Here is a 1153433-nt window from a genome sequence, read left to right as displayed (position 1 = left end):
TATGGTAGGGCATGTTTAAAATTTTACAATAGCACAATTCATCTGGAGACAGAGAGCTGTTTTGGGAAGTAGGTACGAGGACCTGCTATACTTTTGCAATCACTAATACTCACCCAGAGCAGAAGGAATGCGACTGATTTGCCTAAGCATTATTTGAGCAGAGAACTATAGTGTCAGCTGTGTGCTAAACTAGGAGGTTTTGACTCAGGCAAGGGATTGGAGGGAAGTTGGTGATCCTGCCTGTCAGCGGAATGTGCATAGTCTTAGTTGGTGGGCTTTGGAATCTGAGTGAGGAGACACTGGGCAAAGTGTACACAGGAATTATCAAAAGAGAGGGGTGGAGAACCGGAAGTCGCGTGTAATTCTCTTTCCTTTTGCGGCCATCGGTGGATCGCAGCCGCCAAAATGAAGTTCAATCCCTTCCTGACTTCTGACCGAAGCAAGAACTGCAAACGGCATTTCAACGCACCCTCTCACATTCGGAGGAAGATCATTTCTTCCCCTCTTTCCAAAGAACTGAGACAGAAGTAGAACGTTCGGTCTATGCCCATTCGGAAGGATGATGAAGTTCATGTTGTTCGCGGACACTACAAAGGCCAGCAGATTGGCAAGGTGGTCCAAGTGTACAGGAAGAAGTACGTCATCTACATTGAACGTGTCCAGCGACAGAAGGCTAATGGCACAACCGTCCACGTGGGCATCCACCCCAGCAAGGTCGTTATCACCAGGCTAAAGCTGGACAAGGACCGCAAGAAGATCCTGGAGAGGAAAGCCAAGTCCTGACAAGTAGGAAAGGAGAAGGACAAATACAAGGAAGAAACGATCGAGAAGATGCAGGAGCAGACATCTCATGCACGGCTTTCATTAAAGACTGCTTGAGAGAGAGAGAGAGAGAGAGAGAGAGAGAGAGAGAGAGAGAGATGGCCTGTCTCCACAGTTTCCAGCATATGCAATGAGTTGGTTATTGTTGGAAATGTGTTAGAGGATAGTATAGCTGTAAGGAAAAGAGAATTTTGGTTTCAAAGCTTTGAAGATCATGAACACTTCGGTTTTTTTGATGTTGAGACAGGGTTTTATTGCGTAGACTCACAAGATCTGCCTGCCTCTGCCTCCTGAGTGCTGGGATTAAAGGTGTGCACTACCACTGCCTGGTGACTGGCACAAGCTTATGTGATGAAGGTGAGGGTGTAGACAAGAAGATGAACTCCCTCCTTCTTATTCCTCTCACAAACAGACTTCTAACTTATTTTCCAGAAAGTGGCTTGTTTGCATGTTGACAAATGGAGGGACTTCTGTAGCAGGCACTAAACAGTAGATGTCATGACTTACACATAAAACAAATGACTGCCCATAAAATAAATGAATAAAAGCAAATTTAAAGGAACAAAGTACAAGGAAAGAAGGGCATTGTATCTCAGATTGTAAACATTCTACCAAGCTGAGGGCTGTTTTGTGTTTAAGTGTGTGTGTGTGTGTGTGTGTGTGTGTGTGTGTGTATGCATGTGAATCCACTGATGGGTGTATTAGAGCCGGCCCAATGTCTCTTCCATTGAGGAACTGCATTATCCTTATGCTGTAGCTTACTCAGGTCACATGGTCAAAGAAGGTTTTGTCATCTAGTTTCATTTTACCTCAGATTTTGCAGAGAACCTGATCCTGGTTTCTGCTTCCTGACCACATGGACTTGCTGGGGATGAGCACAGATGAGCTGGACCTGTCACAACTCCCTATGTTGCCCTTCCAAAGCCTCCTTTGGGCCAACATTTTCTGCAGCCCATGGAAGCCTGGATCTGTTGCCAGGCAACTTACTGCTCCGTGGGTATGGAGCCAGAAACGCAGCTGTTACCGCAGTGTGCTTACCTGGGCACCCGTAATCCAGTCACCACTTACACTGCCCAGTTAAATGAGCCAATAGGCTTCTCCACTAACGACTTTTGTTTCAGCTATTTATTTTAATCTGAGCTGTTGCTGATAATAAAGTTTTCAAAATTAAAAGGATCCTGCTATGGCTCCAGGTTTGAATGCTTCATCTCGCCACATTACTATTCTGAGTTCACTGACACATTGACGGCTCCTAAAACAAATTATAGCTCCTTGCTTCACTTCCAAAGCCTTCCCAGAAAGGGTCCACCTTCCCTAATCCAAACACATAAAAATGACAACTTATTATTTTTTTATATAGACATCTGGTTTTGGTCCATTTATCTTAAGCATTTTCCATCTCTGAAAATCCATCCATAGAATTACCATCATCCTGTGGGAATTATTATTACTCTGAGGGCAAGGACTGTGTCTCACAGGCACTAGTACGACATCCGCATCTACACCCTATAGCTTGCAACAGTTCAGTACTTAGCATAATACGGACCCCATAAAACACTCAACCAATGCTTGTTCAATTGCATTTCCGTAGTGATATTTCTATGGTAAGCAGACCACTAATTCTGAACAGTCTACTTTTTTTTTCTTTATGAGAGATAGAGGGAGGAAAAAAAACCTATGTAAACAACTTGAGGAGTGAATTGACATCGTGCAAAAAGTGCTGAATTCACCAAAGTCTTCTTGGCGACTAGCAGTAGGTTACTTTTATTTTTTAATTTCATTTCCCATACTGTTATAACTCGGGTAGCAATTCAGAGAGGTGTACAAGGAGTATAAGTGGTGTGCCCTGTAACTTCCCTATAACTGAACTAAGTGGTGAGCTGTTTTCAATGTGCGAAAGTGACCACAGTCTTTAGAGGTCACCTATGGAGATGCTGTTACCCGGTTCCCATTACTGCAGACACACAATACTACGAAGGATTTGAGAGAGGAATACATGGTTCCTATAGTCCATGGAGTTATTGCCATCAACACATCAATTCCTAAATCACATTAAAAAAGGAAAAATGGCGTGAGAGGCTAGTGAGATGCCATGCGAGCCTAATGGCCTGAGTTTCTTCCAGGAACCCAGGTATATGTGGAAAGTGAGGACCAAATTTAAAAAGTTGCCCTAGACTTCACTATGTGTGCTATGATGCATGTGTGCATGCTTCTATACACACACACAAACACACACACACACACACACATAAATCAGGCATACACATAGACACAAGACACAAACATACACACATATATACACATAGACACACACACACAGGCATACACAAACTTACAAACAGATATACATGTGCAGACACACAGAGAGAGGCCAAACACACAGATACACACACACACACACACACACACACACACACACACACACACACGTGTGTGTGTGTGTGTGCTAATTAATAAACTTTTAAAAACAAAAACTAAAGAAGACATGAGATAAAGAAAGGCATATAAACAATCTCTTATACTTTTAACTTATGTCTATATTTCTCCATCTTTGTCTATGGCTTCTACAATAACTTTGTACCCAGGAGGGTGACGTAATGTCCATTCTGTAGAGAAGAAAAAGTCAGACTCAGCGAAGCCAAGAAACTTACAACCACAACTAGCAGAAGACAAAAACAGGGTCTTTCCTCTAAGCCAGTCATGTCCCCTCCCACGTGGCTCACCCACTGTGTCTCCACACTTTCTAGGAGATGACCAGGAGGGCAGTACACAGTGTAGTGGTGAAGACCATAGGCTTCCACTCAAGCACATATACGTCAAAGTCCAGGTTTGGTCCTTACTTCTTGGGTAGAGTAGAATTTCCCCTAAAAAACAAGTGGACATCCTCAGATACAGTCATCAGTCCAGATGCAGGGTCGCAGGAACTAAGACTAAGGAAAGGAGCCTGGTTGGTGCTTGAGGTGTAAGAGGGGCAAAAATCATCTGCAAACTATCTGGCCCCAAGGGGGCCAGTGTGGCATTTTACCTTCTAAGGAAGCACAGTATCACATAGTGTGACCAGAAAATCTGTAGGCATCTCTTGGTCCTTAAATGATGCTGTAACTATCATGTGGAAAGTGTGCAAAATCTCAGGGGACATGAGAATGAGGATACCAACCTTGGTGCCGGAATCTCAGCTTTGCAACTGCCTTCCTTAGAGGATTCAGGTAGGTTCCCTCACATAATATGTAAGAATAAGGCAAAATCTAGCAAAGTAAATTATCCCTTGTTAAGATAGACTGTCATATATTCTCAGATAGGAAATTCTTTTTAAAGGGCCATGTGGTGGTTTGAATATGCTTGGCCCAAGGAGTGGCACTATTAGGATATATGGCCTTGTTGGAGGAAGTGTGTCACTGTGGGAGTGGTCTTTAGACCTTCCTCCTAGCTGCCTATGAGATGGCCTTCTCCTGGCTGCCTTCTGATTAAGACGTAGAGCTCTTAGCTTCTCCAGCGCCATGCCTGCCTAGACACTGCCACACTTCTCACCATAATGATAACGGACTGAACCTTAGAACCTGTAAGCCAGCCCAAACTAAACGATGTCCTTTACAAGGATTGCCTTGGTCATGGCATCTCTTCACAGCAATGGAATCCCAATGAAGACAGGCCATTAGCCTTATTGTGTAACTGTCTCTCTTCACTACAGTGCCCCATCTAGCTCTCTGTCCTCTGAGTTGCTCACAGGCTTTGTCCAGTGCCTCTTTCTGTTCAGATCTTGTTCTACTTTGCTTCCTGTTGCTTTGATTAAACACTCTAATACACCAATATAACTTGGGGAGGAAAGGTTCTATTTCAAGTACACATCTCAGGTCAGACACCATTACTTAGGGAAGTCAAGGTAGGAAATCAAGCAGGAGCAGAGGCCAGAACCATGGAATAAAACAGATTGTTAACTTGCTCCCCAAGGCTCACTTATCTTGCTTTTGTACCTACCCCAGGCTGGCCTGCTTAGGAATGGTGTCACCCTTGGTGGTCAGGACAGTCTCGAATCAATCACTAACCAAGTATTACTGACCAAGAACACAGATTATCCACAAGCCAATATGATGTAGGCAGTTTTTTTTTCAATTGAGGTTCCCTCTTCCCAGATGTCTATATCATGTGTCAAGTTGACAAAGCAGCAACTGACACATGTCCAACAGAGTGGATGAACTCTGATCTCTAAAATGTGGTCCTAGCAGCCTATGGACGTACAGATTTGTCTTACAAAATTGTAGTGGGGCTTAGCATGAAAATGAGATGGCACACAATAAATCTAAAGCTTTGTGTAAATGTGAGGTAATCTTACTTGAAGCCTCTAGACCCACTCATCTTTGGAAGAGAATTAAGAGCATCACCACAAGACAAATATGTAGCTTGTCACTGAGCAACTTGAACTCAGCTGGCCCTTGAGTGCGCCACGTGTCTGTTCACATTCGCCCCTAGTGACAACCATTTATGTAATACCTCTGATCAATAACCTCATTTCTCCACGGTCTCCCTTTTATTAGCCTCTTTGATAGATTTAATTAAAGTAATGCATTTTATGGGTAGATAGGAAGCCTGGCATTTGATGACGTCACTTCCTGGTTGTGACCTCAGCTTCCCTTCGATTCTGTGAAAGCCAGATGGGGAAGAGATAAGAGGGTGTGATTTGCTTCTGTTCAATTCATGAGGCTGTAAACCTGGAAAAAAAAAAAAAGAACTTTCTGGAAAGTGTCTCGCATCTCAGTTTTGTTTTTATCTTATTCTTTTAATTACATTAAGCTCAAAGCCAGGCTTATTGTGTTGAATGTCATAAAAGCATTGGGTCACGATGAAAACTCATAGCTGTCTCATTCCTTGTTGAAAAGGAAATATGGGTTCCAATATAAGCGAAAGAATGATTGAGTTTAAGGCAAACATGTCAGGGTTGGTCACAGAGTAAAGAGAACTAGTTGGCTTTCTAGCCATTTGCTAAACAACAGCTGTTCCATAAAATTGGCCTGGACATTAGGCATTGAAGCAAGATCATTGAAAAAGAGAATATACCAAACAGAGTATTACAAAATCATAGGTTTTTTACCTACGTGTGATTTTCTCTTTCACACACTCTTCCTGAGCACAGCAGTTCAGTCAGTGCACATGTCTGTGTGTATACTCAAACACAGGGCTTGCTCACAGTTGGGTGGTAAAGCAGTAAGGTTTTAATTCTGTGGTACACCGAGCAGCTTGTTTGAAGAATCAATAGCCATGTGTTCACTTAAATTCAAAGCCTCGTTGGTGTCTTCCCTTTATGAAAGGATAACAACTTTTTCAAAGTTAGAGTGGGAGCTGGAGAGATGGCTCAGTGGTTAAGTGCAATTCTGTTGCAGAGGACCTGGGTTTGGTTCCCAGCACCCACATAGTGATTCACAAGCATTAGTAACTCTAGTTCCAGGGGACCCAGTGCCTCCTTCTGAAACGTGGCGCACAGACATGCACATAGAAATAAAAAACACAATACAAAAATAAAGAAGTCCAAAAGAGTACATAAAATAAAATAAAAAGTCCAAGAACAATAATAATTTTATAAAACAGCCTCTGTGAAACAGAAGAAACCAGGTTGCTCTGTCCTCAGGGCTGGGGAAACCCCAGGGAAGCTGTGTGAAGAGCAGGCTCAAACTGTGTGACTTGAGAAAAATCCCCTTGCTCTCTGTTTCATTAGCAAATGCGCTGCCGCTTTAGGAATGACTACTTGAATAAGTGTGGAGTAATCCCTGGCTACTGAGATGACTCTGATGAACACTCACTCTGTGTTCCCAGAAAAACTGTGCCATTCACCACACATTTTCCTGACTCCACACTTTGGCTTAAACCACTCCCTCCCCTCGGGAACACGGGCCGCTCTCCTGTTCCTCTCTCTCTAATTTTACCCATCCTTCAAAGGACAAGGTTGGTGGAGTTCTTTATGTGTGTTTTCAGCCTTTTCTGCATTTTTGTTAACCTGAAAGTATTGTTCCTTCTTCCAAATCTTCAGAGAGCAGGTGCTCTCTCTATTATGACTGTATAGTCACGTGTTTCAGTAAATGGCGTAGCTCTGCCTCTCCTTTAGGGGACAGAGAGAGTATGCATGATTCATGTCAGCACTTGCAATGTGATGCTAAGTTTCAAGAACCAGCATGGTGAAGCTCAGCCTAGGCATTTGGTCAAACATCAGCCTAGGTATTTGGTCAAACATTAATCTAAGTGTTTGTTGGATGAATATTTTGTAAACATAGTTAACATCTACAATGATTTGAGTTCAAGGCAGTCGCCCTACATGAATGCTCTCCCAAACATTTCTGCTATGATCCTCTTTTATGCAAGGCATTTCCACATGAGCTCAGGTATACAAAATAGGTACATAAGTCAAACCTGTATTGATAATAAATCACCAAGAAATTTGTTCTAAGGCAAATCTTGAGTATCCATGTAATTTTACCGTTTATGAAACATGAAAACAAATTTGCATACTAATGAGACGGTTGTGCTTGTTGATTTCTACATAAAGAAGTAAATCTCGGCTGAATATTTGATCCTGCAGGTTGTTTTTCAGAGTTAATTGATATTTTGATTTTATAATCATCAATGCTGAGAACATTGCTTCTCATAAAAAAAACAAAATAAAAAACATGGCAGAAATGTGTTAGGGACATTTCGGAAATTGTGGGAGATTCTGCCTTAATCCCAAGGCAAAATTCATTTCACGAGTTTTCATGAAACCCAAAGTTAGCGGATCAAACAGCAATTTTTAAAATTAAACACTCAAGTCAGTCCAATCCCATCCAAAGATATATGAATTTGACATTTACATGCTGAGGCATGATGGTGGAAAAATATTAAAAAGTCTTTATTTTCTGTAACAAAACCATTGTGTTTCTGTAAGAGCAGAAAACTGAGTATGCAGTTAAAACAGCAGAGCTTTTACCATGCGATGGTTGCCTATCTGAGTCCTGGCACTTAGAGCAAGCTCTGTCTGTGTTCCCATCCCTTGCTCAAAGCCTCTTCTCCGTCCAATACTCTCTTGCAGCCCCCTTTCCAGGTCCACAGAGTATAGTCCACTCATACCCATTACATCCAAATAAACACTGTGGGATCTGCATAGGAAAGAGAAGATGTGGTTTTTTGTCTTTCCAACAGAGTCTGGGTTATTGCCTGGACTATAATAGTTTCCTGACCCATCCATTTTCCTGCAAGTTTCATGATTTGGTTTTTCAATAAAGCCAAATAAAATTCGATTGCAACTATCACATATTCATTACAAATTACATCCTGGCAATGGTTTTAAATCTGAGTCAGGGTGTTTCAAGCAGTTTGTCCGTGTTGCTAGGTGTGAAAGCCTGCTCATTGCAAAGCACTTTTGTGTGCTTGAAAAGGTTAGCTCAGGAACTTTGGGAAAGTCATGGAACACTTGCCCCTCCCCCCCTAAGGGAGAGGCTAATTAGCATTCCTCAGACCACAGTGGGGGGCGGGGACCAACCTGCAGGTGAGGACACATTCCACAGGACTGACCATTGCCCACCTTCAGACAAGGGAAGTTCTTGCCACCTAAAGACCAATCAGTTTAAAAAGTCACACTGTTCTGCCAATCACATTGTGCCTAATGGCTGCTGCCCTGAAAACTGTATAAATAGCTCACTAAATGAGCAGCATGGGGTTGCTGTCTCTCCTTCGGGTCTGGGATGACCCCAGTGCACTGGAACAATAAATTCCTCTTGCTTCTTGTATCGATCCCTACGTGGTTCACTCAAGGGGTCCCCAGTAAGCTAAGGCTCGCCAGAGTCTTACATGCTCAGAACCAAGGGAGAAGTGAAGTTACATGAAGTAACCTGGGAGAATGCTGTTACAAATACTGGGAATTTAGTAGGAGTTTGATTTTAACTTACTTTTGGTTGCTCTGTGCTCAGAAACACTTTATTGTCAAAATTTTCATGATATCCCGTTTAGTTACTCAGTCCATATAGGAGTGCAGCTTTCAGTGTGGGGAGCAGGACCTATACAGTGTAGATGGATCATATTCAGCCAGCTGAGAGGTTCTGAAGACAACACCCGAGATTTGCAGCAGGGAATCACACAGCATGCAGTGTGATGTGTTCCCAGCCTGCTTCTGCCCCACCAGTTCCAGACTTGCCTGGTATAGCAGGTTGGACTTGTCAGTCCTCACAGCCGATGAGCCAATTTTTTAAAAAAACGAAATCTCTTCATGTAGGTGTGTTATCGATCTGGCTTTCTAGAAGAAGCTGTTACAGACAGAGATTAAATTTAGTAAATAACGCCAGTTTGTGATTAAATGATTGACCTGGCATGTAGGATCCAGTAGGACAAGAATCTTTTGTGTCCTCAGTGTCAAGCAAGGAAACTGCATACGATACAGTCTCAATAAGCGTTTGTTGTGGTAAAGAGGTGTTAAAAAAAAAAAAAGAATGCCATTGAAAATGCCATATTCTTTCATCCTAGCACACAAGAGGATCCAGAGGTGAGTTCCAAGCCAGCCTAGTCTACAGAGCAAGTTCCAGGCTGGTTTTGGCTGCATGGTTTTCGCTATTTGTTTTGAATATCCATCCTGCCTCTCTCTTTGGCTTAAAGGCCTGTTTATCAAGGATTAGGTAGGCTACACCTCACCTATGACTTTAATGACAAATGGTTCTGTAACATTGGTACATGTACCATTTTTGCCTGCTCCAGGAATGACAACCATGTGTTTGTTTCAAAAAGTTAATAACCATCTTGCAAACCTACCTTTGTTTCAAAAGGTTGTTCTAGCTACCTTATTATGATGACCCATTGCTACATCTGTCTTGTTATGACTACCTGGCAACCAATGTCTTTGTGTCAGGTCCTTATGACTAACCTGTTATGCTTATGTTCTGCTCCTGTAACCCTGTCTATTTTGCCTGCCAACCCCACTTCCCCCATCTGGAAACCCCGTATTCCTGAGCTATCAAAACCTGTCTTTCTCACGTTCAATGCTGACCTCCTGAAACCCAACTTAGGGGGAGACAGCTCATATGCGCACACACCACATACATATACACACACACACAGACACAGACAGACAGACAGACAGACACACACACACAAACACACACACACACACCTTGCTTTAATTAATTTGGCCATGATGATTTGGGCTGGTGGTCTTTGTTCTCCCATGCTTGGGACTAACAGCTTACTTATAAATTTGAAGCCTACATTGACTGTTTGGTAGCTTGCCTACAGACCCTTAGATTATTGACGTCTGTTGCATAGGTATTGCTTTCAGATTAAGACATTCCTTCCTAAATGGAGAAGGGTAGTTGCTGAGATTTCAAGAAGCTCTGAAAACAACATGATTCATAGGATTTTCCCACTTACATTACAAAGGCAGGAAACACATGCTGGAAAGAGACAACCTGCAAACTGACCAGAAAACTCCATAGATGTAGCTTTCACAAGTAGTCACCCACATCAAGGAGGGCTTTTGGGTGATGCAGCTGCCTTTGAGACACCCATGACTTTGTAGGCAACCCCTCATCCATGCTCAATAACCCCACTGATTTATCAGGTCAACTGTGGGTGCCCTAGCTGGAATGAATAGGCATTTGTGTTTCTCCTGCCCCCAAATAGTCACACAGCAGTCTTTTAGTGATTTGTATAGCAGGGAAAGCAAAAGCAAAAGCAAAAAAAAAAAAAACCCACAGTGGACTCTGTGTGTCCCCATAGGCAAATCTGTTCTCCTCACATGTCCATCTGCAAGATGACAACCTTGATGTACTAGTGTTTAGGACTTTCTCTTTTCTTTAATATCTATGCTTTTTATTCAGGCTGGATCCTTAAGTTTGCATCTGTTTTTGATGACTGACACATCCAGGTGTTATTTGTTGTACAATGGTTTTTCTTTCTTCGTGAATCAGTCTACTATCAAATTAATAGCTAAGCTTGTGCTCTGTGTGTGTGTGTGTGTGTGTGTGTGTGTCTCTGTCTCTGTGTATGTGTGTGTGGGGGGGTATATGTGTGTGTGTTGCTCTTCTCAAATACATAAACTGAAGGCCAGATTTGCTGGGGCAGGCCTTTTACCTTATCTAGTTTGGGAAGGAATTCTTTTATTTTTTAAGAAATATTTATGTATGCCGGGCGTGGTGGTGCACGCCTTTAATCCCAGCACTCGGGAGGCAGAGGCAGGCGGATTTCTGAGTTAGAGGCCAGCCTGGTCTACAGAGTGAGGTCCAGGACAGCCAGGGCTATACAGAGAAACTCTATCTCGAAAAACCAAAAACCAAAAACAAACAAACAAACAAAAATTTATTTATTTATTATATGTAAGTACACTGTAGCTGTCTTCAGACACACCAGAAGAGGGGGTCAGATCTCATTATAGATGGTTGTGAGCCACCATGTGGTTGCTGGGATTTGAACTCAGGACCTCTGGAAGTCAGTGCTCTTAACTGCTGAGCCATCTCTCCAGCCCTGGGAAGGAATTCTTTGTGCTACAGCTTCAAAAAAATATCCATCCTGTATTTGGGCTTCAGAACACTAAGTAACCCTTGCTCTTCATTTTAGGGCCAAGAATTTACAACTGTTTTGCAGCCTTTTGTAAATTCTCCCAGGGTTCTTCCTTTAGCTTCCTGTCACATTTTGGAGAGAGAGTTGTCTGTCTTCTGACACACCTGCTGGTACCCTGTTGGGTCCTGAGGCCCTGAGACCCTGTTTGCAACCTCCAGGACTGACCTGCAGAGTGAATATCAGCAGCATATCTCCCTCATCCTCCCCACACTGAATTAAGAGGCCATTAGCAAGGGCGTGCCAAGCAAGGGGGGATTAATGCACTTGTAGATTCGCCTTGCTTTGGTTTCAGGCTACTTCTTTAAGAGTAGGGTGGCTATGGCAAGGAGGGAAGTCTAACTATGGATTGTCAAGTTGTGAGAAGGATAGACTGAGGAATAAAATAAAACACACAAAATGTGTGAAAAATGTGTAAAAGACCAACACTGCTTTGTTTGTCTTCACAGGTTAGAGGTACAGTCTGAGTGGCATGCCTTATGACTCTTTATTCTGTTCATTTACACAGAGGAAAGGGGGATTGGGTGGGGGGACGTTTTCCTAGGATCATTACCTAATGTGTAAAACTGGTCTAGAATGGACACCTCCTGACTTGCAGATCGCTGCCTTTGTTTGAATTTATTCATTCACAGCATGTATCTCAGCTCCCCTGCTTACCTACCTACCTCTTAAAATATGAAGGCAAGCTTCAATAAAATGCATAGAATCGTGATCAGAATTAGACTGGGGAGGGGGAGTTGTGCTTTTTTCTTTTCTGTATCTTCATTCTTTTTAATGTTTTCTCCCCCCCCCACCCCCACTATATAAAAAACAGGGAGAAATAAGAGAGTAAATCTTCATTTTGGTTTGTTTCTGTTTGTTTCTGATTAGACAATGCTAAGAGAGAACGCAGAATTAGAAGGCAGGGTCCAGGAGCTATATTTATGTCTGTCTTTGATAATGTTGTCAGAGTCAAAGGCTGTCAGCACTTCCTCAAATGCCCTCTCTCCAGGTTCTGCAACTTGGAATCGAAAATGAGCTCTGGACCATACTGCAGCACACCAGGTCTCAGATGAGAGACAACTCCTTCTATTCACAACTGCACTGGGCATTGTTGGGATAGGAATGGAAGCCAGGGATTTCAACAAACTTGTTACCATGTGGGACTTAGAGAACCTCCCTTTGACAGGGGCTGGAAGACAAAGCAGGTATTGCAAAGATTCCCTTGTCAGCAGAATAGACCTGTTCAGGGAACTGACCGCCTCTATCATAAAGTAAGTAAAGGACCGTGCTAAGGGAAGAAACTCTCTTTTCCCCAATATCCTTTCTGAATACAAATCAAGGTTGTGTGTGTGTGTGTGTGTGTGTGTGTGTGTGTGATGTCTATGGTATGTTTCTCTACTACAGAGTTTCTTTGGTTAAGGTGAAATGAAAGAACTTAGTAGAAGTGAACATTAAGAGAAAAGGAGGATACTTGTGCTCCTGAGTGTGTGTGTGTGTATTTATGTCTGTATGTGTGTGTATGTCTATATGTGTGTGTACTAATTTGTGCATGTGTGTATATATGTAATGTCTGTGTATTGTGTGTCTGTATATATGCATGCATGTGTAAGTGTGGATATTCTGAATATGTGTGTGTATTTATGTATGTATATGTGTCTGTATTTATATATGTATATGTGTGTGTCTGTGTAGGTTTGTATTTATGTGTGTATTTTTGTGTATGTATATATGTGTGTCTATATTTATGTGTGTATATATGTGTATATATTACTGAATATGTGTGTGTGTATGTATATGTCTTTGTATCTCTATGTGTGCAAAATCTAGAAAAGAAAACAAAAGACAAAATGTTTGTGCCTGAGAAAATGGTCACTTCGTGCCTTGTGTCTAGTGCCACCGTGCATCATCTGTGTGTGCTGTGTCCTTTCAGGAGGGTAGACCTCAGTCGTTCTGCTACTTGAAAGAGGATAAGCCCTAGGAGAGGAACTGCTCAGCTCAGCCCTGAAAGGCACGTCTGGGGTGGATTTTTGGACTCCTCAGCTGCTCAGGAGCCTGCAGAAGATGTACATCGCACAGCTCTGAATATATGTCATGGAGAGCTTATTCCTGTCAGGCAGGGTACTGACACAAAGTAGTTCTTATATTTAGAAAACTCTTCCATGCCTCTGGCTTCATCTGCACCGAGCCTCTCTGTCCATCTCTCCTGCTTCTGACCTTCTGACTCACACGGCCATGAAAGAACACCACACACACACACACACACACAAAGTAAGTTCTCCTTACTTCAGCAGCTGTGCATGATGATAGTAAGAGCCTTACATTCCCACTCTTCTCATGGCAAGGTCGCATGCTCCACGGAGGACACTCAGCAAGCACTCAAAGTCAGAAAGCCTGTGGGATGCCACAGAGAACCTAGAACTGGGTTTCTGAGTCAACTCATGGGCTAGAAGATGATGCGCATAATAGTGGTAGAGATCAGTTGGTCATGAGGGCATCCCAATTTTGTTACGGTTTGATTTTTTGTGTGTTTTTTTTTGTTTTTGTATTTTTTGTTTTTTTGTTTTGATTTATTTATTATTATATCTAAGTACACTGTAGCTGTCTTCAGACACACCAGAAGAGGGTGTCAGATCTCATTACAGATGGTTGTGAGCCACCATGTGGTTGCTGGGATTTGAATTCAGGACCTCTGGAAGAGCAGTCAGTGCTCTTAACTGCTGAGCCATCTCTCCAGCCCCTACGGTTTGATTTTTAAATGTTCCCCAGTCCCATGTAGGAAACATGTGCTGCGTAGGGACTACCTACTAACCAGAAAGCCCCATGGATATGGCTTTCCTGGGTTGTGACCCATACCAAGGTGAGCTTCTTTTTCGTGCAGCTATCTTTGAGATACCCATGGCTTTGTTCATGGTCCCTGTCAGTAACCGCAATCAACTCATTGGTTATGCTGGAAATTGATGAGGTGGGAACATAAAGATGAACTGTGGGATCATAAAGAGATGGGGTGTAACTGGGGCAGAAGGCTGGGCCCTGCTTCCAGCCTGCTCCCTGTGCTTCCAGTCTGCCTCCTATGATGACATGTCACCCCACCCTCTTCCCACTGCTGCAGAAAGAGATGGCCTTAAACTACAGGCCCAAATGTCCTTTTCCTCCCAGAAGGCGTTCTCTCAGTTATTCTGTCACGGAGACATGAAAGTAAGCAGCACAGCATCCGCGTGCAAAGACTATACCCAGAGTCATTTATAATTGCCTGCAATCAATCTCTCTGCCTTTCTCCCCTGATGGGTAGAAGCGACGTCAAGCAGGCTTCACTGGGAGAAGAAAGAAATGAAACCAGACATATTTTTTCCAAGTTATTGTGTCAATAATTCATTGGACAAATGGTTTATGCTTATATTTTAAAGTAGGTGGGTGGGGGCTGACAAAAAACAAACAAACAAACAAAACACAAAACAAAACAAAAACCAACTCACTTTCATAGTGATGCAAACTTAAGAGCAGTCCTGACTGGGTTGGGGACAGGGTCAAGGGACAGGAGTGGGGGAGTGGGAGGGTGTCAGGTCATATATCAGAGGCTAGGTCCAAACTCTCAGAGATTGCTGGTGGTTTTCTCTGTGTTCAGTAGTTGCAACCAGCTGAGACAGGCAAGGCTGACTCCATGACAGGCTTCAAACCGGCAGTTCAGGAGACTAGGCCTAAATCTCCGTTTCCAAGAACTAGGCAATTCCAGGCAAGTCCAGGCCCCATCAAGGCCTGAGGCAAGGACAATGGATCAGTCAGCAGCAGTTTCCAGACTTCCCCAGCAGCGGTTTCCAGTGCACCCCCTCCCTCCAGCAATGGTTCTGGAATGTTCCTAGAGATAGAGATAGAGGTCACCTACCCCTCTCTGGAATTCCCCTAATGTGCTTTAAATCGGGCCAGCAAGCTCACTGGTGTGTCTCCACCTTGGTAGCGGGAGGCATCAGCATGCTGGACCTCTGCAGACTAAACTGCTCTTTGCTTTTGCATACTATTTGAGTCTGAGGTATCATATTTCATGGAATCGTGGACCCTTTCACAGCAGAGTGAAATTTGAAGAAAAGAACATGTCTTAGGGGCCTAAGCAGGCTACTTGTCTTTTGTTTACTTTTAAAAACCCCAGAACCTCTCTTGTGCTTTGGATTCAGCAGCGGGGACTGGGGATCATATACACACAGTCACCATGCATATGACAGAGATAGTTTCATTTATTTATTTATTTATTTATTTATTTATTTATTTATGAGGGAGACATGAAAGACACCAGGGAGCTGAGATGAAGCCTGAGCAACAAGACTGTGGTAGGAAATATGAAGGCAAAGAGAGGTGAGAGACTGTGTCCAAGATCTAAGCGAGGGGGATTGAAGCTAGAGCACCAGGAAGGGCTGCCTTCAGGAACCGGGATGGCAGTTACAGCGCCATCTTGCTGAGGTGTAACTCATCTCAGTGGGAGTAGTAACAGCAGCTCAGAGTGACCTGCTTTACCAGGGGAGAAGAGGAACTTGGTGCTTTTCCTCAGCAGTGATTGGTTGAGCTGTAATGTCCTCCACCATGTAAGGAATGTTAATCAATGCTATAAACATTGCAATCTCCTCATCCACATTTCTAGAGTTTGCTTCTTTTCCTACAGTTAGAATTTCTCCCTCTCCCTTCTCCAACCCCAGTACAGCAGGAAGAGAGATCGGAGCTACAGGCTAGGGTGAAAGTTGTACAGCTGGAGAGGTTTTGGTTTTTTTCATGGCTAGACTCCCTGGGCCCATAGGTAGATTTGACATAGAGGCTGAGAGTGGGCAAAGGCCCTTAGAATCATGGGAACCGGAGCACAGCTGAGGGGGTGGAGGTCACTGATGCCCGCTGTGCCCAAATCAAGTATTAGGGAGGAGCTGTGTCCGTATTTTCAGTGGGCAGGGGTTTCGTTTCATTACAATGGCAGATAAGCCTGCTGAGTTTATCCCAAGCAGTGACTTGACTGCTTGAGGAAGGGTCTTCTGTTGATTGATTTTTTTTTCTTTAGCTTAGAGCATGGCTTAAGGCACTTTCCTGCATAGTGAGTCATGGTGGGGCTTCCTTCCCCCTGTCTCATCTCTCTCCTTCTTCCTGTCCCTGGCTCTCCTCAGGATCTTCCACCCTCAGTTTCCCTTTCTCTTTCCTATCTCTTGCTAGTCTCTCTCTCTGCCTCCCTCCTTTACGGCCCCTCTCTCCTCTCACGGGATCCTTTCTAGTTTCCTGGCCTCTACACACACACACACACACACACACACACACACACACACACACTTAAATACATACATAAAAGTTAGAAGCTAGAATCCACACATGAGAGAGGACACACATTTCTGAGCTTACGTGATCCCACTCAGTATTTTCCAGTTCCATTTTCTGAAAAAAAAATTTTAATTTTTAATTTTTTCTTCCTTTAAAAATATTTTTTAACTTTTTAATTTTTAATTATTTTTTAATTTTTTAATAATTAATTTGTTGGTTTATCGAGTTAGGGTTGGTTTCTCTGTGTAGCCCTGGCTGTCATGGAACTCACTCTGTAGACCAGGCTGGCCTCAAACTCAGAAATTCGCCTGCCTCTGCCTCCCAAGTGCTGGGATTAAAGGCGTGTGCCACCACTGCCCGGCCAGTATGTACCTTTTAAACATGCACCTTTATGTGCATCTATGTCTGTGTGAGGATGTCAGGTCCCCTGGAACTGACGTCACTGACAGGTATGAGCAGCCATGTGGGTGCTGGGAAGTGAACCTGGACCCTCTGAGTCATCTGAAAGAACGGCCAGTGTGCTTAACCTCTAAGCCATCTCTCCAGCCCCACGGTAGGCACTCTTAACTTTTGGGCTATCCTACCAGTCCCTTCATTTTTTCTTTATGGATGAATGTAATTCCATTGTGTGTGTGCACCACATTTTAATGATCTACTCATTAAGAGATGGACAGACGTCTCAGCTGAGTCCATCTATTGTCTCTGGAATAGCAACAAATGTGAATTCAGAGGTATCTCTGTGTTAGGATATAGTGTGCTTTACATTTATATCCAAGGGATGCATAGCTGGATCCTATAGTAATTCTACTTTTAGCCATTTAAGGAACCTCCACACTGACTTCCATAGTGGCGACAGCAATGTACATTCCCACCAAAGATGAATGAGGGATCCTCTTTCTCCACAGGACTGACCAGCAGGCTTGTCATTTCTTTTCTTGTTGATAAGCATTGAAGGATTTTGTAAATCCAAGAGATTTAGTTATGGCTGGCACAGTCTTGCAATCCCAACTACTCAGGAGGTTGAGGCAGGAGGATCACTGTTCGAGGCCTGTCTGGGGAAATATTAAAGCCTTCTGTCTCACAATAAAGCATATAAATAAGACTGAGAATATGCCTAGCTTTCTGTAAGGCACTGAGTTCAACGCCCCGACTCATGTGTGAGAGAGATGAGATGAGGGGATTGCACATTAGTTATGTTTCTGTTGCTGTTGCAAAACATATCACCAAGGCAATTTATAGAAGCTAGGCCTTGCTTATGGTTCCAGAGGGTTAAAGGGTTAAAGTTCAGATTGGCAGTGACCAACAGGCATGATCCGAGAGTAGGAGGCTCACACCTATAACTGAAAACTTGAAGGAGAGAGAGAGAGAGAGAGAGAGAGAGAGAGAGAGAGAGAGAGAGAGAGAGAACTGGAAGTAGGACAAGGCGATATACTCCCTAGTGATGCATTTCTTCCAGCAAGGCTGAACAGCCTAAGCTTCCCTAAACAGTGCTGACACTTGGGAACCAAGTGTTCAATACCTAAGTCGGTGAGGGACATTCCTCACACAAACCACCATAGGTTGATTTAGCTCTAGTCCTAATTATGCATCTATGATATGCAAACATAAACAGATGATTCCAAACTTCAGTAATTCCTGGTTTATTAATATGTAAGTCTCGTGTGAAATAAGTGCATTTCCCAGGGATATTTATTTCCCTCCCTCCCTCTTTCCCTCCCTCCCTTCCTTCCTTCCTTCCTTCCTTCCTTCCTTCCTTCCTTCCTTCCTTCCGTCCTTTTTTCCTCATCCTTCTTAACGACGATTGTGTCATTGGATGGAGATATCCATGCCCCCTGACACTATGGAAATTCAATAATTATTTACTAAATTTGAAATTAGTATGAAAAAATACAAACAGTGCTGTTTCCACCCATTATGCAAGGCTCTCTTTCCGTGGTCTGATTTTCCTATCTGCAATAGAAAGAGGGTGGAGGGACTCTTATCTGCCATCAATGTGCCTGTGATCTTTGCTTCTTGTTTTTCTGTACATATTTGGCAAATCATAAGAAACCTGGGTCATTTCCATTGCTAGAACCATGAACGGCCTGGCCAATGGGGGCACATCTTTGTGGTCTGGACTGCTATTTAAATCCCTGTTAGGCCAGACAAACTTTGGTTAAAATTATATTCTGTTACTTCGTCATGTGAATGTGGAGCTTGCTATTTTTAATACACACTCAGCTGAGGGTTTGCCATGAATCCGCAGAGTTGTATTTCAAAACAAACAGCCCCAGAGAGGCAACGTGGAAGTCTCTTCCTCAAGGTGCTTGTGACAACAGGAAAATGGACAAGCTCCTCTCCGCAGTGGGAGACATGGAGTTCTTCTGATTGCTTTGAAGCTGGAGGGGGATGTGAAGAAAGCCCTACTTGAGTATTTACTTAGATGGCGGTCCTCCCGCCCTCCGTGCATACTTATTACAAGGCTCAAATATTAATGGCTCTGATAGAAACTGTTCTTTCTCTTCACCTTTTCCAACTGTTTCTTCTCTGACCTCCTATACCATGCATAGGAGATGAAAAGGGATGCAAGGAATTAATTTCACTCAAAGAACAGTCTACTTATAACAACTCTTAAACGGTGGTGAAATACTGGGGGCTGACATTGCCCGGAGTGGTTGCTGTCACCTAAACAATGACCTCTGAGACTTTAAGGGATGATGTCTGTCCATTGCCATACACTAATTTAGACCCCAACATGGCTTAGCATAGAGGTACATACCTGTAATTTCTGCACTCAGGAGGCAGAGGTAAGAGGGTTCTAAGTTCCAGGCCAGCCTTTCCTACACAGAGTTCTATGGCAACCTCACTACATAGTGAGTTCAAGGTTAGCCAGAGCAGCATAGTGAGACCATTCCTTTAAAAAACAAAAACAATAAAAAATATGACATAAAGTGGAAAAGGAACTGCTAAATCCAGTTGCCTGCATATGTGATGGAGACATAGAGTTTCCAAGGACATAGAGGACAAAGCATGATCCAAGAGTCTGTTGAGGAAATGCATTCCTTATCTATTTTCCTCTAACTTTTTGCAATTCAGAGATGGTTATGCCATCTTGTCTCAGATCTATAAAGTATTTCCCATTCAGTAACATTCTCAATATAAATAGGTTCAGTGGAGGTCTATTATTCCTGGAATTCTAATCTGACTGACCAGCAAGAAGTGTCCACAATGATGATCTCATTCATTCTAAACCACCAAGTTCAGACCTAGTTCACATTTGAGAGTGATTTCTGCTAGAAACCCGATGACTTTCTATGATGCAACTATCTTAAGAAAAGGCAGCAAAAAGGAAGGAGCAACGTCTTACTGCCGGTTTTGGAAATTAAGAGAGGAAAGTGTTTTGACTATTTTATATAGACTCTGTCTGTGTCCCGAGTTTGCATGTATGTAGGGCTGGGGATCAGGCACAGAATATGATGCATGCCAGTTAACTCACAATGTGGGACTTGCAATAACAATGAGAAGGCAAGCTGGAGTCATAGGTGTCACATGCAAGCTTCTGTTAAGAGTGCAACAGGGTTGCTACTCAGCTGTGGGGGCAAAGGTTGTGCCTGGCCTGGAGTAGCTATCAGAGCAAGAAAGGATGAGGTTGGCCTTGGTTGGGCTTACAGAACAGAAAGAAGAGGCAGGGAAATTCCAGGGGAGGATCTTTACAAATCTGTGTTTTGTAAAGATCCTGTGGGAGGGGCTGGAGAGATGGCTTAGCAATTAAGAGCACCTGTTCTTGTAGTAGAGGCCCTGTGTTCAGCTCGCAGCATCCATAGGGCAGCTCACATTTGTCTGGAACGTTAGTTTCAGGAGAACTGATGCCCTGTTGTGACCTCTGCAGGCACCAGGCAACAATGCAGTGTATGTAAATGCAGGGACACACACACACACACACACACACACACTCACCCCAGGACCCTAAAGTTTGTATCAACAGTGGAAGCTGATACAGCTAATGGCTACTTAACATGCTACTTAACGTGTCATTCTTTATAATAAATGGTGTCCGTCCAGTCTTATCTCACCTAATTCTTAAAGCAGCCTATGAAGATGTAATGGTTATCCTATTCACATGGGTAAGTATGGCAGGGCCTGGATGTCCAGGTCTTACAAGGTAATGTGAGTTTTCAGTGATGAGAACTCAGGTAAGAAAATTAAAGGGGCCGATAGGACCACAGGCTGGGATAGAGGACAGTTCACCATTGTTCCTAGGGGTCCATAGGCCTCCTTAAGTGTGTGAATCACATGAACATTAAAACCACATCTGCCATTTGGTCTTGATAAACTAGACTTGGACTACAGCAGTCTTGTCTTGAAAACCCTAGTTCCAGTGGGGACATGGGTGAGGGTGAGGGCTAAGTCCCAGGACTCATCCCAGTCATTCCGGTCTGGCTAATAGCGAGTGCTCAAATTCTATTTGCCAAAAGGGAGACTCCCTCTCCCACTCCCATCTTCCTTGTACCCTGGGGCAATTCATTGTTTTCCTTCCCCCACATTCCGCATTTGGATTCCTATCTGTCTGAGAGCAGGTTGGCTCTCATTAAGGCACTATATGTTAAGTTGAATGAGCTGTTACCCAGGCAAACTAATTACCAAGGGCAAAGGTAAGGAGGATACTTGAGTGGTTAATTGGAAGTATCTATACGCGGCATGACTGGCACCCCTTCTTGATTCGCTGATTTTATCATTCTAGGCGACAAAGGACAGAAGGTACATTTTATATTTTTCCACCAAGCAAAGGTACTAAAGTTCTCGGGATGGACATTGGAAAGGCGCCCACAGACACGTTTTCGCCCGGGACACCGCCCTAAGATCAGAGTAGGAAGACTCCTTTCTCCTTGGATGCGCTTGGCAAGCCCTGCCCCTAAAGAGGGGCGGGGGTGGAGGTGGAGAAAGAAAGCGTCCACACCACGCGCGTCAGCCCGAGTACGGACTGGCAAGTGATCCGGGCGCGCGAACCTCTGCCATTTATTTATTTATTTTCTTCCCACCGGGTGCGCTGTCCCTTTAAATGGGAATGCTGCTGCTGCTGGCTCCGTAACACCGGAGCCGGCAGCTTGTTGATTTCAGCGCTGGTGAATTTCACATTGTTTCCACTTCACTTTCCTTGCCCCCGGGGAGGCTCGAGTCCACTCCCGGACGCCGCCACCGATCCCGGCAGGACTCGAGGAGGGCAGGGGCCCGCAGCGGCGCAGCGGGCGGGGGCGGGAGGACCGGGGGCCGGGGCCACACGCGCACCTCGCCGCAGTCGGGCTCCTCCCGCGAAGGAGCGCGGCCGCCCCGAGCGCAGCGCGGCGCGGGGCCCGTCCAGAAGCCAGCCCGCCCACGGGCCGGGCTGCCCAGCCGCGCCGGGAGGCCGGGGCGGGGTGGGGGGCGGGGGTGGGTGCCGCGGCCGCCGCGGAGCCGCCGCTCGGCGCGTTTTGCATGAAGATGGCGGCTCCCACCGCCAGCAAGGCAGCCTCCCTGGGCTGCAACAACAAGCCTGCCTTCCCGGAGCTGGATTTCAGGTCTGGAGCTCGGGTGGAGGAACTGAACAAACTCATCCAGGAATTCACCAGGCACGACCAGCGGGAATACGACGACCAGAGAGCGCTGGAGATCCACACTGCCAAGGATTTCATCTTTTCCATGCTGGGTAAGGAGAACGGGGAGGATGTGTGAGTATGCGTGTGTGCGCGGGTGTGATGGAGCGGGTGGAAGCTATGGTCCCCGCTCTGGCGTTTGCCCGGGGTGTCACCCCTGGTTCCGTGAGGTCCCCTTTCCTCTCCACCGCCAGCTCAGCTGCCCCCTCCGCTCCTGCCTGCTGCGCTCGGCGCGGGGTGCCCCTCTCCTTCCCGATCGCCCGCTCTTTTGTTGGTTCCTCGGCCGCGGGGCTGGCGGGCAGGTGAGGCGGCGGCGGGAGACGCCTCCCGGCTTGGGGAGTCCCCAAGCGGCTCCGGCCGGCTGACACCGGCTCTCCTGCAACCCCGGGCGGCCGTGGTGGAGGCCGACCCGTGCTGGAGCGACAAGTTGCTTCTGTCGTGGTTGCGGCGCGGCGCTGTCACGCCGAGCCCCGGGTGGCCAAACTTGTTGGGTGTTCCAGAGTAACCCGCGGAAGTAGTCCGGGCGCCCGGAGTTGCCTCCAACTTTGATTTGCAAATCGACTTCCCTTTGAAGGGGTCGGAAGCATTTCCGGTGCTTCTCCGGGTTGTTGCTGAGCTGGAATTCCTAATTCCTTGCTTGAACACGACCAAGCTCAGAGCTCTGGCCGCGGAGGAGCGCTGTCCCCCTCGTCTTTGTGTATTGTCCTACTGATGGCTAAGAGGTGCTCAAGTTTCCCACTCTGGGCAGCCCTGGGTTAGAAAAATTTCTCCCACCGTATCCCCCAGCTCTTCACCGACGGGTCTGGAAAGATGAAGAAAAATAATGGGTTCCGGGGATCCAACCCTATCCCTGGCGTCCTGCGGTGGGATTATTGCTTCTGAGTTGTAGAATGAGCATCCGCTGCTGGGAGCCTCGAGTGTGTAGCGCTGTCATGCAGCAGTGGTGGCCCCGTGGTTTACATTCAGCAGGGCTGGACTGGAGGAGCCTTGCTCTCCAAAGGTTTCCACAGTCAATTTTTCAGATAGTGGTAATTGTGATTGACAAAGGCCTTTTAACTACAGGACAGAGTCTTTGCATTCTCTTGGGATCTAACGAGATTGCACTGTTGTTTCTTCCTACCTTATTCCCTCCAGATACCTTTTCTTGCCTCTCTTAGCTCAAGTCGAAGTGATACCGATTGAATGTGGTCCACTGGTCCTCTGAAGAATTAAGCAAGTTGGATGGGCCGTGTTAAACGCGGGAGTATGTTTTCTTTCTCCTGCTCACTCCACACGTATATTCTAGGTATTCTAGGTGGGGAATGTGGTTGAAAGATCCATATTTGGATGTTTGACTGTTTAATTGAATTATTATTTTAATTCACGATGTGGTGGGAGTCAGCTTTCAGAAAGGAGTGTAAAAGCCCTTACAAAGCCCTCCATATCTTAGAACCAAACCAGTGATTGTCAGAAAGACGGGTGTTGGGGGTGGGGTTAGGCGCGCACACAGAAAGCTCAAGGCAGTTATTTAAGTTGCTTAACCATGGTCTTTCTCTTTGGCATAGCTAACCACTGCCTGCCATTATGGTATATTAGCCCCCCACCCCCACCCCCTTGTCTGTGTGTAGAGATAGTGGTGAGGAGAGTCATGGGAGGTGATGGGGAGAGTAAGTTTAAATGCCTGGCTCAATGGGGACTTGTGCACGGTCCCTTCATCCGATACAGTGAATTAGTCAGGTCTTAAGTCACATACAAAAGGTAAATTATTCCAGGGCACTTAATTTATGCGTGTGTTTAGTGTCACCAGTGGCACTGCCGACAGGTAAACAAGATTTGCTTCCCTCCCTTCTCAGTCCTTTGACCTTGGAAGGGTTGCTTTCCCTCCCCTGGGACTTTGGCATTTCCACCTGCCGGAGAGAGACTTCAAGAGTAGCATCTAAGCCCTTTGCCCCTCTGGGTACTACCGGGCAGATGGCGAAATGAGCTTGCCTGTGTGTGGTACTGCATTCATTTTCGAATCCCTTGGTTTCCTTTAATGAGGTGCTGGCTTTTCTAGGCCAGCGAAGGTTTAGCGACAGCCAGGGTCTCCATGTGGATTTACTTCTCTCTAAAGCAGATTCTCGCTTGGCTTGAGAAACAAAATCTCTTTTTTTTTTTTTTTTTGTACACTTTCACTTGCTGTGGTCTGGAGTCTTTCATGAATATGCAGATAGGGTGTCTTGATGACCCCACCCCCAAGCTTGTTAAGGTGGTGTCACTTGGGTGGCATCAGGCCCTCGGTTTAGGGAGCTGTTGGGGGTAGTCCTCTTGGCTTTGTTCTGTCTCTTGTCTGAACTGCACCTGAGGATTTTAAGCAGTTAAAAAAAACAAACAAAAAAAAAAAAAACCGTTATCCTCTCAGTCAGGATGAGATGGCAAAGGCGTTTGTCCAATCCTCTTTAATGGAAATGTGCATAATGCTTCTTCCAGGCACAGGCAGTTGGGGGCCAGGGTTGATGGTCAGAGGACCCTATCTGTGCTACAAGGTTGTTAGCTTGGAACGAGGCCCTTGTAGCTTCCCATCTTTTCATTTTATCTAGTCTTCTTTTTTGGGGGGGGGAGGCTCTGCAATGAGTGAAGGAAGCAGCCAGTGCACTCAGTAGCCCCCCCCCCCCCAGCAGTAGGATACCCACTAACCTGTGTAAGCAGGACCTGCACAGGCTAAGGCTGAGCCCATTGAGGGTCATGGAAGACTCTGGGTTCTGTTTGTGCTGTGATTCCAGTGCCTTTGGAGGCCAAGCATCACTTCAGTTTCTCTACACCTTGTTCTTTCAGGAGAACGATGGCTGTTATTATCTAGTTAATATCTGAGAGACCTCGGAGTGTGTCGAGAGGCTGGAAGTCCATAATGAACGCCGTTTATCAAAATTCATAGAAATCATCAGAGTTCATTCATGTTTTAATAATATTTGATATTTGCATACTCTCTCTGCTGGATCTTTTGTTACCTTCCTTCCCTAGTGAAGTCGGATGGAAGAGTCCGTGGTCTTTCTGTGGAGCACACGTGGAAGAGAGAGTGTGCAGGAGGTGAAAAAGGCAGGAAGAGATGTGTAGTCACCAACAGACCAGGGTTTGGTGCCGTGGCCTGGTCACGAGAGCAGCTGTCAGTTGCTGACCACTTTCTCAGGGCAGGAGCTCCATGGGGTCTTTCTGAGCAGGGGCTTCATTCCCACCCCATAGGCGAAGATGCTGAGAGGTAGTGGGATAAAGAGACCAAAACGAGTGGGTAATAAATCATAGTGACTCAGACACGCTCCTCTCCTACTTGAGTGCATTCATCGTAAAAAGCACGGGATTCGGGCAAGAGAGAGCTTTGTTTTGAGAAAGCACTTGTTTCAGGGTTTTTGCTTCTGTTTCGAGCTGAGAGTCTTCACGTAACGCAGGCAGCCTCTGCAGTGATTGCTGAAGCAAGCACTCGGAGCTCAAGTGTTTTATTCCATGGCAAGATCACCTATTTGAATTCTTGATTGGGAAAAAAAAAATCACAGTGACTGTCACACACACTAGTTCCAGCCCCACTCTGCCCCTTGCTGGCTGTGTGGTATTAGTTTTTAAAGAACATCTTTTATACATAGACAAGAATAATGCATCCTTTCAGCATGATATCTGGAATCTAACTGGAGAGGAAGAAAAATTTTATTATTTATTGAAGAAAGGTACTGTATTAGAGAACACAGTGAATTTCATCTGAAACGACTAGCACAGCTTCACTCCGGAAAGAAGTATGTAGTTCAGTTTGCAGTAGCCTGGAGGATATGGGCTGTGGCTGAAGGGAGCCTGGCTAATTCCAACATTCAGTTTGTGTATGTTAAGCTTATAGTGTGTGCTTGCTATGATGTTAGCTCCATTGCCTAAATCTGCCATCTCCTGTAATCTGACAATCTTAAGGATGTGTCCCATCCAACTATATAAAGCAGATGCCGTCCTGGAGATGGACCACTGAGAGGTGCCAAGAGGACAGGTTCTTCTCAGGATCACTTAGAGCTGAGTTTTGATCAGCGAGCCGCCTGTTGGCTGCTCCGTTAGACTCGGGTGTTTTCAGTGCAAGCGCCTGCATCCCTTTTGCTTCCCTCACTCTTTGCTCAGACACTGGAAGGACCTACATCCTGGGGAATATTGCTCTTACTGGCCTGCTATGCCTGCACAAGCGGGGGTGATTTCTCTTTGCCCTTTGGTTGCTGTCTGTTCCTTTCGGTACAGTTTTCTTTTTCCTCCCACCCAGCACGTCCTGTTAGCCTCTGCAGGAATCTGAGAGTAAAACAGGGAGCAGAAACTTTGAGAACTTCACATGGGTCTATTTTGACCCCATTCCTCTCTCAACCCCTGCATTGGATATTTACTCTAAGAACAGGTTTCCTGGCTGTCCCCAACCAACCCAATAAGCACCATGTGTCCCCTTCAGAGTTCTTCTGAGTTGAGTGCTCCTCACCCTTCAAAGTGCTTCTGAGTGCTCTGGGACCTACCGCATTTCCAGGCGATCTTTACACCTCCTGAGGAGGGAGGTCATTTGGAAGTGGTGACTTTCTGATCTGTGGATGCCAGTTCACGCAGCAGCATTTACTGTCGATGTCGCCATATCAGCCCCCTCTGCTTGGTTTAACGTTGTATCCACTAACGTGCTATTCCCTTATAAATTCTAAGATGGTTTCCGATTTGCTTTCTTTCTGGAAGCATCGTACGTTTAGGGCAGTAGGGCCCCTCTAAATTGTGTGTGTGTGTGCACATGTGCGCAAAGTTCAGTTGGTTCTCAGCAGCGAGTCCTCCATCCTCCCGAGGCGAGTTTTGGGAGCTGCTGTGGGTCCTGGGTCCTGTGGTTCTAGTGGCATCATTGGACACTGCACGGCTCCCGATTAGGCTAAGCCTCTTTTGTATTCTCACAGCCTATTAGAGTCCCTCTTGTCAAACTGAGAACTTGTCATTGAATGCTAAGCCCTTTCAATTCTCCTGGGGAACTTTAGAAAAACTCAGACTTTCTGGTCCCATTTCAGATGTATCGATTGAGAATCCCTAGAGATCTCCAAACTGGGCGTTCAGCACTTCTGTCTGTCTGCCTTAAAGCCTGAGGCTGTTCATTATCTGTCTACTAGACCTGTTCCCAAGCGCAGTGAGTGTCTTCCTGGCTATCTTTGGAGACTAGATCCGTGCTGAGGAGCCCAGTGAGTGGAAAACACCAGAAATTTGCCCAAGTTTACTACGACAAGTTGGCAACGTAGATCTAAAGTCAGGCCAGTGCACAGCCTCTGATTTCAGCAAAGGCCATATTCTCTTCCACTCGCCTGAGTTAGGGATCTAGCTTCCCCATCAGGGCTTCTAGAGACTTGCTGTGTGATTTTGGGCGAGGCATTTTTGGAAGTTGAGTCTCAGTTTCTATGTAAGAACACACCAAGGGGGTTTAATAACTGTGCCTACTTCCTGTGTTTGATTGTTTTGGGATCTGAAGTCTTTTGTGTAACCCAAGAGAAGGGCATCGTGTAGCTCTGTTTTGTAATCTGTGGTGTCTGGGTGACCCTGTGTCTCCTAGCCTTCGTTGATCCTCTTTCTGCCCATTTTCTATAGCTGGAACACAAGAAGCAAAACCATTCTGCATGGTAATCACTAATGATATTTCCACGCACATTTTACTAGACATCTGTGTTTGCACCGTGCTTACACCTGTAGGTACTTACGTGCATACTGTTTTGTGTAACAGAGGCCCGACAGGATTGATGCTGTTTTTACAAGTTCATCAATATGGTGTCATATACCGCACAGTGAAAGAAAGGCTCTGACGAGGAGCCTGTGGAATGAGGCCTCGTCCTGTCTTTTACTCCGTCTGTCTTACTCTAAGAGAAGATGCCGCTGTTCAACTTGGAGCTCACTCTGTGGTGTACTAATTGAGGTTGACAGACTCCCGACATGCGTGACCTTGAGAGCGTTGTCACCTTCCAGTGTATCTCCTGTATCACACTGTAGGCTCTATACAGAAGATTCATGTTTCTTTTCTTCTTCCTTTTTCTTGTTTTTTTTTTTTTTTTTTTTTTTTAAGATTTTATTTATTTTGTGTATATGAGTACACTGTAGCTGTCTTCAGACACACCAGAAGAGGGCATCAGATCCCATTACAGATGGTTGTGAGCCACCATGTGGTTGCTGGGAATTGAACTCAGGACCTCTGGAAGAGCAGTCAACACTCTTAATTACTGAGCCTTCTCTCCAGCCCCTTGGGTTGCTTTCCTGATTGGCTTCCTAGCCTGGCTCCATGGGAACAATGAATTGCGAGTTACAAAATATACACATGCATGTGTGCACATACACAAAATACACACATGCATGTATGCACATACACAAAATAGGCACCTGCATGTGTGCACATATACAAAATACATACAATAAAAGTGTAAAAGAAACCACTGTTGTTTCACCATAAAGGCAGACACCAGACTATTATTAAATATTTTACTTATTGGGGGGTAACAAAGAATCACATGTTCTATTTCAGATTTACTTTGAAATGTGTATTTTAATGCAGAGTTTCTTTGAAAATCCGTATCACATTGCTGTCTCCATTTAAGTGCACTGTTCTTGCCAGGCATGAAGGAGCATACCAGTGATCCGAGAGCTTGGGAGATAGGAGAATCATGAGTTCGAGACCAGCCTGGGTGATATCCAGTGAGTCTAAGCTAGCCTAACCTAAGAAGTAAGACCCTGTCTCAAAGCCCTACTAAATAAATGATACATACGGTTCCTCCCAGGAGTTCCTAGACTGGACTGGACTGTAAAAAGGATCCAGGAGTGAGTTCATAGACTGGACTGGACTGTAAAAAGGATCTATTGCCACAGAACAGTTAAGGAGCCCAGTTGGACATGATGCCTGTGCTTAGATAAAATCCTCAAAAAGGGAAACGAACTCTTTTTCTGAAATTGTCGCATGTTTTTCTCTGTTAAGCCACACTTGACTATCTCCTCTGGAGCTATGAGGTCTTGGTCTTCTTATGTGATAGAGGAATGTAGGTGACTTTTCCTATATAAGACATTTCTGCCTTTCTTAAGACGTTCCCAAGGGCAGCATCAGAAATGCCTAGAGTGTCTGTCTGCTGCAACTGCTTGCCAACAGCAGTAGGCAGTGCCTTGTACACTCGTGGGCATGGGTCCTTTGGTATGGCCCTTGTTTTTTCTTCTCTGGGCATCTTATGATTCTTCCGGACTAGCCCCTGTCATTGCTGGTGACTTGCACTGGTTATCTTTCCCCGTGTTCTATCATTTATGCTCCAAATGGTTGTATGCTTCCTCTGGGACTCCAATTACAGCAATTCTTTGTTATAAATGGAGTATTTACAGTCAATAATAATTTATCTTTGCACAGTAAACAAAGTGTTTTATAGATTACAGTCCACATTCTTGTTCTGTATAATGGGGGTTAGGCTAGGCCTTTCTTTGTGAGAGATTGTATAGGCAGCTTTAACCGCCATTTATGCGTGAGAGCATCGAGACCGGGAGGTCATGGGACACGATTCAGGGTTGCAGGTTCTGTTGTGGAGCACGACTCACTCCAGCTACTGCTGTCTCTTGGTGCAGAATACAGCAAAGAACTTCCAGGGCTTTTGACCCTCAGCCATTTTCCACAGGTTTGGGGGCCGATTCTATCTTCTCAGACAAGACCAGGGCCACAGGTGTCATCCACCTAAGGGCTTTTTGTTTTCCTCCTGAGCCAAGGAGGATTTGTTTGTTGTAGACAGATTAGCTGAGAGTATGCATTTCAGACCCTGTGGCCATACATTTTCCTGATTGCTTGGCCCTGCCCAGCTTTTTCTTACGGTCTGTGGCATAGGTTGCAACAAGCTTAGGTAAGTACTGTCAGCTCAGTGGTCAGGTAAGGACAGTTCATAATTATGCCATTGCATGAGGTCCTGTCTCCCGGGAAGAGCTGTTTTTCATACTCTTCAATGCCCGTGCGTGTATGAATTCCCTCTGCGCAAGACAGAGAACCAGGGACAGAAACACTGTAAATAAACAGGTGTATGGAACTGTTACTCAATTTGTTTGTTTTTCTTCTTTTTTAAAAAAAAATACTTTTTTTCCCCTCAGTACAGAAGACGTGTGTACTGTTTGTGAGCTAAATGAAGCCTAGAGTGGGAGTTGGTCTAGATTGTATTCATCTTTGTTTCTTCTAACAATGTCTGCCGTCTACACAGCGGATGGTGCTAAGCGTTCATACATTAGTTCATGGCTGGTGTGCAACCGCGTGCTCGCATAGCTACTACCGTCATGCAGTTACCATGTAAGAGCATTGAGTAGTGAATACGAACAGCGAGGCTACCGCCAAGGCTTCTTTCTGTTCTCTGGAGGATGGCTACCATGATTAAACTTGCAGATGAATCGAGGTGCAGTCGTAAAGAAAACAAGTAGTGCAGCCAATCACGGTGAGGATTTCTGGCTGGACAGAGTGCAGGTGACAGGGAAGACTTCCTAGAAACAGAAGGAGCTGGCTGCTTGAAGCCCGGGTTCGAGTGTATTCCAGGTAGACAGAACAGCAAGCGGGAAGGGGGGACAGTTGCAAGCACTTTCAGGGCTACTTAAATTACAGTAAATCTCACTTCGTTTTTTGGTAGGTGGTGGCTTTCCAGGTGGGACCACACTTGACCAAAGCTCTTGTTTTTATGGAGATGAGGGGAACTTAAAAGGTTAGGTTACAGGGCTTCTTAGGGTGTGCTTACCAGTCTCATGCTGGAACCAGGAGCTTGCGTTGTAGCTCAGGAGAGACTTGAACTTCAGCCCAGGCTGCCGGTGAATTTGTGGCATCAGCCTCCCTAGTGGCGAGCCTCCGATGGTCAGGATTCCAGGCTTGTAGTACCCTGCCCAGCAGGACACGGATGCTACCAAGATCCTCTGGAGTCCTGCTATTCTCTGATTTCACTTCTGATAACCCTAGGGCTAAGAATAAAAAGAGAAATCCTGGGTTGATTTGTGAACACTGCACTGTTCAGGGGATGACAGTGAGCCTACACTGTGCCCCTTCTTAGAATTGGGAACAAAACACCCATGGAAGGAGTTACAGAGACAAAGTTTGGAGCTGTGACGAAAGGATGGACCATCTAGAGACGGCCATATCCGGGGATCCATCCCATAATCAGCTTCCAAACACTGACACCATTGCATACACTAGCAAGATTTTGCTGAAAGGACCCAGATATAGCTGTCTCTTGTGAGACTATGCCAGGGCCTAGCAAACACATAAGTGGATGATCACAGTCAGCTATTGGATGGATCACAGGGCCCCCAATGGAGGAGCTAGAGAAAGTACACAAGGAGCTAAAGGGATCTGCAACCCTATAGGTGGAACAACATTATGAACTAACCAGTACCCCGGAGCTCTTGACTCTAGCTGCATATGTATCAAAAGATGGCCTAGTCGGCCATCACTGGAAAGAGAGGCCCATTGGACTTGCAAACTTTATATGCCCCAGTACAGGGGAACGCCAGGGCCAAAAAGTGGGAGTGGGTGGGTAGGGGAGTGGGGGGGGACGGTATGGGGGACTTTTGGGATAGCATTGGAAATGTAAATGAGGAAAATACCTAATTAAAAATATTTAAAAAATACTTTCACAGTGCAGGTTACCCTCCGCCTGACTTACCTTAACCCTGTGAAGCAGGAAGGAAGTTCTCCCACCTTGCTGAAGGTCACAGACAGCGGGTAGGGGGTGGGGAGCATCAGACTGCAGTCCTCTGAGGAACAACCCATTGCCTGGCCTTGTATGCCAGCTCTTTCCCAGGCTGTCTTGGAGTGGGGAAGGGAGCGGGCTTCTGGATCCCAGGGAGGTCAGAGGTCAGAGGCATTGTAAAACCCAAAGCCTATGGGTCCTCATGTGTCCAGGCCTAGATCCTTATTCAACTGTTTAAGTGCTTTTCTAGGCTGCTTCAAGAACGTCTTCCTAGCAGCTGCAGCTGTTCCTAATAGCAGCTGCGTGTGCGGCTTGTGTTGTGATTAATAAAGGAGGCTCAACAGTTTGTTCTCGAAACTGTGCCCTTGCTGTGCACAGCCTGCTTGCTTGCACGCAGGCTGCTTCTGATTTTGAGCAGCACAGTCCTACTGGCATACGATGCACGAGGGGCTCACATCCTTGTTGTGAGAGGCAGGGTCCATCTGAAGCAGCCGTTCTTAACCTTCCTAAGGCTGCGTTTGACCCTCTGATACAGTTTCTCATGCTGTAGTGCCCCCCCCCATCCATTAAATTATTTCATTGCTACTTCATAACTGTAATTTTGCTACTGCTATGTAAAATGTCTGATATGCAGGATATCTGAATATTTGACCCCAGTAGGGGTTGGAAACCACAGGTTGAAAATGGCTTATTTACACCAAAGTGGGTGCCCTGAAAGGCTCTGGACAGATCGGATGGTGAGGCAACAGTCCTGTGGGTGGAACAAGGCTCACAAATGGTACCCAGTCCTGCCTGTCAGTCAAGGAGTGCATGTGTGTGTGTTGGGGGCAGCAGTGAAAGAAGCCCACCTTTTCCCAGTTTGGCTGCTGGGTGGTTTCAGAGCACGAGTGTGTTTTGGTCTCCGGCTTTTAGCAAGGATCCCTGGCTTCATCCCCAGTGCCTCATGTGTAGGTATGGGGTGGAGTCTTGAGTGTGCAGTTCTGTACATCTGGCTAGGCAGCTTCGGGAACCTCACTTCCAGACCCACTGCTTCAAGACCCAGGGTTGATAGATAGCATTGGAATGTTTGGGGGTTTTTAGTGAGAGATCCACAGCTTTTCAGAGATTGAGACCAAAGTAAAACTTTAAAGAGATACAGTGAGGGTTGACCCTCTAGGTCAGACAATATGTGAGTTTTTAGCTGATCCTCTTTGCACTGAATATACTAGGTAACATTTGGGCTGTCTGATTTGGGGATCAAGAGCATCTGGTCACATTGGGGCAGAACCATGACCTCATTTTTTGGGTGTATTTATATTTTATATTTGGCTTTTATTGACTAAAACAATATCAGTCATGCTGTGAGAAAGATAATAGTAACCCTTGTTTGCTCATAAGGACTCAGAAGCGAAAAGCAGTGATGCCAGATATCATTGAGCATCCTACTGATGGAGTAGGGATTTGAACCTAAGAAGTTCATTTCAGGCAGAAAACAAATACATTGTTGTGATCTGAATAGGTTTGGTCCCCATAGACTCCTGTGATGCGAGTGCTTGTCCCTCAGGGAGTGGCACTACTATTTGCCTTCACGAGAGTTGGCTTGGTCGTGGTGTCTCTTCACAGTGACAAAACCCTCACTAAGACAACTGTGCTAGTTTCTGTTGACTCAAACCAGGGTCATCTGGGAAGAGGGAACCTCAGTTGAGAAAATGTCTCCATCAGACTGGCCTGTAGACCTCTTAATCCTTGAGACTTATTCATGGAATGGGGGGGGGGGGCAGCCCACAGTGGGTGGTGCCACCCTTGGCGGATGAAAATGTGGGCTGAGTGAGGCCTGCGGAACCACCAGTAAGCAGCATTCTTCCATGGTCTCTGCTTCATTTCTCCCTCGAGTTCCTGCCTTAGCTTCCCCGGTGATGCACTGTGACTTCTAATCTAATCAATTCCTTCCTGTCCAAGTTGCATTTGGCCATGGCATTTATCAAGCAAGGACATAAGTTTATACCTTCTTTCTTTTTATTTATTTATTTATTTATTTATTTATTTATCTTTCTTTGTGTGTATGGGGGTTTGGCCTCCATGTATGTCTGCGAATCATGCTTTATGCCTAGGGCTGGCAGAGAGCAGCAGCAGAAGAAGGCACCAGATCCCTTGGGACTGAAGTTAAAGACAGTTGTGAGCTGCCTGCCTAGTGGGTGCTGGGAACTGAACCCTGAGTCCTCCAGAAGAGCAGCCATCTCTTCAGCCCCCAAATACCAGTTTTTCTTAACCTTTCTTACAAAAATGCAATTAAAGAGACTTTTGCCATGTAAAGTGGAGTCCACCAAAAGTCTCATACTATTTAACATTACACTAGGTGGCTGGATTCCCTCCCTCCTCCATTTTACAGTCATGGGAACTGAGGACCACAAAGGAGGGACACCATTATCTTTAGCTTCAGCTTCACTCTTGGGGTAGAGTGGAGATTCGCAGAGCGCTGGGCCACAAATGATACTGAGCAAGGTGTTTGCCCACAAGCCAGTTGTCTCTGTCGTGTCTGCCCCTCCGGGACGACTGCCTGGCTTTGAAGTCATTTCAGGAGGGCTCTGCATCAAGGTTGGGGACATTGCTCTGCTACAAAGCCTCCTTGGGCTTTGAAGTTCTCTTTAATAGCTGTTAGAGGAAGGGTGCTCAAAAAGAGAACGAACCTCGTGGGCAGAGTGTATTTTGGTCTGTCATGTTTGCTTTGGTCTTTTGGATTGTTCCCCGTCTCTTCTTCTTCTTCGTTTCCTGCTTCTTTCCTCTGAGTCCTGTCCTTTTACACCTGAACTGTTTTCATAACTCTCGGATGGATATTTTGATCTCCGAAGAATCCAAATCTGGGATAAGGAAGGTTGGCTGGTCTTCCCTATGTTTCTCCATAGGCTGGTGTATATCTTGGGGAGAGAGACAGGGTGCACTACCCTCTCTTTGGGCTGGTGGTCTGGGAGCTGGGTCCCGAGGGTTTAGCCGTGTATCGACCCCATCACTGTACTGATGGACACACTTAACTCCAGTGGTGGAGAGTGACTTCTTCAAGGCTGGACAACAGTGGCAATGTGGATGCTCTCAGGGAACACTTGCCCCACGGTTGCAGGTGCTTTGGAATCAGTAATCCATTTGATTCTGGCTGTGTACCATCCTCACTTTGCAGCTGAGGGAATCAGTGTCTTAAAGTCACAGGATCAGGCCCACACTCAGCCAGACAGTGCGGCTTCTTTATTCCTTCCCTATTCCTTCAGGAAGTTATCCCAGGCTCTGTGTGGTAGAAGATGGACAACCCTGGCTAGTGACAAACATGCTGGGGCAGGTGGAAGTGAGAGTGGCAGGCCAAGGGGAGAGCAGCCCCCCCACTCTCCCTACCCCCGTTTTGCTGTTCAAGAAGCGGGGGCTGTCAGGGTCCTTCCTGTCTCGTGATGTTTCTTGGCAGCCCCCAGGATCAGCATTTCTTGAAGCTGTGGTTTTGTGTGTTGACTAGCCTATTGTGTGAGACCTCATCCTGTCCCCAGGTTCCCTCTTTCTGAAGGTAAGAAGGTGGGTTCCTGCTAATTCCGGGTTGATTTAAGCTCTAGGGAAGCCAACGGGCCCCTGGTACTGAATAAATTAGGGTAGTTTTGTGAGGGTCCTCCCCACGCCAGTAGGTTTCACTCCAATTTAGAAGATTTAATGAGGGTATAGTTAAAGTTAGTCAGGCCTGGGGTGATGGAGAGCAGATGATTGTCCCATTGAAAGGTCGATAGCAGAGTACTGGTTAAAAGTACACTGTAATTTTGCAATTAAAATTTATTAGCTGAATTGGATTTTATGTGACTGAAAGGATCTGCCTCTTTACCCCCCCTGGCCCCCAACCAAAGACAGGGTTTCTCTGTGTCGCTTTGGCTGTCCTAGAACTCCTGTAGACCAGGCTGGCCTCAAACTCAGAGATCCACCAGCCACCCTCTGCCTCCTAAGTGCTAGGATTAAAGGCGTGCGTCACTAACTCCCAGCTGTTGTGACCACTTTTGAAGAGTGACTGGTGCTTTTTTAAAGTCCGGAGCCTGCCTGCCTCCCCATGTTTGTATGGGCCTGCCTTTATATATGGTCTTGTCGTAAAGCACTGGGACATACTGGAATATGCCACCGAGTCAGTTTATGGTGGCTGGTTTTGATTGTCAGCCTGACAGAATCCGGAATGGCATGGGAGATGGGCCGCTCTGGGCATGACCGTGAGAGATTATCTCGGCTACATTAACTCAGATGTGGGCAAACCCACCCCCTGTGGGTGGTACCATTTCCTGGTCCAATTCCAGTCAGTATTAAGTGTGGAAAGGGAGCCAAGCATTGGCATGCGTTTGTGGCTCTGCCTTTCGACTGAGGATGCAGTATGACTGCCCCCCCCCCACTCCCCCCCAAGCTCTGGCTTCTGTGGTTTCTCCACCAGGATGGCTAACTGAACTGTCAGCTGGAACAAGCTTTTTCTCCCATGGGTTCCTGAAGAACACAGCCACAGGAAAAGAAACCAAGGCATAGTTCTTGGGATGAGGTTTGCTTTCTTTGGTCTTGGCATTGATGATGTCAGAGGGTTGGCCTTAGAATCTGCAGAGAAACCTGATTCTGACCTACCCTACCTCACCATGTCAAACCAAAAACTGTAAGTGGCCTTGAACCGCAGATCTTTCTGAACAAAGTAGATGCTCCCGGGAAAACTTTGTTAAACTTCTATAGTCATTTGGTTTCTGTGTGATTTTGTTTGGGATGGATCTGGATAGCCTAGGCTGGCTCAAATTTCTGAACCTTCTCCTCTTTCATCAGTATTAGTTCTGGGATTATAGATGTGTCCCACACATGTAGCTGGTACAGGTGAGACAGGTACTGACTTTCATTGTACATTAAGGTGGAAACACAGTAGTCAACTAGTGCTGCCTCCTTTAGTTCAAGTGCCCCGCCCTCTGTCTTCACATGCCCCTCCCCCTGCCCTGTGGCCTCACCTGCCCCTCCCCCTGCCCTGTGGCCTCACATGCCCCTCCCCCCTCTATTTTCATGTGCTGCAGGCACTCCTGCCTCTTGTACCCCTACACTCAGGCTTCAGGAAATGAGCTTTGCTTGAGAGGCAGCAACTAATGTTCTAATTTCACAGGTCCTAGCTAGCCTGGTCAGTTATGAATTTCTAATTGTTAGTGACCAATGTCTGATGTTTCCCACTACTTAACATCCCAAAGATGCCCTTCACGGATATGCTGTTGTTTCTCTTTTGCATGTCTGGAACACAGTTCAGTGGAGATTTGAGAGGTCCTCAACAGATCTTGCTAATATTACTGATTTTGTTTTTGTTCAGAACTTGGGCTGTTTGTTGGATGTTTGTCATTGATGACAATCTATGGCAGTTCCCACAGTGGCCCAAGATAACCTAATGTGAGAAATTTCCCCAAATATGAAAGACTCGTGCTCAGGTGATTGTTGACATAGAGTTTTGGTGACTAAGGAATAGTGCTGTTGCTAAATTTTGCTAATGGGAACAAAGCTGGCTTGGCAGATTTGTCTTTTAGCTGTGGTTTAGGCAAAATCTGTAGTTCCTGTGTTAAGTTCCGTTGTCTGAGGTAAACAGTAGCCATCCTTCTGTGGCTGCACGGGAGAGATAGAGTTGTCACGGAAGAAGTGAGGATGCAGTGAGATGGGAGAACACGGCCCTGGGGCCGGACAGATCGTGTTAGCTTCATCATTCCATAGCCTGTTGTAGGTCCTAAAGATCTCTAAGGACAAAGCTAAGTTTATGAAGGGCAAAGCTAAGAGTATAGGCTTCCGTTAAAGCCCAGCAGTGGTTATGTGTGTATTATCTGAGGTACACAGGATATTAGGCGCTCTCCATGTGAAACCTTTTCCCTCAACCGCCATACTTCCTCCTCCCAAGCTGAGATCAGTGTAGCAGCCTGAGCACAAAGGAGGGAGAGCTGTGTGCTTGGGTCCCCTCCGTTCTCTGGGGAAACATTCTGTCAACACATTGTTGACTACACAGGATAGAAACTCCTCCTGCCTTTTTCAAGTTTTGTAAATAAGAGAAAGCTAGGTGATTTTTCCAGGATTTTCTTTTTCTTTCTTCCTTTCTTTCTCCCTCCTCCTCCTCCTCCTCTTCCTCTTCCTCCTCTTCTTCTTCTTCTTCTTCTTCTTTTTAAAGTTCCTCAGACATTTCACACTATTTCACACTGTAGAGTTGGCCAAATGAGGACCCTTATTCTGGCTGTGCTATGAACCTTCCTTGAGGAGCCTATAGGATGGAGAAGTGCCTCTACATCTCACTCAACGAGATTAAAACTCCCCTGCAAAGGCTCGGGCAGTCAGTCAGCACAAAAGTGAATACCTGAGTTAGAATTTCCAGTACTTACATGAGAAGTTAGCTCAGTGGCACGGGCTGTAATCCCTGCTCTGAGGTAGAGATCCTCCGATCCTTGGAGCTTCCTGGCCCATCAGTTGAGCCAAATCTGAGAGCTTCAGGGTCAGTGAGAGATCCTGTCTCAACAGCCAAGGTGGAGAGTGATTGAGGAAGCCAACTAAGGTCGACTTCCAGCCTCCACAGCCACAGGTGTGTGCACTAATATCCATACTGCACATACGCATGCATGAACATGCATGCATCTCTCTCACACACACACAAAGCCCAAAACATCCTACCCAGCTGGATTGGAGGAATTCACATCAGCTGACATTTTAAATCTGATGCTTATGCTAATATTTTTGCTAGCACAGAAGACAGGGATAATTCAGGAGTGCTGCGTCTTATGTGTGATTGGATGGGGAGATGGGGCTCCCGCCTAGGCTTCCTGCATAGCTCAGGATTGCCCTGATCCTCTCTAGGACATCAAGGAACTTCTCCGTGGTGTTGGTTCTCTCCTCCCACCTTTTCCTGAGGTATAGGGATTAAACTGAGGTTGTTGGATTAAACTGAGGTTGTTCGCGGTTAGACCAATTTACCAGCCCCTCATAGAGGATCTTTCATATCTGTATTTTTCTATGTTGTCATTTCTAATCGTTGTGTCTGACTAGGTGAGGAAAAATCTAATGTTGGTCTTTCCCTGAAGGAATGGCTGTTGTATGCTCGGGTGACCTCCTAGTTGGTCTGTGTATTAGTTCCTTTTCTGTTGCTGTGATAAAATATCCTGGTAAAAGCCATTGAAAGATGAAGGGATTTTTCTAGGCTGGTAGTTACAGAAGGATGGAACTTCTGCGGGGAAAGCATGCAGCAGACAGGGAAGGCACGGCAGCAGAAGGAGGACCCTGACTGATCACGTGGCACTTGTACTCAGAAAACAAGAGGGACCAGGCTGTAAAACCTCAAAGTCCACCCCCAGTGATGGACTAACTCCGGGAAGACTCTACCTCTTCCTAAGGGTTCTACAACCTTCCCAAACAGTGCCACCCGCTGGGGACCAAGCATTCAAACAGGAGAAGTCTAGGTGGGGGTGGAGACACAAACCACAACAAAATGAATGTTGGTATTGTTCAGATGGGAGGTGGAAGATGAAGTCTGGGGCGTCTGGAGACAAGAGCTTCTTAAGGGATAGGCCACTCGGGGTGGGGGTGGGGTACACCTTCAGCTCTGTTTCAGAAATAGTAGTAGAAGTTCAGTTGCTTCTCAGAAAGAATTAGATTGTGCTGTCTTCCTTTCAGGGGGGAGGGGTGAAGATTTCCAAGGGAAAATAGCTGTATGCTCATCTTCAGGAGAAGTCAGGTAGAGGGGCTGAGGAAAGAGCTGGGAAGCTTTGCTCTGTTTGAATCCACTTAGGAGTGAAGATCCTGACAGGAGACAATGGAGCTAGGGACATTTCAGAAGATAGAAAACAAGCCCTGGGGTTGGTGGGGGATAGCCTGGGCTAATTCCTGAGTAGCATCTGGCGCTGCTGTTTCTATAGTGCCGAGAGCTGCTGAGCATATTTCCCAGCTGTTCCGGGAAAAGCGGAGTTTTCTCAGAAAACCACTGGGTTAGATGCCAGCTTGCTACTTCCTCTCTGCAGCCCGTAGGTCCCCGTCTGTATAAGTAGGAAGCCGTGCTTCCCTTCCCAGTCAGTGATTTAGGATTCTGTAGACAGTATGTTCTCTCTGGCTGATTTGACGGTTGTTAAATATCTAACGATGTTAAATTCCCAGTCTGCCTGGAATATTGTTGTGGTGTGACAGGACGGGATTCACTTTTTTATGTTTATGTTCTCATTTGAGGAAGTTATGACATCACACGCGACACACTTCCTTGACAGCCAGTGGCTCAGCTCCAGGCCACCACAGGCCCTTACTGGGCAGCTAGTACCCCGGTTGGTCCCTGATGCTGTTGGTGGCATGGCAGTCTGGCCCATGCTTAACAGAGTATAACTGTACTAGGAGAGGAAGGCACCCGGAAGGCCCTGAGCAGTTTACACTGGAGGTGACAGCCAAATATTGTCGGGCAAATTAAGTAGGACACCAAATGGGAAATTCGTCTTAATCTTCTTTAAATACTTACTGCTCATTTGCCAAGGTTCCAGGTAATGCAGTTTCAAAGGTTCAGAGGTGTCTAATACAATTCTTCCCCTCTGTATATAATTCTCTGCCCATTGTGTAACTCTATTAGGAACATTAGGGTAATTACAGAGCTGTGTTCTGCTTTTGGATTCCTGTTATATTTGCCCCGAGTCTGCCTGTGCTGGCGTTATTAACAAGCAGTGACTAAGAATTAAAGAGAATCTAGCAGATACCTGAATTAAGATGAATTAAGAAAACCTTTGTCTGTCTTCTTGGGATTTCTGTGTGATACAGGTTGCAACGTGGGCTTGGAGGCCCAGTGACTCCTCATCTCTGAAATGGGGACAGCATCTTGAGTCCTAGGCCCTGGTGGATGTGACAGCCTGCTGAGGGAGGATGGTGGTGGGAGCCCAAGGTGTAGAGCACTCAAAGACGGCCTGCAGGGATGGAACGCAGTAGAGTTCTCCGTGTGGGTACCAAGGGGCTGCTCCTGCTGCTCTCAGGAAGGTTTCTGTGGAAGGAGTGTCATACATAACATTTGGGCTAATGATTGTTAACTGTGGCATGAATAGTCTACGTGGTGCTTTAATTCTCAGTGTTATAAAATAAACGGTTATTGTGTTTTCTTACTCCACACACTAAGCAATGGAGGTACAGACCACTTAAATGTTAAGCCCAAAATACAACTAGAAAGTTGGATTGTAAACCGTTTGGCTTGAGATTACAGCTTGGGGAGATGCTCTCGTGTGCAGTGCCTTGGGCTGGGCAGGGCTTTCTCTTCATTTCTGCAGCAACAGGAAGACCTGACATATCTTGAAGATTGGTGTGTTGCAGCAGCTCAGAGAGATGCTGATGATGCTGAAGCAGAGGTGTTAAGCACAGTGACCCTCGCTCTCCATGAGGATGGATCCAAGGACCCACAAAGACACCCAAATATTCAGATATGTTCAAGTCCCTTTTGCAACATGGTGTAGGTTCTGCATATAACGTGTACTTTCCATCCCTGTGCGCACACAGTGTTTTGTCCTTAGGTCGTTTATAATAGCTATCTCTGGAGCTGGAAAGGTAGTTTGATGAGCAGAGTACTTGCTGCACGAGTGTGAGGAGTGGCATTCAGTCCCCCTGCAGCTGTCATGTCAGTATTGGCAGGCTTGGTGGCTCGCACTCAGGAAAATAAAGACAGGAAGCCCTGGAGCGACACTCGTGGAATGAGTGTGCTCTGGGTCAAGGGAGTGAGCCTGTCTCAATCGATAAGGTAGAGGACAAATGAAGACGATGAAGGATGGCCTACACACACATGCGCACTCTTGTATATGTATACTGATGTTTTCACCTCTACCGCCACACTTGAAAGATATATATTTATATATATATATATATATGTATGTCTACACGTTAACACACACCTATGTGAAGAATAATAGATAATGCAGTATGAATGCTCATGGTACAGGTTCAGAGCAGAGCAGTGTTTGTATTTTTCATATGTGTTGGTCCCCATTAGTTGAATCTGTGCATACAAACCTTGAGGATACCGAGGGTCAAGTGTAACCTTCCAGCAGTTACACAGCTGTTAGCTGGGCTTTCTTGTCTTAAGACTGATAGAAATAATGAGCGAGCATTTCTTGATTGTAAACTAGGTGCTGGGGGCTACATTTGGTGTTGTACTCGCCCAGCACAGGGAAGCATTTGGAGATGTCCTGCAGCTAGGGAGCGCCCACCATCCATCACCCGGGTCTCCCAGGCATTGCCGCTTACCCCTGTGCTGGGTTCTCCTGGTGTTGGAGACAGCGAAAGTCAGTATTTCTTTTGATGTTTTTCTTGCTTGTCCTCTGTTACATCTGGTATTCTAATCCGCATGTCATGAGTCGGCCATCTACACCCCTGAATGTAGCTTGCAGATCTATCTTGTTTTGCCCCCATTATAATAAATACAAATACATGATTGAATGTGATGGTGACATCTAAAAATTCACATGCGTATATGAAAATGCGCATTTATGGTTTATCATGAAAAATTATGGCTGTGTGGGCCTTTCTTGATATTCTAACACCAAATGGCACCCTGCAGATTGGACATGCTTTTCCTCTTCACCACCTAATTCCAAGTCCCTAGGACGGTTACTTGGGGAAGACAGAGGTATAAGTAAGCCTTGGCACAGAGAAGAGAATCAGTAAACGTATACAAGATGGCAGCTTATGAGGCAGACTTAGTTTGGTGGTTGGGTAATTGCTTTTTGTGAGGCGACTTTCTTGGCATGTGCAGATGGACATGTTATGTAGGGGAAGAAGGGAGAAGTCCCTTTAACTTGATGGCATGTGCCTCATCAGAATTTAAAAAGGTGCCGTGCTCTGATCTTCTCTTGACAGAGTGACTTGTGTTATCCAGAATCTTCTGAAGCAAGCCATCGAATCTAAGGAGTTGAATGGGATCGAGTATCGAAGGCCCTTTGTATATCTGTATTGAGTTTATAAGTTCCTGGAGGGATTTGGAGAACATCATCACGAATTGTTCTGATTAGCTTTCTCAAGTGTTCGAGTTGGCACCGGTGTGACAAGCCGCTTACCCTCTCTGAGACTTTTCTGTACTCACCTATTCATGTGGTTAATGCCGTCTCCCAGGGTCCTCTACAGTGTCTGGCTGAGAGCAGGTGCCAGGAGTGATGTTGAGCGAGAAGCGTGGAGCTTATTGAGGCCCTATTGAGTTGCTGTGTGTATGGGAGCCAGTGGGTGTCATCATGTTTTACAGTTTGTTAGAGTTGCATTGGCTTTTTGTTTCGGTAGTGCTCGGGGTTTAACTTTGAGTCACACCAAAGCTGAGTTATCTATTCCACAGCGTTTGATTTTCAGTTTGGGGAAATGGCCTGCCATTCAGAACTCCTCTCCACAGAGGGGTGTGTGTATGTGTGTGTATGTGTGTGTATGTGTGTGTATGTGTGTGTGTGTGTGTGTGTGTGTGGGTGTGTGTTTATGAATGAATGAATGCACATCGGTTTGGCTTCAGGTTTTCTAAGTTTGTACCAGTGTAGTGGGATAGAGGCATGGGATGCAAATTATAGCTCTAGGATGCCAATATAATAGGCAGTTTTTTTTTTTAATGTTTAAAGTAGATTGCATCAGATTTGTTTTTCAATACCTAGAAAATTATCACACAGGGAGTAGGTTCAACTCAGGCTTCTTTCAAGGGCAAATATATTAATATAAATATAAATATATATAAATATATTAACTGTGTGTCTGGTGCCCTGAACAACTAAGATTTACCTAATAATGATCTCCCAAAGGGGAAAGAACCAGAAAAAGCATGTCTCCCTAGTTCTTGTCTTTCTGTTGGGATTTTCTCTGGCATCTGTGATCCATGGAAACATGTAATTATGTAACAGTGGGAGTGCTGTTTCTACCTGGCTTCCCGGTGCTCATCGCTCTTTCTGACTGTTGCACCCTTACACCTCACTGCCAGGGGCACAGCAATATGTTTCTGCTGTTTATTCCAAGAGGAACATTTTTTTTCCAGATACAGTAGAATGGTGTCTTGAAAAATACATTGTTTCTGTGTACTCCAGGAATAAATACGGGCCACAGGAATTGTTTGTGTGATTAGTTCTGGTTTCAGAAATACCATTTCATTAGTATTTGTTAAAACCTGTCCTTCACAAAGAAGTTTCTGGATTCCTTCCTTGCATTTCACTGAACTACATTTTTATTGCTGTATTTTGGGAACCTCGGTATGAACTCTGGATGTGAGAATTCGGGGCCTTCGTTCTCTCAATAGAAATTCTTGGGGTTGAGTTTAATCCTACAAGTAAAGGCTTTTGTGATTACAGGTGGCAGTTCTTGTCATAGATTTTACAGTCATGTTGTGTGCTTTCTAGAAAGTTCACAAAATGCTTTTCAAGTCTTTGTATTTTGGAACACACAGTTTTCACTTCCCCATTAAATGATTTGAAAGATACTTGGCTTGGGCTTGGGTTTGAGACATCTTGACAGAAGCTCCTGGAAGCTGTTTATGGAACTATATATTTCATCCTGTGATAAACTCCAAGGCAAGGGCGGATGTATGACATTTACCTACAGACTGTAGCTATAAGGAAATGCTTTCTGGACTCGTCCTAAGGAAACTTATTTATTGTTCTTAAAGAACACTGCCTATTAGGTGAAGATTAAATGTACAATTAGCAATTCGGAGCCAGCTGACCTCCCAGAACACCCACTAAATTCCTCTCTTCAAAGCCCAACTTTGTAGGTAACTGCATTCCGGCCATTCCAGGCTCTCTGGAGTGGGTTCTTACATGCTTCCCCGCCTTAGCTCAGATTTCCCTTCATGCTTTGTAAGTACCTGTCTTTTCATCACTTGCCAGAAGGATTATCTCTGTTTGCACAAGTGTGTTTGTGTGTGTGTGTACACAAATTAGATAGACAGAGATAGATTTGGGGATAGGTAGATAGGTCAATAGGTTGATAGATTTAATGAGATTGATCACGTGTGACTATTTAGTAAATAGTAAAATACTACAAGTCTTTTAAAATTTCCTTCTTGGTAACATTTCCAGTGGGAATTGTGTGTTGAAGGTGTGGGACATTGTATAAATTTCTCTCACACTACTTCCGGTCCCAGCTGCCTGCCTCTCCACATCTGTGTGAATGTGGAGGTGTTGGGCACTCGCCAGCACTGTGGATGGCTTTACCCTGCAGTTCTCAGCAGAGATTGGCATCTGTATTTCACTCTCAGCTGAAAGAAGCGCTACACAACTCTGAACAGGGACAGGGCCTGGTGAGTAGGGATGAGGCCTTGTAAGTGGGGTGCTTCCTGCAGTGTGCAGACTGCTGGCCTGGCCCCTGCATGAGCTCACTTAATGTGCCTGAGGGGAATAGGTTGCCTGCTGATGGTCTGAGAAACTCAGTTTTGGCCCTGTGTCCTGAGCATGCTCAGTATAAAATAGAGACATCTCAGCTCAGAAAACTAGTTTAAGCCAACTTGGGGACCACAATTCTTTAGGAGAAATTATTGTATTTCACAGGCAAATTTTTTTTAAGGAGTAGAAATAATTTCTTTTTAAGATCGATTCAGTTAAGTGTGTTCATGTTTAAATGAATTATATGTCTTCATTCTGGGAAATCTGTTTTGGCCTTTTGTTACCTTTTTGTTATCTTGGCAAAAGTGGGGATAAACAACTCAGCAGAGGATTTACGTAGCCTCAAGCCTCCTGAGATTTCAGCCTGTGGATAGCTTACTCCATTGCTGAGGGCTTGAGGCAAACATGAGGATAGGGTCCGGTGAAGTTAACTCTCAGAGATTAGGGAGCAAAGAGCAACAGGTATGAGAGACCAGATATGTCCTTTAAAAGTGTGTCCCTACGGACCCCACTTCTTCCTGCTTGGCTGCACCTCCTAGGTCTCCACTACTTTCTAGTAATAAGATCAAAATGTGCCTCAGTCGGTGACTTACTCCTTCGACGGAGTCAGAACACTCATTTCTAAAAAGCTCCATCAGCTACCAACCAAGCCTTTGCTTGGTTTAGGGGAGTTGGTCTTTAGACGGGAACCACAAAGCTTCTCTGAGATAGTTTGCTCTTTTCAAACTTCCTTTTCTTGTAATCTTCTCACAGTCTGTCAATGATTCCCAAGCCCTGTCCTGGGCTCTGAACTTTGACTTTTGGACTCACGTACCAGATTAGGTCATCACGTACCAGATTGGAAGCAGAATCTGTTTACTCGGAAGGTTTTATTTTTATTTAGTGAGTTTAAATATAGGAGGCCGTCCTCAAAGGATTGAACCTGATGCAAGGATGGTTTTTGTTTTTTGTGTCCTCTGTTTGTGAGGCTACCATTGAGTGACCAATGATACCTGGTCATTCTATGTAAAAGGGGTTGGAGATTCCTCCAGACCTGTCTGTCGTTGCTCACAGACTTTAGAGCAAACTAATTAAAGCCACTGGCTTTTCTCCTTTTAAAAGTTTCTTTGCCCTCTGGTCCCCCATGCCTTCTCAGGTGTAGTCCTTGTGCCCCCAGCTTTACCCAGGAGCTAGTTAGAATACAGTGTTTTAGGCTTAACATGTCAGCAGTTGATTGCACTATGTGATACAGTTTGAGAAGCACCTGTCTGCCATGTAGTCCATTTCAGAACCACAGAAAGTAGAACCGGTCTGAAGACTGAGCGTCTGGGAAAGAAAATTCTCGATTTTATTTATTTCTGCTTAAATATCCCAAACAACTCACTGATGAACTAGTGTTTTTATCGTTGTCACGTTAAACTGGCACTTACAGCCTTTTATTTTAGAGAACTTGAAACCTATCAAGCTAGGGAGACTGAGTCAGAGGTAAGCTGTGTTTCTGTGTTTATGCCTAAATCCAACTTTCCCTTTTTTAGGACTGTGGTAGAGTGCATGTGGCTTGTGGGAGAGGAGTTTGTTCTGATGCTAACATTTGCTGTGCGGTGGGTTTCCAGGAGAGTTCCTTTCCATCTTCCACAGATAACTCTGTTTCTTAAGGTAACCATAGCACCAGTATCATGAACAGTAAGTAGCCTTGACAAGGCTTGGTGGCAGCACTGGGGAGGCAAGGACCAGCAGATCTCTGTGACTTTGATGTTAGCCTGGTCTACATAGTGTGTTCCAAGCCAGCTTGATGGAGATGTATATAGTGAGACCCTGCCTCCAAATAAAGTACCATTGCTTAGGTGAGCAAATGCCACGTTCCCCACACCTGTGCTTAGCTTAATGTAATCAAGGCTCTGAGCTCAGCACCTTCACCCTGCTGGTCCTTTGGACAGTAAAAAATCTGCAGCTCGTGGGGAGAGCGAGGTTTTTGTTTTCTCCCCAGTGTGCAGCGCGGTGGGCTTTTGCACGAGGAGTTTGTAGTCTGCTGTCTCCTCACTTCAGGTATCTGTCGAGTTACAGCAGGAAGGGCACGGCCTACCAGATACGAAGCCTGAGCCACTCGTGTCTTCAGATACGTGGCTTCTTTACTTAATCAGCTGCTACGGGAATGTCGAGTGTCATGGAGCGAGTAGACGTTGTACAAACTCAGAACGTTCAGAAAAGCATGTTGCTGGATGTGTGGTGGGACGTCACCCGCCTAATTAAACGGCAGTGTCTGTGAATACACACAGAGGAGATGTACAAAAATGCACTGGAGACTGTACCTTTCAGGATGGCAGCCACCTCTGTGAAGACAGGAGAGGGGAACAGAATAATTATACCTATAGATGCCTATTTATTTATTTATTTTGATATGTGGAGGAAATATAAAATGGCAGGGTGAGAGCAAGCCAGTGAATGTGTACATGATATTTATGTCATCATTTCTGGTATGTATGTGAGCTCTGAGATACAAGAAAAAATGCTTTTAAGAAACTGGTCACTTTATTTTCGTTTATGTTTTGGTGCTGGGGTTTGCGCTAAGGGTCTTGCATCGGTTAAACATATGCACTTTTCCTGGGTGCTTACACCTCTGGCTCCTTGTTTCCTTTTCCTGTTTTGAAAACCTGATAGAAATTGATTGGTGTGAAAACAGTTGATGAACTCAAATCCTCAAAAACGTTATTAAAATGCCCTTTTATATTTACTTATTGAGAGTGGGTCTCCCTATGTAGCCTGGATTGTTCTATAACTCATTATGTAGACCAGGCTGGCCCCAAACCCACAGAGCCCCATCCCTGCTCCTACTTCCCCAGTACTATAATTGAATGGGTATGTTATCGCAGGTGGCCAAAATGTGCTTTTTTTTTCTTTTTTTTAATTCTCACCTCATCACAGAAAGATGAAGATGACACATAAACATTCTGAAAATAATCAAGTTGGCGGGGCTCCTGGTTGAGTTAAAAACTTAAAAAAACAGTTTGTCGAAGCGTGGACGGCGCCAGGATTTGAGCCTGTCTTCTTTTACTGTTCACATGACCTGGTGCCTTTGCCACTGTAGATGGAGACAGGGTTTCAAAGGCTTTGGGTGGCCGCCTGGGACAGGTTTCATTTGTGTTGGTCGTCACAGCTCTGCTACTTCCAAGAAAGGCTCCATGTGGCACTGTCCCAACTTGCTGTGGTCTTGGGACCTTGAAAATGTATCAGAGCCTCTGCACACTGAGTCACGATTTGTTCCTGTCCCATCTCTAGATGGTACCTCTTCTGAGCCATTTGAGGGGTCTAGGAAATGTGAAAGAGCTCCTTCCAGGGGAGCCCGGAGACCCTGGAGGAATTGTTGTCTCCTTAATTACCTTTCCCTTTAGGAAGTCCATTCTTGCTTCAGCGTCTGCCTGTCATGCGCACCCAGGGACCTGATCAGTGTTCCCATTATAATAATCCATGCCTAGAGGCCATGGTAAAGGCCACACATTTGATATTTATTCATGAGAGTAGAACGGAAACCTGTCACTGTGGATTCTCTTTCTGGCAATGGGGAAGACTTAGGCTTCCAAACCAAAGTACTTATGCTGGGGTGGGGAATAGAAATCATGTTAATAAGCCATGATGACAAAAATGTTTCAAGGTGTGTCCCTTTGGTTCTATGCTGTTTGTCCAGCGTCAAGGCCTCTTGGTTGTGCATGGTTTCTTGTGAACAATGGAGTGGAGCCTATGATTGCAGTCACACTCTTAATGTGCAGACAGTCCCAAGGGTGCCTCTAGTCTAATCTAACCCTTGCTAGGATAATTTTATTTCTCACCCAGAACTGGTTTTTGTTCCCCTTAATCATATTTATTGCTCTTATCTCAACTCGCAAATATTTCTAATTTTCTAGAAACATATATAATTATCTTTTAAGGGCCTGGATCGTGCCAGGTGTGGGAGAAGAACTGCTTCCTGCCTGTTACGCAGCACTAAATCTTTTTGAATCAGGTTTCACTTCTCAGGAATGGGAACAGTATTCAGCCCTTCCCTATCGGAGTGATTCATGGATTTGTCCTCTCATTCAAAGACTCAGCAGATGATTACTGGTTTCCTCCCATGTGGAGGGTGCCACCGTAGATGTGTGAGGAAGGCAGAGCCAAGGTAAGAGAAGTGTGTACACAACACACAATACACAACACACACACAGATACACACAGAGACAACACACAGTCACACACTCACAGACACACACAGACATGTGGGGAATTTTGTTCCCAACACAGACACAACACACAGACACACACAGAGACACAACACAGACGCAACACACAGACACAAAATACAGATGCACACAGACACAACACACACAGACAACACACACACAGAGACACACACACAGACAATACACACAGATACACACACAGACATACACACAGACACAGAAACACATATACACACAAACACACAGACATATGCACACACACACACACACACACACACACAGTGAGACAAAGTCTTCATTCAGTCTCTGAATTATTTGATGCTTTCATGGACAGAGTAACCAACTCATGTATCTATCTGTTTACATCTCCATCTGCCAGACTGTCATAGTTCACTGGAACTGTACAGCAGTGTGCAGTGATGAAGAAGCGAGGGATAGTACAAAGGCAGGAGAGCTACCGAGCATCTGACCCAGAATTGACTGCCTAGAAAATAATCACTAACTGAATTGCAGTAAAATGTAGTAATGCGGGCTTTGGTTGATTTTCCATTTTATTTCGTTCTTTCATCGGGTCTGTTTAGGATCTCCTGGGACCAGGCCACTCTTCTCCCCCAGTCTTCTGAATACCTGGGACCATGGGCAGGGGCCACCGTTCTCAGTCTTGATACACAGTTTTAATGGTATACATGGGCAGTGTACTCTGACTTTGAAAACCAAGGGACTATCCCAAGTATATAGTTCCAAAGCCCGAAGGACTTTGTACCTGGCTTTCATGTGTGAAGCTTTGTCTTTGTGACCCTTAAGTGGCATCAGGTCCTGTCAAGGTCCTTTGCTATCATAGTGAGTCTCAGATGTCCAGAAGCAGACCAAGCGTGTTGTAGTTATATTCATCTCCATTCACGGTTGCCTGGAATACAGATAGTTCTTTGACAACCACACAGGAGGCTCCTGTTCTTACAGCAAGGCGCTTCTGAAGAGGATGGAGGAAGCCAGGTGGGACTGACTTTTCTCCAGTCAGGGGACTGCTTAGGAATCCTGTAACTTTGGAGCTGCAAGCTAGCATCCAGACAAAGGGACCCTTGTAGTTGTTCCCAGAAGCTTTCTGGGACTGGACGTTTAGTCACTGAGCCTACTGTTGCAGAGATAGAGTCTTCTGAGGACATCTCGAGGGACCACTTGCAGGCTCCCTTCTTTTGAGGTGTGCAGGAGGATTTCTATCCTTGACAGTGAATACCAAACCCAGCTCTGAAGTGACCTGAGGCCATCTTTTGAATTCCCTGCACTTTGGTAGTTCATTAATGCTATATATATTAATTAAACCTTTCTTATCTACAAAGGGCATTTTTTTTGTCCATGTCTTAATCACACTATGCTACAAGCTAGATTTTCTTTTTCATATTTTGCTTGTCAGTTTATTTTTTTTCAAAGTTATAGATGGAAAGTAATGTAAAAGCCAGCACATGTCGGAGATTTAATCCATTGACTGGAAAGTGGTAGAGAAGAAAGCACCTGAGTAACCTGGGTAGTAGGACGAGCTGGGATGGGGCAGACACAGGGCTACTTGCTGTCCTTACAGGGCAATAAAGCAACATTTGAGGGCTCTCATTTCCACCAGCCAGCAAAATCACATATACCCATAGTGACCACAAATCTCCAAGTTGACATGTAAGTGCACAAGGTCCACAGCATGAACAATATCTCTTGAGATGCAGAGGATGCTCGGGTGTGTCTTCTACACTGAGGGGCTGCAGTTTGGTCTTGAAAGTGCACACTGCCCTCCTATTGTCTCATTTTCAAGTGTTGCCCGATGCATTCTGATATCCACAGTGCCTGTGGGCTTAGCCTAGTAGGATATGCAGTCATTCATTTGGTCCTTTGGTTTCCATTGTGGCAAGTAGTAAGGTAGGCACTAGAGGTACATAATAGTGTGGAGCAGAGGGACCTTGGTGTCAGAGTTTTCTGGGCTGCTCTCTGGTCTCTTCTAGGGAGTCATATAGGTAAACAGTCTCCCCAGGAGGCAAGGACTCCCAGTCCTGTTTCCTCCCATGGCTTATAAAGTCAGGAGAACATGTAAAAAAATGCTACACAGAATGACAGACAACCAGAGGCCAGTCCTCTGGGGACAGTCGCGGATGTTGGGATGCTGATTCTTTGTGGTTGAAGTTCCTCAGTGGTAAAGTGTCATCAGAGCATGTGCAGTCCAGGCTGGCTGATCTAGTAGGTGGGTGCTGTCGTGTGTAAGGGACTGATGTGTTCCTTTCTGGTTTGAATCAGTTAGCAGCATCACCTCCGTGCGAAGACCAGCCAGAGCACCTGCTTTTCACCTGAAGCTTTGGGAACTGGCAGAGAGCTCCGACTCCATCGCTGCCAGCACGGTCTTCTTACTACTGCAAATCTCTGCATTTAGTCCGGGAGTTTAGTGTGTTATTAATTAAGTTTAATATCCTAATTTCCACAGTTGAGGGTGGTGGTAGCCGCCATTTTTGTTAGAACTGTAAAACATTGACGTGCAAGGAGCCTTAGGCACCCCTTCCCCCAGCCCCCTCGGCAGCTGATGCGAGGGGAAACGTAGCTGCAGAGCACCAGTGCTCAACCTGTGGTGTAAGGTGTCAGTGGGACTAAGGCTTGTCTAGTCTTGGGTGTCTCTCACCTCCAGGTCTCACCTCCCTCTGTGGGACATGCATGTGTGTCTTTCTAACTGTCAGTAAACGAGAAGAGCCGGCATCTCCTCGAGATCGCTTCTCTTTCATGTGAGAGATGATTTTCCGGTTAAGTGCAAATGGAAAAATTTCCCTACTTGTGTCTTACACATATTAGATGAATCCCAACAATACAGTTTAAACTTTTAACCTCCTAAGACTGAATTACAAATATGATGACAGGTTGTGCTGGTGGAATAAGTAGTGGGTGAGTGCACAGACATGCCACCCAGGGTTCCCCTGACAGGAGGGCTGGCTGACAGTTGGCGCACCAACAGACAGACAGTTCTCCTAGCTGTCAGCTCCCTGGGGGGCGGTCCGCTGCCAAAGGCCACTTGCCTTGGGCCATTCCCTTTTCTGAGAGACTAGTAGGTAGAGATGTCTAGTGCCAGTCAAGGTTGAGGAGGAAGGCTTGTTGCCTGGGCTTTTTTTCTGGCTCTTTCTCCTCTCTTTAAGGTAGCGCATCCCTAATAAACATCTTCAGCCCCATAGTGGGAAACCACTATGCACCAATGTATTTCGTGTTTATTCTTTCTGCAGTCCCTTGCTGGGGGTAGCCTGGGATCCCAGTGGGGTGGAGGTGCCCAGGGTCTTCCAGATTTCCTCTCCAGTCTCTACTCCAGGGAGCGAAATCCCGAGAAAGGTTTGGCATTTGAAGAATGTGGCCTACGGCCAGGTGTCAGCGCTGACTGCCTTGGGGATTTAAGAGGAAGTTTAAAAGTCTTTCCTGCTGTGGGTATTCTTTGCAATGAAACCCCGTCTTAATTGTTTATGACATTAATCAATTAAACATTTATTTGCTCTGGGAGCAGTGTCTCTGATCAGCGGAAGCTCCTAAGGGTTGATGAGGTAGGAGTTCTGTCTTTCTGCTTCTGACAGCCCTTCGCACTGCTGTGTCTGACCCTCCCCGTGATGGCTCCTGTCCTCTCTGAGCTGTGCTTGGCACAGCGCCTCCCGTCCGTCCGTGGCTTTCTAGCAGAAGTGCTTGTGCTGCTAATGGAAGAGACAGGCAGTAGATGGAGAAGGAAGCATGAGGGAGGAGGAGAGGAAAGCCTTTCCGAGGCCTAAGAGAGGGCTTTGGTTTCATCCCTGTTGGCTGAAATGCCTTCCACCTTGGCCAGTTCTGAGAGCAACCGTGTACCTTAGCCCTCTCTACCTGTTGGTCTCCTTGGAGACTTTGGTCCAGGCTGTTGGTGCTGGCCAGCTCTAGGCCGTGCCCCATGGGCTCTGTGTTCCAGTGGGGTGTACCTGGGAAGGGAACGTTAGAACCTTCCAGGGCTAGAATAGGACACAGAAGGATTTCTGCTAAGGGCACTGTCCTCCCCAGGGTACAGCTTGCTTCAGCCCATTCAGCATTCCCCCCCACCAGTCAGCACCCTGGAATTCAGGCACATGGGAGACCTGCAGACAGACAGCATGCTTCTCTTGTACCTCTGTTTTTGGGGGGGAGAAGGAGTTTCTTTAGAATCCCGTAGCTCAGCATGTTGTTTACCGTGGGATAAGCATGAAGTATACCATTGGATTTTCACAGGGAGGTCTATTCTATAGTTCTCATAAACACAGACATTCAAAGCCCTCATTTATTGGGGGTTTAAAAAGCTACAATAAATATTTTTGTGTGCGTGAGAGGGCAGAAGGTGCAGCTGAATTAGTCTGGCAGCAGGCAAAGCCCCGATACCAAAGACATTGTTGAGCTTTTTATTTCTTGTCCAATTTTCTCACTAAGAGGAGCGAGATCTATTAAGGCGTTCGTCTGTGTCCATTTTTTAAATGACTTAGCCTTGCTGCTGGATTTGCCTAGGGGAAGAGGAGTTGGAAGTGGACAATATACCACAGAGGCAAAGAGCCTTTTGGAATAATTGAGTCTGCCGTCTTCATTATCGGTGCTGGGAAGGATAAGGGGAAACAGCTTGAGAGGATGTCGTGTGGAGGCAGATCCCACCGAGCACAGGACGGTGGCTGCCACTGTGCTGTGTCAGAACTTCCTATAGTGTAGTTTTGTTTCCAGCTGTGATGTGAAGGGCGTGTGTGTGTGTGTGTGTGTGTGTGTGTGTGTGTGTGTGTTTGTGTTTTAGCTAGCTTTCTGTTACTGTGACAAAATGCCCAAAGCAATCAACTTAAAGGGCAGAAAGGTTTATTATAACCCATAGGTTCAGAGCCATCAGGGGTTTCAGTCCACAGCCATTTGATTCTGTTGACTTGAACCCATTCGATGCAATGCAGTGGGAGGGAGCACTTGGGATTGAGGGAGCACATGGGAGGGAGGGTGCCTGCTCCTCTCCTGGCACACAAGAAGTAAAATGTGACAGGAAGGGGTCTGGATTCCAGTCTCCCCTTCAAAAGACATCTCTCAATTCTTTCTGCTAGACCCCCTATCTTAAAGATTCCAGAAGTTTCCCTTAGTGGTACAGTTTCATACCCAGCTTATAGCAGGAAGTAATTATCTATTTTTGGGACCCCCCCAGATTTTCAAGGACTTGTATCTTTGCCCTTCCGTGTTTTGACAGTAAGCCTAAACTCTCAGACCATAGACGTGGCAACTTCTGGAGAGAAAGATATAATACAACACAAGTATCAGTCTGTTTCGCTTGCTGGTGAAGAGAGTGAATATGCCCCACCCCCACCCCACGCCTGAGTAGCTGTGGTATTGCCTGTTGATTAATTGTGCTAGTTATTAATAAAGACACATCTACCTGGAGTTTGAGGTAGATTTCTAGCGCTTGCGCGTGCACACAGTATGTGTCTACACACAAGAGTTCACAGAGGAGCTACATAGACCGTGAGGAGATGCCTGTTTGCAGTCTTGTGGGAAGACAGTGAGGCATCCAGGATGGCCTTTGGAATGGGCGGAGCTTGGGGAACAGGGAGAGGTGTGAACTCCCTCAGATGATGCTAGATCTGGTGTTACGAGAGCACACATGATCGATCCTCTTTGTGAAGGCAGCCAGTTTGAAGTGACTCTTATCTTAGAATGCCTATCAGATAGCTTTACTTTGAAAGTTTATTCCATTTTTTAGAATATTATGACCAAGATGGTACCAGATGTTTCTTTACTGAGGAGTTTATAACTGTTGGAATGATTGGAAAGTCATCGTTTTTTAATGCAAGAGAATAGATATGATTATCTGTGGGGATTTCTTCCATGTCCTAGGTTAGAAAGCTAAGAAAATGTGTTTAGCAGAGGCCATGTGCAGTCCTCAGGGTCCTGGCTAACAGTTCCTTTGTAGGACAGGGTCTTGAGAGTACCTAAGATCTTGCTCTTTACTGCCCCACCCACCTCTTGCTTCATGCTGTTATTCATAAACAAGTCCTGACCATTCATTGTTGACATTGCTCTGGATCCTTAGACTTGGCGAGGACCAACCCTTTACCCTCAGTTTGCACCTAGAAAACTTAGAATTTTTAATATTCAATGTCAGCTGCTTAGAGGGCTCAGAAGAGTTCATTAATCGCAAAACTCCTGACAGATGCCACTTAGTGGAGGAAGAACTGGAAAGCATACGGCTTATCATGGTGTGACGTCATGGCAACCTGAGTGTCAAGAGCCTGCAGCCATCACATCTTACATCCTGGCGGGGCAGGAAGCAGAGTTGACAGGCTATGAGGAACCCTTAAGGCCTGTCTTCATTGACTCTTCTCACCAGCCATGCCTCTTCCCCTAAAGTTCCCACAACCTACCAAACCAGCACCACTGGCCAAGGATCAAGTATTCAGACACATGAGCATGTGGAAGACACTTTTACTTTCAAGCCATAGAAAGCAGTGACTCCAATTTTGGATCCCGAGGAAGAGAAATCTACTGTCGGAAGGACCAGTGAATGGTAGAAAATAGTCAGAGCAAGTGCAGAGACTGAAAGAGAGAACATTCTAATTAGAAGACATGTTCACAAGCCATGAGGCCCATGGATGATGGCTTTTGGTGGGGAGGTGTGACAGAGGAACAGAAGCACGAGCCTTGTGCACCATCCTGGGTTATGGGACAGTACCCTGATGGGCAATGTCTGCTAAAGGATTTAAATAAAGACAAGCTCCAGAAAATGGACCAGATCCAGGTGGACAAGTAGAAGGTAGAGATGAGCAGAGCTAATGTTTAACATGAAGATAAAGGAGAGGCAGAAACTCAAGATGACTGTTGGGTTTCTCTTGGGTCCCAGACCTCGTGGTGGAGCTGTCTTCAGAGGAGTGTGGTTAGCTAGGAACAGGCCTCAGGAGGGGAGAGAAGGTAGCAGTGGAGCCTAGGGGACAGCGGGGACAAGGGGACACCCCCACCCCTTTCCAGTGGGCCGATCTGCTACTAGGCTTAGAGAGCATGGTCACACAGCAGAAACGTGGGGACTTGTGGTTTGGCAGGGACCTTTCATTTTACCTGTGAGAAAAGGGGAGCAGAGCGCTGAACCACTTGTTTAAGGAACATAGACACTCACCAGCAGAACCAGGCCTGGGTCCCATGTCACCAGCCTCCTGGGAGGGTTTCTTCTCATATTGTTGGCTTAGTAGCCTCTGGAAACAAATTAGAAACAGACCCGTGTAGCCTGCTGTCCTCTTCTGGGGAAGAACTGCTGACAGACCATAAATCCATGTGGGGACTGTGCCCCATTTGCATCTCATTTGGTCCCATCTGCCCCGGTTTCACGCGATTACGGCAACTTTGTTAGGCAAGTGGTTGCTTAACTCAGTGGAAAGTCTTAATTACTCTTTAATAGCTATGTGCAGAGGGAAAGTCAGCTTTAATGTTTAATCATTTGGTTGTCTCTTGAAGTTTATTTTAGTATTCTATTTGTGCACCCATAAAGTATATGAATGTATATTTGTTACATTTCCATTTTCATTCCAGATTTCAGTGAAACAAAAATATTTTCTTTTTATGTATTATTGCTGTATAAACAGCAACTTTAATGAAAAATTAAAAATTTACAAACCACCCACAGTTTTTCTGTAACAACAACAGCAATTTGAGCTTTAGATACTTACGATTCTTTCTTGACACGTCCATATGGCAGTTCTAATTTGCCTTTTCTCTTCCTTTTAAAAAAGATTTATTTTATTTTACGTATATGGGTGTTGCGCCTCTATCTATGGCTGTGTACAATTGTGCATGCAGTGCCTACAGGGGCCAAAAGAGGCCATCAGATAACCCCGGATCTAGAACTAGAGCCCATTGTAAGACACCATATTGGTGCTGGTAATTGCCAGATTCTCCAAAAGAGCAGCCACTACACTTATTGCTGAGTCGTCTCTCTAGCACTTGCATTTTTCTTATTTTTGTCTTTCTTTCAGTAAATCTTTCCATATTGTCTGTCTGTCCGTCCATCCATCCGTCCTCTCCATCCATCCATCCAAGCATTGTCAGACAGCTGGGTACCTTCCAAATGCTAGGTATTGTGAAGCTGGACTTCACAGATTAAACTCTAACCAGTGGCTCTCAACTCGTGGGTCTCCGCCCCTTTGGCAAACTTCTGTTTCCAAAAAAATATTTAAATTATGACTCAACAACAGTAGCAAAATCGCAGTTCTGAAGTAGTAATGAAAATCCTGTTATGGTTGGGGTCACCGCTGCATGAGGAACTGAGAAGCACAGGGTTAGAAGAATAGGTGGGTGGGTAGGGCGCTGTTAAGGAGGTAACAAATCCAGTGGGGGAAAACCGGAGAAGGTCTCAGGCTGTAAACATGGCGGGGCTTTGTCTTTCCATGTTGCAACTGGAACATGGTTCGAAACACGAGTCAAGGTCTCAGAGGGAAGTGGGTGGGCCTAGTGAGGACCTATGGAGGAAGGCTTGTACAGGGGTGATTTACAAATGGCCACAGTGCAGGGAAAACTACCAGTGTGTTACCTCTCCTACCCTACAGGTTGTCGGGTACCCTTACACCCAACGAAGCCAGAGGAAGAAGAGGTTTGGGATACTCTGAACATCATTAGAAGTGGATGGACACATGGGGAAGTTGGAGAGGGAAGCACTAGTTTCAGTGACTTTGAGGGGGTGGGGGGGGCAGGAGACTATGTTCTCTTCTGCTTCTGATGTGCCCCCCCCCAACTGCAGACCCAGCCAGAAGCCAGAAATCAAGAGAGTCTTCAGTGTAACCCGTAACTTCTGCTGTTAAGTTTCTGATTAATCATGGTCTCTCTAGCCTTCCTAACAGATTGTTTAGTCTGTTGCCATGGTTCCCCTGATCCATTAACTTGAAACGACCCATAGCTGTGAAGTCAGGGCAGGAGCTCGAGGCTGGAACAGGGAGGCAAAAAACTGAATCGGGTACCACAGAGAAACACTGCTCACTGGCTTGCTCCTCATGCCTCACTTGGTTTGCTTTCTTACCCAACCTGCCCAGGGGTCGCATTATCCACAGTGGGCTAGACCCTCTCCCAAGGTCAGTCATTTCTCGGTAAAATCCTCCATGGGCTTGCCTGCAGGCCAGTTTGATGGAGGCGGTTTTTCTCAATTGAGGTTTCTTCTTCCCGTATGGCCTTAGCGCCTGTGTTAAGTTGCCAAAAAAGTAGCCACTATTGTGTTCTAAAACACCTCCAGTGTGTCGGGAAGGCACCCTCTCAGTGCTGAAGGGGCTAGCTTCCAGTGTCTAGGGACAGAAGCTCACAGAGGAGGAGAGCTGGCTGGGAGCGGAGGAGGTATGGTAGGAGGGACCCCAGCAGACCCACAGCTTTTTTGCTCTGAGACAGAAGAAGTAGGAATAAGGAAAACTTGAACTATGTTATGGTCCAAACAGAGTTTCCAGTGAGGCTACGCCCAGGATGTTTTGATAGAGTAGTGTTCTCCCTTAGGCTGGGTACTTTAGTCTCTTCTCTTTACTCCGGCATCGTAAATATCATCATAGTTTTGTGTATGATGGGAATTTTCTAGCTGTTGATTTTGCCACTGGAGTGGTTTTGTCTGTAGGTACAAACTTGAGGATCACTGACCATTGCTCTGCTCAGAGTGATCATGCCAGCAGTTAACTGGGTGCACTATAGCCTTTGCTTTGTAGTTATTATGGGGAGGGGGCTTGGGAGGAGCGGGGGAGGCAGATGGAGCCAGAATGAAAGGTCCTGAGGAGGGGGAGGGGTGTGCCCAGGAGAGGGGAGCACACATGCACTCTTGGGTAGATAGACAAAGGTGGTATCGGGTTGTGCAGCTTTCTGGGTTGCTTTCATGAAGATTCTAAAGAGCTCAACAACAAAACCGCCTGTCTAGCCCTGCTAATGTCAGAGCTTGGCTGCCCTAGGGAGATTGGGCCAAGAGGTAGAGAGCCACAGAGAGGTGGGGACCACAGAATAGAGTTGTTTGTCTACCCCTGTTAATGCCAGAGCTTGGCTGCCCTAGGGAGGATGAGCCAAGAGGTGGGCAACCACAGAGATCACAGAATAGAGTTGTTGGGACTGGAAGGGTGTGGTGTTCAGCTCTCTGTCTCTGAGTCCAAGGAGGAAAGGCCTGCACAACTTCCTAGGGGTCTCGGTCTGTGGACATGTGGCCCCGAGGCTGTGGGCAGCACTGTGGCAGAAGCACCTGGTGGTAGAAACTTCATGGCAGCTTGGAGAGATACAGAAATAGAGACGGAGGGCGAGAGGTGGGAGCTAGCGTCTGGAGTTCTGATAGCTCTTTCAGGGTGGGACATGCTCCTAGGACCCACCTTCCTTCTACCTTGCACTGATCCTACCTGTTAAAGGTTTCCCATGCCTCCAACTAGAGTTGGCAACAGGGACCAGGCACATAAGGCCATTTAAGATTGAAACAATAACAACGGTCTTATTCAAGTCCTGTGAAGTTACTGCTCAAAAACTAGCTCAAGATCTAATGATCATAGGATGGGACAGTCATTCATCCATACACAAGGGACAGCCTATACTTATTCTCCTCAGGTGGACTGGCCAGGCATCTCTGCCCTGCAGGCTTCCAGTCCTCCTTCCTCCCCACCCTTACCTTGGCCTCTCTTTTTAGCACAGCCGCCTAATTCAGAATCTGTACATGGAACATCTGGGCTCTCCGAGAAGTAACTAGATATTGGCGGTTTAAGTCTGGAGCCTGAAAACCAGCCAGGCGACACCTGCGCATTTTTCAGACCCTCGGGGCAGTCACGGAGCCCACTCTGGTTCCAGAGCATAGAGAATTTAGCCTCTCCCCTTGAAGGTAGTGCTCTCAGAGAGCAGGTAGCCACCTGTAGCCTGCCACAGTTATCCGGCTGTCGAGGTTTCTGATTAGAAGAACCTAAGGTCCCCCAGCCAGAGCAGAGATTGGTCCAGGGTTTTGGAGCCCCTTTCAGAAAAAAAAAATGAAAACAACAGCACCCAGACCCCCAAGTTTCCTGCCTTTGCACCTCTGGTGACCTCTGCTTTGTTCTGGATCCCTGAACCCCACCTCCTCACCCTGACCCCTGACCCCTGACCCCCACCCTAGTGGATGAGCCAGTGTGGAGCTGTGTGCTCATGATGATGCTACCCATCGGTGTGGAGGGTGCTGTGTTGCATCAGCCTCCCAGAGTTCATAGGGGGGAGAGAGAGAGAGAGAGAGACACCCCCATTTCCCTGGTGCTTGGTACATCTGTGCTTGGGGCAGAGGCTGGGATCTGCTGTTTGTTGCCTGAGCTGCCTGTCTTCTTACCCCATGCTCCTTCCGCTGATCAGGAGGCCATGTTTGAAAGCCAGCTGGTTTATAACCTGGTCTGTGGTATTTTCTGGTTTTCTTTTTCTTTTTTACGTTTCTCCAACCTGAGGCTTCAGGCCATCTGTGTGCATTCGTGCACAAAAGGCAGAGAGAAGGGAAGCAGCCCTCTCCACTCCCTCTTCATTTCCTTTCCCTTCTGAGAGGGAGGGAAGTGTGCAGCCTCTCTTCACATGGGACTTGATGTCTGTTTCTGAGTGTCGGAGGCAGGAGGCAGGAGGTATGCCGAGAGCACAGCCGCTATGCAGTAGGCCAATCAACTCTTCCAGAGATGATAAGGGCTCTCTCCTCTCCCAAGTTCCCCAGTGCTTGACATGAAAATAGATTGTTTTTCTAGTCCATGTTTTCACGTGATCATGCCTCAAAAAACAAGCAGTCTTCACGGACAGGCAAAACAATTTCGTTAATTGAGAATTCATTGAGGGCCTAGCCACCTGGAAAAAAAGAAATTGCTCTATAATTTAGAGTTAAATGTGCAAGTGCGTGCATGTGTGTGCACGCATGCCACGAGGTGCTGTGCTTTTAACATAGCAGAATTGGCAGAAGGGCTCAGTTAGGAGCCAGGTTCGGGGGAAGATGCTTATATTCAGTTACTCCTTGTATTAATTCTCTTTAGTCAGAGAAAGAGGGATTACTCCTCCCATAATTCCAACAAATTGAAGAGACTGCCAGTAATGTTCAATATTTTCTCAAGTATTTATTTTTTACTTACTTGCTTATTTTCGTGTGCCTGTGTGTTTATGTGCAGGTACCTTGTGGAGGCCAGAAGAGGGCGCTAGATGCCCTGGAAATGGAGTTACAGATGCGAGCTGCCTGATGTGGGTGCTGGGAACTGAACCTAGGTCCTCTGTAAGAGCCGTACAAACGCCTAACCAGTGGGCCATCTCTCCAGACCTTGTTTTCAGTAGAATGTGACTTGTATGTGGCAGTTTTAGCATAGAGGTACAGTTTGCAGTTGGGGCTGGAGAGGAGATGGCTAGTGGCCAAGAGTACTTGTTGCTCTTTTAGGGGACCCGGGTTCAATTCCTAGCAACCACCTGGTGTCTCAAAACCGTTCCTAATTTCAGTTCTAGGGAATCTGATGATCTCTTCTGGCCTCTCTGGGCTCCAGGCATGCATGTGGCGCCTAGATATGCACGCAAGGAAAACACCCATGCATGCAATATAAAAATAATAATTTAAAAATTTAAAAAGAGTTTGCAGTTGCCGTATTTGGACACAGGCTCTTGCTGTACACGCAGCGTAGGCTGGTCATGAACTCGTGTTCTTTGTACCTCGGTGTCCATTGCTGAAAGCAGAAGCTTGCGCTACCACACTTGGCTCTCCAGTTGCTTTTGGTTTTAGAGTTTATTTTTAAATTTTAATTATCTGTGTGTATGTGACTGTGTGATTGTGTGTGTTTGTGTGTGTGTGAATGTGTGACAGTGTGTTGTGAGATGACTGTATGTGTCATATGACTGTATGTGTGACTTGTGTGTATGTATATGTGTATGCATGTATGTATGCGAGTGTATAACACGAGAGCCTGCCGAGGCTGGAAGAGGACATTAGATTCTCTGGAGCTGGAGTTGCAGGTGGTGGTGAGCCACCCAGTGTAGGTGCTCGGAACTGAACGGGCATCCTTTGCAAGAGCAGCTGGGTCTCTGTATTGTTGCTTGTTGTCTTCTCTGTCTTGCAGTTGGTTGGTTTGTTCCGTTTTTGCCTTTCTTTAAACAGATTTATTTATTTATGTTGTATGTATGTGTGCCTGGATGACTTGATGTCCGGGTGACCGCAGGTCAGGGTGTCAGATCCTCCAAGACTGGGGCTACAGTGGATTGGAGCCATCTGATGTGAACTCGTGCTCCTCTGTAGTGGGCTACGTGGCCGCCTCTCCAGCTGCTGCAGGTGCTTTCTTAATCTGATTATTTGAGGGAAATTCTGAACTTCAGATATGAGCACTCCGTGGTGATATCTGAGGGAAAGGCCAATGGTACACAAAAACCAACCTGTCTGTCGTTGGTCTCTGATGAATTGATTTCATCCCCATTGCTGTCAGTGACTTCTTAAAAGGCGGCAGACCCAGGCAGCCATATACTACACCAGGAAGAACTTAGAGGCTGGAAGGACGGGATGGGTGCCGTGAAGAGCGGATTTGCAATCCGAGCTCCATCAGAGCTGTGCGGTCCCCCAGCTTCAGTTCTGAATGTTTAGCTCTGCTCCTTAGCGCCAGAGTCCGGCACGCAGGATGCAGCTGTTTTGGACCTGCATAAGGTGCTTGCTTCTATACGGGGCAGGGAGACAGCTCCTGCTCTTGTTCTCCACCGGTAGAGCCTTCATCCTTGTAACCGGGATGCTTTGCATTTACTTCTGTTGGATATATTCCTAGACACCCTTTATGTGTCTCAAGGGAAACTCTGGAACTGGGCAGGGTGTGAGCTGCTGATTTGGCAGTAACCTCTGGGCATCCTTTTAGCCCTCTTGACAATGCTCAGCTGCCTCAGTTGCTATGGGAATGAAAGCCAGGGACATGTGAGAGTAGTGCTCTGGAAGGCCCAGAACTCCATAGGGGAGAGGTTATATAATGACATTTTAAAACTGTCATAGCTACGGGGTGTCCCGTGGCGGGTAGGGGTTGGGGCTAGACAGCAGATACTTAACTTCTCACAGTCTGTGCCAAAAGGTTTAATGTCAGGAGAAGGTCTACTTCCTGGCTCAGTGGTGGCCGTTCTTGCTGTGTTCTTGAGTGTCCTAAGTGTCAAAGGTTCTTTATGGTTCTCTTATTTAGGTACTAATCCCCGCTTCCCCCTCTCCCCCCAGGCTCTATTCTTGTGACCTAGTGGTCTTCCTGAGGGTCCTAATACATTCACCATTATAGTGTGGACTTGGTATGATTTGAATGTTTGGGGCCCCTTCTCCCATGTTCCAGTGTTGAAAATCTCACACCTCCCATTTATCTTACCGAGGCACTTTTAGGTGGTATCTGGGACCCCAGGGAACTTGTTTTAACATCCATTGTGACCCCCACCCCCACCCCCACACCCCCACATCTGCTAATGCCTTATATGGGACTTCGAAGTCTCTAGAGCTCTAAGCAGTGCATGTTTGTTTATAGAGTATTTTGTGGGCACGTGTTTTGTGATAGCATTCCGAACAGTCCACGATAGTCATCTTCCTTCTGTACAGTAGTTCCCCTTCTTGTTATGCTGCCCGGCATTGGGTTTGCAGCCTTCCTTCGTTTAGTGTGCCTGCATCTTGCCTGGATCGTATCCGTGAAGACTTTCCAAAGAACATGGCAGTTCCTGGTGGGGGCGGGGCAGTGGAGAGGGTTAGGGGTTGGGCGCAGCTTTGGTGCAAGCAACTCAACCACTGAAACACCTTAAAGCTGGACTCCGTAACTCTTCCGTCCTTCCTCCCAAACAGCTACCTCATCTTTGAGAAGCATCTCTGGAGTTGCTTTCTTGCGATTTTATAACTAAACAGCATCTTTGGGAAAAATTTTTGAAAATTAAGAAAAAAATTTGTATTGTATAGGACTTGTCTGGGAATTTTCCTGGGGTATCCAGGGCCTGAAGAAAGGACACACAATGCATAGAAAAGCTGGGGTCCCATAGGTCATGATCGCTCTGAGGATGTGGTATCAACTGCATGAACCCTAACTACAGTGTATTTATTATGTGCAGTTCAGGGAGGAGTTAGCCCGTCTCAGCAGGATGTCTCTGTAGGCAACATCCTCAGGCTATAAACATCTGGGAAGAGGAAATCACAGTTGCTAGTTTTCCTCACACTGATCAATCATTTGTAAACTCCTATACTTTGCACACTGTCACTATTTGCACTTGGACCAGAGGGAAGGTTTTTGCCAACTCCTAGCCAGACCCACACAGGGAAGGCATTGCCAATTTCCCATGGGTTTGAGGCCTTGGTCTTAGACATGGCCGGCTGATGTCCACACGTTCACCCAGGACTTCACTTGCTCTATTGAGTCTTAGCAGTAAGTTCCCCTGTGCTCCTGTCATGTCATTCCCATTAGCATGAACATGAAATAACAATCTTATTCCTTTCAGTTGGGGGGCAAGGGAGCTTCATGTTTCTGAAGATGCCACTTCTGGCCTCCTCTCTGTTCTTCTAGTTCCAGTATCTGGAGTATGGTTTCCTCCGAGCTGAGGACCTTCTGGGCTCTTTATGACTTGGGACGAATTATTTTGCAAAATGAGGCTAACAGGCACATGAATGTAGAACATTGTTTTTGTAAAGCCCAACCAACCTCATTTTTGAAGAAACTCCATTTTGTATGAGACTAGGGGCTAAACTCCAGTTCCAGGAGGGAAATTACAGAGTCGTCCTGAACAAGTCTCTGATGTCAACCCATCCTCCATAGCAACAGCCTGTCAGGCTACAGTAGCGGGGGTCAGGGAACATAGGGATAATTTAAGACATCCTGCAGAGAATAGATAACTTAGCCATCCTGTTTGTCAGGAGGTTTTGTCCCAGTGTTCGGTTCCTGCAGATTACGCCAGAAATGCAGTTTTTAAAATATTAACTTACTGACCTGTATCTTACCGGGATTGTTTCTGGGAAGACTGTTTCCAGAGACTCTGGCAGCTACTGATGGGGGCGGGGCACTGGAGAGGGCTAGGGTTTGGGTGCAGCTGCAGGTCAACCACTGAAACACCTCCAAGTCTGATGTAACCACAAACAAAACAAAACAAAACAAAACAAAACAAACAAGAAGCCCTGAATCCCTAGATTCAGGACTCTTACTCTGACCCTCCGGGACAGGGAGAGTCTGAGAGACCCAGCTTGCGAGCTCGGAATAAAGACCCTTTGTGTTTTACATCGGAAGTGGCTCCTCAGTAGCCTTTGGGTACCTGTAGCTTGGGTCCGTGCAGTGTTCGTTGAGGTCCATTTTTCAGAGGGGAAGCTGTGGCCGAGGGAAGTCAATTGCCTTGGCTCAGTAAGTTGTCTTGTGTGCCCACTGTGTTCCGCCTCTGCTTGTCTGCCCCAGTGCTCTCTTCTCCAAACCACTTAGCACTTTAGAAATCATTAGCTTCAGCCATTTATCCAGCGGCCTGCTTTTGTTAACAGAATAAAGGACGAGAAATAAGCAGAATTGGCGTGTGCAATCTTTCTCCCTAGAATATTGATCGAGTCCCTCCGTCATGCCCGTGGATTTATTTCAGATGTGTCTGAGGCACCTGGGAGACTCTGCTGCCCTCCTACAGAGGGACATGAGTGGAAAAGGTTGCCCTGTCCCTTGCTTTCTCCCCCAACCTTGGTCCTGTCTCCGCACTCCTCCTGGGTGGTGCTTTCTGAGCTGGCTCCTGGGCAGGCTGGCACCGTGCAGGGCCTAGCCTAGCTGTGCACAGTCAGCAGCTGTCTGCCTGCCGAGACCATGCTACTTGCATTTACTATGCCGGCTGGATTATATTTTATCTCAGTTTCTGTGAAGTGCAGAGGCATCCTGTGCCTTGCTTCTCAGTTGCCACCGTCAGTAACCTATGGCCTTTATTTGTGAGGACTTTTGTCCCTTTGAAATGTGTTTGTTTCCTAGATCCGTCTTCACAATATTAAGGAAGGTAGTAAATAAAATGACTTATGAGAAAGAAGACCTACAGAGCCAACTAACCTGGGCCCATGGGGGACTGGAGAGACTGAACCACCAACCAAAGAGCATGCATGGACTGGACCTGGGCTCCCTACCCATATAGAGCACTTGCATATAGCTTAGTCTTTCTGTGGGTTCCCTGACAACTGGAACAAGGGCTGTCTCTGACTTGGACTCTGTTGCCTGCTTCTGGATCCCTTTCACCTGTCTGGACTTTCTTGTCTGGTCTCAGTGGAAGAGGATGCACTTAGTCCTGATGCAATGTGATGTGCCAGGGTGGGAGGGTGGGTATCTAGAAGGAGGAGTGGGAAGCAGGGGATGAGGGGTTAGGAGGGGAGGGAGGAGGGGGTCTGTGATCAGGATGTAAAGTGAATAGATAAATTAATAGAAAGAAAGGAGGAGAGAGGAGAAAAACAGTCTTCTACATTAGGGTGAGTTTCTGTCCAGGGGTTTGTGGCATGTCTGGACCTGAGGTGGCAGATCCTGGTCTGCTGTGCTGGAGAAGGCCCGCTGCCCTTTCTGGGCATGTCAAGGCAGAGTCGGGAGTGAAAGGAGAGGCATGGCTTTGGCTCAGAGAACCGCTATGCTGGGAGAGGAACCGCCCTATCGATCCATGGGCTTCCAGGAGTCATCCTAACCTTTAGCAGAATATTGTCCTCCATCAGGGCCTATGTAACTTAGGTCATCCCCAGATGGATTCTTCCTGATCCCCTCTCCCTCCCCACCCCCACCCCCACCCCCAGTTATGCAGTCTAAGGAGCAGTCTAAGGGCCACAGAGGTTGCCACAAGTTTCAGGCTCTCTATTCTGCATTCTTGGCTCGAGTCTCATTGAAACCGTCTTTCAGCCATGCAGCCCCCTTAGTAGTGTTTTCTAGCCCCTAATTTTTTTTCACATTGTCCCCTCCACCCTTGATGCCTCATCTGGTCCCACCTCTCATCTTTATCTGTTTTTCCCCCTGAATACCACCCATCATTTAAGGACAAATGTCATCTAATTTCCCTTTTTAATTGATTTTTTCCCTCTCCACATCCTAATGTGTCTGGGGTTCTGAGCTTGGGCCTGGTATCCCTTCCTGTGGTCCTCACCTTCTGCTGCAGGAAGACAGGAGGAAATGTACCTACAGAGGGTCGGCTAGTAGAGCAGGGGCTGTTGTAACTTTGAGCATGCCGGCCCAGGAGGAGGCTGGCTGGTGCATGGCTCGTCTCTGTGCTTAATTTGTATTTGGGGAGTGAATTTCATTGCCCAGGCTTGTTTGATTGCTCTGCTCAGTGAGATGAAGCTAGATTTATTCTGAACTGTATACTGTCGCGCAAGGATCAATCCGGGATCCCTCTGGGTCCGTGGTCTTACTGGGGATGGTGCTGGGGTCTGCTGACACGCTTTGTCTGTGGAGATTGTAATGCCTGTGGGAAGAACCGAGGCCAGAAGCCCACGCTGGAAGGGTTAAAGAGCGGTTTCCCTTTGGGTCTTCCATAGTTCTGGGCAGCCAAGGGCTGCTTTTGGCAAATGTTGGAGGCACCTGTTCAGAAATCTGTATCGACTTCTACAGTGGCATCTAATGAGTTCTGACTGACTGCATGTTCCCCGACTTGCCAGTGGCCCTTTAAAGTCCATCTTGCCCGTGGAATTGGCAGGCTCGTTTAATTGTCTAGAATTCAGATAAAAATGCTTTGTTCTTTGTTCCCACATGACATCATTTCAGAGTATCTCCTCTCCCACAGATTGCTAAGGCTGTTCAATTTGGACCTTAAATTGCTTCTCTTTGAGCAGGGCTTTCAGTTTAAATGGCAAAGGCAGCTCCTTTTGATTAGACATTTAGGGCATCCGTTAGGTTTCCTGATCCAGTCACTCCTTCCGCCGCTTGCTTTTCTCTTTTTCCTTAAGTCTCTTCCACTAACATGCTGTCATGGAGGCTGTAAAGATGTCAATTCTTACAGTTTATTTTCTTGTCCGTTTCCTCTAGCATGTGTGATCTGTTACCAGCATTGTGATTGACTTAGGCTCTACCATGATAATAATACACGCTCCCCCCCCCCCCCCCCGAGTTTCTGTGGAGCTACTGGCCTTGAACTTGTAACTTTCCCTCCTCAGCCTGGAGTCCTGTGATTACAGTTGTTCACTACTGCTTACAGCTCCACTTGGCAGCGGGAACCTGGGAGGGTGGGGCCTGAAAACGAGGCTGACTAAAGTCTCGTGCAATAGCCAACTTTATTCAGAGCATCAGACAGTTTATACTCGGAGGGTTAAGAAAACTCACATGATAAAAGCCACACTCGGAAAAACATGTTTTTCCATAGAGGCGAATGAGTAACAACTGCTGAGGTAAACTCATTCCTATCCAGTACACCTGGGAGAAGCACGAAAACACATCCCAAGGACAGCTCTGGGTTTTGAAGCAGCCGATGTCTCTAGACTCTTGTCTGGTTTTCTTGGGTTTTTCTTACAAACACTCAGAGTTCTCACACGACGACGTTCTTGGACTGTGTCCCAAATCATCATCATACCCAGCCTGCTATTTCTCAATTTGAACCAGTTCCCGTATGTACGTCTGAAGTCGAGCGAAGGTTATCAGAAAAGATAAACACCCAGGAGACCAGCCAGTAAGGCAACGAAGACCACAGCCTCTGTTCTCATGGCTCTCCTCATCTGGTCCCCCTCACCCTCTCGGATTTCCTCTTAGCAGTCCCGTGAGGTTTGGAGTGAAAAAACGACCTGTTGAAAGTTGGCTGGGTTTGCAGGTGTGGGTGTGCAGAGGTGTGGGTGTGCAGAGGTGTGGGTGTGCAGATGTGAGTTTGCAGACGTGAGCCAGGTGTTGCTGATCTGTGTGCAGAGGTAGTGATGGTTTCCCCCTCTCTGAGGACAAACTCCTCCTGACTAACTTGCTCAGAACTCTGGAAACATTATGGCGGGTCTTTGGGTCTTCACCTTGCTTTACAACTTCTCTGCCACGTTATTTTCTGTCTTTTAAATGGAAGGGTAGAGCTGGAGAGTGGGAAGACTCTTTAATAATGAAGAAGGCATTTCAGGGTTAACAGGTCCTAGTGTCCCCGCCCCCCTTTATTTTTCTACTCTGTGATCTCAGAAATTCGAAAGTCAGTATCCTTATTATAAAAATGAAGGCGCTCATTTGAAAGTTCACTTGAGGATTAAAAAATAACTAAAAAAATGTGCCTATATCATTTAGTGTACTTGAAAAAATATTTTCAGGTACAGTTTTCTCATAGAATCATTGCACTATTTTGTGCATTTATTGGCATTCAGGAAGGCATGGCAGACAAGGTGGCTATGTCTGCTGGGAGCTTCCGAGCTGCCAGATGATTAAAGTCACTCTGTACTGAATGCTACCGTAGTGTAGAGTAGAATGGTGCTTGGCACAGAATCATCTGGAGTATTGACGTCATCACAGAGGGAGTGTGGGATGGAGGTGGGCGTGGAGCGCCTGGAAGGGGGGACCTGGGTGTGGTGATCTTGACTGCCGGCCAGGCTAAAGAGATCAGGCTTTGTTTATTATTTGTATGTTCACAATGCTGGGCCTGGGATGAAGAGAGATGAGAGTTGAAGATAAACCGAGTCTAAGGCGTGGCAGTGGCTGGGGGGGGGGGGAGAGCTGATTAGAGCTGTGCTTAGGACAGTGAAAATGAGAAAGAGGTGCAGACAAACAGAGCTAAGAGATGATCTCTGGTCCCCCACCCCCACCCCCTTATAACCCTCAACACTAGAGGAGTTGTGGGGAGTACTTTTAAGCATCGGGATTTTCAGATAGTCATGAAATTAGAGCAGGCAAATGCACAGCGATTCCCAAAGATGTGGAGACCATTGTGAATCCTGCACAGTTGGCACTGTGGGCAAGTGGCTGGAAAAGCTGTGCAGGGGTCTGCAGGGGCACATGGTGGAAATTCTAGGTACAGCTTCAGGATTTTTCTGTGAGCTTTCTTAACACCGTTCTTCACTTATGTCCGCTTTCCTGACAAGCGGGTGTTAGCTTTTACCTTGCTCTCATTGGTTTAAATTTTCTCTGTTGATAGCTTATAGAGTCTGGACAGTATGGACGGGAGCAACCCAGTACTTCCTCTTTGCCATCAAAAGAGACTTATTTAGAAACTCTACCTCACTTCTTCCTCCTCTGTTTTCTCTCCCACTTTCGGCGGAAAGGATGGCCCAGAGAACATGTGTATTGGGATGGTTTCAAGGATGGCTCAGCCAAGCACCGGGATGTCTTTAAGAATTCTTTACTGGCTGCCAATTCAAGCAAAGAAACTGTTGCTATTTGTCTCTGGTGTTTCTCTCGGCAGACAGCCGCCCCCCTCAAACCCCCCTTCCCCCAGTTCATTCACATTCCTAGCAGAGACCACATGAGTACGTCTGCCCCATAGAACCCATGCAGTAGGAGCCATCAATGTCCCTGACTTGGGAAGAGAAGATGGGGGAGGTTTGTTCCTTCCCTGGACTAGTTTGACCTTGTTCTGCTTTGATCCTTCCCACTGTTGGCAGACTGTGCCCCTGACCCCAACTGCAGTGAATCAATCCTGGCTTGGCGCTACCCCAAACGCCTGGGGCTGGATAAAACTTTGCCCACACTGGCTATACGTTCCTCTGAGCTGCTCCGCTGTTCAAGTCTGTTGATATTTCCTCGAAAACTCTGGCTCCACAGCTGTCACTGGGTACTTGATTTATTTGACATTCAGTTTGTCTTGCTTTGTGTTGGACACTTGAGGGCGAATTGGGAGGAGATTTTAATATTGCCCTCTTGGAGCTCGTAGGAGAATACTACCTTTAAAGGCGTCTCTTTATTTTAAAGCGCCAGACAATAGCTTTAGTATAGCCACAGAATGGTCCGTTGCTGTTATCCATCCCTGCGATTAGCATCCTCTTCTCTCCTCCCCCCAGGCAAGCCTTGGCAACAACAACTGGCAGTTTCTAGTCGACTTTTAAAGACAGAATCCCTCTCTTCTGAACATCTTGCCTACTAGACTTATGATTCATGCCATACGCAGCCTCCTGTGTGTCTGCCTCCTTTTACTTGGCATGGTGTTTCTGGTGTATCTGGTAACTGACCACATTTTTCTTTGCAGGAGCGGTATTTTTGAGTGTGTGTGCATGTGTGTGTGTGTGTGTGTGTGTGTGTGTGTGTTTCATAGGTCCTTGAGATTTCCCAGAGGTTCATTGATCTTCATAATTACCCTACTCTGTGGGTGTGACCGTTATCACCCATTTGGGATAAGGGAAAAAGTGTGAACGGGTTACATAGCTGACAGTGGGTTGATAAGCTTGGTCCAACTGCGGACTATGCGCTTGAACGTCACACCATGAGCTCAGAAGCTAGAGTATACAAGGTATTTTAATGTGACTTACAGTGGCAAAGTCATGGTGGTCCAGAGGAAAACACTGTGGGGTTCCTTAGCTCAGACCTGTGATTTAGACACTCTGGGACATACTCGGTAGTACTGGACTGATTCTTACCACCTTGGGTTACTGTATAGAGCAGCAGATTTAGGGCTAGAGGAGTAACGCAGAGCTGGGTGGGGCTCCCCCTGCTCTGTCAGGAGGCCGCACGCAGAGCTGAATCAGCTCTGGGAGGGGCTGTGCTGGAGGCCAAAGGTTTCCAGACATTAAGTGTACCTGGGTGGGTTGAGGCGAGCAGAGACTTGAGAGCAGGCAGCATTCTTCTCCGGAATATAGATGTGTTCACACCCATCATTAAAACACATCCAGGTCATCACACACAGCCTACATGGTTAGGAACTGAGGCGTGTGGTTGGTGGACACCATGTCTGAGAGCTTTGCACCTCAACGAGAAGAGTCCACGGGAGGGATCCCTTGCAGTCTGTGTTGAAACACCCTGCCCGTGTCTATTTAAGTCTCTGCGGCTCTGCTTAATCACGTGGGGTCGTCTCAGCCCTTTCATATATCGTAATGTCTGCCCTCCAGGAGATGAGATGGTATCTCTACGCCTAGTCTGGTTCAGTGGAGTCCAGGAAGTTATTTTGCGACGTAATAGTTCTGTTGGTGTCAGTTCAGTTATTCATTCAGCAAATATTTAAAGGCCTCTTTCGTGTTAGGAACTTCCATCGCTTTGTGTGTGCATAGACACGTGTGTACACTTGCATGAGGAGGCCAGAGGGCGGCCTTGATTATCATTCCTCATGGAGGCCTGCTTGTTCACCAGGAGACTGTGTTTCTTGATTACCTTGTTTCCCCAGACAGGGTCTCTGTCTGGCCTGATCCTGGGTTAGGCTGGACAGCCATCCTCCTCCAAAGCTGGAATTCCAGGTGTGAGTCACCACGCCTGGCTTTCCTGTGGAGTCTAGGGATTGGACCCGGCTCCCCATGTAGGCGGTGCAAGCTCTTTCCCCCTTGACTGAGCTATCTCCAGCCCTGTGCCTGGAATTATTCTAAGCTCCTTCGAACAAAATAGAGATGGACCTTCTGGTGTCTTAGATCTTAGTCATTTTAGGATAGGGAAATAAGCAATAAGAATAGCACAGAAATTATGGCTTTAAAATGTAATACAATAAATATTATGGATAAAAGGAAAAACTGTAAAGGGAATATAGTCTGGTTAAAATTTTAAAACAGTTTTTATTCTTTGACAATTCCACACATGTATAAAGTGGATGATCATCTCTGCCCTGTCTATCCACCATTACCCCCTCCCAACGCTCCTTACTCTGTGACCATCCCAAGTTCATATCTTCTGTGATTTTTCTTTTTTCTCTATTTCTCTCTCTCTTCCCTCCCTCCTTCCTTCATCCTCCCCTCCCTTTTTTCCTATCCTCCCCCCTCTCTCTGTCCCACACCTCTTTCTTTCTTTTTTTCTTTAGTTTTTTTTTTTTTTTTTTTTTTTAAGACAGGGATTCTCTGCATAGCCCTGGCTGTTTCTGAACTTGCTCTGTAGATCAGACTGGCTTCAGACTCAGAGATCCACCTCCCTCTCCCTCCCAAGTGCTGGGATTAAAGGCGTGAACCACTACTGCCTGGCTACTTTCTTCTTGTTAATAATCTTAGAAGTAGGGTTCTACTACTTTCCCTCATGTGTGCACAGGTTTGGAACCATCCACGGAGGCATGGACAGCCTATTAGCAACCATGCCCCAACAGAGAAAGGCATGGACAGCCTATTAGCAACCATGCCCCAACGGAGAAAGGCTCTCTGTTGCTCAGAAACCATCAGTTGACAAGAGCGTTCCTGCCAAGGGTGAGGCTTGGGGACCACTCCTCCATTTATACTGGAATCTTGACAGGTTTCATCTTGGGCAGGTAACAGCTGTGTGAGCAGATGTGTACAACATGTCCGGAAACCATCATTGGTCTCCTCCTCGTCTGCCAACGCGTATTCTTTCTTGTCTGCTCTTCCCCGGTGCTGCCGAGGTCGGTTGGGAGAGGTTAATGCAGATGGCCCACCCATAGCTACATAGCTAAGCATTTATGGTTACTTGTTCTTGAGTCTTTGATCACAGTGTAATAAAAAGAAGCCTTTCTGGCCTAAATTGAGAGCAACACAATGTCATAGATATTTAGAAGGCATTTTGACAGCATGACCATTTAACGTGACAACAGTGGCTTTTTTTCCCCCAACCCTAGGGCCTATGATCCCCAACCATGGACTTTTGTTCCTGTTCATAGTACCAGGCATGAACTCCCTCCTATAGAACACGCCTGCTTGGGTTCTCCTGTAACAGTTGTGCTAGTGTTAGTTAGCCCAGTCTGTCCATTTTGCCAGGTATGCAGGTGCAGTGGTCTATGAGACCTGGATGCCTCTTCTCCCTAAGAGGCTGCATTGCACCTAATTACATCATGTAAATGAGCTGTCAGCGAGGGCATTTCCTGCTGAGTGGAGGCTGATTTTTCTGCATCCTGCCCTGCAAGTGAGCTGCTTCATGCTTCCTTCCCCCCCCCCCCTTACCCTCCCCATTGGGGACTTGTAAGATAGTGCGCTCGCTCTCCTCGCAAAAATGTCAGCACATGGGTTTGCAGAAGTCTATGAATGCATTAAGAAGCAGAATAGGCATTTAACTGTCAGGCTGGAAGGAAAAAAAATGTCACTTTCACGGGTTAAACAGGGGCTCCGTAGCGTATTTAACACTCAGCTTTTCCCAGAGTTGCCTACATGGAATAACCTCTCTGTTTTCGCCAATGAAATATTTGAATAACCTTAAAATGTGTGTGTGATGCTGGCTCTGTGACCAGATGGAGAAGCACTTCTTGGCTGATGGAAGGAAATGCTCTGCCACCACCGTTAATGCTGCAGCTGTAGACACAATTTTGGTTGATTATATTTTATTTTTGAGTGTGCAGTATCTCCAAGTTAAGCTTAAATTGAGTTTGTATTTGGATTTTTTTTTTCATGAGTATGAATTTTCCTTGCCTTTATTGACTGGAGTTTTTTTTGTTTTTGTTTTTGTTTTTTTAAATCTCATATGAGATGCATACATTTGTTTACATTTTTCGGATAGTTTCCAGGAAGTCATTTCCACCTCTGGTTCCCCAGGGGAAAGTACTGTGCAAACAGCCTTCGGGGGTTATACACAGTTTAAGCTACCCTCCAGGTTGAAGGGTTGCTAAGCTCCTAAAAAAAAAATCTGGGCAGCTGGACTGGAGGAGATTTGTTTTTTTTTTTTTGTTTTGTTTTGTTTTGTTTTTTTGTTTTTTTTTAATAGTATAGAATAGAGTTTATTTAGGGCATGGAGGGAGGAGCTGGGGGTTAGTAGAGACAGAGAAAGGCAGAGAGGGGGGAGAAGTAGAGGCTGGCCATGAGCACATGGAGAGAGGGGACAGCGGACGACAAGGGTAAGAGAAGAGGAGCAAGAGCTCTACTGGAAAGGAGAATGTCCATCCTGCCAGACGGTTAACACCTGGATGTTACAGCGAATGGTGTTCTGTTACTGTAACTGTGTGTGCATTGAAGACATTGCTGCCATGTGGCAGCTTTTATAAAGCCCATTGTGTGGGAGAGGGAGAGGGATGGGGGGGGAGTTGAAAGTTGGTTTTAATCCTTTTTTATAGTGGTGGAAATTATCCTTTGAGTGACAGCATTTCCAAGACCCTGTCCAGTGTGCTATTGGTAGAACCGATCTGTGGACCCAACCTCAGCCTCAAGGACGCATGCTTTCTGTGTCCAGTCCACTCTAAGGAAGGAGCGTGGTGATGTCTTGTCTGGCGTCAATATCAGAATGTGGCGTATATAGAGTTCTGAGTATCTGGGTCATACTTTGGAGAACCTGTGTCTTTTTGCCTGCCCATGACTTGATCTCAACAAATGCTTAGTAAAACGATGCCAGTCTCTGAGAACAGATCTTAGCTCGACAAGTGGCCATACGACGACTTGGAGCCTAATGAGGGTCGAGGTCCTTCCCAGCTCCCTTGAACAAGGAGCAGGAAGCCTCAGAGTAGCTGCTTTCAGGGTGATCTGCCCTGCTCCAAAGTGGTGGTCAATTTTGCCCATTTGCAGTCAGTCAGGAAATCCTTAAAAGAATGGAAGATCTTAAACTAATTGATGTTCACGGAGTGTTCACAAGAATCAGTGTGCCTGTACACACTTGGTGTTAGTGAAAGGTGGGGACTTCCAGGAAGCAAGAAGGGAAGATGGCCCCTGATTTGGGCTGTCCTGGAGCACTTCTGTGTGGTGTGCCTATGATCTGAGATCTGAACTCCATGCTCTTGAATACTCTGACTATGGCTTAGTCCCAAATGAAACCATTTGTCTTACTTAGGACAATTTTGGTGTGTTTCTGTCTTAGTTAGGGTTTTACTGCTATGAACAGACACCACTATCAAGGCAACTCTTATAAGGATGCCATTTATTGGGGCTGGCTTACGGGTTCAGAGGTTCAGTCCATTATCATCAAGGTGGGGAGCATGGCAGAATCCAGGCAGGCATGGTGCAGGAGGAGCTGAGAGTTCTATGTTTTCATCTGAAGGCTGCTAGCAGAATAATGACTTCCAGGCAGGTAGGATGAGGGTCTTACAGCCCACACCCACAGTGACACACCTACTCCAACAAGGCCACACCCACTGCAACAGGACAACACCTTCTAAGAGTGCCACTCCCTAAGCCTGGAATATACAAATCATCACATTTTCTAATGAGGGGAAAAAAAAACCAACAAAAAAACCCCACAAAACAGTTCCCCCAAATCCCCACTTTCAGGAGAGGCGATGCTTTGCTTTTGACTTGGGAAGTGCAGTGGATAGTAGCCCATCATAGGGGATTTCAGTTTGGACAAAGGAGGAGAGGAACAAACCAGGTACTTAGACATAAAAACAAACTAAACACAAAACAACTTGCCTACATCAATGTACTTTTTATGAATATTTGTTGAAATAACGTATATGAAATGCCTTAAGCCTCACAAGTATCATATGTCTATACTGCACGCATAGGAGGAATACTTATGTGAAATTTTTAGAGATGCTATGTGAGTTTTACGACATCGATAAATCAGAATTATATGGCAAGTATGATAGCATGTGAAGCAAGCAGGTTAGAGGATTGATCATCTAATCAGAATGTTGGGGTGATTTGAGTAAAAGCACTATTCCAGAGAGGAAACTACATACGGGCTGTCATTCTGCTCTGTGTTGGCTTTTGGTTTCAGGTAAAAGAAGAGGGGTCAGGGAGCGACTTGGCCTTTCCACCTCTTGGCTTTCCTTCCTTGGAGGCCTTTGCAATGCTTTGTGGGAAGAAGGCAGAGGCCATCAACTCGTAAGGCCATGGTGTCATTAACGGGTGAAGGAAAGTCAGGGGCTAGGGGCTTCCCTACCTGTATCCCTCGATCTGGGGACAGGGGTTCATGGTGGGGCTCAGGCAGGGATACTGGTTGGTAAGAAGGCATGGTCTAATTGGTGATTGTGATGCCTAGTCAAAAACCATGCCCAGCAGGAAACTCTTAAGGGCGAGCCAGAGGTGAGAGTCTCGGGATGCTGAAGCAGTTGTTCAGGTTTGGGATGGTCGAGGTTCTCAAGATTAAATTCTGTATTAGTCAGGGCTCTCTAGAGTCACAGAACTTATGGGTAGTCTCTATATAGTAAGGAGTTTGTTGGTGGCTTACAGTCTGTATTCTAATTCCCCAACAATGGTCAGCAGCAGCTGTGAATGGAAGTCCAAGGATCTAGCAGTTGCTCATTCCCACAAGGCAAGCAGGCAAAGAAGAGAGACTCTTCCTTCTTTTAACATTCTTATATTGGTCTCCAGCAGACAGTATGACCCAGATTAAAGGTGTGTACCACCACGCCTGGACTTGAGACTTGTTTTTTTCCCAGATGACCTTGAACTCAGAGATCTCCTTACCTTAGTCTCCTGGGATTCACAGCCACTGTGCCTCAAGATCTCCATGCCAAAATCCAGGACAGAAGCTTGTATCTCCCAACCTCAAGATCAGGATCACAGGTGATCACAGGTGACCTTCCAGTCCTGGATTGTAGTTCATTCCAGATATAGATAAGTTGACAGCCAGGAATAGCCACTACAAGTTCCTTTACCCTGACTTTTAAATACGCAGGGAAAAATGCCTTACTTGGCAGATAATTCATGCAAAGAGTAGGCGCCAGCAGTCTTTCCTTTACTATTTATTAGGTTTCTTTCATTACTTAGCATGAAACTTCCGAGTTTCCCAAGGACACGGGACATTGAAGACATGTTTCTTTTGAATTTGAATCGAATTTACTTAGCGATCTCTAGTGAGTAGAGGGCCAGTCTGTTTAAGAGTCTGTTAATCACCAGCTGTACAAGATCCAAGTGGCAATAAGAGGGACTGAGCTTTATTCTCCGGGCCCCTTTGGAAGAAAAGGAGGCACGGAGGCTGCCAACCCCAGCTGAGAGATGGGAGGCCTGGACAGGGACTGTCTAGCCTTCACATCAAAGGGGCACTGTGTTGTTTCCAGTTCCATTCCTTTTCCTTGAATAAAACATGGCCGTATAGGAAGGAAAAGTCAGGAATGAGCTTGAATGCACATGGAGCAGGGTCATATGCTGGCAGGGTGTACTGAGGTGTTCCAGTGGCTTCCTGGCCTATTGAATCTGGATACAGTGTTGCAGAAATGTCTCTCTATAGGGAGCTCTGGCTCTGTGAGCCAGGGGTGATCTCGGGGCAGCTGTGGTTGTAGCCAGAAGTACAGGTGCTATGCGCCATGGTGAGATGTTTCTGCTGGTAGATTCATCAACCTGTGGAAGTGGGCTGTGGGGACTGCAGTAGCGGAGACATTGGGAGCCTGGGCTGGGACTCAGGGAAAGGCACTCAAGCATCTGAAACTGCCGTGGTGGAGAGAGCCTCCCTACCAAGGCAGGGTGGGGATTTGGGATCAGTAAATCACAGGAGCTCCGACCAACATTTAGGACAGCGGAAACCAGGAACATTCTCTTTAGATATCCAAAACCTCTGAAAGTAAGAAGAACACATGTGAATGTTGGTAGATTTGTGCAAGGCCCCATCATCATAGAGGCGCAAACTAAATAAGAGGGCCTGCCCATGTTCCATGGGGTTATTTCAGGGTAGCTCTCTGACCAGGGAGGTATGACGAGAAAGGGTTAAACCGAGCAGAAATCAAACCCAGACAGTAATAGCATATATCATAATGAGCAGGTAAAATGGTGTAAACCCAGCAGGAGAGGAATGGGTGCCAGAGCTGGGAGGATAGGAGCTGTAGCCCCTGTAGGTCCTGGGGGACTCGGCATGTAAATGGCAAGTGGGTCTTAGGAAGTTCCTGATGCATGGAGGGTGGCCATGGCTGCTGCCAAACCAAGGTGAAATGGTGTCTAGGTGCCAGAGCTGGGAACTGGCAGAGCCAGGAGGTGAATACAGGGCTTCTGTTGCAACCTAGAGCATGAGAGAAGACTGATGGTGCTTTCTTGTTTGTATGTAATGTACATGCCACGTACCCTTCCCATGATAGATGTCACTGTTCCCCAAATAGAAATGCTTATATTTCTGTGAGCTTTCATCCGCAAATGTTCGTTCTTCGATGGCTTGGGAATCTGGAAGGATTCTTAGTTGCTCTGTGTCCAACACAAATGATAATGGCAGAGAAAGAAGCTAATTCATACTCTTTGTCTCTTGTTTCTCTGTTTCTCTGTCTGTCTGCCACTCCCCCACCCCACCCCACCCCCGCACATTCGTATCTGTCTCTGTGTGTGTCTGTGTGTGTCTGTGTTGTGTTTCTTAACACAGGGTCTCATGCAGCTTAAGGTGTCCTTGATTTCAATTATAAAGATGGCATTGAAGCCTGGCTCCTGCTGAAGCCTGGCTCCTGCTGCTTCTACACTCCAAGTACTAGGGTTATAGGCGTGAGCTCCGTGCCTGACTGTGAAGGTGGTTCTAGGCACTTTCCCATCAATGGGAGGTTGATCAGCCTTCTCTCAGGACAACAGTGAGGTGTTTTCTTTCCTTAGTATGTTTGTAGAGCCTTTAATAGTTCTAATAAATAGATTCCTTTAAAAGCTTCGGCTGGGACGGCCGAGCCTCTGCTCGCTCGGGACTGAATCAGTCGATTCTTTTCCTCAGCTGCACACTAATCTTGATTGAGCCTCCTGGCTTTGAGATTTGAGTGAGCAGCTTCAATCTTTCCAGCCTCAGTTTCCCCAACTGTTAAAGGAGTAATGCCAGCTTGACCAAATGGACACTGACATATACAGAAGTACATGGGAAGAACTGGCAGCATGTGCTCTTTTACCTTGACGGCTCCTTCCGGTCGCTACCAAAGGCTTCTGTTAGGCAATGACAGCGTGCCCTATTGTCAATTGTCCGATCTAATGCCCATGGAATGGCCTTAATTGAACTAAACAGGAGCAGCGATCCCACAGCCTCTGAGTACCTGGACAGTAGTATTTGCCAAAGATCCTGAAAGATACCAGGGCTCAAATGGCTTTTGACTTTGCATTGGCTTTTTGGTGGCTTTCCCCCCGCCACCATAAGACTACTGAATGAGACTGATACTGCTAATATCAGTGCTTTCTTCCCCTCCCCCACCTCTGTTGTACAGGACAGGGTTCGGAATTTGCTTTCCTGTGCTCTGCAGCATGCCCTCTTTTATTACCATTATTTGATTTTGCTTTATTAAAGATAATAGTGTGGTTTGGATGCAGTTCTTGTGGTTAGGGCCATTTAAGAAGAAACAAAGTTTACGTATTTGCTGCGTTTTTCTGTCTATAAAGTCCACCATATTTATGGTATTAATTTTGTAGCACGCTACACTGGGTACCAGAACAGCATGTTATATACATGATAGCGGTGATGTGACTGAAAAATGTGTCCCATGGCAACAGTATCCTTAGGCATGTAACTAAATATGCACAGATTAAAGGAGCTCTCGGGCTCTGCAGGCAGCTGCAGGCAGGGAGGTTGGCGCTTGGTTGGGAGAGCTGGGGCCACACGCCTCTCATTCATGTTCTCTGCTTCTTCTTGGCTAAGCTCCACTTCAGAACCCTCCCCTGCTTCTAGAAGCTTCCTGTTTGACTCGGCGGCTTCTGGTTTGGTGTGGGCAGCACCTGTGTGTTCGCTTGGGGCAGTGTCCTCTCAGGGCTCAGGGGCCTTTCTGTGCTCTCCACTGTGTGATCGCCCACTGTGTTGGTTATTTTTCTCACTTTACAGAAACAACTTTAGGAGGAGGAAGGATTTATTCTGGCCGTGGTTTCAGGGCCTGTCAAGTCATCGCAGGGAAGGGGTGGTGGCAGAACAGGTCATTCTGTGGCAGGCAGCAGGGATGTGAGGCACCAGATCTTTATGCCTTGACTCATCGGGGAGCAGAGACAAGGGAATAGAAATAGGGTCATGCTGTTCCTATCAGAGACCTGGGCCTGGTGGCCTTTCGTAAGCTCTGTGCTTAGAATGTTTTACAACCTTCCAGAGCAGCGTTGCCAGCTTGGGACCAAGTGTTCAAACACATGAGCCTGTGTCAGACATTTTTTTTTTCACTCAAACTATAAAAATGGCAGCCCCACCTCTAGTTTGTTGCTCATATCTGCAGTACATTACCACTCACGAATTCCCCGTCTCTCAATAGCCCTCACCTTCTTTGATAAAGACCCCACCCCACTTTGAGTGACTATCACTGTCCATAGGTTATTCTATCACGTTAAAACAAAAACAAAGCCCCTGTCTACTCCTGAGCTTTCGGAGACAGGGGCTTGACTCTGAGTCCGTGTCACCACAGTGCAGGTGCAGCCAAGCTGTCCTCTGGCCTCTTCTTCTGATGGCTTGGCTGGGAGGCCAACGAGTTTGCCCTGTACTCCCCAGTAGACCGTAGATCACCTCAGTTCCACCTCTTGTTCAAGGTGGTGGCGTTGGCGTAGCAGCTGGCTTATGCAAACGGGCAGACAGATGGCTCAAGATGGAAGACGCAGTGCCTTTTGTGACATAATCTTGGAAGTGGAAACCATTTCTTCTACCAGGTCACAGTGACCAGCCTCCACATCCACAGGAGGTAGCTTTAGCTTGTGGGTACTAGAGAGTGGGGTCCCTGGGGCCCTGCTGGAGGCCGGGTGCAGGGCCTGCCTTGCCATGTGACTGTGTGTTCTGTTTTCCTCCCAGCCAGGTCTGTCGTGGAGGCCAGTTTTGCCTCTGTCAAGGCTCCCTATTCCATGCCCCCCCCCCCCAACAATCTGTCAATGTTCTAATTTTTTAAACAGATGGAGCCATTCAGGTCTAGAGCAGCTGTTAATTTAAGCCATGCAGCCTCTACCCGGGGCAATCAGAAAGTCATTCCTAGGTCTTTCTGTGTCACAAACTCGTGTTCTTTCTGGATAAAACCGATGTGCTGATCTTATGAAGTGCTTTCTACGGCGCGTTTCTTGTTTGTCAGTTTTGTTGATAATTAAGAGGATCAACATTGTGCCAGCCAATCATTACTCCATCCGAGTATGAGACAGGTGATGTTGTGAGATGTTCTAGCCACCCAAGGCCTTTATCTCCCTGTCCAAGGCAACTCCGATTGGCTTGAGTGTTGTACTGGTCATGGATGCTCAGGAGGGTCACGAGGAGAACACGTACTTCAGCAGCCCTTCCTGCCTTCTGTGGTGATCCCTCTGCCTCCTCCACTTAGGAGAAACTTTCTACTAAAATGCTTCTAGGTAAGAACAGGCTATAGGCTTCCAGCTCGGTGGGCTTGCGCTGTGTGGTGATTTCCCTGCAGCCTGTACAACAGGCAGGGGAAAAAAATTCAGGGTGAGATGAGAATGAGACCGGGCTCCTCCTTGGTTTTATTGCCACTAGAGCTGAACCAGGACTTCTACTAGAGTCTGGCCCAGAGCATTTGACCTTAGCCACTATTTAAGCACAGCACAATTCTGGGACAGCAAAGTACTCAGATAACGATTAATTCAGTCCCAAGTGCGCAACAATTTAAGGAATGTTTCCACTGAGATTCTTTACAGAGCACACCTGGCTTCTTTCACAAGAGTGGGTACTGTGGATTCAGAGATAGCGCCTAAGATTTAGGGGCTAACGAGCTTGACTGAGGGAAACGTAAGACGCGTGAGTTACCAGGCCTGGCCTGGCCCTAGGATAACAAGAGTTATCTCAGGCTATGGTAAAGTACACGTGACATCATTCATAAGAATGGCCTTTATGGTCTAAAGGCTCAAGGTTTTAAGGGAAAGGGTCTGGGACAAGTTAAAACAGCAACTCTGGGAGATCTGGGCAGAGGCTGTGTCATCGGAGAGCAAGGTATCACCAGACTGTAGAACTCCATCATTCCTGGCTTTCCAGGAAGAGCGGCTGCTCACCTCATTCCATCGAAGAGGTAAGCCAGGGGTTTAACTTCCCTGGCTTCTCCATTGCTTCTCTGTGAGCACGAGGCCTTTTTGTCCTCTGCTCTAAAGTAAACTTCCCCAATAAATGGTTCCAGAGCCTTATCCTCAGAAGAAGGAAAAGGCCCTGGCCCCCCAGTCTAGCCTGACATTCTGTGGGCTGACTTCAAGAAAGGGGCTTTGATTTTCTTTTTCATTTTGAACAAAGTTCTGCTGGCCCCTGTGTTTGTCTTTGAAAGTGCCGGATAAATCTGTGTTTCTAATTTCAGTCTTTCTCCCTTTTTGCTCTTTCAAAAGGGGAACACTGCAGGTGGCCCTCTCAAAATCTGCTCAGTGGTGGTGACTCTTCACCCTCCTCGCCTCCACTTTTGTGTCTGCGGGGGACTTTCGTTCTCATTCTTGCAGTGCTTCTAGGAGTTTCACAAAACTCATCCGCTCAAGATAACATTAAAAAGATTCTTATCAAGAAAAAGCACGTTTTCTGTCTCTGCTGCTCTGCATGCTTAGAGGTTTATGGAGCATGGTGGGTTTTTTTTTTCCCTAAGCTCTTATCCTCTGTGTGTGTGTGTGCGCGCGCGAGCGCGCACGTGCGCGCTCGTGTTCATGCATGTGTTTGTATATACACATATACCTGGAGAAACACAGTAGCTGGGAAGTAGGTGAGATAAAGATTCAAGAATGGGCTTTTTCTTTTTTTTCTTTTTTTTAAAAAAATATTTATTTATTTATTTATTTATTTATTATATGTAAGTACACTGTAGCTGTCTTCAGACACTCCAGAAGAGAGCATCAGATTTCGTTACAGATGGTTGTGAGCCACCATGTGGTTGCTGGGATTTGAATTCAGGACCTTTGGAAGAGCAGTCGGTGTTCTTAACCACTGAGCCATCTCACCAGCCCTCCCCCCCTTTTAAATATTTATTTAAGAATGGGCTTTTCCAAATACTTCCCTGCTCCTGGGAAATGGCGGAGGCTCTCTAGGTCGAACAGTTCCACTTTGAGGCAGATTCGTTTCCCCAGTGACCTGGGGACACTCTTTCTTGTTGCTAGAATTCTATAACACTAGAAATGTGTGTGTGTGTGTGTGTGTGTGTGTGTGTGTGTGTGTGTGTGTGTGTATCTGTGCCTGTATCTATATGACTAATGTTCAGATATCTTTGTATAGATGTATCTGCGTGCACAAAATATTTCTAGAAACTTCCATATTTGTTTTCAGGGCCTTCTTTAGTCACACCCTCAGGTTCAGTCCTCTGGAGGAGTTGTTGTTTGCCCTGCTTTTGGGCTGTTCAGGTCCATGTGAAAGTCCCATGTGGTTCTCATCGCCAGGAAGGCCAGAGGTACCTGTCTGCCAGAAAGGAAGCAGAGTTTGGAAAAGGGAGATGGAATGCATGCCCCATGGGTGGAACTTCCCCTACCGTTACAGTAACAGGCTGTGTGCACCCAGACAGGAGGCATAGGAATTCAGAAGTGTGTGCATGCTAAAGGAATGGAGGGTCCCCTGGAGTCCCCAGTTTCCTCGGCTCTGAGAGGTGTGCTGTCAGAAGTGCATGCTCTAACAGTAGACATGGAAGCAGTCAGAATGGCGGGTCAGTCAGTGGTCTCCAGCATTGCTCTGTGTCTTCCCCGCGCTGGACCTCAGAATCCCTGTCCCACCCTCACCCTGCCCCCTGCCCCCTGCCATGAGGCTCAGGTCCTTTTCATCCTAAAGGGGGTAAAGTAGTTTAGGAGCCCAGTAACATAAAAGAAATCGGGGATTCAGCCTTCTGTTTGCTCTCAGCACATGGATATACTTCTGCTTCAGACAGACTGGGTATCTCAGCTTGACTTCATGAAAAGAGCATGATAATCAGATTTTCTGGTTCTGTTCCGCTCTCACTGCTGCTTAGATCCCACAAGACTGTTTGTGGGAAGGTGTGAGTGTGTGTGTGTGTGTGTGTGTGTGTGTGTGTGTGTGTGTGATGGGGGGATATCTGTGTGTGTGTGTGTATGGATGGATGGATGGTGTCTCTTTCCGTGTGGTATGTGAACATCTGTGTATATGTGGTGTATGTATGTGTGTGTTCATCTGGGTGGGGTGAGTATCCATGTGTCTGTGTGGAATGTGTGTGTGTGTGTGTGTGTGGTGTATGTGTGCTGACTCTCTGTGTTTGTGGTGTCTCTCTGTGTTATGTGAGCATCTCTGTGTGTGGTATATATGTGTGTTCATCTGGGAAGAGGTGTGTGTGTGTGTTGTGCCTCTCTGTGTGTATGGTCTTTGTGGGGTATGTGAATGCTGTGTGTGTATTGTTATTTTACTTTTCCCTTTGTATGTAACAGAAATGCTGAACATTATAGTATTATTCAATTAATTCAGATGGACTTAATGGCTTGTTCTTAATGGACAGAGGCTTGAAGGTGACAGTGTGCAACCTGAGAAAGTCAATCTCAATAGACCCCGGCTTTTCCCTTGTTGCTCTTGGATGGCTTACCCTGTGGGAAGACAGCTGCCATCCTGAGGACAGTGTGCCCTTCCCTCATGGAAGCAGTGTAGTGAAGAACTAAGACATCAGACAGCAGCAGGGACTTAAGCTCTTTGCTCAAAGATTCATAAATGGATGTTTCTTCCAACAAGGTCTTCACATAACAGAAGTCTCAGACCAAGACGCAACTGCAGTCTCATGAGAAAGTATAAATAAGAAATGCTTCAAGCTGGCAGTGGTGGTGGCGCACACCTTTAATCCCAGCACTCAGGAGGCAGAGGATCTCTTAGGTTGAGGCCAGCCTGGTCTACAGAGAGAATCCCTGTCTCAGGAAAGCAAACAAAACAAAACAAAATAAAACAGCATTATTTCTCCCTCCCTCCCTATTCCTCCCACTCCCAGGCTGATCGCCTAAAATGACAGCTTAGAAAAATTGAAGGATAAGAGATATTTATAGCTCATAGGTCTCCAAGGGGACTTTACTATGCCATGGTAGGTGGCCGACATAAGAATGGCTGAATAGTACCACAGATTGCCTCAGTTTTCTGTTTGCTCAGGTGGTCCAAGGGTGTGAAGCTTCTGGAATTTATGGATACCTGCTACCACCCAGGTGCTTTCTCTCAAGTCTGGAAAATGTGCAGTGGGCTTCCCAAACTAGATAGTAACCTGGGATCATTGGGAACACAGAGAACCAAGTCACCTGACCCAGGAACGTAAGATTCTCTTTTCCACTGTTCAGGTCTGATAATCCTGTTTGCTTCTGGGGTGTCAACTTTTCATTCCCTTTGGGAGCTTGCCTAATGTCTTTTGCCTTTGGGGTGCTACACGGTAATGAGCTGTTTTGTTCTTGCCTTTGAGCCCAGCTTCCAAGACCTCATCCAAGGGCTCAGCATTGAATATACCAGGGGTCAAGACTAGAGACACAGTGCAGTGCCAACATTTGACCTGTTGCCTGCTAGTCTTCTAAAAGAACAGACATGTTTATGTATGAGAGTCTCCCGGTGTTTACAGATTTCAGAGGCTCCTTGGGGAAAGAGAAGGACCCAGGAGGGAGTAAGTAGCTATGGAGAGTGCTATCAGGAGGAAACGTGTTGACTAGAGTGAAGGAGCAGAGAGCCTTGTGGCTTCTTTGCTTAACAGATACAGGCAGAGTTTTGGGTATTAACAAAGCATATTTTAAATGTGCTTTAAATTCACCAATAAAGTACCATCATCCTAATTTCAAAAAGGTTCTGCAAGCATCATAACTGTACTCAGTGTGGTCTTTGATGTGTCATAATAAGATGTCTGTCTCAACCAAGTATATCAATGTGTTGTGTTGTAGGATCTGCATTTGCTTAAAGGGAAAATGGTATAGGTGACTAAGGGCTTTTATATTCCCTATGGTGATATGTCATATCGCCGTGTCACCATTTTTGGGGTGCTAAGTCACCTGGTGTGCTGGTTAGTTTGTGTCAACTTGACGTGAGCTAGATCATCGAACAGGCAGGAGCTTCAATTAAGAGAATATCTCCGTAAGATGATGGGGCTATAGGCAGGCTGATAGAGCATTTTCCTAATTAGTGATTGATATGGGAAGGTCCAGCTCTTTGTGGGTGGTGCCATCGCTGGGCTGGTGGTGCTGGGTTCCATAAGAAAGCAGGCTGACCTTCTTAGAATTGGGAACAAAACACCCATGGAAGGAGTTACAGAGACGAAAGGATGGACCATCTAGACACGGCCATATCCAGGGATCCATCCCATAATCAGCCTCCAAACGCTGACACCATTGCATACACTAGCAAGATTTTGCTGAAAGGACCCAGATATAGATGTCTCTTGTGAGGCTATGCCAGGGCCTAGCAAACACAGAAGTGGATGCTCACAGTCAGCTATTGGATGGATCACAGGACCCCCAATGGAGGAGCTAGAGAAAGTACCCAAGGAGCTGGGGGGGATCTGCAACCTTATAGGTGGAACAACAATATGAACTAACCAGTATCCCCGGAGCTCGTGTCTCTAGCTGCATATGTATCAGAAGATGGCCTAGTCGGCCATCAGTGGAAAGAGAGGCTCATTGGTCGTGCAAACTTTATATGCCTCAGTAAAGGGGAACGCCAAGGCCAAGAAGTGGGAGTGGGTGGGGAAGCATGTAGGGGACTTTTGGGATAGCATTGGAAATGTAAATGAAATAAATAAAAAAAATTTAATCACATACAAAAAACAAAACAAAACAAAACAAAACGAAAGCAGGCCAAGAAAGCCATGGTTTGCAAGGCAGTAAGCTATTCTCCTCCATATCCTCAGCATCAGCGTCTGCCCCACTTGAGTTCCTTTCCTGACTTCCTTCAGTGATGGACTGTGATCTGGAAGCACAAGTCAAACAAACCCTTTGCTCCCCAAGCTGCTTAGGTCGTGGTGTTTCATCGCAGCAGTAATAAACCTATTACATCTTGGAAACCTCACGTGGCAGCTTTGGAGAGGGCCACTAGGGGAAGAGAGACCTGAGCAGGGGGAGTGTGTCACATTCTCATCTAAGTAGGCAATTCTTCTTCAGTATTGTATTTACTTGCTTAGCTGTCATAATAAAACATGGGCACGGTGGAGTAAGTGACACAAATTGATTTCCTCGTATTTCTAGAGGCTAGAAGTATTAGATCAAGGCCTTGGTGATGCTCACTTCTCTTGATGCCCAGCCCGGGTGTACGGACAGCCTCTTTTACACCATGTCTTCATCTGCATTCCTTTTGTGCCTACCCCGTGTTTCATTGTGTCTTGATTTTTCTGGTATAGGGACACTGGTAAGTATGGACTGGGATCCACCCAATTCGGTTCACATTTCCTTCAGTCGTGTCTTCTCAAGTCTTTATCTTCAAGTACAGCCACATCCTAAGGGATTTTAGAACGAGTTTTTGGGTGACACAGACTACCCCACCTTAAGCATCCCCTCGGGTGTTAGAGGTTGTTGTGTAGCAAGGTTTAAGTCTCTACAGTGGTGTTAAAACAGAGAGACCTCTAAAGAGACTGGATCCGCTTTCTGACATTCTGGAAATAAGTTCTGAGATGCTCTCTGTGGATACATGGTGTTAAAGTTAGAAATGCCAACAGTGATAAAGGCCCCTTTGAATGACACCCTGATTTACTGTTAAGGAAGCCGAGAGCCAGGGAGTGACTTAAGCAGGTTTATAATTAGGTCTTTTGGGTTACAACCCAGTTCTACCCACTCTTAAGACAAATGAGAACAGTAAGCAGACACTCTAACCTCACAGTTGCCTTCAGCCACATTCCAGAGGTGCTCCCATACAAGGGTGATGTGACTTTCTTGTCAAGCTTGGGGGAGGGATCCTACGATGGACACCTCACAGGGAGTGTGCTGAAGACAGTGTGGAATCAAAGCTTTCTCTCCAAAGGCAGACTTTAAAAAAAAGAAAAAATTATTTTTTCTTTCGGATCTCCTAAAGGAGGATGGGTTTCTCAGCATGAGCTGAGGATCAAGGCTGGTGAGTCTGTAACAGAACGGGGTTCCACAACAGGCGGTAGTTAAAGTGATCCACTCAGGGGTTTAATTTGGAATTGAGGTGGGAAATGGTTCCGTGTGTCTAACAGACAGCTGCCATGTTTTGCAGCATCACGTCAGATTGTCCCCATTTAATTTTGGAATCTGTGCAGTGACATGGAAAGCTGAGGTGTGAGTGGCTTCTCTCTAAAGTGGAGGTCAGATTTGCAGATGTGTGTTTTAAAGAAACCTTTTGAAGACCACACAATCAGATACAAGTTTTGGTCTTAAAAACCCATACCCGTGCTAGGAAGCAGCTGTGCCCACAGCCAGTGAGGATTTCTATCCAGCCTTGGGAAGAGATCCTGTGACGTCGCAATAGCTTTCCAGTTAGACTCACTCTCCTGAAGCAGGCTGGACACCTCTCAGGAAGTCATTAAGAGAGAATGGAATTCCAGACGTTTCCTAGGTAGAAGCCTGGGTTGGACTCTCCTCACTGGCTACAGGTTGTTTATAAAGTAACTTATCTGAACACATAAACAGAGACGTTAGACTCTGCACTCGCTACAGGTTGTTTATAAAGTAACTAAGTCATCCTAATGCCGAAGGGGGTGGGGGGGTGGGGATGTCTGGATGTCTTTTAACACACACGAGTACTTTGCTGGGCATATTTTATCTGTGTTCATCGTGAGATGGAATATTTGTACTGTAGATCCACTGGATTTCAACAGATGATTTATTCAATGAAATTTGAGATAGACTTCCTGCCAGAAGGAACGAACAGTCACGACTGCAATGGTTTCTATTCTCAGGGAGTTTGTATCCTGGTAAGGAAAAAAAAAAAGTCCTCTTTAATATAATAATTTCAGTTTTGAATGCACACTGCTTTGAATAAGTTCTCCAAAGGAACAAAGTATGATTCTCGGAGATAATGGGAGCAGGGGGAAAAGAAAGCCTGCTTCAGGCATGAAGGATCTGCTGGCAAGAATGAAGGATGAGGAATTAGTGAAGTGCCCTGGGGAGGGCTGGAGAGAATGCCCCGGAAGACAAGGACTTTAACGGACTGAGTGTCCTGTGCAGAGAACTACATAGTAGACGAGAGACTGGGTTTTATTTTTTTTTCTTTTTCCTTTTTTTCTTTGTGTGTGTGTGTGTGTGTGTGTGTGTGTGTGTGTGTGTGTGTGTGTAACTGGGGCAAATCACTCTCTTGGGCTTGGGACTCTTCTTTATGTTAAGACTGAATTTGAGTCCGAATCTGAGTGTCTCGGGTCCCTCCTTTGTATAAATTGGCGGCATGCTTACCGTGGGTGGGACAATACTACAACCTGAGGTGAACTTCCATTGACCTCCAGCTGTCAGGTCCAGCTATAGAGAAAAGGAAAAAAAAAAAACAACAACAACAACAACAAAAGCATGGCTTTATGTCCTGGGAATGCAGAGGATGTTGGAATTAAGACACCTTCCCAGGAGCAGAGAAGACCGGGGTCTTTATCCAAGCAAGCTTTCTACCAGAAGGTGAAGTACAGTTTAGCCTAAGCGTCCTATGAAAAAGCTATGTAGTATCTAAAACTATTCACCGAAACGTCAATAGCATTGGGCAACACTCTAAAGAAGCAGTCCCCAACTTGTAGAGACTCCACAGGAAAACACATATTTACATTACGATTCATAAGTAGCAAAATTACAGTAACGAAGTAGCTGCAAAAACAGTTTTATGGTTGGGGGTCATCTCAACACGAGGGACTGTAGCTGTATTAAAGGCCACAGCATTAGGAGGGTTGAGAAACACAGCTCTTAAAGAGCCATGTTCTGGGGCTGGAGAGATGGCTCAGTGGTTAAGAGCACTGACTGCTCTTCCAGAGGTCCTGAGTTCAAGTCCCAGCAACCACATGGTGGCTCACAACCACCTGTAATGGGAGTGTCTAAAGGGTCCTCTTGGTTCTTGTTTGGTTTACGGCCTGTCAGTACATGCTCTTTCTGCAGCAGGGGCCCTGCCTGTATGCCACAACTGGTGTTTATGAGAGATTTAGAAGTTCAGGTCAAGGATGAATTTCAGTTGGAAAGCTGAAGGAAGCCAGAAGGCTCCTGAGTGAGATGTTTAAAAACCGAGGGCGATTTTAGTGTTGTTTATTTGAGAAAGATACCTCGGAGCCCTTTTGACGGAAAGGAGCCTTTGAAGAGCTGTGCTGATGTCATTCATTGTTAGTTTGTTTGCTTTCTTTTTTTTTCAGGTATTTATTAATTTTGTGCAGAGCCTGACTCTAGGCCAACCAAGCTGGTCTTGGACTTGAAGTCATCCCTCTGCCTTAGACTTCAGAGTGCTGCAATTACGGGTGTGTCTCACCACACCTGGCTTAAAGATATTTTCTGTGTATCCTTGTGTGTCTTTTCCTGGGGGAGATGTCTGCTTACCCCTGAGACTGTGTCTAATGGAAAAGACGCAATTCAACCTGGTGGGTGGTGTGGTCTTTACCACCACCCCCTCTTGGTATTTATGGTCAGTGTGGAATGGATATAACCTGCCATCAGGCTACTGAGACTTTCACTTGATGGCAAACTGTCCTTGGAGAGATACATTTTCTTGTGTTAAGGACAACAAAACCATTCACTTAGTTGAAGGTACTTGGAGAGGGGAACCTTGACTAAGGAGTTCAGGATGTGGGTTTCCATGACAATCTGACGAAAAGAACAAATGTCACTAAGCTCAGATCAGTGTTCCAAAGTGTATATGTTTAGCAGACATCTGTGGGGCTCTGGTTAATACAGATCTCCACGCCTTCCCCAGAATTAATACGTCAAAATCTCCTCGGTCCCGGAGGGTACTTAACAATTGCACCAAGTGGTTTCTTGTGCCAAAACAAGTAGAAGGAACACAAAGACTGTCGATGCTTTTTTCCTTGCCTGCTTTTCCCTCTCAGCTGGGCTTTGTAGCAGCCTTTTCAAGTATAAATGGTGGTGATAGGAGCCCGAGGCAGTAGCATTCCAAGTGGAGCTGGAGCCCAACAGAGCTAGTTTAATTAGTTGTCCTGGATAGCCAGGGCAGCATTTCCCTTTCTCACGCAATGCCGCCTCAGGATGCTGTCTGTCTGTCCTTCTGGGTGTCTTCTCGCCTGTGATTGTCTTTCTCTTTACAGCATCCCGAGTGTAGTGGGGAAACGTCTAATAACCATAATCTGTTGCTTTCAGTGTGTGTCTCCCCTCAGTTTTATTTATATCTCTCACATTAGTGCAATCATAGAATTTATGATGTATTTTTAAATTTTTATTTTTTTACAACTTTTGAGAAATTCTGAATCTTGTATTCAGTAAGAGACAAAGGCTTGGTTAGCTGAGGTTAGCTTCATTTATAGTCTGAAATGCAAATGCTAAGAAGCTGTCACAACCAGGGGACATCTCTATGCACCAGGGAACCGGTTTCAGATGAGCTCCCTGCCTTTCTTTATGCTAGTTATTGATAGCTAAGTAAACACGTGGCCCCAAGCACTGTGGGTTTATAAGTGAGTGGTAGTATCTTCCATAGTCTTGGGACCAAGTGTCAGGACGAGGCTTAGCTGCGCGGTTCTGATTTGGCAATGCCTGGAAGGCATGCTTAGCTGGCGTTGCTGTCACCCACCTACTTGACTGGTGCTGAAGGACCCATAGTGCCAACATAAACATCTTCACAGCGTAGCGGCTGGCTTTCTCCAAAGATTCCAGGGACCAAGGCAAGGAAGGAAGTCACAGTGCTGTTAATGCCGTCGCTTCAGAAGTCTCTGTTAGCTCTTCTGTACACACATTTGGCATACACACTAGCCCTGGCTCACCGCGAGGCTTTGCACATTGCGCGGGTGTCTGGAGGTGAAGGGCCACTGGGGCTGGCTCTGTTTCCCTTCTGCTGTAGAGGCTTTCCAGCATAGATTTGTCTTCATCATCATGACCATTTCATCTCCTTATGCCGTTTCTGAAAATGAGAATTCTCTCTGACTGCTGCCCCATTTTAGCATTTCTGAAAGTTTAACGAGTCCGCAGATTGGCCAGCGTCTGTGGCTGAAGCACAATGTCTGATTCTGCAGGTCTTGGCTCAGTCAGTCATGAATCAGACCGGGACTTGGTGTTCTCACTTGCTCCTGGTTTTTTATGTGACGCCCTGAGTGTCAAAACAAGTAGAGTTAGCAAGCCTTCAGCAGCAAGGACTCCAGTGCTCCCGCCTCCTCTATTTCTTTGGAAGACAAACAGGTCTGTGAGATGGGAGTAGAGGAACAGCAGCTTCCTCTAGAGAAGTTAGTTAAGCTGGAGGTATGCAGTGGAGCAGAGTCCGTAGTGGGAGGGAGGAGGCAGCATGCTGCAGCTGTGAACATCTTCGCAATGAAGGTCAAGTTTCAGGCAGCAACAGATGGGCGCTCCAAATGGAAAGGTAATTAACCAGCAGGGGTGGAGGGCACTTGAGAAAGGATGACATGGAACTCAAAACAGTGCTTAAAGTGAGATGTGCTCGTGCCAGACCACAGATATCTGCTGGTGGATCCACAGTCCTCCCTTCTCACTTCGTACCGTCTTCCTCATAGACAGACAGACAGACAGACAGACAGACAGACACACAAAGACACACAGACATGCACTCACACATGCATGCTGGCTCACTCACTCACTCGCACGCACGCTTTTGAAACATTAGCAATCAGAAAAACTCTGGGCTCAAAAAGTGTTTCTCCAAATAAAATTACAGCTGAAGTGGTCCCATGAGAGCCACATGCCTTAAATCTGCTTAGATAGAAGTGTCGCGCCCGCTCTCGACCAGCAAGAACGACGCGACCACCAGTCCTTCTAACAGCAGTTTATTCAGTCTTCATCTTTCTTCTTTCTCTTCATCAGTACCGTTCCCCAGGTGAAGAGTTCTGAATCCACGCCGGATCCTTCTCAACAGTCTGTTTTACAGGAACACTTCATTAACCCCTTCTTCCCCGTTATGCAGTTCTGAATCCTCCCTGTAGCAGGGGGTCTTCACTCATGCCTGAAGATGTTTCTTTTCCCAGGTTTTCTCGTCCCAGGTCTTCTCGTCCTAGGTCTTCTCGTCCCGTCCCGGGTCTCAGCACCAACTGTTACCCGCGTTCGCCCAACTGGCCAGGAAGAACGACGCTGCAACAGGATCCTTCTGCACACGTTTATTCAGTCCTATTTCTTCTTTCTCTATATCTCCCTTGTTTATATCTCCCGTGTTTATATCTCCCTTGTTTTTATATCTCCCCTGTTTATATCTCCCTTGTTTATATATCTCCCTTGTTTTTATATCTCCCCCACTAATAGTAATCCTCTCTCGAATAATAATCCTCCCTCTAACCCGGGCCTCTCACTCTTATATACTCTCAGTTCCCATCCACGCACAGCAGGCCACGCCACCTCACCAGGCACGCAGCTTCAGCTAATCAGGGCAGCAGGGGCAAATCTCCACCAAATTGGATTCACCTGTATCCTGGTACACCTGCGCAGCACTCAAGATGTTTGTGTCTTATATGAGGAAGTCAGGTGCAAGTCATATGACTTAGCTGCAGTCCCTGGCGCCTTTGGGACTGCCGCCACACCCGCTCCCCACAATTCCCCCTTTTTTCTTTTTTGGCAGAGAGAATGTCTGTAGATAGCCCCTCGCAACCATGCCCCTTACCTGTCTTTGGGAGACAAACAGCATTGGTTTGATCCCTGTCTTAGGTTGGTGACATGCCCAGGGAGTCTTATCACTGACTACCTCTCAATCATGCCAAGCCACTCCTGGGGAGATTGTGTTTTGCTTGCGGCAGGTGCATCAAAAGGCCAGGATGTTGATTAATCTATGGCCAGATCTTAATCGCTGCAAGCAAGCCTCATGGGTGAAGGTAGAGGTCTGATCCCCAGTGTGCAAGCATAGGGGCCCTACACAAAACCATCCCTTAGGCTCATCACCCAGAGAGGTCTTGGCCAGCTCCCGTGTCGTTTTTCCTAGGGGAAGGGAACTAGGACACTGAACCTTCATGCAATCAGACGTGCCTTCCACAGGATGCCAACAGCAAGCTATCCTCTGTGCAGTGCTTAGCCTCGCACCCCACGGCATAACGCAGCATTATTTCTTTTAGAGCGGCAAACCGAATCTGAGGAGATTGTCCCGCCTCCACTGCAGCAAAAGCCTATGCTACCATGGCGAAAGTGCGGGCCTGCACACTCTGCACCTAACACATGTGCCAAACACACAACACACACTATAACAAGCATACATCCCAGGGCTCTCATCCCCGCTCATCTTCCCTGAAGCAAGGGATAGATGGCCAGCGGGGCTATCTCTTTAAGGGGAATTCAGGGATCAAAAATCGTGGAAAAATTTGAATGTCATGTCGAGCTGGTATCGGCTTCTGGAATACCGAAAGGATCTCTCATCTCGGCTCCATCCTTTGTGCTTGTGGGATCATCCACCACATCCACAGGGGCAACTGGATCAGGAGCCTCATTCTTGTAGCGTCTCACCAATCTCTCCGGCACCCAAAGAGGTTCTGTCTGGTCCTGTGGAAACACAAACAGACCTTCTCGCCCACGTCAACACCTGATCTACTCGATCCCCAGGGGAGATGGACACAATACCTCGTGGTAATGAGACCATAACCTCAATCACCTGTGTGTCCATCTGGGAAGTCAATATGAGAGTCAAGTTTTCACTAGCTTCCCCTCTGTTGGGCAATGATTTCCACGCCCTTATGGCAATCTGATTCACCTGCTCAAACACATGCAGTGGATATCCTGTTTGTTGTTGTGCAAACCGACCTTGACCAAGCAGCATATCCCTATCCCACGCTGGATTTCCTGCAACAGCGTTAGCAGCTGCCTGTTCGTTTGTAAATTCGATAAGAAAGGCTTTCCAATCTAAATACTGCCCAGGTGAAAGGCATGCCTTCACCAAGCCTGCCCAATCGGACAGCGTCATGCAGTGTCTATTCAAGGCCTCTACTTGAGCCACACTATAGGAAGCACTTAGGCCGTATGTCCGCAGGGACTCAGCCAAATTTCCGACTACTTTGAAATCTAGAGGCTCATGATATCTCTGCCCTGCTTGGTCGGTGAAAATAGAACATCCCAGCAAGGAGAATCTATCCTCTTTCCAGACCTCCGGACAGAAGGTCTGCCCATAGATGGCTGATGAGGAGGCATAGGGAGGGGGAGCAAAAGCTAATTCGCCTTCCTCCTCCACCTCAGCTCTTTTATTTCGTCCTTCCTGACCACATGATAACACTGTGTCTCCTTTCTTTTTCCTTTTTCTTTTTAAGCCCTTCTCTTCCGACATACTTTCTTGTTGCTCTATAAGGATTTTCTGACCTGTCTTGACTACCTTTACACACAGTTTCAAACAGTAACAGAGTCCATATATCAGAACAAACAAGACCAAAACTATCAGACCTACCCACAAAGGGTCAATGGAAGAAAAAAGCATAACTACACAGCGAGGATCTATTGATCACTACACTGAGGTTATCATAGTTCCTTAACTTGTCCCCAAACCGGGAACCTTAACTTGTCCCAAAGCCGGGAACCTTTCGTTACCTTGTGCCTGCTTCCTGGCAACTTTATGCTTGCCTCTATTTTATCCGAGGTCCTTCCCAAACTCCTGGGTTACTTTGTGCCTACTTCCTGGCAACTTTATGCTCACCTCTATTTTATCCGAGGTCCTTTCCAAACTCCTGGGGTCGCAAGTTTCACTCACCGTGAACTTACCCTGCCGGCAACCACTGATTGCTGAAAGTTCTGAACTCGGTGGGGGAGTCGGTTCCCCGTACGGGCCACCAATTGTCGCGCCCGCTCTCGACCAGCAAGAACGACGCGACCACCAGTCCTTCTAACAGCAGTTTATTCAGTCTTCATCTTTCTTCTTTCTCTTCATCAGTACCGTTCCCCAGGTGAAGAGTTCTGAATCCACGCCGGATCCTTCTCAACAGTCTGTTTTACAGGAACACTTCATTAACCCCTTCTTCCCCGTTATGCAGTTCTGAATCCTCCCTGTAGCAGGGGGTCTTCACTCATGCCTGAAGATGTTTCTTTTCCCAGGTTTTCTCGTCCCAGGTCTTCTCGTCCTAGGTCTTCTCGTCCCGTCCCGGGTCTCAGCACCAACTGTTACCCGCGTTCGCCCAACTGGCCAGGAAGAACGACGCTGCAACAGGATCCTTCTGCACACGTTTATTCAGTCCTATTTCTTCTTTCTCTATATCTCCCTTGTTTATATCTCCCGTGTTTATATCTCCCTTGTTTTTATATCTCCCCTGTTTATATCTCCCTTGTTTATATATCTCCCTTGTTTTTATATCTCCCCCACTAATAGTAATCCTCTCTCGAATAATAATCCTCCCTCTAACCCGGGCCTCTCACTCTTATATACTCTCAGTTCCCATCCACGCACAGCAGGCCACGCCACCTCACCAGGCACGCAGCTTCAGCTAATCAGGGCAGCAGGGGCAAATCTCCACCAAATTGGATTCACCTGTATCCTGGTACACCTGCGCAGCACTCAAGATGTTTGTGTCTTATATGAGGAAGTCAGGTGCAAGTCATATGACTTAGCTGCAGTCCCTGGCGCCTTTGGGACTGCCGCCACACCCGCTCCCCACATAGAAGCCGAAATGCTGGCCAGGGAACCTGCTTTTCTTGCCTCCGGTAAGCCTTCTCTCCCGTGTGCTTAACACATCTCTTAAGGGGAGCATACTGAATGCCACAAGAATGGAGCGGTGTCTGTTTGGTCTCTCTGTACCACTCTGCTCGTGTGTAAGCACAAACGTCCAGCCCTGTGTAATAGAACAGGGAAGTGAACACTATGCCTGGTGAGAGCAAACTCTGGACCTGTGAAGCAAACAGAAAACATGGCGGGCTCTTCATTCAGTGCAGGGGGAATCCTGTTTTCACATCTAGTGATTTGGAGGAACAATACCAAAGCTAGGATGGCTCTCAGCATTGAGTCCAGCGTCTGCTTTGCATGTGTCCTTGGTGCCGTGAAGGTGGGTGTGGATCTGCACTGCCTAGGGTCTCCACTGTAGAAAATTCATCCCATAGACGGAAGGAACAGTTACTTTCAGTGACACAACAGTCATTTAGTGCGGTACTCTACTGAACATTAGCCAGAGAGTACATACGTGCCTGGCAGGAATGCAAAATACTGTAGCCACTTTGAAAACGAATGTGACACCGTGTTAAAAAAAATAAGTTAATGCATTCATGCTGGGTTACCATACCAGTTACACTCCCAAGAATTTACCAGAGATGGATGCAATTTCTAGCAGCTACACAAAGGCCTGCACACGAACATTTACAACAGCTTTATTCAAAATGGCAAGACACTTGAAAGTGGTGAACAGATAGATTGTGTTATATGCATACAACGGGTCACTGCTCAGCAGTGAAAAAAAAAAAGTAGCTTTGATGAATTGAGGCGGATGAAACTTACAAATGTCATGCTAAACAGAAGAAGGCAGCCAAGCAAGGTTACCCAGTGTTCCATTTAGATTTTATTCAGAAAATCCCAAAGTTATCCCCACAAATGAGATAGGAGGTTGCCTGAGTCTTAAGAAGGACGTTGACTACAAAAGGCAGGAAGAGAAGTGTGAGAGACAATAGAAATTCTCCATTTCATTCCCTCCCTCCTGCGAGGAAATGACGCATCTTAGCATCCTCATGACCAGGAACCCAGGCTTCCCTGGCCCAGTCCTGGAGTAGACTGGAGCCTTGCTTCTTCAGGGGACATTCTAGGTGCAAGTCAAGTGTCCACCCTCCCTCCTCGCCTGTGTTCAACCCCAGCACCCATCAGATTGTTCACCTGCCCATGGATTTGGGTGTCCTCATTAGAAAATGAAGCGGATTTGTTATCCAGCTGATAACACCCCCCCCCCCCCAGGACACATCGTCTCATCATTGTGTGTACACGCACCATTTTGCCTTTATTAAGGGGTGGGGGGAAGCAAAGCGGAATCATTCATGTTTTCAGAGGAGTGCCCTGTAGGTGGCTGCCAGTAGGCCAGGAAACAGCTAAGGCTTCACACCGGCTTCTTGTAATACAGAGCACCCGAGAGTCAGGGTGATGTGGATTCGTTTCACCACCTGATTCTTTCACTGCTCACTCCAATTCTTGATGAACATTCCGTGAGCCATGCTGACTCCTCCCCTCCAGTCTCTGGGGGTTTTAAGTACAGTGAGGGTACACTCCTGGTGTGACCACACTGGGCTCTTTATGACACACATCTTAGTTTAGCATTGTCATCTTTTTTTTTTTTAAACCTGAGCGGTCCTAAGCCCAGGAACATTATCTGCCAGCAGTCATGGCCAGAGCCATTGCGATTGCGGTACCTGTAGGTATTATTAGTGAATGCTTATGGGTGTGAATCCAACCTCACTAGTTTTATGGTTGATTCTTACAAGGAGCAAGACCTTTTCTTTACAGCTGTGATAGTATTCTAAGTAATTCTTCCCTCCTCCCTTGAGAAAAAAACCCTCCAGTTACACAATTGTGTGTCAGATTTGCACAGCAACAGCTAGCGCTAATGCAGAGACACCTAGCAAAGCGTCAACTCTCAAATATACCTAAGACAATAGAACCGGCTCCTCTTTTGCATCTTGTGCCCACGTGCTGTGCGCCTTGACTCGGTTTTGCTTTCTAACCTTCACCTTCCAGTAGTCAGCGATCAGTTAGACTTCGGCTTCTAACAAGTCCTATCTGGCTCCTCGGACCGCTGCATGTCATATTTTTCTGTACTTAAAGGGAGGAATCTGAGCTTGAGAGTAAGTATGCTATTTTCAAGGCTGCAGAAGATCTGTGTGTTAAAGCTCTATGTGGGCAAGAAAGCACCTGCTGTTTTAGGTGGCAAAGATTTCCCTACTGGCCAAAGCAGAATTGCTATCTTCTTGAATAGTTTTCGAGCCTGCTAATTAAAGAAACTGGAGCCAAGACGACTGGCCGTTGTGGGAGACGATGAGGGCGAGATCCCAGCACCATTCTGGAGCCGCTTCCTCCAGCCCCCGGCACGCTCTCTTTGTGTGGGTTATTTAATAAATTCATTTCACAACCCATAGAGCACAGTAGGAAACAATGCAATTACTGAACCATAGGAACACAGCTGCCAACATCTTGTTGATTCAGAATTGTCCAAACACTTCCATGTGGGGGCGGGACGGATGCAATTTGCTGGTTCAACAGTTGACATTGATAAATTGGAGTTTCGTTTCCTCTGCCTTCTGTTGGAGGTACTAATGAACATTGAAAGGCTAGAGAAACAGAGAGGGAGGGGAGACTCTGGCCTCATCTGCATACTAAGTAATTGGGCCCGGGAAACATGACACCAGTAGGTAATGAGTGGACATATTTGAAGCCACTAATAAAAGCCAAATAAAATTAGACTTGTGAAATATTAATTCTGCTTGCCCGTTGAGTGGTCTGGAGTCTTGATCCTCAGGAGAAAGTGTTGCTTTTGCCGAATATTCTTTCATATGTTTTGTGAAATGTTCTTTTATGTTAAATGGGGCACCGTGCCAAGACTCCTTGGCTTCTGGAAAGCGATCTTTAAGGTCTCTTCCAAGCTGTGTTTCTTTTTCCCCTCCCCCTTCCGTGGCATAAGAATCTGCCCGAGACAATCTGCACGCCCTCATGGGCTTCTGTTTTGCACAACATCCAGCTCCGCGTTCGTTCAACAAGTGTATGATGTGCCAGAAATGAAGGAGGTGACCATCTGGAAGCGTCCCCCGGCGTCCCTCTCCAGAGCTGCCGTTCTAGCAGGGAGATGGGAAGACAGGGGAGCTGAGGGGTGTGCTAGAGGGCTCAGGGCAGGATGGAGGCCCGGAGGAAGCTGCTTACTGTCCTGACTGACCTGGGGACCGCTGTGTGCCTTGCAGGCTCTCAGAGCTGTTTTCAGTATGGGGAAGATTGTGAGTGTACCCAAAACCATGGATGATGGCTGGCATGAGAACATACATGGAGAGAAAAAGGATGCCATACAGAGGCTGGAGAGAACAGAGTTGATGCCGATCTGACATGCAAGGATTAAAACATTTAAATGGAAAACCTTACTCATATAATTTCATATTTCCCTTCTTCCATAGAGGCCGCGGGCCACAAGTGAACTTCATCACACCTTTATGGAATCACCCATTTTTAATCAAACCATTACACTAAACGATTCAATGACAGGTTTTCTGTTCTCCTCGTTCATATGAGGTAACTGATATCCACAGATGTGAGATCTTGTTTCTCTCTGAGCCAATTTGGGCTGGGGTGGACCTCAGTTGGAGAGAGCTCTACCTCTGGATTCTCACCAGCCTAGAGGAAGCACTGTTGTCTCTATTATCAGCCAGCTTCTAATTTGTGCTTCAAGACTACTTGAGGACTTCTTCCAGCCTCCTTTAGTCATTTGTTTTGGTTTTGGTTTTTGGTTTTTGTTTGTTTTAAATCTGGCAAATCAGATGTTCACGGAGGCTCAAGTGTGAAGATTCATGTCGCTTTAAAGGATGAAGTCTTCGGGAGTAAAGTCGCGCTTTGATCTGAGTTTATTCTCACATCCAAAACTCTTGCAGTAAATCCGGATACATCCTGACAAGAGATTTCCTCTCCTCTCCTTTTTGCTCACAAAGCCAAATCCCTGCTGACCATGAACGGAGACGTGTTAGGGTGACCTTGTCTTCGTAGAAAGGTCATTCAGCTGTCAATGGGATGTCCCCAGGAGAAAAGAAGCAGGGCTTATTTTTAGGGCTTATAATTTTGCTTTAATTTTCTTCACAAGTCTGTTTTATTCATAGACACCAGGTGTGTTTTTTAAATCCTTATTTAATGTGTGTGTGTGTGTATGTATGTATGTATGTACATACGTACAAACAAATGCACACATATGGAAGGGCGATGGTGCACATGAGGCAGGAAGAAAACTCACAGGCGTCTATTCTCTCCTACCATGTGGATTCATGGGATCGAACTTGGGTCATTAGACTTGGCAGCAAGCACCTCTACCCCCTGAGTCATCCCCTTCAGCCTACCACTTCTCCTTTAAGAAAACAGATGAGCAAGGGCAGTAGACTTTTAAAGATTTTTTTGATTGATTGATTGATTGATTTAATATAACTACACTGTCACTGTCTTCAGACACACCAGAAGAGGGCATCAGATCCCATTACAAATATTTGTGAGCCACCATGTGGTGGCTGGGAATTGAACTCAAAACCTCTGGAAGAGCAGTCAGTGCTCTTAAGCTCTGAGCCATCTCTTCAGGATCCCCCTCCCAAGCTCCCTCCCCGCTCCCCTGCACTGGACTTTTTACATTGACCATTTGCATCATAGCTGTGTCTGGAGTCCAGGGCATCCTGAGTACTCTTTTCCTGTCTGAGCTGCCCTTGGGCAGTGGTGACTTGGAGAAGTGGTTTTCGGCATGCTGGGAGATGCAGCCGGTAGGAACTTGGTGTTGGCTAGCTGTTTTTGGAGATTATGTAGCACTTATTTATTCATTGTTTGCTTATCTTATTTTACTTTGCTTGAGGCAGGGTCTTACTCTGTAGAGGAGGCTGGCCTTGAAGTCTCAGATCCACGGCCCTCTGCCTCCTGAGTGCTGGGATTAAAAGTGTGTGTGACACCTGCTTGGCTCTGTGTGCGTTATTTTTTTGTTGTTGTTGTTTTATGAGAAGGTGGTTATGTTGCCCAAGCTAGCCTTGAATTTGGCTCAGTGATCTTTGTGCTTCATCTCTGTAAGTAGTTGTGATTATAGGACTGTGCAACCATACCTATTTGATGGTTTGAAAGTAAGCCAGATTCATTTCAGCTTAAACCTGTTCTAAAGAGGATTTCAAAGTAATCTTGATTTTATTTTTAAATGTGTTTTGTTCAAGCCATTTGGAAAGTTTAGTGTATTCAGTTTTGAAATTCAGATATGAAAATTGACTTTAATTTTGAATGTGTACTTATAATGTGTCAGATATGACTAAATGACTTCTGTTGCATTATTCCACGCGATCATATCTGCTGGACAGAGACTTGTGGAAAACAGAAGTCAGCTGGATATTGTCATCAGTTTGGTGGCCAGACTGCCATGAGAAGACTTAGAACTTTGACAGGTACAGTCTGTCAGCTCAGTATTTTATCAGTTGACTCAAAGTATTGGAGTCCTGGCTGAGGAATTAAAAGGACCATGATCTACTCCTGGCTCCGGCACTGTCTTACTTAGCATTTTATTGCTGTAAAGAGACACCATGACCAAGGCAACTCTTATAAAGGACAGCATTTAATTGGGACTGGCTTACAGGTTCAGCGGTTCATTATCATTATGGCAGGAAGCATGGCAGCATCCAGGCAGACATAGTGGTGGAAGAGCCAAGAGTTCTACATCTTGATCCAAGGGCGACCAGAAGAGAGTGTCTCCTATAGGCAACCTGCAGGAGGGTCTCTTCCGCACTGGGCGGAGCTTAAGCATAGGACCTGAAAGCCCACCCTCTACCATGATGCATTTCTTCCAACAAGGCCACACCTCCTAATAGCGCCACTCCTTGGGCCAAGCGTATTCAAATCACCACATTCCATTCCCTGACTCCCAGAAGTTTCTTCAAGCATATGAGTCTGTGGGGAACATAACTCTATAGTGTAATGCAGAACACTCAGTCCAACTTCAAAAGTCTCCATGGTCTATCACAGTCTCAGCAATGTTTAAAAGTCCAAAGTTCAAAGTCGCTCCTGAGATTCACTCAATCTCTGGACTGTAATCCCCTATGAAATCAAAATAAAAAAACCAGATCATATACTTCGAACACTTACGAGCTGTGTGGCCTTCAGCTTCCCCATGGTCTTTAGTGTAAAGTCATCAGACAAGATGCTCTGGGGGCAAATGGTAGTGTTGAACTCATCCCTTCAGAGTTTACCCTTAAAAAAGCAAAAGCCATAAGCCCTATGGGGCTCCCCATAGCCGCAGGAGAAGCACTGACTCCGTAGGGTAGGCTGCTCTTCATCACAGATGTATACCTCTCCTTCTTTTAGCCTCTGTGGTCTCCATCACTGTGAAAGCGCCTTCTACACACTGGACTTCACTGTCCACAGCCCCCATCCCTCGCCGTGGCTGTTTAGTCTGTTAGGATAAGGTTTACAATCAGATCATACTCCCTTGTAAAATCATTGCCTGTGGTGCCTAGACTCACAGCAGACACTGTTTGGCAAGTGACTTAATAATACCATATTACCCTGGTATGGAGGATTAGAGGCTCCATGTGAGGAAAGGAGAGGAAGAGGAGAGAAACAAAGCCACCCAGGCATCTCGGTGGTGCTCAGCGCCTCCTGCCTGCCTCTCCTGTCCTCTTGCCTCTTAGCTGATGTCCCTCCTGGAACCCAGTTAATCTTCAGATACTGGGTTCTTATTCCACACAACTCTCTCACAAGGGCGGGTTGCTCTCTTCTGCTGCAAGAGTGTGACACTCGAGTTGACCCCATTTGGGGTATTAAATGGCAGTTAGCACTTTCAACTCCAAGAGACAATCCCCACTTTGTTAATTGTGACCTTGGTAGAATCTAAGACAAGACAAGGGGGACAAAAACCAGAAAATTAATCTTTAAAAAAATTTCTTTCTGTAGGTTTAAACGACTTGCTTGCCATTGGGTTCCAGCTTCTTTTCTTTGGGGACCCCTGGCGTGTAAAAGCTTGGGCAGCTCGTCTCCTAGGGCTTCCGTGGGGTTGTGAGAATGGCAGTGAGGAGTGGGGAGGCAGGGAAGGAAGTTCACACCACAGGCCCACGTGAGATGCTTGTGAGCCAGCGCTGGCTTTGGAGTTGGACACTTGACGGTCTAACACAGAATCCCCAGAGGGTGTAGCTTGGGTGATCATTTAGCCTCCTGTGACCCATTTCTTCACATTAACCGGGATGCCATGAAGACAACAGCAATATAAAAATACCCTGGGCCCTAAGTCGATGGTCAGCAGGAATTCGGGAATGGATGGACAGTGACGGAAATCTCTGGAGGCAGCAGCAGCATGCAGAGAGATATATGTGTGTTGTTATTTGGGGGATTTGTGTTATGAAACTTATTCTTCGTCAAGTGGGTTGTGGAGTGAACAGCAGGTGGTGGAGGTGGGACATGGCCCCTGCTCTTCATATGTGCAAATAAAAACAAAGGAGCTGCTTAGAGAAGGGTCTGCTTTGCAGGGGCAGCCTGGGGCAGGATGGTGGAGGGATGCTATTAGAGATGTGCTCACTTTTATCAGCATCCTTGCATCATCTAGCTGAGGCGACCATCAATACCAGAAGGGTAAGGTGTCATAGGCTTCACTGCCCTAAGATGGCTATAATTCCAGTGCCCATCATTTTCTTTTTTAACCACTTTTCAAGAAACTTTCAACGTATCCTCTTCCCGCCCCGACACGGGGCCTTGTCTCTGGATGTTGAACTTTGAACGTCTTTCGGAGCAGGCTGAACTTAACCATCCACATTGTCAGGAGTCACGGGGCCATTAGGTCAGCTCTGTTCATCTTGCATAAGTTATACAGCAGCATTCAGACGGCTTTGCTTTGTGTTTTACAGTGTGTTCATTAGCACTTATGGATTTTAGAGAAGTAACCTGACTGAAGGGTCGGGCACTTGAGTCTGGAGCTTTATGTCTACAAATACATTGTTAATTATTGCGTTGTTTTTTTTTTTTTTATTGAAAATTCAACAAAATTAGTCTTAGGAAAGAAATGAGTGTGTGGCTGGGAACTGAACTTGTTTTCCACTTGAACTTTGGCAGGAGTCTTCCCCTCCTCCTCCTCCTCCTCCTCCTCCTCCTCCTCCTCCTCCTCCTCCTCCTCCTCCTCCTCCTCTTCCTCCTCCTCCTTTTACCATTGTTCTTGTTTAATGGGCTTTTAAAGTAGAGGAAGGTCCCTGTCCACTTAGAGCTGGGGATATGAGGTTCAAGCTGCACACCGAGAATAATTAATTAATGTATTTATTTGAATAGACTAACACACTGGGTAAGTTGTAATATACTCTTCCATATGCAAAGCTGTCATGTGTATTTATCATGGTGGGGGTGACTTTTTAAGCCACTGAGTCTGTATCAGTTAAATCATAACTACTTAATCACCCACCATGTCTCAAGACACAAAGAGCCGCTTTTTTAATATCATCTTTTTGAAGCTCTACCTTCACCAGCAACTTGCTAGCCTTGTTTACACACTCTCTCCTTACTTGGTGTTTCCTGTTTCGGCCCTAGGTGTGGAGTGTGGACTTTGCATTGAGCAGGCAAGTTCTCTAGCAGTGAGCTTTGTCCCATAACTCTTCTTTCACTTACGTTTTGAGACAGACTCACACTAAAATGCCCAGGCAGGCCTTGAACCAGAAACCCCTCTTGCCAGCCTCCTGACCTGTGCCAATCAACCTGACCAAATTACTATGTTTTGAAGATTTTATTTTCAACCATGTGTCTATGTCTCTGTGTAGATGTGTGCACCTGTGTGCAGGTACCTGTGTAGCTCCAAGAAGTGTGTCAGATCCTCTGGAGTTGGGTTTACAGGTGGTTGTGAGCTGCCAGCATGGATGCAGGGAACTGAACTTGGCTCCCTCTGGAAGAGCAGTGTGTGTGTGTGTGTGTGTGTGTGTGTGTGTGTGTGTGTGTGTGTTTTCAACCATAGCTTCTCCCTCTGTTTCTCTTAACACAGGCACATTTTTTATTCATAGACTGTTGAAAGTCAGAGAACATGACACACCATTTAGCATAGTCAGTTAATTTGCCGTTAAAGAAACAGAGGCGTGTAGGGGAGGTGACACCAGTCCTGGCAGGCTAGGGAAAGGCCCAGGTGTCTTGCTTTGGACCCTGGGCTTGTCTGTACGGCACTGGCTGAAGAAGGGCCTGCCTCCCTGCTGCTGTGCTCTCAGGGGTGGCCCTGCCCAAGCTCCTTACCTGCCTTGGGATGTCTGGATGTCCTACGAATGGTTTAGCAAAGGAGGAAAGCCGAGCAAAAGAAAGCCTTTCTAGAAAGCTCAGAAATGATCAGAGAGAGGTAGGGAATTGAGGCCCCTCCGGAGCTCTGCATAGGGTAGATCTTTTTGTAAGCCCTGATTCTGTTTTCTGCTGAAGGCCAGCCTCAGGCAGAATTGGGAAATAGGCAGCTTAGTATGGTGCAGTGACTTGCAAACTGATTTCTCTGAAAACAAAACACACACCCTTCTTACCCTCCCCACCTCCGAGGGAAGGAAGGAAGCAAGGAAGGAAGGAGGGAGGGAAGGAGCCATCTGACTTCTAACGCAAACCTAGGAGGATGCCTGCCATCTAAAGCTGTGAGGAGTGGGTCAGGTGCTCCGCATCTCTCCTTGAACTTTACCTTCAGCATCCGCTCTCACTCAGCTGGGCCCATGGGAGGCCTGCCTCTGGGCACTGTTTGGAAAATGTACTGCAGTGTTCTGGATTCAGAACTCTGTAGGTAAACTCCATAACCACTAAGCCTTTTCTTTTCTAAAATCCTTTCTTTAAATCTGTATTTAAAGATTTATCTATTTTATAGGTGTGAGTACACTGTAGCTGTCTTCAGACATACCAGAAGAGGGCATCAGATCCCATTAGAGATGGCTGTGAGCCACCAAGTGGTTGCTAGGATTTGAACTCAGTACCTCTGGGAAAGCCGTCAGTGCTCTTAACCTCTGAGCCATCTCACCAGCCCCAAGTCTGAGTTTCTTAAAGCTGGAGTCCAACATGAGACTTTGGTATTCACTATGTCAGATGGCCTGTAACATGCTTGAGCCATAGGAAGTACACAGAAGCTCCCCCACAACCCGCTTTCCCCCTTTTGTCTCCTCTCACAGGCCTTCTTCGGGAGCCTGGGGTGGGGCTCCCGCACTCTTCAAAGGAACTGCCCTATCCAGGACAACCCAAGCCACTCTGAGACCCTTCAACTTAGGTTAGTCTGTCCATCTCTAGATCCTAGTCTCTGGAAGCTACAGCTTCTAGTGGAGAGGTTTGGTCTCCACCACCAACTACTCCACAGGACACACAGGCAAGGGAATTTCCTCGAGGAGCCCTACAATCACTCAGTGAAAAAAGATGGCCTGCCTTCTGTCCCTGGCTGTGTAGAGTGTAGTCAGGGGCAATTTCCTAGAAAGGTGCAATTTGCTAGAAAGATGGGGTCAGGGTCATCATCCCAAATGGCTAGAACTTAGGACCAGAAAACTTAGTCATACTAAGAAATAAATATCAGTCCAACAGAGGCCTTTAAACCTATATTCAACCTTTAAAAACTGGTTGAAGGTTCAGGAGGCAGACACAGTTGAATCTCTGTAAGTTCAAGGCCAACCTGGTCAAAGCAGTGAGTTCCCAGCCCAGGCACAATTGCATACTATGGTCCTGTCTTTAGTACACAGACATACACATACAGACACACAGACACAGATAGACACACACACACACACACACACACACACACACACAGATAGAGACATATACAGGCACGCATGCACAATATCATACCCTAATGGTTGTAGGAAAAAAAGATTAAGAAGTTGATGTTGGAATTTGGTGACAAGGATAAAAGTCAGTAAAGCCACAGCGTGCAGTGGAGACTCAGTTCCTTGAGTGTCACTTGCAGTCTGGCTAGGGAGACCTTAGCCCTCTCTGGGGTGCTGTGTTCTGCTACGCTTGAGTGCATTTTGCTTACTGTTACTACTTAGTTTACAAAATATTAGCATTTCGAGAAAGCTATATATGAAAGAACAGTATTTGAAGTGTGTTACTGTAACTCTCCGGCTCACCAGCCCTATACACGCCAGCTCATGTATCAAGACAGGCTGTTCGTGGAACACAGTGACCCCCAACACTTAAGAACACAAGGGAACACGAAGCAGAAGTCTCCGTCCTGCTGAAATTCATGGTTTTGTATAAGTCACAGTGTGAGTCTCGTAAACTACCACCCTAAGCAGAATACTGTGCAGAGAGGAAAGGGGCGTGCCCGCGTGCAGCCGTGAACCGCTAGGAGGCAAACACTTTTAAGGCGGGTAGAGTTAGCATCCTTCCTGTAGGTAAGGACATGGGCCAAACACAAACTACAAACGAGAGTGCAGGGGTGGGGGCGCACTGGGAGGTTGGATATCCAAACCAGTGTTCGATTGGTGGAGGATTTTGGGGAATCCTTTCTGGGACAGAAGCTCACGGAGAACATAAGGGGCCATCTAAGACCAGCATTGAAGGGAGATTGGCCTAAACGTGGGCAGTCTTGGCTCCAAGGATGGGGCACTGCCAGAGAACTTGGTGCAGGCTGCCGAGGTGACTGCACGTGTCCTCAGGAAGCCCCTTTGATGGGAGGAGAGGCCAATTAGGAGGCCATGCTGTTATCCGTGGTGTGACGTGATGCCTGAGCTGGTTGTGACAGGGACACACAACAATGGGCTCTGTAGGGAAGACCCCGCACCAGGCAGTTAAGAGACAGGATGTCAAACATTTGACAACTGAATTGATGGCGCCCGACTCTGGGGTACCTGCCTAATGATGACAGATGTGGCGTGTTCAGCAGTAACCATCACTGCTGTGAAGCCAGCTGGATTTAAGTACTCAAGGAGCTTGTGAAGGAGTCAGGAGCTGGGCTCGCCTGATGCCCGTGACTGGTCCATGCTGTCGTATGGGAGAGAAGGCTAGTGGTCCTCAGGCCTCTGTTGGGCGCTCTCTTGAAGCAGGATGGAAGCGCCTTGTTCTTGGCCCCAGGTAAGAAGATGTACCGTTCCCTGCTCCAGTGCTGGTCTAAGGACCAGGGCATGATTTTAGATAGGAAATCAGGTGCAGCAGTTTTGCTAAGTAGAGTTAGCGGGCAGAACACAGCTAAGAACTCTCAGATCTTTATCAGTCTATTGAGGTCATGGGCCTCTTTTCTTCCCTCCATCTGTCCCCTCATTCCTTCCCTCCCACCCTCCTCTTTCCACTCCTCCTCCTCCTCCTTCTCCTCCTCCTCCTCCTCCTGCTCCTGCTCCTTCTCCTCCTCCTCCTCCTCCTGCTCCTCCTCCTCCTCCTCCTCTTCTTCTTCTTCTTCTTCCTCCCCCTCATCCTCCCCCTCCTCCCCCTCCCCCCCTCCTCCTCCTTCTGAGATAGGGCTGACTTCCTAAATAAGAGGATGTCCTTGAATCCCTCATGCCCCCTCCTACCCCCAGTGCTGAGAAGGAAGGACTATTTGAGCCGTTGCCCTGATTGTTTCTTCTTGCAGGGAGTCATCTCATTATTTTTGAGTCTTAATTTATCCCCTTCCTTCTTCGACCCTCATGCGACCTCATCTCTAGTTATTGTTCATCTGTACAGAAAGAGTCGAGGAGGGAACGGCTGGCCAAGCGTGCCCTTGTCATGGTGAATGGCTGAGAGGTTAGGATTACGGCCTAAGGGCTTTGTTCTTCTTCTGCTCTCTGTCAGCCACAGAGTTGATGCTAAACTCCGTGGTTGCGCTCGCTCTTCCCTGGTGCTTCCGAGTGTGTGTGGTCCTTGACTGGCAGCCTCGGCCACCTGGGAAATTACTGGAAATGCAAATTATCCAGGCCTGCCAAAGCAGATAGTTTAGGGGCAGGCCCAGCAAGTCAGATCTTAACAAGTTCGACAGCACCACCACTTGGCACAAGCCAGACGGGCTCATGCAACCCCCTAAGGGAAGGGAAGGGATTGAATAGAAAATAAATTAATATATTAAAAAAAATAAAACAAAACACCACATGTTCCACTAATGCTAAAAGTCGGTGTTGTTCATTGACCCGGCACGTTGTGAACAGATTTATGTTGTATAAAGCAAACTGTGTTTTTCCAGCACTTTCCAAGTTCCAGAAATGGCCCTTGGAGCTTTATATAGCTCTCATTAAGTCTCACGGGAGCCATGTACTATCTCCCCACCCCCTTTTTAAAGAAATGACGAAACTGAAGTTTCAGAAACCCCACAGGGCATAGGGAGAAGGCTCATTCCATAACGCGCCTTGCATGCACTGGCCCAAGTCCAGATCCCTTGCACCCACGTAGGAAGGGAGGTGTGACCGCACGTCTGTAACTCCAGCCTGAGACCTGGAGACAGTGTGTCCTGGGAGCCCACCAGTCAGCTGATCAGTTAAGTCCAAGGGCTACCGGAGACCCCGTCTCAATATACTGAAGAGGACGCCTGGTAGGCCAGACTCTGGCCTGTGCTGGCGCCTGCACGTACGAAGCATCCAGATAACTTTTCCAAATGTTGCAGAGCCCATAAATTGTGAGGCTCGTGTGTATCCTGAATTTATAACGTTCGGATCACACTATCTCCGTTATCTGTTTGGGCATTTTCCCTGTGTCTCTTTTCATCCGGATACCACGGAATTTTATCAGTGAATCAGTGACGTGTGACATCCTGTTAAGTAGGGTTACTGCAAACTGTGTGCAGGTATCAGGGATTAGACAGTGTGAAGCACAGTATCCTGACCCATCTTCAAAGCATATCAGTAAAAGCAGGTATGAATTATACAAAAATTATGTCAAACCTCCAGGCTTTTTAAAGCCACTCTTGCGGTGGAGACTGTACAACTGTAAGGAAAAGTTAGGGAAGTGCGCCCTCCAGTGGAGAGTAAGGAAAATACGCTCTCACACCAAGAACTGTAGTGGGGTTTGTCTCCCTAGCTGGTTTTCTTCAAGACTGAAAATTTCAAGACTTGAGTTTTTCATCTCAAAGTTCGAAGCTGTTACTTTTATCACAAAATGTGGGTCTGTGTCATCTTGTCACTATCTTGGGTGTTGGATTTCTGCATCACAATCAGACCACACTGGGGGTTCTGTCCATCTGTAATCATTTACCTGCCTAACTGTAGAATCTGATCTGAATAGGCTCTTGAAAGGTGTGCAGTGTGAATGTTCCTGCCGGTGTTTAATCCCTTGGGTCAAAATTCAGCTCCGCGGCTGCCGATACCTTTGGAATTGTATACCTGTGTGGCTCTAGACAGTTCAGACTGTGGCATCTTTGGTTTCAAGGCTATCACCGCAGGCCATTCCTGTGCTGCCAGTCCACACACTTGATACTTCTTGGCCCACCCACAGGGTGGAATGTTTAGTCAGTTCTCTCCCTGAGGACTCTCAGCGCAAGCGCACTGTCCACGTATAAGATGGATTTGCCCCCTCTCTGGTGAATGAAGGAGATACAAGTGTGAACAAATAACCATCGGAGAAATCTTAGCAAAAACCATGTTTTGTTTTGTTTTGTTTTGTTTTTTTGTCTTTAAAATGAATACCTGGGAAGTTAGGGATAAGAATGTGTTTCCAGTTGGGACGAATAAGTTCTGTTTTTCCTCATGTGTCCAAGAGTCTCGCCAAAGTTGTGCCTTTGGTAAGTCTCAAAGTAGCTACTCTTCAGACTTTAGCATTTCCTGGTAGTAAACCCAGGCTGGATGCAGTTAAATGTGGATTTAAAATTGGGGGAGAAATTTCAGTGTTGACAGTTTGAAATACACATCTCCTTGAAGGTTGGTTCAGTCCTTTGAGGTGAGACATAGAGACCCAAAAGAATCAAAATCAATCAATCTCTCTCTCTCTCTCTTTCACACACACACAAACACACATGCTCGCATGCATGCATGCACGCGTACACACACACACTCAGCTTAAAAGCTCCATGTAGAGTAAAAGAGCTCTAGGTTGAAAATCAGAGACCCTGGGTTTCCGTTCCCAGCACTTCTGGCTTTGGGCTCTGGCTTTCTAATCTGTGCCACAGCAGTTGTATTAATAACACTGGGAGCCGGATTTGGCTCCACTAATCTGACTCATTCATTCTTTGTAGTCGAACACGCTCATAGCTTAAACTTCATTCCCCAGAGTCCAGGATCTGCAGCTTGCTGCTGATTCAGATGACAGGAGTGTCAAAGGGGCTGCAGGTATGGGCTCCTCTCTCAGGAGCCACCAAGTTGATTGTTGGTGTCTAGCTGGAACAGTGACCACAGCTCTTCATCCTCTGGGAAGCACCGGGGCAGAGGAGCTAGCCTCAAATATTGCTTTCCCATGTAAGCAGCAAGAGGGTGACCTTCAAGGTGGCCTCTGCTGTCATGGGGCAGATGCTGATTTGAGACATTGCAGTGTTTTCTTCAGGCTACTACCCACCTGCACCTCGAACCTGCACAGGTGCACCTCCATAGAGGTTGTGTTCTTGTAGTTTAGTTTTCTTTGATGTCAGCATCTTCAAGTGCAGTAATAAAGTATGTTTTGTTCGTGATATTAAGAGTTAATTTCAGGTAGCTGATTATGTCTTGAAGATACTTCTGTCCTTTATTATCAGTAAGAATGCTGGTAGCTTTTCCAGTGACTGCTTTCCTTGGGAGCTTTGTCTGACCACCCTCTCTCCTGCCTTAGCTTAAAGATGTGTGTTTGCTTGTACTAGAGAACTTTTCTCCTCTGGTGTTGCTCTGGCAGAGTGACGAATTAGGAGCCATCTAGATGATCCGAGGTGGATGGTAGACGGGTTGAGGGCGAGGTTTTAATGTGTCTCACAGAGGTCTCTTCCTCTACTAAGCATCCAAATGCCTACAGCTGCTAGGATTTGATGACTTCGGAGCCTTGCTTTACAGAGTTAGGAATGATGGAGCACGGATGCCCTCTGTTGGCAGTTACTGGGATTTTGACCTTAGCTCGCACGGTAACCATCCCATCAGGGTTGCAAATGATGCTTTGGACAGTCCCAGAGTGGTAGTTTTATCACAGAACAAGACGTGGTACCGCCCTCCCCCCACCCCCGCCTTTAGACTGTTTCATAATTGCTCCATTATCAGGCTTTTTCGTCTGTCTTTGCTTGGGCATATGGGCTAGACACAATTTCTTAGGAAGTCTCAAAATGACAGTATGACACTATCAGATTGACACTGCCGTGCTAAGCATCTTACCCACCCGTCTCATCCTCTGTGAAGAGAGCGTGTCCCAGGATATGTGGTCTATTTGTTTACTCACTTTATATCTGTCCAACTTCCATTGTTGGGTGATACACAAGTTATTGGACACAAGGGGACCAACAGGTAATTGCATAATTAGTAACTAGTGGACAGAAAGATGGAATGTGCATTTGGGATTCGTTCTATACATTTCAGAGGGATAGGGATGGTCTGATCCAAAGTAGAAGCTACCTCCTTACACACACACACACACACACACACACACACACACACACACACTCACACTCACACTGCAAGCCTTACCTTCTCCTGTTCAGTTCATATTTAGGAATGGCCTGTACTGAAGGCAGACACGAGATGCACACCTAAGTAGGACACGGACTCATCATGGCTCTGAAAAGAGATTCAGGAAAGGCAAAAGTATCTGTGGACTGGCCAGCAGAATTAGGTAAGCAACAAGGCAGTGACTGATCAGACAAGATGCAGATTGTAAACACCCTTGCTGATGTGAGAGCCCAGTGACCTTTGGGGCAGTTGTGCATAGATCTTGTTTTATAAGGCATACAGCGGGGACACATTATACATAGAACCGGATATCACAAGTAGGCCATTATAGTGCTGACCTGTATGACTCTTGCCATGGTCAATTGGGCCTCCGAGCTGGGTAAGTTCATCGCTAAGAACGTGGCAGGGAGCAGCTGAGCCCTTCAGTCAGAGGAGGGAGCAAAGTGGGCAGAGGTCAGTGTAAGCTGAGGAGGGCTGACTCTCTGGGCAGCTACGGGAACCCATCCTGGCTTCACAGCTGCGGCCTTTGCCTAGATTCTGCTTTCTCTCCCATGTGGGTAAGGACTATGCTCGGGGCTCCCTTCTGAACTTTGTGGTTGTGGATGGAGCAGTGGGTGGCTCTTGGAGGTAGGAAGCTGTCCTGCTGCCGGAATTGCCTGTCCTAGCTCTAGATGAACTGCGGAGCAGACTGGGGACGCAGTAGGCCATCAAGAGCGCCCCTCTCCCAAGCTCACACACACTCAGTACTGTGTCCTATCTTCACACATCAGGAAGAAGTAAAATCAAGTCTATAATAAAAGACAATAGCTTTTTGTTGTTGTTTAGATCTAGAACACTGTATATGGTATTGCATGGGGCCATTATCCATTATATGTCTTGAAGTGTCTGTGGGTGATATTACATGGCATTTGGTTACACTTTAACATATTGTAGCATACAAATGAGATAGTGAGTGATAATTGGCAAGTATGATTCTCACAACATTTTCCACCGTTGCATAGTTTCAGAGATGCCCACAGTAAACTGACATTAAGACAAGTTCTTTAGCCAATGGTAGTTTTAAATTTCTTTAGAGGACTCCCTTCCCCTAACCCCAGACTCATGTAGCCTGGAACTTAAAGCCTCTATGATGGGATAATAATGGGACCATTCTAGGCACAGTGGCAAGCCTGGCACTGCTTCTGCCGCCTGCCTTTTGATGAACATGGACTCTTGCCGTAGGCAGCATGGGATAGCATGTCCAGCCTTCCTTGTTCTCCTCCTCTCTGTCTCCTCTTAGTGTCTGTGAGGCTTCGTTTCCTTCACAGCCCTTAGAGGAACCTCCTGCTCCTTTTTCCTCAGAGTACCTGAGTGGGGTAGGGTACTCGGGTGTGACTGTGTTAGATGCTGTCCACAGGGGAAGAAGGCTGACTTCCAGAGCTGGGGCAGGGCTTAGTTAGTGCTTTTGGTAATCTGATCCCGAGCCCAGCTCTTTAACTAGGTAGTGGAAGCTTCCAGGTTGGGGGCGGAGGGGGATCTTTCCTATGACCGCTGACTCGTTCACCACATATTCTTTATTTTCTAGGCATACATAGCTAACTAGTATCATTTAAATTTTTGTTTTAAACTTACAAACTGGCTGTAAAAGTAATCTTGCACAAATTGGAGTAGAAAAGCGATCTTCTTAACTCTAGTGTACTGTGGTATCCTTCTAAAGGCTTGAACATCTATGAGTGTTTGGCTCCCCTGCGAGAGGGTAATATCAAGAGTAGTGTGGAGTAGGAGAACAGGGAATCAACTCGAGTTTAAATCCCTCTTAAACTCCCTTCTAAAAGCCAGGCAGTTTCTCCACTGGTGTCTACTTGATTTCCCCAGATGGAAAGGGGGAGCGACCACCTTCTGTCAGGCAGACAGATGAGTTGATACGGGTGACGCGTTTAGCCTATACCTTAGTGCGCAGCTGCGCCCGTCAGTGCAGTATCTTTCTCAGCCTGCGAACTTCAGGAGCCTGAGCTATACATACAGTTCAACACCCCCACACCCACTGCTATGGTGTAACACGCTCTGTCTTTAAAACTGAAATGGTAGCTTGGGGAGTTATGGCAGCAGCTCCATTGCAAAATAGAAATGACAGCCCAAGGCACACGTAACTCACAGAGCTCACATACGAGCAGCACAAGGTCCCCAGGTGCTAGACCCCAGTGGTCCCTGGGTATGTCACTGCCACCGTCACCGGAGCTGCACTGGGACATCAGAAGGATGTTGAAGTCAGCCATTGGTGTCTGGGTTTAGTAGCAGGCCCTTGTGTTGGACAATTCCCTTGAAAGTCTTTTACCCAGGCTCCATCACAAGCTTTCAATTTTAGTTCTTCTCTCTGCTGACTGTTAGGACTGGTCATTCCTTGAGGATCCTAGTGCTTTCAGTCAGCACTGTCAGAAAACTGCGTGGTGGAGAGGCATCCCACAATAGTGGGCTTGCTTTTTATTCCTGTTCATGCTACAGACGCCGATGACAGGTAAAGCCCATTTCTCCTTTATTAGCACGATCCGATCGTCCATTGTTAGAAGGACTCCCTTGGCCTTCTTGAATTGTCCATTCTCCAGGGCTAGCATCTCCCCACTCCTTTCCATTCTCCTGTGTTCTGGCTGGGACCCTTATTCACTTCCCTCCATGGTTTTCATTTCAACTTTCAACTTACGTTCATCGTGTGTGATTTATCTGTTTGGGCTGCTTGTCAGATATTCCTGGATCTCTTCTATCCCAGCATGTGGGAAGGGCATACTTTCTTCTCTGTGGTCGGTTGGCTGGGGCAGTGTACTAGTTTGGGACCCTGAATTGTGAATGCAAGGATGTGTGATTTCTAGCCATAGCTCTCACTTCTGGGTGGGATTGCTTCCTCAGCTCTTGTCCTGGGTTAAGGGATGGAGAACCCTCGGTTTACCTACCCTTGTGGACTGTAAATCTTTGCTCTTCGACTCACTGAGATGTTAGGTTTGTTATTCAGCACGATGTCCCCTCCCCTGTCTGAGGCAGCAGACATCTCCCTTCACCCATTGTGCACAGGAGGCCATCTCTCTTCACCTGGGTATCCCCAGTGTCTGTGGGTATAAATACTTACATCCTGTGCGTGAATAAATTACACTAGTTTTCAGTCCGTTTTCTTCCCCAGTAAACTTAACATTCCTGGGTGATTCAAGTAATTTGGATTACACCTCAAACGAGACAGTAGAAACGAACCCCTCCACCCCCCATCCCCCACCCCACCCCTGGGTCTTTAGGCAGAGGTGGCTTGGACTCAGCTCACTTAAGTTTGACAGTCTCCATGAAAAGGGTTTTGGCTGTTTTACGTGTAGTTTCTTTCTTTCTTTTTGTTTTTCCCCGAGACGGAGTTTCTTTGTGTAGCCCTGGCTGTCCTGGAACTCACTTTGTAGACCAGGCTGGCGTCGAACTCAGAAATCCGCCTGCCTCTGCCTCCCGAGTGCTGGGATTAAAGGCGTGCGACACCATGCCTGGCTTATATGTAGTTTCTAAGCCATCTTTCTATTTTAACATGCGCTCACCCCCCACCCCCGGGCACCATGCTGACGGAGGTTCTTTGAGAAAGGAACAGTTTTCATTCTTGGGCATGACTGTGAGAAGCCAGTAAGTTATGAGTTATGGAAACCACACCTTGTGAGCATCCTCAGAACTGAGTACAGTGCTCCTAAGTGGGAAATGTGTTGCCACCTTGTACAAGTCTGGACTCCTAGGGTAGAGACTGGCAGCTAGGCAACCAACCACTCGCTGCAGGGTGTACTTGGCGTGTTACCATGGCTACCTTACAGCCTTACAGTTGTTACTCTCCAGTTTTTGTCCATGGAAAGTGAGGCATAGCGAGCTTTATTACGCCATTCCTTGTAGGTGTCTCAGACTCAGCCCTCATGCTGTCTACGAGAGCTTGGTAGAGTTGGACAGGGCCACTGACTTTCAGAACTTGTTTTGAAAGGAAAATAATGAAATCCTGAGGCTTTTGTTTCTCCTTTCCCTACTTGATTTCTTGACAGTCAGTACACCATCTTATCCCAGATGCTGCCAGCCCTTCTGTGATCCACATGTAATTAATGAGGTTTTAAAAATGATTGAAATGCATGATGCATTGTACGAAGCAGTCACCTTCCAATTCCCCAAGTCTGTTCTAGGCATGGGAGAATAAAGCCTTGACTACAAGGAGCCGGTAGGCTTTGCCTGTGATGGTGTAGCTTTCATTGGCTGATCCTCTGCTTGTATCAGTGCCACGTGCGGGTTCGCTATCAGCCGATTTAGGAGGGAGAGAACACCTCAGGACAAGCCACTGTCATTGGTGGTGAAAGGGCTCTCGTTAGTCCAGGTCAAGGCCTCTAAGGAGCTGTAGAAGCTGTTCTGTCCGCAGAGCACAGTGAATGGTGGGGTCCAGCTTGCTCCATTTGCCAAACTCTGTTTCCACCAACGTGCTGCGACCCAAGGACGTGTCCCTGGGCCAGCAGAAGTTTTGTTACCTTCAAAGGAGAGGTTCCTTCATTCATTTCACCTCATGGAATGTTTTGTGTGCCTTGAATGTGCTAGAGGCTCTTTTTGGGTCCCTTTAATTAGATCTCTAAACCACTCTATGCAGCGAGTCTAGTTTAGCGGAAGGGGGAACACAGATGAGCAAAACGAACTGTGTGTAGACACTTGGTGGCCACTCAGATGATGGTTTATTTATTTGCTTAAATGAGGAACTGGACGCTCAGGAAGGTTAAATATCTTATCAGGCTCATCTAAATTGTAAATGGCAAACTCGGGGCACCCTCCCAGGGCCTCTTGTTCTGGCCCCAGAACTCATGTATATTGATTAGGGTCCAAATGGACAAAGCTCAAGGAAACTCTTCAGTCCTTCTCACTCTTGTCTACTGAGACTGAATAGTCACGGCCATTGCCACGTCTTGATTTTTAATCAGATTTTCAAAGTGTTAAGTAAAACTCTACGCAGTTGTCTAAGCAGTTGTGCAAAAATAAAACCAACTCGTTGGCTTATAAAATGTTGCCATAATGTGAACGGTAACGGTAACTGGGAGATTGCTGGGCAGCTAGGAGGCTCGGCTCACAGTGCCCCGTGTCTCCAGCATCATGCAGTCTATTTATCTGGGTATATTAATGATGTTTTCCAAGGGTGATTGGGCCCATTATTTCTTGATAAATGTAAGTAGCTAGATATGATCTGTCACTGGTCCAAGGTCACAGGAAAGCTTCCAGCCGCAGAAACACAAAGCCAGCGCTTGGTCTGGCCAGCCTCGCTGCTTCCTCTCCAAGGCATTTTACATTCAGGTCAAGCCGGGTCCTCGTCCCAGAGAGAGCAGTATAGACATGTGACATGCTGACCTCTGCAGCGTGTATGAGAGCAGGGCACTGCTCTCTACTATGTCACCAAAGCTCTGTAGCCGTCCATCAGTTGTGTCCCCTCAGAATCGTAGGTGCTTGTTTTTGTAACCCCCCCACCCCACCCCCCCCACACACATAGTGAGAGACTCCAGATAGATGGTTTCTTTTATTTAAAGTATGAATGAGGGAATGCCAAAACCTACAAATTGGGGCCATTAAGAATTCTATAGATGGTGCTGTTCTTAGAAGAAGAGAGCCCTGCCCACATCTAAGGATGCTTCTTGGAATCTTGAGTGAGCTTAACAAAGGCATTTCTTCCTGCAGAGTAGAAACCATGATATATTTACAAGAACTTTCGTATTCTTTTACCAGCCAAGGGCACTGTTACCTTAGAGGGTGTATCAGAGTCACCGAGAACTTTGACACTGCCGTCCCTCACTGTGCCTGTCGTCCCTCACTGTGCTAGTTGTTAAGAATCTCTGCCTCGAGAAGGCTCTGTTTGTTAAGTGTGTGTGTGTCACACGAGCTGAAGCCAAAGAAGTGGTAGCTTACCCCAAACCAGCAAGATGCTGAGATGATATTCATATAGCTAACCAAAGAATATTTATCTAAGTTGCTATAATTACAAGACATTAAAACTTTACAATTCTTTCTCCAGTGTTTGTGTGTGTGTGTTTAAAAGAACCTCTCCATATACGCTTACCCACCAAGTATTTATTAAATGAGGTCTCTGAAGATGGGACATTTGCATCTTATGTGTGATGTTAACAGTCCAGCATTGTGTATGTAGTGACGGAGTTAATTTGGTTCCACTAATCAGATTCAACAGGTGCTGTTTCTGAACTGATTTACCTCTTAAAACAGTGTGGCAAGGCCAAGTCTGCTCCCGAGGACTTAGGGAGATGGGCAGCCCCCTGTTCTTTTCCTTGATCTTCTGAAGATCCACAAAGTAGCAGGGTGTAAATGGTGTGGAGCTCAGCCCCGAGCCTTGAGGCCCCAGCGTCTATACTATTAAAGTCTTTAACAGTAGAAAGTATGCAATAAAGCAAATTCAAGGCATAGAACAGCAGTTCTTAACCTGTGGGCAGTGACCCCTTTGGCAAACTTCTCTCTCTAAAAATACTTACATTACGATTCATAGCAGTAGCAAGGTTACAGTTATGAAGTAACAACAAAAATAATTTTACTGTTGGGGGTCACTACAACGTGGGGAACTGTATTAAAGGATTCTAGCATTAGGGAAGTTTTGAGAACTACTAGCATGGAGGGTTATGGGAAGATGGCTTTACTGTAGCGTTTCTTAGGAGCAAGGACAAGCCAGTGTTTCTGGGGAGAGCATATTTGGGAAAGCTATTCTCTGTCCTTTTGTTCCTACTACGGAGCTTGTGGGCTGGTGTGGCCTCTGGTGCTCTGCCCCTGACTTCAGATGTGACCAGTGGCAAAAGGGAATCCATTCAGAGATTCACTTGTTGCAACCAACCCTGCAGCCACCTGAGCACTGAACTCCCAGGCCCTCCCTCCGTGTTCTCTTCCAGACCCTGGCAATCCATCTGCCATGGTAGCTAATGTCAGCTCAGCTTGGCTTAAACTTAAGTCGGACAAGTCTGCAAGGAGGATGCCTTGGGGTGGAGAGAGCTGGGAAAGGCTCCGTTTGCCTTCCGTTTTGTAAAACTGCAGACTAGTGGGCTCAAGAAGGCCAAACGGAAGTACGGGCATCATTGGAGGAACATGGTCTTAGCAACTAAGTTCTCAACTTCTGAGAGTGTCACAAACAAACGTCCATGAAGGTCTGCAGGTTTGAGAGAACCAGTGTTCACAATCAGCCTAAATCCTGAATTGTAGGATTTGACCAAACACTTTATCACATTGGCCCCTTGAAAAGTTAATTTTAACTAGGCTTGGAAGGGGCACTTAGAAGTCGTACTGTGTGGCAGGCAGGGATGTTCCTTTTGTGGGGTGGTAAAAGTGGCTAGCAGAGGGAGTTTTTAGCTCCCCCCACCCACCCCAGGAATGTTTGTTATACCAAGTAAAGGTGTCAACAGCCTCTCCAATCAAGCAGAGGGAGAAGGGAACTTTTAGCTATTTTTCACCCAAATCTGCCTATAAGAAAGCTGTTAGAAGAATCCAAAGCAGGGCTCAAATGGTACTTGTCAGACAACTAGGTACTTTGTAACAATTTGTTACAGATTGTTAATGTGTAAACTGTGTTGGTGATTAGATTGGGGTTAGGTGGTATTCTTAGGGAAAGCTTGCTCTTAAGTAGGATGCAAAAACATAAAAAAAAAATTTGAGGTGTTTATACCCAAGAGGAGATAACAGTGGTTGCCCACTTCATTTCCAAATCATTTCCTAACCCCAGCACAGCACTCCACTCTGCATTGTCTACAGTGGTCCAAGGAATCACCCACTAAATCGCCCATAGTTGCACACACGGCAGCTTTTGTACCTCTGGGCAGGCGCCAGTCAGAAAGGTCAGATGATGTGCTAGAGATAGGAACACATTGTCCCTTGAAAGCCTCTGCGGTCACATTGTGGACTTCGGGTTCAGAAGCTGTTCACGCTGGGAGGAGAAGCTGGGTGAAGGAGGAGTCTGCTTTGGCAAAACCCTGGGCCTGACCTGACTTTTCACGTGATGACATCAGATGGCTTCAGAATAGAGAACAGGGACAGTAGAGACACAGGGGATGAGATGCAGGTAGGATTTGGCAGGACAAGGTCAGGGAGAGTTGGAGCGTACGGAAGCTCTCAGACTAAATGACTGAGTGTGTGGAGAGCCTGTTAGTCAAGGGGCCAACTTGGGGAGAGCTGGCCTGGTTTATGGTGAAAATAGTTTGCACGCTAATGATCTACCAGAGCCCTTCCACCTGGGAAAGGGCAGACCCTGGTGCTGGTAAGAAAGAATAGTGTCATTGTTAGCAGGATGTGTGCAGCACCTGAGATCTGGTTTTGTACTGGGGTGTGTGTGTGTGTGTGTGTGTGTGTGTGTGTGTGTGTGTGTGTTTAAAGATTTATTTATTTATTTATTATATGTAAGTACACTGTAGCTGTCTTCAGCCACACCAGAAGAGGGCATCAGATCTCATTGCAGATGGTTGTGAGCCACCATGTGGTTGCTGGTATTTGAACTCAGGATCTCCAGAAGAGCAGTCAGTGCTCTTAACCGCTGGGCCATCTCTCCGGCCCTACTGGTGTGTTTTATTCTCGGAGGTCAGAGCTTTCCTTAATAACACGCACATAGCCGTGTGCTTCCTGTAATGGTGTTTTCTCTTTTTGTTCCTAGGAATGGTGCAAAAGCTAGATCAAAAACTTCCCGTGGCCAACGAGTATCTGTTGCTCTCCGGAGGAGTCCGGGAAGGTGTGGTGGACCTGGACCTAGATGAGTTAAACGTCTATGCCCGGGGCACTGACTACGATATGGACTTTACCCTTCTGGTGCCCGCCCTTAAGCTGCATGACCGTAACCAGCCTGTGACGCTCGATATGCGCCACTCAGCCCTGTGCCACTCCTGGCTGAGCCTCAGGCTCTTTGATGAGGGGACAATCAGTAAATGGAAAGGTTGCTGCACAATCGCCGATCACATCAACGGTGCCACCAACTACTTCTTCTCCCCCACCAAAGTGGCTGACTGGTTCTATGACTCCATCAGCATCGTCCTCTCGGAGATACAGAAGAAACCCCAGAGAGGGATGCCGAAGGTGGAGAAGGTAGAGAAGAACGGTACCATCATCTCCATCATTCTGGGCGTGGGGAGCAGCCGCATGTTGTACGACATCGTCCCCGTGGTGTCCTTCAAAGGCTGGCCCGCGGTGGCTCAGAGCTGGCTCATGGAGAACCACTTTTGGGATGGGAAGATCACCGAAGAAGAGGTCATCAGTGGCTTCTACCTGGTGCCAGCTTGCTCCTACAAAGGCAAGAAGGACAATGAGTGGCGACTGTCCTTCGCCAGGAGCGAGGTACAACTGAAGAAGTGCATTTCAGGCAGTCTAATGCAGGCCTACCAAGCCTGCAAAGCCATCATCATCAAACTCCTGTCGAGGCCCAAGGCCATCAGCCCTTATCACCTGCGGAGCATGATGCTCTGGGCCTGTGATCGACTCCCTGCCAGCTACTTGGCTCAAGAAGACTATGCAGCCCACTTTTTGCTGGGCCTCATTGACGACCTGCAGCACTGCCTGGTCAACAAGATGTGCCCTAATTATTTCATCCCTCAGTGCAACATGCTGGAGCATCTGTCAGAGGAGACAGTCATGCTCCACGCCCGGAAGCTCTCCTCGGTTCGCTCCGATCCCGCAGAGCACCTGCGCACCGCCATTGAGCACGTGAAGGCAGCCAATCGGCTGACGCTGAAGCTCCAGCGTCGGGGCAGCACCACCAGCATCCCCTCCCCACAGTCGGATGGCGGGGACCCCAATCAGCCTGATGACCGTCTGGCAAAAAAACTGCAGCAGCTAGTGACTGAGAATCCAGGGAAGTCCATCTCGGTCTTTATTAACCCCGATGACGTCACGAGGCCCCATTTCAGAATCGATGATAAATTTTTCTGAGTGTTTTGTTGACTTTTTTCCCCCTATCTTTCTTGGTTCTAAAATTTACGTACCGTGTAGTGTGATTTGTGACTGTCGTTCTGTTTTTTACATATCCAGCTAACATTGGACTTGGTAAGAACACAGGTTCTGCAGGATGGTGCGGGCTCTGAAACAGTATTATTACTATTTCATATTCTGCCTGATTTTGCTGTTTGTTTTCTAGTTATTGTGGATTTTTATTTTTCTTGGTTTTCATTGTTTTAAAGGAGAACTTGAGCCATAGACGACACTGCCCACGAATCCTCTTGCTTGCTTTCTGTCCCACACCCAGTGTAGATTTGTTGGTGGGTTTGGGGGAACACATCTCCTCCTGGCATATTTGAACACATTCTCTTCCTCTTCGGCTGATGTTCTGTCTTTGACCTCGTTCTTCTCCCGAGTTTTCACTGAGAGTCCTAAGAACCTGCGGCCCTGTGCATGCTGGCTGCGTTTATTTCTTTGCACCAGCAGTCAGAACAGTTTCCCCTTTCTACGAGACATGGAAACTTCAAGAGAGAGAGAGAGAGTGATGTCTATTGTGTTTCTGAGCAACCTCATTGAATGTAATTGTTCTCGAATCAGCAAACATTGGATGGTTTGGAGGGAGGGTTTGATAGCTTTCCAAACAGAATTAAGGTTTCCAAATGTTAGTTTTAGTGTTTGTAATTATTTGAAGCCTTATTTAAATCCTATTAAGGAGCACACCATTCTAATTGTTATTTGCACTAATGAAGTCTTTGCCATTGTCATAAGCTTCGATGTGTGTTTTAGCGTCCATTGACATCTCTCTGGAAAAGGCTGTTGTCGCCTCTCGTTTAGTCCAGTTCTCCCGGTCAGTAGGATGAGTCTCTACATTTTGTCTAGTTCTCCTTTCATTGTGGGTCCCGTTTTGCCCTCTTTGATAGCTCTGGTTTCTGCCTTACTGAGGGGAGTTCTTAAAGCTTTATACCTATTCACTGACCATCTGAAGCTGGGGGAGATAGGAGATAATACTTGATCAAGTGGGTGTCTTTGTATTTATTTCTTTGAGGGAGGGGTTCTAGAGATCTTCTCTTCCCCCTTTTCTTTTATAAAGTCCCTTTACGTCTCCTGAGATCTTGAGGGAAACTGACAGGCAGAATTGTTCCCAGATTGAAGATAACCATGCCTGTTCAAAGCAGGTGTCACTGTAGAGCAGGAACCAGGAAATACCTAGGTAGCTCTGTTGGAAGAAGGGAGTCCTATTATCTGACAGGAACTATTTGCCAGATTTGGGTGCTTCAGGGTGTGTTGGCCCCTGTTTGGGTGTGAACTCAAGGCAAACCGTGGTGCTTGAGTCGTGGACGGCCCTGCTGACATAGATGACACCGATGATGTCTGCTGATGGAAGAGTCAAGCAAGCAACAGTGGCTGTTTTGGTCTTGAGTGTCCAGACTCATATAGGTTGGATTTTGGCCAGTTGGAATCAGGCTCTTGGAGTTTTGCATGGGAATTAATGTAATGCTTATAAATCACTCAACAATCTCAAGTCAAACACAAAAATAAAAGAGAAACATACTGGCCTTGGAATTCTGTTGTCATTATTACTTTGTCATCTCAAAGCCCCTCCCCCTCTTCTTTCCTCCTGTTTTTACCATTATAGTCGCGTGACTATAATGGACTCTAGCTTTTCCAGCCTGGGCTGAGTGTGCTGGGATGTCAAGTATGTATCTGTGAAATGCGATTTCGGGACCAGCTATGGTTCCGTGTCACCCGTTCCCTCTCTCAGAGTGTCCTGGCGCTGATGCACACTTGGGCTGGGAGAATGAAGCCGAGTCCAGAACGGATGGTGTCTGCAGGATCCTGGTCCGGATGAAAGTGAGAACTGGGTTTGGGTAGCTTCTCCGATGATTTTAGTGTTGCGGCTCCTTTAGACGGTACTCAACGGAACAGCTCTCTCTTCGAAGCTCTTCAGTGAAACAGCTGGTGACCATACACACACACTTTATTTGGGGTGGACAAAGGCTATCTAGGAAGTTTGGAGAGTGGGGAGGAGTTTCCAGGGTGAATGTAAACCATTGGCTAGAGTTTAAAGTACTGGGAATGCCTCATCTGCATGAGGAGCCGTTCCAGGAATCCCAAGTACTTGACTGATTTTTAAGGGGCTTTGGGGGCGGGGAGGTGTTGAACTTTCACATTTGCAAAGGACTATGTGACATTTCTCTGATAGAAAATTTGGAAGTCAGGTTCCTTAGATCAGGTAGAGAAGAGGAAGCCCCACTAAGAAAAGGGAGTCCTATGTTTTGTGCTGAGCTCAGAGGGGTCATCTGGACACGGTAGGCTACGACCTAACCGCCGCACCCAGCTGGCTTTGAAATTGTTTTCTTCATAATGCAGTAGTTGTCAGTAAGTACAGACACTACCTTGAGTTTAGCAGACTACAGAGTGAGCAGCCTGTGTTCACTCCTCCGGGTTTCCTATTGGTATATAATTATTTTTCCACTAGAGTATGACCTTATTAAACAGCTGCTTCCCAGATCCTGATCTGGGAAAAGCCAGTGGACACAAACCCACACTTCCTTGGTTCCAGTCACCAATGAAGGCCATACAATCGCAGTTCTTCTAACTGGGGACCTACCCCGTGGAATGCTGGGACAGAAGCACATACTCATCCTGGGTATGGATTTGGTTCATATTGGTACCGATAACCATTACCCAGTCATGACAGTTGACATCAGATGGCGCTGTGGGAGATGGAAATGAAAGCTTGAGTCCTCAGAATCCAGAGCCTGAGGCGTCTCCTCTTACTGAACTTCCTTGCATCAGTATTTTAACTAATTTTGACTTCAGCTTAGTTGATCACGTTATGCCACGTTGAGTTGTTTCGGTTGGTGTGTGTCTCTTTCCTTTCTGTGATCTATGAAGGATTCATAACTTTGTATCCTTGTATTTACAGCTGATACAGGATGATTCCACTCTGACCATTTTGATATATTGTATATATTAAAATCAAGTCAGGTATACTGTTAATGTGGGCGATTATATTTCAGAAGTCATTGCTCTGAGGTCAGGTCAACTGCCAGAATATACTCAGAAACAACATCTCAAATACAGTTAGCCACATTGTATTTTAAATGCTTTACTTTCAGCCAAAATTTCATTACATGAATAATAAAGCTTTAGCGCATTAATTTTGATTGCCCCTGCCCCCATTTGCCACACCCCATCATAGTAGAGAACACAGTATGTATATTTCATACAGAAATGTGCAAAGACCTCCGGGTGTTGGTAATTTTAACACCCATTGTTTAATCTCCAAGATTCCAGGCCACAAACCGAAGACGCTCTGAGGTCAAGGGTGTGTGAATGGAGTGTAGCTTTAATACCTTTCCCTTATACATATCCCATTGAGTTCTTAACAGTCTGTCTTCAGCCCAGAAAATCGCTTTACATAACTTGTGCTTCCAATAAAAGATAAAGTGCCTTAAGGCTGGAGCTATAATTTCAAAATTACATGTGTCTGATTTTTTAAAAAAAGACATTCACAGGTTATTATTCAGCAGGCTCTTAGCTCTTTCATGGTCCTAGGTCTCACTTATATCAAGAGTAGATATTCCTCTGCCCTCTGCCCTCTGCCTTTCTCTTCTGAAGTGGATGGTCTACAGATGCAGGTAAAAGTTGGTTTGAGAGTTAGCGGGGCCACATGAGTCGAGACACTTTAAAAGTGAAAATATTTCTGAAGTCACTTTGCAGATCATTAAACAGACAATAGTGGAGTTACATGGCTAATTGTGCTTTGGGTGGGGGCCTGAGTACCAAGGAGGAGCCATGGGGGCTAGCACAAGCCTCCCACTCACTTCCATATCACCTGTGCACATCACCTGTGCACATGGACAGATCCTTCCATGTCACTGATTGGAGATTTCCCCAGATTGACTTTTGTAACACTTTCTGGTGCAGTTCAGGTTGCTGGTCACAACATGGTGTTGGTTTATTGGTTCACATGTCTATCCTGCTGAGGGAAATTTCCTTCTTTTTTTTTTTTAAAGGAATTCAGCTTTACAAAAAGATTTATATTTTTAGATTGTGTGTGTATGCTTGGTTTTGTGCATTTGAGTGATATCTATGTAGATCAGAGGCATTGGGTCCTCCTAGAGCTGGAGATAACTGGTAGATGAGAGTCGCCTGATGTGGTGGCTACTGGGGTCTGCCCTCTGCTCTGTAGAAAGAGCAGCAAGTGCTCTTAACCACTGAACCCTCTATTACTCCCAAGGCATAAGGGGTTTGTGTGTGTATGTGTATATGGAGGGGTAGGGATCGTGTGTGAGTGTGGTATATGTGTGTGTGTGTAGTGTGCATGTGTAAATGTGTGATATGTGTTTTGTGTGTGTGTGTGTGTGTGTGTGTGTGTGTGTGGTGTTTGTGTATAGTTGCAAAGAGTTAGACATAGCAGAGTTCAGGGAATCCCAAAAAGGCCTCACAGAGAAGCAGAAACCAGGCGCTGATAGGGATGTAAGGCAGATTTCCTAGGAGTAAGGGAGATCTGCTGATTAACTCTGGTGAGCAGCTGCTGTAGATGCTCAAAAATTCAGCTATAGGACCAGAGCTGAACTGAACCTCAGACTTGAGCCAAGCTGTAGAAGAGTGCGCCCCATGGAGGTTGTAAAGGTGAAAGGCAGGGCTGGGTCCCATTGGATGACCTGGAGGGTGGACAAATGGCAGCCTGAGCAGGCTGTATCAGCACTGGGGACTGAGCAGAGCTGAAGCCAGGGACAGGTGGGAGAACTGTCAGTCCCTTGAAGCACACACCTAGGAAGGGGGTTGGATGACAGGTCAGTTGGGACCTTCACCATCATGGTTTTGAGTGTTCTCTGGGGTCCAGATGAAAGAGTTAGAACCTTTTCCTTGGTCTGGCTTGTTCAAAAGATTCCCAAGCCTGGTTTTCCTGATAGTATGTTCATGTGCCCCTACAGTTTAGCTTTTGGTGATAAGTTTGTAGTTGTATTATTCTTTTTAAGAATAAATTATTTGTTAGGTTCATGGATGGCACTGGATGCTGTTCATGTATCCAGTGGGCGTAAAGCCACCCTGCCTCTGATATGCACTTAACATGGGGCCAACGCTGCTTGTCAAATGGAGTTGCCTAGGGCAAGGCACAGCCTGAAGAACCACCGGTTTACACAATATGACTGACTGCACAGCCTGATAACAACAGTCACCCAGAAAGAAGGATGACTGTCTGGCTGTTTGCCATCCTTGTCTCCCGTCCATGTGCCCGTTATTAGGGAACTAAGAAAGAGAGATCTCCCTGTATAGAAGGTTGGTGGCTGGCTTTGTCTATATGAGACACTTTCTCAACACAAAAATAAATCCCACAACAAAGGTCCTGCTGTGGCATGACCCTTAAAAATCATAATTCATCTAAGGCTGGTGGGGCATTGGAGATGGGAACCTGTTCTCTGGGTCGCTCCCATGTCTGCCTTGGATTGATGGATTGCTATTCGGGCTTTAGTAAAGATTCAGAGATCTAGTTTTCTTTGCTGTCAACTTCATCCTTTAGTTAAGGGAAAGAGGGTTAAATGGGAGAACATAAAGTAAACCTTAAGACTTTATTTTGCGTTCATGTCTGTAACATGGGGGGATTGGAGGAGCCATTTTCTTCCTTACTGGCTTTTACTAGCTGACTCAAATTGCCTCAAGTCTCCAAAGAAATCTCGAGTTTAGATCTATAAACCTGCTTCTTTACAAGCTTGAACGCTCCATTCTCCCAGCACTTTATTGTTAAGAATCTCATTAAGTTGCAGCAGTATGTCTGGTGGGCAGCGCAGGCACCTCGGGGACACTTATCACACCAGTTCTTGATTGATTCTTTGCATTTGCGATTAATTATCACAAAACTGTAAACACAGGAAGTCTCAGTGTTAAATTAGGTACCTTGTTCAAACTTATAGTTAGGTATGAAGAAGAATCAGGGCTTGAACCCATTTGTCTGTCTCAGAAATGTCAAATTTTGGGGCTGGGGAGATGGCTCAGTGCGTACGAGCCTATGCTGCTTCTGTAGAGGCCAGAATTCCCACCACAACATTTGGGCCGTTCATGACTGTCTAATGCCAGCTCCAAGGCATCCAATGGCTGCAAGCCTCCTCAGGTGTCTTCGCCATAACTACCCCTACACGCACACACACACATCATTAAAAACAATCCTCCTAAAAAGAAATTTAAAGCTTCGCCCGTGCCATGATGCCTCTGGGGTTGGAATCTAGTCTTAGTGTTTAGGATACATTTACATATGTAATTCATAGGGACCTGCATTCAGATAACATAAATCTTGGAGCAAACTGTCACGAGTGTTTTCATCAGCAGAACAGATGGATCTCTAGAGAACTTTATCATCAAAAGATCCAAGATGAGGGGAAATAACAACTTATAGTAAGATTTTGGTGGGTGGACGTGGCACTGTGGTCGCTCTAATTCTTCAACTGAGAGAGGAAGTGAAATGAAAAAGGTTTCTGCCATCAAAGCATCACTCCTTTCAAAATATCAGTGAAGAGGTATTTTTTTTGCAGAAAAGGTATAAGTGAGGGTCTTAGTTACATTTAAGAGTTGAGTGAAGTTGGAGCCATCCAATAACTTGATAAGTGACCTGTCATGTGAGTATTCTGTCTTGTATTTTTAAAATTATGTATTTATAATTTTAAGGCTTAAAAAATAGGATGTCTATACCACTGGCAGGCATTTATTAAAAACATTGAGAGACTATACCCACTCTAAAATCTTTACCTTGATACTGTATACCTCTATATTTTTTACATTTATTACTTTAAAAATTGGGATAAGAATCCCAATCCAAATTAAAGACCATGGGATACATTTTTTCATAATTACTTTAAAAAAGGTTTATTTTATGTATATGAGTACACTGTGGCTGTCTTCAGACACCAGATGAGGGCATTGGATCTCAGTACAGATGTTTATGAGCCACTGTATTATTGCTGGATGTTAGGAGCGGGTGTGGCGGCAGTCCCAAAGGCGCCAGGGACTGTAGCTAAGTCGTATGACTTGCACCTGACTTCCTCATATAAGCCACAAACATCTTGAGAGCTGCGCAGGTGCACCAGGATACCGGTGAATCCAGTTTGATGGAGATATGCCCCTGCTGCCCTGATTAGCTGAAGCTGCGTGCCTGGTGAGGCGGCATGGCCTGCTGTGCGTGGATGAGAGTATAAAAGGAGTGAGAGGCCCAGGGTTCGGGGGAGATATAAACAAGAAGAATCAGGACTGAATAAACTGCTGTTAGAAGGACTGGTGGTCGTGTCGTTCTTGCTGGTCGAGAGCGGACGCGACAGCTGGGAATTGAACTGAGGATCTCTGGAAGAGCAGTCAGTGATCTTAACCACTGAGCCATCTCTCCGGCCTGGAGTATGGTTTTAATGACAGCACAAGTGCCTGATCCATGCACTAGTTGACCTACCTTAAGGTTACTACTGCCATCTTGAAAAACAGACTTTCGCTTTTGACATTTGTTTCTTTCATACTCCACATAGCCTCTTCTTGGAAGACTTAAGCAGATACCTGTTACATGAACATTCTTGCTTAAGCGACACATTTTACTTCCCATTTCACTATATAAAATAAAATCGAATGCATCAGATCCTTGCTGTGTGATGGGCAGATACTTCGAAAATATTTATTATATTTCCCAGATCAGTGCCCTGAGAATGGGAAGCTGGTGAGAGAGGAGAATTCTTCAGTACCTGGAAAGGTCAGGGAAGATGGCACACTAGAGTGCAGATAAGTTAGTCTACCTGGATCATGGCTTGTACCTCCATCATCTATATGACTTTGAGGAAATCGTTTCCCTTCTCTGAGACTTACTTGCTCATTGTAAGCTCGGTGAGAGTTGTGAACCTCTAGACCTCCCTCTCCAGTGGATAACTGTTGGCCATAGAGAGACACTATTTACCTGGACAGAAGATGCACACAGGAGAAGATTAAATAATAACAGTCTATGGGTAGAATTTACAGACTCAGGCAGGCATGGACTCTAGGTGAGTTGAGAAGGAAAGAAGATGGTAGGTATCTCTCAGATAGGGCATAGTAATGGGCATAGTAATGAGAAGTCATTGCTCCAGTCTTTATTCTATGGTGGCATATGGTTCTGAGAACTCTCCAGAATCAGGCTCATTGTCACAGGTACAGGACAATCTCTGTACTTTACAAATAGCTGTTTGTTCCATTTAAAAAGTTATTGCATACAAAAGTATTTTACTGGAAAACTCAAGGTTTTGTGGCTCTTAAGTTATTGAAAGATAGCTAAAGCGTTGACCTTGACTAACTCACGCATCAGTTTTGTTTAGTTTTATATGGGAATTCTAAAAGAAAAAGAAAGTGCCATTTGGGATCATGTGACAGTGACTAGATTGTGTCTATAATTTACTTAAATTTGTTCTTTACCTCGCATGTGTTCACCTTGTGATGGAAACCTCTGGGGACAATGTCTCCCATCAAAACCCTGTGACTCTGACAGAATCACAGCGTGAGTCCAGCCTGGACAATCCTTCCTCTGGGTCATATTCACATTCTGACCTTCTCCTCTATGCTAATGGCTTTGGGAGGAAACCTACCAAGAACAGCAGAGGAATTAGAAAGAGGCAAGTCTGAGAATGGCTTCTGCATCTTGAAAAGAAAGTCTTAGCCTGACTGAACTCTGGTCCCAATTGCCTCTTATTTCCCTAATTGCCTCAGGACCTCCAAGACTAAGTTTTCAGAACATAGGAAATGTATTTGCCCTAGAGGGACAAAGGGCAAGGAGTAGAAGACAAAGACAGAGGGCAAGGGAAGGGGGAGGGAGGCACCGAGGATCGCGTCTGGATAAAGAGGAGGAAGACAGCCCATCCACAGGCAAATAGCAGGGTATAAAGTAAAGAGGAAACCTCAGGCTAGGATATGGCGTTTAATCTTAATTGATCATGTTAATTAGGTGAGCCAAAGGGAGTTTTTGATTGCTGGTCTTCAATACTTTAATAGCTGGATCTTGTTAGTCAGCCTTAGGAGAAGGAAGTGCCTAATAAGAGAATTCACCTTGGTAGCTATCATCAGGAATGTAATCTAATGTTTTTGTTGTTGTTGTTTGTTTTTTGTTGTTGTTTGTTTTGTTTTGTTTTGTTTTGATTTTAGCAAGGCAGAGGGTATAGGGGAGAAGGGCAAGGCCTACCAGGGCCGTGTTTGCCATTCTCAGACTGGCTAGAATCCTTTTAAATGTCTATGCCCAGTCACAATCATTATAGTATTTTTAGCTAACAGGCACACTGGACATTGGATGAACTAAGAAGCCCCTCTCAGGTCTGTACATGCAATGACCCGTTTCCTGTCTCTCACTCTAATAACCTGCAATCTTTTGATAAATCCCAAACTCTCACGTTTCAAGTTTTTGATTCCTTCACACACTCCCAACCATCCCTACCTAACCCCGTTTCCCACAACTTCTTAGAAAAAAATTCTCTTCTAAGCATTTCCATTATCCCACCAAAACGTATCTTGGCAAGCTCTCTGAGGTTTGTGTAAGCAAACTGCAGGTGCTGGGGTTTTAAATGGATGTACAGACTGTTTTCACACTCTCTGTACTCCTAGTTCCAAATGCTCTTACGCAGCAGCCCGCACCATCAACAATCACCTGTCTGGCAAGGCAAGTGGATGATGAAGAGACTTTCAGGATTTCCTTTGCTTAATCAGTGATTCTTAACCTATTGGTTTAGAGGGAGGGGTGTGGCATGACCCTTTCACAGGGGTTGAATACCAGATATTTACGTTACAATTCATCCTAATAGCAAAATTACAGTTATGAAGTAGCAACAAAGATAATTTTATGGTTGGGAGGGGGGTCACCACACCATGAGGAACTGTATTAAAAGGGCACAGCATTAGGAAGGCTGAGAACTACTGGCTTAAGTGATTCTCTGAGCATAATGTCTTGGAAGGCAGTGATTAAAAAAGAACTACCTATCTAGTTCATCCATATAGCTTGTTCCAGCCTTGAATGAATTTCCCATAAAACTGGACAGGGATTGGAGCCTCCTGGGACATTTATTCTGTTGAAGTGAGGGGGGGAAGAAATCAGCCCTAGGAAATAGATGGCCACACAGCTATCTTTAGCCACACGTGCATGTACATAAAAAGTAGTGTAGCACCAGCTTATTTCAATCCAAGAAGAGCCTTTGTCCTGTGTTTGTTTTCAGACTCCTTGATGAATGAAAGCAGCCATGTGACTGTCTAGCCATGTAACTCATCTGTCTCTTTGCTCTCTAGGCCAGTTTTGCCCATGGATGTTCGCAGTGTCTTCCTTTCAATCCTAGGGGATAGGGTTCCCAACAGTGTGCTGCTGGTGTCCTTTGACACAGTGACATGCTGCATTGTTGTTGAAAATATTTAATCTCATTCCTGGGTTTCTACCCCTCCTTTGACCATTTAGTTCTTGGATAAAAGACACACACATACAACCTTTATTTTTATAATAAGCTTTAACCAGCACAAGAGCTATCTTCTATGCTATTATGCTTATTTCCCAGCCAGTGATCCCATTATATAATTTGCCATGTTTCACCTGTGCTGCTCTTAACTCCAATTAGCCAACCGACATGGCCATTATTTTAACATTCTTACTCCATGGTGGCTTCTCCTGTCTCACCTTCTTCTCTCTCCCTCATGCTCTCCTCGGACCTCAAGGCTGAGAACACCAAGCCCTGCCTATCTCTATTCTCCCCAGCTCTAGGCTGTAGGCATCTTTATTAACCAATCAGAAATAACTCGGGGGCAAGGTCCCATAGCATCGTTTGGGTCTACATGCAGACTCTTTCATCTCTGGGGCAACAAGGTTTTGAGGTCCCACACTTAGCATTACAATACATAAAATAGACCAAACCTCAACATTGCATTTATTTGCCTGAGATATGAGATGTTCCTATAGGAACTTTTTGGAAAAAGAAAAGCCACATTACTTTCAATAATAATTAAAAGGAATGCAGTGAGATTAAAGTGGAAACTTCTGGTTTCTTTGGAGACTCAGGTTATAATGGTGTTTTGCTGGGGCAGACAGGTGAAAGAATATTTTGTTAAGGCAGGCAAAGGTAAAAGAATGTTCTGTATAGCAAACATGTGAAAGGACACATAATGTTTAGAAAGAATATAAATATGACCTTTAGACATGGGAGCTCGAGCATTGGTTCCCTTTGCTCTGCCTTGCTAGTCTTTGCTGGGGACATGCATTGCTTTGCTTTGCCTTGCGTTTCTTTTCATTGCATTGCTGAGCTTCGCTTGTGATGATGTCATAGAGAGAAACTCAGCAAAGAACTTCTCAAGATTCCTGTGGCTTTTTGCTGCTTTCTCAAACTCAAGCCAATTGGCAAGCCTCTGGTTTCTTCTGGATTGAGCTGCCCTTGCTGATTCTTGTGTGGTGTCTGCCGAATGGGCTGAACTGCAGCTGCTGATTCGTGTTTGGTGTTTCCTAGTAGACTGGAGTGAGAACAAGGAAGATTGGGATCACCCCAAAGGATGTTTCCAAAGAGGTTCACTTCCCCCCCTATATCCTAATAACCCTTCTTTTCCACTACCTCTGGTGGGTGGTAGGCTAAAGATGAGTTTAGACCCTTATTAAATTAGGTTGTGAAAAAATATGCATACAATAAGATGATCTGCAACAGTGTTCATTCTAGCCAGGACAGGTGGTGCTGGCCTACAGTCCCAGTTGCTCCAGAGGCTGAGGCAGGAGGGTCAAAATTTTTTTCAGACAGCCTAGGTTACTTAGTGTGTAACTTGTTTCCAAATAAAAAGTAAAAAGAGAACTTTTGATAAGCTTCAGTAGTAGAGCGCTTGCCTAGTAGGTAGGAGGAGGTCCCTAGAATTCTAGAATGCAAATGTCAAACCAATATATTGGAGAATGAGAGGTATGCTAATGTTGCAATACTTAATTATTTACTTAAATATTCATAACATACTTAGTTTAAAAAGCTTGCGGGTCTTTTAAAAAAATTGATTCCTTGTGAGTTTTTACATCATCCACTCCATTTCTGCTCATGTCCCCATCCCCTCTTATACATCCTTCAACCTTGCAACCTCCCCCCTCACAAAATAAAGAGCATATGAACAAACAAAAACAAAAAACCAAAAAGCATAGAAAACATCTCATCGTGGAGGCTGTAGTATATTACAGTATGTCCATAGTATATCCCTCTATCCACACACATTCACTTGCAAATGTTCATTGCAATGAGTCATTGGTCTGGTTTGAGATCTTTGACTTCTGTGACACCATCAATGTTGGATCCTCACTGGGACTCTTCAGGCCTATCCTGATGCTGCCCTGTATCATGGAGATCCCGCAGCTTTGGTTCAGCAGGACTGGCCCTTTTGTGAGTCCCAACGGTTCACAGATGATATAGGTGTGGGTGTGGGACAACTAGAGCCCTGGATCTGGGCCTGGGTGGCAGCTGATTTGGTCAGCAAGCCGACTCTCTTATCTGCACCACCAGGGTGAGTTCTCCAGCACTGCTCCAGCTAGGCCACCTGTCTTAGTTTGGAAATTGTTGCTGTGAAAAGCAAATCATGACCCAGGCAACTGTTATAAAGAACAACATTTAATTAGGGCTGGCTTACATGTTCTGAAGTTCAGTCCATTATCTTCATGCTAGGAAGTATGTATGCCAGCATCCAGGCAGACATGGTACTGGAGGAGCTGAGAATTCTACATCTTGACCCAAAGGCAGTCAGGAGAAGACTATTGTCTTCCAGGTAGCTAGGAGGAGGGTCTTAAAGCCCACCCCAACAGCGGCATACTTCTTTTAACAAGACCATATCTACTCCAACAAGGCTTCCTAGTTGTGCCACGTCCTGGGCCAAGCACATTCAAACTGCCACACCATCCAATGCCCCCATCAACAGGAGGCAATGTCACCTCTCTAGTTCTCATGCCCTCTGGCCTCATTTACACCCATGCCTCTAGAGCCTGCTCCACTCTGTTGCCCAGTCAAGGTGTGGGGTCCACTCTCCCAATTGCTGCAGCCTGCAAGGGGCTTGAACAGCCCTCTTCTTTCATATCCTTGGGGCTGGTTCATTCATGTCTTCGACATCAGGGCTAGCGCCATTGTGTTGCTCAGGCAAGGTGCAGGGCCTGGCTCTCCCAAGTACTACAGCTGCTGAAGAGCAGGGCTAGCTCTCCCTAGTTTGTGACCCTGTGGACAGCTTTCATGATTGCTGGGGGTGGATCTCTGCACCTGCTGCCCAAAGGCAGGCAAGTGGCAGGGTCAACTCTTCCACACTCATACTTCCAGGGCTTGCTCAACCAAATACCTGACATCATGGCCAGCTCTACTGTGCTGCCTGGGAGAAGTGCGGTTGCGGCCATCTCTCCTAAATGCTGCCACCCAGATAGGGGAAGTTCTGTAGAGTACCACAGTCAGTGAGGGGAGGGGTCAATTCTGCACAGCCCCTGAACATCCACATAGTCTCCTGCTGCTGCACTGACCAGGGTTGGCCCCATAATCTCTAATGGTAATATGAGCCTCAGAGCCATGGATGCAGACATGGTTCCTAGCAGCAGCTCCGGCTGGGACCTCACCATGGCCTCAGGTGGCAGGGCTGGCCACTTACAACATACTACTCTTCTCCAGCCCCGAGTCTCCAGTTCCATCTCTCTTCATAATGCCCAAGCTGCTCCTCTTCTCTTTCTCTCCCTTCTGACCACAACATACTCATACATTGTGGTGGCTCCCACTGCAGGCTGGCCACACAGCTGGTGGATCTCTGGGTGACTTCCTCTGTCTGTGCTGTATGGTGTGGAAACAAGTAGGTGTTTGTGGCCTGCCTGTGGCATGCACCAGAAGGCAGGTCTGTGGGTAGTGTGGCCATTTGCAAGTCTCTGTCTGACTTTGTCCTCCCATGTTGCACTGTGTGGTGGTAGGCCCGTCTCTGTGTGTCTATGGCTCACCCTTGCTGTGGGGGCAGAGGGCAGGTCTGTAGCTGTCCAGTGGCCATGGATAAACTGGGTTTACCTGAAAGGGGTCTGGAAATGAAAAGGAGGTGGGACAGGGGAGGGGGAAAGAGCAGAATGAAACCAAGACAAGGTTCTGATCAAGGCTTCAAGTTTAATATTCAGTACTGTGTTTATATAAGGAAAGCCCACAGACCCTATCCTTTGTTTCAGTTGTATTATGTTTCAAAGCAAGCTCAGTGGGAAGTCTATTCTTCTAAGTTCCTGCGGGAAGTTGAACATGAATCCAAGGCAGAGGACTCCACCTAGGTCATTAAGGTCCATTGTGGCAAGTACTCAAGGTCTGTTCAGATTGCTCAAGGCTGGAAAAAAACTGCTCAAGGCTGGGAAGGGCACAATTCCCCCATTTTTTGTTTTTTAAAGATAAGCAATACCAGTAGCTGGATGGGGGCACAAATTTACTTGTTTTCTGTAATCCCTTCTAGTGTAAAGGGTGGCCAGGCGACTGTGCCTGTCTTAGGTCAGTGTCTATATTGCTCCTTCTTACCCATCTACCCATCATGGAGGACAAACATAGCATTGATGTATGTCTCTGTCTTAGATCGATAGGAACACTCTTACTCATCTCTGACTGCTGACCTTCTATAGCATACTCTTTCCCATTCAGACCAAAGCCATGAAGGACATATGAATATGCACTCAATGCATTTCTTCGTAGTGATGGATAACTGCCATGGTGAATAGATGAGCTTTCTGAAAGCAATCCTGTATGAAGGCAACCAATCTGTTTAAGATACAAGGTCCAAAAGTTAAAAGCATCAAAATTATAATTAATGATTCAAGCAGTGTAAAAATTAAAATTGTAAGCCATGGGGAAGTGGAGAACCAGGATTCAAACCATACCTGATTCTGTCCTTTTTCTTTATCCATTTTGATTATTCCTTCTCAAACTTTAGTCATAGAATCCTATACTACTCCCAAATAATCGATGTAAAAAGCAACATTCTTCATGGAGGGCTGCATATAGTCCTCCCTGTTGAAGGAATAAAAGACCAAGTCCTCTCCTGTTTTGAAGGACTATCTCAGACAAGGAGGTTAGAGATTCTTGCAAATGAGAAATAGAAGTTTCTATCCTTTCTATATCTGTATCTATTGCCATTCCAAGGAGCTCATATGTGAGGAGCGGGTGTGGCCGCGGCTCCAAGATGGCGCCCGGGACTGCTGCCAAGTATTATGACTGGCACCTGACTTCCTCATATCCCTCAAGACAGCCACGTACCTTGAGCTGCATTGTGCAGATGCACCATGATGTAAGATCGGATGATGTGACGAATGTAGTCCTGAGCCAATGAACTGTGCCAACGTGGACTGGGGTGAGGGGGAGTGCACTGGAGGGGATAAAGGGGGATGGCCGAGAGAGGTCAGGACATTCTTCTTTTTCCTACGCATTTGTGAGGTTCCTGAATAAACTGCCTTGAGAAGGACATCGGTTTTGTCGGAGACGTTAGCGACACTCATAATTTTTTCCTTATAAAACCAGGGCAGAAGGACTAGTAGCTGCTCTTCCCACACTCAGAGAGTTCCTTGACATCCAAATTTTAAAATTTTAAAATAAAAAGCACAATTTAAATATTTTTGTGATAAATGGGGATATAACTCTCCCTGTTTTGTTTTTTATGAAGGTATTCTTTTAATGTTCCATGGGTTTGTTCCACAATACCTTGTCCTTTAGGATAATAAGGAAATATAGGTAACATCCATTTGCCATAATTGATTAGGTAAGAGTCCTCGAGGATTAACACCATTATGTGGTATATGAAGAAACTGTGGACACTGAGAACAAGTCTTTACACTTTGATGTACATATTTTCTAGACATATCAAATTGTTGTCACAAACTATTACTATTTTGATGATGTAAAGAATGAGATTGTTTGGCTAATTGTTCCTATAAGACCTACAATCTGTCTGGTATACAAATTTGCTGTGGCATTACCCAGGAGTCCAGGCAATCCAGTATGAGCTCTTGAATGTCCTATAAAGTAAGAAACAGTACATGTTTCTTAAATTAAGCTGTATTTGTATAAATAACTTTAAAATTTGAGAATTAGCAGTATCTAAAAAAGGAACAAGTTCAAGCAATTGTAAACCATGAGCTATATATTGGTTATTAGTATAAAAATTAAAAGCTTGATTTGTCAACATTTCAAAAACAGTGGCTACAGCATGTAATTCAATTATTTGTGAAGTAAGGGGGAAACTTGAGAGAATAAATATGTGATCCAATCACATATGTTTCTCTCCCACTAGATGAGCTGTTTATTAATACAGTAAATGCATTCTTTATTGGCTGCATACATAAATTTACAGAAAATACAAAAGTATGTATAGAGGCAAATTCTAACAACTTGTCTTTTGGATCATGATTATCAAATTTACCTAAAAAGTTTGCCATGCAATCGACCAAATATCGGTATTCTGCAATAACCAATTTAGTTGCTGTTTGAAATAAGGAATAAATATTGCATCAGGTTCCCAAAATACTTTCATGATTCTAACCTGCAATTCTGTATTAATACAGCAACAGCTTCATAATAGGGTTTTTAAGCTTCACTTGGAGATAAAGAAAAGTGAATCCATATTAATGGTGCCTTTTGCCAAAGAACTGCTGTGGGCACATGAGCAACAATAATGCAAACAGCCAACAACTGATCAATCTGTATAATGTATCTGTTGTTGGCTAATAGCATCCTCTACTTTCTGCAAGCTATTTGTTCCTAATCAGTTAATTGTCCAAGGGAATTAGGACTTGCATCCCCCCTTGAGAATATAAAACAGAGGTTTAGGTTTTCCTGTGGTAAGCTTAAGATGAGATCTTAGCCAATTAATACCCCCTAACAACTTTTGAGAATCATTTAAATTTTATTTAATTAATGAATCATTTAAATTATCTTTTCTTACTTTGAATTTTCTGTGCCACAATTTGGTTAGGATATAACTGAGGCCCCAAATATTGAAAAAGATATTGCCTTTGAATCTTTTCTGAAGCAACAACTACTCCAAAATTTTAAAGCTTGTTGTATAAGAAGAGCAAAGGCTTGTAGTAAAACTCCTCCAGAGAGATCAGCTAATAAAATATACATTTAATGAATAATATACATTGAAGTACAAGCAGACATACTAAATGTAAACCTATTACAACCATCAAGGCGCAAAGAAATGGTATATAAGCAAACTTTAAATCTGTAATACTTTTATACCTATTTTTTCTTTTTGGAATGGCAGCTGGAGTATGTAAGCCAGGTTGTATTGCCTCCATAAGTTCCTAGCTTCATTTACCTTTCATAAATCTTAAGTTTGAACTTTGTTTTGGATTAATGGAATAACCAGTCCCTTGGAAGTGAGTGAGTACAGCAGCTTCAGTGTCTATCAATCCTTCAAAACCTTGTTCTTCAATTAGTAATTTAAGATTAGGTCTCTTATTAGTAATAGGTTGAACCTAGTACACATGAGAGGAACCAAAGTCACCTTGTCCTCTCTTTCTCTTAACAAATTTGGAAGGCAGTGAATGCAGGGGAACTAAAATAAGTTGAGCAATTCTTTTATTTTTGGGAGCCATTAAGGCAACGCTATTGTCCTGATCTCTGAATTGGGCCTCCCCCCCCCCCCAGAAGAAAAGAGGGTCAAAAGCGGGCCACCTACACATGGATTCCGAGAACTACGGGATGTTCCAGCCCTGGGTCATCACCGCTCTCCTGACCACACCCTGACACCACCAAGTTCCTGCTTCCCCGTGTAGCTGTCAAAAGAAAGAATTTCTATTGCCCCCCCATAAGTACTTCTCCTTTTGCTTGTATTGCCCCATCCCTCCCGCTGATAAGTATCTGTACTTCCCCGTTTCCTTGTGCAATTCTACTGCCCCATCCTTCCTGCTGAAAGGCACTTCCCCTTTTGCTTGTGTATTTAAACCTTGGACCTTTCTCAATACATGGGGGTCTTGATACAACTTCAGAACGGTTTCCGTGTCGTTATTCGTACAAGACCCTCGTCTCTCTCTACCCCCCATTTGGTTCTTAGGAGGAGGTCCCCTCGAGATCCTCGAATAACTGGACCTGCTGGACGGGTCATTTTATTAGCAGGCACAGCTATAATGTCATGGGAGGAAGCAACCATAATTCTAATTTCTCCTGCATAATCATTATCTATAACTCCTGGATAGATCGGTAGTCCTTTTATAATAGTGCTGCTTTGGCCTAAACGTAACCCCCCAGGTCCCTGGAGGCAAGGGCCTAAAACACTCCTGTAGGCAGGGTTTGAACTCCCATTTCTGGGGTCAGTACTGTGTGGAACTGAGGTCCAATCCTGTGCTTCCTGGAGTTGCTCTGATAAGTTCAGAAATGGATTTTTCTTGGCTAAGAAGCAGCTTCATGAAGGCCCAGTAGGCTGCCTGTTGTGAGTGCCTTGGGGTCTGAGGCTGACTCCTCCTCCTGTTTCCCTTTGTTTATCAAGTTCTGTCTTGGCTGTGTAAGGACAGATGGGGTCCGCAGGCTGCATTAACATTCTCATAAGCCAATTGTGAAACAAAAGGAATTCCTGACTGAGGATCTCCAAAAATTCTGCCAGCTGCTTTTAGCAGTCTATCCACAAATTCCTGAAATGTTCATTGGCACCTTGTTTGATCCCAGATAAACTCCCACTGAGATCTCCTTTCCAAATTGGGGGGGGGGGGGTTAAATTTGCTTCTACCACTGTATCCAATAAAGCTTGTGTAAAACAGGCAGCAGGCCAGAACCATGATCCAGCTATTTTTCAACTCTTTTATTACTCTTGCAATCATTTCTAATTGCTTGATTTTTTTTCTTAATTACAAATATGGGGAAATTAAAATCTTGAGCTTGTGATTGAATTGTAAACTGCAGCTAATGGAACATTGGCAGTTTAACTATAGTTTTAAGTTTCTTTTGCATTATTAGCGCATACCCATAATTTTGGAAAACAAAACCCAGTTTTAAACAATCCGGTCTCTTTAAAATCGATCAAGAGCATTATTTTCATTTTGTAACGTTACAAAGTGAAAGTTACAATGTTTTTAATTCCTCATTAAAAAGACATTGTTTTCAATCCTATCCTTTATAAGTCTAGTTTCTAGGATAAGAATTACATAAAATATTATCCCAATTTAGAAGTATCTCTAGAGACCTGTTTTCCTGGGTTGGCTCATGCCACATGTTGTTGATTAGAATGACTCCAATCCTGACTTACCAGTTTTAAGCTAATTTTCTGTTACCAATGTTACAAATTTTTAATTATACCCAATAATTTATAAGCTAATAATCTATAACCAAGACATGCAGAACACAATTGTACTTTTAAAATCAGTCAGAAATAAAAATGAAGTGGTTACACACATCTTATATATTTAGACCAGACAAATTTTTCTTACTTTTTTTTTTGAAACAAGTTAAAATTAAATTAAGAGTTGAATGACCAGCAGATAAGGTTTTAACCATTTTGTTCTTTTGAACATAAAACACAGAACAACAGTCATTCACACAAAAAACAAAAACAGACATAAATTGACAGACATGGACAGATTGGTGCACCAAGGACAAACAATAGACAGAGGGTGACAAGAATTTGATGTCCCAAAAGGACTGAGATATCCTACCTATGAGACCCAGAACCAGAACTAAGGAATCTCCAGTAGGAGGCAGAGAGGAAGCACGATGTATCCCGATTTGCTCCTGTCCCTAGGAGAGCTCTGAAATAGCTAATATCCATTTTCCTTCTTTTTTTTGCTAATGCATCCTGGATAGGGGACAACTGCTTTTCTGAAACCTATTCTCTTTCTTTCTCATGTCATTTGTATGTTTACCATTCCTACCCCTGGCAACTATGGACAGCATAAATCTGCTTGAGCTAAGACATTACATCTGTTTTTTAAACCCTGCTGCTCTCACCTGCAGCAGCTCTTTTTGGCTGTGGACAAATGCCTGTTTAGAATTCCCCTGTCCCATTGCACTGTCACCCCTAGGTGAAGTCGGTGTTGGGTCAACACCTCTTTAGCCTAGCCTGCATCTCCTTAATGCACCTCCTGCAACAACAGCCTCCAAAAAATAAAATTTATAACTAGCACTAGCTTTAATGTTGTTCCTTGCTTACCTTGCAGGATACTGTTACTCTTCTTCTGTTTTCTGTGGAGCTCCACCCAAGACAGTGTTTCTCAGCAGGCCCCCCTTATCCCTATTTTCAGGTCCCTCGTTTGGGCGCCTGTCCAGCAGCCATGGATGAACTGGGTTTACCTGAAAGGGGACGTGGAAATGACAAAGAGACAGGCAGGGGGAGCAAGAGAAGAATGAAGGTTCTGATCAAGGCTTCAAGTTTAATATTCAGTACTGCATTTATATAGGGAAAGCCCACAGACCACATCCTTTGTTTCAGTTGTATTACATTGCAAAGCAAGCTCAGTGGGCAGTCTATCTTCTAAGTTCCTTTAGGAAGTTGTATGTGCAGCCAAGGCAGATGACTCCACCTAGGTCATTAAAGTCCATTGTGACAAGCACTCAAGGACTGTTTAGTCTGCTCAGGGCTGGGGATGGCTCACAGGTCTGTGGACATCTTTCCTAGTCCATACCACAGGGCATGACAGAAAGCAAGTGTCTGTCTTCCCCCTCTTGAGTTGTGCTACCTGGATTAGATTTGATTTGATTTTCATATGTCCTAGGTATAAAACTGCTTGGGCCACCAAGTCAGGCATTGAGCCATGATAAACAATGGACAGCTGTGATATAAGAGCAACACCACCAACAAGGTGTGTCTCTTTACTCATTGCCAGGGATGATGATGATGATGATATGATGATGATGATGATGAGATGATGATGATGATGATGATGATGATGATGGTATTATGATGATAATGAGTGTTATTTTTCAAAGCAGGGTTTCTCTTCATAACCTGGCTGTTCTGGAACTAGCTCTGTAACTCAGAGATTCACCTGACTCTATCTCCCCACTGCTGAAATTAGAGGCACGCACCACCACTGCTTAGCAAGCCTGAGACTCTTAGAGAAGTGGTATCCAGTCTCCTGGAGTTTTTTGTCTACAGAAATGGGAAACAAACATTAGTCCTAGATGCTCAGATATAAAAAAGAGCAGTCATGTGAAAGTTTTATAACTTGAAAGACATGTTTCAGTTGACACTCGCCTGCCAACTTAGGGAGTCTCATGTTTGTTATAGCTGATGTTTTGAGCCAATCATCTATCTCTTCATTGTGAGCAAGTGCCCAGCATATTTACAACACTCTCTGCAGTTTCTCTTGCCTGGATTACTACCACATGGCAGTTGTGTCCTACACATCCTGCATGTACACACACAAAAAAAACCATACCTCTAGGCATTGCCAACTGTCCTTTGGGGGCTAAAATTGCCTATAGTTGAAAGCCACAGTAGTAAACAATTCTAACTTGCCTTTCATTTCCTTAGGGTAAAAACAGTTTTAGCTTCATGTCTTTCCAAGTCAAAAGTGAGTACCTGCTTAGCAAATGCTTGTTTGATTGCGTTTGTAGATGTTGAAGTGGTATTGAGCCTTTCCATAGTTCCTCATTTACCATATTCATTCTTAGGGATGCCAAAATGATTGTCAGCAGGTAATCAACCATTACATTACAATCCAATCAATCCAATCCAATCCAATCCAATCCAATCCAATCCAATCCAATCCAATGCTTCATTTGTACAGCCCAATGCAATGATAGGCTGGGGATATGGATCAGTAGAGAAAATGCTGATTGTACAAGTATGGGGACCTGATTTCAGGTCCACAGTCCCCATACAAAAGCTATTCACGGTATCATGTGCCTGTAACCCCAGTATTAGGGGATCAGAGGTAGAGACAGGAAGATTTCTGAGGTTGCTAGCTGGCCAGTATAGATGAAATGCTGAGTTCTTGGGTTTGTGAGAGACTGCCACAAAAGAGAGTGGAGGACAGTGGAGAAACACATGTGAAGTATACCCTGGCCTCTATAAGTGCATGCACAAGTAAGTGCACCTCCCTACATGCACATGTATGCAGCGCGCGCGCACACACACACACACACACACACACAATACATGTGTACACATACATACCATCACCACTACACAAACCCCATCAGACACATACATACATTCACACACAGGCATACACACACACACACATACACACACACTATACACATGTACACATACCACTACACAAACCACATCACACACCATACCACACACACACCACCCCCCCACATTCACACTCACACACCACACATACATACACACACCATACTACACACGCTACACACACCACAGATACCACACACTCACTTCTATTCTCAAACACACAAAGAGGATCGAGGTGTAGCTCTGTGGCAGTGCACTTACCTGGCATGTGCAAGGTCCAGTAGAAAGAAAGATAATGTTAAAATATTCAACTTCTATTTCTCAGAAAACTATGAAAAATTGACCATAGTTACACTCATAAGAACATTTGAAATTCATTGTTGATGTGACAGGCTCACAACACATCATCAATTTAATTATAATTCTCAAAGCATCTTTTAATGAACAATAAAAATTAAAAAAAAAACATTAAAAGCCTATGTTATCAGCCCTGCTGGGTCTGGAAGATGCTGTTTCCATTGAGTCATTCTCTGCTCTTGCTTTTATGATCTTTCCATTTCCTCTCCTGCATGGTACCCTGAGCCTTGAGAGAGATAAAGGCATCCCATTTGGGGTTGAGTGCTCCAAAGTCTCTCATTCTCTGAATGGTGTGCAATCATGAGTCTCTGGGTTAATTAGCGTCTACTGCAAGAAGCAACTTCCCTGATGAGGGCTGGCTGAGGCACTGGTCTATGGGCATAGTGGTGTTATTAGAAGGCATATTATCACTGTGCCCCTTTGGCAGAATAATGTAGTAGGTGCTCCCCTAGAGCCCATGATCTATTGACTCCTAGTTTCTTGGCCATTTTAGCAGTATCAAGTATGGATTTCATCTCATAACGTATACAAATTCAAACCAGACAAAATTCTAGCATGGATCTAAACCTTCCTGCATTTCGTCCCAGCACTCTCACACATGTCTCCCATGAAAACTCATCATCATCTCTCCTCTTCCTCCTCCTATTATGATTATTAGTAGTAGTATTCAGAGAACAACTTGTACTGCCTATATGCTTTCGGATGTGAGGCCATCCACTGGTGTGTGACCAGCCTCTTTGAGGTCGTATCTCCACAGAAAAGTGACTCTCTACCCCTCAGCAGTCATTCACTGCCAATAGATTCTCTGCCAGGATTCTTGTGCTTCATGGGATACTGTGAGTTCACGTATCCAATGGCCAGGTCTTGTCTAGAAGATAGAATTTCACCCCTCACCCATTTTATAGCTCTCACATTCTCCCCTCCCCCACCCTTTGACAATGTTCTGTAAACCTTGGGTAGAGAGAGATTGAAAGAGATGAGCACTGAGAATCACTTATTCTCAGTGCTTTGACTACAGATGAATCTCTGTGTTAACCAATACCGAGTACATAAAGAAGCCTTTCTGAATAAGGATAAAAGATACACACATGAATGCGGTAAACATCACGACCTGGAAGGCAGTTAAAGATGCTCCAACATATAACAAGGACACATGCTCCACAATGTTTATAGTAGTCTTATTTATAATAGCCAAAAGCTTGAAACAACCCCGATGTCCCTCAACAGAAGAACGAATACAGAAAATGTGGTACATTTACGCAATGGAGTACTACTCAGCTATTAAAAACATGGTGGGACTCATGGCTTCAGCAGCATATGTAGCAGAGGATGGCCTAGTTGGTCATCAATGGGAGGAGAGGCCCTTGGTCCTATAAAGGCTCTATGCCCCAGTATAGGGGAACGCCAGGACCAGGAATCGAATGTGAGTGGGTTGGTGAGCAGGATCAGGGAGGAGGGGATAGTAGGGGGTTTTCAGAGGAGAAACCAGGAAAGGGGACAACATTTGAAATGTAAATAAAGTAAATATCTAAAAAAACAAACAAACAAACAAACAAACCCTAATGACCTCATGAAATTGGCAGGCAAGTGGATGGAACTAGAAAATACCATTCTGAGTGAGATAACCCAGACACAAAACAGCACACAAGGTAGGTACTAACTGATAAGTAGAGATTAGCCCCCAAACTCACAATGCATATGATTTAACCCACAGACCATATGGAGTTTAGGAGGAAGGAAGATGAGGGTATGGATGCTTCAGTCCTGCATTGAGGGGGGAACAGGATGATCTCAGAAGGTGGAGGGGGCCATAGGAGGGAGAGGAGGGGGAAGAAATAAAGTGGCAGTATCAGGTACTGGAGGGGACTGGAGAGAGGTGCAAAAGGTCAGGAAATCGCATAAAAACATGGAGCAGGGGAGATGAGAAACTGGGGATAGCCAATGGAGGGTCCCAGATGCCAGAGAAATGAGGGGTATCCCCAGGACCTAACAGGAATTCTTTTAGCAAAGAAGGGGAGATGGAAGCTGTATAGACCACCTCCAGTAGATAGGCATGGCCCCTGGTCATGGGATGGGGCCACACACCCATCTCAAAGTTTTTAACCCAGAAATGTTCTTGTGCAAAGGAAGAACAGAGACAAAAAAAAATGGAGCAGAGACTGAAGGAAAGGCCATCTGGGGACTGCCCCACCTGGGGATGTATCCTATCTGCAGACACCAAACACTGTTGCCAAGAGATAGTTGCTGACAGGAACCTGGTATGACTGCTCCTTGGGAGGTTCAACCAGCCACTAACCAATATAGATGTGAATGCTTGGAGCTAACAATCAGACTGAGCTCAGGGACCCTGGTGGGGGAGCTGGCTGAAGGACTGGAGGAGCGAGGGGGATTGCAACACTATAGGAAGAACAACATCAGCTGGCCAGACCACCCTGTGCTCCTAAGCTGTGTACTAGACCACCAACCAAGGAGTGTACAGGGAGGGAGTCATGGCTCCAGATACATACGCAGCAGAGAATGGCCTTGTCTGACAGTAAGGGAATGGGAGTCCCTTGGTCCTATGGAGGTTTGATGCCCCAGTTAAGGGGAGAAGTGGGTCAGGAGAGGGTGGGTGTGTGGTAGAGCATCTTCATAGAGGCAAAAGGGAAGTTGTGGGATGTGGGGCTTGTGGAGGGGTAACCTGGAATGGTCTATCATTTGAGATGTAAATTAATGGAATGATTTAAAAAAAAAAGGCAGTTTGACAATAGGACTATTTAGCAAAACAGCAGTAGCTTCCCCTAGGGCCCAAATCCTTCTTGTCCATGCATTTTTACTTCATTTAAAGTTCCAGGAATGAAATCTTGTCCTGTGGAGCAGGCTGCAAACATGTTGTAAAGTGTCTGGTTACCTCTTTATCAGTCATGCCACTATTGTACTGGTTGGCACATCTTGTCTGGCAGGTCAGTATTGTAGCATGTAGGAAACTGTACTGGGTGGGACCACTGGAGTCTTTTCTTCCCCAGAAGCCTGCATTGAATCTTTCTGTGTATCACTATGAGATACAGTCAAGTATTTTTTTAACAGCTTTTCATGTAATTTATATTTTATAGTGTTAAATTGTCCTCCTTCCCACTCTCCCTACCTTTGGTTTGTTCCCCTCCTGCTCCCTTTTTAAAGCAGGGTGAAAGAGCTCTTTACTGCACTGGGGTGGGGGAGGGCGCGATGACTCAGCTTCCAGCTAAGCTTTAGAATCCAGAGACGCCTTCCTCTGGTGTTACCCCTGAAAATGGGCTTAGCCAGGACAGACCCACTGAGATGTTCTGAGGCTGCTTCCTGACTCCAAGACGTGCTAATTGCCTTTCCATTTTCTCTGTGAGCCTTGGAGGCCTCTATGGTCATCTGCTTCTGTATGAGTGCTGATTGGCCATGCTTTCTCCTTACCTTCCAGGATATATTTTTTACCAGGTCTGGCAGCACTTCTTTGGGTATACTTGACTTTGGGCTATGGTGTTTCTTAGTTTTGTCACAGAAAATACTTTTAGTTTTCTCACTTCCTTTGTTGCTGTGGCATCCCTCACCACGGAAAGGACAATGATGAAGAAACCTCCATCTCCTTCCATCCATTTGCCTGCAAAATTCATGATGTCCTCATTTTTAATAGCTGAATCGTACTCCATTGTGTAAATGAACCACATTTTCTGTGTCTGTTCTTCAGTTGAGGGAACATCTGGGTTCTTTCCACATTCTGGCTATTACAAATAAGGCTGCTATGAGCACAGTGGATTACGTGTCCTTGTGGTATGGGGGAACATCTTTTGGTTACATGCCCAAGAGTGATATAGCTGGGTCTTCAGCATCCTGAGTAAGGTAAGCCAGACCCAAAAGGACATGCATAGTATGTACTCACTGATAAGTGGATATTAGACAAAAATAAAGAATATTCATGGTACAACTCACAGATCATATGAAGTTTAACAAGAAGGAAGGCCTAAGTGAGGATGCTTCAGTTCCTCTTAGAAGGGAGAGTGAAATAATCACAAGAAGCAGAGGGAGAGGCTCCCAGGACTCAATGGAGATGACCTTAGCCAAAATGCCCAACCTGAAGAGACCACTTCCAGTGGATAGATGGGGACCCAGTGGAGGGATGGTACCACTCATCCATCTTCAGAAAATTTCACTCAGAATTGTTCCTATCTAAAGAAAATACAGGGTCAAAAATGGGGAAGAGACTGAAGGAGTGGCCATCCAGTGACTGGCCCAACTTGGGATCCATCCGATGTGCAGGCAACAAACCCTGACACTATTACTAATGCCATGTTGTGCTTGCAGACAGGAGCCTAGCATGGCTATCCTTTGAGAGCCTCTGCTAACAGTTGACTGAGACAGATGCAGATACTTACATCCAACCATTGGACTGAAGTTGGGGACTCCTATGGAAGAGTTAGGGAAAGGGTTGAAGGAGTGGAAGGGGATGGCAACCACATAGAAAAAACAATATCAACTATCCTGGACCCCTCAGAGCTCCCCGAGACAAAGCCACCAACCAAAGAACATACATGGGTTGGTCTGTGGCCCTGGCACATACGTAGCAGAGGACTGCCTTGTCTGGCCTCATTGGGAGATTTGATGACCCAGGGAAGAGGGATGCTGTGGGGGATGAGGTGGGAGGTAGATGGGTACATGAGAGGGGTGGGTTGGGGAGCACCCTCTAAGAGACAAAGGGGAGGGGGTGAAGATAACTGGGATGGGGGAATGGGAAGGGGGGCAATATTTGGAAGGCAAATACATGATATATTTTAATAAAAAAGAAAGAAATCAGCACCTTGCAGCTCTGAACATCATCCTGTCTGATGTGTCTCAGTCTTTGCCATACACAGAATCTGTCTTGGTTTGTGTTTCTATTGCCATGAAGAGACACCATGACCATGGCAACTCTTACAAAGGACAACATTTAACTGGGGCTGGTGTATAGGCTTGGAGGTTTAGTCCATTATTACCATGGTGGAACATGGTGGCATGCAAGCAGATACAGTGCTGGAGAAGTAGCTGAGAGATCTACATCTTGATCCACAGACAGTAGGAGACTTTGACCCATATTGGGTATAGCTTGAGCATATGACACTTTAAAGCCCGCCCCCACAGCGACACACTTCCTCCAACAAGGCCACACCTACTCCAACAAGGTCACACCTCCTAATAGTGCCAATCACTATGGGCTAAGCGTTCAAGCACAAGGGAGGCTTGAATAGTCCAGAGGCTATCCCTATTCAAGCCATCATAGATTGATACCTTTGCTGAAGCCTAATAATGTTTTCATTGATGATTACCAATTCCTATGATCTGTTTTTCTCCCAGTACTTCTTATTTCCGCCTGCCTTTCCCCCAGTGGTGTGATGCAGCCTATTGTATTACATTCTGAGGGAGACATCATTATAGCTCAATGTATCCTTCCCTCTGATTTGTTTCAGCTTGTTTACAGAATAGTAGTTAGCTATAATATTATATATTAGTAGTTAGTCATATATATACATATATATTGAAGAAAAATGTACATAATGAAACATTTATTAGGCTATTGCTTTATAGTCTAAGTCTGATCTTGGCTACCTCAGATATTTAAAATCTACTTTTTCCAAATGAATTAATTGATATTTTTATATCTTTTGGATCCCTTTCAGAAATATGGAGCGCCTATCACTATGTCAGTATTTCAGTAAAATTTTCCATTTTTCTTCACACTTTTTATTACTGCAAATGTGACTTTCATTCTCGTTCCATTATGCATTTTCTGATAGTTATGACAGCTGTGGAGAGGAATGTAATAGAATGTAAGTCCAGCCTTGTGAAATTAATCGGATGGCCATTAAAAATTCATTTTCAAAGGCTTAAATATTAAGAATGATCTGTTCCTTGAATACTTACAGGAATGTTCATTAGAGCCAACAGGACGGATGCCATGCTGTAGGAGGGCTACAGTGGAATTTTTAGAAAATGTTTTAAATAGATTTTTAGGGCTTTGGAGAGACAAAAGCATTTACTTTCTTCGGTCTTTATTAAGCATCATATGCCAACACTGGGTAGCGCTCACGTGGAAAGGAGGAGCGTTTCTTTGCTCCGCAGCGTCTTAGGAACTTATTGTAACTGATTAAACTGGTAAATACTCTTGCTTATGAAATGGTGAAACTGGTGAAATGGTCTGGGTTCAAGCTCTTTGACAAACCTTCCTCTGAGTTATCAACACATGAACTAATTCTTGGGGGCTGCATGCTGTAGGATCATTAAATAGCTGTCTACTCGAGTCCCTACCATGACTTCCTAAAGAGGCATTCTTTTCAGTCTTCCAACCCGCACAGTCTACCTAAGAACCTTATGCAGTACCACTAGTGCTGGTTGGTGCAGTTGGGTAGCATTTGGACATTGTGTAGATGTCCTGCTCTGACTCCCCGCTTACACCACACGTGTTTGTGCATTCAACAAATCACATTTCTAGAAGGAAGAACCTTACGAGAGTCACTCAGACATCTGCCCTTTTGTTGTTTAGAACACAAACCTACAAGTAATCTCTTTTTGCCTCTCAGATTATCCAAGCTTATATGTAAAGCAAAAACAACAACAACAACAACAACAAAACCCCAAAAAACCAAAAAACCCCCAAAAGACCATTTACTTCCTCTATAGTTGTCAAAACTGGAATTGTCATGCTATATTTTTATGTGAAACAAATCATTCAGAAAGCAGGCACAAAGTGTGACTCTGCAGATTTCTTTAACACATCTGTGAGAAAGCGCACTCATGTCTCACTTCCTGGGCCTGGGAACAGGGCACGCCCAGTAGTTTGCTCTCAGTCACATGTTTCAAACGTCTCTACTCTGTGCCCCTCTTCCTATTTTCTTGAAGATGGGTTTTGCTAAATAGATATTCTTACTTTTATTTTAACATAAAATACAAAAATCCCTTCATTCTGTTTGAAAATCACTTCCTGGACTTGTGATTGAAACCATTCTTTTACAAACATAACCTTATAAAAGCACCCTATTTTTCTTTTCAAGCTTGGTCAACTTGGACAGCTTTGGTCCATCTGGGAACATTAGGGTTGTTTGTAACCTTAGCTTATCTCAACAGTTTTTTTAGTGGCTTAGAATAAAGCTTCTATGTACATTTTGTACATGCATTTATTGGTCATAAACACTTGCTTCACTTTGGTAAATATCTAGAGATAGTGTGAGACAGTGCACACTAAATAATCCCAAACAGTGATCTTAAATGATGCTATGACTTATACTCCACCAGTGATGATTGAGACCTCTTCTTGTTCTATATCCTCATCACATTGTATTGCTGACTATTCTTTTTACTTGTCATTCATTCATTCATTCATTCATTCATTCATGTGTGTGAGTGTGTGTGTGTGTGTGCACAAGCTTGTGCATCTGCCACAGAGATGTGTGTGTAGGTCAGTGGAAAGCTTGTAGGAATAAAATCTACCCTTCTACTACATGAACTTCAGGGGTTAAACTCAAGGTCACAAGGCTTGCTGGCCACAAGTGCCCTTGCCTACTACATTATCTCAGCACCCCAGTTTTTCATTTTGAAAAATTATTTTGGCAGGGAATCTATTGCTGAAGACATCACACCCTTTGGTCTCAGTACATATAGAAAATCCAACTGGTACTGATCTGGAAGTCTCTTCCCTAGTAGCTATCTTTCATGATGCTGGAAGACTCTGAGAGGAAAAACCAGACAGCTTTAGTCATCTGTGAATCCTGAGATCTTTAGTCATGACCAGCTTGAAACAAATCAGAAAGCAGGCACAAAGTGTGATGCTACAGGTCACCCTTAACACACCTGTGCCAAAGTGCACTCACTACCTGGGCCTGGAAGTGGGCATGCCCAGTAGGTTGCTTCAGTTCCATGTTTCAAGTGTCTCTCCTCTGTGCCCCCTTCCTATTTTCTTGAGGCATAATGATGTATGCCTATTGGTGTAAGGTGTCATGTGAGTAGCCAATTGCTTTTTGATAGGATTTAAGGTCCATGCCAAGAACCAGTGGCTGGGGAGATGGAATAACATAATGCTATTATTTTACTTAATAGACAGAGTAACAACTTGCCTTCTAAATACTTATTTTTTTTTTTTAGATTAGTGTGTCTCTCAGCCCTCATCAGAAAAGCTTCTCTTGCAGTGGGACAGCAGTTGCTATGGAGATTCAAATCTGGTCAGTGCCTTGAAGAAATGATTGTGGAGTTCTCAGCCCTAACTTGACATCTGACTCACATCTTCCCTGGCAAAGCTGAGGGACTGTCCCAGAAGAGGCTATGGAAAGAACAAGAGAGCCAGAGTTTGTAGAGGGTTGCTGTAAGTTAAGTCATTGGATATTATAGAGCTATCCCGCTTAGGAACCTGTAGCAGATATAGGTACTTGAATAAGATCTGTATAAAATAAAGCCAGTCAACAGTTCTTAACAGAAGAAGTTAAATGTGTTTTCTTTGTTTGCTTCTGTACTTAGTCCATGAATTTACTAGAGGATCATCCGCCTTCCTCTGAATTACATGAGTACCTTTGAAAACTATCACACACATATGCACACACACACACACACACACACACACAAACACACACAGTCTCATACACTGTCACTCACACAAAGTCACTCACACAGTCACACAGACACACAGTCACGCAGATAAACAGACAACCTGCTGCCACAGACACATATGTAGACACATACACTTTAATGTGCCACTAAGTCCAGTTAGTGTTTTCAGTATATATATGGATGTAGCACCATCCACTAAAGCAAGGGTGACCTGGCAGGGACCACAACCTAAGAAATGACTCTCCCTGATCTAAAACTCTTCTACTGCTAATAGCTGCTCATCTAGAATTGAGAGTTCATGAGCCACTCCTCATAAAAACCCCGTTTCAAATATTGACAAGACAAAGCAAAACAAAACATACATCTTGAATTCTGGACATATAACTCCATCCTCAAATGTCATTGGCTGGTCTAGGTTTTCTTTCTTTTTCATATGTTTTAGAATTATCAATAATCATATAGATAAAAAAAGCTTACTTGAAGTGACATATCAACTGTCATGATATATAAAGCTCCTTTGAATTGGTTGGAATTTTGGATGTTAGGTCTTTAGATGAATTTGGAACAAACATTTAATAATCTGTGAAAGACTGTAGACATTAGGTGCTGATTCTACTTCCCAGACCCGCGTTCCCAGAAATAAGATTAATACCCAAATATATTTACAAATACCTTGGCTCTTCTCTGACTAGAGGTAACTTAAAATATCCCATTTCTTTTAACCTACATCCCGCCACATGGGTGATTACCCGTGCTCAGGTACCACCCATCCGTCTACTGACATCTTCCTGGGCAAATATCCCAGTGCCTGGCTCTATCCCAGAATCCTTTCTGCCTCCTGGATGTCCCACCATCTATTTCCTGTCTAAGTCATAAGCCATATAGGCTTTTTAATTGACAGGAGATGCATCCTTACAATACACAAGAAATTCTCTCTACAAAAGACATACAATTAAATATTGTATTTTACAATATGGTGACATGGTATTGCTCTTCATTTGCAAGACCTTACCTTTCTGGCAGCTGGGTTTGTAGTTTTAAGTTTGGGAGGAAAGTGCTTAGATTCTGTCAACTTGACGTATGCTAGAGTCAGCTGGGAAAAGAATAATCTCAATTTTGGATTTGCTTCCATCAGATGGACCTTTGGGAATATGTGTGGTGGGCATTTTCTTAATTTCTAGATTATGTAAAAGGACACACTCTTCTATGAGCAGTGCTATTTTAATCACGTGTAATTGAGTTATGTAAGAAAAGTATTTGAGTGAACCGGAGGAAGCAAGGCGGTATGCAGGACTCTCCACGGCCTCTCCTGTAGCTCCTGCCTCCAGGTTCCTGTCTTGACTTCACTTGGTGATGGCTATTGCCTGTAAACTGAATAAATGCTTCCTTCTCTAAGTTAACTTTGGTAGTGTTTTATCACAATAACAGAGAATGAACTAATATAGAACAGTTGCACAAATTTTGTTACAGTTATTTCTATATATCAGAATTTTGCAATACCATAAATAATATTTTAAATTTAATTGTTAAATTGTGATTTCAGTTCTTAGTTAGACTTATTTTACGCTGGGTCTGGTGACACACACCTTTAATTCCAGCACTCAGGAGGCAGTGGCAGATGGATGGCTGTAAGTTCAAGGCCAGCCTTGTCTACAGAACAAGTTCCAGGCAGGCCAATACTACATAGTAAAACTGTCTTAAAACAAGAACACTAAGATTTATCACTTTGAACACCTTAAAATACAATTAGCTTTGGGATACTATTTTCTAGTCTTTTCTTGGCTGCATCTACTTTTAGTTCACTGTTTTCTTTTTCTGTATATGCCTTTGTTGTGGGTTTTAAAGTTTCCTATGTGAAATCTTTTTTATCTAAAAATGTGTATGTAGCTATTTTGAATTCACATAGGACTGTTTGTTATAGTTTCATCTGTCTTGTGGTCAGCTGGGTGGTACTTTTTACTAAACATTTTGATTCTTGTTTTGTATTTAAGCTGTAGGCCAAACTGTTGGTCTTGAAATGTGATAACCAACTTTTTATTGTCAACTTGATTGATTAAGAGAAACCCAGGGCATTGATTAGGCACAGCTTTGGTTGTGAGGCTTTTCCAGGGAAGATGAACTTCAGAGCGGGGGCCCACCCTAAATACATAGACCCATTCTGTGAGCTGTGGTTCCAGGCTGGATAAGAATGTAATAGGGAGAAGCTAGAGAACTCACACTCCCCTTTCCTATCTTAGAGATGTGAGCCAACAGTGCCACACCCCACTGCCACAGCCACTAGCTGCATCTTCTGCCTTGCTGTGCCTTATTTTCAGATGGCCCGAGCTCCCCAGCTACGACATACAACAAACTCTTCCTCCTTAAAAATCACTTTTCATCAGTTATAGGATCACAGCAGTTAGAAGACTAATTAACACGTAAGCATCGAGTTTCCTTTCCCAGACATGACAAGTGTTCGTATGAAAGAGGAGTGTGAGGGCTTCAGGGGTGAACAATGTTTCTTATTGCAAATGCCCCCCTTTATATCACACCAGTTTGTCTGTTATACACGGCACTCTTTGGGGTAGGGAGTACATTAATACGACTTCTAAATTTGTGGCTTTCTTATTTGAGTAAAGCAAAACATAATCTTAGATTTGACCTATGATTTAAGAACATTCTTTCCATATATACAGGCTCTTCAGTGAAAGCCACCTACACTAATTCAAAATTTAGAAGACATCAAACATGGGAGTGAGTTCTTTTTTTTTTTTCTTAATTTTGGAATGTTAACATTACAAACCTGCTTCTCTGAGCCATTATTGGGAATCTCTGGCATGAAACGACTACTTCATATACATTCCTTGGCTTCTGTTTTTCTGTAATGCTTATTGGAACATATTTATTTAAATCATATCGTTCCAATGATATTCAAGGCCTGTGCAACAGTGGGCCCATCCATTACAGAATTTTAGAAGAGTTTACAGGCCTTATCTGGTGGAGAATTTATTGGAAGGAGACTAGCAAAGTTAAGCCTTTGTAATTTCATCATGACGTTCAGGGATGAAAGGAAAAGCCCACGCCTTAAAAAGACAAAAGACCAATTTATATTTTATATTTTTTAGAATTGAATTTCTTCTGGGATCAAGCATTTAAAGAGATTATTTTAAAATGTTCATGATGAACCAGAGGGGAAATATCCAGAGGGAGAGAGACCCACATCAACTCTTCCAGTACCAACTATTCCAGCACTCTGCAGAGTCTCAGCTGCAAGAGGTTAGCACCATATGCTGGGAGTGTTTAGCCTGGAGGCTTAACCTACTGTTGTATCCATTGCAGACACCTGCTTTCAAGCTTCATCTTTTGTTCTCATAGACCCAGACACTTGCCAGGTTGAAGTTCACTACACTACCACAGCGCAAAACCGGTTGGTGTTCCCCAAGAGCCTCTAGGGGGCAGCAGAGTAGCAGTCGAACTCTATTACAGATTCTGAAAGTGGGTTTTTGTTTTTGTTTTTGTTTTTGTGTTTTTTTTGTTGTTTGTTTTGTTTTGTTTTTTGTGGGGGAGGGGTCCTCGGAAAAGCCAACCTAGATAGAAATCAGAAGACCGAGTGGAAAGTGTCAAGATCAAGAAAAGTATAGAAATGTAAACCTTGTGTTCCGGAGACTGAATTGTAGCTTTGCTAGGAAGACCAAGTTTTGTGACAGATAACAGAAAGGAACACTTACTGTTCTCCCTCCCCCTCCCCTCTCCCTCTCCTTCTCCCTCTCATCTTTTCTTCTTTCTTTTTGCTTTTTGTCTTGTTTTGCTTTTGAGACAGGATCTCTCTGTGTAGCTCTGGCTATTCTGGAACTCACTCTGTAGTTCAAGTTGGCCTTGAACTCAGAGATTTGGCTGTTTCTGCCTCCCAAGTGCTGGGTTAAAAACATGCATATATTCCCTGATAGGAACACTTACTTTTTGTCGAATATTTTCTTTCTACCTGATGTAGAAAGGGGGCAGACACTTGGGGGCATCTAATGAGGAGTTATTTGCTCAATATGCAAATTAAGACATAGGAGAAATTATGTACAATGCATTTGCTCAATGCAGAAGGTGCTGTAGGAATTCAGAAGGCAGGAGGGTGGGAGATGGCTGTGAGGTCAGCTTCAGCTTTGAGCGACTTTGTTATCTGGTTTAGAGATGGAGCTGTCAAAGGAAGAAAGGGAGAGGCTCCAGTACACACTGCACTTCAGCAGGAGGGATGTGTTCACTTGAGCTGTTAGACGTTAGGAGAACACAGAGTAAACGCCTGCATTTCTCCTCTTATGAACATCTCTATTGGTATAGTCAGAGGATAAAGGGCTGAGCTCCCCTGAGCCCTTCATCAGCATCAGGGCTTTGGGTGGCGGTGCTGGGGAGTTCTTCCCCTCCTTCCTTCCCTCCCTTCCTCTCTACCTTCCTCCCCCTCTCTCTTTCTCCCTTTTTCTAATGATGGTCACCTGCTATCTATCTATCTATCTATCTATCTATCTATCTATCTATCTATCTATCTATCTATGTCTATCACTTATCTATCATCTACCTCTCTCTTTATCTTATTTTTGAGGCAGGGTCTGTTTTACTGAACCCAGAGATCACCTACTTTCTGGCCTGTAAAGAACTCCCCATCTCTGCCTCGTAGCCCTGAGATTACAGGGTTCACATCATTCTCACTGCTTCCCCCTTCCAATTTCTCTCATGCCCCTGTTCATGGTCTCTCCTTTAATTATTATTATTTCATGCATATATTTATACACACACACAGACACATACATACATATTATAGAGAGAGACATACATATAGCCTACTGAGTCCATTTGCCATTGCTCACATGTATTAAATGCCCAGGCCTGGTCACTTGGGATTAGAAAACTAGTATAACAGCTTGCCCCTGGCAGAAATGGGTTCTTCCTCTCTCAGCAGCCAATGAAGAAACACTTATAATTCTTCATTTAGAGGTGAAACCCCATGGAATTTTCTGGGTTTGTTATCATGTTAACTGCTGTTGTAATTAGGCTGGTCTTGTTTAGGCAGCCATTCTGGTGAGCATACAAGGGGTGTTGCCCTTTTCATGTCTTGTAGACACTACCCAACAGCAGACATCCTTGGTTTCTAGTTCTTTCAATCTTTCCAACATCTACATATATTTTCACAGTTTTGCTTGAGTCTTGGATGTAGGTGTTCCATTTCAGATGTATAAATTGGGTTGGGCATTTATTGCCTCATTTTGACCAGCTATGGATCCCTGTAATTGTGTTATTGCAAATAAATAAATAAATAAATAAATAAATAAATAAATAAATAAAGCTTAGGACTTTAAATTTACTTTCAACTGTTTCAAATGTCTAGATGATGTCTTAGTTAGGGTTTTAATTGCTGTGAAAAGACACCATGACCAAGGCAACTCTTATCAGGGCAACATTTAAATGGGGTTGGCTTACAGGTTTAGAGGTTCAGACCATTATCATCAAGGTGGTAGCATGGCAGCATCCAGACAAGCAGGTGCATGAGAAGCTGAGAGATTTACATCTTTATCATCAGGCTGCTAGGAGAATACTGGTTTCTAGGCAGCTAGCACGAGGGCCTTAAAACCCATGCCCACAGTAACACACATACTCCAACCTTCTAATAGTGCTACTCCCTGGGGTGAGCATATACAAACCATCACAAATGGTTATAGAGAAACAATGATCTTAAAACTTTGCTATTTGCTTTTGTCAATTGTTTCTCATCTGTGGCAGCCCTCAAGGTGTGAACAGAAAAGTGGTAAATGGGAAAAGGGAGACGCTGGTACATGGGCTCAATGTTAAGTTTAAACAAGAGACGACTTTTAGTGTTAAATCCAAAGAGACAGTAGTTATATTTAATAATGTATTATGTATCTAAAAGTTAGAAAAACGCTTTAAATGTTCTTACCAAAAGAAATGAAAGAGATGGATTATACTTAATTTAGACAAGTGTACTGTGACAGCTACATTTTGTCAGCTTGACACAAGCTAGAGTCACCTGGGAAGAAGGAACCTCGATTGAGACATTGTCTTCATGAGGTTGGCCTGTGGCATGACTTATGGGGGCATTTTCTTGATTAATGATTGATGTATCAGGGCTCAGTCCACTATGGGTTGGATAAGAAAGCAAGCTGAGCAAGTTATGAAAAGCACAATGGCAGTGTTTTCCATGGGTTTTGCTTCAGCTCTTGCCTCTAGGTTCTTATCTTGGCTTCTCTCCATAATGGACTATCCCTTGTAACTCAGATATTCTACCCCAAACTAATTTCTCAATTTAAAGTAAAGTAAATTTTGGCCAGTTCGTTCGCTCTTTCTTTCTTTCTTTCTTTCTTTCTTTCTTTCTTTCTTTCTTTCTTTCTTTCTTCCTTTCTTTCTTCCTATCCGTGTGTGTGTGTGTGTGTGTGTGTGTATGTATGTATGTATGTATGAATGTATTTATGTATCACAGCAACAGAAAGCAAACTTGAAATTTACCAGGAATGTGGTATATTGCTGTGATGGACATAATATTTTCTTTGAGGGTGGAATAGGGAGAATTTTGGAAACATTTGGAACTTTGGACTAAAAGTGTTCAGAGCTTATAGAGCTGTTGTGGAAACTTAGATGATGATAATTCTGAGAGAAATGCAGAAAATAGAGTCTTATCTCATGAAATTTCAGAGGGAGGCAAAGACTGTCAGGGTTGTTTATATGATACTTTAAATTGAGAAGTTGTGGTTCCTGGTCAGACAATGGTTGGTGAGTCAGATGTTAACAAGAGACTAGTACCACTGAAGTGAAGTCTCTGCTTTACTGGAACAACTGATGATGGTTAACCTGGGTCTTTACCAGTGTGATAAAGTGACCTACATTATTGTGAAATCTGAGAAGGATGTCCTTGTGATCAGCATACAAAATCAATGGTATAGAGCAGGGTAAAGGTTGCATCCCAAGGTAGCTACCAAATGGGGTAATGTGTAAGAGTCTCCAACATAAGAGTGAGTTTGAAAGCATGAGTATTCACGGAGAGCAGTTGAGGCTTGGCATTTGTGAGGGCATATAAAAAAGTCAAGGCTTGCCACCATGTCGCAGAATTGAAATCCCCATAGAAAGGCCATGAGGCTGCTGGTGAATGTGCAGCCTTCTTTTCGATGGAGGCCGCAGGTCATTTATTTGCATCACTCTGAGGAGTTATGAGCCTCTGCAGTAACCATTGCCCACTGGACAAACAGCATCACAAATCTATGGGTACAAAACCCCATAGTTAAGATGCAGTTTGGTAACATAACCTACTCGTTAAGACACCAGTAGGTTCCCCCAAGGGCCTATGACCTCCCTAGCTAGGAGATTTTGACCAGGCATGAAGACCTTCGAAGCAGGCCCCAAATCCAATCAGAAAGGAGTTGCTTATCCCCACAACAGCCATGTCATTATTGCATGAGTAGGCACTCCTGCCCGACAGGTCAGTATTATACCATGCAGGGACCAACCCTGTTTTACCACTGTGAATGGGAAAGCTAGTCAGAAGAGGGGAAATTTCTCAATCAGCTTGAAATTTATTTCTCCCTATCTTGGAGTCAAAGTGTGTGCTCATGTGTGTGTATGCGTGTGCACATGTGTGTTTTCAGCAATAAGGTCTTACCATCTAGTTATGGTGGTTGACTAATAGCGGTGTCTAGAACTTGCATTTTTTAAGGGACTTCTGGAGCTTCACAAACCAATAACTTATAAAAAGGAAACTTTCTCATGCCATGCACCTCAACTTTTGTTTAATATCCAGTATTTTCTGAGGCATGTTGTCTATACATGTAGAGTACCTCTGTTCAAACTCATTTTTTGTTAAATTATATTTTTCAATTAGCTTACAAAATATTAGTTGTTCATAAAGATTTCCCATCCACCATTAATTTTGATTAATCCACCCCTCAGTCTTTTTCCCTCCCACCCATTTAACCCCATCTCTGTCTAAACACTTCTCCACTATCCCATGCCCCTTCTTTCATATTATATAGGTTCTACCAGTCCATCCACCAGTTAAGATCCTTTCTTTCCTCAGCCCGTGGCAAGCTCTTTCCTTTTGCGGTCATTGCTGGATTGCAGCTGCCAAAAGGATATTCAATCCCTTTGTGATTTCTGACCGAAGCAAGAACAGCTTTCAATGCACCTTCTCACATTCAGAGGAAGATTGCGTCTTCCCCTCTTTCCAAAGAGCTGAGACAGAAAAATAACGTTCGGTCTATGCCCATTCGGAAGGATGATGAAGTTCAGGTTGTTCAAGGACACTACAACGGCCAGCACATTGGCAAAGTGGTCCAACTGTACATAAAGGAATATGTCATCTACATTGAATGAGTCTAGCAAGGAAAGTCTAATGGCACAGCTGTCCATGTGGGCATCCACCCCAGCAAGGCGGGTATCACTGGGCTAAACCTGGAGGACAATGACTGCAAGAAGATCCCAGAGAGGAAAACAACATCTTAACAGGTAGGAAAGGAGAAGGGCAAATACAAGGAAGAAGCCGCCTTGGGGTGGAGAAGAATGTGCAGGGGGTAGGAGGAGAGCCTCAACGGGGTCGCCGAGTCACACAGACGCGGCCCTGTGGGCTGGCCAATTGGAGTTTCGAGCAGCCTAGATGAAACAGATATTAGTAAGTAGTAACTTGGAGTTATCAGTGGGAAGGAAAGTGGATTCTAACAGCATGGAAGGTAGGCAGCTGCCCAGCAATTGTGTTGCCTAAGGCATATCTAGAATATAAGGCTGTATGAATCTTTCATCTGAAAACACAAATGGTCTAAGGTAAGAAATAACCCCACAACAGGATATTATTTATGTATTATTACACATACATATATGTATATATACATATTTATACACATATGCATGTGCATATATACATATATATGCCTATGTGTGTGTATATATATATATATATATATATATATATATATATATATATATATATGTGTGTGTGTGTGTGTGTGTGTGTGTGTGTGTGTGTGTGTGTGTGTGTGTGTGTGTGTGTCAATCAACAGTTTTCCATGAACTCAAGCTCTGGGTGCTTCTGATGGAATTTCCAACCAGCCTGAACTTCTGTATCCTAGCTGGATCCAAAGCAATTAGCTTCAGGTGGTTCAGCCTCTCAGTCAGCTCCAACAGGGCCTGCAACTTCCCTAGCCTCAGAAGATCCCACAGAGCCTGGACACCAAGCAAACAGCTTCCACTCCCCACTGTCTCTTCCCAGGTTTAGTTAGGATTCCAGCTTTCTTGGGTCCCCAACAATGATACTCCAATGTCAATAGGAAGTAGTCATAGCAAAGTATTCATCACCCCTTATCATTTATTAACACCCAAGAGACTGGGATGTTATGTTTCAAATTTGGAACAAATGACTCACTGAGGTACCTATTTAACATGTCAAAGCAGACCTGGCTACCAGGTTGTACTAGCATCCCTTAGTCCCTACCAGTTACAGGGTATAGCTGGTATACTCCATTCCCTACTCAGGGGCTGGGCTGCCTTTATCTGAGGTGTTCTTCCCTATATAATCCAGACATTTTGGTTAACCTCTTTTTTCTATCCTTTACTCTACTGGCCTCTTGGTCTCCCGGCTCTCTTCTCTCCTCTCCACATTCTCGCCATATGACCTGTCTCAGGGGCATGTTCACTCTGAACTCTCCCAGGTGTTTCTGCTCTTCTTCATATCTATAGAAAACTTTCTCCTTCACCTTTAAAAACAAAGAAGTAAAAAGAAGTTTGTTTTTGTCTATTTAAAAATAATTTAAAAACACTTAACAGTCATGATATGATCTTCATTTTTTTTTTTTTTTTTACTTTATTCCTAGGAGCTACATACACTGATCTTGGTAATATGGAAATGGTGTTAATCTCTTGACATCCTTAAACCATCACAACTAGCACTTGGTTACTCACATTCACAGGCCTCAGGAAAACAAGCGTGTGTTGACAGAGAGCAGAAAGCTTCTGTCCTAGCAGCAGCGCAGGACTTCCTCTTGTCATGGGGTACTAGTTATTTCTAGATGGGAAGGGATTAGAGAAGCTGAAAATACTTTCAACAGTGTACAACCAAAAGGAAACTTAGGCAAACCATGAAGTCAGGAAATATATCATTATTATTATATTTTTGAGACTAAGACAAACATTTGTCACCTCACTTAAATACAAAAGTATTGCTGATGAATTTGAACAAATTAAGTCTATTATTCCCCAGTTGTGAACCATTATACACTTATGGTACATAGCTGTGAAGGCACTGTTATGGTTTGTATTTGGAGTGTTTCCTCAAAAGAGTCATGTGATGGAGGCCCAAAGATATCATTACCTCTAATCTAACTACTTCCTGTTTTATTCATCCTAAGACTCACATAATTATTGCATATAGAGTCATGTACCCTTATCTTTACTTCTTATTATGTTTAAATAATTACACCCATATTACAAGTTAACTTTCATTTTTAAAAAATTCTTGATAAAGAATTCTCGTAGACAACTTTCTGTAAGTCTCTTTCTCAAACTGAAGAGCATTCTGCAGAGATACTAGGTCCTGAACCATGTTACCACTAGCATAGCATTCTAGCCAGTTAAACATTGTCAAGAGCCAGACATGGGATAATAAAAGGAACATGTGTTGGTCAGGTTCTTTTTGACATAAATAACCAAATCCCAGTTATTGAAGCAAAACAAGAATTCACTGAGGGAAAATGAATGTATTCTGGAGCATAGTGCTATAACAAAACGGTTGCAGGCTTCAGAGAATAAATGAATAAAGTAAAAAAAAAAAATGAAGATCATATCATGACTGTTAAGTGTTTTTAAATTATTTTTAAATAGAGGGTCTCCAGGATGCTCTCTACTTCTCTGCTTCTCTTTAAGAATGGCTTCTTTCATCTCTTCCGAATCCCGTCTTTCTCCACATGTTAGAAAACATGTCTGAGCTGGGCGTGGTGGCTCACGCCTTTAATCCCAGCACTCGGGAGGCAGAGGCAGGCGGATTTCTGAGTTCGAGGCCAGCCTGGTCTACAAACTGAGTTCCAGGACAGCCAGGGCTATACAGAGAAACCCTGTCACCCTGTCTAGAGAAAACCAAAAAAAAAAAAAAAAAAGAAAGAAAGAAAGAAAGAAAGAAAGAAAGAAAGAAAGAAAGAAAGAAAGAAAACATGTCTGGAAATATGAATGCTGACTTACATGCTGAAGTTACAGTCCACTAGCAAGGCACTAATGCTGTTCTTTTCTTTTTTCTTTCCTTTCCTTTCCTTTTCTTTTCTTTTCTCTTTTTCTGTCTTTTTCTTTTCTTTTCTTTTTTCTTTTTTTTTTGTTTTTGTTTTTCGAGACAGGGTTTTTCTGTGTAGCCCTGGCTGTCCTGGAACTCACTCTGTAGACCAGACTGGCCTCGAACTCAGAAATCCGCCTGCCTCTGCCTCCCGAGTGCTGGGATTAAAGGCGTGCGTAACCTAGAGATGCTTACCTCATGGTAACTGAAGAAGCAAAAACAAGAGCCATCCTTCAAACGCACCTCTTTCATGGTCACTTCCTTCAACTAAGACTGCATCCTCAGTCCATTCTGCCACAAACTCATGAGTAGACTAGCCCAATGATCAAGTTAGCTCTCTTATTATTGAACTAAATGTTACTAAGCCTCCATCACATGAATCTTTTGAGAAAACACTGGCATCCCAGAGACTCTCAGGTCCCTGGGTTCAGCTATTTGTAAAGCCTGCAACAGTTTTGTTATAGCACTATGCTCCAGAATACATTCATTTTCCCTCAGTGAATTCTTGTTTTGCTTCAATAACTGGGATTTGGTTATTTATGTCAAAAAGAACCTGACCAACACATGTTCCTTTTATGATCCCATGTCTGGTTCTTGACAATATATAACTGGCTAGAATGCTATGCTAGTGGTAACATTATTCAGGACCTAGTATCTCTGCAGAATGCTCTTCAGTTTGAGAAAGAGACTTACAGAAAGTTGTCTATGAGAATTCTTTATTTATCAAGAATTTTTTTAAAATGAAAGTTAATTTGTAATATGGATGCAATTATTTAAGCATGTAAGAAAAAAGATAAAAATACATGACTATAAGTGCAACACTTATGTATATCTTTAGGATGAATAAAATAGGAAGTAATTAGATTAGAAGTAATATTATCGTTGAGAGCTTATCTAATTTCTCTCTTTTTTCTCCTGCAGATGAATGAACTGAGGTAAAAATGGAGAATTATAATTATCAGTAATATTAATCTGATTTCTTGAATTCTAGACCTATGGGATTCTGTATAGATGAAATAATTGAAATAATTGTAGCCTGCTGTGACCTAGTCTATGTGGGTTCCAGTATGCCCTTGGTAAACTGAATGACCAATACTGGGTGATGTCTCAAATTCATTATGACTCTAATATTCTATGATTCATTTGTATGCAATCATTTTGAATGTTCATATGTCAGAGTGCCTTGATTTTGTTGAAAGATTTGGATCAAAGCGCTACTTTAGAAAGAAAAAGTATTAGGTGACTAATTGAAAGTAAACAAGGTAGGCCTCAAGGAGGAAAAATCAGCCAAGCCAAGTGGCACAAATGAAGACCAATATTGAAGTGCCATTTTTGCTGGATGTCTGCAAGGTGACCCATCACAGTCTTTTTAGTAGCCATATCACCATTCATATCTGGATTTTAAAGAAAATTGTGTTTAGATTTTTGCCTTTAGTCTAAATAGAAGGGTATTTTTTTTTCCAGTTAAAAATATATCAGAATCATGTTGAGGAAATAACTCAGTGGTGAATGCAGGAAACTTAATTCTTGGGAGTGAAATCGGTTATATTCAAAAGTCCTTGGTCACGATGCCACTATTGAATCACCCAGATCTTAAAGTAAGTTGTAAGGAGACTATTAATGATAATGCATTTCTCGGTTAAGGCATAACTTTTAGTGACATATTAAGAAAGTCAAATTAAAGCTGTTTTACTAAGAGGTAGGTTTAGATAAAGAAGCTAATGTTTATTGTGTATAAATGCTCACTCAACTTGTCTTTCTATAGAAATTCCTTTTCTATAGAAAGGAGGTGGCATTTATATCTAATTCAAAAAATTATTAAATATATTAAATGAAATAAGATGTTGTCTTAGTCAGGGTTTCTATTCCTGCACAAACATCATGACCAAGAAGCAAGTTGGGGAGGAAAGGGTTTATTCGGCTTACACTTCCATACTGCTGTTCATCACCAAAGGAAGTCAGGACTGGAACTCAAGCAGGTCAGGAAGCAGGAGCTGATGCAGAGGCCATGGAGGGATGTTCTTTACTGGCTTGCCTCACCTGGCTTGCTTAGCCTGCTCTCTTATAGAACCCAAGACTACCAGCCCAGAGATGGTCCCACCCACAAGGGGCCTTTCCCCCTTGATCACTAATTGAGAAAATGCCTTACAGTTGGATCTCATGGAGGCATTTCCTCAACTGAAGCTCCTTTCTCTGTGATAACTCCAGCTGTGTCAAGTTGACTCAAAACTAGCCAGTACAATTGACCCCTTGTCGAGTTGACACACAAAAACATCACTAGTAAGCCTCAACCCTTACAATCTTATTCATCCCCAAGATCTAAATAACTTTAAAAGTCCCACAGTCTTTACATATTCTTAAATTTTCAATCTCTTTAAAATATCCATCTCTTTTAAAATCCAAAGTCTTTTTACAATTAAAAGTCTCTTAATTGTGGGCTCCACTAAAACAGTTTCTTCCTTCAAGAGGTAAAATATCAGGGCACAGTCACAATCAAAATCCAAAGTCGATCTCCAACCATCCAATGTCTGGGATCCAACTCACAATCTTTTGGGCTCCTCCAAGGGCTTGGGTCACTTCTCCAGCCATGCCCTTTGTAGCACATGCGTCATCCTCTAGGCTCCAGATGCCTGTACTCCACTGCTGCTGCTGCTCTTGGTCATCTCATGGTACTGGCATCTCCAAACACTGCATGACCCCTTCAGTCTTGGGCCTTCAATTGCAACTGAGGCTGCACCTTCACCAATGGCCTTCCATGGCCTCTCACAGTGCCGAGCCTCAGCTACTTTGCGCGACCCCTTCATGCCTTCAAAACCAGTACCATCTGGGTGACCCTTACATATTACCAAGTCCCACTGCAGCAGGAGTACAACCTTGGCCATCTCTGGAACACAGCCTCTTTGTGCTTTCAGAAAACACTTCCCAGAAGATGTCACTTCAGTGATGCTGGTCTCTTCTTAATCACTGCTAATTTCTTAGCTCCAGCTAACCAGCATCAATAGTCCCAGTAATGCAAAGTTTTTGCTTTGGTAGTTCTGGTATCTTGTTAATCACAGCTGATTCTTCAGCCCCAGCTAACCAGAACTACAGAATCTTCACAATCAAAACAGCAATGGCCCTGAAAAGAGTCTTTAATTTTCCCTCTGAAATTTCACAAACCAGACCTCCATCTTCTGCAGTGTTCTCAACATTATCTTCCAAGCTCCTACACGACATCCGACAGAGCTCTTAACAACGGATGGATCTTCAAGCCCAAAGTTCCAAAGTCCTTCCACAGTCCTCCCCAAAATATGGTCAGGTTGTCACAGGAATACCCCACTCTGCTGGTAACAATTTGTCTTAGTCAGGGTTTCTATTCCTGCACAAATATCATGACCAAGAAGCAAGTTGGGGAGGAAAGGGTTTATTTGGCTTACACTTCCATACTGCTGTTCATCACCAAAGGAAGTCAGGACTGGAACTCAAGCAGGTCAGGAAGCAGGAGCTGATGCAGAGGCCATGGAGGGATGTTCTTTACTGGCTTGCCTCACCTGGCTTGCTCAGCCTGCTCTCTTATAGAACCCAAGACTACCAGCCCAGAGATGGTCCCACCCACAAGGGGCCTTTCCCCCTTGATCACTAATTGAGAAAATGCCTTACAGTTGGATCTCCTGGAGGCATTTCCTCAACTGAAGCTCCTTTCTCTGTGATAACTCCAGCTGTGTCAAGTTGACACAAAACTAGCCAGTACAGATGTATAGAGAACTTACCATGTTTGGCATGTAGAAAGTCTCTAGGAACTGCTCCTATGACTGAATCTTGGAAAATGATATTGAATCTTTATATAAGGCAACATAGTTAAGATAGACTCCAGACAGATTTCAATATACAATAAATTGTTAAATAAACCTTGTGGGTTTTTAGCAACTAGTGGGGAAAATTTAATCAAAACATGGGTTTGGTTTGGTTGTTTTGAGACAGGGTCTTCCTGTGTAGCCTTGGCTGTCCTATAACTAACTTCTATACAAACCAAGTGAGCCTTGAACACACAGATCCACCTGTCTCTGCCTCCCAAATACTGGAACAAAAGGTGTGTACCACCATGCCTGGCAAGACATGTATTTTTATGTCATCAAATCAATAGTTAATATTTATGGCAGGATTTATCATTATCAGTACCTTCATAAATAAGTCAAAATGTATATGTATGTATAGCATGGAATTTTTCTGTGCACTAAATGGTCATGACATTATTTCCACTTTTTAAATAGAAACATCGATTTAGAAGCTTGATATTTATATAGCTTCTCTGGCCAGAAGCAAGGGGAGGGGCAAAAAACAAGCAGACAAATAAACAAAACCAAGAACAAAGCAACAAAGATTCTTCCACAGAGGAAGCTCTTCTCTGCCTCTGTCTCTCCTTAATGTATTTCTGCTGAGAGGTAGTTCAAAGATATGGGGGGTGATACTTGCCTGATTTTTGCTTCCTGAACGTGTTGCTAGATGGGGACTCATGGAAAGAGTAACTTCCTGTCTTAACATTGATCCTGTGGATTTTGTATCTACCTCAAGCCATTTCAGAAGCACCAGCCATCAACAATTCATGGACCAGCTCTAACCACAATATAACTGCAGGGATGCTTATGCAAAACTTTTCCATTTGAGGAACACAAACAGTTCCATCGATTTTGCTATCACTCCAGAGGTAAGTGTGAAAGCTATAAACATTGCATAGGGGGTAGGATTTAGGGAAGGGATGGCATAATGATTTCTGAATTGTTTCCTGACTTTGCCAAAAAGCATTACTGAGAAATAGAAAGTGGGTGTGGTCAATTCTCAGCACCTCAGAATGCTATTACAAGAAGTTATTTAGCCCATAATTCTACATTTATGAGAGTCTATGCATCTACTTTAGAAAGAGGTACTGACGTGTTTAATGTCACACACCATGTATGATAGTTAAGTGTAAAGGCATTGCATTGTGCAGACCAAACAGAATTAATGTGTAGCACACATATAACCAGGTGTAAAAAACACAAACTCAGAAGCAGGATGTTAACAATCATGATCATACATTCAAGCTTCTCTGTATTGTTAGAGTTTCTATTGCTTTGATGAAACACCATGGACAAAATCAACTTGGAGAGGAAAGGATTTATTTCAAATTATAACTCTTAGGTCACACTACATCATTTGAGAGAAGTCAGGGCAAGAACTCAAGGCAGGAGCTTGAAGCAGAGGCCATGGAGGACCACTGCTTCTGGCTTGCTCTTCCTGGCTTGCTCACCCCAGGGCCACCAGGTCAGAGATGGCACTGATCATTGTGGATAAGGCTCCTGACCTCAACCATTTATGAGAAAAATGCCCCACAGGCTTGCCCACAGGCAAATGAACTGATGTTGAAGCCATGAGAATGTGCCTCGATGAGATGGGCTGAGTTGTGCAGAACAGTCATTTTACTTCTGCTTGACTTGAATTACTCACACAGGGCAATGGAGTTCTTCACAAGATACTTTTAGGTCTGTGTTGTGCAGGGTTCTGAGGAGCACAACCTCTGTGATTTGAAACAGGAGCAGAGGGCAAGCATTTTAGGATTTCCACAAGCCAGTAGGTTGACCTCTTGCAGGTAGCTGACTTTTCTTTTTCTTTCATTAACATCTCTTCTTGTGGGAAGTTGGACATTCCATTTGATCTCTCAAAGACCATCCTCTATTTAAATACACATGTTGTAAGTTCCTTTATGGTTTTCTAAATCAACACATCAAATATTTAGACAGGCCTCTCGGTTTCACTTGCAGTGCCTTGTTTGGAAGGACTCTCAATAGCACAGCCTTTTGTTCTACCAGAGTGATGATTGGGCTGGGAACCGGGAATCATGGCTCTAGTTTCAACTTTGATATCAATGTTCAGGGTGACAGCAAGAACGTGACTTTTCCTTTCTAGTTCTGTTTCCTTATTTAGACAAAAGATTTGGGACTGATGATCTCCAAGGTCCCCTTTATGGTTAATACTGAATGTATTAAAAGTAAGATGGGAAGGACAATTGGATCAGGATTTTAGGGTTAGAGACAACTTTCAGCCCTTGTGTATTTAAAAGTTTGGTGATATACAATGTGTAAAAATCAGAGAGAAGGGAAGTTACTTGACCAAGGTCAAGAATAAAGAAAGGCAGAGCTATAACTTCTGACTTCCTGTCCCCAACCTCAGGTTCTTTTCAGTCTGTCTCCTGCATCAGCCATTTCAGAGATTCTTTGCTTGGTAATTCCCAGAGAAGACACACTTGAGAGTTGAACCATGCCTACCAAAATGTGAAGCCTAGTGCAAGCTTTCAGTAGAATTTTCTCTACTTTTGTTTTGAATAGAGGTCTTACTGTGTTGCCCAAGCTGATTTCAAACTCTTCACATTAAGTGATTCTCCCACATTAACCAGCTTCTAAGGCTATGAGCACATGCTACTAGATCTACATACTCTGTACATTTTGACTCTATTTGTTGAGAAAGAACCAAATAATGTTTTAGCATTTCTTCATTAAGATAGTGATTTTCCTTATTAACTAAGAAGAAACCACAGATGCAAATTCAAACACAAAAAGAAGAAAAGGGACCTTGGTCACAGTTTCTCCCTTAGTAAATGAACCTGGCATTCAAGACTTTCTGTCACCTGTTTGTGACTTTCCACAGAATTGATTCTTTCTATACTTTCCCAGCCCAGTCTCTTTCTCTTGTCTATGAGGTCATCCAGCTATGTTATAACTTTCCTAATCTCATTCCTTGATTTATCTTTTTGCCTTTACAGTTCCATTTGGTCCAGTGTTTATGGCCAGCATACACTCAATGCATCTCCCACCTGGAAGCTGGTGTTTCTTTTTGACTTACAAGTCATTATCTCAGCCTGTGAATGATGCTGAACATGTTGACCTGATGCTGTCAGTTTGCTGCATGTCTTCTCAGCCATCTCCTGCCTGGGATTCTTAATGGCACATACACTATATATTTTTACCCCTCCACAAGAATGACAACTGGTGAATTAAGAGCTTTATGAATATCTGAACAAAGAATTAACATGATCTAGTGTGTTGTTTAAAAACTCTATAATTTTAGGATAATAAAATTCTTGTTGAAAAAAGAAGTTTAACAATCTATTTAGATGTTTTATAAGTAAAATTTTAATTGACATTTGTCTAATCAAAAGTCTAAATAGATTTGTCTGAGTTCTTGTTTCTTTAAAAAGAACTCCATTGGAGAATTGGTAACCTAAATTACTAAAGATGTGATATACCAATTCTGTTAAGATATAGATTTATGGGCTGGTGAGATGGCTCAGTGGGTAAGAGCACCCGACTGCTCTTCCGAAGGTCCAGAGTTCAAATCCCAGCAACCACATGGTGGCTCACAGCCATCCGTAACAAGATCTGACTCCCTCTTCTGGTGTGTCTGAAGACAGCTACAGTGTACTTACATATAATAATAAATAAATCTTTAAAAAAAAAAAGATATAGATTTATTTCTTAAAATATATTTTAAAGGTAGATGATATTTGTAGAAAATGTACTGCCTGGAGAAGTTTTTCCTGGTGGAAATTTTGGGATCCTGTTGTGCTTCCTACTGGCCATGACACTGTAGACAAGCCATTCCATTCTTCAGCCAGAAGATAATGGTGTCTGTTAAGTGGAGTTGATGTGATAATGGGCTTGAAAGTTTTCTGCAAACTGAAAAGAACATCATGCATAATGGAGACTATTATTATCAGTATTATTATTTTAGAAGTCATTCCTTGGGGTATGAAGGCATTCTGTACAGCTCCTTTGGGTGCTGCTAAGTATATAGACTGTGTTTACAAGTTTAGTGCAAGTCTAGTATAATGGCTAGTTTTACTTGTTAACTTGATGCAATCTAGAATCACCTGGAAAAGAGTTTTAATGAGAAATTGTTGAATATGGTTGGTTTGTAGGCATGTCTGTGGGATTATCTTGCTTACATCGACTAAAGGCAAAGACCTACCCACTGTGGGTGGCACCATTCCCTAAACAAAAGATGCATCTGAATGAAGAAATCAAGCTGAACACAGCATGCATGCATAATTTATTGATCTCTGCTTTTATCATCAATTTATTTATCATCCATCCATTTACCCATCTATCCATCCATCCATCCATCCATCCATCCATCCATCCATCCATCAATCCATCTATTTATCAATCTGTGCTGTGATGGACTGTGACCTGCAGTTGTGACCTAAAGTCTCAGCAATAGGAAATGAAACTAAGACACCTAGGATGAGCCATGCCAACCAAAGCTAACAGCACTAGGTCCTTATTTAGAGAACATGTTTCTTCTATGATCTCAGCTATTAAAGCCGGATCCATCACTCTTCCGATAGTCACTGTATCTCAATGGGCATCAGCCAGTATTTCAGACAAATGACCACATCTTGCTTACATCATGTAAAATGAGAGATTACTCAAAGCTGCATGCTCAGCCAAGGCCTAGGATGGGTAGTGGCCTATTTTATGCTATAAATAGTTGGTTCATGAGCCCTGAAGCCAGCGCTTCTGCTTAGAGTTATTTATCTATCTTCACTCACAGCAGACTGGGCCTTTACCATTATATGCCCTTAATGAGAACTTACATCAGAGGCAGAAAGGCACATTGTATGACCAGAGTTGCAGGGGTTATGTTTCTGACGTCCTCCTCAGATGCTGGAGAGAGGAAAGTTTAAATCTAGCTGTAGATTGGGAGAGATTTGTGTCTGTCCCCAGATGACACCTGCAGAGCCCGCACCTGCATACAGACATTCCCAGCACTGTAATTTCACTTGCATCCTTCCGAGACAACTGTCTTTTTCTTCCAAGTGGAGGATCTTTAAGGCTCTGAGATAAAAGATTCTCTTTCATGTCCTTGTGACTCAGAGAGCAGGAAGGCTTCAGGGCTGTGCTGGGCTGTTTCAAAAGCTGTGGGGAGTGCGAGGTATGTTTCCATTTGCAGTGGTGGAAGCTTTGGAACTTATTCTTTTAAAAAGAGTTATTATTTTAGTTATGTGTATGTCTGCTGGTATACAAGTATGTGCACGTGAGTGCAGGTGCCTGCAGAGTCCAGGGTTGTCAGATCTCGAATTGCTGAAATTACAGGTGATTGTGAGCCTCCTGACAAGGGTTCTGGCAACTGAACTCGGATCCTCTGCAAGGGCAGTACATGCTCTTAACATCTGAGCCATCTCTCCAGTCCCTGAAACTAATTTTCTACCAAAGAAGACTAAAAGTAGTCACATGGACCATTGCAAGTAGCTAGACATACCACTAGGGTCTTTTTCAGTCTGTTTAGTGTTACATGTATGTATATGTATTGCAGAACTGACCACCTTGTATTAGATAACGAATTAGGGCATTCATCCCTAAGGGAGGATTATTTTTCCTGCTTTCTGAATTGCATATAGTTCTTTGTCCATAGATGGGGGATAGGGAGATTTCCCTCTTTCATTTTAACAAGCCTATCAATATCTATGGGTCTTGTTTAGGCAGCCATATTGTCGAGGTGACATGGGTGAAACATGCCAATCATGTTCTGTGGATGTATCAGTTGGATCTACGCTCTCTATAACCACTTAGTCAGGAGATATTTAATTATCAGTTCTACCTCATTGGGGGTTTTGATTCTATTTAAATTATTGATTTTTCAAATTAATTAAATTTGGTAGGTCATATATATCTAGAAATTCATCCATTTTCCAGTGAAGTCGAACATAGGTTTATAAAGTTTATCCTTGTGATTATCTGCATTTTCTTGGTGTCTGTTGAAATCTCTCTCTTTCATCTCTAATTTTACTAATTTGGGTCGTCCGTCTTTCTTTTGTTAATTTTGGTAAACTTTTGTCAATCTTATCTATTCAAAGAGCCAACTTTTAGTTTCACTGATTCTTTGTACTGCATTCTAAAAATTTTCTGTTTCATGTGTTACTTTGATAGAATTGTCGGCAACTTGTCACATTTCTTGAGAGATCATAGACACTGAGACAGACACAGGGACAATAGAGTCATCTCTTTCTAAAAGCTTACGGTTGAGTGGTGAGAAATGTACAACTAACTAGAAGGGAATGTGCGCTCAGCACCCAGTTCAGGGCAGGCAATGTTTACCCAGGTAAACATTTTAAGAAGTAAAAAGGGTTTGGAAGAACCAGAAACCCTTTATTTCTGTCTGTAATAGTTAAGATACTTTTGTAGCAAACTCAGAAGCCATTTTGAGGGAAGACCCCAACAAGATGTGAGAGGAAGAGTGTGTTGCAGATGTGAACAATGTTCTGGAAGGGATCTACAGGAGCTGATTTGGGCATTAGAAATGGCCCTGTGCAGATAGTCAGAGAGTACAACATCTACATGCTGCTTGAAGAGGCTCCTGAGGGTCACCTTGACAGCCAGCTCAACTTGTGTGTAATTGTATAGGAAAGGCTACAAGACACTGCTATTTGGAGGCATGTAGTGATTGCCAAATATAACCTAAGGCCTTAGTCTATAATTACTAGTTCATAATTGCTTAGCTTCCTGTGTGTGATAGATTTCCTAGGGTAACTGGAGATCCAGTCTCTCATTAAATAATAAATGCCATTGAATTTCCTGATAAATGAACTCTCCCAAAGACCTTCAGAAGGGGCTTTTTCAAACTTTTGAGAATTGGTATAAGTATCATGAATAATTCTCTTGCTTTGCCAAAGGTGACCTAGAAATTTATTAAGTCTACTGAGCTGTTAGATTTTTTTTTTGTTTTGTTTTCTGTTTTGTTTTTTGGTGGATGATGTAGTGGCCTAGGTAAGAACAAAAAGGAAACTTAAAAACTTTCTCATCTTCCTTTTGATCATATGCCTTTGGATCATAGCCTCATCTGTCCTCTTTGTTTAACTATAAATACTATCTTATTTTTGCATGATATTCTTCTTATTCTTTATTAATGACTACAATGTTCTCAGCATTTTAATATTGAGATCTTTTATCTAGTTGTCTAGTATTTGTCAAAATACAGTTTTAACTCTTTCTTTTTCATATTTTTGGGCAAATTCATGAATTTAAACATGATGATTTGTACACACCTATGTTCATCCCTTCAGATCTGTCCTTTAATATGTATGAAGGATAGAAATTAAAGGGACTCAGTCATCAAGCAGTTTTGTAATGGTGGGAGAGTCACACTCCTGTTTTGGGGCTTGAGTTTCTTTCTGAGAAAATGCTCTCCCTTCCTTCCCTCTATTTCCCCTTGTTCACCTCTGTTGGGTGTTATTGACTCTCCTAGAAACTACACATGTGGTAATAGGTACTCTCCCTCAGACCAAAAGCTCTAATGCAGGCCACAAAACAGATATTTCTTAGATCCTGCCTTAGAGTTTTGTTGCTATGAAGACACACCATAACTAAGGCAACTTTTATAAAGACAAACATTTAATTAGGCTTGGCTTACAGTTTCAGAGGTTTAGTCCATTATCATCATGGCAGGAAGCATGCTAAAGAGCAGGCAGACATGGTGTTAAAGGATCATGGTTCTTGATCTGAAGGCAGCCAGAAGGGGGTAGTCCCTGCAGGCAGACAGGAGGAGGCTCTCTTTCACAACGGGCAGAGCCTGAGCATAGGAGCCCTCAGAGCTCACCTATACAGTGATACACTTTGCCCAACAAGGCCATATCTTCTCCAATAAGGCCACACTCCTAATAGTACCACTCCCTATGGCCAAGCATTCAAACACATGAATCTCTGAGGGGTCAAACTTATTCAAACCACCACATTCTACTCCCTGCCTCAACCCATAGACTTATAGCCATTACATAGTGCAAAATGTATTTAGTCCAACTTCAAAAGTCCCCACAGGCTATTGCAGTCTCAACAATGTTTAAAAGTAAGAAGTTCAAAGTCTCTTTTGGAATTCTTGCAATCTCTTAACTCTAATCCCCTATACAATCTTAGTAAAAAAAGCCAATCACATACTTCCAGCATCATAGGATATACATTATCATTCTAGAACATCATAGTGAGGAAATATTGGGCCAAAGCAAGACCAAAAACCATCTGGGAAAGCTCCAAACTCTGCATCTCCATGTCTAATCAACTACTTTCACCTTGTTCACTACAATGCATTTCTTTTTCTTGGGCTTGTTCTACTTCCTGATAGCATCTTTCCTCAACAGATACCCCACGGTTCTGGCATCTCTAAACTCTTGAGGTCTCCAAAGCATTCCAGGCTTCACCTTCACAGCTTCTGCAACACAGCTTCTGCTGATGCTAATCTTAGTGGCCATTCATGGTACTGGCATCTCCAAAATGTTGGTATGTTTTCCTGCAACTAGTCTGTACTTTCACCAATAGCCTCTTGTAGGATCCTTTAATGGTGCCAAGCCTCAATTTCTTCGCATGGTCCCTTCAGTCCTAGGCCTTCAATTGTAACTGAGCCTTTACCTTCACCGATGCCCTTTCCTGGCTTTTTACAGTGCCAAGCCTCAGCTGCTCCCCATGACGCATGCAGTCATGCCTTCAAAATCAGTACCACCTGGGTGATTCTTACACATTAGCAAGTCAAGATGCAACAAGAAGTACAAGTTTGGCTATCTCTGGAACTCAGCTTCTTTGTGCTCTTAAAAAAACACTTCCCAAAATATTTCACCTCTGTAATGCTGGTCTCTTTTTAATAATCCCTAATTTCTTAGCTCCAACTTACCAGCATCAGTTGTCCCAGTAGTTCCTTCTAGACTCTAAATCCACAGCCACATGGCTAAAGCTGCCAAGTTCTGCTGCTGGCTGGGGCTGGAACATTACCACCCCCTCCAACCCTACTCCATGCCTTGTTCTATTACATCATTACCAGTCGATCTGTACTTCTAACTCCTTCTCTGCCTAAGTTTGGCTGTCATAAAACTTGCTCTGTAGACTGACCTTGAACTCAGAGATCTGTATAGCTCTATCTTTTGAATGATGGGATTAAAGCATGTACCACCATACCTGGACCTAAGCTTTTCTCAACTTGGATCTTGCCCTGTCTCAGGCTGACCTTGAACTCAGAGATCTGCTTGACTCTGTCTTCTGGAATTAAAGGTGTGTTCTACCATGCCTGGTCCTTATCTTTTCATGGCCACTATTCCTCAAGATCCAGACCAAAAGTTTGTGTCTTCCACTTCTGGATTGTAGTTCATTCCAGGTTAAAAGTCCAAATGAAGACAATAACCAAGTAATAATAGGGCCTGTTCAATGGCAAGTTCAATGGCAGGGAAAGAGCTAACAAGTTTAACTGAGTAGAATCTTGTCTTAAAGTCACCATTCTCTTAATTTGTTTATATCCGCAAACATGGGATATAGCTCCTTTGTACTTCCTGGAGCCCTTTTATTACTTGAACCATACATTTTGTATTTTTTCTTTCTATGCTTGCTATGTTTGATCAAAACATTCTTCATGAGAGTAAACTGGAGGACAAAGCCTATGCTGGGCTTTTCTGAAACTTCCATTGTCAATGCAATTAATCAAAATTTCTTTACCTTAGCCTTCAGACAAGAGCAAAAAGCAACAATATTCTTCACCAAAACATCATAAGAATGATCTCCAGATTCCAAATAACCCTCAGCACCAATGTTTTCCATATCCCTACTAGGATGACCCATTAAGACCCACTTAAAGCATTCTATGGCTTTCCAAATCAAAAATCCCCAAATCAACACTCCTGCAAACAAAAACATAATCAGATCTATTACAGCAGTATTCCAGTGTCTCCAAGTCCATATTCCTCAAAACAAAAACATGGTCAGAGTATTCACAACAATAGCCCAGTCCCTGGTATCAACTTCTGTCTTAGAGTTTCCATTCCTGTGATAAGACACCATGACCAAGGCAACTCTTGTAAAGGACAACATTTAATTGGGGCTGGCTTACAGGTTCAGAGGTTCATTCCATTATCATCAAGGTGGGAAGCATGGCAGTATCCAGGTAGGTATGGTGTTATGGAAGGAGTTCAGAGTTCTATATTTTGTTCCAAAGGGAATCAGGAGAAGGCTCACTTCCAGGTAGCTAGGAGGAGGTTCTCAAACCCACCCTCAAAGTGACACACTTCTTTCAATAAAACCATACCTACACCAATACAATCAGATCTCCTAATAGTGGCACTTCCTGGGCCAAGCATGTTCAAACCATCTCAAAGACAAACATTTAATTGGGTCTGGCTTCTAGTTTCAGAGGTTTAGCATATAATCATCATGGCAGGTAGCATAGGAGTATGCAGGCAGACAAGGTGCTAAAGGCGCTGAGAGTTCTACATCTTGATTCAAAGGCTACCAGGAGGGAACTGGTCTATGCAGGAGGGGACTGGTCTATGCAGAAACAGAGGAAGAGGCTCTAATTCCACACTGGGCAGAACCTGATCATAGGCAACCTCAAAGCTCACCCGCCCAGTGACAGACATCCTCTAATAGGGCCACACCTCCTAATAGTGCTACTTTCTATGGCCAAGCATTCAAACATATGAATCAATGGAGTTCATTTCTTTTCAAGCCACCAAAGACCCCAAATGAGGACATTAAATAACAGTAATTAATTGGGACATAAAAAGCTTCTTGGATAAACTAACAATTGTGGCAAAGTTTGAGTTTGGAAAGAGATGGGAGACAACATCTTTGCAGGCAAGGAGAGTCATATGGCATGGTTGCTGCATCTGATGAGCAGTCTGAGGCTGGGTGGGAAAGAAAGGTATAAATTTGGGGAGATCTGTGGGTCTGTGATTTAGCAGCAATGTGAAGGCCTTTTTAGGTAAAGATAGTAATGACAGTAGTTAGAAAATACAGGTAAAAGAGTAATAATGGAGTTTACTGTTTTATGTAACTATTAGAGTGTAATAAAGGGAAATAAAACAGAAAATAAACATACTTGTAGATCTTTTACAACTTATTTTTATTTTATGGGTATGGGTGTTTTGTCTCAGTGTGTGCCTGTGTATGATGTGTGCAGTACCTGTGGAGGCCTGAAGAGGGCTTTGGGCCCCCTGGAGCTGGAATTACAGGTAGTTGTGAGCCAACATGTGGGTGTTGAGCATCAAACTCAGGTCCTCTGGAAGAGTAGCCATTGATCTCAATTAACTATTGAGCATCTCTCCAACCGCTACTTAAAGGTTTTAAAGACTGATAAAATATAAGTAGTGGGTTTTACGATATTTGTTCACATTGTGAACCCAGAGACTGTAAACAATAGTTATGGTGTGGCTCAGCCCTAGCACACATCATTAATTCAAAAAATTTCTGTAAGCAAGAGCTAAATAAAGTCAGTGATAGGTAAAGAGGTGGAACAAGCAGACAGTTGACAGGCAATGAACATAAGATAGCCCAGGAAAGAGAAAGGAGGGTCTGGGAGTTGAAGGATGTCTAAGACAGCGTGGAGAAGAAGAAGGAACCCTTTCCTTCTGGGACATTGGTGGAGTACAAAGGTCAGCTCAGTGCTTTCTCTGCCTGTCTGAGCTAGTAGGCTTTCACCACAGTGTCTAGCTCCAGAGTTTTCATTTGATAAATTGAACATTTGGGATTTTGTTTTAAAAACAGCAGTATTGCAGAATGCCTTCCTTCATAGCAAACAGTCTTTTCTAATGTACATCCTCAAACAAGTATTAACCTGATAACTGAGTCAAAATTAATTATTGGTGTCTAGTTAAGTCAATGAATTGTGAGAATTATGTTCCATGATATGAAACATTACAATGGTTTGTGTAAATATTCACCATTGTGCTTTGATATTAATAATCCAAATATTAACATATCTTTCACAATAACAGTTTATTCATAGTATTCACCCTGTTTTATTTAGCTCCTGAGCTTAAATATTCAGAATGTGCTCTGGTTTTTGCCACAACTTTATGAGCTTTCAAACTAAAATGGTTTATAATGTTTATTGTAACATATTACAGCCAAGGAGAAAAGCAAATGAAAGAAAGGTTTAAGTTTAAAATTGCAAGCAGAGAGAAGTGCTCAAATTAAGTCCATAAGTGGTTATTTAATCCACTCATATGTTCAACTTAACAAATTTAATTAGTTCTTCTTACTTGACTTAGAAATTAGAAATAATATTTAAGAAACTAAACGATAATATATGCAAAATGTAGGGCTAGAGGTGTCTCTGCAGTTAAAAGCATTTGCTTTTCTTTTTTAAAAATATTTTTATTAGGTATTTTCCTCATTTACATTTCCAATGCTATCCCAAAAGTCCCCCATACCCTCCCTCCCATTCCCCTACCCACCTACTCCCACTTTTTGGCCCTGGCATTCCCCTGTACTGGGGCATATAAAGTTTGCAAGTCCAATGGGCCTCTCTTCCCAGTGATGGCCGACTAGGCCATCTTTTGATACATATGCAGCTAGAGTCAAGAGCTCCGGGGTACTGGTTAGTTCATATTGTTGTTCCACCTATAGGGTTGCAGATCCCTTTAGCTCCTTGGGTACTTTCTCTAGCTCCTCCATTGGGGGCCCTGTGATCCATCCAATAGCTGACTGTGAGCATCGACTTCTGTGTTTGCTAGGCCCTGGCATAGTCTCACAAGAGACAGCTATATCAGGGTCCTTTCAGCAAAATCTTGCTAGTGTATGCAATGGTGTCAGCGTTTGGAAGCTGATTATGGGATGGATCCCCGGATATAGCAGTCTCTAGATGGTCCATCCTTTCGTCACAGCTCCAAACTTTGTCTCTGTAACTCCTTCCATGGGTGATTTGTTCCCAATTCTAAGAAGGGGCAAAGTGTCCACACTTTGGTCTTTGTTCTTCTTGAATTTCATGCGTTTAGCAAATTGTATTTTCTATCTTGGGTATCCTAAGTTTCTGGACATTTGCTTTTCTTGTGGAGAACCAGAGTTTTGTTGCTAGCATCCACAATGGGTGTCTCACAACGGCATGTAACTCTAGCACTAGGGTATCCAACACTCTCTTCTGGTGTCCACGGGCATCACCACATATGTAGCACACACATACATACACACGAATGAGTCTTAAGTAGAGCCCTGTACAGGACATAGCATCTAGGGAATATTATTAATCAACTGTACAGGTTACTTATCATGCTCTAGGCCAGGTGCTTTGGAGCATCCTTCGGCTCAGGATAGAGGCGAACAGTGAGCCAGTAAGACTTCTGTGGTCACAGAGGCACCGAGGAGGTTGTTTAAGAGAATTAAGGTGTGTGTGTGTGGGATAAAAGCAAGGCTGGAAGGAAGGCAAGGTCAGAGCTTGGTCTGGAGGTTGGGGGTGGGGTGCAAGCAGGTCTTGCTGCTCAAGCAGGTCGAAAGGGAGCCCATCAAATTGCTGAGTGGATGAGTTGGAGCATGAGGGGGTAGAATTGCAGCTGGTCTGATTTTTTTTCTGCAGCCTCAGTAGCTTAGGATATCAAGGTCCTCAAGGAGACTCTGCTTAGAAAGGCAGGTCTGGGCAAAAGACCGTGTAAGATTTAGCACAAGGTTTGGCCTCCGACAGCTGTTGTCTTTAGTGTTGTGGTCAACTCGATGCAACCTAGAGTCATCTGGGAAGAGAGAATTTCAACTGAGAAAAAAAAAGTCATCAGATTGGCCTGTGGGCACTTCTGTGGGGCATTTTCTTGAGCAATGGTTGATGTGAAAAGGACAGGCTCCTATGGGTGGTGCCATTCCCGGGTCCGTGGTCCTGAGTAATACGGGAAACCAACTGAGCCAATCAAAGAGAGCAAGATAGGAAGCAGCACCCTTCTGTGGTCTCTGCTTCAGAGCCACCTCTGAGGTCCTGACTTTCCTTCGTGGTGGACAGACAGTTAGCTGTAAGGTGAAGCAAGCCATTTCCTAGTCAAGTTGCTTTAGGTCATGGTGTTTACCATAGCAGTAGTGATCCTCACTAAGACCAGAGCCAAGAAACTAAATAAAACAGAAACAGCAAACAGAAATAGTCAATACCGAGCCAAGGAGAACCAAGTCAAGGCGGTCATAAGGTGCAAATTGCCTTGGAAGACCACTCCATCCTGGAGGCTCCCTTGCTCTTGTGTTACCACAATGGTCCTAAGGGGTCAATCCATTGGGACAGAAATTAGGATTGGCCCTTCAGATATGGTTCACTCCAAGCTCAGGTAGACTCCCAGGAGGATTAAGTTTGCATCTGCAATCCACCCTTCTCACCATTTCCTCCTCCTCTTCTTTCTACTGTAGAAGCGCTGCACTTTTTATCCCATCTCTAGTGTCCCCACACACTGTCAGGGAGCAGTTGCTGATGACATGTTAGTCAGGAAGGCACTTCCTTCTTGGGGAAGACCTCTCCATCCTTCATTGTTTCCTGGTCCTATTTTGTCTTGCTCTCTCTGTCTGTCTCTGTCTCTGTCTTTGTTTCTCTCTTCCTCTTCCTTCTCCCCCGCCCCAGTGGTGGTGGTGGTGGTGGTGGTGGTGGTGGTGGTGGTAAGATGATTTACCTGACTATATATGTCCTTGAAACATATTCAAAGGTAAAGTCTTACATTCTATAAGTAATTAGTTTTACTTCTAAACCCCAAGTCCACTTGGTGTGTATTTTGCACAAATATCACAGCTTCTCAGAGTCTCAGCTCCTTATAGACGTTATCGTGGGGGAATTAATAAAATAATGAATATGCAAAACTATTACATTAGGTCAAAATTAAGATACTTTGTTTATTTAATTTAGCATATGGATTTTATAACATCATGAACTACAAGTGAAAACTAGTTGTATGTTTTGCATCTAAGGAAAAAAAGAGTAGTTTCTTAAAACATCTCCTTGCTCCTTTTATCCATTCTCTGTGGCTATACAAGAGCAAATCTTTCTGTCATCTTGGCAGGTTTACTATTTTAATCACGATAGTGATAAAATGGTGACATTTTAATTTTATTCTGTAAATAATCCCTGATGAAAGTTGTTCAGGTTAATTTCGTAGGCTGATTTGAATTTCTGAGAATTGTCTCTTCTGAATTCTGAGTCTTGACATCATCCCCTCACCCCCTCCATTTTCTTCAACCTTATCAGAAGTCACAATTTAGTGATTACCCATTCAAGGCCTGAATTATAACTGTTCTTCATATTTTAAAACAATTTAAAAACACACACATACATAACCAACACCCAAGTGTAAAGAAGCTACTATTCCTCTGGGTGCTTGCCCATCCCATCTCTGCTGCCTCAGAGTGTCTTCCCTCTGGACTTCGAAGACATTAGTCTTTTGGCCCTATTACCCAGAGCAGATAATGCTGAATTATAATCACAGCAAATGATTTGGCGCGTGCATCAATATGGAAATGGGTTTCCAAATGCACAGTAATGCATCCTCTCAGAATGCATCATCCTTTTCAATGTGCTTCTCAAACACAATTCTGTTCAACTGAGAAAAGCCCACAACCTCTGTTAGAAAGGCCGAGTGCCTCTTCGTCAACGAGGACGATACCGTACAGGTGGTTGCTGTAGTTAGCTATTTAATCTGTATAAGCTAACATTTCTTTAAAGGAGGAAGACCAATGTGTTACAGGATGGGGAGAGAAAAACTTGAGGTAGATCCTGTCAAGTTTTATGCCAACTTGATATAAGCTAGAATTATCTGGGAGGTGGATGCCTCTTGACTGAGAAAATGCATCTGTAAGGTTGTGCTATAGGCAAGCTTGAATGGCAGTTTCTTAATTAGTGCTCTATGGGGGAGGGCCCAGCCCATTATGGATAGTGCTAACCCTGGGCTTGTGGTCCTGAGTTCTGTAAGAAAGCAGGTTAAGTGGACCCTGAAGAGCTACCTAGTAAGCAGCACTCATCTATACTCTGCATCAGTTTATGCCTCTAGCTTTTTGCCTTGCTTGAGTTCCTGCTCTGACTGTCTTCGGTGATGAACTGTATACGGAAGTGCTGTTTCTGGTCATGTTTCACTGCAACGATAGTAACCCTGACCAGGAAAAGGTGTGTTAGGTTTTCTACTTAAAAGCGAACTGATAATCAGACAAACACAAAAGAAATGGGTAATCTGAATATTCAACTCCACCCATGGCTCAGAATTTGAACATACAAACTAACAGATTATCATTTGTGAATTTCTTTACCTACATGGTTCTTTTTCCTCTGCCAACACTTGGGAAATGGTTCAGTTTCCAGAGGTCTCTGGAGACTAGCAGGGAGATTGTGAGGACTGTGTAGATACTGTTGATGACTGTCGGAAAGAAAGCATTTCAGAAAGTCAGGGCCCCAAGAGCAGCAGGAAGGGAAAATAAGGATGGGAAACGGATCCAGTCAAACCAGAAAACCATCAAAGATCCTTTTCTTCAGCTTGAAGGTCTAGTAAGAAAGGAACAAGAAGAGTGGGCAGCACGGAAGCTCCTTGGGGAGATCCAGCATCGAAGCAGAACTGCTGGTCCAGTTCCTTCTCATCCGCCCCTAGTATGTTAGAGATGAATACATCAAACAGTTTTAAGGTGTAGAGTCATCAAGACCTTCCTTCTCTCAGGCACATCCCCACTGACCCAACTGAGGGAATCTGGAATACGCTCATTCTATGCCAACTTTGTGTTGACACTATAATATGTAGGAAGAGTGCACATCACATTTATCCTAGTATAGAAAATGGATAGCTTATAAATAATATTAATGTGCTGCACACAGGCCTATTGTCTGGGAAGTCCAAGTTTATGGTGGTGCTGGTGGACTTGGTGTCTAGTGAGGTCCCCCTTCCGTGGACTGTGCACAGATGTCTTCATGGAATTTCACTTGAAAGAAGAGGCAAAAGAGCTCCGAAGAGTCCCATTTACACTGACACTAGTCTCATTCACAAAAGCTCTCCCCAGATGGCCTATTTACTTCTCAAAGTACTCATGTGCAAATGTCACAACAATGAGGATTAATATAAATACGAATGCCAGGGACCATAGGCATTCAGCTGATAGCACTTCTTTCATCATGGGGCAGATATATAAAAGTATGGTAAATGTGAATAAAAACACTGAGAGTCAGAGGACGTTTCCCAGTGAACGCTTTATCTGGGTTTAGAAAGATATATAAGAGTTTCCTAGGCAGGTGTGGGTCGGGATGTGAGGGAATCCCAGAGTGTCTGTACAAACCTAAAGCTCCATGAAAGTGTCTTTTTCTTTTCACCACAGCCAGTGTGGGCCACTGACATGACTTAGGAAGTAAAAATGAAAGATACAAGTGAAAGACATGAAGAAGAGAGTGTTACAGGGAAAGGCAGGATTCTTAACTCTTAGTTCAGAGGTTGAATGTCATTAAAGGTGCCTAGTGGAAGAGTCTGTTTTCATTCATTTGCTGATCAATGTTGAAGTTTTGGTCTTTTGCTACGTATTATATAGTTAAATACTGGCCCGAGAGGCCTGGAGGCCCCCTGGGATAAGAGAATCATCACACACACACACAAAGTGATGTTATGTGACCTTGCTTCTTAATTTAAAACTATTGGCTGAATAAAGCCTATAGCTAGGCAGAAGGGAGATGGATGGAGTTTCAATTCCCAGGCATGGGGTCCGAGGTAGGAGACCACAGGGAGGGAAGGTAGAAAGAGGAGAAGACACCTTGGGGTAAGTGAGTCAAGAAAACATGGTCATGAGATGAGGGCTGGCAATTGGAGTTAAGAGCTGTCTAGAAGAAACATGGGAAGTTGTAACTTAGGATTATTCACGAGGAAATAGATTCCAATAGCTTAGAGAGTAGATATCTGCCTAGCTCTAGTGCATTAAAGGCTTATTTTAAATATAAAAGTTGTTTGTCTTTTAAGTGGGAACTCGATGATCAAAGGTTGGGTAGAAACCCTGATTAAGATTAAATATTTACAACAACAGACCAACTACTTTGTATTTCATTCATACAGTGAACGGGCAATGATAAAGAGATCAAAGCACCTTAAATACTTTGGTTCAAGTTTTTTCCTCTTATAGAAGAAAAACTAAGATTAGAGTCTCAACCCTCCAGGCTACCATTAGTAGTAGCTGTTAATTGTTTATTGATTATGATTCTTCAGAAAGCAGGAAACATGTTTATTACACAAAGAAAAACCATTTTCATTTGGTTTTTAAAATTGAAATAATGTTTAGATGATGTATATAGGTCTTAGGACCATTAGAATCAAGATTTAGGGCCTGGAGATTGGAATATCAGAGAAACTTCTGTGCAGAGGAGCAGTCTGGGTCAATCTGTAACTCCAACCTGGTCTTTGCTTCCTTAACAGGTAGCAGAACAAAAAGTCATCTCACTAGGTGAATGATGCAGAGAGAGAGAGAGAAAGAGAGAGAGAGAGAGAGAGAGAGAGAGCTAGAAATCACATTTTGAAACTGTTTCTTTATAAAATATTTATAAAAGATAGTAAATTAAAAATATAATTGTCTTTTTCCTCTTGGTCAGTTGTAGACTGTCAATACCATCATGCTGCAATTGGTCCTGAGCCTTCAAGTCTTTGCGAGTAATGACCTAGCATTAATGCAGCTGTGAGATCCATTATGCTGTTGTACGCTTCTGCTGTTGTTTAATTTCACTTGCCTGAAATTAATCACTAATCTTTTCCTCCCCTTTTAATAGCAGTTTTGGGTTATTTTTGGCACCGGCAACAAAGCTAATTGTTCCATTTCAACATTTCACTTTGTCTGTGTAGCCACAGCCACTGTGTGAATTGAGACTTGAGCATGAACATAAACCAGGAAGGTTCCCACCAAAGAAGAAGAAAAAAAATGGATAAAGTTTTGTCATCATTCACCACACAAACAACACTCATGTGTGGATCTGCCAGGCTTCATGGAGAACACATTATGGAGATTGTTTGTTATTGGCAACACACTTAGTAGTTACCGCTTTCCAACACTTAACTAGAGCTTCTGGTTGTGTTTGCTAAGTGAATGGAGTGGAGTTCTGAAACAAGTTATTGTGTAAACAGCACAGCCTCCCATGTGAGGATGCACAGAAACACACATGTTGTTATGGTGATGGAGGCAATGAAGTAAGACTGCAACATACTAAACTTCTCATCTTGTTTCCAAGTGGTCCTTTGTTCTAACTGGTTCATTGACTTGAGAAAACACGTGTGTTCGCTCCATCTTTTCTGTCACTCACCACTCTTTTCTAATAAGAATTTTTCCAGCATTGAAACTACAATGTAAATGCTATTAATCCAGAGAACGATAATATAATTCTATCAGTCTACTGGTTTTCCACAAGTATGTTATCAATAAATATCTGTTCGGTAGATGGATGACAGATATTAGTTATGTTTGCAAGCTTTTTGAAGCTTAATGACTATTGTATATAAAACCAAAGTTGTAACATGTTTTTATCCTGAGTTTTGAAGAGAAGAAGAACAAGAAATGGTTCCACTCAAATATCTACATTCTTTTGAAGCCAGACTTTTAGTACGATTCTTCAGGCTAAAACCAGCTATGCTTTTGTTCTGCTACTAGCACCAGAAACTAAGAATGGGGTTGGTCTTTATAACAATTACAAATACATTTGAGAGATTGCATTTTGTATATTATTATTTTGTCTGCTTATTTTTCATTCTCACAGTAGAGAAAAAGGGACACTAAGCTGGAAAATAGAATTTTCCTGGATCATGTTTAGATTGATTATTTCAACCTATGTCAACTTGAGACCTAAACATTAATGAGATTGGCAGATCCCATTTTTAACGGGCATTATGCCAGGGTAACAGATGGAGCCTGAAACTGTTGGTTGATGGCTTGTGTATAATTCTCTCATATTATCAAGTGGACATAGTTCCTAACAAGAAATGTCAGAAATGTTTGTCAGTTGCTTTCCAGATGCCTTACCCATGCATCATTACCCTGCTGCAGTATTTTATAAGTCTCTTCAGACCCTTGCCAGTCCCCAGAGAAATCACCGCTAAACCATGTAGACAGGTAAAACCCGGCCAGCTGACATGCTTGCTTTCCTGCCCTGGCCAACCTTGCATAGACTATCCTTGACTTCTAACCTGAACCATGTCTACGGAAACTACCATTCAGCATTTTCTTCTGAGGGATAGTGTTCTTTCATTTTCACTCAAGAAAGAGACTGGGAACCTTACAGTACTGAATAATCATATGTTTCCTGTCTGAAAGGCCGTGAATCCACAGAATTCACACACACACACACACACACACACACACAGACAGAGAGACAGAGAGAGAGACACAGAGAGAGAGACAGAGAGAGACAGAGAGAGACAGAGACAGAGAGAGACAGAGACACACACAGAGACACACACAGACACCCCTCTGCCATTGATCGCAATCATTTTGACCTTTGACCCTTTTTCATCTATCTTATTCTTTTCTCTGCTGTGACTATTTTCTCCTCGCCTCAGGCTGTTTATGAGTGCACTGACTGCTTAAGATGAAAATGTAAATTCAGTTTCAGAAAACATGAACCTAGGCCTTATTATCTATGGTCTTTTCCTTAGAGTAAGCACTGAGCACATTAGTTAGCTGTCCTCCTGCCTCATGGTACACTTGCTGCCTCTCACATGTCATTAAAGACCTAGATTATGTCATTAGGATTAGCAATTGATGGTTCCCATTTGTCAAGTAAATTGGCTTTATTGTTGTTAGAAAGCATTATCTCATTAAACTCATTAATTTAATCATGAGGCATTAAGTAAGACAATATTATTGTTTGAATATGAAATATCCCTCATAAGCTCATGTATTAAAGCATTAGTCCTTGGCTAGTTGTGCTATTTTAGAACATTCTGGAAACATTAACAAGAAGAGTCCAGCTGGAGGAAGCAGGTCACTAGGAGAGAGTTTTTAGAGATATATTTTCACTGGCTTTGTCCAGGCTCACTCTCTGTGCATCCTGTCTACCATGAACATGTGAACTCCTTCAACAAAGCACTCCCTGGCATGAAATTCTGCCCAAGTTCACAGGGTTGAGCAATCATGAGTTGAAACCCCCGGAATAATGAGCTGAAATAAGTCATTCCTCTGTCAAGTTATTTCTGGAAGGTGTTATGTAAAAGCTAAGTAATATACCTCATGTATAATGCACTCTTCTGGAAGCTGGAGGTGTAATAGTGAGCGAAATGGCTATGGTCTTCAGCCTTTGGTCACTTACAAGCTGGTGGTGGAGAAAAGCAACACTTTCAGTGGAGGTAATGAGTTGAACACTTCTTTTACCCTATGGTGACTACTCATCTATAGAGGTGAATATGCTTCAGTTATAGATGGTGAGCTGTTTTTTATAATGCATTATCCAATTATTAAAGATGAAAAGTAAGAAAATCATTGAGCCCAAAGACCAGGCTGTTAATCCCCTCTATCTATGCTCAGCTCTTCCAGAAGAGGAAGATGGGAATTGATTTGACACTAGCAAGACAGTTTAAATTAATTATGAAGTAATATATTACTGTTACTGAATTTCAAACATGTGTATTATTTTTGTGTACCCTTAGCAAGAAACAAAGCTAGAGACATTGTAATCTCAGCAATGCTAAAGGCTCAGGGAGAAAGAGCAAATTCAAGGCCTGACTGGGCAACTTAGCCTAACATGTAGGAGGCCCTGAAGTCAATTTCTAATACTATCTATCTATTTATCTATCTATCTATCTATCTATCTATCTATCTATCTATCTATCTATCTAACAACCAAGTGGCTAATGGCTAACTAACCAACTAAACAATCAACCAACCAAATTGCTAACTAACCAACCAATCCACTAACCAACCATCAACCAATTAACCAACCAACTAACCAACTTTTCAAGCAGTGAACCAACCATCTAACTAACCAAACAATTAAGTAAGTAAGTAAGTAAGTAAGTAAGTAAGTAAGTAAATAAATAAATAAATAAATAAATAAAAACTGTGCTGTGACAATGGGTATAAAAATGGACATTTTGGACAATAAGAATTCCAGGATGTCAGATCACTCTGAGAGGAGTGGAGCTAATACCATTTAGCTCTTGGCATTTGAAATAGCTATGAATAGGCTACTGGTCCATTTTTATGTTTCAGTTCTTCATCTGTAAGTTCATCATGACTAGATCAAATGATCTCAGATGAGCAATTTCAGGACGCACTTCTTTATGTAAAATATGTTCCCATATGTATTACCAGAAGAGAGGTGTGGACTTGACGGCTTTGGACCTGAATTTTTTAACATAATCTAATATCATATTGCTATATCATAAAAAGTGAGATCTAGTTGAATTACAAATTATGCCCTTTGCCTCTTTCTACATCTCTTTCTTCACTATGATTCACATCTTGTGGAATAAATTTGCAAACAATAACAACTTCTTACATTCAAGAGTATTTCTGGTATCTCATGGGGTCCAATGTTCCCTGCTCCAAGACTAGCCTTGTGGTGCCAGAACCTCAGAAGGCAGCATGCTGTGTCTCCTCCAGGAAACTTTCTTAGCGCCTGAGGTCTCCTGGGTTGACAAGTCTTAGTTCTCCCATTTCCTGGTGACAGCCTGTTTTATACCTTGCCATGTTTTTTAAAAATCATGTGTGTTTCTATTATCTTTAACAGTTGCCATGTTTCTGTAGGGTGGAGCTCTTGCTTTATTCATACCTTGTATTCTCTGTGTCCCAGGTTGCCCATCTTCAAAATAGATATAATCATGGTACTAACTTCAAAGAGTTTTGTTGAGGTAACAGTAACCAAAACATTTGCACACTATATTAGAGTACACAGCACACACTTGGTCCTAAGCACTAGCTCAATATTATTATTATTTGTAACCATGATGCTTTAGTCAGTGCCATAAAATAAAGCACACAAAGACCTACGTACCAAATAGCATTAATCCATCCAGTGCGTTCCTAGGGTCAAGAAATTCCTTTTTCTTCAAAGATGACTCAGGAGCCCATTCAAGAATAACATTAATAAAAATAAGAAACAGAAAAAGGTCTTGGAAAGAGCAGAAATTCAAGGCCCATACCTAAACATAGTAAAAGCAATATATAGCAAACCAATAGCCAACATCAAACTAAATGGAGAGAAATTTGAAGCAATTCCACTAAAATCAGGGACTAGACAAGGTTGGCCACTCTCTCCCCACCTATTACATATAGTACTTGAAGTCCTAGCCAGAGCAATTAGACAACAAAAGGAGATAAAAGGGATACAACTGGAAAGGAAGAAGTAAAAATATCACTATATGCAGATGATAAGATCGTATACTTAAGTGAACCCAAAATTCCACCAGAGAACTCCTAAACCTGATAAACAACTTCAGCAATATAGCTGGATATAAAATTAACTCAGACAAATCTTCTGTGTATGTGGGGCATTGGGCTATACAGAGCCTTCCTCTACACAAATGACAAATAGGCTGAGAAAGAAATTAGGGAAACAACACCCTTCACAACAGTCACAAATAAAATAAAATACTTTGGTGTAACTCTAAGCAAGTGAAAGATCTGTATGATAAGAACTTCAAGTCTCTGAAGAAAGAAATCAAAGAAGATTTCAGAAGATGAAAAGATCTCCCATGCTCATGGATTGGCAGGATGAATGTAGTAAAAATGGCCAAAAGCAATCTACAGATTCAGTGCAATCCCCATCAAAATTGCAAAACAATTCTTCACAGGGTTAGAAAGAGCAATTTATAAATTCATCTGGAAAAACAAAAAAACCTAGGATAGTGAAAACTATTCTCAACAATAAAAGAACTTCTGGTGGAATCACCATCTCTGACCTCAAGCTGTACTACAGGGCAATTGTGATAAAAAAAATGCATGGTACTGGTACAGTGACAGACAGGTAGATCAATGGAATAGAATTGAAGACCCAGAAGTGAACCCACACACCTATGATAACTTGATCTTTGACAAAGGAGCTAAAACCATCCAGTGGAAAAAAGACAGCATTTTCAACAAATGGTGCTGGCTCAACTGGAGATTAGCATGTAGAAGATTTCGAATCGATCCAATCCTATCTCCTTGTACAAAACTCAAGTCCAAGTGGATCAAGGACCTCCACATAAAACCAGACACATAGAATCTAATAGAAGATAAAGTATGGAAGAGCCTCAAGCACATGGGCACAGGGGAAAATTTCCTGAACAGAACATCAAAAACTTATGCTTTAAGATCAAGAATTGAGCTGGGTATGGTGGTGCACGCCTCTAATCCCAGCACTTGGGAGGCAGAGGCACGTGGATTTCTGAGTTCGAGGCCAGCCTGGTCTACAAAGTGAGTTCCAGGAAAGCCAGGAACACACAGAGAAACCCTGTCTCAATAACCCCCCCCGAAAAAAAAAAGATCAAGAATTGACAAATAGGACCTTATATAATTGCAAAGCTTCTGTAAGGCAAAGGACACTGTCAATAGGACAAAATGGAAACCAACAGATTGGGAAAAGATCTTTACCATTCTTACATCTGATAGAGGGCTAATGTCCAGTATATACAAAGAACTCAGCACCTGGGGATCCATCCCATATACAATCACCAAACCCAGACACTATTGTGGATGCCAACAAGAGCCTGCTGACAGGAGCCTGATATAGCTGTCTCCTGAGAGGCTCTGCCAGTGCCTGACAAATACAGAAGTAGATGCTCACAGACATCCATTGGACTGAGCATAGGATCTCTAATGAAGGAGCTAGAGAAAGGACACAAGGAGCTGAAGGGGTTTGCAACCCCATAGGAGGAACAACAATATGAACTAACCAGTATCCCCAGAGCTCCCAGGGATTAAACCACAAACCAAAGAGTACACATGGAGGAGCCCATACCTACAGCTGCATATGTAGCAGAGGATGGCCCTGTTGGTCATCAATGGGAGGAGTTGCCCTTGGTTCTGTGAAGGCTCTATGCCCCAGTGTAGGGGAATGGCAGGGTCAGGAAGCAGGAGTGGGTGGGTTGGAGCAGCAGGGGAGAAGGGAGGGGATAGGGGTTTTTTTGGAGGGGAAACTAGGAAAGGAGATAATATTTGAAATGTAAATATAGAAAATATCTAATAGAAGAAAAAGAAACAGGAAAATTATGTATGCATAAATAATTACGATGCTTAATAGAAAATAAGAGAGGACAAAGAGTACTTGCTCTTTTCAGTAGAGTATGTTCATACTGGGGGAATCAGTGAGGCTGTAGGAATGAGGCAAAATCTTAGTGAGCTTTTCAGAATAATCTAAGATGCAGGTATATATGTATTTGAGGTGTTACTACAATGAGGTGAAAGTATTCCAGTGATGAATGTAACATAAAAGTAGCCTCTAAAGATTTGCTTAGGATCATAACTGTGTTTAGAAGTTAAGCTTGGAGAAGAATAGAAGTTCCTTAATGATAGGCCATAGATTTTGCATTATATTTGATTTATTTGGGTTTAATAGGGCACCCGGGTGTTTAGAACAGCTAATAAAAGCAATGAGAGTTTATAAAATAGAAGGCTGCTCTTGTTTTTGTTCATTATAGATGGGGAGATGTACCAGTGTACGTGTAAAGGCAGGACCTTGACACCGAGTTTTGTTTCACAGTGAAGAGCATACCAAGGATTCACCCCCATTTGAGTGTCTTTACTTGTAAAATAATAAACACGAAGAACACTAAGTATAGCACTAATGAGGGAAATGTGAATTCATCTGATCACTATAGAGATCAATATCCAAGAGAATAAAAACTGGAACTACCACACGATCCAGGCAAACTATTCCTCAGTATACCCTCAAGAGAATGTTATTCTAAATACCACAGAGCATCAACTCTCAACCTGTGGGTCAGGACCCTTTGGGTCCAATGACTCTCTGACAGGGTTGCCCAAGACCATTGGAAAACATGGATATTTACGTTAGGATTCATAGCAGTAGAAATTCACAGTTAGGAAGTAGCAACAGAAATAATTTTATGGTTGGGGGTCCCCACTACATGACACATTGTATTAAGGGGTAGCAGCGCTAGTAAGGTTGAGAACCACTGCCATAGAGACATCTGGGCATCCATGTTTACCATGTTTAATGGTTTTGGAGTCAATCAAAATTCTCATCTGGAGGATGCTGCTTTGTATAAATCCCTAGTGCAAGATGGCAGAAGTACGTTCAGATATTTTTAGAGATTTTGTCCTTATCCCAAGACAAAGTTTATGTAGTTATTTTTTTAAGTGAAATTCAAGTTATCAACTTAAATATTAATTAAAAAAAAATCAAACATTCTGGGGCTGGGGCTATAGCTCAGCTGTAGCATGCTTGCCTCTCAAATATCAACGCCGTAGAGTCAGTCTCTAGAACTTAAAAAAGATACACAGTAGAAATTGAAGATATACTTATCTGATGTTTGCAGGCCGAGGGACGATGGTAGGCAAATATTAAAAGTCTATGCTTACTATAATTAAAACTCATATAAACAATACAAGAACTGCAAGTGAAAACCTAGGAGTCTCAAACCTGAACCAGGAGGCTTTAGGTAGTGTCTGTTGGTGTGTTGTGGTCTGAGGATTAAACATGTGTATGTTTGGAACCAACGCTGATATTAGATAAAAATAAGCCAGAGGAAATCTTATATCTGGAATCTAGATTAAAAAAAAAAAAAAAGACAAGAAAGTGGACGGGTACTATTTATAGGTGGAGAAGGGACTGGTGGGAGGGGAAGTGGGCCAGAGAGAGGGAGGAGTGTGAATAAGTATCTAACCAGGATGCAGTGATAAAAAACAAAACAAAACAAAACAAAACAAAACGAATACCTTTGAATTTCTTTAAGGAACAGTACATCATCTGTATGATATGCTCTTACAGAATGATGCTACTCTCGGCGTCCTTCCTACACCCATAAAATGTTGAAACGACACCAACGTTTTGAAATCCTCCAATTTTTAATTGGAAATTGTTAAGTATTTGCTAGTTTTTAGTTGTTCAAATTTCCCTAAGGAAATACATGCTCCCCAAAACAGCAATTTTTTTTTTTTGGGTGGGCAGAAAACCAAATGCAACGGAAAACTTGGTTGGGCATGTCTTCTGAATCTGCAGATAAATTGCAGATAGTTTATGGTCTCTGTGATTCCATCCTTTATGGTTTGTTATAGCCCAGGAAGTCACTGGTAAGACATCTCTGCTGTTGAGAGTCCCTGTCTTGTTGAGTCATGTGATAATAAAAATTTGTAGTCATATAACCATAGTCGCTTTCCTGGCAAACCCTAGGATCCCCTTTGAATCACTACAAGGTTAAATTATAACCAGCCCCATGTTCCTTGTTGTGAGTACATTTTATTTCATTTCTGCGTTTTGGAAGCTGGGATGGGAATCTACTGTGGAAAGAGTCTCCTCTTACTTGGTGTGGGTGAGTGATCCCTCTATCTCGTTCTTTGGCTTTTCCAGTTATCTAAATTTTCTGTATTCGTTTTTATACTCTAGAAAAATATAACTGTTTTGAGGAGCAAAATATCTTCTTAGGGAAATCTTGGCAATTAAAAACTAGCAAATATGTAACATTTTCCCAATTAAACATTTTATGTATAAGCAAAATACAGTGTGGGCTTAAGAACTGTGGTATTTTGTCCTTTTGAGCCTTCTTTACAGTCTGAAACAAAAATGTTTACCTTGCCATTAAAAAAAATTAAAAAATAAAAATAAAAAAGGGGGTGGAACCACATTTCTCCATTTCGAAATATATTGTTATATCTATAAGGTGCCTTCCCACCTTTAGGGACTTTCTGTCTTGGTGATAAACAGCGCCTCTGAACACCTCGGGCCAGGCGCTTTGAAGAACTTCAGATACCGTGGAGCCTGTATGAAACAGTGCTGGGGTGGATGCCAAAGGGGACACCCAGTCTGGACGGTACAGAAAAGGGAGGATGCTAAAGTACCACCAGCCCCTGACTCCTGCCACTCCACCGAGAAGCAAAACAAACAAACACGGGGATGGAGAGGATCGACCTGGGAAGTCTGTAGGGAGAGAGGGGAGGCAGACACTTGAGAAGTTACTGCGGCAACCACGAGGAGCCCACATCATGTCCACTAAGCAGAATTCGTAAATCCCTCTGCCTTGGGGAAGGCAGCACGCTCAGCTCAGACACCCCGGCCTCTTAGAGGGCTTCAGTAAGCAGTCCTGGAAAATCGGATGGGATTGATGCGCCGTTCCAGTCCAATCCATTTTCTAGTTTGCAGGGGAAAATCCGGTCCGGCGTTTATTTTTAGCAGCGCTTTCCTGTGACCGAATGCTACTGCTTTCGGGCTGGGATACTGAGGACCGTATTGGGGAGAGAAGCCAGGGCGGGCGGGGGAGCGGGAGGCGGTGAAAAAGGGAGGGGGACGCCCTGCGCATGCGTGCCAGCGCCCATGCAAATCTGCTGTACATCCAGAGCAAAGTGGGATGATCTGTCACTACACCTGCAGCACCACGCTCCGAGGACAGCTCCTTCTTGCAGCTTCCAGACTCAGGTAAAAAAAAAAAAAAAATACAATTCTGAGCGGGCCTGTGCATGCTTTTCAGTATCAGATATGCATCGCAACCTAACCTATGTAGAGGCAAATCTGCTGCTGCTGCTGCTGCTAAGTGTCCTTTGGTGGCTGATCGCAGCTTCAAGGTTTAAGAAATCCCATCTTTCAGGAAGCCTGAAGGGAAAGAAGGAAGTACAGGCGAAAGCATCAGATTGGCTTTCCAGATTTGGGGATCTGAAGCGGGCCCACATCTTCCTGCCAACTTCCATTGAACTTCCCAGCACTCTAAAGGGACCGAAATGGAGAGCAAAGGTATGTGGCTGTCCCCACCGGGGCACTTCCCGCTGCATGTGCGTGTGGCCAGGGCAGCCCTCGGCTAGGGGACTGCAGTGCTCCGGAGCGGGAGGAGCATCACACTAGGTCGATAGGAGGAGGAGATGCTATGTCCGTTGCAGCAGCAGGAACGTGGCAAGAAGGCCACTAACTCCCACAGCGTGGAAGCCAGTGTTTAATACTCCCATCAGTTGCGTAGTGGAGTGGGATGAGTTTTTTTTTTTTTTTTAAGGGGGGATGGATAAGACTCCCTCCCAAAATGGAGGGGGAGGAAAGATGTGTTGGTAAAGCGATTTCTTTCCTGTACAATGATGAACTGAAATACATATATTTTGTTGGCTTTAGGATATGCTTACAGGCATATTTATAGCCGATATCCAATAATGCATTGCTAAAAATGTTTGAGTTTCTCCACCCCACCCTACAAACATGGTGTTTCTGGGTGTGTATGACATCCGACTGCATTTTGAATGGGTATCAGACGAAAAATTGGATCTATCTGAAACAGCGTGCACAGGAACTGACCTCTAAGAAGACCAGGGTACAGAAGTATTGCTTGGCTCTTTGAGCGCGTTGTGTTCACTAGTTTTGGACATGTACATATTTAAATTCTCCTCATAAGCAAATTTGAAAAATTTACACCCACAAACTGCTACATGAACTGTGGGAATCAACTTCTCGTTGGCATATCTAACACATATAAACAAAGCAGCCATTAGAATTGTAAGTTTGGATGTCCTTTGGACTTAACCCCACACAAACAGGTCTCTTCCCTTCCTTAAAATGCCCACTAGGTTGTGAGTACCCTGAGTGAGGACGTGGCCAGATACCCAGTAGGAATATAGAATGTATTTAATTTTGGTGAAATCAGAGAAATGATGTCAACTTTTATGAAACTATATTCATTATCCAGAACTGGAAGAAGCTATATTTGAAGCGAGGTTTTATTTTTAACCAGAATGTCAGTCACTGTGGCAATGTACTTAAGGCTCGGGGAGTGGTGTTGAGCTACCTATTTCTGGTATGATTAGTAAAACTGGAGTGTTGGTGATAGCAGCCGTCTGCTCAGTAAGGTTATTTTGAGTATTTAATTAGTAGGTTTATTGTAATTGTACCTAGGTAAGCACTGGCACTAAAGGAAGATCTGAAATGATGTGGAGAAAGAGTAGCGGGCAGTTTTCAGATAGGGCAAATTATTTTTGTGACACATTTGGTGGGCACTTCCTTGTCCGACAATAATGTACATACAGAGAAAATCCGCGTCTCTTAATATACGTAGTGTATTACAGAATCCACTTTAAAATGAAAATGCAATCTTTCTTAAATCATAAATTAATATAATGTTTTAGTTAGTTAAGCGTTTCTTGGACATAAGGTTAACAACAGAGAGTATCACTTTACTATGAAAAACTGTTTTTCTGCTTAGACGACACCTGGTATTTGGCCATTAAATCTGGTTATTTGGCAGTGGTTCTTGGTAACATTTGCCTCGAATTTATACAGCAATTATTGGTCCATCATAAAATGAGTATATATCTTTCAGCAATATTTTGTATTTTCTTTTATTGCCTATAAGGAATGCTGCCTGCCTCTCAGAGTTCCAGGTGGTTTATAAGTCCTAATAATAACCATAGAGTTCCAGCCATGCTGCCAGTCTGGGGAGTTCAGAAGAGAGACGGAATTTCAGAAATAGACCTGAGAGGAACTGGGCCAAAAGTTCTATGTTAAGTCAGACAACAATGATCTAGTGGCTCACAGCTCTGATATAAAGGCAATGAGAACTCTTTTTATAAGCTAATATCGTGGCCATTTTGCAGAGGACTCACAGTTACTTGTAACAAAGGAGCAAGTGAAAGTCTTGATGAATTTTAATTTCCGGACTTTACAAAGCTGAGTTGTCCAATTAGCAACCACGCTGACACGAATACTTATAGTTTCTAAATCGATGCAATTGGCATGATTAGGACTGCAGCTAACTCTGAATTTTTATTCCAGATGGGGAAAGGAATATATTCATGGGCATTTGTGTCTGCATTCCATTCTAATAAGAACATCTTTCATTTCTTATGTCCTGTCCCCAATAGATTCAAATGTAATCATAGGAAGATATGCTCAAGTAATAAGTGCATTACTCATTATTTCCTTTATTGGAATTAATTTTAGACTGAGTTAAAGAATCATCAAATGATTCAACTGACTATACAAGAGTTTATCATAGCAGAAAACGTTCCCGTGACCTCTGTTTAGATGTGAACCCTGTCACCAGTGTCAGGCCACCTTCACATTACCTTTACTGTTTGAAGAGCAGAGGAGCCACCCAGCTCCGTGAGAGCCATGAGGCTCACAAGTAAGATGAGTTCGGCTTGCTTTCTTATTATTTGACATCACTCCCCGTCATCGAAGATAAGGAGGAAACACAGCTCAATTCTGAGTCAGTATCAAGGATCTTTGTGCTCCGTGGTAATTACATTGTCTCCAAGACTGAGTTTGATGTGTTGGGAGTAACTTTGACAGAAATTGTGCCCTGAAGATCCCAAGGACTATTCTCAAATAACGTAGAGTGTTTAATATTTGAACTTGGGGGTCCAGAAACTTTTCTGCATCCTAGAACTGCTTGGTATGCTTCATAAACACTCTCATGAAGGGTCATATTTAAGATACTTAGTTCGAATGTTGGATAGGAACCAAGATGTGTGCACTTTTTAAATGTCCCAGGTGTGATGTGTTTGAGAGCCACCCATCTGTGTGCTTAATGATAGACTGCGGTTTGCAGACACATTTAGAACTGCAGGATGCTCAGTTTTACTCTAGGCCCACTAGACAGACTGATTACAGACTCTAGGTCGTCTGTATTCAGGATAAAGTTTCAGGAACAATGATTTAAAGGTACCTTGTGTTTCTCTTCCCTGTTTTCCTCTCTCCTGACTGTATCACTCTTTGCTTGGCATAGAGTCTCAACTTCATGCATGTTAAAAAAAAAAAGAAAGAAAAAAGAAAAAAACCAAAAAAAAAAAAGCAAAACACCTATAGTGATTTCTCTATGTAGAGATGTTTAGGCTGCATCCTTTGAGATTTGAGTTTACCTAGTTCGAAGGAAGGGATCTGTGTATAGTTCTTTAAAAACAAACAAAACCAAACCAAAACCCAATACCCCTCCTCTGTCCTAGTTAATTTTCTATTGTTGTAAAGAGATACGATGGCTAAGACAACTTATAAAAGACAACACTTATGGTTTCAGAGTATAAGTTCATGATTATCTGGGCAGGAAGCATGGTGGCAGGCAGGTGCGGTGCTGGAGCAGTAGCAGAGAGCTTATGTCTTCCAGAGAGAGAAGGGGGTAAAGGGGAAGGGGACGGGGGAGGGGGAGAGGAAGAGAGAGGGGTTATGGGCCTGTAAAACACTAAAGCCCACCTCCCCCCCAGTGGCCACACCTCCTAATCCTTCCCAGATAGTTCCACCAGCTGTGGACCAAGCATTCAAACATATAAGTCTATGGGGTCCATTCTCATCAACCCTCCCCACATCTTCCAAATGATGCTACTAGCCAGCCAATAACCATTGATTGATCCTAGACCTCACTTTTGTTGGTTCACATTTCAGGACCATGAGCATGACCTCAGAAGTTTTTAAAGATGCTTGCCAAATCTCTCAGGATTTATTACTTCATACCTGGGTTCCTGAAAAATTGCATGGTCGTTTACATATACGTTAAAGTCTCAGAGCCACTTGTCTAAATTGTAGGAAGCAGACTGTAACTGAAAGGGACAGTACACGAGACACCGTAGTGAGGAAGCTCAGATAGAGATCATCTACTCTTTGTGGAGGTTATGGGTGAGTGATCAGGTCCCAGACCCCTGTTTGGGAGAAAGCAGATAAGAAAGTCTCTGCCTTGTTGTTTGAATACCAATCAGACTTGATTTTAAGAACCCCTCCTGTTCTTACTCTAGCCATTTGCTTTCAGCTCCCAATAATCTTTAAACATTTATTCTTGAAGTTCACTGAGAATTCCTGTTAAGATACCACTGTTAGCCCATGAGAGGTACTGCACTGTTTAAGTTGGCATGAATCTCACCACAGTACAGGTCACTTCCATTGTATTGTATTCCATTGTATTGTATTGCTCAGCTCTCTGAACTGTCTTTCAGTTCAGTGTTCTGCACTGTCTTTCCTGACCTCTGTGTTTAATGGCTATTTAAATAGAATTTTCTATGCAGCTGAAATGCCTGCTTTTGTATGTTGCATTTCTTACACCGTCAATTGAATGATCTTTATTTAATATTTAATGAGTGTCTACTTTGTGGGCAACATGCTTAGTTCTGAAAATCTATAAGAAAACTAAGCAAAATATAGTAGCTCATGGCTGTAACTCCAGCACCCAGAGAATTAGGAGTCAGAGGATAGACTCTACAGTATAGTTAGTATGAAGCCAGCCTGGTCTACTTGAGACTCTGTTTAAGTAACAAAATCTAAGATGTAATCCTTGATCTTAACCACATTGCTCTCCTACCCCTTGTCTTTATTACTGTATTGATTAACTTTATTGAGGGCATAATTTGATCCTGTAACATTTCAGCAGGTACTCTGGAGGCCACCTTAGGAAAAACATGTTACTTTTGATAGTAGGTACACTGGTTTTACCTGCTGAGTTGATTTTACATGCTGAGTTGAATAGAGAATAGTTTTTTTTTTTTTTAAGCAACATTTTCATGTGTTGATAGGATTAGTACCTGAGTGAGAGAGAAAGTCATCACATTACAAAGGCACTGAGAAACATCAGTTTGAGTCCAGGGCAGAGAAGGCTGGAAACCAACTTCTGTTTCCAACAAAACTTGCTCACGCTTTCTGGAAAAGAAACAAAATGCTTTTTGCAGTCATTAACTTAGCAGAACTGAAAAATAATTTTATGAAAATTGCTTCCTCGTTGCACAGCAATAACAACTAGAAAGACCACCATGGTGGAGAAGTCAGATCTAGTAAGGAAAGGGGTAGAATGGTCACTGGGTATAGGGCACGCAGATTCTTGCCCAGTTCGAATGGTGTTCACTTTGAACAACTCTCTTTTCCTTTCTGGGTCTTAAGATTTTTAAACATTAAAGAGAGTTTGGCTCATCTGATTGAAATGTATGATGAACTGTCATGTTGTTCCAGGAATACTGTTGAGTGCAGGGTAGAGATTTGTGTCCTGATTCCAATTCTCTGGGCTTGGAGCTGGGATTCACAAACAGACCCTGGGTTGTTTATTTTAGAAACACTTCTGTTCCATTCATCTCTCCAAGTCCTCGTAGGTTACCTAGGAGGCTAGAATATGGAATTCTAGTGTAATTAGAGACCCCGGAGAGAAGACTAAATGTTCTACAGCAGTAATGCCTTTCTTTGGTTTCTACCTTGGTTTCTTCAAAAGAAAAATCACTGTGTGGGAGAACATGTGAACACCAACTATGAGTCTCTTCTGAAAGCAGTTCCAGCTGACCAGCTGCCTAGCTGGGGATGAATTGTCGAACTTAAGTGGTTATTAGCAGACTTGTTATCCTCAGCAAAGAGTCCAGGGGCGGCCACTTTCTTAGCCTTGCCTTTTTGTTCTTTCAAGTTTGTGAGGTACTGACGTGACTAGATTAGTGCTATTATGTTTGTGTATTTGTTTGTTTTGAGCATTCACTTGTATGTGAATGTGTGCAGGTCAGAGGATAGATAACCTGTCAGGCTTGGTGGCAAATACCTATATCCTCAGAGGCATCTCTCTGTCCTTAAATAGACATTTTTGTGCCCGCTAAGTGACCAATAGCAATTTATTACATTTGATACCGACAGTTTCTGAATGCAGTGCACATTAACAACTATAAATAACACCATGAGGCGTTTTTGTGGTTTCACAAAGGTCTTTGTGTGCTATCTGCTTTAAAGCTCCACGATTACGCGTTTTGACTTCATCTCATAGACAAAATGGAATATCAAAAAATTAGGCTGTTTTCTATAAGCCAAGGCTCATTCCCACCTCCATACCACAATATCAGAAGTACGAAGTACAATTGGTCTTTCCAGAGGGAGGAGCAAACTGCACAGATACTTAGCAAGCAACCTGCACTGCCATGCACAAAGGGTTCACTTTAGCCAAGGGGTTACTTTTGTGCACATTCTACTTGATTTACTTATTTACTTAACAAACTCCATGTGTTTATATAGGTGTTCCGGATAGAACTTAGGGCCTTACTTTAGTTAAGTATGTGCCAACACTGAGCCGCAGCCGGTTACATGTCCAACAGGAACTTTTCTGATAACTGCATTTGTTATTAAGTTACTATTGATGCTGAGACTTTGTTGTGAGGCAGTTACGCAACATTTTGTGGGTTGGTAGTAGGTAGAGATACATCCGGTCAAGTATGCATTGACTGGATTTGAAGCACTGTGCAAGTGGGTAAATTCTGTCCATCAGCAGTGATTCTCAAATAAGAGCCACAGGACACCTGGGATCCAGGGCACTCAGCTATTACTGAAATACTTTGGAAATTAGATGCATGACAGGTAAGACGCATGGCAAGCAAGTAACTAACTGTGTGTTTAATCAACAACACTGCAGGCCTTCTTCTTCCTTTGTTATTTTTTTTAAATCATTTTTTTAGTGCTAAAGACCATCAAGGAGAGATTTGATTCCTCTGCTACTGACTTGAGAGAGAAAATAAATACACAAGTATGTAAAGTAAGTGAAACTGAAGCTGAGAGACACGTCATTCATTCATCTTACTAGCACCCTTTGCTCGCAGGAGGACATAGTACAGGTTTTACTAGGACCTATGCCTCTTAACTCATTGGAGTTTTCTCATCTCTCCAGTTTCATTGTACAGCCCCCCCCTTCTTCTTCTCTTTGCAAAAGTGGGATTCTTACCCAGAGAAGTTAAGCTACTTGGTGGCTATGATGCAAATGATGGTACCTTGGTTGAAATCTCAAAGACACCTGTTGTTCTTTCACAGAGCTTTCCCCTTTCACCAGCACCATCTAGATGTTTACCACCTCTGGGGACTCCAGGAGCACATTTCATCAAAAGTGACTTTACAGCCGGGTGTGGTGGCACACACCTTTAATCCCAGCACTGGGGAGGCAGAGGCAGGCAGATTTCTGAATTCGAGGCCAGCCTGGTCTACAAAGTGAGTTCCAGGACAGCCAGGGCTACATAGAGAAACCCTGTCTCAAAAAACCAAAACCAAAACAACAACCACAAAAAAAGTGACTTTACACCACATGAAGGAAGCTGCTCTTTGTCATGTAGGCTGGTCTCAAAGTCATGATGTTTTTATCTTAACATCCTTATGGCTGGTGCTACAGACATGAGTTAATGAGCTGATTTTAAATTTTGTTTGTCCACTGTTAGTCAGAGAAACAGCCCAATGGGATGGACAGCAGGAAGAACAATCCAGAAGCTTTCACAGGCCATTCAAAGGATCACCAAATACAAATGAATTCTCTTTAGTAAGTAGGCAAGAAGAGGCAGCCATGCAAGTCACTGCCTCCTGGAATCTCCCTTGCTCCTATATTATCATCCATGAGCAGCATTTAGGTTTGTATCAGGTTCTCAAATGCTCACTATGATCAAACTGACTAAACAGACCTCACTACAAGGCAAACTGAGATGATTTCTCTCCAGCTATTTGGAAACTGGAAACTGGAGACATGTTTCTGACCTCAAAATATATCAAAACATTTTATTTGTTTGTTTTTCTTAGTTTCATTCACATACTAGATTGCATAAATACAATAATTATAAAACATTTTTTATATGATTGCTCCAATTGAGAAGGAAAATATGGAAAACTAAAAGCCGCTCCAAAGGCTCTTCTTGCATTCCAAAATATTTTCACCATTTCTAGGACACTCGAAACTGAATTTAGTTCAGTTCTGTGTTATTCTTTCTCTAGAATTTAAGGAAGAAATATTTGTTGTGTATCGAGAAGAAAGACTCTGCAAATCATGCTTTATTTGTGAGCCTGCAAATTCAAAACAAGATGACGTGGAGCATTTTTACCTGCAGGCTTCACATCAGCACCAGCAGACAAAGCAAAGCAGTAATGCAATCATTCGAGTGCTCTGGATAACCTCGGGGGAGGGGAGGAATGGCGGCTCCTGCCTCTCACAGTCAGGTGATGGTTGGTTGAATCATTGCACAGCACTTTTGGGAATGGATGACCATGTGAAATGTCCCAAGTTCGAGTTTTGAAAACTGGGCTTTCCGTGCTGGTGGGATGCTGAATCTTTATATTGGGTTTGGTACATGGGAGTGAGAAACAAATGTGCTGTGTTCTAATGGAACAAGAAAGTCCTGTGTTCAAGTTCTGTTTCCTCTACTTATCCTATAAATGTTCCTTGGGGGGGGGGGATCTTTTAAATCTCAGTGTTCTGAACCAACTTTCATGACTTCTTTCCTGCTCCTTCCCCTTTATCCCACCCCCTTTCTCTTCTTTCCTTCTCCTTCTTCCTCTTCCTTTTTATCTTCCTCCTCCTTTCCTTCTCCTGCCCACTTCACTCTCATATTATAGAGAAGCTATGTTGTCAGTTTTCTAATGTTCTGTTTTGATCCCTGCTCTTGCTTTCTATAGAAAATAAAGCATAGTGGATAGTAGTCCAAATAACCACACTGATTTTACAGATCCAATGTTGAACTAGATTTTGTTGTTGTTGTTGTTTGTTTGTTTGTTTGTTTGTTTTTCAAAGCTGATCTCACTGTTGGCCTGAAACTCGTGTGTAGACCAGACTAGCCGCAAACTCACAGAAATCTATTTGCCGCTGCCTCCAGAGTGATGAGATTGAAGGCATGTGCCACTATGCCTAGCCTTAAACCTGTTTTTTTAATGTAATAATTTTTGAGACTGAGCTTATGGGCATGCAGCTGGGTTGACAGTTGATATTATTCTAAGGAAGAAAGCACTAAGCCTGGGGAAATTACCATTTAGGATATTAGTTATTTTTTTTATATTAATGAGAACACAATAGCTTACAGAAACAGCTTTTACAAGGAAGGCATTATTTTCGCTCACAGTTTTAGAAGAATCTGTCAATCACAATGAAGAAGACATGATGAAACAACAGCGACATCATCTGTGGTAGGAGGAGTGTAATCAGTAGGTGTCAGGCACAGACCAGGAAGGTGAGATTTCACCTGGAGCCAGGGAGAGTTATACTCCTCAAAGACCCACCATGGTGATGCACCCTCCCACAGCAAACCCTACCTCCTACAGACTCTACAGATCTCAAAATAGTGCCACCCACTGAGCACACGAGCTTGTTGGGGACATCTCTTAACTCTCCAGTCATAGCATGTAGCTTTATGCGTGGTAGGACTGTCAGTCTGCTTTGATGGATAGTGATGGAGACCTATGGAAATGACGCTAGCTTGGAATGTGGAGGTCTAGATCTGAATCCATACTCATGTCTCAGCTCGCTGTGGGAGTTTGATATCATTTCTTGCGTTCACCTTACTTTTCATCTGTGAAGCAAAGAAAGAGAGAGGCAGGAGTCTTTGAATTTGAGAGATTCTAGAATGAGCATTTGCAGCGCTGTGAGGAGGAAAGAGTAGATGTTTGCTTTGTGATTATGGTTGGCGGCTCCCGCCTTCCTGACTTTAGCTAATATGATAGCATTTATTTATTTTTTTGCTCAGTAGCTTCTGCATTATATTTTCATAACATCTTTTTTTCATCCTCATATGTATCCTTTTTTACAATTAAGATTGGTTTATTTATATATCAGTCATATGTGAAGTTGATATAATATCGTCTCTCTTCCAGCTCTAACAAGCACATTCCAGCAAGAAAAGGCAAAAGTACCACCCATGCCGAGCACTCTGTACTGAGTGTCTTACTGGTGTTATAGATGGGAGATTTGATTTTCCTTTGTTTTCAATCATTAGTAATACATTATTCAAAACCAAATACGCTCAGTTCTTCTGCCTTTCCATCATTTGAAAAGAGTAGGTATCTCTGGCAGCACTCGGCTTTCTTGCTGCTCCTTTGAGACAGAATTATTGTTGTTTCCAGCTGAATCTTACCTGGTAGAATGAGCTAATAGTCAAACTGAATTTCTTAGCTTTGTAAAAGATGAAGGCAATCTATTGAAGAGCTTTAACATGTTTAAAATATGAATTATGATCAGAAATAGTTGTGATATAATGGTGGCTATGAAGAGTATTTGTGGGCATATGCCTGGATATCAATAATGAGCAATAAGTATATCATGGATAAATAACACATTGAAATAGGCAAAAGGTAGAATTATTGGATAGTAACAAAACTAGGAGTAGATTTTTAATTTTCTCCAGGTTTCTAGCAATTTGATATTCTAGACAAACATGGTACAGTCAGTATCAGATCAGGCTCAGTTATAAGTGGTTGAGTATATTTATATGAATTTTACCAAATCTCTTTCTTTAGTCCTCATGGCTTCATGTTCTGTTCATGTCAGACATCTAGAGGACATTTGAAAAATTAATTTTTTTTGAATTGAGGGTTCTATAGCTTTTACTATGCATTAGGCACCGTGCTTTATTTACATGCTGTCTCATTTAATCCACACAGCAATATCATGACATTCATAATTTAGGGCCTGGGAAACTCAGGCATAGTGACGATAAGTAACTTACGCTTTTACCCATGATGCAACTGGGGAGTGGACTCGCTTCAGAATCTGTGACCTCAAACACAACTGAATCTTAGGCGTACTTTGCTCTAGTCTGCTATGACAGTCACATTTCCTCCATTAAAGAAAAAATCAGTCCAGCTGAGTACATACAGATTTCCCTAACCTTCAGGGCACTGGGTGTAAGGGCAAAAGATAGCAAGATAGTCAGTAGCCATTAGCATGTTTATGAACATGAATTATGATCAGAAGTGCTGGTTATATGATTGTAACTAAGGAAAAAGAACATTTATGACTAAATTTGCAGCAGCTCGAGCCAAGGATAACCAGACTTGACTTGTTACTGGGAGCTTCTGTCGGCTGACTGGGGTTCAGGAAGGGACCTAAAGCTCTTATAGACCTTAAGTTTCTTCCAACTCCAGTGGCTTAATTAAGAGCCTGTTGTAGCTTTCTTCTAACCCTCATGTTACATAGCTGCTTGGCTTATCGGGAAAAGTGACTGGCATGGTAGGAAGGCCACAAAACTGGAAACCACACATACCACTAGCAACTTTTTAAGATCTCTCGCCTGGTCAAGATATATTTCCATGTCTTCACCTCGAACTTGTATTGGGAATTTCTTTCAAAATTAATGGGGCCAGTGAGGAACAGCCATTAAAAGCCGAGCTAAAACAAGAACTCAGTGATGGCATGCACTTGCCATTACTTCGATCATCTGTTTCTTCGAAGCCAAAGATCCCCACCACTATGTAACCCCTCAGCATAGAAGTGGGTCTATCCTCTCGTGTCATGTGCATCACTGTGGATGAATGGTGCTGATGCATGATGGGATTGTCATCTGATGCTGGCAGTTGGAGTCTTTGTTAATCTCCGTGCCATTTTTCTTCCCTTATCACTGACCATGCCCTGCCTACGTACCAGCTGCAGTGGTCTAATTAGGTTACATTCCTCCATACCTTTCTTTAGATTGCTGATCCTTGCAGTCTCTGTTAGTGTTTTTCAGTACCTTGCCTAACTCCATTTCATTAACTTCCCTCTGGTTAAGACTATTAGAGTACGTTTTAGCTGTGGGGTGTAGTTTAATAGGACCCATTGGTTCAAATCATACTATAAAAGCAAACAGCACTGACACTAATTGGTAAACAAATGAGATTTGGATTGGAATTTTATTATCTTGTTCTCACTGTCTGACCTAAGTAAAGCTCAGGTTCTTCAGAAGAGCAAACCTGACTATTGTAGCAAAAACCAGTGGACATTGTTGGTCAGGTCAAGGGCAAAGTTGCTGGGCTCCATACCCAGAGTGCCTGATTATGTGGTTTGTGGTGTCTCTTGGAGAATGCTCTTCCATAAACTTCCCAGAGTACACTCTGCTGTTAAATTTTAGATTGCTTTCTGAGAATCCTAGGTGCAGAACACCTATACTAGTATTGACTGGTGCTTAGATTTGACTCTAGACATAGATGTACATTGTCTTGACTCTTCAAGGATGAGGGATTGGGGTGGCATTCTCATGCTGGAGGCCATAAATAGCTTAAAGAGTAAATGGCATAACATCTGGGAAACAAACCACAATAATCCACAACTACACACATTAGTTATTAATTAATTAGTTAGTTAATTAATTAATCAATTAATGAAAAGATGTGGGCTTGATGGCCACTTACCTACCATTTTGCCATATGCTCTGGATATCATTTGGACTAGCAATGAAAGAGAACAGATTATTTCTTCTGAGAAACACCTTTCAAATCAGCAATGGAAGATATGGGCAAACACAAACTCACAAAGAACTGACTGCTAGAAATGCAGGTGAAAATTTAAATTCTAAATTTACTTTTTACCGATATAGCTTCCGTATAGATTGTTCTGGAAGTAACGACTAAAATTAGATTTGTGTCATCTGTTATTGCACCACATAATAGAACTATAATGTGTACAAATGCAGAGAAAAAGTCCAAATACAGAAAGAGGTTGGCATTTATAGAAAGCAGGAAACTTAAGCATTGGAAGAGCATCCCAGGGCGAAGGAGCAGTAGAGACAATGGTAGGAGGGCCTTAACTGCATGGAAAATAGCCAGGGAAATGTAAAAGACTGGCTGATTCTTTTGTCAATCAGACACCAGTGCTGATTTCTGTGCACGCTTCTAGGGGCTGAACACAGTGATGAAAATGCAGATATCTTACCTTCGTGTTGCACAGAGAGATGGGAACAGGATGTGGGAATGATGAATCATGAAGGCCGGAGGGAAATTAGGGAAGTCTGTTACACATTATGTAATGCAGGTGGTGATTTCATTCGCCTTTCAAAAACATTAATTAATGTAAACATTTTTAAGAAAATTAGATTCCCTGGGGACTTTAGATCATAAAGCCTCAATTATTCAGTAGCTTTTAAAGAACACATGCGCTTCACAAAGCAAAGCGTACCTCTAAGTACACTAGCATGGCCAGCAGAAATGCTACAACCCACTGTTGCCCTCTGTAAGTTTCTACTAATCAGTGCTGTGATATATATGTTCCTGCTGCCCTTCTGTGCACTACTGACTCTTGACTTACAGAAGTACTTGCATGGAGACTGATGAGCTGATAATGATGACGACGACGATGATGGTGGTGGCGGTGGTGGTGATGATGATTGGAAAATGCATGAATAGTCTTTCAGAATCTACCAAGATTAAAAGATTACTCTCTGAATATCTGCGGATAATTAGGAAAGTTTCAGGATTAAGCACAGAACTAAAGCTATGTAAAGACTAATATCCCTGGATGTTACAGTTGTTATCACATCCTGCTGTTCTTAAATGTATGAAGATTTTTGTGGGTATGTTTGTGAATATGTTCAGTCTCAGTCACAGCAGTGTGTTTGGATATTCACAAGACCTTTATTTAAAGAAGAAAGAGAAGCTAACAAAGCAATTTCTGAGCTTGACTAGTCTTGAGTTTTGTATGCTAACATTCTAGCTGACAACATTGGGCAAGATTCCTAACCTCACTCATTTGGATTTGCCTATCCACATAATGGAGATAAAAATACAAGCTAATATTAGTGGCTATTTGTTGACCTGCTTTGAAGACTAAATAAGATATTGAAAGGGTTTAGCATATGATTCTCATATAGTAGTCAATAAGTAAAGCATTGTTATTTAGTTTAAATATTATATATCTCAAAACTGCCTTGTAACCTCTGGTTCAAAGTCACAGCCTTGGGCTTTCGTGGAGTCTGAAGAATTCACACTTGCTTAGTATTTAAAACCTTTTTGGTGGTGCTGAGGATGAGCCCAGAGTCTTCAGCAATGTTAGGCTCATGGTCTACCACCAAGCAGCACCCACAACCTTGGCTGTTTCAGTGAACTCCACTCATAAACTAGTAATCATCACCTTTCATTGTAAGTTAACATGAGCCACACTACAAATGTATGGCTTTCAGATCAAAGCCATATATCCACTCCAGGAAGACAGACCCTGCCCTGCCAAACTGAATGACCATGTTCAATGGGTGAAGCCCGGAAGAGTGCCTTGTATGGCGGAGGTCTCTGACTGGCTGGCGAAAGGTTTATGAGTAAAGTTTTTCAAATGAAGGTCAGCAGGTGGTCTTCATCCCAGAACTCTAAGGGGTGGTTAGACAATTGAGACGAGCAGCTTGATCTTTTCTCTGAGCAAAGATCTTTTGATCTTCATTGATCATTGATTCAAGTCTGAGAAGAGAAGGTGGCTGTCCTGGACACACGGCAGCTTCCTGGGATACTCACCCTTCAGAAATGACCCATGAGTGTAGAAAGGGTCCCTTGTGTGTGACTTTTGTTCATTTGCTCATTTTTCTTGCCACGGCTATAGTTGGGGTCCTTCTCACCGGTGTAGTTCCTTGTCCCTTCTCCCAATTTTCTTTATAGAGATAAATCACTTTGGACTGTTTCACATGTATATCTGTAATGTAAGTGGTATTTGGTTCTAACGATTTCATCTCACTCCCATTTCACATTTCCAGCCCAGAATGCAGCAGGCCCATGCATTTATCTCCCAGGGCTTCCACTGTAATTTTGGCGAGGTAGGCATTGGCTAGCAAGATTTTTATGATTATGTAAGTAAGTTCTCTTCATGACTAAGACAAATGGAACTATGATGGCTTTTCTGTTTGTGTTAAGATTTTTTTTGGACTTTTCTAATTGAGTTGTTTTCAGTGGGCTCTAACGTCTCCGTATTGCACACCATTTAATTTCCTGACAGTTGTCTGAGCCTCACTTCCAGACAATGAGATGCAGATCAAGGTTTTCCTCTGAAAACCTCACTTGCAAGACCTTCCCTCCACATGCATTCGTTTCTTCTGTTCCCTGTACATTGCCTGGGCCCTGGGGGCCTCCTTACTAGTGCCCTGAGAAACCTCTGCAGGTTCCTTTGCCTGGACCCTGTTTCTCCGTGTCCTCTGTATTATTATACTACATCACTCCCTTAACTTTCATGAAACATGTTGCCTGCTAGCTTCCTGAAGACAGGATCCATAGTAGATAAATATGTTACTACATCCCCAGATGTAACATTCTCAGTCTTCCCTCACATACAGATGGTCATTTGGCAGGTGTAGAACTCTAGGCGTATCTAAAAAACTTTGCTTTGCTACAGACAGAGACCATTTTGAAAATCCCCAACCAATCAAAGTGTGGCTATGAAGTTATCTGCAAATATCATGATTTCATTTCACTTGGTTCATGTCACTTGCATGTATGTTTTTAGCAATGACCATTTGTGTATTCCTAAATACATAAATACAACCTGGTAAATCTGTATAATATCACTTGAATGCATGATTTTAGGGCTGGCCAATTGGACAGCAGGTAGTGTACGTTTCCATGGCGAAGCTTATTTCTCCTACTCTCAGCATTCCTGAGTTGTCCGTAGTTTTCTGTTGAGGGTTGAGGTCCCCTAAGTTTTCCCTTCCTTGTTAGCATGTCTGTTGTCCTTGCTCACCTTTGAGCAGTTGTGTTGGCGAAATCTTCTAATATTCCTAAGAGACACAATCACACAGCACACTTCCTGGTGTTCTGACTCTTACAGCTTTTCCTCTCCCTCTTCCCCAGTGTTCCTTGAGCCTTAGACACAGGAGTGGAATTGTAGATATGTCAGTGGGGACTGTGTTTCATAGCCATACTTTGATTGGTTGGGGATTTTCAAAATGGTCTCTGTCTGTTGCAAAGTAAAGTTTCTTAGATAAGGTGTAAGAATCATAGTTATCTGCAGATGTCATTTTTTCATTCCACTTGGTTTTGTCTTTGATTAAGACTTTTAACCCCTGAGGGCCCTCCTTTTTCAGCTGTTTGATTTTGTATTTTGCCATCTTATTTCAAAGGCCTTTGATGAAAAATCATGAAAATGTACTTTAGTATGTTCCGTATCCTCCCATAGACTCTGTTTCTACTAAGTGCTTATTTGTTTTGATTTGTATCTTTCTTGATAGAGACTTTCTGCCGGTGTTTTAAATATGTGGTTGGTTGTTCATGTTTAAAGAGTGGTTGTGGCGATAAAATGGTATCTGGAAATTGTGTGTGCAGTGGGGTTTGTCAGCAATGGCCTTAGTTATAAGTGATCTTCCTGGGGGTGTTTACTGTGTAGTCTGTGCACTATCAGTGTCTGCGTGTAGTAGGACAATGGTGAAGAGACCATCCAAGACTATGCCTCTGCCTGGATGCTGCCAGACCCCACAGGTTTCAGCAATCACCGTGTAGGTGCTCACTTAGACTCCTTGATTCCATTGTGCAGCTCTTTGCCCACTCCACAGACGGCTTCTGCTCTCCTCGCCACAAAGAATAACCCTCACTCTCCTGCTGAAATAGTTACATCAGGGCAGCATTTCAGAACTGGCTTTGTGTGTCCTCTCACCATCTTAAAACCAAGCATTTTCACAAGCCCAGCATATTCTACCCTTTCCCCTTTCACCTCACTTCTAGACAGACACAGCTCCTCCACCACCCAGAGTGAAATCTTTCCCCACTGCTGACTCACGGGAGGTCTGCTGTACCCTTCCTGTCCATGCCAGCTGGTTTTAGTCACTTCTGTTTTATTATTGTTAGGCTTTCTCCTTTATAGCTATCATTAAAATTTTATAATGCACACATGCACACCCACACATGCGTGTGTATGTGTTTGTGTGTGTGTGCACACATACATGAGCACACCTGCCCACCCCACTAAACATGTATCCTTGAACTGTAGTTCAGTGTGTCCAGTGTGCAAAACTTCTGTGTACAATTCTTCATATTTACTTAGAATTCCTTTACTTTTGAAAGGACACGGAATAATCCCACGGAAGATCATCTCAGCTCAGAGGTCCTGCATGTGCCACTTGGTGGAGTTAGCTGTGCCCCGCTCCTTCAGTTTTCCTAAGGTGATCTAAGTTGAAAACCATCATGGTTATTCATCCTCCCATGAGAAAAATAAGTTTATGTGGCTTATTGGCTTAAAACAGTCTTCGAGATCATCTCCACATAGAGTTCAAAAAACTACTCGAAGCTTCTATTGAATTTTTAAAATTTATTTAAACTGTTCTATGCTAACATAAATTGATAGATTACTGGTGTACCATGTTATGTTTTAAACACTTTTAACCTTGTATAATATTTAAATGAAGTCAAGGGTATTTATGTCTTTCAACATCACTTCCACATGACAGAGTTCCAATACCCTTCTAGTGTTTGAAATGTACAGAATTTCAGCACTGTCTCTAGCTGTCCTGCCATACAGGCATGCTGGGACTCCTTATTCCTAGTTGTGGCTTAATACTCAATGATTAGCCATTCCCCCATCTTTCCCCTGTCCCTTTTCTTCCCAGGCTAAGGTAGCCACCACACTCCTCTCATCTTTGATGAGTCCCATGCTTTAGGGTACACATGTGGATATAATCACATGGTACATGTACTGACTTACCGTGTTTTAACATCACGCTTTCTAGTTCCTTCCATATTGTCAGGATTGTCAGGACCTCATTCTTTCATGCCTGAGAATTATTGTCATGCATAGCTGCCACTTTTTTCTCACCTAGCAGTTGATGGATTCCCAGTTGCTTTTTGTTTTGTTTTGTTTTGTTTTTTCTCTCTTCTCGATGGCGGTGAACAGGGTTAAAATGAACATGGCAGAGTGCATGGTCTGAGATGCACCGAATGAATTTTCTTTAGATGTTTACTCAGTCACGGGAGGGAGTGAAGTGCCTTATGGTAATTCCACTTTTACATCTTTGGAGAAGTGCCAGTTCCATAATGGGCATATTCATTCATATTGCCACTAACACTGTATTGCTTTTTGTATTTTTATTTTCAGTTTCCTGATCAGAGTTTGTTACTGTTGGTCTTTCTCATAATAGGTATTTCTACTGTGGTGAGTTAATATCTTACTGCGGTTTTTATTTGAATTTCCCTGATGATTTAATGATGTGGAACAGGATTTCACGTTACTTCCCATCCCTACCCCCCCCCCCCTTTTCCCAACAGGGTCTCAGCTGTATCCCAGGCTAGCTTGGAATTCATTATGTAGCTAAGGTTGGCCTTGCTCCAGCCTATGTGCTATCGGATTTATTGGTCTGAGCTAACACATTGGCTCCAGCTAAGTTTTTAAAGTTGCCTGTGATACACTCATCCATTTTTCATGACAGCCAACAATAAAATACCTACCCTGAGCTACACATACTACTAGGTATTGGCAAACAATATACTATAGCAAATACTCTCATAAAATGTTAACACATATTAGCAGCTGTGTAAGGGGCAGAGATTAAATCTGACTTCAAAATTCATGTTTGGAAATATGTCTTCACTTTCATTATTAGAGCTTTCCTTGTCCATAAAAACCTTCTTGTTAACTTGAAATCAGCAGTTATTAACTTCCTGGCATCATCAGACTGTTTATGGCCAGGAGAGACTTTGGGTTGATTTTAGCGTTTATATTTTACCTGATCCATCTGAGACAAGGGCAAAGTGTGACCCAGTTTTGGCATTGTCAAGACTGAACTCAGATTTAAAAAGTCCTATACTAGTGTTCTTTTCACTAAGAATTTCAAGCCTCCATCCGCATGCCCAGCTGTCTATTAATATGATTAAAAATTCTAATTCATGACTATGAGCCACAGAAATCCAGAAGTACTAGTTTTAAGAACCTCTGAAAATTAAAGAATGACATTTTAGATGAAGTCTGTGTGTTTTCTGCATGTAGGTGTAGTTCGAACTCGAACTCCCACAACATTAGAGGAGAATGGCTCATGACAATGAGAGAGTCCTCAGTAATATTTCATTTAGAAAGATCAAGGGCCACCGTTTTAAACCAAAAGAGCAGATTTGTTTTCACTTGTATGGGTTCATGTTGATCGCATTTCCACAAGTTCAGATGAGGTGTCTGCAACATCCTTTCCAGATGTTCCCCTGTTTACAGTGTCTTGAAAGCACACAGCAGCCATATATACACATATACATCATATACATACACATATATGTAGCAAGGCACGGAATGATGTGTCCTCTGAACATTTAAGAGTGTGATGTATTCTGCTGAATTTATGGTTTCACAACTGCATTAATAGTTAGCAGATGCTGTATAAAGGGCACAACATCCAATGGTCACTTCTTAATCAGAGACATAACACTAACAGTAATGAGTTATGCATTATGAGCAAACCCAACAACCCCAGTGAAATCCTACAACATCTGCCCAACATGTATGAATTCTTTAAAGACAAAAGCATTTAGGTTGCACTTTTCTTAAAAGTGTTTTTCTTCATCCTTGTCTGCTTTGTTGACTTCTGTCACACTGAGAGACCATCTGTCCATCTCTTGGGTCACCCTCTTTTTCTTTAGCTATATGTGCTTCATGAGGGCAAAAGTTATTTCTTTCTTCTTTGTTATTCAAGTGAGTTGGCATTAACTAAACATTCAATAGAGAGTTAATGGGAAAGGTCAGAGTGTACATTCTTTATATATAACAAAGTGGCTTGATTTTCATGGTGATCTTCATTAGGTGATAGGCATAAAGACTCAGGATAACACACATGTAACTCACATGCTTCCATGTCTCCTTCCTCTTTTGAAAGTCATTTTTTTGTGCATCTCAATTAAAGAGATCTTTAAATAATGGATCCTGTTGGTTTTGATTTCCTGTTGTCCTCCAATCCTTGGATATCGTCATTTAGGTTAGGCATGAAATTGCTCCTGGATATAGATAATAGTAATTTATCTACAGATGCTAAAATAGAAACAAAAGACCCTTCTTTATGTACATCCTGTATAATGAGAGATGAGATTCTTCATTGACCCGGGCTCCTCCCTCTTCACCCCAGTGGCTTCAACTCCCTGGGGCAGGAGTCGAATGTGTCAGTTTCTGCGAGCTCAGGTCTGAAAACCACTGTGCAAACCAAGGTCAGCTTTTTAGTGGCTCTAAAGTATGAATTCTCAGAACCTTAGACCAGCACCAAACAAGACAATTCCTGTTGCTTGGAGCCAGGGCCACCTATACTCATTCCGTGTGATAACAGAGGGTGCTCACTTCTTGTGGGCTGTTATAGGATCCGTTCCGATCTTTACCTCACTCACAATGAGGACATAGTCAGGAGACAAGTAAAGGCTTCTTACCATTTATGCACAAGTCCCTGGGCTAGACCTGCCTTCCTTTCTTCCTTTTTCTCTCTCTCTCTTTCTCTCTCTCTCTCTCTCTCTCTCTCTCTCTCTCTCTCTCTCTCTCTCTCTCTCTTTCTTTTTCTTTCTCAGCTGCTACCCTTAACCATCACTCTGTAACTTCTGAAGTTAGCTTTAAAGTAGTTTGGAAATCAGCCTGTACATTACGGACTCTTCAGAAAGTCACTAGGTGAAGGCTCATTGGGATCTGAGCTTCATAGGGGTACAGACAAGAATATAGTAGAAGCATTTTTTTTAACTTATTGATTAAATAGCTGGAATAAAAATTGCAGTAAGCAATTATGTAAAGCCTTTATGTATACAACCTGGGGTTGTAGTGAGAACATCTGAATTCCTATTTCTCTCTGGGATCTTTGTTCTGTCCCTTCCACAAAGTGGTGGTAAGCTCCCACCTTCCCTCTGGGACTGGGTAGAGGAGTCAGGGGAAGAGAGTACAATAAGCAGTCTGTTATCTCTATGGTATAGTAGAGACTCAGGGAGATATATTCCCTGCTGTTTCTGCTTTGTTAGTTAATTCTGGATGAATGAATCAGAGAGGGCATGGAGGAAGGGAATGGCCCCTAGCTGGCCTTGGGCTATCTGTACCCAACCTGTGTTGTCAGCCTTCAGCCAAGGAATGGACATGACCTTAACTTTGCCTTACATGCCCTCTGGCATCAGCAAGAATGCAAAATGAGCTAAATGAGAGTGGCCCAAGATTTGTTTTTCTAGTCTAGATGGCGACTTTTTTATTCTTTTTAATTTAACGATGTCATTGGGTATAGATATTAGGCTAAAAGTTCTGTCAATTTTGGGCCTACCAGATACACCTTCTATAACTTAAAGGGATTCTTTTAAAAGAAAATGCCAAAGCTTAATGTCTTGAGTACTGGAAAGGAACCAGTAGAGTCTACCCACTCTATATTTCTGTTGTATCTGGGAGGGCTGTGAATTCAAAGGGGGCAGCATATTAACAGAAGAAATGCATGTGAGGATTCATCTCATTTCTACAGCATTAGCAGGGTGTTTGCTGCCCTGTGCTCCCTAGCTTCTTGAGCCATGCTGCTGCTGCTGCTGCTCCTTCTACCCCTACCCCTCCTCCTCCTCTTCTCCTTCTGCTTATCCTTCCTCCTCCTCCTCCTCCTCCTCCTCTTCCTCCTCCTTCCTTCTACTTTCATTCTCCAGGAGTAGCAAATTATTTATCCTGACTCAGGCACTATGCTGGGTGCTTTACACATACAAGTCATAAGATTCCAATTTCAGGGAATATTGAATTAGTATAGAATAATACAACATTATATGAGAATGATAAAGATCCAAAGCTATGGAAGTAAGGAGTGTGAAGTCACTGCAGACTGTAGCTTTTTTCCTATGAACAATTTTGTTTAGGCATTATGTAGATTATTATGGGCATAGAGAAACATGCCATCTTTTGGGAATCAAGTTAAAAATCTTCTGGAAGAAGATAATGAGAACAAGTACATAGATATGTTCTATTATAATTTAAACTTTAAGGTGACCTGATAAACTCTTTCGAATAGGAAAGTTTTTTGTTGTTTTTTTTTTATTTTTTATTAGATATTTTCTTTATTTACCTTTCAAATGTTTTCCCCTTTCCGAGGTTCCCCTCCAAAAGTCCCCTATCCCCTCCTCCCTCTCCCTGCTCCCCAACCCACCCATTCCCATTCCCAGTCCTGGCATTTCCCTATGCATAGAACCTTTACAGGATCTAGGGCCTCTCCTCCCATTGATGACAGAATAGGCCATCCTCAGCTACATATACAGCTAGAGCCATATGTCCCACCATGTGTTTTCTTTGATTGGTGCTTTAATTCCAAGGAGCTCTGGGGTACTGGTTAGTTCATATTGTTGTTCCTCCTATGGGGCTTCAGACCCCTTCAGCTCCTTGGGTACTTTCTCTAGCTCCTTCATTAGGGACCTTGTGCTCCAACCAATGGATGATTGTGTCACCCATTTCTGTATTTTCCAGGCACTGGCAGAGCACAGGAGACAGCTATATCAGGATCCTGCCAGCAGGCTCTTGTTGGCATCTGTCATAGTGTCTGGGTTTTGTGGTTGTTTATAGAATGGATCCCCAGGTGGAGCAGTCTCGGGATGGTCGTTCCTTCAGTCTCTACTTTGTCTCTGTAACTCCTTCCATGGGTATTTTGTTCCCCCTTCTAAGAAGGATTCTGAACTTGTGGTACATTTACACAATGGAGTACTACTCAGCTATTAAAAACAACAAATTTATGAAATTCTTAGACAAATGGATGGATCTGGAGGATATCATCTTGAGTGAGGTACCCAATCACAAAAGAACACACATGATATGCACTTACTGATAAGTGGATAGTAGCCCAGAAATAGGAAGGTTTTTGCCCTAAGTGACGTGTACTATAAATGTCTATGAATAGTATTCAGTAGATAGCCCCACCCTAAATGTGAAGACTAAGAGAATTTTCTCAGCTTAGATGATGCAAATATTTATGTGCATGAATATTTTACAGGTGAATTCAGCTTACTTTTAGCATATTAGCTTTTAATCACAAAGCTAGAGAGACATTATGACTTCACATTAGAAAGCTTAGTGGTATTAACAGAAGAAGACAAGAAAACAACCTGAATGGCCTTTGACAGAAGAAGGGAAAAGAGATGATTAGGGATTTTTAGTATTGCCTTCTGTACCTGTATGTACATATGCATCATGCACATTATAAGTATCATATATGATAAGATATTAGTCAACCCTAAAGAGATATGGATATTTGCAACAAGGTGGATGAAGAAGAAGGCATCATGATAAGTGAAATAAGCCAGGTACAGAAAGACAAGGGCTCACAGTGGAGTCTTGGGAAGGTGGGGGGCACAACAACATAGAGTGGAATAGTGCGCTCAGTTCAACAAAGGTGTGTGCTGGGATGGGATGTGATGGAGATGAGTAGGCTTAAGAATAAATTGAAGGAAAGACCATCCAGAGACCGCCCCACCTGGGGATGCATTTCTATATATAGTCACCAAATGCAGACAAATGCAGGGGGAGGGGGACGGGATGGGTGTTTCTGGAAGAGAAACTGGGAAAGGGGATAACATTTAAAATGTAAATAAAGAAAGTATCCAATAAAAATTAACATGTTTTAAAAAGAATAAATACTGAGTTATGCCAGATAAATAAGATTAAGGATCTCCAGTGAAGCGCATAGATGGTAATGATAATATTCTATTATATACTGGAAGTTTGCAAAAGCAGACTTAGGGTGTTCTTCCCCAAAAAGGTACTTAAATGTAATGATGGATGTATGTATTGGCTTAGCCACTGTAGCAATTTTATTATGTATGTGTATATTAAAGCATTATATACTTTCTTTTTTCTTTAGGATTTTTTTATTGGGTATTTATTTCATTTACATTTCCAATGCTATCCCAGAAGTCCCCCACATGCTCCCCCACCCACTCCCACTTCTTGACCCTGGCGTTCCCCTGTACTGAGGCATACAAAGTTTGCACGACCAATGGGCCTCTCTTTCCACTGATGGCCAACTAGGCCATCTTCTGAATCATATGCAGCTAGAGACACGAGCTCGGGGGTGGGGGGTACTGGTTAGTTCATATTGTTGTTCCACCTATAGGGTTGCAAATCCCTTTAGCTCCTTGGGTACTTTCTCTAGCTCCTCCATTGGGGGCCCTGTGATCCATCCAATAGCTGACTGTGAGCATCCACTTCTGTGTTTGATAGGCCCCGGCATAGTCTCACAAGAGACAGCTATATCAGGGTCCTTTCAGCAAAATCTTGCTAGTGTATGCAATGGTGTCAATGTTTGGAAGCTGATTATGGGATGGATCTCCCGATATGGCAGTCTCTAGATGGTCCATCCTTTCGTCTCAGCTCCAAATTTTGTTTCTGTAACTCCTTCCATGGGTGTTTTGTTCCCAATTCTAAGAAGGGGCAAAGTGTCCACACTTTGGTCTTCGTTCTTCTTGAGTTTCATGCGTTTAGCAAATTGTATCTTATATCTTGGTATTCTAAGTTTCTGGGCTAATATCCACTTAACAGTGAGTACATATTGTGTGAGTTCTTTTGTGATTGGGTTACCTCACTCAGGATGAGCATCTCCTGGACCAATTACCTTGCCATCACTGGGCATCCAGAGCAGAGACTGTGGCAAGTAGATACTTGGTATGAAGAGTCCCAAGATTGACTTGGTGTCTATGTTGTTAGTACAGTATTTTTACATAAACACTTTCTAAAATAATACCATGGCTAAAGTTGCTAATGATGCCAATGCTAACATCTTAAAGGAGTGATTCTTGTGCTCCAGGATTCTCTTTTAATATATTTTCTCAGATATTGAAACTTCCATTCAAAAAGGGCAATGTGGTGAGACTTTCATTCATAAACTGAGATTGGTGAGATTTCCATTCATAAGTTGAGATGTGATGAGACTTCCATTCATAAATGAAAATGAAATGTGGTGAGGAGTCCTTGCTTCTGTTTTGTTTCCAGTGATAATGTCTTAAAAATTGAGATGTATCCTTTTATTACGATGTTATGGATTTTATTTGGGTTTTATTGCCAAGTAATTTCCAATTTTGTTTTAGTTGAGCACATAAATATAGTGAATCTTAAATTTCAATAACTGTGACTACAATATAGTTTTATTTTAAGATGTATGATTTTTCTGGTTTCATGTATGTATGGTCTTTGATTAAATTCTGTATTATTCATGTATTTTAAGACTATTATGTCCAGTTTGGGACTCTGCAGTTTAAAAGAACCTAGTCAAGGTTGGGTGTGCATACAGAATGAGCACATTACTGCCAGGTTAAAGAAACTGACATTGCTTAACATGGAAAAGAGAAAGCACAGAAAACCCGCTAATTACTGCCCTTGGGCTGAAACCACTGGATAAAGAATATTTTGAAGCAGATTTTGGTCTTATCTGTTGAAAAGGGAATGAAACAGGTCAGGGATTCATGCTGGGGACTATTGTTTTCTTCCTAAAAATTTGTTAAAGAATAGCTGATGATATTTGAGACTTTATACTTTTTCAATATTTGAACTAAACACTCCCTTCGATTATCTTCTGGCTCTATATTTCCTTTTGGAAAGAGAGATTCAATGAAAACATCTACTTACATCATAACTTACATTACATAACTGACTGGGAGCATGTAAGTATTTTGTGACAGATATAAGCTCAAAAGAGGATTTGTAGAACTCACATCTGGGTGTGACATAAGTGTCCCATTGGGACTTTCCCATGATTCTGTTGTCCTGAAGATTTACTGGATGCTCAAATGTATGGTGGGTTTGACTTGTCATTGCACAAATTGATTCAGAAGGCCAAGCTCAAGACACATTGAACAGTGCACTGCTGCCCGTGGTGCCGAGGAAAAGCAGATTCTTCGAGGGAAGTCCACTAGTGCTTAAGCATTGCAGAATTCCACAATGAGTCCCAGATGACTCTGCTCTGCTCCCAGGAGCCAGGAATAAATGTGTGGGAGAATGTCTTGCAGCTTTCTTTATTGAACAGCCTTTCTTGGGATAGATTCTTCTCACTCATCAGGAGTGGTAATATCCACATAGGTAGCGCTTTGTGAGAGCCATGACTAACATTGACTCATCGCTGTTGAATATACTGAGCATGTGGAGGAAAGAGCAGGGCAGGGCAGATATGTCCAAACCGATTGTCTGGTTGTGGTAAATGCTAGTATATGACAAAATGATAGGGCTATAAACAGCAGGAATGCTGTTTTGTCTGCCATTCCCACCCCACCCCACCCCCAATCTGGCAGATACAAATCTTGAAACCAGAAAAAGATAAGGTTGGAATTGGATAGTAGATAAGGATTGGAGACAAGAGATGAGAAAGAAGAAGGAGAGTCACAGACACATTGAATTTATCAGCAGCCCCTGTGGTAGTTTTCTACAGAGTAAGACAAAGTTACATTCATATATATTCTTAGGCAAAGGCAAGCATCTTTCTCATGACACATCATTCTCTTCATAGCGTGAGCAGAAAATAAATTTTCTAGCAGGAACTATGAATCTATAGATACATCTCTATATACATATATGCTACACACACACATATATAATGTATATGTGTATGTATGTGTGTATAACATATATGACCACCTTTCTATATAACTTAAAAATAAACATTGTTTTAAGAGAAATAATTACTTAGCAATATCACAGTTAAGCTAAGGTGCTTACCAGTTTTTCCTTTCCTCTGACTATGTGTAGAGTTATATTTCTTCCATTTACTTATTACGCTCTAAACCGATTGAATTATTTAAACAGCTAAACATTTCTAAATGGTTGGAAAAACAAATTTCCAAAATTTCAAAGTCAAGCACAAGAAAGTGAGAGTGTGGTTGTTCAGGGTACGGACACACAGAGGCAAACTCATTTCTCAGAGGTAGAAGGGCAGCTATGTCCGTGTGGGATGGGGCTGGATGGGAGCAAGAACTGCATTTTCTTTGCGATTTGGATGCTGGCTGCAGATGTGAACGGATTGCGAATGTTCTTCAGACTGCGTCTCCTTTTGAATATATATTACCACAATAAAACATTTTAGCATCATGCATGTGAGCCCGAGAGAAAACATTCACAATAATACATTCATAAAGTGTACTCAAAAGAAAAAATTCAAGAGACAAAGAAAGGGACACATTGTAGAACACAGACAAATGGCTGATACTCCTGCTCAGTGTCCTTATTGATCTTGCAGCTGAAGACTCAGGCAGCGAGCTGCTGTTTTGCATCCAGACCAACTAGCAACTGTTATGATGCATAATGCCATAATAGTCATCTTTCATCGAGTATATACACTGTCACCAAATGGCTCTACATCTTTACTTTTCTTTATAATTCCCATTAAACTTACAATCTTGCCTTTATCTCACTAAACAGCAAACATTAGTAATTGACTTAGGAAGTAAATGGCTGAGCTCCAAATACAGTGGTATCCTATTTCTGAGGCTTATTATTAAACAGCCATTTTATGTTGTTGTCCTGTATTTTAAAAAGATGAGAGCCACTTGGTGAGCACCCTGACAGGCAGAGGAGCTGTCTGTAGTTCAGTTTTTCATGATTTCGCTTTGAAAAAAAAAACCAGAAAACAGTAAATCAATAGTAAAATCTCCACTGCTATTTGATCATCTCCGGTACATGTCTTCTCATTCAAACCCTGAGAGCCCAAGGTCAGTTTCCGAGCTGGCAGAACTCTAAACTCTCATTTCTGCTCAATGCAAGAGTTTGAATTGGGGCTCAGTTTCCACAAAGTGTTGTCTTTTTTCTCTGCTCTGTTGATAGCAAGTCTGTTGGAGTTTGTTCCATCACCATTCTGGCTTATAGACCCCTTAGCATATAGTGCTGAGTCTGACTTATTCAATAACTACTTTTAATATTATCATTATGTTTGAAGCTATCGATATTCTATTTTTAGTGCTGCAAAAGTGTTAGTGTGTGGAAGAGGCTTAAAGTTGGGTCACTTTCTATAGTCTGCAGTAGAAACTGTGGCTAGGAAATGGTTCAAAACATGCACTTAGCTATATAGGTGTGGATCACAAGCAGAACTTCATTCATGTCATATTTGCTTGCCTCTCAGCTACCTGTTTGAGAACACAGTTTTAGGAGAGAGATTCCTGAACACAGTTTTTACAAACAGTCCCATTATCTGAGATTTGTGAATCTGGTAGCTCCACTCTTAATTATCTAATGAACGAAAAGATTCATACATTCAGTCACCAAACTCCTGAGATCAGTGTTTATACTAAGCACCATCTATATCAGAGGGTGAACAAAATTGATAAAATGTATCAATTTATTAGGGTTTAGTATATTCTGCAGAAAGAAATTATTCCACGGGTAAAACAGTTCTGTCACAATCAACCATTTCCTTATTTGATCTAACACCCTTCCACAAATTGAAACATGCCTGGTACTGACCTTGGAGCCAAGAACCCATTGCTAGCAGGTCTTTGGAAAGTAGAACTTACTACTATTATTCTCTAAATACTATTAAATATTATAAATACTATAGATATTATTCTCTAAGTCCTAATGATTTATCATGATGCCCATAAACCAGTGCATCTCTCAGTCCCCATTAGAATACCCTCCCCACCCCAACCAGGAGATGACATTTAACACAGAGACCCACATCTGGACAGGGTGCAGAGAATAAGAGACTGCAGAATGCTCAGCTCTGAGCAGGCTATCTGTTTTTGCAGCTTCCTCCCACCCCCACAAAACCCACGAATCACGGCAGTAGTGCAAGAGTCAAAGGTGGTGAATGACTACACGGATACAAAAAGCCAGGGTTTTCCAGACACAGAAAGGCAGTTGCACACACTCTCGCAGCAGTTTTGATAGGATGTTAATAACCTGTGCAATCTTAAGTCAGACAGAATCTCAGCATAGAGAAAAGGGGGTGAGCACAGAGTTCCAGCCATAGCTAAGGCGCTATTGACAGTTGATAGTGCCTAGGAACTGGACAGTCTCTTTTAAGTGTGTGGTCCTAGTGGATTGACCTTGACCAAGCTCTAGTCAAAGGCCACATGTATATGGGCATCATCAATTGTACCTGCTTTTTTGTTAGTTTGTTTTGTTTTTAAAGATGGTACAAAGTTGGGGAAATAGGGAAGTAGGAAGGGACTGGGAAGCAGAAGGGGGAGGATATGAGCAAAATGATTTGTACAAATTATCAAATAACAGATAAGGAAGGAAACATTAAACAAGCATATCTAAAACTTATATAGGGAAAAATTATCAGACTACCACCACCACCACTACCACCACCGCCAATGGAAGTGGGTGGTAGGAGACACTGGGGTGGAGGCATTAATTCAGTACTTCAGTCACTAAAGCCACAGTAGTCCTCTCTAAAGAGATGGCATCTGTATAAACAGTGCTTGCATAAAGGGGGAGGCATGGACTGTCCAGGGAGCAGCATTTCACATGGAAAGATCAGTAATGCAAAGACTGAGGAGAGACTGCGCCTGGCATGTTTGCTGAGCATCAAGAAGGCCACTGAAGACAGGAGAGTGAGCATGTTAGGAATGGTTCCTCTTCCGCCACACATCCTGACCAATAGAAAATGTTAGGAATGGTTTTTCTTAGAGTGTGATTGGCATGGTCCTTCTTCGCCCATATGTCCTGCTTAATAGTTTCCATCACTGGAAAATCTCAGGTGTTCAAAAGGACACTCCTTGGAAGAGTCAGTCCACTTGTTCTTCAATATAGGCTTTTTCCCTTGAATCATAATTAGTGTCTTCTGCCAGGTTTAAATAAGAGTGTTTCTGAAATTCTGCATTGGGACTGGGAGCTGAGTTTCTTCATGTCTTCAAGCTGAGAAGTTTGAGACAGTAGCAATCAATTTCTCTTAGAAAATATGAACATCTGGTGTGGGGTGGTGTGGGGAGATGAAACCCTGGAGGAAGGGCTCCCCCTTCTCAGAAGAGACAAGAAGGGGCTGTGGGATGATCTATTTGAGTGGGTACAGAGAGAGGGATGTTAAGTGAATTTAAAAAGTGAAAAAAATGTAAAAATAAAATAAAATATGCAATCTATATGCATACTACAATAGCTCAGGTATATTTATGCATGAGTGTGCATGTGTGTATGTGTGGTGTGTGTGTGTGTGTGGTGTGTGTGTGTGTGTGTGTGTGGTGTGTGTATTTCCCAGCAAAGTTCCTTCTAAGAATCTTTGGGGGCTCATTCCATTGCTAAATTGACTGCTTCTTTTTTGAAAAGCCTAGTTCGCTAGCTTCTGATGGCAAAAGCCAGCCATTGCATTGACAACTGGTGGCAAAGGTCTAAAAGCTCCTAATAGGAAAACGTAGAACTTCAGAGCAGGGTTGGGCAGAAGATCAAGGGAAATGGTGTGTGAAAGAGAAATCACTGTGCGTGCGTTCATGTGCATGTGTGGGTGCATGTGTGCATATGTGTGTGCGAGTGTGTTTGCTTGCTTTTATTGCCAATCATAGGAACTTCTGTTAACATCTCACAATTGATTCAACACTTCCCCACCCCTTACCTCATCCTGTCTTCTCTTTACATCCAAATAGCCTTGCTACAAAACACAAAATGACATAAACATATCCCTATGCACCATGCCCAATCCCTTGTAATCTATGATGCAAGGTAAGCATGGTTGGGTGATCGAGCGAAGGGCACTCACTCAATATAATCTGCAAGCAGTGAACTTGATCATCATCCCCTGTAGCCTCTATGCTACCAATCCTGCAGCTCCAGCTTCTGTCTGTTCACAGCCTCTTTACCTTGCATAACCGGGATTCTAAAAGAAAGACACTCTTCCCTGAACCTGGACTATTGTTTACTAGCTTCCCTAATCTCCTCCCAGCTCTGTTTTCCTGACAGATGTGCAAACACCAGGAGAAACTTGGCGGCACTGAACATGTAGAGCCTTCCACAGTGAGTGGATCTGATAAATGCTTGTCACAGCCACTTGCTCTGCTCTTCTCTGCAAAAACCCTCAAGTTTCACTGAAAGGAAGGTAATTGGGAAAAATCTTCCCTATTCTTTCCTGGTCTCAGGAAAGGACATATGATTTTTAGAATGGAGTAACAATTATGTCTAACTTAACATCGCAGGAAAGCCCATGCACACATCTGCTATGACTACTCTTCACTATGGCTTACTGCAGTTCTAAAAGCATTACCATGCCCCCCTTTGGGATGAAAAGCCTTGCCTAGTTGACATTTAGATGCCAGGGAGATGAAGTCTTGTCCTTGCTGATTAATGAACTTGTCATGTGGCTAAAACTGAGTCTACTGTGTTAACCATGCTTCATCCATGGATGTCTGATTTGGATGAGAGTGTTCTTACAGAACTTTGAGTTTGTGACCTAGATCCTAAATTGTGATTCTCAGCATGAATAATTTTTTTTTTTAGTTTCAGGTTGAAAGTGACACAGACATTTTATGTGAAATATGTGCACAAAAGTCTCAATATTAAAATCAGGTTGTCAAAGGTAAAACCAGTATTAGGTAAGACATTCTCTAAGATTGTGTTTAACAGAGGAAACAGGTTTATGTTAGTCAATTATAGTGGGAAGGCCATAGAATTCTTTCACACAACATCTTCTCCCACATCCTGCTTTGAGGAATGAAGACACAATCTCAATGGAGCATTTCCATCCTTTCTGTGAATAAGTTCAGTTTGTGGCATCCAGAGTCTGTAAAGTATAGAAGTTTGTGAAGAGAAGTTGCAATGTAGGATGCAAGCATGGACAACAGCAATCCTGAATTGAGCAGCAATACATTAGACATGGCACGTAATCTATAAGCTTTGAGACAAGAGCAGTAAGTGTTAGCTTCTATCCTTTGTATTGTATATGCTTAAGGTATAGAACATTGCGTCTGGCCTAACATATGTAATATAACAAATTCTGTAGTCAAACCAATGAACATGTTAAGTGAAATAAAAGAAACATGTAAAGAGGAGAAACTGTGTTGTGGTTTTTTTTTTGTATTCAAGATCATATAATTATGTATGTGGAAACAAAAACACGAGGGAGTTAGGGTTAGAGGGTAAACTGATACAGCTGTGTAGGGTGGACATGGCTAAGATCTAATCCAATAACATGAAGACTGTAGTTAGACATCAATTGTCTCACAGAGTTAAACTCTGTTTCTTTAATTCTGTGAGAACATCCAAATCTACTCTAATAGCAAGGCTCAACCATTCATATGTTTTGAATGGAGATACCTTTGAGAGCATGCATATATGTGCACAAAAGACTCAATATTAAAATCAGGTGGTCAGGTTGTTTTTTTGTTAAAAAGAACTTCTTTACTTACTTGTTCAATTTTGACCATGTCTTATGTGTTTCTACCTGAGCTCTCAATTCTGTGCTTTTGGCCTTTGTTTTGCTTTCCTTTCCAGTACCATATTTTTGCAATTATTGTATCTTGGTGAACTTGAATTCAATGGCAATGTGATAACTACAACTTTGTTCTTTCTTTCTCAGTTTTGTTCTGGTGACTCAGGCTCTTCTATGGCTTTAAACCTTTTGTTTTCATCATTGTTCTGGACTTTTCAGCATACAGATTTTCATTTCTTTGGTTGAATTTATTAATTTTCTTAAGTATTTTATTCTTGTTGATGCTTTTATAAATGGACTTATTTTCTTCTACTTTTTTCTTTCTTTCCTTTCTTCCTCCCTTCCTTTCTTTCTTGATAGGTGATTATTAGTGTTTGGAAATGCAGTTGATATTTTTTATTTTGACTCTGTTTTCTTTAACTTTACTAAATTCACCCATGAGCTCTAACAGTTCTTTACGATGTTCTATTGATAGGATCATATAATTCACACTCTAGAGTGAATTCTATTTCTCTGTTTCTGATTTATATACCTTTTCACTTTATTGGTTAGCCTTGCTAGTTTTCTAGTCTATGATGAACAGATGTGGTGAAAGTGGATATCCTTGCCTTGTGCCACATCTTAGGAAAGGCTCCTAGTTTCCCTCCCTGCCCCCCACTGATTACGATGTCAGGCTGTCAGTTTTTCACACATGTCCTATATTATTGTATTGGTTTGGTTTTGCTTATCTTGGCACAAGTTTAGGTCATCTGTGAAGAGGAAACTTCACTAGAGAAAATGCTTCTATCAAAGTGCTCTGTAGGCAAGTCTGTTGAGGCATTTTCTTGATTAAAGATTGATGTGAGAGTTCTCAGCTCAGTGTTGGATTGTGTAAGAAAGCAAGCTATGCTGGACAGGGCGAGGAGTCAGTCAGTAAGCAGCATTCCTTTATTGCCTCCAAGTTTTTGTCCTGAGTTCCTGTCATGACTTCCTTGGGTGATGGATTACAAGCCCTGGGCTTTTGGTCATATTCTTTATGAAAACACATTAAATTTTGTTAAATGTTTCTTTGCATCTTTCGAGATGCAATGGTGATTTTAATATTTTATTTTGCTAATGATCTGTATATACTTGTATTACTGTATATAGCTTGTATATACTATGATGTATACAGATTGTACTAAAGAAACCTTGCATGCTCAGAGTAAGTCTTATTAAGTCAGGATGGGGTTTTAAATTTAATTTAATTTAATTTTTTTCTGGCGTTGTTTGGCTTGCTGGTATGCTTCTGTGGATTTTGGTTGATCAGAGGTATTGACCTATAATTTTCTTGTGGCATCTTCTTTTGAGTTATGGTTAGCACAATCTGGTCTCATCAAATGCATTTACAGACGTTCACTCTGCTTCTCTCTTAACTATTTTGGAACAGACCAAGAAGAGTTTGTACTATGTTTGGATGTTTGGGAAAGTCAGTCATGAACTCATCCACTCATGGGCTTTCTGATTCAGGTGTTTAATTTCCACATTATTCTCTGTTGATCCTCAGTTTATGCTTTCTATCATGTCTTCTTGGACAATTCTGGTAGTTTGTTTACTTCTTTGAAATCTCCTTTGAGCCTTCCAATTTGGATGCGTGTAATTGCTCTTATAAAGATCTATTTTTTGCTTCTGAGGCATCTATTGTAATGTTTTAAATTTTAATTTCTATTTTAAAAATTGTGCCTTCTCCTATGGAACATTCACAAAAAGGGATCTATCAAGACTGCCTTCCAAAAGACCCAACAAGCAGCTGAAAGTCAGATGCAGTTATTTGCACCCAACCAATGGTCAGAAGCAGCTGGCCTCTGTTGTTGAATTAAGGAAGGCTGAAAGAAGCTGAGGAGAAGGGAGATTCTGTAGGAGGGCCAACAGTCTTAATTAATCTGGAACCCCGAGATCTTTCAAACACTGGACCACCAAACAGACAGCATACATCAGCTGATATATGGCCCCATACAGTAGAGGACATCCAGGTCTGTGTTCATTCAGAGATGATGCACCTAACCCTCAAGAGACTGGAGGCCCCAGGAAGTTTAGAGGTCAGGTGGGGAGAGGGGTGGGGGTATCCACGTGGAGATGGGGTGGGGTGGGGTGGGGAAGAGGTGTGGGATATGGAGCTGTCTGAGGGTGGATGGGGAGGGGTGAGGAATGGAGTATGAAGTGTAAAAAAATGAATTACAAATAAGATTAAACTAAAAAAATAAAAATAAAAATTTATTGTATACAAAAAAATTGTGCCCTCTCTAATTTTGTTCTTGGCAAGGAAATAGCTTACCATGTTTAATGATATTTTTTAAAAAATTCAACTCATTTTCAAGTTAACTCATTTAATAGTCATAGTCTCTTCACTTTTAGTTACTAGATTAGGAATCCCCAGAGGAATCCAAACCTATGTAGGGTGTTGCCATTGCTTTTGTTTGTCCATGATAACTAGATGGTAAGATATTATTGCTAAACAAATCATAGTCTTTGGTTGTAGAACACAAAAATTCAAGCTTTAACTAGCCAGGACATTCCTTCTTAGCTTGCAAGCTTTAATAGTGTAAAAGGTGCTATCTTTGTTGTTAAGAGAGAAAAAACACCATGGGTCAGACCCAGCACTAGGCACTGCATGCTGCCCTCCTGACCTGTCAGACAAGATCCGTGTTGTAAGGCTCCCAGTGTTCCTTCAGCATGTAATGTTTCCCCACCTGGCCTGCTCTGAGAGATCCAGCCCTCAATCAGTGCTGAGGCCTGTTCAAATGTTCTCATACTTTTGCCAATCATGATGAGAATTTTTCTCCTGTATACTAAAACTCCTCTTAAAGACTCAAATCTTCTTTGTAGTTTTGTCAAAGGCAAATAGTCTGTAAAGTCCCCCACCTACCCCAGATCTACAGCTTTTTAGCTTTTAATTTGAACAGTCATCTGCACAGTTGCTTGGATCATTGATATATCAGTTCCACACATAGCAACAATTCTGGTGTTGCCAAGGTGTTGGCTAAAGTTTATTCTTCATTGGATGTTTAAAGCATTTACTCCATTGTTAAAGTTGGCACCATATAGACAGTTACAGAAATGACATAAGAAAGCATGAAACTTTACCACAGTTAAAATTATGAGGGATTTATTTATTTGTTTATTTATTTTGGTTTTTAACCCTTTTAGACTAAACCTCAAAGATATCATACCTGCATACTTGTACATCAAAACAAAATTATTACTGAGTAAAGAGAGATTTAATGTATGAAACTCTCAGAACTGTCATTAGCAGTATTGATTAGGTCTAAATACAGTGGAGCAGCCCTGATATCATGCTGACAGTTTACGTGTCAGAGGGCAGAACTCAGCAAGCCCTGTGGTTTCAGGTGCTAATATGTAAACAAACATCTCATTTAACCTCACTGTGCTCAGCTCTGAAAAGAACAAAGATTTATCCCTCTGTACATGTGGATAGATTTAAGTGTCCTGTTGTTTGTCTTCTCTTGATATCTAGGTAAAACTGGCCACAAGATAAACCATTTGAGTACATTTGATTTTGTCATAACATTTATAAAAGTGTATGTTTCCCATGAAAACAAACAAACACAAAACCCAAAAGATTTGTCTACCGGTGAAATAATGTCAGCTTGCCCATGCCTCAGGAGATGCTCCCACAGCACCTAAGTGAATTCAGTAAGTAAAAATTAAAATACAAAAAAGATATTTAGTTGGGAATGGTTGTTTAGGGTATTCTAAGGGGAGTTAGAGGTGGGAAATTGGGGTGGATATATCATGACTCATTGTAGACATGTATGAAAAATTTAAGGAATAAATTTAAGAATAACATTAAAATATCAACTTAGTTTTATTTATCATGCAGTTTACATAGTCTTTATTTGGCATATTTTTGTTAAAATCTTTGGAGTTTTCTTTCTGCTTACATATGGTTAAAGTTTTTTTTTTGACATATTAATTGGGTAATTTATTTTGGATATTTTAAATAATGTAAGCATCCACTGCTCAAAATGTCTTATTAGATTTTTATTTGTTCTGTGCTATTTTATTGTTGCCCTTTTGTTTATTCTTTGTTTCTTTTATTGTTCAGACGAATATGTTTTAATGGGAATTCTCCAGTTTTCCTGTTAGTCTACACTTCTAGTTTCATGTTACTGTGGTTGAAAAGGGTCCCTGATATGATTTTGGCCTTTTTTAAGTTGTAACAGAATTGTGTTAACACATAGTCTATGCTAGAGAATAGGCTGTGTATCCTTTAGAAAAATATATAGCCTTCTGTTGATAGATTTGTGGATTTCTCTTAGCTCCATTTGGTTGAAATGGAGTCCAAACTCATTATTTCCTAGTTGTCCTTTTGGTCAGCAAACCCATCCACTGTTGAAAATACAGATTAATATTTCTATTATTTTGTTTCAGTCTGTTGCTCCCTTCAGATCAGTTACTATTTGTTTTCTACATTAAGGAATCTTAAAATTGGAAGGCTTTGTATTTATAATTGTTATGTCATCCCATCTTACCTACTTTATGAGTTAATCTCTTTATCCATATGTGTGTGTGTGTGTAATTGCTGTCTTTGTTTCTTGTGACAGTCTTTTGACTTAAAGTCTGTCTTGTCTATAATTACATCTACCTCTGCCCCGTTTTGGTTTTCATTTGCATATGATTGCTTTTTTGCTCTCCTTATATCTTCTATATGTGTCTCGTCAAAGATGAATTGCGTCTCTCTCAGGAAGCATGTACGTGGGCCTGAAGGTCTCAATCCACTCACCTACTCTGTCTTTTTATTGGAAAATTTAACACATTTCACTTATGTATAATAAGTCAGGATTCACAACTGAGCGCTCCTTTCTGGATATTTTCTGGAAGTCTTGCTACTTTCTTCCTCTCCCGTCGGCTCCCTAATCTGATGGATTTCTCCAGTTAAATGCTTTGGTTGCTTCATCCTTATCGTTGGTGTAACCTCTGTGGGATTTTGCTTTGTGGTTGCTATGAGACTTATGTAAAACATCTTATAGTTATGCTGGTCTATTTTGTGCTGATAACAATTTAAATTTGGTTGCATATAAAATCCCCACAGTTTGAGCCAATAACCACATATGTTTTATATTTTTGGATAGCGGTTTCTGTCGTCACATCTTGTATCCATTAACAAGTTAATGTAGCTTTAGATACTTCAATACTTTTTTTTTCTTTTAACTTTTGTTCTAGGGTGCTAAGTGATTTATTCAACATCATCAGTCTTATTCTGAATTTTACTATGAATTTACCTTTTAGACTGAGCTTTATACTGTCATATGGGTTTATGTCTTGACTGTGTGATGTTTCTTTTAGTCTGGAGGTTTCTTTTCATCCACTTCATGAGGCATGTGTGGTGGAGACCAACTCTCTCTGCTCTGCTTACCCTGCAACCGTCTTTACTGCCTTGGCTCTCCTGCCTGATAAAGAAGTTTTGGTTGAAGGAGTTTCTTTTTTAAAAAAATTTGTTATTGGTTATTTTATTTACATTTCAAATGTTATCCTCCTTCCTGGTTTCCCATCCACAACACCCCTATCCCACCCCACCCCCCTGCTTCTATGAGAGTGTTCTCCTCCAACTCCCCTCTCACCGCTCTAGCATTCCCTACACTGGGGCATAGAGCCTTCACAGCACCAAGGGCCTCCACTCCCATTGATGCCAGATAAGGCCATCCTCTGCTACATATGGGGCTGGAGCCATGGATCCCTCTATGTGTATTCTTTCGTTGGTGGTTTAGTCCCTGGGAGCTCTGGGGGGGGGGTCTGGTTGGTTGATATTGTTGTTTTTCCTCTTGTAGCATGTCAAATGTACTGTCCCACTTTCTCCTAAGTAGCAAGACTTTTCCCCAAGAAAACATGCTTACAGAAAAATATTTGCATCTTCCCTACAATTTCAAAATTCGTTCTTTGTCTTCTATTCTGACAATGTGAGCCTGTGCTTATGTATTTCCCATCTCCCTCATGGCTGGAGAATTGACAGTTACTATTGCTTTTTATGAGTTTTCATTTCTATTATTTTCTTTCTATTTTTTAGAAACTCTCTCTGTGTCTCTCTCTCACACACACTCGCACACACACACACCATTTTACATTCACATTCCAGAGATCTATAGTTTTTTTTTTTTTTTTTTTTTTTTTACCCCCTCCCATTCCTGCACTATTCCAAGAGGCCTCCCCCTAGATGGCTTAGTCTTTCTTCTGGGTGGTCTAACCTTTTCTCTGTTGCGTTTTGCTGCTCATTCAAAGTGCTCTTCACCCAAGCATTTCTGTTTCATTCTTTTCCATCGTTTGTTTTTTTCTTTTTGAGTTGATGTTTTGTGGTTATACTGCAGTTTATTGAGCTGCTACAGAATGAACATTTTAAGTTCCTTGACAGGAAATGAACTCTAACTTTTGGAGCTGAGATACTGGAAATAAACCCTCTTCCTTTGAGATGCGGTTCCCTGATGACTTATGATCCTGAAGGCCTTGCAAGGGTATTCATGCATTTAAAGGATACACATCACTTCCAAGTTTAATGAGTTACTTTGGAAAGTGAGACCTTTACTCAGTTAGATGGGGTCATGAGGAAGCACGCTGCAGTTAACTGTAGGAGTGTGGCTCACTCAAAACAACGTCATACAGTTGTTCTGCATCTGAAATGGGGTTTGCTGTGTTACCAGCTGAGAAGGCAGTGCATAGGTAGCTGTGCTGCCATTGGTGGCAAAAGCTGTTGGGCTGACTGCATGATCATCCAAGTCAGTGATATAACATATTCAGCTGCTGTAGTCAGATGTAGGTACATGCATGACAGCCATGCTCAGCTGCAGGCATATGCATGAGAGCATAGGTAATGGCCAGGGGCAATAATGGGTGTAAATGTTGAATTGGGTGTTAACACTATGCACCCACATAATTCTGGAGGCAAGCAAAGACCTAGAACAGTGAACCACTGGAGCTGTGGGTATCTTTACAGACAAAGGGCCCAAACTGGGGTACAAGCAAGGTGATGGGAAAAGGGCCAGCTGCTTGCCTCATGCAACTTGATGTGCTGAGATGATGGAGGGCACTAGCCTGATTTTTGGGTTAGCCTGCCCAGTGGTGTTAGGTCTCTGGACTGGAACACAGTGAAGAGTGGCAGCTGCTTTTCATTTCCTTTAAATGAGAACAACTTAAATGTGACTCTGAGTCTCTCACTGATGGTGAAATCATTTATTGGTTTTATTTTTTTCCCCAATGAGTAAGTCAAAGTTCTGTCTGGACATTTGTGGGACTTGAACACACAGAGGAATGTGTGGCATTGCTACAGAAGGGGAATATTACTAGGGAGACAGGACCTAGGCAGTGTTTGAAGGCACAGATTGCGGCCAGTCTCTACCCTGATCACCCCATTTGCTTTTGGTCTTCAGCAGTGGCTCTCAGCCTTCCTAATGCTGTGACTCTTTAATACAGCTCCTCATGTTGTGGTGACCCCCAACCATAAAATTATTTTTGTTGCTACTTCATAACTCTAAGTTTGCTATCGCTATGACTCTTAATGTAAATATCTGTGTTTTCTGATGGTCTTAGCAACAACCCCTATGAAAGGGTCATTTGACCCCAAAAGAGTTGCAACCCACAGGTTGAGAACCACTGGTCTTCAGGAAAGTGCCTCCATCTTGATAGTTATAAGTGGTTTCTTTTCCATATATCTCCCTTATCCCTAACCTTGACATCTCATCTCCTTAGTGACACTCATCTTCCCTAAACACCGTGATCTTCAAAGCTCTGCTTTTCTTACTGGGGACAGTACCTTGCGAAATCTACTTCAAATACAAATAGAATGATGAAAAACCTGAAGACAATATGTTAATAAACAACTGCACTACATTCAGAAGACCCCAGGGATGGAGTAAGAGAAGGCAGGGTGCTGTGTGCTCAGCTTGGCTATGTTGTTCTATGGGGAGAGAGAACAGTGGGATCTCTGCTACTCATTAAAGACTGTATTCACTAAGATATGTCCCTATATTTTGGTCTTTGCCCCAGATTTGTAGAGCTGGCTGTGTTTTAAGTTTGTCAGTATCTGCCCCAGACCCTGTCACCTCTGGTTCCTTGCAGAATCAATGTCAGCATCAACACACATTCCTCAGACGTGGATTTTTCTAGCTTTTCAGTGACCAGCATACTTATTGCTCTTTAGAAAATAACAACAGACAATAAGTTCTACCTTCACCTTTCATCTCTTTTCTAGCTCCTTTCACCAACTTCTTCATTGTTTAAAACATTCTTTTTGGCAACATTGGCTTCTGCCTGTAAGGCTAAGAAACAGCCTGTGTAGTCTTGGAGACAGATGGGCGCTGCCACTCACAGTACACTCTCCTTGAGGAATACACTGTAAGCCTTTTCAAGTTGCAAGGTCTTCATTTCTAAGGTGGAATCAGTTCAGAAGAGCTTGAAAGACTATTGTTAGGATGTGATAAAGTGTAGGTAATTTTATCACAGTCCATGCACATCATGCACAGTACATATGTGGACATATTCTTCTTCTTCATGTATACTGCACCCTTGACCTGAAAATCAACACCCTCCCTTTTCTATCCCTCCAGTACAATACTATTAGCAAATTCCCACTCATTTTTTAATATTCTGCCCTAAGTTGGTACCTTCTGTTAGTTGCTCTCTCTCTCTCAATCTCTCTCTCTCTCTCTCTCTCTCTCTCTCTCTCTCTCTCTCTCTCACACACACACACACACACACACACACACACACACACACACACACATCCCCTGATAAATTCCTACACTTATTCAATATCAATTTTCTGTCCCCACCCTCACTACTCTCAGGAAATTGAGAAGACAGGAGCAGTGTCCTGAAAAGCTAATATCTACACAGCCTTGACAAAGCTTGAGGTGTGAACACGCACATGCTTGTTAAATCTAATTTGATAAGCTTTTAAATAGTGCTTACTAGTGAAGCTGGACACGGTGGCAGGCATCTGGAATCCTAGCGCTTCCACGATCAGATAGATGAGAAGCAGAGAGAAGAAAATTCTCACAGGCCAGCTAAGCTGGCATATGTGATGGTGAATAAAAGATTCTGTCTCAAAGAAGGTTCAAGACACAGATGTAAGCCTGAGGTTATCCTCTGACCTACAACATGGATGCTGTGACATCTGTACACCTGTACTCACACAGAAGTGCATGCTATAAACACATAATGAATACACAGAGAAAGTGAGGGGAGAGGGGCGAGGAAGGGAGGGGAGGAGAGAAGGGGAAGGAATGAGAATTCATATTAGGGGAGGCACTATTTTTTTGTCTGTTTTATTAGATTCTTCTTCTTTTTTCTTTTCTTATTAGATATTTTCTTTATTTACATTTCAAATGCTATCCCAAGAGTCCCCTATACCCCCCCCCCCGCCCTGCTCCCCTACCCACTCACTCCTTCTTCTTGGCCCTGGCATTTCCCTGTACTGGGGCATATAAAGTTTGCAAGACCAAGGGGCCTCTCTTCCCAATGATGGCTGACTAGGCCATCTTCTGCTACATATGCAGCTAGAGACACCAGCTCTGGGGGTACTGGTTAGTTCATATTGTTGTTCCACCTATAGGGTTGCAGACTAGGGGAGGCACTATTATATACATTTTATAGATGAGAAAACTGAGGCATGGGGAGTTGAAGCTTGCCACACCCTTAGCATGAGTAAATAATAAATATGAGAGTTGGGATTTCAACATACTTTCTGCCCTTTATCCACGTTTGAATTCACTGTGGTCTACCACAGGATTTTTGGAGCAGCATGGTAGATGCAAGTGAAGTTTATAAACTACAAAATAGTGAATAAGGGAATGAACCCCTTGATTTCTGCTAAAAGCATTGTATAACTATGTATCATGGTAATATTAAAATGAGAGCATTACTTATAATTGTGTTTATTAGTGCATAGGGGATAAGGCTTTATAGAGGTAAAATGAGCAATGTTAAAAAAGTCCACCTTGGTTTTAAAATACGGAAAGCATACTTTCTTGTTTTCTGTTCCATCAGAAGAAAGCAAAACTGGAATATAGTTTAACTTAGGTCACCTCTGGAGTGTGGCCCTACAGTTACCTTTCTGCAGGATCAATTCGAATGGAGAGCAGCTGTTGAGAGCAGATGAACTTCCTCAAATGGCCCTGGGGAGGAAAAAGATAATGGAAAACGATTTGACCTTTTTCCAAAGCAAAAACTAAACACGGACCTTGATTGGCATGTTCAGCATCATGGAGCTTTTGATCAGTTCCTGTAACAATCACCCATGGTGATTAGTCACCATTTGCTAACACAAAGCACAGATCTTCCAGTGGAGCTGTGCTCCATTAACAGGGCCCTATGGGCTACAGGGGAGACAAACCAGAAGTAACTGTAAGTATTTCTTCAGGCCACTTAGACCTGATACAGAATCTCTGGGAGAGAATTTTAAAGAGTTGCAATTGGAACAAGGATGGTGAGAAACTTTAGGAACACAGGGGCTAAATGCCACAGAGGCCAGTCAGCTGTTCAGGGTGTCGTATAGTACTTAATCTGACCTGCCAGCAACACTTTCGGGACATTTCCCATGATCATTAATATCAGTTAATTGTGTTTATTACTGCATAGGGAATTAAGTTTGAGTCATAACAAGAAATATTTCTAAGTATACTTTGGCTCAGTTTGCACCCGTAATTTCAATTCTGTTCCGTATGCCCGCAGGAAGTAGAGGAATGAGTTTTCTGGATGACCAGCATTTGAATTGCCTGTGAGTGATAAAAAGAAGCCACACAGAGAAGTGGTTAGAGATGATGTATTAGGCCAGGCTTTCGTCAACACCTGAACGCTGACAGCTGCCTTCCCACCCCCAATCGTTCCAACCTTTGCAACTGCTGTTCGATGTATCAGGGAAGCATTCTTTATGGAAGCCTTGTTGGGGGTGCTGGTGCAGTTGCCTCTGTCCCCTCTGACATCTCCCAAGAGTTCCTCGTGTCATTCATCACCACACCAGCACACGTGTGATTCAAAGATGCTGTCTCTGGCTTATCTGTTCTAATCACATGACACCCAATGGGGCTGCCAAGACGTACCACTGGCTGGAAACCAGAGGGCACTTTTCAAGGCTGGTTCCTGTCTCATTTGTTTGTCATAGGATGCATGTCCCATGACGTTTTTCAGGCTAGGGAATTCTCAAGAACTCATATTTCAGAGAAATACTGTACTTGGAGTTATTGTATTATTATAAATGGTTTAATTCAGGACCAGACCAGTGAAGAACCACATAGGTGAACATCTAGGAGGGTTTCAGCCATAGCATGCTTGGGCCTTCACCCCATGCAACCAAGGTACATCATCCCTTGGCCCGTGAATGTGTTCTCCGATCAAGAAGCTCATCTGAGCTGTGAGGTCCAGAGGTTTTGTTAGGGTTTCACTGTATAGCCGTGATTTGCTGAGTTATTTGTCACTTAAATGAAGTAACTCTTTGCTTCCCACCCTTCTCATGTTCCATGCCTCAACTCTAAAACCACCCAATTGATCCTCCTGGCAGGGCCAGTCCATGTGCAGACATTTGTACTCAGGTGTGACTCAAGAGTCACCACCAATGGCAGGCACTTACTCACAGAAATTCCCAGAGTTAAGTGCCTTTAGACACCAGGATAAGGAACAGAGAAAGGATTATCTATTCTTGTTTCTAGAAAGCTTTATTTCAGATGGAAGGTCCTAGTTCTTAGAAAAACACATAGAATGTAAGAGAGAGAGATAAAACTTAGAAACTACTTTGACAAAACCTTTCTCTTGACATATGAAGACACGGTGCCTAGGGGCAAAGGGCGTTGGCCCCCAGGACAGTGAACAGTGGAGGTGCAACTGAAGTGGAGTTAGATTTCTTAACCCAGAATGTGCTTGCAAGAAGCCACTGTCTATTCTGGGCCACCAACTGCCTCTTATAATCCTGTTGTCCTTTGTGTCTAGTCTAGAATGTTCAGCTGAGCTTTAAACCGAACGCACCTTAGACTCTATAGACTCAAATTGAGTATTTTATCTTCCTCAATCCTCTCCATGTTCTCTCAGTTTGTCAAAAGGCACTGCAGACCACGAAGGCCCTGAGTATATAGCCCAGCCATTCCCAAGGCATCCCTTTGCTTGCCTGGCCTCTGCTCTCTTACCTTCCAGCTTCTCTAGCCTGAATGTTAAATGACTGCCCCTCTCCACACTCTGTCGCTTTGCTCCAGGCTCTCCTCACTTCCCTCCTTGTCTTCTGTGACCTGGCCCAGCTAGTCATTCACGCTCTGATTTTGTCTCTCCTCTCCTCCATTGTCTCTCCTACCACATATGCTCTGTGCACTTTGTTCTATTGAGTCAGGTGGCTTGCATTCAGGATTCCTCTTGGACCAGTGAGCACGTACAAGTGAGATTTGTAGCTGACGACATCAATGAACAACCTAAGCCCAGCACCAGATCCTTCTTTTATATTATTACATCAATAAGTCACCCCAGTACCATTTAGAGCAGGCTTTAAAAAAATCCCATCTCGTGATTTTTTTTTGGTGGTGGGGGGGGGCAGCTCATTGACCTGGAAGATATATATATATATATATATGCATGTTAATGCTCAAATAGTAGGCGCTTAAGACTTCGTGGGCTGAATGGATGCAGGAATGTACTCACTGCCTTATGTACTTGAATGACACAAGGATCCTCAGAGATAATGCAATATGATCCTATCATTTATGGATTAAGGCACTGTGTGTGGTCAAAAGGAAGGAAATCACCTTGTAAACAGAGACTGTCTGTCCTGTCTGCCCGCATGAGTCTTCTGTCATTAATGGGCTTCTCTCTCAGTGCTGAGAGCTTTCTCCTATCTGCCCTGGGCTTCCCATGTCTTTGGTTTGCAGCATGGAGTGACCCAAATGACTCCTGCAAGAACTCTCTTCTTCTTCCTCTTCTTCCTCTTCCTCTTCCTCTCCCTCTTCCTCCCTCTCCTCCCCTCCCTCCCCTCCCCCTCCCCCTCCTCCTCCCTATTGAAATTTTCCAAGCAAAGGGCACTGCCTACTTTCCTGTCTCAGTCCATGAGGGTCTAAGTTGCTCCAGCTCTTTCAACCTGGGGCTTGGACACTATCCTTCATCCTCCACCCCATCTCTTTTGGCAGCTGTCATCCCTCAACATCCGTGCACCTGCCATGGGCCTTCCCCACTTTCTCTAAATCTTTGTTTTAAAATAGGTTCAGAGTAGCAATATTTCCAGATATTGCAAGAATATAACAAGATCTCTCTCTTTAAAAAACTGGATTTTTATCATTGAAGGAATGAGACTTATTGGGGAAGTTTTAAATTAAGGAGAAAAAAAAACAACTCTCACTTTTTTTTTTTTTTTTTTTTTTTTTTGGCCAAGTTGAGTTTGTTGGAAAAAAACTAAACAAGAAACTTGGGTTTTTGTTTGTTTTTTTGTTGTTGTTTTTTGTTGGGTTTTTAGTTTTTGTTTGTTTGCTTGTTTTTTTTCCTTTTAAATGTTACATTTACTAGCTTGTGCATACCTGGTGGCAAAGAAAGTGGGAAAGAACTATTTGCTTATCTAGCTCCTAAACAATAACTCTCGGGTCCCAGCCACTCTGAAAGGTCATGGCTCAGGCTGGAATGTCTAAAGTGCCACACTTCTGCTCCTCTTACATGCCCAGAGAAGCCACAGAAGGCAGCTAGGGTGACAGAGAGGCTTTAAAACATGGAGAATGTTTGACCTTTCACTGTGATCCGTGTGTGGTGGCATTGATCTGACACCTCCTGGTATGAGAAGGGGAATCCAACTCATTCCCTCATTTGGGGATGAATCTAAGCTACTTATCTTTTGAGTCGAGTCCAGATGCTCTACTAATCCTCCCTCACCTTCACTCTGAGTGCATCACACTCCAGCCTTCCCCGGTTTCTCCTATCCACAGGACCCTGACCCTTCCTCTCCATGTTCCCTTTCTGCACTCCCCTGGGGTGCTGCTACTTATCTGTGCATTTCTTTCATACTTGAAATCTTTCCTGTAGAGCAATGGGTTTCAAAATTGTTTTGTACTTAGGGCAGGAGGATGAAACTTTGGTAAGGATGAAAAAGCCCAGGCCCCAGCTCAGACTTCCAAATAAGGCATTCTGGGTCGGGTTAACACTCTGCGCTTTATAATGTGCTCCCAAGATGCTGAAGAACTGTATAATGCTGATGGAGGGCAAATTCCAAGTCCTCCATGGTCCCCTGTGAGTGACTTCAAAGGCCATAATGAGTCTTGGGCAGGATAAGGTCGGCCTGTGCTGACTCTCTGGAGTCCGTAGACCTCGGCATGAAGTCATAGCACTGACCCTGCTTTTGGTTCACTGTATAGAAACTTATGGAGAAAAGCCTTATTTAGTGTAAGGGAACATGGTGAATGTCTTTGCTTCTTTTCTCTTGTGATAAAATATCACGTTCAAAAGCAACTTGGAGAGGAAAGGGTTTATGTCAGCTCATAGCTTATAGTCCATTGTGAAGGGAAGTCAGGCAGGAACCTAGAGGCAGGAACTGAAACAGAGGCCATGGAAAAATGTTGCTTACTGGCTTGCTTGCTATGGCTTGCTCAGCCTACTTGTTTTTATATTACTCAGGACCACCTGTCAATGATTGGTACTGACCCTGGCAGACTGGGCCCTTCACTGTTTACTAGCAATCAAGAAAGGTCCCTACAGACCTGCCTATAGGCTTACTCAGTTGAGGCTCTTCTTCACATTTAACTCTAATTTGTATTAGGTTGACAGGAAGAACAAAAAAAAAATGAAGGAAGGAAGGAAAGAAGGAAGGAAGGAAGGAAGGAAGGAAGGAAGGAAGGAAGGGAGGGAGGGAGGGAGGGAGGAAGGGAGGAAGGAAGGAAGAAGCAAAGAAAGAAAGGAGACAAAAGAACAGCAGGCACCAGGGTGATGAGCCCAGCTTGAATTTGGCCAACATATAAATAAGGAGCAGAAGGGGGATTTAAGAGGCATTAACTACTAGAAGGCAGAAATTCTCAAGAACTAGTGGAGAGCTAGGATCTTTCATAGTTAGGGCACAAGGAGTCACTCAACCATCAAATGCAGGGAACACAGCTGGAATGCTGAGAAGGTAACAGCCTCACACTGGGAGAGGTCACTGTGGAACATGGGAGATGCGACAGTAGCTGTGGCTGCCATTTCGGAAGCAGGCATCAATAATAGGAAATATAGAACGGTCACTGAAGCCAAATGAGCTTCACGTACTATAACACATTTACAATGTGAATGTGAATAATAGTCTCTCTTCCACCTCCATTTTACCATCTTTAAAATGGGGGATATAACCTCACAGAGCTTTTTAAAAAAACATGAATAGCAAAAGCATATGAAGTCCTTAGCCTGGCCTATTAAGTGTTCAAAGTAAGTGGGTCTTGGTTATTATTTTGCCATTTGGAATCATTATAACATCCTGTATGGGCGGAAAGCTAGGGACTAGGTGTTTGGCTGCATATCACGGTTCTCACAGCATTTTGCTGATGATGGAATGAGTAGAGAATGTGTCTAGACAGTGAGTTCAGCTTGGCTTAGTGGACCCATTTTGTGCTGGGCAGGATTATAGTACGAAGACTTAATTTGGAAACAACTCCAGCATTTCCTCTCTCGGTAAATGTGCTTCCATTCAGAGGGCTTCAGAGTTATGGGTTAGTATTGCTGACCCTGAGCTTCTGGTCAGACACTGCACATGGGGGGGGGGGTGTCTCTGGGGTCATCACATCCCTGAAGTGACTTTCTCACTGACCACTGGGCTTTGGGTGGGAAGGTCATCCTGACAAATAAATGAAACCATGGCGCATCTGTTGGTACTAATGCATTCTGCTTAGGTGCAGATAAGTAACTTTTAAACATCCATTTTTTAAAATAGAGTTTCTTATTTTTAGAGTTACTTATCTGTTAGTGTTAGAAGAAAATGGTAACATATCAAACTATGTAGTAACATGCTTAGAAGATCATATTCTACTCTAAGAAACACCGGAAAGTAGGGTTCAAAGTAAAGGGAATTCTCTCCTTGTTCAATGACCTGGGCCGGATCTGTCAGAGTGTGACAGTGTGTTCCCTAGACTTTGCTAGACCCAACCTCCACAGTTTCTCTGGGGGTGAACCATCTGCAAAGGGAGACAAAGAAGGGCAAGGGAACTCAACCCTGAAGCTCACCAGTTATTATTAATTCTGGGCTCAGGTTCAACTATAGAACTAAGCTCTGCCAGCTCTCACGGTGGAGGGCAAGAAATGGGTCTTGAAGAAGCTGATAGTTTAGGAGGTAAATGAGTGAGGCCTGTTTGAATGCCACCCATAGTGTGGTGGTCTCGTGGACATTTCATACTCTGTGGAGTCAAACAATCTCTGTGGTGTGAATTTAGGTCTCTGAAGGGCTTGATACTGTGCAGCGAGCAGATCTAGGTTGCAGATGAAAGAGCTGTATGTAAGACAGGAGAAAACGGCTGTGTCAACGCTACCGACATTGTCTTGGTTTTCTCATATAATTGTAAGAAAACTGCACATTAAGTGGATTAAGCAGTAGAAAGGTGTTGTCTCAGAACTTTGAAGCCTCAAGTCATGGTGTTCATCAGGCATTCGGCTGGGTTGGTTCCTTCTTCTTGAAAGCAATGAGGGAAAATGTAGGATCCATTGCTCAGTCCTAGCTTCTGCTGCTTTATCAGTCACCTCTGCTGTTTTCTCTCCTCTTGTGTGCTTTTACCTTCATAGAGACTTCTCCCTCTGTGCATTTGGATATTTAAATCCTTATATGGCCCTTTAAAGGTATTTCAAAATTAATAAAAAAAAGAATTGAACATATTTGAATTGACCCTGCCTTGATAAATTACATTATTTTGTGACGATGCCATTTCTTTTTTTTTATTAGATATTCTCTTCATTTACATTTAAAATGCTATCCCCTTTCCTAGTTTCCTCTCTGAAAATCCCCTATACCCTCCCCCTGCCCTGCTCCCCATCCCATGCACTCCTGCTTCCTGGCCCTGGCATTCTCCTGTACTGGGGCATAGAATCTTCGCAAGACCAAGGGCCTCTCCTCCCATTGATGGCTGACTAGGCCATTCTCTGCTAAGTATGCAACTAGAGACACAAGCTCTAGGGGGTACTGGTTAATTCATACTGTTGTTCCTCCTATAGTGTTGCAGACCCCTTTAGCTCCTTGGGTACTTTCTCTAGCTCCTTCATTGGGGACCATTTCTAAGTAGGACTTTATTTTTTACTTACTGCTGACTAGGATGCCAGCAGGAGCATGTTTTGTTTGTTTGTTTGTTTTTTTAATTCATCTATAGTAAGTGTACTTTAATTTAGTCTCATACACTGTGGCCTGGAGACAAATATGCTATACTGTGGACCATATACCAAGCCCAAAAGTGCTGCCTGGTTTAACTCTAATTCATAATGTAACAAAGACACAGATTTCAGTCTCTGTTCAATTCTATTAAAAGCTGGCTTAGATTCCTTTAAGCTGTAATCTTTGAGGATACTATAGCATAGGGCCACGGCATGCCCCGACAGAGAATTGTGAGCACTCAGCACAACAGAGGTGGGAGAACTGCTTTGTGCTTTCACTGAACCATCAGAATTTCTTCTGGTATTTTGGATTTAATGGGTTCTCAGAGGGTATTCACTCTCATGCTTATCTTCCACACTGGGAGGGTTGTTAAAGGTCTAGGCTCTCTGCTTCACTTTTGCCTAGAATGTGTCAACCTGAACGAACCCGATGAGCTGAGCTTAGGACCCTATGGAGTTTCAATATTTGTGGGTTTCAGTTTTAAAATAGTTAATCAATTAGTGGTTTAATCTCTCTCTTCTCTGACTCTGTCTCTGTCTCCATCTCCACCAGCACCCTCCTCTCTCTGTGTGTGTATGTGTAAGTCTGGGTCAGAAGATAACCCGTAGAAGTCAGTTCTCTCCTTCTACCACCATGTGGTTTCTGGGGATCTAACTCATGTCATCAGGCTTAGTACTAAGCCCTTTGCCACTAAGCTCTCTAACAAACCTCTTTATTTAGTTATATCCAGTGAAACTAGCATGGTGCAGCCCCTGATTTTGTTTATGCCTAGCTGCTGTCATTGGTCTTGTGACACCCATGGACTGTAAACTGACTGAACACACATTAGGTTCAGTGTTTGAGACTTATTTGTTTGCTCTTGGTTGGCTTTATTTCTTTTGATTTATGTTTTTTTTCTGTGGTGCTGAGGATCCAACCTGGAGTCTATGATTGCTGGTCTACCACTAACCCATCCCTCTAGCCTCGGTGATCGAGCGAGACCCTCAGCTTACTTGTGCTTTCTCCTTGTCTTTGAATAGAATTACACATTAGGATGGGCTTCACTATGGGACTTTCATCCATGCATGTTGAGTTTCTCTCATCATATTTGCTTTCAATCTATTATGTTTTCTTTTGGACATTCATTTGATTTCTGCTTATGTATATGGGTGGACATTTCTGTGTATGCATGTGCACATGAGTGCCAGTGCTTGTGAAAGCCAGAGGCATCCTATCTCCCAGAGCTGGAATTATAGGCAGTTGTGACCTGCTGGATGTAGGTGCTTAAAACGTAACTCGGGTCCTCTGCAAGAATAACTCCTGCTCTTACCTTCTGAACCATCTCCCTAACACATTCTATCTGTTTTTAAATATGTCCCATGTTTAAGTAGATGTCGAGCCTTAGGCTTCAAGTATTGTAAGCTTGATTTCTACATAGCTAGGCATTAGACTCTTCACCTATAAAATAATTATGAAAACTTTTATCCTGCCTCCATCTTAGGTGGCACAAGGAGATTGTATAAACTGTTGACCGATGGTCACAGGACTTTATGTATAGAGAGACCATTTGTTCCTTTTATCATTCATATGGATGTGATAATAGATTTCCTGTTGTCTCCAAAACATCTGAATTTACGTAACACATTATGTGTTAAGCTTATAAAACTATTGATATAGGCATTCTTATTTTTATCATTGATGTAATTACATGGCTAACTTAAATACTGTTTCCTCCCATAACTGGCAAAAGTGCCAAGAATAGGTGACAGATTCCCTCAAATTGGACAAATATATCATTCACGTTAAGGGTCAGGATACATTGTGGAAGAGGGTATGGAAATAATTTAAAAGGAGAAAATCTGCAGCAAATATGTCTTCTGGACACTATATAGTAATGGTACTCATGGATTCATTGCAGCTGTGTTTATTACAGAAGACACATTCAAGTCTGAGCCTCTGAACGTGTCATTATGGATGGGCAAGGAATTCATGAGGCCCCAACCTTTCTCAGCAGTTACTGCCAATGAATGATCGTTGGGGGGGGGGAGGAGGAGGAAAAGGAGGAAGAGGGGGAGGAGGAGGAAGAGGAGGAGGAAGGGGAGGAGGAAGAAGAGGAGGAGGGAGAGGAGGAGGAGGAAGAGGAGAAGGAGGAGGAGGAGAAGGATGTATCATTTTCTTCATCGGTGTAGCCACAGATAAGTTGCCCTTGTTACACTAAGAAATCTTCCATCCATGCTTGGGTAAGATACTTTAATTAAACTCAATGAGCCACATGCAAAACAAAGATTAGAAATTCAGATGGGGGCTTGTTCAGAGGAAATGGGGGGAGAAATAAGGATGGACTGTAGGTAAAGACGGCTAAAATTTATGACATAGATGTATAAAATTGCCAAACAATAAAAATATTTTCTTAAGTAGTTTCATTTCTATATACATTTAGGAGCTGGAGGTGGTGGTGGAGCCCTTTAGTTTCAGTGAGGCTGGGTCAGGACCACAGGCACTTTGAAGACCAACTGAGTTACTACATAAAAAGATCCATTTTACAACAGACCTTTCAGGCTTCGAAAGAAAGAGTAAACAGTTCAGATCAACACCCTTAATATGAGGCGAGGAACTAGCTGCCTTATAAGAGAGAAGAATATGCCCATCCCCCATTTGTTTGGCTGACATGTGTGGTAGGCCCTCTCAGATTTAACCAATACTTCCCCACTATTCTGTCCCTACCACCTACTCTATCCCCACAACCATCTACAGAGCAATGCCAACTTCTGCAGTCCTTTTTTTTTTTTCTTTTCTGCTCCCAATGACAAGCACTCAAGCCCTCTGCATCTTGAGGACAAAGCCCGTGATCACACGGGTGGACAGATGGTGACAGAATAAATAAAAGCACGGAGAGGCATCGTGGCTCCCAAAAGGACCTTGTTGCAAATGCCTTGCTCTGAACTTCCTTACATTCTTGCTGTGACAGTAACTGCAGATCCCAGTGTGCTGTGCCCTCTGCATTTACTCCTGTGGCTGACATCCCTCAGTTCTCCCCTTCATTAGACCTTACTTTTTCCTCTGGGAAAAAGACACATCTCCATTAAAATCTTGTCCTTTAGCTGGCAGAGTAGTAGGTTATATCTTTTCACCTCTTTGAATGAGCAGTTGTGTCATTGAGGATTTCTAGACTGGGGAATATCCTTCTGATGGTGACTTTTATTCATTGTTCTTAGACTATGTTTATTACTCAATCATTAGCCTTCTTAGGAGTGTCAATTAATTCAGACATCACAGATTCTACTTTACCCATCTCCCCTTTACAGAACAATAAGGTGGATGCTCAGAGATGAGTGTTTTTTTTTCCAAGACAGGGTTTATCTGTATAGCCATCACTCTGTAGACCAGGCTGGCCTCGAACTCAGAAATCCACCTGCCTCTGCCCTCCAAGTGCTGAGATTAAAGGCGTGCACCACCACCACCCAGCTGAGTGATTATTTTAAGTGAGAGAAGAAAGGTCTTGTGACAGGGCCCCAGATTCAAATCATTTGTTTATTCTTTTGACATATGTATTGGACATAAAAGGTGCTCACCTATGGATGTTTCTGGATGAACTGCATAGATTCTATGGAACACAAGTACAGAAACTGTGCATCCTTCTACTGTGGGTTCTAGTGGTTGTAGTTTAGCGTCAGACTTTTGCATTTACTATGTCTTTGATTGGCAAAGCCACAGACCAAAGTATATATGGCATGTGCACCTCTCTGATGGGTGCTTCTCACTGCCTTTAGTACTGCAACACAGTATGTGCTCCGTTTGGTATATCCCAGAATGCCTTGCAGAGAAACTATCACACAGTAGGAAAAGTGCATTTAAATGGAGCTGTGCCATGGAGATAGGGTGAGAAAAGCCACTAGGTCAAGGGCAGTCCTTTTCCCATAGCCCAATGCTTCCAGAAACTCTCCTTAGTGCCAAGAGTGTCAAGCCTCCTTTGTATCTGGGTGGAGAGAGGATTTCTGGGATCCCAATGAGCTCCTTGAAGCAAGGAAGCTTTACAGCAGAAACATGGAAATCTTAGCAAGTTGGTTATCAGAGAGGACTCTAAGAAGCCCACGCGACAGTCATCGTCTCTTGTGCTCTTTTTCTTCTGAAGAAGCCTATTCATGTTATCTTGTTTACAGTTTTGTAAATATCTGCACCTTCTCTCTAATCTCTTTCCTTGGACTTACAGTGGTTAAATATGATGATTAGTCATGGAGAAGAGTTGTATGCATCCTTCCAAGCCAGTTGGCAGTCTGTGCAGGAATCTTAGGTAAATAGAGATGGATGTATGGGCATCAACCTCTAATAACAACTTTGGTCCATGTTCACCGAGTCAGACATTTCACACCCCAAACTGCACAGACAGAAAAACATGCTCATCTTGGGAAGATTTATTTATCTTTGAGAGGAGATCCTTATTTTTTTTTTTGGCTGTATTTATAAAACATTAAAGTTACCCTCAAAGTATTTATCCTAGGAAGCATACACTTGAGGTCTTGTCTCTTTATATCACCTCCTCTGACCCTATTCTGAGCTCTTCTCATGACTCAGTGGAACACAAAAGCCCTGCCTCATTTCCTGCCATTATCATGCCCCTGAAGTTTTTTGTTGAAGACCATTGGCTGGAGGCTGGAAGAATCAACTGTGCCTTGAGTCGATCTCTCTTCCTGCTATTTCTTCATTGGAAATACAAAGAAATTTGCTTGGGCTCCTTGTTCTTGTGATGAAAAAGACAGATAATTATAGTATAGCCTACTTAATAATGAAAAGTTATTTATTCTTTTAAGATTAATACCACATAATCAATGAGTATAGATATGCTTGGTTAGCTTGTCATTTATTAGATAATATTGGGTATTTTATGTGGGTTGGTTGTAGTTGGCCAACATCATTCATCTCGCCAAATGAAAGGGGGTTTCTCCAGTGCTTCAAGGGCTTCTCAATCACTGTGTCATATGACACTTTCTGGTGCTTGTTTGTTGTTGTTTGTTTTGTTTTGTTTGGGGGGAGAGGGTTTCGAGACAGGATTTCTCTGTATAGCCCTGGCTGTCCTGGAGCTCACTTTGTAGACCAGGATGGCCTCGAACTCAGAAATCCGCCTGCCTCTGCCTCCCAAGTGCTGGGATTAAAGGCATGCACCACCACGCCCGGCTTGCTGATGCTTTTATAGTTTGTGTATCAAAGTACTGGCTTGCTGATGCTTTTATAGTTTGTGTATCAAAGTACTGTACAACCAAGAAACCTTTGCTCAGACACACATGTATATTTATTGGGTTCATATAATTTTCAGAGCTGTTTATTTGACTGTACATAGAGCCAATTGGATTCATAGTATGACTTGTTGTTGTTTATCATTTATATTATTTAAAATTTCATCAACATGAATAAAATATTGTTGCTGCTAACGATTATCCCTAGATTACTAGTTTTCAACCCTTTGGTCTCAGGAGATTTGTGAATTTCAATATTGAAACTTCTCATGAGCTTGTGTTTATGTGAGCAGTATCTATTGATGTTTATCTAAACACAAATTAAACAAGTCCCTAATTCATTCAAATTATAATAAAAAAACCACATCTTGTTAAAATAGCTAGATATTTCAAAACAAAAATGGAGGTTTGAAGAGTAACAGTGTTTGCCATTTTTACAAGTTCCTGTTGATGTCTGGCTTAATTGAAGACAGCTGGAGCCTCATCTTTGCTTCTCTGGTCAATCTGTGACAAATACTATTTTAGTGAACATAATTTAATTTAATAAATCAAGTCACACAGATGTAAAGTCAGAAGATGGAGGAGTTGTTCAATAATTTTTTCAAATAATATTCTTAATACAGTATTAAAACTCAATAAATGACAGCTCCTTTAAGGACTGTATGATATATAGTGGGTAGTCAATGTCAAATAAATGAATGGCTTGTTACATAACTGTGGGTTACATCATATGAATCATATAGTTTTCTGCTTCCGTATCCCTGGCTTTGTATCAGAAAGTGCTGTCAGTCACCTGCCACCTACTGTTCCATCTAAATAAATGTGCTATTGTTTTTGTTTCTAATCTATCAATGCAATTACAACATTGTGCTGGTATGCTCTAAACAATGCACAGTATCTTTGACTCTTAGGAACAATTACAGTATTATTGAGGTTGACAAAAATTTCCCATGGAGTCTGCTGTGGGATGCTATACACTAGACCTTTAGAACAGTTGAAGCAATCAAATACCTTAGGAGAATCTCTGTTTCTTTCTTAGTTTCTCTGGTATAGAGCAAAGCATTGGACTGGCAGATCTTCATGGTAAATTTTAGCTCTCACAGTTTATCCTCTTACTCACGATCAGCTGCAACCCTATGTCCAAACCACCTGTTCAGTCATAAATATGAGTGACTCTCATGTTTCATAATAACATTTGTTTGTAGCATGCTTTTTGGGGTGTTGTCATCATGCTCGGATTTATGATTCAGCTTACATCTGGAGAAGTGACTGGAGAGAAGGCTTGTAAACCCTTCTCCAAATATTTGGATGACAAATGAACACCCACCCGCATTTCTAGTGGTTTGAAAATGATAGAAAAGATGATAAACCTTTTGCTGATTTCTAGAGCAAGTCCATCCAGTGAATAAAATTTCTTACAATGAGATAGGCTGCATTCAATGCAATGGAAGATGGATATGACTATCGGACTACTAATGAATAATGGAATAAACATATATTTAGTGTGTTAGGGGTGCAGCTAAACAGCACAGTCCCTCTCTGATACACAGAATGCTCCATTTGCATCCAGAATTGTCACAAGCTGTATGTATTTAAGTAACAAATTAGTAGCTAATAGTGTTTGCAGAGCTTTTTCATATTCATTTCATTGTTAGCAAGTTGAGAGATAAAGTTGGAGATTCATGTATTTCTGAAATTCTTCCTCCCTTCCCTTTCAGTAGTAACCTATATTGGCTTTGTTTAGTTGCATAGGAATTAAAGATGACTTAATACTGATAGTTCAAAATTGGTGAATGAACTCAGACTAAAAACAACAAACAAACAAACACCTGGAGTGAAAAAATCCACCATAAACTTTAATAATTAATTAATTTTTACCATAGTGTCTTCTCTATGAAAGGGCTTCTTTCATGAATAATTACATTGAATGTTCCTAGCTGGCAATTGTATCCTCATGTCCTGTCCTCAGCAATTTCAAGCCTTAGAGAAAGCAAGTGGGCACCTTTATTGATTTTAGAGTTATTGTTTTTTGGAATGAGCTAGTAATTTAATCTTTTATTTGCACTTAAGTATGGCTCAGTCTTCATTTCCTTCTCTTTTCTTCAGCTGGTGGTTTTGTTTTGTTTTGTTTTCATACTCAGTCAACATTGAACTTTTATTGACCCATCCTATTCCAGCAATGGGATGCAGCATGCATTCAGGGAACATTTGTAAGCCCCATAGGAGGAACAACAATATGAACCAACCAGTACCCCCAGAACTCCCAGAGACTAAACCACCAACCAAAAAGTACACATGGAGGGACCCATGGCTCCGGGTGTATATGTAACAGAGGAGGGCCTTGTTGGACATCAGTGGGAGGAGAGGCTCTTGGTCCCAAGAAGGCTCTCTGCCCCAGTGTAGGGGAATGCCAGGACAGGGAAGCAGGAATGGGTGGGTTGGTGAGCAGGGGGACATGGGATGGGATGGGAGGTTTTTGGAAGAGAAACCAGAAAGGGGATAACATATGAAATGTAAATAAAGAAAATATCTAATAAACAAACAAACAAACAAAACCAGGAAAGGGGATAACATTTGAAATGTAAATAAAGAAAATATCTAATAAACAGAAACAAAACAAAGCAAAAAAAAAAATCAACCCAAAGCTCAAACTTTTAACACAATAATTAGTTTGCTATACATTTTAGGCTTAATGCAGTGAAAGATATCAGTGAATGACAGGTGGCATTTCTGGATGACCCCTCTTGCTTCATTGTGCTTCTTTCAAGTTTTCTATCTATCTAATTGTCACTTAACTGCAAAAAACAAACAAACAAAAACCAAACCAAACCAAAACAACCCAACCAAATATTACTTCAGAAAGATACACCACTTAATTTTGTTCTGAAGTGTTTATCTCTTGTATAAAAATAACAATAAGGTAACAATCTCTACAGAGATGACTTTTAAATATTTTTTGTATAAGTTACAGAAGAAATGCAAGTGGAGTCTCAATGCTGTGACCTAAGGCTCAGACTCAGCGGTGATGGCTGTGTGGTTTAGAAGAAGTATAGGAATGGCTTCAACCTCTTGACATGCCAGTGGCTGTTTGAGAATTAGGAATGCTCGCACACAGTTCTCCCTGGTCTGGTTGCTACTACTCATCAAATTCAGAGTGCTAATTTATTGGCTTCTAAAACCACTTTATCTTCTCATGAGTATGTCTTTTTTTTTTTTTTAAATAATCTCATAATGGATTTACTTGGTTGTCAGAGAAAGGAATGATTTAAGGTGTATGTTTCATTTACTTCAAAATCCTAGTCATTCTTTCTTTTCCAATGTAACTTGAGAATGACATTTTTAGTTTCCACGGCCATCGACTGAGAATCAGCATTCTTGCTCATTATTGGTGAGAATCTGAGCGGCTCAGGAGACCATTCTGACCTACGGGGGCTTTCTATGCAACGCAGGGCTATTGTTACCTGCTAGTCAGTTTTACAGGATCATAAAATGCTCGAGAAAATGCAGGATAATTGCAAACCACAGAGCAGGAGGATGTTGTCGTTACAGAATCCGCCAGTCCGGATAGTGAAAGTGAGATTCTTGGAAACAAACTGCACGGCTTTCGTTTCTTCTGCCAAAAAAATGAATATTGATTGCAGCTGGAAGGGAACCATTCTGAGAGAGAAAATAACGTTTTGAATAGGAGTCAGGGCCCGCTTAATATCAGGCAGCCTGAATGTGCCTTTACATTTAATGATAATTGAGCCCCAAAGCTGCCTTTCTGGCCTGAGATCCCACTAAATCAGGAAAGCTATAAATTGCTACAAGGCTCCCCCTCAGGGAGAGGCCTGGAAAGAATGAGTGAGATTGGATGCTCACGTTTGGCTGAGGGTGCTCAACTGTCTCAGGCTGCATGAGCTGTAAAGGAGGCTAGCTCTGTGGCTCAAGGAAGGCTGGAGCATGTCACCTACAAGCCATGAGCTGATTTTCTCCTGCCCCTACTATGTGATGCTGACTCTCGTGACTCTACTATGCAATGTACTCTGCAATAGATGTTCAGGCAATGGTTTGACCTTTGACCCTCAGTACAAGTCTGTGAGATGAAGGTGAGCACCATTGTTCTAGTAGCATGCATGGAAACCCAATATTCCAAATCATGGTGTGATTTTCCTTATGTTCACAACATCTAATTATAAAGTTAGCGCTCCTTACATTTTAATGTTTAATGTCCTGCCTCCTGCCTCCTCCACCCCAGCTGCTTAAAATGTTAATAACAATGCTGCAGTTACCAATGATTTTCATATGCGTTATCTCTACTTTGGTTGCCACTTTTCCTGGCCTTTGGGTTTTTAAGGCAGGCCTGCTTGAGGCTCCTTTGGAGTCCTGGTGGTGTGTCTGAAACAATGACACTGCCTAACAACCAGAACTCTGGTCTTGCTTCCTTCCCTACTGGACATGCTTACCTCACATCTTGAAAGACAGGGAGTTGCCTCTAGGGCCGTGAGCTGGGGGAAGAATGCAGAGGACTTGGGTTTCCTGAGAACCAAAATGTATTAATGGATATGTGTACAGTATATATGTATGCATAGTATATGTGTATGTAGATATATAGTATATGAATGTTTATAGTGTATGCATACGTATATGTATAACATACATATGTATAGCTATGTATATGAATGTATTTGCATATGTATAGTATAATTGTATGTATGTATATGTATATATATATGCTTAAGTATATGATGTATATCTATCTCTCTGTGTATATATGTATGTATGTAGGTATGCATTCACAGCTGTAAATTTGATTTATTTCTCTCTAGGTGGTCACTAAACACTGGTAATATACTGGGAAAAGAAGGACTAGTGAAGAGTTTCAGTGGGAAAGAGAGTTGTCACCAGCCTGATGACCCAAGTTAGATCCCCAGAACCCATAGAGTGGAAGTGGAAAGCCAACCTTTGCAAATTGACCTCTGATCTTCCAAAGACACTTGTCCCAACCTAAAATAAATAAGCGTAAAATAATTTTAAAAAATAAAGTAAAATGAGAAACAGAGAGGCACTAGTAGAAAGAGACATAATCTTTTTAAAATTTTTTATTAGATATTCTCTTCATTTACATTTAAAATGCTATCCCCTATCCTAGTTTCCTCTCTGAAAGTTCCCTATACCCTCCTGCCACCCTGCTCCCCAACCCACCCACTCTTGCTTGCTTCCTGGCCCTGACATTCCCCTGTACTGGGGCATATAATCTTCGCAAGACCAAGGGCCTCTCCTCACTTTGATGGCTGACTAGGCCATCCTCTGCTACATATATAACTAGAGGCACAAGCTCTGGGGGGTACTGGTTAGTTCATATTGTTGTTCCACCTATAGGGCTGCAGACCCCTTCAGCTCCTTGGGTACTTTCTCTAGCTCCTTCACTGGGGACCCTGTGTTCCATCCAATAGATGACTGTGAGCATCCACTTCTGTATTTGCCAGGCACTGACATAGCCTCACAAGAGATAGCTATATCAGGGTCCTGTCAGCAAAATCTTGCTAGTGTATGCAATGGTGTCTGGGTTTGGTGGTTGTTTATGGGATGGATCCCTAGGTGGGGCAGAAGAGACATGATCTTGATCTAGCGTAAGAATGAAACGGGGACAGAGGGAAGCAGCAGTTAAAGGTGGAATTAGTGAAGGTTATATTAATTAGAGTCCTTGCTTCCAGCCTTGAATCTGCAGAAAGGGGGCGGGGCAGAGACTGGGGCATCAGCAAAAGAGTCTGAATGAAACACATGCTCCAGTTTTCGGGGATGCAGGCAAGTTTATCCCAGACAGTAAGGGGCGGTAGAGGCTTATGGTGGTGGAAACAGAAGTACTAGAGACTTCCCTCTAACCCTGGACGACACTCAGTAACGTCCAGAGGAAGGATGGTGGCAGTAGGATAGTGAATAAGGTGACTGCTATAGCTGTTGACGTGCTGGAGGCTATGAATTTGGATTCTGCCTTGATTCAAACGCATGATAATGAGCTTAAAAGGAAAGCAAGTGATAGAAATAAGTTAACCAGGGGGAGATTCTTAGGAAACATGCCTTAAATAAGACAGACATCAACATTAAAGGGGAATACAGTGTTTCTCGTGAGAAATTTTATTGAAAGTTAGCGATGACCTTTTGAGGTCGGGTACTGCTGACCCAGGGAGGATTATCTTGAGGCTAGTCCCTTTTTTGTCCTTTTTTTTTTGTTTGCTTGTTTTCATTCTTTTCTTTTTCCTGGGTGTACCCTGGTGAATGTCATCAGTAGAATCAAACTGGTGTCAAACTGAGCCAGATGTAGTAGATTGGCCAAAGGACTCTTTTATTAGGGGCTGGGAAATGCCAGGAGGACAAACTTCTTCAAGGAATGTGTTCATGGCTGCTCGAATCCAGGGAGGTGCTAATAGCAGAGCTGTGGTTTAAGCTGGCTCTGATCTTGAATGCTGTCGACCCAAGGAATCGCGAGATCTGGTGTTCACCATCTTGGGTAGAACAGGGGCTGGACCATCATGTTTCAAGGCTTATTATCTCTATTGATGATATGAGTCTGGAGCTGGATGGTCACATGGTCATTCATTGGAAGTCATTGGTACGTTTGTCGGATTGCTACTTCTGTTCCACTGGCTATGGATGTTCTTCAAGGAAATTAAAAAACTATTAATAAAGATAATTCTGCAGTTATCACCACTTGTCCAGCCACCCTTTCACCTACTTGTGATTGGGGAGGTATCTCTTTACATTGATGACAGCTTTTTTGTCACATCAGCTCTGTTCTCTCAGTTGTTGGTGTATAATGGCTTTGGTTCTTGTTACTTCACTAGCTGGGTTCTACAGTGGTTTTAGAGCTTCTCAGTTGGGTTCTTTACAGGTTTAAAATGACAGATCAGTAATTATCTATGCATCTCATTATTCATCTCTTACATAATACGTCCACGATTTGCTGCATTCAGTTGAGAGCCCATGGTAAGTATTTCCATGTTTCCATGCTAAATATCCTTTAAGAAATAGCCATGACTTCCTGGGCAATCTCAGCATAACTCTGCCTTCCTCGGGCTTTGGAGTATGAGTTTCTCCATTGGTGGGTCTCTTCAGAGTTTTCTAAAGCCAGACTTCTGCATTTCCTCTTATTCTCTAGTGATTTTCATGTGAGGGTAACAGCTTTGCGGAAAGCATCGCTAACATGTAGCTGGCCAATCAGCATGTCTTTAACTAAATAAGGAGGTAGATTCTGCTGCCAATGTCTAGCTCTTTGGCTGCAAAAAAAGATACACCCCCCACTTGTTTATCAAAGATGATTTTTAGTTCTTATTTCCTCCGTGATTCTTAGCAAGCCTCTGTAAGAACTTTCTGTCTGCTCTAACATCTAGCACTGGGCTTCTGTTCCTCCTTACTGGCATTTCCACACCATTGGGCACTGCAGTTTCCACATTTCCAACAGGGGGAGCACACTAAGGAAGAGAGAAATGCCACAAGGGAGGGAAACATCTGGGCTTGCTTGCTGATGTGTTTCCTTGTGCACATGCTCAGAGAGGTAGCCCAACAGGCTCTAATTTTTGCATCTCCATGAGGAAGCTGCACAAGGGAGAGGCACTGATAACTTCTGCCTTCCTAGCTCTGTATCTCTAGCAGCCGAGGCTGAGGCCACCTCCACATCTCACCAGATAAGTGTTCATTCTTATGGGTGCTGGAGAAAACCTGATGCTAGATATTATTACGTTCTGTTGCACTAAAGCATCCATAATTTAGTGTGTGTGTGTGTGTGTGTGTGTGTGTGTGTGTGTGAAAGAGATATGATGGAAGATAATGAAGTCAAAAGGGGTACTAACATGTCATTTCTAGGATGCCACACCAATGTGTCACCACAGTCTACCTTTAGAGGTTATAATTTTCTATAGTCCTTCCTTATAGGAAGGATGATGTCTGTTATCTGGCTTCTATGTTACTGTCAGTAGGAACCCAGCATTAGTGTTGAACTCATCCACTAGTTTTGTGATGGCTTTCCATTCTGACTTAACTCATCCCAGGGTCTGCTCAAGGCCTGTGGAGGAGCAGCTCAGTGTCCTGACTACACTTCTAACTGGGACTCTGTAGGACTTAAGAACTTTCTGTCTTAAGTACAATGCAAAAGGCTCAGCACCTGGTTTCTAAGATGTATCAAAATGTGTTTCCTTCAGAGCAAAGGTAGAGCTCATGGGGACTTCATCCCTGGTTGTCATTTCAGCCACTGCTTCAGCTCCAAATCCAGGGACTATTTTCACGGGTAGCCTGTGCTTTGTTTTCCTCTTGTATTTTAACTGGAGTAGTGATTTCGTATTGCATCTTCCAATAGAAAAAAAAAAACTATTTGCTTTGAGAAGTCAGGCTACATAAAACTCTGACTTAAAGGAAAAAGAACTTTTAAACAATCTCTCTCCCATGGCTGCTGGAGGAGGAGAGTCATTGCCTTCCACTGGGGAGTTGCCCGTGCTCCAGTGGGTAGCTGCACACTTGCTCACATGGGTTACCCTGGTTCAAGAGAGTGGACCACAAAATGAAATAAAAAGACTTGATCAAGAGAGCAGAGAAGGAACTTGTTGGGAGGAGAGGAGGTTAATGGAGCTAGTAGGGAGATAAGAGAGGTTGGGAGTGTGTATTATACATAATTGTCAAATAATATATTCATTAAAAAAACCTCTTCTCAGGAGGCAGAGGCAGGCAGATCTCTGAGTTCAAGGCCAGGCTTGTCTACAGAGCCAGTTCCAGGGCAGCCAGGGCTACACAGAGGAACCATGTCTTGGAAAACTACTATTACCACCATCACCACCACCACCACCAAAACCCCGCAAAGCATAAAAACCTCTTCTGAAGCCAAGCTCTACTTTCCAAGTGAGCCAAGTCCCCTGTGTTCCAGGGTTGAGCTCATGCACTCGAAAATTTCATTCACTCATGCCCCAGACGGTTTTGCTCTGCTTTCCCCAATGACCTTAATGCAGCTTGCTCAGCTCCACAACACCATGGCAGGCAGGCTGTACTAAAACTGCTGCTAGCAGCACTTAAGTACCCAAGGGAACGTTCTTGAAACCCAGCAGCTGATCTTGGTTGGAAGAAATGAGCGGTGAGCCACAGAGGCAATGCAGCACTTTGACATGCCAAGTTCTGGCCACCTGACCACTGGCAGCGTTGAGATCAGCTTTCAGCCTGCCAAGACATGGGCACAAGTCATCACCTACGTGTGCCCGTAAACCATGCCCTTAAAGGTAATAATTTCTAAACCAGCGTGCCAAGAGATTATTTAGTAGTACATTGTGAATTTTCTATGATTTCCATGAACTGCTGGTGTGGCTCCTCCTGTACTTTCTTCTACCACAAAGGTGAAGTGCTGATAAGGGCACAGTCCTTTCTCCCAAGGAACAACAGCAGAGTGGAAAAGAAATTCCCTAGGGCCTCCTTGGAGAAACATCATCTTTTCAAAGTGATGAAAGCTTTGAATCTCCACATTGCCTTGCCACATTAAGATTTTTTAAAGAGCTTTATTGACATTGCAAGCTTTGTGGAATCAGAAAATGTGAAGTCAAGCACTTAGAAACTAGTCAATGTTGGGTTGGAAGGGAGGACGGCTTACAGCACAGCCACTCTGAGAAGCATCCAAGAAACCCATCAAACTCATTTTTTTCTGAAGGAGTCAAAAAAGGAGCTCTGCTTCTGAGTCTCCTGACTGTTTGCTTTTGCGAAGGCTACACTATTCATCTTCTCCATGTGGTAATAGCATATTTGTTCATATGCAACAAGAGATGAAGACTTATTACTCAGAAAACGTAGTTGAAAACAAAAACCATTGCTTGGATGAATAAAGGAAATGTGATTATACTGAAAAAAATAAGTCAGTATATAATCAGAGAAGTCTACTACATTTTGTATGTATCATTAGGATACAGACAAATTAGGACTTCCTAAACTATGCTAATGAAAATGCTCATTATTGTAATAGTTCATTATTCAAGTGTAGATCCAACCAGGATGCTCAACTCAGTCCTAATGGTACTGGTAAACTTTGTTTGTCAAGTCTGAAGTATCCGAAGCTAGGCATACTTGCTCAGGCAATCCTATTTCTTCCAGAAAGGGCAGTGAAACAGAATGAGGAAAATATATAAAAACTTAAATCATTGAAGCCATCCAGTCTGGAGAAGGACACCTTGTATGTTTCATTAGACCCAAAAGACAACTTTAAAACAAGAGGCTGATTGATTATTTAGAAGCTCGCCGTGGCTTTCTGATCTTCATGAATTATTGGTGTGTCCTATGGTATTTGGTACAGGGAGATAAGAACTTTCAGTATAGCCATGCTGGCGTGTTAAAGAAATGTTAAATTGTGTTCAGTATGGCATATCAAATTTAAAAATTATATATATATATACAGAATTATATGTATATATATGTATATATATGTGTGTGTGTGTCTGTGTGTACATATACACATACACATACACACACACATATATATAAATCAGGAACTACTTTGTGCAGGAAAGTTAGTGTTTTATGAACTTAGAAAAAAACAGTCAGTCCCATCTCAATCTATTGGAGAAGAAAGTTATGTAGAATCATATCTGTTTCTTGAATACACATAAAGTTTCTGTATTTGGCATGCTCTAGAATCCTCTGTGCTCCTGGGATGGAACTTTACGTATCAAAGCTTTGGAGGGTATTTTTGTAAAATGATCATGACACTACCGCTTTAGGAGTCTTCTGTGAATTCAATAATGTCTTTGTCAAGTTTTCACATTGTGCCTGCCAAGTAGTACGTATTTCATAAGCATGTCTATTACTCATTTTAAGCATCCTATGGACAAGGAAATACGTTAGAAAGTGCATAGTGCCAAGAATCACGGACCACACTTTATGATTTTATGATCTAATACTGCTAGGTGTGTGCTTTCATTGGGTACTCCAAAAATAATACACGAGCAAAAGGAGATTTGCCATAACCTTGAAGTGGCTGTTGTATGGGGAAATTCTGGGATTTGGATGGTGGATGAGTGGGTGGGCATCCTCTGTGCTGGTGAGTGGATATTTAGCAGCATTCAGGACTTCTGTACACTCAATGCCAATACTATCTCCTCAAACTCCAATTGTAACAACAAGAAATAGATTTCAACATGGTAAAATGCCCCTGGGGGTTATAAAATTTTCCCACAAAGAACCACTGTTATGGAAAGCAGTAAACATATGACTCCATAAGTTTGTAGATTAAAGTATATAGATTAAAGTTGTATTGATAAAATACTGATGAGTGCTTCTCTTTCCCTTATTCAATGAGGCTTTGGTGAAGCATGTTATGACAAATATCTCTGCCTTTGCAATAGAACCCTTGCAGTTTGGTGATGGAGTCCCAGAAAGGATGGGAATGGAACAGTGTGTCTCATGCAGCCTTTTGAGAAATGAGTCTTCCTTATTTTGGTGGCTTTAAATCAATGTACATTTATTAAACATTCATCTTTTAAAACTATGCTATTAAAAAACACAAATATAGATACTTTTCTGGACCACCCAAGGTTTTCAAACAGTAGAGAATGTTGGATTTGCTTCTGTGCCATGGCTCTGTTTTGGTTCCATGTCTCTGGGGAGCTAGGGGTCCCACTCACTCCATGAGCAAGCAGCCTGTCTTCCCTTGTAGCTCCACTCATCTTTTGCTCTAAAGTCCCCATGCTTCAGTTCCCTCCCAACGCTCCACTTCATCTCTGCAGCACTATGCAGGGTTCCAAACAGCATCACTTTCTTCCTGGCATGAGTCAGACTCTCGATAAAGTTCCATTTCTGATTGCCTCATTAGAGAAAAATTATCTTCTTTTATCCCACAATAGTATGGAATGCTTCTCCGTGTATTACCCAGCTGTCCTTAATTTTAAATTTTGATGAAAGTAAAAATGTTATAAGCTTTTTCTTCCACTGGTGTTTGCAGAAATTCAATAGTTATGATTAAACTGGTCTGCCAGCAACAGAAATAAAAGTGGCAAACTAAATGGGATTAATTATCCCTTAACATAGAAGTCAAGAAATTGGTATGGTGATGATGTGATGTCATTAGTTTCTAAGTTTTCCTCTGTCCGGCTCTGATATTGCTAGTTTAAACAAAATGTTTGCCTTTCTGTTGCAGATCCAACCATTGCATGACTATTAGGTAAAGGGAGAGAGGGAGAGAGAGAGAGAGAGAGAGAGAGAGAGAGAGAGAGAGAGAGAGAGAGAGAGAGAGAGAAAGGCAAATGGTTAATTTTCAATGAGCACTGTAAACTTGTTAAATAAAAATTATTTTGTTTAAATTTTAATATCTATCTCTAGAGATGTCTGTGATACACATCTGGACGCATTGATAGTATCAAAAATACATGAATTGTATTTTTCTTTTTTATTAGATATTTCCTTTATTTACATTTCAAATATTATCCCCTTTCCTCATTTCCTTTCTGAAAACTTCCTACCCCCTCCCCCTCCCTCTGCTCACCCACCCACCTACTCCTGCTTCCCCCACACTGGAGCATTGAGCCTTCACAGGACCAAGGGCCTCTGCTCCTATTGATGATCAACAAGGCCATCCTCCGCTACATATGCAGCTGTAGGTATGGGCTCCTTTATGTGTGCTCTGTGGTTGGTGGTGTAGTCCCTGGGAGCTCTGGGGGGTACTGGTTGACTCATATTGTTCCTCCTATGGGACTTCAAACCCCTTCAGCTCCTTGGGTCCTTTATCTAGCTCCTCCAATGGGGACCTTGTGTTCAGTACAATGGTTGGCTGAGAGCATTCACCTCTGTATTTGTCAGGCACTGGTAGAGCCTCTCAGGAGACAGCTATATCAGGCTCCTGTCAGTAAGCACTTGTTGGCATCCACAATAGTGTCTGGGTTTGGTGACTGTATATGGATGGATCCCCAGGTGGGGCAGTCTCATGAATTGTCTTAATAAGGAAGGAATGAGAGTAGAATTATGTCAGTCAGCAACATTTAACACATGGAAAATTGTGTAAAAAAACTTATGTCATCGATGCCCTATGTACCATGCATAAAACAGAACTGCAATATGATATTTTGTATTCTGTCTAGGAAAGAGTTGTTACATTAACACAGAATTATCATTTCAACATTTGTTCCTTGAACATGAACATACAGTTCAAAGCATTCTGTGTCATTGCCCCAAGGAATGAGGTGGGAAACTGTTCATATTCATCTGTAAGGTGAGATAGGCTCACTCCATTCGAGAAAACCTGGACTGTTTTTCTGCACTGATTATCCATGCCTTTCTATATTCAGCTGATGTTATCGCAGAAGCATCAAGAGGACTCTCGGGTATAGATGAAAACCATGAGCATTTTGACTTGTAGGAATAGGAGGAGTGCAGGGCTGTGAATGTGGGGGCGGGGGGCACGGTGCTGGGAACTGACTTCAGAAATCTATTCTCTTTCTTTCTCACCACTTTCAGACTCTCACTTTCCCACTGTAAGGCTCCATTCTTCCCTGTATACAGTGGGACTAACAATTCCTTGCTGGCTACTATTCCTTTGAATTATTTCCTGAAGATACATTGACCATTGCACTGTGGTAAGCTACACGGTACAGAGTGATTGTGAACATTAAATTAACCATCACATAGAAAAAGCCTGCGTGGATTCAAGATTCTCTAGGGCTGCTGGAATAGATTTTATTATTTTTGTTATTTTGATAGAGATCCAAGTTTAGCTATTTTGGAAACAATTTCTGTTTTCCAAAGATTCCAGTAGCATCCAATTATCTCATGAAAGATTCTGTTGTGTGATATTACAAGTATATATTACCCATTAATACTAATCAGGGAGGACTTTGGAAGCCCAGCTAGAAAGCCTTCATTTAACTCCTTATGGGCCTTGAACAATTCCACAAGGTTCCTGGTGTCTATTTCCTAAAGACATATCACCAGTAACATATGCTATTCCTCATCCTTTTATGTATTAGTATAGTACTAAACGTCTATATATTCTTGTTAGGCAAGGTCATTTGTACAAAATTTGCATGGTACCATGACTGTCACTCACAGAAATCCAATGAGGAAAGTGCATTGAATGCAAACAGTTTTAATAATTTATTTTTGGTTTAATGAATATTTGATACATTGTCTTTTTCTTAATTAGAAATGATTTTCATCAGATTTTTTTTTGTAGGGCACACAAGAACTAATTAGAATACTCTTTAATAATACAGATCTGTATTGTACTCCTGGAAGGTCACGGAAAATTTTCTAAGAGAGAAATAATGCTTTGGTCTATACTATCCATGATAAGATGACATCTGGTTCAGTGAGAAGAGACTATGAGTCTAATTGTAACAATTTTCATAGGCATAGATAGTGGTGGAACAATAATCTTAGCACTCAGGAAGCTGAGGCAGGAGGATTGCCTGTGTGGGCTTTGTGGTAAATTCACGGTCAGTTTAGATACACAGTGGGATCTTGCTAGAATAACCTCCAAAGAGAAACAAAAAAACAGATACAGACTGGAGAAACGTCTCCGATAGTAATTTGTAAGGCAGGGATCAACAAAACTGGAGAACACTGGGTGGTTTTTTTTTTTTTTTTTTTTTTTTTTCAGCATTGCAAAGCAATGACACCAGATCCCTTGCAAGCATTTGTGAGTACATAACTTATACCACATGGCCTAGTCATAATGACAACATAAAGAAGCTTGGGATTATTTATCTAGTTGAAAAGCAACCATTTGTAGGTCAAGCCAGAAGATGGTTGAGAAATCTCTCTTCTATAGATTTCATACTTACATGTGACATGGAATTCCATAAAGAGCATGTTACAATATCTATATGTGAGCTATCTGGCATGTAACACTGTGGAATGTCTAAACAAACTACGACCCATGAAATCTGATTAATCTCGAGATAATAGGATCATAGGTTACATCTGTTCAAATCACAGAAAGAGATGAAGTGGTCCTAAAACATCACAGTAGCATCAATTCTTAGTTTTCTCATAAATGATACCTTTTTTTGTTAAAAAACAAAACAAAACAAAACAAAACAAAACAAGCCTTTACTTTTATCTCCCCGGCCCCTCAAAAAGTTATTCTGCAGACTTCAGGCAAGTCTTGGTGACTTGATGTTAGAACTGGCATCTACCACTGTAAGGAGAATATCCAAATCATAAAAAACCCTTTATTGCATGATTTTTTATTTACTAATACAACTGAGAGGTAAAAATTGTTTGTATTTGTAGTATTCAGTATTATATATGTATATTGTAAAATAACAAAATCATATTAAATACTGTGTTATACTCAGTAAATAGATGCATATTCATCTATAAGTAAAGTGTCATACGTGTATATAGATACTTCATCTAATAGTGTAGGGCCTAGACTTCGTAAAGTAGGCACATCTTCAAGTTCATGTATCTGATTGGCACCTCAAATTGGCCTAAAATCAGGTCAGACTAGAAGAGACTGCACATCTCCCTCAACCTCCATCTGTGGATTCTACACTGTTAGGGACAATGAACAGAAATAGGCGGAGTTAGGAGGGGTCTAGAGAAAGAGATGGGTAGAGATGAGCGTGGCTCATCTGTAAGTACCATTAGAAACCCATCACTATACACAGTGAATACATAGCAATTAAAGGTGCGGAGAGCTGTGAAAATGTCAGTGAGCTTGAGGTTCCTTTGTCTTCCTGCCCTTTACTGCACCTTTTTGGGATCCGCTGACCCGAGTAATTTGGATGTTTTAAGTGTTGTGGGATTTCCCCTGAAAAGGCATTTTTGTCTCCCTAGTAGATATATGCCTATGACTGTAATAGACAGAGAGATACAGATTTAACTTGACAGCTTTAGTTTTTGAAGTCTAGGTCATCAACATCTCCCTAACAACTTGTGACATTAGGGCAAAAAGAAATTTAATTTCGTTTGGGGAAGGGTGAGGCGTTTGCCAGTGAAATATACTATCCCCTCCACATATCCACATTATTCATGTTTTCTAGATTTAAAAATCAAGATAAAATTTCTCAAGAACGGAGAGAATAATTTCACAAATTTCCTATTTTACTCATGCTAACAGGACACATTTTACTGTGGAGTTTAAAAACCATTCTTTCAATGATGACATTTCATTCTTTGGGTCATGAACAGGTTAGCTTGATTCAGAAACTTTTATAGGACACAATTTGGTATGTCTCAGGTATTGTGTTAATTACTAATAAGAGAAAGGTGAACAGTGCATGGTGTTTGGGAGAACCTTAATACCTGGTGAGAGAAACAAGTTAGGAGCCATTTAGTACCAATGAGCTAAATAGTAGGTACAGGGTTGGCACACGCACAACCGAGTGGGCAGCTGTTTGGGTGGCTCAGGAAAGCTGAGGCAGATGGGAACTGCCTTCCACTGTGAGTGGGTGTTTGTCAGAAGAGGAAACCAACAGGAAGGACTGAGGTCTGGTGGTGGAAGTAGCAGATATGGAGGCAGGGGTCAGGAAGCAGGGTGGCATGTTCAAGGGGCTGTAAGCCCGGGAGGCAGAATTAGTGCAGGGTAGTAATAGAAGCTGAGAGGAAAACAGATGGACAGCATTTTCTCAAAGGTGTAAGGACCACTAAAGTGTTTGAATTTTGTGGGAAAGAATGGGTTTTGAGGAGAGACTTTGGTTTAAATGCATACATACACACATTACATAAAATATGTATAATATACACACAGATATATATATATATATAATACACACGTCTATCTATCTATCTATCTATCTATCTATCTATCTATCTATCTATCTATCTATCTATCTATCTATCTTTTTTGCTTCCTGCAAGACTCTCCAGTTCCTCTTCTTTGTAGTCTGTAATGTAGTAAGAAGCGATTTCCTTTAAGAGACATGAGAGAGGGAACGAGTTTGCCAACTATTAACTTATCAGTGAAAATATGTTTCCTTCAAAACTATTGTATTTACCTCAATCTGTGAGTGGGAAACACAACAGCAGATGAATACAGAGCTGCACTAATTTGAGTTGCATTGTAAAAAGCGCTTTAAAAGCTTTTCATTGATTGTTTGTAAATTTCACACCGTGCATCCCAACCCCACTCATCTCCCCATTCATCCCCTCTGCCCTCACAACCTCCCTCCCCTTAAAAAATAGAAAAAAAAAGAATTTAAGTAAAACATTTCATTACGGAAACTGTAGTATACATAGTGTCCCACAGTATACTTCTCTGCTCAAACATCTTCACTTGCAAATGTTCATTGCAATGAGTCATTGGTCTGGTTTGAGGCCTCTGTCTTCTGCTACACCATCAATAGTGAATCCCCACTGGGACTCCTCTAGAACATCCTGTAGGTGTCCTGTGTCATGGAGATGTTGAGGCTTTGAATTTGCAGCACTGACCCTTTCACCGGCAGTTCATGGATTGGGTAGATGTTGGGGTGGAACATCCCAAAGCCCTGGATCTGGGCCTGAGAGGTAGCTGAGTTGGTCAGCCACCAGCTCTTCTGTGCCCCACTACTGAGCTCTCTAACATGGCCCCGACTGCCACAACTGGCATGGGGTCAGCTGTCCTGCTCTCATGAGCCAACTCTTCCACCTCCCACAGGTGGTGAGACCTTGGTGGTGGAGGTACAGGTGAGCCGTCCCTGAGGAAGGGAAATGGCATTTTTCTTTATCATTTAAATGACTGTGAGTGAGGTTGTATGTGTAGATGCATGTGCTGTGGTGCATCTGTGAAGATCAGAAGACATCTTGAGGGATTTGTTCTCTCCTTCCACTGTGTACCTAGGTCCCAGAGATTGAACTCAGTTGCCTGCAAGTCCCTTTATCCATTTACCCATCTTGTTGGTCAGTTTAGCTGATGGTTTTGTGTTTACTTTTGAGATTATACTTTAATTGCAAAAATTTTCCCTTCCCTCTTCTTCCTCCAAACCCTCACCTATACCTCCTCCCCACTCTCCTTCAAAAATATGTTTTCTTTTTTCATCAATTGTTATTACATGCATATACATATTTGTATAATATATATTTGTATAATTATACATATTATACATATATTTGTGTGTTCCTAAATATAACTTGTTTAGTTCATATGTTGTTACTTCTATATATGTTTTCATGGCTAATACTTTGATATTGGACAGTGAATTGGTCCGCTCTTCCCTGGGGACGACCAGCTCTCCCACTCCCAGCTTCACTCAGTTGCCTGCAGTTCAGTGTGTAAGGTTGAGGCCTCCTGGGTTTTTCCTTGTGCAGTCTTGCATGTCTATTGGTTCTCTCCTTGTTCCTTTATCATCCTCGCTTATGAGCTGCATTTTTTTTTCTTTTTTGGTTTTTCAAGACAATGTTTACCTGTGTAATAACCCTGGCTGTCCTGGAACTCACTTTGTAGACCAGGCTGGCCTTGAACTCCAGAGATCTACCCACCTCTGTCTATTGAGTCCTGGGACTGCAGGCATGCACCACCATGCCTGGTTTGAGAAACACTTTTAAAGAGATTGTTCTGTGGGAAGTATTCATTAAGTAGGAATGTTTAAAAATAAAAATTAAATACAACTTTAACAATGTATACAATTGTATGCAAATTGTATACAATTTGTATACAAATTCAGGACATTTGTTATAAAAAAAAGTTACATTAGGCAAGAGAAAACTATATTGTCAAGGTTATTTATGAACTGAGTACTAAAATTTTTGCTAATGGAACAGCAGAGATCTTTATGGCAATGTTCATCAACGATGAAGTCTATGCCTCAGTGGGCAGGGTGGGCCCTCCTGGGCACTAGTAGACATGGCCACTTGGTTAACCCTTATGATTGTGTAGAGCAGTGCAGCCCTGGCTTCTAGGGCTCAATCCCATGCAGACAGATGAATGATAGATGGGATCACTTGCTGAGCCACAGAAATACAGTATCACTGTCTAGGAGACACTCAGTTAAATCAGATGGGGCCACTAATAGGTTTGCTGTTGTGAAAGTTGAGATGACGTTAGTTGACAGAGTGACGCAGAAGCTCTTTGCTATGATATGCTAGCTTTGCTCATTTTAAGCCCCAAACTGTGATGCCTGGAGATTGAAACTCTTGCTCTATGCTGGATATTTATTCTACTCGAAGAGGGAAAGGGAGAGAGAGAGAGAGAGAGAGAGAGAGAGAGAGAGAGAGAGAGAGAGAGAGAGAGAGAGAAAGAGAGAGAGGCAACTGGAGATAAATCAAAGAGCATTCATCTTTAGAAAGCCAAGCCCTCTTTAGAGATGAATCTATTGTATGTTTGATGTGTTTGATTGGACTTTTTAACTCATAGTATAATTTTAACACCTATCTGGTTGTTACCTAACTTAAGCTTTATCTTAAAGATAAATTATTCTAATTCCGGGAGGTCTTTTCCCTGTTAATTTCTTCCCTATTACTCTCTTACAACATCATTTCCAATTCTTTACATTTTTTTGACATTTTGGAGTAAAGAGCAACTTGTGAATATTTCAATTAAATTAATCCTAACTCATTTAGATGATTATCTACTTGAAGAAGGATAAACAGTGACAGTTTACAATTTGATAGTCTTAATTTAACTTTTTGACATTTATTTATATTGTGTATATGCATGTTCATGCATATGTGCCATGATACAAACATGGAGATCAAAGGACAACGTGTGGGAGTTGGTTCTTATTTTCCACGATGTGGGATTTGGAAATCAAATTTAGGTCATCAGGCTTGGTGACAAAGGACCACTAAACCATCTCGCCAGCCTTGGATAGACTGAATTTTATGTGTTTGTTTTTAAAGACAAGATTTCTCTGTGTAGAGTTGGCTGTCCTGAAACTTTCCCTGTAGGCCAGGCTGGTCTTGAACTCAGAGATCTGTTGGTCTCTGCCTCCTGAGTACAGGGAATACAGAACATGCCACCACCTACTGGATAATTTTTAATGTGCACTAACATGAAAATTCCACTTTTAAATAGTTAATAAATTACTGGGCAGGCCTTGTACTTAGGTGGCCAAGCACCTGTCTGGCATACATGATGTTCTGTGTTCAATCACCTGTCTATTGAAACAAACAAGCAAAGAAGCAGATGAATACCTGCATGTTATTATTGTCCCTGTGGGAACCTGAAGGATTGAGACTTCATTGTAGAGTAAAAGACTCATCTCGTGAATCTACAGAGCTTAGCAGCTTGCTTTTCAAAAGACCTACATTAAAAATACAATCAAGTATGTTTTCAAAATAAACCACTTTTCTGATGGTTTTCATTTATGTGACTTGAGATTTTTCTCTTCTGATTATCAATACATTTTTTGGTTGTTGTTCTGGATATTTAGTGTTTAACTATGGTATGCTTTGTGGTGTTTCTTTTCTAGTCCCATCTAGTAGAAGTTCTATGTGCTTCTTGTATTTGTATAGATATAGCCTTCCTTATTTTGGTGAAGCTTTCTTCTCTGACTTTATTAAAGAACTGCAGGTAACTAATGACAGCTGGAAGGAGAATAAGCTCCACCCATGGTTAAGCCTTTTAATAGTTTATCCAACACAAAGTTGTCAGCCCTGTAACTATTTGGATACAAACAAGAAAAATGGACCCAGTAGGTTGTATTTGTATCTGCACATATATGTATCTAACAATAAAAATCAAAGAAAAAGAAGCTATCAATTTGAGAGTGGGGGGCATGGAAGACATTTGAAGGGAAGAGAAAGGAGATGAAATCATATAATTAGGCTTTAATTAACAATATAAAAAGTCAAAATCACTTTTGACTCCATCAGTTTTATACGATAGACATTTCATTATTTATTTCTATTTGCTTTCTGTTTCATACTTGGGCTTAAAAAACCCCAAGGCAGTGACAACAACCAGTTGATGTATCCTGTATCATATAAGAAAGTTCTGGGCTTGGTGTCAGGAGACTTGAATTGCTATAAAACTAGATGCGCCAGTTACAAGCAGTGGAAATCTGCACAGCACAACCTCCTCTGCCCAGTCTTATCTTGCTGCTCTGTGAAATGGAGTTACGTCTGTACCCTGCACATTTTATAGAACAGAGGTCAGGGGTAAATTTGTATCTTGAGACCTATAAAACACCAGACGATTAATGTGTTTCTGTGATGGCTTCCTCCCAGGAACAAGTGTTGTCTTTATGGGACTGAGTTTCTAAAATCATTATTAAATATAGCAAACCACATCCGACCATAGGTCAACCAAGAAACTGTCAGCATTAGAATATAAAAGAATTGTCGGTATGAACTCTTTAAGATTGCGCTGTTGCTATGCCATCAAGCCATTTAAACCTATCTTCCCCTCAATGTGCCTTATTGTGACCAGTGAGGAGGTAGCCCATGCTATTAAAAACATTTAAAGAGGCTTATTCACATTTTTGTGATTTATGATATTCACAGTTTTGGATCAATTGCAATTATCAATTTTCTACACTGTAGAGGACTCTGTACCCACTACACTGTCATTCCCCACACCCCACTCCTGTCCCTAGGACCATTAAGCTTTGCTTCTCGTGGAGGAGGCTTCTTGGTGGCAGAAAGCTGCAAGTGGCCTTTGAACATGGCTTCTTTTCCTAGATGTGTTCTTCTGACCCCTCCATGGTGCAGTCTACACATATGCCTCACTTTTGCTTGTGTCTAAATGACATTCTAGTGTTCTCATTCTGTGTACCCTTTCTGTGAAATCCTTATTCGCAATAAAGAACTCCATATACCTCCTTCCAATTTCCTTGAAGAGCAACTGGCTGGTGGATAACTTAGCCACAGATAATTATGTGTTTCTTTGCATGGATGGAGAGAAAGGGCCCATACATCATTTTATTGTGCTGGATGTGGATTCTGGGTTTTTCTTCAGGATTTTCTTTTTCTATTCCTTTTACAGGTTGGTGGTTTCTGTAGTCCACATGCTGACAACTGACTGATGGACTGCTACTGCAGTAGACTTTTTCTGAATGTGAAGATCTTGAACATAACCTTTTCCTCTCTCACCCAGGATTCATGTATTGAGTTCCAACCATGAAGACCCATTTCAGGGTCATGAAAGGGAGCCCTTTCCCCTTCCAGCTTCTTCACATATGCAGTCACTCTTTGTAGAGTTCTTCAGCTACCTTAGCTTGTCAGCATCTCAGTGAAGCCCACTTTCTCTCTGTGACGTCATGTCTGCCTCTGTTGTTCATCTTTGTAGCACTTGGTGATATTTCCTTCCAGCCCTGGCATAATTTGTAACTGTGGCTTCATGTGTACACAGCAGGTTATAACTTCTGCTAGATTGTTAGCTCCAAAAGTGTTGGGTTTTAAAAAATCTATTTTGTTTCTGCCCTACCCCTAGCATCTAAAACGATCTCTGGCACACTATAGGTGTTCAATAAATATTTGTCGAATAAACAATGGGCTTTAGTTACCACCTGCTCTCTGATGGCTCCATGCCCGGCATCTTCCTTGCAGACATGACACTCCATTCTGGTGTGGATTGTAGTCTTGACATCTCTATCTGAACGTTCACACAGAACACCAATAGTCAGCAGTTCTAAAACTGGCCTTATCGCCGCCATCTCTTTCCAACCTTGCCTCCACTTGCTCTGTGAAAAGGTATCGAAACCTTTCTCGTTACCCAAGCAGAAACCCGAGCAGCGTCTCACATTCTTTTTCTTTAGTCCTTCGATAGATCACAAGGTCATGGTTGACTGTGAATGTGTTTCATAATTGCACTGACAATGATGTGGTTCAAGTCTTCCTATTCTCCCAGCTTTGCTGTTCTGAGCTGCTTCCACCTGCCTTCCTACTCACCTGGTCCTTTGGGACCCATTGCTTGAAATTTGGATTGGTAATCCATTTAGCATCATCCTCTTTGCTCAGGATTGCTTTTGCTATATGGGGATCTTTCATGGCTTCATATAGATTTGGTGATTTTAAAAATTACTATTTCAGGGAAGAAGGTTGTGGAGATTTTGATTGGAATTGCATTTAATCTGTAAATAGCTTTTGGTCGAGTGATCATTTTCCCAGCATTAAATTACCAACCCATGAGCTGGGAAGCTCTTTCCACATACTAATGTCTTTCTCAATCTCTCTCTTCATGAAAAGTTCTCAGGGTAGAGGTCTTTCATCTCCGTGGTCATGCTTACTCCTAGATATTTTCTTTCCTTTGGGGTTATTGTGAATTTGACTTTATCCGTGATTTCTTTCTCAGTGTGCTTGTTGAGAAGAAAGGCTACCGAATTTTGCAAATTGGCTTTGTTTCCTGTCACTTGGATGAAATTATCAGTCATTTCTAGAAGTTTTCTGGTGGGATATTTTGGATTTCTCATGCATAATATCATGTCATCTGTAAATAGCGTTAACTCTTGACTTCTGGTAATTCCTATCTGCATTCCTTTAGTTTCCTTCTCTTGCTTTATTGCTCCAGCTAGAGTGCTTCCAGCACTGTATTGAAAAGCAGTGGAGATAGTGGCCATTCCTGTCTTGCTCCTGATTTTAGGGGATTACTCTGAGTTCTTCTCCACTTGGGATAACGGTGGCTGTGGCTTTGTCATATATAGCCTCTATTATGTAGAGGTACATTCCCTCTAGATCTGCTCTCCCCAGGACGTTTACCATGAAGGCATGTTGGATTTTGTTATGTGACTTTTGTTTTTAAGCCGATTTGTATTATTCAATACATTGATTAATGTTTACACGTTGAACTATCCCTGCCTCTCTAATTAATCTAGCCAAATTAATCTTGGTAAGTGATCTCTTTAATATACGCCTGTATTTGATTGAGGATCTTTACATCTATGTTAATGAGGGGTATTGGCCCATAGTTTTGTCTTTTGTTGTGTCTTTTCTTGGTTTTGTTATTAGAGTTACTTATCTCGCCATTTTGTAGCCTTCAGGAAAAATACTATTCTATCAGGACCTATCTGGCTTCTAGATTTGAGGGTGAGAGATGATTCATTCAGGGAACACTCATCCTAGAAAATTCCTTGAATTCCTTCAGCCTAGGTTTCTCTTTCTATAAGGTATAACAGGGAGCTTTCTCAGGTGTACAACAAAAGGCTTTTGTGAGAGATTACTGAAACAATAGCCTTGAAATACCATTAAATAGTAAGTATCTGCTTCAATGTGATTTGTGAAAGACACATCAATTATTAAAGCCATGAAAATCCTAGGACAATTGATATATTGATGAAACAGGTTGATAAGCTCATAGATAAAAGTGGCATGGATATTAATCAAATTGTGAAGAAAATAATGTATTCACAGATGCACAGAGCTTATACATCTCCAAGATGTATCATTTAGTAGAGAAGATGGTAGGTTTTCTGTAAGAAATCAGACAACAAAAGAAGAGGTTTGGGACTCTGGCTGTGTCATGTGACATTGTTCAGCCTCACTGTGTATGAACGTTATTGAAGGAAGATAGCAGGCACATAGACATTTATTTTAATAAAATCACCTACTGGCACTGAAATTTGATTAATATATAATTTTCAATAAGCAAAATTACTATTTTTGCCAAATGCGATAGCATAAGCCTTTAATCCCATTACATGGGAATATGGGGTACAAGAAAGTTGAATTTGGGGCAAACTTGGGCTATATAGTGAGTTTCAGACAAATCCCAGCTATGTGGTAAGCCCCATTCTGCCGTTACTCCCAAATAGTATTCTTTTGATAATTTTCCCATTATTTAAACTATAAAAATCACTTTTAACATAAACCATATAAAAAGAAGCTACAGGCTAGATTTGAATCATTAATTTAGATCACATTTTTATGGAGTAACCAAAACTTCTTCCAGCTGAAACTTATACTTACCAATATTTTCTAGCTCTTCTGTACAAGACTGGCCTGACTATGAAGGTGAGTGAGTCACACTGCCTGTGATGGTGAGTGGGCCACTATTGCCTTCTCACTTCCTCCTGAATAAAGGGAAATGACTCCGATGATCTCTTAGAACCTGCCCTGTCTCTCTTTATTTGCTGAGCAATCTTATTGCCCGTGAAATTTTCAAAGAGGATTTTTATCATGTGTTAGACACATGATAAACAGACATAGTGTTATCGCTTACATATCCATAATTAAGTGGTTAATATCCATAATTAAGTGGTTAAAAATCCATGCACCAATCATCTCACAGTTTTCCCTATCATCAGTTAGTTTTGAGTAAAGAGTGTTGAAAGCATCTAAATCTATTCACTTAGCAAGCATCTCAGACTCAACAGAATTTTGTTAAGACTCCACGTTGCATGTCTGATCTCTAGATTTCCTATTCTTTCTCTTCATTATTTTATCTACTACCTTATAACTTTTGACTTACATCCTTCCATATCTTGCTCCTCGTCCCTGTACTTGGTAATCACACATATTTTGTTTCTGTATAATTAACATTTGAAAACAAATAAATGGACCCACATAATTCCAATGCAATTATCATGCGGTATGGTCGTTTCTGTGTTTAGCTTATTCTAGTTTTTTGCTCTCGGTTTCCATTTATGTTGTAGCAAGAGGAAGACTCTCCTTTTTAAGGCTGAACGACACTGTTACAGAAAGGTCTAAGTAGCAATTTCTATATCCCTTTTTCCACCAACAAATACTTGAATTATTTCCACATCTTGGTTATTGTGAATACTGAATGCATAGGAGAATTCAGACTTCTTTACATTGCATTCTCTTTGGGCATATGTCCAAAAGCAAGGTTCTATGACAGTTCAACTTGGAATTGCCTTATGAACTCCTTGCTGTTTTCTGCAATGGCTCTGCCAATACCCATTTTCACGAAGACTTCAGGTTTCCCCTTCTTCACATCCTTGACAACACTTATTATTTACTAGCCTTTGTTCATTTTTAACTGAGGGAAGGTGATATCATACTGTGGTTTTGACTTGCTTTTCTCTGATGTTTAACACTTCTTCACATAGATCTTGGTTATTTGTATATTCTCCTTAGACAAAGTCTAGTTAATTTTTTTTTGCCCATTTCAAAGTGAGTTGTTTTTCCTTTATTGATTTGCATGAGCCCTTTATAAATTTTGTATGTTAGCCCTGCATCATATATATTATTTGCAAATACTAGTTTAGTGTAGCTTCTATTTCTTTTGTAAATTTTACTACTGCTTCTGATTTCATATAGAATGTTTAAGTACATTGATGATCAAAGACTGGTATCTGTGTCTTGATGGATTGGACTCTTTTTGACCCTTAAGTTTCTTAGTATTAAATTAAGTATGTTGAGTGAGCATTAATTTTTCAGGACCTCCTAAGAGTAACCATGTTATTCCTTTACTTCCAAGTAGGTCTGAAATTGATGCATTTCAGTGTAATTTTTCTTACTCAAATATTCTCTCAAATGTGGATTGCAACTCATACCATAATAAATGAACACGTCTATAAAACACGGAACCTAATGCCTACTTTGTGGGCATGTGGTTAAACTTAATTATTGAATATTTCTGGGGAACTTTCAAAGCTGTGAATAAAATGTATTATTCAATGCTAAGAGCTATTGTTTATTATTTCCTCTATTATTTCCCAGTAGGCACCTCCCTATTCGGTTATAATGGCAGTAATTCTGAAAGAAGCTGGCATTTAACTTTATTTGTAGGGCACATGAAGCCCTGGGTAACATTATAATGAAGCCTTCCCCTCCTTCCTCCTACATCCAGGATCATTGGCTATGGAGATGTTGCTTATTCTGTTAAAGGTTCACACAATGTATTAGTATTTAACAGTGATTTTGTTAAGTATAAAAAGAATAACACAATGCTTTTCCAGCTAATATAAAGTGATTTAACAGTGTTGATAACCTTAGGATGTTAGATGATGTCTTACGGGATGAAAAACAATCTATTTCATAGTTGTAGTTGACCTTTTATGTTGGTCAACATTGCAGTGTATGTTAGAGGCTTTGGGTACTGATCCTAAGTCCTGCTTCCATAAATACAGCTTAGTCCAGAAGGGCTTATGATTGTAAGATGTGAAGCTATTTAATTCCTACTTATAAAAATGTGAAAGTTAGCCATATGTTATACTAGAAAGGACATAGGGTTACGGTCAAGCCACCTCTCTAGAGGTTCAGTTCTTTTCTTTTGTAGCAAGTTTCTTCCCTCACCAAATCTCAGGCACTGGTAAAAATGATTACATTGTTGATTCTCAGAACTTGCTCCTTGGAATCTAAGGTTAACGACAAATACATCAAGATTTCCTCCAAGAACTATTTTCCAATAATCATGGCAGCATCATGCTTAAAGACCATTATTGCTTCCTCTAACACATTTCAAGATTCTTCTCAAATGTGCATCTAAAGAGTTGTATAGTTTAAATTTTTTTCATCCATTAACCTAGTACAGTTATTCAATGATTTTTCCAACTCAGTTTAAGCTGACATTTCTGTCTCTCTGTCTCTGTCAGTCTCTGTCTTTCTGTCTCTCGATGTCTCTCTCTGTTTCTCTGTCTTTCTCTGTCATACACACGCACGCGTGCGTGCACACATACACACACACACACACCCTCACTTATGAAAACAGCCTCTGAAGATTCTAATTGAAGGCTGTAGGACAAGTATCATTCTTGATGCTTCTGGACTACAGAAGTGTTGTTAAAGGAAATAAAGGAAGCAGTCAATAAGCAGCACTTGGAAGGTGCATAGTTTGATGCTTCTGTTTGGCAAGTTACCTGCTATAAATTTTCTCGGTATTTTACTCCCTGCTAAGTACTAGCTGTAACCAAGTTTTACTGCCAGTGTCTCTGGAATTGTCCACTCATGTGTGCATGCCTGAACTAAGAAGAGCTATGAAATACCTATCTGGGAGCCCAGGATCCTGGCAGTGCCTCTAGGCAGAGCAGGACTCACATGTCTTGCTGTATGAGCACTTTCTATTTCATAAGATAGAGGCCTGAAAATGCCAGTTTCTGTGCTTATTTCTCCTCCTGCTGTAGAAATTTCATGGTTCTGACCCTCCAGAAAGAACTTGAGAAGCAAGTGTTTAAAGCTAGGCTTGCACTTTCAGGTGCTGCACAGAATATAAAATACACCCAGCATACTGTACAATCAGTTTATATATAGCATACATATATGGAGACAGATAAAGTACTATTTGTTAACATATCTATACAATCAGTTAGTAAAAAAAATTGAGAAAAAATAATTACCTGGGTAAAAATATGGGATTTAGTTGATATGCTAATGCCCACTCTTAAATCTACTACTCTGAAAAATGAAAATATCCTGTATACTCTGTGTGATATGTGAAGATGCATACCTGAAAGGCAGGCTTTCCAGCATTTTGTGGTCATGGACTACTACTGATACAATGAGAGGACTCAGCATATCTCCTGCTTGATTTGGTGTTGTTGGTACAATAAAGAGGTTCCTTGTCCTGCCTGTTGGCTACCACACAAAGGTTATAGCTATACATATCACAACATCTTAGAAAAGCAGGGGGTGAAACGGAAAGCTGTCCACTAAGGAGTCCACTGGAGGTACTTTCACCGACTAGCCTGAGAATATAGGCAGGAGTTTTCTCCTATGTGCATCCAGGTCTGGATATTTAGGATGTTTGCTCAAGGTCTCTCTCATCTCGAAAACCTCTATTATCAAGAACAGGATAACCTTCTTGGGTAAGCTTAATCTCTGTTTATTTAACATTCCTAACAACTTTTATAAATATCATGAATATTTACTTTTCATTAGACTCTAGGCTAAAAGGTGTTTAAAAATCACACAATCAGCTCCATTTATGAGCAGGAGGAAACCAACGTAGAACAAGGATGTCCACTCCCTGAAGGGTACAGATAGCTAGCTGCAGTTGCACAGGGAAAGCTTAACAGATAACCAGGTTCCAGAGCCAGAATGCACTGCCCATGTGTGGATAATGACACCTAAAGATTCAGGGTCCCATGATAAGAACTGTCATGAGCCACAGAGAAAATTATGATAACGTGTCTGTCATACTTACGGTTGTATTTAAGCCAAACAGAAATTGGAGCAAAAATATTACGAGAAATACCAGGCAGCCTGAGCCCTGGTGGCCAAGGGAGAGACATCCTCAGATGAAAGCAGTAGGAACTTGGCAAAAGCATTGTCAGCATGCAGCAAGACAGCCATTGCCTTCTCCTGAGGATTGGAGACAAAAGAGATCCAATGGGAAAGGGCTGTTTATCAACTGCATCCTTAGGTATCCATTGTTTGAATGGGCTGAGTGCCAGTGATAACCAGGTGATAGGTGGTTGCCTAGGTGATTCTGTGCAAATCAGCCTCTGCCTTCCTTCCCAGATCTAGTCAGTAACCCTCTCATCACTACTGTCCTTGCTTTCCTCCCTAGCACCATGGCAAGCCTGGATACGTTTTCATTTCCATTACTGCTTTCAGTCTGGAATTACACAAGTGTAGACTTGTAGACTAGGCATCGTTTGGTAACATCTTTACAGTTCTGTTTTTCACCTGAGCCATTAGTACCAAGTCCTGTGAAGTCACCATGTCCACCAACACGGCTAAGACACATTTTGTCAGAGAAATAGTTAACAGATAAAGTACCTAAAGATTATCCTCTCTCTCTCTCTCTCTCTCTCTCTCTCTCTCTCTCACACACACACACACACATACATCACAAAAACACAATGTACCCCCATGTACTTATAGAAGATCAGTTCCCGATTCATAGGGGAAAGAAGAATAAAAAGTGACGTGTCACACTGTAATATTTATGAACCCATTTGCTAAGGGTTTACACATTTCAATATGATGAAATCGAGAAGGTTTATATTTGTTGTGTCCGGCCAGCAGACCACAACCTGGGTTCTAGCCTGGAAAGGCATTTTGGAAACCTGGAAGAGAAGAGGGGCTAGGTGGCGAGAGAAAGAAATGTAGCCAAGACAGTTATTCTGATCAAAGCTCAAATTTTACTGTTGCGACACTAGTTATGAAGGAAGGGGGAGGGGACCCGATTCCCACCGAATAATCTCAGATCCAGTAGTAGGGTGAGCATGTGATGGCTTCGGAACAGCAAAGCGGCAGGTTCCAGCAGTGGGCGTGGCAGAACGAATGAGCAGGAAGCTCCACCCCTGAGCAAGCAGGTTTCAGGCTGGGGGAGGGGAGACTACATATATTGATTTTGAATTACTAGCTGTTTTGTCCAGGAGAACATTTTCTGCTTCTCTTTTTACCTAATATAGTGCTCACTGGTTACTTGTGGAATTTGAACATGTAAAATGTAGATGCTATTCATTCTTGAGCTTCCAGGCTCAGACCTATGCACTCTTCCATAGCTATTATCACTGGGCTGAATTCATGACCAAAGAGAAGTTTGTTTAGTGCTCTGAAGCTCAAGGGCCAAATGTATAGTACACTTGAATGTTGACAATGACAACTAAGATTTGAAAACTAGATCACCTTTAAGGTCTTGCAGTGAGACTGTATGATGCCATCAATTAAAACAGGGTCACTTCTACATCTTACCCAAACTTCTTTACACAAGTTTAGTAGAGAAGCAATCTACTCAATACCAAGATATGAGAAAGAATTGTGGTCTATTTCCAATAAGCAAGCTCCTAGTAGATAAAAAAAAAAAAAAAAAAAAAAAAAAAAAAAAAAAAAAAACTGAAAAAAAACCCGCAATATGCAACAAAAATTTGAAGAATGAATTTATTTGCTCAAATTATATAAAAGAAACATTGTTCTCTTTTGTTGCTAACTTAGTGTGCCCATAGCCTCAGGCAATTATAAAAATACATTGAGGTCTGGTAATGTTAGGTGCTCATACATGTAAGGGGTTCAATGCCAAGTAAAGAAGGTTTATAAAATTGCATGTCAAAAACCAATAGGACTTTAGTAGGTTGTATTTAAATAAAGAAGTAATGCTGTATCAAATGCATTAATACATAGATAATAAAACTTGAATATATCTTTGTGAGATTTTAATGATTTAGTGAATTGAAAAAATATTCAGTATAAACAAACCAAAACAGACTCAGCAGGTTATGTTATATATTTCTGCTCAAATACACACACATCCTAATAATAATAATGATAACAATAGTAATAGTAATTCATTACTTTGACAGGGGAGAACATAGGAAAGATTGGAGGATGAAAGGGCAAGGAGGAAACTGTCACAATTATATTTTGATTAAATTAAAATGTTTTAGAAAAAGAAAATGAGTAGACTTAGGAAACAAGTAATAAGAAAAGTCTAAACCTACGTGATGAAACATGGGGCCAGGTGGGTTTCTTTCTTTCTTTCTTTCTTTCTTTTTTTTTTTTTTTAGCATCTTATAAAAACAAACCACCTGGCTGCTGTTTTAAACTGTGAGGACGCTTCCTAATCATTTGAGATTACAGTAATAGCTTATGACATTTGAGAAACAGTGATCAGGGATGAGGAGACAGCGCCATGAGTAAAGTACTCAGTGTGCCAACCCAAGAACCACTGCAAAAGCTGTATGTTTGCAGCTGTCTGTGCTACCAGCATCCAGGAGACAGCGACAGAAGGTCCCTGGGACACTACAAATGTATCTATGTATGGATTTATGGAGTCAGAGAAGGAAAGGAGGATGGGGAAGAAGATAAGAGGATAGAAAGAGAAAGAAAGGGGAAGTGGGGGAGAATGAACTATGACAAAAATTAGATGCTGATTAGAATCAGCTTAAAGAAGCAGGACAGGAAGCAGGATGATGGCACTGGGATCTGCCCTGGCCTTGGAGACACGAATCTACACTTCAGTTCTGAGTACGCTATCGGCACTGAAGGGACTTTAGGTTAAGAAACAAGGATGCACATTATTCTAAGGTAGGTGAAAAGGAATTCCTAAGCCATATTGGTCAAACATGCGGGTGGAGGAAGTGATGCTGGGATGTAAGAGAAGCTACTGACAATGAACATCACCTGTTGTCCCAGTAACAGCCACTATGTTTAATTCTGGGCTAATTACTCTAACTTAGAAGCCGTGGAATGAAGCAGGGACTCTTTCCCAGGTTGAGGGAGATGAGTATTCAGAGGGTCCAACCTACAACATGATTTAGATTGGAGTTAGAAAAAATTGAGTCTTCATTTTATGATTTATACTCAAGTGAAAAATCTGAAATTTATGAATATTTCTCTAGTGGTGAGTTTGGGTTTCACAAAATTTAAATTTACTTATAACCTAAACACAAGACTTATTTGGGATAGGGGTTTACCACAGTTTGGCCTTAGCTCTTAATTCATTGACTGGTACACTTGTTAGAAAAGGACACAGAGAAAACATTATGTGAAGATGAAGGCAGAGATTGAATGATATGCCTGCAAGCCTAGGGCACCAGAAATGTGTAGCAATTTCCAGAAGCCAGAAGCTGGGTACAGAACAAATTCCCTTTCATAGCTTCTAGGGTCGTGGTTCTCAAACTTCCTAGTGCTTTGACCCTTTATAACTGTTGTTTTGCTAATTATGAATCATAATATAAATATCTGATATGTGACTTCCAAAGGGGCTGTGACCCACAGGTTGAGAATCTCTGCTCTAGGAGGCACCAATTCTGCCAACATTTTGTTTCCTATTTGGATTTTTCGATAGTTGGGATAGGATACAGTTTTGTTGTTTTAAGATGTCCAATTTGTGGCATTTGTCATGGTAGTTCTGGGAAATGAATACAGTTTCAAACCCTATTTTCCTTCATTTTAAGAAAGGAATGACAATTCTCACTTGAGTTTTGTCAAGAACTAAATTAATAGAGACTCGCTAGTTACAAAGTACTCTGCAAATATTTACAGTTATAAACAAACATTTCCTAGGATTCTAAAATGCCTAATAGAGTCTGAGAGCAGACTGGGTATCCGTAAAAATATTCTATACCTTACGCCTACCATGACATGGGAGAAGACACCATGAAGGAATTAAGGAAACCATCTAATCTTATTATAACATCTTGATTCTTGAAACAAAAGAGCAACACACTGCTCATATTTACTCAATGGAGATAAAAGAGAGAGCTTTGGCCACTTCCTGGTGATGGTTTCTGCTTTTCAGAATCCTTTCCCTCTCACAAACAAGTGAAAGCTCACTGTGCAGTGTCTTAGTAAGAAACATACAGTGAAGCCTATGAGCGGAGTTTGAAGGTAGGTGTGGCTTCTCTATTATTTATTGTTCACCTTTCCCCAGGAAAACCCCAACTTCTCCAGGAGAAGGAAGCCCTGGGACTTTGTAGTAAGTGCAACCTGGAGTCCCCGGGGAATCGATGTGTGAAGCCATTCAGCTCTGCTCACTTTCAGATGATTTGGTAAATATTGGCTAATTTGTTCCTATTGCTCTCCTGAGGGAACTGTGAGCCGTGCTCTTTCACACTATCAAGGCCAAAATGGATCAGACTGGGTATAAATCATGTGAGCACAGGGATTAGATGTCCATTGGGGCTGAACTCCTGAGATGTTAGGATTCTGCTCAGTGTGTGTGTGTGTGTGTGTGTGTGTGTGTGTGTGTGTGTGTGTGATAGACTGCCAGCCCCCAGGGATCTACTCAGCACTGGGGTGACAGGAGTGTGCCACCAGGCCTGATGTGTTTCATGGGTACCGACAATCTGCAAGTAGGTCCTTATGCTTACATAGAAGCAGTATACCCATTGAAGTGTCTTCCCAACTGTGTATCCATGGAATTATTTTTGTAGACTTGCATTCCATGATTTACCTTAACTCCTTTTTTTTATCCAGCACTGATCAGCTTCTCTTCTATGATTTTGCATCAGGAAATGTCATGATAAGTAAATGTACCATTTAGCCTGTTCCTTGTCACCAGTGTGGTGTGTCTGGTCATGGCTCAGTGAATGTGCAGTGGATAGAGTAATGTGTGTCATATGTCAGAGCTCACACTTTAGCTGCCCAAAACCACTTGTTTCAGTAAGATGTGATGGGAGTGGGTAAATTAACGTGTCCTCCTGTTAGACATTACAGGTGTCAGGGAAATTGTGGATGTGCGTAGTTAGGGCTCAACCTGGTCATCAATGATATTAGCACATAGAGTTAGGCAGTTGCTGTGGGAAGTCAGGAGGGGCATTCTGATTGAAGTGGAATTATATATACTCTTACCGTTGGGTTATATGTGGTGATATGATCCGTGCTTTGGAGTAGAATGAGCTCAGAAATATAAATTGTTGCATCAGAGTAGCAAAAGCCAGTTATTAAGCCCGAGGTTTCTTTACCAAGAAAAGGAGATCAGAACATAAGCCATGAGCAGAAAATGGATGGAGGATATTGAACAATGAGGTAGATTGATAGAAAGTAATCTCTGTCATGTGACTGGCATGGGAGAAGTGGCAACGTTCCAGGAGATGGAGAGATATTGGGTGGATTACTGTGAGCGCTTAATCCTGGGAATTATCTCAGAATTCAGGATGGCAGCCAGTTAAGTAAGTTGGCTCGCAAGATCCAATTTGTTAAAAAAGGAAGGATTGGAAATGAGTCTGTGGGCATAAAATAGAACTCTGGCTTCTGCTGCAAGACAGAAGGACAGAGAAGTTTGGAACCAATCTAGACCTTATACAGATTCTTTAAGAAACAAAAAAACAAAAAACCTTGTGTCAGAAATTAGCTCACAAAGGGTTAAGTTCTGGGAGATTGGGAAGGGATGTTGTTGGTTATTGGGCACATGATATTGGTATATTCTGGAAATTTATTTTTTTGTTGTTTTTCTGTCTTAGAATGTAATGTTGTTTTGTGTCAGTATTTCCCAAATGTCAGACATGACCTGGCACTGGACTGCTCATAAAAGTTACCTGGGGACTTTTGAAACTTCATGTTCCTGGGTTTTGCCCTATGGCCGGTGTTTGAAAGTCAGGGATGGATCTTGGAAATATGTGTTTCTGTCAAGGATCCATGCCATTCTTAGTTTGGAATCTACATGGAACTACATTACACTAGAGACCTGGAGCTTCTACAGCATCCTGGACTCCTTGTTTTCTCTCCATCCTTCTATATTTATAAGCTGGGATACTGTCAAAGATCTAATACAAGTTTATCAGCCCACCATCCCCAATCAAGACTTGAAAGAGTAGCCAAATGGCGTAGAGAACCTACACTGACTGTCTTCTCATCCCTTGTACAAGCACAAACCATTAAAAGTCTATGTAAGAATCACACACTCTCTGATCCCACCTTTGAAGTTTGGCTTTCTTTGATTCCACTGGTGTGTGTTTTTCAAAGTGCTATGACGCCCCTTTAAAGCTTAATTGGCAACACTTACACAGGATTACAAATTCTTTAGAGAAAACATGATCTCATGGGTATGTGTGGTAGTCAGTGTGATGCTTAGGTTTTTCCTACTACCCTATAGGACAAAAGGAAGGCTCCATGAAGGGGCGGGAGAGATGGCTCAGTGGTTAAGAGTTCATACTGTAATTACAGAGGACCCAAATTTGGTACCCTGTGCTCATGTTGGGTGGCCACGCCCACTTGTAGCTGTAGTTTTAGGGGATCTGACACGTTCTTTGAGTTCTGTGGCTTGTGTGCATATCCATGCATAGACACACAGACACATTGAAATTTAAGTAAGTATGTTTATGAAGACCTCACTAGAGTTCAGTTTAGATTAAACAAGTCCACTTGCTGTGTGAATTAGGTTATGTTTTCTGGCAAACAGTATATTCATGGGCTTTTCTAGCTCTCTAGCAAGATCATTCCTTATTCAGTGAGAAAATTAATTCTTTGTCTGCTGGAAATTACTCATAAACTCTGCTTAGGTTCTAAATTTTCCTAATCAGCCTTGGAAGTCTGTATATATATTCTTATAAAGTTAAAATTAAAAGGATCATTAAAACATTTCTGATTTATAGAAACCATGCCCCAGAGAGATAAAAAAAAACTCACTTGAGATTGTTCATCAAATTAGTGTCAAGAAAATCTCAGCCTCTGGTTCTTAGTTCTGCAGAGACTGACTGATAAAGGTAATAGGACTATTCTTCTCATGCATGGCCGGCTCTCCAAAGAAACAGAATGTGCTCTCTCGATCTCTGCTTGTGTGTGTGTGTGTGTGTGTATGTGTGTGCATGTGTGTTCATGTATGTGTGTATGTGTATGTTGGAGGCAGAGAGAGACAGAGACAAAGAGACAGAAAGACAGAAAAACAGAGGTAGACAGAAAGGCACAGAAAAGGGAATATGGAAACTGACAAACATGCCCATATTGTCAGACAGTATGGAAGGTATAGGAAACCAAAAGTGTTAGACAAGTTCAAAGCCCAGTTGAATAGCTTTAGTTTAAACTCCAGCAAACCTGGGAAGCAGGAAAAACTGGAGTTTGCATTTCAGTGTGAAAGGGACGACCTGGAAAATCCCAAGCATGAAGCAGCTAGGATGGAGGTCCTCAGGTGGGTGAGAGTGTTCTTGTGCTCTGTGCCATTGATTGATTAGATGAAGCCTATATGCATTATGAAAGGCAGTAAGGCCCCCAATTCAAAGATAATCTCAACTCCAATTATTTTCACGGATACCTGGAGTGATGTTCATCCAAATGCCTGGGCACCTTCTGGTTCAGTTGAGTTGATACAGAACATTAGTTGCCTCAACCCTTACAAGAATGACCAAATGAAAAAGCCATCAAAACCACATGCAGGCAAAGAAGTAGAAAAATTTCCATCAGATTTTTCTGGTGGAAAAGAAAAATAGGGCAGCTATTTTATAGCTTGACAGTTTTTTATTAAACAAAGCATTAAATTATCATACAACATTGCTATTGAATTCTGGAGTTTAGTTTCAGGAAAATGCAAACTATGTTCACACAAAATGTATGTACTATTATAGAAGCTTTATCTGTAATAGCCACACTGGTAGCAGCCTGTATGCTCTTCAGCAGATGCCAGAAGCACATACGACTCTAATAAAAGAAGCCAACTGTTAATACAGGCCATTACTTGTATGAATCTGTAAGAAATTGTGCTGAGTGAAAAATGCCAGTCCTAAAAGGATGTGAATCCATGTCTTTAGTCTTTCAAATGGCAAATTTTCCAAAAATGGAGATCCTGTAGTTATTTCTTGGCAGTAGTGATAGGCTGGTGCAGTGGGTAGAACAGGGAAGACTGTGGCAAGGTCAGCCAGCATAAACAATTTTTATGATAGAAAAACTGACCAGGGTTTGCCTGTAGTGATTCCACATAAACCTCTACATTGGGCAAAATTGAGCAGACTGTGTTTGCACACAGCTCAAGTGAGGGAAAGGGAGTAGATCACTACTCACACTGCAATAGCTCTTCTATTTTGTGATTTGGTGGTGTATTCTAGTCCTTTCTGTATTGCTTCTTATGATTTCATGTGAATTGATCATTATCTAGCAAATATCTCAATTAGAGGAGACACCCTCCAGCAGAAAGCTAGCTTTATGAATGCAGTATTCGTTCTTATATCAGTCTGGGGGAACATGATGGTTGTATACTGCCCCGCAATGTAGTCGAGGAGAGCAAAGCAGACCTCTACCCTGTGCTTGGGGAAGTCCAAATTGCTACAGACTTAAATGATTGCATGTATTCAAAATTCTTTTTCACTTGTGTGAAGTGATGTGTGTGGACAGGTCAACCTTGGATGTCCTCCTCTATTGCTTGCTTGTTTGTTTATTTGTTTATTCATTGAGATAGGCTCTCTTAGAGCAGTTTTTCTACATTGCCTAGCCAGCACACCCAGGTGTCCTTTCTCAGCCTCTCAGGGCTAAGATTGGGGATATTTGCCACTGCACAGAGCTTTCCCCTTGGGGTCTAAGGATGCTAACTCAGTTCATCATGCATGCACAGCACACACTTTACAAACTGAGCCATCTCCCCAGGACACACTCAGATCACTTGACCTGTTCACATGATACCCGTGAAAGTCACAGGAAAATAATGAGAAGTAAATGAAACACCCATTTCACAGGTAAGTGTTTCCAATATATCATTATGATTGCACTAAAATGTGCAACATTATTTATTATAATAATATTTTAAAGATATTTATTAATGGATGGGGGTCATGACATAAAGCTGAGTACAAGAGTTAAAGTGACACAATTTATTATATCAGAAATATATTCCAACACATGCACCTGATAACCTATGCATCCTAGATGTCTCAGTTGGGTCACTTGATAAATCCCTTTTTGAAGCCATTATTTTTACAATAACTATTTGATAGGAACATTCATCAGACAATGGGACTCATTGAACTGAGTGTTAAACTGCATTCAAGTTTGTACCTTATAGTTAAATAATATGGTATGATCTAGCAAAATAAAAATAAAATGTTGAAAAATACTGTTGACTTTGGCAGTTGAGGAATACTTTGCTAGGAAATTAATGAGGCTATTGAATAAGCAACATATGCAAGTTGTTTCAAATACACTGATATGACATATTGGTTTTAGAATTGAGAATACAAACCAATTGCCTGATACATTAGGAAGCACATAAACATTTCCTTAATCATTAGAGACCTTCTAATTTGCCTTTAGAGTGGTATCTCCAGCCTTCAGAACAGTTTGTAGGCCTATGACATTGCACTGTGAGAAAAGGATGATATTGGGAAACGAGAAACAACACAATGAAATCAACAGGATCTCACTTGTCTGCCTAACCCAATGAAATTCATCTAGCTTATACAACAAGCTATAGCCAGACTATATACCAAGATCTTCTGAAAATGCAACTCAAGACATGTGGTTTCTGAACTTTAGGAACACATTGTGCTTAATCATCACTTTGATGATTATTGATTCTCATTTTTATTAGTATTTTAACATCTTTGGTATTCAAGTATAAACTTCCATTATATTTAGAAAAACGACTTTTATGAAAATATTTACAATGAATGCTCTTTGAACATATTCCCCTCACACACCTTGCTAAATCCACCCTCCTTCTTTCCACCCCTTTTGTTTCTTAGAAGATTGTGTGTGTGTGTGTATACATATATATATGTATGTGTATATATATATATATATGTATATATACATATGTATGTGTGAATAAAGTTTATGACTTACAAATGAGAGAAAATATGTAATGTAATATTTGTCTTCCTGATGTCTTAATTTGATTCTCCTGGTAGTTTCAAGTTTCCTGAAAACAACATAACTTCATATCTTTTTAATGGCTAGAAATAATCCCACTGTGTTTATATATATGGTATGTTTTTGTTCGCCGCTGGCCTGGTTCCATAGTTTAGCTACTGTGCATAGAGCCACAGGTAACATTGGTGCAAATGTGTCTCTGTGATCTGTTGACTTGGAGCCCTTTGGGTAAATAGCCAGAAGTAGTATAGCTAGATCATATGTAGTTTCATTTTTAGAAGTTTGACTTTTGTTGTTGTTGTTGTTTGTGTGTTTGAGAAACTTGCATACGAATTGCCACAATTGTTAACCTAGCTTTCACTCTCAATAACAGTGTGTAAGGGTTTGTTTTCTCTACACTCATACCAGCATATGTCTTTAGTTGTTTTCTTAGTGACTCTCACTCTGATTGGGGAGACATGGAATTTCAGTGTAGATTTTATTTGCATTTTCTAGCGAGTTTGAACTTTTTCAGAGGTTTAAAAATATTTTATGATTTGATATTTTCTTCTGACACCTGGTTAAAAAATACTTGCAAAATATGATTTTCAAAAGACTGTATATTTTCCCCAAATGAGGATTCCATATTTTTATATTCCCACTTCGATAGGCATTCATGCTTTGAGATCCTTACTCCATTATGAAGACCAGCAGTGCTTGACCATAGTGCTTATCATAAACCTGATGGATATTAAAATTGCCTCAACTTGCAGGTTTCCATTTTTATCATTAATATAGTGAAGTTATCATTTCAGAGGAAAGTCTAACAGCTCTTAGACCTACAGAAATGTGCTCTTCTGCAATTAAATAAGGGAAAATGATCAAATTAAGTAGACATTGATCTACCCTTAAGACAGTTTTTGAAGCAAGGTCTTGCTCTGAATTCCAAGCTGAATGTGAATTCTAGAACCTTCTGACTCTGCCTTCCCAGGGCTGGAATTGCAGCTATACAGCACCCCATCTGGCCCTGGGGTATCATTTTTAACTTCTTAAAGTTTCAAAGATGATAGTATTTTATAATGCAGTTAACTGGGCTGCAGGGGAAATGGATATTTATACAAATAACAATGTAAGAATGATATACTCTTTATTGAAGACAATTAGGAGCTATCAGTCCATTTATAACTGCAGACATTCTGATCCAGAAGTTCTATATCTAGGAATTTCATCTCTCTATATGTAGGCATTTGTGTTGAAAATATGTAAAGTAATTCAGCCCCCTCAATCTCTAGTGCAAATAACTGGCTGCAACCTAGGTAGTGACTAGTCAAGGGGGTGGCAGAACTTATATTAAATGGCTTTTCTTATACCTAAAACATAAGACAGCATTGCATGCCAAGTGTAATATTCATTAAGCAATATTGTTAAGTCAGCAGAGCAAAAGTACAGACTGTGACAGCAGTCTGAAATCTGTCTACTTTAACAGTCATAAACTATATCTGAAAGAATTCTTTAAATCATGGCAGTGGCCTGACATGGTGGCATGAGTCGTTAATCCCAGCATCTAGGAGGCAGAGGCAGAGGCAGAGGCAGAGGCAGAGGCAGAGGCAGAGGCAGAGGCAGAGGCAGAGGCAGAGGCAGAGGCAGAGGCAGAGGCAGAGGCAGAGGCAGAGGCAGAGGCAGAGGCAGAGGCAGAGGCAGAGGCAGAGGCAGAGAAGTTTGACATAGGCCTGTAAGCCAGGGTCACACAGTGAGGCTCTGTCTCAAAAGATTAGTAAAGATTATTTAAGAAATTAGAACAACTGTCTCTAAAAACACCAAACATGATTCATGAAAATGAACTGTTCTATGAAAGGAGTGATATCAACAAGATCAGCATCGAAAAGTCTTAAAAGGAGGAGTCTCTGGTGGGTTTTAGATGATGAAATATTTCATAATCAGAAAATAAATTAGCATAACATGTAATAATGACTATATAAACATATAGTAGATAAAAATGTGTAAAATCATCTTTGATTTTGTTAGGGCTAATATTTTTCCTAATGTTCTCTCTGGACAAAAATGATAGTACGTAGTTATTTTATAGTAATGGTGAGAAATGATTTTTAGAAAGTTAAGAATTGGGTGCCATCACACTAAAATAATTGTATTGCTTCTATTAGCATTAACATGTATGGAATATAATGAAGAGCTAAGTGTGTGGGGTTCCCCCATGTGTGATTCCCTCTGTGTGTGTGAATTCCCCCCAGTCTGAGGCCCTGTCTGAGTATCAGGTCCCTGGAGTAAGATGCCCCCTGTGTGTGACATCTCCTCTTCTACACTTCCAATTTTTTGCAGTTTCTCTGTAGCATTGACTAAAACCGAGATGATTTTTAAAATGTATTCAATGAAATGTGAGTATCTAGGTGATCATTATGCAATAATATTCATATATTAATTTAAATAAAGTGCTCTCTGCTCTCATAAGTAGAAGAACTAATGGTCTCTGTGAATGTGCCAACCTGATTTGAGTGAGGATTTCATTAGTTCTTGATTTAGTTTCATTTAGGGCTTTTCTAAAAAAAAAAATAGAATTGAAATTGTTCTACATTTGTTGAGGGGAAGTGCCTTTGTATGGACTTCTCAGAATGTTGGTTCATTTTAGCCATTCCTGGCATCGTATCCCAAGGAAATAAGAAAGGAAACCTAAAGTACTTGGTTGGACTGGTGATGCCATTTCAACTCACCTCAAGAGAAATCGAGTTTTCAGATTCGATTAACCTCTGTCCAATCCAGTGATGACCTAGTCTTAAATTATCTACCCTTCAACATGTTTGGGGGGGGCATTTTAACTAACTACATCTTCAAACATGTAGTTTTGGTGTCTTATCATTACTATTTTTCAACCTCCAGTGAGTGGGCTTCAGTGGATGGATTAAATGCCTTCCTCAGTGAAAAACTGGAAGAGTGGATGGCAGTGGGGAGAGAAGGGTTGAACTTCCTCCTCTCTGGCTTCTCTTCTCCCTGTTTCATTCTTGTGTTGAGTCTACACCATGAGTAACCTGATTGTGCTGACTAAGGGCCAATGTGCAACTTTGGGAAGACATGGAGAAGGGAGTGATGATAACGGACTTGCATATTCAGAAAGAGTTCTGAAAGCTCTTCCTATGAAGTACCACTTCGTGTGTGTGTGTGTGTGGGTGTGTGTGTGTATTCCAAGGCATATATGATCCACATATAATATATCATATATATTACGAGGCAAAAAATAACCAGGCACTTTTGTACAAATAAAACAGTGTGAAAGGAGGCATGATAATTAGAGCAATTCTGAGGGGATTAAATTGACATTGCACCTTCACATTCAGATCAGTATTCATAGCATTTTTATACTTGACATTGTTTTATTAGTGAAGGAATCAAATTATAATATCCATGAACATTAGATTAAAATTAGAAAGTTGATTTCTCTAATTGGAAACTTGACCCAGAAGTACTATGAAAAAGCATATTTGGCTTATTTGCTTTGTGTGTGTTGGAGAGAGAGAGAAACAGAGAGAGAGAGAGAGAGAGAGAGAGAGAGAGAGAGAGAGAGAGAGAGAGAGAGAGAGAGAGAGAGAGAGAGAAACAGAGAGAGAAACAGAGAGAGAAACAGAGAGAGACAGAGAGAGCAGAGAGAGATTGCTTTGGTCCCCACTTGTTTTCATATTTTCCTTATTCTATAAGGCAAACAGAATGTAAACAGGGGATGTCTGTTTCTCTGTATCCAACATGGCCTCTATTAGTGAGCCTGGTACATCATTGATACACAGTTACTGTTCCTTTGATTGAACTTAATTATGAGTTATATTTTCATTATTCTATTCTGAATAGAGGGGAAAGGAAGGGAGGAATTATATAGGTATGATATATAAATCATCTGTAGTACAAATATGTCAAGGTCTTGTCTTAAGTATCATGATTCAGAAAGATTATGTGGTTAGTGCTTGGAGTTTCTGGGCAGAAGTTACCCTTTCCACCTGCCGACCTTTGGGGATGATGAGGGCTGTGTGGGTGTGTGTGTGTGCGTGTTTGCTAAGTGGGACAGAGTGATGTCCCTGTTTATTTATGGGTAACTTTACTTTTCCAAGTTTATCTCTGTTTTTCTCATGATCATATTTGATTTATAATACAACATGAGAATTTTTTTCTTGTACTTTCCATTTAAGTAAACTAAATTTTGGAGCATTAGCTTGGCGATTTTTTTTTTCTTCTGAGTTTCCCTACTTAGGAAGGGATGGTACCAATACTGGCCTTCTCCTGTAACTCTTATTCTCACAAAGGGGGAATGGCATTTCCCAGTGTTGTTTGGACCTTGTCTAAGCTCCACATCTGCCCCTCACTTCTTGCCTTTGCCAGCACGCTCTCTTTTTTTTTTTTTTTTCCATTTTTTATTAGGTATTTAGCTCATTTACATTTCCAATGCTATACCAAAAGACCCCCTTACCCACCCACCCCCACTCCCCTACCCACCCACTCCCCCCCTTTGGCCCTGGCGTTCCCCTGTACCGGGGCACACAAAGTCTGCGTGTCCAATGGGCCTCTCTTTCCAGTGATGGCCGACTAGGCCATCTTTTGATACATATGCAGCTAGAGTCAAGAGCTCAGGGGTACTGGTTAGTTCATAATGTTGTTCCACCTATAGGGTTGAAGATCCCTTTAGCTCCTTGGGTACTTTCTCTAGCTCCTCCATTGGGAGCCCTGTGATCCATCCATTAGCTGACTGTGAGCATCCACTTCTGTGTTTGCTAGGCCCCGGCATAGTCTCACAAGAGACAGCTACATCTGGGTCCTTTCAGTAAAATCTTGCTAGTGTATGCAATGGTGTCAGCATTTGGAAGCTGATTATGGGGTGGATCCCTGGATATGGCAGTCTCTACATGGTCCATCCTTTCATCTCAGCTCCATACTTTGTTTCTGTAACTCCTTCCATGGGTGTTTTGTTCCCACTTCTAAGGAGGGGCATAGTGTCCACACTTCAGTCTTCATTTTTCTTGAGTTTCATGTGGAAGAAAGACAGCATTTTCAACAATTGGTGCTGGCACAACTGGTTGTTATCATGTAGAAGAATGCGAATCGATCCATACTTATCTCCTTGTACTAAGGTCAAATCTAAGTGGATCAAGGAACTTCACATAAAACCAGAGACACTGAAACTTATAGAGGAGAAAGTGGGGAAAAGCCTTGAAGATATGGGCACAGGGGAAAAATTCCTGAACAGAACAGCAATGGCTTGTGCTGTAAGATCGAGAATTGACAAATGGGACCTAATGAAACTCCAAAGTTTCTGCAAGGCAAAAGACACTGTCTATAAGACAAAAAGACCACCAACAGACTGGGAAAGGATCTTTACCTATCCTAAATCAGATAGGGGACTAATATCCAACATATATAAAGAACTCAAGAAGGTGGACCTCAGAAAATCAAATAACCCCCTTAAAAAATGGGGCTCAGAACTGAACAAAGAATTCTCACCTGAGGAATACCGAATGGCAGAGAAGCACCTGAAAAAATGTTCAACATCCTTAATCATCAGGGAAATGCAAATCAAAACAACCCTGAGATTCCACCTCACACCAGTCAGAATGGCTAAGATCAAAAATTCAGGTGACAGCAGATGCTGGCGAGGATGTGGAGAAAGAGGAACACTCCTCCATTGTTGGTGGGATTGCAGGCTTGTACAACCACTCTGGAAATCAGTCTGGCGGTTCCTCAGAAAATTGGACATAGTACTACCGGAGGATCCAGCAATACCTCTCCTGGGCATATATCCAGAAGAAGCCCCAACTGGTAAGAAGGACACATGCTCCACTATGTTCATAGCAGCCTTATTTATAATAGCCAGAAACTGGAAAGAACCCAGATGCCCCTCAACAGAGGAATGGATACAGAAAATGTGGTACATCTACACAATGGAGTACTACTCAGCTATTAAAAAGAATGAATTTATGAAATTCCTAGCCAAATGGATGGACCTGGAGAGCATCATCCTGAGTGAGGTAACACAATCACAAAGGAACTCACACAATATGTACTCACTGATAAGTGGATACTAGCCCAAAACCTAGGATACCCACGATATAAGATACAATTTCCTAAACACATGAAACTCAAGAAAAATGAAGACTGAAGCCAGCACGCTCTCTTGACAGGAAGTTGCCTCCCGCGGGTGTTTCACATGGCCCAGTGACTTCTAGTTCTGTGTTCTCCGCTCAGATTCTTATCCCCCGGGGGCTCACCTGTAGTTTTGTCCTTTAGGAAAGAGTGGACCATGGTGAGATTGAGTGGCGCCGTCTATTAGATGGCGTGGTTCAGTCTGCTCCTTCGGTTCTCTTTGGACTGCTCCAGGCGCTTCCAGTCTCTTGGTTGCTGAATGTTGCTTAGTGCCCTGGGCTGAAGAAGGCCATGCTGTGCAAAATGATTACATCAACGTGCCAGTTGGCACAGAGAAGCCATGCTGTGCATATTTATTTGTAGCCATGTCGTTTGACAACAGTAAGATTTAGTATTTGGCTGGCATGTAGAGGAGAATTAGAAGGAAGGATGTTTACTTCTGGGGGTGGGGTGGGATCATACAATAAAAACGGGAGTGCTCAGGCTGGAGATACCGTTCCTCTTCATACAGGGTAAGTGTTTGGGGTGCAAGGCATGGATCCATTTCCAATCTTGCTCTAAGGAGCTCACATAAGGAGCGAGGTACCAAGGAATTTTGCCAATCATTCCAGATTTCTTGTTGCCCATTCTGTTTTTTTTTTTTTTTTTGAGAATTATAGTTCTTGGGGTTGAAGGCAGGTGATTCTGTTATAAATACATCTATGTGAACTTGTGTGTGTGTGTGTGTGTGTGTTGCAACTTCTCTAAAACAGAGACACAATTTCCTCACTGTAGGAAGAATTATGCAGTAAACTGTATTCTGTCCACAAACTGTCTATGCATTTTTTTTTTTTTTTTTAGTAATCTTGCAGAAGGGTGCAGCAATTTTCCTTGAACTGTGGGGAAAGTACAAGAAAGCATATTTCCATTCTGTCTCCTGAAAGGAACGAGATGATGTCTCCCTCTGCTCCTGGACTCTGTTTAGCACTTCCTTAACACTCACAGTGGCAGAACTTGAATTCCAACCCCATTCCTAGGTTTCAAGACCCACACTTCCTGTATGCATGCAACACTACATAGCTGAGCTAAACACAAACCCTAGTTTTACCAAATGTAAAATTCCTTCCACATCCACACAGTGTCTCTTAACCTGATCTGCTATCTGCGGTGCAACATTGTAGACAGAAAGAAATTTCTCTATACATAAAAGAAAAAGAAATTTCTACAAACATTTTTTGGAAAATTCTCTTTAGAAAAATTAACTAGATGAATGCAAATGAGAAATATGAAGGAAAAGTACATGTGGTTCTGAGTGTGGAAATGCAAAAAAAAAATTTGGACTTAGAGTCTCCAACATGCTTAAGTGGTGTATATTCAGAAGCTGAGTCTGTGTACCCCAAGATCAGGTTGCAGTCTGGACATGGGCATTGTATTGACCAACATGGTGTAAAGAATGCTCCCCAGTGATCTCTGATTCATTAATAGAAGGCTCGAGCCTGTGACTGGTCAGGAGAGAGAGGAAAACAGGACTTGAGATCCAGTAGAAGGTCTCAGGTAGGGACCAAGAGGACACGGAGGTGGCCATTAGGTGGTATGGACCAGGAGCACCTGGCTAAGAGAAGTTTACCTAAGGGCAGACAACTACAGCAGGAGCTTCCCAGGAGACACTAATTTGGCAAGTAATAGGGCATTTCCTATGGGTTTTAACTGCATGGAAGGGTTATAGCTCAGAACCTATCCAGCATAGTGCCAAGAGCTTAATAACAACTCACAGTGTTTCTGTGTCATTTTCTTGGAGCAAAACAGGCAAAAAATGAGGTAGAAACCCTCCATAAAATTACTTCTGTACCAATCGATTGCTGAATTAAAGTTCAAAGCTTTAGAGAAAGCAACTGCTCCAAGTATCCAAGTCATGGTTGATCTTATATGTAAGATAGAATTAGATGGTCCACCCACCCATTCCAGATGTGGATGGGAGGTAGGGGCTCAGTACCTGTCCTGGTACTTCAGGGTTGAACAGCTTGGTCTTCTATTGGATCTGGGATGCACTTGGCTGCTGGAGTAGGCACTCAGCTATTTCAGCTTACTTCAGAGGAGAACTCAGCACTCATTGTGTTGACAAAGAGCACAAAGTCTGTGCAGTAGCTTAGACAGCTGAGCTTAAAGAGGTAGCGGGGGGGGGGGGGTGAATATTCAGCAACCATAAATTAAAAGCAAAGAATGGGGCTTATAGTCTAATGTTCTTAGTGGATGTTGCATGTGAGAAGGGCATTCGTGTTAGGATTCAAGCCTGTCAAAGTTGAACCACACGGATTCTCCAATCAGCAGCTTGTCAGGAGCATAGCTTGGGCAGTAAGCTGGAGGCATGCTGGCTAGTGCAGGCAGGGTGACAATTTTTCCTACTGTATCATTTTTATTCAGAGCACACACGAACCAAATGATTCTCAGCAGGGAAAGATGCAGATTATTTCTTGTGTATTACAGCCATTTGGGGGAGATGAAATATGGACCTTGGAAACCTTTCTGCAAGGAGTGCTTTTTTTAAAAAAGAAGAAAGTGGGCACTTTTTTAGTTTATAGAAACCAGAAGTGTTTTTCAGAGACAGGGAGACAGAGGGAGGGAAAGATGGAGGGAGGGAAGGAGGGAGGGAGGGAGAGAGGAAGGGAGAGAGAGAACATGCATGTACTGCAAGGCTCAAGGATTTTTGTTTTGTTTTGTTTTGTTATCTTTTCCCTGAATTCAAAGTTAGAATATATTTTCATGTCTATATCAACTGGGGGATGGGGTTAAGTAGGGAAAAATGTAGAGTGAGCAGGATGTGATGCCAGAGAGAGTGACTGTGTGTGCAGCAGGGGTGGGAATAAAGGCACCCCCATGCTCTTTCAACCAACTAAACACAAATCCACTTCTGAACCGGTCTAAAGATTTCTCAGGCGATTATTTTTCTCCCTGGAGTCCATCTCATTAGCTATTCCCAAGAGTTAGGTAGAAACCATTGCCTAGTGGCTGGAGGCCCAATTATCCCAAGTTGCTAAATTTTGTTTCTTTACTTTTGCTGAAAAAAATTTCCAGCTGGAGATGGTTTTCCGATTAAGGATATAACAAATTAAAGCTCAGTTCTAGCCAATATCACCATTTCTTTTGGAAATGGCAAGACTTTATAGATTTAGAGTAATTTAGCTCAAATTTCTCATAATATAAGAAAAATAAACATGCACAATTAAAAGGCTTGCTATGGAGAGAAACTGGAGTGGACTGATTACCCGTGTGTCTCTGCCTGCTCATTCCTGGATGGGATGGTGGGTCATCAACCTGCAATTATACCATGCCCAAAGTTACCAGTGACATCTCCAAGGTACATAAAAACGTTAACTTTGATACAGATGCCTCACAAATATAAGAAGAAAACACTCAGGAGAAACTGGGCAAGAACATCTACTAGGGATCCAGTTAAAGACCAGCCACACTCTAGCTTTGTGTATACCTCCATGCCATTCACCCTAGCCATGTTTCCTTTGCCCAGGTCCTTCTGAATTCCTACTGCTCTCTGGTAGGGACATGTTCTTTTCTGCCTGTCTCTTCTTTGATGTCTCTCTAAAATATCACTTATTATTTCTCTTTTATGTACACCCAGGAAGAACAAGGGATTATATATATATATATATATATATATATATATATATATATATATCCATCTAGGATTTGAAGATAGTCCTTGCTCCATTTTAGGTACTATTATATTTTTAATTAAATATCTACCTATATACTGTGTTAGAATGCAGACCCACTCTTATCTGCATATCTTAAGGCCCTAGGATGCATTTAACACCTACAAGAGACTTAGTAAATGAGTGTTTGAGTGTTCGTTTGAGGCCATTCTTGATGCTGTCCTCAGCTAGGGAGGACATGAGCTTAGCATTTGTTCCAGCTGGTTGTATGAGTCAATCTTTGACCTGCGAGATGGAGGCATTTGAAGATGCACAGGGTATTTTTTCCCTTTTATCTGTGATTCTTATCTATAAGACTTAGCTCCAAATGAAAATGGAACCAACATTTGATTCAGTTTCTGGGACAAAAGCTAGACAGGATGTTTCTGCCTCCAGTTCTAGTGAAGGCTATATTCAAATTTACATTTTTCATTAACACATTGCTTGTGTGTGTGTGCTATCTTATCTCATATTTTTAAGTACCTAACCCCCTCCTCTCCTTTCATTTATTTCCCCCTTCTTTTTCCTCTTGTCTATTCCTCTCTTCTCCTGCCCTCTCCTTTCCTTTCTCTTCTCAAACTAGTCATTAACTTTCAGAAATGTATCTATGTACTATCTTCTCTTCGATGAAATGGAATTATTTTGCCAAAAGTTGTATAGAGTTGGTGTGATGCTGAGAGATACACCCTTGAGCATAGAGCGCCCTATCAGCTTCAAATCTTGCTTTCCTTGCCGTGCCGTCTGAATAATTAGGGCCACTTTAAGTTCTTTCCTTTGAGTTTGCAACATGAGTTCTCTTTTTAAAATGCAATATATATAACGTTAGCTGTATCATAATATCAGAAGAGAGTAGAATATGCAGGACCTTGGGAGTTATCCCAGGGATCTGTCTATAATTCTTGTAATAAAAGATTATCTGGTTCAATTTGAACTCTGAAGAAAGCAATCCCTCCTCTTCCACATCAGGGCAAGGCTTTGGTACATACCGTGATTTTTGGTTGATATCCTGAGTATCCAGATGGAGTCACAGTTACATTAGTCAACCTCCCAAACTCCTCGTCCTTTCCCACAGTTCTCTGCCTGAAATACCTAACGTGACTACAGAATCCCATGCATTTCAGAGATTACCTTGACTTTGTGGAGGGTAGATCTAGAGCATGCATAAACAACTTACTCTGTGAGTTGTAGAAAACAGTTCAGCGTCTTCTGTGTTCTTCCTCTTCCACCTCAGCTTTTTAGAGTTTTTTATTCTCTTTGCAAAAGATCTCTGCTAAATTCTTACCATCTAACAGTTGGTGAACTAACACCTTCAACATCTCTCAAGTGTTTATTTGAAACGAGGAAACATTGGTAACCCTTCAGACTGTCCGGTCCACTGTCTAACAAGTGCCTCTGGTGAGCTGTATTTAGGGTTGAAAGGTTTAGTAGCATTTGGGTGTGCTTTAAGATGCCTACTAGTGACGTAAATAATCCAGTAACATCAGGATCACAGGAGGTGCTGCCGTACAGCCCCGGGGGAGAATGGCTATGCGCAAATTACCGAGTGACCTCTCTAACTTCATCACTCATTTTGTCACTCAGGAAACTCTCTAGGTAGCCATCTGTCTTTTCCTGGATCTTTTCTTAAAACTGTATGCTCAGCACTCTCAACATCCCAGCCCCCTTCTCCTGAGGCAGAGCAGAGAAAGATATCTTTAACCATTAAGATTCTTCCAATGACTTTGAAATCTCCCAATACTTCCTGCCCCTTCTCTTTTAAAAATAAAACACTAACCTATAAATCAGTCTATGAGTTTACCAGTTTCCAATAACACATTACACCATTTTACACACACACACACACACACACATTTAAATTCTTGAATTTAACTAGACTACATTTCATTTATTTGTGTTGAACTTACATATTCTTTCAAAAAAACATCTCTGCTTTCTATTTTATTCTTTAGAGATGAAAAATACACTTTTAAAATCTCTCTTTCACATACTTGTCATTTAGGTATTGGAGGAACATCTTTATGTCCTGTCTTACAAACCTTGTGTCTGTGGGATGGTCTAATTTCTCTCACAGTTTATAAATTTTAAGTGAAGTTTATAGGATCTAGCTTATTGCTCTACAAAACACTGATGGGCACTGAGCACAAAGTAACCCAACAACCATGAACAGGCCGTAGGGGAAGGCAGAGGGTGACAACAGAAAATATCCCACCCTAAAGAGGGGGCATTTGTAATGTATCGTCAGACTTATCAAGATGGAAAACAATCCTATTACTCAATGAACTGTCATGTATCAGGTATCGGGTTAGCTATTTCTAGACATTATCAAACTCTGTGTGTAGATGTATGTTACTTCTTTATGATCCGTTCCCTTAAGGTATTTTATGTTTTTTGGTTTTTTTTTTTAACGTATTCAAGAAATTCCTCTAGGACTTCTTTAAGCAATAAAATTCTGGAAGTTTGTGCCTCAGAGGCTGCAAGTATCCACAGGTACTGAAGTTCCTAAACACTAGAACTGATAACTTGAGGGTGAGCATCGAGCTGATGTGGGAGACAATGCTATGGCTGAAGCTGTCACAGGATGACAAGTGCAAATCTGCATAGATGCTAACATCACAACCTGCAGAACTCATAAAGGTTTACACTTTCCTTGCCGTTATAGCTTATAAGACTTTAGAAATAACAGAAGTAAAGAAATGCCTTTAAGGTTATGACATGGTGTTGTGCCATTTTTATTAGCCATATATTATTACATAATATGTATTAGTGTGTAATATTTTATTAGATTCAAATATTCAAACATAAACTTAACATGAAAATTTGCTCCATTGGAAAAGAACACATAGGGATGACTAATAAAATATAGTATATTATCAATATATTAATTTTCCAACTGTATGCATTATATTTAAAATGTATAGTTCTTCTAAAAGTTTAACAATGTTATAGTCAAAGACAATCATAAAGAAGCTAAAATCATCAATCATCATACTACTTCCAGATAAATCATATTTTGGTATACATTTTTCCATTTAAAAAATTAAATACAATTATAAATATGAATCTAATTGTGTATTCTTTTTTCTCACATCCTGTATCTTCATGTGCTTATTTTTTACTGTTAAACATTTAAAATTTTTATTTGTTCAATTTTTGAGTGTTCCCCTTGTGTATGCAATCAATGTTAGTCATTTTCACCCTCTCTCATCCCCTCCCTACGTCATTGAAGATATTTCCCTCCTCCTTTTATTTATTTATTTATTTTTATTTAAATATTTTTATTACATATTTTCCTCAATTACATTTCCAATGCTATCCCAAAAGTCCCCCATACCCTCCCCCCCACTCCTCTACCCACCCACTCCCACTTTTTGGCCCTGGCGTTCCCCTGTACTGGGGCATATAAAGTCTGCATGTCCAGTGGGCCTCTCTTTCCAGTGATGGCCGACTAGGTCATCTTTTGATACATATGCAACTAGAGTCAAGAGCTCCGGGGTACTGGCTAGTTCATAATCTTGTTGCGCCTACAGGGTTGCAGATCTCTTTAGCTCTTTGGTTACTTTCTCTAGCTCCTCCATTGGGGGCCCTGTGATCCATCCAATAGCTGACTGTGTCCCTCCTCCCTTTATATCTTACTTTACCTAAGTGTAATACTGAGTGCAATTACTGTGGCATGCATGAAAATGGATGGGAATAATGTTCCTTGCATGTAATGAATGGGAGGTCGTTTACTAGAACATGGGCAACTTTTCAATAGCTACATTACTGAAGAAAATAGTTGTTTCCTCAGAAGCCATCAGCTTGCCAATGTTCTCTCAGGTAGGGATGGGGCCTCACGAGCCTCTCCCCCATGCATGATGACTGCCCCACCCTCTATGGTAATTGCAGATGCAATGACATCATGAATGCCATGGCCATTGGTCTAATTTTGTTTTGGGGGCTTTGTTTCCTTTTGTTTCCTCAGCAGAGCCTTCATTTCCTTTGGTTCATGAATTTTTTCCAACTTCTCCTCCCACAGTATTCCTGGAGCCTGTGTATGTGTGATATAGACGTACAGCTTAGGGTTGAACACTCCACAGTCAATCATTAGCACTTTGTCTAGTAAGGGGTTTTTGCAATAAATGTCATATACAGCAATAAGAAGAGTCTCCGATGAAGGCTAAAACCAATACTAATCTACAAATATGGGTGTGAATATTTTGAAGGCAGTTTAATAATATGCAGAGTCAGCAAAATAGAAATAGTAGGGTCTCCTCTTGGGTCTATGAACTCTCTAATCATGGGATCACGATAAGGTTTCTAGTACCATGGGATCCCTCCTATGGTATAGCCCTCAAATCCAGTCAGAAATTCATTGGTTATGTCCATGATAATTATGCCACTATTACTCTTGTGAGTACACCTTACTTAAGAAATTGATAGGTTGGTATTGCAATTTACAAAGTTCACAGATGGGTAAAAATATTGATGGCTTTTCTCCCAGTAGTCTTTATTTTACTGTTAATTATTGCATGATGTACATGCATATTCATGTACCATATATGCATATATATTTATACATTTTTAACTTTTCTTTCTAATTATGCTTGTATATAATATTGACCATTTGTATAATTTTCTTATGTTGTAATTCCTTAGATTGGGACTGATGGTTAAAGCTGTTGACATGTTATGCTTAGCTTTGAAGTGGGTAGTGTGTTTGGTTTGTCTTTAATTAAACTTTTATTTGCCACATGGTTCTCAAGTGGAATGTAAAGGAGGGAACCATGGAAGTGAGGAGGCAATGGGGCCGGCTCACCTTCAAGCAGGGTCTGCTCTACTGTACTGCCTGGGCCAGGCACAGGGAGGACTTTCTGGAGTGCTGCTGCCTGAGGACAGGGCAAGGTTAGTTCTTTAGAGCGCTGAAGCCAGTGAGGGGAGATGCCAGCTGTGCACAATCCCTGAACATCTGCGTGGCCCCCCACAGTTGCCCCCACCAGGAACATCCCCATGTTCTCTAGTGGTAATATGAGCCACGGATATTAACATGCCCCTAACACTGCATAGCCATCGATTCAAACATGGCCCTCAGTGCACCTCAGGCTGGGGCCTCACCATGGCTTCAGACGTCAGGACTGGCCACTCACAACCAGCTACTCCTCCTCTCCACTCTTGAGTCTCGAGTTCCATCTCTTTTCATAATGCTAAAAGCTGCTCCTCTTCTCTTTCTCTCCCATCTGTCCATATATACTTGCACATTGTAGTGGCTTCTGCATCAGGCTGGCCTCACAGGTGGCGGGCTCCTGGGTGACATCCTCTGTCTATGTTGCATATCATGGTGGCAAGCGGGTGTCTTCGGCCTGTGCCATGCGCACAGGTCTATGGGTGGCATGGCCGTCCTCAGTCTTCTTTCTTCGCTCAACAGTGGTAGGCAGCAGACTCTGTATACCTGGAGGGAAGGTCTGTGTGCAACTTTGCCTACCCACACTGAGTGACTGTCTTCCTCCTCTCACACTGTGCTGCCTGGATTTGATTTGATTTGAGGTGTCCTAGGCATAAGACAGCTTTGCCCACAAAGCCAGGCACCAAGCTAGGATGCACAAAGGACTGCCATCAGCTCTGCCCCTGACTGATGTAAGAACAACACCACCAGCAAGATGGCTTAGTATTTTTTTTTTTAACCATGAAGTGAGGTTGAATTTTATCAGTCTTTTCAGCCTTCATTGAGGTGACAATGCAGTTTCTACCCTTGATTCTATTCATGTTGCTGGGCTACTTATTTGAACACATTAAACCATGGTGGTATCCTTGGAATTAAAACATAGTCTGATCTTTTCGGTTAGTTTTAAAATAAAATGTTAAGTATTTTATTGAGAATCATTCTTTTTGTTTGCAATAGTTTTCCTAAGGCCATGACATTATATACACACACACACACATATATATGTGTATGTGTGTATATATATATGTGTGTGTGTGTGTGTGTGTGTGTGTGTCTATGTGTGTATATATATACTTGTCTTCTCTGTCTTTAAAAAACAACAAACAAACAAACAAACAAACAAACAAAACAGTTCACTCATTCCCATGGACTTCTCCATTAGAACTTCTTTCTGCTTATGAAGTTAGTTCTGGAGTGTTGTGTTTTCAGTTCTATTTGAGTCTGTTTATTTTTACAGGCTCCATTTAACTTTTAAATTATCTATTGTTTGATTGAATATAAGTTGTTTAATCTCTGTGCACTTCTATAATCCTCTAGTTTTTTGTACATATTTTTATTTATAGTTCCATTCTGCTATGAGATGCACGATACAATAAGATTTGTACTTAATAAAACTTCTTTTATGACCTACACTGTGTGCTCTTTTAGAAAAAGTTATTAGTGATGGTAAAAGTGTAATCAGGACATAGAATGGGTTGGAGCCACTGTGCTCTGTACCCTTCATGTCATAGTGACAAAATATCTGACATATGTAAGTTAGGGGAGCAGATGTTTGCTCTGGCTCGTGATTCAAGGACATTCAAGTCCATTACAATGAAGAAGTGGAAGCGGTGTGGCGGGTTCAGAGTCAGCAGCAATACAAAGTGACAGACCACATTGCTGCATCCAGGAATAAGGCCAGAAGCCAGGCTGCATTATAACCTCGAAAGGCTGCCCTCTGTGATCCACCTCAACCAGCGAGTTCTCGCCTTCTAAAGGTTCTACCGCTTCACAAAGCAATACCGACAGCTGGGGACCACATAACCGTTCATACACAGGAGCCCATGGGGGATGCTTCATATTCAAAGCCTGACATATGTGTAATAAGCCCACATCTTCTATATTATAATTAGTTTTTTATATATTTTTCTGTCTCTCCACAAGAGTCACCCATTATTATCTCAGTGGCATCGAGTCTCTTGATTGTCAGTTCTGAATGGCGCACTGTTTCACAACCCAGCGCATATCCATTTACAGTCAACGTCAACCCATTCGGCTGTGTAAGCTTCTCCGTCTCACACCTTAGGCCTGAAGCTGTCCTGTTAGATACAAGTATAGATGCTCCTACTGGTTTCTGGATTCTACTTGTTCGAGATATGATTATCTAACCCCTCACTTTTAGTGGGCGTATGGCTTGGCCAGCAAGGTAAGTTTTACAGGCAGCAAGTGGTTGGTATTATTTTCTTCCATAAGCCAGCCTGAAGCTTTTACTTCAGGAGCTGAGGCCACTGACATTGTGCGCTGTTTTGGTGACATTCGTGCTCATCTCTGCTGTTTTGTTGATTTCCTTCTGCTTGTTGGGAACACTCTGTGTTTGTTCCTTTCCCTTGTGTTCGTGTTAGACATTTGATTATTGACTACATCACTCTTGACGCCCCTGGTCCTCTTTTACATACCTACGCTCCTCCCAGTGCAATTTCTTCTTTCTTGATGGACCTTGAATTTCTCTCTCCTCAGTGTAGAAGATTCCTTTAAGTATTTTCTGGCATGCTTGCTCAGGGGCCGTGAATTCCATTTACTTGAGCTTGTTTTGGAGTTGGAACTGCATTCTCCTGTGTGGTAAACCAGATTGACAGCCGTTGCCTTTGGGAGTCAGAAATACTTTCAGACCATCAGAGCTCCTGGGAAGAAGTCTGTTGCTCCAGTTGGCGTGCCATGTAAGTGACTTGGTACTTCTTGTTTATAATTATGAATATTAGTATTTCGTTACTTCATTATATCTTGTTTCCTTGCATCTGCCAATCTGACAAGTTGTGGAGATGAAATGTTTTTGGTCATGAATATTTGGCATTCTAAATGCCCCTGAGCCAGGGTGTCTGTATTGTTTCTCACTGTGGGAGTCACCTGTGCTTATTTTCCTGACTGGGTTTTTGACATTTCTAATTGTACCGCTACCTTCATCTGGTCACGCACAAGCTCTGCCTTTCACCATTCCACACAGGGCTTGTGTTCTGCTCCTATTTCTCACTTTCTTGGTATCTGAACGTGGTAAGTCCCCAACCTTACCCTGAAGCCACACATTTTTTTCCTTTACTTCATCTTCTTTTTCAAAGGAGGCTTTCAATGAAATATTTATGAGCTACTGAACTTTTCAATATTTCTGATTTTCTTCAATTTCTAACATACATACTGCGTTCTTTTTCATATCCTATGTTGGCTTCTTTAGTTCATCAGGCTATTTCCATTTATTATTTTAAACTTTGTAGATTAATCTATTTATTATTAATTTATTTGTTTACCTACTCTACAGTTGCAGCTTCCCCTCCCTCCTGTTCTCCCAGTCCCTCCTTCTTCCCTCCTCACACCCTGTGTCCTTCCCTTTCTCCCCAGAGAAGGGGAGAACTTCCATGGATATCAACCTGCCTTGTCATATCAAGTTGTAGTAGGAGTTGCTGCATCTTCTATCTAGACTAGACAAGGCCATCCAGTTAGGGGAAAGAGAACGAAAGGCAGGCAATAGAGTCAGAGTCAGCCCTTGCTCCTCTTGTTAAAGGTCACATCTGAGAACCAAGTTCCCCTACATATATGTACCAGATGTAGATCATTTTAAAAATAATCTTCTAGATACTTTGTCATTTTGTCCACTTAGTTATGTTTTAATTTAGTTACTGGAAAACTAGGAACTTTTGAAGGAATCATATTCTTTCTCTCTCTCTCTCTCTCTCTCTCTCTCTCTCTCTCTCTCTCTCGCTGTCTCTCTCACACACACAAATACACATACATATACTCACACATATACACAAATACACACACATACACTCACACATACCCATAAATATACACACATACACACACACACTCAGACATACGCACACATATATACTCACACAGACACACTTACACTCACACATATACACAAATATATACATACATACACATATAGACACACATACACACATATACTCGCACATACATACACTCACACACACATATACACATAGATAAATATACACACACATATACATACATACATGCACATATAAACTCAAACAGAGACACATACAGACAGATACACATAAACATACATAAAAACACATACCTACATACATACAAACACACAAACACACGCACACCTTGTTTTTATATGCTGACATTCCATCTTTGGGGATAGCTATCTTGTACAATTTTGTGTGAGAGTATCCCTAGCGAGAGGCCATCTTTTGAATATTTGATGTTCAGTATTGCTTAGAAAGGAGAAAATAAACCCCAGTAATAACAGCACAAAACAGAGCCTGAAATTCAGTAAAATAAAGGTTAAAGATTGCTAACTCACAAAAAGAATGGAAATGTATAAAAATAACATAGCATAAACAAAGTTAAAAATCACCAAGATTGCAGTCAAAAATAATAATAAAACTTAAAATGTGAGAGAGAAAATAAAAACAAGACCGGTGGAGGAAGAATGAGAAAACAAGGAGTGCTAAAAATCAAATAAAAATAAAACAGGAAAATAAAGCCCAATAAAAAGGAAATGTTATTTAAAAGGAAAAGTAGGTGAAGCACTTCCTAGATGATGTACTTGAACTTGAGAAGATCCTCCCAGGCTCCTCTAGTGCTAGACTCTCCCAGGTGATGAGCAGCAGGCTATGACTGAGGCCTGCTGTAATTCCTCTAAGTCCCACAAAGTTGACTCATGCTCAATGTAGACTGATCCCTACCCTAGGTCTCCTATTGGGATGGTTAGGGGTATGCTGTTCATTGCTGTGTTAATGTCTGAGAGATCTGGGTCTTTCATTTCTTCTCTCTCTCTCTCTCTCTCTCTTCCTCCTTTCCTCCCCCCCCTCTTCCTTTCTTTGCTTTAACACAAGAACTACAGCTAGCCATGTGTGTTAATATGTAGGGTAAGCAGGCACTCACTCATTACAGAGAGCCACAGTTCATGCACCAGAGGGTGTGGCAAATGTTTATGGTAGAACATATCATCCAATGTCTGAGAAATTGGGCGACCCAAATAGACCTTTGAAATTTTGGGTTGAGGAGTATTATGGGAATGAAGTTATAGGCTCATCTTTGCCCCTGTACTCTCAGCCGTAACCATGTGACTAGTTTTATTCCTTACCTACTAGCACTGTTCGCTCTGTAGTCAGTGATCTCTGTTGCTTACAGTTTTCAGCATTTATGTTGTTGTTGTTGATTTTTCAAGACAGGGCTTCTCTGTATAGCTCTGGCTGTCCTAGAACTCACTCTGTAGACCAGGTTGGCCTCGAACTCAGAAATCCACCTGCCTCTGCCTCCCAAGTGCTGGGATTAAAGGCGTGCACCACCACTGCCCGGCTCAATTTTCAGCATCTTGTGTCAGACTTCTCTACTTCATGGCTGCATGACTGATTTTGACAGGCAGACAGTCATGGCCAAACCTTATGCTTTTCCTGTGCTTTCAGAACCTTAAAAGTAGTTCAGTCCCTGGTAACAGTCCCTCTTGAGATGGCTCTCTATGACACTCAAGGGTAAGTGACAGAATGGATTTCTTTTTTAAATCGAGCGTGTGTGCGTGTATGTGTGTGTGTGTGTGTGTGTGTGTGTGTGTGTGTGTTGGGTTAGGAATTTTTTCAGACTAAATCCTATTTCTGTATTTATTACTTCTAAGAGCCATAGTTTCTTCTGAAGCTAGATCTGCCTGTATGTTATCATCAGTGAGGCTGTCTGTATTTCTGGTTCACCTTGCAGCCTATAGCATCTGTTCCTTGTCCATCTTCCCAGAACACCTGATTCTGAGAGGCTGAATGGGAACTTGACACTTCCCTCTGAATCGCCATTCTGCTTCTCTAAGCCTTTTAGCTTTTAATCACCACTTGCTGTCGTTGGCTCTTTCTTGTTCCCTCATCTCCTCATAATATAGCTTTTCCATTGTTGACTTAAAAGCCCTCAGAGGAGACTCCTGTTCTGCCATCTGACCTGCCACATCCCCCAGATACCTTAATCTTAATCTAGATATAGAAACACAAATGAGCAAAACACGTATACTCTAGATACTTTCAAAAAGAAGCCTTTAAGGGACATTGTCTTAACTTTGATTTTAATGAACATTGACCTTTAAGGAGAAAATCCTTATAATGCAACTAGAGAGTAAGAAGCATGAAGGAATGAATGTTTAGGAAAAAATAATTAGCAATAAGGATATATAAAGTGACCTGTTGGATATGCACTATTATCCCTGGGAGAAAGCCTGTATGTTTGAAAGAGATAAAAACCACTCTTTTCACCAGCAAACAGCAGATGCTGACAAGAAATGATAAAATAACAGTGCATTGTCTGCCACCGTGAATTATCCAGAACGTAGCTCTCCATTATTTCAAGGTTGATTTTGCTTGTCATTCAAAATTGGATAATCTATAGATTGTTCCTTCATTTGATGACCTTATGAAAATTATAAGGTTATGAATTATAGTTGAGGATGTTATTCACAGTTGTTGAGATTAAGTTTGCATTTTAAAGGGAGCATAGACCTGTAATCTTATTGATTGAAGATTTCATGAGTTGATCAGTATCCACAGATTATGTCTATAGCTTTTTCATTAGTGCACTCTTCAATTACCTTAGAGGATTTCTCAGACCAAGGAAATTGTTCATACCTGCTTTGTCTTTGAACATGTTATGAGTATCTGCAAATATTGGTAAATTTCTAGAAAACATGTTGAATATCTACAATATCAGAAAATAGGCATGCTATAGAAAAGTCTTTTTCTTGATTAATTAGTCATTATGTGTATCCCTAAGACAAACATGGCCATCTGCTCAGCATCTCAGAAGTTGGGTTGGACCTGTATGGTTTTCCCTTCAGCCTTCAGAGTTATAGTTTTACAGCAGTTTATCATCACACTGTTGCAAATTATTAAAGAAGCAAGCAACTAAGCTCTAACTCAGAGGGCTCTCTTACTTCCTCCATTACATAATAAAGGCACCCACACCCAAATACCACAGTGTACCCTAAGTATGAGAAAACACTTCACATCAGATGATGTGGCTTGAAACACACACACACACACACACACACACACACACACACACACACACACACCCAGACACACACCTCCTTCTCTTTTGAGAAGTTTTATAGGAAAGAAATCATGCAAAGAAAGTCTTCAAAGAATAATTGACTTGAACAGACTTTCTACGGGTCAGCATTTTTTTCTTTTTTGCTCTGAAGTCAGAATAAATAAAACAAAGCAAAATGAGTAAGTTCAGCCAAAAAAAAAAAAAAAAAAAGAGCAGCGAACAAGGATGCTTCCATCGTCCCGCACGGCAAGCAAGGAAGGAAAGGTCACCATCTTGTGTTTACAGATTTATTTGTCTATCTCACAGTTTGTGATTCCAAAGTATTTTATCAGCATTAATTAGTTTTTCCCTTAAAAAAATCTGGAAACATTTGACTTAAGACAGTTATGCCAACTTAAGTCTTCAAATAAATTGTGGGCACTTCGTGGTGTATTTCTTGGAGGATGGGGTAAAAGAAAAACATGTCTACTTATTTGACTTTCATTTAAAACCTCACAAATAATCAGCTTTAATTTTCCCATTTCCCCCTGTTTTGAAATGAATATATGTTCTTCTCAGAATGTGTATGAAATGTAAAATAAGTATCAGAAGAAAGATATTGTCCTTCTAATCTTACACATAGGCATAACTAGTGGGTTCTTTTTTTTTCATATTCTGTGTATTTGGTAAACTTTAAATATTTCTCCCCAATTCTTTTTTAATATATGTTGAACATTTTCTTTGAATTATTCCACCAAATAGATCGAAGATAATATAATAGGCCTTCTTGTTTGGTTTATTTATGCGTTTGGGGTAGAACACATATAGAGGGCAAGCTGGCCCTAATCTTGAGCTTCCTATACAGCTAAGACTATCCATGACTTCTGACCTCCTTACCTCCACCTCTCAAATGCTAGAATTAGAGGAGTGTCTCACCATTCCTGGTTTTTATGTGTTTCTGGGGATCATATCCAGCTCTAGGTGCTCCCTAAGCAATTATCCTACTTACATCTATTCAGTTCTAATAAGTATTCTGTTTAGTAATTAATTAATTTTACATTTAGTGTGTGTGTGTGTGTTTTCACATGATCTCAGATGCTTATGTTGTGGTCAGAGAACAACTTATAGGTGTCAGTTGCCTTCTGCCATGTGGGTTTGGGGCTGGAACTCAGGTAGTCAGGCATGGTGGTATATGTCTTTATCCACTGAGCCATCTCACCAGTCCTCATCTACTTATTTTTAATAAAGAAAATATCTGTCAAATAAGAATTCATCCAAGACAAATAGGCTTTTATAATTCCAGTTGCATCTACTACAGACCACGACTTAATATAATGAAGTAAAACTGATTCCTCTATTGCTCAAACTATTTATTTACTTACAAAAGCTAGACAAAGGAAATTATATGTTGGAGATTTGTTCTAAATCTTTGATTCAACTGGGAATCTGCATTCCAAACCTAAAGGTCCTCGTTCTTAATTGGTTTTTGATCAACCAATAAAGATGGCTGGGCACAGGTGGGACCTTTAATGTCACATGAGCTAGGACACAGGGGGAAGAAAAAGGAGGATCACCATGAAGTGGTGGGAGATGGATGGATGCAGGAGCTACAGGAGAGGAAGCCAACCACCCATATGAGAATTTAGGTAGGTGGCCACTTCCCCGATTGGTCCTAGGGCACAGGGAAAGGTTTAAATGTGTTTGAGGTAGGCAAGGCATTTTAAAATTAACTGGTGTGTGTGTGTGTGTGTGTGTGTGTGTGTGTGTGTGTGTGTGTGTTAGTGTGTCTTCCATTCATGAATCCAAGCAGCTCCTGGAGGAGTGCACGAGTGCAATCCTCATGGAGCCAAAGTGGTGTAGCCCAAACTCACTACTACAATTATACATGAATTAGACTAGTGAGCAATAAAAAAAAATCTTGTAAAATAGAAAAACATAAGCCAAACACAAAAAGTGAGATAGATTACCTAAGGCTAACTGGAACACATGGTATCCAGTTACTTTAAGCACAGTTTTTAAAAATATAGCTATTAGTTGCTTCTGGATGGTTCATTTTCACGACAAGGCTGAAGCTCACTTCCTGGCTAAGATTAATGGGCACCAACAGAAATATAGGACAGAGTAAAGCTGGGACACTGCCACATGTTATCTACTGAGCCATCTCACCAGAAATATGTGACACATACTTCCTTGAGACCCAAAAGTGCTGGGTCTAATACCAAAGACCCAGCACGGCTGTTATGAATGGTCTTAAGCAACTGCCCTAGAATCTGTCTCAGCTAACTGGAGTACAGAGATTCTCTAAGGTGTTGACTTTCCAAAAGGGAAAGTGATAACAAATAGTTCCTAAGTTTATTTCAATTACAGACTATTGTGCACACATATCCACATACAGAGCGAGATAGTGTGAGTGAGAGACAGAGACTGGGAGACAAAGACAAACAGTGCAAGAGAGCTATTATCTAACTTCTCCCACCTCTGACACCTCATCTGCTGTACCTTCAGTATCTGTCCTTTCTATGTTACCGCTGTCATAGAATCTGGAACAAATGTTCAGCTCACTGGAAAGACTGAAAATATTTTTCTTGTTCTTTGGATTTCTGGAACAAGGCCTCAGGAATTAGTTTAGTTTTGAGCTTTCTAAGCAGTTCCAGTTCTTATACAGCAATGGTGGCCTCTGCTGTTTCATGATGCAGTCTTCCAGTGCTTCCGGGAATGTGTTCAACATAGCTTCTGATCCCTTAAGGCTAATCCAGGGACCTTTCAGGTAATAAGTTCTCAATACACATCTGTTGAATGAATGTAGGTCTGCAAACAGTATTCAAGGAAGCTAAAGATGAAAGAGAAGACAGATCCCTGTTGGCTGCCTACCTTCCTTACTGTTGGCTATGTACGCTTTAAGAGCTAGAAGTAATTCTGTCAAGAAGCCACTAACACATCCTGAGGATGCCACACTTTTTGTCAAGGTCTAATGAATCTTAAGTTCTTTCCACAAGCCAAACAGAAAGCAGATCCTCTTTAAACATCGGGATCCAAAATTATCAGAGCTGATATTCCATTCTTTATTTTTCGTTCATCTTCTCTGTAACTTGACAGCTGAGTGCTTATAGCTTATATGAGGCAGACGATGTTCTAAGTTTTGAGAATATGCCAGTGAATGCAACAGGAAGAAATCCTTGTCTTCACATATTTTGGAATGTAATTAGAAAAATTAATGTGTGTGTGTGTGTGTGTGTGAGAGAGAGAGAGAGAGAGAGGGAGAGAGAGAGAGAGAGAGAGAGAGAGAGAGAGAGAGAGAGAGAGAGAGAGAGAGAGAGAGAGAGAAAGTACAGTGGAAATGAGGTGGAAAATACATAAAGAACTGGGGTGAGGTAGCAATTCTGTATGGGCATGCTTTGCCTAGCAACCTCAAGATACATTGCTTGAAATGACAGAAGGAGATGAAGGCTTACTTAGGTGAATAAGCTAGGAGATCAGCAAGAACAGAAGCTTGGAGGAAGGATCACATGCAGTGTCCAAAGACCAGCCACTTGACTTGGGATGAGAGAGAGCCAAACAAACAATTCAGAGGAGAGTCCTTGTGGGCTTTTGTATGCTGTAGTAAGGACACTGCCTTTCATTTCTGTAGAGATGGTATGTCCCCAAGGGCTTTAACAAGTCATCAGGCAAGACACTGGAACTGGATCACTCTGTTACCACATTGACTAGGCCAAGATGGGTAACAGGCAGGAGCAAAGCAACCATTTAGATACCAAAAGCAATGATACAAACAAGGATGCTGTTTATCTGGACATGGGTTAGTAACAAGAAGTTGTCATTTATGAATAATGTCACAATGACTTAAAAACAGACAAACTAACCACCATTCCCTCCCCAAATGTATATTGCAATATTAACCTTCAGATTTTCTTGCAGGCCATGAGAATTTCTTATGGACCGTTTACAACTGAAAAATGTGATTCTTGCTGAATATACCCTCCAGCTTCTTTTTTCTTAGATACTGGCAGACAAGACTGTGGATGATTAAAGAGAATCCTGTCCCAGAAGAGAATGGCAATGGATATGTTTGAGCAATCAATCCCAATACTGAGATCTCATTATTGTGTAGTACTTAGTAATTTTTAAAAAAATTCTGGATGGATAAGGACTGTAAATCTATCATCTCACACACAAGAGTAGCACCAATTGTCACAGTAAGTTACAAGCATTTATTAATGGCCATATGTGACACCATACATGTTTACAACTGGTCCAGTATAGACATTCATCTTTATAGATGTCAGTTGTAAAAACAGCAGGTGCACCCATGTATCTATCTGGATGATTATAAATTATCCTTATGCATAGGCGTGAATTAAATCATACCTTAGCTGATGTAGTTTGACAAAGGGCCTGACAAATTTAATAAACTCCACCGAGCCAGGGTAGTAAACAGCCATTGTTGTACCCAATATGCACCTAACATTTTGAGAGGAAATGTAAAGAAATATTGTAAGACGTGGTATTGCCTTACAAGTGCTTCAAATCCAGTTTGAAAGGGAGCACTTTGCATTTAAAATGAATCAAGAGAAACCTGACATGGGAAACACAAATAATCTTTTACAATTTTTTGCCCTCCAAATATGGTTACCTGCATAAACTATGTAGCTGTGCTGTACCCAAGACTTCAGATTAATGCATTTAAAGGAGAAGTTAGGCAGATCTTTAGGACATATGAAAATATCATTAATCTCATAATATGTTGTAGCACCTTGGAAGAGAAATGCCAGGTCCCAAGCAGGCGTTAAACTCTAATGTAGGAGACTAGTCCTCCTCTAAATTCATGTCTCTTTTTTGGCTTAGGTTCTTCCTGGCACAATTAGATCCAGTGTGGTGGCTATTTTTATATCAACGTGACACAAGATAGAGTCCTTTTAGAAGAGAGAACCTCAGTTGAGAAATTGCCCTTACCAGACTGGCCTGTGGGCAAGCCTGTGGCACCTTGATTCATGATTGTTAGGAGAGGCCCCAGCTCAGCCTGCTTGGTGACTCCCCTGAGCAGGTGGTCCTGGATGCCATTAGAAGGCAGGCTGAGAAGCCTTTGAGGATTAATTAAGTCAAAAGCAGCCCTAAGTCTGGAGTCAGGCTGCAGGCTTTAAAATGAAATAAACACTTTCCTTCCCAAGTTGCTTCAGGCTAGAGCGTTTTGTCATAGCAATAGAAACCTTAACCACGTTATCTGGTAACCTTGTGCCAAAAGCACGAGAGAATGGGAAGTTGTCCTAAAATCTCTCTTTCACAAATGTTCAGAAAGCTCTTTCTTATGTGGGTCAAAACAGGAGCACTCAAGACCTTGATATACAGCTCCCACTTAGCACTCCAAACAGTTATCTGAATCATAGTTACGACTGCTGTTTAGGATCAACAGAGTTAGCCTATGTAATAAAGAGGCTTCAGAATTCTGGCTACTTGACCTCTCTGTTCTCTAATTGTTAAAAAGAATCTAAAGACAGAAAGGAGTGGCACAAACTTTACCCCAGCAGGAACCCAGCATTTCCAGACGCTAACTACAGATTCTGTCCCTCAAGTGAGATGCCCGTTATAGCTCAGCCAAAAGCCATTTTTAGTATCCTCCTCTTCAAAGCTGCCTCACTGAGCTGGTTAAGTGCTGGGATATGAGGAACTGACCATGCTAAGATGGACTTCTGTGTTAAATCTTTCAGAGCTGGCAAATTTAGAATAACCTGAAGAGCCATGTTATATCTGTACTCCTTATCAAAGAAGCGTCAGGGTAAAGAGTTAACGCCGGAGTTGGGTTTTGCTGGAGGGCTGAATTATTTAATTGTTAGCTATTCCGAGTTCCACAGTGAAGTAGAAGTAACAGAATTATCTGCCTCTCAGTGTAAGACCATCTTCCCAGAAGGTCAGAGGGCATTGGCAGCCTTGTGTTTATTTGCTGGATGTTCTGGGATTTACAGTGCAGTGTGCACTGCTTTTGAGAAGTCAGCCATGCAAGTACATTCTACACAGTTGTGAATAGTAGGTTGGGTATATGCTTACCCATAAAGTGTCAAACTTGAGACCTACTCCTTTAGTTCTAGCCTGGAAACTATAGCTATGGGAATACAGGGCCGTATTCTGAGCTGAGCTTTGGCCTAGACCTACTTGGGCAAGTTATAACTTCTTAGTGCCACACTTTGCCCATCTGTATGGGAGAATAGTAACAACCCTCCATCACAGGGTTGCCGAGAGACAGAGTCAGCTTGGACCAGAGTAAGGGCAGAGACAAGGGTAACCACTCTTGTTCTCACTCACGGGGAGATGGAAAGAAACGACTCAAAATTTCCACCGGCAGGCATTTTATATCTTTAAAAATAACTGTCAGAGTCGACAGTTTGAAATTGATGGTGATCTTAAATAAAATTAATGAAGCCTGCCGTGAAGTAACACCAGCCATCAGTGTGTTTTTGAAACAGCGAATTCAAAACGATGAAAACCCTTTTACTCCAACAAAGAACTTGGCCTCCTCTGGAAGCTTGCTATGTGTCAGGCATATGTAATGGCGTTGAGCCTCGCTTCACCCTGGCACTGCCATCTGCATACTGTAAGAGAGGCAGAAGCTCTAAGGAGCAGTAGCTTTAGTAAGTAACATGGTAAAGATACAAGTCAGACATCTCTGAACTCCCTCTCTGACTAATCCCCAACAGTATCCCTTCTATCTTACTTCAAGCCTTGGCTTCCTTTTTGGCTTTTCTGATACTGCCCTTGATATCCTAATAGAGCCTCCTGGACCCAAAGGGATTTGGCAGGAACTGTGGCAACATGTGGTCTCCTGATATGGATTTTTTCTCCGATAGTAGCTAAGCATGGGACCTCTTGTTCATCTGTCAATGTCCTGTGACTCACTTTGTGGTCCTACAACAATGAGAACATGTTGGAAAGGCTGGAGAAACTGTTAGAAGATTTACAGTAAAATTGTGAACACACATGCATATGTTCCCTCAACCCATGTCTCCGTGTTCTCTGCTCCAATGGTCAATATTTATATTCACAAGTTTTATAGCACAGTGCTGTCATTATTGCAGAATTATTGGAACAAGGCAATGCGTGCCTTTGGATTGGAGGGAAGCCTGAAGTTTCTAGGGTAAGATTCCCGACCACTGTCTGACAGAGTAAACTTGAAGGCAAAGCAACATAGGTCTGGATTCAATGTTGCAGGGGGTGGGGCGGGGTTACGAGACAGTGTCGTACTTTTTTATTTACTGTTGTGAAATGACACCATGACCAAGGCAATGCTTTATAATGAAAATAATGTGATTGGGTGCTTGCTTAGTGTTTCAGAGAGTTAGTTCATTCTCATCATGACAGAACACAGGTAGGCATGGTGCTGGAGAAGTAGCTGAGAGCTACATTCTGATCTGTAGGCAGCAGGCAGAGAACACCAGACACTGGGCCTGACTGGGCTCATCCCCAGGGACATACCTATTTCAACAAGTGCATGCCTATCCCATCAAGACAACATTTCCTTCAAAAATGTTCAGCATCTAAGGAGGCAAATATATGAGTCTATGAGGACCAACCTCATTTAAACCACTACAAATAGGGTCTTGTTATAGATTTATGAATGACTTGTTACTTATCAAGCAGGCCAGATGGCTTCACAATCATAGCAAAACTCTACTTCAGTCTCACAAGGACCTAACAATTAAAGGCATTCACCACCACACCCAGCTTCCAAAATCGAATAGCTTATGAGCTTGGACAGTTCACCTCATCTTTCAAACCTTGTTTCTTCTAGGATAACAGACAGAGTGGCCACATCAATGTTATAGGGTATCTTAGATAGGGTTTATATTACTGTGATAAATCACTATGAATTAAAGCAACTGGGTGGTGGTGGTGGGGGGGTAAAGGAGTTATTTCATTTTACAGGTTGTAGTCCATCATCCAGGGAAGTCTGAGAAGGAACTCAAACCAGGATCCCAGAGGTAGGAACTGAAAGAAAAGTCATGGAGGAGTGCTGCTTACTGGCTTTTCCTCATGGCTTGCTTACCCTGCTTTTCTTACCACCAGCCCAGGGGTGGCACATTCCACAATGAGGTAGTCCCTCTTATATGAATCAGTGAACATGAACATGTACCATAGGCTTTCCCACAGGCCAATCTGGTAGGGCCATTTTCTCATTCGATATTTTCATTTCTTACATTACTGTAGCTGTATGTCAAGTTGCCATAATCAAGCCAGCACATTGGGTTCCTGGTAATGGTCACTGAGATAATGTGGGCCCCTTGAATGGCACTCCTGATAGTGCAAAACAAATGGTGAGTCTTGGGGTGCACAGATTTAACTAGAAACACAAATATTCAGAAGCTAAACCCTACCTGCAACATGCAGTGGCATCTCAGAACTCCTCAGGAAGAAGCCTCTAGAATTTTGCATTTTGAAACTGAGTTGTACATTCAGTAGCAGTTTGGCCACCTGGAGAGCAGACTACCATCTCCAATCTAACTCAACTTCATGCCCCACCTCTGAAAACAGGTATGGCTTCCAACATACAATGTAAAGAAAAAGACCAATAATTGGCCTCTTCTGCTCACAGGGCATGATAATTTCATCCTAGGTAGCCTCATATTATCCTGCACTGTGTGTCCTTTTAATCCTACCTTAGTTTTTTGTTTGTGTGTTTATATATATATATATAAAACTTAACTTTTTAGAGCAGCTTTATGTTTAGAGCAAAACTAAGCAGAGAGTTCAAGTGTGTCCCAGTCTATGTGCATGGCTTTCCACCACCATCAGCGTTCTCCACCAGAATGGCATGTCTGTGAAAGTTAATGAGCCTATGCCACACACAGCACCTCACTGAAGTCCACGGTGTACACTAAGGCTTTGGTTTAATGCAGCACAGTCTATGAGTTCAGTAGACTTCCACCATGTATATTTCACTGTGGTATCTCAGGGTAGCCAGACTGCTCTGCTCCAAACCCCCTTCCCCCATCTCTGGTAACAATTCATCTCCATAGTTTTGCTTTTCTGGGCAGGTGACACTTCTTATTTGCAGCTCTGCTTGGCATATTTCTACTGGCTCTGACACCTCTACCATCCAATGTAAATCAAGCTTCACGTTCACAGCTACACACATGAGCCCATAGGACCTCCATGCCTGGATTCCTTTTCCATGACCCTGAACTCCGAGGCTCTCTGGGACTGCAGAGGAAGATTCCACAACCTTATTACGTGTGTGTATCCTCCATGAGTCTAAAGCTAGCCGTGGACAGCACTGATGATTCAGCTGACAGCCTGGGTGAGCCCTGGCCCTCTTGATCACATTTCCGGAAGTTCTTATCTGTTGTTTGTGTTCCTTTGTAGGTGTAGAAAATGACTTTGGCCTCTTCTCATTTCACAAATCAGAAGCTCAGCTGGGTGAGGGTCTTGCCGTGAAGCACTCCTTCCATTGCTTCAATGGGAACCAGGCCTCTTGTTAGTCTATTCATTACAAGCCTTGGCTCCAAAAATAAATTTATTTGAGTCATTATTCCCTTCACACTGTACTTTCATAGTTCTTTCTGCCAAAATCCTTCTTTTTATCTTAGACCTTCATAAGAGCGAATATTAATAACTTAACTATACAGTAGAGTTAATACTAGGCTCTCTTGGAATCTCCTCCAACAAAATTTAGTCCACTAGTTTTTAATTTAGCATCAAGGTCAGGCAAATCCTTAGGACAAAGACAGAAAGCAGACACATCCTTTGATAATATACGGTTAGAATAATCTCTTGAACTGAACTTCCATAATCCGCATAGATTGTTGTCCAAGTTCTTCCTAGTAATCTGTTGAGCTCTGCTTAAAACATCCAACTTCTTTTCTACTATGAGACCTCCCAGTCTTCCATATTCCTCTAAAAAACAACATGCTCAAGTTCTTCACAGAGACAGCCCACTTCCTGGAACCGACATTTGTATTAGTTACTGTTCTATTGATGTGATAGACACCATGACCAAAGAAGCTTATAGAAGAAATCATTTATTCTGGGCTAACCCCCTAGAGGGTTGGAGTCCATGCAAGCACAGTGGAGGTAGGAGAAAGAGAGAGCTAACTCAAGGTGTCATGATCTTTTGAAACCATGAAACCTATCCCCAGGGACATACTTCTTCCAGCAGGGACACACCTCCTAGTCCTCCCCAAGCAGACACCAACTGGGGATCAAGTATTGTAGAAGACATCTCTCCAACCATCACAGTGCTTACTCTTCCTTACATAATGTCTGTTGGTTTGTTTGCTTCTCCCATTGCATGAAGGCAGTGCCAACCCTCAGGGCTCAACTATGCCTGGCTGAGAACTTAGTTAATGAATAAATCATAAAAATGGCTTGCATCCTTCTGCTACCATTAGAAACTGATGACTAGAGATCCAAAAGGGGCAAGGAAAATCTTAGTTGTTGTTTTTCTTATTTGCACATGCCAAGCTCCACACAGAACTCCTCATGGCTATTTAATCTGGCCAGCATAACTGCCTGGAGGTAGGTATCGCTTTAACAGGTAACATAGGGAGTGTATAAGAAATAGAGCCAATACATGCAGGTAAGAAAGTGAGGCTCTGAGACCTTATCCTTGGTCACACAGCTAATGCTCAAATTCAGGCCCTTCAGATGCCCAAGCTGAAGTTCTTTAACTGGTTTAGAATTAGAGGAAATGTAATGGTCATTCACTCTACTCGTTGGATTTGTAATACAGCTGGTAAATTTACTGCCATGATGCTCACTGTTATTTGTTTAACATCATGCAGCACCTACCTATGGCTGGCTACATGCTTTAGGGTGTTAACCTGGCTGTTCTCAGAAAATTGCCAACTTTCTGCTCTCCTCAAGAGTTCCCTGATTGGCATCCAGGCTTTGAAGAAATTGTGAAGGGATGAAACAGCAGCCAGAAAAAAAAGAAAAAAAAAAAAAAGAAAAAAAAAAGAAAAAAGGGCTGGCTGCAGCAGAGGGTGAATAAGCCAGGCTCTAGCTCCCACACAGTATAAAATATTCTCTTTCAACAGTGCACAGAAATTTCAGGGTTTTTCATTGTTGTTGCTCTTGCTCTTACCATGACTCAGTAACAGGGTAGGTACCCAGGATGTCAGCCCTTCCTACTGTAGTGGGTAGATTTCCATAATAGAATGCAGTCGGTAACACATCTGTAATCCTGCGAGAATGATAACGGCATTGCCGGGGAAAGCTGATGTTTGATTACAAATCGCAGGAGTACTACAGCATTTCTACCAGTTGTGGATGGTCGATCCAGCACAACTTGAGGCTGCTGCCTTCCTCCATTAGGGAACAAAGTGTCTGCACTGGAATATCTCTGTCCCAAGCTCAACCCTTATTACCCACTTCACCGTTTACAAACATGTATTTATGCCAAGGAAGGAATGTAGCTCCTCTAGGCATCTCGACCCTCCCAGCAAGGGCTGCATCCAAAAGCTGATTGCCCCTGAGCATCTGAGGATGAATTCAGGGATCTATCAGAGCATTTGTTTTCTGCTTTGTCATATATATAACTGGCAAGTCCAGCCAGCAAGATGTTCCAGGAGGAAGTCTTCCTGTGCCTGGAATGCAGAAAGACCAGTTTCTCGGATTTCTCTTCTCACCCTCCCCCAAGTCCCCACTCTCCATAGCTGCCCTTCCTTTCCCATTTGTTCCAAAGTTATATGCAGACTATAATTATGTGTATTTCCTTTCATGCTGTTTAGAATCATACAGCGTTTTTCTGCATCGAGAATAGGTGCAATTCATTCCCGTTTCCTCTTCTCCATTGTAACCCAAGCTGCTGCCTTGTTCTTACCCATTGATTCCTACCCGACCCACAACAATCGAATGGAAATACAATAGCTCCAACCTGACATCCATTTAAATCACCTGCTAAGGTGCTGATAGGCAGTGATGACTTCTTAGCACAGCAGTTAGTGGGGGAATTGTATCGGTACTGCAATGTGCTTTTTCGGGAATGGGCTATGCTTCGCTGCATCAACAATTCAACGACACTGTAAGAAGTTGGTAGAGATGAGCACACTGAATGTCACCCAACATCTTTCTCTGTGTTCAAATCTTCATAATGCCAGCTCATTCTTTTGTCCTTCCTATGAACTCGTATTTTTTCTTAATCCTTTAAAAGATTAAAGTTTTAATATATGTGCATGAGGCAGAATTCATAGAACTGAGGTGGCTTTTCCAAGGTCTCATTGCTGGCCAATGATGGTGGATATAGCAATTGTATGGCCCCATAGTGATGTGTTGTGAAGAGCCAGTAGGTATCTGGCAGGCTCATCTGAGAGCTGATGATGGAAGGGACTTTCTTCCTTTGACTAGCTGAAAATGTAGAGAAACGAGAATATTATAGTCAGTGGGCTGGGCTTTTATTTCGTATTTTTTGTCCTTTTTTAACTAATGGGCTTGTTCTTGTTTGCTTTAATTTAAAGATGGTCTATAGAGCAGTGGGTTTCGTTGAGACATTTCCTGTGCACACCTTGGTACTCTCTTCTTCTGCTCTCCTATCTCTACCCTACCATTACTCATCATCATCCTCCCCTAACCACCTCTTCTGCTTTCATGCCGCATGCATTCATTGTGTGAAGCTTTGTACAAGGAGTGGCACTATTAAGAGGTGTGGCCTTTTTGGAGTAGGTGTGGCCTTGTTGAAGGAAGTGTGTCATGGGGGTGGAGGGTGGGCTTTGAGACCCTTATCCTAGCTACCTGGACGTCAGTCTTCTTCTAGTTGCCTTTGGAACAAGAGGTGAAACTCTCAGCTCTTCCAGCCCCATATCTACCTGGACCATGCCATGCTCCCACCATGACGAAAATGGACTGAACCTCTGAACCTGTAAAACAGCCCCAGTTAAATGTTGTCCTTTAGAAGAGTTACCTTGGTTATGATGTCTGTTCACAGTGGTAAAACCCTAAGAAACATTCCATTACTGTCTCCTATCTTTTCTTTCTTATTGCCTTAAGTTCTTTTCTTCTCTAGGGTTGGAGAGATAGCTCAGTGGTTATGAGACCTGTATGCTTTTGCACAGGACCCAAGTTTGGGTTCCCAGAACCCAGAAGGAGGCTTACCACAATCATTAACTCTACTTCCAGGGGATCCAGTGTCCTCTTCTGGCTTACAAAGGTATTAAGCAAGCATGCAATGCAGACACACACGTGCTAGCAGACACTAATACACGTAAAATAAATCTCTTTCTAGAAATCTCTTCTTCCTTTTCATGGTCCCCTTTCTAGATTCATGACCCACATCCTCACTTTACCCCACACACATATAAATTAAAATCTAGACTCCACATATGAGAGAAAATAGTATTCATCTTTCTGTGTCTTGTTTACTCAGCAATTTCCATTTTCATCCATTTTCCACATATGTCCTGGTTTTATTTTCTTTCAAACTGTATAAAGTTCCATTGTATATCTGTATCACACTTACCTTGGTCATTCATCTATTGCTGGTTATCTGGACTGCTCTCATTTTGAGTTACACTGCTGGGTCATGTAGTAGTTTCAGCAGTCCACCAGTAGGGGGAGGCTGCTGGCTTAAGTGTGGCTTCATGCCACACCCTGCCTCTAACTTTAGAGTCCCTGGTCAGGTCTCCACAGCCATTGTCTCTCTTCATCCCACTGTTTGTCATAGTCATTGTTTTGTTGCTGTGAAGAGACAACATGATGGAAGAAATGCTTATAAAAAGAAAGCCTTTCATTGGGGGCTTGCTTACAGTTTCAGAAGCTTTGTCCCTATCATCATGGCAGGGAGCATGGTGACAGGCCTGGCAGGCAGAGAACTGAAGAAGTGGTTGAGAGCTGCATCTTGATCCACAGGCAGGGGAGAGGAGAGTAGGCCTGGTGTGGGTTTTTTAAAACCTCAAAGTCCATTCCCAGAAACACGCTTCTTCCTACAAAGCCACACCTCTGAATTTTTCTAATCCTTTCCAAGAGTTTCACTCCATTATGACTAAGCGTCAAAATATATGAATCTATAGGAGCCACTCTTATTCAAACCATCAAACTCTTCTTGCAGCACCTGTGTCCAGCAGGGGACAACACCTCCCTGGCAGCTTCTATTTATGCCATCTTGTGTGAGCAGTGGGGTTGTAGCTAAGCAGAAGTTGGTGTACCACTCTCTTATCTTCCTGAGAAAAATCCCACCAAAATTTATTTCTTTTTCTTTTAGCTTCTTTTCTTAAAAATCTTTACTCTTTTACCGATTACACATATGTAGCTTCTATTCAGTCTTATCTAGATGCCTCTCACCCTTTGGCATTTTATACTAGTGGTTGATTGTTTAGTATAGGAAGCATCACAGCTATCCTGTCTGATATCTGAAATTTTACAATCTCTGTTTCTTTTGTTAACCTACTTTCTATGCTTTTTCAACTTTCAATATTGTTACAGTAGAAATAATCTCATGGATCAACACTGAGTAGAAATCAGTATTGACTCTCTAGGGGGAGTGCTCACCCTAAGAGCCTTTGAAATGTAAATTCACGTGTCTCAAACAGGTCTAAATGTAGGTGTCTTAGGGTTTTACTGGTGTGAACAGATACCATGACCAAGGCAACTCTTATAAGGGACATTTAACTGGGGCTGGCTTATAGGTTCAGAGGTTCAGTCCATTATCATCAAGGTGGAAACATGCCCAAGTTCAAGTTCAGGCAGACATGATACAGGAGGACCTGAGAGTTCTGCATCTTTATCCTACGGTCCTTAGAAGACTGACTTCTAGGCTGGTAGGATGAGGGTCTTAAAATCATAAAACTCTTGTAAATATTTATCCGAGACCTTTAGGCCTCTTCCAGACAACATGTGCTTAAAGACTGACAGAAACAACCTCTTCCCTTTCGATTCTGATTGCCCCATGATAAAACTTACTTGTCCTTAACTGATCTACTTATCAGCCTGTCTGCAACACAGTCACAACGAGATCCTATCCTTGCCTGAGAAAATAAAGATGAGAAAGATAAATGAAAGAAAAAGAAATAAAGACTTACCTGCCCCGGTGTCCCTGTTCGGGCGCCAAATGCCGCAGACCCTCTGGGTCCCTTTGTCTGCACGGAACAGGTCTCTGGTCACAGGTGGGCAAAGAGTCGGCAAATGACAGACAGAACAACACGCAAGATTGTGTAGAATCTGAATGTAATTTGTCAAATTGAGCATCAAACTTTTTATACAGAAGAAAATAGGGAAGTTAGGTGACACATCAGCAAGGTACAAATGAGGTTACCAGATGCTTAATGACTCTTACACAAAACAGGAATGCAAACACAAAGACTGGCAGGAACTGGGCAATAAAATAACTGAGACAAAGTCAGCCCTATCTAAGGTCAGCTATAGTCTTAGAAGCCAGATGTGAGGTCTTTACACTCCTAGGGCAAGGGCTTTCACACCCAAGACATGGTTCTAATTAGGGAGTTCCGTTCTAGCTAACCATCTCATGAATAATGTAATACTCTAAAACCACAGTCCGATCTACTTCCTAAACCGTTGTAAATTCCTGTATATGGGAGCGACTTGGCTTTTATTCTAAGTGATAGTGTAATACCAGAGGCAATTCTGAATGTCACTGAATAGGCAACATTGAATTCTAAGCCCATGGTCAGCTCAAGGACTTTCTGAGACGTTGGAACACTGGCAAAGGCTTAGCTATGTCAGAATTCATTCTTAAAAGGCATTTATAAGATAATACTAAAAGAGAGCAGGTGGATCCATACACCAGACTAACACGGGAATAGGGTATGAGTATATGGCTTAATGAGAACGCCAAAACTCCAGCAGGTGAGCTTCCATGAAACTCTTTGCCTCGTGAGCGCTTCCAGGCCTCTCGGCCTGCCAAGCAAGACTTCACTGGAGTGTGCGTGGCACCCAAGTCTACAGTCACACACCTACTCCAACAAGACCACACATCCTAAGAATGTCACCCCATTGGCCATGCATATTCAAACCACCACAGAAGGGTTCTGTCATCTGTCTTAATGAACTGTCCTGGTGACTCTGATATGAATGCATGGGAATGAGGGAATAGCCAGTAACACTGTTGAAATTAAGAAAGGGGGATAGTGCCGAGCTGCAGGGAGAAGCTGCCGGTCATTCTTTCCCTGCTTGCAATTTAGGAAGAGGAACTCGTCCAACTGCAATGCTCCAATGGTTAAAAACAGGACTGGTTTACAAATATGCAGAGAGCACACTCTAAAATTGTCTCATGAATAAGAAATGGGAAAGACAATAAGGCTTGTTCAAGGGAAATGAGAGGTAGATGTTGTTATATAGTGAATAGAAGAATACTGAAATAAGATTGAGTAACAAGTTTGATTAATATCCTAGGGGGAAATGAAATGCTGCCTACAAGTCGTTTGTTTCTCTCCACAAAAATAACTGGCAATCCATCAATCAATCATCTCTACATTAACATCTAACTTTACTGAGTCCTGACCCTAAATCAATATCAAGCAATAAAATAATATTATATACCTGAAATTAAGGATCTGTATAATTAAATAAATTTTAAGCAGGTTTATTAAACAATGCTGCACTGTAACTAAAACAACATGCAATAATATTCGTTGCCATATTCCTAAAGTTTGGTGTGTGTGTGTATGTGTGTAAGTGTGTGTGTGTGTGTGTGTGTGTGTGTGTGTGTGTGTGTTTGTGTATGTTACTGAGGGCTGAACATATGGTTGACATATGCTAGGCACATACTCTACTACTGAATTATTTTGAGACAGTGTCTTACTAAGTTGCCTGTGTTGGACTTGAACTCATTTTGTAGGCTCAGGCTGGCCATGACCTTGTAATCCTCCTGCCTCACCCCCTGACGAGCTGGATATTTAGGCCACTTCCACGAGGCCTTGGCAGAACTTTTTTTTTTCCTTAACAAACCTTCATTTTCAAAAGGGAACTGTAATAAGTGTTAATATAGAAACTTTGTTAACCCTAACCTAAATAAAGCATGCTGGAGGATGACACAAACCACTAGTTCATTTTCACAATCCAAAGGCATTCATTCTATTGACAGTTTGATGCAGCTCGCTCTATTCACTTTCTCTACCATTCCCAGGGAAGCATTCTGACTTGACAGTAAAGCCTGCTATTCAGCTTCTGAAAGCAAAATTAACAGTCTAGTCTCCGCAGCGCATGCCTTTACCAGGTACTTCCACACTCAGCTCCCCCCTGCATTCTCAGAGAAAATGTCAGCAGATTTGCTAGCTTGCATAACCTTAACTTAAAAGCCAAGCCACTTCCCCATCAATATTTAAAGGACTTGAGGCAAACCAGAGAATGAACGCTGTGTCTAGGAGAAGTGAGACCAACGTTGTTGAAATCACAATAGTCTCAATTAGAGGGAGCAGTCTGAGGATTTTTTTTTTTTATACCAAGAAGACTTTTCTTCCTGTTTTTCCCTTGTTGTTCCAGAATCTTCTATTCTTTGAGATAGTTATGCTTCAACCCTGGGAGATGGTAGGTACAACCCATAAAAAGAAATTGGCTCTCTCCTTTTAGTTGCAAAGTAGACTTCCAAATGTGGATAAGCAAAGAAGATTGTCTTGTAGCCCAAGGCAAATTCTGGTGAAATCAGATTCTACTTCCAGATTTACTTTGCATACCAAGAGTCAATATTTATAAAGTCCTAATTCAATGTTCCTTCCTTCACTCATGCTACAAGCATTCACTAGGAATCTATAATGGATTTATAATGGAATAAACACTGGATATACAGAAGCCACCAGAGCAAGGTGTTCTCATGGATTCAGGTTCTGACAGATAGAAATAACAGTAAGTATATAGGCAGATAAACAAACAATTACCAGATGAAGACAAACTCCATGGGAGGGTGGAGGGCAAAATAATAAAAAAGAGAGAGGAGACAGGCAGACTTCAGAAAATTTATAGAGAGAGGTGTAGTGATTCTATATAATCATGAAAGAATAAAGGTGTGTGTGTGGCAACTGATCAGACCTGAAGCAGTGTAGGGAAAGCCATACAGGCCCCTAGATTCCCAGAACAGAGACCTGAACAGGCCTGAAGTGGAAGAGGTTTAAGCTGCAGAGAGAACACACAGAGCTGCCCAGGCTGTGTTAGGTATTTTTACATTGCTTTAACAGAGACCCAGTGGGAACAACAGGGAAAGAGCGAAATGGTTTGGATTCTGCCCTCAGAGAGTCTCAGTCCATCATGATGAGTTTCTGCCAGGGGAGTGTGTCTTGAAGACTTGTCCCATAGCAGTGGTCCAGGAGGCAAAGAAAGCAGATCAGAGCCAGTGATGGACATAACCACCACAGGCTCACTTATAGTGACCTTCTCTTACTAGCCAGGCCCACACTCCCATCCTTGAAACTAATCCTGTGAAATGATGAACGAGGAATACAAGCATGAGCCTGTTGGGGGCATTTCCGATGAAATCCACAACATGGGATCATGCCAGAACTTTATGTGTTACTAACAGTGAAGGAGGAACCAGGGGGGCACTTTGTAGAGTAAGGGGCGATTTCATGTAACTTGCTTATAAATGGCTCCTGCTGGCTCCTGGCTATATATTGACTCTAGAGAACTAGGAAGCAGAGAGACCAGCGAGAGCAATGGTACAGGGAAAGGTGCTGGTAGCTCAGGCCACCGTGGTGAGAGCAGAGAGGTGAGGACTATAGACTTCTGGAGGTTTCAGAGGTGATGAACACGCAGTGACACCAAAAAGATAGTCATGCTTAGTGGACAGGACGTAACAACTGGAGGAGCTGTGCTTTGAGTTGACATACTGCGTCCACAAGAAATGGTCCAAGCCCGTCTACCTTTGTTTCAGGCTGAGCTCTGGGCATCAGAGGATGGTGCAGCCCACTGAGTTAGTAAAAGGGGATTCTGAAACAGAGATTTAGTTTGCCTCTCAGGCATAAACATGGGGCTCACGGAAACATGCTGTATCCTCCATGGCTTCAGAAAGATAAAGGGCTTACACCAGGCTAACAAGTGAGCTGGGGATGGCGGGCTAGAGAACTACTTCTCCCAAACTTACTACTCTGCGTGTGGAAAGCCAAATGTCTCCATCACCCTGAGAGGGAGAAATGGCTGTCAGAAAGAAAGAAATCTAACTAGGAGGATCAGTGGTTAGGATCATGAAGGTGCTCTATGAAGCTATGCTTACCAGGTTCTAGGCAGGACCAAAGAGGCCGGTATTACCAGGTAAGTAAGGATTGGATTCTAATATCTAACACTCTGTAGTTTGAAATATACCCTCTTGGTATACTTGTAGATATATCTTTGAGTATACGACAGATATCAGGAACACAACCCTCTCTTCCCAGGAGAATTTACATATCAGAGTCTTGTAAACAGCTGTAAGAAACACCAGAAAAGCAGTTGCAGACAAAAATCTCTATTTATCAGGGATGAGTTGAAAGAGGGGGGGGGCATTTATATTTCTAGTATTGGAGCTCAGTGAAGAAGCTCAAATGCCCAGGGTTATCTGTGACCAGGGAGCCCTTCCCTCTGTCTGTTCTTAATGTTTGCATCTTCTCTAAAGGAAGACATGTTTATATACATATGCTGACAAACACTGAAATTAGGTTTAAAACTATTAATATCTTCCAACTTTATTTGTGGTAGGTAGGAGTAGCCAGGACTTAGTTTCCTCTTCTCTACTCCCACACAAACACCCATCTTCTCTCAAAGTACCTGAGTTTCCATCTGCAAAATGAAGGGCTCAGGGTAGGCAGTCTAATTCTTTGACCGTAACCCGATAGACTTTGCGCTGCCGTGTAAGCTCTGCCAGCCATACTGTCCCTGTTTCCATCACTCACTGAGTGTCTGGTGACACAGTGCCTGCCTTGCTCGGCACCAAATAATTCTCAGCCCATCAGGGCATGCTATTTGGAGACTGTGCCACAGACCAAGGCCACTGGAGGACCTTGCTGAGGATAGAGAGCTTAACTGACCATGGACTGAACCCCACTGGGAGTCAGATCAAGATGGAAACTATGATCAGTTTATTTTGTAAGTCTAAGAACAACAACTTCTCTTTTGTTTAGTCCCTGGAGAAGGTAGGGAGACAAACAATTTGGACTTTTCATTCCTCAGCCATCTCTTCAAGCTACTCTAAAGCATTAAAACTGGTAGCTGAATCTGTCCAGAGGCTAAAGAAAGCCCACCCCAGTGGTGGCAAATGTAGTCTCTGGTCTCTGTTGTTTTAGCGTGCATGAATATGATCTACCTAGACATCAGAAGGGCCTACTAAGGACTCCCCATTCTCAGTTGTCACTCAAGAGGAGGACAGACATTGAAGCTACTTCATTCAGTAGTAGCACAGTATCCGTAAAGGCACCGGGTTCTGCAGTTGCTGCCTTCCTTTTCTCCAGGAGATGGACCACTCAGACCCACAGCCATTCTAACGCTAGGAAGGAAAGAATGTATGACGACAAAGGAGAGAAGTGACTAACTGGGCATAAGCTTCCTGAAGAGACAGAATGGTGAGTTCATGTTTTGCCAGGCAGGGAGAGAGGAGAAAGAAGTTGAGGTGAGAATCTCTGAGCAAGGAAAGGGGCAGGGGCGGGGAGAGAAAAGGGGCAGGGAGAGCACACTCTCTGCCAGAAGAGTGCTCTGTCCTGTTGTCCTTTGGCTAGAGCCCTGTGGTCCTCATCAGACCAAAGCCTTAAGCTGATGATAACATGTTTAGGTGGGCTTAAAATCTTAGGGCTAAGAGTGATTTCACAGGTCGGTAACTCAAGAGGATGTGACAACGCATGCATCATTATGCGATAGTAATGAAGCAATGGATGGAGCCTGGGTGTGTTTTCCCTCACCCCCGCAACAGGAAGTGCTTTGTTTTAAAGAACAATTGTGATTTTTGAGAGATTTCAGTAGCACTAGACTTTTGTGAGCTTCCTGTTTTGGAACAAACTCTTCTGTGTTATTTATTTTCTATTTTTTTTTTTTTTTGTATAGCCATAAAAATATTTTCCTGCTAAAAAGAAAAACCTTGCGATGTTTGAAAACCTTGAACTATCTGTAGTTCCCACTGATACACCTATAAAGCGTCTTATCATTGACGGAATCATATTTGAGGCACTTCCTGAGAACCCTATATTTTTCTTAATAAATTATCTCACTATAAACACCAACAATGTACAAGGCAGCTTATGGTTTTGTTCACCGAGTCAGAGCTCTTTCTTTCTTTATATTCTGTCTCTATGCATTTCCCTGGCTCATAACACAATTTTTTTTCCATAGAAATCTAGACTCTTTAATTTATACGTGAATTGAAAAACTTGCATTTTGGATCAGTAGCAAGGAAGGAACAATGGCCTTAGATGTCTCCTCATCACCAGTTGTTAGTATATATATTTATATATATTATATGAATACTATTATAAAAATATTAACATAAGAATGTTATTCATAATGTAAGAATAGGATCTAGATTTCTTGTGATATCTAAGTGTATATTTGTATATAGAGAGTCTAAATTTCTAGTGATTATACATATATATTAGCATATATAATCTAAATAGAATAATATATCTCTAATATTCTATCTAATATTTTATATAGGTTATATTATACATGTATGGAATTATATATGTAGAATTTATGTAGAGAGAAGTAACTAATTAATTAATATATCTATTATATATAATAGACATTAGATATTGATATATAGAGAGATAGTTATATATAAAATCTACATTAATTAATTACCAGCTGTCTATCTATATTTATAATCTATAGAATGGTAATTATCAGATCCAGTGAGGGTGTTGAGGAGTGATGGGAGGAGAACACTTCCTCTCTCCTTGATGTGACAGATGCATGTAAGTGCGGCTGATGCTTTCTCACTGCTGTTTCCAGGGGATATGATCCATTGTAGAGGGCTTTACTCCAGTGGCCTTTCTCCACCAGCAAGGCTCAATGTCCTTCAGGTTCCATAACCTCTGGGAACAGCGTTAGCAGCCTGGGACCCAGGTATTCAAACCAGTGAGCACAGCACATAAAGGGCATTTCCCAGCTAAGCCCTAGCATAGAGCCGTGTAACCTTTGAAAGCAATTAGCAAATTATTTCAGCTACCCAACAGTGGGATTTGAATGTTCCCACTGCAAAGAAATAACATCCTTGACACCCCAGATGTCTCATATACTCAGTATGTGTTGCATGTGTATACTGAAATGCTCACTATACACTATACGTATGTATAGTTACTGTGCATCAATTTAAAAAATATATTTAAGATTTTTATTTTCCTCTTTTGAATGGTAATTAAAAAAACCCCACTAAACTCTAGCTTGATTGAGGAGAGATTTTCCTCAGAGTACCTGGGCTGTGCAGAAGCTAAAATGTTTCTTTGTCTCACTCTTCCAGGCCACTCTTCTTCCCCGTTGTCTTAGTTAGGGTTTCATTGCTGTAAAGAGACACCATGACCAAGGCAACTCTTATAGAGGAACGCAGTTACTGGAGCCCGTTTACAACTGCAGAGTTTTAATCCATCTCGGTGGGAATCATGGTAGCATCCAGATACAGTGCTGGAAAAGAAACTGAGAGTTCTACATCTCAATCTACAGGCAGCAGAAGGAGAGACTGTGAGCCACACTGAGCATAACTTGAGCTTAGGAGACCTCAAAGCCTGCCCTCTCACCCCACAGTGACACACTTCCTCCAACAAGGCCAGAGGTGGAGTTTCGTAGTAGACTTCTTGCCTAGTATCCATGTAGTGCTGGGTTCAGTTCTCACTATCGGAAAACACTTAGGAAACGGTGTTTCTTTGGCTCATAGTTTTGGGCTTCTTTCTACCCAAGTGGAGGAAGCATGGTTATGGGACTCTTCCTGCTCATGTTGGCAGGCCTACAGAGCTGGAAAGAAACACTGGGCCAAGCACTCAAATACATGAGTCTCTGGGGGCCATACTTACTCAAACCACCACACCCATGCAGTAGAGTACACACACCTGCAGACTTTTTCCCAAAGTATCCTGGTTACAACAGCTGTGTGACCTTGATGAAATGATTTCTGTGCCCTTGGTGTCACTGTTTCTGTAAAGGGACCACAGGTGCCGGTGAGAGCCTTCTTTCTGCTACTGTCATTTAGGGAGATCAGGTGTCACACCTGCATCCTGGCTGAGCTTTGCAGTAAGACTCCCACAGTGGGAGCACTGTGAGAACACAAGGGCCATTTGAGAAGTTCTGAGCTGAGAAGCCAATTAGCGGAGTTGGGGAGTGCTTCCTGCTCAGTGGTACCTTTCCTCTTGTTAGTTAGCTTTTTTTTTTCCAAAATGTTATGGTTTGCAAGTCTCTGAGGGTTTTGTATCTTCTGCAAACCGCACACCCTGCTTATGCAAACAGTTTGCTACAATCCAGTAACAATCTTCTTACTTTGTGACAATAAATGCCTATAACAACTATAGCCTTTTTATGTGTTTTGAACAAAATAGTTGTATGGCTAAACTTTGAAAAGAAACTACTAAAATGTGAAGTCCTTAATCAGGTTCATATAGAACCCCAGGGGTCTCTAGAACACACACACACACTCACACACACACACACACACTCACACACACATACTCACACACACACACACACTCACACACACACACTCACACACACATACTCACACACACACTCACACACACACATACTAACTCACACACACACACACTCACACACACACACACACTCCACACACACTCACACTCACATACATACACACACACTCACACACACTCACACACACACTCACACACACACACACACTCACACACATTGCTAGTCTCAGTATTTGGTTACTAAGGTTACTGAAATCACATCTTAAGAAGTATTTAAATCAATTCTGATGCTATCAAGGTAAAATGATAATACACTTTCATTCTTGTAATCTCTGGGGGTGTGTATGAATCTGTATAAAGAAAAGACAAAACAAAACCCTTTGTGATTCCAGAAGCTGTTAACACAGTGGAAAGGAACCTGGGTCAGAAGACCTAGGTATGGGAGTTGTCTCCATCTCCTGGCTATGGAACCTTGAGTTTGTCCTCAGAATCTTAGTATCTTCATGAACAAAGTGAAGATGAAAATCTTGTATTCTGGGACATGAAATGGATTTAAAAAGTTGCCATACGAAAGTTAACACTAAAAATTCTAAAACACGAGAAAGTTGATATTATTGTAAAAAACTGTAATTTTTGTCTGTAGCAATATCACTGATATTGTTATTATTGTTGTTATTATATAATACAAATTCTTTTTTGCTTTCGTTCATATTATTTTAAAACAGTGCTGTAAAATCCATGAAAACATAGATGCCCAATAAGAATCTGTAATAATCACTGATACAATGAGAGAAATACTCTTATTAGATATTTTATTATTGTCATATAAAAATGGTCTTTAACATTTTAGTATTAAAATATTTCTCCTTCTTTACCTTTAAAAGGCATCTTTAATTGATTTTGAACATAAAGTGACACTATTGCCAGGGTATAAAAGTACAGTATAAATGTGGCATTTAGAGGTACCTGTCAACACTGCTGATCTGATTATGTAATATTGAAACATGTCTGTACTCTTTTGGTTCAAGGCCCTCCTCCTCCTCTATGGAGTCTGACCTCCACAGTCTGGAAATTGAGTTAACTATTAGAATAGGTGGGTACCACAGGTGGTGTCTTTAATAACAAGGGCATCCATTGATTGGTGGGTGGGTACCATGGCAGAAATGATGGGTAATCCTTCTAAACCCCATCCTTGTCTAAGTAGTTTTCATTGAAGGTGTGTGGTTACATGATTATCAGAAAGTAGTGTTGTGTCCATCAACGGAAGTGCCAGACAAAAGGGTTTGAGCAGTGCCTTCTCTTCGAATACCTTGTAAATGTTAAGCCAAAAGACTTGGTGCAGTCCCAAAGCTGACTTAGAACTGTAGCGTTTATATATAGTGCTCTGAGGATACCCTGGGAGGTCAGCGACTCTAGAAAGCATAAGACATGTTCTCTTGCATTTATGACTCTTTCTGAAATAATAAGGTGTGAGATCTATAGGGACACAGGAGGGAGATTTGTGTACATAGGAACCACACTAACAAGAAATACCATTGTCAGTGTTTTATCAGAAAGACTTTTTTTATTAAATCTTTCAGGAACAAGACTTGTATTATTTAAAAAAAAAAAAAAAGCAGAAATGGGTTCAATACAGCCTTTAGGCAGATACAAGTACACAGCTTTATCAGAACCTAAAACATCTCAATGCTCTCACCTCAACTTGCACATACATTAAAATTACTCATTATTTACCTACGAAGCTTCAGTGTAATACTTAGGTAAGGATGGAACTCAGAATAGTGACCATTAGTTCTGTAGTGGCATCAGTCAAATCATCAGTTGGATCGACTAGAATGGAATCCTCCTTTCTGGCTCTCTGCTTCTTATATGGTTCAGATGAAATTATGTAGGAACAGAAGAGAGACAATCAAGCTCTTTTTGGTGACAGTAACATCAATATTATGAGTACCATTCCCAGGAAAATTAATATTAAGAATAAAGATAATGAACACCTGCTAATCACTTAATTGGTGATATGCTGAGTGGATAAGGATTGATTACGTATTAGGTACTGATCCAAGACCCTTATTTTCATATAAACTTCATAACAACCATTGAGATTGATGATATTATTCCAAATATTTAGATGAAGAAGACGCAATTCAGACACATGAATTTTTCTAAATTTGTGTGCCATTCTTAGGTGATGTTACATGCTATTTGGCTGTTTATTGCCCGAATATCTGTCTCATTAGACAGTGCTCTACCTCTCCATGCAGTTGCCTCATTATCAGGCTCTGTCTCTTTTCAGTAACCCTGTGATGCCTTTACACACATGTGCTTGATAAAATTGTGTGTACAAATTAACAAACCTTTCCTCACTTTCCAATAACACATCACTTTGTTTTAACAACGTAGCTCAGTACAATATTGTTTTCACATTTTGTTTCTGCCAGGGCTCTCTTTGCTTGCTAGATCTCCATTAAGTCAATGTAAATACACTTAACTAAGTATAATAGTCATGTCGGTTCATTAATGATGCTGAATCTTTGACATGACTTTATTCCTGTGATTTGATGAATCTCCTTTCTACCACAAGCTTATATAATTGACTATTGGCTTCAGGCTCCCACCACAGTATTTTTTGTTATTGCTGTTTTGTTGCTGCTGCTGCTTCTGGTGATTAACAGAGGGTTGGGGGCAGCGGACTTGAGGAAACAGAAGCCAGATGGGCAGCAAACAGGGATTATGAAGGTCAACAACAAGTTCAGGGGTCCCCTGTGGTCCTCTACAGGCTCAATCTCCTTGGGTCAAACTGATACAGAAACAAGAATAGCTGCCTGTGTCTGCAAGTCGTAACCAGTCAGGAGCCTAGAGTCCCTTGAGGATATTTAAATGGGAGCCAGAAAATTGCCACCAGGTGGTGCCAAACCACAGCACAGTTGGATTTAATTGTATATGCCAAGACTTGAAAGTGCCCCTTCTCACCCCCACAGCTGGAAAAGGGCTAAAACGGGTGAATCTGTTGCCTAGTGCAGACAATCTGGAGATCAGGTCCAGGAATTTAGGTTTTTTTATCTTCTGCTTTCCAAGCTTTTTATGAGGTCTAAAGTCAAGTCAGCGAAGTTAGCCCAAGCAGGCAGGAAACACAGGGCCCGGCACGTAGGAGACATTCTACAAATATTTATAACTGACCTGAAAAAGAACTAAGTTGACCCACAGTTTGCTCCTTACATCTTGACTCAGCTTCAGCTGTTAGCACTCTGGCTTTATTGAAAGCAGAGTGGCTTCTTCTCACTCATTCTGTCCAACAGAATAAGCCTAATTCCTGGGGGGAACTGACCTGTAAATAGCTGCAGGGCAGTCTTTTACCAATCCCCTCGCTGCAACAGTGCACATAACTAAGCACGGTTGTGAATCATTGACGCTAATATGCCCTATGCAGAGCTACCTGGAGACCAGAAAGGCATCATTTGTAGAGGAACGGAATTTGGATGACAGCTTTGCAAGTGTGCATCAAGGAAGGAAGGGCACCAGTGAGGGGTTGCCCAAGAGAGGCTTCCGAAGAGTTGGCTCAGCTAAGTAGAGGCTGCAAAGAAAGGAAAGACTCTTAGAAGTGAATAAGGCTCAAGGAACAGACAGCGAGGAGAGCCTGGTACAACCACGAAGGATACAGGGAATGAGGATCAGATTTTTTTCAACCAATTTTAGTGAAATGGACCAGGCTAGATGATCTTACAGTTAGAGTATGAAATTCCCCCTTTAAGTAAGTACATGTGTTTGAACACTTAGTCCTTGGTGCTCCCTCTCCCTCAACACTTTGAACTTTGTTGTGGAACTTTGAGGAGTTGGGACTTTGAATGGGAACTGGAGGGTCTTGTGGGCTGGTTATGGTTGACCCTTGATTCCAGCTTGAACTCTGCTTCCTGCCCCCCACCCCCATGTTACTTACCAGCTTCCTATGCCTGTCAACATGGGTGGCGATGGTCCCATAGCCATGCTTCCTCCACTTGGGTAGAAAAGAGCCCCAAAACTATGAGCCTAAGTGTTTTCCTATAGTGAGAATTGAACCCAGTACCATATGGACACAAGGCAAGAAGTCTACTATGAAACTCTACCTCCCGCCTCCCTTGCATCATTTCCAGCTTAGTGATAAGAAAAGAGGTAGCACAGAGACTCCCTAGATGTAAGAGATGTGGCTGGCATGTTGGTACGTAACTGAAGACAGCTGAGTCTCTTATGTAAAACAGTTTTCGAAGAATCTGGGACAACAGCTAAGCAATGTATAAGGCCAGTGGGTCTCAACCTTCCTAATGCTGCAACCCTTGCACACCTTGTTGTGGTGAGCTCCAATCATAAAAGTATTTCATGGCTACTTCATAACTGTAAGTTTGCTACCGTTATGGATGATAATGTGAATATCTGTGTTTCATGATGGTCTTGGGTGGCTCCCATGAAAGGGTTGTTCAACCTATCCCCCCAAAAGGGGTAACGATGCACAGGTTGATAGCCATGCAGTAGATGAAACAGCACCTCAAGCTTTGAGTCCACACTTAGATTCTGTTGCTGTGAACAGAAAATCTCTGTTTGAGGCAAGGCCCCGGTGTGTCTCTAGGCTTCCCAGGACCTCTGTTTCCAACAAAAGTCCTAATGTATAGTCTGTGTAAACATTCCTATGAGTATATATTTACATATACAAAATGGGAACAGAAATGAGAGTGTTTGTGTAGAAAGCAGGATGGTTTCATGTGAGGTCGAAGAGAAGTGAGAATAATCATGTTGCTGTATTGACTAGTTGTATGTCAACTTGACACAAGTCATGTAATCTGGGCAGAAGGAACCAAAAGGTAGGATTTGCCTCCCTCTGAGTGGCCTGTTAGCAAGTCCGTGGGGCACTTTATTTATGATCAATATGGGAGAGTCCCAAACACTGTGAGCAGTGCCACCCCTTGACTATATAAGTAAATGAAACCCTGGCAAGTTGAGTAAGTCCAGGAGAGGAAGGCAGGAAGCTACATTCCTTTGTGGCCTCTGCTTCAGGTCATGACTCCTGGTTCCTGCCTTCACTTCCCTCTATGACGGACTGTGATCTAGGTATGTTAAGGGGAAAAAAAAATTAAAAAAAAAAAAAAAGTACCTTTTCTCCTCGAGTTGCTTTGGGCCAGAGTTTGTATCAGAGCCACAGGAAGGAAGCTAGAACACACACACAAGTCCGAGAAATCCTTAGGAGGTGCCCACTGACTTGAAGGGCTCACTTCCTGGCAACTTCGCCATTTCTGATACTTCCGGTGAAGAGGATCACGGGAAGTGTAAGGGTGAGTGGGGTGTGAGGCAAAGCGAGTCCTAGATACCACAAATAGCTTCTCATGGGCTTCTGAGCATCTGAGTTGTTCAAGCCCATGACGCCATGCTTGAGCAGTCTCATCTCCCTCTGTGCCCCTAAAGAGGATTATGAGCTCAGAGATTTTTTTTTCTTTTAAATTAGCAGAACCCTATTTTACAGAGAAGCTCTGCTGGCTTTGGATGTGGTCAGACCCAAGTTCCCCTAGGATTTAAATTACCGAGGAAAAGGATAAAAGGATGATCCCGGAGCACAGATTTTTCAATGCCTACAAAACAGGCTACCTTGAGATTCAAGATGAGAGTGGACCTTTGGAGATGGGAATCCGGCAAAGGATGCTTGGGTGCAGGAGAATAGGAGATGACTCCTGATGGCGAGGCCGTGTGCTGCTGCTGTGTAGTGGTTGGTAAGAGGAGGTCAGGGTATCTGAAGGCTACAGGATCTGTTGGTTTGCTTTAATTTTTTTTTCTTTCCTTGATTCATCTCACAAAGAGTAAAATTTGAAAATTTCAAAAGTAGGTCTTTTTCTTTTCTGCCGTTTTATGTTATACCCAAGTTTGATTTTTTTTCCACACTGTTCTTCCCGCTTATGAAAGGCTAAAAAAAAAAAAAAAGTCACTGAAGCAAATCAAAGACACTCTCACTCACTGCCAAAATTATCTCCTCAAAACCAATGGCTTAGAAAAGGAAAACCATAGTGTAGAGGTAGAAACAGAGGCCGGAGAGCTGCTTTATCTGGTAAGAGCACTGGCTGCTCTTCCAGAGAACCAAACTTTTATTTCTAGCATTTGCCTGGTTGCTAATAACATTCTGTAACTCCAGTTCCAGGGGATATAATGCTTTTTCCTGACCTCCGTGGGCACTGCATGCATGTGGTGCTCAGACATATATTTCAGCAAAATACCCATAGACATAAAATAAAAGTAAGCATACATTTTAAAAATATCTAGAAACATAAATTATTATCAATAGCAATATTACAGAACTGTGAGTGTTTGCTGCCTGATAGCTTGTATGCCTTCAGCATTCCCATATTCCGCTAGATCCTATTGAGAACAAGCAAAGCAAGATGAAAGTGAGATTCAGCAGAGACTAGACACAGGGGAAATTTAAGCGTAGGTTATTTGAGGCAGGATATAATCAGTTAACAAGTGAAGTATCGAATATGGAAAATGAAAATTTGGAAGTGCGAGAAACGAACAAGAGCTTACCTGGTAAGGAAGCAACCCTAGAGACTAATTGAGACATGTGGGAAAGGGGCTGGCTTCAGAGTCACTGGGGAATGGATCAAATAACATTCAAGTCAGGCCACCTATGCTGAGAGGAGAGGCAGGGAGCAACAGAGTGAAGAAACTGCAGAGTCAGGAGTGAAAAGTGCTGTACATGTTTGTGCTGAGGTTGGGGGATGAGAAAGTGGCCAATGGGCTCTACTGAGAAATATGGCAGAGCTCAGAGCTCAGCAGTCAAGGGGAGAGTTGATCACCTTCCTTAGTTTTTTATGGATTCTCACTAAGTGTCAGACCTCTGTTGTCTTCCAAGGATGGAGGAAGGCTTTCTTTTCCTCATACCATCTGGGGAAACACTTCCTTTTCCATCTTGCCACTGGCCATAACAACTGGGCATCTCCATTATTTACTAGCTCCAGACCTTTAGGACTGAAAACTAACTGGACCCCATAGCACCCAGTTAAAGGAAGGCTTCGTATTGTCAGAGGTCAGCCAGTGGCTGGTGAAATGTGTATCATCCTAGGGAAAAGTAGACAAGGAATAGCAATAGATGAAGCTTGATAGAGATACAAACCCCCAAAAGAGAATGCTCTCCCACTTATTGGCCAGTGACTACCACTTTTATTTATGGTTTGTGCTTTGGAAAGAGATTTTTAAATTATCTACTTCAATAGTCTATGGAAGGTCTGCTAAATATCTAAAAATAGCTTTATAGAGATTCTAAATATATAGCCACACTTATTTTTAAAGGCTGAGAGCTCTGTATGAGTCTGTCATAATTTGAGAAATTCTGAAATAAAATGGAAAAAACTAATAGAAAGGTGAATTGTGTTGAATTCAATAGTTGTTATGTCTAATTGGCAATAGTCAAGAGTTTGGATTCTATTTCACTAAACTAGCATTTGATTTTCTCATAACTCCTGAATGAATACAGAATTGTAGAAATATTCTCAATGAGCACAACATTGATCCAGCAGGATATTTGAATTCCCCATGAGAAGAAGGCATCATAGTTTTGGCATTTTCAAATCTGTTCACATTTCTTTTTAGCTAATTCGACATAATGATATTTTAGAGGTAAATGTGCTCATTACATTGATGGATTAAGAATTCACCAAGTCATCTAAATTCTGAAAGATGTGGGGGAAATTTTCAATTTAGATGGATTAAGAAGCCATCATGCCATTTGGGTTCTGAAGGATGAAAAACTCTGAAGTCATCTAAAATGTTTTCATTTACATCTTAAAGAACTTCTCCAAGGCGGCAGTAGCGCATACAATCATTTTTTTTGACTTGCAAAAGAAATACGTGTTTATTGAGAAAAATATGTTCAACATAGAAGAACTTTACTCGTCCTATAAACTGTTCTTTGCATACAAACCATGTGTCACCAGAGTGTGCTAGACATGGGCACCATAGACTAAATTGTGGCAGCCATATTGGAGGCTTTCAAAGAGCTTGATTAGTTAGTTATCTCTTGAGGAAGTGAAATCACAATTGAAACAAAGTGTGTGATGTAGTGACAATTTAAAGTTTTGGTTTCTTTGAAAAACACAGAAATATCATGGGTATGTGTTTTTGTTTTAGCTCCAGGTATGGGCTATGGGGCTTCTTCAGATTATCTACAGCAGTTGACTATGTGACTATGATTTGTCTCATGCTCTATCAGGGGTGTGATTTTGTCATTTGCAGATAGTTTCTGTGATTGTGTGATATTTGGAATTCTAAGGACTTTTCAGATGGCATATAAATGCTAGTGCCCTGATAGGTTGGTGGGTTGTTGATGTTTGTTGGTGATTGCTGTTGGTTATGGCTTGCTAAATAGTAGTCATGTACAATGAAGAAACAATAAGAAGAAATTAGATACCCTGACAGCAAAGATCAAACTTGCAGCCTAACTATAATGTTGCCCACTTTCTGACCTCTGACTTTATTTAAGGATCTCTTTCCCCTCTATCCTTCTTTTCTCTTCTATCTAGTGTTAGGAGGTTGAAAGGGTGGAATAAAAGGTGTGGGAAAAGGTGGAAGAAAGAAGAACCCATAGAGTAGCAAAAGACAAGCTACAATATGCTAAGTGTCAGGATGGGCAGGGTGTATGGTGACAGGCAGGATGCAAGAGGGGCTTCCCCAGGTGTGTCTCAATGGCCAAGTGATGAAATCTAAGTGGATAGGTGAGGGATGAGTGAACCAGACAGCTTGATATAAAAGAACAGTGTCAGTGAATCTTACAGGAGTAGGAAGAGGGTCCCAATTAAAGATGGAGGAATTTTAAAAATCAGGTGAGTAGATAATTTAGGATATCAAATGAGATGACTTCATATTGTGGACATTCTGATAAACACTGTTTTGTTGATTTTTAAAGATATATTGAGGTATGTATTTTATTATATTTTGCATTAAATAGTTTTCTATCAGTTGTATTCATTAAGGACAGCATTATGTTTCTTGCCCATTCTATAATGATTCATGACAATAAATGCATATGTCAACCAATCTCATAGCCACCAGCCCCTTTTACTGAATACATTTTATTCAATATTTCTCTCATTATAAAAGTTAAAAATTTAATGAAAATTTAATACATACCTCTTTTGTTTAAAATCTATATCAAATGTAAAAATGTATACGTTAATCAAACAAATCTACCTCAAATTAAATGCTAGAGCAAATTAGTTTCATTTCAAACTATTTATTGAGAAGCATATTTGAAAAGGATAATACCTGACTTCAAGTTGAAACTAGTTTGGAGCCACACCCTAAGACACAGAATTTGCATATTATGACATACTCTCCTGATAGGCAATCATCAGCTGTTTTCTAGACATCCTTGTGCTGGAATTTATGGGAAACCTGAAGCTGTCCTGATCTTTGCTCACTTTTATTTTTAAATAAAGGACTTCATTTGTAGTAACAAAACCTAACTGTCTTGACAGGAGACAAAATCCTGTAACTTGATAAACACCTAGAAGGTGCTAGAAGGGCACATAGTTAAATTTCTGAATGAGTGAGAGGATGCATAAATGAATGAATGAGTGGACAGTCATCTTTGGGCTATTTAAAGACCAAAGGGTTCACAGCACATCATCCACAAGGTAGGTTATGGATACACCCAGCTTAGGGGATATTTATATGAAGAGAGATTGAAGTTACCATACTAGTGATGCATCTTATGTATTGCTTAAAGATGCCATGAGGGATGTTTACATGCAACTGGAGATGTATTGGCACGACTACATAGTCTGGCCAGTTTATTTTTTTTTCTTTCTTTGTGTCTTCTTTTCAAGGTTAATCCCTGAATACTTATTTATTTCTCATTTGCATTTAGTGCTTTTAAAATTATAGTTGGAATCTTTACATGCATTTCTAGGATGCAATGCAATAAGTTGGTACATGTATTTAATATACAGTGCTCAAATCAGTCAAAACCAGTGAATTCTTATCTCACCAGTTAGAATGGCTACTGGAAAGAAAAATTTGAAAGTTAAACAGTATTGTCATGGGTATGATGTGGTGGTTTGAATAGGTTTGGCCCCCATAGACTCATGTATTTGAATGCATGGGGAGTTGAACAATTAGGAGATGTGGCCTTGTTAGAGTAGGTGTGGCCTTGATGAAAGAAGTGTGTCATTGTTGGGAGTTTGAAGTCTCTTAAGCTCAAGCTATACCAAGTGTGAGAGTCTCCTCCTGGTTGCCTTCAAATCAAGATGTAGAACTCATAGCTCCTCTTCAACACCATGTCTACCTGCATGCCTCCATGCGTCTCACCATGATGATAATAGACTAAACCAGGTGAAGGTTCCACCTCTGAGCCACACCCTTGACTGAAGCCCAGCACTCTCAAGATCAGTATCTACAAAACTGTAGCAAGGAGCAGGTACATCAGGAGAACCAGTGAGATTATTAACAGGGAGAAAGGACATAACTCATCAGAGAAGATGCATCATGCTGCAATGAAGAGTTGGTGATAGACATTTTACAAACCAAGGCAGTGTGGGAGGCTTTTCAATTTATATTTTTAAATGTGAGCAGATGGGCTGAGCATTCTTATAGAAAGTGGATGTGTGTGTCTATCCGATGAAAATGTAGTTCACAAAGGCTGTTCCTTTGCAGGTGGGAATAATATGAGCTTACTCACTCTGCACTGATAAGAAAGCTAAAATCAAATCCCCAACAGCACTCCACATATGGTGACCCACTTCTCCACAGTTTCATATTGACTCCCCAGAGGCATCTTTTTTCTCTCCAGATGACAATTTGGGTGAAAGAGATATATTTCCAGAGGCAATTTGAATTCCAGGGTCATGAAGATTGGACGGGTTGTGTGGACGTTATTGATTATGTGATGGTAACAGGCCTGCCATGGAGCTCATTGGTACAAAGAGTAAAAAGAAAGCTGATGATTGCAAATCTACCATCAGTGGTCAACAACTGAGATGTTAAAGAATAAGAGTGATTATCACAAACTGAAAATGTGTGTACTTACATGTATTGTTGCTCGCTCGCCCTTACAAGACAGTAGAAGGTTTTTAGTGCAGAATGCGGAGCCTAAAGGCTTGACTTCTAATCTCGTGTCTACTGTTTCTTCGGGTAAGACACTTAACCTTCCTGAACTTTGTTATATAAATGGGAGAGGATGAAGGAAAATAAGAGTTCCTACTGATGGTGAAGATTGAATTCGTTAACTTATCCACATGTTAGAACAGCTCCAGGTACATTGTAACTGCTATTTAGATGCAATACTGTCCTTGATTGTTATTTGGTATTGGTCTCTTGGGGTTAGCATTTCTCTCTCTCTCTCTCTCTCTCTCTCTCTCTCTCTCTCTCTCTGTCTGAGACAGGGTTTCTCTGTAGCCCTGGCTGTCCTGGAACTCATTTTGTAGACCAGGCTGGCCTCGAACTCAGAAATCTGCCTGCCTCTCCCTCCCAAGTGTTGGGATTAAAGGCGTGCACCATCATGCCTGGCTCCCAGCATTCTTTTCTTAAGGCAATGTGTCAAACATATTTTTCCTTGCTGTAGAGAATAAGGATATCCAATGTGATGTAGGCACAGTATTGCCATTTTCAAATATGGGCCCATTGTTTCCAGAGACCTTGCTGCTTCTCCTTTGCTACCAACATTATCCACCTGTAATAAGAACATGGCTACTTCTTTTCAATGCCAAGCATGGAACCCAGTGCCTCAGATATTAGGCACGTGCTCTTCCATTGAGCCACAACCTCAGCCCCATTTACTTGAAGCACACCCTTAGGGCTTAGCTTCCACACCAAATTAGTGTTTTGAAACTGTAGAATGATCTCATTCCAAGTGTCCACTTCCATCCAGGCCCTTGCTGCTGGTTCTGGGAAAGACAAGAGCATAGTTATTATTAGACCGAAATCCATGGGGTTTGACTATTTGCAGCTGTAATGACAGGTAACTGCATGAACCACATGCCCCACTGCTCAGTCTTTACTGACGTCCATTCTGTTCCTGTCAGCACTAAGGCTTCTGCTGTGCCATATGGCCAAATTTCCTCTTCCATGTTCCCATCCCAGCTTCTCTCCAGGTCCAGTCCAGCTTCGTCTCCAACAGTGCCAAAATGTACCAGCATTCAGGTAAATCTGGCAAGATGGTGTTCCCAGCCTGTTAGAGAAACCCCTCTGCAGGTTTAGCTGTTGGGATCTAAAATCACAGCATACAGGGACCAAATGCTCGTGTCACTGCCTGCACAGTAATGGTCAGAACCTTGTGTCTATTAAGAAAGACTCTGTCTCTGTCTCTGTCTCTGTGTCTCTGTCTCTCTGTCTGTCTTTGTCTTTCTCTTTCTCTATCACTCCTCCTCTCCAAAGTTTCACTCTGTAGGCTAGAATGGTCTTAGGCTCACAGTAATTCTTGTGGCTCAGCCTCTTGAGTGTTGGGATTATAGGCATGAGCCATCATGCATAGTTGAAAAATAACTATTTTTTTCTTATGCAGAGCACAACAACAATACATGCTTGTATTTCAAAATGGAAAAGTAAAGTCAGAAATATAGAAATGTCAAACCATTTATGATATCAAAATCAGAAAAGACATAGTAATGATTGTATGATGATACACTAATAACCCTCCCCTGATGCCTAATAGATTTGAGAATTAACGTGTATTTCAAAGTTCATACTAAATTATAAGCATTTCTCCCAGGATAGGAAATGTTCTTAAAGGAGATCCTGAGTGAGGTAACCCAATCACAAAAGGACTCAAATGATATGTACTCACTGATAAGTGGATATTAGCCCAGAAACTTAGTATACCCGAGATATAAGATACAATTTGCAAAACACATGAAACTCAAGAAGAAGGAAAACCAAAGTGTGGACACTTTGCCCCTTCTTAGAATTGGAAGCAATCACCCATGGAAGGAGCTACAGAGACAAAGTTTGGAGCTGAGACAAAAGGATGGACCATCTAAAGACTGTCATATCCAGGGATCCATCCCATAATTAGCCTTCAAACGATGACACCATTGCATACACTAGCAAGCGTTTGCTGAAAGGACCCTGATATAGCTGTCTCGTATGAGGCTATGCCAGTGTCTGACAAATACAGAAGTGGATGCTCACAGTCAGCTATTGGATGGATCACAGGGCCCCCAATGGAGGAGCTTGAGAAAGTATCCAAGGAGCTAAAGAGATCTGCAACCCTGTAGGTGGAACAACAATATGAACTAACCAGTACCCCGGAGCTCTTGACTCTAGCTGCATATGTATCAATAGATGGCCTAGTTGGCCATCACTGGAAAGAGAGACCCATTGGACACGCAAACTTTATATGCCCCAGTACAGGGGAACGCCAGGGCCAAAAAGTGGAAATGGGTGGGTAGGGGAGTAGGAGGGAGGGTATGGGGGACTTTTGGGATAGCATTGGAAATGTAATTGAGGAAAATAGATAATAAAAAATATATAAAGAAGGAGATATCTGATGGATTTGATTGAGATTTTAATAACAATAATAATAATAATTTTCATTTTATCAGAGACTTTGCAAATGAAACACTGGACATGAGACATCACTCAGGTCTGAATCACTCATAACTCGTCTCCTCTTCTTTTCTAGCCAGTCTTTTTGCAGTGAGATACTTGTGTGGTTGGGGGTCACCACAACGTAAGGAACTGTCTTAAAGGGTGATGGGATTAGGAGGGTTGCGAACCACTGAGCTAGAGTTAAGCTCTCAGGCCTTAAATTTCAGCCTAAGGCTGAGAGCTGGGAAATGTGCAAGGTTTGGAGTCGGTAGAATAGCAGCCTGGGTGATGATTATCCCTTGCCTATGGTAAGAAGAAGTGGACAAAAAACTATCTGTCAAATTATAAGACAAAAGACTGTTTTCTATTTGTGGTTTATTTTCTTAACCTGAAGGCCACGTTGATTCTTCTGTGTTTCTTTTGTTTTGTTTTGTGTTTTTGTGGAGCTAATTGGCTGTATTAAAGTGCTAGTAAGAAACATTCTCCTCCAGCTGGAGAGATGGCTCAGCTGTTAAAGGCTAGGCTCACAACCAAAATATAAGAACCACTCTTCTCCTAAGAGGATGTTAATACGTTTCTTCAATGACCTGGTTTGTCAGGTGATTAAAAAAAATGGCTATCTGAACTTCAACAACAACAAAACCATTTTATTTTATTTTGTGTGCACACAGATGTGTGAGGCTTCACAGTTGGAGGTCAGAGGACAATTTTTCAGGAATCAGCTCTCCCCTTCCTTCGTGTGGGTTCCCAGGACCAAGCTCAAGTCACTGGGCTACAGAACATGACTTTGTTTCCCACAGTCAGAAAGACAGTACATTTTCTTCCTTCTGTCTACAATAGATCATCTTTTTATTGCTTAGTTTGATTTTACTATGTGGACATGCCTGTTAGTTTATCGGTGCGTCTCCTGCTCGTTGTACAAGCTCTTTGTTGCTGTGTAACAGATTTTCCAAACTGCAGCTGTTTAAAAAATAAGTATCCATTCACCCACTAACCATTTCCACAAGAGAAATGTTTGGTGATAACATAGTTAAGTGCCCCTATTATTTTCCATGATAATGAGATGCTGGCCAGGTTGTTCTGCATCTGAAATCCTTTGGAAGTTGAGCTGGACTGGAAATTTGTTTCTGAAGTGGCACACACCCAATCCTCAGTGCATAGTAGGTGGTCATCAAATTCATGTGGCTAGAGCAGTGGTTCTCAACCTGTGGGTCATGACGCCTTTGCATATAAGATACATATGATTCATAATGGTAGCAAAGTTATAGTCATGAAGTATCATGAGATACTTGTGTGGTTGGGGGTCACCACAACGTAAGGAACTGCCTTAAAGGGTGATGGGATTAGGAGGGTTGAGAACCACTGAGCTAGAGTTAAGCTCTCAGGTCTTAAATTTCAGCCTAAGGCATTTTAATGTATTTTCTTTCCTATATATGGTAAGCTGAAGAGAATTACTGTTTGAATGGAGATTGCTGATAATTTACACTTTCTGCTTTCATTGACAAGAAGTGACCCATTTCCCAATGGAAGGAGAGCTACCAAAATAACTTGTGAGTTCAGGTTTAGGGACTTGTCCATACTATAGAAGTAGGGCAGACCTGGTGGAGTTGTGTAAAAGCACCCTGTGCTTCAATCTCTGTGTCTTAGGGACGTAAGGGCACGCCACTCATCACATTTAGGTTTACAGACCTGTTAGTGGTTATTGTGCAGTGTACAGTGGATATTTGTTTTATTTATTTATTTGATTTGATTTATTCATGTCCAATGCAAGCACAATGGACAGGCTAACTTTTGTACCCCTTTGGGGGTTTGATATTATATAGTATGATAGGAAGATGGAATTGTTTACTTTATAAGGGTCATCAAAGTACAAGGGTCCCATGTGTCTGACTAGTCTATGTAATCACCATTAATGTTAAGATGGTGAAATGGCTCCAAGGCCACACTCAACAGGACCAGCCAGCCCCCTCCCCTCCCTGTGATCTTCCATTAGCAATGTCTAGATATAGCCCTTATTTCAGGGACACATCAGTGTAGAGACTGGGAGAAGAAGGAAGAGGTCCACTTTGTCATTGTTCTTTTGTACTCTAGTCTAATACGATGAAGTAGCCTAAGGAGATATGAGAGGGGAGAGCCTGGTATGCTGGCAAACAGCTACTGCTGACACATGGGCTTTGTTTAAATTCTGAATGGCCTTGTGCCCTGATTATCTTGTGTATCTTTGCATTTCACAGATCTTGTCCCATTCATTTGCTGTACATCCAATCTGGGTGTTTGGTAGATGACCAAAAGGTAGAGCCTTTTTCTAATGAATATTACAAAAATTAATAATTATGAGCCAGGGTCCTTCAGATAAGCAGAACCAGGAGGAAATTTATCTGGATTATAAGAAACTGGATTATGTGGCTATGGAGTGTGGTTATCAGCAAATGTGCACAGTTCCTGCCTGTTTTACTGGGCTGCAGGTCCAGGAAAAGCTCACGTTTCTCAGAGAAGCCTGTATGGGGCCATTTATTTTATTGTGACTTTTATCTGATAGGCAGAGGTCCACTCCTCTGATAACAGGCAACCTGTTCTACCAATTCAAGTGATTTCAAGATTGCTCACATCCAAAAGATCACCGACATCAACAACCCAGAGAATGAATACTTCATGGCCAGTCACATAATGAAAAAGAAACCATTTTGGATACGTTGTCTGTGGGTTTTGTTTTTGTTATCAATTACTGGAGAAGGTATAACCCCTCCCCCAAGGTTCTGTCCAAGGTCAGTTCACATATGCGTTCCATCTGGGCACCTGAGATCTTACCTGCTGAAAAAGGAGCACCTTCAAAGGTGTTCTTCTTAGGTCTGAGCATCACACTTAGAGTAAGGCTCAGGAGCACAGGCCTTCATTCCTCACTTCAGACCCTAGCTGGCCCAGTATCAAGCTGGCCCTGGTCCTTCAATATTAATCCTTATCCCAAGAGCTGTAGCATGATTCCATCTTTCACTTTTGCCACTTTGCAACCTTCACATCTCAGGTTCCACGTACTTTAAAGAATTTGTTTTAACGGCTCTTTGTTTCCTCGTTAACCACTTCCATGCTCATCATTAAACAATAGAGGCACATACAAGCAACTTGATTATGGGTCTTTCACTGTGCATGTCCCTCTCAAAGCAACAGTCTGTAAGGTGGACCAAAGGAAGAGGACTCTGGGGACACAGACCAAGAATCATTTAGAGAAAGCTGTCAGTGTATGGTCTGGGAGAATGGAAGAAGAGAAGCTCAATTTTTGTTAATTAGGTGTCTTGTTCTGTTTTGTTTTGGAGACAGGATCTCTGTAGTACTGGCTGTCCTCAAACTCACTATGTAGATCAGGCTGGCCTGGAATTCATAGACATCCACTTGCTTCTGCCACCCAAGTGCTGGGATTAAAGGAGTGTGCCACTGTGCCCAGACTAACACCTTTTAAAGAAGAATTTAAAACAACGGAGAAGGGAATAGGAGCTGTGTCAGTGATTGACTCCATCGTCTACCTGACTCTCCATTAGCACTGAGTGTTCATGAGGGACTCTAGATTCCTACCCCATCTATTTGATAATTTGCTCCTAAAACTTTCTGCCACTCAACTAGACACATTGAGTAGCTTGTGAGTGTCGAGAGCTGTTAGAACCATATACTATAACCATAATGTTAATGATGCTGGGTCCACTGTATTCAGAACTTTCCTGGGAGGGGAAGGGGCTCCTGAGGCCCTGAGACCATTTCTTGGGAGGTGTGGTCATTATGAAATCTGGAAAGATTGGATGCCCAGATTGGTATTAAGGCAGTGGTCAGAAAGTGAGTGTCATACAGAGAGGGGCAGGAGCTACATCAGTTTAAAGGCTGATGCCTGGGAAAGAGGGGAGATCTAACAGACCTTGAACATGATAGAGTCTCTTAATGAGGCCAAATACCTCAATACATTTCCCACCTTCTTATAAGATAATATCAAACTTTGGCTGGCTCTGTTGGGTAAGGAAGTCGGACCCCGGCTGAGCAGGCCCTTTGGGGCGGACCGAGCACCTTGGGACCGTTAAGGAAGTGTTCTGCTCTCCACCGCCCTGGCAGGCGGCCCGGAGCTGCGTGAGTCAGTTTTGCGCTGAATCTCAGCATAATGGAGGAAGGGTGCTATTTTGGGATAACAGGCATATGATCAGCTCTTTTTTGAGCAGATTTCACAGGCCATGATGTTTGCAGAAAGAGTGACTTTCCAGAATACTTCAGTCTCTGCTGCTTGAGCACAGAAAGAAACAGTTTCATGGAGTGGTTGGCTCTCCCGGAGAAAGGTTTTTCACGTTTGATATCTAAAGCCCCGTTAACCATGTTAACAATGGCAGTGGCTACAGAGCCGTTTAACGGAAGATGCTTGTGTGTAGCTAATAAGCTGCATGCTATTATTTTAATCCAATGGTTGAAGTAAAAATGGAAGGTGTGGAGACACCATGAAACATCTGAAGGATGGTATCTCGGGAGCCCTGAATGAGTAGATCTCCCTGCCTTTCCTTTCCCCACCTCGCACACCCATAGAGCCATTATTTGATTTGTTTGTGTTCCTCGGCTGAGTTCCAAGGGAAGAGTCAGGTTTGGATTGGTTATTAAGAAGGGAGCTGCTAAGACTGAGTGCCAGTTTTCTTTCTTTTCCACATGCAATGTTATGATTATCTGCACTGCCCAGATTATAGAAATGGTCAAACTACAAGCATTATACAAAAGGTGTCATAAAGGTCATGTTTTCCAGGATGCTAAAGTTGGGGAATCTGCTTCCCACTAGATGTGCTATGGACAGTATGGTGCTATGAATACACAGGTCTCAACCTTGTTTCCAGATACTCACACGGTGGAATGTTTTCTACTTCATGGTGTAGCCGAATGTTTGGACAAACTGTTTATACTTACTTAGGCCAAGAGACCAGAGGTCACTATTAGAGCTAACTTGATACATCGTGAACTGTGTTAGCTTCCTTCTTGCCTCTTATCCTTTTTCCCATGTTTCTTTGTTTCTGGAAATTTCATCAATTAATACTTATCTGTAACTGAAGGCTCTTTGATAAGTGCGAGATGCAGATGTGTCCTAAATGCTTGCTCAGTGTACCCTGTTGTATGCAGATGACTAACTACACAGACATGGCTTTCATTAAACTGCTCCAAGGATACTTGCATTTCCAAGAGCAACTCAAATCTGACGTGTAAATCTGCAGCAGCTATGATGTCCCCTACTGTAAACAAGGGACATTGGTGTTCCTCATTCTGTGCCTGTTTGTCCTTCCAAGCTTGAGCCTGCAAATCACATTGTCACTGTCCTTTTTTTCTTCTTTTGAGGTCATTTATGTATAGAAATATATGCAGTAGCCTCTAGACCCAGGGCCTCTGCAAAATGGCCACTGGTACAACCCAGGTAGAGTCCTTGCTTTTCCCTTAAACATTTTCTTAAAACCTCTTCTTACATCTTATATCTTGTCCCTCTCCAATCATTGTTTATTCACAGTGTTCTAAATTACAGATATAAGTTAGCACGCTTTCCAAAGTAAAGCCCCAACTCACTTCTAAGCGTATTCATTTCTCCGTGGTGTTTATATCTTGGAGTCAGGCAGACCTGAGCTCAAATCTTCATTCCGCCCCTTTCTCTTCACGTGACCTTGGGTAACTAACTTCTGCATCTTAAAAGGTAAGAATGACAAGTGTGACGTGTAGTAAATTGACCTCAGTTTCTCAATACCTGACTTTTTCCATTGATTGTGGACAAGATCCTTCCTTGATCCTTGCTTAGTGCCCTTTAGTGGCATTCTTTATTCTGAGATACCCATCTCTTCTCTGTTTCCCACGGGAGCATCTTTAAACACAGTCACTTTTCTGCATCTACCATTTTCTCTTGTCTGGCTCTAATAATACTTATTCTTGCATTGAGGACTCACAGTTCTGTGGAGGGACTCCTTATGCCTTCCTGCCCTTTCCTTAGACCTTGAACACTAGATCAAGGCTCTGACTATCTGACTGAGATGGGGTTCCCTGAGAGGATCTTTCTTGGCCATCATTGCATCCCTACAATCTAGGGCAATGTCTGACACAAGGCAAGTGTTTAATGCAACCGACAAGAGAGCTCAGACAATGTGACAGCCAACAGTCATCACCAGGCGATAGGGACCTCACTTCACTGAAACAGCTCCATTTGCCATTCCCTTTTGCTCCAGTGCCCTTTTGATTTTATGACAGCTGGCTTGTCTAACTGCCTAATTTTATATGTGAGATCAACCCTAAGGGAAAACCACACATGGATACAGCAGGAAGGTATCAGACTGGAGTCCAAATCAGAACTTACTATATGAGACAGCTAAAGAAGAGGATGGGCTGCAGGGTGGTACTGTACATATCTGCAAACTTCCCATAGGCAGGAGGGAGGAAGGTCATGGGAATGTTGCCAGCGTCATATGGCAGGCCCTGAAAGATTATATCCAATGTCCGTATACTAGTTCTAGGCTCTCATAAATGTGGTATTCTTGGGAAAGGATCTTTGATGATGTCCCTCCCCAGGTAAGACCATTCCTGCAGATTTGGGTAGATGCTAAATCAAATTAAGAACTCTCTTGAAGAGGCACATGGAAGGCTTATCTGTGAAGACGGAGGCAAAGAGCCTACTGGTACATATTAGTAAAGTGTCAACACCCCTTTCTCCAAGGCTGTGTCCCCAACAAACACCTGGAGAACACAGCCACGTGGACACCTCGATTTTGAGCAGGCTGCTTCAGAACATTGCCTGTGAGGCCGAAGGTTTGCATACCTTTTAGCTATAGGCATGCAGCAATGCAAATGTCATTCTGAGGTTGAATTAGGTTTCTTCTGAGCATATTCCTTTTATTTATTTATTTATTTATTTATTTATTTTCAATCTTTCTGTAATAGATGATGTGACGTGTGTGTGTGTGTGCGTGTGTGTGTGTGTGTGTGTGCGCGCGCGCCCATGCAGTTTTGCCTTTCCTTGGGCCTCCCCTTTCCTGGGGTTCCTATCCCACAGAAGGCTCTAACACTGCAGGACTCACAAGCGTGACCTAGAGGCGAGGAAGAAGTGTTTGCTGGACGTGGAAGTGCTTTGCGGAAGTATGGTCATCTTGCTGACTAATAAGCACGAACTTCCCGGAAAATACGGGGAATTTGTGGGTGTGTTCCTGCGAAGCCATAGGCTCGCCTCTGCCTCGTTTAGCTGTGCTTTGCTGCCATCGTGTGGTCGCTCTGGTACTTGTCAGCGTTCCGAGTTTTGTAGCTCAATGCTTTATAAACTTTTAAAGATTTATAAACAGGAATTTTCTTAACAGAAAAAACACACTGCGACTATAACCCATGTTTCATATCCAGCGGGGCTGGACATTTGCAGCTGACACTTGCATCGACATCTACAGCTAAGTTATGCAAACCTTCAGCCTCATAACTAATATTTTGGAACAGCCTCCTCGAAATCAAGGTATCCATGAGGCTGTGCTTTTCCGGTGTTTGTGGATACAGCTTTGGAGTTCTGACTTTGCGTTGTTAACGTTCTTACCTTAGAAAATGTTGGAGACTAGGATTGGTAATACCATTTGAAGAATTACAGCAGTTATGTTTGTTTGTTTGCTTGTTTTTCGAGACAGGCGTGTGTGTGTGTGTGTGTGTGTGTGTGTGTAGCAGGTGATAAAAAAACAATCACAATTCACTGAGCATCTGTTATGAGGAAAACTCAGCTCAGAAGGCTTTGTGTGGCTGACCCTACTCAGCATTCAGAGGTCAGCAGAGGTGCGGCTGCGTTCCACATTGGGTGGCATGGACTGGGGTAGGACCAGAGCAGTGGTCCCAGGAGCTTACATTCCTAGGAAACATTCACACTGTACAGAAGCCTCCTTTGAGGCTTGGTTTCAGTTCTGCTTGAGGTTTCTGCACAATCAAAGAAAAACTTAAAATATATACAGCACCCCAGTATGGCATAGAGTGTCGAGCTCAAGGCTGCATTTACGGCCCATCGGGCCTTAACTTGCCCAAGCTTATCTTGGGAGCAGCACTTTATTTGATAATGAACTGTGAACAATGGTTTCTGTTTTATATGGATCGCTGTAAGTGTGGAGACCTCAAGGATCAAGTATTTTAAGCTTATTTCCGTAAGCAAGACAAGGATTCTATTCCAATTAGCATTTTGTGAGGCCTAGCACAAAGCATCTACGTCCCCCTGGCTGCTGGCTCCTGCAGGGAAAATCTTCCTAAATCTTCACGGAAAATCTCCCTGAAGCACAAAGAGCTAGAAACATTCAGCCCCGAAGCAGCAGCCCGTGTCCAAATGGAACACAGGACCTTATTTTCAGAATCGATCTCTGATAGTTTCAAAGAACAAAAACTTTGAAAAATGTAATCATACTGAGATCTCGCACAAGCAAACACATGCTGCACACACACTTCCCTTCATTCTGAGATTAGATCAATTTATTTACCAGTCTGTGTGTGTGTGGGGGGGGGGGGGGACTGAATCTGTGGAAAAAAGAATTGTATTCCAAGTAGCCTGCCTCAAGTGTTAACTGCTGCCGCGCATGCGCGAGCTTCCTAGTAGCAATTGGTGATGGTAGAGTTGAGTGCTGAGCAACTGCATAGGTTCATTCTGTTTCAGCAGCCTCTACATGCACTTGCCGACTGTGACTTGTGGCCGCTCAGGGTGTAGCTGTGTTCACACTGTCACTGGTCCACTCCTAGTGGAGGTGGTATCCCTAGACGTTACCATGACAGCTTTCCTCCTTAGGGAGTGATAAGATAACGGTTAAGTCCCCGGCCCTTCCTCATTTGATGCAGATGCTGCATTAAAACACTAACAGCTGCTGCAGACAAGAAAGGAAATCAGGATTGTGTGAATGAAATCCTGACATTGTGCACAGGGTGAATGTGGGAGTTGTGAATTTGAAGGGATGAGGAGCTGGGGGAAGCAGCACTGACTCCTTGGAGGTCAAACTGTTTAACTATCCACCAGCTGCTTGGTTTATCATCGGTGTGACTGGCTTGGTTGGTTGAATGTTTCTAGGGATCTCTCTCTCTCTCTCTCTCCCTCTCTCTCTCTCTCCCTCCCTCCCTCCCTCTCCCTCTCTTTCCCTCACTCTTTCTCCCCTTCACCTCCCTCTTCTCCCCTCCCCTTTCAATTCTCTAGCAGTCTCTTGTTATCCTTCTTATTTTTATAACCCAAGTTGCAACGTCCCTGTCTCATTATGGCTTTATTTATTTTAGACTTAACAAGGTTTCTCTTTAACCTGTCTAAAGATTTGCCTGATAAGCTCTTTTAAAAAACACAACATTAAGAGCTGAGTTCTTATCCTGTTTCTATTTCCTGTGTAATTAGTTTCTTTTGTTAACTTTGGGCTTTGTTTTCTTGTCTAGTCCTTTCAAGGATGGCCCCATGTTACTTGTCTAAGCTTTTGGTCTTTTTATGACTGCTATTAATGTCCTTTCTATGGCTGCGTTCCTTTTCACTTACATTTTCCTGCGTGATTTCTACTTTTTCTGTTTTATTTCTTCTTAAACACATTGTTATTTTATTTGCTAAAAAATTATGTTTTGTTTTCCACTTAATTATGCTGTTTTGTTTTGTTTTCTTCGGTTTTAACTCCAAGTGTCAATCCATTGTTGTAGGTTGTCTTATTAAGACATCTATAGCCTTGACAAAACACTATGACCAAAAAGCAAGTTAGAGAGGAAAGGCTTTTTTTGAACTTACACTTCCACATTGCTGTGCATCACTGGAGAAAGACAGGACAGGAATTCAATAAGGGTAGGTGCCTGGAGGCAAGAGCCAATACAGAAGCTGTGGAGGTGTGCTGTTTACTAGCTTGCTCCTCATCCCTTGGTCAGGCTGCTTGTTTGTTTGATTTCTCTGCCTCTGCCTCTGCCTCTGCCTCTGCCTCTGCCTCTGCCTCTGCCTCTGCCTCTGCCTCTGCCTCTGCCTCTGCCTCTGCCTCTGCCTCTGCCTCTGCCTCTGCCTCTGCCTCTGCCTCTGCCTCTGCCTCTGCCTCTGCCTCTGCCTCTGCCTCTGCCTCTGCCTCTGCCTCTGCCTCTGCCTCTGCCTCTGCCTCTGCCTCTGCCTCTGCACTTTCCCTCCCTCCCTCCCTTCCTTCTTTCCTTCCTTCCTTCCTTCCTTCCTTCCTTCCTTCCTTTATATATTAACTTTTTATTGATTCTTTGTAAATGTCACATCATGCATCCTAGCCCCACTCATCTCTCCATCCCATCATTTCTGCCCTCTTCCCCATTAAAAGAGGAAAATAATCATGGTAGCTGTAGTGTATCCACACATCTTTAATTGCAAATGTTCACTGCAATGAATCATTGGTCTAGTTCAAGGTCTCTGGCTTCTGCTACACTGTGATGGTTTGAAGATGCTTGGGCCAGGGAGTGGCATAGTTAGAAGATGTGGCAGTATTGGAGTGGGTGTGGCCCTGTTGGAGTAGGTGTGTCACTGTGGGTGTGGGCTTTAGACCCTAATCCTAGCTACCTGGAAGTCAGTATTCTGCTAGCAGCCTTAAGATGAAGATGTAGAACTCTCAATTCATCCTGTACCATGCCTGTCTAGATGCTGCCATGCTCCCACCTTGATGATAATGGACTGAACCTCTGAACTATAAGCCAGACCAAATTAAATGTTGTTCTTGTAATAGTTGCATTGGTCATGGTGTCTGTTCACAGCAGTAAAACCCTAAGACAAACACCACCAATAATGGATACTCACTGGGACTCCTCTTGGATGTCCTGTGGTTGCTCTGTGTCATGGGCATCCTGTATCTTTGGTTTTGTAGGACAGACCCCTTCACCTGCTCCAGCAGTTCATAGATGGAGCAGATGCTAGAGTGGACCAGATCAAAGCCTTGGATCTAGACCTGGGTGGTAGCTGAGTTGATCAGCCTGCCAGGTTTTCTGCAACCACTCTCTGGGTGAGCTCTCCAGCTCTGGCTAGTTCATTCAATGCTGAAGCTGTTAAGGGGATAGAGCCAGCTCTCCAGCTCTCATGCCCTATGGGCCAGCTCACTCTTGCCCATCCCAGTAGAGGCAGCTCTACTGTTCCCTTCAGGCAATGTGCAGGGCCCACTCTTTTGGGTGCTGCAACCAGTGAGGGGCAGGGCCAATTCTCCCGCTCTCATGACAGCCTGCTTTCTTATAGAACCCAGAATCACCAGCTTAGGGGTGGCAAAAACGCAATGGGCTGGACCCTCTCCCATTGACTGATAATTGAGAAAATATCTCTGCTGAATCTTATGGCGGCATTTTGTCAACTAAGACTTATTTCTCTCTAATGACTTTAGGTTGTATCAAGTTGACACATAAAACCATCCAATAAGTACATGGGGAGAGACATTTTGTGTGATTTAAGTCTTCTTAAGATGTCTGATGCTTTCACGACCTGGTATGATTCTGAGTGAGTTTGAGAAGAGCTTGTTGGTTTAGATGAAGGTTCCCTGTATGCCTACTTAATCCAGTTGAACACCACAGCTTCTCTACTGATCTCCATTGGAGTGATTCATCCATCATCAAAAGTGTGGAGCTGCAATCTCCTATTTATATGTTATTATTTTCCCCTATGTTTCTATCAATAATCCTTTAGGTATTTGGTTACTTGTTCACATAACACATACATATATTATGTTTTTACCTTTTTGGCTAGTTGATCTATTCATCATAAAATTCTTTGTTTCGTCTTGATTTTCTAAATGTTGTTTCTACTCAATATGGAATTCTGGGTTGACTGTATTTAAGTCTCTTAAAGCATTATTTCAAATTATGCCAGCATGGTTTTTTTTTCTTTTTCATTTTTTTGTCTTTTTATAATGTCAAGATTTATTGAATAGCAATAAATTCAAATTGCGTAGCAGTTTTTGTTTGTTTTTCAGGAGAAAAGGAAAATTTAATAGAGTGCCCTAAACCAGTAGTTGAGATAAACAAAATTTTCATATAGTGCTTTCCCACCTTTTACAGAAAATAGATTCTCTTCTCACATTAATATAGCCTGAATATGGAAAATGGTTTTCTCTCCCTCTACTCCTTCCAGTTCCTCTCCACATCCTCTCCCATCTGGATCCATCCCCTTTCTGTCTCTCATTAGAAAACAAACTGGCTTCTAATGGACTGCAATGAATTATAAGACTAAAAAACAGAGCTATCACACTGGAATTGGACAAAACAAACAGAAGGTAAAAGAGCTCAAGACCAGGCACAGGCATCCGAGACTTGCTCATTCACACATAATCTTTTGTATTTTGACTCACAAATTCCAAATATCTTAGCAGCCCCAACTTCTGACCTTGTGTGCTAGACACTGAGAGCATTTTAGCTCAGTCATGTCTGGCCTGAGCTCTCTGTTTCCTACCTATTGTGCAACAGGACTACTAGCAGAGCTCCCACTGCCATGGATCAAATCGTCTGGTCAGAGACTGCTGTCTTCCTTCAGACTTTGTCTTTCACCCTGACTCCTGGAAAGGCACCCCAGGAGGAAAGCTGGAATCAGTGTCTGATCTAGCCTCATGTTTTCATGCCTCATGAAGATCTGGTTCAAGCAGGGTACCTTATCCACGTAGGGAAGGATTAATATTTCCAGATAGGTTTTGTAAGATTCAAGTTGTTTATGGGTGGAGAGTAGATGCTTTTCTAATTACTCTGCCATAAGTAGAAGTGAGATGAGAGCTTTTGTACTGTTTTGGTTTGAGCATTACATGCAAAAGTCTATGCATGGTTGCTAGGTCTTCTCGATGACCAATTCATTATACCTGACAGTAACCTGACAGGTGTATGTATTCCAAGCAGTGGGAATAGAGTAAGAGGGGGCTTTCCTTCTATTTTTTAAGGGAGAAAAATAAGTATTTTTTCCTCCAAAATACTTGAAATATTTAAAGGATAAAATATTTTGTAGTAGATGTTTATTATTTCTATTTTAAAAATACCTTTCAAATTTTTGATGCCTCTTTTTTCCTTCGCTTTTCAGTTATGTGTAGCACTAGGAGTTGAACCTAGAGTTTCTTGCATGTCAGTAGTGTATTTTATCATTGAGAAATAACTCAGATTCTTGTTTTTTTTTTTAAAAAACCTTTTGTGTTGACACAAGTCCTCCCTACCTTGCTCAGATGGCCTTGAACCATAGGCAGTCTTTATGCTTGTGAGATTCCTGTCCCAGCTTTCTGAATGGCTGGAAATACTGGTCTGGGCCACAGATACAAGAATTTCTTTTCCTTAAGTGATCTCTGAACTCTAGCTACAAATCTGGAGTCCTTCATTTTGTAGCTCCAAACCCCTTTCTGTCTTTATCTCTTTGTCTGGTTTGACATTCTAGTTGTTTCTGTAGTATATTTTAAATGACCCTTCCCTTTCTTTATCATCTAGCAACCTTCATAAACTTCATTCCTTAATACTGGTTTCTATATTAATCACAGTTCTCTAGAGAAAGAGTATTGTGTGTGTGGGTGGAGAGTAGGCAACTGAAAATATGGAGATTGGAAAGTCCCAGTATCTATAGCCTGAGACTGGAGATCCAAGAGTGCAGGTGTGCAGTTCTACTTCTTGTCTGATTGGGGTTGTGGACTATTTATCTTGTAGATCTAGTTGTAAAGTTGGCAAGCTCAGACCCCAGAAGAGTTGGTGCTTTAGTGTCAGTCTGGAGTCTGGTCAAAACTGATGAATGTCCCAAATCAAGGCATCCTACTGGGAGGGGTCTCTTATCTAGTCTTTCAGTTGACTGGAAAAGCCATGGTCTCTAGAAAGAACATCTGCTTTCATCAGTCTACTGATGCCCATATGAATCTCATTCAGAAAGATCCTCCCAGACACAGCTGGAATAATGTTTCGTTAAATACCCTGATCCTCTGTGGCCCACAATAAGGCTTGCACATAGGATAAATTATCATAATTTACTCACGTGTAGTCCAAGTGTGATTTTATCTTTTTTTGTGGCCAATATTTATTACTCTTCATCTCATCACAACAAATATCCTGACAGAAGCAGCTCAAAAGAGGAGAGGTTAGGTTCTCTCACAGTTCAGGGGCTAGAGGTACATCATGACAGAGAAGGTTTATCTGTAGGAATTTGGTCCATGGAAGCAGGAGCTTGCTGATATTCTTGTTGCAACAGTAAGTGGGAAGCAGAGGGCTCAGCTCAGTAGTGAATGGTACCTCAAGTCTTGTTCTCTCATGTCGCCAGTGAATCCGAGTTTACATCCAAACCATAGCACTGTGTGTGGCACATCACAAATGCATCATAAACAGTTGTTATTTTTGTCACAGCTGAAGGCTTAGTTAGGTCTCCTATTGATTTTGAGCTCTTTCATATGCAGTAAAATAACATCAAGGCTGCAGAGTCATCACTACCCCTGAGCAGTGAGTTTCCACATCCTATCAGCACTGTGTCCCAAAGCATCAAATTCCACACTGTTATTCTTAAATATCTATGTTTATTGTAACACAGAACTCAGATTTGTTCACAGGACCATTTGATTCTAGTTGTTAGTACCAAATTAGTACCAGGGTGACTATTTTTTCAACATAATATTTTTATTGATTATTTGGGAATTTCATATACTCCATCCTGATCATACTCAATCCCTAGTTTTCCCAGGTCTGCCCCCAACCCTGTATACCCCCTTAGATGATGAAGAAGAAGAAGAAGAAGAAGAAGAAGAAGAAGAAGAAGAAGAAGAAGAAGAAGAAGAAGAAGAAGAAGAAGAAGAAGAAGAGGAAGAAGAAGAAGAAGATGATGAAGAGGAAGAAGAAGAGGAAGAAGAAGAGGAAGAAGAAGAAGAAGAAGAAGAAGAAGAAGAAGAAGAAGAAGAAGAAGAAGAAGAAGAAGAAGAAGACAAAGAAGAAGAAGAAGAAGAAGAAGAAGAAGAAGAAGAAGAAGAAGAAGAAGAAGAAGAAGAAGAAGAAGAAGAAGAAGAAGAAACAAGTCCAGTTTTTTTGTTGCCCATATATTCACTGGAGCATGGTCAAACTCCCAGTGACCAGTCACTTAAAGAAAAGTGAGTCCTTTCTCACCTCCATCCCTGTCAGAAGCCATCAGCTGTGGAGATCTACACCTTAGCATCTGTCACAATTTTCAGCTGTTCTCTTCAATAGCTTCCTGTCTAGACTGCTACTTTTTTGGAGTGTGTGAGGGAAGGGGTTGCCATAGAAGCCTTCTATGCAAAGTAACTTTCTTGAATCACAAGCTTGATTGAGAATATGGCAAATTAACCTTTCAGTGACTTCCCATGGTTAAAAATTCCAGGTTTTTCAGACTATCTAACCATTCATGTATCTAGTATGATATAGTTTAGGAAACATGATCTGTCATGCACATTGTAATGCCTATTGACCAACACAGTAGTGATTTGTTCTCATAAAATAATGTAAAGGTTTTGCTGGAAATGACTCATGAAGATGTTTTATTGATTCATTTTCTATATATTAGTGTTCTGCCTACATGAATTCACGTGTGCCATATACATTTCCTGATACCCATGGCATTCAGAAGAGGACATCAGATCCCCTGGAACTGGAGTTGAGGGTTGTTGTGAGCCATCATGTGGGTTCTGGGAATGTAACCAGGTTCCTCTGCAAGAAAAACAAAAAACAAACAAACAAACAAAAAAATACAAGTGTTCTTAACTGCTGAGCTCCCCAGTGATATTTTTGATACAGATTATTTGATACAGATTATTTAAGTTAGCATTGAGGTTTGAAATGTCATACACCTTTCCTAGTTTGCTCTGTGCTTCTTATCACTGTTTGAGATGAGAGCCCTCATCTCTCCGCTCCTAGTTCCAGCTACCTGCTGTCTGCTGCCTGACTGTCCCTCTTATTGTGGATCCTAACCCTCTGGAGTCACCAGGCCAGATAAACAGATAAGGCCAGATAAATCTTATCTTCTGTAAGATGCCTTGGGCATTATGTTTTATCTCAGCAATTTAAAATTAACTAATATGGAAGTGATTCTCAGGAGGGAGCAGTTGCTGTGACAGCTCTGACCTGACCATGTTTTCATTTTGAGGACTCTGAAAGAGTTGGGGATTCTACACCAGAAAGCGGCTGAATAACTCAACTGACCATCCTAGTAGGAGCTCGGAAGACAGTGCTGGGAGCAATATAGACTATGGGACCTAGCGAAAGAAGTATTAGAAGGTAATGATATTAGCATCTGGGCTAGAGTCTACCCTTGTATACTTTGACAAAGAATGCGGCTGCTTTCTGCCCTTGTGCTAAGAACCTCCCTAAGGCTAAATTAAAAGTTAATGGACTAATTTCTTTTTTTTTATTACGTATTTTCCTCAATTACATTTCCAATGCTATCCCAAAAGTCCCCCCCTCCCCTACCCACCCATTCCCATTTTTTGGCCCTGGCGTTCCCCTGTACTGGGGCATATAAAGTTTGTCTGATGGACTAATTTCTTTGGTGGGGAAGATTTCAAGAGAGTCTAATTGTGGGACTGTGAAAGGGAGCCTGGGCAGCCTGGTTCCTGGTTGAGCTAAGGCTTGAAACCCCAGAAACCCTGAAGGAATGGTAGGCACTTCACCTGTTCCCGTGCACCACGCACCAGGCTCCTGTCACTAGCCACAGTCCCTCATAGACTTTGTGGCCATCAGTCACATATGGGCAATGCCCGAAGCCCCTCCACAAGTAGAGGATGTGACCCGTGGACATGTAGGCTTAAGACAGATCTCCATATTAATGAGGTACCTAAAGGTCTGGAGGGCTTAGCCAATAAGCTTTCCTTACTAGACACTCCTCCCTGCAAACGGTATTTAATCTCAGGCCCACCCTGAGAAGTGAGGTACAGTTTTACACATCCACTTTCCACCATGACAATAAATGCCTTAAAACCATGGACTGTCTCTTTTCATCGGGATCTGCCATGGGGAGCCATGGAGAAGGGCTTCACCTATAGAGCCACCTTCTAATCTCCCATAGAAAGCCTCTTTGTGCTCACAGCCGTGGCCAAGTCCAAGCCTGCCACTACCCTGCAGGACTAGCCAGAGCTCTTCCTTCACCACCCTTCCTCCCCCGGCTATATCCAGCCTGGGGAGGAGGAGTACTCAGTTCTCAGCTCTTCCATGGCTTCCAATGGCACCTGGGTGTCCAAGAGCCTGAGAACCCCATCGCCCCTACCTTGTCACTGGCCCGGAGATCCCAAACTAGCTCCCGTTATCCTGATCCTCAGACTGTGGTTCCCAGCCCCCCAGAGTGGTGTCCTCTGGCTTCCCTAAGGCCCAACACCTGCCCAGCGACAGCGTGGGGTAAGCGAGGCCACTCCTGTGGCGGAGTGGACGCTGGACCCCACAATCTTACATCTAATATTAACTATTTTGTGGTTATTATTAACCACAGTTATGTGGGTCTAGAAAGAAAGAAACACAAAATAAAAATAATACAAAATTTTCACGATGGATAGTTTGAAGAGAAAAGAAGCACACTGGGGTCTAATATTTCAGCCAAGGCTCCTAGTGAAAGAAATGATAATGAAGAGAGGCCAGATCTGTACTGGAATACAGTTGAAGCTGCCCCCAGGACAACACTTCACCCAGCTAACCTTATAACCTATGGAAGAAAATGGCCTAAAGAGTTGTCTGCTCCCAGACACAAATAGCAAATCAAATGGTCACAAATGTGACCCCAGGGGTCAAGGGTCCATCACAGGTTTGCAGCCAAACTTGACAATGTGGTATACACACTACCAGCTTTAGACTTATCATGGATCCATGAGGCACTGAGTTGTGGAATGTTCTGTCTCAGTTCCAGAGAGCCGTTGAGGCAAGGTATGTGGCAGAGAAGTCACTGCCTAGAAGTCTTGAAAAGCAATTGCAGGAAGTCTGAACTGTGTTGGATAGCCCAAGAAGATGAAGATGCCAGAACGGTGGGAGGTTTGCAAAGGAGAGCTGCAAACTGGGAGCAGAAACAACCCAGTATCATGATCTATATTGTAGGAAGCAAAACTGGAGGCCTGCAACCATCTAAGCCTTTGGACGCCAGACACAGATAGCTTCAGGATTTGACATTTAATCTCCTGGGTTTGGCTTACTTTGTTTCAGTATTTCCTCATTGTGTTCCCAACCTGCTTTGTGGAATGATAATAAATACTCTGTACCACTTCATGTTGGAAGTCTACAATTTGCTCTACTTTTCAAACAAGGAATCATAATTCAGAGATTGATTTGAGTCTCAGAAGAGATTTTGGTTGTTTAAATAGTGTTAAAACTTAGATATTATGGGGGCTTTGGGAGTTGGACTAAATGCATTTTGTATTATGATATGGTCAGGAACCTATGGGAGCCAGCGAGATATCACCCATAATTTAGGGCATTTGAATACTTGATCTTCCATTGGTAGCTCTGTTTGGGTAGGTTTAGAAAGTGTGACATTGCTGGATGAAGTGAGTCACTGGGGCCAGGCTCTGATGTTTCAAATGCTATATATCATTCCAAGTTTAATCTTTTCTTCCTGAGTGAGAGTGACGATGTGAACTCTCAACTTGCTGCTTCTGCCTTGCCTGCTTGCTGCCATGGTTCCCAGCTGGGATGGTGATGGACTCTTACCATGTTCAAACGGTAAACCCCAGTAATTCCTATCTTCTCTTCATTTCCTGGGTCATGGTGTTTGCTCACAGCAGTGGGGAAGTCAGCAAAGCACATGGCCAACGATCCCCTGTAGTCCGCTTTCTTCCTTGAGTATTTTCAATTTGTTCAACAGAGGCATCCAATGGGGTCACATTGAAAACCTTCAACCCTTAAGACTTGAATTTGGAATTTTCCAAGTCTACTCATGTTTTCTATTTTGTATTAATCTATTTGTTATTTGTGCATGTGTATGGGCAAGGTCCTGCCTGGGTTTCCGTGCGCCATATGCATGCAGTGACCCATAGGGGTTGGCACTGGATTCACTGGACTGGAGCTACAGGTGGTTTTGAGCTACTGTGTAGGAGGAATCTGAAAACCCTGATCCTCTGTAAGAACAATAAGTACTCTTAGACACTGAGCCATCTCTCCAGCCCTAGTTTATATTTTAAACATGTAAATCAAGAATTTAGAAATGAAGGTGTCAAAGTGAAACAACCAAGAGCATGTCACAAGCCTCCATTCTCTCTCAGCGTATCCTGACCCTTAGCAGGATGAAAATGTGAAGGTTTTGAAGTTTCATTCAAAAGAATGCACAGCTGCAGGGTTTCCACTCAAACCATGTGCTCATTTAAAGATGTCGTACCTTGGTTTACTCTTTTAATGTCTCAATTATGCTTCTAGTCATTTGCCTATTAAAAGGGGCCATTCAGTACACTTAAAACTAATAACTCAAAAGGCTTTTCTCTCGCATGTTTTTATTGCATTTGCTCTTTGACAATCCCACAGATGTATAGAGTGCATTCTAATTACTGCAATGCCCAACATCTCTAATCCTCTTTGTGGAGACTCCCAGACAGTGTTGGCGTTTATAATTCTTCCACAAGAAGCAGTTGGTTAGACCTGATTGCTGATGACACCACATGCCTTAGAAAGAGTTTTCAAAATGATACGGATTATCTCTTTTCACCAGATCAAGGCGATGTGAGCGAAGCTACAGAGCAGACGTGTTCGTTCTTACACTTGTGGCTCATGGTCACCCTGGCCATGCTGGTTGTGAATAGGAGTTTTAGTGGACTAGATCGGGTATTTTGAAGAACTCACTGGATGTGTAATATTTGCCATCACTTTTGGATCCCACTTTACATTCAGAAAGGCTGTTCAGAATCTAGAATCATTTCTGTGACCAATTATTACCACAGTGTAATCTAAATTTGTATAAGCATCAAAGCTAATTGACTCTAGCATCCCTTGTAAAGACTTCATCCCATTACAAAGCACAAATGACAACCATAGACCACTTCCCCTCAAATAAGTAGATATAATTGAGGTGATGAGAAGAGAGACTGGGGTTTAATAGAGGAGCAGAAAGGTTATAAAGAAATTCAGTGTGGTCTGAATAGGGATTTTCTCCTGTATCGAGCCTTAGAAAGACACACACCCTGTGAACCACTTTAAGGAACTAGTAGACAAGTCATAGAGTATTGGGAACATGTGCCCTGGGAGAGCTCATTCCTGTCCCATTGTCACTGGAAATAGCCAGCATGTATTCCACGAAAGGATTCCAGTACAGTTCATGGAAACAAAAGTGGTCAGCAAAATGAAACTCAAAATTAGCACGTGGAGTTTGGAATCTCTGAGGCATATTGTTACAGTTGAGCTGGAGTCTGGGTGGTTTGCCCTGTGCCACGTTCCACAGGTGCTCTTGGTTATCAGGGACAGAGCTGATCTAGCCATTCATTCCCCATGTGACAGATGTGGTCCTTAAGTATGAAAGACGAGCAACCAAATGAAAAGTTTGGTTTATTTAGTTTGCTCTTCTTAGCCTACCACGAAATAGACATTTCGTTTATAATGTGATATAGGCCCTTAAAGTACTGTGTAAGATGTCATTCTTACACAGTAGTTTAAAGAAGCAGTTGAGAAGCAGGGTGATCATTGTTCACAGTGACACAGATGATAAATAACAAGAGGTTTGGATCCTACTCAGTGAGGCTCAAAACCTTTATCCCTGGAGTTCTGACCTCAGTTAGTTAGTAGGGCTTTCTCCAGTCAACATTTATAGCTAGACATTTGAATCAAGCTCAGAGTTATGTAGTGATTATTTTTAGTATTTTTACTTTAGTATTTTTGGGTAGAATGTACTCTGAACACAGAGACCCCTCTGCCTTTGGTCAGGCAAACTAGGTAATTATTTCTTCTCAAGTTTCCAAACCTAAGTTTGTCTCAGAAAGTGTAGCCATGTGTTTCCAGTTTCCTTACCCAAAGCTAGAAATTGTCTCTAAAACTGACAAAAAGGTTAGTTTGAGCAGAGTCAGGAAGTTCCTTGTGTGGAGGGATTAGAAAGGTAGAAGGTTTCCTGAAGTCGTATTGAGAGACATCTCTTTGGAGTCCCAGCCATTGACCTCAGTTTGCTGGTGGACTTTCACACTAGTGATGATATCTTACCCACAAAAGAACCCTCTCGATGCTTTGTGGCCAATCCCTTTTCTTCTAAGGCTTAGCTTCTCCAGTTTCTGCAATTCTAGTCTTTCCATCATGCACCTCAGACGACTCTGCTCTGAACAATAGCCATCTGGGAGCAATGATCGCTGTGAGACAGAATTCCCTGCCCACCTGGAAGGTAAACATCCGTGAAACACCTGCCCGTGAAGGGTTTTCTATGAGTTACAAAGATCAATGGTTGGGGGAGGGGGGCGGAGATTCTTTTCTGTAGAGGTTAGAATTCGCTATCGCAGAGTCACAGTTGAAGGCTGTTCCTAAGGATGCTCGCTGTCTACTTCCGTGGGTACACGAGGAGAAATGGAAGTCAGCGCTGTGGGAAGTGTGATGCGTTTGTGTTAGTGATTGAACTTAACACACAGTCAGGTGTGAGGACCTGAGAGCAAGTGCTAGGTTAGGACTCACACCTTAGAGGATTCCATGCTATGTGATTTCTTGGGCGAAGGTACTTGACCCGGGCATCCTGTATAAGTCAAGAGTGCAGACTGCTGCTTATTGCCAGCGTCCTAATCCACATGAATTCCCATCAGGCTGAGAAGCAGGATACCGCCCTCTTGTCCTGGCTCAGTTTACCGGCGAGGTAGCTTTCGTGCATGAAGTTTCAAACCCTCCTCATATAATCTCCTTCTCTGTCTGCCTTTCCCTCAGGCTCTCTTCAGAAACAAGAACATTGAAGCTTTTTTTTTTTAATTTTTAATATTTTTTTTATTACGTATTTCCCTCAGTTACATTTCCAATGCTATCCCAAAAGTCCCCCATACAAAGTAGCTGCGGTCATCATTCTGAAATAGATGTTTCACTGTTATCTAGACAACCCGATCCCTCGGCTGAAAGGGACTGGTGGTCTTTTAGTGTCCTCTGATTCTGTGCCTGTGGCACACATTAGCATGTGGTCACCTGAAGCGTGAGTGTATAAGTCTGGGTCTATACCTAGCTCCAAAAAAAAACCCCTACACTATAAAGTTTCACACTTTTTTGTAGTATTTTTGTAGAACCTTTCACTTTTTACTTTTATTATCAATATCGTGTGTGTGTGTGTGTGTGTGTGTGTGTGTGTGTGTGAGACATCAGTATCTACACATGTGTGTGGACTGTGTACTTGATTCTTTTTATGTATGCGCACACTAGGGATGTTATGCTAACATTTTTTTTTGAGACAGGGTTTGTAACTGGTCGTTCCAGATTATTTTCCTGACAGGGAGCCCCGGGCCACTGTCACTTGTCAGTGTCTGACTGCCAGCCCTGGGGTTAGAGGAGCACACTCAACCCAGCTCTTACAGTGAGGCTGTGCATTCAGGTACTGTGCTCCTGCAGTGAGCGCTTGAGCCACTGAGCCCTCTTCCCAACCCCGGAGAAATTTAATTTAAGTTTGGAATACAGTTTTCAGGAAAAAATACAGTTAATATGAGTAAAACCTCTAGATATAAAACCTACTGCTTTCAGCATGAAGCGTCTCATAAAAATTTAAAAACAACAAAAGCCCAACAAAAGAAAACCCATCTTACAAACCTTTTAAAATGCAGCCTGAACCCAGCTTTGCAAGACTGGGATACTTTTTTACCTTTGATGCCCCCCCCCCCCAGTCAGTGTGAATAGTTACATTGTAACTAGGAAAATTCAGTCTCTATTAATGACTGGCTTGTTAGTGTTTGTCCTTTGTCAAAAGGCACCACTATGTGACTTTTGAGGGTTCATAGTTTTTGGAGGTTCCTGTTTGTTTTTTTTTTGTTTTTTGTTTTGTTTTTCTGTTTGTTTGTTTGGTTTTTGAGACAGGGTTTCTCTGTGTATCCCTGGCTGTCCTGGAACTCACTTTGTAGACCAGGTTGGCCTCAAACTCTGAAATCCGCCTGCCTCTGCCTCCCGAGTGCTGGGATTAAAGGCGTGAGCCACCACACCCGGCTGTTTTTGGAGGTTCTTACTAGTTTGTTTCATCTTCTTTTCTGTGTTGCCTTTAGTTTCTGCCTTAAAGTCAGTAGTCAGTACACTGCCCACTGGAAAGTCTGATCCTGAGTGTTTCAGGCTGTGTAGACCAGACCAGAGTGTTTATATTACTCAGCTAAAGCAGCTGCAGTTCAAAACGGTTACAGGTATGTTACAGGTATAAGGCATGTAACCAGAAAACAAACTGAAGCAACTGGAGACTTGGTCTGTAGACTTCAGTCTATCATCCAGTTTAACCTGTTAAGTGTGGTGACATAACTATGTACAGTAATATGTAGTAAAGCAAACAGGATTCTACAAGGATTTAACATGGTCCTACAAGCAAACTACATGAAAGTTGGTGCTACAGTTTCATTTGCAGACACCAGATGTATTTCTTTTATTCTTTAAATCTTTTTGAATATTTGTATCTATGCTCTACCCATCTATGAGTTACTAGATGTGTGAGCTCTAATGCCACGTGTGTCATGGCATGGCCAAGAGTATGAAATAGGAAGGTACAACTCTAATTCACTGAATAATTAAACTCGTGCTTCCAGAAATGATAGAAGCATGATAAAAGAATAGAAAAAGGATTGTGTGGTATGAAAAAGCTGTGTTTTAACTCACTATTCCTGAGCATAACACTAACTAGAAACTGATTTCTTTCAGGACAACTCAATGTTGAAATGGAAGGTAATCTAGTAAGTAAGAATGTTAATTCTTGCTTAGAATCCCAAGAGACTGCTTGACCAGAAAAGACATATTCTAAATAATACTAGTTCTTTAAGAGTTGTTTTATCTGTATTAGTAGTCCGTGTGTGCTGGAGAGACAGCTGTGGGTACTGGGAACCGAACTCTTATACTTTTTGTTAGGAGGAAAACCTTTAACAGCAGAGCCGCTTCTCCAGCCCAATAATAGTAGTTTAAACAAACAAACAAACAAACTCAAACCTGTTCACATTTATAAAGAGTGTAGACAGGGGCCTGGAGAGTTGTCTCAGTGGTTAAGAGCACTGACTGCTCTTTCAGAGGTCCTGAGTTCAATCCCCAGCAACCATGTGGTGGCTCACAACCATCTGAAATGAGATCCGATGCCCTCTTCTGGTGCGTCGTGCTTTCCTGAAGCTGGCTTGCAGTTTTCCCCTCATTGACTCTGTTGAGGAAAATGCATGTCCAGGAGCCACAGATGTGAAGGCTTGCCAGACACAAAGCTAATCATGAGGGAGAGACACAGACAACACAAGAAAGATACAATGCACAAATAAAGAATTGATATTTTGGTTATCCCATCACACAGTTTAATAAACTAAAAATGACTTAGAGGATTTTTACCAATATCCTGGTCTAGGAAAGAACTTAAATGCCCCAATGTCAGAAGTCTAGGTCCACAAAAAGGTGAGCCGAGACTTACAGTACTTACTAGGGATTTCTAAATTCAAGAAGCCCTGACAACCATCTCCGCCCCTTAGGTTTAAAACTAACTCACTTGGAGAGACACTGAGTTCTGTTCATCTCATGTACAAGATAATGTAGACATTTGATTGTAGAAATATTAGTATGTCTGACTATAGGTACATTTCTAAATATAGGGATTTTCTAACATCTTGTGCGCTAGCTATTTTGTTTTTCACAAACAAAAGTAAAAGGGAAAGAACAATGTGTTTTCAAGTATTTGAAGTAAGTCACAACGATCTTGAAATAGTTAATATTTGCCAGAGATGTAGGCATACATGGTGTTGTACTTTGAAAGCCAAATTTTAAATGTTAGACATTTGATCTCTGTCTCTAAAGCTGTGGTTTTTCAACCTGTGGATAATTATGCTTTTTAGGGTCAAACGGCCTTTTCACAGGGTTGCCTATGAGATATCTTACACATTAGATGGTAAGGTCGTGATTCATAACAGTAGCAACCTTAAAGTTATAAAGTAGCAACAAAAATAATGTTGTGGTTGTGGGTTTCCACCACATGAGGAACTGTATTAAAGGGCCTCAGCATTAGGAAGGTTGAAAACGACTACACTAAAATTATTTTGCACTTTAAAAATAATTTTTATTTTAAAGTAAAATATAAAATCATTTTTCTCACCTTGCTTTTCCTCCTCCAGTTCCTCCCATGTACTGCTCACACACACACACACACACACACACACACACACACACACATATACACACACACATACACACACACATACACACACACTCACACACACATACATACACACACACTCACACATACATACATACACACACACTCACACACACACACTCACACACATACATACATACACACACACTCACACACACTCACACACACATACATACACACACACACACTCAAACACACACACTCACACACATACACACACACACACCTAAATTAATAAATAGGACCTGTTCAGTCCATTTCATGTCACTGTATATATAGATTTTTTGAAAAAGCCAGTGAAATATTTTGAAATTGATTTGTACTTTTGAGCATAAAATTTCCCCCTCCCCCCAAATCACAAAGATTGTGATGCTCTTCTCTGAAGAAGATAATGATGTCAGATATGCATGCTTCTGAAAGGAGATATTTTGCATCTATCATTTGTTTCCTCGGGAAGGTGTGTGGGAGAAATAGGGTGAGAGAAAGCAATTTCAGCCTGCATTTGCAGCTTGCTGAGAGTCATACCATATAAATACAGGCAGACTTTGTTGTCCCCAAATGACTTCTCTTTGAAAATGAAGAAATAGATTCTTGAAAGGGGAATAAAAAAATAAAAAAGGACCAGGTCAAAAACAGAACTGTCGTTCAATGTTTGTTCACGTTCTTTTAATAACGGCGGCTGAAAGCAAGATCAGGGCTCTTTCATTTTGACAAGGTGGAGAGTGTTCGTGGAGCAGTGATAACGTTGATCTTGAGTGTGCTGTATGTTTGCTCTATGTCTGTGAGCACTGGCTTTGGAAGCAGGCAGCCTGCTGGGCCTGTGTTAGTGACCCTCCATTAGACTGTCTGCATAGTGTATGGAATCTCCACTTCCCCCTGTGCATAATAACTGGTATTGATTCTCAGGAATAAATGCATATCTCATTTAAAAGTTTAAAAACAGTGCTTAGGAGTCCGTTCGCAGAGACAGATGCCTATAATTAAAGCACACACTGGTTTTTCATAGTCACCTCAGTGCCGTTCTTATTTCTGATTCATAGATTTCAAGCCTGAAATGAGACATAGGGAATTGAGAAAGTTCCCCCAATTCGTGGTGTGTGGTTTTCTGGCAACTTCTATATTTGGCTTTAGAATCCTTGAGTGGTGACTACATATTTAGAAGCATTTCCTGGGGCTCACAGGAGATCAAGGATAAAACACTTAGTGTGGGCCATGAAGGGCGCATTGTTTGATGGATTTGACAATATTCTCTCAAGAGTTAACTTCTGAATGTTGTTTGATTTTCTTTTTCAGTACTTGGGGATTAAATCCAGGACTTTACAAGCTAGGGAAGTTACTCTAACATCGACCCAACACTCTGGTGTGACAGCTTTAAAGTAGTCATGAATGCAAACGAGATGGCGCTGTTTCTTAATGAAATAATTTGTTCCTATTAATTTGATGCTACAGAAAGACAAGTAAAGAGGTTTAGGGGTAAGGACATCAGTGGGTTTCTGAATGATTCTATAGGCATCGTACCTCACATTTTACATACATTGGCCTCGCTGAATACCCCGTGATATACTTTCATTCATAGTTTATATAAGTGAAAACTGAGGGCTGGAAAGGTAACCAGCACTCTTCATACCACGTCCTGAACTGCAAGCCCAGCACACCTGCCCTGAACACTCAAAAACTTCCCATCAGTCAACAGCAAGCCCCAAGTGGTCTCAGAGCGATACCCAGCAGCACGCATTCATCTATTCACATTCCGTATTTCTTCAGGTGTCCATCTACACAGTGCACAGGTGAAATCCTGACACAGGCTATATACTCACCTTCCACACTGCTGTTCGATGGCGGAAACTACTAAGATTAACAAAATGGCATCAGAGTCATCTTGGCACATGCCAAGCCAGGAAGCAGGCCTGCTGTTGATTGTCTAGGTAAAAACCTAAGCTGAAAACTAAGAAACAAAAACATAGTCTTCAAATTAGTCACCATGAGCTCAGGTGACCTCTGAGGCAGAAGGGGCTTGCATTCCAGCGGTGTGTGTGTGTTTGTGTGTGTGTGTGTGTGTGTGTGTGTGTGTGTGTGTGTGTGTGTGTGTGTGTGAGCTGCAGAGTGAGGTCTGATGTAGAAAAATGAGGGAAATGCGTGTCTAGTCATTGTTAAACATTGTTAATCTTTGGGAAGAAGAAAGAAGAGACCTAACTCTGCCTTTCTTTTTGTTTTTGAGGCAGGATGTCACTGTTATCTAAGCTTCCTGAGAGCTTACTCTATTAATCACACTGGGCTGAAACTCATGGTGATCCCCCTGCCCCAGCCTCTTGAGATTATAATAGTCAGACTGTAGGCATAAGCTATACCTATTTCCCCCCAATAAAAACAGGCATACCAAGTTCCCAGGAAATTTCCCCATAAGCACTTACATTCCATTGATATTTACTGAGCATCTATTATCTGAAGGACATTACCCTGAGGTATTTTCTCCTGACTGACTTTGCCAGTAATTCTGTTGAATATTCATTAATACCCATTGCGTTGCACAATGCAAAAAAAAAACAAAACAAAACAAAACAATAAATAAACAAAAACCTAAACTGAAGCCTGATGTCTAAGTGAATTGAGGAGTAATTCCAGGTCCAATTTGAAAGCTGTAACCATTAGGGATACATAGTTTTCTATGCCAATCCCAGACACAGAGGTTTTTATTTTTCACAATGTTTTTGGCCTTAGATTAGTCTTATTCCCCAAGTAGTTCTTAACTTATACTAACCTGTTTTTATTCACCTATATCTGCCATGTAGCTGACTACCTTTCTTCAGTTTTATGGGTACTGGTGAATCTCCCACCCTGATTCCTTCCCAGATTTGCCATCTGTTCCCAGAAGTCCCACCCATTCTCTCCTGACTTGCTATAGGCTGTTCAGTGCTTTATTGACAGGTGGTGCTTTTTACGAGCTGCACAAGAGATTATCCCAACTGCAAGCACACGCTTTATGTACAGCTCTAGGAAGAAGGAGAAATAGTTCACAGAAATGCAGATGAAAATAGCATTTGCATCCAAACCAACTATTTATACAAACCAAAGATGCTGAAGATAGATTCCGAATACTGCCCTAGAGAAGCATTATCCTAGTGACCTCTGAGTCACCTGATTTTGTGGTAACAAATGTGCACCCTGCGTAAGACTAGAGAAACCAGATCTTTCTGGCCCTCCCACATTTCATTCTATGATAATTCATCTATTAAGCCAGAGTGGAGCACCTGCAGTGTCTGGAAACTTTACACGTCTCAGGCTGACCCTGTAGACACTTCTGTGCCTTCTCTGCCTGTTGGTCTTCCCGACCTTCCTGTTGGATGACTCAGTTCAAGGGCTTAAAGGTTGTTCTCTCCCAAGCTTGAGCTTCTCTTTGCTCCTCTTTAGACTTCCCTTATTTTGATGATTACACACCGAACCATTTGGTAGGTGTATCATGCCGTTGATTTCCAGGAGAGAAAATAGGACATATGCTGCTTTTGTGTGCAATTAAAATGTAAGCTTGTCCTAACTTTGGTCAAGGATGCATTTTTTACATTTGTATGTGTACTTGAGTAGTCATCATTGATTATCTTCCTCAATAACTGTGTACCTTTTGAGTCAGGGAAAGTCACTGAACTTAGTGCTTTCTGTTTTTTGTTTGTTTGTTTGTTTTGTCTAGTTGGGCTGGCCAATGAGCTCCTTTCTCTGCCTCCCAACTGTGGGGATTGATATGTGCTGCAGTACCTGGCTTTCTAAAATAGGTTATAGTGGTATAAAGAAGGTGACATTTCTGTACTGATAAAAGAAAACAAAGCAAAATCATCAGAGGTCAATGGAGAGGCCCAGAAATAATGAAAGTCGCAGGATTCCAGGATACAATCTTGGTAAATAGTGATGGTTGCAGGATGGTTGTAGTGAACAATGATTTTTTTCAATTTTTTTATTAGATATTTTCTTCATTTACATTTCAAATGCTATCCCAAAAGTCTCCCATACCCTTCCCCTACCCTGCTCCCCAACCCACCCACTCCCACTTCCTGGCCTTGGCATTCCCCTGTACTGGGGCATATGATCTTCATAGACCAAGGGCCTCTCCTCCCAATGATGGCCGACTAGGCCATCTTCTGCTACATATGCAGCTAGAGACACGAGTTCTGGGGGTATTGGTTAGTTCATATTGTTGTTCCTCCTGTAGAGTTGCAGACCCCTTCAGCTCCTTGGGTGCTTTCTCTTGCTCCTCCATTGGGGGCTCTGTGTTCACATCCAATGTTCACATTCAATAGCTGACTGTGAGCATCCACTTCTGTATTTGCCAGGCACTGGCATAGCCTCACAGGAAACAGCTATATCAGGGTCATGTCAGCAAAATCTTTCTGGCATATGCAATAGTGTCTGGGTTTGGTGTCTGTTTATGGGATGGATCCCCGGGTAGGGCAGTCTCTGGATGGTCCTTTCTTCTGTCTCAGCTCCAAACTTGAAAACAGTGATGTTAATGAGGAAGCAAAAAGAAAATCGAGGTGAAAATTGTTTCTGAAGGTAAAGAGGGAGAGTTTAATGGAACTGGTTGGGCTAAAAAGAAAACTTTTAGCAATAACTTTTAGAATCTTTAGGATAAAATGTGTCACTTGAATCTGGAATAGCCTAGTTTATGAGGACTTTAAAAGTAAAGGAAAAAATCCTAGGTGGGATTGTGTGGGCAAAAGGCAGCATTCAACAAGTTAAGGAAAGAACAGCAGTTGCTAATCTAGAGACAGTACATCTAGATCCCTCACTAAGATGTTTGCATACTTGTGGGAGGAAAGAGAAAAGAGAGGACTGCACAGGAGAGAAAGTGTTGGAGATTCCACACAGGAAGCTCTTTCCTGTCAGCTCAGATTGTCACTCTTGGTTTTGACCTGTGTTTATCTAAGATGCATGACAACCTGTGCATAGACCAGCTTATAAAGCAACACCTTAACAAGGAGAGAAAATTCATTCACCAGATTACCACATCTTCAACAAGTCTTCAGCATGACTCTGAACAGTGTGTTAGCAGTATGTCTTCGCTGGACAGCAGCATTGTATGCATAGGGTGTGTTCAGGAAAGAGGTGGGAAAGACTAGGATGATCCCAGTCTGGAAAGACGGAGAAGGTGGGCATCCTTCAAATGAGATACACTTTATAAAGCTTTAGCTTAGCAGCCAAACAATGTTTTAGATGCCCAGGTATTAAATGAAGCTAATTAACTTTAATAAAATAATTTAGACCATCAAACATGGAGCAGATGTCATCAATAAATCTAACTAAGGTACAGGTGAGTATTACCCACACTGAGGAGGAGGAGGAACAAATACAGAGTGAGCTCAAGACACTTTGGAAAATTATTTTTTGATAGAGTTCTGCAAAGCCAGTGCCAAAAACTCCTGAGCACAGGGGGAACCCAGTAGCAAGTTTGTTTCTTATGACAGTATTGGTTTGCAATTCTGAGGCTACTTTAGGTGTGCACTAAGACTAGATAGAGAGTGTAAACAGTGAAAGCTACTTTTAGACAAAGAAGTTACAGACAAGGCAAGGACAAAGACTAAGTTGAAACCTGTGCCATTAGACGGGGATCTGGGTATTTTGCCATCTTCATCTCAATCTTTGAGTGACAAACCTTCAGTATATCTGCCTGAGTCTCTTTTTCATAGAGACAGTATAGAAATAAGTGATATACATGTTATATGATTTTCACATGTTATTGGATCTAGCAGCAGTTCACACCCCAGCAAACAATGCCTCACCATCCAGATTCAGACCCTTAGGTACCATATCCTATATGAAAAGCTAGGACTCACCGGACAATTAGTTGATTCTAGAGCTAGAGAAAGAAAAACAGAAGACAAAGACAAAAAGTAAATCTGGAGCATCATATGATGGCAGAAAATGAAGAAACTGATTTAGAAGTAGGGACCGACCAAAGGCCACAGGGCCAATCAAAGCACTTCCCAATGCTAAAGCTAAAACAACCTCAGCCACAGGCCAATGATAAGGAATTCAACCCCAGAAAAACCCTTTGTGAGACCACATGTATATAAATAACTGACTAGAGAAGGAAGTGGGGAAGGGATAGTCTTTCAAAATAATTACCAGTTTATAAAAGAAATCAAGGGTATTTGAACTCACAGCTAGGCACAGTACCAGCTGTCAAACATAGGATCTGCCCATAAATGGTGAAACCAGCAGGTCAGAGTTGGAGAAGCAATAGGTCACCGGTAGAGTGTAATTGCTCACAATAAATTTCAAAATAAACCTTTATATTATAGAGTAAAATAGCAGACACTACTTTAATTACCTAGGCAAGGTTAATATCACTGATCGATAACATGCGATCTCCGAGTAGTGATGAGGTCAGATCATCATCTGTCAATCTCTGACAGTCTTTCCCAACTGAATAACTGTAAACTAATGATCAGAAACTGCACACGTGTTTCACAATGTATTTGACCAGTGTTTATGGAGTAGAAAGGTTTTAAAAGACAAGAAGAGGCTGAGGGTCTGTCACGAGATTGAAGGAGACTGAGGCTACTCCGGGATTAACACGCGTCCAAGCTGAATCCTGAAACAGATAAAAAAAAGTGCAGTAAGAGGAAAACTTGTGAAAGTTGTTATGAAGTTATAGAATTGTCAGTTGCTAGTGTAAATCTTTTGATCTTAATGATGGCAAAGTGGTTTAATAAGTGGTACTATTTGCAGAAATTGGAATAGTTGTACATAAACCCTTCACTTTTAACTTTTCCATAAGTTGAAATTAATTCTGATCCTCAAAAATTTGATGAGAAAAACAAAAGGAAGACGAGAAACAGCAATCGGCTAGAAGAATATAAACCTGTGTTCATTTATTTTTTTTTGGAAAATAGTTAATTTGATTGATATATTACTACTACTACTAATAGTAATATATTACTAATAAAGTAAACTCTGGGGACTGTGTCGTGTCTGAATAAGCTGGCATGGTTGTCTATCATAGTCCACTTTGAAGGGACTTCTAAAACATGAGATATAGGCAGAGTTTGCAGCCCCACAAGGGACAAAAGAAACATAACGTGGGGTGCTGTACATATTTCACTGTTTTAGCTCATTTGCTTTCTTGATTTGTTGGGAGGGAGAAAGTTGCTATCTACTTAGTAGTCATTTATATGCTCAGTATAAATGTGGAGACCTGACAAATTCTTAATGTATTATTACTCATTTGATGTAGGTTTCCAAGGAGATAAACACACCAATTGCACAGTTATGCCAAGAGTGAGCAAATTCCAGTGTTTAATATGAACCAAAATATCTTATATTAGCCCCAATTTGAAAATCGCTCCCTCATAAAATTGTTAATTCATATAAACCTTAAGTAAATAATAGGTTTAATTGAAAATGAGGTATTTGGAATTTAAACAAATCTGTTTTATGAACCAGTCTACTCAATCCTTATTAATTGCTACTTGGCTAGGCTGTTGTACTATTTTAATACTAGCACTAGGAATGCTGAGGCAGGAGGATCACACTTTTTAAGCCATCCTGGTCTTTATAACAAGATCTTGTATCTCCAAAATAGTGCTAAATGATTTCATCATGAAACCATGTTGCTAAGTTATATGATAGAACTGGTCCAAGGTATCATTATGATTAGAAAATAGAAAGCATAGAAAACTATAAAAAACCCTATCCGGAAACAGAAAATATAACTTAATATTTAGCCATCAAGACAACTATGTGTGTTGCATTTTAAGTAAGATACCATTGCCACAGAACTTCCAAGTTTAATTTAGAAATGCACAGAAAGAACACTTGAAAGTTTTTGTCCAAACTAGTCAACCACTTCCCTGGCTTCTATGGTGTGTATTTGTTCTCTTTTTATACATCATAGCACCATTAAAGTGAATTCTTCTGAAGTCCCGCATATGGTACTTTAGGGAAGCTGAACTGTGAGTGCTGATGGCAACAACACGTGGAGGTGTGAGAAAACACTTTGAAAACAATCTAAATAATAACGACATTCTAGTGATTGAATCCCCTTGGGGCCCACTTTCATGAAACATATACTCTAAAGTAAAGGAAAAGGCACACCAACAGATGCTGTGCTGTCTGATTTAAACGGACATCTAGCGGTTTGGTATCAAGATAGGATGTGAATGCAATCCCTCAGTTTCTCTCTTTCTTTTTCTCAGAGATGAGTATTCCTGGTCCTTAGAATCATGGGCATGGTGGTGTAAGCATGTGAGTAGGCCATCTGAATATTAACTGTGATGGAGTTGACTTTCTTGCCCTGTCTTTTGGGGGTTGGGAGGGTCAGGGCAGGGTTACAGGCTTAATGAGGAATCAGAAGACTCACACTTAAGCACTTCCTGTCATCAATAACAGAGCCACCACTACACTAGACCTAGAATCCAGAGACACTGACAATGGCACCTCACCTTGCAAATGTAATTAGGATCTCCAACACTTTCATGTGTCCCAGACCTTTGAATCCTTGTGACAGCCTGGTCAGGTGGATGAAGAGGTGCAGTAGGTGTGCTTTGAATTTACATATGGACCATCTCTCTCTGCTCAAGTTCTTTTGAGTAGCAAGGCTTCATTTTATTGCTACTTATTGGACAGTACCACTCCTCTCAAAGGGAAGCAGGAGCTTTGGGCTTTGGGTTCCGGCAGGAGGGTGCTACCGGAAAACTCGCTGTCTTGTGCTACAGCACCAAAGGCTATTTTTAGATGTTTTCCTTTGGCTAATTGTCTCTCCCTCCTTGGGGAATTTCGATGGGTAGAATCCCAGATGAGCCAATTTTCTTACTAATTCCCGCAGAGATGGGAAAGAGGAAGGCCATGGCTCTGTTTGTTGCCTTGGGGCCTCACAACTTTCTTTATGATGACAAAGGAGTGGGTTCAGCGAGGTCTTCAAGGACATCGAAATCCACAGAGCTCTGCTGGACTCATGGACCAATGAGACTAAGACAGGACTTTGTGGGAGACTGGAAAATATCTTCTTGGAGCCTTGAAGCACCCTGATTTGTGAAAGAAGCAGAGGACATGGAGCCAGCAGTGACAATGGACTCAAGACTCACCTCCACATATCCTGACTTTCTTCTACCACCTTTGAAAGGAAAAGGGAAGTTCTAGAGAACTTGAACCTTCATCTCAACTTTTGGAAAACACAGGGAGACTAGTGGAGGCTAGCCTAAAGGAGGTAACGAGGGACAGAGTGATGATAGTCATTTAGTCTTAATTTCTTGCTGGAAAAAACAAGTCAAGAAGTGTTAGATGCCCTGGAGACAATGAATGGAAAGTGTTCAAGTTGGTTTCTGACTCTGTCAGGGCCAAACTTCTAACTGTGAATTTCTTACCACCTGCATTGTGCTGGTACTGGTGTGCATTCTGGCGTTCACTGGAAAGTGAAAATGATCCAAAGCCCTAGAGGATGCAACTAACATGATGACGCTTATTACTCGTGCATTCTTAGGCCTCAGTAATGGGCACACAAGACACTCTGCCATTAATGATAGACTATGAAAACCTTGAGACACCAAGAAGCTAATGTGTTGAGAATCACACAGCCAAGAAGAACTTGAATCCAGCCTCTGTCTCCAGCATCTGTGCTTTCAAAGGTATCCACCCTTGAAGCTTCGTCTGCATAGGGATTTCACATAGAGGAGCTCCCTGTCCCGTGCACATCATTATTTTAGTTCTGACATTCATAAGCTCTGGAAAATGAGGGGTGGAACTCAAAATGTCAGTTCTAGAGGAACGTGAGCCCTTTAACACCAAGCAGACGTCCCCAGGACAACCGCCCGAGTCTGGCAGACAGAGGCAGAGGTACCAGAATACTCTCATCAAGTGAAGTGCAGGTGCTATCTGATGCTGCTTCACTTGTCTCTCCCTCTCCAGTTCTGTTCTAGCCAGGTCCTTCTTTCCACTGCCCTCATGCTAGACATATCCAAGAGCCTGGAAAGCCAGGAACAGAACTATCAGAAGCCATCAACCCCCCCCCCCCCCCCGCCGCCCTCATTTCACACTCTTCCCTGTCCAGATTTATGGAGAGGCGCCCGAGATGGCAAAAGACTTACCCAAGGTCACAGCCCTAGCCAAGAAATCCTGGAGTCCGGGCTCCCATAGCAGAACCTAATGACCTCTTAGGTACACTTTCTCATCGCCTGCACCCGAAGCTCTCTCCAAGCCAAGCCGGCTTCCCTGTCCCCCGCCCTTTAGTCCCCTGACTTGCTTCTGACGCTTGGCGGCCTCCCGGGTCCAGCCCTTCCTGCGGGCGCTCCCTTCCGCCGGATTCCCACGCCGCGCGCCACGCCCCCAGCCACCAGCCGTGGGGACCCCGAGGCAGCGGAGACCCGGGTCGCCCGACCCGAAGGAGGCGCGACCCGCGGTGACGTCCTCCGCGCCACGGCCGGCGCCCGCCCTCCTGCCCGCAGTGGGGCCGCCCTCTCGAAAGTCCCAAAGTGTCGCGCGGAGCCGGCTGAGGCGTGGCCGAGCCCGGGGCCCCCGGGAGGGCCGCCCCCGGCGGAGCCCCAGCCCGGCGTACAGGTCGCACGGCTCCGGGACGTGCCATGGGCTGGGGACCCCGGTGCCCCTCGCAGGCCATCGCTGGGTCGCAGGAGTAGCGGAGGTGGGCGGGGAGCCGGCCGACCCTGCGCGAGTCTCTCCATGAAGATTCTTGCGCTTTCTCTGAAGAAAGGAGTGCATATGCTGCAGTGCCTCTGTGGAAGGAGCCTGAGGTCCAGCGACAGCCCAAGCGGTGAGCCGACGTCCCCTCCCCGGCCGCCCACCGCGGGAGCCCAGCGCCCAAAGGGCCCGAGGCTTCCGAGCGCGCGCGTGTGTGCGCGAGTGCGCGTGTGTGTGAGTGTGTGTAGCCCTGAAGTCACCCGCGCTGTCGTCCCGCACCCAAGCTGGAGCTAGCGGGTCCGGGACGCGGGGAGCGGGAGGGACCGGCTCCCACACTTCCTCGCGCCTCGCTGCTCCTTGTGACTTGCTAGGGCAGTCTGGGACTCGCGGTTGTTCAGGGTCTCCTCGGAGAAGTTGCTGGTGCAATCGCCTGCAGAGGGGGACTTTAAACAGGTGGCTGGCAGACAGGTATCTTATTTTTCTTGCTTTGTCTGAAAGTGGACTTTTGGCTGTGTTGCGATGGGCTACCCTTCTCTGGAGATGGGGCGATCTCTGTCCTTGGTGCTGAAGCAGGAGGCTCTCAAGTAGCCTGGGACTTAGCCAATCTGCTCTCTTCAGGAGAGGAAAGAAAACCAGACCCTTTGAGTTAACCTGTGCTATTGAGAAAAATAATTAAAATACTCAATGAATTTTTCTTTTTTAAAAAGCACCAAACTAAAACCAAAGAAGGCTTTCTGTTTTGTACAAGCCTTGCAAGATGATGTGTTTCGTGGCGCTCTCTTCCATTGTTTGATTCTTTTAAAAGATGAAAGTTCCCTTTAAATCAATCATCTATTAATCTTGCAAGCGCTAATTCAGTTTCTGTGCTCTTTGGTTTCTTTCTCAAAAGCGGAGGTGGGGTGTGAGGAGACAGGAAAGGCACCATAATATGTCTAAATGAGTGTCTCTGTAAAGAATATATTTTTTGATCTATAAGCCCCAAATAACTAACAAATTCGACAACATTACACAACATTATAATAGCCTTTGTGTTTGAAACTTTGTGTGCTATTTTTGATGATCTGATTCACTTGGTAATGGCACCTATTTTCACTCTGTTCTAGGACTAAGAAAAATATATTTGGAAATATATATGTGTATATATGTATATATATTTCATTCATCCTTTCTCGAAGTTGGACTTTATAATTACTCACTAGTTAAAAAAAACCCTGGAGAATAGCTTTAAAGAAACTGGAAAATTTAATTATGTGAAAATTGTGAACATAGCTGTAAAATGAAATTGGCAATGTGGTCTCAAGTTTTATTTCTAGGTAATTCAGAAAGTTATCTAGACTGTCATTTTGCTTTGTTACTGTATTTGTGAGTACTGAAAGATATCTCTACATTTTTACATTTTCAACTAAAAAAAAGTGTTATGGTAAAGCCTCCCATCTTATTGGGTTTTGACCCAGGAAACCTCTGGAGGTGCATGTAACATCCTCTCAGTTCTTCTGCCTTATATGAAACAGAATGTGAATAGATTGTCACAAGGGAATTTGCTTCCCTTGTGTGCGAAATGTTGAGGTACGTGTGGTGTAGAGTTAAACAAGGCACTTCCTTAGATAAAATGAGGCAAAAATCTCCCAGTTAACAGGCAGAGCTAGTTTCCCAAATAGTAACAGCTGAAAATAGAAAGAGTGATCTGGGTGGCTGGGTAGCGTGGGCTGCTGCAAGCATGGGACGTACAAGTCAAGAGATCCAGTTATGAGCCAGTTTCCATAAGTCAATGTACTTTAAAAACTCTCGGCTTTCATAGAAAAGAAGAAAAGACTGGAAACGCTGTTAGCTCTTGCCTGGTTCCTCTATTTGTGACCTCACCTGCTTTGAACGTGTGATTCTGTAAGAGCGGTGGTGTCTTATTTATATCTGCATTTTTACTTAGTTGGGTAAATATTTTATTTTAGGGGACTAGCACTCTAGAGAAATTTTTGAAAAAAGTCACAGGACCAAATGGGAAAGATGAGACCTCTTCTCTAGTCATTCAGAAACATAATATGCAGAAGAGTATTTCTAGAATTAAAGGGTCTTTGTTTAAATCGTGACTCTTTATAGCTTATGATTGCATGCACCTAGTGTAACCTGCCCTTATAATTTGTACACAAATCTAAATTACTGTGATCATATTGCACACATCGTAGCTGGAATGAAATAATTTAGTAATAGCTGAAGATTTAATTGAACTCTTGTATACCAGCTACCATTCTAAAGACTTTTTAACGCCGTGTGGAGCTTGGAATGTTTCAATATTGTCAGTGTGTTTTAGTTTAAATTAGCATCATTACTGTGACTTCTGTTATTGGCAGAACCTCACAGCAACTCTGCAAGTAATGTTGGTATGCCCAATGTTCTCATGCAAGTTGGCATAAAGAAACCAGAAGTTTTTCATAAAGTGAATATGCAACAACAAGGCCATGAAAGTACTGCACATTTTAAAATCTTGCCTGGAAGAAATTTGGTAATGTTTTAAACAATGTCAGTATGTATTTACTGAGTACAGACCTGAGGGGCATGGAATGTGGGTGACTACAATAGATTAAGAGATTCTACTAGCATGTGTTAAGCTTTGAAACTATATTTCACTTTTTCTTTACATTTTGTCAACTAAATGGGTCCCATATTAAATTAGCCATTGGACTTGAGCTTTTTAGTGTCATTTATATGTTATTACTACTGTTGCCTTTTCCTGCATTAGTGAGCATTAATCTCATGTCTAGTTTAGTGATTCTACTCCTGTGTAAGTCTTAAGTACTTCAGAAGGACGGAGATGATACAAACACTTGTAAGACAGTCTTAACACATGGGAAAGTCAGTAGCTTATGGTGCAATCCCCAGCTTTTTCTGATATATGGTTTTTGTTCTTTTTCTCATTCATTAAAATGAAGTGATTTTTAAGCATATGGAGCCAATCTATTAAAAGGCAGATTAGGAGTTTAAGATGCTAAACAATCCTGTTCAGAGAACATGCCATTTCTATTAAACTGATGAAATAAAAAGCTTTTGGTTTAAAGAGAGTGTGAGAGTGAAGCAAAGAGGTGGGACTTTCACAAAGAAATGGGCACTGAAGAGTGGGGACCAACACAATGGCTTGCATGCCTGCTCCCATCACCTCTGCAGAAGAGTAGGGGAAAGCAGTGGTCTCCCACTAATGAGCTTAGGGCCACCACCTTCTGAGTGCAGAGGGGACCAAATTCTGTCCTAACACCCAGGCTCCTGAGAGGGCAGATCCTGTGAAAGTTGGTCCTCACAGGAATAGTAAGGTAAGTGTATGAGTGGGTGTGTGTGTGCATGTGCTTGCTTGCTTTGGCTGTCACTAAATTATTCCAGAAAATCCACCGAGTAGAGATGGTTGCAACTCTTCTGTAGTATGCACTAAGGGAGGGGCTTTCTAGCCTGGCAGTGTGAAGAGTTATCAGATATCTAGAGTTGGAGCCAAGAAATCACATCTACATTCCTTGACATGGAATTCAAATACTATGGGCAAAAATAACTCATTTATCAAGCATTATAAAAGCATACTTAAAACTCACAGGACCACTGTTTTCAAATATAGCCCAAATATCCAAATGAAAACACCTACTGACAAGTTGTCTTAGATACCATGGATCGGGTTTGTGCACTTAGGCTTAGACTTTTCTACAGGACAATAAAATGATTCAGGAAATGATATTTATTTACCCTATGGTTATTGTTTCATAAGGTTTATTTCCTAGAAAGATTCCTTCATTCTAAATATTAAGTAGTTGTTTCGTGTGTGCATTTTTATGACATATGTTCATATGTCATGAGCATGCTTTTGTGCATGTGAATGTAGTCATTCTAATGTCATGGCATTTCTCTCTACTTTGCTTTACAAAGTAAAGAGAGGTCTTTTTATTGTTTTTCCATTGATTAGAGCAGGCTACCTGGTCCATGATCTTCCAGGAATTCTCCTGTCTCAGCTGCCTATCTCTCCATAGGAGCACTAGCATCACAGATACTCAGACTATACCCAGCCTTTACATGGGTTCTAGAGATTCACATTTAGATTCTCATGCTGTGTAACAAGCTCTTTTGCCCACCAAGCCTTCTTTCCAGGTTCAACATCAGAGTACTATTGAGAATTCTATTTTATTTATTTATTTATTTATTTATTTATTTATTTATTTATTTAAGTTTTGTTTTTTGAGGCAGGGTTTCTCTGTGTAGCCTTGGCTGTCCTGGATCTCCCTTTGTAAACCAGACTGGCCTCGAACTTAGAAATCTGCCTGCCTCCGCCTCCCAAAGTGCTGGGATTAAAGGCATGTGCCACCAGCCCTCGGTGTCTATGGTGTTCTTTAAGCACTATGCTTTTTCTTCAAAGGTAAAGGTGACAGATGTCAACCATGAGGACAAAAGAAAATAAAACATTTTGTACTTGATGATATCTTGAATTCAATTTAATTTTTAAAAAATTATCAGCAAATCTAGTGGGCTGACAGTATAGTTCAGTGGTAGGTGCTTGCCCTGCAGTATACAATTCTAGATTCCATATCTATCAAACACACACACATAAACACACACACACACACACACACACACACACACACACACACACACACACACGCATAACCATGCACAAGATACTACCAAAATTTTAAAAATGACAAAATCTACTTTTCTGGACATATTTTTGGTTGTTTATAGTTTCCTATGGCTTTTATTTTTCAGTGTTTAAATTTTACATTAGGAAAGAGAGGCCCTTTGGACTTGCAAACTTTATATGCCCCAGTACAGGGGAACGCCAGGGCCAAAAAGGTGGAGTGGGTGGGTAGGGGATTGGGGGGAGGGTATGGGGGACTTTTGGGATAGCATTGGAAATGTAAACGAGGAAAATACCTAATTAAAAAAATATACACATAAACACAAATATACAACATACACACAACATACACACACCCCACACATACATGCACACTCAAACACACAGACACACAGCCACATACATATGTACATACTATATACACACACAAACGCACATACGTACCATTATACATGCACACAGATGCATACACAATACACATGCATACACAACACACATGCATAAACACATATACTATATACATACAGGCACAAGCACACAAACAAAACATACAAACACACTCCATATACACACAAACACTATATACACACACTAAAACAGACACATACACACATACACAAAAATACAAAAGCACACCATATACACAAAATATAATAGAGAGTAAAAGACACTATTTAGTGTTTTGGGGAGGATCACAAGTGTATGTTGTATATATTATTTTTCCCAATAGTAAAGATTATATAAATTAAAGTATCCCCTTAGAAGCCAGTTTGTAAGTTGAGCTCTTCTATGAGAAATAAAAACTTGTCAACCTAAAAAAAAATTTACATTAGATTTTCAAAATTGATGCCAGAAAACTCAAGAAGGTGTCGCTTATTATTGGTTAACTTGTTGTAGATAACCTACCATCTACTATGTATTAATGTAGGATCATTGGGAGTCGTGTGTAATTTTCCAGAGTAGTTGGAGAGCTTAACAAAATTGAAAGTAAGGTACAGAGGTGTTCTGTAAACTCCAGCCCTCAGGAGAACCTGCTCCCTTCTGCTCTCGGTGTCTCACCTGAGTAGCACATCTGTTGCAATGCATAAAGTCACGCTGGCACTGTAGTTTCTACTGGTTTTATACATTCCATTGATTTTGATAGTGACATCTACCTACCATTCCAGTATCCCTTAGAGTATTTTCACTGCTCCCCAAATCTTCTATTCACCTCCTCTAACTGTTAAGGACACTAGTTTTTTTAAAAAAGAATATCATAACATTTTGATAACATTGTATGTAGTATTTTTAAAGTGGCTTCTTTCATTTAATAAACATTTAAGATTTTTGCAATTTTTATTTCATGCCTTGCCAGCTTATTTGTTCCTAACTCTGAAAGCTATTCCACTGTCTGCATGTATGACAGTTTATTTATTCATTCATCTAGCAGAGAGATGTTTTGGTAATTTAAAGTTTGAAAAACAATGAATGAAGTTGCTGTGACCACCAACACACATGCTTTTAAGTGGACATCCAATTTCAACTCATTTGGCCAAATGTCAATGAGCACAGTTTTTGGATTCGGTAACAAAAAGAAATTTTATTTCTTAAGGAATTGTCAAGGTGTCTTTAACAATAGCTATGACATTTTGCATTCTGACTAGCAATGAATGGACACACTTGTGTTCCTTTTCCTTGCCTGCATTTGTTTTGAATTTGTTGGGTTTGGGGCATTCTCATAGATGTACAGTCATATTCCATTGTTTTAGCTCAAAGCCCTCTAATAGAAAATCGTTTGGACATCTTTTCATATGCTGTGCGGCGTTGCTTGGTTGAGATGTCCTTGTGCCTTCTCAGTTGTTAACAGGATTGTTTCTTCTCTCACTGTAGTGTTGTCCTCGGCATCTTTGAATTGACTGTTTAGGGTCCCCTTCTAGAAATGCTGTCAGATTAAACAAGCTATTGTGATAGAACAACATTGCTGAAAGCAGTTTACAGAAGAGTTTAATTGGGATCAGGGTTCTAGAGCTATGGCTCTCAACATGTGGCATGCGACCCCTTTGGGGAGGTCAAATGATCCCTTCACAGGGGACAGATATCAGATATCCTGCATATCAGATATTTACGTTACAGATCACAACAGTAGCAAAATTATAGTTATAAAGTAGCAATGAAACTCATTTTGTGTTTGGGGGGGCTAACACAATATGAGGAACTAACTGTATTAAAGGGGTCAAACATTAGGAAGGGTTAGAACCACTGCTCTAGAGGAATGAGACTCCATGATGGCAGTAAGGTGGGACAGCAAGTGGCTGGCATGGGAGCAGGAGCAGGAGGCAGAGAGCTCACAGGAGGCAGAGAGTTCCAATGCAAACAGGAGGCTTCAAACTCTCAAAGACCTTCCCCAGTGACTGCCTGCAAAGCCACACTCCTAAACCACTCTGAACAGCACCATCCGTCGGGAACCAAATATTCAAATACTAGATCCCATGAGGATATTCAAACCACTTCAAATAGCAGTGTTCCATTCCCGTCAAGTTAAATGTGGCTGTTTGATTAATATTGGCAAATGAAATGTGAGCAGGTGACACACTGGTACATGGAAGCCCTAATAGCCCAGAGCACACTGCACTTCAAACTTGCTGCTGCTGCTAGTGGGTGGTGGTGGTGGTGGTGGTTACTCCATCAGCTTGTGTCCCTGAGTGACTGTAGTTGATAGAGTCCACTACATGATCTATGATTGACATTTAATAGACATAAGAAGTTAAAGCCATTTTCATAACAAGTTTTCCACAAAGAATATTTTGTTATCTGCCTTATTCTGATTGGTAGGACACAGCATTGATGCTTAAATAATATTTAGTGTAACGTTAAGGGAGTTATATTTAGGGTTCTTCCCAGTTCAAAACACTTTGGCTTCTCTCGGATGCCTTCTGTAGTAGATATTCTAATCTCTAGCAAGAGGACCCTGACACTTACAACTAACAGAATGTGTTTATCGAGTTAGAAGAAGCTTACCCTTACAGGTTGTCATGTTGGAAAAGCATGTGGGGGAAAAACAAAGTCGTGGTGTTCTGCCTTTTTTTGACAGATGCTTACCTTTTGATACTTTCTGATGCCTTCTGCAGCATTAAATGAACATATGTGTTGACTTGCATTCATGATATTTAAATAATTAGCACATTATGCCATGGTATTACGCTTTCTTACCTTCCAGTGAGTTAGCAGGTGTTCTCAGTACGGTGATACATTGTTCCTTTTTCACTGTTTCAATTTTCCACCAGTGTTACCCAAACACTTCCCGATTGTCTTTTTATGCTTATGATTTCATTGTTAAGTCCTGAGGGACTAAGTTGCTATCTCTTTATTTACCGGGAAATGTAAAATTCGGATGCCCCCAATCCTATCTGGATAAGCAAGAACTCACTGTGCTGCTTAAAGCTGTGACAGTGTGATAGAGCACATGTCACCACTCCAGTTTGTGGGCACCGGAAAGTGTCAACAAACACCTTGTTTCGTCTGTAATTTTCTCCTCTCAAAGTATGATGGAAAGAAAATCAGGAAGGGAGTCGGGGTCAATGTTTTTGCCTTCTGGGTGGTGGATTTGCATTGTGTCTGCCTGGCTCTCGATTAAGTACAATTTCAGAGGGGAAAACAAGCCAGACCACTTGTATCAAGATTATTATTTGCCTCCACAGGGCACCCATCCCCTTTCCTTGTCATTCCCTTTCAAAGAATAGAGAGTCACACTTGTTCTGCCTTCAGACATTTCTGTTCTGATATTTCAATTCTGCCAACAATCTTGGGGATGCAGTATATGAGAGGTTCATAGAGACTCAACAGGAAGAGAGATATATGAAAATGACGGGCATGAGACCAGTAAGGATAAGATAAATGCCCAAGTGAAGGCTCATGAGCCTTTGCTTGTTTCACTTTAACCAAGCTTTAATGATAAGGATCACATCAAGAAAGGAATAATCCATTTGGCCCAAGATTCATGTTAATCTCCCTGAGTTTGTAAAGCACATAGTAATATTTTAAAAAGTGCAGGGGTATGGGAAATGACAGCTGTAATTCAAGGGAGATGGATAACATTTTAATACTCCTTCTTAGGAATAATATTTTTGAATAAAAATACTTTAAGGAATATTCCTTTTATAAAAGTAATTGACCTATACCTCAATTCAAGTCTACTTAGAATTGATCATGGTCAGATATTTTCCCTAATTGTGTATATTGTATTTCTCCTTTGCCCATATATCAACATGTCCATTCATTCACAGCCAGAGAAACTTCATCAACTTTTTACAGAAGTACAAATTCTAACATGTGGTACCAAAGCTCTAAGGAACATCTGGGGGATAACTTGCAGATCTGCTCCCATGATTTCCACGGAATGTTGTGCATAGTGTTTTATTCTTTTGCATTGTTCAGCTCAGGGTATACAAGGGCTGTGTTTTTACCATGTTCCTCTCATTGCACCGTATCATGAAGGTCATATCAGCACACCTCTTCTAGCGCCATTAAAAACTGGACACTTCAGTATACTCCGACGGCAGTCAGAGGTGCCGTGAATCTGCCCAGACAATCTCTCTTGCTGAGATGATTTTTTTTTTGTTTATACATAAGCTTCTCGTCCCATCCCACTCCCTCCACTCATTACTGTTTATAGAAACGATAGCATTGCAGTTGCTGTCCCTGATTGCCCACGTTGTTGCTTCAATGAAGCCAGCTGGGTTGCGATTGCATAGTCTTTAAATAAAACTTAGCGGTGCAAAAAAATGAGTCTCCCTTTGGAGGGGAGAGGGGTTGGCGCTAACTGCATCATTTTCTAAAGCACTAATTATTTGCTTAACTTGGAGATGCTTAGGAACTGAATCTCTGTATTAGCTCAGTAGCTGACCTTGACCTAGGGCCTAGGCTGTGAAGAGCACAGTCATAGACACGAACCCATTCTTAAAGTCTTAGTGACTCTCTCTTTAGCTGACACGCTGTACACAACACATTGACTAAAGACAATGGATGCGCTGATTGTTCCAGCGGTACATAAGCTAAAGTCAGAAGATTATTTGGGATCAGGGATTTTGGGCAGTAAATGTGTGTGCTAAGCAGACATCACACAAACATTTACAATCGGTGTGGAAATCATGGCAGTGATGAGAAGACGAACAAAACGTTAGGCTTGCATTTTCTGAATCTGCTACAGTATGGAAACTGAGTAACTGTAAACACTTCCCATGGCTGCTTAATTTGGGAATCTCAGATATTTGATCCTTTTTTTAAAATATAGTTCTTTAAAATATATATATATATATATATATATATATATATATATATATATATATATATGAGTACACTGTAGCTGTACAGATGGTTGTGAGCCATCATGTGGTTGCTGGGAATTGAACTCAGGACCTCTGCTTGCTCCAGTCCCACTCATTCCAGCTCAAAGATTTATTTATTATTATATGTAAGTACACTGTAGCTGTCTTCAGACACACCAGAAGTGAGAGCTCATTATGGATGGTTGCTTGGATTTGAACTTGGGACCTTCGGAAGAGCAGTCAGTGCTCTTAACTGCTGAGCCATTTCTCCAACCCCCCAGATATTTGATACTAACTGGGGCATTAGGTCTTTTCCAGTTACAGTTTGTTTATCTATGTATGCTTCTTTGTTTCATCTTGAAAAATCTTAATTTTGAGACAGGACCTAACTCTGTAGCCCAGGATAGCTTGGGGTTCATTATTTCATGACTTAAGGCTAGCCTTGGTCCATGGCAACCTTCCTTCCTCAGCCTCCCAAATACTGAGGTTACAGATATCATCAAACATACCTATCTCTCATCATTTAAAAATTTATAACAACTTTACCATTATAAGCATCTGTGTATGTGTGTATGAGGTTCTGTGTGTATTTGTGGGTGGGATTCATGCAATATTGCTAATGACAGTGACCTTTGGAGAGTGATGGGAAAGTACAAAGAATTGCGTTTCCTTTAAAATAACAACCTAGTCATAAGGTAAAGAGTCCATGAGCTAAAATCTCATAAAATCAAGAACCCTATACAATTTCTTCCAATCTCTGTGTATGACTCTTTGCAAAAAAAAAATTAGTGCAGAAAAGTTATGGCAGTTATGACATTCATGTTTTTCTTATGAAGTTCAACAATTATGCCAAATGTGGTAATTAATGCACATTGATTATTTGAAATTATTTTCTTAAAAGTGATTGGAGAAAGCTGTTCATAGCAGTCCTTGGAAGTCATGGCAAAGGAGGTTTTCTCATCTTCTTTTGATTATTTTTTTTTGTATTTCTAGGCTTTTCCTAAAGATATGCATAGAGATTTATCAGAATATTAATCAGATTATAACAAGATGAAAAGTTATGTATCATTTGTATTTTTGAAAGTATGCATATACTAAAAATATATGCATATATTAAAGTGCTAATGGATGAGTAATTTTCATAGGATTGTCATAAACACAACTTTAAATTGGTGAATAGAATAACAGCACCAGAGTCTTCTAGAATTATAGCAATTGTTCCTGAGTATTCCTCTAATACCCACTTTCTATGCCTTTAGATTTTGTTGCAGTAAATTTTTTTTGCATACAAATCTTTATGTGCCATGGGCTGAGGTAAGAATATGATGATAACTTTTCCTTCTCCCCTACGTGTAATTCTGAGTTTAAAACAACTAAAAACAAAGTTGTGAAAGCAGATGCTATTATGTGTATTCATTTTTTCTTGGATAACCACAGTAGGATGCTGTTGAATTATTAAGCATAAATGTAGGTGCTTTGTTTTTCCTAAGGAAACTCTTGATATGTCATAAACTCACTGTTGCACACGTGTGTGGAGAAATGCAGCCTCATGTCTGTTGAGTCTCAGTAGTGGGTAAGAGAGATTCTGAACTGAGTTTATACCTACAGAGGCGTGTGTAGGTGCACACTCAGCTGTCCAGAAAGGGTACAGCTCCTGGGCAGGAAGATCCTTATGGAGAAGGCATCCACATTGCTCCCTTCCTGGTCATTCAGATATTTTTCTGCCTTGCAAAAGAATCCACACTTTGGTCTTCCTTCTTCTTCATGTAGTTTGTGAATTGTATCTTGGGTATTCCAAGCTCCTGGGCTAATATCTACTTATCAGAGAGTGCATAATTGTGTGTTCTTTTGTGATTGGATTATCTCACTCAGGATGATAATTTCAAGCTCCATCCATTTGCCCAAGAATTTCATAAATTCATTCTTTTTAATAGCTGAGTAGTACTCCATTGTGTAAATGTACCACATTTTCTGTATCCATTCCTCTGTTAAGGGACATCTGGGTTCTTTCCAGCTTCTGGCTATTATAAATAAGGCTGCTATGAACATAGTGGAGCATGTGACCTCATTACATGTTGGAACATATTCTGGGTTTATGCCCAGGAGTGGTATAGCTGTGCCCACAGGTAGTACTATGTCCAATTTTCTGAGGAACTACCCAACTGATTTCTGGAGTAGTTGTACCAGCTTGCAATCCCACCAGCAATGGAGGAGTGTTCCTCTCTCTCCACATCCTCGCCAGCATCTGCTGTCCCAATGGATTCTTACACTCTCTGTCTCTTCTTCCATAGATATCCCTGAGCCCTCAGGGGAGGGATGTGGTGGAAACACAGCATTTAGGAGTTAGTATTTCAAGACCTCTCTCTCTGCATATTGTCTAGTTGTGCTTCTCTGTATTTGTTTGCATCTTCTATAGGGGAAAGCTTCTCTGATGGCAGCTGGGGAAGGCACTGATCTATGTGTATAGCAGGATGTCATTGGGAGTAATTTTATTGATATATTCCTTTAGTAGAACAGTAGGATTTGGGTTTACACTAAATACATGGTCTAACTAATCCAGGTTCTTGGCCACTGAGCAGGATTGGGGATGAAGTGGGTCATCTCATGAAGTGGGTCTTAAGTACAATCAGGTAGTGGTTGGTTACTCCCATGAGCTTTGTGCCACTCGTACACTAGTACCTCTTGCAGGGAGGTCACCACTGTGGATTGAGCTGTAGGGTTTGTAGCTGGGTTGGTGTTTAACGTTTTTCTTAGGAAGCATGCGTAGCACCTTCCAGTACCATGAACAACAACCTGTTCAGGAGAAGGTTCTGCTTTGACACCAGCTCAACTTTTCCATGCTAAGTGAGTTGTATAGCTGTGGTCTTCTGTAAGTTTTAAAACTATAACGTTTAATCACCAGTATGTTTCATATTAAAATGCCTTTTAAAAATGCATTTGAATAGGTGCACAGTGTTTGTTTAGGTAGCATAGTAATTTAATAAATCTTTCTGTCTCTCTCTGTCCCTGTCTCTGTTTCAGCCTCTGTCTGTCTGTCTATCAGTCTCTCTGTCTGTATGAGTGTGTGTGTGTGCCTGTGAGTCTGCATTATATCTTATCTATTTGATCATATCTGTTTATCATCTACCTATCTATCATAGACCTATCTGTTTATCATAGATCTATCTATCTCTCTATCTCTCTCTCTATCTCTCTCTCTATCTCTCTATCTATCTCTCTATCTCTCTATCTATCTATCTATCTATCTATCTATCTATCTATCTATCTATCTATCTATCATCTATCTATTGACTGATCTCCTTTATGGTGGCAACTTCCCATGCCTTCACTGTGCTCTATATGGTTTTTGTAATGTTTAGGAGCACACACACAAAAAAATTCTGTGGACTAAAGAAATTACTGTTTTGTAGGAAAAACAAATCATTGAAGGTACAACTTAGGCTGTTGATGCCTCACATATTGGAAACAAGATGTGGCAAGTACCCAAGAATTGTGGATGAACAGCTTTCTGCACATGGTCTTCGAAGAGGGGAGAAGGAACTTTGTAGATAGCCAACTCTCCCTTTAATCTGGTTCAGCTCTCAGGTTACCTTGTCTTTTTCTGCTGCTCCTTGGGATTGGGCAGTATGTTCCCCATGTGCTATAGCTTCTGTTCTTTGCCACGGAGCACCTCTCATTGTAAGAGGAACTGTGTTTATATTATTTTTCTTGTTCCTCCTAGTGCTAAAAGGACCACAGAGCACATTTGAAATGTAAACCAAAACCGTTGCAAAAAAAAAAAAAAAAAGGCCTAATGTTGCAGTTCTCTTCCTGTACCCTAAGCTCGACAGACACTGTGGTTATGAGTGGAGGAGGTTAGATAGAGCAGAGAAGATCATGCAGAATTTAAAAGGACAGAGGCGAGCAGAAGAGAGGTCCGAGGAGTGATAGGTAAAGGATAATTAGAATTTCAGATATAACTTTTAAGGAGGACCAATTTCTCCACAGATTAGGATACTGTCAATTATCAATTCTTCCTTGTGTTTAACTATCAATGTGGAAAGCATTTCAAGAAGCACTTGGAGGAGTCAAAGAAGAAGAGGTCAGAATAAGGACAGCATTTCGCGAATCGTGTAAATAGCAGGAAGTGAGGGAGTGCGAGCTGCCTGGTTCATGTACGTTACCCATTAAGAAGAAGTAGAGAGAGAATGGAAGAAATTCTCAGTCATGGATAAGGAGTCAAGGCTAAAGTAAAAGTTAGATGGATCTCCTTGAAATTTAGGAGTTGAGTTGTTCCAATGCAATGTACAACATGCTGTGGCCTCAATGCCACCAAATGGTTTTTCAAACACACATTGGAAGACAGTGAATGACTGATTTTGTCTGCTTCGAGAGAAGGCTTTGATCCAGCTGTCACAGGCTCTGTGGCTCTGGAGAGGAGTTGCTTGTCACTTCTGAGCCTCTGGATGAAGTAGAACCTACAGAATTTTCTCTGCTACTATTTATCTTACTGTGCACCCTTTCCAGTGTCACAAGATACCAGTTTAATGCTCTAAGTATCTGACTTACTCTGGATTATTCCTTATTTTGACTACAATACTAAGTCTTTGATTATGTTTATAATTTTTAATCTGTATGTTGAACTTTGCCATATGAAGATTGAGCTTTGTTCTCATAAAAGTTTACTGCTGCTTACATTTAGCTAATTTAATTTGTCACAATTCCTGTTTATCTCCATTTGACTATCACCACAATTGTCCCAAAATAAAGAAAGATCCCAAATTTCGCTTTATTGGTAGAGACCGATGTAAAAATGTATTAAGACCAGGTGTGTTAGCTCCTGCCTATAATCCTGGCATGCAGAGACTAAGGCAGATGAATTGCTATGAAATTAAAATAATCCTGGGCTATATAATAAATTCCAGGCTTCTTGAGTCAGTAGAATAAATTCCAGACTCCAGTGGTCCAGTTTCAACAACAACAGCAACAACAACAGTGGAAGAAAATAAAATTTAAAAATGGAGAGTAGTTCATCTGTAACAGATATTTCAAGTGACTTTAAGTGATTTTGCATAATGGAGTTTGGGGAATTAGTCTTGTAGCAATAGCATTAGTGCTCTTTGACGCTTGACTTCTTAATTCTCTATGATGTGCGATATTGAACTCTTCTGGCATACTCGGTGCAAACTTTCCCCAGTATTTCTGACATCCCCACCAGCTCTATAACTCTGAACAATTGAGTCCTGGGAACTTTATTTTATCCCTTTTCAATGTCAAGAAATGCCAGAAAGTATATTTAAAGTAAACTTTTTAAAAATTCCGAGAAAGGTTTTGTATAGCAAGCTCAGAACAGAAGTGTGCATGCAGGGCTTTTGCCTCCATAGGAAGCTTGCCTGGCCAAGGGGAGCTTTCTAGCCATATTCTTTAATGCTGTACTTTCTCTGCATGGTGAGTATTATTGGTCTCTTTTAGCAATTAGGCAAAATTCTACCTCCTGAGAGAAATTACTACTACTACTGTTCCAAGGGTCATTATTTTCCTTGTTGTAGATGCCTGTGACTAGAACATTATGTCATCCTATCTACACTCACTCCCATGACACAACCAGGAAAAGCAGCCATAGTAATTACAACACATCCCTGAATATTTACATAGTTTCATTTTAAATACTAGACACTAGGAGTACATAGTGTAGCACAGCACCTCCTACCTTCTTCCTCTCTGAGGAGACTGCAGAGAAGCCTTGTGTGCCGTGATCTTCTCCCAATCCTCTAGGACAAACAATATAAGTCTTCTAAGAATAAGAAATGTTTTTTTTTTTCAAATAGAATGGTATTCGTGGAAATTGCTACATTTTCACAAAATTGATTGACCTGAGAATACATCAAATTCCAAGTATTAAACAGAATATCTAACATCTTGGAGGCACCAGCTACAAGTTGGCAGTAGCAGAAGCTCTAAAGACAAAGAGTACGAAAATGACTCGTGTGTGCTTAGGGAGCTTCCAAAAGGGAGACCATCTCAAAACAAAATAATGCCCATCACAACGTAAGTGTTCTAGAATCTACCCAAAGGCAGCAATTTACAACCCACCAAAGTCCATGTATCAAGTTAGAAGAAGCTTACCTACATTGGTTATTATGTTAGAAAAATCAAAGTCGAAGTACTGCATTCATTACTATTTTCATAGTCAACAGTACATACTACATACTGCATAGTAGACCTGCATTAAGCCCATTTTAAGAGGATTTATATTTTGATAAATTAGAAAATATGTTTAGGACAGAAGATTCTTAGTTTAAAACAAGCCAGTCTTAGTCAGCATTGTCTTTATTGTAGAAGAGAGACTGCTAAGTACACAGCAGGGCTAACTTCTCCTCAATACTTTTGCTGTTTTGTTTTCTTTGATAGGTATTCTGGCTGTTGTGTTTGTGTGTGCTCAGTTAATTGAGTGGCTTAACTAATCTGTTTTTATCACTAGCCAGAATATTCTAGTAGTTAACATCAGGCTAAGTAGCCTTAGTGGAGTCATCACTATGAGTCTGTTTTTTGAAAGGCAGTCCTTGCTGATTCTATGACCTCAAGAAAGAGTGGCATGCAGAAGGAAAATGTGGCAAAATATTTTGAGACTTAAAATGTGCTCACTGAATAATATAATGAACCCTGGCAAATGGAATTAACAAATTGATAGCTTTATGCCATAAATTCCTTATTTTGATAATGAACTCAAACATTACTGATAGAGTTAAAAATCATCAGAAACTCTCCCTGGCTTCTGTGCCTACGTCCTGCCCCCCTTACACAGTACTCCTGGGGTAAGTTTGTGCCCCTCCTGTATTTATAGACTTAATGCATAGAGTTTTAATTTTTTTTTTTAGAATGGATATGAATCTGTTGCTTTAGTATACCAACTCTGCCATCGGAGCAACTTCGAAGGCGCTGTGTCCAGTTCCCTCTCCTTTCCCACTCACAGGAATTGTAAATAATTTCGCTTTTTTATTCCACCTTTTATTATGGGAAGGGCTGCTTCTTTGTTGAGATAGCACTTGAGACTGGAGCAAAAAACTCAGATTCAGAAGGAAAACATAAATGAAAGGAATAAGGTATCTGAAAATGCACAGTGACTTCAGATCTGACTTTAAGCCACTTGAGTCTCCTCATTGAATACTTTCTAACTGAAAATAGACAGCTTTCTCAAAAACAGATTGACATTCTAAGGCGTTCATGAGAAGTAAGCTAGCTTTTGTCTCGATTGTCCTACCGACCTCATGTGGCATTTCTGTATGGCCAGTGACCAACCTTTCCAGTGAAATTATCTGTGGATGCATACATAGGGTTAGTGTTACCCAACTAAGACAACATCTGGACTGTAACATTGTAACAGTGAAGGACCAGATATCGTGTTGCAGAGTAATAATACTTGAGTGCTATCAATAACTGTGGGAATAGGCTCCATCTTATAATGGGGGGATGAAGAAATGGAGGCTTGACAATCTTGAATATCTGTGCAAAGCCCAGCGTTTGTGTACAGTGCCTAATCTTTGAATGTAGGATTTTAACCATTATTATAGTCAAGTCTGGAGACTAATAGCCTGACTTAAACCTGGGGTTTTGAGTTACTCAATGTAGGGACTTGATAAGTTTCTTAGGTGTGCAGGAATCATGATTCTCACCTATAAAGTGATTACGTTCATCTCTCCTTTCATCCAAATACTGTTGGAGGAGTTAGCCTTGATAGAGTGGGTAACTACCCATAAGTGGCTTCTTTGGTATACAGAAGTTTTTAAGTAAAATCTGGTTGCGTACAAATTAGAATATCTCACCTGACTTAGTTACCTAGAATATCTTACCTTATTGTGAATCTGTTTGGAGAGAACGCTCTTCTATCAAACAATAGAACATTTCCTTTCTATGACATAAAGTGGGATAATGTGATAAATGTTAAGGCGGTTTGTTGATTCAAGCTCACATTAAATTCTTGCATTGACAACTAGCAATGGCAACTACAGTGTATGTGGAAATGAACTCTAATATCCAGACAAACTTATGGCATTGAATGCTTGAAATCATTTTAAGTGAACTAATACAGTAATACATATCAACAACTAAAAACAACAACTAGTATCCTAACAATTTAACAGGCACCTATGTTATGAGTTTTTTACCATGTACTAGAATTTGGGCATATAAGGATAAATTGATGCCTGTTCCAAGGAGTTCATAATAGGGTACTGTGCAAACCAAACCAACCAACAAAGCAATTCCCAAAAAGACACACATCTAAAGTACTAAACATAAGAGCAACTTACTCTAGAGGCAAAGAACAATGATAGTAATGATAGTTCCTCTGAATGGTAGTTGTGGTGGTGGTAGTGCTTGCATGTGTGCATATGTGCATGCGCATCACTGTGTGCGTGCGTGTGTGTGTGTGTGTGTGTGTGTGTGTGTGTGTGTGTGTGGTCAGAAAGGGTAATCATTGAAAGCAGATAGCACCTGAGTTACATTAAAAATTTATAGTCACGTACCTGGCATAGAAATGATACATTGTATTTAAAGGGAGAAATGTGCACCAAGGCCAGAGTCAAGAAGGAGTGTGTGCTGCAGGCTCATGTTTTACTTGTTCTTCCATGCATTTCTTCATTCATTTACTGATGGCCTAGTTTCCCCCACAGGTACTATTCTAATTGTTAGGGATTCAGCATTGAGCAAAGTGATGTCTATTTTGAGAACCTACTTTCTAGTGCAGAAGTAAAGCAATAAATAAGTAAACAACTTCTATGCATGTAGGATAATGTTGGTTGGTACTAAGTGCTCCAAGGAGAAGTAGATGCATTAAAGGATCATCAGCCAAGGGAAAAACTTTTCAGATACATAACCTTTTCTGGAGGGGGGGATGATCAAAGGCAGCAGGGGAGCAAGCTTTTTTTCAGACGTGTCGAGGAAACCTGCTCCCACTGCAAAGAACAACAGTGAAGGGGAAAACTGGACATATTCCGGGTGGGGCCACAAAGTGGCATGGCTGAGCAAAGTGAGAAAAGAGGATAGGAAGAAAGATTAACTGGGGCCTGGTAGTCCACGGAAAGTACTTTGGAATTTGTTTTGAGGATCGAGTGGTGCTAGGATTTACCATGGAAGGTTTTGAATAAGCCATTCATACTTCAATGGCTCTCTGTGGCTGTGGTGTGAAAATAGACAGTGGTAAGGAGACAGTTTTGTTCATTATTACAGTGTCTTCGGTGAAATCCTCAGGGTAGAGTAAACTGTGTAAGGTGGCGACATGTGTGTCAGGATGTGCTTCAATCAGAACAAGCGGAATTGGGTAGCTGACTAGCAATAATGGTTCTTGAGAGGCAGAGAAGGACCAAAGATGACCCAAGCAGTTAGGGACAAGCATTAGTCAGAGTGACATCTTTTCTTACAAGGAGAACAGAATAGAGTGATATTATGCAGGAACAATGTGAATAGTCTATTCTGAGTGTGTTGAACTTGATATCACTAGATGTGTTGAATAAAAGATTCAATTCTGAAATTTAGAAGGAGCTAGGGAAATGAATATGTGGCTCATCATATTGGTAGTATTTTGGACTAGAGAACTACGTTTAGCCCAGTGGGTGTTAGAGTTGATGGGGCACATACATTAGTACTCCTATATTGAGCCACCAGAAATGAAATATTTCCACAGAGACACAGGGAAGTAACTAGAAGATGGAGAAAATTCAGGAGACACAGGAAGGACAGACGTGTCAGGAAGGAATGAATGACTGGCTTACAAGACACTGAGACAGCAATTATGTGCAGACCCAGGCTGAATTATCAAGTTGGGAAGTGTGGATATCATTGGTAACATGGGTAAGCAGTTTCAGTGGCTCCTTGGGTGTGAACGGGCAAGGAAACTATAAAGCAAGGGAGTAAAGACAATGCAAAGAACTTCCTAGGAGTTTTGCAGTAAAGTTCATGGAGAAATGAAGGGATATGAGACTAGAGAGTATAATTTTGTAAAAATACTTTAATATAATTGATTACTGATGACAATGATTGACTAGACAAAGAGAAGGAGATGTTGCAGGAGTGAGGGTATGTGGTACATACAAGTGACCTTCATGACTACCAATGACCAGGCTGGGATAGCCACAACAAAGTTGCATCAGGCTAGTTAGGAAGCAAATTGCCTTATTCTACATAAGACCCCTGGCCCCATGTCAGAACAGATGTTTATGTGTTGGGAAATCTTCCCTGGTACCATCAGTGGGACTAGATATGGCAACTTGTTCTATGCAACGTAAGGTGTTGTGATAGTCTGAGCGTCCACTGGAGTCGAGTGGCCAAAAGTTGAACTTTTTGTAAATTTTAATTCTTTTGGCTTTGGCTTTTCTTGATTTTATAATTCTCCTCTTAAGAATGATGTTGGGGGCAGATGAGATGCTAGGCAAGTCTGGTGACCTGAGTTTGATCCCTGGAACATCAGGGTGGAAGAAAAGAGCATACTCCTGAGGAGGATTGCCCTCCGACATCCAATACTCATGCTGTGGCACACACATGTATGTACCCAATATACACACAGACACATACACACAGACACATACACATGTACACATGCACACACACTAAAAACAAGTAATGACAAGTTTAGATTGGTATTTGGCCAGACTTCCTGGTACAGGCATATAATTCTATTTACTAGAGAGGCTTAGGCAGAAAATGGCAAGTTCAAGGCCTGCCTGGGCCCCAGAGTAAGTTCAAGGTTAACCTTTACAACTTTGTGAGACCCTGCCTTAACATAAAAACATAAAAGTGATAAACAAATAAGCAAACAAACAAGCAAAAGGATGCCTGGAGCACAGCATAAGGTCTTACGCAGCATGTACCAGGGTCCAGGGCACTCCTCATTCCTATAGAACAAAGCACACCAAATCCCGTACTGCTATGCATGGGGTGGGGTGGGGGGAACAAAGCACACCAAATCCCGTACTGCTATGCATGGGGTGGGGTGGGGGGAACAAAGCACACCAAATCCCGTTCTATGCATGGGGTGGGGTGGGGGGCGCTTGGTTTTATCTCTCAGTGTTCCCAAATTGGATCAAGTTTGGGAATCCATGTGTCCCTCTGGGGTAGTATTTATGGAAGTGTCTACCTACCTCTCACTGTTTGTAATTAGGAAACATTTGATCAGGAATTGAATCAAGTGGTTCCCATTTAAAAAGTGAGTATCATGTGCCTTCCCGTGTTGTAGAAATATACAGAAATAGCCACGAGACTGTTACATCCAGATTGGACACATCCCAGTAACTGTGTTAAGGGGACAGTTGAGATTTATAGTCTAAGACTGATAAACTGAGTCTTAGAAGCATCAAAATGTTAAGAAGGTTGGTTAGGGAATATAACATTGTATAGGGAGACTAGGTTTGGAATCCAAAGATCTTGGTTCTGTAATTTACAGTGATTTTTTTTTTGTACAAGTTCTGTGTTTTTTACATGAAAAGGAGTATGAGAATGCATTGCTTGCTTCCATCTTGCAGTTGTCATGAATTCAAGTAAGTGGAGGTAGTTAGGAAAAGCTCATCTCTCTCTCTCTCTCTCTCTCTCTCTCTCTCTCTCTCTCTCTCTCTCTCTCTCTGTGTGTGTGTGTGTGTAAATCCATGTATTTGTAATGTTGAGCGAGAGTGATTGCAGGTGACTGAAGAGTTATTTTGTGTATTCATATATGTTTATGCAAGCATGTTAACAAAATGTGTTAGTTGGTATTTAGCATTCTTTGTTCAGTATTATTCTCATTGAATCTCTTCAGGGTCTAGGATGAGTTTTGGATTGTGGCTAATAGGCTATGGAATTATATGTTGGTCTTGTCCCCATGCTTTAATAAAACATGAAAGCAAGCCCCAGTGCTCCACTGGTGTCTCTGTGCATGCAATAGCAAGGTTTTCATCTTCATCCTGCAGAGAAGGAATGAAGCGGTAATGAAGGTTGTACCATGATGTTGCATACATGTCCCAAATCATTCACAGGTATGAAGGGAAGATATGTTAGTTGTGAGGTGTGATGGTGTCCAACAATGGGAATCTCAGAAGGATTTGCAACCATGATTCATAGAGAACAAACAAATTGAAATTACGTGGTATTACACAGGGGACTATGGAGGACTCTGAGTTCAACTCGAGTGTGTAAGAACATAAAACTTGACATTTCAGCTCTTAAGCCTCAGAATAAGCTTCTGGACTCAGTGCTGTCCTTCTACTCTGATCCATAGGATCACAATACACTTTGGTTTGCTTTTAAATAACACACACACACACACACACACACACACACACACACACACACACCCCAGTATTTGCCTTCAAGGAGTAAAACTCATCATGAAATGGTAAAACATGTAAAATTACTTTTAATTAGATATATTTAGCAAAAATACTTAGGTAGATACACTGAGAGGAAAAGCTAAATTTTAGTGCAGAGGCCACCGGTTCCTCTGCTACGTTTACCCTGCTCTCTTTTCTCATGATGTAGGTCTTGTCTGCTGCATTGGTGTTTCTGTAAGGAACGTCAGAGGTAGATCCTTTTACTGATGAGCAAGCTAGATCCAAGGAAGGTATTAGTGAAAAGATAAGCTGTCTCCAAACTGAGACAAGACCTAGGTTCTGCCACCACCTTCCAAGGCAATGGGTCTCCTGAACTGATTACTTCCACCAGTACTTGTTGAGATAAGTTTTCAAGAAGGTGGGCTTTTGTCTTAATTTTACTTCTCTATCATCATCAATATGAGAGGGAATAGGCTTTTGAGCTGTCCCAGAAGAGAGGGGGCATTACATAGACTTTTCACACAGCAAACTGTGAAAAGCACAAGTGTTTTCAACAAACACCTGCAACCTAGAGAAATCTACACACCTGCATATTCTCATTATTTTTGTATGCTCACAGTCATATTAGTTACCATTTAAATCAACACACAGAAAAATCAATACAGTTTGTTCCAGGAGTGGTTTAGCATGCTGTGGTTTTCCAACAGGACAAAGCTATTTCAATATAATTATAGTTTTAAGGCTTTATCTGAATCATTTTTCATCCTGTGCTTTGGGAAAGACGAAAGAAATGACCTATTTCACTGAACTCTCTGCTCAAACAATGTATAAAAGATAGCAGACATTTCTTCCTCTCTATTTTCCTAGATCTACACTAAGTCCAAAGGAACACTGATTTTTACCATTGTGCTTCTGAAGGCCACTAGGAGAAGACTGCTTTCCAGGCAGTTAGAACGAGGGTCTTAAAGCCCATGCCCACAGGGACACACCTACTCTAAAAAGGCCACACCTATTCCAACAAAGCCATACCTCCAAATAGTGCCACTCCCTGGACCAAAATTTCACACACACTCACACACACACACACACACACACACACACACACACACATACACACACACACACATACACACATACACACATAATGCATTTGACCTCTGATGACTACTGTGTCTGTCTGACTTCAGGGTTATTATGAATGGCGCCCTGTCAACAGTCTCATACCATCTATTGGTGATCTATTGCCTGCACTTACTGTAGAATGAATCATTAGTGTGTTTTATGAATCATATGATGCACCTATGCTACCAGAATATTCGATGAAGAAAAACAAAGATGGCAGAAGATTTCTCTGAGAAAGTGGGAAGCCTTTGTCAAGGCTTTGTGATGTGCCTTTGTCATGTGCCCTGGGAAGGCTTTGTGAGGGAAAACTAAGTGTTAGGAATGAACTGTTTAAGAGCTATAATTGACGGTAGGTTTGTAGAGTGAAATTAGGAAAACAGATGTTTCAGGAATCATAGAAAAAGGGAAATCTTATATTTTTGGTTGTGATCCTAGCCTTTAACGGCTGAGCCATCTCCAAACCCAGACACTATTACATATGCCAGAAAGATCTTGCTGAAGGGACCCTGTTATAGCTGTCTCATATGAGGCTATGCCAGTGCCTGGCAAATACAGAAGTGGATGTTCACAGTCATCTATAAGATGGAACACAGGGCCCCCAATGGAGAAGCTAGAGAAAGCACCCAAGGAGCTAAAGGGGTCTGCAACCCTATAGGAAGAACAACAATATGAACTAACCAGTACCCCCCAGAACTTTTGTCTCTAGCTGCATATGTAGCAGAAGATGGCCTAGTCGGCCATCACTGGGAAGAGAGGCCCCTTGGTATTACAAACTTTATATGCCCCAGTACAGGGGAACGCCAGGGCCAAGAAGCAGGAGTGGGTGGGTAGGGGAGCAGGATATGGGGAGGCTATAGGGAACTTTCGGGATAGCATTTGAAATGTATATAAAGAAAATATCTAATTAAAAAAAAAGAAAAGAAAAAGAAAAAAGGAAATCTATCAGTCAGAAAGCCAGTCAGTTGTATGCCAGATGCTTCAGTGTGGATCTTAGATGGGAACTGAGTTTCTTTGTATATTATGAATTTGTGGGTAGGCATTTTGCTGGTTTTCATAGAGATCACTGCAAAGTCATCCAGGACCTAGCATCTGGCTTTCCAACACGGTTTCTTTATGATGGTGCCAATCACATCCTTTCTATCTCTTTGTGGAACCTCTTTGAAGATGGCTTCCAGAATCAAGTTTCAATCCAAACCTGTGAGAACATGGACAGTGATGTCAGCTGCACTGCTTTTCTTTCACCAAGGCAACAAGTTCCCCAGTGTTCCTCACAGCCTCTATCTTCAGTCTTATTGCTTGAAGTAAAGCATGAAAATTCAGGAGGGCATTAGTAAGCTTGGCGTTTACTGGTTCAGACTCATTTCTTGAGACTAAGTGCATTGTTGTCCTGGGGAGAACTCAGGATTTTCGCCACAGGGCTGTGTATTAGAAACCAATCATATTAGTCTTCTCTAGCAGTAAAGATCACAAGCGAACGGTTGTCTGAGGACAGGACTTTGCAGAATAGGAAATTTACCTCACACAGAAAACTAGGAAAGATGGATAATTAATACATTATTTTATTAGGTGATGATGGTCTAACACGTTCCAAAATATGTAAATCATCACTATTACCATCTCGTCATTATCATCATTAAAAGATTATTAATTACCTTGTAAGACAAAACAGGTTGTCTGTTTTAAGATTGCGTCTGCACCAGGAAACCAGCTGTTACATAAAGTGACATTTTACCAGCTTTTCCAGAACAGAAACAAAACCAAGGAACAGGCAAGCATTGTGAGCTGTTGCAATTACAGGCAGGGTGGTGTCAGGAGGCTTCTATGATGCATAAATTAAAGCATCCCCATCATAAGGCTCACAGATCCAAAATAGCCCAATTTGGTCGTTCATGTGACTTCACTTCTACCTTCTAACCTCAAATGGTCAAGTCTGGACAAATCAATATGCCACTAACTCAGTGATTTTGGTACAGAGGGAAAATACATCGGGTCTGCTATTATTTCAAAACTTGGTATGTGCTGCCCTCAAAAAGCAAATAGCCCTACGAGATTCTCTTGAATAAAGAAAAGCTGAGAAATGAGGTCAGTCTATGAATTTAGTTCCTTGACTGTTTTTTACAAGCAAAACGATAAGAGGTTTATTCAGTGAGGAGTCATAGAATATACTTGTGTCCCTTGTGGTTATGTGTTCAGGTTGTGTTAGAGTACGTGGGGCAGTATCAGCTTGTTATGGTAATTTTTTTGTTTGTTTGTTTGTTTGTTTTAAGGGGATTACAGAGGACAAGCAGAATCATGGAGCCTGTTGTATCTAATGTAGTATCGATAGAGGCAGAGATACCAGACTTCAGTTTTATTATCAGTAAGACATTGCTCTGTCCAAGCAATTTACTCAGAGAGACAAGGCAAAAAAAAGCAAGCATGGTGAGAAAGCACAGTTCAGACCTGGCCTCAATAGTAGATTTTGATAACCTATTTGCATAAATGATCAATAATGATGAGCATAATGTTCGCTAAGGAGGAAACATTCTCCAGACTGCTTCAGAATTTCATAAAGATGAAATTCTTTACGTCCACTGAGCTGCTTCGCCTGAGACCAAGAGTAATCTTAGCTAACTTGGTAAATTTTATTATTCTGAGAGATGTCACAGTTTCAGAATATAAATAGCCTTAAGACAGCGTCATGTGAGCCAGAAGGCAGAGCTTGCAGTTGAGAAATGCTGGTATTGGAGGAAGAATGGGGCATGGACTATATTTCTTATTTTCAAGAACATATCACAAAGTGTACCTTATGCTTTATTTTGTCGACTAATATGTCCAAACTAAGTTAGAAAGTAATTTAAGCAGCATGTAGTTTGCCTTAGAATGTTTGATGGCAAAGAGGCCTCAGGAAGTCCTTTAACAGTAGATCTAGACAGTGCAGAGTCCAGGTGTGCATGTCTTCAATGACACGTAGTCAAGTGTGAGCTAAGGATGTGGAAAAATGCCTCACAAAAAACAAAGCTAAGGATGATATGCTCGCACGCACTAGATTAGTTGATTTTTATTTTCAATTTTTAATTTAAAAAAAAATTTTTTTTTTGGTCTTAGAAGGGGGAAATGAATGCAGGAACAGGTAGTTTGTCAAGCAAACAAAGATCAAGTATGGACAAAAACATGGTTAGTCAAGGGCTATGAGTGTTGGTTGGTGTAGTTCCTGTGAAGAAGTGGCAACTACAATTTAAATACATATGCACGCTCACACGTGCGAAGACACACACACACACACACACACACACACACACACACACACACACACCTTGGAGTGATAACAGTGGATGACATGGAGTGGTGCCTTGGCTTGGGATAGTTGCTGTGACAAATGTATGATTAAGGATCTTTCCAAGTGGAGAAATGGAGCAGGTGTTCCTGGTTCCAGGAAGTTGGTTCTAGGCAGGAATGCAAGTTCAACATCACTGGATCTTCTAGAATTCCATTTTAATCCCCAGAGACTCCGATAATAGACATTTTAGGTAAAGTCTTTCAACTTGGTAGAAAAGCCAAATATAAAACCCTTAAATAAGTAATCCCTTTTCTGTGGCTCTCTCTCAGGCAGTGTTGGCTCACAGGAGAAGAGACTGTATTACTGACCATCGTTGAGTCTGCTGTGTTTGTACATCATTGGTACATGCGACACATTAGCTCATTTCAGTCTGATATTTTCAAGTGTAAATTAGCTGGCATCTTTGTGTTTCTATGTTGCTCTATCCCTCACTGGTATCCCACTTACCCAGAGTAAAATTGCAAGCCCTTTGTAAGTCAGCCCAGCCTCTGAAGACACTCTTGTCTCCCTGCACAGTCCGCTGGGAATGCTCTCCCTGCTGTTTCTTACTCACATCTTTATTTCCTCAGCCATGCTGGACTTCTTTCTGCACTAAGGCCTGGTGGTTTTATAATTCCTTCCTCTGGAATCTCTAACTTTGACATTCAAGTCAATTCTTTGTTTTCTGGGAAGAATTCTCCCATTAGAGATTATCATGCACACTGTGCCTTCTAGGAAACTCCACTGCTAGCCCTTTTCAGATGGGATCAGCTACTCTGCTTATTAAGACCGCATATTGAATTTAAAAAGTGCTTCTGTGCCAAAAATCTGCCTCACTCCTTTGGTTATCAGCTGCCCATGGATGGGGATAATCCTGTAGTGGTTACTGCTATAACTTCAATTCCCAACACTGGTAGACAGTCAATATGGATGAATGGATGTATTCCTAAAGAGGCCATAGATGATGTATGTCTTTTTTTTTTCTTTTTTTTTTTTTGCTGATGTATTTTTCAGACCTGGACCTTCTAGAATAGTGTTTTTCATATTTAGGGAAGGTCCTCATCTTTATTAATTAAAATCTATACAGATGATCATCCTTAAATAAATTTAAGTCATTCTATCATGTACTGTGTATAAGGCTATAGTATAGATAAGAAATTCCCTTAAGAGAGAATTATATTACACCATAATTTTATATATTATTACATTATAATATTAAATTACATATTTTATTATATTATAATATAAGAGAATATCTTTTTTTCTGAGACAGAGTTTCTCTGTGTAGCCTTGCCTGTCCTGGAACTCACTCTATAGACCAGGCTGGCCTTGAACTCAGAAATCTGCCTGCCTCTGCCTCCCAAGTGTTGGGATTAAAGGCATGTACCACCACTGCCCGGCATAAAAAAATATTTTAACTAAACTATATTATTTAGTAAATTATAAAACTACAAATTAAGTTATAAATACATTTATATAAAAGTAGATCAGTTCAAATAAATTTATTTAAAGATGTATATAATTTTAGTCAAACAAGATTGCCTAATTATATCCTTCATTTTTATATAGTTCTCTATTAATAATTCCATGCCTTTCTTTAAATTATACTAAAACAGGGAGTATTTATTCACATAAGCATATTAGATAAAATGCATTAGTATTTTGTTCATTTTGGCTTGGTATTTATGATAATTAGACCTCAGTTAATTAAAACTATTGAAATTCAAAAATATATTCAATTCTATCACTCCTTTTTTTTACGTGAAGATAAAGCTACTAAGGCAACATTCTCGAAAACTGCATTAAACTGTGAACGAGTTGGGGACTAGGGCATGAGGGTTTCTTTGAATATTTGCTCTCTGTCCTACATGGTACTCAACAGTTGTTACAGCCACGGTTCACGTGTAGCTCTGGTTCCTGAAGTAATGCAATCCTTAAAAGGAATTGAATCTTTGTCTCTGTAACTCCTTCCATGGGTGTTTTGTTCCCAATTCTAAGAAGGGGCAAAGTGTCCACACTTTGGCCTTCGTTCTTGAGTTTCATGCGTTTTGCAGATTGTATCTTGTATCTTGGATATTCTAAGTTTCTGGGCTAATATCCACTTATCAGTGAGTACATATCATGTGTGTTCTTTTGTGATTGGGTTACCTCACTCAGGATGATGCCCTCCGGGTCCATTCATTTACCTAGGAATTTCATAAATTCATTGTTTTTAATAGCTGAGTAGTACTCCATTGTGTAAATGTACCGCATTTTCTGTATCCATTCCTCTGTTGAGGGACATCTGGGTTCTTTCCAGCTTCTGGCTATTATAAACAAGGCTGCTATGAACATAGTGGAACATGTGTCCTTCTTACTGGTTGGAACATCTTCTGAATATATGCCCAGGAGAGGTATTGCGGGATCCTCCGGTAGTACTATGTCCAATTTTCTGAGGAACCACCAGACTGATTTCCAGAGTGGGATGGACAATCTAGAGACTGCCATATCTGGGGATCCATCCTATAATCAGCCTCCAAATGCTGACACCATTGCATACACTAGGAAGATTTTGCTGAAAGGACCCTGATATAGCTGTCTCTTGTGAGACTATGCCGGGGCCTAGCAAACACAGAAGTGGATGCTCACAGTCAGCTATTGGATGGATCACAGGGCCCCCAATGGAGGAGCTAGAGAAAGTACCCAAGGAGCTAAAGGGGTCTGCAACCCTATAGGTGGAACAACAATATGAACTAACCAGTAACCCCAGAGCTTGTGTCTCTAGGTGCATATGTATCAGAAGATGGCCTAGTCTGCCATCATTGGAATGAGAGGCCCATTGGTCTTGCAAACTTTATATGCCTCAGTACAGGGGAACACCAGGGCCAAGAAGTGGGAGTGGGTGGGTAGGGGAGTAGGGGGGAAGGGTATGGGGGACTTTTGGGATAGCATTGGAAATGTAAATGAAGAAAATACCTAATAAAATATTTTTAAAAAATAGCTCGATGTCACTAAAAAAAAAAAAAAAAAAAAAAAAAAAAGGAATTGAATCTTTGATGTTTGGTCATGAATACTTTTATGTTCATAAAAGTCAGATGATTTCTCTAATTTTCCAATTGATCTATCACAAATCACTGTTAATGACTTAATCTGATGTTTACTGAAGTTTACCTTCAGTAAATCACGGTGAAAAGCCTGGAGCACGGGTTTCAACAGTTTTCCCATCAGCTGTTTAAAGTCACTGACCTGGTGACCTAGAGAATGTCTGCCTGTTGAAGGGCAGGTGGACACATGCGTTTGTATGTTCAGTCCATGTGGGTAGGTGTTTATGTGGACACTCATGGGGCTTTGCATCTCCATGGACCCTCCCGTCGCTCTTCTTACCTAATTTTATAAGTGGTGCCTGAGAAGAGCTGTGCCGTGTTCTACTCCATCTGCCTAGGTGCTAACTTCAGAAAATAGGTCTCTAGACAAGTCCTGAGATGTGCACATAAAATATACCCAGACAAAGAGGATGGAAGCCTTCTGCCTCCTTCTGTTGTCTCTGAACTGAGCTCTGTACTAGACAAAGGCCAGACTATGAGGCAATTCTGTAGACACCATTCCCATAACTTTAGGGATGCTGCCTTAAGACATGTTGTCTCACACAAATTCAGTAAGAACAGTGCTCCCCAAAGCTTTGCAATGTGATCCTGGCTATCCAGACTGTCTGGTGCAGTCTTTTTCCATCAGGGAACCCAAGCTCCATCCACTCTGTCTCGAATAGCAAAATGTTCACTTTGGTGATAGTTTAAATGAGTGTTCCATTCACAAAGGGGGGAATTTCACTGCATCCCAACAATTGGCTCTTGTACGTGATAAATACTTTTACCATAAAGTAACAAGACCCATAGTCAGCATTTGTCTTAGTTAGGATTTTACTGCTATGAACAGACACCATGACCAAGACAACTCTTATAAGGACAACATTTAATTAGGGCTGGCATACAGGTTCAGAGGTTCAGTCCACGATCACCCAAGTGGGTGCATGGCAGCATCCAGTCAGGCAAGGTTGCAGGAGGAGCTGAGAGTTCTATCTCTTCATCTGAAGGCTGCTTGGAGAAGGCTGGCTCCAACATGGTTAGGAGGAGGGTCTCATTGTCCACCAGCACAGTGACACACTTCCTCCAACAAGGCCACAGCCCCTAATAATGCCACTCGCTGAGCCAAGCATATTCAAGTCACTACAGCATTGCATGGACTTACATCCCATGGCACAGTAGACTAAGGTAGTGTGTCATTTCAGAATCTATTTATCTGTAGTTGTTATTTTCCTTCTTGCCTCGTCTGTAGGAGAAAGAAGCACCGGATGGGTGGGCGCTCCACTGTGGGAACAACAGAATTTTGGGGCTCTGCTAAAATTATCAGTGGTGACAATAGAGAGCCATCTCTCAGAGCAACACTTGTAGCACCATCCCTCTCCCAGGATGTCTTCCTTTGACTCAACAAGACCAAAACAGAGTTTTCCATCTTGTCTATTGAACTGGCTCTCTTGGTAAGGAACCAGTTTCTAGGTTTCTAGCTTAAGCTTTTAGACTATTGCTTATCACGTCATTTTAATTGTCTTTGATAGTACAAGTTACGTGCAATTCATACTTTTATCCCTTAGAATGTATGTTACCCTCATGTGATTCCCACCCCCAGGAAGTAATCTCTTTTCTGTAGCAGAAAGGACAAAAAGTGTTCAGCCTCTTTGGTGTGACACAAAACCACTTTCTGCTGTTGTCAAGTTCACCACCTTCCATTGTTAGGTGGCATACATATTATCTAATTTTTTTTTACTATGGCGAAATACTCACAGAAGCGTCTTGAAGGAAGAGGTTTATTTTGGCTCAGGGTTTCTCAGAGATTCCAGGTTATCATGACCAGGAAGGCAGGGCATCAGGATTAGCTCCATCCGCAGGAGCAGACACATGAGGCAGCTCGTCACAAGAGTGGCGGGCCAGATAAAGGAAACAGCAGGCTGCAAGCTGATGCAGATACAACTCTGAAGAGTCATCCCAAGGGCGGCCGACCTCCAGCAGCTTCACTTCACCTGCCAAATGGTCCACAGTCTTCCCAAACCCTACCACCAGCTGATGACCAGTTGCTCAGGTTCACTACGAGCTCCTGGTGGAGGACGGCATTTTACTTTACAATACCACACATAGGTTATTTCTCTTACTTGACTACAAGTGATAGATCTCTCTAGGTTATTGCTTATATAATTTATTTTTCACCTGTGAGGCCTGTGAGGTTCTTTTCATCGAGTTCAGATACTGCCCTCCTGCAAGCTCTGTCTTACCTACTCTTGCATTTGTTGGCATTTACACTGGAGTGCTTCTCTGGCTCTGTTCCCCCCCTCTGCCCCCCCCCCATTCACACATGGCTTATAACATGACTTCATTGTAAATTCTAAGCTGTTTTCTCCTTCTGTTTCTTGTGGTCATTAATTGAATTGTTAGTTACTAAGGTGTTGATTCCTGAGCTGTGTCTCCTCTTGGCATCTTAAGGCCCTAGAACCAGGTTTGATGAAATTCTTCTAAGGTTTTCATAGGCAGTGAGAGAAACAAGACATTTTCTAATGAGATGATTATATAATGTTTTCTTTTGCTTCTTCAAGAAAACAAGTTAAAAGTGGGAGGGCTAGGAAACTTCAGATTACTCCCAAATCCTTCTGGCAAACTAAGCCCTGTCAGAAGGATGCACGTGGCATTTGAAATGAAATCTCAGACTTTGGTTGTAAATTTAGAAGTAAATAATAGTTAAGATAAAGACAAGATGCAAGAGGGATAAAGAGGGTGTAGAGAAGAGAGAGGGAGAAAGAAACAGACTTGGGGAGGACCGAGGAGAGAGCAGGAGAGTGACTGCAGGGAGTGTGTGACCGGGTTCCACATCTGCATGCTGCCTGGTGCCAGATGTTGTGAACTTCAGGATTATGCAGCTGGAGGTGAAACTGAATCCAGGTCATGAGCTATAGAATCTCTATCTTCTGGTTTTAAATGCTTGGAATTTATTATTGAAAGAAATGGAAGTTAACAGTTTTTCATATGGAAATAGATCAGTGTTTTGCCATGCATTTGAAAACATCCATTTTAATTAACACACAGTAATTGTACATGTTAGTGGGCTCACTGTGATATTTCCGTACATGAACACAACATGCATTTTAATGCTCTCTAGAGGCAGATTTTGTTCCTTTTGAAGATGTCATATATGAACAATTATAAAGGCATTATCATGTCACTTCATATTAGCTCTAGTCCTCCTAATATATATGGAGACTATACCTTTATTTATACACACACACACACACACACACACACACACACACACACACACTCACACACACTCACACACACCACACCACACCACACCACACCACACCACACCACACCACACCACATACATACATATTTTTCTTCTGTTACCGGGAATTGAACCTGTGACCTTATGAATGCCAGACACATGCTATTCTACTGAGCTCTATCTCCAGTCTGCTTTTTTCTTTTTGAGACAGGATCTCACTGAACTATTCAGGCAGGTCTTGAAAGTGTGTTATTCAAACCTTAGCCTCTCCAGTAGCTGGATTATAGCTTTAAGCCTTTGGATCTAGCTTCATCTTCTGATATCACTAAGCAGGCAAACCTTTGGAAGCTGAAGTAACCAATGTTCATATTCACATAAACAGAATAAACATTCATTCTCTCATAGGCTCTATATATTTGGCATTGGGATAAAACTAATTCTAAGGAAAGCTGACAGATAATATAATGCAACCAAGCTTAAACACAGAGGTGGTTATTTGGTTCACTTCACAGAAGAGTCTACCTGTGGGCAGACTTCAAGGCTGGCTGGTCAAGTATCACAAGTCTCTCATTCAGAATTGATTTTTGTCACCTTGACCTCTGAAATCAACAGTGTTGTTAGCTGGTTATCCTCTTGGCCACAGATAGGGGGATGCTTGGTACAAACTAGGATAATAGCCAGTGGGGCAGGGTGGGTACACAGAGAGAAAATCATCAGAAACACCTGTGGTGAAAGAAATACCATCTATTAATCAGTGAGAGACCCTCTGCCTGTAGGTGAGTGGGGCTATCTTCAGGTTAATGACGATCTACCCTCGCTGCAAGCTAACCAAGCAGAATCACCAGAAGGCAGTGGATGCTGAAAAGGAAACCCGTGTCTGTTCTCTTCTGCATACGTGAGGTCTTTTTTAAAAGCCACTCAAGCTGTTTTGCTTCTTCTAATTTCAAAGAATTTTCTTAATTCTTCACTATGTTCAGACATCTCAGTTTTGAAGTGAATGGTCCATTATGCAGCATTTTGAGCGAAATATACAGAACCCAGCATGTTTCATCTGTTAGCTTTGTAGTATTTTCTTTTGGGGGGGTATGGTTCAAACTCAGCATCTGTTAGGAAAATAAATTAAACATCAGGGACATTAACACTGCTATGCACTTCTCTGCCTTCATGATTAGAGTCAACCAATTATGAAGAGTCTCCTTTGATTTGATTCTTAAATAGGTATTGGAGTGATTAATCTGGATTAGCTCTGCGTGTAGACAATGAAAACACTTTGATCAATCAGTAGTAATGGAGAGATGTCACGAGGTAATGCAGTTAACCTGCTTTGGTTCTCTTCTAAGCTTCAAAACACATGGATTTGTCTTCTTTATTGTTAAAATCGTCTGTTTTCTATGGGGAAGGAGTCTAAGGGACTCTTGCTGTGTCTCAGATTCCTGGTCAATGAGACTTTGGGCAAGTGCTCTTCATGTTGCATGAGTTCAGGGAGTGGAAAGATATTTCATGTTATTTCCCAGCTTCAGTACTTAGGTTCTGCACTTAGTGATGGCTTCACACCACAAACAATATTTCTGTCTTGTCCTATTATTTTATCTGTACAACACTGTTTTTCTTCCTTTTGGATAGAAAACTGTGTTCTCTAATAATCACGTATTCTGTTACCACTGGTCATGTAACCTCTATACTCAGTGGTTGCCAGGAATTGGCTCCAGATGTTTATACTGATATTTAGTATCTTGGATGTATGTAGAAAGCGAATGAAGTTTAATGCTGATATTTAAAGGCGATTATATTAAGTGAAACACTAGAATCATGTGGTCCTAGTGTTATGAGAGGAAGAAAGTAGATTTTGTGGACAAGGCTGAGAATGACATAACTCCTTTGCAAAGCCTCTCTGATTATTTCAGCCGACTCATCCCTGCTTCCTTGGTTCCCTTTCTCGATATCTGTTCGGCTCACTAGAGCAAGCACACCGATGTCTCTGTCAGCTTTTCCCACCTGCATGGTGTCCTGGAAACCCCTTCTCTTCCCCAAAGCCTGTTCTGTCTTTCAAACCCAGGGCTGTTTGTACCTGTGCGGCAGTCTCCTGACTACTCAGATTTATTTGTTTATTAATATTATTTGCATGTGTGTGTATTCATTTGCACTGCTTGCATCTTTGGAGACCATGGGTCAACATCCGGTGTCTTTCTCTATTGCTTTGCACCTTACTTTTTGGGGTGCAGGATCTCTCAGTGAGCCTGGAGCTCAGAATTTCAGGACCAGCCTGTCCCCAGTCCAATATATGTGGAGTTACAGGTGTGTATCACTCACTCTCTGGCTTTTGCCTTGGTGCTGAGGCTCTGAATTCGAGTCTTCATGCTTGCATAACAGTCTTGTTACCCACTGATCATTCACCCCAAATCCCAATACTATGATTTGCCAATTGTCCATAATTTTTATTCTTTAGCCTGGACCATCTTTCTCTCTCAGTGTCTTATCAGCATTGTGCACTTCAGTGAATGGTTGCTACACAAAGTAATTTAAATTTTGCTGCCTTCACATTTCCAGGACTAGGTACATAGAAAACACTACAGTAAAAGGTATTGGATGGACCTGAAGACAGTGTGCCAAGGGATCAAAATGTAGCATTATTTAACTCTTCTCAGTTAATAGATTTATTCTCCTATGTTGCTCATTTCTCCCATTCACAAACAAAGTATGTTTTTGATTTGACTTATGGAAGAGGTTTGTAGACTTTTTCAGTTAGCAGCTAAAATTAAAAAAATGACTAAATTAATTTTTGTAAGAGCCCATGTGAACTTCACCTGATGACATATTTCAGTGAGGCTAGTTGTGGACTCTGGGCAGGTGGGTACCTGCTGGGGACCTGTGTTCTGTCACTTTAAATAGATGATGCTGCCCATTGGAAGATGTTGGTGTTTAAACTCTAAACAGAACTTCACCGATAGACCCTCCTGACACCTTGGCAGAGACTTGAAGTAGGACAATTCCCTGAGGGCAAATGCTGCGGGGGTTGGGGGACACATAGGGTTCAACCTATTTCGTGTTCGGGAGGGGCTGCATTTCTTGTATCCACAAGAAGATCTGGAAGGAGAAACGGTTTGAGCTGTAGATGGGGACACACATCTGCACGCTGTTTCAAAATGTCTTTCAAACATATGCTTCTTTTTTAGCCTCTGTATTTTCACCATATGCACAAACAGATATTCATTTACTTCAGTAATTTATCTTCTGGAGGAAAGTGGGCCGTCCAAGCAGGTTTTGTACAAAGAACATCTGTAGTTAGAATTAAAATGTACAGCACAACATCAACAACATGTTGCGTATTCAACAGAATATTAACCACCCCTTTGGGTTTATGCAAGTCAGTAGCCACAGTAAGACGGGAACTTCATTCGGAAGTGCATGCAGATAAATTCTGTGATAATGAAACAGGTGCTTTTAATTTTTTTTACTAGACTCATTTTTCTTTCAGAGTATTCAATTTTTAATAACTTCAAACATCCCGTCTCCAAATCTAGTATTTGAAAAATCTGTCTCCATCACAGCAAGAATGAAAATCATTAACATATGATAAAATATTTATGCAAAGAATGAATAGAGTAATCTGTTTGAAGAGATGTATGTAGGGAGTGACACTGCATATTGGAATCTATGAAACAAAGTCAGTGTAATGCTATAGCACTTTATTTTATTTTTTTTCATTTTTTATTAGGTATTTAGCTCATTTACATTTCCAATGCTATACCAAAAGTCCCCCATACCCACCCCTCCCCACTCCCCTACCCACCCACTCCCCCTTTTTGGCCCTAGTGTTCCCCTGTACTGGGGCATATAAAGTTTGCAAGTCCAATGGGCCTCTCTTTCCAGTGATGGCTGACTAGGCCATCTTTTGATACATATGCAGCTAGAGACAAGAGCTCCGGGATACTGCTTAGTTCATATTGTTGTTCCACCTATAGGGTTGCAGTTCCCTTTAGTTCCTTGGGTGCTTTCTCTAGTTCCTCCATTGGGGGCCCTGTGGTCCATTCAATAGCTGACTGTGAGCATCCACTTCTGTGTTTGCTAGGCCCTGGCATAGTCTCACAAGAGACAGCTATATCTGGGTCCTTTCAGCAAAATCTTGCTAGTGTATGCAATGGTGTCAGTGTTTGGAAGCTGATTATGGGATGGATCTCTGGATATGGCAATCACTAGATGGTCCATCCTTTCGTCACACTTCCAAATTTTGTCTCTGTAACTCCTTCCATGGGTGTTTTGTTTCCTATTCTAAGAAGGGGCAAAGTGTCCACATTTTGGTCTTCATTCTCTTGAGTTTAATGTGTTTAGCAAATTGTATCTTATATCTTGGGTATCCTAAGTTTCTGGGCTAATATCCACTTATCAGTGAGTACATATTGTGAGAGTTCCTTTGTGATTGGGTTACCTCACTCAGGATGATGCCCTCCAGGTCCATCCACTTTGTACTGTGTTTTAAGATGAATATTTTTTAGTCAAATCCCAAAGAACTGTTATGGGATGGGAGGCAATTAATATACTACTTATTTTGTGGTCAGGCCAGAGCCTGAATGCCAAGCCTATTAGCCTTACGTCTATAAGTAACTTACTTCGTTAATCTTAGTTTTCTTGGATGTGAAATGGTGGAAACTGTCTCGCCTGCATCTTACCTTGTTGTGATAAACGAATAACATAAGACAGTGCTCAGAAAGGAAAAACTGTTGGATATGAACTTGTGTGAGATGTTCGTGGGGAGCACAGCTGTTTCCTGTTAGAGGAGTTGGCATCCTTGTCCAAGATAAAGGAGATGAAACGAGATCCAATCTCTGACATTCCTGTTCTACTAGTTCTTGGCAGACCTGAGAACTTCGGTCTATGTTCCTCACAAGGCAGCTCACTTTTCCTCATTCGTTGGTACAGAACCTCAATGTATATACAAAGCAGGATTCTAGTAATGGAACCAAGAGATTCAACGTTATACAGCATGGCCCTTAAGTTCTGTCTAAGAAGCTCCTACATTCCTCCTTCTGGAAACATCCAACTATGTCATATTTTGAAAAACATAATTGATCAAACAGCATGATAAACTATTACTATCACGATATGTTAGTTTTTAATTATCTGTGAATAACTCCGGGATAGCTTTTCACAGTGGATCAGATTACCCTGTTTCAACTCCGCAGCCCTTCTTCACTCTCTCCTCTCCTCACTCCATACTCTACCTAAGTGGGGAGAACACTTATAGAAACCTGTTATAAATGACTCTGCTTATTAAAAACAAATACAATTCTATTAGATAAACACTGGGGATTGATTATCTTGTATACTGGCAATGGTTTCCTCTATTTGAACTGTGTCTGTACTTGTTCTTTATCTGTTTGTACAAGAAGCTAAAATTGTCTGCCACTGAATTTTCTTCTCAAGGGGAAGAGCACGAGTCAGCTGCCTTGTGCCTGACCCTCCAGGTTCTTTTTATGATTTTCTGTGTCTTCTGTCTGCTTGAATCTCTGTCCATGTGAATTCCTAGATGTTTTTCTGTCTACTCCAGTTGGGTGTGTCCAATGAGACACTCTGGTAGGAGGTGAAAAGGAGAGTTTGGGATCAGATTATTAATTCCTCTGTTTCCTTCTTTATGAATCCAGTATCTGCTGCCCATGGAAGAGGGTCTTTGTTCTTTCCTGGGCAACCTGGCATAACAGAATGCTGTATTTCCTTGGTGTAGGTAGCTCTCTCTCTTCTTAAGATTGCATGGCAGCCCACCTCTGGGGTAGCATCCATGGCATCCAACATATTTCTCCACATCTGGCTCTCTCTTCAGTAATTAGTTCTTTTGTAAATAAAACATCCTTAAATGATCCTCTGTGAGGTGTGTGTGTGTGTGTGTGTGTGTGTGTTTATGTGTATGTGTGTGTAGTGTGGTGTGGTGTGGTGTGTGTAGTGTGGTGTGGTGTGGTGTGTATGTGTGTGTGTGTGTGTGTGTGTTGAGTGTGTGTGTTTTGTGGTATGTCTCTGTGTTGTATGTTATGTGTGGTATGTGTGTGTGGTGTGGTGTGGTGTGTGTGTGTCTGTGTGGTGTGTGTGTGTGTGTGTGTGTTTTGTGGTATGTCTCTGTGTTGTATGTTATGTGTGGTATGTGTGTGTGGTGTGTATATGTGTGTGTTGTGTGTATATGTGTGTGTTGTGTGTATGTGTTCTAATATATGTCAAGTCTTTTGAAAGCATGCAATGCTTGCTCATATGTAGCTGAGGTCATGCTATGTATCCCCTCCCTTTGAGAACTGTTCAGTGTTTCTCTGTTGCTGTAAGGAAAAGAAACCTCTGAACCTTCAAAACCAGGCTATAATAAATCAGTATTGCTGGTTTTAAACTACAATTCTTCTCATCTAGGTGCACTCTATCCCACCAAAACTACACTGCCTGTTACTTCTCAGTCCTTTGGTATACCATCTTGAGCAAGCCACTTTGGTAACCAGGACTCAGACGCTAATTCTCAAGCTTTCGCTAGCACTTTAACGTAGTGATGGTAGTACCCATGGTAGTGAAAAAGCACAGTCAGCATCAGTGTAGCAAAGTCATAGGGTCATAGATGCCTCTGAGAATTTGGCGCTCCCTACTATTCCTTCATCAGATAGTTTCTGAGCACTTCTGCATGCTGTACTAGGATGATGAGCGAGTCCTTAAAGGTGACTTGTCAATGGGGAGCGTCAGTTCTTGGGGTCACAAAACTGGCTCTTGTGTGGATTCTCATGAGTGCCTCGGAGTTCTATTATTTCATCTATAACCAAAGATAGCACATTCCTCACAGGCTCTGTGGATCAATGACTGAGACAGTCAATGTGCTGAGGCACTTAGATAAATAGAGACAGGAAAAGAGTTGTGAAACTCTAGCTATCACTTTTAGTTTTACATGTTCAAGTATAAAGCTCATCACTAGAGCCAGTGCTCCGGCCAAATGTGAGGTTGTTGTCCATCTGAGCGGTTGTGGATTTGTTCCAGTCTAACTGGGCATCACCTTACCAGATCCCATGGCTCTCACGAAGATGAAATAACCTAATTTCATGAATTCATTGTTTTTAATAGCTGAGTAGTACTCCATTGTGTAAATGTACCAGATTTACATCTCCTTTTGGGTGATGGTCCAGCACATCAGCACTATTCACTGGATTGCTCAGGCTATTTTCTTTTTTTTATGGGATGTTATCTATTGTAATGATTTTAGGGTCATAGGTAGTGACCTTCTGGAATATTGTGTTGCTGTTAAGCCATTTATTCCAGACACAAAGGAGCCGTGTGTTGATCCTCTACACATCCCTAGGACATGGACAGTCTTTACAGTTCCCTATACTTTGTCCATTCTGTTGCCATGGGAAAATCTATGCTATGAGGAGATCTGCAGGAAGAACTATCGTCATTCCCGACTCTCAGTCTACCTTGTCTTTAGGGAACCTGGTCTTGTCTGTTCAGTTCAGTGCTCCCCCTTTCCTGTCAGTGGACAGGGAATCTCACAATTTGTGCTTTTCTCGCACCATCTAAACTGGAAATGCGCTGTCATTGCAGGATCTCAGAGGCTGGCAGCCAGTGCTCAGTTCTCATAGATGTGCTGTGAGGGAATCTGCTTTTATCCAGATCCTCTGGTTTTCAGATGACGTGGGGTATCTGAGTGTGGGCAGAGGCTCAGGAAAGGCTGAGGGAGGAACCGCTTTATCTGAATCCTCACCAATTTATGGTAAAAATCGATCTCTGACTTAGCCCCCCAGCAGGTTAGTAAACTCTTAGATTGGATCGGTGTAGCAGTTTGCTTTTTAAAAAAATCATAAAACAGGTGAGCATAGTACTACTGGAGGATCCAGCAATACCCCTCCTGGGCATATACCCAGAAGATGTTCCAACTGGCAATAAGGACACATGCTCTACTATGTTCATAGCAGCCTTATTTATAATAGCCAGAAGCTGGAAAGAACCCAGATGTCCCTCAACAGAGGAATGGATACAGAAAATCTGGTACATTTACACAATGGAGTACTACTCAGCTATTAAAAACAATGAATTCATGAAATTCTTAGGCAAATGGATGGATCTGGAGGATATTATCCCAAGTAAGGTAACCCAATCACAAAAGAATCCAAATAATATGCACTCACTGATAAGTGGATATTAGCCCAGAAACATAGAATGTCTAAGATACAATTTGCAAAACACATGAAACTCAGGAAGCAGGAAGACCAAAGTGTGGATACTTCGTCCCTCCTTAGAATGGGGAACAAAATACCCATGGAAGGAGTTACAGAGACAAAGTTTGAAGCTGAGATGGAAGGCAAGACCATCCAGAGACTGCCCCACCTGGAGATCCATCCCATAAACAGCCACCAAACCCAGACACTATTGCATATGCCAGCAAGATTTTACTGACAGGACCCTGATACAGTTGTCTCTTGTGAGGCTATGCCAGTGCCTGTCAAATACAGAAGTGGATGCTCACAGTCAGCTATTGGATGGAACACAGGGCCCCTAATGGAGGAGCTAGAGAAAGCACACAAGGAGCTGAAGGGGTCTGCAACCCTATAGGTGGAACAACAATATGAACTAACCAGTACCCCAAGAGCTCCTGTCTCTAGCTGCATATGTAGCAGAAGATGGTCTAGTCCGCCATCATTGGGAGGAGAGGCCCTTGGTCTTTAGAAGATCATATGCCCCAGTACAGGGGAATGCCAGGGCCAGGAAGCAGGAGTGGGTGGGTTGGGAATCAGGGCAGGAGGAGGATATAGGGGACTTTCGGGATTTGAAATGTAAATGAAGAAAATATCTAATAAAAAAAGAAAGTTACTTTAATTCAATTTATATGCAACCAACTTGAGTCATAGATGGCAGAACCTCACTCAACATGGGTTTAGTTAAGCAAAGAATCAATTCTTGGAAAGGAAGGCTGTGTGGAAGGAGAAGCTGTGTGGTTGGGATTTCGGGTCCTTAGAACATCCTTTTAACTCTGGAAATCTTCTTTTGGGTGCCTCTGGTCCAGTTGTTGCTTTGACATTTGAGCATTGCTGCAGTCTGCAGCATCTGCTAGTCCAAAGGCAAATCAGGTTTTCCATAATCACTCTGATAAAAGATGTGCAAGAGAGGACACTGGTATCCCCAGTACCAGCTCCTGTGACAAGGAAAATGGGTGTGTTTGCTAGCAAAATGTGGGCTATATACCTGCTTCTGTGAAAGGGCAGGTCTTTTGATTGGAACCCATCTATCCATCAACCCCCTACAAAGGGAGGGTTGTGTTACAGGAAGTAAAGGAAGAGAATCTGAACCAATGGAAATAGCAGACTGTCCAATACACAGAAAAAAAAACACTAAATTAAATATTGTTAATTTCTTTGTAATTAAACAAAAACCAATTTTACCTTGTCGACATTCTATTCATACAAAATATTTACTTTATAGTCTTTATGTTCCAAATTATAAAGAGACAATTATATTTCTAACCTTATATTTTAAAGTGTTTCCAGTAACTTAGCCTAGGCATTAGCTTTTCTTGTATTTTGTGTGACAACCGTAAAACTGAATGGCTTACACCAATTCACATTTAATACACTGTGAGATGCAATGCCTATACAAAAGCTATCAGAGTCCTACTCTGTCCATATGTCCATATGTCCATTCTGGAAGCCATACCAGTGAGAAATCCCATGGGAGGCATGGGTGCTCTTGTAGAGGTGGGAGAGTAATAGACCTTGACCAGAGCTTGAGGTTATTTTAAAAGGCTCTGTGCCATTGTGGCATACAGCTGTGTATCATTCTTGGTCCAGTGCCTGTCATACACGCAAGGTCAGAACTGAAGAGGTGGGAATAAGGCTTCTTCTACAGAACTTATGACACCCCTGCAGCAAGGCATAGATGTACAACTGCGAATGCAGAAGACAACTCAAAATACTCTACCTTACAAAGACATGCTGAATTTCTGCTTATTTATTTGGTTTGTATTTGTAAAGGAAACACGGGCAGTTAGTCGGGTGTTTCTGTTTGTCTTCAGGAGAGGCAGACATTGATTGTAGTCAGCCGCGTGTCAAATCTGTATTTTGTTTCACCGATTTCCCACTGTCTGCAGCCTTTGGTGAATACTGAACCTTTGCTCACCCTGTGATCTTCCCTAACGCACCACACGAGATAATTTTAGTAAAAGCATCCGGCATTCCTAAAGGTACTGCTGTGGCTGGAGACAGGAGGAGTAGTTAACTCTCCTCCAGTAAGCTACAACCATGACCTGGCACCTGATTTCCTGTTTCAGTCAAATGTGTATCCGTGAATTGGACATGCAGTAAGGTAAAATTACAGATGGGTGAATTCATAGGTCCCGCTCTCAAAGGAACCACAGTTGAGCAAATATTCTGTAAATTAATGGAAGATTCATCTAGTTGAATAGTAGCAGGAAAGAGCTCTGGAACCCCTGCATGGGAAGCAGATTGGGAAGAGACATCCTGAGATAGTGCTTAAAGTAACACAAAACATCACAGCAGGAGATGCATGTAGGCCCAGAAAGCTCCATGCAGCGCAAAGAAAACAGCAAGTTTGAACTCAAAATCACACTGACTAGGGCGTGGCCCTTTTCACACTACTACCAGGAAACAAGGACTCAGAGTAGAAGGAGGTGATGGGAAGGGTCTGGGGAAAGCAAGCAGGATGAGCATGCGCAGGGATGATGGGGCAAGGTCTGGGGAAGCAAGCGGGATGAGCATGCGCAGAGAGGATGGGTTTTCAAGCGTCAAGGTGTTGGTCATCTCTCTGGTCCTTCTCCTCTGAGCAGCTGGATGCCTTGGGGACTTCTGCCTTATTAGCCACTCTGGAGTTTCTAGGAGATCTTAAGTCTTCAAACTTTTATTTAGATGCCCTAGTGTATGAGACGGAGGGAATGCTTGGTCTACAGAACATGGTAGAAATCGAAAGAAGGCAAAGATACAATATAGGGTACTGTCTGTCAGCATGCAAAGGGAAACTGTTAAGGAAAGATCAGTTTGTGGGAAAGTGAATGTCAATATTTGTGCCTGTGGATGCTTGTGTCCTTGCAGGCACATGCATGCGCCTGCGGTTGGCAGGCGGTGTGTTCTGGACTACTCTCCATCTTACTTTTGAGACAGAGGTCTTGCTGAACTTGAAGTTCATCAGTTTGGTTAGGCTGGCTGACTAATGATCTCCAGGAGTCTGCCTATACCTCCCACATGCAGACACACATGTGAATTAATCCTGCAAAGCAAATGAAAACCAGGGTACCCATTTTTCCCTTTCCTTAAAAAGTCTGTCAATGCTACTTTATTGTTTGTGATTTTATTAGTGGTACATTATTGGTGACCTGATTATATAGAGGATTCGATAAAGATAACTTTATAAGAGATAAGCGGACAAGATGCTTGGGGAAGTGCCGCTTGGTGGGAACCAGTGCCATGAGTGTGTAGATCCAGGGTTGCCAAAAATGTCCTGTTGCACATAAAAGAATGTTCAACAGTAAAAACCAAACCAAACCAAAAACAACCAACCAACCAACCAACCAAACAAACAAACAGTCTCTGGAATCCAATCTACCAGCCGAATCACTACCCAGGTCCTTGAACTGGACTTGGAAGTGGGTGTACAGACCCACCTTTGTCCTGGGATGAAGTCTGAGTCTGCTACAGGCAGTCCTTACAGAGCACATATTGGCAGGTGAAGTGTGCCTTGTGAAAGCATCGAATACCCGCTGCTCAGAGCCACTGGGGAAAGAGTGGAATACCACATTGCAAAAGAAGATACATAAAATTAGAAAATAAATATACAGCACGGTAGGTGATGAACGATTCAAAGAAAATATTTAAGAGAGATGAGCGGACAAGATCACACAATCACGTTGGTTCAGTTTAAATGTACCTTACTGTACTTTTTTTAAAAAAAATATTCTTTCCATCACATCCGACTCCCATTGCCATTCCTCTTCTTGCCACGATAGGCGGAGTCTGAGCTGTGCCAAAATCCACATGTCTTCCTTAACTAACATACCTTATGCAGGTCTGCGCTTCGAAATAATGCCAGGTTGCTAATAAAGAAAGGCCTTGTGGTGTTTGACTAGTTTTGAGAACATTATTATGAATTTGTAGGGTAGAGAGATGGATTGATGAGTACACAGAGAGAGATGGAAACTGCTAACATGGCTGACCAGTGCATGTATCTTGTAGTCAGTAGGCAGAGCCGACTAGAAGCGAAGGTGTTCCAGCTGTCCTGAGTGAACACACTAAGATGGAGCTTGGCCTCTCATTGGCCTTCTCCAATAGAAACTCAGGAGCCCTTGGAGAAATGCTTGATCCTAAGGCACTGGAAGGCAAATACTTATCAGATTCAAGGATCCTAAACATCAAGGATGTGCTCAAAGGCTGCCGGCTGGTCAAAGGAATGTTAAAACAGTGTAAAGGTGGAATGGGGGCAGTGATACTCACATTAGACTTTAATTCACATAATAAAATTCATGGATGTTGCTATAAATCTAGGATTTAATAAGTAAATGGAAGAGAATGGGCCATGTGTCACAGAGGAATTCCAACTGTAGAAGAAAATAAGGGATATAGAGAAATCACCATCACCCAAGCCTGTAGTCACAGCAAATGAAGGTAAGGAGCCTTCTTGATGCTAACATCTGTGAACAGCTGTTTGGAGAGAGGATGACACATATGTTAACCAGGCCCCCTTCCCATCACCTACAGGGACTTTCCATTGAAAATACCAATTGTCATTTTAAACCAAATGACAACTCAGTGACAGACTCACTGGTAATCTGACACATGGACGACATCACTGACTGATATTGTACCCAAGAAGGACGAAGCAGGAGTTCTGGAGCATTCTTCCCTAAAGAAAGCATGTCCACAATCTAATGTGAGTCTGTAGCCATCTTAAATGGTGGAGCATCTGTAAAGTAATTGAGCAGTTACTTGCAGAAGTGTCAAAAGGAGGAAAGAAAGGAGGAAAAAATAAAGGAAGTGAGGCTGGTGAGTCACCCTTGGCACAAAAAGGCACTTGCCACTAAGCCTGATGGATTACCAGAGTTCAAAGGGTGGAAAGAAAAAATCTGCAGGAATGAAAAAAAAAAAAAGGGCGTTAGTAGAAAACCTGGAATAACCTTAAGAGCTATAGCTGGATATGGTAACTTACATTTGATGATTTGGGAAACTGACTGGGTGAGGAATTCCCATTGGGAGTGGGGGGCGTGTTGGGGAGGGACATAAAGGAATAAACCTAACAGTCCTCCTTGAGTGGAGCCAACGGGATGACCTGACCTTTCAGCTCATAGAATTGCCAGTCTCTTTACTTTCCTATAAAGGGAGCTGTTTGTATGACACTCCTAGTACCGCAAAGTCTGGTAGATGGAGAAACACAGCTTCCCTCTGAACCTTTCCCACGACTCGAGCGAATGTAGTTTCCAAGACACCGTGTTCAGTACAGGATGTTGATCTGAGAGTCAGAAGACCTAGTTTCTCCCAGGGCTTCTCCCTTAGCAGCGAGGCGCTGAGTGGCACAAGTGCTCCCAGCAGGTCTCTGAAGCTTCCGTTTCCGTGGATTTGAAACCTCTCGTTTTCTTAAATTCGAAAACAGCTTTTCTCTGTAGAGTCACTGGAGTTTTCTGACGCGGTGTGTCAGAGGCAGTTAACGTGCAACTGCCTTCTGTTTAAGTAAGGCAATCAATTACCAGGGTTATTTCTAGTTTCCCCATACAGCACAGCCATCAGTTCTGGCCACTGAATTTACCTGCTGGCTAAAGTAGAATTGTGCTGCCCCCGTGTGGCTAATAGTGGGTACTGAAGGGCCTGGCCACAGATGTAAGAGATCCAAGAGCATTATAGAATTCAGAGTTGGAAGGCACCCCAGAGTTCATGTAAATCACCCCCTTCCTTAGTAAGGAACTGATCCTCATAGGCTTGTGGTGAGTCCCTGTGCTACTTGATGATTGACGTAAACCGGATGCGAGACCAGGGTCAGTGTGGTTCAAGTTAATTTGTCAGACATGAGGGGAAGCGGAAGGGGATATGGGAGGAGGGGTTGGGGGAGGGGCTTAAGGGGGTGAGGGGTACAGGGGGTTGGGAGAATTTTTGGATCAGGTCTACGTAGACTTGAATTTTATTATAAACACACACACACACACACACACACACACACAATGAAATAACTAGACGTTGTAAACAGAAGCTGCCCCTTGTACAAGGGTTCAAAACAGAACTGCTGTTTTAACCTGGGGAGAGTGGTCACCACAGCTGTGTGCACAGCAACTTCCATGCTGCATTTTGAGATCATTTCTTTTACATTAAACAGCTTATGACTGCTTAATGCCTATCACACCGCAGATTTTAGAAACTGCTGGTAAATGAAGACCCAGCGTTTGGACAACTGAGTCTGATCGCAGCTCCTGTCCATTCTGTGAGTGTGAGCTTATGTGTGAACAATCCAGACAGCCCAGGCTTCCTCCTGGTCCTCATTCCCTCACCTTCACCAGAGAATACCTTCCTCGTGAGAGTCTCGTAAAAGTTAATTCTTGTAAATTGTTGTAAGAAGACGAAGTTAAAACTGTCGGTCGATTATACAGTTCACCGGGTGTGCATGTTTCTACAGTCCTGAAGTGAGTTAAGTAAAACAAGCCACTGAGAGTATGGAAAGCCCTTGTAGAGCAACCACCTATCCTTGCCGGCCAACAAAGATCTTTTGATAAGGGTACATAGTAAATATGTTTGGCCTTAGGTTATAGAAAAGTTTGTGGCTTAAGGTCTTCTAAAAGTAGCCACTGAATGGGTGGGGTCACATGGATAACTGTCTCAGGTTGTGTGTATATGTTTAAACATTTGTTTAGAGGATCCTGAACAACATTTTCCATTGTGTGATGGGTAGAGGCACTAACAGGACTCACTGTATAGCTGTCCAGATTCTCTAAGTATACAACAGGGAAAAAGATCAATGGGATAGGATTGACCTAGGTGGTCTGTGTGTGGAAAACTATAGATCTCTCTGATAAATTTCTAGACTTCTCTCTCCTTTGTCAAGACACGCGAAGTCTGCGTGTTTCCCTAGCTACAAAAACTGCAGCTACATCGAAGCAATCCTCAGGGAAGCCCATTAGAATCCGGTTCCCAGGTAGCTAGGGGAACACAGTAAATACCAGGCACCAACTGTCTAGCAGCTAGCACAAGCCAGTGTCATAAAGCGCCTGTCCGTGTCAGCAGTGCGCACACAGTGAGAGGGACCTTAGTGATACGGAGAACATGTTTCCAAGACCAACCTCTCAGGAGGGAGCAGCCTCAGGCCTCCTGATTTCCTCATACAGTGCTCCTAATTAAAACAGCCTAATAGAGACTGTTTTTCTGATAGACTCCAAGTGCAGAATAAGTCTTGGGCATTTTATAATCATGTTGACCTGGGACTTCATATGTTCATATGGTACATGGCTAATTTTTTAGCTCTGCATCTTCATGTATCCAGAAGATGTGTTTGCCCATTCTAGGATTCTTATTGGTATATTTGTATTTTTTTATTTGGCCTGTTTCAAAATTTAACATTTTGGAAAGACATTTGTTTGCTATTTTGGTTGGGATGAGCACTTTTTTTTCCCCCGGCGCGGGGGTCGGGGGGTGGGGTGGGAGGGGAAGTTAAGCTTCCAGTGGAGCCTAAGAAAAACAAATAGAGCATTCTCAGGAATGCTTTGTCATCCATAGTTTCCATTACTTCTAAGAAAGTGTCAGTGTGAACAGTCTTCCATAACCTTTAGCTCAGAGCCACCTTGTTTGCCCCAAGCAACTAGGAATCAACAGCAAAACTTTTGACCTGTGTGGTGGCTCCTTTCCCAATTGATCATATGACGTGAGTTTCTCATTCTCCAGATCAAACACAACCATCCGTCTTTCCAGTGAGTGGAGACAAGGTTTGCTTCCTCATCATGAAAACTGTCTGCTGGCCCCACCCCACAGACCTCTTAGAGCTAAGATAGCCCAGCTGGCTCTTTTCATTTGGCGCAGTAGCATAAGTGTGAATGTTTGTCTGCTCAAACATGCCTCTTAAGTCACGACAGTGGTGTGGGCTCTCTGGAGGACCTCTTATTTAAATTATTTAAGATGTAATGGTAAATTCTATGTGCAATCAATGCATATCATTATGTGAGGTTTTGTGAGTTCTTTCTGTTTCTCTACTTTGGAAGCTATTTCTTCCGAAACCCCAAACCAGTGGGTTTAGACTTAATGTCATCTCGGTGAACTGAAGCTCTAGGGCTCTCTCATAGCAGCACCCCTTGTTTGTAAAGTCTCGCTCAAGATCCCTGCCCAGGGCAGTTCACACAGTCACTGGCTTATTGACACTATGCATTCTTGTTAACGTCAATATTTGTTACTAAATGCAGTTCTCCCATTATGTTTCTATTATTAAAGCTGATATTTTTATTATGAGTTAATTTCATGCATACATGAACTTTGGGTTCTCTCTTCCTCTTTTGTTTTATTTTGTCTTCTCTTCTTCTTGTTCTTTTGCTGAGAATGAAACCCAAGGCCACCATCTGTCCCTGAGCTGTGTTCCAAAAACTAATGAGTTTTTGTTCAGTACAATATCACACTTCTTAAACAATAAGGTTTTGAGAGTCGCCTCCCCTCACTGAAACACATTCCACTTGAGGTGAGATAGTTGAAAAGTGAATTCAGTTGCAGTGTCAGTTGTGTGGTGTCCAGGGTTGAGAGTTGGGGGCTTCTTAGGAAAGAGAGGTTAGTTATATAGTACCTTACGATTGCAAGACACAGATTAGTGATTTCCATAAACAAAACACATTCCAGTCAGACTAACATTTCATAGGAATTTTCCCTCCCCTCCCCTCCCCTCCCCTCCCCTCCCCTCCCCTCCCCTTCCCTTCCCTTCCCTTCCCTTCCCTTCCCTCCCCTTCTTCCCTTCCCCTCCCTCCCTCCCTCCTTTCCTTCCTTCTTTCTTTTTATTATAGGACATTTAACAGTTTAGATATGTTGACACAGCTGATTATTTTTATATCATACATTTGTCATTACTGATTTGCTAAGTGTGCTTCTGAAGGATTCTCTTTAACTCAGTTGTGCAGTTTTAGACGTGCAAAGATGCACAAGGGACATGCCTGTGGCGTGACATCTCTGCAACTTTTCAGCCTCCTTGCCAATGCAATTAAGCTGCTTTGATATCTGAAGGTACAACATGGCTTTACAGTGATATTTTCTAGCATTTCATTTAAGTATGTTGTGTGTGTGGGGGGGTGGGGGGTGGGAGTGGATGAGTGTGGATGACCATCAGAGGTCAGAAGAGGGTGTCAGGTTCTCCTGGAGCTGGAGGTACAGGCAATCACAAGCCACCAGCAAGCATTCTTAACCACTGAGCCATCTCTCCAGCCTCACAATGCACAGTCTTCAAAATCAGTGTTGACAGCCTTGCATCTTCAGGGGAGCTTCTGTATATTTTACCATTCCGAGTAACCATCAAGTTCCTTGAAACAGAGGTTGCCTCACTGATTGGCAAGCTATTTCCTCCTGCCACTAAACATAAACTTGGAAGCATACCGAATACTCAGTAATATAAGCATGCTGGTTGAAAAGGACGACTAACAGTAGCACGAGTTATAGGACAGACTGAACTGAGCACGCTTCCTCCCTGTTCTGACTTAGTGTGGTGGACTGTTGGGAGTCTGTTCTGTCACGTGGAGCCTTATGATCGTTTCCTTGACTGGCTCAGAGGACAGTTGAGAGGAGCACCTCACACAGCAGGGAAAAAGAAGCTCCAGATGTCCTGCGCAGCTCTGTAATGCCTCGAGCGAGGATGCTTGTACTACAGCCAATTGAAGCTTATCCCTCATTCGCTTACAAACAAATGAGACTCAGACTACGGTTTATTTGGCTTTGACAATGACTGGGGGATAACCCCTAATCTACTCTTCTACTTGCAGGCTTGGCTACCTCCCGAGAGGCGCACTCCAGACACTTGCTGCTTCTCCTGGCCATTGCTCAGGTCCATCTCCACTCATAGCGACTTCTTTCTCCTCCCAACCCCTCCTCTCTCATCTTGCCTCCTCCAACCAGATCACTCTAAACCCACTTACCTCTAATCGCTCCAGTACTTGACTATAGCCAATTTTATTTAATGGATAGTTTTAAATCAAGGAAGAAGGTTTGCACGACAAACCTTGTAAGCCTGAGAAGTAACTTATAAGTCTAGGCGTTCTGGTATAGAACTTAGCATTATCATACAAACAGACCAAACTTCAGCAGATGATCTTGACAAATGAGGGATATTAGTATCTTTCACACCTTCACAGGAGACAAAGGGAAACTCTTCCCTAGTTATTTTTGCTTTTTAACAATAAAATCAACTTTTTTTGGTTTTTACATTTTTATTTAAAAGTGTATACTTTACATTTTATCATATTGTTTCCCATTCCCCTATGCTTCCTAGTTCCTTCTGACATCTCTACCTACCCAACTTCATGCCCCCTTCCATTTTGCTCAAATACCAAAGCAGGAAAAACTACAGAAACAAAATAGATGAGAAGAAAAGAAAGAAAATTACACACACACTTTCTCAAAACAACAACAAAATAAACCATAAAAAGTAATGGAGTCAATTTTGTTTTGGCCAATTATTCCCTGGCATGAAGCCTGGTCTGGGGTGTGGTTGTTATAATCACTGACACATCATTGGGGAAATCTATTTTAACAGGTGATTATTATATCAGTCATTGATGGACGAGATGAACACAGACCTTGAAAATCACTTTCTTTGGAAGCTCCTTAATTCACAAGCTGAGTGTCTTGTGGGAGGGTGTTGAGTGTTACAATCCAAGCCTTCCCAGATGCCCTGATAACAGGACAGCGAAACAACAACAACAGCAACAACAACAACAACAACAACAAACCAAACCCCCAAAGCAACACCCCCACCCCCTAAACCCAACTCCTTAAACATCACCACTACCACTACCACCATCAACAACGACAAACCCTAGTTCTGTGTTCTGTCTCTGGAGCAGACTTGGCAAGGCCAGTCTGGGCCTGGAACTAGGGCCCGGAAGGAGTTAAAAGTTTACCTTCCTAGGAACTTTTATCTCTGAAGAGGCTGGAATGAATCAGTCTCAAGGGCACCATGTGCTCTGTCTGTGACACGCCTGAGATACCCTGTGTTCCCCGTGTGCAGTACTGCTTGATTTGACAGCCGCTTACTTTGTTCCACAGCATGATGGTTTCCTGCTGACTCTGTCCCAGTTTCTCCTTGCCAACTGTTTATACGATACTGTACTTCTTATTAAACTTGCTTGGCACAGACACAGTGTATATAAAACCTCCTGATCCTAACATTCTTACCATCTTTATCTTCTGACCTCCTGGTCCTTCTTCTCATAAACCTGTCACTGAAGAATGACTCAGGTCAGGAGAGGCTGTGATAGGTGATACAGTTAGTTAGCATTCTTACTTGAAACAAAGGGCTCTGGGGCACAGTGCAGAGGTGATTCTGGGAGCAGGGCAGGAGGGAGGAGGGTATGAGAAGGGCTTCTCTGCCCCTGTTTCTAGTTGCAGAGCATTGTACTTGGGGATCTATGGGCAGTAGGTTTGCAGAAACGCTGTTTGAGAGAATATCAAAGACACCATCTCTACTAATCTTGTACTGCCCTTTCTTCCCAATAGGATGTTTTAAGTGAGAAAACGGCATGCTTGTCACTTGATAGGAGCATCGTAATAGGATTGGTTTAAATGTGGGAAGCTTTTATTTTCTTCCAGTGCAGAATCTTATCATCTTTCAAAATGTCCCTCCTTCCTAATCCAACCCTCTTGCATACTATTCTCATGGTCGAGGCTGATTAGAGCTCTGGCTACTTCTAACAAGTTTAAAATTCTTTCTTCCTATTTTGGTTGCTTGATCAAAAATTTAAAAAAAAATGTAGGGAAATGCACATTGTAAGGATCGGTCACTGCTTCGTTGGGGAATTTGCAATTTCTTGTTGAATTTTGTTTTCTCAACCCACTCTGCTGAAAAGCTGTGTCTGATTCTGCAGACTACAGATTGTAAGGAAGAGAACCTGCTTCTCTTGATGAGAAGGCATTCATCAGGGGCATTCGTGACTGTGCCATTCAGAAACTGCCACCTGAGGAAACAGATGCTGGGACTGATGCAAGAACTACCAGGCTGCTCAGGGAGAGGCTGGGTCCTGCACAATGGGGGAAGTGGGCGTGGCTCCTCCGCCTAGCATGCAGCCTACGCATGCTTATTCCCCAAGTGATTTGACTCCCGCCCTGCCCTCCATAGTTTCCAAACCTCCATCCCTGGGATGTTGTTGCTAGCTGCAGTGCAATTTGCATTGGTAAATGTGGTCAATGGAAAGCTTATGTCTGGGTTAGGTAAATTTGCATTACTGTTTCTGCCATCATATGGATAATTGAAACAGCCTCAAAGGTTAAATTCTCCTGGAATTATGAAGGATACACCCTCCTTAAATGGTCTTTGGTTGCCAAGCACACTGGTGCTTTAGTTTCCATATGAGTGAGAGTTACCTAGAAAACCCCGATATGACTCAAGCCTGCTCTTACGTTGTCTAGGCTCCCTTTTTACAGACAGATTGTTGTATTTATGAATCTAGAAGTGAAATCCTTCCCAGATCTGGAGAAGACACTGGGTCTCATGGCCAGCCTGCAGGCAAGCAGCTCTGTCTATCCTCAGCAAACATTCTGAGCTTTGTGATTCTTCTTTGCTTGGGGTCTAAGGCTGTGGACCAATCGTAGACAGAGAGCTCAGGCAGTCATTGTTGGATATGACCAGAATTGAGAAGTGTGTGTGTGTGTGTGTGTGTGTGTGTGTGTGTGTGTGCTGAAAGATAAAGTCATCTGTGTTTGGGGGGAAAAGAAAAGAAAAGTTAGGTGAGAAAGAAAAGCTTGGTGTGTAACTACACACATTCAAAATAATTCAGCTATTTGTAAAGAAAATCTCTGGTGCTGATCAAAAATATTTAGGCAATGCATGGATGGATGGATAGATAGGCAGATAGATAACAGAGACAGAGAATAGATAGTAGTTAAGAAATAAAATAGTAATTAAAAGAATAGTTAGATTAGCAGCTGATAAAATAGCATATATATGTAAAATATTCAGGTTAACACTAGTCAACCTTAAGAGGAATTTACACTATTCCAATATATCTACTGAAAAATTATACAATAAGCATGTGTCCCATTTATAATACGAAGGTGTTTTCTTCTGAAAATATTTTGATTGAAAATTTTGAAACTTTCTAATTATAATAAAACTCAACCCACCATTTCTGCTTGGAACGAGGCTTCTAGGTGAGAGATGTCCCAGGTCACAGCAAGTGTGCTCAGTGCTATGCAAATTCTCCCAGTGTCCTTCAGCAAGCAGCCCTGTGAAGGAGAAGGGAACTTCTGATAACTAGATGCAGCTTATGGCACGAAACAGCACACTTCTAATTTTTAAGACTACGATTAAATTGCAAATATTCTGTGTTAAATTTCCCACAAGAAATAAAAATGTCATGGACGTTTCAATAATGTCCACTGAGGGACAGGCAGACCTGCTGAGATGCAGGTTGGCAATGTGGCCCAGTCTTCTTCAAGGCGGAAAAGAATTTTGTCTCTAGTCAGACTAGTGAATTACACTGTCTGCACAAAGCAGGAGCCACACCATGGGCCACCAGCATCGTTATTTGACTGAACAGTCTTGCCTAGTAGTTCTTCATCCTGTATCATTTTCTCATACTTTCTTTTCCAATAGAGAAGGGACTTATCCAGTCTGGCAGATAATATCTTTGACGTAAGGTTGTTTTTATCTTCGTTGCTTTATTTTATTTTATGTGTATGGGTGGTTTTACCAGCACGTATTTAAGTGCAGGTGCTCTCTGAGGCCTGAACGGGTCGCTGGATCCCCTGGAACTGGACTAGGTGGTTACTAGCTGCTGATGGTGCTGGGAACCAAACCCTGGCAGTCTGTAAGAGCAGCACGCACTCTCCAACTATGACGTATTGTTTTACGTTCTTACCGTTTCTCCTGCATTTCCGAAGCAGCCGCCAATTCTCTGTTCTTGTGACCTGTGGCTGCATCTCACGTTAAACTTACAAAGTGGGCATTTTGTCATCGAAGCTCGGCTATCTCTTTTCTTGCTACCATTCGAGTATTCTCCTTCCTTTATGAATCTTTCCCAAGGTGCATAAACGACTGATTTGTGCTGAAAGCTGACCGTGTGGATTTTACTTGGTAAAAAACATGAAAACATCTTTGTTTTAGTGGGAGAACTAAAATGTGCAGCCTTTCCTGTTAAGAAACTCGTGGGTATGTAATTAACTTTCTACCATACCTTGCTTAGAATGGGAATAACAGACCACCATCATTACACCGAGAGAAGCAGTCTGTTTAGTTCTAAATATATTTTGTTTGCATAGATAGTACACTTTGGGGAAAAAAGTTCCTCTGATTTGATAAAGAGATGGAATTTAAAGCAGTTAAATTTGGCCACCACACATGGATTCTGTTAACTGTTTAGTTAAAGCAAAGGTCAAAGTAGAGCTTGAGGTGGTCTTGTCCCCATGTACAACGGGTGCTTGTAGGTGCTCTGAGCCCCAGCCAAGTAAGGCTCCACCTGCATGGCACACAGACCCAAGACCTGTGACATCCTGACAGGAAAGACATCTAATCATTTTTAAATAATACTGTTAGCGATTCAGGAGAGTTTTGTTTACAGTTGGGGGTTTAGTGTCTGAGAGGATAAGAAAATCCCAGTAGTATAACCAAATTATAGTTAGCTATGACCTTGAAGTTATCACCAAAAATCTCCCCATGATTCCTCAGGAGAGTCACTGGGTTATGAAACCGAACAGAGCACACGCTACAAGCTTCTAGAACTTACCATATTAGAACAGTGGTGCTCAGCCTCCCTCATTCCATGGCCCTTTAATACAGTCCCTCATCTGTGGTGGCCCACAAGGATAAAATTAGTTTTGTTGCTACTTCATAACTTTAATTTGACTACTGTTATGAATCACAATGCAAACACCTGTAGGTGATCTCACAGGGGTCTCGACCCACAGGTTGAGAACTGCGGTATTAGAACGCTCCATTTCAGAATTCTAGAGTACATTTTGTGCTGAGTGGGTTCGAGGCCAGCCTTGAGAACTTGTCTCAAAAAAAAAAGTTAATTAAGATTTTAAAGATTGTATACAAAGAATAAACAAAAGATTTTGTTTTGTTTTGTTTTGTTTTTCAAGACAGGATTTCTCTGTATAGCCTTGGCTGTCCTAGAACTCACTTTGTAGACCAGGTTGGCCTCAAACTCAGAAATCTGCCTGCCTCTGCCTCCCAAGTGCTGGGATTAAAGGCATGCGCCACCATGCCCGGCTACAAAAGATTTTTCAAGTGTGACTAAATTGCTTCCAAAGAAACAAATACAACTTCAAAACCTAAAAGAATGAAATACAAAGGCCAATAGAGAATTTAGAACCACACCTGACATAACTAAAAAGCAATGTGTATATACATATGTATACATATATACACACATATATATGCACACATGTCATATGTACACATTTATACATATATACATATACGTAAAAATATATATACGAATATACATGCATACACACATACATATACACAAATATATTGTATATATACATATATGCATATGTGTATGTTTGTGAGTGTGTGTGTGTGTATGTGTGTGTGTGTGTGTGTGTGTGCGCGTGTGTGTATTCTTAAGTACTGTTTAGCCTGGGGAAAAGCTCTGGTTTTATTTAAAACTTATTCATCAAGGCAGATTTCTATAAAGTTCTAAATGGTTGTTCTCAGCATGATCATCTCAATGGATCCCGAGAAAACATTAACAAAACAGAATTACACTTTCTTCAAACACAAAAAGCTTCTAACACAATAGGAATATCTGTAACCTTTTCAGTGCATAAAGAACATCCACAAAATCACTCATTAGCTTACAGACCACAAAGTGATGAGTTATAGAATTCCTTATTCCTGGAGACAGACCTTTGGCAAAAGAAGAAGGCAGGGGAAAGAGAAAATTAAGCGCCAGTGCTTCGGAGGCGAATACGCCACAGGACTCTTCTCTTCTATACGATCAGTGCCCAACGTGAAGGCCTCGTGTCACCCAGACACACGGTCAACAGCAGTGCTAAGTAACCTAGCCGTAAACAGCCCACGTAAGCTATCAATGGAACAGACAGTGAGAATAGGTAAGTTCACACTGGGATGTTACAAATTCACAGAAAACAAACTACAACCATGTTGATTTCATGGTGTAATTGAAGAAACAAGATTATTGAATAAAAAACAAATTGCAAAATATTGCATAAAGTGCGCTAAATTTTGTCATACCATCTTGACATATTTGGCATTCACTTTAACTTCTTAACTTTAGCCATCTCCCCAGTCCCGTATGTGGCTTACTTTCATTCTACTGGGGACTTAATTATCTAGTAAGTATGATAAATCCTATTTCTATACACCAGTGTTCAGCGTAATTGGCAGGATGGCATGACACAAGTTATTTTTTTTTTCCATTTTTTATTAGGTATTTAACTCATTTACATTTCCAATGCTATACCAAAAGTCCCCCATATCCACCCACCCCCACTCCCCTGCCCACCCACTCCCCCTTTTTGGCCCTGGTATTCCCCTGTACTGGGGCATATAAAGTTTGCAAGTCCAATGGGCCTCTCTTTCCAGTGATGGCCGACTAGGCCATCTTTTGATATATATGCAGCTAGAGTCAAGAGCTCCAGGGTACTGGTTAGCTCATAATGTTGTTCCACCTATAGGGTTGCAGATCCCTTTAGCTCCTTGGCTACTTTCTCTAGCTCCTCCATTGGGAGCCCTATGATCCATCCATTAGCTGACTGTGAGCATCCACTTCTGTGTTTGCTGGGCCCCGGCATAGTCTCACAAGAGACAGCTACATCTGCGTCCTTTCAATAAAATCTTGCTAGTGTATGCAATGGTGTCAGCGTTTGGATGCTGATTATGGGGTGGATCCCTGGCTATGGCAGTCTCTACATGGTCCATCCTTTCATCTCAGCTCCAAACTCCGTCTCTGTAACTCCTTCCATGGGTGTTTTGTTCCCAAATCTAAGGAGGGGCATAGTGTCCACACTTCAGTCTTCATTCTCCTTGAGTTTCATGTGTTTAGCAAATTATATCTTATATCTTGGGTATCCTAGGTTTGGGGCTAATATCCACTTATCAGTGAATACATATTGTGTGAGTTTCTTTGTGAATGTGTTACCTCACTCAGGATGATGCCCTCCAGGTCCATCCATTTGGCTAGGAATTTCATAAATTCATTCTTTTTAATAGCTGAGTAGTACTCCATTGTGTAGATGTACCACATTTTCTGTATCCATTCCTCTGTTGAGGGGCATCTAGGTTCTTTCCAGCTTCTGGCTATTATAAATAAGGCTGCTATGAACATAGTGGAGCATGTGTCCTTCTTACCTGTTGGGGCATCTTCTGGATATATGCCCAGGAGAGGTATTGCTGGATCCTCCGGTAGTACTATGTCCAGTTTTCTGAGGAACCGCCAGACTGATTTCCAGAGTGGTTGTACAAGCCTGCACTCCCACCAACAATGGAGGAGTGTTCCTCTTTCTCCACATCCTCGCCAGCATCTGCTGTCACCTGAATTTTTGATCTTAGCCATTCTGACTGGTGTGAGGTGGAATCTCAGGGTTGTTTTGATTTGCATTTCCCTGATGATTAAGGATGTTGAACATTTTTTCAAGTGCTTCTCTGCCATTCGGTATTCCTCAGGTGAGAATTCTTTGTTCAGTTCTGAGCCCCATTTTTTAATGGGGTTATTTGATTTTCTGAAGTCCACCTTCTTGAGTTCTTTATATATGTTGGATATTAGTCCCCTATCTGATTTAGGATAGGTAAAGATCCTTTCCCAATCTGTTGGTGGTCTTTTTGTCTTATTGACGGTGTCTTTTGCCTTGCAGAAACTTTGGAGTTTCATTAGGTCCCATTTGTCGATTCTCGATCTTACAGCACAAGCCATTGCTGTTCTGTTCAGGAATTTTTCCCCTGTGCCCATATCTTCAAGGCTTTTCCCCACTTTCTCCTCTATAAGTTTCAGTGTCTCTGGTTTTATGTGAAGTTCCTTGATCCACTTAGATTTGACCTTAGTACAAGGAGATAAGTATGGATCGATTCGCATTCTTCTACACGATAACAACCAGTTGTGCCAGCACCAATTGTTGAAAAGGCTGTCTTTCTTCCACTGGATGGTTTTAGCTCCCTTGTCGAAGATCAAGTGACCATAGGTGTGTGGGTTCATTTCTGGATCTTCAATTCTATTCCATTGGTCTACTTGTCTGTCTCTATACCAGTACCATGCAGTTTTTATCACAATTGCTCTGTAGTAAAGCTTTAGGTCTGGCATGGTGATTCCGCCAGAAGTTCTTTTATCCTTGAGAAGACTTTTTGCTATCCTAGGTTTTTTGTTATTCCAGACAAATTTGCAAATTGCTCCTTCCAATTCGTTGAAGAATTGAGTTGGAATTTTGATGGGGATTGCATTGAATCTGTAGATTGCTTTTGGCAAGATAGCCATTTTTACAATGTTGATCCTGCCAATCCATGAGCATGGGAGATCTTTCCATCTTCTGAGATCTTCTTTAATTTCTTTCTTCAGAGATTTGAAGTTTTTATCATACAGATCTTTCACCTCCTTAGTTAGAGTCACGCCAAGATATTTTATATTATTTGTGACTATTGAGAAGGGTGTTGTTTCCCTAATTTCTTTCTCAGCCTGTTTATTCTTTGTATAGAGAAAGGCCATCGACTTGTTTGAGTTTATTTTATATCCAGCTACTTCACCGAAGCTGTTTATCAGGTTTAGGAGTTCTCTGGTAGAATTTTTAGGGTCACTTATATATACTATCATATCATCTGCAAAAAGTGATATTTTGACTTCCTCTTTTCCAATTTGTATCCCCTTGATCTCCTTTTGTTGTCGAATTGCTCTGGCTAATACTTCAAGTACTATGTTGAAAAGGTAGGGAGAAAGTGGGCAGCCTTGTCTAGTCCCTGATTTTAGTGGGATTGCTTCCAGCTTCTCTCCATTTACTTTGATGTTGGCTACTGGTTTGCTGTAGATTGCTTTTATCATGTTTAGGTATGGGCCTTCAATTCCTGATCTTTCCAAAACTTTTATCATGAATGGGTGTTGGATCTTGTCAAATGCTTTTTCTGCATCTAACGAGATGATCATGTGGTTTTTGTCTTTGAGTTTGTTTATATAATGGATTACATTGATGGATTTTCGTATATTAAACCATCCCTGCATCCCTGGAATAAAACCTACTTGGTCAGGATGGATGATTGCTTTAATGTGTTCTTGGATTCGGTTAGCGAGAATTTTATTGAGGATTTTTGCATCGATATTCATAAGAGAAATTGGTCTGAAGTTCTCTATCTTTGTTGGATCTTTCTGTGGTTTAGGTATCAGAGTAATAGTGGCTTCATAAAATGAGTTGGGTAGAGTACCTTCTACTTCTATTTTGTGAAATAGTTTGTGCAGAATTGGAATTAGATCTTCTTTGAAGGTCTGATAGAACTCTGCACTAAACCCATCTGGTCCTGGGCTTTTTTTGGTTGGGAGACTATTAATAACTGCTTCTATTTCTTTAGGTGATATGGGACTGTTTAGATGGTCAACTTGATCCTGATTCAACTTTGGTACCTGGTATCTGTCCAGAAATTTGTCCATTTCGTCCAGGTTTTCCAGTTTTGTTGAGTATAGCCTTTTGTAGAAGGATCTGATGGTGTTTTGGATTTCTTCAGGATCTGTTGTTATGTCTCCCTTTTCATTTCTGATTTTGTTAATTAGGATTTTGTCCCTGTGCCCTTTAGTGAGTCTAGCTAAGGGTTTATCTATCTTGTTGATTTTCTCAAAGAACCAACTCCTCGTTTGGTTAATTCTTTGAATAGTTCTTCTTGTTTCCACTTGGTTGATTTCACCCCTGAGTTTGATTATTTCCTGCCGTCTACTCCTCTTGGGTGAATTTGCTTCCTTTTTTTCTAGGGCTTTTAGATGTGTTGTCAAGCTGCTAGTATGTGCTGTCTCCCGTTTCTTCTTGGAGGCACTCAGCGCTATGAGTTTCCCTCTTAGAAATGCTTTCATTGTGTCCCATAGGTTTGGGTACATTGTGGCTTCATTTTCATTAAACTCTAAAAAGTCTTTAATTTCTTTCTTTATTCCTTCCTTGACCAAGGTATCATTGAGAAGAGTGTTATTCAGTTTCCACGTGAATGTTGGCTTTCCATTATTTATGTTGTTATTGAAGATCAGTCTTAGGCCATGGTGGTCTGATAGGTACATGGGACAATTTCAATATTTTTGTATCTATTGAGGCCTGTTTTGTGACCAATTATATGGTCAATTTTGGAGAAGGTCCCGTGAGGTGCTGAGAAGAAGGTATATCCTTTTGTTTTAGGATAAAATGTTCTGTAGATATCTGTCAGGTCCATTTGTTTCATAACTTCTGTTAGTTTCACTGTGTCCCTGTTTAGTTTCTGTTTCCACGATCTGTCCTTTGAAGAAAGTGGTGTGTTGAAGTCTCCCACTATTATTGTGTGAGGTGCAATGTATGCTTTGAGCTTTACTAAAGTGTCTCTAATGAATGTGGCTGCCCTTGCATTTGGTGCGTAGATATTCAGAATTGAGAGTTCCTCTTGGAGGATTTTACCTTTGATGAGTATGAAGTGTCCCTCCTTGTCTTTTTTGATAACTTTGGGTTGGAAGTCGATTTTATCCGATATTAAAATGGCTACTCCAGCTTGTTTCTTCAGTCCATTTGCTTGGAAAATTGTTTTCCAGCCTTTCACTCTGAGGTAGTGTCTGTCTTTTTCCCTGAGATGGGTTTCCTGTAAGCAGCAGAATGTTGGGTCCTGTTTGTGTAGCCAGTCTGTTAGTCTATGTCTTTTTATTGGGGAATTGAGTCCATTGATATTAAGAGATATTAAGGAAAAGTAATTGTTGCTCCCTTTTATTTTTGTTGTTAGAGTTGGCATTCTGTTCTTGTGGCTGTCTTCTTTTTGGTTTGTTGAATGATTACTTTCTTGGTTGTTCTAGGGCGTGATTTCCGTCCTTGTATTGCTTCTTTTCTGTTATTATCCTTTGAAGGGCTGGATTCGTGGAAAGATATTGTGTGAACTTGGTTTTGTCGTGGAATACTTTGGTTTCTCCATCTATGGTAATTGAGAGTTTGGCCGGGTATAGTAGCCTGGGCTGGCATTTGTGTTCTCTTAGTGTCTGTATAACATCTGTCCAGGCTCTTCTGGCTTTCATAGTCTCTGGTGAAAAGTCTGGTGTAATTCTGATAGGCCTTCCTTTATATGTTACTTGACCTTTCTCCCTTACTGCTTTTAATATTCTATCTTTATTTAGTGCATTTGTTGTTCTGATTATTATGTGTCGGGAGGAATTTCTTTTCTGGTCCAGTCTATTTGGAGTTCTGTATGCTTCTTGTATGATCATGGGCATCTCTTTTTTTATGTTTGGGAAGTTTTCTTCTATTATTTTGTTGAAGATATTAGCTGGCCCTTTAAGTTGAAAATCTTCATTCTCATCAATTCCTATTATCCGTAGGTTTGGTCTTCTCATTGTGTCCTGGATTACCTGGATGTTTTGAGTTAGGATCCTTTTGCATTTTGTATTTTCTTTGACTGTTGTGTCGATGTTCTCTATGGAATCTTCTGCACCTGAGATTCTCTCTTCCATTTCTTGTATTCTGTTGCTGATGCTCGCATCTATGGTTCCAGATCTCTTTCCTAGGGTTTCTATCTCCAGCGTTGCCTCGCTTTGGGTTTTCTTTATTGTGTCTACTTCCCCTTTTAGTTCTAGTATGGTTTTGTTCATTTCCATCACCTGTTTGGCTGTGTTTTCCTGCTTTTCTTTAAGAGCCTGTAACTCTTTAGCAGTGCTCTCCTGTAAATCTTTAAGTGACTTATGAAAGTCCTTCTTGATGTCCTCTATCATCATCATGAGAAATGTTTTTAAATCTGGGTCTAGATTTTCGGTTGTGTTGGGGTGCCCAGGACTAGGTGGGGTGGGAGTGCTGCGTTCTGATGATGGTGAGTGGTCTTGATTTCTGTTAGTAGGATTCTTACGTTTGCCTTTCGCCATCTGGTAATCTCTGAAGCTAGCTGTTTTAGTTGTCACTGTTAAGAGCTTGTTCTTCAGGTGACTCTGTTAGCCTCTATGAGCAGACCTGGAGGGTAGCACTCTCCTTAGTTTCAGTGGGCAGAGTATTCTCTGCAGGCAAGCTCTCTTCTTGCAAGGCAGGTACCCAGATATCTGGTGTTCGAACCAGACTCCTGGCAGAAGTTGTGTTCCACTCACTAGAGGTCTTAGGATCACGTGTGGAATCCTGTGTGGGCCCTTGCGGGTGTCAGGCGACTCAGCTGGCAAGGTAGCCGGGGCTCGAGTGGAGTGGAAGGGGTTTGTGCCCCAGATCAAGCCCGGGTAGCCTGCTTCCCTATGTACCACAGTCTCAAGTTCCGCGCGATTGGATTGGGGCAGGCACTGTGATCCACTCACCAGAGGTCTTAGGGTCCCGTGGGGAGTCCCGTGTGGACCCTTGCGGGTGTTGGGCAAGACTCTGCTGGCAAGGTAGCCCGGGGCTCGAGTCTCGAGTCGAGCGGAAGGGACTTGTGCCCCAGATCAGGCCCGGGTAGCCTGCTTCCCTATGTACCGCAGTCTCGAGTTCCGCGCGATTGGATTGGGGCAGGCACTGTGGTCCACTCACCAGAGGTCTTAGGGTCCCGTGGGGAGTCCTGTGTGGACCCTTGCGGGTGTTGGGCAAGACTCTGCTGGCAAGGTAGCCCGGGGCTCGAGTCACGAGTCGAGCGGAAGGGACTTGTGCCCCAGATCAGGCCCGGGTAGCCTGCTTCCCTATGTACCACAGTCTCAAGTTCCGCGCGATTGGATTGGGGCAGGCACTGTGATCCACTCACCAGAGGTCTTAGGGTCCCGTGGGGAGTCCCGTGTGGACCCTTGCGGGTGTTGGGCAAGACTCTGCTGGCAAGGTAGCCCGGGGCTCGAGTCACGAGTCGAGCGGAAGGGACTTGTGCCCCAGATCAGGCCCGGGTAGCCTGCTTCCCTATGTACCACAGTCTCAAGTTCCGCGCGATTGGATTGGGGCAGGCACTGTGATCCACTCACCAGAGGTCTTAGGGTCCCGTGGGGAGTCCCGTGTGGACCCTTGCGGGTGTTGGGCAAGACTCTGCTGGCAAGGTAGCCCGGGGCTCGAGTCTCGAGTCGAGCGGAAGGGACTTGTGCCCCAGATCAGGCCCGGGTAGCCTGCTTCCCTATGTACCGCAGTCTCAAGTTCCACGCGATTGGATTGGGGCAGGCACTGTGGTCCACTCACCAGAGGTCTTAGGGTCCCGTGGGGAGTCCCGTGTGGGCCCTTGCGGGTGTTGGGCAAGACTCTGCTGGCAAGGTAGCCCGGGGCTCGAGTCTCGAGTCGAGCGGAAGGGCGACACAAGTTATTTCAAGCAGTGTATGCTGAGATCAATTTTTAGTTTGTTCAATAACCAGGCTGCAAAAGTTTTTTTTTTTTTTTTTTTTTTTTTTTTTTTTTTTTTCTGCTTCCAAGTGCTCATCCAGCTGTAAACTGGTAACTCACACAGTCCTTCCATCTTCTCTGCTCTCTACCCCAATGACCTCAAGGTAAAACCTTTACGGTTCACCTCTTGACACTTATAATAATGACAGAGTGCAGAGCACATTTTAGAAAGTTCATAGACATGAAGTCCATTCTTGGTCATTCTCTTTACTTACTATGTGAGTTTGAGAAGTCTTCCACAGGACAGGCTGGAGAGATGGCACAATGGTTAAGAGCACTGACCGCTCCTCCAGAGGTCCTGAGTTCAATTCCCAGCAATCACATGGTGGCTTACAACCATCTGTAATGGGATCCAATGCCCTCTTATGGTGTGTCTGAAGCCAGCTACAGTATACTCCTATAAATAAAACAAACAAATCTAAAAACTTAAAATAAAACCAGCACAGGCAATCACAGGAAAAGCCTAAATCTCTCCATGGGAATCAGTGACAGAGGAATTGCAGTTCATTTTGCTGGTAGAGAGAAGGAAAAGCCTCAAGATGAAGTGATAACTAAGCCAGAAATACAAAAGATACACACCAGTATTGAATGCTTATGTCAAACTGTACCCAGGACAAAAAACTTTGGAGAAGAGTTCTAGAAGCTGAAAAAATTACAGAGTTGAATTGGAGTTTGGTTGTTTTCTACTTCCTTTGCTTATTTATCTATGAGACAGACTCTCATGTTGCTCAGGCTAGTTTCAAATTCACTCTAAGTGGAGGATGACCCAATCCCCTTACATTTATCACATGAGTTCTGCAGTTACAGGTGTGTACCACCAAAACCTATTAGTGTGTTTGATATTTTAACTGAAATTAAAGCCTTTATGGAGGCTTTATAAACAATCTGTTCACTATTAGAGATATTAATTAAAATGAGGATCTGGGTATAATAGTTCCAGTGCATCTCCTATCAAACAGTATTACCCTGTTTCACCTGTTATGGTTTTAGGACACAAGTTCCTTTTTTAATATACAAGTTAGTGGCTCAAGGTTATATTGAGAATTAAGCAAGCTTTTCACTCAGTTTGGCTTATTGGATTGAGCACTAATATAAACAAAGGCATAAGGGACTATGTGCACGCAAAGTTTGTTGTCATTTCACTGAACACTATGATGTTAATCTATCTAGTATCCTGGGGTCACTTATCAATGACGCTTGTTGAGTTTTTCTTGGTATCTCCTGTCCAGTTGTATCTGTGTTGAGAACTGACCATGGTTTCTAGAATGATCAAAGCTGGGTATGTTGCAGTGTTACTTTTCCTCACATTTCTTCTTAGTAGCATCCCAAAACATTTCTCTGTGTAGTGGGAAATACAGGGCATGGTGTGTAGTGTGACATTTTTTTCCCTCTGTGTCCAAGAAAATGAGTTGGAAGGGGGACACTCTAAAGTGATTATGAAGCTAATTATTTCATTTGATTAAATATTTATTCTTTTCTTCATCAATTGGGCCTTCATTTATGGGACTAGAACTTTGGTATTCATAAGAAGTGAAATTCCACATTCCCTTGAAGTTTAGATCTTTCTTTGTGTCTGACTTTGTCTAGGGTGAATGGTATTATCAGTCACAGTCAAATCTGGAGACAGAAACCACACAGTAGCTTGAAAATAGAAAGCTTAATATAAGATATGCTAATGTTGCAGATTGAAGTAACAGACTTGGCTAGTAAAGAAAATTGTACAGCAGCCTACCATACGTGAGGAGCAGCTGTCATCACAGAGCTAAGGCAGGGTGCTAAGGAAGAGCTCCAAGTGCACACTGGGAGGAGTTCCAGATTGCTTTGGGAAAAGTGGATAACCCTAGTCCTAGAGTGCCTTCCCCCTGGGAATAGCTACAAACCTGAATGATGGGGGACTCGGGGAGCAATCTGAAGTACCATACTGATCCTCAAGGCGTTCTGCAGATTTACTGGAGCCAGTGCTGCAGTTGGCCACTGGCAGCCAGCAGAAGCTGCGGCACCCAAGGCTTGGCATGTGACATTGCAGGAGACTGTGCCACGCCGGAGCGTAATGCCGGAGAAAGCTCAGACCCTGCAGGACCTGAGCACTGGTGGATGCACAGAAGAACAAGGATGGGAGCTGCTCGTTCAGACGACGGGAGTGTGAGACCTGGGATATTCAGCATCCACATTAGGTGATTCACGGCAATGTGGTCCCCAGACTGGGACCAGAGTCACAAACCGACAAAGGGATTGCTCTTTCTGGATATGTGACAGCATCATGGAAACTTTGTATTTTTCAAAACTCAGTTCCTCTTGGCTGTTATGCAACAGGAATAACAGGAAAATCCTAGTAATGTAGTGATATAGTACAGAAGCTGGAAAAAAAACCAAAATTAAACAAAAACAAAACAAAAAAGAACAAAAAACCATTTTCTCTAGAGCCCTTTACCAACAAAGCTTAGTAATATGTCTCATGTTTGGTGCAAAGAGCAGAGAGATTTATAGAATTTAAGTCTAGCAATATATGTATTCAGTAATGGGTAGATTTAAGCTGAAGTATAAGAAATCAGTGGCTCCCACAGATTAAAGTTTGTAAGGGGTCAGAAGGATTTAATTACTTTTGGATTTAAAAACTAAGAGACAGGGCACAGAAATTCATTGTTGCTATAGATGTGGGTTAGTGTAATTAAACACCAACTGATCTGAGTCTATAGCATACCAGAGTTAGATCGGACTGACTCAATCCAAGAAACTGAACTGTTAGCACATTTGGGAATGTTGCCTCATGATGTTATTTGAGTAGTGTTGAACGGAACTTAAGCTTATTTGAGCTCCTAAGCTAAAATACACTCCATGTTGGTAGCCATGGATGATATTTTGAAATAAAGTAGAATAATATTGTTAAATAAAATTTTAGTTTGTCATACAAAGTAATATCATCATATTTAGTTCCATATCACCATCTTCACTGCCATTCCTTTATTCCCCTCCCATCTGCCTATATGGCTGGACCCTCCTTCCAGCTGAGAGTACCACATTGTGTGTGTGTGTGTGTGTGTGTGTGTGTGTGTGTGTGTGTGTGTGTTTGCACATGTCACAATGTTTGCATAGCAGTTGAAGGACAGCTTGCTAGCGTCTACTCTCTCCTTCCAACATGTGAGTCCCCGAATGCAACTCAGGACATCATGCTTGGCAACAAATGCCTTTATCTTCTTAGCTATCTCAATATTCTTTCTTTCTCCACTTACATAGATCTTTCCTTCATCTGTCATGATTATCTTCTTCACTTCATGCTCCCCATTATCACACACACACACACACACACACACACACACACCGACACACATGCCACCTTTCAACGTAGATTTTTGTTAACATGAGAAAGTGTATGCGATTTGTATCTCCGGGTCTTGTTTATTTGACTTTGCATAATTATTTCCAGTTCCTGCAAGCTGAATGAGAGTGGTTTCTCTCTGTAGGTTCATTTGTCTGAATATTAATTTCCTGCTTGGGAAGGAATGGGGGGCGTGGTCTTGTGGAGATGTGTCACTGGAGGCAGGCTTTGAGGACTCAGTGTTCTCCCTCTGCCTACCATTTGCAAAGTAAGATGTAAGTTTTCAGCTGTTTCTGCTACCAGGCCTTTTACTATGCCACTGTGGAGTTTAGCCCTCTGAAACTATAAGTCTGTGAACTGCTTTCTTTTTTAATTTGCCCTGGTCTTGAGGTTTTGTTACAGCAATAGAAAAGTAACTAAGGTAATTGTTGATTCATTTCTTTACTGATGCGTGCAAATCCATTGTGAGTACACATCAGAGTTTTCTTTATACAAGCATTAGTTAATGGACATGTAAGCTGGTTCCATTTCCTGGCTATTGTGGTATGCATGTATTTCTGGGGTATGCTGAGTAACTCTTTGGGTGTGTACTCAGGAAAATCTTCCCATTTTCTAGTGCTCTTTTAAATTCCTTTCTGTACTGTCTTGAAGATTGTGTTTTAGAGCTCTTCTGCCTCCTTGGCTAGGCTCATTTCTAAGTATATTTTTAAGCTATTGAGAATGGAATTTCCCCCTTATTTTTCTTTCACAGGAAGTTCATTGTATAGAGAGAAACTATTAACTTTTATATGTTGATTTTGTTTCCTGTGACTTTGCTCACAGTATTTATTAGGTCTAGATTTTTCTGGTGCAGTCATCAGGGTCTTTAAAATATAAGATCTTATCATCTGCGCACACAGATAATTTGACTTCTCCTTCATTTCTTGTGTCTCCTTTATTTTTTTTCTCTTGTCTTATGGTTGTAGGTAAGACTTTGACACTATGCTGTATAAGGCTTGAGGAAATGGTCATCTCTATCTCATTCCTGATTTTAAAGTAATGTTCATCATAGGCTTGCCATACATAGCCTTCATCATAAAAGATGATGTGTGGGACTTTGTTAAAGTTCTTTTCTCAATCAACTGAGATTATTATGCCATCCCTGTTTTTACATCTATTTATGTGCTGACTAATAGTTACTGTTTTGAATACATCTTGCACCCTGCAATCCAACCAACTTTGTTATGGTGTTGGACCATTTTAATGTATTTCTTGAACTAGCGTCGCCAGAATTTATTGAGAATCTCTGTATATATGTTCAGTTAGAGGTTCATCATTTTCACCTTGGATATTCAGTATCTGTGTGTTCTTGGTCCATGTGGAATAGTGTCTATCTGGTGCTCAGTTTATAAGTGGTATTTCCTTTGTACCCAGATACTTCTTAGTACCGCACACATTGGGTGGTGGTCATGAAGAACAGGTGAGTAAACACTGATTCCTAGTTGGTTGTTTGGCTCTTGCAACAGAAATGAATTCTTTTCAGAGTGCAGAGCACCTGATAACGGAATGTTCCTCTGATTGGTTAGCAGGGTGGCATGAGCCTCTTCCTTAAGGAGAACCTTCATGTGAGCCATAGGTTAAAATTATCAATCACAAGAGCGGTGTGTCACAATATTATGCCAGAAGTTATCCGAATTTCCAGTTGACAGGGTATGAAGAAAGTCTGAAAACACCAGTTGGTTACTCAGTACCAAACGGTCATCCTTGAGAACATATGCATACAAGTGCACACAGACCGAAAATCATCTCAGTTACATCAGAGCAATATTGGTAAGCTTTATTTTGTTAGAAAATAGATGTGGAATTATGACATTGACCCTAAAATACATTATTTGAAACTATTACTATAAGAACTTCAAGTGATGAAAAAGAGGTCCTTGATAGTCAAATCAAAACAGGTACAGAAAGTACGTTAGCTTATGTAAGGGAACCATGAAACTTGTTTGCAGTACTGGGAATCAGACCGAAGCCTTGCAAGTGCTTTACAACTGAGCCACATACTCAGTGGGACTATTATAACTAAATGTCATAGAGTGAGCCACTGCCACACCTGAAAGAGTGGCCTGGATAAATCTCACCGATATGATTAAGCAGGGGAAAATATTATGAAATTCAAAGCCAGGTAAGATTTAATTTATGGCACTTTATGTCGTCAGGATGATGTTTAGACTGCCTTCGGGGGTGTGCCTTGGGGTGAAGACAAAGAAGGTTGCAAGATGTAACTAATGTAAAGAACTTATTAGCAGCCATGGGGAGTAGATATGACTAAATCGCACATTTCAGCAAAGCTAAACTTCAGAGCAGCTAATCTACCTTTATTTTGAGTATACCTGACCACAACTGGTAAAACTTGAGTTTGAAAATGCGAAAACGTGGCTGGAGAAATGGCTCAACTGCTAAGAGCACTGACTGAGGTCCTGAGTTCAATTCCCAGTATCCACACGGTGACTCACAACCATTTATAATGGGATCCAATGCCCTCCTCTGGTCTGTCTGAAGACAGTGGCAGTGTACTCACATACATAAAATAAACAAACAAACAAACAAACAAACAAATATGTAATAAAGGGAAAATCACAAGTAATACAATTGAATGTTAGGTGGCCACTGTATGACAGTGTCTAGGTTGCCAATGATGGAAAAGGGCTGCTAACTTCACTTTTTTCCTCTTCATACCAAACCGAAGTTGAGTGTGTCGTGCTACCCACTGTGCAAGACAAATGCCTAGAAAATGATAAGAAAAAAAAAAAAGCCATAAAATCTTCGCAGTGTTTAGAAAATGATGGCTTCTTTTTTTTTTTTTCTTAAACTTTTTTATTGCTCTAACTTAAACTTTCCAGGTCATTTTCAATAATAAGTTTATAATCATTTTTAATGCTTATCTGTAATAGTTACTGGGAAGACAAATGTTTGCGGAGCTACTTCGCCTGCAGAAGGGCAAGATCTCTGATGCTCGGCCGTTCTATGGACTATGTTAGGGAGACACGGTAACACTGAGGAATTGTTGGGGACTTGGTGAGGGAAGAGACAGAGGAGAAGGTGAGCATTGGAGAGTGACATCAGAGTTGACATAGGCTCATGTGTGACATGATGTGAATTGCTCGGTGGGGTAGAGGACGTCACTTAAGGAGCATCCGAGAGTGGTTGACACAGATTTGAGAGCTGGTGCTAGATATGAATGTCCAGTCACTTCCCTTGACACCACCACAAAGTGCCTGACACCACCCCCTTAAGAAGGAAAGTTTCAGTCAGTCAGCTCATGGTTTCAGAGGGCTCTTTCCATGGTGACCGGACGCTTGGAAAGTCACCAGTTGGCATCACTGCAGCCAGAAGGAAACAGAAGTACCTTCCTACATGGAGCTTGCTCTCTCTGTTTCTTCCAGCAGTACCCTTAGCCTCTGACACTAGGTGCTCTGCATCCAGAGCAGGTCTTCCCTACCTCCTCAGTAAATCCACGCTGGTATACCCACTTCCACATTTCTCAACTCAGATTGACATAAGATCAGCCATGTGAGTCACCTTTACTGGGAGTACGAATGTTAAAGGACTTGACTGAGAACATGATAAGGGAGAGGTAGAAATGAAGGGATGACGGATAACACTGCTGCCTCAGCTCTTTCCTCTGCTTCAGCATGCTGTGAGGCAGATAAACAACAGTGTGTTTGTTGACACCATCACTGAATTGTACAAGATCACTCATGTCAGTAGCCCTTTAGCCCTGTATCGCCCCATGAGCTGACACTCAGTTAGCATTATTTAGCAGTTCCAGGAGACAGCAGTGTTGAAAATGGTCAGATAAAGCGAAATGAGCCACCTTCAGTGATCCTCCCTTCCTTCTTTCCTTCCTTCCTTCCTTCCTTCCTTCCTTCCTTCCTCTCTCCTTCCTTCTTTCCTTCCTTCCTTTCTCTCTCTCCTTTTTCTTTCTCTCTTTCTTTCTTTCTTTCTTTCTTTCTTTCTTTCTTTCTTTCTTTCTTTCTTTCTGTCTGTCTGTCTGTCTGTCTGTCTGTCTGTCTGCTGCCTGCCTGCCTGCCTGCCTGCCTGCCTGCCTGCCTTCCTTCCTTCCTTCCTTCCTTCCTTCCTTCCTTCCTTCCTTCCTTCCTTCCTGTCTTAGTCAGGGTTTCTATTCCTGCACAAACATCATGACCAAGAAGCAAGTTGGGGAGGAAAGGGTTTATTCAGCTTACACTTCCATACTGCTGTTCATCAGCAAAGGAAGTCAGGACTGGAACTCAAGCAGGTCAGAAAGCAGGAACTGATGCAGAGGCCATGGAGGGATGTTCTTTACTGGCTTGCTTCCCCGGGCTTGCTCAGCCTGCTCTCTTATAGAACCAAGACTACCAGCCCAGAGATGGTCCCACCCACAAGGGGCCTTTCCCCCTTGATCACTAATTGAGAAAATGCCTTACAGTTGGATCTCATAGAGGCATTTCCTCAACTGAAGCTCCTTTCTCTGTGATAACTCCAGCTGTGTCAAGTTGACACAAAACTAGCCAGTACCCTTCCTTCCTCCCTCCCTCCCTCCTTTCTTTCTTTTCCTTCCTTCCTTCCTTCCTTCCTTCCTTCCTTCCTTCCTTCCTTCCTTCCTTCCTTCCTTTCTTCCTTTCTTTTCTGGTAAGCAGTGCAATTTCTATACATTTATATTAAAAGGTCAAAACGATGAATTTTTAAGTAGTCACCTAAGGTTTGTGCCTTGCCCCCACCGTCTGGCTGTGGTTTCACTTTTCCACAGATAAACTTGCAACATCAAATGACATGCACAAATTCCAGACAGATGCCTCCAGTGTCTGGACTGAAGACAAATTATATCACTTGGCTGTCAAAAAGAGTGCCTCTTTTGACGTTACAGAGCAATTTGTTTAATGACACAATTGCCGGTCTGTGGGACGGAGGCTGTCTTCTTTGTTGCTCAGAATTCCTGGGGCACTGCAGAGAGCCAAGTCTTGCAGCACGATTGTCGTTATTTCTGGGCAACTGCCACCACAGCATTTGGACTGTGGAGTGAAGAAGGGTGGCTCTCTTCTGCAAGTGGTTAGTTTTCTTTCAGGCTGGGCGAGAAGTTAGTTTTCTAGTGGCTTCCTTAAAGGTTAGTTTGACTAAGCTAATTCTAAACTAGGAGATTGTAGAGCTGAAATCCATGAGTTTGAGAGTGAACTCTGTAAATTCTACTATGTGCAAGAGACCCTAAAAGTGTAGTGGGAAAGCCACAAAGAGAGGCACAAGAGCCTGCCCTCCCCAGACTTCTCAATGAAAACACAGCTGAGCTGTATCTGATGAGCTGAAGTGGAAAGGAGAATATAATTTTTGTGTGACAATATGATGATGGGGGCGAAGGACTCAGGGAAAGGGTCTGTCTGAGAAAAGTTCCGGGAAGCAGTACTGACTGTATATAGGAAGCTGGACTAGGAAACCTGGCGGGATAAAGGGCAATCTCCTGCTACAACGTTTTATTTCTGCATCATGTGCAGAGGGAAATGGACACACCCTATGGAGGAGGGTCCCCAGAAGTGACAACTGCAACTGTCCACACCTGAGTTCCAGACCCAGAAATTTTGATTCCGTTGATCTCATGTGGGGTTCAAGAAGGTGTACTTTAAGAAAATGTAAAACTATAGGTGATTTCAATGCAAATGACCCATAAACTGCTGCTCTGACAATTGTTGCTGTTAAATATGGAAAGCTGACTCGCTTTTGCAATGTAAAAACAGCTTTTTCCAGGGAAGATTTAATGCAAAAGAAGCAATTAGTTCTCTGCCTCAAAATATGGGTGGAATTTATTGCTCAGGTGCTATGTAAATTTTAATTTTCATGTAATATGCATAATTAGTGCTCCCCACCTCTTTGAAATTGCAAATCTTTTATCTGGAGAATACAAGATTGTCCTTCACCACAAATCTTACCTGAGAAGAGATTCATCACATTGCTATTTCTGCCACTATTCAAAGAAGTGCTAATATGGGGGAATTCATAAAATCAGGCTTCACTTCAGTGACTGGAAGGTGTTCAAGCCGTTTAAAAACACAATTCTCTTCAACGTGATTTGAGAGTTAAAAACCTAAGTCGGCACTACAGAGTGAGGCTTTTCCCACTTCTGACCATTAGGTGGCACCGTTCCCCCATCTTCGGTCTCTTAGCAAGCAGTGCTGAAATGATGCTGAGAAGGTATCCAAAGCAGAGAGAATCTAGGGAGTTCCTGTCATCCTGTCAGCCTTAAGGAATGGCCTTGTTTGAATTATTCTTAGAACACAGAATGACAATATTCTTTGCTCTTTACCAAGTTGCTTTGGCTTGTCTAAATGCTGAAGGTCACGTTATCGTGTTCCAGAAACAATGTAAGGATCAATGGACTCTATAGAAGAAGCAGAAACAAAGCAGCCTTCCACACCGACAAGGAGAAAAAAAACAAAAGGTAAAAAGAGAGAAAGGTCTAGAAAAGAAAGCATATGACCCTTCTAGGAACCCACGGAACAGGAAACAACAGGAGCCAAGAGAAGAAGAGGGAATCCTGGCAGATACTGACCTACGGGTTATTTTACTTTCCCCAATGTCAGTTCTCAAGGTCAGACTGGAGAAGAAAGTAGGTTATGTGCTACGACATGCTAGTCTGTAGTTTTAGAAGTTGTCCCTGGAAATCAAGGCTGCAGACTGATGGCCAGTGTCACACTTCTTCAGAGTCAACACATGATGTGAATGCCTAGCATTCAGAATACCCTTACTAGTTGTATTTATTTTGAATTGTGATTTTTTTAAAGCATTCATACATACAGTTTCTAAGTTTTCCTCTACGTATACTGTATTCACACCCTTCTCCTCTCTCCTCCCTCTAAGTCTCCTTGTTTGCCCCATCATTCCCTCTCAAATTCATGGCTTCTTTTTCTTTAGTTAATATTGTTACATCTATGCATATATAAGAATTAGCATATATACAGCCTTTGGGTCCATTTGGCACTGCTTATTCAGCCTTTTTAGTTTATAAGGCATTGCTGGGACTTTTAGAGTTGTGGGATTCTCTGGTTCCTGCATTGAGAGTAGGCTTGTATTCCTTTATCTCTGTGGCTGAACCCAACACCTGGCTTGTGCTGGCCTTGTGCACACATCGTCAGTGTCTCTCAGCTGTGACAGCAGATCTTCCCTATTCCTTCTGCCGATTTCCTTACTGGCTTGAGACACAAGGCTTGGTGAGGAGGATCCAGAATCCCCTTGGGAGATTGTTCTATCAATGGTTTATATGAAGCAAAAATCTAAACCATAAAGCTGATTTGTCTGATCTAGAAATGGCTTCTTTTATTTGTGTTTTTCTACTAGGCTTAACTCCTCCTCCCAGGGAGTTAACTCCTCCTATGGAGGAGCAGAAGCCACCCGCTTTCTGTCTTTATTATAGGAAGAACACATTTGAAACTCAGGGGCCAGGCAAGGTCTCATATAAAAGATTCAGCCAAAATAAAATGATTAACTGTGCCTTCTAATGCAGGGTGATCATGTTATTTCATTTTGACCCCACCCACTCTCCAGTAATCTAAAATATAGTTACTAAAAAGATATTCAAAATCATTCATTTAATCTTTTAAAATGTGACTTTCTATAACATGTGTGTTTATGTTTTATATAAAGTATTGTGCATAGGGTCCCCTGCATGTCTGGATGGTTTTCATGTGAGATGCAAAGGTTTCTCTCTCCTTTGCCATGTGTTCTGTCTGGAATCCTGTTTTGGCGAGGGCTTCACCGAGAGCAGGGAGATCTCAAGGTTATCCCTGAGTACCTGATGTTTACATGCCTTGCTGGGAAGATGGCTCTCCTCGCAGGTGTCTGCATCGATCTGTGAGGAGTCTGCCCGAGATCCAGACTTTGTGAATCATGTTCCTCCTGCAGCCTCGTGCAAGCCTCACCTATGGTAAAGATGGAAAGCAGGCGGCTTCGGCTCCTCTCTCCGGAATCAGGATGGATTTTAGGCAAGGGTCATTCAGCGAGCGATCTGCAGCCACTGTATTGGTACCATCCAAATAAAAGAATGCATTTATATGTAACGATTTGGGGTGGACTGGGGGTTTATTTTGAATTGATTACTAGAGAAGCCTGAGATTATTTATTGCCCTTTCAAAGAAAAGCCATCAGTCTAACCCTAACATCTCTGCTCTGTACTAGATAAGGGGTTTATCTGTGTTTACTGGGCAAGCTCTGATGATTTTCTTCCTAGCTCCTCAGACATTGCACCCAATTAAACTCATTGGCATCTCCATCTAGTCTGCACCTGGTCTCTTTTCTTTGATAATGTTAATGATCTCAATTAATTGCGTTATCAATAAATAACCACCCTGTTCATTCAGCGCCAAGCACAGGGTAACAGTGTCTCTTAGCCAGAGTCCTGTGTTTTTATCTGTGAGCCTAATCACTATGACAAGCAACGTGGACACATCGTCCAAATGAATGAACAGAACACACGAGTTTGTGGTTTTGATCTATGTTAAATACACAAACGGTGCCATAGGCATCTCTGAACCATGGCCTCTTGCGGTTCAGTGTGTACCTTACATTTTGGGTTTGTTTGTTTGTTTTGTTTCCTCTGTATTTATTGACCCTATTTTCCATAATAGCCTAATTTTTACTTACATGGTGTATTATAGATGTATACATTATAGATAGGAGGTAGTCTTCTAAATTGTATGTTTAGTTGGTAAGATTAAAACCAGTAAGTGGCAAGGACACATTTTTTAAAACTGTATCTCATGAAATACATGTTGTGTTGGGTGATCTTTCCGATAGAATAATTTCTTGACACACTGTGAGCTTTGATTCACAGTTGTTTTTTTTTTTTTTCCTCTAATGGTTGAAGTTGTTCAACCGTCAGGGCGATGTCTGTGAAGTGATGGGTAGTGGACCATCTCTGACCCACCATGTTCCTCATTTGGATTGCTAAGGACTCACTGCCTAAATAGTTGCATCTCCTAACATAGAGTTTCTCCTTCTGGTTATCAAACAAAGGCAAGAAAGTGATACAGACATACTTTTAAGGGAGAACCTACGTGCTGCCATTTTTCATTTGAAGAAGTCTTTTCAAACTGGCAATGACCCATGCATTCAATTTCTTGTCCCTTTTTCAGTTTCAAAGGGATAGAGCTGAGTAAAGAGTTTTGTTTTGTTTTGTTTTTTTCCTTTGTGATTTTCTAGAGCAAGAACAATGATAACAATATCAGCAAAAATGTGGTGTCACTGAGAGAAGAGTCACAAGGGGAAACTGAGGCACATAGGGAGAAAAGGTTGGCTTTAGATCAGAGAGTAAGCAAGTGGTTGAACATGGCTAGACTTTTGTTCTCCTGGCTACTAGACAATAGTTTTTGACAGGCTGCACCTGTCATCTCTCAGATTTGCTCAGTTGAATAATCACCTCTGCATATCATGATTTATTTATTTCCTGCACATTCAAGAAAGGCAAAGAAGGGCTGGAGAGTTGGCTCAGCAGTTAAGAGCACTGACTACTCTTCCAGAGGTCCTGGGTTCAATTCCCAGAGACCACATGGCGGCTCACAACCATCAGTAATGGGACCTGATGCCCTCATCTGATATGTCTGAATGAATGAATGAATGAATGAATGAACAAATACATCAATGAATAAGTAAATAAAGCAAGCTTGTGGCTGGAGAGATGGCTCAGCAGTTAAGATTCCTGGGCATTCTTGTAGAGGACCCAGACTTCATCTCCAGCATCCCTATGGCAGTGCACTCCATGTTTCTATGAACCCATGACACCAGTTTCCATGGATCTGGTATCTTCTTCTCCCTCCTTAGGGATCAGACATGTACATTGTGCACATACATATCTACAAGAAAAAAACATACATACACCGTCATTAAAATAAATCTTTTTAAAGGGATAAAGGAAGTAGTCCTGGGGTCCATGACAGTTTGGCTTTAAAAACTGAAACTTTGATATTTATAATTGAAATGATTGAAGCCCAAGGAAATGTAATAATGCATCTACCTTAAATCTTAAAGGGACTTATCCTTCCCTCATACAATACATTCTACCCTCAGCTTCCCCTCCCTCCACTATTCCCAGCTCCCTCCTCCTGAAGACCTACTTCCCATTGAGCCTCCCAGGGAGGGACATCAACCTAACGCCACACAACAAGATACAGTAATACCAAACACAAAATCTTACATCAGGGCTGGGCAAGGCAGCCCAGTATGAGGAAAGGGGTCCCAAGAACAGGCAAGAAGTCAGAGCCCACTCCCACTTTCCAGAGTCTGCCCAGAACACTAAGCCAAGAATCGTCACATTTGTGCAGAGGACCTAACACAGGCCCGTGCAGGGTCTGCAAGTGCCAAGTCCATTGCCGTGAGCACCCAAGAGTCCTGCTTAGTTAATTTTGTAGGCTGAATGCCCCTGCTGTTACAGAGCTGCTCAAGTGTCCAGGGTGCCATTGCGACTCCAGGCTTCAGGTACAAGCCTCTTGTGGTTGTGCTACCATACCTGGTATTTTTACCAGTGACCAACATCATGCCAGAGATTAGAAAACACATGTATTTATTATATGGGTTGGGGTCTTTTATTTCTGAGCATTTTCTATAGTGTCTTAGAAATGTGCACTACATGGCGCTGGAGTTGACAGATCCTTGGATAAGAGTGCTTCCTGCACAATTGTGAAGAGCTGACAGGACTCCATCTAACACATGCATAGAAACCTGGCGGGAGGGACTTGTGTCCATCCTCTAGCTCTGTGTGGGTGATGGAGACAGGGGTCATCAGTGGGACTTGCTTGGCAACTGCCCTTCAAGTTCAGTGGGAGATCAGTCTTAAAGGGATAAGGAGGACAATGACAAGGGAGGACACCAACCAACTTTTCATTGCTTCTACCACTGTGCATGGGCAGAATATGCACACACACACACACACACACACACACACACACTCACATGCACACAAGCACACATACACATACATACACACATGCACACATACATGCACACGCATACACACATGCACACACAAAAACACATACACATATACACACATGCACACACATACTAACATGCACACACAAAAACACATATACATATACACACATGCACACATACATACACACACATACACACACATACACATACACACATGTACACCCACATATACACATACAGACATATACATACATGCACACATACATACACATATACACACACACACATACACACATAAAAACACACATACATACACACACATACACACACGTACACCCACATATACACATACAGACATATACATACATACACACATACACACACACATATACACACACATATACACACGCATAAAAACACACACACATACAAACACACACATACACACACTGATACACACATACACAATACACACACATGAGAGAGACAGAGACAGAGAGACAGAGACAGAGATAGAGAGAAATAGAGTCAGACAGACAGAAAGACAGAGATAGCCAGAGACACAGACCCACACACAGACACACACTGTTGATGATTTCACACCTAAATTAAAGGGAATTTCTATATACAATAACATTTAAAGACAAGGTTCAGGGTCGTCAACAGATTAGGCTTTAAGGTTCATTGTGGTAAGGCACTAACTACTTCAGCCTAACACTTCATGCTCCCAGGGACTGTGGAGTTAAAGCACATGCTGGTGGGGAAGACATCATCTGCTTTATTTTCAGTCTGTCGAGTGATTAATATATATTAGAAGAGAGAATGGAGTTCAACTGTCAAACATAGCAGATGTTTGACAACCCCTTACCATCTGCAGAGCAGAATGTCAAGAAATTCTGCCTGCTATCTTTACATGCTCTCCAATTTCTGACAGAATTCAAAAGACGCTCAAAAACTAGAGTAAGAACAAGAGGGCCAATGAAAGAAAAGTTCAAAGTGAGCCCAGCCCAGCTCAGATAGACGCCCTGTGTCAGAGTGTCTATTGTGCTCGAAGCCTGGAGCTTAGACTCTCCTGCCTTCCTGAGAACCTAGAGGTCACCCTGGACATGCTCTGTGGCTTCTGCCTGAGTCCACCTGACTTACCCCTGTTGCTGTCGCCTACCTCTTCATCATTTCATCGTCTGGGCTTTTGCAAATTATCATTAGCCAGGTTACCATCTCCAAGAAATCTCCCCTCCATCCCAAGACCATAGTCAGGGACTTCTTCACAATGCAGATGCCTTCATTTCTTCACAATAAGTCTTCCAAACCATTCCATAGGGTAGTCTTGTCCTTAGAACAATGCTTTATTTTCAGTGGCTTATACAACATTTTTCAGGATTTTAGAAAGTTTCCCTTTGACTGATCCCCACCTGACCCAGTCTTCACTTAGGCATGCCTCCTCTCAGCTTTTGAATCTTAGCTGTTTAGTTTCTCTGTGAAGCCTCTTCTGACTGCCCTGTCCTTGTACAAGCTTCCACAGTCTTGTCCTTTCTCCCCTCTTCCTTCACAGATGTAGGTTCTACAGTTAGCTTGAGTGACTATGACTCCTATCTCTTCCTCTCATCATTGATTCTAACCTGGGTTTTGGCAAGAACTGGGGCAGCTTCCTTTCCATGAGAGCACAATACCTAGTGTTGTAGATGAAAACTAAACATTTGTTGAATGAGTGACCGAAGGCAAGTGGAAATATTTTGACTCCAGAATGGGGAGACTCCAGCTATAGCTTACAGGAAACCAGACAGAAAGAGCGTCACCCCTAGGAATGTTCCAAGTTAATTTATTTTCCCTGAGGACTCGTGAAAGAACTATATGCAGTGTTGGCAAGGGAGGGATAGGAAAAATTAACCGGAAGAGGCCTAAATCTGACTGAAGAAAGCAGACAGAGCAGACTCAGTGTGGATCGTTAGATCTCTGATGGGGTTACTGTAGCAGACAAAAATCTCCATTTCAACAAATGCCTACAGATGACTAAAATCTGCTTGAATTTTAGACCTAATATCTACAGCCCAAACCTAATTGCCCTTACAAACCCCCACAAGAGTGAGGAAAGACAGACACTCCCATTGAGCTGACATTGGTTCTTTGATGGTTCCTACAGACCCATTGCCTAAAACTGTAGTACCTGTGATTAACAGAACTAGACATTTAGCATCATGGTTCAGGACAAAGACAATTCAGTCCTGTGGTTTTGATTTTGTTCTTTAGTACTGGTTCAGTCACTTTCTCACCAGCCTCTCTAAGAAAACCTAAGATGAACAGGCTTGGCAGTGTTGAGGACATTCGGACTGCAGATGCCACATAGTGGTGTATTGTCCAAGCAGGAATTTTTTTTTTATTGGGATTCTGCTAGGTTATGTCCCTTTGATGTGCATGTCCCCATTGGTGCTCTCTCCTCTGTGTAGTCTGCCCTCATCTCTGGGGACACTGCTTTGAACTTACCCTTATACATTGGGGTAGGAAGCAAGAAAGCCATTAACATTACAAAATAGGAAGCTGAGAAATACCTGTTTGTGTCCCTAGACTGATAAGGAGACCCGAGTCTATGATGTCCTTGCTTTCCAAAGACTGTTTCTTTTAGATTCCTTCTATATTTCCAAAAAGACATAAAATTAGTTCTTCGTAGCACTTGCAACCTTTGCTGTAAAATTTGAAATCTGTAAGAGCCTGGGGTTGGGTAGCAGAGATATAGATAAACACGACAGATTCTTTATGGTTATAGCTCTTATCCCAGGAAAGAGCCAGAATGTAAAGTGTGCCATTAATAGGAGTAGAAAGGATCAGGAAGTTCAAAGTTAGGAATCTCATTCACTTAGAATTAAAGTGCTTTCCAAGAGAGCACTTGAAGCTCTTTAGTCTCTGCTCCAAACTTTGTCTTCCATGGGTATTTTGTTCCCCCTTCTAAGAAGGACAAAAGTATCCACACTTTGGTCTTCCTTCTTCCTGAGTTTCATGTGTTTTGCAAATTGTATCTTGGCTATTCTGAGCTTCTGGGCTAATATCCACTTATCAGTGAGTGCATATCATGTGTGTTCTTATGTGATTGGGTTACCTCACTTAGGATGATATCCTCCAGATCCATACATTTGTCTAAGAATTTCATAAATCCATTGTCTTTAATAGCTGAGTAGTACTCCATTGTGTAAATGTACCATATTTTCTGTATCCATTCCTCTGTTGAGGGACATCTGGGATCTTTCCAGCTTCTGGCTATTATAAATAAGGCTGCTATTAACATAATGCAGCTTGTGTCCTTATTACAAGTTGGAGCATCTTCTGGGTATATGCCCAGGAGTGATATTGCTGGATCTTCTGATAGTGCTATGTCCAGTTCTGAGGAACTGCCAAGCTGATTTCCAGAGTGGTTGTATCAGCTTGCAATCCCACCAGCAATGGAGGAGTGTTTCTCTTTCTCCACATCCTCGCCAGCATCTACTGTCACCTGAGATTTTGATCTTAGCCATTCTGAGTGGTATGAGGTAGAATCTCAGGGTTGTTTTGATTTGCATTTCTCTGATGATTAAGGATATTGAACATTTTTTTAGGTACTTCTCAGCCATTCAGTATTCCTCAGTTGAGAATTCTTTGTTTAGCTTTGATCCCATTTTTAAATAGGATTGTTTGGTTTTCTGGAGTCTAACTACTGAGGCTCTTTAAAAGAGTAGCCAGTGCTCACCATCAGGTGGATTAAATAAAATAAGACCTGCAGGGTGAGGTGCTTATGCACTACCTTGGAAAATAAACTTGAAAGCACCTGGAAGCCAAAGGCTCAAGCACCGGATCTTTGTAGGTGTTTGTGGAAAAGTTTGGGGTCATCACTACAGAAAGGAGTTTTCCTTTTTTTAAGGAAAGTGTTATTAAAGAAGAACAGACTTCCGAGAATACTTTTATTCATGAGTAAAAAGGAGAGGCAGGAAAGGCAAGGAGTGGGCAAAATGTATGAGATATCCCCAAGTTGAAGAAAGCTGGGCTTTAAGTAGGAGGGGCTATGTCCTCAGGTTCTGGGGTAGCTGGAGGAAGAGGTGGGACTGGAGACAGGTGCTTCATAGCAAAATAATCCACTGACTATTCTTCCATAGTCTTCTGAATTTCCTTAAAACTTCTGGATAGAGAGTGATGGAGTTCCCCAACTTGCTCTGTAGGAAGCAATCCTTCCCTCCTTTACTAACTCTGCACTTCATGAGCATCTTCTCAAAATGTGGATAGCATTTCTACTTTCTTTAATTTCTTGGGAGTGTGTGTCCTGGTATTTACTGTGCTTTCTTAAGATCCATTACTACAAGGCTTTCCCTGTAGTCACTACATTCTTCCATAACTTTGTTTTTTGTATTTTCCCTGAAAATTCTCCCCTCTTTTCTCTGCTTACTTGAGTATGACTTCTACTAGCTTCTCTGTTTTGAGAAACATGTAGTGAGTCACACACAATACTAAGAAGCAATTTAGATTATGGCATGCTTAGCCTGAAAAGCCTTCCATAGCTTAATTTATTTATATTTTCTTTTTAAATTTGTTATTATTATTTGTGTGTAGATCATAGTTAGTAAGGGACACACATTTGCCATAGTTCAACTGTGGAGGTCAGGACAACTTGGTAGAATCAGGTCTGTTTGTCACACTTTCCTTAGATGTTGTGGAATAAACTCAATTGTGCAGCTTGCACTGTAAATGCACTATCCACTGGGCCATCTTGCAGAATACTGTTTTGTTGTTGTTGTTGTTATTTATGGGCTTGTTATGATTTGTATATGCTTGGCCCAGGGAGTGTCACTATTAGAAGGTGTGGCCTTGTTAGAGTAGGTGTGGCCTTGTGATAGTTGTGTCACTGTGAGAGTGTGGCCGTAAGACCCTCATCCTAGCTGCCTAGAAGCCAGTATTATGCTAGCAGCCTTCAGATAAAGACGTAGAACTCTCAGTTTTTCCTTCACCATGCCTGCCTGGATGTTGCTATGTTCCTGTCTCAGTGATAATGGACTCAACCTCTGAATTTGTAAGCCAGCCTCAATTAAATGTTATTTAGAAGACTTGCTTTGGTCACGGTGTCTATTCACAGCAGTAGAACCCTAACTAAGACAGGGCTCTTGGTATGTATGATCCGATACTCACTATACAGTCCAAACTTGGCCTCAAACTTGCAAGTAATTCTTCCATCTTAGCCTTGCAAATGTGGAATTGCAAGCACATACCATCATGCCCAATTTAAACCTTTTAAAAACATCTTCTTAAAGATAAAAAAGTATGAACCATTGGACACAACATAGTCTGAATGCTCAAAGACTATCTTTGAATGAATAACTTTGACTACATTAATCCATTTGTCCTTTAACATTTATGTAGTTTGATGTGGGTTTGCAACTTTCTGCTTTCTCACACCTAGTACCGTGTTAGCCCAGAAGGCACTTGCTAGTAAGTAGACAGGAAGCCAGCTTCATTCTAGTCTTCTGGAGACATGTCACCAGAAGTATAACTTTTCTAAAAAAGTTGAACTTTCTGAGCAAGAAAGCATTTGTCAAACAAGTTATTCAGCAACATAAATAATCTTCAAAGCGCCTTGTAGGGAAAGCAACACTGAAAAGCAAGCCAGTGGTTTTCCAGCCTGGCTGTACATTAGAAACAGCTGGGGAGTCAACACCCATCAAAGCCAGTCTTATTTCAGGCTAATTAGCTGCTTTCATCATGTCTCCTTTTGGCCCTGTGTACCTAAGCTAGAGCCCCTTAGGAGTGCCAGCAGTAGGATGTGGGAGCTGATAGTCTCCATTCTCTCCTTCTTGCCCAGTCCTTCCAAGGTGGGAATCTGGGAATGAGACTGGACGATCTAGTTTGAGTCAGTCTTCCACTTGAGTTCAGTGCACACGGATGCTTGGGAACCACTGTTTTTCAGCACTCTGATATGATTCCCAGGATTTCTGGATCTCAGATGAAAGTCTGGGCACTAGAAAGGATATTTCTGTCTGACATATCAATATAGTCAAGTGACACTGGAAGTTTGGGAAGCTCCTGCTAAATATCAGTTCTAGTGAAATCACTCTCTGGAGTGACAGTTAGTCTCTTGTGCCCTATGCCATCCCCAGAACACACTCTTCTCTCTCCTCCAGAGCCTCCAAGCCTATCCCAGGACCTGCAGTAGAATGAATGATTTTAGTAAAAGATAGAAGAGAACATTGAAGATTACTTGGTCTTATTCAAAGAAACAGATGCTATCACTATGACATATTATTTTCCTTAAAATTTACTGCTTTAAATTTTTTTTTCAAAATAATCTTTTACAAATGCAAGGGATAGCAAAGCTTGCTTAAGCAAATGCTATTTACCATTTGTGCTTCTGAGAATATGATAAGGAGAGTCCGCATGGCAACACATAAGATCTTACTCTGCCTGGGGAATGCTCTCGAAGCAGATTGTGTTACCAGAGCCCATAGAGCAGAAAAAGGAAGTTTTTCTGTGATGGTTATGGCTTGATAGTCTGTGCCAGCAACAGGGAGAGCTTGCTCCAGGCCTGAGTGTGACATGCATTTTAGAAAACCCAGAGTTTTGAGGTTGGAAGAGGTAAACACACTTCTTCTATAATTAAGGGAAGGAAGCTCTTCAGGCTTGCCCACAGTCACACCCCTGGGCAGGGCTGCTCTGGGACCATGACATCCTTCTTTGCACCACCTGTCTAAAGTGGGTCACAGACTTCCTGGACATTGGAAATCCAGGGCCTCTCTGAGTCCAAGGATTATCACAGGAGCAGGGCGGAGGCAGGCAGGCAGCCAGAGTTCTTTCTTGGGCTTGCTGAGTCCTCCTGCCTCTACCGAGAGGCTTCCTATTCCAGAACTGAAATTCTTAATCTATTCCCTTGAACAATAATTAAAAATTTGCACCTCATTTAGCATTCAAAGAAATCAAGTTAGGTGGGTTTATTTATTTTTTATTTTTTCCAAATGTGAGTCTAAAAGGGAAAGAGATCTGAGATGATGATTGAGAATATTCCTCTGCCATATAGCCACAAGCGCTGTACCTTTTGGGTTGTGGTTTAAACAGACAAGGGATTAATTCATGCTTTCGGTTGGTAGAACATTGGGGTAACTGGATAGTCATTCTGTTGGGGAAACTGTCACTGGCAGTTAGTTAAAAGTGAGAAAGTGAACTGTTTCCTGATTCTGTCTTCAGTGCCCTTGGAGCTTTCCCATGGCTGAGGGCCTTCCCTTGGGAAGGTGCTCACAGTCATGAAACAGAAGGAAGGGAACTGCTGCCTCCCTCTCCAGGTGATGGAAGGAGACACCGCCATCTTGATCATGTTGGTTTTAAGTAGTGTGTAGTTCTAGCCTCGTGGTTCTCAACCTTCCTAATGGCGTGACCCTTTAACACAGTTCCTCCTGGGATGACACTACATTACTTTTATTGACACTTCATAACAGTAATTTTGCTGTTGTTATGAATTGTAATGTAAGTGTCTGTGTTTCCCAGTGATCTTAAGTAATCCCTGTGAAAAGGGGCAGTCGACCCCCAGGTTGAGAACCACTATTTGAGGAAGCCTTGAGTCTGGTTCTCTGATCATATTTTGGTTAAGTAAATTTTGAATAGTAGTTGTGTAGGACCCCCGATATGGGGACCCCCAATCTAGTCCAGGGATACGGTGCACCCACGAACACACAAGAACCCTTCTTGTTGCAATACACACGAGGCTTTATTGGCAGAGCTCTGGGCCGACACATACCTCACACAGGAGGCAGGGGAGTCGACCCCGAGTCTCCAGAGCTAGGGGGTTTTATGAAAGAAAAAGGGAGAGGGATGCGAGGAATTTCAACAAAGGTATGGGATTGGCTCATTCAAACATTAACAGTAAGATTACATGTCAGCCAAAGGGCATCAGGACTTTGTTCCTGTGGGCTGGGGGCTTATCTTGTTCACATAGCAACCAGTTGATGTATGACTTTACCCGGCGCCAAGGGGCAGTAGACAGAGGGGAGGTTCAGGCCAGATGGTGTCAACTCAGACAAGATAGCCTTGCCTGTGTCCTTGCATTCTTTTTCATCTTTACATTCAAGAGCCCTGCCCTGGCATCCGGGCTCATAGACAACTCTTTTACATGAATCACAAGTTACAGAATCTCATTTTCCTTCAGTTGATTACTTGTTACAGAACCCAAACCCAAATTCTCTGTTGCTATGTGCTCATGCTGTAATCAAGGGGAACATCCAAGGATTCAAAAGACAGAGGAAACAAAATGCCACAGTAAGACGAAACCACAGAGGTTTACTCTTCTGGTCTATCAGACCCAAACTCACATATGCACACCACAGTCTCCAGCTTGGTTTTTTTTGCCTTAGCCCAAGAGAGTCTCGTGTATGGTCTGTGTTAGTTACTTTTCTGTCGCTGTGATAAAACATCAACTGAAAGAGTACCTCAAAGAAGAAAGTTTATTTTAACTTTGTGTTCCAGAGGGATATCATCAGTAATGGCGGAGAAGGCTTGGCAGCAAGCAGCAGGAACAACAAGTTTGGCTGCTTACTTTTTCCACCCACACACAGGAAGCAAAGAAGAGTAAAAGGCCTGATTCCACCAACATACTTCCTCTAGGAAGGCTCCACCTCCTAAAGGTCTCATAACCTCCCCCAAACATTACCACCAACCAGGGTCCAAGTGTTCAAATACCGGTGCCTGCTGTCCCCTAGTGGAGATGGTTCCTCTCTTAAAGCACAGCATTATCTCAAGTCTTTTCAACTCACATCTACTGTCTTTCCTCCTCTGAACAAAGGTCCATTCAGTCATAGCTTTCTAGGGTTCCATACTTCCACTGACCTCTCTGTGGTCTTGGGAACCACATTTGGTGTAAATTTGCAAAAGCAAGATCTGTTGACTAAAATTAAAGTCACTGTCTTGTTCCCTGCATCGCCGTCTCTCTCGAAAGATGATAAAGTAGTCAGCAGTATGTTTAGTTTCTAGCTAAGAGAGAGTCCATTTAGGAGTAGTAATTCTAAAAAACCATTTATGTTCACAGCAACTTCCTGTAACTAATGCCAGCCCTCCCCAATTGAAATGGACAGAAATAGTTCAGTTGCCCATGTGCTCACTTGGTGGGGGGCATGACACAAAGCCTGGGCTAAGGGACTGTATTATGGTGTGTCACAGCCATGTGAAGGAGGAAAGTATAGACATTACTCTCTTAGAAATTCTTCTGAGTGTTAGCCTCCATGTGATAAAATTCAATTTTCTTTTAAAATCAAATTTGTCACTCAGCGTAAATATTTTCCTTGCATAAATAATAATGGTTGGTAAAGATTGAATTTAGCATCACTTAACTTTTAACAAAAAGAAATAAGTTAATCAAATTAAAGGAACACTGAATCATCTAGCTTTTCTATAAAGAAAAAATATTTCGACACCACTCTTGCATGAAGGAAGAGTGAGAGCAGGTAAAAAATGGAGCCAGGTGGTTAGAGCAATCCCTGAACTTTGTGATGCGTGTGGGATCTGTGTAAAGGCATTCTATGTTACCTACATTGCCTTGAAAGCAATTCATCTAAACAATGGACCAATGACCTTTGTAGGAATTCAGTGCAGAGTATTGGGGTCTGGACTGAGCGAGGTGGGTTGATGCCCATCAGTGTCTCTGAGGAAACATCCTTGGTGACATGAACGGCATTGTTCCTGGGAAGGATATGGGTCATCACAACTATGGCTGAAATGAAGCGGCCATCTCAGCAAGGACCTTGCTCTTTCAAATCAACTGCTTCATTTCATTCAAGGAGATGGTACTCACCTTATTTTTTATACTATGTAATCAATTATTTTGAGTTTGATGATTTAAGGCATCAGATATTCCCCATCACGTGGTACCGGTGGGTACAGTTTAGCCAGGTACCATGCTTAGTCTGCTCGGAGACTCCCCAGACTGGAGCATAGTGTCTGACATGTTTTAGTTCCCAAGATTCCTTTTGAAGTCCATTCAGGCTGCTGGCAGCAATTCTGTCCCCATGGTTGTCAAGCCAGGAGGTAGGGCTTTTTTGTTTGTTTGTTTTTGTTTTTTGTTTTTTTTTTCCTAGCTGTTAGCTGTGACCACTCTGGGCTTCTACAGCCTGCTCTGAGGCACTGCCATGTGGCTCTCTCCATAGGTAGTTCACAGCATGGAAGCTTGATCATCTCCAGATCAGCAGGAAAATCTCTTCCAGGCTGCTAAGAAGGAGTCTTACATAGCATAACCCAATCCAGGCTGCCATCTCATCCAATTCAGATTTCCCACTCCCACTCAAAAAGCAGCAGGTTGCATAGGCCACGTATGCCAAGGAATAGAGAGACACCAGGGATTTCTTAGAGTCCTGACCTGCCAGGAGAGGGAAGGGCAATGCAATTGGAGCACCAACCATATGCACACTATTTTTATTTGTTATTTATATCTTAAAGCTGGGTTTCTGGGTGCTTGGGATTGCCCCATGTTTTCCAAGATCAAGAAAGCACATTTTATAAAATGTCAGTCAAACCTTGTGGTGTAGGCCTGCCATCCCCATTGCTCAGCTCACTGGGATGAGAGGATCAGAAATTCTAATTGAAGTGGGGTCAAATTCAGTCTGGACAATTTAGCGAGAGCATGTTCTGAAATAGAATGAGAGAGAGAGAGAGAGAGAGAGAGAGAGAGAGAGAGAGAGAGAGAGAGAGAGTAGGGATATATCTCAGTGGAACAATGCTTGCCTAACTTGTCCAAGGACTCCACTTTGATCTCCAGTAATGTAAAGAAGACAATGGCTGGAGATACACCATCCAGATTTAAATAAGATGTCAGTGTGACTTTATAGAGATGTTTGAAGCATACCATGTGGCCTTGGGATGGCCCACAGAGAAAGACACTGGATGGGCATGTGATGTATCTTACCTATCCTAGAGGCCAGTGCCTTGGAAATATAATGTGTGCACACCAAGTGTTTAGGTGCAGCTCATGTAGAACAGTATTAAGTTTACCCTCACACTCTCCAAAGTGAGTTGTCCAACTCTGACTTTACAGTTGAATTCAGCAAATATTTGTAGAGCTGTCCACTTGAAATTTACTGAAGGAGATACAATTAATCAGGTAGTGTTTGAAACAATAGTTTTTTTTTTTTAAGTAAGAATCCTCATGGTAGATTAAACAAAACACTGGTGGTGCCGAGTCCAGCATGCCTGTGCCTCCCTTCTGCTCTTACCTGTGTAAGGCCTTCTGTCCTTCTGTAACAGTTTTTTCAGAAGGCCACATGACAATTCATGAAGTGGTCTTGACACATCATGCTATTAACAGTAATTACTATAAGTGAGAGATTATTGATTTGCACCGGGCTATTAAAAAACCTATATAGGGGTGTGAAGGAAGCAAGGATTGCCCTTGTCATGGGACCTTCCAGAAGCTTTTAAATATAATGTGTGCACACCAAGTTGATCTTTCAAACATCCAATTGTGGATTTATAAAGACTGAAAAGTTTCCCAGGCAGATCTTTGCCTCTGGTGTGTGTCCTGTGATAGGAATCTTGACTCTCTCCTTAGCACTTCAGATTCTCATGTTTTGATTAGAATGGACATTGTAAAGGACCGTGAATAAGACTGATGAAGGAACTCCAGCATGCTCACCAAAATGTTCAAACTTAATTGGCCAGGGAGCTTCTCTCAGTGCTTTCATTGCTGGGGACACAGTGCTTTGCGGTTTGTCCATGTGGTATCTCACCCGAGAGCCCCACCTCCCCTCTCATTGTCACCCCTTCATCTAAGGAATCTTCTTTCAATTAGCACATACTAGAGAAGTTAGTTTCTGGTTTGCATTGTAAGTCCCCTTCATTATTTTAAGCCTTCATCACAGTAAATATACAAAAAACCATAAGGAAGAATTATTAAAGTATAGCTTAGAGATAATTCAGAATTTATAACACTGCATAGTTGATATTTGCATTCTTTTGGGTCATCTACCAGGCAGACCTCAGTTTGCTTAGCAATGCCTGGCTTTGCCTTTTGTCGACCTGGCTAAAGACCTGAGTGAACTCTCAGAGTCCCTTATAGTGAGGGTTTCTCTATGTAGATCAGGTTGGCCTCCAGCTAGTGGTTCTCCTGCCTCATACTCCTGAGTACAGAAATCACAGGTGTCCACTGTAAGCTCAGCTCTATAAGTTTATATAAATTTGGCATGACACATATCATATAGTCTATGTCTTACATGTTCTCTTAATCCCATATTCTATTTACCACCATTATTTTGCCTTACACCATGATTCAAAGATCTTGTTTTCTTTTGTATGTAGGTTTGTAAAGACCCACACTGTCTTCTCACAACTTCTCTTGCAGGTTAAATTCTTTTCTCCACTGGGTGAATGCATCTCACCTCTCACCTACCAGACAGACCTCAGTTAGTTTAGCCAGGCCTGGCTTTGCCATTTGTGAACCTGACTAAGACCTGAGTGAACTCTTAGAATCTCTTACTCTGTCAGGTTCAGCTTAACTGTTCTTTTGCCTCCAATAGAACCAAGGTTCCAACAGCATAAGGCTGTGCTTGGCTCATTCTGCATTATTTGACTCTTATTTGTTAGATCCTGTTACTCCCATTAAAGTCTCAGCCAAAGAGCAGCACATTTGTTCTGTAACTGTCAGCACATGGGGCAGTGCCTAGAACATAACTTGTGGCAGTGAACATTGAAAGCTAGCTGCTGAAATGAGTCCCCCAGGACCCGGGAATGAAGAGGAAACCTATATAGGCACAACCAGTGTGTGATACTACACAGGTAGCCATTGATGGCTCAGACAGTGGCAATGGGAACAGGGAAGAGACAACAGACACTGCAAAGACAACCCTGAACAACCTGAGTTGTGCGAGGATGTGTATTTATAGCTAAAAGATGAAGGGTAACTTAGAATCAATGGCAAGGCTCACTCAGTGCTTTCTGTCTTATGGCTAGAGGGAGGTGTTTGCTCCTATCTGAGAAGCATCAGGACAAGAAAAGCTGCTAGAAAATGTAAATAGTGTTTTAAAAAGTAATATATCAAGACACACATGGAAATAACTTGTATCCTTTACTAACTTGGGAACTTTGAAATCATTTACAAATTGTGTGTGTGTGTGTGTGTGTGTGTGTGTGTGTGTGTGTGTGTGTGTGTGTTTATCTGTCTACTCTTGTGAGGGTCAGAGAACAGCTTTCAGGAGTCGTCTCTCCTTTTACCATGTGGGTTCTAAAGCTTAAACTCATGGTGCCAAGCGCCTAAATCTACTGAGACATTTCACTGGCCTGCAAATAATTTTTGAATACATTCAACACTTAGTAGGGCTGTGAATGAACATATTAAAAGTGACAAAGATGCTGCTGTTAAGTCATTGAAAATGTAGGCTCATTCAGGTGGAAGAGTCGAGAGTAGTCCTGTGAGCACTGACTGAAGGAATGATGGTTTATTAACGAAGACAAGGGGAAACACAAAAGCTAAAAAAAAAAAATGCTTTCTGCTAAAATCTGAAAAGCTTTCTTGCATAAGGGTAATAGAATAATTCCTAGTGAACCAAATAGTGGAACTATATGGCCTGGAAGGTGCATCTCTTCTTGATGAAGAACAATTTTAGGGTCAAAGCTGAACAGAGATGAAGAGGCTCGTGAGGCTGCGACTGGTCGTTGCTGAAGCTTTTAAAGAATGCTTGCCACTTCAGAAGCTGGGTTTTGCAGCCTTCAAATCAGGATTCTGAGGTCTTTTAGTTTGGTTCTTTGTTCTCCTGAGCCTTTTGCCTCAGTCTCCAGGTTCTGGGGTCACAGTGTACCCAGGTTAGGGGCTGGCTTGTCATATTTTCCTGTCATTTTTGATTAAAGGAGGTAGAAAAATAGTGGGAAAAGTGACCTTGGTATTTCACTGTGGGTTGTAGCCATGTTGGAAACAGAAGTAGCAGAATGAAGACACCTATGCTTTTAAGATCACCCCTAAGTATTTTTGTTTTGTTTTTAATATGGCTCTACCACCAGGTTCTCACTGTTCTGGCATTCTCCTTTAGCAGTGATCTAATTAGCTTCTTTCCATATTGGATTCCAAGAAAGTCAACCTGATACAAACTTTAAATTGAAAGGTTTTGCTAACTATGTCTTCCTGGTGACCCCTGAAGTTCCTCTGTTCAGACCCAGTTCTCAAGGAGCCTTAACTTATATCTGAGGTTCACCGTGGGTTGGTAGAGTCAACCTTCACCTGTTCCAAGAGCAATTTCGCAGATTTGATGCCCTGTGTTTATAATTCTCAAGATAACACATGTCTTTATCTGCTCCTCCATTCTTTGGCTTGCAAGATCTCTTTGGAATAATACCTGGTGATTGGGAAAGTGGTTTCCCTGCAATATGACTTGGTGATGATGTGACTTGAGGGGGGTGGTAATTTTTGGAAAGTAGCAAATGTTACCAGTCAGTAGCCGATATTAGATATAACACAAGTATTTGGAAACCTTGTGCCTTTAGAAACCAGATTAAAAAAATACATGCTAAGTACCATGGACCACGATTCTTGACTCAACACTGATGAAATCTCATTCTTTCTTGACTGTATTCTCTAAGGCCCTTTCAGCATTGGCCTTTGATAATGATTTCTGTATAAAAATCATAACTTATGAAAAATATTTCATTCTTTTTCTTTTTCATATAAAAGATACAGAAGTATTATCTTATGACAATTAAGGCTCATCTAAAGATCATCTAACCAGTTTGTATATAATTTTGAGAAATATTTGTAAATGCAGTGTTCGGGTGATGGAAGTTTAAATGGCAAAGTGCCAATGTCAGATGTTGAAACAAAGAAATACATGAGAAAAATGTGCATCCAATACTTGTGTGTATTTCCAAATCCCAGAAAGAATATGAAGAAACTTTAAGAGTTAATTATTTCAGACTCTTAGCCATGATTATGAGTGTTTAGGCTAGACATAGGGGTTATAGGTCAATGGTAGAGGACTTGCAATGCTCTGAGTTTGAATCCCAGTATTCTGAAACAAAGAAACAAAAATTTATTTTTAGAACTAAGATAGTTTCTTTAGATGTTTCATGTGGTTCAATCTGCCCTTGAATCTATACATGGCAATCTCATGTGTGACCCAAGTTAAATGTCATTTCAACCTTGAATTACCTGAATCTCTCTATTGTATCAACTGCCTTTCCAGCCTCTCTGGACCACTTGAATATCCAATAAATAATACATGTTGTTTTTCCCAACCATATCTGATTTCCTTCTGAGTGGAAACCATACTTTCACTATCCACCCTCCAAAATTTAGCAGGATGCCTACGAAAACGGGGGGGGGGCATTTCTAGATTGATAGTGAGGTAAAACAAATATCTAAGTTCACTGGAGGAAATGGGCAATAGCTTGTCTCAGGCTCACCTTTCCATGAATAAGACATTGAACCCTGGCCTGCAGCAGTACTCAGAGGCTGATCATTTTAAATCATAGAGCTCTTTAACACCACCTTCCATCAGTCTTGTAAAAGAGCCAAGAGTACGGGCTGTAATTAAATGGGAGAAAAGAGAGTTGTCCTGTGTGGTGTATGATCCCTGGCAGAGCATTGTACTGAAAAGGGATTATTTTCAGCCACACTCACTACTCTTCATTTTCTTACATGTGAATTTTGAGTTTTGTTTCTTTCTTTCTTTCCTCCTCCTTTCTTCCAGCCCACATTTGATTATAGTGTCTGTTTCTAGAATGCAGCTTAAAGAATGTGCTTGGGAGAGTCCCTGCCTTCTAGGAACACCTAGCCTAGTGGATGAAAGAGGAAATGACTAAAATGCAAATAAAATTCATATAAAGTAAGAAGCTCTCTTTCTCATGAAAAATCCAAATCATACCTTAGTCATCCAGAAGAAAAAAAATCTGGTTAGCCACAAGAAACCTGCACCTGGGAGAGATCACAGGGGCCCTGAGTAAGGAAGTTTTTTTTTTCTTTTTTTTTTTTTCTGTCTGACTACTTTGGACAACATTAACAAGTTTTTAGTTTTGGGTGCAAAAGGAAAACTTAGGGGTAAGATATTCTCTGTGTCTGCTTTGAGTCTGTACCTTGATTTAAGCAAACATGAAATAAAGTTATTTTTCATATGTCAGTAAGTTTGAGAAGAATCCCTGTTCTCAGATCTCACCTCTGCAGGCAACTGCAGTAGGTAGTCTGTCTCTGTGCATGATGGGAAGACAGAGAAGGATTCTGCATCCAACTGCTGAGTTTCAGTCACTTCTGTGCTCTGTCAGGTTTCAAAGATGCATCTCAAGAGACACTCAGCATATTCTCTTTAACGTTTCTCCTTATATCTCTTTACTTGCAGCCATACCAGGCAATCCAAATGAAACAAAGTGTACAACCGTTCATATTTATTTCCCAAATATGTAAAACATCCTCTTGTATAAATTGTGTTATTTTTGTCTGTCCAGATAGAAATTGAAAGTCCCAAACCAATTAAAAATTTTATATTTACTGATAATTTAGACTATGATAAGGCCCACTACATACATCATGCAAAAGCAGTGTGGTTCCTCTTATCTCCTCTTTTTGCCGAAAGGGTTTGTTATTGAGAAGTTCCAAGTTATCAATACCATAAAAGAAACAGATTCAGCTTAGCATATGCTATGTGATACAGAATGTGATGTCATAAATTTATGTATTTTCTTACTTATTCTTAAAATTATCATGTCAGTAGTTTTATTCTCACTTTGATGGCAATCAAGTGACAATAAATTAGCAGTTAATCTAGAGTTCTACCATTAGTTAGTCTAAGAATCACTATTTAAGCTCAGGATTCTGACTCAAATTACTCTTCTGTTCTTGAGACATTCGGTTCTTTTCAATCTTGCTATGTCTTGCATAAGTGTCTGTCTTCCAAACACGTCTCAGGATAAAAGTAAATGTGAGGACTGCTTCTCTTTCTCTTGTTCTTACTATAATTACTGTGGTGATGCCACTTTTTCTGTGCCATGCTTTTTGTTTCTTAGAATTCTCACGTCACTTAGGAAGTTGACAGAGACTATTACTATACATACAAGGTTGTCGTCGAATAAGATAGGGTGCTCGCTGAGCAAAAGAGAACGTCGCAGATTTCCAGATTTTGTGTTTAACATATTCTCAAAATTATCACAGGGTTTTTATGTTGTGTCTTACCTGCCCCCCTTGCCTACTTTATAGCCTTCTTTGTTTATTTTTAGGTAAGTAAAGAAAGGGGTAACAGTTGTTTCTTAGGAGAAATTGTATACAGAATGTGTACCCTAAGTTTCTGTTCTGCTCCATATGGAAACCGATGTGGGCTGTGAATGAGGGTCACATTCCAGAGACCTCAGTTATCTCATTGCAATCACAAACTCTCAGAGCTGCAATTAGGACCGTGGGCTCAGAACAGGACAAAAAGATCTGGGTCTTTCAGTAAATTTGTATGAAAGCAAGACCAAGCACAAGCCTGATTCCACCTACGCCATACATCCATTGATTGTCTTGTTCCAGAAACTTCCTTTTGTTAATCATGAAGATGGCCCATGAAATTTAATAATGTGCAAGGTACAGGCCATGTAATGTAGCATTTCATAACTCTGGTGTTTGGAACATGTGTGCTTCCTTATTCTCTTCTGTTGAGAAGCCCTTTCTTAGCCCTATTTCTGGAAGGTTCTAGCCCACTTATCCCTGAGTGGACAGTTCTCAAGTTCCTTTCTGATAAAACCTGGCAAGGTCTCTTAAACTCAGAAGAGTAACATCTAAATATCCCTGCATGAGCCTACCTCCGGTTAGCATGTGTCTCATTCAGTCGTCACTAAAGCAATCAAGCCTATCCACACAATGGTAACTTCTTTGAGGAGAAAAACCCTATTTTATATCTTTACACCTACTACCTGCTAAATAGTTTGGCATATGTTAAGAGTCCAGTGATGTACTCACACTTTCAAGACTTACATCCACTTCTTGATGGATAGAAAAATAAAGGAAAATAAATATACTGGCATACACATGTAAATATTTTACATATATTGGTGTTTGTTACTTGTATGTATATGTTTTCACAGATAATCATTTGATATTGAATAACCTATTGGTATGCTTTTTCCTAAGGAAGACCACTTATCTTGCTCTCAGCATTCTGTAGTTGCCTGAGGGTCTTTGTCCAAGTTTACAGTTTCTTGAGCTCTCTGTTTCCATGTTAGCATGTATATTAATGTCATCCTGGCTCAGCTAATGTTTAAGCAGTTATGCTGATGGTATTTCATGGGTGTTCCTCCTGAAGACACAGTCTCACAGCAAACTCCCTGATCCCCTGGCTCTTGCAAGCTTTCTGCCCTCTTCAGAAGTGATGTTGAGCCTTGTGTGCAGGAATTGCTGGATAGATGCATCAGCTGGGGCTGAGCTCCACAACTTTGCATCTTGATTGGTATGGCTTTCTGTAATGGTCCATACTTGTTGCAAAGATAATTTTCCTTGATGGGGAGTGAGGAGTTTTCTTACATCTGGGTATAAGGAAAAATACACATATGAATTATGATGTCTTAGTAAAGTCGTGGTTGTTGATCCTTCTCTAAGATTCATGCGTTCACTAGTTCTGGGGAGTTGGCTGGGTTTCCCTCTTATGGAACAGGCCTTAAGACTAATTAGAGACCTGTTGGTAGCTGGGTGCCACTATTGCACCTCCAGAGTCATTGTGTCATGCTGTTCTTGTTTTACACACAATTTTTAAATGTCAAGGAAAGGAGACTGGTAAAGGGCCAGAAGTATGGTCTGTTATCCAACGTCATTATACATGTATAATTGTCCACAAATAATTTAGCAGGCTCTAAATATATGAAGTGAGACATGTAGAGAAAAACATAAGCATTTACTGTTTTATCTCCCCAACATTTAGTTATATGTGTGTGTGCTAAGCAAATTCATTTCTTTACTATATTTTCCCCTAGTTGCTTTAAAAAATAATGTGAAGCTTAATGAATATTTCCATAAGGAGTTGATAGTTTTGTTTAATTGACTACTTGAAGCTAACGTCCAAAGGGCAAACTAATTAAGAGAAGTTTTAATGCAACTATCAGGTGCTTTAACATAGAAGGCATACATTAAAGATGGCTTCTGTCTTGGAGTACAAGGTGACAAAAGTCCGGAGTCAAGGATGCTGTCTTGTAAGACCCGGTGTTTTGCAAATAGCACTGCCTGGTGCTCAGTGGAGCATCTCATGAGCAGTGTGAAGAATTCTGCAATTTTATGGCATTTCTACAGTTACAAAGAGAATCCTTACCCTTTTATCTACTAATATTCCAGTAAAATACTTATTTTTTTAAAGGCTGCAAGCCAATCAGAATTTTTTTTAGGAAAGCATTTATAGCCAATTACAAAGATTTCATAATTAATTTGGTCATATAAAGTTAAAACGATCAGAGGGAGGAAAAGTTTCAAAGGAAAGAAAGCAAATCATATTGGGATGCTTGCGCTACTATCTGCAAAGTGTGTGGCTTCCTAGTATTCTGCGGCCATGCTTTTGTGCTTGCAAGTTGGATGTTTAAAAGGGCTGGAAATGTCTTACATATGGTTGTGAGCACTGAAAGAAAAGTCCCCTTTCATCCTAGTCTGTGACATGTCATACATATTAAGGTTTGCAAATCTGTATAAGACAAACTCAATGTCGTGGCCATTAAGTAATAAATTAACCTTATATGGAAGGGATGGCTCGGCTTAGAATGAGAGAGTTGGGCTGAATTTCGGCTTCCATCAGAAGCTGCTTCAGTGAACACTATACGCTGTGTCTTTCTCAGTCATCAGTTTCATCGTCTTTGAAAGGAAGGCAGTGGCCCCGATGATTCGTAGGGCTCTCTCCATTCCAGTTCTTATGTTGGTGATTCTGTCTGAATCACTGTCATGAAAAATCGACTGCATTTATTTTCTGAATGATTTTAGGGAGTAGGAAGTTCAGCATTTACTCAGGCCTTCTCGATAGGCAAACAGCAGCTATGTATCGAAATGCCAACCCTCGGGGCTCAATGGCTTACTCCTGAGCTAAGTTGCTCTTCTAGGTTCAGACTAATTCAGTAGCTCCCTAGGACTGAGCACTCTGACTGGAAAATCACAGATTGGCATCGTAAGGCTACTGACAGCAAAAATTAACAACAACAAAAAAAGCCCTCATATTTTACTGACTGGGAGAATTGATTAGCAAAGCTGTACACATTTAATTACAGTGATGACGTCATAGGGGGCTCTCTGACAAAGAAGACACTTAGTATGACACACATTGAGGCCTGTCTTGTCTCCAATTTTAAGTGAAATCTGTAGCATTACAGGGCTCAGTTAAGATTCAAAACTCATCAGAATACTAGCATTGAGATTCACCTAACATGATAAGAGTCTACAATAGGAAACATGTGTTATCCTCCCAATCTCTTTGTTAAGGTTCTCTACATCAGATTTTCCTAGCTATATCTTTTAATTTACATATAGGAAAAGAAAAATAAAAACCCATGAACTATACCCACTGTCAAAGTTGTCCCTGATGGCACCAGAAGACCTGGGAGGTAGAGATGAACTAGAAGGAGCACGGACAACCCAGACTTCTGTGCTCTTACCTTGGTCCTTCCCTTTATTAGCTGTGTCACCTATGCCAAGTCACTTCCCCAAACACTTTCTTCAGTCATTAATAATAATGCCCAACTCAAAAACCTGAAAAGAACAATCTAATTTACTATCTCAAAGGTACTCGGGGAGAAGAAAAACGATCCATTTCAGTTGGTTTTGCTTCAGGGAAATAACACTGGTGAGCAATACACCTCTGAGGACAGAGGATGCTAGATTAGAAGAACTTAGCAATCATCAGGGTAGACTCATTTGGGGCTTGAGAGAATGAGTCCCACAGAGAGGAAAACGTTATCTAAGCTTTTATTTAGGCATCATCTGAATGATAATTCAGCTAAAACTTGGAATGAGTCCATTACAACCTACTTTCTGTTCCTTCACTTTCTTTGCTATAAAATTATCTTTCTTTGGATCTGAATTATTATGAATTTGAACATTAATGGTGAAGGTTACCTGATGTATATGTATGTGTATATATATATATATATATATATGCATATCATTCATTTAAAAATCAATACTTAAAATCTCAGACAAAAAAAAAACTTTGATTTACCCTCCTCCATAGTTATCATGGAAACAACATTATTCTTTCTGTTTTGTTCTATCTCCAGAGAAAACAGAATATCTTTTTTTTTTATTTTATTTATTTATTATATTTTCTTTAAAAAATTTTTTATTAGAATTTTCTTCATTTACATTTTAAATGTTATCCCAAAAGTTCCCTGTACCCTCCCCATGCCCTGCTCCCCTACTCACCCACTCCCACTTCTTGGCCCTGGCATTCCCCTGTACTGGGGCATATAAAGTGTGCAAGACCAAGGGGCCTCTCTTCCTAATGATGGCCCACTAGGCCATCTTCTGCTACATATGCAGCTAGAGACACGAGCTCTGGGGGTACTGGTTAGTTCACATTGTTGTTCCTCTTATAGTCTCTTGCAGACCCTTCGGCTCCTTGGGTAATTTCTCTAGCTCCTCCATTGGGGGCCCTGTGTTCCTTCCAATAGCTGACTGTGAGCATTCACTTCTGTATTTGTCAGGCACTGGCATGGCCTCACAAGAGACAGCTATATCAGGATCCTTTCAGCATAATCTTGCTGGCATATGCAATAGTGTCTGGAAAAACAGAATATCTTATTCACCCATTATCACCAGTGCCCCTGTCTATAGTAGGGAACCTTAGAGTACACATGCCTTTTGTCATTTGGAATCCCAAACTGACTATTGCCATTGGCCCTAGGACAGTTTCACTGGTAGGACTTCAACTATAAAGGCAAGCAGTTATTTGACATTAATTTTTTTATAGACAAGTAAGCTGATATGGGAAAGGTCAAATGACCTTTCCATGTTTAGGTAACTTTGCTACCTACTAGGGGTAGGACACACAACTACTCTCTAGTTTTAAGGATAACATGTCTATGTAATGTCAATCTAGGAATAGAATGATTCTTTCAAAACTTCTACTTCCAAAGATGAGAAATCCATTTTCTGTCTAATCTCACTTGGTTTCTTCATTGTGGTTTGTAACATTTAGTTAACAAACCATTTTTAAAGTTTTTTTTCTCAGTTTATACTCAGTTTTCTCAAATTGATTTTAAACTTTTCAGAGTTGTGATTCTCATGTATCTTTCTAAGTATGAAATCAAAGACACTACTGTAAAAGCTGTAAGAGGAGTCAGCTGTAGTGATAGACATTTCTAATCAAGAACCCAGAAGGCTAAAGCAAGAAGATGGCATGTTGGCAGGTGGCCTGCACCATGTGGAGAGGACTTTCTTCCAAAAGTATATTTACATGTTATAAGTATGTGTAAAAGATTTAAGAATTTTCTTTCCAACCTGCATTAGGTTTCTAGATTTTTGTTATTGTTGTTAATATAGATGGTGTATCTTATAGAAAATAACATAACTTCATGACCAGAATTTAAACAAGTACTCTTTCTGGCTTCAGTTTTCTCATAATAACATGTGGATGGCAGTGTGGGCCTCATAAGGACAGGAGAGTAGCTATCAGGGAGAGAGCATGTCGGCTTCCCTTGGATCTTGATTTCTACTTATCTCCAGGTTACCATTTTTTCCCCTTCTAATACTTCCAACCCATTTTTGGAACACAGAGACTTTTTCAATTAAATAAGCACATTTTATAGGGACAAACATCAATGAAAACTGTGAAGTAAAAAAAAAAAGGAGTTAAAAACTAAAAACATCACAAAATTTGAGTTAAAAAATGAAAACATCACAAAATTTAGGATTCTTGAGTAAGATTGTATTCTTGTGTTTGTTCCCAAAAGAAAGAAGATGTAATTCAGAGCTTAAGTTTGGGACTGGAGAGATGGCTCAGCAGTTAAGAATTACTGATGTTTTCCCAGAGGACGAGAGTTCAGTTCTCAACACCCATATTGAGCAGCTTGTAAGGGCCCATAATTCTAGTTCCAGTGGCCAAATCCTGGAGTAGCATGCTTGAATACCAGGGCTGACTCTCAACCCCAGAAACTCATCCTCACCCTCAACAACAACAACAACAACAACAAACAGCACAGTGGAATTCCAATTACATTGGCTACATGTAAAAGAGTGGCAATATTTATATTTTCAAATATATTAGATTTTTGGGGTACCAAAATGAATAGCTTTTTTTGCAGGCAAATAAACTAGTTCATAAATAAGGGATACATGAAATGCAGTACCACCCAAATCTGCATGTAATTTTTATAGATGCAGAATGAATGACTTTCAGAATCATAAGAAACAACAGATTACTGCATATAACCAAAATAACCTTAGAAAAGAATAAAGTTAGATATGTCATTCTGATATCAAAGTGTATGAAAATCTGCAGTAGTTAAAACAGTATGAAAATGGTGTAAAGACAAATATAAAATTCAACAGAACACAAATCCCTCTGGTCGGTGCCAGCTCGGGGTCACATTGGGCACGGAGTCGGTGGACACCCACAAGGTCCCTAGAGGACTCTCCACATGATCTTAGGACCACTGGTGAGTGGAACACAACTTCTGCTCCATTCCAATCGTGCAGGACCTGAGACAGCAATAGGGAAGCAGAAAACCCACCCTGACCAGGGTCACAAATCCATTCCGGTCAGCGACAGCACCGGGTCACCTGGGAGCGGAGTCGGCAGACACGCGCAAGGTCCTTAGAGGACTCTTCACGCGAATTTAGGACCTCTGGAGAGTGGAACAAAACTTCTGTTCCAATCCAATTGCACATGACCTGAGACAGCATTAGGGAAGCAGAAAACCCGGCCTGACCAGGGTCACAAGTCCCTTCCAGTCGGCTCCAGCACCGGGTCACCTTGGGCACGGAGTTGGCAGACACCCCCAAGGTCCCTAGAGGACAGCTTCTGAGGCAGACCCCTTTTCGGGTTCCAGACATCTGGGCACCTTCCCTGCCAGAGAAGAGGTGTCCACCCTGCCCAGGAGGGCTTTGTGGCACTTGGGGAAGCCACATTGGTTCCCGGATCCCTCCAAGACTAGTCTGCTCAGGTGAGAGTGTGGACAACAGAAGCTAACAGCTTCTGGGACAGGCCCTGTTTTGGGCCTTCATCTTCTGCCAGGAGACAGGTCTGAACTCCAGATATCTGTGCACCTTCCCTGCAAGAGTAGAGCTTGCCTGCAGAGAGTGCTCTGACCACTGAAACTCAGGAGAGAGCTAGTCTTCCAGGTGTGCTGATAGAGGCTAACAGAATCATGAGAGGAGCAAGCTCTAAACAGAGACAACTATAACAACTAACTCCAGAGATTACCAGATGGTGAAAGGCAAACACAAGAATCTTACTAACAGAAACCAAGACCACTCACCATCATGAGAACCCAGCACTCCCACCTCACCCAGTCCTGGGCACCTTAACACACCCAAAAACCTAGATCCCGATTTAAAAGCATATCTCATGATGATGGTAGAGGACATCAAGAAGGACTTTAATAACTCACTTAAAGAAATACAGGAGAACACCTCGAAAGAGTTACAAGTCCTTAAAGAAAACAGGAAAACACAACCAAACAGGTAAAAGTCCTTAAAGAAAGACAGGAAAACACATTCAAACAGGTGATACAAATGAACAAAACCACACTACACCTAAAAAGGGAAGTAGACACAATAAAGAAAACCCAAAGCAAGGCAACGCTGGGGATAGAAACCCTAGGAAGGAAACCTGGAACCATAGATGCAAGCATCAGCAACAGAATACAAGAGATAGGAGAATCTCAGGTGCAGAAGATTCCACAGAAAACATTGACACAACAATCAAAGAAAATGCAAAATGCAAAAAGATCCTAACTCAAAACATCCAGGAAATCCAGGACACAATGAGAAGACCAAATCTATGGATAATAGGAGTAGATGAGAATGAAGTTTTTCAACTTAAAGGGCCAGGAAATATCTTCAACAAAATTATAGAAGAAAACTTCCCAAACCTAAAGAAAGAGATGCCCACAAACATATAAGAAGCCTACAGAACTCCAAATAGACTGGACCAGAAAAAAATTCTTTCCAACACATAATAATCAGAACACTAATACACTAAATAAAGATAGACTATTAAAAGCAGTAAGGGAAAAAGGTCAAGTAACATATAAAGGCAGGTCTATCAGAATTACACCAGACTTTTCACCAGAGACTATGAAAGCCAGAAGATCCTGGACAGATGTTATACAGACACTAAAAGAACACAAATGCCAGACCAGGCTACTATACCTAGCCAAACTTTCAATTACAATAGATGTAGAAACTAAAGTATTTCACAACAAAACCAAATTCACACATTATCTTTCCACGAATCCAGCCCTTCAAAGGATAATAACAGAAAAAAATACCAATACAATGATGGAAAACCACGCCCTACAAAAAGCAAGAAAGTAATCCTTCAACAAACCTTGTAAGAAGACAGCCACAAGAACAGAATGCCAAATTAAACAACAAAAATAATAGGAAGCAACAATTACTTTTCCTTAATATCTCTTAATATCAATGGACTCAATTACCCAATAAAAAGACATAGACTAACAGACTGGCTACACAAACAGGACACAACATTTTGCTGCTTACAGGAAACCCATCTCAGGGAAAAAGAACAAACACTACCTCAGAATGAAGGGCTGGAAAACAATTTTCCAAGCAAATGGTCTGAAGAAACAAGCTGGAGTTGCCATTCTAATATCTAATAAAATCAACTTCCAACCCAAAGTTGTCAAAAAAGACAAGGAAGGGCACTTCATATTCATCAAAGGTAAAATCTTCCAAGAGGAACTCTCAATTCTGAATATCTAAGCTTCAAATGCACGGGCAGCCACATTCATTAAAGGCACTTTAGAAAAGCTCAAAGCACACATTGCTGCTCACACGATAATAGTGGGAGACTTCAACACACCACTTTCATTAATGGACAGATCATGGAAACAGAAACTAAACAGGGACACAGTGAAACTAACAGAAGTTATGAAACAAATAGATTTAATAGATATCTACACAACATTTTATCCTAAAACAAAAGGATATACCTTCTTTTCAGCACCTCATGGTACCTTCCCCAAAACTGACCATATAATTGGTCACAAAATAAGCCTCATCAGATAAAAAAATATTGAAATTGTCCCATGCATCATATCAGATCACCATGGCCTAAGACTGATCTTCAATAACAACATAAATAATAGAAAGCCAACATTCATGTAGAAACTGAACAACACTCTCCTCAATAATACCTTGGTCAAGTAGGAATAAAGAAAGAAATTAAAGACTTTTTAGAGTTCAATGAAAATGAAGCCACAATATACCCAAACTTATGGGAAACAATGAAAGCATTTCTAAGAGGAAAACTCATAGCTCTGAGTGCCTCCAAAAAGAAACTAGAGAGAGCACACAGTAACATCTTGACAACACACCTAAAAGCTGTAGAACAAAAGGCAGCAAATTCACCCAAGAGGAATAGACATCAGGAAATAGTCAAACTCAGTGGCGAAATCAACCAAGTGGAAACAAGAAGAACTATTCAAAGAATCAACCAAACGAGGAGCTGGTTCTTTGAGAAAATCAACAAGATAGATAAACCCTTAGCCAGACTCACTAGAGGGCACAGGGACAGCATCATAATTAACAAAATCAGGAATGAAAAGGGAGACATAACAACAGATCTTGAAGAAATGCAAAACACCATCAGATCCTTCTACAAAAGGCTATACTCAACAAAACTGGAAAACCTGGATGAAATGGACAAATTTCTCAACAGATACCAGGTACCAAAGTTAATCAGGATCAGGTCAATGATCTAAACAGTCCCATATCCCCTAAAGAAATAGAAGCAGTCATTAATAGTCTTCCAACCAAAAAAGGCCCAGGACCAGATGGGTTTAGTGCAGAGATCTATCAGACCTTCAAAGAAGATCTAATTCCAGTTCTTCACAAAGTATTCCACAAAATAGAAGCAGAAGGTACTCTACCCAATTCATTCTATGAAGCCACAATTACTCTGATGCCTAAACCACAGAAAGACCCAACAAAAAGAACTTCAGACCAATTTCCCTTATGAGTATCGATGCAAAAATACTCAATAAAATTCTTGGTAATCGAATCCAAGAACACATCAAAACAATCATCCATCCTTACCAAGTTGGTTTCATTCCAGGGATGCAGGGATGGTTTAATATATGGAAATCCATCAATGTAATCCATTATATAAACAAACTCAAAGACAAAAGCCACATGATTATCTCGTTAAATGTGGAGAAAGCATTTGACAAAATCGAACATCCATTCATGATAAAAGTCTTGGAAAGATCATAAATTTGAGGCCCATACCTAAACATGATAAAAGCAATCTACAGCAAACCAGTAGCCAACATCAAAGTAAATGGTGAGAAGCTGGAAGCAATCCCACTAAAATCAGGGACTAGACAAGGCTGCCCACTTTCTCCATACCTATTCAATATAGTATTTGAAGTTCTAGCCAGAGCAATTTGACAACGAAAGGAAATCAAGGGGATACAAATTGGAAAGGAAAAAGTCAAAATATCACTTTTGCAGATGATATGATAGTATATATAAGTGGCCCTAAAAAATCCACCAGAAAACTCCTAAACCTGATAAACAGCTTCAGTGAAGTAGCTGGATATAAAATTAACTCAAACAAGTCAATGGCCTTTCTCTACACAAAGGATAAACAGGCTGAGAAATCAATTAGGGAAACAACACCCTCCCCAATAGTCACAAATAATAAAAAGTACCTTTGTGTGACTCTAACTAAGGAAGTGAAGGATCTGTATGATAAGAACTTCAAGTCTCTGACAAAAGAAATTAAAGAAGATCTCAGAAGATGGAAAGATCTCCCATGCTCATGGATAGACAGGATCAATATAGTAAAAATGGCTATCTTGCCAAAAGCAATCTACAGATTCAATGCAATCTCCATTAACATTCCAACTTAATTCTTCAACGAATTAGAAAGGGCAATCTGCAAATTCATCTGGAATAACAAAAAACATAAGATAGCAAAAAGTCTTCTCAAGGATAAAAGAACTTCCGGAGGAATCACCATGCCTGACCTAAAGCTTTACTACAGAACAATTGTGATAAAAATTGCATGGTACTGGTATAGCAACAGACAAGTAGACCAATGGAATAGAAATGAAGACCCAGAAATGAACCCACACACCTATGGTCACTTGATCTTCGCCAAGGGAGCTAAAACCATCCAGTGGAAGAAAGACAGCATTTTCAACAAATGGTGCTGGCACAACTGGTGGTTATCATGTAGAAGAATGGGAATCGATCCATTCCTATCTCCTTGTACTAAGGTCAAATCTAAGTGGATCAAGGAACTTCACAAAAAACCAGAGACACTGAAATTTATAGAGGAGAAAGTGGGGAAAAGCCTTGAAGATATGGGCACAGGGGAAAAATTCCTGAATAGAACAGCAATGGCTTGTGCTTTAAGATCTAGAATTGACAAATGGGACCTCATGAAACTGCAAAGCTTCTGCAAGGCAAAAAACACCATCAATAAGACAAAAAGGCCACCAACAGATTGGGAAAGGATCTTTACCTATCCTAAATCAGATAGGGGACTAATATCCAATATATATAAAGAACTCAAGAAGGTGGACTCCAGAAAATCAAATAACTCCATTTAAAAATGGGGCTCAGAGCTAAACAAAGAATTCTTACCTGAGGAATACCAAATGGCTGAGAAGCACCTGAAAAAATGTTCAACATCCTTAATCATCAGAGAAATTCAAATCAAAACAACCCCGAGATTCCATCTCACACCAGTCAGAATGGCTAAGATCAAAAATTCAGGTGCCAGCAGATGCTGGCGAGGATGTGGAGAAAGAGGAACACCCCTTCATTTTTGGTGGGATTGCAAGCTTGTACAACCACTCTGGAAATCAGTCTGGCAGTTCCTCAGAAAATTGGAAATAGTACTACCGGAGGATCCTGCAATACCTCTTCTGGGTATATATCCAGAAGATGTTCCAACTGGTAAGAAGGACACATGCTCAACTATGTTTGTAGCAGCCTTCTTTATAATAGCCAGAAGCTATAAAGAACCCAGATGTCCCTCAACAGAGGAATGGATACAGAAAACGTGGTACATTTACACATTGGAGTACTACTCAGCTATTAAAAAGAATGGATTTATGAAATTCCTAGGCAAATGGATGGACCTGGAGGGCATCATCCTGAGTGAGGTAACCCAATCACAAAGGAACTCACACAATATGTACTCACTGATAAGTGGATATTATCCCAGAAACTTAGAATACCCAAGATACATGATACAATGTGCAAAACACATGAAACTCAAGAAGAACGAAGACCAACGTGTGGACTCTTTGCCCCTTCTTAGAATTGGGAACAAAACACCCATGGAAGGAGTTACAGAGACAAAATTTGGAGTAGAGAGGAAAGGATGGACCATCTAGAGACTGCCATACCCAGGGATCCATCCCATAATCAGCCTTCAAACACTTTCACCATTGCACACACTAGCAAGATTTTGCTGAAAGTACCCAGATATAGCTGTATCTTGTGAGGCTATGCAGGGGTCTAGCAAACACAGAAAAGGATGCTCACAGTCAGCTATTGGATGGATCACAGGGCCCCCAATGGAGGAGCTAGAGAAAGTACCCAAGGAGCTAAAGGGAACTGCAACCCTATAGGTGGAACAACAATATGAACTAACCAGTAACCCCCGGAGCCCGTGTCTCTAGCTGTATATGTATCAGAAGATGGCCTAGTTGGCCATCAGTGGAAAGAGAGGCCCATTGGTTGTGCAAGCTTTATATATGCCTCAGTATAGGGGAACGCCAGGGCCAAGAAGTGGGAGTGGGTGGGTAGGGGTGTTGGGGGGAGGGTATGGGGGACTTTTGGGATAGCATTAGAAATGTAAATGAGGAAAATACCTAATAAATTAAAAAAATTCAACAGAACAGAACAAACCTAAAATTGATTTGTGTGTATATACTTGTCAACTAACCTTAAACAAGGCTGCCATTAAAAGCAATGGATGAAAACTGTTAAGCTTGTCTCTAGTCATACAGAACTTTATTTGGTATTTTTCAGGGTATATTGGTGCAGAAATGGGCACTATTCTACGCAATACTGACTGAGAATGTAATTTTTTTGCAGGAATGCTTATTGCTATCATATCTTCTTTAAAATTTGATTCTATAGACTTAACTTACAATTTTAAGTGGGGGTAACTTTCAAAACGTTGCTCAGAAATGTGAATATCTTCTTCACTAGTGATAATTCTGATGCACCAAATTTCTCAGAAATGCAGTGAGTCATTGGAACTTGACCTTATTCCAAGATGGCTACACAGCCCTGGTCAGAGGAACTAGTTCTCTTGTACCAAGATGGTGGCATAACTTTCAGTGTTACACCGTCAATGTTTTGTTGGATTGTTTGTTTTGGTAGTTGAAAAACGTTTCCTTTCCAATCAGGTGCATGACAAAAATAAGCTTAGTATTGAACAAACCTCTGTGTCCACAGCACATGCATATATTTCTATATTAACTCGTGAGTTGGTGTAAAGGTAGGACTGAGATCTGAAGCCTCTGAGCCCTAGCCCAGTGTCATAGACTCCCTTCTCGTAAAAGAAAATGCCCCGTATGGGAAGAACCCTGCCTTCTTGTGGTAAGTTTCCACATGGTTCAAGTTAGAAAACATCAGATTTTTCTGAAATTATATAAAGACCCGTGATGATAACACAGTAAGTCTGAGATCAAAAGTTTTATCCCCGTCAACTGTAACTGCAGAGGAGTATTTATTTCCTAGTGAGGATTAGCTCATTGCTGAGCTACACTTTGGCTGCTTACCCTGTGCTTCCATGGCTCCCAGTGTGATGTGGAGCCTAGCCTGACTGTCACTACGGGCATGTGGCTTTATTACTGGCACACAAAATGGGATGAGCAGGCATGTTAGTGTAAGACTTTCTAAAGGCTGGTGGATAGCAGAGGTAATTATAACACAGAGTAATTTGCAAGCAACAACTAAATAACTTGTCTCTCTTCATAGTTTCTGCCCAATTTTGCTTAGAATAGGGCTCTTCCTTTGATAGACAATTTTGAATATGTGAGAATTTACTGAAATCCAGTTATATCTGCCAACCCCACTTCCTTGAGATTTTTACATATCTTCATAAACACAGAGTCCTTTTGATCTGATTTCTGAAACTTTCTTCTATTCTTGTAGGCAACAGCCATTTAACTCCCTAGAGTGGTGGGAGTTTATCTAGTGTTTATTCAGATAACATTATTAGAAGACAGGAGATAGGTGAAATGTCTTCCTAGATTTAAACCATTTCCCACTTTTATCAGCTGTGCAGTTCTTGCTTATTATAGCCACAGCTTAAATAATGCTATCGAAGAACACAGGCAACTCTGCTACTAATAAAAGCATGTCTAGGTGTTTCATTTGGGATAAAACTTAAACTACCCTTATTCATCTTAAACACTATTTTAAGTCACATTTAATTCAATACACTTACAAGTACCTAAAATGCTCAAAATATTATACAAGGGGTTTATAGTGACAAAGTTATTAATCATATTCTTGCAAATTCAACAACTAATTTTATCTAGAGAGCATATTTAAGACTTTTCTGCATTGGATTCAATTTTTCCTGAAGCCAAACTTTTAATTCTTGTTGTTAGCAAATAAAAGATGTTTCTGATTAATTCTCCTTCAATAGCCAGCTATTACTATTTCCTTATTTCTGCCCTTTTTAGGGAGGGGACAGGACTTCCAAAAAGAGAAAAGAAACACACTTTTCAAGTGCGATAGTGGTTAACATACTCAACCAAATGGGAGATAATTGTCTTGTTTACTTGTAATGAAGTCTCAAGTCTTTGATAACCAACTACAGCATATATGCACCCTGTAAAATGGATTGATGGGCTTGTGAGATCTCCACTAGGTGATTCAACAAACTGAAAGATTAATATCCTATTCAAAATCTTGCAAAACATTTTTTATTCTTTAAATACTCTTTCATGATTATCTTAGTCCTACTCCCTCCCCAACACATACACACCACTCATGCTTTCTGAACATCCCAGCATGACATGCCTCATTCTAACTGTTCATCCTCCATCACGCCACCATTTTTGACTTGATCTTTGGAGTTTCTGAAACATCCAGTTGTTGAAACAAGTGTTCTTCTGATGTCATTTTAAATATGCTGGGTTAGCATGGAAAGTGGGCACATGGGAGAACACTTCTGTATTAAACAGACAGGTGAGCAAGTGGCTAGAAATTTTGCTAGATGCTTTTTCTTTTTTCTCTTCTGGACTTAGTGAACATTTCCTTCTTTGCTTCTGCCACATTATAAAGGAAGCTCTCCAAATATTTTTAATTTTTATGATGAATAATTTTGCTTGGTTGAACAGGCTGACTTTGTGCTGGCTAGCAGAGGCTGCATCTCATCCACCTCTGCTCATTCGTTAACTCGGGCTTTTATTCACACATTTTCTGATTTTGAAATTGAATGCTTCAGCTTCAACATATTGCTTCAAGTTTTGAAACTTCCACATAATAGGCATTTCATAAAAGAATAAACTTAGGCTCTATCAACTAAACTAGCTTTGTTTGAAGACTAAATATTTACTCCAATGACATGCTTATCTTAACTTACATTTTATTTTTAGAGTTTTCAAAACCTAGGCCCAAGAATGGTTTTATCAATCATTTTGTACAAATTGTCATTAGATGCCTGGACATGGTTTTCTAAACCATTTGTATTTCAGTTACTTAAAAGAAAATCTTATTCTGTATCAAGCAAAATGTGTGAAAGAGTAGCAGGATTTTTCTGTAATTGTTTGCTATTTTTACAGTGCCCAGTGCTGTGTGCAACACAGAGGGCAAAAATATGATTTTAATATGATTTTTTGTAGTATGTTTCAAGTGTTAGTCATATGCTTTTTCAGCCAGAGACATTCCCTGGAAATTTGGGAACTAAAATTAGAAATGAGAGCAACCAGGAATGGCCTGTGGAGAGAGCATCTCAGAAAGGATGGGTGTCAGTATAAATATTAGAGTTGTCAAACCATTTTAAGGTCACTTTAATAGCATTGAAACCGCCAAAATTGGTTCATCAATTTATCTGATATCTCTGTCCCACTGCCTCATTAATCTATTCCCAATGCTATGGACATGGGTGTGAGCATGTTCCCCAATGTATATGTGTGTCTGAGGGAGAGGGAAAGGGAAGGAGGGAGGGAGGGAGAGACAGACAGAGACATAGAAAGATAGAGACTCAGAGAGACAGAGACAGAAACAGAAACAGAAATAGAACTGAAAAAGATAAGCCTGGATAAGAAGATTGTTAGAGCAGAAATCTGAGGTCAGATACATTCCCAGGCTACCAAATTTTAAGATCCATCAAATCAAGGCAGACAATCAAGGTATGTGGAAGAAACAAAATAATCCATTTGGGAATATGGAGGCAACCTTGAGTTTCTTTCTTTTTACAAAGAGTGAATATGTCACACTTCTCTTTGGGATGACTTACGTATCTATTGGACTTTATAAGACACATGAGGGCATGGATACATTTTATTGTATTAGTACCAGAGAGTGAACAAAAGGTTTAGAGCATACTGAGCATGTGCTCTTATACTGAGCTACAAACAAAGCTGTTGGATGGATGAATTAATGCCTTTATCTAGGGCTTTGGTGAATATTTGCTTTGCCAGAAACCTATCCTGAGTCTTACCAGCTAACAGGGATCTTCCCTTCTGTAGGTATCACCAGCACTGGGGCTGGGTGGCCTTCACTCCACCTGGGACAGAGGACAATCATGTATGTGTCCGAGTAGTGAGTAGTATGTAGGAACAGGAATGAAGGCAATGGAAAATTCATAATCAAGACTGGCAAAAACAAACCACCACTTTAGCTTTGCAACCCAGAGGATTGTAAGATGTAATGGCCCCAGAAGGACAGGGAATTAGGGTTGTTGCATCCATTTTGTCCACCATAACTTCAAAGTTATTCCTAAGACTGTAGTAGAGTCCAGAGTATGCAAATACATCAGGAGTCCTGGGTGTGGTCTCAGCGAGAGCAATGTAGACATGAAGGCCAGCAGGCCAGAGTGTGATATTAGATATTTATTGTGTGAGACTGAGAAGTCATTGGACTAAGTGCCCACTTACAAAAGGAGATTATGATTCCCTCGCTAACTCTAGCCAGGTGCTTCTTCAGTCTCAGTGAGAGAGCACACGGAAGAATGCTGTTTAACACTTCATAGCAAGGGTAGCTAGGTGTGCTGGTGCAAGCCTTTAATCCCAGCACTCAGGAGGCAGAGGCAGGTGGATCTCTATGTATGAGCCTCGTCTGGTCTACAGAGTGAGTTCCAGGACAACCAGGGCGACACAAAGAAATCTTGTCTCAGAAAAGCAATAACAAAAGCAAACAAAACAAAAAAAAAAGAAGTAAAGAAGAAAGAACTATAAGGGTAACAGAAGTAGCAATTTCATGATTATTATTAATGACATTCTATTTTTATTAGTGCACAATATCAAAATTATGGTTAAAGAAAACCTTTGAAAATGAACAAATTTGTATTCTACAAACTCTTAGCTGTGTGTCCTAAGTTAAGAGCTTGACCTTTCTGTGTCCAGTTTCTTCATTATGACCAGCCCACCTTAGAGGATTGTCAAGTGTCCATAGCTGTGATGCATTTAGGGGTGTTCAAGAAACTTACCACTAATATTCATAATTAAAAGAGGCATGCTTTGAAACTTGAACATTTCTCTTTTTAAGCAGCAAAGACATTACTCTTCCTCTGTCCTCAACAGAAGTGAAATATATCCTTTTCTCATTTTGAGAAATGTCTAAAAGAGACACTCACATACAAAGACTCATTCCATTGTTGAATTGTTGAATAAAGATCTAAGAATGAACTTGCTACAGAAAGAAACTCGTGAGTTATTAGAAAGTACTTACTTATATTGCTTTGGCCAACTTACTTTAATTGACCATCTGACAGAGTGAAGGGACTTTAAGTACAGGGACTGTACTAGACAAATGCTTGGAGACAAGCTTTGCTATCCAACAAGCCTGTTATGGTTAAGACCAATTAGTCCACATTCCTGAACTTTGAGTCAAAGGGCTGGTCTCCTAGACAGATGGTGGATGTGCAGAGATGGGCCTCTGTGTTTCCAACAGACAAAGACACTGGCTCTGTTTTACAGATGAAAACTATCTCTGCCATTGCAAAGTTAATCACTCACTCCATGTAGATTTCCAGTCTCCATTAAATACTTTATGTCTGGGAGTGAGTGATGATGTGTGCGGCTCACAAAGTACCATTTCTTGTTCTGAGAGGTCTATATTTTATAGCAGGGTCTTGATTCAAATGGACATCTAAAGGGTAGTTCTCTCTCTCTCTCTCTCTCTCTCTCTCTCTCTCTCTCTCTCACACACACACACACACACACACACACACACACTGTACATTACTGTTATAGTCTGCGGTATTCTGTGACCTTGGTTTAATACTTCAAGTGTTGATCTCATCTAACTGTGCTACAGCTGTGGTTCTAATAGGTTGATTAGTTCATCCAGTAGCTTACTTCAAATGCATGATTAAGAGCCCAAAATGGACATGGTGGCATGGACTTGAAGTTAGTTGAGGGTAAGGAGATTGTAAACATGTATAGAACGATGGTTTTCAACCCGTTGGATGGTCATGACCCCTTGGAGGGGTTGACATACTCCTTCAGAGGGGTCACATATTAGATATCCTGCATATCAGACATTTACATTATGATTCATAACAGTAGCAAAATTACAGCTACGAAGTAGCAACGGGAAGAAATTTATGGTTGGGGTGATCATAACAAGAGGTTTGTATCCAAGTCTTAGGAAGGCTGAAGACCACAGGTATACAATTCCCTTTAGTTACTGACACTGTATCCTGAACACCAGGTGCACTGAATAGAGTGTTTAAAATGGACATGTGAGGTAATTCTAGTTTGATTTGGGAGTTGGAAGATTTGGCCTGTGAGCAAGCCAAAGACAATTAAATCTGCATTTTTTTAAATTTTAAAATATGCAGATGACTAATACTGTCTATATTTTGTTTGACTGGAGGTAAGAGATATAAATATAGCTATATAAGAATCCTTCTGATGTGTATTTGGCAACTTACTCCAAACTAAAACTTTTCCTACTCATGTCTTCAAAATTGGAAAGGGACATTCTTCATTTATCCCAAGAAAGATAGAAGAAGAAAAAAAAATCAAGATTTGTATAGGTCTGAGCTCTCACAACCATTAGCAATCTTCCCATGCACAGATGAGAGCGATTGAACATATCCTCGGAAGCAGTGGGGGAAGATTTTAATTCAGTGAACCAGATAGGAAAGCTTTGAATTAATTCATGAAAACCCGATTTACATCTATCTTCTGAGTTTAGCCTCCATGAACCTAGGACCTATATTTTTTTTCCAGATTTCTGTATATTGTTCTTTCTGTTGAGGAAGTGGAGCATATTGTAGTGCTGAGGAAACATTTTAGGACCAAATAGCTAAAATGTATCAACAGTAGCCGAAACACAAGGTGAAAAGAGTCAAGTCTTTGTCTTTTCCTGGAAACTTAAACATTCCATTCTAATAGAGATCTAAGACTAAGCCAGTGTGTATCTCGGAAACCTGGTGTTGATTAGTCTTTAGTGCCAAAGTTGATAATGATGTTTCAAGATGTCTTTTGAATAGAAAGAGCTGTTTTTTTATCTCTTCTTCTTCTGTCTTCTTCCACAAGTTGTCTTTGCTTTTACATGTGTCCCCTTCTCTATGTGCACCCTGACATCCCACAGACTTTAATAAGTAAAGCTTTGGGAAGACAAGCCTCTTCACAGTCCTGTTTGAAGGGAGAGGGAGTGTAGTCTAGAGAAATGTAATCAATTTTGAGGGTCTTGCTCTTTTCTTCAGAACTATCTGTCTGTATTACATGTATACAATAAATGGCCATATTTTGAGACCAAGAGGAGTTTTTAAGGATTTCAATGTATGAGCCTCAGTTATAGAGATTTCTGCTTCATATTCTCAGAGATTCTCGTAGGGAATCCACATTTTTAGAGCAAGCATCTCAGGTGAATCACACACATCCAAACACCTCCATCCACCCTTCCTTCCACTTATTCGGCGTTTTCTTGTTGTCAAAATGCTTAGGTGCGTATGTTCTGTTCTGGGCTGTAGATGGGAACAATTATCTTCATTGTAGGGATGAAAGAGACCAAGTTCAGTTGATTTCCCTAGGTCCTCATTATAAATTGTCCTCTTCTTCACTCCTCTTGAGATTCCCCTTAGATGATCTTTTGTGTGTATGTGTGTGTCTGCATTTGGGTGTTGATTTGCAAAAGACTGCACCCCACCCCTACCTCCAAGCCAGCCAGTACTATCTGTGCCTGCCTTGCTGAAAAATGAGGCAAGTCTTTCTGTATCCAAGGAAGGAAAATAATTTTATTTGTGGAAATTGAACACTTCCCTAATTGACTGTGTTGCCAATTGATTTCAAGCAATCCCTTTTGTCTTGTCAGATGTACTCTGGAGTGTGCACCCCGTTCATCCGTCTTGATCTGTGTTGTTCAAATTCCAGGAATGAATCCATCATCCCTGTCCAGGCAAACTGAACAGCTGCAAGGCTTGTGCTCTCCCCATTGGCCATTGAGAGCCCCCTCCCCTCTACTGTCTGTCACACCAGCCCCTGTCTGCCAGTCTTTGCCAGTAGTCAGTTAGGCCATACATTTGATCCTGGGCAATGTTGGCTTGTCAGACTCACACACCTCTGTCCTTCTCCTTGCCCAGTAAATCTCAAGTAGGCCAGCAAATTTGTACTCACATTTAGACCTGCATTCCTAGCGAGTCTGGCCCCGAGTCTGGCCCCATTTTTAGCAGTCTGCAGGATGGTTTCTTCCCCAACATCGTAGAAAATTCCTAGTATATACCTATCTCTGTTTGGAAATCACAGGGTGAAGAGAGGGTAGTGCTATTTGAAGTCTAGTTGAAGAGAAAAAACCCAACATGACTAAAGGCCACTCCCAGATCATAGCTTGAACCAAGGGGGAATATAGGTTTTCAGAATCTCTAATGCTGGGTTTTCTTGGACGACTTCTGTTTCTCTATCAGGAGCATGGCAAGCATTTCTGAAGACAAGAATGTGCTCCAATGCTGTAGTTCACTGTCCTTGCTTGTAACTGTAACCCCATTCACTCTCAAGGCAGGTTGCCCACAAGACCTTTCTAGGCATAGAGTCTCCTTTCTAGCTTTCCAGACAGTAATAAGATATCTAGGTCCCAAAGAGATGGACACACACTTTCCTGTTCCAAAATGTGATGGCGGTGGGGGTGTGTGTGCAGTATGGGAGACCGGGAGGTCATTGCTACTTTATCCAGTGTGCACTTCCTTCCTGGAGAATGCTACATGCTTCTGGTCACTGGCGAGGGGGCAGATGGCACCTCTGTTTCCTGCACCATTCTCTTCTCTGCTCACCCAGGGTCCTTCAACAAGCCAGTGGATGTGTGTGCTTCTCTTGGGGGTGGGGGGTGGGGTGGGTAGGGACTGGACACAGCAGACCCAGGCTGCAGTTCCCTCACTCTGCCTCTGTGAATTTCTCATCCAAACCTCAATCACGTAGGATTGCGTAGAGAGGAGAAAAGGGGAGAGACAGAGACAGAGAGGGGGGAGAAGGGTGTCGGGGGGGGGGGTGGAGGAAGGAGAGAGTCTGGGAGCAGTGGGCGCGAGAAAAGGGAGCAAGACTCAAGCGCGGCTCTTTCCAGCTCTCCACAAGCCCAGCCCCTAATTCAGTCCCACCAGGAAAGCTTCCCAGCTCCTTAAGAGCCAGAGTAACTCCAACCTCTGCTTGCTCCCTGTCCCACTCGCCTTCTCAGAGGCTGCTGTCGGCTCTGCCTGGAGTTTCCTGCGGAGCTAGCGCTTTGGGGGAGACAGCCCGCGGCGGCGCCCCGAGCTTCTGCCCATGAATGGGACTCCGCCCTGAGCGCCCCCTCCCGGTCTAGGGGAGGCGGCGGGGGGCGCCCCGCGATCCCGCGGCTCCCAGCCGCCGCCAGCGCAGCAAGTTGGGCTAGTTGGTGGCCGCCGGCACCTGCCTCCTGTCCCCGGCCCCAGAGTCCGCTCCCGGCCCGGGGAGTCCAGGTGGCACGCGCGGCTACCTCCCGCAGTCTCCCAGGGCGGCCTAGGGAACCTGCCTGCGCCCGGGCACCAGACCATGGTGGGCAGCTGCGACCCAGAGCCGCAGCCGCCGCGAGCCGACGTCGCCCTCCACCAGCCCCCGCCCCACCCGAGCGGACGCGCGGGGGCTCGCAGCGCGCGGTCACTTCCTTCCACGGCCGGGATGGGCGGCGCGGGACCGAGCGAGCGGCCCAGCGGCGGCCGGGTAACCCCTATCTGAGCTGCGGCCGGGAGCTGTCGACCGCCGGGGCGTGTGAGCCTGGGGTCCCGGAGGCGCGGCGATGACCTGATCCCAAGTCCGCCAGGGCGCCCGTCCCTCGCTGCCCAGGTCGCTCGGAGCCTGTGCGGAGACCGGCTTGGTGCGGCGGCTCGGGCGCACGGTGGCAGGGAGCTCCGGTGAAAGGCGTGTGGGCGCCGAGCTGGGGAGGACACCTTCGGCAGCTTTGCCTTTGGAGGGGCTTCTGTAAACTACTGAGTCATTCCAGATTTAGGATTTCCTAAATAATCACCAACTGTGCCCGTCTCATGCCGGAACGCAGGCAGTGAGAGCGGGAGCGCCTGCTCTCGGGACCCCGCGGATCCCCGGGGTGCTTGGCCCTCGAGGATCTCCCTCTCTCCCTCCCCCTCCCTCGTCTCCCGCTCTCTTTGCAGTGCTGCTGGAGGAGAGGCGCGCTCACCGCAGCTGGAAACAGCTGCACCCCCCCTCCCGCCCCGCCCCGCGCCCCTACCCCGAGTCTGGTTAACCGCTCCCACTTCTCGCCTCTTGGAATTCTAGAAGTGGGGGTGCCGGCCCCCGGAGAACCGCAGCCGGTGCGATGCATTTCGTAGACCTCACCCAGCTGGGACGGACCTCCTAATCTTCAGAACCGCGGGCCACAGGGAGTTAAATTGCTGCCTTCCTCTTCTCTGTCGCGGTTGGTGGTTCGTTTTCTAAAGGAACGTTTTATTCACTTTTTACTATATATATTTTTAAGCTGGGGGCTCGCTTCTAGCCTCGGTCCAGACTCTGCCTTGTAAACGGGTTTCTATGTATATATGTGTAGGTATACTTTGGACACCTTACAACGCTTGCGCCTCTCCAACCGGGGCACAGCTTGTTATTTTGGACATCTTTTCCCCCCTTTCCACTTGGTACCCTGAACGCAGTGTGACCAAACTCCCTACTGCCCTTTGGACGTGGATCGCTTTGGGGTGCAAGTTTGGGGTGCAAACGTCTACTTCGCAAGAAGGCCTGGGACCGCCCCGCCCCCGCCGCCAGTGGTTGGGGAAGTTTACATCCGGATTTTCACACGTTTTGTTGCCACTGCCCAGACTCTGACTAACCTTGTGGGCTCCAGGTTTTCGATACTGCAACCTCCTCAAATATTAGCACTGCCTCCCCGCGCCTGTCCTATTCCTCCAGGCCCCCGAGGTCCTGCCCTCATCCCGGCGGAGCAGGAACCCGAGGGCGCAGTGGAGCCCGGGGCCTCGGGCCCGCGCTGAGCAGCTATGGCTGCGGCGATAGCCAGCTCCTTGATCCGGCAGAAGCGGCAGGCGAGGGAGTCCAACAGCGACCGGGTGTCGGCCTCCAAGCGCCGCTCCAGCCCCAGCAAAGACGGGCGCTCCCTGTGTGAGAGGCACGTCCTCGGGGTGTTCAGCAAAGTGCGCTTCTGCAGCGGCCGCAAGAGGCCAGTGAGGCGGAGACCAGGTTAGTAGCAGTCAAATCAGTGGGCTCCCCAGAGGCTGACGCCCCCCATCCCCTTCCTTCAAAGCTTCTGGGAATTGCTCATGGATGGGAATCAGAATTCCTTTCTTCCATGCTGGCCCACCTTCTTTCAACAACCCTGTGTCAGTTAATAGCTTGTCCCATATTCGGGAAAACACTTTCTGCTTTCATCCACCGACAGTCTAGTATGAGGGTCACTTGTATAGGTGCATCTGGGTTCCTTTATCTGGTAAAGCCCTGGAGGGCACTAGTTCGTTCGATTGTTCGTTCTTTCATTCATCCATTCATTCACGCGCCACCCATTGTTCTACCCACCCCTCCATCTACCTACAGAGTAGTCATACTACCTACGGAGAGTATGAAAACAAATAAAGGTCTTTATACTCCTCATAACCACATAAGACAGTGATTATGAATTATAATAGATACCAGATGAACTTAATATCATTTGATTTGCTCTGCCTTCAACAAGCACGTGGGTTTTTTGCCTTTTAATACATCTCACTTTCCCAACTTTCCATGTTCTCACATTCATCCACTTCTACACAGAACCCCTTTCTTATTCTTCCAACCAGTTGATAGTTACCATCGGCCTCTTACAAAGTTTACTGTCCACTTACTATTATCTGCATTTCAGCTTTTGAGATACTAAGTCAACACCATGGTATCTGCAGCTTGGTCCCAGGGAGTGTAAAGAAAATTTGACTTATCAGACATTTCTTTGTCACAATCTGAAACTGATTCTGCTTCCGCAGCCTTGGGTTCAAATAGTTCATCATATGTCGTTATTTACAGAAGGAAACTGAGTGCCAGCAAATCACCAGAATCCTTGCTTTTCTCGGGTCCTTGATCCTTTGGGTGTGGCTGCGAGTCACTTGCAATCTGAGACAGCCTCAGTCCTGATAGCTGAAGTATAAAGATGGGTTGAGGAAGGAGCCTCTCCTGGCATGAGTTGACTACCTTAAGCCTGTTAGCAACTCCAACTCTGCTGTTCTCTTTGAGTTCCACACACTCAAGTGTGTAGGTTAGATTCAAGTGGGACTCAGAGTAAGCTACGATTTTGAGAGTAAGCCTTGGGAGGGAAAGACACTTTACTTTATTTTCCCTTAACGTTTCGTGGCATTTGTCACCTTAGTCACCCCCTTGGTGGCTCATTTTCATAGTCTCTGATGGCTGCAAAGCTGCAGACTCCGGGAGTAAACAAAACTCATGTTGATCTGGATTCACAAGCTGTTGAAGTCTTTCCTTCTTACACCCAGTTAATAATGCCTTTATGTCTGGCAAAGTGAAGCTCAAAGCTAAAGAATTATCTCAGCATACTGACTATTCTTTTTAAAGGGAAATATAAATCCTTCACTCCATTGAATGGGATCCTTTGGGACCCTCCTCTTAGGGCTTATGTAGTCTGCAAGGAACTCCAAGACCCCAAACCCAATGTGACTCGCATACTCAGTCCCTAGAGTAGTTGTTACATTGTGTTTAGGATAGTGATGTCATATTTATGGGTGATCCTACTCAGCCTTCTCAGATAACAAGACAGCAAAAGTATGAAGCTGGTCTGGTCATAACTCTGAATGGATGAGATAAACTCATATGTTTGTGGAAGTTTACATGACTTCGTTTTTCCTCGGGAAGGAGGAACTGTGTATTGTTTCCTGAGGCCATTTCCTTAGTGTCGTATTAGAAAACAGGGGATTATCTGGGTTTATTGTTTCCTTTGGTGATTATTTAATATGCTTCTCTTGTTCACACACTCAATGCTCATCTTCAGGATCCTAAATGGTAACTTCTTTTAGCTAAAGTGTCACATGATGACCAAACAGAAAGATAGTAGGAGTTGCTAAGGCATTCCTAGTACAAGGACACCAAGAGTGAATTCCTATATGGAAAAGCTTCAGTCTATTCCAACGCTTACTTAGTTCTGAAGAACAGGGGTGTGGGGCGTGGAAAAGCTTTTAGGGAAGACGATAGTTGTGCTATTAATGTTACTAAAAAAGCCAAATAATTAATCTGTTGATTTTATGTCAGCAAACATGATTCACATAGCATGACATGAGGCTATTTATAGAGAGATAGCACCTTCCACATTTCAATTCCGCAGAGGATTCTTTAGTGGATTGAGGGGAAATTGCTCAACACGAAAAGAGGTGATCTGTTTCCTGTTTTGTAACTACTTTGATTCTCATAGTCACCTAATATTTGAGTTATTTTTCAAAAACCATTCATACTCCAAGCCACAGCCTTCGGGACTGCAAACTGAGCCATAAATGGGAACAGGTTGAAGGGGAATAACTTGCCGTAGTAAGGGATTTCTGCCCCGAGACACACACTCCAGTGATCAGACTTTCTAGGAGAGTTCTGCTGAGGCAGTGAGTGTAAACTAGCTATGGAGTGGGAAAGGCCTTGGTGGTGGTTCTGATTTCAGGGCAGACACAACGAGCATCTCTCAGTCTCTTTTCTTAGCTCACTGAGTTCTAGAGCCTCACAAACACATCACAAATCTGAGAATACTCACACTATAAAATTCTGCTTTCAAAAGCACAGAAACACAAAATGAACACACGGGAACTGGCCAGGAAGCAAGACATCATAGGGCCGTAGAGCACACCCATGCTTCGAGTGAGCTGTCTCTCCATCACAAAACTTGATTTGAAGAGATGAGAAACACAAGGACTATAGACAGCATGTGGTTTATCTGTGATGTTACACAACTGAAGGATGACAAAATTGGGACTGGAAGCGGATTCACCCCACCCCTTTGCTTGCTCTATTTGCAGTATGACATAAAAAAAAAAAAAAAGCAGGAGAAGTGGGTGTCTGCTGTCAACTGATGGAAATGGTTTTGTATTTTTCAACTGTTAGAGATTGGTAGTACTGGTGGGATTATCCATCTTATGTTACAATTAGAATGCTTAGTGTAGAAGAGGTTACTTTTACCAAATCTCTGAAACTATCATAAACCTATTGCCAGCTTGCATCTCAGAAGTAAAAGTGATAGTGAAAGCCTGTAACTAGCCCAACTCCTGTTACCATCTTAGCCACTGTGTGGGTTGCAGTTCTTTGAAAATGAAATGTTGGAGACCCTAAAATCACATGCTGTCTGAAGCTAGTGAACCATGAGAAAGCCTTTAGAACATTTCTGTCCTCTCACTTTCTAATAGAGATGTGTGATGGTCATTACCTGAGGCATTCCTTTTGTGGGAAGCACCTGCATGAGCCAAACTTGCTTCAGTGCTTTCTTAAATGGAGGGTGTATTTAATTTACTGCACTCCGGCATTTAGCCCACCCATATACATGCGTTATTATGCACAACCTTTGTTTTGTTTTCAGTCTCAAATATTTCACCTGTGACTCCATAGTCACGGAGAGCAGTCCCCACTGAGAAGAGAAAGATACTGGGAGAATTGCTGACAGAGATTTGCTGTCAGAGTGGACAAGGTGCACGGGAGTCATCTAGGGTCATTCTCATTTTGCAAATGGCAGACTCTCTGTAGAGTACAGAGGAACTAGAGAGACCTAAAATCTGTGTGATTTAAGTCAAATCTGTGCATTTTGCTGTTGCTAATGCGTCTCTGTGTAATTTAGTCCCTTCCCTTAAGCTATTAAACAAAACCACCAATGAGGAAAATTCCCTCATCTAAAGTGCATGGAAAGGTTTCCCTAATTAAAGCACTCTGCCGTCTCCACCATCTCCCTTTTTAAAAATGATGTAGTATGATTCCAGCTATAATAAAATAAATCAGAGAAGCAATTGTAATTTTACCAAGTTTTGTTGATTTTATTTCTCATTTTTTTCTCTCATAAAATTATAAGCTGTTTATAATATTTCAGTGTTCTTCTAGCTCCCTCTGGCAGATGTTTAAAATAGTATGTAACAGCATACTCATTCAACATGTTACTATCAAACTTGCCAAAATGCCTAAAAATATCCTTTCATGCGAAGGAAGAAAGCGTCACAAAAAACAGTCTTTAAGAAGAAATATGTACCCAAAGGTGGAAGAATGCTTATTTTGGGGGGTCTACAGAAGGGAAAGTATATGTTTACAAACTGAAGAACTTCTGGTCCTACATTTGAGGTTTTACATTTATAGCAAATACCTTTACTGCGTTCTTTCTCTCACATGACTTATGTCTGAAATACAAAATTAGTCTAATCAGATGATATTTAACTTGATGTTTGTTTAAAAAAACATATCACTACCCAGTCACAAACTACAGTGAGACAAATTTTTTGTTTTAGCAAACATCTTACAGTTTAAAGTGATGTTTAGTGCTTTTCTAAATCCCACCTCTCTATGGCCCAGAAGTCTCACCAGCAATTGGTACCCCAAGTGTAAGGACATTGTAAAAGGGTCGCTACTGTGATCTCTTGATTTCTTTCATCCCACAGAGATCTCATCAAGCCCTAACACGGGATTAAGCCTTTAAAGTTTTAATGAAGTTGATATTCTCGAACAGAATTAGGAAAAACAATTTGCAGGAAATGAAGCAGTCTCTGTAGTTGAGAAAGCACTAGGAATATTTTTAGATCTTTAGAAACAAGGGTTTTGTCTCATAAATCTGGAGTTTAAGAAATACTCTTAGGCTTGATAGCACAGTGCTATATTGTTCTATTCCTGGTGATCGTGTCTTTGTTGCATTTATATTTCTGTGCCATGTGAATCATAATCGATTGCTCTTCCCTGTTCCTCCAGGGCTTCATCTTAAGGGTTGCCTTTGCTTTGGTTTGTCCCTTTGGAATTATTACAGACTTTGAGCTGCCCCTCCCCACCCCACCCCACCCCAGCACAGCCTTCTTAGACAGGAGACTATCCTTACTATGCCACTTTTGCCCTTAGCTAATGGCTTGCTCCTAGATCTATAGAACTTTTTTTTTTTTTCAAAAGAAACACCATGTTCACAGGGCTCAGCTTCCAAAGCCATCTCCCAAGAGCCTGTGGGAAGCCGGGTCTTTGTGGTCAAATGCCTTTAAAATAACTAGATATAATAAATGTTTATTTCATTTTGTTGAGACAGGGTCTTACTATGTAGTTCTGGCTGTTCTCAAACTCATATAAATCTTCCTGCCTCTGCCTTCCTAGTGCTGGAAGTAAAGTCATGCACCATTGTGCCTGACACTATAGTAAACACTCTAATAATAACTTGCATGGCTTTGAGATAGTGTTATTCTAATCTTTTTAGCACTCCACGGAGCAATTCCTCCATTGTAGAAAACAGAATACTACATTGAATGTCCTAGAGAGACGAGTTCTAGCTACTGCAATCAGAAAATGACTAAGTCATCAGTCAGCCATATTGCTTTTTATGTGCTACCACACTGGGTTAGGAAGCCCTGGTTCTGAATAACTTAATTGTTTGGAAGTGGGAAAAATTACTGTGGGGAGAACCTCCATAAGAGATCAAGAAGAATAGAGTGTGATTGTGTGTCTTCTTTGTTCTGTGCCCCGTGTGTGATCTAAAGTCCCCAAGGAAGACAGGTGAAGTGGAAAAGCTGATGGGGATCTTCTGGGTTGAGAAGGCATCCCAAGGCTGTCTTGCTCTGGGCCAGGCTCCTGGATGGGATTCCCTTTGCATGTCAGGAGCCTCTGAGACATCAACTCATGCCCCAGGGGGCAGCAGAGGATCCTCAGGGAGACTGGAGCCCAGTGGGCAGACCTTCTTGAGTGTAAACATAAACACTTGCTTCAGAAGTTTCTCAGATGTTTTCCACAGCCATGTGGTTAATGCAGACTTCAGCAGAGACCTGCAGGATCATTTACTTAGTCTTTCTTCTCAGTTCTCATTGAGGCCACCATTTAACAGACATCAGAACCATTAAACAATGCGACCTGTGGAGTGAAACCTCCATATGAGTTCTGGACAAGTTATTTTAAAGGCCCTTAAGTATGCTTGCTTATTAATCCCTTTGAGTCTCATTTTACCAAATGTAAAATGGAGACATTCTCTCTAGTATTTAGTCATGTCATACCTGTTTCCAGGAGTTCTAAACGATGAGATAAATAGAAAGAGGCAGAAGACTGAGACCATTCAAGGCAGAGGAGAGCAACTGCCTTAGTTCCTTGGGAGAAGGGAAGAGGATGAGAACAGTGAGATTCCACGAGACGAGAGAGTCTGCAAGGCCCAGGCTCTACAGGGCCCTGAAAACCCAGCAAAGACTTTGTGATTTGCACTTTAGCGGGGCACTCTGGTCTTGGAGAAGAGAATGGACACAAGGGATCTTGAATGGAACCCAACAAGTAGGCAGGCAGCGAGGACTTAAGCCTAGGCCAGCAGTTATCAGAAAGTGCTAGTAGAGGACTTCTGGGGGTGTCTTGAAAAACTTCCCTGTTCACAAAGGCAAATATTTGCACACACACCCGGCTGCATATTTTGATTTTTGAGTCCTGAATGTTTTCATGGTTTTCTCAAGGGACTACTTGATAAGTATCCAATCATATGATGCTCTACTGCTACAACCATGTGTTGCAGTAGGGCCAGCTTATCTTGATATGCTTTCAACTGCCACATTGTACAGGAAGAAACTGAGCTCAACAGAGGTTTGAGAATTAAGCTACCTCTGTTAGTGTGATTTCCAATGTGCTTACAAGTTACACTTTTCACTAACAAGTTAAAATATATAGTTATATTAAGTGAGTTTGACCTAACCTCATTGGTCTATATATGGTCAAACAACATTGAAAAGGTGCTCTTTGTAATGGTTACTTATTTGTCTGTTACTTGTCATTAATCAGTGGGTTTATATGTATTTATATGTCCCTTAGACTCCTAGCTTCTAGCCATAGGTACATTAATAGCACATTAATGCCTCTTAGTTAGAGTTCAAGTATGTATAGTTCTTTGGTTTTTAGAAAGTATTTATTTCTTTTATTTTAAGTGGATATGGGTGGCCTGAGTATGTGTGTGTGTGTGTGTGTGTGTGTGTGTGTGTGTGTGTGTGTGTGTGTGTGTGTGTGTCAAGTGTACCATATGTGTGCTAGAGCCCATGAAGGTCAGGAGAGGACTTGGATCCTTTGGAACTGGAATATGTGGGTGGTTGTAAGCCACTATGGGACCAAGCTCTGGCCTTTTGTAAGAGCAGAAACTGCTCTCTTAACCACGGAGTCTTCTCTCCAGCCTGCTCAGGGAAGAATGGGTTCCCATTTCCCACATTGCAAGACCCTGCAAGTAAGTGCCTCCAACTTTGTAGTACCAGTTAGAGTCTAGGTTTGGATTTAGATTTGCTTTTCATCATCTAGAGCTAATTCTGCTCTGCAAGTGATGGAAATCAACCTTGATTTTCTTCTTTGAAAGCAAGAAGCGAAGCTAAAGATCTGTTTGCCTGGGAAGGCATCAACTCTAGTTCATTTCTCCACAGGAGAAAAACCACTCGTGACTGGAGCTATAAACCATGAGTCTTCTCCTTGCTTATTAGGAAGAACAGAAGCTATTTTGCTAGGGCACTGTTTTGTGCCCACCTTGTATTAATTACCTGTGATTTCCTAGCAGAGATAACTTTGTCTAAAATATCAGTCTTTATTTGTTCTGATTTCAACTGGGGCCCATTCTGTCTCATTGAGGGTTTGAAATGAAATTAAGTGCTATAGTGTCTGCTGTATTTTATAAGCTAAGGTCAAATGAGATTGAAATGAAGCACAGAAAAGATTCACTAGAGAAATCCTAGGATCTCATATAAGTTGTTATAAAGAGGGAACAATAGATGAAACTAGCCAGAAAAAGTTTTTTACTTTTATTGTGTTTGTCACTTAAGTATTGTATTTTAATTCAGGGAATCTAGATGGTGAACCAGATAATCTTACAGTGGCCCGTATCAGAATCTATTTACCAAATAGATGATCGAGAAATAAAATTTAAGGACTCAAACTCAGGTCTGTGTACAAATTGCCTGGCGAGAACACGAGTTGATTCCATTTGAGGGAAAATATCCCTAGCTGTCCCACACACATAGTATTCATTCAGTGATGTCATATCCTTAAAAAGAGCACAAAATGTCACCCCAGGGAGCTGGGAGAAAGTTTTCTATGCCTGAATAACAATAAAAACTGTTAAGGGGTAAAGAGAGCCTCTACTTCTAAGGAAACTCAAATCTCCTTTGGACAGAAATAGGACTGTTGTCATGTTTTGTTGTTCAAGAGGACCGAGCTGGGTCGTTGCCATCAAAGTGCAGTGGTGAAGAAGCAGAAAATGGTATGAGAGTGATCATTCTGAATCTTCAAATTTTAGGAAAGGGAACTGTGTAGATAGCCCTGTTTTCACAGGACATTTCTCGGAGAGGTTCTTATACTCTAGAGTACTTTAGAGTAGAAGGAAATTCCAATTGTTCACCTCCTGGTCTCCCCGTTCTTTCTTGTAAGGTCCTGGGCTATTATATTCTGTAGCTTTTTCTCAGATAAGGAGGTGTCAAGCATGTGTGTCCACATCTGCTTCCACATCCTACAGCTTGCTGCTGGCTTCTCTTGAGCCGTTGGGTATATCCTGTGAGGTCTGGAGAGCAGCAAATGCTCCATTATTGGATTCCATGCAGGTATCTGAAATTCTGATAGAAAACTCTCTTTTGGAAATGGCAATTTAGTTAGAACTTTTGCCTGAGGCGATGATATATCCATCATATTCTTGAGGATGCCTAAGACTTGGGATGTCTACTTATCCTGGTATAGGATTTAAAGATTTTGTGCCTTTAAATTATAAAACACTTGAAGTTATTGCAGTTAACACAGTCATCTCATTGGAGAGGCATGAGTAAATTAACAAATGCAAATGAGAAGTGGTAAAGAAAGAATTTAAGCTCACCCAAATTCTATCCCTCCTTGCAATACCACAGATATCTCTGGCACCATTGCTTAATGCTGGAAGTGAAATATATGTACTTGTTAGTGAGAACTGTTCTTGAAGAGTGATAATCAAGTTACTAGCCAGACACTTGCTGAGTTTCCTTGTGCCATGTAGTATAGTAATATAGAACTAACCAGAAAGTCTTTTTAACAAGGAAATATATGATTAAGATTCATTAACTCTTACTGGGTGTGGATTCCCGAATGCTGTCTACTTTCATCATGTTCTTTTAGAAAGTTTCTTCTTGAATAACTATATTTTAAAAGTAATTATTTAATAGAATCTGTCCTTTAAAAATACATGCCTAGCTGATCATACAGCTTTATCAATGTGCATTATCAAGTCGTTCTCCATCTTTGCCATGAACTTCTTTAGCCAATGGCATCTTCTTTACTATCGTAAAACAATGTTTTCATCCATCTGTTTCAGGCCTTCAGTTTATAGCTGTTTATTACCTGTGTGGGGGTACAGTTAACCTCTATATCCATCTTTTATTTATCCAGACACCGCTCTCTTGCTTTTATCCACTCTGCTGTAGCACTGCCATTATTCCAAGCTCAGCTTAACTCCCATCTCTCTGCCAGATCTTTTGAGTTCCTCCCAGGTGGAATGAATCACTTCCTGCCAAGGCTTTGTACCTATCTTATTTGGAGATCTTTCTGCCTTATGTTGTAATTATTGTATAAGTAATACCTCTGCCACTGGAGTGTGGGTTCCTGGCTGGTAAGAATTCTAGCACATCAAACTTTCTTAGAAGGTGGTCAGAAATACCTTTCCAAACAAAAGTAACTCTATTAATGACTCATCTGCTCATAGAATCAGTACTAGTTAAATTTTAAGGATTTTTTCCATAAACAGGAAAATTTTGGATAAGAAAGAAAATAACCACTTGAGCCTAATATTAATTCTTCTTCATTTAATATTAAAATAGCAAAATATCATTGATGTAGCTAATAAATAATGCTTGGAGCCTCATGTCTACCCTTCTGCTTCAACTCAACCTTTGTGACTACTCACCTCATTTATATTTCACAAGTTTCTGTCACACACTTCCTTTTTATCAAGAGTAACTACTTCAGGAGAAGGCAGTGTCTATGGGGATACAGAAGGACCATCCTTACACTGTTTATGTGTTTGACCCAGGAACTGAGGGACTACTAATGGATCCAGTTTAGAAAAAGGCCCATCTTAATTTTGTCTGTCTTTGTGTTCTTAATGTTGGGTTAATGAGGAATAGCCTTTGTTACTGATTTCAAATTTAGTCATGTCTGGTCCTTACATTTACATTTGAGACTAGCAAGTCATTTTGGTGTTAAATACTCCTGAGGAAAAACATTCACTCTGTTCTCACTTTACTGGGTGAAACTGTAAGTGGTGGGGGAATAAAATATTGATTGGTTCCAATTAAATAGCTGTCTGTCAATGCCTTATTCCTTCGTTGGCTTTCTTCCTATCTGGTCTCTTCTTTTGAAAGCTGTTGATATGTCACAATGTTCTGTATTTATTTCACTGCTTCTGAAGATGTGAATGAAGGGTTTTGATTCTGTTTTAAGTCACAGCAGTGAGAATTAGCCCTGTTGACCTTGCCCTTTGCCTTCTGTAGTTCTGTATTCTGGGTTAGAATGAAGGGGATTCTGGGGTTCAGCTTTATCATCATTGATGTATATTTCTGCTGTTAATGCCTTTTTAGTTTACTTTTCTGTTGCTGTGATAAAATTCTGACCCAAACTAATTTTAGTAGGGGAGGGTTTACTTCAGCTAACATTCTGTAGCTCATCACCAACGGAAGCCACTACAAGAACCTGGAGGTAGGAACTGAAGCAGAAACTAGGAAGGGATTCATGCTTGCTCACTGGTCCCTAGTTTCTGCTCAGTTAGCTTTATTATAAAACTCCCTATCCACTGCCTAGGGATGGTACCACTCACAGTGGGGTGGATCTTCCTATAGCAATTAATAATCAGTAAATTACCTCAAATATATCACCACAGAATAACGTGATCAAGGGAATCCCCCATTTGAAACTCTATGAGATAACTCTGAACTGTTTCTAGCTGAAGCTAACTAGGAGAATTCTCACAGAGGATTCTAAGATATCTTTATACTAGCTCTAAGAAAAAAGTTTAACAAACCAGTAGATTTGACATAAAGTTTTGTGGGAGGTCCAATGCATATTAAGTGGAATAGCAAAATTTAGCAAATATTTTAATTGTTTTCTTACCTATATTTTTTTCTTAGCCACATTAATATAATTTATCATGTAGTGAGTACTTTTTGAAGAGGTTCTTTTGTGATTCACACACTCAGTGCTCACCTTGAGGATCCTAAGTGGACAGATGGACTTGCTTGGATCTCAAAACTGCAATGTTAAAAAAGAAGCAGTTTTTGATTTTCTGGAAAATACATTGATTTATTTATTAGTGGAAGCTCAATGCGCAATGTGATGTTAAGAGTAAAGCAGGCATGAATGGAACCATTAATGCAATAAAGTAAAAGAATCTCTGAATAATGTTATATTTCTTAAAAAATGCTTATTTATTTTTTGTGTGTCTGTTGGGGGGGTGCGCTCAGGTACCCAGTGTACACAGGTCAGAGTCAAAACTCTTATGAGTCAGGCACTCTTGCCTTCTATTATGTGGGTTCTGGAGATTGGCTCAGGTAACGAAGCACAGTATTAAATACCCTGCATGCTAAACTTCTCTCACCCACTCAAGGAATATCGTATTTAAGACAAATTTAAATTAGACATTGGAAATATGGCAAGGTACAAGATCCCATACAGAATGGAAGGGCAGTGGAGATAAAACTCATTCCTTAATTATCAAGGCTCAAGATTTCTCAGGCCTCAGGATCTCCTCTTAGGCACATTTCTCACCACAGGCTAAGGGAAGAAAGAACAGTTAATTACTCCATATCAAGCCTGGCATCCTCTGAGTTTCATCACACTGTCTAGATTTTTAGACAGTTGGCAAAAAATTAATTGTGCCTCTCTGTGAGAAGACTTAGAAATGAAGGTTTTAATTAAAATAAGGCTTGCAGTGATATTTGGTTTCTGAGTTTATGTACACTACCCTCTTTTAGCTGTTCCTAGAAGCATTACTGGTTACTGGTATTTGAACTTTTTCTTCCTTTCTTCTGAGACACTGACAATGATGCTACATTTCTAAAACACAAGTTTTGCCTACCTTCTGAACTTGAAGTCTAGCACAAGTCTACATTAACCATTCCTTGAGAAGGGCTCTTCTTGTTTTGGTAGGGACTTTTATGATATTATGACATAGAGGCTGCTTCATAGTATACATCAAATATAAGGAATATTTAGGAAAATAACTTATATGATTCCCTTGTAGATACTAGAGTGAATGGAGGACTTGGTTCGTATCATTGGGTGGTTGACTGGGTGACTGTCTGATGAGATCATGGACCCTGTAATGAAACATGGCTATTATTTTATTTTGTAATAAAACACAACCCATAGCATATTACTTGACACATAGACATCATGGAAAATGTATTTGGTGAATAAAAAAATCTTGAAAAGGACACAGAACTAATAAAACTAGACAATTCTAAGTAACCCCAGAGGAGAAGATGCTCAACAATGCTCTGCAGCATCTTCAACCGTGCTGCTATTCTTTGAGAAATTTGAGCTAAACTTTTCTAATCAAGTCTTTCCCACACATCGATGCAATTTAAAGCAAGACTGTCTGCCATTAGTGTGACTGCAATTTTAGGGATATAGCTGACTTTAAAGGATATCGGATTGCCTCCAAATTTGCACCTCTGTGATTCAAATTTGCACCTCCTTTCACTCACTTAAGCTCTCAGCTACTTGACAAATATCTACTGTTTATAATCTACCAGGTACTGAAGAATTAATCAATGGAGAAACATGAGGTGTGTGTGTGTGTGTCCATGTGTGTGTATTTGTGTGTATTATTTCTTAGGGAAACTGGGAGTTATAACACCACTGTTATTATCTGTGACACAGCGTTCTATTTGGATAGTTAGGAGTCAGGAATCTTATTTTGACCGATGGGCAACTATAGCATATGTTTGCATATGTTTTCAACTCTGTTGATCCTTAACTACTACTATCAATGCAAACTGGATTTCTTGGGAATTTCTTAAGTGTAAGGGCGAAAATAGAAAAATGTGCTGTTTCTTTTTTGTGTGTATAATAGTTCTGGCTTCATACTCAAAAATTTCTTTAATATTTTTAAAATTAAAATGTAATTATACCACAATTTATCCCTCCACTGCCTCCCTCCAAACCTCCCCGTGCATGTACCCTCTTCCTCTCTCTCAGTGTTGATGTTATTATCCCAATTTCTTTAATTATTACACATACACACACATAAATACAAATACACCCATATATATTCATCTCAGTCTATATTGCTAGTATGTATCTTTAAGGGCTGGGAAGCAACAAGTCTGAAGTCTCATGAACATGGTTGCCTAAACAAAACCTGAACAGAAACAACACTAATAGATATGCTAAAATGGAAGGTGAGAGTCTCATTGTACCTCAACCCTAGACAAATAACTATAGACAACCATGGAATGTTCATGGTGGAAGAAATAGTTTTCCTCATAGGAAGCACCCCTGTGCCCCCACACCAATTGGTTGTCCAAAATTTAATATGTATATAAGACATTCAATATTGGCACCATTCCACATTACCCTCAAGACTATCCCAAGACTATTTAAGACTCACTGAAACCCAATCTGGATTTTAAAATGGTTCATGGACAGCATTGAATATCAAGGATTTAGTATCTTAAAACAAATATCATGTTGTACCCCAGAACTCTCTATCCTTATTTTGTATTTTATGGCCTTCAATCTAACTCTTTTCTTATTTTCTATACTGTGGCTCTGTCCCTGTATAGAGGGAGTTTAAAGACAGACAGACAGAAACACACACACACACACACACACACACACACACACACACACACACACACACACACACACACAGAGAGAGAGAGAGAGAGAGAGAGAGAGAGAGAGAGAGAGAGAGAGAGAGGGTAGTTGCATATTTTATCCTTGTTTTTCTAGTCTGAGATTTAGGATACCTATTTTAAATTTGTACATAAATCATTTGAGGTTGAAGTGTATATAGTAGTTGTATTGACCTTGAATAACTACTAGTATGCAAAGTTCCCAGCTTAACAAAATCATTATGAAGGGTACGCTTTGGCACCAAATATGGTAATCCGTGGTTGGTCTGAAAACTCCAAAATATCTTCAGTTGGGATCAGCATTTAGAATTTGTGTGATGCCTTCAGGAGATCACTCTATTCCTCTTTACAGTAATGTTTGGTTAGCTGTCTTTGCAACTGCTGTTTATAATGTGGTTTGAGAAGAGAACTTTATAATTTCACAGTAGGGATTTTATTATTTTTTAATGTTAGCCAAACTCTTGGATTTTCATAAGAGGTTTTTGCAGGCATTCTAAATTAGGTCTCCAGTTGGTCTAGACCTCATCTGAATTGATTCCGGCACTTTCACAGGTAGAATTCACAGCGTGGGAGCTATGTGCTTGAAGGCCTTGCTGTGTTTAGTTTTTTTTAAAAAGAGTTCTCAGCATAGCATTGTTCACAATTGTACTTTTCAGTTGGCGAATTAATGTAATGCAAAGACACACTTTCTGCTAATTCCCAAATGGCAGCTTTGTCTTACTTGGGGCCCTGCAAGCCCCTATTCACAACTCAGACCTACTTCCCAGGGGAGTTTCTCAGCTTCCCTAAGTAATTTTGGGAATCATTTACTATATCTCTTGTGCCTCTTTATTTAAGTTTCTTATTTCTCAGAGATTTTTGAGTTCCTTGACATTGGTCCATAAAATCTGAGTTGTCTTTGTGAATATTAATATTTGTCAAATATATCTCCTGATTTCATGTGTACCGTTTTTCTCTTTTATCTGCTATTGTTTCTCTTGACATTAGCTCACTTGTTTCCTGTCTACTTCTGATTCATGTCAATGTCTGAGCTTCTCATACAAATTTGACTATTCCCCATATTACTTTATACAGTTTGCCTCAGAAATCATAATCTTCCTCCAGGTCCCAGTCACCTTAGTGTTTTCAGTTATCTGTTTTAATAAATGACCCTAGCAAACTTGTTGTTTTCGGTCACCGAACCCTTTTGTCTGACAAGTTGGGAATCACGCTTTTCCTGATCCATCTATCTTCCCTAACCACACTCATATTCATGGGTCTTTCTCTTCAGCCTCTTACTCTTTCATTCATTCACCAGGTACTAAGGACTTTCTAGAAACTACAGGAGATGATGAGGTGATTCAAGTACAGTTGATATACCATGGTTGACAACCTTTCATTATATTATAAACATGTTGTTATACTTTTTGAGAATTACATACAAGAGTTCTGTGTTTACAGAATTTCTACCCAATGCTTTTTATTACTCAAATTTTTCCTTTTCCTGGCTTCCTTTTAAATTCATGCCCTCCTTGTAATTGAGATTATATATGTATCTAATCTATATATATCATATGTATATCTATACCATCTATGTCTTCTAAATCTATCTATCTATCTATCTATCTATCTATCTATCTATCTATCTATCTATCTATCTATCTATCTACCTACCTACCTATCTATCTACCTACCTATCTACATACCTATCTGTCTATAAATTCACACAAACACTCACATATATAAATGCATGCACACAACTTGCTGGGACCCCTTTGTGTTACTTCTATGTATATATGTTTAGGGATGACCACTTTGGGTTTGGATAACCTATAAGGGAGCTTATTTCTTGATAAGATTGACTTTCCTTTTCTTAGTAGCCTGTAGCCCTTGACTTACGTTAGATCTCCTCTATCCAGGGTGGAAGGTCAACTCATGTCAACTCTCACTGTACTGGTCCCTAGTAGGAAATCCTTGCTCTCTGACTCTTACAGTGGTTCTGCCCACCCTTCTGTGATGTTCCCTTAGGCTTAGGTATAATGTTACAACATAACCATCTTGTAGATCTATCAACTAGGGAGGGGCAATTCTATGGTCATTTGCTCTCTGCAGTTTGACCATTTGTGGATTTTTATTTTTTTATGATAGTTTTCCCTTTTGCTGCAAAAAGATTTTTTTTTTAATTTTGATGAGGGATGAGAGCTAAACTTACCTGTGAATATGTAGATATGTATTTAAATATACTGGTTGGGTAAAGTGGCAGTGGTAATGGCAGGTTGTGTTCTACGGTTAACATGCATCCAGGCAGGGATAACTGGATTGCTTTACAGTTCTAGGCATAAATGTTCTCCTATTAAGAAACCCAAAATGCTGAAACTACTAGAAGAAACCATATGCAGTACCTTACAAAACATAGGTGTATGGAAGGTGTACCTGAGTAGGACTCTAGTTCCTGAAGATTTCAGGTCAGTAGTTGACACATGGGACCTCATAAAACTAGAGCTTCTATACAACATAGGAAGCAGAGTGGGAGAATCTTTGCCAGATTTAAAAAAAAAAAGGATACAGGATTAATATGTAGGATAGACTAAGAATTTGAAAAGAAAGAATACAAATAAATGAAAATGGGCTGTGAATCTGAACAGAGAGTTCTCAAAGGAAAAGATTAAGATGACTAGGAAATATCTTTAAAAGTGCTCAATAGCTTTAGCAATTAGGGAAATGCCAACTCAAACTTCTTTGAGTTTTCATCATATCCAAGTCAGCATAGCTAAGATCAAGAATGCAGATGACAGCAAATGCTTGAGAATATGAGGAGGAATGGAACCCTTATTCACCATTTGTGGGACTGCAAACTGGTGCAGCCTCTATGGAAATCAATGTGGAGAATTTTCAAAATCTAAAATTCAGTGCTATCTTGTGACCCACTTATCTTAAATTCTCACTTGCCTTGTCATAGTTTAGGGGTTTGTTATGACTTAGAGAATTGCGAAATCCCCTATTTGGTCTGACTTCTCTCAAAAACTTATTCAATATCACATTACTCTCCTATAAATATGGTGGTAAAGAAGCCTGGCTCCCTACCCTGGCTTTAGATTCCTTGAGTTTTTGTCTCACCCAATCTCTTTGCCTTTTCTCTTGTGTATTTAACCACAGCTCCTACACTGCTGGTGTGACATTGGGGCCAGGCCAGGGAAGGTAAGAATTTTAATACAGCAGCAAATATGGATGGTAATTACATGAGCAACCAAACAAGCCATAAAGAAACCCTACGGCTGCATACCCTAGCATCCCTCCAAACTCAGAAATACATGACATAACACGTAAAAGGGCTTTTCCTCAGCTCCCCCTTTCGATATTTCCCACTGATTTTCAGTCAAAGCAGCTGCTTCCGATGTGGTCTAATTTAGGAAAATTGGACTGGTAGATTGGAGCGCTTTTCATAAATGCATACGGCAGAAGCTCTGAGTCAGCCTTCGACAAGTTTTTCCTTGAGATACCTGGATTATTGCAAGGCCTTTCTTCGTTTAGAGTTAAGTGTCTAAATTTCAAAAGGAGAAGTTCAGAACATGATATTTAAATAAAAGAAATTCTTTTGACAGCCCAGTTACTGTTGGTGATGGGCTTAATCAGAAATAATATTATCTTACAATTTGTTCCTGGGATGAATCTTGAGCTATCATCTAGTCTAATTGTTCCTAGCAGCTGAAACCTCTGGTTTAGAAACTTTCATAGAAATCATGTATTCAGAAAAAGGGAGATTTTACTGAATAATTCAGTATGTGTGTGTGTGTGTGTGTAATAATGTTATAAAAGTGATTTTAAATAGAGTTAATGTGGAAACAAAGTTTTGTTGCTTTTGATTTGACATTGCAACACTAAAGACTGGAAATGCTTCCATTCCTTTCGAAATCCGGAATAGACAAAAAGGGATCATCATTTTGGAAAGATACCACTATGGCATGTGCAAGTAGTCTGGAACATTCTCTGGAAGGATTGTTCGGTCCTGCTTCTCTCAGGTCTTAGGGGACTATTATGAATGCATGTGTTTCTCAGGTCTTTTCACATGCATTAGCTGTTCAAATAGCTTTCAATGCAAGATGCCCTCAAACATTACTATCAAGAAATTAGTGATAACAATTGGCACTGGTTTGCAGGTGCTAAGGCAGACATGGAGATTTTGTCTCATTTTGTTTTTATTCTTTTCCATGTGTTTTATGTTTTTTAAGAGCCTTTTATTTTCCAAAACATTAAAAAAGTAAAATAGTTTTGTCACATTCTTCAGTACGATGACATCATATGGCAATTTGATTTAAAGCTTTTTTTTTTGTTTTACTTCTATATGCTTTTTATTCCCACCTCATATTCCAGTTGTTATTGTTTTACCATTATGTGATGCTGGCTTGTGCTTTGTCCTCTTAGACTGAAGTCTCTGAGGCATGATTTACATCTTGGTTCCAACTGTAACGCGGTTCCGCATCTGGTATATCTAGTATACTGTTGTGCATCTTTAAATAATGAATTAAAAAAGTATAGGACTGGAGAGATGGCTCAGTGGTTAAGGGCACTACCTGCTCTTCCAGAGGACTTAGGTTCAAATCCCAGCACCTACATGGTAGCTCACATCTGTCTGCATTCCAAGATTTGACACACTCCCATAGACTTACATGTAGGCAAAACACCAAATATTAAAATAAAAGTGAATACATTTTTTTAAAAAGACCAAATAAACAGATACAAAAGAACAACCCTCCACTTTAATATATACCAGCATCTGTACTGCCCACAGCTATTAAATAACATGCACTGTAAATTCCAGTGCCTCCATACAGTGATTTGTTTATGATAGTTGCTCTCTCAGTATGTTGATTTGGAGTGTTTTGCCTTTGTTTGTTTCCATGAACATGAATTTACATATGCACAATTACATACAATAACAAAAGCTATAATCATACTTTGAAGAATTACATTCAATTTTATTACTTTACTTATTAATAATTATTCCAATTCATTGAAAAATTAAAATTTGGCATAAAATCTATTTTTTTAAAAAAAATTATCAACTACTATCTAGGGAAACCTGACATTCTTAATTCGTGTATTAATAACTCATTTTACCTCTTTTAACACCAAAGAATATACTTTTGGATGCTCAGTCTTCTAGCCAGATGGTTACACATACTCTTGCTTTATACCTTCAAAATCTAAGCTTCTGTATAGTGTGAGTGATCTTACGTTTGTCACACCGATTCTGTGAAGTCACTCACGGGCTAATTAGCAAACACCATTCCAGCTCTTCCTTCAAGAATCATTATAACATGCTAGCCAGATTCTTCACTGTGATCCCATTGGCAGGCATGCCAGGGCATGCCAGGATTCACTGATAATAATGAGATCTGATTCGGATTTTTCCTAGGATTTGCAGTGCAGCAGTCAGCACACAGGGGACAGGAACATCATGAACATTTATTTCCTTGTACTCTTCCATGATTGCAATGCAGATCCTGCCACAGTTGTTCCATCTCATATTCATAACGTTATTTTATGAGGTCACTTAAAGTGATATCTGTGTTCAGTCTAAGGAAGCACAGATTGCAAAGCACTGTGTAAAAGGCAGAGCCATCGACACTCTTTATTCTCAATATTTTGGCCTATAATGAGGCTTTTCATTAACTGTGGCTGGTGCAGGGAAGAGACCTCTCACACAAGCTGGGAGTAACACGAATCTGTGGGTATAGACATAAATATTTGGAAGACAGTTTGATAACACATCTTTTAACACAATCATGATAGTAGGTTCACACCGAGGGCTTGTGCCATTCCCTGCTATGGGCTTTTGACCGGATTCATAGTACCAAGTGAAGTGCCAGGTGACTCAAATTACTTGTGAAAATTAGTTATGAGAGAATCAGTAAAATTAGTAATTAAAAAATGGACCCTGAGAAGTCCAAGTAATCAATATGGATTAGGAAAACAGAATTTCCAAGTGGCAAGAACAAACTTTTAAATTATTGTAATTTTGTGTATGTGTTTCTCTCTCTCTCTCTCTCTCTCTCTCTCTCTCTCTCTCTCTCTCTCTCTCTCTCTCTCCCTCTCTCTGTGCATCTCAGTGCAGGTGCACAAGGAGGGGGCACAGGTGTCAGATGCCCTTGGAGTTGAAGTTGACAGGTGGTTGTGAGCTGCCCAACATTGATGCTGGGAACTGAACTCCTGGAATTGCGCAAGAGAAGCACATGCTCTTAACCACTGAGCCGTCTCTCCACCCCAAAGTTTAAAAAAAATTTAATATAATAGTTAATTATCTTGATTTATAAACTTCAATATTAAAATGCTATATAGGCCTTCATTTTCTGTTGACTCTACAAATATTAGGGATAGGCTTGTATAACAACCAACTTAAAAATACATTTTATAAAACAGAGAGGGAGAAAGAGAGAGAAAGAAAAAGAAAGAAGTATTTAATTTATAAAAACTATACATAAATTATGATGAATTATTATTATTATGTCATAGTGCAAACATACACGCTAAAAGGAGGAGCTCCATGGTTGTGAGATAGTTGATATTTCGCACGCACCTCAGTACATCATGCCTAGGACATTGCAATTGCTCATTGTCTCAGTCACACTGCGGTACTGCATGTCTTTTTCCTTAAACTTGCTTGTGTATTGATGTGCCTGCTTCTCTCTCTCTCTCTCTCTCTCTCTCTCTCTCTCTCTCTCTCTCTCTCTCTCTCCCTCTTCCCCCCCCTCTCTCTCTCTCCCACACACACACATCTATCATTATCTATCTACCAATCTATAGGGTTAAGGGGTCCTGCATCTGCTCTGCTGCAGGGCACAGTCGCTGGGAAGGCAGGACATGGGAAGTCTTACCCTACACTGTCACTGGACAGGTGTTGGGCTGTAGGGAAGCCCCAGGACACCGCTCAGGGGGTGGGGAAGCTGAGTCTGAGGCACAGGACAGTTGGAGCTGGCTCAGGGGTCCCTGGGCCTGTGACAAGTCTGGGGCTGTCTGGGTTTTAGGCTCTTGGACACCCAGGCACCACTGGGAGACAAAGAAGAGCTGATAACAGAATGGGGGCCTGCAGGCTGGATCTGGCCTGGGACTAGGGGTGGGGAAGGGGAGAGCCTTGGCTGGTCCCAGGGAGGTGGGTGGGGTGGGGAGTCCTTGGCTTGACAGGTGGCAGTCTTGAGCTTGGGCTTGGTGGCAGCTGAGAGTGCAGAGAGGCCTTCTATGGGAGATTAAATAGTAACTCTATAGGCGAAGGCCTTCTCCATGGCTCCCCATGGCAGATCCGATGAATAGTGGCAGTCCATGGTTTTAAGGCATTTCTTGTCATGGTGGAAAATGAATGAGTAAAACCAGACCCCATTTCTCAGAGTGATCTTGAGGTTAAATACCGTTTGCAGGGAGGAGTGTCTGGGAAGGAAAGCTTATTGGCTAAGTCTCCAGGCATCATTAAAATGGAGATCTGTCTTGAGCCTACATGACCACAGGTCATGTCCTTTACCTGTGGAGGGGTTTGGGGCATTATTCTTATGTGAGTGAAGGCCACAAGATCTATGGATAGCTGTGGTTAGTGACAGGGGCCTGGTGCCTGGGAACCAGGTGAAGCACTTACCGTCCCTCCAGGATCAGTGGGGTTTTGATCCTTAGCTCAACCGGGAACAAGGTTACCTTTCATGGTCCCACATGTGTCTGTCTGTCTATCTATCTATCTATCTATCTATCTATCTATCTATCTATCTATTATTCCACCTATGAATAATTTATCTGTAGCTTCTTCACACAGATTAGGACATTATAACACAGAGAAGGCAAGTAAGTCAGCCAAAGGCTAGTGACAGAGTTAGGAATTGAGGCAAGAATGAAAGACTCTTAAGACAGACTCCTTCACCCTTTCTATCTTCCTGGGGGAGCACTGGGTAACCCCTCAAAAAGGATATTGACTAACCATGCTCTGCCCAATTGAAGGGTGTGTCTGGGGTGTTGTCACACACAGGATCTTCTGCAAATGGAACTCCAGAAGCTCAGCAGTGGGAAAACCATGGTGTCTTAGTAAAGCAAACATTCTCAGAAGATATTCAGTGTAGTCTGAGAGACTTTTTTCTCCTTAAGAGTCCTCACATATGTACTGGAACTCTTGGGTAAGAATTATTGGCTATAAAGAGGAGCCACCACATTTGGAAGCTCCTCGACACTTCTGCAACTGAATAAGCAAACTGACATCTGTTCTAGCATTCTTTCCTTCTGTCTCAATGAAGTTGTTTTCTTCTAGCAGAAACTACTCTCCTCCATTCTGTTTCCTCCACTCCCACCTCCACAGGGAAGGTGTGTTACCTGAACCTCTTTCCCTTGGGTTTCATGTTCATCTATAAAACACCAAGCAGCCTATTCATAATCCTTTATCTTTGTTTATTTTGTTCAGGGAGAGAGAAGAAAGGAGAGAGAGGGGGAGAGAGAGAGGAGAGAGAAAGGAAGAGAAAGAAAAGAGAGAAAGGAAGGATGGAGGGGGAGATGAAGGGAGAGAGAAAGAGGAGGAAGGAAGGAAGAAGAAAGGGAGAGAGAGCGAGGTAGGGAAGGATGGAGGGGGAAAGCGAGGGAGGGAGGGAGAAAAATGGGGGAATCTCTGCATCTTCTGGTTTATATTCAACCTTTTAAACACCTTATCTATAGTTACTGTCATTTTTCTTTATCCCACATTCTTTTTTTTTTTTTTTTTTTTTTTTTTTTTTACTATGGCATCTACAATCAGCACTAAAAAACAACTGTTCTTGCCTCTGCTGCTAGTGTCTTCCAATATTTTAAGCCTAATGGAATGTTACAGTGCACCTTCCCATGACCCCTTGGTGGCACTTGCCACTCCTGGTTAGTCCCTCCCTTTGAAAATATTCTTTAATCCTGTTTGAATGCCCCCTGTTGTCCTTGGTCAGTGTACTCTCTCTTCTTCCAAATCTGTGAATTTCCAACGCTCTGCTCTGGACATGTAGTTTATATTCCCCATATACCAAGCAGGGCTGCACCAATGTTCTCAGTCAAAGCCTCTCTTCTGAGTTCTCAACCCCGTACGCATTTTCCACGTCCTCTTTCCACCTGGAAATAACCAAAGCTGGACATGTAGATTTGCTAAAATGTGTTTCCCTCCTACTTTGAGAGTGGATAATCTTTGAGAACTTCTCAAAGTTCCATTCCAACCTTTGTTGTTTGAATTAGTAATACCAGAGTCCTGCTTTGGAGGAGAAGGGGTCACTTCCAAGTATTCTTGGGTAACCACACAGACTTGCTTTAAAACTGTCTTTTACTACTGTGGTTTATTAGGATGCTGGCTTAGGAACTGTGGGAAGGGAACACTCAAGAGCAGCTGTACAAGTTAGCATGTGAGCTCCTCAATTGAGTTGTTGCAGATCCCTAACATTTCACAGATGCATGGCATACTGCCAGGCTCCCTGGTCAGTATACCTCAATAGAGGGGGCTCTTGTTTGACTCAGTGAAGTATAAATTCTTCATTTCTTTCCTACCTTATGTGGAAGCTATATGCTATTTGAAGCATATAGCGAATAGGGACCTACCCTCTGAAGAAACTGTGGCTTTGCATGGTTATGCATTCCCACTTTCTATTCTCACTCTTTCCCCACACATTTTTCTCTCTGCCCCCATGAAGTCATTAAGTCAAGACACTGCTACACCCTACACTAATGTCTATCTCCATGTCTTTTCCCTGTCACTGTCTTCTCTCCATCAGTTTCCCTGTGCTAAGGTCGCCCCTTTCTTACATACCTTCTTGTCCATCCTCCTACCTTGGCTCTCTAGAATCTCTATGGGGCTTTTTAAATACAGGCTAAGTTGAATGTTTTCATTCTAAAACTTTTCTGTGACATTTTATTATTTTGCACAAAAGAACTTCTGTAATATATTCTTGCTTTAGAATAATTTTAAAACCAAGTTTAATAATTATATATGTTATCTATCTTAACAATTACACATTTTACCATTTAAAAGAGATTATTTAAGTATATTGTATGACTATACATAGTAATGTTATAGTAGTTATGTTATAGTAATGTTATAGTAGTATAGTAGTAATGTTATAGTAGTGTCTTAGCTACTTTTCAATTGGTGTGACACATTACCATGTCCAAGGTAAGAATTTAATGGTTCTATGGTTTCAGAGGTGTAGAGTCCACGGTGGTGCAGCAAATCCATGGTGGCAGAAATAGTTGAGATTTCAACATCAAGATCTTCAAGGGGCAGCTAGAGATATCTAATTTTAAAATGCTGTAAGTCTTTTGGCCACAAAAGCCTGCCACCAGTGACATATTTCCTCTAGTTAGGCTACATCTCCTAATCATCTGCAAACATTTAACTGGAGATCAAGCATTCAGACTTATGAGTTCATGGGAGCTATTCTCATTTAAACCAGCACAATAGAAGTGAGTAATTTATTTATAGTCCTCCTCTTTAAGTCAATCACTAGCCTTAGATTAGTAAGAGCAAAGGGGTGTGTGTGTGGGGGGGGGGGGAGGATTACCAGTGCTTGCTTACATTACCTGTTTTTTCTTTTCTTTTTTTGAGGGCTTTTAAACTTTGTTTTGTTATTGACCACAGGGATGATTGGTAAGAAAGGGAAGGCTGTTAGTTTTGGACAAATGGTAGGTGAAGTGAAAGACTGTGTTGTATTATTTGGGATTTAACAGCTGCACATTTCAAGTATTGGCACCTACAAGGCTGGCCCAGAGGAGGCAGCCTGGCTGTAGATGAGCCTCTCGATTGTGTGGCTGATGGGCGAGTGCAATAAAATCATGTTGCTTTAGCTCCCAGTTTTGTGTCTCAAGTCCTTGCTCTTCTTCTATGCTGTTTCCCTAGAGACTCCTACTTTGCCACTACTGCTTGTTGTTCATCATCTTGGGTCTCTTGTCACTCCCGGTCTCTAAACTCCAGCCACATTTTCAGTGTTTAAACTCAGCTAAGCCCTTCCTGCTCTTGAACCTCTTCTCTTGTCTCTGACCTTGTGTGGAGCATTATCCTCCTCCAGCTCCCACATCTTCTCTCGTCCATCCATACTTCACTGAACTGATCCCTGCTTACTCTTCTGGGCTTGTCTTCTTATATGTTCTAGCAGCTGCTTTTCCCTCTTAGAGAGGAGGTACGTTCCAACATTCTTTCAGAGTCATTCTCCAATTTACAGTTAATTAATTGTAGAATTACTTAATTGCACTCTATGCTTTCCACTAGAGGGTCAATTTCAGCAGGACACTGGCCAAGGATCTCATATTTACACTTGTAAACCTTGGCAGAAGATCAAGGGCAGAACTCTGGGGTGAGGAAAGGTCAGACTAGGAGTGGGAGCAATGTGAGCAGTTGTCCTCAGCACATGGGTTTAGTCTTGCATGCTATTTTGATGTGCATTGTTAGGAAGATATGTGGTAATTGGTAACTTGTATCTTTTCAGTATTCACATTGTAAGTCACTGAGATAAGTATTGCTTTTTCAAGCAGTCATTTAAGTGCTCTTTGGAAAAATACAACTGCCATCATATCCAACCAACTCTGACTGTGCCTTTCAATGTTTCAGTCATTAGCTACATGTGGCTTTTGAGCATTTGAGTGTGGTTAATCCAAAGTGGGATAGGTTATAATTGTAATCTACACAGCAGATTTTGAGAACGGTGTGAAAAAATGAGCATAACGTATCTTCACTATATATTTTGGATATGCTACATTAAAATATATTGTTGAGTGGTTTTACCTCCCTAGCTTCTGTTTTCTAAATTTGACTACCTGAACCATTTAATATTACCTAGTTGGAGTGAATTGCAGTGCTTCAGAGGTAGCACTGACCTCAGAAAACAATGTCACATTCTTTCCCTTGCTACTAGAACTCAAAAGTGAGGAAAGCTGTTGTGGCAAAATGAAGCAACATCTTCTGTCAGCATTGCTGTCTGGGAAAGCCTCATGTGTTCAACTTCCCTATTTATGGATCAATTAGGGTCTTGCTTTTCCTAAGTTGGTTTTATGATCTGTCATAAGTAGAATGTTTGCACATGAATACTATTTTTCAAATAACATCATCACCACCATTTGGTAATGCATGGTTTAGATTATGTGTTTTCTCTTGGGACGACCCACCAGCTAATAACCACCATCTGTATTTTCTAGGCTAGGTCCTTAACTGAAGGTTGGTGTTTTCACACAGGCACGCATGAGAATTGAGAGAATATTCAGCTTTGAAATACTCTGAACCTTTTTCCAATGTGAAAAAGAATGTCGAAATCAATTATAAATTATTATGCCTCTAACACTAAGTTCCAGAACTTTGAATTCCAAGAAGATGCCAGTCCATTAGGCAAACAGATGAAATATGCTTTGCCCAAAGCATTGTCTGCAGCAGAGGCATTGTAATTCTTAATAATGAGCCAAGAAAGGGAAGCTTAGGCACCAGGAACTGAAGCTACACATCATTCACTTAATTATTAGTGGATATTAATTATTATTGCTTAAGCTTGGAACTGATTTAGAGTTCTTTGAGATTTCTGGCATAGCTTTTAATTTAAGTCTTGTTAATTTCTGGAAATCCCCTCCCCACTCATAGTACTAAAACATAAAGTATTTTTGATATGTACTACTATGGTGGTGGAGTCTGCTCTGATCTGGGTATTTTATGGCAGAAAATTAATAATGTATAATAAGACAGTAAGTCAATGTCTTAACACTAATACCAACATTGTTTTAAAATCAGAGGATGAAGGTCTAAAAGACAATCTCAATGGTGTAACTTCTTTTATCTTACTTGAAGGTACTGAATCATGAAGGAAACTAAAGAATGACTGAACTGAGACTAGAGATCAAGCTTTCTACACAAACTCCCTCCCCAAAGGGTAGAGATATTTCTACTAAGTTCTTGTGAGAATACATGTGCATTGAAGTGTCTGAACTGGAAATTAATACTGAGAGACTGGTTAATAAGGTAGCATTTCTAAGTATGTGAAATATAAGTAGGGAAATCTACAGTTATGTGTGTGTGTGTGTGTGTGTGTGTGTGTGTGTGTGAGAGAGAGAGAGAGAGAGAGAGAGAGAGAGAGAGAGAGACAGAGACAGAGACAGAGACAGAGACAGAGAAAGACAAAGAGACAAAGACAGAGACAGAGGGAGAATTCCATGTATTCTAGAAGGCAGGTATTTTATTAGTTTCATAGCTTTGCTGATTTATGAACAGACTTGGACCTTTGAAAGTGTCCCTTGTGTTCTTTACATTTCTTCCTTTATTACCATCGTGTCAGAAAGACACAGGCATTTGTAGTGACATCTTCCTAAGAAGTTATAGATTCATGGCAAAACAGAGTAGAAAATACAGAAAATTTCCAATATATCCTCTCCCACTCAAAGAGACAATTCTGACATTTTGGGTTTGGTAGTCCTGTAAATAGTTTGTCATTCATATATATATATATACATCTTTAGGAAGTACTGTAGATGTGAATTGCATGGCCCTTTGGACATGCAGGCATGTACTATTGAAGATGGATAGGAAATACTCCTGATACCATAGCTTTGGGATAATAAGTTTAAAATCAAATGTCACAAATCACTGTTGTTTTCTTAAATCAAAGTGTAAACTTACTAGAGAATACTTCAAAAGAGATTTCTGCTACAGAAAATTAACTCTCATTCCATCACCGATGTAACCCAAGCAGATAGTGTTTATAATAGGCAGCCTTTAAATTTTCAATGTAAATGGACTAAACTATTTTAACTAAACTATATTAACCTAAGGTTTAGCTATTTAGATTTATGGCTGCAAACATAGTTGAGCTTATATATTTGAGTTTTAAGCAGAAGTACTGTGGTAGTTAAAAGGGTCTGACTGACAGCTGGTGACCTTGAAATACATCTCAGAAGTCACTTCTTCCATGTAGGTGCTCCATGCCCTCACTTGTGAAATAAGGGTGTGGAATAGCAGTAGGTTTCTGATAAGTGGTTTGTAGTCCTCTAGGGGAAATACCTATTTAAATCAGAATCTTCCTAAGCCACAGAGTAGATGACTGATAATACTTTTAAGATTTAAAGTTCAGGAACAAATAACTAAGGGGCTTCCTGCTGCGTCTCAAGATCTTTGCATAGAAATTGGCTCTATTACTCTTTCAGTTGCTGAATACTTGGATGGGATCTGATGGGCATGCCTGTGCCCCTGTCCTTCTTGGCATCTTTCCTTTCCATCCCTTTTTGACATTAGTCTCATAGTGTGCTGTTTGTTAAAGACAGGAAGTGTATGAAACGTTGGTGAAATGATGATACTTTGACTGTTAGAATGTGAGCTGTTATAAAAGACCTCTGCCTCTCACTTAAAATAGATACATCCGTAGGAGGACTATCACAACAACAACAATTAAAATGCACAGCAGAGCTCAAAATGAAACGGGGGAAGTCTTCAGGTGCTGAAAATGAAGAGCAAATTTGTAGGTACATAAATGAACAGGAAGTGACCTGTGCACTTCGTGGGGAGTTGCCAGATTTAGACTTAGACATTATGACTTGGATTTTTGTCACAAATCCTCATGCAGGCACAAGCCCTTGGGCCCATGTTTGTCAGAGAGAGACTTTAGTCCATCCTGGGAAAGGGTGAGTGGGAGAAAATGTCCAATTACTAAATAAGATTGATAAGGGTTTGCTACCTTAGGACAGAGGGTAGGGTGTGTTGCTGGGCCATTGGGCCACTGGATCACTTCCCAGGTGAAGTTTATCTTCATATTCTCCCTGTTCAACTGGAGTTCCACTCAGAGTGGTTACATAAGAATATTTTCTCTGCAGCCGGAGAAATCTATAATATACATAATATACATATATTATATAGCATGCAGAAAGATTATGTGAAAGTCACAGTGCAGGGCAGCACAGACAGCTCCCTACTAAGAAAATATTGGGATCACAATGGTGAAGCCGTGAAGCAAATAAATCCTTAAGTTCTAGACACTAGGCAAATGTGATGCAAATTCACCAGAAGCATATTTGAAATGTTCATTAATTGAAAGAAGCAGAAGGCACAAAGTAAGCAGAAATAACAGGACAGTGTAGGGGGGAAAAAGATAGGTGCTAAGAATTAAAATGCGGTAATTATATTAGGAGAGAAAATCTATGCATGTATTCAAACGGAGGCTATATACAATAGAAGGGAAAAATGATTGAATTTGAAATGAAATCAGATAAAGTACTCAGAGTGCTTCCCTGAGAGATTATCACAGAAGTGGAAAACAGAGAGAGACTCCAAGGGAAATGGAGCATAGAAAGAGAAGGTCCAACCTGCAGCATCTCGGGTCCCCAGGGAGCACAGAGCTACATCATCTATAACCAAAGAAATTAAAAAAATGTGCAAAACTCAAAAGTTCATATGACCTTCTTCTGTTGTGTGGCTTTTTAAGAAAATTCAGATATGCAAATGCTGTGGTAAAGTCACATGATATAAGCACAACTATCTCAAAAACAACCAGAGAACAAATGACAAATTACACAAATGAAAAATAGAGTCTTTAAGGACTTAAGAGACCAGAGCTGCTAGGAGACAATGGGATCTTTTTTTTTTTTTTTCAGGGATGTGAGAGAACAAATGTACCTTTTCTTTTGAGGTTGCATATTCAGTCAGCTACAGATAAAGTGAAGGAAAAGAATGGGAGGGGGAGGAAGAGGGAGGGAGGGAGTGGGAGAGAGTCGGGTGAGCCATTATGGTGACAAACACTGGAAAAGATTTTTCATTTCTAGACCTCCATTACTGGGAAAAAGTGAGTGGGGAAAATTTTTCCACCTACTAAATAAGATTGAAAAGGGTTTTGGACAGGGGGTAGGGTGTGTTCCCTTAAGGAGGGAACTGACTGTAGGAAAACGGGTTGGAGGAAGCAACCCAGAGTATAAAGTATATTAAAAACATGGGTAAAGACTGAAAAAGATCTTATGACAAGTTTGGGGCTTAAAAAGAAAGCAAGCGGAGCTAAGACTGCAATAGTGGACTTATAGGAGTTTGAATGTTTTCTTATTTGGTAGGAACTCAGTGATCACATCTGCTCTTCTGATTGCTAAGTTAGAAATTCATGTAAATTTTTATAATAGCCAGAAGCTGGAGAGAACCCAGATGTCCCTCAACAGAAGAACGGATACAGAAAAATGTGGTACATTTACACAATGGAGTACTACTCAGCTATTAAAAACAATGGATTTATGAAATTCTTGGACAAATGGATGTATCTGGAGGATATCATCCTTAGTGAGGTAACCCAGTCACAAAAGAAGTCATTAGATATGCACTCACTGATAAGTGGATATTAGCCCAGAACACAAGAAAATCAAAAAGAGGGAAGACCAATAGGCGGATACTTCATTCCTCCTTAGAAAAGGGAATAAAATACCCATGAAAGGAGTTACAGAGACAAAGTTTGGAGCTAAGACGAAAGGATGGACTATCCAGAGACTAACCCACCCGGGAAATCCATCCCATAATCAGCCACCAAACCCAGACACTATTGCATATGCCAGAAAGATTTTGCTGAAGGGACCCTGATATAGCTGTCTTCTGTGAGGCTATGCCAGTGCCTGGCAAATACAGAAGTGGATGCTCACAGTCATCTATAAGATGGAACATAGGGCCCCCAATGGAGAAGCTAGAGAAAGCACCCAAGGGGCTGAAGGGATCTGAAACCCTATAGGTGGAACAACAATATGAACTAACCAGTACCCCCAGAGCTCGTGTCTCTAGCTGCATATGTAGCAGAAGATGGCCTAGTTGGCCATCACTGGGAAGAGAAGCCCCTTGGTATTGCAAACTTTATATGCCCCAGTACAGGGGAATGCCAGGGCCAAGAAGCAGGAGTGGGTGGGTAGGGAGCAGGGCAGAGGGAGGGCATAGGGAACTTTCGAGATAGCATTTGAAATGTATATAAAGAAATTCGTGTAAATTTAGGAAAGGGTAGCCAGCATGGGTGGTGAACACCAGTAGCCCCAGTGCTTCAGAAGAAGAAGAGCCTGGAGGATCAGGATTTAGTTCAAGTCTCTCTCTGGCTAAATAGTGAACTGGAGGCTCATCTCTAGTCTGTTACACACACACACACACACACACACACACACACACACACACACACACAGAGTGAGAGAGAGATACAGAGAGACGGAGAGACAAACAGAGACAGAGACACACAGAGACCGAAAGCCAGACAGACACAGAGAGAAATATACAGAAACCAAACTATAATTTCAAAATTAAGGTAAGGAAAAAACGAGAGAGAGAGAGAGAGAGAGAGAGAGAGAGAGAGAGAGAGAGAGAGAGAGAGAGAGAGAGAAAGATAATTGAAATGAGGTAATATAAGGATTTTAAAGTCAAGATGTGCACGAGAAATAGAAAACACAAGCTGAGCGGTAAGTCAGTCAGATCACAAGGAACTCACGTTGCTTGTGGTCGTCTGTTGGAAGGATTTCCAGATCGGATGAAAACTCAAAATCCAAATCCATCAATACCGTACTGAATGAAGTAAGTCACTGAAAGATATGTGTATGTTTTAAGCAGAGATGCATACCAGACAAAACTGCATTAGGCATGCTTTGTGGATGCAAGGAGAAAGGCAACAGGATTGTGAACTGGGAGGCTGGCCACACTGTAAACTCAGAAATGTGTTCAGGTCCAGCTAGGGAAGTAATGCTGTTAGTGGGGATCCCTGTAATGTTTGGATTTGGGGAAATGGTTTGACACAATCAGACAACACACTAGTGTGTGGTGATTTGGGTGGAGTGGGTGGATATCTGAGGGGCCATGTGGATTTGAGCCTGCTCTCTAGACTGCGGGGCCACATGAAGCTCATGTTCTTAGAGCTCTCTTACTTAGGAAACACAGTAGCTTCAGGACACCCTTCATAGTTAATTTTATACTTCTCCCATGCCCAGATTGTTGGCTGATAAAAATGTTTGAAATGGCTGGTGGTTAGGTAAAATTATTTTAAGTATGAAAGTAAAAATGACAACCACAGAACCAATTGCTACATGGTACATCCAGAACTCCTTAGGCAGTCAATATCCTAATTAAAAGAAAAGATTCCAAGAACATCCTATCCAATTGATTTCCCATTTATGACAACAAGGAAGATCCATAAGCAGAATTGATTGTGTGGATACACACTTATAAGAAGCTTTCTATTTTGATGGGGAGAAGATCCAACATTCTAAAACCGAGCCAGTTTTCTTTTGACTGGAGCAAAAAAGCATGTTTTTAAAACATCAAATAAATGCCCCCCCCCCAGTCTTGTTTCTGTGAAACAAACAAACAAAAAAAAATCAACCTATATTTTAGTGTTGATTGTTCTTTTTAAAAAATATTTAATTTATGTGTATGTATATATCTGAGTGTGTGTATGGTTCCACATTTGTGCAGGAGCCTGTGGAGGCCAGAAGAGGGCATTAGATCCCCTGGAACTGGAGTTATAGATGGTTTTGAGCTGTCATGTGGGTACTGGGAACTGAAGTCAGGTATTCTACAGTAACTGTAGAGTCATCTCTCTAGTTCCTGTTTATGGTTCTTAATGGGGTATCTACCATATAAATATAAAAGTGCTTGAGATTTTAAAAATGGATTATAGGTATTAAAGGCTCACTGTCCTTTATCTCAGGGTTGAGAAGACTTAAAAGGCATGGTCCAACCAATCACTGCTATCTCGGACCCTAAAGTGTGCTTCTTGAAGTTTACCAAGAGAAGGGAGCTGTTAGGCTCAAACTGTCTGGAACCAGAACAGCTACTCTGAAGAGCATAATCTGGCTTTTCTCACCGTGATGGGGTCTGCAGTCACAGAGTGTGGCAGTTGATCATATACATTCTGGACTTGTCCTGAGAGTTTTCCAAATGGGCACTAGCGCCCCATACATGTCTCTATCTCAAAGTGTTCTATTTGTATTGATAAATACTTTCAATTCATTTCTGAGTGCTATATTATCAAGAAATCAATTGTTTGCACACATGCAATGTGTAACACATATAATTTAACTGCAAAGTTTTAAATATTACCTAACGTACAGTGCTGGAAAATGTTCATCTCTTAAAAACCTCTTCATCTTGCTACAAATAGCTTGTATGCATCTGTTTCTACCTTAGAATTCTTTGGGTTTCTTGGATCTATCTCTATAGCTACTAAACTTTCCAATTTCTGTCATGGTATAGATGGAGCCTGAAGCCCAGAGAGAAGATATCAGTTTATTAAAGAACTTTGATTACTAAATTGTGTTGACAACCATTTTGTTACAGCTGCTACAGTCTAGATGTAGAGGTAGATGTTGACTAATGCATAGAAATTATCTACTGATATATTAGGATACATGCAAAGAAGGGGAAACTGCTAACATGCATAATAGAGGGAAATTTAGACTGGGGGCCTGTGCAGCAGATCTGTAAAATGACTGGTGCTTATCTCAAGAGGAAATCAATGCACAATTCAGGCATGAGGAAGCACTGAAGCAGATATCCTTAGGCCTGAATGGGGAGAAGGGTGTGTGCCTAGAGCCTAGCGAGCCAGGCAGAGTAAACTGAGATGCGATGGGACAGCAGGAGGAGCCAGATGGTACAAAACTCTCCAGGCTATGGTAAGGGTTTGCTGTTTTATTGTAAATGAAATAGGAAGCTATTAAAGGGATTCAGCAGGAGAGTGGCATGAGCCAATTTATATTGTAAAATATTACCTCAATTGCAGTGTGGTTTGAAAGAGTGTTGGTCGTGAGGCAGGCAGTGTCCTGTCATAGGCTGGACAGCAGTGGTAGCACTAGACAGAGGGGTGGCATGTGGGAATCAGCCAGGATGTCTGGAAACCTGTGGGCCGAACATCCCACTGTGCACACTTCCTGTTCTGAACTTGCTATCGTGGAGCCTGATGGATGCACCCCCCTGACTGTTGAATGGTATCTGCTAGCTCTCAGTACTGCATAATACAGGAAGTTATTGTGATCAGTCAACTGGCCCAATCAATAGAGAGTTTGGTGTAAAAATTGATAAACAATAATCATATTTTATCACAATCTCATTTCACACGTGGGTAATTTGGATCTGGGGAATATCAGGGAATTCCCTGGATTTTTCTCATTGGAAATGCAGGGCGGTCATTTGTATGAACTGGGATGTCAGGCAGCTGTCAGGTGTCACCTCTCCCAGATAATGCACATTGTTCATTTCTTTCTGGTGGTAAAAGATGTATCTGTAAAAAGAGAACTTTAAGAGTAACAAGTAACAGATTTTTCTCCAGGCCAATTATAGAACACTTTCCCTGTGCACAGAGGTGTCTATGTTCCCTCTTTTTTTTTTCTTTTTTCATTTTATTGTGTCTGTGCCAGGAGGCCAAAAGCTGTTTTCAACTTCAGATTAATGTTTGCCATTTACTTCTTGCCTCTTCCTTCATAGAGTTCTTGGGTTGATTGCAGTTAAGGAAGAAGAGAGATTAAACTGGCACATTATACTTGGAAAGACATTTGGTGATTAGTGGGGAATGTGCAGCAAAGATATCATTCCGCAAGCCCGTGTCTGGCCGTTATTAACCCTTTGACTTAGCTCTAGTTTCTAGTTTTCTTCCCCAGTTTCTTTTTTAAAAAAATATGTACATTTATATACCCGGTGCTAGTGCCTGCCTTATGTGAATATTTCTATAAGAACACAAAGTTGCAATCCACACAATGTGCTGTACATGGGACATTTGCTATCTTTCCATTTTTATGAGTCCTACCACAGGTTTATCTGTATGGACTCCATCTTGATACTCAATCTACATTATAATTGTGGCTATATCCTAAATGTGTACTACAATGCACTCTTAAATCCCCAGGGAAGCCTTCAGAAATGGAGCCTGGCCATTTCCTCTGTTACAGGGGAAGCTAGGCATGCCTTGTGCGTGTGGAAATGAAATAGCTTTCTGGATTCTGCATGAGCAGTTTGAGAAAAGCCCGGGGTTCTTTGTGGAGATATGAAAAAAATGCTTTTCCTTTCCAGGAGTAGAAGACAGAGGGTCACAGTGAGGATTAGAGATCTCTGACTTGGGGGATTAAAGGATGTACAGCCATCATACTTCCTCCTCTCCTTGGTACTTTGCTTCTTCACCTCTATAGGAAGACCCGAATTAGGTCTTACTGAGGTCATTTTCAAGTTTGAATTATCTTGTGGCCTGTTTTCCCAAGAACCCCAGTATCAATTGTGAACTGCCCATTTCATGTTCTGCCCAAAGCTGTGTTCTTTCCAGGTCGACCTCTCTGGAGGGTTATCTGAAAAAACCATGTCTTAGTTAGTTTTTCCATTGCTGCCACAAAACACAGTAATCAAAAAGCAAGTTGGGGAGAAAGGGGTTTATTTGGCTTATTCTTCCATGTTGTAGTCCATCATTGAAGGAAGTCAGGGCAGGAACTCAAGCAGGGCAGGAACCTGGAAGCAGGAGCTGATGCAGAGGCCTTCGAGGTGTGCTGCTAACTGGCTTGCTCCCTATGGCTTGCTCAGCCTGCTTTCTTATAGAACCCAGGACCACCAGCTTAGGAATGGTAACACCCACAATGGGCTGGGCCCTCCCTCATTGATCACTGATTTAGAAAAAAACCCTGCAGCTGTATCTCATGCAGGCATTTCCTCATCTGAGGCTTCTTCCTCTCTGATGATTCTAGCTTGTGTCAAGTGGACACAAAACCATCTGGTACACCAAAGATCTATGACGCAGTGATATCAGCACGCTCAGACTACCCTGTCTGAGCAGAGGTTCCTAGGAAGCAAGATATAAAAATGGCTTCCTTACATGTTCTTCACTCCTGGATTTACTTAGAAGCAGAGGTGGATTTGGACATGGGGAGGGAAAAGTTTGGTATCTTTCAGCAGCTGAAAGAGACTCTCGTCTACCATCCTTAGTCTCTTTAAACATAAACAAGATGATCCCAGAAAGACTAGGTCTTTGTGGACATCTTTACCTTTGGGCCCTTATGATACAGAATAACTCTCTTTGTGGTTGCCATGACTACCATAGCACAGCACACAATGCAGCCTTCTGAAAAGCATAAACAAAAGCCTTCATCATTTTGTTACACTGTCTTTAAAAAAGAAAAAAAATTACTCTCATGTTTTCTCTGTGGCCAAAAGTCATGCTCCTTGAAGTTTCAACCAGGATAGCCCTTCAGCATGTGGAAAGATTTTGTTTTTATGACTAGTACTGATGTATTTTAAAATGTGTTCTTTGAATCATCACATATATACAGTTTGGATAGACATACATGCTTGTGGCTATAAAAATGTATACATATATAGAAGATGTAGATTAAGTTTTTGAACATATAGGACACACAGTAAAAATGATGTAGATCTTGTGTGTAATGGATGAAATAAAACTTACTTGCTTAAAGCATTAAATTTGTATACAGACCTCCAGATGTTCCTCTGTTCTTTCCACTGTCCCCTCCAGTGACATTTGAACCCCCAAATTATCTCCCCACACGCTGACCACCACGTGTCTTCAGAGCCCGTGAACATATTAAATGCTTGGTTGCTCCTGCCAGAAGCAAAAATTCTCTTGCCTCCTCAAGGCTATCTAAAATGGGATTTCCTCTTCAAATTCTTTCTTGACTGCCTTTTGTCTCACAACCTGCCATCCCCGGGTAAAATTAGCCCCCGCACTCTGTGAATTGGTGGCATTTTATTTGTTATGTATGACAGCACTTTTCATGTTCGCTAGTGGAATGATTGGTTGTGTGTGAGCCTCCCTGATGAGTCGTGGGTGCCTTCCAGGCAGGAAGTGCCTCTTGCTCATCTTTGTACCCGACACCTCACGCATGTCGGAAGTCAGTAAATGGTTTTTGAGTTATTTTAAACTTTCATGAGCACAATAAAGGGAAGGGGGCTATGTTGTGAGGAGTGAAACTAGCTCACTACAAAATCTCAGCACTGTTGGAGCTTTGTGCCTTGGGTCAGTTTTCTACCTTGCTGTCGTCCTCAGAAAAGGACACTCCTGAAAAGATGGATGTTTCCTTCCCCTTAGCTTTGAGGCAGCATGAAGGTTAAGGATTGCCTGTCTCAAGGTCACTTGATTCCTCTTGAAGAGCAAGGCAGCTCCATGCTTTGGAGACAGTGCAGTTTATGGAGGCTGCTGCTGTGCCCGTCAGACAGTGCAGTGGGAAGGCTGGAGGCATTGTATTAAAAGGGCTGTAATGGCTCTTTCTTACAAATTAGCTTCTCTGAAAGTCACAGGTGACAGTGGAAAATGCCAGCTATAACTTACTCATTCAATGTTTGAACACTATCCACTCACCCAGGGCCTGGTACTGTGATGGAATCCAGCAAGACTACTGAATGATTTAAAATTCCTGCCCTTGAGATGATCAGAGTTCAGAGAGAGGGAGAGAGAGAGGAAGAGAGAGAGAGAGAGAGAGAGAGAGAGAGAGAGAGAGAGAGAGAGAGAGGAAGAAAGAGGAAGAGAGAGAGGAAAGAGAGACAACAGAGAGAGACAGAGGGGGAGAGACACAGAGACAAAGAGAAAGACACACAGAGCCAGAAAGACAGACACAGAAAGAGACAGAGAAACAGAAGGAGAGAGACAGAGGGAAAGACAGAGGGAGAGAGATTGAGAAAGGGGAGCAGAGAAAGACAGAGAGAGGGAAAGAGAGATTAAGAGAGAGAGGGGGAGGACAGAGGGAAAGACAGAGAGAGAGAGAGAGAGAGAGAGAGAGAGAGAGAGAGAGAGAGAGAGAGAGAGAGAGAGAGAGAGAGAGAGAGAGAGAGAGAGAGAGAGAGAGATAGCAAGCAACTGTAACCATGACTCTTCTGTTAATCTGTGTATGGGTGAATGTTGAGGCAGAAGATGAATTTTACTTCAGGATATCTGGTAAGATCCCACAGGCGATCTACCTGATGAGGAGTCATGGGTTAAGAGGAAGGCAGAGGCTGTGGATTTAAAGCAAAAAGAATTCTAGAAACAAGGGTTGGGAAGTTGGGAAGGGTTGACAATAGTAAATACGCTTGGCTTCACAGACTTTACCATTACTGTTGCAAGTGCGTATATCTGGTTGTGGTATAGAATCAGTAATGGAAAATGATGAGCAAACCTAGCTGTGTGCCGATAAACTGTATTATTGAAACAGTGACAGGCCTGTGGTTTGTGCATTCTTACCAAGATGGAAGACTGACACTTCAGTGAGCTTCTAATCCGACCAAGCTCCTCAAGTTTAGAAACACTTTGCACTTACCTTTTGAGTTCCTGGGACGTTTCAGAGTAGCTTTCTCTGGCTCTTCACACAGGGCTGTAGGAGTCAGTTTCTTAACTGTTCACCACAACACACTCGTCTCTGCTATGTGAAGTTTTTCCTCCATTGCTTTTATTTTCAATTACAGTACATTAGCAAGTCCTGATTAAGGATTTATCAGTTTGTCTGTCTCTGAGATGATGTCTTCTTAGCTCTGATTTCATGTTTTATGATGCCAAACAACCGTGTGAAATTAGCCATAGTGGGGATTTTTTGCACCAGGAATCAACTTCGTGGAAGTCAAGGCTGGTGTGTGTGTGTGTGTGTGTGTGTGTGTGTGTGTGTGTGTGTGTGTGTGTTTGCATTGAGCCATTAGTACTAGCTCAAGGAGAGAATATATTCATACACAGATTTTGAATATCCCTTTAGTAACTCATGCTTAGTCAGGACATCCACATTCCTTTGGTGGGTACCTGCTGATGGCGTTCCTTGTCTTGTTCCTCTGGTGCAGGCTCTAGGACTCCTGACAGGATGTGGCTCTCTATAAGCTTTGGAGCAGATCCTGCCAGTCTCAAATGACACATCCTCTGTCCCCTGCCTCAGTCCCTGAAGATGCCCCTTTGGTCTGCAGTGTACTGTGTGGTGAATGAGGGGCCTCCAGGCTGTTTCTCTTTTGACTAAAGAGCATGCATTTTTAAACGAATAACCATAGCTCATTAAGGCTGTGACTTTGTGCTTTGCCCAAGGTCCAGATGAGTTCTATTCGTTTTCACATGTTATATTATCTTCCATTTCTGATTTATCTATGATTTGTTAGTATATCCTCATCTGTGCCCTGTAGGTGTGATTGGTCACAATATTGCTTCTAATGAATCATCTCCAGCCCCCATAGTCTACTTTTGAAATCTGCAGTGATAGAAGACTCTAGAAGCACTTGACAAACCTCATTCAACAGCCTCTACAATCTCAGTTGTTTTAAATGGGTGGTACTAAACCATAACACAGAAGACCCACTTGTAAATCATAGACTGAGTGTGCATGTGTATGTCTGTTTTAACGTTACCAAAGCATTTGTATTGGCAACCAGTTTTTTTTTCCCCTTCGGTTCACTCTTGAGTGCACAGGCTAAGAGAACAGAAAAGGGAAGTTGTATTTAGCAGTCATTGGTTCACCCCAAACTTCCTGGTGACATCAGGATCTGGAAGCACCATCATCCAGGTTGCGCATACTTTGAGAATGCCCATGTCTTTCCCTGTGCTCTGACCTGGAGTTTTCCTGCCCATTGGCAGAAAGCATTCTTTTCCCACGCAACCTGTTCTCTTTGATGATCATTTACAGAGCATCTTTGTGACCCGCTTTGCTGTAGCTTCCACCCATTGGCACTGGTCCTGACCCCATGGAGGTGCTCACCCAATTGGCTGCCTATCGTTTGCGTGTGCTTTTCAGCATATAATAGCAGTCTAGGGGTCCCCAATTCCCTGCTTCTTAAGGATGCATATAGACTGCACACTAAGCCAGTTTTCACACACTAGTCCTTTGACCTTCCTTACTCTGCTTGCTTTCTTCCAGACATGGTCTTGTTCTCCTGTGGCCCTTTATAAAATGACTGACCCAACAGTGCTAGAGAGTGATAGGACCCTAGGTGCAAAAGTGTTCCCCAGTTCATCCTTTAGAGCTCTGGAACCTGGGTGGAAGAAACCTATCTTTAGTGGGGGTTAGTAATCTCGCCTATAAAGTGAGGTGAAAATAAATGGCCTAGTCAGTTGTTATCAGCAGTAAATACAGACTTCCTGAACTCACCAGGACAGTGCAGAGGAGTGCCTGTTATGAGGGAAACAGGCCCAACACTTGGTTACTTGACGAAACAACAACTGCTAAACCTCTAGCTCTAATCTGTCTTCCAGTACATCATAATCACAAGTGTTTTAATTTTAAGAGTATAGTTTACATGGGCACATATTTGCTAATTTGGGGGACAAATATTGATAAGTTGCTTCTATCTAAATACAATCTAATCTTAATATGGAGGCATATATGCACAGAGTACACAGGGTTATTTTTTCTTCTTCATTTCTTTATCCTCCCCTTTCTACACCATTCTCAAATGCTTACATTCAAGTACCTATTCTCTACACATGGCCACAGATGAACAGTGAAATAAATAAAATACAGTAGATGGAATAAGATGTATTAGAGCTGTAAAACCAAACCAAACAGAACAAAACAACACTTATACAACTTTCTACACTGTGGGCCAAATATTCTCTGCTCTTACTTTTCAGCTACCAACTGGGACTCCAGTAACTAATTCACAGCAAGATAGTTCCACCTTGCTGGGTCTTCCAGACTCTCCTCCCTCACATCTTTCTCTCTTTCATGCCCACTGCATGCTCAAGGAATATTTCTTGTCTGCTCTTTGGAAAGAAGAAGATGTTATTTATATAGAAAATGCATTTTTTTTATGGTCACGCCTCTGTGTGGCAGTTGGGTGACCTTAGTAAAAATCCATTTTCTGACCTCTGAGCCTCAGATTGTTTATTGCTTAATTAGCTTTTATCTGGAAAATGATGTAAGATCTGCCTGTGGGGACTCACACCTGTAAGCCTATCACTATGGAAACTGAGACAGGCTTATTGCTTGAGTTTGAGAGCAACCTGGCTATCTAGACTGGGCCACACCAGTACAGACAGTGCTCAGAGAAATAAGAACAAAACAGGAAGTGATGAAGATAAACTTAGATGCCACTTGCTTACCATCCCTAAGACACATTCTATTTCCTGCATTGTGCTATTCATTCCAAGCTGTATGACCATGTCCCCAGGATCTGTCTGTGCTCCTGTTTCCGCTGTGCTCCTAGGTAACTGCTGATTGACATTGCTTGTCCAGGCATCAGGGATGTCTAGAAAGCTTTCTCTCCTATCATGTTTTCGGAATATCCCTCAATTCAAACTTTCTCTCAAAACTAACCTGTCATGCATGGGATCCTATCTGCCCTTTACCTCTGTCCTCACCCAGCCTTTTAGAGAATTCAGAGAAAGACATCTCTTTCTCATTTTCTATAATTTCAACTGTGATAACCCTTTTGTGTATTTGATAATAGGATTTTTCACTTTTTTTTTGGCAGAGTCTGACTTAGCTCAGGATGACGTTGAATTTGTTATAAGGCTGGCCTTGAACTCCTGGTCCTTTTGCTTCTACCTCTCAATTGCTAGGATTACAGATATGCATCCCTAACTTGACTACTTGTGTAATAGTTTTTGATGGAAAAGTTACGGTAATATAGTTCCCATGTGATTTACATCTATTTTCCTTATTAACATTCTTCATTATCCTGAGACATTTGTCACAATTAAGACTTGTTAAGTTTGATGCATTAAAATGCACTGAAATCCAAACTTTATTCAGATGTTCCTCCATCTTCCATTCTTCCATTTCTCCTTACTCTGTCTGTCTGTCTGTCTGTCTGTCTTTCTTCTTGGCAGAGTCACATAACACTTGCTCTTGCCACATCCTACCAAGCTCTTCCTTCTCTCGTCTTGTTTATGACATCTTCTGTTTCCTTTTCATGCTTGACCTTGAGGCTTTTGAGGGATTTGAGTCAAGAGTTTGGTGCCCATTGATTGCAATTTGCTTTGTGTTTCTCTCACAGTTAGAGGTTATACATTTTTGATACAAGGTCCCAGAGGTAAAGTGCCATCTAGGCTGCTCATACCAGGGATAAAAGCTCCCGCCACAATTCATTCTGATGGGTGTTATCCTTGGTCACCTGGCTGAGGCAGAACTTTGGTGTGTCTCAGTAAAATCATCCCCTCCCTTCTTATACTGTTCTCATTAGAAGAAAGCCACCACATGGAGCCAATGGAAATTTGTTTGTTATTTACCCCATTGTCCAAGGTGGGTATGTCTAATAGCTGTTTTATTTTCTCTATTGGTTATTCAGGGCACAGCTTTCTTCCATTCCGTTGCTCCAGCATCCCCCTAGGGCTTAGCCATCTTAATCCAGAGAGAGGGTGGCAGAGGATGTTTGCTTTTGAAAGCCTTGGCCTGGAAATGGCACATATCACTTCCACTTACGTTCCATATGACACTCTCTCATCTGCCAAGCCTAATTGCAAGGCAGGCTAGGACATATGGTCGAGCTGGGTGCCCAGGAAAAGGAGGAAATGGATTTGAGCGAAATGCTAGCTGTATTGCCACTTCCACTGTAGAGTATAAAAGGCAACAGACTAATTCCTCTGCTGCCATTAGAGAATTCAGCTACCAGTTTATTAAAAAAACAGGAAAAATAATAGAATAACATACTTCTCAATCTAGAAGTTGTTTAAACTGCAAAGAGCTCAATAAAATTTATTTTGATGACTTGTGGAATACCACTATTTCATTAAATTTACTCTCGATCCATAAACATGTGTTGGGCACACTCACTTGCATGCCAACATTTGAGAACTTACACTTCGTGTTTTATCTCTACTGTATCATTGGCAGAGGTGGCTTGCTGTGTTTTGAGTTTGAAATGTCTCTGTTTGTATTTGGTTTTGAGTTTTGTTTCTGTTTTTGGTTTTTGATTTTTGTTTTTTTGTTTTTTTCAGATGAAAATCCTACTCATAGGCTGTGGAGATGGCTTAGCTCCAGAGTTCAAGTAGAGAGCATTAAGCTTGGTAGCATGAGCTCATAACCTTAGCACTGGAGAGGTGAATGCAGGAGGATTTCTGGAGCTCATTGGCATAGACTACTTAGCAGGTTCAAGCCTGTAAGAGTCTCTGTTTCAAGAAAAGATGAAGGCAGTGGTACCTGAGTAACAATACTTGAAATTGTCCTTTGGCCTCAAAGTAGCCTTCTCACTACTCTCTCTCTCTCTCTCTCTCTCTCTCTCTCTCTCTCTCTCTCTCTCTCTCTCATCCTCATCTATCTATCTATCTATCTATCTATCTATCTATCTATCTATCTATCTATCTATCTATCATCTATCATTCTACCCTCTCTCACACACATACATGGGAACACATGCACACACACACATATACATGCATTCCTACACATATGAATACATACATGCTATGGGGAGGGCAGCCTACTCATTCCTCAAGTGGCAGTGGTATATATATCGAACATAGAATTAGTCCTTGCTTTGGGGGTCATCATGCCTCTTTGATTCATTCATCTAATATCCCCCACCGACATTACTCCAATGTATGTTTCATGCATTAGGTTAGGTGCTCCCTGAGAGATAGCATAACCCCCATCTCTTAGGTTCCCAAGCAGAGGCTGACAAAGAACATGTTTGTAAATATGCACTGAATGCTTTATATGATGAAATGTGTACATAAGTATTTAGTATTTTTGTCAAAGATAGTAAGATACCCCCTCCTCCCACATGTCCCTCACTCATGCTGGCCCCTTTCTGGAGGGGCTCTTTTTTTTCTGGAACCTAGAAGGGGTGGTAGGGATTGAGAGAACAGAATGGGGCACGGAATTACACATGGTCTGCACAGCTTGCAATGCCCTATGCTGTGCTGGTCTCCTGTGAAAATTCTGTGGTGCAGGACGTTTGTGTTTCTAGATCATCATATAATTAAGCCTCAGATCCATGTCTAAGTCCTCACTGCTCTTGGCACAGGGAGGTGGTGTAAAGGTCTGGTGCTCATTATTCTGAACAAGAGTTACCAACCTGAACTCCCAGAGTCCCAACAGGGGGATAACGTCACTATGGCAAAAGCAGCGTTTAATTGCAGATGGAGAAAGAGGAGCGTGAAGAAAACAAACAATAACTTGCAGGTTTTAATGAGTAAGTTGCCGTGCATCTCATTATCAAAGAAACCCAGACTTCACAAAGTGACCTTAAGCTTATCAGAAAGTCATGGACTGAGAGACCGCTGTCCCTTTCCCTCTGTCATTTTCTGTCTTTCTGTCTATTCTCTGTCTGCCGTTTACATCGTACCTTCCCAAGTTCGGCCAGTATTTCAACAGAACAGACCCAGGAGGCCTGGAGTCTGCTCTCAGAGTGCGGTCTTCCCCCTTGTGGCTTCCTTGGTTTTCATAGTTGAAACTTTATGCGTTAATTAGGATTTATAGGCTTATGGCGTTTGCTAGTACATACTGTCACACAGTCATCCATTTGATATTCTCTGGGGTTAGAGTCTGAGTAATTTTTTTTAATCCAGGTGAGAAACTTGAGACCCAGATGGTATATTGTTTGCTCAAGCCTCATGGAAACCTGGGGCTCTCAGATGGGTCTTATGTCCCCATTCAGACCTAAAGATGAGTGAGTCATGCCAGAAGTCCCTTTCCAGCCATGCAGCCTCATCACAGATAGACACAACAACATAAGATATGCATTATGCAGCTGTGTATTTCTTGGACACAGCCTTGGTATGAATGTAGGATTAAGTGGATCCATGGAGGATAAGCATTGAGGACAAATTGTGTCACACTAATGTGACAAGAAGCAAATCATGGAAGTGACTCAAGGCTCACTTTGTTTGACTTTCATATTGTATTGATAAGGAAATTTAGATCTACAAATTAAAGCATTTAATTTAATTCAAGAGGATAGGTCGCTACTACCCAGAATTCACTGTTTCAAATTCAGCTCTGTATTTACCCCTTGCTGCTCATTTCTGATTTTCATTGTATCTCTTTTATTTCTTAGGACACCTTGAGGCCACACACATTACCCTGTGTTTTCAGTTATGACCATCAAATATTTACTGGATTCCTGTTAGAATGAAACATCATTGAAGTGTTCAGTTTGCCTGGTGTATTCACAGAAAGAGAGAGAGAGAGAGAGAAAAGAAATTGTTAGCTATCATTGATTGAATAAGCACAAAGGCTGGGGTTGATAGGCGTAAATTCAGTGATTATCCTTCCATAGACACCATCCTTGACTTCAAAACAATTCTATGGTTTCTATCATTTGCCACAGTTTATACCAGCAGAGAGAGCAATCACCTTTTCCTCATATGTGTTGTAGTTATGCTAGATATCAATCTGGGGCTTCTATTCCACCTTTGATTATTCAGTTCCCAGATAAAAGATACAAATGATCTTTAATTTTTAATGAGCCATAAACAGCACTAAAGCTGGGCTGATATCTATCCTCTACGATATTTTGTCTACTTTCCAGCCAATAATCCCACTATATGATTTGCCACATGTCATCAGGCCTACTCTTAACTCCAATTAGCCAACCCACATGGCTATTATTTTAAGATTCTTACCCCATGGTGGCTTCTCTGCTTTCTTCTCTCTCCCTCATGCTCTCCTCATATCCCAAGACCAGAAACACCAAGACCTGCGCATCTCAATTCTGTGCACCTATGGGCTGTAGGCATCTTTATTCACCAATGAGAAATAACTTGGGGGCAAGGTCACATAGCCTCATTTGGGTCTATGTGTAGACTCTTGTCTGTCTCTGGGGGCCAATCAGGTCTTAGGGACAAATATTTAGCACTACAATATAAGTGGCATCAGAACAACCCACTACACTTATGTTTTATGAAATAATTACAGCTGTAAATATCTTAACGTTTGTCCAGCACCAGAGATGAAATGATGGCAAGCCCATAGCAAGCAGCTTGTTGCTATAGGGACCACCATAATCTACAGCTTTAAGGAAGCTGTAAATATTTATATTAGCTGATGTACAGAATTATATATGTGCTATACAAAGTATTTTGATGGTTTAATTGTATAAAACACTTAAAAGTGAGGAACATTTATTTTATTTTATTTTTTAAGGAAATGGTGATGATGCATTTTTCATTTGTTTGTTTTGTTTTGCTTTGCTTTGAGTTGGCGAAGTGAGTTTGGCTGGGCCTCTCTCTGAGGAAGTGAGTTTGGCTGGCCCCTCTGTGGTGAAGCGTTAGTAACTGAACATCTCGTCCCTTCACAGTGTTGCTTTTACTTGTAGATCTTTCTAGCTGAACTTGATCAGAGTTTTTAAGCAACTAAGAGTTTTCTGATAGGTGCCTTGGGATCCAGCAGAAATGAAAGTCTCTGAGGCCACAATTATGACACCAGGAATCTGAGAGTTATGATGGTATTTTTGGCTTTTCAGTTATGCTGATATATAACCATAAACTCAGCGGGGGGGGGGGGCGGGGGGCGCATCTTGCAGGAAGATACTATATGTAGAATAGGGGTCAATAATTCACTTTTTTTTTTGTTTTTTTTTTTTTTTTTTGGTTTTTTGAGACAGGGTTTCTCTGTATAGCCCTGGCTGTCCTGGATCTCCCTTTGGAGACCAGGCTGGTCTTGAACTCAGAAATCTGCCTGCCTCTGCCTCCGAGTGCTGGAAGTAAAGGTGTGTGCCACCACGCCCAGCAGAATAATTCACTTTTTAACGTGTCTGTATTTCTAACTATAATTAGCTTTAATATTTTCTTACATGTGGTGTGTTGTTTCAAAGTATTATGGCTCTGCCTCTAGGAAGGAGAAGAGCACAGCTATTACACTAAACTGACCCCTTTCCAAATGCTAATTTCAATATTTATGACACGGGCATTTATGCATTTAGTTACAGAATGTATTTAACAACTTGCAAGTGTGCACTTTTATAAACAAAATAAAAAAAGCAAATAATTATTTCATCTTGTCTTGCAGAACCCCAGCTGAAAGGGATTGTGACAAGGTTATTCAGCCAGCAGGGATATTTCCTGCAGATGCATCCAGATGGTACCATTGATGGGACCAAGGACGAAAACAGCGACTACAGTAAGGAACGCCAGCTACTTGCAATGCAGTGCAAATAGAATGCCTGGCCCAACACAGCCATGCGGCTGTTTGGACTACTTGATGATCAGTGAGCTAGACTTTTCCCTTTTCCCTCCTTGCAGCTTTATTCTCGTATACTCTACAGAAAAAAAAAAAGAGAGAAAATAAAATCACTATATCAGAGAGGCTATGCACTCAATGAGAAGGTAGGAGCCTTGAAAGATGTCCAGTAGTCATTAGATGAGAAGGTTTTTGCACTGGACTGTCTCTTGTTGGAGTGATAAATGTTCACCGAAATAATAAAGGTCTTCCAAGACATGATGGCATTTAACTCTTGGACCCAAGTGATAAATAAGTTATAATTCTCAAAGCCCCAGTTTTTGGTGGAAAACATTACTTCTACAGGCAAACACTGAACACAGTAGACTATTTTATTTAGTTAAGGACAAAATTTCAATATAGCCATGACAAATCACACCATATATAATGTACACACACACACACACACACACACACACACACACACACACACACACATTAGTAAGAAGTTAATAAAGACAGGTAGATAAGATATGGACTTTAAAAACAGCTTTGACATAAAGGTTACAAATATTAAAGATTATTTTAACATCTCCCAGAAATAACCATTAAGCAGCAGAGTGGACAAGTTCAAAAGCACAAATAGTTCATCAAAACACGAGAAATTATATTTGTATTTTTGGAAACTTAAAAAATGTATCAGAGGTAAGACTAGTAACTCTAGTAATTTCCAACTTCCCCGCAATCATACAGGTGCCTCAGGCTAAATTCCTAGTTTTCTACAGTAGTGCGGGGTGCCATATTGTTTTTGTTTATTTTTTATAATTTTGTCTACATTTATTACCGGGTATATAATGTTAGACATATAGTGACTGAACCCAGTGTGGTAGGTGCATGGGTATAATTGAGCCTTAGAGAGAAAAAGCAGAAAGGTCAGGAGTTGAATGTTGATTTTGGCTGAATTCAAGAGCACCCTGAACCACAAGAAACTCTTCCTCAAAAGAGAAAGAAGAGAATCAGAGGCGCATAGTGTATGCCTGTTAAACATCCACCCAATGGTTTGTGATTCAGTCAGATTGAAAATTTCTCTCACTTCAATAGGTAATTTAGGAAATCAGATATTTTATAGAGCTGTAACTCTTAAATTAACAATAACATTTGAGGCAAAAATTCAAAATCCTAAAAGCGCTGAGATGTTCCTGTCCACCCCTTTCGAATTTCCTTTGTTTACTTAATATTGTATGCTACAAAATATGAATTACAATAAAGAAAGACGTTATTATGAAGAATCTCATTCCACTTTCTCTCTGTTCTTGGCAAAGGAGTTGATTACTTTATTGTGGTCTGCACTGTTAATTTGTACTTCTATGAATGCATTTTCTAAGTGGTTCAAGTTTTCAATTCAGGCAAGAAGAATGAAGAGCCCATATCCCCCGAATCTGACTGTTAGCTATTACATCTGCATTTCAATGTCTGATTGGGGGGTCACACTGACAACACAGTCAGGGAAGTGTATAGCTGTGACACTCACTTTAATTATGAGCTACCTTTAGACATCACAAGAGGTGACCAGAGAGGACAATAGCAGCAGCATCTGTTTTCAACACCACCCAAAGGACATTTTTTAAATGGAAAATGGGACCATTTATATCACCTACCCTTGGGGGCATTTTGGAATAGGTTGTGACAAGACTGAGAGAGGTAGAGGAGTACTTTAAAATACTGTCTTCTGGATGGGACATGGCCATGGTGAACATGAACACTCAGCATACATGACCACAAGAGAGGCATCTATCTATCTATCTATCTATCTATCTATCTATCTATCTACACACATACACACACACACACACACACACACACACACACACATATATAATATAATTCATGCATACAATAAAAACATGTATCATCAAAATGCCTTATTCATATGTACTGCACACATGGAGGAAAACTGATTATGTGTTCTATCAAATGCTTATAGAAATGATTTAAACTCACAAATTCATACCATTGTTTTTAAGTTAGATGACCTACGGTGCATACATTTCAATAAATTGAAGACAATTGAAGAGTATAAAATCTAAAGATTACTATAAATTCACTTGGATATTAGAATAAAGGTTAATTTAGAAGTTCAATATATTTCAACTGTTTGTTCAAGAAGAAACTCTGCTTTCCTTGATTATCAGGCATAATAATGTCTCCCAATTTGACTTTGCTTAGTTAAAAATGATCTACTGTAGCCATATATTGGGTTTTGAATGAGCGAGCTTATTTGGTATATATCAAGCCAAAATAAAATAATAAATATCAAGTGGTAATTATATAGATAGACAGACAAATAGACAGATATATAGGTAGCAAAATATCAGAGAAATACCAAGTAGAAATCAAGCAGGAAGGCCCCACTGAGGTAATCAGTTAAGGTTGTATGGAGAGTAACTTTCTGACAGAGCAGAGGGTCCCCTTGGTTGGGGTTTTCAAATGAAAGGGGAAAAGAGGTTGAGCAGAATACATTTTGAACAATGGAGATACAGGAGTGGTAGGGGAGAGATATTGGTGTTTGTTATATCATACTGTTTGGGGTTGAGTATAAATAGTGTGGTTATGTGAAATTCTCAATAGTAAAAATAAAGTAAAAAAACTAAAAAGAACAGATAGTAATAAGTAGCAACATATAGACATAACACCATCAAATCAGGAGTCATAATATTGCAGAGAAACTGGGACTCTGAGACAGTCAACTTAGGTTCTTGATTGAGTTTTCATTGCATGGATGGATTGTCCAAGACTGAGCTCCAGTTTTCCATAGCCTCTGCAGGACCTTTTACATCACGGGATAAACAATAGCAGCATCTGTCAGAGATGGTCCACCTTCTAGCTCTTCTCAAGGACACGATGCTCACACTCTTCGTCTTCCTTATCTTCTCTCTTCCCCCTCCCAGGGTTGAGAGGGTGCAGCCCATTCCACCACAGGGGCCTTGGAGACACTTTGAGACAAACATGCTTGGGCTTTGAAATTGAGGAACAATTTCACTTCCAGAACTAGCTTCTCTGTGCATTCAAGCAACATGTGAAAGTTTACTAACATATTGTATATTGCATATACAGTTTAAAAATAGCTTCCCCCCCCCTCTGTTCAACTGTATGCTTAAACCACTCTTCATATTGCCTGACATGGTTTAAGCTTTTTAAAAGCTCCATGATGCCAAGATGTGGATCTTGCCTTAAACACATAAGTCTTTGGGGGTTATTTCTGATACAAAACAGCATCCACTTTACTCCTAGTCTTAAGTTTCGTGGTTATGTAGCATATATGTTGTTGTTACTTTATTATTTTTATCTTATATACCAAAACATACTCCTTTATTTTATTTACAGAAGTCTGTCATGCATAGTAGACATTCACTAGGAGATGGGTGGATGGATGGATGGATGGATGGATGGATGGATGGATGGATGGATGGAAAAGTGGGGTAGTTGGGTGGGTAGATGGCTGGCTGGATGTGTGGGTGGTTGAGTGAGTGTATGGATGGATGGGTGGGTGTCTGGGTGCCTACCTGGATGAATGGCTGCTGGCTGGATATATGGATGAATGAGTGGGTGGGTAGGTGGGTGTATGGATGGATGGGTAAGAAGATGGATGGATAGGTGAATGGTAAACAGGTTTTCCAGTGGTTGGCTGAATACTTCTCCCACAAAGGTTTACATTGTATTTCTTTAAAGTTTTATTTTATTCTATTATTTTGTGTGTATGAGTGCTTTGCCTACATGTATGTCTGTGTTCAATATGCATGCACTGTCCTCAGAAGCCAGAAGAGGGTGGTGAATCCCTGGAACTGGAGTTACAGATAGCTGGGTCCTGAGGATGGAATACACTCCCTCTGGAAGAGCAGCCAGTGTTCTTAGCCACTGAGCCATTGGTCTAGCCCCACCTTTGTTTTTCAAAATAACTTTAGACTTTAGGAAAATTAAAGTGGTTGTAGCATGCACCTTTGTACTCACCAAGCTTTCTCTAATACCAAAGTTTCATATAACAGCAGAGCAATTATCAAAACCAGAAAAATATGCACCCTTACAATACTGTTTACTGGGTTACAATGTTTATATAGATTTCACCTTTTCAACTAATGAACTTTCTCCTAATCTCCTCCTTCCACATATTTTAATAAAATGCTTCAAATGAAATATTAATTTTATATCTTTTCATAAGTGAAGATTAAGTCTAAATAGTACCTGAGAGATATTTAAATTCCATTCATGCTTATTAGTAGAAAAAAAAAGACAAGTCTTTAAGTTGCTAACATGACTGTTCTTTCTCCACTCTGTGTGGGTGTCTAGTAAAGCCAGTTGATTGTTTGAAAAAATAAAACATCTTGTTACTATTAGCATCTGCCAGAAATTTTTGTTTGGTTCATAGACATCATTAGGTTCAAACCAACTTTATCAGTACATCTTCAGAGAACTGATGGGCACCTGCTCTTTTGTTCATGGAGAAAAGACTAATTATATGTAATTAAGTACAAAGCAAATGGTTTTTTTTTTCTTTCTGCAGTAGCAGATAAGAATCGCTAAAAATGTAATGATAACGAAAATGCAGGGCTGTGTTGGAACACTACTACAAAAAAGAGACAATTGCAGCTTGGAGAATATTAATAGAAATATTTTACATAGAATTTAAAAGCCCATTATTCTGTTCCATAAGTTATCATAGTGGATGAATTTGAAGAGGTTAAAATGATGGAAAGAAAATAATGATGATATTGCAACCAATGCATTGTTCTCATTTTGCTGAAAAACACACAGAGTACCCTCTGACTGTGAGGTGAGCAGCATGCTAAGTGAGTGTCATTGTAATGATAGAGAGTGGGGCTCATGCTTTACCCACCTGGAAAGAGGGGAGAAGGTGATGGAAAGCCCTTTGGTGGGTCAGGGAGAGGCAAGTGCTCAAAACAGTCTTGGAGTGAGCCTTCTGGGGTCTCCTTCAGTCCTTTCTTTCCAGCATTATTGTGTGAAGGAAATACAAGTGTCCCTGGACCACATTATGAAGGCATAGGAGCACTTGCAGCAGAGAAAATGTCCAAAGTGCCAGGAGCAGCAGGATTAACCCTGTACCTAGATGGTCTTGCTGCATAGTTGCATGTGGGATGTGAACCATTCCACAGGTACAGGCATGCAAAACCGCTGGATAGGTCATTGAAGATAAAGCAAACTCACTCAGGACTCAGGTCTAACCACCAGCAAAACAAGGTTGTGATAGAAATGAGAGAATTGCCACTTTTCAGTTCCTGCTGGTGTCACTGCTGTTTTACCAAGCAAAGCCCTCTTGATAAGACTTGTTAAGATAACAATAGACTCAATCTCACTCCCTTTCCTTCTCCCTCACTTTAGAGCATCCAGGTTGAGGGAAATCCAGTTCTCTGAGCCCTTCCCAAATCTATCACAAACTCCAGTCTGTCTTTTCTTCCATTTTCTTGGGCAGACTCGGAAGTTTTATGGTGGTACACAACTTTGGTGCTTGCTATAGAGTTATTAAACTCAAATTTGTTAACATATGGATATGTTTCTGATATTCCTTGAAGGGAAGACATTGACACTGTCCAAGAGATGTTCTCTGTAGCCCATTCTCCTCCAACTGGACACAATCTTGCTATTTTTTTCCTGCTGTGTTCTCTGACTGTTCCTCACTTGCCTTTCAGTTCACTTACTACCTTATCATCTTTTAAAATTAAGAATATATATTTGACATCTTAATTTTTCATATTAATACGCGTTTCACTGGAATAATTTAGACAGCTAATTTGTGGGCTAAAGAATTGGCTCAGCATGGTGAGCGGTGGTGACACACACCTTTAATCCTAGTACTTGGGAGGTGGAGGCAGGTACATCTCTGTGAATTTGAAGACAGACAGCCTAGTCTCTAGAGCTAGTTCTTGGACAGCCAGGGCTACAGAGAGAAATCCTGTCTCAACCAAAACCAGAATTGTCTCTGGGTGTAAATCATTTGTTGTGAAAGCCCGAGGTCCTGTTTCCATCCTCAGAATCCCATGAACAAGTGGGAAGGAATAGCATCTGTACACATCTGTAATGCACACATGCATACAAACTCACACACACACACACACACACACACACACACACACACATGTATACATACCCAGATGCATACACACTCACATACATGCATGCAAACACACACACACACACACACACACACACACACACACACACACATGTATATATACACTCACACAAACATGCATGCACACATACATACAAACTTGTATACACATTCATGCATACTCACACAGATGTATACACTCTCACATGAACACACACACACACACACGTACACACTTACACACATACTCACACACACATGATACCTAGACCAAAAAAATCAGTTCTTTTGTTTGTTTTAATAATGCAAATTTCAGGGGTTTTACAGCTAACATAATTAATTTACACCCCTTAATTCTGTTTTTAACATTTCACATTTCTCTGTCATAAATACAATTATAGTTTTTTAGATCAAATCAAGTTTTAACTTTATTATGATAATTTTCTTGTAAAGAAACATAATTCAAAATGGCCTATATCTGACTTTTTTTTCAGAAATCTAATTGTAAATGTAAAATTTTAGTCATGGTTATGTTTTTCTATACAATACCAAGCATATGATGTTTTGATACCACAAGTCACAAGCATATAGATATAGCCAACGCCAGCAGGCGCTCATCCTGCTCAACTATGAACAGAAACACGAACCAAATGGTTGCTCAGGGGAAACCTGTCAAGGCATTCTTGTGCATCTAGTTACAAGGCTATACGCTGCCTCTAAAGCCATGAAGACATTATCACCCTCCCTAATGATGGGCCTTTTTGGTCCAGACCTTCCTCGTTCACCTGCTGGAGCACATTTGCTACAGTTCTTGACATGGAAAAGCTATACCACATCTAATTTTGTTTTCTAAAGCCATCTGTATTCGAGGACTATGTCATTATTTCTTATGAAATTATACCTGTAGGCTAAGTCGAAAGAGAGTAAGTGGGTGCATTATCCTTGCGGGTATCCATCCTCAAGCAAAGCTTTTATCCCTCTAAGTGGCACTATGGCACGTGCAGGGCTGTCACTCTTCTGGGGCTGTTACTTCTTTGCAGCATAATCAGCCATGACCCTTAGCTTGTAAATTCATGTACTTGATTGGATATTTTATTAGAAAGGAAAGAACTTTGCAATCTGATTTGGAGATTCAGAGGCTAGTTCTGGTGTGTTTAAAACAATGTGTATTTTTGTTGTTATTGCCATCGCCTCAATACAATATTTGTGGAAAGCTAGAACAAGACCCATGTATTCCCTTGAATAGTTTAGCTCCTTAGATCTATCACAAGGAATAACTCCCCTGGCTCCTTTAGCCTGTATCTGTCACTTTATTCTTGACAGAATATTTCTTTTTGATGGGGAGATCTTGCTCCAAGGAAACAGTTTGTTCAGAAGAGCAAAACATGAACCCGTGAAATTGTGCTCTTGTTTATAAGTGTATTAATAGGTAGGATACACTGGTTTAGAATCTTTAAAATACTATTTAACCAAGTGGATTCCTAAAAGCTGGTGAGGACTGAGTTGTCTTTAGTCCTTTCCTGGATCCATGAGCTAACTGATGCGCGGCCTTGGGTTAGTCACATGAACTCTCTCCCATTTATGTAAGTTCAGTTGTACCAAATGAGAGGGGCAAATACTCTCATAAAGTATTGATGCTCTTTTCTTCCCTATTGGCACAGAAATAAATGTGTGCTAAGTAATTTTTTATCACTTCCTTTTTATTTCCTCTGAGAAGTATACCACAACTAAATAAGAAGTTATCAGTTTACAAATCACTGCATTGTATTGTCAAGACACGTGTAAAGACGTGCATGTCATGGAGCTAGAATTTGCACCTGGGATCTAGGGCTGAACATGACTGTGTGTCCCCTGTGGCCAGTTATTTAACTCCTCTATGTATCTAGTTCATCTGTTCATTAAATGAGAATATACTAGTACTTAGATTTCAGGGATTTTGCATCAATTATAGTACCTAGAACACAGTGGCTCTTAATAAAGCCAATCTATTATTGTTATCTGTCTTTAGATCTAGAGAGCATGTTTTCTTTGACCGTTTTGGGGGAGGGATTGTAAGCAGCTCATAGACAGTGGCAATTTAGCAGAAGTAGAATTCTTCACGATGGCTGCTGTTATATGAAACAGTTTGACGTGTTTACACAGGAGATTATGGAATAATAGTCTAATAGTTTAGAAAATGTGCATCATCAGCATCATGTGAGGACTTTGTAGAAACATGTATCTTGCAGCTCAACTTTAGACAGATCTGTAATCAAACATAATTTGGAAAAATAACAAAGGACTTAATAGTGTAAGGAAAAGTGTATACTACACAGTCTATGCTTTTGAGGTTTTTACATACTAATTCTGTTTTCTTAGGAAATCATTAATTTTATTCATCTGGTAGAATGGTTAGTCTATCTACTTGAAAAGATCTAGAATTACCCAGAAGATGGGCCTCTGGCCATGCATCTGGGGAATTATCTTGATTATGTTAATTGAGGTAAAATGACCCAACCACCTTGGGTTGCACCATTCCTCTTGCTGAGCTCTTAGACTGTAGATGGAAGACGGAAACAGAGCAGCAGCTTGTGTTCAGCCCTCAATACTATCTGATTATGAATGTGGTATGACCAGCTGTTTTAAGCTCTGGCTGCTTTGATTTCCCTGTCATGATGGACCCTTAAACTGTGCATCAGAGTAAGCTGTTTCTCCCTTAAATTGTTCTTGTCAAGGTGTTTTGTCACAGCAAATTAAAGTAAGGAAAGCACCACCCGATGAGTCACCCTAATCCCAGCAGAATGTCTCAGCCCTTACACTCTGTCTGTGGTAGGCTGCCTCCATGCATGCTCAGCACCTGCTCCCTGTCATAAAATCCTCACTTCTGCTACCTGCGAGCCCTATGCATCCTATAGCTATACAGATCACATTATGCTCAACTGATAGCTGCATCTGTGTTTCCATGTCCGAGTACCACCTCCTAGTTTGTCCTAGGAAGCAACGAAACATGTTGCATCATCCCAGACCTCAGGGACACATGCTTTCACTGGCTTACTCCAAGTGAAAACAGTTGAACTGAACGGATCTCAGCCAAGGGCACATCTACTTTTCCTTATTCCCCTTCCACCTTCTTGAGTTGTGAAGACCTTCAAGTCCAGGATAGCTGTGGCTTTCTGTCAGTGTTTGTAAAAATAACCATGTTCAAACAATAAGGCACCGCTTACACCTGCTCTCCATCACCCACGGAAAGACAAGGCTGCTTGCACAGAGGGTCAGCTCACTCGGCTTTCCCCTGCTGAATCCTTAACATTGTATTTTCTGTAAAATGATGTGTTTGTAAAAGACATGCTCAAAACCAGAAACTTTTTAAGTTTGTAAGCTGACAATGACTATTTTTAACTCTGGAAATACTGTTAAAAGGAAAAAAGGCAGAGGTGTAAGACGCAGCAGCACAGGTTTCGTACTGAACTTAAGAACAGTGATGACATTCCCTTCTACCTTAAACCAGTACACAGAGCTAAAGCAGGCACCTCTTGTTCTTGAATTTCCCAGTTGTTCCCTAGCTAATCATTTTATCCAAGGTTTCAGCCTCACCCATCTTCCATGGTCAGAGACCTAGTAAAGGCAAAATAGAAGAAAAACTCACTCCTGTTCAACTCCCCCCCCCCCCCCCCGCACAGCCCTAAGAAGCAAGCATAAGTTTGACTGGTAAGATTTGGTATAAGCCAACCTCCTGCTTTAGAGTTTCTGTGCCCCTGTTCTCTGTCTTCTTAAAAGCGACGTCACTGTTCCTCAGATTTTCTTGGGGAGATGTGAACAAAAGTCCATTTACCATTGATAGGATGCCAACAAGAAGTCAACTTTTCCACCCAACTCTAGCTTGTGTAACTAATAACTTATTGTGGTTACTTACATGAGCATGGTTCAGGGGCTGCTTATAGAAGCAGGAGCCAGTGGTTTCCTGTGGGGTTGGGGGAGCAGGAGTGACCCAAATACAGCTGTATCACTAAGGAGCCCACCCCAGACGGAATAGCAAGGCATGAAAGCTGTATCCAGGGAGCTCCTTGATCACTTTGTAGGCATCTCCACTAAAGAGTAGTCTCTCCCCAACACCAGCAATTGTTTACTGGTTATATAACTTTGTGCCACAAACTTGTGGATCTGTGGGTTTCTGCTCTTTTCACATCTTACAAGTGCTTCCTCTGGAGTGGAATGGTTTAGTTTAGGGAAAGTAGATAAAAACAATGGAATATGAAACTTTGATGCAATCTGGGGCATTTCTTTTATGGGAGGTTAAAATTATCACTTCTTGGTCCTTGGTGATTAATAATTTGGGCAGGGAAATACCAATGTTTCTAGTGCTACCCCCCAAGAGCTCTGTCTCTAGTTGCATGTGTAGCAGAAGATGGCCTAATCGGCCATCAATGGGAGGAGAGACCCTTGGTCTTGTGAAGATCATATGCCCCAGTAAGGGGGAATACCAGGGCCAGGAAGCAGGGGTGGGTGGGTTGGGGAGCAGAGCAGGGGGAGGGTGTAGGGGGCTTTGGGGATAGCATTTGAAATGTAAATGAAGAAAATATCTAATAAAAAAGAATAAATTAGGTAGCATACATTGAAAAAATGAAAGAACATAGCTCCTGTCCTTTCATAGATTCTAACTCTTGATTTTCAATATTGCTGTACAATAGAATAACCTGTAGAGTTAAAGAGTATTGATTTTTTTCTGTCACAGAGATTTTTATTTAGTTGATATAGCTGTGATGTAGGCATCAGAATTTAAAAACAAACAAACAAAAAAAACAACAATAACAAACCATCAAAATTCCCTAGAATTCTGTGATATACTGTGGGTTGTGAACCAATGGTCTATACTCATCTCTGGAACTTCACTTTTGAGGTTTGTGTTCCAAATTTGCATTATTTTATTGTACAACTTCATGCAAACGTTTTAATTAGCTTAAAGTACAGAGGTATCATCACAATCTTTCCTGGAAGTTTTTACAATATTTTATTTTAAAAAGTAGTTTATTAAGCTGGAAATGTTGGGATTGTAGAACAAGTGATCTTTCTATGGGCCTAACAGGTGTCACTAACATCCCACAACCTTCATTTTGCCTGTGTTCAGATGCCTTCCTCCAGGGATTGACTGTTACCATGGCTGTCATATGGGCACCCCATTTTCATCCATACCAATGGACTGATGACTAACAGCCTTTGGGTCAAGGAGCTACACAAAAGAATTGGATATATTTCCTTCCAGTTCTCAGAGCAGTAGAGGAGTTTGGACTTGCATTTAAAAATAAAACTTGATGTAAGATACTTCTGGTACTATGGGGTGATCAGGCAAATCATGAGGTTTTAGAGATCAGAGATCCCTCAAAGCCATGGACTCAGACAAGGTTAGTTTTAAATTGAATCTTGAAGACTAGGAATAGGACACATAATCTAAGATTAGAAAAATTGAGTTTCAGATAAGGAAGCAGGAAATCACTTGGTGGAGAAAGCGTCTGCCATGTTGGAGAAAAATGAGTTGACTGGTTTGGAAAGAGATTGTGTGGAAGAGGTGCTGAGTCATGTTTCAGACATTGGGGGGCATGGGGGAGGGTCATGTCGCTGTTGTGGGAAATAGAGTCAGGGAAAGTTACTGATAATTTCAGGTGGTTTGAGAATGTTTGGAAACATTCCAGTCACCTTTTACAGTAGAGAGGCGTCAAGGCAAAGCTTTTAGCTAGAGAATGATAAAAGGAAGTAATCAGTCTTACGTTTTAAAATCATTCTTAATACCACCATTTCTAAAAGAATTTAACACGTTGTATTTATTTCTGTGGCACTCATTATAGTTTCAGAGTGAGGCAGACATTTTTTGCATGGTAACGTGTTAATGAGGCTCACAGTCTAGTTGTAGAAAGTGTAAACTAGTTTGCTCAAGTCAGATGTTTTGTACTTTCTCTATGCAATTGTATAGGAAATAAATTATATTTGGATAGGTAGAGTATTTCAGGAGTATTTCACACTTCTAATATTGCTACTATTGTCTGTTTTCCTCATTATTTTTATAACTATTAGGATTCTAATTGCTTAACGTGTCTCTTATTTAAGAATAACAGTCTCACTGGAGCCCTGGGATTTAGATTTCAAATCAGCTCATTTGTTGGCTGCCTTTATGATCCTGGGAAATCTACATTTTTACACATCAACTTTCTTTCTGGTTTCTAAAGATGGACACACAGAACACAGATGGAATTAATTTATAATATTTTTATGATATTTCAAACTAACTGTCACAATAACAAGGGTCACACCTTTCTTTTTCACCACTCTGTCCTAAGTTGCTCAGTGTCTGGAATAGGCACACTGCATTAATGAGTAAGCCTAACAGGAAATAATTTCAATATGGCTGCAGCATAGAGTGGAAGATTTGTGGGAGATATAATTGTAAAAGCTCTACAGCGTGAAAAGACTCTTGGATGCTTCGCCTCGTCCATTGATCTTGTGGACTGACAACCTGTGCTGTTCATTGAATTCTCCAAGTGGACTGGGAGACACGTCTTCTGTGTAAGACAAATTGGCTGCTGAGGAAGAGTGATGACAGGCATTTGCTTCCATTATCGATAGTGAAGTGCTTCATTTTTCATCTGAAAAGGTGAAAAAAAGACTCACATTGAATTGACTTGTTAATTATGCAGGGTTTTTCCAACATCTCTGGAGTATCATGGAGAACATGATGTGGTAGTCTCATCATTACAAAACCAAAGGCAGGCCCCTTTTTAGTGCTCAGGTGTGTACATATTTGCTAGTTTTTGTGTCAAAGAAAGAGACTGCCATGTTGCTCATTTTTACCAAGCTGGAAATCCACATTCTGTGTTGCCAGGAAATGGCTTAGAAGAGAAATCTCAGTCTCTAAGCCCCAAGGCCACTAATCAGTTCCATAAGTCAATAAATTCATAGGGGAAACTAAATCAGCTGGTGTGATTATTTGGCCAGTTGTTTATAAAGCAGGGCACCAGACTGGATGCATTGAGTCAGCACAGTCTAAAGTATGTTGACTCCACAGTCTTATGTAGGATGTTATTTAAACTATATGTTGTTTGGACTTCCTGGATTTGCATTTGTGTAAGGTGAAACCCAAAGCTTATCCTATCCCAGGATATCTTAAGAAAGCCAAGTTAAAACATGGAGTGGTGATCATCCAGCCCTGCTACCTCTAAATTTCCATATTTAGAGACAAGAAAATAACAAACTTGTAACCATTTGGCTTTTCTATGTCTGCCAGTTCTCAATTAAAAACATGGAGGCTTATTTTTTTATGAATTAATGTCTAGGACTTAAGCTAGGCTTGTTCCCTAACTATATCATAACTCAACTAACCTATTTAGACTATTCTATATCTATCACATGTGGCTGGTTACCTCTTCTCAGTTTCTTACATCTGACTTCCTCCACATCTTGGTATCAAATATCCTGCCTATGAATCTTTACAAAATTCCTATCTCTTCACACAAGTCCCACCTATTCTCTTCATCCATGCTATTGGATGTTCAGCTCTTTATTGACAACTGATGCTTTTACACAGTGCACAAGAAGTTGTCTCAACACAAACCCAATCAACATGCTAATGATGTTTTGTGTTTAACTTGATAAATTTAGATCTGGCTTATTTCTATTTTATTATCTTAATTTATCTTCATAAAAACTCAATGAACTCTGTAGACTAAAGAGCAAAGAATCCTTGTCACCAAGATCTTAACTCCCATGCTCATGGATTGGCAGGATCAACATTGTAAAAATGGCTATCTTGCCAAAAGCAATCTACAGATTCAATGCAATCCCCATCAAAATTCCAACTCAATTCTTCAACGAATTAGAAAGGGCAATCTGCAAATTCATCTGGAATAACAAAAAAACTAGGATAGCAAAAACTCTTCTCAAGGATAAAAGAACCTCTGGTGGAATCACCATGCCTGACCTAAAGCTGTACTACAGAGCAATTGTGATAAAAACTGCATGGTACTGGTATTGTGACAGAAAAGTAGACGAATGGAATAGAATTGAAGACCCAGAAATGAACCCACACACCTATGGTCACTTGATCTTCGACAAGGGAGCTAAAACCATCCAGTGGAAGAAAGACAGCATTTCAACAAATGGTGCTGGCACAACTGGTGGTTATCATGTAGAAGAATGTGAATTGATCCATTCCTATCTCCTTGTAATAAGGTCAAATCTAAGTGGATCAAGGAGCTCCACATAAAACCAGAGACACTGAAACTTATAGAGGAGAAAGTGGGGAAAAGCCTTGAAGATATGGGCACAGGGGAAAAAATTCCTGAATAGAACAGCAATGGCTTGTGCTGTAAGATCACGAATTGACAAATGGGACCTCATGAAACTGCAAAGTTTCTGTAAGGCAAAAGACACCGTCAATGAGACAAAAAGGCCACCAACAGATTGGGAAAGGATCTTTACCTATCCTAAATCAGATAGAGGACTAATATCCAATATATATAAAGAATTAAAGAAGGTGGACTCCAGAAAATCAAATAACCCCATTAAAAAATGGGCTCAGAGCTAAACAAAGAATTCTCACCTGAGGAATACCGAATGGCTGAGAAGCACCTAAAAATGTTCAGCATCTTTAATCATCAGGGAAATGCAAATCAAAACTACCCTGAGATTCTATCTCACACCAGTCAGAATGGCTAAGATCAAAAATTCAGGTGACAGCAGATGCTGGCGAGGATGTGGAGAAAGAGGAACACTCCTCCATTGTTGGTGGGATTGCAAGCTTGTACAACCACTCTGGAAATCAGTCTGGCGGTTTCTCAGAAAATTGGACATGATATTACCGGAGGATCCCGCAATACCTCTCCTGAGCATATATCCAGAAGATGTTCCAACTAGTAAGAAAGAAACATGCTCTACTATGTTCATAGCAGCCTTATTTGTAATATCCAGAAGCTGGAAAGAACCCAGATGCCCCTCAACAGAGGAATGGATACAAAAAATGTGGTACATTTACAAAATGGAGTACTACTCAGCTATTAAAAAGAATGAATTTATGAAATTCCTAGCCAAATGGTTGGACCTGGAGGGCATTATCCTAAGTGAGGTAACCCAATCACAAAAGAACTCAAATGAAATGTACTCACTGATAAGTGGATATTAGCCCAGAAACTTAGAATACCCAAGATATAAGTTACAATTTGCAAAACACGTGAAACTCAAGAAGAACGAAGACCAAAGTGCGGACACTTTGCCCCTTCTTAGAATTGGGAACAAAACACCCGTGGAAGGAGTTACAGAGACAAAGTTTGGAGCTGAGATAAAAGGATGGACCATGTAGAGACTGCCATATCCAGGGATCTATCCCATAATCAGCCTCCAAACGCTGACACCATTGCATACACTAGCAAGATTTTATCGAAAGGACCCAGATGTAGCTGTCTCTTGTGAGACTATGCCGGGGCCTAGCAAACACAGAAGTGGATGCTCACAGTCAGCTAATGGATGGATCACAGGGCCCCCAATGGAGGAGCTAGAGAAAATACCAAAGGAGCTAAAGGTATCTGCAACCCTATAGGTAGAACAACATTATGAACTAACCAGAACCCCTGAGCTCTTGACTCTAGCTGCATATGAAACAAAAGATGGCCTAGTCGGCCATCACTGGAAAGAGAGGCCCATTGGACTTGCAAACTTTATATGCCCCAGTACAGGGGAACACCAGGGCCAAAAAGGGGGAGTGGGTGGATAGGGGAGTGGGGGGGAGGGTATGGGGGACTTTTGGGATAGCATTGGAAATGTAAATGAGGAAAATACCTAATTTAAAAAAAAGAAAAAAAATCTGTTAAGTGTAAGGGTAATATCTCAACATGGACCGAGCCTCATTCTGATCTTGTGATCCTCAGTTGAAAACTAAAGGAATAGACCAATCTTATTTGTCTCTTAATTTCCATAAGAAAAAGTGAAAGAATTATTTGGGTTTTGATTGTGCAAGGCATTCTTGATACTACAAAATGAAAAAATAAAAATTTTCAGCACTTAATAGCTTTTTAAAGAAATTACTAAAGTAGCTTGAATTTCAGAAATCAAGCTCACCATTTATGCATATTGTAAAGCATCATGCACACAAATTTATATTAACCATAGCTAGAGTAGTTCAACAGAATGACAGGTATTCTCAAAGGTCATTTCTAAGTAAATGATCTATTTAAGAGATACCAAGATATTCGAAAATAGCAAGCTTACAAAGACACCCAGGCATATATACAAGCATGAAAATGATGTGCAGTAGGTACTGTGTGCAGCGTTAGGATGATGTGTGCAGTGTAGGACGGAGGTGAGGAATGAAAAACCAGTTTAAATGAGTAAGCAAGTCTCACCCTCCTATAATTTACATAATCGCCTTTGCATTATCGAAGGATAGTTTAGACCATCTTTCATTTTGCTGAACATTTAACCATGACATTTTGTTATTGAGAACAGAAAGGTTGCAGAATTGATGAGAGTGATAAATAAAATAAACAATAAAGACAAATATTTCATGACAAAAATATCAATAGAGTGCCTTAAAATATTATTGTAAATACTGCAATTATAAATATTTCAATAGGAGAAAACAACTGGATATCTGTTTGCTTCAGGTTAAGGCTTTGTATCATGGAGCATTTTATTCACACATTAATAAAATATCTTTATTGAAAACAGCTTGAAATCTAGAAAAATATTCTTTTTAAATATTTCCATTCTCTCAGTATCTTCCATTTAGTTTCTATTGGGTCATAAGATTTTTTTTCTCCCTCATTGTTGACTGCAAATCTTCAGCCATTATTTTGAAATACAATTTTTTTTAAATACCTGTTAATCATTACAAGAAACAAGAAACTTGTCCTTATAACTTACTTATGGGGCCAATGAGATGGCTCAGTGGGTACAAATGGCTGCTAACAAGCATGAAAACTGAGCTGCATCTGAGACTCACATGGGGGAGGAGAATACCAATTCCTGTAGTTGCCTTTTAACCTCCATACGGAAGCCTACACATGCACGCTTCCATATGAACATGCGCATGCACACTATATCAAAGATGAAATGTAAAATGCTATCCCTCAGTACCCTGAGTTTGTATCTTTCAGAGGTGATTTTGCAGGGGCCTTGTTTTCTTCTAGTTTCTTCTCTTCGCTTACTCTCTTCCCTTTCTTCTTTGTGATATGTGGATATGTTGCTATATCCTTGTCACTTGAGGCATATGATAAGGAGCTGGATATTAAGTTGAAAGTTGCACGGCATTTTATGAAACATTATCTTTCTACTCCAACATCAGTTTGAAAGATGGGCATGCTAATCTGGATATTCTCACAGAACAGAACTCTAAGGATGAATGTATGTGCGTGTTAAATTAAAGCAACTTTAAAATAGTAGCTACAGAAGAGGCATACCTAAGTGCCTTGCCTCTGTAGCTCTGTGTTCCTTGAGGCCAAAGTACCTCAGCAATTGGAGTAGCCCCACAATAGCTCTCAGTAGGGAGTGAGAACCCAGAGTTGCTCAGTTCCTAGGCTGGGTGTCTCAGCAGGTGGAGTCTTGTGCAAGAAAGCCCTGAAGATTCCTGGAGAGATGCTGATCTTTAACCTACCAGGAAAGCCTGCAAATGCAGTCTTCCACCATCAGAGAAGGAATCACCACCATCATCATCAGCATCATCAGCATCAGCATCATCAGCAGCAGCAGCAGCATCAGCATCATCAGCATCATCATCATAATCATCATCATCATCATCATCATCATCAGCAGCAGCAGCAGCAGCAGCAGCAGCAGCAGCAGCAGCAGCAGGCAAGAAGGAAGATACAGAAAGCAAAGGGCAAAGCGTCCTCCTTCTGCCATACTCACTTATCTGAGCTCTTTTTTTAATATATGAATTTACTATGGTGTTTATGTTTACTGGTTTTTAGACAAGAGTACTTCAATCAATAGCCAAAGTGATACTTCTTAAGAGAAGGTGCAGCCTAAAATCAGGAGGTTCTTCCTTCCTTCCTTCCTTCCTTCCTTCCTTCCTTCCTTCCTTCCTTCCTTCCTTCCTTCCTTCCTTCCTTCCTTCCTTTCTTTCTCTCTCTCTCTCTCTCTTTCTTCCTTCCTTCCTTCCTTTTTTGTTTGTTTGTTTGTTTTTTTTTTCAAGACAGGGTTTCTCTGTGTAGCCCTGACTGTCCTGGAACTCACTCTGTAGACCAGGCTGGCCTCGAACTCAGAAATCCGCCTGCCTCTGCCTCCAGAGTGCTGGGATTAAAGTTGTGCGCCACCATGCCTGCCACCAGGAGGTGCTTTCTACACCAACTCAAAACAACTGGGACAGTTCCTCACTTGAGGCTCTCCACTTAGGTGATTTTATCTGTGGCAAGTTCACATTAAAACTCATCACAACCACCTATAATGTTTTTATGACAATGGATACTAAAATCTCTCCCCTTCCTGGCAACCTTTTACCTCCTTGTGTCCTGACAGAGCACACAGTCGCTCTCTCGCATAAACTCCTGCATTCCATGTTTCACTTCTCGGAATATAGGGACTTTCTCTCTTCTGTTAGATTCCATATTCAAATGTAGTTCGTGTGCAGTAAATATTAGCTTAAATTTCTCTCAAAGAGTCAATTATGGAAAATCTTCCTAGAAAAGATAAGAGTAAGCAAGACAGAGAGTTTTGATACATTTTATTATTATTATTCAGCCAACGTTAGGTAACAGTTTCTTAGCTCAAGGCCATGTTAGGTCCAGTGCCTTTAAGTTAAAGACATGAAAGGACCACCCAAGGAAACTGTACTCACTGGAGGTTGCGTTTGTTGGAGTCACTAATCTGCCCTTTCACGTTCAGGGCATTTGACATGCTGTAAGTGCACAATAGATAGATCTGTATGAGAGTGATGTGTTTCTAAATAAGGCATATTTTGTAGGTATTTACAAAATTCTGTAGACTTTTATTTAAATCACATATAAAAAAACACAAACTGTGACCATGTCACCAAGCAAGAGGTGCCTTAAGCGATTTGTACTTAGGAATGGAGATAGATAGCTAAGTAAATAATTCTAAGGATCATTTCCCACATGCATTAATGAAATACCTGTAGGAAGGGACCTACTATCTCTGATGGGATTCTGCAAGACTCAGGGGATTGTTGAATAAATTAGAGCTTGAAGAATAGAATGATGGGGCTGGAGAGATGGATTAGTGTTAAGAGTGCTTTCTGCTCTTCCAGAGGACCCAAGCTAAGATCCTAGCATCCAATTTGCACAACTCACTGCTATTGGTAACTCTAGATCTATCATCTTCTTTAGGGCTTCTGTAGGTACTGACACATGGTGAGTATTTATCAGTATACAGGCATTCACACACACACACACACACACACACACACACACACACACACACACACACACACACACACACAAATACATACACACACCTTTGAAAGTCAGATGAAAGGAATTATCTGCAATAACCAATTCTATCTACAAACCAAGAGGAAGTTAGGAAATGGAAAGATATATTCTTCTAATTATCTTAGATACAGTGGGTGACAGGTATGAAGTTATAAATGTGGGATGGTGTCAGGTTGTAAGAGATAGAATGGATACAGAAAACGGGGTACATTTACCCAATGGACTACTACTCAGCTATTAAAGACAATGAATTTATGAAATTTTTAGGCAAATGGATATATCTGGAGGATATTATCTTGAGTTAGGTAACCCAATTACATGATATGCACTCACTGATAAGTGGATATTAGCCCAGAAACTTAGAATACCCAAGATACAAATTGCAAAACACATGAAAGAAGAAGGAAGACCAAAGTGTGGATACTCTGTTTCTTCTTAGAATGGGGAACAAAATACCCATGGAAGGAGTTACATAGACAAAGTTCAGAGCTGAGACAGAAGGAAGGACCATCCAGAGACTGCCATACCCGGGGATCCATCCCATAAACAACCACCAAACCCAGACACTATTGCATATGCCAGCAAGATTTTGCTGACAGGACCCTGATATAGCTATTCCTTGTGAGGCTATGCCAGTGTCTGGCAAATCAGAAGTGGATGTTCATAGTTATCTATTGGATGGAACACAGGCCCCCCAATGAAGGAGCTAGAGAAAGTACCCAAGGAGCTAAAAGGGTCTGCAACCCCATAGGAGGAATAACAATATGAACTAGCCAGTACCCCCAGAGCTTGCGTGTCTAGTTGCATATGTCACAAAGGATGGCCTAGTAGGCCATCAATGGGAGGAGAGGCCCTTGGTCTTGCAAAGATTGTATGCCCCAGTATAGGGGAATGCCAGGGCAAGGAAGCGGAAGTGGGTAGGTTGGAGAGCAGGGCGGTTGGAGGGTATAGGGGACTTTCAGAGAGGAAACTAGAAAAGGGGATAGCATTTGAAATGTAAATGAAGAAAATATCTAATTAAAAAAAAAGAAACAGAGACTAGCAAGGAAATGGCATGAGCAGATGCTATGAATCTGAAGAACTTGGTGGAGTCCAGTATCCTAGTTACTGAGGGGCTTAAGGATGAAGATCACATTTAGTTGAAATTCTCACCCAGTGTGAAGGGCTTCTGTACGCCAGAGTGGTCTCTAGATAAGGCAGAAGTAAGGCTACTTAGAAGTCAAGATGAAGATCTTTCATAAGAGAATTGAGTCTGTACTCTCAAACGTGTGTGTGTGTGTGTGTGTGTGTGTGTGTGTGTGTGCACATGTGTGTATGTATGACTGTGTGTATGTGTGTGTGTGTGTGTGTGTGAGAGAGAGAGAGAGAGAGAGAGAGAGAGAGAGAGAGAGAGAGAGAGAGAGAGAGAGAGAGAGAGAGAGAATGTGTGCAGGTAAAGGTGTTGAGTCCTCTGATTGAATTGTGGTTTAAAAGGTGATTTTGGATTGCCCAGCAAGGGTGCTGGGAGCCTAACTCCCAAGTCCTATAGAAAAACTTCTTAACTGAGTAGGCTTTTAGCTCTTACCACTGAAAAGTCTATTTAAAGTTGTTTGCTAAATCTTTGAGATAAAAGCTAAGTCTCTTTAAGCATTCTATTTGAAAGCCATTATCACCTGTGCTTTATGGAGGATGTTCTCTGTTTGTGTTAGTTACCCACTAGTATTTCTATGTTCCTTAAGCCCCTCACAGAAGGATAGCCTTCGAATGGCTTCTCTCTTCTGCTTCAGCTGCTTCAGCCAGGCTCCAATTCTGATGGAATAGTCTCTTCTTGGGAGATTGTATTTTCAGAAGTTTTTCACTCCCTTTGTTTGTTCTTACAAGAATCATTATTAAAATCTGGTATTTTTCTAGTAGATGGTTTCATTTATAATGCATAATTGCCTTGCATTTAATTTAATATGTTCTTTGCACACAACTTCTGCTTTCATTGGCATCCTCTATCAAGATTACATGGACTCAACCAATAAGGGCCATTTTCTTTCTCCAAAGTAAGGTATAGTAACTGAGTGATGGTCTGCTGCCATCATCCCACTCTTAGGGACTCTGCCTCTTTCATGGGTCTGCAATCACCTGCTTGGAAGTAGCCCTTGTTTTCAAGTCTGGGATGATGCAGGGGCCACAATTCCATTGAAACAGCAATAAGACAAAATGTTGAGAAGAGGAAATGAAGGAACATTGTCTTTAGGAAGGGAGCTTTAAGCATATGAAGACCTACCTGTATGCTTGTGTCAAATAGTGAGTCTGTAAGAGCTATCTCTAGTCATACTATGTGTGGGAAAATCAGATAAAATATATATTTCTTTGAGACCTGATAAGAACAAATACTTTTGGAAATTAAAGTTCAAATGATACAAAGAAGTGATATAGTTTCTTTTGGGGGGGTGTTTTGTTTTGTTTTGTTTGACAGATAACTATGTTAGGAGCTAGAAATCCTTAGTTTGGAGTAACTTTAGCCTCAGTTACCTCTCTGAATTTATTTGTCTTAAAATTTGATTCAATCCCCATTTTGCCAGAAATTCTTAACGGCACTTATCGATTAGGACCAAATACCATTGATGAGTTTATAAGCACCTTATAAATGCACGGTTATGAAATGTTATCTTCTGAAACATTAAACAAGTTGCTGAGTATAAACTAAAAAATATTCTATGGGACTTTGTGGATATTTTACACATGTTGATCATAACTTGTTAGCTAGAAATATTAAATATTGGGCTAGGGATGTTAAATAAATTTAATATTAAATAAAGCTAGGGATATGGCTCAATGAGCAAAGTGATTGGAGTACAAATGGGAGGACCTAGGTTTGAACCCTTGCAACTCTTGTAATTGTGCAGGCATGATCGTGTGTATGGAATTCCAGAGTTCCTATGGTGAGATGGGAAATGGAGAGAAACCTGCAAGCTTGTGGACCAGATAGACTAGCACACATACCTGGGAACAACCCAGAAACCGTGTTTCAAAAGAAGGTGGAAGGTGGGCACATACACCTGAGGGTGCCCTGTAGCTGGCACATGTGCACTGTGGTGTGTGTGCTCTCATGTATATACATCATCATCCATATATACAGAATATATACATCATCCATATATACAGAAAGGAACATTTACTGTTAATGGTAAATAACTCTGTTTCTGAAACATTTTAGAGGGCATTGTAGCTTTTTGAAATTCTTTTGTTACCAACAGGTACAGTAAATTGTTACACCTGCCTAACATGCTCATTTTAAAGAGAGGAAACTAATGACATAATGCAGTGCATGGAGCTTAAACTCACGTGACTCTGAGTGGCCGCCTGCTCTAGAAACATCCACTTCAAAACTCTCCATCCTTTGATTCGCTCTAGTCTTTCTGTGTCCATTTGGTAAAGTCGAACTCTGTATGATTAGAAGAATCCTTGTTTATTTACATGCTGTGCTTTCTCCTTTCTCACAAGAAAGAGTGTAACCTTCTTCTCCTTTCCTAAATGTCACCTCCCATCTCATGTTTGCTGTGAAACATTTCCTGGATGCCTCAGGCCACAAAACTCTTCCATGCTTTTTTTTTTTTTTCCCCTGATCTTCCACAACAAACAAACTATATATAGAAAGAAGCACATATTACATTTAATTATAGAAATAAATTATACAGTGTGTTAGGTTACTCCATATGTCTTAGCTATGCCTCCTTAAGGAGACTGTTTTATATTTCTTAAGCAATTTAAAATGTGCAAGCTCAATGGTGAGCCTATAGGAAGAACTCAAATTAGCTTAGCTCTAAATTGAGTCAAAAATTAATCCTTAAGCAACTGTTACAGCATAGTCCACACTTTCACGAGGAATGAGCAAACAGGTTCAAAGAGGCCGTGTCTTAGCCAGTGTCATCAACTAGGTGTCTAATCCTGCTACAGGGAACCTGAAGTCTAAAAGTTTATCTTCTGCCAGATTCACTTGAAAATTTGACTAAAATTCAAGGGCAGTACCTGCCTGTGTCTGTGCTGTGTGCACACAGCTTACCGTCTCAAGTCGAGAGCAGCCAGCTGGAAGCTCTTGGGTTAATTTATGGGTGTACTCAAGCAAACTTTGGCAGGATCAGACCTGATGGAGAGGGTAAATGAAGACTGCTAGTCAGTGTGTTAGAGAGAACTGCAAGGAATTCTTTTACAAATGTAGTCATGAGGTATTTAATGCCTCTCTGGAATGCCATCTAGAAAGTGTAACTAGGTGGTTCCGTTCCTTCTGCGCATGATGAAAATATTTCCAGGGAGATATTTTACGCCCAAGACGTTGCTAGAAGGAGCAAAGGGCACCTTCTTTGTCTTTCCTGGTCCATGCGTTTGTGTTTCTCTTAGTGAACACATTGGCTTAGTAATTTGAGCTACAGGCAATTTGAACACATAAAGACCACAACATTCTTGTTTGATTTTACATTGTTTACATCAACTAGCCAACTTAATTTTTATGTTTTATATAGTATAGTTTTCTTTAGCTATGACATATATCTGTTGTAGCTCAAACTATCTGTGAATTGCCTGTCCACTTGTCTTAGGTACTGTTCTGTTGATGTGCAGAGACACCAAGGCCAAGGTGGTTAAAAAAAAAAAAGCATTTAACTTTCCAGTTTCAGAGGGTGGGTGCATGATCATCAGAGCAGGAAGCAGAGCAGCAAGAAGGTAGACACGGCACTGTGCTGTTGCTGAGAGCTCACATCTAATGCTCCAGCAAGAGGCAGAGTGAGGCTGGGCCTGGCATGGCCTTTTAGAACCTCAAAGTCCATCGCCAATGACACAACACTCCTCCTGCAATAATGCCATACCTCTTAATTCTTCCCCAGTAGTCAGACCACCTACTAGAGATCAATCATACAAATATAGGGCCTTATGGGGGCCACTTGCATTCAAACCACCTCGTCATTTATCAACATATCTTCATTTATACCAGAGGATTCAAAAATTTTCCTCAAAATTTTCCTCATTTCTACAACAAACAAACTATATATAGAAAGCAGCACATATTACATTTAATTATAGAAATAAATTATACAGTGTATTAGGTTACTCCATATGTCTTAGCTTTGTCTCCTTAAGTAGACTGTTTTATATTTCTCCAAACAGACAAGATCTCTCCACTGTTGCTCAATGTCAGTGTATGATTGTGTCCACTATTGGGCTCAAACCCAACAAGTGAGTCACAGCAAGAAAACTGAATCAGGTTCTGTCATGTTTTAAAGATTAAGTTTTAACATTTCTTTCTGCTACTGAGAGATTATTGTTGCAGATTATTTGTTAGACACATATCCTCATACTTCATGTGTTTATTTTGAGGAGCAGGGATCTTAGATATTTCAATCTGTGTAGACCCTTAAGGTCCTCCTAGCCTAGCATTTTCTTCCATATGAATCATTTAAATCCCTGGAGCTTTTTTGAGTAATTGATACTAATTCAGAGCTACACCAAAGCAGTGTGCCTCTCTTTGTGGTTTTAATTCTTTCTCTCCCTGCCTCCCTGTCTCCTTCTTTATCCCTTCTCTCCCCTCTCCTTTCCATAAATATCTTCATACTATTGCCAATCAATAGATTTTTAAAATCCAAAAATGTACCATTGTAAAAAACAAAGTGATTTATTCACACGGTCAGTAATCTTTTTCTTTCTTTTTTCTTTTCTTTTTTCCTTCTAGCCCTCTTCAATCTAATTCCTGTAGGACTGCGTGTGGTGGCCATCCAAGGGGTTAAAGCCAGCCTTTATGTGGCCATGAATGGAGAAGGCTATCTCTACAGCTCAGTAAGTTCAGTCGTGTGTGTGTGTGTGTGTGTGTGTGTGTGTGTGTGTTTTAGTAAAGAAATCATTTAAAGGAATGGATGTCACCTTATAATTTCAAATCAATTTTGAGGACTGTTGCAAGGATTTTGACATTTGGATGTTCAAGGTCATGCCCTATGGAGTGAGTCTGAACTAATCTTTTACATCTAGTTTCAACTTCTAGATAATGCAGTTTGGAACCTAGTGTGTGTGTGTGTGTGTGTGTGTGTGTGTGTGTGTGTGTACAAATCACTTTTTCACTTTATCTTAGTTTTTGGACCTTTGAAGTGATGGTGTTGGTCCCTCCTATGCATAACATCTCTTCAAATCTCCAAGTGACACATGATACAGCCACAGTAGCTATACCATGAGTATTGATGTATTTTTAAGTATTTAAGACATATTTTTACGTTAGTATTATCTGGGTTATTCTTTCTCAAATTTTTAAATCTATGCTTGAAAAAAATGTAGATGTTCTGAATTCCTGTTTTTCATACCAGAATTGGTTGTTTGTGACTCATAAAAATAGTGTCCCTTGAAAATCACAGCTAAAGGTTTCTACCCACTCTGTAATCTTGGTCATTGTGTGGACTATCTAGGAAGTCCACCTGTGCTTCTCAACTGTGGGGTAAACACTGAATAGTGTTAGTAGACTTCAAGTAACTATTTACTGTATAGCTCATACATGATACATGCCTATTAGTAATGTCAATGTAATCATATTACATTTAAGCTTCTATTGTTTGAATGTTCCCAACCACCTATGGTAAATATCATGTAACAGATAGGCCAGTTTCTCTGAGGTGATCATTACATGCTGCTTGCCTTTATTGCTATGACACACTCTCCCCCATAAATATGTATAATTAATGAGTTAGTGAAAACACAAGATAGTTTGAAGAGCTTAAAGGTAACAATCTATTTCTGAGCATATTCAGATCTGAATGTCCAAGTATATTTACAAATTTACATAAATTTCCATTTATATTTATCCACACGTATATGCTACACATGCACACACATTGATCAAAATCACATTTAAAGACAGAAACATTTTCAGGCAAAGTAGCAAACATTCATTTTTCATGCCTCGTGGTATATGCACTGACAATTCTTCATGGAACGTCACCAGGAAGCTCTTTTAAACTTTTCTTTAACTTTTTTTCATCACCAGAGATTGACCTAGGGACTCCAACATGCTATGCAAGAGCTCTACCACTGAGCTATGGCTCCAAACCCTCACAAAGTCACTCAAAATAGAAAAATGAAAACAAGCATAAAGAAGGGCACTTTGTTGAATAGTTCTAGTTGCTTAAACAACAGCAACACAAATGTTGACTGGGATAAAAAGTAAAATGTGGAGAAAACTGAGGTTGGTATCCAAAACTGCATGAGGCATCATGTTTGCATGTAAAGGCTCAGGGTGGAACACACAGAAGCTACAGGGCATCTGTCACTGAGCTAGGGTTGATTTTTGTTGGCCAGTGGTTGGTGTTAATAATGAGTGGGGCAGAGTGGGGTGAAGATTCCCCCCTTATAGCTTTTTCAGAGTTATATTCTTTCTATATTTTTTATTTAGAAATGAGGCTAAGTATATGGGCTTGGGGTCTATAGGAGGAAGATATTTCAAAGAAACTTACAGTTTTGATCACAGTTGGAATTATGAAATAGACTCATCACTTTTGTAAAGCCATCAATCACATACTGAATTGGATGCTCTGCTATTTAAGATTGCTTTTATCAGTTTCTTATAAGATTGCCTAGAGAATCATAGTGTTTTCTTTGCTAGAATGCCATGGTCAATTATCCGATAATTCTAAGTAGATCATCTAGGATGCCAGGGTCAAGTATCCTATAATTCTAGGCAGATCATCTCTGGCATATTTTATCTGGTTCTTTCAAAACACCTCTGTCTCTGGCCCAGGCTGATATGGTGAGTACTGGTTTAATACAGTCTGTAATGGGACTAAAGAGACCAATATCAGAGTGTATGGCCCCCTCATACTCTGTACTGCATTCCTCTGTCTGGTGTACTGTAATGAGAGATGGGGGCAGAGACCTTGTGGTGAGTTCAAAGGCAGTTGCTATCTTCATCTTTCCTGAGGTGTGCTTGCCATGTGCTAAGGCTTGAAGTTATGTGAAAAGCAGCTTCCAGTTTCCTGTGACCAGTGCTCTAGTGCATATGAGTGAGGGCTATCAAGAGACACGTGGAGGGAGGGTCAGTGGCTGTTCAAACCGCAGAGCTCCTAGAGAAATAGATTCCAAAAGGAATTCGCAGGTGTTTTATTTTCCATACTGTCATTTTTCTGGTTTCTGTTTAGGTTTAAGCTGGAGATGCACTCCCTTGTTGTCTTTGAGTCTCTTCATTCACTAAGAAGCAGGAGGGAAGATGAGTAGTGAGGTGGGCTGAATGCTGTAGCATGGAGCTAGAAGGGTTAATGTCAGAAGCAATAGTTTATATGTGTATCTATATGTATATCTATATTATTTATATCTATATCATATCATCTACTTCTATCTCTATCTCTTTCTCTATAGATATCTATATCTATATCATATCATCTACTTCTATCTCTTTCTCTTTAGATATCTATATCCATATCTATAGATAACCTATATCTGTATCTATCTATATCTATATCTAATTATATATTATCTATATCTGTGCCCATACATAATCATTCCATTTTACATGTTTAAACCTACTTTGCTTTTTATCTTTTTAAACTCTCTTGCATTATTGAAACTTTCCCTTTCTTTTACTCTTCTAAACTTGAGCTGTATTTCTGTTCCGTTAGTGGTTGCTTCTAGTTTTCAATTTACACACACACACACACACACACACACACACACACACACACACTAATTTTGTATTTCTGTCTTTGAAAAGGCTCTTGGGCTATGGGATATTTTCTTGGCTATTAAATACAATTGCCCAATCTGATTACCTGTACTTTAAAATGAATTACCTTACTTTTTACCAGCCTTTGAAAATAATCTCTATGAATAGTTCGTATATGTGTGCACATACATGTGTGTGTTAAATTTAGTCTTGCTGTGTTTACTGTTTTCTTAAAGTACATATTTCATTATTCTCTGAGTGAGGGTCCATGTGTTGTGGCTTAGATTTTGTGTGAGAATCTCTGTGTAACTTGGAATTTCCTGCTTCATGAGTTCATACTTCCTTTGGTTTCTCCCTTTGACTATAGTCCAGGTACTTGTGCATGTCTCACTGGGCCAGCATTTCCCCTGGCATCCCTGAGATGATATTCCATTGGTGTCTGGCACCTGTTGTTGAATGTAAGAATTTGTTGTCAATTTAATATTTCTTTTTATGTAATCTCTATAGAAACCTAAATAATATTTTCATTTTTAATATTTCCTGTTCTTAAACTGTCTCTACCTGTTAGAAGTTTTTAATGAGCTTGTAATCCAAAGAGTTATAATTCTCCAATGCAAAACCATTTTAACTTGTATCCCATATTCATGTCATGTCTTTTGTGCTATTTTTATGACGTAAGCTAGGAACATTGAAACTCATTGTGTTCAAATTTTATGCAGCTTTGTGATTTCAGTCATGGCGTTTTTTGTTTCTGAATGTTGAATGGCTTCTATTAATATCCTCCTGTTCTTGATTTATTTCTTCCTGTTTTTTTTATTGTGTAGTTCTTTTTCACTCTTTACAGAAAGTCATTAACTTATCTTGCCAAGCATTTCAAACATAATTGGTCAGTATTTTCCATAGTTACAAATTCGTATTTTAAGCATTCATTTTCCCATGTGACATTTTATAATCCCATTCAGGTTATATTTTAGAATCAATTCATTAAGTGTTCAGGGTTTTGGTTTTGGGGCATGTCTTTCTCTTTTGATAGTTCTTCCTGTGAGGTTTGCTGCTATGTTGTAGCAACTTTTTTGGTAGCTTCTATCCAGCCTCCAATAACTCAAGTTTAGATAGTTTTAAGGCATTCCCAAGGTCTTATCCTATGGTAAAAGGAGAGTGAGTGCAGGAGCCAGATGTGAGGGATGGTTTTGTCTAGTTGGTTTTCAGGTCATGGACTACACTGTGCTTCCAGGGAGGCATGTCATTCTTTTCACTGCATGCTAGCTCAGTGCAGCTCACTCTATTAGCAGCTAGTCAGGCTCTGGTCCGCGATTTGCACTCAAGAATTTTAGTTACATCAACGAAGTTGAGAGAACTTTGGGCCAAATTGCTTTTTATAGGACACAAAGTCAGGTTGGCCTGAAGCTGCAGCCAGTATGGTGCCATCTCTACTCCATGGGAAGCTTGTGGTTGCTTTGACAGTGTTGATTCTGGCAATGTGGTCAACCTTGAGTTTTGTACTCTACTTGAGTTGACCTTATTTGGAATGAGAGGGTACATGATATTGTAAGCATACAATGAATAATTAATTCTCCTCTCCTCTCCTCTCCCCTCCCCTCCCCTCCCCTCCCCTCCCCTCTCCTCTCCTCTCCCCTCCCCTCCCCTCCTCCCCCTCCTTCTCCTTCTTTCTCTTTCTCCTTCTCCTTCTTTCTCCTTCTCCCTCTCCCTCTCTCCTCTTTCCTTTCTGGCTAAAAGGACATAAAGCAATTTTTCCTCTTAATATTTTTGCATACACTTTGCTGTTAGTCATATCTACACTTTGGGCAACAGATCTCTAGAACTCTTTCAATTTCAAGAACCAAAGACGTATGGCCATTAAAAACATTTCCGCATTTCTTCTTCCATCAGCTTATTTCACTTAGCAAAATGTTTTCATTTTCATCCGTGTTATAGCATGCAATAGGGTTACATTTGTTTTGAAAACTTAGTAAGATTCCAGTGTGCGTGTTTTCTTGTTCATTCATGTATTGAAAAGCATTTAAGTGTTCCTTCTACTTCTTTGTTATGGGATTAATGCTGCACTGAACATAAAGATACAAATATGTCTACAAAATCTCTTCATTTCTCTGCATATATGCCCAGAGATAAAGTTACTAGACCATACAACTCTATTTGAAATCTTTTGGAGGGCCCTGTACTGTCTTCCATGCATTGGCACTGTTTTGTATTGCTACCAAAAATGCATAATTGTTCAAATGCCTCTTTCCCAGCCAACACTTGACACTTTCTGAGTTAATTGTTTTGTTTTTGATGTTGATCATCCCATCTCATAGGATAAGCCCAAGTACAGTTTGAGTTAAGGTTTAATTTTCAAGGCCCCAAAGTTCACTGACATTTCATACATCACTTATGATGTCTTCCTCATGGTCTTGTGAGTCTAGCCCATTTAATTCCTTTAGCAGTATTTTGTTTACTTGCTTGTTTTATCTGTTTGCTGCTCAGTTAGAACTTGCTTATACATGGTGGATATTTACTCTTTATCAAGTACTACTCACAAATATCTATTTGCACATTACTTTTTTGGTTGTTTTTTGTGCAGAACTTCTAGTCAGTGAAGTGCACCAAGTATTTCCCCTGTGTTCCCTTTCCTCTTGGTGTCTTAGTTAGGGGACCATTGGGAAATTCACTGTCATGAAATTGTGATTCTTGCTTTTTCTGGAAGCTTTAATTTCAGTCCTCACATTTGAGGCTTTAATCTCCTTTGAGTGAACTTTAAAAACCTATGTTTTATGGTTATGAAGTTTCCCAGTATAAGTATAAAATACATGCTATACACCATATATATATATATATATATATATATATATATATATATATATATATATATATATATATATATATATATATATAGTGTGTGTGTGTGTTTTAAGGTCAGAAACTATGAGGCTAATTGCTTTATTTATTTTCCCATTTGTTTTGGAGTTCGTTTTGACTTTCATTGTGCATTATTTTTATTCTACCGAAAAGACATAGAAATTTAATAAAAATGATATTGAATAGATAGGCTGTTTAAGGTTATTTGGACATTAAAGCAATATTAAGCAGTCTGCTATATGAACTTGGGATGTCTTATTATTCATTTGTATCTTCTGACAGATTTTTTTATAGCAAAGTTTTTAAGTGCATTAGTTTTTAAATTCTTTGATTAAATTTAAACTCACTATGTCTTTTTGAAAGGAGTTTAAAACAATTTTAATGAAATTAAATAAAACTTTTTAAAAGTAGATAAAATGAAAGCTCTTTCATGCCCTGTAAAAGAACCAACTGAAACAGATATTTTATGTAAAAATTTCATTATATACAGAAATTATATTATATACATATTGATTAAATATATGAATTTTTGTGGTTTAACTTGTTCTGCTTTCATGTTTAATCTATCTTACTTTTATGATTTGTTCTCTTTGAGTTTTATATATTTAGAAGTGCCTATAAGACCACCTAGAGTTTCTTAAATGGTTATATTTAGATGGGGGTCAAAGGAAGAAGGGAATGTTTTCATTACAGAGAAAAGAGAGCAAAGCTTAAGGTCTATGTGCTTTATAAATTTACTCATACCAACATTTTTATACTGAAGTAATTTGAACTGAAGCTTGTATGCATGACTTAATTGCAGAAGAATATCTTTGAGCCCATACTATAAATCTAGATCACTTTCATATTGTGCCTAGGAAGTTGGTAGCACAGTTTTTAAGTAATTATGGTACACATTGATGTGTACATAAATATTCAAGGATGGTTCTGCAGTTCCATTGCAGATAAATTTCTCTCTTCTGAATCTGTGATGTTCACAGTAGCCCAGCTCCAGAGTCAGCTGATATGTCCTTTAGAAATCACCATTGAAGAGGAAACAAAATTCCTCTTCCATATTAAGATGCTAGCAGTTCGCTTCTGTTTTGCTGGTAGGTAAGTTTTGAATTCCTCTTTGATGCCCGAGACAGATATTTTAACAATCATGATCATGAGTATATTCTCTTGTATAGGAAGTCTTTCACTAAAAACTTGCCAAGTTTAAATGCATTGCCTATTCTAAGTAATAAAGAAAAATTTTCCTAAAAACTAACTATGGCTACATTGGGAAAAGTCTTGGTGATGTTTCAGCCAGTTCTGGTATATGCCTAAAGTCAATTTCAGTCATCCAGTGTACATTGATAGGTGCTATTTCACAAGACAGACATTGTGCTAAACACTCAACATACAAAGGCATTGATGACTGAAAACTCCTTATCTTTAAAAAATTATATATATTGTTGTACATAACTGTGGTTAGGGGTTTATGCCACTTAGAAATTAAAGGTCCCAGTGCCCAAGACCACCTGCACTTCTGACACCAAGTCAAAGTTCATGACACCAACACAAAGTTCAGAAGATTCACAAAATTATTCTCTCGCTTGATGAATTACTAGAAACTAATTCCTATAAATATACAGTTTTACTCATAGTTTTGAGTTATCATAGAGAAGTGATACAAGTTAAGTTGGTCAAGGTAGGACTAAGCATATAGCTGAGAGGTAGAGCCCTGCCAAGCACCATGAGGCCTGTGTTCAATCCGTTGTCAAGACAACAAAGGAAAACAGCCGAAGGAGCAAGCATGCAGGATCAGGTTCTGCCGAAGCACCAAATACACAACTTTTGTTCACCTTTCTGTGGAGTAAGAACGCGTCAATCTTCTGCTGCAGTGAGCAACAGTGATGGAGACTTAGTGACCTGGAAGTTCTTCAGAGGCTCTGTGTTAGGAGATTTCAATAGGGCTCCAGTAGTTTGTAGGCATGATAAACTGGGCCAGATGCTTCGCCAGCTCTGAATGAATGACACACAGCTCCTAGCCTGAATTACAGTTGTCATTCTTTGTCTAGGACATGTCCTTCAGACAAACAGGGTGCCTCCTGGTATTTGGGGGCAAAGTTAAATTCCTAATGAGCTGTAAAATCATCCAATAGAAATGGATGTTATAGCAAACTATGTTAACTTGGCTCCATCCCCATAATCATATCTGCCTTCACTGTTTTGAAACTTTGATATTCACAATCCTTCTCGTAGCCCAGCTTCAGTGTCATTCAGCTGAAATGTGCCCTTTCCCTACTGTGTGTGTGTGTGTGTGTGTGTGTGTGTGTGTGTGTGTCCCAACTTGGAAGAAGAAGACAGTAAAGAGTGGAGAAAGGAAGTTTGGAGCAGAGGTTCTGGCCTGTCAGCATTTGGGAAATAAAAATTGAAGTGAATGATTTGGACAACTTGGGAGCCTTGACATTTGCATTTAGAAAATTATACTGAAAAGGCAATTTGAGTAATTTGCATTTTAATGAAGTTTGATGTACTTAGTACACACGTCACTGGCATTTCATTGATTAATAATGATTAATATGTTCAGGAAAGCTCCACTTTTTATTGTAATCATTGTTTATTTTATAAACTTTAAATAGTTATCTCCCAAATATGAATTAGCTAGTTTATAAACTGATGATCATTTTCTTTAACAGAAAGATCAGTTGAAATTACATTAACACTATTTAACACTGCCTGAACCTGTACCAATTGTGTATGAATCTATGGCAGTGATAAATTCACTTCTTTAAGTCTGTCTATGTTCTAGTGAGTAGTAAGTTATCATGACGGCAGCTGTAAGGACTGCCAGCAGAGCAGTACTAATGGCCGTTTTTGTACAGATAATAAATTTTTGGTTGTTACTTTAAAAAATGCTTTTTAGATTTGTATTCAGGTTTCAAAGCAATGCTGGGAAAGAGGTCAGAAATTAATTTTTAGCTATTGATAAAGAACTGTGTCTTTGACAGGAAATTGATCTAACTAAGCAGATCCTAGTAATGGAACCAGAATATAGGTCTAGGTCTGAACTATGAACCTGCAAGATTTTCATGACGTATAATGACGCCTTTCCATCGTGGACTTTATCATATCTCCCCCATGCTATCATGTTTCTCATTAGATCTTTGTGATGACTCTGACGTTATTATTGTGGACTGACAGAAGGCCCCTCTGGGAAACAGGCAGGTTGAATGAATCAATGATGCCTTTTGAAAGAGACACAGATGGGTAAAGGGGAGCAGCTTTTCTTCAACATCTATTCCTGTGATCGACCTTTCTCTCACAATGAACTGTTTATTTCCCTCTAGTCTTACAGTTACTATGAAGCCCAGAAAACTTTGAGAAGCTTTATGTAAAAACAGCAAGAAAAATTATTAGGAAAAGAAATGACAGGGTGTTTGATTCAAGTACAACATTAAACAACATGTAGAATTTCTCACTGACTTAGGTCAGTGAGAGCAGACACCTTAGAGACTGGCAATGACTCTGGGTTTTTGAAAAAGAATGAAGAGTGATTGAAAGATGCAGAAAATGGGAGTTCTGAGGGAGAAGAGAAGACCATCAAGAGCTGTCAGAGATGATTTTAGAGCCATAAGTTGGATCAGAGGTGAACATGCTTTTTGTTTAGGCCTCTAATTATCTTTATTGTCCCTTCATTACAGGTACCCATGTTTCCCCGTTATTCAGTACCCAATAAACATTTTTACATTAACTGCAGTCAAAGTAGTTTCCTTATTTGGGGCTTTGAGAAGACATCTGTCCATGCTTCTTCCTTTTTTAGAATTAATTGTTTTCATGCCTTGTCAATCCTATCTACTGCTCAGACTTAGAGATTCTGTATAACACGTATGAATTCTTCTCACAGAGATGAAAGCTGAAGTCTCCAGATGAAGACATCTGCCAAGAAGTTGTTGAGTTAGTTGATAGAAGCATCATGCAGTCTAATTCTGGCAGTTATTAATTGGTTGTGTGTGTGTGTGTGTGTGTGTGTGTGTGTGTGCGCGCGCGCGCGCAAATTTTGTTAGTCATGCACCTCTGGATTGGGACTGATCAAAGTTACAGCTTGAAAAGGGGTGGGTGGGTATGGGGGACTTTTGGTATAGCATTGGAAATGTAAATGAGCTAAATACCTAATAAAAAATGGAAAAAAAAAAAGAAAAGCCCGAATTGCCCAAATTTTCCACTCTGTAGTAAAAAAACGCTTTATCAAAGAGGTGTGGAAAGGAAAGAATGACCATGGTACCTTCTGGGACGCCACCCACTTCCCCTCATCTCTGTGAAAAATGGTGTCTTAGCCTAAAATGCAGTATACTTAAAAACAGTGTATTCAGAACAGAGATATATAAAGTTATTCCTTACAGAGCATTCATTTCATTAATTAATTCATTCAGTCATTCATATCTCTGTGTCTGAGATGTCAGCATGTGTATGTGTTCATGTGTTCATGTATGAAAACATGTGTGCACACCTGTTGAGGTCATAGGTTAACTGTGTCATCTTCTTTGATCTCTCTCCACCTTATATTTGGAATAAGATCTCTTACTGACTTGGAAATAACCGATTGGCAATGTTGGCTATCCAGTGAGACCCAGGGATACTTCTATTTCCATCTGTGTAGTACCGGGATTACAGACATGTACCACTGTGCCTTGCTTTTACATGCAAGCCAGGGCATCTGATCTCTCATCCTCAGGGCTACATTCCAAGTATTTTACCTGCTTCACCATTTCCCCAACCCTTTCAGTTCAATTTAGATTCCTTTATCAGCTTACTTCTGCCTGGAAACATGTAAAATTGATGGCCTCTTAGGAAACATATTATCTAGAGGGGAGGAGAGAGAGAATAAAGCAGAGAGGGAGGGAGAAATGAGTGGGACTTTGTCATTAATAGTAAATGAATCCCAGAGTTTTGAAATCACCTGATAAAAGAAAGTTAAATGCCAGAAGCTTGCTAAACAGTTATATTGTTAAGAATATAATCTAAGTCATAAATGTAGGTTTTTTCTCTTCTTTAATTTATGAGTTTTTGAATTTTGAATTATTTCTTTTCATCTTATATTTTGGCCACAACCTGTGACCCCCAAATAACTTGTTTTTCCCATTTTACTTTTCTCCCATAACTGAACTGGGATGTTGAATTAAGAGAAAAAAAATGGAATCCTGACAGCATGGGAATCTGGAAGTTAACTACTTGCAAAAATGGGGTATAAATTCTCATTGGGTTTTTCTGTCTTATTTTGTGTGTGTGGAAGAATTGGCCATCAGTTTTTATCTCGACTGACGATGGGTTAAGTGAGCACCACTCACCATGTGGGATGCTTTGTATACCTTACTGACCTACCACACCACATGTTCTTTGATGTTAGAGATTACATATAATAGAGGTTTGCATTTTTACACTGAAAGCTGCATGCAGCGCCCACGTGAAGGCTTTCATCTTGTTGAATAAGGCAATAGAGAACCATTGAGCTGAGCTGTTGTGAGAACTCATGTCGTCTGGTCCCATCAGTCTGTGCAAAAATTTCCCAAACTGTGGACTTTCCAGGGCAGTTAATGATTCGCCTTTGAACAGACTGTGACTGCTTACTGTACAGTAGCAGATTATGTTGGTCATATTCATTTCAGTTTGTAACTTTCAGGAAACATTCTTATTTTAGCACTAAAGCTGACCTACACTGTAAAAATTAGCAAATGTATTTCTACTGATGGTTTCTACTGAAGGAAAAGAACAAGACAGCTCCTCAGAGCAGCATGCATGAGGACCTGGGCTTGAATAATTTAAAATCATGAACATTTTTAATTTTTCCTTTCTGACGTAAGTACAGTGCATAGCATAGATATTTAACATTAGCCATAATAATGTTAGTTGCTGCAATGAATATACATGTATATGTATGTACGTAAATTTATATTACTTATTTATGTTTTATTTTGTTTTCAGTACAAAGTCTCCTTTCTAGTTCAGGATGGCCTGTGACCCATGTTTGCCTGGGATTGACAGAACATCTGTCTCAGATTCTAGGATGCTGGGATTATAAATATGAGCTACCACACATGCCAGCAATAGACATATCTAAGGAGGCACTAAGAACAGTTAGTTCTTTGCATCCATGCATGGAACCTAGTTACAGTGATGGTTTCTACATCACCTAATCCAATATGTTTAGCTCCCTTGGCCACTGGGTGTTGATTATAGAATAGTTATTATCTAAGTAGGAGCAATTAGCTTTAGTCCCAAGACTGGGCTTCATTTGAACAGGAATTGACTTTAAAAACAAAACAGGGATTGGGCCCCACCCGATAGGTTATATAATTTCAAGTGTGAAGTGCTAAATACACATGCATCCAAGCAACACAAAATGGACTCACCAAGCTGTGTTTATATGTGTATGAATGTGTATATATATATATATATATATATATATATATGTATGTATTTATACATGTTTACATATGTAGAACAATAATGATTAAAGATTGGTGGTCATGAATTTGAGAGGAAGTTAAACATGGGAGGAAATGGAGGGAGAGGGGTTGAAATGATATAACTACAGTGATAATAAATAATATCCTAAAAGAATGAAAAATTACAACAAAAACAAACAGACCAACAAAAACTCATAACATTTGGAAATGAGAGCATGGAACTTTAACTCCACAAAAGTCTGGAATGGTTCAGAGGACAGAAGGTCTGGGATGAAGACGGAGCAACTACACATCAATTATGTCCAGTCTCCTCCTATACCACCTTAAAAATTAATAGGTTTGCTCCCCAAATCTGTCTTGCTCTAGAACAAGAAAACATAAAACTTAATTATTTTTCCTTTAGCTCCTTCCAGCATGATCCAGTTTTCCAACATTAGGGATTTCTCTTTTTTGAAATGTCTCTATACATGTCAGTTAAAGGAAAGCATACTATATGAAATAAGCTTACCACCCACGGCTTTCCATCAGAGAGGAAAAGAGAAGGCAGTTATGAGCAATATTATACTAAAGGAAACACAGCAGGGTTTCAACTTGCAGCTGATATTTTGTTGTCATTATTGTTGTTATTATTTTAATTGAAATGTGAATGGCATAGAGATAAAGTAAAGGAGAGAACTAGAGGCAAGCCATTGTTGTAATCACATCTGTAGAGGAGTTAGCTGGTAAGGTAGCAAAATAACATGAATGAAGCAAACAAAAAAGCATGCGATATGTGGTCCAATCAGAGCAGTAGTAGAGAAAACAAGGCCACTAATGATGTCCTTTCATTCACCATATGTTTACACCAAAATATTATTTCTGTACTTTAGATTAAAATCTAGTCATTGCAATGGGGAACTTAATTGCACATTTAAATACAAGTGCTGTATATTTCAGTCAACTGAAATAGGAAGGGCTTTATTATTTTGAGTTCACAGAGCACATAAATGTCCAGTGGGGAAAGTTTGTGCTCTGGTTCTAATTTGTGCTGATTTCTTAGCAAAATTTTGATAGAAATGAATTAACTCTCAAAGGTGTCCTGGATTAGGATTTGGACAATAACCAGGTAGCTGCCTTATACATATGCAACAGGAACAAGGCGCATTCCAGATGTGAGTCAGTGGTAGACAAGCTATGAGTATATACACAGACCTTTGTGCCTAGTTTGTAGTTTTTCTAATTTTCTTTTCCAGGACCAAGATTTGATTTTGGCTTATTGAGACAGAGTCTCATTATTCTTCTCATGCTGATCTCCCAACTCAGGGTCTTCTTGTATCAGCCCTAAGTGAAGAGAGCCCAGGTGACCGAGTTTAACTTTCATAAACCCATGTCTCTGTATCTTCTCTGAAGTGGGTTTGGCTATGAGGCAAAGAGAAGCTGTAATAATGATATAAGAGATCATAGGCTTATAGTTTTCCATGTAAGAAGAATTCCTGAACTAAGCAGTTATTGATGTTGGATCTCTGATTGGTTTATCCAGCCTTCTCCTCATGGTAGAAGATGGCTCTTGTATCCCTACCAAGTGAGTATACATTCTAGGCAGGGGAAAGGTGCATAGAAGTTGAAATGGAATGTGATCAAGAAAGCTCCATTCTCCTCAGATGTCTAACTGACCTCTACTAATAGATCTGAAGATATAGACACCATGTTGTCACTTCTTGGTGAATATGGACCAGAGTAATGTCTAGTTTTATTTATCTGTATTGCTTTCAATTTTAAGCATTAGACTTTGCCATTTTCATCTAAATCATAGTTTTCTTGGTGAATTTGAGTACCCAGAGTAAATTGCCATAACTGGGTCATTTAAATAATGGGCTTATTTCTCATAGCTCTGGAAGTGAAGGGAATAGAGGGAGGAAGCAGGGTCTTTCCTGTTTGTTCTTAGAATGGCACTAATTCCATGATCAAGGCCTTATCCTGATGATATAATTCCATCTCAAAGGAACCTTCCAAATACCGACATGGACTCAACATGCGTTTGAAAGAAATATAGATATTTAATGCTTAGCAAAAGACTGAAGAAGAGAACTGGTCATGGGGATAAGTCAGTGGCTTATATTGTTTGTTACACAGGTATAATGACCTAAATGTGACCACCAGAACCCATTTTTAAAAATCTACAGCTGATGGTTCATACACTGGAACAGCAGAGACACAGATAAATCCCCAATGGCTTGTTAGATAGCCAGTCTAGTCAATTTATCAAGTTCTAGAGCAGTGGTTCTCAACTTTCCTAAAGTTGTGACCCTTTAATATAGTTCCTTATGTTGTGGTGAACCCTAACCATAAAATTATTTTTGTTAGTACTTCATAACTGTAATTTTGCTACCATTATGAATTTTAAGTACTTTTGGCAAGAGAGGTTTGCCAAAGAGTTTACAACCAACAGATTGAGAGGTGCTTCTCTAGATCTGTAAGAGACCCTGTCTCCAAAAACAATGTGGCGAGAATGACAACGGAAGATGTCCTCTTGCCCCCACATGTGTGCATGTACCCAGTCACACACATGAATGTGCTCCTCCCACACACACAAGGGAAAGACACAATGTAACAAGCTACCTGGTATCTGTAATACCTTTTCATACCTAAATCTATATGCAATATAATATTTTAGGACACAAATGAGATAGACACATGAGCAGATTGAAATGTACATTATAGATGTAGTCTTTTTAAAGTTGCTTAATATTTGCCATTAATCATAATATTTAAATAATTATTAATATTTAAATAATATTAGTCATTAGGCTCATGAGATCTTCTAGAGACTATAGGGAAGAAAGATCACCTCTAATCTTATTTAGAATCAAACAGATTAGGGTTTCCCTGGAATTTGAGCAGAAGAGTTTTGCTGATTGAATTTCCAAATTAGATTGCTGGGTATTTCCTTTGAAATGTCTCCCTGTATATAGCTAGGACAAGGATGACTAAGCATCGCTACTTAACGGTAGATACTTACTTCACAATTGCTACTTCACTAGATAGGAAAGGCTCTTCCTGGGAACTGTGACAGATAACTCTTAGTCACTCAATATGTCATGAGGAAACAGAAAGGTACCATGGAGCAGTGTCTAGCAGTGTATCTGTGCAGGCATCCTCGTCGGGTAGCAGTACCCTGCTCGTGAATATTCAGAGATAGTGAAGCTTTCAGTCCTCCTATTCACCCAGTCACTTGCTACCTGCATATTTGTAATTGGCAGTGTGCACACATTATAGAGTAGATGAGTGGTTCTCAACTTGTGTGTTGCAACCCCTTGGGGTCGCATATCAGCTATCCTGCATATCAGGCATTTACATTATGGTTCATAACAGTAGCAACACTATAGTTTGAAGTAGCAATGAAAAGAATTTTATAGTTGGGGCCACCACAACATGAGGAACTATATTTAATTGTCACAGCATTAGGAAGGATGAGAACCACTCTTTTCAATTTTAGAAGCAAAACAAAAAACCACTTTTATTATAGTGGGAGAGACCAATAGAAAAAGAAAGGAGCCTTTCCTGTATGTGAAAGTGCTGTCAGAGAGAACAAGATAAAGCTCCTTTGTCTGGCTCTTACTAATTTACCCCGAGGCAGTTGCTGTCCTTTGTACTATTTTGCATTTTGACTTTCTGTTTACATTCTGTAGAATGTATAGCAAGATGTATAGTTTTAAAACTTGAGTGTACCACATACTTAAAGGATTTTGAAAGTTGCGAGTATGCTTTTAGGTTTCTCACGAACATTTCTGGTTATTTTTCAGCAAAAACATACTTATTGGCTTGTTGGAATTAGCTTAATTACTTGAGAGCTCTGATTGGCAGCACATATCCTCCAACCCTAATTACTATTTTTAAAGACAATTTTTCTAGCACACGTGAAAAAAAAATTTCACAATACATCTCGGACCTGAATCACTTTAAGAGACAAAACTTTGAAGCGAGCATAAAAGTAGGTCTTCATGACCTCACATTAAGCAATGGTTTCATAGAAATGACACCAAAGTCCAATCAATAAAAACCAAAATAAACTGGATTTTATCATAATTAAAATCTTTTTGTGTTTCAAAAGATATGATCAAGTGAAAACTCAATTTATAGAATGGAAGAAAAATTGAAAGTCACCTCTCCAACTGGGAACTCATATCTGGGATGCATAGAGTCCCAGCACAAGTGAGTAATAAGAGGGTACAGTTATGTGTGCAGAGGCCTGGGAGTAGTGTAGTGAGGGGGCACTTACCCACCAGGTACGGTGAAACAAAACGGGTGCAAAGAACAGCAGAAGTAGACACACCTAAAAATCAAAACAAAACTCAAACTGAAAACAGTGAATAGCTACATGAAAAGTTGCTCCACACCCTCAGTCAACAAGAAGCTGTAAATTCAAATCACACAGAGTTACTACCTCATACACACTAAGGTTATATTTAAAAGGTTGGATAACACTTGTAGGTGAGAAGTGAATTATTTATACTTTGCTATTGGGAATGTAAAGTGTTGTATACATTTTGGAAAACAGTCTTGGTGCTTCCTCAGATGGTCAGATACTTTTATTTTTATATGATCAGCAAATATACTATCAAGTATTTACTGCAAAGAAATGCATGTATTTCTACACAAAACCCTGAGCAGTCTTAGTAGTATAATTAACCGCAGTCCCAAAATGGAAGCACTCAAATGTTCAACTAATGAGTAATTAAAGTTTTATATATCCACACAGTAGGATATATGTAGGTGGCTATGAAAGTCATTGACACATACTGAAAAATTCATTACCTGTGAAAACATACTATTGGAAGCTGGTATTTTTAAAGAGCAAAAATAAATAAAATAAAAAGAAGCAACGGCATTTCCTTTATAGAAAACGATCAGAACAGGCTTCTGTATCACATAGCAGATCAAGGGTGAGAAGTCATGTACTACCGAATGCCAGAACACACATAAGTGAGAGGGAAGAGAGAGGCTTGCTGCCAAACAGTGAGGATTTGTTTTCCAGGGTCATGACAACCTCTAAAATTGATCCTGATCCTTACAATTGTGAGAATACACTAAAAACTACTGTTTGTATATTTTGACTAGTTAAGCAGTAGAAATGCATGAATTACAAATCAATAAGATGGTGACTTTAAATGTCAATTTTATTTATAATGTCAATTTATCAATGATTTAATAGATATTTTAAAGGAAATTCACCATTTTCCTTAGTGTAGTCAATACAGCCCAACTGGATTGCATGCTTTGTTTGTTTAAGGTAGTGAAAAGATGTGAATTTTATCACATTGGAGAAGTGAGACAAAGTTTTAACACTCTTTTGTTAGAGTAAAATGTGAGAAAAGGAGTGGAAACTGCGGAGTCCCTGTAGCCATGGTGACCCTGGCTTTAGTTTATTTATTTATTTATTTATTTTTTACAACCATAAACTCTAATAATTTGACAACACGATACTGGCTGTGAGTGTTGCTCTTCTATAATGAGATTCATATATCCCTAACACCAGCGTTTTTAATAAGTGTGAGCTCTCAAATTGTTATTGTCCAGGCTTTAAAGCTGTGTATACAATAAATGTATCAACAAGATGATACATTTCTCTTTCGTTTAACTTTAAATTTTGCTACGAGATAATTTATAATACCATGGAACTTAAAATTTTAGCTTAGGGAAACTTTATAAGAAAGCAGATGTACACATGCATATCTAGTTACACGATAGTGCAGTTGTTCTCATTCTGTGGGTTGTGACCTCTTTGGGACCCAAATAACCCTTTCACGGGGATTCTGTATCAGACATCCTACATCTCATATATTTAAATTATAACTTGTAATGGAACCAAACTGTAGCTATAAAGTAGAAACAAAAATAGGTTCATGAAGTCACCACAACATGAGAAAGTGTATTAAAGGGTCTTATGATTAGAAGGGTGGGAACCACTGTTTTAGTGCCTTGCAACCAAAAGCATTATTTTATGTTTCAAAATTACAAGTCACAGTTTAATTGTGAATTTGAATGTTTTAAGCAGGCTTTAAATGAAGTCTGAAGCACTGGTGTACTTATAGAAAGCTACATGAAAGTAGACTTCCTATGCTTGTCTGTAACAGTTGTTATATAGTGTGGTGATCATTTAAGATCATCTCTAAGAATATACAGAGGCAAGCAGTTGAGAGCCAGCCTGTGTCTTTGCCGCTCATCATAGTCAGTTTTATCTTTGCCGCTGCACATAACAAGTGCATCTCAAGCCACAGGGCCATCCTAGTTAGCGAAATCAAGATAAAGCTCTTTGTCTGGCTTTTAGCGTAAAGTTTCAAGCTTTCACTAATTTACCCAGAGGCGGTTTCTGTCCTTTGTACTATCTCTCTTTGCATTTTGACTTTCTGTTTACATTCTGTAGAATGTATAGCAAAATGTATAGTGTGATTCTTCACTTAGTATTTGTCTATGAAATCATGACAGTCATCCCACTATCACTTTCTTTTTTTTTAATTAGATATTTTCTTTATTTACATTTTAAATGCTATCCTGAAAGTTCCCTATACCCTCCCCCTTCCCTGCTCCCCTACCCACCCACTCCTACTTCTTGGCCCTGGTATTCCCCTGTACTGGAGCATATAAAGTTTGCAATACCAGGGGGCCTCTCTTCCCAATGATGGCCGACTAGGCCATCTTCTGCTACACATGCAGCTAGAAACATGAGCTCTGGGGGTACTGGTTAGTTCATATTGTTGTTCCACCTATAGAGTTGTAGACTCCTTCAGCTCCTTGGGTGCTTTCTATAGCTTCTCCATTGGGGTCCCTGTGTTCCATCCTATAGATGACTGTGAGCATCCACTTCTGTATTTGCCGGGCACTGGCATAGCCTCATACGAGACAGCTATACCAGGATCCCTTCAGCAAAATCTTGCTGGCATATGCAATAGTGTCTGGGTTTGATGGCTGATTATGGGACCACTATCACTTTTATATATTGATCTTAGACCTCAAAATGTCTGTATCTCATGTCCAGTGGCAAGTCAGTTAATTGGATGGGGTGCATTCTCAGAAATGTTACTGTTGTAAATATTCCATGTCCAATTAACACTGAATTCAGACAGTATAAAAGAAGGACTCCTATGAAAATTACAGGGAACTACAGAGTTTCACGGAAGTTAAAAGACTCTCCGTTCACTTCAGCCCCAGGATGCTTCCGATTCAGCAGGCTTTGCTTCAGGAGTGGAGGTCTGCACAAGGGCAGTGGACTGGAAACTGCCAGGTTGTGTGGCCACTGTGGTGGAGACAGCAGTGCACAGAATGGTCAATTCTACTTCACTGCTGTTGTTGACAGAGTTATTTACCTAGTTATTATCTCCTAGTTCCTCTTGGTTGTTTGCAAAGTGAATATAGCATATTTAGTCTGTGGGCTTGCTAGAAAAATTTAGAACTAGGACGTTAAAAGAATTCTTAATATACTCAGAGCCATGATAAGCACCTAGGAAGTGTAGTGTTTTATTGTTTGTTTTTGTTTTTTGTTTTTTGATTTTTTTTCTTTTTTATGCCTCGTAAAATTGTTAAGGCCCTGGGCAAGACACACATATCTCAGTGCATTCTATGCACTTTGTATTTGAAAATGTTTTTCTTTGCATTTTTGGGTAGGGGTGTAGTCATTCTCTCTTTTCTCCAAACTTCCCTCATTCTCCTCAATCTCCATCCTGGAAGCCCTGGATCTGTGATGTTCCTCCTACATGTCTAGTATTTAATGTTACAGGTAGAAGTCACTTGCTGCTTTGGAAAGTTTGTTCATTGAATTCTAGCACATGATGAAATCCCCACTTTGAGCTTGACCTTCAAAACACAGTTTGACCTTAAAGGAACTCTACGGACTTCATCACTAGATTTCCTTCCCTTTCAAGCAGGTCTTTTCTTCTTTGAATCACTTCATAACATCCTCTCACCATTCCACATGCTCAGTCTTCATTTTGCCTCTTTGTTGTTGTTGTTGTTGTTGTTGTTGTTGTTGTTTGGCCTTGTTACCACTTCCTAACCTGGCAGACTTTTACTTCCACTAACAAATCTATCTTGGATTCCCTATTGAGACTAAACTCCAACAGCTCTTCTTGCAGTTGTAACCACAGTTTGTACCTTTGTCTTGAGATTTAAGCCATTAGCATCTTGAAAACAAACCTAGTGTTGATATTGTTTTCTTTTTTTGTTGTTTTTGTTTGTTTTGTTTTGTTTGTTGTTGTTGTTGTTCTTGTTTTCCTAAAATTCCCACCCAGGTCCTAGGTTTTTATGAATCTTCCCATCATACCACCAGGGTCAGTTAATACCAGTGATTGAATCGTCCATCTGTCAATTTCTAGCTTTCACAGTTCTTCAAGTAGATGGAAAAGCTTTGTGGCTGGAAAATACTCATTCAGGAAACCATCAAAGACCTTCATGATGCAAGATATGGCTTCTCTTCTGTTCACTCGTTATCCATCAAAGCAGAAGCCACCTTTGTATCAGCCACCAGACTTTCTTTATTGCTTTGTCCTGCCCCGCTTCCCCACATCTTTTTCATACCACGTAGTTTTTTAAAAGTCTATTTGACATATTCATGGTTATAGTTTTCACCAAAATGACATTTTACTCAGAAATACAGTTGTTTGAACTGGAGTTGTAGTTGAGTTAGTCAAGTACTTGCCTGGCATGCTCAAAGCCTGAGGCTTGATCCCTAGCAGAACATCAGCTGAGTGTGGTAGCTCACACCTATAATCCTGATAATTGAAACTGGTTATAGAAGAGCAGAGATTCAAAGTCATTCCTGCCTATACAGTGAGTTCAAATCTACTTTGGGCTACATAAGATTCTGCTTCAAAATAGAAAGAAAAATTAAATTCAGTTGTTCCCATGAGATGAATCAAGGATGAGTCTTCAGTTTTAGAAAAAAAAAACAACAAGTAATATTTCTACAAAGAAAAATCAAATTTATATTACAGTATTTTTTTTCTGTTAGCAAAGCTTACTTGTCTCCATTATTTCATTTAATTCCCTCTGTCTGTGAAGTAGGACAGGAAAGTTGATATCCCAGTTCTGGAATTAAATTTCAGTGTTTGCTCTAAGATATTTTGTGTTGTATAATGCTAATATACTTAAAGTTCACATAATCTGATACCTTAAATTATATACCTGTGGTTTACTCTGATAGTTCAACAAGTAAGGTAAATCATTGCAGTTTAGCAGCTTAAAGGCTCTTGTTTGGGGACCTTCTGCCTAACATTTGAACTTACTTGTTTTGGCCATTATATCCAGATATCATTTTTTGATTGTCCCAGTGACTGGAATAATTCAAACTAATTATTTGGCTTTATCTTAAAATTTACCCATTGTTCTTTTAATGCCTTCTGGAATAAAATATTTTTAATCTTCTTTTCAATTTATGGATGCATGTCTGTATCTGTGTGAGTGTGTACTATATGTCTGTGGGTTCCCTAAATCCAGCAGTAGGTACTTGATTCTCTAGATCTGGAGTTATTGGTAGTTTTGAGCTGCCAGACACGGGGACTAGGAACTAAACTCCAGTCCTTTGGAAGAACAGCAAGCAATATTAGCTACTGACTAACCTTCACCGTCTTCTGCTTAATTTTTGTGCCATGATATATTGTTAGAGTATGATTAATAGTCTCACATTTTTAAAGGATTTTAGTTCATCCATTTCTTTCATAGTGCCTTAACATATTGCTGAGATCTCAAAGGAAGTGTGAAGGAAGCTGCAGTCGACTGCATGTCACATTGCTTATGACCTCTTATGTGCACTTCCTGATCCTTTATTCTCAAATCTCACCATATAAACAGACAGTTTTAGGCATCTTCTTCCTTTACAAATGAAGAGACCTAGGCAGCATCCTCAGTGCCTAAGATATACCATGTGACAATTTAAAATAGAGTCATCCAGCCAAAGTCTCACATGAAAAGTGCAGAATGGCTTTGGCTGTATTCCACAATCTCGAAAGCCCAAGCCAGGAATCCAAAGTGGAAAAAATGAAGTGTTGGGGGGGGGGCATTTCCCAAAGAAGCACACATTCATCTCAGGCAGAAGGAAAGATAACTCTTTGAGCAGTATTGTAGGTTTGTTCCTTGGCACTCCAGAGTGCCTGCTTCTGTAAATCAGCCTCTCAGAAACCCTACAAGCCCTACTCAAACACATCCTCTGACAGCTTGTGTTTAGCACTGCCTGTTATAGTGAAAGGTCTGCACATCTACCATTCATGTGTCTGTCTTCTAATGTCATGGTTGCCCTGGCCTCATTTTTACAGAGTTAGTAAATAAATAAAAGCCAATCAAGTCAAGTGGCATTTTTGATACAAAGTGAGCATCAGTAATTTTCACACTCAACCCTAAAATGCTTTCAAAATCTAAAACTTTCTGAGTGCAGACATCATGCCTCATGCCTGTAGATGATTCTCAACTTGACCAACAGTGAGAGATAGCAGTCACATCTCGGACACACTGAAATTATTAGCTACAATTCCCTCTCGTCCGTGAAAAAGGGCAGAGATACTACAGCATTGGAATTAGTATGATACTTGGGTGCCATCCGGAAGAACTCGTGGATATTCAGAAATATTCCAAAATCCAAACAATGAACCATACAAAATACTTCTAGTCCCAAGAAATTTGATTAAAGAATGTCTATCCAGGTTGTACAGAATAATCTCTGATATTAAGACATTTATTCCCTAAAGTACTCATGAAGGAAAAGTGCTCCTCTTTGCTATTGGTTCTGTTACACCGAGTCACGTACGTACATGGTATTTATCACATTCTTTGTATGTGGTTGGCATATTTAAGCTTTCGTTATTGTGGAAGATAGGTTTCTCTATCTTTATCCCCATTCTAAAATGGTATCGTGATTTTTGATATCCATATCTGCCCATATACATGTATCATCTGTCCTAGTAAATGCTGAACAGTAGACAGAATTTAAAGAGTATTTACAAAAATTCAATTATATGTTGAATACATTTAAACACTATAAAATGTGATTATGGTTTCCATGGGAATATTAACCATATCCAGTTTAAAAAAATGACTTGTTTTCATTTTTAAATTAATGGGTTTTTCAAGAAATAAGTAAATGATTAAATAGAATCATTAAATTTTGGAAACAATCCATTTGTTTCCATCCCTGCCCTGTTTTTAAAGTGCAGGCTAGAGCTGCACTTGGATTATCTCATCTTTATCTGGAGCTCACTGTCCTGTGTGCTATTGAGAAATACCCCATTGTATCATCCATGAAAATGGCATGCTGGTTTGTAGACCGGTGGCTTGCTAGCCAGTTAGCAGTGCCAAGCCAGAAAACTGGAGTTTATTTTATCAAGTCCCATATTTTCAAGTGTGCTGGTTAATTTTATTGGAAAACAGTATTCCATATCCATTGCTAAACCCTGCAGTTTTGTTTGTGTCTTTCTTTGCTTCTCCTACTCCAGAGACCTACCCAGGCTGGACCTTTAACTGCCTCCTCACCTTGAATTTTGTGTAGACATCTATAGATCCTCTCGAGTCTGTAGAAAACAAACAAAAACAATCAGCAACTACAAAAAAAAATCCCAAAGAACAAAAAACAAACCACCACCTTTGATCCACAGCCATTCTGCCAATTTGCTTTTCTCTCTTATTCTTTCTTACTACCAGAAGAGACTGCATCAGGCTGACTTCTACATTGGGAGGCATCTACGCCATTGGTGTCACGATTTCTATGTATATGGGGTTTTCTTCAAGGACAACACGTGTCCTAAAGCTTCCCTGTACTGTGAATAACCACCCTTGCAAAACAGGTCTCTCAAGGTCACTGAGAAAGCTCCTATGGATTTTCACATTGCCTGCTGCTGAGCCTTTTTTCTTTGCTGTTTTCCCACTGTGCACCCCATGATGCCATCTATGTGAGTCTGTCCACATATCCACAGAAAGCCTTTTTTCTAAAGCACCCCATTTCCAATTTATGGAAGGTATTTCCTTGGCTAGATTTTGGTGGTTGTCATGATGATCCTCAAAATAATAGTGTCCATTTGATCGTCTATCCGTATTTCATAATTGTAGCCTCTGACACATCTGAGCTGTGGTCTAAGTTTGGCCACATCCCTGATCAAGTAGAAGACTGATATATTGGATGATGCAAAAACTTTTCCAAGGAATTTTCTTGTAAGTGTCAAAAATATACTTTTAAAATGTTTCTGTAATTTTATGTACATTATTTTATTTATGCTCAAGGAATTTTCATCTCAAGAAGGACACTGGATCCAATCAAATCCTGGATTTTTTTCAGAGTAGTATAATAATTACTGTAGCTAATATAGACTGAGTTACCTACAAGTGTGTGAGGGTCACTTGTACAGCATTATGTCTGAAGACCACTTTGAGCATAATATTTTTATATTTCATCTTTAACTTTATTTATCTCCCTTATTAGAAAAATGACCATTCTACCATTCTAACTGGAGTTTCTAAGATAATTTTCCCTTTGATGCCAGAATGCTGGCTGAGATGTGTATCCAAAAGAGTTATGCCTGTACTTTGGAGTCAGAAGGACAGCAGGTGACAACAGACTGAGGGTGGAGTTTGGCATGGAGACAGAGCTGATCAAGGGCAAAGGCACATGGACCTATGTTTCTGGAAGGAAGTAAAAACAAATAGATGATTTCCATTTTTGCCTAAGATGATTTTTATATTTAGCTTTTTCTCTTTCTATAGAAATGAACCCAGTTAAAATCCCCCCCCTTTTTTTTTTCTAATGGTAGTAGTGGAAGTAGTGTAAAAGGTGGCAGTAGGAGCCAAGGTTCTACTTTGAAAACTAAGACGTGACATTATCATTGTTGTTGCTGTGACCAGATACTTGAAGGAAAGCATGTCACTGGGCAAGAGATCTATTTTAGCTCACCGTTCCAAATCAGAGAAGGCCTGATGGGGGAATGGGAGGGTAAGCACCAGGGCACTCATGGTGGTAGAATGGATCATATCTGTGGTCACTGAGAAGGGTAGACTTCCACCCACAAGCCACCAAGAACCCTCTATGCCTATGGGACTTCGTAGACCAGCTCAGTTCACGTATAAAAGTTTCTATAACTATCCAAAATAGCAGCTAAGGTTCAGAGCTATCTCCTGATCCCATGACTGCTCTTCTGGACACACATCTCAGCCTAACTCAGGCATTTACTTTGATATTAGTCAATTGAGCTACTTGTGATCCATGCCCATGTTCAGTGTGCTTATGTATTTCTTGAGTGTTTCTCTCTATACGTATTTTCTGTCTACCTTTCCTTTCTCTCCCTCCTCTTTTGCTGTTTATTTTCTTTCCGTTTAGCCCTTCATCTTCTCCTCCATCCCATCTTCCATTCCTCCTTTTCTGGTATGTGTACAATGCAAGCAAACTTCTCTCACAGGAGTCCACAGTCCAATGTGTGTGTGTGGGGGGGGGAGCAGGCAGAGAGTAGAAAATAAAGGTATTGAGAGAAGTCTCTGTCTAAGTTCTGAGTGTGGAGGAAGTATTGTGGAACAGAAAGGTTTTACTTTATGAATATAACCCCATTGTTTGAGGTCTAGGAAGAAAAAGGCTGCTGTTAAATGAATTATAGATTCTATTGTCATTTCATATTCTGTTAAGGATTATGGGACAATATATTATTCACTTTCATATTAAAATTACCATAAACAAATGGAGTTCATGAGAGATAAGAATTTGCCTATTGTAGGGTCTTAATAGAAAATCTCTTGTCTCCTCCCTTCTATTCAAGAAGTAAATCAGTAGTGATAGGAACTGGAAGTTCTCACTCCCAGTACCATAGCAACTGTGTGCTTGGATGGACCACTTACTCCACTGATAAACACAAATGTGTAGTTTTGTGGGGAGAAGGTAATTTCAAGACTGATGGAAGAGACAAGTGAGTTTATGGTCAGTGTCAGTCTCTACAGAGACAGTGTGAAGCTGGAGGATAACTTCCAGCTTGCAGGGCTGTTTCTGAAAGCCTCTGAGGGCAGAGAGGATTATCTACAACCCTTTCTAAGCGTGTTTGATTTCCAGAGCCCACTGATTTAGGATATTTTGATATGGCTAACAGAGGTGTCTGACTTAAGAATGCCCTAGGCTCTCACTGTGTCAAGTGCTGAAGTGATAGGGGTGTAATTGCATGAATTAAGAGACTTGACTGCCAATTACACTAGATCCTATTGGTTTCTTTATTCAATCATCACAGTGATTCCTTGACTTAGGTCCTAATATTGCCTTCTATGGGTATGTATGAGGAAGAAAAGTAAAATGATCTACTCTAAATTGATGAGAACTGAAACTATTAGCTATATTAAATACGGTTGATCCAATAATAAGAAAATCTGATACAGCTGTCTCTTGTGGGGCTATGCCAGTGCCTGGCAAATACAGAAGTGGATGCCCACAGTCAGCTATTGGATGGAACATAGGACCTCCAATGGAGAAGCTAGAGAAAGTACCCAAGGAGCTAAAGGGGTTTGCAACCCTATAGGTGGAACAAGATGAACTAACCAGTACCCCAGAGCTCATGTCTCTAGCCACGTATGTAGCAGAAGATGGCCTAGTCGGCCATCATTGGGAAGAGAGGCCCCCTGGTCTTGAAAACTTTATATGCCTCAGTACAGGAGAACACCAGGGCCAAGAAGTGGGAGTAGGTGAGGAGGGGAGCGGATGGGAGGGTATGGGGTACTTTCGGGATAGCATTGGAAATGTAAATGAAGAAAATACCTAATAAAAAATTGGAAAAAGAAAAAAAAAAGAAAAAGAAAAATCTGAGTTAATATTGATTTGGGATGTTTGTCTATTAAAAAAGATTTCTCTATATTATTTAAAACTAAGGATCAGTACACCCCTGTGAAATATGCTAAGTCAGGTGAATTTATTTGTCTCTTTAAAGATTAAGGCACTAAGGCTCAGGGAGACACGCTGAAGTGTCCTCTAAGTGGTAAGTGCTAAAAGTGAGTCAATTTTCTGACTCTATATTCTCTGGAAGCCAGTCCATTGCATCCTGGTGTCTCTTTATAACTTAAACCTGCGTAGACATAACTAGTTTAGGCAATTCTCTAATCCAATTGGGTAAAAATCCAACAGTTTTTAGAAGTTGGGGACATAAATTTTAGTGCCTTGGTAATTATCGTACACATTGTAGAGTCTTCACTAGAGTGCCAGATAAATGAGATGTCAGTGCACTGAACAGCGAGAGCTCCATTGCTGCTGCCTTTTGATTGGCTCCATCTGTTGCTAGGAGAAGTTGTGGATTCTCAGCAGCTGCGAACCATGCAGTCATTTCTTAGTGGAGTCGAAGTTGACAGTAGCTAGAAAAGGAGTGTGTCCTTACCTGGCAAGGGCATTCTTCCAGCTAGTGATTTTTATTTTATTTTTCTGTCAACTGGGCTGAGAGAATCCCTGATGTCGAAACATTTCATTGCTTTTTTATGAAGCCACCTTCCTCCTCCTCCTCCTCCTGCTCCTGCTCCTGCTCCTGCTCCTGCTCCTGCTCCTCCTCCTGCTCCTCCTCCTCCTCCTTCTCCTTCTCCTCCTTCTCCTTCTTCTCCTTCTCCTCCTCCTCCTCCTCCTCCTCCCCCCCCTCCTCCTCCCCCCTCCTCCTCCCCCCTCCTTCTCCTCCCCCCCTCCTCCTCCTTCCTCCTCCACTTCCTGCTCCTCCTCCTGCTCTTCCTCCTCCTTACTTAGGTTTGCTCAATTGCTGACACACCTTACAAAAGAATAAGTAATTTCCAATTAACATCTGAAATTCAGAATTTGGTTTCTTCAAAATAATTCCAAAAGTAATTTCTGGTTAAAAGAAATAAAGGCTATTTAAAAAAATGCCAGCTACACACCATTTTCCTGGCAGTTAAAAGAGATTTAAAAGTGTTTCTTTAGGATTGTGATAAAAGAATGAGAATTGTTCACTTGGGGTGGCCTCCCATGTTTAAAATAATGTTTATCTTAACCATGACTGATACAGTGTGGAGGAAGGAGAAGCATCATATTCATCCTTTCCTTTCTTGCCTTCCCATGGTGTGCTGTCTGTCTGGGATGTTCTTCACTCTGTGTGCTTAACTCATCTTTCCCCGTTCAAGTGAGTTTCACGCACAGGACTTCTGGCAATTTCCCTCACTGATGCTCCTATTCTGGAACTTTGAATAGTAAATCAACCTTATAGTTGCTACTTTCTATGGCCATTTCTGATACTCCTTTATTGAATGCCTAAGATTCAAGCATCATATTTGATGCAGTTTTGAATTTCCAGCACTTAGAACTACTTCTGGTTCCTAGTGGACACTACTTCTTAATGCCCCCAATAGCCTGAACAACAGCTCTGAACTGTTTAGTGAGTTCACAAGTTTATTAATATAACAACTTTTTTTCTACATCTCTAAACAGTTCATTTTAGTCTCAGATGTCTCAAAGGCCAGGCTTAAAAGTAAAATGGAATAAATAAATCACCAAAACAAAGCTGTAAATATAGCTCTGGATGCTGGAAGATGCTAAGTGCCCCTGATCACATCTACACTTGGAGATATTTGAGCACTTTCTAATTATGGTGTGTGGTACATATAGCCTGGTGTTTAATGTGGATGGGAGGTCAAACAGTTGAAAGGCTGACAGGCTCTCTGACAGATGTGAAAAGAGTGGTTCCAGAGGGGACTTGATATACCTGAAGCCAGCCAGAGTTCAGGTGACTGAACTCTGCTTGACCCCTACTAGGTTTTCTCTTACATTTCTTTCCCCCTCTCAGTTGATCTTTCCTCTGCCAAGTAAGCATTGTGCTCAATTTGTGTTCTCCATAAAACTTTCATAACTGCATTTTGTTGCCCAGTAAATAGTGAAATAAAATTGGTTTTCTCTCCCTGTTTTCACCTCATTTTCTTCCTTACAAAGGAGATCGAAGAGAACAACCATATGTCCCAGACACCCAGTGAAAGAAGAGGCTACTGAATTCCTCCAAGAATTAAAATGTGAAGGCTCTGTCAGCTACTTCCCTCCTGTCTCTCCCTGTCACCATTCCCTTCTGTCCTCAACTCTCTTAACCTCTTCTCAAGGTAAAGGGGCCACCTGCTTTTGTCTGGAGGGTTGAGAGCTCTAACCAGTCTCAACTCTAAGCAGCACCTGCCTCTTTTCCAGCTTCTGGAATCCCAGTCAAGCTGTTTGGAAATGGAAGCAGATCATGGGAACGTGCACTTGCCAATCACCACATGAACATCTAGCTGTATTTTCTTCCCTCCCCTCCCCCACTTTAATTTTTTCCTCCATTATTGATCATTTAATGCTTGTATACAATGAAGTATGGTCCTATTTTCTTCCTCCAACATTTTGCATATCACCATTAACACATCCTCCCTCCAAATACCCACTTCTTGTAACCCACTGAATACAGATAGTGCTCACAATACAGGCACAGTCATGGGGCAAGCTAATGGCCCATGGCAATCCTACTGGCGGTTACATACACAAAACTGTGTGATTCTCTTTCCCAGAAAATATCAGCCATCCAGAGCTTCCTAAGAAAGGGGTGGGACCTGGAGGTCATGTATCCATCTAGGCCAGAAATCTGTCTGACTTGACTTGGTGCAGGTACTCCAACTGCTGTGCATTCAAGAGTGAAATAGCCACATTGCACCCAGAAGACAGCATTTCACAGACTCTTCCCTATACAGAGGCTCTTTCTGCCTCCTCTTGCATAATGTATCATGATTCTCAGTTGTGAAGGGTTTCACATAGATGTCCCATTTAGAAGTGAGCACTCTGTTTCTTACTCTGATACTTTGAGAAGTTATGAGTCTCTGTAGTAGCTGCTGTCCACCACAAAAAAGAAGAAGAAGGAGGAAGAGGAGGAGGAGGAGGAGGAGGAGGAGGAGGAAAGAAAGAAAGAAAGAAAGAAAGAAAGAAAGAAAGAAAGAAAGAAAGAAAGAAAGAAAGAAAGAAAGAAAAGAAAAGGAAGCTTCTCTGACAAAGCTCGAGATTCGCCCAAGTCTATGGGCATAAACATAATTAGAAGGCAGTTTGGCAGCAGGTCCATTTACCAAAATAATAGTCAAAGGTTCTAGTCTAGGGTCTTTGATCACCAAGTCACAGGCTTCTGACTAGGCTTACAATACGAGGTGTGGAATTCCATCTTGTAGAGCATGCCGGAGATCTAGGCAGAAAGCAGTTGTTATGGCACAACAGTTGTGCCGCTATTGCACCTATGAGCATATTTGGCTTAGCAGGTGAGATTTGCAGCATACGAGGATGAGTTCTTAGTGAGACCATTGATGTATTTTCTCCCCTAACAGCCTGCAGGGCATCTTCCAGTACCTCAAAAGCTGGAAAGCAGAGAGGAAGTTTTTTTGTTATTTTGAGTTTGGCTTTTCTGTGTCTTCCCACTGAAGTTACTTCTCCCCTCAGGACCTGGCTTTCCTTTTTTTTTTCTTCCTTCCTTCTTTCCTTTCCTTCCCTCCTTCTTTCCTTCTTTCCTTCCTTCCTTCCTTTCTTCCTTCCTTCTTTCCTCCCTCCTTCTTTCCTCCCTCCTTCTTTCACTCTCTCTCTCCCTCCTTCTTCCCTCCCTCTCTCTCTCTCTCTCTTTCTTTCCCTCTGTCTTCCTTTCTTCCCTCTTTCTTTCTTTCTTTCTTTCTTTCTTTCTTTCTTTCTTTCTTTCTTTCTTCCCTCTTTCTTTTTTCTTTCTTTCTTTTATTCATTTTAAATTTTTAATTGAAATGCAATCACATAATCTTTTCCCTTTCTCTTTCCCCTTCCAGCTCTCTCCTCTTGTTCCCTCTCTTTAATCCCTCCATCCTTCCTAATTCCTTCTCAAATTCAGTCCCCTTTTCTCTGATTATTGTTGTTTTGTGCTTACACACACACACATACACACACACATACCACTTATGGTATATTATTCTTTTTCTCCATAGTATTATTGTAATTTGTGAATCTTGTATATTTTGCTTAATGCATTTTCGGGATTTGTAATGTTTCTTGCCACTGTGCACTCATTGCCTTTTATATGATACCTGACATTACCCAATAAATTTCACCTACTAGGTGGAGTGATTTAAATATGCTTGGCCCAGGGCACTTTCAGGAGGTGTGACCTTGTTGGAGAAAGTGTGTCACTGTCGGTGTGGGCAATGAGACCCTCCTCTAACCACATGGGAGCTAGTCTTCTCCTAGTGGCCTTCAGATGAAGATGTAGAGCTCTCAGCTCCTCTTGCACCATGCATGCCTGGATGCTGCCATGCCTTCATGATAATGGACTAAATCTCTTAGCCTGTAAGTCAGCCTCATTTAAATGTTGTCCTTTGTAAGAGTTACCTTGGTCATGGTGTCTGTTCACAGCAGTAAAACCCTAAGACACTGGGTGGATGTTAATAATCAGCAGTAATTAGTAACTATTTCCATCTTTATCAAGCAAATACTTAATGGAACTCATTTCTATTTTTCAAGACTGGGTTGCAAGATGAAGTAAGTATTAGTTCTGTAGGGATCATCACAGTACTATTTGACTCTAGGCCCTGCCTTTTCCTCATTTCATAAAGACATCTATCTCTATTGTGTCTTTTCCTCTAAGTACTTTATTTTTGCCTGTATTTCCCCGAGCTTTGAGCATCTCAGGGGTCATCATCATAGGTTGTGATATTTCTTTTGGACCCAATGCATTTGGTGCTCCACATTATCCAATTTCTGGACCACCTTCAGAGATTCTTACCATTTATAGACCATAGTCACCTTACCAGTCTGGGAATATCTATAATTCTCCTTTCAAAAATAACGACATTTAATATATAAAACAAATATGTATGGGAAGGAAATTAGAATCAATTATCATGAAAATTATACAATTCATGCTTTCGAAAAATTCTCAGGACTTCCTTTCAGAAAGACCTACCTTGACCAAAATTGACTCTTTTTATCTCTCTTTCAGAGCCTTGCTTCAGATAGTTGGAAGTTAGCAGACTGGTTATTCGTGATTCAGTTGGTTACCTTTGAGCAAAAACATTAAGATCCTTTCCAAACAATTATCTTCATAAACTTTAGAACAGCATTAGTGAACAATCCCAGTCAAGATCTGTTTCATCTAATGTCCAAATCCATTAAAAGATCAGTTACATTTGCATTTACTGACATTAAAATGAATCAATATAGTTTGAGAAGTAACTGATGGCCAGTCCTGGGGAAGGGTTGTTTTGTTAGATAAGGGCATGATAATTCTCACCAGGGCACCTAGTCTTCAGCTGCTCCTGGGTACAGTACTTTCCAAGTAACTATCTGCCATACTCAAAAAAGAGTGATTCTCTTTCCTGGGAACTATCAGCCAGCCAGGGCTTCCTGAGCCAGCACTAGAATGCTGGGGAAGCTGCTGGTGTTCCCTAAGGCTTTGCATAAGTTCTTACTGGATTGTGTAGGTGAGGAACCAAATCCATAGAGAAACAGAGGCCCCATGGGATGGGCGGGGCAGCGAGCATGTGGTGGAACAAAGAAGAACAAAACAACTGGGGTAGTTTTGTGATTCTGATTCTGTGATAAAGGCTTTCAATGAAATAAATGTTCATTAAAATCTGCTGGGCTTTGAGCTGGAAGGTTTACGCTTACTTGCTGGCTTAGGTTTTGTTCCTTGCAGGTTGTATTGAGGACCTTTCTGTAACGTCCACTCATTTCCTTTAGAGCCTGTCATCCCTTCACTCTCTGGAAATCATGAACTCACTAGGCGATGTTTAGACTCCGCAGGATTCAATGGGGCAGGTCTGTTAAGCCATCCTTAAGAACTACACTCTTGCCCATTATCTTTTTTTAATGCCTAGAAAAGAAAGTTTAGGTAAGGTTGCAGTGGAGGGGGTTCTGGTGGTTATCCAGGGGACTATGGAGCTCCTTTTCTGGAATGGAATCAGATAGACAGAAGACAGAAGGCAAATATCCCTTCTGAGTGGGAGGGGACTAAGGCTGGAATAGGCTAGACAGGGATTCTAGATTTGGTGTTTTATAGGGCTCCTGGGTCTTTCTCCTTCAACTATTCGTTTTGTTTAGATACCAGCCCCTTTCCTTCCCACTTTTAATCATCAGAATATCTTTTGGGAACAACATGCCCCCATCTCAAAGAGCCTGTTTTTACTTTTCCTATCCCTCTACCCTCAAAGGTGTGTATTTCAAGTATTCCCATAGAGTTAATATGTTCATGGATAAGTATTTATGATGTAGTGTGGCCAATGTTTCAGCTTTACTCTAAGAGAAACTTAAACTTTTCCACTTTGTGAATCCACTATTGGGAGAGGAAACAAGCTCAGGGATATTTAAAACATATGGACGAATAAGCTGTATCCAAAACCATGATTAAGCTGTGTCTGTAACTGCTGCAGAAGCACAGATTTACATACAACCAATCTGTATGATAATCGCAAGCTTTTGTCATCCAGAATTTCAGTAGGGGAATGGACTTTGAATCAGCAGGATGTAGTCAAAGTGATACTATTCCAGCAACAGAGATTAGTGCAAATTGGTGAGAAGAGGAGAGCTGTCCTACATCTTGGCCATCACTCAATCTCTGGCACTTTCCCTCAGCTATTGTCCTTGTCAAGGTCATGTTCATGCAAATCAAATGAAGCTTGCCTCTTTGGGGAAATGTTCTGAATTCTCACTCAACAAAAACTACTTACATGCTCCCATCCCTTTATAGTATTTAACCACTTTCAATCATCTATCTATCTATCTATCTATCTATCTATCTATCTATCTATCTATCTATCTATCTATCTACCTATCTATCTATATCTAATCTATCTGATCTTCTGAAACTGGACTTCCAGGTGGTTATGTGGGTATTGGGAATCAATTCTCTGCTAGAGCAACCAGTGCTTTTAACAAATAAGCCATCTGTCTTCTTTCTTTTTCCTTTTTGAGATTTATTCTATCTATCCATCTATCTATCTATCTATCTATCTATCTATCTATCTATCTATCATCTATCTATCATCTAGCTTTTATTTTTCTCCCATACATCCTGATGGCAGCTTCCCTTCCTTACATTCCCCTCAGTCTTCCCCCAAATCTGCTTTCTCCATCAGATCCACTGCTTCTCTGTTTCTCTTCAGAAAAGAGTGGGCCTCTCTGGGCTATACACAGAACATGGCATAATAAGATGCAATAAGACTAGGAACAGACCTTCTTGTATCAAGCCTGGATGAGGCAACTCATCTGGGAACAAAAAGGTCCCAAAGGTTGCTAAAAAGAGTCAGAGACACCCCTAGTCCCACTGTTAAGAGTCTTACAAAAGCTCCAATCTAAACAACGCCCATGTATGTACAGAGGACCTAGTGCAGACCCACACAGACTCTGTTATTGCTGTTTCTGTTTCTTTGAGCCCTACAAACACTACTTAGTTGTTTCTGTGGGCTGTGTTCTTCTGGTGCCCTCTACCCCTTTGGCTCCTATGATTCTTCCTCCTCCTATCTCACAGAATTGCCTAAGCTCCACTTAATATTTGCCCAATCTCCATTAATTTTTAGGTGTGTACCTCTGTGTGTGCTCTCATTGGCTGCTGGAAGAAGCCTTATCGATGATGATTGGACTAGACACAGATTCTAAGTCTCTGGGCCACCCATTTTCTGGATCCTGGCCTTCCACCCAAACAGTGCCAGGCATTGGCTCCCTCTTGTGGTGTAGGTCTCTAGTTAGATCAGTCATTGGGAGGCCACACCAGTAAGCTCTGAGCACCCAAGCACATCTTGTAGATAGGACAGGTTGCAGATTGAAGGTTTAGTGGTTGGGTTAGTGTCCCAGTCCCACCACTGGAAGCCTTACCTTGTTCCAGAAAATGGATGATTCAGGCTCTGTATCTTTTATTACCAGGTATCTTTGCTAAGGCTATCCTCCAGGTAGTTTCCACTGCACTAAGCTTCCATATTGTCCCATTTCAAATGCTCCCAATTTGTGTCTTCCTTGGGTCCTCTTTGTCATTGAACCTCTCTGTCTACCTCATTTTCAGTTCTTATTTACCTGTTTTTAGTTCATTATAAACTATGCAAGATACAGATATTTGCTTTCTTCTTTCTAAAAAAATCAGTGCCTTGTAAAGAGAATTCCACAAATGAATGAAGGATGAAATTAAGCTAGGAGAACTTTGATTCTTTATTGATGATGTTATGTCTGAGAGCTGGCCATATTTTGTGTCCAGCAATGTGTTAAACTTACACAATAGTGATCAAACTTAACAACTGTACTCTTATTTTTTTCTTCTTCCTCTTCTTCCTCCTCCTTTTTTGTTCTCTAAAGTATAGATTCCCTGAAAAGTTAGAATTCTACTGTTGTTGAGAATGTGTGGAAAATCTGTGTCTCTTACATGTCTAACACTCTGTGACAAAGAAGTGAGCTTTATGTGACCAGTGCAAATAAGCAGTGTGATTCACTCTCAGCTCCCAAAGATGCGACAGTGAGCCATGTCAAAGCAACACTGTTCATTTCAGCAATGCTAAGGATTCTATTTCTGTCTTCTCAAAACACTGGCTTCTGTCATTTTTTTTTGTCTTATCAAAACCATGTGTTGCTTGAAGCTTTTAATTTCTATTTCATTACTCAAGCACTAGATACCATTATGCTGTGGACTATTTCAGTAAAATATATTTATAAAGATGCCATTTGCTAATGCCTTACTAGATGTATTAACTCCTTGCTGTAGTAAAGTACTCCAGGAATACCTATATAGCCTTTTCTGTAAATATGTGAATTGTCAATTAAAAATAATTATATTGCAGTATTACTTGTGATGCTAATCAAACAATTGGCACTGAATAGCACAGAGTGTGGCCTTTGAATTCCAACTGCTCCAGAATATGTGATTCTCTCGTCAAAGTATTACATCTGCACCAGTGTGGCAATCTAAATATGGCTACTCCCTTTTAACACTTTGGTTTATAACATATTTTTAGGCTAGTGAATGAATCAACCCTCTTCCAGAGCTGTGACTCAGAGTGTGAAGAATTCTAGTCAAATCTCTCTTTTTGATTTTTTGAAAATATTAAAGCAGTTATACCTATTCTTTGAGTCTAGTACCTTTTCTTGATTGTGTTACTTTTTTGATTTTTTTAAAATAATAAAGCAGTCAGACCTATTCTTTGAGACTAACACTTTTTCTTGATAGTATTTGTGGCCTGGATATAGGAAATATGCCATTGAACACAGGAAAATGCTAGCAGTATCATTGCTGTGCCCAAAGAAATCTGGATAATAAACTTACACAAAGCTGTTTGGAAGTGGGCAGGGTATCCCATTTAGGGGCATTCTGCTGATCACTTCAATTTTATTCTTTGTGTAAATGTATTTGTAAGCCTGGATTCTCTGGGTTTGGGCTACAAGGTGTTCAAGAACGATAACATCACTGAAATGAGATAAGAGGATTAGACTACACATGCTCAATATTTCCTTTTATTTTCTTCTGAAATATTAAGTGTAGACTGTAAAATTCCTTGCTTTTAAAGTTGCAAAACATCAATTTCCCATGACATTCCCTAAGGAAGTATAAAACCTTGATACAAGAATTATACATTACTTATACACATTAAATTTTTTAAAAAGAAATTGTTTTATTTGTTGTGAAGACTCTGAAAAATTCTTTTAAAAAATTAAAGTAGAACTTTTAGTTAAAAGGTAAATACTAGTGTCATGTTTTGAGGCTTTCTGTTTCTTGATAAGTTAATACAAGTTTTGAAACTTGGATTTAAAAGTTAAATTAAATATCACAATTGTCATGTTTTAAAATCAGAATTATGTTGAAATAGCTGTCAAACATGGGAGTGTTTGTGATAAAAATAATCCTTTCACAAGCTTGACTTTGACAAATATTTTAAGGGGAGGGTTATTTGATTTCATGGGGTTGTTTTTCAAAGAGCAAATCCAGATTTGTCTCTTAAAGAAAACAATCTAGGTTGGCATAGTTTTTCTGTAGTTTCCTGTGGAATGCACTTCATTAGCATTTAATCAATCCTGTCAGGCTGGGATTAGATCCTGCTCCTCATAGCTGGACAGAAAATTGGAAGAGAAACGTAGGTGTTAATCTGCTGTCTCTACACTTGGATAGTCTGTGCTTGGATCAGTATTATGTGTAACACACTCTCTAATGTTAAGGTCTTGAGTCTGCTGAGCAGCAATTCAGGAGAACTGACTTGTGATCCTTGTTCTGCCATAGAGTGGTCATCACAGTGAGGCAAAACCTGAGGAGATGCCTGCTCTGCAGTGGGCTCTGGAGATTTAGGGAGGAAAAATGTTGCCACAATTACCACATTGCTTTGTAGTGTGTTGATAAGTGAATTTGGAAGGAAGAAATCCAATTTCTTTGCCATCCCTACCACTGGCCTGTGCAAAAGTGCCCAGAGCATTGCCGGGAGGATCCAAGGCATCTCTGTAGTGGGAAAGGTGTGTCCTGGCAAACTGGAGTGAGGTGAGAGTGGGAGCTGGAGGAAGATGAGGGACTGAGACAGAGTTCTGCCTTTTCTTCTATGGTTCTCAGCCTTACGCCCTCAGATTTTGTGCCATGTGATACAATGTACCTTTGTTTTGTAGCCCTTCCCAACACTATATGATATTTAACCTGCAGATATCAGTTTATATTATTTAGAGATAAAATCCAAGGCCAATATGTGGACTTTGTCCCAAGCTACTAAGTTTCTTGATTATTTCCATAGTCTGTGTTTAAGGCAGTTATCTTCCTGGTAAGTAGCATGCCTTTGGAAAGAAATATTTTACGTGTGATAGTTACCCAGTTAAGATTAGGTACCTTGCCCTTACCAATTTATTATAGATTGCCATTGTATACCCTGATTTTTAAGAGTTGTGAAACTTTTTATCTTTGTTGTTATTTACTTCACACTAAAATACAATAGAAAGACCAGGAAGAAAGAAAACAAATCTAAGAAGTCCAAAGATACTACAAGGTCTTTTTTATAGAATTTGTTAGATTCTAACTTCTAAGTGAAAGCATCACTCTGCTTTCTTTTGAGCTGATGTCCATAGTTCTAGCAAACAATGTTCTTTCTTTGTCTAGCGAGATAAGATGTGCAGCATCTTATCTCACCAGACAAAGAAGAAAGAATTTGTGAACTATCCATGTTCAGTTGCTGAAATGTTAATCTGCCAGGTGCTGGTTTCTGAATGCGAGGCCATTGGTTAGTAATTATGTTCAGAAAGCTCTGGTGAGTAGGATGGCATCTCTTCCTAAGGAGACCTCAGACCCTTAGCTGTGCCTGCCTGTCAGATGAGAAGCCCAGCTATGAATCAGACTGAGCACTCAAGGATCCACACATTATTGTCACCTCATCATCATGGGTTTCCAAGTCTCTGGAAATGTGGGATGTAAAAACCATTCAGCAACCATTCGATCAGTGCAATTTTCTGAAAGCATTGCTAGCAGAGCAAAGGGGGATGAGGAGAAAGAAGGAAGTCCCTGAGAAAAAGCAAAGTCAGGGAAGTAGTAAATATGCACTCCGGCGGCTTCCATACAGAATAAGCAAAGCCTGATGTCAATCAGGCTCTAATCAATCCTGAGTGATAGTCTTGTGAGTTGGTCTTGCGATGTACAGGCTACTGAGTCATTATACCCCTAGTAAACTCACAAAATTGGCACATCTCTCTTTTTGTTAAATACAAAACATTTCAAACTAATGTAAAATCAAAACATTAGAATAATTTATGAATCAAATTGGCTTGGGATGAGAAATGGTGGAATGCTACATTATGTTGTTCTATTTTGGAATTCCTTATAGAAATTAGGTTAGAGTTTATCAGTGGAAGTCCCTTGATATTAAGACTTCATTTTCTCATCTGTTAAAAGCAGTAACAAGTCATTTTTTTTGAAAAAAAATTATTTTCCAACAGAAATTGGTTTTCTTCTTTCACACTTTGCTCTCCTGTTTTCTTCACAAACACAAAAGCCTAGGATTATATTAGCTCATAAAATCTATGACTGGTCGGGCGTGGTGGCGCATGCCTTTAATCCCAGCACTCGGGAGGCAGAGGCAGGGGCAGATTTCTGAGTTCGAGGCCAGCCTGGTCTACAGAGTGAGTTCCAGGACAGCCAGGGCTATACAGAGAAACCCTGTCTCAAAAAATCAAAAAAAAAAAAAAAAAAAAAAAAACAACAACAACAACAAAATTATGACTGACTTACATGGCGTTCCTCTCACTGTATTCCTTTTCTTATCTGCCTGGGAAAGAGACTTAAATGTGATGAAGATTACTTCTCATAAAGTCAGCTGAGAAGATTTCCAAAATTCTCAATGGTAAGAAGAGATAGATGTCGGTATAGAAATGCGTGCTTCACCATGACAGGTTGTGTATGATATCAAATTGCCATGCATTGCCTCTTAATACGTGAAAATTAATGTTACTGACATCTATACACGTGTGCATATGTTTTGATTGTGAATTTTTCAGAGAAAAGATTGATTTTATAAGCCAGAAAGTTTTTAATATTTAAATTTTAATTTCCCTAAAAGTATCTCAGTACATAGATATATGTAAAAATATAGATATGAAAGCAATTAAAATCATAATTCAGTGCATGATTATTTTTATCAAATGCCCACTCTTGTTTGTTTTTTAAGTGAAAATAATGTCAAGAGGCCTAACATTCTGGTTGGGTAGATTATTCACCTGCTTAGGGACCACCACTCAGAAAGGTAGGGCAACCACTCAGGAAGGTGGATACATCTTAAACTGTTGTAAAGAGATAAGAGGTATAATTATTCCTCTAATGAGTACATTTCCATTTCCATCCCAGAGTCCCAGCCCCCAGAACACTAAGGTACACAGCCATGTCCATGCAGAATTGGCTTCATACGCCAAGACTTGCATCCTCACCATGTAGCTGGCCTCCATGACTATGTTTTTTTGTTTTGTTTTGTTTTTTGTTTGTTTGTTTGTTTTTTTGAAACAGGGTTTTTCTGTGAAGTCCTGGCTGTCCTGGAACTCACTCTGTAGACAAGGCTGGCCTCGAACTCAGAAATCTGCCTGCCTCTGCCTCCCAAGTGCTGAGATTAAAGGCGTGCGCCACCACGCCCGGCTCATCCATAACTATTTAACTTGAGTGGAATGCCCCTTTTACCTTTTCTTCTCTATCTTCTTTCTTCTAGCAGCTGTTGAGATTTACAGCTTGCCTGTATCTGAAATTTTTCTATTAAACACTAATAAAATGATTCTTGAATCAAAAAAAAAAAAAAAAGTCAGGAGGAAAGAACGACCTAAAGGCTCCATTTTCATTTATTAAGGCAATCAACTAGCACTGGGGAGTGATTTTAAAAGTAATCAAAACCATTTACACATATGCTTGTTGCTCTAAAGTAAATTATTATTATTATTTTCTCTTAACAAAATTAGAAGGGAAAGATCTTGATTGATGGCACATATTGTTTTCTGTCTCGCAACAAGATACCAGAAGGATGTGTGAATACGGAAAAATAAAATTGGTACTTGGCCCAACCCAAAGGAGAAAACAAGCCTCAGGGTTTGGCTGAAGTTAGTTGGATGGATCTGGGTGAAGCCCCCACACAGTCATGTCCATCATGATGAGAAGACTTCTGCTTCCGATCCTGACAGTTATGGACGTTAAACTTAGCGTGGGCAAGCTGGCCTCTTGTTTGGATTTTAACCATATCATACTTTATTGCGTGTTTCATGCACACGATTTGAGGTCTGACTATGAAATTATTTTCAGCTGCCTTTCCATTTTCACTTAAGCAGCATTTGAGTTAGGTTAGACACATGGTTCCAATGCTAATTTGAGACAAATATTGCCAACAATAGCATGCTTTGCTTTTATCAGGACTTTGGGAAAATACTTTTTGTTTCTTCTAATTAAGATTCACAATCTGTTACACCAGGAGCTTATTGTGAAAGGTCAGATAATTTTAGTATTTTGCTATAAAACTTGGGATGAATGAATTCCTATGGATAATTTACTCTCAAATGCTTGTTTTCCTTTACTTAATTCTGTAAGTTTCTAATAGCTATTATCATAAGGACACACCCGTACCTAAGTGGTACATTCTTATTTTTAAATACATGGTAAATTTAATAGAATGTAGAATAGCTGGTGTGGTTTATTAGTTTTTCTCATAAGGACAAATGCTTCATGAGGTGCTGTAGGCTGAGGGTCTAGACCTAGGTGCAGATCTCTCTCTCTGAAGGGTGACACTATACAATGCTGATACTGATGCCAGCCACCTCATTGGGTTGTGGTGAGCATCAAGTAAGATTTAATTCTACTGAGAAATAAATGGCAACATGGCCACTGACTGGACAAGTACACAAATGGTAGACTATGTAGGGTTGTGGCTACTGTGCATGGCTGCTCAGGGAGGCAGGACTTGGGAAATTTGACGTCGCTGGGGGAGGTGTGGGCTGTACTGAAGCCCTGCAACATGCTCCGGTGTGGGGTGGGGTGGGGGAAAGTACAGTCTGTGGTGCAGGATAGAGGGAGCTGGCTCTGGGTCCCCTGGCCTTCAAAGAGACCCCAGGCTGTCTGGTTCTCAGCCACCACTGGGAGCCACGGAAGAGCTGAGAATGGAGTGGGGGTACCCCACAGACTGGATCTAGCCCGGGGCCAGGGGAAAAGAGGGGGTGCTTCAGCTGGTCCCAAGGTGGTACTTCTTGGCTTGACTGCTGCAGACTTGAGTTGAGCTTGGTTATGATTGGGAGCACAGAGATGCCTTCTACAAGAGACTAAATGGGCAGCTCTATAGGCAAAGGCCTTTTCCATGTCTCCCCATAATCTATCCTGATGAAAAGAGGCAGTTCATGGTTTTAAGGCATTTTTTTTTTGTCATGGCAGAAAGTGGCTTCTCAGGGTGGGCTTGAGGTTAAATACCTTTTGCAGGGAGGAATGTCTGGGAATGAAGGCTTATTGGCTAAGCCCTCCAGGCCTCTATGTACCTCATTAGCATGGAGATATGTCTTGAGCCTAGATGTCCACAGGTTATGTCCTCTACTTGTGGAGGGGCTTGGGGCATTGCCCATATGTGACTGATGACCACAAATCTATGGTGGGCTATGTCAAGTAACAGGGGCCTGGTGCCCAGGAGCAGGCAAAGCTCCTACCATCCCTTCCAGGTCTCCACGGCTTCTAGCCTTAGCTCAACTAGGACCACATTACTTTCATGGTCCCACAAGACTATATTTGAGAATGGAAGATTTTTATACATTTTGGAACATAGTCAGAGCTGAGGAAGGATACTCCCCAAAACAGCCATTTTGGCAAAGGGCCTAGAACATTATCAATAAATATTATCTTATAAGAACTTATATAAAGTACCTCACATTATTAAAGTAGTGACTGATGCTAGTGTATTCATCTTGTGATTTGTCTTTAGCATTATTCAAGAGGCAGTGGTGATTTTTTTGCTTGTCTGTCATTTGCTTATCAAATGATATGGATCTATCCTGCATCTGAGCCATCAACCTCAAGCCAATGTGGCCTTTAAGTCCTGATTTGTATCCAGGATTAGAAAATTCTAATGTAATTCTTTTTTTTTTTTTTAAATCAGGACATTGTGTTTGCCAGCTATGCATGCCTTCATGAGGTAAAGGTTTGTGATATTCTGAAAGAACATTCATTTAGAATAAGCATTTAAAAATCAGTGAAATGTTTTATCAAATGAGAAATGGCATTCTAATAATTATAGCTGCCAATTATTGAGTACTTGATATTTGCCAAGCAGTGTGTTAAGTATTTTAGGTCTTGGTAAATAATATTAATTCTATGAGTATTGACAGAGGAGAAACTGAACTGTCAAGAAGTTTATTTAGGGATACAGAGCCATTAGTAAGAGTGTATCACAGTTCTGAGCCACCGTTCTGTGGCTCCAGAAGGCTTGCTCTTCACCGTTATGCCTGCACCTTATTATCTATACACAAATGTAGTTTCTAGATGACCCTTTATATCATTGTTGTATGAGAAGTATTTATTTTGTTGTTGTTGTTTTGGCTAAACCCATTACTGTTATATATATTATGATATACAGATATGATGAATAAAGTCTTGGGGATTTTGACATGTGTATGTATGTATGCATGTGTATGGATGTGCAGGTACATGTGTGTATGTGTGTGGTATGGAGGCCAGAGGTTGTTGTCAGCTATCTTTATCAGTTGCTTGCCATTTTGCTTACTGAGACAGCTTTTTGCTGAACCCAGAGTTCACTGATTGGCTGCTGCGGTGAGTCAGCTGATCCTGGGAATCCCTGGCTCTATTTTGAGCTGTAGGATCATAGGAAGGCTTCCATCACATGCACCTGGAATTGATGTGGGTGATGGGGATAGGAACCTCAGTCTCACAGTTGTGTGGCATGTGCTTTACCTATGGAGTCAGCAAGTAAACGCTACCCATTCCCTCCAGTGAAGAGAGAATTGGTGTTTGCCGAAAACTTAGCATCTACAAAGTACTTTATTCATGTTATCTAATACTAATAAAAATAGAAGTTAGGTGCTATTAACTCAGTTTCGAGCAAGTAAACAGATATTTGAAAATAAGAGAATAGTCAACAATAGAACCAGCCCAGACCAGCTCTCACCCAGGCTTAAGCCAGGTCTCTGCAGCACCCCACATGGCTCTAGTCCTTTCACGTGTGTTGCCTGGCAATGGGAATTGTGTTCCTCTATTTTCCTGTTCCTACTTGGTTTTCTTCTTCTGGCATCGAGTTTCCCCTGTCCTAGTCACTGTCTGGTCTGCTTACCCCCTTCCTTTCCTTTACTCTTCTGAGACAGAATAGGTATGTATGCATAGAGCCAGACTGGCCCTCCCACCTTAGCCTCCCAAGTGCTGGGATTATAACTATGTACTGCCACACTTATAAATAAGTTTGTGTTGTTTGATTTCTTTATAGCATTTGAAATTCTGGTGTATAAATCTCTGTGTTGTAGACTATAAAGGCCATGAAACCAAAAACTTGATCTATCCTTTTGGGCCCTGTATCCCAATTCTTAGAGTGTGGATGGGTGAAAAGGCATAAAATGTATGGCTAATGAATGAATGGATGGATGCTTTTGAGCTACCTCTCAAATTTTATTTTATAGGTTGAGGTTGAGTAAGTGATTCTTAATGCCACCTTCAATTTCCTGAATGATTTTCAGTGCTTTTCTTGAATGTCATTTAAATTCTTGCAAAAATTGTATGGCTCTGGTAGGTATGGCTGAAGATGGGTTATTGCATCTGGGCTAGGATAGCAAGGACCCATCTCATATAGATGGTTGTTGTTGTGTTTGTTTTGTTTTGTTTTGTTTTTGGCATCATGAATGGTTATAACCATGATGCAAAGTTAAGCATATAAAACTCTCTACATATGAAAACTTAAGAACTTTAGAAGGCACTTAAAAATGCAAGGATTGAGCTCATATTTTGAAAGTCTACAGCCAATCTTTAAGATATCAGTTTACAGTAATAAATAAAAAGAAGATAAAACAACAGGAGTAATACACGAACATAAAAGGAGGGCTGGATACAGAGGAAGAAGAACGAGCAGAGAGAAGAGGAACAGGCCATGGTAATGGCAGAAGAAGATGACCAAAGTACATCATGTGCATATATGAAAATTCTAATGAAACCCATCATTTTGTACAATTAATAAATTTTAAAAAATGTATAAATATTTTAAAAGACCATGTTCGAACTGAACAGTGAATTTATAAAAATGGTCTACCATCCTTGGTAACTGGCATGGCAGTTTGGGAATAGACTAAAATTGATCTTTGTTGTTGTACACTCAGTTAGAAAAGACTTCTTGTGAGGTAGGCTTGCTTGAGCGCATGTGTCATAGCCACACTCTAAATTATGACCACCGCCACCCCTGTAGAACTGGTGATAAAGAAATAAGATGACCATGGATGAATGGTCAGGCTTTTGTTAAAAATGTAGAATCTTCAAATAGGCTAAAAGTCTCTTTGTGAGTTTAAGCATAAATGAGACCTGAACATAAGCAGTAATAAGAGATCACACTACAATTTAGGTAAATTTGTCTTTTTTAAAAAACTTATTGTTAGGTATAAATCTATGTGTTGAATGAAGCCTCATGAATCTCTGGAGGAGTAGATTTCCCTTGTAAATGACACCCAGATGGTCTATGTGATTGTCTTGAAGCTTGGCTAATATTTTTTGGTAACTAGGCATAGTTCTCATTAATTACAACACATTGTTCATTTTCTTGCTGGGAGATATTTTTTCTTCTGTCAGGCAATTGTTTATATTTTGTTAGTGATGCATCTTCATCACACAGAGTAATGCTGAAGGTCACAAACTTATTTTTAGTGTCCATATTGGGCTTCAAATTGTGTGGTTTCTCTCTAAAATTATGCTTCTAATGAAGATTGATCTCAAATCCTAAAGTATTTTAGAAACTCCTTCATTTGTAAGGTCTATCTTTAACCTTATTTCTAGTGACAGCAATGTCATGTTAAATGAATGTTGAAGAATATCTCCTATACATTCTTCTTGATGACTGAAGTCATCAAATAAAGTTAGCAGAGCAGAAACAGTCTTTTGGCTGAGTAAACACTCTGAGAGCATCGTTTGCCTGCTACAAGGTGCTTTTGTCTATCATAACAGTTGACACGTGGTTTTCAGAACAGTATAATTGCATCCCTGTCCACTTATAGGCAGTGAGATGTACCAGATACCATTTACAAGCCTTTGTTGCTGCTGCTGAACTTGAACCTAAATCAACATTATACTATTTTCTATTACATCCTTAGAAACAATTACAGTTTTGTCATAATATTCTTCTTCACTGAATAGCCCTGGCTTATTTTAGGGTCTCTGGTCTTGTGGTGGCAAACTTTTCTCTGTTAACCTAGTCTCATCTGGACTCTCTTTCAGAGCTTTGCTCACGGGGCTCTTTCTAACCTGCTTTGATATGGTAGACCAGACAACTAAGCACATGAAAACAGTGGTATTGGTGTGTGCTGTAAACTTCCAACAAAGATAAGTGGTTAGCACTGTGGTGTTTACAAAGAAAAAAGAAGACATAATTCATCATGAATTTGTATCTAAAAAGGAGAACACAACTGATGAATGAAGTAATATGTATTCAGGAGTGTATTACACATTGGAGGTGACGTCAACCAGTAAGGGGATTAGCAAATCAGAGAACCAGTAGCTTACCCTGACGAGCCACATGAGGAGATACCAAACTTAAAGGTTAAGCAAAGGACAACAGGTGGGTGACAGACAGAATTTGAGATATTTTTATGTCTACAAGTTTCTAATTTCTTCAGAGGCTATTCATGGAATTTCAATTTATATTGATCATTAATTATTTTTATTGTAGAAATACTTTTTAATTTTCTTGGGGTTCTTTAACTATCTTAAAATTGGATAGGATATATATTCCAGAGGAATTTTAGGTAGATGGTATATTTTACACAGCAGACCGAGTCACAGATTAAAAAGCACTCATCCTTTCAATAGACAGTGAGCTTTCTGCACATGCAAGTCATGACATGTCTAGTATCTGCTTCCCATTACTGGACATGCTCCTCCTCAGCTGTTATCAAGCAGATATATTACTTTGTCACTTGAACAGAATGCAACACTTAAAAGATCAATCTCAGATATATCTAAAACAAAAACAAAACAAAAAACCCAATCCTAAAGCATTTTAAGCAGTCATCTAAGTAATGTCTTCACTCACATGTATGAAACAGTTCATGCTGTCTTATTTCAGGTTGAAGAATGTTGTGAGTAACAGAAAAGTACAGATTATAAGATGCCCAAAATTTTCCCTAACACCCCAGTGCTCAGCACCAGTAACTGTGAATGGAAATGTTTCCAACTAGAGTCTACCATTGATGTGTGTTTGACTTGGCGGGTTGTATGATTTGGCAAGAACCTTACAAATTGAAGAGACCAAAAAAAAATTATAATTAGGAATTTCACAGTTTCACACAACTCATCTCTCTCGAATGGGTTCTAACAGCAGCATGGGTTGGAAAATCCAACCGAACATCAAATGACAGGTCACACAGGACTCAACTAAGCGTTTTTCTTCCCATCTTAAGTTCAATGCCGTAGTAGCAAAATCTATTCATTCCTTCAATCCTTGGCTCAATTATCACCACTTTTTGTAACCTTCACTCACTTTAGTAGAGTGAATGCCTTTCTTTCTGCATGACTGCCATTCCTGTGCTTATGATGCCACAAACATTTAATCTCAATGCATCTCTTGAAAAGAAAAGACTTTCTCAACTTGATGACTTATGTCTATCTTTCTTGGCTTGTGAGTCCTCATGGAAAGGTGGCACTAAGTTCCATGTCCCCAGCACCCAGGAGCAAGTATGTATTTTCATAGGCACTCAGCACACTTTTTGTTGTCTGGATTATCTTCGTTTTTTCCCTCCCCCCAAATAATCTTTAAATAGTGTTGAAGCATACTTGACATATCCTCATAACAAGATGCATTCTCGAGGTAGCAACATTTTCAATTCTTTCATGCAAGAAGTCATAATTACTAAGAGCCTCCATATTTTCTTTTAGTCTGACCTAAACAGTGGTTCACAGCATGGACAGCAAAGGTAAGCATTCAATTAAGGATCTGTGCATTTCTGTTTCTTTAGTAGGGGTAGGAAACAAAGCAAGAGCTTCTGATTTTATAATGAGGCAATGATTTACAAAACTATTTTTATGTGGTATTTTTTTTAAAGAAAAAGGCTCAATTATTTACATCAATCATTTTAAATGTTGATATTCTTTTTCCATCTTCTCCTATCATTTTGTGCATATTTATGGGGCACCATGTGATATTTTGATAGATGTATACATTGCATAATGTTTGCATCATGGAAAATACATTCATTTTCTCAAAAATTTATCACTATTTGTTTAAAATAAAGCTGTATCTCATTTTGTAGTCCAGGTTAAAAGTATTTTTTATCTTTTCTGCAGGATGAAGCCATTCAATATTCAAAATCTTTTATTAAGCTGTGTGTGTGTGTGTGTGTGTGTGTGTGTTCACATGCATATGTATGTGGATGCACATGTGTGCATATCCATTGAGGCCAACACTGAATATCTTTTCCAATCTCTTTTTATTTTATTTTTTTAGGGAAAGTCTCTCAGTAGATCCAAAGCTCATTGATTTGGTCAACAACCCCCAGGGATCTTCCTGTCTCTGCCTCCCCAGAGCTAAGATTATAGGTGTGTGCTGCTGGGCCTGGCTTTTTATGTGGGTGCTGGGGATCTGAACTTGGGTCCTAGTTTGCACATCAAACATTTTACTAACTGAATTATATCCAGAGCTCGATCTTTAGCTTTTTAAATATATGATTATCTGTAGTTATTCTATTGTGCAACATTATATCAGGATTTCCGCATTTTTACGGGTTTGACTTTTTAAGGAAAGAGTGATTTTCTGATGAGTGTATGCTCCACATTTCCTCTGCCCATTTACCACTTGATGGATATTGAAGTCATTTCAATTTCTTGCCTGCTTATGAGTGTTCTTTTACACTCCTACTTTTTTCCATGGCTTATCCTAATTCATATTCCACTAATAGTGTGAATGAGTTTCCTTCTCTTACAGCACCTATTGTCTTTTCTTATTTCATAGTAGCCATTTAAGTTGGAGTGAGAAGATAACTTATCATTGATTTTATTTGTGTTTTCCTCATTATTTGAAATGCTGAGAATTTTAACATATACCTTAAAACCATTTGTATGTCTTCTTTAGAGAAATGTCTATTTCCATCTTGTGTTTTTTTTTTTTAAATGGGATGACTTATTTCTTTTGCTATTGTGGTTTTATCATTATTTTTAGTTTCTTATATATCCCTAATATTGAGTTCTCTTGAGATGTCAGTGCCCTGATTTAGCTTTAAGTATCCACTTGGCATAGCCTAGAGTCACCTGAGAAAAGAGTTGCTGACCTGTAGGCATGTCTGTGGGGAATACTGTTGCTACTGTTAGTAGGAGTAGAAATGTCTAGCATGCCGCAAGTGGTATCATTCCCTGGGCATGTGATCCTCAGCCGCATAAGAAAGCTAGCCAAGCATGAACCCAAAGAAGCAAGCCATCAAAGTAAAATTCCTCTATGGTTTCTGCTCTACTTCCTTGGCCGTGGGTGAGTTCTTTGATCAGAGGTTAATGATGCATAGACAAGCAGTCACTTCTGTCTCTTTGTTCCTTGCCTTGTGTTCCTGCACCAACTTTGCTCAAAGATAAGATTGTAAGATTAAGTAAGCTCTTTCATTCTATAACTTGCTTTTGGTCATGGTGTTTGTAAGAGTAACAGAATGAAAATCGAACAGATATTTTGTGAGTATTTTCTTCCATGTTGTAGGTTTGATCTTAAATAATTTATGTAGAAAATAGTTCTTGATTTGTTCAAAATTGCAATAAAGAGAACATGTAATTTCAAAGAGAGTACAATACATGACATATGGATATAGCCACATTTCCCTATTTGTTTGAGCCTCAGATGGTTCATCTATAGAATGGAGATAATGGATCTTGATTATCATCTGCAACTGACGGTGATCACTAAATAAGGTGACTTATATTAATATTTTATTTGGTGTTATAGCAACCATGTATATTTTAGTACTGGATAATTTTATTTGCCAGGTCATGTTAAACACAAATTATAAGTGATACACTAGAACAGCTCATTTACATCTATAGTATACCTTTGAATAAAGTTTGCTTCTCTCCTCTCTCACTTGTGCCTCCTAACTTTGGAAGCTCACCACCCAACTGTTACTTTTGTTGACTATAAGTTCTAATGACATTTGTGACTTTGGTGGCATCAGCAATCTGCTCAGAGCCTTGTGCTCAGTAAATAACAGTAGAAATCAATGAATTAAAGACCTGATTTCTCTAGCAACTCATTTTAAGGAAGTTCTCCTGATGGTTCCATGAGTTAGTAAAAAGTTCATTGCTTTCTGAGTTACTGGTAACTTGAAATTTGGAGTCCTATTCTTTTTTGTTTATTTGTTTTTCCTCCTCAACTGGATTGGTTTGACTTGAGAATCATGACAAACATGATTTTCTCCCTGTGGGATTAAAGGTAAAAAAAGAAGTTTTGCAATGTGTCTCGCTTTTCAAGCACTCAAATAGATCAATACATTCTTCACTTTCTTTCTTACTTCCTTATTCCTCCTCATTCCACCTTGTGGAGATAAGAAGCTCAGAGCATTAGAAAGCTAAACTGCAGAGCTGATACTACATTTTTACAACTGTGCTGAAAATGTCTGATTAAAAATGACTTGAAGGGCATGGTAGGTGACAGCTATAATTGAGCATATTTTAGAATGTTTGATTACCCAGGTGTCTACTTAACAATATTAAGGGAATGTCCTTGTTGTTACTGTCATCAAGAACTTTCACATATGGGGCCTGGTGAGATGGCTCAGCAGTTAAGAGCACTGGTAGCTCTTGTTGAAGACCCAAGTTTGGCTCCCAGTACCCACATGAAGACACACAGCCATCTGTAACTCTAGTTCTAGGAGTACTGATAGATCCTCTGGCTTCTGTGAATACTGCACATATATGAAACACAGACATATGTGCAGGAAAGACACTCATACATGTAAAATAAAGATACATTGGCTTTCAAAAGGAAAGCACTTTCAGGTTAGAAAAGATGTTGAAATGAAATATTGACTGCTGCTTCTTTTGTAGGTTTTAGCCTGTCGAAAACAGAGACAAGAATACATGTGGAGACCATTGTCTGAGTTTTATTATTTGTGACAAGTGTCTAGTAGTGTTGAATGAAGCTCTTAGTATTGATTGGAGACAAAAGCACTTGGTTGTTCCTGGACATCTTAATGTTGACAGCAGGGACCACTTCGAGAGAAAACTGGGCCAATAAATGCTCTACGGGGATTTTAGATACTTGATGTCTTAGGGGTTCTCTGATAGAAAAAGCTGGGCATCTGTGTCCTCGGGTGAAAGAATTTGTTTCTACTTCAGGACTCTGACACTAAGTCATCCTCGGTGTCCACAAAGCAGGCAGTGGGGTGAACTAGTACTCTTTCCATATGTTTGAACCTAAACAACCCTGTTTGCATTTTTACATGGCCCAATAAACATCAAATTTGCATAAGTTTGAACCTAAACAACCCTATTTGCATTTTTACATGGCCCAATAAACATCAAATTTGCTAATAAGAGTACCTACTTACTTTTCTTTTGGAATAAGACAATAGGTACATTAAACAAAAATCTCTTTTGTTATAGTGCAGAAAGAAGTGAACAACCAGTCCTAAGAAAGCGTGACTATAAGATGGTCTCAAATGACAACTAAAGCTAAACTTCTCGAAGCATTTAACCCTTGTATATTGAGTTGTACTTGTGATTGGACATTACCACCTGTCCTTTTGTTCTCCAGCTTAGAATCATTTTCTTGGGTTGAAAGAACATAGTTTTCTATGTAGATGTCCATGCATCCTTCATTTTAGTTAAACTTTCTGCTGGAAAGAATAAATGCAATTATAAACATAGGACTGCATAGACTCCCATGATAGGGTGTGAGTTCTTGGGTATCAACAGGCAGGAGTGAAGTAGCAAGGCTACTGGGTAGTTCTATTTATAATTTTTAAAGAAACTAAACTGACTTCCACAATGTTTGTATTACTTTGTGCCCCTATATACAACAAATAAGGGTTTCTTTTTCCTCTCTAAACCCTCTCTACCATTTGCCACCACATTTATTAGTGGTAGCTATTATAACTGAGGTAAGGTGGTATCCAAACAGTAAATTTGTATTTTCCTGACGGCCAGAGACATTGAACATTTTATTACATATTTTGGCTATTTGTGGTTTTTTGAACCTTATTTAGTTGGTTTATTTGCTAATGTCTCTGTTAACAATTTTCTTTTTGGCATTTAATTTTTATATATCCTTGTATATTCTGCATGTTAGCTCTTTGTCAGAAGTGTAACTAGTAAATATTTTCTCCATTCTGTGAGCTGTATATGCACTCTGCTAATAGCTTTTATTGTTGGGTAGAAATATTTTATTTTCATGTATACCTATATGTTTATAGTTAGAGTTAATTTCTGTGATATCGATGTTCTATTCAAAGGTTATTACCTGCTGCAAAATGGAGGGCATTGCCCTATTTTGTTAGAAGTTTCATCTGCTTTTTTTCAATTTAGAAACTTTCTGCCTTTCTTTTATTGAAAAAAGACTTTTTTAATACAATATATTCTGCTCACCCTTTCCTTTTTCCTCAACTCCTTGCAGATACTCCTCACCTTCCCACCCACACAGATCTACACCCTTTTTTCTTCTATCTTTTTATTTATTCTTCTCTCATATGATACACCCCTGCTGCAGCCTCTTCTCGCTGCACCCTCCCACCACACATTCACCTCCCCTCTTCTCAAGATCCACTCCTTCTCTATTTCCCTTTAGAAAATACCATGCCTCCCAGTTATAACAACCACACATGGCATAACAAGATGCAATAAGACTGGGTGCAAACCCTCATATCAAGGTTGGTTGTGGCAACCCAGTAGGAGGAAAAGAGTCCCAAGGGCAGGCAAAAGATTCAGAGTCACTCCCATTGCCACTGCTAGGAGTGCCACAAAACTACCACTAAGAAAACCACAGCATGTATGCAAAGGACCCAATGCAGACACAGGTAAGCTTGGTGATTGCTGCTTTAGTCTCTGTGACCTCCTACGAGCTCTTATTAGTTGATTCTGTGGGCCATGTTCTTGTAGTGTCCTCCATACTCTAGCTCCTACAATGCTTCCTAATCCCCCTGCCCCCACCCCCGCTCTTTCCAAAAGTTCGCTGAGCTCTGACTAATGTTTGGCTGTGAGGAAGCCCTGAATGTGCTTCTATCAGTTACTGAAGGAAGCCTCTTTGATAACCTTTGTATTCATTTTCTCTATATCTTCAAAGAAAAAGAAACACAAATTAAATAAAAGCCAAGCAACTTGCACATACACATTTACATAAACCCAACAGAAATGCAAAATCAGAAACAAACAAACAAACAAACAAACAAAGCTAAAGACAAACAAGGAATAAACCTACCAAAGCCATATGAGACAAAAAAATCAACAAAAATTACTATTGTGTTTGTTTTGTGTTTGCCATCTACTGCTGGGCATGGGGGTCTGTCCTAGACTCTGGTTAGTATTCCCAGTGAGGCTCCGCTGGAGAAGATGCAACCAGGTACCAGTAGCAGATCTGCAGATGGCTTCTTGGTTAGGGGTAGGAGCTCATGTCCACTTCCTCCCTTCAGAGATGGAGCACTGACTTGTTTGAGTCTGTGAAGGTCCTGTGCTGGCAACCACCGTCTCTCTCAGTCTTTGTATGTGTCTGTCCTGTTGCATCTGGGAGATGCTTTTTTCTTGGAGTTTTCTATCACCTCTGCTTCTTAAAATAGTTCCACCTCCTTTTCTGCATAAGTCCCTGAGACCTCCTGAGACAGGGGGTTGAAGAAGACATCTTATTTAGAACTGAGTGTTCCAAATCTCTCACTTTCTGCGTACTGTCCAGATGTGAGCCTCTATGCTAGTTCCAACCTATCTCAAGAGGAAGCTCCCCTGACGATAGCTGAGTAAGACACTCAGTTAAGGGTATAGAAGAATGTTAAGGGAAGAATTTATTTGCTATTTTCCTTTAGCAGAACAATAGTATTTTGTTTTCCCTAGGCCAATGGCCTATCTAGTTTCAGGTTCTTGACCTATCTCAGGAGCATGCATGCGTTCCATCTCAGAGAGTGAGACTTAAATCCAACCAGAGAGTGGTTGTTCTCACAATGTTTGTAGCACTACTGTACTCTTAATCACTAAGCTATCTCTCTAGTCCTTTATCAAGGAACTTAATTAGTCCAGGTGAGTAGTAATCAGTCTTCAGAATTTCATGAGAACTTGATACTAATTTACATCCATGAAACTGGTGTATTTGCTTGCTGGGACCTGCACAGGCAAAACACATACAAGAATCACTAAGTAGACTCACTAATTTTTATTTGTATATATATTCGGATATAGAATAATTTAAAGAAGAGACCATAAATAAGGGTGAGTAGGAGGAGTTACAAGGAAAGGAATGAGGGGGAAATTATTTAGATATAATTAATTTAAAATAAAAATAAACTTGAAAGACTAAATTTGTTACCATAGTTGCTGGAGTCGATGCCTGGGCTCTGGCAGTTCTAACAAGTGAGGTTCATCCTAAACTGGCCAGTTCAAGAGCATTGACTAATGACAATGGAAAACAGAGAAAGGGAGATGAATTCAATGTGGTCACCTGGAGTCCATTTTCAGTCTTGATGTGGGGGGGGGGGGTTAGGTTTAGAGGGTGAGAGTTCTGTATCAGTAAAAGTCCTACTAGGGCAGAGACTGGGGTTGGAGTAGTTATTGTTATGTCATCTCTACTCTTCCTACAGTGGAATTTGATAAGTCGTCAGAACTTTGTGACATCTTATTCCTAGGAGACAAATATTTCTATGATTGGCATCAAGCTTCAGGCTTTTCTTCTTTGAGCCTAAGAGAGCTGAGGAAATTTGAATTTCTTGGGGACCACAGTTTTGCTAGTCTGACAGCTACAGAGTGAACAAGTTTGTCTTCAGAATATTTCCATTCCTATTAGAATGACTACTGATCGAAAGAATTGAGAAAAATGCCGTCACAGAGAATCTCTGATGTAGCCCATGCTAAAGAAGGAAGTAACTGGAGAACAATGCCAGAGACCGAAGAAGACAGATCTAAGGTCCATAAACAAGTATATTAATGGATTGATGGTCTACTTTTTAGGTTTGTGAATTTCACTGCCCACAATATGTTCTTATATGTTATGCTGTAAGTCATGTAATATAGCAATTTTTAGTATATTTATAGTATGCTTATACTGCAAACCTATGAGTCCACGAGGGAATAGTTAAAGGCTTCAGGGAGGAGGGAGATGCTGTGAGATGTTGGGGTTATTGTTTGGGGAAAGGAAGAAAGACATTCCAGACAGAGGCAACAGTGCATATAAAGGAGAAAAATACAAAAGTGTGTGGTGTGACCAATGGAAAGTGGCCTTCTAGGCTTCCAGTTAGGCATGTAGAGAAAATGTGGAAATTGTCACTATCATCTTCCCAAAAAGAAGGAGAAAGAAGAGGAGGGGGAGCAAGTGGAGAAGGAATAGGAGGAAGGGAACAAACAAATCAAGCTAAAACAGAACCATTTTTTTCCTCAGAAAATTGAGGTCATAAGGAAAGCAGGAAATAGGAAAACACCGAGAACCCCAGCTTACAAGCACAGGAACTATAAATTGTGCCCAGTAAAGACATCTGAAGATAAACTGACTAATTCATCAAGACTGATATTGAACTAATTTGAGAGATAGTAAAGCCTGAGAGCCAAATGTATGCACATTTCCATGATTTTTTTCCTTTAGCATCCACACTAGGTTTTAAAACTGAAGACTAAAGAAAGGTATCTATTACACCTAGTAGGAGGAGATAACATAACTGTTTGGGGATGGAATTGGACCATTATTATCTCTAACCAATATCCAACCCAAACAAGTTTTATCAGAGCCTGTCTTAGTCTTTTACAGAGAATAAACCAGGATGAGCTACAAGAAATGTGTGATTCCAGCCCCTTCAACTGTTCTCATGTCATGTAAAAGTGATGAAGCAGAGGGACAGATAAAAAGAAATTGAAAAGATGGTATCTTAGGAGCACAGGCTCAAGAAAAGCCTCAGCCTTAGTGGTAAGGATAAAAACAAAATGTTTCCTTCCCAGTAGACCTAACACCATACTAACTTCTGTGTCTGAAATGGAAAATCACAGCTGACCACTGTTACAAAGCACACATGTGATGGAGCTGTTGAGAAAGTGTAAAGGCTGCAGGTGACAGATCAAGGACAGTAGAGGATGTGTTAGGTCTGACGACTACAGCTATATTGGATGGTAAACAACTTACCTTCTGGACAAACACATACGAAGCATCACACTCTACCTTACTTCTTTTTATGAAACACGATGCCTAATATTCAATGCAACACCACATCTGGCTTTCAGAGGTACAAGATGTGCTTATTAGCAAGAACAGAGTGTGAAGAGAAAAGCCAAGCACCCAAGCCAGACTTCAATTATGGCAGCTATTGAGGAATGGAACAAGAATTTGACAGGCATAGTTACTAATGTGTTAGCTGCTCGAACAGAAATGGAGCCCATCATGCACAAATTACATCAAGACCAGAGGAGGGAATTTGGAAGGTTTAATTTCTAAAATTCTTAAACAAATTGTGAGTGGAATTATTTGGAATTAGGCATGAAGTTCAAGGTTTATTAAATGACATTTACTCATAAAAGTATTTTTCCACATTTTGGAAAATATTTTAAAAATTATGAAAAGAGAAAATGTTTCATATGCTAACAGAGGTTACAAAAGGTTCAGTTCAACTTAAAGAATGCAGAGAGGGGAAGCCAAGAGAAACCAGAGTGGGAGGAGGAAGAGAACTGAGAGGCACGAGTCTCAAATGTGCCTGCTTTATTCTATTCGTGGGAATAATCACCTTCACTGTAGAGTAACTATAGAAATTAACAGGGAAATGGTCAGAGAACCTGAAAAATAAGACCTGGTTATGTGTTATTTATAAAAGTTCTATTTTGAAATGCATCCATATTGAGAGACTTAGAGTAAAAGGATAGAGGCAGACACACTGTGCCAACACCCACCAACAGATAGCTGGGGTAATTATTTTCATTTCAAAGTAGACCTCAGATCAAGAAAAAATATTATCCAATGTCAGAAGCAGTGATCAATAATAAAGTCACTAACGCTCTGCAAAATCATAACAGTTCTTAAGGTTCGTGTTCTTCGTGCCACCACATCAAAATGCATGAGACAGCTACTGACAGAGCTGCAGAGAGAAACAAACAGATCCATTATGCTAGTTATTATCACCCTTCAATCAGTAATGGACAGAACCAGTTGGCAGAAAGGCAGGATTGATAATGTTGAAGTGAATATAATCGTCAATCAACTATATTTAGTAGACATATATAAACTGCTTCATTCAACAACAGCATGATATACATTTCTTCTCAAGCCACATTGAAGAGTCATGAAAACAGAATGCACCCAGGAACATGAATTACACACTAATGAATTAAAAAAAATAGAAACTGTAAAATGCAAGCAACCAGGCCCTCGGGGAATTAAATTAGAAATAAGTGGAATATAGTTAGGAGGACTACCGCATGCTTGCACATAAATCAATATACTGACCAAGGGAAACCAAAGTTGAAAAACTCGTTTTGAACTAAACAAAAGAAAGATAAAGCATAATCTCACATGCATAATTGAATACAAATTGGATATAAAGTGGTAGAAAATGCAATTTGATTTTTCAGGAATGGAAGTGGAGCTGGTAAGAGAAAAATAAGAAGGTTTCAGAGAGGCCATAGCATAGCAACTGCACAAGATGTAAAATCTACAGAACGAATGCACAACTTGATGACCATAGTTAATGAATCTTACTGTGTATCATTCTTGCTGAATAAGAAAACTGTAGCAGTTTTGGCATAAAAACAAGGAGAAGAAGTAGTTAGTTGGGATGATGAGTGTGTTAAATTACTTACAGTCGTAACCTTTTTACTACCTGTATTCATCCCAGAACATGTGCACAGTACAATTTGTTTTTAAAATGTAATAGTATAAAACAAATAGTTTTAGGATACAATAAAAGCAGATCTTAGTTGTTTAGAACACTGGATACCCATAGTAGAATGAAGAAAGACATAAGGCCAGATGTTTGTTACCACTTTATGAATCTAGAAAAAGAAGAATAAGGTAAGTTCAAAGTGATTTAAAAATGCTAAAAATTTGGGCAGAAATCAATTGAAGTCAAAAGTACAATCAACAAAACCAACATCTTGTATTTTGGAAAGATTAGCAAATCAATGGATCTTAATCCCAGCTCTGCAGGGAAGAGCGACAATGATTATAATTACTAATATCAGATCTGAAAGTGAGACTGTCATGATTCTCTTGTGGGTATTAAAAAATAATAGAGAACATTATGATCACGACTCTACCTACAGGTTGAAAACTGCCAACTATATATTATATATTATTATAATGATATAATGCAGGAAAATATTAGAATTAAAGACATAGTATGGATAAAGTCTCTGGGTATTCGAGAATTTCCTCCATCTGTTACAGAACTTATTTTTTATTTTTTATTAGATATTTTCTTTATTTACATTTCAAATGCTACCCCAAAAGTTCCCTATACTCTCCCCCCTGCCCTGCTCCCCTACCCACCCACTCCCACTTCTTGGCCCTGGTGTTTCCCTGTACTGGGGCATATAAAGTTTGCAAGATCAGGGGGCCTCTCTTCCCAATGATGGCCAACTCGGCCATTGACTCTTACATATGCAGCTAGAGACATGAGTTCTGGGGGTACTGGTTAGTTCATATTGTTGTTCCACCTATACCAAAGTTAAATCAGGATCAAATTAATGATTTAAACAGTCCCATTTCCCCTAAAGAAATAGAAGCAGTCGTCAATAGTCTCCCAACAAAAAAAAAGCCAGATGGGTTTAGTGCAGAGTTCTATCAGACCTTCAAAGAAGACCTAATTCCAACTCTCCTCAAACTATTCCACAAAATAGAAACAGAAGGTACTCTACCCAATTCATTCTATGGAGCCACAATTACTTTGATACCTAAACCACACAAAGATCCAACAAAGAAAGAGAACTTCAGACCAATTTCCCTTATGAATATCGATGCAAAACATACTCAATAAAATCCTTGCAAAACGAATGCAAGAACACATCAAAATGATCATCCATCATGACCAAGTAGGCTTCATCCCAGGGATGCAGGGATGGTTTAATATATGGAAATCCATCAATGTTCAGAATTTATAAAGTTCTTCCATTAGCACTGCACTTAGACAAGAAATGCTAAAGCATTTCTTTTAGGACTGAGTCAGTGGTTCAATGTTTCCACCCATTGTTAAAATCCAACAACTTTAGGAAAGTTCTAGCTAATATTATATATATATATAACACTTTGAGGGCTGGAGAGATGGCTTGGCAGGTAAGAGCACTGATTATTCATCCAGAGGACCTGCGTTCAATTCCACTCACTCACGTGTAGGCAGAAAGTTATCTGTAACTCTGATCTCAGGTGTTCTTGGCTTGCTTAAGCATTGCAAGAAGATGGTACCCAGACACAGTCAGGCTGAGGTTACATCACTGCATCCACAGTCGCACACAGAGTGTGTTTGGTCAAGGGAGTTTGAGTGTGTCAGGGATGGTGGCTTATTGCTCGGATGCAGTATCTCCTGCCTTGCCTGAAGTCGGTTCAGTTGTCCCTTCCAAATTTCATGTTAAGCTAGTAGCTAAAATGTGACTTCATTTTAAAGTGATGTCTCTACAGCTAAAGTTATTTAAGTCTCTGTATTGTTTCATGTGGTTCAAGGTGGGCTCTCAATCCCTAAATGGATAGCAGAGGACCCAAAACCCAGGGAAGCTTTATTTATTGGACAGAGCAGCCAGAGCCCAAGGTAAAGAACATTCGCAATTGTTGGAAAACCCTAAGAGCTGAGAGACGAAATAAAAAGGAGTCTTTCATGAAGAATGAGTGTAAAGGAAAAACGGGCCTTCCTTCCAACCCCAGAACCAGAGGAGAGAATGTTACTACATTTTAAAGTCGCTCAGTGCTCTTGTAATTTGTGACTGGCAATCTGAGATATAAACCACCTTTCACACGGACTGAGAAATTAGAAGGAAGCATGCCACCAAACTCCTAGGCCTCATCATCACTCAATGCAGTAAATACACAGAAAGCCAAGATTTCTCTTAAAGGCAGGACCTTCCAAACTTCATTCCAATAAGAATGAGTGATTTTGGTTTTCACTAAAGGCATACATTTTATTTGTAAAACAGAACTTGGGAGTCATTCACCTGATACATCACTTCTCAACATAAAACCTTCAACCTAAAAGGCAGAGTGTCTTAGCATACAGAATTCTTTTGCTAATGATTTTGTTTTACACTAATCAGCAGTCTGGGTGATGGACCGTCCTGCAATTAGTCAACTCTCTATTACCTGACCGAGTTTAGTCAAATTACTTTATCTCAGTTCCTGCATTTGTCCAATGGACATGCCAGTAGTTTCTAGCACTAAGCTTGTGAGAACTAAATAAATTGAAAGTTTTGGGGGAGAAAATTGAGCACATAGGTAGTGCCAGAACCATCCAGTATACATCTCTAATCAGCTGCCTCCCATTTGTTTCGGACAGGTATCCGAGAGTCATAACTGTTGATTTTAAACACCCAGAGAACTACATGGGGGTATTAAAACTCTTAGCAATGTTTCCTCTTCAAAGATAACATCATAAGTCATATGGAAATAAATTAATGAGTTATTCCCTTATCTTGTAACCAACAAGCAAAGAGTCCAAAATGCAATGATCAAAAGTTTGAACTCTGGATTCTTAGTATATTTCTTATTTAATGCTACAACACAATAAGGAAATAAATGGACTATCTGCACCATTACTCAAAATTTGCTTGAAAAAATTCTTGTTACATTTTCAAATCAGGATTCACAAAATAAGCTGCCAAAACAGCCATGCAGTTCTAAAAATAATAATAGCGAATCAAAGTCTAACCCCAACACAAACGCTGAAGTTTCTCACTAAGGTGTCTTAAATCTTTGAGTTGGTCTTGGATTTTCATCCAGTTCGCATGTCACAAGAAATGTTGTTGATTGCATGTTATGTTAACGTTTTTTTTCAAGAGTATCTCTTATGTAAATTTGTAACTGCTTCATCAGCCATATAGTCAGATGCTAAGCTGAATTATTTGCATAAATTAATATGTATAACCTGCCCACCATACAAGCATTCTTTTAGAGTTGGAAGGCAAATCCAAATCTGTAAAGACTTCTGGAGGCAATCCAGTGTAGTGCCCTAACATAATAGACATCTGCATGTAAGCCCTGGGAAGGGAAACTGTTTACTCCGTTTCACAGGATGGAGTAGTGACATCCGCGCAGTAGTGTCTGCTCCATTCTCTATTTCCTTCTTTATGCTTCAGCTGCTGCTCTGTGCTTCATGGGGAAGCTCTCCTTGGGCATTCATTGCCAGTGCAGCTGTGGCTGATGCTTATGCTTATGTTGGTTTCATGGTGCCGTGGGCTCCAGAGCCAGGCAGGATGTGGTCGCTAACAGGGCACTTGCTGCCATTCCTGTCAGGCCTAGATGACCTCTGCAGTAAAATGGGTAGCACTTGATGACTCTCATGCTTCTCTTAGGAGAATTGGATGAGTTCGTAAGTGTGGGAAATGCTTAGAACTTTCATGTGTGGCTGTTCAGGGCCAGCAAACTAACAAAGCTTTTGTTAATCTCAGTTTGCTCAGCTGTAAATGACAGACATACAAAATTGACAGAGGTACTGCTAAGCATTGTAACATTCACCATGTAATGCACATGACACAACATAGACTTATCTGTCATCTATCTATCTATCTATCTATCTATCTATCTATCTAAACATTAAACAAGCATACATTATAAATTTAAAAAACCTTATTCCTTTGATTTTTAAAAACTTTATAAACTAAGGACAAAATCTTTTTCCATGTTTATAAATGAAGTCACTATTTTTCTTCTTTCTTAAATTGTTAATTTTTTAAAAAAATAAGCATCCAACATAAAGGAAAACCGTTTGATTTTTCCTAAAGTACTAAAACACTTAATAACTTGGAGCTGGATAGTGTAGCACATACCGGTAGCTCTGTACATAGAAAGGTGAGGCAAGATACAGTTCAATCCAAGCACATTCTTACTCTAGCGAGGCCCAGCTTTCGGGAAGGCCACCTATGTGCACTCCCACCTGCCTGCCTATCCCCATTCATCTTACTCTGGTGGGTCCTCAGTGTTAGAGAGCAGGCAGGCGCTGAGAGTGAGTGGGACAGGGGACAGAGAAAAGCTCATAGGCTCCAAACAGGAAGGAATGATGCGAAGAGGGCAATGCTGATCAGTCTGTGAGTGTGCTGCTCAAGGCTGAGCCTGATATATGTGTGCAATGAGCACATGTTGACTAAACTGATTCAAAATGGGCTGGACACTGTTGTGCATTGGGGAAAATCTCAAACAGGAGTGGGCCCTCCTCAACTGCATAGCAAGTTCAAGGCTGGCTGCAGGACAGGAGACCCTGGTCTCATCTTTTTACTTAAATGCTTGATATGAGATTCTTAGTTGCTATTAATTTGATCCTCACACATCATACATATGGGTTAAGTTACCATGTTATACCACATAAATATGTGCAACTAAATTATAGTGAAATTAAGGAATCTGGGGGTCACTCATACCCACTGTAGGTTTTGAGATCTCTAGAGAGTTCTTTTTCTGAAGAGTGCATGTGTAACTCTGTTAGATCAGTAGTGGGTCCAAGCCATTACCTTTCCTTCAGCTCATAGGTTTTGAGTTTCTACTCTTTAGACTTTGTCTTTGGGGGATCCTCTACCACCTACCAGTTCATTTCCATTGGTATTGCAGTGAGTCTCAACTCTCGGCTGGTATTTCTTACCCTGTGGCATCCTTGAGAACCCATGGTCTCTCCTCTTCCAACTCTGAAAGTGTTAGTCAGTTAAAATGCAGCCACATAATGTGCTCCTTCCTCTTGCTTCCTAACCTTCGATGAAACTGTATTTTAACATTGCTTAGTTAAGTGGGAAGATTAAGGCCTCCAAAAGCTCCTAAGCACTTTTTCCAAGGGTTGATATGAAAGATTCAACTTTTATTCACCCCCACATTTCTGTGTCTTCTTTGTGCAATGTAGAACCTTTGAACAAGTTTCTACATTATCTGTTTGCATACTGCCATTGTTTCTTGATCCTTGACATCACATTTGGGAACCGGTATGTATTCATCTTAATGCCATTTGTATTCTCTCTCTCCCTCCATCTCTCTCTTTCTCTCTCTCTCTCTCTCTCTCTGTCCCCTCTCTCCTTTTCTCGTGTGTGTGTGTGTGTGTGTGTGTGTGTGTGTGTGTGTGTGTGTGTATGTGTGTATGTGTGTGTCTGTGTGTGTGTGTGTCTGTGTGTGTGTGTAATAAAAACAGGGTAAGACTGTCTGGGTGGGATAGGGAAAGAGGAAAAGAGGAGAAAAGGGAGGATAAAGAATAGTGAGTATTGTTAATTACTTAATGAAACAAAATATTTCTTTGAAAAATGACTCCATAAACTCATCACTATATAAAATGAATATTTGCAGTAAAATCCTTAATCCTTAAGCCATACATGATTCATATTATAGAAAGGATGCAGATAATATGACATATGCAAAGTGTTTGCTAACATTGTTATTTTGAATAAATCATAAAAGGTAGAAAATTTAGAGAAATCATACCCCATGGTTTATCAGACCACATTCACAGTATTACAGTTGGGTCTGAATGGCAGTCTAAGACTTGTTTATTTGGCTCTGCATTAAACTTGCTGTTTAATGCATAAACAATGTTTTATGCATTATTATTACTCTTTGAATTTTCCATACAATATCTTTTGAACATACTCTTTGCCCTCTCCTTGGTCTTCCCTGATCCTTCCCTCCTCCTTACCCACCCAACTTCATGTCCTTCCTATCTTCAAAGACAAACACTTAAAAACAATAACAAAAGGACAAAATAAGACAAACATACAACATCAAAAAAGCACATAAGAAACCATGGAGACTGTTTCTTGTTGGCCAACTACTCCTGAGCATGAAGCTTGCCCTGCAGTATGATTTATATACCCAGTGACACTTCATTGAAGACAGCTGAGTTTGCCTCTCTCTATGTGCTGCCATTTTGTCTAGCTTGAATTTGTGCTGGTTTTTGAGTGCTCTCATACTCTCTGCAATTTCATATGTTAATCAGCCTGTTGGTTCTAGAAAATACTCTTTCCTTGACGTCATCTACTACTTCTGGCTCCTGTGATCTTTCTGCCTCATCTTTTGTATAGGTTGCTTCCCAGGAGGAGGGGTTTAATACAGACACCTCATTTAGTGTTGAATGCTTCAATGTGTGCACATTGCCCAATTGTGGGTCTCTGAATTACCTATCACCTACTGCAAGAAGCAGCTTCTCTGATGAAGGCTGAGTGAGGGACTGATCTATGGCTATAGCATTTCATTGTGTTGTGTTGAGCACCTTTGCACAACACCAGCTTTGTAGGTTTGTAGCACAAAAGGTAGTTGTAATAATGAGACTTCAGTTAACATCAAATTCGAGACAGATAGCGATCCCAGCTCAACTGAATAGCAGTAAGCAAATATTATTTGCAGGGTCTGAATGCTGAATTACCCCGGATATGAAACCAAGTCAAGTTCATCGCCTTTGACCTATAGTGAGTTCCTAGAAAATAAGAAAAGACTTGTCAGGTTTTGGCTTGGTGTTCAGATCTTAACCAAAACTGATATTTCACCTTCTGTCCCTGTTTTTAAGAGCAATCTCAAATTTGTGCCTTTTACCTCATGATGCCTTTTCTTCAGTCTCAATACTGCTTCGTTCTACTTTTCTATTTATTTTCCTGTATTGTTTCTACATCAGCTTGACTAGCTGTTTCTAGTTGACACAGGTGAACTTAACACACGTTTCTCTTAAATACATCTATGAAACAAAAGCCAGAGCTTACTGACAGGTCTTTGACTAGTATACTGTCCACGAAAATAAATATGCTGACATGCTTATTGGACACAGAGTCTAGTGTAGCCCAGGCTGCCCTGAAACTCTGTGTGTCTGAGGCAATCTTGGAATTCTTTATTCTCCTGCCACCATCCCCACAGCACTGGGACTACAGGCATGTTTAGTGTTACTGAAAATTGTTAAAGCACAAATACTCAGCTTTATCACCCTGTTATTTAACAGATCCGTTTTCTTATTCTAAGGATGTATTTTTCTTATAAGAATGAGAAAAAGAAACATATATTAGGCTCTAAATACTTTTCTAAAGAAAGGTCTAAACTCTGCATTTAGTACTGCTAACCTCATTGGAAAGAAAAACTCTGAAAGCTTCCATGGCGAGTATTATGAAAGGAATGGAGTATATGTGAGAAAGGTTTATATTTTATGTAACATTATTGGGGCAGCACTCTATGCCCCACTGATACCCCAACTTGACACCATTAACAACATCTGGGCCCAATGTTCATATATACTTGAGGACCCTTATGGACTGAGCCGCAGATAAGTCAGATAACTTGGAAGCAGATGTAAGTAGAAGCCAGGCTTTTCTTGTCTCTGCTTCCCTCTCTAACCAAGATTACAAGGTCAGAGTTTCTTAGTTAATATTCATTGAATTAGGCTTTTTTCCCCCTACTTTGCTATTTTTTAGCTAATAAATAGCTAAAAACTTCTCAATAGCTTCTTTCACGTGGCTTAACAGGTCATTCACTGTAAAGTGCATAAGCAGTTAGTAAACATGACGTTTTCTTTGCTTTGCTGTTATTTATTCTTGCTATGTCTTACTACACACACTTCATAGCGAGACACTTGCCTCTGAGTTCTCCATTATAAACTCAGCAAATGCCCACAGTGAATATATGATGTTATTGACCAGGAGCTTTTATATTGGAGAATTTTTTTTTTTTTTTTTTTTTTTTTTTTTACCTTGCTCTGCCTTGCCAGGTGAGAATGTAAAGGCAAGATTTATCCTGCAATTTCAGTGACTCACTGGACACAGGAAATGATCCACATTCATTTTACCTGTCTTTATTTTTTTTCAGGCTTATCTTTTTAAAGAGTATATAGGTTGTCACAGAAGGTAATTAGGATGTGTTAACCTTGAGGCATCTATTTTGGGTCTAATGTCTGCAAGAGTCTTCTTCAGCCTGTATAATTATCTGGCTGATGGTGATCAATCATGAGGATGCTGATGACAGGCATTTGTCATTGTTTTCAGGGATAGATTTTTTTTTTTAAAAATCAGTTCTTTTACATCTCGAAGACTCAAATCCTTGAAGAAAACCACCGAGCAAGAAGGGCACAGGCAGAGATGGACGGACCAATTTCCTAGCTTGCTCTCAAGGTTGCAGTTAGAGATTGACTCACTGTTTATTATTGTTGCCAGTGTTTTTGAAAAAAGAAATTTTATGGGAGCAGAAGTGAATTTTCCTGACTCTTGACATACCTGGTGTCAGAGATTTAACATTTACTGTGACATATGTGCAAAGTCATGGGAGAGCAAGAAGGCACTACCTCCCTGGAAATGGATTGTTGTTGGACACAGCCATACACACACATGTGCACCCATACAAATGTGCATTCACTCATGCAAATACACCCCCCCATACACACACAGACACCATATACACACATGCATGAAAAATAATGGGTTCTTCCATAGCACACTTTCATTGGCTCGACTGACTCTTCAGTTTGTGGAGAACCTGATTTTGTATCCTGTATATTTTATTTCCTCTCTCTTCTGCTTCACACCCAGTCTTTCACCTGATTTCCAAAATGTATTCACTGCCTTGTCCTTGTCTGGGAAAGTGCTGCAAAAGAGATTTAGATGGAGAGAGGTGATGTTTTCATCCTAAAATCTAGGAGAATTTTGCCTTTAAAGCAGTTTATGAAAGTGGGCACTTGCCAAATTCAGCAGATCACAAATCAAGTGGCATCCAGCTGAGAAAAGATCTTCCAACATCTACCCTGAAGAATTGGCAGCTAGTCAGTTTCCTTCTCCTGGGTTCTCCCAGCAATAAAGACCTGCCTCTCAGAGTACCAATCAAGCAATGTAGAACTTATTGTCAAATGAGCCGTTGATTATGTTGCCTTGTGTATGTGATATATATATATACAATTTCCTCTCTATTTTGCTGAAATATGGAGAGAGTTTTTGAAAGAATGGCAGGAATATTATATACATATCAACATGGAGCCCCATTTTCCATAGTTGGAGCTTTACATCAATTAGTGGCATGATTTCTGGCAATTAGATTCAAGCTCCTACATCTGGAATCAGAATTTCGAGGAGCAGATTTTGACATAGCAACTCCAGTCAAATAAGGTGAATATAAAACACAGCCCACTCCTTTCATTTCTGTCTGTGGAAGTCCAATGGAAGGCCTGAAATGAAATTCACCTTCTGTGAGGCTCAGTTGCCCTCAAAACAGCAATAACAGTTACTGAGAATTCCTGGAGTAGATCATGTTTATCTGAAATGTTTTAATTTTAATTTTGGATTTGTCATTGAGTGATTGTTTCATTTTCAGATGTCTCTAAGGAACGCAGGCATTACTGTTGTTGTTTTTTTTTCCCCCTTTGCAGCAAGCAGAATTTTCCAAGACTTGCTATCATTTTCACTGGTGATTTTTAACATTGCTGAAAGGAAAGTTAATCTTTCTTCCACTTTTTTCTCCACCCAGGATATCCCAGACCTGGAGAAGAGAATGAATAGGAGGAGGTCAGATTCTAGGACTCAGTCTCCCTCCAGTGAATATTTTTAAAATGATTTTAAGCAATCTTGCCTGGAGAAAATGATCCCTTATGTTTATTTTTCCCACCCTCAAAACAAGATGTCCTCAGCTTCCCTTGTGTCTTCTAAAGAAAACATTGGAAGTAATTTTCATAAATACTAAATTGTGTTTATTATTTCTGACATATTCAAATTTGACATATGACTTGACTGATCTACTTTGGACATGGGTGTCAGGAGACTTTCCCAGGGTAGCAGAGTTTGAGGTTATAGCTGAAGGTTCAAGAACAAACTGGTTAATTAATGTGTTGATACATTTAAAGTAGGACTGGTAAGGAATTCAGAGGTGAATGGTAATCTAGGATTTTTGCTTGTATGTCAAATAAGTTTTGAGAGTTTGTCTCTGAAAGGAATAAATGTTGTAGAATCTCTTCCTTCTGTGCATTGAATGGTGAATGGTTGGCTCAGGACTGTTTTCACTAGACTTTAATGCTTTTCTAAAGTGATGCTTTGAGTCTTTCAACAGTGATTTTCTTCTTACAAGGATCAGTTGTTATAAACGAGTGATCTTTACCCCTGCCCAGTCTCTTACTTCCTCTCATTTCATGGACGTTCTCCTCATAGGACGTGTTCTCCATGTTGTGCTGAAGCTAAGAGAGCTCTTATCAGAGACCAGACCACCCCCTCCAGTCTTAGATCTTGGACTTTTAGACCTCCAAACTGTGAAGATAAAGAACCTTATTCTTTGATGAGTACCTGACTTCAAGTATTTGTTTTATAATAGTAAAGAAAAAACAGATAACTGATGGGATGTCCCAAGGAAGTTTAGGTTTGCTTTGCTGTAACATCTTCTGTGCATTGCTAGTTTCCAGCAACTAGAATCAGCATTCACAATATTTCACAGTAGTTCACAATCACTGAAAGAGTAACAGTAACATTCAACAGTGTAAGCTCAAGAAAAGTTTAACTGGAGCACACTATAGAATACAAAGGGAAACAAATGCACTGAAGAGAGTTTGGGGCTGTGAATGTCTACTTCAGAAAGCCATCAGATTGATCTGATTATTTTAAGTGCATTGATAAACCAGTTCCAACATGAGGGTCATTCCTTCTTGGTAATCCAGAATAGCACATGGCTCCATTGCTTATAAAATATCCATCATGTTTTGTGCCCAAAGTTAATGACTTTGAGATGACACTTGGAGAGAGATTTGTTGCTTGTCTAATTGATTCTTCATGGTTCAGTTTTCTAAAGAACCATCCTCACAGCGTGGAATGAGATAGTCTGCCAATATCCCAGCTGGGAAACTCAGAATGGCAAGAAAACCTACTCATCAACTCAACTTGAACTGAATCTGAGACATGATTAGTGGAATTGTAATGTCCCTTCAACACCAAGTGTATCCCACTTATTGGATTATTATATTCTCTTAAATTTTTCTCAGTTAAATTTCAGTTTAGTACATAGTTCCTTTCTATAATCTAGAAGGCTTAGTAGGTTATATAAATATGGAAATGTGTTTTTCATTTCTGTTATCTTTGCTGAAAGTGACACTAATATACAATGTGGGAGATGCATTAATTCCTGTTAGCCTTTTCAGTTTGGCTCTGTTTATTCCTATAATGCACTCAGGTCTTTATTTTTCCTTCATGGGTTATGCTATAGTTTTAGGAAATTAGAATGGATTTTTATTTTCTTTTGTGCTTTCAGTTAATTTTGGCAAACTGTAGAAGGGTAGAGAGATAGTCTGTGAAATGTGGCTATGATGCTAGGGTGCCATGTGAAGAGACCTTGAATAAAGTCCAGTTTCTTGCTTGTGAATTGATTTAACTGTTGCCAACTAAGGTGAAAGAAATTAAGCCTATGTTACATGTAGCCTGAGGCTCCTTGGAGAGAAGGAAAATACTTTCAGTTTTCAATGAGCGTTGGGAAATTGTTCCAACACCCCTAGGAAAAGCTTTATTTCTCTGAAAAGGAGCTCTGTGGTCATTTGAAAAAAGGGCTTTGAATTTTGTACTGTGAAAGGCTTCATCTGAATAAGCCACTCAGTCTTCACTCTACTGACCTTGAGCCTTGAGATGTGGGAAAGTATGGGGCACAAAATTGAAATTGTAACCTTATAAAAATTCCTTTTTTTCTGTAATATTTCAAGATTATCAACTTTAGTAGAAGAGATGCATTGCCCCTAACTCAGGTATTATCATTTATCATCAATGCAAAGGTTTGGTAACATTTTCTTTTCTTAACACGGGCTTGGTAATAGTATTCACCTCTTTGACTCCATTTTCTAACTCGTGGAAAGTGGAAATTTACCCTAACTTTCTCACATGCTTGGGAAATACCTGGGTGATGATGATATTCTTTGTTGGATTATCAGTAATAGTTAAGGTAGGAGTGATTTAAATATTAAACATTGAAAAAAACTATTACATAAATTTAAATATATAGAAGTAAGAAATAGTAGTTATTAAAGTTTACCATATCACCAGGAATGGTGGTGAATGCCTGTAGTCTTGTCCCACAACATGGAGAAGAGGTACGTAAGTTCATTGAATTTCAGGCTCAAAGGGAGAGAAAGAAGCAATGCCACTGGAGTCCTTGTGAAGTTTAGAACAGATGGCAAATCTTTCTTAGTGGACCATAGGGAGCACTGCATTGTCAGGAATCATTTCTATTTTTGTTAAAGGAACAGATAGTAAATACTCTGCAATCTCTGTTACAGTTACACCTGCCATTGTAGTTCAAAGAAAAACCACATTGCTCAAGTGAGTGAGTAGACATGACATTGAAGAATACACAATTGAAGTTGATCTAAGTTTTTCATTTTATGAAATATGAAAATATTATAATTCCATATTGATATTGACTCCAAAAATGCAGTAATTAACCTAGATTTGTTGAGTGTGTGTAGTTATCTGGCTTCTAATGGTATAGAAGAAGTGCTTTCTTTGTCTTTATCATGGAAAATAATTAAAGAGGAAGAAGAAATCATACCATTTGCCTAAACAGTTGTATCACATAACATTTGAGTCCTTCATGTGATTTTCAGTTTATGTGAATGTCCCCACTTACCACTGAGGAAGCTCTAGTTTTGGGGAGCATTGGCCCTAACTAAACTCAAACACTGAAGAATAGAATCCTGGATATTGTTCCATTTTTTTAAAAAAAGCATGTTCACTAAAAAATAATATTATGAAATCAATTGAATTAAGATTAGACTTTGAGCTAGGTGTTTTGGTGCATGGCTGTAATCTCAGCACTAAAGAAGAATATCACACGTTGGAGGCCAGCCTAGTGTACTTAGTAAGTTCCAGATCAGCCAGGATACATAGTAAGACTGTCTTCTAAATGAAGTTTAAGCAGTGTTTCAGATTTGCTCTTGAAAAAATGCAAAGTTGCAGGATGTTTTTGTTTCGTTTTGTTTTTTTTGTAAATTTTGGAAAGATACCTTTATATTTCCCCTTTATCTTTAATCATCACACTATTGCTTGAAAATTCATGAATTTTGACATCCTTGCAAAGCAAACACAATGTAGATCTGAAGTTATTCCAAGAAAATAAGATGTCTATCATGCGTGCACATAGTTGGAAAGACCCAACACTCCTGTTCATCTAGACCCTCTCTTCTGGAGACAGAGGCAAAAGAGAAAACTTTAGATGCCAGGGACATTTAGTATAAGTTTCAGTGCTAGGTTTGAGAATTCTACTATAGAAGATCATGACTAACTTAACTCAGACTAGAGATATCCAAGGCTTATTGGGCCCTAGTGTTCTCTTCACTGTTAAAATGCCACATGATAAAATGTGAAATGTGGCCTTGTTAACTTATCTATCCCCTGTGTACCTGGTTTCTGTTCTACAAAATAAGGTAATAATTTTCTTGGGTTTAGATAATAATTAAACAAGGGTGAAGGTCAATTTAGTTATTTAAATTACATACAAAACCCTTTAGTTTAACTTTTATCTTTGTGATTAAAAAGAATTTGAGTTTTCTAGTTTTTTTTTTTTTTCCATTTTTTATTAGGTATTTAACTCATTTACATTTCCAATGCTATACCAAAAGTCCCCCATATCCACCCACCCCCACTCCCCTGCCCACCCACTCCCCCTTTTTGGCCCTGGTATTCCCCTGTACTGGGGCATATAAAGTTTGCAAGTCCAATGGGCCTCTCTTTCCAGTGATGGCCGACTAGGCCATCTTTTGATACATATGCAGCTAGAGTCAAGAGCTCCGGGGTACTGGTTAGCTCATAATGTTGTTCCACCTATAGGGTTGCAGATCCCTTTAGCTCCTTGGCTACTTTCTCTAGCTCCTCCATTGGGAGCCCTATGATCCATCCATTAGCTGACTGTGAGCATCCACTTCTGTGTTTGCTGGGCCCCGGCATAGTCTCACAAGAGATAGCTACATCTGCGTCCTTTCAATAAAATCTTGCTAGTGTATGCAATGGTGTCAGCGTTTGGATGCTGATTATGGGGTGGATCCCTGGCTATGGCAGTCTCTACATGGTCCATCCTTTCATCTCAGCTCCAAACTCCGTCTCTGTAACTCCTTCCATGGGTGTTTTGTTCCCAAATCTAAGGAGGGGCATAGTGTCCACACTTCAGTCTTCATTCTCCTTGAGTTTCATGTGTTTAGCAAATTATATCTTATATCTTGGGTATCCTAGGTTTGGGGCTAATATCCACTTATCAGTGAATACATATTGTGTGAGTTTCTTTGTGAATGTGTTACCTCACTCAGGATGATGCCCTCCAGGTCCATCCATTTGGCTAGGAATTTCATAAATTCATTCTTTTTAATAGCTGAGTAGTACTCCATTGTGTAGATGTACCACATTTTCTGTATCCATTCCTCTGTTGAGGGGCATCTAGGTTCTTTCCAGCTTCTGGCTATTACAAATAAGGCTGCTATGAACATAGTGGAGCATGTGTCCTTCTTACCTGTTGGGGCATCTTCTGGATATATGCCCAGGAGAGGTATTGCTGGATCCTCCGGTAGTACTATGTCCAGTTTTCTGAGGAACCGCCAGACTGATTTCCAGAGTGGTTGTACAAGCCTGCAATCCCACCAACAATGGAGGAGTGTTCCTCTTTCTCCACATCCTCGCCAGCATCTGCTGTCACCTGAATTTTTGATCTTAGCCATTCTGACTGGTGTGAGGTGGAATCTCAGGGTTGTTTTGATTTGCATTTCCCTGATGATTAAGGATGTTGAACATTTTTTCAAGTGCTTCTCTGCCATTCGGTATTCCTCAGGTGAGAATTCTTTGTTCAGTTCTGAGCCCCATTTTTTAATGGGGTTATTTGATATTCTGAAGTCCACCTTCTTGAGTTCTTTATATATGTTGGATATTAGTCCCCTATCTGATTTAGGATAGGTAAAGATCCTTTCCCAATCTGTTGGTGGTCTTTTTGTCTTATTGACGGTGTCTTTTGCCTTGCAGAAACTTTGGAGTTTCATTAGGTCCCATTTGTCGATTCTTGATCTTACAGCACAAGCCATTGCTGTTCTGTTCAGGAATTTTTCCCCTGTGCCCATATCTTCAAGGCTTTTCCCCACTTTCTCCTCTATAAGTTTCAGTGTCTCTGGTTTTATGTGAAGTTCCTTGATCCACTTAGATTTGACCTTAGTACAAGGAGATAAGTATGGATCGATTCGCATTCTTCTACACGATAACAACCAGTTGTGCCAGCACCAATTGTTGAAAAGGCTGTCTTTCTTCCACTGGATGGTTTTAGCTCCCTTGTCGAAGATCAAGTGACCATAGGTGTGTGGGTTCATTTCTGGATCTTCAATTCTATTCCATTGGTCTACTTGTCTGTCTCTATACCAGTACCATGCAGTTTTTATCACAATTGCTCTGTAGTAAAGCTTTAGGTCTGGCATGGTGATTCCGCCAGAAGTTCTTTTATCCTTGAGAAGACTTTTTGCTATCCTAGGTTTTTTGTTATTCCAGACAAATTTGCAAATTGCTCCTTCCAATTCGTTGAAGAATTGAGTTGGAATTTTGATGGGGATTGCATTGAATCTGTAGATTGCTTTTGGCAAGATAGCCATTTTTACAATGTTGATCCTGCCAATCCATGAGCATGGGAGATCTTTCCATCTTCTGAGATCTTCTTTAATTTCTTTCTTCAGAGATTTGAAGTTTTTATCATACAGATCTTTCACTTCCTTAGTTAGAGTCACGCCAAGATATTTTATATTATTTGTGACTATTGAGAAGGGTGTTGTTTCCCTAATTTCTTTCTCAGCCTGTTTATTCTTTGTATAGAGAAAGGCCATTGACTTGTTTGAGTTTATTTTATATCCAGCTACTTCACCGAAGCTGTTTATCAGGTTTAGGAGTTCTCTGGTAGAATTTTTAGGGTCACTTATATATACTATCATATCATCTGCAAAAAGTGATATTTTGACTTCCTCTTTTCCAATTTGTATCCCCTTGATCTCCTTTTGTTGTCGAATTGCTCTGGCTAATACTTCAAGTACTATGTTGAAAAGGTAGGGAGAAAGTGGGCAGCCTTGTCTAGTCCCTGATTTTAGTGGGATTGCTTCCAGCTTCTCTCCATTTACTTTGATGTTGGCTACTGGTTTGCTGTAGATTGCTTTTATCATGTTTAGGTATGGGCCTTCAATTCCTGATCTTTCCAAAACTTTTATCATGAATGGGTGTTGGATCTTGTCAAATGCTTTTTCTGCATCTAACGAGATGATCATGTGGTTTTTGTCTTTGAGTTTGTTTATATAATGGATTACATTGATGGATTTTCGTATATTAAACCATCCCTGCATCCCTGAAATAAAACCTACTTGGTCAGGATGGATGATTGCTTTAATGTGTTCTTGGATTCGGTTAGCGAGAATTTTATTGAGGATTTTTGCATCGATATTCATAAGAGAAATTGGTCTGAAGTTCTCTATCTTTGTTGGATCTTTCTGTGGTTTAGGTATCAGAGTAATAGTGGCTTCATAAAATGAGTTGGGTAGAGTACCTTCTACTTCTATTTTGTGAAATAGTTTGTGCAGAATTGGAATTAGATCTTCTTTGAAGGTCTGATAGAACTCTGCACTAAACCCATCTGGTCCTGGGCTTTTTTTGGTTGGGAGACTATTAATAACTGCTTCTATTTCTTTAGGTGATATGGGACTGTTTAGATGGTCAACTTGATCCTGATTCAACTTTGGTACCTGGTATCTGTCCAGAAATTTGTCCATTTCGTCCAGGTTTTCCAGTTTTGTTGAGTATAGCCTTTTGTAGAAGGATCTGATGGTGTTTTGGATTTCTTCAGGATCTGTTGTTATGTCTCCCTTTTCATTTCTGATTTTGTTAATTAGGATTTTGTCCCTGTGCCCTTTAGTGAGTCTAGCTAAGGGTTTATCTATCTTGTTGATTTTCTCAAAGAACCAACTCCTCGTTTGGTTAATTCTTTGAATAGTTCTTCTTGTTTCCACTTGGTTGATTTCACCCCTGAGTTTGATTATTTCCTGCCGTCTACTCCTCTTGGGTGAATTTGCTTCCTTTTTTTCTAGGGCTTTTAGATGTGTTGTCAAGCTGCTAGTATGTGCTGTCTCCCGTTTCTTCTTGGAGGCACTCAGTGCTATGAGTTTCCCTCTTAGAAATGCTTTCATTGTGTCCCATAGGTTTGGGTACGTTGTGGCTTCATTTTCATTAAACTCTAAAAAGTCTTTGATTTCTTTCTTTATTCCTTCCTTGACCAAGGTATCATTGAGAAGAGTGTTATTCAGTTTCCACGTGAATGTTGGCTTTCCATTATTTATGTTGTTATTGAAGATCAGTCTTAGGCCATGGTGGTCTGATAGGATACATGGGACAATTTCAATATTTTTGTATCTATTGAGGCCTGTTTTGTGACCAATTATATGGTCAATTTTGGAGAAGGTCCCGTGAGGTGCTGAGAAGAAGGTATATCCTTTTGTTTTAGGATAAAATGTTCTGTAGATATCTGTCAGGTCCATTTGTTTCATAACTTCTGTTAGTTTCACTGTGTCCCTGTTTAGTTTCTGTTTCCACGATCTGTCCTTTGAAGAAAGTGGTGTGTTGAAGTCTCCCACTATTATTGTGTGAGGTGCAATGTATGCTTTGAGCTTTACTAAAGTGTCTCTAATGAATGTGGCTGCCCTTGCATTTGGAGCGTAGATATTCAGAATTGAGAGTTCCTCTTGGAGGATTTTACCTTTGATGAGTATGAAGTGTCCCTCCTTGTCTTTTTTGATAACTTTGGGTTGGAAGTCGATTTTATCCGATATTAAAATGGCTACTCCAGCTTGTTTCTTCAGTCCATTTGCTTGGAAAATTGTTTTCCAGCCTTTCACTCTGAGGTAGTGTCTGTCTTTTTCCCTGAGATGGGTTTCCTGTAAGCAGCAGAATGTTGGGTCCTGTTTGTGTAGCCAGTCTGTTAGTCTATGTCTTTTTATTGGGGAATTGAGTCCATTGATATTAAGAGATATTAAGGAAAAGTAATTGTTGCTCCCTTTTATTTTTGTTGTTAGAGTTGGCATTCTGTTCTTGTGGCTGTCTTCTTTTTGGTTTGTTGAATGATTACTTTCTTGGTTGTTCTGGGGCGTGATTTCCGTCCTTGTATTGCTTCTTTTCTGTTATTATCCTTTGAAGGGCTGGATTCGTGGAAAGATATTGTGTGAACTTGGTTTTGTCGTGGAATACTTTGGTTTCTCCATCTATGGTAATTGAGAGTTTGGCCGGGTATAGTAGCCTGGGCTGGCATTTGTGTTCTCTTAGTGTCTGTATAACATCTGTCCAGGCTCTTCTGGCTTTCATAGTCTCTGGTGAAAAGTCTGGTGTAATTCTGATAGGCCTTCCTTTATATGTTACTTGACCTTTCTCCCTTACTGCTTTTAATATTCTATCTTTATTTAGTGCATTTGTTGTTCTGATTATTATGTGTCGGGAGGAATTTCTTTTCTGGTCCAGTCTATTTGGAGTTCTGTATGCTTCTTGTATGATCATGGGCATCTCTTTTTTTATGTTTGGGAAGTTTTCTTCTATTATTTTGTTGAAGATATTAGCTGGCCCTTTAAGTTGAAAATCTTCATTCTCATCAATTCCTATTATCCGTAGGTTTGGTCTTCTCATTGTGTCCTGGATTACCTGGATGTTTTGAGTTAGGATCCTTTTGCATTTTGTATTTTCTTTGACTGTTGTGTCGATGTTCTCTATGGAATCTTCTGCACCTGAGATTCTCTCTTCCATTTCTTGTATTCTGTTGCTGATGCTCGCATCTATGGTTCCAGATCTCTTTCCTAGGGTTTCTATCTCCAGCGTTGCCTCGCTTTGGGTTTTCTTTATTGTGTCTACTTCCCCTTTTAGTTCTAGTATGGTTTTGTTCATTTCCATCACCTGTTTGGCTGTGTTTTCCTGCTTTTCTTTAAGAGCCTGTAACTCTTTAGCAGTGCTCTCCTGTAAATCTTTAAGTGACTTATGAAAGTCCTTCTTGATGTCCTCTATCATCATCATGAGAAATGTTTTTAAATCTGGGTCTAGATTTTCGGTTGTGTTGGGGTGCCCAGGACTAGGTGGGGTGGGAGTGCTGCGTTCTGATGATGGTGAGTGGTCTTGATTTCTGTTAGTAGGATTCTTACGTTTGCCTTTCGCCATCTGGTAATCTCTGAAGCTAGCTGTTTTAGTTGTCACTGTTAAGAGCTTGTTCTTCAGGTGGCTCTGTTAGCCTCTATGAGCAGACCTGGAGGGTAGCACTCTCCTTAGTTTCAGTGGGCAGAGTATTCTCTGCAGGCAAGCTCTCTTCTTGCAAGGCAGGTACCCAGATATCTGGTGTTCGAATCAGACTCCTGGCAGAAGTTGTGTTCCACTCACTAGAGGTCTTAGGATCACGTGTGGAATCCTGTGTGGGCCCTTGCGGGTGTCAGGCGACTCAGCTGGCAAGGTAGCCGGGGCTCGAGTGGAGTGGAAGGGGTTTGTGCCCCAGATCAAGCCCGGGTAGCCTGCTTCCCTATGTACCGCAGTCTCAAGTTCCACGCGATTGGATTGGGGTAGGCGCTGTGTTCCACTCACCAGAGGTCTTAGGGTCCCGTGGGGAGTCCCGTGTGGGCCCTTGCGGGTGTTGGGCAAGACTCTGCTGTCAAGGTAGCCCGGGGCTCGAGTCTCGAGTCGAGCGGAAGGGACTTGTGCCCCAGATCAGGCCCGGGTAGCCTGCTTCCCTATGTACCGCAGTCTCAAGTTCCGCGCGATTGGATTGGGGCAGGCACTGTGATCCACTCACCAGAGGTCTTAGGGTCCCGTGGGGAGTCCCGTGTGGACCCTTGCGGGTGTTGGGCAAGACTCTGCTGGCAAGGTAGCCCGGGGCTAGAGTCTCGAGTCGAGCGGAAGGGACTTGTGCCCCAGATCAGGCCCGGGTAGCCTGCTTCCTTATGTACCGCAGTCTCGAGTTCCGCGCGATTGGATTGGGGCAGGCACTGTGATCCACTCACCAGAGGTCTTAGGGTCCCGTGGGGAGTCCTGTGTGGACCCTTGCGGGTGTTGGGCAAGACTCTGCTGGCAAGGTAGCCCGGGGCTCGAGTCTCGAGTCGAGCGGAAGGGACTTGTGCCCCAGATCAGGCCCGGGTAGCCTGCTTCCCTATGTACCGCAGTCTCAAGTTCTGTGCGATTGGATTGGGGCAGGCACTGTGATCCACTCACCAGAGGTCTTAGGGTCCCTTGGGGAGTCCCGTGTGGACCCTTGCGGGTGTTGGGCAAGACTCTGCTGGCAAGGTAGCCCGGGGCTCGAGTCACGAGTCGAGCGGAAGGGAATTGTGCCCCAGATCAGGCCCGGGTAGCCTGCTTCCCTATGTACCGCAGTCTCAAGTTCCGCGCGATTGGATTGGGGCAGGCACTGTTGTCCACTCACCAGAGGTCTTAGGGTCCCGTGGGGAGTCCCGTGTGGGCCCTTGCGGGTGTTGGGCAAGACTCTGCTGTCAAGGTAGCCCGGGGCTCGAGTCTCGAGTCGAGCGGAAGGGACTTGTGCCCCAGATCAGGCCCGGGTAGCCTGCTTCCCTATGTACCGCAGTCTCAAGTTCCGCGCGATTGGATTGGGGCAGGCACTGTGATCCACTCACCAGAGGTCTTAGGGTCCCGTGGGGAGTCCCGTGTGGACCCTTGCGGGTGTTGGGCAAGACTCTGCTGGCAAGGTAGCCCGGGGCTCGAGTCTCGAGTCGAGCGGAAGGGACTTGTGCCCCAGATCAGGCCCGGGTAGCCTGCTTCCTTATGTACCGCAGTCTCGAGTTCCGCGCGATTGGATTGGGGCAGGCACTGTGATCCACTCACCAGAGGTCTTAGGGTCCCGTGGGGAGTCCTGTGTGGACCCTTGCGGGTGTTGGGCAAGACTCTGCTGGCAAGGTAGCCCGGGGCTCGAGTCACGAGTCGAGCGGAAGGGAATTGTGCCCCAGATCAGGCCCGGGTAGCCTGCTTCCCTATGTACCACAGTCTCAAGTTCCGCGCGATTGGATTGGGGCAGGCACTGTGGTCCACTCACCAGAGGTCTTAGGGTCCCGTGGGGAGTCCCGTGTGGACCCTTGCGGGTGTTGGGCAAGACTCTGCTGGCAAGGTAGCCCGGGGCTCGAGTCTCGAGTCGAGCGGAAGGGACTTGTGCCCCAGATCAGGCCCGGGTAGCCTGCTTCCTTATGTACCGCAGTCTCGAGTTCCGCGCGATTGGATTGGGGCAGGCACTGTGATCCACTCACCAGAGGTCTTAGGGTCCCGTGGGGAGTCCTGTGTGGACCCTTGCGGGTGTTGGGCAAGACTCTGCTGGCAAGGTAGCCCGGGGCTCGAGTCACGAGTCGAGCGGAAGGGAATTGTGCCCCAGATCAGGCCCGGGTAGCCTGCTTCCCTATGTACCGCAGTCTCAAGTTCCGCGCGATTGGATTGGGGCAGGCACTGTGGTCCACTCACCAGAGGTCTTAGGGTCCCGTGGGGAGTCCCGTGTGGACCCTTGCGGGTGTTGGGCAAGACTCTGCTGGCAAGGTAGCCCGGGGCTCGAGTCTCGAGTCGAGCGGAAGGGACTTGTGCCCCAGATCAGGCCCGGGTAGCCTGCTTCCCTATGTACCGCAGTCTCAAGTTCCGCGCGATTGGATTGGGGCAGGCACTGTTGTCCACTCACCAGAGGTCTTAGGGTCCCGTGGGGAGTCCCGTGTGGGCCCTTGCGGGTGTTGGGCAAGACTCTGCTGTCAAGGTAGCCCGGGGCTCGAGTCTCGAGTCGAGCGGAAGGGACTTGTGCCCCAGATCAGGCCCGGGTAGCCTGCTTCCCTATGTACCGCAGTCTCAAGTTCCGCGCGATTGGATTGGGGCAGGCACTGTGATCCACTCACCAGAGGTCTTAGGGTCCCGTGGGGAGTCCCGTGTGGACCCTTGCGGGTGTTGGGCAAGACTCTGCTGGCAAGGTAGCCCGGGGCTCGAGTCTCGAGTCGAGCCTCTAGTTTTTTTATATGCCTATTTTGAGCCCAAATCTTTTCACATTGGCTCTTTTGGAGTCATAGAATATGAACAAACAATCTCATTTTTTGTTCTATAAATATTTGTCACAGAAATATGAATATTAAGTCCCTTGTCCTCTTTGTCTTAAGTAAAGTCTTCCTCTTCAAAGTCATTTTACCCATTCTCTGGATCTCTGAATCTATGTATGTTCATGGTGATTTAAAACAAAAACAACAACTGAGTATCCTCCAAATTCTTAGCAAGAATGGAGGCTTACCCGAGATGATAGTTTACACAATGCAATAATTTATTATTTAATTTCCCACGAAGGTAAACAGTTTCACAGGCGTCGGAGATGAAATGTGGCTTACTTAGTCTTGGCTCTTGCTTCCCACCTGTTAAGGAAGCAGAAATGTTGGGTTTCAATCCACAGATATTGCTTTCATGCCCACTTCCCCTTGAGTGCTGAAGCTGACCTCTTGAGATGATTCCTATTGAAGAATAGGAACACTTTGCAACGTGAAACTGCATTAATAAGCATTCGGATCAGCGCTTTTCTCTCTGTGACCTGAAATCACAGGTAACTAAGGCTTTAATATATTAGTAATTAGTAAACACAATTTATTTTTTCAAGAAATTAAGAGTCTATACATTCTTTTATTTAAATCCTTGCCTCTCAGCTTGCCAGTACATGAGAATTACACGGCAAGGTAAGAGAGAAGAATGGCCCCTATCTCCAGACTCATTTGTGTGTTTACGTTGTGTTGGATATTGGCTCATGCATAAGGATTTGCTCTTGTCCCTTTGGAAACTATCCTAGATAACTTTAAGATATAGTTTTGCTTTGCTACAATTTGTACACATTACCAAATTAAAAGCAAATTTACTGGACTTATTATTGTCTCCAAATGCCTTAACTAAACAACTGCCAAATCATTTCTGTTTAATTAGTTATTCAAAACAATCTCATCATCAAAAATGAAACAATTCTCTGGTCAAATTACTTAATTCAGTCCTTTGTTTGCACAGCACCAATTACTTTGCCTGGCTCACAGGGACTCTAGAGTTGAACACAAACCCTGTGCTTACATGCCTTAAGTAGGAGAAGACAGCTCAAAGTAAAGTGTGAGTTTAGAAGGAGACGTTTTGTTTTATATGTAAATTTGCAACCTTATTCCATTTCTTTGTCTTTGAGATTTGGAAGTTCTTGGTAAGTCTAAATTACCCTACTCTGTCTATTGAACAAATATGTGCATGAGAATAGCTTTAAGAATTTTCACCTATTTTAATTATGTATGAATGTATGTATGTATGTATGTATGTATGTATGTATTCAAAAAAAGTAGGATAGGACCCAAGTGCAATGAAAGGTGAAAACTATTGGCCATCTGAGTGATGGGTGATATCTATCTGCCACCCATTGTTTCTCGGTGTGAGTTTTGAGACAGGCAATGTGAAGAAATTAATAGCAGTGCTGAAGACAGCTAACCATCACGTTATATGAGGCTAATTTCCTTATAAGAAAAGGAGCAGAAGCAGAGGGTGCTTTCAGCACAACATACCGACAGTAAGGAGCAGGGGAGATGATAGCATCCTTGCTGTCTTGTACATCAGGGAACCAGTTCTCCAAAACTGACCTGAAAATAAGTTGGCTTTGTTTCATTTTGAACATGTGTATGTGGTGTATGTGCATGTGAGTGTGTGTGGGTGTGTCCATCTGTACTAGTGCAGATGAATAGGTGTGGGTTCCTGTGGAGCCCAGATATTGGCACTTGGTGTCTTCCTTAACTGCTCTCTACTATATCTACTGACACAGGGTCTCTTGCTGAATGTAGGGTTAACTCACATTCATCTAGTCTGGTTAGACCTCTACCCTGGAGACACCTGGCTGTGCCTCCCAAGTACTGGGACTAAGACTTTCTGGCCTTTGTATTGGATCTGGGCATCCAAACTCTGGGCTCTCTTGTGCATAAGCTCTCTCTACTCATCCAGGCTCTTGTTTCTAACACTTTGCTTTAAGCTGTGTTTCTATGGCTTTATCACTTAGCCTTCTCAGTGAAAACTTTTAAACTGCAAATGACTTTAAGTCATTGAAATTTTGTGAATAATTTTTTTTAAAGATTTATTTATTTATTACATGTAAGTACACTGTAGCTGTCTTCAGACACACCAGAAGAGGGCGTCAGATCTCATTACAGATGGTTATGAGCCACCATGTGGTTGCTGGGATTTGAACTCTGGACCTTCAGAAGAGCAGTCGGGTGCTCTTACCCACTGAGCCATCTCACCAGCCCCTGTGAATAATTTATAAATTCCTTTTCATCACAGTTGGGAAAATTTTCTAAACATAAAAAATTGGTTTCTTCTCAATTTCTAGTGTTTGTAGTAAGTTAAGTAGTTCTCTCTGCTTTAGTTTTTTAAGTACTCATCCACTCAGATCCATTAAATTATAACTTGAGATTTTTGTCACCTCATAAAAATATATATTATTTCATATTTTATTTATTACATAGTGCAATTGCATAATATTACTTATTTAAGTATCTGTAGCCAGATCTAAGTTCTTTGAAAACTACTAATAACACTGTAAATTTTAGTTCTTGACATTGCAATTGAAGACATTGTATTATATACTTACCTTCAAAACGTCTTTTTAAATATATTTCCAAGAATTAACAAAGTGATCAGCAGCTCAGGGGCCAAGAGAATTAAGAGCAAAGTTTATGCCTCCCTGTTGCCAGCTTACTTGCTTAAAGCAAATGTCAGAGGTAGCACGTGGGGGAACTTGTAATGCTTTAATTTACGTGTATGGAGTCAGCACAAAATTAATAGCAGTCTGTCACCAAGGTTTGTTAGCTAATTGCTGGGTTTTTATGTTGAGCAAATGTGTGGATTTTAACAATACTATTTAGGGACCCCTTTGGGAACCTGCTTTCTTCTTCTTTCCAGCATGCCATTTTATGAACACATGTTCTAGTTCTTTAACCACCAACAAGGTACCCCTGTTGTTTTTGGCAGCTACTGCCTATCCTAGTAAAATCAGGTAGGTGCTTTCACAGGAAAAGAGGCCAAGGCAAAATCTCCATAGAGCACTGTTGATGGTTGTTTCTTCAAGTCCTTTCCCTGTTAAGGACAAAGAGTTCATTGCTCTCTATAGGTCGACTGAGAAATGAAATGGCTTTGTGCTTTGTAAAATTTTATAATACACAAAATTGCCATTAGTAGATAGAGTTTATTTCATAAAATCTCTTCAATCTTTAAAGCAAAACATGTGCTATAGGGTGAACAACAGACTTTTCTTCTCGTTAGGGGACTTGTTCTTGAATGTGCACTCCTCTCTGTGTGTCCTATCTGTACATACAAACACAGACACACAGACACAGACAGACACACACACACAGATACACACTTGCATACATGCATACACACACAGACACATACATGCAGACTAACACACACTCATGGAGATGGAATCAATTCCTTAATTTTATTTGAGTTTAGTCTATGAATCTAACCAGGTCTTAATTAAATCACACCTCCCTCTGCCCAGATATATCTCTGTCTCTCTGTGTGTCTGTCTCTGTGTGTCTGTCCCTGTCTGTCTGTCTCTCTGTCTCTGTCTCTCTGTCTCTGTCTCTCTGTCTCTGTCTCTCTCTCTCTGTCTCTCTCTCTCTCTCTCTCTCTCTCTCTCTCACACACACACACACACACATACAAACACACACACAGAAGAATAAACTTTACATCAATGTAGAAATTTGGAGGATCTTACTTAACTAGGTGCCTTATGCCTGTAATTCCACATTCATGCAGGATGGGGCAGAATACTTGCCGTGTATTTGAGGTTAACATGGGATACATAATGAGTCCAGGTGCTACATATGGGAAAACACGACTCAGTAAACAAGCAACAAGAAATAAAAAGGACTGTCCCACCTTGTCACTCCCTATTTAGGTGCAGTGTCAGCCTTACCACAAGGAGACTGAAGGAAGAAAGATGCCAGATCAGTAAGGCCATGCTTATCTAGGTAGACTAATGAACTCTCGACCTTGGCTCAAGTCTTGTAGTCAAAACCTTTAGGTAGATCAGGTCAATATAATAGATGTCTTATCCTTGTTAGAGTGTTTCCGTGGAAAAAATGAAAAAGATTCCTTGCTGAATTCTCTCACATGCAGTATTGTAACCATAATCTCTATCTCAGGATATTTCTTTGTAACTCTCCCATGATCCCTGCATACTCTGTAGTGTACAGCCAACTCTCTGTAGTTACACCCCCCCCCCACACACACACACGAACACACACACCTACCCTGAGGCTCACTCAGCTACCTGCAGGTTGTCAGAGGAGCTTGCACACATCCCAGCTTTTTCAAATTTGGGACTTTGACTATGGTAAGATTTGCACCCTCTCATTTACTGTTAAAGCAGTACACTAGCTTTTCGCCTTTGCTATTTCCTCTTCAGAGGCTGAATCTTAACAAAATTCAACTTCATTAAGTTAATCAGCGTCTAGTCCTCTGTATTGCAGTGATAACATATCCAAAGCCTTCCTGAATCACAGGAAAAGGGTTGGTTTTATCTGGAAAAACATGACTGTAGATCAGTGGTTCTCAACCTTCCTAGTGCTGCAACTTTTTAATACAATTCCCTATGTTGTTATGACCTCCAATCATAAAATTATTTTTGTTGCTACTGTGTAACTACAATTTTCTGCTGTTATGAATCATAATGTGAATATGTGATATTCAGTATGGTCCTAAGTGACGCCTGTGAAAAGTTCCTTTCCTTTCACATGACCAAAGGGATCATGACACACAAGCTGAAAACTACTGCTGTAGATGAACTTGGAATGTGTTACAACCTGTGTGGTAAACTCAGGCTAAATCTGTTTTCTTCAACAGGAGAGCAGAAACAATTAAGACCTTCAGGTATTAGGGACACCCATGAGAAGAACATAAAATCTCCTCTAGACAGGATCATTGCACAGCATGCTGGCAGTAGACCAGCAGCCTTAGACTTCAGTCATCAGCCAGGAAACGCTGAATTGTTTTTGTTTGTTCCTTCTTTTATTTATTTTTGTTATGTATGATGCCACAGCAAATATTTCAACTATGACTTAAGCCATTTCCATTTTTTTTTTTTGGTGGAAAGTAAGCATTGCATTACATTACATTACATTACATGAAAGTGAGTCCCTCAAGACTTATACTTTGATAAATATATTAAAACTACTTTCATGCTACAGATTTCCTTGGAAAAGAAAAAAGTATAAAATATACCCTCCTTTACACCTAAATATTTCCTTCTTTTTTCTTTCTGATGCAAACCAAGTGTTTGCATGCATATTTGTACACAGCATGTCAAAGGTTTATTGGATTTTATCTGCACACCAAGAATGTCCTTGTTTTAGCAGTTGTAACAACACAATTGGGTTCAGCTCACTCCCTTTTTGGTAGTTTATGGAAATGATTGTTGCCTGCACCTAATATGCTAAAACTTGTGCTATAACCTTGCAATCATGCCTCAGCATCTATTTTATGTTTCTTACGCATCACCCTAAATAACAAAATACAACAGGACGATTAACTCATTATGCCATATTTCATGGTAAAGATTTTCCTATTCTGTTTCTTAGCAAAGCCTTTTCCAATATGAGATTGATATTTCCTGTGTCTGATTCTGTTTTGCAGCCACATTAATCAAGCTCTGTTCCCTGACCTTGAAAAAAAAACTAAATAAAGGAGTCGCCCTTGAGCTTGAGATGAATTGACACAAGAAAAGCTGTTCTGGTTGACGCTTAAATCTGACCAAGACATTTCATTAGATTCTGAAGAGAATGGTCTTTTTCAAGAAAATCCCCTATTAGTATATATTCAGCCACATAATTTTTGATTATATAAGAAATATTGATAGATATTTGCAGGGATAAACGTACAAACACATACTTTCATTGATTGCAGCATGGAATACTTAAAGATGTTTTAAAAAAACAAGGCATTTTTTACTTTAGGATTTCTTCTGCACTTTAGATAGCTGTTGTTTGCTGTTGGCATTAAAGCATGTCTTAAAGGAGACAAGGTAGTATTTTCTCCCTTAAAAGTAAAGCATCCAGTGACTAGAACCTTCGATTCCACAAGCAACTGGCAGAACCAGGCCTGGTGATTCACATGAACATCAGTTAAACATCATTGCACTAAAGGTGAAATCAAGTTGGCTCTGTTACTGGACTTATGAATGAACAAAGGTATTCCAATAAAATGTTAAAAGCTCCCTTGCAGTCGGCGCCAGTGCCAGGCCACCTTGGGTGGGTGCTGAACTCAGAGGACAGTTCCACTGTCCCCAGAGGACTCTCCACTCCCCGGGTGCCCTATCACACCCAGGATTTTAGGATCACCTGAGAGTGGAACACAACATCTTTTACAACAGAACTGGGAGTGTCAGACCAGCAGAAGCAGGGACACAGGAATATAGGTATAGACAAGAAGGAAGATTTCCAACTTAAAGGGCCAGTAAATATCTTCAACAAAATTATAGAAGAAAACTCTCCCAACCTAAATAAAGAGGTGCCCCTGAGCATACAAGAAGCCTACAGAACTCCAAAATAATTTAGACCAGAAAAGAAATTCCTCCTGTCACATAATAATCAAAACAACAAATGCACAAAAGCAAGAAAGAATATTAAAAACAGTAAGGGAAAAGGGTCAAGTAACATATAAAGGCAGACCTATCAGAATTACACCTGACTTCTGCTCAGAGACTATGAAAGCCAGAAGATCCTGACAGATGTCATATAGACCCTAAGAGAACACAAATGCCAGCCCAGGGTACTATACCTACCAAAACTCTCAATTACCATAGATGGAGAAACCAAGGTATTCCATGACAAAACCAAATTTATACAATATCTTTCCACAAACCCTTTAAATTATAAAGGATAATAAAGGGAAAACTCCAACAGAAGGAGGGAAACTACACTTTAAAAAAGCAAGAAAGTAATCTTTCAACAAACCTAAAAAGAAGATAGCCACATGAACAGAATTCCAACTCTAACAACAAAAATAACAGGAAGCAACAATGACTTTTCCTTAATATCTCTTAATTTCAATGGACTCAATTCCCCAATAAAAAGACATAGACTAACAGACTGGTTACATAAACAGGACTCAACATTTTGCTGCATACAGGAAACCCACCTCATTGACAAAAACACACACTACCTCAGAGTAAAAGGCTGGAAAACAATTTTCCAAGCAAATGGTCCCAAGAAACAAGCTGAGGAGCCATTATAATATCAAATAAATCAACTTTCAACCTAAAGTTATCAAAAAAGACAAGGAGGGACACTTCATACTCATCAAAGTGAAAATTTACCAAGATGAACTCTTAATCTGAACATCTATGTTCCAAATGCAAGGGCATCCACATTCATTAAAGAAACTTTACTAAAACTCAAAGCACATATAGCATCATACATAGTAATAATGTGAGACTTCAACACCCCACACTCATCAATGGACAGATCATGGAAACAGAAACTGAACAAAGACACAGTGAAACTAACAAGTTATGAAACAAATGGATTTAACAGCTATCTATAGAGCATTTTATCCTAAAACAAAAGATATACCTTCTCAGTACCTCATGGAACATTCTCCAATATTGGTCATATAATAGGTCACAAAACAGGCCTCAACAGATACAAGAAGATTGAAATAATCCCAGACATCTGATCAGATCACCACAGACTAAGGCTGATCTTCAATAACGGCATAAATAATAGAAAGCCCATATACATGTAAAAGCTGAAAAACAATCTACTCAATGATAATTTGATCAAGGAAGAAATAAAGAAAGAGATTAAAGGCTTTTTAAAAAATTTAATGAAAATGAAGTCACAACATACCCAAACTTAAGGGACACAATGAAAGCAGTTCTAAGAGTGAAAACTCATAGCTTTGAGTGCCTCCAAAAAGAAACTGGAGAGAGAATACACTAGTGGCTTGACAGCACACCTGAAAGCTCTAGAACAAAAAGAAGCAAATTCACCCAAGAGGAGTAAAAGGCAGGAAATAATCAAACTCAGGCTGGAATCAACCAGGTGTAAACAAAAAGAACCATACAGAGAGTCAACCAAACAAGGAGCTGGTTCTTTGAGAAAATCAACAAAATAGATAAATCCTTAACCAGACTAACTAGAGGGCATAGACACAGCATCATAATTAACAAAATCAGAAATGAAAAGGGAGACATAACAAAAGAAACTGAGGAAATCTAAAAAAATCATCAGATCCTACTATAAAAGCCTTTACTAAACAAAACTGGAAAACCTGGATGAAATGGACAAATTCCTAGACAGACACCAGGTACCAAAGTTAAATCAGGATCAGATGAATGATCTAAACAGTCCCATATTCCCTAAAGAAATAGAAACTGTCATTAATAGTCCCCAAACCAAACAAAGCCCAGGACCTGATGGGTTTGGTGCATATTTCTATCAAATCTTCAAAGAAGACCTAATATCAATACTCCTCAAACTATCCCACAAAATAGAAACAGAAGGTACTCTACCCATTTCATTCTATGAAGCCACAATTACTCTGATAACTAAACCACACAAAGACCCAATAAAGAAAGAGAACTTCAGACTAATTTCCCTTATGAATATCGTTACAAAAATACTCAATAAAATTCTAGCAAACCAAATCCAAGAACACATGAAAACGATCATCCATAATGATCAAGTAAGCTTCATCCCAGGGATGAAAGGATGGTTTAATATATGGAAATCCATCAACCTAATCCACTATAGAAACAAACTCAAAAAAAAAAAAAAGTCACTTGACTATCTCAATAGATGCTGAGAAAGCATTCGACAAGATCCAACACCCATTCATGATAAAAGTCTTGGAAAGATCAGGAATTCAAGGCCCATGCCTAAACATAGCAAAAGCAATATACAGCAAACCAGTAGCCAGCATCAAACTAAATGGAGAGAAACTTGAAGAACTCTCACTAAAATCAGGGGCTAGGCAAGGCTGCCCACTCTCTCCCTACCTATTCAATATAGTGCTTGAATCCTAGCGAGAGCAATTATACAATAAAATGAGATCAAAGGGATAACAGTTGGAAAGGAAGAAGTCAAAATATCACTATTTGCAGATGATATGATAGTATAAGTGACCCCAATAATTCCACCAAAGATCTCCTAAACCTGATAAATAATTCCAGCTAAGTGCCTGGATATAAAATTAATTCAAACAAATCAGGAGTTTAACAGGCTGAGAAAGAAATTAGGGAAACAACACCCTTCACAATAGTCAAAAACAATTAAAATATCTTCTGTGAATCTAACTAAGCAAGTGATAAATCTATCTGATAAGAACTTCAAGTCTCTGAAGAAAGAAATAAAAGAAAATTTCAGAAGATGGAAAGATCTCCCTTGCTCATGGATTGGCAGAAATAATATAGTAAAAATGGACATCTTGCCAAAAGCTATCTACCTATTCAATGCAATCCCCATCAAAATTTCAACTCCAAATACATTTGGAATAACAAAAAACCCAGGATAGCAAAAAGTATTCTCAACAGGAATCAACATCCCTGACCTCAAACTGTACTACAGAGAGCAATTGTAATTAAAAAAAAACAAAAAACAAAAAACAAAAAAAAACCAAAAACAAACAAACAAAAAAAATTGCATGGTATTGGTACAGTGACAGGCAGGTAGATCAATGGAATAGAATTGAAAACCCAGAAATGAACCCACACACACCTATGGTCATTTGAACTTTGACAAAGGAGATTAAACCATCCAGTGGATAAAAGACATCATTTTCAACAAATGGTGCTGGCTCAACTGGCGGTTAGCATGTATAAGAGGGCAAATCAACCCATACTTACTTTCTTGTACAAAGCTCAAGTCCGAGTGGATCAAGGAACTTTAAATAAAACTAGATACACTGAAATTTATAGAAGAGAAAATGGAGAAATGCCTGAAACATACAGGCACAGGGAATAATTCCTGAACAGAACACCAATGGCTTGTACTGTAAGTTCAAGAATGGACAAATGGGATTTCATAAATTTGCAAAGCTTCTTTAAGACAAAGGACACTGTCAAGAAGACAAAAAGGCCATCAACAGACTGGTAAAAGATCTTCACCAATCCTACATCTGAAAGAGGGCTAATATCCAATATATACAAAGAACTCAAAAAGTTAGATTCCAGAGAAAAATATTACCCTGTTAAAAAATGGGGTACAGAGCTAAATAAAGAATTCTCAACTGAGGAATACTGAATGGCTGAGAAGCACCTAAAAAAATGTTCAACATCCTTAGTCATCAGGGAATTGCAAATCAAAACAACCCTGAGATTCCACCTCACACCAGTCAGAATGGCTAAGTTAAAGAATTCAGATGAGAGCAGATGCTGGTGAGGATGTAGAGAAAGAGAGATACTCCATTGCTGGTGGGATTGCAAGCTGGTACAACAACTCTGGAAATCAGTTTGGTGGTTCCTCAGAAAATTGGACAAAGTACTACCTGAAGACCCAGCAATACCACTCCTGGGCATATACCCAGAAAATGTTCCAACATGCAATAAGGACACATGCTCCACTATGCTGCAGACAGGCCTCAGTTGGCCTCCCTCAATTTGTGGAAGAAATATAGGGTTTCTGGTTACAGGCTAGCAAGGAGTTGGCAAGAAGGGGGTGACAAACAGACAGGGATACAAGGGAGTGCAGTATCTGGATGCAATTTGTCTCAAAGCAAGCACCAGTCTTATAAGTGACTTTTACACAAAACAGAGAAATGCATACAAAAAGCTAACAGTAACCAATTGGGATAAAAATCAATGTTAACAACTGGAATCAAAAGCAGCTGCATCTAAGGTCAGCTTAATCTTAGAAGCCAGGGGCAAGGGCTTCATGCTCTTGCCATAGTTCCAATTCTAGTCTATTGTATAGTCCACCTTCCCCCTAGGCCATTGTAAATTCTGTGTATGGGTGTAACTCAGCTATCTATAGTTCTAATTATTTACTCCAGTTTCTTCTTAGACCACAACTTTCCTTCTTCCTAGGTCATTGTAAATTCTTGTGTATGGGAGTAAGTTGGCTATTATTCTATGTGATTGTGTGTGGGGACTTTCTCCTAATAAGTAATGTAGTCTGCCATACATAACTATAAAAAGAATTCTAAACTTAGTTTGCTAAACTTGCCCTGAGATTTCTAACTCTATGTAGTAAATAGTAATGCCTGATTTCTTTCACTATCTCTCTTGCAATACTAGAGGCAATTCTGAATGTCACTGAATAGGCAACATTCTTACTGAATCCCAAGCAGAGGGTTGGCTCAAGGACTGCCTAGGGCATTGGTGAAGGCCAGGAAGCAAAGTTCGATTTTGATTAGGTATTTGGCAAATCATTGCTTGGAACCACCTATAATAAAACAGTACTGAGGGAAAGTACACAGATCTGTTATCCTACTAAAGCAAGGACATTCATTATTGGAGCATTAGTTATACAGGATGCCACAGTTCCAGGAGACTAAGTTTCTGTGAACTTTTCACCTCAGGACTGCCTCCAGGCTTTTGGGACTATCACGCGGGTCACTACTGGAGTGGATGTAGCACCACGATGTTCATAACAGCCTTATTTATAATAGCCAGAAGCTGGAAAGAACACAGATGTCCCCCAACAAAGGAATGGATACAGAAAATGTGGTATATTTACACAATGGAATACTACTCAGCTTTTAAAAACAATGAGTTTATGAAATTTGTAGGCAAATGGATGGATCTGGAGTATATCATCTGGAGAGAGTTAGCCCAATCACAAAAGAACACACATGATATGTACTCACTAATAAGTGGATATTAGCCCAGAAGCCCAGAAGCTCAGAATACCCAAGATACAATTCACAAATCACATGAAACTCAAGAAGGAAGACCATAGTGTGGATACTTTTATCCATCTTAGAATAAGGGAACAAAACACCCATGGAAGGAGTTACAGAGACAAAGTGTGGAGTAGAGACTGCAGAAATGATCATTTAGAGACTGACTCACCTGGGGATCTGTCCCATTTACAATCACCAAACCCAGATAGTGTTGTGGATGCCAACAAGTGCTTGCTGACAGGAGCTTGATATAGAGAGCTAGCTCCTGAGAGGTTGCCAGTACCTCACAAATACAGAGGTGGGTGCTCACAGCCATCCATTGGACTGAGCATAGGATCCCCAATGAAGGGACTAGAACAAGTACAAAAGGAGCTGAAGGGGTTTGCAGTCCCATAGGATAAACATCAATATGAACTAGCCAGTACCCCCACAGTTCCCAGGTATTAAACAACCAACCAAAGAGCACACATGGTGGGACTCATGGCTCCAGCTGCATATGCAGCAGAGCATGGCCTAGTTGGACATCAATGGGAGGAGAGGCCCTTTGTGCAATGAAGGTTCTATGCCCCAGTGTGGGGGAATGCCAGGGCCAAGAAGCAGGAGTATGTGGGGTTTTGAGCAGGGGGAGGAGGAAGGGGTTAGGAGAAGCTGTTTTTCTGAGGGGAAAACAGAAAAGTGGATAACATTTGAAATATAAATAAAGAAAATATCCAATAAAAAATAAAATGTTAAAAGCTGAAATGTCCTGGTGAAGTTCAAGATTTAAGAGAAAATTGTTTAAAGACTTAGGAATGCATGTGCCTGTAAGCAATACGTGTACAGGGGTCAGGGCACCAGCTGGCTCTTTGTTATTTGCAGAGAGGACATTAGATCATGGCCAGGTTCCATTTTGATAGCTGTTGAATACAAAACTAAATTACTACCTTAGAATCCTGGGATATACATTTAAAATCTCAACCCTATTGTCAAATGCTAATACTGGAATTGTGACAGTTTAACACCAATATGATTACCCCGAAATAATATGAGGTGGTCCTCACAGAATTCAGTAAACTCCAGGGATGGCATGCTGCAAAAGCAATACAGACAAAATTTTGAGGATGATATTATGTACTTTTGCATAGGGTCTAATAGTTTAGCAAGCACCAAGTACTAGGCAATGTCATACTTTGGCCTATCTGAACACTTTATAAGCTTATGGAGAATAGCTATTGATGGGTAAGGTTTTTGTTGTTGTTGTTGTTGTCGTCGTCATCGTTTTCATGAGAGGCATAATGTAGGGAATCAAACTTTGAAATAGAGAGATGGCAAAACCAGAAATTAACTTCCAGTTGAACTCTAAATATATCCAAGATAATTAAATGAAAATATCAATATCCAATTTGCCTCAGGTCAGGAATTTTATTACTATTTGGGCTTTTTAAAAATTATTATTTTAGTCACATAGGGTTTGCCTGCATGTATGTCTGTGCACCATTATGCATATCTGGTGCCCATGGAGGCCAGAAGGGGAATGTTACTTCCCCTGGAACTAGATTTGTATTAGTTGTGAGCTGCTATGTAGTTGCTGGGAATTGATCACAGGTCCTCTAGAAGAGCAGTCGGGGCTATTGACCACTGAGCCAACTCCCTAGCTCATTTCTTCTTCTTCTACAGTTTCATTTCTTTGTATCAGTAAATAAATACATCAAATCATTTAAACTATTCTCCAGCAAAAGATTTTTATACTCTACTTTACTATTTTATGTGATTACACAAGGAATATATTTTGATTTAATTATTTTACTTTAATTTAATTGGTTCAGATTAAAGTTTAAGACACTATTTTCAGAGCACAAAAATAAAGGGTAAAGTATATTTTGGCACAAAATATATTGGATATATATTATTCACTATACTAGAAGGCATAAAAATTAGCATATGTCATTTTGTAAATTTTAAGGAAAAGGGACATAAATGACATACTTATCTGTCTTATTTAAAGAATATTTGAATGATTAAGACAAGTATAACCAGGAATTGGGAGGATGGTTCAGTCAGTAAAGCACTTGCCTCCAAGGCCGGAGAAGATACGCCTCCCAGATCCCACAGGGAAAAGCCAATCACAGTGAGATGAATTTATCTACAGCTTCAGTACCAAGAAGGAAGAATAGGAGGACCCCAGGGGTTTGCTGGTCAGCCAGCAAAGTATTAGTATTGTGGAGTCCCAGATCAGTTGAAATATCCCATCCAAATGATATCTATTTTGGGCCAAATAAACACACATGCACAAACAAATTTATAAGTAAATATAAAACCCTAAAGTATCTATACATTAATAAATCCATTAGAGGTGTGTGTGTACTTGTAAATTACCTGTATGCACATAAGTCAGCAACAGGTAATTGAACAGAGATGTTTGTTATATAATTCTTCCTGGAGAGATGTAAAGAAATGTTTTTTTACCCTAGAGATTCACCAACAGGTCAAAGGAAGGATTTCAGTCAACTCCACTTTGATATACCAGTGAGTTATTTAGGGTTATTTAAAGGAACAGGGGTGATTCGAAAGCAGCCTCATAACTGGAAAAGTCCCAGACCATCATGGAGAGACTCTCAACCGATGGCCAATCTGGAACTTCCTATATTCTGTTGACATTTCTCAATGCAATGTGCTGCTGAGGGAGAATGTGGCCTGGCATCTAAGGTGAGGGGGCTTTTGGTCCTTCCAACCTCTAAGCAGCCATGTTAATAGTCTCACTACTGTGGCCATGGGCCCACTTACCCTGTGTTCTTCAACTCAGTTCAGCTCCTGGCTTGCAGGCAGGGCAAGGTCTTTGTTGACCATGCTAATAAGGGAGCTTTATCTCAGCCAATAACCGTGTCATGCCTGGAGGAAACAGTTGTTTTCCCAAAGAATAGAAATCAATGAAAGGATAAATGACTGTAAAAATGTCTTAAGATTTTTTTCCTTTTACATACACTTCTATTTTAAAGAGAAAAGTGCAGCACCACCAGCTTAGAATATTGCAAGTCTTATTTCATTTAGCCATTATAGAGATAGGCAGTTTTATAAATCAAAAATGGAAAATCTAAACAAATAGCTCCATCACACAGGAAGTGTGCTTTCTTGTAGCCAGCTGAGGATTGTTATGAAGGAAGGTGGACTTGACAAAGGCCAAGTACCTATGTCCCTTATTGTCCACAGTGAACTGTGATATGCGTGACTATAAATTCACCATCTAGAGTACTGCGACAATACAAGCCATAACAGGCGTGACTTGCAGTTTCCCTCCACACCACAAAGGTGCCACAAAGCTCTATAAATCTCTCTGAATAGGTTGTTTCACCTCACTGTTGTGAAATGCCAACCAGAGTTCTGTCGGGCTGGTATATCCATTAGCTGCTACATTACCTTAGGAAGGCCACTAATGGCCATTGGAGGTGTTCCACTGACTTAATGATGTACTTACCTCTTGGAAAATGTATCCTCTTGGAGAAAGCTATGTCTACAGCTCAGGTAACAGATTTCTCTCGTATTGAAGAGACTGTCAGGCATGAAAAACACATAAACTTTCATTCTAGGTAAATGTAATTTTCAGAGGTTGCTTTTAAACAATAATGGCATATTTACCTTTATGACTCATCAGAGGTTGTAAGTGAAAAACTGGAAATAATAACCGAGAATCAATTCGTGTTTATATTTGATATGTAAAACAGAATATGACTTGGATGCAATTTTTATCATGCTATGCATTGCAATTCATTATTAAAATGTATGCTGTTCTGCACATTACCACAATTCCCATAGTGCCTTGAAAGTTCAGACCATTGTAAGCAGCATAGCATTCTCCTCTCTATAAATGAGCTTAGTTAGATGTGCCTGATGTGCAGCTCGGAAATGGTTTCCCTCTGCAGATTGAGGCCTGTATTAATGTGTAAACCTCACTCCTAGACCTAGCCATTGGACTTTTCTGGATGAGAATGGGAAATTCACAATCATAATAACACTACTAATAATTTATAACAAATAAATATGAATATTATGAATACTAGCATTAGCAATGTTTGTATAATTAATGATTCCATTACTAATGTCACTAATAGTCACATTCCCAGTACTAATGTTTAAGTTTACAGTTAATTTAACAACTACTTTCTCTCTGCTCTTTAATAATGGAGTGCACAGACTGAAGTATTTCTGTCAGTTTTTGCCATAACCTTTCTTGGGATGAATGGTCTTTACTTTTTTTATTTTTTATTTTCCAGAGAGGAAAGGGAAGGTGTGAACAGATATGGGCTCTTGTCTGAGCTTTTGCTTTTACTGAGCTATGGGCTTGGCATTCATATGTTAATCAGCTTGCCCCAGAGCTAAGGCCTGCTTGCTGTCACCCTCTGCCTATCCTGTCCATCCCAAGGCTACTGCTCATTCAACAGAATGGATGTTTTGAGTCTCGGCAAAAATGTTGTTCACTGATACCTAACTTTTCAAATGATTTTGAGAAGTTTGTAAGTGTTCACAATGAACAAAGTCATCAGATGAAGGCAATTTCTTATGTAAGCACACTTAACTTTTTGCAACTTGTTTTGATTGAATTGCTAAGCTGTAAAGTATTAGACAAACTCAACCTCAACAGTATTTGCCATTTTCTATTTCTGTTTGTTTTGGGATTGAGGTGAGGATTGAACCCATGATCTCACACATGCTACGCAAGCATTTTAGGCATTGAACTGTATTTTTAGTCTTCTATCTATCTGTCTGTCTGTCTGTCTGTCTGTCTGTCATTTATCTATCTGTCTGTCATCTGTATAGTTAGTCTTTTAAAAAGCTTTTATTAGTTCTTTGAAATTTTTATGTGTGTGCTTGTACCATATCCATCCCAACTCTTCCCAGAGCTGCCCTACTTCCCTACCTACGCAGTTCTGTGCTCTGTATAGTTTTTTCTGAACCATCACATCCAATTTGTGCTGTGTGTCTATTCTGAATTTGTAGCCTTCCACTGGAGTGTGGTAGATTTGCCTGGAGCTATGCTCATAAAGTAAAATGACCTTCCTTCCCGCAACAATGTCCAGTGGCTCCTTGGCTCTGGGTGGAACTTCTTCCCAACTTCCCTCTGTATGGTGGGGCTTGGTCTGCACAGGTTTTGTGCAGGTCATAACAGCCGTCGTATATTATGTGCAATTTCTGTGTACTGTTCTGAAGATACTGTTTTCTTGTAGCCATCCATCTCTCTTGCTCTTATACTCTTTCTACTCCCTCATTTCCAATGACCCTTGAGCCTTGGAGGAGGGGAGATATGATATATGACTTAGGACTGGGTATTCACAGTATTTTAGTCACTGTACCTTGACCAGTGCTCTTTTTATCACTCACCATTAACATCAAAAATATGTTTTTCTTATGATGGTTGAGACATACATTAATCTGCAGGTATAACAATCATTCATTAGAAACTCTGTTAATACTATGCCCATCTAGCATAGTAATAGCAGTATGTTCTCCAATTAAGGCCTATGACCTGTTTAGCCCAAATAATAATAATAATAGTGCGCATTTCATTTGTACAGTGATCCTTAAGTTCAGTCTGATAGTGGTTTGTCCTACTGTTCCACCAGTGGGCAATGCCTTGCCAGACGAGTCATTACTGTAGCTCACAGGGTTCACAGCTGCTTTAGACTAATGGTTGCTCTCTGCTCTAGTAGTGCACATAGCACCTTCAAGGTAAAAGAATAAAAAGTACAGACTCTCTCTCTCTCTCTCTCTCTCTCTCTCTCTCTCTCTCTCTCTCACACACACACACACACACACACACACACACACACACACACACACACACACTGTAGGGATTAAATTTTCAAGCCAGTACCAGATAGATAGCACTTTGTTCATGATCAGTTATGTGGTTCATCAGTGGTAAGGTCTTACTGCTCAGTTCTAGAGAACAACCAATATTCTTAGCAATAGCTTGCAATCTTTGGGAAGTCTATGGGACCTCACTCGCCAGCAAGTTAACCCATAAAAGTAAGCCTTTCCTCACAATGGATTTTTATTGCCTATGCTCTGATGCTTGGTAGGATGTAATTTTTATTTATCATATTAAGTAATTCATCAAGAAGAGTAAGGTGTCATCTCAGATTTCTGCCTTTGGATAGATATACCATTAATGACCAATAATCTGGTAACAATAATACAGGAGTCATTCCCTGTAATTATTTTAAATTGAAAGTAAATAAGTTTTATAAACTGAGTCTGTTTTGGAAAAAAGTTTTATGTTTAGGTGTCAGGGACAAGGTCAGTTTTCTTACAAAACGGTGAGAAGCAGGATATAAGGCATAATCATGATAACTTGTTTACTTTTGGTTTGTTTTTTTGTTTTTTGTTTTTTCGAGACAGGGTTTCTCTGTGTAGCCCTGGCTGTCCTGGAACTCACTTTGTAGGCCAGGCTGGCCTCGAACTCAGAAATCTGCCTGCCTCTGCCTCCTGAGTGCTGGGAACTTGTTTACTTTTTTAAACTACAAACATGAACCATATTTTACTTTTTGTATTCAATCCTTTTAAATAATTTCAAACTTGAATTAATTTATAAGTTTTAGCAGATTTTATAGAAAATCACATGAGCACAGTGGTTTCCTGAGGCTCAAGTTTTATTGAGTTTACTAAATCTAATTTTCCTAACCCCTTTCCTCCTTCCAGGCTTTTCTATCTTTTTTTTTTTTTTTTTTTTTTGCTCCACCCCTCTTCTGTTTGCCTTGCTATACATTTTCTGAAGGATCTATGTAACACATGTGGGTTACATTTGAGGCTCTCTTTCTGAAATAAGATATAATCTCAGGTACAATACAAGATTCATGACTTCCCAGTCTGATCTTCGCACCTCCTTCCATTCCCTCATGTTTAATTAAACGATTTCCATGTCTAGAGGCAAAATCTAAGAACAATAAAGTGATCTCTCTGCTCACAGAAATACTATCATCTGGTGGCTGAAAGGAAGTGACTGGGTGACTTATAAATCATCAAGGTGAGAAGGAGCTTTGGGTTCCAAGTGTACAAGATCACAGGCTCTTCCTGCTTCTCATTGAAAGTCTGGGTACAGTTCTTCTTCAGTGAAAAAAATCTGTTTGTCTGTCTGTCTGTCTGTCTGTCTGTCTGTCTGTCTCTGTGTGTGTGTGTGGTATATGTCTGTGCGCATGTGCACTGAGCCAGAGATTAATATTGGCTGTCTTCCTCTGGTGCTATCCACCTTACTTTTTGAGAGTCAGTCTCTAAGAGACCTGTAGCTAAGGGGAAATTCAGCTAGACTCCTGGCCAACCTGCTCCAGGGAGCTTCTTGTCTCAGCCACTCCAGCACTGGAAATACAGATTGACGCTGCTACAATTGACTTTTTAATGTGAGTTCTGGGTGATGACTCAAATAAAAATCCCCATGCTTACATGGCCAGCACCTTTCTGTCCCAATTTGTCAATATATTTTTATATTCTGTTGGTAGAAAATGATCTGTGAGCCCATTAGTCATTAATCAATATGTTGTCAAACAATAGTATTTTATACTTTTAAGTACCTAAGCTGTCAGTAGGACTTACTTCATTTTTCTAATTTTCCTTTGTAATAAGACAAAATCATTTCCTGGAGGCTGTAGTGAGAGTAGGCTTAGACATGCTACAAAATGAAAATTTCATTTTGCACAGTGCTTCTTATTAGCACTGATCTTTCTTGAGGCTCTTTGGGTTTTTTCTTTCTTTTTTTTTTTAAATTTCACAGAGATAGGTGTCTCATGAATTAAGTAATATGCTAAATTATTTTTAATTTCTATCCCATCACAGTTTGCTCGAATGAAGGTGATTCTTGTATTATTTGAACACGGTGATAATTTGTTGAAATACTTGGCAGTAGGGAGCACCTACCATAGCCATTAATTCTACTTAGAAGAAGATAACTAGGAAGACACATTTCCTTTCCTCTGTCAATTAGGGATCGTGATGCCATTTTGTTCTTAAGCCAGGCTATTTCATTGTCCTGCAATGAAAAATTCTTGCCTTGGATTAAGTTAAAACTTCTCTGGTTTGCTTTTGTTTGGACCTCAGTGATACTGCTCAGAATTCCCATTATGAAATATCTTCTTGGTTTTGAGGACGGACTTATCTTCTCCGTAATGGATTCTTCTGCAGCTTCAACTCTGAAGAGTGTTACTGTTCATAGGGATGGTAAGGTGTTGTTTGTTAAGTCTTCTTGCTTTTCCCACTAAGAACAAATTACTGCAGGGGGATAAAACTCAAAGGTAGAGTGCTTGAGAGGCTAGGTTCAGCTCCCCACCCCCTGCCCCACCCACATACAGTTCTACACAACAAAAGACAGGGTAAATCCCAGGACTTGTTATTTATGATAAGGATCAAAACCAGGAGATTGTTTATAGTGCAGTTTATCAAGGAGAGTTTAGTCTTAACTTTGGTTATCAGATATACAAATAAATTTGTAGGTTTTCAATTCATAAAAGTGTTAATGCAGAGTTTATTCATTATCCAATTCCTTTCTGTTATTGTGCTGGGTGTAGAGAACATAGGAATGAGCCAGGGTCACCTAGATGTCACAGAATTCTCAAAATCTGTGTTTTTTGAAAAGGCTTCACCCATTCTGACTCTGTCTCTCTGTCTCAGACTCCCTCTCTCTCTCTCTCTCTCTCTCTCATACCCACACAAATATGCAGTTACTATTATTGTATTTGTGAATATATGTCCAATCATTATATGAATCCTTTCGACTGACTGAGTCAGAAACAATTAAGTGTTCAAGAGATAATGCCAGGGAGGAGTCAGGGAGGCCAAAGAGAGGAGGAAGGGAAGAAAATCACAGAGTCTTCTCTGGCAGAATGAGTGGAAGTTCTCATTAGCAGCATTATCACAGAATACTACCTGATTTCAGCAGAGCTGTGTGACTTTTTAGGAAAGTTTGTATTGTATCCCAGGAGTCATAAAGACCTGCAGTATTACATTAGTAATAGAAAATAAATTGTGTGGTGTTTTGATGTGTGCCTTTGTCTGAGACCCCTGGTGTGATAAAAGGTTTCCTGAGAGAATGGTAGAACATGCAGATTTTTGCCTCAGTAACTTTCCATTATTGATTCATACATAATCAGGTTAATACTTGAAATCACCTTTGCCTAAAGCCCATTTTTATAGACCCTGGTGTATTTTGTCTTGGATTAAATTGCCTTTGCCTATCACAGACACTAATGTCCAAGCACTGGCAATGAACCATGTCCACCCTGATTTTGACACTTAAGACTGCTACGTGGATTCCGGCTCATGTATTTAATGTCATATGTTTAATTTTAAGTACACAGAATATTAACTTGTATTCTTCCATTGTAGTCCATAGAAATTTAAAAACAGACTTAAAAATGAACGTAGTTGTTGCATAGTTCATTGAAGTCCCTATGGCATCAGAAGCTTCCATTTCATATCGTGCTTGGATTTGACTAAAATGAAGGCTGTAGGCTTTGCTCCCTACTTCACAGTTGTTGAAGTATTTGAAAAGTAATATTCGTAATGTTTTATATTTATCATTGAGTTATTGCTACCAGGAAATGGACATCGTTTTTCTTAATTAGGTATATATGTTGTGAACAGAATTTGAATACTGTAATATGATTCATTTTTGTAAAAATATAATATTGTTTAACACAATCACTTGTGCTAATAATGGCAGAATAATTTTCTCTTGAAGTCTGGAAAGTGTTGAGATCAGAATCACACAATGTGTAAATGTTTTTATAGTGCTTAAAAATATAAGGAGCCTTGGGTTTCTGTCCTGGATTTAGCTTATATCATTTACATGAATGACAGCATATACCCAAATCTATGAATGCCGTTTTGGAAAAAAAAATGACATTCCAAGGGTCAAATGCCACATTTAAGAGCTTACCAGAATAAAAAGAAATAAAGAGGCAAATTTCTCTAACATGAGAGAGCTGACCTTATATTGTGTAAGACCCAGACTCTGTGTAGAGAACAGAAACTACTCTTCTGTATTTTGGATCCCACATCTCTAAGGACAATGAACCATACATACCCTCTCCTCTCTCTCTTCATGATGGGTAAAGAAGCCTTCTTAATGCATTACCATATTTTAAGTATTCAGGGACAACAAAATCTGCAATTTACCATAAATTTGACAGAAGCAGATGTTTGAGCAGCCTTACTGTTTTACACTGTAAGCTTTGTTGCATACATCCTGCAGGTATTGCTATAAATCATGGTGGTCAATCTTTTAAAACAATGTCCTAGAAAACATCTTGATTCTATAGAATAGTATTTTATTAGCCTGACTTTCATGTAAAAAAAGAAAGTCTGCTAAGTGAGAGACATTTCTTATGGAGATTATATTGAATACGTTTTCTGGCAAAGAGCTTATGATTCTTATTAAAATGTCATGGTATCTTGCATTTATTTGAACGTGATAATAAAAAGTGCTGTCACAGTCATTATTTAATGATTGAAACTATTCAGTTTTAGTTGTGGTTGATGGAGCCTTTTCATAACCACATCCCCGAGTCCAAAAAATAGTTGATAAAACTGATGTACTTATTAGTCCATGTGTTACTTGATCCTCAGCTGGTGTTGCTATTCATTGAAGCTATTACTTTACTTGCAAATACAGTAAGGTTTTAATAAAAATATTTTACAAACTTAAAAATTAAGTAACACTAAATGTACTGAGCATGTTATATTTATGTATTTAGGCACTCATACATTTGTGTGTATGTGTGTGTGTTTGTGTGTGCACACATGTGTGTGTGCTTGTGCACACATGAGTGATGTAGCAATAACAACTTAAAAAAAGTAGAGTCTATAATTTGGAGACAGAGTGATGAGGAGTGTTTGGGGTAGGTTAGAGGGAAGAAGAGTGTAATGAGGTAGTTATATTTTATTTAGAACGTTAACAATAAGATGGAATTATGAAGGAAATATTTATATGCAAACCATAAACTTCATGACTGAAAATAGAGAGTAAACCCAGTCCAATTTTGTTGGTAATTTTTCAATAAAGCATTTACTTTAGTGCAAAAACATTGAGTGTGAATAATAATATGGCTTTCCAAGTAGGTAGAAGTTAGTAGAAAAATCAATATTATCAATAATTTCTTGAGATTACAAATCTATTTTAGTGCTGAGACCTGTAAAAATAATAAGTTGCTTTGGAATTCATACAAAAGGTTTAAGTATCTAAAGTGCAGAGTAGCAGAATGTTACATCTGGAAGATGTGTTAAGTTATTCAATGTTACTTACACAGCATGGATAGTGATACTTCCTATTTTCAGACAACACAATCATGTTCAGAAAGGTGGAAATAAGGGCAGAAGGCAGAGGGCTTGAGAAAGTTCCATCCTGGGCCAAATCTATGGAGGCGAACAAATTTAAAGACTGTCAAGACTGCCATTCATGAGAAACTTTCAGGTGTATTATATACCTCAAACAATCTAAATTGATGACTATTATACTAATTTTCCCCTTGTTACTTTTGTGGTTAAGTACCTTTGAACCTGTGTATCCTGTGTAGTGGATAGATGCAGTCTGTCCCAGATAAAGTAAATGTATTTAGTTGCCACTACTGCAGTGTATGACAGTAGTGTATAACCAAAAGACCATGTTTATGAATTTTCCTTTCTCTTTAAAATTCTCAGTGGATCACACACTATTAAAGAGATTTGCAGGTTCAGATAGCTCAGTTTTAGAAGCAGTGTTTAGATTCCAATAAAATCGTGAATTCATCATCTTATTTAAGTTCATGTCCAGCAATCTGTTATAAGGTACTAAGTTTGTTTTTTTTTTTTTTCTTTTACAAATGTCAATAGTAGGTTTTTATTGAGAAGTCTAACATGTCCCTCTATTTTTCCCTTATCCTCTCCTTGAGTCGACACAGATTTAAAATCCTTTCCAAGCTTTCAGTTTTTGCTACCTTCCTCACTAACTAGGGGAGGATCAGTAACTGTGTAAGAAGGCAATTAAATCCTTGACCTTGAGCTGTCAAACTATCAGTAATCTCTAGGTACAGGTTTTGGAAAGTGATCAGCTGCGAATATGCTATCATCAAGATCATTTCTCCGAAATTCATTCCTGAGGCTGCTAAGGCGGAGTGAAAGTCAGCTGTACTTTAAATCACATTGAATATATAATTCAGAGATGAGTGGGGTCCTTTGACTCATATCTAATTGGATGCATGAATAAGTGCAAAATAAAATGACCTTTAAGCTAATAGACTCCAAACAAATGGTTTTGTAGCCTGGTAGGATAAAAGTATGCAGTGATGAAAAGTTTAGAATCAACTGCTGCATGCTCAGGTGGTTCCTGGATACTGAATGAGTGAGTCTTCTTCAGTGGTGGGGATGGGCCCGCAACCTGGCTGCAGGTTCGGATTAGTGTAAGGGATGCACTAACCCCATCTCAGTAGCTTCTCAGCTCACCAGTCTCCCATTCTCACCATGATTAGCTTCTTAGAGATTGCTGTAGCTTTTCATAGTAGTTTACATTTTCTATCAGTCCTTAAAACTTGAGTCATAGAAGTCTCCAACTAGAAAATATTAAAAGCAACATAAACATAAAATATCAGAATGCAACATAATTTGTATCTACTATAATTGTGTTCAACTGTGAGACCTACTGTGGGAAGGAATTTGTTTCATTAACATGTTTCAGTCATTTCGAATTACAATGTACTTTGTGATGTTATTCTTTCCCTCCTATTTTAGGTGATCATCTATGTCATCAAAAGAACCCAAGTTCTTTTTTTGTTTGTTTATATATTTTTTTACTGTTTTTAAATGTTTTTTAAAAATTCATACTGCTAAAAGTCTAATAATTATTCTGAACATATAAAGTTTGAAATTCATACTCTTAACTCTGGAATACTTTTCCTTCGATTGGAAAAATGGGTTTGGAGGAGCTATTTTAAAATAAAATCTGGAGGGCTGGAGAGATGGCTCAGTGGTTAAGAGTACCGGATGCTCTTCCAGAGGTCCTCTTGAGTTCAATTCCCAGCAACCACATGATGGCTCACAACCATCTGTAATGGGATCCGATGCCATCTTCTGGTGTGTCTGAAGTCAGCTACAGTGTACTCATATAAATATATATATATAAGTAAATAATATTTAAAAACCCAAAATCTATCATTTCTGTGTCTGCTTTGAAATTATATCTATATTTTAATATATAGATATATTACATCATACTTCATACTGAGATAACTAGGAATTTCCCCTTAGATGTGAATCTTCTCCAAGGACTTATAATTTGGCCTCTAAAACAATTGACAGAAACACAACACTTTCACCAGCAAATGTATTGGAAATCAATGAGCCGAGTGGATATGCAATGTGCATCTCAAACTGAGAAGTCAAACTTTAATTAGCTCAATAATCACAACTTTTAATCTATTTTGGTATACAGTGCCATGAAGCAAGAACTCTTTGCCACCCTTACCTCCAGGAGCCCCAATGTGTGTATCAGTTAGTTTGTAAGACCCTCTGAGCCTCTACGTTTCTCGCTGCTTCAGCCTTCATTACTCTCACTGTTTCTCATGGATACTGGTCTAAACAGAAGGACCCAAATCACATTCTACCAAGCCCTCCTCTTCCTGTATGAGGTTCCTGTGAGCTCTTGAGAGCAGAGCCACAATAGTGCAGCTTTCTATTCTCTTTACATGCCATCTGGCATGGGATTGAATCCCAGCAAATACTCAATTAGTGGAGAGTAGTGCACAGTTATTGCCTGATTAAATATTTCCAATTCTCTCCAGGGAAGTGTTCTGGCTTTGGAGTTGAATACCTGAGATATCACCATATAAAGAGGAAAAGTTTATTTTGACTCTCAGCAATTTTGTGGCTTTGAACACATGGTCATTTCGCCCCTTTGCTTAGGGGCTGGCGTGGGGTTGTGAAGAACTGTGTGCACTCATAAAGGACAAAGAGCCACTTACCTCATGGCTGGCTTGTGAAGTCAGAGGAAGAGGACAGGGCTTATGGTCATCTGACGCAGCAAATAAGACTTCCCATTAAGTCACGCATCTGTTTACAAAAATTTGATTTTACTTTCATTTATGTGTATATCGGTTTGGGTTTGTCCCAATGTGAGAACATTGCCTGCAAAAGTTAGAAAAAGGTACTACATCTCCTGGAGCAGGAGGCATAGGCAGTTGTTAGCTACCTGATGTGATTTCTGGAAACCCAGCTTGTGTCCCCTGCAAGAACAGTACATGCTTTTAATCGCTGAGCCATCTTCCCAGCTCTAAGACCTTAGCTCCTGGAGGCTCTCCTACCTCAAAATAGCACACAGCTGAAGATCAGCCTTCATGACAAGAGTTGTTAAATATCATTTCAAATCTAAAGGATAGCATTCTTAATTAGGGGGAAAGAGTACCACAGTCACGGCACAACCTAGGAATTCAAATCATTAGCTGGAAGAGAATTTCACTCTGTATGATGAAAATCATCATTCTGATCCAGAGAGTGAACTTGGGCATGGGTGTTCTAAGTACTATAGCTCTCCTGGTAACTTTATTTGTGTAGTTTATTTATCTACATACAGAGCACGTGTCGGAGGAGGGGCCAGGATGTGCATGCAGGTGCCTTCAGAGTCTATAGGAGGGTGTCGGATCTTCAGGAGATGGAGTTGTGAGCCACCTAACCTGAGTGTTAGAAACAAACAAACTCTGGTCTTCTGAAAGAGTAGGAAGTGCTGCTAACCACCAAGCCATCTCTCCAACCCTTCTAGTCACATGGGATCAGTTACTTCAGTGGTTCTCAACTGGGACAATTTCAATTCCCCAAGAAAACGGATGAATTGACAAACATTTGCATTGTTACAATTAGTCAGGGGAGAACTACTGACATCTGGTAGGTAGAGAGACAGGTATTATGCTCAACTCAATGGAGAGTGGTACCCACAACAAACAGCTGCCTCTTTGGAGTGCTGCAGGCATCCAGGAAAGCAAAGGCATACTCCGTTATTTTATCTCTCAAAGAACCTGTTTTTATATTTACTTGCTAATTCTACCATATTTTTTAATAATTCAGCAATTTGTTTTAATCATCTCAACAATCTTCCTTCTACTTTCCTAAAATTTGTTAATCTTGTAATTCTTGAAGATGGATGGTTCTCACGTTTTTCCAGTTTCTTTGTTCGTCTTTGAGAATATATAATGTGGTGATTCCTCTGAACACTGATTCAGCTGCATAGGTTCTTATATAATATATTCTCATTTTTAACATCTAGATATTTTAAAATTTGTTTTGGGGGTTTTATACATTACAATGTGAGAGTCTTGGGGGTCTGGTTATATATGTTTACTTCTTTAAAGATGATTTTTTGATGTAGTCAAAAAGTCAGGCATTTCTAAGGTCTTAATGATATGAAAGTAATAAGAAATACACCAAAGGGTTAATATACATACCTTCATTTCTGGCATGCTATTTCCTGACATACCTTTTTGTCTTTAAAACTGTTGTATTCTTTTTGTCTTGCCTGTTGTATGCATCTGTACATGCATATTTGTGTGATACTTTTAATAATTGAGAAGTGAATTCACTTCATTCAAAATTGAAAGCTGATATACAAATACCCAAGGTACAAATACCCATGGTTGATCTGTTCTTACCTCCAGGAAGCCATAAGTGTCCCTTTATTTTTTTTCTTCTCTTCTCTTCTCTTCTCTTCTCTTCTCTTCTCTTCTCTTCTCTTCTCTTTCTTTTCTTTTCTTTTCTTTTCTTTTCTTTTCTTTTCTTTTCTTTTCTTTTCTTTTCTTTTCTTTTCTTTTCTTTTTTTTTTCAAGACAGGGTTTCTTTCTATAGCCCTGGCTGTCCTGGAACTCACTTTGTAGACCAGGCCGGCCTTGAACTCAGAAATCCGCCTGCCTCTGCCTCCCAAGTGCTGGGATTAAAGGTGTGCTCCACCACCACCCGGCAAGTGTCCCTTTCTTTATCTTGGAGAAAAGAATATCCTAAAGAATAAATGTTATGTTTTAAAATAAATAATTAAATTTATTTATTTATTTTTCAGTATGTGTGTTTGCATGTTTATGCATATGGATGCATGCATTCGTGTCTTTCTCTGTGCATCCATTTGGTCGAGAGGGAGGCAGATATAGGACAACTTGCAAGAGTTACTTTGTCATTCCACCATGTGTATCCCAGGAATCACAGTAAGGTCATTAGATTTCTGCCTTTACCTGCTAAGCCATCTCCCCAGACAAGAATACATTACATCTTTTTAAAAAATAGACAATAAAGTAACAATAACACAAATGAGAAATTGTATGTAATATAAAATTGGAGAAAGAAGTCTAAGAATTTGAAAGGCAAATATATTTTCTGGAAAATATCATGTTATGTTTTTTTTCTAAGGAGTAAAATGGAGTATTGAAAGATTAGGATGTTGTAGACTGAAGGTGAAAAGAATTTGGGTAAATGGAAGGAGAAATTGCATTTCATAGTCATTGTGCTCCATCAGCTAATTTACTAGACTGGGAAGATTCATGTCAGTAGTTTGTGTCTTTTGTAACTCAGAGCTTAATCCTTTGCATACAGTAAGGGCTAAGGTAATAGTCATTGATGTACATTGTCATCCTTATTAGCAACAGATCAATAAATCTAAATTTAGTTTCCAGAATACAAGTGGGATCTCATCTTAAATTCATTGAAAAGTCAGTATTTCCCAGAAGATGTAATGGTAATAAGGAGAATCAGATAAGTCATTGTAGCCTTTTTCTAATGTTGATTGGCCATCTAATGTGTGTGTATGGGTGTGTGTGTGTGTGAATATGTTTGTGATATGCCTATCTGTGCATGCAGAGAGGCAACAGTTTAGCATTGGTTGACTTCTTTTCTGAGACAGGGCCCCTCACCAAGCATACAGTTTAGTGAAAATGGCTGATCAGGAAATTCTAGAGTCCAGCCTATATTCTCCCACTGACCCTCTATACTTGCAGCTGACATGCCATCATCCCTGTTTATACAGGTTCTGAGGATCCAATTTCAGGTCCTTGTGCTTATGTGATAAACACTTCCTCTCCCCAGTGCCTCTATTATCATCCATTTATAATGATGATTATTTCCAGTGCTGGGAAGAAAAGTCCCAAAGAGTTTGGTGGTGCTAAATACTGATTTTGAAATTACTGCGTCATGTATCACCTACAAGAGAAATGTCTGGTCATGTCTGTGAAGAAGTTCCTAGATCTGATTGATTGAGGTAGGAAGGTGTGCCCTGCCAGTGGTAAGCACTGTTCTGTGGGTAAGAGTGCGAAACATTAATAAAAAAGAAAAGCAAACTGTAACACAAACATTCACAAGTCTCTGTGTCTAAGTTACTTTTTTGTTGCTGTAATAAAACACCAGGACCAGAAGCAATACATAAAAGGAAGAGTTTATTTGGACTTACAGTTCTGGATAGGTAAGAGTCCATCATGGCACCACAGCAACAGCAGGCATGGCAGCAGACAAAGGAAACAGGAATGCATAGCCTCAACACAAATCTCAAAGCAAAGAGAGCAAACTAGGAGTGGTGCGAGGTTTCACATTCTCAAAGTCTTCCTTCAATGATATGCCTTCTTCGGTGACATCTTCTAATCCTCCCTGAACAGCACCATCAGCCAGAAACTAACTGTTCCAATATCTGATCCTATGGGCAATATTCTCATTCAAACCACCACACTCACAGATACAGTGTGATTGATCAGCTGCCGCAACTTTCTGCCACTGGGGATTTCCCTGCCACGATATATGTACCTTAGACTTGTGAGTCAAATAAGTCAAATAAGTCACTTTTTTTTTAAAGTGGTATTATCAGTGAGAGACTTTGCCTCAACATTGGAAAAAGAGGATTGCTGCAACCTTAAAATGATAATTAGATATAGGGTTCATTTTTTTCATTGTCTATCTTTTGAAAACTAGTACCAAAGAAAACAAAAAATGCATTAACATTTTTTTCTCGTTGAACCTTCAGTGTTCTAATAGATCCCTGTAAACATATAAATTTAACTCAAGCATTGTCAATTACAAACTCACATTGCAAATTCTTGCTGAGTTTTATTCTACTAGGAAGGCCATGTCTGGTCTTGAGTTTCTAATAAAAGACAACCAGGATTTTCTAGATAGGTCTCATTAGATGGGCAGTCATGGCTGCCATAGGGCCATACAGCAATGACTGTATGTTGCAGTGTCAGAAAGCAGAGCAGCCATTCAGTCCAGGAAAGTGGAAAATCAGAACAAGAGGGATTGATGTCAGGCAGAAGGTAGAGATCTGGAAGAATCTAGGAGAACCAATGTGTCCCCATCAAGAGTCTGAAGATGCTGGATTCTTATCCTCGGGTAGTAGCAACAGCAGCAGACACATCAGGAATAATGGAGCTTGCTCCCTCTGACTTTCTTCTTTCTCTCTTCCTATTCTTCCACCTCATCTTCTGGCCTATTAACTGGTGCTGCTTATGTTTAGGGAAGGCCTTTCCCCTTCAGTTGCTGTTCTACATGCTATGCATCTCTTGTCACACCCTTCAGTGACATAGGCAGGGGTATGGTTTAATCTCTTGGGTGTCTCTCAAACCAGTTAATTAATGATCAAGATTCATCATCACAAAGCCTATTTCTGAGACCTACCTCTCCATACTAGTGTGCAATATAATTTAACACCCTTTATTTTTCCCACTTCCACTTTCTATCTTTGATTTGTGGCTGGAGTTGCACCCTTAGCAGAATTAAGCTGCTAGCACACAATTAATGTTATTATTCCAGATTGCTATTATAAAAGCAGTTTGAATTAAGACATTATACATAATTGTTTTCTTCCTTAAAATTCAGTGTCAGAGGACAGGAATTTGTCCTTACTTCCTTGGTAGTTCTGAATAGTGAAAGATCTTAGAATCTGTCTGCCTTTCTTCTGATCATGACCCCTGAATAATATAATAAAATATGATAGTTGTGATTTTTTTTTGTAGAAGACAAATAGACACTGGAAAAGAGCTAACATCTTATATATCTCACTGAAACAGATACGTTTACAGTAATTTTATACTGCATTACACTTGTTAGTCTATCATTTTGTAAGTATGAAGACTAGAAAAACTGGATAGCAGTTAGTCTCATTGAAGGATTAGCACTTCAACCATATTAGCCATCTTACCAATAATGTTTTCTCAGAAGATATGATGAGGAATGGTTTAAGTAATTTACTTTCCTTGAGTTAGAGTTCACATTGGGACTATAAGCAGCCCTTGAAGATAGGATAGAAGAAAGGAATGTGCAATATTATTTGTAACACAAAGACTTGGGATTTGTCTGAGACTACTTTTTTCTCTAGGCACCATATTTTAGCCCCTCATTTGCAGTTTTCCATTATGAATGTCAAGTAAGACCACTGAAGTCTTCCTATTAATGGAAATTATTTTTCTGTTTAAGCTTCCTTAGTCTATATTTAACAACATTGAGGCTGAGAATAAGAAAATGAATCACTATAGGTGACAGATAATTAGGTAAAGAAAAAGAGGCAAACCTTTAATAGCTAAAGTCACTATCTTCGTCTTCTATTATTGCAAGAAAGAAGAACAACCATGAGTCTTATGGGTACCATGTATGTCAATGGCTGGTGATATCTCTCTGTGTTTTTCTCTCTGTGTCTCTCCTACCCCATGTCTGTCTGTCTCTCTTTCACTCTGGAGAGATTATAGAGAGTTTGCCAGAATTAACACACATAATCTATTGAGAAATAATTATCTAGGTATCAATCTGTGGAAAAAATGGCAAGTTCCATCTACCATGAGTTATACCTATCAAATTTGATATCTGTTTCCTGCTACTCAACAGTCCTAATGTATGAAGTGACTACTGTGTTGTTGTTGAACAGTTCTTGTCTACTTTCACAACAACCTCTTCTCAATTTAATATCTCTAATTTAAAATGAATGAAAAAAAAAGCTGAAACCATTTCTTTGGAGTTGCATAAAACACCTAGGAACCTGTAATCCTGTTTTCTTATTCAAGTTCTATGGATCCTAACTCTTAAATCTTTCTTTAGTGAAAAAGAAATCTGCCACCAGTCCAAATGGCCGTTTTCAGATTTTTCTTGTGTTCTAAGGTTTGTGCAATGTTACTGAAAGCTACATCAATAACATATCAACAATACTTAGAGAATTCATAATTCTGTCATAGACAAAAGGCCACAGAGAATAACATAGATTTCCTCTTTAGAGATAAAATTAATCTCTGTTATTACTCCAGATAAACTTTCAGCATTTCATATTTAATCAAACTCAGCAATGTCTAGGGAACATACATCTAAAGTACTTTATTGAAGGGCTTAAAGATTAGAAAGGTAAATGGTTTCCTTAAGTAGGTCATTCTCTGCTTCCAGTGTTGAGCTCTATTGAAGGCTGATTTCTGTTTTGAAAGCTTGAGACCATGTCTGCTTTCTCTATATTCTCAACCCCATTTCCTAGCTTAAGAAGTTATCTGAGCTGATAGACTGAATTATTTTCAGTTGTCATTACATGTATTCCAAGTCCTTTTACTGTCCTATTTAAATTTCACAGAGGGAGGCCTTTATGTTTAGGACAATAAAAAAAAAAATACAGGATAAAACGCAATGATTACTGTTTTTCCGTGTGAAATTCCAGGTCAGTATCACATAAATTCTCATTAAAATTAACAATTGCTCATTAAAATTAACAATTGCTCAAGAGAAAATATGTTTTTGTTTTCCCGATCTGAGCAACCTGATTCTCAGACAATTTGGATGTGTCTTTTTTCCCTGAATCATCTAACATTAAAATGTCACACAATTTTTCAAAGTCAGCTTCACATACTTGCTTCTTGGAAACACAGCAAACTGTGTATGTGAGAGTAATCACCCCCTCCAGTGAGGCTCCATCTGAAAGATATAAAGATACTGGCATCAAACACAAATTCAGGACATGTGTGTGATGAGGGAGTCTTAGCAGTTTTCTATTATTAACCCCAAAGATGAGAGGAGAAAGACCATTGATCCAAATCATCATGGCCAAATTAATTAAAGTAAAGCAAGCTTCGTCGCCCGTGGACATGAGATGCCTCCCTCAAAGGTGGGGTCCCAGAGGTCAGCAGTGCACAAGAGAAAGACAATTGTTTTATAGGGTAGGGGGTTTCCAAATAGGGGATTTGATGGGGCAAAACAGGCAAGGTTACAGGAGCATAACATAAGCATAATATGTTAGTCTCCCTGAAAACATGGTTGCAAAGTAGGAAAAAAAAAGTAGTCATAGGTTGTCATATAAGTCTTTGAAGCAAGGGTAGGGTTGCAAGATAGTTATAAACAACTCTTTGAAACAAAGATATGCTTGGCACTCCTGGGATAGTCAGTACATATACATTTGTAGTTAAGGTTACAGGTGGGACATAGTCCAATTCTTGAGAAGCAGAGCTTTAAACATAAACAGCAGTGAACCTAGTTTGTCATTACTATAAGATGGAGGCAAGCTGGTTCTTCACTAACTCTATAACCATGGCCCACTGAAATTTCTCATCATATAGTATATTAATCTATGCTTGCCTAAGATTAGTGATCTTGTTTTTTTTGTTTTTGTTTCTTTCAGTTGCTGCTTTCCATCTCTGTATGTATATGCCCTAACAGTATTGTTGAAATGTATATTGCTGTCAAATTACAGAACAGCCAAGGCTACAGTAGGAATCTCTGAAATTTTTTTCTTGCAGAATGTATCATTAAATTTTCATATGTAGATGAGGTTTGTCATGGAAAATTTTATCGTTTTACCAATGAGAAAGGTGAATTAAAAGTGAATTTTCCTAGCTTTTCAAACGTAGGATTTAATAATTATTAAGTAGCGTGCAAGGGTTTTGTTCTTGGGGCTCCTTGACTAAATCTCTGTCTTTGCACAATGTTCTGCAGCTGTATACACTTTGGCTGCATCATGTTCATTTATATATTTGTAATATTCCTTATCATAGGAATTTACCTTTAGTTCATTTTATGTTCTTTAAAACTGATCTTTGTACTCTCCAGAACCTATAATTTATTTTCAAAATGTTACACTGTGTTATGTAGTATAAACTAATGTTTGTCTTCTCACCTATAAATATATTAGAAGATCATACATTTTCTTTCCTTTTTAACCAACATTTATATTATAACATCACATAACATTACTCATTCAGTTGACAATATTTTATGGCTTAAATTTTAAGTAGTCACTTATTAATTTTCTGGGATTGACTCTCTAACGGCTCAACTTTATATACTTTTATTCATTTGATAGATAAAATTTATTGTGCATCAGCTGCATATCAGATCCTAGACTACAAATGGTTGGTTTGGGATGTCCCAGTTCACGAGTAGCTAAAAGGTATAAGAAAGATTTCACTCTCACAGTGTGACACACTCATCAGAGCCTGAAATTGAAGGCTCGGCTTTGGAATGGAGGTTGTGCTGTCTGTGTAGCTCATAGAATTATTGAAAAGCGGAAGCAGGTAAAACTGAAACTGGGATGGCACAGATCTCATCTTGCTTATTTTCCATCCTTTCTTTTCTGACAGGCACAGAATTAATAGTTGTACAAAATAATGACTGAAACCTTGCAACTAAAGATAGAAGGGAATTAGGGACCCATTACTGCTTTTTTTTCTATCTGTCCTGCTGGTTACAGTGCCCCAAGAACACATGGATTATGAATTCCCTTGTAATGTGGCAAGCACACTTTGCTACAACGCCTTTTCCTAAAACAGTGAGGGTAATTATGTTTTATCTTTAATACTACAAGACTGTGTCTTGTTTTTTTCTCTTAGGGGTGAATCCCTGAAGGCAGGGTGTCTGTGATTAAGTTCAGAACGTTTTTAGTGTCTTGTCAGAGAACACTGCACGGAGGTGATGAGCCTTGACAGGTTGGCTTGGAAACCTTGCTGCACAGACACAATGAAGCTGTGATGGGGACAGAGTTAGTTCTGTTGGGACTATTCCAAGTTTCATGCATTCTCAGTGTCTGCAATGCAGTTGGCATGCCTAGATGTAAGTAATGTGCTTAGCAGAGGAAGATGTTGGACCTCGGAGACAGGGGCTGCTTCTTCCTTGGAAGACGTTCCCTAGTCATTTGTCTTAGTTTTATTCTTAATTGACAAATAGTGAGGGCATATATTTATGGGCACAATGTGACGTTTTGATATATGCATGCATTGTGCAATGATTAAATTAAACTCATTAACACAGGTGTTACCTAACAGAACTATCATTAATTTGCAAGGAGAACCCTTAAAATGGGCTCTCTCAGCAGTTTTGAAATGAATGTGATCTAACACCACGCCATACTGCACCGCCAATCACTGAAGCATTTACTTGTGCCCTTCTTCTGACACTTGCTCTTCCCTGCCATCATTTTATTTATGGAATTTCCACAAACCCAAACGGTTTTGAGAATATGCACTTCTAGAGAACACAGAGAACGGGAAGAGGAATTTGACTGTCCCACCGCTTCCTCAAGCGTTTGCCCTTTACAGTTGGGTTTTGGGGCTGTTCACTTCTGATGGTTCTGAGTTGCTCCATTTCCAGCTCAGGTGGAAAGCAACAACTGTGTACCTTGTTCTTCAGTGAGCAGTAATTGACCTGCATTTGTCAATAAGGATTACTTAGGATTGTCCTTGAATTACAATCAATTCTTCCTCAATTTCCTACAATTACCGCTCACCTACTCAGATATTTTATGCACAGGAACGAAGTGGGGTTTCAGCATTTCCAGGCAGAAGGGAACTTTTCCCTTAGTTAAACATATTCTGATAAACAAATGAAGGGGAACACCAGGAAACAATCAATATGCACTCTATTGATTGCTTAATAGTCTAGTTGTACAGAAAGAATGCTTAATATCCATTGTCATAAGCAGGGCAAAAGGAAACCTCACCAGCTAAGACAGAGTCCTGGAGTACTGGTTAATACAGGTTAATACTGGTTAATACTGGTTAATCCTGGAATAGGGGTACCAGAGTTCTATTTCCTGGCTATCTCTTCTGTTTCTAAAATTGCTTCTAAAAAGATATGGTGTGGATTAGGCATGAGGAGACAATAGAGTTGACATTTGCATAATACTAATGCTGTACATTATTTGCCTATCACAAGTTGTCTCTCCCTTACTCTCCTTTATTCTGTCTCTTTTTGTTTTTTTCTGTGTGTTTATCATATAGGGAGAGAGAGAGAGAGAGAGAGAGAGAGAGAGAGAGAGAGAGAGAGAGAGAGAAAGAGAGAGAGAATATGTTCTCTCTAACAAGTAATCACAAGAGAGACAGAGAGAGAGAGAGAGAGAGAGAGAGAGAAAGAGAGAAAGAGAGAGAGAGAGAGAATATGTTCTCTCTAACAAGTAATCACGAAGCAATGACTTACGTTCCTGATTTGACAGGCTGGAAATTGAAGCAGCTGCAGTTTTATTGTCTGGACCCTCCTTGTAGTACATGCATCAGGTATATTGACCTGATAGATAGAAGGAAAATATAATTTCATTTCTCTCTTTATTTTGTTATCTTTTAATAAGTAGGTAAAACTTACTGTGTACAGTGTGATTTTTTTTTAAAGTTAAATAACATTGAGAACATATACTCTGTCATACTCTGTTTACTCTTTGACAATTTCATACTTACACTAAATGTATCTTGATCATGGCCACATCATCTTCTTCTACAATCTCATGCCCTCTTCCTTTCAGAGTCCAATTACAACTGCCCTTACATTTATGTGTGTGGGGCCATTCAACCTGCACACATGTATCTGTGTGTAGAATTTATAAGATGCAACCCTCCAAGGGAAACAGGTTCATCCTCACCCAGCAGCTGTTGACTATTAATAGCTCTCAACTAGGAATAGGGTCTCACGAGCCTCTTGCCCATCCATCCTTCCAGAGGTTTCATCTTGTGCAGTTCTTGTGCTGGCAGCTTCAGGTGTTCCCAAGTTTACAAGTGCTGTGGTCCTGTTGTTTCCAGAAAATACTCTTTACTAAGCACTCCTTAACCTCTGGCCATCACTAGTGTTCTACTCCTTCCTCCACAGTGTTCTCCGGGCTTTTGGGGGATGATGGTGTTCTAGATGCTGACTTGTAGCTAAGCGTCCCTGAGTCACTTATGTTCTGCGCTAGTCTAGGTAGAAGTCTCTGAGCTAACCATCATCCACTACAAGGAGAAGCTTCTCTGGTGAGAGGTGAGAACTGCGCTTACTAATGGGTATAGGTACTAGAATTTAGAAGGCAATTTGATGCTCTGCCCACTTTGCAAAAATAACAATAGCAGTTTCCCTCTTTAGGTATATGAGTTCCCTTGCTGTTACAGGTTCATGCTGTCAGATATGAGGTCCCTCCTATGGATTGAGCCTTCAATCACATTAGCAACTTGTTGGTTACTACCATCACTCTCTCTGACAGTAAAAAAGGAGAGGTCCCAGGCCTTCTGCTGGGCACACTTTAAATCAGAATTCAGAATGTGGAACCGTAAATCTGTATGGTATCTTTTGATTTCTTTACCTGCCGACGTAGACTGCAGAGGAAAGGAAGACATTGCAAGGAAGGGCTTCATCAAGGATGCTATCCTTGGTCACCGCCAGCATAGTCTACTGCTCAGAATTCAGCTTCACACTCATGTTTGATTGACATCATCTCAGGTACTTCACCTTTTTCCTTTTTATTTCCACTTAACAAATCTTGGAGGCAGGATTATAATTATAACTAATCACTGCAAAAGGAAGACAATCAAGCCTTAGAGAATTAAACACATACAACTGAAACACAGTAGGCTTGAGATTTCATCTTTAAGATGTCTTCTTTACTTGCATTATCATATTTGCATAATTTCTATTTACTGCATAACACAGAGGGTTGGTGAGGAAAAAAAAGTGATTTCAAAAAGAAATTAAAAAAGAAAGGAGGTACCTGCTCCTAGAGATGGTGGAGTTTATTGTACATCTGTGAGAGAACAGAGCCAGTGTCAGAAACATCTGGGAGAGTTCAGAGAGGACATGACCTTGAGCCATGTGACGAAAAGAGGAGGAGGGAGGGGTGGGGAGGGGAGAAAGAAGGAGACCTGACACAGCAGCCAGGAGGCCAATGAGTAGAAGAAAGGGGCAGGTAACCAATATGTTTAGATAATATTGGGAAGGGTAGCTCAGCCTCCGGGGCTACAGAGTTCAGGGTAGGGGTCAAGGTATACTAGTCAGGAGGGCCCTACAACAGGTAGGAATGCTGGGAGAGCCAGTTGGCCAGGTAATTTGATATGTTAAATAGGCACCACATCCAGTTGTTCCAGGTTTGAAACCTAACAAGTAGGTTTTAAGTGAGAAATGTGGGTTTTGGATAGATGGCGTCATTGTCTGACTCTCTATCATCAGCATCACCAGGCAAACATGCTTCCTAGGCCTCTTTGTACAGAGCTCTGGCCCTATGACTCCTTTAGACACAGAAAAGCTCCACACTTTGCCTGTAGTAATAAAGGACTTGGTAATTGGTTTTCAGAAAACACTGCAACAGCTCTCAGATTATCTGACCAAGTTCTAGCCTCAGGCATTTTCTCAGTGGTGCTTCTAGGACTAGCTGTAGTCAAGGTGACCTTGACTCATAGCTAATAAGATGCTACGGGCTTTCAGAAATACATCTCACTCTGCGTTGACTTTATCTCTTCATTTTATGAGCTGTGAAGATGTGCGTTTTTGGCATAATTTATTACCTCAGGAGGAGAATTTGAAAGGAAATTTTTAGTTATTTTTGTGATAGTGAATGATATAACAGGACTGTATTATTTCAGTAGTAAATAATGTAAAGTATTAAAATTGCACACTGCAATTGGTATTTGTCAGTTAGGCTGTTCTTTTTCAGCTCTCCAGGTATTATCCCAACTCGAATTTATATTCCTCAATATAGTTTGTATGCAGTGGACATTTAATTAAGACAAATATTCAAGCTGAGAAAATTGGAAAGTAAAATGGTGAACCATTCATAATTTTCCACTATCATCCACTATGATTAAATTAGGCATGCAGGATAGATGGTCAGTGAGAAGATTTATCTTGAATCAAAACTAATTGTCAAAGTTAAAGAGATAGCTCAAGGGTTAAGAACACATACTGCCTTTGCATATGACCAGGGGTTTCCATTCCAATGGAATGGAACACAATTCATAGCTGCCTGTAACTCCAGTTCCAAGTTATCTGATGCCCTCATCATGCTTCCTTGGTTACCTATAATTAACTCATGAATGTACACACATGTACATGCATTGATGGAAAAAAAAGATTGTCACATGATTGGATTGGAATCACATAGGAGGTTGGGAAAGCACATCTCAATTGGTAGCTTTCAGAATGGGTGGGGTCAGCCAGTAGACCAGGGCTACATAAGAGAAAACCACTTGATGTAGGATTCTTCCCTCTCTGTCTCTGGAAGGTTTGCCATGAGTTATTCTACTATACTCAAGCACCATTATGTGCTGAAATGATGAGCAACAGTAACTACTACATGCCTATATATGCAGGCATGCATTTTGTTATGGACACACAAAGCCACTAACACAGTCTCCTCACATCAGTGAATGCAAAAGATCTAAAAATTAACAATTACCTTTCCTGTTTTTGGGGGAGTCCAAACTATTACATCCTGCGGATGGGGTCATGGCTAATAAAGAACATCGCTCTTGATCGGTTGTTATATATAGGTTTTACTTCTCTTAACAGCAACTCTAGCAGACAAAGACATGAAGGATAATAAAGAGAAGGAAAGCCTAAATAAAGAGGTAGCCGTGTGCTGATCTCCACGTGTTAACTATTCCTTTTACCATCCCCAAAATAGAGTTTTTAAAAATGGTATTCATCCTCAGTCATGGAAGCTCTGTGTTGTTTTTAAGTGTAGCCACTGCGGGTTTCCTAGGTAACCTATAATATTCAGTGTTCATGTGCCTTTAATACGTAAAGATGTCCATGGTATATAGCTAAAAGGAACTACTAGTTTTGTCTTAAAAATTCCGAGATTTCTTTTAATGTTCTAATTTGATATAAAAATATTGCCAATAAACCATATACCCTGTGAATCTATGATAAAGGCTGGACAGAGGCAGAGTGGAAAAGATTCAAAGAAGCAGTAGGGATGTCTATCCAACCAAACAGGAAGGTCAGGAAATGTGGAGATATTTTCACTAGCATCAAAAAGGAGAGACTGAATTTCAATTTAACGTTTGTTTTCCTGAATTCAGAAGTCTGGCTTGCTCTTAAAGTAGAAAAGATAGTTAAAATGTGTTCACAAGGAGCCAGACTGAGATGTTGGTCTGATGTAAATATCGATTAAATGAGTAAATGGGATAGATTTTTCACTTTCTAATGTGTTGTACTGGTGTCACTCAGTAGGTACCAGTTAACTATCCTTGTGGATATGTGAAAAATTTCCCCTATTTCCTCTGCAGTATGTGTATCGTGAATCATCATGGTCTCTTTCTAAGACAATATTATTATTTTTGAGTCTCTAAGAAGGATATATTTTCCCAATTCAACTGGCCTCTGCCAATTCCACTTCCCAGGGAACCCTGTAGAGAAGCAGGTGAATCCTGGTAGCAAGAACATCCACCACCATCGATTCTTCCCCTCTGCCTTTCTGGATGTGACACTTTTCCAAGGATAAACATCTGAACGCCAATAATCATATCCAAGGATTCTAGCACATCCTTCAAGTTAAATGCTAAGGTGTCTGAAGGGAGAACTGACTTTCCTGTGGATGTGTAGTTAGGTGACCTCCGAGAGGCACTGTGCCTCTCTCCCCACAATGCAGACGAGTAACATACAGGGTTAATCTTGAACATTAGAAAATAGGAAATATGGACTGTAGGGGATTTTCTTCACTAATCTGATTAGTACCGAGATCTAAGTCCTACATTCACAGCTGTGTCTGTGGCCCTGTCAAGCTTTCTAATCCCTTTGTCTGCTGTCTTCTGTCATGCATCTTTCCTTTCTGGATTTATTGTTGAAATCTCAATGGGATTGGCTGCCATTTTCTCTCTCTTTGCTCCTTTAAGTTCCTCTTCTCAAATCCCTTTGTGATCAATGCTGAATTTAAAAGGCTAGATATGGTAGTACTAGTGTGAAAAAATCCCAGCACACTAGACACTAAAGCAAGATGATGAAAACATCTGGATGTTCCTCCACGTTAAAAAAAACAAAACAAAACATATTGTATATATTACTAAGTATTTGACTACCTCAAACTCACATTTCTAAGATTTTTATTATATTCTTTGTATTATATTTGGGCACTGTTCCTCAATCTAAGTGTACTGCTCTCATTATAAATCTTTTCTGAGTCTGTTGTTTTATTTGCATTTCTCCCTTTCTTGTTTCCCCAGTCAACCCTTTGGGGAGGAATTATAACACAGTTACATAATTTTCATCTTAAGCCTTCTACCTCCTAATTCTTTGGTCGTTTTCAAATCAATGATCTCTTTTTTTTTTTTTTTTCCATTAATAGACCTGAGCCACATTGTCCAAAACTCAGTTTTGAATGTTAATATTTAAAGGACTCTGTGATGTTCTAAATGACAAAGTCATTTGTTCCTGTTCTGTTGTTACCTGTCCTGCCTTCCAACACCATTAGTGTCTAAAAGATGCCTTACTATAAATTTAAAAAAGAACAAGGTTGGGGATATGGGGTGGGGGTGGTTGAAGGCAGAATAGGAAAGGGAGAGATGATGTGGTTAAAGTGTTTTAAGCTGCATATAAACTTCCAGTAATACCAGCTATAAGCCACAGTCTGCCTGGTATTCAGTCTTATCCCTTTAAAAGAACTCCTTATAGAATCCCATAAATATATGAGTTTGTTTCTTTGCCTTCTACATGATTTGAACCAATGTATGCCAGGATACTTTGGTCAGCCCATGTTCAAAAGACTACTGTGTTTTCATTTCATCAGAATAAGGGAGTGATTAGAGATCAGATAACCAAATAAGATGTAAAGAAAATTCTTTAAGATTCTCTGCTGTAAACAAGTCATGTCTCTATAAAGCCAGTCATGTCTTTTGTTATTTCTAAGTCTTTAAATTAATTTTTTGAAAACACATTCATATCCATACATTTTTGCTTTGTTTTGTTTATATTTGCTTCTTTTCTAGAGATAAGGTATTGTATAGTCCAGGTTGGCTTTTAACTTGGTATATACTGAAGTAGTAGTACATTGAACTCTTTGTCCCATTAGCTGTGATTAGTCATGTGTCATAGTGCATGCATTCAGTGTTAAGTTATTAGGACTGTTAATTCATACAACAACATTCATGAGTCACTTGGGGTTTAGCATAGCATTTTGCTCATAGGAGGCTAAAGACATTCATACTTTGCAACAATACAGTAGTAGCGTGTTTAAATAGCATGTTCAAGGCACTAGTTTCGGTTATCAGAAATACACATAAGAACACAGAAACACACAGACACACTGGCACACTGACACACACACACACACACACACACACACACACACACACACACAATGCCTGAATATTGGTCGGAATCCTCTTGCTATCATAAGAGCCAGGAAATTCAGAAGGATCTTGACTTTGGAAGAATATAGATGAGCTCAGTCAGGGTCTACACATGTACCATAAAGTACTAGGTAGTTACTTAATTGAGTGGAAGCAAATTACAATGCCTGATTGAGGTTTTCAGTACTATTCAAAATGAGGTTGTTCTCAATCTTAATTGTAAATCAGAATAATTTGAACTGATTGGTAACACATTGATTCCTTAAAATTTGTTCCTCTTCTTTGCATATAATTCTGTACCCTTTGATCAACAGCGTCTACCCACCTTCACCTTTAGTCTAAGCCCATTCTCTTGTAGTCATCTTTCTATACTTTACCTCCATGAAATTAAGTTTATCAAGAGCTTGTGTATAAAATGGGCAGATTTGTGTTTGTCCTTTGTGCCTTGATTATTTCTTTTAGAGTAATAGGCTCCAAGTTGACTATATTCAATAATGATGCAATATATACTTTGACCCTTAAGACAGTAATTTCAAATGTCTCATCATAAAAATGATAGGGAAAATTAGGTGATTGGCTTTACTACACCATGGTCACCCTACCTGAAGTAAGCCATTCTACACAGCTGAAATCCTAGCAATGGCGAACCTGAGACAGGTAAATCTTGAGTTAGAAACAATTCTAGTCTACACCGTGAGAACTTGTCTCCAAAAATATGTGTAACAATACATAAAAAAAAAAAAAAACCAACATAGTTCCTTGAATCCCTCTCCTAGATTTTCTGAGATAATTCTGAATCTGTAGGTTTTGGGGTAACCCTCGTAATTCATGTTTTCTAGTACCTTAAAAAGAGACATGGAAGATCTTAGTTGCATTCTTAAAGAAAAAAACTTATTCTAAATTTAAGTAATTCTTGAATTTGATATCATGACAACAGTAGCAGCAGCAGCAATGCTTATAGGCTCATGCAGGCTTTGCAGGATTACACATTTATTGGCCCCTACCACTCTACCCCAGGAAAATGTCCCATGAGCCCTTAAAGGCATTATACTGATGCTAACATCATATAAACCAAAATAATTTTGATCATATTTTCATTTTTGTAAACTTTCTGGTGTTATCTCATGGGAAGCCAAATGGAAAACCATTTCTCAGAGCTTCTTGTAGTTAAGTTAGGCGTGTAGATGCTTATGTAATGTTTATAACATTGCATTGTCCACATGAACCACTTCCCAGGCAAACTCTAACCTAGGTGGACAAGAGACACCTGAAGGGCCAGGACCAGGACCAGGAACTGAGGTCTGCATTGTGTCCATAGATCAAGGTGTGTATTATCATTCTTCAAATGCTCAGCAAAACATGCAACAAGAGCTAACCAGAAGTTGATATTGTACAAATAGGAGAATCATTTACACACTTTTCCCTTTCTTCTACATATACTTACTTTTAGTCAAAGTTCCTACCCTGTATTAGACACCCATAAGCTATACCCTCCACATGAACTAGCCTCAAAGGAAGCACAAATGGTCACACAAAAGAGCATCCAAATTCAGTCTATCCAATTTATCTATAGAAATTTACCCCTTTCAAAGTTAATGAATAAAATTCTTTTTCTTGACTATTAACAATAAGTCCTTAGTATGCATTATAGATTGCTAGTGGAAACAATGTGAGAAAAACTGTTTTGTTTTTCCTATCAAAGATGGCTAGCCTGCCTGGGGCAGCATTTTATAAACCCCCTTCACCTTGGAAATTTTCTATGTATGGATTTGTTTTCCCAAACCCTGGATGCTGGACTCCTAAGATTTGACTTTCTATCATAACATCCCACGTCATACAGGTTTTGACTTAACAAAATACACTAGAGTGTGAGTGAGGTCCAGTTTACACCAGTGGGCTGAGGCACAGTCACCACCCCATGATCAGATAAGAAACAAGCAACCTTCCTGCACTGGTATGCAGCTAGCTCAGTTTGGGTCTTTTGCAAAAGTAAGTTGCCATGCTAAGTTACTTTCATTTTGTTTACTGTGTCTCTTTGTACACTGGGGAAAGTGTGGGGTGGGGCAGGGGATAATCTTCAACCAATGGAAATGGGCACATGACGAGTTATAAAGAACTAGATGCATTATATAATTTAAAATCTAAGCCAGGCATGGTGGCGCACACCTTTAATCCCAGCACTTGGGAGGCAGAGGCAGGCAGAATTCTGAGTTCGAGACCAGCCTGGTCTACAGAGTGAGTTCCAGGACAGCCAAGGCTACACAGAGAAACCCTGTCTCGGGGGGAAAAAAAAAAAACTATTTAAAGGAAGGCATTGTTAAAGTCCTTACATTTGATTTTTCCCATTATCTTAATAGAATGCTAAGTATTTAAGTTGTCCAGAATCTATCTTAAAATGGTGATGAGGGGATTTGCAATAATTAAGACAAGCCTGCAGATACTGTGCTGCTCAGAAAGCTTTGTGTGATTTCTGTGTGTATCCTTTCCATAAGAGAGACAATTTGTCAGGGGTAATGGAGACAGCTCCACCCACCTAATCTTTCCCTGCATGGGGGATTTCCTCGTCTTGGCTTGATGTAGGTGAAAAGGTTGACACTTTAAAATAAACTTGAAAAAAGTAGGAGAAAAATAATTCTTGAGTTTAGAAATAAGGACAGCTCTGGCAGGTTTTACAGGAACACACACTTATTAGTTCATTTTATCCTCAATTCGAGCCTATGTGGGTGCCACTGTTACCATCTCTCTTTTTAGGGAAACTGAGGACAAGAGAACTGAATGCCTTACCCAGGGGCAGGAGGCCAATAGAATGGGTGGATGGCAAAGTTCGAATTTGAGGCTACGTTAAGCTGATACAGAACACATTATTGATCATTGTCCTATTGGCTAGTTAGTGTGTAGCATATGACACCCAGTAAGCCTGTTTGGTGCTCCTTCCAGCACATTTCCAGGGGAAGGAAGATATGACCTGGGGCAGTGAGGGAATGAAAGAAAGCCAAACACACAGAGAGAAATAGCTGATGTCCAGTTGACTGGGCTCTGATGGAAAAACCATCACATCCAGGAAGTTCAGCATGTTCATCATATACAATTCAACTTGGAGACAGTTATTGCATATAGATAAACAAGGAGATTGGGTTTCATTGTATATATCTGGATCAAGGAGACAAGTTTAGCTGATCTCTGTTAAGGGAGCAGCCCTTAGGCCACACATATATGAGCCGAGAACACTATATCAGATATTTTCTGTTCTGCCGAAATTCACACACATACCAGACCAGAAGCCTTCACCATTTCCTTGGGCCTAGCCCATTGAAGACTTTGCTACCTTCCTACGGGTCTGAAGCTGTGGTGTCCTTGACCTGACTAGGCCCATATCTACAGCACACATCCACAGAGTGGCTCAGCGGTCCTTCCACACCCCACATCTTATCATACAGATAATCCAGTAAAGCAAACACAATGGAAATATCAAATTATCTGCTTCAGTGAATTCATCTTCTCACTCCCTTTATATTCAATTATTAAGACATTTATCACCCAGAGCAATAAAACAAAATTACTGTACATTGAAGTCATAGGGTTGGAAACCAGAGGGTGCATTAGGTCTGTTCTGCATTTCCCTGGGCCCCAATTCCCTTCCTTCCAGACGATAGTTCTGAAGATTTCTTTTTAAGCTCAACAACCTTAAGAATTAAATTTGATTTCTACGATAAAAATGACAAAGGGACAAGATAATTGTCTGGAGATTGTTTTCCACCCTGACTGCCTAGGAAAAGTTGATTACTTCTTTTATGTGAAATTGTTCGCAGAAGGTTCTGATTGTCTGGCATTTTAAAGGTATTGTGTGTTATAGGATATGGAGATATTTTTATTTAAAGGGAAAGCAAGGATTTTAATATGTGGAAACAGTGTGATAAAAATTGCATTTCTGAGAACAATGTGTAATTTCATTTACTTCCCAGGCAAAGTGTGTGTGTGTGGCGGGGGGACTTGTCTTACATTTGAGGCTAAACAATTGAGAAACAATTTCCAACTTAGTGTTCAAGACAATGGATACAAACCAGGGAGGACCATGTGGTTGGCAAGGACTGACCTCCATTACCACTGTGAGTGGTTGGTTAACATCTTGATGGGTGGGATAGTGTCCCACTTATGAGAGACTCGGGTTATGAGTAATTTGGGAACAGTTCTCTGTACCTGCAAGGAAATGAAATAGCAAGTTGGAGAAATATCAATAGAAAAGAATTGCAGATTTTATGCAGGGTTATCTGTCAGAGAATGGGACAATATGCTGCAGTGTCTTGATAACAAATGTCTAGAAATTATTTACAGAGGAAGAATATAAATAGTTTTCCAAATTACTCTGGAACACGAGCTTTCCTTGGGCTGCACTGCTAGGTACACATGTATCTTGCACTTAGTAGAAACTCATAATGTCTGTACAATGGATTCATCACCACCATGATCAGCACTGTAACTCATCGTAAGGAAGCAGATGCAAATAGGGGCAGCAACATTTTCAAGGTGGTTTTAAGATTGCATCATGTGATGTGATGGCTTTAAAAAAAATCTAGGCAGGCTCCACAAGGCTTTTTGGAAACTAGAAAGGGTTTATGTGGCCAAATCATTACCATATATATTTAAATATAAACTTGTTTTATGTGACTGTTTCAAGAAACACCTGACACAATATCTGTGCTCTGAGATGGTCCTGAGACCCTAGAGATCTGCAGGACTGGGGAGATGGAGAGTTAGTTAGGTAAAACTTCTTTTAAGTGGAAGTATGAGTTTCAGGTATTTCTCCCTCTTCATTAACCAGCTCTGCCAAACAGACTTGGAGATGGAGTAGAGTTTGATCAGAGGATAAAAGTGTATTATACATAGTTTTGTGGAAAACTATGAAATGAGGGCCATGAAGAGAGAGCATATAGGATTGGATGGAAGGCCTCAACTTGTTCACCCCACAAGGGGTTCTAAAGGACAGGTGACAACTAGAGCCAGTTCTTTTGTGTCAGGTTAGCAGGATGAGCCACTGGACATCCAGAAGGATTAGATATTAGTACTGAAAAGCTCCAAACTTGTGAAAGGCAGTTGCCTCAAGCAGACCTATGTATGGGAAGTTTTGAACATGAAGAAATTCTCCTAGCTGTGCTTGCAGCACCTTAGGAGTGAGTTTACCTCTCCTGGGGAGGGGTCTGTGTTATAAATGATGGTGCCCAGAAGGAGTGCTGTCATTGTATGAGTGTGTGTGTAGTGTGTGTGTGTAGTGTGTGTGTGTGTGTGTGTGTGTGTGTGCATGTGACACAAATTCATCACAAATATTCTTTACAAAACGAAAAGTCCTAAAGTTTTCCTTTTGCAGCCATTCACATGTGATCACAGCTGTTCACACTGGTCAATGTTTTCTCCTGTTGATATCTCATGCAGCTTTTAGCCTTTGGCCTTGCTGCCAGATGGATAGCTTGAACATCCATATGTTTGGCATCTTAAAAAAGTTTTAACTGTTTGATTGCCAAATCCCTTTTATTGTGTTGGTTTCCACATGGATGTGAGCTGCCCAGTCACAGCCAGCAAAACTGTGTGGAATAAGAAAGATACAAATGGGCATCCAGTGTGTAATGAGAGCTCGTTTTCATCTAGCGGTCCAGACAAGTGTGGAGTATCTGCTGGTACTGACCCAGGACCCTCATCATGCCGATTCTTCCTTTGGCAAAAATGTATGATATCCCTAGTACTCAGTCTTTCTATACCCTCAGATGGTCATTTTCAAGTAAAAGGAGCAAAACACAAGGTTAGCAGGGGAAATTTTAATTGCTTACTAAGATCTCACTGTCATATTCCTTCGGTAGCTTCAGTGCTGGGTTCTCTCATGTATTAAAAATGAAACTTTGGGGAAATGCTTTGCTGTCTCTGACACCTTATTTTTCTTACCTGTGAGGTATCCTCTTGATCTCCGTGGGTTGTTTGGGGGAATAGATGGGAATAGAATAGGAAGCCCTAGATTCACGATGCACAGCTGTGTGCATGTTCACTCCAGCCACGTGCTTGTCTCTGTTGAAGGAGGCTAGTGAAAGCAAGACAGTCAGGCAATGGATCTCAGTTGATTAATACATAGCCTGTCACATAGGGGTAAAAAGTCCTGTTGAGGAAAGACACCATCCCTCATCTTCACTTGGATTGTGCTTAGCATTGTACTCCCTAGTATTGACACTATAGAGCTTAGCCCATACTTGCTGAGAATCCCACGGCCACCACTTCCACTGTGATTCCCAAATCAAGGCGTTACATGAAGTGGACTCTGAATACCAACAAGAAGTTTAATCACATTAAGTAGGTAACAGGTTGCATCACTAATGCTCTGAGAGTTTGACTGTCTATGTATAGACCACAATGAGACACAGTCATTGCCATTCTGTTCATGTTTGGTAAGTCAATTATTTGGAACATGAATTCTGGTATCAATATAGGCAACGATTTCCTTAGAAAGGACAGTAAAGCTCAGTAGGAGAGAAATAGGAGCTGGCAAACAGCCTGGTCACTTGAAGATCTTGAGTAAGATCTTGGGTAACCCGTGTTATGGAAAACTGTCTCATGGATGAATTAACAGAGCAAAACACTGATATTAATTTGCAAATGAAGCATGATTAATACAAAATAAGTGAGAATGCAGCATGAGATATCCGTTGTAAAGGTGAGCTTAATTTATGCTGGTGGATGATCTTATGGAATGGGAATTTTGAGCATATATAAAGTATCCTCTTTAAAGGGAAACTCCTGTGCCTATTTGTCCAGTAGTTGACTGCAATAAGAGGCTTGCTTACCATAACTGGGAACTAGAAATTGATAGCTGCTGTCCCTCACCTTCTGGTTCTGGTTTTGGTTCCGGCTGACTAGGGCAGTTGTTCCTGTTAAAAGGATAGAGTGACAGCCATATAGCCTTTCCTTGCCTAGAAGGGTGACAGCATTCTGTGTGAACCCTTGTGTGCAAAACTTTTGACGCTCATTAAAGATAGGCACATCATGTTCTGACAGGCTCTGCTGGAGGTAGAACACAGCTGCAGACCTGGGGTGGTTTACAGTTCTGAGGTTGATAGATTGCTCTGATAAGCACTTTTATGCTTGGCACAGGACAATTTTGTGTGTGTATTTCCCTTTGTGTGACATGACATTGATGTTATGTACACTAGCCAGCCTGGGGGTAGGGGTGGGGTGGATCTGAAATCATTAACTGGAATGACCAACTTGCCTTCATGTTTCTGTTTCACCTTTCTATTTCTTTGTATTTTGATTTTGGAGACAAAATATGAGTGGTGAGATTACCATACAAAGAGGAAGCACATTATTTATGACATTTATGTGACAAATCCTAAAACTGCTTTGAGTCTGGGCAGGATAAAAAGGTTGGTATTAAACATGACCTTTGAGCTTAAGAGCCTCAGGAAGAAATCTTCACTTTGGCTGTGAGACCTGTTCTGTAAATTATTGGCCTAATTTACGGAGATTTCAAAAAGCTGGGTAGAAGGGACAGGAGAGAGCAACAGAAAGCTACGTTGGATCATGTACTGTCTTCACTATAGCAAGTTACTTGAACTTAACCATGGTCTCTATGCTATTTGTTCATAATGGTTTTACATATAATTTTTCCACCATAAATTATGGGTTGGACCTTGACATTTCATGATCCATCTTAAGGTCCTTGGTTTTCACATCTGTAAAGTGACACTGTCAGCCTGTAAGTTGGATGCACTTATTTCCTACTCTAAATCTTGACCATATAATACTCCCGTTTTTACTGTCTATGAAAGAATGACTGTTAATCATGGCAACAATACAGTGCCTCGCAGCCAAATAATCAAAATGAAGAATATCTACTTCTGTCAGTCTCCGTGTTTAATGGTAGGTCCTGGTGTGCACATCTGTAAAACCGATGGTGAGACAACATTGGAGCTGCATTGACAAAACCAATTCAGCAAAAACAGAAGTTAAACTGCAAATACATGCTGCTCAAGTTGCGCAGTGGGCTATTTGGAGAAGCACCGTAGGCTGTTTAGTGTTTCTATGTTTAATGTGGGAGAGGCTTCACTTTGTAGCAAGATCTAAACTTTTGTGTTTTCTTACTTCCTCTAAAAGACACAACTATGGAGAGGTTACTCCTTTGAAAGGAAAAGAAAATTCCTTGTCATTACTTTTTAAAAATTATTTTAAAACTTACAAGCTGCCAGTTTTATTACAGAAAATTTCACGTTAATAACTTAGTTGTCAGTGACTTTCTATGCCCAATAATATGGAAAACAATGTTTTTTGTTCTTTTTTTAGTTAATAGCAAGTCTACCCTTCCTGCTCCACCTTGCACGAAATAAAGTAAATCACAAGGAAAGCTTTTGAATCACTCCGACTCCTCTGTTCTTTGACATTGCTACCCCAGTATAATCTGTTACAAAATTCCCATAGTTCTATGTTTTTTTTCAGACTTATGCATAATCGTACCATCTCTCACAGGTTCATGGTTTCACTCCTAGAAAAATGCCACTTTTCTGAAGTACTGGACTAGCTTGCTGTCTTGTCCTTTTAGTTCTTACCACTCTCCCTTGGAGCATAATCTATTCAGCAGTCAGAGTGCCCTATTAGAGTGTGTGTGACCTTAGGTGAGACCTGTCTTTTCAACCTTGAGTTCTCTCTGATCTCCACTAGAGAACAAAGACTTCATATTGGCCTTGCAGAATCTAACCTGCGGGTTCAGATCTAGCCTCATCTCTTCTACTCATTGCTCACTTTCCTCTCAGAGTCTTAGCCTCCACTGCCATTTAGCCTCATCTGCCTTGGAGAATGTATGAACCTTTTAAGTTTCTCCCTAAGCCCACTCAGACATCCAATATCTTACATTTATATTATAAACAGCACTTATTACTCTTAATATATTACTTATTCTATTATGTCATTCCCTCTCTCTGATAGGTTATAAAGTATATCTCAAGATAATAGAATCTCTATTGTCATATCTTGTATGTAGAAAGTCACATAGGCTCAGAGATAATGAATGACTGATAATGCTATCACAGATACTGAACTCAATCGTCAGTACTACAATTATTAATTGATGTTTATCTTAAAAACAAGCAAACAAATAAACAGCTGTTCATCCTATGTTTGCTGAATCTAGTGTTTACCTCTACAGCTCTGATTAATATGAGAGCATAGCTGAAATACCATTCCTCCTAAATTACTAGCTCTTTAACTTGTATTGACCCATGACCTACTTCCAGTTTTTACGAACTCCAGGAATCAGTGTTATCCATTCCTAGCACTTTCCCATAGTCTACACCTTCAGCCTTGAGTGTTCTCCTTCCAGAAGTATGTCAAGATAATGTTCATCCAGATACTTATGGGACTACAATGAAATTTAAAATCATGTTTCTCCTACTTCAGACTTTGCCATGCAAATTCTTGCCAGCTTGGATCCCTAAACTGCAATGTCTGTTTTATTCAATCAGTGAGTCTGATGGGTCCTTAGGTTCTTTCTCTGCTGTTCCCTGGACATTGCCTCCCAGGGCAAGCATTTCATGTTTGTTTCCCTTCTCTCAACTGTCAGTTACTCACTGCCATTTGCCATTGTCTGAAAGCCACTGTTCTTTCTACATACATCGAGAAGATGCGTCTTGGTTAAAGTGAGAAGGTAAAGTTGGTCATATAGTCAGTGTTCGTAGGAAGAACACTCAGTTCAAGTCCACTGCAGCCAAACCTTGGCTAGCATTTCTGCCTCCCTCCCTCCCTCCCTCCCTCCCTCCCTCCCTCCCTCCCTCCCTCCCTCCCTCCCTCTCTCCCTCTCTCCCTCTCTCCCTCCCTCCCTCCCTCCTTCCTTTCCCTTCCTTCCTGTCTGCCTGTCTGACTTCTTTCCTGCCCTCTTTCCTTCTTGAGTACTTGCCTGCCTGCCTGCCCGCCTGCCCTGCTTTTCTTCAAGACAGAAACAAATCAGTGAGTGAGGTTACAACATGACTAAATTTCAACTACAAAGAGTGAAGATTTTCTACAGACTTAAAGGAAAGGATTTGGGTTTTGCCTGTACAATTTGGAGTTGGCTGACCTTGGGCAGGTCACTCTGAGCTTTAATTTCATCATCTGTTTCCATGGGAACAGAAAGTTCTGCTGCTTATCACAGAATTATATCAAGGATTAAATGTGGTCAGGGATATAAATTCTGCTTCTAAAATTCAGCACTCCTATGTGGGGATTTTTTTTATTTACATCATGGTTATCTATCAAACTACAGAATTCACAATAATCATGAACTCTCCTTAATCCATCTCATGTGTTTATCTCGATGGCTTCTGAAGACATGAACAATTTTTCTCTTAATTCAAGCTGTGGCCATTTTGATCAGGTTTTCATTTTAATAAGAAAAAATCTAAAATATGAGTACTAGCAAAGAGTTATTTTTCTTACACAAGGGACTTAAAGGTCCAAACTACCATATCAGTAATATGGTTTAAGAAGACATCAGGCACCCAGGGCATATCTTCATTCATTCACTCATTTGTTTTGCTTTTCTACTGCTCTGGGTTCAAGATAGATTCTAGTCATCCATTGATGGTGACAGTGGCCACTAGAAAAAAACAGGAAGGGACAAAGTTTTACCTTCAATCCAGATATGCTTATTTTAATCAGGCTTTTGGAAAACTCTACAATACTTAATTCTTTATACCTTGTTTACCTTAGTTTAGTGAGATGGTCATGTATATCTATATGGAAAGGAATACAACCTCTTAGCCATAAAACGATTTTATTAGTAGAGATCTAATAACCTAAAACTGGGTGCTAAAATGCAGCTTTTTGTTGCGGGCACATGCTTTTCCTGTTTCAACTGCCCTAGTAGAATGTGAGGTATTTTATGAAGTCTGTACATATTAATTATTAGCAACAAGACATTCATTGACAGTAGATAAGAAGCCGGCCACAGGAAACCTGATAAGCATTAGACTCAAACTGAAACTCGTCTGCCCTCCAAAAAAGAAGATATGGTTCTAAGAAGGACACCTCAAAAGTGCTTTGAAAGCTGTCCTCAAGGAAGGTTCCCAAACATATTGTTTGGTTTATTTGATTTTTAGCACTGAATTTCTTCAACATTTGTATGCATCTTAGAAATGACCCTGTTGAAATAAAAATGAATCTATTAGTAATAAAATCTATATTGGTTAGTTGTGCCTGAATGCTACACACAACTCTAACTCTCTCTCTCTCTCTCTCTCTCTCTCTCTCTCAGTACATGTTTTAATAATCTGTGTGGACATATAGCATTTGTCTAATGACCAATAAGTAACTTGTCTGATGACAAAGGGAAGCAATTAACTTAAGTGAATGCAAGCCATTCAAACTTAGAGAGAATGAAATTTGTATTCTCAGGCCAAGCCTCTGTGTTTCTGTTTTCACCAGCCTGACTATTCATAGTGTCACAAGAGTGCTTAGTTTGTGGTTAAGATTTGGGAAAGCACTCTGTGGAATGACAAGACATGTTCTCCTCCTCTTTTCTATAAATTATATACCAAGACTTTAATAAATCTGATTTCTGTGTCCATTGATAAATGATAAACTCCAAAAAAAAAAAGGATTCACTTTCTTCCCATGAATATCCTCAATAAGAAGCTTAAAAGTGTATCTTTAAAGTTTTCTCAACTCTCCCCTCCTCTAGCAAGTGGCTAATGAGCTGTGCAAGAAGCCCAAATGCACTGAGAAACGAGCTATTTAAGGGAACCCTGGGATCCTCAAAGGAATCCTCTTATGAAGCAAAGAATGTTTTGCTGTGGAAGTAATTGCTCTGCAATTTAGCCAGCATTAAGTGGGATTTTCCTTTGGTCAGCTTTATGAACTGCGTTGCACTGTGCATTCCACAGCCACCCAGGTCTTAGTGTGTCTAAAACGGTGGCAGGGAGCCCAGGTAGGAAGCTGTTGCTACACCTACACCCTTTTCTCTAGACTTGAATGCATCAGCCAGTCTGATGCCAAAATAATGTTTCCTGAAAAACAATTCCACTCATTTCACTGCCCGCTGAAAATCTCTGCTGGAACCCTGTCTCCGTTTCACATCCGTTGTGGGATTGAAGCCAAGCCCCTTAGCAAGAGTACTGGCGGTCCTTCGTGCTTTGACCCTGTCTGTGTTGCTAGCAGCATTTCCTGATCATCCCCCTACATGCCATATGTTCCAGCAACACTTCGCTTCTCCGCTCTCTCCAAATATAGCAAACACTCCTCTTCATTTGCCTTTAGCTATGCCTGGATTGCTCTGTGCCCACCACCTTTTGTACCTGCTGTAAACTTCAGCTCAGACACCACCATTCCAGCTCCTCGGTGAATCTAGCCAGCTCTGTCTGCATCCCCTTAGCATTCTGCACAGATCTGGGGGGTGGGGGTTGGGGGAGCATTACATTTCACTGTGTGTTATCCTCAGGCTTATGTTTATGACCGGTCTTAGGAAGTTTAGGAACCATAACATCATAATCCTTCTCGGGTTGGGTAACATTTGTGCATGTGCTAAACCCCAATACTACATACCTTACATGTGTCATTAACTCCTTTTGTTAAAATTCTGAAGCATTATTTGCATTCTATTAACGAATGTATGGATGCTCCAAAGTGTTAAGTAAGGTACTTAATCAAAAACAACTTATTAATAAAACAAAGTGCTAAGACTTGAACCAATTACCCAGTTATTTTTCTTAGCATAGCTCTTTCTTCTGAAACTGAGCTTAAGTTTTTGTTAAAAATCACACACACACACACACACACACACACACACAGGACAAGACAGTACAGCTGAAGCTAATGTGAAGAAAGTTCCAGGAGCAGCCTTCAAGGGGCTTCTCTGTGTTGTTTAGTCCACTGATTGGGAGTTAAATATACCCTGTCAATAAAGTGTTAAACTATTGCTTTGTTTTCTCCCATGGATATTTTGTCTCAATTTCCACAAGGCATGTTTCAACAAATGAAGAAATAAAGTTAGAAATAGGGTCCTCACCTTTCATAATGCCTTACTGACTCCACCAAGTGATCTGGTAGAGCCTCAACTGTGTTTGCCATCCTAAGTCCTAGTGTCAAACTCAAGAACCATGCACGCATGGTTTTATCATTTTGACAAAGTCTACAGAAATTAAGTGGCATGCTCTGTTTTGAATTTTGTTATATCACTTGAAAATATTTGTTTATTAATATAGTTCCAGATTGCATGGTGTTAAAAGTGAGGCAGAAGAATGTGTGAAGAAATGTGCTTGTAATTCAATCAGGTGGTCTCAGCTTGATTGGTAGAAACAAGTGTGTTTACTGTGCTGGTCTTTAAAGCTGTTTTCACTGCTTTAATTGTACTGTGAAATCCCCCATCCATGCTTTTTTTTTTTTTTTTAATTCTTTGAGAATACTTTTATAACATTCTATTCCATGATCCAAACTCTGTCTAGATCATCTACCCTGCCTATCACACAACTTCCTGGTTTTTTCTCTCTTAAAAGGAAACAAAAAACAAAAGAGTGAATGAGCAAAAGAAAGAGAGAAAGAAAGGGAGAAAGGTAAAAAAGAAAGAAGGGAAAGCTGGAATGAATGAATGAATGAATGAATGAGTAGAAACAACTACAACAATAACACGGGAATCTGATTTGCATTGGCCAACTCTTCCTGAGTACACCTGCTATGGGCTATGGTCAGTGTTCCCAGTGTTACCCCCATTAAAGAAAATGGATTTCCCTCTCCTGGCATCTATCATTTGCAATTAGCTTCATGGCTGGGATGAGACTTTGGCCCATTTTCTATCCTCAATACTGCTATTTTGTTTAGTTTGAGTGTGTATAGGTCTTATGAATGCTATTATAATCTCACAGAGACTATATATGCGTCTTCCCTATTGTGTTTGGGAAATGTTTCTTCCTTAATTCATTTACTACCTCTGTCTCTTATAATCTTTTCACCTTCTGTTCTTCATAGATTCCTAAGCCTTAAGGAGAAAGGTGTGATAAGGACATCCTACTCAAAACTAGGCATTTCCAAGTCTGTTAGTCTCTTCATGTTCTCCAGTTGTGAGTTACATTCTTAATTCTACTGCAAAACAACAACAACAACAACAACAACAAACCTCTGTGTTGAATGTTGGTAGCATATGGTTTCTAGTTGGGGTAGTCTCTCCCCTATGATATGGCAACTCTATTTAAATTCCTTTTGTATATATTTTAGGAAGCTACTATAATAGTTTTTATATGAACTTTCTCCCCATTCATGTTTAGCTTGCAGTATTTTTAAATTATTTATTTTTTGAGAATATAATTAGTATAAATTTCCCTTGGTTGACCTTTCTCCAAATACTCCCATATACCCCTCCTAGCTCCCTTTCAGATTTATGACCTTTTTTCATTAATTATTGTTATATTCACAAACGAATATACATATACATTTCTAAATACATAAATATCAGTCTGTTAAAATGTTACTTATATGTATGTTTTCAGGGTCCACTTGTATAACCAATGAGTGTGTTCCTCCATGGGTAAACTATTTTTATTTTTCTCAGAATTCCATAGTTGCCTATAGTTCTTTGTGTACAGATGAGATCTCATGCTATTTGCTCTGTCCATGTTAGCATGTCTTTTCAAAAGTCCTTCTGAATTAATTGTTCATAGATAAATTCTTCCTTAAATATATGAGGGATCTATTGCTCTGCAACCACATGGGCCACTTTAAAATAACCTCTTACCTAACTGAAGTCTCTCATTCTTCTCTTTTGGAGGTTTGAACTGTGTCTTAGCTTACATAGAGTAAATTAGAAAATTTTGTAGGGTTTTCTTCCTGTCTATCCATTCTGGGCCTGGAGTCTTCAGTTTCTCAGGTAGGGGAGGAATGTCAACAAAGGCAGAGAATGTGACTTTTTTTTTTTTTTTTTTTTTACTAGAAGCATGGAGAGAGGTGGGGACATGCCCATTACATAATCAGGATTACACTTGCATTTGCCTGCTGCTGGGGCTTCTCTTGATGTAAACATCTCCATAGAATGCTCAACTATGACTTTCTTGATGCAATGTTCAACTGTGTAGCTGGGTGCTGTGAAAAATCATCTCAGAGGAGGAATAAATGTGTCTCTGTTGATGCCATGGGTGGGACACTCTCCTATGGTGAAACATCCTCCTCTTTTCCCACACAGCCAACCATACCTTTAGTATACAAAGTCATGAGGATAATGGAGGGCTTTTGCTTTAGTGTTCTAGGGTCTAGGAAGCAGAAAAGAGTGATTATTATTGTTTCTCCTACGTCTACACTTAATCACTACATAGCTTCATCTATGAGTAATTCCAGAAGGCAACCTGATTTCTAAGTCTCTGCATGAAGGATGGGCACTATTTTCCACTTTCTCTGTGTCCCATGCTGTACCTGGCACAAGCTACAATCTTTTTATTTCTTATTAGATGTTTTCTTTATTTACATTTCAAATGTTATCCCATTTCCTAGTTTCCCCTCTGAAAATCCCCTATCCTTTCCCTCTCCCTCTTCTCCCCAACCCACCCACTCCTACTTCCTAGCCCTTGCATTCCCCAATCATCCCTACTCAAACTATGCCACCAGAAAAGCAATGCTGGCTTGCTCAATTCAGCAAGCATATAGTCAGGGAAGGTGCTAGTCTTCTTGGCATAGACTCAAGTTTTATGATATTTTCTGTAAAACTACCCTCATTTGGCTTTACAGAATGAAATAGTCTCAAATCTCCTAATCCAGAAGGACAGAGGAAACTTATTATCATTTCTTTATTTTATTTTATTTTATTTTATTTTATTTTATTTTATTTTATTTTATTTTATTTAGAGACAGGGTTTCTATGTATAGCCCTGGCTGTCCTGGAACTCACTTTGTATACCAGGCTGGCCTCGAACTCAGAAATCTGCCTACCTCTGCCTCCCGACTTCTGGGATTAAAGGTATGCGCCACCACGCCCAGCTTACTATCATTTCTGATCAGTGTATCCAACAAATTACTAGATTAGACCTACCTGTCCTATCTCTAGTCCCTTTTCAAGTTAACTTGGAAATAAATGGCAGGATCATAGTTGGTGATTATCCCAGCTCTCAGGAATATCTATGAAAGGCACACAGTTCTGGTTCTAGGAAGCTAATTCAGAATGTGAAGTACTTAATGATGAATACTTAAATCTTGGATTTAGCTACAATTTGACCACACAAAAATCTATTTTAAAAATTCATTACACTTGGAGGACTTCAAAATTAGATTAAATTAGTCATTTTTCTGATGATTACCCTAATTAAACTTCCCAAAGTATTTTATAATTGGGTCATATGTTGTTTCTATTTCTAGAGTTTTGTGGAATCATTATACTGCTTTCTACAGTGGCAGCACTAGTTTATATCCCTCCCCACTGTGGATAAACAAACTTTTTACCCCACATCCATTCCAGCATTTGTTGTCACATATTTTTGTTATGATAGCCATTCTGAGATTGGCTGAGCAATAGTTTCCCATTATTTTTTATTTGAATCTCCCTGATGACTAATGATACAAAACATTTAAAATATTTTTAGCCATTTGTATTTCTTCCTTTGAGAACTCTGTGTTCATATCAATAGCCCAGTTTTTAAAATCAATTTGGTTTCTTGATGCCTTGCTCTGTGTTCTTTATATATGCTACATATTAATCCTCTGTCAGATGTATAGATGAGGATTTTTCCAAGTCTGTGGGATTCCTCTTCACTTGATTGGGTGTTTACTTTGCTGTAAGAAGCTTCATAGTTTCAGGAGATCCATGTCAACTGTGAGCTGTGCTTCCTAGGGAAAGAAAGTCAGAGTCCTGCTCTATACATGTATGTTGCAGACAGATCTCTCCTTTTTTCTCATAGAACTTCACAGTTTTACATTTAACATTGAGGTCTTTGAAACATTTGTAGTTTATTTCTATAGAGAGTGAGACATAAGGGTCTCGTTTGTTTCTTCTATACACAGACATCCAATTTTCTCAACATCTGTTGAAGATGGTTTTTTTACTCCAACATTTTTGTTGTTGTTGTTGTTATTGTTTCTGACATTTTGTCTAAAATCAGGTGGCTAAAATCATGTGGACTTTCATATGATGAGTCTTTGGACCTAAAAGAAGAGCCTACCAATGTTGTTTAGCCAAATTTACATGACAACAAGTTGTCTTCAAATTATGTATACTTATATTTATGGACAAATGCTACACTCAGCCTTCATCAGAGAAACTTATTTTTTTCAGTGAAAGGTGTTTAATATAGGCATATGACTGCTCAAGGTACTGAGAGAACTTCTAGATTACATATTCATCATAAATGGGACGTTTATATTACCATTCTAAGACTCAGAGAATATTGCAAAATAAAATCAAGAAAGAGTATAAAAGCTGAGTGATGCATGAAAGAAGGGTTACTGAGTGCCATCTTCTAGGTATGATGCAATCATTTCAATCATGAACTCAATGCAGTTTTACTGAATTACACCAAATATGCATAATAATGGATCTCAACAACCAATCATGGATGGGGGATGGGCTTCAGAACACATGGACACACACACACACACACACACACACACACACACACATGTGTACACCCTTAATTGGAGAGTCACTGACATCAGTTGTATAACCACTGGTAATACCATCAGGATCTAGTGGACAGTTCTAAACCTGGTCATAAAATGACTCTGGTTAAGCCCATTTTATCTCAAAGTAAACACACACACACACACACACACACACACACACACACATACATATATATGTGTGTTTGTGTACATATATATTTGTTGCCCAACACAGTCAACACAGCAGGCTCTAGACCCACATATGCATGACTACTAAAATGTTATAATTTAGTTCCAGAGTCATCAAGGTCCAGAGTCATGTGTGGTGTGCTGCCACTGTACTAGACAGTGTGCAAAGAGGGAAGCTCTGTCATTATAGAACGTTGTATTGTGGAAACTTTTGCTTGCTGAGACTCATGTTATACTATTGATTAGGTTCTCTCCCATCTGAGTACTCAGATGTGCCTACTGTCGGGGTTAGGACAAGCCAGACCTATCTCAGACTAGACAGACAACGCCTTCACTGATTTCCATGTCAGCCTTTAGGTAATCTTTGTGTAACCCATTTGGTTTGAAAGTGAGTATTTTTAACAATCATAAATAAGCCAATGGACTGACTTACTTTTTATATTATACAATAAAGTGATCAAATCAGTTGAATAATATGATTAATTTTCTTAATTACACAAAATGCTGGCCATTCTTTAAAAATAATTTGTAATCAGTTGTATTTTAGAGGGACCCAGAAACACCTACGATGAAAATTATAGTTACAAATGTATCCTATCCCTTATTAGAAATCCTTAAGCTATTTCAAAAACATGTTTTCTTAATCACACATGCATGTGATACTTACAAAAGGCCTGATACAGTTCAAATCAAAGTTTCGTTGACACTATTTAATAAAGCTGTGTACATATGAATGAAAATGAAGCTGTACTTCATTAGGCAAATTCACATAAATCTAATTACTTTTATCTAGAGAAGCCCCTGTTCAGTAAGTTAATTAATATATTGTAGGTCAAGGTGAAAAACAGGCTTGGGCAAGTGGATATAAAAGTAACAACTTATTAAGAAATACAATGTCTAGTTAATTTTATCAGCCATTTTTGATGAATGGAAATGATTAATTTTAACACACACAAACATGCATCCATGTGTGCACACTATCACACACAAACATAAAATATTTTTAAAGTAGTAAATACCTAAAAGGGCCAAACAACTGTCTTTGATTCCCTTTTCTCCTAAAATGAATACTAAATTTTTAAAAATAATCAAACCTGTAAAATGTGTTAACATATTTATTTTCACCACCAAACATTGTGTAGTTTAGATTTTCATTCCAAATTTTCTTTATTGATGGAATATTAAACATATTAAAGGCATTGTTAAAATAATGTCTTGAGCACATTTTCAAGGCATATCAGTATACTCAGTGGTTGCTCACCTATTTTAGGACATTTCACTTCTAAAATCTTGTTGCATACATTATAACTTCTCAGCAACTGGATATCTGGTGCCTGCAACTTCTTATGATAGGAGGGCAAGTGTGGGGCCTCACATAGGCAAACTGTCCAGACTGCTTCTCCTGTTTCTCTTTTGCTATGAGATGAAAGGAAATATTTTCTTGATTTTTAAATTTTGATTGAAAAGAATCTATTGTCTTTAGTGAAAGTACAACTCTAAAAGCTTGAGCCCTGGAGATGGGTCAGGGGTTAGAGCTCTTGCCAAGGTAAGTATGAGGACCTGATTGTAAATCTCCATAAGCCACATAAAAATGAGTGCAGTATTAGACTTTGAGGGTCATGACACCTACTGCCAGGTGTGAGACTGGGAATAGACTCTCTGGAAATATGCAGACCAGCAAGCATGGCACCCTTGGTGGTAAAAACAAGACCCTGTTTCGAGCAAGGTGTAAGGTGAGGAGGACTCACACCCCAGGTTGTTTTCTCCCTGCCATACACACTATTACAGATTTTTTTTCAGCCTTGCCACATGAGTACATGGACACACACACACACACACACACACACACACACACACACCTCACAGACACACCATTCACATATATATCATTCACTCAATAATACCTGCAGATATAAGTTATCGCACAGCTTTCTCGGTGTTGCTGAACACAGGATGCATGTTTCACCAAAGCAGTACAGTTGCTCATATTAAACAGAACAGGTTCATATCATCCAAGTCAACTACAAGTGAGACTGAGATCTGTAGCAGTTACATATGGCTTAAGTGTTCACATAGTTGCTTTTTTGTCCTGAGAACTCAAGTCTTTCTGCCTCTTAGAGCATTTGCACATAGGATGTATCTTTGATGTATTTTCTGTTGTCATCTAAATGAGATCAATGCAAAGCATTTGACCAAATGATTCAAATCCAATTAGCCAATGGGCATTGAAGGAACCTTCATGTGAAGAGGTTATTAGAGAGAGGTCATTCAAACGGTGTGTTGTTAATAATTACCAGTAGATGTGCTCTTGGTGCGCAAAAAAGAATACTATTCCCCAAAAGTCATAAATATGTATTACTTATCTGAAAATCAATGTGCAGGAACACGAAGCTGCTATTAGCAGTCATTAATTACTGCCCTGCTGGTTGTGCTGTTGTGAAGGGTGTTCATTCATTTGCTTTCTCTGACTGACAGGCAGTAATGACTTCAATAGGCTAATGAGACATCTATTAGATAAATATGATTTTAAGTTAATAAAAGGGTAAACATGATTTTAATGAGTTCCTATGCTAATAGAATTTCAGTACTTATGGGTCAATGATGGTGGTGTCCATATGGGGGTTCAGATGAGATTGTCTATGAGGCCCAGCTCTGCAGATGGCTGGATTTATGGCCTAGCTGAGCTGTATCTGAATATAATTCTCTCAACTCACTCTACAGGAGTTTGGTGAGGATCAAGTGAAATGACCAGTATGGACATTTTCTTGAAATGGAATGTTATTCAAGTTTATGAAAAATTAATATTTTTGATTAGGTATATTCTTCTATCCCTTCATTTATGTATGTTCCCCTGCCCTCTCTACATATCGCCAGTTGAGTAGTTCTTCATTTCTACCTACACAGGCATACAAAGAATGTTTTGTTAATCTGTGTCAATACATGGTTCTCAGAGTAACCATGACATCAGCAGAGAAATCTCAGGATTTTTATCTCATTTCTTAAGGATCCAGATGTCTCACAGTGGCCTTCTTGATTTGACCTTTTCCACTGAACAGATGGTTGGTCTGAGGTCTTTGTGAAACTGTATACCTTCCTGTGAAAAGTTTAGATAGTTTCATTAGCCTTTTCATACATTTTTCAAAATTAAGATATTCCACTCTTCCTTAACATACTGAGGTAGGCTGATCATCCCTGTTTATCTACAGCAGAGTTTTGTTCCATTTTACTGCTTCTGCAAGGAGGAACATAGTCTTCTGATGTGATATAAAGAGAATGCCACTTGTTAGCATAAAGAAACTTGAAGGGCAAAAGGCTTACAAGAGAAAACTAAGTTCAGACTGAGACAGAACATCTAGGTTTGCTCACAGTGATCCCCATCCTAGGCCTTTGTAATGGTTTGAATTAGTTAGGATTAACATATGTGACCCAAAACCTTAAGGAGATAGGATTTCTCTTACCTTGTGGCTCAGGGTTTCAGAGGTCTGAAATGGAATACCTGAGCTGCAAGAGCATATGAGGTTGGGGAGGATTGTCAGTTCATCTCCTAAAGGACCAGAAGCTGGAAACAGAGAAAGAATATCAGTGACCTGCTTCCTTCAGCCAAGTTACATTCTCAAGTTTCTGAAGTAGCCCGAAATAGTACTACTACCTGAGGAACAAGCCGTCACCATGTGAGCCTTTTGGGGAGGGGCACTCCATATCAAAACCATGACATTGTTTCCCTGGTCCCATGCCATTATGTCATAAGGAAAAACAAATGTAATCCATATTCAAGAGTCCCCAAAGTCTTCATAGTTCCAACTTTGTTCAAAGGCCATCTTTAAAGTCTCTTCTGAAACCCGAATCAAACCATCAGTGGTGATATATATTTATTTCTGAAAGATCAGACTAGGAGAATATGGAGAATGAAACCTTTACCCTGGCTATAGCTTCATATCTGCATTCAAGACACCTGGTATGATACACATTCCAAACTGAGGCCCTACATCTATGGCTTGGCTTTTTGCCAGTTCTAGTGTCATTTGCTTGGCCTGGATCTGCCTGCTGTCTGCAGCTACTCTTAGGAGACATCTCTTCTTCTCTGTCATCTTAGAATTTCCACTGAAACTACAAGTATTCTTAGAAGACATTTCTGGCCTCTGCATCATCTTAGAGTTCCCACTGAAACTCCTGGGGGAGTCTTCCTGGGGGTCCTGTCATACATTGTTTATCCTTTTCACCCCCTCTTGGAATCTGTGTAGAAGCTGCCATGATCCAGAAACTCTTGAAATTCTTATGCTATAAAACTAGCATCACAAGAAGACCAAAATTTGCCACCAATTCCTCTAGTAACCTGATCCATAGCTGCAGTGGCCTATGTGTGTCTGAGTGGTGAACATGGAAAAAGCCTTTTCTAGATAGGTATGTCTCCTGGCGCTCTTAATGCAGCAATAGTACTTGTCCAAAGCTACACAAAGAATCTTCTCGGCTATCCTGGTTCAAAATACTTGATTTTTTTTAAAAATAATGTTATCACTTTAACAATAGTGCTCTTGTTGTCCACAATTCTACATGTCTCCTTTTGTTGGCCAAGCTGTAGATTTTTCAAGTCTTTCTGTTCTGCCTTTCGACTCAGTTCTCCAGTGAACCTGGCTAAAGGCAGCCAGAAATAGCTATGCCACAGCCTGAAGGCTGCAAAAGCTCGAAATTTCCTTCACAAAATTCAATTTAGTCTGTGGCTCTTAAATCCAGCCTCAGAAAACCTCAGGACTATTGTGGCTATCTTTCTTGCCACAATGTAATATAAATGTCTCTAGTCAAATTCTCAGTAAGATTGGCATTGCCCCCTGAAACATTTATATTTGCTCTCAGAATATCTTTCAGAATTCTGGCCATCTGACCTCTCCCCACAATGATAAGCCTGGCTTATTCCATTTTAAGGCTACTCCAGTATTCTTCTCTAACACCTCCTGAAGCCTGTCTTCTCCAATAACAACCCGTCTGAGATTTAGTCACAACTGATGGTTTCCTGTTCAAAGACTACACTTCCCAGCTTCCCTTACAGACTGCTGAAGTCAATTCTGTCCATATACGGAACTGCATCCCACCTTCTTTGGTAGGCATTTTGGCCATCTACACACCTGGGCGATACCCCCTTGCCTGAATATTTATGTTCTAGCCACATCTGGTCATTTTGAGTCTTGGAGGATGCTCCTGTATATTGACCCTTGTATATTTGGTTGGACCCCACTGTGGCCTCCAAATTCTCCATTCCAAGCCACACACTGTCATCCTGGCTGCAGGCTAATCAAAAAAGCTATATATTTGGGGGACTATATATATTGAGTTCCCTTATTCAGCTCCTGGTCCAACTTTGGTCTTAATGTACATTGGACATTGCTCAATGCACATTTGGGCCACTGCTGGTGGCCCAAACTCTGATAACTAAACTGATTTAGATAACTGACTAAGAAGAGAGGGTAGTGTGATCTGAGGCTCCTCCCTCATATAACTCACAATTGACTTTCATCCCTTTCATGGCTCGGGCCTGCAACCTCACTCAGAATGAGAATGCCTGCTCTCACTTCGATTGGGTCTCTAAAGTTGTACCTATTTCTAAGTTTGATGTCATCGATCTATATTGCCTTGTGCGTTTGGCCCACTTGTTTTTCTGCCTCTCCAAACCTGGAAAATCCTTCTTGCATCTTTAAGAGCTAAGAGGTAAAAGCATGTCAAATGGGCTGCTCCATTTGCTGACACACAAATGGTTATGGGTATGTAGATCATTGGGTTCAGTCTTACAGAGATTCAAATGCCTTTTGGGTAAGGATAATATTGAAAAATTATTTCATGCTGTTCTACTCTATGGAAAAGACTGGCTCTAGAGTTGGAATTCAGCCCAACTGCTCCAGAGTAAATGTGTTTGTTTAAAACTTTCCTCCAAGGCTCTGTTCTGGGTCAGGCTGAACATCTGACTCAGTGACAGAAAAAGACAGCAAAACAAAACAGCCCAAGAAAAGAAACTTTGTGCTTGAGAGCATTTAAGAAATAAACTATTTCCCATAAAAGTTACAAATAGGAAGAGCTTAACTCTCTGAATACTGCACCCCTTTTCTTGATTTTGTTTGCTATCTTTAAAGGTTTAACTTTTGTGTTTTAGGATTTGTAAGTTCATTGAGTGTAATATAATGATTTATAAAATTAGAAGTTAGCTTAAAATCTGTAATAAAAGGTTAACAATTATATGATACTTATAAATATTATTAATTTGCTATAACATACCATAAATGTAATTTGGATTCTGCTCTGCTCTTTTTTAGGTAAATGGTATGTATCCGATAGGCTCATCTTAAATACTATGTGGTTGCTGCCATCTTGGCTGATGACCTAGGTTTATCTTGTGTTAAATAACTTTTTGGCTTGAATCATCTTAGTTAATGACCTAGTAGCCATGTGGCTGGTGGCCATATTGGCTGATAGCTTCATCAGTATGAAAGCATGTCCTGTGACTTCATGGTTATCTTAGTCAAGGAGATCATGTGGTATCTTTCTATTTATCATTCTACTCAATTTTTTAGATTAAGGAGGCAATGCTAGCCTTCAAAGGTAGATTGCTTTAAGGCTGAGTCATATAAAAATGCCTGGTGTTTTGTAAGTATACTATAAAAGGATGAGAACAAAATGAGGTCCCTAGTCTTTTGTAGACTTTATTTATGGTTTAAAGTTTATTTTGATACTAAAGGATCTTTCCTTTTAGAATTATATCTTGATAAGGCTCAAACCTAACAGGGATAATGTTAAGCTCTTTGATGCTACTTTGTGAGTTGTTCTTTTTTTCTGCCCTATATCTCTCTGGTTTCTGCTCTTTACACTAATTAGAAGAGAAAGGATAGAGGAGAAAGAGAGAGAGGGAGAGGAAAGGGAAGAAGGAGAAAGAGAGACAGAGAAACAGACAGAAACAGACAGAGACAGACAAAGACAGAGAGAGACAGAGACATGGAGAGAAACAGAGACAAATGATAGACTGATAGACAGATCACTGACACTAATTTCTTTCCTTTTGCTTTGTCTTGGAACATAGCTACTAACAAACCGCAGCAACCTCCCTAAGTGACCAAAGACCAACGAACTGTGTCTAGGGTCCTAGCATTTATGTACCCTCTGAAAAGTTCCCTGAGTTCCAAATGTCACACAATCACAGAAATTATCTGCAGTTGGAAAAACCATGCTTCTTTTAGATTTCAAGACCAATCATAGTCAGCTGCTTTGGATAATCTGAAGCAGTCCATATCCCTACATCTGGGATTAAAGTGAAAGCATGTTCTTATAATATTTCTGTGTTTTTTTAAAGAAACCAAAATTCCAGAATTCTCTAAAATGTCACTATAGGAAAAAATCTGAAATAATAATTACTAACTTATGAACTATTTATATATACAAGTTATTGGTCAGACATGCTAATTACAAATGTAACTTATTTACAGAGATAATCTTGGGAAAAGTGATCAGTTATTCTCGCCCATCAAATAGCATTTTGTATATGTTGTTAAAATGTAAGGCTAATAAGTAATTCAAGAGAAGTTTAAATTAAAGTTTGCGTAACGTAAAATAATGAAAATCAGGTATATTTTAAAAATATTTTAAAATGGTTAAAACTATTGATACTTGAGTAAAATGGGTTAAATTTACAGCACACTTTCTTTTTTATTTAATTTTATTTTTAATTTATTTTTATACTCCACATTCCATGCCCCCACATCCACTTTCTGACTGCTCCACATCTCACACCTCCTGTCCACCACAGACCATCTCCATGTGGATGCCCCCATTCCTCACCCCACCTGAGCTCTAAACTCCCTGGGGCCTCCAGTCTCTTGAGGGTTAGGAGCATCATCTCTGAATGAATACAAACCTGAATACAACACACGTTCATGGCAAGAATTCCTTAGGCTCAACTAATTCCCTTGGATGGAGCACAGTTCTCCGGGTTGGAGAACCCTCCTATCAGAGTCAATAGCATGCTAGCCTCATTACAGGACAAGGATGGGTGAGAATTGCGATCTGTGAAAAGTCTGCTGCTTCTGCCTCTGGCTGCATAGACTTGACAGCTCTAACAATTTAGCCAAACCAGAAAAAAGTCTTTCTTATCTATAGAAAAGATAAATTACTTCTCATGTCTCATATGACAGGGGGATGGATTCTCTTACACAATGGAGGATCTCAGAGTCTGTGCTCCCATCCTACATGCCTCAAATAACAGAAAGGCAAATAGCAATTACTATCCTCTCAATATCTCCTGAACCATCATGCAAGAACGCTGGGAGATTTCTTAGGACCTTGTACCTAACTCTGCCACCAACTGGTATGGAACTTGAATGCTGGTTCAATTGTCTGGGCCCCTTACCCTGGCATCCATTGCTTCCTCTCACTGATATTTTATTTCATAGTCTGAACTTGAATGCTGGTTCAATTGTCTGGGCCCCTTACCCTGGCATCCATTGCTTCCTCTCACTGATATTTTATTTCATAGTCTGAACCCTAACCACCTAAGTTTTGTCATTAAAGGAGGATGCAAGATACACTGTCATCAAACTCACAGTCTTAGAAAGTTTTTCAGCGTATCCAAGTGTAGTGTTTGACAGTTGACTTTTGCATGCGCAGACTCAAGAGATGATTTTATTAAGTGATATCTGGGGCGTTTAGATTCTGAGACGACTTAGATGAGGGAGATTCTCTCCGTCCTGGGCTCACTTGTAGTGCTCTGTGAATATAATCTGGTTTCTACACAGTTAGAGCGTTCTAGGGCCAGTGCCTGCACTCTTACTTAAATCTTACAGGGAATACAAGGGCTTTGACAATGATGTGTGGATTTTTTTAAAGAGATTCCAAAAGCCAGTATTTGTTAAATCTCCTCTAATTTGGTCATCTTGTTTTAAAAAAATTATGCCTCTAAACAACCGATCTATTTTAAAAATAGAATGACGTTAAGTATCCCGAGCTTTTGTCCCCGCCGGCAAGAACACACTCAGGACAACCGGAATCTTCTGCGGCAAAGCTTTTATTGCTTACTTATCAGGAGGGAAGACCCCGAACCGGGAAAATGGCGCTGCTTATATAGCCTGCAGCGTGACGGGGTTTCAGCACCTGATGTGGCGTGGTGACAGCTCCTGATTCGTTGCTTGCCCATCACCCCATTACTATGCCGCAAGATGGGCAGTGACTAGGCCTGAGTTCACTCTTGCACTTGCTCATAAGGCTTGTTTACTAGTTAGGCGCAGTGGAAGCCAGCGCCATCTTATAATGGCGATTGCTCACAGCACACACTCGATTGCTCGTGGCACGGCTTTCCACAGTTAAGAAACTCTCTTAATGCTGTCAGGATGTGGTTATCTAGAGATTTGTCCATCGGCAAGAGGAGTAAAGAGTTGGCTCCAGTCTGTTCATTAGGCTCATGTGACATGTAAATTGTTTGTTACAGATTTGATATGGCTGCTTTTTTTCTTTCATCTATTGGATGAGTGTATGAAATGAAGAATTTTTATAAAGTTGAGTGGACATGGCAGAGAAATTTTATGAGGTTCTGTTAATTGCGTTAATTTTAGAAAACTTCGTAAGGTAAATCCTTTATTCTTGACACAGTGGTCACTGACACTGAGAGTAACTTAGATGCTCTAGAGCCGTGGCTCTCAACATCCCTAGTGCTACAGCATTTTAATATGGTTCCTTATGTTATGGTTACCCCCAGTCACAAAATGATTTCATTGCTGCTGCATAACTGTAACTGTGGTACTGTTAGAAACCATAATGTAAATATCTCATATGCAGATCATCTGATATGCTACCCCTGTGAAAGGGCCATTGAACCCCCCCAAAGGGTTGCAAACTACAGGTTGAGAAACCCTTTTCTGGAGTGTTCCAGAGAGGTTCCCATTGAGGAGAAGGTAAGGCAGTTACTGTCTCTAGCTAGAAGTATTTCTAAATTGTAAATTGAAAATCATTTCTTTTGAGGGAAGAGAACTTGGAGTTAAGTTGTCTCTTCATGAGACATAGAATTTACTATATAACCTTGAAATAGATATAATTATTTGGTATTAACAAAAATATGTATCAAGTCATGTTTTCAAATATTATATAAGGTAATTTAAGGTAATAGTCCCAACTTTAAAAAGTTTTACCTTATAAATTTGTTTCTAAGTAAAAATTGTGTTTTATTTGAGATATTCCATTTTTAGTCATTAAGTAATAGCTGCCATTGTCAATATTTGAGCAAATGTACCTAATTTGTCATATGTGGAAGGGAGGATGTCACTTAGACTCTTTCTGTTCAGATTCATTCCTTTGATGACTCTTTGGCTGGCTTCCTTTACAAAACTTCTAGGTACTTATTTTTTATGCAGGAATATGAAGTAAACAAACATGATCATAGCTGTCTTATCCTTCTAAAGAACTCTGGTATATGGTCCAGCCAGTTGAGCAATTGCCTTTAACCTTATGCTAACTTTATATTTAACCTCATGTTATATAGATGTAATTATTATATTAATCTTGAAGTAAATGTTTTACTCATGAAAGTGTCCCCATAAAGTACAGTTTTTACTTCCGGCTTATGTTCTGGACTTTTCCATCTGTCAAGCTTTATTGTGGCCCCTTGGATGGACACCCTTATGAGGCATTGCTGCTCCTCTCTTGCTCTTTTGTCAACTATGAAGCCATTACATGAAATGTGGGTCCCAAGACCCCTAAAAGCACTTTTGGTGACCTCTAAAAGGGTACTAATGAGTGGGTCATGGGCCATCCATCTCACCCCTCTTCTTGCCACTTTAGATATTGTTCTTGAGATTCAGAACTAAAACATCTGGACTACTTTGCATTAACTAACCTCTGTAGCATCAGCCCTAGTCAGCTTAACATCCACCAGACACAGGTCAACTCCCAAATACTCCAAAATCACAAAGGACTAAATCTGACTGTTTCTAAGGATGGGTTTTGTGCTCTCCTCCAACAATGCTGGCTGATTACATACTCACCCGTCCTATCTCCTTTGAGATGTTGCCTAGAGAGAAGGGCCAGGCAAATATTTAACCACAAGCCTCATCTTATGTATGGGCTTCTGGTTCCCTCCCACTCTAGGTCCTCTGGATCTGCCCTTTCCTCCTTATTATCTTCTTGCTTATGTTTTTTTTCCCTATCTTTTAAATGTTTTACTTACTGAACTCCATCCTATTCCCAAACAAAAGGTTCCACAATAGCTCTCCCAAAGCTGTCACCCTACAACTGTACCATTTGCTCCTGATATATCTGCAAAAACTATATTTTATATTCTGTGAAGAAACTCTGGCTGTAAGAGAATTAATCTCTTTTACTACAGGAGAGATAATAATTCTTTATATTAGTCCTGTGCTTTCTCCTTTTTCTTCCTTTGATATTCTGTAGCTCCCTGCTACTTCTGCAAACTTCTTTTGGTGCAACAATTCTGACAGTGGAAGCAATCACTTTCATTCCGAATCACCACTATGTCCACATCCCCTCACTGACCCACTCTGACTCTTCCACCTCAGCCTCCCTCCTCCAACTCACCTAGAAAAATCTCATAGTTCTACCCTGTAACCAAGTCATCTCTTTTCAGCCCTCTAATATTTATTTTCCAAGTTTTTTCAGGAATACATTATGGCAATTATCTAATTCTATGCAGCTGATTAATTTAAGACTCTCCTCCTGGTACATGGCCAGAGGACCCCCCTCTTCAATGGACCCAGAACTACTCCCTTAGACAAAGGCCTTCCTTAACAGAAAACAACTATTTTAACACCCCTGCAATGTATTTTTTATATTTTCTTGGAGTTAGGTATTATAGGATTTTTTTTCCCAGAAACATTACAACTCTCAGTTTCCCTTAAGTCGTGTTGCCCCTATAAGGGGATGCATCACATCTTATTCTGTAGGAATTTTGGCCATCCATACACATGGGTGACAAAATCCTCCTTTGCTTTGAATATAAGTGGTTCTGCCTAAGGTCAGCCCAAGCCACCCCCCCTCCTTTCAGATCATCAAACAATAGCAATGACAATACATCCAAGGCATGAAGTTTTCTATTTACAGTGCTAGAGACTCTTTTGATGCTTTACCCATGATAAAGTTGAACATCATAGTGGTAGAAGCCAGGAAAGACTGTTCACCTCACAGTGAACAGTAAGTAGCAAGAAAGGATAGATGTACTAGTGTGGTTTCATTATTTTTCTTTTAATCCATGAAGATAACTAGCATTTGGGATAGTGTCACCCACATTTAGAGTGTAGATCTTCTTATTGGTCTTCTCAAAAAATGGCCACACTAGTATATTCAGGGACACGCTACTATAATCTCTCTGGCACCCCTCATGCAATCAAGTTGACAATAAAGTTTGACTAAGAGAGAAGAAGCATGCCTTGCCTAGAATCACAAAGCATATTATTCACCAAGTACTTATTGATTTTGTTAAGTTGCTTTTGGGAAACATGATAATTCCAACTAGTGAGAATGCCCCAGCGATTACTATACACAGCAAAGCTTTTCAGTTGTTGAAGTTTTCCCTACCCCAGCTCTTGCAAGATCCTTTCTTTATTCCCATGTATCTAACTCCACATTCTTTCTTCTCCTTTCTCTTTAGAGAACAAACAGGTAAATAAAGACAGACAACCAAAGTGAAAAAACAAAGACAACACATACACATATGCACACACAAAGAAAGAGACAGAGACAGAGTGAGAAAAGAAAAACCAAAAATCCAGTTAAAATACAAAATTAGAAACCATAATATACAAAGGAAACAAAAAGAAGGAAATGCTCAAACAAAGCACTGAGTTTATTTTCTGTTGGAACATCTACTGCTGGGCATGTGGCCCACCCTTAAGTGTGGTTTATATACCCAGTTCAGCTCCATAGGCAAAACCTGTTTTTTTTTTTTTTTTTTTTTTTTTTTTTTTCCTTTGAAGGCAGATGCCGATTGGAAATAGCTTCTTGCTTAGGGCTGAGAACTTTTACCATTTTCTCCCCTCAGCATTGGGACCCCATCTGGCTTGAATCTGTGTGAGCACTGTGTGTGCTGCCACAGTCTCAATGAGTTCATATGTGTGCCAATCCTTTTCTGTCTGACAAGTAGTTTCCTTAGTTATCTAACTGCCCTGACTCTTACATTCTTTTCACTTGCTCTTCCACATAGCTCCTGAAGCCTTGGGGGAGGGGCAGAGGTTTGATGATTATATTCCATTCAGGACTGAATGCTCCAAAATTTCTTTCTCTGCACATTTTGCAGTTGTGGGTCTCCGTGTTAGTTCCCATCAACTTCAAGATGAAGGCTCGCTGCCGATACTGAGCATCACACTGATCTATGAGTATAGCAGAGTATCTTTAGGAGACATTTTTTTTTTTGGCAGTGTTCCTTTAGCAAAACAATAATATTTGGTTTTCCTAGAGGTTCCTGACTTATCCAGCTTCAGGTTCTTGCCCAATCAGATAGTGTCAGCAGGTGTTCTATTTCCTGGAGTGGGCCTTAAATCTAACCAGATAGTGATTGGTTACTCCTACAACATCTGTGCCACTATTAAACCAGCATAAGATGCAGACAGGTTATTGATGCTGATTGTAGGGTTTGTACACGGGTTGGTGGCTACTTTCCTTCTCTGTAACATGCGGATTACCATGAAAACTACTCAGTGGGAGTCAAGGCTACCACTTTAATGATAAATCCTAACCTTTGGCTAGGCTCCATATCTACTTCTCCATATATAATTAGATCTGTAAGTGTTGTCTTCCACAGTAGGGGCATACCATTAGCTTATTAAGAGCAATTAGTAGCCTTGGAAATAGCCTGACATATTTTGGTGTTTCAATAGGGCCCCTTTGGCCAATGATTCAAATAGATATAACCCATTAATGCACAAAAGATTTCACTTGGTGGCAAAAGGTCTAATTGACACATTGTCTCCTCTGTTACTAGGTGACTTCATTTAGATTTTGTATATATGCATTTTAAAAGGATTCTACAGTAGTAGATTCCCCTGAAAGGGTCACTAGTTTCATTAACTCTTCTCATATTTCCTCCCTTACCTTTTTTTTTTCCTCTTCCCATTCAATATTCCTGTTCCAGTGTTCCTACATGTCTTCATGTAGCATTCCTATCTAATGCTTAAAAGTTAACATCACTATAAAAAATATAAAATATGTTTTAAACATTGTGTCTCCTTTCTAATTTCTGGCTATTTTGGATATAGTAGCAATGAACATGGTTGAACAATTATCTCTGCAGTAAGATGTAGAATCCTTTAGTTATATATCAAGAAAATGATAAAGCTAGATCTTGATGTAAATCTATTGTCCAGTTTCTAAATGACTGTCCCTTTTATGTCCCTAGTGACTTTTCACATTTGCACTCTGACTTGAGCAACAAATGAGTGTATTCTCCTTACCCAGCATCCTTTCTAACATGAATTGCCATGTTTTTATTGATCTTGACCATTCTAACTGATGAAAAATGAAATTTCAAAGTAGTTTAGATTTGGGTCTCCCTGATGACAAAGGATGTTGAACACTTTTTTAAAAGTTTTTCTCCAATATGTGTCTCTCATGTTTTGAGAACGTTTTCTTCTTCTATTAGTTTCAATGTTTTCTTTTGAGGTCTTTGATCTATTTGGAGTTGAGTTTTGTGCAGTGTAATGAGGACAAATATTTATTTATTTATTTATTTATTTATTCCCCTCCCAGTCAACCCTCCAACTGTTCTATATCCCATACCTCCTCCCTGTCCCCTGTCTCTATGAAGATGTCCCCTCAATCTACCACCCTCCCCACCACACCTCTAAACTCGCTGGGGCCTCCAGTCTCTTGAGAGTTAGGTGCATCATCTCTGACTGAACTCAGATCCAGCAGTCCTCTGCTGTATATGTGTTGGGAGGTATCATATTATCTGATGTATGTGTGTTACCTGGTTGGTGGTCCAGTGTTTGAGAGATCTTGGGGGTCCAGGTTAATTGAGACTGCAGTCCTCTTACAGGGTCATCCTCCTCTTCAGCTTCTTTCAGCCTTCCCTAATTCAACCACAGGGGTCAGCACGTCTGCCCATTGGTTGGGTGTAAATATCTGCATCTGCCTCTTTCAGCTGCTTTTTGAGTCTTTCAGAGGGCAGTAATGATAGATCCCTTTTGGTGAGCACCCCATAGCCTCAGTAATAGTCTCTGGCCTTGGGACCCCCCCCCCCGCCCCTTGAGCAGAATCCCACTTTGGGCCTGTTGCTAGACCTTCTTTTTCTTAGGCTCCTCTTCATTTCCATCTGGATCCTTTTTAATTCTTCTGCATATAAACACTTAGTTTGGCCAGAACTATTTCTTGAAGATGCTGTCTTTTTTCCAGTGCACATTTCTGGCTTATTTTTCAAAAATAAGTTGTGTGGCTTTGTATCTCCATCTATTATCTCTTGGACTTAGTATTTTTTTCTAGATTGAACTGGGAAGGAAAACAGTACATAGGAATTCTTTTCCTTTTTATTCCTGTTTTATTGGCATTCTCATTTTCATTGTGACTTTAATATCTTTATGGTCTAAAACATGAGTGATTTTGATTGGATTTTCATTGATCTCTTTAGAGACTGTGTCTTTTTTCCTTCCATCTGGAAAGAAACTTGACATCACTAACAGGTTGACTTGATAATTCCTTAGCCAATATAGATATATGATGAGCTTTTGACATTATGAATCCTTGTGGTCATTGGCAAGGAAATGCCTTGTGGATTTTGAGAGTGCAATCTTTGATATTTCCTCACATGAGAGGAAATACATAATGCAACTGCGTCCTCAGATTCTATACAGAGAGTGAAGAGCAGTGAGCACTCTCTGTTCACATACAGCTAGACTGTACTTTGCTTCTTTGCCTTTCCAGTTTGATAAAGGATATTGTTTATTGCACGTTTAAGTAGCTACTTGAATGTGTTGTCCTTTCTTCAAAAGCCCAAATCCTCTTTGATTTCTAAATTCCCTCCTATGGTTTAGAAAACATTCACAAGTGGTCCTTTTGCATCTGCTGTCGTGCTTTCTCAGGAGAGCAGCTATACATTTGCTCTGAATTTGTGTGTTAGCGAAATTAAGCTGGGGGGGGGGTGGGGGCACTGCTTGCTTGTCCTAACTTTCTGCTTTCCCTGCAAAAGCTGAGAAATTTCAGCTGTGTGGAGCATTTAATCTGATTTGCTATGACATAACTCTCCTATGAAATATTATTCTAAATGCAATGTTAAGGTGGGTGAATAAGAAAGCCACATGAGGGTCCATGCGCTCTTCAGTCTTCCTTTGTGATCACCTAAGCTTTTAAGTTTAAGGTCACAAACATTTACCTCTAGAACTGATCACACAGGCCATCATGTTACTTCTCGTTCTACAGCGCAAGCAAACAAGACAGAGTAAATTAGAGGAATATGGCAATATGTGTCATTTTAGTACTAGCACTGACTTTAGTTCTTATTTGTATCTTGCAATACTCTTTTTCAAACTGTCTCAAGACCAGGCAACTCAACTTGTTGTTTCAGCTGACTGCTGAAGGCCACATCTGTAACATTTTCAGAATGAAAAGCTTACGTAAGTTGGAAATGGTCTGTGTGCGAACCACTGAGCAGAAACGAGGAATTTATCTAGGTAATGACCCGTATCAGTACAAACACCAAAGATGGGCTGAATCTCTTTGGCAGGGGACTCTAGTATGCTGCTTGTATTTACCTTTCCACAAACAACCTAATCCATACACACTGGCCACACCAGCTTGCTGTTGATTTTCGTCATTCTAAACCTGGAGATCCTGAACATACAGAGCTCCTCAGCTTTGGAACAGCTGTTGTACTTTCCATATCCCAGTTCTCTTTCTTTCTGTTGGCCTCCATGCTCCCTTTAGACTACAATACTCACTTGTTTAAAACAAATATGAGCAACACTGTTGTCCATCCCTTCTTATTCTACTTCTTCAATAATGTAAATGAAGTCACAGTGCTATAAGAACATCTCTGGATTTACAAATTCAGTATGCATCATCACAGACTTTAGCTCATGTCCTCAGTGGTTTTTGACATTGGACTTTTACTTTCACTCAAGTTAAACGTTGGAGCTTAAATACTGAGTAAGTAAAATAATAAAAAAAAAATTCTCACTTCTGAAAGTTGCTTCAAAATAAAAGTCATGTGGTCTTTGCTGAAATCAATAAGCAATCAGTGCATCCTGCTGGCCACAGGTGGGACTCCAATATCATCCTTAGATATATGGGTCACAAAATGTCTGCTAAGTGTGATTCTATCCATTTATCTATAAACTACACAAGGGCAGAATAAATCATTTGTATTCTTTTAACATCAATCTTTGTGTATATGCTGATCCAAATCAGACATCCTGTAAATTCTTGCCATAAGAATAATCAAAATAATGAAAAATTATATGGAAAAAGAAGAAGAAATGAGTTTTTGCGGTGTGTGTGAAGAGGGTTTGTTAGGAATTTGAAGTAGGGAGCAGGGGGTACACATGATCTAAACTTATTGTATGATATTACCAAGGAATACATTTGGAAAAATACTGTTTGTTGTACTAGGTAGATTTTAATTTCATTTTGTTGAAAAGTCTACAAACACATACCATAGACAAATTATGAGGCTTCTATAAAGAGATACTTATATGTTTTAAATTATTGCTGAATGTAATATAATAGAGATTCTGAAGCTTCAAGTGTAGTACTGATTTTTAAATTATTTATAAAGGTATGTTTTAGGGAAATATACACAAAAGATACACAAAAGGGTTCACTAATGTCTACATGAGTAGAAATAGAAAAATCCCAGTGGCAACCAATACTTTATGTGTGTAGAGTGGTTCATATATAAATGCATAAAAATCAGCACATATGGAAATGTCATGAGTACAACTGTGCAGACAAAATCTTCATTAAGAGTAACACACATGCATTTCTCTGGGTTGACACCAGTTAGCTTCAGTCTTGACCAGGCTTTAATTTTGTACGTGGAGATTGGAGTAGATCCAGGTTCTACTGCTCTCAGCCAGCTCAGGTCGCATGGTTAGCATTGGATTTAGGCATATATTATCCCTGTAAGGACAGAGAGGACTTGAAGCTGGTGCACTAAAAAAAACTTTGCATTTTTAAAGCAAAAGTTGGAAATGTTGGCAGAGCACACCAGCCTCTTCTTGTTTGGGTCTGCTTATTAAGACAGAATCTTTCTGGAGTTGATCCCATGGTTATCCATCCTCTTGCTTGTGCCAAGATTATAGGCGTTTGCCACCATGTTCAACTTACATTGGATTTTATTAATCTGTCTGCCTGTCTGTCTTGCATCTCTATCTATCTATCTATCTATCTATCTATCTATCTATCTATCTATCTATCTATCTATCTATCTATCAACAGGATTTTGCCTTGTGTCCTGGGTAGCATGCAACTTGACATATAGTCCTTTAAGTCACAGAGATGTTTCTGCCTTTCTCTCCCAAGCGCTGGTCTCAAAGGCATCTTGCACCAACTCAGCTAATAAACTTCTTAAAGAAAGAGGAAGCTATACATTTTTAAAGACTGTGACTACCTCTAAAATCTTCCATATATATTCTAGACAGTTATGCCTGAATAGAGCAGGTTGTGAGTTAGAGGGAATAAAGATTTCTGGAAGACTCTGTCTTTTATTTAGTTCCTATATCCTGCCCACATTGACTAGTCCAGCATGTACCATTCAGTAAAAAGAAAACTAGAGAAAGTCTGATGGTATTTACTCACAGATAAACTCAGTCTTGGGGGGGACAAGGCAAAGACAGTTGTTTTTCCTGAGGGTCTAGTTATCCTCTAGGGAGCCACAGTAACACACATATGCAAACAATATTGGGGGTAAACATTTTAAGGAATAGAGTAGGGGGGTCTTTATGGAATTTAAATGTATTTCAACAAGAATTGAGAGCCCATTATAGAACATGTAGAGTTGTAATTGTGACTTAGATGTGCTGACATGGAAGATGACATTGGGCGTGAGATATACTATTGAGTCATTATCCAGGTATAAAGCAGAAATCCAAAGTTCAAGAGAAGAAAGCCAGGGTGCGGGAAATCAGATGAAACAAAGATGGGACTGATGATCAGGGAAGCTGATCTGGAAATCTTCTTTAATGGAAAGAATGGCCATAAAGTTATGGGTTCTTCATTACCCTCAGAAAGAGAGAGACTCCTGTCCTGATTATGATATGTGATCTGCTTTGATAACTGGCAATGATGGTAGCTGTGTTCACCCCAAGTGTAAGGCTAAAAGTTGCTCCTGTGAGGAAGGTTGAGAGTCTCCAAGTATTCCTTGCTTAGACAATTGGACAACCATTCCCATGCTGGAGATCCCTGATTCCCGATAAGAGTGGGATATCGGTCAGAGCTGATAACCGGCCTTGTTTCATCATCACTCACGCTCACAGGTGACTACGGTTTGCTTTTGCTGTTGTATATTCTTTGGATTTCAACCAATATATAATGTCTTTTATCCATCATTGGAGACTCATTCCTGGTATTTACATTACCCTAAAATATCTTGTTCTTTATCATACCTTCTAGCTAAAAGGCTATCACTAATTATTCTGTAGTCTTCATGGTTTTATGAAGCTACTTATAAAAATATTTCTGCATATTATCTTAAAGTAGCTACTGATATTAGAAATACTGATGGGAAAAATGTTTTCTTGGGGAGAAATAATTATCATTATGGTGGCCTTGTGTAACTACTATACAATATATACTATTGCTTCCTTGTGGGATTATTCACATTGAATGCTATTTGGAAAAGGTCATCATGTCTCTGGGTTGAGCCCAACAATCTGGGCTCCTCCATTCACCCTTAATAGACCAGTTAAAGAGGAAAAAGTAATGGTGAATGCAGAGAAAGGGGACTCAATGTGATCACATTGGGAAGAGTATCAGAGTCGAGGGAGTCTAAGCTCCTAATTTTTGTAGTTTGGACATAAAGTTTAGGTTTAAACGGGAGGGGGAGAGGCAAGACTTAATCACACCTTAGCAGTACTGGTCAACTCCTGTTGATCTTTATTGTAGCCCATCTCTCCTGCCACCTATGAGACAAGTTCCTCAGAGACAAGTTCTCCCTCTGGATGGAGCACTATCCACCTTTTTCCTCCCACAGCAGGAGGTTCCTGGGGAAATCCCAGTCTTAAGAATGTGTTGGCTTGGAGCTAAAAGCAAGACACAGTTATCTCATTAGAATATTCATCCCTGCAAGAATGTCAAGGTCATTTTCTTGTTACATGTAATTTGAAAGTCAGAGGGAGGGATACTTAAGGATAAAAATGTTTAAATGACAGTGAGTATGCAGGTTGGGGAGGTGAGCCTTTGGGAAGAAGGTTTCTCAAACCTAAATGTATATGAAAAGTCATATGGCATCTACTATTTTGTAAGTCAATTTTAAAAACATATATGGAGGGGGGTGGATAATACAGATCCTAGAAACCATTAGTTATTAAACAAATATCTCAGTGCTCTATATGGAATACTTAATTATGAGGTGTTTGTTGGTCAGAGAGGCTCTCGAGGCCACCAGAACATATGAACTGTTACCATTGTTCTTGGATGTCCACTAGAACTAGATGATAAAAACTTGTTGCTGAAGAAAACAGATATTTATTGTAGGATACAGTACAGTTAAGCTGGAAGTGTGGTGGAAGCTTTCTTCTTGCTGATTAGCTCTTTACATTGCTATTCAGGATGCTGGAGGGAAAAAATCATGAATGTGTTTTCCATTCTATGAGGCCTGCAAGCTACCATACTAACCTTTTGGGCAAGAAGTACCAACTGGTACATTAGTGGACTGACCATTATTGGAGTAATCAACTCCTTTCTGATTGAATGTTAGGACTGAAACCAATTTTAACAAATTATTTTTTCTTTAAAATAATCATTGATGGAAACATGGAAATTCTTTGAGCATAAAACTTTATTGCAGATTTAATTTGTAAAAGACATGTCAGTTTTTTTGTTGTTGTTACTGAAATATGTATTATTTGTGTAACAGGTATAGAGCTATGACCATTGTATTTTATTCAGGAGAAATACATGGATAACAATGCAAAGCTTAGATGCAAGTTCAAAATAGTCTAAATTCTTTCTCTTTCTCTAGACTGCTTTTTAAATCCTGTTCCTTAATCTCACTGACCATGTGTATGTCAAGGGTTTGCATGGCACTTCCTGTTTCCTTTTATTCACATTTCTCCTTAACCTTCTGTGTTTTAGTCTTCTCTAACTCCCATCCCCCTTTTCTACCTCTCAAACACAAAAGCCTTTATCAGGTCACCTATGTTGGTTAGTCATACAACAGACATTTGTTTGATGACTATTTTGGAGATCCTTGAAGTTCAAGATCCTTGTGGCTAGAGGACCAGCTTCCTCTGCAGCCTTTCTTGGTTTCCAACTGGCCATTCTCTTGCTCCTGCTTTCCTGGATCCCTCAGTAGATGTGTGCATGTTAAAATGTCCTCTTTTTAGAAACATACTGGTTGGATGGATTTAACATTAACCCTAACACAGTCAGGTTTGACATTCTCCTTAACAGTCTCATGTTAGTGCAAGCACTTTTTCAAAATGTCCCCATTTAAAAATACAGTCACATTCAGCATCAACATAGGATTTATTTTTCTGCCATGCATAGTTCATTCCAAAATACAGGGCAGAGGAGGAAACAGGTGCCCGTTACATTTTCAATATAATTCTGAGCTAAGAATCTACTAAGGATCTGATGGCTGAGTGATCATTGTTTGAACACTTTTAGTTTTCCTGTAATTTTGGAAATGAAAGTATCCCCCACCTCCCGTGTTCTAGTTCCTATAGAGGTGATGTAATTTTGTTTTCTTTCTGCCTGGGATGCCTCTAAGGGTGTTAGCATGGCAGAAGTGCAAACAGGGAAAGCAATGAGAATCTGGAATCTTCTTGGGAAGTTTCAACAAGGCATGAGAGTTCAGAATGCCCATGCTCCAGTCTTATTGGCTAAGGCGAAAGTGCGTATGCAGTCTTGTTGATATTAACGTGTCAAAGTCCAGGGTGAGCTTTTCCTAGTCAGAGTTAGTGCCCGCAAGGACCGAGGGCAGGGACAGTCAGAAGACTTCAGCTAATTCTTAGGTTGGAAGAATGAGGATTTAAAACTGCCTGAACTTCAGATTGTTAATGAGAACTGAGAAATCAGATTTCTATGTGAAATCTTATGAGCTTGAAAATACTGCTAGGATTAATTCAAACATTAATGTGTTATAGCAGGTAGTTATTGATTGTTCTTTCCAAATCACACTGCAACACATGGCTTCATTTTTCTTCTAACACAATTTGTAAGTGAGTTTGATGATTGAAATGTTGATATGATAAAACATTGACTCATAGAAATCAGGAGACATGCTGGTTTATACTCAACTAACAAATGGTGCAGCCTGACATAAAACCTGTTGTTTTATATCAAAGTCTCAGGCTCTCTTTTGTTTCCTTCTACCCTTCAGAAAATGTGTTTTAATCCAGGGATCATGTACTAAACAATTACTTCTGAAATCTCATCCTGGAAGCTTAGAGCTTATTATTTGTCCACTACAGTTTTTGAAAGAAATTGAAAAGAAAGAGAAAGAAAAGTTATGGAACCATAACTGCCTTTTGCTATACCAACCGAAAGCCACTGAAACCAAGTCACCACTACCCAACCTAGTGGCAGGGTGATGGAATTGGAGGTTAAGTATGTCCTCAGGAAAACACTTAAAACTGAGATGAAAGCATGTGGCCAGTTTCAGTCTTAATGCCATAGTCATCTTTGGCAAGTCAGAATAATGCTCTCCTCCACAGCCAGATAGCGTGGAGTGCAGAACAAGAAAAACCTGTGCCTTAAATTCCTGCCTCTAGAGTCAAGGTCCCTCATTAGTAACTTAAATTCTAGATATCATTCATAGAATGCCATGATTGTTTAGATATGAGATCTGAATTTTATTATTGTATAATAAAATACTGTATTGTATGCTTGAAAAAAGTAGACATTTTACCCTACTTGGGAAACTTCTAGCTCTCAGCTTCCTGGGGATGATTCAACAATTGGAATTGAAAAGGGATGTGTTAGACTTTCTCAACCTGCCCTCTTTCCCTCTACCTGTCTTCCCATTCTCTCTTCTAGTTCATGGCTATGCTGTCTTTCTATTTGCTTAGTTTGGGCTATTTTGATATGTAGTCTAGACTGACCTCAAACTCATGATCTTCCAGGTCAAATGCCTATTCTCCACTCCTCTTTGCTTCCTGGATATCAGATACAAATCACTTAGAAATGCTGATAAAAATTTACCAATCTTCTTTGTGTTCCCTCTCCTTTTCTTTTCCATTCCCTTTGCTTTCCCTGTCTATCTACTAAAGGTTAAGCATCCTTCAAGGGTCAAATACATCCTCCTTCTCACTCAGGGAGGAAACATCATATAATCTTATGCTTCAGAATACCATAAACTGTTTTACTCCGTGGGGCATTTATTAATATTTATATCATTAAAAGTCATCAGAAAATTGATAGGTTATTAAAATCTATTATAATATGAACAGATTATTAAATGTTAACTAAAATACTAGATATCAACTATATGATTCTGTCTATGATTATCCTGGAGCCAAATACAAAGTACCCTACTTTGTTAACTTCACAGTAACCCTGTTTTCCTAACCTGTCTGTAGGTATTTTACACATAAACTCTATAAGGAGATATAGACTGCAGGTGGATACATTGTTTATAGTTTGGTCAGTTTATTAGAAATCAACAGATACACTATGTACATTTTGCCTTTGTTTCAGTATCACTGACTGTGTCAGAAAATTGTGGAATCTAACATAATATCTCCTCCACATATTGTTCTATTCTCCCACACAGTAATTTTAAATACAGCTTTTCAATAGTCAAATGCTAGGAATTTGCATGCTGATTCTATTAGAGATAATGGTCAGACCCTGTTCATTCTGGGCACAAGCTAATTTGGTGAGATGCTGCAACACATTGCCTTTTGGCTTCTTATTAGAAGAATACTCTATTGAAGCTGACTTTGATTGTGGGGCCTTTCTGTTTTACAGAATAATGGCATCTGCTTTAGAAAAACTCTTCACTTTCTTTCAGCACAATTATCTCTATTAAGCTAGACATATACAAAGGAGAAAAGAAATTTAACATATCAAATAGAAAACTATCTGAGAAGTACAAGGGCTGTTATTAAGCTCATGAGCATAGTTCTGGAACAGCTGAGGGCAAAAGCCATTGTCAAAGGCTGAACCCCAAGCTTCGAAACTGAAGTTGGAGACAAGTAAAAGAACATAGAGTTAACAGAAGATATGATTCATATTAAACAATGCTCTATCAAGTGTTCTTAAATCTAACTTATCATTATATTTTTTTTATTAAGAACAAAAAATAATGCAGAAAATGAAACAAAATTGTTCCTTTCTTATACAATGTAGCATTCTACAGAAAGAAACATCAAACTGATAGCTTTTTAAATTTTTGTTTTGCTTTTCAAAATTAGAATCTAATTACATAACTTTTCCATTTCTTTTTCTTTCTCCAGTCCCCCCATGGCCTCCTCAGTACCTCTTGCTTCAATAATCAATTGCTTCTTTTAATTATTGCTTCATATATTCATAAATATATTAATGTAACATGCCCAGTATATTTTCATTGCTTGTGTATACATGGTTTCAGGAATAGCGAATTACTTTGTATTTATTCTATAAACAAGTTTGGGGGCTCATCTCTGAAAGAGACTAATTCTTCCTCTCTCAAGACTTAAAACAGACATAATCAGAAGGGGAACTGATAGTTTTTACAGTTGTTACTCTAAAGTGGAAATAGCGTATTCATTTATTTTCTCAAAATGGCTATACAGGAATGAATTTATTTGAAAAAAATCAAGTTTATAGCCTTGATAGTCATCTGTGTAATATGTGCCAAACATCTGTATGAATGAGCCATGTTCAGTTCACTATTTATCAAATGACATTTATGTCACACTTTATGTAAAGTGGTAGGGGTATAGAGACGTTCCAGTGTACAAAATGGTGTATTTTAATATTGAGTGATTCCCATGCAGACCTCTGTGTTCCTACTTGAAGCTTTAGCATTCTTCCTACATACAAGCTGAGTGGAAGAGCTATCTCCATCTAATTCACTGTATTTAGTTTCGTTTACAAAAATCAAACAAATATGTTTGTGATCTCAATTTTTACAATAGCATGTCAAAACAGCCAGGGGATTGAATGCTGCCCCATCACCCAGAACATCAGAGAAATCAAACACAAAGCTCCTCCCCCCGCCTCATTTGCTTTTTTTGGAGGTAAATGTGTTCACTTTGAATTTTGTTCAGAGGACTTATCACCACAGCAAGAAGTGTCACAGACAAGCTTTTATTTTTTATTTTTATTTTTTAACACATCTCTAGCTTGTCAGTGCCAACGGAATTATTTGTCTAGCAGATTCTGTTCAGACCCTTGATGAAAGCGGCTGATGTGAAAGCTTGCTTGCGCCAGTTCAGACACATCTGTAAGGTGTAGCTGTACCGCACCCTTAGGGATGTACTGTCAGGCCTCGGTCTGTTCACACCTGCCGAGTACTGCACTTTCCAGGATTCCTTTGTTTTGCTTTATTTTTAATAATCTTACTCTTCCTTCAAATGATCAAAACAACAACAACAACAACAAACAAACAAACAAACAAACAAAAAAGAAATTTGTGATGTCTGTCGTACTTGATAGCGGCATTTTTAGCCATCCTACATCTCAAGTGCTCTGTGCCACAACACATCCCAACCATGTTTCTCTGGCTGTCAGCAGCAGCAGCAGCAGTAGCAGCAACTCCTTGAATCCTTTCCTCACTACAGTCACTCACCTGGCATTGCAGATACTTGGAGGAAACTGTTTAGACCTATTGAGTAAGCATGCCAACTGCTAGAGCTGGGTCCTCTCAATGATAGGACATACTTGTGATGGTCTCAATGATGTGGCCCCATGTTCTCAGGCATAGGACTACTCGGTCCCCAGCTGTTGGCCCAGTTTGGGTAGGTTTAGGAGGAATGGCTCCTTGCTGAGAGAAATATTTCTCTGGGGGGGGGGGGGTCTTTGTGGTTGAAGAACTGAGTTGCTTGGTGTTATAATTCTTCCCCATGGTGATGGATTCTTGTAGCATGTAGTTTCTACTACCCTGCAGAACTCTGGGCAGATCACACTATCAGCCCTGACCTTCCATGGAAGAAAGACACAAACATGTTAGCTTATTTTTAATATGTTTTTAGCTCAATGGTTGGCTACTTCTAAGCCTTCCACTGCTTTCATGCCCTTCTTTTCGTTCCTAGATCAACACCTCTAAATTTTCCCTCAACTGAGTTGCCAATGGCCACTCCACCCGAGATCTTATATAGCTGGTGGCTCTTTCTCCCTCAGAAGCAGGCTGAACCTTTTTCTTCTCCCTGTGTCTCTTAATCTGCCTGCGAAAACCTGGAAGTCTCACCTCTTCCACCTAGCCATTGGCTGCTAGCATCTTTATTGATTGATCAAGAATCATTTGTGGGACAGAACCTTCAGTGTTCACATGCAGGTTCCTGATCAGAGCATCAGAACATCAGAACCACCACCTATAGACTTAGCATCTTCCTCCTTCAGCTTTGAGTTTTAGAATTCTTCAATAATTTTTCATAAGACACTTTCATATCTTTACATGGATTCAGATAATCACTTGGCACACTCTTGCAGCCTCTAAGATTTTATTGGTTGCATGTGGTTAGAGAAGCAAATTTTCACCTCAGCGTCCTTCCTGGGTCTGGAGACTATATCTCCATAGAACATTAATATTACCTGGCTCCCGATTTTTCCCCATTAACTTGGTATTTGAAATACATATATATATATACACACACACAGTGCATACATGTTTACAAAAATAATTTTCTTTCTTTTATCTCTCATCTTCTCATGAGATAAACATACAAAGATTATCCATGAGTACCCTTCCGTAGATTTACAAGCCAAAATCATTTTGGATTTATGTACTTACTCTGCGAATTTATCAGAAATGCCCAAACACATTTTTATACCATGTGTGTGTGTGTGTGTGTGTGTGTGTGTGTGTGTGTATTTAATATAAATGGGGGTGTGCCCAAGCACATGAATATTTATAGATAGTTTTTTTATTAGAGAAGAGTGCAGAGTGATCAAGAACTGTACACTATCACATGTGGAAAACACTGGTATTATTGTCTCTTTGAATGTTTTCAGTGGTTAGACATTTCCAACATCTTTGCTATGAATATAAAATCCTCAGCACCCTCTAATTTGAACATATGCCTCTATATCTATCTACATTTTCAGAAGTGGGTCAAAGGGAGTGTACACTGGAATGTGCAAGCTTAACTCTTGTTTGTTCCCAGCATTTCTTTAGCTACATGCAGGTATTTTGGTGTTCCGTGTCCGTCCAATCACCATTGTAGAAACATTGCCTCTCCACCAGTCAGATTTTCAGAAATAATTCTGAGAGCAGTGAAATGTAAGATGATGCATCCTCTCACGCACTGGGCTCCTCTTGTTTTCCACATTCACCTCTGTTATTCTTAGGGTTTTCTTGCTGGGGGCAAGTCATGTGTCTTTAGGATATGACTCTTCTGTAGGCGGTGTCAAGAAGCCGACACTGAGATTCTCTGTGGGTTCTACAGACAGATGGCCATATGGAACCTTGTATAACTTAGTCTTGGTCAGCCCTTCATAGTTTATGACTTATGCAGGACTGTGTTTGGATTCCTTGCTGCTTGTGGTGGCCCCATTCTCAGCTGTGATATCAGTTAGTGCCTTAAACTTGTCACGGGGAGTAAAGAGCAAAACAGCAGATAGAATAGGCCTAACACATAGCCTTGTCTTGTATAGCAGTGGCAGCCTTACAGGGGAGGTAAGGTTTAGCTCTGACTTACAGATGTTAAAATGGAGTGTCAGAGAAGTTAGGAAACATGATCAAGGTATAACAGTGGAAACTTAAATCTTTGTGTTTTGCTGCCTCTGAAGAAATTGTAGTTCCAACACTCCCAGGTAGCATTGCTTCATGTGCTATATACTTACTCTGCTAAGTCATCAGACACTTCAAAAAATGTGTTAACAAGGAATCTTGAGTTTTAGAGGAGTCCACTCTCAGTAATTTTCCAGGAAAAAGAAAAGTCTCAAAATGTTTAGACAGAGGTTCCCATATTTGTATAGGCTTTTTAAAAAAAAAAAGGTATAAAACTAGACTTGTAGTCAAAGCTACCATGGTGTGTGTATGTGTGTGTGTGTGTGTGTGTGTGTGTGTGTGCACATGTACTCCTCATTTGAAATAATGGAATTTAGCATTTTCTTTGTCTCATCAGATGAAAGACAATGATTCCTTTAGTTGAATTCACATCATTATATCAGACAACACAGTTGACACAGCAACTTCTAATGCGTTGAAATTTTCCAGTCCTGTGCATCAAAAGGCCATTAAAGAAGCAAGCAGACCACAGGGTTCAGAGTCAAATACTCAAAGTGTAGCAGAAGGAACCTGCTCTGGAGTCATTAGATACAAACCAAATTTGCCAGGATGACCAGCAATTGCTTTTTCTTCATTACACATATTCTAGTAAACAGTGCTGCATAGCAAAAAGCAAAGGCAATTTCACTTGCTAAAAAATAAAAGAGTTTAAGACCAAGCACAGTAGTACATGGCTCTGATCCCACCTTCTTTGGAGGCTGAGACAGTCGCATGATTTGAGACCAAGAGTTTGAGATCAGCCTGAGTTATGCGTTTTTTGTTTGTTTTGTTTTTTCTTTTTCTTTTTCTTTCTTTCTTTCTTTCTTCCTTCCTTTCTTCCTTCCTTCCTTCCTTTCTTTCTTTCTTTCTTTCTTTCTTTCTTTCTTTCTTTCTTTCTTTCTTTCTTTCTTAAACATGTATATGGGGAATTTTGATCAGAAAAGTAAAGTAAAATAAAAACTAAAAGACCCTTTGAAAAGAAGGTACTTTTCAAAAAAATATCATAAAATTATTGTAACTACTTCAATAATCACCATGTGAATTTTCTCTGATTCTATTTTTCCTTATCATATTTTAATACTATATTAACATTTCTTGAGTAGGTCAAAACTATTTTGATGTTTTATATGAAGTTTTCACATTCAAGAAATCAAAAGCCTATAGGAGCAGAAGGCATATGATACAGCTGTCATTGATTCATTTGGCAAACAGACATATTTTGCATAGAGGGAAAGGGAGCACCAGAGAAGACAGTATCCTCAATGGGAACATAACTTATAAATGCATAGCAGACCCAGTCAGGGCTCGGGATGCTGTCTCATCAAATTCATATTTTTGAGCAAATAGTTTTTATTTCCAGACTTACTGAGAATACACAGCATACATCAATCATGACACCCACTTAGTAAAGATTTAAAAGGTTCACTTTCACAATGGCATTGGGGAATGTTATGAGAAACTAAATATGAAGATAAAGGTTAAAAAGTGGCTAGAGAAGATGCCTCCTTGTGCCAGGTGACAGGGAAGGTCTCCCTGAGGCAGTGACTGCGATGTGTAAGAAGTTAAGATGTTGTCAGGAATGAGGGGAAATTAGATGAGCTGCGTGTGTTTCAACAACCGCAAGGAAGCCAGAGGCCAGAAGGCAAGGTTTGTGTGTTCATCAGCTCCGCAGTTCCTCCATGATCATCCCAGTCGAGAGAGGAGGGAATGCAGGACCAGAATGCAGGAAAGATGTCATTATAGCACCATCTTCCTATGCTAACTACCGAGGCTACACACCTCCAAGATTCTTGCCTGAGCTCAAAAGCATGCATGTTGCCGTGAAAACAAGCGGAGGCAGAAGAGTAATGATGGGAATGAGCTACAGCTCCGTGATAGAGAGCCTGCTTAGACTATGCTTGGCTTGCTTGCCTCTCAGTACAAAAAGAGTTGGCTTTGATTAAAAACCAAGTTAATTACTTTCAACACTTTCAATGCAACTTTATGCAGTCAATAAAGCACAGAAGCCTTTAAAGATATCATATTATTTGATGAAGGGGAAATAATTTCAAATAATTACACAATTTTTAGAGGATTCAAAAGATAAGTGTTATATAATGTGAAATTTGTGTCCCCTGTGTCTGTTGATACCTTATTTTCAGTTGATGTTGGTGACATTTGGGAATTAGGGAGATTAACTGATCTGTCAATGGTCAGATGGAAAATTGTCATTACAAAATATATCAAACTTAGGAGTCCAAATGATTTTTCATTAAATTATTTATTCACTTCTCAAGTGTTTTGGAAGTGTCTCTTTATATTTTGCTCCTTTTATGTACTGATACCACTATTGCAAGACATCATAAATTGACAGTTTTAACTTAGGAACTATTGTTTGCTTTATAAACCAAACATTTAAAGTAGGTTAAACATGGTGGCTGAGACTAGAAAATGATAAGTATAGTGTGTAAGCTGGAGACAGTGGAAATATAAGTGTTATGTGGCTTTCAAGCCCTAGATTTTCACCTCAAATCAAATTTACCTGTAGTCTATGGCTCTTACTGACATTAGAATGGTCAGACATCTTCTGTTAGTAAAGTTAGAAGAAAATTCTTCATTTTGAAGAAGTAGAAAGAGTTTAGGAAGTAACATTTATATTTTACTTAATTTCAAAACATTTTAATATGAAAAATTATTGTCTTCATTTATAAGTAAGAAAACAAGGTTTTTAAAAAAAATATCAAACTAAAATGATATCTTTGCGATAATGCAGCTAATTCTGCCCTGTCCATCATTTTTTTATATTGTTGTACTGTTTCCCTGACCTGTAGTATTCTTATTATTTATTTCAACAAGAGTAAAATTCACACTAAATGTGCCAAGAAGCAGTGTTCCATGAACTGAATGCAGGGGATATATGGGAGGAGGGCAAGCCATGATGCCACAGACAACACATGAAATCTTATGTGAAATACAAAACGTCTCTGGGAAACCAAAGGTGGGAAAGTTAAACATCATCTGTTGCTATCGTGAGGAGCAACTTTAGTGAATACACAGGACAGAGAAGCTCAGAGAGTGCTGTGGTCATGGCTCAGCCAGGAGATGCAAAGTGGTGAAAAACATATAGGATGTTTTTCCATATGTTCATTAGAATCTCAGAATTCCCATCTTCTTCTTCTTCCTCATGGTAGGTATGTACATCTTCCAGGGAACTGCATTTAAATGACAGTGGTAACTGTCTGTTGGAAATGCTTGTTGTTAGTTGTAGAGTTCGGGAAGCTGGAAACCATGTGGTTTCGCAGTCTACATGGAAAAGGGGGTCAGGGTTACATTTGGAATGGGAGGGAATCCAAGTACAGCATACATACAACTCTGAAGGTCAAGAGTGGATGGGACGACCATGGGAGGGGTATTGAGTGAACTTCATGGACTTGAATAAACGATCCAGCATTCATCCATCATCTGCATTGAAGTGGGTGGATATTCTGAACTGTGAAGAATGAGGCTAAGCTGGAGAAATGTCCAGCAGGCAAACAGGAGGACCTGTCACGGGCAAGGTGTTTGAGTCAAAACAGGTCAAACTCTGGTAAATAATATTTGTTTCTTAACACTATCAACCTAGTCATAGTGCACTGGAATAATTTATATTCTTCTGAATGAACAATTGTTAAAGATGGACTGGGTTGTAAGTGTATCCTTTCCTTGTCCACATATATGATGCGTGTCGGGGCGGGAGAGGGGATTACTTCATCAAAACATGTTTTATAAACTCTACTGTAATGCCTGCGCTAGGCTGAGAGCTCAGGATCACAGAGGTAAGAATTCACAAGTTGCAATGTGAATTTTGAAGAGGGAAAATTCCTCCTTGTTATACAGCCCTTGGCTCTGTTTGCAATATTTGTCAAGGCACTCTAGGGTTTTGTCACTTTTGGCTCCCTGACTGACCTGTCTTCACTGCACACAAAACGCATTGTCAGACTGGACAGTCATTGAGTAATCTTAGAATCCATCTGAATCTGTGCAGTTGTCCACATCTTGGCCAAAGGCTTTTAGATGAGTATGTGCTTTGTTTCGAGTGTGCTTGAACATAGGTTATTGGATGCTAGACTAATATGTGACAAGAGCACAAAAGCAATTACTTGTTATGTGACAAAATACAAGATTTTCACCTTAAGGATAATGTTAACAGGGGTATAAATTTGTAAGGTTTATAACGTGTGTCTGTTTGCATTCACTTTGAAATACCTTGCTTTTCACTTGAAACATTTGGAATTCAGTTTTTAGAAACCTACTTGAACTCTAATACTATGTATGTTACTAGAAGCCCAATCATAGTTGATAGAAAGTCTAAAGTCCAGGATTTTAACTGTTTATTATTCAAAAAGAATGCATGTAATAGGAAATTAGTGTAAATTCATTGATATCCAACTTTGTATTGAAATTAAAATAGCAGTTATATGGTAGAGATTATATGAGTTATTGTCCAAGGAGACTTGGTGCCCTGAGGTTTCTCTTTGGTGGCTCAAAGCTCCTTAACATCTAGAGACAATACTGGTTTTGTGATAGATTAATAATTAAAGATATGAAGATTACTTAGTCATCTTGGCATTGTGCATGTGTACATGTAAATGTGAATTCACACTGTGAGTATACCTGCATGCATGTGCACATGTGTGTGAAAGTGAGAGGTTAAAGTCAGTTTGTTCCACAGTCCTCTTCCACGTTGTATTTTGAGACTGGGAATCTCATAGAACCCAGAACCCACTACTTCAGCTGGAGTGGCTAGCCAGCAAGCCTCAGAGATCCCTCTGTCTCTGCTTCCACAGATTAGGGATACAGACCCCATGCTTTTCATTTGGGTTCTGCAGGGTCTATCCTAGTTTCTCATGCTTATACAATAAGCATTTTACCCACTAAGTCTTCTCTGCAACTCCTCAGCATTGTTTTAAAAGAAAATAGTAGCAAAAATTAAACCTCTTCTAAATATTTCAACTCAGTTCTATAAGAAAACCAGAATATAAAATTGTGCTGTAGTTTGAACATAATAGTAAGACTGTCTCACTGAAGTTCATGTATTGAAGGCATGGTCTCTAGACTGACAATATTGGGAAGTAACGGGACCATAAAAAGGTAGAATATAGTTGGAATTTCTTAAGTCAACCAGGGGGTGTGATCTTAGGAAGGACAATGTCTCACTTCCTATTTTGTCTAATTTTCATTTTCCCCCATTACTTGTGGGTCAGCAGGTGTGGGGGAATAAAGGGTGTGGGAGAGAACCCGTGTCTCACCAGAGTTCCAGTGCTCTGGGCAGGTGGACACGGAGGACTGACACACTCTTTCCATGAGGCCCCGGTGGGTGTCTGGGTGTGTGAAGCTATGGATCCAGTCTGCGGGGGGTGGACAGGGGCCAGTCAGTAGTCTCTGTGCCTCATGGAGGCCAGAGATAACAGGTTCTCAGTCTCAGACATCCCAGATGCTGCTGGACATCGTGGAAGAGCTGAGAACAAAGTGGGGCTGAAAGGAAAGGACAGGGGGAGAGAGGATGCTGGGTGGTTCCCACGTGGGTGAGAGTCCTTTGTCCAGTCCGTGGCTGGAGCTCAGGAAGGCCTTCTTGCAGGAAGTTAGACGAGGATCTTTAGGGGAAAGCCTATCCAATCGTTCAAGTAAAGTAGGCCTTGATGAGCAGAGACAGTCTATGGTTTTAGAGCTTTTTTTATAGAGAGGCAGAGAGAAGGTAAAAGAAAGAGAGGGGCCGGCCATGGCCACGTGGAGAGAAGAGGGAAAGGGAGGGAGAAAAGGAAAGCTAGAGATAAGAATGAGAAAGGTGAGAGCTTAAGAGAGAGAGAGAAGGGACCAAGCACCCCCTTTTATAGTGGGCTGGACTATCTTGCAGTTGTAGGGTAGCTGTGAGGAGGAGCATACCTGGCTATTGTCAGTTAACTGCGAGGGTGGAGTCTAGCTAGAATGCCAGGAGCTTGGGGCTTTGTCTGTGTGACTTATAGTCACAGAATTATGGAGTTGGGGGATCTGTGGTTTCAGGCACCTGTCTCTGGGAACGTGGCTCACTGTTCTGTCCCTTGTTGAGTTTTCTACTGGGCCTCCAGAACAAGTCTCGCTCACCCAAAATAAGCTGCCTTTCATGGTCCCACAATTACTCTCCCTTTGGTGACACACTACATTAATTCCAGCACTCAGGAGGAAGAGATAGTAGGGTCTCTGTGCATTTGAGGCTAGCGTGGTCTACAAAGTGAGTTCAGGACAACCAGAGCTCTGTTACACAGAGAAATTCTGTTTCAAAAACAAAACAGAACAAAACAAAACAAAAACAAAAACCAAACCAGACCCAACCCGACCCGACCAGACAAGATCAGGCCAGACCAGACCAGACCAGACCAGACCAGACCAGACCAGACCAGACCAGACCAAACCAAACCAAAAAGGTTCAAAAACAAAACCATCATTCTTCCTTCTACCATTTGTCAGGGGCTTTTCCAGCCTTCATAACCACCAGTTCAATAAGCTACTTTTTTTTAGGTATCGCTTGCTTCGGGGGGTTCATTAGTTTGAAAAACAACCTAATACTGGCCTGAGGGTGTAGTTCACAGCAGAACACTTGTCTAGAATATACAGGGACTTGAATTCAGTATTAAAACCTGAAAGAGCTATAATGATATATTTAGCTGATTAAGTGTGTACTTCTAATACCTATAATTGGCAATGGGTCAGCTCTTTATTAGTAATACAGGCATGATGTCATAAAAAGCATGCATTGTTGAGAGCATTGCTGCCAGGTAAGGAACATGGTTTTATTCTCTCCTTTCATTTTCTCCAGCCAATCTGTGACTCCAATGCTTTTTTATTGAAACATAACTTATACACAATAAAATCCACGTTTAAAACTTATAGCTCAATGGATTTTAGAATTTCTACAAAGTTGCACAAATATCAGAACTATTTAATTCTGACTCATTTCCATCTCTCCAGGGAAGCAGTCATTCTCTGCTTTATTCCAACTCTGTGGTAGCACTTGACATCCATTACTTTCCATTTCGAAAATTGTTTGCTTATTATATGCAATATTATAAACCCTGTTGTAATACTTTATAAAAGTGGAATCAAATAACACGTAGCATTTTCACCATGTAGCCCAACGATTTTGTGTTTCACTTAGAATAATGTTTTTTTTTTTCCATTTTTTATTAGGTATTTAGCTCATTTACATTTCAAATGCTATACCAAAAGTCCCCCTTACCCACCCACCCCCACTCCCCTACCCACCCACTCCCCCCCTTTGGCCCTGGCGTTCCCCTGTACCGGGGCACACAAAGTCTGTGTGTCCAATGGGCCTCTCTTTCCAGTGATGGCCGACTAGGCCATCTTTTGATACATATGCAGCTAGAGTCAAGAGCTCAGGGGTACTGGTTAGTTCATAATGTTGTTCCACCTATAGGGTTGAAGATCCCTTTAGCTCCTTGGGTACTTTCTCTAGCTCCTCCATTGGGAGCCCTGTGATCCATCCATTAGCTGACTGTGAGCATCCACTTCTGTGTTTGCTAGGCCCCGGCATAGTCTCACAAGAGACAGCTACATCTGGGTCCTTTCAGTAAAATCTTGCTAGTGTATGCAATGGTGTCAGCATTTGGAAGCTGATTATGGGGTGGATCCCTGGATATGGCAGTCTCTACATGGTCCATCCTTTCATCTCAGCTCCATACTTTGTTTCTGTAACTCCTTCCATGGGTGTTTTGTTCCCACTTCTAAGGAGGGGCATAGTGTCCACACTTCAGTCTTCATTTTTCTTGAGTTTCATGTGTTTAGGAAATTGTATCTTATATCGTGGGTATCCTAGGTTTTGGGCTAGTATCCACTTATCAGTGAGTACATATTGTGTGAGTTCCTTTGTGATTGTGTTACCTCACTCAGGATGATGCCCTCCAGGTCCATCCATTTGGCTAGGAATTTCATAAATTCATTCTTTTTAATAGCTGAGTAGTACTCCATTGTGTAGATGTACCACATTTTCTGTATCCATTCCTCTGTTGAGGGGCATCTGGGTTCTTTCCAGTTTCTGGCTATTATAAATAAGGCTGCTATGAACATAGTGGAGCATGTGTCCTTCTTACCAGTTGGGGCATCTTCTGGATATATGCCCAGGAGAGGTATTGCTGGATCCTCCGGTAGTACTATGTCCAATTTTCTGAGGAACCGCCAGACTGATTTCCAGAGTGGTTGTACAAGCCTGCAATCCCACCAACAATGGAGGAGTGTTCCTCTTTCTCCACATCCTCGCCAGCATCTGCTGTCACCTGAATTTTTGATCTTAGCCATTCTGACTGGTGTGAGGTGGAATCTCAGGGTTGTTTTGATTTGCATTTCCCTGATGATTAAGGATGTTGAACATTTTTTCAGGTGCTTCTCTGCCATTCGGTATTCCTCAGGTGAGAATTCTTTGTTCAGTTCTGAGCCCCATTTTTTAAGGGGGTTATTTGATTTTCTGAGGTCCACCTTCTTGAGTTCTTTATATATGTTGGATATTAGTCCCCTATCTGATTTAGGATAGGTAAAGATCCTTTCCCAGTCTGTTGGTGGTCTTTTTGTCTTATAGACGGTGTCTTTTGCCTTGCAGAAACTTTGGAGTTTCATTAGGTCCCATTTGTCAATTCTCGATCTTACAGCACAAGCCATTGCTGTTCTGTTCAGGAATTTTTCCCCTGTGCCCATATCTTCAAGGCTTTTCCCCACTTTCTCCTCTATAAGTTTCAGTGTCTCTGGTTTTATGTGAAGATCCTTGATCCACTTAGATTTGACCTTAGTACAAGGAGATAAGTATGGATCGATTCGCATTCTTCTACATGATAACAACCAATTGTGCCAGCACCAATTGTTGAAAATGCTGTCTTTCTTCCACTGGATGGTTTTGGCTCCCTTGTCGAAGATCAAGTGACCATAGGTGTGTGGGTTCATTTCTGGGTCTTCAATTCTATTCCATTGGTCCACTTGTCTGTCTCTATACCAGTACCATGCAGTTTTTATCACAATTGCTCTGTAGTAAAGCTTTAGGTCAGGCATGGTGATTCCACCAGAGGTTCTTTTATCCTTGAGAAGAGTTTTTGCTATCCTCGGTTTTTTGTTATTCCAGATGAATTTGCAAATTGCTCCTTCTAATTCGTTGAAGAATTGAGTTGGAATTTTAATGGGGATTGCATTGAATCTGTAGATTGCTTTTGGCAAGATAGCCATTTTTACAATGTTGGTCCTGCCAATCCATGAGCATGGGAGATCTTTCCATCTTCTGAGATCTTCTTTAATTTCTTTCTTCAGAGATTTGAAGTTTTTATCATACAGATCTTTCACTTCCTTCGTTAGAGTCACGCCGAGATATTTTATATTATTTGTGGCTATTGAGAAGGGTGTTGTTTCCCTAATTTCTTTCTCAGCCTGTTTATTCTTTGTGTAGAGAAAGGCCATTGACTTGTTTGAGTTAATTTTATATCCAGCTACTTCACCGAAGCTGTTTATCAGGTTTAGGAGTTCTCTGTTGGAATTTTTAGGGTCACTTATATATACTATCATATCATCTGCAAAAAGTGATATTTTGACTTCCTCTTTTCCAATTTGTATCCCCTTGATCTCCTTTTGTTGTCGAATTGCTCTGGCTAATACTTCAAGTACTATGTTGAAAAGGTAGGGAGAAAGTGGGCAGCCTTGTCTAGTCCCTGATTTTAGTGGGATTGTTTCCAGCTTCTCTCCATTTACTTTGATGTTGGCTACTGGTTTGCTGTAGATTGCTTTTATCATGTTTAGGTATTGGCCTTGAATTCCTGATCTTTCCAGAACTTTTATCATGAATGGGTGTTGGATCTTGTCAAATGCTTTTTCTGCATCTAACGAGATGATCATGTGGTTTTTGTCTTTGAGTTTGTTTATATAATGGATTACATTGATGGATTTTCGTATATTAAACCATCCCTGCATCCCTGGAATAAAACCTACTTGGTCAGGATGGATGATTGCTTTAATGTGTTCTTGGATTCGGTTAGCGAGAATTTTATTAAGGATTTTTGCATCGATGTTCATAAGAGAAATTGGTCTGAAGTTCTCTATCTTTGTTGGATCTTTCTGTGGTTTAGGTATCAGAGTAATAGTGGCTTCATAAAATGAGTTGGGTAGAATACCTTCTACTTCTATCTTGTGAAAAAGTTTGTGCAGAACTGGAGTTAGATCTTCTTTGAAGGTCTGATAGAACTCTGCACTAAACCCGTCTGGTCCTGGGCTTTTTTTGGCTGGGAGACTATTAATAACTGCTTCTATTTCTTTAGGGGATATGGGACTGTTTAGAAGGTCAACTTGATCCTGATTCAACTTTGGTACCTGGTATCTGTCCAGAAATTTGTCCATTTCGTCCAGGTTTTCCAGTTTTGTTGAGTATAGCCTTTTGTAGAAGGATCTGATGGTGTTTTGGATTTCTTCAGGATCTGTTGTTATGTCTCCCTTTTCATTTCTGATTTTGTTAATTAGGATTTTGTCCCTGTGCCCTTTAGTGAGTCTAGCTAAGGGTTTATCTATCTTGTTGATTTTCTCAAAGAACCAACTCCTCGTTTGGTTAATTCTTTGAATAGTTCTTCTTGTTTCCACTTGGTTGATTTCACCCCTGAGTTTGATTATTTCCTGCCGTCTACTCCTCTTGGGTGAATTTGCTTCCTTTTTTTCTAGAGCTTTTAGATGTGTTGTCAAGCTGCTAGTATGTGCTCTCTCCCGTTTTTTCTTGAAGGCACTCATAGCTATGAGTTTCCCTCTTAGAAATGCTTTCATTGTGTCCCAAAGGTTTGGGTACGTTGTGGCTTCATTTTCATTAAACTCTAAAAAGTCTTTAATTTCTTTCTTTATTCCTTCCTTGACCAAGGTATCATTGAGAAGAGTGTTGTTCAGTTTCCATGTGAATGTTGGCTTTCTGTTATTTATTTTGTTATTGAAGATCAGCCTTAGTGCATGGTGATCTGATAGGATACATGGGACAATTTCAATATTTTTGAATCTGTTGAGGCCTGATTTGTGACCTATTATGTGGTCAATTTTGGAGAAGGTACCATGAGGTGCTGAGAAGAAGGTATATCCTTTTGTTTTAGGATAAAATGTTCTGTAGATATCTGTCAGATCCATTTGTTTCATCACTTCTGTTAGTTTCAGTGTGTCCCTGTTTAGTTTCTGTTTCCATGATCTGTCCATTGGTGAAAGTGGTGTGTTGAAGTCTCCCACTATTATTGTGTGAGGCACAATGTGTGCTTTGAGCTTTACTAAAGTTTCTTTAGTGAATGTGGCTGCTCTTGTATTTGGAGCATAGATATTCAGAATTGAGAGTTCCTCTTGGAGGATTTTACCTTTGATGAGAATGAAGTGTCCCTCCTTGTCTTTTTTGATGACTTTGGGTTGGAAGTCAATCTTATCAGATATTAGGATGGCTACTCCTGCTTGTTTCTTCATACCATTTGCTTGGAAAATTGTTTTCCAACCTTTCATTCTGAGGTAGTGTCTATCTTTTTCTCTGAGATGAGTTTCCTGTAAGCAGCAAAATGTTGGGTCTTGTTTGTGTAGCCAGTTTGTTAGTCTATGTCTTTTTATTGGCGAGTTGAGACCATTGATGTTAAGAGATATTAAGGAAAAGTAATTGTTGCTTCCTGTTATTTTAGTTGTTAAAGGTGGCATTCTGTTCTTGTGGCTGTCTTCTTTTAGGTTTGTTGAGGGATTACCTTCTTGTTTTTTCTAGGGCGTTGTTCCCGTTCTTGTATTGGTTTTTTTCTGTTATTATCCTTTGAAGGGCTGGATTCGTGGAGAGATAATGCGTGAATTTGGTTTTGTCGTGGAATACCTTGGTTTCTCCCTCTATGATAATTGAGAGTTTGGCTGGGTATAGTAGCCTGGGCTGCAGTTTGTGTTCTCTTAGTGTCTGTATAACATCTGTCCAGGCTCTTCTGGCTTTCATAGTCTCTGGTGAAAAATCTGGTGTAATTCTGATAGGCTTGCCTTTATATGTTACTTGACCTTTTTCCCTTACTGCTTTTAGTATTCTATCTTTATTTAGTGCATTTGATGTTCTGATTATTATGTGTCGGGAGGAATTTCTTTTCTGGTCCAGTCTATTTGGAGTTCTGTAGGCTTCTTGTATGTTCATATGCATCTCATTCTTTAGATTTGGGAAGTTTTCTTCAATAATTTTGTTGAAGATGTTTGCTGGACCTTTGAGTTGAAAATCTTCATTCTCATCCACTCCTATTATCCGTACGTTTGGTCTTCTTATTGTGTCCTGGATTTCCTGGATATTTTGAGTTAGGATCTTTTTGCATTTTCCATTTTCTTTGATTGTTGTGCCGATGTTCTCTATGGAATCTTCTGCACCTGAGATTCTCTCTTCCATCTCTTGTATTCTGTTGCTGATGCTCAAATCTATGGTTCCAGATTTCTTTCCTAGGGTTTCTATCTCTAGTGTTGCCTCGCTTTGAGTTTTCTTTATTGTGTCTACTTCCCTTTTTAGGTCTAGTATGGTTTTGTTCATTTCCATCACCTGTTTGTATGTTTTTTCCTCTTTTTCTGTAAGGACTTCTACCTGTTTGATTGTGTTTTCCTGTTTTTCTTTAAGGACTTGTAACTCTTTAGCAGTGTTCTCCTGTATTTCTTTAAGTGATTTATTAAAGTCCTTCTTGATGTCCTCTACCATCATCATGAGATATGCTTTTAAATCTAGGTCTAGGTTCTCAGGTGTGTTGGGGTTCCCTGGACTGGGCGAAGTGGGTGTGCTGGGTTCTGGTGATGGTGAGTGGTCTTGGTTCCTGTTAGTAAGATTCCTCCGTTTACCTTTCGCCATCTGGTAATCTCTGGAGTTAGTAGTTATAGTTGACTCTGTTTAGAGATTGTTCTTCTGGTGATTCTGTTACCGTCTATCAGCAGACCTGGGAGACAGATTCTCTCCTCTGAGTTTCAGTGCTCAGAGCACTCTCTGCTGGCAAGCTCTCTTACAGGGAAGGTGCACAGATATCTTGTATTTGGACCTCCTCCTGGCCGAAGAAGAAGGCCCAAAACAGGACCTTTCTCAGACACTGTGTTGCTTTGGCAGTTCCCAGGTGGTACAGACTCTCACCTAAGCAGACTAAATTCCTAAGTTCCTTGGAGTCCCGGGACCAAGATGGCGACCGCTGCTGCTGTGGCTTAGGCCGCCTCCCCAGCCGGGTGGGCACCTGTCCTCCGGTCCGGAAGGTGGCCGGCTGTCCCCGGCCCACACAGGGTGCTACCTCAGCGCCTCTGTGCTTCTGCCTGTTCCAGAAGCTGTCAGGTTCTCTGGCGCACCCTCTCACCTGTTCAGACTAATTTCCTAAGTTCGGCGGGTCTCGGACCAAGATGGCGACCGCTGCTGCTGTGGCTTAGGCCGCCTCCCCAGCCGGGCGGGCACCTGTCCTCCGGTCCGGAAGGTGGCTGGCTGTCCCCAGCCCACAAAGGGTGCTGCCTCAGCGCCTCTGTGCTTCCGCCTGTTCCAGAAGCTGTCAGGTTCTCTGGCGCACCCTCTCACCTGTTCAGACTAATTTCCTAAGTTCGGCGGGTCCCGGACCAAGATCTAGAATAATGTTTTTAAGGCACATTTATATTGTCATATGAGTCAGTATCCCATTGCTCTTATCAATGAATAGTACTACATTATACATCGATGTCACATTTTGTAGTCCTAGGCATCAGATGATATACACTGTAGCCATTTCTGTAATCAATACTGCTATCAATGCTTATGTATATAAAGTTGTATGGGCATGTTTTCACTTCCTCTAGGTACATAGCTAGAAGGAGAATAGCTGGATAATTGCTAACTGTATCTTTATTCTTTTAGGAAAACATCAGGCTATTTTCTCAGCAACTACACCATCTTCTGCCCCCATGTGTAATGTATGAGAGCTACAGGTTTCTTCACATGCCTACTTAACCTTACCAACACTTTTAACTAGGCACTTTCCATTGCCACCATATGAAACGGTGGCTTGTAGTCATAGATTTCCTAGACAGATTCTCAGGACAATTTTCTTAAAACAAAGAGTACGTCAAGAAGTAAGTGCACTGAATTGTGAGGCTTCACATGGAAAACTTTCCAGTGTGCAATAACAAACACTCTTTATGTCACAAAGACGTTGGGCATGGGGGATTTTTCTTGCTGGCTAACATCCTACCACAGCTGTTTAGTTTTTGCTTATCTTAGAAGGAGAGGAATTTCATTGTTAGAAAAATTATTTCATTATTTGTCAGATTGAGACATGATTTTACTGTATTGATTAGAAATCTGTATAATACATCATTAGAAAATGAGGCAATTTGAGAGGCAGGGATTTTAACACAATTAAGGGTCAGTTCCACCACTGACTTGTAATTTCCTATTCTTGAATCTTTTAAATACTCAAGTGTTTTTGAGTTTCTCACTTGAATGATGGTGCTCTTCAGATTTCTTATTGGAATAACAGAGTTGTTCTGTGTTTTATTGAGGGTTCATCAATGGCTGTACTTTCTCCTACTGCCTAGTCCTAAGGCTGTTATATCTAAGGTTCTGGTTATTTAAGTCTATCACATTTTAAATTAATTAAAGAAAAAAATTATAGGCATCAAGCAAAGTAGTAGCATACTGATTAGTTTAGGGCACAAGCTTTGGCTAATTAATAGATTTTTGTGTGTGTGCATATTACATATTCCCTTCAAGAACATCCGGTGAGCCTGCGTTGTCTGTGGCTGCATTTTGATTTTGCTTCCTAGGGAGAAGTTCTACTGTTTTAAGTCCCTGCAAATGGCCATTAAGAATGAGAATTGACAGGACACTTTGACTTATAAAACATCATACTAGATAAGGTTCAGATCCACCCAATGCTTTAGCCTCCAACCAGTGGCAGTATCTGAAAGGTTGTTTTCTCTGGACTAAACAATGGTTGCAAAAAGAATCTTGCCTTTTGATTTTGTACGTCGACTATAAATGGCTCTAACTGAAACTGTGTGCGGCACCCTCTGACTTGTTCTGAACATTGGTTATACATTTGGTGCTTATTGGCTTGAGTTAAGCATTGCTGAATCATTAATACTTCCTTTCTCTTTTGCTGTGTTTATTTCTTCAGGATGTTTTTACCCCAGAATGCAAATTTAAGGAGTCTGTGTTTGAAAACTACTATGTGATCTATTCCTCAACCCTGTATCGCCAGCAGGAATCAGGCCGTGCATGGTTTCTAGGACTCAATAAAGAAGGTCAAATCATGAAGGGGAACAGAGTGAAGAAAACCAAGCCCTCATCTCATTTTGTACCAAAACCTATTGAAGGTATGAAAGTAACTTTTTTTCTTGCTTGGCCCCTAATTTGTGTGTTAGAACCAGGTCTTCCTGTCAGCTGCTACTTCAGGCTCTGCCTCAAGTGAACTGATGGAACAAAGTTTCAGAGGAAACAATGGGAACTTTCTGAGAAAAAAGAGAGAGAGAGAGAGAGAGAGAGAGAGAAAGCAGAAAATTTTTGCAAATGTGTTGTACTCAGAAAAAATATGCTTGAATATCAAAGCTAGAAAATTCCTGAATATAGAAATTACTGTCAGTTGCCATTTGGAAAGTAATTTCTTTCTTTGTTGAACACAATATTCAATCTCTTAGAATAACTGAAAAAAATCAATACTGTTATTAGAGGGCTTAAACTTTTCCAAACAACTCTATAAATATGCTTGATGCTGATCTCTACATACTTTTGAGCAAATATAACAACATTGTGTAACAATTTTTTTTTATCTTTTGTAAGGAACAATGGCGTGTTGTTTTATTTGATCTACAGATTTTTTTTCTTCTCATTTAAGACTAAAACTTGCCCTTCCATCATCACCTAAAATAGTATTGACTTTAGTAAAAAGCAATTACATATGATCTGAAAAGAAAACTGTAAATACAAATTTTTTAAAAATAGTGTTGACTTGTTTCAAATTGAACAGGTGCATAAGCCTATTGAGGGAAACTATATTTTACTCTCAAAAGGACGATGTTCTCTCCTTGGGATGTTGAGAGACCATGTTTACATTCAGTTAAGGTTTCTAGTGAGAACCAAATAATTAATTATGGCCTTGACACTTATCAGCATCACCTGTTAACTTAAATCACGGCTCAGTTTCCTTTTCTGAGGAAATGAAAAAAACACCAAGATGGTGCACTGCAAACTTGACTTAGCTTGGCTCGATGGCTTGCAAATGTCACAGACGTAGTTACTTGGAGACTGTGCACAATTCCAGGTGTGCAGTATACAGTGCCTATGAGTATAGCAGTCAAACCCAATCTAGATCCTCCTATGTTCCAAACACTAGAGAGAAGGTGACAGTCATCACTCCTGCCTCCTGAGTCTTTTCTCACAGCCTAAGTCTTTAGTCATCTAAACTTAGACTTGCACTGCCCTTGGCCTCATGCTTTCTGTATTACCTGTCCTGATTTTCATTTATTCATCTGCTGATTAACCTTGGCAAAGGATGAAGCTAATGCTTCCTACTTCTCTATTACTTTTCTCTGCCTTCTTTACCTGAAAAATTAAGCACTGTTTTTTTGTTTTTTTTTTTCTCGATCATGTTGTACTAGATTTTCCTATTGTCCTACTGTCTCTACCCATTCATTCATGGTGCATTCTGAATTAACAGAGTATGTTTTATACTTTTTCTCATATCTCTCTTTTGTCAGGAGCACTACTTGGCATGCCATAAAAAGAAATTTAACCAGCTGTCAGTTGAACAAGTGAATGTGTTAATGAACAGAGTAAATGTAAAAACTAGGAACTATAGTTTCCAGAGGACATAGTCTTAGAGATATGAAATATGAAATATGGTTACTGATGACAACGGTGTAGTAGAAAAGGAAGTGTGCTTCATGTTATAGAATTAATATTGGTAACTAGAGGAAACACTCTCATTGCCACAGAATGGAATATCATTAAGAAGTAGGGCAGTATCATACGGATAAGAAGGGATCACGGAAACAGAACCATTACAGGTCCACTGTAGCTAATGGCAGATTTGTAAGGGCTGAGCACTAAGAAGTAGATACTTTAGAATTTTGCCACAGGAAATATATTCGTTCTTAGGAATATTTTTTTGGCAAATAACACTTTTAACTTGTTTATCATTTTTATTTTAACAGTTAAGCTGATGTGTTCATTTTTGCAAAAGGAGCAAAAGTCCCCTAACAAACTTTGGGAAAGCTAGAAAAATATAAAAATCTATGAGTTTATTTATTCTTTATATAAATAGTTGAGCCGAACAGAGCTCCTCCCACTTCTTCCCACCCCACCCCACCCCACCCCCCAAGGAAAGATCTATGATCTGTCTCCTTAATTAGAGATGCTTCCTGTACACTGCTCAGTCGAGTTTCCTCTTGGGTCAGATGGCCTGATGTACATTTCCAAAAGAAATGTGTGGGATGACTATGTACCCAGTCCCAGACGTTCTTCAGCGTTCTGCTTATTGCTGCATTTTGTGAAAATCAGGGAAGGTGCAAGCAGACTCCTACAGTGCTGTAAACTAGAATTAAGATTGACCTTACACAATACAGAGCCCATGTCAATTGCAAGTTAGTCATGCCAATTATCTCAGAAACTAAATCTGGAGGTGAGCTCTCCAGAGATGGTGCTGTGTTGTCCCAGTTTCAGGGAGCTTGGCTGCATGAAAATTTCACATCTCTTATCTTAATGTTTTTTCTGTTATTCCTTAGATCTGTACAGTAAAACTGGAATGATGCACAAATTATGCCTCCAGGTAGAAAGGTTGTCTAGACCTGTGCATTGCACTCTTGTCTGAAATACATACACTGTATGTGATCCCCCCAGTTTCATTACAGTAATTATAAGGCAAGGAATCACTAGAAGAAGGTATTGAAAATCTATACAAGTTTTTATTTATTTATTTATTTATTTATTTATGTATTTATGTATTTATTTATTTATTTATTTTTATGTCAGCATAGTCTCTAACAGCTGCCATAGAATATTAATACCTCACTGGTAATAACTAGACATCTAGCCATACATCGGGGCCGAGGAAGTGAGCAAATAGTCTTTTAATGGATGGCTTCATACCAAATACATATTCAGGTCTAAGAGGACTGTGGTAAATGCACATGGAGACATCAGTTTCTGCTTCTGGCTTGCATTTTCTTTGGTCCCCTTACTGACATCTTTTAGTCTTGTTCGTTTGTTTGCTTTTTATTTTGCTTTTGCTGATTAATTACAAGGATTTCCCCTTTATACTGGGGAAAATAGCATCCGTTTTCTATCAGATTAGCTAATACTTGAGTTTAGCTCCAAGGTATTAGTTAAGTTTTATAATGCTTTCTTCTTCTAGGTAGAGTTTGAAAGTATGCTTCAGTTATTTTCTCATTTTTATTTCACTTTTATGAAGTAGTTTCTAGTCTAATTTGTTTCACAAACCGTGAAGCTGAAGCACAGAAGTCAGTGCACAATTTGTTCCAAGTCATGGAGTCAGTGAGTAACAGAACTGGAGTTCAAACTAAAGCTCTCTGCCTCAAGCAGTCAAGGGCAGTACTTCCATGAACATGGATGTCATGAGCTGGTCAGAGGTCAGAAAGGATATGGATAGAATCTAATTACTAGGCAAGAGGACTCAATACTCTACTGACTGCCTCTCCTTTACTTCTTCTGGAATAGATGATGGTGTAGAAATAAATAATAGTCTTTGTAGATCCTTAGAGAGATTCATGCTCCTGTAAAGTACCTGATAAACAAAAATGAGGCAGGTCCTTTATGCTTCAAATATGTTCTAATTGTCAATGTGCAAAAGTTTAACTATTCTCTATCAGTTCTCCACACAGCTTTGTTTTATAGCATTGGCTTTCGATAACTAAGAGGAATAATAGAGGTCATGTCAGTCTTTTCTTCTTTTTGGATGCAAAGTTCTTCCTGCTGGCTTTCCAAAAGATTCTTGCAATATGTAGTCAATCAATTTAGTATTCAGTAGGCAGGCTGTATATATTATCTTTATAAAAGTTCACAATTGCCCTAGGCTATTCTCATTTTACAAATGAGGTGACGAAGACTTAAAGCAATTAGGTAAACTGTTCAAGATCATAGGACTAGAAAAAATATGAAAGTGAAATTATATTCCAGGAAGCCAGTGCATAAGCACTTAACCCTACTTTATACTGCCCTGCAATGGGAAGCGATCTCTAAATAGGTGGCTACACAGAGAAGTCAACAATGACAATGTAGAAATGCTGTATGTACCATGTTTCCAGTTGTAATCAATCACCAAGAGGAAGAAATTTACAGGAGAAAGAGTTTATTTTTGTTTACAGTTCAAGTTCTAATGGTAGTGAGAGCACGACAGCAGGCATCAGGAAAAGGAGGGTGAGAACCCACGTCTTGAATTGGAAACAGAAAACAGAGAAAGTAATTCCATGTGGGACAAGATAGACTCCCAAAGCCCACCAAACCCCAGTCACACTCTCACTCCAGCCTGTTAAACCTTCCCAAACACCATCACCAACTGCAGAGCAGGGATTCAAATACCTGAAACAGTGGCGGGGTGGTGGTGGTGGTGGTGGTGGTGGTATATGTCTCATTCATGCCATAGACTATGGCAAAAAAAAAAAAAAAATCACATACTAGGCTGGTTATAAACACAGCAGAGTTAAGACAAGTGTTTATGAAGTGATATAAAAGTACATATTGAAGATAAGTACAAGGGACTATTACTTAACTGCCATGTTCAAACGGAGTTTAAAAAAAATAAAAATGCATTGCCTCCTTGGTGCCTATTATTTTTTAATATATTAATGAAAACTAAAAGAGAAAATTATTTTAAAACTAATAAGATACGGCTGAATTAAAAAAAAAGAACATGAAGCTCCAAAAAATCTTAGAAATAACTAACTCAGTGAGTCACCCGATCCAACAGTATGCTGCCCACAAGAAGTTCCCTCCACCAAGATAGACACAGAGAGTAAACAGAAAAGACATTCCATGCGAAGGAAACCAGTACCCATCAGGAGCACCTATACTCACATCAAATAAAATACACTTTGAGATTAAATGTAAAGGAAGACAAAGAAAAATACCATTTCAACAAGGCAATAGAACAACTATAATACCTATTATTTTTAATGCACTTAATTTCCCACTATGTAAAATAATTTGAGCTATATGATTTCTGAATTTTTTGACAATGAAATTGTATATTCTCCCCCCTCTACACACACACACACACACACACACACACACACACACACACACACACATTTACAGTTGTTCTTATTTTTAGCATTGTCATCTGGTACCTGTCTAAGAGGTACATTGTTAGTTTGAGAAACTAAACACCTCAATATTATAGAGTTGTTTATAAATTCATGTTTGCATTACATATTAAAAAAAGATATAAATAACTGGTAGGGTCAGGTTTTTGTTAAAATCCCAAGTATAGAATAAGGGCTTATACTCCAGGAGAGAAAGACTCATTCAAGACAGAGTATGGAAAGTTTTCCATACCCTTTCAGAGCACTAATAGTGTGTGTTCCATTCAGATATTCAGTTAATGCCTTAAAATGTAGGAAGAGGACATGATGGGAGGAGCTTGAGAAATGACTCTGCATGTAAGAACACTAATTGCTTTTCCAGAGGATCCAGGTTCAATCCCCAGCTCTCACATGGCAGCTCACAAGCAGCTGTAACTCCAGTTCCAGGAGATTTAACATCCTCTTCTGCCTCCTGAGGCACTGGCTTCATGCATGGCAGTATGCATACAAACATGAAAGCAAAACAACTATATATATATATATATATATATATATATATAAAATCTAGATGAGAGAGAGTGAGAGAGAGGAGGAGGAAAGAGATGGGTAGATAGATAGATAGATAGATAGATAGAGAGATAGATAGATAGATGAATAGATAGATGATGGATAGATAGATATCAGAGACATCCTATAGGGGTGAAGGTATTCTTTCATTTCTTCCAATAGGATGAGCAGCACTTTTATAAGTACTTCACTGAAAAACCATAAACTCTGATGGAACCTTGCAATATATTTACCTACAAAACAGTCTAGACACATTCCCTTTATTAAATTAGTGAATGAATAAAGTGTAGTTTTATGACTTCTTTCTGTCATTGGTAATTTGCTATTCACTTACTTACTTGAATCAAAACCTAGGATGAAAGATATTTTCATCATAAACTGCATTTTGAAAGAAAGGGTTTTACTTTTTCATTAATCTCTCCATGGTCTAATTATAAAGCATATAATTGGAAGGTACTTTTGGAAAAGAAATGTGAAATAATAGCCCTGCAAGTGATTAGGAATATAGCTGTTTAAACAAGTGGTTGCTGGGTGTATTATTTTTAATGTTCCAGAAAATCTTTATAAATCTCTAAACCCACTGCTTATACCATTACCACCCTGACAGATCCCAGCACTGCATGATGAATGAGCTGTTCTTTTGTAAAGTAGATTAGCCCTAGGTGGTGGAAAGCCAAAGTGTGTTATTTTAGTGTTGCGATTGTTTTTGTTTTCTTCAAACTCTATGACTTTAATACCATTCCTGTGTTAATTTCATTTGAATGTTAAGATTCCTAAAGTTAAAGTTTTCCAGCTAAAGGATCTGTAATTCTTTTTTTTAATTAGGTATTTTCCTCATTTACATTTCCAATGCTATCCCAAAAGTCCCCCATACCCACCCCCCCAATCCATTACCCACCCACTCCCCCTTTTTGGCCCTGGCGTTCCCCTGTACTGGGGCATATAAAGTTTGCAAGTCCAAAGGGCCTCTTTTTCCAGTGGTGGCTGACTAGGCCATCTTTTGATACATATGCAGCTAGAGACAAGAGCTCCAGGGAACTGCAACCCTAAACAGTACCCAGGATCTGTAATTCTTACATAGATAACATGATAATAATTATCTACCTACTTGCTCATTTCCCCCCTGTTCTTCACTCTCTGGTGTTCCACATAATGACGGTGTTAATGAAGGGTTGTAGATAACATCTATTGGATGGATTGACTTGGTATTTAAGCCCATACTATGTACACTGCACATAAGCCCCTACTTAGTTGGGTCTTCTCTAGAATTTAAAACAATAGCACAGACTCTTTGATTCTTAGAGCATTATCCTGCCATTTATAAATGATACCCCAGATTTAAACTGTCTTTGGGTGACCTCCCCCTTCAGTATCAGATAGAGGGTCAAAGACTCTTTGACAAAGAACAAGATACAAACAGATCATTTTCTCCTCCCTCCTCCTTTAAAAGCTCATTACTCAGTTCTTCCAGGTGGTTGAGTAATTTTTTATCAAACTATTGCCCCTGAAAAACAAAGTGTGTGTGTTTGTGTGTGTGTGCATGCACACACACACACACACAAATACATGCCTACCTGTATGCTATCCAAAAAAATTACCATTTTCAACATAGAGTACTGGTGAAAGAAAGATATTACCAAACTATTTATTGATTGAAAGCCACCCTTTTAAAGTATTAATTTTTAAATTGGGAACATGAACACATTTCTTTTTATAGAGACAGATAACTAACATGCTTTTCCGTCACCGCCAGGCAATTACATGCCATCCATTTTCTTTGTTAGATATGTAATTTTTAATCTTAGCAGAAGAACATCAATTATTGTATCTTATACAACAGTATCGTGACCATCTGGGGTGTTCTTAAAAGTGACAAACTCTTCAAAGTGACCTGATTAAGTCTGGGTGTGACCTAAGTATGTACAACTTTTAAAGCTGTCCAAGAGGCTCTGATTGTCACCAAATTTGACACTGGGTGTTCTGGACTGAATTTTAGGTTGAATTTCTCAGCTTATTTTGATCCAGTTTGGTCATAAGCATCTTAAATTTATTTAAATTATTGTGACCACTGCATTGAATGAAGTGGAGTAAGGTTTACATCTGACAGTGTATATGCAAACACAACTCTCACCTCAAAAGGGATAACAGTGAGTTCTTTATGGAATCAAATATGAGTGATTATGGCTGTGTATCACAGATCTAAGTTACCTTAAATTCCTTACTCAAGTGTAGTAAGAGATTGATGAAATTTTAAAAATAATGAAACAAAGAATATGGAGAAATTATCAAGGTGGAATAAATTAGAGGAGAGACATCTCTGCTGTAGACTCTGACACTCTTTGACAAAACAGCCTTCTGTTAGTTAAAGCTAAAGGGTTTCATAGGTTAATGAATTCCGAAAGGTTCTACCCGTTAGACGTGAGAATGTTAGGTCAAATACAGAAGTGGGCAAAATTGACTATTAATGGGGCTAATGATGCACCCCAGGAAATTGTAATTAGCCCGTGGACCTGAAATATTCTATCACTGAAACTCTGCTTAGTTACCAGGCTTATAGAATGTTCTGTGAAGTTTGGTTCCTTTCAGGAACTTTCCTTCACAGACACAATGAATTTAAATATCCACATCATGTTACAATTTAAAATTCAGCACCGTTACTCAGATAGGCATGTTTTAACACTAGGTTAATTGCTCTGTGGAGTTGGCAGGTGTAATGCCAATTATTTTGCTAGCTTGCTCACAAAGTTTAACTTAAGAAATACCAAATAACCAAGAATGAGATGGGTTAGTTCTTATTACTCTTGGCAATTGCTTGCTAAGTAATATTGAGAAAATAATTACTTCCTTCAGTCTTGAGCATCTTTGAAAATGATATCAATTATGGATTCCATCAGCCTCACAGAAGTAAACTGAGATTTACTTAGCCAGGCCAAGAAATTTTGCCAGATTAAAATAAAAATATTTTTTTATTTTTTTCTTTAGAAATATGGGCACTGCCGTATCTTCTTCTGTCTTGACAAAATGCTATGGGATACGGCATTACATAAAACAAACAAACAAACAAACAAACAAACAAACAAACAAGAATCTTCCCCTCTAGTTAGTAGAGCAGAGACTCCCTTCCATAGCTAAACAGTTATCACCAAAGAGAAGGATGCACAGGATTCCTAAGGCTGCGAAGCTCCGCCTGGGAAAATGAAAACCACAAACTTATTTTGATATATATTTTTAAAATCGCCTGGAACAAGAGCTAGACGGGTGCATATGCAAAGAGTCTCTTTTGGGGTGAGCCATGCTAAAAGATAAATAGAAAAATGGATGGACCTGGAGGGCATCATCCTGAGTGAGGTAACACATTCACAAAGGAACTCACACAATATGTACTCACTAATAAGTGGATATTAGCCCCAAACCTCGGATACCCAAGATATAAGATACAATTTGCTAAACACATGAAACTCAAGAAGAATGAAGACTGAAGTGTGGACACTATGCCCCTCCTTAGAATTGGGAACAAAACACCCATGGAAGGAGTTACAGAGACAAAGTTTGGAGCTGAGATGAAAGGATGGACCATGTAGAGACTGCCATATCCAGGGATCCACCCCATAATCAGCATCCAAATGCTGACACCATTGCATATACTAGCAAGATTTTATCGAAAGGACCCAGATGTAGCTGTCTCTTGTGAGACTATGCCGGGGCCTAGCAAACACAGAAGTGGATGCTCATAGTCAGCTAATGGATGGATCACAGGGCTCCCAATGGAGGAGCTAGAGAATGTACCCAAGGAGCTAAAGGGATCTACAACCCTATAGGTGGAACAACACTATGAACTAACCAGTACCCCGGAGCTCTTGACTCTAGCTGCATATGTATCAAAAGATGGCCTAGTCGGCCATCACTGGAAAGAAAGGTCCATTGGACAGGCAAACTTTATATGCCCCAGTACAGGGGAACGCCAGGGCCAAAAAGGGGGAGTGGGTGGGTAGGGGAGTGGGAGTGGGTGGGTATGGGGGACTTTTGGTATAGCATTGGAAATGTAAATGAGGTAAATACCTAATAAAAATGGAAAAAAAAAAAAAGAAAAAAGAAAAATGGACCCCCAAACTTCCCTAGTGCTGCATACTGCTTTAATTTTTGAAGCAATATTCAAATTGAATCTTTGGCTCTCTCTCTCCCTTCCTCCTTCTGTCTCCCCTCCTCACCCCTTTTTGAGTTTTCCTTTCCTCTGCAACCTTTGTAACTCTTCTCAGAATCTTTTTGCTGGTCTCTGAAATCAACCTTTAATGAAATGTCCTCACCTCTTCCCAAGATATGCGTCACCCACTTCTGTCCCTCGTTTAAACTAGAATGCTGTTTCTGTTCTCTTTTCATGTTAAGATATCAATCTTCTCCTGTTCATAATTTCACAACCTTTGTAACAAACATTTCAGCATACAGGAGACTTTCCAATGGCCTGTTACTTCCAAACCAGTATTTAACCTGCTCCCACAGTTCCAAAAAGATTCCATGGGACACTAAATATGGTGCGAAATTGCTTCATGCTAATTGCCCAAGCTCTTCTATGATCTGCTATTAAGACAGTTAGATATTTTTTTAATGGTACATTAACTTACAGAGCAATTTAACCTTTCCATTTCTTGGAAATTACAGAAGGCCAAGGAAGATTTGATTAAATTGCCAGTAATAAAATAGATTACTCATTTCATTCTTCTTTCATTGAAACTGATAGAAGATAAGGGTTATGAGTTTCATCAAAAACAGAGGGTCTATCATCTCTATTTGACTGGAGAGTCTGTCAGTAGCAAGTGCAGTGGCCCTGAAAGCACTCTAACAATCTACTTCATGACAGCTCTCCCGCATCACCACTAGAAGCCGACTTCTTCTCTTCTGCAGTGATGTAAATGGTGTAAATGAGCCACAGCTATGAAGCTCTGTGCTCTGTTGCACACACTACAGGTTACCCACTTTATTATCCACAGACTCACAGAAGCTAAATACAAAGGACAGACCAGGGAGGATAATGGAATTTCACTTAGAAGGGGAAACAAAATAGTCATAAGAGGTAGGTGGAGGGAGCCAAGATCCACGTTCTGACACTATTAATGACACTATTACTGTAATGCTTGCAGAGAGTAGCCTAGCATTATTGTACTCTGAGAGGCACTTCCCAGCAACTGACAGAAACAGATACAGAAACCCACAGCCAAATATTAGACAGAGTCGTGGGCAAGAGTTGGGGAAGGATTGAGGCAGAGAAGATAGGGTCTCTACAAGAAGACTGAGTCAACTAATCTGGATTCTTTGTGTCTCCCAGAGCCTAAACCACCAACAGAGGAGCGTACATGTGTTGGACCTAGACCCACACATATATGTAGCAGAAGTGCAGCTTGGTCTTCATGTAGGCCCCCAAAACTGGAGTCAGCACTGTCCCTGATTTTGTTTCCTGACTGTAGATCCTGTTCCCTTAACTGGGCTGTCTTGTCTGGTCTTGGTGGGAGAGGATTTGCCTAGCCCTGCAGTGACTTGATATGACAGTGTGAGTAGGTAGTCAGGGGCAGACTTCCCTTCTCAGAGGAAAACGGGAGGGGTAAGTGGGGGAGGAACTATATGATGGAGAGACTGAGAGGAGAAAAGAAGTTGTGATTAGGGTTTGAAGTGAATTAATTTTAAAAACCCACCATCTCCTACCAGGGAAAAGGTAGCTCATACTCTGGATTTTTTTCATAAAGAAATAGTGACTGTATTTATTTGTATCTTAGAGATAGTAAAGAATTTTAATTTATTGGGGTTCCAGGAAGTTAGATTTAAAAAGAAAGGAAGGAAGGAAGGAAGGAAGGAAGGAAGGAAGGAAGGAAAGAAGGAGGAATCAGTAGTGATTTCCAATCATGGTACTTGTGCATCAGGTGAATGAGGACAAATAGAGGAGGAATGGGTTTTCCTGTCAGAACAAAGTTAACAAAAAGCACATCCTCTTGTTATAGGGTTGAGGTGTGTTTAATAAGTCCACAGAGGGGTGCCACTTAACATGTGTATGTGTGCATTATCTCATTATACCAGCTGCTCCTAGGTGACATTTTAAAACATGGTATGATTTGTTAGACCAGGTTTACACACACACACACACACACACACACACACACACACACCACTCTTGTAGTAGGTGCTTATTTTTATCTGATAAGGGTTAAATTAGCTCTTAGAATTTAAAGGGAGACAAAAATGGTGTAGGACCTATCACTCTGAAGGAAGAAGAGGTATGCAGTGGGAATGCACTAGCATTCTAAGAAGAGAAAAGGCACCAGGAGTGAATTTGAGGATCATGTTTTCAATTCAAAGAGTTCTCAACATTGTCTTTCATTCTACTACAAACAAAGTCAACAGTTTGGACTTGAGTTTAAGAGTTAGTCATTTATAGATTAATGTTGACTCTGCCATGGATACTGGATTATTATCTTGCTTGATTAATTTACTCTTTGGATTTCAGTTTCTTAATTGAGAAAGAAAAACACCAGAAATATTTCATTTGAGGAGTGTGTGTGTGTGTGTGTGTGTGTGTCTGTGTGTGTGTGTGTGTGTGTGTGTGTGTGTGTGTGTGTGTGATTGTGTTGGACGTTGGGCATCCATGCACGTTTGGATATATAAAAAATAAATATTGTATAGAATTCCAAATGGGTAAGATTTTATAGATTTTATTTTGTTCATCTGTTAATTTTGCTTGCTTAAATTTTGTATAAGAATGCGCGCACACACACACACACACACGATTATAGAAGTACTCAGAGTTTGTTATTATGAGGGTGACATCAGAAGGGAACCCATGAGGTGGCACCAAGCACCTGTTTTTACATAATTGCCATGTTTAAAAATAACAGCATCTCCTGCATTTCAACACTTTCATACGCTTAAGAAAGAAAGTTACAGAGCAGCAGCGGTCGCCATCTTGGTTCCGGGACTCAGCAGAACTTAGGAAATTAGTCTGAACAGGTTAGAGGGTACACCAGAGAACCGGACAGCTTCTGGGACGGGCAGAAGCACAGACCCGCTGAGGCAGCACCCTTGGTGGGCCGCAGACAGCCGGCCACCGTCCGGACCAGAGGACAGGTGTCCGCCTGGCTTGGGAGGCGGCCTCAGTCTCAGCAGCAGCGGTTGCCATCTTGGTTCCGGGACTCAGCAGAACTTAGGAAATTAGTCTGAACAGGTTAGAGGGTGCTCCAGAGAACCGGACAGCTTCTGGGACGGGCAGAAGCACAGAGCTGCTGAGGCAGCACCCTTTGCAGGCTGCAGACAGCCGGCCACCATCCGGACCAGAGGACAGGTGTCTGGCTCGGGAGGCGGCCTCAGCCTCAGGAGCAGCGGTCGCCATCTTGGTTCCAGGACTCCCTGGAACTTAGGAATTTAGTCTGCACAGGTGAGAGTCTGCACCACAGAAGCTGACAGCTTCTGGGAACTGCCAAAGCAACACAGCTTCTGAGAGAGGCCCTGTTTTGGGCCTTCTTCTTCGACCAGGAGGAGGTCCAAAAACAAGATGTCTGCGCACCTTCCCTGTAAGAGAGCTTGCCAGCAGAGAGTGCTCTGAGCACTGAAACTCAGAGGAGAGAATCTGTCTCCCAGGTCTGCTGAGAGACTGTAACAGAATCACCAGAAGAACAATCTCTAAACAGAGTCAACTATAACTACTAACTCCAGAGATTACCAGATGGCGAAAGGTAAACGTAGGAATCCTACTAAAAGGAACCAAGACCACTCACCATCATCAGAACCCAGCACTACCACTTCGCCCAGTCCAGGGCACCCCAACACACCCGAAAACCTAGACCTAGATTTAAAAGCATATCTCATGATGATGGTAGAGGACATCAAGAAGGACTTTAATAAATCACTTAAAGAAATACAGGAGAACACTGCTAAAGAGTTACAAGTCCTTAAAGAAAAACAGGAAAACACAATCAAACAGGTAGAAGTCCTTACAGAAAAAGGAAAAAACATACAAACAGGTGATGGAAATGAACAAAACCATACTAGACCTAAAAAGGGAAGTAGAAACAATAAAGAAAACTCAAAGTGAGGCAACACTGGAGATAGAAACCCTAGGAAAGAAATCTGGAACCATAGATTTGAGCATCAGCAACAGAATACAAGAGATGGAAGAGAGAATCTCAGGTGCAGAAGATTCCATAGAGAACATCGGCACAACAATCAAAGAAAATGGAAAATGCAAAAAGATCCTAACTCAAAATATCCAGGAAATCCAGGACACAATGAGAAGACCAAACCTACGGATAATAGGAGTGGATGAGAATGAAGATTTTCAACTCAAAGGTCCAGCAAACATCTTCAACAAAATTATTGAAGAAAACTTCCCAAATATAAAGAAAGAGATACCTATGAACATACAAGAAGCCTACAGAACTCCAAATAGACTGGACCAGAAAAGAAATTCCTCCCGACACATAATAATCAGAACAACAAATGCACTAAATAAAGATAGAATACTAAAAGCAGTAAGGGAAAAAGGTCAAGTAACATACAAAGGCAAGCCTATCAGAATTACACCAGATTTTTCACCAGAGACTATGAAAGCCAGAAGAGCCTGGACAGATGTTACACAGACACTAAGAGAACACAAATTCCAGCCCAGGCTACTATACCCAGCCAAACTCTCAATTACCATAGATGGAGAAACCAAAGTATTCCACAACAAAACCAAATTCACACATTATCTCTCCACGAATCCAGCCCATCAAAGGTTAATAACAGAAAAAGACCAATACAAGAACGGGAACAATGCCCTAGAAAAAACAAGAAGGTAATCCCTCAACAAACCTAAAAGAAGACAGCCACAAGAACAGAATGCCAACTTTAACAAAAAAATAACAGGAAGCAACAATTACTTTTTCTTAATATCTCTTAACATCAATGGTCTCAACTCCCCAATAAAAAGACATAGACTAACAAACTGGCTACACAAACAAGACCCAACATTTTGCTGTTTACAGGAGACACATCTCAGAGAAAAAGATAGACACTACCTCAGAATAAAAGGCTGGAAAACAATTTTCCAAGCAAATGGTATGAAGAAACAAGCTGGAGTAGCCATCCTAATATCTGATAAGATTGACTTCCAACCCAAAGTCATCAAAAAAGACAAGGAGGGGCACTTTGTTCTCATCAAAGGTAAAATCCTCCAAGAGGAACTCTCAATTCTGAATATCTATGCTCCAAATACAAGGGCAGCCACATTCATTAAAGAAACTTTAGTAAAGCTCAAAGCACACATTACAGCTCACACAATAATAGTGGGAGACTTCAACACACCACTTTCACCAATGGACAGATCATGGAAACAGAAACTAAACAGGGACACACTGAAACTAACAGAAGTGATGAAACAAATGGATCTGACAGATATCTACAGAACATTTTATCCTAAAACAAAAGGATATACCTTCTTCTCAGCACCTCATGGTACCTTCTCCAAAATTGACCACATAATAGGTCACAAAACAGGCCTCAACAGATTCAAAAATATTGAAATTGTCCCATGTATCCTATCAGATCACCATGCACTAAGACTGATCTTCAATAACAAAAAAAAAATAACAGAAAGCCAACACTCACGTGGAAACTGAACAACACTCTTCTCAATGATACCTTGGTCAAGGAAGGAATAAAGAAAGAAATTAAAGACTTTTTAGAGTTTAATGAAAATGAAGCCACAACGTACCCAAACCTTTGGGACACAATGAAAGCATTTCTAAGAGGGAAACTCATAGCTCTGAGTGCCTCCATGAAGAAATGGGAGAGAGCACATACTAGCAGCTTGACAACACATCTAAAAGCTCTAGAAAAAAAGGAAGCAAATTCACCCAAGAGGAGTAGACGGCAGGAAATAATCAAACTCAGGGGTGAAATCAACCAAGTGGAAACAAGAAGAACTATTCAAAGAATTAACCAAACGAGGAGTTGGTTCTTTGAGAAAATCAACAAGATAGATAAACCCTTAGCTAGACGCACTAAAGGGCACAGAGACAAAATCCTAATTAACAAAAACAGAACTGAAAAAGGAGACATAACAACAGATCCTGAAGAAATCCAAAACACCATCAGATCCTTCTACAAAAGGCTATACTCAACAAAACTGGAAAACCTGGACGAAATGGACAAATTTCTTGACAGATACCAGGTACCAAAGTTGAATCAGGATCAAGTTGACCTTCTAAACAGTCCCATATCCCCTAAAGAAATAGAAGCAGTTATAAATAGTCTCCCAGCCAAAAAAAGCCCAGGACCAGACGGGTTTAGTGCAGAGTTCTATCAGACCTTCAAAGAAGATCTAATTCCAGTTCTGCACAAACTTTTTCACAAGATAGAAGTAGAAAGTACTCTACCCAACTCATTTTATGAAGCCACTATTACTCTGATACCTAAACCACAGAAAGACCCAACAAAGATAGAGAACTTCAGACCAATTTCTCTTATGAATATCGATGCAAAAATCCTCAATAAAATTCTCGCTACCCGAATCCAAGAACACATTAAAGCAATCATCCATCCTAACCAAGTAGGTTTTATTCCAGGGATGCAGGGATGGTTTAATATATGAAAATCCATCAATGTAATCCACTATATAAACAAACTCAAAGACAAAAACCACATGATTATCTCGTTAGATGCAGAAAAAGCATTTGACAAGATTCAACACCTATTCATGATAAAAGTTCTGGAAAGATCAGGAATTCAAGGCCCATACCTAAACATGATAAAGGCAATCTACAGCAAACCAGGAGCCAACATCAAAGTAAATGGAGAGAAGCTGGAAGCAATCCCACTAAAATCAGGGACTAGACAAGGCTGCCCACTTTCTCCCTACCTTTTCAACATAGTACTTGAAGTATTAGCCAGAGCAATTCGACAACAAAAGGAGATCAAGGGGATACAAATTGGAAAGGAGGAAGTCAAAATATCACTTTTTGCAGATGATATGATAGTATATATAAGTGACCCTAAAAATTCCAACAGAGAACTCCTAAACCTGATAAACAGCTTCGGTGAAGTAGCTGGATATAAAATTAACTCAAACAAGTCAATGGCCTTTCTCTACACAAAGAATAAACAGGCTGAGAAAGAAATTAGGGAAACAACACCCTTCTCAATAGTCACAAATAATATAAAATATCTCGGAGTGACTCTAACTAAGGAAGTGAAAGATCTGTATGATAAAAACTTCAAGTCTCTGAAGAAAGAAATTAAAGAAGATCTCAGAAGATGGAAAGATCTCCCATGCTCATGGATTGGCAGGATCAACATTGTAAAAATGGCTATCTTGCCAAAAGCAATCTACAGATTCAATGCAATCCCCATCAAAATTCCAACTCAATTCTTCAACGAATTGGAAGGAGCAATTTGCAAATTCATCTGGAATAACAAAAAACCTAGGATAGCAAAAACTCTTCTCAAGGATAAAAGAACCTCTGGTGGAATCACCATGCCTGACCTAAAGCTTAACTACAGAGCAATTGTGGTAAAAACTGCATGGTACTGGTATAGAGACAGACAAGTAGACCAATGGAATAGAATTGAAGACTCAGAAATGAACCCACACACCTATGGTCACTTGATCTTCGACAAGGGAGCTAAAACCATCCAGTGGAAGAAAGACAGCATTTTCAACAATTGGTGCTGGCACAACTGGTTGTTATCATGTAGAAGAATGCGAATCGATCCATACTTATCTCCTTGTACTAAGGTCAAATCTAAATGGATCAAAGAACTTCACATAAAACCAGAGACACTGAAACTTATAGAGGAGAAAGTGGGGAAAAGCCTTGAAGATATGGGCACAGGGGAAAAATTCCTGAACAGAACAGCAATGGCTTGTGCTGTAAGATCGAGAATTGACAAATGGGACCTAATGAAACTCCAAAGTTTCTGCAAGGCAAAAGACACCGTCAATAAGACAAAGAGACCACCAACAGATTGGGAAAGGATCTTTACCTATCCTAAATCAGATAGGGGACTAATATCCAACATATATAAAGAACTCAAGAAGGTGGACTTCAGAAAATCAAATAACCCCCTTAAAAAATGGGGCTCAGAACTGAACAAAGAATTCTCACCTGAGGAATACCGAATGGCAGAGAAGCACCTGAAAAAATGTTCAACATCCTTAATCATCAGGGAAATGCAAATCAAAACAACCCTGAGATTCCACCTCACACCAGTCAGAATGGCTAAGATCAAAAATTCAGGTGACAGCAGATGCTGGCGTGGATGTGGAGAAAGAGGAACACTCCTCCATTGTTGGTGGGATTGCAGGCTTGTACAACCACTCTGGAAATCCGTCTGGCGGTTCCTCAGAAAATTGGACATAGTACTACCGGAGGATCCAGCAATACCTCTCCTGGGCATATATCCAGAAGATGCCCCAACTGGTAAGAAGGACACATGCTCCACTATGTTCATAGCAGCCTTATTTATAATAGCCAGAAGCTGGAAAGAACCCAGATGCCCCTCAACAGAGGAATGGATACAGAAAATGTGGTACATCTACACAATGGAGTACTACTCAGCTATTAAAAAGAATGAATTTATGAAATTCCTAGCCAAATGGATGGACCTGGAGGGCATCATCCTGAGTGAGGTAACACATTCACAAAGGAACTCAAACAATATGTACTCACTGATAAGTGGATATTAGCCCAAAACCTAGGATACCCAAGATATAAGATACAATTTCCTAAACACATGAAACTCAAGAAAAATGAAGACTGAAGTGTGGACACTATGACCCTCCTTAGAAGTGGGAACAAAACACCCTTGGAAGGAGTTACAGAGACAAAGTTTGGAGCTGAGATGAAAGGATGGACCATGTAGAGACTGCCTTATCCAGGGATCCACCCCATAATCAGCATCCAAACGCTGACACCATTGCATACACTAGCAAGATTTTATCGAAAGGACCCAGATGTAGCTGTCTCTTGTGAGACTATGCCGGGGCCTAGCAAACACAGAAGTAGATGCTCATAGTCAGCTAATGGATGGATCACAGGGCTCCCAATGGAGGAGCTAGAGAAAGTACCCAAGGAGCTAAAGGGATCTGCAAACCTATAGGTGGATCAACATTATGAACTAACCAGTACCCTGGAGCTCTTGACTCTAGCTGCATATGTATCAAAAGATGGCCTAGTTGGCCATCACTGGAAAGAGAGGCCCATTGGACACACAAACTTTATATGCCCCAGAACAGGGGAACGCCAGGGCCAAAAAGGGGGAGTGGGCGGGTAGGGGAGTGGGGGTGGGTGGGTATGGGGGACTTTTGGTATAGCATTGGAAATGTAAATGAGCTAAATACCTAATAAAAAATGGAAAAAAAATTAAAAAAAAAAGAAAGAAAGTTACAGAGGTGGATATTCGCAGCCAACCATTGGACTGAGCGCAGAGTCCGCAATGGAGGAGTTAGAGAAAGGACAGAAGGAGCTGAAGGAATTTGCAACCCCATAGGAAGAAGAACAATATCAACCAACCAGAACCCCTATAACTCCCAGGGACTAAACCACCAACCAAGAAGTACATATGGCTCCAGCTGTATATGTAGCAGAGGATGGCCTTGTCACGTATCAATGGGAGGACAGGTTCTTGGTCCTTTGAAGGCTTCATAGAAGCCTCAGTGTAGAGGAATCAAGGGTGGGGAGGCTGGAGCGGATGGGTGGGTGTTGGAATACCCTCATAGAAGCAAGGGGAGGGGGGAGGGGATAGAGGATTTCCAGGAGGGGGGAAACCAGGAAAGGGGATAACACTTGTAAATGTAAATAATATAAATAAAGAAAAATCCAATAAAAATATATATGTATGCATACATACACACACACATATATACATACACACACATATATACATACACACACACATACACACACACACACATATACACACACGCATACACATATATACACACACACACATAAACATACATGCACACACACATATATATATACACATACACACCCCCCCATATATATATATATATATTATATATATATATATATTATATATATATATATATATTACACACACATATATATGTATATATACACATACACATACACATACACATACACATACACATACACATACACATACACATACACATACACATACACATACACATACATATACACATACACATACATATACTCATACATACACACACACACATATTTGAAAGTTACTGGTTTGATCTTAGTTTTCAAGGAAAGCTAAAGGAGCATGATCTGTGATCTGTGATGGTGGCATAGAAATCATGTATATTCTGATAGCTTCATTTGAATCAGGAACCATAGAACAGAACATGGAAGAATGGAAAACCCACCCCAGTGACACTTGGTTGCTGTTTGTTAGAAACCAGTAAGGCCTAGTAGCACATATTAGTTACATTTTCCCTTTAAGACAATAATCTTTCGTGGAAAAACAAAGCAAAATACTTCACACATATCAGAAATCTGGTAGCTTATGGAGGGCTTATAACCACATGTTGCAACATTTCCTCTGTTACATGACCATTGAGCTTTCTGCAGTGGTCAGAGCACACTCAGGAAGTAGCAAATATGTCTGCCTTCCTGGTGTCAATACCGTTGCTACCAGCATCTACCTTACAAGTTTCTTCTGTTCCTTTTGAAGGGTTAGACTTGCATAGGGATTCTTAGCATATCCTTTGCATTAATGTAGTCTGTGATGTGAGTGTTGTTCTTAGAAACCTGTGCCTATCCTTGTGTCTAAATATGATGGCAAATGCTTTGCCACCAAACCTCTACCTCATTGTATTTAGATAGTGCTGCTGAGTCCCTCCCTTCAATCTGCTGTTGTGTTAGAAAGGTACAGTGTTTAAATGTAAAGAAAGGTCAAGATGAGGAAGAGAGAAATTAAGGCATAAATCAGAGCAGGTGGGTAGGGAGAAAAAGAGCTGAGATAAAACAGGCTTTGATTTGAACTTGGTGCTAAAGAACCAGTCTTGAAATCCTAGTCTCTCCGTACAATTCACTGAAAAACACTGTAGCTGAAGGGTTGGCAGAGGAATACTGATATCCTATCACAGAAACCTATGGGGGTGAGAAAGGACCAAAGGATTCTTTGTCCACTTTCTGCACCTGATTACTGAACAGAAAGAAAGGAAGCTGCAGGATCAAGGACAGCATTGAGAGCCAGGTGTAACAAGTTAAAAAAAAAATCAATTTCTTTCTCTCTTTTTCTTTTTCTTTTTCTTTTTCTTTTTCTTTTTCTTTTTCTTTTTCTTCTTCTTTTTCTTTTTCTTTTTCTTCTTTTTCTTTTTTTTCTTTTTCTTCTTTTTCTTCTTTTTCTTTTCCTTTTTCTTTTTCTTTTTCTTAGATATTTTCTTTATTTACATTTCAAATGTTATTCCCTTTCCTGGTTTCTCCTCCAAGAAAACCCCCTATCCCCTTCTCACTCCCCTTGCTCACCAACCCACCCACTCCTGCTTCCTGGTACTGGCATTTCTCTACAGTGGGGCATAGAGCCTTCACAGGACCGAGGGCCTCTCCACAACCCTGAAACTGGGGGATTGAAGCTATTGACAAAATGTGTTAGGTATGGCCAGAAATACAATTAGACTTGGTTTCCCACCAAACATATTAAATTATTCCTATTGAAAATAATGTTCCTTAGGGGCTGGACTGATGGCACTGACTGCTCTTCCAGTGGACTGGGTTCAAGTCCCAGCACCCACATGGCAGCTCACAACAGTTCATAACTCTGTTTCCAAGGGATCCACCATCCTCACACAGACATACAAGCAGGCAAAACTCCAATGCTCATATAATAAACTAGATAACTAAGTGTATTTAAGTGTATAACAAGTATCATCCACAGCTTCTGGATGAAGACAGTTAATTTCTTATACCCCACAGCATCTCAAATTGTCACAAGGGAGGTCACTGTATCTGGGCTTAAGCACAGGAGACAGGAAAGATACCGGAGTTTTGTTTCATTTTGTTTTCACATTTTCCAGTTTAGGATTTTTTTTTCTTGTTAAAAAAAGAGAGAATGTCACTCTTTACACTGATACCTGAAACAGACCAAGTTGTACTGCACAAAGGGTGCAGGAAAAATATTCATGAGAATGTATTAACATAATATTTGAACTTCTAAAACAAAATAAATTTGTTCTTGATGAGATAGTAGCTCTCTGTAACAGAAAACCCTCCCTTTAACAATAATTGTATTTGATCTATGACAATTGATCTAGTTACTTTCTGGTTAATAGAGAGAAGTTTAAATTCGGCATGTGCTCAGAACTGTTTTTGAATTGTGCCCAGGAGTCATGGAGTTTATATCACTAGCAGAGATAAGGTCTAGACAGATCCCTAGACATGGCTCCTTGAACTTCCTACTGCAGTTTTAATGGTTACAGATTAACAAGAGAACACCGCATTCTGCTTCCGATGCTTGTATGAAATCGTGTTTAATTCTTATCATAGACTCTGTGATTGTCATTTCCTATCTGGAATACATTATTCTGAATTTATCAGATATTGTTTGTCTTGACTTCCTAAGGTCTAAATTAAGCCCCTTCCAAATGAAAGCACATATTAACTAGCTCGAGTAACAAACAAACAAACAAACAAACAAAAAACATATTGCAATTGCAGCCAAAATTGGAACTTGGGACATCCACAGAAGATACAGGTCTCAGATGCATAATGAATCCGGAGCTAGATTTGCTTTTTTTGAATCTGGACTGTAGTTACAGGGAACTAAGTGATTGATGAACCCTTTCAAATGTGTTTCTTCAGAAAGTTGTATTGTGAGATACAGATTTTTTTTCTTTTTTTTTAATTAGGTATTTATTTCATTTACATTTCCAATGCTATCCCAAAAGTTCCTCCACACGCTCCCTCCCCCACTCCCCCACCCACCCACTTCTTGGCCTTCTTGACTAAACTGACTGGCTGAACTCATGCCATGTAAATAATTTTGATTAAAAAAGATTGAATTATTAATTTTTCTAGATATTTGATTATTTGATAGGTGGACATGTTATTTACTCTCGACTTACTATGAAAATTAGACTGAGGTATAATCACATATAGTGATCAAGTTTTCTAGTTGTCAGGATGGAATTTGATAAGGTCTGAGGCTACCTAGTCCTAGGTCCCTTCTCCCTTACCACCTCCCTATGTGGTTTTATCCCTGCTTATGTTTACCTTCACAGTATATTTAAAGGGGGGTTGTTTATATTGTAATTGTTCATAGTATCAAATAACTAACCTAAATAAGCAATGAAGTCCTAGAATTTCTCACTGAATCCTTGAATCTGCTTCCCAGTTCCTCACTCATTAGTTTCAATACTGTGACATATTTCTTATTACCGGGAAGAGGGTGGATACACACAGGTTAATAAGAAATCTATTTACTTCATTTCACATGTATGAGTGTTTCCTTGGCAGGTATGTAAGGGCCTTACACTGTGTGCATGCTGGTGGCTGAGAAGGCCAGAAGAGAGTATCAGACTCACTGGAACTAGGATTCCATATGATTCTGAACCACTGTGTGGGTTCTGAGAACCGAACCAGAATCCTTCGCAAGAGCAACTAAGTGTTCTTAACTGCTGAGCCATCTTCCCTTACACTCGGGGCAAGTAGGGTGTTTTTAATTGTGAGAAAATATAAGAAGAGAATTTACCACAGCAGTGCTGTTAACACTGATCTGTGCTTTACAAGCCATCACCAGCATCCCTCCCCATAATTACGGGTATTCAAAATATGTTCAAGCGTCTTTTTGTTTTCCTTTTCTTTTTTTGTTACATATCCAGAATTGTAGCTGTTGGGTGCCTTGGGAATCTTGTGTGTAATTGTCTTAACAATCATCATTTCTTAAAGTGGCTCTACCGTCTTTCATTCTGAGCAACAAAACATAAGGGTTCCAATGTCTTCACATACCCACCCACACTTGTTAGTTTCCACCTACTCGTTTTAGCAAATTGATAAGGTATATATTTTCAGAACCATTTCTTAACCACACTAGCAGTATTTAGTAAAAGAAAGACCAACTTAAATACGAAATAATATGCCACCATAATAATGTAAACATAGCCTAATATTAACCCACTGGATCTTGTTTTGATCAAAACTCGCATCTAGACATTTGCATCCTGGCTCTGCCACTGCTCACCTCCTGACACTAGGGAGGTCAGTTGCTTTATGATTAAAAAATGAAGATAACAATTTCTGACCAATGATGATCACAGCATTATTGTTACTAGTAAATGAGCAGATCAACTTAAACTGGTGGGTAACATTTTACATTTCAACTTATCTATTTGTTGGACACCTTGTGATCTGTCTCTCCTCAAATTCTTCCAATATTTATCCTGAAGTATTCAGAAACTGGGCTCACAGAGAATTATCACAACTCCTGGAGATGGCCATTATCACACAGGAATGCTTGTCCTTTCCCTGTCCTTTCTCTTCACACTGTAATTGAATTGAATTGTGCTCTGTAAAGTAATTTTAGTCCTAAAATTTGATTGAGATTTCTATCCCTCTACTTGTTACCTGCTCAAGTTCAATGTTTTGCTGAATCCCAGGACTTACAAATGATAATGAAAAAGGAATTGGTTTAATAGAGCTCTCTTTCCCTCTCTCTATTCCCCCTCACCTCTGCCCTCCTTTCCTCCTTCCCTTCCTCTTTCCCTCTTTCCCTACCTCTCCCTCCCATCCTTCTTCTTTTCCTTCATGCCTTGCTCCCCATTTCTGCACCTGCATGCAGTTTCTCACCCAAATTCACTTTGTAAGCAGCAAGCAGAAACTGGAATACCCATTTTAACTTACCAAGTAAAGGAGAGACAGTTTCTTTCAGTGAACTGGAAAACACGCCTGTTGGCCATTTTGTTTATTAAAACGCTGATTTTCTTATTCAGTAAACTGAACTATAATTCAGTAAACTATGGACTATAATGGGGATAGTGATTGAGTTAGCCAAAAAACAAAACTGCATCTTCTGTTTTGGCATTAAGATTTACTTTTATAAAGATTTATTAAATTTTACTTTTATAAATTGTAAAATTCCACAGGTCAGTTTAGACATTTCTTTGCAGACTCAATTTCAGGGATGGCCAGTAGGCTTCGATTATTGGAAAAAATCATCTGCATCAATCATTTTAGTGCCAATATTTGCATGTTCACATATGAAGTACTTTATGTATACATGAGGAATAGCAAATACATAAAAACAAAAGTCCAAAAATATAACTTGGTAGAATCAATATAATGAGAACAGAAGGAATATTGTAATTCTATTAAGTGCAATTGTATAAATGCATTATTTAGTGATAGACAGTATCACCCTTCAAGTACTCTATGTTGAAGTAATCTGTGGCCCTGTATTTTTTTGGGGGGGAGTATTTAAACACAAAGGGGTTTTTCCCCCATTGACATTATAATTTAGTGAAGACTGTAGGTTTTCATAGCTGATTACATGATGGAATTCTAAAAACTGCTTCATGGCATCCTGCGAATTGCTTTCTAATGGAACCACTTCATTAGCTTTGAGTTCCCCTGTGCATTAGCCAGTCACAGATAAGTGGATATATTATGCACAAATAAAAGTTTGCTTTCACCTTTGAGATTTGATACGTTGCTCTACTTCTCTCATAACAGAAATACAATTAAGAGCTAGTACACTTGAGGGACTTTAAGAATCTACGTGGATACACTGTAAGGATTTTCCAATATTCTTTCTGTTGCTTTTGTTAAAGACAGGACATTGATCTAACTATTAGTAAACATCAGAATCAGTTCTCTGAGCAAGTAGTGCATAGCTTGCCTACAGGTTTTACTGTCCCGCTCCAACCAATCACATTTGGAGATACTTAAAATACTTAAAATTAAAAAAATATTTTAAAAAATTCATTGAAAAATACATGTGAAATACTCTTACTGAAGACGAATAAGCATATTTCATTGCTATATTCTGTACTCCTAAGAGAGTGTGTATTGTATTTCACTGATATCAGCAACACCTGCAAGCTTAATAAAAATGAAGTATCTCAAACCCACCATAGAACTAGTGACTCAAAAGTCACATAGTAACAATATCCCTACTTAGTATAAATGCACAGTACCACATACTACTAAATACACTAGAGGAAACTTGAACTAGTGTTTGCATCTTTTTAGTCTATGTTTTGGATGTGGTGTAATGGCTTTGGCTGTTACTATATCCTCTAAAATATGTTATCTAAAAATTTAATGAATAGTGTTATTTTTTCTTGATCATTTTAACTATTTGTTATCTGTTTATGCAAATAGAAATATCAATTTTCTTTTCAGTTAAAAAAAGTGTGTCTGAGTTGATACTGTCAATAAGCAGCTGAGTCAGCCTGTGGACCAAATAGTACAGTTTCCAAAGATGTGTAGTACTCTCTATTCATACCCAACAGAGGAAACTACTTGATGTTGGAGACAGCATTCAAGTTACTGAATCATTGTTGTGATGACAGACAGAATAGACAAAGATACTTATTTGTTCTTATTTCAAGAGGGAAACTCCTGATGCTTAAGTTGCTTAAGTGAAATATGCCAATGTAGACACATTTGTCTCTATTATAATAACAGCCCAGAGAAGCAAAAGGACTCACTATGGTGATTTATCTTGTAAGAATAGCTGTGAATTGGGAAACCTATCCATGCTAAGCAATAATTGAGCAACAGCCATAATAGCTGACAGATGACAACCTTAGCCCAGACAAAGATGAGAGGATGTGAACTTAATGATTGAATAATAACACTCCCTGCTGAAGAGTGGCAAGGGAGAGGGCTTGATTTTTTGGTTTGTGTGAAGAAAGTCTGGGTCAATTGAGGAAATGCATTGATATTTTTCTAATTCTCAATCCTCATTCAAATATGACCTCTCATGAAGGATGCTGTGAAAATTGGAGCTAAAAATTTATGGCTCTGGCAATGACATAAGTTTTGCAATGGAGTAAAGATTAGGAGCATATCAAGAAATATCCTCTCCAGAAACCAGGCTTTAGGATAAGGATTTTGAAGCAAAAAATGTCTAATTTTAACTACTGTGTTTCAGATTTCTCCTTTCAATAAGAGTCATATATGTGTGTTAAGAGACTAGATAGATTCAAGCATTATCTTCCAAAGAACAGAACAACTGCCATGTCTGCAGTGATTGTGTCTGATAGAAGCAGAAATTACCATGTGTTAGTACTAAGATGATTTATCTCTAATACAGCATTTGAGAGAAGAGCTGAGGATACAGTAAAAATATTTTAAAATCAAATTTGAGAAATTCATTGAAGCCAGATTAATGTTGATCATAATAAGTAAGTAATTTTTTTTTGTTTTTTTTGCCTTCCAGTGTGTATGTACAGAGAACCATCACTACACGAAATTGGAGAAAAGCAAGGACGCTCAAGGAAAAGTTCGGGAACACCCACCATGAATGGAGGCAAAGTCGTGAATCAAGATTCTACATAACCTAGCCAAGAACTCTTCCGTTCTTCCCTCTCCTCCCTGTCCCTTCTTCTCCCTCCCTTTCCCCATTTTCTCCAGTATATCTACCCAACGAGAGAGAGAAAAAAATAAAACAGCATCACAGGACTTAGTAGCTGAGATTCTGCACTCAAAATCTTCCTTTGTGTAGGACAAGAAATTTGAACCAAAGCTTGCCTGTTGCAATGTGGTAGAAAATTCACATGCATAACAATTATTGCACATAAGAGCAAAGGAAAAAATAAATTGGACTCCACAAACATTAAATTTAACTGTGTTGTTATTAACAGAGGGCTAATTGTAATGAAGACAGGCTATAATGCAGACAAAGCACAGTCATTGAATGGATGTAAAAGGTTTGGAAAGCCACTTAAAATGTTGTTGAATTGTAAATCCTTTTAAGTTTTAGAGCATTCTGAAATGTGCAGATTTGTTTCACGTTTGTATTTTCTTTACACTTCTGTCCATTATATGCAATTACATCCTGTTTCCAGGGTATTCTTTCAATCATAAAATTGAATATGTCAAAATTATATTCTTCTAATATCTGTTAGACATATAGCCAGGGACCAACTTGCATGAAGAAAAGTTTTAAACTTACTCTTGATGTTAGTAATATTTTTTTATTTAGAAAAGGAAACTCTTCTGTTGAATTTAATCCTATTAGCTGATTTAATTACCTTGTAAACAGTTTCACATTCTTTGAGGAGAACATTATATTTTTATCTAGGTATTGATCTCAAATTTTATTATTTTTTTAGGCATTCAGTGAAAAGGGTTTTAATGTATTCCTGAGGAGACTTAGGGAACTCGCTGGCATCCGGTGAAGGAGCACAGGCTTCTTGCATTTTCCATGCAGTCTTAGTGTAGGTATCTTTGAGTGTGTATGTGAATGTCTAGCTGTCATAGAAAGTTGATTTTTTTTTCTAACCATATTTTGAAGCAGGAGAGAAAAAAGTTGGGTTTTATAGAAGGAAATAAGTCTGAAATACAGACTCAAAGCAAAATTTAATTGCCTTTTTACATTGCCACAGTTCTGTGTGTAGGTTGCTTTTTAAACTCTAGAAGAAATTAGAAGGATATGACTGTGAAAATTCTACCTTACCATCTATGAAGCAAGTGGCATGTTTGTTGGATTTATCCACATTTATAAGTCTAGTTTGCAATAATTCTATGTTCTAGAAAGCAGAAGGTAACTAGTTAAACATGGATTTTTCAAGGGACAGAGAGAAAAGATGTGGAATTAACAGCTTTGGTTTCAATAGACAGGGTTTTGTGGGTGGGTTTGGGTCGTGAAAAAGAACTCCACATGAGAGCTAGAACACTATTAGAACTCTGAAGTACTAGAAAACATTAACAAAGACATGAAGCTATACCACAGCATTGAAATTACTAGACTTACTTCGCCCTGGATATCAGGAATGGTGTAGAGAAATCCAAATTCAAAGAGACCAAACCAGAATGTTAAAAATGTTTGCAGCTTTATGGAATATCATAATGAGAAGACGTAAGCATGTAACTTCTCCTATATCTCTACTGTCCAGCATGTATTATTCCAACTATGACTCCCTAAAATACATACTTTGCAGAAGATCTAAGCCCTCACTTCAAACCTTCCCATGGGATGCTGTATTCTATTAAGGTCAACATAATGTCTCCCTCTACACAAACATTATTCTTTGGTGTGACTCTTGCCCTATAAATTGCCCTATAAATTATCTATTTATGTTCTCTGGAGGGTGGCAGAAAATTTACTGGGGGAATTTTCCCATAAAGCATAGAAGAATAGAGGTTATGCACAGAGATAAGCTTTTGGACAGATTTTAAATCAGAATATATGTAAAGTAAAAGATACATTTAATGTGTATATATATGCATATATATACATATATATGTATATATATATTATATGGAATGTTGCTTTCTTAGGAAAAGTACACCCATGTAAAGACACACATTCAGAAGTTGTACTCATTGTCACTGTTGTTCCAACTTGATTATAAGTACACCTGTCACTTCCAGGACCAAAAATTTCCCAAGCACAAAGCCTTATTTTCTTTTAAAAATAAATAAATAAATAAAGAGGCTTCAACAAAATGGATCATAGGCTCTTTTGAAGGGAAGTGCCTGGAGTTTACGGTGAGATGTTTACTCAACCATAGTGCACTGAGGGTCCACAGGAAGTGCCATTTCTGGAAACCACAATTGCCCATCTCTCTGAGGATTTCATGATAGCAATTTATCTTCATTATTTATTAAAATATAATGCTGATATTAATCTCTAATAAAAATCCCTTCTCTATTTTCAGTGGTTGTCCATTGTTCATCATTCAGATACCTTTGTCCCAATCCTATCAATAGTTAAAAAGGAGCTTTCTAAGCACTCAGTCTGTCTCTAGTTTGCCCTCCATATCATGATAAGGAAATGTATATGCATTTTGGAAATTAACTTTGCATCATTTGCACCTGATTTCAAGAACGAATTGAAAGCCTCACATTCCTTTTTTTTTTTTTTTTTTTTTTTTTTTGTAGACCTGAAAAAGAAAATGTTTAGAGCACAATGTTTATTTGCTCACTTTCTGGTTGCTATTGAAGTATATCAAAATCATAAATAGAACCAATATTCATTGTATTGGGTTTAAAATATATGAAAAATACAAATATATAACCATTAGATTTCATTTTTAAAATATGGGTCAGGTTCAATGGTTCTTTTTCAGCTTTATTCCACATAAAATGTTTCTTCACTGTGACACTCTTTGTTCTATTGCCTGGCTTCAACTCACCTATCGCCTGTTCTTTCATTGTAATGAGGGTTCTCTTTTTGTTGTTTCTAAAACAAGGCAAGGGGATAATCCCAGGAAAGGATTCTAGTAGAGAACCATCAGAGCCCTTATTAGGTTTTAAACAAATGGGTTTGATAATATTAACCAAACTTCCATGAGTCTCACAAAATGGCTCTCTGGTCAATATTCTTTACTTGATATTTTAGCTAGGTATTTGAGGTCTAGAAACAAATGGTGCTGAAGTTCCATCTGCTAGCTTAGAGACCTTGTTCTTCAGGAGACTGAAACACAGTAAGCCATCATTTTCTTGATCATATTGATAGTTTTGGTTTTGAACTACATATATGAAGTTTTAAGACATGTTTTTAGCCATTGCGGATTGGCACAGGGAATAGACAATAAGACAATGTGACTCCTTATGGACCTCAATCCAATCTAGAAATTTATACAAAATAACTCTTCTACCTAAGAAAATGGCAATGCTGTTGCTGGGTATATTTTTTTTTCAGTTTGTGATTCATCATCGCTACAGGGAAGTGTTGAGAGTAGTCCAACAAAAGGATGGATTGTATCTTGTTTGTTGTGTATTAAATGGTCCTTAAGCCCAACCTGGGACCCCAGATTGCTTAATGAAGAATATGATTACTTCAACATTGATTTATGTTTTAAAACATAAACCCAGAATTAGAAAATCTCTTCTTATACCCTGTGACTTAGAGTACAAGGCCTTGCTTTTGAGAAGGTTTTCCATGAACTAGGTTGATTTCTTCTGCACAAGGTGAGAAACAGTCAAACTTAAAAAATCCCTGCTCATTTTAATGCCATAAAAGACTGAGGCTATTACTCTGTCATAGACTGTAAATAGCATTTTTTAAAGCCAGAATCACATTTAAAACTGTGGATTGTTCTACAAATATATATGTGTATATATACATATGCTTCTGAAATGAGGATATATTATATAAAGTTTTTATTTGCTCTGTGATCTTTCATTAGGTAGTCAAAAATAAAGAGATTTGAATGCAAAACTTTATATATAAATGTATATTTCTAATGATAGTACTAATTGTAACTTTATAATAAAAAAAGAAACAGGTGGGAGCAATACTAAAGCACATGCCAGTGCAGAAGGTTGGTGATTTTTAATCCTCTCTCATGCACTGATAGCTTTAAATTCTATAGTATTTCTTAGAAGGCTATAATTCCCTGTAGAAATCTCAAGGTGATGCTGAAAGTCTGGCTGAGGGAGAGTCAAAGGAAGTAAAAGGCTGATAAGGATATTTTGAAGTCCATATTTAAAATCAAGATTTTAGTCCAAATAGAATGAAGATTGCTAGTGTTCAGGGGTGATATACTGAACTTCATCCACAAATAAAAGCAGGACAAAGAGAATACTTAACATCACAACAGCATTAAAATAGTGTGATAAACATTGCATCATTAGTTTTACTAGTGGAAACAATGAGCTGATGCTTCTTGGTCTTTGCTCCAAGCACAATTTAATGACAGTAACCTTCATTTTACTCAAAGTCATTTAAAAGTATAAAATATATAACCACAAATAGAACTGTTACTAGCTCCATTTCAAGTGTTATATATAATCTTAGTAAAGAATGGACACTAAAATGTTTAATAAACATGTTATATGAAGAAACAAGCAAATTCATATTTGTTTTTGCATTAAAGCACAGATTATTCAAGTCATTGGGTTTTTGAGATCAGTTTTGTAAAATGTTTATACACCACCACATTCGTGAAGTGAAAAGAAATTAAAATCTTGAGATATTCATGCATGTAGATTACTGGCACTTTAAAAAAAATTAAACTTCTCTGAGAAGTCTCTCTTTTTCATTTAGTGTGTCTATGATAAAATGTGTGGCTGAAAAAAAAAGTGTGTCCTGTGCAGGAGATTTGGCTAAATCTTCCTAGATGGAAATAATCAATCAAATTTCATTCGACAGTCAAAAGCAAATACTTTCTAATTGCAAAGCTACCTGTGGTGACCTAACACACTTTTTCTCTGGTTAAGAACTAGAGTCTACAGCCTTTATTTCTCCATTCTTTAGTTTCTATCTAGACACTTAGTTGACTTTAAGTATGGTAAACTAAATTTTCATCTCTAAAATCCAAGAATTTCAGACACATAAATCATAAAATACTTCCCAAATATGTGTCACTTATAGTGCTGTGTCATTTAGAAGTTTAACAGCATTAATGGTGCAAAAAGGAAGTCTAGGAAAGAAAGGATTTCAGAAAGCAGAAAAGGGACTTGCTCTGTAGAAACAAAGATGAAATAAGATAGTCTGAAATAGAAAATCATTTCAAAGATTTTCAAACTTTGTGAACTACCTAGAAATAAAACAAGGAAGATGCTCAGAACAAGAGATTGTTAGGGAAAAAAAAACTGAGATGAGATTAATAAATATGAAAAGATATTCAATGTCTGTGCACTTGAAACTACTGCTTCATATGTGTGCAATCTAAAGAATCACCTTGGACAGTAATCTGAGATGTGTTGGGCATTTGACATTGCTATCCAAATGTTTATAATCTCCCATCATTATTAAATACCTGCTGTAGAGAAGACACCAATTGTCACTGGAGAAAGAATAAACTGGTATAATATTAAATAAAATTGATATTTTTTTTTGTCAGCCAGTATAGTTAGAACACTTGTATAATCAATAGAATGGATAGAAACCCAATCATATATACTGGGACACAGAATTTTCAATTTAGATGTATGAGTAAATGGAATATAATGATGATAATGATGATGACGATGATTATGATAACAACAACAATAACAATAAACCACAAATGGAAATGTAATAGTGAAGAAAAACATGCTACAAGCCTAAAGAAAAGATTTGGAAGCTCTTGACTAAAATGAGGACAAGTGCCATGCTTGACAAAGTCTCAACATACCAATCATGTCTGACCATCACACAAAGGAGCTGGAATGTGCAAGTTGGCTCTTCTCTGTCAGTGGTTTGTACTATATTAACTCAGTCAATACTTATCTAAATATTTCTTCTATTAGGTCATTGTAAAATGCCCAACATATCACTCCCAGCACTGACTCTACATAGACCTAGGCTATTAGAAACTTTGAAATCACTCGGCCACCATTCATGGCCATCTTTATTTCTAAAATATTCTATGTTTGAGCCGTTCAGGTGAAATTCCCAAAGCTGCATCTTTCCATTGTGGATAGTATTGGTTTTGCATTTTATATTGACATCAAGCCTTTAAGCTACCTTCTCAAAAATGCTTTTGAGTTACCATTGACTTTCAACTTTGTCGTTTTACAGCTGAGCTAATAACACTCTATTAGAAAATATGCTTCCACGATTGGTTTTCTTAAAGTTAGAAAATATTCATATTATCCCATTTTTCAAGTTTTTGAAAGCTTATTTAAAATAGAGTATATTTTAGCTATTATTGCATGACATCACCCTGTGTCTAAGCACTGACTACCCATTATATTTTGCTATCTCTAAAAGTGTGTTCCTGCCCCAGAGAGGTTCACAAGCACATTCTAAGAGGATTCCTTTGATGGATGAATGTCACACCCGCCTACCCATGCTTTGCTTTCTCACACCTAGCCCCATTTTAATTTTTTGCCTAATATTTCTGCTCATTGTCTCAGTACTGGGTAAACTGACTTAGCTCTGATATAGTTTGTGAGATATTTACTAAATCCTTTGGAGTAATTATTTTCTGTGTTATGGACTCATTTTTAGAATTCTATACTTTCTAATCAATACGCTTGGCACACAACATCCACCAGCATGAAAATAGCAGTGTAAGTAAATTAGGAGACATTTAACTATAAAGTCAATACATTTGGTAGATATTATTTGGAGCAATCAACAATATCAGGAACAAAGTCTTCAATAACTTGTACTTTTTAAATAATTGATTTTTCATTAATAATTCTAAATGGTTGCTCTAGTTATGGGTATCATATACCCATTTATACCACAGAAAAAAAGCCACAGGGATATAAGAAGATATGCCTCCCTCACCAGGAAAGAGTCTTTCTCAAGAACCCTTAGTTTATGTCTCATTGAAAAACATGGGATTTCATTAATAGGGAAGACAGCAATATTGATATTGGGTAAGTAAATGGAGGTCCCTGTCATAACATTTGACCTGCCCTTGAGGTTTGCACTGAGCATATTTTGTTTTCACTGAGCACATTCTGTTTCTCCAGGCACTCAATACTGTACAAGGCTATGAAGATACAGTTATCAGGAGCTGAAGAAATAGCCCAGTGTATAATGTGCTTGGCACACAAGCACAAGGACCTCAGCTGATGCTCATTCCCCACATACAAACCTTGGCATGATGTTCTGTGCTTATAATCCTAGTGTTGCAGAGGGAGAGACAGGAGGATCCCTGATAATCTCTTGCTAGATATCCTAACCTAATGGTGTCCCAGACTTCATTAAGAAATTCTCTTTCAAAAATTAAAGTGATTGGCTCCTAAGAAGCAACACCTCCAGCTAACACACACACACACACACACACACACACACACACACACACACACACACAATGTACATACCATGTACATGCCCACACATACATACCTTTACACTTCCCTGCTTAGTCACAAACACACCAAGGTTCAGTTCAGAATAATGGCTTCTCTAAAAAATTAAACCATTCTTGTTTCTATTTTGTATATAAAGAAAAACCTGTTTGAGTGTCCCTCATTAAAGTTGATAGGAAGACATTGGTGTGCTACATGGAGAAGGATTTTTTTCTTATAGTCATATAAGCCAAAATGGAATTGTTATTCTGTACAAAGCATCCAGAAACCTTAGCCAGATCTGTTAGTTCTGTTATCATGTTAATTAGGATAAAGGCCACCATAAAACTTACATGTAGTCATTTCACTAATAAACAGCTTCACTCACATGGCTAGCAACAGTCAGAATAGGCACATCTCACTCTGGTCAGGGTGACATTTACCAGCTTGACCAACCCCTTTTCCATATTAAATGTTTAGCACCATTTCTGATGAGGCTCAAAACAAATGAATATGACCCATTAGAACATAGCTACTATAATTGTGTATATATATATCTGAGGTGCCTGTCTGCTTCGAGAATGCAGAAGGTGTTCACATCTACAATTTACTGCAAAGACAGTTAATTACAGTGAACTTTTCCTAGCTCTTCATTCTTTCTGGGGACCCTTACCATGTATTTAACTCTTTTCCAGGTAAAGCACTCAAAGAGAAAAACTATTAATGCATAGACATGAGACTATTTTATTTCAGGTCTTTTCTACCCCTCAAAGCAAACAAAAGTAATTTCTTTTATCTAATGCCTTATATATGGTTAATGTATAGATTTATTTTTATTACTTTATAACTTTTATTTTTTATTTATTTATTTACACTCCATATTTTATTCTCCTCCCAGTCCACCCTCTGATTGTTCCACATTCCATACCTCCTTCCGCCCCTTTATCTCCAGAAGGATATCCCCACCATCCAGCCCCCCAACGTCTAAAGTCCCTGGGTCCCCCAGTCTCTTGAGGGTTAGGTGTATCTTCTCTGACTGAACCCAGACCCAGCAGTCCTCTGCTGTATATGTGTTAGGGGCCTCACATCAGCTGGTGTATGCTGCCTGGTTGGTGGTCCAGTGTTTGAGAGATCTCAGGTCCAGATTAATTGAGACTGCTGGTCCTCCTACAGAGTCACCCTCCTCAGCTTCTTTCAGCCTTCTCTAATTCAACAACAGGGGTCAGCAAGTTTTGTCCATTGGTTGGGTGCAAATATCTGTATCTGACTTTTTCAGCTGCTTGTTGGGTCTTTTGGAGGGCAATCATGCTAGGTTCTTTTGTGAGTGTTCCATAGCCTTAGTAATAGCTTCAGGCCTTGGGACCCCCTCTTCAGCTGGATCCCACTTTGAACCTGTTGCTGGACCATTTTTTTCTCAGTCTTCTCTCCATTTCCATCCCTGAAGTTCTTTCAGATTGGAACAATTATGGGTGAGAGTTTTGACTGTGGGATAGCAACCCTTCCCTCACTTGATGCCCTGTCTTTCTGCTGGAAGTGGGCTGTGTAAGTTCCCTCTTATTTTATTTGGAACATACTCAATGATTCTTAATCTTTACAGACTATTAAAGTTAATATATACTATTAAAGTTCATATATATATATGGGTACCATCTTGCCCCCTGGAAATCCTGATTTAATTAGCTTAAAGACAAGTAATTCTCATATTTAGGGATTATAAATCTTTCTACTGTGTGAATTGCTGAGAAATTACAGACAATATTAAGTGCCTATCCAGTGCTGCATTGTGCTCAATCTCCAGAGGTCTCATAAGTTCTAAGTATCCCTGAGAAATATAGCTAGAAGGACTCCCCTCTTTGACATAGCAATGATAAGATGAATACCAGGCATTAAAAATACCACATTTGTATGTTGTCTTATAATATTCCAGCATTTTGCTTAATAACTTAGAGATGGCATAGTTGATGTGTTTTAGGATGCATGTTTTAATAATAACTCTGAGTCAGTGATCTCAACTTGCCATTTAAAAGACATAGACTGGAACCCTGGGTCAGAAGACTAGAACCTGCTTTTGTATGACACTATTCATAGAGACACATGAATGACTGTCTACTCCCTCAAGATAGGGAACTGATGATAGAAGAAAGTAATAATACCACCCAAATCGAACTTGGTGAATCAGTGAAGTTTACTGTGGTTAGTTATAAGAATGAGGGAAAGGGGTAATTTAGAAGATGGGGAATGATTCAAAGACAGCTGCATCACTACATTTCCATGCCAGCAATGAGTGGCAGCTCATGAAGTCGGAAACCTGGAGCTCATCAAATGACTTGCAAGTGGTTCACTGGGTTGAAGAATGTATTTTCCAAGCAGGTTAACTGATTCCTTCTTCCAAGCAGCTAAGCCAGTCTGTCTGAGAGCATTCACCATACTTCATCTGGTCAGAGAGTGTCTCTGAACACTCTTCACTGCTTATATACACTTGGGAAAAACATGGGGCAGGGCAGGGTGCAATTATGTTTCTACTCATTTCAGAGACTTCTTGAAGCATGAAGCCTTTGAGTGTTATTTACTTTCTGAATATAAGGAGCTGCCCTGAAAGATGATGTGTTTCACCTCATTTTAAAATGTGCTGTGTGTAAAGGAGTGCTTCTCTAAGATGGAGGTTTCCTTTCAGGAGAAATTGGTGTACAACAGCTGCCTACACACACACACACACACACACACACACACACACACACACGCACACACACACACACACACACGCACGCACTCGCACACCTCAACACCAAAGAGTGATAGTAACTTGAAAAGGATGAATGAAAGTGTTCCAAGCAAATAGAACCAGCAAAGAAGATTCACTAATGTGATGTATGACAAGATATTATACTAAAGTACCACATGAAAGGAGAGGTAAAGAAGGTTCTTCCATACTAATCAAGGTAGTAACCATCACGAGGACATTAGAATTCTAAATACACATAAGCTATGTATGGCTAATTACATAAAGCATACACTAGTAGATATAAAGTTACATATTACTGCCTACACAGCAACAGTGGGGTAACCTCAATTTGTCCACTCTCCCTGATACATAGATCATCCATGTGGAAAATCCATAGATAAACAATCAAGGTAAGTGACATTACATAAAAAATTGACTTTGAAGCCATCAGCAGAACATTCAATTCAAATGATACAGATTATATCTTCCTATCAGCAGTTTGAGTAATATACTCTAAAATTAATCACATCTAAGGACACGATGCTAATCTAAAAAGTAAAAGAAAAATAAAATAACTCATTGAATTCTATCTGACTATAATAGTATAAAGCTAGAAATCAATAGTGGGAAGAACCACAGAAAATATACTAATTCATGGAGAATAAGTCATATGTTATTGAATAAAGGCAGGGTGATTTTAAGGATTGAAGCAGAAATCAATAAAAGAGAAATGGAAAAAAATTTTGAAAATCAGTGAAATGAAGAGTTGAACTTTTGACATAGTACAGAAAATTGGTCAATGCTTAGCAAAATTATGCCCCAAAGACCAAGAGATAAGATATAGAAATGAAGAAATTAGAGAAGATGCCAATGCAATCTGGAGAAGCAGCAGTACGCACATCTATATTCAACCAGATTGTAAAAACTGAAAGAATTGAACAAATTTCAGAATGCATATACTACCAAAGTTATGCATAGAACAGAAAACAAATTTAAGCAAAAAAGAAAAAAATTGAATACCAGCAACAAGATTGAAATAAAAGATAAAACACACATACACCAATAACAACTTTAAACCAAAAAGAGGCGTAGGTCCAGAAGGACTCACTATAGAATTTTCCCATATCTTTAAAGAAGATTAAAACAATGCTTCTCAAATTATCCTACAAAATGGAAATGAAGGGATGCTTTCAAAAATTTTTGTGAAGCCAAAAGCTAAATCAGATGAAGACATAGTTTAAAAAAGAAAGTTTAGATTTATCTTACTGATGGACATAGAAATAAAAAAAAAAAACTTCAATGAAACTCTAATAAACTGAATTCAAGAAAACATCAAAATATTGTCCACCATAATCAAGTCAGTTGTATTCCAAAGATGCAGGGATGTTTTAACATACATAAATTAATAAATTAATCCACATTACTAGTTAACTCAAAGACATAAATTGAATAATAATCTTCATATATGCAAAAAAATCTTGGCAGAACCCAACCTCCTTTAATTAAAAAAACGTCCTGAAGAGACTAACAACAGAAGGAGCATAGCTCACATAGTAAAGGCAACATCATCAAACCCACAGCCACCAACATACTTCTACTAAAATCTGGAACAAGACGAGGATGTCCACTCTCTCCTTTCTAATATATGGCTTGAAATTTAGCTAGGCCTAAAAAGGAATAGAAGATAAAGGAGGGTAGTATAAATAGGAAGGAAAAAGTCAAAAAAAAAATCCTGATTTACAGGTGATATGGCTCAACGCATTAAAAGACATGATTCTACCAGCAAACTCCTAAGGCTAACAGCTTTCATCAAAGTGTCAAGATATATAATTATTACACAAAAATTATTAGTCTTCCTAAACACCAATCACAAGAGGTGTAACTGGAAAATACTATACTGAGTGATGTAATACAGACCCAGAGAGACATGTGTCACATGCTTTTGTGGATATAAGCTTTGGATCATCTTTAACTTTACATGTTTAGCTTGGAACACCTGTAGAATCCAGGAAAATAGAAATAGACCATTTGGGGTCTGAAAAGCTAGGGCAAGTAGAGCATTTGTGGTTTGAATGTAGAAAGGATGGGACATGAGTAATAGGAATATTGGGAGGAGAATTGTTCAAGCAGGAATAACAATGAAGAAATACGGATAATGAGGGCACGGGGAGGGAGACTACTCACAGTGAAAAAATGGGTGAAAATGCTCATAGAAATACACTAATTTGAAATACCATTAAACTATAAGCTAAAGAATTAGTTATGGTGCTATCTGACATAACTGGGCTGTGCTCATCTCATATGTCATGTTTATCAAAAAAAGCTCAGTGGACCAGTGTCATGTTCTTTCTTATGTGATCTTTGTTAGGAGGGTCACAAATGCACTCCAAACAATACACACTACAGCTATTTTTCTTTATTTATCAACTTAACTTGTCAAACCCCATTGCAAAGTCATAATACACTTTTGTTGCAAAATATAGAGGAAGAAACCTGGAAGATTCCTGCTTATTGGCTAAGTTTTATAATGACAGGTGGTGGTTGCAAACTTCTGGGACATCAATGCACTCTAGAAATTATAATGCCAACCATTCAAATAGGATGTACCTCTGTTGTAATAATGACTTGACTACTATGGGGTTAACCAACTTCTCTATGATTAGATAGAGATCACTGCACAAGAGAGAATACATGCCATATATTGTCAATCTGACAATATTAAACTAAACAAAACAAAAACATGTCTGGGACAGTCATAGTACTCAGCTAGGTGGACCTTCACAATTATGTTTTTAGCTAAACTGACATTACTGTGTCATAGAATTGCAATAGTATGTTTATGTTTATATTCAGAGACAAATGTTATTCTCATCCTTTTTTGTCTGTTTGTTTTGTTTGTTTGGGTTTTTTTTAGGTTTTTGTTTTGTTTTTTTGAGACAGGGTTTCTCTGTGTAGCCCTGGATGTCCTGGAACTCACTCTGTAGACCAGGCTGGCCTTGTACTCAGAAATCAGCCTGCCTCTGCCTCCCAAGTGCTGGGATTAAAGGCGTGCACCACCACTCCTGGCTTGTTATTCTCATCCCTAATCAGAGAATTTTCTGCTTGAGATAGGGGAGAATACATAGATTCTTGGCTGTATAAGATATTCAGAATAAAGAGTTTAACATTCAGTGTTAAGCAGTACATTTATACCACCTGTCTGAGCCTCAGGAAACATCATGGAGAAAGAGGAAGGTATGTACAATAAGGTAAAAAGATGCAAAATATTGTCTTCAAGGCATAGCACAATGATTGCAACCATGATATTAAAGCACCCCTGATTTTGTTTTGGATCTAAAGGAGACCAAGCCTACAAGCAACTGATTATGATTTAGGGGTGGCTCATGGGACCCTAATCTACCTGCTGTGCTACTGGAAGTTGATAGATTCTTAAAGAGAGACAGTCAGTGCCTGCGGTTTTGTACTAAGTGTTGTGTTATTGAGAGTTCAATAGATATTTCTAATCCTTGACAACACAGGATGTTCTGATTAACACCAAGGGTTACAGGACCAAACAGAAAAGTAAATTGTGTGTGTGTGTGTGTGTGTGTGTGTGTGTGTATGTGTGTGTGTAGAGAAAGGGAGGAAAGAGACTGGGAAAGAGTGAGGGAGAGAGAAAACCAGAGCACCCAAGGTCTAAAGTGCCAACCAAGGAGTACACATGAAGGGACCCATGGCTTCAGCCATGTATATAGCATCAATGGGAGAAGAGGCCCTTCGTCCCATGAAGGCTCAGTGCCTCAGTGCAGGGGAATGTGAGGGCAGAGAGGCAGGGAAGGGTGGATGGGTGAGAGTATACCCTCATAGAAGCAGGGGGAGAGGAGATGGGATAGGGGCTTCTGGGGAGGAATCTGGAAAGGGTATAACATTTGAAATGTAAATAAATAAAATATCCAATAAAAAAAAGAAAAAGAAAAGAAACATTTGTGTCTCAGAAAAGAAGTGAACAACAGAGACTGGCAAATAAAAATTCACCACAACACACACAAAAGAATTGCTTTTGGTAGAACTTAATTCTTGCTTGAATATTCAAGTTTATTCAACCAATGCTTTTTATCTGTTGTTTCTTTTTCTAGCAAACATACTGTGAACTTATTTATAGACAGCATATTTGTGTCTGGATGATATCAATACAAATGACTGCTGTCCTGAAGTATTAGCCTTAAAAGAAAATTACAAGGATTCATTTATAATCTGGACCTTTCTAGACAAGTAACTTTATTTCCTGCCTCTACTTCTAATATTTGCATCACTACTTTATTTGGTGTGAATACACTGAGAGAACACTTCTCTGGCAACTGCAAAAGAGTTCACTTTTTCCTCACAGTATAGCCTGTGTTCTGTCTGATTTATTTTCTTGGATCTGTACATCTGGTGTCAGGACAGAATTAAGTTACAATTGTTTTCTCTACGCTTACTAAAAGCACACTGTTCCTTCTAAATAATACTGTCACTTTGGTATTTTCTTCTTTGCCTATCACTATACCAAAGAAAGCATGACACAGCACAGGACTCTTCCTCTCTATGTAACCTGACAATTCAATGAAACTGGGGAAAGAAATGTAAGCCTGCTTCAGAGTGCTATGCAACTCATTGATGTCAATTTTCAATAGTCAATCATTTAAGGCTATTTATATCTCATATACCATATATTTTATTAAAAAAACACAGCTTGTCTAATATATGCCCCTTGGCTTGCCCAGTGGATAAGTTAGAAGTTTATTACAGATTATTCTGATTTCTAGTGTTCATTATCAACACAGTGCAGAGAATAGACATCAAAATAGAATATACCCAGGTGTTTTAGTCAGAGTTTCTATTCCGGCACAAAGAAGTAAGTTGGGGAGGAAAGGGTTTATTCAGCTTACACTTCCATACTGCTGTTCATCACCAAAGGAAGTCAGGACTGGAACTCAAGCAGGTCAGGGAGCAGGAGCTGATGCAGAGGCCATGGAGGGATGTTCTTTACTGGCTTGCTTGCCCTGGCTTGCTCAACCTGCTCTCTTATAGAACCCAAGACTACCAGCCCAGAGATGGTCCCACCCAAAAGGGGCCTTTCCCCCTTGATCACTAATTGAGAAAATGCCTTACAGTTGGATCTCATGGAGGCATTTCCTCAACTGAAGCTCCTTTCTCTGTGATAACTCCAGCTGTGTCAAGTTGACACAAAACTAGCCAGTACAACAGGTGTGGGTAAATTTTTCTTAGGAAATTTGGCTCCTTCTATATCATTGAAAGGAGATGATACAACTGATCAGATCTTACACGCGTTTGCGACCGGCCAGGAAGATGCAACAAACCGGAATCTTCTGCGGCAAAAGCTTTATTGCTTACATCTTCATGAGCAAGCAAGCAAGAGAGAGAATGGCGAAACCCCGTCCCTTTTAAGGAGAATTATCCTCCGCCTAGGACGTGTCACTCCCTGATTGGCTGCAGCCCATCGGCCAAGTTGTTGTCACGGGGAAGGCAGAGAACTACCCTTGGCACATGCGCAGATTATTTGTTTACCACTTAGAACACAGGATGTCAGCGCCATCTTGTAATGGCAAATGTGAGGGCGGCTCCCCACAATCAGACCTAGCATTACTTATAACACAATGTGTTAGACTGATCAAAAAATAGTGATTAAACATTAGTTCTGGTGTACCTATATGAGGATGACACCACATGAGATTAGCATTCACATCAATGACCTCAGTTAAGCTAATGGTCCTCCTTCATGTGGTGGTTGTCATGCAGTGCACTGGAAATATACATACACCTAACAGGTGAAGGAGGCCGCGCTGGTTAGGTTTTTGGTGTTGCTGCTGTTTGTTTGTTTGACCATTTTGATAGTTTTTAATGAGTATAATAAAAATCTGGGATAAGCAGTTTAGCAAAAGCTAATTTGGGCTCCCTGTTTCGAAAGTTATATTGACATCCCTTTGCTCTGTTGTTTTGGGGGTCTGTAGTGAGACTTGACATCACAGTGCAGAGCAAATTGTTCACCTTATGGCTAGGAAGTGAAGGAGAGTAAGAGCCAGAGCCTGTGTTGCCATTGTCTCCAGAAGGATATTACATAACAATGACCTGAAGATCGCTTACTCTCCCCTGCCTCTTGAAAGTTACAGTACTTCCTAATCATTATCAAGACTGAAAATATCTATCTTGTAAAATGTATGTTTGGGGATCAGAGAAATGGCTCAGTGAATAAAGTCACTTTATGCCAAGTTTGGTATCCTGAATTCCATTCCCAGACCCCACATAGTAGGAGAAAACCAGCTACCACAGTTGTCCTATGAACTCCACAACTACTGTGGTATGTGGGCCCCTCCTCAACAGATAAAAATGTAAATTTAATAAATGGTATGTACAATTTTTCTTTAATCTCTTGCACAAAATTCAACTCCAAGTAGATCAAAAGGTTCAATATAAAACCAAATACACTGAATCCAATAAAAGAGAAAGTTGAGGAGTGGCCTTGAGCTCATTAGCACAGGAAAAGACTTTGTAATAGAACACCTTTAGCACAGACAAGAAGTAATAAACGGAACCTCATGAAAAGCTTCTACTTGATACAGGACAAAGTCATTCAAATAAAGTGGCAGCCTACAGAATGGGAAAAGATTTCTCTCAAGTACACATCTGATAGAGGGCCAATATTGAAAACATTTGAAGAACTCAGGAAAAAAAAAGATGTCAAGAAAATAAATAACCCAATTTAAAAATGGGGTGCAGATCTAAACAGAATTCTCAGAAGAGAAAACACAAATGACTGAGAAACACTTAAAGAAATGTTCAACCGCCTTAGTCATCAGGAAAATACAAATCAAAACTACTTGGGATTTTATTTTATACCAGTCAGAAGAGCTAAGATCTGTACAACAAATGGCAGCTCATGCTGACAAGGATGTCCGGTAAGGGGAACACTCACTCTCTGTTGGGGGCACAGAGAGCTTGTACAGCCACTATAGAAATCAGTGTGACAGTTTCTCAGGAAGCTGGGAATCGATCTACCTCAAGATCCAGCTATGCCACTTTCGAGCTTTGTGTTGGTTTGAATAAAAAGTGGCACTATTCGGGGGTATGTCCTTGTTGGAAGAATTTTGTCACTGGAGCTGGATTTGACTGGAGTTGAAGCTCAAGCCAGGTGTAGTGTCACTATCTTTTCCTGCTGCCTGCCTGCTTATGTAGATATAGGATCCATGGCTTCTTCTCCAGCACCCCTTTCTGCCTGCATGCTGTCATGCTTCCCACATGATGAAAGTGGACTGAACTTCTGAAGCCAGCCCCAGTGAAACATTTACCTTTATGATTTGCTACTGTCAGTGTCTCTTCACAACAATGAAAGCCCTAACTAAGACATATACCCCAAGAATGCTTTATTCAGCCACAGTGACACTTGGTCGACCATGTTTATCACTGCTTTATTTATGTCCAAACACTGGAAATAATGTAGATGATGAGATAAAGAAAATGTAGTACGTTCATACAATGGAGTATTACTCAGCCATTTAAAAACCATGAAAATTGTAGGTAAATGGATGGAACTAGTAAAAAAAAAAAATCTCAAGTGAGGTAACCCAGATCCAGAAAGACAGATATGGTATATACTTGCTTATATGTGGATATTAGCTGTTTTTTTAATGATAACCTGTCATCATCCATAGAACTACTGATGTTAGTTATAGACTAAGGAACTAGGTCACAAATACAGCTCCCTAGGAAAGGGAAACAGAACAGGTATAGAAGGATGGGAGGGGCTGGAATGGGAGGATCAAATGAGAATGAGGAGGAAAGAAGGGCATAAGATAGAGAATACAGGAAGAAAGCTAGAATTAAAGGTAGAATGGAAACCTAATAGAGATTTCCAAAACTATATACATATACGAAGGAAATCTAAATGAAATAGCCAAATAATGGGGAAGACAGAGGCACAACTGGATATCTGTTGTCACCAAATGAATCTTCCAGTACTGAGATTGAATTATATCTAATTTAATTTATTGGCCAAAGCGTTCTATGGGAACCTCCAAACAACTCTGGCTATTGTCAAGACTATAGATTTCTCTCCACAAACTGACAACAAGGCCCTATTAAAGAAGACAGCACCTACACAAGTCATTGAAGATGGAGAGGTTGATCTGGCATCTCCATAGAGCCTTCAACCCTAGAGTCTTTTATACAAGCAGTACTCTGCGTGCTACCAAAGGAGATTTATAAACACCAACCCAGCTATAAACCCTTTGATCTACAATGCTGTCCTGCCTGAAGATACGCTAGTGCAATGGTGGCACACAGTCTGTGGGAGTAACCAACCAACCTCTGGTTTGACTTAAGGCCCTCTCCAGGAGATGGATCACCTACCCAACAGTGCTTGGTGGTCAAAGACCTGTAACTAGATATCCCAGGGACCTAGTGTAAAATCAATTCTGCTATTTGCTCAAACAAAGTAGCAATAAAATGACTCCTAATGACAGCTGTTCTACTCATAAATTGGCACATCCACAGTTATCATTAGAGAGGCCAGGTCCTGTCAGCAAGCACTTCATGACATCAGCAATAGTGTTTGGTTTTGGTGTCTGCAGATGGGATGGATCCCTTGGTGAGGCAGTCTCTGGATGGCCTTTCCTTCAGTCTCTGCTCTACTCTTTGTCCCTGTGTTTCCTTTAGACAGGAACATTTCTGTGTTAATACTTTTGAGATGGGTGGGTGGCCCCATCCCTCAACTGGAGGTCATGCCTAACCTCTAGATATGGTTTCTACAGGATATCTCTCCCCAATGTTTGGTATTTCAGCTAATGCCATCCCTGTTGGGTCCTGGGAGCCTCTTTCTTTCCTGACATCTGGCACTTTCTAGTGGCTATCCCCCAGTTCCCCATTCCCCACTGCTACACACCTCCAATCAATTATCTGAACCTCTGTACTCCCCTCCACATATCTGACCCCCATTTTCCCTCCCCCTCTTCTACCTCCTGTGATTATTTTGTTCCCCATTTTAAGTAGGTCTCTTTGTTTTCTAAGGAGAGACAAAACCTGTGTGGATCCAGATGGAAGGGGAATATCTGGGAGGAGTAGGTAGAGGGAAAACTGCAATCAGGATATATTATATTGAGGGAAAAAGTCTATTTTCAATAAAAGAGTAAAAATTTCAATTTAAATAATTCTGTGTGTGATTATATTTGTTTACTGTTAATTTATTGGTTTCTCTTTCTTTTTGCTCTTAGTTCTTTCTACCTTTCCCCATTTCCCCTTACCTGACTTCTTTTTGGTTGCCTGACAGTTTATCTAGAGATGACAACATACATATTTAATTTCCAGTCTATTTAGAATTAATATTTTACCACCTGGGGTTGAAAGTAGAAAGCCTACCACTATGTGGGCCTGCCGAGCCTCTCACTTGCTATTATCTATGGACATTGCGTTTCATGGATGTTTGAATTTCTCTTCTGTGCATTCACTCCTGGTTTTAAAAACTCAAGAAGGGAATCTATTTACTCAGATCATTTCCACTCCACTGATCTTCACTTTGGAAGAATCTGATTTTTCTTCTGGTTTCATTTCTTTTGGGGCTAAACAATTTTCTTCAGTTATGCTAGGGGTGGGGCAGGGTGGCTAGCAATGGATTCTCTTCCTTTACCTTTAATCCAAAACTGTTTTAGTTTCCTTTCAGTCCTGAAGATATGCTAGCCAGGATGGCAGTGCTTTTTATGCAACACTTTAAAAATGCCCCCCATTTAAATCTCAGTGGTTGCTATCTGATTGTATCCTTATTTTCTGTGTGCCTTCAGAATTTGGATTATTTCTTTCAAACTTCTGCAACCAAATACCTGGCAAGAACCAGTCTAAGGAAGAAAGGGCTTATTCTGGCTCATACTTTGAAGGGCTCATGCCATCATCATTGAAAGAGCATAAAAGCCAGAGAGAAAGGCACAGAAGTGTCAGCAGGAAGCTGGTTTGTCACATTATGTCCACAGTCAGGAATCTAAGAGTAAATAGAAAGCAGAACTAGGATATGAGCCTCAGGGCTTGCTGCCAGTGACATACACTTCCCACCAAGCCTCCATCTACTAAGGTTCACAGGCCTCCCAAATATACCCACCAGCTGGGGACCAAGTGTTCAAGCCCATACACTTAGGAGGACATATCACGTTCAAATGATAATATTTTAAAATTTCTTTTTTTCTTACAGTTTTCACAGTCTGATTGTCATGTGTCTCCATGTGGATCATACATGACATTGACCAAGAGTTTGAGTCTGTAGATGTTTTTGTGTGGCTAACTTTGGCTTGTTATATACATTTTCTTTGGTTCCTTGCTTCCTAGCACTGTTCTCCCTGGAAATCTCATGACTTACACACTGGACTTTTCCATTGTTAGCTTACAGATCCCTAAGAGTCCTTTCCCTATTGTTATCAGCACATTGTTTAGATTGAATCATTCTTTGCTCTTCAAAGAATTCTTCAAATTCACTTGTTTCTTCCATCATCTCCATTTTGCTCTTAATTCTTTCAGGGGAGAATTTTGTTACAGTTTTTGTGAGTAGAATTCCAGATTATCCACTTGGTATTTATGTTTTCTGTTTTTATAGCACACTTTCCATGGCCCCTTTGTTTTCAGGAGTCAACTTCTAAACCACATGGTTTCTTACTGCATCCTGGACATTTTGAATGTCCCATGGTCTTATGGATCTCTGTATCATCTTTAAATATAAAACAGAAGGTTAATATTTTGATGCCATGAATATTCAACTAGATGGGTTCACACAGGAGTTTCGAATGCCTTTCCTATAATGTGGCCACTTTACCAGAATAGTTGTCAAGGCAGTTACAGTAATGCACATGATCCTTGACTTATAATGAATGATTACGTTTAGAAACTTTCAGCTTTATGATTGTGTGAATGCATGCATATGCATGCTGTATATCAAAAATTTCACCCTTTTCCTGAGCCAGTGATATGTTCCTGTCAAACACAAATAACCAATGCTACTTATGAATTATGTTTTTAAGTAATGGCACTTGGTATGCTAGGTGTTTAATGTGTATTTTTCAATTTATGATGTTTTCAACATAAAATGAATGGGTTTATAAATCCATCAGAAGTCCTTGAGGGGCTCTTCTGAATGTGGTCAGTCTCTGAGCCACCTAGTGGCTAGTCTTGGTCTTAGCACTGGTTCATAGTCTGTGGGACAGAGAATCCAGTTTATAAACCACTTCTTTAGAATGATTTTTCAAGTTCCACCTTGCTTGCGCTCCAGATCCTTTGGAACCCTCCATATTGCCTTGCACTGGGAAGTTAGACGTGTGGCAATTCAGAGCACTTCTAAGGTATGTCTATATTGAGTTCGAATAAAAGGCCAGGTAGGGCAACAAACAATGCTATATAAAGATGACCTTGCTTTCTGAATCAGACAATGTCATTGATGGGCGTGAAAACATAGACTCTTCAGTCTATAGACACTATAGCGCCCCAGGTTATTTAGGGTTTAGCTATGAAATGGGAGGTACAACAAGAGAGAAATACAATATTGATTTTTTTATATTTATCTAAATAACCTGAGTTTCCTTTCCTGTTACTTGAGCAGGTCCTGGAGGATTTCTTCTGCAATCCATCAACTCCTTTGTCTACTGCTCTATTACTAGAAGATACTAGAAGAAAATGTAGTAAAGCTACCACTGGCTTAATGATAAGTGAATCCAGAGCTACTACTTTTCAGGATCCCTAAATATATTCCCTCTCTATCCTAGCCAGCTCCATGAAAATAAATGCACTTAGTATAAAGTGTATCGAATGAATCCTTCTGTTTCTTAAATTCCTAAAATTCAATGGTTTTTAATTACTATTTTACTTTTTCTTTCTAGTCACTTTTCTTCCCTTCAAAGACCCCTTCCACTGCATATATGCATATATAAAGCCCAAGAGGAATATAGATAAAGAAAAATATTTCAATACTCCACCAATCTTGTTAGATTCAGGGGAAAATTAAATGTCTCCATCTAACCCAGCTGCTATATAATTATAAAGCATGACTATCTGAGTTTTAAAACATCGCGGGTTAAGGAATTGGTGGTTTTGGTTGGTTGGTTGAGGGATGGGCTTTGATTGTTTGTTGTTTTGTTTGGTTTTTTAAACTAGTATTCAGAAGGAGAGAAAATGTCTCAGTAGCTCATAGTTCTTACCACACAAGATGAGACTTGTATTCTAATAGTCAGTTCATGTGTAAGAGGCTGGTATTACACTTGTAACCCCAAACTGTGGGGAATGGAGACTGGAGATGGTTTGATCTTGGTGGCTTCCTGCTTTGCTCCAGGCTCACTAAGAAAACCCATCTAAAAGGAATACAGTGGCAAATGACATTACAGGACACCTGCAAACCAAACCTTCCCTGAACTCTGCGGCATACATCCAAGGTATATAACATAGACACACACACACAGAGAGAGAGAGAGAGACAGAGAGAGAGAGAGAGAGAGACAGAGAGAGAGAGAGACAGAGAGAGAGAGAGAGAGAGAGAGAGAGAGAGAGAGAGAGAGAGAGAGAGAGAACTGGTGCTGTGAATGGCTAATTGGGAGTTTCTGTTAAGCCCTCTAATTTGGATTTAAAATTTATCAAAAACTAAAGACCTCTAAGTGGATTTAAAGGCAATAAGAGTGTCACATTATAAGCTACAGTTAAAGCTTAGTGCTTCAGATAAAATATAGAATCTGCCCACCCATACAAAATGCTTAGAATTGAATAGCTGGTTCTCTTTTCCTAGCAAGATCCATAGCATTTCCTAGAGTAAACGAGGCCACAATGACTGCTAGTCCATAAATAAATAACATGCTCCGCAATCGTGTCAAAGCTATAGAGATGGGATCACTCTGCTAAAGCTATTAAAGAAACAGCCTGATAGCTACATAATTATGCATTATCCAATCACAAGAAGAGCACCTTTGCCCAGTCTCATGTTGGTAGATTTCTCTACATATCATTTATTGAATAAAAACTTCATTCTTATGTTTAGGGCCTGCGACATAGTTTTTAAATATAGTTAAAGCTTTTCTAAAGTATGTGTAGTCACTGACTTTTAAGCAAAAATATATAGAGGACAAGTAATAAAGGTACCAAATTTTCACACAGAAAGAGCAATGTTTGTGTTGGAGATGTAGTTATATCAGTTAACTTTCCATACCATTTCATTTTTATGTTTATCAGTTTCTACTATTGAGGTAAGATAGCAAAACATGAAGGTAGGCCAGCTTGGTTGACAAAACCAGAATATAATACATTTCATGCTATTTCTTTAACTATTTTTAAAAATTGATTTTAATTATGTATATGTGGGAGTTGGGAATGTGGATGTGGATGGGTATATGTATGGTGTGTGTATGTATATGGATTGAGTATGTATATGTGGGTATGTCTATGTAGGTATGTGTATTGGGGTGAGTATGTGTATGGCATGGGGATGTGTATATGGGTGGGTATGTGTATGTGGGTGGGGATGTATATGGGTTGGATATGTTTAAGAGGGGTGGGGAATGTGCATGGGGTGGGGATGGGGATGGGAGTAGATATGTGTATGTAGGTGGATATGTGTATGGGAGTGGATATAGGCACAGGGTGGGTATGTGTTTGGAATGGGGATGTGTATAGGGGGTAGATATGTGTATGTGGGTAGGTATGTGTATAGGGTGGATATATATATATATATATATATATATATATATATATATATATATACGTGTGTGTGTGTGTGTGTGTGTGTGTGTGTGTGTGTGTAGTGGGTATGTGTATGTGGGAGTGCAGTTGACTGCCAAGAGAATTCTATCACCTGGAGGGCGAGCTACATGCAGCTGTACAAAATAGTACTGGGAACCAAACTAGAGTCCTGTCCATGTGTAGAGTGTGCTCTTAACAGCCAAGCTCTCTCTCCAACCCTGTTTTACTGAATCTTGTTTCAATTGTGAACAAGATCAATCACAGAATGTCAGTAACAAATATTTGGCTTCTAGGGATGACCATATCAAGGGAAAAGAACCTTGAGCAAGAGAGTTTTTAAAGAGTACTCATGAAAAAATTCATTCTTTACAAAACAGTCTTTGCCATTTAACTAGAGCTTGTGGCAATCACTCTACTATTGCTATATTTTCCCCTCTCCTTTATTGTGAGTTGCTCTGCTGATGAAGAAAAAATGAAGCCTGTATTCTAAGTGATGTGTGGGAGTCCTCACAGAGCACATATCTCCTCAATATATAATGGGATATGTGCATATATTTAACTCCCACATAATCTTCTAAGCTGCTCTCCTGGAAGGCTGTGTAGTGGGTATCGACTTAGGTGGTTTTCCTCCTGGGATTCTACTTGAAGCCATCTCAGTGTTGATGTAACAGTTCGCACTATTCATGTTAATAAGACGATCATCAGAAACCTGCACTCCGAGGAATCTTTTGCATCCTGTAGCTGCCTGGAAAACATGTGAGCTTTGTCCAACAAATAGGTTACAAGTCATACATAGAACTTTTAGTTTTCTAACAGTCACATGGTCAGGCAAACCAAAAAAGGAAATAAGTGAAATTAATTTCCTACTATAATATATACAGTCCAATAAATCCCAAAGATTATATTTTGAACCTATAATCAACCTGAAATGAGCGATAAATACTTCACACTGATTCTTACAGCAAGACTTTATTGTCACAGTATGTCTCAGTTAAGAGCAGCCATATTTGGAGCATTCAGCAGCCACACATGGCTCGTGGCTGTCTCCTCAGAGATAGATTTAAAGGAATCAACTGGAATGGCTAGGAGGTCATTAAAGTTCTCATTGGCTTTTTATACATCTGATACTTTCTCACTAACCAAACGTCTTTCGTCTTCTGCAATGCTGTTTGAGGTTAGACACTACCTTTCCACTCCTGATCTTCCTGCTAACATTTATCTTCCCACATTGTTTACGTGGCAGCTCTTCCCTTCTAGGGTTGGAAGTTGTTTTACTTTTAGGCTTGTTATATGTATTGTTTTCACCTATAAATAACACATGCCATGCTAATAATCTCAACCCCCAAGCATCCATGATTTTTGGAATAATCAAATTCTTTTTCAAATATTAAATTCATGTATCTTTCCCAGGGAAAACTTACCCCAAATTTTCAAAAGTTCTCTGAGAGCAGCATCCAGGCCATTGACCATGTTGCTTGCTGTCTTCTCAACACTTACTGTGAAGGACTTCCTTGCAGTGATGTGAGATGCATCAGGGAACACAGTTTTCAGCTACATAATAGGTGCACAGTTGATTTTCCCTGGATGAATGCATAACTGGCTAAATGAATAAAATTACATAAAAACTGAGAAAGAAAGAGAGTGAGTTGGTAGAAATCTGATAGCTGGTCAGGTGAAGGTCCTAAACAAGGACCCAGTTAAATGTACACAATCCATACATATAAAGGATATTCTTTAAATGGACAGTCGTTGCAGTATGAAGAGTGGTGCTATAAGTACTCCAGCATCCAGAAAATTTGACTCACATATTAGATACCCTGTTTCTAAATAATCTAATGAAATATGTACTTTTCAGGGGAATATACGCTGCTAGAACTATTACAGAAAGTAATGTGTCAAGACCAGGACCTATTGTAGTTCTAAAAGGCAGTTCTATGTGGCAGATCTCAAATTCTGGTGTAAATTCTTGAGAGAAATGTTTGATAATTTTCACAATTATGGTGTTTTTCCTAGCAAAGAATTGCAGTGTTTTTTTCGTTTAATGTAAAAATTGACAAACATAAACTGAACATAATTCAAAGAAACATAAAGATGCATAGCACATGTATCAGAATGATATGTCTAGCGATTGGGTATAACAAAGTGGGAAGTAAAAAGACAAAAGAAAAATGTTTCATTCCCTTCCTTCTTCCTTTTTTTCTTTACCCTTTTATTTCCTTTCTCACCTCTCTTCTCTAACCTCCTTTTTCTAATTACTTCCCTTTCTTTTGACCCACACTACTACATCTGCCTCCTCTTCATTTTCCATCTTTAAGAAGTTTAAAGTGTTCCTTTGAGAGCTAAACAGGTGTTGAGCTGTTTGGGATGCATTCAAGTGTGCTTCATCATCTTGTTCACCATCCAATCATCTTAGATTTCAAAGCAGCTGATTGGTGGACATAGCAACTTCTCTGTCAAGACAGACAACTTGACCAAATTATTCCTTAGTAAAGCAATACTTGTGCTCTCTCTAGCTGAGTGGATCATAACCTTCCTAAAGTTGTGATCCTTTAATTCAGTTCTTCATGTTGTGGTAACCACCAATGATAAATTATTTTCATTGCTATTTCATGAGTGTAATTTTGCTCCTGTTTTGAGTCAAAATGTGTTTTCTGAAAGTCTTAGTTGACCCCTGGGAAAGGGTCCTTTGATCCACAAAAGGGTCATAACCTATAGGTTGGCAATCATTGTTCTAGCTGATCCTCCTCAGCTCAGCTCTACCAACCTCATTAACCCATTTACCATTTTCTTCAGGTGTTTAACTCAATACTGTTTTATCAAATACCTGCAGCAAAATTTTTCACTAAATAAACTGAGAGTGTCATATCCTAGGTGATGGGTGTGTAAGGATGGGTAAATATAGTTCTCATAGTCAGTAATATATCAGTCTAGCATAGAGACATAATGAATGATTTTTATCACTGGCAAAATGTTCAGGTCTAATTGCATACAAATCTGATAGTTATTTTTGACATCACTCTTTTTAACCATAATGTATTCTTTCATATAGTAAACTGAGCTAGATATCAGATGGCAGGGAACTAAGAACAGATAAATACCAATTAGACTCACTGAGTGTTGTTTGCACAGTATATTCTCAGAATAGAGAGGTGAAATTTTAGACTATTTTACTTCTATTCTAAAAGTTTCATTGCAAAAATTAAGGATATGTTTAGATAATAAGCATATAAGAAATGAATAAGTAACACTGTTGTGGCAGAAATGATTTAAATCCACACTCTGAATATATGTATTGCTTAAAAGATTTGTGATATCTTAAAGGAAGAATGACATTGGATTAGGAAACACAAAGTATCAAGGACAACATGTGTACAATTCCAAAGACTGGGATAAATGTGTGGAAGATAATAGAGGCTTCACTGTGACAGAATGTTTGTGGAGCAGAGAATTGAGGACAGAGACATAGGCAGGGGACAAACACAGCAAGGACATTGATGTCAACGAACAACGCGCATCTTTCTAAGCTGTAGAAGAGATTCTGACAGCTTTACTAACAGTGATGGGATGTGCTGTCTTCTTCACAGCTAACTGACAAACACATTTCAGACAGACAGTGAATTATAAAAAAAGGAACCTATAAATTGTGGCTGTAGAAATAACTTCTAAACATTGCAGAAGGTAGCCATTATATATTGTTTAAGGCCTCCTCTAGTTAGCCTTAGGAAGTTGAGGTCTACTAACATACTCTTGATTCCTTTTAGTTGAGAACAATTATTACTGCCTTCCTTTTGTGCATCCAAGTGTAGCATTCAACCCTTCAAATGGTCCTCTCCCTCCCCCTCCCCTCCTTCCCTCCCCACTCTCCCTCTCCCTTCCTTCCTTCCTTTCTTTCTTTCTTTCTTTCTTTCTTTCTTTCTTTCTTTCTTTCTTTCTTTCTTTCTTCCTTCCTTCCTTCCTTCCTTCCTTCCTTCCCTTCCTTCCCTTCCATCCCTTCCCTTCCTTCCTTCCTTCCTTCCTTCCTTCCTTCCTTCCTTTCTTTCTTTCTTTCTTTCTTTCTTTCTTTCTTTCTTTCTTTCTTTCTTTCTGAAAGAGATTTCTTGGAATTTTGTTGCTTCTCCTGAATAAAATCACCTAGTGCTTTTACATCCAGTGTCCTGGAGATTGGCTTAAATAGAATTTTAATGTGTCTAAGCTAAAGTGTTAAAGAAAAACAATGACTTAGTATGTAGCATTAATCTAGGTGACCTGACATTGCTATTTACTGCTGTTGGGTAACTTTCATCTTGTAATTCTGCTAATTTTTAGGGATAAATTGTTTTTAGTTTCTATGGTAAAACAAGTAAAAAATTTAATGACAACTGGTTCTTGATTTTGGCTCAATTGAAGGTCAATTAACATTATTCTAATGCAATAAAGAACACACATAAATAATCTAAACATCTATGTTCTTGGTTTATATTAATTATCATAGATTTTGTTATATTTATATAAATGTGAAATGTTTTCTCAAATTGTTAAATATTGTCAACTATAATCAATACTCAATTAAATTTGCCTGGACTTGCAATTGCATTCTAACTATTAATATAGATTTAAACCCTTTAGAGAATATATTCCACTCACTTGATGGATTTGAGTCACTTATATAAAGAAACTAGAACTCCCTTTGTAGTTTTGATAGGAATTTCACTTTCTAAGAAGTAGACTGACTGATGAGCAAAGAGTTTCTGGTAGGTCACTATGTTCACTGGGAGCTACAGAGGGAACAGAACTCCATATGATTTCCTATCAGCTCCCTGTCATGGTCACATATAAATAGTTGATGAACCTGTCTTCCAGGATTTCTATGTACATGTCACTATATCCATCATTACTAAGGCTTCTGAAGAGCAGCTCAACTCTGAGTCTTTACCCCAGCATTCCAAGTCCTCTCTCTAGCCCCTTTATCATTATAGAGCATCGAGTCCTAAGACAAATCCCTCATCCCACAATGCTCCTAGTAGCTCTACTGCTCTTGAACGGTTCTGACTGATAAAGTTCTTATCAGCAAATTTATTCTACAATTTAATGAAGAAAAGCTAGTACCATTTTTTCCTGAGCACATCCCCTTTAGTTAATAGAGCATTGTCTGATTATATAGTGTGACTTAGAAGAAACTTAGTTTCATGAAAATTTACACTGACTTATATGTTTCAACAGGAAGCACAGCATGAAAAAATCATATACTATATGAAATGTTCTATAAATTTTGTTTACTGACTTGTTTGAAATAAAAGATGCTAATATATTAAATGTTTGAATAAATCTTGTGCCATTCAAACATGTTTCATCTCACCTCCAAATCTATACACTGAGATGTGCAAATCTATCTGTAGAGTTGAAATATATATGTAAAGAGAATGATTTTGAAATAGTTTTATAATTATTTGGATAATTAATATAGTATGAATATTTTGACAACAGGAAGCGATAGTTGCAATTGGAGAGCATCACAATGCACATTTAAGACTGGTCTTCATGTTAATATAAAATTTTAGCTAAAACAGAATTATGATTTGTGAGTTAAGAGAATTAGTTAAATGGGAGAAATCAGTAGCTGAGAATGTAGCTCACTGGTTGAGCTATTATATAAATGGATGAACAAGATAGGTGTGGGGACACACACTTTTAATCTCAGTGCCCAGGAGGCTGAGACAGGAAAATTGGGAGGTTCAAGTCATCTTGGGACATACATCAAGCTCTGTCTGATGATAAACAGGCAGGCAGACAGACAGATTTGATGAAACACACATTTGATCGCTGTACCCAGAGAGCTGAGGTTGGAGGATTGTAAGTTTCTGGTCATCTTGGGCCATACATCACATTCTGTCAGATGACAGACAGACAGACCGACAGCTGGAATATTGAAGAAAAGAACAATGAAAGGAGGGGAGGGAGGAAGGAAGAGAGGAGCAACATGAGGCAAACTCTGAACCCTGTAGTTTCACTGTGTCATGTCAGAATAGCAGCTCATGTGGTCAGAATGACTCTGAAGTAAATGATACATGAAATGGTAGAAATCTGAAAAAATGACCCTGATGGCTAGAATGAAGGTCACAGTGATCTTCTTTCCTTTTCTCTATTTCTCTATTTTGTACAAACAAGAATTTCTTGCTAATATAGACTAATTTGACAAGATAATCCACAAAACTTCATCAGCAGTGTTTTCCCTGTTCCCTGGCAACAGATGCTTATTTTAAACATGGTCTTTCAGAAGTCATGAATCATCGTTGCTGTCTAAGTCTAAAGTGACATTTAACAGTGGAGCAATGAAGACCTGGGAGGACCTGTTTTTCTGTGGCTTAATCAATTCCGTGCAGTCCACAATAACATGGCACCTACTCCCTGCACTTGTAAGTCCATTCACTCACTGGTAAACATGCCTCAAGCACTTCCCTCCCAGCAGAATCTCAGTGCTAAACGACAGTCTTGGAGGAAGAAGAACACAAAATCAAACCAAGAAAGGTTAGTTCAATGGTTCTTAGTCACTTTTGTGTCACTATGACCAAAATAACTGACAGAAAGAACTTAAAGTAGGAATGATTTGTTATGGCTCAGGATTACAGAGAGGGACTCTATGACCTACTGGGAAATGGTGGTATCTGAGCCAATAACAGTATGACCTGTCACTCTTCTGAGATAAAAAATATTAAACACATTTGTGTTACTAATTATAAAGAACTTAATAAGCACAGTGACTGAATGAATGTGTAGCTGTCTGTTGAAATACAGCTATATAATCCTTTACTATCTTTTAGTTACTTTTATTTCATCTGTCACTCATCAGTATACATAAGCCGACATTCTTTCTAGTAGTTACAGTTCCATTAATATGACTGTGCTTCTGACGACCATTTGCTGACTGTTGTTATACTTTCCAATGTGGTAATGTTTGTAAAAATGTTTGAATCAGTTCCATTCATTTATCTGCAATATTCCATTATATATGTAAAAAAATGAAGTGTAATCTTTACAAAATATAAGCCAAATTATGTTACTTTCCTTTTACAAAATTTCAATAATTCCTTAACTCAATAATTCAATAATTCCTCATACTAAAATCTAATAGTTTATTAGGGCCATTGTGTTGCCAGGACTAAGGGCTAGACTGTAGCACATAGTAGATGCTCACATTTGATGAGTGCAAAATGTATGACAGAATAAAGAAAATATGGGCATTAAGTGTCAACACTTATCTAGCTGACAGAGTCTAGGCAGGAACATGTCTCCCTTGGTTTTATTTTCATGGATCTAAACTGCTGAAAATTCATCAGATTTTATTCCTCAACTTCTTCAAGTTGCAAGGTGTGTGTGTGTGTGTGTGTGTGTGTGTGTGTGTGTGTGCATGTGTGCACAAAGTCTCTGTATAAAGACCAAGTAACAGTCCAGATTTTACCAGACACCTGAGTCTGCAGTTGTAGTTCCTGGGCTTCAAGTGTGGTCAATTCATTCTCACATATTTTCATTTTACAGTATGTGAATGTGCATCCATCAACTTCTTACTCATGTTGCATGACACCTTCATTTTATATCTATCAAGTATAATACTATTCTCACATTTATAAATCATAAAGAGCAAGGTGCAATAGGGGGTTGAAATCCTCATGTAAAGGTTAAATGATTCTGATTTTGAGCAATAAGTATTGATGATAACGTTAAGATGTAGTTGAAGAATTATCATTAAGGGAGTCATTTTTCAGGGTCTGCTTGGGATTTATTTAAGCATAGAGAGAAGGGTGAAGAAGACATGGAAGACACATGACTGTTTTGCATATTAAGTTGTTCTGAAGGGAATGTGTGGTTCTGGATATATGGATGATAACAAACTGAGAGATGGTGAAATAAACGTTCTTCAAACATTGTATGACAACTTTCAATGGGTCTGAAATATGCAGAAAATAATTATGAATAAGAAAGAAATTCTATCAAAAGCTGTAAGCTGTTTAGATCACTTGAATAATGTCTTTTCCTCAATTCTATGTTGATGCTCAGTGTTTTACGCTCTGTTTAAGGTAAGTTCTGTTTGATAAAACCCACTGTGCTACCAGAAAATTAGTGTTTTTATTGTTTTCATTTTATTGGATATTTTATTTATTTACATTTCAAATGTTACCACCCCAGAAACCCCCTATTCCATCCCCTTCCTCCTGCTTCTATGAGGGTTTACTCCCACCCAGTTTTTATTGTTTTCTAAGACTGACTGCTTCCTAAATAGATTTGAATAGCTGATTTTCAGCAAAGCATGAAACATTATGCATATGTTTTTTCTCATGTGCAATAAGAACTTGGACAGGAAATACATTAAACACTTATAACATTGATTGGCAATATTTGTATCAGTAGACAGATAGTGGTAACTAGGTAGGTTTAATCTGAGGAAATAGTTGCTGTCTATAAAGGAATATATGAACATTTATATATTTTGTATAAATTTTAGTGGGTGTTAATGAAAACAGGATGTTCCCTTGGACAACTCAAGACAAACACTCTGAATCAAGTCACAGTGGGGATAGAACATTAGGGCGAATGGCTACGGAGGACAGGATAAAGCTGGGAAGTAATTATACAGAAACAGAACATGCTGTCCCTCCAGTTAGGAAAAGTTGGTAAGCTGCATATTATTGTTGCTGTTATTATAGCTGTGGTTATTCTATGAGCAGCTATTATGATAGCAATTAGCATTTCGGTAACAGGAGTATGGTGCCTACAGCATGGCTTCTGTGTGGAGATGAAGGCACCCAGAAAGGGAGAGGCATTGTCCATAAGCACACACTGTCATTGCTTCAGGATTAATAATGCACCCATTCCAGTCTTCTCAGTAGCACTCAACCCAAAAATCTAATTTACAGGATGATTGACCTTTTCTTGCCTACTCTTCACTTTTTAAAAAATGTATAATAAACTAATGTACTTCCAATCAGTGCAGGAATTCTCGAAGACACTTGCTTTGATATGTAATTTTCAAATTTCCTCTTTTTATTGATTTTTCTCTTTTGGCTTAATGTCTTCCTGTAGCAATTTCCATTGGATCATCTCCTCCAGTATCTTTGAGAATATGAGTTCTTTTAAGGTTATAGACAATTTGCTGTTTACTTTATCCTTATATTTGCAAACCTGGCTTCTGGCTCCAGAGAGGAGCTTATTGAATGAAGAATTTGCCACGGTGTGAACATTCTGATCTAATTTTTAGCCCAGTATTGCATATGCATAAATTCTGTACAGAATGTAGTTCAAGATGGTAGTTTGTAAATAGAGAACTCTGCTACTCTTAAAAGTAAGATCTTAATTTCATCCTCTCAACACAATCATCATTGAATGAGCAAGAGTCTAAGACCTTGGATATGCTCAAAGACAGAAAATGGACAATTTCGTACCACAGTGGATCTTCATAAGCCTGGATTTGTGCTTTATTTAATGGATTTTTGTTCAACTGAGAATAAGTATCAACTGTATTGGATAAATGTGCATAGAACATTTGCTATGTGCATTCATATTTCTAAGCATGTGAGAAATTGATTTATTTTTGGAAATCTATCTTATAGAGAGGAACTACAGATAAAACTTTCTAAAAATCAATGAGTACTTACTTATATGGTAGAGTGTGGTAGAAGGTGGAAAGGCCATAACAGGAGAACATGGTCTAATAACACGGAGGGAGAGGGAGTCATATCACAAACATGGACCCAAGTCCAAATCTATGCTTGAGAACTCATGAGCAAATACACAGGACTGCTAACTGGCTTCCATGCTACACCTCGAGATGTGCATTACCTTTTCTGTGGGTACTAGGGATCTGAAGTGAGACCCTCATGTTAGCACAGCAAGCCCTTGACCCACTAAACCATCTCCACAGCCCCCACCTGAAATGATTTCACAGTTGTGGTTTGAAAAACTTAAAGCTGAAATCAGTTTTTGTCATATTTTGACTGAACCAAAATATCTTAGCTTTCGTCTCTTCTTTTTAAACTTTTCTATTTAAAAAATGACCAAATGATTTTTATTAAGCATAACCTGCTTCTGTTCAGATGGTGCTGATTGCTGCTTATTGGTTACTGAAGAAAAGACATCTTAATTTTGATTAAAAATCTGGATCTTTCCCGTTTTATCTTTGCCCTCTCTAAAGAGTTTATCTTCCATTTTCCTTGAGACCACTCTCATTTTTTTTCAGTGATTTTCCCAGGACAGTTCTGTGTGCCTGTCTTTTCATTTTCATTTATTGAAGACAACCCAGCACTCAAACTCCAACTTAAATTGTATTATTGCAGAAATAATCTGCTCAGTCTACCTTCCCAGGTTTTAGCTTGACATTAATTTATCTTTCATGGCACATCTTACCATTTTACTTACTTAGCGTTTTCTTATTCATTATTTATTTTCCCTTGAGAGAATTTTTTAAGAGCAGGGATCATAATTAAATTATGCTTATTCCTATTCCCAAGTGGTTTACCTAGGGTCTGCAGTGGTTAGTGCTCAAAATTATTCATTGGATAGGTAAATATATGAAGGAATGGGTAATGAGAGATTTGTGGTCCCCTAAAATTAAGAATTTCTCTTTTGGAACATCTTCTATTTACAGCAGTAATAGCCAAAGTTTTCCATTATTGCCTCATTTTTTTCTTCCAAGTTATTATGCAAATCATTGACTCTGGCAAAACAAGTATTTCATTGACTGAAGAAAATGCTTAAGACAACAGAAAGAGGGGCATATTAAGAATCAATAGAAACTGCTACATCGGTATCTTTTTTTTACCACCATCTGTCTCTCAAGTTGCTAGATGAATCCAAATCTCAGAGTTCTGCTGTCCCAGAGCAGTAAATTGCTTCAGTGTTAATTTTAGGCAGATTGAACACACTTAAAGTCAAAGACTTCATTGAATGAGCACTGTGTTTTGAATAACCCTTAGGGATTATAACTGATACAACTTAATTGGTTGATTAAGTAAAATTTACAAAAGTCAGTAGCATTCCTTTGAAGAACTTGTAGGCAATCAGTGAACTATGGTTTTGGAATGTAAGGAAGGTGATGTACTCCTGTTATTGGAAGAGAGCTGGCAAGTGTTTTTATGAATTATATGACCATTTAGGCAGAATGATATGTACCTTCTGCAAATAAACGTGTGGTTAAAAAAGCATCTGAGATACACTAAGAATGGACTTCATGTTATGGGAAATATGGCATATCTTACCCTTTTACTTACATAGCATTTTCTTACTCATTATTTCCTCTTGAGAGAATTTTTTAAGAGCAGGAATCATAATTAAATTATGCTTATTCTTATTCCCAAGTGGTTTACCTAGGCTCTGAAAGAATGAACCTGCCAACTCTCCTCCCTCCTGCTTCTCTCAACCCACCAACTCTCCGGCCCTACTGGGCCATGTGCCAGCTCTACTACTGGCACCTGCAGGCCACAACACTATGTCCAAATGGGGTCTCGCCAGCTCTTTCCCACATCTCAATAACCAAATAAATCTGCCATCCTCACACAGTTTGATAACACAATACCCAGTAACCAAGTAAAAACAAGACTCAATGCTTATAGTTAACCAATCAGATTTACATGTCAACAAATTCTCAATACACAAGATGCCAATACAATAATTTCAGAACCAATTGATAATGTTAAAAGCTGCCTAGGGGCACGGAGTCAGTGAACACCGCCAAGGTCCCCTAGAGGATTCTCCACGCCATCTTTGGACCACCGGTGAGTGGAACACAACTTCTGTTCCAAACCAATCACACGGGACCTGACATAGAATTAGGGAAGCAGAAAAGCCAGCCTGACCAGGGTCACAAATCCCTTCTGGTCGTGCCAGCACCAAGTCACCTGGGCGCAGAGTCTGCAAAACCCCCAAGGTCCCTAGAGGACAGCTTTTGAGGCAGAACCCTTTCAGGCTCCAGACATCCCGGCACCTCCACTGCCAGAGAAGAGGTGTCCGCCACACCCAGGAAGGCTTTGCCAGAGCACCTGGGGGCACCAACTTGGTTCCCAGATCCCTCTGAGACTTGTCTGTGCAGGTGAGAGTGTGGACTACAGAAGCTAACAGCTTCTGGGACTGGCCAAAGCAACACAGCTTCTAGGAAATGGCCCTGTTTTGGGCCTTCATATTCTGCCAGGAGGCAGGTCCGAACACCAGATATCTGTGCACCTTCCCTATAAGAGGAGAGCTTACCTGCAGAGAGTGCTCTGACCACTGAAACTCAGAGGAGAGAGCTAGTCTCTTAGGTTTGCTGATAGAGGCTAACAGAATCATGAGAGAAACACGCTCTAACCAGAGACAACTATAACAACTAACTCCAGAGATTACCAGATGGCAAAAGGCAAATGTAAGAATCTGACTAACAGAAACCAATACCACTCACCATCATCAGAATGCAAACTCCTACCTCGCCCAGTCCTGGGCACCCCAACACACCCGAAAACCTAGACCCCAATTTAAAAGCATATCTCATGATGATGGTAGAGGACATCAAGAAGGACTTTAATAACTCACTTAAAGAAATACAGGAGAACACTACTAAAGAGTTACAAGTCCTTAAAGAAAAACAGGAAAACACATCCAAACAGGTGATGGAAATGAACAAAACCATACTAGACCTAAAAAGGGAAGGAGACACAATAAAGAAAACCCAAACTAAGGCAAAGCTGGGGATAGAAACCCTAGGAGAGAAATCGGGAACCATAGATGACAGCATCAGCAACAGAATACAAGAGATGGAAAAGAGAATCTCAGGTGCAGAAGATACCATAGAGAACATGGGCACAGCAATCAAAGAAAATGCAAAATGCAAAAAGATCCTAACTCAAAAAATCCAGGAAATCAAGGACACAATGAGAAGATCAAATCTACAGATAATAGGAGTAGATGAGAACGAAGATTTTCAACTTAAAGGGCCAGCAAATATCTTCAACAAAATTATAGAAGAAAACTTCCCAAACCTAAAGAAAGAGATGCCCATGAACATACAAGAAGCCTACAGAACTCCAAATAGACTGGACCAGAAATGAAATTCATCCTGACACATAATAATCAGAACAACAAATGCACTAAATAAAGACAGAATATTAAAAGCAGTAAAGGAAAAAGGTCAAGTAACATATAAAGGCCTGCCTATCAGAATTACACCAGAGTTTTCACCAGAGACAATGAGAGCCAGAAGATCCTGAACAGATGTTATACAAACACTAAGAGAACACAAATGCCAGGCCAGGCTACTATACTCAGCCAAACTTTCAATTATCATAGATGGAGAAACCAAAGCATTCCACGACAAAACCAAATTCACATATTATCTTTCCATGAATCCAGCCCTTCAAAGGATAATAACAGAAAACAAACAAACAAAAAAAAAAAAACAAAAAAAAAGCAAAAACAACAACAACAACAACAACAAAAAAAAAAAAACCAAAAAAAAAAAAAAAATACAAGGATGGAAACCATGTCCTAGAAAAAGCAAGAAAGTAATCCTTCAACAAACCTAAAAGAAGACAGCCACAAGAACAGAATGCCAACTCTAAAAACAAAAATAATAGGAAGCAAATATTACTTTTCCTTAATACCTCTTAATATCAATGGACTCAATTCCCCAATAAAAAGACATAGACTAACAGACTGCCTGCACAAACAGGACCCAACATTCTGCTGCTTACAGGAAACCTATCTCAGGGCAAAAGACAGACACTACCTCAGAATGAAAGTCTGGAAAACAATTTTTCAAGCAAATGGTCTGAAGAAACAAGCTGGAGTAGCCATTCTAATATCTAATAAAAATCGACTTCCAACCCAAAGTTAACAAAAAAGACAAGGAGGGACACTTCATTCTCATCAAAGGTAAAATCTTCCAAGAGGAACTCTCAATTCTGAATATCTATGCTCCAAATGCAAGGGCAGCCACATTCATTAAAGAAACTTTAGTAAAGCTCAAAACATACATTGTACTTCACACAATAATAGTGGGAGACTTCAACACACCACTTTCACCAATGGACAGATCATGGAAACAGAAACTAAACAGGGACACAGTGAAACTAACAGAAGATATGAAACAAATGGATTTAACAGATATCTACAGAACATTTTATCCTAAAACGAAAAGATACACCTTCTTCTCAGCACCTCATGCTACCTTCTCCAAAAATGACCATATAATTGGTCACAAAATAGGCCTCAACAGATACAAAAATACTGAAATTGTCCCATGCATCCTATCAGATCACCATGGACTAAGGCTGATCTTCAATAACAACATAAATAATAGAAAGCCAACATTCACGTGGAAACTGAACAACACTCTTCTCAATAATACCTTGGTCATGGAAGGAATAAAGAAAGAAATTAAAGACTTTTTAGAGTTTAATGAAAATGAAGCCACAACATACCCAAACTTATGGGAAACAATGAAAGCATTTCTAAGAGGAAAACACATAGCTCTGAGTGCCTCCAAAAAGAAACTAGAGAGAGCACACACTAGCAGCTTGACAACACACCTAAAAGCTCTAGAACAAAAGGAAGCAAATTCACCCAAGAATAGACAGCAGGAAATAATCAAACTCAGGGGCGAAATCAACCAACTGGAAACAAGAAGAACTATTCAAAGAATCAACCAAAGAGGAGCTGGTTCTTTGAGAAAATCAACAAGATAGATAAACCCTTTGTCAGACTCACTAGAGGGCACAGGGACAGCATCCTATTTAACAAAATCAGAAGTGAAAAGGGAGACATAACAACAGATCCTGAAGAAATCCAAAACACCATCAGATCCTTCTCAAAAGGCGTTACTCAACACAACTGGTAAACCTGGATGAAATGGACAAACTTCCAGACAGATACGAGGAAAGAAAGTTAAATCAGGATCAGGTTAATGATCTAAACAGTCCTATATACCCTAAAGAAGTAGAAGCAGTCATTAATAGTCTATCAACCAAAAAAAGTCCAGTATCAGATGGGTTTAGTGCAGAGATCTATCAGACCTTCAAAGAAGATCTAATTCCAGTTCTTCACAAACTATTCCACAAAATAGAAGCAGAAGGTACTCTACCCAATTCATTCTATGAAGCCACAATTACTCTGATACCTAAACCACAGAAAGACCCTTCAAAGATAGAGAACTTTAGACCAATTTCCGTTATGAATATCGATGCAAAAATACTCGATGAAATTCTTGCTAACCGAATCCAAGACACATCAAAACCATCATCCATCCTGACCAGGTAGGTTTCATTCCAGGGATGCAGGGATGGTTTAATATATGGAAATCCATCAGCGTAATCCATTATATAAAACAATTCAAAGACAAAAACCACATGATCATCTCATTAGATGCGGAGAAAGCATTTGACAAAAATCCAACACCTATTCATGATAAAAGTCTTGGAAAGATCAGGAATTCAAGGCCCATACATAACATTATAAAAGCAATCTACAGCAAATCAGTAGCCAACATCAAAGTAAATGGTAAGAAGCTGGAAGCAATCCCACTAAAATCAGGAACTAGACAAGGCTGCCCACTTTCTCCCTACCTATTCAACATTGTACTTGAAGTCCTAGACAGAGCAATTCGACAACAAAAGGAGATCAAAGGGATACAAATGGCAAAGGAAGAAGTCAAAATATCACTTTTTGCAGATGATATGATAGTATATATAAGTGATTCTAAAAATTCCTCCAGAGAACTCCTAAACCTGATAAACAGCTTCAGTGAAGTAGCTGGATATAAAATTAACTCAAACAATTCAATGGCCTTTCTCTACACAAAGGATAAACAGGCTGAGAAAGAAATTAGGGAAACAACACCCTTCACAATAGTCACAAATAATATAAAATACCTTGGTGTGACTCTAACTAAGGAAGTGAAAGATCTGTATGATAAGAACTTCAAGTCTCTGAAGAAAGAAATTAAAGAAGATCTCAGAAGATGGAAAAATCTCCCATGCTCATGGATTGGCAGGACCAATATAGTAAAAATGGCTATCTTGCCAAAAGCGATCTACAGATTCAAAACAATCCCCATCAAAATTCCAACTCAATTCTTTAACGAATTAGAAAGGGCAATCTGCAAATTTATCTGGAATAACAAAAAACCTACGATAGCAAAAACTCTTCTCAAGGTTAAAAGAACCTCTGGTGGAATCACCATGCCTGACCTAAAGCTGTACTACAGAGCAATTGTGATAAAAACTGCATGGTACTGGTATAGCAACAGACTAGTAGACCAATGGAATAGAATTGACGACCCAGAAATGAACCCACACACCTATAGTCACTTGATCTTTGACAAGGGAGCTAAAACCATCCAGTGGAAAAAAGACAGCATTTTCAACAAATGGTGCTGGCACAACTGGTGGTTTTCATGTAGAAGAATTCGAATTGATCCATTCCTATCTCCTTGTACTAAGGTCAAATCTAAGTGGATCAAGGAACTGCACATAAAAACAGAGACACTGAAACTTATAGAGGAGAAAGTGGGGAAAAGCCTCGAAGATATGGGCACAGGGGAAAAATTCCTGAATAGAACAGCAATGACTTTTGCTGTAAGACTGAGAATTGATAATTGACAAATGGGACCTCATAAAATTGCAAAGCTTCTGTAAGGCAAAAGACACCGTCAATAAGACAAAAAGGCCACTAACAGATTGGGAAAGGATCTTTACCTATCCTAAATCAGATAGGGGACTAATATCCAATATATATAAAGAACTCAAGAAGGTAGACTCCAGAAAATTAATAACCCCATATCTTAGTTAGGGTTTTACTGCTGTGAACAGACACCATGACCAAGGCAAGTCTTATTAAAAACAACATTTAATTGGGGCTGAGACAAAAGGATGGACCATCTAGAGACTGCCATACCTGGGGATCCATCACATAATCAGCCTCCAAATGCTGACACCATTGTATACACTAGCAAGATTTTGCTGAAAGGACCCTGATATAGCTGTCTCTTTTGAGGCTGTGCCGGGGCCTAGAAACACAGAAGTGGAGGCTCACAGTCAGATATTGTATTGGTCATGGGGCCCCCAGTGTAGGAGCTAGAGATAGTACCCAAGGAGCTGAAGGGATCTGCAGTCCTATAGTTGGAACAACAATATGAACTAACCAGTAACCCTGGAGCTTGTGCCTCTAGCTGCATATGTATTACAAGATGGCCTAGTCGGCCATTAGTGGAAAGAGAGGCCCATTGTTCTTGCAAACTTCATATGCCTCAGTTAAAGGGAACACCAGAGCAAAGAAGTGGGAGTGGGTGGGTGGGGGAGTGGGTGGGGAAGCGTGTGGGGGACTTTTGGGATAGCATTGGAAATGTAAATGAAGAAAATACCTAATTAAAAAATAATACGAAGAAAAAGAAAAAATGCTGCCTACATAGATTAGACAAATTATGTCAATATTCTAACCTTTATGACATCATAACAACCTGTGGCTGGTCATAGCCATGCTGATTCACATCTGCCATCTTTTTCTTTGCTGCCTGGCGAAACTCCCTGTCTCAGCAACTCTTAGCTCCGCCTCCCTTTTCCATGTCCAGTCACAGGCCTCTCACTGCCCTAATGTAATTGAACAGGGAAATTCCTGCAACAACTTTGCACTGACCATTAGCATTGAGGCTGAATATGGCACTGTCTTAGTTTGCTTTCTAGCTTTATGTTAAAATATTATGATCAACAGTAGCCCTGTGGAGGAAAGGATTTACTTGGTACATATTTTCTAATCACAGTCCATCATGATGGGAAGTTGGGGCAGGAACTCAAGGTAGGGACCTGAAACCCAGAACCGTTGAGAAATTAGCTTGCTCTCCTGGTGTGCTCAGCCTGGTTTTTTATACAATCCAGGAGCACTTGCCAAGTGATGGTGTCATTCACAATGGGCCCCTTCTATATTAATCATTAATTTAAAAAATGCCACACAGATGTGCCTACAGATGATTTTAATAGAAATAATTGCTTAATTGGGGTTAGTTCTTAGATAAAATTAGCTTATGTCAACTTGAAAAAAATAAAAAAAGAAAACTAACCAGACAGGCAACTTATCTGGAAATCTCTGCCCAAGGATCAGAAATTCCAAATTTCATTTTGTACATTAAGATAAAATTAAATGTCTTTAGTTATTGAGCAGAGCTATGATCAAAATTACTGCTATCATTTTATCTTCATGAAAATATAAAGACTTCCAGTTTGGGCCTATTAATCCGTTTATTTTCTATTTTCTTGTTAATATTGTGGTCAATTATGTGGCCAAAAGCAAGTTAACAAATGAGAGGTTTATTTTGGCCCAGGGTGCAGGGGTTATAGATCAACACATGGGTAAGCTATGGTAGAAGATGGTATCATCTGAGATGGCAGAAGATTGTGATATAGTGAACCCACAATAGAAATAGCAGGAAGCAGAGATCTCAGGGAATATCCAGGACAATTCTATATATAATTAATAAGGCCCGTTCTCCAGCAACTTATTTCTTGCACCTAGATCCTACTTTGTAAAAGTTCCAGAATATCCCAATATTATGCCACCATCTGCGAATCAAGTGTTCAACTGAATTACGTATTTATGGTGACATTTACATCCAAACCACAAGTAAATATCATACCCTGAGTTCCTTACCATATACCTGTGTTTATACGATGTAAAGAGTTTTGAACATATAACTAGCGGTGAAATATATATTCTTGGACTGGAGAAATGTTCCTGGAGATAATGGTATCTACTGATGACCTAGAACATACATGGTGGAAGGGCAAAAAGTACTCCAGCAATTTGTTCTCTGACTTCCATGTGTGTGTGTGCATGAGCATGTGTGCATGAGTGTGCGCACATGCCCCTGCTCATACTCAGTTTACACACAATATAATAGGAAATAAACCATGATCCAGGTGTGGGGGGAATGTTTCTTACTGCATTGAAACAATTGAAGTCTTCACTAATTCCTGTTTTGCTTTTTAGCTTCTGTTTGCTTGTTGTTGTTTAATCTTAGAATGGTGGTTGAATGAAAATACTACTCTACCCTGTCCCCTACCTTCTTCTATTTGAACACTCTGACTCCAGGTGCCTCTTGAATATGTTTATGAAATATGGCAACATTGGAGAAAATAGGTCATTAAAGGTAGCCTTTTTGAAAGTTTAAAATTGAGCTATTTCCACTTTGCTGTTTTGCTCAGAGTTTTTGATTCAAGGTGTGAGCTGTCAGCTTGCTACTCCAGCTGCTGTGCTGGCTGCCTGGTGTCATGTATACTCTAGTCCACTGGAACTGTAAGCCCAGATAAACTCATTGCCTCATAAGTTGCCTTTCTTAATGTGTTTTATCACAGCAACAGGAAAGTAAATAATATGTAGAAGTTTACTCTATACTGTTACTAAGTAAACATAAGGTGGCTTATGTCAACATGGAGCAAAAGTCAATTAAATTCAAATCAATACACATCAAACATTGAATTCAGTGTTTTCTACATTGAAACCATTATTCTGGGTATCTTTTATTATATAAATAAAAAAAACTATTGTCCTAAATCTATGCTGTTATATCTCATAAAAATTTTGAGCTGTGAACTAATTTCTATTCCAGTAGATAACTTCTGGGAATAGCAACATCTAGTTCCAATGGTCTTATTTAAAAATAAATTATTTATGCACACAACCAGGTTAAGATCAGGTCATTAGGGTATATTCTATGTGATATAATGAGTGCTTATAAGACTAAAAATTGTCTTGGGATGCCAGACACACTAGGAGAGCATTGAGTGACATCTAGCAGTGACTGGATAGATGTCACTGTTCCTGAGGAATGCCAAGAATCACAACACTGTCAACAGCCAGGAAGAGGCAAGAAAGACTATATCTATTATCTCAGGGTTAAAAAGTGGCTCTGAGAACTTTAGCCCCAGACATCCAGCAACTCAAACCATGAGCAAATAAATTCCCATAGTCTTGAGCCACATAATATATATTATTCGGCTATGGCAGTTACATGAAACCAATGCTTTTTTCATAATTTACAAATTTCATATTATTCAGGGACAACCCAAAGATGATCTTAGATCTCTAAGCACTATAACAGAGCACACTTCAGAGGCAGTGTTGGAGGCAAGTCATATGGAGATAGTATGGAGTCTGGCAGAATTGACTGTTCATGATGAAAACTGCAGAAAGTGATCAGAGACAGTGAGAGGGACATACAGTGCTTCCTGTGAAAAAACTGAGCAGCACACAAATGATCTTCAGTGTTCAGGTTATCTCATTCACCTCCATAGTCCTGAGATATAGCACATGCAATAATATGACACTGTGTAATATATATAACAATGAAATAAGCTATGTTTCTTGTCACATCTGCTCTTGACCAGCAAGAACGACACGACGACCAGTTCTTCTAACAGCAGTTTATTCAGCAAGCTTCAGTCTTCGTCTTTCACTTCATCTTTTTCTCCCCGAACCCTGGGCCTCTCACTCTTATATACTCTCAGCCCCCATCCACTCACGGCAGGCCACGTCACCTCAACAGGCATGCAGCTTCAGCCAATCAGGGCGGCAGGGGCATGTCTCCACCAAATATGGACTTGTTTACACTGCCAGCATCATGGTGCACCTGCACAGCTCTCACGATGGTCATGGCTTATTTTCAGGTGTATGAGGAAGTCAGGTGCAAGTCATAAAACTTAGCTGCAGTCCCAGGCGCCATCTTGGGACTGCTGCCACACCCGCTCCTCACAGTTTCTGTCTTGCTGTCACTGTCTTTATGTAAGATGATAACACATGATTCAGATTGCTTAGAACAGGGAAGTCTCAATGTTCACATCTCATTAGAATCTAAGAACTCTAGAGAACAAGTGAAAGAGAGAGAAAGCCTAATAATTAGACTGAGTATGTTACAGTATTAATGCCACAGGAATCTTTGGATTTATGAAGATGATTTGTAAATGCTGACAGTTGAAAATGTAAGTCACAAACCCCGTGTGTTGAACGTTTAGAACATGCTCTTTCTTTATGGTACCTTGGGTGAAGTCAATTGGAGAATAATTGTGCGGCTTACTAGGGAGAAAATGTGCCTGAATCAGGACAAATCCAGAGGATTGAAAATTACCAACTTTCAATGACAAGATTTCACTCACAGGATTGTTTCCTGGTTTATAATGTTATCATGTTAATCTTTTCTAGGACAATCAGAACTTATATATTCTGGGCTACCCATGTGTGATGTCCTGTGCTGCTTGTAAATTCGATTCTAGCAAAATATTCTCCATGACTTTTGTGAAAGACAAGCAGGTTTAACATGAGAACTAAACCAGACTCACATGCTTTGGGAGTGGTTGTATGTACCAAACATCCAATCCCATGCATCTTTTCTTACATCTAATTTTTTCAGTGCAAATACTAATTTTCACACATGTACAATATAATCTGTTTTAAGAGGCACAAAGCCAATACAATTATTTCTGCTCCATTTCCTCTTGTCGTTTTTCCTCTCCATACACTGCAGGCCACTCTTCTCTCCTCAAGACTTGTGCTGTATTAGGTCATAAAGATCTAAGAGAGATAGCTTTGACCACCTTGACATGATATCATCTTTCACTGTGGAATAAACTCTTATCTACCAGAACAGGGTCAGGTTCACTATACATGTTCTTGAGGGTGTTTGTTGTTGTTGTTGTTGTTTCTATTATTGTCTATCTTTGTATTTTGATTTGTTTTTCATGCATATTTCCTTAAGTAGCATTTTGTAAGCTAAAAAGAAAAGTATAAAAACAGCCATTGTGACTGAACTTCAGTTCAGAAAATTGTGCAGACTATTCTGATTGAGAAACAATATCTTAATGCCTTAAAGTTTCACCATAGGTAAGAACGGCCTTGCTTGACAATATCAAGTGTATGTTGTTTGTTTTTCTCAAACTCTATTATGTGAACAACATGTGATGGGGTTACCACCGTTCTATTATACCACTGTCTCTTCATGTTTATTTGCTACCTGTGAATTTTTTTTACCGTGATTTTATACTCATAATTTCTCTAATCGTGAAATTGTTAAATTGTCAATTGTTAAAACATAGTTTACATGGTAGCATTATCTTATTTTTAATTACGGTGATTCATTGTGAGATGATAATAAACTTGTTATTTTCTAAAAATTGATCGTTTATTCTCCTAAAGAAGTGATTATTTAAGAATATATTCCTATCTTTTCCTTTAATTTTCCCAGTTTTCACCCTTTGAAATAAATCGTACATTTTCTTGAGATGTAGGATGTGGCAGTTTGTGAGGAATAAATTGACCCAGCATAAGACAAGGCTGGCATGCTTGGAGGTGTCAACTCAGATATCCATCATGATATGAGACTTCTCCAATCGATCTTCAAAGTTGAGCCTCACATAAAGTAAGATGATCCCAGCACTTGTCAGTTTATTTCCTAATCAAAACACAGGTATGTTCACCTGTACTTTCTTTCTCATTTTTAATATCTCATAAAGAGAAAACTATAAATAAGAACCTATAAAATTATTTCATTCTCCTTCAACTCTCTTAACTCAGATAGGAGTTTCTTTTTTCACTTGCTTCTTTGCTTTCAAACAGTTTTTGTGCTCTAAAATCCTAGGCATAAAAGAAGTGCTGACTGGCCTACTGATGATGGTTCTTATGGAATCCCTGGCTGACTTGAAGGCCATTTGGTTTTTTTATGATAAGTGTCAGAGAAAATGAGATTTGCCTAAAGGTCTTGTGAATAATGAATGGTCCTGGCTTTTTCTCATCTAGTTCCATATACATACTGTATAGTGGTGAAGAAATTAATTTTCTTTCTATTTTACAGGAGTCTTCTGTGTGTTTTCTATCCTCTTGTGCTCCCAGAAATCTATGCATTAGAAATGTATCTGACATTTCTATGGTTCTGAAAACATTGAAATGTTGAGTAAGTAGTCCTTGCTAAACATGAGCAGCAGAGACACTGCCCTCAATTAGGAAGAATGACTTAGAGGATTTTATAATCTGCCTCTTCTTTGTCTTAACTTGGCAATGCTACTTAGGGTTTCAACTTTGCTATTGTCATTTGAGATGCTGAGGTAGAGAACCACACATTGATGTAACTACTGTAGTGGAACTCTGTGTCTACTAAATGTGGGGCAATGGACCATGCCATTAGACAGACAACTTGGTAAAGTCAAGTAGATTCAGAAACCCTGGTGCCCTCACACCTGAGGATGGTAGGTGTTTCATCTACTCCTGACCAGGTTCTTGTCCTGGAACACATGACCACAATACCCCACAGAGAGGACTGAGACAATCAGTCATGTAGGTGCAGTGCCCAAAGCCCCTGCACATGCAGATGAGGCATTGTGAACATCTCAAATAAAGCCAATAGAAAGCACCTTCTTTTAGACCCCAAAATGTATATAAGACCCTGTCTACAAGGAGTAAAGAACATGAGAGTTATTTCATCAAAAACCATCTGAGATTATCTGTCACATAGAGTTGTAATACTTTGGGGAAGAAATTTCTTTCCCAAAGCTTTTGCAGCTGGAAGCTGCTTGAGTCTACATTGGTCACTTTCTGCTTGGGGCCAACCTTGTCTCCTATCGCCCCATCACCACCACCCCTGCTCCCACCTCAAGCCCTACTAAATTAGTATAGCATCCTGCCCTGCTGTGCCCATCAACTCTAGAGCAGCAGCAGCTGTAGTAGAGGCCCAGAAGTTCACCTCAATCCAACTCCCTCTCCCCTTCTGAAAGCAAAACTCTTTGGCTGCTCCAGCCAGGATCAGAGCCCCAAAGATCTCTCCAGATAGCATCTGGTACCCAGACCAGCATCCAAACCTTTAGACCATCACAGAAATCCTGCTACTGTGAGTATTTCAGCACATAGAAAGAGTTTTGCTGAAGGTACATTGGAGGTATTATGTAAAGTGAGTGATCAGGTTTTTGTGAGGATTAAGTGAACTTTTATTTTATAACCTGCTAATACTCAGCATTTCAAAAACTCATATTTAGATAAAAATTTTCTAAGTCTATAAAAATTATAGAACACTGTCAACAGTATGTATTGGCTTGGTATGCTATTTGGGAAAATAGAGACAAGAATAGCAATGCTGTTCTACTGTTATTTGTTAGAATTATTAATGTCTCTGCTAAATCACTCTGCCTTCCTCAGACTTCTGAAACACCTATGTGGTGCAACGTTCTAAGTAATGTTAAAGTAAAAATGTAATTTATTTGTCTTTTTTTTCTTCAAGTTAGACTTTCAAAACAATGTTTAAATTAGCTGGAATCACCAGTTATAGCTGGATGAGTATTCCTAGATATGGTAGAAATATTCTTTTGTGCATAAACGTTTCTTGGAACTGATTTTGTATAGATGAATTTTAGTCCAGAAACATGGCTCCTATGGTAAGTAGGGGGGAGCACATCCAAAGACCTTCCAGATTTGTGTAATATGAGTGAAATACAGACACACTGCACATCCTTAGTATTTAATCCCAAACAATATAGGCAAACTTAGTTTGTAGAAGGAAGCATCCATGCTTGAAAGTAAGTTCTAGTTGAGGAACGGACAAAGTAATGAATCAAAGAAAGTATTGGGGTCCAGGAATCACCTCTCAAACCACAGGGACACCAAATACTTCATTGAATGTACATCCCAGGACTTGTGATGAGGGCCAGATTCAGGAACTGAACCATGACTCTGAGTTAAAATCCTACAGGGTTTTTAAGTCTCAAATCCCAAAACATCTGTGCCAACTTATTTCATCAATCAGGATTAGGGATAGGAGATTTCCTTAGGAACATGTCTGTTGTACATTTATCCCACTCCAAATGGTTGGTTTATTCAACTGTGCCAGGGAACTTAGCTTGTCCACTATTCATGTTGCTTGTCTACCAGGATGGGACTTGTCTAATATTCATGTCTTAACTTGCCAGCGAGAATGTCAGTTACACATGTACATATCTCTTTCTACCAAGAAGGATGTTAGTTCCCAGGGAGGTCTTGGGAGATTAAACTTTACTAGACCACTACTCAAAATGGAAGTCTTATACCAATTAGTTTCTCATATTGGTGCAGGTGTCTCTCTTATGTTGGGATCCATCCCAGGAGCAACTTATAAAGGCAAATACTATAAAAGCTTATACATGGGTGCATGAAGGGCTGCTAGGTGGTTGTTTAAGATCCAAGCTTATTGTGGGTAACTAAGGAAGACTGTTTTACTGACTTCTATTGTGACTGGTTTCTATTGGCACAGAACATAACAGATTTGTAATCAATCTTGGCATTAGATAGTTTCCTTGTAGTAGCTGAAACATATGAGAAAGTTTCCTTATAATGGCAGACTATCGAGTTAACCGTTACTTAGGCCTTACTGTTTTACCTAGGACTTAACATTCCATTTAGGCCTTAATATTTTACATAGGTACGAGCAGAAAGATGTGACAGAATAAATCAGAGATAGGACACGCCCAACTCTCATGAGAATAGACAGGAAAGAGAAGCTACTTAAGAGTAGCACAGAGTGAGTTAGGAGGAAGGGCAGTTCAGTGAGGGAAGGTCAGTTAAGTTCAGGCAATGCATTGGAGTTCAATTGAGTTCAATTGAATTCAGTTGAGTTCATGGAATTCAGAGGCATTTTTTCTAAGCAGAGCAATTCAGTCAGAAGCAGAGAGGAGCCAATTTGAATCAGGTTGGAGAGGAATTTGAAACAGAATAGCTGAGTTGAACCAGCCAGACACAGTTCAGAAAGAGATAGAAAGTATGAGATTATCCAGCAGTAATTCTTAAAGGCTGAAACACTCTAGCACTAGGTTAGCAGATGAGGCTGGAAGTTCAAGCCTTCAAGGTCTGACCTTTTAGGAGATTAGATTGTATGGAGGCTAGAAGACTTTGGGCCTCTAGTTAGAACAAAGAATGCAATGCTCTGGGTGCAGCTCAGTATTGGCATAGCTTGGGTATGACTCTCATTTCATCACTTCATTTGAGGAAATAAAAGTGACATAGATTTGTTCATCTATAGATCCAAAAACAAATGCTTTTTTATATTGACCCTATGAATTTAGGAATCTCATAGACGATTATGATGGACAAAGTCTATGCAAACTAAATCCAAAATCATAAAAAAATTCAAAAAACATATACAGCTTAGATATTCTTGCAGTTATACTCAAGTAATCAGAATACTTTATTAGAGTGAATATTTAATTCTTGGAATAGGCCTGAAGGCAGTTTAGTTTTTTTATGCATATAATTAGTTGTATGCCTTTGCATTTTTCCCAAATAGTCCATTTCTAGTACTTTTCTCTGCAGGAATCTATTCAAATTAATAAAAGGAAGATTTGGGTTTTATCTTTCCATTATTCCAACATATTAAAATCCAGCATCAAAGCAAGAAGGAAGAGATATGACACACTCTTCTTAATTACAGATGATGATCACAAAGCCTACATTTTTCTTTTCTTGGTGTCTGTCTCTTAGTTCTCTATACAACTGGCAGATGATATTATAGTTACTAAGAGTCAGGCAGTACCCAGAAAGCAAGAAAAAGACTAACCATGAAATATTTGTTAGATTCATTTGGCTCATAACTTCTGTTAGTTTCACTGTGTCTCTATTTAGTTTCTGTTTCCATGATCTGTCTATTGATGAGAGTGGGGTATTGAAGTCTCCCACTATTATTGTGTGGGGTGTGATGTGTGCTTGGAGCATTAGTAAGGTTTCTTTTATGAATGTGGATGCCCTTGCACTTGGAGCATAGATGTTCAGAATTGAGAGTTAATCTTGGTAGTTTTTTCCTTTGATGAGTATGAAGTATCCTTCCTTTTTTGATTGAAGACAGAAAGATCTCCTATGCTCATTGATTGGCAGGGTTAATGTAGAAAAAACAAAACAAAACAAACAAACAAACAAACAAAAAACCCGAGCATATTGCCAAAAGCAATCTACATATTTAACACAATCCTCATAAAAATTCCAACTTCATAGAATTAGAAAGAGCAATTTGCAAATTCATTTGGAATAACAAAAAAACCCAGGACAGGAAAAACTATCCTCAACAATAAAATAACGTCTGTGGGAATCACCATCCCTGCCCTCAAGCTGTGCTACAGAGCAATCATGATAAAAACTGTGTGGGATTGGTACAGTGACAGGCAGGTAGATCAATGGACTAGAATTGAAGACCCAGAAATGAACCCACACACCTAGTCTCCTGAACTGCAGTTTGAAACCTGTCATGGTATCAGCCTGTCTCAGAATAATAATAATGGGAAAAACAAAACAAATAAAAACAAGCTTCCAAATTAAAAAGTCCAGGCTAGATGGATTCATGGCACAATTCCCTCAGACTTAAAACAAACAAATTCCAATGCTTCGCAAGCCTTTCTGTAAAAACAGAAAAAGAAGCAATGCTACCAAACTCAAATTACAAAGCCCGAGTTACCCTATTACCTAAACCAGAAGAAGACACAAAACAACTAAAAAGAAAATTTTAATGAACATACAAACAAAAATCCTCAAAGTGTGGTCATTGAATGCAAGAGTACATTTTTTAAAAGTATACACCATAATTAAATTGGCTTCTTTTACAAATGCAAGGATGATTCAACACATCCAAATCAATAAATGTAGTATCACGTAAAGGAACTCAGGGGCAAAAATCAGAGGATCATCTGAATAGTTGAGGCAATGTGTCTCTATATAACCCAGGCTGATTAGCTTTAATATCCTGGGCTCAATGATGCCATCACTTTCAGCCTCTTTAGCACGGGATTGCATAAATTATTTGCCACACACAATCTCAAGAATTAGATAGTATTAGGCCAGCTAGAGGGGTCAGCAGATAATGGTGTGGCAGTAGGAAATCTGACAACCTAAATACAATCTCCAAGACCAATTATGACAGAAGGAGAGAATTGACTCTTGCAAGGTGTCCTCTGGCCTTTACATGGGTGTTATGACACTCATGAACACATACATACAATAAATAGATAGAATTTAATCGCCTTTTAAGAAAGAAATCGATGGTATTGTTGGAAAGGTTGGTCAATGTGATTTAGGCCTTCTCTGTGCTGATTGCATATTGAACTGGGGCTCTGATTTAGCACAGGGACCCATCTTTCTTGTTAATTACACTTCTAAAGCAAAAGGGTGGGGGGATGATTTACATATCAAAGAAGCAGAGGCAGAATTTAAAATTGTAAGTTTCCCAAAGCAAATACAAAGTATTAAGAGAGAGAGAGAGAGAGAGAGAGAGAGAGAGAGAGAGAGAGAGAGGAACGTGTAAGAGCTACAATCTTAAATGAAAAACCTGAGGCCTGCAGAGCAGTTAAGCTGAAACAGAATGAGTCTTTTGAAACCTCAAAGTGGCCCCCAGTGAGCTAATTCCTCCATCAAGGCCACTCCTCCCAGTTCTCCCCAAATAGCCACCACATAGGGACCAAGTATTCAAATGACAAGAACTTATTGGGGACAATGCATTCAAGCTGCCACATGGACCTTAAAAATGTCTATTTTTAAATTTTTAATTATGCTGATACATGTACATTTATCTGAGAGTATAGATTTATGTGTGCTCCTGCCATGCACAGGCCAGAGAAGGGCATCAGACCTCCTAGGCCTGGAGTTACACACAGTAGTGAGTGCAGAAAACTGAAGTCAGGTCCTCTGTAAGAGCAGTACATGAAAGCTTGAAAGCTGAGCCATCTCTCCAACTCCTCAAATGGACTGTTTAATCATTTCCTATTCTGTTGTCTATGCTGACTGTCATTACTAAAATGGCTCTTATTTCCATCTCATTAGCATTTGAAAGCTGTATTTATACGTCCTATTGCTTTTAATTTCCTACACATTTATAATTGAAATATTTTAAAGAAAGCACCAAGTTGTGTCTTTCACTTTCATCCATTTCAACGATTTCCATTTAGTGATTAGGATTTTATGTAATTTACTGTGAGTATGGTTATCACTATCTTAGAAAACTTCATACAAAATAAACCTGTCTTTTATATTTACCTCTGTATGCCATTTGTCTCTTAGTTAGGGTTACTATTGCTGTGATGAGACACCATGACCAAAAGCGACTTGAGAAGGAAGGGGTTTCTTTCATTCACAGTTCCATGTAACAGTTCATTTTCAAAAGCAGTGAGGGCAGGAACTCAAGTTAGGCAGGTACCTGCAGTCAGGGGACCATGGAAGGGTGCTGCTTACTGGCTTATCCATCATGGTTTACTCAGCCTGATTTTTCACAGAACTCAGGACCAGCAGGACTTGAGTGGCTCCACTCACAATAGGCTGCACTCTCTTGCATCAATCACTAATTGAGAAAACACTGTACAGACTTGCTTACAACCTTATCATATGGAGGGGTTTTCTTGATTGAGGCTCCCTCCATTCAACTGACTCTAACTTGAGTGAGCTGACATAAAATTAGTCAATATACTTTTTGCTTATATTCTTTATTAACTACATAGATAAAAATTTCCATATGTCATTATTTTTTTTGATAATGTTTGTTAATATTTTTTCTAGCATAGGATTGTAGGTAATAATCTCAGTCTGTTTACCTAAAAAATGCATTTATTTCACTTTTGAAATGTATTTTGGCTTTCTATTGAATTCCAAGTTGACAGATTTTTCCCCCCACAAATTAAAAACATCATAGTATGTAGGGCAGTGGACCATGCCACCAAATAGATGAACTAGTAAGGTTGTAGCAAGTTCAGAACCCTGTTAAATCTCATAATTGAGTACTTCAAGAGTTCAAATTAGTTCTGGACTAGGTTCCTGTCCTGGAGCACTAGGACACACCACAAAGACCATGACAACTGGTCATGAAGCATAAAAACTTAGAGTTCTCCATGCTAATGAGGTATCTAGATAGGCCCTGAGTGTTTAGCTTCCCTTCCTGGGCATCCGTTCCTGCAAAAGTTTACCGGAAGGAAGACATATGGATCCTCTTCCACTATGAAAAACAAACAAACAAACAAACAAACAAACAAACAACAACCCAGTTTGTATAAGCAAGGACTATTTGTTTCATCAAGAACAGCCTTGGGTTGGGGAGGCCTTTGTCATACAGAGCCGTACAGTACATTAGGTTCTCACTCAGAGTCAAGCCAGATTCCACCCATGTCCCTGGCTGATCATGGGCTTGCAGAACCGAATACCCAACTCCTCAGGGCCACCAGTGTCATTTGGGTGCACAGAAGTTTGAGAACCACAGCATCCTTCCTGCCCCCACTGTTTCTCAACTGGAGAAACACAGGTTGGATCCCTATCTTGGACTGCATTTGCCTTCCCTGAGTGGTGGGTTAGTAGCCTGGCATCCCAGCGGCGAGGAAGAAGCATAGCCTAAAGCCCCTGCATTTTTACCTCTCTAGCAGTGTGTTGGTAGACAGCATTCCAGGAGCCCAACAAGGCAGAAACCTAGGACTATAGTAGTAGTGTCTTAAGTCTCTACACTACTTTTAATGAGAAGTATGAAATAATGCTTATTTTTGTTCATCTATATGTGATGCTTTTTTTCTGGCTGCTTTAAATATTTTCCATTCGTTACTTTTTAGCATTTTATTTATTTTTAACTTTAATTTTTATTCTTCACATAATTTACATCCCATTGCAGCTTTCCCCTACCTCCATTCCTCACAGTCCCTGTCCTCCTCCCCCAAGATCCACTCCTCCTCTATTTCCCTTCAAAATGGAGCAGGTCTCTCAGGAATATCAACAAAATATGGCATAACAAATTATACAGTAAGTAAGACTAGGGACAAATCCTCATATTAAGGCTGGGTGAAGATCGCCAGTAGTAGTCTCAAGCATAGGCAAAAGAGCCAGAAATACCATCCACTCTGGCAGCTAGGGTTCCCACAAGAACACCAAGTTACACAACCATAAAGTGTGTGCATAACACTTAACTCAGACACATCCAGGCTCTGGGATTATTGCTTCAGAAACACAAACTTCCCCTGTACCTGAGAAACCTCACATAGATGTTGAAGTCATGAATGTCAATCTTACTTGTGAAGCACATCTCATACATGTATAGCAATGAGTCCAGTAGTATGTTTCTGGGACTCTTTCTAAAACATAAAACTCTGAGGCAAGTAGCCAAAAGCATAGAGCTTACAGACTTACCATAAATGATGGATGTGGACACAGACTTTAAAACAGAGTCAAGTTCTACATAGAGGTCTATGGCTCTAATGCCAGATCTTGGGACAGAGACATAGGAGTATCCTTCTGAATTCAGTGTCAACCTGTGTGCTACCTACTGTGTTGTAGGCTAGAACAGCCTACATAATAGCATGCTACTTAAAAACAACAAGAACCAAAAGCCTAAACCAAAAGAAAAACAAACAAACAATCAACAAAAACCACCACCACACACACAACTTTGAAAAAAAATCTCACTCAACAGGGTTATCTGATCTTTTAATATTCTGCCAGTATTTCATCTTCTGGTATGCAAATATGATATTAGATTGTGATTGCTATTGGTGGCCATTCACATGGTAGAAATAAAAATGCATGGACTGAAAATTATCAAGGGCAGATTTTAAAGAAAAAATTGCTTGTGATGCAATTCAAACCAGGGCTTTGCCTCTTTTTCATCCTTGGTTAGATTTTCAGTTATATTGTATTCCAGTGATGAAAAGTTGATATCATGTAGACAAATCTTGAAAGGTGTGTGAGTTACCTTCCTATTGCTGTGATACAACACCATCACCAAGGAAACTCATAAAAGGAAAAGGTTGATTTGGGCTCCTGGTGGCTGAGGGTCAGAGTTCATGATCATCACAGTGGGCAGTATGGCAGCAGGCAAGCCTGGAGCTGGGGCTGGGGCTGGGGCTGGGGCTGGGGCTGGGGCTGGGGCTGGGGCTGGGGCTGGGGCTGGGGCTGGGGCTGGGGCTGGGGCTGGGGCTGGGGCTGGGGCTTACATCTTTATCTGCAAATGAGAGAGAGAGAGAGAGAGAGAGAGAGAGAGAGAGAGAGAGAGAGAGAGAGAGAGAGAGAGAGATGGAGAGATAATCTGAAATGTCCTGGGCTTTTAAAACTCCAAACCCCAGCCCCAGTGACAGTGACACATTCCCCCATCCCCCAAATACTAGTCACCAACTGGAAACTCAGCATTCAGATATATGAGCCTATGAAAGGTGTGTGTGTGTGTGTGTGTGTGTGTGTGTGTGTGTGTGTGTTATTTTCATTCAATCTCCCACAAGAAGGGAGCACAGTTAAAACAGAAAATGAAGTCATGTACTGGCTACCTTAGCCATTCAAATTACAACAGCACATTTGTTCTCCAGGTAAAATGTTCATTGATCGTCTATGTTTAAAACGTTTTGTTTTAGAATGTGACACTTGGTGTTTTTAGTCCTTAGAAAGCTTGACAAGGGAGCCTGAGGGAATAATGAGGAAACATTTGATTTTGAGGCCCAGGCTTTTACATTCAGAAGGGAGAGAAAATGGCAGCTTCCAGCAACTGCACTAGCCGACTTCAGAAACACAAGGCCGAGAACCAGCCTTTGATTTCTTTTATCTTCCTGCCAGGCATGCTTATCAGAAAAGATTGGGAATGCAGTGGTAACAACTACCCGAAGCCCTGCCAGCGCTGAAGCTTTCATTAACAACAGCCTAGTCTTTCACGGGTGTGGAGCAATTGCTGATGCACTTTTTGTTTCTCAGTCTACCTAGCATTTGTTGAGCGTTCACTTTAGAGACAAAAGCAAAACCCTAGCGACAAAGAATTCTCATAAGCCTGGGGGAAATCATTCAGGTAGAGTCTAAGGGAGAACAAAAGAAGAAAGAAAATGCCCATAGTGCAGACCATGGAGCAGGAATGGAGGATGGAGGGAACAGGGGATATACTATTTGGCCTAATATAAGGAGGAAAAGAAATATAAAAGGCAGGGAACAAAGGAAAGAGGCAAAATAGACATATGTCCTTGGGATACAAAAAAAAAAATTCAGAACTCAAAATTTTAAACTAAACAGCGTCAATGACTGGTGGAGAGGAAGTGTCGAGTTCTCCAACAGCCTTGGAGGGCTCAGGAGGCTGTGACCCCAGGAGAACTGGATTGCAGAGCTCTCTGTCCTCCCAATCCATTCTGTGCCCCCACTTCCACCACCTCCCAGCGGGTATTCGAGCTGCTCCTAGTGCCTTTGCTGGTTCGCAGCCTGGAGAATCCCAGGTGCCTTGTCAGAGCTGCCTCAGAACTACACCCGTTTGCTTCTACATCGCTGTGGACTCCCCCCGTGCGTGTATGAGTGTGCGTTCTGGTAGATGCCACAGCTGGAAGAGGTGCTAGAAGACAGAGATTCTTCACTGAACAACTGCTGATCAGAGGCTGGAATCAGAGCTGCACAGTGGTGCTTAGCAATCAGTCTCAGCATGGTCTTCCTTCACCTTAAGACCTCCAGGTAGTGTGCATGATGTTTTGATGTCATCATTGTCACTTAGTAAGCAACTGTTGGCTTTTCTCTCCGTTTATGACTTTCCTGCAGTGGCACCATTATTTTCCTTACCCTGTCAGTTGGCTTCCTTCCAGGGGACTATAGAGTAGTCTATAGAGGGAAGATAGGCTAGAGGTCAGGATGGCCTTTCCTTTTCTTTCACTTGAATCCCTTTGAAGGAAAGGCACAGTTATTAAGTCATGGTTCCGCAGGGGCTGTCATTAGTGACAGACCAAAACAGCCAGACTTCACAGTTTGCCACTAGCTTCCAGCCTCCGGTTCCAGCTGCCAGGAAGTGTGTGTGTTTGGGGGGGGGGGGGGGGCGTGATGAAGAGGCCTTGCTGTCTGGAGCAGAGCCAAGAGGAGTGACCTTTGACAAGACACCTCTCCCCTGCAATGATCCAAGCTGCAACTGGGCACATCAAAGGGCTCCCTTAGAAGACCCAGCGTGCATCCAGATCAGGGGTAGAAAATTGGCCAGGACAGGCTTACTTCTAAAGCCAAAACACAGTTTTCAAAGTGGCCCAGTTTGCTGGGCCTTTCAGTGGCATAACAGAACTTCTAGTGATTTATCTTAGTATTGGCTTTTGGCAATAGAATCATAAAACATGATAATAAAAGAAATGATAAAATTCCGAGATGGTTCAGGAACACGTGTTAGCCACACGTGTCAGATCACAGACTGACACAAGCAACACAAACTGCATTCTGCAATCTGGTCATAGAAAGTGCCAAGGGGGACCTCTGTTCGACGACTCCTGCCACTATGCAGTATTATGAGTGTATCTCTTACAGACTAAGAGATTTCAGCTTTGGCTAGACTTACAGGCAGAGTTAATCATATAACTTGATGTCATTTAAGACATAAGATTGCTATTCTGTGTATTCAGTGTGCTTGTTTAATCTGGCTTTAAGAGAACAGTAATAACCAGCTTTACTTGTCTTGAATTTCCCATGTAATCAACTTTCACAAACTATGCTAATGCACAGCTGTGGTCTTGTTATATATTTTTTCCATGCCCCTGACTCAGATAATGCATGTGTATGTGTGTTACAATAGTCATTGGCTAGAAACAGAAAAGTGACTAAAGCAGCCACATAAAATTGATATTTGTATAAATATTGGAAATAATGTATTGGCATTGCTTTATAAACAATGATGTTTGGAATACTAGGTCAGTTGGGGTTGGTAAACTGATCTCTTGTTATGTCTCAGCACATTCTGTGAGGCTATTACGGCAGAAATCATTTACCTTTGTTTGTTTGTTTGTTTTTTGTTTTTTGTTTTTTGAGGCAGGGTTTCTCTGTATAGCCCTGGCTGTCCTGGAACTCACTTTGTAGACTAGGCTGGCCTCTAACTCTGAAATCTGCCTGCCTCTGCCTCCTGAGTGCTGGGATTAAAGGCTTGTGCCACCATGCCCAGCTATCATTTACCTTTATATAGACTGAGGAACTGGGACAAAGAGAGTTCTTAGGTCTGAGATTATTCTGACCACTTGTCCTCCTATTTTTTTTTTATGCTCATTACCAAGTCCTGCAACATGTTTACAGACCATGCAAGACATGAATCACTTTTTAGTTACAACACTTTTAAAAGAATCTTCGGATGAGATTAGATTAGTTGATACTGGAACAGGTCACTGTTTCCTCTTTATTGGGTACTGGTGTCATGAAGTGGAAATTTCTGGTTTTCTCTTTATTTGGTTTTGGTTTGGTTTGAGACTCAGTTACATCATGGGATGTTTTGCTGAAGTAGACACAGGGGAAAAGAAGTTTTATTGAAGCAGGTGCAGGATAGAGAATGTTTTCAGAAACACACATGTGGAAGGATGTTTTGCTGAAGCAAATACATGAAAGAATGCATTATATTTACAAAGAATATAAATATAACCCCACAGACAGAGTGGCCAGGCTCTTGCATTGATTTTCCTTGCGCTGCTTCGATAGTCTTCGCTGATTACACTCTTGCATTAGTTCGCCTTGTTCCACATTGCTGATCTTTGCTTGTCATGACTTTATAGGGGGTAGCTCCCAGTAGAACTTCTCATGATATTCTGGTTGTTCTTGAGTCTTTCATAGATAAGTGCCAATTTGGCAAAGCCTCGTGATTTTTCTGGATTGAGCCACCTCTATGTACTTATTAATGTTTGGTGTTTTAAACTGGACTGCTCATGTTCTGCCAACAAAGATTGGGATCTCCCCAAAAAACTACTTCTAACCAGGTCCACAATCCCCATTTCCTATTAAACTTTCTTTTCCCTACCTGTGGTAAGTGGGCTAGAAGAAATGGTGAGGTTTTAAAGAACCCTAATTAAAGAAGGCTTTGAAAAAATCCCTAAACCTACGGTGTCATGTATCACTTTAGCCTGAGCCTGAACATTCCATCTATAATCTTATATTTTCTACATGATCTTGAACTTTAATCTCCTTCTCCAGAAAAATAAGGGGGTGAGGAGCAGGAAATTTTTCTATCCTTTATCTCCCTTCCTGGCTCTGAAGCTCCAGGCTGACTGATAGAAGTGACATTTGAAGACTTGAGTAACAGTGTTTTCACATACCACTTTACCAAAGCTACAAGAACCCTCATTTAAAGTCCTTAGAAAACTCCATGAGTTTATACAATGTATCTTAATCATATCTACCCTTATACCCTGCTTAAATTACCCCAGGACCTCACATCATAACTCCCTTCCAAATTCATATTCTTCTTTATATTTGTTTATTTATTTGCTTATTTATATGTTGAGGTTGGATCATATCTTTGCATCATTACAGTTCATTGACAGAGCAGCCATGTTGCTAGATTAAAATTCCTCTACACCTATCAATGATTACAGTCCTAAAGAGAAGTGATTTTCCTTCCCATAGTAGCTATCAACTGCCAATAGTTTCTCAGTGTGTAGTAGGACCTTGGAGCTACAACCCAACTCCATGCTGCAGTTTTTAACTGATTTGGGGCAGATCTTATTGATATAACCACAGCTGCTGTGAATTTATGTGGGAAACAGCCAGGCACTGTCCAGAGGATGGCAATTCATAGCAGATTCTTACCATCTTCCTCCTCTTATATGGTCTTTCTAACTCCTTGATGTTTCTGAGCATTGGGAAGGGTTGACATAGATGTCCTACCCACAGATGTACATCTGGGTTTATACTGCTTCGTAAAAGAAGCTTCTCTGTGCAAGGTTGAAAAAAAAGTACAAATATCTGGATATAAACATAAGTACTCATAGGCATGTCACAAGCTTTCAAGCCTAGAACTGAGGAGGCAAAGGTAGGCATCAATTCCCGGAGAAGTCTTGGGAACTTAAACTTTTATTCAACCCCTACTCAAAATGGAAGTCTTCCTCTAAATAGGTGCTGATGTCTTTCTTATTTTGGGGGTCCATCTCAGGGACAGCTTATAAGGGCAAATACCATAAAATCTCATCTCCAGGTGACAGAAGTGCTGCTGGGTGGTTGGATCAAGTCCAAGCTTATTGTAGCTAACTCTACAAAGCAATTCTTACTGACTTCTATTGTGATGGGTTTCTAAGAACAACAAATCGTAGAATACATCCTAGTAACAGCATATAAGAACATTTCCTAATGACATTAGTAACAGCACAGAGTGGCAGGCTAGACAAGTAGGAGTTACATAGGCTTAACATTTTATGTAGGCCTTAACACTAAGCAATGGAAAATATAATGTTGGGAAATGAGCAAACATGATATTTAAGTTCCTTAAAGCTTTAAAAGCCTACAAATACAAGTGCCAATCAATATTTAGGTTTAAGTTGACGTGTGCTAATCTTTTCAAGATAGAAGAATGAATAAGGAAATGAGATAACCTCAATATAACGCCTCCTAATTTCTGTAACAGAGGCTCACATGCTCCAGCATGGCCAGCAAAATCAGATCCCCCATATCAGTGACATGTCAATGTCTGATAAAGTAGAGATCAGGAATGACTATCTTTCCATCAGCTTTAACAAGACTGGGTGTCTTCCCCCTTATTCTTCCTGAATCCTTTATAAAGTAGGCAAAAAAATAATTATCTGTGATTAATATCTTCATAAACAAGTTGTATATAATATGTAATTATTTAGCACAATACCTTAGCACATCTTGATGCTCAGATTTAGTTAGTTCTCTCCTCACCCCTCTCATTAAGGTCATCACCAGCATGTTAATTACTAGTTTCCATCTCTTCCTTCTCCCAACAACACACGCCTACATCTGTGAGATCATAGGACATTTTTCTCAGCAAGAAATAATGACTTCTGAAAATGAAATAACGTGTCATGAACTCACACAGCCATAGAAGCCAAGGGAGGAATGTAGACTAGTACAATGTTCCTTGTACGAGGTAATGGGTGATGTATATTTTATAGCAAATGGCCTGCAATACTGGCAGAATATTGCCTTGGACTCTGAAATTTAGAGTCAGGAGCATCAGATAAACTAGTAATTTCATTATTATCCAAAGTTGTTCCTGTAAAATTGCTAATGTATTTCTTTAAACCCAAACATGCTTATGGAGCAACCTTGGCAAGCCTAAGCAGTGTGGGTTATAACACTGTGTCATGTGGCAAGGAGGATATGAAGGATATGGGTTCATTTCTTATGTTTATAACTTATCCTTCTTTGTTACTAGATGTGAGGTCCTTGGGCGAGTGAATCAATCGGAGAGCCAAGGCCTCACTCTGAACATTTCTCGCTGTAACTCTTATCCTGTAGTTTCCAAGTGACAGGCAATTTAAATGAAGATGTTTCAAGGACTGAATTCAGGGCTCAAGTACAATTGCTAGAAGTAGAAAAGTGGGTTTTGAGTGGGCATTTTTCAAAATCTTACATAGTCCAAATAAGAAGTGAGTTGTTCAAAGAGAAAACACCCACACACCCACACACCCACACACTTACACACATACACACACACACACACACACACAGAGAGAGAGAGAGAGAGAGAGAGAGAGAGAGAGAGAGAGAGAAAGAGAGAGAGAATCATTATTGATGTTTAAATAAACAGGTTAGGATATTTTTTGTTATTATTGTTGAAATCAAATGTCTATATACTATGTGGCAGTAGACGTCATCATTTTAGTGAAACAAACAAACAAACAAACAAAAAGCCAGGAAAGCAAATGTTTCTATACCAAACTTGAACTTCAGTGTCACTGAGAAATTACTTTTTTCTTTATGGCCTTTATGCTTCTTTCTTATAATAAACAATTACCAATTTAAATAATTTCCAAAAGCAAACAAATACTTTACCTATATGCAATTACATACAACTATTATAATTACATTTTCTTTTCACCATTTTCTATAATAATTATATTTTATCTCTTTATACGTCCTGTCCCTATTCCCCCTCCCCTTCTTATCTGAGATGGGGGAGCCATGCTGGGTATCACCCCACCCATCTGAGCACATCAACTCAGTGCAGGACTAGGCACAGCCTGTCTTAGAGGCCAGACAAGGTGACCTGCTTAGGTGAACAGGATCCACAGGCAGGCAACAGATGTAGGGACAGCCCCCACTCTAGTTGTTGGGGGCCCCGGATGAAGACCAAGCTGCACATCTGCTATATATGTGCTGGGGGAATAGCGATACTCACTCTTAATGCAAATACCACACAGTTGATGCAAAAGAAAAATTTGATGTTAAAATATTTTTCTTTTAAAAAATTTTATACAACTTCTCTACTTTGTCTTCAAGTCTCATGCTTTGTGTCCCAAGTGCTCCATTTTCTTTGGTATTTCTCTGAGGTATTCACTTGGCTTATTAATTTTTCATTTTGAAAGTAATTTCATTTTGAGTTTTCTTCCACAATCTTGTCTCTTGTTTAATTTTACCTTCTTGTCTTGACTTCCTAATTTCCTTCATCTCATTGGTTTTGTTGTCTTGGAGTGTATTCATGTCTTCTTTTAGTTGTTTGAACATAATTGTGATTATTTCTTCAAAGTCTTTGTCTGGAAATTCTTCCTTATCAGCTGTTCCTATGTACTGTGTGGTTTGTAGAGATCTGTTCTATTGTCTTATCCACAGTGTTTTGTTTCTGGACTGGAACTTGCACATCTGGGGTTAATTTGTATAGTAAGGCTTTCTTTTTTAACGGTTATTTTTTCTTATCAAGAGTCTCTCTGTGTGTTTGCATATGCGTGTGTGTGTGTATATATATATGTATATATGTATATGTATATGTGTGTGTGTGTGTGTGTGTGTATTTGTGTATGTGTGTGTGTTCAGATGCCCTGGAGGCTAGAAGAGGGCAGTGGATCACTTGGAACTAGTATTATGTGGGTTGTGAACTGCTCTAATGGGTTCAGGAAGCTGAATTTGTATACTATGAAAGATTAGCAAGCTTTGTGAACTGCTGCGACATATTTTTCTAGTATATATATACATTATATATACTATATATATAGAGATATATAATATATTATATGTATAGAGAGAGGATGTGTTTTTATAATATATATGTATATAAACATAAAGTTTATATGTGAAGTAATTTATATGTATTATGTATATTTATGTGTGTTATATATAAATTTACATGTATTATATATGTATGTGTAATTATAAACATATGTATTTAAATTCAAACCATTTTTCTTCTTTCCATGAGACATTTACAATGTTGGAGAGGCCTAAGTCATGAAAGTAAGTATTGAGGTATCATATTTTTCCTCTATGTGTCTGATATTCAGAGTTGGACAGTATTTCTAATTTTCTTCTGAGGATTAAGTACTGTCCTATCCTAGCAGAAATCTCCTGCCTGGGTCACTTACTTCACTTCCCAGGAATTGTGGAACTCCCTATGTGCACTTTGCCGTACACTGGATTAACTCAGGTCTCCTACACTGGGCTGAAGCTTGTGCCTGGAATTGCTTATAATCACTCTGTAATTACCATGTTTCTAAAAGGTATGCCCTATGTATTAAGGTCAGATATTTTTGCATGCAAATGTTTATTTTATTTCTATCCATTTTCACTCAGTGTATTTGGATTTTTAAATAATTTTATGTGTTTGCGTTGACTATGTATGGTATGTTAAGTGTGCATGACATGCATACCCTGAGGCCAGAGGAGGAGGATTGTCCTACTCTGCCACTCTCCAACTTTGTCTCTAGAAAGTGGATCTCTTATTAAGGCAAGAGCCTACCATTTCAACTAGACCACCTGGCTACTAATTCTACTTATTCTCCCGACTCTGTCCCTCTCAGCACCATGGTTACAAGTGTGTGTGTGTGTGTGTGTGTGTGTGTGTGTGTGTGTGTGTGTGTATGTGTCTGTCTGTCTGTCTGTCCATGTGTGGCTTTTAACACGAGAGCTACAGATCTAAATCCAAGTCTTCATGCTTGTGCAGCCAGTGCTTTCTCCCCAGTGAGCCTCACCCCCAACCCCTATTTAGTTTTTTTTTTCAAACCCCCTGATTTGGATGGATACACAGACAGCACTGTGTCTTCTTAGAGAATGATTCTCTTTATACTGATAAAATCCCTATTGGACTCTTTGTTCTGAAATCACTAATTTGTTAGCATGAACTAATATTACCTAGCTTTCTTTCTATAGCTTCATGATAAAATTTGATTACTATAAAGACCTTAATGTGAGATCAGTGGCCAGATACCTGTCCACACCTACAGCCTTCATGACTCCCAGGAGGTCCACAGTTATCAAACACACAGGTGAGAATATCCACACCAGCTGGGATAACCACAGGGCCCAGCTGACAAGAGACCCACCTCCCCCAACCCCACCCCCAAGCTCCCCACTTCTTTCAGCCTACTTCCTACCCAGGCCAGATCATTGGCCAGATACCACCCACATGCTACAGCCTACTTGCCTCCCAGAAGGTCCGAGGTAACCAATGAATGATACAGAGCCCACCTGACACAAGCCTTGACAACTTCACCTTCCTCTGGTCTGCTTCCCCACCCTGTCTGGATCAGTGGCCCAGTACTTTTTCACCCCCCTTCCCCCAAGCCTGTCTGTTTCCCAGGAGGTCCACAGTAACCAGGGACACAGGAGGTCCTGCTCTAACCAGAGACACAAGAAGTACTTGCTAACCAGAGACAGTAGTCTGCCTCCAAGGAGGCAGGCTCTAGTCAGAGACATCGGGGACAGTTAACACCAAAGGTAACCAGATAGCCAGTGGCAAGTGGGAGATCATAACTCAATGCAATCCTGCAGCACAAGAACCGAGTTCTCCCACCAGAGCAAGCCCTAGATACCTCAACACGTATCTTGTCTGAAAAGCAAGATAATGACTTAAAATCCCACCTCATGAATATGATAGAGGTCTTTAAGCAGGATATAAAGAACTCCCTTAAAGAAATACAGGAAAACACAGTTAAACAGGTAGAAGCCCTTAAAGAGGAAACAAATAAAACCCTCAATGAAGTACAGGAAAATACAACCAAGCAGGTGAACAAAATGGTCCAAGAACTAAAAATGGAAATAGAAACAATAAAGAAAACACAAAGGAAGGCAACCTTAGAGATGGACAACTTAGGAAAGAGATCAGGAGCTACATATGTAAGCATCGCCAACGGAATACAAGAAGTAGAAGAGATTCTAAGGCATAGAAGATACCACAGAAAATATTAACACATTGGTCAAAGACAATACAAAGTGTAATAAGTTCCTAACCCAAAAATCCAGAAAATTCAAGACACAGTGAAAAGATCAAACCTAAAAATAATAAGAATAGAAGAGGGTGAAGATACCTGCCTCAAAGGGCCAGAAAACATCTTCAATAAAATCATAGAAGAAAACTCCCCTAATCTGAAGAAAGGGATGGCCATAAATGTACAAGAAGCCTACAGAACACCAAATAGATTGGTCCAGAAAAGAAATTTCTCTAATCACATCATAGTCAAAACATTAAATGCACAGAATAGAGAATGAATATTAAAAGCTGTAAAGGAAAAAAGCCAAGTAACATATTAAGGTAGACTTATCAGAATTACACCAGAATTTTCAACAGAGACTGTAAAAGCTAGAAGATCCTGGACCGATGTCATCCAGACCCTAAAAGAACACAAATGTCGGCCCAGGATAAAATACCCAGGAAAACTCTCAATCACCATAGATGGAGCAACCAAGATATTCCATGACAAAACCAAATTTAAATAATATCTTTCTTCTAATCTAGCCCTACAGAAGATACTTGGACTAAATCTCAAACACAAGAAGGGTAACCACACCCAAGAAAACACAAGAAATCACATATTTAACAACCAACCCAAAAGAAGAAAATCATACACACATAATACTACTTATAGCATCAAAAATACTAGGATCTAACAATCATCTGCCTTTAATATCTCTCAACATTAATGGACTAAATTTCTCAATAAAAAGACACAGGCTAACAGACTGGATACAGAAATAGGATCCATCATTTTGCTGCTTACAAGAAACACACCTCAGTGACAAAGAAAGATGTTACCTCAGAGTAAAAGGCTGGAAAAATGTTTTCCAAGCAAATGGTACTGAGGAACAAGCTGAAATTGTTATTCTAATATCCAATAAAAAGATTTCCAACCAAAATCATCAAATGAGATGGGAAAGGGTGTTGTGGATAGCCCTGGAGCTAATTATATTTGATGTTAATTCTGTTCTCCAGTGAGTGGCTTCGAAAAAGAATGAGTCAGCACTCAGGTGATTTCCTGTAAACCTGCTTCCCACCTTAATTTGTAAAATAAAGGAGAGCTGATGATTGGGCAGATAAAAGGGAAGGTAGAACAGAAGGTGAGGGAGAGAGAGAGAAGAAGAAAAAATGGAAGAGGGAGAGGATGTAGAGGAGGAGGAAGACAAAGAAAAGTAGAACAGAAGCACATGGTCTGGAGAAACCACAGGTTCTAAGGGGTCTCATAAGCTGTGGAAGATGGTAGTATAGCGGTAGATCTGCCCAATCTAGGTGCACAGCATGTATTCATATTAGCTGAGTCATGTTTTCATTACTGTGGCATATTTGGGTTGGAAATTTACCACAACAGAAGGGTACTTCATATTCATAAAATTCAGAAATTCATGACACATACTTAAAAATAATAAAAGCAATATATAGCAAACCAACAGTCAACATCAAATTAAATTAGAAAGAATCCCACTAAAATTCAGCAGAAGACAAGGCTGCCCAATCTCTCCCTACCTATTCAATATAGTACGTGAAGTTCTAGCCAGAGAAATTAGACAACAAAAGGAGATCAAGGGGATACAAATTGGAAAGGAAGAAGTCGAATAACACTATTTGCAGATGATTTAATAGTATCCATAAGTGACCCTCAAAAATTCCACCAGAGAACTCCCACAGCTGATAAAGAACTTCAGAAAAGTGGCAGGATATTTCTCAACTTCATATGGAAAAACAATAACAAAAAACAGGATAGCCAAGACAATTCTCAAAAATAAACAAAATTTCAAAGGAATCATGATCCCTGACCTCAAGCTGTAGTACAAAGCAATAGTGATAAAAACTGAACGGTCTTTGTGCAGAAATAGACAGGTAGATCAATAGAATAGAATCAAAGACCCAGAAGTGAGCCCACAAACCTATGGGTTTACTTCATCTTTGACACTTGATCTTTGAGAAAGAAGATAAAACCATATGGAAAAAGAAAGCATCTTTAATAAATGGTGCTGGTCTAGTGGTGGTATGTATGTGGAAAATGAAAATAGATTCATATTTATCACCCTGCACAAAATTCAAGTAAAAGTGGATCAAGGACCTCAACATAAAACCAGATACATGAATCAAAAAAAAAAAAGAGAAAGTGGGAAAGAGTCTTGAACTCATTAGCACTGCAGGAAATTTTCAGAACAGAGCACCAATGGCTCAGGCTCTGAGATCAACAGTCAATGAATGTTACCTCATATAACTGAAAAGCTTCTGTAAAGCAAAATACTCCATCAATAGGACAAATCGGCAAACTACAGGTAGGGAATAAATCTTCACTAACCCTATATCCAACAGAAGAATAATATCCAAAATATATAAAGAACTCAAAAATTTAACCTCCAAAAACTCAAATCACCCAATTTAAAAATGGGGTGCAGAGCTAAAACAAGAATTCACAACAGAAGAATCTTCAATGGCTGAGAAGCACTTAATGAAATGATCTGGGAAATGCAAATCAAAATGACACTGAGATTCCACCTCACACAAGTCAGAATGGCTAAGATCAAAACTTGAAGTGACAGCACATGTTAGCAAGGATGTGGAGAAAGAGGAATGCTCCTCCATTGCTGGTGGGATTGCAAGTTGGTACAGCCACTTTGGAAATCAATCTGGTACTTCTTCAGAAAATTGGAAATAGTTCTACTTGAAGATCCAGCTATACCACTCTTGGGTATATACCCAAAAGATATCCCACCATATCACAAGGACACATGCCCCACCATGTTCATAGCAGCCTTATTTGTAATACCCAGAAACTGGAAACAACCCAGATGTCCCTCAACTGAAAAATGGATACAGAAATTGTTCATTTACATGACAGAATACTATTCATCTATTAAAATGAGGACATCACAAATTTTGCAGGCCAGTAGCCAGAACTAGAAAATACCAACCTGACTGAGTAACTCAGACCTGAAAGGACATACATGGTATGTACTCACTAATTAGTGGATGTTACGCAAAAAGTACAGAATACCTAGGATACAACCCATGGACCTTAAGATGTCTAACAGGTAGAAAGGTCCAAGTGAGAATGTTAAAATTGCACTGAGAGATGGGAAGGGAATAATTAATGGAAGCAGAGGGAGGGAGGTAACTAAGTGCGACAAGGGAAAGGGGGAAAGGGAAACAGGATCAGGTCAAGGGGGGCAGAAGAGGGCAAAGAGAATGAATGGAGATAAGCAGCATTGGGAGGGAGGTTGAGAGGTGAAGGGGACCCTCTAGAATGTACCAGAGACCCAGCAGGTGAGAGACTTGAAGGACTCAAAAGGGATGACCTTAGCCCAAATTCCCAACACTGAGGTGAGAACTTGAAGAGTCGACCTCCAGTAGACAAATAGGACTTCAAGTGGAGGCACAGGGTTACTAACCCATAGTCAAAATTTCTGACCCAGAACTGTTCCTGTCTAAAAGAAATGCAGGAACAAAATGAAGAAGAGACTGAAGGAAAGGCAGTCCAATGACAGGCCCAACTTGAGATCCATCTTATGGGAAGGGTACCAAGGTCTGACACTATTACTGATGCTATGATGTGCTTACAGATGGGAGCCTGGCATGTCTGTCCTCTGAGAGGTCCTATGAGTAACTGACTGAGACGGAAACAGATACTTACACCCAACCATTGAACTGATATCAGGAACTCCTATGGTTGAATAGGGGGAAAGATTGAAGTAGTTGAAATAAAAAGTAACCCCATAAAAAGACCAGCAGCTTCAACTTACTCAGACCCCAAGGTGCTCCAAGAGTCTGAGCCATCAACCAGGAGCATGCACAGGCCAGTCTGATGCTCATGCACAAATACAGTAAAGGTCTGCCTGGTCAGGCCTTAGTGAGGGACGATGTGCTTAATCAGAGAAAGACTTAAAGTCCCAGGGAAAGGAGAAGCCTATGGGAGGGGGTGTAACTTCTTGGAGGCAAGGGGAAGTAGAAATGGGATGAAGAACTGTTGGAGGGAGGACCAAGAGGGTAACAATAACTGGGATATAAATAGAAAAAAATAAAATAAAAAGATGGCACGTAAATAGAAAAGGAGAGTTTGATGTTACTTTTTCATTTTATTCACTAACTAGTACATATTTGTTGTTTGTAAATTTTGAGACAGGCTTTGGCTAGGAAGCAATAGCTGCCTTTGAAGTAATCATTCTCTTATTGCAACATCTTTTTCTGGGATTACACTACTTAACAGAATGTCTTGTTAGTCACCCACATCTTTTAACTGGAGTGTTTACAAGATACTTATTTGATGGGATTACCAATGTAATTGAATGAAGTTGGACTTGCATTAGGTATTTTATTTGTTTTATGTGTCTTCACTTTGCCTCTTCTTTTTCTGTGCCTTCTTTTAAATTAGTTGACTGTATCATAATTCTATTCAATCTGCCCCCTTTCTATTATTTATAATTTTAATAACATTTTGTATTGGGTGCTTTAAGGGTGACAATATGTATTTAATTCCAGAGCTATCTTCAAACAGTCTTCTGTTTTTTCACACTTTGTCATTGATTGTCTCACTGTAATTCACATTTATTCTGGAGTTTGTTATGCTTTTACTTTGCACAGATATAGACACAAAACAGGTCATTGTAGTTTTTGCTTTCAGTGATTACCTCAAAGTAATTTTGATGAAATAAAAGGTAAAATTCAATATTATTTTCATTTATTTATTTTCAGTTCTTAAACTATTTGTAAATACCCATGAATTATAGTCCTCTTGAAATTCTCTTTTTCATCCTACCAATTGTATCTACCAAAAGTATATTCTAGTTTTTGCTTCTCTAAAAATCTCATTTCATTATTAATCTTAACAAATAATTTTATTTAGTGTAGATCAGTGTTTTGTTAGGCTTTGTTTTTCCCTGTTAGTACATTCAATGTATCAATTGGTTGCTTTTAAGGTTATTTTAATAAAAAAAAAAACACTTTGATGTGAAGTGGAAACTTAAGGGTTCTTTGGGAAGTTGGTTAGATGGTGTTTTGCTGGGGCAAAGACATGAAGGAACATTTACCTGAAGTGGACACAGATGAAAGACTAAGGTAAATTCGTGAAGGAATATTTAGCTGAAGCAGACACAGAAAAAGAATGCTCTGCTAAAGCAAGCGTGTGAAAGGATATGTGATGGAGGATTCTTTTTTAACAACACCTATGTATTGTTCTGTCTTATACTGCATAGTTGAGCTGTATTTGTTGGAACTCCATAGAGAGAAAGAAACACACCAAAAACTTTCTGGTGATGTGTTGCAGTTTCTTGCTGCTTCCTTAGACATGGGCTCATTGGCAGAGTGATGTCAGCTGAGACAGATGCATGTGCTGAGGCAAGAGCAGTGGAGGAAACATGATATTTAGAGGGCATAAAAAGGACTGAATGGACTGTGTTGGAGACTGAGCTAAGCTTACTTATAGAGCTAGTTATACAAGGCCTGTTGGTATCTCATCTTCACTGATCTTCAATTCCTTGAGAGAGGTATAGCCAAGAACTTCTCCTGGTGTTCCTCCTGGTTTCTCCTGCTGACTCCAGCCTTAGCTCAGGCATGACTGTCTCTGCTAGGTCTTGCCACCACTGCAGATGTGTGTGTGCTATCCAAACTCTACCTAACTGGGTCACTTGTGTATCCATGGAATGTTTGCAAGTAGATCAGGCTGCTGCTGCTAACCTGTGAACTAAACTGCCAATTTCCAGACAACACAGAATGGAATTGCCACAAAGAATCTTTCTAAACAGGTCCATTTCCATCATATCCTTTCTTTTCCACTACCTCTGCTGGGTGGTGGGCTACATGGGAAGTTAAAGTATTTAACAACCTTCATTAGCGCATGCCTTTAATCCCAGCACTTGGGAGGCAGAGGCAGGTGGATTTCTGAGTTCGAGGCCATCCTGGTCTACAAAGTGAGTTCCAGGACAGCCAAGGCTATACAGAGAAACCCTGTCTTGAAAAACCAAAAATTAGGTTTTGAAAAAATTAAAGTTACACTAATGTCTAATTCTTCCTTTGCTTTGCTCCCAACCCTCCCCTCCCCTGCCCCTCTCCCTCCCCCTTCTATCTTTTCCTTTCTTTTGATTCAGGTCTCATGTGTCTCTGGTTGTCCCCATGTCACTGTGTAGCAGATATCAGCCCAGAATTTCCCATCCCACTTTCTCTAATTCCCATGTGTAACACCACACCTGATTAATAAAGAACTGGGGCTCAAACTCAGGACTTCATGCATGCTAGGCCAACATTCTATTGACCAAGCTACATCTCTCAGCTCCTCATCTTCGCTTCTTATTGTACTGCATATCTTTTGTCTCCAATTACTTTCTGGATTTCTCTATGTTGCTTTTTGCTTTTCACCATGGAAACTAAACACACCAGTGTGTGTTTAGTATCATTCCTCCCATAGGTGGGCCTCACTGAGGAGCTATCTCTAGATGTTCATCTTTCCATATCTACAGATATGGAAAGATATCTACAGATATCTTCAGAGCTAGCTGAAGTGGAGGGAAGCCTCTCTCAAGAAAGTACTCAACTCTATCCCGGGGATTTGGATGTGTGACCTTCTCAGTGTTCCAACTACTCTCAGTGCAGAGTTCTGAGCGAAGCATGCAGTTAATCCCTGTTAGAGTCACACACATTAATTAAAATGGTCCTTAGTATTTTCTGTCTGGCATGAATCCCCACTGTATTTAGTATTGATGAGACACCGGGCTCTGTAATTAGATCTGAGAAATGTCACTAGGAGGTATTTAGCAGGGGCGATCCTTTTCCTCTGGCTGTCACTTAAGATGTTGGTAGCTTCAGGAATGGAGACAGCAGGGAATGACCGTGTGGGAAAGGAACAGTTTCCTTTGTGCTAATACACTTCTGAGTCAGGCAGATCCAGGAGTCCCTTTGCTTTGTGAATTCAGTAATTAGCTGTTTACAGACTTAGCAACTGGCAAGGTCACTCTGACCTTCCTTGAGACTAACCGTTCTGTTAGGAAGCCTATTTACTGTGTTCTTGCTGCTCAGCTAATGTGGTTTCTGGGGTTTATGGGAATCCTGCCATGTTCATAAGATTGTTCACATTTGCTTTGCATTCAGGTATAAATGGATATGCAGCTAGCATAATTCACATGCATAATCCATAAACATTTACTTCAAGGAGTGCACAAGGTTTTCTTTCTCAGTAAATGGCTTTTTTAAGAACTCAAGTGGGTTGTTAAAAGCAGAAAATTTAAAATTAGCATTTCAAATAATGACATCTTCCATGTTCAGTTTTACATCCTAAGACATTTTGTTAAAGTAGAGAACCCTTTCTGAAATCATTTTAGTGAGGCATAGATTTGATGCTCTCCCTTCTGCTTTCCTATTGATGATTTCCCCAGTCTGATTAAGACTGGAGATTAATAGATATGAATGTAATTACCAAATAAAAATCCAAGGGCCTCTCTTGTAGTCAATTAGCCCTTGATTGGCTTTCTCAAAATAATTTTTCCAGTTATTATATTGAACAGTGAATACTTTCAACTTACATCTAGATTTACAGTGGAAGTCAGATATATCAAAGAATGAATTGAGCATGTTCACATGGTTTTTATTATTTATTTCTTTATTTCCAAGTCAGGGTTTCTTTCTTTCTTTTTTTGTTGCATCTTTTCTTTATTTAAATGTCAAATGATATTCCCTCTCCCAGTTTCCCATCAGGAAACCTCTATTCCCCTCCCCCTGCTTCTATGGGGGTGCTCCCCCACCCACCCGCCCACTGGTACCTCACTGCCCTGGCATTCCCCTACACTAGGGCATCACAGAACCAAGGGCCTCTTTTCCCATTGATGTCCAACAAGGCCATCCTCTGCTACATATGCAGTTGGAGCCATGGGTCCCTCCATGTGTACTCTTTGGTTGATGGTTTAGTCCCTGGTAGCTCTGGGGGACCTGGTTGATTGATATTGTTCTTCCTATAGGGTTGCAAACCCCTTCAGCTTCTTCAGTCCTTTCTCTAATTCCTCCTTTGGGGTCCCTATGCTCAGTCCAATGGTTGAGTGCGAGAAACCATTATATTTGTCAGGCCCTGGCAGAACTTCTCAGGGGATAGCTATATCAGGTTCCTGTCAGCAAGCACTCAAGACAGGATTTCTTCGTGGCTGCTCTATAACTTGCTCTGCAGACCAGGCTGGCCTTGAACTCACAGAGATCCACCTGCCTCTGCCTCTTGAGTGCTGGGGTCAAAGGCATTTACCACCACTGTCTGACTCACATATTTATTTTATATAAGTGAATTATATGAGAAATTGAAATTTGTATGTCTTTGTCTAGATAAAAACTTGAAGAATGATGTAGATAAGTCTGAGCCTCATGACAAGGCTGCTCTGGCACAGCCTGTGAGTCCTCCCTGGCATTAGTCGTCTAGTCCTTTGCATGCCCGAGTCTTGGTTGTTTTAGCTCAAGTGCTCCTACACGGTAAGATGACATTTGACTTCTCTACCCTTCTTTCTAAGGAGATTGAATCTCTCATATTTCACAAAGATGGGCTCTTTTGTGAGCCTTGGCCTCTCAAGACAGTCAATCTATTAACCCTCCCTTCTGCTTTAGCATTTCCTCCACTCCTGCTGGCTTCTTTCCCATGACCTTCTTGTCTACATCAGATTCAGTCAAAACAGTGTCTGCTTCCTTGTAACCTAGCCACTGTTTTGAGATCAAAAGATTTTTAAACATTGTATTTGTTTTACTTTATGTGTGTGTATGAGTAGCCTCTTTGCATACATGTGCACCACTTACATGCCTGGTGCCCAAGGAAGTCAGAAGAGGCTATTGGATCTCTCAAAAATGGAGTTACAGGCATTTTGAGCTTCTTGATGTGGGTTCTAAGGGCCTGAATTCCAGTCTTCTGGGACAGGAACAAGTGTCCTCAACCACTTAGACCTTTCTTTGGCCATTTAGTTTACATCTTTCTAAGTTAAATAAGTTGTAGGTTTTAAAAGTAGATTTATTTTTATCTATGCTTATGCATGTGACTAAACTTAGGTCACTTGTGTGCACGTGTCATCATCAGCCCTAAGAGAGCATAAGAATTCTTAGAGCTGGATTTGCAGATGGCTGTGAGATGCCCAACATGGATGCTGGGAACTGGAATCAAGTCCTTTTGAAGTGCCTCAAGTGTTCTTAACCACCGAACCATCAACCATCTCTCTAGCCATAGTAAGTTTCAGGTTCAAAGAGTCACTAATTCCACCACAATATTAAGACTGTCAGCAGTCCCCAACCTCTTTCTCATTTCCCTCTTTTCAAGATGCACTAACTTTGAAGCAATTCATTTCTTCCCAACAGTTTTTCTTTAAACACTAAAATTTATTTTGACAGTTTCACTTATAATGAGTTTTAGTGCTGCATGTCTATCCCCTGTTGTATTTTTGCTCTACTATGTTCATAATTTTATACTGTCTTTATTATGAATCCTTCCACATTGTAGTACTATGATTCTGCTGATTTGTGAGTGGAACATATAAGAATGTGTTGCTGAAGGATAGAAAACAGTAGAATGTTGTAAGCTGACCTCAATGGGCCATTCTGGTAGAATGTTACAAGACTATAATTCTGAGAGAAATTCACTTACTGACTGCTCATCTTGTGAGGTGTTATAGAGGAATGAGTTATTTATTTATTTATTTATTTACATCTCAAACTCTGCTTCCACTCCTAGTTCTTCCCTCACAGAGTTCCTCCCCCCATCCCCACTCTCCTTCTCTTCTAAGAGGATGGGGCCCCATGGATAACCCTCTATCCTGGCACATTAAGTCTCTGGCAGATTAGGCAAGTCCTCTTGTTCTAAGGCCAGACAGGGCAGCCATGAAAACTGTGTTGCCTGTCTGCTACATGTGTGCTGAGAGACCTTGTTCCAATATGTGTAAGTTCTTTGATTAGTGGTTCAGAGTCTGAGAACGTCCAGGGGTCCAGGTCTGTTAATTCTGCTAGTCTTCTTGTGCGATAGTCATCTACTTCAGGTCCTTCAATCCTTCCCCCAACTCTTCCATAAGTGTTACTGACCTCTGTCTAATGTTGGGCTGTGGATCTCTGCTGCAGGGTAGAGCTACTGTCTGCAATGAAAACAGAGTATCATTAATAATGTCAGGGACTGCTGCTTGCCCATGAGATGGGTTTCGAGTTGGGCAGGTTATTGGTTGGCCTTTCTTTCAGAATCTGGTCTTTCCCTTAATTTCTTTTAGACAGACAAATTTGGGGTTAAAGTTTTGTGGGTGGGTTGGTATCCCTATCCTTCTACTGGGGATTCTGCCAGGCTAAAGGAGGTAGCCTGTCTTCTTCAGGTTCCATGTCCCCACTGTTAAGCATCTTGGCTAAGGTCACCAACTTTGACTCCTGGGAGCCTCTCCCAACCCAGGTCTCTGGGACTTCTTAGAGTTAGCCCTCCTGCCCCCAGCAGCTGCAGGTTTCCATTCATTCTCCTGTACCTCTGGGTCTCTCTTCTGTCTCTCTCCACACCTGATCCTGCCTCCCCATTTTCATTTCACTCCCCTCTCTCCCTCAGTTCACTCCATTTTCCTCCTATGACTTATTTTGTTTCCACTTTCAAATGTGATTCAAACGTCCTTGCTTGGGCCTTCCTTCTTGATGAACTTCTTTAGGTCTGTGGGTATATCATGAGCATTCTGTTCTTCATGGCTAATATCAACTTATCAGTGAGTAGAAACCATCCCTGTCCTTTTGGGTCTGAATTACCTCACTTAGAATGATATTTTTTAGTTCCATCCTACATTTGCCTCCAGAATGCATGATGTCTTTGTTTTTAATATCTGTATAATATTCCTTTGTGTAACTGAAACCCATTTTCTGTATCCATTCTTTGGTTGAGGAACATCTGGGTTGTTTCCAGCTTCTGGCTATAATGAATAAAGCTGCGATGAGCATAGTTGAGCACATGTCATTGGGGTATGATGGAGCACATTTTGGGTATATGCCCAGGAGTGGTATAGCTGGGTCTTCAAATAGAACTATTTCTAATTTTCTGAGAAGCCATCAAATTGGTTTCCAGAGTAGTTGTACAAGTTTGCAATACTGTCAGCAATGGAGGAGTATTCTCTATTATGCACATCCTTACCATCATGTGCTGTGCCTTGAGTTTTTTTGTTTTAGCCATTCTGACTGGTGTAAGGCAGAATCTCATAGATTCTAACAGAATCTTAGCTAAATCTACCCATACTGTGCTCTAGCAAAGAATCTGGCTTTATTCTGCATTTGTCCTAGGAACTTCAGGAGACTAAATGAAAAAGTAACAACCCATTTTATTGTGGCAGGAGAGTTTTCAAGGTAGGATAACATTTAGTTTGTGGAATGGTTACTGCTCAACCCTAGTGTGCCGAGGGTTGTACCTCTAGTGAGAAACAGAGCAGTGGGTGCTAGAGAGCCATAGGGGAAAATTGAAGTTTAACAAGGGAAGGAATGTGAGGGAACTTTAATAAATTTACTTTAGTAAATTTAAGTAAATTTACTATGTAAAAATTTAAAATGGGTTACAGAAGCAGCTCAAAAAATAGTAGCAGCATTAAAGAAAGCACAAGCGTGAAGGTCTATGCAGCCATGGACGCATGTCCTAGAGGGCTGCTGAGTTGGGATATGAGTGGGTAAGGTCAGATTTCCTGAAAGAAAGCTCTAAGAAAATGGGAAGGTGCAGACTAAGTTATAATAGAGAGACCAACATATTAGAGATGACAAGACTGTGTGACATCTTCCAGGGACAGCTTTCAGGTATGTAGTGGACCCAGAGTTTTTGAGTGCTGGAGGCAACAGAGCTTGAGGAGTGGGGATGTCTATGGTCATTGGAACCCACATAATACCTAATGTCACTATGTTTAATCTGTCCCACTTTATTTTGGAACTTTTTAAAGAGGCTTAGACTTAAAGAGTTTGTAGTCAGTTTCAGAAGAGACTTATGAACTTTCCAACACTGTTGTAATGACCAAAGACTATGGAGTATTTTGAAGACTGAGTAAATGCATTTTGAATTCTGAGGAGAAAACAGGACGTGGGTGAGTGGTAAGGAGTCAGATGCTAGGGTATGCAGTAAGTGTTTAACTGTCAAGTTGATAAGGGTTTGGTTTAGGATGGTTAATCTTTATTGTCAACTTGACTGGCTCTAAAAGCATAATACTAATATAATTGAAACCTATGAGGGTGTTTTTAAAAAAGCTTAATTAGGATAAGAAGACCCACCTTTAATCTACATCACACTATCCCTTGCACTTGAGTTGTACATTGAGTCAAACACAGAAAGTGGTCTAGGCCCTAGCTATTATTTCAGTTTTGTGACTGTGGAGGTAACATGAATAACTGATTCATACTCCCGCTGCCCTGGCTTTCCTGTCTTGATGGACTTATACCTTCAACATGTGAGTCAAAAGTCAATGCGTGAGTCAGAAGGAACAATGCACAAGAGCCTTACATTGTCTGTACAAGGTTATTTTGTCAGAACAGTAACAGAAGTGACTAGTAAGCACACATTCAGTTGCGTAATAGTCATGAACACTCTGTTCTCCAGGTTTCAGTTTGATAGATTCTTGTCTTAAAGACTCTAGAAAATAATCCTGCTATCTTCTTTCCAGAGACATGTTAAATGGTAGTTGCAGTTTTTCCTTTACTTATGAAGTAGTTAGATTAAAGGGTTAAATGTATGGAATTAGACAGGGAATTGCTGTCCAAATCCTATCTTTCCAAAACTAGCACTGTTACTTACTCTGGTAAGTCACTGGACCTTCTCATCCTATTCTTTAGATTTGCCCTTCTTGGTGTTGATCCATCTAGTTTTCTCCATTCAGTGTGGCCTCTGTCACTCATTTGAAGCTTTGCTAGTATTGGCTCTGATTTGATTTTGCACAGTTTTATAAAATTTGTCCTTTATTATTACTTATTATTTTAGTGAGATTTTTACATAATGGAATTTGAGGTAACCACAAAATCAGACATCTGCATTGACTCCCTATCTTTATTGAAACACACTGTCATCTAGAGGCAGCCCTCAGCCCTTCTGTCACTCCTGGCTTGTGAATAACCTAATGGTCATACTGGCGTGCCTTTTTCTTCTCAGCAGAATTTGAAAGGGCCCATGCCATTTCTGTTCTCTGTCTTCACGCCTTGCGTCACACTTCTCCCCATTTCTTTTCTATCATCTTTGCTACTGACCACGTTTATGTGGAGTCTATTTTATGGCAGCTTGCTTTACTGGGCATCACACTTTTCCTTCATAAGAAACTCAAACCAGAGGTCGGGAGAGCAGAACATTTTTTTAAATTATATTGCACTTTCATTGATAACATGTGAAGAATTCCTCCCACTCAGTGGGGAAATGACAAGCTGTAAATTACCAAGTGAGATTTAAAGCAGACAGCAAATCAGTCTGCATCAATGCATCCTTCCAAGGGGGCATGGCTGTGCATTATTTCAGGGTTTCTAATTCTCTGAAGAGCATCTGGTTAATAGCATGTGGGCTTTTGTTCTGCGAATCTAGGTACTGAGCAGGAGAATACAGGGAGGGCGTGGGGTAAGGCCCTTTTCTAGTCCACTAGATGTGAGTGCTTAGTCTGTGGGAGCAACTGGTCTCTTTTCATCAAAACCCTGAAATAAAGGTCAAAAAAAGCAACCAAAGATGCCACTTATTGTCAGCATATAACTCATAAAAAGAGAGTAAATGTCTTTCCTTTGTCAAGTAACAAAATATTGTCTAATTTCTCCAAATTTGGTATTACATTTATGGAAGGGAGGTAAAGTGTAACCTTCTAGACTCATTGTTATTGAGAAGAAAACACTTAGCTATGGAAGAAATGGGTATTCCTCAAAGGGGCTTTAAAGAAATGTAAAACAACTGTTAGTGAAGCAACAGCAAAGGATTTTCTATAGAAGAAAGTTTACAGAAGAACAGTGACTATTTAATCACAAGGATGAGTCCATAGAAACTAAATCTTCCACACAACTGAAGAATGGGGCCAGGAGATTGGTGCTGTGGATTGGAGAGATAAGTGCCCTTGCTTTAGACTCTTCATTGGGCCTTTCTTACTCTTGAATTTACCCTTTAACACAGTTCTCCTATGCCATGGTGAAGGATGCTATCTAGAGTTCTTCAGTGCAAGAAGGCTTTGGCATTCTCTAACAATTCCTGTCTGTTACATAAACTTTACTGAATCATGCTGTTGTGCTTGAGTGCCGTAGAACCAAATCAATGATATATGCTAAAGTGCCTTTGAACAAAAATAAATGTAAAATAGAGTCATGGTTTTGATTTCCTGTTTGCTGTAACTTTACAGAAGGTGACTTCTGTGAACTGTGAAAACCACAAGCATAAATACATATCTTATTTATTTATATCACACACTCTAGATCCCCTTAAGGAGAGTTCTTCCCCAATCCTTTGCCTCTGGAGGGTGCTTCCCCCTATATTCTCTCACCCTGGGACATCAAGTCTCTACAGGATTAGGCACTTCCTCTTCCACTGAGGCCAGACAAGGCAGCCCTCTGCTACATATGTGACATGGGTCTCGAACCACTCTGTGTATGTTTTTTGGTTGGTGGCTCAGTCTCCAGGGAGCTCCCAGGGGTCCAGGTTATTTGACACTGTTGGTCTTTCTATGGGGTTGCCACCCCCTTCTATCTTTCCCCTAACTCTTCCATAAAGGTCCTGGACTTCCACCCAATTCTCCCGTTTAGAGAATTTTGCTTGCTGCAAAGCTAAGAAACAACTTGCTTAATCATTCAAGAAGCTGGAACATTATTCAAGATATCTAAATACTTTGTGACAAAGTTAAAGATTGGAAAGTTTTCTTGAAAATATGTAATAATAGGAGGGCATGGTGGTACACACCTTTAATCCCAGCACTAGGCGAGCCTACGGAAGTGGATCCCTTTTGAGTTTGAGGCTAGCCTTGCTTACCTAGCAAACTTAAGACAGCCAGGTGTACATGAAGAGGTCCTGTCTTAAAAATACAAAACTAAGTAAATAAATAAGGAAACATTAAATAAGTAATGATTTAGACCTCTACAATGACTGTGGCAAGAATGTGCTAATACATATACACATACACACAGGCACACACAGAGATATGCATACACTAACACATATACCAATGTACACACATGCTTGCACACATATACACACATGCACATGTATGCACACATATACACATATGATCACACACATATATACATATGTACACATGTATACACACATATTCAAATATATATATATACACATACCTTAATACACAAATACATACATATACACATATACATACACACAAGGATATACACACTCATACATGCATGCATATGCACACACACACACATATATACACATATATACATATGTACATATACACAATCAGGCATATTAACACAGATACATACACACATACACACCTATATACATACACACATGAACATGCACATACTACTATCCACGTGCTGTCACACATATTCATGTATACATATAAACAAATAAATGTGAAAAAGTGTAGAATGAAATATCTTTTTACATGAAATAAAATACTAGTATTTATAAGACAAAAAAGTAAAAGTCTATATATAAGAGAATTATGATGACATGTATGGTCCACATTTTACAGATTACTATTATTGACAATGCGATTAAACATAAAATAGTTCTGTTATTTGACAGACACAAGGTGATTTTTGCCAGTTATGAAGTTAACAATTAACAGTACAGAAGCTAATAGAGAAGCAGCATAGTACAGGGTTACAGAAAATTTAAAAGACTGACTCTATCCACCAATGGAGGCCTGGAGTGCCTTGCCTGTTGCTGACTTTTGAAGTTGAAAATGTTGTGTTTCAGATAGTTTCCATTAAGATTCCCATTGTAACATACATTTATACATTTTGTGGCGTACATAATTACAATCTGGTCTATACATTGAGGGTAGTGATCAAGGCAAGGTAATGAGTCTGCCTCCTCAAATGTGTACCATCTCATGCACTGAGAAAGTAGACCCTTGTTTTCTAGGTATTTCTGAAAACAGATTGTTCGAATCAACTGTTTACTGGGCACCAGACCTAGTTTGCAGTCTCTACCTGTGTTTTGGTGACCCTCCTACATTCTGTCCCTTGTCTTATCTGCATTCTCAGCTTCTGGTAATGACTTTTACACTCCATTCTACCTAAAAACTGACTTTTTGTTTCTTTTGTAAATGAATGCATATGGTATTTGGCTTTCTGTCTTTGGCTTATGTTGCTTAACAGTGATTTCTAGTTCCATCTGTGCTGCTGCACATGATAGTACTTCACCCTGGTTACTGATGAACACCATAGCAAGTGTCTCTCTGTGTGTGTGTGTGTGTGTGTGTGTGTGTGTTTGTGTTTGTGTGTGTAAGAGATAAATAGATAGACAGACAGACAGACAAATAGAGCATTTTTCTTATTCACCCATCCATTGACTGATAGCAGTTTGGATTGTTTCTGTGTTTTAGCATTATTAACAGTATTGATATCAACACAGGGTGTTTAATTATTTTGTTGATAGAACATTTTTTCCCTTTTGGAGCTATGGTAGTATTTATGCATCTAAATGTATTTCATAGTGATTTGCAAACCATTTCTATACTAGCTGCACTAATTGACACTCTCACCATAAGTGTATCAGTTCCCTGTATTTTCATCATGCCTTGGTAGATTTGATTTTTAATAGGCATTCTAACTGGTGAGAGATAATATCATTCTGGGTTTTGGATGCAATTTCATGGTGCTTGGTGATAATAAACAATTCTTCATGTGTTTATTTTCCACTCAGATGTCTTTTCTATTCATATGTCCCTCTTTTAATGTTACTTTGTTTCTTTATACATTTTGCTCAAAATTTATTTACTGTAGTCTTTTATCCTTCTCTTTTTGCATGTCTGACAATGACTTCACCAGAGAATAATTTTTATAAATGTTGAACACAGGTGGTTCCTAAAAGTCCATACAAATAAAAATAATATACTGCTAAATCTTAGCAGATATCTCTATTTGGTAGAGCTATGGTTAGAAAGGCAACTGTGGTAAAGATTACCCCTTCATTTATTATTACTAATAGACTGTAGAAGTTTAGGTGACTGTGTAAGTGCACCGAAGCTCATTCTTTTGTTGCTGCTGTGAGTAAACATGGAGATGTGTGGTTGACCAGATGTCTATGATGCTTTGTGAGAAGGAATAGAGATCTTTAACTTACCCTGACTCATTTCTCCTCTCTGCTACTTGGGTAAACTATTGTGTGCAGGATTGAAAATCTATCCAGTCAGATTACATCTATTTTAGATCTCAAATGTCAAATTTTTCTTGTTGGAAAATAAAGATGGTGTCTGTAAGTGGGAAGATTTATGAAAAAAAAATGGGATTATACATAACATGGACAAAGTAGCAGATGGAGAAATTCATAAATATTGTCAGTTGGGAAACTGACAAATGTCATTAAGCTCTGGCAAAATGCTCAGAAAGGTTGCTGTGCCATAGCTTGGAAGGCAAGCAATGTGCTTCTCAGCCTGTGCTTCTGAAAACTGAGTTAATGTAATTCAAAATGATTCTCTGATGGCTGCATCTCAACCTGCAGTAATAAACATAGGAAGGAAACAAATGCAAACAAGAGCTTGCTGTTCTTTTAGACGACCTTAGTTCTCTTCTGAGCACTCATATCTGACAGTTCACAACTGCCTTTAACTCTAGATCTGCAGGATCCAACAGCTTCTTTTGACTCTGCTGGAATGTGCACACATGTGGCACACATAGAGATATACATATACATAGGACACATCAGTAAAGTAAATCTGAAACAAACAAAAACTGGCCAGTTTTCACATAGAGGACACTGAAAGAATGATAATAAAGGACCATTTCTCCAACTACAGACCTTGATTACTGAGAAACTTGACTTTCAATCCTTCACGGGACCAAAGAAGCTGAGAAGACTCTTGATGCAAAGGTGAAAAATGATCCAACTTATCCTCTGGTTTGGTCACACAAGATAAAGTGCAAGGATGATCAAGGCAGTAAAATGGGAGCCACGGTGGACATTCATGGAGTTACATTAGAATGCACAAACTGGTAGACCCAACTGTGTAAAGCAAGAAACTTAGCCGGCAGTTAGAGAAGCCTCTGTGACTTAAGCAACCAGGCTTTTATAACTACTCTCCAATACAGGACTCTATTCACCTCCTGCCCCATGCTTTGTACTTCCTTGATGCCTATTTCTTATGGTTATATTATTCCAGATATTTAAACATTAGGAAGGGGGAGACCAAATATCACCACATTTACTTAAAAGGTTTTGCCTTTGAACAACCAAATTCCCATACAATAGAAATGGAAGCACATCACAGAATTCTGGAAATAGGGGCTAGATGAAGTAAATACATGAAGGTTTACATGACAAGAGTAGAGAATTGAAAGATTGTAATTGGTCATAATATGTTTGGTTTTGTTATTGCTTCTTGTTTGTGTGTTTGTTTGTTTTTCTGCCCTCTTTTAGAAAGACTCTAAGCTGGAATAATTTTAACTGGATTCCTTATCAACAAGCAATGTAGTTGGTCTCCCTATTCATCTTAATAGCTACTTGTGAGTTTATGAAAATATTAGCTAATAGTACATGGGAATAATTAATATATGCAACCTTCAGATGTCCCCCTAAGAGGTGCCTTTGATGGAATTTTTCTCCTTTATTTTCCATAAATTTATAAAATGTATAATTATTGTGATGAGTGGTGGACATACCCTGCCTCTACTGGGATACTGAATCTTATCTTGGATGGCCCCAGGTACTGGTCTGAGAATAGAGTATAAATTAGCAAAGATGGAAATAAGACATGACAGAAACATAACTATTAGTGTAACATGGTTTGGACTCTAGTACAGCAATGTGATTATGAATATATTTTGATTTTAAAAGTGACATGATTTTCTGATGCATTAGAAAATAGTGTGAGAGAACAGAGAAGAGAGGGTGTTAGTGATGGTTTCTAAGATTTTGGCATGAACAAGTGAAATAGAGAAATCTCATCATCTGAGCAGTGGAAGAACACAGGTAATTATGTGTTAGAAAGAAGGATCAGAAGTTCTTATTCATCCACAGAGTTGAAGATAACTCGTCAATTGATCTGGATTAAGGACACACACACACACACACAGAGAGAGAGAGAGAGAGAGAGAGAGAGAGAGAGAGAGAGAGAGAGAGAGAGAGAGAAGAGAGAGAGAGTTACCTGCCAATAGTTGTTTTAAATTATTTTTTCTCATTTTATTTTAGAATTTGTGATCCTACAGAAAACACTGCCTACATACAGAAAACTATTGCAAGCATTACTATGCCTCAAACATCACTATTCCAAACAATGCCTTTTTTCCATTCCAGATTTACTATGTCAGGCATGTATTCGCTTATGAGGAAGAGACATCAAATTAAACCTGAAAGCAATTGGTTATTCCCATAACAGTTGTGCTGCTAATGCACCAATAGGAACATGTTGCTGAGGTCTTTGCTGTAGGTTTCAAGGCTTAAAGCTTTGTAATACCACTGAAGCCTAATCTCATTCAGCAGTGTGCATAGCATGTTATGGGACTAGAATATTAACACCAGGAAGAAGTTTCCAGTTCAGTTGTAATTTCTATCTATCTCATCGCTCTATAGGTATATAAAATTATATGTGTGTCTGTGTGTGTGTGTGTGTGTGTGTGTGTGTGTGTGTGTGTGTTACACTCAGTGGTCTCTCAAGCCTAACAATGACAATGGCTGTCTCTCAACAGAAAGATCAATAATCTGATAGTTATTCAGTCCACATGACTTGCTGTCTCATCTAGTCTTCAGTGTATGTTGGGGTAGCAATGAAACAGATTCTTATGCCATTAAGAAATGTCTCAGCAGGGGCTGGTGAGATGGCTCAGTGGGTAAGAGCACCCAACTGCTCTTCAGAAGGTCCGAAGTTCAAATCCCAGCAACCACATGGTGGCTTACAACCACCAGTAATGAGATCTGATGCCCTCTTCTGGTGCGTCTGAAGACAGCTACAGTGTACTTATGTGTAATAAATAAGTAAATAAATAAATAATGGCCTAGTCGGCCATCACTGCAAAGAGAGGCCCACTGGACTTGCAAACTTTATATGCCCCAGTACAGGGGAACGCCAGGGCCAAAAAGGGGGAGTGGGTGGGTAGGGGATTGGGGGGGTGGGTATGAGGGACCTTTGGGATAGCATTGAAAATGTAAACGAGGAAAATACATAATAAAATAAATAAATAAAAAATAAAAGTGTTTGTGCACCAAGAAAAAGAGAGAGAGAGAGAGAGAGAGAGAGAGAGAGAGAGAGAAAGAAAAGAAATGTCTCAGCAGAAGAGTAGATGTACTTTCCAGTGAGAATGAGGGCAAGCAGGCAAAAAAATATTTTTCTATTTCTTTTTATTTTTTTTTTGTCACCAGAAAGTGTGGTCCAAATTTAGGGCATTTGTTCTTACTTTAAATAATACAGATTTAGCATACGTTTTTCCACTACAAATGATCAAATAAATAATCCCTCACAGATGTGTCCAGTGCGCTTGGGTTTCAGTTAATTCCAGATGTGATCAAGTTAATAGCCAAGATTAGCCATCACAAACATCAAGAAAACACAAATTTAAACTACTTTGAAATTCTGTCTCATGCCATTTATGGTAGCTATTATGAAGAAAGCCATATGCCAGCAGCTACTGTGAAGATTGAAGGAAAAGAGAAACCTTATTTGTTATTGGTGGGAGTCTAAACTTCTACACCCAGTACAAAAATTAGTGAGTATTTTCCTCACAATGAATGAAGTAGGTTTACGATATTACCCAACTACATCACTTCTTGGCATATATTGAAAGGGCCGTATTTTCTTCTTCAGAGATATCTGTGTACATATATTTATTGCTGTTCTACAAACATTAGCCAGGAAATGGAGTCAGCAAAGATGGCCATAAAAAAGAATGGACAGTGAAAATGTGATATATATGCAAAATGGAATTCTATTCAGCTGAAAGAAAAATAAAATTATGAAATATACAGGTCATTAAATGGATGTGTGAGAAGCATATTGAGTAATCAATGTGTAAAAAGATAAATCTCACATATTCTTTTCCATCTATGAAACCAAAAGTCAAATATTAAGGTTTTATATTTATTTCAGAGTATCTATAGAAGGCAGAAGAATAAGAATGAGACATAGGAGGCCTCTTGGAAGGACAGCTAGTATAATGTAAGTAATATAAAAGAATAGAGGGGAATTATTAGTGGTGGATACATGGGTAGTTTGTGAGAAGGGAGATATTAGGCAGCTGGGAAGTAGAATTAGCCAAGGTGAAGAAAGTATGAAAAATCTATATGACACCCCAACTCTTCTTAATCTAGTTCATAAAGATCAGTTAAAAGTAGAACAAATATTTCCTGTATTATATGATAATCGTATAGTGTAGAAGCTTGTTATCAATATGAGAAATTATACATGGTATACACCTGCTAGGAATCTTTTATTAAGATCTTTTTTAATAGGTGACAAGGAATTTGGTTTCTCATATAGTAAAATTAAATGCTTTTATTTTTGATCAACTTTCAAAGTTAAGTATTCATATAGTCAACCCCAGAAAAGTCCAATAGTTTCGTATTTGTCCCTAGTTTCTTAACCACATCTCAAGGTGTTTATTTCCCTTTGATATCTTAAAAATTTTGAAAATAATTTAATAATACAGTATATTCTGATCATGGTTTCTCTTCTCTCCTCTCTCCTCTCTCCTCTCTCCTCTCTCCTCTCTCCTCTCTCCTCTCTCCTCTCTCCTCTCTCCTCTCTCCTCTCTCCTCTCTCCTCTCTCCTCTCTCCTCTCTCCTCTCTCCTCTCTCCTCTCTCCTCTCTCCTCTGTCCTCTCTCCTCTCTCCTCTCTCCTCTGTCCTCTCTCCTCTCTCCTCTCCTTGCAGATCTTTCCCACTTTCCCACTAATCCAACAACACAATTTTTTCTCTTTTCCTTTAGAGAACAATTTAAAGGGAGAATTATGGAATAAAATGAACACTCAGAGAGAAAAAAAGAAAAAAATCAAAGAAAAGAAAACACACACACACAGCATAAGACCATAAATTTGGATCCAAATTAGATAAGCAAGAGAAAAGTAAGGTAGACATGCCCAGATAAAGCATTGTGGAACAAAGCAAAATATCACTGAATTCATTTTGTTTTGGCCATCTATTACTGGGCATGAAGCCTTACTTAAGTATCATTTGTATACCAGTAAGACCCCACTGTAGAAAGTAACTATTCCTTTGTAAGCAGTTGTCAATTGGAGATAGCTTATGGATTAGAGATGGGAGTCTTTGTCCACTTCCTCTTTCAATACTGGCACTCCATCTGGCTTGGAACTATGAAAGCTCTGCACCCACTTTCACAGTTTCTCTGAGGTGACATATATCATTCTTTTTAGAAAGCCTTGTTTCCTTAGGGTCCTCAATTCCCACTGGCTCTTACAATTTTTCTCTTCTTTTTACACATAGCTTCTTCATCTGTGAGAGAAATGGTTTGTTGAAGACATTCCATTTAAAACTGAGTGTTCTCTCAACATATTTTTATTTGTGAGTCTCCATATTTTTTCCATCAACAGCAGGAGGATATGTCTTGGATGATGGTAGAGTAAGACTCTGATCTATGAGCACAGCAGAATGTCATTAGGAATCCCTTTATTTCTGTGGCTGTTTAGCAAAACAGTAGAATTGGTTTTCTCCTAGGTTCCTATGTAGTCTGAGGGCAAGCAGTGTTGAATATGGGTTCTGTTCATGGACTGGGCCTTAATTCTAATCAGATAAATGTTGGATACTCTGACAACTTTTGTGTCACTATTATAACAGTATATCATGCAGATATGTCACAATTGTAGATCAAATGATTTAACTGGGTATTGACCTTTTTCCTGTGGTAGCTTGCAGATTACCTTTTAGGACCATTAATAATACTCAGGATGGGTGAATGATCTAGGTAGACAAAAACTCAACATCCTCTCTGTGTTCAATGAGTTATGTAGGTTTTGTCTTCAGCAACAAGGCATTGCCTTCAGTGTGTAGAGCGCAGCCAATAGCCTTAGAAGTAGTGTGAATTGTTTGTAGGTTTACATAGGTCACTTTTGGACACCAACTCAATTAATTATAATCCATTCCTGCTCCTAAAGGCTTCATTTGGTGTTGAGAGAGGCACAGTTAGAGCTCTGAGACAGTAATTTGGTGATATAATTTAGACCAAACACCACACACACACACACACACACACACACACACACACACACACACACACACTATTCTGCTGTAGTCAGTTTCCATGCAACCCCTCAAGTGGTCCTTAATATAAACTGTCTCACCCACATTTTCTCTCTTACCCTCTCTTTTCTCAGCTCTCCATTTAAGTCACTCATTGCATCTCATTGCCCTGTCTCTCCATAACTGTATTTTCTGTTTTCACCTACCACAAGAGTTTTATTTTCATCTCTCCTACTCATTTTTTTTCCATATCTAACTTCTGTGATCATACAAGTAGTAGCATGCCTATTGAAGACTTAACAGCTAGCCTCCAATTTTAGATAATACATACTATATTTATTCTTTGAGGTTTGGATTACTGCTCTCAGAATGATTTTTTTCTAACTCTATCTATGCACTTGCAAAATTTATAATTTTAATTTTTAAGTTGCTGACTAATATTCCATTTTGTAAATGTACTATATGCCCACTCTTCATTTATCTGCTGCTGGACATCTACGCTGTTTCCAATTTCTGGCTACTATGAATTGAGAATTAATGAACTTGGACGAGCAATCATTTATAGTTGGAGGTAGATTCCTTTGGATATGTTCCGAAGAGTGGTATTACTGGATATCTAGGTGGATCTGTCTATTTCCAGCTTCCTGAGTACTTCCATGTTGATTTCCATAGTGGCTGAACAACTTTGTACTCCCACCAGCAATGAGTGAGTGTTGCTCTTGCTAGCATGTCATGTGTTTCATTAATCTTGGCTATTCTGACTGCTCTAAGACAATATCTCAAAGTAGTTTTGGGTTTTTCAGGTCACTAGGGATGCTGAACATTTCTTTAAGTGCATTTGTATTTCATCTTACCAAAAGCAATCTGGAGGTTCTTTCTATTCAGTGCTAATTCCCATTTTTTTTAATTGGGTCATTTGTTTTCTTGAAGTCTAGCTTTTTGAGTTTTTCATATATATTATACCTAAGCATTTTTATCAGATGTATAATCAGTAAAGATCTTTTCCCATTCTGTAGCCTGCCTGTTATTCTGAATAAATGCTTGCCATACATGTTAAGTGTATCTGGTTTGTGTTGAAGTTCTCAGTTAATTTAGAGTTGAGTTTTGTGCAGGGTGATAAATATGGGTCTATGTACATTTTCTTACATACAGCCATCCATTTTTACCAGCACCAATATTGAAGATTCCATCTTCTTTTCAGTATGGATTTTTGTATTCTTGTCAAAATTCAAGTGTCCATACATGTATAAACTTGTGTCTGAATCTTCAATTTGATTATATTGGTAAACATTTCTGATTTTGTGCTAATGCCATCCTGGTTTTATTACTATAATTCTATAGTACAGTTTGAGATTGGGAATAGTGATGTCTCCAGAAGTTCTTCTAATATTCAGAATTGTGTTTAGCTATCTTGTGTGTGTGTGTATTTCTATATGAAGTTGAGAATTGTCCTTTTAAGATCTGTGAACAATACTAATTGAGTTTTGATTGGAATTACATTGAATTTCCAGATTGCTTTTGGTAATATGGTCATTTTTATTGTATTAATCCTACAGACACCTGACCATGAGAGATTTTTTTCCATCTTCTGATATTTTCTTCAATGTCTTTTTAAAAAATAGTCTAAATATAATCTAAAACAGATATAGTCTAAAACAGAATAGTCTAAAACAGATCACAGTAAATAAAAGGGCTGGTGTGTTTCCAGTGTTTTCAGTATCAATTAGATACTAGCTCATTGGCATTTTCAAAGTAAATTCTATAAGAAAAACTGGTGAAAGCAGAAAATGAAATAGAAACATAATTATTTTGAAGCTTGGACATTAGCATAAAAAACTTTTATATAAATATATATGTGCTAGATAGATTAATCCCTTTGAAATTTGTTACAATTCTATATTTATTAATCAACATCTCACTTTATCTTTTTATAAGAAAAATAAAAATTGTTTCCTCTAAGATTATTATATTTCTGAGTGACAGGACCTTTTGAGTTTTATCTTTCTTGATGCCTAGATAGATTTGACTCAAATTTCCAAAGCTTCTTTCACATCTCCAAGACACCCTTTTCAGGCATGCTTCTTGTCCCTTTGGCTAGTTTATTATCTTTTTTAGATTTATTTATGTTCTTTTAAGTTTTTTTGTACATATACGTTGCCCACTTGTGTGTCTGTACATCACACTTTTGGCTGCTACTCACAGAAATCACTAGGACTTAGGGTTCTCTAGACCTAGAGGTATGGATTGTGAGCCTCCATGTGGGTGCCGATACTCACCAAGAAAAATAATTGCTCTGAAGCTTTGAGTCTATTCTCCAGTTCCTCTTTTAATGCTTTAAAAATATTATTAATTTTTTATATGAGCTCCCCTTTTTCTGAAGAAAACCACAGAGTCCTCACTATATGGTGTTTATCTTATCAGCCTACATTAATTTGCTAGTATTCAAAGGACGTGGTATAAGACAGTTGCAATTTGTTTGCCTACTGGAAATTATTTGCCTAATGAAAACAAAAAGCCAGAAAGAAACTTACTGTGATTTCTTAACTTCCTTTGGTCTGAGAACCAGATTTCCTCTGTAGTGTATGACTAGTGGTTATGATCAAGGCAGCTGGAGCACAGGGGCCTTCAGTAGAGATCAAAGTGATTTTCTTTATTTACACTTCAGCAAGTTTTGTGATATTTCAATTAAGATTAGTTTGTTTTAAATACAGAACAAGAATATTTCCTAGATTTATAGTATGGGCCAAAGGGTTTTGAATTCTTACCTAATTTCCCAAATGAAACTAAGAGGTTTGGATTCAACTGTTAAGTTCTCCTTAAAGAATAATCACTCTTTAAATGAATTGGGATATGAATAGAGGGGAGACAGATGTGGCAGTTGGAACACATTCTTACACATTGAGTGAACTGTCATAATGAAGCTTTGCATTTCCAGAGTGAGGTAATTTTAATTGACAAATGGGCTGCTGTGGAAATGACTTTCAACCCTACCTCTCATTTATTCAAGGTTATAAGAATGAGCCGATGGCAAGCATAATTTATTTTGCCACCTCTGCTACTATTTTACTTCTTTTTCATGATTTATACTGTGAACTTATGTACAATAAACTTAATAGCACAATAGTAATAACAAATGGTGGCTCAGGATGGGCATTTATATTTCACCTATTAAGGAAAAGCAGAATTTCCTAAGCACAGAGGGGAAAATTAGCCTGTTTTAATAAGGTTTTAGGAAATTATAAAATATATATATATTTGGAAATATTTCAATGGACTGGGGTTCTACAGCTACTTGGAATTTTAAAGACTTGGTAAAATTCCTAATGATATTTCTAATATTCCATTAACAGATTTATTACATTCATTTGTATAGTATCCAATTTATTCTTTTGCCTTATATGCAACAGAGAATGTGATTAAATCGATGCAAGTATTTGGCACAATGATTAAAGCCATTCTTTATTCTTTCTGACACATTATTCTAATCCCAAACTTATTTGTTTAAGCTTAGGAAAGATTAAAAATATTGTCTCCTCTAGACAATCAAATATACGATTGAAAGCCATGCTTCCTGACATAATTTCAAAGAACATTAAACATCCAAATTCATACTGACAGTAAGATCACAGAGCAGGCTACTTGAATGATTTTAATATATGTGCAAAACAGCTGCAAATATACCATGAGGCACAGCTACATATACATCATCCATACTTAAAGTCAGGTTTAAGGGCTTAATTCATAGAAACTGTATATGTGTGTGCATGTCTGTATGGGTGTGGTGCTTTGAATGAGAATTGCACCCTCTGCCCGGCTTATGTATTTGCCTGCTTGGTCCTCAGGAGTTGGCTGCTTAAGAAAGATTAGAAGGTGTGGCCTTGATGAAGGGCATATGCCACTGAGAGTGAACTTTGATGTTTCAACAGCCCATATCATGCTCAGCACCTACACCCACCTTCCCCCAATAGCCTGGTCCTTCTGGATCAAGATACAGCTGTCAGCCAACACTCCTGGGACTTGTCTCTTTGCTTCCTACCACGGTGATAATGGACCTTACCTTCTGAAACTGTTAGAAAGCCTCCAATTAAGTGATTTGTTTTATGGCTTTGGTTATTCTATCTCTGCATATAAGTAGAATAATAACTAAGACAATAGATATGTACACACGAGCGCACTGCTGGAGAAGCCAAAGAGGAGGGAAAACTCCCTGGAGCTACTACTACAGGAAATTTTGGGTCATCTTCAGGGGTTCTGAGAACAGTGATTCTCGTAACTTCTGAGCTAGCCATCTCTCTAGCCACTAACCTGATTTATATACTAACACTCAGGGAGAACATACAGGATCTTATTTTGTGTTTAGGTACGAGTATAGAATTTCAGAATGCATGTAGACAAACTCAGATTTGAGCCACTGTGAATCATCTGTATAAGTACTGCGAGTATAATGGTAAAGCTTATCACACATGTTCTCATAACTGTGCTAAAAGGAAAAAAAAACCACATGGATGTCACACATTTTGTTTGTTTAACTCAATGTGAACCACTGAGATTCTGACATACACTTATGTCTTAGTTACTTTTCCATTGCTATGAGAAAACACCATGACCAAGGTAATTTATAAAAGAAAATACTAAATTTGGGGCTCATGATTCCAGATGGTTAGAGTACATGGCCATCATGGTTAGGAACGTGGTAGCAGTCAGGAAGGTATGTCCCTGGAACAGTAGGAGAGAGTCCACATCTTGATCCACAAACACACGATTAAAAAGTTAAGTGAGAATGACAAGGACTTTAGAATCTTCAAAGCCCACTTCCAGTGTCACACCTCCTTCAACAAGGCTACACTTCCAATCCTTTCCCCCCAAATTCAGCCAAATGGGGGTTAACCTTTCAAATATATGAGCCTATAGAGGCCATTATCATCCAAATAACTGTGGGTAGTAAACTGAACTGCACAGCTCTATGTTGTGGATTGTATACTGTGGCTATGATACTTTAAAAAATCAATATTATGATTTCTTTCTGTTTCATTGTACTTTGCTTTCATTCAGCTAATCCTAGGAACTGGTATTCATTTCCAATGTCTATTTTAAAAATTACTGCAAATTCAGTGCCTTCAAGCAGAACTAATTTACTAACTTTCAGACCTAGAGGTCAGCAGATTAAACTGGTTATGATATTTTGAAGGTTCTGAGAACAGTAAGCTGCTAGAGGGGACCTTGCTCCTTACTCTGTGGTAGCACCATTCATAACTGGGCTCCTAGTTTCCTGTATCTTTCTCGGGTCTATCCTTCATTTCTCCCTCCTATAAAGAACTAGGTAATCAAGAATATCCTACCCATCTTGATATTTCTGGATTAATTAACTTTGGAGAGTCTCTTTTAATATGTGAATAAAAATAAAGATGTAGAGGATTATGGGGTAGCCATATTTAGGAGGGATATTTCAGTTAAGGCTAGACATGGAAACTTGTCCAGGAACTGAGTACAGTATTGGAGCAAGCACAAGAATTCAGGGTTTAAAGTCAAAGAGTATACATTTGCATGTGTGTCTAGCTAGAAAGTGAAGAGGAAAAAGGAATAATTTAAGTGAAGTAGATTAGAAAAGGAATTCATGACACTTTCTGATTGTCAGTGCAGACAAAGAAATCCAAGGATACACAAGATTTCCAATGTGGCTCTTCAATTACCCAGCCCATTGAGAATTTGAAATATGGTGTGTGAATACTTCATATGAGCAATCCCCCAAAAGCTTCAGTTTTTATTTGTAAAAGGCACAAGTACCAATGAATAGTATTTAGTATTAGATATGTTATTGTATTGCATCCCTTCCTAATTTGCAGCAATTATTTAACATGTTAATTTTGGCTATTACTGCTCCTGATATCAAAGGAATAGACTACTGAGAAATCATTCAAAAATGTTCTATATATGATACACACATAAAACAAATTCCATTGTAGAAGAGGATTAAAATTAAAATGTATAATTTCACCATGTTTGTTATTTCATATATATTTATCAGGTTATATTCTCTGATTTCATTTTATAATCTCAAACTCATGTTTTTCTGCCTACTTCAATTCTGTATCCCTCAATACCAAAACCTCCCAGGAGTTAAGGTGGTTAAGATAACCACAGTAAAACTCTATAGGTCCTGGGATTCTGTGTGCAGCTCCTTCAGATATCAACGACATACTTTCTCATATCTATCACTGTCTAAGAACATAACTTACTTCTAACACTAATTTAGATGTTTAAAGCAATGATTCTCAACCTGGAGGCCATACATCTGATAGCCTACATACCAGATATTCACATTCTGATTCATAATAGTAGCAAAATTATAGTAATGAAGTAATAATAAAATTTCCATGACTGGGGGGGTCACCACAACAAGAGGCACCATATTAAAGGGTTCCAGCCTTAGGAAGGTTGACAACCATTGCTTTCAGAGAACTCTGAATCACTGCATTCTACACTTGGAGAAGTTTATAATTTTTATATTCTTTTTTTAAAATTTTTATCTTCTTTTAATGTCAGCAAACACTTCAAAGGGCTCTGTGTAGCTTTCTGAGATAGAGATTTGCCGGCATGTATCACCATAACAAGTTTATAGAATGGTGGCATCAAACTCAGTGCTTGCATATGGGAGGTAAGAACTGTAAAATCTGAGCTACATTCCAGCCCTACTTCAGATACTTTGAAAATGGGATTTTGTTTAAACTTCTCAGTATGCCTCTCTCTAATTTTTCTTTATCTTGAAAACTCTACTATATCTATTGGTGAATCAATATTTTAAAAAGATTATCAACAACAACAGTTTGTATAGCGTAGACATGAGCCCATCTATTTTGTGATCGGCATCCCTTGCCTTCTTGGTCACCCATTTTTGTCAAATTTGGAGCCTAATTTGCCAGTGGCATATAGATTTACTAAGCTTATCCAGCATAAGAGATACATATGTTGGTATCAAAGGACTGACATTTAAGATCTAAAGGAGGGGTAAAAGACTATTTATTTCTAGAGACATGGGAACTTAATTTTAGAGCCTGTTTTAGGCACAAATGATACTTTTTTCCTTGAAGTTGTACAAACTGAGTCAGTAAATAATAGCATGGATTTTTCTGATGGAAACATTCAAGTTACATTATTCTTTATGTATTCAGATGAAGTTTGTTTTCCTTCCGTGTTTGGATACAAAAGTATCTGAGCCTGCATTTTAGCTCTGTTCTGAAATAGCTGTGTGACTTTGAGCTTGTCATTTCCATCTTGGAGCCCCTACATTCCTTGTCTGTTAAAAAATTGCAAAACATGAGTTCACAGATGCTTTCCACTCTGAAAATCATTTCATATTTAGGGGCTTAGCAAAATGTAAATTTTAACTTTAGAATACTTTTTCTAAACCAATAGGAAAGAACTAGCTTAGTTAAAAGCTTAAGCCAATGCTTCTAAAATACAAACACCACTGGAATCATTTGCTAGTTTCTTAGGCTTTAGATTTGGCTTCACCATGTCCAGGATGGACTCTTGTATTTTTCATTTCTAACAAGCTCCCAGGAGAGGATGATGCTGCAAGACAAAGCTCCATGGTAAGCATAGGTCTGTGGTGCCTGTGGGATGCCACTTCTCCAGAAGGTCACTTTTATAGAGTCTTTCTCAAGCACATAGGCACAATCATGGTGGCTCAATTTACATTTTGTACTAAGCATTACATCCACATGCTTTTCATCTGTGAGCAAATGAAAAAGTAAACATTCAGGATGGTTCTACCTCAGCTTCACGATATTTTTTTCCACACAGTCACATTTCAATAGCTTTAGTTGCATTATTTTCTATGTAATTCAATTCATTAAATCAGAACTGATTAACTATTTTGGTCTACTGTAAATAGAGTGAAAATATGGTGCATGGCCTCAATTTGTCTCTTCCATCTTCCTGCAAAAGGTTTCTAGATGCTATGTTCATGCTTTTGACAGACGTCATATTGGTGCAGCTGGGAGCCGTGCTGTAAGGGGAACCCCAGCATAGGTGCTGTGGGAATTCCTTTCAATTTCCATTAACATTTCTACTTCCTAGGCCTAATTTGTGTCAGGCCTCACGTCTATGACTCGCCTATTAATTTGGACAGCTGGTCTCTGCCCCTAAGCACCAAGCAGAAAGTTGCATTTGAGTCCCTGCCCCCACTCCACACAGCAACTTCTCTCAGATATAAAGTGAAAATGCAAAGGCAGAGTGTTGCTGAGAGCAAGATAATTGATGCTTTGCTTCTGGGAGGAGGTTTTATGCCTTCAGTTCAGTAATTATATTCTGTTCTCAAGGATAAAAATTGTGGCTGCAACTAAGAATTACCATCACATCTTTGCTGTGATTACACTGGTGAGCCTAATGAGGATTCCTGGGCTCCCATCAGTATGGATGTGCCTCTTAGCAAATGTGGAGTCCTTGATAGCACAGGATAGACCCATTCCTGATAAGGAACTACGAGTATACACAGATCCAAGTTATAAAATTATCTTATCATTGTTGTTATTGTTCTCACATTGGAATAGATCCCAGGGGAGTGCCCAACTAGAAAAACTGGGCTCTTGTGCTAATAAGCTTGTAAGACAATAGATTTATCCAAAGAGTTTGTCAGAAGTGCAGTCTTCGGTGTCGTTTTCTTTCTTCCTTGCCAAGAGCATTCCACTCTATTATGTCAAATAATTTCTTTAAAATTTGAATTGCAACAAGCATCTTATATGATTCTAGAGATTTTTCCAGCAGGTATGCTCACTTTGTTATCTGAACTGCTGAACACTTGAGTCATTTAATATAAAGGTCAACATTTCAAAATATGTCTGCACAAGAACTCTTTATTATGCAGACAATGGCTCTTTAGAGTCAAACTTTAAATGTAGATAAATTTAATACAAGTCTGCATTTTGGTTTTAACCAGACACTTATCTGTCATTCTCTCGGACTTAGAATGAGGCCTTCCTTGTGGACTGACAAAATATGATTGATGACAAAGGACCTAGGAACTTTAAAGAGAAGTTTTCTTTTTAAGTATCCAAGTTAGCATTTGGGTCAAAAATCTATTTTTGATCCTATTTCCTTTACATACTTAAAAATGTGCATCAATATTACCTAAAATACACAAATTAATATGCACATCTGATTAGAGAGTATGTATACAAAAATCTAAACTAGTATTAAAATGACATTTCCACTCATCTTGATTAGAATTAATTTTTTAGTAGGACAACATTGAGTGCTTTATGCATATCAGGAAAATAGGTGATGGCATCATAAGGCATTATGAACCAAGAGGGTAGGCCAAGTACTTAAACCTGACAAACCTTAGAACTCCAGTTGAAAAGCAAACACTAAAAATAATATGGTGTTATGAAAAAGTGAGACTCACTAGTACAACAACTTCATCCTAGCTACTAAGGAAGCAAGGGGTCATTGTGACTCAATAGGTGGTAGGAGAACAGAACTAAAGAATCTTGCATTCAAATAAACATTTTTTGTTGCAGAGCACAGCTGGTGTCTCTTGTGGAATAGCAAACACCTCATGTTAACCTACTTAGTTTAAACAGCAATCCTTATACATACATAGAAGTTACAGAAACACGGGGAATGAAATAGTATGACATGGGTGGATACGATAAACACGGAACTCATGACAGTTACTCTGACTGAGAACATTAACTAGGTTATACAGTCTGCACTAAGGTTAATAACAGTTTGTTTCTTAGGTTGTTTTGTGCGATTTCGTGCATTGATAATAGTTACTAAATGGGTACTTAAAGACATGGCACTATATAGATATAAATGGATTTCAATCAGTATCATTCATCAGGCAAGGCTCTACCATACTGTCAGCTACATTGGCTTTCTCTTCTTCCTGGTACTCATTAACTCAGGAATAACAAAGTAAAGACTATTATGTATTATATAAAAACACATTTATCTACTTACAGTAACACAAAATATCATTTCTCTGCCATGGATTCTCTCACATCATATTTTCATGGTCAATTTATCGTTATTGGAACGCCATTTTCATCAGCAAACTATGAATTCACTTTTCCTGAACCACTTATCATGAATCAGTAAGAAAGTAAACAGTCATTTTGAAGATATATGGGGGAAGATCAATTCAAAGCATAATGACAAAGTCAACACACACTAACCTGTCTCGTGAAGGTTAGCTCTATACTTCTATGGGGAGTGAGAACAAGAGTGACATCATCACTCTAAACTGAAATTATAAATGACAGAAACATTCTTCCAGTTCTTTGAAGAAAAAGTTTTCTTCAGTACAAAGAAAAACTGTGAGCTATGGTTGCCACTTTATTTACTTTATTTGAGAGAAAGTATTAAACAAGACAGGTTATCTTCTTGTGCATTAGGTTGAACATTTTTTAATAGTTTTGTTAGTGTTTGTGTACACTCATCTGCAGATGCATGTGTTCATGCCTGTAGATCAGACACCCTGGAGGTGGACTTACAGGCAGTTGTGCTCCACTCTGTGAGTGCCAGATGGAACTTCAGACTGTTGTAGCCATTTTTAAATCTCAATGGTGATTTTACTTCACAATAGATCATTCAGTTCTGTGTATTTTTAAGGGTCTAATTTTACCTTGAGACAAAGTATTAAAAGTAAAGAAACCAAGGCTACAAGGCTTTAATGCTCTTCTGGTACATACCTCTGAATTCTACAGAGAACTTTTCTCTTCTCTTCTCTTCTCTTCTCTTCTCTTCTCTTCTCTTCTCTTCTCTTCTCTTCTCTTCTCTTCTCTTCTCTTCTCTTCCCTTCCCTTCCCTTCCCTTCCCTTCCCTTCCCTTCCCTTCCCTTCCCTTCCCTTCCCTTCCCTTCCCTTCCCTTCCCTTCCCTTCCCTTCCCTTCCCTTCCCTTCCCTTCCCTTCCCTTTTTTCTTTTCTTTTCACTTCTTTGCTTTGCTTTACTTTTTCTTTTTTAAAAAATTTTTATTAGATATTTTCTTTATTTACAATTCAAATGTTATCCCCTTTCTTAGTTTCCCCTCCGAAAATATCCTACTCTCTCCTCCCTCCCCTGATCCCCATCCCACCCACTCCTGATTCCTGGCCCTGGAATTCCTCTATACTGGAGCATAGAACCTTCACAGGACCAAGGGACTCTCCTCCCATTGATTACTGAATAGGCCATCTTCTGCTACATAGGTAGCTAAAGCTGTGAGTCCCACCATGTGTTTTCTTTGAATCATGTTTTAGTCCCAGGGAGCTTGGGGGTAATGGTTAGTTCATATTGTTGTTCCTTCTATTGGGCCGCAAATCCCTTCAACTCCTTGGGTACTTTCTCTAGTTCTTTCATTGGAGACCCTGTGTTCCATACAATGGATGGCTGTGAGTATCCACTTCTCTATTTGTCAGGCACTGGCAGGGCTTCTCAGGAGACAGCTTTATTAGTCTCCTGTCAACAAGCTCTTGTTGGCATCTGCAATAGTGTCTGGGTTTGGTGTTTTTTTATGGGATGGATCCCCATGTGGGGCAGTCTCAGGATGATCATTCTTTCAGTCTCTGCTCAGAACTTTGTCTCTGTAACTGCGTTCATGGGTACTTTCTTCCCTCTTCTAAGAAGGATTGAAATATCCACACTTTGATCTTCTTTCTTCTTGATTTTCATGTGTTTTGCAAATTGTATCTTGGGTATTCTGAGCTTCTGGGCTAATATCGACTTTTCAGTGAGTGCAAACCATGTGTGTTCTTTTGTGATTTGGTTACCTCACTTAGGATGATATCCTCCAGATCCCTCCACTTAACTAAGAAATTCATAAATTCATTATTTTTAATAGTTGCGTAGTAATCCATTGTGTAAATGTGCCACATTTTCTGTATCCATTCCTTTATTGAGGGACATCTGGGTTCTTTCCAGCTTCTGGCTATTATAAATAAGGCTGATGTGAATATAGTGGAGCATGTGTCCTTCTTACAAGTTGGAGCGTCTTCTGGATATATGCCCAGGAGAGGTATTGCTGGATCTTCCTGTAGTATTCTGTCCAATTTTCTGAGGAACTGCCAAACTTTTTCCAGAGTGGTTGTATCATCTTGCAATCCCACCAGCAATGGAGTAGTGTTCCTCTTTCTCCGTATCCTCACCAGCATCTGCTGTCACCTGAGTTTTTTATCTTAGTCATTCTGACTGGTGTGAGGTAGAATCTCAGGGTTGTTTTGATTTGAATTTCCCTGATGATTAAAGATATTGAAAAACATTTTAGGTTCTTTTCAGCCGTTTGGTATTCTTCAATTGACAATTCTTTGTTTAGCTCTGTACCCCATTTTTTAAATAGGGTTATTTCATTTTCTGAATTCTAACTTCTTGAGTTCTTTGTATATATTGGATATTAGTCCCCTATCAGATTTAGGATTTGTTAAGATCTTTTCCCAATCTGTTGCTTGCCTTTTTGTCTTATTGACTCTGTCCTTTGCCTTACAGAAGCTTTGTAATTTTATGAAGTCCCATTTGTCAATTCTTGATCTTACAGCACAAGCCATTGCTGTTCTGTTCAGGAATCTTTCCCCTGTGCCCATGTGTTCGAGACTCTTCCCCACTTTCTCCTCTATAAGTTTCAGTGTCTCTGCTTTTATGTGGAGTTCCTCGATGAAATTAGACTTGAGCTTTGTACAAGGAGATAAGAATGGATCAACTCAAAGTTTTCTACGTGCTAACCACCAGTTAGGCCAGCACCATTTGTTGAAAATGCTGTCTATTCTCTACTGGATGGTTTTAGCTCCGTTGTCAAAGTTCAAGTGACCATAAGTGTATGGGTTCATTTCTGGGTCTTCAATTTTATTCCACTGTTCTACCTGCCTGTCACTGTACCAATACCTTGCAGTTTTTAATCACAATTGCTCTGTAGTAGAGCTTCTGGTCAGGGATGGTGATTCTACCAGAGGTTCTCTTATAGTTAAGAATAGTTATTGCTATCCTAGATTTTTTTGGTATTCCAGATGAATTTCAAATTGCCCTTTCTAACTCTGTGAAGAATTGAGTTGGGATTTTGATGGGGATTGCATTGAATCTGTGATTGCTTTCAGCAAGATAGCAATTTTTATTATCATAATTCTGCCAATCCATGAGCATGGGAGATCTTCAATTTCTTTCTTCACAGACTTGAAGTTCTTATCATATGGATATTTCACTTGCTTAGTTAGAGTCACACCAAGACATTTTATATTATTTGTGACTATTGTGAAGAGTTTTCTTTCAGCAAGTTCTTTCTCAGCCTGTTTATCTTTTGTGTAGAGAAAGGCCATTGATTTGTTTGAGTTAATTTTATATCCACATACTTCATTGAATCTGTTTATCAGGTTTAGGAGTTCTCTGGTGGAAATTTTAGGAACACTTACATATACTATCATATCATCTGTAAATAGTGATATTTTGACTTCTTCCTTTCCAATTTTTATTCCTTTGACCTCCTTTTGTTGTCTAATTGCTCTGTCTAGGACTTCAAGTACTGTATTGAATAGGTAGGGAGAAAGTGGGCATCCTTTGTCTAGTCCCTGATTTTAGTGAGATTGCTTCAAGTTTCTCTCCATTTAGTTTGATGTTGGCTACTGGTTTGCTATATATTGCTTTTATTATATTTAGGTATGGGCCTTGAATTCCTGATCTTTCCAAGACTTTTATCATGAACGGGTGTTAGATTTTTGTCAAATGATTTCTCTGAATCTAACGAGATGATCATGTGATTTTTTGTCTTTGAGTTTGCTTATATAGTGGATTACATTGATGGATTTCCGTATATTCAATCATCCCTGCATCCCTGGGTTGAAACCTACTTGATCATGATGGATGATCTTTTTTATGTGTTCTTGGATTCATTTTGCAAGAATTTTATTGAGTATTTTTGCATGGATATTCATAAGGAAAATTGGTCTGGATGGTTTTGTTCAATTCCTCCACCTGTTTGGTTGTGTTTTCCTATAGTTCTTTAAGGGATTTTTGTGTTTCCTCTTTAAGGGCTTCTACTTATTTAGCTGTGATCTCCTGTATTTCTTTAAGGGAGTTATTAATGTTCTTCTTAAAATCCCCTACCAGCATCATGAGATATGATTTTTAAATCTGAATTTATTTTTCCAGTGTGTTGGGGTATCCAGGACTCATTGTGATGGGAGAACTGGGTTCTGATGATACCAAATAGTCTTGGTTTCTATTGCTAAGTTTCTTTCGTTTGTCTTTTGCCATCTTGTAATCTCTGGTGTTAGATGTTCTTGCTGTCTCTGGCTGGAGCTTGTTCCTCCTATGTGTTTTTAAGACTGTGTCAGCACTCCTGGGAGATCAGCTCTCTCCTAGCAAGACCAGTACACAGAGAAGTGGCAAGTAATGTGTACAGAGGACTGAGTATCAGCTCCACCTCCTGGTTGCAGATTTAGGCTTTTAGGACTCTGTCCCAGCTACTCTGCTGCTTCTGTAACCTGTGCACTCCTGAGTAGACCAGCCTTAAAAAGTTACCAGAGAAAAAATGGAGATCTTATTTCAGTCCCTGGGATCAGACTCTTCCTGGAGGCAAGCTCTCCTCTGGCAGGGAAGGTGCACAGAGGACTAAGGATCAGCCCCACCTCCTGGCTGCAGATGTAGGCCCGTAGGACCCTGTCCCAGCAACTCTGCTGCTTCTGCAGCCTGTGCTTTCCTGAGTGGACCTGCCTTAGAGAGACACCAGAGAGACTTTCCGATGTTTCTTCCTTCGACCTGAGATCACTCTTCATACGCACAAGTGCTGCTACCTCTACCACAGCTGCAAACTCCCTGTAAACTATAATTTTGCAATATTTTCTATTTGAGTATTTTCTGTGATGCAAAAATTTCATAAATGGAGCTTTAAGTTTTCTGGTTTGAGATCATTGTCAACCTATACACATTTATTCTGAGCATTAAATAATACAGACAATTCTTACATTTGCTTCAACCTGTTTCATTCCATAACAGTGGTTATTTTATTGCACTATAGTAGTAACACAACCAGAACAGACATAATCCTGTCACTTTCTAAGACGACACCACCTTTCCATAATTTAATTTCTATTTATGAGTCCTACTGTCACCAAAACACAGAGCAGTGTTTCTGTAGGTTTCAGTTGTCATTTTACAGCTCCCTAATTCTCCTCTTGTTTCTTCTCTCATTTCTGGCAACGATTCATCAATGGAAATAATTAATTTGGTTTTTATTTCTTTAGTTTTGACATATGAAGGAGACAATATAGATGGAACCATGCAGCAGGCAGTGAGCAATCGTTTAGATTGGTAATTGTCATTGATATTCATGATTTATCTAGGTTATTTGTTCTCAATATTTTATTTCATTTTAATTGCAAACTATTTCATAGTTTGAATGAGCTTTTGTTTGTTTAACAACTCATCCATCAGAGGTTGGCCTGGTTTTATAGCTTTTATAAATAAAGTCATTGTATACATTTCATATACAGTTTTGAATTGACATATAATTCCATCTGTTTGAAATATATTACCCAGAGTTGAGTGGCTGGATCATACAATAAGTAAAAATTTGTCCATCTTTTTTTTTTAGATTTTAATTTAACTACAATATTCTTCTATTTTATTTCTTCAAATTAATGGTCTTCTTTTCCACTAATTGTTTTTGCATACATATGTGTATTTATATATACATATATATTCTTTTTTCTCTTCTCTTCTCTTCTCTTCTCTTCTCTTCTCTTCTCTTCTCTTCTCCTTTCTCCCTCCATCCCTCCCTCCCTCCCTCCCTCCCTCCCTCCCCCCTCCCTCCCTCCCTCCCCCCCCTCCCTCCCCCCCCTCCCTCCCTCCCTCCCTCCCTCCCTCCCTCCCTCCTTTCTTTCTTTCTTTCTTTCTTTCTTTCTTTCTTTCTTTCTTTCTTTCTTTCTTTCTTTCTTTCTTTCTTTTTGAGACAGGCTTTCTCTCTATAGTCCTGGCTGTCCTGGAACTCACTCTGTAAACCAAACTGTCCTTGAACTCAGAAATCTGCCTGCCTCTGCCTCATGACTACTGGTATTAAAGGTATGCATCATCACTGCCCAGCTATACATATATATTTTTTAAAAAATAGCTTCTGAGTCGATATAATTTTACTTGTATTATGTTTCCAGGAATGACTATTTGGCAATGGGCAACCAATTGGTGTGTTCTTTTCTAGGGAGGACATCCAGCCTTCCTCAGTTACCTATAGCTTATTGTATAGGGTTAAAGTTGCCTGGGCTTTTGTCTGTCCAGTTTGACATGTTCATTGGTGTCATTCTTGTACAGCTCCCCCACTAATCACAATATTGAATTTTGAGCCCATTTCAAAATACTTCAGCACCTATGGCTCAGGGAACATTACAGAAGAGGGAGTAAAAGTAAGAGTCAGAGGATAAGTGAGTTTGCTGGGACACTGTCTCTAATTCCAGAGAGCCAAGAATGTTGAAGTCTAACTTTTCTTATTGTTTTCCCGATATTTTAACTATTACACAAATGACACTACCATGCAACTGGATATTCCCCATCACCCTCTGTTACAGATATAGAGGTATGTGGCTAATAATATCCTATTTCACTATGGACATATGGAGTCTATACTTTCCCTGTATCAACTGTTGAAGGTGCTACCTGTTAACAGCTCATCCATGCAATGCTCTTCAGACACACTTATCTGTGTTGTCTAGAAATTAGCAGGGTTTTTTGGGGGACTACAGATGGCTGCCTTATGCAGATTGCACCCTTGTACTCAACTGGGTGGTATGAGGGTAAAAATAGTTTGATGGATGTCATAACCTGGGATATCTCTGAAGCTCCCACCTGCTTGTCTGCAGAGATCCCTAGTGGTTGCTTAGGCATCTGTTGTGACTTCATCACAATTCCCCCATCTCTCTGCCCATTCCTGACTCCACTTCTGGAAATTGTTTTTAGAAGGCATCATTGCAGGATCTGTGCATGCCAAATTGTCTCCCTTTTTTCTTTCACAGGAAATTTATAACTTTAATGTTTTTCAAACCCTATTTTTAATGATGGTTCTTAAACACTTTAACTCCCCTTTAGCTCACCACCCACCTTAGGTTGTGGAAAAGAAAGGATACAGGGTGGAGGGAAGTGGACCTGTTTAAAAAGGTTCTTTGGAACAACACTTATCTGTGTTGTCTAGAAATTAGCAGTTCAATTCACAGGTTAGCAGTGGCAGCTTGATCCACTTGTAAACACTTTAGGAATACACCAGCAGTCTAGTTTGGTAGAGTTGGAATAGAAAATATGAATCAGCAGTGGAGATGCTACATAAGCAGAAGTGGCCAGGCCTTAACCTCAGCAACAATCAGCAGGAGGGACCAGGAGGACACCAGGAAAAGTTCTCAGCTGTGCCTCTCTCAGGGAAGCAAGTATCATCCCACTAACTTTACACAGCTCTATAAGTAAGCCTGGCTCAATCTCCGCCACTGACCTTCAAGTCCTATCTATAAACTCCGAATATCATATGTCCTCTACAGGTCTTGCCTCAGCATATGTCTTGTTTCAGTATGTGTCTTGTCTCAGCACATGTACCTGTCTCAGCTGATATCACTATGCCAATGAGCCTGAGTCTAAGGAAGCAAGAAACTGCAGCACTCTACCAGAAGTTTTTTTGATACATTTTCTATCTGTGGAGTCTCCACAAATGCAGCTCAACTACACAATGTAAGGCAGAACAATTCATGTGTGTTGTTAGAAAAGAATTTTTCTTCACATGTCCTTTCACGTGTTTGCTTTAGCAAAACATCCTCTCTCCTGTGTCTGCTTCAGTGAAACATTCCATTCCCCAAGTCTGCCTTAGCCTTTTACACCTGTGTCTACTTTAATGAAACCTTCCTTTATGTGTTTGCCCTAGTAAAACCATTCAACACAACTGACTTTCCAAAGAACCCTTAAAGACCCCACTTCAGAAATTTATTATTTAAATATAACTTTCTTGGTGGGTACATGTATAAAGAATAAATGAGGATGGACTCATGATAGTTGTCAATTAGGTTAGACACAGAGAGACACTCATGTGTGACCTAAAGGTATACCATACATCTCTTGCTATGTAATGACTGAGTCTATGCATAGCTATAGCAATGTAATATATGGGTTTCATTGCTGGAGCTCTGTCTAGGTGAGACTTCCATAGAGCTATCAATGATGTAAGCAAGATGTAGAGGATGAAGAAAATGAATTCTGAATCATGTAGACTTGTTGATGACTATTGATACACTGGAGAAAGACAACGGGAGGCTACATATGATGAATCTTTGATTAATTTGAAATTAAAAGTCAGTGGATGCCTGGATCAACTCATAAACTTGTTTCAGTGTAACAGGCAAGCTTGCTTTGGCAATATTATACAAATGTAGTAAGAGATATAGCATCCAAATGGTAAGGCACTAATGCCACCAAGATTCAAATTTCTGACACATTGGAGAAGTAATCAAATATACTGAGATTTAGGGTGGCAGTTGGCAGACTACTTCTGCAGAGCCAAATACTAAAAAAATTGTTCATTGCAGACTAAACAGTATCTATCACAACTATGAATTTCACTACTGTAGTAAAATATAGGCACATATAATCTATATATAAACAGACTGTTGTAAAGCAAAAGTTTATCATAACCCAAGCATTAATCTAGATTCATCAATACCAGGTATTAAGGAAACAATAAGTTATTTACTCCCTCCACAGAGGTGAAGGATAAATTAATATATCTTGCAACTTTTACCAGGTAGGAGTCTTTTATAAACCCTTCTGGCTTCAAGAAATAACCTTCTACACTTAGAAATAGTGCTCTTGCTTCTTCTTCTGGTGTGAGGAAAGTTGCTAGCCTTTAAGTGGGGTCCAGAGCAATATTAAGGTCATAGGAAGCTCTGACAAAAAGTAAGTACCCTTGGATGCACCAGAAAATTCTATAGATGGAAAGATGTTAAATGATCTTTATAGAGGTGGCAATAAGAAAATCACAACTAACACAGTGTTGGAGCTGAGGTGTAAGCATAGGCTTTCTTGGGAGTCAATTTCTACATCCCTTAAAGCACTTGCCATCGTCTTGCACAACAGAGGAAGAACAAAGATACCTGAGTGTGGCAGTGGTAACACAACTCAATTAGATGAAGCAGTTATCAACTGGACACACCCTGGACCTCACACATAGTGGCCAGGATCCTGAATATATTTAAACAAACAGTGAACATTAAATTCTGGCATGAGCTTCAGATATAAAAGGATTTCAGTGTGCAAGATAAAGCTCCATGGGGGTTAAGATAATCTTGAATTTGAGGATTGTAGAAATGACCCTCTATTAGACCCCCACATGTATAAGAAAATCTAAGTGATGGCTTGTTATAGTCCTTCCAGATTAACACAGGATTATGCCATGTTTTTGTGTAGTTTAAGAAAATATGTTAAGCTCTGATATCAAGGAATATCAAATTCATGAGAAAATCCTTATTTTTATCTGAAGAATGCTTCATACTCTTCATTGAAAAGCAAGACTAGTTCCCATGGAGAAGCAAGCATGGGTAGCTGAACTAAGTAATCTTAGTAATTAATCTAAGTTATCTAAGTAATCTAAGCTATTTTCCAGTTTAGACTCCAGAAGTATGATGTCTAATGATGGAACCTAATGGTTCCTGCAGAGATTTGGGGAGTGCATGAGCACACACTGAGGTGGGATTCATATCTCTAGGCCTGCTGAATACAGATGGCAAAAGAAAGCAATGTGATTGGCAGTGTCAGTGATCTATGCATAGAGTTTATAGGGAAAAATACCATATGGGTTTTAACCTTAACTTTGTTGTTCTGTGTCTTAGTTAGGGTCTTACTGCTGTGAACAGAAACCATGACCAAGGCAACTCTTATAAGCACAACATTTAATTGCGTCTGGCTTACAGGTTCAGAGGTTCAGTACATTATCGTCAAGGCAGGAGCATGGCAGCTTCTAGGCAGGCATGATGTGGGAGGAGCTGAGAGTTCTACATCTTTATCCAAAGGAAGCCAGGAGCAGACTTTCTCCCACATGACTAGGAGGGGCTCAAAGCCCACCTTCACAGTGACACACTTCCTCCAATGAGGCCACACCTGCTCCAACAAGGCCACACCACTTAATAATGCCATTCCCTCTGCAAAGCATATTGAAACAACCACATTCTAAGAATGGGTGAGATAGTTAACATCTGTTGAATGGTCACTCAATGTGTGTCATATACTGAGTTAAGTTCTTGGTATGAACTTCTTCATTCACTTTTCATTAGCCTCTACGCAATTACTGATTTTACTGTTTCTGGTTATGAGTGAGAAGACAAAGATATAGAGTTTCTCATATTTCAAAGTTCATAAATGTGGCTCTCATGATTCACATTTTGTTAAGGAAAGAAGAGGAAAGGGATCAAATAGTAGTGCATTATTCATACAATATTTGTGCCACCAGTGCACAAGTGTATCATGCAGTCAGGTTGCCATTGCGGATCAAAGGGTTTGTGGCTGTGTTACAAACCTTTCCCTTCTGGTAGCATGAAAAGTACCTTCTGGTACCCAGAACACTACTCAGTGGGGGTGAAGGCTGTAGTTAGGAATCCATTCAAATCCTCTGGGTTCTAAGAGGTATAAACGTATTGTCATCAGTTTGTGAGAGCAACCTATAGCCTTGGCAAGATCATGAATTGTTTGAAAGATGGCATGAGTCCTGAGGAGAAGGGTTTCATGAAGACATCCCATGATATTTTTAGGATTCTGTCCCAAGGTCTTTACTCTCTACACATTTTCTCTTTGTGGGTTTCTGTGTGAGTTTCCATCTACTGCAGGAGGAAGCTTCTCTGGTGATGGCTGAGCAAAACCCTTACCTACAAATATAGCGGAATGTCCTTAGGGGCCATTTTCTTGCTATGATTCTTCAATAGAACATTAATGTTTGGTTTTGCCCTAGATCCAGGGCCTATGTAGTCTCAGAATCTTGGCTACCATAGCAGTATCAGGCATGAATTCCACCTCCTGGAGTGGGCCTTAAATACAGTCATATGCCCTTAGGGCTGAATGTGTTTTAAGTATTATACCGCATACTTTACTCACAACATGATAATCAGCAAGCTACGGTCACTTTTCATGTTTTCTGTCTTATCTATTTTAATTGTGGTAAAATAATATTGTGAAATATAAGATGTCAAAATGAAATGTAGAAGCCTTAGGTCTCATGTTCAGTGCCAGGGGAAAACCGGGAATGAATGAGTCACTCATTCTGGACTAGGGTGAGCATGTTCTTCTTTGTAAATAACATGTGTGGTGGTTTGAATATGAATGGCTCCCACAGGCTCATATATCTGAGTGCTCACTCACCAGGAATGACAAGGTTTGAGAAGGATTAGGAGTTGTGACCTTGTTAGAGGAAGTGTGTTACTATAAGATAGGCATTGAGGTTTCAAAAGTTTATGCCAGGCATTCTCTCTCTCGTGTTCTCTCTCTCTCTCTCTCTCTCTCTCTCTCTCTCTCTCTCTCTCTCTCTCTCTCTCTCTCTCTCGTGTTCTCTCTCTCTCGTGTTCTCTCTCTCTCGTGTTCTCTCTCTCTCGTGTTCTCTCTCTCTCGTGTTCTCTCTCTCTCTCGTGTTCTCTCTCTCTCTCATGTTCTCTCTCTCTCATGTTCTCTCTCTCTCTCTCTCTCTCTCTCTGCTGGCAGATCAGGATGTAATGCTCTCAGTTACTGCTTTAACATGATACCTGTCTGCTTTCTGCCATGAAGATCATGGAAACTGTAAGGAAGCCCTCCCCCAAGTAAATTCTTCTTCTATGAGAGTTGCCTTGTTCATGCTGTCTTTTCACAGCAATATAATATTAACTAAGGAAGCAGGTGTGTAGGTCCATAGTGTTAGTGGATGTTCTCAGCCTTTGAATGGGAAATGAGAGTTTTTTATTTTGTTTTGTTTTAATTTCATGCATGTATATAGAGTTCTAGAAAATAGTAGGACACTACAAAACAGGCCAATATGTAGGGTCACTATTTTAGGGTATACAAAGTGGAGGCTTCTCAGCAGTAAATACATATTAAGCATTGCAATATTTTAAAGATACATGTAAAGGTTCACTCAAGACATATTTTTCTAAAATACTTTCTTGTAGGGCAGGCACACACTTCATATGTCCTCATTATGGTTAAGAGAAAATAGTAGGAAGTGAAATAGTCCTCTCTATGTATATATATATATATATATATATATATATATATATGTATATATATATATATGATTATAGATCATGTGGCTCTGTAAATATCATTTTGATGGGGTTGATACACGGTGCTATTTAGTTCAATTATATCCCTGCAAATGGGCCTGAGAAATTCATCAATTACTGGTAGAAGTATGTTGTTATAGTGAATTTGTCTATTTTAGCTTGGATTTTTGTTGATGTTTCTTTCTCTAAAATAGTTTAGTGTTCTAGCACATGGATCTACATATTTATATGTCATTTATCAATGGTTGTTAAATTCTGGTAAATTGACACTTTTGTTTTTATTCGATGTGCTACATTATCCCCAACTATTTCCTTTGAGCTGCATTGGAATTTGTGTGAAAAAGATATAAGCTACCTGTTTTGTTTATTGCTGTGTATATCAAACTAACAGGCTTGGAAGCTTGAGGGTATTCTCCTGCCTCTGTTTCACATATCCTTGTAGCAACAGTAGGAAAACAGAAGCATGCTACCGCCACTGGATTTAGTTCTAGGACCTGTATTCATCACTTGGTGTGTGATAATTTCTTCCCCTACCACGTCATCTCCCCAGGCTCTTCCTTACCTCATTTTTTAGGGTCCACCTCACAAATTTTTTAACTGATATATTTAAATGCTTTCTTCAATGCACTAGGATTAATAATCACCATGTTTATAACTGCTCTCTGATTCTTTCATTTGTTCTTTGTGGCCCTTTTTATTTTCTCTTCTGTCTGCTCAGGCTGTAACAGAGGATTTTCATTTTTCTGCTTGCTTAGCATATCAATATTGATACTTCTTAACTATTTGGAGTGGTCTAAGTTTTCAATGGACATATGCATAAATCAAATCTATTTTAAAGTAATACTGCATTTCTCCACACCCAGGACTATTAGAATATGGCATTCCTAATTCATTTTTCTCAAGCCATGTCATGTCTGGCATCACTTATTCAAATAACATAAACATACAATGTACCATTTCTATTACTATTTCCAACAGTTACTAAATTTATTGAGTTAATAAGGAGAAGCATTAAAATGCAGGACCTGTGTGGCATCTGAAGATGGTTCTATTGACTGAATTATGTACACAGACAATGCTTTCTCCATTCTTTGTAACATTTGTGAAACTTAAACATAGTGAATTCTGTGATAGATAGGAGCCTTCCTAAATTGTCCTTCAGCTTGAAGTCCTATCTTTGTTAGCTAGAAGTTGGACTCTGTTTAATATTTTTGTAGTGATAGGTGCCAGAAGTTTCCATCTTCTTTAGTGTCCTTGTTTTCATCTCTTTTTATTGTCTTTGGATGTCCTTAAAAATCCCCTTCCTAAAGACAGTTTGTGTCTTTGAGCCCATCTAATATAACCATGTAATTGTTTTGTTGGGGCCTTAATAATTTAGTATTGAGTATGGACTACTCTTGACTTAAATGATGATGATGATTACCACTGTACAAAGAAATATTTTTCCATTGAAAATATATCTCAAAATTGAATGTTATATATTTCCCAGCCTAGTGGTATATGCTACAACATTTGCTCTTGATGATGTGGGAGACTGACTCAAAATGAACCCCAATACAATAAAAAGACACCGATACTGCAGTGCTCTGTGTTCCTAAACTACAACCCTATGTAGGTTAGATATGTTTACTGTATTTTCAGTGATTGATGTTTTCAAGTAGTGATGGGTTTAATGGTAGCATAAAGACATTATAAGATGAATGTTTGAGAAGGAAAGCACAGTTACTCTGTAGTCTTTTGAGCAAGTCTCCTCTTTTCCTGGGTCTTTATCTCTAAAGTGTGACCTTCACAATATTTCTTGTGTATCCCTCATGAAAGAGGGAAGCAGAAAGACTGAGAATTATGCTATATTCTCTTCAATCTTCCACAGGGAATCTGGTAAAATCTACTGTACAGTAAAATATTACTGTGGAGCATCCTTTATGTATACTTTAGGATGATGGCTTTCTTCCTCCTCTGCCAGAGCTGACACATGAAGTCCCTAAGCTCATTCTGAGATTCTTTACTGAAAATATTAAAGATAAAATTCATGAAAGAATATATATTTATATACATTGCTTCCTTTTCTCATTAATGTGAACTAAATCACTGAGAAGAAGAAATGTCAGGGAGGAGAGATTTATTTTGTCTTATGTTTCAATAGAGTCCATGATGTGGGGAAGACAGAGATGTAAAGATCAGCACCCCACTATGGCATTAAGACAGTGGGACCACTTGCTCACATCTGGGAGCATAAAGTAGCAGACAGAACAAGAAATGCATCCAGTCTATATACCTCAAGACATGATCTCAATGACCAGTTTCCTTTTGTGAGTCCTGACCTACTTAATTAAGCTTCTGTAATCTCCCAGTACAGTGCTTTCTTCTAAGGACTATGTTTTTCATTACATTTGCCTGTGAAAGATATTTGACTTCTAAACCATAATGATTTTCTTTCAAAGGCTCATAGCCTTCTCTTAATACACAATGCATTCAGTTCAATTTCAAAGGTTCTCAAACAGTTTGATCATTGTTCAAAACCACTGAGTTCAAAAATCTGTTCTAAGACTCAGTTGACCTGTAAAAGCAAAAACAAGTCACATACTCAGAATATACTATGGCTTAGAGCAAATATTTACATTCTTAAAGAGAAAATAGTGGCATATCAAAGAAAAGATTGGACTAAAGCAAGAATAAAACATCTAATCCCAAGCTACAATTCTGTGTCTCTGGGCTTTTTTACAGCATCATGTTTTCTCCAATGGTCTAAGAAGTATTACCTCTTGCAGCATTTTGTTCTTGGCATAAATGGTGCCTACAGCTTTCTTAAATGAGTTTTATACATTTTCTGGCTATCTCCAATATCCTGAGATTACCATCGAAACTTAAGATTTGCCTCTAAAGCTTTGTATAAAACCTTCCCAGGCTTCTTTGTTGATACTCTGAACCAGCCACACATGTCATGACCTTAACAGTTTTATGGAAAGTTGGCCTTTGACTCATAAACCTTGCATATTAGCAAAACTATGCCCCCAAGCTTAAGATATAGTCTAACCATATCTATTAGAGCTGTAGGTCTTTTCTTATGTGGGTGCTTAAACAGGGAACTTGTGTGGTGGCATTCTCTTTCAAATTACTTACAGTTGTACAAGCTAGGATAGTCAATGGGTCCAGGTTTTCTGAGAAAATGTTCCTGTTGTGGTGGCTTGAATATACTTGGCCCAGGTATTTGCACTATTAGGAGGTATGGCCTTGTTGGAGTAGATGTGGTCTTGTTGAAAGATGTGTGTCACTTTGGGCATGGGCCTTAAGACCCTTATCCTAGTTGCCTAAAAACCAGTCTTCTTCTAGTGACCTTAAGATGAAGATATAGAACTTTCAGCTTCTCCTGCACCATGCCTGGCTTGATGCTGTCATGCTCCTGCCTTGATAATAATGGACTGAACCTCTGAACCTGTAAGCCAGCACCAATTAAATGTTGTCCTTATTAGAGTTGCCTTGGGCATGGTGTATCTTCACAGCAGTAAAACCCTTGTACTGGCTAGTTTAGTGTCAACTTGACACAGCTGGAGTTATCTCAGAGAAAGGAGCTTCAGTTGAGGAAATGCCTCCAGGAGATCCAACTGTAAGGCATTTTCTCAATTAGTGATCAAGGGGGAAAGGCCCCTTGTGGGTGGGAGCATCTTTGGGTTGGTAGTCTTGGTTCTATAAGAGAGCAGGCTGAGCAAGCCAGGTGAGGCAAGCCAGTAAGGAACATCCCTCCATGGCCTCTGTATCAGCTCCTGCTCCTTGCCCTGCTTAAGTTCCAGTCCTGACTTCCTTTTGTGATGAACAGCAGTGTGGAAAGTGTAAGCTGAATAAACCCTTTCGTCCCCAACTTGTTTCTTGGTCATGATGTTTGTGCAGGAATAGAAACCCTGACTAATTATGGGGTGGATCCCTGGATATGTCAGTCTCTACATGGTCCATCCTTTCATCTCAGCTCCAAACTTTGTCTCTGTAACTCCTTCCATGGGTGTTTTGTTCCCAAATCTAAGGAGGGGCATAGTGTCCACACTTCAGTCTTCATTCTTCTTGAGTTTCATGTGTTTAGCAAATTATATCTTATATCTTGGGTATCCTAGGTTTGGGGCTAATATCCACTTATCAGTGAGTACATATTGTGTGAGTTTCTTTGTGAATGTGTTACCTCACTCAGGATGATGCCCTCCAGGTCCATCCAGGGATCCACCCCATAATCAGCATCCAAACGCTGACACCATTGCATACACTAGCAAGAATTTATTGAAAGGACCCAGATGTAGCTGTCTCTTGTGAGACTATGCCGGGGCCTAGCAAACACAGAAGTGGATGCTCACAGTCAGCTAATGGATGGATCATAGGGCTCCCAATGGAGGAGCTAGAGAAAGTAGCCAAGGAGCTAAAGGGATCTGCAACCCTATAGGTGTAACAACATTATGAACTAAGCAGTACCCCGGAGCTCTTGACTCTAGGTGCATATATATCAAAAGATGGCCTAGTCGGCCATCACTGGAAAGAGAGGCCCATTGGACTTGCAAACTTTATATGCCCCAGTACAGGGGAACACCAGGGCCAAAAAGGGGGAGTGGGTGGGCAGGGGAGTGGGGGTGGGTGGATATGGGGGACTTTTGGTATAGCATTGGAAATGTAAATGAGCTAAATACCTAATAAAAAATGGAAAAAAAAAAAAGAAAAAAAAAAAAAAAAAAGAAACCCTGACTAAGACAACCCTAAATAAGAGGTCTGTATTTCTTGGGAAGACTACTAACCTGGTCTTTCTTGATCTATATTCTGCTTTGGCTATGCTCATATTATTCTTTATCAAAATATACACTTCCTCCACCTCCACATTTGTCTATTTTCTTTCATTGTAAGATATTCTCAGAACTGAGCATTAACCATGCCACAGTCTGTATATCATGCTCTCTTGAATTTTTTTTTTCTGCTAAACAACTGAAGACATTACTTTTGAGTTAAGTCTTATTTCTAATTATCAGGACACAATGAGAATACAGCTTGATGCCTTCTCAGAACATAACATGAATGTCCTTTATTCAAATACCTGGAAGTCTCCATTTCCCCACTGAAACTTCATGAATTTGGCCTCTGTAGTCCCCATTTTTATAAGCATTCTTATCTTCCACTTATTTACCAGAATCACTCATTGGGTGTTACTCACACTACTCTAGGCTTCTCTAGCCCACATCTCTAAAGTATTCTAGATCTTTTATTTCAAAAAAATTATGAATTATACAGTCAGGTCCATCACAGCAATGGTGCTATTTCTAAGTATCAATATTTCATATTACTACATTCCTTGTGGATATGACTAAATACCAAAGAATAAGTAAGGGAAAAAGGTTGATTTTAGGTCATTGAACCTACAACTCATAAGGTGGAAAAGGCACAGTAGCAGGAATAGCGCTGGGTGTGGCAGAGGAGGCCTGACTCTTCTTATAGCTGGGTGGATCAGAATGTAGGCCTTATGCAGGTTAAAGCTGGCCCAGAGCAACTTCTGTCCTTCAACTAGGGTACATCTCCTAAAGGCTTCACAATCTGCCAGTGCAGTCCCGCTAGCATGGTTCTCAACATTCAGTTACCTGTGGGTAATTTTATGCTTCTGGCTGATATTTTATACACAAACTACAGCAGTATGAGACCCTTACCAGGATATTGATACACACTAAAGTATTAACACTTAAATTAGTCTGACTTTATCTTCATCAATTCACCAAAATTGTCCTTTATTATTCCAACCAGTTCATGTGTCCACTGACTTTTGTTTTATGCAATTGCGTTTTGCCCTCTTCTCTCTATATTATCACATATTGTGAGTGATTTCCTTTGGCTTCAGATATCTAATATACCTCAGAAATGCATTAATTAAGCTTATTGTGATAAATATGTGAGCTGAAACTAGATTTCATTTATGTTTGTTGAAATTATGTCTTGACTGTAGTAGTAGCTATGCTATGTGGTTGAATGACACGTGGCACTGAGTTAGGAGACATATTTCCAAAGCTCAATATTATTGACTATCTGTGCATACTGTGAGCAAGCACCACAACCTCTGTCTAAGATTCATTCTATAAATTTACCCATCCTTGCCTAGACTCCTTATTGCCTAAGGTAAACTTTATAAACTAACTCACTTTGGTTAAAATCAATAGAAGGTATAAACTGTTACCTACATTTATTTATTCAGTATTGAAGTTGATATTTTTGTAATCTTAACATTTAAAAACTCAAAAATGCTATCATCAGTTCTTTATCTATCAGAAATTACTTAAATCTGTAGTTTTAGTCATCCAGTAAGAAGTCGTGTCACATATGACATCTTCAGAGTGACACATATGGACACATTCTCCTGCACACTTTTTGTGTCTTAGATATTTTGAAAATAGGAATATATTATATATATATATATATATATATGTATATATATATAATATATGTATATATATAATATATATATCAATGTACTCAGAATAAATGTATTCAAGTTATTTTATCTGTGCTCAAGAGTCTTTGAAAAGGTTATTAACTTCTATAACCTTTAGACTTATAATTAATAATATATATGTATATATATATATATATAGTAAGAAAGTTTTCTCTAGCTATTATATGTCATAGTTAATTGTTATAATTTTAATCATGAATATTTTAATCACTTAATGTTGAGTGTTATTTCTATCTATCATTTCATTTTTGTATACTAATAGAAGATATCATTAACATTTCCTTTACTCATAGTCTATTTCCTTTGTTATATATTTGTTATTATAATATCAACTTCAATCCTTAATGAATTAAAGAAATTGGCTAGTATGTAAATTTCTTGCAAGAATGTTTATCACATATCAAACTAAACATATGTTCCTTTATGTCTCCAAAGCTTACAATCCCATAACTCATATGCAATTTAGCAAATGTTATTTAGTACAAGTGTCCTCCAAGCCATTCAAAATAAACATACATGGTGACTAGTTTTCAGTTTGAAGGAGAATAGACATAATAAGACAGAAATATGTTATGATATATTGTGATATAGTATGTTCCAGTAATATATAAAAGAACTGCATTTTGAGATGATTTAGTTAAAGGAATATTGGTGTGTTTCATTAGGTAAATCTCACAAGAGATTGTACTCTAAAGAATGATGTTGAAATTACATATTGAGAAAATAAAATCAGAAACTTTAGGTACTGTAGATACAACATATGTTGTGTATCTGAAATTAAACAATTTAAAAATAGGTTTATAGTAGACATGGTTGAAATCACTAGCAACAAAAAAGAATCATTTTATATGCTATATGGATAAAAGTATAACACACAAGTGTATTTTCATAGGTTTTAAAATAAGAGATTAGAAACAACTGACATGTGGTTCGATATATTCTATTAGTTTTCTTTATAGGATTCATTTATTTGATTCTGCTTGTGTCTATTGCATTTGAAGAAGTTGTTTTTTAACAGAAGTCTAACAAATGATATGAAAAATGTATGTTGGGAAGTTTTGAATAGGAAGAGGCTCTGGACAGTTCCTCTTCAGAGGAACTTCAAAAGGATCCTTTCCTCAGAAGTGCTTTAAGAAAAGCTGGCTGGAGAGAGGTTAACGAAGGCTGCTAGGGATGACCTTACCAGCTCCTCCAAGCAACCATTTCAGGGCTTCTGTGATTTTTTTTTAGAGAGTTGCAAACAAGCTTTGCAAGTTCATGATAAAATTTGCAAAGCTGCTTATGGTTTCAGGGATTAGTGGGGCTCTGTGAGCCCATGGATTAGCCTTTACACTTTATGTGTCTGGCTTCACAGAGAGAAATGACACTGCTCCTTCAGCTTCAGTGGACTATGCATTGTCAATTATTCTCCCAGTCCTGGCAACGCTGAACCCATACTGAAGGGTATTGTGGTCAAGGTCATAGACATTATTACTAACTGACAAATGTAGAAAGATGAACTTAAATGACTTTGTAGGAGATGATGGGGAGAAAGTTCAGAAAGCCATAGAATCTCCAAGTAATTGTCTAAAGGGTGTTTAATCAATCTCCAGTGTTATTCAGTTATCTGCTCAAGCAAGGTCTTATCTGACTGTAATTTTAGGAAGATGAGATAGTAGTTCAAATATATGACAGTATTGATTACAATCACCATTGTCACTATGTACTTAGGGGCTCATGCAGGGACATAGTGCACAAAACAAAGACATCCTAAGATCATTAAGAGAGTTACAAGAGGAAAAAGAAAATGAAGAAAAGGCAGACTGAACTGCTAATTCTCAAGGACACTAATATTCAAGGTTTCTTTACATTCTCTAAAACCACAAGTACTTAAGGAATTAAAAATGGTTCTAGAATCACTCAAATATGTCCACTGGTGCCTTCTTGGTTGTTCAAAATAGAGAAAGCATTGATTCTAAGTTTAGATCTTAAATCACCTCAAAATATTCGCAAAAGAGGAAAAGGTGTCCTACTACCCACACATTGTCTATAACTGTATATATGTAAAAAAGTTTTATCTATATATTCAGCATACCTCTTCACATTTGCTAGTATCAGGTAAAGCCATATCCAAGACAAGTCAGAAGATCTCTAATTCCTGGAGGCCACAATGTGAAAGGCTCTGGATCCTTTAGAAAGTATTATTGGAGAAATCATTGTAAAAATGTTTTTAGGGAGTAATCCTTGTGATAAATGGAGTCTTGAACTTCCTTCCCACGGGACCTGGTATTGCAGAATGGAACTTGATCAAAGTGGCCCTGTATTGCTTAAGTCCGTTCTTTGTTCTTGTGCTTCTTCAACTAGAAGAGACCAAGGGGACCTAAGCCTCAAGTGCTATCTCTACTTTTGGTATAAATTCAATAAAAGCTGCAAGTGTTTTAACTCTATTCTTGTCTTAGTTAGGGTATTACTGCTGTGAATAGTCACCATAACCAAGGCAAGTCTTACCAAGGACAACATTTAATTGGTGTGTCATACAGGTTCAGAGATTCATTCTGTCATCATGAAGGTGAGAGCAGGGCATCATCTAGACAGGCACGATGCAGGTAGAGTTGAGAGTTCTACATCTTCATCTGAAGGCTGGTAGTAGAAGACTGACTTCCAGGTAGTTAGATCTAGGGTATAAAAACTCATGCTCACAATGACACACCCATTCCAACAAGACCACACCTTTAAATAGTGCCACTCCCTGGGCCAAGCATATTCAAACCATGACAATACTCTTGTGATGTATACATTTGTTTTTCTACTGGTAATGCTTACAAGCTGTATTTCTAGGTTTGAGAAGCACTATCACTTTAATATGTTACCAGAAAATGACTTATTAATTTTTGGAAAGATTCATGGCCAATGCAGCTGGGACCTTCTCTCTAGAGTGAGCATAGGAAGAGGTACAATCAGTTCAGTTACCAGCATTTCCTATGTCTTCTGGGGAGCACTGTAGCTCCCCTTTTCATTGTCTATATTCCTGTATTTCTAAAAATGAATCCAGATGCTATTCAAATGAGGTCTTATGAGAGGAATTTATAACAGTTCTCGTGACCTTATTTTCTGTCAATGTTGCTGAACTACACAGTGCCATCTACTTGGACGGTGACTGATAATCGTTAACTTGGTTGTGACTCATTGGGACAACTTTCTGAAGGAAATCAATTACGTGTCACGTATTACTGACAGCTTAGTGTAGCTGGTTGATTGCATGAAATGGGAACACACTTCGGCTAATTTAGAATAAACATAATCTGTAATTTTCTGGACAGCTACTAAAGGATTGAGGAAACACTGAGAAACATGTGTAAAAAAGGAAAGAGAGGTGGAGTGAGTAACAGGAGAAACAGTCCATTTTGTCAGAGGATCCTTCTCTAGACTCGAGGTTTGTTTGCAGCGGATACCACCAAGATGCATGCAGTGTGCTTGACACAATCCCCCAAGTGGAAACCAGAATGCTTTTATCAAAGGAAGAAGCAAGCGTCAGTCAACAGTGACTGATGGATACCGCCCAATCCTATAACTGCAATTCTCAGTTAACTTCTATGGGCAGAAGTGCCATTAATCACATTAGCTGGACATGAATTCTGCTTTAAAGATGAATGTGGTTCCCTGTATCTGCCAGCTCCTGTCTTAAGCTGTGAGATATAGAGATGAGATCACCACTTTCAGAGGGAGGATATATCTGTTTAAAAATTTTAGTACTTTTTTTCTCTCGATTTTATTGAATTATATGTAAAAACTGAAATTTTTATGTGTTTAAATATTTTGGAGGTATGTACTTATAATGAAATAAATAATTAAGGCAGCCATTCTGCCTACATTAACTCCCTCCAGCTCCTCACAGATGTCCTCAAGGTAATTCTCTCAACTTCATCTCCTCTTTAGTTTTATTTATAACTACTAAGTTCAATTAGTGCTGCCAGGTCTTCTGACTTCTGCAGGTTGCTGCAAGAGGTGAAGACAGGAGGAGGAAGGGCATCAGTCCCTCTCCCAAGCCACCTTACTGCAAATGAGTGGTGCGGCTGACTATACCATGCTCACATCCATGCTGTTGGTTCATCTGTCCTCTCTCCACCAGTGGCAACTATACTGTGATGCCTAGGCATGGTGCAGGGCCTACTCTCCTGAGTGCTGCATCCAGCAAGGTCCAGTACCAGTTCTCCTATTCTCACACCCTCGGGGATAGCCTACCCATATGCCTTTATCATCACGGCCAGCTCCCTGTGTTGTCTAGGTGAGGTGTAGGACCTGCTCTCCCAAGTGCTACAGCTGGTAAGGGCCAGGACTCACCAGTTTCTCCAGAATGCAGAAGCAGCTGAAGGGCGGGGTCTATTATGAACATCCATTTGGTCCCAGGTGGCTGTCTAGACAAGGGAGATCCCCCCTTATCTCTAGAGGTAATATGAGTCACAGACATAGATACCAACCTCTGCCTCCCCACTGTGTCCTGAGTTTGAGTTTTCCAGAGCATGCAGTCCCCACACTTGCCCCACCAGAGGATGTCACATAGTCTGGTAAACAGGTTAAACTTCCTCTCCCCCTTATAAGGTCATGTTCAGCAGCATGTGGAATTTCTTCTTATGCAAGTGGGACATCCCCAGCTCTCTGGTCTGAGCCAAAAATGGACACTCACTTCATTGTTCCCTACTCACTTTCCAATGGTTTAAATAGCCTTTGTCTCTCTCCCAAGCCCCCATTAAAAGGTGATGTCTCACTGAAACCTGTCTCCTGAAAGTCTGTTCTTGGCACTCATCACCTGGAGTCTCTATTCCCTGGTAGTTCTTGTCTTGCTTACTTGCTCAGAATCCATCAGTTGTGACTACAGGGCAGCCTGAATGACAACGTTCCACTTCTCTTCTCTCCCATCGGTCTTCCACATACCTCCACATACTTGCACGTTGGAGTGCCTCCCTCCTGCTGCAGGTGAGCCATATGACTTTTGAGCCTCTGGGTGACCTCCACTTTGCACCCTGTGGTGTGATGGCCAGCAGACCTCTAGATGTTGACAGCCTGCTCCTGTGGCATGGCAGCAAGTGGGTGGGTCAATGGATGTCTTCCCAGACCTGTGCCACATGGTATACATGTATAACAGGCAGGTCTCTGTGTGTCTACTGCCCGCCCAAGCTATGCAGTGGCAGGAAGCTCTCTGGGCAGCTTTCCCCACCTGTGCAGTGCCTTAAAATTTATTCTAATAATTAATAACTTTTAGTTTAATAAGAAAAGGATCTTGTCAAACAGATCAGTCAGGACTCAAACTCACAATCTTCAAGACTGTGCCCTTTCCCCAGCCATGAATAGGCTAAACAGACCTTGACTGCTTGCCACAATCGTTTATAAATTAGCTGGAGTTATCTAGCCTCAGAGCATTTGCAATTTCCTACAGGAGATTGGAGGAAATGACCACCCACTGAGCTTGCTTTGCAATTCAATCCAGCTGAAACAAAGGATGGGTCTGTGGACTCTCCCTGTATAAACACAGTACTGAATATTAAACTTTGGGCCTTGATCAGAACCTTTGTCTTGGCTTCATCCGTCTTTCACACCCTGTTCCTTTTCATTTCCAGTCCCCCTTTTAGGTACCCAGTTCACTGGACAGCTACAGGTGGCACCCAAATGAGGGGACTGAAAATGGGGGGACCCACTGTCTTGGGTGGAGAAAACGGAAGATGTTACAGTAGATGTTACAGTATCCTGCATGGTAAACAATGAATGACATTAATGCTAGTGCTAGGTATAAATTTTATTGGGGGGGGTATTGTTTCAGTAGGTCCATCAAGAGGATACGGCTTGAATAGGTTGAATACAGGTTGAAGAGGTTGAATAGGTGTTGACTGATGCCAATTTCACCTAGGGACTATACCCTCCACAGTTACCAAAAAAACAACTTGCTTTTGTCTTATTTGTTTTAAAGTTTTTGCAAACTGATGCTAAAGTCTGTCTGCAGTAGATAGACATTAGCATTCATTCACTTCCAGCTTATATGCCATAGTTAAATGGTGAGACCCCTTAACTAATACATGGAATGGTTCTGACCCTGTTTTAATATGGGGGAGAGGTTTTGTCTGTGTTTTTTCACAAAAATGCAGCCTGATGGCTGCCTGAAAGAGTGGTTCATCAAGTGGACAGATATCCAGTGCCTTCTAATGATTATGATACCAATGATGAAGATTGCTCAAAATTCCTATCAGCCAGCTGAGTTAATATGGAGTATAGTCTCCACTCTTACTTGTGCCCCTGCCTAGCTCATCTTTAAAAAAACACAAAAAGGGGAATTGTGCCTTTCCTCCTGCCTCAAGTAGGCAAAACAAACCTTGAGCTGGATTCATGTAGCCTCAGAGCATTTGTAATTTCCTATAGGAGATTTGAGAAGAGAACACCCACTGAGCTTGCTTTGCAACTCAATCTAGCTGAAACAACGGATGGGTCTGTGGACTCTCCCTGTATAAGCACAGTGCTGAACATTAAACTATGAGCCTTGATCAGAACCTTTGTCTTGACTTCAAACTTCTCTCACACCCTGTTCCTTTTCATTTCCAGTCCCCCTTTCAGGTACCCAGTTCATCCATGGCTGCTTGATGCCTACACATGACTACCTGGCAAGCACTAGGATTATAGAATTTGTCACCATACATGCCTATTTCACACACACACACACACACACACACACACACACACACACACACACACACACACACACAAAGACACACACACACACACACACACACACACACACACACACACCATACATTTTACTTACCAGGTATCCTGTACTGTTTTGATGTACATATATATTATAAAATGTTTATGAATGGTATGCATATCTTTCTAATTACCATCTCTGTGATGAAAGCATTCAAAGTCTTCTGAAATTTTTTGACATGGGCAAAACACTACCACTGCAGTCACTAAACTTTGCATTAGTGTCCCAAAATAATGATGGATAGCCACTAAATTGCTTTCTTCCCTACTCTCAGATATTGGTAACCATAATTTAACCTCAATTGCTATTAAACAAATGTTAAAATTCTACAAGCTTTGAAAATTCTATGCTTTTGATCTGGATTTTGAGGCAGGAAGACACACATTTTTAACACATATCTTGTGGGAAGACATACCTTTAATCTGGGTCACACCTTTTGCTGGAAGCTTATATGAGGTCGTAGAAGAAGGAATCTTTGGTCTTCATTTGATTCACACTCACCCTGCTAGCACATCCATTTCTTTACCTTCTTTGGCGTCTGCTTCTTTGAGATTCTAGCACATATGGAAGACCAGCTGAGACACTAGCATTGTGGAGCTGAGCAACTCAACTAACTACTAAATTCCTGGACTTTCTGTTCACAGCCAGCCATTGTTGAATTAGTTGGACTGCAGCTGTGTGTCAATCTAATAACTTCTCCTTTTATTTATGTAGATAGAGAGATTCACTTCATAAGATTTGTGACTCTGGAAAACCTTAACTAATACAACTATCATTTGCCTTTCTGAAAATAGCCATTCTAACAGATGTGAGGTGATATTTCACAACAGTTTTGGTTTGAATTTTTACCTGCTTGGTGATGTTGAACACTTTTCATATACCTATTGATCATTTACCTGTCTGTTTAAAGATACCTCTGTTCAAATCTTCTGTCCATTTAAATAAGGCATTTTTGCTTCCTGTGCTGTTGTTGTTTTACATTTATGTTGTTGTTGTTGCTGCTGTTATTGTTGTGCTGTGTAAGTTTCTTTTTGGATATTAACACTTTATCTATTCTTGCAAGTATTCTTGACTTCTATAGGTTGTTTTGTTGTTTTTCCTCTCTCTCTCTCCCTCTTTCTGTTTGTTTGTCTGTCTCTCTGTGTCTTTCAGAGATATATTAGTTTGGTACAATAACATGTGTTTATTATTGCTACCACTTGGTGTCATATCCAAAACAACTCACCCAAATAATAGGAAAAAACCCCACTCTTTCTCTGATTTCTAATATCACTTATTTTGCCTCAGGTCTTAGCTTTACATTTTAAACACATTTTGAATGGATTTATACAGGATATTAAATAAGGACCTAGTGAATATAATAGCAAACCAAATTTAAGAGCACATTAAGAGAATCATACACCATGATTACACAGACTTCAGGGCTGGCATGCAGAGATGCTTCAACACCTGCCTGTGTATCAATATCCTATGTCATAGTAACAGTGTAAAAGAGCAAAATCCTGCATAATTATCTCATTACATAAAAATGTAACTGTCAAAATCCAAAGCCTATTTATAATTAAAAACTCTCAAAATAGGTATAGAAGAAATCTCTCAAAGCAATAAAAGCCTGAGTTTTGCATAGAGTCATGCAACTATAATTCTAGCATTTAAGAATTATAAACAGGAGGATCAGAAATTCAAGGACATTCTGGATACATAGTGAGTATGAAGCCATTCAGTGCTACAAGTGACCCTGACTCAAGAAAACAAAATGGGGCAGATAAAATGACTCACCAGATAAAGTAACTTGTCCCCAGGCATAACAACCAGAGTTTGATCCTGAAGCCCCAATGTTAGAAGGAAAGAACTGACTTCTACAAGTTAAGGAAAGAACTGACTTCTACAAGTTGTCTGCTGAACTTCACAGTTTGTGACATACACACACACACACACACACACACACACACACACACACACACCCAAAAAAAATGTAATTAAAAAAAAAAACAAAATGGAAGCAACAAACAAGCAATACAATAAAGGTTTGGTTAAGGGTCTGAGTTCATGTTCACACTTTTCCTTAATCATAGGAAGAAGCCATGGACATGATCCCAAGTATAATAGAAGCATTAATATTATCAATAATAATAACAATCTCTGAAAATCCAACAATTAACACAGTCCTGATGGATTAATCTATGCTGATTCCATCTTCGCTTACTAGATGAACCACTGAGTCAAAGCTGTAACCCCTTCTACAGTTGAATAAATATGAGAATAAATTTATGCACACCAAAAAATCCTTCAGTTAATATACATGAGTATTTTATTATATGTGACATATTATTGGACTCTAGTGTAATAAAAGAAGGAAATTAATAAGTTTCTTGTAATTAATTGTCCTAACAGCTCTCTCTTTTACCACCTCTCCATCATTGAGTCATTTGTTCTTCAGAAACTTCTAAATTAGCATTCTTCAACTGTTTAGTAATTTATAGGTAGACAATGTGAAGAGGATTAAAAGGATCCTTTATGCAGATGTTGGGCAAAGGAGGCAATGTATTTCATTTACCTACTACCAGCCATAGGAAACGACTCCTTATCCTCTTTGAATTAAAACAAATGTTAGCAGGGAATAATTAAACTTCTGTGAAACAAACTGCTATTAGCATGGATTTTGCCAATCATATAAAATAAACACATTAGGTTGTAGTTATTTTAATAGTGATCAAAAGTAATCCACGAAGAAGAATCAAATGAGACAGTGGAGCCTAGTGATCTGTCTACTGACTCATCCTCGGAATGAATGTGTTACTGCAGAATCTGTTTTGATTCTGAGTTGGGTGTTTAATCTCAAATAAAAAAGATGAGATCTGCTGAACCAGCCCTTTGCATTTAAAATTAATTGATCTGTTTTCTTTATTTGGGAAGTGATGGAAAAGTTTACTTACCATCTTTCCTGAGCTTCACTCCTCTTCTCTTCTCTTCTCTTCTCTTCTCTTCTCTTCTCTTCTCTTCTCTTCTCTTCTCTTCTCTTCTCTTCTCTTCTCTTCTCTTCCCTTCCCTTCCCTTCCCTTCCCTTCCCTTCCCTTCCCTTCCCTTCCCTTCCCTTCCCTTCCCTTCCCTTCCCTTCCCTTCCCTTCCCTTCCCTCCCCTCCCCTCCCCTCCCCTCCCCTCCCCTCTCCCCCCCTCTCATATCTTATAATTTTTTTCTCTTCTTTGTTAGTTGTGCTTGTTCTTAATCATGACAACAAGGATCTACTAGTCTAGTAAAAATCATACATATGTTTCTTGAATAAGGTTTATCATTTTTGAAATTGATTTCTTACTGTGGAATCCAAGAATGTAAAGCATTATGAATAAATAGGACATTAATTATAAAGCAGTACTTCTAATCATTCATAATGGATATTGCAAACAGAATCACTTATCAGCTTGCAGATCCATACCATAAAACAAATAACCCAGTTATTCTATCCTCTCAGCTTCCCTTCAACAGCAGGAACACTGTGAGAAATTATGGACTCAGTAATAAAATTTGCCACAAAAAACAAACCAAAAAGCAATTCCATAATTTTAATTGATTACTATTTTCCTAAACTGGAAACATTGATTGTTTGTATATGTACACATTATTTTTCTGCAGAAGCATACAATTAATGGATTAAATTTCCCCAATTCTTTTACAAAGTGAAAGTAAAAAGCTTCAGAAAATAGTGACTATTTAGTTATTGTTTCTCATATTAAGCTTGATAATTTATCTTATGGACAGGCTATGCAGAAGGGAAGATGAGTAGAGATGAGAAGAACCTCTACGGGGAAAGGTATTTAATAAACTAAAATGGTTGCTCAGTATAGAAAAATGTGTAACTATAGGATGAAAAATTGTATGATTGCATCTATGTCTTATTTGATTTATGACACTAAGTTCCATGCTATACCTTTACATCAGATTTAGATGGAATGCCTTTGCTAACCACCTATTTGTATATCCACAGAAACAAGAATACATGCTACTGTTTTAAGAGAATTTTATGTTGAAATCTCATATTCTCTAACTCCAAAAAAAAAAAATAAAAATAGTGTTAGTGGAGACTAAGTGTGTTACTATAAATTATTGGAACCTGAGGCTAAGAATCTCAAATAAGTTCATTGATAGAAACCAAATCAAAATAAGCAATATTATCTTGCTTAAATGGGGGAAAATCCTTTGTAAGATGTAGATTACATGGTCTAGGAAGGCAAATATGAGGGACAAATGCCAAGTAAAAACCATCAGAAATTCTTCCAAACATGTAAGGGACAAAATTCCAAGTGAAAACCAAGAGAAATTCCTCCAGTTCACATTATCTTCCCCAATTGAGACTTCTTATATTTTCTATTTTGTCCTTATTTTCCCATATAAAATACATATTTAAGTTGGACAATAAGAGGGAAACATTTTTATCTGATTTCATGATATAGCCTCTATCCTAGTAACTTTTTTATTGGTGAAATATCAGTCAGTTATGAAGTCTAGAGGAAGGAAGGATGTGCAGGTTTTGAGCTTGAAGGGAGTAGATCCAAGCTGCCTGCAATGACTGGGCTGACCTTGGGAAGATGCAGAATGCTTTATCATAGTTACAGCAGAATACAATGCTATTTAAGTATGTGCAAGCTACAGACATTTATTTTCATTCTATATAAAAGAAACATTATTTTCCTATTTATTATTCATTTGCTTCCTAACATAGTGCACAGCTGGGTATAAAAAGCAACAAAATGTTGGCTCAACTCTCATGAAATTTATTCTCTATCTAAAGCAAATGCTTGACTCCATGGCTTAGTAAAGTGGGTCAGGGCTTTCGAAGGTAGCAAATACCAAGTACTTTTTTGGCACTGTATGCAGAGTAAATGCTTTGACTACTACAATACGTTTGCCTTCTAAGCATTCTATTAAAGGGTACTCAACACTTGAATGAATAAATTAGATCTATATATAAAACAAGAGAATAGCTTGCTATACTTGTATACTCTTTTATAAGGGGTATTTAAAAAGTTAAGTGAGTTACTGTCTAGCCTGAGATGCTATTCAAAGTTTTTTCACACTGGGAAAAAATCTGAAATAAATTTATAACCAACCAGGACAGTCAGAGTTTGGTGCTTTTGTTGGTATAAGTCAAGTATGGGAAAGTAGAGATGCATTATTCGTGTTTTGCTATATAATATGTTTTGGTTGTGGTTTGCCTCACTCACCTCCATAATTCATGTGCTCAAAGTTGAATATACCATGTAACAGTATTATGATGTGGTGAAACTTTTAAGAAGAGGGCTCATAAAGAACATACATAAGCCACAGGTTGCCCTTGGCAGAAACTAGTGGCCATCACAAAGGATTGGATTAAGTTTTATGAAAGTGGCTTACTTACTTAATGAGCTGGGTCTTTACCCAGTGAGTCTACTCTAGATCCCTGTCCTGCCTCTTAAGTATGGCAAGCCATTATTTAACGTGTTTCTCCTCTGTCATTTCATTGAGCAGGTATGGCATGAAATTGGGAAAATGGGTGTTTTAGCCTTGTGGTGGTTTGAATGAGAATACAGGCTCTTATATTTGATTACTTGGGTTCCCAGTTGACAGAACTGTAGGACATATGGTATTGTTAAAGGAGGTTTGTCACTGGGGGCAGGCATTAAGATATCAAAGACTCATAGTAAGTCTTTCTTTGTCTGATCGTTGTGTCTTAAGATGTGAGCTCTCAACTCTGGTTGCACTACACCATACTGCCTGCTGCCATGCTCGCTGCCATGATAGTCGTGGACTCTAACCCTCTATAATTATAAGCCACATATATATTCTTTCTTTTATAAGTTGTATTGTTCAAGGTATCTTATCACAGCAATAGAAAATAAACTGCAACAAGCCTCCAAAAACTTTAGCTAAAAAAATAATGATTTTTCTTAAAAACTGTCCAGTTTGGTTTGGTTTATACTTATAAATTAACATATCCTCCTGGTCTTATATCTATGAAGAACTCAAAAGATTATGTTATTCTGTAAAGATTGTCATACTACCAAAATAATTGTAAAAATTTAAATTGCAGGTAGAATTAATAAAATTATTGAATATCGGTGAAATCTAATTATCAGGATTTATTATTTATACTATAGAAAACTGTCTTTGAACTAGGCAATATCCATATAAAGATAGAACTGATAGCAAATGGGACCAAACATCTCTCCTAACACTGACATGTTTGTGAAAACTGCTTTGTGAAATATGTTCTTCTTAAAATTCAGGATCACAAACAGGGAAAGGTTAGAATAATGAGGCCATTAAAAAGACTAATGCTGACAGTGATCAATTATGATGTATTATAGCAATATAGACCTTAGCTAACTTGCTTCTAAAACATGTATTTGTAGGTCACAACTCTTAATCTTAAATAAATGCTTTGTCTATAAATATTAACATGTGGGTTTAGAAGTGGCTTTCAAATTCCTCATCAAGACAAGGAGAGAGGAGGAGGAAGAGAGAGGGAGGGAGAAGGAAGGGAAGAGAGCGAAGGAGGGAGGAACTGAGGGACTGAGTGAAGGAAAGAATCTTGAGACTAACTACTTCTTGTAGAAAATTCCATTTATTCAAGTTCAAAATGTTGAATTGTAATATTTATTTACCAAAAGGGAATAATTTATCAGCATTTAGAAGCTTGAAGAATGATGTTGTAATTATTTGTAACAATGGTGTCCTAGAAGCAAAAACGATTCAACAAGAAAGTATTTTATATAGCCTTTCCAGTTTATATAGAATTTTAAATTTTACTTTTAAAATTATAATATAATTGCATTTCTCCATTTCTTATGCTCCATCCAAGCCCTCCAACATATCCCTCCTCTTTGAAATTCAAAGCCGCTTTCTTCACCATTTTTTATTATATCCATATATAGACGTGGGTATACATATATATTTTTAAATATAACCTGTTATACCTGTATAATGTTACTTTAGCAATAAAAGCAATCTATCCTTGCTTAGAATCAATCCTATGGGATATTGGAGATATACATTTATAATGAGAAAATATAGATCAGACAATCAAAATAATATGCTTAAAGCTCATTATTAGAACAGGTCAGACCTGAAACTAAAGCCTAGTCTTCAGGTTGCAAATACATTGTTTATTACCACACATTGATGAATTCATGTTGAAAATTATATATAACGTAGCAACTTATGGTTAGAGAGATAGCTTTATCTATCTGTATTTGCTGACACTAACACATTCAGAGGCCAACATGAAATAATTTAACTGCTTTTTGTGTCTTATGAAATGTTCCTTTCCAGTGACCATGTGACACAATAGGAAGAAGTAGAAAAATTACAGTGGCCTCAGAGGAAAACTAAACAAAAGTTATTACTCTCTGCTTTCCTCTTTTATTAAATAAATTTTTCTTTTCTTGTCATTTTTATGTATTTGAATGCAGTTGAGATCTCTCAGCATGGTGGCATTTATATCTTTATTTATTCATTTAATATTAAGTCTATAATCATTTTTCATGTCTCTAACATTTTTGCAACATTTTCATTACATGTATATTATTATTTGTATTGAATAAATAGCATCACTTGAATATTAAACATTTAGATTGTTTTTGATTTGTGGTTCCCTTGGATAACAATTGGTAAAATTATTTGTTTTGAAACTGTAATTCTGTTTGTTTTTACAATACTGAAATATAAATGTATTTTAATTTGTGTAATATATGATATGTTATAAATTCATATATACAACTTCTATATGTAGAGATATTTGGGATGAGAAGAAATTATGGAACTAGCTGTGAGATTTTTGGATTAACTGGTAAACTATAGATGGGTGGACAGGTGGGTAGGCAATTAGGTTGCTAGATGAAGGAAAGATGAAAGAAATTGAAAACAGGGAAAATTCTTACTTTAAGGAGGCATAATGAATCTATTCTAAGACAATATCAGAAACCAGAGAAATGAATGTGTTTTCTTGGAAAATAAGGCACGTGCAGCAAGCATGCGAGTGCTTTCTTGGCACATATTTAGCATTTAAAGATGTTAGAAAGGAGCATTTGTAGTCCTTTTAAGAAATGTAGCAGGGTAGCCTTAGATAAGAGGGTGCATCATGTTCTGTAAAGCAGACCGAAACCAAATGAGTCATTTTTAGAGAAGGGTTGAATAAATTGAAACTTAATCAGACATAAAGTTGCTAACTCTCAAAAGGATAGAAGGCTAGTTAAGAATCAAAGCCCTGAAATTGCAGGAAGGTACAGCCTTCAGACTGCCTTGGGGAGCAAAGGACCCTGGGTGGAGGCTGAGAGGCTTTGGGCAAGGAAGGATGAGAGAGCTTGCTCACTCTTCTGAGCTCTGGCCATCTGAGCTCAGGGAAGCAGTCATGGTGTCTAGGGGGGGTATTTCTGGTAAAGGAACAATTGCTGCCTTCATAAAGTCTTGCTGAGGCTCTACTCACAGGAAGACAGATTAATGGAAATCCTGGGGAAAGGGAAAGAGCCAGGAGCAAGCAGATTCTTCCTTTGGGGATCCTGATGGTTCTCTCTATGCCTTTTGGTCACTGGTCATATGGAGGCTACCATATAAGGAATCCAGAGCCCTGTTGTTTTAGCTCTGAATCTCAGAGTAGGTATAGGATGAAAAATGCATTAGCATACTGAGCATAGCCAGTCCTAAGTGTGAAGTGTAGAGGGAGAAATCCAGGGAAATACATTTAAATAAGCCAAGCCTCTCAACATGTCTACTTTCTTTTTGGATGGTGGAGATGGAGAATCTCAATCCTGGAAGCATTTGAAATAAGTGGCTTTTGTTTGTTTGATTGTTTTTGCTAGCAATGAAAGAACCACATAAAAACTAAAGGCATATGGGTCAGAACTCCTCCTAGGTTACTAGCAATTGATTTACTTCTTGTAGCTTCATTTATTCACTACTAAACTGGAGCTATGTTTGGTTTTTATTATGTATGCTTTCTGAGAGTCAAAATGAGACACAGCACAAGAGAACTTTGTATGTCAGCAAATCACTGGTTCCTTTCCAAATCCAGATCATTGCTGAGTGTGTCAGGGTAGAGCAGGAACAGTTATGCAAATAATCCTAACACACATGTGCTTTCCTCAGGAGTGGACAGGTTCGAAAGTCTGGAGTCTCAGAGGAAAGCAACCAACTCCATTTTTGAACATTCTCAGATTTAGCTTTTGGAAGAATGCTTAATTGAAGATTTTAATTCAATTAATAACATGTTTATAGAGATTTTGTAAAAAAGATACTAATCAATTATTATTCTTAAAACTATATTTCTAGGAAGTTGAAAATTGAAGATAAGGGTTGTACTTCCTTAAAGACCTTAGGGAGTGCCATTCACCTGATAAAATCTATTGAACACAGACCACACACCAGAACATACTAGGTAATTGTTATTTTGTGTGTGTGAGCTTGTGCAGGCTTTGTGCACTGTTACGGTGCTGACAGGGCTTTTCCAATACTTCCTATTAGGCAATCTTGGGTGAAGGAACTGTTTCATAAATCCTGGCTTTCTTTACTTAGTGTAGTCAAGGTTGACACAAATAATCTGTTTTTATTCAGGCTCTTTATGTATTTGCTTACTCTATATGTTTTATGAGTACAGGGATTTAATCTGTTCTTTGAAATGCTTTTCGATAGAATATGCCTGGCATACAGTACATGCTTAATCAGCATGTTGCCTGAAAGCCTAGACTTTTGTTGAAGTTTTCTGTCAGAATGAAGTCATGAACAATGATCACCATTTTCTTGTAAGACTTGTATGTTAGGGGCTTTTTTGTTTTCAAAATGAGCTCGTTTTTTTTTTTTTTTTTAATTTAGGGAGCCAATCTCAATATGCAGTATGTGTTTCCATAGGTAAAGAGTCCAAACACAGCAGGTGGTTTAGGGAAAGTGTTCATTCATCACCACCCAGATACAAGGAAACACATGAGTTACTAGTTCCATATTCTGCAATGACATCTAAACAGGTGGAAAAGGTCTTAACAGGAAAGGATGTTTCATTGGAATTGGGATTGTAGATAACTTCAACACTAAACTAAAACTCTTTGTTAGTCTAGATTACCACCTGAACTGTTAATCAAGTCTGGACAGAACCAATGATGATGGAGGGTGAAGTGGTTCCACAAGAGGGAAAGGCAAGTCATCATGGGATATAGCAGAGACTGCACTAGGGTTTATGTAGCTATGGCAATAGAAATCCAATGTACAAATAGTTGATTATCTATATGATCACAAGGATTGTTTCACTTGAGTGACCATACATCTCAGAAAAAAATGGAGAATCAATAAATACATTTTAAATATAGTATGATGGTTCGATGAATGGTTGAGAACTAAGATAATGTAGAGTTAAATAATTATAAAGGGAGTTTCCTTTTGGTGCATGCCATCAACCCCAATAATCCAAATGTACATCTTAGTAACCATAGAGTTATAACGAAAGACTTACAATGAATCCTTTCTTGCATATTTCAAGTTTCACTCTATTTCTCAATTACTACTTAGTAGCGGAATATTGAAACTCTTTGAACACAAATACCAAATACGGCATAGCATATATCCAACTGTTGTTTTCAGTATCATTTAAAAAAAAAACCAATTGGTCTGGAGCATGTAATTGGGACAAGTCTTAAGTGTCAAGGGGAGTACCAGTCGACAGTGATCACTGTGGGCTTGTCCTTGGCCACTCTCTACTCTCCTTACAGTAGAATGAAATTCTGACCTTATTTTATGTATCTAGTCAGATTTTCCAGAGATGCCCTCCAGCCTCATGTTTGACACTTTCTTTTTTTAAGTTTTATTTATTTATTTTATGTATATGAGTAACCTGTAGCTGTACTGGTGGTTGTGAGCCACCATGTGGTTGCTAGGACTTGAACTCAGAACGTTCCGAAGAGCAGTCATTGCTCTTAACTGCTAAGCCATCTCTCCAGCCCATGTTTTACACGTTCATATTGTGTATTGGATTCATCTCTGTTCTTCTCAGCACCAGGAAAGGGCCTGCTCACACACTGAAGGTCAGATCAAGGGAAAGCAGACACTGGTGCAGGGGAGTCCTGCCTTCACTGTTTCTCTTGCCACAATCTGTTTTTAATTTTCATTTGAAGAAAGCAGTGTGCATGTGTGTGTACATTAAATAAAGTATCTTGAAGCCAAAGAATATGTAGGAGAATGTGGTACAGGCGAGTGATATTCAGACAGAAGGCTGCTTTTGTTAATAATATATCTATCTGTGACTTGGCTTTCATTATGCCAAAGGCCTTTAGCCACTTGAGAAGGAATACCTGAATGAATTGATTCACACTGAATATGGTTTGTTGTATCATTTGATTAACCCTGCAGGTGGCCAGGGCAAGGTTTTATACTCTAAGAAAAGCACAATAAGCAATGGCTTCTATGATAACAGCAATCTTCTAAGGTGAGGAATACTGATGTATCTGGATATACTATTTAAGTGAGATAATTAATAATTTCTAGGATTTGCTAGGCAGGGTAGACATTGATGTAAGCCAAGTAGAACTGTAGTCAATTCAAGGAATAAGTTAATTGTTTCAAAAGATATATTATAATAAGTAATTACCTCAGCAGGAAGGCTCACATGATCATAAACCATACCCAAATAAGGAAGAGGTTTCCAGGAAGGTAGACTTCTGCAGCTATTCAGTATAAGGCTGTTCTAAACACCAAGTTAAACCTGGCATTATTACTAATGTTAGTTTGTATTTATTTTAGAGTATATAGTTTATAATATAATATACACAGCTTGGTAATTACAGACAAATACATATCGAGACCTCTGACTTAGGAGGGCATGGAAAACATATGAGTTAGAAAACAAAGCTTTGAGTCAAGCTCCACCAAATATTGATAACCACAGTTAGCTCACATCCTTTCCATATTGGCAAACTTCAAAGTTGGATGAGGAATTTAAGTTCTTTCTACCAGTGGCTTTATATAAACAAAAAAACAAACTAGAAAATTATACTTGACAGGTATGATATCCTAAATAACTGGATTATGACAAAAAAAAGAAAATAGAGGTAAAAAGAAAATTGATTTTAGGCAGCCAGTCCCACAGCAGCTCGAGTTCCTTCTGGCCTGCACCAGTTTACCTTGGGCACGAATTCCACAGCCATTTCCACAGCACCTAGAGGAGGCTCAAATCCCAGGTGCTGCAACACAACTAGGACCAAGGATCCCAGGATCTCAGGAGCTTGATCACACCAGAATATCAAGGTCCCAGAGGCAACTTGAATCCCAGGAATTCTAATACTCCTAGAATCTCAGGGATCACAGGATCCTGGAACCGCAGTACCACAGAGTCAGCTGGACTCTGAGGAGTTCTGACTCAACTAGGATTATAGGAAGGACAGGCTCCAGTCAGATATAGCAAGGGCAGGTAGCACTAGAGATAATCAGATAGTAGGAGGCAAGCATAAGAACATAAGCAACAGAAACCAAGGTTACTTGGCATCATCACAACCCAACTCTCCCACCCTAGCAAGTCCTGGATATACCATCACACTGGAAAAGCAAGATTCAGATCTAAAATCACCTCTCATGATGATAGAGGACTTTAAGAAGGACATAAGTAATTCCCTTGGAAAAAAATATAGGGAAACACAGGTAAACAGCTAGAAGCCCTTAAAGAGGGAACACAAAAATCCCTTAAAGAGTTACAGGAAAACACAATCAAATAGGCAAAGGAAAGGAACAAAACCATCCAGGATCCAAAAATGGAACTAAAATCAATAAAGAAATCACAAAGGGAGACAATTCTGGAGTTACAAAAACCTAGGAACGAGATCAGGAGTCATAGATGCAAATGTAACCAACAGAATACAAGAGATAGATGAGAAAATCTCAGGGGTAGAAGATGCCATAGAAAACATTGACCCAGCAGTCAAATAAAATGCAAAGTGCAAAAAGCTCCTAACTCAAAACTTCCAGGAAATCCAGAACACAATGAGAAGAAGAAACCTATGGATGATAGTTATAGAAGAGAGCAAAGATTCCCAACTTAAAGGGTCAGTAAATATCTTCAACAAAATTGTAGAAGAAAAGTTCCCTAATCTAAAGAAAGAAATGCCCATGAACATACAAGAAGCCTACAAAACTCCAAGTAGACTGGACCAGAAAATAAATTCCCCCTGTCACATAGTAATCAGAACAACAAATGCATTAAACAAAGAAAGAATATTAAGAGCAAAGGAAATATTAAAAGTAAGGGAAAAAGATCAAGTAACCTATAAAGGAAGACCTATCAGAATTACACCAGACTTCTCACCAGAGGCTATGAAAGCTAGAAGATCCCCTGACCATAAGAGAACATAAATGCCAGTCCAGAATACTATTCCCAGCAAGGTTCTCAATTACCATAGAAAAAGAAACCAAAATATTCCATGAAAAAAACAAATTTATACAATAGTGTTCCACAAATCCGGCCGTACAAAGGATAATAGATAGAAAACACCAGCACATGGAGGGAAACTATACCATAGAAACAGCAAGAAACTAATCTTTTAACAGACTTAAAGAAGATATCCACATGAACAGAACCCCAACGCTGACAAAAAAAAAAAATAATAACAGGTAGTAACAATCACTTTTCCTTAATATCTCTTAACATCAATGGACTCAATTCCCCAATTAAAAAAAAACATAGACTAACAAACTGGATAGGTAAACAGGACCCAGCATTTTTCTGCATAAAGGAAACACACCTCAGTGACAAACACAGACACTACTTCAGAGTAAAAAGCTTGAAAAAAATTTTCCAAGCAAATGGTCCCAAGAAACAAGCTGGAGTAGACATTCTAATATCAAATAAAGTCTACTTTCAACAAAAAGTTATTGCAAAGCTAAGGAAGGACACTTCCTACTGATGAAAGGAAAAATCTACCAAGATGAACACTCAATTCTGAACATCTATGCTCAAAATGCAAGTACACTCACATTCATAAAAGAAACTTTATTAAAGCTCAAAGCACATATTGCACCTCACACAATAATAGTGGGAGACGTCAACACCCTGCTCTCAGCAATGGACAGATCATGGAAAGAGAAGCTAAACAGAGCCACAGTGAAACTAACAGAAGTTATGAACCAAATGGATCTAATAGATATTTATAGAACATTTCATCCTAAAGAAAAGAATATATCTTCTCAGCATCTCATGGTACCTTCTCCAAAATAGACCGTATAATTCATAATAGTAATAATAATAATAAATAAAATAAAATAAAATAAAATAAAATAAAATAAACCAAACCTTCCTCAACAGATACAAGAAGTTTGAAATAATGTCATGCATCTTATCATATCACTATGGACTAAGGCTAGTCTTAAATTAAAAAACAAACAAAACAAAACAAAACAAAAAACCCAAAAAACTGAAAACACACATACACATGGAAGCTGAAAAATGCTCTACTCAATGATAACTTGTCAAGGAAGAAATAATGATGTTTTAGAATTTAATGAAAACGAAGACACATCATACCAAAACTTACATGACACAATAAGAGTAGTTATAAGAGGAAAATGCATAGGTCTAAGTGCCCCCACCAAGAAACTGGCAAGAGCTTACACTAGCAGCTTGACAACGCACCTGAAAGCTCTAGAACAAAAAGAAGCAAATACACCCAAGAGGAATAGACAGCAGGAAATAAACACAGGGCAGAAAACAACCAAATAGAAACAAAAATAACTGTACAAGGCATCAAAAAAATCAAGAGCAGGTTCTTTGAGATAATCAACAAAGTAGATAAACCCTTTGCCAGACTAACTAGAGGGCACGAAGACAGTATCAAAATTAATAAAATCAAAAATGGAAAGGGAAGCTGGGCGTGGTGGCACACACCTTTAAACCCAGCACTTGGGAGGCAGAGGCAGGCGAATTTCTAAATTCGAGGCCAGCCTGGTCTACAGAGTGAGTTCCAGGACAGCCAGGGCTATACAGAGAAACACTGTCTCGAAAAAAAAAAAAAAAAAAAAAAAAAAGAAAGAAAGAAAGAAAGTAAAAGAATAGGGAGACATAACAATGGAAACTGTGGAAATTCAAAAAAATCATCAGATCCTAATACAAAAATTTATACTCAACTAAATTGGAATATCTCGATTAAATGGACAATTTTCTAGACATATACCAGGTACCAAAGTTAAAACAGGATCAGATAAACAATCTAAACAGTCCCATAACCCATAAAGAAATAGAAGCAATCACTAATAGTCTCACAACCAAATAAAAGCTCAGGACCAGATGGGTTTAGTGGAGAATTCTTTCAGACCTTTAAAAAAGACCTAGTACCAAACTCTTCAAACTATTCCACAAAATTGAAAGAGAAGGAACATTACCCAATGTGTTCTATGAAGCCAAAATTATACTTATATATAGACCACACAAAGAGAACTTCAGACCAATCTCCCTTATGAACATTGATGCAAAAATACTCAATAAAATTCTTGTCAACTGAAACCAAGAACACAAAAACAATCACTCACTGTGATCAAGTAGGCTTCATCCCAGACATGCAGGGATGGTTCAATATATGGAAATCGATCAACATAATCCACTACATAAACAAACTCAAAGGAAAAACCACATGATCATTTCATTAGATGCTGAAAAAGCATTTGTCAAAATTCAGCATCCTTCATGGTGAAAGTCTTGTAAAGAACAGGAATTCAGGGCCCACGCCTAAACAAAATAAAAGCAATATACAGCAAATCAGTAGACAAATCAAACAAAATGGAGAAACTTGAAGCAATCCCACTAAAATCAAGGACAAGACCCAGCTGTGTACGCTCTCCCGATCTATTCAATATAGTATTCAAAGTTCTAACTCATGCAATTAGAAAACAAAAGGAGGTCAAATGAATGCAAATTGGAGAGGAAGAAGTAAAAGTATATCACTATTTGCAGATGATATGATAGTATACTTAAGTGACCCCAAAAATTCCACCAAAGAACTCGTAAAGCTGATAAAAACTTCAGCAAAGTCGCTGGATATAAAATTAACTCAAACAAATCAGGACCTTCCTTTATTCAAAGGATAAACAGGATGAGAAAGATATTAGACGATATTGTGTCACAATTATCACAAATAATATGAAATATCTTTGCATGACTCTAAGCAAGTGAAAGATCAAGACAAGAACTTCAAGTCTCTGAAGAAAGAAATTGAAGATCTCAGAAGATGGAAAGATCTCCCATGCTCATGGATTGGCAGGATTAATATAGTAAAAATGGTTATAGTGCTGAAAGCAATCTACAGACTCAAAATTCCAACTCAATTCTTCATGGAGTTAGAAAGATTAATGTGCAAATTCATTTGAAATAACAAAAAAATTCAGTATAGTGAAAAGTATTCTCAACAATAAAAGAACTTCTGGTGGAATCACCATCCCTGACCTTAAGCTGTAATACAGAGCAATAGTGAAAAAAAAACTGCATGGTATTGGTACAGAGACAGACAGGAAGATCAATGGAACTGAATTGAAGATCCAGAATGAACCCACACACCTATGGTTACTTGATCTTTGACAAAGGAGCTAAAACCATCCAGTGGAAAAAGGACAGCATTTTTAACAAAAGTTGCTGGTTCACCTGGTTAATAGCATATAGAAAAATGCAAATCAACCCATTCTTCTCCCCTTGTATAAAACTCAAGTCCAAGTGGATCAAGGACTTCCACATAAAACCAAATATACTAAAACTTATAGAGGAGAAAGTGGGGAAGAGTCTTGAACACATGGGCATAGAGGAAAAATTCCTGAACAGAACACCAATGGCCTGTGATGTAAGATCAAGAATCAACAAATGACACTTCATAAAATTGCAAAGCTTCTGTAAGGCAAAGGACACTGTCAATAGGACAAAAAGGCAAGCAACAGATTGGGAAAAAGATCTTTACCAATTCTACATCTGATAGAGGGCTAATATCCAATATATACAAAGAACTCAAGAAGTTAGACTCACAGTCGAGCGTGGTGGCACATGCCTTTAATTCCAGCACTCAGGAGGCAGAGGCAGACGGATTTTTGAGTTCAAGGCCATCCTGGTCTACAGAGTGAGTTCCAGGACAGCCAAGGCTACACAGAGAAACCCTGTCTCAAAAACCCAAAACCAAAAAAAAAAAAAAAAAAAAAGTTAGACTCCCAAGAATCAAATGGCCCTATTAAAATGAGGTACAGAGCTAAACAAAGAATTTTCAACTGAGGAATATAGAAAGGCTGAGAATCACCTAAAGGAATGTTCAACATCCTTAATCATCAGGGAAATGCAAATCAAAACAATACTGAGATTCTACCTCACAGCAGCCAGAATGGCTAAAATCAAAAACTCAGGTGACAGCAGATGCTGGCGAGGACTTGGAGAAAGAAACATTCCTCCATTGCTGGTGGGATTGCAAGCTGGTACAACCATGGTATACCATTTCTGGGCAAATACCCAGAAGATGCTCCAACATATAATGACACATCTTCACATCTTCCACTATATTCATAGCAGCCTTATTTATAATAGCCAAGAGCTGGAAAGAACCCAGATATCCTTCAACAGAGTAATGGATACAGAAAATGTGGTACATTTGCACAATGGGGTACTACTCAGCTATTACAAACAATGAATTCATGAAATTCCTAGGCAAATGCATAGAACTTGAAAATATCCTGAGTGAGGTAACCCAGTCACAATAGAACACACATGGTATGTGCTCACTGATAAGTAGATATTAGCCCAAAAGCTCCAAATAACCAAGATGCAATTCACAGATCACATGAAGCTCAAGAAGAAGGAAGACCAAAGTGTGGGTGCTTCTGTCCTTCTTAGACAGATAACAAAATATTCACAGAAGCAAATATGGAGATAAAGTATAGAGCAGAGACTGAAGGAAAGGCTATCCAGAGACTGCCCCACCTGAGGATTCATCCCATATATAGTTACCAAACCCAGACACTATTGTGGATGCCAAGAAGTGCATGCTGAAAGGAGCTGATATTGCTGTCTCCTGAGAGGCCCTGCCAGAGCCTTACGAATAGAGGGGGATGCTCACAGCCAACTATTTGACTGAGCTCATGGTCCCCAACAGGGGAGTTAGAGAAAGAGTAGCTGAAGGGGTTTGCAACCCCATAGGAAGAACATCAATATCAACCAACCAGATCCCCCAGAACTCCCAGGGAGTAAGCCATCAACCAAGGAGTACACATGGCTCCAGCTGCATATGTTGCAGAGGATGGCCTTGTCATACATCAATGATCCTCTGAAGGCTCAATAGCTGCCCCAGTGTAAAGGAATGGAGGGCAGGCAGGGAGGTGGGAGTGGGTGGGTGGGTGGAGCAACACCCTCATAGAAGCAGGGGGAGGGAAGATGGGATTGGAGGTTTCCAGGACTGGGAGAGGGCTAGAAACCAGGAAAGGGGATGACATTTGAAGTGTAAATAAAGAAACTATCCAAGAAAAAAGAAAAAAAAGTTGATTTTATTCATAGGGAAAGCAGCCTGGAAGAAAGAGTAAATAGAAGAAATAATTATCAGAGGTTATTTTCAAATTTTCCCAAAGGAATACATCTGGCATATATAAAGAAAGAAGACACCTTCTCTCTCACATGATGCCTTTTTGAAAGACAGTAATTTTTTATCTCTCAGCCCACTTTTTATTTAGCTTGATAGCTCAGTTTTAAATTCCATTGAATTTGAGTTTAATTAAAAATTTATAGAAAATTTGACTGCTTAGAAATTCACCTTTTCCACTTATCTTCAGTGTGTGTGATGGCTAATTAGTTTGGAACATTTATCATTGAGAATTCTTATTTGCAAAAACCAGAGTGCACTTCCTTAGTCTTAGCCCACAGAAATTTATCTAGCAGTCTGTTATTTAGCACAAGAAAGCCTCTGTTCATGCTAAACGTCTAGGAGAAGTGCATCCAGGAGGCACAGAAGGGATAGGAAAGGGCACACTAACAAACAAAGAAAGCAAAACTCTCTCGTCTTATAAGAAGAGAATACTATTTTACAGAAGCAAAAAGGAAACAAAAATAACCAGGAAGGCTTCACAAGAGAAAAGAGTGTATTGGACATTGTGCTAGATACAGCCAGCAGCCATTAATGAATGGTGTCTTCTGTCCTAGGCAAATAGAAGACCAAAGACTAGGTCTCTTGTTTTGATGAAACCCCATAATTGTACCTCAAGAATGAGCAATGATGGCAAACAACAGAAACCAATTCTGGAATGAAGAAGGGTCCACCCTAGGAGTCCCTATTTCTTTTTCTGTTGCATCCCAAATACCATGTGTCATCTTGAATCCTAAAAACAGCAGGAGGTTGATTCTGCCATTAGGAGGTTGTTGACCTTGGTGACCACATAAAGGAATGTGAATCAGTGGGAAGCTTCTCAGAATTTGACTGGTCAGAAACCAGCTGGTGAGGACACACTGGGTCAAATACCCTCATTAAAATATTATATTCAGCAGTAATCATCAGCAGAGATGACAATTCTTACTCAGAAGCTCTCAATGCTTTTACATGCAAATATGTTTTCTGATAGTACACTAGACTGATACAAATTGCTCTGTAGTAGATGAAAAAACGTTTTGTACTATATTTGGTTTAAAGAAACAAGCTAAGACTTTTTTTTTTCTCTTAGCCAGGCAGTGGTGGCACATGCCTTAAATCTCAGCACTTGGGAGACAGAGGCAGGCAGACTTCTGAGTTCGAGGTCAGCCTGGTCTACAGAGTGAGTTCCAGGACAGCCAGGGCTACACAGAGAAACCCTGCCTTGAAAAACCAAAAAAAAAATAAAAATAAAAATAAATAAATAAATAAATAAATAAATAAATAAAATAAAGTCGCTAAGACCATCCAGAGACTCCCCCACCCAGGGATCCATCCCATAATCAGCCAACAAACCCAGACACTATTGCATTTGCCAGAAAGATTTTGCTGACAGGACCCTGATATAGCTCTCTCTTGTGAGGCTATGACAGTGCCTGGCAAATACAGAAGTGGGATGCTCATAGTCATCTATTGGATGGAACACAGGGCCCCCAGTGGAGGAGCTAAAGAAAGTACCCAAGGGGCTGAAGAGGTCTGCAACCCTATAGGTGGAACAACAATATGAACTAACCAGGACCCCCAGAGCTTGTGTCTCTAGCTGCATATGTAGCAGAAGATGGCCTAGTTGGCCATCAATGGGAAGAGAGGTCCCTTGGTCTTGCAAATTTTATAAGCATTTGAAACATAAATGAAGAAAATATCTAATAAAAAATTGAAAAAAAGAGAATAACTTAACAGGTATTCATAGGAATTCATCTCTATTTTAAATACATTAACATTTCTTTGTTATTAATCTTAAATATTAATATTTTCTATAGATAAAATATTTTATCCTCCTGAGAAGATGTCCTAGTTTTATATGCCTAAACAAATATTCATGCTACATTTTGAAATTTTACAGTAGATAGAGAAAGCCCTCTTTCCCTCCTTCCCTCCCTCCCTCTCTCCCTCCTTCCCTCCTTCCCTCCTTCCCTCCCTCCCTCCTTCCCTCCTTCCCTCCCTCCCTCCTTCCCTCCCTCCCTCTCTCCCTCCTTCCCTCCTTCCCTCCTTCCCTCCTTCCCTCACATTTTTCCATTCCTCCCTCCCCCCTTTATCGTCCCCCCGTTTTATTCCACCTTTTCCTTCTTCCATCTCTTTCTCTCTCAATCCTCTCTTAATTCTTCCCTTCCAGTTTCCTTTCTTCCTTTCCTCTTTCTTTCATTCTGCCTTATTTGTGAGACTAGATTTATAAATTCAGGGTTCCCTGCCTGATAAACAGGTATTGTACCACTGAGCTACATCCCCAACCATGATATATAAATATTTTTTATTATTACTTTTTTACTCCTTGAGATTATAATATAATTCCATGATTTCTCCTGCCCCTTTCCCTCCTTCCAAACTCTTCCAGATTCTCCTCTTTGCTCTTTTTCAATTAGTGAAAATGTATACTGGTACATTTTAGTTATTATTTTTCATCTACATTGTTTCCACTATGGCCACATTGAGATTTAAGTCAGTCAGTAAATAATGTTTTTGTATTGGATTATATGAGAAACTTTACCTGTAGTTTTCTTTTATTCGGGACAATGGAATCCAAACAGCCTAGAATGGACAAGAATTAAGCTGTTTTTTTGAGAAATGTGATTTGATGAACCTGTTATCAAAAGAGCAAATATTTTGAATTTGGACAAGTGTCCCCCCCCCCCCCCCCGGGATTAACAGTGAAGGAGAGGTGAGTAACACAGTCTTGGGGACTTTACCAAATTTGAGTCAACATTTGTTTGCTAATATTCTATTTCCCTCAGCATTGGATCCATGCTGTAGGAGATATCCCACCGCAAACTGATCATAACCTTAGTTATTTTGGTGTTACCGTTATCTAGAAATTCCATTGAGCCTTCTTCCTCCTACTTTAGCCATTCAAGTTGTAAGTATTCATGTCGTGGAGTGTTAAAGCAGAAAATAGATATTGCATACACTGACACAGCACTTCTCAATATTGAAGACTTTAATATTTATTATCACATTAGAGATCTTGAAAGAGCTCTTTCAAAACTTTAGACTAAAACCAAATTTAATTTAAATTCGGCAAAGATTGATTGATTATTTTTTATCCAATAAAGATCTCTATCTGTTCAAGAAGTCATTGCTTTAAAGTAAAATTATCTCAAAATAGAATTAATCTATCAATATTAGTTATATTCTCTTTAATTCAGGCAATTGGAAATATTAAAGATATTAAATATAAATATTAAAAGTATTAAAGATTTCCATTTGACTATATTCCACACATGAATTTCCTGAGTTAGGAATGGTGGTCTTATGATTGAAAAGAAAGCCATCTTGTCAAAGTTCCAGTCTCACTGCTAAACACAGTTCTTGAATGGCAGTTTGCTACCCTCCTGTTGTTGGATATACTTTCTTTTATCCAGGGATGTTCAACACTGGAAACCAGAGGGTCCTGCAGTTGCTATGCAGGCCTGAGATGACCTGTCAAAGGTGCTAAACCCCAGATTTAAAGTTATGGGGGAAAAATACCTTTGATTTTCCCAAAGAGATACTAAGAGGCTTTGAAATGACTTTGCCGAGTCATCAGATTTCCCTGGGGAGTGTGCAGACTTTGTGGTTAATATTTTGATCTCTGAGGAATGCCTGTGGAAAATGCTAAGCCAGCACAAATCATAAAGCTTAAAAGTGCCGACTGCTACCCTACCTATATTGTATGTCTTGTTGAAGGTTCTTTTATGGACCTCAAAGAAGTTGAGATGAATCATAAAACTACCTCTGTGGGTGAGAGCAAAGTGGGAGAGATTGCATTGCACTGGCCCTTTATTCTCCAGTCCAGCTCCTGTACTTCCGCATGAGTTGACTGAGATGAAAGGTCGTGCCTGCTGTCTTGTTGAGAAGCAGAGCTGTGGTTTCTGGTGCTCTGGTACGAGCCCCAGGCTGCACACATCAGAGCTCAAAGCTGCACATGTCTTAGTTCTCTGCTGACACGGTGAAATGCACCTCCACATTTTAGGCTAGAAAAGGAGAAAACTCATTTTAGGTTTACTATGGCCACAGAGAAACTTGAGAGGTCACTGGAATGTCTGAAGTCTTTGCCTGAAGATACCTGCTTCTGCTTGCCTTGCATAGGGGTTTGTTGAGCCTTTCTTTCCTAGGCACTTGGGAAAAGAGTTTTAAACCAAAATTTCGCAATCACAGATTTGACTGTATGTTAAGTTGCAACTTAGGTCAAATTACTTATTTTCCATCCTCATTTGTTTTCCTTGCCAGTGGGGATCATTTGAGAGTCTTAGCCTTTCATACCTCAAAGAAGTATTGTGAAATGCAAAATGTAAAGTAGATAATGAAAACCCTGCTCACAGAAAGCATAAGATGATATCAGAGATGAGGAAGTTAGGCAAATTTGTAATTCTGCAGACAACATACAAACAGGTTTGGTTCCTCTGAATCTTTGCTTAGTAAAATTCCAGCTTTTCACAGTCACATTTATAAACTTGACAATTTGGGACTAGGGAAGTAGTTGTATGTGGGATTTTTCTTTGGGGACATGGGATTTAAGCAAGAGGATGCTTGGATTGCAGACTTTGTACTGTGATGTCATTATGGGTTCTGTAGCATGTCCTGAGAGAATGCAATCAAACTCATGTGAAAGACCCCTTCTTTCTCAGCCAGCAGAGACATGCTGACACAGATTCCACTACTATTTTCTGCCCTCCTAGTGCTCAAATGCTACATCCACTCCAGTAGTGACAAGCGCGACAGGCCCCAAAAACCTGGGCACTGTACCGAGGTGAAACCTTCACGGGAAACTTAGTCTCCTGGAATCGTGACATCCTGTATTATGAATGCTCCAATGTCCTTGCTTTAGTTGGTAAACGGATCTGTGTGCTTTCCCTTAATATTGCTTTATTATAAGTGCCTCTATTTGAAATATAGCTAAGTTAGATTCTAGGCAGTCTTTGAGCCAACCCTGGGCATGGATAGCTAAATCACTGCCCTACACAGGAATTTACCATTATCTAGGAAGAAGAAGTTTGTGATCTAAGGAGGAGCCAGAGTAGATACTTAGAACTATAGATAGCTGAGTTATACCCATACACAAGTATTTACAATGGCCTAGTGGGAATAGACTAGAACAAGAACTATGGCAAGGGCACGAAGACCTTGCCCCTGACTTCTAAGATTAAGTGGACCTTAGGTGGGGCTGCTTTTTGATTCCCAGTTGTTAACATTGAATTTTATCCCAGGTGGTTCCTGCCAGTCCTTTGTAGGCATTCCTCTGTTTTGTGTCAGATGTACCTTGCCTGCTGTGATATCCGACTCCTTTGTTTTCTGTATTATAAAACTGATGCTTGCTTTGAGGCAAATTACATTCAGATCCAGCACACTCCCTTGTGTCAAGTCTGCTTGTCACCCCAATTACCGCCGACTCTATGCCCATCTGCCGGAACCCCTGATTCCCACGCATTGAGGGGGGCCGATTAGGCCCCGTCAATGGCACTCAAGCATGTTATTATGAATTTCCCTTTAGAAAATTATTCTTATTGTATTTCTCTTATGTGTGTATGGGTGTGGGTATGGCACATGAGCACCAAAGTTACAGGTATAGTTCAGGAGACAAATTTTGGGAGTCACTTCTTTCTATAATGTGGGTATCTGGGGATCAAATTCAGGTAGTGGTGGCAAGAGATTTTCTTCACTGAGCCATCTTGCTGGCCCGATGAGTTTCTTTTAAGCATTCTGGAAATGGGATCAAAATATATTGTATTGTTGTGTTCAGGGTGAAAGCTGAAAAAACTCACTTCAGATACAGAAGCTGAAAACTCAGTTTTATTTTCTGAGTGCTCGTGGAGCAGGCCAGTTTGGGATCTGAACCGTGTTCTGAAAGAGAGGATGGAAAAACTGATCAAGAGGGTAACTGGGGTTAGCTGTAGTATTATTAAATTGTATTTTGAAGTTATGGGATAAAAAGGGTGTATTCACTGGAGACTGGGCCTAGGTCACCTCGCTTCATGGTCCTTAATTCATTCTCCTATAAACATTAGGTCCAGAGCTGATCTGGGGACAAAGTAGCAGGGCAGCTGCATGTAAAAAATTAGGCCATGACACTCAATTGGTTATATATTTTTACAATATATGCACCTTTGTTTAGATAACAGCAATGTCAATATTCTTTACCTGTTAACAAAGAATTAAGAAAACATTTGGAGAAGTTGGATAGAAACTAGTTTCTAGGCCTGGGAACATGGATTTATTTGACTCTGAAGTTGTCCTTGATATGACTGGACTCATACAACTCTCTCCTTACAAGTTGTCTCTGAGATGTCTAGGCTCAGACAACTGTTTACAGCTGAAGCTATTCAGCTGCAGGGAAGTCCCCAGCTGCCCTAGGGCCTGGGACCTTGAATTTAGTTTTCCCTATGATTAAATGGAGTCCAAAACCAAAATGGTAGTACTAAGAATACATTTCTTTTGCTTGTTCCCAATAGTATACATGATAGAAATCTCACAGAATAAGTACAAATATTATATTAAAATAAAATTTAAAGTTATGAATAAAGAAAAATTTCAAAATTAGAACTATCTACACTGAAATTGTAATTTGAGTGCACTCTCTAGATAAAGATTTACTCGGATATTTAAGGACTCAAAGGATTCATCTAAAATATATGAGTGCCATGCATAATGGCATATATCTATAATCTCAGATATTCAGAGGCTGAAGCAAGAGTGTGAGTTATAAGCAAGCTAATCAATATAATGTGAGCTTATTCCTAGAGAATAAATCAATAAATATATATCATCATGTAATTAGACAAATTTGAAACACAATCTAAGAAAGAAGTCATAAAAAGATTCATCTAGGAAACTGTCTCCAAAATTTGTTTTTATTCTATTCATCAAACATAAACATTAACATTCAAATACTAGATTCTCAAAATAGACTAAAGTTATATTAAGGCAGTGATTCAACCCAGATAGTTTAATATTTTTCTTTTGTAAGCCATAATATTTTTGCAAAACTTAAATCCTTGATTCTTTTGTACATCTACAAAAGCCAGTCCCTATTGTATGCAAATGAACCTTAAAAACCCTCACCACTACCTTTCAATTACTCCAAGTTCACTTTATATTATCCAAGTACTCACTAGAGCATGGTCAAACTCTCAGTGGCCAGCTCCTTAAAGAAAACTGAGTCCTTCCCCACCTGCACACTTCCAGAAGCCATCAACTGTGGAGAACTACACTTCAACATCCCTAGTACAATTTTAAATAATTATCTTTGATGGTTTTCTGTCTAGCCTAAGAGGGACCTAGAAGGTTTCTGTGACAACAGTTTTGTATTTTATGAGATTTTTATGTATGTGAACATGTGAGTTTCTGATTCTGTATGAGTTCTTGTGCTTTTTGCCTTATTTTACTTTATTGTTATTATTCACATGTCTGTTTTCTAAATAGAGACAGAAATAGTGTGGATTTGGATGGGAGGGGAGATAAGGTCTCAGACAAGTTGGAGAAGGGGAACCATAATCAGAATACATTGTAGAAAAATCTATGTTTTAATTAAAGAAAACCAGGGAAAATAAAAAAAACACACACACAAACAAACAAAACCCAAGCAATCTAAACCAAACAAATAGAAAAAGTTTCCCATATGATGCTAGAAAAAGAATGATGCTGGAGGCGTTCAGTATTCTCAACCATACTAATATTTACTACTTTCAATGTAAACATATCATAAATGTATAAATGTTATCACATTACAGTTCTCACATTTTCACTTACATACTGGTTAGTGTAATTACACTATGAAACATACTTCATATACTGTGTTATCATGGACATATTTCTTTCTTTACCCACTTTGAATTTAATCACTTGCTTTATTTCCAGTTGTAGTTGTTTTTAGAGTATTTGAACGTTGATTGTCCAATTCCTCTTTGTTTATATGTTGCCTTTCCAGTTGGTTGGTAATGTTCTTTGAGCCTTCTTCATTTTTCCCATTCTTTGTTTTCATTCTTCTTTGCTATGTCTGTCCCAGTTTCACTGACTGATCTCCAATCTTACAGACTCTTGTTTTCAACCGCTGCCTTTTTCTATTACATCACTCAAGGAATTTTTAAACATTTTTAAGGTTATATGTTTAAGTTCTGAAATCTGTTTTCCTTTTTCTTTTTCTTTATTCATTATCATTCACTTTTCATTTATACCAGAGGCCCTTCTAATAGATCACTTGAAATTTGATTTTGCAGCTGTTTAAAGTCTGTACAGAATATCCGAACTTTGTCATCACCTCCTTTTTGGCATCTGCTGATCATATTTTTCAGTTGCCGCTGAAAATTCTGTGGTTTTGTATAGTTGAACACTTTTTCTTGTACATGTGTTTGACGATTTTGAGTATTAAGTTATGTGATGAGCTATTGCTGAAATTCTTTGTAGAATGTGAGTTGTTTTCACAAACACTGGACCATATAATACCAAATAATACACTCAGCTCTGTTTTCCTTTGTCTGTGGTTCCAATGTATATTTAGTTCTCAGTAGCTTTATTTTTGTTTTTTAACACTTTTGTTCTGACCTGCCCTACTTATATTCCTCCTAAAAGTGTATGGTTGTGGATTAGTTCATATCTTAAAGTCCTTGATTAGATCCTCATATGTGTAAGTCAGGAATAAAGGCATAAAGAGACTATGTGGTTGGTTGCTTTCCAAATATACTGCTTTCCTTTGCTAAACAGCCTTCATACTTTCCATTTCTGAGTGTTCAAGGAAAAAAGAATACATACAAACAAATAAAACACCCTGAGAGTGCTGTCTTTAGTAAGATCTGTTTTCAAGGATCATCAATGGCTGGTATTTGAAAACTTGATTCCAGAAGGCTCTGCATCATTCTGTGATGATATTTTGCTGTGCTTAAACTATTTATGAGGCAATAGGTCTCATGTTCAATATCACTTTCATTTTTAGACACCTTGGATGTTCTAAAGAGCTACATGAAGTATTATCTATGAGATCAGCTTCCAACAAGAAACTACTGAGTCTCTGAAGACAATCGCTGATATACAGTGTGTTAAATGTGTTGCTAGTATTTGTTGCTGGAGGAAAAATACATCGTGTGCATCACTAGTGGGAGGGACCCTTCTAAGCTACATCTGGGTTCCATTAAGCTTGCCTAACATCTTCCCATTGTTAGTATTTGCTTGAAACTTAGTGTACTAGGAATGCATGCTGAGATCTGTTCAAATTCCTTGTAATTACTGAATCTGAGGATCAATGTAGGTACCCTGATGAACTCTCCTTTCTGCTAGAAAACAACTGTTTTGTGACTTTTATCATTTGGGTGATATAGAAAAACGGGCAGAGACAAAGGCAGGGAGGAGAGAGAATGAGAACAGGGTTTGGTCTAGTCTTTGAGCCTCATTTTCAACTTGGACATGGTTTAGTTGCTGTCTCTTGGAAGCTGCCAGCTGCTATTCCTCATCTGATTTCTGAAGCACTTTTGGGTTTTTGTAAATCTGCTGTTTCCTCTCTTAGCCACGAGCACATTTCTTTTCATCTTTCTGTATTTTTGTTCTTTTCTACTTTATGTTGTCCATTTTACAAGAGAAGTTCAATGAATTCACAATTACCACCCCTGAATTTTGTTGCTCCTTTGTCTAAGGATGACCTGTGTCAGTCTGCTGTGTAGATGTGTAGATTTCCTCTCTCTCTCTCTCTCTCTCTCTCTCTCTCTCTCTCTCTCTCTCTCTCTCTCTCTCCCCTTTGCCCTTCCTGTCTCTCTGTCTGTCCAATTTGCCACTCTTTCAGAACTGTTGAACATCAGGACTTTTCATTCACCATGGATAGAACGTAGCAATTGTCTAGGTCTCTTGTTCCTTTACATCAGATCCTTAAGGCTATCTCTGCTGAAAAGTTGGTGTGCCACTCCTGGAATCTGGAACCTTCTCTCCGGTTTGCATTTCTATTCTGAACCTTTGCATCTCTGTTCTTTGTTGATTTTCTACCCACCTCCGGAGGGCCACTTTATGCACTTAAAAAAAATGTACAATGTGGCTTATATTTTTCTCTGGACTGCTTCCATGTTTCAGGCTTTGTAGATTAGCTGTAGTGCAGGTTAAACGCTCAAGGTTCCTTACAGAACTTTCCTTCAGCTGTTTCCCCTTCTCAAGAGACTACCTTCTCATAGAAGTTTGCCTTAGATCTTAGTTTCTCTCTCAGCCCGCAGCAGCAAACCAAACTCATTGCTTAAAGAAGGCTGGGGGTGGGGGTGGGGGTGGGGGTGGAGGTGGGGGTGGGGAGGACTCACAGAGGTGTGTAGACTAGTGTCCTGTCAGGAAATCCTCTATATACTAATCCACCACACCATAGGGACTTTACCCTACTGAGTGACTCAAATATGATCTTCCGTAGTTGTCGCTTCAGTGCTTTTGTAATATCTTTAAGCATTCTTTTTGTTTGCTTGTTTGTTTTCCTTGAATCTTCTAGGAATGAACACAGCCATGGGTCTCAACTCTTAAATAAGGATTCTTTAAGATTTTGGAATTTCAATTTATTTAAGTTTTATTGCATCCTTTGTTCTCCTGTGGGTTTTAAACAACACTGTGATATATGGCTCCACTAATTAGCTCATGATGTCTGACTTTGAAGGCAGTCACAAGTGTCTCTTACCACTTTGTATTTTGTAGCCTTAGAAAAACTTTTCAATTTGGTGGTCTTTGAATGACATACAATTGGAAATTTACACAATGTAGTATTTTATGTTCAGTTTCATTTTCTCACTTTTATTGCATTAGATTAATTTATCTGTTTCATGTAGCAGCATTACATTCTTTGGTTCTTTTGAAGTATTTTAATGAATGATGCATCCATTTTGTTCTTGTTTGTTTGTTTTTTTGTTGTTGTTGTTTTGTTTTGCTTTTTTTGGTGAGCGTGTAAATTATGAGTAAAACTTCCAGTTAAGGCCTTTTTTTGTCCTTTTTAATATGTCCATGTATAAATATATATATTTGTCCTGGAAACTTATCTCAAAATAGAAACAAAATATCAACCTATTGGCATCTAATTAGCTTTAGTTAATATTACTAACTCTCTAACATGCCTTCGTATATAGTTCCCCTCAAATTCAAGAGAATTAAAAAAAAAGAGAATTCAAATTCCCATCCATAATAAGCAATGCTTCCTGTTGACAATAATTTGTGTCATTTTTGCTGACAGTCATTAGTAACTCATAATTAACATTTGCATTTGTCATATTATTGATCAGTAATCTCATGTTTGTGATTAATAATGCTAAATATTCCTTTATATGCTTGATGATTTCTTGAATATTTTCAAAGCTGTTACTCAGAATCTCTGTGAATTTTATCAATCAGATTGCTTATTGTACACACAGTGATTTTAAAGTGGTCTTTTATATGTAGTTAGAGTTAGCAGTTCATTGATCTTCATAGCCCGAAGTGTATTTTCTAAATTCTGCCTGAAGTTTTACTCATTTACTGATGACTTCTCATTGAAATCACATATATTTACTCTTTTTAGTAGACAACAAACATATGTAGTGTGTGTATACATGCATGAGCACATGTGTCTGGGCCTGAATGTCTACAACTTCCTTTACAATCTTGTCCATCTTTTATTCTTTAGAGAGTCTAGGCAAATGTTTTCCCTGTTTGGAATGCTATTGAAATTTTATTCTAGATCTTTTAATGATGTCACTTGAAGTCTTTACTATCATATTAATGGCTTTCACGAGTATGTTTTGAAAATCTGGTGGTTTCTTTGCTTTTTGTTGTTGTTTTTGTTTTTCGGGACAGGGTTTCTCTGTGTAGCCCTGGCTGTTCTGGAGCTCACTCTGTAGACCAGGCTGGCCTTGAACTCAGAAATCCACCTGCCTCTGCCTTATGAGGGCTGGGACTAAAGGCGTGTGCCACCACTGCCTGGCATTTTTTGTTTTTTGAGGAAGGAGTTTCTCTGTATAGCCCTGTAGACCAGGTTGGCCTTGAACTCAGAAATCTGCCTGCCTCAGCCTCCCAAGTGCTGGGATCAAAGGTGTGTGCCACCACTGCCTGGCAAAAATCTGATGTTCTTAAAAGGAAATAACTTCTCCAATATTAGGCATTATGACTATTGAAACTGACTTCTTACGGAAATCATTTGACTGTGCTGATACATCTATGCGCATTAGCAACTGCTGTGTGAATTGTAAATTAGGAAACTTCTGAGATGTTCTTATTTTTTTCTCAGATTATTTCATCACTATCTTCCTTATTATTCTTGTTCCTCATGTTCTGGGTAATTCTAATAATGTTTCCATACACGATCTTCTAGTTCTGAAAGCATCCACAAGGCTGTGGTCTTCATCCTGCCACAACAGAGTTTGAAAATAGACTCCTTAAAGGAAATGATTCTAGAAGAAGTGGTCACTCATATCTCCACCAAAGCACTTCTGTTTTTCTCTCTTAGGTTTGGTTCTTTAATTCATTCAGTTTGCAAATGACAAGAGACAAAAGCAAGAGCAATTAGCCTAATGAGCTAGCTCTGTGCCTAGAGCAGATTCTTCTGACTGTAGCGCTAAGGAAATAAATATGTGCTATTAGAAAAATAACATGGAAGCATTGTGCTTTAGTAAGCTGCCACATGCTGCTTTAAGGGATGTTACAAAGTCTTTCATTTTCACATTAACAGATATGTGTTATATATATCTGTCATGCAAACAGACACACACACACACACACACATACACACACACACACACACACACACACACACACACATGGCAGTATAAATAGTTTGGAAAGTAAAACACTGATATAGTACTATTTTTGGTTGATGGGAATTACCAAGACCTAATTAGCTACAATTACAGCATGCTCTTCAGCTATTGTATTTATATCTTTGGTTAATATCAGTGTTAAGATGATATGCTCAAAAACTGCCCCATGGATTTATGTGAGCAAATCCTTTACAAATAGTCGAGGTGACCATGCTATAGACATTTCATTTAGTTCCTTGGAAATCACACTTCCAGCTCACTATCAGGTTATAATGAGCTGGACATAAACTTGAGCCAACTCTCCATTTCCATCATGGGTTCTTGAAATGCCGGTGTGATCTTTCTTGCAATCTTCCAGAACCAGAATGGGATTGGCCAAAGCTCATTGCTCCAGCCAGCAGAGCTGCCAGAGAGGAAGCTTTATCATTCTGTCTCATTTCCTCGCTATTACAGCCATGATGATGCCATTTTTGTTTCGTTGAGTGATTGTAAGGAGTGCCACTCCGATTCCCATTTCTTCAGGCTGCTCGAAATCCAATCCCTTTTAGGCTATTCGGTTGATCTGTCAGTATTCCTGACAGCATCCTCTGCCGGCTTTTCTCATTTCTCTCAGAGCTCCCAAAGGTTTCTATTTCATTTAGATAGCATACCTCAAGTACTTTACCCTGACCTCCAAGTCTCTACAAAACTTGTATTTAAAGACATTTTCCAAACTTCTTTTTCGGTCATTAGTTTTATAAATTTATCATTATATTTCTGAATCCAATTATCTTAAATCGTCTAAGTTTCTTTTATTCTCCAACATTGTGTATTCCCAGAAGTCTTTTATGGCAAGATTGTTCTAATATTGAAAACAATCTACAAAAATGTTGTATTCATAACATTCATTTCAGAAAGAACATTGAAATTTATCTTCTTACTATAAATCCCTTTCTCTCATATCTAAAACCTATGGTCTATAGTGAGTGGTTAGGAAGCATTTAGTCATCGACAATAGGCATTAGTAGTTTCTATCAGCAGTTGCTTTAGTAGCTGATGTCAGAATGCAGTAAGTGTAGACTGATGGCTTATATTCTCTATGGTGCCAGGAACCAATAGTCCACACATTTCTAAGTTGTCTTCTTTAATATAAAATCTTATCTCTGGCCAAATGAGTCCTGAGTGTCTCTATGTGCACTGAAGTTGTTAAGCAACATTTCCAGGACTCACCTGCTTGTGTATCTTAGTGAATCTTTAGTGAATTAGTGGATTGGAAATCAGCAGCCCAAGTCTTTTTCTACCTAAACCCTTTCTGTCTGCCTTGAGCCTTGTAGTTTCTAAAACAGCTGTACTCATTTGTGACCTTCATTCCACTAAGCAAAACTAAGAGGCTCTCAGACTTGATGCGTGTAGCCACTCACCATATATGAGGTTATTAGGCTACCTTAACTTGACCTTCAAGTAGCTGAATTCACAGGGAGACAATTCTGACCATCTTCCAATGAGGTATGGAATAGAGCTGGTGACAGAGACTCAGAGAGAGTCCTTCATGGTCATGTTTGAGAAATGTTTTCTGATGAAAAAGAGCTAAAGAACCCAAAAGAAATCTGTAGTTGCAGATGTCTGTGTGAGCCCTGAATGAATCAATGGCCAACAAGAGCTTAGGATTAACTAAGGAATGAGTAATTGGATTTTACCTTCATAACCTCTAACTGACCTGGGGCAGGGCAAAGAAAGGGAGCAATGGGACTAATGAGAGGATTGTTATAGGTCTGGCTACCTACTAAGATGCCTCAAGTGTTCTACAAGGTATGTGAAGAGTGTTCCTTCAGAAACAAAGCAGGTATCTCTGGGCACAAGGAGTGCTGAATATAAAATATAATTTCATCATCTTTATAAGGGCATTCTGAATAATTTTTCCATGGAACTCATAAGAACTAAGGCAGCATTGAAAGTCTAACAGGCTTCATTTGGAAGACTTGTTCTCATGGTTGATTCTTAGAGAGGACAGGTTGATATAAAAATCGATTAGCTAAAATAAAGAAGTAAAAGTTTAAGAAGTTTTTTAAAACCACTGTGTCATGGCAATTATGGCTAACCATTACTTGTGAAGCAAAGGAGTGAGTTTTGCTTAGTGGGATGAAGGTCACGAATGAGTGCAGTTCTTTTAGAACTACAAAGGAAAGGAATCAAGGCAGACAGAAAGGGTAGGTATAGAAAAAGACTAGGACTGTTGATTTGCTAATCCACTATTTCATTAAAGTTTCACTAATGCACATGAGCTGGTGAGTCCTACAGTGTTGCTTAACAACTTCAGTGCACATAGAAGCACTCAGTGATGACACAAACAGATATTCTGGGTGTTTAAAAATGTGTATTTAAATGGAAATTTAAAAACTACTACTAATGGTTTTAAAAGGGTTAAAGTCAGAAGAAAAAGGAGAAGTGTACATTCTATCTCTAGACTCCTATTTGGTTTCCTGTCTTCTAGAATGTTAATCTTCAGTCTAGACCAAATAAAGCAGATGATCTGAAAGCCAAATAATGCCTATCATATATGACACTACTATCTAGTTCTTCCAATAAATTATACTCCTAGCTGTACAAAATTATCAAATAATTTCTCAGGGAATTACAGAGAATCAGGTGGGGACTTGGACACAAGGTTACTGTATAATAGTTAATTTAAAGTATATTAAAAATGAGATATTTCCTAAGAATTAGAGTATTCTGATAGGAAAGATTCCTAAATATAAAGTCTTACTTCATCTAAGATATGTATCCAAAGAAAGTGAAATTAATTTGACACATGTGAATCCCAAATCAAAGCAGGAAGCTCTCTTGTCTCTTGGCCACACACTTGCAGCAGGGAATTCTTATGAGCTGCTATTGGAAGCTGAAATTCTGACTCTTAGAACTAAAGCTATTCCTACTGACTAGAAGGGGCTCATCAAGTCTCATCTCAACTATGCTTTTGTTTTGATTTTTAGCTCACTAGTCAATAACACAGCACTCCTGGAGCCAACTAGTAAGGTAATACATTGCCCTTTTAACTACTGTTAACTATGGGGACTGGAGTCTGAAAAATCAGATTTTCCCCTTGAACTTTATACTACAAAGTGAGAAACAGTATACTACCATTATAGAAATTTAAACTAAAATCTGATAAAAGGGCAAAAAAAGAGGAGAAACAATTTGCTACAGACAAGCTATTATTGAGATAAAAAACATCAGTTCCTAGGAAAAATGGTTGAGGGTGAGCAAAGGACTTTTCTTTCTCAGCAAGCAGTATGTTTCCTTGGTACTGTAGTAAGTCGAAGCATTTATATTTCCTCAGGAATGTTTTATGCAAAGTAACTTGCATAATATAAATGCCTGCTAATAGGTCATAGCTCATAAAGCCATAACTTATCTGGGTACATCAACAAAGGGAGTATAAAATTATACAGCAAAATTTCCTGGTTAGATGAGTTAGCCAAGAATATAGTTTAGGATGTTGGAAATGGAAAATTAATTTATAGTTGGATGTGTCTCAAAAGATAAGTTTTTACCTGAATGTTTTCTGCACACTGGGCAGCATATTACTATTTTGGGTAAAATACAGAATAAAGCTTAATATATATTATAAGATTATTATTTGCATAAAATTCAAATTATTGTAGAGACCTGCCTGATTTCTGATTTGACAATTTTAGTAAAAATATTCCACGGTAAAAAAAAAAATCTATCTTTATAGACAGTATCCTTTATGCACCATGCATTTTTCTGGGACTATTGCGAATCCTAACATGGTGATTCTCCTGACAGGGTCATTGTATATGGGAAAATGAATGCTACCTTTTACATGGTGTTCACACAACATCTAATCTTTAAAATCCAGACATAAACCAATATTTGTTCTGTCAAAGGACAAAGTAGGGAACTAAGTGTCCCTTCACATATTTTTATTTCTGCCAGGATAGTTATAATGGGATAAAACACTTGAAACTATAGGCTCACATAAATTAATTTGAGATAAAATATTTTGAAATGTTTTAAAAGGAGATGACCCTGAGGCCAGAAATAAACAGCATAGGCTTGTTAGGAATTATGACTAGAAACAAGGTGTTCAAATTAAGCCTCAAGACAAAGAAAGTAAATCCCCAGGGCTCCAGAAGAGGCTAGAATGGAAAGAAAGAAGAAAGTCAACCTTTATATTTGTGTTCTTTCATGTCTCTGTCAATAAAGTGAGCTTGATGATTGTTGGGGATTGGTTCTAATGCTTTGTCTTAATTCGGCTCCCAAAGTCACATTGGAATCTACATGTCCCTAAGTGTCCCTGTTCCCAATTGGGTTTGATTGATCAAAAAAGAAGCCAGCAGCCAATGTCTGAGCAGAGTGAAAGATGTGGGATTTTTAGATTTTCTGGACAGGGGACACAAGGAAGAACAAGGAATTCCACCATTAGAGGAGCATGGGACAAATTGCCATGGCAGGGAAGCAGAGAAGACAGACATACGTAAGCCTGCTGCCATGTATGAATTTGGGAAAATGACCTCAGGAGCTGTTCTCCTGATTGGATCTGTGACAGTAGAGATAAAATATAAATTTCATGTAAACATAAATATAAGTAAAATATAGATTTAGCAAGTTTTAATTCAGTAGGGGAATGTGTGCTAGCCATGGGGAGGTTTGGAAGTACCCAACCATTGAGCTAGTAAAGGCATATCAAAATATAAATATTGCGTGTTTGTCTTTCATTTGTTAATCCAGAGCTTTGGGGCAAGTGCAGAACCACCAGGAGCTCAGAGAGGGTGCCTTTCCCCCAGACTTAAGCCAGCTAAATAGACCTTAATTGCTTGCCACAGTTGGTCTTCCTCTGACCTAGACCACCCAAGGTGGACTCTTCTGACCTAGGTGGAGGTCTTCCTCCTTGCCTGCAGTTTCCTGTAGGAGCAGACTGCCTGTTGAGCTTGCTTTACAACATTGTCCAGTCAAAACAAAACAATCTAATCCAGCTGAAACAAAGGATGGGTCTTTGGGTTTCCTCTATATAAATGCAGAGCTGAAAATTAAACTTTGAGCTTTTATCAAAAATATTTGTCTTGGCTTCATTCTTCTCTCTCTCATCCATCCTTTTTCATTCTCAGCCTCCCTTTCAGGTGTACCCAGTTCTCCCCGTGGCTACAGGACAGCTACAAGGGAGGATTAACTATTTACAGCTACAGATGATACATAACAATTCTGGATCACAGACATGGAATGTGGGTCATGGCTCACAACAGATATTAAACTTTCTTGGGTATTTCTCCTCTCATCCTTGTGTGAACAATTTAAATGAAAGAAATTATATTGACTCATAGTGTCCAGTGGTTTATCCCATTATAACTTCCCTTGGAGAAATCAAAATATTCATGAGTCTCTTAACAATTGGAATGGGAGCTGCCTCTGACTCTGTTCCCTGCCATTGGATCTCCTTCCCCTCCCTATTGGGACTGTCTGGTTTGGCCTCAGGGATAGAGGAGGTGCTTAGTTCTTCTGGGACTAGATGTCCCATGGTGGGTTAGTACCCAATGGGGGGGGGGGGGCTAAAGGGATGGGTTAATAAGAGAGGGACTTGCAAGGGTGGTACTGGGAGGAGAGAAGTGATGGTAGTGCAATTGGGATGTAATATGAATAAAAAATAAGTTATGGAAAAATATTCAAAAGGACACCTCTTTCCCTACTTTCAGTTATCAGACCATTGAAACTGTGATCTCTAGGAAAGTAGATTTTCCACAGTAGTCTCTTCTGAAAGACAGAAAAACCTGAGATCCTAGAAACCAGAAAGGTATGGTGGCTTTCTCACAGTTCTGACAATAAGTCAGTCTGACCACCTTGGAGGGGACACTAGAGCTGAGACAATGGTGGTCAGATTCCACTTTAACAATGATTGGGTGGCTATACATGCCTCCTGACTTCTATTTAAGTCTGAGCCTCATAAAGTGAGTTTGAGGATGCCTACCCCTCTTCCCAGTATGACAGTATTGAATGAATTTTTCACTTTTCTGTTTAATTGAAGATGGGTGGCCAATCCTAGCTTGCTAGGACTGCAGGTACTGAGGCTTCAGTAGCACCATGTTCACTTGATTTTGTACTCTTGCCTTGTAGTGAGTCAGGACATTATGGGAATGATGCTATGAAGGAGAAGATTCTCAGTATATTATATGCAGGAAGTAAGCAGGAGGGAAAAGTAGAGGAGAGAAGAGAAGAGTGGGAAGAGGAGAGAAGGAAAGAGGGAAGGGAAAGCGAAGAGAGGAAAGGAAAGAGGAGAAAAGAGGAGAGAGCAGAGCTAGGGCAAGATATATTTTTCAAAGACAGTTTCCAAGCCCTACCTTCCACATTTATATCCCCTCCCTATAGTCTATTTTGATTTTCAATTCAGTAATGGATCAATAAAAGAAAAACCCTCATGATCCAAACAGTTACCTAAACCCTTTGGCTGAATATTGCCTTGATCAGGGATCAAGCTGTTAATACTTGAGATTTGTGAGGATGGGGTATGCTGGCTGTGCCCCACAGGCAAATTGCAAATCTGCAAATGGATATTGGAACACGGAGCAATCCTGCTCTTTATCTTAGAGCTGATCAGTCACAGACATTCCCTTTTATTATGAGCTCTTCTATACTGGTTCTCTCCTTCCCTCTGGCTGTACTCAACTCACCCATCATAAGTTCTGATTCTATAAAATGAATTCCCATTTACTGTCTCACAGGGTAGGTGTCTTAGTCAGGGTTTCTATTCCTGCACAAACATCATGACCAAGAAGCAGTTGGGGAGGAAAGGGTTTATTTGGCTTCCACTTCCATACTGCTGTTCATCACCAAAGGAAGTCAGGACTGGAACTCAAGCAGGTCAGGAAGCAGGAGCTGATGCAGAAGCCATGGAGGGATGTTCTTTACTGGCTTGCCTCCTCTGGCTTGCTCAGCCTGCTCTCTTTTAGAACCAAGACTACCAACCCAGAGATGGTCCCACTCACAAGGGGCCTTTCCCCCTTAATTACTAATTGAGAAAATGCCTTACAGTTGGATCTCATGGAGGCATTTCCTCAACTGAAACTCCTTTCTCTGTGATAACTCCAGCTGTGTCAAGTTGACACAAAACTAGCCAGTCCAGTAGGGAAATTCATTCTTTTATCTCATATCATTCTGATCACAAGCTAAATCCCTTCATCAGCATCACCTACCTTTTCCTGCATACCTACTCCTCATCCTTCCTAGTTCATACCAAGGACTTTTGTGTAGGATTTTCTGGCAGCAGTGAGGTGAATACATTTTGCAGTCCTTGCAGCACTTTCAGACCACTGTGTGTCACATCTCTATCATGTGTGAATTTGTGACAATTCAGTGAGTAATTCATTTAATAAGAAAACCCACTTGAGTGGTTAAACTAAAGCTTAGTTCCGTGGAACAGTTAACATTGCAGAATTGCTTTCTACTAAATCATGGAATTTATCAATGTTATTGACTCCTGCTAAGACCTAAAGGAACAAAGTTCCGAATGTGTTTTGCTCAGACTTGCTCAGACTTGGTTTAGATTAACTTTTCCAAAAATTGGTTAAATAAAGAATTCTAAGATATAATTTCTTTTTTGGGCTTCATATTACATTTTAAAAACATTTTTGCTGGGCGTGGTGGCACACGCCTTTAATCCCAGCACTCGGGAGGGGAAGGCAGGTGGTTTTCTGAGTTCGAGGTCAGCCTGGTCTACAGAGTGAGTTCCAGGACAGCCAAGTCTACACAGAGAAACCCTGTCTCAAAAAACAAAAACAACAACAAAAAGCAAGCAAACAAACAAACAACCTGATTGGTTTCCCTATCTACCCCTTGCTGCCATGCTTCCCTGCCAGGGCAGACTCTTATCCCCCTGGGAGTGTAAATCAAAACTAAATTTTTTCTACAAGTTGCTTTTGGTCCTAGTGTTTTATTATAGCAACAGAAATGTAATTAATACAGATGAAGCAGTTAGGATTAAAGTTAAATTTCACCAAAGGACAGTTTAAATGGCACCATGAAGTTTGATCCTCATTCAAACTAGGTATCAAGAAGCAACATGATATTAATCAATCAATTTTTCTTTTCATAACATCCTCCCTGTTAAAATGAATCCTATTATGTTATAAACAAACAAATCTCATCTCCTTGGCTCTGGGGAACACTTATTCTATTTGATGGAATCAGGTGAGGCTTGGTAACACCAACTGAGAACTTTATATTCTTGTAATTTTATCCTTTGACACTTCTTATAATGAATGCTATATCAACCCATTTAGTCAGGAATCTGATAGCTACCTCGCAGCTAAATTGACAGCTCCTTACTTTTGTTGTATCTTTTCTATAAATTGTAGCAATGCTACAGGGCAAGGGATGAGAAGCTGAGAATTTTTCTTTTCCTAGTATAGGCCAAAACTGTAAATAAACCCATTTCCTTTACCAGTTCCTGTCTCTAGGATATTTTTGGAAAGCATCTGTCTGGCAACTGATCTGTTTCTGAAATCCGTATAGCTGAAGCTTTAGGTAGGAGATGGCTGAGTTCCTAGGCACACTTCTTTTTAAAGCCACCTTCTCCAGAAGTTTTTCCTTGTTTCATCGAAGTTCTTTTCAGCTGCTATGGGCATCTTTATTCTGTTCCATCTTTGTGAATGTTAATTCTGAATGTATGTTCTCTGCAGATGCATGACGTTTGCTTTTTCTGCTCTTCTTTACTTCCATCTGGACCCAGTACTTTAGAAAAATTAGTGATGGGACCAAGTATTACAAATACGGTGCCATCACATCTTTTCCTTTCCCCTGAACTCTCTTTTGCTAAAACATTAGATTATATTCTTAAAGCTAGCCATCATTGTCTCTTTCCTTATTTGGTGATTTCCTTGTGCCTAACTCATTCATGAGGCTGATCATTAAGGTCTAACTATCAAAGTACTAATGCAAATCCGGGTACCTTCCCTGCCAGAGGAGAGGTGTCTGCCCTGCCTGGGAGGGCTTTGCCACAGGATCTGGGGAAGCCATCTTGGGTTCTCAGATTCTGCCAAGACTGGTCTGCTCAGGTGAGAGTGTGGAGTGCAGAGGCTAACAGCATCTGGGATAGGCAGAAGCCACAGAGCTTCTGGGGCAGAACGTGTTTCAGGCTCCATACACCCGGGCAGCTTCCCTGCCAGAGGAGAGGTGTCCACCCCAACCAGGAGGGCTTTGCCACAGCATCTGGGGGAGACATCTTGGTTCCTGGATCCCACCAAGACTACTCTGCAAAGGTGAGAGTGTAGACTACAGAAGCTACACAGATTCTGGGACAAGCCCTGTTTCGGGCCTTCATCTTCTGCCAGGAGGCAGGTCTGAACGCCAGATATCTGTCCACATTCCCTGCAAGAGGAAAGCTTGCCTGCAAAGAGTGCTCTAACCACTGAAAACTCAGGAGAGATCTAGTCTTCTAGGTCTGCTGATAGAGGCTAACAGAATCATGAGAGGAGCAAGCTCTAACCAGAGACAGCTATAACAACTAACTCCAGAGATTACCAGATGGTGAAAGGCAAATGTAAGAATCTTACTAACAGAAACCAAGACCACTCACCATCATCAGAACCAAGCACTCCCACCTCAGCCAGACCTGGGTACCCAAACACACCCAAAAAGCTAGATCCAGATTTAAAAGCATATCTCATGATGATGGTAGAGGACATCAAGAAAGACTTTAATAACTCACTTAAAGAAATACAGGAGAACACTGCTAAAGAGTTACAAGTCCTTAAAGAAAAACAGGAAAACACAACCAAAGAAGTGGAAGTCCTAAAAGAAAAACAGGAAAACACATTCAAACAGGTAATGAAAATGAACAAAACCATACTAGAAGGGAAGGGAAGTAGACACAATAAAGAAAACCCAAAGTGAGGCAACACTGGAGATAGAAACCCTAGGAAAGAAATCTGGAACCATAGATGCCAGCATCAGCAACAGAATACAAGAGATGGAAGAGAGAATCTCAGGTGCAGAAGATTCCATAGAGAACATTGGCACAACCATCAAAGAAAATGCAAAATGCAAAAAGATCCTAACACAAAATATCCAGGAAATCCAGGACACAATGAGAAGACCAAACCTACGGATAATAGGAGTTGATGAGAATGAAAATTTTCAACTTAAAGGGCCGGTAAATATCTTCAACAAAATTATTGAAGAAAACTTCCCAAACCTAAAGAATGACATGCCCATGAACATACAAGAAGCCTACAGAACTCCAAATAGACTGGACCAGAAAAGAAATTCCTCCCGACACATAATAATCAGAACAACAAATTCACTAAATAAAGATAGAATATTAAAAGCAGTAAGGGAAAAAGGTCAAGTAACATATAAAGGCAGGCCTATCAGAATTACACCAGACTTTTCACCAGAGACTATGAAAGCCAGAAGATCCTGGACAGATGTTATACGACACTAAGAGAACACAAATGCCAGCCCAGGCTACTATACCCAGCCAAACTTTGGAGAAACTAAAGTATTCCATGACAAAACCATATTCACACATTATCTTTCCACAAATCCTGCACTTCAAAGGATAACAACAACAACAACAACAACAACAACAAAACAATACAATGACAGAAACCATGTGCTAGAAAAAGCAAGAAAGTAATCCTTCAACAAACGAATAAGAAGACAGCCGCAAGAACAGAATGCCATGTCTAACAACAAAAATAATAGGAAGCAACAATTACTTTTCCTTAATATCTCTTAATATCAATGGACTCAATTCCAAAATAAAAAGATATAGACTAAGAGACTGGCTACACAAAAAGGATCCAACATTTTGATTCTTACAGGAAACCCATCTTAGGGAAAAAGACAGACACTACCTCAGAGTGAAAGGCTGGAAAACAATTTTCCAAGCAAATGGTCTGAAGAAAGAACATGGAGTAGCGATTCTAATATCTAATAAAATCAACTTCCAACCAAAAGTTATCAAAAAAGACAAGGAGGGGCACTTCATACTCATCAAAGTTAAAATCTTCCAAGAGGAACTCTCAATTCTGAATATCTATGCTCCAAATGCAAGGGCAGGCACATTCATTGAAGAGACTTTAGTAAAGCTCAAAGCACACATTGCACCTCACACAATAATAGTGGGAGACTTCAACATACCACTCTTATCAATGGACAGATCATGGAAACAGAAACTAAGCAGGGACACAGTGAAACTAACAGAAGTTATGAAACAAATGGATTTATCAGATATCTACAGAACATTTTATCCTAAAACAAAAGGATGTACTTTCTTCTCAGCACCTCATGGTACATTCTCCAAAATAGACCATATACTTGGTCAGAAAACAGGCCTCAAGAGATACAAAAATATTGAAATTGTCCCATGCATCCTATCAGATCACCATGGACTAAGGCTGATCTTTAATAACAATATAAATAATTGAAAACCAACATTAACATGGAAACTGAACAACACTCTTCTCAATGATACATTGGTCAAGGAAGGAATAAAGAAAGAAATTAAAGACTTTTTAGAGTTTAATGAAAATGAAGCCACAACGTACCCAAACTTATGGGACACAATGAAAGCATTTCTAAGAGGAAAACTCATAGCTCTGAGTGCCTCCAAGAAGAAACGGGAGAGAGCACACACTAGCAGCTTGACAACACACCTAAAAGCTCTAGAACAAAAGGAAGCAAATTCACCCAAGAGGAGTAGATGGCAGGAAATAATCAAACTCAGGGGCGAAATCAACCAAGTGGAAACAAGAAGAACTATTCAAAGAATCAATCAAAGAGCAGCTGATTCTTTGAGAAAACCAACAGATAGATAAACCCTTAGCCAGACTCACTAGAGGGCACAGGGACAGCATCCTAATTAACAAAATCAGGAATGAAAAGGGATACATAACAAAAGATCCTGAAGAAATCCAAAACACCACCAGATCTTTCTACAAAAGGCTATAATCAACAAAACTGGAAAACCTGGACGAAATGGACAAATTTCTAGACAGATACCAGGTACCAAAGTTAAATCAGGATCAGATTAATGATCTAAACAGTCCTATATCCACTAAAGAAATAGAAGCAGTCATTAATCGTCTCCCAACCAAAAAAAGCCCAGGACCAGATGGGTTTAGTGCAGAGTTCTATCAGACCTTCAAAGAAGATCTAATTCCAGTTCTTCACAATCTATTCCACAAAATAGAAACAGAAGGTACCTTCCCCAATTCGTTCTATGAAGCCACAAATACTCTGATACCTAAACCACAGAAAGACCCAACAAAGATAGAGTACTGCAGACCAATTTCCCTTATGAATATCGATGCAAAAATGCTCAATAAAATTCTTGCTACCCGAATCCAAGAACACATCAAAATAATCAGCCATCCTGACCAAGTAGGTTTCATTTCAGGGATGCAGGGATGGCTTCATATATGGAAATCCATCAACGTAATCCATTATATAAACAAACTCAAAGACAAAAACCACATGATCATCTCATTAGATGTGGAGAAAGCATTTGACAAAATCCAACACCCATGCATGATAAAAGTCTTGGAAAAATCAGGAATTCAAGGCCCATACCTAAACAAGACAAAAGCAATCTACAGCAAACCAGTAGCCAACATCAAAGTAAATGGTGAGAAACTGGAAGCAATCCCACTAAAATCAGGGACTAGACAAGGCTGTCCACTCTCTCCCTACCTATTCAACATTGTACTTGAAGTCCTAGCCCGAACAATTCGACAACAAAAGAAGATAAAGGGAATACAAATTGGAAAGGAAGAAGTCAAAATATCACTTTTTGCAGATGATATGATAGCATATATAAATGACCCTAAAAATTCCACCAGAGAACTCCTAAACCTGATAAACAGCTTCAGTGAAGTAGCTGGATATAAAATTAACTCAAACAAGTCAATGGCCTTTCTCTACACAAAGGATAAACAGGCTGAGAGAGAAATTAGGGAAACAACACTCTTCGCAATAGTCACAAATAATATAAAATATCTTTGCGTGACTCTAACTAAGGAAGTGTAAGATCTGTATGATAAAACTTCAAGTTTCTGAAGAAAGAAATTAAAGAAGATCTCAGAAGATGGAAAGATCTCCCATGTTCATGGATTGGCAGGATCAACATTGTAAAAATGGCTATCTTGCCAAAGCAATCTACAGATTCAATGCAATCCCCATCAAAATTCCAACTCAATTCTTCAACGAATTAGAAAGGGTAATCTGCAAATTCATCTGGAATAACAAAAAACCTAGGATAGCAAAAACTCTTCTCAAGGATAAAAGAACCTCTGGTGGAGTCATCATGCCTGACCTAAAGCTGTACTACAGAGTAATTGTGATAAAAACTGCATGGTATTGGTATAGCGACAGACAAGTCGACCAACAGAATAGAATTGAAGACCTAGAAACGAACCCACACACCTATGGTCACTTGATCTTTGACAAGGGAGCTAAAACCATCCAGTGGAAAAAAGACAGCATTTTCAACAAATGGTGCTGGCACAACTGGTGGTTATCATGTAGAAGAATGCGAATTGATCCATTCCTATATTTTTGTACTAAGGTCAAATCAAAGTGGATCAAGGAACTCCACATAAAACAAGAGACAGTGAAACTTATAGAGCAGAAAGTGGGGAAAAGCCTTGAAGATATGGGCACAGGGGAAAAAATTCCTGAATAGAACAGCAATGGCTTGTGCTGTAAGATCGAGAATTGACAAATGGGACCTCATAAAATTGCAAAGCTTCTGTAAGGCAAAAGACACAGTCAATAAGACAAAAAGGCCACCAACAGATTGGGAAAGGATCTTTACCTCTCCTTAATCAGATAGGGGACTAATATCCAATATATAAAAAGAGCTCAAGAAGGTGGACTCCAGAAAATCAAATGATCCCATTAAAAATGGGGCTCACAGCTAAACAAAGAATTCTCACCTAAGGAATACCGAATGGCTGAGAAGCACCTGAAAAAATGTTCATCATCCTTAATCATCAGGGAAATGCAAATCAAAACAATCCAGAGATTCTACCTCACACTAGCCAGAATGGCTAAGATAAAAAATTCAGGTGACAGCAGATGCTGGCGAGGATGTGGAGAAAGAGGAACACTCCTCCACTGTTGGTGGGATTGTAAGCTTGTACAACCACTCTGGAAATCAGTCTGGCAGTTCCTCAGAAAATTGGACATAGTACTACTGGAGTGATAGAGATAATGATCCAGCAATACCTCTCTTGGGCATATATCTAGAAGATGTTCCAACCAGTAAGAAGGACACATGCTCAACTATGTTCATATCAATCTTACTTGTAATAGCCAGAAGCTGGAAAGAACCCAGATGCCCCTCAACAGAGGAATGGATACAGAAAATGTGGTACATTTACACAATGGAGTACTACTCAGCTATTAAAAAGAATGAATTTATGAAATTCCTAGGCAAATGGATGGACCTGGAGCACATCATCCTGAATGAGTTAAACCAATCACAAAAGAACTCACATGATATGTACTCACTGATAAGTGGATATTAGCCCAGTAACTTAGAATACCCAAGATACAAGTTACAATTTGCAAAACACATGAAACACATTGCTCCTTCTTAGAATTGGGAACAAAACACCCATGGAAGGAGTAACAGAAACAAAGATTGGAGCTGAGACAAAAGGATGGACCATCTAGAGACTGCCATATCCAGGGATCCATCCCATAATCAGCCCCCAAACGCTCACACCATTGCACACACTAGCAAGATTTTGCTGAAAGGACCCTGATATAGCTAGCTGTCTCTTGTGAGGCTATGCTGGGGCCTAGCAAACACAGAAGTGGATGCTCACAGTCAGCTATTGGATGGATCACAGGGCTCCCAATGGAGGAGATAGTGACAGTACCCAAGGAGCTAAAGGGATCTGCAACCCTATAGGTGGAACAACAATATGAACTAACCAGAATCCCTAGACCCTGTGTCTCTAGCTGCACATGTATCAGAATATAGCCTAGTCGGCCAACAGTGGAAAGAGAGGCCCATTGGTCTTGTAAACTTTATATGCCTCAGTATAGAGGAACACCAGGGCCAAGAAGTGGGAGTAGGGGGAGAAGGGGTGTGGGGAGGAGGGTTTGGGTGACTTTTGGGGTAGCATTGGAAATATAAATGAAGAAAATACCTAATTAAAAAAATAAAATATAAAAAAAATAAAATATAAAAAAATAAAACAAATAGAAGTAAAACCAAAAAACAAACAAACAAACAAACCAAAACCAAAAAAACAAACAAACAAAAAAACCAAAGTACTAATTCCTGGCAATCAAAATTCATAATTTGGCTATATTGGCTAACATATCAAATTAGGGCTCAACAATTCATCCTAGTAAAGACTTCTCTTTCTTGTTAAAAACCACATATCTGCTTTCTTTGCCCTTTCCAAAGGCAGCCCTAATTATAGTTTCAGGGTAATAAATCCCTATTGTGCTGAGAATTTGGTCTCTCTGTATGTTCTGTGATGACTCAGAGGCCCCTACAATGAGTATGTTAGGAAATGGAGTTGGGGTGTTCCTAGAGATCAGATTATGCTTCACCTAGTAGATAAGGGAGAATTCCTTACCTACCAGCCTTTTTTTCCACTGAATATTTGCTATTTCTTCATCATTCAGATTCTGATTCCCCATGCACCCCTGGGACTTCTTCAGATAATATATTCTAATTAGGCATCTCTCCAGGGGCCCTAGATAGTTAATACTAAAAGAATGGTTCAGAGTTACACCACAGCAGAATGCTCAAGGATTTTTCATATTGGAACAGTGCAAACAAGCTTCCCAAGATGGCTGCTTCTGTGTCTCAGAAGATACTATGAGGAGAAATGGAGGGCAACAGGAAGGTAGATACATACACAAAACTAGTAGGAAAGAGAGGAAGACCTTACTGGATCCAGAATCTGTTTAGGAGACTCTTAGCCATGGAGTCTTTCCCATCCTGGTGGGATGTTAGCAAAAGTAACTACTTTGACTTTTTTCACAGTTTGGTTTTCTCTTAGATAACCACCAACATCCATTACAGTTTCATTTGATATGCCCAAGTGGATGAAAAACTAGAACAGGATCCACCAATATGACAGTGATTGGATGAGAGATATGCAACAAATTCCATAGACTGATGGGTGCTGAGGTTGGGATGAGTGTCTCAGGCTGTCAGTGTGTGTGTCTTCTTATATCTGGAGATAATGACACTTTGCATTTGAGAACTTTCTAGACCTTGAGGTATGTTGTCCTTTGACTAATACTGATATATATCCTCTTTGATATAATAAAAGTGAAACGACACAAATAGTGCTTTCCTAGCTTCTGAGAATCTAGTTAATATATTATCAAACCTTAGTGAGTCCTAAAGACTTCAGATTTCTATCCAATTGGTTGGTGAGGATGGTCAGAGGATCCTGAGCTTATGCTTATTGTCTGAAAAATTATGCCAGACTCAGCCATTAGCCTTAGTTGCTGGTTTTGTAGAACTCACTGAATCTGTCTTGTTTTACACATGGTTAATTATAGCTCCTAAGGAAGCTTAGTACTAGTGCCATAATGTGTATGTAAAATCCTGGGGTGTATTAGATCTTATTTAGAACGTCTCAGAATCCTTCATAAAATGTCATGCTGTGTGTGGATACAGGTGAGTAATGTGTTAGAGGAAGGATCACAGCAAAGAAATGAAAGATATGGGGTGACCATAGGAGCAATTTCATAGCTGGTAACTAGTAGCTATGGAAGATTAAGTGGGTGTTGGACCCTTTGCTGACCATTTTAGAACCATTATCTCCATGGCAACTTAAATATTTTCATTTAACACATGAAGAAATCTGGTCTGTAGGAATCTAAGAAATTTATTTCTGGAAGTGAAAAGTAAAAAGCTACAGGTTTATTATGAACAAGAGACAATAGGACCCCCTAAAGAAGACTGTTGAGGCAGAGAAAGAGAGGGGCAGGGAGGGTCAACCAAGCAAGCAGGCAAACACTTAGAAACACATGTAATCCCAGCACCTAGAAGGCAGAGGCAGGAGGATTAGAAGTCTTCCTAGAGTGGCTAAATTTGAATTGTGCAATAGTGTACAGAGCATCCATTACTCTTCGCCAAACTTTGAAGAAAAGATTATTTAAAGAGCTAAAGCTACAGCTCAGATGGTAGACAGCTTGCCTAGCATTCATGAAGCCCCGTGTTTAATTCCTAATACTTATATGTGAATATTTGGTTGTCTCTGAGGATAATTGAGAGTGATAAAACCTTTAGTGGGGAGCCAGAGTCCCCCCAAACCCAATAGTTACCTAAGCTGTCTTAAGCTAGTGGCTTTGGGATTTTTGTAAATTCAAAGAACAAAATGCATTGTCTAAGAAGGGTGAGTTTTAGAGAGAAGTTTGGTATAGATTTGTAGGTGGGAACATAAAAGAGATAATAGGGAAGGAAGGAAGTAAAAGGAAGAGGGAGAGAACTAGAGAGCAAGAGAGAAGAGAGAGGGAGAGGGAGATCAAGAGGGAGAAACTTTTTCTTGTTGCTGGAGGAATCCCAGGAATTAGTTACTAGAGATATTTTAAAGGATTTATGTCAAAAGCTGAGATGAGGTATGGAGGGAGGGATGAGAAATCACCCTATACTTGGTTGGACTCTCATCTTTCTTGACTAGGCACAAACAATTTTTAGGGGACAACAAAGAAACAGGTACCAAACTCTCTTGGCATTCCTGGCATCTTAGAAGAACATGCCCAAGACTGGAGCTTTGGGATCCCTCTCTTATTTAGCCAGTACCTACCTCTTGTTCCCATCAATGCAGTGGGCAATGGGGTACATTTCTATATACCCAACACTGGGAAATGGAAGGAGGAGGATCAGAAGTTCAAGGTCTTCTTAGGCTACAGAGCAAGTGCAAGTCTAGTATATATGAGAACTTCTCTCTAAAAATGGCCTAAAAGAAGGGCTTATTTACAGTATGTACTCTCTCCTCTCATATGTTTCCACAATGTCTTTAACACCCCTATTTAATGAAGATTTTAAATGTTTTTACATAAGAGTGATTTTCTTTTGTTAGTTGTTTTATATACTTTTCTTGGGGAATTCCAACGGCAATATTTACTTATGTTAGCTAAAACAGCAGAACCAGAATAAAGATTTTCCAAGGTGTCTAGCTCTGCTAAGTAATGCACTCATAGAGCTTAGTTACGTGAATATCAATGGAGGGTTACATACAGGAGTGTGTCTTACCCTCTATAGCTGGATCACCCAAAATTCTCACATAGAGCTTCACCTAATCTCATTTCCAATTAGTCCCTCATTACCTCTGTATTCTAGGACTCTCCAAAGTGTGTGTTCTTCTGTGGCAGAATTGCATACAGCTGGTGACAGAGGTAGAGCTTGATTCTCAGGCAAGGGTCAGGTGGCCCTCTGCAGACAAACCTATGAGGAGTAGTCAGTAGACACCAGTTTGTTGAGGGCCTTCTATAGGTAAGCATATCTTCTCTGGTTAGAGGATAATAGGGTTCAGAAAACATGTTCCCTAGCTGTCATGGGTCATGGTTAAGAACTAACAAAAATGACACACATTTGAAGAAGAGCAAGAATGGAAGACTGTGTAGCCTTGAGAAAACAAAATCTTGTTTTCAGAGCCAGTTTTATTTGTGTGTGTGTTAAGTTGATACAATCATAGTATCTCCTGCTTGAGGTTACTGTAAACTGTAGGTCTCTAGTACACTGAACAGCACTAAATGAGTATTCATCAGTAATTACCACTACGCCTTGGATAGCATTAATTATTATTGATTAATAGCACTCGGGTGATTCAACTATTTCTGTTTAATAAAATACATACTTAAGGAATAAAATCAAAATAAAGCGGGATCAAATGATAGAAGGTTGAACACGATGCTTAGTGGCTTCATCACAGCTCTGTTTTCAAGGAACAATTCTCTGAGTAACTATGGATTATGCTCCATTAAGGCTTCTTGAAAATCACTAAGCTAAAGGCCTCATAGAAAACAGTGACATCACTAAGCAGACAGAAATAAAGAACACAGAATTCATCTTTAGGATTTAAAAACAGATTATTTTGTTAACTTCAGCATATGTAATAAATTTGTGCTATGTGGTTACAAATTTGTATGGGAACAGAATGCATATTGGTCACCTGAGTACACACACACACACACACACACACACACACACACACACACACTATTAAGATTTTGGGAAGAGTATATTCCAGTGCAGTTACTAGGAGCAAGACAGGAGCCAGGATACTCTCCCCATTGTCACATCACTCATCTCCCCTGACATCTACAGTGTCATGATTAAGTAGGATAAATGTTTCACACTGAGCTTTGGAGTGCACAGTGGAGAAACAAGGCTGCATTATGAGGAATAGCAAAGAGCCACTTTAAATTACTTTGTGTCTCAAGGACACAGTGTGAATGCAGAGGTGAATAACAGATAAAAGAAAAACAGACTACTCACACAGCAAAATACAGTTGTGAAGACCAGGTTCCTTGGCTGACAAAGCTCAAAAGACCCATTTCTTGCTATTAAACAGCCGATTCCTTTCTTCTGCTAAGAATATGTGTGAGTGCTGGGTCTTTACAAGATTTGTCCACGCTACAAAGACAGGAACATAAGCAAGATGTAATTTTTAAAAATAAAATGTACCCCATTAATTAGAACATTTATTAGATAGCTGAGTGGTTCACTAAATTAGTTCATAGGTATTTCCAGAAAATAGTACCATGATATAAAATATAGATAGATTTGATGGCAAAAAAAAAATCTGGACAATCAAACACATCATAATAACAATAATCATAAGAACTATGTGTGATGGTTTCTGTGTGTTAATACCATTTTCTTCACTGGGGTCACATCATTAACCTTGAATATATGAATTAACATTTATATCATAATATCAAGAAAAATAAAGTAAATATGTCATCTACCTTTGTATAAACTTTAATTAAAATGCTTATAAATGTTTAGAAGATTAGAAAGTAAGAGCAATGAAAATACCACCTTGTAATTCAGAGGTGGACTCCTCCAGTTAATGAAAGAAAAAAGCTAATCAGATTTTAGTTTGTGGTTTCTGCTGCTTTGCTTAAGATGCTTGGTTTCTTCAACTATAAATGAAGAGATCCACATCAAGGAGGAGGTGATGCAGCTTGGAATTCAACCTGAAATAAGTGAAGAACACTCGAAGGTGCTGTGGAGAGCCTGTTTATCCAATGCTTTCCACAGGAAGAGAATCAGCCAGCATCACTGTGACTGGCCCTGACTCCATGGAAGTCACTGGGGTGCCCACACTTTGCAGAGCAGTAGTGGACGCCCATTGCTGGGATACGATGAGAAAGTTGAAAACAGGCTCAGTGGAATCAGAGCATCCCATGTGGTTGTCTAGGGCTTGCCTGTGGCTTTCCTGGGAGATGGTAAAGTGGAACAAAAGCTGGGAAAAATGTTATGAGTTTCAGTTCGACTTGGTCTACTGTTGAGGGTATTTTTACTCAGAGTCTTGACTTAGTTGTTGATTTCATGAGCTGGTGACTGAAGATAGTTGATTTGGATACGTGCAGGTTGTGGTCAGGATCTGCTTTTTATAGACTATACTTTTTATGTAGCTGCCCAAGATATTTTCATACTCTGTTTGCTATGACTATTTAGAATTTGCAAAAGAGGAACTGATAATCCTCAGAAATGTGTCAATAAACAACATTATGAGCTAACCAGTACCCCGGAGCTCTTGACTCTAGCTGCATATATATCAAAAGATGGCCTAGTCGGCCATCACTGGAAAGAGAGGCCCATTGGACTTGCAAACTTTATATGCCCCAGTACAGGGGAATACCAGGGCCAAAAAGGGGGAGTGGGTGGGCAGGGGAGTGGGGGTGGGTGGATATGGGGGACTTTTGGTATAGCATTGGAAATGTAAATGAGTTAAATACCTAATAAAAAATGGAAAAAAAAAAAAAAAAAAGAAATGTGTCAATAGAAGTCAACAGAAACGGGCAGCCCCGAGTAGCCATGACTGCTAGCAACTGTATTGCTCATGTGTGATCCATCCCTTTAAAGGACTGAAGGTTGAACTAGGAAGAGGCAAAGCCTCCATCATGCAGCAATCTACAGGGTGAATGTCTGTCCAGAAATCTAGGGAGTGCACACAGTGATCTCCTCTGCTGTTTTAAAGATCTGAGGAACCCCATAGCATGTAATTGGCTTTCCTGGGTGATCCTAAGGTAAAGTGGAACAAAAGTTAGGAAAGCTATTATGACTTACAGTTGGCTCTGGTCTGCTGCTGCAGGTATTTATTTTTACTCAAAACTTTGGATTAGATATTGACTTCATGAGCTGGTGACTGCAATTAGTTGATTCAGATATGTGAGTGTGCATGTAGAATGAAAAGACCTTGTTTCTTTCTCTGTCACCTTCCTCTCTTTCCCTTCTGCTTCCTTTCTTGAAAAGGAATAAGGGAAAAAAGTTCAAATCTACACATTAAATAAAATTCTAGAGTTTAGCGGTAAGATCAACATCAAGGAGGTAAAAAGAAAAAGCATAAATCCTGGACATGGACTACACGAATCTGTTTTAAGCTATTCATTGGAATTGAAGACAACATGACCTTAAGAAAAAAAGGGATCTGATCATCTTATAAGGGATAAGACAAATGAGATGGAAGACAAAAGAGGGGAATAGGAAGCTGAGAATTAAAACAAAACGTAAGCATTCTAGGTTTTCTCTCTGTTTCTCTCTGTCTTGCTGTTTTTCTCTCTTCTCCCTTCCTACTCTCCTTCTCCCCTCTTTTCTTCTTTTTCCTCTTAGCAAATGATCCTAAATGAATTCTTCCCACCACCACATGAAAGGTGACCAGGAGATCCTCTCTGTAAGCAGTCACTATCACCTGCAGTTTCCTGTCTGCCCTCTGATTTTTTCAATATGCTCCAGTCTTCAAAGTCTCTCTCCATGGATTCTATGGTAGCACATATTCCTGCCTCCTTTCTTTTTAATATTAAATAATCAGTCATTAAAGGACTGTCGCATAAAGCAAACACAATGTGAGTGTGCCGTCTTTCTATGTATTAAATTCTCCAACTGTTGCACTTCATAATGTCTATGTTCATTTTTTATTTTTTATTTTTGTACTTTTAACTGATGCTTTCAGTCAGAATTTAAAACGGAGAATCATGAATCAGTATCACTTTACCCCAAAGTGATTGTATTCATTTTTTCTTTTGATTTTATTTCTAACTTCTTCACCATAATGATGCATTTAAAAACATTCTGTAATGAATCTAAATGCTGTTCTGATTTGGGATTTGTCCCGAGTTATAGTGATGATTCTCCCAACTAGGAGGGTTTTTAGATACTGGTTTATGCAACATTGGATATCTGTAGGAAGATGTGTCAATTAAAAAGTGTTTGGCTATGATTATTTAGCCCTATTTCCATAGTTTTGATAAATAGCTTAATCGTTGCACCCACCCAAAAAACAAACCTTTAAATATAGTATATAGTGTGTAGGAGTTAAAGGATTCTACTTAAAGTTTTATTATCCTGTTCTATAAACCTCCATATAAAAAAAAGACACTTTCCCATAAAAGGTTAGAGTAAATATTTTAGACTTTCTATACCTTAAGATTGTTACTAAGCTTTTTCCTCATAGTGTGAAAGTCACCAAAGAGAACAAATAAAAGAATGAATGTGAATGCTCTAATAAAGCTTTATTAAAACTAGATAATGGTTCAGCTTTGGCTGGCAGGTTTATGCTTATTGGCTCCTTTCTCCTCAATGATGACTAAAATCCATAACCCATTCCTTATTCCAGTAAGGATGGCATTGGAGAGAACAGGGTGTCAAAGAGAAAAACCCAACAAGCCTGATCCTCTCTTGGGAGCTTTCATCAGATCTGTATCTACAGTGAACTACACATCTATGCAATACTGCAGGCCCTCTTCTTCCAAACACACAGCAGCACTGTACTGTTCATCTTGCCTAGTCTCTCACACAGAGATTGTTTGGGGAGTCCCTCTACCTGGCAGTGAAACTCACAAGCAAACAGTGTATGTGATCTGAGCTCGTTATGTCTGCTCCCCTCTGTCATCATCTCCAGGTGCATTCTAGAGAAAAACTCTAAATGTCTCTGCTTACACCTTTGACACATAGAACAAAGTGCACAGTTGACATTCCTCCCATGAAATGTAAATCGAGGATATCTATGTTGTTTTATAAAAGACTACCTTTGTCTGGCAGTCATTTGCCTCTTCAGCATAATCCAGCCTCTCTAAAAAGATACAGACATGCAGAAAGGAAGACTTAAGTTTTCCATTTTTCATAACAAAACAGTGGTTTGGCTCATGAGGCATTATCTTCAACATTGTCATTAAGTTCATCCTAGATGGGACTGCTCCTATTCTTGTATAAGCCAGAAGAAGCAAGGATCAGTGATGTAATGCTTATCAAGCTTTCTGGGAATTCTATGTAGATGTCTCCTTTCTGTGTAGTAAAGTTAAAAAGGGAGAAAGGACTGTTAAATAGCATTTGGTTCAATGCACAGTATAAAATTAAAGAGGATATGAAAGGTGCTACATGTGTTGGCCTTCTGCTACTGTATTTCAGTACTATGTGGCTGGAGATACTAAGTGTACTATGTACTACCCGAAAACTGTCATAAAATTGCACACTTCAGTATATTTTTGTATATGTATCTAAAAATGTATTTCTCTTTTATGAATTCAGAGCATGCAGAAAACATCACGTAGAGGTACTCAAAACAATTACATTTTAATTTTAACAGCTGCACAAATGCTGGTGTTGCTATGCTGGCATGCATGCTATTGAATAACGTAACGTCTCCAGCTGAATGCCATCTTTAGTTTTGAAGGAATTATTTGCATTATCTCAAGTCTACTTTAACCCAAAATAAACTGAAATGGAAAATTGAGTTCACCATTCCTCTCTTTTACTTTTTCTAATTCCGTGAAGATGGACAAACCCTTCAAACACTGAAAAGTCAAACATATATGCTAATCTTATCTTTAATGCCATCTTAACAAAAATGAGGGGGAATGGTAGCTTAATAAACTGAATAGCCATCACTATTTGAAAATTCATTCTTTTCCTAAAATATTCCTTTTGTCCTATGTTGTGAAGAGGCAATAAGTTTTATGTCATTCTCACCTCCCAGTGTCATTTTGCCTAAAAATGAAGACAGATCAATGTCTCACACAAGCCACTATGTATAATGTATATACGATTTTGCATGTGTATACAAATGAAATAATTTATGTACATATTAATTACTTACCGTAAACTGTGACTAATATTTTGAAAGGAATCACACATCTACAAACTCTGAGATAAGGACATATCCTCAAATTATTTGTGTTCCAATGAGATGAGTACAGGAAGGAATGGCCTGATTCTAGAAGAATCTGATAATTGTAAAACAGGTAAGCACATCTCTTTATGTAGCCCCTTAAATTCTGAAAACTTGTTACTATCTCAGATCTTATCATTAAGGGGCACCTGCCTTCCTGTCCCTCTTCCCCTACTTGCTTTTTCTTTTCCTCCTTGTCTGTCTTTTCTTTGCTATCAGTTTTAAATTAATTATCAGAGTTGTCTGGGCTTTTATTTCTCCTTCAGGCTTTCATGTGCTTCACTTCCAATAGACACTTCACCTGACCAAAGGCTGAATGCAAAGAATGCAAGTTTGAATGCTTCTTCCTTGCATACAGATGCTTTTGAAGAACCCAGCATTGATAAATAAATTCCAAGCTGTTTAGTTGAGCACATTGTAGTAATCTGGCCTCTGTGAAACTCACTGATCTCATCTTTCTTTACCGGTCTAAGTACTTGATTATTGCCAGCTTTTTTCTGTTGTTTTTCTATAAAAGATGATCCTTCAAATCTGCCTACTAACCAGGCCATCACAGTGGAAACAACCATGCTTTCGATTAAGACTTGCCCAACATTTCTAAATTATTCACATTTGCTGTTTATTTAATATGTGATTCATATATTTGCTAATCATCTGATAATAAGTGCTTAAAATATTGTTGGCTCAAAACACTTTGGTAGGTCCAAAGAAGACATGTAAGCTGTTCTCTGCCAATATGAGGTAGAGGGTGTTAAAGTTATCATTAACAGCCAGTATTCTCATCAACAGTCACATGGCATGGATGGAGAAGGGGAACTGTAGTATTCTTCCTTGCTTTAGCTCTATATGTGGCAAATCACTTCATCTGTCTGGGCATTAGAATCATATTTATTATGAAGAATTGAAATTTTATAACATGACAATGAAGAATTGAAATTTTATAACATGACAATAGATTTTCAGTACTTGTAAATCTGAAAATTAGGAAATTAAAATTAGGAAATAAAATACTTTTTTATCAGTTTACAAATACTAAATAAATAGTAATTCTTGGGTAGGAAATATTTTTATGATGGGTAGTGTTATGATCTGGTACAGATACATAAATTGACATAACATAGGGCACAGAATATTGGTTGAACATCCAATTCTAATATCTAATATTAGTTGAATATCAAATAATAAAATTTTTCTCATAGTATAAATTCAAATATTTCATAAATAGATACAAACCCAGTATCAGAAGTAACTAATGACATGGTTTAACCACTAGTTTTATTTTTAGAAACTACTTAAAGTCTTGACACTGCATCAGATTTGGTTGTAAGTGATATAAATGTATAACCAATAAAACTACTAAATCTAAGTGCTTGACATTACTAGTGTAGCAACCCCACAAGACAACTAATAGCTTTATGAACTGAGGCATCTTAAGTCTGCAGCTCCAGGTCTTAAGCAGGGTACTATTTTCTAGTGTACATTATGAACAGGAATTGTATGCAGCAAAGTAGAGAATATGAATGCAAGGTTAAGCATTGAATAATTAAGAAACAATCAATGAGAACTGATGAGGATGCGTTGGCAGCAGACATGGAAAAGCAAAAGCACACTGAGAGATGTGACAGGAATGGCGAAGAAATGCGAATTCCAATGACCAAATAACTAAAGCTAACTTAAGGGTAAATTAGGAATGACATGCATCAATGATGTTTTGCTGTAGATATGAAAGTTTCTCCCCAGAAGGATGAAATGATAAGTGCTTGTTTCCCAGATGCTAGCACGAATCACTAAAGAGAGCTGAGAGAATAATCAAGAGATGATTAGATGATAATACACACACACACACACACACACACACACACACACACCATTGTGTGTGGAATTGGTTTGATAGAATTCTTGGGATGAAATGGAGGTTTTGGTGTTTGTGTCCCGTGGGTCACTGGGAATGTGTCCGTAGTGTTTTTTCAACTGTCTTTGCTTCCCTCGCTGAACTCTGGCCACTATGAAGTGAAGAACTTTTGCCTCTGTCTCCTTCCACTGATAGTCTCTTACCTAAGGCTGGAAGGGTTATATACAGTTGTCCTTGGATCAAAACCATAAGCCATAAACCACTCTCCACTTAAATTATATCTGAAGTGTTTGCCGATGACCAATCGCTGACATTACAAATGATGAGTTAGATTAAGTTTTTCACTTCTTCAGCTTGAAATCCTAAGGGAAAGTCTCACTATTAAGTTATTTCTAGTGCCTGGAGAGGGGTGAGAATGCTGAAGAAGGAAATAGAAGAGCCGAACAGAAGCTCCTTATGCTGCTCCACAGAAGTGATAAGGGTCTGGTGGCATCTGCATATCTGCTAGTAGTGTATAAATCTTCACCATCATACGAAGTAATGCTGCTTCAGAACTCACATGGATCCCAGAAGAAGGCACGTGTCTCTGTGTGAATAACATCACAGTTTTTCTCAAGAGCCTTTGCGTACTTGCTGGGGACAAAGCACACATACAAATAGGGAATTTTTTTTCCCACATTCTCCATGACTTAGTCTCTGCAACATACATTCAAGGTTAAGAAAAACCTAAATGGAATTCTCATTACTACCACATTCATTTAATAATTATTATCAGTTCTAAGTTGACTTCACCTTCTCTGCTATTCTATAGATTTTAATGGTTATTCACAACAGTATGTTTTTAACTCTAGTTACATTACACATTTTGAAATATAAAAATTTTAATGTATCTTTTCTATAAATATTAATCCTTAAAGTCAGTGGTATTTTGATACTACCCAATATTCAGTCTATTTGTTAATTTTTTTTAACATTCACCTTCTCTAAGAGCCTGGTGCTGCTATCTATCTGACGATGTCTTCTGGAATCCGGATCCTGGACCACTTCCATCTGCTCTGTGCAATGTCCTTGATCTCTTTCATGAGCAATGCTGTCTTCAGCATAGCATTGCCACAAGCTTTCATCATTCTGACTACATTCTGGTCTACATCATGAAAGAAAAAACATTCTATCAAACCTGCTAAGATATATTTGCAGGGGGCCAAGGGTTTGCAGAGGCTTCTCTACAGACATAGAAGGCAGTTTAGGGAATAGAATGACTAAGTGATTTGAATAACCAGAACCTGAAAAGTCTCCTAGGAATTGAGAATGTTCATGTTAAACCTGGACTAGCGCTACAGAAAGCCAAAAAGCCTTTCTACCATCTGCCTCATAGGCAACCATATGGTTGCATTTATCTGGGGGTGCTCATGGTAGCTGGGACTAATGTCCATGTTCTCCTTAGACTTCAATATACCCTCAGTACCTATGACACAACTCTCTCCTTCAGCGTTTTGATCCAGAGATAAAAGATGGGCAACACTGTCCCATTTTGTTCTGTAGGCTCAATAGAGCCCTTCTCCCACATTTCTTAAGCAGATCTCTTCTGCTTTACTGCTTCTTTCTATATAAAGTTTTTCTTAGTTTAGGTTATATATTTTTTTCTGACTCTATGCATTTTCCACCAGTTGATCCTCAAGACTAGGATATGAGTGAAAAAATTCTAAGATATTTTTTTAAAAGCACTCTGGATCATGAATTATTTCAAAACTATTTTATGCTAAACATATATTCATGGTTATAGGAAAAGTACACAGCTCATGCTTTATAATAGAATGTTAAATTTCTTGTGACTTTGGTGATATTATATGAAGGGAAAGGGGCTCTTGACAAATGGTGCAGGGAGACTCAATAATTTCTGCTTCCGCATTGTGAACTACTGGAAGGTGGACTGGGTATTTTCTCTAATTCTTGCTGTATGCTAGATGTCATGTGGCCAGTTATATTGTAAGAGCTCCACACAGAAGTAGGTAGGAGTGCTGGCCTCAGGTATGACCACTTGTATTTAATCCCTGGGTCCTATGAGGTGGCAAGAGAGAACTGATTCTGGTGAGTTTTATTTTGAACTTCACTGACAGTCTGTGGACTGTCATATACATCACTCACATGCATGCACATATAGACACACACGCACACACACACACACACACACACACACACACACAGAACACACATACACATGCACACACACTCACTAAGTACACTTACAGAGAATCTATAGCAAAATGCAAAAGAGAAATGAAAAAAAAAATGGAAAGAAAGAAATTGGACATGAAGGTGGTCTTTTGCTTTCTGTTCCACATACTTTTTGTTATAATCCTCCATATCTTACACCCACGACCGAGAGCTCCTAGAGTACAACGTGCCTTATGGGAGGGACTCCATGAAAAATGATGGACAGATCTTTTCTGCTTTAAAAAAATGTGTCAGCCGGGCGTGGTGGCACATGCCTTTAATCCCAGCACTCGGGAGGCAGAGGCAGGCGGATTTCTGAGTTCCAGGCCAGCCTGGTCTACAAAGTGAGCTCCAGGACAGCCAGGGCTATACAGAGAAACCCTGTTTCGAAAAAACAAAAAAACAAACAAAAAAAAATGTGTCCAAGAGACAATTCTTGCAAAATTTAAAGGGTTCCTCCTGCAAAATTCCTTAGCAATTGAACAATTCATTCATTGCAATATTAAAAAATAACAATACTATATATAATATAGAAATATTAAAATCAAAAAATCAATGTGAGATACAAACACGGATGTCTGTTTCTGGCATTGGCTTTATCATCGTTCTTTCTGGTAATTCAGGGTCCTTCAGAAATAAATTTGATATAAATGACCATTCAGCTGTTGACTCTTTTAGCATCATTTTGCTGTGATTTGTACCCTCCCTGAGACTTCTTGCTTCCTGGCTCCCCATATACATTGTAGATGAGGTAAGAATCACCCAGCGCTGTGACTCAAAGGAAATGGAAGAGCTCCGCTTTCTGCAGCGCCCCCTAGATGACTGGTCAGGCCTTATCTCATATGAAGTTCAGTGCGACTTCTTCCTGCCTAAGCTTCCATCACCTTCTGCCACAGCTGCTGATCTTTAGAACATCTTGCACCTCAAACTCTCATGACATCTGCTCTCAGAGAACCCAGCTTGGGGTTGGATTGTAGGTGCTAAAAGCTGCTTTATCTAGATACCATGGTTTGGAATAAAAACAGCTTCCTGTTCCAGTGGTTTTTCTTTCTTTCTTTCTTTCTTTCTTTCTTTCTTTCTTTCTTTCTTTCTTTCTTTCTTTCTTTCTTTCTTTCTTTAAAACCTAAAGGGATTGTTAATTAAAGCATTGGTCAAGAGAAATGACTGGACTATCTACAATTTTAAAGCAATTAAGCATACATATGTAGTTGTATCACATTGTTATGGAGCATGTTTTCTGTTTACATTTCTGCTGTGCTCCCTTTATTGCACACAGGATTCCATATGGACCTAGTTAACATGTGTAAGTGATGTATTAGTTATGGAGAATTATCAATATAGTTTTGTAAGATTTACACAAAATTCTTCAAAAAATTTTTTCTAGCTCAAATATAAAACTTCCTCAGTCATATTTCTATTAATCTTTTTCTTAGTGGCAGTTGCATAATCTGTACAAATGCTGCAAATTCGGATGCTTTCTCTTCAATTGCCAATATGCTCGTCAATTTCAGAAACTTCAGCAGTTTCTCTCTCCCTCCCTCCCTCCTTCCCTCCCTCCCTCCTTCCCTCCCTCCTTCCCCTTCCCTCTCTGTGTCTCTGTTTGTCTGTCTCTCTCTGTGTGTGTATGTGTGAACGCATAAGGTCAACAGTAGGTACCAACCACTCTCTCTTTCCAGACTCCTTACTTTTGGGGTTTCTCTTTGAATCTAGAGTTCATCAATTTAGCTAGACGGGCTGGCCAGCACACTTAGAAATTCACCTGCTTTTTCCTCCCCAGTAACAGGGTTACAGGCACAGGAGCATGCCTCTTTATTCAGGGGGGTGCTGGCGATCAAACTTAGATCCTCATTGTTTTCCAAGAAGCACTTATCCCACAGAAGTACTTTTCCACTCCACCCCCTGCAATATGTGTGTGTGTGTGTGTGTGTGTGTGTGTGTGTGTGCGCACGCGCACGCGCTCATGTGTTTTGCTAAGGGTTGGTACTGGCTTCTAAGAAATTAATTTTTCTTTTTCTAGACCTGCCACTGCAGACAATACATTAGAAGATTATCATAAAATAATGTTATTTTTGAAATAATATTCTTTCCCTCTTCTTTTCCTCCTTCCCTCCTCTTCCTCCTTCCACACCTCTGTTTTCTCTCTCCCTCCATGCTCATTTCCTTATATACTAAAGCAATGCTAGAACCTGAGGGCCTTTCTTGGTCAGCATGTTGCTCTCCACAGCCGCAGTGAGACTTCATGCTCAGTTGTTTTACGCTCACAGTTTATAAATTATACTTGAATATAAGTATGTGGGAGGAAATGTCTTTTTCTACCAGAATGCCAAAAAACCACTGGGTAAGGGATTCAAAGTTCTTTAGTTCTAGTATTTGTTTTGTGAACTTGGTGTTTGGTGCTTCCTTTCTTCTTTATTTTCTAGTGTGCAACTCCTTTTTTTTCTCTGCTATATTGAAAAAAATTCCTAAATGTATTTAACATTTCCATTATTATAGTTACAAAGCTGAAAGACATGTGGGTACACTCTAGGGAGAACTTTGAAAACTGCAGATATGATTAGAGATTGGAAGGACTATGGACATGAGCCCTAAGATTATTATATAATAACTGAAAGGCTTTGAACACTTGACACAACCTTCAAGATTCTTAGCCTATTCATTTATGAGAGGAAATAATAAGTACGTTGACCATTAACTTGTATGGGAAAATCTCTGTTCAATGTTCCCTTCTCTCTCTCTCTCTCTCTCTCTCTCTCTCTCTCTCTCTCTCTCTCTCTCTCTCACACACACACACACACACACACACACACACTAAGGAATCTATGGCTTACAGTGGTGACTTTATAAATATTTGATATCATTATCACTGAAAGGTGTACAATATTTTGTCAGTCCCACTTGCTTTTATAAGTTAACATTTTTGGCTGGAACATATTTAGCTTCTGACTTTATATAAAGGTATAAATTTGCATGATTTTGTAATATGTAAGTCACTTTAAAGCTCCCGGAGAAAAAGCATTATGCAATTAGAGAATATTATTATTCACTGCACTCATGTGTGAATGCTCAGGGCTCCATACAGATTCATCTTAAGGGAAGTATTAACTTCAAAGTCTTTGTGAACCCTACAATGTCTACATTATAAATGCTGATGTTTCATAATTTTTCACTTTTCTGTCTTACTTTTCTGTTAAAAGTAAAAGCAAAATCGAAAAGTTAGTGTAACAGGGGATTTATGGCATGGTCATAAAATGTAAGAATTTAAATTTTTCCCTTTAACACCTACCTCATGAAACTTAAGGCGTTGTAAGTCAGAATTTTGCAGCCATTCTCATGTATAGTCAACCACAACTTGTTAGAGCTATATACACTTCTTTATTGCCATAATAGTATCTAGCGTTTACATTTAGCATGGTCTAGAATTGTAAAATTTAATTATCACAATTATCCTCTGGAAGGAAAGTCAAATTCTTTTTATAAATAAAAATCTAGGGTTCATAGTCAACACACTGGGTGCAGATAGCTGCTGGGAGCAGAGTACCCCTGGGTCCTAGGCAGGACATATTTTCCAAGAGAGTGACAGGCTCCCTAGAAGACCAGTTACCCAGCTGTCTGACTTCCTGGGTATGTCCATGGAAAAGTCCCAGTCAGATCTCAGCCTGGATCCAAGATGTTCTCTCTGGCCCTGATGAAATGATAAAAGGAATAATATTATATGTCCTTGCCAGGGACATACTTGGAAAGTTGCAGTAGGGCTGGGGTCTGGACCTTGTGGGGGTTATGATTTCAGTTCTGGGGAACTCTCAGCTTTATCCTCTGACGGGCTTTGGTTATCCTAAGGCTTAAGGCAGCAGTATCTGAGGTATCTGTCCTGCCTTCTTTTTGTCAACATTGTCTGACTGCGGTTTCTGCTGACCTTGGTCCATTATCCTCTTGCATGTAATATATGAAAACGTGTCCTTCTTAATAAAATTGCTTGGCATAAGTCATCAGCTTATACAAGTTGGTCCCAGCTTTTCCATCTCCTTATTTTCTTCTGTCCTGGCAGTCCCAATTAGGCCTCCATCAACTAAGAGTAACCTACTTTTCCAGGTCAATGGAGACTCAGACTTACTTAAACAGCTTCCTCAAAACATTATGCTGGCCACCTTGCTGTCATACAAATCCATGGAAGAACTGTGACTGCCCCAAGAAGATTGTGAAAATTGGTTAGAATGCCCAGGAGAAGTCCTCCAAGTATCAGGAGCTCCTGTAATGGAGGATACTGTAACAGGTTTCCACACCATTGGCTCCTGTAGTAGTTACCCTTTTCCCCCTGTTTTCTTTGGTGTTTTCCCCTAGAACCTACCAGGGTATCCACAATATTCTTTTGGAGTTCCTGAACTGGGAAATATCCAAGTCTGCCTCATGCACATACTCTGTTGCCCTCAGCAAGTTATTCTTCTATCTGACAACATATGCCTTATGCAGCTCTGGGTTGATTTCCATCTAGTAGCCATGTCCTTGGCATGGCCATCTGGCCATCTACAATAGACATAACATATGACAGAATTTGTAAAGTGTTTCTTCAGTGGTGACCTAGTTCATCAGCATTTTATTTGTTTGTTCTGTTTTGCTCTTTTCAAGACAGAGTGTTAGAATATAGTTCTGTGTGTCCTCACACTCACTTTGTAGACCAGGCTGGTCTCAAACTCAGAGAGATCTGCCTGTCTTTGCCTCTGCAGTGCTGAGATTATAGCTATGTGCCACCACTTGGGGCTTCAGCATCTTAAAGTGTACATGGAGAGTATTTGTATGACTGACACACACTTTTTAACTTTTTAATTGCCAAGTGGTACCAGAAGAGTCACCTTAGGTTGGATCTGATTGTACCATGATCTACTTCAACTCTATGTGTAATAACTCCTGCATAGAGGGCATGAACTGAGGGAGGCTACTGGCATGATCACACTAGAAGACTCCAGCAGGAACCTGAAGTTCATGTTTGTGAGTGTGCAGTGAGAGGAAGAAAATTTTCACAAATAGGTGGAATCTAGGGGAGTAAGAAGCACTGTTCATAATCAGAAGCTCCACATCCCACTCAAAAGAAATCAACCACTGGATGGAGAGTGTTAACACATGAGTATGGATACCTGGAGGGTATCTGAGAACTGAGAGGTTTCACAACTCAAGAATTGTAAGCTGAAGAAAAGCCAGAGAAGTCACTACATCTACCTGAAGTCCAAGAAGAGCCAGTCTCTTCTTGAAATAAGTCACCCTTCTAGAAATAAGAATTAACAAAGAGATCATACTAGGACTAATATATTATGCTTTCTATTCCTTGTTTTCAGCCACTGCAAGTTTTTCTCTGGTGTTTTTAATGACTGGTATGTGAATTGCTACTTAGGTTGATCTGGGCATCACTGCTCTTTAAGAGAGTGGTGGCTGCAAGGATACACCACCTTTCTTTTAAGGTTTGAACTAAGAGTTTAGAATAGAGAAAGAAATTATTCTGATAGTAGGAGTTGGAGGTTACAATAGGCTATGGTATTGAAGTTCCACCTAATTCTCTCACCACTAATAGTTTCTCAAGTTTGCCTTTTCAACCTTCATAGCTGCATTTATAAAACTCAGAAGAGTATACCTTCCCTTCAGAATTTGTTGTGAGAGTTTATAAGACATTATTTGTCTTTTCAACCACTCTTTAAGACCATTGGGACTCTGATCTCTTGGAGTGCTAGATCCTTGCCCTGATTGAGGGATAAGTTAGTAGTTGGCAAGGTCTCTTTTGACCCAGAAAAATTCTATCCAGTCACTTGTTGAATCCTGACACATGAAATGAAATGTTATAACATATCCCACACTCCATAAGAGTCTGCCAGGGGCTCATAGGATCCATACTCACTCAGACCCACTCTTTCTTTCCTCTAAATTGTCATGGTCAGTTTATTCTCACTCTTGTAAAACACCTACCAATCCCATATTTATTTCTTTCTAAACCTTCCTTTTACCCATCTATTTCTCATATAAAAATAAAATTCATCTTTCAAAAAATGGGAGGAGGAATGAAAGAAAAAGTGGGTGAGTATAAGTCATTTTTATGTAATCACACTGAAAAAATCATAGACAGCATTTTCCCTGTCTGGTGATCAGTTTGAAGACATGAGTAGAATCATAAATATTCAGTTAGATAGAAGGGAGGATTTAAGATCCAGTTGGAAAAGTTTAAATAGCTATTTGAAATGTTTTTTCTTACTTTATTGGATATTTTCTTTATTTACATTTCAAATGTTATCCCCTTTCCTGGTTTTCCCTCTGAAAACACCCTCCTCTGCTCACCAACCCTCCCACTCTTGCTTCCTGGCACTTGCATTCCCCAACACTGGGGCATAGAAACTTCACAGGACCAAGGGCCTCTTCTCCCATTCAACTAGGCCATTCTCTGCTGCATATGCAGCTGGAGCCCTGAATCCCACCATGTATACTCTTTGGTTGGTGGTTTAGTCCCTGGGAGCTCTGGGGGTAGTCATCTGAATGTAGTTTGGTTTGGTTTTTTTGAAGCAGACTAGCCTGGAACTCATTATACCCCATTTTGCTTGTATTCTGGAACTTCCTGCTTCAGCCTGCCAAATATCAGGATCAAATGTATCTATTGCTATGCCCAACTAAGAAATTTGAGTAATGTTATGAGTAGAAGTAAAAAAAATGTTGAAAATTATGTAACAATAGAAGCTTTGGTTAGAAAAACTGTAGTGACTGATTGATTGGAATAGTTCAGAAAATATGACAAGCAGGATCAGTAAAGAAACAGAGTGAAATAGAGATAGTTATGTTATTAAAAGACTTGCAGAAAATGGGGATTTTGGAGATTAACCAGGATAAAATTATTCCTCCCAAGTGTACCAAAGACTGAACTTATGGCTTCACAGATGCAGAGTATCTGCTGACCTATATCCTCATTTAAATCAGTCTTGTTTACTTGAAATGAAACTACTTGAACAAAATGTTAAGTAGGACAAAGGAATCAATAGATGTTGTCAAATAATTTTGCTTAATGTCTGTTGTTGTCTGCGATTTAACCCAGCTATAGGAAGTTGGTTTCTTACACTGTGTTTAAATATTTATTTACACTGAGCTGATGGTCAATGGATACATGGGTTTCTCTAAAGTAGGTTTCTTCTGGAACTAGCCATGGAGAAGGGAATGCCTACATCAGCAATATTTTAGTGGTGATATGCATCTAAAGAAAGAAATACGGATTTCAAGTAACTCTGTTTAGTTCTTTGAGATCTTCTAATCAGAAAATAAAAATGTGGGAAAAGGCATAAATATAGTTTTTCATTATTCTGCTAATGCAAACAACATTAGGATTTAAAATGTAGAACTGACATTAAGGGTTGACTTTGCTACTGACTTTAGAAAAAAAATTATCTCACTTCTTGAAGACTTTGAGAATGGTGGGAACCAAAGCAAATTTTTGCAGTAGTTTTTAGTTGATCAGAAACTGTGGATGCTATGATATGTAGATGTGTTGTCAAGAAAACATGATTCTCTGTCCCATATGGGATCCTCAAAATGAGTATATCTTGGGTTTTGTTTTCTTCTCTTCTTACCTCAAAATCCAGTTTCTGGTGAAAACAGATTAATCCTGACAGATGTAGGTGGTGGATTTTACTATCCAGAGCAACTCAATCTTGCCTTCACCCATGCACCCCAGGAATCCATCTAACTGCTAGTCTTTCACCTACAAAGGAGGAAACGAGCTATTAATCAGGAGGTTGCCAACTCAAAACACCCTATTAAATGTCCTGTGTGGCACAGATGGATGCCAATGGGTGTTTTAAAAGCATGATGAGAGCAAAACTTGGCAAGCCAATCTGTGATTGATCTACATTTGATCCTTCTGTAGACTTTTGGGCTGGGTACTCAGATTTTAAGGATGGCATTGAAACTTTGTGGTAAGATGAGAAAAATAAGTGGGGAGGATGACAGCTAATGCTATTGAGGGAGCAGCAGAGACAAGGATCTGGGTTGGTTAGGCTAGAGATTCCCCTGAGCCTTATTGGAGAATGCACTATTAGTGGATGCATGTGGGGCTGTTGAGCTAGAGGTGGTAAGACAACAGTATGTACTCCTGACTGAGAACAAAGGAACAGTTCCTCACATGGAGCATGTAAGGAGATGTAAGATTTTCTTCAAAACAGTGGTTCTTAATCTTCCTAATGCTTTAACTCCTTTTTTTTAATTAGGTATTTTCCTCATTTACATTTTCAATGCTATCCCAAAGGTCCCCCATACCCACCCCCCCAGTCCCCTACCCACCCACTCCCCCTTTTTGGCCCTGGCGTTCCCCTGTACTGGGGCATATAAAGTTTGCAAGTCCAATGGGCCTCTCTTTGCAGTGATGGCCGACTAGGCCATCTTTTGATACATATGCAGCTAAAGACAAGAGCTCCCGGGTACTGGTTAGTTCATATTGTTGTTCCACCTATAGGGTTGCAGTTCCCTATAGCTCCTTGGGTAATTTCTCTAGCTCCTCCATTAGGGGCCCTGTGACCCATCCAATAGCTGACTGTGATCATCCACTTCTGTGTTTGCTAGGCCCCGGCATAGTCTCACAAGAGAGAGCTATAACTGGGTCCTTTCAGCAAAATCTTGCTAGTGTATGCGATGGTGTCAGCATTTGGAAGCTGATTATGGGATGGATCCCTGCATATGGCAGTCACTAGATGGTCCATCCTTTCGTCACAGCTCCAAATTTTGTCTCTGTAACTCCTTCTATGGGTGTTTTGTTCCCATTTCTAAGAAAGGGTAAAGTGTCCACACTTTGGTCTTTGTTCTTCTTGAATTTCATGCGTTTGGCAAGTTGTATCTTATATCTTGGGTATCCTAAGTTTCTGGGCTATTATCCACTTATCAGTGAGTACATATTGTGCGAGTTCCTTTGTGATTGGGTTACTTCACTCAGGATGATACCCTCCAGGTCCATCCATTTGCCTAGGAATTTCATAAATTCATTTTTTTAATAGCTGAGTAGTAGTCCATTATGTAAATGTACCATATTTTCTGTATCCATTCCTCTGTTGAGGGGCATCTGGGTTCTTTCCAGCTTCTGGCTATTATAAACAAGGCTGCTAGGAACACAGTGGAGCATGTGTTCTTCTTACCGGTTGGGACATCTTCTGGATATATGCCCAGGAGAGGTATTGCGGGATCCTCTGGTAGTACTATGTCCAATTTTCTGAGGAACCGCCAGACTGATTTCCAGAGTGGTTGTACAGGCTTGCAATCCCACCAACAATGGAGGAGTGTTCCCCTTTCTCTACATCCTCACCAACATCTGCTGTCACCTGAGTTTTTGATCTTAGCCATTCTGACTGGAGTGAAGTGGAATCTCAGTGTTGTTTTGATTTGCATTTCCCTGATGATTAAGGATGTTGAACATTTTTTCAGGTGTTTCTCTGCCATTCAGTATTCCTCAGCTGAGAATTCTTTGTTAAGCTCTGAGCCCCATTTTTTAATGGGGTTATTTGATTTTCTGGAGTCCACCTTCTTGAGTTCTTTATATATATTTAATATAGTCCTCACGGTATGGCCACCCCCAACTATAAAATGATTTGTATTGCTACTTCATACCTGTAATTTTGCTACTGTTATGATTTGAAATGTAAGTATCTGTGTTTTCTGATGGTCTTAAACAGCCCCTGTGGAAGGGTCATGATTCATGGATTGAAGCCCATTTATCCAGAAGCGCCCTGTGGATATAGGCTCCAAGGGCTGCCTTATTACTAAAAACCAAGGTCTGTTCCTTAAGAATGTGGCCATGAATATAAGTACAAGAAAGTGTGTCAAGCAATGGAGAGTTGAGAGTTCAACCAACGCCTTATCCTAGAAGAGTGAACAGCAATGAAATTGATTGCATCTAATGTTGCTAGGATATAAATCAAACATATTTTGTGTTTGTCTTGTGCATTTATATTTGTTGTTTGTTGTTATTAGAATGTCCACTGTCCTAATAAATGAATTATAGCTCACATCAGCCCCAGAACCTATAAAGTTATTTCAGGATTACCATGGGACACGCTAGTAGAATTGCCATTACAAAAACTTTCTCAGCCACAATATTAAAATAAAAGACTTATTTTCTTTATTGTAATAGAAACAATTCTGGTTATGTCCCATTGTATGAAAGTACATACTTTGCTGATGTGAAAGATGTGATGCACACTCTAACAATTTTTTAACTGTTGATACCTTTTAATTCTTGACAATTCTACACTCATGTTATGGTTGCATTTTCCCCCACTATCTCCTAGCCACCCCTAACCCCTGCAGACATATTTTACATCTATTCTGTCTCAGTCTTGTGCAATGGTCATAACTACTGTGTATTCAGGATTGCAATGACCTTAGCATATGTCTAAGTGTTGTGCATTGGTTCTAGCTGCTATATATCTATGATTGTCACAGCTTTAGCATATCAAGAAGACACACCTCTCCATCTTCAGGCTCTTACAATGTTCAGAACCCTCCTCCACAATTTCTGGACCTCAGAGAAGGTGATATAGAATAGATGTTTCATTTAGGGATCATTCCTGAATGTGTGATGAATCCTGAAGTCTCTTATTCTGAGAACCTTGATCAGTTATAAGTCTTTACTTTGACTGTTGCCTTCTGCTGAAAGCAACTTTCCCAATGGAGGCTAATTATTGCACCAAGCTGTGAGTATAAATGTAAATGTTTAGGATACAGTTGAACTATATGTGATTATTCCAAAACATCACTAGTAGATTTATTCCATAGCGTCTGTACACTTGACCAGGTTTCCAATACTAGGCATGTGTTCCCTTCTCTCCTGAAGGATCTAATCAGATAGCGGTTAGTTACCCTGAGAAATATGCTATTATTTCTCCTCTGGCCACATCTTGACTGGCAGGTTAGTAATATAGCATGCATCATCCACCATTGGGTATGTTATTGATGAAGTTTTCCCCCTAGCAACCTGCCTAGATCTGCTAATTACATGAACACTAGCCAGCAGGAAGGAAGTTTCCAGCACAGTTCCATGTTGGTTGCACCAGCCTGCATTCCCACTGACAGCATGAAAGTGTTCCCCATACTCAACATACTTGCCACAATATTTTGTCATTTGATTTTGTGATAAAAAGTCATTCTAACTGAAGTGAGATGAAATCTCAAAAAGATTTTAATGTGCATTTCCCTGGTGTCTGATGATGTTAAACACTTCAGAAACTATTTCTTTTCATTGTCTATGTATCTCCTGAACAGTGTGTTTAGTTGTATCATCCATTTTATAGTGCGTTGTTCATTTTCTTTATGTCTTTTTAATTGTTTGTATATTGTAGATATTCATCTTCTGTTAATGTATAGATGGAAAATATTTTCCCCCATTCTGTGGGCTCTTCTCTCGATTGATATCTTCTTTTAAAGCACACTAATGTTTAACTTTCATAAAGTTTTCTTTGTTAACGGATGGATCGCCTTATTTCCTGAGTGAAAGGAGCCCTCCACCGAGAGTCCTTACCCAGGGTATTTATTGTTGTGTAATCTCTATATTTTCCTCTAGCAGTATCATATTTACACTGCGATCCTTGATTTTGGTGCAAGGAAAGAGAGGATTGAATTTCACTAGGCATCCAATTTTTTTTTTCAAGAACCATCTGCTTAGAAAGCTATCTTTTCTCCAGTATACATTTTTGGCATCCATGCCAAAGATAAGGTTGTTGTAGTTATAGGGACTTATGTCTGGGCCCTTTATTCTAGTCCATTGATATACATGTATTTTTCTGTAGTTGCACTATGCTGTTTTATTATAGGTCTCTCACAATTTTTGTTTCTTTTAACAACATTGTCTTTGTTGTACTCTTGCTGATGGCTACTAAATTTTAATTACTTTGTTTCCTTATAGGGTAATAAAGATTACAACTTCATATTTTTTCTCCATTTTTTTTTCATGTCACATGGGTGTAGGATCCAGGAACATGAAAGGACAGTCAAACAAAAACATTGACTTCTTGCATTTTTTTTTCTGTATTTTTGCAGCAGTTCATCTTTTTCTCCAGGCATACATTTCATTCAGGTCAGTAGTCTATGCATAATTGTAGACTGCACAAAAAGTACCTCTGTCAAGTTCTTGTGTAGCTCCCCTATATGAGAAGTATATGGTTAGAACACTAGTTTGATTTATATTGTGTTTATAATAATTTTCAACAAATTGAATGTGTATCTATGGGTAAAATGATTTGATATAATTATAGGATTAAGGCACAATTCTAGGCAAATAATACATTTTTAATATGTTAAAATTCATTAAATTTTAGTGCATCACCATTTTATAGAAATTGTTATAAAATTATTGAGTGAGATATTCTAATTCAAGGGAGAGTATAGTATATAGGGAAACATGGCAGGTTATATACATTGAGAAATATATTTTGTATTCCTGCTTTTGTACAATAGAATGAATAAATATTAAGACATATTTAGATTGGTTAATTTCAGTATAGTCTCCTATAAATGTGAGTACTTGATTACTCTTTTCCTGCTAAAATCAAACTTGAAACTGTTTTTCTAAAGACCATACTTGTACAGTTGTGATTCTGTGAAATAAGAAAATGATGTGGTTGCGAAAAAGGCAGAAAAACAATGAAAAAGAAAGTGAAAATCTTTCACTGAGTGAAAATTCATCTTTAAATAGAAATTATGTTACTGCTTTTCAAAGTGATACTTGACAAAGAACCTTATAAAATAAACATAAAAGTAATAGAAAAAAATCTCATTTCCATTGGATTGAGTTAACTGCTCTTAGTGAATGTCAGCTTTATGTCTCCAGCAATTTTTCCATTGCTTTCGTTTTTTTCTTTGTTTTAGATTCTAGTCTTGCATATTTGTGTAATGTTCAACCTTTTATAGTTTATAATAACAGACAAGCCACCATTATCCAAATTAATGAGCTGAAATTCAGAATAAAATTGGTAATAATTAATTAATTAATTAATTTTAAAAAAATGTAATCAAGTGGGAGATGTGATATGGTGTGTGCATGTGTGTGTGTTGTGTGTGTGTGTATCAGAATACTATTTAACAATAAAAAAACAAAATTCTGTAATTTAAATAACATGGTTGACAATGAAGAATCATTCTGCTTAGGAAAATAAGCCAATACAATAATATAACAGCTTTATAATATAATTTACATGGAAGCTGAAAAGAAATCCAGGTAAAAATTGGAAAAGAAAATGATGATTTGGAAAGACTTGGGAGTGTGAGGGGATAATTGATCAATGGGTCCTAAGTTACAGTTAACTCAAGAACTTCTGCTGTACTATCGTGAAATGGGTAGCTGTTGCTCAAATGCTGATCCCAAGAGCATAAATATCTTCCTGGGCCAGTCTGAACTGATTCGCAGCCCAGTGCTGCTTAGGTTAGGGGGCTAGAATGCCTAGTTAGACCATACAAGTTCAAGCTACAGATTACCTTTGTGACAATGTGCTTGGTCAAGATTTAAGCGTTTCTATGTCTCTTGTTTATATATCTTTGTAAAGTGACATAAGTAAATACAAATTTCATAGGGATATTATGAGTACTTTTTGGAATAATAGAGTTTATTTGTATGTTGCATGCAGGTCTTATTAATACAATACCTGCTGTAAAAATATCAGTATCAAATGCGTGTTATGCTAATAATATACATTTGTAATTTGCATGTTTGATCAAATATTTACTACGAAACTAAGGAAGCATTTAAAAATTTTATGACATTATTATTTATTTTCATATGTGTATGTGTATAACTAATTTTAAAACTAAACAATCATACTTTTCTATTGATATAAAGGGACACTTGCCCTCCCAAGAATGTATCTTAATTCTCTAATCCCCAGTGATCCTTTTCCTACAGTATGTTTTACCCTTAGTGGGCTGATTTGGACACTTATCAATTCATGTTTTTGATTTATGGAAAGAAATTTCTGATTTTTATAATAAAGTATATGAATTCCACCCGGTGACTTCTAACCTTAATGTTACATTTAAAATACATTTCTTATGTTGGGAAAAGAAAACACTACTCATTTGATTTCAGGTATTCAGTTTGACTTTAAAATTGAAATTTATCAAGGATCCCTTTGTCTGTCACCAGGTCATTTATGAACTTGTTAACTGTAAGTGCATCTCAGTTTTAAAGATGAATTGCTGATAGATACCAATGGCAGTTTTCTGACCTTTCTAGTGGGCACAGCACTCATCTGTCCTGTTGCCACTGGCTCTCATGTGAGAGGGCCAACTTTCATTGTCTTCCCACGTCTCTGTTACATATGATATCTGCTATTAGGTTCAGAATAATGGACATTGTTAACAGCGTGACAAGGATATCTTTCTTGCTGTTCATTCTTTATTTTAATGTGGGCTAGTGGTTATATTTGTTTAAATGTCTTTGTAGTACTATTATGTGGGAAAAGATCTTGATTTGAAGTTGAGTAGGTGGTAAGATGGGGAAGATCTGGAGGAAGGGAAAAACATGATCAAATTATAATCTATGAAAAAAAAGTTTTAAAGAAAGAACAAGTCTTGACTTTCTTGGAGAAAATTGTCCTTCAATGGGTCCTTTAAATACGTGTAGTGCGTTATATGCTTGGTGATAATAAATTACAAATGCAAAACCCTAAAGGATTACAGTATTTCTAAGGGTACTAACAGCATCTCTGAATACTGCTAAAGAGCATTTATAAGAACAGAAAACAACCATACCTAAAAATGTAAATGTCACAATCTGATATCCATTAAATTTATCACACTACAAAAGCACAAAAATGCAGCCCCCAATGAGGAGAAAAATCAATCATTAAAAACGGATCCAGATCTGACCCAGCTGGAATCTGCAGGAAAGAGGATTTATGGATTCTTTACCAAAGAGTATTTGCAGATGGCAAATAAGCAAATGAAAAAATATTCAAAATCATTAGTCACTAGGGGATGTAAATGAAAGCCACAATGAGATACCACTAAACACCTATTAAAATAGTAAAATTAAAGCCATCGATCACAGCAAATGTTAGGATGCAATCAGGCTGGTAGTCTCCCACACTGCTGGTAGAGACATAAAATGCTGCAATTACTTTAAAGCCAGTCTGTTAGAGTCTTAGAAGTGTGAATATAATCCATACCACGATGCAGCTGCTCTTCATCTCTTTCATAGGCAATAATGTTGACTACAGTTCCATGCTAATGAAGCTGCTGTGAACATTTGCATATCTATCTATTTGGATATGTGATTTACTTCTTTTAAAAATTCGAAACTATAAATTCTACCAGTGCATGAAGTTCTTCTATTTCATTCACTCACCTAGCTGAATCCTTAGACCATGTCTGGTCCAAGTGAGAAAAGAAATACTCATTGACAAGAATAATATGATTTACTATTGATATCACTTTCTCATTATTTAAAAAAAATCATATACCTGTAATATATCAATGTAATGAAATGTTACTTCAAATTAAAGGAAATGAACCATTGGTTAAAATAAGAATGAAAACAAAGATGACCATACTAACCAAAAAGTGTTGAGACTATTAATCCACTTTGTATACCTTAAGAATGCATCCAAAGAAATATTCAAGGGTAGTGAATATAAATTAAGGGTGTATACAATGCTCTAAAATTATATACTTAAAACATAGCAGGCCTATAATATGTCAGTTATACCTTAGCATATATTTCCTACAAGATAATAGCACAGTACAACCTAATGCTCTTATTTTAATAATATCACAGTGTTGGAAATATACAACATTGAAACTTATTTTTATACTGATACTTTAAAAATATTTTAATATTTTAGCATTTTCTGTAAATTATTATTGCCATATATATGTGTGTATGTATATATATATATATATATATATATATATATATATATATATACATATATATCCATAGATGTGTGTTGAGTATATTTAATTTGTTCTCCCATTTGATACCGATTTATTTTAATTTATTTTTCTAGATGCCATATCTATTGGTGATAGTCATGTATTGAAATTTTCCATTCATATTGTACTGAGGTCAGGCTGTGCTTTTACATCCAGAAGTGTTTGTTCTGTATGATATGAAGTGCTTATGTTCAATGCATATGCATTCAGAATTATAATATATTCTTTACTGATTGTTCTCTTAATCAATGTGAAGTGACATTCTTTATTACTTCAGACTAATTTTAGTCTAAAGTCTATTTTGTCAAAACAGCTGCTGTTCCCTATTTCCATTTGCTTGGAATATATTTTTCCATAAATTCACCCTAAGGATGTGCTTATGTTTGCCACTAAAGTGTGTCTCTTATTATCCACAAACTGATGGTTCATCAGGGCATGATGATACATACTCAGGAGGCAGAGGCAGGAAGATCTCTGAGTTTGAGTCCAGCCTGGTCTACACAATGAGTTACAGGACAGTAAGGCTACAAAGAAAAATTCTGTCTTGAAAAGACAGACAAACAAACATCCCTACAAGAACAAAAAATAGCAAACAAACAAACACCCCCAAACAAATAGATGGCTCTTATGTAAAGGATGGCTTACACCAAGAGTATAGTCAATCTTTTTGTTAAAAATCGAGACTATCAACATCCAGTTATTAAAATGTATGTATTTAATCCTTACATTTAGCACTTTTAAAAATAGTGTTGGTATTTTCTTAAACACAATTTTATTACTTAGTGTTCTAGTTTAGTTTATCCTTACCTGTACCTCCATAAATGTTTTATTTTATCAGTGTGTAACATTTCTGACCTGAAAATCATATTTTGGAATAGTGGCTTCCCCCACCCCCTTTTTCGTCTGTGTTTATTATGGAAGATTCCCCCCCCCCCAGTTTGAAGGACTCATTTTTGGGGGTATTTTTATTTTGACTGGCAGTTATTGTATTTTAGAAGATAGACTGCATAGTGCCATGCTCTTTGGCTTTTATATTTGTTCTTGAAAAACTTGCCTTCCTATGTGACCTGATGCTCCTCTATTGTAGCTTGCAATATTATGTCTTTGCTCAGTATACTTAGTGTGGAGGACCATAATAGGTGTGGAGAAATCATGTTCTGTTTGTTTGGTTGGGGGGTGGGATGGTGTTCAATGCTCCATGATCAACATGGCCATCTCTTTCTCTAAATTTGGAACACTTTTCTGTGATGATTCTATTTTAAATACTTTCTTTGCCTGTTCTTATAATTCATAGATTTGACCTTTTAGTGGTGTTTCATAGATCCCATATGTCCTACTAGTAGAATTTTTAATTAATTTATATTTGCCATTGTCTAAATATTACAATTCACCTACCTGATATTTTGTCTACTACTTTATTCTATTGGTAAGAAAATAATACTTTTTGAAAAATGTAGTAAGGATGAATGCTGAATATTTATGTGGTGGCAGTTATTCCTAGTCAGCTAGTTCCCCAAATATTTACACAGGTATCTTTTAATATTTCAAAGCTTAGGCTTTAGCTAGCTCATCTAAGTTAACCCAAGCACCTAGCCCCATCCAGCCATGTGACTAGCTATGCCTTACAGGCCCCTAGTCACACCTGTCTCCTCTCATATCTCTTAGTGGGAAGACCTTCCTCTTTCTTCTTCTCAGAGTTCTTTTCTCCCTCCCAGGAAGAACCACCTTCTCCTTTCTGTCCAGCTACTTGACCATCATATTCTTATTAAAGCTAATCAAATAATGCCTTAGGTAGGTGAGGAAAGATAGAAAGACAATTTCACACAGTATACTCCATCAGTAAAATATATGCCTTATTGAGATTTTTATTACAAACTTTGGTGTGAAATTTCAAAAGCTTTATTGAATTGAGTATTCAGCAAAGCATTGTTATACAAGAAAAAAATGACTGAATTGGAAGAAATAATTGAAAATGTGAATTTAAAAATGAAAGTGAAAATGAAATACTTATGTGTACAGGGGGAAAAAAAGCTTTACTTCACCAAGTAAATATGTAGTAAAGTCAGTGTCCCAAAGAAAAGTGTGGCACAAAATATTCAAAATATGTATCTGAAAAAGTATTTTCAGTTTAACTCTTGTAGTAGAAGTTGAGGCAAGAAAATGATGAATTTGAAGCCAGGCTGTGTTGTGTGGTTATAGCCTGGCAAGTCTCACCTGTGGAGGGCAAGCTTAAAACGAACAAATGATGCAACTTTCCCAAAGCTTCTTAACAACAAGGAATAAAATATAACACCTGTTATGAGAACAAAATTACTTAGGGCCAATTTTAAAGAACTAGAACAAAAAGAAGCAAACACACCCAAGATGAGTAGACAGCAGGAATTAGTCAAACTCGGGGCTCAAAACAACCAAATAGAAATAAAGAGAACAATACAAAGAATCGACAATACCAAAAGCTTTTTTTTTTTTTTTGAGAAAAATCAACAAAATAGATAAACCCCTAGCCAAACTAACTAAAGGACACAGAGATAGTATCCAAATTAACAAAATCAGAAATAAAAATGGAGACATAAGGAAAGTAAAAATCATCAGATTATACTACTAGAGCCTACACTCAACAAAACCAGATAATCTAGATGAAATGGATAATTTTTCTAGACAGATTTTACGTACCAAAGTTAAATCAAGAGCAGGTAAACTATCTAAACTGGCCCATATTCCCTTTGGAAATAGAAGAATTCATTAGAAACCTCCCAACCTAAAAAGCACAAGGCCAGATTGCTATAGTGCAGAATTCTAATAGACCTCCAAAGAAGGACTAATACCAACACTCCTCAAACTATTTTCATAAAAAGGTAACAGAAGCATCACTATCTAACTCATTCTATGAAGCCAAAATTACCCTTATACATAAGCCACACAAAGATCCAACAAAAAGCGAACTTCATACAAATTTTCCTTATGAATATCAATGCACAAATACCCAATAAAATTCTAGAAAACTGAATTCAAGAGCACATCAAAACCATCATTCACCAAGATCAAGTAGGCTTCAGCCCAGGGATGCAAAGTTGGTTCAATAAATGAAAATCCAGTAACATGATCCACTATAAAAGAAAAACTCAAAGAAACAATTCACATGATCATCTCATTAAATGTTGAAAAAGCATTTGATAAAATAAAGCATCCCTTCGTGTTAAGCATATTGGAGAGATCAGGAATTCAAGGCCCATACCTAAACATAATAAAAGCAGTATATAGCAAACCAATAGCCAATACCAAATTAAATGGAGAAGTACTTGAAGGAAAACCATTAAAATCAGGGACAAGACAAGGCTGCCCACTTTTCCCGTGTTTATTAAATATACAACTTGAACTTCTAGACAGAACAATAGAAACCAAAAGATCAAACTGATACAAATTGGGAACAAGAAACTCAAGTTATCACTATTGAGGGATGACATTTTAGTATACATAATAATGACTAAGATCAAAAACTTAGGTGAAGCACATGTTACTGAAAATTTGGAGAAAGAGCAACACTCTTCCATTGCTGGAGGGATTGCAAAATGGTACAGGCACTCTGGAGATCAATCTGGAGTTTCCTCAGAAAACTGGAAATAAATCTACCTGAAGACCCAGCAATACTACTCTTGGGCATATACCCAAAAGATGGCCCACCATATCACAGGGGTGCATGCTCTACTATTTTCAGAAAGGCCTTATCTTTGATAACCAGAAGATGCAAACAACCCAGATGTCTCACAACCAAAGAATGGATACAGAAAATGTGGTTCATTTACACAATGTAATTTACACTATTCAGCTATTAAGAATGAGGACATCGCCGGGCGTGGTGGCGCATGCCTTTAATCCCAGCACTCAGGAGGCAGAGGCAGGCGGATTTCTGGGTTCGAGGCCAGCCTAGTCTACAGAGTGAGTTCCAGGACAGCCATGGCTATACAGAGAAACCCTGTCTCGAAAAACAAAACAACAACAACAACAAAAAAAACCAAACAAACAAAAAGAATGAGGACATCATGAGTTTTGCTGGCAAATGGATGGAACTAGATCATATCATCCAGAGTGAGATAACTTATACCCAAAAGGACATGCATAGTATGTACTCACTAATAATTGATATTAGCCAAAAAAGTACAGCATACCTAGGATACAGTCCATAGAACTCAAGGTTAACAAGCTAAAGGGCCCAAGTGAGGATGCCTTAATCCTACTTGGGATAGAGAAGATAACAATCACAGGAGGTAGAGGGAGGGAGGAATCTGGGTGGAAGAGGAGAAAGGGGAACATGATCAGGTATGGGAGGTAAGATAGGACAGAAGCCCCAAGGCCCAGCAGAATGAATGGAAGTATGCAAACTCAGGAGTGGGAGATGGAGACCTTCAATATGTAGCAGAGACCTTGGAGGTGATAGACTCTTAGGACTCAAAGAGAGAGACCTTAGATGAAATACCCAACAGTGGAGAGAACTTGTAGAGTCTACCTTCAGTAGAAAGACAGACATCAAAAGGACAGATGACTTTGGCATCCCACAGTTAAACAACACTTCTTTACCAGATGAAATATCTTTCAGAAAAAAATAGTTTGTGAAAACTATTTCCAACATATAGGTGCTAAAGATAATTATGGTCAATAGAGTCATGTCATTGTATAAAATGTTTAATCTCAACCTATAAGCAGAAGAGATATATATTAGATGAAGACAGGCATCTGTACAGTAACAGTAAGCTAAACCATATACATATAACTAAGAATAAAGACATTTTAAGTTGAATATTATTAAATTATGAAATGACTATGTAATATAAATTCAATTAAAATGACACTTCTAAGAACATAAAGTAAAAAAAAAATTCCACAGGTAAAAATAAATTAATATCACATCATAACACCTATATTAATGTCTAAAACTCAAGAAGTAAATGGAAATCTATGCCATGTTTATGGAATGGAGGTGCGGATGTCTTTCAGGTTCTTAAGCTATGTGATGAAAAGTCCATGTATTTAAATAATTCCCCTTGAATATGATGGATGTCTTCCTACCTGCTCTTTTCAGAGTTTTTCAATATGTATTAAAATGTGTAATAGTGTGAGCATCTTTGCATTTATCCTCTTGGAGTTAGTTCTGCTTATTAAAAATGAACTGCATAATTTTAATCAAACTTGAAAGTTTCATTTATTTTTTGAAAAGGTTATTTCTTTTATTCGATATTTCTTTTATTTACACTTCAGATGTTATCCCCTTTCCTGGTTTCCCCTCTGAAAACCTCTTCTCCCCTCTCCCTTACCCTGATCAACAACCCATTCACTCCTGCTTCCTGGCACTGGCATTCCCCTACCTTGGTACATAGAGCCTTCACAAGGACCAAGGTCCTCTCCTCCCAGTGATGACTGCCAAGGCCATCCTCTGCTACATATGTGGCTAGAGCCATGAGTCCCTCCATGTGTACTATTTGGTTGGTGGTTTAGTCCCAGGGAGCTCTGGGAGTACTAGTTAGTCCATATTGTTGTTCCTCCTATGGGGCTGAAAACCCCTTTAGCTCCTTGGGCTCTTTCTCTAACTCCTCCACTGGAGACCTCCACTGGTGCTCAGCCCAATGGTTGGCTGAGAGCATCTGCCTCTGTATTTGTCAGGCACTGATAGGACCTCTCAGGAAATAGCAATATCAGGCTTCTGTCAGCAAACACTTGATGGTATCCACAATAGCGTCTGGGTTTGGTGATTGTATATGGGATGGATCCGCTGGTGGGATAGTCTCTAGATGGCATTTCCGTCCATCTCAGCTCCACATTTTGTCTCTGTAACTCCTTCCATGGATATTTTGTCTTCCTTCTATCCGCACTTTGGTCATCTATCTTATTGAGCTTCTTGCAGTCTGTGAATTGTATCTTGGGTATTCTGTGCTTCTGGGATAATCTTCTCTTATCAGTGAGTGTATACCATGTGTGTTCTTTTGTGATTGGGTTACCTTACTCAGGATATACTCTGCCTTTAGTTCTTTACATAAATGTAGTACTTTGTGAAATTTCCCTATCTGTATTAGCATGTCAACTGGTGTTGACACTGCGAAGGTGTTGTTTAGCCATTGCTTGGGATTGTGGATATTAAGCACTCCTGATATTTGACGTAGGAAGATCACTTTCTGTGATTTTCTGTACATTTTATTCTCCTGGACTTCTCACTACACATAAGTTGGTATTTGATGGTATTCTGTGAAGGATAGGCAGCCTATGTACTTCCCATAGGTTGGGGTCTAGATTCCATGCCCATTTAGACCATTTACAATATCTCCTCATGCCTTCAAATAACTGAACTGTCAATTAGATTGGAGAGCTTCTCCTCATCTGAGTTCTATATGAACGTTTGTAAGAACTTCTGGAATTTCTGGCTGGGAAAAAAAGACCTGGAGCTGGGCCTTTCCATTGTTCCCCCATGTGTCTCATTCATTCCTGCTTCTTGACTGTAGATCTTTAATCAGTTAGCAGCTGGCTGTGGGGTGATATAACGGTTGACTTTTTTTGTTTAAATACCTTTCAATAATGCCACGTTGGAACCCATCTCATCTATAGAAAAGATGTGAGGTAGGATAAAACACGGTAAGTGTGGTAGTGCCATGACCTGGATGGCTGTGGGCTTGACCTGACCTGGTGAACAGGAATTAAGAAACACAGGGACATATGCAGAAAATCTTGGATCCAAGATTTGGGAATCAAGCTACATGGAGGTGATGAAGACCCTCACATTTGCTACATACTCTTAAAATCAGGAAGTGGGTAGGGAGCATACCTTCTTGGGATCAACAGTGAAAGCAGCTGTTTTCAGGCAGGAGGATGAGCAAAACAGGAGGAGTTCTTGACAAGCTACTATCAGAAATTGTTTTTATAAACATGTTTGTCTTTCCTCAGGTAGGGCTGTGCATCCTGCTCATAGCATACAGTTTTGGAGAATGACTGTGCTATTATTCAGAGTTCTGTATAGTTATTCAGTCCGAATTAATGCTACTCTTTATGTGTTGTCTGAATGAAAAATAACTGCCATTGGTTTCTATGTTTGACTTGTTTTTCCAGTTAGTGGAACTCTTTGGGAAGGATCAGGTGAGGCTGCCTGGCTTAAGGAGTGCATCACGAGGAGTAGGTTTTGAGGTTTCAACAGTCTTATACCGTGCACAATAAACTCATTGTCTCCTGGTATAGTTTACAATACGAACTCTCAGTGGTTCTTGCCACTATACATTCACTCCACCATTATGACTCTAACCCACTGGAATAGTAAGCTCAATTAAGTGCTTTCTTTCTCATGTTGCCTTGGAAATAGTGTTTCATCATAGCAATAGATAACCAACTAATACTGTAAGCATCTGAGAACCACCAGAATAGTCTGTAGTTAGAGTCCCATTTCTTTTTTTTTTAATTTTAATAAGGTATTTTCTTCATTTACATTTCCAATGCTACCCCAAAAGTCCCCCATACCCTTCCCCCCCCACTCCCTACCCCCCCCCACTCCCTACCCCCCCCCCACTCCCATTTCTTGGCCCTGGCGCTCCCCTGTACTGAGGCATATAAAGTTTGCAAGACCAATGGGCATCTCTTTCCAATGATGGCCAACTAGGCCATTTTCTGATACATATGCAGCTAGGGGCACGAGCTCCGGGGGGTACTGGTTAGCTCATATTGTTGCTCCAGCTATAGGGTTGCAGACCCCTTTAGCTCCTTGGGTACTTTCTTTATCTCCTCCATTGGGGGCCCTGTGATCCATCCAATAGCTGACTGTGAGCATCCACTTCTGTGTTTGCTAGGCCCCGGCATAGCCTCACAAGAGACAGCTAGCTATATCAGGGTCCTTTCAGCAAAATCTTCCTAGTGTGTGCAATGGTGTCAGCGTTTGGAGGCTGATTATGGGATGGATCCCTAGGTATGGCAGTCTCTAGATGGTCCATCCTTTCGTCTCAGTTCCAAACTTTATCTCTGTAACTCCTTCCATGGGTATTTTGTTCCCAATTCTAAGAAGGGGCAAAGTGTCTTTGTTCTTCTTGAGTTTCATGTGTTTTGCAAATTGTATCTTGGGTATTCTAAGTTTCTGCGATAATATCCACTTATCAGTGAGTACATATCATGTGAGTTCTTTGGTGATTGGGTTACCACATTCAGGATGATGCCCTCCAGGTCCATCCATTTGCCTAGGAATTTCATAAATTCATTCTTTTTAATAGCTGAGTAGTACTCCATTGTGTAAATGTCCCACATTTTCTTTATCCATTCCTCTGTTGAGGGGCATCTGGGTTCTTTCCAGCTTCTGGCTATTACAAATAAGACTGCTATGAACATAGTTGAGCACAATGTTCACATTCTCAACTAGAATGACTAGTGTAAATTCCTTTCACACTGTCTGCTTCCTGCTGAAGGATGGGTAAAGCAGGCACAGTAAACAACTTGAGATCTTTTTAGCAGAATGTCAACATCTTCTTCAACAACTTGTCAATTTAATCTAGGTTGTGACTAGGATGCAAAGATCTAAACACATATTCTGATATCTTTTATTATTTGTCTTCTTTTAAGACTGTGTGTCTATAAAGCTATTTATCATTCCATATGTTATTCCTCAGTCTGGTTTTCCAAGTGCACTGTTTTATACCTCTTAGACATTCTCTTCATTCATTCATTCAATCACTATTTGAACTTTTGCAGTAATTTGGAAGATTCCTATTCATTTACATAAAAGATCATGTCATATTTATATCTCAAGTAAGCCTATGGAAAGTATTCTTCACTTGGTTCCTGAATCTTTAATTTTTCCATTTTCTTCTCATTCTTCATTATGGATTCATCTCTGCTGAATGTTACCCAGATGTTTTCCATTTTGTCCTTTCTCTCCTAGCCCTATCTTTTTAAATAATATGTTAGATATTATAAATATTTTTAAAAATATGTGTGCCTGGCTCTCGAATAACTAATTGTCTGTTGAGATGATGTTTTACCTTGACTTTTACATGAGATGTAATTTTTGTTGAAGGCCAGCTGTACTGTATTGTTAGACAAAAAGTCAATAGGCAGTTTGTAAGAGAACACACGTAAATCTAGAGTTAGACTGTGTGTATAATATTTGCTGCTGGTAAAGGGAACAAAAATTTCTCTAGTATGAGGTATTTTTTTAATTTCTTCTTTTTTGTTTGTTTTCTCTGTTAAACAGACATATTCTCTTATGAGGTCCACATGTCAGATTTTAGCTGAAAAGAATATAATTGCTTTTGAGTCTCTAACATAAGTAACAGTAAAACTTGTTATAGTTTTTATTTTTCTTCTAACTTGCCACAGTTAAGTTGGCCATGTTGCAAAGACTTCTTGTCTGAGCTCTTGAACCTCAGATTCTGTCTCTGCCAATCAGGAGCGTAAGAGAGCCCACAGACCTGCCATCACTAGGCATGTGTTCCAGATCCTCCTGCTTCAGTAGAGACATCATGAGTTTGGCCCATGCAAGCATAGCAAACATCTTGGACTGTGTTCTATATAATCAGAGGAATATGCCAGTTTTAGTTTCTTGGTGATTGTAATTCCTCATGGTTTATAGTTATCTGGCCTAAATATTTCCTGATTTCGGCAAGGGTGCTACCATTTACTCTGTGTATAATGTAGCTTGTGCATCAGAGTGGAGAGTCTGAAAAGGGCCTGTTTATTTTTCATTTGTCTGAGATAAATGTCAGACTACTTTGGTAGTATTAGAGTTGGAAACCATAAGAAACCATTTTCAAAAATAGTTTCCTAAATTTTGACAGATTTCACATGTTAAAAAAATAAAACAGGGCTGGTGAGATGGCTCAGTGGGTAAGAGCACCCGACTGCTCTTCTGAAGATCCAGAGTTCAAATCCCAGCAACCACATGGTGGCTCACAACCATCCATAACGAGATCTAATTCCCTCTTCTGGAGTGTCTGAAGACAGCTACAGTGTACTTACATATAACCAATAAATAAATCTTTAAAAAAATTTTATATATATATGTATATATATAAAATGTTAAAAAATAAAACATTATATATATATAATCACTTTATCTATCTATCTATCTATCTATCTATCTATCTATCTATCTATCTATCTATCTATCTCTATACATAAATTGATAATGTAGTAGCAACTTCAGAGACAGTGAAATTCTTGTTTTTAAGAAACAAAGCCTTTATTTTTTAGGTAATCATCATTTGAGTATATAGTGCTGGGAAATCCTGCTGCTAAGGTTGAATTCTGACATTAGTGGTCAGTCTTGAGCTCAGTACATAATGGTTGAACCCCTTTGTCAGAGGGTTTTCCTCTTCTCTGCAGTTCCCAGCTCTGCTTTGTCCTTCCAGCCAGATGTGCAGTGGTATATGGACACCCTGAGAGGAAAAAAGCAGAGAACTTGAAACCACAATCTAGGTTATCAATGAAATATTTTAAACATTCAAGATACTTGGAGCTATTTGGTACTTTCTTTATTTTTTTCATGTATAAAATATATTTTGTTCATTCCAGCTCTCAATAACATCTTTCATTCTTTTCCACTCCTGGTGAACCCCTATTGTGCCTAAAAGTACCCCTCATATTTTCATGTATTTTGTTTGTCTTTGTGATCTCCTTAGTTTAATGAGAGTCTTCTCTTTTACAAATCATATATCTTGATTAGCTTACAAACTACTAATAAAATTTGGTATTTGGGATAATGAAATTAAATAAGATATGATTTCAGATCTTTACAATTAAAAGTGATGGTCCCTTGAATCTCCTGACTCTCCCTCTTCTACCAGGACAGGCTGTCCGCATCGTTGCTTCCACAGACTTGATTTGAACTGCACAATTCTGCTGATTTTTTTTTTCACCAAGTTTGTTCTTGATCTACAATCAGAAAAGCTATCCTGTTGCAAGATGGCATGGCTAACTTTGCCCAGGAAAATAGCTGAATGAGGACAGACTCTTTCACAACCCAATGTCAAGATAAAAAAATCTATTCATTTGATTTCCAATCACCTTGTAAATGGGTCTATTATGGGAGTTATTATCTTGTTTCCTGCATTTCCCTTTGTCTTTGGCTTCACTGATACACTGTTTGTAGTTCAAGTCAATTGAGGAAAAAAACGGATGAAGAAATATCTTACATTTAACAGCCTTCTGCTATCTGTTGGAAATTCTAAATTAAGTACCTTAATAAATCCTGACATTCTGAGATTACTGTTGTTCCCTCTCATAACATCATCAAAGTGAGAGACCTAATACAAATGGTAAATAGGAAAACCAGAATTGTACTCAATGTTTCTCTGGTCACAGAGTCTATGAGTTCTCATTTTATAGGTTGCCTACCCTTATTCTCTCTTAAAATCTTTTCATTTCTTTGAGTTACCAATAGAGCTGAAACAAAAGGCTCTCAACACAGCTTTTGCAAATGTATCAATAAATGAATTCTAGGCTCCATGGCATTGTGTTTTACACTAAGAAACAACCATGAATTCTGGCATTCAGAATATAATAGTTTACAAAATAATTACTCTGAATATCATGAGATGAGTAGAAGTAATTTATGTAAGTTAAAAATGACACAACAGGTTGTGAGTGGTCACAGATATCTTAAGTATATTTGTAGATATGAAACTTCATAGTTAGGGAGTGCCTGGCCATGAAAATGGGGCAGTGGAAGAGTTAAAGGAGGAAATAGCAAGTAGTCCAATTAAGGAAAATCACAAATGCTGGTTTCTGTTTTCTCCTCTTTTCTTCCAGTTCCACTCCTCCTTGGTTTACCTTAAAAAATGAAAGAGATAGATAGTGCAGACCCTTCCGAGACATGGACTACACATGGCCTAGAACACTGGCCACAAACCTTCCTGATGGCTGGGCAAGGCAACCCTGTTGAACAAGGGGAACAAGAACAGACAAAAAAAAGTCATAGACACTCCTGAACGTCTTTTTCAAAGTGAAGGAGATGCCTGCAAAGCTAAGTAGCCCAGCCTGTTTGCAACACAGCAGAACATTTAAAATCAATCCATAGAGACTGAACTTTGTGATACTGGCAAATGGAAGACTCTGGAGCCATTTGTTCCTAGGAAACAGGAGCAGAGTCTGTCTTTAGGGTGATTATCCTAGCAGGGGATGCTGTGTGGGCTGACAGGGAGGCGATCCAGAGACAGAGAATCTGTTTAGAATGTAATCTCAGTCAGCCACGTGAGAGGCAATTGCAGCTTACAGAGAAAAGGAAGGGTATCTAGATCAATTAGAAAGAGAGCAGGAAGGGCTTTCATTTACTGTTTTGATTTCAACTGTCAAGTCTTAGAGCAGGGTTCAGGACTAGTTGGTTTATAAGCACCCGCTTTTGAGCAAGGGTGTTACATGAATCCAAACATCAGCCTGAAAGGGTCAGTGTTGGTTATCCAATCATCCCACAAAATGAGCTTATTAGCTGAAACATTTTGTCTTGGCAGAGCAGGTATCTTACAAAGAAATATATCAAGTTATGAGTATACCTGCAAGTGACATTTTAAATAACTATCAAGACAGATGAAGCCACTAATTTCTAATTTATGTGATGTTTATGCCAAATGTACTTTTCCGATAGACACCAGGCTTGTGATATATTATAGAAAAACATAGTCAATAGCAACTGAGCAGAAACAGATGGATGGAAGCTTTCCAAAGGCCACGTACAAAATATTTGTTATAAAAGCATAAAGAGATTTTGTCTGGATTCAAAATGTACTGCTTTCTTGTTGCTTAAAACTGACAGATTACACAACTGAAAGTTTGTGTGTTTTCTCCTACTTATCCACGTGTTTGTGGATTGAAGATGAAAAACAAACAAATATTCTAATTGGGAATTGGGTTAAGTGCAGAGTACTCTCCCGTCCAACCCAAACTACTGAGAACAAACTATAGCAGAGTAAAAGCAACCGTTTTGTGGGTGCTAGGAAATCAGACAATATGCACTTTATTCTTCATGTATCAGATCCATTAAAGTGCCATAAACAAATCAAGTTTTCAATGGAGAGACAGCAATGTTTCGAACTCTGACCACATTTCAGTAATTTGAGAACCTTATCTTGGGCCTATGACTTGTGAAACTTTTTCATGAATTCTTGTTGTATGAACTGGTCAAAAGTGGCAATATTTTTTATTACTTTTAGAAAAATATATTTTAGCACCAAAGAAAGGGGTATTCCAGTATTCTGTAACAGAAATGGTTACTCTCAGGGAAATTTTGCATCTGTGAAGTTTTGTATTTGAAAGGAATTCACCATGAACTTAACTAAAAAATATAATTGAATTGTTGCTTACTAAAGACTGGTTCCCTGTATCCTGATCTTGAATTAAAATATTCTTTTGTTGTCCTTGATCTCAAAGCATTTGCCTTCCAGAAATGGGAAAAGATCTCCCAAATCAAGAAATTAAGATGTAGATGAAGGGGGAAGGGGAAGGACAAGAGCCTGAAAAGGCAAAAAGGGAAATTAAACTGAAAAGGCAGCACAAAGGATTCAAACATAAACCCTTAGAATGTAGCATTGTCCATTTCAGTTAAAAGGACAGAGTATATTCTTCATCTTCCTTGTGGTTTATTACTGGAACCTTTAACAGTCATCTCTGTACTTAACTTATTTATGGGATATTTTTATTCATGAAGGGGTATCTTAAAATCCTAGAGTCAGACTAGTAGGAGAAAATAGTAAGACATTCGGAACTTTGATCCATGGGTTTCTAATTGTTTTCTTAATCTAGAGTGGCATTTTGAAGATTGTGTATGGAAATTGGCAAATATTGAACACCAGGATGGCAGTTTCTGGAAAGGCTGTTTCCAGCACATCATTGCATTATCCTCCTCATAGCATCTTTAAATCTTACTCAAATGTGCATCTTATTATGCACTTTTGAATTCCGGTAGAGGAATTTTAATCTAGCAACCTGGCTCCTGTGGCTAGAGGTCACATCCAAAGACCTTCTAGTTGTATGTGATAAGGCTGGAATGCAGATATGCTCTGAATTACAATATGATCTTACTGGAATACAGACACACCCTTAGTGCATACCTTTAATCCCATATAATATAGGTAAAGTCAGTTTACAGAAGGAAGAAGCCACATTTGAAAATGATGTCTAATTGGGGGGCAAAGGGACAAATCAGAGAAAGATTTGACAGAATGAGTTAGAGATAGTATACTCTGAAATATCAAGAGAACAGCACAGGAAAGAGAGGTGACATAAGAGAGCAGTGGAGAGAGAGAGATAAGGAGAGAGAGAAGGAGGGAGGGAGGGAGAGAGAGGGAAAGAGAGATATATATATAGAGAATGTGATACAGAGGAAGGCAGTTTTACTGGGACAGTTTTACAGAGACAGGTTACACTTCAAGACAGAAAGAGACAGAAAAGAAGAAGAATCCACGAAACTAGGATAAATTGCCAGAGTTAGTTTGAGGCCAAGCTGAGCAATTCAGCAAGAAGCCAAGAGAAGGCAGTTTGAATCAGTCAATGGAAACAAGTTTGAGCCAGAAAAGCTGAGTTGAGCCAGCCAGTCAGAATTCAGAAACCACTAGAAAGAGTGATTTTATTCAGCAGTAACCCTTTGAAATGACCATTACATCTGGCAATAAAAGAGGCATTTACATATCCCCAGTACAAATGTGGCTCTGTGTTCTTTGTATGTGTGTCTATTTTGTATGTACATGTGTTTATGTGCTTATAAGTCTATGTAAATGTGTGTGGGGGAACACATGAATGTAGAGAGCAGAGTTAGATGCCAGGTGTCTTCTTTGCTCTCTTACTACATCATTTCTCAGAGCTAGGTCTCTCATTAACCCAGGAGCTCAGCAATTTGACTAAGTTGGTTGAGTTACTAAGGTCTTCTACCTCCATGTCCTCAGAACCACAGAAGACGACATGTGCCATAGCACTCAGATTTTGCTGAACATGTAAACATAGGTCAATATGCTTGTATAGTAAGTATTTCCCCAACTGGGCCATAACCAAAAAGAAAAAAAAAAAAGATGTTCCTGATTCAATTTCCTATTTTCTGGTTAATTAATTAGTGCCTGAAAGCATGACTAAATTATTGAACAAATTACAATATAAAGCAAGATATGAGAAGTGTTTAAAACTATGTGTGGCATATTATCTTAATGTTTTAAACCTTAATCTGATCAATCAATAGTCTCAATGTACTTGCATTATCTGACTTGTGTAGTAGACACTAAATGTATGTCATGTTTTGCTCCTAGACAGGGTAAATTAACCCAAGGAAAGGAACATAGATTATGAAGGAATAATGGTTCAAAATAGATTCGGTATTTATTGTTCCAGATCTTTGCTGAGGTTAAGTACTGGGTCCCATGGCCTTGTTAGAAGTGGAATGATATGGTTTCTGCTTCTGAAACAGAAACAGCAGGCATGGGTCTTCATGAGTGATGGTGGCTGCTCTGGGCACAAGACATGTTTGCATAATAATGTACATATTTTATATTCCTTCTTCAAGGAAATGTCCTCCATGTTAATGTTAATGACTCCATGATAATCAGAGACAACATGAGTCTAGGAGGTGGTGTGACTAATGTCTCAGCAAAATGGTAAATGCTGAGACCTTCAGGACAGCTCTGGAGTGAATATGTAAAGTAAGAGCCTTGGCTTTTGCTGGGCAGTGGTGGTGCATGCCTTTAATCCCAGCACTTGGGAGGCAGAGGCAGGTGGATTTCTGAGTTCGAGGTCAGCCTGGTCTATACAGTGAGTTCCAGGACAGCCAGGGTTACACAGAGAAACCCTGTCTCGAAAAACCAACCAACCAAACAAACAAAAAACAAAACAAAAACAAACAAACAAAAAACCAAAGAGCCTGGGCTTTTGATCTGCAACAGATAAGATATCCAGATAAATTTTTAGAGCAGCAAGAGAGAACTGCTTGGAGAACTGTCTATTACACTGAGAGGCCAAACCTACTCTATCTTGAGTCTGGCCTCCATCTTAAAGAAAAAGAGCCTGAAAATTTGACCTGTAGCTAAACCTAAGCTATACCCACGCACCAGGAACTACACCATGGCTTGTCTTTGGCACTTACTTCAAAATTATTCCCTAGCTACTCCCTAACAACATTCAATCAAAGATTATTTTATATATACTTTCAGACCAATAGTGATTGTTCATGGTTTTGCTTCAGAACATCTACCTGTTGGCTTACAATAGTCATTCTATTAGGTGCTTCCCAGGCTAGACACTCCCCCCCCCCGCCCCACTTTCTTGTATTTCCTATAAAACTTTGTCCTGTTGAGGGTTCGAGGCTGTTCTGCCTTCTTGTCCTGCTGTGTCAGGGTTGGGTAGAAGAAGAGCCCAAGCCCAAGCTTATCATAAAAAGAACCTAATGCAATTGCATCAGAAATGGCTCCTTGGTGGTCTTTTGATATTCACAAACACTTCCTGGCATAACAGCAGAAAATAGAGAGAGAGCTATCTGGAGATCCTCAGAGAAAGCAGAGCAGAGAGAAAGCAGTCTGGAAATCTGTCTCAATAAGAGCATATGCTATCAGCTCAGACCCATGGTTTGACTTTTGAGTTGTTTGTTTCACCACTCCCAGACATTCCTTCCCCAGAACCCTTCCTCAACCCAAGGCTGGTTCTTGGCAGATAAGAATTACCCAATAGTTTAAAAAATAAAAATAGAGATTTTTGTGATCTTAGCTTCAAGGAACCCTAGCAAAGTAGACTTGAGGTTTCCTGCTAACTCTTGGAAACCAGCATTTGACAAAATACTTCAGTTTTCACACATAAATATTTGCACTTACATTTTAAAAAGATATTCTCAGAAGACTATTAATTCAGCAAGAAAACAGACTTTGGTGTATGTTACTAGTGAAAAGCACATTTAGTTTCTAATTTACATAACACCCACAATAACTTCAGAGGGATAGACCATGTATTCTTGTTTGTCAGATGAGGAATTGGAGCTGAGCAAGGTAAAAATTTATGGCGCCATCACAAACATGTAAGAAAGACAAATGACAAGAGGTCCTTGGATTCCCAAATAGAGTCCACTAATAACTGTAACACAGTTATCCTTTCTTCTTGCTAGCAGATGCCAAGCAATCACTCTCACAATATCTCCAGATAGGAACTGTTGTCCCCAATTGAAGCTGTGAGGAGGCTCAATTAAGTCAAATACACACAGTGACAATCTCTTACCTAAATTTGAGGTTAGATTGTCATTTACAACTTGATTTTTAAAATTTTGCTCATTTTCATTCAACATCAGATTCTTTCTCCCTACTTTAGTTATGTTAAGTGTGAAGTTGGTGAATTACAACTTACTAACAATTTGAAGGTTTTTCCTATTTTTCTTTTGCTTTTCATATATACCCTTCCTCTACAATTCTACCTTTTCTAGAAATGATATGCTTTGGCTTCTAGAATATCTCTGGTCACTTGATGCAAACAAAAATTAAACCAGTCTTGACAGCTGTCTTATTGCTCTAGCTAAGACTTATAAAGTACTGTATTGAATAGGTATAAAGAAAGTAGAAGCTGGGTGTGGTGGTGCATGCCTTTAATCCCAGCACTCAGGAGGCAGAGGCAGGCGCGTTTTTTCTGAGTTTGAAGCTAGCCAGGTCTACAGAGTGAGTTCCAGGACAGCCAGGGCTATACAGAGAAACCCTGTCTCAAAAAAACAAAAACAAAAACAAAAACAAAAACAAAAAAAAAAAAAAAAAAAAGAAAGTTGACCACCCTGCCCTGTTTCTGCCTTTAGCGGAAATAGGATGTTTTGTTTTGTTTTTGTTTTTGTTTTATTTTTGTTGTTTTTGGTTTCTCTCTATTTAAGTTGTTGATGGCTGAGTCCTTTCTATAAGTCACTTTTACTTTATTGAGGTATGTTTCTTTTCTTCCTAGTCTCTTGAGAGCTTTTAGCATAAAAGGGTATAGAATTTTGTCAGAGGTCTTTTATGCATCTAATAAGTGGATCCTGTGGTATTTGTCTCTCACTATGTTTACTCTCACTCGCTTTATATAGTGGATTACACTTATTGATATATGTGCATTGAACCATGCATGCAGCTGTGAGATGAAGCCTTCTTGATCATGGTGGGTGATCTTTTTGCTCTGTTCTTGGAATTGGTATGCAAGTATTTAATGGCTTATTTATGCATATATATTCAAGAGTAAAATTGATCTGCAATTCTTCTTTTTGTATCTTTATATAGCTTAAGTATCACAGTAAATGTGAACTTATAAAACAAATTGGGCAATGATTTTTATGTTTCTATGAGGAATAATTTGAGAAGTATTGGCATTAATTATTCTTTAAATGTCTGTGGAATTCTGTGGTAAAACAATCTAGGTTAATTTTTGTTGTGGTGGTTTTTTGTTTGGTTGGTTTTGGGGGGTTTGGGAGATTTTTAGTGACTACTTCGATTTCACTAGGGATTATAGGTTTGTTCGAATTGCTTATTTGATCTTAATTTAACTTTGATACATTGTGTGTATATTAAAGAAATTATTCATTTCTATTACATTTTCCAATTAGATGTGGTATAGGTTTTTAAAGTATGTGCTTATGATTATTTCCTTGGTGTCTATTGTTTTATGCTTCCTTTTTCCTCTCGTTTTGTTAATTTGGGTTCCCTCCCTCTGTTTTTTTAGTTAACTTGGCTGAGTTTGTCAATCTTTGATTTTCTCAAAGAACCAGCTCTTTGTTTCATTGATTCTTTGTATTTTGTTGTTGTTGTTTTGTTTTGTTTTGTTTTGTTTGTTTTCTTTATTATTTGGATAATTTCTTGCTATCACTTCTTTGAAATGTAATTTCCTCTTTTGCTCCAGAGCTTTCAGGTGTGCTGTTAAGTTGCAAGTATGAGATCCAATGATTTTATATTGGCTCCTAGTACTCTGAACTGGCCTCTTAGAACCAACATCCTTCCTTCATCATCTACCATGAACTTGATTTTGTCGCACTGTCATTTTCATTCAATTCCAAAATGTTCTCAATTTCTTTTCTTCCATTTTTGAATCACTAGTGAGTTATTCAGTTTCCACAAGTTTGAAAGATTTTTTTTTTTTTTTTGTTATCGTTGTCAGCTTTAATTCCTAAGTTAGAATGGAATTTATGGTCTTATTTCAAGTGTTTTGTGTCTGGTGAAACTTGATTTGTGTCAATGTATGTGGTGATTTCTGGACAAGGTTTCATGAAGTGCTAGGAGGAAGCATACACTTTTGTGTTTGGATGAAATGTTTTGGTAAATATATTTTAGGTCCATTTGTTTTACAATGTCAGTTATCTTTAGCATTTCTCTGTTTAGTTTTGCCTAGATGATCTCTTTATTAGCAAGAGTGGAATATTAAAGATACCCAGTATCATTCTCAAGGTCAACATGTAACTTAAGCTGGACAGTATTTTTGTTATGATCTTGGATATCCTTGTGTGTGGTGCAGAGAGGCTCAGAATTACAAAATAACCTTGGTAGATTTTTCCTTTGATGAACATCATGTGTCCATCTCTATTTCTTTGGATTAATTTTGGCTTGAGTTGTATTTCGTCAGGTATTAAAATTCTGGCTTGTTTCTTTTGTCCATTTACTTGGAATATATTTTTCCCTCCCTTTTGCTTGTGATAATGCCATGAAACCTTGATGTTAGGTGTTAGGTGTGTTTCCTGGAGGTAGTATAAGAAAGGATTCATTCTGTAAACCTGATTCTTTATATGGGGGAATTTAGATCATTGATGTTGAGAGTTACCAATGAAATGCATATATTGATTCCCATTATTTTGTGGTTGTGGTGTGGGTATTTTCTCCTTTGTGATTTGCTGCTGGTATATTATTTATTCCAGTGTTTTCTTGGGTGTAGGCAACCTTGTTAGGTTGGAGATTTTCTTCTAACACCTTGAATAGACCTACATTTATAGACATTCTGCTTAAATTTTGTTCTTCTCATGGGATGGCTTTCCTTTTCATTTATTTTGATAAAAAAAAATCCAAATTGAGTAATTTGGGCTGGCAACTTTGGTTTCTTAGAGTCTATTAAACATCTTTCCTGGAATTTCTGTCTTTTATACTGCTTTGTTTTACACCACAGACAATCTGTGTATATGACATCCTGTTTTGTGTTTTTATGGGATTTCTGAGTATGTGGATGAGTGTGTTTCTTTGTCTGTATGCTCCTTGTGTCTTAAGCTCTCTTCCTTCAGTTTGATTGCTTTGTCCGTTTATGAGTTATTTAGTTATATTTTATTTTACTTTATTTATTCTTAGCCCTTAGGTAATATTCTTTTCCTAATTAAAGACAGAATACAGTGGGACTAGTTGGGAGGGGAGGTGGCAAGGAACTAGAAGAAGACAATGTAAGGAAAACCATAATCAGAATGTATTACATAAACAAATGTCTATTTTTCAACTTATTAAGAAAGAAGAAATAAAATATAGGTGTTATTTTAATAGGTTTGTTTTTGTATGTTGCTAGGTCTTTTCTCTTGAAGCTTTTAATATTCTTTCTTTTTTTCTTTTTGTTTACTGTTTTGATTATTTTGTGCCAAGAGGACTTTTTTTTTTGTTCTAGTCTATTTTGTATTCTGTGTGCTTTTTGTACCTTTATGGGTGCCTTCATTATTAAGTTAGGAAAATTTTCTTCTGTGATTTTGTTGAAGTATTTTCTGCGCCTGTGACTTGGTTTTGTGCTTGTTTGCTTGTTTTGTTTTGATGTTTCTTTCTTATATCCCTGTTAATTTTGTCTTCAGTGTTTTTATAGTGTCTCAGGCAGGATGTTTTGTATCTGAGATTTGTGTGTGTGTGTGTGTGTGTGTGTGTGTGTGTGTGTGTGTGTGTGTGTGTGTGTGTGCTGGAATTAACTTTGATTGACCCAGGTATCATTTCTTATAACTTTTCATCAATGCTTGAGATTCTTTCTTCTCTTGTAATCTGTTGCTGAGGCCTACCTGTGTAGTTCCTGTTGGTGTTCTTAAATTTTTCATTTTCACTTTTCCCTCCACTTGTGTCTTTTTAAACAGCTGATTAAGAAGTAGAACTGTCTAGCTCTTCATCTCTGTAATTTCATAAGAACAGTGTAAGTGGCCATGTGTAATTTCAGTGAGAAAGTCAGACATTTTATTAACCAAATTGCTTCAGAAAATTTGGTTACTTGAATGAGAAATTGGCAAAGGAAAGGGTTGTTTTAAATGCAGAAAATGAGGGAAGACGGTAGATTCAGAGGGAGACAACAACATACATTCAAGTCCTCAGTTTTCACCAACCATATGACTTTATGCATTATCACTTAGGTTAATCTACTTTTTGAAGATGGATTGGACTATATAGCTATAGGACTGTCAGACATATTTTATTATTACTTCACTTAATCCAGAGAATAAAGTTTTTATCTAACAAATGATAGAACATATTAGTGTATTTAAATCCAACCCAAGTACTCTTGGAAGATTAAAATGCCCTATAGCAAAGTAAAAGATGATTTGAGGTGTTTTCCAAGGATTCATATTACTGCAATTACTGGAGATAGAATACCATCCCATTTTTCTCATTTGTTTAGAAACAGGTTATCACTGGGGAAAGAGAGACTACAGTAGAGTTTGCTATTGACTTTTACTGAACTAAGTGGTGTATTCTTCCCAACATTCTACAAAGGGCATACTTAACTTTCAAATTCTGAAGGTACAATTTGTACCAGAGATTTCATCAGGTGTTCCCTATAAAAGTTTATACCAGAAGGTCAGCTATCTAAATATAAATAAATAAGTAAATAAATAATTTGATGAATTCTTTCCAAGTGTTAGAGAAAAAATTTAAAAAGATTGTAACAGGTGATCATTTTCTGATTAAGGTACTTTTATATATTCATTTATGGTTATACTTCCTAAAAGCTAACTAGTGCCTCTAAAAGTTACTTAATTTTCCAAGATATAAGAATATATCTCTAGAAACCACAAAATGTCAACAAATGCACATTCTAGACACCAAGCAAATTACTGATGAGAGTAGAAGTGAAAGAATAAAACCTTTAACCTTTAACTTGCTTTATGATCCTCATGAAAAATGGCAAGTCCAATATCTGAAAGTCAAATAATGTAAAACAAAACAAAACAAAACAAAAAAACACGAAGTTGTCCAATTTAAAAATGACTGCAAAGACTTTTTCAATATGTAAACTATTTTCTCTGACTTTTAAAAGTGGAGTTAAGATTAATTGTGGGTTTGCAAACCAATTAGAGGTATCTAAGAGAGTTTAATAATCGTTAGAGCTAATATAACAGATGTAAATGAGAGGCACATGGGTAAATGATTTCCCTTTCAGTACTTATACTGAAAAGTGAGAATTAATCTTTCTGGTAGATGGCCAAGATGGGAACCATTTAAGTATACGTAATGGAAGCCAGCAATCCAAAGGTAATGATAATTGTCAACTCTCACTCTTCCCATGAGTCCAAGTGCCTTGGTATTCACCAGAACAAGACGTTAAAAACCAATATTTAATGTTGTGTATGTCAGTTGAACTGAAATGTAAATTCATGTCACTAGAATGTTAAAATCAATCAAATTGGAAATGGTGATGGAGGGAGTGATAACAGGTCTAGATCACTTGAAGAAGCAAAGCTATCATTTCTAGAATTTCCAAGATCTGCAAGCAGTACTGTAAATATACCCAAGCAAAACATGTAGCACATGAACACATGGGTAAAAGTCACACACCATAATGAATCATGCAGAAACATAGTCTGCAATAACTCACACCATTATGTCACTTGTGGCAATGAGAGTTTTGTTGAGAACACAGAATACAGAAGCTATGTTAACATATATATATATATATATATATATATATATATATATATATGAACTATAACTACTTGAATTTCCAAAAATGAAGTCTGCAAATATCAAGCCAATAAAAAGCAAAAATAAGAGATTGTATACATCTAAATAGTTAATTCATTAGTCTAGAATAGACAACTCAAAAATGAAAGACATAGTAGTTGAGAATAAAGTACCTGAAGATAGGTTTGTTAGGCTTCCATCAGGAATAATGTAGCTACTGAAACAGAGAGAAGCTGTCACACTGCTTCTCTTACAAATTTGGGCACCCATATGTTTAGAGCATAGATGTTCAGAATCAAAGTGTCATCTTGGTGGAATTTTCATTTAATGAGTATATAGTGTTCTTCCCTAACTTTTCTAATTAGTTTGGTTTGGAGTCTATTTTTTAGATACTAAAATATCTACGCTAGCTTGCTTCTAAGGTCCATTTTCATGGAATAATTTTTAAAACCCTTTACTCTGAGATAATGTCTATCTTTAGTGTCAATGTAGGTTTCTTGGATGGGTCCAAAAAACTGGATTCTGATTTTGCATTCATTAAGGTAGTCTTCGTCTTTTATTAAAGGAGATTGAGTCCATTGATGTTGAGAGATATCAGCAACCAATGATTGTTGATTCGTGCTATATTGTTGGTGATGGTGATGGTGCATGTGTGTGCTTGTAGTGTGTGAGTGTGTGTGCGTGTGTGTGTGCATGCATGTGTGTGTTTCCCTTCTTCGAAGAGACAGGACTATGTGTTTTTGAGAATGAATAAATCTGCATAGCATTTTAATGACACCTGGAAATATACAGTTAAAGGTGAGAGTGACAGTTTTAAACACTAGATACTGAAAATTTACAAAGCACTTGGATCACCATTAGAGTTTTCTCAAAAGGAGCCTTATTTACATGTAACACTTATTTCTAAATTCTAACCAATTGGATGCTAGAATGGAGTATAATACAATATTTAGGGATGTGAGAAAGCAGTAAGTGTGAAATTACAATTGAATACCTAAACAATATCATCTTTACAGTTAAAAGTTAAATAGGCACATTTTCAAAAATATTGTAGGCTTTCATTACAATATATGTTTTCTATGTAAAATTTATATTTTTGCATTACAGATAAAATAGTCTTACAGAGAAGATTTGAACAGTAAGAGGAAGAGAGGAGACAAATGGCAGGCAGGGAGGAAAACTGTGTATTGGTTGCACACTGGTTACATTTAGACAATATTAATTTGGGGATTAAAATTGCCAAATGAATACAACAATAGGTCAAGAGTAAAAGAAAGTGCATTATAGATGCCCTTAGTCCTCACACTACTGGAGAAAATTGATTTCATACATGGGTAAGTTAATTACGTTATAACTTTTAATGCACCACTGTGTTATTAGTGAGTGCATAAATTTCAAAGTAGTTTAGAGAAAAAAGACAAAGGTAGTGATAAAATGGCCCATCTAAAAGGCATAAACATAGTAACAATACCAGAAAATGTGAGTTGAGATATAAAAAATAACAGTGATAATATATCTAAATGCACTCGATATGATATTAATAGGAAGAAAGGCAGTTTTTTTTTTAAATTAAGCAGTTGTTGGATTCCAGAGAGTACAAGTGAAAATAAATGCACTTTATGCTGCTTAATAAAAGGTCACAACAGAATAGTGTATTAGTTAGAAAAATCTTACAGTGTTAATAAAAGCTAATAGATTTCATATTAAAAGACATAGACCTTTGATGAGAAAAATATTTATTTAAATATAAGGATCACAATTTAATAATAATGAAGGCTACCTTCACTAGAAAGATATCACAACACAAACTTAATCTCAAAGTAATTAATCAAAAATTCTACTGTATTACCAAAGCACAGACATGAACCTAAGAGGAGAGTTTAGTACAATCTTGTCAGTGATTGATGGGTTAAGCAAGCAGCAATTTCGATAATGGTACTGTGACTGTTAGTGTTAGTGAAGTACTTCAGTCTGAATATGTATTAAGCACTTCACACTATGTGTACTTTAGGGGGAGGCTCATCAATGTGGAAAGTCACATTGACTGGGAAAATGTGAATGGATTTCCATTGTATATCACACAAAAAGAGAATACTATATGATTGTAGTAAACTTTTGAAGTGCATGTTGAAATTTTTACATAAGGAACTTGGATACTTGAATGTTTCTTTGCTATAAAATCTATTTTCAAGAATACTTGTGTCTAAGCACCTGGAATAGAGAGTTGTCATCATAAATTACTTTATAATGAATATCATAGCTATCCACATTGCATTATTTTTTGTATTGGATATTAATTTTAATTACATGAAACCATCAAATGGAAGACATTGTGGGCTGGTGATAATGCAGGACTGCTTCCCAGAAAATCTCTCTCTCTGTATACCATACACACTACAAATCTGGAGCAGAGAAGCAACATTTTTTTTAATCTGTAGTCTACATTCTTAATTTAATTATACCAGTTTGCATAGTTATGACCATAATTTACATTCGTCATTCTATTTATGAGGAATAGTGATAAGAATGAAACAATATGCCAGAGAACATGTGCACTTCAGGACCTATCCAGCTATGGTGGTTTGAGTAGAAATGAGCCCCATAATATTAAATATTTGTGATGGCTGTTCTTGGTTGCCAATGTAACTACATCTGGAAGTAACTACAATCCAGAGATGGAGGGCATACTTGTGAGTGATTTTCTGCTTGAAGTAGATAAATCTACTTCCTGTGTGAACTGTTGAGGTAGAACGATACTCACCTTTGATCAGAATCTTGAGACAGGAAGACACAACTGCCTAAACACACAGAGAACCCTGTCTAATATAATAGCCATCAGGGAGTGGCAGCACGTGAGAAGGATTCAGAGGTGTGGCTTTGCTGCTGAAGGTATGGCTTGTTGGAGGATGTATGTCACTGGAAGTGTGCTTTGAGGTTTCAAATGCTCATTCCAAGCGCATTCACTTTCTCTGTCTCTCTGTCTCTCTGTGTCTCCGTCTCTCTCTCTCTCTCACTCACTCATTCTCTTTCTATTGTTTGTGGATCTAGATATAGAAATCTTAACTCATTCTCCAGTACCAGGTTTGCCTCTCTACCTCCATGCTCTGTACCATGGTGAAAATGGACTAAACCTCTGAAACCGTAAGAAAAGTCCAATTAAATGCTTTGTTCTATAAGAGTTACAATGGTTATGGTGTCTGTTCACAGGAGTAGAACACTGACCAAGACACAGGTCAAGCTTAGATATTTGGATTTGATTTTGTATACACTAATGATTGTCTTACATACTTGTTGCCGAGTTTTAGTGTGGAAAAAGTAGTTTTTCTATGGAATGTATGATGATTAACTAGAAAAGAACCTAGAGAGACACCGTTAGTAAGAGATTATCTGGAACCTGCATGGATGTAGCTAAATAGTTTTTCAATGGTAACAAATATCTGACTTGCATAATTAAATATTAAGGTTCATACTCTTGAAGAAAAAAATGGTACCATTAAGCTGAAGAGAAAGTAGAACAGTCACAATTGTTGACAATAAAAAGACTTACTTGATCTTAGAATATGCATATCATCAAAATAATTAGCCAGCCAAGAATTAGTTTATTTTGAATGAAGAGGGGGTAATAGTTGACCTGTCTGCTTTGAACAAAACAGAAAACAGGTTCACAAATTGCTCTACATGTCTGGGATAATCTAAATATGGAAAGTTCCAAAATTATATTAAATCTGACTTTGGAACTCCAGACAAATTTACATAATTAATTGACATTTATTTGACACTTGTATTTGTTCAATCTGCCTTGAGAAATAAAAGGTAAGTAAAAAAAGGTACGAAGCTAAAATGATTTAAAGACAAGAAAAGTTACTGGGTCACTGATCTCTTAGTTCTGATACCAAGAGGAGAAAAACACAGGGTCCTTAGATGTGAAAGCACAAGTTTCAGGTGAAAGCAATGAATCTGAAGGTCTACGAGGTCATATCTGCTGCTTTCATATTTCCTCCAAAGCTCAGACACAATATTATGTTACTTATCCAGAATAGTATTGATGTTGCACTAAACCCAAATGTAAAGTATTGTTTTAAATAATTTTTCAAATAAAGGAGCTGGACATTTTTCTCAAAGTAGTGCTCACTGGACATATAGTAACTGGAATTAATAATACAACAAAAGGCTGTAGGCTTTATCAAGCAAATCATTTGGATAGAGGACAACATTTTTTTTGTAATTTTGTGTTAAATTATTTCTGTAAATTATTGTACAAAGGGCATTTATACACTTATAAAAGCCCCAAATTAAAACTTGTTAATAGTTTATGAGAAATTAAAACTGTTAGTTTGCAAGAAATATGTTGTTTATACTATCTGTGTTACTATATTTTAAAATCCATTAATTAGAAACAATATTTTAACTTAAGTCATTGAAATGTCAGCATTTCAAGGATTACTGTAACCATCTAGAAGAAATGTTCTCGAGTTAAATGAAAAGAAAGAGTTACTGCTCTTTACTGTGAGGGAGACATTAACCAAATCCTTTAAACCCCCTTTCTCACCCAGTAAGAGAATTCTCAATATGAACTCATCACCTATAGTACATTACTTCATTCATTTTAATCTTTACGCGATATAAATATTTTAGTGTTCCTATAGTTCCTTTAGATAAAAACATCGTCACATTTACTCCTGGACCCATGGTATTTCTTCATATCATAAAAAATTAACGCTTTCTAATTAAATAAATTGGACATATTTGAAAATGAGCTCCTGAATTTGCAAGTAAGAAAACAGAATGTCGATTGTTTGTTATTCATGGTTTTAATGAGCCTTTTTTTTTTTTAAAAAATGAGCCATAATAAATTTACTGTTCCTTATCCCACAGGAAAAAATGTCATGGGCCTGTGGATGGTATTTCCTTAAAGAGTGTCTGAGCATGACCCTTTCTCTTCATATGGTACCCCAACAATGGCTACTGATGCCAGCACTTTGTAGTTGGATACCAATTGCACTTTTTGTGAGATTTTCATAATAATTTAATCCATTACTTTAGAAAGAGTCTTTTGTTGGTAGGGGAGAGTTAAGTAACATGATGTGTTTTATTTAACTTATTTTATTTTATGCACATTTGCATTGAGTCACTGTAAGGCAGAAGCAGTACCAACTCTGCACAGGGCAGTAGAATTTGTGTGTTCAGGGCAGAGTTCTCCTTAAAGATCTTACAGGGTGATGAAAAGGCACTACACATAAATGGCTTGGTGTGCACTGCTTGACAGATAAAGTGAAGGCATCATACAGGTGGTGACATTTGGGCTCATCTTCAAGGATGGGTAGGAGTCTGACACATGAAGGAGAATGGCTAGGAATGTATTCAGGGAGCAGAATCATTCAGTTCAGACTAGCAGTGAAGAGCTATGGAACAGGAGGACAACACAAAAGCTTCATATATTAGGAATCTTGATGTAGTCTTCATGCTAGTGAGCAGACACACTGAAGGGGAGATCATAGTCTCCCCCATAACAGATCAGAGTTAAACATATATGATGGGACATATTAGAAACTAGTGATATTGCTTTAGTAAGTACTAGTTAAATATATGAATTGTAAAAAAATATTAATAATCAAAGCTTAAATGTCAACACAGACATTCTATAAAGACTGAGAACTCCTTATGAAAAATTTTTGTATATTTATTCTGTTGTGCATTTATGTTTATGTAGACGTGTATGCAGAATTCAGAAGACAACATCAGATGCCCTCAGCTGAAGTTAGATGGAGTTGCAAGCTGTCTGACATTGGTGCTAAGAACTAATCTTTGGTCCTCTTCAAAAACAGCAAATGTTGTTAAGGGCTGAACCATCTTTCTATTCCAATGATGATAAATTTCATTAAGTTAAATAGAGAAATTTCTGACAAATTCTGTTTCCATTTAGTGCAACACAACATTTAACGAAGCTATCTTTGTGATCCTGAGTTTGGACTTAACCCTCAGAGTTCTGTAAGCTCACCTTGGTGTACACAGCTACTGGATTCTCTGCCTCTGTCTATTCCAGAATCAGTCATTTGCCAATAAATCTGTTTTAGATTGTAGGTTCACATGAGTCCCTTCTGCCCTAAAAGCTGTCAGGAGGATCCAACTCTCCAAGCCCATCTCCACATAACTAGCTGCTATAAGTTCATGGTTGTAAATCCCTATAGTGTTCCAAAATAGTGTTTTGTACCTCCTTTCCCTATCTTTTGGCTATAATATTCCTTATTTTCATTTTAATATATTTAGCTTGCAAATAAGGATTATATGTACTTGTGGCATAAAACACAACAATTTGGAATACATTGATCATAATCAGCTTACTTTAGCACATCTATCTCTACATATGTTGTGTGTTTGATTCCTTGAACTCCTTTATAACTCAAACTGTGCAGTTTTTAAAGTTACATCTTTGAAAATTTTATACATGTACACAATGCATCATGGCTACTCCCCTCTCGTTCAGCTACCTTCTCCTGTATAAACACACCTCTCCCTGTAGACAGTTTTCTCCAAGGAAACATTATCATGTAAGACCAACACCACAAATATCAAGTAAAGTTGCACATATTCCCTTAGGAAGTGGGAGTAATAGGATGCCACCATGGTGAAGATTTTCAGGACAATAGCCAGATGCCAGGTTTAATCCTGATTAACTTTTCAATCTCCTCAACGGAAGCGAATATGAAGATTCATAGTGTTTACCAACCTGAATGGCGGCATGAGATGCTCCAACATAGTCTTGGGGGATGACTACATCCCACTTGATGAAGTTGTTTTATAAGATGGCCTCAAAACACAGAGAAAATGGACAATGACTGAGGTTGAAAGTGGAAGACAAAGCTGTCAGCCTGAAGCTGAAGCAGTGATCCAGTGGCTGGGCAGCTGATAGTTCACCTAGAACATCCTTGGTAGAGAAACTGTAGCCTTGGGTTTTCCAAAATTAAAATCCGTAAATTAGAATTTCAGATTTACTGTCCAGTTGAGGTGAGTTTGGCAGTGTAAACAAGACAAGAGTGACTGTTTGGGGGACCATGATCAGCCTTGTTTATACCACTGAGCATTCCTTTGTTGGGTGCTATCTGAGAAAATAATTGTCAAAATGCCACTTCATGGTTCCAGAAGGATGTGAGAAGATCTTGAAGTTTAGAAAAGAAAGTATGCCCTGGCTTATACTATGAAAATCTCTATGCATATTATCATATATTCATAGACAACAAAGGAAAAACTTAAAAGATCACAAGCCTTTATCAAATGCTTACATGTTTTTAGCAGTTTAGTATTATGTATATTTAGAAAATAATAGTAGGCTTTACTCTAAGGCCTATAATCCACTCAACCATCAGACTTTGGATTAAATACTGATATGAGATATGTTTTATCTTCTGGAGCATGCTTAAGATCCAATCAGAAGACAGTTGTTTGGTCCTACAGCATGGATTCCACTATTATACTATTGAACATATCTTGTCAGGCCAGTACTGATGACTGACTCTCAGATTTTACAACTGGGTAAGATTGCTGATGTGAAATATATTTTGAATTTAGTAGATTCTCACAAGTCCAAAATGTTTTGAATTCAGTAGATCCTCACAAGTCCATGAAGAGCATATGCTTTATAAAGATAGATATTCCTAGAAACAGTCCTAGGACTCTTACAAATTAAGCTACAGGAAAGGAACAGTGTTTCAATTTTCAATAATTTTTCAGCACAAGCATCTTTTTGCAGTACCAGAATAAAACATTACTTGATGATAACATTATACACGATTTGTTTTTCCCAAGAAGATCCTAAGTTCTTGACAGAGAAAATACTGCACTTATGAAAGTCAACCACATTACAAGAAAGACCACTTATGAAGGGGATTGGCACTCTGTGCATCTGCAAAGAAGTCTGACTCACTCGTTTCAGGGATATCAACCAAATATGGCCATATCAAGTTGCAATAAAACCACTCTCACTGTTAGAAGTTCCCAAAAGACTCTAGGCTAAACAAATAGAGCATATATTCAGAGGTCTAGCACAGATTCATGAAGGCTCGGTGGTTGCTGTGTCAATCTCTGTGAGCACCTATGAGCCAAAGCTTAGTTGTTCATGTGGGCCATGTTCTCCTGGTACCCTGGATCCATCTGGCTCTTCCTCTTCTACAGGGTTCTCCAAGTTCCACTTGATATTTGACTGCGGATATCTGTATCTGTTTCCATTGTTGCGTTGCTGAATGAAGACTTTCTGATGGTAACTGGTCTCGTTACTGATCTTTGAGTATAGCAGAATATTGCTAGGGATCATTTCATCAATACTTACATTTTCATTTCTAATTGCCAAAACTTGGAAACCATACAGATGCCTCCCAGTTGTTGAAGACAAATGCCTGTTTATCCACATGATAAGATCCCATTTGAAGAAGAAATAAGCTACTGAGCCATGGGAAGTTTAAGAACCTCAAGTGCATAGTGATAGATGCCCATTTCTAAAGGATAAAACTTATATAATTTCAGCTATATCAGATTGGGGGTGAGAGTAAACTATACTGTTGATGTTTGGTTTTTGTTGTGTATTGTAATGTAAAGTGCAGCCCAGCAGACTTGTTCAGCCAAGAGACTAGAGTGACTAGATGTAGACCACAGAGAGCAATGTGACTTTGCCCCCAAATCATTTTGATTGGTGAATAAAGATGCTTACAACCAATGTGCAATTAAAAATCTATTTTCTATCAATAGCCCAGATGAAACATAGTAAATAATAACTTAGAGTTATTGATATAAAGTAGATTTTAATAGCATAGAGGGCAGATATCTGCCAAGCTCTAGTGCTGATTAAGGTTTATTGTAAATAGAAAAGTTGTGTGCATCTATTATTCAGGAATTAAGTTGTCAAAGGTGACATAGAAATCCCAGATTGCAATTAAAAATTTCAGCAACATCATGGAGACAGCAAAAAGGTACCTACCAGGGGGAAGAATAGAAGTAAGATAAACCAGGATAGTAGGGATTAATGAGCCAGGGGATCTCTTCTGCATGACACAAGGATGCTGAGCACAGGGCAATACTCATTTCTTAAAATCCATAGAATAACAAGAGTGGACTGAATGTGAGCAAACAATGGATTCCAGATGATTAGATGTATTTATGCATCTATGCAAGTTTATTTCTTATAACAGATGTGTGGCTGTGGTGAAGGATATTGAGGTCAGGGTCCGAAAGCCGACTGTATAGGGGAAACCTCCTGTGCTCTCTGATCAGTATTGCTATCAACTCAGAAGTAGAAAAAAAACTGATCAACTTAAAAGAAAAACTCTAAATATTTATGCCTTACATGACGCCTTCTAGTTTGTGCAGAAGGAAAAGGGAATGGGAAAGAGGAAAGATTATTTTTCACTAAAATAAATCTGGGAAAAAAAATCATTGTTTTTAATAACTGAGTAGTACTCCATTATGTAAATGCCTGACACTTTCTATATCCTTTCATCTGTTGAGGAACATTTGGGTTCTTTCCAGCTCCTGGCTATTATCAATAAGGTTGTGAGGAACATAATGGATCATGTGTCCTTATTACAAGTTGGAGCATCTTCTGGATATATACCTGGGAGTGGTATTACTGGATCCTCAGGTAGTACTATGTTCAATTTTCTGAGGAACTGCCTAACTGATTTTCAGAGTGGAAAATCAGCTTGCAATCCCACCAGCAATGGAGGGGTGTTCCTCTTTCTCCACAACCTCGCCCACATCTGCTGTCACCTGAGTTTTGATCTTAGCCATTCTGACTGGTGTGAGGTGGAATCTCAGGGTTGTTTTGATTTGCATTTCCCTGATGACTAAGGATGTTGAATATATATGGAATGGTTCCCCAGGTGGGGCAGTCTCTGGATGGTCATTCCTTCACCCTCTGATTCACAATTTGACTCTCTAACTCCTACCCTCTTCTAAGAAGGATCAAAGTATTCATACTTTGTTCTCCTTCTTCTTGAGTTTAATGTGGTTTGTAAATTACATTTTGCGGATTCTGAGCTTCTGGGCTAATAATATAATATCCATATATAATCACCAAACCCAGACACTTTTGTGGATGTTAACAAGTGCTTGCTGACAGAAGCCTGTTATAGCTGTCACCTCCACCAATATCTGACAAATACAGAGGTGGATGCTTGCAGTCTATCATTGGACTGAGCACAGGGTCCCCAGTGAAGGAGCTAGAGAAAGGACACAGGAGCTGAAGAAGCTTCCAGGGACTAAACCACCAACCAAAGAGTACACAGCTCCAGCTGCCTAAGTAGCAGAGGATGACCTAGTTGGTCATCGATAGGCAGAGAGGCCCTTGGTCCTGTGCAGGCTCTATGACCCAGTGTAGGGGAATGCCAGGGTCAGGAAGTGGGAGTGGGTTTATTGGTGAGCAGGGGGAGGGGGGAGGGCATAGGGGGTTTTCAGAGGGAAACCAGGTTAGGAGATATCATTTAAAATGTAAATAAAGAAAATATCGATTAAAAAAATCTAAAAAAATTTGGAAAAAAGTTAGGATTTTTATGTGTTTTCTTTGCATGTGAACAGTATTGGTATTTAACACACTATTCAAGATAGTGGAATGTGCTTCACCTAGCTCAGTGGTTCTCAGCCTTTCTAATGATGTGACACTTTAATACGATTCCTCATCTTGTGGCAACCCCCAACCTTAAAATTATTCTGTTGCTACTTCATAACTGTAATTTTGATACTGTAATGATTCATAATGCAAATATCTATGTTTTTTGATGGTCTTAGGTGACCCCTGTGAAAGGCTTGTTCAACCACCAGGGGGTTGTGACCCAGAGGTTTTAAAATGATCTAGGGTCATTGATTACACATTTTTTAACCTTGTAAGGCATCTTGTTTTTGATGTATTTACCTGTAACTCAGTAGTAGAGCAGTTGACATATAAATAAAGGTTGTTTTATGAATATAGAAGGTAGTAGAAGAAATCTGGAAATTACATGAAATTGTAATTCATCCTTCCAAACATGGAATTTAAAAATACAAGTATATTTAATTTTCCAAATACTTTCAAATTTATTAGCTATGCTCATCTTTAGGTTGGTGAAGAGCATGATATGGTTCTCACATAGGTTGTCAGGTGGCCCTGCAGAGCTCCGTTTCTTTCAGACATGGTTCTGCATGATAAGCAATGGTACTCACTGAGATTCTACAGTTCTTCCCAAGGTTTTGTTTCTCATGCTGTTTCCTTAATTAGTGTTGAAACACAGATACCATCCTTCCTCACAATCCTTACTGAAACAGCTTGGTCCTTTCATCACTGAAAGGGGAAGCCAGAGAAGCTTGGTTTCATTTTTCAAGATATTAAAACTGGAAGCCATTTGAAGTTCAAGGAAGATAGAACATAAACAGTGCCCAGAGTATTTGGTGGGGAAGACACACTCATGGAATCATAACTGAGTTGGGATCAAAGGGCCTGAAGAAAAGGACATTAGTTGACATATCAAATGGATCAAGTGGATGGGGAGATCTTGCAAATCTCCACCTCTACATGAAGAGCTACAGGTAATTAATGGCTTCTGAGAGAGAAACAATTTCCATCAGGATCCTGACCCTGTACCAATAGGTAATCTAACCCAAAATGGTCATCACCAAATACGTATGAGCAATATCAAATTGTCCAACAATGTAAATGTAAATATATATATATATAGATATGCATATGTATACATATATGTGTGTATACGTATATACACACTTATATAACATATACACATAGGCTCCACATATGTTTATATGTATACACAATTATCAAAAATATTAAGTTTTAAATTATATAAAACAAGAAACAAAAATAGAAAAACATAAGACATTTAGATGATGAATGAGAAAAACATTAACCTACAATATTATCTGAAATATCTAGGGTTGTTTTACTTTAATCATTATTTTATTCTCATTATTTCCAACGATAATTATTTTTAGCTGTGTATGTTAATATTAATTGTCAACTAGAGTATTTTTGGAATCACCTAATAAACAAATCTGGTGTGTATCTGTGAGGGAGTTTCTAGACTGGGTTAACTAATGTGAAGACACTCACCCTAAGCAGGAGCAGCAACTGCTTAGATAGAAAGAGCAAAGCAATTTAAGCCCTTGCCTCTGTTTCCTGACTGTATATTAAATGTGAGACGCCAACCCCTGCTCCTGGCCCTATGCCTGCCCTGCTCTGATGTACTGTAGCACCTCGAACTGTTAAGCACAATGGATCCTTCTTACCCTATGGAAAAGGAGCAGTGATGCAAGACCAGGTGCATAGCTGGGAAACTGCGGAACACTGGCTTGGAGGATTTGTCAAATGCATCAGGCTCTGAACTTCATGTTCAGTTCTCAAGTGGTAGGCTATTTGTCTGAAAAGTTGTCTTTAATCCAAAGCAAGGAAACGAATAATAACCAATCTAAAACAAAACAACCCACAAAATATCATTGCAGCAGAAAAAAACCAGTGAGGGCAACATAGAGACAGGTCCTTCCTTAATGCAATTTCAGGTTGACTTGCTGCTTTTTATAATTGCACTAAAACTTGTCAAATGAATTTTAAAAGGTGTACTAGGATTCTGTACCTGTAAAAATAAAGATGTTTCTGGGAGCCACAAAGAGATCACATTTTCACTATGAATTCCTGTTCAAATGACCTTATAAAAAGTGGCCTGCTTCTCCTCCCTCTAAATTGTAGTACTTTCTTCCATTGCATTAAAAAATGTATTTTTAAAGTAAAAACTCCCTTTGGATGATTGAACTACAAAGAATCTGTGGGTCACAGAGTCTGCCAGAAGAAATGCTGTCACTGGGAGGAAGATTAATGGTGTAACAGCAGTGCAGGCTTGACCCTCTGATAATCCCCGACCTCAGTGGAATGACTACCTCAAAATTACTGGCCCTGTGATTTACTTACTGCAATGAAGTAGAGCCAGGAATGGAATTTTCAAATGCTACCCCCCCCCCTAAAAAGGAATTCAAATGCATTTAGTTTTGAGCCATCTGGTGATACACAAAACAATGCATATATTTATCTGGGAGGAGCGAGTGTACACCAAGCCATGCATATTTATCTGAGAGGGGTAGGTATATGCCAAACCATGTGCATTTTTATTTGAGTCATATTTCTGGAAGTAGTAGACAGATTACGTTATTATGGGAACCTCTAAACAGTGTAGTATTTTATCAGGATTTTATTTTTGAGGTCCTATAAAAATAGACTTATCACAGCAGCCTCTAGTAACATGAATGGTGAAGGACAAAAGGAAGCCAAGAAACATCTCTGTTAAAAAACAGATTTTTTTTTTTTTAGGCCCTCAGTAGACCATATGTCACTGCTTAATCTACAGCTCTCAAAATGTTCATGGGCAAGGTATAAATAAACAAGGCTATGCCTTCCAACCAGAAGATTTTAGCTGAAGCAAAACATTCAGTGTGGGTCTCCAGATTTGATCCTCGGTTATAGGCTTCACGTAGTGGCTGGAAAGTCTCCTCAGTATCACACCAGACTCTGGAAATCTTTAACATCTTGTTTTGGGGAAGGGAGTGGAGGTTCTGCATTTCTCAGCTCTTCCCGGTGCTATGTTGATTTGCAGAGCATCTTTGCCGAGGCATGTGTGAACATTTTAACAGGGCACAGCCCTTCTCCCTGTCTGTTTGTTTCTTCTGTTTCTCAGGCTGCTGCAGGAAGGGAAGCACAGAAGTGTTAAGACTTGACTTAGAGGTGACAGACAAAGCACTGGCTTTCACTATTTCCCTGGACATGTGATAACATAGAGAACGTGTTGCTGGTGGGGCGAAGAGGTCAACGTGCTTTCGGAGAACATGCAGCTGTGACAGAGAGAATTTCTAGATTCCACAATAAGATTAAGAATAATGGAGGTATTTATTACCCTTAATTATATTCATAAGCATCTGGTGCTCAGAATACACTCATAAATTAAAATACCTTTAAATTATATAAATTAGGTAGCTCTGGGTATGATTTGCATATTTTATGAAAAAGTCTGTAGAGACTATTATTGTCATTTGCTAGGGGCTGATAACTATGCTTTTTTGAAAGTGCTTTGGGAAATAAATGAAAGCAGTAACTATTATACGTAAATAATAAAATTGTAAACTATTTGTAGGTGAGAAATATTAGAGTAGACATTGTCAATATTTATGCATTACAAATATCACTGACTTTATTTAGGTTTGACCAGGATATTCAGCACTTGGTATTTAAGACCCCATATCACTCATTAGGACTATCAAATGTTTTGAAAAGAATTATAAAATTCTCCTGTCAACCACATGATTAATACATTTGCTATCAATATACAAGTCAACATCTAAGACAAAAATGGATTGGATCTCAATCTCATTAAAAGGTCACAGTCCCCTCGTTTTGATTATGGGATGGCAGCACACTATGGCCAGGGCTCATGGCACAAGACAGACTCTCACCTCATAGTTGGGAATCAAAACACATAAAGCAATGGGCATGGGTGATGGGGGTTCCATAATTCCATTAATCCCCTCATTAACTCTCACTTCTAAAGGTTCCATCACCTTCAAACTGAATGAAGCTGGGAATCAAGCATTTAGCACATGGTCAATAGAAGGATACTTAAGAAACAAATATGAATGGGTTGTGTCAAAGAGCAGATTAACATTTTCTATGTAAACTGACATCTCTATTAGGAACTTTTCTTTCTTCTTTGTTTGTAAGGATTATTTATGTTTAACTTATTTTATTAGGCATATGTACACATACTTTCTTTTCTGAGATAAACTTTAAATAGTTACATTAATAAAATGCTTGACCCACAATTTTATGCTCACTTTGACACCTCAACTGAATTGTTAGTAGTTTCTAAGGTACAATATTTATATTTCTATATGATTAAAGGACATATAATGGAGCACTTGAAAATTTTTCTATAGAATTTCGCCAATTATTTGGAATGATTGTGGTTAGAGGGATTTTGATTTGTAAAAATTTTGTTGTTCTTGTACAAGTACATTTAATGTATAAATTTTAAAATATCAGATCTAATTATTTTTATTGAACCACAGTCTGATTAGGATTTCTTTTGCTCTAACTTCTATCAAATATACCTAAGTCCTATAACCCAAGCTCCTGATACATGAAAATGTCTTGGCGCATCTGCTATGTGTGGGCTAGCATGGGTGTCCAAGCAGTCCTTCAGCATCCTGGGACAGCTAACCAGAGAAGTCTAAGCATGAGAAACTCATGTTGAAGCTGCAAGAGGTGAGAGACAGATTCTTGGGAACAAGGATAACAAATAATAAATGAGTAGATAGTTCAGAGTTTGATTTAGAGACTTCTACGTTGCTTCTAAGAATAAAGTCAAGAAGGAAAAGGGAATATAACTGAGTGGAAAAACTGGCATTTTCATGCAGAGACTTCTTTTACCTTTCCCTTACATTCATCTGCTTTGCTTTGCTTTTCATTAACTGACAACAACTTGGGAGACAGGTGTTAAAGCTTGTTTGTTAAAGTCTGTGTTCATAAATCTTTATTTCTTCACCTGTTTTCCCCCCTTAGGGTAGAAACGAGGATGCAATACAACTCTCCTTTTACATAATTCAGATAAATTGTCAATGTTGCAATTATTCATGGCTGCATTTTCAGCTAGATGACTGGACTAGACCAGTGATTCTCAACCTTTCCTAATGCTTCAAACCTTCACTACAATTTCTCATGTTGTGGTGAATTCCGACCATAACATTATCTGTGTTGCTTCTTCACATATGTAATTTTTCTACTGCTATGAATCATACTGTAAATATCTGATATGCAGGATATGTGATATGTAACCCCTGTGGAAGGGTCATTCAACAGCCTGCCCTAGCAACCCACAGATACAGAAACTTACTGTTTTAAAAAAATAACTCATCATTGATAAAGGAAAATTCACTTAAATTTTTTTAAAAGAATGATAATGGCATAAAATAACTGGAAATGCATTTAGATTATAGTAGGTAATCCTTTCTAAAATAATACTATGCAAATGAGTATTGATATCAAGCACATTCATATTTTTTCAATCTAAAAAAAAACCACAAAAATAATATTTTGCACAAAGTTTGAGTGTGGGCTGAGACACTCATTTTTTATGATTTATCATTTGCTATAAACAGTTTGAAGGATGTATTATTAAGGATGTAAGCAATAAAATTCTAAAAGAAACACTGAACGTAAATAAACAGCATGACTAAATAGAAATAAATATTTTGATTGCAAAGCATCCTTAGAATATCCTGGTAACCTATGCAGAAAGAGGAACATGTTAAGTAGGGAAGAGTTTTCCAAAGAGTTATTATCACTTCTTCAAGGAAATCAGGTCTATACTATTAAATCTGAATAGCATCATTCATTGGGTGAGATGAGAAGTTAATATATCCATATCCATAAATATGGGTTTTAGCATAGAATACAATCTGAGTAAATTAAAAATTAGAGAGTATGGAAAAGAAATCAATTAGAAGAGTTTCTAAATGTTTTGGGACATTTTAATTGTGAGAAAAAATATAATTTATATCTGACATTCTTTTACCATTATTATATACCTCAGCTACACCAAAAGAATTGCAGTTCCCTATACACATGTGTTATTTTGCTTTTATGCTATGAATGTGTGTGTGTGTCTGTGTGTGTCTGTGTGTGTGTGTCTGTGTGTGTGTGTGTCTGTGTGTGTGTATGTGTGTGTGTGTCTGTGTGTGTGTCTGTGTGTGTCTGTGTGTGTCTTGTGTCTGTGTGTGTCTGTGTGTGTGTGTCTGTGTGTGTGTGTGTCTGTGTGTGTCTTGTGTCTATGTGTGTCTGTGTGTGTGTGTGTGTGTGTGTGTATCTGTGTGTCTGTGTGTGTGTGTCTGTGTGTGTCTTGTGTGTGTGTGTGTGTGCTTTAGTAGAAAAGCTTACCATTCTACCTATGCTAATTTTGTAAAATTAAGCCTAAGATCTCTCAGAAAATACCTCTCATCCACAGATTGCACTAAATCTGGCTCCCCTCATCTCTGTTTGTGTATCCTTGTCATAATTCTGGGACTTCTTGCTGTTACATTCATTACTCTGAAATGATGTGCACAAAGAGGTACATGGAATGCACCTTCCTTACTTTCAATCAATGTTTTATATTAGCAGATATTCATAAGCAGCTGTAGAATACCTGAATAGGTTTTAATCCATTAACAACAGAATGATTCACAGAATGCACTACTAAAGAAAATAGAATTAAGGCAGGCATAGTGGCCCACACACACCTTTAATCCCAGCGCTTAGGAGGCAGAGGCAGGTGGATTTCTGAGTTCGAGGCCAGCCTGGTCTACAAAGTGAGTTCCAGGACAGCCAGGGATATACAGGGAATCCCTGTCTCAAACACACACACACACACACACACACACACACACACACACACACACACACACACACACAAGAATTAATGGTAGTCTCTGGGGTGAATTTGAGATGACCAAATGGTTCAAAAGCAGGTACTATGTAGATAGTGATTAAATCTGAAAATATCTAACAGTGGCAAATTTTATTAATCATCCTTTAATTGCAACTTATGTGTGGTAGTTGCACTAATTGTAGGCCATGTAAAGGCATGCTATGTGTAAGATAATTTTATAATCTTCCAGTCATAGGAAAGGTGGTCAGATCAACTAGTCCAGAGGTTTTTGATATGTGAGTCATGACCTATTTGGGGAGTAGAGTGACTTTTTCACAAATGTCACCTAAGATCCTCAGAAAACACAGGTCTTCACATTATGATTCATACATAACAGCAGCAAAATTAGCGTTTTGAAGGAACAAAATGATTTTGTGGTTGCGGGTCACCACATCATGAGGAACTGAATGGAAGGGCACAGCATTAGGAAGGCTGAGAACCATTGGTTTAAGTAATGGATTTTCTTATTGTTTGTATTCCCTTACAAACACGCAGAAGCAAGAAAAAAATTCTTAAAATTTAGTATGAACATCACACATTACTTACATATAAATTAAAGGCACAAATTACTTTTTAGTAAGAAGAATAAATAAACAAGTTTTTCAGAGACTCACAGGGTCTAGTACCATGTATAAAGAAAGCGGTGATAGTTACATGAAGGATACTGGACAACAAAGCTCTTAATAGCAACTTAGTCTCTAGAGGCACATGGCTGAGGCTTGGATCCAAGCTCTGTCAATGACAATTTGAAAGTCTTTGAGAAGTTATCTTAGGCTCTCAGCTTCAGTGCCCTCTTGTAAGTGGACAGAATTGTAGTGTATTCCTTTTAAGTGGTAATATACATATTAAAAGAGAAAATTGAAAATCTTGCTCACAGTCAGCTATTGGATGGATCACAGGGCTCCCAATGGAGGAGCTAGAGAAAGTACCCAAGGAGCTAAAGGGATCTGCAACCCTATAGGTGAAACAATGTGAGGAGCCGCCCTCACATTTGCCATTACAAGATGGCGCTGACAGCTGTGTTCTAAGTGGTAAACATAATCTGCACACGTGCAGGGACAGTTTTCCCGCCATGTGTTCTGCCTTTCTCGTGATGACAACTGGGCCGATGGGCTGCAGCCAATCAGGGAGTAATACGTCCTAGGCGGAGGATAATTCTCCTTAAAAGGGACGGGGTTTTGCCATTCTTTCTCTTGCTTTCTTGTTCTTGTTCTTTTTCTTGCTCTTGCTTTCTCTCTCTTGCTCTTGCTCTCTTGCTCTCTTGCACTCTTGCACTCTTGCACTCTTGCACTCTTGCTCTCTTGCTCTCTTGCTCGCTTGCTCTCTTACTCTCTGGCTCCTGAAGATGTAAGCAATAAAGCTTTGCCGCAGAAGATTCCGGTTTGTTGCATCTTTCCTGGCCGGTAGCGAACGCGTGTAAGAGTTGGTGCTGAGACCCGGGACGAGAAGACCCGGGACGAGAAGACCCGGGACGAGAAGACCTGGGACGGTTACCATCACCGGCGCAAGGAAGATCCCTCATTCCGGAACCAGAACTGCGGGTCATGGTAATGAAGTGTTCCCGTAAAACAGACTGTTGAGAAGGATCCAGCCTGGATTCAGAACTCCTCAGCTGGGGAACGGTGGTAATGAAGTGTTCCCGCAACACAGACTGTTGAGAAGGATTCAACTGCGTGAATTCAGAACTCTTCAGCTGGGGAACAGGGTACCCGTAAGTATAGCTTTACAAGGTAAGTCTGGCCTTGAACTTTCTAACGAAATTCAAGACAGTCTATCAGAAGTAAAGTGGAAAATAGCTTTACAAGGTAAGTCTGGCCTTGAACTTTCTAACGAAATTCAAGACAGTCTATCAGAAGTAAAGTGGGAAATAGCTTTACAAGGTATGTTTGGCCTTGAACTTTCTCTAGTGTTAGGAGCCTTTTTGTTCCTTTTCACATGTTATCAAGCGGTTAAGGCAGGGCTGAAAATTCTGGATGAAATTCAGGGCAATCTATCAGAAGTAAAGCGGGGAGAGAGAGTAGGAGCAAAGAGGAAATATGGCGCACAAAATAAGTATACAGGCCTTTCCACGGGTCTTGAACCTGAGGAAAAGTTTAGGTCAGGTAAGAATACCTGGGGAGAGATTAGAAGGAAGGAAAAGAAAAAAGAAAAGAAAAAAGATCAATTAGCGGAGGTCTCTAGGAGAAGGAGCCTATACTCATCACTAGATGAGCTCAAGGAGCCAGTTCTTCATAGTTCTGAATCAGATGAAAAGGCTATTAGGGCCTGGAAGGTGCTCTCCCGAGCAGGTGAAGCCACTGGACAACTAACAAAGATCGTCCAGAGACCTCAGGAGTCATTCTCAGATTTTGTGGCCAGAATGACAGAGGCAGCAGAGCGTATTTTTGGAGATTCAGAGCAAGCCACACCTCTGGTAGAATAACTCATTTATGAGCAAGCCACACAGGAATGCGGAGCGGCCATAGCCTCAAGAAAACAAAGGTTTACAAGACTGGCTCAGGGTTTGTCGGGAGCTTGGGGGACCCCTCATTATGCGTTACTTCCATTCAGTATGAGAAATTTACTAGGGCAGCTAATTTGTTAAAAAGTCTTTCTCAGTATATGTTACAGAATTGGACGGCTGAATTTGAACAGACCCTTCGGGAATTGAGAATTGCCATTATTCAGGTCAACTCCACGCGCTTGGACCTGTCCCTGACCAAAGGATTACCCAATTGGATCTCCTCAGCATTTTCCTTCTTTAAAGAATGGGTGGGATTGATATTATTTGGAGATACAGTTTGCTGTGGATTAGTGTTGCTTCTTTGGTTGGTCTGTAAGCTTAAGGCCCAAACTAGGAGAGACAAGGTGGTTATTGCCCAGGCACTTGCAGCTCTAGAACATGGTGCTTCCCCTGATATATGGTTATCTATGCTTAAGCAATAGGTCGCTGGCCATTCAGCTCTTGCACCCCACGAGGCTAGTCTCATTGCACGGGATAGAGTGAGTGTGCTTCAGCAGCCCAAGAGAGTTGCACGGCTAAGCACTGCAGTAGAAGGGCTCTGCAGCATATATGAGCCTATTCTAGGGAGACATGTCATTTTTCAAGAAGGTTGAGTGTCCAAGTGTCCTTCTTCCCAGGAAAAACGACACGGGAGCAGGTCAGGGTTGCTCTGGGTAAAAGCCTGTGAGCCTAAGAGCTAATCCTGTACATGGCTCCTTTACCTGCACACTGGGGATTTGACCTCTATCTCCACTCTCATTAATATAGGTGGCCTATTGCTCGTATTAAAAGAAAAGGGGGATCTGTGAGGAGCCGCCCTCACATTTGCCATTACAAGATGGCGCTGACAGCTGTGTTCTAAGTGGTAAACATAATCTGCACACGTGCAGGGGCAGTTTTCCCGCCATGTGTTCTGCCTTTCTCGTGATGACAACTGGGCCGATGGGCTGCAGCCAATCAGGGAGTAATACGTCCTAGGCGGAGGATAATTCTCCTTAAAAGGGACGGGGTTTTGCCATTCTTTCTCTTGCTTTCTTGTTCTTGTTCTTTTTCTTGCTCTTGCTTTCTCTCTCTTGCTCTTGCTCTCTTGCACTCTTGCTCTCTTGCACTCTTGCACTCTTGCTCTCTTGCTCTCTTGCTCTCTTGCTCTCTTGCTCTCTTGCTCCTGAAGATGTAAGCAATAAAGCTTTGCCGCAGAAGATTCCGGTTTGTTGCATCTTTCCTGGCCGGTAGCGAACGCGTGTAAGAAAACAACATTATGAACTAACCAGTACCCCGGAGCTCTTGACTCCAGCTGCATATGTATGAAAAGATGGCCTAGTCGGCCATCACTGGAAAGAGAGGCCCATTGGTCACGCAAACTGTATATGCCCCAGTACAGAGGAACGCCAGGGCCAAAAAAAAAAAAAAAAAAATGGGAATGAGTGAGTAGGGAAGTAGGGGGGAGGGTATGGGGGACTTTTGGGATAGCATTGGAAATGTAATTGAGGAAAATATGTAATAAAAAATATTAATTAAAAAAATAAAGGCCCTGATCTCAAAAAAAGAGAAAATTGATTTTAAATCCCCAATGTTTTTATTATAATTATTATGGTTATTAGAAACATATTGTGAGGAATTCATTTTCTCCTAATGAAGACCAGTGTAGGATTTGCTACTGTGGCTTTCAGGAAGTAGCAACTCAATAAGGCTGGGGAAATTAAATTTTTTGACAGTTGCAAATGGTTATTTCAGGCAGCATATTCCAAGACTGCAGGTGGGATGACCGACAGTCAATATTGCTGTTCACATATGAGGTTCATGTGAGGACCCAAGGAATAGACCCGGAGACATAAATAATGTCAGAGCACAGACTATCTCACAGTACTACATCACAGCTCTCTTCTAGATATTCTGTTGTTTTCTCTACAGACATTTAAGTAAGTTGCTATATGATTCCCAGTCAGTCATAAAACCTTTACAATACTGTTGTAGCTCCGAGAAAATACTGTAGGTCTTATGTACAAGTCCTCAGACATAATATTGGGACCTGAAAGTATATACATACAGAGGCACTTAAATGCAGACATTCCATGGTATTGTTCATGAATATTGTTAGCAAAGGTTATAATACGAAGCCAATTGGCTGCGTGATCACATATTGTGCAATGGCAACAAAGGTGCCGAATAGTTTAATGCCGAGTCGGCATCAGGAGCACCTTTTCTCTTGTTTTATGTAAACAGTTTTGTTGTTCACTTGCTACTTTTTCTCTCCACAAACTACAGACAGTGCATAAGACAGATAGTAATGTAAACAGTGTACTCTGTACTGTTAAAGTCAACAAAGCAAGAGAGACAGCAGAAGAAGAGGCTGTCGTCTAGCAATTGATTCTGTCAGTTACCATCTCTGTAGGATAAGAACATCCTAATTTGTGTTTTATTCATAGGAACCCCAGTTCACAAGGCTCTAAACAACTCACTTTAGTACAGCTTATAAAACACCTGTCCTAGACCAATCTCATACTGGTGTCTGGGAGAGAGGACAGAAATGGGTGAAATTGAGAAGGGCCATGACCTCGGCCCTATGTACTCGTAATTCATGCAAAGAGCAGATCATGAAAGGTGCTCTGATGCACAGTTTCCAGAAGGAGACCTATTTCTCAGTGGCAAAATGAAATTGGGATCTTTAAGGTCACACACATTAAAATATGTTATAAACTGTAGGATGTTAGTAATTTCAAAGTTATATATCCCTTTATGATAGGGATGCCATGAGAAATTGTTAAATTTGAAACATTTGTGGGCATAAAAACACATAAGAAAAGACTCAGACTCTCAGAATTCTAAGAATATTAAAAAAAATCAAGCTGGCATGATCATTTTAAATAGTGCTCCATTTTTGTATTATCTTCTGTCAGCCTCAAAATATTGTGTGAAAATAAGACTACTTATGTTCATCATTCACCCAAAAATATAAGTAAGTAAATAAATAAATACATAAATACATAAAACCAAAATGACAAGATGGATTAAGACAGCAAGAAAGCATGTTCAAATGTATCTATGTTTGAAAACCATTGTCATATCAACACTTTCAGCCAGCTTTGTGTAGCATAAGAATGTGCACTCAGAAAATATGAGGAATGGAGTCCTGGAGAAGGGCACCCAGCATACACGTGACATCCATGCTAGAGGGCAAAATAAAGAACACTGGCTGGGATGGACGTGGAGATTCTGGGAGAAAAGGGTCTGGGGTCCTTTCCTGATAATGGCTTTGGCTCTTGTACAAGTTTTGATGGATTAATAGCCCTGCATCTTCTTTTATCTTCTGCAAGACAAGTGAGAGTATTCATGAATAACAACAAGTATGCCAATGGGCTATTTTAAGAGTTACATAAAATACTTAGCACAGTGCTTCATTGTCACAGAGATTAATAAATATTAGTCACCATTACCCTTATTAAAGTTGTATTGCCGTTCTTGACATTCATTTGTGATGCAATGAATAATAGAGTTGTTAAAGATTTACCGTTGCCTTAGAAAAATCTCGGAGCAGAGTGGCCTTATCCCATTGGTGAGGGATACCAGACCATCACAAACTCCTTACCTAATGTCTAGAAATTTAGGAATGAATTTAGCTATATGCTTCTTGCAGATTCAGGAATCTGAAGCTTTCTCATTAACAACACCGCATGGTGCCTGTACCTAAGCACACCATATATTTATATCTCTCTTGTAGTGAGCTTCTTTTTAAGAGTGTGGTTGTAGTTAATTATGTAAATATATTTTGCTTCACTCCAATCCCTGCTTGACTGAAAGTTCCCTAGTGGCATAGACTAGGCCAAATTTATCTTCCTACACATCTTCCTGATTGTTACATAGGAGACCTTTCACAGACATTTGCATAATTAGTGCCCTCTTGGGTGAATTGAGAAATTATAACATTTTAGAAAATTTCCCAAATGATTCATCAATTTCTCACTGATGTATATTTCCCTAAATAATTCCAGAAGTCTTTATAAACAGCAATATAAGTTTCTTGAGCTCTGGCTTGGACAGATTTGGTTCTTATGAAGAGTTTCTCATTTCAGCCTGTAAAATGAATGAAGTGGTATTTATAGCTGAAAAGCCATTGGTTTGCTTTAGCTCACCCTTTAAGTGGCAGTGGCTGGAGTGTGTCCTTTCCATCTCTACTATCATACCGGTAGTCTTCAGCCTTGGGGAACCTATTATTGAATGCAGAAAAACTGTCAGAGTAGGTCAGCTTGTGACAGGAAACACGAAAACAGAGCATTTTTGTGGGAAAAGATAAGATTTCAAGAACATGGATTTTCCTGCTTTTGTCCTGTGACTTGCTCAATTGAATTTTGAAGAAAATATAAAATGCTCCCTTATACATCATTTTCACAGATACTGCACCTAATCCTCTACCTGGGCTGTGCACAGTAGATATTCAAAAGTGTCATATGGCTCCCTATCATTTTAGTACAACTCTAAAATAGACGTTTTGGAGCATCATGAGTAATTAATAGTAATATCCATATGCTTTTGGAAAGGGGGAGGTATTGGGGACTTTGGGATACTAAAATTAGATATTTTTGTTTAGTTTTGAAGTTATATTTAGGGGATATACTTTTCACAAGGGTCATATCTTGATTTCATGAGATTACATTAGAAGACTGTTATTTACACACACACACACACACACACACACGTATAATTGAGGAAAAATAGAAATTTAATTTAACTCGTTTTAACCTAACAATTTGATAGGTTCCATTTTACAGTATACAATCATAACTCCACAGAGGTATCAAGCTGACTTACTCTGCCTTTATGATATTTATAGGACTTGATGGTAAATTGTATACTGTAGATATTTTTAAACTGTAGAAAATGTCTTAAAGTAGTATATTGGTTTTAATGGAGACTATGCTTTGTTTAAAATAATTACATTAGAAATAAACATGAACAATGTAAATGGTTAGCCTTTGAAATATCAATTACATAAATTATAAACTTTTCACTGAAATTAATATTTAAATGGAATAAATAAATGTTTCCTTTACTTTATGTGTTATTGTTTAAATTGTACTGAAGAAAGAATGGACCATAATAAAAATCTCAGCTCAAACTCAATTAAGATTTAAAAATGTGTATGATCTGACAATGGCTTGGTAAATATCGTGGAAACAAAACATGTTATAATCCCTTATCCACATCTCTCCTGATCTCACTCCAGTTAATCCTATCCACTTTCCTATTTCTTGAATTTGACATGTTTTGAACAAAGTAATTTATCAGAGATGATCTGGAAACTTAGGCTCAAGATGTCTGAGAAGTTTCTCCTTGCCATCTGGAACTCTGTCTGCAGCAAGTTCATATTAGACCCTAGTTATTTAAGACTGTGGACCTAAGCAAGTATCCCAGTCGCAGCCTCAAAAACAAAAGGCATCTCACTGAAGATCAGCAAAGCTAAGCTCACTGCTGACTACAGGAGACTGTGGAGGGAAAACAGAACTACTGAACTGAGTTTTGCCTTAACTTCCCACCATTAAACTGTGAACTAAAGGGTTTGGTTTTGAGCCAATGAGCTTAAGGAGGGTTTGTCAGGCAGAAGTTGCAGACTCATACATTCTTATTACTGGCATGTATCTCTACTCATATAGCAATTGGCATGTGACTCCAGAAGTATCCTCAACTCAAGAGCTGGCTGATACAGTTAATACAGTTTAAAATAGTCACCAAGGACAGTATATTTGACAATAATAGGCAATATTGAATGTCTCAAGTAGGCTGAATATACTGGGAGTCATACTAAATACGATTTAGCCCTTCTGGTGGAAATGCTGAGGTTTTCTCTGTTTAGCCATGGTGATTACCATGGGCTTTATGTATTATATATTGCACTGAGCTTGGTCCCCTGTAGCCTTTTTATTCTGTAGGAATTTTTTTTTTATCATGAAAGGATGTTGTAATTTGTTGTAAGAGGCCTTTTCTACATCTAATGAAATGGCCATGTCTTTTCTGTCCTTGATTTTTTTTTTTAATGTGGTACATTACATTTATTATTTTGTTTGTCAAACCATTCCTGCATCTCTGGGATGAAGTCAACTTTATCATGGTGAATACTATTTCTTATATCATGATGGATTTTTTATTTTTGATAATTTTTATGTCTCTGTTCATCAGAACTTTTGACTTATTGTTTACTTTTTGTTATTGTTGCATCTTTGGTTTTAGTGTCAGGGTACTAATAGTCCTTAAACTCATTAATCCATTAAACGAATTTCAATGTTTTCCTTCCATTTCCAATTTATGGAATTATTTGGGAACTGCTGTTGTTATTTTCTCCTTGAAATTGTGGTTGAGAATGAATTTATGAAATTCCTAGGCAAGTGGTTGGACCTGGAGGGCATCATCCTGAGTGAGGTAACACAATCACAAAAGAACTCACATGATATGTACTCACTGATAAGTGGATATTAGCCCAGAAACTTATAATACCCAAGATATAAGTTACAATTTGCAAAACACATGAAACTCAAGAAAAACGAAGACCAAAGTGTGGACACTTTGCCCATTCTTAGAATTGGGAACAAAACACCTATGGAAGGAGTTACAGAGACGAAGTTTGGAGCTGAGACAAAAGGAATGGACCATCTAGAGACTGCCATATCCAGGGATCCATCCCATAATCAGCCTCCAAATGCTAACACCATTGCATACACTAGCAAGATTTTGCTGAAAGGACCCTGATATAGCTGTCTCTTGTGAGACTATGCTGGGGCCTAGCAAACACAGAAGTGGATGCTCACAGTCAGCTATTGGATGGATCACAAGGCCTCCAATGGAGGAGCTAGAGAAAGTAGCCAAGGAGCTAAAGGGATCTGCAACCCTATAGGTGGAACAACATTATGAACTAACCAGTACTCTGGAGCTCTTGACTCTAGCTGCATATGTATCAAAAGATGGCCTAGTCGGCCATCACTGGAAAGAGAGGCCCATTGGACATGCAAACTTTATATGCCCCAGTACAGGGGAACGCCAGGGCCAAAAAGTGGGAGTGGGTGGGTAGGGGAGTGGGGGGGAGAGTATGGGGGACTTTTGGGATAGCATTGGAAATGTAAATGAGGAAAATACCTAATAATATATATAAAGAAATTGTGGTTGAAATTTGTACAATAGCCTCTGGCCATGGAGCTCCTTTTAGTTAAGAGATTTTTAATTACTTCTATCTTTTGAATATTAGGATATGCATATACATACATATGTACATCATACACACACACATATATATTACATGCACATAAATATTAATGTACAGCATATACATATTATCATATTCATGTGTATGAATATGTACATGTGCATCATATAAATACACATATACATATCTATGTGTATGTATGTGAATGTGCGTAACTGTGCCTATGAGTGCCGAACCACCAAAGCCAAATTCATTAAATCCCCCAAACCAGTTGTGAGCTGCCAAACATGGGTGCAGGGAATGAAAGTGAGGTCTTTTGAAAGGTCAGTATGTACTCTTAATCAAGGAGTTATCTTGCATTCGCCTCTAGCATTTTCACTCTTAGTTTCCACAGACAGGGTAAGGAAAGGATAAAGTGAGTTGAGGATAGGTGTTGGTTCAGTCGATTTCAGTGTCTTAAAGTCCTGAGTCATCTCTTTTGTACCACGTAACAATTTTCCAAGCTCTTTACCTTGCATTGTCACGTTTGGGTGCAGTGGTGACCCTCTGGAGACAGTCAGGATGGCATGGTTATCTTCATTTTAGAGAAGAGAAACCTGAAACAATGAAAGCCAGGGCTTTATATAAGTATGCAGAAGGCCAGGGACAGAACAGATTTGCTGTGCTCTGTGCTTCTCATGGGATGACGTAAAAGTTCTGCTGCAAGGATATTACTATTTGCATCTCTCCTCTAGGAAGAAGAGAAAGAAGACCCTGGTTCTTGGCAGGGTTAGCGTTTAAGAGTCCTTAATGGTTTCCCTCTGGTTCCCCAAGGGAGTACTCTTGAGGTGATGCGTGAAGTCAAGTGACAAGGAGAGAAGAGAGAAGAGGCCCCATTCTAGTAGATAAGGTCCTGAAAATTTGTGGACAGATCATGAATTGCACAAACATTCTCACAGAAACACATCAGAGGCAATAGTAGACATGTTTCTGAGGCTTCCTATATAAGATTTGCTTAAAGCCCAGGTATCCAAGTCAGTCTTAGATGCAGAGCATCTGTGTCCACTTATTTGGCATCCTTTGGCTTGAGATAGGATACTCCTTGAAGCCAACATTTTTTATTCTGTCGGTTGCAACCCTTTTGGAGGTCAAATAACAGTTTTACAGGGGTTACATGTTTGATATCCTGTGTATCAGGAATATGATTCATTATAGTAGCAAAATTACAGTTATCAAGGAGGAAGGAAATAACCTTATGAGGTCACCACAACACGAGGAACTGTATTAATGAGCTGCAGCCTAAGGGAGGTTGAGAATCATCACTAAAGACTTCGTGTACTGCCAGCATAATAACAATGAATTTTTCCTAGCTTTTAATCATGGTAGCTTGGTATCTCGAATTTCTGAAGGTTAATTTATCTAAGTGCAGTATTCTTATCTGGTATGGTATTTTTCTTTTAGGAATTTGAATCTTTAATTTTATGGTTTTCAGTTATCCAAGGTTGTTGCTGAAGATCTGTTGTTCTAATGGAGGCTCTTAAAGTTTACTTGAGGTTCGGCTCCTGTTGATTTTAAGATCCTTCCTCCTGGAGATTTTTGTAAGCTGGACTCTAACATGGTGCTTAGTGAAAGCCTTGCTCCACCAAATGTATGCAAGATCCTCTGTCTCATGCATGTCTCTGGATGTCTCATGCAGGTCCCTATGTAGTAAAGGTAATTTTCATATGTTTCATTGAGTAGGTTTTCTAGCTCTTTTCATTTCCTTTGTATTCAGAAATTCAAGGTTTTATTAACTTTTAAAAATGTTGTTCCATGAGTCTCAGAGAATTTCTGCATTAAGATTACATTGTTTAAGGTGTTTTAAATACCCAACTAGACTGAAATATTCTTTCTATTCCTTCATCTGGTCCATGATAGAAGCTTTCACTACATATTTTTCTGGACGATTCAATCTTTCATTCATATTTTGTTCATTTTCATGGCCTCTCCCTTTATTTTACTGAATCTCTCTTTAACATTAGAGATCGTTCTTGTGATCTAACTTGGATGTCTGTGTTCCCTTGGGTCCCATTGAGTCTTCTTAGAAACATCTTTAAGGATACATTGCTAAGCTTTACATGCAGTCTTTACTGTGACTTGCTAATATGTTATCATTTTGCTTTTCGCATGTCATCTCATGCCATGTCCTCTCATGTCATGTCATCATGCATCTCCATAGGCTCAGTGCTTCTACAATGATGCCTGTTTATACAGTTCTTAATTGCTTCTACAGCTCTTATGAGGTAGCACATGCAGTATAAGGCTGTCTTCTGAAGATATGGCATAAGAGCACAGTTTGGTAAAATGTGCTGACTTTGGTTCTCATTATGTATCGTAGTGTAGTAGCTCCTCAATTATAATTGGTGGCACCAGTAGTGGGGGAAGGTTTGGAGCACACTTCTGAAGTCCAGGCAGTGATATGCAGGTTACTGGCATCTAGCAATAGAGGCAGGGATGTGTTCTCTTGAAGGTAGCACATGGGTATTAATAATGGGAAGCAGAGGGAAGTGATGGGTTGCAGGGACTCCAATTTCCAGAGTTTAAGTACATCCCCTTTGATGTCTTAGGAGCATCCAATTTACCACTGCATAGAAACTCTCATTACTATACCAAGGACCAATGCATTAGCTTGGATTTTCTTCTAAATATCAACACATAGAAATCACACTTCAATAAACAATGGAATAGTTTGTATTTGCTTTTTAAGATATATACTACAGATGTTCTAAAAAAGATAAGTCCGAAAGTAAAAACAGCCCTGCCATCATTGGCTCCTCACATTTTTCCTTCTGTTTCCACTTCCTTCTCAGCTATTACAACTATGGTAGAAAGACAGGACCTCTTGCCACAGTTGCATGAAGTACTGCTATAGTTCTATATCTTAAAGGTCCCGCATGTTGACATTAACTATGACTTTTGCACAGGAGCCCCACCAGAAAGATTCAGAATTTGTAAAAACCTCTTTAACAAGGTCTTAAGTTTTGTTCTCCATGACAATCATTGTTCAGCACAGGCAGAATAATACAACTGGGCCAGACAGGCTATTGATTCTAGCAGAAAACTTACTACCATTATTCTACTAAACAGACATAGTGTTAAACAGACCCCTGAGTACTTATTATTATACTAATAAACTAATACATTGCTTAACTCTATCAGTGAAGCTTCTATTTGCCATCATCAATATGGTGATTAAAAGAGATCCACAAACTTGCAAATATGCAGAAAATAAGAGACTATAGAATGCCCAGCTGTAAATGAATTTTCTATTCCATACTCCATATTTTCCAAAAGCTTCTACCAAAAGCTCAGGGGTCATTAAGAAGAATGGCACTGGCAGAAAAATATATGTAACCAGAGATTTAATCAAATTAACTAAGTTAGTGTCAGAAACACATATATCATATACTTCCTCTCATTTGTGCTTTGTAGAATTTATATACCTAAATAAACTCATGTATGATTACATAAAATAATTTACTTTCATAAATGAAATGAAAAAAAAAAACACTGTAATGGAACGAAAAGGACCTATAGGAGTAAGGAAAGGCAAGGAAAGGGTGGTAAGCATCCTGTGGAAATTTGTTCAATGTGTATGTTAAACCTGCAGGACACTTATTTAAATTTCAAAGGGAGAAATTCTTACTTAAAACAATATCCCTTAAACACCATAGTCATATTTTAATGTATAGCAGAGCCTCATTTCACATCCAAAATAGTGAAAAATAAATGCTATAATTTGAACTTTAAATAGAAAGTAAATGCATTTATAAATAACATTTATCTTTGTGTTATAATAATGTTTTATCTAGAATATATGATAGGAATATAATAACTGAGGTTTGAGGATAGACTGCAGGGAAACTGTCCCAGTTTCATTTCTGTTGCTGTGATAAAACACCATGACATAAAAAGAATAAAAAAAGGAAAGAAGGGTTTATTCTAGAAATTTGTGCATGCTCTTTACCCAGCTAGCTTTCTTTACTCTTAGACAAACCAGGGAATGATGCCCTGCCTCCACGTTCAGGCTAGGACTTCCCACATTAATTGTGGCTATCAAGAAAGTCTCCCACACACATGCCCACAGAGCATTCTGATATAGATGATCACCCACTGAGACTCATTTAAGGTTGTGTCACACTGACATTTAAAGCTAACCATCACACTCATTTAGCACACCCAGGGACTACAGCATACTCTTAGTATTCCCTTAGTGAAAGCACTTTTCTTTTCAGTTGTTTAAAAATAAATTTGATCTTTAAGGATCTTGAGTAGCTTGGACTCCACATGATATCTGAGGTGCTAATCAAATTCCATATTGTGTGTGTGTGTGTGTGTGTGTGTGTGTGTGTGTGTGTGTGTGTATGTTTGTATGTGTGTGTGTGTGAGAGAGAGAGAGAGAGAGAAACAGAGAGAGAGAGAGACAGAGACAGAGACAGAGACAGAGACAGAGACAGAGAGATAGAGACAGAGGCAGAGGCAGAGACAGAGACACAGACACAGAAAGCCAGAGATAGAGAGGGTTGACTGAAAATAGTATTTTGCTTTTGTTGTTCAAAGTCCTGGAGAGTTCTCAAACAAGTGCATTTATTAATAAATGAATAATTTGAGGAATCATGAACTTTCCTAAAGCAAGAATATTCAGTACTGTGCAGTGTGTGTGCATATACATGTGAAAATGTAAGAAAGAAACAGAAGTAGAAAAATGAAATATCTATGTCTATGTACGCATGTGTGTGCAAGAGGAGAGAAGTACAAAGCCAGGGTATGTAGTGCACATGTAAGGACACATCTGTCTATGTAAATGAAAGGAAAGAAAAATGACAAAGACAGAGAGACAGAGACAATGATAAAAATAGAGATGGGCTTATTTGTCACTAGAATCAATGCCATTTAAATCAACAAATAATAAAGGCAAGTTTGTTAGCCATGTTTCAACTTCATCTTAAAGATTAGCATTTAGTGTTAGAGCCCCTGAGCACTGTTGCATTCAGTTTCATCACTAAGAATTGATCAAATATTCCCTTATTGCTTTTATGCTTTACTGTTGAGAGTTTTTTTCAGTATGTTCAAGAACACAAGAATGTCATTATAGTGAAACAATCTAACTGTTCTGCCATTTTATTAGTTAGCATCTAGTTAACTTAAAATCTTTAATTATGCATATATCATCAGGGTAGAACATGGTTTGTAAATTATTAAACAATCAAGATATGAGAGAAGCCAAATTTGAAGGTTTCCATTTTACTTCTTGTAGTTTATAGTTTCACTGCTCTGATGGAAGATATGTGTTGTTAAGGATTTGTTAAATATTTTTTAGATAATATTTTGTGTTGGTCAGTTTTTTCTTCACTTGGTGCATGACTGAAATAGTTTCAGAGGGTGAGTTTGGTCCATTGGCTGAGATGTTTCACTGTGCGTTTGGGTCTCAAGCTTTGGGGCTGAAGACAGGATGACAAATCCTGGGGAGGATAGTATGTAGTGAAGGCTGCTCACTTCATGGCAGCTCAGAAGTAATGAAAATTTTAGGAATTCACTGCCAGGTGGACACAGATACACCCATATGTCCCTAGTGAAGTACAGTCTGGCCCCAACACATAAAGTTCCAACCAGCTGTAAACCGATTTATCAACACATGAACCTGTGGACACATTTCAGATTCAAACTCATATTCTTTCTTTTAGTGTTTGTCTGTCTCTCTGTAATGTGGCACATTGAAAATAATGACATATGGGTGTTCCCTTCCCCCAGTCTTGAGCAGGCTAAACAGACCTCCAGTGCTTGCCACAATGCCTTTAACAACCCAGGTGGAGTCATTGTCTTACTGCCTGCACCTGCAATTTCCTACAGGAACTTAGAAGAATAGATTGCCCACTGAGCTTGCTTTGCAATTTAATCAAGCTAAAACAAAGGATAGGTTTTGTGGCTTTCCCTTTATAAACTGGAGATGCTGAATTAAAGTTTGAGCCTTGATCAGAACCTTTGTCTTGGCTTCCTCCTTCTCTCTCATCCTGTTCTTTTCAAGTCTAGCTCCCCTTTCAGGAAATCCAGTTCACCCATGGCTGCTGGATGGCTACAGGTTGCAACCAAATGAGGGGTCTGAAAACGGGGGGGGGGGGGGGGGGCGAGGGAGGACGGTGGGGGGGGTGCACACCTACTGAGAAACACTGTGTTGGGTGGAGCTTCACAGAAAACAGAAGAAAAGTAACTATCCTACACAGTATGCAACAAACAATATTAATGCTAGCACTAGTAATAAAATTTAATTTTTGGAGGCTGTTGTTGCAGGAGGTACATTAAGAGGATACAGCTAGATTGAAGAGGTGTTGACACAATGCTGAATTCAGCTAGGAGTGACAGCACAATGGGACAGGGCAATTCTATATAGGCATTTCAGCAGCCAAGAGCTGCATCAGGTGAAAGGAGCAAGATAGTTTTCACTATTTTGGATTTTTTGTTAATCCAAATGAATTTGCAAATGTCTCTTTCTAACTCTATGAAGAATTGATTTGGAATTTTGATGGGGATTGCACTGAATCTTTGTGTTTTGATTTGCATTTTCCTCATGACTAAGGATGTTGAACATTTCTTTAGGCGCTTCTTGGCCATTCAGTATTCCTCAGTTGAAAATTCATTGATTGTACCCCATTTTAATAGGGTGTTTTTGATTCTCAGGAGTCTAATTTCTTGAGTTCTTTGTATATGTTGGATATTAGCCCTTTATCAGATGTAGGATTGGTAAAGATCTATTCCCAATCTGTTGGTTGCCATTTTGTTCTATTTACAATGTCCTTGTCTTACAGAAGCTTTGAATTTTACGAGGTCCCATTTGTCAATTCTTGACCTTAGAGCATAAGCCATTGGTGTTCTGTTCAGAAAAATTTTCCATGTGCCCAAATGCTTGAGAACTTATTGGGAATTTTGATGGGGATTACATTGAATCTGTATATTGCTTTTGCGAAGATGGCCATTTTTACTATATTAATCCTGACAATCCATGAGTATGGGAGATGTTTCCATCTTCTGAGATCTTCAATTTCTTGCTTCAGAGACTTGAAGCTCTTCTCATAGAGATCTTTCATTTGCTTGGTTAGAGTCATGCCAAAGTATGGAATATTATTTGTGACTCTCATAAAAGGTGTTATTTTCCTAATTTCTTTCTCACCCTGTTTATCCATTGAGTAGTGGAAGGCTCCAGATTTGTTTGAGTTAATTTTATATCCAGCTACTTTGCTGAAGTTGTTTATCAGCTTTAGGAGTTCTCTGGTAGAATTTTTGGGGTCACTTAACTACAGTATCATATCATCGTCAAATAGTGATATTTTGACTTCTTCCTCACACCAGTCAGAATGGCTAAAATCAAAAACTCAGGTGACAGCAAATGCTAGCGAGAATTTGGAGAAAGAGGAACACTCCTCCATTGTTTGTGGGATTGCAAACTGGTACAACCACTCTGGACATCAGTTTGGTGGTTCCTCAGAAAACTGAACATAGTACTACCTGAGGACCCAGCTATATCACTTCTGGTCATATACCCAGAAGATGCTCCAACATGTAATAAGGATATATGCTCCACTATGTTCATAGCAGCCTCATTTATAATAGCGAGAAGCTGGAAAGAACCCAGATGTCCCTCAATAGATGAATGGATACAGAAAATGTGGTACATTTACACAATTGAGTACCTCTCAGCTATTAAAAATAATGAATTCATGAAATTCTTAGGCAAATAGATAGAACTAGAAAATATCCTGAGTGAGGTAACCCAATCACAAATGAACACACATGGTATGCATTCACTGATAAGTGGATATTAGCCCAGAAGCTCAGAATACACAAGGTACAACTCAGACCACATGAATCTCAAGAAGAAGGATGACCAAATTGTGGGTCCTTAGATGGGGAATAAAATACTCACAGGAGTAAATACAGAGATAAAGTGTAGAGTAGAGACTGAAGGAAAAGTCATCCAGAGGCTGTGTCACCTGGGGATTCATCTCATATACAGTTACCAAACTCAGACACTATTGTGGATATCAAGAAGTGCATGCTGAAAGGAGCCTGATATAGATGCCTCCTGAGAGGTCTTACAAATACAGAGGTGGTTGTTCACAGGCCACCATTGGACTGATGACGGGATCCTCAATAGGAGAGTTATAGAAAGGACTGAAGGATTTGAAGGGGGTTGCAACCTCATAGGGAGAATAATAATATCAACCCAACAGACCCCCAGAGCTCCCAGGGACTAAGGCATCAATCAAGCGATACACATGGCTACAGCTGCATATTTAGCAGAGGATGGCCTTGTCAGACATCAATGGGAGGAGAGGTCCTAAGTCCTATGAAGGTTTGATAGATACCCCAGTGTAGGGGAATCAGGGGTGGAATGATGGGAGTTTGAGGGTGGGCGAAGGCACACCACCATAGAAGCAGGGGGAGGAAGGATGGGATAAGGAATCTTTAGGAGGGGGAGAAATTGGGAAAGGGGATAACATTTGAAATATAAATAAAGAAAATATCCAATAAAAATGGGGGGGGGGAAACAGATGTTAGAAAAATTCTCAGTTCAAGTAGATTTATGTTGTCCATGGTCCCCAAAAGTATGAATGGTAAATATATAAATGATATGAGAAAGAGAGAGAAAGAGAGAGAAAATAAGATTTTAGAAGAGCAGTTGTCCCCTGTCTGAGATGTGTTAGCAAAAGAGAAGGAAAATGTATATAAGTTATTTCAGAGCTCTCCTAGGGTCAGGAGGAAATTGGGAGACATCCTGCTTCCTCCCTGGCTTTTTCTGGAGATATCCTTGGTTCTGGTTGTATCTAGGTCCCATTGGACTATCTAGTTCTCGTCCCTCTTTGCCTATTGTCTGTCCTTGGTGCACCAATCTGTCCATGTGTTCAATTTATCTCTGTTTTTGTTTCATTGTTTGAATGATTATTGTTCTGTGTTTCATGTTCAAAAGAAAAAAAATGGTTAAATCTTTATCTGCTGGATAACCACCCCTTGATTTAGTTTAACTTGTTTAAAAGGCAGTCTCAACTGGTGCCCTGCACCTGTAGTTAGGTGTCTATGCTAGCTAGAGATGCTCTGCTAGGAGCTAATTGTCTGCCAAAGCTGCTTTTAAAAGGGTCAAAAGCTTTAAGGCACCTTTGATAAGGGAGCTGATGGTTGGTTTTTCCTAAAAAGAAAAAAAAATCTCTGATTGTGATTATTGGGTTCAGAAGGTATCAAGGTGCTCTTCTCTTAAAATTATAGCTAGAAAAAGTAAGAATTTTGTCCAGTCTAAATATGTAAGGTGTGTGAAGCCACTTCATTTTTGTTTCTGACTGGTTTTAAAGGTATAAATATGTTCTGCTTGTCTTACTTATAGAGTATTGGCTTATAATTTATTGGGTATGATTAGAAATTTGTAACGTTGAAAACAGAAAGTTAGCTTAAAACTGGTGACCCAAGGTTGGAGTCATTCAGACAGCAACACATGGCATGAGCCAATCCAGGAAACAGGTCTCTAAAGATACGTCTAAATTGGGAGAATATTTTACATAATTCTTATTCTAGAAACTAGACTTATAAAGGATAGGATTCAAAACAATTTCTCTTTAGTGAGGTATTAAAAGCTGTACTGTCATGCATTCATATATAAGAACTGGCAGTCAAACTTTGTAATGTGAAAGTAATGCTCTTGGTATTGGTTTTAAGGAGAATGGATTGTTTAAAACTGGGCTTTGTTTTCAAAAATTATGGGTATGCACTAATAATGCAAAAGAAACTTTAAAATATAGTTAAGCTGCCAGTGTTCCACACATATTTGTAATTAAGAAAAAAATCAGACAGGTGGAGATTGTTGCAGGGTTTGTGAAGGGTTGATGAGGCTATGGAACATGTTGGGCCATTAGAGCCTGACTTGCCTACTCTAGCTGCCATTTCAGGAAATTCATATGGAATTATTATGAAATTGGAGGAATGTTTTTATACTGTTCCTTTGCATTCTGGTGACTGGGAGGTTTGCATTTAGTGAGCTTGCTTGTGATTTTGAATAACCCTTGAAGTGATATCATTAAAAGGTTTTGCCTCAAAGAATGGCTAATAGCCCTACATGGCAACAAAAATTTGTTTCTGCTTCAATGCAAGAAGTTAGGACTTTTAATCCTTCAGTGTACATTATTCATTATACGGATATTTTATTAGCTGATACTTCTGAAGGAGTTTTACTACAAGCCTTTGCTCCTTTTATACAACAAGCTTTAAAATTGGGGAGTAGTTGTTGCTCCAGAAAAGATTCAAAGGCAATATCTTTTTCAATACTTGGAGCCTCAGTTATATCCTAAACAAATTCTAGCACAGAAATGTTGTGCTAGAAATCTCTCCATCCCAAATATGCCCTAGCAATGAAAACACAATACAATTAATATGAATATATGCCATTTGCCTAGATTAGGCAGATCTACCGCTACACTACCATCTTCCACATCTATGAGAACCCTTAGAACTTGTGACTTCTCCAGGCCATGTGCTTCTGCTCCACTTTTCATCTTCTTCCTCCTCCTCTGCATCCTCTCTCTCTCTCTCTCTCTCTCTCTCTCTCTCTCTCTCTCTCTCTCTCCCCCACCCCATTTCCTCCTTCTTTTCTCTTCCCACCTTCTGCTCCACCTTCCCTTTTATTTGCCCAAATATTTATTTTACAAATTAAGGTGAGAAGCAGGTTTACAGGAAATCACCTAAGTGCTGATTCATTCCTTATCCTCAGCCACTAACAGGAGAATGGAATTAACATCAAATATAATTAGCTCCAGAGCTATCCACAACACAGAAAACTCAAATAAGCAAAGATAGTTTGCTTTAAATGATTTTCAAAAGTTGTTAGGAGATGTTAATTGTCTAAGACCTCATCTTAAGCTTACCACAGGAGAACTTAAACCTCTGTTTGATTTTCTCAAATTCTAATTCTTCTGGACAATTAACTGATGAGGGACAAATAGCTTTGCAGAAAGTAGAGGAAGCTCTTAGCTAACAACAGATACATTATATAGACTATGATCATTTGTTGGCTGTTTTACAGCAGTCCTTTGGCAAAAGGGACTGATAATGTAGATTTATCCTTCTTTGTCTCCAAAGAAAATTTTAACTTCTATTATGAAGCTGTTGTTGTGTTAATACAGAATTGTGGGATAGAATATTGAAAGTGTTTTGGAAAGAGTGTCTTAAGAACTTGATGAAATATTTGTCCCTTATTCTAAACAGCAATTAAATTGGTTATTGCAGAATACTGATATTTGGCCCATTTCACGGCAAGCATTTTAGGCAAATTTGATAATCATCCAGAAGACAAGTTGCTAGAATTTGCCTCTATACATGCTTTTGTATTTCCTATTAATTTACTCATGCAGCCCATAGAAAATGTGTTTACTGTATTTACAAATGGCTCATCTAATGGGAAGGCAGTACATGTGATTGGATCACATGTTTATTCTCTCAAGTTTCCCCCCTGCTTCACAAATAATTGAATTACATGCTGTAGCCACTGTTTATGAAATGTTTAAATATCAAGCTATTAATTTATATACTGATAGTCAATATATATCTCACAGTTTCCATTTGCTTGAAATTGTTCCTTTTTTAGATACTGCCAATTCTCAAATTTTACGGTTATTCATACAAATACAGCTTATTTTAAGAAACATGTACTGTTCCTTACTTTATAGGACATTTAAGAGCTCATATAGATTTGCTTGGACCCCTGGGCAATGCCACAGCAGATTTATATACAAGACAGATTATAGGCCTTACAGGAACAATTAGCCAAACAATCTCATTCTTTACATCATCAAAATAGTAGTAGTTTGAGACAACAATTTGGTATTTCTTGAAAATATGTACGTCAAATTATAAAGACTTGTACTCAGTGTCCTCAATTTCTTCATGTACCACATAATGGTGTTAATCCTCAAGGACTTGTACATAATCAATTATGGTGAATGGATGTTACTCATATTTCCTAATTATCCTAAAGGACAAGGTGTTGTGGAACAGCCCTATGGAACTTTAAAACAATATCTGCATGAAAAACAAAAAGGGGGGGGGGAGAAATTATATCCCCATACACCACAAAATTATTTAAATGGTGCATTTTATTTTAAAATTCTAAAACTTGGATGCCAAGGAACTCTCTGAGTGTGGGAGGAGCAGCTACTCGCACCTCTGCCCTGGTTTTGCAAGGAAAAATTACGAGCTCCTTAGAACAGCAATAGATGCATATATGGAAAGTAGAGAAACCTCTATTTCACATTTGCAAGAATCTCTAACCTCCTTGTTTGAGATAGTCTTTCAAAACAGGAGAGGACTTCATCTTTTATTCCTTCAACAGGGAGAACTATGTGCAGCCCTCCATGAAGAATATTTCAGGATTCCATGGCTAAAGTTTGAGAAGGACTAGCCTAAAGGAAAAGAGAAAAAGGACAGAATTAGGGATGGTTTGAATCCTGATTCTCCACTTCCCCATGGCTTACAACTTCAATTTCTACACTGCTTGGACTGTTAATTATAATTTTGTTGCTCTTAACTTTTGGACCGTGTGTCTTAAAATGATTGGTTGCCTTCACACAGGATCACTTTCTGCAAGCTCATGTATTCACTATGGCATCACTATGAAGAAGTGCATTGAGTGCATATTCATATGTCCTTTGTGGTTTTGGTCTGAATGGGAAAGAGTATGCTATAGAAGGCCAGTAGTTAGGGATGGGTAAGAGTGTTCTTGAACTCCTATAAACTTAAGACGGGGACATACATCAATGTTAAATTTGTTCTCCATGACAGGTAAGAAGGAGCAATATAGACACTGACCTAAGATAGGCATTCCCTTGTCACTCTATATACCCTAGAGGGGATTTTGGAAAACAAGTAAATCTTGTGTCCTCCCCCGCCCCACAGTACCCCATCCATCTTTAATGGTCATCTTTAAAACAAAAAGGGGGGGGTTGTACCCTTCCACCAGCCTTGAACAGGCTAAACAGACCTTGAGTGTTTGCCACAATGCCTTTTACAACCCAAGTAGAGTCATTGCTTTACTGCATGCACGTGAAATTTCCTACAGGAGTTTAGAAGAATAGCCTGCCCATTGAGCTTGAGCTTGCTTTATAACAATCCAGCTGTAACAAAGGATGGCTTTTGTGGTTTTTCCTTTATAAGCTGGAGCTGCAGAATTAAACTTTGAGCCTTGATCAGAACCTTTGTCTTTGCTTCATCCTTCTCTCTCACCCTGCTCTTTTTATTTCAGCCATCCCCCTTTCATGTAACCCAGTTCATCCATGGCCACTGGATGGCTACATATGGGCTTTGGGTTCTGGGATTTTTGTTAAAGTGAAAGTTTCTGTCAGTTACCAATAAACCTTATAAGTGTTCACCTTTTTTCCCACAACACAAGTTTTTTGGCATTGGATGAAATGATTATCATAGTATCTTAAGAAATGATCAATGCCAATCTGACCAAAATTACACCCAAACTAAAACCTTTAATGAATATGTAAAACCAGGCATTGAGGCAATGTAAGATGTCACACTCCACTTCAATGCATGTTAGAAGGCACACAACCTCTCAGAAGAAGACAAGACAGTCCATGAGAAGTGACCTCCTAGGAGCCTGTTCTTCTGGAGCCTTGTGGGATGGGCAAGGAAACACAATCCTCAGCAAATCCTGAAATTGGTATTATTCACCATCTTTTATTCTGTTAAATTTTTCCAATTTGATTTTCCTTCGAGAGGTTTTGAGGTCATTTTCATTTTATACATTGAAATCTTAGAATACTTTATCTTCCGTACTCTGTAAAACCTCTCTATTAATTGGAAATATTTTGTTACAAATGATTAAACTTGATCTAGTGTAAAAGCTAAATGGTCTTACTAATGTTCCCAAAATGGGCCTATTGGATGGTTTCCTATTTATGGAAGAAGAAAAATAAATGAAGGTTTATTCTCTAAACAGCCAATTCTGAAGTCTACCTCCAAGAGCACACAGAAAATGGAAGTAGGGAGTCTAGACTGTGGTTGAGTGACTGGGGATTAGGTTATCTGTGGGCTGTATAGGCGTAAGCTTATGACTCTTTGTACAATGTAGAGTGAAATCAAGATCTAAGGGTATACATTTTGAATGCCTAACATCAAATAGTCACCCAAAAAACACTTCAAGACGTGGTTCCCAGGGAAAACAAAAGTCATTACAGTCACTGTAAAGTAACTGGGGCAATTTTAACACCCTAATCAACTCACCAGAGGTGTTATTTGGAGCAAGCAAGAGGCCATCAATATAATGCTTAGCTGTGCAACCACAAACCTTTGAAAGTTTAAAAGTTATCAACACTTCAAAATTTACAAAAACAAGTTATTATAAACTAATTAAAAAAATAAAGCAAGTGAAGCTAGAGGGTTTATTTGGGATTACCTTGAACTTTACTGGTGTCAGAATTATACAAGAATAAACATCCAGTCTCAGATTCAGCTATATTAAAGAAAACTGTACATGGTAGAATTATAAAATTACTTTAGAAGGACAAAGTAAAATTTGTCCTGAGATAGGCTACCTTCTTGCTAAATATGTTTGCTATAGTTAACCCATCAGGCACGTTACTCTACTGTATCTGAATAAAGATCATAAAAGCAAAGAGGGGGCCAATAACTGTGTCCTTTCTAATTCATAAGAGATTTGTGTTTCTCTGGGCCAGGGTGAAGGCAGCTTGTCTTCAGCTACCACTCACAGGAGTGGTGGTTAGTGCTATCTATAATCTGGATTAAGTGTTCTTAGTGATTTATCTGGAGCTGAGTGTGAGTTTATGCAAGACCCAGCGCGCATGGTTTAAGCTACTGTTGGCACCATCTGTTTTATGGTACTGACCAATCACAAGTTCAGGCTGGAGATAGAGTAAGCTGTAAAAGTATGCACCAATTGGGATGCCTTAATTAGAAACACAAATCTAACCCTGCTTTAAATCCACAGAGGTAATATACAGAAACAGAAAATTCAACATTAGTGATTAAAAGTTCAGAGAATGAAAGGCACAATACTCCTTCCATAATGAACAGAAAACTGAGGGGAAAATAACTTTCAAAGTCCCTTTCCTATTATATGTCAGTCAGAATCTTCTTCCTGATGTTTGTAAAGCATAGTAAAGTCTGGCCACAACCTATTCCAATGCCTTTTACCTGCAAAGTCTCATAAGTTCATGCTACTATACCCCGAGTCTAAGAAATATGAAGGTTGAGGAAATACAACATTTTAACTGTCATCCCTGTGCCCATGAACTTTCAGAAACAAGTGCATGTTTACACTAAGACTAATGAAGAAGAATAAGAGTTAAATAGTTCTTTGGGAAGCCATTTCTCTGTGTAATTTTTTCAATTATTCAATCAAATCTTTAGTATTAATCATGGAAAAAATAATTGACTAAGATAAATTGGCTCAGCATCACTTATCTATGCCAATCATTCCAGCTATCCATGAAGTGGGTAAGATTTTGCACCCACAATGTCCTGTTGGTATAATATGTGTACTCTACTGGAGTGTGGGAAAAACCTACCAGTTTATACTGTCATTTTTCTCAAAAAGTGGCTGGGTATGCCTTGGTTCTCAGCGTTAAGTCTCAGTGTCGAGCGTGACTTTATCTGGTAAATGAGCTTGGTAATATGGCTCTGTCATATGCTGCTATGACTCATGTCATAGCCTCCAGCATAAAGTAGACATCAAGCTACAGATTGACTCACTTTTAAAAAGCCATTTTTCAGGAAGGGATGCTAAACCCTGGTCATCAAACAATGAAGTCAAGACAAGTCGAAGTTTGCAGATCTAAAAAAAGCCGGAATCCAAGAGAAGCCATATCAGAAGGGAGCTGAAGAGTCTTACTCAAAGGACCATTTGGCTCCTGCTTCCTAGGCCTTTGATAAGAAAAGCAGTTAAAACAATATAGACAGAAACATAACTGAGGACAACTAATCAACCACACAATTATATTATGTGTATCTAAGGCTTCTATATTCCATGTCTGTTTTGAAATAAGCTTTGTGATGTAATTTAGACAATGAATATCAAGTAAGCTGATGCAAAAGGTACATTTGTCTGGCCTGAGTCTGATGACTCATCCACAAGACTACAGTGAATTTTCTTATTATAGTGTCATCATACAACATTCAACATCTAAAAGGCAGCCCTGAACTGTAAAGAGTCTTGTCATTTGTGGACAACATTCATCATCTCTCACATGTAAGAGAGCTCATCCATAGCAGGCAAAGGCTGGGTAACAGTGGTGTTACAAAATACTGTCTGCTTGGCCAACAAAGGCTAATACCCATTTCTACTTCCTGAATCGTAGACCCCAAGCTTTCAGTTTGCAGTTTGCAAAAAGCTATGTAGCATCCCCCACTTCTTTATGGATTCAAGGCCAATTGAGCAAGAGGGATTGTCATCACATAGGTGTAAATAAAATCTCCATTATTTATGTTTAATACAGATAAGGAGATCAGAAGATATTGCATTAAGTCAATGAAAAATCCTTCCTGAACCAAACATCATCTTCAGTCTGTGTGCTTTATCATTAGAGAAATTAAGTTTGCTTCAAAATCAAACACTGCCCAACATCAAACATTGAGGAGGAGAGGATGCCTTTGTTCAGGCCTTATGCTTGCTTCACCAAGCATACCCTGGGCAAAGACAAACCTGCTGACCTGTTTATGCATGAAATTTGATCCTTAAGCAGAATGAGGAACAGAAAGAGCCCAGACTCCTGATTTCCCTACACTGTTCATTGAAATAAAATACGTTTCTCCCCACCCCACCCCCGCAAAAAGGAAAGAAATCAGTCCAACTCTGGCTTCTTGGTTTCAGCTCCATTGGATATCTTAGTGACCTATTTCATTTTGCAATTTGAACATGGCCAGGAGACACTTTTTAAAAAAAATATTTATTTATTTTATATATATGAGTACACTGTAGCTGAACAGAGGGTTGTTAGCCTTCATGTGGTTGTTGGGAATTGAATTAGGACCTCTGCTTGCTCTGGTTGGCCCCTCTCACTAAGTCCCTACTAGCACCAGTCCAAAGATTTATTTTATTATTTATAAGTACACTGTTGCTCTCTTCTGACACACCAGAAGAGGGCATCAGATATCATTATGGGTGGTTGTAAGCCACCATGTTGTTGCTGGGATTTGAACTCAGTACCTTCGGGAGAGCAGTTAGTGCTCTTACCCATTGAGCCATCTTGCCAGCTCCAGAGGACACTTTAAATCAACATTGATTTGCTTACTACACAATACACCTAGCTATGCTTTTGTTAATTTACTTCTGTTCATGTGTATGCACAGGGAGTTATCTTCATTTGAATGCTGTGTATTAAGATTTTGAAATCATATTTTTTTCAGGTAGATAAGCAACAACTTTATGTATAGGGTTGAATGAAAGAAAATCCTCATGCTAAATATTCTCAGCGTTCATCATTTTAAAACATGTACTTGAAGATATAGAAATGTCTTTCTCTCAGAATTAAACTATAGTATCTGGTGAATCAGACCAAGTGTCCATAAAAACATAGTCATTTGAAAGAGAAAGGATCCATTTTTTCTTCCTTAGTCGAGCCCAATGTATATAATCTTCTTAAGTTATTAAGCATATGTAAATGAAATTATAATTCAGAGGAAACTTTGCTTACTTAAAGAGCTAGAAGAAGCATCATTGAAGCAAATGTTAGCAGCATTGGCCCATATGCTACATGACAATGAGAAACTTCAGTGTCCAAACACATTTGAGTTTCCAAAGATGAAGCTGTGTTCTGCCCTGTAGACAACAGAGCTAATGCAACAACTTCCACATATTTCTAATCCCCTGTGAGAACATAACAGTAATAACATATGCCAGATTTAGATGATTAATTTGACATTGTCTCATTACTTTCTTGTCAATACAACTTATGAACATAGCAAACCACTTCACACCTTCTGTGATGAATAATTTTGATTGTCACCTTCACTCACCTGGGAAGATGGAACCCCAATTGAAGGATTACTTTAACATATTGATCCATGGGCCTATCTATAGGGCATTTTCTTGATTTGTTAGTTAATATAAGCGGGTACAGACTGCTATGTTTATCATCCTTAAGGGGAAATCATAAGTTGTATAAGAATGCTGGGGAGCAAGAAGAGCAAGGCAGAGAAAGGGGGAGAAAGATAGAGACAGTGATAGAGACAGAGAGAGACACAGAACAAGCAGCTATTATCCAGGGTATCTGTTTCAAGTTCTTGTCTGGAGTTCTTGTCTTTGTTTTTCTAGGTTAAAATGTGAAAGACAAATAAAGCCCTTCTCCAAATAGGTTTTGGTCAGTGCAGTGTGTTATCATAGCAAGAGGCAAGCATACTAAAACAGATTGCCGGAAAACTTACTGGTAATAGTGCTTTGAGTATTCATTCCTTAATAAGCAATTTCACATTTATCCTCCTGTTTGTACAGCTACACCCATGCATAAATATGTTTCTGTTTTGCTTTTATTGTTATCTATTTATAGCAGTGATATATATACTATATGTATGTATGTATATATCACTATATATGCGTGTGATAATTTCTCATTATAACATGATTATTTTTATAAACATTTATGTGCTTTTTCTTTTTACTTCTATATAAAAATGGAAAATTATAAAACTATATTAAAATTTTGATTAAAGCTTTCATACTTCTATCAGTTCATTTTAATAAAATGAAAGTGACTCCAGTCACTGAGTAACTCCTATAAGAAATGTGAAACCTGAAATATCTCATTAACTTCAGCCATATTGTTTATCTTTGAGTAGAAATAAATTATGTGAGTTATTATGCTATGACATTGTTCCTGAAAACTTCATTAATGATATTGCAAGATAGTGATTCATAGCTTGTGTAATGAGGCTTTTAAACAATTAATGCTGACATACTAAAAGGCCTTTTATATTTTTGTCTATGATTTTAAATATTTCTCTGAAAACACAAAACTCATGGTTTTAAAGGTATTCAAATGCAAATGGAATTTTGATAAAAAATAACCTCAATCTCCATATTAATGCATTAGTTAGAACTTCCCAAGCATATATATTCTGAAATACAAAAAGATAAAGTCTTGTAAAAGTAAGTAGTTAATACATATTTTTATACAAAATAGTTTCTAGTATTTCATTATTACTTACAATAACTACTCTTAATAAAACACTTATTTCATCAAATAACTGTAAATTATTTTCAATGGTTTGTCTGATACATGCAAAACCTTAGTTTGTTTGTAAAATACAATGCCATGATACCAGAGAATTCATTTTTCTTTTTAAAAATGTTATGTCAACAAAACTTAAGTATTTTATATAGAAAGAAGTCACCTGATATATCAAAACTAGGACAGATTAGTAACCCACCATATATACTCAATCCTAAAGGAGTACAAAATATTGTATAATGTTTTGTTATGAATTTTAATAAAAATAATTCCCCACCTCAAAATTTTCTAGATGAATCCATAAAAATGTATCTTATATGTAAAGAATGTTTTTGAATCATTACTTTTGGGTAGATGCCTAGTATTATGATACAAGTGATTCCTTCTATTTGCCTTTAAAAGATTTGAATAATTGATTATTACACATTTATTATTGTACAATTTATAAGCATTATTAACTGTGCACAAGTTTAGAAAAGTCAACTCAATGAAACCACTGTAGAATAATATTTGAAACAATATTTTTCCCAAGAAATGTCAACCGAATGACAAATCACCAACCAATCATCTGACCAAGAATGAACTCACCAAATGACCCATCAAACAAACCACCACCAAGTAGCCAATAAAACAAACCACCAACTGACCAGTCAACTGATCTAATAATCCACCAACCTATCAACTGATAGTCAACTGTTAAAACCTCTTGTATGTGTGTGTATATGTGTGTGTGTGTATTGAAGATTAAAAGTCTAGAATATGGTATCAGTCATGAAAAACTTTGCAAATTAGTGATGAATAGGTATAGGAAAAGGTGGGAGGTATACTGAAGTTTCTGATTGTCAAGTAATAACTATTTTATTTATAGTCAAGATATATGACATAAGATATGGCAGAACATTCAGATTATTGTATTAAATACTGCATTATCATAACAAAGTTGTTTAATAATAAAACCTAAGCTACAATTTTTTACATTAATGAAATCCAATATAAGATATTTTAATAAAAGAAAATGACAGACCAATATCACTTAGGAATGTGAACACTTAAATTTACAGTGGAAATTTGTAATCCAACAAACTATTAAGTAATATAATTTATCCTAGCTATACAAAATTGATGTATCCAAGGGAAGTAGAATAGTTATACCCAAATATTGCCCTGCCTCCAGGTCTCCTCTCACAGATTTCTTCCTCCTATCACCCATCTCCATCCCATTTGCCTCCTAGAGGGTACATCCTGCCATACCCTTCCTTGGCAGGACATCAAGTCTCTACAGGATTGGGCACATCCTCTTCCACTGAGGTCAGACAAGACAGGCCGTGCAACATAGTTTCTTCTTAGACAAGCTCATGTGTGCTCTTTTGGGAGCAATTTGGGGTCTAAAGTTTTGTAGGTAGATTGTTCCATCACTCCACTGGGATTTCTTTCTGACTACTGAAGGTGGTTTCTTCAAGTTCCATATCTCCATTGTTGTGCATTTTGGCTAAGGTCACCCACATTGAAAAATAAAAGCTTCCCCTATCCCAGGTCCCTCAGACTTTCTAGAGCCACTCCCAACCCAGGCAACTACAAATTTTTATTAATTCTCCTGGCCCTCTGGGCCTCTCTCTTGTCTCCCCCATACCTGATCCTACTCTATTTCCCCCTCTTCTTCTCTCTCCCCTTTCCCATCCAGGTCCTTCCCTCACTCTGCCTCACTTGATTATTTTGTTCCATCCACTTTCTATGTAGAATTTAAATATCCTCACTTGGGCCTTCCTCCTTGTTAAATTTCTTAGGGTCTTTGTGTGGTTTAGGTATCATGGGAACTGATACCTAATAGAATGAATTAGTGTTCCTTCTTTTTCTATTTTGTGAAATAATTTGAGGGTTATTGCTACTAGCTCTTCTTTGAATATCAGGTAGAATTCTCCATTCAAACTCTCTGGCCCTGGACATTTTTGTGGTGGGGCATTTTAAATGATTATTTCTATTTCCTTCGAGGTTATAGGACTATTTATATAGCTTACCTCATCTTGATGTAACTTTGGTAGGGATGTCTGTCTAGAAAATCATACATTTTGTCCAGTTTCAGTTTTCCCTAGTCTAGGCTTTTGTAATAAGACCTGATGATTTTGTGAATTTCCTCCATTTCTGTTATCATATTTCCCTTTCCTGTCTGGTTTTGATAATTTGGATACGGCTTCTGAGCCTTTTAGTTAGTTTGGCTAAGAGTTTGTGTATCTTATTGATTTTCTCAAAGAACCAGGTCTTAGTTTTGTTGATTCTTTGTATTGCATCTCTTCTTTTCTGGAAAAGTGGTGGTCTTCATTCTCTTAGCGACCCTGAAGGAAAGGGAAGCACAAAGAAAGGAAGGCTGGTAGGTGCACACTTTCTCACTTGAAGCCTTTGACTCCATAGCTCAGCCTATCTGTACCAAACCTGGCAAGTGATCCCTTATCCAGTCTAGAGAATGAGTCCCTTTCCTTTCCAAAAGGTTCAAATCTGATTATGGTTAATAGAAATTTCCACTTCAGTGACACAATTTAACAGTTTTTTTTGTTTGTTTGTTTTTTGTTTTTTGTTTTTCTGTAGAAGATGAAACTTCTATTTTAAAAGGGAAACTTTGTTGGCAATGCAGTGATTAGATAAGATACCTTTTGATGTATAGATGAGTCATAGAGCATTCTGTACAAAAAAAAAAATTAAACCAAAAATCCTTCCCATATCTACAATGACAGTGTCTGGGCCTGGTTGTCAAGGGATACCCACTCTGCCTGCCAAGCCAAACTCTCTTAGGCAGGCATCTCCAGTGCTATTAGCCCTGCACAACCCCTGAGCATATTGAAAAGTTCAGCAAAATTGCTATGAGACAATCATGCCACAGCTTGTTTAGTGCATTACAAAAATTAAATTGCTACAGAACACATCAGCATGTGCTATAAATAAGACTCCATAGACTCTTAGGGTGTACTTGGCCATGGTCTAATTCATATTCTTCTTAGCTGAATGTTTCTAGTTCAGGTGAGCTTTAAAGTTAGAATAAATATTTACTGATTTACTACTCCATAGGTTCTAGTCTTACAAAAAATAAAGCCAGTATAAATTCAGTATTACCTTTGGCAAAGACCCATGAAACATTTAACATGGAAGATCAGTAGTCTGTTCTTAAGCCAATTTTCCAGAGGCTACAAAAACCACACACACACACACACACACAAAAGACCATAGAAATATGTTGAGATCACTTTTAATAATTTTTATATTCTTGGGAGAAGGATTTGAAGTAAACAACCTGTTATATATTGTTCAATTAAAACTTGAGTGGACTGCATGCATATTAAGCTAAGCATCTGGCAAAGAAAGCCTTTGTGCTAATAGTTGTTAATTGGATCTCTTGTAACTGTGTCTTAGAGACAAACTCATTTTTACATTGTATTGAACTGGAAGCATATGAGCCAAGGTCATTTATAGATGAATCTGGCCAGTACTTAAGTTGGAAGAGATGTGATAATGGAGTGATCAAGTTTCTTTTCTTAGAGCAGGATTCATAACCAATCATACAATTCCCAAAGCACTGTGCGGCAGTTCCCAACACCAATGCCAGGTGTGGCCTGCAGCTGGCACAGGCGGGGAGGAGTCTGGAGACATCCAGCAAGGACAATCTGGGGAAGCCTGGTCAGACAAGGAAGCTGAGGAGGCTGGGGAAGTAGGAGAGGTTGTAGAGGCAGGTCTGCAACAGTAAGTGGGGGGTGGGTGGTGGTGGGGAGTTCATTAGCTGGATTGAAAATAGAAGTTTCATCTGGTTGAGGTTTCTTATCTAGAAGTTGAGTTGGGGGACAGGAAGAACAAAGAGAGGATTCAGACAAAAGATAGATAAAAGCATAGCTATAAAACGGGCGTGGTGGCGCACACCTTTAATCCCAGCACTCGGGAGGCAGAGGCAGGCAGATTTCTGAGTTCGAGGCCAGCCTGGTCTACAAAGTGAGCCAGGGCTATACAGAGAACCACTGTCTTGAAAAAACAAACAAACAAACAAACAAACAAACAAACAAACAAACAAAGTATAGCTAAAGAGGACCTCCTTCCGTTTACTGGACCTCTGACAGTCTGTATAAGAATACACATGGAGCAACCCAAACATATGTGACAGAAGATGGTCTTGTTGGACATCAGTGTGAGGAGAGACCCTTGGGCCTGAGGGTGTTCAATGCCCCAGTGTAAGGGAATGTCAGGGCGGGAGGATGGGAGTGGATGGGTAGGGGAGCACTCTCATAGAGGCAGCAGGAGTGGGAATGGAATGGGGGTCTTCCAAAGGGGAGACCTGGAAAGGGGAAAACATTTGAAATGTAAATAAAGAAAATATCCAAGAAAGAAAAAGAAAGAATCAAGCAGTTGTAGCTATATGAGTTCGATTCTGAGTTCTCGATTCTACCCCACTGATTTATGTGTATGTTCGTGTGTAAGGACCATGCAGCTTCTGTTACCATGGTTCTGTGCTACAGCCTGAACCCAGCACTGAAATAATTCCAACACTGTTTCTTTTGTTCCGGATTGCTCTATGCAGTGTATTTTGTGTTTCTATATACATATGAGAATTGTTTTCCTAATTCTGTGAAGAATACCAGTGTAATTTCAATAGGTATTGTGTTGAATATGTAGATTGCTTTAGATAATACAGCCATTTTCCTCCTTAAAAAAAAATCCCTTAGAATAGTAGGACTAAAAATGCCATTATGTGGCTACTTGGAGTGGTTATCTAAAGGGCACTAAGGCCAGACTTTATTACAAAGACTTTATACAGAAACTTATTGTATAAGTTTGGATACCCTTAAATCAGATGTTAGTTTCAGAGGTTTGAGATTTTCCAGGAGACATCCCAATAGGAGCCTGGTGGTATGGTTGAAGATGACAAGATGTCCATTGGGTGAGAGACATTATTAAAATATTCCTTCCAGCATCCCAAGAACAAATTAATAATGATAGAGCAAGCAGCCAAGTCTAGGCTTACCGGGTTGTCACGTGGAAGCTAGTGGCTGAGAGTTGCGGGCCAAATGCACCAGTTGTAGGCCCAGGGACTGAGGGAGAATGGTTTAACAGCAAATAAATCAAGAAAGAACTGGTTTCTGGAGACAAGGAGGAGGAAGTCAAACAAGAATCCAAGTCCTATACTGAGGAGTTAGCTGGAATAGAGACTGTGGATAAAATTTGGCCCTTAGTGTGGGGACCTGAATGGGAAGTTTACTAATCTCCTGGTGTTTGCATGCAGGAAAAGTGAGTGGTATAGCCTGTGGACTACAGATGAGGCTAAGGCCTTCGGGCTACAAGATGGAGGTTGCCAGTGGGTCTGAGCACCAATGTTAGAATGTTTAAATATGCTGCAGAGTCCTGGACACAGCACACCACTGACAGCGCTCATCGGAGAGGTGTTATTGGTAGAGAGGGTGAGAAGGAAGGAGAAGAGAAGAAAAGAAGGGGCTGTGGGTTGGGGCACCCGTCTTTTATTTGCGTCATGATGTATATGGTGCATGCAGAAAGGGATATGTGGTGGGTGTCATGGCAGTGGATGTAGGAGCAGTGCTGTCTCCTAGAGATGACATGTCTCATAGCCAGGGCAAAGGGAGCTGGCTATAAAGACCTTCTGATGCTAACACATGCAAATTCCTCAACAGACTGAAATTACAACCCCAAGCTGTCACTCAGGACTTTATCAATTAGCTTCTGTCTGGATATTTTCAGAAGTTGCCTCCATCACTGATATGTAAATACAAATGATCAGTATGTGTAAGTTATTTTAAAAAGAAATATATTCAGAGGACTGATGTGAAAAGGTATCAATATTATTTGCAAAAATATGATCATTGTATTAGCCAAAGAAGAGATATAGACAAGAATATGCATAGTCTGGTCTAGAATCATCCATATATATTCGTTAGATTGACCAGGAAGATAAGACTACAGTGGGGTGTGGGCAAGTAGATAGTACCAGGATAAGTAGACAGCATATGTCAGGTACAAATATAACTTTAACTTTTTTTTTTCTTTTGGTTTTTCAAGACAGGGTTTCTCTGTATAGCTGTCCTGGAACTCACTTGTAGACCAGGCTGGCCTCGAACTCAGAAATCCACCTGCTTCTACCTCCCGAGTGCTGGGATTAAAGGCATGTGCCACCATGCCCGGCTCACAAATATAACTTTTGATGGATAAAATATAATTTTAAATAAGAAATATAAACATAGAAGCTTAAAAAAAAAGAAAACTAACCCTGTTGATGAGTCGTTTCTAAAACATAAGACATAAAAAAGTTGATATCTCTCCAAAATAAAATCATGTAGATGAATTTGATGAATTGAAATTATGAATATATGTTTAGTCAAATATTATTTTAAGAGACTTAAAAGGGAAGTCAAAAAGTAAAATAAGTATTTCTATAAAAGTACATTATTGAGGTCTAGTATATGGAATGCAAAGAAAACAAAATTATGTTACTTTAATAGGCAAACAAGCTAAGAGATACATGAATGAATAATAGAGACAACATTTTGCAAAAGAAGACACTCTAAAGAAGAGACGATCAGGATTCAGTTGTAAAGGAAAACCAAGTTAAAAAATGAAACATGGCAGGCGGTGGTGGCGCACTCATTTAATCCCAGCATTCAGGAGGCAGAGGCAGGCGGATTTCTGAGTTTGAGGCCAGCCTGGTCTACAAAGTGAGTTCCAGGACAGCCAGGGCTACACAGAGAAACCCTGTCTCTAAAAACAAAACAAAACAAAACAAAACAAAACAAAACAAAACAAAACAAAACAAAACAAAACAAAACAAAAACCACTAGTCACAAGTGCCAAAATCACTAATGTTACAAAGACAAAAAGGCACAGTTATTTAGCCTAGAGAGTTGTGTGCTCTCTAACACTCTTTGACCATTGTGTTCCTTTTCTGGTGCTGTAATAAAAGGCTATGACTACAAGCAGCCTTCAAAAAGGCTTATTTGGGCTTATGGTTCCAGAGCAATAAATGTCCTTTATGGCAGGGAGGCATGGTGGTAGAAAGAGGAAGCTGAGAGATCACATCTTTAACAGCGAACATAAAGTACAGAGATCCAACTGAAAGTGGGACAAGATTATCAACTTTCAAAGCCAACCTTCAGTGATATACTTCATCCAAGAAGGCTGCACATCCCCATATCCTCCCCAAGTAGCATCACAAACTGGGGGCTTGGATTGAAGTACTTGAAGCTATGGGGCACATTTCTCACTCAATCCTCTACCATATATTCAGAAATTCTCTCTGTGATTAATATTTATGCTAACTTTGAAATATTCCCGATACAGCAGTGATCAAACCCAACTTATCACACTGGTGTATATTCAAGAATGGAATACTAAATAGGTATGGATTTGCAAATCTCAATTAACATAAGACAGAATTTACAGCTCTCATAAATAAAACATGCATTCAAACAAGCTAGAGCAAATAGTTTATAATTTTCTTTTATAAAATTTATATATATATAAAAAACAGGCCAAGCTGATTTGTGTTGGAGAGAGATACTTGTTGACCTTGCCAAGTTTAGTCAGTGAGGACAGCTTTATGGGCTCTCACAGTGCTGCTTCGTGCAGTTCTAATTATATAATTATATAGCTACTTTCTGGTCTTGAGTATTGGTTGCATATTTCTGACTCTCATGACTCTTCAGATTTTCTCTCTTCTTTCTCAGAAATATAGAATAAAAAAATGATCTGGCTCCATCAAGAACCTTAGGCAAAGGCAGGTATGGTGGCACATGCTTAGAAAGTCATCCCTCTGGAAGTTGAGGCAGAAGGATAGAAAGTATGAGGCCAGCCCTGAGAGCTCAGACAATTCTGTTTCGAAATCCAAACAACAACAACAACAACAAGAAGGCACCAACCACAATTCATACTTGTATGTGTTTTATGTTTAAATTATTATTTAATATAGATTATTGTTAATGAAACGCTTGAAAAAAGAGTTATTTCGATTTTCCTGTTAATGATTAACATAAAACCACAACATTTCTAACTCACATATAGAAATATGTAATCCTATCCTTATATTTACCTGCATTTGTAACACTGATTTTTTTTTTCTGTTGATAAAAAGACGCTATTGCTTTTCAAGTTTTGGTTAGTCTTACTCAACAGATTTTACTTTTGAAATAAATATGTGTTAATATTCTATTACCATAAGTGCCTAGGCAATCTAAGTCTATGTTTAAATTTCACCCTGACAAAACCCTTTGCTTTTCTCTTCAGACAGAAGGTGTGCACTGTGTGGCACTGTCTTTCTGCCATCATCCACTGAGAAAGCAATAGAGTCCAGACTCTGTCTGTGTAATTACCAGGTCCTTCCTGCTGAGCCAGAGTTCATTAGAAGGAGTATGGGGGGGCTGCCCGCTTCCCATAGCGTGCATGTTCACCATCCTTGGGTGTTAATGGGATCTCCATACACACAGTGGGAAGAGCTTGAATAGGCAAATGTAAAAGCATCCCCATTTCCTCCCTGCATTGATGCACTGCAGGCTCTTCAGTTATGTGAAGAGTCTTGGGGACTAGATCCATTTGGCCTTTGACTTCATTTAACACAGAAGACCCGCAGGAAGCCTTTATGGTATTACAAGTGTGTTTGCTATTTTGTATTCCTACTTACACAGACACAGTTGTGCTGCAGGCTGATTTCTTAGGACAGCATTTTTCAATTTTCCTCATCAAACTGATCTTGCCCACTTATTTTCATAGGATAAAAATTATTTTTATAATTGGAGTAAGTCTTGGGTTGTTCAGAAACCTAAGGTGAATTAACTGGAAGTTTGACATTAATGAGACCACCGCTTTAGACCCTTAACTCTGTATTTCTGTGACTATTTCAGTTCTCAATCTGTTAGGCAGGCCTAGGAGCCAACAATAAAATCTCGACCTCTAATCATCACACTTACGAGTAACAATTTGCCTTTCAGAAGGATGGTTGATGTGTTTCAACAAAATCACAGCAACTATGTATATCCACTGTAGCTGGACTTTGACTATTTTGTGAGTTCTTCTTATCTTCACCCTCTTCTTCCCTTTTTTTTCCCATGCTTCCAACCAGTTAATCCTAGGTAAGAAAGGAAAAAAAAGATAGAGAGGAAAGGAAAGAGAGCCCTGAATAATGTCAGGGTTTGGTATTATCATGAGACTACTTCCTGCTGATTAGGAGTGTTGCATCCCTTGGGGCAAGTTTGATGTTCTTTCTACGGATATCTGATTTGTTCTTGTGGTTGTTTCTTTTTTGCACATGACTACTTAATAAACCAAAACCAACAACAACCAACAACCACAACCAAAAAACCCACCGTGCCACCCAGGGCCCTAGCATTTATGTACCCTCTGTAAAGTCCCCAGAATTCCAAATGTCACCCAGTCACAGAAAATCGCTGGGAAAAATCACACCCCTGCTACAGCGCAAAGTTAATCACAGTCAGTTGCTGCCCACAGTCTGAAGCAGCCTCATACCCCACACCTGGGGTTAAAACAGAAAAGGATTCTTATACTATTTCTGTGTGTTGCCGGGCATGGTGGTGCACACCTTTAATCCCAGCACTCGGGAGGCAGAGGCAGGCGGATTTCTGAGTTCGAGGCCAGCCTGGTCTACAAAGTGAGTTCCAGGACAGCCAGGACTACACAGAGAAACCCTGTCTCAAAAAACAAAATATTCCTGTGTGTTTTAAAGAAATGAAACATCCAAAATTGTCACTACATTCCCCTCGCTCCCCGTTCTGCCCATAAGAGAACAGCAAGTTTGTGTGCATCATGTCTATCAGGGGAGAAGGGATCCTGTATGGATGTGAGTTGTTTACGTGCAGAAATAAAACTAATAGTGCCACAGATTTAAATTTGGGAGTTGGAATCACAAAGCAATTTGTAGGTATGCAAGTATTTAAAAAGGAAAATTACAGGGTAGTAAATATTAAATTACATACAAATCTGGGTTCTCAGAAACGGTTGTCACTTCAGAACCACTTGTAGAGTTATGAAGACATAGATTTCTGGTCTCTGTCTCTAAGTTTTATAATACCCTGGGCCTGTGTGAATATTTGCATATGGAACCAGTTCTTAGTTGATTCTCAATGCAGCAATCTCAGTCTGAGAACAGATGAAGTGAGGGATACAGACGCCGTTTCTGCTGCACTCTAGAAACTAGAATGCAATACAAATCTTTAGAGTGATATTATTTTGAGACTAGTTTTTGTTGACCCATTTAGTATGATACTTTGTAGCTGCATGTCCTTAAACCCTGTATTTGGGACAGGTTACTATAATGACCCCAGGACAGCAGCTTTTACTTATCTTTCTTCTACTTTGTCCAACGTTCTAGCATATCATTGACATCAGTTTTTTCTAGCATATCATTGACATCAGTCATTCTTTCCTTCTGCCTGTCTTTCTCACTCATCCCCAAATACTGGATATGTATTTACAGCTTTATCACCATGTCACTCAGCAATAGTCCTGCTAGACACTAACATGGCATGTGTCAGCAATCAAGGCTTCTATCACACCCACCGCACACCCATCATGACCCTATTAACTATTCATTTGACAGGATAGAGAATCATCAGAGTAATGGGACTGTGGGTGTGTCTTTGGAGGATTTCTTTCATTAAACTAATTGACATAGGAAGAACTTCAGGATGTGAATGTCATCTGTTCCTATGGTTGGATATCTGGACTGTATAAGAAACAGAAAGTGAATTGATCAAATGAATTCCTCCTTTCTGTGTTTCCTGACTGTGATTGGCTAATCTAAGCTGGAAATGCTTAGGCTTTCCCACCATGAAGGATACTTTGAAATGTGAGCAAAAACAAACAAACAAAAAAAACAAACAAAAGTAAACAACAGCAACAAAAGTAAACCTTTTCCTTTGTCACTGCAAATACTTCTGTCATACAAATGCCGTACATTATTTTATCGCACAAACAGTTAAAAGAAGCGAATGCTTGGGATTTTCTTCTCCTCACATCTCCCCCATGTCTCTTGCTTACTTTGAAATCTCCAAGTAAGAGAGCTGAGCTGTTAGTAGCAGCTTCATCTCCAAGTCTTTGCAAATCTTTAAAGGTGATGAGAAGGTGAAGAATGACTCAGTGCAGAACGGTCGGTCCTGAAGCACATTAGCAGCACTCTTGTCCAGCATAGCCTGTTCTGCAGCGCCCCTCCCCCCGCCCCCATGCTTCTGTTCTATGGTAAGTCTGTTTTGGAGTTTCTCAATACAGCTCAAACAGCAGGGGAAGGAGAAAGGATGGTCCTTCTATGTACCACTTAAACAATGAATCAAGTAAGCATCAGAGTTACCAAGGCTGATTCAGTTTTAGGACTAATTATGACATTAAATTCACAACATAAATTAATTTTTAAGTAGGAGATTGTGAAAGCGTGCCAGCCAGATTGTATTCTGTATTTGGTTTTCCCACATAGACTGTCTAAATTTTCACATGGCAAGGTGATCTCAAATGGTCCTAAATGCATTTGGGCTTTCAGAGCTCAGTCTCTTTCCTAATCCTCTTGAATACAATTTACATTTTACATTTTAAGGCCCTGCTGCTTTACTTACATTTAGCAGACTTAGCCCTTAATTCATTTCAGCAGAGTTCTGTGACATCCTTTTGTACCCCTACCTGGGGTGGTCCTGTCTTTCCCATCCATGTCCCATGTCCTGTTATTACTCTGTTGATGAGAGCTCCCATTTTGCAGGTGTAGCACAGGTCCCTCTTCTGACTCCTTTATTGTTCCTCACACACTTTAGTGTCTAAGGAGAGAGTTTTTTAAATCACTCTTCATCTGTCAGTGCCTAGAAGATGCTTTGAGTATGGAGATGTGGAATGGCATCTGCTAATAAGAAAATTTCTACTTCATTAAGAAGTTGCTGAACATTTATTATGTTTCAGGTCCCATGGATCATCTGCCAATAAAGAGACAGAAAGAAAACTCATTCTACATCCAAAGGGACTCTAAGAAAGGAAACAAGAAAGCCAGACAAAAAGCAAAATATAAAGGAACTGTTCTATAATGGACATTCCTCCAGTGTCCTCTGACAGTGACTTCAAATATAGGAGTCTTGACATACAGCTCAGTGGTAGGAAGCTTGCAAGGTAGCATATGGAAGGCCCTAAATTTAACCTTCAGTAGCATATAAAAGGCAGAAAAAGACAGAGAAAAAAAATCTCCTTAATTCTAGGAAATTACAGTGGGATTAGCAAACAAGGCAACATATATGCTACTTCTTAAGGTAGAAAAAAATCACTAAGTCTGATGAGAAAGCAAATATCCAGAATTAAAGATGTATACAAGTCATCAATTTGAGAGCCCCATGGTACACTGGAGGAGAAAAGGACAGCTATTGGCTGGAGAGTACATACAGTGAACAGGGCTGCCTCTCCAGCATCAGTTAAGTGCTTTTGACTCCTTTATAATTCTTTCTAGATATACGGTTTTTCTCTAATGGAAATGCAAACAGCAAGAGTTTATGACTGGGAAGCACCATCATTACCAGACAAGAAAGTACACATCCATTACTCTCTTTAATTCCTTATAGATTGCACCTCTAAAAACAGAAGTCAATAGGCAAGTTGAAACTCAAGGCAAGAGTCACATATTTATTAAAGGTGGAACTGTTTATTCATTTTTCATGTAACTGTCCCAGAAAGCCAACTGTTTATATGTTTATATTATTTGATGACTGTAGAAGGTAAAATGTAATTCAATTAACATGGCAGTGAAAATGATGGATGTTGGTAGTAATATAGAAAACACCATACAGTAATGCCCAACTCTACTCTCTGCAATGCTAGACACACAGATGATGAAAGATCTCATAGCAGAGGTAAGAGACCTCATGCTTCAGGCAGAAGATAGTAGCTCAGTAAATCTTCCATGAGAACAAGAACTTTAAATTGATACTAAGATCTTAGCTAGAAAAAGCTAAACAAAAATACCAGTTCAGCATTCCCATAAACCCATTTTGATTTTGGTCCTCATTTTTTTCTAGGGCTAATGACTAGTAAAATTAAAAAGATCATCTCATTTATTTATATACTTATTGTCACTGACTACATTTTTTTAAGCATCTGATCCTAATGAAATGGAGAAGAGCTGAAAGGAAAATCAAGCTCAGTGATGCCACTTGAGTGCACATAAGGGATGAAACAAATAGCTTAACAGCTTTTTAAACAGCAATTAAGGAAAAGAGGTCATGAATTTGAAATGGAGTAGGTACTCGGGAGATTTCCAGGGGGGAAAGGGAACAGAAATGATGCAATTATATTATTGTGTCAATTTAAAAACGTTATTAATAAAAAAGAAAAGGAAACACTTGTTTAGAAACTTCTAGAGCAATGAAGGAACTACTTTCCAATGACCAATGGTATTGAAATGATTCAGAGTAAAGTATGCTGTTGTATCTTAGCCAGAATAGCTAAGCACCACACTGCAAAAAGCAGAAGAGTCCTCTGTGGCTATACTGGGGCTCCTCAGAGGCACTCTCTAATGTGTAGGATGCAGTAGGTTTGGAAGCACTGAGGCAGGATACCCACAGTTTTCAGATCAACAGATCACACAGCAAGCTGTTCCTTGGAGTGAGCAATATTTGTGAGGCTAAACTCTTGTTTTCATGGAGAACAAAGCCTGTTACTCTGACCCTGTCATTCAGCAGGAAGAACAAAGACTTGGTATTTGGAGCCAGAAGAGCTCATGTTAAGTTTTCCCTCCATTTTCAAGCACTCAGCTGTCAGAAGCTACATGTTTTCCGTTAAGCATCACATATCAGGGTGGTCGGTACTTTCACTGTGAGGACGATGAGAAAAAAACCAAAATGTCTTGTATGAAAAGTTACAGTGCTTTTACATCTGGAGCTATGACACAATAGAGTGTCAACTCTAAACTTGGTTAGAAAAACACAGGCATTGACTCATATTTATTTTCTTACTACCCATTAACTCTGCTGCACTAAAATCTTGTTAGACTTTGTGGTTTTGAATTTTTGTTTCCTTTTATTGTTGTAAATCTTTACTGTGTTAAACAAAAGCCCTTTAAAACAACAGCTTCTCACTCAGGACTTTTGCCATTTTCTCAAATTGCAAGGCTTCTTGTGTTAGACCATCTGGTATTTATTGTAAAATACACACCCCCGTGATGTGCTAATTGCCACAAGAATGCAACCTCACAACTGTAATTAGTTCTTTGTACAGTTTCTTCCTGCCACAGATAGTATTTTCCTGAATAAATGATAGTGTGGAATTGCCTGTGGCAGAACACTAGCCCATTGTTTCCAAGAACAGGCACAAGAGAAGACTTGTCTTCTGTAAGGGGTGGCAGCTACCCCTGCCATCCATGTGGAAGCAACCTTAAAAGGAACCAAAAGACGTGACATGGAGTTCCACTGCTGAAGTAGGCAGAAAAGATCTTCCAGAACATGATTTCATTACATTCCTTCAAGCCGATATAAGCTCAATATAAACAATAGTCAAATACTAATAAAATAGAATTTTGAAATCAGCATTATCTGGTAAAGATTGTTTTAATCTAGTAGCCACATGTCAGGTTGCATTCTTTAACATCAGCAATTTATGCTGTAAAACTCAAGTTACGGTTGGTTGCTTCAGTGATAAAGGAAGATCCAGGTAATGAGATGCTAAGACTTCAGTAATATTTGCACAGAAGGATTATCTGGGAGCCAGCTGCTCAGGAACATTTAGGAAGTCACCTTTGATGTCACCTCAGCAGGCTACAGTGCAGCAGTAAAGGCATGCAGGCAGTATTATAGTCTGCTAGAAAAAAAAGGAAGGAGATAAAGGCAGTTTCTACAGAAGAAAGAAACTCAACTAGGACTGTGCCAGACACAGAGAGAATCAAATGCAAGGAAAATAAGTGCTGAGACACATAATGATACAAAGAGTCAAAACTGAGTTGCAACAATACAGAGATGCAAGGGGGGATTAAGAAATAGTAAGGGGAGCTTTCCAATTTAGGGTTTGGATTATGAATTATTACCAATATTTGAGAGCTAGGAGAGAAAAAGAAGACTCAAACATTCTGTAAAGTACTTGCTTTTGGCTAACTTGGGTAGCAGGCCAATAGTAGTTCAAATGTATGTACAGATCTCACAGAAATATCCAGCTGGTTCTACAAGGCTAAGGAAGCATCGATTCCGTGATTACCTCTGTAATATCATGAAGTGGAAGATAAATGGGAAGAGGGTAGAAAATGGAAACGTGATCTTGTATCCCAGGTCTCTCAGAGACCAGTCCGCGCAGGAGAGAGAGAGAGAGAGCACAGGCCACGGAAGCAACAGAGCTTCTTGGATAGGGTCCCTTCAGGCCTTCATCCTCAGCCAGGAGGCAGAGCTGAGCTCCAGAACTCTGAGCACCTTCCCGCTAGAGGAGAGTCAGCCTCCGGGAGGACTCTGACACCGGGACTCAGGCGAGATCGCCGTCTTGTACCTGGGGTCTCTCAGAGACCACTCTGCCCAGTTGAGTGCTGCCTCAGAAGCAAAAGAGCTTCTTGGACAGGGGCCCTTCAGGCCTTCATCTTCAGCCAGGAGGCAGAGCTGAGCTCCAGAACTCTGTGCACATTCCTTGCCAGAGGAGAGCTTGCCTGCAGAGAGTGTTCTGACCACTGGGACTCAAGAGAGAGTTGGACTCCCAGGAGTACTGACAGAGGCTAACAGAATCACAGGAGGAATAAGCTCCAGAGACAGCTTGAATATTAACACCAGAGATTACCAGATGGCGAAAGGCAAACGTAAGAATCTTACTAAAAAAAACCAAGACCACATGATATCATCGTAACCCAGTACTCTCACCACAGCGAGTCCTGGACACCCCAATACACCCGAAAAGCAAGATTTGGATTTAAAATCATATCTCATGATGCTGGTAGAGGATTTTAAGAAGGGCATTAAAAACTCACTTAAAGAAACACAGGAGAACACTGCTAAACAGGTGGAAGCCATTAAAGAGGAAGCATAAAAATCCTTCAAGGAATTACAGGAAAATACAACCAAACAGGAGATGGAATTGAACAAAACCATCCAAGATCTAAAAATGGAAGTAGAAACAAAAACAAAAAAAACAAAAAGACAAAAATCCAACCAACCAACAAACAAACAAACCAAAAAACCAAAGGGAGACAACTCTGGAGATAGAAACCCTAGGAAAAAAATCAGGAACCATAGATGTGAGCATCAGCAACAGAATACACGAGATAGAAGAGAGAATCTCGGGTGCAGAAGATTCCATAGAGAGCATGGACACAACAATCAAAGAAAATGCAAAATGAAAAAAAGATCCTAACCGAAAACATCCAGGAAATCCAGGACACAATGAGAAGACCAAACCTAAGGATAATAGGTATAGATGAGAATGAAAATTTTCAAATTAAAGGGCCAGCAAATATTTTCAACAAAATTATAGAAGAAAACTTCCTTAACGTAAAGAAAGAGATGCCCATGAACATACAAGAAGCTTACAGAACTCCAAATAGACTGGACCAGAAAAGATATTCCGCCAGAAACATAATAATCAGACCAACAAATGCACTAAATAAAGATAGAATATTAAAAACAGTAAGGGAAAAAGGTCAAGTAACATATAAAGGCAGATCTATTAGAATTGCACCAGACTTCTCATCAGAAACTATGAAAGCCAGAAGATCCTGGACAGATGTTATACAGATTCTGAGAGAACACAGATGCCAGCCCAGGCTATTATACCCAGCAAGACTCTCAATTACCATAGATGGAGAAACCAAAGTATTCTATGAGAAAACCAAATTCACACAATATCTTTCCATGGATCCAGCCCTTCAAAGGATAATAAAGGGATAACTCCAACACAAGGACAGAAATTATGCTCTAGAAAAAGCAAGAAAGTAATCCTCCAACAAACCTAAAGAAGATAGCTGCAAGAACAGAATCCCAACTCTAACAACAAAAATAATAGGAAGCAACAATTACTTTTCCTTAATATTCCTTAATATCAGTCGACTCAATTCCCCCAATAAAAAGTCATAGACTAACAGACTGGCTATGTAAGCAGGACCCAACATTTTGCTGCATACAGGAAACCCATGTCAGGGACAAAGACAGACACTACCTCAGAGTAAAAGGATGGATAACAATTTTCAAAGCAAACGGTCCCAAGAAACAAGCTGGAGTAGCCATTCTAATATCAAATAAAATCAACTTCTAACACAAAGTTATCAAAAAAGACAAGGAAGGGCACTTCAGACTCATAAAAAGTAAAATTTTCCAAGATTAACTCTCAATTCTGATTATTTATGCTCCAAATGCAAGGGTATCCACATTCATTAAAGAAACTTTAGTAAAGCTCACAGCACACATTGCACTTCACACAATAATAGTGGGAGACTTCAATACCCCATTAATGTCAATGGACAGATTCTGGAAACAGAAACTAAACAGAGACAATGAAACTACCAGAAGTTATGAAATAAATGGATTTAACAGATACAATTTGCAAAACATATGAAACTCAGAAAGATTGAAGACCAAAGTGTGGATACTTTGTTCCCTCTTAGTATAGGAACAAAATAACCATGGAAGGAGTTACAGAGACAAAGTTTGAAGCTGAGAGTGAAGGAAAGACCATCCAGAGACTGCCCCACCTTGGGATCCATCCCATAAACAACCATCAAACCCAGACACTATTGCATATGCCAGAAAGATTTTGCTGACAGGACCCTGTCTTATGAGGCTATTCCAGTGCCTGGCAAATACAGAAGTGGATGCTCACAGTCATCTATTGTATGGAACACAGGGACCCCAATGAAGGAGCTAGAGAAAGTACCCAAAGAGCTAAAGGGATCTGCAACCCTATAGGAGGAACAACATATGAACTAACCAGTACCCCCTGGAGCTTGTGTCTTAAGTTGCACATGTAGTAGAAAGTGGACTAGTTGGCCATCAAAGGGATTAGAGGACTTTGGTGTTGTGAAGATTATATGCCCCAGTACAGGGGAATGCCAGGGCCAGAAATTGGGAGTGGGTAGGTTGGGCAGCAGGGCAGGGGAGGGTATAGGGTACTTTCAGGATAGCAATTTAAATGTAAATGAAGAAAATATCTAATAAAAAAAAGAAAATGGAAAAGGTCCTGGAGAACATAACTAGTAATAAAGAAAGACCATTTACCCAGTCAGAGGCATTAATGATAGAGGTACTGATTAAGAAACTGGAAAAAAATGTTACTGAAATCACAAAGTACCTTTTAGGAGAGAAAAACTCATCAATGTCACATTGGAGTCTGTGTTGGGTGAGATAGACACTGTTTCTGTAGAAAATTTTATAAAGCGATCGGCGTTCTACAGAAGGATGAAAAGTAAGTTCATAAACAACTTATAGTATAAACATAGCTGACAGGAAAGAAAGAGCAGTGATTACGTGAGTATGTAGAAAGCAAGAACAAAGAGAAGCATAATTTTCTTTTATTAGGAAGAACAAATTTGGGTAATAGTGCAGATAAAGGAAACCAACCAGGCCGGGTTTGGAAGTAAAGAAGGAAGACACAGGTGTAACAATATAACCTGTGATGTCAGAAGAGCTTGGCATATAGGAAAACTATTTGAAATTCACACTTCCTATAAAGAAGTATTGCTTCCTTGGAGAAAGAAATCAAAAGGGCAAAATTCTAGTGCACATCAGTTCATGGAAGTCGAACAGGCTACCGAAGCAGGCTCACTATGTCACTGAGTTCCAGAAATAATCACATGGGGAAGGAGGTGGGGTGGGGGGAGGGCGCTTTTGTTTGTTTTAATGCTTCAATACATACTTAATACAAATTGACTCTGGATAAATGTATGTATAAACTGTGGTTCATCACAAGGAAAAATGAATCGCATCATTCGTTATGTTTTCTAGTACTGCCTGGCTACTCTAAAAAAAATAAAAAGTCTTCCTGCTCTTTATCTATGGTTTTCAGCTGAATTAAGTACTTTGCACAACCACAAATTATCTTCTTTTCTTCTCCAGTCTTTATTGATTCACTTTACTTAACAAATAATATATAGAATCAAAAATCTAATATTTCTGAGTTAGAAGGTCTGTCTACCACATTAAAATGCGATTGGCAGATGACTTTCTATAGATAAACCTTCGCATTTTCAGGAGGGAAGGCACATTTGTTCTCAAATCAAGAAGAATGGCCTTTCAAAGAGGCCTATTGATCTCATACAGATTTCAGAAAGAATAATGGCCAAGTAAAAATAGCACTGGGAGTGAGGGTTGCTGCTTTGTAACTCCTTAGTAAACATAAGGAATTAGATTAGGCAGTTAGGGCCAAAGAAGCCTGAGCCTGCAGAAGAAATGCTTTCAGCAATACATCGGGAAAGAGATGTGCACAGTAATCCTAAGACTTAGGACTCTGACATGATGTCTCGATTCACAGAAAAAAAAGTGAATTTTGTACAAATAAAGTAGAGATAAAAATAATTAGTACTGAAAATTTCAGAATACAGAATATAAATAAATACCAGTGAGATAGAGTATTAATCCTGAAAGAGGTTGAATAGAGATTGATAACATTCAAAGAATGAGATTTCTCTAGATGAAGGAGATAGCTCAACCTGTATTTGAGATCAGAAGTGTTTGATCTTAAAATTCATAATATAAAACAAAATAAAACAAAACAAATAAACAAAACCCAGATGTGTTTATACCTAATCCTAATCCCAGTATGGAAATACACAGGCTTGCTGATCTCTGTGGCTCTCTGGCCAGTGGGAGACTATCTCCAAAATAAGATTGACAGCACCAGAAATGCTTCACCTGAACTTGACTGAGGGCCTTTACAGACACAAATACAAATGCATGTAAGAGTGCCCATGTGTGCACACACACGAGTAGAAAAAAAATAATAAATGAAGATAAAGAACTGTCACTTTAGAAGATGTTAAATGTCCAAAAATGATTATACTTGGAAAGACCATATTGGAAGCTATGACATTACAACCACTGTCAAACTTCGAAAAATATGTGATTAAAGAATTTCCCAGAATAGATCTGTGTGTGTATGTATGAGTGTGTTTGTGTGTGTGTGTGTGCACGCGTGTGCGTGAGTATGAGTGTATTTGTATGTGTGTGTGTATGTTGCATGTGTATGTGTGTGTTGGGGGAGTGCTGGTTCATGCCCCATGTGCATGCATATGGCAAACAGAGTATGCTGAGTGACCCACTTTCTGTCTTAATTCCTTGAGAAATGGTCTCCCTCTGAATCTAGAACTAAGTTGGTAGTGAGTAAGCCCCAGAAACACTCCTGTCTCTGTCCCCAACAGCACTAGTTTTATGAGAGTCAACTGTTTTTGTTTGTCTATTTGAGACTGTTCTTACTAAATAGATCTGACTAGATTAGAAGTTACTACTATGTAGATCACACTGGCTTCAAACTCACAGAGATCCACTTGGCACTGCCTCTTGGAATGCTGGGCTTAAGGGCATACACCATAGCTAAACATGTCATGTGTTTTTATGTAGCTGCAGGTGTTTGATTTAAGGTCTATGTGCATGCACAACAATACTCTTATTCACTGGGCCAACTTTACAGGCCTTGCCATGGTTCTCTGAGACAAATGAATAGGCTGTATACATAGGTTCATTACTTTTACATAACCATGACCTTTAACTGGCAGAGAGATTTATAACTTTGGCTTGTGGCTTAATAGAAATGGTCTACATGGCAGAGAAGTCTTGAAGTGGGAGTCCCTTGTGGCTGTCATGACAGAAATGTGAGACAGCTAGTCACATCATGGCAGATTCAAACCAAGAAATGAAAATTTGGGCTCAGAATTAGAGCTAGACTATTGCTTCAAAATCTTAAACTTCGTATTTTTCCATCAACAGCCGTGCTTTAAAACTTTAAAACCCCAATAATGTCTAAAATAAGGATCTCATCTAGCCTGTAAATGCTGTTTAAGCACATAAGTCTGTGGGAGATAATCTCACCTTCAGATTATATAATGGCTATATAGATATGGATGGATTTACATATACAAATCTAGCTATAGGAAAACTTAATTAGGGAACTGCCTCATGTAATTGTAGATGCTGAGAAGCCTTATAATCAGTGTTTTTTGCTAGTTAGACAACGAATTCATTGCCATTGTTCAGTTGAAAAATTTCAGAGAAAACTGGTAACATGATTCTTATTCTAAGATTAGACAATCATAAGACTCATATCCTAGAGACAAAATGTGGGGCACTTTGGAGTTTTGATACCCATGTCCAGGACAATGAGAATATCTCACTTCTGAGAAAGTAAAAAAGGTTTAGAGAGAAAGGAATAGAAAGAAGTATGAGGAGAGGACCGGGGAGATGCTCATCAGGTAAGAGCATTGACTCTCCTTCCAGTGGACCCAGGTTTAACTCCCAGCACTCACATGGCAGCTTACAACTCTCTGTAACTCCAGTTCTAGTGGATTGGACACCTTACATAGACCTACATAGAGACAAAATACCAATGTACATAAAATGCAATTAAAAGGATGAGGAAGAAGAAGGAAAAGGAGCTTAGATAGAGAAGATGGAAGAGGGAATTTACATTCCTCTATGCCTTTATTCTCTTTGGATGAAAAGGATGATTCCCACATACATCTAGTGAAGAAGGTATTCCTAATCGTGTTTCCATATTCAAACTCTTCTGGAAAAATCATCATATAAATAATGTTTATGCTGGTTAGACTTTTTTTCAAATTGTCACAAACTATAGTTCCCTGAGATGAGGGACACTCAGATTAACCTGTGGGCATAGCATATCTGTTGTTGGACCTCCTCCTCCTCCCCCTTCTTCCTCTTCCTCTTCCTCTTCCTCCTCCTGCTCTTCCTCCTTCTTTTTGATTAATGATTGCTGGCTAAAGGGCACACTCATTGTGTCCAGTGCTACTCCTGGCTACTCCTGGGCAATGTTACTTTCCACCTTGAATGGAATTTTTTTATGACATGGTGTTTGTGGTGAAGTGAAACATCAGGATGTCAGTCTGTAAAGTGAATTCCAGATTTCCAGCTTTGGTGGGCTGTCATACATACAGCTTAGGTGATGTGACTCTCATTGTAAAATCTCTGTTTCTCACAGCAATTACCCTCTCACCCATGTTCTTGAAGGTAACCCTTATAAAACTCACAAGTTCACCAAGTTAGACTAGACTCTCTTGCTATCCATATTTTGGTGTCTCATGGGTTCCCTTTCTCAGATGAGTAGATGTGTGTAGTATATACTCCTAGGGGCGAAATGTCATACAATAGGCAGGTGGTTGTAAGAAGGCAAGCTGAGCAAGTCATAAAGAACAAGCTTGGAATTAGCATTTTCAGTTTTCTACTTTAGCAATGCCTCCATGTTCAGGCCCTGAGTTCCTGCCCTAGCTCCCATTGACAATGGACTGTAACTTAGAAGCTGAAATAAAATCCCTTTCTCTTAAAGTTGCTTTTGATCACGGAGTATTACAGCAGAACAAAAGGAAGTATAACAGAAATTGTTACTAAGAGTAGGATCTTGCTTAGATATGAACATGCTGGTTTTGGAGAGGATTGTAGAAATCTTCAGAATTTAGGGTTGGAAAAAACTGTTGAATACTTAGAACTCAATGAAATGTTAGTGAACATTTGGAAGATAAGAATGCTGAGAGACTGCTATGAACATAGTGGAGCACATGTTCATGTGATATGCTGAATATGCTGAAGCATCTTTTGGGTACATGCCCAGGAGTGGTATAGCATCTTCAGGTAGAACTATTTCCAATATTCTGAGAGGGACCTCTATAGAAGAGTTAGAAGAAGGATTGAAAGAACTAAAGAGGATTAAAGCCCTATAGGAAGAACAACAGTATCAACTAACCAGACCCCTCAGAGCTCCAACAGACAAAACCATCAACCAAAGAGCATACATGAACTAGCCTGAAGCCCCCACTACATATGTAGCAGAATACTGCCTTGTCTGGCCTCAGTGGGAGGGGTTATGCTTGGCCCTGTGGAGGCTCAATGCCCCATAGAAGGAGAATGCTAGAGGGGTGAGTTGGGAATGGGGAGAAGGTAGGGGAACACCCATTTAGAGATGAGGGGGAGGGGGGTGGAGTAAGGGGACTCCTGGAGGGGGGACTGGGAAGGGGGACAACATTTGAAATGTAAATAAATAAAATGATTAATGAAAAATTAATAATAATAATGATAATGATGATAAAAGAATGTTGATAAAAATGTGGATAATAGTAATCTGATTTATAAAACTTAAAGGTGTTGTAGATGAGCCTGGTACTGTTCTTGTGAACCAATCCCCTAATGAATAAAGGAGCTACTCACTGAGTGAATAGGTGGGATTTCTGGGTTGGATGGAGGAAGAGAGGAAGCAGGAAAGAGTTAGGTCTTTTTGGAACGAGGACAACGTAAGGGTAAGACATAGCTGCTAGAGTTTCCCAGAATCATGGCAGATCCACAAGGATTTGCCACTGGAGGAATCAGATTTTAATGAGGCTTACAAGATTAGGTTTTAGTTGTTGCACCCAGAGACTGAGTTATCCTCTTTTCTGAACTAAGTTTGTATGTGTTTTCCTTCATGCTGTGGTTCATCTGGGTTCAAGAGAGAAAGGTACGGCAGAAAAGCATGGGTTTGCCCGAGGTTCACTGTTGGGTAGTGGGTGCCAGGGGAATAAAGGGAGTGGAAGAAAACCCGTGTCCCACCAGAGTTCAGGTGCTCTGTTTGGGTGGACACAAGAGGACTGCCGCACGCTTTCCACAGGCCCTGGGTGGGTGTCTGGCTAAGTTTGATTACTGGAATGCACATGGTAAAAGGTAAAAACCAACTTCTATAAGTGGTCTTCTTACTTACACACATGTTTCATGGCAGGCAAATTGGTGTACACTCAGATACACAGGTGCCCAGATACATCACACAAACAAACTAATTATTATTATTATTATTATTATTTTTGATTTTTCGAGACAGGGTTTCTCTGTATATTCCAGGCTGTCCTGGAACTCACTTTGTAGACCAGGCTGGCCTCGAACTCAGAAATCTGCCTGCCTCTGCCTCCCGAGTGCTGGGATTAAAGGCATGTGCCACCACACCTGAAACTAATTAATTAAAAAAAAAATCTTACAAAAAGGGGAAATTTGGAGAATAAAAACAAAACACTCTAAAGACTTTGATATATGCTTCTTTTGAAAATAGTCAAATCTCAGATTTTCTCGGGTCATACCTTAAAATGTCTCAGCAATCTTATTCCCATTAAACTCTTGTAATTATGAGTGATCAATCACTTGGAAGATTTCCCTCATGCACTTGCATCTAGAACTGACTAGTTGAGGGATTTCTCTTGTGTGACAAACAGTGAAGTAATAATCAGCGGTAGTTTGTAATGTAGGAATACTGAGTGTCTTAGTCAGGGTTTCTATTCCTGCACAAACATCATGACCAAGAAGCAAGTTGGGGAGGAAAGGGTTTATTTGGCTTACACTTCCATGCTGCTGTTCATCACCAAAGGAAGTCAGGACTGGAACTCAAGCAGGTCAGGGAGCAGGAGCTGATGCAGAGGCCATGGAGCGATGTTCTTTACTGGCTTGCCTCCCCTGGCTTGCTCAGCCTGCTCTCTTATAGAACCCAAGACTACCAGCCCAGAGATGGTCCCACCCACAAGGGGCCTTTCCCCCTTGATCACTAATTGAGAAAATGCCTTAGAGTTGGATTTCATGGAGGCATTTCCTCAACTGAAGCTCCTTTCTCTGTGATAATCCCAGCTGTGTCAAGTTGACACAAAACTAGCCAGTACAATTGACCCTTGTCAACTTGACACACAAACACATCACTAGTAAGCCTCAACCCTTAATTTCTTATTCATCCCCAAGATCTAAACAACTTTAAAAGTCCCACAGTCTTTACATGTTAAAAGTCAATCCCTTTAAAATGTCCAATATCTTCTAAAATCCAAAGTCTTTTTACAATTAAAAATCTCTTAACTCTGGGCTCCACTAAAATAGTTTCTTCCTTCAAGAGGGAAAATATCAGAGCACAGTCACAATCAAAAGCAAAAGTCAATCTCTAACCATCCAATGTCTGGGATCCAACTCACAATCTTCTGGGCTCCTCCAAGGGCTTGGGTCACTTCTCCAGCCATGCCCTTTGTAGCACACACGTCATCCTCTAGGCTCCAGATGCCTGGACTCCACTGCTGCTGCTGCTCTTGGTGGTCATCTCATGGTACTGGCATCTCCAAAACACTGCATGACCCCTTCAGTCCTGGGCCATCAATTGCAACTGAGGCTGGACTTTCACCAATGGCCTTCCATGGCCTCTCACAGTACCAAGCCTCAGCTGCTCTGTTCAACTCCTTCATGCCTTCAAAACCAGTACCACCTGGGTGACCCTTACATATTACCAAGTCCAGCCACAGCACAAGATACAACTTTGGCTATATCTGGAACAAAGCCACTGTGCTCTCAGAAAACACTTCCCAGAAGATGTCACCTCAATGATGCTGGTCTCTTCTTAATCACCGCTAATTTCTTAGCTCCAGCTAACCAGCATCAATAGTCCCAGTAATGCAAAGTTTTTGCTTTAGTACTTCTGGTATCTTGTTAATCACAGCTGATTCTTCAGCCCCAGCTAATCAGAACTACAGAATCTTCACAATCAAAACAGCAATGGCCCTGAAAAGAGTCTTTAATTTTCCCTCTGAAATTTCACAAGCCAGGCCTCCATCTTCTGCACTGTTCTCAACATTATCTTCCAAGCTCCTACACAACATCCCACAGAGCTCTTAACAACGAATGGATCTTCAAGACCAAAGTTCCAAAGTCCTTCCACAGACCTCCCCAAAACATGGTCACGTTGTCACAGGAATACCCCACTCTGCTGGTACCAATTTGTCTTAGTTAGGGTTTCTATTTCTGCACAAACATCATGACCAAGATGCAAGTTGGGGAGGAAAGGGTTTATTTGGCTTATACTTCCATACTGCTGTTCATCACCAAAGGAAGTCAGGACTGGAACTCAAGCAGGTCAGGGAGCAGGAGCTGATGCAGAGGCCATGGAGGGATGTTCTTTACTGGCTTGCCTCCCCTGGCTTGCTCAGCCTGCTCTCTTATAGAACCCAAGACTACCAGCCCAGAGATGGTCCCAAACACAAGGGGCCTTTCCCCCTTGATCACTAATTGAGAAAATGCCTTAGAGTTGGATCTCATGGAGGCATTTCCTCAACTGAAGCTCCTTTCTCTGTGATAATCCCAGCTGTGTCAAGTTGACACAAAACTAGCCAGTACACTGAGTAAAACGTAAAACTTATAAAAGAGATATTTGGGATAATAAAAGAGTACATAAGATTGGCAGGTGTCATTAAAGATTTCACTCAGATTTTTCATCAGGGGGACAAAGCAACTTGGGTACTTGTTTCTATTTGAACACAGTTCAAGAATTGATACATATGAAAATTCTGAGTGTTTGAGAAAAACCTCCAAGAAAACAAGCCAAGAGTCTTGTGACCTCAGTTTCTTCAGAACATTGGTTATTCCAAATGTGCTTTACTGGTCCTCTCGGGTATATATGATAGGAGTTAGTTTGGTTCAGCTGTTGTTATTGATATGCCTCTATGGAAACAAACAAACAAACAAATAAACATGTTTTGTGATGTCCCTTGTCCTTGTGGTTGAGCACATTACTCAGGCGACTCTTAACTCTCCAGTATTGATTGATGCTTTGAATAAGGTTGTTTATCCCATGAAACTTTAGTCCACCTTGTATTTAGGCCCTGCTTTTCTAAATTCGCACTGTCAACTAGAGTGATTAAAAAGGTGCCAAGTGGGGTTTGGAGAAAACCCCTTATAAACAGAAGAGGGAGTGATAAGAAGGTCTACTCTTGTTGATTTGAGGGACTTGAAGTTTAGTAAAGTAATAACTTCTAAAATACTACCTAGGTATAAATTATCTGTGTTTAAAGAAAGTCAGGCAAGCTTGCAGAGGAATTTTAATGCAGGAACATGGCTACCCTGGCTGGAATACAGGCACACACTTAGTACACCCCTTTGATCCCAAACACTGAAGGTCAAGTTACTTTATAGAAAAAAGTACCCAAAAGTGATATCTAATTGAAAGGTAGATGGAGTGGGGGATCAGAGTAAGCTTTGACAAAACTTTCATGTGAACAGAGTAAAAGGAGAGGCTACTTAAGAGAAAGCAGCTCAGAGAGGAAAAAGGAGAGGGGGACGTTTTACTGGGATAGTTTTACAAAGACAGGTTTCTGAGAAAGAACAACTAAAGACAGGGGAAGACAATATGGATGATGGAATGAGAAGGAGCCTGAGGATTAGAAAATATTGCCAAAGTAAGTATGAGGTCAAGTAGAGCAATTCAGGAGAAGCCAAGAGGAGTCAAATTGAATCAGTCAGCTTGGAGATGAGTTTGAGGTTGAACCACTGAGATGAATAAATTAACCAGAAATCAGAAGAACTAGGCAGGGGTTATCTTATTTAACAGCAAATTTCAGAGGCTGAAAACATTCTGAAGTGGTAAATTCTGATTTTGTTGGAAGCTCAGTTGTGCCATATTATATTTGCCTGGAAATTATCTTTTGAGAGAATGTTTTGCTGACAATAGACATAGTGTTTTTCTGGATGCTGCCTGCTGTAAGGACATGTGGTGTTTGGCTAGAGCAGACACCTGAGAAGACACGGGATGTTTGGAAAAATTATAAGTATATATTACCCAACAGACAATGGACAATGCTCTTGCATTGGTTTGCCTGGCAACCCTTTGCTGGTCTTCACTGGGCTTCACTGATACTGGCCTTCACTGAGGATGCTCTTGCATTGGTTCACCTTCATTTTGTTGCTGATTATTGCCTGCCATGACTTTATAAAAGAAATGCGCCAAAGAACTTCCAGCTGCTTCTTGATGATTCCACAGGTCTTGTGCATATCAGCAGAGCCTTGCAGTTTCTTCTGGTTCAAGCTGCTGCTACTGATTCATATTTGGTGGACTGTGTACTGCCACTGCTGATTTGTGTTTTGTGGTTTTTTTAGTGGACTGGCCTTGTGAAAACAAAGATTTGTATGGTCCCAAAGAACTATTTCTAAACAGGTCTACAACTCTCATTTTCTATTAACCTTTATTTTTCCCTACCTCTGGTGTGTGGTGGGCTAGAATAGAGGTTGAAGCATTAAAGATCCAAAATTAAAGTAGGTTTTGAAAAATCTAAGCCTACAACATTCTAGGCATACATTGCATTGTATAGAAGTTAGAAGTGTCCAGGACCAGGCCTAGGTTAGCAGATGACAATAAGCCTCTGAGACAATAATTACATCAGGGAAATAAAAGTTACTCTTCCAAAAGTTTCTGTCTGTTTCCCAGAGACTGAAACCTGTGCTAGGTTTGGCAGGACAGGTGAGCAGAAAGTTGCATGACAGAGTCATCAAGGCTCTTAGTGTCAACTTAGTGATAATTTTGAAGAACAGACACTTTTGAGGTTTCAGGTCATGACTGACAATGACCAAAGTCACTATGATCTGTGAAATAATGGGGTACTCCCAGCTTATAGATTTTGTAGAACTGGGATATATTTCATTTAAAAATCAGTTTTGAATAACTCATCTGTTTCTCCAGCACTCAATTATGTATCTAATTACTTCTTAATATGAAAATTAGCTTGTCTTCTGGGATGCCTTATAGGTTTTCATGCATATTATTTGGAGAAGTGTTTCTTTTAATTGGGGTTTTTAACTTTCTGGTTAATGTACCTAACCTTCATATATGCACAAGGAATAATTTACAAGGGCTGATCTATTATCCTCTGGGGCATGAAGCTGGGCTCTGCTCTGTCTTTCATAATGTCTGACAAGCAGCTGGATTCAACAGAGCAGCTGCAGCTATTAAACACGTCCATCTGCATTTCAGTTATTACTGGTTTCTGAAACAATGATTTCTGTTGTTCCTATACATCACATGTTGATTTTAAAGATTTCTTTGTAAAACTGTTATTTAATTGAAATAGTTAATATAATTTTTTTTCAGAAAAGGGGCTTGAGGTACCATGTCAAACTGAAGGCTTTTTGAAATATGCTAAACCCATAGAAAAGTGCAGAAAATGACATAAAAGGGACATGGATGAGTATTCCCTTTCATTTTACCAGATTCTAATATTTTTGCCTTGTGTCCAGTTTGTCTTTCAATAAAGATGTATACATATAGCTAAATACATTATTTTATTTTATCCATCCAGCAATTATTTATGGTAATTTTTCAATTTTCTTCACAAGCTACAGTTTTGGATGTTATTTGAACATATCAATAATTTACAGGATTTATACTTCATTGAATCACGATAAACTTCATGTTTTTACTTCATTTTACATTTGAAACTTATCCATGTTCAAATTAACTTATTCCAAAACAAATTTGCTTTTTAGATTGTTTCTAATGCCTAGAATTTTTTTTTTACAAATTCTATTAATAAAAAATAAAGTTATAGAATTCATTTCAAGAAATCACGTTGGGAAATAATTTGTTAAACTTCCAAAATAATAACCTGTTGTGAATAATGAGAAAAACTATATAAAATTAAATACTTCTGATCCAGTAAAAGATATCATATTTTAAAATGTAGTAAAGAAATTTTAATATTAGAAAAACTATTTTCATCAGAGACTACTTTTTTATACTCAAAGTTATAAGGAGGTTCTATTTTTAAGCAAGATACAAAAGATAATTATAATGAATAAAACAAAGGAGAATACAAAAGTTAAAGGGTAATGTAACCCAGAAAGTGAGAACCCATATTAGTTGGACAATGATGATTGAGTGAGGTATCAAGATGAAGATAGCACTCTGCTCTGACCTTTAGTACAAGGGAAGAGACTCATCACTCAGCATGCATGCATGGACTTGAAGGATGACATAACTCTCTCTTGTGAGGCTCTACCAATACCTGGCAAAAACAGAAGTGGATGCTCACAGTTATCTATTGGATGGAACACAGGGCCCCTAATGAAGGAGCTAGAGAAAGTACCCAAGAAGCTAAAGGGGTTTGCAACCCTATAGGAGGAACAACAATATGAACTAACCAGTACCCCCCAGAGCTGTGTTTCTAGCTGCATATGTAGCAGAGGATGGCCTAGTTGGCCATCAATGGGAGGAGAGGCCCTTGGTCTTGTGAAGATCATATGCCCCAGTACAAGGGAATGCCAGGGCCAGGAAGCTGGACTGGGTGGGTTGGGGAGCAGGGTGTGGGGTATAGGGGGCTTTGGGGATAGCATTTGAAATGTAAATGAGAAAAATATCTAATAAAAAATGCCTTAAAAAAAGAATGACTAAGAACAGAAAGCTGTGGGAACCAGGGAACACATTGCATCTGAACTGTCACACCTGGTGAAAACTTTTAAGTGCAGTGTAAAAGATCTCTCACAGCTTATCTTGTGAGCACATCGCGCATGGGAATTAATGATAACAGTCCGAGGATCCAACAGAGCAAGTAAGAAGCATAGCTTCTCATCCATTTTGAGGCCAAGGCTACACAATCTGAGGCAATGCCAACTAAATCAATCCCCATAGAAGTAGCTCATACCAGCCATCAGGATACTTCATTGTGACTGACTAAGAACAAATGAATATCAGAAACTAGAAAGGAATGGAATCGTGAAAGGCATTGCTAAGGCAACTGAGAATGAGAGAAGCAGTGTTTGATCTCTAGTCCAATGGTCTGGAAATTTCTGTGTCCACAAAGAAGAAAGAGGTTAATTCAGAAGACACTCAGAACTGGAAAAGGGCTTTTGGAGTTTTGCTGAGTTCCATGGCAGGACATTATCTCTATGTGCCAAGAGAAGCTCTGCTGTTAACCAAAATAACTTAGTGGTCCAAGTTGGGTTCCAAAAGTGGTGATACAACCCTGAAGAGCGTGAGACATAACTGTGCTGAGCAGATAATCAGATTGTTTTAGGTCACTTAAAGAGAGGTGTGGCAAGATTTATGTTTTGATTGTTTTTCTAGGGAAGGAGAGGAATTTCACAAAGTCAAATACAATATTGTGAGCCTGTTAAGAGCTTAATATCTAGATAACAATTCACAGAGAACATACACAATGAAATGACAGTACAACAGAAATCATTACGTTTGGTTTTGGCATTGACATTTATTTGTCTCAGACTCAGCAGCCTGCATTTCTTCCACATGTGTGTGTGTGAATATATATACAAAAAGGCTGGAGACATTGCTTCAGCAGTTAAGAGTACTGGCTGCTCTTTGAAAGGACATGGTTTCTATAACTAGCAACCACCTGTTGTCTTACATTTCTCTGTAATTTCATTTACAAAGACCATGACACATTTTTTGGCCTTTCCAGGCATCAGGCCCATAATTGGTGTACATACACACTTCCAGGCAAAACACCTATATACATAAAATTGTATACTGAGGGTGAAGATAGTTTGTTTAGTCATGGACCATGTAAGCAGTCTACTGTGGCTGATAGAAAGGTAAGTGATACAATGTTGGGAAGTGACCTGTTAGAACCAAGAAGCTGATTTTAGCAGCATGCATGGCAGGCTAGGGCATGGCCTTGCTTCACATTGGACATTACCTGGAATATGCAACTCAAGCCAGCCTTATCAAGATTGTCAGGAATGTAAAGAAGGCACAAGCCCCACAGAAGCAATAGTACTCCAGAATGAAACAGATCATGAAACTCATGAAAAATACTTTTTCTTACGAATGTCCATATGAGGGAATGTCTCCAATCCCCAGTACAGTTTTAATGAACATTGCTCTTACCTGGAGAGTAAATACAAATATATGACATCTTTTCTGGACCATGTAGAGACTGCCATATCCAGGGATCCACCCCATAATCAGCATCCAAACGCTAACACCATTGCATACACTAGCAAGATTTTATTGAAAGGACCCAGATGTAGCTGTCTCTTGTGAGACTATGCCGGGGCCTAGCAAACACAGAAGTGGATGCTCACAGTCAGCTAATGGATGGATCACAGGGCTCCCAATGGAGGAGCTAGAGAAAGTAGCCAAGGAGCTAAAGGGATCTGCAACCCTATAGGTGGAACAACATTATGAACTAACCAGTACCCCGGAGCTCTTGACTCTAGCTGCATATGTATCAAAAGATGGCCTAGTCGGCCATCACTGGAAAGAGAGGCCCATTGGACTTGCAAACTTTATATGCCCCAGTACAGGGGAACGCCAGGGCCAAAAAGGGGGAGTGGGTGGGTAGGGGATTGGGGGTGGGTGGGTATGGGGGACTTTTGGTATAGCATTGGAAATGTAAATGAGCTAAATACCTAATAAAAATGGAAAAGAAACCCAAATATATGACATCTTTTCATGTTGAATTAGATCAGTGTTTTTCAATATGTGGGCTGTGACAAAAATAGCAGTCACATATCACATCTCCTACATATCAGATATTTACATTATGATTCATAAGATTAGCAAAATTGCAGATATGAAGTATCAACGAAGTAACTTTATGGTTCACTATCAAAAGCCATACATATGTATACATACATATATATATATATATGTATATATATATATATATATGTATGTATATATATATATGTATGTAGTGGCCTGCTCTTTTGAGCAGATTCCTGCAGAACAATTAAGATGTATTATCTTTTAGTGAGGCTATATAAACAAATAGATAATTTCTTAATTCTTAATGATTTTATAAGAATTCTTAAAATTATACTAGCAAATTTCAAGCCCTTGATAATAGAATTGCTATTAAGTCTTTCTGATATTAAAACTTCAATGAGAAATTTGCTACTTTCTTTTTTTTTTATACTTTTTATTAGGTATTTTCCTCATTTATATTTCCAATCCTATCCCAAAAGTCCCCCATACCCTCCCACCCACTCCCCTACTCACCCACTCCCACTTTTTGGCCCTGGTGTTCCCCTGTACTGGGGCATATAAAGTTTGCAAGTCCAATGGGCCTCTCTTTCCAGTGATGGCTGACTAGGCCATCTTTTGATACATATGCAGCTAGAGTCAAGAGCTGCGGGGTACTGGTTAGTTCATAATGTTGTTCTACCTATGGGGGTGCAGATCCCTTTAGCTCCTTGGGTACTTTCTCTAGCTCCTCCATTGGGGGCCCTGTGTTCCATCCAATAGCTGACTGTGAGCATCCACTTCTGTGTTTGCTAGGCCGCAGCATAGTCTCACAAGAGACCGCTATATCTGGGTCCTTTCAGCAAAATCTTGCTAGTATATGCAATGGTGTCAGCGTTTGGAAGCTGATTATGTGATGGGACCCTGAATAAGGCAGGGTTGGTCCATCCTTTTGACACAGCTCAAAGCTTTGTCTCTGTAACTCCTTCCATGGGTGTTTTCTTCCCAATTCTAAGAAGGGGCAAAGTGTCCACACTTTGGTCTTCGTTCTTCTTGAGTTTCATGCGTTTAGCAAATTGTATCTTATATCTTGGGTATCCTAAGTTTCTGGGCTAATATCCACTTATCAGTGAGTACATATTGTGTGAGTTCCTTTGTGATTGGGTTACCTCACTCAGGATGATACCCTCCAGGGTCATTCATTTGCCTAGGAATTTCATAAATTCATTTTTTTAATAGCTGAGTAGTACTCCATTGTGTAAATGTACCACATTTTCTGTATCCATTCCTCTGTTGAGGGCATCTGGGTTCTTTCCAGCTTCTGGCTATTATAAATAAGGCTGCTATGAACATAGTGGAGCATGTGTCCTTCTTACCGGTTGGGACATCTTCTGGATATATGCCCAGGAGAGGTGTTGCTGGATCCTCCGGTAGTACTATGTCCAATTTTCTGAGGAACTGCCAGACTGATTTCCAGAGTGGTTGTACAAGCTTGCAATCCCAGCAACAATGGAGGAGTGTTCCTCTTTCTCCACATCCTCGCTAGCATCTGCTGTCACCTGAATTTTTGATCTTAGCCATTCTGACTGGTGTGAGGTGGAATCTCAGGGTTGTTTTGATTTGCATTTCTCTGATGATTAAGGATGCTGAACATTTTTTCAAGTGCTTCTCAGCCATTCAGTATTCCTCAGGTGAGAATTCTTTGTTTAGCTCTGAGCCCCATTTTTTTAATGGAGTTATCTGATTTTCTGGAGTCCACATTCTTATGTTCTTTATATATATTGGATATTAGTCTCCTATCTGATTTAGAATAGGTAAAGATCCTTTCCCCATCTTTTGGTGGCCTGATTGTCTTATTGACGGTGTCTTTTGCCTTACAGAAGCTTTGCAGTTTCATGAGGTCCCATTTATCAATTCTCAATCTTACAGCACAAGCCATTGCTGTTCTATTCAGAAATTTTTCCCCTGTGCCCATATCTTCAAGGGTTTCCCCTACTTTCTCTTCAATAAGTTTCAGTGTCTCTGCTTTTATGTGGAGTTACAGATTCAATGCAATCCCCCATCAAAATTCCAATTCAATTCTTCAACGAATTAGAAAGAGAAATCTGCAAATTCATCTGGAATAACAAAAAACCTAGGATAGCAAAAACTCTTCTCAAGGATATAAGAACCTCTGGTAGAATCACCATGCCTTTCCTAAAGCTGTACTACAGAGCAATTGTGGTAAAAACTGCATGGTACTGGTATAGTGACAGACAAGTAGACCAATGGAATAGAATTGAAGACCCAGAAATGAACCCACACACCTATGGTCACTTGATCTTTGACAAGGGAGCAAAAACCATCCAATGGAAAAAAGACAGCATCTTCAACTAATGGTGCTGGCACAACTGGCAGTTATCATGTAGAAGAATGCGAATTGATCCATTCCTATCTCCTTGTACTAAGGAACTGTGCAAGTGTCACAAGTTAATTGCCTCTGGGATAGAAAGCAGACACATACAACTTAAAACACACTAAAACCAAAAGGCTATAAAGCAGTTAACTGAAAGGTATTAAAAGGGAACATTTTATGGTAGGTGTGAGAGCAGGAGATAATTATTGACTGGGCTTATCTATACAAAACTTCAGTAATAGCTTAGCCACAAAAATTATGGATTTTACCTTTCAATGAACCTATAGGGCTGGCCACAGATAGTGAACGTCTAGTCTTAATGAAGACTTATGTAAACATCTCTGTAGTAAACTTCTTTTTGAATTCACGTTTGAACTTTAAGTGAATGTTTATGTATAAAAAAAATGTGTGGATAATCATGTGATCTATTATCCCCCTCCAAAAGATGGTAAAAAAAACAAAAAACAAACAAACAAACAAAAAAAAAACCCAACAAACCAGGAACAATTACATTGTGTGACATTATTGAAACAGAGCAGGAGAGAGCGAGATTAGGAGGAGAATGAGAAAGCAAAATTTAGAGGAGGAAGGTAAGGACAGCTGAACAGAATAACTTAGAAATTAAAATTGAGTTAAGAAATTAAGAGATCAATACACAGAATGCAGAAAGAAAGAGGGACCAAAAAAAAAAAAAAAAAAAGAAGCTGCCAAGAGAGCAGAAAGAACAGGCAAGCTTCTCCTACCCATGGGATGGAATAGGTCTTTTACTTAACAGCAAGGCAAGCTTAGTCTTACTAAACAGGACAAAGCTTTTTTTTCTTTTATACTTGGGTTTAATTCACGTAGCAAGAAAAGACTAGACGCTTTTTCTTTCTCTATGCAGTAAAGATTGGAGCTCATTTTCCATCCAGAATAAGTGAGTTCCTTCTGCACTGGCACCTAGGCTTTTGCTTCACATGCATATGTGAGTATGGATGTATGTAAGTATGTAGTTATGAGATAAGTGTGTAGTTGGGCCCAACTGGTTCTCATGAAGGAGTGAGTATTCATGCATTAATTTGTAAATGAATGTATGTGAGTTTGTCCATATCTGCTTGTGTAAAATTTTTTCCTTCTGCAAGCATGACTGTCTTCTCCTCATTCAGTAAACGTTTATTGCTTCAAACCTCTCCCCAGACTAACAAGCAAGAATCTAGGATTCTGAGCAAGAGAGAAAAAAGCCCTAGAAATTAATTCTTTATTTAATCTCCATTCCGTTAGGCTACAGTGGGTTTTTAACCCTTAGAATGAGCATAGGCCCTTTTAGAAGTTATCAGCAAGCATTCAGTATAGTTAGAGCGATAGAAGGCCAGAGAGCATTGATATTTAAAGCTGCTTCTACATCCAACTCTGTGCTCAGTTTTAAGCAATTCCAAGCCAGGTAGGTACCTGGTAGTTGGTGGTCACCACAACATGAAGGACTGACTGTATTAAAGGGTTGCAGCATTAGGAAGGTTGAGAACCACTGATTTGACTTTAGTAACTGTTCTGGTTGCTTTTGTCAATTTGACACAAAGTAGACTCATTTGGATAGAGGAAACCTACATAAGAGATTGCCCCCATTACATTTGCCTGTGGACATTTCTGTAGGGCACTTTCTTGATTAATTATTGATGTAGGAGGGCTTAGCCCCTATGGACAGTGCCACCCCTCAACATATGGGACAGATCTGTCCTCCATCCCACAGCATAGGTGGACCATAGACATACTGAGCCCTGTTTAGCACCTTGCAGTTGGAGGGAGGGAGGAGGAAGACAGAGACTTATGGGCCCTCTGTGCCACCCATAGACCTGCCCTCTGGTGCATAGCACAGGCGGGTTGTCAACACCCTCTTTCCACTATACCAAGCTGTGCAGACTGAGGAGGTCACCCAGGAGTCTGCCAGTCACGTGGCTAACCTGAAGGAGGAGCCACCACAATGTGGAAGTATGTGGTAGGCAGATGGGAGAAAAAGAGAAGTGGAGCAACTTGAACAATATGAGAGAGAAGGAACTAGAGGCTCAGGGATAGAGAGGACTAGTCGGTTGTGAGTGGCCAGCTTTGCTACCTGAGCCATGCTGCGGGTCAGTAATTGTTGGTTTACTCTTTCACTTTGGTTCTAGTATTTATTATTAAGCACATTTAATATTGAATATGTCCAATATACTCTTTATCAGTCAAGTTCTCACAACTCTTCCAGCCCTCATGTAACATGCTCTCATGTAACATGTCCCATAATATCAGACTTCTATCTTGCTGTCAAATATGTTTCTACAGGCTACCCCTTCCTTGTACATTCTTATTCTTTCCTTATTAATGAAGATGGCTTATATGTATAGGGATATGTTAACCAGCTTTCATGAAACTGATATTTAGAGATATCAATTTGGGGACACTATGAGGAATAATTCCCATACTAACAGATGTAAGAAAATATTTCTATTGGTGTCTCCAGGTAAACTGAATATTAACCCTATTTAGTTTTGTTAAAATGCAATGTGGAATTTGATACCTCCCTACCTGTTGTAGAGAGTAGATAAATCATATCTCCCTGATCTATGAATAAAGAGCATACACACCATAAATGGAAAGGTCAGGAACATGAGCATGCAATTTGTGCAGCTGCCTGAGGCTCTGAGAAAGTTCTTGGTTCAACACACTTTGCAGCTGCCTCCTTGAAATGTTTTGAGCGTGAAGTCTGCATTTTTATTTTGTGCCAGAGCAATAAATTATGGGTTTTTTAAAAAGTAAATTTATGCGAGGACACACAATACAACGATGCGATTTCAGAAAGGAACACGAAGATACCCCATTTCCATTTCAATGCCCTTTGCAAACTCAGAGCTTCTGAAAATGACAGTATATCCAGATCTCCTCGGGCAGCACAAGTTCTGTGTTCATGAAGGTGCATTAGCAAGTCACCCCCACAACCATGAATAATGCTAATTAAATAAAGGGCATTGGGTTACTCAACATTTATCTTCCCTTGTCTTGAAAAAAGATTTCAGGTCTAACTTTCATCAAATATTTTGCTTGGGAAGAAATAACTAGGTAGGAAAGCCACCCATCTGTGAGTAAGAAATGTGTTGACTTTTACTAGCATTACTTTTAAGTGTTTTAATTTATTATTTGAAACATTTATATATTTGATCATATTCTTTGCTCTCCCCAAACTACTTCCAGATACCCTCTCCTATTCATCCAATTACAAGGTTTTTTAAAACTGGCTACCTACAGCAGCAACAACAATAACATCATCATCAACAACAACACCACCAATACCCCCACCCCCACGCCCCCCACACACACCATAGAGTTGTATTTGTATTTGTGAGCAATTCCTAGCCCTTGGCCTGTCCTGGAGTTTCCATTAAAGAAAACTGATTCTGCCTTAAGGTGCTAATCCGACTGGGACTAACTTTTTGGTTAGGGGTAAAATTTTGAGCCCACTTCATTCACTCCATATTATTATTAATAAAATTGTAAAGGCTATTATGATCTCACGTCCTCATATTGCATCCCTCTGAGATTCACTGAAGTCTTACAGACTGTAGAAATAGGAAGAAAGCAAAGTCAGTTAGACTTTAGCCATTGAAAATACCCATTAAAGTCTTTTGTCCATTTTAATTATAAAATACATATCTGACCACCACAAAATATACATTCTGTCTCTTGTGCATAATATATTACCATTATGTAGATCAATACTTTAACATAATTCTTGCCATTTCAATAAATAAGTATGAATTGAATAAGAAAGTGGCAAAAATGAGGGTCTGAGAAATTCTTACATAAAATAAAATAAAATAAACTGTGGTCAAACACAAAATATTGATTTAAAATAATACACTTTGAAGCAATGAAAATCAATATTTTAATTAATCAAAGTGTGAAAAAGAAGGAAGAATTTTTAGTTATATGAATTGCTTGCCTTAAAATTTAACCATTTTAAGCAAAAATATCCAGTAGATGCCTACTAGCATGTATCGTAAAATCAAGGTCTATGTGCGATTTAAATTTTCCTAAATTAAAATGTATTTTGTTTTGTATAGATTCCACATGTGAATATAACGAATGTTCGTTGTTAATTTGTCTTCACTCAGAGTGAGTTTGCATGTATTGAAGACACACACTCAGGTGCTTTGATCTGTGCGTTCATTGTAGAACTATTATTTCAAGCTCGCTAACATTTCCATCACATTAATTTATATTGATATGTGGTTAGAACACTAAAAAACCTCTTCCTTTTAACTGTATAAATTTATTTATTCATTCATTCACATTTGCCTCTATCTCATAGAGACCAACCTGACTTATGAGTGCTGTGATTAAAGGTATGATTTCAAATGCTAACCAAACTACTGTCCAGGAGTGCCTATGCATCTCAAGTGGAATGAATTCTCCTTAAAAAATAATTCAAATTAAAACACTGAAGAGTCAATAGAAACTCATCTAAATAAGACAGTACTATACACAACAGGAAGTTCAAGGATTTAGTCCTACAGCTTGCTACTTCTAAATCCATTTTGAGAAGAATTATATGAACACACTTGAGCCCAAAGGCAATAAACTTATGAACAGAGATGGTTTTGATCACATTTAAATGAATGAATGAAATTAACAACTCAAAAGTTTTTAATGCCTTGAAGCTGATACAACTGGTACATATGTACACATACACCTATAAATATATGTGTGTGTCTATGTACACATAAATATATGTGCAATCTACTTGAACTTCTGTGATATGCAACTGCTAGGGGTGAAACTCCACTGAAAGCTTCTTGTAACTTCTGAGACTTCCCTTGGAAGCATTTGAAATTATAATAAGGGGAAGACCTGCTTACACAACTACACATCACCTTATTAAGTGTTGACAGCACAGGGCATTTGTTGCCTTCAAGATGTAGGGTAAACTGCTAGCTCTTTGGAATGATGGTGCCATGTTTATGGATAACATTTTTTTAATGGGCATAAGAATCAAGTGTTCAGCTGAGCGTGGTGGTGCACACCTTTAATTCCAGCACTTGGGAGGCAGAGGCAGGTGGATTTCTGAGTTCGAGGCCAGCCTGGTCTACAAAGTGAGTTCCAGGATAACCAGGGCTATACAGAGAAACCCTGTCTCGAAAAACAAAACAGAAAAAAAAAAAAAAAAAAAAGAACCAAGTGTTCCTTCAGGATATCCCAAGGACTGAAAAGTGGGTCCTTTTTAATAAAAAAAAAAAAAGCACTTCCATTTTCCATGAGTCATTTTTGATACTTACACTGAAGCCAAACACACAGTGTAAAATATCTCTGTTAGTTCTAACACTTGTTAAATGTTCTGTTTTTACTTCTCATCAGACTCATTATATTGATAATTCACTGTGGTATAATTTGCATTTCTCTGATTAAGGAGGTGGTTGACATTTTGTGAAGTATTCTTGCAGTGTCTTTTTTCTTGTTTTCTTTTTGCCTATGTAATTGAATTCCTTAGCATTGTTTACTGCATATTTGAAATTTATTGACTTTGTGGCTATGTATCCATTATATATATATATATATATATATATATATATATATATATATATATATATATATATGCCAATATCCTGTAAATATTAAAATCTCTTGTTATATGTTTAGTAGAATTAGAAATGTTTGCCCACGACTTGGCGTGCTTTCTTCTGACTCTCTTTATAATCCATAGCACTCTTGATGCATGCCTGGGCCAGAGAACATTTTCACACATCGTGTTCCACAGGGCATGCAATGATTTTGCACATTTGTCAGGTAGGTCAAACCAATTAGTTTTCTGTTTTAATATTCCTCTAGACTCACTGCATAGTGTCTTCCTGTTTTGTTAATTATACGAAGATATCCAAAAAACTTTCAGATATTCAGAGAGATATCTAAGCATCTTTAGATTTACTGAGATTTTTGTCACGTTTTCATGTTTGTTTTATTCCAGGCTTCCTTCCTTCCTTCCTTCCTTCCTTCCTTCCTTCCTTCCTTCCTTCCTTCCTTCCTTCCTTCCTTCCTTCCTTCCTTTCTTCTTTCCTTACTTTCCTTCCTTCCTTCCTTCCTTCCTTCCTTCCTTCCTTCCTTCCTTCCTTCCTTCCTTCCTTCCTTCCTTCCTTCCTTCCTTCCTTCCTTCCTTCCTTCCTTCCTTCCTTCCTTCCTTCCTTCCTTCCTTCCTTCCTTCCTTCCTTCCTTCCTTCCTTCCTTCCTTTCTTTCTTTCTTTCCTTCCTTCCTTCCTTCCTTCCTTCCTTCCTTCCTTCCTTCCTTCCTTCCTTCCTTCCTTCCTTCCTTCCTCCCTCCCTCCCTCCCTCCCTCCCTCCCTCCCTCCCTCCCTCCCTCTTTCTTTCTTTCTTTCTTTCTTTCTTTCTTTCTTTCTTTCTTTCTTTTCTTTCTTTCTTTCTTTCTTCCATTTCTTTCTGTCTTTCCTCCTTGACCTGTTCATCATTCAGTAATGAGTTGTTTAATCTACATGAGTTTATGTCATTACCAAAAATTCATTTGCTGTTCATTTTAAGCTTCATTGCATTGCTGTCAGATAGGATGTATGGAGTTAATTTGGGTGTTTTGTTTTGTTTTGTTTTGTTAATCTTAAGACTGGTTTTAAGTCCCACAATGTGGTCTGTTTTAGTGATGTTTCTGTCCATGGGCTGCTGTGTAGAATCTATATTTTCTTATTTGGTAGACTATTCTGTGTATATTTGCTAGGTATATTTGATATTTGATGTCATTATTTCTGATGTTTCTCTTCTTTTTTGGATAGAATATCTGTATGTTAGAAAGAGTACAGCATTGAAAGTGCCTACCTAATATTATTGAGTCAGAGTTAAGTTCTCTCTTTAAATCTAATGTGAAACATTAGACTATTAGTGACATTGGGTCCAGGAGAGTTTGATGCATACGTTTTAGATTGCAGTTTCTTCTTGATTGATTGTTCCTTTCTTTAGTGTCCCTTTTCACTTCTGATTAACCTTCATTAATTAACAAAGTCTGTTGTGTCAGACATTAGACTAACAATATCTGCCTGTTTTCTGGTCCCACATGCTTCAGATATTTTTCCCATCTTTTTGCTTTTAGGTAATGAGTAGAGTTTTGACTGGCTACATTCTGTCTTGGCCTTTGGTATTCTTTTTGTGATATGACCTTGGATGTTGACTTCTTTTCTTAAGTGTACATCTTCTGTGAGGATCTAGGTGGTTCCAGGTTAAGCTAGTGTAGAATTGCTGTGACCAAAACTAGGCTTGGGATTTGAACATGGCACAGGTAAGTTTGTTTCTGACAACCAACATTTTAAATGGATGCATAAGAGTCACATATCCTGAATATGAAATGTATTTTAACAAATGCAAATCTTCTAAAAGATTGAACAATATGAAAAAACAGTAACAACCAAAAATAACAAACAACAAACAAACAGACCAACCAACCAACGAATCAAACACAAAAAAGATACCAATGGATACCAAGACCAAGACTTATAAAAGCAATAATCAGGAAAATGAGATATAAGTATCAAGATAGTCAAACAGATAAATGGAATAAAAATCAATTTCCCAAAAGCCAGAGGTGGACTTCCTAGTAAACATGTGTTGTTCCAAACTACAAAAAATACCCATCAAATGCTACTCTATTCCATGCTGAGATTTTGAAGAGCATGATTGAGCAGGTTATATTTTAATATGTAGATCATGAAGTACTGGAATGTACAGCAATAACATTGGAATGTTTTCATAATCTTGGGAAGAAAAAATTTTTGACACAGATATTTAAAAGAACTAAATGCAAGGATAATCATAGAATGAACTGAATTAAATTCAAGAGCCTTCATTGAGAAAAATATAACATTTGTGAGTATTACAAAGACAAATAACAGGGTATGCAAAGACATCTTTACCACGTCCATCTTATACATAATTAGATTCAAAACACAGTACTTGTAGAGTATTTTTAACCTCAGCAATACAACATAAAAACAGGAAAGTGCACTAAACAGAGAGAAACATTAACATATCAAGAGAGTACTCAAGTAGCCATAAATCGATATAAAATATTTACAATATTTAGAAAAAAAAACACATTAAATCCAGAAGTGGGTGTCATCACCTACAGGACAAAAAGCTGAAAAACAAAACAAAACAAAACAAAACAAGCAAACAAAAAACCAAGCACTTAACACAATCAAACATCAACTGAGATGCAAAGTAATAGACCTTACTTATCCAGGCGATCAGTTTGAACACAGTGGGGATCTATGTGCACCTTAGTAAACTGGCCATCTTGATGGATCCAGGACGTCTGCCTCATAGGATTTATGAAGCATTACTGTACTATCACACAATGAACAGAAATGATTTTTACAAGCAATATCAAGTCATTAAAGGCACTGAGGACTTGACTTCTTTCCTGGAAGAAACTGGTCATTATGCCATGAAGGCATTCATGCAGCCTGTGGAGAATCCAATGTACTAAGGAGCTATGGCCTCCTGCCAACAGCTACATGAGTGATGCATCTTGGAAACCTATCATCCACCCCTGTCAAACCCTCAGATAACTGCAGCCAAGGAAAACCATCTTCACTGTAGCCCCATAAAAACCTGAGCCAGGGACATATAGCCAAACTGCTCCTGGATCCCAAACTAATGGCAAGTGTATGGTGTAATAAATGCCATTGATGTTTGAAACTACTATATTTAACATACTATGCTCTCGGTAAAAAGCAATCGTGTTTTAAAATAATTTTTGCAAAAAAAGGCATGTATAGGTTTATACACAAAGATTCAAGTAAAAGTTTATTTGTAATAGCATAGAATGGAAACAAAGCAAACGTTCTTCAATAACAGAACATAACATGTAAAGACAACAAATGGCCTGCTATAAACACAGTTCTATTAGACATGCATGAAGTTGACCAATCAATAAGATAGTGCCCAACTGTGTGATTTCACTCAAATATTATTGTAATTGTAACTAGAAAACTTCAAAGAGAAAGACCAGAAGTCTGCTCCCTTTTGAGGAGTGTTTCATCTAAGGGGAATGCTGGGATGTAAGCAACATTCTATTTCACTGTCAAGCTGGTTTTTACATGGGTATTTTAATCTCATACAGTTCATCAGATGCCTCATTTCGTAACAACATGCTCCAGAACATTTCTTCCCCCCCCCTCCAAAAAAAGATTCTATTGAGTTCATTCTTATAAGTCTCATAGCACTTCATAAAAATATAAGTACTCAATAAGTATATATTGAATATGGTACAAAATAGCAAACTTTAGTTAGTATGCCATTGCTAAGTTTTATTTGCCCTTTAAGCAATTTCTTAGAGTCTAGAGAATCTTGGCTGATGAGTTAAGGGTGCATATACACTGGTCTTTGAGAGCATCTGGGTTTAGTCCACAGCATCCACCTTGCAAGGCTCAAAACTGACAGTCATACTGGCTCCAGGGGAATATGCCATCTTCCTCTGGCCTTCAAAGACAACTGCACTCATATGCACATATGCGCATATACACACAGACACAGTTAAAAAATAAAAATCTTTTAGAAATAGAAATTGATTTCATAGGAGCTAGAGAAAGTAACCAAGGAGTTAAAGTGACCTGCAACCTGTAGGTGCAACAACATTATGAACTAACCAGTACCCAGGAGCTCTTGACTCTAGCTGCATATGTACCAAAAGATGGCCTAGTAAGCCATCACTGGAAAGAGAGGCCCATTGGACATGCAAACTTTATATGCCCCAGTACAGGGGAATGCCAGGGCCAAAAAGTGGGAATGGGTGGGTAGGGGAGTGGGGGGGAGGGTATGGGGGACTTTTGGGATAGCATTGGAAATGTAATTGAGGAAAATACGTAATAAAAAATATATAATAAAAAAGAAATTGATTTCATATTAAAATTATATGCATTTATGTACATATGCAGCTTGATACATTGTTTTTATCAAACATGTAAGTACATAGAAATATGCATACTTGATTATGGATAGGAATAGTTCAACCAATGGCAAGGATTAACCAAGAAAATATTGCTTAACTTTTACATCTAACAACATGATTTGTTATCCTCTAATAATTTTCAAAAGAATAAGTATTATTTATGGGTTGTACAATAAGCTCATTTATAACTGAAAGATGGTCATTTAACATATCTGGTTTTTGATGTATTAATAACATCCTCGGAACAATTCTTTCCTGAAACACAAATCAAAATGATTTTTTTTTCTGTTTTACTCATATATGAAGATGAAAGTGACCTAGACAGTTTAGTGAATTTAGTCATGATTTGGACTCAATTACAATTGGTATGACAAAGTGGCCACCATTTTTTTAAATCAGAAATGTGAATAGCCATTCTGTCCTTACATCTTCCTGTGCAATGAGAAGGATTGTGTTCATAGTTGTAATAATAATACATAGTAGTAATGAAAATAATATTAGTTAGGTTATGTATATAATTTAATTCAAAATTGCACAATGCCCATATGTGCTATGTAAACCCATTGATCTCAGTTTAGACTTTATTCCAATCTTCCAGAGAATACTTCTATCTTATTCCCCATTTCATGTATTTATCCCTTTGCATTTGTAAATTTAAAGTTAAGGATGTTATGCATCATGTGTCCCTTAAAAGGAGGTTGAATCTACACTCAATAAAACTAGAAAACCAGGATGAAATGGACAACTTCCTAGACAGATACCAGGTACCAAAGTTAAATCAGGATCAGATTAACGATCTAAACAGTCCCATTTCCCCTAAAGAAATAGAAGCAGTCAATAGTCTCCCAACCAAAAAAAAAAAAAAAAAAAAAAAAAAGCCCAGGACCAGATGGATTTAGTGCAGAATTCTATCAGACCTTCAAAGAAGATCTAATTCCAGTTCTTCTCAAACTGTTCCACAAAATAGAAGTAGAAGGTACTCTACCCAACTCATTCTATGAAGCCACAATTACTTGATACCTAAACTACACAAAGATCCAACAAAGAAAGAGAACTTCAGACCAATTTCCCTTATGAATATTGATGCAAAAATACTCAATAAAATCCTTGCAAACTGAATCTAAGAACACATCAAAATGATCATCCATCATGACCAAGGAGGCTTCATCCCAGGGATGCAGGGATGGTTTAATATACAGAAATCCATCAGCATAATCCACTATATAAGACAAAAACCACATGGTCATCTCATTAGATGCTGAGAAAGCATTTGACAAAATCCAACACCGCTTTATGATAAAAGTTTTGGAAAGATCAGGAATTCAAGGCCCATACCTAAACATAATAAAAGCAATCTACAGCAAACCAGTAGCCAATATCAAACTAAATGAAGAGAAACTCGAAGCAATCCCACTAAAATCAGGGACTAGACAAGGCTGCCCACTTTCTCCCTACCTATTCAATATAGTACTTGAAATTCTAGCCAGAGCAATTTGACAACAAAAGGACATCAAGGGCATCTACATCCTTAATCAGTAAAATTTCCCTTATATTTACTCTAATGTTACAGTGTCCTTAAGAGATAACTCCTCTCATCTGAATTCATAATTAAACTAGAGAACTAAATATCAGTTATAAATGTACATGCAAATTACCATTCAATTATGGAGGTGGTATTCCTTTTTATTCAAGAATTATGCGGTTTCTATCTACAGTCAGTCATACAGGATGATTGCTTCCTTGTTGTCACTGGCTGAGACATACTTGGCGAGGCCTAAATGGAGAGTTTGATGATGAATGTAGCCACAAGGAAATGGCTGGTACAGGAATTCATTAAAGAGGATAGAAGTGAACTTTACTGATTGATCATTACATGTTCATACATTATATCCGTCTTTCAAGTTTTGGAAAGGGTGGGAATCCAGGGGTTGTCAAAGACTAGGGATACCTGGTAGGCAAATAAGAAAACACAAAATTGAGATACAATGCTGACAGGCTGGTTTATTGGTATGTGAGCCCTTGAACTCCGGAGTCAGGATGCTCACCTAGACTGGACTCAGCCCCAGTCTTTTAATGAAATCATATAAGGAAATTGGGTTACAAAATTCATAGAGGGATGGGTAAAACTTCTCTATTTTCCTGCACTAACATTTCCTTGTGACACAGAGTAGTACAGATTTAGAACAGAAAAAATGGGTAATATGCAACTCAGACATAAACATTTTATAGCAAACACAATTTTTTTTTTTTTATATCTCCTGACCACCAGTCTCTGGTGAGGTCAGGGACAGCAGTATTGCAGTTACAAAATCAATGTCTTTCAGACATATTTGAGACAATACGGTTTTATAAAAAGGGAAATATAAGGTCATACTGCCGACCCTGCAGTCTATAATTTTTGGTCCCTATTTGTCTGTTTACAAAAACATCCTCACTCACCCTGTATGAAGAATTCCTAGAGGGCTGCCACGATTGTCCCTAAATACAAGAAACCCAGTGTTAACTTTCTGGGAAATATCGGTATATTATTCCATTCTCAATGTTATGATAAAATATCCTACTTTTATTATATAGAGTTAAAACTAAGACTAGGGGAACAGCTGCAGAATTACTCATATCTGGCCACAGCTCTAGGTTACTTTCATTTCCACCTAGAGCTGGTGACTGTAACATGCAGTTCTTTTGATTCATGAACAGCCTTCACTTTAAAATTATTGGTAACATCTAATTTCTGAATATCAAGCAGGCTCCTTCTAGATCTTTCCAAGTCACCAAATACAGGTTTAATTAAGGAAGGAAGAAAGAGAAGGAACAGTAAATAGATAAAGAGATTGATAAGTACTAAGAATAATAGCAGAAAACACGAGGTTCTGTCACCAAAGAAGCAGGCCTTGGGGCCTCTCAGTACTCCTACTGGGGCCCTCAAGAGGCCATAGCCTTGTGCTCTAAAACACAGTACCCCAGGCAGGGTTGTCTTCCTTGTCATCAGGGGTCCCAGGTATCTAGAGCTTAATGTGGGGTGTCTCCAACAACTTAGTTCTGAAGCCATTTTACATGAACATGGCAGGGGAACAAAGATTTATGTTACCCAAATTCTGTGTTACAATGTGAACGCAGTTTATACATTTTTATAGTTTTACAGAGCAAAGGAGGCTATATGTCAAGAGAAGTCCAAAATACATTGGCAGGTACAACAGAGAGGCACAGCAGGATGGGGAAAGCTTTGCTTTGGTCTGATTTTTGGTGTTCCGTGTTTATACCTACCTTTTGTAATTCAGACACTAGATGATGAAGAGAGGCTACCTGGAAATTAAAGTAGAATAATTTATCATTCTTTGCCTGGTAGAAGAAGTAAACATGGGTATCTGTTAAACAAATATGCTGCTTAAGTGAAAATAATACTCTAGAGAGAGTGAATCAACTATGTAATATATCTAAGGGAAGAGGAAAGGCTAAGGAAGAAGGGAGGTTCTGAAAGTTTCGAGATTGAGGGAAAGTTTCATTCCTGAGTGGTTAAAACTGCAGAAGGTAGATGCATATATAAAGTATCACTGCAGGAGGGTCTTGTGAGCAATTCAGAGACAAGGTCATTCAGCAATGATTGATTATACCATGAAAGATGTGACTGTCTCATCCTGGCATCTAGAACTGTATCGCATTGAGAAGGAGCCACCCAGGTTCTAGGGATGCAAAAAGGTATTTGGGATTTTGTGTAGATAGCCCTGGTGATGTTTTATTTTGATGCTAATTCAGTTTCCCCAAGAGGGGCTGCTTGGGACAAGGAGTGAATCATGTACTCAGGACTTCAGGTGTGGGAAGTACTGACAAAGAAAATGAAGCCCAGCAGAGTCCTTCACCTAGTACTGCACTGAGTGCTGGCCAGAGTCAGAAGGCAGTCAGTCATATATCTTGAACTGGGAGAGGCACCTCTGACTCCCTCTTTCAGAACAGGTGAAAGGGTTGCAAACATTCCTACCCAGTGGCGACATAGTGCACAGTTACCATCTGATCACATAATACCTTCCATGCATTCAGCCTGAGACCTCCACAGCTAGGAGAGGTCTACCCCACTATCAGAGCTCCATGCCCAGGAGAGCACTGGAGAAGGAAATTCACTCTCATCAAGAGCATCTTCAGGTCATGCAATCTCCAGGTTAGCAGAAGCAGCCACTGATGGCAGCTGTATCTCTGGTGGTGAGCGAAACGATGGTCACAGAATTAGAAAGAAGCAAAAAGCTTCCAGAGATGGATCTTCCCCTGAACTACCAACTCTTGAGAGAAAAAAAAATAAAAGAAGGAAAATTAAAGGAAAGAAAGAACGTTCTCAGGTTGACCAGCTACTGAATATTTCCTTAAGAGACGAAGTACTGAGCAAGCATGGGCAACAAGCTCCTGCAGGTGTGGACAGCACTACAGACAGCTTAAGTCGAAGTTAAGAGGCTACTTATGCTCAAGAAGCAGAGATGAGTGGAGATGAGTGTGCTGAGGACTCACATAATACAGAGTCTACAAGGATTGCAAGAAACACATGAAGCTCCTGAGCACCCAGACCAGGCTCCCTGTAGCCTCATAGCATGGGAACAAAGAAACAGCAGATCTCAAACATCTGTTGAGACAGCTCTGCTGCCTGCAACTTTTTCCTGGAGTTTCTGGATCCACCTCCTTCCCATGCATCTCTACCATTCTCCGGAAGCCCTCTCCAAATAACCACGTGTACTTTCCAAGCCCATGGTACCGCCCCTGATTCATCGGTTCAGATTAAACAAGAGCCCATGTCTCCTGAACAAGGGGGGTGGGGGGGAAGGAATATGAACGCTCTGCCACAAGGCTGTGCTTCCAATGTGTCCAAGGAATTACTGCAAACTAATAGTAAGCAATCTTTTATGTGATTTCAGGGCATCCCTGAAGGGCAGTTATCCACCACTGTGTAAAACCTATTGAAACACAGCCATACATGTCAGCTCAGGCCTTCAATCCAACACTCGGGAGGCATAGGCAAGTGGATCTTTGAGTTAGAGATCAGATCTCAACCTGATCTACATAGCAATTTTAGGCCAGCTGTGGCTCTATCATGAGACCTTGTCTCAAAAATAAAATTTCGAATCATTATAGTTAGTTTTTCATTGACATTGATACCTCTTATAGAAGAATTGTTTGCAAGTACTTCAGAGAATCTGGAGTTGGAGAGATGGCTCAGCAGGTCAAGGTTTGTCAGCAAACTGAGGACCTGAGTATAAATCTCTAGAATCCACAAGAAGGAAGAGAACCTGAACCCCTGTATGCCCTTCTGTGCTAAAACATACAGAGAAAATAAGTGTAAAGTCTTAAAAAACGAATAAAATATTTCTGAGAATTAAAAAAAGAAGGAAGGAAGAAAGAAACCAATCATCTGTTGAGTAGGTGGGACTTCTGGGTCAGACAAAGGGACACAGTCTCCACAGAAGAGGAGAGGAGAGTGGGCTGGAGGACAGGAGATGGGGGCAGCAGAGATGTAGGTAGCAGAGACCATGTTTCAGGGGGTGGATCCATTTAGATCTACTACTGGAGGATTTAACTTAGATTGGCCTATAATTAGGATGTTAGTTGTTGTGTCTAGCATTTGAGTTACCATTGATTCTGAACTAAGTTTGTATGGTGATTTCCTTCAGGTGGCGGCTTAACTGGGTTCCTGAGAGAAAGGTATGGCAGCAAAGTGTGGGTTTACAAGAAGTGCACCCCAAAAGGGTGTGGGAATTTTGAAGCATGGAGCTAGCGTGATAGTGACCCACCAGTGAGAAATTAGTGAGTCGGGTGGCGAGATTTTGGAGCTTTTGGACAGAGAGTTTGCCAAAGATGAGAACAAGGTCTGCCAGTGCCTTGCCGGAGATAGTGTGGATTGTATTTTTTAATATTTCACACTACAGGATTAAGGTTGTCACTCAGCACTGTGAGCTTCTTGCAGTCTATGTGTTTTGGGAAATGAACTCATATTCTATAATTCTAAGTTTAATTGATAGGTAGTTCATCCATTGCTCTCTATGAGTCACTGGTTACACTTGGAGATTTTTAAGTTTAAAATTAGAGAACCCAGATCCCCCTCAACAGAGGAATGGATACAGAAAATGTGGTATATTTACACAACGGAGTACTACTCAGCTATTAAAAAGAATGAATTTATGAAATTCCTAGGCAAATGGATGGACCTGGAGGGCATCATCCTGAGTGAGGTAACACAATCACAAAAGAACTCACATGATATGTACTCACTGATAAGTGGATATTAGCCCAGAAACTTAGGATACCCAAGATATAAGATACAATTTGCTAAACGCATGAAATTCAAGAAGAACGAAGACCAAAGTGTGGACACTTTGCCCCTTCTTAGAATTGGGAAGAAAACACCCATGGAAGGAGTTACAGAGACAAAGTTTGGAGCTGAGACTAAAGGATAGACCATCTAGAGACTGCCATATCTGGGGATCCATCCCGCAACCAGCTTCCAAATGCTGACACCATTGCATACACTAGCAAGATTTTGCTGAAAGGACCCAGATATAGCTGTCTCTAGTGAGACTTCGCTGGGGCCTGCCAGACACAGAAGTGGATGCTCACAGTCAGCTATTGGATGGATCACAGGGCCCCCAATGGAGGAGCTAGAGAAAATACCCAAGGAGCTAAAGGGATCTGCAACCCTATAGGTGGAACAACAATATGAACTAACCAGTAACCCCCAGAGCTCCTGTCCCTAGCTGCATATGTTTCAGAAGATGGCCTAGTCGGCCATCAGTGGAAAGAGAGGCCCATTGGTCGTGCAAATGTTATATGCCTCAGTACAGGGGAACTTCAGGGCCAAGAAGTGGGAGTGGGTGGATAGGGGAGTGGGGGGAGGGTATGGGGGACTTTTGGGATAGCATTGGAAATGTAAATGAGGAAAATACCTAATAAAAAAATAAAACAGAATGAAATCATTTTTTTCCTTCTCTTTTTTATCCACAGCTCCTTCAGTTTACAGTTTTCCTTTCTTCTTCTAAAACTCATGATCCCATTTTCTTTAATTACTGTTAAGTAGAGAGAGGCAATTACAGAAAGTCACAACTAGTCAAACTAGAGAGAACGAGTGATCTTGGGGTGCTAAGCCCCAGTTAATATATTTATAACAGAACACCTGTACCTATGACTCAGAGAACATCACAGAAAATGGAGAAGATTATCAGAGAAACAGGAAATCTGCTGTGAGATTGAGTCTCCAGTAAATAACAGGGAAAGCATCCAGGTTCACCTGGAGTTGTAAGTCTCTACTTGTACTCTCAAAATGACTTCCAGAGACAGCCTGGGCATATGCTGTGCCCTTTTAGTAGAAACCTGTCAGGAAATCCCTGGGGCTTTGAACAGAGACATAATAGAAACCTATGTCTGATCATCTTTGCACTGAGTATCTTATATATATTTAATGGAGGACAGCCAGGCTCAGTAGCTTCTAACAATCATTTTGTTACATGACTGCATATTGCTTTCAATTAATTTGAATTATATCCCAGGCTGTAATTTTGTATGTGCTGGAATTTTAGCAGCTAGGAAGTCTGTTTATATGCTTATATCATCATATCATCTGTCATTATTTTGTCTAAAGCAATGAAGACTTCCTAAGGCTTAATGTTTGCACAGGCATTTCTTACTCCTCCATGCAAAGCGGCTATATGGCACTTTGATGTATTTATTTATTATGGCTCATTTCCTTTATTTCCCAAGTATCATTATGGACAATTCTTCAAACCTGGATGGAAATATTCAAACATAGAAGAACACGTTTGTCTTTTTGATACTGAATATTTATTCACTGAAGTAGATTCCTTTGGGTACATAGTAAAAATATGACATAAGCAATGTAATTGTGAAGTATTTAATATCAAAAATTTGTGCAAAAAAATCAACTGGTGGCTATTTCAACACTTAACTTACTATTCCATTTCTTGCCCTGATCCCCTCTTACTTCTTCAGTATTCTTTTCCAGTTTAGAGTCATACTTTTATACATTTGATAAATAGATGATTTTATTAGAATAGATTATTTAGCCCTCCCATAATTAAGGCAATTATTCTTTAAGCTCCTTCTTTAAACAATGGCTTCTGTTTACTTATTCATTCTCACACGTAGGATCAAGTGTCAAAAATGACTCTTTAACACTTGTAATTTAAAAACTTCTTCAATAGAATATCAAGGCTCGTTTCACAGCTTTCTTGGACAACTTTCCTACTGTTTGCTTGAGTTGCTTTAACATAATACCTCCCACTCACTATTTCTTACAGCTCATGTGCGTCACCACTGTTTCACACCTCATATGTACTGTCACCACAAGCTCAAGTGGCCTTTTCAAACTTCAGAATTATTAATCATTGACCTATTAAGAGAAAATACCATTTACCTATCTTTTTTTTTTTTTTGATAGTTGCAACAGCATCCCTGGAATTTGGAAATGAATTATTTTTTCTTTCTTTTTTCTTTCCGTCACTACCTTTTAATATCAAGAAAGTCAATTTTTTTGTCAGTTATCTTACAAATTTTCTTATTTTTATTTAAAGTTAATTGATGCTCTACATTTCTGTAATGTTAAGAACTGAGTTTCAATTTCTTTTTTTTTGTATCTTATTTGAAAATGTATTCTTCTCTCATACAATACAACCTGACCACAGTTTTCCTTTCTGCCACTCCTTCAGTGACCCCCTTCCTTCCCTCCCAGATCCACTTCTTTCCCATTTCCCTTCAGAATATAGCAGACCTCCAAGGGATAGAACCCCGAACATAGCATAAGAACATATAAAGAGGATATGTACAAACCTTTACATCAGGGCTAGGTGAGGGAACCTAGTAGGTTGCGAAGGGTCCTAAGAGCAGGAGAAAGAGTCAGTGTTAGCCCCACACCCACCGTTATGAGTCCTACAAAACTACAACGTTAACAACTACAGCATATATGTAGAGGAACTACAGCAGACCTATGAAGACTCTGTAAGCCCCAGTGGGGTTTTCTTCGTTGATTCTGTTGGCTATGTTCTCCTGATGTCCTCAAGCTTTCTGGACCCTACAATTTTTGTCTTCCTTTCCATGGGAATTTCTGATCTCCAAGAGGGGAAAGCCAATCTCTCTCTCTCTCTCTCTCTCTCTCTCTCTCTCTCTCTCTCTCTCTCTCTCTCTCTCTCTCTCTCTCTCTCTCTCTCTCTCTCTCTCCCTCTCTCTCTCTCTCTCTCTCTCTCTCTCTCTTCTCTTTCTCTTCTTCTTCTTCTCCTTCTTCCTCTTCCTCCTTCTTCTTCTCCTCTTCTTCTTCTTCTTCTTCTTCTTCTTCTTCTTCTTCTTCTTCTTCTTCTTCTTCTTCTTCTTCTTCTTCTTCTTCTTCTTCTTCTTCTTCTTCTTCTTCTTCTTCTTTCTTTTTTTTTTCTTTTTCTTTCTCTCTCTCTCCCTCCTTCTTCTTCTTCTTCTCTCTCTCTCTCTCTCTCCCTCCCTCCCTCCCTCCCTCCCTCCCTCCCTCCCTCCCTCCCTCCATCCCTCCCTCCACCTACTCCTATCAGCCTCTTAGAGGAAACCTCTCTTGGGCTAGACAGCAATCTATGAGTATAGCAGATTATCATTAAGAATCATTTATATATATATTTTTTTCTATCCCTGGTCTCTTGGTTATCCAGGCTTCTGTCATTGGTCATACAGACAATGTTGGACATGGGCTCCCACTCCTGGCATAGCCCTCAAATTAGACCAGTCACTGACTGTCCACTCCCACAAGTTCTGTGTGTTCATTGCCCTCACATATCTTGCAATCGGAATAACTTGAAGGTGGAATGTTTTGTGGCTGATTTTGTGCCCCAGTCCCACCACTGAAAGTTGCCTGGTTTTGAAAGATGAATGTTTTCTGCAACCAGGCTCCCATTCTTTTTAGACAGTCTTATAAATTAAATATATGTCCACAAACACGCCACACATAAACATGGATTAATGGATATATACATTAGAAATCTATGGAGTTGGTACAATATTTTACTTTACTTTAGAGATGGTTTACATATAAATAACAAAACTAGTAAAATATCAGTCAGAATTTAAAGCCTGAAAGTGCTGCTATTACATCATCATTGTGATATATATATATATATATATATATATATATATATATATATATATATATATATATATGATATGCATGGCAAGAGCTAAGAACAAGCCATTTGTTAAAATATCTTCCCATATAGTTTTATAGCCTTTGAAAATTTGCTATGATTGTTTCAATCTTTCTTCTACTATCCACAGTGGTATTTTTCTTGTTGCTTCCATCTTTCATTAATTCCCAAGTGCCATAGATGGTTAACTACCTATAAATTATCCACTCTTATTTTGTGTTTATAAAAATAATTCTAAGTTCTATTAGTAAAGCAAACTGCTCATTTATTGACTATATGTTGCACATCTCATTGCAGATAAGACTTCTCTTTGAGTGAAGTTAGGTGAGTGAATCCTTTGAGGGGAGTACAGAGCTACTTTCTACTCATTGACTGCAGTATGAACACAGCTACTCTTCTTTTTTCCTTTTTCTTCTTTCTTTTCTTTTTCTTTTTTCTTTTTTGTTTTTTTTTAAAATATTGTCATCTGGGCTGGCATCTGTGGTCTTTTAGAATCTGCAGCACATCTCTCCAGGCCATTCTATCATTTAAAGTCTCCATTGACTTTAAATGTATGGTATAATTTTTTTCCTTTTTGTTATTGGATATTTTATTTACATTTCGAATGTTATTCCCTTACCTGCTCTACCAGAAATCAACTGTCCCACCCCCCACCCCCTGCTTCTATGAGGATGTTCACCCACCTACCCAACCATTCCTTCCTCCCTAACCTGGCATTCCCCTACACTGGGGCATTGAGCGTTCACAGGACCAAGGGTCTCTCCTCCCATTGATGCCCAACAAGGGCACACTCTGCTACATATGCTGCTGGAGCTGTGGGTTTCTCCATGTGTAATCTTTGGTTGGTGGTTTAGTCCCTGGGAGCCCTAGAGTATCTGGTTGGTTGATATTGTTGTTTGTCCTATGGGGTTGCAAACCCTTTCAGCTCCTTCAGTCCTTTCTCTAACTCCTCCACTGGGGACCCCATGCTCAGCCCAATGGTTGGTTGCAAGTATTCACCTCTGTATTTTCTGGCTCTGGCAGAGCCTCTCAGGAGACAACTATATCAGACGCCTGTCAGCATGCAATTCTTGGCATCACAATAGTGTCTGAGTTTGGTGACTATATATGGGATGTATCCCCAGGTGGAGCAGTCTCTGGATGGCCTTGCCTCCAGTCTCTGTTCCATACTTTGTCTCCGTATTTCCTCCCATGAATATTTTGTTCCCCTTTATAGGAAGGACTGAAACACCCAGACTCTGGTCTTCTTTATACTTGAGCTTCATGTGGTCTATGAGCTGTATCTTGGGTATTCTGAGCTTTTGGGCTAATATCCACTTATCAGTGAGTGCAAACCATGTGTGTTCTTTGGTGGTTGGGTTACCTCACTTAGGATATTTTCTAGTTCCACCCAACATTTGCCTAAGAATTTTATGAAGTCATTGTTTTTAATAGCTGAGTAGTGTAAATATACCACACTTTCTGTATCCATTCTTCTGTTGAAGTACATCTGTATTTTTCTCTGCTTCTGGCTATTATAAATAAGGCTACTATGAACATAGTGGAGCATGTGTCCTTGCTATATGTTGGAGCATTTTTTTGGGTATATGCCCAGGAGTATAACTGGGTCCTCAGGTATATCCAATTTTCTGAGCAACAGCTAGACTGATTTCCAGAGTGGTTGTACCAGCTTGTAATCCCACCACCAATGGAGGAGTGTTCCTCCTTCTCCATATCCTCGCCAGCATCTGCTGTCACCTGAGTTTTTGATCTTAGCCATTCTGACTGGTGTGAGGTAGAATTTCAAGGTGGTTTTGATTTCATTTCCCTGATAACTAAGGGTGTTGAACATTTCTTTAGGTGCTTCTAGTTGCCTGCAACATAACAATGCCACTGATCTGCATATACTAGCAAGCCTTTGTTGCAAGGACCATGATATAGCTGTCTCTTGTGAGACTAGGCCGGGGCCTAGCAAACACAGAAGTGGATGCTCACTGTCAACTATTGGATGGATCACACGGCCCCCAATGGAGGAGCTAGAGAAATTATCCAAGGAGCTAAAGAGATCTGCAACCCTATCGGTGGAACAACATTATGAACTAACCAGTACCCCAGAGCTCTTGACTCTAGCTGCATATGTATCAAAAGATGGCCTAGTTGGCCATCACTGGAAAGAGAGGCCCATTGGTCAGGCAAACTTTATATGCCCCAGTACAGGGGAATGCCAGGGCCAAAAAATGGGAATGGGTGGGTAGGGGAGTGGGGGGGGGTGTGGGGGACTTTTGGGATAGCATTGGAAATGTAATTGAGGAAAATACGTAATAATAAAAAAAGAACAATGCCACTGGTCTTGAATAATATATATAATCACAGATGCAAACCCAAGAAAAGGAGAACAGAGAAGCATGACATAAGAAATGACAGGTCCAGATGCTCTTTTGAAATCATAACTATTTTTTTGTTCTGGATCAGTTAACGCACAATAAAGAGAATATTAATCTAAAACATGCAGTTTTATTATCTTCACAATGAACTAACTTCTTTCAGATATATGACTTCATTAGTATGTGTACAATATTAACTCAGGGAAATTCTCCTATGCCCCTAAACAAATCGTTAATTTTTAAGTGTGGTAAACATTGACACCTCTTCTTATATTCTTATATTCAATGCAAACTGACGATGAGGATCAGGAATACCGAAATTGGAAAAGAAACAGAGCAGTTACAAAGTGGGAGAGTTTTAAAGTGGTCAAGAGTTAAGAACATCTGTCATATACAATGCAGAAGAGAATCTTAAAATAGTTTACTTAATTAACATTCTGATAAGAATATTTTAAATAGATCAAATGGTTTTAGCAATTTAGTGATATCAAAATGTTTTATTTTGTCAGAAGATACTATTTTGGGAAGGTATAATTATACCTGCACATTGTAAGTATTCAGTATTACACCTTACATTAGGGTTAAGGTTTGGACACTAAAAATAAAATGTTAATATAGTGTCTTCTTTGAAATAATAACCTAAGTGAGCTAGCTTCAATGGCCTGGAATTTAGGGGTTTTGTTTGAGTTCCATTTCAAAGCCTTATATACTTCTCTAAATACTTGTGCCCAAATGTCTTTTGTACATGTACTAAGCCTAAAGAAGGGCTGTCCACTGATTGCAAACTGTTTATGCTCAATCTGGTTGTATGAGGCATAACCACTCCTCTATAAACATGAATATGTAGATACATATATTCATATGTAGATAAAGATTCTGTTGAGAGTCAAAGACACTGTCAAAATTTCTGAGATAACAGAAAGTATAAAAGAAATAAAGAGGTTGAACTTTAAAAACAACGGGTTTCCAAATTTGAATGACAGACAGAATTGTTATTTGACATCTATATGCATTGCTCCCTTTTGTTGGAAATAGCCAGACTTTGCCTTGATAGCTTTGTAAAATTGGCTACTAACTTTCTTTGGGCAATTAAATGAAAGCATACATAATGTATTCAGCTTTCTCTCATTTTTCTATGATCTGAGAAGGGCATGTTTGAAGAAATACATACAGGTAAGCAAAATGTGTGTGTGTGTGTATCCCTTCCCCATATATATACATACATGTATACATCTACATATGTTATATACAGACATATATATCTATGCAGGTATACATATATATGGCTATTGACATATAATAGTGACTAAGGGAACGGTGTTACTACCTTCAGTCCTTTAACCACTGACAACTCAACATGCCAAAGTAAATAACCTGATATTCCTGCTGGAAAACTACACTGAATGGTTTGTCACACACACATTATAGATGTAGAAGTGACAAGGGGACTTGCTGTGTAGCATAGGTTCAGTGGAAGAAAGACAATGGAGATCTAATGTGGTCAAAAGAATAAAATTTATTATATGTTTATAAAACTATACAAAATTAAAAAGTAAAAATGAAACAAAAAGTCTATCTGTCTTAAAGGTTGAATATATGAAAATTTGTAATATAAAGAAAACTCCAGGCAAAATCATTAGCTATCACAAAACACAGACTAAAGGGATCTTGCATTTATAGAAGTATAAAAATATATTAAAATAAAAGTCTAAATAAGATTTTAAAACATTTAGAGTTTAAATTACTGAAATATTTCCTTTAAAAATTCCTATCTAAAGGAAATGCTGGGACAAAGAGTGGAGCAGAGACTGAAGGAAAGGCTATTAGAGACAGCCATACCTAGGGATCCATCCAGTCTGCAGACACCAAACCCAGACACTATTGCTGATGTCAAGAAGCACTTGCTGAAAGGATCTTGGTGTAGATGTCCACTGAGCGGCTCTGAAAGAGCCTGGTCAATACAGATGTGGATGCTTGCAGCCAATGATCAGACTAAGCATGGGGACCCCAATGAAGGGGAAGGACTGAAGGAGCTGAAGGGGTTTGCAATCCCATAGGAAGATCAACAATATCAACCAACCAAACACCACAGAGCTCCCAGAGACTAAATTATCAACCAAAGAGTGCACATGGAGGGACCCCTGGCCTCAGCTGCATATGTAGCAGGGAATTGCCTTATCTGGCTTCAATGGGAGGGGAGGATCTTGGTTCTGTAGAGGCTCAATGCCCAAGTGTAGGAAGGAAAATTCTAGGGCAGTGAGGAGGGAGTGGTTGGGTGGATGGGGTAATCACCCTCGTAGAAGTATTGATAGGGATAGCATAGGGGAGAGGTATAGAGGGGAAACTGAGAAGGGGAATAACCTTTGAAATGTAAATAAATAAAATAACCAACAAAATATTTTTCTAAGAACATCTATATTATTCTAATTCAGAGATTGATAAAAAAATAATCAAGCTAGAAAACTGACATAAACAATTTTTACAAAATCCAGACTTAGGAACATGCTGCTTCATATTCAACTTGGCTTGTAGGTTGTGGTTTCTTATGACTTAAAAAGCATATCACAATCATTTGTTAAGATTTTTCTATTACAGTCATTAATTTTGCTGAAACTTTAAGATACTTTCATATTTGTTCATCTTTATATTTCATTTTTCAGATACATATCTGTTATTCTTGCAACTATTTGTAGTAAAGTTGTTTTTATAAAGATATTTTGTTGTGAAATTGAAAAACACCCAATATTATTTTTTGTATTTGAATGATTAACTCCACTTCCCTCATTTTAGACACGAATAAAAATAAGTTCACATTGAATAGCTGAAGATTTTTTTGTAGATTGTATAAATTGATGCCCTAATTAATATAAAACTGAGTCCAGAGAGGCATTCAAATGCTACAGTCACTGAATTTAGACTAGGTTCTAGTTTTCATAGTTCTGTATAGAGTGGGTAAAAGAATTCACAATGATTTGTCAGAAATGATTCTCGGTCTCCTCAGTTTGACAATCAAGGTTAATCACCACCGGAGACAAGGAATGGTGAAGGCTAAGTTCTTCACAAGGATAAACTGGTGCTGACTTTTGTCCATCCCTTTGATGATTCATCCAGGTCGCTGCTCCCAGTCCCGTGCACCAACTGTTCCTGAGGATCCAGTCCTGTGCCAATCACATCTGAAAACATGTGTCAGGTTTCACTAGATCTACCCCTCCCCCTCTCCCCCGCCGCCCCAGAACAGGAGAAACAGGAGTGAACTTGAACACTACACAGGTTCCCAGATGCTGTTCACACTGTCACCTGGACTCATTTCCTAGTCTTATTCTTTCTCCTCATTAGTTAAAATAAAAACAGAAGCCCATTTTAAGTCCTCTCTTTATGTGTCTTTCTGTCTCTGTCTGTCTGTCTGTCTCTCTTCTGACTCTCTTTATCTCTCTGTCTCTGTCTTTGTCTTTGTCTCTGGATCTGTATCTTTGTCCCTCTCTTACTCCATGTCTTGGTTTCTGCAACTCTGAATCTCTGTTTCTATCTCTCTGTATCTCTCTTTGCCTTTGTCTCTCTGGCTCTCCCTGTCTCTCTTTCTCGAACACATTCACATATACATACACCCTGAACAGATGACAGGCCTAGGTTTTAGTTTACAGAACCCAACACTGTATGCCCAAGTACAGTACTGTTTCCACTGAATAATACAGTCAACATTACTACTACAGAAATGGGAACTCTCAGGTATACATGAGAAAACTAATATCCTATCTCCATTCTTTGTGATTTGAACTCCTACAGCAAGGCTATGGCAGAAATAGCCACTTACATAATTTACTAGGAGTAGAGTGAATAATTTAAACCATATTCTAAACATTCAAAGGACAGACCTTAAGCTAATGCGGTAACTCATTTGAATAGATGACCATACTATATTATAAGCCCAGCTACTGCCAGAAGGGCTTTAACAAGTTGAGTGAATTACAGGGGCAATGGCTCATTGTTTGTCTTCTCCTTACATGAACTCTGACATGATGAGACTTGTATAGCATATTATAATGGTTTATGAGCTGTTTAAATAGCTCCCCTAATAACAAAACATGATCAGAAGGAAATGTAAATCTACAACAAGATTTTTATTCTACTGAACACAAATAATTACTCCCATCTGTGTCAAATTATAATCAGGGTAGTAGCTCTGATGTGATTTGCAACCATTTGGCATTGGTGATACTTTGGGAACATTCTGGGGACTTGATTGGACTGCTCTTTATGCTCACAAATGTGTTGACATCCTCATGTTTACTGACAGGAAATCTTCAATTTAAATTCTCCTTTGCCATCCATTCTTCTTTGAATGGGATTAACAGAGATTACAGCCTTACACACCCCACTTTTTTTTAGAGTCTCAATGTCTTTCCTTACTTGTAAATAAAGTCTTTGCAAAATTAACTAAGAGGGGAACGTTCTGTATCAAAATAGGCTCTAAATTATTGAATAATGTCATTATTATGAGACTTTTAAAAATGTAAACAATTGGAAGGAAGAAATCAATGTGAAGAGAAAAGATCAAGAGCAATGCCCACAAAATCCAGGGTATAAATTTCCAAGTAGGGGATGTGCCATGCTAGCACCTTGATCTTTGGATATTGACCTTCTAGAATGCTGTAAAAATCATCTCCTTTTTTCATTTTCATTTATTCTTCTCTCATATAAAACATCCTGACCACAGCCCCATGCCTTCTACTCCTCTAAGTCCTCATCTTCCCCAGATCCACTGTTCCCTGTTTCCCTTCAGATTAGAGCAGGTCTCCTAGTGATGGCAAATGCCCATAGCGTAATAAGATGCCACAAAACTAAACACAAATACTCCAACTTTATAGAACACAAATCTCTTCTATTTTGCCTTTTACTTTTAGGTACTCATGATCAACTGTGTTCCTGAAAGATTTAATGGAAAACTCCAGTAATAAATAATTAATAACATTGAAATCATTTGTATTATAATACACTATTTATGGTGATTCTAATTTAGTAACTACTATGGTTAATCAGTTGGTACCCCTAAAATTTAAATTAAGTCTAGCCATAAATCCAAATGTAAAGGACAATTAAAGGATGTTTCTTTATTGTTCTGATCTACTCAGTTGTAGTAATCCACTAAACACCATAGAATATGTCTCCCATGGATACAGGAATAACTGTACATTGGCAGCCCTAGGAAATAAGAATATGACCCTACAGGTACTATGTTTGTGATGTTTCTCAGATCACAAAATCCTGTCTAGGAAGATATATGATTACCCCAATAAATTAGTAGATGACTCTACCATTTAGATACTACACTTCTGTAAAGTACATTGATAAAAAACAATGTATATGTTTGGCACATATATGGAGAGATTTAGCTATGCAATTCTTTACATTTATTTTGCAATCCATTGATGTTTCTTTAGTATACCTGCCAATAATTTTAGAATGAGTATAGATTTTTAAGGTAAAACATAAATATGTACGGTATAGTCAATAAATAATTTCCATTTATAAACACACAAAAGTGTACACATAATAACAAAGCTAGAACATCCAATTAAGTACATGTAGGTGTTCTCAGAGGCCAAAAGAGAGAACGGGGTCCTCTAGAGCCAGTGTTGAAGAGGTATAGCAGTAAAACCAGATATCACAATGACATAGATAAAGAAATAAAATTATTTTTAATGCAAGAATGTTTGCAATTTAGTAGTATGCACAAGTAATTTTAAGATATAAAAGAATGAAAAATGGACTACAGATTAACAAAAAACATTTCTCTTTAAATAAATAAGATAATCTTCTAAAAATATCAATAAAAAGATTGCTACTAAATACCACATAGGTGTCATAACATTATATTAAACATATTTTAAAATAGAATGATTGGACTGAAAGATAAATACAATGAAACAGCTGAAAAGAAATTTAATTATTTAAAAAATGATAACAAAGTCCTAGATGTTAGACTATTACCAGATACTATTTAGACAGCATTCTAACCTGATCATGTTTTAAATTTGTCTCAGGGTTATACTTTTAGAAATTGTTGCAGTTTTTAGGTGATGGAACCTCATGGAAGATCATTAGGTTGCTGAGAAGTTGACATTGAGGGGATTACAAGATCATGCCCTGCTTTTCTTCTTTCATTTTTTTCACTCTCCGGTCATGCGCATTTTAATGGCCACACATCTCCCATGATTTACATCTGTAGCATTGCTAGTTGATCTAAGATGTAGATCTACCAAATATTAGGCCAAAACATAAAAGTAAAATCAAATGTTTTTTCTTTGTAAATTGATTCTTTTGCTTACTCCATTATAGTTACTGAAATCTGATCTATACAACTTTTTAACATATCAAAATTTCAAAAACAAAAGAATTTTAGGATAGTTCTTAATCGAAAAGTTCAAAAATATCAACATGTCCAAGTTTATGTATAATTATTTGTATTTATATATAGAAAAGCAAAAATATATATTTGAAATATCCAAAGAGAAAAACGTTTTCTCCATTGGTAGGGCAATTAGTGTGACAGCTGAAGTCTTAGTCATCTCTGAGGTTAAAATATGATCACTATGTAGGAGTAGAAAAAATAGCTAAACCTATAATTTTGTGCTGGCTACCTGCTGTCTAAAATGTATTACTTACTGAAGCTTGAGACTTAGCACACAGTTTCCTTTACACATTTTCTCTGGCCTGAAATTTCATAGGTTTTGATTTGAATTGATGGATAGTTATCAAAAAATGTTTGAGAGTTTTGCAAGAACTTCCTAGTTCTCAATTGATATTAGATTGGTTCTCTCAGGTCCTTATTATATGGGCAGTTCCACATTTCATTTAACCTGGTCATGATGATCTAAGCGACATTTAGGGAGGAAGAAGGAAGGGGAGGAGAGGATGGTGATGATGAAGAGGAGGAATAAGAGGAGGGGAAGCATGTGAAGAAGGAGGAGTAGGAAGAAGAGGAGGTAGAGGTAGAGGAAATTGTTTTATCTAATTAACCTTCTGTTGATTGATCCTTCAACAAAAGAAGGGGGGACTTCAACAAAAAACCCAGACTATTTTACATCTGAGCACCATTGCTCCTCAGTGGGATAGATATTTCAATCAATGAAGCTGAGACACTAATTAATCCAGATAAAGAAATAGGGAAATGAAACTGTGAGTCTAACCTCATAAGCAAAGTTAACATCTAATGAATTACAAATTTAAATATCAATACCAAAAATATAAAGTTTAGTGAAGACAATTACTTTATGAACTAAATATAGAAAAGATCCCGTGACACAGAAGACACAAAGAAATGAATAATGAGGGCTGGAGAGATGGCTCAGCAGTTGGGAGAACTAACTGTTCTTCCTGAGGTTCTGAGTTCAGTTCTCAACAACTACATTGTGGCTCACAACTGTGTGTTAAATTTTAAGAAAGTTACTGTGTGATGTGCTTAACTTGGTAAATTCTAAAATAAGAAAGCCCAAGGAGTGTAATATATATTGAAGAAGGTAAAATTTTCAATACAATATATACAAAAAGAGAAACAACACAAAACAAAAATAAATATCGTACATCATTCTAAAGTTAGAATTAACTAGTCACTTTTAGTGTGCTTATGTCTCTTAGTTTTCACATGAAGTCCTAAATCACTAATAGCTGTTATTAAATGAAGGAATACATAGAGGGCGACTGTAGTGGTTTGAAAATGCTTGGTCCAGAGAGTGACATATTAGAAGGTGTGCCCTTCTTAGAATAGGTGTGGCCTTGTTTGAGGAAGTTTGTCACTGTGGGGGTGGGCTTTGAGACCCTCCTCCTAGCTGCATAGAAATCAGTCTTCTCCTGGCTGACTTTGGATCAAGATGTGGAACTCTTGGCTTCTTCTCCAGCACCTTGTCTGCCTGCACAGTGCCATGCTTTCTGCCATGATGATAATGGACTAAAACTCTGAACCTAAAAGCCCGCCCCAATTAAATGTTATCCTTATAACAGTTGCCTTGGTCATGGTGTTCTTCACAGCAATGGAAACCCTAAGACAGAAATTGGTACCAGGGACAGGGAGGGGTATTGCTATAATAGGCCTGACCATGCTTTTGTTTGGAGGAATATGGATTTTGGAACTTTGTAAAACAGCAGAATGCTTTAATTGGGTCTGGCTAACAGGTTCAGAGGTTGAGTTCATTGTCACCATGGCAGGAAGCATTTCATTGTCCAGGCAGACATGGATCTAGAGGAGAGCTGAGAGTTATATATCTTAATCCTAAATCAAACAGAAGGCTGATTCCAACAAGGCTAGTGAAGGGTCTCAAAGCCAACCCCCACAGTGGCAAACTTCCTGCAACAAGACCACGCTTACTGCAACAAGTCCTCATCTCCTAATAGTGCCATTCCTGGGGCCAAGGATATTTAAACAACCACAGCAACCAACACAAAGCAAAACAAACAAAAGAAAACAACAATAGCAAAAACAAAATCAACGACCACCATACAAGTATAGAAAGCAATTTTTTCATCAGTCTTGAAAATTCCTGTTTTTTAAGTACTTTCTGCTTGAAAAGTCACTTGTCCCTGTATTGTACAGTCAATTCTCATTACTCACAATGTCCATGCTTTATCAACTCACTCTAAACACAGGATTAGCAAATCCTTAATTGTTCTTCCTAGGGGACATTCTTCTTCTTCTTCTTCTTCTTCTTCTTCTTCTTCTTCTTCTTCTTCTTCTTCTTCTTCTTCTTCTTCTTCTTCTTCTTCTTCTTCTTCTTCTTCTTCTTCTTCTTCTTCTTCTTCTTTTGTGAGCCTCCGGTCATAACACATTTGTCGGTCAATCAACTAGTCAATTAATCCAGTTGTTTTATTTGCACTTGCATTTAAAAATATCACATTTAATTAATATAGTTGATTTTTGACATTTCACTTATGGCTAACAGCATTAAATTCATACTTGAGTAAACTTTATTGTACATGTGTTTTTTTCCCATGAGCTATGTTACATCCTTCATGTGTTTAGGAATACAAAATAGTACTTTATAGCATCATCTGGGAAGTCATTTAATGGTAAGTTTAGCACCCCTCAAAAAAATTCACAAGAGATGGAAACCATAGATGGGGCTATTATCAGATTCATAAACTTGCGGCTAGAGAGCCATAAGCACAAAGAGAAAACCTACTACTATTATTTTACTATGTGTCATGGCTATAAAATGATCCTGGTGACTTACCACTATATCCACACAGTTCATAAGTTGAGCATCGCTCAACCCTCATCAGAGAAACTTCTTCTTGTAGTGGAAGACACTTAGCACAGTGGTTCCATTTCTGGTCAACATGCAAAGAGTAAGATTCTGAAAAGTGCTCAATTTTAAATAGAATATATGTATCTATTCCTCCCCACAAACTCAGAAAAAGAAAGATCACTAAATCCAGAGCTGGTGGATGACTACAAGAATACAGTGTTTATCAGAGATAGCAGGAGAGTTGTACATAGAACTCAGAAATCGTGACAGCATGCATGAGATTAACATATGCTCAAGCCAGAAAAATAATCCTTGTCATGGAGAGAAGTGGGTATGAAGTCCCATGTCCAGATGATGGAATATTGGAAATTGATAGGTTCTGGGAGACAAAGAGTCAGTTTACTTTAAGGATTTTATCCCTGTTAGGTCAACCGTGTACTTAGGTAGGTCTCCCACTCAAGAGTATTTGTGTTACACCAATTTGATTCAGTGGGTTAAGTAAATGGAAGGGCAGAAATTTAGACAAAAAAAGATATGGGGCTGGATCTGGCAGGATATGGAGTATAGACTCTGCTCCAAATATGTTTTATGAAATTCTCAACAACTTAATGAAAATGTTATTTTAAATTTTGATATAATAAAATTTCATGTTCTGAAAGAGCAATGTATTTTTCTAATTAGTATTTTATTAGTAAAATCTTTACATGTAACAAAAGTATGAAAATGGCAATAACTAGACCATGCAATAATATCACTTATCAACAATATGATAGTGAAACAAATCAGGGAAAATGCATATTGTGTGATAAGTATGTGCCCATTCTGAACATAGGCAAAAATGTTCAACAACAGATGTTGATCTGAAGGTCACAGGAAGTTTTAGAAAGTAGATGGATTCACAAGTGAATGATTCTCTAAATCAATTACATATGATTCTTAGTTCTTAGATGGCACTCCTATGTGACTCTAGCACTAGTTACAATGTATGTATAGCTGTTAAGACATCAGAGTCATTAATTAGAAAGTCTTTACTTGGCTGACTTGATGTGGAAGCCTGCCTTTCATGTACTAGACGTAGCACAGCCAATAATTGCAGCAACAGCCCTGTCTATCCATTTGATATGTTCACTCACAAATGTTTGGCTGTATTCATGCCCAGCCAAACACTTGTAGTCTGTGAACTAGTATCTCTGGAAATGAACTCTACCTATATAGGTAGATTGGCTAATTAGAACTTCAGTGATTTGAAGAGGTTGAAACACTGGAAATCTAGATCCTACCTTGGATAACTTTAGCCTATCCAATAGCTCTTCCCCCAAGCCAACAAGCCTAACATAGTGTAATTAACCGATAAAAAGCCTAACAAACCGAGAATAGGATAGAAACTTCTTGGAATATATCAACTTAGCAAAATATTAGAATTTTACCAATCAAATGCTAACATTGTTTTCATGTATCATCCATGACCTATAACAGAGTTCTCCCCCATTTTAGTGAACACAATCACCTTACATACCAACAAATGTAGTTGAAAACACTTGATTTATGGCTTTCATGTTGTTACTATAAAAAGTTCCTGAAATTTCTACCTCTGGCACTACCCACAGTGATCTGGTCTGTTCTTTATCAATTAACCATCACCAGATTGTCATATAGATATGCACAGCAGCCAGAATGTTGGAGGCAATTTCTCAATAGGTATTTCCTCTTCTTAGGTGTGTAAAAGTGACAGACATATTAAACCTATATTCCTGGGCCACTCTACATTGGCTCTACAATAAACTATGTCTTATTCTACTTGTGGAGAGTATTATGATTTTGCATCAACATTGCCTACAACCCCAACCAGGGACTTCTGTAGCAGTCTTAAGCACTCTGCCCATGAAGAAGAGAATCCTGGGAAATTTTATCAGTTCTGATACACCAATCAGTATTTGTCTACCCTGAGCACTTGTTCCTCTGACTATAGTTTTCATCAGGCTGCTGATATTTTGTATTTGTGTTCGTCTTCAACAGAGTCTGCATCAATTGACTTACCTCCAATTGGTGTTGGTCCATGGAAGAAAAGATAATAAGACCACTTTCTCTAAATGTTGGGCTCTTGTAATAGCAAAGAGATCAGTGCACTCCTTTCTTGCTTTTATTTTGACTTATGTTGCTAACTGTCTATACCAAGACCTTCAGTTCAACTCTTTCGTCTAGCTCGACTGAGCTCTTAAATAATTCCCTCAGAAACTTGATGTATCCCTGAATTTTACATATGAGAAACGAAAGATTAGCATGGTTTGTAATCTAGGAAATTTAAGCTTGATAATTGGCTTGCTGCAAATGAAAATATAGCTTTTCAAATTCCAAATTTAATCTCTTATATGATGTGACAACAGATGTTAAATCAGATGCAAGCACATCATTAGCCACAGGGATTTTGTTTCTTAAACTCCTTCAGTACTGTAGGTCCTATATTGTGGGATATAATTGCCACCATGCCATCTATGGAGCAAGATCATAGCTGATTTTTATCCTAAGTTTAGATCTGTTGTTATGATTTGAAAATAAAGAAGGAAACAGACAAAAAACTATAACAAAAAAGCAACTTAGGGGAGAAAGAGATTTATTCATCTTACAATTCCAGATTGTCGCGAGGTCATGATGGTTCCTTGTTTATTGACATGACGCACCTAAGAAGAGGAAACTTCTTTTGAGAAATTCCCACCATCACTCTGGCCTGTATATATTTCTACATACTCTTGCTTGCCTATTGATAAGGATGGGCCTCGGTCATTATAGGTACTACCAGCTCTGGTCAAGAACATCTGGGCAGTATAAGGAAGACAGATAAGAATGAGCCTATTAGCAAGTACTACCACTGGACATTGCTGCTGCATTTATTAAGCACAATGTTTTATGATTGGTCAACATATTACTATGGAGTAGTCATAATGAAGTGACCAAGTCATAAAGAACACATTATGCATTAGCAACTTGTGTGACTAATTGTCAAAGGTATCTAATGGTCTGCATTTATGGTTCATGCTCCATCTCTCAACAGCATATAGCCATGGACCTCAAAGAGAATTTGCCAACTACTGACTTAAGAATATTGTATGTGGGCTGTCAATGGGTTCTCTACTGTATTCCTACCATGATTCCCAAGGAAGAAAATTATATTAGAAAAAGTTGCCCACTGGGTATATTTTTTACTAGGTATATTTTTATTTAATAGTAGTTATGGGCTTATAGAAAATTGAAGTAGATCACATTAGAATATTCTTCTTTTCCCCAACTCTCACTTTTCTTGTAGCTTGCCTAGCTGTTAGAACCTATTGTTTCTGAGGTACCTACCTTTCTTACAATAGATAAACTAACACTGCCACATTGCTACTAACTAAAGCCCACACTTCTGCTGGAGTTGACTCTGTATTATACATTTCTGTGGGTTTTGACATATGTTTAATATCATAAACCTTTCACCACACTATTTTACCAGATAGTTTCACTATCTTTAAGTCCTCCAGCGTTCTCCTTATTAACTACCCCCCTTTGAATCCCTGAAAACTCCATGTAATTTACTATCTCTTTTTACAGAAAATGTATATAGAATCCTTCACATTATTAAGCTGGAATCAGACTATACATTTAGTTTTTCAGGCTGTCTCCCATTTCTAAGCATTATGTGTCAGGACCTGAGCAGGAGAGATCTGATCTGCCAGATGTTGAGGTGGGCCATTAAGACAATAACCAAAATCACAGCAACTGTCAGGCCTTTAATTTCTACTGCAAGGTACAAGCAGGAGGTTAAACAAGAAAAAAGCACCAGTTCTCTTGGCGGTCTATTTTCCCTATGGAGGAAGGTCAGCTACAACAGGGCAGATGGGAGAGTCATCTTACTGGCAAGGCAGCCCTGAAAAAAGGCTCCTCCTGCTGTTTTATGGGCCTAGTGGGAAGGATAAAGAAAAGGGAGGGGTGATTGGAAAAATACTGAATATGAAGTCAGAATGCAGATGTTTCTTTGAGATATGACCAATAATGTGGTCTCAACAAAGTCATGGGAAGCCATCTGATGTGCCTAAGAGCAGAGCAGGTGGTTGGGGGCTACTGTTCTATGGTGCATCAACTCTTGTATATGGAGTGAAGCCTTTTAAGCAGGGTCCTGCCTCATGAAGACTTTGCCCTTGTTTATGTGGTCATGATAGAACTGTTGGAGGGCAGAAGAGGAGGGGGATAGTGATAGGACTGTAAGGAAAAAATAAAGACAACAATTTTTAAAAAGCCACCACCCAATATTCTTTCTTGAAGCATGAAGTGTCAGTGAGCATTTAGTGTTTCCTACAGCTTTTCTTTATATGAAAAGTCACTCCTTTTCATAATTAACTTACCATTAAACAGACATACTCATTCATTTGCCTCTTAAAAGTACCCCGGCTTCTCCTTTTTTAGAAACTGAATACAGATATTTTAAACATTCCTATGGAAGTTTGTGTGTGGGCATATGTTTAAAACACATTTACACAAATATGTAGGAAGAAAATTGTTAAATCATACATTATAACTGTTTAAGTTGTAAGAAATGGCCATCTGAGTTTGTTAAGGTTTAGTCTTGTTATGCATTGTAATGCTAAGTGTGGGTCCCCAATACCTAGAGTCTACACTAGACCTGTGACCCTGCACCCAAGTAATTTCTGATTGGTAAAGATGCCAGCAGCCAATGGATAGAAGAGACATGGGAGTTTAGGCTTCCTGGGCTAGGGATCAGAAGAGAACCACGAAGAAAAAAAGAAGGTAGAGGAGAGAGAGAAACTGCCATGGGTTAGGTAAGCCATACAAATGTGACTCGGAAAGCTGGCCAAAAAAGTTAAGAGCAGCCCAGATGAAGCATAATAAATAATAACTACGGGTTATCAATAAGAAAGTAGATTCTAATAACAGAGAGGGTAGGTAACTGCTCAGCTCTTGTGCTGTTTAAGACTTATTATAGATGTTGTAATTATAAGTGGAAAAGACATGTATAGCCTTAATGTGTGTTTTTTATCCAGGACACAAATGTTCTAAGGCAGGGTAGAAACCAAGGGATGAGACTAAATAATTTCTACAACAGGACTTTTCAGCGGTCATACTCTCTGCCTCTGCACCAGCTCTGTGTGAGTTTCTGTAGCCGTGCATGCTGGCTGTTATATGAAAATGGCAGTGATTTGATTTTCAGATATTTTAAAGGTTGTGTTGATTTTAAAAAGAATTTAGTAATAAGATAACATTGAATATCTTTTCACATAGTTATTGGACTTGTAGATATTTTCTTTGGTAAAGTATGCATGGACCATTTTCTTTTATCTGATACATTTTGCAAAGGTTTTCGCTCTTTCTATGCCTTGCCTTTTCAAAGCATCTTTCACAGGGATGAAGGTTTAAAATTCATCAAATTTCGATTTTGTATTGAGTTAAATTTACATATTTTGGTTAATTTTTGCATAGGCCCATTTCAAGATTGTGTGTTTGCATATGGATTTCTGTTTTCTCAGCACCAACTATTGAAAAAGTCTATTTTTATTCATTGAATTATCTTTTTTGCTTTAGTCAAATATTACTTCAACAAATTGTATTTATATACTTAGGAAAATATGCACATGTATCTTCATGTACACACACATATATACAAGCATATGGACAATTAAAAAAAGAGGTTATGAATTTGAGGAACCAAACTTATCGGGACTATAAATTTACCACCCATGAGCAGAATGTTTCTCTCCACACTACTATCCTGCAAGAACATTAGAATGACCTTTAGATGATTCAGTTGTGGTACCAGGTATGGGTTATACTTAGTAGTCCTTGAGTTACATCCATCCTCCTTGTAACAGGCTTCTAACTAAAAACTTATTTATAAGCAGTTTCTCATTCAGGATTCAAGGCATCAAGGGCTAACAAGTGAATGGTTGTAATGAATGTTCTGTGAGGCTGTAATAAATTCTGGCCATCCGGTCAGTGTAACTGTGGACTCTACTGCTTGAAAAGTCTTTGTTTTTTAAGACAGAAGATAGACAAAACCTCTAGCAGAAAATATTTCAGTTGCTTTTACTAACAAAGATAAGATAACTCCCCTTGCCCAGTTTGTGCGTATCATTACAAGGAAATCTATGGGGAGAAGATGCCTATGAAATTTGGCGTAATTAATCCTGAATACCGAAGGGAAATTGAACTGCTGTTAACAGTGAGGGTAAGGATGGATACACATGAATGCAGGACGGCCCCTGAGCTTCTAGTCATTATTCATGTAACCTTGTGATTAAAGTCAATCAAAAACTACAACAACCTGATAAAGGAGGAAGAGTCTATGGTTAAAACGTTCTGGAAATTAAAGTTTTGTTCTAAATCACGAAAGGGACAAGACTATCCCAGGCATTAACTGAAGGAAGATAGTAAATAGTAGAAGAAAGCAGTTATGATCACAAGTTATGGATATGACAGTTTGCACAGGCAAAGATAATGATCAAGTTGAGCTTCTGCATTTTTTTTCTTTATGGTTTTAGATAGAGTCTCATATAGCCATTGTTGACCTAGAAGAGGCTATTTAGCTAAGAATGATTTTGAGAAAGCCTTAAAATGCTGTAGACTTTTCCAAGACAAATGATGATTTAATGATCATAAACATTCAACAGGAAGCCATAAACCAAAGATAAAATTACTAATGTTTCCTTAACAGTTCAAATGCTCACACTTCCCAAGCACTAGCCTGGAATCCTTATGTGATGCTATTTTGATCATTATTTCTCATTAGTTGTTTTCTTCTTAGTAAGAAACCTGCTACATAGATATGGTACATTATGATTTTGACTCAATTCTATACTATACTTCATTGCAATTACCTGCTTGCAATTAAGAAAGATAAGCCCATTATTTTTTTATGATAAATACCAAATGATTAAAATTCTTCTCTCTCCTTATCTACAATCCATCTTAGAGGGACTACTTTCCATGATTCTAGTCCCTCCAAGAGTTATCAAAATGCCTGAAAGAAGATCCTGTATTTATAACACTTGGTTCCAGCCTTGGAGACCAAAGCAAAGACCTAGGAGAAGCCCAAAAGATACTTGCTCTTGAGAACCCATCAAGAAATTACAGTGAATATTCATTTTATGAACATTGGTCCTTAGACCCAAAGGTACATCGTCCTCACCCCTCATTAAGGAAACTTGTCTTTATAAGTGACAAAGACTACTACCGAAATCCACAATCAATCAAAATGCAGAATCATGAAGCTCTATTCCAGTGGATACATCTCCAAAATACTGCTCTTCCCAAGGCTCAGAGGACATGGTGGGAGAGGAGGAAGAATGATTGTGAGGACTAGAGAATTAGAGAGGTTGTCGTGAGAACATGTCCCCTCGAAATTCTCATAAAGTCTCACCAATATTATTGCCTAAACAGTGAACATGTTTAAATAGACTACAAAAATCCCATGAGACCTCAACTCTACACAAAGAATTAGAAATAACAGATAACTGGGAGCAGGAGAGGTAATTGTCTTTAGGACACAGCACACCAATTTGTTGTCTAATGCTAAATGCTCAACCCCTGAAAACATACATATAAGTAACATATGGACTGAGCAGGTTACATTTCGGGATGCACATGCATGCACATATACATATATACATGCATTAACAATTAGCAAAAAAGAAGGGCATGAATTTGAAGGGAGTAGTGAGAGGTATATGGGAGAGTGTGGAGGTCAGAAAAGGAAGAGAGAAATGTTGAATTTATATTATAGTTTTAAGAAGCCCCTCTTCTGATTTCTGGAGTAGAGCCTTAGTACTAATAACTCTCACCTTTACTTCCCCATGCTATTTTTATCTAGGAGCTAGTCAAGACTCCATCCCTCTCTAAAACTCTCATATAAATTTAACCATTGATTCATTTTGAGGTCCCCTCAATATGGACATGCATATTAAAGAGTATTCCAATTGCTAACCCAGTTACCCAGCATTATCGTTCCTCCAATGCCAGTAAGAGTCACCTCTTCAGAGGGGTGATGCTAAGGACAGGAAACAGAAAAGAGGCAGGCAATTAGAGATAAGGTCCTTTCCTTTTTTATTATTATTATTTTTAAATCTAGGCTGCAACATTTTTCCTTCACAGGGATTTCAATACAACTGCAGCGTTATACTCTCTGAAGAGGTAATACTGATGTCCTTTAGGAAGTAGGGCAGGGATCAAAGTTCTTACACTTTCAACATTCCTGACCACCATCTAGACAAGAACTGAGGACATTTTCAGCTTCTGGGTAGAGATTTAATACTGTCTCTTCCCTTGAGAGTTAATCATGTTAGGCCAGGTAATTACCTGGTCAGTAGGTTATTCCTCAATAAGAAAGGTTGATGTTAAGCCAAATTGGACAAATGATTGGACCTTTAGTAAGATAATGTTCTTTTCATTCCCAGCATTCCCATAATCTAGTTTAGTTACTCCAGAACCACCATGATGTTCTGTTGGTATCTTTCTGGGTGAGGAATCAGAGAGATGTTTTTGTTTTTATTTTATTTGGGTTTTAGTCTTCTCTTCTGTCTTTTCATCTAAGTTTCTGGCCAGAGCATATGTGTGCTTTCTCTGGCACTTTGAGTATTTGCATGTTTTCTCTAAAGCTCTTCTCTCCATGGTATGGCTGATTGTCTACCACATGATTGATCTCAATGCCAGCCTAACTCAGCAGGCTTGGCTTTCCCCCTTTCTTTGCTCAGCCTTCCTCTCTAAGCAGAGGCTGAAATTTATAGCTTGCTTATCTTGGGCTTTTTCTTTATAATACAATTGTCTTTATGCTCACAGGGGAAAAATGACTTTGCATCTTTACAACTCATGCCTCTGTTTTCCAAGCGCTGAGATCACAAGCTTGTGGATCCCATCTGGTGAACCTCTGTGTTTTTTCAATAGGAATACATTTGAGTACATCAACTCTCTTTCTTCTTTTCTAGTTTGTTATCACTTATTGAAGACATATCCATGAGAGTTAAGTTTTTATCCCATGACTTAATATAGAACACATCCAAGGGGAGCATGATTTATTTAAAAGAAGCACGGATGTCATCTGATAGGTAAAGGTCATATTTTTGCTCTAACAAGGAGAGAATGGCATACTTTGGGTGCATGAATGCAGAGGACATGATGGTTAGTCAGGGAAGGGACTTTTCTATTGTCTTTATTTATAAATTCAATTAAATATACTGTGCAAGGATGAATATGGATGCCAAATAGGTAAGAAGTGATCTATGGGGGACATTGACTGGGTCATCTTCACAGAGACAGAATTAGATTTCCCAGAATTTCTTTCCCTGCATTGTTCTAAATTTGAATGGGTCAAGAAACAAAAAGGACATTTTACATGAATTTAGAGATGCAAATAGGCCACATGGTTATAATACTTCATACTCCAAAGGTCAGTACACCTTTCTTGTATATGACTTGTACCCTTTGTAAGCTACATTCTTAGCACTTACCAATAAACCGATTTCATTTGCCAGAAATGGGGAAGGTCTCTGTGGTTTTAAAAATTTATTTTATAATATCTATTTGAATACAACCTTTAAAAAGTCTACATCTTTCTGAGTAAGGATTTTGGGAGGGAACCTACAGATTTATTATTCTACCATCTTGTCAGAAAGTAATATTTTTTTCTAGTATAAACTCTGTGACATTTAAGTTTTTTAATATCTTGAAACTTTTAAAATATTTTCTGCCTTACTTCACTAAGGTTAGTAGTAGTGCCGATCAACTATCAGATCAATAAATAATCAAGTGAAAAAAAATCAGAAAAGTCGAGGTTTTGAAATGTAAAATACAGCTGAACTTTTGTCACAGTCATGTAGAACAGAATATTTTGTAGTAGCCCTTTGTTTCCTTGAATCTGGAAGGTAGAGAGAGGGTATTAAATTAATGTTAAGTAACAAAATGCCATAGTGTCAATTGCCTTACAAAGGACAAAGGCGAGTCATGTAATATAGAATAATATGCTACAAAGGGCTTCATTTAAGCACACTGGACACACATGATGGGACTCATGGCTTCAGCTGTCTATGCAGCAGAGGATGGCCTAGGCAGACATCAATGGGAGGAGAGGCCCTTGGTCCTATGAAGGCTCTATGCCTCCGTGTGGGGGAATGCCAGGGCCAGGAAGCAGGAGTAGGTGGGTTGGTGAGCAGCGGCAGGGTGGAGGGGATAGGGATAGGGTGTTTTTCGGAGGGGAAACCAGGAAAGGGGATAACATTTGAAATGTAAATAAAGAAAATATCCAATAAAGAAAAAGAACACTGGAATGCTCTGACTATGACTCTGCTACTCAGTAAAATCATCTCCCTCAGAACTATCTTTTCTATGGGAACTAAAACTGCATTTCTATCTTCGGAGAATTCTACTTCTCTTTCTTCTTTCCCAATAGTTGACAGTTTTGTTTTTAAGTTTTTCCTTTTTTTTTTTTTAAACCAAGCTTAGACAATATGAACCTCTGTATTGCTGACTAGTGTATTCATCACGAAGTTGGCAATGCAAGAGCTGGCTTGCTATAAATTCACCTTGCAATCTTAAGGTATTTGCAAACAAATCTTCCTTTTCTTTTACTAGTTCTCATTCTTCCAAGGGTTTTCCTAGTTCAAACATTCTACAGAGGTCAAGGCTCTGTTTCCTTTAACCTTAACCCTGATATCTGTGCTCTAAAGACATTTACCATTTTCCTCACAGTTAGCAATTTTATCTATTCAAGAAATTAACTCTGAAAACTATATTTGAGCTCACATTGTCCCTCCAAATAGCCTTTTAAACATAAAATGAATGAGAATTACATTTGGAGATTAAATCTTTGTCTGTCAGGACAGGGTAAATGTGCAATGAGATACAGTTTGCTTCTGCCTGTTGGATGAGCAGTTGTGTTCCCCTATGCTGCATTTAAGAAATAAAGTCCTTGAAATTACTGATCTCAGTGGAGCTCTCATAGTTATCAATTTCTTCATTCCCTGTCACCTTTAAACCCAATCTGTCCTCCAGCAGCCCAAGAGGTGAACTGGTGGAGAGACGAAATTCTTTATAGGATGATAATGCACAGGCTCTCAGGAGGACTTATCTGGTAAAGCAGAAATGCCTAGACACCAGATCGAATGAAGATTTCTGGGAGTTGAAATTTTATTCCTTCCCCCATGTGCCACAGAGAGAAAGACTTGGCAAACTGCAATTGAGTCTTCAAATATTCAGTTACTATGACTGATGTATTATTTCTACCCTTTTCCTCCTATATACATATATACATACATAAATATGTGTGTATATGTGTGTGTACACTGTTAAACCTTCTTTCCTTATGCATCAACAAGAAAATTGTACATTTTCAGTTATAAATCCATTACTAAGACTGGAGACCATGATATGTGTAAATGCTGCTGCTGCCTCTTTCTAAAAGAAATGTAAAAATCTATTAGGTGACTCAGCACAGCACGTTCAAGAGAGACCCTTTTGTGAAAGGCTGCTTGCATCACCCAGTATATGTATTTGTAAGAGTTACAGACTAGTATGTGATTTTCTTAGGAATTTTAATGGACTATAAAAAGGAGAAATGTAAGTAGTGTCTGAGTATTAATGAATGAAACAAATTAAAAGTGAGCGCCTTCTGAATTGCAACTGGCACAGTAACCATGGGCACATTCAGCTGCAGAAAAAAAAAATTCTGTGTCTTTTAAAATGAAGATCTAAACTGCCCAGCAAATCCCATGCTAAATCCTATCCTTAGCTTGGCATTTACTGCTGGGCTTGCCATAGGCAAAATGGTATTCTCTCCTATAGAGAACAAGGCTAGCACTCAGCTGGAAATAATCAAAGACAGAACCCTTGTCTTTGCAGAGTAAGTGAGAATCAAGAAATCAAGAATACTTCAAAGAGGTACTGTGGATCAGCACAACAGACCATGTTTTTCATTGAGTTTTAATCTTTTATCCCTCAAGGCTGGGTACTTAAATTGTATCTAATAATTGGAAGAGAATTTGCATTTATAAAGCTACTTAGCATGTAGTTTAGAAAAATAAAATTCTTGTTTTCACGCACAAAAAAGTAATTAACTGATTTCTCTGGTTTCAACTGTAGACTGAATATAATATAATTGTAAATTTTTATTCCATAGCTGCACTGGCTATGCTCCTATTGTGTCTTCTCATCTTATTTCAGCATCTGTAGCTTTGAACATGTTATTATGTCATTAAAAACTTTGGGATAATGAGGCAAACTCTAGTCAGTAACCTTGGGAGCAAGTGCAGAGCTATAGAATCTGTTTATACGACCCTAAAAGCCAATCCTTGGAGCACAGTTCAAGAACTTCCACTGTACCTATCCCCCTTTTCTGCAAGATGATAAATCAACCTCCAAAGTCAGGTGAATGTGCCCTGCCAAGCAATCTTAAGGAAGTCCTGTGTCAAGGGCAGGACTCAAAGAATTATGTGATAATAAAAGAAAAAATGCTAATTTACAGTGTAGAAAATGCAGTAATAGAAAGGCGGTGAGAACATTCAGGGTTTCATATGAATACAATTGATGTTATTTATAGTTTGGTAATTTCTAAAATTCAGCCTCACTTAATGTCACCGGATTTGTCAGCTTCATTATTATCAGTATTCCATTTTAAAGATCACAGAATAAGTTCAGAGATGTAAACGTGTTACAGAATAACCCAGCAAGCAATTAATGAAATTAGAATTCTAAGGAAAGACTTCTGATTCCAAAGAATATACTTCCTCTCCTACCATGCTAATTTTTTTTAGATCCAGTTAAGTCATAATTAAATCCTGTGTTCCTCTTCTTTCTAAAATGTAAAGTCGCTGGATTGAGTTATACATGTTTTGAATTTTATGTTTCTCTTTCTTAATTCTTCACAAGCCTACCACATGCTTATGCTTAGTTATATACTTATTGATTTTTCCAAATTTGATTTGCCTCAAAGTATCTGACTCGATCCTTGCTTAAGAGAGTGCAGGCATAAACTAATTTGGGGAATCCCTTATAATACAGTATACATTAAAGCATCCACATAATATAGACATTAGAATTTCAATTCAGTGGTGAATCTAAGATGATATTTTAATTTTACTGTAGATGGTGTCATTAATATTCAGAAGATTAAATTAACTGAGAGCATATTTCTGACAATGTATTCCACCTTATTCACCTGCTGGACTTCTCCTAGACTTTTGGGGATTATGTAGGTTGATTTATAGTTTTAAAGAACAATGTAAATATTAGCCAAGGTATGATCAAGGATCAGCATTAAATGTATCCAGCAAATCTTTCTATAAACACCTGCTTACTGCTAATTCTGTTAGACATTTTTCAATGTGATGGATATACTTCAATAAAAGCTTGAAATTCATTTCCTTCCTTTTGGAGAGTCCTTTATAAAAATGATAGACATTGATACTGAAATCCATATGTATGCTATGTAATTACTTTGAATTCAATGGAGATAGAGATAGAGATAGATGTGGGTCTCAGAAGAATGAGGGGGGAAAGTCCCATTTTATAAAGGTAAAATATGATCAGAAGCTAGTAATGGAAAAAACAACAACTAATATTCATTCATAGATAGGATTTTATGGTAGAGGAAAAGGTGCTGATCCCCATAGTAAGAAGAACTAAGGGTCAACACTGTTAGCAGAGGAAAGAGTTATAGGTGACATGAGCCAAATTTGGGGACTAGAAATAGCCAGGATAACCAAAATCCATTTACAATGCCTTTAGATTTTTATGTTTTGTTTTAATGACTTGATAGTTAACATTCTGCACTTGTGATCAATCAAATGTAAGATATATTGGCAGCATCTTTTTGACGATTTTCCTCATTGTTAAGTGCTTAGAAAGTATACAGTTAATCTTCACAAACACCAGGTTAAGCCAATTCTGTTAAGCAAACCAAATTTATTTCTCACAAATATGCAGGCTACAAGTCTAAGCTTGGGCACAAATATCAAGTTTTGATGTTCTCTCTGTCTCTCTCTGTGTCTCTGTCTCTGGCTCTCTTTCTCTCTCCCTCTGACTTCTCCCTCTACCTCTTCCTCTGACTTTCTGATCGACACCTTCATAGTATATCATAATATGGCAATGGAAACAGGCTGTATGTTGCTTCTTATAAAGACACTAATTCATGAGAGAACACCTTGTGATCTCATTTAACCAGTTATTTCCAAATATCATCCCAAACACTGTCACATGGAAAGAGTTGACTTCCTTCTAGACAAAACAAAAGAAAACAAAATAAAAATAAACTTTGTTCAGTCTTTAGAATTGAGGTTTGGTCTCTTGCTATATATTATAATGCTAATTCTGCTACCCAAGATCTGGTTGTCTCAGGGAAAAGAGACTCCTCATGAACATTAAGTGATGTTATGTGACCTTGTTCCTTAATTTAAAACTACTGGTTGGATAAAGATGCTGGCATCCTATAGCCAAGCAGAAGCGAGGTGGGTTGGGTGTGGTTTTGGTTCCCAGGCTTTGGATATGAAGAGGACTACAAGGGAGAAGAGAGGTGAAGAGAAAAGAAGACACCATAGGGTAACCAATCATGAGAACTGGCCAGTCAGAGTAATGACAGCCCAGATAAAAATGGTAAGTCATATCATGGGGTTATTGATAAGGAAGTAGATATTAATAGCGTAGAGGGTAGAGATCTGCCCAGCTCTAGTGATGATTAAGGCTTGTTATAAATATAAAAATGTTTGTGTCTTTTATCTGGGAACTGAATGATTAAGCAGGATAGAAACTCCTGATTAAGATTAATATTAACTACAATACCTTAGTGTGATACTCCTCCATTAAGAGCATATTGAGAATACTTCTACTTCAAGACCCAGCTATTCTATACTACTCCTGGGGATGTACCCCCAAATGTTCCACTATACCACAAGGACATTTGCTCAACTATGCTCACAGAAGCTTTATTCATATTTGCCAGACACTAGACAACCTAGATGTCCCTTAACAGAAGAATGGATAAAGAAATGGCGTAGATTTATGTGAAGGAATTTTATTCAGCTATTAAAAACAATGACATCACGAAATTTGCAGGTAAATGGGTGGAGCTAGAAAAGGCCATTGTGATGAGGTAACCCAGACCCAGGAAAACAAACATGGTATGTATAAATTATAAGTGGATATTAGCCATAAAATAACAGGATAAACATGTTACAACCCAGTCCCAAGGAATCTAAATAACAAGGAGAACCCAAGGAGAGACACTTGATTCTCCCTGAGCAGGGGGAATAGACTAGACATCAGCGTTAATAGAGGGAGAGAAGTGAATAGGAGAGAGGATGAAGAGGAGATCTGGAGGAATCTAGCAGGGGAGGATGGAGAGAGATAGTACTGTGGGATAAAATTTGAATGTTATGAGGGGTCATCTCTGGGGATCTAGAAACATAGGACAATAGAAACTCCCGGGAGTCTATGAGGGGTGTCTCTAGCTAAGACTGCTAGCAATGAGGAATATGGAACCTGAAATAACTATCTCCAGTAACCAGAGAAAACTTCCAATGGAGGGGTTGGGATACCAACCCAGACAAAAAAGGGCTGACTCTGACCCTCTTGCCTGCCTTTGGCTCCTGTTTCCCTAACTAGGTGGCCTTGTCTTGCCAAAATTAGAAAAGTTGTGCCTATGCCTACTGCAACTTGATATTCCAAGGAGGGTTCAGGTCCATGGGATGCCTCCCTTTTATTGAGAAAGAGGACCTAAGGATGAGGGAAGTTAGTCAAGAGGGAGAGATGTGCAGAGAGGGGTGAGCAGAAGCTGAGACTGGGATGTATGTAAATAAATACTAATTAATTTTAAGAAAATGAATATATTATGACAGGTAATGTTGTATGTGGTATGTATGGTAAACATAACACATTAGGATAAGAAGAGCTATGGTTTCCCATTGAAGAAATAATTTGAAATATTTGAATGAATTAAATTTTATGGAGGTTAGTATACCAGCAACAGACATAACATTCAATACTTTTATAAGAGTCAATACACTTGAAGTGAAACTTATTATGAATGACATAGGAAACAATGAAGGTGAGAGATTGCATATGGAGATCTTATTTATCCCTAGGAATTTCTCACTGTTTGGTCATTGAAGTCCCGTGACCAATGAGCACATGATTTCACTTATGTTAGAGATCTAGGATAAGATTTTTTTCTTAAACTTTGAATCTTTAGTTTTGTTTTTGTTTTTTTTTTATTTTTACTATGACTATTATGTATTTGGCATTTTTGAGATGGGCTATAATCCCAGCTTTCAAGTTGTGTTTTGAGAAACAAAAAATTTATTTCACTTTACAAAAATCCAGTCAGAGTCCATCACCAAGAGATGTCAGAGCAGAAACTCAAGGCAGTAACTGAAGTAGAACTCATGGAAACTCCCTGCTTACTGGCTTGTTCCTCCTGGCTTGGTTAGTTTGTCTCCAATCTCTTAAACATAGGTTCATTTATCATACAATATAATATAAAAACAGTTTCCCTTCCCTCTACTCCTCCCACTTCCTTCCCACCTCCTCTCCCATCCAGATCCACACTTTTCTGCACTCCTTATAAAAGAGCAGGCTTCTCAGAGATAACAATAAAACATGACAAAATAAAACATAAGATAAAATAAAAATCATCATATCTAAGTTAGACAAGCCAAGTGAAAAGGAAAATAAAAGAGCACCAAGAAAACATACAAACGTCAGAGACTTGTATGTTTATACATTCAGGAGTCACACAACAGTACTAAATGGAAACTATAGTTAATTTAAGTAACTATAACTAAATTTAATTACTATGGAATAATATACTTACAGAAGACCTGATTTGTTTTCTAGTTCCATGTATTTGCCTGCAATTTTCATGATATCATATTTTAACAGTTGAGTAATTCTCCATTACATAAGTGTACCACATTTTCTTTATCCATTCGTCTGTTAAAGGACATCTAAGTTTATGTCTCAAAATTTGATGGAATTCAAACTAAACAAGTTTCTGTAAAAATGATAACTGACTTCTGTTATAGTATAGATGAAATTGTGGTATTTTGAAGTCCAATAATCTAACTATAGAGAACAAATATTATATATTAATTTATTTGTGGAAACTAAAATGTTGATCATCTAGAAGCAGAGGTTAACAGAGGTCAGCAGATATAAGGGTATAAAGAGAAATTGACAACAGACACCACTAGTAGGTACATACGATAATTAATTCTAGTGTCACATGAACAGTAGAGTACCTGAAATGTAAATCAATCTGTTATAAACTTAGACATTGAAGTATACAAGAAAATAATTGATAGCAGGGAGAAAAATACTACCTTTATTGACTTTAACCATAATACATTGTGTATATAATCAGATAATCATGGTATGATAAAGATATGTCAATCCAAATACTGTTTCAATTCAAAATTCATTTAAAAATCCAAATGAAAATGTAGCGATACATGATGATACAGACTAATAATCCCATTACCTTTGGAAACTAATGTGAAAGGATTGCATAATCTGACAATCCTAGTCTACCAAATAAGTTTAAGGCAACTTTAACCAGAATGCCAAAAGTAGTTTCAAAATAAAAGTAAAAGAGGGAGTAAGCTACAGCTCAATTGTAGTCTGCTTACAAAGTATGTTTGAGAAATTGTTTTTACTCTTGGTTGACACTAAATATGAAAATAACAGAAAGGATAATATAGATGATAACCTTTATAAAATACTAATATTCATTGATTGTGTGGTAAATAATTTTCCTCTATTTTCAGCTTTTAAAAATTCATAAAATGCATTTTAAGTATGATAAATTACAGAGTAAAAGGCAAATGGTCATAAAAGGGCACTTTTTCTTGCATGAGAAATATGTATTGGTGAAGTGGAAATTTCTGGTTTCTTTAGAGACTCAGTAATGTCAGGTGATGCCATTCTGAAACTGTATTATGAGAGGAGGTTTTGCTGAGGCAGACACATAGGAGAATATTTTACTGAGAAAAGACACTTGATGTGTTTCTGGAAGCTACCTGGAAAAAAAAAAAAGACATGTGATGTTTTACTACAGCACGTGCTTGAGAGAACATATGATGTTTTGATAGGGTATAAATATAAACCAACAGATGGTAGATGTTGCTGTGTGGCCTTGTTCATCTTGCCACTCTTTACTGGTATTAGTTGGGCTTGGCTGAGGCTGGTCTTCATGGTTGATGGTGTGATATTGGTTCACCTTGCTTCAATGTTGATCTTCCTTTGTTGTGGCTTTTTACAGAGAAATGCACCAAAGAAATTTTCATGATATTCTGGTGGCTTGTTGCCACTTCAGTGGACTAGGGCTGATTGGTAGAGCCGTGTGGTTTCCTCTGGTTCGAACTGCTCTTGCTGATTTGTGAATGATGTTTTCAAGTGGCTTGAGCTACTGCTGCTTCTTCCTGTGAACTGATTGGCAACAATGATTGGAATTGCCCCCCCACCCCAAAAACGATTTCTGAACAGGTTCACATCTTTCTTTGTCCTATTAACCTTTCCTTTCTACTACCTCTGGAGGGGGGAGGCAAGAAGAAGGGTTAAAATATTTAAGATCCTTCTTAAGTAGGGTTTTAAAAATCTCAGTCTACATATTGCAGCTCTCAGGTATGCTTCCAAGACATGTCATTTATATTTGAAAAGTCAGTTCTTCACTAAGAATTAATGAAAACATAACTATTTAGCTGGACATGATAAACATATACATACATTAAGACATATTCAAAAGCATACATGATTTAACAAACTTGCTTATTGCTATTTTCTTTCATCATCATCATCACCATCATCATAGCGAGCAGTTTCTCATGTTTTATATATATATGCATGTACATATATACATATATATAATTGTTATTTATAAATAATTATTATTTATATACATACATATAATTTTTTGTTATTTTCTTTAATAATAAAATGCCAAACCACTGTTTAACTCAAATTTCCTTTAATTTTTGGCAGTAACTTCAAAAACAAATCTATAAGGGAGTACCTCTTAGAAATTTTTTATGTAATTCATTTTGGCCACATTTTTCTTGGTCTTCTTTTTGCCAGTTTGATATTGTGTTCATCCTTATTGAATTGAGTATAACATGAAGATTTACAAAGCAATGGTAACTATTGATTTAATTATCTTTTAATTATACTATAAAAACTTTCCATGTACATATCTATATAAAATGATATAAACTAAGAAAGGTATGAAACTGTATTTGGTTATTTAACACTAGAATCTTGGAATAATTCTTACAATCAGCACGTCCTAACTTAAAACATTACTGCGAGTTTCTAATGTTTCCTTAAAGACTTTCTCTCATAAATTTGGATTTCCAGATTTAGACCTCGCTGAGTACTAGCATAGAAACTTTTGTATTGTTTTATACTTTTGTCTTTATTGTGTTAGTTTTATTTATTCATTTGTTTGTTGCTAAGAAAATAATATGGGGTCTTAGACATGGTAGAAAATGCTCTATTACTGACTTACCAAGTTTTCTGCTAAAACAATGGGTTTGGAAAATAACTTGGTAGTAGAATGTAAACGTACTTTGCACAAGAATCCATGATCAACACTACTCACACCAAAGGTAGTATTTAAGTCATAAGTAATTTATATAAATTAAATTTGGCTTAATTCTTTCTCTCTGAATTTTAGAACAATCTTACAATACCTTTGAGATTCTCCATCCTGATATGTTTCTTTCACTTCACCAAAGATTTATTAGTCATTTTCATATATAACGCCTCTATGCCATGAAAAAGCATAAAGATGTGATGTCTCCTCCTGTGTAGGTTATGATCCAGTGAGAATAATTAATTAGAACATGAAATTCTATTATAAGCCCTGCTGTGTGGGCAGTAGAAACAAAGGGATCTTGATGATGCAAAAAAAGGGAGGATTTTTTCAGTATTGGGAGCATATAGAGATTCACAAAAGAGGAGGCATTTGTGTCGTAACAGAGAAATCAACTGAATTGAGTGCACATTCTATGGTAGAGTATAGTCTAATATGATAAAAGTAGACTCTAAGGGGGCTGGGAGTGAGAAAGAGCTGGTATGAAAGAAGAATGAGGTATTTGTGTGGTGTGAGTGTGGGGAATTAAGTAGATGAAAGAAGAAACACACAGTACTAGGTGGTCAAATACACTTCACTCCAATAGCAAAGATCAAAGAAGAATTTAATTCTAGTATCAATCCATCAAAGTCAGACTGCTGCCTGAATAGGTCAAACACAATTCTAGGATGTGAGACAGCTGGAATGATCCTTGAGGTTGCTGGAATCTGGAGATACAGTGCTAATGGGGCAGAAAAAATGCAGAGCATAGCTGAGCCTGTATGAGAGCTGAAATTAACCCATTGATTCATTAGAAAGACTATAAACACGTTTTACGTTTTCCCAAAAGTGAATGCAGTTCGTGGAAACAATTTACCACCAATTAATTCTAGTATTGAAACCATTCTATTAGCTTCATCAAGCTGCATGCATGTATATGTGTATATAGAAACACATTTTCTCATTAGCAAATATGTATTTCACTTAAATAGGATAACTTCATATTATTAAAAAGTAGGACAAATTTGTTTGGTAATAAAAAATAAAGCCTAGATCTAATTTCATTTAGCATTACTGAAAAAAATGACCCTACCTCAGAAAAAATGAACAAGATAAATAAAAATTATGTCCAGGTTAATTGGCAATATCTGTCTTCCTAAAAGTGGACATTGGTAGGGTTGGATATATCACAGAAACTTTATTCCATCGGTGTGTAAGATATACAAGGTGAAGATGATAATCTTGCACTAAAGAAAAATGATGTTCTGAGAAATGTAATAGAAATTGAGATGATCTGTGAGTAATGATGAGCATTATTCTAACCACAGTGCACTAAGTACTGGGTGTACTGGCTGCAATAGCAGTTGCTAGTATAGGCCAGTGCTTCCTCCATAGTCATTGCTGACACTGTGATGCTGACTTGCACTTTCTTGTTTTAACCCTTTCAAATTATGTTGTCCCACCTTCTTTCTAGTATTACAAAGTATTTCCCAAGAAATTAGTGACAATATTTTAGGTCAACCTGGGAGTCAAAACTTTATTCTTATATGAGGGGACGTCTAATAAATAGAAGTGGCTAACAATGGCTTGACCACTAATACATCACAGGAATCATCATCAGAAGTAATTTCTACTTTTATGATACTGTATTTATGAAAGGGTGAGCACATGACTAAAACTAATTTCAGATTTCACAGGCTTATACAAATTCCCAGTAGGTTAACAGAACAAAATTGATTTTCTTACTCCTGCAAAGGTCTAATGCTCATGGCAAGTGTTTTTAAGGCTTGTTGGTAACTTATCCATGACTTTGATTTTCTCCATTTGACACTTTCCAATCCCTTCTTGCTGTGTAACGTTCTACTAAATACTCTCCATTAAGGGTGTGTACCAAGTAACTCCGGAGAACGGTTTGATACTGTATAGCCAGAGCTGATTAAATACATAAATTGCACCATGTGTTTTTTTTCCTAGAGTGACATGAATAAAAGAATAAAGATCAAAAAATTTACTTCACTCATCTAGACTGATAAATCAATAAGGTGACTTGAGTTGCTTTCAGGGCACTGATAAGGCAAAGGCAAATTTATTCTCAAAAAGTTCAACCTAGCATAAGTGATGATTTACCTAAGTTGCATCTGTGGCTCTCCCTGCTCAAGTTTTAGTCAATTCCACTGATAAAAGCTTTCTCTTCTAAGCAATTGTTCACTGCTTATATAAACATGAGGGGATGTCTCATGATCTCATGCTTTCTGAGCTTCTCAAGTATTTTAAGCTTCATTAGCTCTGCCATTCTCTACATTGCATTATTTTCTGAGTCTTATTAGACACCTATGTTTATGAAAGAAAGCTGTAATTCAGAGGAAATGTCTGTAACATTTTGCCCATTATTTAGCTCATGCATTCTCCAAGATCCTCCTCTGTGATGCCCCCTAAGCCTTGAGAGTTTAACATAGTAGCCCATTTTCTTCTATCTGTTGCTATCTATCAGACACCGTGCTTCCATTTATGAATCTCACGTAGTAATAGCCATTCACTACATATTTTCCTTCTATGGCCTTTGCTGACACTAGCATTATTTTATGGGTATAAGCACAATCTTTATAATGCTATTTGACAGGAGTTGCACGTGGTTAGTAGAACAATAGAAGTTGCTTTTCCTACCCACAGGCTTCTAACATAGTTTACAATGTCAGGATTAATTCTTTCCTGTGGAATTGGCTGTGAATCCAATTGGACAACAATAAAGTGCACACATGAGCATTCATCTTTATATGACATGTTGGCACTGCAGTGCCCAAGGTCTGTAACTGAACAGGACTGTTAGTGACAAGCCTCCTCCAGCAGCCTGCTCAGTGCATTCCACTGTAGAAGCCATGGGGGAACAGAGCTTTGGGATCCAGGATGGGTTTCACTGTGTCCTACAACCAAAACACAAAATATCTTCATAAATCCAGTAATGCATTCTAGTTCTGGTACGCAGACAATGCTTTTAACATGTGGATTCATAAGGACCTCATTGCCCAATAATGTGTAGGGAGGTAATTTACTCCTGTAGTAGGATTTTTCACCAAAGACCTTAGAGCTTTTAGTACTGACTTTTCCAATGATGCAGAGTGCTTCCATTGAAGTTCTGTAGCTGATGTTTTTACTGTCTTGCCATGGGATTTCCCAATTCTATGAGATATTAGAAGTTAAGCGTTAGATAAGGAAGTCTATTCGTAGAGGGTATAGGATCTCTGGAGGCCTGTTTCTTTCCCAAGCATATGCCAATTAATCTTGGGATGCTAAGGGGATAACAAAAACAAACTTTTAGCAAGGCCCACTGCAGCATATAAGGCTCCCATCAAACTGTTAAAATCCAGACAATTCTGTGATTATTTCAGTTTTCTCAACCAGATTATTACTAAAACAGACAGTTGGAGCCAATGATTTTTTTTCCTTCTTTTGCATTAAAGGGTAGATCTGAGAGATGTATTTTTCCTCTCACACCTTACTCACAACTTACTGTCTGATTCTTCCTGTAGATCCCACGTTTGGGTGTCCCAGAAAGGGATCATTATCCTATATTTTTCCTTTGGAACCATGTCAGCTGAAAGACAATGCCATATCTTCATCTCTTTCTCCATTATATCCTGGCTTCCTACCAAGTCTGATTGTAATGGTAAGAATAACATCACCAAGTTTTTTTCTTCCCCATTGCAGTTCTTCCTTTAGGTAGACAAATTCATTCCTATCATACAGATAAGCATCAGTTGTACCTTTTTATGCCTACATCAAAGGTCTCACAGTAGACACTCAACCAGTTTACAATTGTCCCATACTTTCTCCTTTCACAAAGTGAAATATATTGCCATAGTCTACTACATCAGCTATTGGGGTCCTATCTATATCATTGCATTGCTGACTCAATTATTCAAGGAGATATGCCACTCTGTAAAACATAGAGGATGATAGTCACCCTGGAATTCCCCAAAGACACTTTACATGTTGACAGCTCAGCTTTGGTTGCATGCATCCATAATAGGAGCATGGGGCCACCACTGTAGCAAAGAGTTCCCCTATGGATGCTCTACCCTCATACAGATCAGCCTCAATTGCTTGCCTTATCACCCATCACAGGAGCAAGATAAGTGTTTCTCTCTAACTTACCTTTTCCAGTTCTCTTCAGACTGCCATTTATTTTGTATGATTTTTTTCTGAGGAATTCTGAGGAAATGTTTATTTTCTTCAATAAAACCCTGACAACCAATCAAGGCAAGTATTCCATGCAGTCCACTCAGGTCTATCTTGGTGAAGCATTAATTTATTATAATGATGTTCAGAGGCACCGATGAAGGAATTCTTATAGAAACATAGGTAAAGGAAAGGCACCTTTTTCAACAATCTACTGCAGTGTGGTTAATACTCCCAGAAATCTGCATCCCTGGAATGCCATGGACAACTTGTAGGCAGCTGCTTTGGAGAGTGCCTTTCTTCCTTCCAGATACTGTTTTCTGTTTATGTAACTTTGTGGAAGGCAATTGGCAAATATGATAACTTTCTGGCCTTCTTGAGTTTCATAAATTTCATAATCATCCTGACTCTGTAAGTTGTATTAGTTTCTTATTCTCAGCCCTCTCTTCCCTCAAAGAAGGGATGTTCAGTTCAGATGAAATACCTATACCTACATAGCATCTACATGTATTGCATTAGTCAAGATCCATAAGGTTGCAAAGAAGTCTCAGAAGCATATATCACATGTGAGATAAAGGAGAGAAAACAGTAACATGATAATGGGATATGGAGAGCCCTTTGTATTATATCTATTTTTAAACATAAGTTGATGTTTTTATTTTTATTTTTCACTTTTTGGTCTTTTTTCGAGACAGGGTTTCTCTGTATAGCCCTGGCTGTCCTGGAACTCACTCTGTAGACCAGGCTGGCTTCAAACTCAGTAAACTGCCTGCCTCTGCCTCCCAAGTGCTGGGATTAAAGGTCTGCACCACCATTGCCAGGCAGTTGATTTATTTTTGTAGTCCTGAGATATTAAATAGGCAGAATAGGAGTGGAGTTTGGTAAGTTATAGCTAGTCTCCTTTAGAAATAATACTAAAAAATACCCAGAATGTATCATCCAAAGAAAATCATCCAAGTTGTTGACAGAAAAATGAAACAAAATATATAGGACAGAGAACTTAGTGGACAAGGGACTCATATTGATGAGAAGATAATATGTAAGAGCTAGAAACATAGTTAAATGGCAGAACAGTTGTCTAATGTGATCAAGGCTCTGGGTTCAATGGCCAGAATTGCAAAACCCAAATGTACCAATACATAGGAAAGGGAAGAAAGTCTAGCAAATAAAAGAAGAGTATAATTTAACGTATGACATTTTAATTATACAATTGTAGACATTAAATAAAAGTTCCATAACAATGCATTTAACTTAGCTGTAAAGAAAGTGAACAAAGTAATTAGAAATATTGAAGCACTGCTCTTAAATATATAGAACACTATGTCACTACAGGCTGAAATCTGTCATTCATCCATCAAGGTTTTACTGTGGGCATTTTAAAGAATGTTGGACCAGTCAATCTTTCAAATTATTTATGGTCCTAAACTTGTATTGTGGGTAGTTTTGAACTATTGGATCTCACTGTGGTCTGAACCAATGGAGTTTATTTTAGACAACTTTTCTTAGAAATTAAATCTGAAAACTAAGTACATTAGTCTGTATCGAAGATCATTTATTTAACATCACCACAGAGAGGTCTGATTTTATTTGAAACATTTTAGAGTTGTTTTAAAATGCCAGCCAAATCATTGTTCTTTCTGTAAATTTATATTTGGAATCACATAATGAATAATTTAGCTTTCTATAATAAAAACGTTTACTGGTCCTATGTTCATATGTAGGCAGTCTGTCGGTATTCTGCAACTCTATATGACACCTGTAATATTATAGTAGAAGTTAGGGAGCCTACACAGACCTGTCAGCAATTGCACAATTTGCTATTTCAAGTAGTTTCATTTTTTAATTTAAATTATTTTCTTTATTTACATTCTAGTCATGCTCTGCCCTCCATGGTCCTCTCTCCCAGTTTCTCATCCTGTCCTTCCTCACCCTTGCCTCTGAGAGGGTGCTCTTCCCCCACCAGGCCTCCCTCTCGTTTCAATTTTTGATGTTTAGTTCAATATTCCACAATTTAATACTTTGGAAAGTTCCCAATAAACATATTTTTCCAAATAGCACATCATTGAAATTGAATGTAATAGATTATGCTCACTCTTGCTGTACCTGGCACTTTTGAACCCACGGGTTGAAGTTCATAATTTCACAAGATTTTTTTTCTAAGAACAGTATCTGGATGACTTGGGTGTAAGAATTTAAGTAGTTTAAGTATTTTGCAATTAAATATGAATCTTCTTGTATAATATGTACCATTAAACAAAATTTGATGGGCCAAATATGTTTTTATTTTTAAATAGGTTAGGATGAACTGGACTCTAAACATTTACTTAGGTGTGAGATTCTCAGACTCTGGCCAGCTTCTGCTTCCTACCAAACAATCTCATGTCCACATAATTAGAACAAGTTCCATTCTATTGGTCCTTTTAAGACAAAAATGGACTTTAATATAGGATTACTTTTCTTTAGTGAGGAAACTGCATAGTTACTAACTAGTGAGATATTTGAAAATGCTGTATATAAAAAGACAATCATGATGGATTTAGGAATTTTTTTCTAAATGATTTAGTCATAAATTATTAACCTGGAGAGGTTGTAAAGGAGACATGATGTCTACTGTACAAAGCCCTAACTGCAACTACTTTCAGTAAAGCAAGTTTTCTGTCTATTTACATAATTTTAATGGTAAGACCTCATAATTTCTAATTTGGGTCAATCTGTTTGTCAGAGAACTAATGTCTTTGAAAGTTATTCAGCATACTAAGATAAATTATACTTGTATGAAGTTCTGTTGTTTGATCTATGTAAGCCAATTTATAATTTTGTATCCAGTACCTTTTAGAAGACAGAATTATGAGATAACGGAGATGATTGTATTTTGAAAAATAGCTATCTACTCTAAGTTCCCAAAGAGATTTTTAATGTCTGAGGAAGCCCTGATAAAAAGCCAGGTGTGAAGTTTAGATATTTAATGTTCCCAAAGGTGCAATTGAAGATTTGGTCTCCAATCCACTGAACTGTTGAAAAGTGGTGAACCATTTAGGGGCAGAAACTTGAAATCATTGAGAGAATGACCTTCAAGGAGACATTTAGACCTTGCCGCTCATTTTCCTGTTTCTTTTGTAAATTGGCTCCTGTAATGTGAGCAGCTTGTCCTACCATGTACTTCCTCTAGGATGTGCTAAATGGGATAACCAACCAGCCACTGAAAACTCCAAAACTATTTGTCCAAATAAAATTTTCTTTGTAGCAGTTATCTTAGGCTTCTGTTTTCTCTTGGTCATTACAGGACTGGTAAGGAGACAAATGATACCTGGAACCAGGAAGTCCCTAAAGCTGAATCCATTATGGGATTCTTTGATATTGTTTTCCATACAGAATCAACTTCACTAGACATTAAACTGTGCATTTTATTTTGTGATAAAAGTTATAAATTTGTTGTTTGTAAAACAATTAAATTATAAGAAGACTCATTTAATCTACCACAATGCAAGACTAGTACCTCTTTTTGTAGATAAAATAAAAAGATTGTTAGCCTAAAGTTTCTCAAAATAAATATTTTAATAGACATTGCTATGTTTTGGTTTCTTCTAGATTACTTTCTTTCTGAACAAAATTTTGACAAAAATATTGCATTTAGCCCTTTCTATATATAAACATATACATCTATATATTTATGTAGTTAAATAACAACAGTCCATGAATTTGTGAATGAGTAGAGGCTGTGAGAGGAATTTGAGGGTGGAAGGAGAAACAAAATGATGTGAATACAATACTCATAGATGAAAGTCACAAAATTAAAATATTTTAAAGTAATTGTTATATGACTATGACCATGTTTAGCAAGTGTCTTTCTGTGATAGTGATTCACCGATAAGCATATAGATACTGTCTGGCTGCACAATTACATTTCACGAGAGACAAGTCTGAGTGTTCTTCCTGAGGACATCTCCCAAGGCATTTTATGCATCTGCTCAAGACTATTAGGTACTCACACTTCCTATTTCCCTTGAAGACCGAGCCTTCTGCTTTGTCCTGCTCTTTCACTTGAGGGTTTATTATGGCACATGGAAGACTAGATTGTCACCAAACCTGAGACAATAGGATTGATGTGAACACTAGAGGGTAAGGACACAATAAAAGATGGATCAGTGTGGCTTTGAAAGACAGGCTATGGAAAGCAACACCCCTCAAACTCAAATTCTCAGTATCTTTAATAAAGAAAGTAAATCTGTTAATATGTGTTTAGAATTATTGACACCACTTTTGCAAAGGAAAAGTCTTAAAATAGAGATAGTACTAAAATCCTAAGTCCAGAATCCACTCCTAAGGTATCTTGATCCATTTGTAATTTAAATTTTGTGATATTTTTAAAGAAATAGAGTCTCCAAGTAGCCAACATTTAA

At 40.0% G+C, this 1153433-nt stretch overlaps 2 protein-coding genes, 3 long non-coding RNA genes, 1 other non-coding gene and 3 pseudogenes across 13 annotated transcripts; 7 read left to right on the top strand and 2 right to left on the bottom strand.

Moving 5' to 3' along the window:
• Positions 1-357: 357 nt before the first annotated feature.
• Gm8253 lies at positions 358-880 on the top strand (annotated as a pseudogene).
• Positions 881-22049: 21169 nt separating this feature from the next.
• On the top strand, positions 22050-125586 carry Mb21d2 (Mab-21 domain containing 2). Of its 4 annotated transcripts, XM_030249109.1 has the most exons (3): positions 22050-22309; positions 114150-114280; positions 122753-125586. In XM_030249109.1, exons 2-3 carry the CDS (start codon positions 114220-114222, stop codon positions 124015-124017), a joined length of 1326 nt encoding a protein of 441 aa, XP_030104969.1. In that variant the 5' UTR covers positions 22050-22309; positions 114150-114219; the 3' UTR covers positions 124018-125586. The 4 variants fall into 4 exon arrangements, with proteins under 4 accessions (XP_030104969.1, NP_808386.2, XP_006522180.1 ...); NM_177718.3 differs by lacking the exon at positions 114150-114280 and having other exon boundaries at positions 22064-22309; XM_006522117.1 differs by lacking the exons at positions 22050-22309; positions 114150-114280 and adding an exon at positions 97569-97665.
• A 31922-nt stretch (positions 125587-157508) lies between these two features.
• Positions 157509-163563, top strand: Gm20018 (annotated as a pseudogene).
• Positions 163564-198518: 34955 nt separating this feature from the next.
• On the top strand, positions 198519-793979 carry Fgf12 (fibroblast growth factor 12). Of its 5 annotated transcripts, NM_010199.4 has the most exons (6): positions 198519-198616; positions 198786-198928; positions 553374-553484; positions 578746-578849; positions 762130-762328; positions 789227-793979. In NM_010199.4, the coding sequence occupies exons 2-6, from the start codon at positions 198916-198918 to the stop codon at positions 789343-789345; spliced, it is 546 nt and encodes a 181-aa protein (NP_034329.1). In that variant the 5' UTR covers positions 198519-198616; positions 198786-198915; the 3' UTR covers positions 789346-793979. The 5 variants fall into 5 exon arrangements, with proteins under 5 accessions (NP_034329.1, NP_001263348.1, NP_001343993.1 ...); NM_001276419.2 differs by lacking the exons at positions 198519-198616; positions 198786-198928 and adding an exon at positions 386811-387187; NM_001357064.1 differs by lacking the exons at positions 198519-198616; positions 198786-198928 and adding an exon at positions 387267-387522.
• On the top strand, positions 305846-342705 carry Gm46548. Its single transcript, XR_001781891.2, has 2 exons — positions 305846-321361; positions 322150-342705. It is a non-coding gene; the product is annotated as a predicted gene, 46548 (long non-coding RNA).
• Mir690 (microRNA 690) lies at positions 351719-351827 on the top strand. The gene has a single exon (NR_030463.1). It is a non-coding gene; the product is annotated as a microRNA 690 (primary transcript).
• Positions 705094-713604, bottom strand: Gm52250. The gene is made up of 3 exons (XR_003951925.1): positions 713520-713604; positions 707155-707287; positions 705094-705420 (listed from the first exon to the last, which is right to left on the bottom strand). It is a non-coding gene; the product is annotated as a predicted gene, 52250 (long non-coding RNA).
• Positions 793980-1025633: 231654 nt separating the features above from the next.
• Positions 1025634-1101832, bottom strand: Gm10823 (predicted gene 10823). The gene is made up of 5 exons (NR_033475.1): positions 1101805-1101832; positions 1051898-1052028; positions 1040088-1040172; positions 1036518-1036592; positions 1025634-1026129 (listed from the first exon to the last, which is right to left on the bottom strand). It is a non-coding gene; the product is annotated as a predicted gene 10823 (long non-coding RNA).
• Gm18234 (predicted gene, 18234) lies at positions 1107335-1108396 on the top strand (annotated as a pseudogene).

The sequence above is a fragment of the Mus musculus genome, chromosome 16, assembly GCF_000001635.26.
Source record: "Mus musculus strain C57BL/6J chromosome 16, GRCm38.p6 C57BL/6J".
In the NCBI taxonomy this organism is placed as follows: domain Eukaryota; kingdom Metazoa; phylum Chordata; class Mammalia; order Rodentia; family Muridae; genus Mus; species Mus musculus.
This window is presented reverse-complemented; position numbering and strand designations above follow the sequence as displayed.

What these genes read in the sequence shown, in the direction of transcription:
- Mb21d2 (NM_177718.3), top strand. Translation starts at nt 22,099, where the DNA reads ATGAAGATGGCGGCTCCCACCGCCAGCAAGGCAGCCTCCCTGGGCTGC. An exon ending in TTTCATCTTTTCCATGCTGG is followed by an intron (nt 22,310 to 122,752) that starts GTAAGGAGAACG and finishes TTTTGTTCCTAG; the next exon opens with GAATGGTGCAAAAGCTAGAT.
- Fgf12 (NM_183064.5), top strand. Translation starts at nt 506,571, where the DNA reads ATGGCTGCGGCGATAGCCAGCTCCTTGATCCGGCAGAAGCGGCAGGCG. An exon ending in GCCAGTGAGGCGGAGACCAG is followed by an intron (nt 506,770 to 553,373) that starts GTTAGTAGCAGT and finishes CTTGTCTTGCAG; the next exon opens with AACCCCAGCTGAAAGGGATT. An exon ending in TGTACCAAAACCTATTGAAG is followed by an intron (nt 762,329 to 789,226) that starts GTATGAAAGTAA and finishes TTTGCCTTCCAG; the next exon opens with TGTGTATGTACAGAGAACCA.